Genomic DNA, 1110168 nt, shown 5'->3' with positions numbered 1-1110168 from the left:
TTCCCAGAGTACTTCATGGGTGTATCCATGACCTCGAAATCCAGATCATATTAGTTAACTCATCTTTGGTGAAATCTGAGTTTAAGGATCTTACTCAATGGAACATGTAACTAGTGGAAGTCCTGGTTAACGCAAGGAGGTGCTGCTCATGTGTGATGTTTATCATTGGGTCCATTTCCTGGGAGGGTCATGGGCCATGATGGCAAACTTTGGTAGATAATGGTAGCTTCACTAGCCTCCTTATTGTCTGCACTAGGCAATAAAAACATCTGGTAGTGGGAAGTAGGACCCAAGACTGAAAGCTCGGCACTTTACAGCAGTGTGGGGTAGGCGGGACTTGGTATAGGTCCTTTTATGAAGGTCCAAGTAATGGTTTCTCAATGTGGATCCCATCTCTAGCGGACAGATCCTGACAGGGCACACCAAAGTCAGTTGTAAGATCTCCTGTACCTGTGAGTGGAACACTTCATTAATGTTTTACAATAATGTAGCAGATGACTGCAGTAAGTTAGCATAAATCTAATACATGTTGTCCTATAAGTCGGTAGCTGGGATAGTTGATGTCCTTGTCACTACTAATGGGCAAAGATATTAAAATCAATATCTGGGAAAACTCTGCTGATTTTTTGATTGTGTTAATTTGTAGATCAATTTGGGGAGAATTTACATCTTTACATTTACATCTTTAAATTTACATTTAAAATCTTTTTGTTTCCAATTATTTATTGCTAGTATGTGTCACCTTCAAATCTCTAGTACATCCCCTCTGAGCAAATCATGGCTTCTGGAGCTTTCCTGAGGACTTAGGATAACTGACCAGTTCCGCCTGCCCTCCCTTCGTTGATGTGGCCCTCACCACTGTCCAGTCCCTGTCATGCTGCCCTGGACTCAGTCATGCCTGCCCTTCCAGCCTCCATCTAGACTGCAAGTTGTTTGACTTTGCTTGGGAGGGTCAGCTGTATAATTTCACTGTCCCCAACAGGCCTGTTTGAATTTGCTTGTCTTGTGCCACAGTATGGCGTGGCCAGGCCAATCTCTTGTTTTTAACTGAGATTATTCTGGAACTTTATATTGATTATATCCTTAGCCATGCCTCTTCCAGGTCACTGATCTCTGATGCCCTCTGTCACTCATCTCCAAGGTGAAGATAGGGGCTGGCTCAGTCAGCAAGCCTAATCATGCTCTCAGCCCCATAGTCATATTTGTTGGTTTCATGCTTAACATTCCTGAGGCTGTCAGAGGAAAGTTTTGCCTCCATAGACTCCCCTCTTTAAAAAGGTGATGTGGGACTTGGTAGGCCCATTTAGTTACTGAAACACCTATCTTCCTCTCCTCAGCATCTTATTCCAGCCCATCCATTTGCTTCTGTGTCAGTCTTCTGTCTGTAAGTGAGAGTCTAGTTAACAGGAGGCATGGTTAGAATGCTGTAATGCCCCCTTCCGTTCCACTCTGAGTGGTCAAGGATGCTCAAGGCCTTTGTGCAGGATGCACATGCTTTCAGGAGCCTCCCAGCTTAAAGACATCATATGGATCTTACAGGGTGCCCACTGATCCACCCCCTCCTTCCTGAGTCAGGGCACTGTGCTCATTAAAGCTGCACTTAACAGGTTTCTTTAGATTTTAATATTCATCTTTGCCCCATTAATGCCAATACTGCTGGTTAGGAAGTAAACTCCCCCACTTTGCTTCTCTCTGGCAACACGGGTAGGAACTGTGGAAAGACATTTACCACGTGTTTGAAAAGGTGTAGATGCATATGAGCACGTTGATGTTCACCACACTTATTCCCCTCAAGAACATGGTATATGCTATAATCTATGCAGTCCAGATCACCGTTAGCCCCAAACCCTGTGAGTCAGGTTATATATATATACTATGTGTGACCATGAACCTCTACATTATTAAAGATATAAAAAATTTAATTTTTTGGATAACTCCAAAGGTGGCATGTCCAGTGGCCCTCTTAGATACCATAGCCAATACGTCTAAATGAATCAACTGTTAATCACACTTCATGGGAATGTGATGCCTGGGAGAAGAATGCAGGCCAATTGAAGAATAAACAACAGATTTGAGTATATACTCCAGTATTGATTGAAATATAATGATGCCAAGCAGAAACTGGTGCTGTAGCAAAACCAAGCTTTTGCTTGCCTTGTCTGGGGAGTCAAATATGCAAGATCTTCTCTCTCATAGAGCTGAATCAAATTCTCAGTCAGTATCCACAGTATCCACATGGCAAGGAGCATGTAATGAATACTTACCATCTTTGCGGCAGCCTACTGTCTTTTGAATGGCCTTTCTGTATTTTAGTACACCTCCATGTGAGTTTTGTTTCCTCAGGTCTCCTTTGCTGCACGCACACAGACAGTAACTTGGGTATTGGCAGTTAGAACATCTGCACTAAGCAGCATGAAGAGCAGCTTTTGCACAGTTTCCCATAAGCTGGCCTGAGTTGTGGCATATATATCTGGTCTTCAGAGGGCCTCCCGGTTGGCATGTCTGCTCCTGAAGCAGAAATGGTGTCAGTATTAGTGCTGGCAGATGCTGCAGCAATGTCGAGTTCCCAGATTTCAGTGCCCAGTGGGGGCAAAGAGAAGGGTGGTGATTTATTTTTTCCCTCCCCTACCCCCCGTTTTTACCTTTTTTTCTCGTTGACTTAAACTAACCATTTTAAAGTATAATTCAGTGGCATTCAGGACTTTCACAAGGTTGTGCCACCACCACTATGTAGTTCCAACATCACCCCAAAAGGAACCCCCACACCCACCCAGCAGCGGCACTGTCTTTCTCCTGTAATTTTTGTAGCATGGTTTGGAATATTATTCTTGGGAACTTATCCTAGAGTTGTTTTCTACAGAGATATAATTATGTAAGAGTGAAAATATATACAAGGGTAAACCTAAAGAAACAGTTTGTGCTTAAATTATTTCTTGGACATATTGTCTTCAAATGAATGTTTTCAACCAGCCAAAGGCTAACATCCCCATGCTTACACTGGGAGTCCATTTTAAATTAAAATCTCAAATAGTACGTGATTGGTTTTTTATGATTTTGGAGTTAGAATCAGACCATTGTGAAAATATAATGCGGTAAGCTATGTGCACAGTTCTTTCCAAAACCCCTACTGCTCATACTTTTCTCTAAGATGTAGTTGAACCAGTCAAGGATTATGGCTTCAACATGATTCCAGTCGTCTTGCCACCCCTGGGCTCATGTCAAACCAAAATAAGAGGCGTCATCACCCCGAGGCAAGGCAGCTCTCACTGCATTGGCAGGGCCATCGCTGCACGCAGCCTGTCCCAGTGCCCATTCGCGCTTCCCGACCACTGGATGGACAGTCGTGGGATGGCGACCGCAAACTGTGGCGCTAGGAAGAAGGTTGTCCGAACTCCAAGCAGCGGCGGGTGCTGTGCCTGGCTGCAGCAGGGCCAGCCCTAGGGGAGCAGCTCCAGCAACAGCTGACCTCAAAGACCCCACAGATGGCGGGGAAAAGCATAGGAGCAGTGGGTGAGGGAACTCCTGGGAGGGGAACAAGAGCTGGCAACTGACATCTGGGATCTGCAGCTTCCAGGTCAGCCAAGTGCACCATATCCAGTGTGTACTTACTTTCCTGTATGTTTCCTGGGCAATTATCTAGAAAAAATATTTTTAAAAGAAGCTGTGTTCCTGTTCACCATGTAACTTATTCACTATGTAAGAATTTGTACTCCATGTAAGAATTTGTTCGATATGCATCAGAAGATTGGAGACTGACGAAAATTAGGCTTGGGGTGGATTAATGATTGTGCATTGAGTATTGACCCCCCCTATACAGAAATTTATTGTGGTTAACAACTATTTGATCAATAAATATGAGAGATGCCCTCACAAAAAAAAAAAAAAATATATATATATATATATAAACACACTTCCAATTGTAAAATAAATAAGTAACCGGGATGTAATGTATAGCATAAGGAATATAGTCAAAATATTGTAACAACTTGGTATGGTGATACCTGGTACCTAGAATTATCATGTATATAAATGTTGAATCACTGTGTTGTACACCTGAAACTAATGTAATGCAATGCTGTTGTCAACTACCCTTCAATAAAAAAAAAAAAAAAAAAAAAAAAGAAGCTGTGTTCAGTGTTAGACTATCTTTGTCCAAGTGATCTCAGACAGTATGTGGTTTTGTAGTTGTAAAGCAAAAATCTGAAAAATTAAGGATTATTATTAGTAGCCTAACAATACTCTGAGGCTGAGACTCCTGATGCAAAAAGGTGAATTAAAAGGTAAGTTTAAAAGTTCCATCATGCTAAATTGTACATGTTTATGATTCACTGTGCTTTAGGTCTATGTGAAACCAAATCCATGGATTGACCAATGGCCATTTTACCACCTCCAAACTTATCTTTTATTGTTTTGCATTTTATCTCTTTGTTTACTTCACTTTCTTCTGTTTGACTGCTATCTGTACTATTCTCCTCTATCATATATCATTCATCTTTGTGTGAGCACCTAGACCCTTTGAGAAAAGCTTTTAATCTATTTAATTAGTGACTGCTTATTTATTTAAATGTATTTGTGATGTGAGTGCCTACTGTATACCAGGCATTATGAAAGGCACTGAGACTAAAAAGACAGTAAGACAAGGACCATACTCAGAGAGCTTTTCTAGGTCATAGAATTACATTTCTTTTTCCCTGTATCATTTAACAGACACTCGGTTGATTAGGTTCTGTTTTTATTTAAAAATCTGGAGTCTTATAGATAACTGGTATTTTTATAAACCACATTAAACTGCATATATAAGTTTGAATTTTATGATGATAAATCTTTTAAGTTCCCAATCACAAAGGTTACTGTGACTTATTACAATAGGCAAAACTAAAAAAATATTCTTGCCTGAGAACCTGTCTTCTACAGAGATAAAATAAATAATGGGTGTTTTGAGATAGCATTCTAAATGCACTTTAATTTCCAATCAGCAGGTAGCAGCACTTGATTTCATTTCAAAGAGAAAGTTACACTGGGGTTCTGTATTACATCATGACAAGTACACTCAGAGCTTCCAGAAAATGATCCCTAAAGTGAAAACCGAACATACTCAAATTGAAGATTCTCTCGTTTGTCTCAGAAGGGGGAACATTGTGGTACTTTGGTCAAGTATTTTTAATTTAACAAGGTAAAGGGCAGCCTTTACTGCTCCTCAATGTAAACAAGTGGCCTTTTTCTTTTTGAATATCATACTAAACACAATCTGAAATTTTACTTACTAAAAAGGAAATAAGATTTTATGTTTTTCTCTGATTAACTTTTCTCAGGGGCATTTTAAGTGAAATGAATTTGATTTATGCTAATTTCCACTATTATTGCTGCAGGCACTAAATTATCTGCTGCATTCTATAAAATAAAGACCACACAGAAGAAATTCTTCCAAACAACCAAAAGAAGTAAAGGGAAACATTCCTGCATACTAGGTTTATAAAATGGGTATATGTATTTTCTTAAATGCTCATCATGATTGGAATGCATGATTACCCTGCTGTTTGTATTGTAATATTATCCCAAAAGGAAACAGAACTGTCCATGCAACAAACGTAGCAGGCCCTATACTATAGTTCCCTGATGCTGAGCACAAGTCTCTGTAGACATTCACTTTCAGTTTGTAACTTTGTAGCTGAAATATCTCTTGACCATATATATTATTTAGTGTGATTTTGTAATGCATTATTTCAGGTTTCAGTCGGCTCAACAGGGGCTCTTCTTGATTTGTCTTGTCTGGAATGGGCCTACTATGTCACTGCCTAGTTGTCCCTCTTTTTCTAGTAGTTATCATTTGACAAATAGGTGTCTAGTGTGTCTAGGCATCCAGGACCAGCCCCCTGATGCCCCCTCAGAGCCTGAGTGCCAGTCACATGACACCTCCTTGGGGGTCCCAGAACCAGCCACATGTGTTCCTAATGGTACCTGGGCTTCTGTGCATCACATCTTCCCTTTGGTTCTCCAGTCCTGGGTGGACTGATAAATTATTTTGCAGTTATTAATGTTTGGGTTCCTCTTTTGTTCTTTCAGTTTTCTACCATCTGTCTAATCAATTCCCTGCATTAAATCTCCTCTGTTTGAAATACTTAATTTCCATCTCATTATTCCTGACAAACAGAGGTATAAAAATAGCAAATGCATATCTAAAGTATTATTTCAACAGCAGAGGAAGGTTTTTATTTTCTAGATTTCATGTATGATTTCAAACGAAATACTTGTTAGGGTCTTGGGGTTTTGGTAGCATAAAAATTGAGTCATTTACTTTCAATAATCCAAAAATAGAGCCAATAAAATCAGAAATTTAGGGTGGATGAAGATAAAACCAAACAAACCCCTCAACATTGCACTTGGTAGTGCTTTAGATTCATGATTAACAGTCCATAGTTAAATGCTGAGTATAAAATACTTCATACTTCTTTGCCCTTCTTATGAAATTACTAAGAAGAGCTCCATATTATATGTGAACCTCTCAATGAATGTTTTCTTCTCTCTCTTCAAAACAGCCAGGAGAAAACCACAAAATAACAAAACTCAACCAGGGAGAACTAGATAATCTGCAAAGGCCTTTAACCATTAAAGAAACAGAATTTGTAATTTAAAAATTTCCATAAAAGAATCACCAGGTCCAGATGGTTTCACTGGAGAATTTTACCAAACATTTAAATAAATTAACATCAGTTTTATGCAATCTCATCCAGAAAATGAAGAGCAGCAGACACTTCCCATCTCATTTTTTAAGGGCAGTATTACTCTGATATCAAAACCAAAGACAGTACAAAAAACCAAAACTACAGACCAGTATCTCTCATGAAGTTAGATGCAAAGGTCCTTAACAAAATATTAACAAATCAAGTCTACCAATGTATTTTAAAAGTATATGCTATGACCAAGTGGGATAGATTCCATATGTATAAGGCTGGTTCAAATTTTTAAAAATAATTGAAATGTAATCTACCATATGTCCAGGGAAAAGAAGAAAAATCATATGTTAATATTAATTGACCCAGAAAAGTATTTGACAAAATCAAATCCCATTCAAAATAGCCAGGGGTCCCTACCTTGGGATCTGATGGTGTTGACTACACCCTCAGGCACTGTTCCCATCTTTGATACTCCCCTATGTAGGACTAATGCTTCTCACTTCTCATTTGGTGAAGCAAGGGACCAGATTTGAAAAGAAATACATGGACAGAAATGTGATAAACCAAATGTAGGTTTATTGTTTCTTAGTCACAATTTACTGTTTCCAAGCCACAATTTAAAAAATGTATTTTCTTATAAAGAAAATAGCACTTTTCTAAATAAATAATGTAGTTGGAAAGTTCATAATTATTCCCATGGTAGACACTTTACTGGACTAAGCTAATAAGTACCTTAACAATCCTGTACCCAAGATCTGCCATTATACATTAATATTTGAATTCATACATTCATTATATAGTCAGGATAGCAATTTCTAGATACAGTGCTAATGTACTTCCTGGCTCAAGCTGAAATACTTAAGAGCAATGAACTAATTCATTAATTAATATTGTTTAGATATCAGCCTCTATAATTAAATAGGGTAATGAAAAATACTTAGCACACTTCCTGCCATAGAGTCATTGCTCAATAAATGATAGCCATTAGAATCTGTATTATAAACTAATGATATCATGAGGCCTTCTACATTGATTACTGCCATGGGTAATTTTTTTTTAAAGAAAATCATTTTCAAGCTATTGGTAAATTTTTCAAATGCAAGATCCTTACGTGATGGGAACATTGTTATGCTTTCAAAAGTCCAATCACAACTCTATTAATCTAAAGTTCGATTACCAATAGTTTTTCCCTGCCATGGATTTCAGCCATATACCTGCTGTCTATCCAAGTCAGTTAAAAAAAATGTGCTGCCATCTAGTGTTAAATTAAAGCCCCTGCTACAAAAAGTTGTGTGAGTTGGATACTCTGGGGAGCATTATTGAGGGAATACTAGAACAAAATTTAATTTTGTTGATGAATTGTGGGGGAAACAGCATGGGCTGAGAGAGCATGAGACTATGACACAGGTCTCCCAGTCTTGCGTAAGATAAGGAGTTGCTCAGGAGCAAAGAGTGCCATGAGGACCCCTCCCTCCGGGCAGGAAGGGCTGGTAGCCTCCCTGAACTCAGTCATTGGCTGGGGGCAGCCTGGCAGAGTGGCCTTGGCTTGGAAGGTAAGCAGAGCCTGAGCCCCCACAGGTGGAGGTTACCGGCTATTTGCACTCTATAAAGCTAAACAGTAAGTTCTCTTTCGAAGGGAGACCTGGGCAGCACACCTCCATGACTTGCTCAGAAGAAATGCTGGAGAAGACATAGAGAAGTAAAATTCCTGTTTGACCTATTTTGCTGCCAAATACTTTTTTACCTATCCAGACTCCTTTAAGAAAGGTGGTTTTAAAATCACGCTTCTGTGAAACACACATCAGCTAAAACTATGTAATAATAACCTATTTCTAATTTGGAAACATTTAGAACAGTATTTCATAGAAATTAAGGCAATGGATAGAATTTTCTCAATATTAACTTTTCTATTAATTTTTCATAAATTTGGTACCTTATATGACTTATCTGCCTACAAGTGTTAGTAAACAAGAGTGACAGAACAAGTTGTTTATACTTTTTCTGGAACACAGTTTTGTGTATGTGGTTTTATACTATTTACTTACAGTGGTCATTTTCTGTTAGAAAAAGTATTGCTAATTTGTTTGTTGGAATTATATTGAATATTTCACGTTTTTCTGAAAAAATGCTTAATATTCTGAAAACAGCAACACTGTTTGCATTGCTCAACCAGTAGAATAAAATTTACAACTCCTCTGTTGCCATTAAAATGAAATAATAGTAGCAGGGTACTGCTTCCCCAAAGATAACTAATGTCTCACGGAAAATCATCTCTAAGATAATTATATGAACACTTTAAAGAAACAATTATGCTAAAGAACTGGTTCAGTTATCAATTAGCTACACTAAACTGGCTATATGATTAAAGTTTATTAAACTACAACATATGAGAAATAAGGCCTGTGGACCACTGTGGTTAAACATCTTCTTAAATTAATAAGTCCACCTCCTAAGCCTTATTTTGCTATGTGGGGATTCATTCACTTATTCAACAAACATTTATGGAGTGCCTACAATGTAAGATGTATACAGCTATGAACAGGTGCTTTACAAAAGAAAAGCCCAAGTGGCCATATCACATATAAATTAAGTGCTCAACCTCCTTAATAAACAAGGAAATGCAAATGAAGAGCACATTGAGATACTATTTTATATCTCTTACATTAAAAATCTAACAAAGCCAAGGGTGAGAATGTGAATCAATGTGAACTCTCAATGCATATTATGATGTATATGTGAATTTATAAATCACTTCCAAAACCAATTTGGCAGTGTCTTGCAAAGTCACACATTGACATCTGTGACATAAAATTCTGCTCCTAGACGGGTAAGATTCCTCAAGGGAGGAACAACCTAAGACAGGCACAGTCGCAGGGGGGCCATCAGGTGAGAAAATGGGGATCAGCAGAGATGAGGCTTAGAACCTCCCCCCTCATGTTCTGAGAGAAATCTTCTGCATACGTGGATGTTTTATTGCCCTTGTCTAGCTCGGATTAACACATAGTCTACAGGCACACACCTGATCATCTACATTTGCTCTCTTACAACACTAAACTCTGTTTTCTACCTTTATCTTGTATCTACCTACCACTTCAGCATTTTATTAAAAATAATAATAATAGAGAAATGTGGTATCCACATATAAATCAAGTTTAAAAATCAAATGAATATTCATATTTGAACTGACTGTTTATAGTTCATAATGCATGAACAAAACCAAAAGCTTCTGTGATGACTGCCCTTGCAGTGTTCACCTTGTAACTTATTCACTATGTAAGAATTTGTACTCCATGTAAGAATTTGTTCGTTATGCATCAGAAGATTGGAGACTGATGAAAATTAGGCTCGGGGTGGATTAATGATTGTGCATTGAGTATTGACCCCCCTATACAGAAATTTATTGTTGTTAACAACTATTTGATCAATAAATATGAGAGATGCCCTCACACACACACACACACACACACACACACACAAAATATATATATATATATAAACACACTTCCAATTGTAAAATAAATAAGTAACCTGGATGTAATGTATAGCATAAGGAATATAGTCAAAATATTGTAACAACTTGGTATGGTGATAGCTGGTACCTAGAATTATCATGTATATAAATGTTGAATCACTGTGTTGTACACCTGAAACTAATGTAATGTAATACTGTGTGTCAACTACCCTTCAATAAAAAAAATAAAAAAATAAATTCTGCTCCTAAATATATATGCTAGATAAACCTGCACATGTATTTGAATGCTTCTAGCAACTCTTTCTGTAATATCAGAAAAAACTGGAAATATTCCCACAATCCAATGACAGGAAATAAATGAATTTTGATGTATTCTATTTATCCAATAAAGTAATATACAGCAGTGAAAGTCAGTGAACTCTAAGTATACACGTGGATGAATCTCAGAGCATAGTTTTGAGTGAAAAGCAATTCCCAGAAGACTCAGACTGTATGATACCACCTCTAGAAGCTCAAAACCAAACCAAATAAAGCAATGTGTTGCTCATGGTTAGAAATGTAAAGCTCAGACTGATGGTTACAGGGATGAGATGGGGGAGCACATGACTTATCATTAAAGTTGAAAGTTTTGTGCTGGATAACAGGTTCATTATATTATGCCACATATTTTACATATATGGTATATACGTTCTTTTATAATTCATGAATATTTTTAAATTATTTGGATAGATTTAAAAGCAATAAAATAATTCTCCCTCTCAGTAGACCTGACAGTGTAATCCATATTTTCTGTATCTCAGGCTAGTGGTCTTGGAAATTCCACTTCAAAGCAAGTAGAAAAACAGAACACAACATCAAATACTATATATACTTTCCCACTAAAGTATTCTTTTCCTTTCTTTTTAATTCATAAAAGTAATGATTTGTTATAAAAATTCAAACAATACTTAAAAGTATTAAATGGAAATAATTTTCCCCTCTGCACTCCTCAACTCCTTCAATTCCACTGCCCAGATAGTATTGTTAATACACTTATGCATTATTTCTGACATTTCAATGCATATACAAACATATGTATATTTATATACACACACCAAACATGTATCCTTTTAAAAATAAAAACACAAAACCTATTTGCCTATAAATATTCTTCAACAACTTATTCTTTCATTTAACATTAACATTTTTCATGTCATGATTTTACCCCTAAATCACCCTGAATACTTTTAAGGGCTATATGGTTTTTCATCATAATGTATACATCATGACTGAATTTAAACACTCACTTGATGTCAGGTTTATAAGTTATTGCCAGTGTAACAGGACATTCAATGAGACTCTTTCTATGTCAATTTCAGCTGAGGCTTCCAAGTCTACAAATAAAACAAAAGGTGCCAACTACCTGTACTTTCTAAAGTAAGACACGACACTACTTAGGTAGGACTTACAAAGGAGGTCCCTATAACCTGGCTGAGATCATGAAGTCAGAATCTATCTTACAATATAAAATTATGGAAACTTATAAGATTGAAGAAGAAAAGCTAAAACCTTAGAATAAGATGAGACTTTGAAAAATGCTGAAGACAAAGCAGGGGTTCCTCTTTAGTTTACTCAAAAGAAGATGGCCAAAAGGTACACATCCAGTTATAAATAGTAAGTCATGGGGATATAATGTACAGCATAGTGACTATAGTTAATAATAATGTCTTATATATTTGAAAGTTACTAAGAGAGTAGATCTTTAAAAAAAAGAAGGTGGCTGAGGAGACACTGATCCATTATTTGGACAATGATGGTAACAAGCAATACAGTAAAGGTTAAAACATTCCATTCCTATTTTTATTTCACTTTCATAATCACTATCAGATAGGAAAGGGTAGAAGTGAAATTGATATGAGAGAACTGAAGCTCAGGATGAGTAAAAAGTATAATAGGGCACCAAGAATTTCTAAAGTAATTTATCCTCAAACCTGGAAAAGTTATGTTTGAAGCAGAATTATGAATTCTCAAGTTACAAACTCCGGTGTGCAGATGTCTTAGATTGGATTCCCTGGAAACAGAATGCAGGGAAAATTAAGTTAGAATATTGATTGGGGAGCGTTCTTGGTAGATAAAACGGAAAGGAAGTGAGAGAGGCAGGACTGGGCACAGCAGGAAGCTTTCCTGCTATGTGATTACCACTGAGGTCTCAGTCAATCATTTGGAGAGTTCTGGAACATGGATGGCTCTTCAGGGTTGCCTCAAACTTCGGCGAGAGGGCTGAGCCTTGTTATTCTTGCACAGGTCAGTCAGTTTTTGGACACAGGCCACCCTTCTGGCAGGGGAGTGTTAACCTCAGGTGAGGCATTTAAGGTCTGCAGCTAATATTCTCAGCAGCAGGCGGGGTTAGAGGAATTGACACTAAGGAGAGAATCGGGGTGAAGTAACGTAGTATCCACTACAACAACAAAATGTGTATTTTTTCCTTTCTAGTACTCTTTGATTTCTGCTTGCAGTCTCCATTTTAGCATGACTTTGACAACTTCTGTGATACTCTCAGGCTCATAGGGAATCATTCTGCCGTTCCCCAAACTGCACCGGAGAGAGTAGGGACATGGGAGGTCGTCTTGGGTCGCCCAGATTCATCACTTAGACACTTGCCCTCACCCTGCTCCTCTGGGTATGAGGAAACACGCACGCCTGGCCTTTTTTTCCAGGGGTGCCCACGTTCTCTTCTATTTGTGGATTTCCAAATGTACTGAGTGTTTCTCCGGTCTGAACAAGTACACATAGCTCAACAGACCGCAGGGCAGGTGGAGATGAAGGGATGTGGGAGGCATAACAGGATCAAGAAAAGGAGACTCTCGCTGCAGATAACACAATTTTTCCTCATCTAATTTTTATGACTTGAGTTCCCTCTGCGCCTCGGTATTTTTATGTCCAAAGGCATAGCTCAGAAATTTAAAAAGCCTTTTTTTTACTTTTCTCATGTAACAACCTTTCCCCAAGGAAATGAACACATTGACTAAATGAATAAAGAACAAAGAGTGAAAGAAATTCAGAAAAGAAAGTCTTAGGTAACATCTTAAAATATTATCTTGCCACGATTATATCCAAGAATCTTAACAGAACCTGTGGACGAGATCAATGAAGCTTTGTTACAGTCTTTGATGGTTTAGGGAGAAGGGAAAAGGAGTAAATGATCAAAGTCAAGGAAATGTCTCCATTTTTTTTTAAGTTGGAAGAAAGAGAATGCTGCAAACCATAGATTGGTAACCTTAATGTCCCACACAGGGAGAATTCCACACAAAGCTCATCTCATTCCCTCTTTTTGATAGTTTCTCTTGGCCATGCAACGGACTTGAAATAAGCTATCTGGACTCCAGCAAATAATTTAAGTCCTGAGATACCACTATGAATACAATACATAAATGGGGCCCAGAAAACTCAGGAGCTAGTCAATTTATAATACGATGAACAACCATCCCCAATGAGAACTTGAACATAGCCAAACTCAAGTGGTCCAGACAGAGGTGACCATGTGTAACTCCAGGGGGAAAATACTCTCCCAGCCCAGGGCAAAATACCTCTGAACGAAATCAGTCAAAGGGAGAAATAAAGTGGGAGAAACTTGTTTATTGCTTACAAGCAGTGGTCTACTTCTGCTTGCCCGTGTCTCTCAAAACCCAGCCGCAGAAAAAGGGCCACCAGGCAACCTTTCTTGTCCAGATAGGTCTTTGCTCGCCTATGTAATTACCTATTGATATGCAGATGGACTACCTCTCTCCACCCCTTGGAACACCTATTGATATGGAGATGCACTAAGGCCAGATGGGAGATTCTGGAAATATTGCAATTTTACCCACATCCACCCCTCCAGATATATCACCACAGAGTCCATTCATTCACCATCTTCTGTAATGGCCCCTGTGTGAGAAAACTGGAGCATTGTAACCAGACTAATAACATACAATAGCAACAGCAATAAAATCATTATAATCCTCAAACTGGAGGATTCAGCTAGGTTCAAAGTCCTATGCAGATTAAATCCACAGCTCACCCATTCCACAGGCAGTAAGTAGCTGAACAGGTAGGGATTTCAGAGCAATCATCACAGGGTAGCTGCAGCCAGGGGGCGGGTCCAGGCCACAGGGACTGTAGAAGGAAATAACCTTAAGGGAGATAAAATACATGTTCTAATGACACCAGCATAGGCAAGTCTTGTCCATCAGGTAGGATGCATGCAAGACAGTGGTCCTGTGACAGGACAGTGGCAGGAATGGGATCTTGTCCTGGTCTAGAATACCAGACTTTCACCCCCCTCCCTGTGGGAGTTACAGATGGGTCAATATATAGGGCTAGAGGAGGTACATGCATTGGCCATAAACATAAAACAAAACTTCCCTGTAAGATGCTCTTACTTCCTGGACGTTTTGGGTACACTACCGTGATCTTCGGGGGCCACTCTGCTGTTACTCCAGGAATATACAAAAGGTCAGCTTCCAGGCCTTGTCCCCAAGGTGCCAGAAGGGTGAGCCATCACTGGTCCATGTGTCAAAATGTCCAGGGCCACATCCAGTCAACAATGTATCCAGGGTTTAATGCAGTTGGGGCTGACAGCAGGATGGTGCTCTGCTGGTCATATCCTGGCTCCCATAACTCCTCTCTAGTTTGCACATACAGTTGTATAGGAGAGGCAGCAATGTGTGTTAGCATGTCACAGGGCTCAAGGCTCCTTTTCAGGGCTTCTCATTCAAATGCCGCAGCACTGTCCATAAATGAACTGACCAGCCCCATAGACTATTGGTGCCTGACTTCAGGCCAGATTTCAACAAACCATTGTACCTCTCTATCATGCCTGGTCCAGTAGGATTATATGGTACATGAACTTCCACTTTATTCCTAATTGCCGCACCCATTCTTGTAACACATGTCCAGTAAAGTGGGTGCCTTGATCGCTCTCAGTCACCTGCAGCCAGCCATAGGCTGCAAAGAGATGCTTCAGGCACCTTTTGGTGGTTTGCTGATCTGCACAACATGCAGGAAAAGCAACCCACAGCCCAGTAGCCATGTGCACACAACTCATGGCATACTGATGTCCTGATATGGGCAGAGGCCGAATATAGTCTATCTGCCACATGACAAGGTGTATTGGTTCCTTTGCTATTGTCTCATGTTGCCGAGGGACTCAATGTTAAGTCCCTCTTAGAGCACACAAGGCACTCCTTCCTGGCTTAGCTGACTTTTTCAAAGGTCAATGGGAAGCCCCACCTATGGGCTGCAGCCCACATTGTCTTTTGCCCCACATGCAACAAATGCTGATGTAACCATTGGGCCACATCAGAGGCAGGCTTTCCTTCTAGCCAGTGCACCTGGGCCAGTGTGTCTGCTTCTTCATTCCCCAGGGATGCCAAAGGCAAATGGCCAGTCACATGATATACAGTAACTGTCTTAGTCTGACCAGAGGCCCGTAGGTCTTGCCACAACTCTTGCCCCACAGGGCAGGTGACCAACCATCCAGTTGGCATGGTAGTATGTTGGTACCTACAGGCTGAAAGTCCAATAGATGGCCCAGCTGTCAGCACAGACAACTATGGAGGAAGGCTCCTGGATGCTCATGAGCCACACTGCCTGCAACTCAGCCCACTGGCTGCTCTTCCCCTCTCCATCCTCCATCCATATTGTCTCAGTCTTAGGATGGAAAGCCACAGCCCTCCACTTCGGGGGCTGCCCATGACAGGAACCATCTGTATACCAAGCATCTTCGGGTATAGGGGCTTTTGCTTTTCCCTCCTGATAAGGAGTCTCAGCTACCAATGGCTCAAAAGCAAGTTATTCCTGCTTTCCACTGGTATAGGTCACTGACCTCAATAAGCATTGGAGTTCTACACTTAAGGGGCTAGTAGAAAGGGTGCTATGTTGCTCTAAATATGCACCCCATTTGGCCAGTGTAGGTGTCTACCACGTCACTCCGTTGCCTTTGGGTCCAAACTTGCACCTACCTCATGATGGGATAGGTAGTTATTAATTTGGTCAGAGTTGTTCTGGTGATGGGCTCTGTAGCCAGCAAGGTGTGGTGCACAACAGTCAGTGGCTTCTCTGTCAAGGTGTAGCAGACCTCTGCTCCTTTCTTAGTCGTGAGCAGAATCCAATAGGTTGGCATGTTAGTTCAAGCTGCTACCAGAGACCCCATCCACAACCATCTTCCGTTACATGAACATCTAGCTCACAGGGCCTTGATGAGTCCATTACATGCAAGGGCCTGTATGGCCTTGACTGCCCACTTGGCAGCAGTAAAAGCAGCTGCATGTCTCATCCCAGCCCCACCTGATGCCCTTTTGTGGCAACTGCTATAAGGGCTTCAGTTTTTGTGCCAAGTGCCGAATAAACACTCTTCAATAGCCCGAAAGTCTTAAAAACTCTTGTAATGCTGCCACAATGGAAGAGGTGGGGAAAGCCTGGACCTTGTCTTTGACTGCCTCTGGGATAACTTTAGTTTTACCTGACCAGACAACCCCCAAGAACTTTACTGACAAACCAGGTCCCTGAACCTTGGTGCTGTTCACAGCCCATCCTTTCTCCTGTAGATGTTGCAGCAGCCTAGGAACTTCCCCTTCTAAATCTGCAAGAGAATCAGACATGAGCATACTATCATCAATGTAGTGAAACAGCCACACCATTTGCAGTTTTTTCCATGTGGCCAAGTCCTGGGCTACAAGTCCATGACAGATGGTTGGACTGTGGAGGTATCCCTGTGGAAGGACACTGAATGTCCATTGCTGGCCTTCCTATGTGAAGGCAAACTGTTCCTGACTTTCCTGTGCTATGTCAATAGATAAGAAAGCATTAGCAAAGTTAATAATGATATGTCCATAGATCTTAACTGAGAGTGTCCATAAGGGCTGCTATAGAGGGGATAGAAACATGCAAAGGGGTGTGTGACTTTATTCAATTTCCTCTAATCCATGGTCATATGCCAGGAGCTGTCTGGCTTTTTCACTGGCCACACTGGGGAATTAAAAGGACTATTGGTGGGCTTTATGATCATGCCTACCTTTCTCCAACTCCTGTAGAGTTTCTCCTATTTCCTTGTGCCTCCCAGGCAATTTATACTGCTTAGCATGTATCACTCAGACAGGTACAGGCAGAGCTACAGGTGGGTGCTTAGTATATTCTCTCAGAACTGCCTTGTACACACATACCCTCAGTCTGAACTCACCTGCAATGGTCTGTAGCCATAGGCCCTGCAGGATATCTACCCCACAAATATATTCAGGGAAGGGAGAAATGTACATGGTGTATTCCTTGAGAGTAAATGCCCTATCTCCGAATGGCATTTGAGCTTTCTTTACTCTAATTGTCTTGCCCACATAGCCATCTATTATAGCAAGGGTCCCAGGAAAATGCTCAGGGTTGCTGTAAATCAGAGTACATTCAGCCCCTCTGTCCACCAGTGACAGGACACGTTGTACATTCATGGGGGACCAATGAATTGCTAATTCTACATGTGGCCTCTGATCCCCACCACATCCCCCAAGGTGGGGGGCCTTGATCCATACCCCCCTCAGTTGAACCGTGATGCCCAATCATCATCCTGTGGGGGGGAGGGCCCAGGCAGATCCTGAGTACTGTCCCCCAGGAAGTCTTGCAGGGACACAGGCCAGACATAGGACTTGGCCTCCAGCTTCTGTGTCTTCGACCTCAACAACTGGAATTTCTGCTCTGGCTTTAATCGGTGCCACAGTTCTAACAAGATCCTACTGGGCTGCCCATCAAGGTTTTCTTTCACTATCCCAGTCTCTATCAAATCAACCCACATCTGGGACCTCGAGACCTTCACGGGGCCCTTTTACCTCTCCTTTCAGTCATAGCCTGTACTTCCTTCCATGTTCGTATTGTTTCAACCTCCCCCAGATCTGCTAAAGTATGAGTAGCCTCGCTTCTGGGTTGCCCTACTTGGGGGGGCAAGGATAGTCACTAGGGACCCAAAGAGAGATGGGGGAGTTGTACGGAGCACCAGATTTCTCATTCCTATAGTGAACAACTCTTCATCAGGACCCTGGGGATCCATATTATAGATGATGTTTTTCATGCCCAGTATCTGTAACACCTGCTGGAGCTCTGCATATGTTTTCCAGCTAGTGGGTAAGAATGGTAAATCACCCTGATTAGGCCAAACTGCCCTGATGGCAGCTGTCAGCCAATCCAGAATTCCCTGAGGTGTGATGGGCACTTTGCAACCACTGCCAGAGGGAAGTGTGAGTCGTCAGGGAAGCCAGTCTTCCTATTTCAGAACCCGACATTGCAATGTTTTCAACCCCTTTATCTCAGAGATGTAAAAACCATGTAGACAGAGGTTCTGACAGCTTCTACACATACTGGACACTCATGCCCATCAGTTCATCCTGGGTATAGGGGCGGAGCATGGAGTGCTCCACAACCTGGGGAGGGGGCGGTTCCTCCCCCTCAGGAGCCTGTGGTTGTTGCATTTTTATTTTCTTAATTTCAATCAGGCGGGCCTTTAATATGGGAGAGGCTGGTGCCTCGGATGGTGGCCTTGGCAACAGATGGTCCCCTTGGCCCCACCCCCTCATCCTCTCCTGACATCTCTACTACCATCTCCAGGGCTGAAGGCACTGCTCTTTCCTCCCCCTCCCCCACTGACTCCTGCAATGCAGATTCTCCTGCTGCCTCCTCCCTTGCTTCTAATGGATCTTCCAGGAGCGTGACCCATCTTCTCAATAACTGTCTCTCTGGTCATCGTCCAGCTTCTCCAAGCGATGCAGAAGTGTGTCCCTTTCCTGCCAAAGTCTCTCTTTCTCCGCGATAACCCTTTCCACTATCTTGAGTAATAGACATCCCACAAACCTGGCTGCTACACAGCCACTTGACTTCTAAGCAGTCTTCCATCTCACACAGGGCTAATTCCACAGCTTCCCATGTCTCCACCCTTCCCTAGTTTGGGGAAGGCTCCATGCCTCTAGGAGGTGCTTTACCCTAGACCAATTCCCCACTAGGCTCCCCAGTTGGAAGCTCCACAGATAGGGGGCTCCTGGGTGAAGCTGCACCCTCTACCGCGGCAGCCACTGGGGCCTCCCCATCATCCATGGGGGGTTTCGGGCATCTCCCCACTATCTCTAGGGGCAGCCCACCCAAAGGCCACACCCATGTAGACAGATTTCATGTTCGGAGGTCCTGGTGGTACTGCCAGATGTAACTCCAGAGGAGAAATAATACCTTTGAACCGAAATCAGTCAAAGGGAGAAGTAAAGAGGGAGCAACCTGTTTATTGCTTACAAATAGTCCTCCACTTCTGCTCACCCGCGTCTCTCTCCACCTGGCTGCAAAAAGGGGTCCCACCCATCCTCTCAGGCTTAGATGTGTCCTCACTGCCCCCGGGCCCCGCCCCATAGTTACCTATTGATATGGAGATTTAGTACCTCTCTCCACTCCTTGGAAACACCTATTGATATGGAGATGCATGAAGGCCAGGCAAGAGATTCTGGAAATGTTGCAATTTTACCCACACTGTGGAAACCATGACTCATGAAGAAAGTTGGACAGAACTGGGTACATGAAGCTAGAAGGGAAGCAATGATAATATGAAAATGAAAAGTTTTGCACCCATTATGTGTCGTTTAATTCTATGGGGCTCAAAGGAAAAGAAAACTAGGGAAAACTTTTGATAGGATTTGTCTCAAGGCAAGCACAATCAAGTAACAACAAAAAATTCCTAGGATGTTGTGAGGCAGTAAGTTTGCCAGCAGCGTTACATGGAGGAGATTCATTCATGCCACTAGACGTACAGATTGCCTACTCGCGGCTCTCAGAGAAATGCAGAATGGGACTAAAGAAAGAGTGACTTCTAGGAACACCCACAGTTCTGAGCAGCTACAATTTGACTCTTAAAAAAATGCAAAACTGAAACCAACTGAAATGCCACTCTTTTACAAAAATGTTTCATATGATTTACAGAAAAACTAGTGATTCAGAAAGAGTTTTGTAAAAGCCTGTGGATACACTCAGAGTGATTTTATGGCTCATGACTGACAATATTAGTGGAAGCACTAATAAAAGTCAGGAGATATAGCAATAAAACACATAAGCATGGATTCATAAATCATATTCCAACAGAATAAGGAAGGCCATTTTTCCTCTGCAATTTAATACAGAGTAAGATTTCACATTAAACTTAGCTTTCCACAGGAGACCTATGAATTTCAGTGTAGGCTAAAGCCTGAGATTAAACTGCTATTTCAAAGATAAAATAGCAATGAACATATAAGTATGAAAAAAATGTGACATTCTAGATTTATGAAGTGGAAATGGTTTAGTCACTCCATCTGATAGCACAGAAGCACAGGATGTTGGCTGCCCATTGGGCACTCCTAACTTCAGCTTCTATATGTTGACTCTCTCCCATTCAATTCTACCAAGATTCTAGAAGGTTGATGAGGAAGTAAAACTTATGCTAGGTTTTGGTCACAGCTGTTGTTTTTGCAGCTCAACGACTTACCCCTGCCATCTGGTATCAGAGCCACTCTGTTCCACTCAGGAACTACTCCTCTGACACCTGATGTGTAGAATCTAGTATTAGGTGAAAACCGAAATATGGCATAAATGTAGCCATCTTAAAAGGCCTAGAAGCCATTATTTCTGAATATGTGACTTAGAGGGAAAAACTGGAATTAGGTAAGGCCTTGAAAAACAAGTTAATCATACATACCAAGCCTATCTCACTAAGCTCCCCTAACCCTTAGAAAATGATGTTATCTTGCTAAACCCCCAGGATGTGGCGCCAGCTGACCCCCAGGATGTGGCGCCAGCTGAAAATTTATGTGTTTATGGAGAAACACTGTTACGTGCTTGTGGAAAAATACTGTCCCTTTGAAAATGCTATAAAAACCTCTGCCTTTGAGTGTTCGGGGTCCTTGTTGAAACCCGCTGCGTCGGGCTGACACTTGGACCCCAGCTAGCTGGTTCCTGAATAAAGTCCTCTTGCTTGTTGCATCAAGAGACGCCTTCTGTGAGTGAATTGGGGTGGCGTCCTCCGGTGAGGAGATCCAACAGATGTAGTGGCCAATCATAAGACTTGACCCCACTGCTGCTCAGGCTGGCCAAAATTCCCATCCACCTTGTGATAGTTAATATTTTGTGCCAACTTGACTGGTCTAAGGGATGCCCAGATAGCTGGTAAAAGATTATTTATTGGTGTGTCTGTGAGGTTGACTATGGAAGAGATAAGCATTTATATTGGGAGATTGTGTAAAGAAGGTGGTCCTCACCAAGCCAGGTGGTCATCATTCAATCCACTGAGAGCCCAAGTAGATCAAAGAGGCAGGGTAAGGGTAAATTTTTTCTCTGCTTGAGCTGAGACATCCATCTTCTCCTGCCCATAGACATTAGTGCCCCTGGTTCTTGGGCTTTTGGACTCAGACAAAGACTTATATCATTAGCACCCCCCCCAAATTCTCAGGCCTTTGGACTGAACTGCACCACCAGATTTCCTGCTTCTCCAGCTTGCAGGCTGTAGAGCATGGTAATTCTTAGCCTCTGTAGCTACCTGAGCCAATTCCTATGATAAATCTCTTATATATATTTATCTCCATATATGTCATTGGTTCTGTTCTCTGGAGAACCCTGACTAATAACACTGACTTGCCTACAAGCCCCCAGTCTGAAACAAATAGGTCCAGAATCCTTTTTCAGAGATTGCTAGGGATGCTAAGAGGAGGCTTATCTCCTGAGATCACAAGCACTAGAGACTGTTTGAGCCTACAGATGCTGGGGACCCATCCTTGAGACAAGGAAAGAACCTTCTTGGGAGTAAACCAGTGGAGAGAAAAAGAAGACACAGACCTAATAATATCTTCTGAGTCTCTGACTCCAGGTATGATTTGTTTAAAAAAATTTTTTAAATTAAATTATTATTGATATAAACTCTTATGAAGGTTTCACATGAAAAAACAATATGGTTACTACATTTATCCATATTATTAAGTCCCCACCCATACCGCAATGCAGTCACTATCCATCAGTGCAGCAAGATGTCACAGATTCACTGTTTGCCTTCTCTGTGCTACACTGTTTTCCCTGTGACCCCCCAACACCATGTGTACTAAACATACTACCCATGAATCCCCATCTCCCTCCCTCCCAATCCACCCTCCCACACCCTTCCCATTTGGTAACCATTCTTGGAGTCTGTGAGTCTGCTGCTATTTTGTTCCTTCAGTTTTGCTTCTTTGTTATACTCCACACATGAGGGAAATCATTTGGCACTTGTCTTTCTCCCCCTGTCTTATTTCACTGAGCATAATATCCTCCACCTCCATCCATGTTGTTGAAAATGGTAGGATTTGTTTCTTACTTATGGCTGAATAGTATTCCATTGTGTATATGTACCACATCTTCTTTATCCATTCATCTACTGATGGACACTTAGGTTGCTTCCATATCTTGGCTATTGTAAATAGTGCTGCGATAAACATAGGGGTGCATATGTCTTTTTGAGTCTGAGAAGTTGTATTCTTTGGGTAAGCTCCAAGGAGTGGGATTCCTGGGTCAAATGGTATTTCTATTTTTAGTTTATTGAGAAACCTCCATATTGCTTTCCACAATGGTTGAACTAGCTTACATTCCCACCAGCAGTGTAGGAGGATTCCCCATTCTCTGCATCCTCACCAGCATTTGTTATTCTTAATCTTTTTGATGCTGGCCATCCTAACTGGTGTGAGGTGATATCTCATTGTGGTTTTAATTTGCATTTCCCTGATGATTAGTGATGTGGAGCATCTTTTCATGTGTCTGTTGGCCATCTGAATTTCTTCTTTGGAGAATTGTCTCCTCATATCCTCGGCCCATTTTTTAATTGGTTTATTTGCTTTTTGGGTGTTCAGGCATGTGAGTTCTTTATATATTTTGGATGTTAACCCCTTGTTGGATATGTCATTTACAAACATAATCTCCCATACTGTAGGATGCCTTTTTGTTCTGTCGACGGTGTCCTTTGTCATACAGAAACTTTTAGTTTGATGCAGTCCCATGTGTTCATGTTTGCTTTTCTTTCCCTTGCTCAAGGAGATGCATTCAGGAAGAAGTTGCTCATACTTATATTCAGTAGATTTTGGCTTATGGTGTCTTCTAAGAGTTTTATGGTTTCATGACTTACATTCAGGTCTTTGATCAATTTTGAGTTTACTTTTGTGTATGGGGTTAAACAATAATCCAGTTTCATTCTCTTACATGTAGCTGTCCAGCTTTGCGAACACCAGTTGTTGAAGAGGCTGCCATTTCCCCCATTGTATGTCCATGGCTCCTTTATCGTATGTTAATTGTCCAGATATGGTTGGGTTTATATCAGGGCTCTCTAGTTTGTTCCATTGGTCTATGGTCTGTTCTTGTGCCAGTACAAAATTGTCTTGGTCACTGTGACTTTGTAGTAGAGCTTGAAGTTGGGGAGCATAATCCCCCCAGATTTATTCTTCCTTCTCAGGATTGCTCTGGCTAATTGGGGTCTTTTGTGGTTCCATATGAATTTTAGAATGATTTGCTCTAGTTCATTGAAGAATGCTGTTGGTATTTAATAGGAATTGAATTGAATCTGTAGATTGCTTTAGGCAGGATGGCCATTTTGACAATATTAATTCTTCCTACCCATGAGAATGTGATGTGTTTCCATTTATTGGTATCTTCTTTAATTTCTCTCATGAGTGTCTTGTAGTTTTCAGGGTATAGGACTTTCACTTCCTTGGTTAAGTTTATTCCTAGGTATTTTATTCTTTTTAATGAAACTGTGAATGGAATTGTTTTCCTGATTTCTCTTTCTGCAAGTTCATTGTTAGTATATAGGAATGCAACAGATTTCTGTGTATTAATTTTGTATCCCACAACTTTGTTGAATTCAGATATTAGATCTAGTAGTTTTGGAGTGGATTCTTTAGGGTTTTTTATGTACAATATCATGTCATCTGCAAACAGGGACAGTTTAACTTCTTCCTTGGCAATCTGGATTCCTTTTATTTCCTTGTGTTGTCTGATTGCCATAACTAGGACCTCCAGTACTATGTTGAATAGTAGTGGGGAGAGTGAGCATCCTGTCTTGTTCCTGATCTTAAAGGAAAAGCTTTCAGCTTCTCACTATTCAGTATAATGTTGGCTGTGGGTTTGTCATATATGGCCTTTATTATGTTGAGGTACTTCCCCTCTATACCCATTTTGTTGAGAGTTTTTATCATGAATGGATGTTGAATTTTGTCAAATACTTTTTTAGCATCTATGGCGATGATCATGTTGTTTTTGTGCTTCTTTTTTGTTTATGTGGTAGATGATGTTGATGGATTTTCTAATGTTATACCATCCTTGCATCCCTGAGATGAATCCCACTTGATTGTGGTGTATGATCCTCTTGATGTATTTTTCAATTCAGTTTGCTAATGTTTTGTTGAGTATTTTTGCGTGTATGTTCATCAGGGATATTGGTCTGTAATTTTCTTTTTTTGTTGTGTCTTTGCCTGGTTTTGGTATTAGAGTGAGTTTGGTATCACAGAATGAGTTTGGAAGTATTCTCTCTTCTTCTACTCTTTGGAAAACTTTAAGGAGAATGGGTATTAGGTCTTCACTAAGTGTTCGATAAAATTTAGCAGTGAAGCCATCTGGTTCAGGGGTTTTGTTCTTAGGTAGTGTTTCTCAATTTCATTGATGGTAGTTGGTCAGTTCAGATTTTCTGTTTCTTTCTGGGTCAGCCTTGGAAGGTTGTATTTTTCTAGAAAGTTGTCGATTTCTTCTAGGTTATCCAGTTTGTTGGCATATAATTTTTCATAGTATTCTCTAATAATTCTTTGTATTTCTGTGGTGTCCATAGTGATTTTTCCTTTCTTATTTCTGATTCTGTTTATGTGTGTAGAATCTCTTTTTTTCTTGATAAATCTGGGTAAAGGTTTATCTATTTTGCTTATTTTCTCAAAGAACCATCTTTTGCTTTCATTGATTCTATTGTTTTATTCTTCTCTTTTTTATTTACTTCTGCTCTAATCTTTATTATGTCCCTCCTTCTACTGACTTTGGGCCTCATTTCTTCTTCTTTTTTCTAGTTTCATTAATTGTGAGTTTAGAGTGTTCATATGGAATTGTTCTTCTTTCCTGAGGTAGGCCTGTATTGCAATATACTTTCCTTTTAGCATGGTCTTCACTGCGCCCCACAGATTTTGTGGTGCTGGATTATTGTTGTCATTTGTATCCATATATTGCTTGATCTCTGTTTTTATTGGGTCATTAATCCATTGGTTATTTAAGAGCATGTTGTGAAGCCTCCGTGCATTTGTGGGATTTTTCATTTTCTTTGCATAGTTTATTTCTAGTTTCGTACCTTTGTGGTCTGAGAAACTGGTTGGTAGAATTTCAATCTTTTTGAATTTACCGAGGCTCTTTTTGTGGCCTAGTATATGATCTATTCGTGCACTTGAGAAGAATGTGCATTCTGCTGCTTTTGGGTATAGAGTTCTGTAGATGTCTATTTAGGTCCCTCTGTTCTAATGTGTTGTTCAGTGCCTCTGTCTCTTTACTTATTTTCTGTCTGGTTGATCTGTCCTTTGGAGTGAGTGCAGTGTTGAAGTCTCCTAGAATGAATGCATTGCATTCTATTTCCCCTTTTAATTCCGTCAGTATTTGTTTCACATATGTAGGTGCTCCTCTGTTGGGCGCAGAGATATTTATAATGGTTATATCTTCTTATTGGATTGACCCCTTAATCATTTTATAATGTCCTTTGTCTCTTGTGACTTTCTGTGTTTTGAAGTCTATTTTGTCTGATACAAGTACTGCAACTCCTGCTTTTTTCTCCCTATTAATTGCATGAAATATCTTTTTCCATCCCTTCACTTTTAGTCTGTGTATGTCTTTGGGTTTGAGGTCAGTCTCTTGCAGGCAGCATATAGATGGGTCTTCTTTTTTTTATCCATTCAGTGACTCTATGTCATTTGATTGGCACATTTAGCATCCATTTACATTTAGGGTGATTATCGATAGGTACATACTTGTTGCCTTTACAGGATATTTGTGGTTACCAAATGTTCAAGGTTAACTTCTTTATTATCTAAGAGTCTAACTTAACTCACTTAATATGCTATTACAAACACAATTTAAAGATTCCTTTTTTCTTCTTTTTCTTCCTCCTCCATTCTTTATATATTAGGTATCATATTCTGTACTCTTTGTCTTTCCCTTGATTGACTTTGGCGATAGTTGATTTAATTTCACATTTGCTTAGTAATTAACTGTCCTACTTTCTTTATTATGGTTTTATTACCTCTGATGACAGCTAAGCCTTAGGAACACTTCCATCTATATCAGTTCCTCCAAAGTATACTGTAGAGATGGTTTGTGGGAGGTAAATTCTCTCAGCTTTAGCTTATCTGGAAATCGTTTAATCCATCCCTCAAATTTAAATGATAATCTTGCTCGATAAAGTATTCTTGGTTCCAGACCCTTCTGTTTCATTGCATTAAATTCATCATGCCACTCCCTTCTGGCCTGTAAGGTTTCTGCTGAGAAGTATGATGTTAGCCTGAAGGGTTTTTCTTTGTATATGATCTTATTCTCTCTCTGACTGCTTTTAATAGTCTGTCCTTTTCCTTGATCTTTGCCATTTTAATTATTATATGTCTTGGTGTTGTCTTCCTTGAACCCCTTGTGTTGGGGGATCTGTGCACCTCCATTGCCTGAGAGACTATCTCCTTCCCCAGATTAGGGAAGTTTTCAGCCATTACCTCCTCAAAGACACTTTCTATCCCTTTCTCTCTCTCTCTCTTCTTCTGGTATCCCTATAATACGAATATTGTTCCATTTGGATTGGTCACACAGTTCTCTCAATATTCTTTCATTCTTAGAGATCCTTTTTTCCCATCTGTGCCTCAACTTCTTTGAATTCCTCTTCTCTAATTTCTATTTTATTTATCGTCTCCTCCACCATATCTAATCTGTTTTTAATGCCTTCCATTGTGCTCTTCAACAATTGGCTCTCCTACTGGAATTCATTCATGAGTTCTTGAATATTTTTCTGTACCTCCATGAGCAAGTTAATGATTTTTATTTTGAAATCCCTTTCAGGAAGATTCATGAGGTCGATTTCATTTGAATCTTTCTCAGGTGTTGTATTCATAATTTTACTTTGAATTTTTACAGGTTTCTTTGGTGTTTCATATTTGTATATGGCACCCTCTGGTGCCCAGTAACTCTAGTCTCTGGAGCTGCTAAGTCTCTGAAGCAATGTTGGGGGTCACAGGGGAGCAGTATTGATGCCTGGGGGAGGAAAGAGCTGTTTCCTGCTTCCCGGCTGCTATGCCTACCTCCACTGCCAGAACCAGTGGGCTGAGCAGAGAGGTATAAGCCTCTATGCTTTGTGTTTGTAGTTGCTGTAGATGGGTCTTCCCTCTTGCTGGCCTAATGCCAGGGTTGGGTGTGCCAGTTTGCAAACCAGGTGGGGCTTGCCAGAAGAAAGGCACAGTAGGCTGTGTATCATGGAGGGGGTCCTTCAAGCTGTGTAGCCAGCCAGGGATCTGGAGCGCCTGAAGATCGAGAAAATTCCTAACCCATTGGGCAGAGCGCACCCAATTTTGTCTACCTGTCTTTTCTCTTGAGCAGTAAGGTCTGTGCAATCCTTGCCCCTTTAGCAGCCTTCTTGCTGTTAGGAAGTCTCTCAGACTGCCTGCTTTTCTTTTGTCCCAGAGCAGCCAGATATGGATCCCTGCATTCCACAAATGGCTGGAATCTCAGTATCTCCAGGTATTCTGCCTGTCTTAGCTTTCCAGCCCCTTTATCATGAGAGTACCATGAAAGCACCATGAAAAGTAGGTTTGTGCTCCCAGAGCAGATCTCTGGAGTTAGGTGTTCAGCAGTCCCAGGCCTCCACTCCCTCTCTGCTCCTTCTTTCTCTTCCTTCCACCAGTGAGCTGGGGTGGGGGAAGGGCTTGGGTCCCGCCGGGCCATGGCTTTGGTAAGTTACCCTGTTCCTTGATGTTTATTCTTTTCTCCAGGTGTATGCATTTTGGCGCAGTCCTCTTTCCTGCTGCTCTTTCAGCATTAGTCACATTAATTATATTTTCATATTATATGCGGTTTTAGGAGGAAGCCTCTGTCTCACCTCTCATGCCGCCATCTTTAATCCAAAGTCCCTTACTTTTTCCAGCTATGATTTTATCCATCTGAAGCTCTGGACTTTTCAGATTCAGAGACATCAATTTTTATCTACTTAAACTAGTCAGAGTTCAGTGCCATCACTTTCACCCCAAAGAGTCCTAATTAGCCACTGTGGCTAAAATTCATGTAAGGGCTGGAGTCAGCTGCTTTCCCTCTACCTCCCAACAGCTCATCAACCAGCTGTCTTGTGGATTTACCTTTTACATAAATCCTCTTTCTCTACCCTTACTGCATTGCTATAGTTCAGCTTTTTTTGGGATTCCAGACAGATTTTATAATTCTCCATGCTCACTCTACAGGCAGAATGATATTTCTGAAATGTTCACCTAACCATGTCATGCTCCTCTTTGTAACTTTCTCCCTCCAGCTTCATGTCTTGTTAGTGCTTGCTATACCTCCCTGTGCCTGGAATGTATTCCTCTTATGCTCTTGTTTGCTATAGAACTGAGGCATTTTTCAGGGCTCTGTTTTAATATCCCTTTACTCAGTAAGCCTGACTTGAATCTCTAGTCTAATCTAGTCAGATACCTCTGCTGTGAGCTCCCACAGTGCTCTTTACTCACCTTAGAGGAGCACTTATGACACCTTATTTAAACTGTTTACTTGTTTCCCCTACCTGGATTGTAAGTGCTGTAAGGGCTTATGGATATTGCATTCCCAGGTTCTAGAACAATGTCTGGCATATAGTAGGAAGTGTATAGCAATATGTCATACATATGTGTATATAAATACATTATACACACACACATATATATATATATGAGTGACCAAGACTTGGGAGTCAAGTCATCTGAAGGCATGTTCACTTGCATGTCTGGAAGTTAATGCTGGCTGTCAGCTAGTTCCTCTTTACATGAGAATCTCTGTGTAGATTGGTTTGAGTTTCCACATTGCACAGAAGATGAGTCCCAAGGGCATAAGTATGTCATACACACATATTGATGTACTTAATGACATGAATGAATCAGTGACAAAAAAATTAAACATAGCAAAGAAAAAACCGCAAAACAAATCCAAAACCCACAGAGATCCTTCTCCCATGTAGTAAGTAATGTCTAAACTATAGTTAGCAAGACTGCAACAGGTAAAAACATTTCCTAGAAATATTTCAAAGCTCAGTCATGTATTGGATTCTCTCCAGCACTTTTTTCTTTCCCTGGCTTAGCTTATGCAAAATAATTTTGTCAGTTCAGAAACTTTTTCTTTTTTAAGTCTGAAGTTGATTAATTGCTGAGGCTCTATTCTCTGAAATGTTAAGTCTTTAAAATTTTTCAATAGCCTAAGTCATATATATGCTAAATTTGGTTTTCTTTGGAGGTGGAGTGATAATTGATAATAATGGGAGTTCATGAAAATAGATTTGCATACCCAAAATTTCTGTGAACATATCATATTGCCAGTATTCAAGGGGCATACTTATTTTGCAGAAGAGGAAAGCTTTCTAAGGAATGAAATGAAATAACTGCTCTTCTGGCTGTACTTTGGAAATCCATATGGACATTAATTTCCATAACTTTACAGATATACTTTGAAACTGAAGCATTACATAATATTTTTGGGGAGGTCATTAATTTATTTAACATATCAATTAAAAAAATAACCGAATTTGCAGAGGTTGTGATAATAACTTAGAGCAGGTGTAGTAAAATACAACATTATCCAATCACTTTCTTTTGCAGCTCTAAACACTTTTGAATTTATTAAAGACTTATAAGATCAGTTTCTACATAAAGAAAAAACCCCACAAATCTGTTCTCACAAAATTCTAACAGAGAATCAGAGAAAGCTCTTCAAAGTTGCCATAGGAATTAATCCCATACCCAGCCACATAATTATGCAAATTATTTCAGGTGCAGAGAATTAACAAAACAGTTGGCTGAGAACCTTGTCTGAAATACCAGTCAGTATGTAAACCTGCACCCGGAGCAGCCACTGTAGGCTCCATAAATTGTCACCAGCTTTTTTCTTCTGGGTCTTTTCACTCTTCAGTTCTTATCGTTGCAATTCAGATTCAGATATTTTCTGCAGTACAGGTTTCACAATGCATTATGTTTTTTAGGGGAATACTGGAGTGGAACATAAATAGTCTGTTGTACAAAAGCAATAGCAGCTTGGTGGAGTTCAAAGAAACCAGTAGAGCCCAATATAATGTTATAAGCATGCTTGTGTTTAAAGCAAGCACTGACATAAAAGAGGCAGCCAAAGACAAAATGTGCCTCTATTTAGCTCATGAAATATGCCCGGTATCAAGAAAACCATAGGTGGTGATTAGATGATCCAGGACATTCAGGTACTGGCCATATTTTGCTGCCCTGTCCTTTGTACAACAGTTACAAAGAGTTAAGATAATCATATTTATTAATTATGGGATATTATCATCACTATTCTTTGCAGCAGCCCTCTCTTTTTCTTCCCTTTAACTTCCCTTCCACCCTCCCTCTCATAGCCACCAAGAGTGATCTCTTTGATATTTGTCCTTGGATATGTAAGCATCTTGAAAAATATAATACTGTTTCTGTGTGAGTTGATGTTGAAAATATACATTAATAAATTATCCTACACATCTAAATCAGTTTCTTGCCTTTTTCATCAAAGACTGGGTTTATAGCTCTGTCTATGTTGCTGTACATAGTTCTGGTTCATTGTTTCTGACTGTAGTCAGAAATGGACTATGTCTCCCCTGCATTTTAATTCTCTATTTCCACCATGATGAATTTGTAAAGCCTCTAACTCTTTACCACCATAAACAACACTGTGATGGACATGCACCTTGTTGATGACCTAGGGAAAGTGAGATGGACTGATTGGTTATTTGATATACACATCCTTAATTTTACCAGATTGTTTTCCAAAATGGCTGCATGAGTTTATTTCCAACTTTCAGCAGTTAATGAGTGGTGCTTTACCTCACATCCTCACCAACACTTGGTATTTTATGATTTTCTAAATTATGGCATCATTATTTTATAAATTGTTTGCATTTTTCCAATTATTTGTGATTTTGGATATTTTCATACAATTGTTAGCTGTTTGGGCCTCCCATTCTGTCAACCTATTTATATTTTTCTATAGGAAAATCTTTTATTTTTGTTGCTGCTTTGCTAGAATTCTTTCAATATTTTAGTTCTGCACTGCTCAATAAGGTAGCTACTAAACCACAAGTGGGCATTTAAATTTAAATTTAAATTAATTAAAATATACAAATCAAAGACTCAGTTACATTAACCCCATTTCAAGTTTTCAGTGTGGGTAGTGGCTACCCTATTAGAGAGCACAGATAAAGAACATGCCCATCATTACAGAAAGTCCTATTGAACAGCACTGTTAAATGGTAATCTCTTGTCAACTTTTAACATTATAAATTTCTTCTCCAAAAGGCCAATTGACTATGAATCTTACCTATTGTGTCCTTCACTGAATAAAAGTCCTTCACATTCATGTAGTCATATGTAATTTTTTACACTCTTATGGAATCTTAAGAAGTCTTCCCCCACTTTTACATATTTTTCTATTCACTTTATAGCTTTACCTTTCACACATAGGGTCTTTTATCCATTTGGAAATCACCTTTATATATGAGGTGATATAAAGTTCCAATTTCATTTTTCTCTATGCAGTGGGCCAGTTTTCCCAATACCATCTCTTAAACAATCCATCCCTTTCCTACTGATTTGTGGGACCACCTCTAACAAGTTCCCATACACATGGGTCTATTTTGAGCATTCTATTCTGTTATTCTATCCTATTCTATTCCAGCACAGCACAGCCTGGCCCATCTCATACTATTGTGTTCTGTTCCATGGTCAACTGGTTTGACTTGTGCCAGAAGTACTCCGATGGTTTGCTTGGTTGTTTGTTTATTATTAGAAGAATAAGTCCTCCCTTAAAGCAGACCCCTAATTACCTAGTCAATATCCATTCTCCTTCTCTTTTTTATAAACTGAACTCCAGTTTTCATTAGCACAGCAATATTTCTAGCCAAAAATATTCATTTTCACAGCCTCTCTTGCAGCAAGGGTTGACCACATGATACAGTTATGAATAATGAGATGGAGGCAAAACTCTCTAAGGACAGTTTCTTTTCCTAAGTAAAAAAAAATTATTATAAGAAAACCATTCATCTCCTTCCCTTTTTCTTGCCTCAACTGTAGATACAAGGCCTAGAGGTAGAATCCTCTGAGGTGCAAGCATAGGGACAAAGGTCTACAAATTAAGAATGACAGGAAAGGAAAACTGAAACAGCCTGGGTCGTGGAGAGCACTCATCAGCTGTCAATATCAACCCTAGACAGCCTCTGGGCTTGATGCGTGGTCAAATCATCCGACATGTAAGCTCCTACGGTAGGTTTTTCTGTTATTTGTATATGAAAATATTTTCTATTGGTCTATTGGTACAGACTTGCTTCCTCCTTTTCTTTACAAAATTTGCTTAACTTAGACTTTGTTTTTTCATATGAACCTTAGAATAAGTTTTCAAGCTCCTTAAAAACCTTCCCTGGAATTTTGATTGAATTGCATTATACTTATAGATTAATATGGGGAGATGTAGAATCTTTACAACATTGTCATTCCAATCACCAAAATGGTATTTCTCTCCATTTATTTGGGCCCCTTTTATGAAAGAGTTTTAACTGGTTTTAATATATTTTCCTAGTAAAAGTCCTGTGTGTTCTCTGTTGGGTTATTTTGTGACTGACCAGAACACCAGCTCATTGCATTTGGCCAGTTCTAAGATGTACTGCATTTTGTTTTGCTTTCTTTGAACATCTTTGCCATCTGGATTCATCTTTGGATTGGTGATGCCTAACAGCCATAATTGGCAATGCCCCCTCTACCTTGCCCCCATAGTGGTACATAAAATTGATCTATAGATAGTTTCTTATTCCTAGAAATATAGTATATATTTTTTGTATATATATATACAAAAAATATATATATATAGTATATATATATTTTACTTGTTGCTTCTCTTTCCCATTGGTTTCACTTGTCCACTCCCTTGGAACTCCCAACTGTTCAAAATCAAAATTTACCACCGTTAGGAAATAATCATTAACTTTCCAAATTATTACATGCACTCTTTATTCTAATAATTGATGATACTAAGGGCATTTATACATTTTTGGTAAATAAAGTTAATCTATTTTCTTGTTTTGCTTGTAGTTTTTTTAATGAAAAGTTTCCTGAAAAGTGCAACAGATAATACAACAAACTTTCATAAGCCAGACACCCACATGAACAAATGCTGACTTTTTTTTTATTTGGTTCAATTCAATTTCATCTTTCCTTTATAATTATAAAATTTCTATTTTATTTACTGATTTAATTTATTTTATTTAATCAGTAACATAATTATTATTACAGACAAAGGTAAAGTTCCCTGTTTTCCCCTTTCTATGCTCATTTCTCACCCTCCTCTGAGAGAACCACTCTCTTGAATTTGGAGTGTAGCCAATCCACACTTTGTCTACTTTTATTATACATGACTGGATTCACAATTAACATAGAGTATTGTGTTGTGGATTTAAAAATTTTACCTATCTCACATCCATGGTACATGGGATTTCTGTAAAATTTTCATTCAGTATTATTTCTAAGTTCCTTCTGTGTTTGTGCATAGAGATGTAATCTATTTCAATAGATGGAAATATTTTTGGGGTAGTATTTCATTTTGTAAATTTCTTTACTGAGAGACACTTGGGTTGTTTCCATTAATTCATTATTATAGTCAGCACTGTGATGAACTTTGAACATATTTCCTTGTTCATGTTCAGGTATAAAGAATTCCTTAACCACATCTATTTCTTCAATAAAGGCAATATGTTCTTTAAAAGAAAAAAATAGACAAGTTCTCTTACTCTTTTCAAAAAGAAAATATAATTGACAAAAGCTCTAAGGATATCTTTCCCCTCTTTGTAAGAACTAACTACAGTCTGTTAGTGCATTATAATGAAAAGATGGTCATTGTAGTTACAGTCCATGGAAAGTCTTATCAGAATGTCAGCTTTCTTTATTCCACTGGAAATTTTCTTTTTTAAAACTTCCTTTGTGCTTTTCTTCCCCACAAAAGCAACTACAACCTAATCATTTTCCACAGGATTCCTTTGGCAAACACAGACTTGCAAAACGGTTGCATTAGAAATACTGAAATTCCCATTATGTGCTTAAGTCTTTAATATCACTGCATTGTTCAATATGTAAATCTAGTAAATACTTGAGCATTTACATTACACCCACTTCTGTAGCAACAGGGTAGATTTATAAAATTGTACGTGAGTTTCATTGTAATCATTTTAAGAATATGAAAATAGACCTGGCACTGTTTTCTATGAAAAGCACCCTTTTACATAACTTTATGAAAATGGTTGGTGTTTCAAACTATTTCTTGGTCCCACCTTGACCAGCTGCAGAGTAGCTTCCTGTCATCAACAGTTAAGCACCTGTTCTGGAGCACACTTTCTAATGAGTGGGTCCCTGCCACTGTGCTGGGACATACCACTGCTGGACCTCCACACAGATCGTGCATTCTGCCAACTTCTCTTCATTGGCTGTTGTTTCAGTGTCTACCAAACTTCCAGGTGACCCCACACTCAGTACACCATAACCCCCTTAGAATGTACTCTTTTCTCAAAAATGAATAAAGGTTGGGACTTTTTGTTCTAGGAAATTCTTTATGATTCTTAGGCAATTTTGAAATGGTATCAATCAATATTTTTGGTTTGTCCCCATTCACCTCTCTAACTTTACATATTTAAATTTAATCAGGTGAATATAATTTAATTGATTTTAAGTAAATACATAAGTTGGTACTTTTCATTATGATCTGTCCCCTTTTCTATTTCTACATCAGAAGTCTGCATTTATCCTTTAAAAATGCCATTTTATGTTTTTGCTCAGACATTTCCAAAGACAGATAATTCTCCCTCCTGTGATGTCAGTAGGACAAAAAACTCTTTCTAAAAATTATTTAGTCCAGGAGAAATATTAACAGGCAAATTATATTATTTCTTTGGTAGAATTAATCATATAGGCAATCTGTGTAATGGTTTTTATGTACAAAATAACTCATAGCATGAAACTAGAAAATATTCCTGCTAAAATCTTATTAATAAAAATTTGAGTGACAATTTGAATTTTAGCTGTAATTTTTATCTATTAAACTGTATTTCTCTTTTCAATTACCTGTTGTCCATTACAGTTATCTTCTGTAGTCATTCATTTATAAATTGAAAAGTCATTATCTGAGGGCAGAGGAAATAATAATTTCAAGTTCTTAAATTCAATCCATGTGCCTTCATTTCTCTCCTCTTCCTCTCCCTACTCCCACACTGCACCCTCTGCCCCAGCCCTGAGGTGACCTGGTACAAAACCCAGAAGAGGAGCATCTGAGTCTCTCTCTCCTAGTTAGTTAGGTGGAAATGTAGAGATAATGGTTCAGTTGGCATCAGGAGAAGAAGTTAGAAGAAATATAGAGAAGGGGCTATGAAAGACCATGTGTACACATTGGAGTTAGGACTAGGTGAAAAACACATACCAATAGAGGGTGAGGTAGTCCCTGGCTGCAGCAAGAGCAAGAACAGCAGACATAGCTGGTCCCCTTGTTTAAAATGAGTCACTGGTTCCCACTAGAGAGGGGCCGGGGCCAGCTCCATGAACATGTGATGATGAACCCAGCCTGGTGCTTGATTTAATGTTCATCTGTCACTGTCTTGAAATTTTTATTAATCTTATCTTTGATATAGCTGTAATATGCATGTCTGTCACTCCTTACAGCCCCATTTATAAACAGTGTTCATGATGCCCCATGAGCAGAGAATTCTAGTGGACCCATGATACACACGGGTGCAGAGACTCAAGGGGACCACAAGGGAAGGTGGTATGCCTGAGCCCGGTAAGCAGGACTCTCACAGCTCCACCAGAGTGCATCACACCAGAGGCAGGACCCATTTTGAAAACACAAAGCATGAGACATTGTAAGTCTGAGGAGAGGAAGTCCCGGGGCAAAATACCTCTAAAAACCAAAATCAGTCAAAGGGAGAAATAAAATTTAAAACCCGTTTATTGTTTACAAACTACAGTCCAGTGCTGTCTCTCTCCCTTGCTCCAGAAGAAGCAAGCAAGTGAGCCCCTCCCCTTAACCTCTCAGGTTCAGACACGCCCTCAGTTGCCCAGGTAATTACCCATCCACAGCGAGATGAACTTCTCTCCATCCCTGATGATATGCAAATGAACCAAAGCCAGGTGAGATTTTCTGGAAATGTTACAATTTTATCCACAGGCCACCCCTCCAGAAATCTCACATTCCAATGTACACATTCCCCTTCTGCCACAATGGTCCCTGGGTGAGAACACTGGTGCATTGTGACCAGACTAATGACATAACAATAGCAACAGCAATAAAATCATGACAATCCTCAAGCCGGAGAATTCAGCTACGTACAAAGTCTTATGCAGATTAAATCCACAGCTCCTCCATTCCATAGGCAGGCAGTAGCTGAGGGTTCAAAGCAATCATCATGCAGCAACTGCAGCCAGGGGTTGCCTTCAGGCCACAAGGACTGTAGGAGAAAATAACCTTACAGGTGATAAGATACATGTTTTAATGAGACCAGCATAGGCAAATCTTGTCCATCAGGTAGGATACATGCAAGAGAGGGGCCCTGTGATAGGACAGTGGCAGGAATGGGAACTCATACTGGTCTAGTATACCAGACTTTCACCCCCCTCCCTGTGGGAGTTATGGGTGGGTCAATAAATAGGGCTATGGGAGATATATGCACTGGCCATAAAGATAAAACAAAACTTCCCCACAAGATGCTCTTACCTCCTGGATGTTTTGGGTACACTACTGTGACCTTTGGGGGCCATTCAGCTGTTATTCCACGAATACACAGGAGGCCAGTTTCCAGGCCTTTCCTTTCCCCCAAGGTACCAGAAGGGCCAGCCATTGCTGGACCATGTGTCAAAATGTCCAGGGCCAGGTCCATTCAACAGTGTCGCCAGGACTTAATGCAGTTGGGGCTGGCAGCAGGATGTTGCTCTGCTGGCCGTATCCAGGCTTCAGTAGCTCTTCTTTAGTTTGTAGGTACAATTGTATAGGACAGGCAGCAAGGTGTGTGAGCATATCCACAGGGCTCACAGTTCCTTTATGTGGCTTCTCATTCAAGCGCCACAGCACCGTCCATAGGCAAACTGACCAACCCCATAGACTATTGGTGTCCAACTTCAGGCCAGATTTCAACAAACCATTGTACCTCTCTATCATGCCTGCCCAGTAGGATTATATGGTACATGAAATTTTTGCTTTATTCCTAATTGCTGCACCCATTGTTGTAATGCTTGTCCAGTAAAGTGGGTGCCTTGATCGCTTGAGGCATGCCATAGGCTGCAAAGAGATGCTCCACACCCTTCATGGTGGTTTGCTGACCTGCATGAAGTGCAGGAAAAGCAACCAGTAGTCCAGTGTCTGTGTCCACACAAGTCATGGCATACCGATATCCTACTGATATGGGCAGAGGCCCAATATAGTCTATTTATCACCTGACAAGGGGTATTGGCCCCCTTATTATTGTCACATGTTGCTGTGGGACTTGGTGTAAGTTCAGAGCTACAAGGCACTCCTTCCAGGCTCTGCTGACTTCTTCAAAGGTCAATGGCAAGCCCCACCAACAGGCTGCAGCCCACATTGTCTTTTGCCCCGTGTGCAACAAACACTGGTGTAGCCATTGGGCCACATCAGAGGCAGGCTTTCCTTCTAGCCAGTGCACCTGGGCCACTGTGCTTCATCATTCCCTGGGGATGCCAAAGGCAAATGCCCTGTCACATGATATACAGTAAAAGTCATAGTCTGACCAGAGGCCCATAGGTCTTGCCACAGCTCTTGCCCCCAAAGGGTCAGTGACCAACCATCCACTTATCGTAACACCATGTGTGTAGCCACAGGGTCAAACCCCAATAGATGGCCCAGCTCTCAGTGCAGACAGCTATGGGGGAGGGCTCCTGGGTGATCACGAGCCATACTGCCCACAGTTCAGCCCACTGACTGCTCTTCCCCTCTCCATCCTCCATCCGCATTGTCTCAGTCTTAGGATGGAAAGCCACAGCCCTCCACTTTAGGGGCTGCCCATGACTGGAGCTATCTGTGTACCAAGCATCTTCAGGTATAGGGGCTTTTCCCTCCTGATAAGGAGTCTCAGCTACCAAGAACTGAAAAGCAAGTTCTTCCTGCTTCCACTGGAATAGGTCACTGGCCCCACTAAGTGCTGGGAGTTCTCAATTTAAGAGGCTGGTAGAGAGGGTGCTGCACTGCTGTAAATATGCACCCCATTTGGCCAGTGTAGGCGTCTGTGCCACACCCCTCTGTGGCCTTTGGGTCCGGTCTTGCACTCACCCCATGATGAGATAGGCGGCTATTACCTTGGTCAGAGCTATTCCACCAATGGGCTCCATAGCCAGAAGGCATGGTACACAGCAGCCAGTTGCTTCTCTGTCAAGGTGTACTGGACCTCTGCTCCTTTCCATAGTTGTGACCAGAATCCAATAGGTTGGCATGTCCATTCAAACCATTGCCAAAGACCCCAACCAGAACCATCTTCTGTTACATGAACATCTAGCTCACAGGGCCTTGATGAGTCCATTACATGCAAGGCCTGTACAGCCTTGACTGCCCGCTTGGCAGCAGTAAAAGCAGCTGCATGTCTCATTCCAGTCCTACGTGATGCCCTTTTGTACCAACCAGTATAAGGGCTTCAGAATTTGTGCCAAGTGCAGGATAAACACTCTCCAGTAGTCCGAAAGACCTAAAATCTCTTGTAATACTGCTACAGTGGTAGGGGTGGGGAAAGCCTGGATGTTGTCTGTGACTGCTTCAGTAACAACTTTAATTTTACCCGACTGACAACCCCCAAGAATTTCACAGACAAACCAGGTCCCTGAACCTTGGTGCTATTCACAGCCCATCCTTTCTCCTGTAGATGTTGCAACAGTCTAGGAACTGCCCTTTCTAAATCTGAAAGAGAATCAGACATGAGCATAATATCATAAATACAGTGATACAACTGCACTGTTTACGGTTTCTTCCATGTGGTCAAGTCCTGGGCTACAAGTCCATGACAGATGGTGGGACTGTGGAGGTATCACTGTGGAAGGAGAGTGAATGTCCACTGCCGGCCTTCCCATGTGAAGGCAAACTGTTCCTGGCTTTCCTGTGCTATGTCAATAGAGAAGCAAGGTCTACAACTTAATGACATGTTCCCAGTTCATGACTGAGGGTGTCCATAATGTCTGCTATAGAGGGGACGGCAGCATGCAAAGGGGGTGTGACTTTACTCAATTCCCTGTAGTTCACAGTCATATGCCAGGAGCCATCTGGTTTTCTCACTGGTCACACTGGGGAATTAAAAGGACTATGAGTGGGCTTTATGATATCCACCCTCTCAACTCCTGTAGAGTTTCTCCTATTTCCTTGTGCCCCCCCAGGCAATTTATACTGCTTAGTATTTGTCACCTGCCAAGTTACAGGAAGAGCTACAGGTGGGTGCTTAGCATGTTCCCTCAAAACTGCCTTTACCACATGTACCTTCAGTCTGAACTCACCTGCAGTGGTCTGTAACCACAGGCCCTGCATGATATCTACCCCCCAAATATATTCAGAGATGGGAGAAATGTACATGGTATACTCCTTTGGGGGTACACACCCTACCTCCAATGGGATTTGAGCTTTCTTCGCTCTATTTGCCTTACCCGCATAGCCATCTATCACAGCAGGGGTCCCGGAAAACACTCAGAGTTGCCGTAAATCAGAGAACACTCAGCTCCTGTGTCCACCAGCGCCAGGACACGTTGTACATTCACAGGGGACCAATGAATTGTTAATTCTACATGTGGCCTCTGGTTCCTACCATGTCCCCCAAGGTGGGAACTTGGACACCCCCTCAGTCGAACCGTGATGCCCAGTCATCCTCCTGTGGGGGTGAGGGCTCAGGCGAATCCTGAGTACTGTCCCCCAGGAAGTTTTTCACGGGCACAGGCTGAGCTTGAGGCCTTGACTCTGGTTTCCGTGTCCTGGACCTCAGCGGCTTGAACTGCTGCTCTGGCTTTAACTAGTGCCACAGTTCTAACAGGATCCTATTGGGCTGCCCATCGAGTTTTTCTTTCACTACCCCGGCCTTTATCAAATCAACCCACATCTGGGTCCTTGACACCTTCATGGGCCCTTTTGCCCCTCTCCTTTCAGTTGTAGCCCATACTGCCTTCCATGCCCTTATTGTTTCAACCTCCCCCAGATCTGCTAAAGTACAAGTAGCCTCACTCATGGGTTGCCCTAGTGACTACTAGGGATCCAAAGAGAGATATGGGAGCTGTATGCAGCACCAGGTTTCCCATTCCTATAGTGAACACCTCCTCATTAGGGCCCTGAGAGTCCATATTATAAATGATATTTTTCAAAACCGATTCCCACAGCACCTCTTGGAGCTCTGCATACATTTTTCAACTACTGGGAAAATATGGTAAATCACCCCAATTAGGCCAAACTGCCCTGATGGCAGCTGTCAGCCATTCCAGGAGTGTCTGATTCCCTGAGGTGTGACAGGCATTTTGCAACCATAAGGGAAGCCAATCTACTCATCTCAATACCCACCATAACAATGTTCTCCACCCCCATATCCCAGAGACGTAAAAGCCATGTAGGCAGAGATTCTGATGGCCTCTGCATATACCAGACACTGATGTCCACCAGCTCATCCTGGGTATAGGGGCGGAGCATGGAGTGCTCCACAACCTGGGGAGGGGCTGCTGCTCCTCCCGTTGAGGAGCCTGCAGTTGTTTCATTGTCATTTCCTTAATTACAGCTGGGTGGGCCTTTAAAACAGAAGAAGATGGTACCTCCAGCAGTGGCCTGGGTAGCAGATCTGCCAGTGGCTCCACCTCCTCTTCTCCCTTGGGCCTCTCCAGCAATGGCTCCTTCTCCACCATTTCCGGGGCTGAAGGAACTACTCTCTCCGTGGCCTCCTGCATTGCGGCTTTTCCTGCTGCCTCCCCCCTTGCCGCTAAGGAGTCTTCTAGGAGCGTGACCTAGATAACTCTCTCTCTTCTTTTTTTTTCTTTCTTCTTTTTTGTTATCATTAATCTATAATTACATGAAGAACATTATGGTTACTAGGCTCTCCCCTACCCCAAGTCCCCCTGACAAACCCTATTACAATCACTGTCCATAAGCGTAGTAAGATGCTATAGATTCACTACTTGTCTTCTCTGTGTTGCACAGCCCTCCCCATTTCCGCCGCCACACATTATACATGCTAATCATAATACCCCCTTTCCTCTTCCCCGACCTTATACCTCCCTACCCTCCCATTCTCCCCAGTCTCTTTCCCTTTGGTAACTGTTAGTCCATTCTTGAGTTCTGTGAGTCTGCTGCTGTTTGGTTCCTTCAGTTTTTCCTTTGTTCATATGCTCCACAGATGAATGAAATCATTTGGCATTTGTCTTTCTTCACTTGGCTTATTTCACTGAGCATAATACCCTCTAGCTCCATCCATGTTGTTGCAAATGGTAGGATTTATTTTCTTCTTATGGCTGAATAATATTCCATTGTGTATATGTACCACATCTTCTTTATCCATTCATCTACTGATGGACACTTAGGTTGCTTCCATTTCTTGGCTATTGTAAATAGTGCTGCGATAAACATAGGGGTGCATCTGTCTTTTTAAAACTGGGCTGCTGCATTCTTAGGGTAAATTCCTAGAAGTGGAAGTCCTGAGTCAAATGGTATTTCTATTTTGAGCATTTTGAGGAACCTCCATATTGCTTTCCACAATGGTTGAACTAATTTACATTCCCACTAGCAGTGTAGGAGGGTTCCCCTTTCTCCACAACCTTGCCAACATTTGTTATTGTTTGTCTTTTGGATGGTAGCCATCCTTACTGGTGTGAGGTGATATCGCATTGTGGTTTTAATTTGCATTTCTCTGATGACAAGCGATGTGGAGCATCTTTTCATGTGTCTGTTGGCCATCTGAATTTCTTCTTTGGAGAACTGTCTGTTCAGCTCCTCTGACCATTTTTTAATTGGATTATTTGCTTTTTGTTTGTTGAGGTGCGTGAGCTCTTGATATATTTTGGATGTCAAGCCTTTATCGGATCTGTCATTTATGAATATATTCTCCCATACTGTAGGGTACCTTTTTGTTCTATTGATGGTGTCCTTTGCTGTACAGAAGCTTTTCAGCTTGATGTAGTCCCACTTGTTCATTTTTGCTTTGGTTTTCCTTGCCAGGGGAGATATGTTCATGAAGAAGTTGCTAATGTTTATGTGCAAGAGATTTTTGCCTATGTTTTTTCTGATAGTTTTATAGTTTCATGACTTACATTCAGGTCTTTGATCCATTTTGAATTTACTTTTGTGTATGGGGTTAGACAGTGATCCAATTTCATTCTCTTACATGTAGCTGTCCAGTTTTGCCAGCACCATCTGGTGACGAGGCTTTCATTTCCCCATTGTATGTCCATGGCTCCTTTATTGAATATCAATTGACCATATATGTTTGGGTTAATGTCTGGAGTCTCTAATATGTTCCACTGGTCTGTGGCTCTGTTCTTGTGCCAGTACCAAATTGTCTTGATTACTATGGCTTTGTAGTAGAGCTTGACGTTGGGGAGTGAGATCCTCCCTGCCACTTTATTCTTCTTTCTCAGGATAGCTTTGGCTATTTGGGGTCTTTGGTGTTTCCATATGAATTTTAAAACTATTTGTTCCAGTTCGTTGAAGAATGTTGTTGGTAATTTGATAGGGATTGCATCAAATCTGTATATTGCTTTGGGCAGAATGGCCATTTTGACGATATTAATTCTTCCTAGCCAGGAGCATGGGATGAATTTCCATTTGTTAGTGTCGTCTTTAATTTCTCTTAAGAGTGTCTTATAGTTTTCCAGGTATAGGTCTTTCACTTCTTTGGTTAGGTTTATTCCTAGGTATTTTATTCTTTTTTATGTAATTGTGAATGGAATTGTTTTCCTGATTTCTCTTTCTATTGCTTCACTGTTAGTGTATAGGAAAGCCACAGATTTCTCTGTGTTAATTTTGTATCCTGCAACTTTGCTGTATTCTGATATCAGTTCTAGTAGTTTTGGAGTGGAGTCTTTAGGGTTTTTTATGTGCAGTATCTTGTCATCTGCAAATAGTGACAGTTTAACTTCTTCTTTACCAATCTGGATTCCTTGTATTTCTTTGTTTTGTCTAGTTGCTGTGGCTATGACCTCCAGTACTATGTTAAATAACAGTTGGGAGAGTGGGCATCCCTGTCTTGTTTCTGATCTCAGAGGAAAAGCTTTCAGCTTCTTGCTGTTCACTGTGATGTTGGCTGTGGGTTTATCATATATGGCCTTTATTATGTTGACATACTTGCCCTGTATACCCATTTTGTTGAGAGTTTTCATCATGAATGGATGTTGAATTTTGCTGAATGCTCTTTCAGCATCTATGGAGATGATCATGTGGTTTTTGTCCTTTTTGTTGATGTGCTGGATGATGTTGATGGATTTTCAAATGTTGTACCATCCTTGGATACCTGGGATGAATCCCACTTGGTCATGGTGTATGATCCTTTTGATATATTTTTGGATTTGGTTTGCTAATATTTTATTGAGAATTTTTGTATCTACGTTCATCAGGGATATTGTTCTGTAATTTTCTTTTTTAGTGGGGTCTTTGCCTGGTTTTGGTATTAGGGTGATGTTGGCTTCATAGAATGAGTTTGGGAGTATTCCTTCCTCTTCTATTTTTGGGAAACTTTAAGGAGAATGGGTATTATATCTTCTCTGTATGTCTGATAAAATTCTGAGGTGAATCCATCTGGCCTGGGGTTTTTTTTCTTGGGTAGCTTTTTATTACTGCTTCAATTTCTTTGTCAGTAATTGGTTTGTTTAGATTTTGTGTTTCTTCCTTGGTCAGTCTTGGAAGGTTGTGTTTTTCTAGGAAGTTGTCCATTTCTTCTAGGTTTTCGAGCTTCTTAGCATATAGGTTTTCATAGTAGTCTCTAATAATTCTTTGTATTTCTGTTGGGTCCGTCATGATGTTTCCTTTCTCATTTCTGATTCTGTTGATGTGTGTTGATTCTCTTTTTCTCTTAATAATTCTGGCTAGAGGCTTATCTATTTTGTTTATTTTCTCAAAGAACCAGATCTTGGTTTCATTGATTTTTTCTATTGTTTTATTCTTCTCAATTTTGTTTATTTCTTCTCTGATCTTTATTATGTCTCTCCTTCTGCTGACTTTAGGCCTCATTTTTTCTTCTTTTTCCAATTTCGATAATTGTGATGTTAGACTATTCATTTGGGTTTGTTCTTCCTTCTTTAAATATGCCTGGATTGCTGTATACTTTCCTCTTAAGACTGCTTTCGCTACGTCCCACAGAAGTTGGGGCTTAGTGTTTTTGTTGTCATTTGTTTCCATATATTGCTGGATCTCCATTTTAATTTGGTCATTGATCCATTGACTATTTAGAGGCATGTTGTTAAGCCTCCATGTGTTTGTGAGCCTTTTTGCTTTCTTTGTACAATTTATTTCTAGTTTTATACCTTTGTGGTCTGAAAAGTTGCTTGGTAGGATTTCAATCTTTTGGAATTTACTGAGGCTCTTTTTGTGGCCTAGTATGTGGTCTATTCTGAAGAATGTTACATGTGCACTTGAGAAGAATGTGTATACTATTTCTTTTGGGTGTAGAGTTTTATAGATGTCTATTAGGTCCATCTATTCTAGTGTGTTGTTCAGTGCCTCTGTGTCCTTACTTATTTTCTGTCTGGTGGATCTGTCCTTTGGAGTGAATGGTGTGTTGAAGTCTCCTAAAATGAATGCATTGCATTTTATTTCATCCTTTAGTTCTGTTAGTATTTGTTTCACATATGCTGTTGCTCCTGTGTTGGGTGCATATATATTTATAATGGTTATATCCTCCTGTTGGACTGAGCCCTTTATCATTATGTAATGTCCTTCTTTATCTCTTGTTACTTTCTTTGTTTTGAAGTCTATTTTGTCTGATACTAGTACTGCAACACCTGCTTTTTCCTCCTATTGTTTACGTGAAATATCTTTTTCCATCCCTTGACTTTTAGTCTGTGCATGTCTTTGGGTTTGAAATGAGTCTCTTGTAAGAAGCATATAGATGGGTCTTGCTTTTTTTATCCATTCAGTGACTGTATGTCTTTTGATTGATGCGTTCAGTCCATTTACATTTAGGGTGATTATCAATAGGTATGTACTTATTGCCATTTCAGGCTTTAGATTCATGGTTACCAAAGGTTCCAGGTTACTTTCCTTAGTATCTAAGAGTCTAACTTAACTCATGCAGTATACTGTTACGAACACAATCTAAAGGTTGTTTTCTATTTCTCCTCCTTTTTCTTCCTCCTTCATTCTTTATATATTAGATATCAAATTCTGTACTTTTTGTCTATCCCTTGATTGACATTGGGGATAGTCAATTTAATTTTGCATTTGCCTCACAATCAGCTGCTCCACCTTCCCTACTGTGGTTTTACTACCTCTGGTGACAGCTATCCAACCCTGGGAACACTTCCATCTATAGCAGTCCCTCCAAAATAGACTGCAGAGATGGTTTGTGGGAGGTAAACTCTCTCAGCTTTTGCTTATCTGGAAATTGTTTAATCCCTCCTTCTAATTTAAATGATAACCTTGCCGGATAAAGTAATCTTGGTTCCAGGCCCTTCTGCTTCATGGCATTAAATACATCATGCCAATCCCTTCTGGCCTGTAAGGTTTCTGCTGAGAAGTCTGATGTTAGCCTGATGGGCTTTCCTTTGTATGTGATCTTATTTCTGTCTCTGGCTGCTTTTAACAGTCTGTCCTTATCCTTGATCTTTCCCGTTTTAATTACTATGTGTCTTGGTGTTGTCTCCTTGGGTCCCTTGTGTTGGGAGATCTGTGGATCTCCATGGCATAAGAGACTATGTCCTTCCTCAGATTGGGGAAGTTTTCAGCAACTACCTCCTCAAAGACACTTTCTATCCCTTTCTCTCTTTCTTCTTCTGCTGGTATCCCTATAATGCAAATATTGCTCCGCTTGGATTGGTCACACAGTTCTCTCTATACTCTTTCATTTTTAGAGATCCTTTTTTCTCTCTGTGCATCAGCTTCTTTGTATTCCTCTTCTCTAGTTTCTATTTCATTTATCATGTCCTCCACCATATCTAACCTGCTTTTAATAACCTCCATCGTGCTCTTCAATGATTGGATCTCTGACCTGAATTCATTCCTGAGTTCTTGGATGTCTTTCCGTACCTCCATTAGTATGTTGATGGTTTTTATTTTGAACTCCCTTTCAGGAAGAGTCACGAGGTCCATATTATTTAAATCTTTCTTGGGAGTTGTATTAATAATTTTACTCTGGACAAGGTTCCTTTGGTGTTTCATATTTGTATATGGCACCCTCTAGTGTCCAGAAGCTCTATTCTCGAGCTGCTCAGTGCCTGAAGCAATGCCGGGGGTCACAGGGGAGCGTACTGGTGCCTAGGGGGAGGAAAGAGCTGTTCCCCACCTCCTGGCTGCTGTGCCTGTCTCCACTGCCTGAGCCAGTGGGCCAGGCACACAGGTATAAGCTTTTGTCCCAGAGCAGCTGGATATGGATCCCTGCTTTCCACAAGCAGCTGGAATCCCAGTCTCCCCAGGAACTCTGCCAGTATTAACTTTCCAACCTAGTAGTCATGCGAGTCTCATGAAAGCACCATGTAATGTAGGTTTGTGTTCCCAGAGCAGATCTCCAGAGCTAGGTATTCAGCAGTCCCAAGACTTCCACTCCCTCTCTGTTCTGTTGCACTTCCTCCCGCCTGTGAGCTGGGGTTGGGGAGGGGCTAGGGTCCTGCAGAGTCACAGCTCTGGTACATTACCCCTTTCAGTGAGGTCTGCTCTTTTTTCCAGGTGCATGCAGTCTGACGCCGTCCTCTTTCCTATTGCTCTCTCAGGACTAGTTGCACCAATTAAATTTTCTAATTGTTTCCAGTTTTAGGAGGAAGCCTCTGTATCTCCTCTCATGCTGCCATCTTTAATCCCATCTCTATAAATGTGGTCTGTTTCCTGAACTCTTAATATATTTCTACATCTATTTTAGGTACTGTACATGTACTTCTATAAGAGGATAGATTATGCACATATGCTAAAAGAAAAAACAGTTTAGACTGTACCTAGAATACAGGGCATGGAGATGATTGTCACTGTAGCCATCAAATTTGGAGCAGTTACTGTGACCTTCTCTATCTCTACCAGACTCCTGTTCATCTTTACTTGCCCTAAATTTTGCACAGCACCTGTCAGAGTGGATGTTTATTGGCTAAGTAATTGAGCAGATCAGTTGGACTATGCAGTAATAAAGTAATGCATATTATTGGTTACATATCATGTAAAAAAATTAATTTTTAGAGGATGTAACTGGTTGACTGAGTCAGGCTACTGTGGGTAAGCCTGGTCAGAATACCCATTATTATCCTTTTCTTTCTCTCTAAGCATCTACCTTTAATAATGAAGCAAATAACATCTAATTTTAAAATACTAAATGTAATTGCATAATTGCACTGTGTGTACTACCTCAACTGGGTTATTACAATTTACTGTGGGGCTTGCCATGATAGATATAATGTACACAGTTAATAAATTAAGGCACAAAAGGAAAGAAGACTTCTTATATATGTATGTCAGAGAGTGATTCTCATTGAACAAAAAGACTTTCAATTAAATGACATCTTAATTCTCATTTCCACTATGTTTTTTGTGTGTGTATGGGGTGTGTATGGGGGGGGTAGTGTGGTGTGTGTGTGTGTGAGGATGTGTGTGGGAGGGGTGTGTGTGTGTTGGTGTGTGGGTGTGTGTGGGATATTGTTTCTTCTGTGGGGCAGACACTGGAAACCAAAGTAAAACATTAGTAGCGCTCTGTGTCAGAACATCTGTGTCATTCCCTGCAAACAAGAATCCAAAATTATCCCCTCTGATTGGACAGCCTCCTAGAGGTGCTGACTCATATGTGTGGAACAATTAGGATGATGCCCAAGAAAAAGACAGCACTGGATTATGGGAATCCTGAGGAAAGCACATCCTGGGGTAGGTGCTTTGGGTAGGGTTTAGTCTAGAGGGCTGACCTGTGTTTGCTTGCCTATGATTTTTACCAACTACAATATACTATGTTTGCAGGAATTTTCACATTTAAGCATATATAAGAATCCCCTGAAGAGCTCATTAAAATGCTGATGCTTGGGCCCCAGCCCAGAGATTTTGCTTAAATCTGAATGAGGCCCAAGAACTTTGATTCCTAACATGCTCCTCAGTGATGCTTCTGCTGCTGGTCTGCAGACGTGCTTTGAGTAGCACATTTAGATGCCAGTAAGGAATATACCCCCATAAGCTGTGGACTAGAACAGTGATTTCCAAACATGGCTGGCTTTAGAATCATCGCCTAATGAGTTTTTTACAAAATCTAGATATCATCCCAACATCAGACCTGCTAAACCAGAATCTCAAGAGGTGGAATATGATGCATCTGAGATACTGCAAAGTCAAGAGGCTCCCATCTACTTACTTGTAGGAAACCACGTGTTTCATTAGGACAGATGAAACCACATCTGGAGCACATGGTGGAAGGAGGCAAACCATAACATTCAAGTAGAAACTGCTCAAAAAAAAAATGGAGGCATGTCAAAAGGACACAAGAGCCAATCAATGGCCACAACAATACTAATTTTGGCAGTGAAATAAATGACAACATTTCCTTATAACCCTCAGAAAAAAGTTAAATATCCATGAATCCATGTGGGCATAAATAATTGAATAAATAAGTTAATTAATTAATTAATTAATGGAAGAGAAAAAAGAATGCTTTCTTAAAGAAGAATCCCCATTAATACATGTAAAAGGAATGAGAGAAATAGAAAATCACAGTTTCTATGTTGTAATTTTAAGCAAACACTACAGCAATAATTGTTGCAGGCAAGATTCGCTGATGGATGCTAAAATTAGTGCATGAAAATTTGATGAGATGCAAGATATTTGCATAGTCTCAAAGTATTTCCCCACAAGATATTTATTATTTTCTTAGGAAATACAGTAACTTTACAGCAGAAAGACCCAGCAGACACCACCCTAACCAAGTATCAAGGTCACTATCACCAGTCATAAGACATTATCATGTATCCTCTGCTATCATGCACTGAGAAGAACATATCACTTCTATTATATTTGGGCCTAAAATGCTTTATTGCACTCTAATCATAAGAAAATATCAGAGAAACCCAAAATGAGGTTATAAAATAACTGTCCATAATCTTCAAAATGTCAAGGTCATAAAAGACAAAGAAAGTCTGAGAAAATGTCACAGATTGGAGAAGGCTAAGAAGTAATGAAAACCACATGCAACGCGGGATTGGATCCTGGGCCAGAAAAAGGACATTAGTGGGAAACTTTTTTAAAAAATCTGTGCAATTCAAATAAGGCCTATGGTTTAGTTAATAGTGTTGTAATAATGTTAATTTTCTGGTTTCAAAACATTGTGTTCTGGTTATATAAGATGTTAACATTAGGAGAAAGTTGGTGAAATATACATATGGTAACTTTTTTACTGGTTTTGCAACTTTTCTGTCAGTGAAAAATTATTTTGAAATAATATACTTTAAAATTTCAATGCTCTCTACCTTGTGAGAACCAGTCACCTGAGCAGCTTGGCTGCACAGGCCCTTAGACGGCAGTGCGCATATTCCCATCATGCTGCTGTTTCATCAGGCAATCGATTGTTAAAAGTCAAGTTCATTCATTTCCAGGGGCTGCATTTTTCGTTGCCACTTGATATTCCTAGTAATAGGAAAGCTATTTCACGCCCTCTGTCACATTTCTCATTTGCACAGCCAGGCTTATATTTTGTCTTACTTAACTTTCCCTACACATAAGGAGGCTAAAAGGTGCCAATTATATTTTCCAAGGTATGGGACCATTTGCTGGTCATTCTGCAAAAGTGGCATGATGGGGGAATTAGAGGAGGTTGTGAAGATAGGTTAAATTGGGTTTGATTTCTGCCTCTGATGTTTACTAATGGTCTGACCTTACACAAGTCATGTTCTGAGTCTAATGCCCTCAGGTACAAAACTAGGCAAATGATACATATAAACTTGAAATTATAATGAGAATTATATGAAATAATTTAGGTGCAGAATTAAAAATTAGCCTCTCACTTATTAGATATAATAAATATTATCTAAGCTTCCTTTTTGCTCAGACTTATTGAAGAAGGGAACATCTAAGAAAAAGGAATCTTGCAGAATGGAAGTTGCCCTGGGGCTCACTTGTACTTTATTTATACAAATGATCTGCTGTCAGTGGCCTTTCTTTGAGCCCAAACAGGAAACTAAGCCAAGAGTCAGGTTCCAGTGAAACCAAACTTAATCATTCTTTTTGATTCCTGCCCAGCCTGACTTTGGGCAGGCACATACCCTGCAGGTGTAGGGACTCGGCCCCAGCACAGTAAGCAGCCCAGACCTGAGTTTCAGCCGACGCTCACATGCTGAACTGGAGGTGGGACAGGAATGAGCGCTCTTTGAGATCTTGGTTCTAGGGGATAGTGATGTAGTCAGCTTTGATAAAGGCATACAAGGAAAGACAAAGATGAGATTCCAACCGGCCTTGGGGAGTGAGTGTGGAGGTGGTGGCTGTGTGGCCCTAAAAGATGAGGGAATTAGGAGGTCAGGAGCTGAAGAGACACCTCATCCGGAGTGAGGGACCAGTTTGATCAGCAGCTGGGGCTGGGCCTTACGGTCTTCAGTTTGAGGCAGCTGTGCTATCAGGGTCCCAGCTTCTTTCAGCGGGCCACGGTGTGCTGGGGTTGGCCAGCTGCGCCATTTTCAGGAATTCTCAGTCTGTGCAACTGCAACACAGCCATTATCCAAAATCAAATTATATACAAATATTATATAAATTATATACAAATTCTGTATACAAATTATATATACATTAAATTATCTAAAATTAAATAAATTATATTAAAAAGAATTTTAAAATATCAAAACTCATCACTTCTTAATTGTCTTATCACATTTTACTACCACTCTTGAGGTTTTTGAGTACCTGTATGGAGAAAATGTCACACAGTGGTATGTGCTGTGCATCTCTGCCCAACTCCACATTCAGTAATATCACACTGGTTCTTGAAATTGGCCATGTTTGGAGTATCTACACCATGGAAATCAGCAAATGCTACAAATCAGGCCTTGGCTTACTATTTTTTGATTGTCTAGACTTACGAAAACATTGTAGAAGGTGTAAATAATGCAGATTAAACATAAGTGTGCCCTGCTATAGCCATTACAATGTGAATGACACACAAAAAATGAAGAAATATTCTTCCTAATTTCAAAAACTATTTGATTCAGCAAAGAAGTCACTCACATCACTGATGAATTACTAAAGTTCCAACATATGTTTTCATTGTCTTTTGTCTTATTCATTAAAGTAAATGAAAACCCCAAGCAACATTCACGGTGGAACTATACTCAGAGCTACATTTGCCAGCCCACCACTGTTAGGAGGCTGCGATTCACTCTAACATCTCAATGCTGATTAGCTCTGCCCTGCGCCACCCTCTGTGGATAAGAGGGTGCTTTTGCTCATTGTATAGAAAATCTTAAGTATGTGTAGACAAGCTAAAGTAAAGAAAAAATCCCCTGTAATTTCCCTATCCAGAAATAACACTCATATGTATAAACATTTAAAAAATAATATGTGAGTATAGTTTTAAGTGCACACTATTTTTCCAATCCTTTCATGTATGTGTGTGAAAACATTTGGAGAGCATCATCTCATGTCATTAAGTATCCTTCTAATGTCTCAATTTTAATTATTTCATAGAAAGCCACTGTATGGATTATCATAGTTTATTTTACCAGTCTTCAGTGGCCAATTATTTAGTTTGTTCCCAATTTGTTGAAATTAAAAAAACACAACCCTAAAAGAAAAAATAAAAGAGCAAGAAAAGAAAAATAATAAAACAAACAAATAAATACAACCTTGCAAGGAACTTCTTTGTAGCTAAATAATGGGCCCTTTGTTTTCCTTAGGAGAATTTTCTAGAAGTAAGGCACGCATACCAGTAAGGCTTGAAAACATCTCCCCTAATAAACTAGAAGCTCTATGTGAGTAGGACTGTGTCTGCAAGTTCATCCCTGTATCTTCAACCCTTGGCCCAGTGTCTGATGTGGGTACACATTCAACATATACTCGTTGAATTTGAGAAGAAGAGAGAAGGGGTTGGTGTATTAGTTTGCCTGGGCTGCCATAACAAAATACCACAGACTAGGTAGCTTAAGCAATAGAAATCTACTTTCTCACAATTCCAGAGGCTGCAGGTCTGGTATCAAAGTGTTAGGCAGGGTTACTTTCTTTTCAGGCCTCTCACTCTGGCTTGTGCACAGCAGTCTTCCCTTTATGCCTGCCTGTCTGTGTCTCAACTTCCTCTTCTGTGAGGATCCCAGTCATATCAGAGCAGGAACCCCCAATGACCTCATTTTAAATTAATTCCCTCCTTAAAGATCCCATCTCCAAATACAGTCACATTCTGAAGTACTGTGGTTAGGAATTATATACATGAAATTTTTCTGGGGTGTGCATACAGTTCAGCTCCTAACAGTTGGGTAGATGGCCATGGTGATAAGTTAGAGCCAAAATAGATCCATGTCTTTAGATACTAAAGTAACAGATTGTTAAAGAAAGGTGATGATAGTGGGTTGGTGAGAGTGGGAGTTAAGTGCAGGAAGAGAATAGGTATACTTTTTTCTGAGTGGAGAATTAATGCTTTAAGTCAGGGGGTACTTTAATTAAAAAGGAAAAAACACCTATCACCAACAACAAAAAAACAGCCTTGGGCTTATAAATTTGACCCTGGCTCTACTGTTTGTCATGTTTGTAAGGGCAAACCAAGTGCCCTTACATAAGGGCATAAGTTTTCCTCAACTCTATAGTAGAGATTGTAATGCCTACTCCCTTTCCCTCACAGGGTTTCTGTAAGTCAAAATGAAATCATTGATGTGAAAGTGCTTTATAAGATGCTATAAATTTTATAGATTTTGATAAATTCTGTGTTCCTAACATGAGTTTTTTATTTAAAAGTAAAAAAACAAAACAAAAACAACATCTACACAATATAGAATTATTCCTACCAAGAGAAAACTACTTACTGTGGTTCTTAAAAAAAAAAGGAATGGACCATCTACCATTAACGTTCATTTTATTCATGCTTTTGCTTAATTTTATATTTCTAGAAATAAATCTAGTATCTTTGATTATGTTAGTTGTGCTTAAATGGTTTGTAACTGGAATAATGTTTTGTACTTTGGGTAATAAGGAACAAGCTATCTGTATTGAGAAGGTTATAAACCAAAAGTTGTGCTATTGTCAGAGTAGTGATTTAAAATAAAATTTCTTCCTTCTGCTGGAAATACAAACTACATTAGCCTGACTGGTTGCCAATCAGTGAAACAATCTTCACCAAGGTTGTTGACATCTGGTTGCAGCCTGCAGAGCAACCATCCAAAGAAGCCACCATTTCCTGTGAGGTGAGAGTAAGATGAGAGATGAAAATAATTATTAAAGCAACAGTTTAAACACATTCATACCCAAGTTTCTATCTGTAGCTAAGCAGCAAGCGTAGGCCACTTGAGTTCAAAATTAAATCATGAAGGGTGTATACAATTTATTTAGTTGAAGAAAAATAATAATCACAGAACTGAATCACAAGGTTCATGACTCACAGATAATTACTGTTTTGCTGTTCTAGGCAGTAGAGATATAAGAGGCACATGTGGGAACTAATAAAGATATGACCTTGAAGAATTCTTTGGGTCTTTTAAACTCTGTTTTATTGCCAAAAAGTGGAGAGACTGTCAGCCCAGGGGTATGGGATTTTTCCTTAATTGCTCTAGCAGCAGCTGGCTTACAGTTATTATTGCTTCTTAGGAGACTACCAAATGTCTAGATTTTGATCAGGCTTCCACAATTCATATTTGGGAAGTAACAGAATAGGACATTGCAAGTCCTGAAGGTAGAAGTAGAAAAGACTCTTCCTGGGACATCCCCTAAATCCCCCAGAGTCAGTCTTTTTGAATAGGCTAGTGATTTCTGACCAGAAGTGAGATGATTTTTACCTAAAGTTTATTATTTAGACTTTCTGAAGACTAGACTTTCACTCCAGTCAAAGTATGATCTTGTTGTAAGATAAATTCTACCCCAAATAAGCAGGTGACAAGAGGCAACAAAGTGCCAGGCAGTTTATTTGAGTGCAATTCCCAGGTGAGGTTCACCAGTCTGAAACACAGGCTGGAGAAGTCGTGCCCAGGAGGGGAGACGGGGAGCTTTTAAGAGAACAGGGAAAGGAGGGGGAAGTGGGCCGCACTAGGGGTATGTGGGGAATTTTTTATTGGCTCAGGGTCAGGTGATGGACAGCCAGAGGTCTCCTCCTTCTGGATGGAGGGGATCTACATCTGGGGTTTGTCGGCACATTATGGGACTGGAATCCAGGAAGAGCTGTTTGTTCCTTCCCCATACGGCACAGAGCTACTTGGTGCTGTCTCTGCTCTGCCTGCATTGTCCTCGCCCTTCTCCCTCCAGTGCCTCCAGCCTTACATTCCAGCCTTTTGGTCATAATGGGTGACGACTTGATCTGGCTACTTCTGGCTGACAAAGGGTGTTGTGTTGGGGGTGTTTTCTAGCATGTAGTTACATTGTTCTGATTGAAAATATCTTGCCTTACTTTCTCCAGAGGCTCTCACCTTATTCTGTCTAAACCTATGGTCCCTGTCTCATTCTCCCCTCTGCAGATAAAGACTCTAGCTGCTGCTAGGGAAAAGGGGCGACAACTGCTCTGGCTGCTTCATGCTGAGAGGGGGCACAGTAAAGGGTGCAGCTAGTAGGTTTCTATCACTGGTCAGTTGAGAGGGCCTCAGAAGGTTGGCATTTCTATTCTGGGTTCCATTTCTATTACTATTTGCAGTTTTGTGGCTTCTAGGTAAGATAAAACAAATTGTGTTATTAGGTTAAGTAGCAACATCTGGAGTAGGATTTTCTATTCTGGAAGGACAAACTTGATGAGATTAAGAATGCGTGGCTGAATATGAGAACTAAAAATATGAAGAGTCTAATTGAGAATCATAGCCAGGTATTACGGGGAAACTAGAATCATGGATCAAGTTTACATCTCAATGACTAGTATTAGGATTTAGTCTAGATAAGACTGCATTATTGAAACAATACTTTTCTCTAAAATCACCCTCATTTTTATTAGAAGTAGCCAGATTAAGAAAATAATTAATAGTTGGCTTGATTATTTGCATAAGTGCACAAGAAGAGTAATTGATTACATGGGATCTTTTAAATGTGCTTTGCTGGAACTTTTTGTAAGGAATTTCAGACTGAACTTTTAAAAGCCTCTCAAGGCCAGACAGCCAAGCCAGACTTGCCATCAGGTTATGCCTGCAGTACCTGTACACTTGGGTGAATTCCTCTCTTCCTGAGGTTCCCAAGACATTCCTGAGGTTCCTGCACCTGCCAGGAAGTGACCTTCCTTACTCACCTAGTAAGGCTGCAAATAACTCTGTAAGCAAGGTACCAGGCCAGTTCTTCTAAGGGGCTTTGTTAGCTATATAAAGTCAATCTTAGTTCCTTAAAGCTGTCTGTTCATATCTGAGTTTACACACGTGTTCTCAGGTATGAAGTTCCAGTCAAAGCCTTGGTATATAACCAGTGCTTTTAATTGATCTTCTTACAAGGAAAGCAGATTCTTATTGAACTTGTGCAAATAAACATACTGCCATTAAATATAAAAATAGTCACTGAGGGTTTTTAAATTCTGGAGGGATCAGGTAGAAAGATAAAGTTTCAATTCTGCTTATAAAGGCAATCATTTACTAAACCGTTGTCAGCTTAAGAGAAAAAGCTTAAAACACTTTATCAACAACATTTGAAACAAAAAGCCACAAAATCATCTTCCTTAGTTTACTTAATCCTATGTAACTAATACCTGTTCTGCTGAAATCTAGTTTTTTACTAGTTTAGGAGTAATAAAACAGTGAGTATAGATGATAAAAGACTTACAAATGACAGTGGTTTAAGATCTGATGAGAGCTTACTGTAAGACAGTTGTCATAAGGAAATTTGGATATTGCTGTAACACAAAACATTTAGTAACAAAGTTTAGCATCATTCCTTTTGACAGTGCTTTCTAGGTAAATATATATCAGATAAATAAGCCAAATTAGCCAAATATTTTTCCCGATGAGGAGAAAAACTTCTTCTGACATGTTCCAGAGGCCCTCTGGAAAATATCAGAGTTAACTAGAGGTAAAAGCACTTTTTTGAATTTTATTTTGGAAAGTTGTCGAAAGAAAGTTTCTTTGGCATTTGCTTAAATAGGATTATAGGTTGCATTTACACACTTAGACACACAAACATACAAATTGAGACATAATGACTACAGTTAGCAACACTTTTCATATAAAAACATATACACAGACAGACAGATATAAATATTTGAGTTGCTGATATTTAATCGCTTTCTTTCTTTTTAGCTTCTTGTCCATGGTTTCCAGAACCGGAGGGTGGGAGGAGCCTGTTCCGGTGGGGGAAGAGGGCAGTGAAGGTGGAAGGAGAGGGGGAAGGAGTGGTGCAGCCACCGGAAGAGGAGAGCAAGACAACAGCATGTTTGAGAATGTAGGACTTTAAGATGGCAGCAACATGGGGGAGGACAAAGAACTTAAAGATGGTGGCAGAGAGGGGTGGGGGTAGTGAGCTGAGAGAGGTGGGAGACCAAGGTCCTCCGGCAGATCTGTAAAGGAAGAAGGACTGGGCAGAGTAAGAGGCTGACAATCTTTAACTGGAGATCGGGCCAGGAGAACCTGAGTCATTGAACACTTAACAGAAAGGTCTGGGTGGGAGCGCAAAGTCCAAAAAGCCTGCATATATGGGATTTCACCCTATTCTCCGCTCCAGTGGCAATTAGTCAAGTCGGTGAGGAGGCTAAAATCAAAAGTTCCCTCAGGGGGCCAGCGAGATTGATTGTCCAAGGGATACTGAGGCCCAGCCTCAGAGCAAAGAAAGACTAGCTTCCGTTTGTGAACTTCCTGGGACAAATATAGAGCAGCCAAATTAGAAATGAGACACGGCAGTGGGGTCTGAGCCTCTGCTTTCGAGGGCTGGTTCCCCATGGCTGCACCACTCCCCAACTAATCCCACTGAGAGGAGCGCCCAGCGTCCCAAGCACACCAAGTCAGGGGAGATGTCCTGGGAGCCTGGGTGAGGTACGTCTCTCCCACTGCAGGGCCAGGGGCGGGCTGGATGCCCACAGATGTCCTGAGGCCTGGGTTAGGGACGTCTCCTGCACTGCAGGGCCAGGGGCAGGCCAGATGCCCGCAGAGGGTGGGCCAGATGCCCAGGGAGCTGGATGCCCTAACCTGGACATAGCTACAATTTTGAATGGACCAGGTGAAAACAGGTTAGGAAGGGAAACAGACCAGGTGAAACTGAGGGACTCACCAGAAAATAGTCCACACAGCAGAGAGTAGGTTGAGGTCCCAAGTCAGGGAAGGAGGGGGCAGGGCTGCCGATGGCCAGTTGGGACTCCGCACTCACACTCCTTCCCGGGTATTTTTGGCACCAAATGTAAGATAAATTCTAGCCAAAATAAGCATGCGACGAGAGGCAACAAAGGGCCAGGCAGTTTATTTGAATGCAATTCCTGGGCGAGGTTCACCAGTCTGAAACACAGGCTGGAGAAGTTGCACCCAGGAGGGGAGGTGGGGAGTTTTTAAGAGTACAGGGAAGGGAGGGGGAAGTGGGCCATGCTAGGGGCATGTGGGGAATTTTTTATTGGCTCAGGGTCGGGTGATGGACAGCCAGAGGTCTCCTCCTTCTGGATGGAGGGGGTCTGCATCTGGGGTTTGTCGGCACACCATGGGACTGGAATCCAGGAAGAGCTGTTTGTTCCTTCCCCATACGGCACAGAGCTACTTGGTGCTGTCTCTGCTCAGCCTGCATTGTCCTCGCCCTTCTCCCTCCAGTGCCTCCAGCCTTACACTTAATCTTGTTGGATAATGCAGTGCATTAGTGAGCATGAAGCTTCAGGCCAATTCCCAGTTTTACTACTGGTTAATTAGGCTGTCATTGGTTACATTTTATATTTTATTGAAAGTCCCTGTAGCATTCATTAAACCTGATTTACTGAGGGTTCACAAGACAGACAGCCTAGTACCAGAAGCTGTATTAGTATATGATGGTATATAGATTTTATTATATGTACTTAGAAGAAAGCTCTACAGAATATACAATTATCTTATAAATTAGCTTATATTTACCAAGAATAGGAAACTGAGGTAATTGCAATAATGTGTACAATAACCATTTTTTGTAGTTTCTGTATTTGCATATTTGACATTTGAGGCCTTGCTTAACCTGGAGGGACTGCTCCCCTCCCAGGTTTAGCTAACTCCTGGAGACAGCAAACAACTTGCCTTTTACATGCAATCCAACCCATCCAGGGCCCTTACCCCCAGCCTTTACCCTTATCCGGTTCTTACACTTCAGGCCACTATTTTCCTGCCCTAATCACTCCAGGGCCACATACCAGCAGCCAGGGGCAGCTCCTATGCCCAGAACCTGCTGAAATGATTGAAACTCGTCCGTCCTAAACCTGCTTACCCTGCCTCTCCCATACCTTCCTACAGAAAGTGCAATAAGGGCTCTTGCCCACATTCTCCCCTTACTCCTTCTGTTTTCTGTCCCACCTGGTGATCCTTCATGTGGCCCTGTGTAGCATGCTGCACCTTCTGTTTTTATGTGGGTGTAAAAAAATTTTTTCCTTCAAAACAGTCATTTCTGCATCTGTGTGTCTTACTGTACCTGATGAAAACAAACCCTGAGTACCCTTTTATAATAATATATTATTCAAAACTGGAGAAATCAAGTATAAAACATCTAGATGGTTCAAAATCATACAGTCTATTTGAAAAATAATTGCTCACCATTTAAAAGTTTATTGATTCAATCCTTCTTTCAAAAGTAATGATTGAGCACACACTATATGTAAGAAATTCTGCTAGGGAATGTGAGTCCATTTGTCATAACAGAAACAGAAGAGAGAAAGCATTTTTCTATTTATCTTCAATTTAGATTTGACATTTTATCTGGGTTTTCCTATCTGGAGCCCTCTCTATATACCTACTTTAACCTTCTTTCCACTCTCTTGTCTCCTCGCTTCCCAAATTAGAGAGCCCTGCTTATCTTCCTCTTCCCCCTAGCAGGTGTACCTCACACCATGGTGCATCTGCTCCCACCTGGCATGCTCATGCCACACTCACACACACCTTGGTAACATCACTTCTCAACAACACCTGGCTAAGCCAGTTTTGTGTTTAACATTGTGAACTATGAATAAACAAGGGAATAAGAAACTTGGCTAGTAACTTGTTTTTATGGGCATTTAAGCCTCATTTATTTATAACTGATAGGTGGGATTATTGTCAAAGAGAAGTATAAAATAATGTTCACAGACTACTGAAGAAAGGTACCTATGGGAGTGTTTATAATATTTTCTGCACTCCTCCAATGGTATAAATCTTGAGTCTCTTAACATATAACCAATACACAAAGAATAGTATATGCAGCAGATGAGTGGGACCATTGACAAGCTGAGCTGTGAAAATGATCATCTCTGCAATGCAAAGAAGGAAATGCCACAGTAAATCAAGGTACTGGCTGAGATATATAGCTCTGAGGAGAGATTTGACAAATAGGGCTTTAATCAAGAAAAGGCTTAATTTTTTTTACATAGCCAGAAATCTGAGAATATGCAGCTCCTCAAATACTCAAGTTTCTCCTATTTTTCTCTTCCATCATCCTTAGCTTTTGGCTTTTGTCCTTATGGTCGCAAGATAGCTGCTGCTGCTCTGGCACCATATCTCAGCTCTGGGATTTAAGAAGAGGAAAGAGAGAAGAGCAGAAGGTATTCCCATTTGAGTCAGATCATTTTTGTTGAGGTCCAGACTTTCCTGAAAACTCCATCCAGTAGATTTCTGTTCCTATCTCTTTGACTAAACTGGGTCACTTGGCCACAGAAGCCTGGAAATGAAATTTAAAAATCTAACAAACAAATGACTGTGCATTTTCTTCTGTCACTGAAAATCAAGTTTTTCTTAGCAAGGAAGAATAAGCAAAAAATGGAAACTGGTAGGCAAATCTGTGTGCCACACTTTTTAACAAAAATGAAATTAAAGGACTCCTGGTAGACTCATACAAAGGCAGCAGTATAAACACCTGCCCCCTCATATGTCCTCCCCAGGCAGTACAAACAGGAGAATGGAAAGGAAGTTCATGTGCAAACCACATTTCAGCACAGCCTGAACACAGAGGGTTCCAAACTACACACAAGGAAACCCTCTACCAAAACTCTATGGTAAGCTCTAGAGTCATTCTTCAGCGAGATCAGTTAATATTCCCCAGATAAAGAAGAGTAGCACATGTTTTTGACAGGGAAAAATTGACAAGGACAGCCATCTAGCCCAGGTGGCTCCCTTCTGCTGATCTAGTTAGCAAAGACAGCAGAAATTCCCATTTTCTCCCTCCCCTTCACTCCCCACTCTGCCAGGCACTCACTCTCTAAACTTACTCCCCCTTGCTGTGCATGTGGAAATGTTGCAGATATGGAAGCAGAAAGATATATGTATTTTTTATATCCCTTTGCCTTTGTTTGGGGCTCAGACCTTGGGAGATTACTCCCCTCTGAACCCGCCGGTGTGAAAATAAAACCTCAACACTCCAAGACCTCCGAGTGTCACTTGGCTCTTCTGTCAGCAATCCAGTCCAGGTTTTTCAGGTTTTTCCGTAACATTTGGTTCCCTGACTGGGAAATTTAACTGCACTGGCCCTTTCTTGCCACCAGTTTAGGGCAACAGCGGGGTTGTGATAGAACAGGAGATTGCAACGGCGAAGGCACACCATGTCTGATATTTCGGCAGTCTCCTGTCCGGTTGCCCTGAGCTGGCCCTGCTCCACTGTTCCGGCAAGACTCAAGGAGGCTTGGCAGGTGAGGGCCTGGTTCTGACATTGAATCCGGTAAGGCCCTGGGGCCCCTGACCCAGCCAGGCCCACCCGTTGGGGTGGAAGGGGAGCCTGATCACCTCCCAGAGATTCTTAGAAGTCTCACAGATAGACATTCCCAGGGGGGAAGTGCTTAAACTCTGGTCTGACTGTGTGAGTGAGTGTGCAAGGTGGCTGAAGCCATTCAGTCTGCACTGAATCTGTGATTCCATGGCCTGTGCTATGGAATCTGAGTGGGTGCTCATCCACATTTGCAGTTGGTCACCATGACAATGGTGACTCAGCTTGGGCTGACCTGGCCCAGGACTTATACGGGTGCACCTTAGTCAAGGCTGATCAAAGTCTCTGAGAGGAGCACAAACAGACAGGCATCTGACTGGTCTCCTCTCTAGAGGAGGCACCCTTCCCTTGTCTGTTGTTGAGGCACCAATACACAGACATGTCATGGGGTCAGGGCACAGCTAACCCACAGTTCTTGACACCGTGATCAAAAATTTAAGGAAGGGATTTGCAAAAGACTACAGAGTAAAATTAACTCCCAGGAGGTTAAAAACCCTTTGTGAATCTGAAAGGCCCACCTTTAGTGTAGGGTGGCCTCCGGAATGGTCTCTAGATGTCCCGACAGTCTGTCAGGTCTGGCGGGTCGTCACTGGAGATCCAGGTCACCCTGCCCAGTTCCCATACATTGACTCCTGGTTAGGAGTTGCCCAGACCCATCCCCCTTGGGTGTGATTCGCTTGCAACAGGCAGGGACACGGTGGGGTCTTAGTCGCCTCAACAAAGAAGCCTGCAAGGAATCAACAGAAGCCTAAGCCTCCACAGATTCTTGCTGGTGACACAGAGGAAGAGCTAATATTGCCCCCGCCTTATGTGACCCCAAGGCCATCAGCACACAGCACCCAGTCCTGGATACTCCACCACCATCGGCCTCCCCACCAACTCCAGAACCAGTGAACCCACTCTCCCCCAGACCAGCAGTCAGACTGCGCCCTCAGCCAGGAGCAAGTCACCCTTCAAATGTTGGTGCAAGAAACATGGGAGCCTGAAAGACATAATAAATATGGGGCCATTCAGCATGGCCAGTCCATGTTTTACTATCAACTCTTCTCCATGACTGACACCCCATCGGAAAAACCACAAGCCCTGGTTGATCTCATGAAATCCCTCTTCCAAACCCATTGGCTGACCTAATAAAACTGTCAACAGCTTTTCCACACACTGTTCACAACAGAAGAGAGGAGGCAGCCGGGGTCTCTGATTGAGGTGCATGGGCTGAAATCACTGTCCCCATGAAGCGCCCTGAGTGGGACTTCACCACCCCTGAGGGACAGCACAAGATCTGCCGATATCAGGACGCCCTCCTCAAGGGGATCAAAGCCGGGTACAAGAGCCTATGAACATGACCAAAGTTTCTTCAGTCAACAACCAGGAGAGTCTCCTGAGGACTATTATAAAAGACTGTGTGAAGCTTATCACACCTACACCCCCTTCAATCCTGAGTCACCAGGAAGCCAACAAATGGTAAACACCTCATTCATAGCTCAAGCCACCCCAGACATCAGACAAAAGCTCCAAAAACTTGAAGGCTTTGCTGGGATGAATATCACTCAGCTGATTAAAATTGCCAACAAAGTATATCTAAACAGAGAAGTTCAGACCAACAGAGAGGCTGAAAGAAAAAAAAAAAGGCCAGCCTCCTGGCAGCTGCCCTAGAAGAAATAGAGATGACCAGAAAGCAGAGAAAAGCTGGCTGCCAAGAGGGGGAAAGCCTAGGGTCCCCCCTAGCCGGGGACCAGTGCGCTTACTGTGAGGAGAAGGGGCACTGGAAGAATGAATGCCCCAACCAAGGCAAAGCCCCAGAGCCTGGTCACTGCCGGGAGGAGCCTCATGGGGAAAGGCTCACTGGCCTGGCAGGAGCAGACTCAGCCTGATGAGGATGGGCTCTCTCACACTCGGCCCCGTGAGCCCATGGTCAGAATGAAAGTGGGGGGCCAAAACAGGACTTTTATGGTTGACACAGGGGCAGAACTCTCTGTGGTCACCCTCCCTGTGGCCCCCTTTGGTGAAAAAGACTGCTAATATTCTCGGAGCCACAGAGACAGCAGCAGTACCCCTCTCACAAGAGGCGAGAGCAGGCATTGAGGAACACCTGACCAGACTCAGAGAGGAAGGCATTCTAATTGAGGGTCAGTTGCCCTGGAACACCCTGCTTCTACCAGTCAGAAAAGCCAGAAGAGTACTTGTCTGTTCAAAACCTGTGAGCCATCAATAAAGTGACTGTTTCTTTACACCCGGTGGTCCCAAACCTGTACACCCTCCTCAGCCAGATCCCGGGGTCTGCCAAATGGTTCACTTGCCTAGACTTAAAAGATGCCCTTTTCTACCTCTGGCTGGCCCCCCAAAGCCAGCTCTTGTTTGCCTTTGAATGGACTGAACCAGATAAGGGGCGGCAGATTCAGTTAACATGGATGCGGCTTCCACAAGGGTTCAAGAACTCACCCACTCTCTTTGGAGAGGCATTGGCTGCACACCTTGCCAGCATTCTGAGGGAAGCCATGCACTGTGCTCTTTGCAGTACTTAGATGACTTCCTCCTTGCCAGTGACACCAAGGAAAATTGTGCAAAAGGCACAAAGGCCCTCCTGCATCTCCTGTGAGACTCAGGACACCGAGCCTCATAGAAAAAAGGGCACAAATCTGCCAACAGTGAGTCTGGTACTTGGGCTTCCTCCTCACCCAGGGAGGAAGGCACTAGGGCCTAAGAGGAAAAAGGTCATTATCTCCTTGCCCTAGCCCCAGATGAAGAAGGGCATACAAGAGTTAGTTCCTGGGGGCTGCTGGGTTCTGCAGAATCTGGATTCCCAGATTCTCAGCAATGGCAAAACCCATCTACAGCCTCCTGGGGGGCCAGACTGAAAGCCCTGTCTGGACAAAAGAGTCAAAAGCCACCTTCCTGGAAATAAAGGTTGCTTCAGAACAGGCACCAGTCCTAGGCCAGCCAGATACAAAAAAAGCCCTTCAGTCTCTTTGTACATAAAAAATGTAGCAATTCTGCATTGCAAAGAACACCAAAAGGAAAACAACCCTATAACACAGGGGAACCAGCTAGCAGATAAAGTAGCTAAAACAGTGGCCAATAAAAAACAGATAAAGTTCCTTCCCTCACTATGACCCTAACACCCCCAGTGGAGGCCCCTCCACCCAACCACACTAAAAAAAGGAAAGGACTGGGCCATGGCTGAAGGAGCCACCCTAACTAAAAAAATGATAAGTGCTGCCTGACAAACACATCTTTGTCCCAACTGCAACCAGTCAGCAAATACCATCAGCTCACTCACCTAGGAAAAAAACTGCACCGGAAGCCAGTAAGCACAAAAAGCAATACTACATCAGCCAGTTGCCAGCATTATGCTGAGCAGTAAGTGAGCAGTTCATGACTTGTGCAAAAATAATACTCAGTCTGCACCTCAACCCCTGCCAGATGTCCAAAAAGCAGGAGTTGCCCCCTTTAAAGACCTTGAGATAAACTTCATGTCCAGCCAAGCAGAGGACTCAGATACCTTCTAGTGATAGTGTATAGATACTCTGGGTGGGTCAAAGCCTTCCCAACCAGGACAGAACAAAGCAGATGTAGTACAGATTTTAACTAAATCTCTCAACATTACCTGAAAAGTCCACAGTGCATATGGGCCACAAAGTTCAGGGAAAGTGGAGCGAATGAATCGTGCCCTCAAAGGACCCCTAACTAAGTTTTGCCAAGAAACTGGCCTCCCATGGCCAGACCTACTGCCCCTGGCTCTCCTGCATGCTTGCTGCACATCTAGGACTCAAGGCTTTTCCCCTTTGGAATTAGTGTGTGGATGCCTTCCCTCGTGTCGAGGAAGTCTCCCAGGGAACCTACGCCAGATAGGAGATAAGGAAGCAAGAGAACAGCTCCAAGTCTTGGGAGCCACTCTAAATAAACTGCAGCAGTATACCATAGAAAGCCCCAATGTCCTTAGGGACCCCAGTACATTCCTTCCAGGCTGGCAACTCAGTCTGGGTCAAAGACTGAAAAAGGTACCCCCTCAAACCTCAGTGGAATAGCCCCCACATTGTTGTTCTAATCACTCCTACTGCCCTCAGAGTTGCAGGCAGCACTCTGTGGGTTCATCATTTCAGAGTGAAAAAGGCCCAAAATCCAGATGAAAAAATGTATCAGTGGAAGGCGCATCCAGACCTTCAGAATCCTCACCACCTCCGCATCCAACGATTACCCTCCGGCTAATGAACACCTGCGTGCTGTGGATCCTGGCCCTCACTGGAGTGGTAGCTTTCATCCTGGGCAGTGAACTCTCTGCTGTTGCCCCCCTGGACTGGACTATTCCTCAAAAGATTGCCCTTTCCATTGTTTATTGAGCAATCTTAGATTGTTTTGCTGTGCTTCCCTGTTCTTCTAACTATACTCCAGCCTCAGCCTGCATCTCCCCACTACCACTCTGTAAGGTTATTTTTATACCTTCTTTCCCTTCCCTTCCTTCCCCTCACTCCGGGGGAACCTCAGTGTAGTTGCATAAAGTCAGACAAATGGGGGACCAGGTTCGGTGCCTATGCCTACATGCCTGCTAAATGTTATAATAAGAATAGGGCCACCCTTTGCCTTAAAGATGGGAAAAGGTACTGGACTGAAACAATAAATAAATGGGACTCAGACTGTGCAATTAGGGGAAGAAAGGGATCCACTGTCTGCTGGACCTACCTCACCCACTTTGGAATGTCTGTTGTGGGGGGGGAGTTCAGAATCAAGCACGAAGGGACAGGGATGAAAAGGTCAAGTAGGCCTTAAAGGCACTGACTAAAGAGCCAGCTTACCGTAATATTGAACTCTCAGATATTTCCATAACATTAAGCAGTTCAGTATTACTATGGGGTCTGCCTTCAGTCCCTTGAGTGTCCTCAGCTACCGCTGCACAAAGTTGGTGGAGGGCTGTGTTAAGCTGGGCTCCTGCATTCTTAGAGCATCTTTAACTGGCTCATTAACTTTATCAGGGAACGCATTTCCTCCATACAGCCCATGTATATGCAGAGCCGTTATGACCCTATCACAAACCAAGGAGATGATGCCCCCCAAAATGAAGTGTTTAAAGGGGCATCAGAGTGGGGAGTGATAGGGAAAAATTGACAAGGACAGCCATCTAGTCTAGGTGGCTCCCTTCTGCTTCTCTAGTTAGCAAAGACAGCAGAAATTCCCATTTTCTCCCTCCCCTTCACTCCCCGCTCTGCCAGGCACTCACTCCCTAAACTTACTCCCCCTTGCTTGCTTGCTGTGCATGTAGAAATGTTGCAGATATGGAAGCAGAAAGATATATATTGCTCCCCTTGCCTTTGTTTGGGGCTCAGACCTTGGGAGATTACTCCCCTATGAGCCCGCCGGTGTGAAAATAAAACCTCAACACTCCAAGACCTCCAAGTGCCACTTGGTTCCTCTGTCAGTGATCCAGTCCAGGTTTTTCAGGTTTTTCCATAACATTTTTATTATGCTAATCATTTGTAATCATGTGTAAGATTCACTTTAGCATGCTAAAAGGCCCAGGCCTATGTGCTGTCTTTCCCCCTTCAGACCTAATGACGTGATTTGCAATCTGGGCAATTAATAATGGCAAGCAAGCCCATCCATAAACAACATGGCTTGCCTCCTGGAGGACTAGGCCCCACCCCAGGATTGGAGGCAAGTGGAGGTGACACCTGAGGCAGTAGGGGTGACCCTTGGTATAGTAAGCAGATCCTTTGAGAAGCAGAGTGCCCATGAGGCAGAGGGTACTGTGGGTTGGCTGCTTCTCACAGTATTAAAAAAGTCTACAGAGGAGACCCAAGAAATGGCAGCATGAGAATGTGAGCCGCAAACTTCTGTGGATTCACTGGGGAGGGAAATGGCATTGATGCAAGAGGCAGCATGAGAATGCGAGCTGCAAACTTCTGTGGATTCCCTGAAGAAAGAGATGGCATTGATATGAGAGCACTGGCAGCAAGGTGCCATTGGAGATGAGACAGCAGTGCTGCCAGGTGTTCTGAAGGAGGAAGAGGCCATCAAGGAAAAAGATGAACTCCTGAGGGAAGCACAGGTGGAGGTGGTACAAGAACATCAGCTGTAAAGCATTGAGCTGAAGGTAAGAGACCCTCTGAAGACTGAGCTAGCATTGCTGCAAGGCACAGTAGAAAAGGTAAAGGTTGTAGCAGAGGAGGCACTCAGGAGAGGGGAGGAAAGGTGCCATCAGCCCCAGAAATGGAGGAGCTGGAGAAGGACAAAGAGGTGCTTACCTACAGCAGCATAGTGTCCTCTCTAGTAGCCCTTTGAGTGAAGAACTCCAATGCTTGTTGGGGCCAGTTACATATACTAGTGAAAAGCAGGAAGAACTTGCTTTTGAACCATTAGTAGCAGAGAGTCCCTATTGGGAGGGAAGAGCCCCTATACCTGAAGATGCATGGTACACAGATAGCTCCAGCCATGGGCAGCCCCCAAAATTGAGTGCCATAGCTTTCCATCTTAAGACTGAGACAATATGGATGGAAGATGGTGAGGGGAAGAGCAGCCAATGGGCAGAGTTCCAGGCTGTGTGGCTTGTGATCAGCCAGGAGCCCTCCCCTATAGTTGTCTGCACTGACAGCTGGGCTGTCTATCAGGGCTTCACCCTGTGGCTACCAACCTGGTACCATGCCACCTGGCTGGTTGGTCACTGACCCCTTTGGGGGCAAGAATTGTGGCAAGACTTATGGGCCTGTGGTCAGATTAAAATAATTACAGTTTACCATGTGACAGGTCATTTGCCACTGGCATCCCCAGGAAATGATGAGGCAGATAAATTGGCCCAGATACAATGGTTCGAAGAAAAGCCTGCCTCTGATGTAGCCCAATGGTTACATCAGCATTTTTTGTATGCAGGGAAAAAGACAATGTGGGCTGTGGCCCATCGGTGGGGCTTGCCTTTGACCTTCGAAGAAGTTAGTAGAGCCTGGCAGGAAGGAATGTGTTGTGTGCTCCAAAAGAGACTTAAACCGAGTTCCACAGCAACATCAGACAATAGCTAAGGGGCCTGTACCCCTCATCAGGTGGCAGATAGACTATATTGGGCCTCTGCCTGTGTCAGAAGGATATCGGAATACAATGACTTGTGTGGACACAGCTACTGGACTTCTGGTTGCTTTTCCTACCTGTTGTGCAGACCAGCAGATGACCAAAAGAGGCCTGGAGCATCTCTTTGCTGCCTATGGCTGACCACAGGTAATTGAGAGTGTTCAGGGCACCCATTTTACTGGACATACACTGCAAGAATGGGTGTGACAGCTGGGAATCAAATGGAAGTTTCATGTGCCATACAATCCTACTGCAGTAGGCATGATAGAGAGGCACAACAGCTTGTTAAAATCTAGACTAGAGTCAGATACCAATAGTCTGCGAGGATGGTCAGTCTACTTATGGACTGTGCTATGGCATTTGAATGAGAGACCCTGAAAGGGAGCCCTGAGCCCCATAGACATGTTAACACATATGGCTGCCTCCCCTATACAACTGCAAGTACAAACCAAGGAAGAATCACTGAAGCTGAGGTTTGGCCACCAGAATAACATGTGGCTGCTAGCACCAACTTCACTGAACCCCAGAGACTCCATGGAGTGGACATGGCCTTAGAGTTTTCAACACATAGACCAAGAATGGCTGGCTCTCCTGGCACCTTGGGGACAAGGCCTGGAAGCTGGCCTGCTGTGTATCCCTGGAATAAGAGCAGAGTGGACCCCAAAGATCACAGCAGTATATCCTGAACAGCCAGAAGGTAGGAGCATCTTACCAGGGAGTTCTGTTTTATCATTATGGCCAGTGCATGCACCTCCAGTAGCACTATATATAGACCCTTCAGTAACCCCCATGGGGAAAGGAGTAACAGTATGGTATACTAGACCTGGAAGGGACCCCCTTCCTGCTACAGTCATATCACAGGACCACTCTATTGCATGCATCCTACCTGATGGACAAGATTTGCCTATGTTGGTGGAATTAAAACATGTGTCTTATTGCCCCTAAAGTCTTTGTGGATTGGGAACTTCCTCTGGCTTGAGGATTATTATAATTTTAGTTATTTGGTACCTCCTCTGGCTTGGGGATTATTATAATTTTTGTATCAGAATCGTGCTGTATCTTAATTTTTATTATCACTAAGTTGTTGTTATCCTCTGTTGCTATTGTGGAATCTGGTTAAAGTGCTCCAGCTTTCACACACAGGGACCATTGAGGAAGATTGAAAGCATGTAGATTGTAAGGCAAGAATCCTGGAGGGGTGGAGTGTGGGGAAGTTGGGGTTCCTATGACCAGGATCCTCACTGAACTTAAACCACCTGATGATGTAACTGGACTGTTGCTGGGCTGCTGCTTCCACACCATTAGGCCATAAGCTATTATTGCACTACATAGAGAGCTTGGCCCAGTACTCTGGGCAGAGGCAGAGATGCTAGTGCTCAACCTACCAATGGAGAACAAGCCATGTGATAAACCCTTTCACCCCAAAGAACGTTTTGCTGTCAATTTCTTTGGTCACATTGAATCCATAGCTAACTTGCTCGGGGCTGAAACCCATTGGCAAGACAGATGAATTTCCATTTACTAGTGTCCTCTTAATTTCTCTTAAGAGTGTCTTGTAGTTTTCAGAGTATAGGCCTTTCATTTCCTTGGTTAGGTTTATTCTTAGGTATTTTATTTTTTTTGATGCAATTGTGAATGGAATTGTTTTCCTGATTTCTCTTTCTGCTAGTTCATCATTAGTATATAGTAATACAACAGATTTCGAGGTAGTAATTTTGTATTCTGCAACTTTGCTGAATTCAGATATTAATTCTAGCATTTTTGGAGTGGATTCTTTAGGGTTTGTTATGTACAATATCATGTCATCTGCAAACAGTGACAGGTTGACTTCTTCCTTACCAGTCTGCCTGCCTTTTTTTTCTTTGTGTTGTCTGATTGCTGTGGCTAGGACCTCCATTACTATGTTGAATAAAAGTGGGGAGAGTGGGCATCCTTGTCTTGTTCCTGATCTTAAAGGAAAAGCTTTCAGCTTTTCACTGTTAAGTATGATGTTGGCTGTGGGTTTGACATATATGGCCTTTATTATGTTGAGGTACTTACCCTCTATACCCATTCTGTTGAGAGTTTTTATCATGAATGGATGTTGAAGTTTGTCGAATGCTTTTTCAGCATCTATGGAGATGATCATGTCATTTGTGTCCTTCTTTTTGTTGATGTGGTGGATGACGTTGATGGATTTTTGAATGTTGTACCATCCTTGCATCCCTGAGATGAATCCCACTTGATCATGGTATATGATCCTCTTGATGTATTTTTGAATTCAGTTTGCTAATATTTTGTTGAATATTTTTTGCATGTATGTTCATAAGAGATATTAGTCTGTAGTTTTCTTTTTTGGTGGTATCTTTGCCTGGTCTTTGTATTAGAGTGATACTGGTTTCATAGAATGAGTTTGGGAGTACTCCCTCCTCTTCTATTTTTTGGAAAACTTTAGGGAGAATGGGTATTATGTCTTCTCTAAATGTCTGATAAAAATTTCACGGTGAATCCATCTGGTATGGGGGTTTTGTTCTTGGGTAGTTTTTTGATATTCCAATTCAATTTCATTGCTAGTAATTGGCCCATTTACAGTTTCTGTTTCTTTCTTGGTCAGTCTTGGAAGGTTGTATTTTTCTAGAAAGTTGTCCATTTATTCTAGGTTATCCAGTTTGTTAGCATATAATTTTCCTTAGTATTCTCTAATAATTCTTTGTATTTCTGTGTTGTCCATCATGATTTTTCCTTTCTCATTTCTGATTCTGTTTGTGTGTATAGATTCTCTTTTTTTCTTGATAAGTCTGTCTAATGGTTTATCTATTTTGTTTATTTTCTCAAAGAAGCAGCTCCTGCTTTCATTGATTCTTTTAATTGTTTTATTTTTCTCAATTTCATTTATTTCTTCTCTGATCTTTATAATGTCCCTCTTTCTACTGACTTTGGGCCTTGTTTGTTCTTCTTTTTCCAGTTTCAACAATTGTGAATTTAGACTATTCATTTGGGATTGTTCCTCCTTCTATAAATAGGCCTGGATTGCTATATACCTTCCTCTTAGAACTGCCTTTGCTGTGTCCTAAAGAAGCTGGGGCATTGTGCTGTTGTTTTCATTTATCTCCATAGATTGCTTGATCTCTGTTTTAATTTGGTCATTGATCCATTGATTATTTAGGAGCATGTTGTTAAGCCCCATGTGTTTGTGGGCCTTCTTGTTTTTTAGGACAATTTATTTTTAGTTTTATACCTTTGTGATCTGAGAACTTGGTTGGTACAATTTCAATATTTTTTAATTTGCTGAGGCTCTTTTTATGGCCTAGTATGTGGTCTATTCTGGGAAATGTACCATATGCACTTGACAAGAATGTGTATCATGCTGCTTTTGGGTGGAATGTTCTATAGATGTCTGTTAGGTCCATCTGATCTAATGTGTTGTTCAGTGCCTCTGCCTCCTTATTTATTTTCTGTCTGGTTGTTCTGTCCTTTGGAGTGAGTGTTGTGTTGAAGTCTCCTAAAATGAATGAGTTGCATTCTATTTCCTCCTTTAATTCTGTTAGTATTTGTTTCACATATGTAGGTGCTCCTGTGTTGGGTGCATAGATATTGATAATGGCTATATCCTCTTGTTGGACTGACCCCTTTATCATTATGTAATGTCCTTCTTTGTCTATTGTTACTGTCTTTGTTTTGAAGTCCATTTTGTCTGATACTAGTACTGAAATACCTGCTTTTTTCTCCATATTGTTTGCATGAAATATCTTTTTCCATCCCTTCTCTTTTAATCTGTGTATGTCTTTGGGTTTGAAGTGAGTTTCTTGTAGGCACCATGTAGAAGGCTATTGCTTTCTTATCCATTCCATAATTGTTTGTCTTTTTTTTTCATTCTCTAAGATTTTTTTGTATCATTAGTATACAATTACATGAGCAACATTGTGGTTACTAGATTCCCCCCATTTTCATATCCCCACCACATACCCCATTACAGTCACTGTCCATCAGTGTAGTAATACGCTATAGAATCACTACTTGTCTTCTCTATGCTAAACTGCCTACAAAGTACCCTCTCCTACATTATTTGCGCTAATTGTAATGCCCTTTTCCCCTTATCCCTACCTTCCCACCCATCCTCCCCAGTATTTTTCCCTTTGGTAACTGTTAGTCCATTCTTGGGTTCTGTGACTCTGTGGCTGTTTTGTTCCTTCAGTTTTTGTTTTTGGTTATACTCCACAGATGAGAGAAATCATTCAATACTTGTCTTTCTCTGCCTGGCTTATTTCACTGAGCATAATACCCTCTAGCTCCATCCCTGTTGTTGTAAATGGTAGGATTTGTTTTCTTCTTATGGCTGAATAATATTCCATTGTGAATATGTACCACATCTTCTTTATCCATTCACCTACTGATGGATGCTTAGGTTGCTTCCATTTCTTGGCTATTGTAAATATTGCTGTGATAAACATAGGGGTGCATATGTCTTTTTCAAACTGGGCTCCTGCATTCTTAGAGCAAATTCCTAAGAGTGGAATTCCTGGGTCAAATGGTATTTCTATTTTGAGTTTTTTGAGGGACCTCTATACTGCTTCCCACAATGGTTGAACTAATTTACATTCCCACCAGCAGTGTAGGAGGGTTCCCCTTTCTCCACATCCTCACCAACATTTGTTGTTGTTTTTCTTTTGGATGGTGGCCATCCTAACTGGTGTTAGGTGATAGCTCACTGTGGTTTTATCTTGCATTTCTCTGATGATTAACAATATGGAGCATCTTTTCATCTGTCTGTTGGCCACCTGAATTTCTTCTTTGGTGAACTGTCTGTTCAGCTCCTCTGCCCATTTCTTAATTGGATTATTTGCTTTTTGTTTGTTGAGGTGCATGAGCTATTTATATATTTTGGATGTCAACCCTTTATCAGATATGTCAATTATGAGTATAATCTCCCATACTGTAGCATGCCTTTTTGTTCTACTGATGGTGTCTTTTGCTGTATAGAAGCTTTTTTGTTTGATTTAGTCCCACTTGTCCATTTTTGTTTTTGTTTCCCTTGTTCAAGGATATGCATTCAGAAAAAAGTTGCTCATATTTATATTCAGGAGATTTTTGCCTTTGTTTTGTTCTAAGAGTTTTATGGTTTTATGACTTACATTCAGGTCTCTGATCCATTTTGAGTTTACTTTTGTGTATGGGGTTAGATAATAATTCAGTTTTATTCTCTTACATGTAGCTGTCCAGTTTTGCCAGCACCAGTTGTTGAAGAGGCTGTCATTTCCCCATTGTATATCCATGGCTCCTTTATCATAAGTTAACTGAACGTATATGCTTGGGTTAATATTTGGGCTCTCTATTCTGTTCCACTGATCTATGGGTCTGTTCTTGTGCCAGTAGCAAATTGTCTTGATTACTGTGGCTTTGTAGTAGAGCTTGAAGTTGGGAAGAGAGCCCTGCTTTAGTCTTCCTTCTCAGGATTGCTGTGGTTATTCAAGGTCTTTTGTGCTTCAATATGAATTTTAGAACTATTTGTTCCAGTTCATTGAAGAATGCTGTCAGTATTTTGATGGGAATCGCATTGAATCTGTATATTGCTTTGGGCAGGATGGCCATTTTGATGATATTAATTCTTCCTAGTCAAGAACATAGGATGAGTTTCCATTTGTTAGTGTCCTCTTTAATTTCTCTTGAGCGTATTTTGTAGTTTTCAGGGTATAGGTCTTCACTTCCTTGGTTAGGTTTATTCCTAGGTATTTTGTTCTTTTTGATGCAGCTGTGAATGGGATTGTTTTCCTGATTTCTCTTTCTTCTAGTTCATCCTTAGTGTATAGGAATGGTATAGATTTCTGTGTATTAATTTTGTATCCTGCAACTTTGCTGTATTCTGATATCAGTTCTAGTAGTTTTGGACTGGAACCTTTAGGGTTTTTTATGTACAATATCATGTCATCTGCAAGTAGTGACAGTTTGAATTCTTCTTTACCAATCTGGATGCCTTGTATTTCTTTGTTTTGTCTGATTGCTGTGGCCAGGACCTCTAGTACTATGTTGAATAACAGTGGGGAGAGTGGGCATCCTTGTCTTGTTCTCAACCTTAGGGGAAAAGCTCTTAGCTTCTTGCTGTTAAGTATGATGCTGGCTGTGGGTTTGACAGACATGTCCTTCATTATGTTGAGGCATTTACCCTCTATACACTTTTTGTTGAGAGTTTTTATCATGAATGGATGTTGAATTTTGTCAAATTTTTTCCAGCTTCTATGGACATGATCATGTGGTTTTGTCCTTTTTGTTGACGTAGTTGATGACGTTGATGGATTTTAGAATGTTGTACCATTCTTGCATCCCTGAGATGAATCCCACTTGATCATGGTGTATGACCCTCTTGATGTATTTTTGAATTTGGTTTGCTAATATTTTGTTGAGTATTTTTGCATCTATGTTCATCAGGGATACTGGCCTGTAGTTTTCTTTTTTTGTGTGATGTTTTTACTTGGTCTTGTTATTAGAGTGATGCTGGTTTCATAGAATGAGTTTGGGAGTACTCCCTCCTCTTCTATTTTTTGGAAAACTTTAAGGAGAATGGGTATTATGTCTTCTCTAAATGTGTGATAAAATTCAGTGCTGAATTAATCTGGCCTGGGAGTTTTGTTCTTTGGTAGTTTTTTGATTACTGATTCAATTTTGTTGCTGTTAATTGTTCTTTTTAGATTCTCTGTTTCTTCCTTGGTCAGTCTTGGAAGGTTGTATTTTTCTAGAATGTTGTCCATTTCTTCCAGGTTATCCTGTTTGTTAGCATAAAGATTTTCATAGCATTCTCTAATAAATCTTTTTATTTCTGTGGTGTCCATTATGATTTTTCCTTTCTCATTTCTGATTCTGTTTATGTGTGTAGATTCCCTTTTTCTCTTCATAAGTCTGACTAGGGGTTTATCTATTTTCATTTTCTCAGTGAATCAGCTCTTGGTTTTATTGATTTTTTCTATTATTTTCTTCTCAATTTTATTTATTTCTTCTTTGATCTTTATTATGCCCCTCTTTCTGCTGACTTTTGGCCTCATTTGTTCTTATTTTCCAGTTTCATTAATTGTGACTTTAGACTATTCATTTTGGATTATTCTTCCTTCTTTAAATAGGCCTTGATTGATATACATTTTCACCTTAGAACTGCTTTCCTAAGTCCCACAGAAGTTGGGACACTGTGCTGTTGTTTTCATTTGTCTCCATAGATTGCTTGATCTCTGTTTTAATTTGGTCATCAATCCATTGATTATTTAGGAGCATATTGTTAAACCTCCATGTGTTTGTAAGTCTTTTTGGTTCTCTGTAGAATTTACTTCTACTTTTATACCTTTGTGATATGAGAAGTTGCTTGGTACAATTTCAATCTTTTTTAATTTGCTGAGGTTCTTTTTGTGCCCTAGTATGTGATCTATTCTGGAAAATAATCGATGTGCACTTGAGAAGAATGTGTATCCTGCTGCTTTTGGGTGTAGAGTTCTGTAGATGTCTGTTAGGTCCATCTGTTCTAGTGTGTTGTTCAGTTCCTCTGTGTCCTTACTTATTTTCTGTCTGGTTGATCTATCCTTTGGATTGGGTGTTGTGTTGAAATCTCCTAGAATGAATGCATTGCATTCTATTTCCTCCTTCAATTCTGTTAGTATTTGTTTCACTTATGTAGGTGCTCCCCCGTGTTGGGTGCATAGATATTGATCATGGTTATATCCTCTTGTTGGACTGACCCCTTTGTCATTATGTGATGTCCTTATTTGTCTCTTGTTACTTTCTTTGTTTTGAAGTCTATTTTGTCTGATCCAAGTACTGCAACACGTGCTTTTTCCCCCTTATTGTTTATATGAAATATCTTTTTTCATCCCTTCACTTTCAGTCTGTGTATGTCTTTGGGTTTGAGGTGAGTCTCTTGTAAGCAGCATAAAGATGGGTCTTGCTCTTTTGTCCTTTCTGTTTCTCTGTGTCTTTTGATTGATGTATTCATTCCATTTACATTCAGGGTGATTATGGATAGATATGTACTTATTGCCATTGTAGGCTTTGGATTTGTGGTTACCAAAGATTGAAGGGCAGCTTCCTTACTATCTGTCTAACTTAACTTACTTATTACACTATTATAAACACCATTTGATGATTCCTTTTTTCTGTCTGTTCTTTTCTTTGTCCTCCATTCTTTATATGTTAGGTGTTTTATTATGTACTTTTTGGGTATCTGTTGACTGACTTTTTGGATAGCTGATTTAATTTTGTATTTAGTTATTCTACTTCCTTTGCTGTGGTTTTATTTTCTCTGGTGACAGCTATTTAGTTTTAGGCATACTTCCATCTAGTGCAGTCCTTTAAAAATATACTGTAGAGTTGGTTTGTGGAAGGTAAATTCCCTCAACTTTTGTTTAACATGGAATTGTTTAATCCCTCCTTAATTTAAAGGATAATCTTGCTGGATACAGTATTCTTGGTTCAAGACCCTTCTGTTTCATTGCATTGAATATATCATGCCATTCCCTTCTGACCTGTAAGATTTCTGCTGAGAAGTCTGATGAGAGCCTTATGGGTTTTCCTTTGTAGGTGATCTTTTTATTTCTCTGGATGCTTTTAATACTCTGTCCTTGTCTTTGATCTTTGACATTTTAATTATTATATGTCTTAGTGTTGTCCTCCTTGGGTCCCTTGTGTTGGGAGATCTGTGGACTTCCATGGTCTGAGAGACTATTTCCTCCCCCAGTTTGGGGAACTTTTCAGGAATTGTTTGGGGAAGTTTTCAGGAATTATTTTTTCAAAAACACTTTCTATCCCCTTTTCTCTCTTCTTCTTCTTCTGGTACCCCTGTAATGCTAATATTGTTCTGTTTGAATTGGTCACACAGTTCTCTTAATATTCTTTCATTCCTAGAGATCCTTTTTTCCGTGTGTTCCTCAGCTTCTCTGTATTCCTTTTCTCTGATTTCTAGTCTATTAACAGTCTCCTCCACCTCATCTAGTCTGCTTTTAAATCCTTCCATTGTTTGTTTCATTTCTGTTATCTCCCTCCTGAATTCATCCCTTAGCTCTTGAATATTTTTCTGTAGCTCTATCAGCATGCTTATGACTTTTATTTTGAATTCTCTTTCAGGAAGATTGGTGACTTCGGTCTCACTGAATTGCCTTTTTGGTGTTTGAGGGATTTTGGATTGAACAAGCTTCTGACTTTTCATGTCAATGGGAGTGGCTGCTGGTGAGTGGTGCATGTCAGCTGTGAGAACAAAGTACCTTTCTGCTTTCCGATCACCTTGCCTATCTCTGCTGTCTGTGCCAGTTAACCATGCACAGGGAGCATCCTCTGGGTTAATCCCCTACTCTGTCATGGGTGGGACAGCCCTCGGGATAGCCTAGAGCACTGGCAGGGTTTGCAGGCTAGCAGCGCATGTGTCTGCCACAAGCACAAAGCCTTTTTGTGGCTCCCAGCCTTAGCACCTGTCTCCATTATCTGTGCTAGTCAACCACGTTCAGAGAGCAGCTTCTGGTCTAATCCCCTGAGCTGCCATGGGTGGGGCGGCCCTCAGAATGGCCTATGGCACTGGTGGGGGTCACAGGCCAGCAGTGCATGTTCTGCTGCAAGAACAAAGCCTCTTCGTGCCTCCCATCTTCTTTGTGCTGGTCAACCGCATGCAGGGAGCAGCCTCTGGGTTATTCCCCTAAACTTCCCTGGATCGGGCAGCCCTCGGGATGGTATAGGGCACTGGTGGGGCTCTCAGGTGAGCAGTGTGTGCTCTTCCATAAGAACAAAGCCCCTCCATGCCTCCCAGTCTCCATGGCCATCTGTTCTGTCTGTGTCAGTCAACCACATGCAGGGAGCCGCCTCTGGACCTAGGCCTGTTAGGTGCACAAGGAGAAGCCTCTGTGTTAAGCTGTGTGGATGCTGAAGGTGGGGCTGCTCTCTGGCTGGTCTGCAGCAATGGCAGGGACAGCTGGCTTACTTGCAGGTGCCAGTGGGGAGGAAGTAATGGCAGGCTGCTTATCATGGTGAGGGGCCTTGGAGCTGTATTACCAACCAGGGGAATAGAGTGCCTGAAGCTCCTTAAAAATCCCAGCCTGCTGGGCTAAGTGTGCTAGGACAATTTTGTCCACCTGTTAAACCCTTGTCCCTTTATGACTTTTAAAGCACTTGCTTTTCTTTTGTCCCAGGGCAGCCGGCTGTGGGAACCTGTTTGCAGTCTTAGTCTTGGATTTTGCTTTTCTGCTCCTTTAATATCTAGAGCACCATGCAATGTGTGTCTGTGCTCCTGGGGCAGATTACTAGCGCTGGTTATTTTAGCAGTCCTGTGCTTCCACTCCCTCCCCACTCTGATTATGTTCTTCCCTGTGGTGAGCTGGAGTGGGGGGAGTGCTTGGGTCCCACCAGGTCACAGCTTTGTACTTGACTCTTTTCTGTGAGATGTTAGATTCTCACAGATGTAGACTGACTGGTGTACTGTTACTTCTGGTCACTCTTTTAGGATCAGTTGTATTTTCTGTATTTTCAAAATATATATGGTTTTGGGAGGAGATTTCTGCCACCCTACTCATGCTGCCATCTTTTCTTCTCCTAATGTTTTTTTGCATGAATCAAAATGTTCCATACTATCAGCAAGAGGTTGTATCTGAGTTCTCCTATAATACTGATAACCAATTCTATTGTCCTTGACAATGGGTTTCAGCCCCAGGCAAGTTCAGTCTTGATTTGGTGACACCAAAAATTGACAATGAAATGCTCTTGGGGTGAAAGGGTTTATACCCAACTCTATTCCAATGGTGGCGGGTCAGGCACTAGAATCCCATTCACCTCAGAGGAAGTCTGCATGCATCCAGCTGGTCTCTACCTCTGGACCTCTCCAGGCCATCTCAGTCTTTGTCCTCAGTCTCTGCCACCACCCCAGTCTCTGCTCTCTGGCAGCCTTGCAGCCTGTGCAGTAGCCATGTGGCCATGCCACCATGTTGCCCAGAGCACTGGATGGAGCTCTTTATATACAGCCAGTAGCAATGTATTGCCCAAACCTGTGTAGTGAGCAAGTTGACCAGGGCCAGGTGAGCATCCTAGCCACAGGAACATTCACTTTATCCACAAATAGGTTGTGAAATTGCAGCTCATTATTTCACAACATATTTGTCCTGTAAGTTGAAATTATTATGGAAAAAAGGGGGAAGAAAAAAAATGAGACTGGCAGGAAAACAGAAACAAGAAAGAAAAGAGGGTAATAACTCAGGCTGAACTAACTCAGTTTGAACTAACATACCTAAGTTGATCTTATTAATTAAAAAAAAATTTCCTGCTAAAAACAAACACAAAAAAATTACTCTTCTTAACCTAAAACTATTTTTTTCTCAGTACTCAAGGAAGAACTTATATTGCATCCATTCTTACTAAAGCTACACTGTGAAGCTTTCCTTGACCTTCAACTGTGTCCTCTAATACACCAAATTCTGGGGGCAGGTGCTTCTCCTGTGATTAGTATTACAGACTTTATCACTCGTATGTAATTGTCTGTTTACTTGTCAGTGTCTTTCACTAAATTGCAAGCTCCGGGAAGAAGCTATTTTATTCTGTTCATCATTGAATGTCCCATACTCAGTTCTTGGCACATAGTGGGTACTCATCAATATCCTGAATAAATGAATGTTGTTATTCTTTTTACTTTATATCTACAGGAGCCACTGTCTCTGGAAACATGCATTCACTGAAGATTTGACTCTGACAATAAATTCGTGAATTTGGCAACTATCAAAGCTCTCCAGCCAAAGGGAACTATATAGTGGGCATTGTGATAGCTTGCTGGTATTTCTCCCAGCTTAGAGGTGCTTAAGGCAAGTCTCTGGAGCACCTCCCAAGAGGCTGGGGCCAATCAAATAAGGAAAAACCTAGGATTAACTTAATGCATTGACATCATTCTTTCTTTTCAGTGACTTGGCTCATTGTCTAAACTGTGAAGCAACTCAGGGGAAATATAAATTATGGCAAGAAACTGCACAATATCCTTCACTTGGCAACAGCTGTAGTGATTCTAGCTTATTTCTAAGCTGGTATATGTTGCCCAGATATCCTGATCTTTCTCTTGTTTCAGATTGTAATGACCATGAGAGTTTCTCATTCTTTTTGGTAATATTTCATTAGCAATCATTTAGATTACTCACCATTAATTAATTTTATTGGGGGAGGGAACTATTTAATTTACTGGGGGAGAAGGTGGTGGTCACAGGGAAAAGGAGTTTAAAAGAAGGGCAACTGATGCTCTGAGCCAGGAACAATGCCCTAATTTACTACATAATGTGCCCCAGTGCCAGTGAAGATGACACTTCAGCTCACTAGTAGTAGACATGTACATTATTTAATTTTGACTATTTTTGTTATTGTCGTGGGGATAGACTTGTATCAGCCTATTGGTGTTTCCTTTCTTGATTCCTTTTGTGAAATTTCATATACATAGGAGGTAGCAGTTCCTAGCTAGGAGATAGGACTTGAGTTATCAGCACCTACAAGTATTGGATCCCTCTCCTGGCTTCTGTCATTCAACAAATATTTATTGAGAATCTATTATCAGACCAGCCATTATTCTAATTGCTGGGAAAATAACAGTAAATAAAAGATAAATTTTATTTTAGTTCAGTGAGACAGACAATAAACATTAAATAAGTAAACTGAATAGAATATTCAAAGATGGTAAGTGATAGAAAAATCATGGTGATTGTCTTGCCAGTGGGTTTCAACCCTGGGAAAGTTCACTATGGATTCAATTAGACCAAAGAATGACAACGGAACATTCTTGGAGTGAGAGGGTTTATACTCAACTTTATTCCCATGGTGGCAGGTCAGTCACTAGAATCCCATCCACTCTGAGTGAGTCTGCTTGCAGCAAGCTGGTCTCTGCCTCTAGGCCTGTCTTGCCAATGGGTTTCAGCCCCCGACAAGTTCGTTATGGATTCAATGAGACCAAGAAATTGACAGCAAAACGTTCTTTGGGGTGAAAGGGTTTATTACCCGGCTTGTTATCCTGGCAGTAGCTCGAGTACTAGTGTCTCTGCCTCTGCCCAGAGCACTGGGCCAGCCTCCCTCTATAGCACAATAATAGCTTATTGCCTAAAGGTGAGGAAGTGGTAGCTTAGCAACAGGCCAGTTACATCATCAGGTAGTTAAAGTTCAGTGAGGATCCTGGCCATAGGAACCCCAACTTCCCCACACTCCACCCCTCCAGGATTCTTGCCTTACAATCTACATGCTTTCAATCTTCTGCAATGATCCCTGTGCGAGAAAGCTGGAGCACTGCAACCATGTTCCACAACAGCCACAGAGGATAACAACTTAGATATAATAACAAGAATTAAGATACAAGAAGATTGTGATACAGGTAACAAAAATTATAATAATCCTAAGGCCAGAGGAAGTTCCCAATCCACAAAGACTTTAGGGGCGATATGACACATATTTAATTCCACCAACACAGGCTAATCTTGTCCATCAGGTAGGATACATGCAAGAGAGTGATCCTATGATAGGACTGTAACAGGTCTCTTCCAGGTCTAGTATACCATACTTTTACTCCTTTCCCCATGGGGGTTACTGAAGGTCTATATATAGTGCTACTGGACGTGCATGCTCTGGCCATAATGATAAAACAAAACTTCCCGGTAAGATGCTCCTTCCTGCTGGCTGTTCAGAATATACTACTGTAATCTTTGGGGGCCACTCAGCTGTTATTCCAGGAATACACAGGAGGTCAGCTTCCAGACCTTATTCCCAAGGTGCCAGAAGAGCCAGCCATTATTGGTGTTGAAAGGTCTAAGGCCACGTCCACTCAAAGGAGTCTCTGGGGTTCTCATTGCTTCAGCTTCTCCTAAGTCTGCTACTGTATGTGTCATCTCACTTATGGGATGCCCTAAGTGAAGGGAAAGAATGAGACAGAGACCCAAAGAGGGATGTGGAGCCTTTTGAAACACAATATTTCTCCTCCCAGTAGTGAAAATCTCTTTGTCTGGGCCATAATTCTCTGGACTATACATGGTATTCCTTATGCCTAACTCTCATAACACCTGTTGGAGCTCAGCATATATCTGCCATCTAACAGGAGAGGATGGTAGATTGACCTGATTGGGCCACACAACATGAAGTGCAGCCATAAGCCAATTGAGGAAGGAGTGACTCCCTGGGGTCTGATGTGCATTTTGTGATCGCTGCCTCAAAGTGGGCTGCACTGTCAGGGAAGCCAGCTTTTCCCATCTCTGATCCCGAAAGAACAATTCCATCCACCCCTAAGTCCCACAGACACAGGAGCCAAGCTGATATTGACTCTGAGGGCTTCTGCCTAAACCAGGAGCCCAAATCCACCAGCTCAGCCTGAGTACAGGGGCTGAGCATAGAGTACTCCACGACCTGGGGAGGGGTATGCTCCTCACCTTAGGGAACTTTCAGCTGCTGGGTCTTGATGTTCTTTACAACCACTGGGTGTGCTTTCAATACAGGAGGGGCTGGTGCCTCTGACACCACCCCTTCATCCTTCCCCAGCTCCTCCATTTCTGGGGCTGATGACACCTTTCTCTCCCCTCCCCCAAGTGCCTCCTCTGCTACAACCTTTACCTTTTCTATTGTGCCTCGCAGCAATGCCAGCTCAGTCTTCATCACCTCTCTTACTTTCACCTCACTGCTTCACGGCTGGTGTTCTCCGGCCACCTCCCCCTGTGCTTCCCTCAGGAGTTTATTTTTCCTGGATGGCCTTTTCCTCCTTCAGAGCACCTGGCAGCACTGCCATCTCATTCTGTAAGGAATCTTTTACCTCTTCAATGGCACCTTGCTGCTGGCATTCTTGTGCTGCATCTCCATCAGTGCCATTCCTCCTGCCTCACAGGCACTCTGTCTCTCAAAAGACATACTTACTATACCAAGGGCCACCCCTACTGCCTCAGGTATCACCTCTACTTGCCTCCAGTCCTGGGGTGGGGCCCAGTCCTCTAGGAGGCAAGCCACCTCAGACCACATACCCATTGGGGGACAATCCACTGTCTCCCCATTCACAGGGGCAGCCAGCTGAAGCACCCCTCCCATAAGGGCAGCCTGTCTCTTTCCTTGGTCAACAATGAACCCTGCTGACTTCACCAATTGTCTTGCCAATAGGTTTCAGCCCCAGGCAAGTTCGCTATGGATTCAGTGTGACCAAAGAAATGACAGCAAAATGTCCTTTGGGGTGAAAGGGTTTATTATCTGGCTTGTTCTCCTGGCAGTAGGTCGAGCACTAGCATCTCTGCCTCCACATAGAGCACTGGGCCGAGCTCTCTATATAGTGCAGTAATAGCTTATTGCTTAAAGGTGTGGAAGTGGCAGTCTAGCAAAAGGCCAGTTACATCATCAAGTTGGTATAAGTTCAGTGAGGATCCTGGCCATAAGAACCCCAATTTCCCCACAGGGCCTTTCTGCTCCCACAGCTGTCTCAGTCTCTGTCCTCAGAGCTACCACCACTCCAGCCTCTGCTCTCCTGCAGCTGTGCAGCCCAGAGCACCAGGTGGAGCTCTTTATATAGAGTCAATAACAACATATTGCCCACACGCATGCAATGAGCAAGATAACCAGGGACAGGTGAGAATCCTGGCCACAGGAACCTTCATTTTCTCCACACAAGGCCATTGTATTTCAAGTGGAGAAAGTGAGGGGGAGAGTAGAAGGAAAGGAGATTCAGAGAATAAGGCTCAGATAGCACAGGGGCTTGGAAAGCTACTGGGAGGGTTTTACTGTAGCTGGAATGGGGTACCCATGGAAGACTGTGAGCAGAGGAGTTATTGTATCTGAGCTTTGTTCAAAAGTCAGGCTGCTCTGTTGGTAATGAACTCTAGGGACTACAGTGGAGAGGCCATATCCATGGTCCTTCTGCAGTGTAGAGGTGTCACAGGAGGAAGCTGGCCAACTGGGACCACATTTCCTACCCATTTAGCATGCAGGTGTGGGCATGTGACTAGGAGACAGCAGAGCAACCATTGGCCTGAGAACTGAACGACTGTGTGATGGAGAACTGCTTTGAAGACATGAACCTAGCCCTTGACTGCTAAGTAAGAAAAAAACAACTTGTTCTTTAAGCCACTGAGATTTGGGGGTACATTTGTTATGGCAATCTAGCCTACACTAAGACAAAAGTCCAGTACAAAAGAAGAAGATCTATCAGGTGGTTATTGCACTAACTTAGGTGGGAGATTGTGGTGGTTTGGCAAAGGTGGTAGGAGTGGAGGTAAGATAAAATGAAATCCAAGATATATTTTGAATTTAGAACCCACAGAATTTCATTACTGATTGGGTATAGACTATAAGAGATAAGGGGAGAGGTGGAGCCAAGATGTCGGCATGAGTAGGACAGTGGGAATCTCCTCCCAAAAACATATATATTTTTGAAAATACAACAAATACAACTAATCCTAAAAGAGAGACCAGAAGACACAGGACAACAGCCAGACTACATCCACACGTGCGAGAGCCCAGCGCCTGGTGAAAGGGGTAAGATACAAGCCCCGGCCTGGCGGGACCCACGTGCCCCAGCTCCTGGTGGGAGGAGAGGAGTCGGAGAGGAGAGGGAGAGGGAGCCCAGGACTGCTAAACACCCAGCCCCAGCCATCCGCACCAGAGCTCAGACACAGTGCATGCGTGGAGGGCTGGAAACTAGGGCAACAGGGCAGCAAGACCTCTGAGCAGGTCCCGAAGCTGATGCCCCTGTGACAAAGAAAAGCGAGTGTTTTTGAAAGTCTTAAAGGGACAGGGACACAACAGCTGGATGGAAACAACCCAAGTCACAGTCCAGCAGCTGGAAATACCAGGGAAACCTGGTCACACTAACCCCCTGGGCAACAGCTCTGAGACCCCTGACAGAGGTAAACAGCCAAACAGCCCCGCGTCCATTACCGCTCTGGGGCGTGGCCATAGGGGAGAAGCAGCCTGAGGCTGGCCACACCCTCAGCAAGGGAGCTTCCTCCATACCTGCCGGGCAAGACACAAAGACCCAGTCTACACGCAATTGCCCAACACAAGCCACTAGGGGTCGCAGTTGTCCCAGTAAAGAAAGGCCAGGAGCAAGTGGAAAGTTTGGCCCTCCCAGCTGACAGTCAATAGCACCTGTCAACATGAAAAGGCAAAAAAATTTGATCCAGACAAGACTAACCCAGACAGCTTCGGCATCTGCTACATCTTCCCCTGAGAAGGAACCTGGGGAGATAGATTTAACCAGTCTTCCTGAAAAAGAATTCAAAACAAAAGGCATAACCATGCTGATGGACTTGCAGAGAAATATGCAAGAACTAAGGAAGGAGAATACAGAAATAAAACAAGCTCTGGAAGGACTTCAAAACAGAATGGATGAGATGCAAGAGACCATTAATGGACTAGAAAACAGAGAACAGGAATGCAGAGAAGCTGATGCAGAGGGAGATAAAAGGATCTCCAGGAATGAAAGAATTCTAAGAGAGCTGAGTGACCAATCAAAATGGAACAATATCCACAAAAGTACCAGAAGAAGAAGAGAGAGAAAAAGGGATAGAAAGTGTCTTTGAAGAAATAATTGCTGAAAACTTCCCCAAACTAGGGGAGGAAATGGCCTCTCAGACCACAGAGGTACACAGAACTCCCATGACAAGGGATCCAAGGAGGGCAATGCCAAGACACATAATAATTAAAATGGCAAAGATCAAAGACAAAGACAAAGTATTAAAGGCAGCCAGAGAGAAAGAAAAGGTCACCTACAAAGGAAAACCCAACAGGCTATAATCAGACTTCTCAACAGAAACCCTACAGGTCAGAAGAGAATGGCATGAAATACTTAATGCAATGAAACAGAAGGGCCTCGAACCAAGACTACTGTATCCAGCACGATTATCATTTAAATATGAAGGAGGGATTAAACAATTCCCAGAGAAGCAAAAGTTGAGGGAATTTGCCTCCCACAAACCACCTCTACAGGGCATCTTACAGGGACTGCTGTAGATGGGAGCACTCCTAAAAAGAGCACAGAACAAAACACCCAACATATGAAGAAGGGAGGAGGAGGAATAAGAAGGGAGAGAAGTAAAGAATCATCAGACCGTGTTTATAATAGCTCAACAAGCGAGTTAAGTTAGACAGTAAGATAGTAAAGAAGCTAACCCTGAACCTTTGGTAACCACAAACTTAAAGCCTGCAATGGCAATAAGTACATACCTTTCAATAATCACCCTAAATGTAAATGGACTGAATGCACCAATCAAAAGACACAGAGTAATAGAATGGATAAAAAAGCAAGATCCATCCATATGCTGCTAACAAGAGACTCACCTCAAACCCAAAGACATGCACAGACTTAAAGTCAAGGGATGGAAAAAGATATTTCATGCAAACAACAGAGAGAAAAAAGCAGGTGTTGCAATACTAGTATCAGACAAAACAGACTTCAAAATAAAGAAAGTAACAAAAGATAAAGAAGGACATTACATAATGATAAAGGGCTCAGTCCAACAAGAGGATATAACCATTATAAATATATATGCACCCAATACAGGAGCACCAACATATCTGAAACAAACACTAACAGAATTAAAGGAGGAAATAGAATGCAATGCATTCATTCTGGGAGACTTCAACACACCACTCACTCCAAAGGACAGATCCACCAGACAGAAAATAAGTAAGGACACAGAGGCACTGAACAACACACTAGAACAGATGGACCTAATAGACATCTACAGAACTCTACATCCAAAAGCAACAGAATACACATTCTTCTCAAGTGCACATGGAACATTCTCCAGAATAGACCACATACTAGGCCACAAAAGGAGCCTCAGTAAATTCCAAAAGATTGAAATCCTACCAACCAACTTTTCAGACCACAAAGGCATAAAACTAGAAATGAACTGTACAAAGAAAGCAAAAAGTCTCACAAACACATGGAGGCTTAACAACACGCTCCTAAATAATCAATGGATCAATGACCAAATCAAAATGGAGATCCAGCAATATATGGAAACAAACGACAACAACAACACAAAGCACCAACTACTGTGGGATACAGCAAAAGCAGTCTTAAGAGGAAAGTATATAGCAATCCAAGCATATTTAAAGAAGGAAGAACAATCCCAAATGAATAGTCTAATGTCAAAATTATCAAAATTGGAAAAAGAAGAACAAATGAGGCATAAGGTCAGCAGAAGGAGGGACATAATAAAGATCAGAGAAGAAATAAATAAAATTGAGAAGAATAAAACAATATCAAAAATCAATGAAACCAAGAGCTGGTTCTTCGAGAAAATAAACAAAATAGAAAAGCCTCTAGCCAGACTTATTAAGAGGAAAAGAGAGTCAACACAAATCAACAGAATCAGAAACAAGAAAAGAAAAATCACAACGGACCCCACAGAAATACAAAGAATTATTAGAGACTACTATGAAAACCTATATGCTAACAAGCTGGGAAATCTAGGAGAAACGGACAACTTCCTAGAAAAATACAACCTTCCAAGACTGACCCAGAAAGAAACAGAAAATCTAAATGGAACAATTACCAGCAATGAAATTGAAGCGGTAATCAAAAAACTACCAAAAAACAAAATCCCGGGCCAGATGGATTTATCTCAGAATTTTATCAGACATACAGGGAAGACATAATACCCATTCTCCTTAGTTTTCCAAAAAATAGAAGAGGAGGGAATATTCCCAACTCATTCTATGAAGCCAACATCACCCTAATACCAAAACCAGGCAAAGACCCCACCAAAAAAGAAAACTACAGACCAATATCCCTGAAGAACGTGGATGAAAAAATACTCAACAAAATATTAGCAAACTGAATTAAAAAATGCATCAAAAGGATCGTACACCATGACCAAGTGGGATTCATCCCAGGGATGCAAGGATGGCACAACATTCGAAAGTCCATCAACATCATCCACCACATCAACAAAAAGAAAGACAAAAACCACATGATCATCTCCATAGATGCTGAAAAAGCATTTGACAAAGTTCAACATCCATTCATGATAAAAACTCTCAGCAAAATGGGAATAGAGGGCAAGTACCTCAACATAATAAAGGCCATCTATGATAAACCCACAGCCAACATTATATTGAACAGCGAGAAGCTGAAAGCATTTCCGCTGAGATCGGGAACTAGACAGGGATGCCCACTCTCTCCACTGTTATTTAACATAGTACTGGAGGTCCTAGCCACGGCAATCAGACAAAACAAAGAAATACAAGGAATCCAGATTGGTAAAGAAGAAGTTAAACTGTCACTATTTGCAGATGACATGATGTTGTACATAAAAAACCCTAAAGACTCCACCCCAAAACTACTAGAACTGATATCAGAATACAGCAAAGTTGCAGGATACAAAATTAACACACAGAAATATGTAGCTTTCCTATACACTAACAATGAACCAATAGAAAGAGAAATCAGGAAAACAATTCCATTCACAATTACATCAAAAAGAATAAAATACATAGGAATAAACCTAACCAAAGAAGTGAAAGACCTATACTCTGAAAACTACAAGTCACTCTTAAGAGAAATTAAAGGGGACACTAACAGATGGAAACTCATCCCATGCTCGTGGCTAGGAAGAATTAATATTGTCAAAATGGCCATCCTGCCCAAAGCAATATACAGATTTGATACAATCCCTATCAAATTACCAGCAACATTCTTCAATGAACTGGAACAAATAGTTCAAAAATTCATATGGAAACACCAAAGACCCCAAATAGACAAAGCAGTCCTGAGAAAGAAGAATAAAGTAGGGGGGATCTCACTCCCCAACTTCAAACTCTACTATAAAGCCATAGTAATGAAGACAATTTGATACTGGCACAAGAACAGAGCCACAGACCAGTGGAACAGACTAGAGACTCCAGACATTAACCCAAACATATATGGTCAATTAATATTTGATAAAGGAGCCATGGACATACAATGGGGAAATGACAGTCTCTTCAACAGATGGTGCTGGCAAAACTGGACAGCTACATGTAGGAGAATGAAACTGGACCATTGTCTAACCCCATATACAAAAGTAAATTCAAAATGGATCAAAGACCTGAATATAAGTCATGAAACCATTAAACTCTTGGAAAAAAACATAGGCAAAAACCTCTTAGACATAAACATGAGTGACCTCTTCTTGAACATATCTCCCCGGGCAAGGAAAACAACAGCAAAAATGAACAAGTGGGACTATATTAAGCTGAAAAGCTTCTGTACAGCAAAAGACACCATCAATAGAACAAAAAGGAACCCTACAGTATGGGAGAATATATTTGTAAATGACAGATCAGATAAAGGCTTGACGTCCAAAATATATGAAGAGCTCACACGCCTCAACAAACAAAAAACAAATAATCCAATTAAAAAATGGGCAGAGGAACTGAACAGACAGTTCTCCAAAAAAGAAATACAGATGGCCAACAGACACATGAAAAGATGCTCCACATCGCTAATTATCAGAGAAATGCAAATTAAAACCACCATGAGGTATCACCTCACACCAGTAAGGATGGCTACCATCCAAAAGACAAACAACAGCAAATGTTGGCGAGGCTGTGGAGAAAGGGGAACCCTACTACACTGCTGGTAGGAATGTAAATTAGTTCAACCATTGAGGAAAGCATTATGGAGTTTCCTCAAAATGCTCAAAACAGACTTACCATTTGACCCAGGAATTCCACTCCTAGGAATTTACCCTAAGAACGCAGCAATCAAGTTTGAAAAAGACAGATGCACCCTTATGTTTATCGCAGCACTATTTACAATAGCCAAGAATTGGAAGCAACCTAAATGTCCATCGGTAGATGAATGGATAAAGAAGAAGTGGTACATATACACAATGGAATATTACTCAGCCATAAGAAGAGGGCAAATCCTACCATTTGCAGCAACATGGATGGAGCTGGAGGGTATTATGCTCAGTGAAATAAGCCAAGCGGAGAAAGAGAAATACCAAATGATTTCACTCATCTGTGGAATATAAGAACAAAGGAAAGACTGAAGGAACGAAACAGCAGCGGAATCACAGAACCCAAGAATGGAATAACAGGTACCAGAGGGAAAGGGACTGGGGAGGATAGGTGGGTTGGGAGGGATAAGGGGGGGAAGAAGAAAGGGGGTATTAAGTTTAGCATGCAAATGGGGGGGTGGGAGAAAGGGGAGGGCTGTGCAACACAGAGAGGACAGGTGGTGATTCTGCGGCATTTTGCTGTGCTGATGGACGGTGACTGTAGGGGGGTTTTTGGGGTGGACCCGGTATAGGGGAGAGCCTAGTAAACATAATATTCTTCATGCAAGTGTAGATTAATGATAACAAAAAAAAAGGAAAGAAAGAAAGAAAAGGGGGATTACTCCCTGATAGGATAAAACTAACTGTAAATCAACGATTAATGCATGCTTTAAATATCCTTAATTTTGATCACTTAAAGGGTGTCAGATGATCGGCTATGGAGGTATATTTTTCTGATAATATTCCTTTCTCTTAAAAAAAAAAAAGAAAAGCAGTTCCTGTGTGGTGACCTCCAATGAGCTCTACACAATGGTATAAAGGGCATATCAAAGTGTGGGCAAAGGGTCTGTTTGTGTTTATACAGAGGATCAAAGCCTAATTTGGCTACCCAGAAAATGAATTAAGACATGATATGAAGAAGAACTTCCAACATCAGCACTCTTTGGAAGAGTCATACCAGAAGATGATCATCAAAAACCTCAACAATGATCCAGGTGATGCTGCAGTTGTAGCTGCATTCATCCCATCGGTTCCTGGACTTGCCATTGGAATGATGGGGGAGATATCTAAGCTGGCCTGTGCATACAGTAAAACAACAAATTTGACTGGATCTATACTGTTGGAACTCAATCAAGAATTAGGAGAAGTGCAAGTTGTAGCGCTCCAAAATTTTATGACTACAGACTATCTACTGTTAAAAGAACATATGGGATGTGAACAGTCCCCTAGAATGGGTTGTTTTAATTTGTCTGATTTCTCTCAGACTGTTCAAGTTCAGTTGGACAATATCCACCATATCATAGATAAGTTTTCACAAATGCCTAAGGTGCCTAACTGGTTTTCTTGGTTTCACTGGAGATGGCTGGTAATTATAGGTCTGCTTAGGTTATGTAACTTTATTCCTATTATGTTAATGTGTGTGCGCAATTTAATTAGTAGTTTAAAACCTATACATGCTTAAGTTACTCTACAAGAAGATATGTCAAAGAAATAATCAATCTTCCCATGTTTTCTTCTGTCTGCTACTTCTATAGCTTTTCCTCTTCCTTCCTAATTACAACCCTTAAATAGAATTTGTGCCTCATATCGCATTTACCGAGTATCATAATTCTTCCAAGTGGTAAAGATACCTCAGGACAAATGCTGGGCATAGAAGCCACAGGGCATAAATCTGCAAAGAAATAAAAAGCTAACCATTTCAAACAATAAGGCTTCTCTCTCACTTACCAACTGTACATTTCCCTGTATGGCCCTGGAAGATGACTGCTTAGCCAGAGACGGGTAAGATTCCTCAAGGGAGGAACAACCTAAGATAGGCATAGTCACAGGGGGGCCATCAGGTGAGAAATTGGGGATCAACAGAGGTGAGGCTTAGAACCTCACCTCCCCTGTTTTGAGAGAAATCTTCTGCATACGTGGACGTTTTATTGCCCTTGTCTAGCTTGGATTAACACTTAGTCTACAGGCACACACCTGATCATCTACATTTGCTCTCTTACAACACTAAACTATGTTTTCTACCTTCATCTTGCATCTACCTACCACTTCAGCATTTTATTAAAAATAATAATAATAATAATAATAATAAGGGAGAAATGTGGGGTTCACATATAAATCAAGTATAAAAATCAAAGGAATATTCATATTTGACCTGATTGTTTATAGTTCATAATGCGTGATCAAAACCGAAAGTTTCTGTGATGACTGCCCTTGTACTGTTCACCATGTAACTTATTCACTATGTAAGAATTTGTTCACCATGTAAGAACTTGTTCGTTATGCTTCAGAAGATTGGAGACTGACGAGAATTAGGCTTGGGTGGATTAATGATTGTGCATTGAGCATTGAGTCCCCTATACAGAATTTTATTGTTGTTAACAACCATTTGATCAATAAATATGAGAGATGCCCTCTCAAAAAAAAAAAAGAGATAATGGAAAGACAAATTTGATTTCATGATTTGGGGCCTGATACATTTCAGTTTGGAAGACAGTAGATGTGATAGATTTGAAGGAATAAATTAGAATTGAGTTGTGGATGTATAAATTTGAGATGATTTTTAGTCTCCAAGTGAAGATATGGAAGAGATATGTAGATATATAAGCTTAAAGTTCAGAGAAGATGTCTGGCCAAGGTATTAATTTGGAATCATCAGTGTGTAGATAAGATGGGATTGGATGAGATCACCATTGGATGATAGTTAAAAGAAGAGGCCAAAGGACTGAGCCGTAGGGCACTTAATCTTTAAGAGGTTCTGCAAATGAGGAGAAATTAGCAAAAGTGATTAGGTGTGGGTGAAATTGCATATTTCCAGAATTTTTCACCTGGCTTTAGTGCATCTGCATATCAACAGGTGTTTCCAAGGGGTGGAGAGAGAGGGAGATGGGATGACTGCATGTAAAAAATAAATGGGTGTCTTAAACCTTATTTCTGTCTTTGACTGATTTTGGTTTCAAAGGTATTTTGCCCCAGCATTTTCCCTCCAGAGTTACAGTAGAAGAAGTGGGTGAAAAAGAAAGAAAAGCAGGAATATGTTGTTAGCTGGAAAACACTGACCTACCATGCTTAGATGTGCAGAGCTCCCTGCTAAAGATCAGGGCCCAAAAAATGGTTCCTTACTTCTCAGGAGCAGGAGAAAGACAGGTCAACTAGTAAGATTATGACAACATGCCTGGAGGCCTAACAGGAAAGGGTTTACAGGGTGTAGAATGTCCTAGAGGCAGTGGTGGCAGGTTGGAAAATTTCTGGATTCTCTTCTTTGAAAGGGAAGAGGGAGATAAAAATATTTTTTGAGCAACAGTGATAATCAGTTCTATATTTTACAGAAACAACCTGTGGCAGAGAGAAGGATGTATTTTGAGGGAGAAGATGAAAATGTAGGTATTTCCGTGATCAGTAAACTAAGCTTGAGATGAGTCAGTCATCTCAAGTGGCCTTGAGATCGATACCCCAGTGACTAATCAAGCTTGGATTAAGGGATTGACTGTGAGTACAATCTTCCCCTCTAGACCCAGTCCTTCACCTGTGCCCTTGATCTCAGTAAATGGCATCATTATCTACTCAGTTGCTCATGACAGAACCTGTTAGTTATTTTTAATACCCTTCTCTCCCTCACCCCATGTCTAATCAGTTGCCAATTGCTGAAGATTTTGGCCTCCTAAGTATCTCTCAAATTTGTCTACTCCCTCCATCCATTACCACAACCCTCCCACCTGAACCACCCCAATAGCCTCCTGATCAGTCATGTGAAAACAGCCCCTGAGGGGTCCCTCTGTTTACTGGAGACAGCTGGGGCTTTTAAAAATGGAAATCTTATAACATCCCTTCCCTGCTTAACCTTCCTCCTGGGTTAAAATCTGGAGGCTGACCTCCAGGGCTCTACATTGTCTGATTGCTACCTCCCTCACCAGCAGCACACAAAGGAACATTTGCTGAATGAATGAATGAATGAACAAAAACTAAGCCATAGCCTCAGTCTGCATAAGTCACTTAAATATTCTAAACCTCAGTTTCCTCATTTGTAAAATAAGAATCATAATAGTTTCCTCCTTGGAATGTTGCTAAGTTAAACAGTAAGAAACCACACTAATAAAATATGTTTAACATTGTGTGATACATTTGATAAAATGAGCCAAATCAGCACTTAGCATAGTCTGATGCATATACCCAATACATATCTTTTGTTCATGATAAATTAGTGCTTTGTCATTATGTTGGGTGAATTTTTATTTCTTTAAATATAAAATTATCTACAAAAAAATTACCTACAAAACTCCACAGCACCTCATTTGATGCTGAGCAGACAGCTGGATGGGGTTACCTGCAGCATCATATTGCTGCTCAAAAACTCTTCATTGTCTCCGTTGACTGTGAAGTCAAGTTCAAATTCCTCAGCATGGCATTCACATTTCCAATCTCTTCAGTATATATCCTGTGCTCCTGAGAAATTCATTTCAAACAAAACTTAGAGTTTCAACAGTATTCCAGAATCTGTGTTAAATGCTGGATGTTTAAACTATTGAAGCCTTATGTACTCAAGCACCATTGCATTTAAATAATGAGTCCAAATTGGCCAAAAGTTTGTTATAAGGAGTTTCATTCTTTGCACAGGTCTCTAAAAGGATGTTAAGAGGAATCATGATCCTGGACACACATCCCATGGCCTGTGACAGCCACAGAGGTACAATGCTCACATGTTCATTCAAGAGAACCTGCTGCAGGGAGCATAACTGACAGCCTCCAGCTGCCAGAGTTATGGGTTCTGCACAGTGTTCATGCTGAGGCCACCTTTTGCTGGGCTGCTCTCAGTCAGTGAATGACCAGGAGGGAGTTCTGAGTGGTGCACGGAGGGCCAAGTCTCTTCCCCCAGCTTTCTTCCGTTCTCAGGAAGACGTGAAATCTCTCTCTGCTCTTTCTCCTCTCTCCTCCTACATCCTTAAAAGGCATTTCCCCCAATTCATCCTTTGCACATCTAATCCCATTTTAGCATCTGCTTCTTAGAGAACCCAAACTAACACAGATTGTACCAAGAGTGATCCAAGACAACAACTGGTAAGACAGGGCTTTTATATCAGAGAATTTTATATGGTACTGTGTGCTCAAAGGGAAAAATGCATGTGTCTGGGAACCAAGAATGAAAGCAGAAGTAACCCCATAGACCATCATTCTTAATGACCCACTGTGGGATTATGTGCTTTCTATCACCACAATTCTAGACTCTGCAAGGTTGGAAGACTTAGTTCCCAAAGGAGGCAAATGTCCAAGCCATCAACTGCTGCCACTGAACTTTCAGCTCTGGGTTCAGGGGCCTGTAGGAAAGATGAGGAGTCACTGTCTCATCAGGGGTGACTGACCCTTATCTGAGGGAGAAGGTAGGGCTGCTGCTACACAGTGTAGACAGAGTATGTGTGGAACCCAAATTATCCATTTGGGCACCTTCTACTATTCCCTTGCCCAGTGGTAACTGTTTGTGGGCATTTATAGCAATCCCAGCCAGAGAAGAATATGCTAAACCAAGGGCTCAGACTCCTCAGGAATGAAAGTTTGTGAAACACCACCATGTAATCCACCACCTTGCTGAGGAGATAGCTGAGGACAAAGGGGACTTAGGGACTTAGAATGGATGACTTGAAATGAAGAGGGTCAGTATCAAGATGCCACCCAGACCGACTGCAGGGACTTCCTCTTCTAAGCTTCACCTCAGGAAAACTTGGAGGACACCCTAAAAATGTAAAAACACAGGACACATATCAAGAGAAGCGTTTGTAATGCATTTAACTGACAGAGGAATCAAACCCACAATATATAAAAAAAAAATTCCTTACATCAGTAAGACAAAGGTTAAGAACTTCCTGAAAGAAGAGTAGGTCCTGAGGATCTAATATACAGCATGGTAACTATAGTTAATGATACTGTGTATCCTTGAAATTTTCTAACTGGGTAGATCTTAAACATTTTCACTAAGAAAAAAAAGCCCAAAAAGTAACTATGTGAGGTGATGGATGCATTAATTAACTTGATTGTGGTAATCATTTCACAATGTATATGTATATCAAACCATCACACTGCACACTTCAAATATATACAATTTTATCTCAATAAATCTTGGAGGGAGAACAAGAAGCAACTTAATAGAAAAATGGGAAAAGACAGGAACTGGTATTCACAGAAGAAACAATATAGGAAATAAACATGAAAAGATGACAATCCTCATTAGTAACAGGGGTGCTTCCAATTAAAATCAAATCAAGTGTATTTGGGGGAAAGCAAGAAATAGTTCATTAGGTCATAGTATTCTCTCTACAGCTTCTACATACTATATACTATTACTAGTCTACATGGTATATTACTGCCAAACAAGTTTTAAGACTTCTTGTGGAATCTCAGTTATACATATATGTGCTTATATAAATTATTACAGAAGTGCATACATTATTCTCTTCCTAAAAATATTAACTCTGACTTTAAAAAATACTGAATTTTCAAAGATAAGTCTCTGATTTTAAAGAGAAGGTCCAAAACAGATGTTATGTGATTATAAAGTCTATTTTATCTATTAACAATTACAATCTTATTTGGGTCATGATAGATACACAGATGATGATGATGGATAAATAGGTAGGTAGATAGATAGATAGATAGATAGATAGATAGATAGATAGATAGATAGATAGATAGATGATAGATAGATAGATAGATGATAGATAAATTTAGATCAAAAGACGTTGGTGGAGTTACCCCTTGGTTTGCTTTTAAACAGGTAGATGGATTCCTCTGCTCATCAAATACACACACACACACACACACACACACACACACACACAGAGCTTTGGCAAGAATTCTACACTGGGTACTGAAAGGAGTCGATGACACTTCATACCCAGTATGTCCTTGCTTGGAGAAAACTGATATAGGCACCCAGAATCACCCAACCATTGGTGGGGTGGAGAGGGATGTGCCTGGGAATAACTATACTGGGGCTTCAAGGCATTAGAAATATTCTATGTCTTAATCTGTATGGAGAAAAATAAAAGTTCATTTTATTATTCTTTATATGTTATGTATTATATTTATGAGAAAATACGTGATAAAAGCACATTTTGGAAAAGACTCAACTACAAGGCACTGCTGGCTCTGGAATCTTATAATAATACTCTACGACCTCTTTATGTCTGCCACACTTTCAAAATTTAGAGTTCTTTTCTGTTCACTTGAAGGTCGATCTAGAGACACTAAACAAGTCTGCGAGACTCACAGCCCCAACACTGCTCGCGTCTGATGGCCTCACAGAGCCTGCCAGAGCATCCGCAGGCATCGCGCCCTTCTCCAGGCCGCCCTCGGCTCACACGGGGGCCTGCCGACAGAGCTGTCCACCGTCCCGATGGGGTCCTTGCCTCGGGCCACGCAGCACCTTCCTTGAGGACCAGCCTCATACCCTAGTGAGCCTCTTACCTTCCACCACCTTCCCCTCTGCCCTCCTTCAGCCCATCTGACACACCACTGCGGTGGTGGGAAAAATACATTTTATTCACGAGTCAGAATGCGGACACAACCTGGAAGTGTCAGGGGCACACTGGCTGGAAGCCATTATTTCATGAACTCACGAGTCACTGCAGTGGCCTCTTTACAGAAAAGGCTGTGAGGTGGAGGGTTAGGAGGATCCACTTTGAATGGCGCTACCCAAGTTTAAATTCTGGCTTTGCCATTTACTGTTTGGCTGACCTTGAGCAAGATATTTGACTGTGCCTCAGTTTTCTTCTCTGTAAAGTGGGAATAATATTAGGAAACCTACTTGTAAAAATTAAGTGTGTTGATGTATGTCGAATACTTAGAAGGTACCTGGCATGTGCGGCTTTATGAATGTTAGGTCTTTTCTGTTTCTATAGCAATAGAGTAGCTCCCCCTAAGTATGTCCCTTAGCAGCCCAAATGGCACAGTGTCAGATCAGGGTTGTGGGAAAGGACAGAGTTGTCTTTCCTTTTTTATGTCTTGATGAAGGTGTAATAAAGAGGATGACTTCTTTTGACCGCTGAGAGCTGTGGAGCCTCACCCCTTCTCTTTCTCTTTCATCCCACATTGGGGGCAAGCAGCTAAGAAAGCCCACCCACTCCTTCTCTCGGTGCCTCAGGCAGTTCAATCCATATCAGCCCCTTCGAGTGGGAACCCTGTCCAGCTCCACCTCTTAATTACAATAGAAACCAAAGCCAGTCTCCCTTGATCTCACTGAGCCATTTTTAGTCCTGCTTGGAAGCCTGCCCTGCTTTCCCCGGAAGGAAATATACAAGCTTTTGCATACTCTGCTGGTGCAGCCTCATCAATGCAGACACCTGAACCAACTTTGCGCGACGGGTCCATCCACCTCTGCAGGGTGACCACAGCTGAGAGATAAGAAGCTAGGAGACAGGTGAGGGCAGAGGATCTGGCTTGATGTTTCTTTTCTTGCTTTAACTCTCTTTACCCTCAACTACAGGAAATGAATTCCCCAGTCTCCAGGTAAAAGCTGTCCTGACCCATAGCACTGAGTTGAGACAACTGTATTTTGCACTACATTCACTAACCTAAAGCAATATTCTCAAAGGGGAAGACCAGAGACTCCTCCAAGAATTTAAGAATTTAGCATCTTGATTTTGTTTTTTCACAGAAGCCATCAGGATCCTGTTTCTTTAAGGAACTAAAGAAGAATGGAAAGGTAGGAATAAAAGAAATTCTCCATCAGTCTGTGGGGGAAAGGGAGGGGAGGGAAGGGGACGGAATAGTTAACTGTTGGGTATTAAGGGCTACTATTTTCCAGGCTCTGTATTCTGTCATTTAAATACAAACAACAGTCTGTGGGCTAGAAATTATAATTCTTGCTTCACACATAGGGAAAAAGAAATGCAGTCAAGTTAAATAAATTACCTGTGGTGGATGGACTCTAAGGTTCCTCTCCACTTCCCATCTTCACCATGATCCTGTTTCCTTGTGTTCACACTTTTGTGTAATCCCCTGTCTTGGAGTGTGGATGGGATCTGGGACTTGCTTCTAACAACAGAATATAGCAGAATGATGGATGTATTCCTATAATTATGTTATATTATAAAAGATTCCAACTTGATAGCTGACTTGACCTAGACACACTCCTTGTGGGCTCAGTGAAGTAAGCATCCATTTTGGCAAAGCCCAGGTGGCTTCTAGTTGCTGAGGACAGCTGGCAGCACAAAGCCGGGGCTCTTAGTCCTACAGCTGCAAGGACATGAATTCTGCCAAAAACCTGAGAGAGCTTGCAAGAGCACTCTTCTCCAGTTGAATCTCCAGATGACAGCAAAGCTTGACTGACACCTTGATTGCACAACTGTGGGACCCTCAAGCAAAGAACTCAGCTAAGCTGTATCTGCACTCCTGACCCAAGAAACTGTGAGAAAATTGTGTTGTTTTAAGTCACTAACTTTGTGGTAATTTGCTGTGTATCAATGGACAACTAATACATCGCTCAACTACCAAATAGGTTTTTACCATTTTCTCACTTTTTAGTATATAGAATTCCACATTAACAACCTACGAAGTGTTGATAAAAGCATTACTATAGAATGTCTTTGTGGTCCATTTTGATTTAGTTGCTCTAACAATCTGCTTGAGAGCTTGATTGTTGAGGAAAGTACATAATGATCATAACATGCTTTAATAAGTTCACACAGGATCATTGACATACGAGAATTTAATAATATCCTTATTGACTTATTTTCTTCCTATTCATACATTCCATCTATCTGTGACATTTCTCCAATTTCTGTACAAAGATAAAATTTAATTTTATTGGAGTGCTTTTTGTATTACTAAAATTATTCCAGCCAACTGGTTTCTCAATATCCTCCACAAGACTACTTAGTAAGACATTTAAATATCCTTGTATGTATAAAATTATTCTAGAGTATTACACACCTTCAAAAATAAATACTTTAGGGGAGGGGCAGAAGATGGCGGCGTGAGTAGAGCAGCGGAAATCTCCTCCCAAAACAACATATATCTATGAAAATATAACAAAGACAACCCTTCCTAGAATAAAGACCAGAAGACACAGGACAATATCCAGACCACATCCGCACCAGAGAGAACCCAGCGCCTCGCGAAGGGGGTAAGATACAAGCCCCGGCCCCGCGGGAGCCGAGCGCCCCTCCCCCCAGCTCCCGGTGGGAGAAGAGCAGGCAGAGCGGGAGGGAGACAGAGCCCAGGACTGCCGAACACCCAGCCCCCGCCATCCGGGCCAGAGTGCAGGGCGCTCGATACTAGGAAAACAGGGCAGCAAGAACAGTGAGCAGGCACTGGAGGCTGGGCGACTGAGGGCATAAGAAAAGCACGTGAACATTTTTTTTTTTTTTTTTTTTTTTTGCTTTTTTGCTGTTTTGCTTTGGCGAGCGCTTTTTGGGAGTTATAAAGGGATAGGGACCCCAATACTAGGGAAACAGGGCAGAAAGACCGGTGAGCAGAGGCCTGAGGCTGGCACAGGAGAATAAAGAAAAACGAACGACCACCTTTTTTTTTTTTTTCTTTTTTTTTGGTGGGCGTTGTTTTGTTTTGGCGGGTGCTTTTTGGAAGTCTTAAAGGGGCAGGGCGGGTCACTTAATCCAGAGGTAGGGAATCCGGGATCTCTGGGCACCCTAACCCCTGGGCTGCAGGGAGCAGGGAGGCCCCTTACGGAGATAAATAGCCTCCCAGCAGCTCCTGCTCCAACGCGACTCCACCATTTTGGAGTAGCTGCCCGAGCCAGGCCACGCCCACAGCAACAGCGGAGATTAACTCCATAGCAGCCGGGCAGGAAGCAGGAACCCTGTCTGCGCGCAGCTGCGCAGCACAAGCCACTAGAGGCCGCTGTTCTCCCAGGAGAGGAGGGCCACAAACCAACAAGAAAGGAAGTCCTTCCAGCCGTCACTCGTCCCAGTTCTGCAGACTATTCCTATCACCATGAAAAGGCAAAGCTACAGGCAGACAAAGATCACAGAGACAACACCAGAGAAGGAGACAGACCTAACCAGTCTCCCTGAAAAAGAATTCAAAATAAGAATCATAAACATGCTGACAGAGATGCAGAGAAATACGCAAGAGAAATGGGATGAAGTCCGGAAGGAGATCACAGATGCCAGAAAGGAGATCGCAGAAATGAAACAAACTCTGGAAGGGTTTATAAGCAGAATGGATAGAATGCAAGAGGCCATTGATAGAATTGAAATCAGAGAACAGGAACGCATAGAAGCTGACATAGAGAGAGACAAAAGGATCTCCAGGAATGAAACAATATTAAGAGAACTGTGTGACCAATCCAAAAGGAACAATATCCGTATTATAGGGGTCCCAGAAGAAGAAGAGAGAGGAAAAGAGATGGAAAGTATCTTAGAAGAAATAATTGCTGAAAACTTCCCCACACTGGGGGAGGAAGTAATCGAACAGACCACGGAAATACACAGAACCCCCAACAGAAAGGATCCAAGAAGGGCAACACCAAGACACATAATAATTAAAATGGCAAAGATCAAGGACAAGGAAAGAGTGTTAAAGGCAGCTAGAGAGAAAAAGGTCACCTATAAAGGGAAACCCATCAGGCTAACGTCAGATTTCTCAACAGAAACCCTACAGGCCAGAAGAGAATGGCATGATATATTTAATACAATGAAACAGAAGGGCCTTGAACCAAGGATACTGTATCCAGCACGACTATCATTCAAATATGACGGTGGGATTAAACAATTCCCAGACAAACAAAAGCTGAGGGAATTTGCTTTCCACAAACCACCTCTACAGAACATCTTACAGGGACTGCTCTAGATGGGAGCACTCCTAGAAAGAGCACAGCACAAAACACCCAACATATGAAGAATCGAGGAGGAGGAACAAGAAGGGAGAGAAGAAAAGAATCTCCAGATAGTGTATATAACAGCTCAATTAGCGAGCTAAGTTAGGCAGTAAGATACTAAAGAGGCTAACCTTGAACCTTTGGTAACCACGAATTTAAAGCCTGCAATGGCAATAAGTACATATCTTTCAATAGTCACCCTAAATGTTAATGGGTTGAATGCACCAATCAAAAGACACAGAGTAACAGAATGGATAAAAAAGCAAGACCCATCTATATGCTGCTTACAAGAAACTCACCTCAAACCCAAAGACATGTACAGACTAAAAGTCAAGGGATGGAAAAACATATTTCAAGCAAACAACAGTGAGAAGAAAGCAGGGGTTGCAGTACTAATATCAGACAAAATAGACTTCAAAACAAAGAAAGTAACAAGAGATAAAGAAGGACACTACATAATGATAAAGGGCTCAGTCAAACAAGAGGATATAACCATTCTAAATATATATGCACCCAACACAGGAGCACCAGCATATGTGAAACAAATACTAACAGAACTAAAGGGGGAAATAGACTGCAATGCATTCATTCTAGGAGACTTCAACACACCACTCACCCCAAAGGATAGATCCACTGGGCAGAAAATAAGTAAGGACACGGAAGCACTGAACAACACAGTAGAGCAGATGGACCTAATAGACATCTATAGAACTCTACATCCAAAAGCAGCGGGATATACATTCTTCTCAAGTGCACATGGAACATTCTCCAGAATAGACCACATACTAGGCCACAAAAAGAGCCTCAGAAAATTCCAAAAGATTGAAATCCTACCAACCAACTTTTCAGACCACAAAGGCATAAAACTAGAAATAAACTGTACAAAGAAAGCAAAGAGGCTCACAAACACATGGAGGCTTAACAACACGCTCCTAAATAATCAATGGATCAATGACCAAATCAAAATGGAGATCCAGCAATATATGGAAACAAATGACAACAACAACACTAAGCCCCAACTTCTGTGGGACACAGCAAAAGCAGTCTTAAGAGGAAAGTATATAGCAATCCAAGCATATTTAAAAAAGGAAGAGCAATCCCAAATGAATGGTCTAATGTCACAATTATCGAAATTGGAAAAAGAAGAACAGATGAGGCCTAAGGTCAGCAGAAGGAGGGACATAATAAAGATCAGAGAAGAAATAAATAAAATTGAGAAGAATAAAACAATAGCAAAAATCAATGAAACCAAGAGCTGGTTCTTCGAGAAAATAAACAAAATCGATAAGCCTCTAGCCAGACTTATTAAGAAGAAAAGAGAGTCAACACAAATCAACAGTATCAGAAACGAGAAAGGAAAAATCACGACGGACCCCACGGAAATGCAAAGAATTATTGGAGAATACTATGAAAACCTATATGCTAACAAGCTGGGAAACCTAGGAGAAATGGACAACTTCCTAGAAAAATATAACCTTCCAAGATTGACCCAGGAAGAAACAGAAAATCTAAACAGACCAATTACCAGCAACGAAATTGAAGCAGTAATCAAAAAACTACCAAAGAACAAAACCCCCGGGCCAGATGGATTTACCTCGGAATTTTATCAGACATACAGGGAAGACATAATACCCATTCTCCTTAAAGTTTTCCAAAAAATAGAGGAGGAGGGGATACTCCCAAACTCATTCTATGAAGCTAACATCACCCTAATACCAAAACCAGGCAAAGACCCCACCAAAAAAGAAAACTACAGACCAATATCCCTGATGAACGTAGATGCAAAAATACTCAACAAAATATTAGCAAACCGAATTCAAAAATACATCAAAAGGATCATACACCATGACCAAGTGGGATTCATCCCAGGGATGCAAGGATGGTACAACATTCGAAAGTCCATCAACATCATCCACCACATCAACAAAAAGAAAGACAAAAACCACATGATCATCTCCATAGATGCTGAAAAAGCATTTGACAAAGTTCAACATCCATTCATGATAAAAACTCTCAGCAAAATGGGAATAGAGGGCAAGTACCTCAACATAATAAAGGCCATCTATGATAAACCCACAGCCAACATTATATTGAACAGCGAGAAGCTGAAAGCATTTCCGCTGAGATCGGGAACTAGACAGGGATGCCCACTCTCTCCACTGTTATTTAACAAAGTACTGGAGGTCCTAGCCACGGCAATCAGACAAAATAAAGAAATACAAGGAATCCAGATTGGTAAAGAAGAAGTTAAACTGTCACTATTTGCAGATGACATGATACTGTACATAAAAAACCCTAAAGACTCCACCCCAAAACTACTAGAACTGATATCTTATTACAGCAAAGTTGTAGGATACAAAATCAACACACAGAAATCTGTGGCTTTCCTATATTCTAACAACGAACCAACAGAAAGAGAAATCAGGAAAACAACTCCATTCACAATTGCATCAAAAAAAATAAAATACCTAAGAATAAACCTAACCAAAGAAGTGAAAGACTTATACTCTGAAAACTACAAGTCACTCTTAAGAGAAATTAAAGGGGACACTAACAGATGGAAACTCATCCCATGCTCGTGGCTAGGAAGAATTAATATCGTTAAAATGGCCATCCTGCCCAAAGCAATATACAGATTTGATGCAATCCCTATGAAACTACCAGCAACATTCTTCAATGAACTGGAACAAATAATTCAAAAATTCATATGGAAACACCAAAGACCCCGAATAGCCAAAGCAATCCTGAGAAAGAAGAATAAAGTAGGGGGGATCTCACTCCCCAACTTCAAGCTCTACTACAAAGCCATAGTAATCAAGACAATTTGGTACTGGCACAAGAGCAGAGCCACAGACCAATGGAACAGACTAGAGAATCCAGACATTAACCCAGACATGTATGGTCAGTTAATATTTGATAAAGGAGCCATGGACATACAATGGCGAAATGACAGTCTCTTCAACAGGTGGTGCTGGCAAAACTGGACAGCTACATGTAGGAGAATGAAACTGGACCATTGTCTAACCCTATATACAAAAGTAAACTCAAAATGGATCAAAGACCTGAATGTAAGCCATGAAACCATTAAACTCTTGGAAGAAAACATAGGCGAAAACCTCTTAGACATAAACATGAGTGACCTCTTCTTGAACATATCTCCCCGGGCAAGGAAAACAACAGCAAAAATGAGTAAGTGGGACTATATTAAGCTGAAAAGCTTCTGTACAGCAAAAGACACCATCAATAGAACAAGAAGGATCCCTACAGTATGGGAGAATATATTTGAAAATGACACATCCGATAAAGGCTTGACGTCCAGAATATATAAAGAGCTCACACGCCTCAACAAACAAAAAACAAATAACCCAATTAAAAAATGGGCAGAGGAACTGAATAGACAGTTCTCCAAAAAAGAAATACAGATGGCCAACAGACACATGAAAAGATGCTCCACATCGCTAATTATCAGAGAAATGCAAATTAAAACTACAATGAGGTATCACCTCACACCAGTAAGGATGGCTGCCATCCAAAAGACAAACAACAACAAATGTTGGCGAGGCTGTGGAGAAAGGGGACCCTCCTACACTGCTGGTGGGAATGTAAGTTAATTCAACCATTGTGGAAAGCAGTATGGAGGTATATCAAAATGCTCAAAACAGACTTACCATTTGACCCAGGAATTGCACTCCTAGGAATTTACCCTAAGAACACAGCAATCAAGTTTGAGAAAGACAGATGCACCCCTATGTTTATCGCAGCACTATTTACAATAGCCAAGAATTGGAAGCAACCTAAATGTCCATCAATAGATGAATGGATAAAGAAGATGTGGTACATATACACAATGGAATACTACTCAGCCATAAGAAAAGGGCAAATCCAATCATTTGCAGCAACATGGATGGAGCTGGAGGGTATTATGCTCAGTGAAACAAGCCAAGCGGAGAAAGAGAAATACCAAATGATTTCACTTATCTGTGGACTATAAGAACAAAGGAAAAACTGAAGGAACAAAACAGCAGCAGAATCACAGAACTCAAGAATGGACTAACAGGTACCAAAGGGAAAGGGACTGGGGAGGATGGGTGGGTAGGGAGGGATAAGGGGGGGAGAAGTAGGGGGGTATTAAGATTAACATACATGGGGGGTAGGAGAAAAGGGAGGGCTGTACAACACAGAGAAGGCAAGTAGTGATTCTACAACATTTTGCTATGCTGATGGACAGTGACTGTAAAGGGGTTTATAGGGGAGACCTGGTATAGGGGAGAGCCTAGTAAACATAATATTCGTCATGTAAGTGTAGATTAGTGATACCAAAAACAAAGCAAAAAAAAAAAAAAAAAAAGGGCAGTTCCTGTGTGGTAACCTCCAACGAGTTCTACACAAGGGTATAAAGGGCATATAAAAGTGTAGGCAAAGGGTCTGTTTGTGTTTATACAGAGGATCAAAGCCTAATTGGGCTACCCCAAAAATGAACTAAGATACGATATGAAAAAGAACTTCCAACATCTGCACTCTCTGGAAGACTCATGCCAGAAGATGATCATCAAAAAACCCCAACAAAGATCCACGCACTGCTACAGCAGTAGATGCACTCATCCCACCAGTTCCTGGACTTGCCATGGGAATGAGGAAGGAGATATCTAAGCTGTCCTGTGCATACAGTAAAACAACAAATTTGACTGGATCTATACTGTTGGAACTCAACCAAGAATTTGGAGAAGTGCAAATTGTAGCGCTCCAAACTCTTACAACTACAGACTATTTACTGTTAAAAGAACATATGGCATGTGAACAGTCCCCAGGAATGGGTTGTTTTAATTTGTCTGATTTCTCTCAGACTGTTCAAGTTCAGTTGGACAATATCCACCATATCATAGATAAGTTTTCACAAATGCCTAAGGTGCCTAACTGGTTTTCTAGGTTTCACTGGAGATGGCTGGTAATTACAGATATGCTTTGGTTATGTAACTATACTCCTATTATGTTAATGTGTGTGCGCAATTTAAGTAGTTGCTTAAAACCTATATACGCTGAAGTTACTCTACAAGAAGATATGTCAAAGAAATAATCAATTTTCCCATGTTTTCTTCCGCCTGCTACTTCTATAGCTTTTCTTCTTCCTTCCTAATTACAACCCTTAAATAGAATTCATGCCTCATATCAAATTTACCGAGTATCATAACTCCTCCAAGTGGTAAAGATACCTCAAGACAAATGCTGGGCATAGAAGCCACAGGGCATAAATATGCAAAGAAGTAAAAAGCTAACCTTTTCAAACAATAAGGCTTCTCTCTCACTTACCAACTCTACATTTCCCTGTATGGCCCCGGAAGATGACTGGTTAGCCAGAGACGGGTAAGATTCCTCAAGGGAGGAACAACCTAAGACAGGCACAGTCGCAGAGGGGCCATCAGGTGAGAAATTGGGGATCAACAGAGGTGAGGCTTAGAACCTCACCCCCCCTGTTCTGAGAGAAATCTTCTGCATACGTGGATGTTTTATTGCCCTGGTCTAGCTTGGATTAACACATAGTCTACAGGCACACACCTGATCATCTACATTTGCTCTCTTACAACACTAAACTATGTTTTCTACCTTTATCTTGTATCTACCTACCACTTCAGCATTTTATTAAAAATAATAATAATAAAGAGAGAAATGTGGTATCCACATATAAATCAAGTATAAAAACCAAATGAGTATTCATATTTGAACTGACTGTTTAGAGTTCATAATGCATGAGCAAAACCGAAAGTTTCTGTGATGACTGCCCTTGTACTGTTCACCATGTAACTTATTCATTATGTAAGATTTTGTTCTACATGTAAGAACTTGTTTGTTATGCCTCAGAAGATTGGAGACTGACAAAAATTAGGCTTGGGGTGGATTAATGATTGTGCATTGAGCATTGACTCTCCTATACAGAATTTTATTGTCGTTAACAACCATTTGATCAATAAATATGAGAGATGCCCTCACAAAAAAAAAAAAAAAAGGACAGACTTCCAATGGTAAAATAAATAAGTAACCGGGATGTAATGTATAGCATAAGGAATATAGTCAAGATATTGTAACAGCCTGGTAGGGTGATAGCTGGAACCTAGAATTATGTATATAAATGTTCTACCACTGTGTTGTACACTTGAAACTAATGTAATGTAATACTGTGCATCAAGCTACCCTTCAATAAAAAATAATTACTTAAAAAAAAAAATAAAAATAAAAAATTAAATACTTTATAAAGGAAAGGAAAAGTGCTGACATTTGTACCCATCAACTAAAAATTCACAAGTTATATACTACATTCTAATTTATCCCTATATTTCTACTCCAATTACTATATTTTTCTTCTATATTTTATAAAAATATTTTATTTTTTCTATTTTTAAGTATTTTTACCAAAAGCATTTATACTTGGTAAATTTGTTACAGAAGATGTTTAAAAGTATATTTCCCAATTTATCCTGGCAGTGACATTATCCTGAATAGAGAGGGCTTCTTTGTGTTAATGCTACTCATTTTCTGCCTTAAGGAAATCTAGTTCTCTCATTTGCCAACTCCAGCTGGGAAAACCCACTGGGACAATATCATTAAGCCAACAAATAATTCTGTGACCAAGTCCCCAGGATCTCTGATTGTCCCTATCTGTGTAGTTCAGAGAAACACCACAGGAAGCAGTAAAGATTAAATATTGCATTTAGTTTTAAGTTTGCTGACAAGTGATCCAGGAAGATTCCTGCCATTATTTTCTCCTGCCAATATCCAGCTTTAACAGGCCTCTGATGTCTCAACAATATTTTTTCTGTGGATTTTGATTATATCAAGCACAGCACTCACCATAGTAATCATGGATTGAGCAACTATCCTCATCTTTTGAGTATGCTGAGTACTGATGCTCTAGATTCCAAACTCAACTCCAAATGTGTCTGCTAATTAAAGTACAGTCTTATGAGATAAAGATGTTAATTAACCCCAACAATTAAATTAGATTCTCCCCAAGATAGGGGATCTACTTAAAAACAATTTGTGACCTTAATCTTTCAATAAATACAGGTAATCCTTGTCTTGAGACCACATGATGGAGGAAACGTCCCCATTCCCAAGGCACTAGCTCCACTCAGCAGGAGCTGTGCTGCCTCTATGCCTCCATTTCTCTCATATTGCATGTGGCCTTAGTTATTATTTTAGCAAAAGTTGCACAGTGGAACTTCACCATGTGCTACTTGCTAGTGAAGAGAAATTAAAATACTGTCCAAAGAGACTTACCATGGCAACAATTAGAGTGCCACATTGGAAAGCTGGAAGCCCTATAAAATGATCAGAATTTCAGCATTTGTTCATCCTGAAGTACTGTCCATTCATCATGAGATGAATGACCCTATCTTTGCCTGAAGGGACTCCTGGTCTACGTGCACTTTTTATGGTAGAGAAAAGTCCATCGGGGCCTCCCTTAAAGAGCTAGATGAAATATTTCCTAAAAGCAGCCAACTTAGTTTTGCATTCTGTTTATGCGTGTCTACATGCAGGAACGGATGGTGCTCTCCCACTTGGTGCTACCTAACATTAGAGCTCTTGATTTCATGCTTACCAGATTTCTGATCATTTTCCTGCCCCTTCCTTTTCTCTCTCCCAAGAAACTCCCTCATCTCAAGCAAAAATACATAATACAGGTTCAGACTAGTTTGCTAGTGTGACTCATTTCATCAAGGTCTGATGAGTCTGGGGTAAACTTGTTACAGATAATCCTTGAACAGTGCAGGGGTTGGGGCACCAACCCCTGCACAGTTGGAAATCCCTGTGTAATTTTGTCTCCCCCAATACTTAACTATTAATAGCCTACTCTTGAATGGAAGGCTTACTCATAAAGAGTTGATTAACACTTATTTTGTATGTTATATGTATTATATACTATATTCTTAGAATAAAATAAGGTAGAAAAAAGAAAATGTTTTTCAAATTATTGCAAATCTCCAACAATTTTTCCAATATTTTTATTGAAAAAAATACACACATAAGTGGATCTGAACAGTTTGAAGTCATGTGTTCAAGGGTCAACTGTCTGTAAAAAAATTGTCTTCATCAGGAAGGTCTGCTCTTGCAAAGTACTACAGAGCTTCCTGCACGCCAGGAAGAGAGCCCCGCTGCCTCTGTCCATCCTCATTCCTTATCTCCATTTTCATGACAGTTTCTGTTTTTACGTTCTCTGGTTGAAACTTTAGTGTACATCAGAATCACCTGAAGGGCTTATTAAAATAACAGGTTCCTGAGGTCTTCCCGAATTTGCGATTCCCTGGGGTGGGCGGGCCTCAGGATTTGCAGAGGTAACAAGTTCCCAGACGATGCTGATGCTGCTGGTCCGGAGTTCACTCTGAGAAACACTGTTTAGGTGATGGTTCTCAGTCCTGACTGCACGTTAGAACCATCCATGGACATATTTAGCAACACACATGACCGGCCTTCCCCCATGAACCAGGAAATCAGCATCTCTTAGAGGTGGGTCCCAGGGACTCTTTTGTGTTTTCTTATTGGTTGTTGCTCTTGTTCTAGGAGTAGAAGAGTGGTGCAACAGAGGACTGGTGCTAAACAGAAATGCAAGCTGGGGTGATATTTGGAGAATTGCCTTGACTCAAAATCTCCTTTAAAGACTTTGTCTTGTAAGTGAGAAATGCATATTTTAGAAACATTTAAAATATTTCAAAAACCAGTACACATTACTATATGTGTTATTCAATAATAAATATTTATAAAAAATTATAGTGATCATAATAACAGAAATATTTCAGTTCTGGTTGCTGCAATTGGGTGGCTAGAAATTTAATTATCCAAATCCTTATGGGAAAATAAAGTTACAATTTTCTGTGAAAGAATACAAATTTGCAAGATAGGAGCACAGCAAGAGCTTAATAAATGGCATGGGAAACTTATTATAAAGAGAGCAATTATCAGGAGACCTCCACTGAGTAAAACTAGGGTTTCTCAGAGAATCTGAGATATAAATAAATTTGGACTTGGAAACATCCCTTAATTTTTACAAATAGTCAGTTGGGTCTTTCACAGATTTTCTAAGACACCTGATTTCAAATACAGACTGTGGCTGAATTATTTTTAATGCTCTGATTGTAAAAGTTAAAAACAATGCACTGAACTCTCATTTCATGTGACCGTTCAGATTCTGTGGGAGTGATTCAGGTGGCTGTAACCTATATGCAGGCACGACTTCAGTCTTTCCTGGTTTGTTTTCCTGTTGCCTAGCACAGCACTTGGCACATAGTAGATGCTCCACAAATATTTACCAAACTTAACTGAATATTGTTGCCCTACTTCCAAGGACATAAATGTAATATTTTCTTTTTCTTTTTTAATTTGATTTTTATTTGTAATGAAGTGATAGCTTCACATGGTTTAAAAAGCCATGGCTTATAATAAAAAAAAAGTCACTTGTTCAATTCTCTATCAATCCTGCTTCCGCTCCCCAGACTAAAGCAAATTCTGCTCTGCCAGCTACTGCTACTGATATTTCCGTCCATACTTGTGTGACAGTTTTTTAACTGTCATGATAGAAAACTCGTAATCTATTTTTATTTAAAGGAAAGAAAGCTGACTTTAATGGAAACTTGTCAGGCAGATGGTAACTGTTCAAATGAATTCAGTCAAATGAGTTCCCTAAGGGCTCGAATACCTGGGTTGCATAAGGGTAGTTTGGGAGGAGTTAGTCATGGGGCAGTTTAGACAGGAGTTAGTTAGCAAGTGGAGTCTGAGCAGTGGAGATCTGTAAGCCCACGCACATCCTAGATAACTGGTCAGGTGCCCCTCTGAGGTGAGGCTAGTTGTTGGAACTATGTGGGTGCGGTGTAGTCTTCTAGAGCATGTGAGTCCCAAAGAGCTGCTGCTAAAGGAATTCTTTGAGATAATGACATGGAAAAGGCAAAAATAACATGTTGGATGCAGATCCAAACTTAGAAATGAGCCAAGGTGTAGAAAAGATGCTTGTTTCTTACTGCAAGTTCTACAATGAAGAAGGCAAGCACTGTTCAAAGTACTCCTGGTTTTTGTTTCTGTTTTTTTTTTTTTACAAAGAATAAAACACTTTAACCCTCAGTGTTTTTAATTATAATGTACTAAATAAATACTAATTTTATTATTATTCTATTTCCCCATATATGTATAACTGACAGTAAGGAAGCTTTAATATTTTGACAAAATTTTAAAGATCATGGAGCAATCATAATTTTACCATCGATTATTAAGATTGCTCTGCACAGTTGCAGCTTGCATGGCCATTGTTATGGTCCTGCACTATGAGGACATGGCAAAGTAGCAAAAGCGACGCTGCCTGTAAAGGAAATTGAGAAACGCGTGTTCCTCTCTGCCTTAGATCTGCCTGCCCTCTGCTGGAGGTGCCAAAGATCAGCGAAGCTGTCCAAAGACAAACTAGGCATAGGTGATCCTCAGCCTTTTATTCTGCCCTGCCCTAGCTTCACTGCCTCCCCTGAGAGATGCAAAGCATTCCCATAGGCAGCAAGGATGCGCTGACTCTCAGTTGGAGTATTCATTATATCCACAGTGTAGAGAAGACTGATGCCGTTAAGCAATTACCATCATGTAACTAAATTCTCTTCATTTAATTCCGTGCATGGAGTGTAATCTTCTAACATAAGCCTGTTGGAAGAGGCAGAAGTTATTTAGTCCAGCTGCTGGCTAATACCTGCTTAACTAAAATTCTTACTTTTAATGCATAACTAAAACTTTTTCCTATGTTGTAAATATCAACTCACAGATAATCATCCTTAAGCCTAGACTGGATTTTTGACTTATGCCAAATTTCACTTGACATTTCCTTATTTTGTTCAATTTCTACAATGTCCTTCCTGATTGGGCAATTATTCCCAGAAATCTTTAATATTAATAGCTACTGAAAGATGTCTCTTGTGACTGAGATTAAGAACTATTCAGTCTTCCATTTTCTTTCCAGAACTTCCAGACTATTTGTGTTCCAAGATACTGTCTTCTTTCCCTTCAATGCTATATCCACCCCAACAGTTCACGTTCCCACATAAGGTGATATGCTTCTCTGCCTAGTGATTTAGCGCAGGCTAGGTCCACAGGAAGTGCTAATTTTTTTGTTAAATGTGTGAATAAAATAATATATATCATTTCCTTAATGAAGAAACCAGTGTTAGTATCACTTGATAATGGAAATAGGAATTGAGGTGCAGGCCAACTATGCATCTATAAACTTGTGGAAGGCTGTTAAGAGCTCTTCTTTGCTCAAAAAGAGGGGCAGATATTATAGAAGATTTATGAATATGAACTTTTAAAATTCTTTGTCTATCTATCTCATACTTTTGTTGTTATGTGTTATATATATATGTGTTTATTTGTGTAAAATATAGCCATATTAAGGCAGTTAAAGGGAATAGGTTTTAAAGATAAAGTTAGAAGCTATTGTCTTAAAGCTCTGAGATTCTTAATTATCTCTTTTGTTAGAACCCTTGGACAGTAGCCAGTCATTTATTTTCAGATTTCTCTATAATAAAGTCTAACAAATATAAAAGGACAAAGTGAATGTTTTTAATTTCAACCTGTCAGTAGTTCACATGTAACTTAACATACAATATCATTTATTATTCCATACATTTTTTTTCTTGCAAGAATTCCACTGAAATATCTGACCACAAGGAAAGTTATTATCATGCCCATTTTACATTTGGTGAAACAAAAACAAATGGAGAAATTAAAGAAATGCCTGATTTTACAATAGATCTGGGAACAAAACACTGAGGCCAATGATTTATTTTATTTCATTAGAATAGTGGTTAGCTCCCTCCTTTCCTTTCATTTGCTTGTATACTCACTAAAAGAGCTTTGAAAAATGATGTGCCTTCTCACACACTTTTATGTTAACATCTGAAAATTTTCCTTACACATTTAAGTAGTAGCAAAGATGTAATCATATTGTAAATATTTACACTTTACAAAAACCTATTACATCACTCTTCTTAATGCATACAATATAATTACATGGGCAATTTTATATGCACAGTCATTACTTTAAAAAACATATGAACATGCCACTTGCAACAACACAGATGGATCTTGAGGGCGTTATACCAAATGAAATAAGTCAGAGAAAGACAAATATTGTATGAGCTCACTTATAGGTGGAATCTAAATTTTTAAAAAAATGAGCTCATAGATAGAGAGAACAGATTGGCAGTTGTCGCAGGCTTGGGGGGAGGTGGGTAAAATGCGTGGCGGTGGTCAAAAAACACATACTTCCAGTTATAAAGTAAGTAAGTCCTTGGGATGTAATGTGCAGCATGGTGACTATAGTTAATAATACTGTATTGCATGTTTGAAAATTACTAAGAGAGTAGGTCTCAAAAGTTCTCATTCCAAGAAAAAAACTGTAACTATGGTGACTGATGTTAACTAGGCTTACTGTGATGAACATTTCACAATACATACAAGTGTTGAATAATTATGTTGCCCACCTGAAACTAATATGATGTTATATGTTAATTATATATCAATAAAAAAATGAGGTCTCTTCTAACATTAGGAAATTTTACGTTGTTCCTCTTTCCCCTTGAACTTGAATTTCCATTTCAGTTTACCCACATAATTTTGTTCTTTATATTTCAAAGTTAAAAAAAGTCATGCTACACATTTATGCAATAAAAATATGTATATGTTGAAATTTAAAATATATGCTTCCTGTATTGATAAAGCTGAGTGTTAAAATTTCTTCTATATTAAGTTATAATCCCAGTTTTTAGTATACAATTGAACATAATAATATAAATGCATTATTAAATTTGATAATTATTAAACATGATATGTAAAAGGATACTGGAACTATGTCTTTTAATGAGATGGATGGAGTTCTTTTCCTTTTTTAATTAACCCATGTACCAATAGGTATATATATTATTTATTGCTAGAATATGACTAGATTCATGGAATTTGACAGCAGAAACAAATTACTGGATATTTTTTGTGTAGGGCTTTCAAAAATAGTATTAATGGTTATTTCCAGTAGAACCCAAAATCCATTCTCATAAAGCTACTATATGTCTAATAAGTACATCCTAGAATAAATGGGTAGAAAGTCGTTGACCAATAAGAACAAGCAGGATATACATCCAAGTAAAAGCTCAATTCCTTAACAAATTATCTCCAGGAAATAGTTAATTACACATTTTCTTTTATGAGTTTGAGTGAATATTTAAGAAAATATAAAACATGGACTCAGTTTCAATGTTTATTCCTAATTCTTGAAAAATGTAATATTAATCACTGGAAGTACTTATGGGAGTTTTTTTTTAAATTCATTTTATTATCATTAATCTACAATTACATGAAGAACATTATGGTTACTAGACTACCCCCTTCACCAAGTCCCCGCCACAAGCCCCATTACAGTCACTGTCCATCAGCGTAGTAAGATGCTGTAGACTCACTACTTGTCTTCTCTGTGTTGCACATCCCTCCCTATGCCCCCCAACATTATACATGCTAATCGTAAGGTGCCATTTCTTCTTCCCTGCCCTTATCCCTCCCTTCCCACCCCTCCTGCCCAGTCCCTTTCCCTTTGGTAACTGTTAGTCCATTCTTGGGTTCTGTGATTCTGCTGCTGTTTTGTTCCTTCAGTTTTTCTTTGTTCTTATATTCCACATATGAGTGAAATCATCTGGTACTTGTCTTTCTCCGCCTGGCTTATTTCACTGAGCATAATACCCTCTAGCTCCATCCATGTTGTTACAAATGGTAGGATTTGTTTTCCTCTTATGGCTGAATAATATTCCACTGTGTATATGTACCACATCTTCTTTCTCCATTCATCTATTGATGGACACTTAGGTTGCTGCCATTTCTTGGCTATTGTAAATAGTGCTGCGATAAACACAGGGGTGCATCTGTCTTTTTCAAACTGGGCTGCTGCACTGTTAGGGTAAATTCCTAGGAGTGGAATTCCTGGGTCAAATGGTATTTCTATTTTGAGCTTTTTGAGGAACCTCCATACTGCTTTCCACAATGGTTGAACTAAGTGGCATTCCCACCAGCAGTGTAGGAGGGTTCCCCTTTCTCCACAACCTCGCCAACATTTGTTGTTGTTTGTCTTTTGGATGGTGGTGATCCTTACTGGTGTGAGGTGATATCTCATTGTGGTTTTAATTTGGATTTCTCTGATGACAAACAATGTGGAGCATCATTTCATGTGTCTGTTTGCCATCTGAATTTCTTCTTTGGAGAACTGTCTGTTCAGCTCCTCTGCCCATTTTTTAATTGGATTATTTCTTTTTGTTGGTTGAGGTGCATGAGCTCTTTATATATTTTGGATGTCAACCCTTTATCGGATCTGTCATTTACAAATATATTCTCCCATACTGTAGGGTAACTTTTTGTTCTATTGATGGTGTCCTTTGCTGTACAGAAGCTTTTCAGCTTGATATAGTCCCACTTGTTCATTTTTGCTTTTGTTTCCCTTGCCCGGGGAGATATGTCCATGAAGAAGTCGCTTATGTTTATGTCCAAGAGATTTTTGCCTATGTTTTTTCTAAGAGTTTTATAGTTTCATGACTTATATTCAGGTCTTTGATCCATTTCGAATTTACTTTTGTGTATGGGGTTAGACAGTGATCCAGTTTCATTCTCTTACATGTAGCTGTCCAGTTTTGCCAGCACCATCTGTTGAAGAGACTGTCATTTCCCCATTGTATGTCCATGGCTCCTTTATCATATATTAATTGACCATATATGTTTGGGTTAATATCTGAAGTCTCTATTCTGTTCCACTGGTCTGTGGCTCTGTTCTTGTGCCAGTACCAAACTGTCTTGATTACTGTGGCTTTGTAGTAGAGCTTGAAGTTGGGTAGCGAGATCCCCCCCACTTTATTCTTCCTTCTCAGGATTGCTTTGGCTATTCGGGGTCTTTGGTGTTTCCATATGAATTTTTGAACTATTTGTTCTAGTTCATTTAAGAATGTTGTTGGTAATTTGATAGGGATTGCATCAAATCTGTAGATTGCTTTGGGCAGGATGGCCATTTTGACGATATTAATTCTTCCTAGCCAAGAGCATGGGATGAGTTTCCATTTGTTAGTGTCCTCTTTAATTTCTCTTAAGAGTGTCTTATAGTTTTCAGAGTATAGGTCTTTCACTTCCTTTGTAAGGTTTATTCCTAAGTATTTTATTCTTTTTTTAAAATAATTAATTAATTAATTTTTATTTTTTTGAAGAACATTATGTTTACTAGGCTCTTCCCTACCCCAAGTCCCCCCCACAAACCCCATTACAGTCACTGTCCATCAGCATAGTAAGATGTTGTAGAATCACTACTTGTCTTCTCTGTGTTGCAAAGCCCTCCCCTTTCTCCCACCCCCCACATTATACATGCTAATCATAATACCTCTTTTCTTCTTCCCCACCCTTATCCCTCCCTACCCTCCCATTCTCCCCAGTCTCTTTCCCTTTGGTAACTGTTAGTCCATTCTTGGGTTCTTTGATTCTGCTGCTGTTTTGTTCCTTCCAGTTTTTCTTTTGTTCTTATACTCCACAGATGACTGAACTATTTTATTCTTTTTGATGCAATTGTGAATGGAATTGTTTTCCTGATTTCTCTTTCTATTGGTTCATTGTTAGTGTATAGGAAAGCCACAGATTTCTGTGTGTTAATTTTGTATCCTGCAACTTTGCTATATTCCAATATCAGTTCTAGTAGTTTTGGAGTGGAGTCTTAGGGTTTTTTATGTACAATATCATGTCAGCTGCAAATAGTGACAGTTTGACTTCTTCTTTACCAATTTGGATTCCTTGTATTTATTTGCTTTGTCTAATTGCCGTGGCTAGGACCTCCAGTACTATGTTGAATAACAGTGGGGAGAGTGGGCATCCCTGTCTTGTTCCCAATCTCAGAGGAAAAGCTTTCAGCTTTTCACTGTTCAGTATGATGTTGGCTGTGGGTTTATCATATATAGCCTTTATTATGTTGAAGTACCTGCCCTCTATACCCATTTTGTTGAAGGTTTTTATCATGAATGGATGTTGAATTTTGTCGAATGCTTTTTCAGCATCTATGGAGATGATCATGTGGTTTTTGTCTTTCTTTTTGTTGATGTGGTGGATGATGTTGATGGATTTTTGAATGTTGTACCATCCTTGCATCCCTGGGATGAATCCCACTTGGTCATAGTGTATGATCCTTTTGATGTACTTTTTAATTCGGTTTGCTAATATTTTGTTGAGTATTTTTGCATCTACGTTCATCAGGGATATTGGTCTGTAATTTTCTTTTTTGGTGGGGTCTTTGCCTGGTTTTGGTATTAGGGTGATGTTGGCTTCATAGAATGAGTTTGGGAGTATTCCCTCCTCTTCTATTTTTTGGAAAACTTTAAGGAGAATGGGTATTATGTCTTCCCTGTATGTCTGATAAAATTCCGAGGTAAATCCATCTGGCCCGGGGGTTTTGTTCTTTGGTAGTTTTTTGATTACCGCTTCAATTTCTTTGCTGGTAATTGGTTTGTTTAGATTTTGTGTTTCTTCCTTGGTCAGTCTTGGAAGGTTGTATTTTTCTAGGAAGTTGTCCATTTCTTCTAGGTTTTCCAGCTTCTTAGCATATAGGCTTTCATAGTAGTCTCTAATAATTCTTTGTATTTCTGTTGGGTCTGTTGTAATGTTTCCTTTCTCATTTCTGATTCTGTTGATGTGTGTTGATTCTCTTTTTCTCTTAATAAGTCTGGCTATAGGCTTATCTATTTTGTTTATTTTCTCAAAAAAACATGTCTTAGTTTCATTGATTTTTTTCTATTGTTTTATTCTTCTCAATTTTGTTTATTTTTTCTCTGATCTTTATAATGTCCCTCCTTCTACTAACTTTAGGCTCCATTTGTTCTTCTTTTTCCAATTTCAATAATTGTGACATTAGACTATTCATTTGGGATTGTTCTTCCTTCTTTAAATATGCCTGGATTGCTATACACTTTCCTCTTAAGACTGCTTTCGCTGCATCCCACAGAAGTTGGGACTTTGTGTTGTTGTCATTTATTTCCATATATTGCTGGATCTCCATTTTAATTTGGTCATTGATCCATTGGCTATTTAGGAGTGTGTTGTTAAGCCTCCATGTGTTTGTGAGCTTCTTTGCTTTCTTTGTACAATTTATTTCTAGTTTTATACCTTTGTGGTCTGAAAAGTTGGTTGGTAGAATTTCAATCTTTTTCAATTTACTGAGGCTCTTTTTGTGGCCTTGTATGTGGTCTATTCTGGAAAATGTTCCATGTGCACTTGAGAAGAATGTATATCCCGCTGCTTTTGGATGTAGAGTTCTATAGATGTCTATTAGGTCCATCTGCTCTACTGTGTTGTTCAGTGCTTCTGTGTCCTTACTTATTTTCTGCCCAGTGGATCTATCCTTTGGGGTGAGTGGTGTGTTGAAGTCTCCTAGAATGAATGCATTGCAGTCTATATCCCCCTTTAGTTCTGTTAGTATTTGTTTCACATATGCTGGTGCTCCTGTGTTGGGTGCATATATATTTATAATGGTTATATCCTCCTGTTGGACTGAGCCCTTTATCATTATGTAATGTCCTTCTTTATCTCATTACTTTCTTTGTTTTTAAGTCTATTTTGTCTGATACTAGTACTTCAACACCTTTTTCCTCCCTATTGTTTGCATGAAATATCTTTTACCGTCCCTTGACTTTTAGTCTGTGCATGTCTTTGGGTTTGAGGTGAGTCTCTTGTAAACAGCATATAGATGGGTCTTGTTTTTTTATCCATTCAGTGACTCTATGTCTTTTGATTGGTGCATTCAGTCCATTTACATTTAGGGTGATTATTGATAGGTATATGCTTATTGCCATTTCAGGCTTTAGATTTGTGGTTACCAAAGGTTCCAGGTTACTTTCCTTACTATCTAAGAGTCTAACTTAACTCACTTAGTATGCTGTTATGAACACAATCTAAGGGTTCTTTTCCATTTCTCCTCCTTTTTCTTCATCCTTCATTCTTTATTTATTAGGTATCAAATTCTGCACTTTTTGTCTATCCCTTGACTGACTTTGGGGATAGTTAATTTAATTTTGCATGTATTTCATAATTAGTTCTTCTACTTTCTTTACTGTGGTTTTATTACCTCTGGTGACAGCTGTTCAACCTTAGGAACACTTCCATCTATTGCAGTCCCTCCAAAATTGACTGTAGAGATGGTTTTTGGAAGGTAAATTCTCTCAGCTTTTGCTTATCTGGAAATTGTTTAATCCCTCCTTCAAATTTAAATGATAATCTTTCCAGATTAAGTAATCTTGGTTCCAGGCCCGTCTGCTTTATCGCATTAAATACATCATGCCACTTCCTTCTGGCCTGTAAGGTTTCTGCTGAAAAGCCTGATGTTAGCCTGATGGGCTTTCCTTTGTATGTGATCTTATTTCTCTCTCTGGCTGCTTTTAACAGTCTGTCCTTAACCTTGATCTTTCCCATTTTTATTACTATGTGTCTTGGTGTTGTCTTCCTTGGGTTCCTTGTGTTGGGAGATCTGTGGATCTCCATGGCCTGACAGAGTATGTCCTTCCTCAGATTGGGGAAGTTTTCAGCAACTACCTCCTCAAAGACACTTTCTATCCCTTTCTCTCTCTCTCTTCTTCTTCTGGTATCCCTATAATGTGAATATTGTTCTGCTTGGATTGGTCACACAGTTCTCTCAATATTCTTTCATTCTTAGAGTTCCTTTTTTCTCTCTGTGTCTCAGCTTCTTTGTATTCCTCTTCTTTAGTTTCTATTTCATTTATTGTCTCCTCCACCATATCCAACCTGCTTTTAATACCCTCCATCGTGCTCTTCAATGATTGGATCTCTGACCTGAATTCATTCCTGAGTTCTTGGATGTCTTTCTCTTCCTCCATTAGAATGTTGATGATATTTATTTTGAACTTTTCAGGAAGAGTCACGAGGTCCATATCATTTAAATCTTTCTTGGGAGTTGTATTAATAATTTTACTCTGGACAAGGTTCCTTTGGTGTTTCATGTTTGTATAGGGCGCCCTCTAGTGTCCAGAAGCTGTATTCTGGAGCTGCTCAGCCCCTGAAGCAATGTCCGGGGTGTCAGGGGAGCAGTACTTGTGCCTGGGGTGAGGAAAGAGCTGTTCTCCACCTCCCGGCTCCTGTGCCTATCTCCACTGCCTGAGCCAGTGGGCCAGGCACACAGGTTTAAGTTTTATCCCAGAGCAGTCAGATATCGATCCCTGCTTTCCACAAGCAGCTGGAATCAATCCCAGTCTCCCCAGGAACTGTCTGTTTTAACTTTCCAACCTGGTAGTCATGCGAGTCTCATGAAAGCACCATGAAATGTAGGTTTGTGCTCCCAGCGCAGATCTCCAGAGCTAGGTATTCAGCAGTCCCAAGCCTTCCACTCCCTCCCTGTTCTGTTGCTCTTCCTCCCGCCGGTGAGCTGGGGTGGGGGAAGGGCTCGGGTCCCGCGGAGCCACAGCTCTGGTACGTTACCCCGTTTGGTGAGGTCTGCTCTTTTCTCCAGGTGTGTGCACTCTGACGCCATCCTCTTTCGTGTTGCTCTCCCAGGATTAGTTGCCCCAATTAAATTTTCTAATTGTATCCAGTTTTAGGAGGAAGCCTCTGTCTCTCTCTTCTCACGCCACCATCTTTAATCCCCTATTTTCACTTATGGAAGTTTTTATCTCTTCTTCCTTGAAATCATGCAGCTGAGACACAAGTACTTTGTCCACAGTTGCTTCCCTGGAGTCAGGCCCCATAGCAGGATTCTAGATGAGTGGGAGACTTGTGTTTATTTTGTGAAGTAGGGTAAAGGTGACTGGGAATGAGGAGCTGGGAAAGAGCCCAACACAGTGCCTTGAAGGAAGTATGCATTCTCAGGCCAATCAGATTTAAATTTCAGTAATAAGGAATTTGAAGACCTGGAAATTAATCCCCTTAAAACTATCTAATATACTCAACTCCCACATCAAGTTTGAAGACCAGCATAGAGACCTCTGAGATTCATAGTATACTTTAAGTTTACCTAAACTTTTTAGAAAGCCCATGGACACAAAGCCTGTCTAGGCTGTTCTGTAAGAGATCATCACAAACTTGAAACATTGTGTGACAACTACCTTCCTCAAAGAACTAAAAGCATTCTGACTAGATACTGAACCACTAGGGTAGACACAGGACAAACAGAACATGATGGAAGACTAGTCAGTGCTTTTAATACCTTCCCATCTTTGAGTGAAAGTTTATTTCCATAAGGGAAAAAAAAGTTTGTTATATGGGAACTGGCTGTCCAACATGTAGTATAACAGAAACCAGAAAGTAATGGAAAAATTCAGGCAAGGTCATTATTATCTCAAAGATCCTTTGAAAGGCTGGACTTCATTGGTTAAATAAGCATTCATTTTAGCAATACAGAGATAAAATAAAACTACCATGCTGTTTTTCCTAAGGTACTTAACAAATGTGTATTTTAGAGTATCATAATTATGATGAATAATTTTTAAGGCATTAAAGAACATTTCATTATATAGTAATGATTTTTAGTCTCTATTTCAAAATTGCTACAAATTTATAAGGCATTTATACATTAAAAAAAAATTCGATCCAGTAGCAAAAATAAACAAAACTGAACATCTGCCCTGGAGATTTAGGAAGTGAAGAAAGATGAATATGTAGCTAGCATGTTAATTAATAATAAGAAGGTAGAGCTACATTAGAAACAGTGCTGTAATTTTTAAACTATTTACTTGGCCTATACATTCAGCTTGATTTTTCTCAGTGTATATCATTTCTATGTTTCACTAAAATACACACATTGCTAAAATAATTGATTAGGTTGGCCTAATCATCTGATTTAATAAACTGTTTTCTTATGGCTAAAATTCATATACAAGTGTATGTTCAAAAAGTGTGTTTTCAGATTTACTCATACCTATGATCATGTTAAATGGGTCTTATTCACATTTAACTGTTGAATAAATCTAAAATACGGAGGTAAAAAAGAGACATTGGATAAACTGTGATTCTGAACCTAATGAAAATGATATTTTCATGTTGCTAAGAAACAGTTTCCATTTAGTTGGAACCAAACTTCATCACTGTTTTCTTTTTCTCCGAGTTCTATGAAATAATTCTTTACAGATCATAAAATTACAACCTGAGTATGGGTTAGAGTACTTATATTTATTTACAAATGCAGAGGTCACTGACTGGTCACCAGCCTCAGATGGCAACAATACTCCCCACCTCCTGTCATAGCCAGTGGTCCCCTCCTGCATCATACCAGGGTTGGCCAACAAAATATGGCAGCTGAAGGTCTGTTACTTCCAAGACTATGTCATAAAAGACACTGCTTGAGCCCCCTCTCTCATCACTTGCTCTAGGCGAAGCCCTATTGTAAGGGCTTTTAAAACTGAACTAATGTTCTGCTCCTGTGAGTGAGTTTACAAGTAGATCCTTAAGTTCAAGTAGGGTCTTGAGACGGCATAGCCTTGCCTACAAGCTCATGGGCAGCCCCGAGCCAAAAACACTGAGCATTTTTTCAAGGCAGTATACTAGAGGATTGATAAAAGTTTGTAAAGCAGTTTCAAAGGCATAAAAATGTTTGTAAGGTAGTTGAAAATAGTTTGGTACTTTACTATCATACCTATTATATTTTTATGCAATTGTTTATAAATTTTTAGTGTAACAGATCTATTTTTTAGTATACAGTTCTATGAATTTGTATGAAAGCATAAAGATGTACTACTACCACTACGTTAAAGATATAGAACAGGACTTAGAGATTTTCTCAAGATTGCAGCATGAGTAGGGTGGCAGAAATCTCCTTCCAAAACCATATATATTTTGAAAATACAACATATACAACTATTTCTAAAAGAGAGAACAGAAGAAACAGTACAACAGCCAGGTTACATCTACATCTGCAAGGACTCAGCATCTCATGAAAAGGGTAAGTTACAAAGTCGTGACCCAGCACCAAGCACTCCCGCCACTCCAGCTCACCAGAGGGAGGAAAAGAATCAGAGTGGGGAGGGAGTGGAAGCACAGGACTACTAAATAACCAGCCCTAGTAATCTGTACTGGGAGCACAGACACACACTGCCTGGTGTATTGGATATTAGAGAAATGGAAAAGTAAAATCTGAGACTGAGACTGCAAACAGGTCCCCACAGCTGGCTGCCCTGGGACAAAAGAAAAGCGGGTGCTTTAAAAGTCTTAAAGGGACAAGGGTTTAACAGGTGGACAAAATCGTCCTGGCACACTCAGCCCAACAGGTTGGGAATTTTAAGGAACTTCAGGTTCCCTAACCCCCTGGATGGCAATGCAGCTCCAAAGCCCCTCACAGCGATAAGCAGCCTGCCATTCATTTCCCCCCCACCGGCACTTCATGCAAACCTGCTGACCCACCATTGCTGTGGACCAACCGGGAGGAGCCCTGACCACAGAAACCACACAGAGTCTTCTCCCAGTACACAGCTAACTAGGCCAGACCCAGAGGCTGCCCCCTGCACGTAGCTCTCTGGCATAGGCAGAGGAAGCTGGCACAAAGTCTGGAAGGCAAGGAGGGTTATAGTTCTCACAGGAGAACACACCTGGCATATCTGTGACCCCAGGCAGTGCCTTAGGCCATCCTGAGGGCCACCCCGCCCATGGCAGCTCAAGGGATTAACCCAGAGACTGCTCTTTGTGTGTGGTTAACCAGCACAGGCAGTGGAGAACAGCAAGGCAACCAGCAAGTAGGAAGGGACTTTGTTCTCCCAGCTGACACATGTGCCACTTGCCAGCAATCACTTCTATCACCATGAAAAGGCAGAAGAACCTGGTCCAGTCCCAAATCACTCAAATTCCAGAGAGAGCCTGGGGAGACCAATATACCCAATCTTCCTGAAAAAGAATACAAAATAAATAAAAGTCATAGCCATGCTGATGGAGCTGCAGAGAAATATGCAAGAGCTAAGGGATGAAGTCTTGAGGGAGATAACAGAAATGAAATAAACAATGGAGGGATTTAAGAACAGACTGGATGAGGTACAAGAGAATGTTAATGGAATAGAAATCAGAGAACAGGAATACAGAGAAGCTGAGGCAGAGAGAGATAAAAGGAACTCTAGGAATGAAAGAATATAAAGAGAACTGTGTGACCAATCCAAATCGAACAATATTAGCATTATAGGGGTACCAGAAGAAGAAGAGAGATAAAAAGGGATAGAAAGTGTCTTTGAAGAAATGATTGATGAAAACTTCCCCAAGCTGGGGAAGGAAATAGCCTTTCAGACTATGGAAGCCCACAGATCTCCCAACACAAGGACCCAAGGAAGACAATGACAACACATATAATAACTAAAATGGCAAAGATTAAAGACAATGACAGGGTATTAAAAGCAGCCTGAGAGGGAAAAAAGATCACCTACAGAGGAAAACCCATCAGGCTATCATCAGACTTCTCAACAGAAACCCTACAGGCCAGAAGAGAGTGGCATGATATATTTAATGCAATGAAACAGAAGGGCCTTGAACCAAGAATACTGTATCCAGCAAGATTATCATTTAAATTTGAATGAGGGATTAAAAAATTCCATGATAAGCAAAAGTTGAGGGTATTTACCTCCCACAAACCACCTCTGCAGGGTATTTTAAAGGGATTGCTCTATATGGAAGTACTCCTAACACTAAATAGATGTCACCAGATAAAATAAAACCACAGCAAAGAAAACAGACCAACCAAATACCAAAGGCAAAAAGTAAAATCAGCTATTCACAAAGCAGTCAAGGGAAACACAAAAGAGTATAGAATAAAATGCCTAACATATAAAGAGTGGAGGCGGAAGAATAAGAAGGGAGGGAAATAAAGAATCATCAAACTGTGTTTATAATAGTGTAATGAGTTAAAGTTAGACAGATAGTAAAGAAGCTACTCTTGAACATTCGGTAACCATTAATCCAAAGCCTGCAATGGCAACAAGTACATATCTATTGATAATCACCCTAAATGTAAATGGACAGAATGCACCAATCAAAAGACATAGAGTAATAGATGGATAAAAAAGCAAGACCTGAGCCAGATTCAAGATGGCGGCATGAGAGGTGAGACAGAGAACTCCTCCCAAAACCGCAAATAGTACAAAAATATAGTTAATACAACTCACCCTAAAACAGCAACAGGAAAGAAGGCTGAACCAGACTGCATACAGACCTCATGAACAGAGCAGACCTCATGAAACAGGGTAACATACCAAAGCCTTGATCCAGTGGGACCCAAGCCCTTCTCCCACCCCAGCTCACCAGAATGAGGAAGAGAAACAGACTGGGGATGGGTTGGAAGCCTGGGACTGCTGAACACCTATCCCTGGATATCTTTGTGAGCAGAAACCTACACTGTGTGGTGCTCTGGAGGTTGGGGAGCTGGGACAGGCAGAGTCCTTGAGAAACTGAGATTCCAGCCATTTGTGGATTATGGGATCCACACCTGACCACTCTGGGACAAGGGAAAGGCAGGTGGTCTGAGAGGCTTCCTAGCAGCTAGAAGGCTGCTGAAGGGGTGGGGTTTGCACAGAGCTTGCTGCACGGGAGAAGGGAGAGCTGGACAAGGTTGTCTGGGTGTGCTCTGCCCAGCAGGTTGGGAACTTTGAGGAGCTTCAGGTGCTCCATCCCCCTGGCTGGCTGCTCAGCTTGAAGGCTCCCCGTGGTGATACACAGCCTGCCAAGCCTTTCTCCTGGCCTGACAGCACTGGCTCACAAACTGGCAGTCACTATGCTGGCATCAGACCAGCCAGAGGGAGGTTCCACCTACAACAGCTTGAGACACCAAGCACAGAGGCTTACACCTGTGTGATCAGCCCACTGGCTCTGATACTGGAGAGAGGCACCACAGACAGGAATCAGGAAACAGATATTTCCTTCCCTCAGGCACCAGCTCTACTCCACTACGATCCCCAACCTCACTCTAGGGGCTGAGCAGCTCCAGAGACTGGACCTTCTGGGCACTAGAGGGCACCACATAGAAATATGAAATGTCAAAAGAACATGGTTCAGACCAAAACCTCACAAACCCCAGAAAAAGGGCCAAATGTAACTGAACTCACCAATCTTCCTGAAAGAGAGTTCAAAATAAAAATCATAAACATGCTTATGGAGGTACACAAAAATATTGATGAACTCAGGAATGAATTTAAGATGGAGATTCAATCATTAAGAAATTCCATATCTGAAATGAAACATAAAATGGAGGGATTTAAAAGCAAATTAAATGAAATAAAAGAAATGGTAAATGGAATAGAAATTAGAAAAGAGGAATACAAAGAAGTTGAGGCACAGAGAGAAAAAAGAATCTCTAAGAATGAAAAAACATTGAGAGAACTGACCAATCCTAATGGAACAATATTCACATTATAGGGGTACCAGAAGAAGAAGAGAGAGAAAAAGGGATAGAAAGTGTCATTGAGGAGGTAATTGGTGAAAGCTTCCCCAATCTGGGGAAGGAGATAGTCTCTCAAGCCATGGAGGTGCACAGATCTCCCAACACAAGGGACCCAAGGAAGACAACATCAAGACATATAATAATTAAAATGGCAAAAATCAAGGATAAAGACAGACATTTAAAAGCAGCTAGAGAGAGAAAAAAGATCATCTATAAAGGAAAACCCATCAAGCTATCATCAGATTTTTCAACAGAAACATTACAGGCCAGAAAGGAGTGGTATATTTAATGCAATGAAACAGAAGGGCCTTGAACCAAGAATACTCTATCCAGCAAGGTTATCATTTAAATTTGAAGGAGGGATTAAACAATTTTCAGATAAGCAAAAGCTGAGAGATTTTATCTCCCACAAACCACCTCTACAGTGCATTTTGGAAGAACTCCTATAGATGGAATTATTCCTAAGGCTAAATAGATATCACCCAAGGGATAGACAAAGAGTACAGTATGTGATTCATAACATACAAAGAATGGAGGAGGAAGAATAAAGGAGGAAAGAAAAAGAACCTTTAGGTTGTGTTAGTAATAGCATATGAAGTGAGTTAAATTAAACTATTGGGTAGTAAGGGAATTACCCTTGAACCTATGGTAACCACAAATTTAAAGCCTGCAATGGCAATGAGTACATACCTATCAATAATCACCCTAAATGTAAATGGTCAGAATACACAAATCAAAAAACATAGAGTCACTGAATGGATAAAAAAACAAGACCCATCTATATGCTGCCTACAAGAGACTCACCTCAAACCCAAAGATATACACAGACTGAAAGTAAAGGGATGGAAAAAGATATTTCATGCAACTAACAGGGAGAAAAAAGCAGGAGTTGCAGTACTTGGATCATACAAAATAGACTTCAAAACAAAGAAAGTAACAAGAGACAAAGAAGGACATTACATAATGATAAAAGGGTCAGTCCAACAAGAGGATATAATTATTATAAATATCTATGCACCCAACACAGGATCATCTACGTATGTGAAACAAATACTAACAGAATTAAAGGGGGAAATAGAATGCAATGCATTCATTTTAGGAGACTTCAACACACCAGTCACTCCAAAGGACAGATCAACCAGACAGAAAATACATAAGGACACAGAGGCACTGAAAAATGTATCAGAACAGATGGATGTAATGGACATCTACAGAACCTTCATCCACAAGCAACAGGATACACATTCTTCTCAAGTGCACATGGAACATTTTCAAGAATACATCATATACTAGACCACAAAAAGAATCTCAGTAAATTAAAAAAGACTGAAATTCTACCAACCAGCCTCTCATATTGCAAAGGTATGAAACTAGAAATAAATTACACAAAGAAAATGAAAAAGCCCAAAAACACATGGAGGCTTAATAACATGCTCCTAAATAATCAATGGATCAGTGACCAAATAAAAACAGAGATGAAAGAATATATGGAGACAAATGACAACAATAATTCAATACCACAAAATCTGTGGGATGCAGAGAAGGAAATAAGAGGGAAATATATTGAAATACAGGCATACCTCAGGAAAGAAGAACAATCCCAAATGAACAGTCAAAACTCACAATTAATGAAACTAGAAAAGGAAGAACAAATGAGGCCTAATTTCAGTAGGAGGCACATAATAAAGATTAAAGCAGGAATAAATAAAAATTGAGAAGAATAAAACAATAGAAAGAATCAGTTAAAGCAGGAGCTGCTTCTTTAAGAATATAAACAAAAAAGATAAACCCCTATCCAGACTTATCAAGAAAAAAAGAGAGTCTACACACATAAACAGAATCAGAATTGAGAACAGAAAAATCACTACAGACACCATAAAAATACAAAGAATTATGAGACAGTACTATAAAAAATTATATGGTAACAAACTGAATAACCTAGAAGAAATGGACAACTTTCTAGAAAAATAGAGACTGCTCTGTAAAACTACTAGATCCTACCTTCTAAGGCTGACCCAAGAAGAAACAGAAAATCTGGATAGACCAATTACCAGCAAAGAAATTCAATTGGTAATAAAAGAAACTACCTAAGAACAAAACCACTGGACCAGATGGCTTCACTGATGAATGTTATCAAACCTCCTTAAAGTTTTCCAAAGAGTTGAAGTAGAGGGAATATGTCCAAACTCATTCTATGAGGCCAGCATCACTCTAATAACAACACCTGGCAAAGAAATGACAAAAAAAGAAAATTACAGACCAATATCCCTGATAAACATAGATGCAAAAATACCCAATAAAATGTTAGCAAACCAAATTCAAAAATACATCAAAAAGATCATCCACTATGATCAAGTGGGATTCATCTCAGGGATGCAAGGATGGTACAACATTTGAAAATCCATCGACATCATCCACCACATCAAAAAAAAAAGGATAAAAACCACATGATCATCTCCATAGATGCTGAACAAGCATTCGAAAAAATTCAACATCCATTCATGATAAAAACTCTCAACAAAATGGGTATAGAGGGGAAGTACCTCAACATAATAAAGGCCATATAAGACAAACCCACAGCCATTATACTTAACAGCTGGAAGCTGAAAGCTTTTCCTTTAAGATCAGGAACAAGACAGGGATGCCCACTCTCCCCACTGTTATTTAACATAGTACTGGAGGTCCTGGCCATGGCAATCAGACAAAACAAAGAAATACAAGGAATCCAGACTGGCAAGGAAGAAGCCAAACTGTGCCTGTTTGCAGCTGATCCGATATTATATATAAAACACCCTAAAGAATCCACTCTAAAACTACTAGATCTAATTTCTGAATTCAGCAATGGTGTGGGATACAAAATTAATACACATAAATCTGTGGTATTCCATCATTCACTAATGATGAACTAGCAGAAAGAGAAATCAAGAAAACAATTCAATTCATAATTGTGTCAAAAAGAATAAAATACCTAGGAATAAACCAACCCAGGAAGTGAAAGACATACTCTGAAAACTACAACATACTCATGAGAGAAATTAAAGAAGAAACCAATAAATGGAAACACATCCCATGCTCATGGATAGGAAGAATTAATATTGTCAAAATGGCCGTTCTGCCTAGAGCAATTTACAGATTCAATGCAATCCTATCAAAATACCAACAGCATTCTTCACTGAACTAGAGTAAATAGTTCTAAAATTCACATGAAACCACAAAAGACCCCAAATAACCAAAGAAATTCTGAGAAGGAAGAATAAAGCAGTGGTGAATATGCTCCCTGACTTCAAGCTCAACTACAAAGCAACAGTAATCAATACAATTTGTTACTGGCACAAGAATAGACCCATAGACCAGTGGAACAGAGTAGAGAGTCCAGATATAAACCCAAGCATATATGGTCAATTAATATATGGTAAAGGAGCCATGGATATACAATGGGGTAATGACAGCTATTTAACAGCTGGTGTTGGCAAAACTGGACAGCTACATGCAAGAGAATGAAACTGGATTATTGTCTAACCCCTTACACAAAAGTAAACTCAAAGTGGATCAAAGACCTGAATGTAAGTCATGAAATCATAAAACTCTTAGAAAAAAACATTGGCAAAACTCTCTTGGACATAAATAGAGGAACTTCTCCTTGAACATATCTCCCTGGGCAAGGAAAAGAAAAGCAAAAATGAACAAGTGGGACTATATCAAACTAAAAAGCTTCTGTACGGGAAAGGACACCATCAGTAGAACAAAAAGACATCCTACAGTATGGGAGAATATATTCATAAATGACACATCTGATAAGGTGTTGACATCCAAATTATATAAAGAGCTCATGCACCTCAACAAACAAAAAGCAAATAAACCAATTAAAAAATGGGCAGCGGAGCTGAACAGACACTTCTCCAAAGAAGAAATTCAGATGGCCAACAGACAAATGAAAAGATGCTCCACATCGCTAATTATCAGAGAAATGCAAATTAAAACCACAATGAGGTATCACCTCACACCAGTAAGGATGGCTGCCATTCAAAAGACAACAACAAATGTTGGCAAGGCTGTGGAGAAAGGGGAATCCTCCTACACTGCTGGTGGAAATGTAAATTAGTTCAACCATTGTGGAAAGCAGTATGGAGGTTCCTACAAAATCTAAAAATAGAAATACTATTTGACCCAGGAATTCCACTTCTAGGAATTTATCCTAAGAATGCCAGAGCCCAGATTCAAAAAGACATATGCAGTCCTATATTTATTGCAGCACTATTTACAATAGCCAAGAAATGGAAGCAACCTAAGTGTCCATCAGTAGATGAATGGATAAAGAAAATGTGGTACATATACACAGTGGAATATTATTCAGCCATAAGAAGAAAACTAATCCTACCATTTGTAACAACACCCAGAGGGTATTATGCTCAGTGAAATAAGTCAGGTGGAGAAAGACAAGTATCAAATGATTTCACTCATCTGTGGAGCATAAGAACAAAGAAAAACTGAAGGAACAAAACAGCAGCAGACTCACAGAACCCAAAAATGGAGTAACAGTTACCAAAGGGAAAGAGATTGGGGAGGATGGGATGGAAGGGAGGGATAAAGGGGAAAAGGGGACATTACGATTAGCACACATAATGTAGATGGGGCACAGGGAAGGCAGTACAACACAGAGAAGGCAAGTAGTGATTCTATAGCATCTTACTATGCTGATGGACAGTGACTGTAATGGTGTATGTGGTGGGGACTTGATAAAGGGGGGAGTCTAGTAACTATAATGTTGCTCATGCAATTGTATCTTAATGATACCAAAAGAAATAGATACTTAGAATAGAATTGTAATAGCTTTAGTGAGATGAATAATTACTGTGGAATGGAAACATGGAAATAAATATATGGAAGCATGAAAAATATATATATAGAACAGGTCCCTCACCCCAAAAATTCCTTTCTTAGTTAGGACCTCCACCAAATCCCAAACTTTAGCAAGCTCCAATCTGTTTTCCATCTTTATAGTTTGGCCTTTTCCAGAATGCCCTGTAAATGGAATCATACAGTATGAAGCTCTTCTAGCTTTTCTCTTTTTACTTAGCATTATGTATTTGAGATTTATACAAGTTGCTGGGTATACCAGTAGATTTTTCTTTTATTGCTAAATAGAATGGATATACCACAATCTACTTACACATTCACCAGTTGAAAGACACCTGGACTATGTAGAGTTTTTGGTGATTATGTATATAGTCACTATACATATTCACATACCAGTTTTTGGATGACTATTGCAAGTATACATTTAACTTTATTTTTGAAAAATTGACTTTGGGTGGGTGAAGTCCTTCCTGGTCATCCTTAAAATGATCTAAGAGCCAGTTTACTTCACAGTGGTTATGTACATATGATTCAGTCACAGTCTAGGGCATTGTTGTGCATGTGGTGTGAGGACTTGATATTTAGAACTGTTGCAACCATCTTACCACCACAAGACCACCAACCAGAGAGGGAAAAGCTCATGTGTTGAGGAGACCAGAGCAAAAGGATTGAAGAGCCTGGGACCTAGATTACATCACTGAGCTGCTGGACCAATTCTTAAATGCCACAGAAATACCCACCTAACATCTATAAATAATTACAGGGTGGAAAAATATGGTGGAGTAGAAAGGAAGGGAGAAACCTCCTCCCAAAAACACACAAAACACGAAATTACAGCAAATACAACTAAACCTGAAAATAACCTGAAGACTGAAAAACAGACCACCTACATCTAGAAAAGAAAAGAAGACCCCACAGAAAAGGGTAAAGTGGCAAAGCTGACCAAGGGGGACTCAAGCCCTACCCCGACCCCAACTCACAGGCAGGAGAAAGAGGAACAGAGCTGGGAGGGTATAGGAGCCCAGGATCACTGAACACCTGGTTTGGAGATCTGCTCTGGGACCACCAGCCCACATTACATGGTGCTCTGATGATTAGTGGGGCTATACAACAAAGACAGGCAGAACATTCAGGGAGGCTGAGATCTCAGCTGCTGGTGGAGAACAGGCACACTCCACTCATCCCTTGAGACAGAAGCAAAGAAGGCAGTTTGAAAGACTTTCCAGCAGTGGGAGGGGTGCCAGAGGGGTAAGTGTTGGGCAGAGCTCTCTGCTCAGGAGAAAGGGCAGGTGGATGATATCTCCCCAGCCCACCCTTAGCCCAACAGGTCAGGAACTCCTGGGAGCCCTAGATATTCCATCCCCCTTGCTGGCAAAGCAGCCCTGAGGCTCCTCACTGTGCAAGCAACTGGAAGACAACCCACTTGGCCTGGAAGTATTGTCAGACTTTGCTGCAGGGTCGGCAGAGAGAGACCTTCCCAGCTTTCTCAGCTCCATTTAGCCCAACTGGGGAGGTGCCTGCAGGAGCCAGCCCCAAGAGCTCCACTCTCCCCGCAAGCACAGGGTCCTGTGCAATGGGCCTGGGAAGAAACACATAAGAGCCCAGCCACCCCATTAACCCTGCAGCTCCAGCCATTACTCAGGTGAGGCAGAAGGTGGCCCCACTCACAGCAATTCCAGCAGAGACTTCTGTGCTGATCACAAAGGCACAGTCAAAGCAAACTATCTCCCCCTAGAATCAGACCACTACAAGCCAGACAGAAAGATGGCCCTGCCCACTGCATATTAACAGGAATCCTGCACTGGAAAGTATAGAGTCTTGAGTTTCTGGGCACTAGAGGGTACCTCCTTCATAAAGTTATTATTCCATAGGAAGGAACACAGAAACCTGACAAAATGAAGAGGCAGAGGAATATATTCCAAACAAAACTACAAGACAAACACCAGAAAGAGGGCTAAATGAAACAGAAATCACCAATCTTCTTGATAAATATTTCAAAGTAAAAGTCATAGACAACATGCTCACAGATCTACAGAAAAATATTCAAGATCTCAGGGAGGACTTTAACAAAAAGATAGGAGACCTGCAAAAGAGCCACTCAAAGCTGAAGAATACAGTGTCTGAAATGAAGCATACAATGGAGGGATTTGATAGCAGATTACCACAGAAGAAGCTGTAACTGAAATGGAAATTAGGGAACAGGAAAACAATGAAGCCAAAACACAGAAAAAAGGGTCTCTAGGGTTGAAGGAATAATAAGCGAGCTGTGTGACCAATACAAACAGAACAATACTCACAATTATAGGGGTACCAGAAGGAGAAGAGGGAGAAAAAGGGATAGAAAGTCTCTTTGAGGACATAATTGTTGAAAATTCCGCCAATCTGGGGAAGAAAATAGACACTCAGGTCATGGAAGCACAGAGATCCCATAACAAAAGGAACCCCAGGAAGACAACAAGATATATAATAATTAAAATGGTAAAGTTCAAGGATAAAGTGAGAGTATTGAAAGTAGCCAGAGAGAGAAAAAAGATTACTTATGAAGGAAACCACATCAGGTTATCAGCAGACTTCTCAACAGAAACTTTACAGGCCAGAAGGAAGTGGTGTGATATATCTAATATCCTGAAACAGAGGGGCCTCCAACCAAGAATCCTCTACCTGGAAAGATTATCATTTAAATTTGAAGCAGGTATTAAACAATTTTCAGATAAACAAAAGTTGAAGGAATTTACCACCACTAGGCCAGCCCCACAGGATATGTTACTGCTGTGGATGGAAATGTTCCTAAGGCTAAAGAGCTTCCACCAGTGAAAATAAACCCAAAGTAAAGGTAGTAGACCAATTAATTACCAAGCAAGTACAAAATTAAAACAAAAGAAGCAAAGTCAACTGCTCACAAAACCAATCAAGGGATACACAAAAAGTGCGGATTAATGACATCTAATACACAAAATATGGAGAAGGAAGAAGAAGGGGAGAAAAGTACCTTTAGTTTGTGTTTGAAATAGAGTAATCAAGAATTTAAGATAGTAAGGAAGGTATCTTTGAATCTTTGGTGACCATAAAACTAAAATCTAAAATAGATACATAAAAAGGAAAGAAAGGTGGGGGACAGAAAGAGAGAGAGAAAAGAAGGAAGGGAGGGAGGGAGGGAAGAAGAAAAGACTGAAGGAAAGAAAGATCCAATCACAACACTGAAGAAATCCATCAAATAACAAGAGTATAAGAGAGGGAAAAAGGAACAGAGAAGAGATAAAAACAACCAGGAAACAATTAATAAAATGGCAATAAGTACATATCTATCAATAATCACTTTAAATGTAAATGGAATGAATGTGCCAAACAAAAGACATAGCATGGCAGAATGGATAAAAAAAACAAGACCAGTCTATATGCTGCCTACAAGATACTCATTTCAGACCCAAAGACATACACAGACTAAAAGTGAAGGGATGGAAAAAGATAGTTCATGCAAATAATAGGGAGAAAAAAGCAGGAGTAGCAGTACTTATATCACACAAAAATAGACTTCAAAACAAAGAAAGTAACAAGAGACAAAGAAGGACACTACATAATGATAAAGGGGTCAGTCCAACAAGAGGATATAACCATTCTAAATATATATGTACCCAATATACTAGAGCCTAAATATGTGAAACAAATATTAACAAAATTAAAGAGGAAAATAGACTGCAACATATTCATTTTAGGAGACTTTAACACACCATTCACATCAATAGACAAATGAGCCAGACAGAAAATAAGTAAGAAAACACAGGCACTGAACAGTACACCAGATCAGATGGCTTAACAGATATATACAGGACATTCCACCCAAAAGCAGCAGGATACACATTCTTCTCAAGTGTACATGGAACATTTTCCAGAATAGATCACATACTAGGCCACAAGAAGAGCCTCAGTAAGTTCAAAATCATTGAAATTGTATTAAGCAGCTTTTCAGACCATATTGGAATGAAACTAGAAATAAATTACACAAAGGAAACAAAACAACAAACACATGGAGGCTAAACAATATGCTTCTTAATAACCAGTGGATCATGAACAAATTAAAACAGAAATCAGGCAGTACATGGAGACAAATGAAAAACCCAACAGCCCAAAAACCTCTGGGATGCAGCGAAGGCAGTTCTAAGAGGAAAGTACATGGCAATACAGGCCTACCTCAGGAAACAAAACAATCCTAAATAAACAGTCTAATCTCACAATTAATGAAACTAGAAAAAGAAGAACAAAGGAAGCCCAAACTTAGTAGAAGGTGGGTCATAATAAAGATCAGAACAGAAATAAATAAAATAGAGAAGAAGAAAACAATAGAAAAAATCAATGAAACCAGGACCAGCTTCTTTGAGAAAATAAACAAAATAGATCATTCCCTAGCCAGACTTATCAAGAAAAAAAGAGTGTACACATATAAACAAAATCAGAAACAAAGAAGGAATAATCACAATGGATATCATAAAAATACAAAGAATTATTAGAGAATACTATGAAAAACTATATGCCAACAATTTGGACAACCTAGAAAAAATGGACAACTTTGTAGAAAAATACAACCTTCCAAGGCTGCCTCAGGAAGAAATAAAAAATCTGAACAGATTATTTAACAGCAATGAAATAGAATTGGTACTCAAAAACCATCTAAAAGCAAAACTCAGGTCCAGATGGCTCCACAGCTGAATTTTTTCAAAGATAAAGAGCTAATACCCATCCTTCTTAAAGTATTCCAAAAAGTAGGAGAGGAGGGAATACTTCCAAACTCATTCTGTGAGGCCAGCATTACTCTAATACCAAACCAGACAAAGACACCACAAAAAAAGAAAATTATAGACCAATATCCTTGATGAACATAGATGCAAATATCCTCAACAAAATATTAGCAAACTGAATTCAAAAATACATCAAAAAGATCATCCATCATGACCAAGCGGGATTTATTCCAGGGATGCAAGGATGTACAATATTCATAAATCAATCAATATCATACACCACATTAACAAAAAGGACAAAACTCACACAATCATCTCAATAGATGCTGAAAAAGCATTTGACAGAATTCAACATCCATTCTTGATAAAAACTCTTAACAAAATGGGTATAGAGGGTACATGCCTCAATATAATAAAGGCCATATATGACAAACACACAGCCAACATCATACTAAATAGCGAAAAGTTGAAATATTTTCCTCTAAGATTGGGAACAAGACAAGAATGCCAACTCTCACCATTTTATTCGACATAGTACTGGAGGTCCTAGCCACGGCAATCAGAAGACAAAAAGAGATAAAAGACATCCAAATTGGTAAGGAAGAAATTAAACTGTCACTGTTTGCAGATTACATAATGACATGTTAAACATAGAAAACCCTAAAGACTCCACAAAAAACTATTAGAACTAATAACTGAATTCAGCAAAGTTGCAGGATACAAAATTTATACAGAGAAATCTGTCACATTCCTCTGTATTAACAATGAACTAGCAGAAAGAGAAATCAGGAAAATAAGTCCATTTACAATTGCATCAAAAAGAATAAGATACCTAGGAATAAGCCTAATAAAGGACGTGAAAGACCTTTACTCTGAAAACTCTAAGACACTCATTAGAGAAATTAAAGAAGACACCAATAAATGGAAATCTATCCCATGCTTATGGATAGAAAAAATTAATATTGTCAAAAGGGCCATCTTTCTCAAAGCAATTTAAAGATTCAATGCAATCCTTATCAAAATTCCAACAACATTCTTCAATAAACTAGAACAAACAAATTGTTCTAAAATTCATATTGAACCACAAAAGACCAGGAATAGCCAAAGTAATCCTGAGAAAGAAGAACAAAGCTGGGGGGATTATGCTTCTGACTTGAAGCTCTACCAAAAAGCCACAGAAATCAAAACAATTTGGTACTGGCACAATAACAAATCCATAGATCAATGGAACAGAAGAGAGAGCCCAGATATATAAACTCATGCATATATGGTCAATATACAGTAAAGGAGCCATGGATATACAATGGGGAAAAGACAGCCTCTTCAACAACTGGTGTTGGCAAAACTGGACAGCTATATGCAGGAGAATGAAACTAGATTATTGTCTAACTCCATACACAAAAGTAAACTTGAAATGGATCAAAGACCTGAATGTAACTCATGAAACCATAAAAGTCTTAGAAAAAAACATAGGCAAAAATCTCTTGAATGTAAGCATGAGCAACTTTTTCCTGGACACATCTCGGTCAAGTGAAACAAAATAAAAAATGAACAAGTGGGACTACATCAAACTAAAAAGCTTCTGTACAGCAAAGGACACCCAAAACAAAAAGGCACCCTACAGTATGGGAGAATATATTCATGAATGGCTCATCTGATAAGGGTTTAACATTCAAAATATATAAAGAATTTACAAGCCTCAACACCCAAAAAACAAATAACCTGATTATAAAATGGGCAGGGGACCTGAACAGACACTTCTCCAAAGAAGAAATATAAATGGCTAACAGGCACATGAAAAGATGCTCCACATCGCTAATCATCAGGGAAATGCAAATTAAAACCACAATGAGAGATCACCTCACACCAGTTAGGATAACCACTATCCAAAACAAGAAATAACAAATACTGGCAATAATGCGGAGAAAGGGGAACCCTCTTACACTGTTGGTGAGAATGTAAATTGGTGCAACCATTGTGGAAGCAATATGGAGGATCCTCAAAAACCTTAAAACAGAAATACCATTTGACTCTGTAATTCCACTCCTAGTAATTTGCCTGAAGAAAACAAGAACACAGATTCGAAAAGATATATGCACCCCTAAGCTTATCACTGCAGTATTTGCAATAGCCAAGTATGGGAGCAACCTAAGTGTCCATCAGTAGATGAATGGATAAAGAACATGTGTTACATATGCACAATGGAGTATTACTCAGCCATAGGAAGCAAACAAATCCTACCATTTGCAACAACATGGATGGAGCTAGAGGGTATTATGCTCAATGAAATAAGCCAGGCGGAGAAAGACAAATACCATATGATTTCACCTATTTGTGGTGTATAAAAACAAAGCAAAACAGAAGGAACAAACTAGCAGTAGACTCACAGACACTGAGCATTGAATGGAGGTTACCAAAGGAGAAGGGTTGAGGTAGGGGTGGAGGGAGGGCAAGGGGGATAAAGGAACACAAGAGTTCACAGTCACCATATAAGTTTTTCATGGGGATGGTAGTATAGCACCGAGAATACAGTTATGATTCTGTAACATCTTATTACATTGATAGATAGTGACTGCATTAGAGGGGGTGAGGATTTAACCATATGGGTAACTGTTGAACCACTGTGTTGTATATTTGAAACCAACATAAGATTGTATATCAATACTTTAATTTTAAAAAAACACTACCAACTGTATTCTGAAGTGTCTATATTACTTTGAATTCTCATTAGTGATGTGGTAGGAGATTTGTGATGGCACTGGTACAGAATTTTGAGCTCGGCACTGCTCCCAGGCTTTCCAGCAAAGACTGGGCGTTTGTTTTTTTCTCCCTTTTCCTAGTTGCAGTGAGTCTTCACCTGGCCCTGTAGGTCATTCATAAGAAACATTGTACTAGGCCCTTGCCATTCATGTGCAAGTTATGTTGAAAAGCTAAAAATGAGATGAAATTTAGAAAACTTTTTTTTTCTATTAAGCATTATAAAGATCTCACCTCTGTAACTACTTTAATTTATTATTAGTGGCTGCCTTCAGTGCTGTGTTGGAAATTTTCTGAGGCAGTGTCCAGGCTAATAGAAAAGAACCACTATGATTAATTAGCAGTAGCTGTCACGGGCAAGAGAGGTAAGAGTGATGGCATGATTCAAAACTTCATCATCCCTAGGATTAGGCCAGTGCCCTTGGATACATTCAGTAGGCTGTTCCTAGAAATATAATACAGATTTGTAAGTATCAGGTAAAAGGCACTTAACATTCAGACAACTCGTATTTATATGAATTGCGTGAGTTATTGGCTGCCTTGACAAGCCAAGTTATAAATGAATTTAGACTTCACTCTGCCTCGATTCTGCTTATTGAGGTCAGAAATCAGGTATTTTCAGGGCTCAAAAATTCTACTAAAACAATTTTAAAGGCACAAGTATTGCTATCCCCTGAGCAATGTCTAAGCAGACAGTTTTATCCTCTAAGACTGCAACCTGGTTTATTTGAATCTATGACCAGCTGACTCCCTGCTTGGCCTGCAGACTGGCCTGACAAATACAAGCAAAGAATAGGAAACATTCCTTTGATAAGGACAGTGGTGAGTGGCTGAAAAGCAGATACTTACTTTGCTTTGCCCCAAAATAGTTACCCTACATTGCTTTCCCCGCTGCTGTGGGAACTAGTGTTTGAATTTCTTAAACTACATGGTCTTAGTTACTATATTCTATGTGGCAAAATGGATAAGTTCAGATACACAAACCTGAGTCCAACTAATACTACCGCGTTCGCCCCTTGTGGCGGTGACGACAGCGATACGTACACAGACCTGGTTCACTTCAGTTGTTTATTGTTGCTCTGAAGGCCGGGAGAAGGTGAGTGAGAAGAAGCAACAGCCGGGGGGGAGCGAATGAGAGGAAGAATGAGAGGAGAGAGAGACAGAGGTTGAGAGAGAATGAGAGAGTGAGAGAGTGAGTGACAGAGTGAGAGAGTGGGAGAGTGAGAGAGTGAGGGCTTCTCTTTCCTGCTTATGCCTTATATAAAGGAAGCTGGCCTATGGTGATCAAGATCATGCGTGACCTTTAAGCTGATTGTTAGCATGCCTTCTGCATGAGTTGAGCACGAGTGCGGAAGCATGGGGCAAGCCTATAGGAGCAACTTCCTTATGCTAATGCCACCTAACCAGGCAGGGTGGCGCCCATTAAGCGGGCGCCATCTTAGGGCATTGGTCAACTAGAGTGGAAAGGCGGTGTTCAGCCATAGTGGGACTCAGCCTCGGCCGTAGGCCAGCCCCTACATCTCCCCCTTTTTTGTTTTTTAGCACAATGAGGCTCGGGGACCATGCCTGTCTTAGGTTGTCAGGGAGGTGCAGCATCCTTACCTGTCATAAGGCAACAGACAGCTAAGGTCTGCGCCCTGTCTTAGGTTGGTATGCGTACCTCCTGATCTTACCCGTCTTTGACTACTGGTCCAACATATTGTGCTACACCCTAGGGGAGATGCCTTCTTCTATAGCTGCCATGGCCTGCACCAGAGCCATCGCCCGCACTTTCCGATGTTGCCATTGCATGGAACAGAACACCCATGCCTGACCAGGCTTTGGTGGCATTTAGCACGGCTTCAGCAAACTGAGCTACAGACAGCGCCTCTAACTTTTAGGAGCTAACATTCAATATTTCTTGCCATAGCTGAGTGGTGAGCACATCAAACTCACTGGACCAATTGGTGGATAACATCTTGCCTAATTTCCTGGACAGATTGGCAGGTTTAGAGAGGTTATGAAAAGAAATGCCAGCAACACATAGAGCTGTCAAAGGGCAGATATGGGAGATTAAGTGTACTATAGGTAGAGAAAAAGGCAGGAAAGGTATGTGCAGTTTCAGTCACCGGGAGTGGAATAGGCCAAGCCTTCACCAGACCCCATAGTTCTCTGGGTTCCGCTATCGCCTGCTGAAGAATCAGTAGCAGGATGAGCATCAGTGGCATCGGCATCTCGCACTTCCGGTTCTGGTCTTGCCACTCTCCGTGTCAGGCGTTCAGGCACCCAGATGGGATTGTTTCGGTCCTGTGGGAAAACACAAACAGAGCCTCGGTTCCAGATTAACACTGGATCCGGGCCTTTCCATGATCCTTCCAATACATCCTTCCACATAACTGCGGGCAGGCCTTTAGGCCTGGAACGGCGATTATGCCGCTCTGCTGCACTGTGGCCATCTTTGTCCAATGTCAAAAAATTTAAAATGAACAATATGATGTTAAGTTTGTCTCTGGGGGATCTGAGGTCTGCCCCTATTCCCCCTTTTTGTTTATAGAGAACATTTTTAAGGGTCAGGTTGGCGCGCTCTACCACGCCTTGCCCTTGAGGGTTAATAGGGAATGCCCGTGGTGTGGGTGATATCCATTGTTTTTAAAAAGCTGAGGAGCGATTGGGACGTATATGCTGGCCCATTGTCAGTTTTTAAATGTTTGGGCTTTCCCCAGGCCGAAAATGCCTGGAGGCAGTGAGATATGACATCTCTAGATTTTTCTCCTGTATGGCAAGAGGCAAAAATGATGCCTGAGCAGGTATCTACAGACACATGGACATATTTCATCTTACCGAATTCTGGAATATGGGTAACATCCATTTGCCAAATGTGATTGGGGAGTAGCCCCTTTGGATTAACTCCTTCTGAGATGGAGGGTAGGAGTGTGACACACCATTTGCAACTGACTACTATGGCTCTTGCTTGGTCTCTAGTAATATTATATTTTAGGCGAAGGGTATGTGCATTGACATGGAATTGTTTGTGAAATTGAGCAGCTTGTTTTACAGGGTCAAATAGAGCTAAGATGTTAAACTCACGGGTCAGGGCATCGGCACGTCTGTTTCCCTCAGCAATGGGTCCTGGGAGGGAAGTGTGGGCTGCTTCTTTTTTCTAAGGGGCCACTGAGGAACCCACACGGGCTCCTCTGATCGCCATAATTTCAGGCAATCTCGCTTTAAATGACCCATCTGCTTGCAATAGAAGCATGCCCCAGAAGGGGTAGCCCTGCTGCGCGCATTTTGCAGTCCCTGAGTTATGGCTGCATCCATTACCTGTCCTTGCACTACAGTGTCATTGATGTCCCTGCAAACTTTGAGGTACACATTTAAATATTTATTTTTCCAAGGCCTGATAGCCTCCTTGCACCATTTATTTGCTTGCTCATAGGCCAACTGTTTTACTAGGGGGATTGCTGTGTCAACATCTCCAAATATACGGCCTGCAGTTTGCATCAACCTTGCCAAGAAGTCTGCATAAGGCTCATTTGGTCCTTGGAGTACTTTAGATAATTGACCCTGTAAATCACCAATGCCCTGGAGTGTTTTCCAGGCCTTGACAGCTGCTGTAGCTATTTGCATATACACAGCTGGAGGGTAATTTATCTGATTATGCTGTCCTAGGTAAGGTCCTGTGCCCATTAGCATCTCTAGGTTCCACTGATTGTTCCCTGCGGCAGCGTTGTGCCGGGCAGTGTCTTGAGAAAGCTCTGCCCACGCAGTTTTGAATAGCAGGTACTGACCTCCAGTAAGGCATGCTCTGGCTACATTAGCCCAATCATCTGGTGTTAGATTCTGAGTGGCTAATGACTCCACTATGGCCACAGTGAACGCTGCTTGCACTCCATAGGTGATGGCAGCTTCCTTTAGGCTTTTAACAAGCTTAAAATCTAGGGCTTGATGGTATCTTTGCTGGGTGTTTGGATCTTCTATTACTGGGAAGGCTGCATTCCCCTCCATGTTTAGCCATTCCCTCCATCTATTCTTGCCCAATTGTTCTTGGCACCCCTGGCCACCACAATATGAGTAACTCTGGTAAAGGGGTGGCTCTGCTCTATAGGTTGGAGAGCAAAATGGATAATTTGGGGCGGTTGGCACAATCTCCTCTACCTTACTGCTCTTATTGGGGAGAGGGGCTGAGCTAGTCTCTCCTTCCTCTCTGCTTATTCTCAGTCGGCTCAGTGAGGAGCACAATGTGGGCCGATGTCCTCTCTGAGCAGCCCTAGCCTCTAACTCTTCTCCTGATAATTCTTGGTCCTCTTCCTCATCAGAGGACCCCCCCTGTGTAGATCCACTTTCAGATGCTCTCGCAGAGGCTCTTTCCTCTTTCACTTCCTCAAGAATCTCCTCTCCCTCCCTTATGGCTTCTCTACAACTAGGTTTATTCTCCTTTAGGCAGCTCTTAACCAGCCCCCATATGGGGAGCGTCCCAGCCAGGAGCGGCTCCCTGTGATCTGCGCTGCGCAGATCCTCGCCTAACTTTTCCCACACGGGGGTAGTGATTCTTCCTGCATCTAGGAACCACGGAGCATGCTTCTCCACCGTGTGGAGGAAAGCCCTTGCGGTTTTTGTTTTTAATGAGGTTCCGTTGGCCCTCAGGAGTGCTCTCAAAGGCTCTTCTACTCTAATTCGAGACTCTTCAGATCCCATGTTAGCGATTAAAGGATAAAAGGCTACTTCTAAGTTTATGGGTAAAGGGTACTCTTATCGCTAACCTGCATTCGTCGCTATACCGCGAACTTTCCTTGCTTCGTCGCTTTCCCGCGAACTTTCCTGGCTTCGTCGCTATCCCGCGAACTTTCACTGGCGCCCTAACTTTTCATAACATTTTTGACAAAACAAAACAGTACAACAAAGAACACTATGACGGACAGACAAAACAGAAATCCCCACCACAGCCGCTTGCTATCTCCTTTCCTACTCCTACATTTGCTTTGCTCGTTGGTCCACTCACCCTTCTCATCTGAGGCGCCTTCCCGAGCAATCCTTCTGAACGGGGTCCACAGGTACTGCTTCAGGGTAAGAAGCTCTATGGCGTCCGCGTCCGGCAGATTCTCCTCTGGGTGGTTGGAGAAAAAAAACTCCCGGGTTTCGGCACCAGATACCGCGTTCGCCCCTTGTGGCGGTGACGACAGCGATACGTACACAGACCTGGTTCAGTTCAGTTGTTTATTGTTGCTCTGAAGGCCGGGAGAAGGTGAGTGAGAAGAAGCAACAGCCGGGGGGAGCGAATGAGAGGAAGAATGAGAGGAGAGAGAGACAGAGGTTGAGAGAGAATGAGAGAGTGAGAGAGTGAGTGACAGAGTGAGAGAGTGAGAGAGTGGGAGAGTGAGAGAGTGAGGGCTTCTCTTTCCTGCTTATGCCTTATATAAAGGAAGCTGGCCTATGGTGATCAAGATCATGCGTGACCTTTAAGCTGATTGTTAGCATGCCTTCTGCATGAGTTGAGCACGAGTGCGGAAGCATGGGGCAAGCCTATAGGAGCAACTTCCTTATGCTAATGCCACCTAACCAGGCAGGGTGGCGCCCATTAAGCGGGCGCCATCTTAGGGCATTGGTCAACTAGAGTGGAAAGGCGGTGTTCAGCCATAGTGGGACTCAGCCTTGGCCGTAGGCCGGCCCCTACAAATACTTCACCCAAACAGAATCTCAGTTTAATCTTTTAAACACATTAAAGATTTCCTATTTTTACAGGAAATGGAAAGAGTAATATCTTTTCAACATAAAGAAAGATTGATAAAATTAGCTAAGACATTCAGGTAGTTTCTAACCTTGAGGAAATAGTCTAATATCCAAATTAAAGGATATTCTGCAAAATAACTGGTTTAGAGTCTTTTAAAAATGTCAATGTCATGAAAGAATTTAAACAAACCACTGTTGAGGGGTTACGATCCAAAGAGACTAAAGAGACATAACAACTAAACTGAATGTGATTTTCGATTGAATCTTGGATAAAATAGAACAAACAAAAGACAAAAAAGATTTTATGGTTGTGGGGAAAATTGCAGTATTTCCAGAATCTCTCACCTGGCTTTAGTGCATCTCCGTATCAACAGGTATTTCCAAGGGGTGGAGAGAGGTAGTATCTGCATATCAATGGGTAATTACATGGGCAAGGGAGAGCTTGTCTGGATCAGAGAGGTTTGGGGGAAGGAGAGAGAGAGACACAGCAGGAGAGAGAGATGGGGACGACTGCTTGTAAGCAATAAACAGGTTTTAAACTTTATTTCTGCCTTTGATTTCCGTTTCAAAGCTATTTTGCCCGGGATTTCCCCTCCCTGGAGTTACAATGGTCAAGTGGAGAAATTTGAGCATAAGGTTTATATTAGATGAGAAGATTATATCAATGTTAAGTTTTTCGAGTGTGATATTTGGAAAAGGTAGAAGATTGTCCTTGTTTTTAGAAGATACATGGTATAGATTTAAGACCATGGTGTCAAAATGTCTGTCATTTACTTACAGATGGTTTAGAAAAAAAAAATGTGTGTATATTATACATGGGGAAATAAAACAAATGTGTCAATAGTTGGTGAACCTACATGAAAGATATACAGGCATTTATTGTCCCAATTTTACATCTTTTATGTAAGTTTGAAAATATTCAAATTAAAAAGCTGAGAAAAATTAATGACTTGAAAAAAATTAAGATGATGTACATCTAATTTTCATTTTACAAATTCAATATCTAAGGTAGGAATGGCAATTGGTAATTTTAGATGTTTTAATTATAAATTCTAAAAATGTACACTTATAAAAAATATAGAGAAAATTTGGAGATTGGGGAGGGAATTTATGCACTAGCCAACATTTCTAATACTAACAAAAGATACATCCTTTCTAATCCTGTATAAATATATAAATGGCATCACACTGTAACAATTTTCATCTGGTTTTCCACTTAATATTATATCTTAAGTATTTCCTATAATATTATATCTTAAGCACTTATAATGACTACTTTTAATAATTTCTTGGTGCTCTTTTGAGGGAATATGTATTATCTTTAATAATTCCACAACTTAGGTTTCTAATAAACAATCTTCAGTGAGCATCTTTTATGTAGCTTTTCCCATATTGTGGATTTAATCTTGGTATAGATTTCCACAGGTGAGGTTGCTGGATACAATGACCATTTATGGAGGGCTAGAAACATTCTATTATGATTTGTTCTTTTAAACTGTTAGTGAGGTAGTGGGAGCTTAATAAAAGTGACTGTTTCAAACAGTTACATTTCTTTGAGCCTGTGTACCTTTAGATTTCAACCACTTCCCTGTCCCCCAACCCTTGCAACTAGTTGTGGGACCTTGGGTCTCTCTTTTCTACCATTTATTCCTTTAGATGAGTTTTTTCAAACTGAGATTGTGGGCATCAAGAGGTCAGTGAGAGTGGTAGGGGGTCTTTAATCTTTTCAACATTTCATCAGCCTAACTAAAATCATACATTTACTCACAATGGAGCACATGTGAGTGAGCTTAGAAGTGTAGTCCCTGGCCCCAGTTGAGCCTTACTATGATTACAACCCTGGCCAAGAGCTCAACTGTAACTGAGACCTTGAGCCAGAACCCGACTAGGATACTCTCAGGTTCCTGACTCTCGGAGATAATGTGAGATAATAAAGGTTTGTTGTCTTTAGCTGTCAGGTTTTAGAGTAATTTGTTATCCAGCAATAGATAACTGATACCAATTTTGGAAACGAAGTGTGGCCTTAACAAAAACATAAAATGTGGACAAAAGACTTGAACAAGTACTTCATAAAAGAAGACATCTAAGTAATCAATGGGCATATGCAAAGGAACTCATCTTTAGGTATCAGGAAAATACATATTAAAACCACAATGAAATGACACTACACACACACAAGAAAAGCTAAAACTAAAAAGACTGACAATTCCAAATGTTGATGAGGAGGTGGAGTAACAGACTCTAATACACTGATGGTGGGAATATAAAATGGTGAACCATTTTTAAAAATTAATAAGGTCAACAGAAACCTACCCCTATTGATCCAGAAAGTACACTTTTAGGTCTATACTAAGAGAAATGATTGCATATATCCAAAATGTATGCACTTAGAGCTTCATTCATTATAGGCCTAAACTGGAAATAACCCAAATATTCATCAACAGGAGAATGGATAAACAAATTGTGATATATCCAGATGATGGAATACTATACAGCAATAAAAATAAGTGAAGTATACATACAACAACTTGGTTGAATCTCAGAAGCATTATTTAAAGCAAAAGTAGTATGTAGTACATGGCTCCATTTATGTGGTATTCATAAATGGGTAAAACCAGTCTATAGTGACAAAAGTGAGGGGAGTGGTTACTTTAGACTTGGTAAGTTGTACTGATTGGAAGATAGGAGGGAATTCTCTGAGGTGATGGAAAAGTTCCATATTTTGATCTGGGTAGTGGCCACACTGGATGTAGCATATGTGTCATAGTCCATTTGGGCTGCTGGGTAGCATATAAACAATGGAAATTTATTTCTCACATTTCTAGAAGCTGGAAGTCTGAGATTAGGGCACCACATGGTGAGGTCCCTCTTCTGGATTGCAGACTACTTCACGTATTTATCCTCACATGAGAGAAGGGGGCAAGGGAGCTCTTTGGGGCCTCTTTTATAAGGGCCCACATCATGAAATATCCACCTTCATGATTTAATCACCTCCCAAAGGCTCCCCCCACCCCCAATCCTAATACCATCACCTTGGGAGTTAAGTTTTAACACATGAATTTTGGGAGACACATTCAGACCATAGCAATACATTAAAAAAATTCATAAAACCATACTCTTTTAAGATTTGTTCATTTTACTACTATAAGTAAATTATATCTCAATAACATGTTAAAAAAAAGCAAAGTCCTTTCTGTGGACTTTTAGGTTATTAGAGTGGGCCCTCAGGACACCAGTCATACTGGATGAGGGCCCACTCTAATGACCTAAAAACCGAAGTCCTTTCTGTGGCCCATAAGGCCCTAGGTTCCCTCTTTGACTTCATCTCTTAACAGCCTTCCCCTTATACACTACTCAAATGTGCTGGTTTCCCTCCTGTTCCTGTAACACATCCACTTTTAGGGCCTTCACATAGACTCTTCCCTGCGTCTGTAATCTCTGTCCTCAAATATCATCTGTCACTGTATTCAGATCTCTGGTTGTCATAGTCACAATTTTCTGGAAAACAGAGCCTCAGGCAAAGACTGTCGGTGCTTCATTTGGGACGTGCAACCCAACACAGCTGGTCGTCGCTCGGTGTATTAGTTTCCTAAAGCTGCTGGAACAAAGGACCACAAATTGGAGGGACCTGAAACAATAGAAAGGTATCGTCTCATAGTTCTGGAAGCTAGAAATTGGAAATCAAGAAGTTGGTAAGGCCATGTTCCTCTGAAACCTGTAGGGGAGATCCTTGCTTCCAGCTTCTCGTGCTTGCTGGTAATCCTTGGTGTTCCTTGACTGGTAGAGGCATCACTGCAATCTCTGTCTCTATCATCACATGGCCATCTTCTGCTTGCATGTCTGTCTTTTCTTCTTCAGGACATCAGTCTTACAGGATGAGGGCCCACTCTAATGACCTAAACTTAACTTTATTACAACTGCAAAGACCATATTTCCAAATAAGGTCACAGTCACAGGTATGGGGGGGTGGTTAAGACTTCAACATCTTTTTGGGGAACACAATTCAACCCATACCACACAGTGGCACCCAGGCATGGTCACTCAGTCAACTCTAGACAGGCTGTATAGAGAAACTGTGGACCGGAACAGTCCATCAGAGAGAAAAAGGGAGAGGAAGTTCATCTGCCCAGTATCTTCCAATCTCTTGTTTCCCACTGGTCACAGTTCATCCAGAGGGAACTAAATCCTCTGCATTTCAGGGTTGCGTCATTCAGCCCCACTGACAGTTGCTAAAGAAATAAGGTCCAGCAGTTGGGCATTTCATTTGGGTTTAGGGAGAAGAGCCAGATATTTAAGGCCTATGGAGGCTGATCCTCAGGCAGGGAAACTGCAGGGGCCTGCATGAGTCTGTTAGTAGCTGTGGTCGCTAAGGAGGAATAAGCAGTAAAAGATGAGGCAGGTGGTGTGGAGATGGGTCCCATGCTTTGCTCAGATGTCACCTTTTCAGGGAGACTGTCTCTGACTGCTTTATACCAAGTAGAAGCCCCCTCTCTACCTCTGTTTTCCCTTATTTTTTTTTGTGTGTAGATAATTATTTTTTTATTGAAGGGTAGTTGACACACGGTATTACATTACATTAGTTTCAGGTGTACAACATAGTGATTCAACATTTATATACATGACAATTCTAGGTACCAGCTATCACCATACCAAGCTGTTACAATATCTTGACTATATTCATTACATCCCGGTTACTTATTATTTTACCATTGGAAGTGTATATTTTTTTTTTTGAGGGCATCTCTCATATTTATTGATCAAATGGTTGTTAACAACAATAAAATTCTGTATAGGGGAGTCAATGCTCAATGTACAATCATTAATCCACACCAAGCCTAATTTTCGTCAGTCTCCAATCTTCTGAGGAATAACAAACAAGTTCTTACATGGAGAACAAATTCTTACATAGTGAATAAGTTCTTACGTGGTGAACAGTACAAGGGCAGCCATCACAGAAACCTTCGGTTTTGCTCATGCATTATGAACTATAAACAGTCAGTTCAAATATGAATATTCATTTGATTTTTATACTTGATTTATATGTGGATACCACATTTCTCTCTTTATTATTATTATTTTTAATAAAATGCTGAAGTGGTAGGTAGATACAAGATAAAGGTAGAAAACATAGTTTAGTGTTGTAAGAGAGCAAATGTAGATTATCAAGTGTGTGCCTGTAGACTATGTGTTAATCCAAGCTAGACAAGGGCAATAAAACATCCACGTATGCAGAAGATTTCTCTCAGAACAGGGAGGGTGAGGTTCTAAGCCTCACCTCTGTTGATCCCCAATTTCTCACCTGATGATCCCCTGTTTTCCCTTATTTTGATTACTTGCTTTTCATAGCATTTATCCCCACTGAGCATATGATATATCTATGTGCTTATTTGCTTCTCTCTCATTTTACCCACTACAGCAATGCTCCTTGCAAGTAGAAAAGTCATCTGTTTGTCCTCTGCTCTTTCCTCATTGCCCAGCACAGTGCCTGGCACATTTGTAGGAGCTCAATAACTATTTATTGACTTGAGTGATGAGCTGAACTAATGGGTGTAAAGAAATGAAAAAGGCCCCATTTCTACAGTCTGTTGGTAGGTAACTGAATGAGTGGCACCAGGGTTACCTTAGGCACGGACAGTCCTATCACAAGCAGGTCAGGACCCAGGTCCACCCAGGGGGGAGGCTCCATTTCTAGGGTTTAAATTGTGCAGCACCAGGATGAGGCACATTGCTGCCGGAATCAGGGCTGCAAGGCCTCTAGGTCATAAAGCAGAGGAAATTGCTGACAGAGTTGGAGTCTCCCTCAGGTGAACTTGAGAGGACTGGAGGGCTGTAGTCCTCCTTGCCTGCAGTCACAGTGGGTAAAAAACCCTATCTTTGCTTCTTGACCTTTTTCTAAACTCCTGAGTTATTTACTACCTGTGGAATTGAACTAATATACTTCTAAATCCAGAAATACCAGAAAATGTATCTTCTTCAGTAATGTGGCACTACCATAATTTTTATGTGAATATTAGTGCCACCTAAGCAAAAGAAATCAACTCTTTATTCTATTATTGCCTAGTCAAGATTTTAGATATGTCTCACTTTAAATGAAAATTCTTTGTCTTAGTTCTTTCAAGTTCCACATGTTCTTGGTTTAATATAATCAATAAGATTTTTAGTCACATTTCTGTGCTTATTTTCTGTGTGGAATCTATTTAGAGTAATCTAATTTTCAAATATGCAGAAGTCCATATTGGATGACAGATGAAAGAAGTGAAATTGTAACAAATGCTAGGTGGCTATAATTCATGTGAAATTGTTTTTATGGTACTTTTCTCTATTAATGTGAAAAGTATGTATAATAACACAGGTAGAGATTTGGTGAGTTGAATAATATACTATGCTTCTCTCACACAGTATCAAGAGCAATGATATTTTGGTGAAATAACAAGCAAAGGCAGCTTGTTATTTCACTAAAATAGATGCACTCCAGTAAAAAGTAGGCCTCAGACTAATGGAGTGACATGGTGACAATTTCCACACCCCAAATTATTTATCCAAGTTCATTACTAACACTTTACCAACTTAACTTCAAGAAGCAGCATGCAGAGCACTTGAGCACATAAGGCAGAGTCCAGTGAGGTGGGAATGCTTCGGCATGGGTAGATGCTGGGCCTGGATCTGAGTGATTTGCATATCAATGACTCTCACCATTCTTGGTTCTAGAGGAACTGTTCCTTCTGGAAAGGTGGCCAGGTGAACATCCAAGCTCTATCACAGCCAACTCCTCCCAGGCAGGGAGTTCATTTCTAAATGAACTAATACAAATTACCTCTAGTTTTCTTATAGAGGTCAGTATGCTTCTATAGAGCAAAAGATTTTTTCTTTTAGGACTTGATTCCATAGTAAGTCACAGATTTTTACTCTGTTTGGAGAAGGTTCATTGTAACTGTGTCTCCTGACTGTATACTTTATCCTCCTGTAAAACAAGGGACTATACCTACACACAGCCTCTTTATAGGGAGTATAAAAACTGACAACTTAAAATATTACATTAGTCCTTTATGAATATGGCAATTGGAAGGCAGTTATTAGATAATCCAAAACCTATTTTTTTCTTGCTTTAATAACATTTTTTGCTTGCTTTAACTTCAGTGTCCCCAAGTTGGATATATCTAAAGTGCAATTAAAACTGCATAGCTAATTTTCCTCTATTTGGTTTTTACATGCTATAATGATACAAATACCAAAAACAAACAACTCTGCTTCTAAAACTCACAAAGAAACCTAATACTGATCCTCTAAATATGGGTCATTGGCAACTTTGCCTTATTGATAAAATTAAAAACAATATTTGTGTTACTCTAAACAGAATTTTAGCCACTTTACTATGACTGCTTACTGTTGTTTTAAGATTTTAATCCAAATATACTCCCCCCAATTTGACAAATCTTCAGTGTTAAATCAAAACCACAGAGTTTTTACATTATAATCCACAAATTGGGCCTCTCCTGATCAGAGGATTTTAATTACACATTTCTTCTTTAGAAAGCTCCAGAAACCATGTGAACTATACTTTCCTAATGAGCATGGGTGAATAGCCCTGCCTGGAAAAGGCAATTGTCTTGGTTGAGCAGGTATTAATGTTGGAAAGTTATGGAAAATGAAGTTGACTTGATCAGTTTCACCAGCCTGTCACAGATGCTAAATTCGTTTCACCTGAGGCACCACTATAGCATAAATATGAAATTCCAGAGTGAGGGGCAGACTTTTAATCAACATACCAAGGACCAGTTTCATGAGCCTAAAACTCCTCACCCAATGAGGAAATAAAAGTGTCTAAGAAGTGGAAAGTGAAGGAGGATTTGGGGAGGAGTATTTTCTTGGTCAGAGCTGTGCTGTGATTCCTACCTCCAAGGGTAGGGAAGGCAGGGCTTCATCTGGCCATGCACAGAGCAGTTCCTGTCTTGCCAATGGGTTTCAGCTCCCGACAAGTTCACTCTGGATTCAGTGAGACTGAGGAATAACAGTGGAATGTTCTTGGGGTAAAAGGGGTTATTACCTGGCTTTGCTATCCCAGTGACAGGCTGAGCACTAGAATTACGTCTGCACCCAACAGTCTACAGGTCTATAATCCCCCTTCATCTCTGCCTCCACCCAGATCACTGGGCAGAGCTCCTCATATAGTGACTCAGTCAATAATTGCTTGCAGGTGTGGAAGCAGTGGCCTAGCAGTAGGCCATTATATCATCAAGTAGTTTAGGTTCAGGTGAGGATCCTGACTATAGGAACCCCAACTTCCCCATACCCTCCAGGATTCTCGCCTCACCATCTACATGCTCTCAGTCTTCCACAATGGTCCCTGTGCAAGGAAGCTGGAGCATTGTAACCAGATTCCACAACAGCAACAGAGGTAATAACAAAAATTATGATACAACATTTTGATATGGGTAACAAAAATTACAATAATCCTCAAGTCTGAGGAGGTTATTTCTGCTACATTCAAAACCAGTTCTACTCAGATGAGTTCACTCACACTTAGTAGTGGTACAGATAGGGAGCTCCATGCATCCCAGAGTAGCAGTTTTTTTGCTAGGTATGTGTCCAATCACAGGTGCTAAAGACCTTAGGGGTGATAAGACACATGTTTTAACAACACCAACATAGGCAAATCTTGTACATCAGGTAGGATGCATGCAAGAGAGTGTTCCTGAATTAGGACTGTGGTAGGAAGGGGGTCCCATCCAGGTCTGGTATGCCATACCTTTACCCCTCTCCTTGTGGGGATTACTGAAGGGTTTATATATAGTGCTACTAAAGGTGCATGCACTGACCATAAAGATTAAACTCCCTAGTAAGATGCTCCTACCTTCTGGCCATTCAGAATATACTTCTGTGATCTTTGGGGGTCACTCTCCTATTATTCCAGGAATACACAGGAGGTCAGCTTCCAGGCCTTATCCCCAAGATGCCAGGAGGGCCAGCCATTGTTGGTCCATGTGTCAAAAGGTCCAAGGCCATGTCCACTCAATGGAGTCTCTGGAGTTCAGAGCAATTGGTGCTGGCAGCAAGGTGTTATTCTGGTGGCTGAACCTCAGCTTCAATGATTCTTCCTGGTTTGAGCTTATAACTGTACAGGGGAGGCCGCAATATGCATTAGCATGGCTACAGGGCTCAGGGCTCCCTTTCAGAGTTTCTCTTTCAAGTGACGTACCACTGTCCGTAAGTGGACTGACCATACCCATAGACTATTGGTGTCTGACTTCAGGCCGGATTTTAACAGACCATTGTACCTGTCTGTCATGCCAGCTGCAGTAGGATTACATGGCACATGAAACTTCCATGTGATCCCTAACTGTTGCACCCATTCTTGTAGTTCATGTCCACTGAAGTGGGTGCCTTGATCACTCCAAATTACTTGTGTCGGCCATAGGCTGCAAAGAGATGCTCCAGGCCTCTTTTGGTCATCCATTGGTCTGCACAACATGTAGAAAAAGCTGTGTTCAGTAGATGTGCTTTTTTTTTTTTTACAACCACTGGGCGTGCCTTCAATAGAGGAGGGGTCAGTGTCTCCACCACCATTCCTTTGTCCTTCCCCAGATCCTCCTCCATTTCTGGGACTGATGGCACCTTTCTCTCCCCTCCTCCAAGTGCCTCCTTTGCTGCATCCTTTACCTTTTATACAGTGCCTTGCAGCAATGCCAGCTCAGTCTTCAACAGCTCTCTTAACTTTACCTCAATACCTTGCAACTGGCATTCTCATGCTGCCTCTTCCTGTGCTTCCCTCAGAAGTATGTCCTTCTCCTCCATGGCCTTTGAATCCTTCTGAGCACCTTGCAGCACTGCTGTCTCATTCTGTAAGGAATCTTTTACCTCCTCTACTGGACATTGCAGCTCACATTCTCACACAGCCTCTACTTGTGCTTTTCACAGGGGTCTATCTTCTCCTTCATGGACTTTACCTCTTCCACAGTACCTCACATCAACACCATTTCATTTTTTAACAGATCTCTTATTTCCTCACAGCACCTTGCAGCTGGCATTCTTATGTTGTGTGGAGAAGTTGGGGTTCCAATGGCCAGGATCCTCACTGAACTTAAACCACCTGATGATGTAACTAGCCTGTTGCTAGGCTACCGCTTCCACACCTTTAGGCAATAAGCTATTATTGCACTATATAGAGAGCTTGGCCCACTACTCTGGGCAGAGGCACAGATGCTAGTGCTCAACCTACCTCCACGAGAACAAGCCAGGTAATAAACCCTTTCACCCCAAAGAACGGTTTGCTGTCAATTTCTTTGGTCACATTGAATCCATAGCAAAATTGCTTGAGGCTGAAACCCACTGGCAAGACAACTGGCAATATCAGCAGGATCCATTGTAGTCTAAACAATGGAACAGGCTGCCCTGATGGGAGTGTTGCTGTCCCTATGAGTGGGGAGACATCGAGTGTCCCCCAATGGGCATGTGCTCTGAGGTGGCTTGCCTCCTAGAGGGCTGGGCCCCACCCAGGACTGGAAGTAGGTGGAGTTCACACCTGAGGCAGCAGAGGTGGCCCTTGGTATAACAAGGAGGTCTGTTGAGAAACAGAGTGCCCATGAGGCAGTGGGGACTGTGGGTTGGTTGCTTCTCACAGTCTTAGAAAGGTCTACAGAGGAGACCCAAGAAATGGCAGCACAGGAATGCAAGCTGTAAACTTCTGTGGATTCCCTGACAAAGGAAAGGCATTGATGTGAAAGGAGGGAGCACTAGAACGGTGGCACATGGTGCCATTGAAGAAGTAAAAAGGATTCCTTTCAGAATGAGACAGCAGTGCTGCCAGGTGCTCGGAAGTAGAAAAAGGCCATCAGAGAAAATGACAAACATCTGAGGGAAGCACAGTGGCGGTGGCATGAGAACGTCAGCTGTGAAGCATTGAGGTTAAGGTAAGAGCTGCTGAAGACTGAGCTGGCATTGCTGCGAGGCACAGCAGAAAAGATAAAGGTTGTAGCAGAGGAGGCACTCGGGGGAGGGGAGAGAAAGGTGCCATCAGCCCCGGAAATGGAGGAGCTGGGGAAGGATGAAAAGGTGGTGCCAGAGGCACTGACCCCTCCTGTATTGAAAGCACACCCAGAGGTTATAAAGAACATAAAGATCCAGCAGCTGAAAGTTCCCCAAGTATAGGAGCAGCTCCCTCCCCAGATCATGGAGCACTCTATGGTCCGTCCCTATACTCAGGCTGAGCTGGTGGATTTGGGCTCCCAGTTTAGGCAGAATCCCTCAGAGTCAATATCAGCTTGGCTCCTGCATCTGTTGGACTTAGGGATGGATGGAGTTCTTCTGTCTGGATCAAACATGGGAAAACTGGCTTCCCTAACAGTGCAGCCCGCCTTGAGGCAGCGATTACAAAATGCATATCAGACCCCAGGGAGTCACTCCCTCCTCAATTGGCTTATGGCTATACTTTGTGCTGTGCAGCCCAGTCAGGGTGATCTACCATCCTCTCCTGTTAGATGGCAGAGTATGCTGAGCTCCAACAGATGTTACAAGAGCTAGGCATAAGAAATGCCATCTATAGTCCAGAGAATTATGGCCCAGATGAAGAGATTTTCACACTGGGATGAGAAATATTGTGCTTCAAAAGGCTCCCACATCCCTCTTTGGGTCTCTACTGGCCATTCTTTCCCCTCACTGATGGAATCCCATAAGCGAGATGACAGGTACAGTAGCAAACTTAGGAGAGGCTGAAGCAACCTCCTAAGGAAAGAAGATCTGCTACTCACAAGAAGAATTTACAGGGCCCCATGAAGGTTACAAGGACCCAGATGTGGGTTGATTTAATACAGGCAGGAGCAGATGGAAGGAAATTAGATGGGAAGTCAAATAGGATCTTACTAGAGCTATGGCAACAACTAAAACCAGAGCAGCAGTTCCAGCCATTAAGACTAAAGATGCAGAGGTCAGAGACAGAGCCACGAGTCCAGCCTGTGTGTTTGCAAGACTTCCTGCTGGAGAGCAAGCCAACCTCACTTGAGCCCACACAGGAAGATGATTGGGGAACACGGTTTGACTGAGGGGAAGGTCAAGGTATCTGCCCTGGGGGTTCAGGGGGTGACCAGAGGCCACATGTTGAAATAGCTATCCATTGGTCCCCAGTGAACATACAACGTGTCCTGGCTCTGGTGGACACAGGGACTGAATGTTCACTGATTCATGGTAACCCTGAGCAGTTCCCCAGGACCTCCACTATCATAGATGGATACGGGGGTAAGGCTATCAGAGTGAAGACAGCCCAAATCCCTTTGGGAATAGGACATCTACCCCCAAAAAAGTATACCGTGTATATATATCTCCTATTCCTGAGTATATTTTGGGGATTGATATCCTGCAGGGTCTATGGTTGCAGACCACTGCAGGTGAGTTCAGACTGAGAGTGCGTGTGGTGAAGCAGTTCTGAGGGGACCTGCTAGGCACCCGCCCATTGCTTTGCCTGTGCCTCAGCGGGTGGCTAATACCAACAATACAAACTGCCTGGAGGGCATAAAGAGATTGGGGAAACTCTCCAGGAGCTGGAAAAGGTGGGTATTATAAAGCCCACCCATAGTCCTTTCAATTCCCCAGTGTGGCCAGTAAAAAAGCCAGATGGTTCCTGGCATATGACTGTGGATTACAGAGAAATGAATAAACCCCCTATGCATGCTGCTGTCTCCTTTATCGCAGACCTGATGGATACCCTCAGCCATGAAGTAGGAATATACCATTATGAGGTAGATCTTGCTAATGTCTTTTTTTCCATTGACAGTGAGCAGGAAAGTCAGGAAAAGTTTGCCTTCACTTGGGAAGGACAGCAATGGACTTTTACCATCCTTCTACAGGGATACCTCCACAGCCCACCATCTGTCATGGACTTGTAGCCCAGGACTTGGCTACATGGGAGAAAATGCCAACAGTGTGACTCTACCATTATATTGATGATATCATACTCATGTCCAATTCTCTTTCAGATCTAGAAGGTGCAGCACCTAGACTGGTGCAACATTTACAGGAGAAAGGATGGGCTGTGAACAGTACCAATGTTCAGGGACCTGGTTTGTCTGTCAAATTCTTGGGGGTCATCTGGTCGGTTAAGACCAAAGTTATACCAGAATCAGTTATAGATGAAGTCCAGGCCTTTTGTACCCCTATAACTGTAGCGTTGCTATGGGAGTTTCTGGGTCTTCTAGGCTACTGAAGAGTGTTTATCCCACACTTGGCACAAATTCTGAAGCCATTATACCGGTTGGTATGAAAGGGTGTCAGGTAGGACTGGGATGAGACATGTGCATCTGCCTTTACTACAGCAAAATGGACAGTCAAGGCTGTGCAGTCCTTAAGTGTGATAGAACCATCAAGGTCCCGTGAGCTGGATGTTCATGTGAGTGAAGACGGTTATGGCTGGGGTCTCTGGAAGCAGCTTAAAAAAATTTGCCAACCTATTGGATTCTGGTCACAACTCTGGAAAGGGGCAGAGGTATGATACACTTTGATAGAAAAACCACTGGCTGCCATGTATCGCACCTTGCTGGCTACAGAACCCATCACTGGAATGGCCCTGATAAAAGTAACAACCATTTATCCCATCTTGGGGTGGGTATGAGACTGGACCCCAAAGTCAAGGAGTGGTGTGGCACAAATGCTCACACTAGCCAAGTGGGGTGCTTACCTAGAGCAGCACAGTGCCCTCTCTAGTAGCCCCCTGAGTGAAGAACTCCAACGCTTATTGGGGCCAGTGACATATACTAGTGAAAAGCAGGAAGAACTTGTTTTTGAACCATTAGTAGCAGAGAGTCCCTATCGGGAAGGAAGATCCCCTATACCCAAAGATGCATGGTACACAGACAGGTCCAGCCATGGGCAGCCCCCAAAATTAAGTGTCATAGCTTTCCATTTTAAGCCTGAGACATAAGGATGGAAGATGGTGAGAGGAAGAGCAGCCAATGGGCAGAGTTGTGGGCTGTGTGGCTTGTGATCAGCCAGGAGCCCTCCCCTATAGTTGTCTGCACTGACAGCTGGGCTGTCTATCGGGGCTTAACCCTGTGGCTACCAACCTGGTACCATGCCAACTGGCCGGTTGGTCAGTGACCCCTTTGGGTGCAAGAATTGTGTCAAGACTTATGGGCCTGTAATAAGACTAAAATAATTACAGATGTGACAGGTCATTTGCCTCTGACATCCCCAGGAAATGATGATGCAGATAAATTGGCCCAGATACTTGGTTAGAAGGAAAGCCTGCCTCTGATGTAGCCCAATGGTTATATCAGCATTTGTTGCATGTGGGGCAAAAGACAATGTGGGCTGTAGCCCGTCAGTGGGGCTTGCCTTTGAACTTCATATGGCCAGGATCCTCACTGAACTTAAACCACCTGGTGATGTAACTGGTCTGTTGCTAGGCTACCAGTTCCACACCTTTAGGCAATAAGCTATTATTGCACTATATAGAGAACTTGGCCCAGTGCTCTGGGTGGAGGCAGAGACACTAGTGCTCAACCTACTGCCAGGAGAACAAGCTGGGTAATACACCCGTGCACCCCAAAGAACATTCTGCTGTCAATTTCTTTGATCCCATTGAATCCATAGTGAACTTGCCCAGGGCTGAAACCCATTGGCAAGACAGTTGCCTCCTTTCGTATCAGTGCCATTTCATTCTTCAACGAATTCATAGCACTTTGCAGCTTGCATTTTCATGCTGCCATTTCTCGTGTCTCTCTCAGGAGCATGTTTTTGTCATCTGTAGACTTTTTTAATATTGTGAGAAGCAGCCAAACCACAGTCCCTGCCACCTCATGAGCACTCTGTTTCTCAACAGACCTCCTTATTATACCAAGGGCCACCTCTACTGCCTCAGGTGTCACATCCACCTGCCTCCAGTCCTGAGGTGGGGCCCAGCCCTCTAGGAGGCAAGCCACCTCAGAGCACATGCCCACTGGGGAAGACTCGATGTCTCCCCATTCATAGGGGCAGTCTGCTGAAGCAACACTCCCATCAGGGCAGCCTGTTCCATTGTTCAGACTACAATGGATCCTGCTGACATTGCCAGTTGTCTTACCAATGGGTTTCAGCCCTGGACAAGTTCAGTATGGATTCAGTGAGACTGAGGAATGACAGTAGAACATTCTTGGAGTAAACGAGTTCAATTACCCAGCTTTGTTCACTGGCGATAGGTTGAGCACTAGAATTCCATCTGTATCCAACAGTCTGCAGGTCTGTGATTCTCCTTCATCTCTGCCTCTGCCCAGAGCACTGGGCAGAGCTCTTTATATAGTGACTCAGTCAATAATAGCTTATTGCCTACAAGTTTGGAAGCAGTAGCCTAGTAGTAGGCCAATTACATCATCAAGTAGTTTGGGTTCAGGTGAGGATCCTGGCCATAGGAACTTCGATTTTTCCCATAATGCCCTATAATTGAGGGCACAGGGAATTGATGTCTGACTACAGCACTGGAATCTAAAGATCAGGAGAGAGAGGCTGCTGAGTTTCTTAGGCAATAGGGAGAAGTGCTGTTGTTAGGACTGCTCTGTACTCTCAGAGTTTATTGCAGCAAAGTAAGCATGAGTGTTTCTATGGGCCAGATGTGGACACTCAGGAGAGAACCATCCTGAAGCCTCATTATGTCCTGTTCCAGAAGACAGCTGGCATGTGAGTGGTGGATAAATTGGGACTCCTACAAAGGGAGGCAGTTTGGAGGGGACCTCAGGAAAGCAGCTCTGAATGGGGAGCAGGGAGCCAAAAGAGAGGCACTGGCCTATGCTGAAGGCCAGAAAGGAAGCTGCCCAAGAACCATGAAAGCACCCACAAGAGAAAGAATTGGCTTGACACATATGCCAGGCCTGGAAAATATGAAGCTATCTTACAAGTCTCCCAGCCAAGTAAGAACTTTCCTGCCCTCCTTTTCTCTCCTCCCTTCCTTACTCCTCTGATCTGCAAAGGGTAAAAACCAATAGGTATTAAGTAGAGGCAGAGATGAGAAAAGAAAAAAGAAGCTGACCACATCCTCTTTTCTAAAGACTGGGGGCTTACCTGTAAGCAGCTCGGTAGGAGAGGAGGAGAGGACTTTCATCTTTGAAGAAAGACAGAAATATTTAGTAATATACATTGGTTTGGACAATCCAATAGAAGGATTTTAGTACTTTCTATTACATATACATAAGCCAAAAAATAAAAAAAAAGCTATAGCCAGTGGCAGGGATAGAATTTAAAGGGATAGCAAGAGAAAACATTAAAGTTACTGTCTTGCCAATGGGTTTCAGCCCCAGCAAGTTCATTATGGATTCAATGTGACCAAAGAAATTGACAGCAAAACGTTCTTGGGGTGAAAGGGTTATACCCAACTTTATTTCCAGGTAGCAGGTCAGTCACTAGAATCCCATCCACTCAGAGTGAGTCTGCATGCAGCAAGCTGGTCTCTGCCTCTGGGCCCCTCTGTCTGCACAGCCATCCTCTGGGTTTCTCTGCACAGTTGTCCCACAAAGCTGTCCTCTGGGCCTCTGTCCTTGGTGCTGCCACCACTCCAGCCTCTGCTGCTCTCCTGCAGCCTTGCAGCCCTGCCACCGTGTCATGCCCAGAACACTGGATGGAGCTCTTTATATAGAGTCAATAGCCATGTAATTCCCATAGGTGTGCAGTGAGCTAGTCAACCAGGGCCAGGTGAGAATCCTGGCCACAGGAACTCTCATTTTATCCACAGTTACTTTAACTTGTTTATTTATTTAAATGAGGTATAATTGACATATAGTATTATATTAGTTTCAGGTGTACAATATGATTTAATGTATGTATTGTGAAATGATGGCCACAATAAGTCTAGTAAACATCCATCACCATACATAGGTACAAATTTTTTTCTTATGATGAGTAAAATTGCTTTCATAATTTCATTGTAGAAGTGCTGCTTCTTTAATGAATTGGTTATATCAACCAGCAGTAGTGATGGATGCATTTTTATAATCCACCTTCTAGTGAGGTACCCAAAATATGGTGAATTAGATTCTCCCCATACATAAATATGGATGAATGCCCAATCTATGATAGAATTCTCAGGGATGGGAAAATGTAGGGCCCTATCCTGCTTCTATCACTGTGCTGTTGATATACATATTAAAATAACTACCCAGTGGGTATGTACTTGTAGCTCTCAAATGAAGAATGACAGAGCTAGGTAGGTAGGCATAGAGTGAACAGAGGAAAGATTGTGAGTCTAAGTCTTGGAAAACTTTAGTGTTTCTCAGGGAGGCAGACCCATCCTTGTATCCTATACAGTCAAAACTTGCAATTTACATATGCCAAGACCCTTTAGAATAAGAGATGTCAAATGATTGTCATAAGGTCTCTGTGAAATGCAGAGGGCAGATACTATTTATCTGCATTGTACAGAGAATAATAATAATAATAACAATAGCTGAGAGTTACTGAGCCTGGCACTTATGCTAAATATCCTACAGGCTTCATATTCACATATAATATCAGTGATTTCTCCACTTTACAGAAGTTGAAACAGGGTCTTCAGCTAAGTAATTCATTTGAGGTCAAATAGTAGAAAGCAGAGCTGTGATTTATCCTGGCTGTCTGTCTCCAAATTCCTAACTTTGAACCTCTGCTCAGATGAACAAAATGGAACTTGCATATTATGAAAGTCATTCAGGGTTCTACAGCTAGTGATGATTGGCATTAACAGACCTGGGTCTTGTGCCTTGCGTTCCTCATCTCATTGGAGATCTTCAGTGGAGATGTTTAGCTCTCATAGAAAAAGAATTCATGAAACTATAGGAAGGAGATAAAACAGAAATATTTCTGCCAATTAAAGAAAACAGTCCTCAAAAGAAGATAGTTTAAGAGAATTATAACCATAATTAGGATATTTTGTAGCAATTACAAATTTTTAATGAGGACTTTTTAAATATGTAAAGCGTTTTCTCATCCCAAGTAGAAAAAGTAGCCTATAAAATAGTAATGTTTTCAAGTCTGTATGAATGCGTGTATCTACATACAGGTATACATAATTGAATGTAAGTAGCAAGTTATATACATGCTTTTATGTGTGTATATATAATTGTATCTTTTTAAAATAGAAAATTTAGACTGAAATGCACTAAAATATTAGTAATGTTATCTCTAGGTAGTATAATTATGTGTAATTTTACTTTTTCTCCCATGCTTTTTAAATTTTCCCCCAAAAGATCAATATATGTTCATTTACCCCCTACCAGACAGCTTTATTTTTACTTTTTGACAGTTTTATTTGAGATGTAGTTTGCATACCACAAAATTCACTCATTTTAAATATGACATTTGATGATTGTTGTTAAATTTATAGAGGTCTGCACCCATCACCACAATCCAATTTTAGCACATTTCCACTGCTCTAAAAAGATTCCTCGGGCCCATTTGCAGTCACTTTCCATTCCCACCCCCTAGACCTAGCCAATCCCTGACCTGCTTTCTGTCTTTATAGACTTGCCTTTTCTGGACATTTTATATAAATGAAATCATAAAATTTGTGGTGTTTTCTGGTCTGGTTTGATTTTCTTTTAAAGAAAGAAAAATAATATTCTGTGGTTCTTTGCTTTTCCCATAGAAACTAAACAAAATCCTTCATTTCATTCCTCTTCATAACAGCATAATCATCCAATAGCTTCTCCTTTACTTGTGTAGTTTCTGACTAACAATCAAATCCCTTTCAGATCATAAGAATAATTTGTAGAACAGTAAAGGTATTTCTGACATTTCAAGGATCTCTTCTAGCTGGATTCCTCAAGTTTTCCTATTTTTACAATTAAAAAAAAACAATTTATAACCATTTTGTTCTTATCAACTTGTGTAGTCATTTTTGACATGCTTTTACTTTCATTCTATTGACAAAGGTGCAAAGGGCTTTGTTATAAGATAGACCCAAATCCAGTACAGGGTCCCCCACTCCAGGAGATGGGTCTTAAAAGCAAGGTACTGTCCTTTCTGGAGGCTCATTGTCTTAGTGAATACATTGAAGTTACTGGTACCTACCTCCAGGACTGAACTGGGGACATGTGTGGGCTCTGGGTGAGCTAATAATCACTAGTGCTCCTTTGAAAGGATGTTCTTTAAATAAGTCTTCAATTTCTATTTAGAGGATAGGCAGGGTCCCCACACAGTAAAACAAAGGCTTTGTAATTCCTCAGACCTGTGATCCTTAGAATGCATATTAGAGTTCTTGGGCTTTCACTCCCATCCAAGCAGTTCATTGACATCTTCCTCCAACCCAATCAACAGTCTCCCTGAAAGTACTGATAAAATAATTTTCTCTGTTTCATTACTTTTTCAAATATATTTGTCCCTTCTTGTGGAGGAGTCCTTCTAGCTCTTCAGAATATTCTGAAGGTTGAGATGACACAAGTAGATAACTCTACAGAATCCTAGGATTAAAGGTGGAGGAATAGGAAGGCAGATGGAAACCTCTTCCCAAAAACACATAAAAGAGGAAAATACAGCAAATGCAACTAGACCTGAAAATTACCTGAAGACTGTAGAACAGACCCCTTACACCTAGGGAAGAAGAGAGAATCATACCAAAAAGAGCGAGGCAGCAAAGCTGAGATCAAGTGGGACCCAAGCCCTTCCCACATCCCAGCTTAAGGTGGGAGAAAGAGGAATGGAGCAGAGATGGGGTAGGAGCCCAGGAGTGCAGTATACATGGCCCTGGAGATCTGCTCTGGGAGCACGAGCCTATATTACATTGGGTTCTGGTGATTATCAGGGCTGGACCCCAGGGGCAGGAAGAACACTCCGGGAGGCTGAGACTCCAGCCAGTGTGGAGGGAAGGCATGCTCCACCAGTATTGAGACCCAAAGCAGAGGCAGCAATTTGAAAAACTTGCCAGCAGTGGGAGGAGTACCAGAGTGGATGAGGGTTGGACAGACAGAACTCTCTCCTCAGAAGAAAAGGAACATAGAGCATACCTCCTCAGCCCTTCCTGGGCCCAACAGACCAGAAACTCTTGGGAGCCCAGATGCTCCATCACCCTTACTGGCAATGCAGCCCCAAGGCTCCTCCCTGTGTGCACTGTTGACAGACAACCCACTCGGCCCAGTGGCACCATCAGACTTTGATGCCTGGAAGGCAGAGGAGACTCTTTCAGCTTGCTTGGCTCCATTTCAGCCCAACTGGAGAGATCCCTGGAGGAGCCAGCCCCAAGAGCTCCTTCCTCCCTGTGAGTGTCCAAACCTGGTGCTGCACGTCAGATCAGGGTACATCGGGCCACACGCCCCATTAAATCTGCAGCCCTGCCATTGCTGCAGGCCAGGCAGGGGGCAGCCCCACCCACAGCAAGTGCAACAGAAATTCCTGAGCTGATCACAAGGGCAGAAGCTCAAGCAAACTTCCCACCAAGACTTAGACCACTACAGAAGCCAGGCAGAAAGGAGCCCTGTCCATGGCATGCCAACAGCTGGGGCTTCCACAGAACAGAACCAGGAACTAGAGAGCAAATAATCTTAAGCTTCTGGGCACAATAGCACACCTTCATCATAAATATATTACTCTTTAGACCAGAAAGTATAGCAGAGACATCTAATACAAAGGAAGAAACAGAATCCATGACAAAATGAGGCAGAGGAATTTGATCCAAACAAAACCATAAGATAGAGCACCAGAAAGAGGGATAAATGAAACAGAGATCACCAATCTTCTCAATAAATATTTCAAAATAAAAGTCATAAATATGCTCACAGATTTACAGAAAAGTATTCAAGATCTCAGGGAGGATTTCAACAAAGAGATAGAAAACCTGAAAAAGAGCCACTCAGAGCTAAAGAATACAGTCTTTGAAATGAAACATACAATGGAGGAATTTTAAAGTAGATTAGATTATGTAGACTAGACAGTAACTGAAATAGAAATTAGAGAATAAGAAAACAAAAAAGCTGAGAAACAGAGAGAAGAAAGGATCTCTAGGAAGAAAGAATAGTACGACTAATCCAAACAGATCAATTTTGCATAATAGGGGTACCAGAAAGAGAAGAGAAAGACAAACGAATAGAAATTCTCTTTAAGGAAATAACTGTAGAAAACTCCTCCAATCTGGGGAAGGAAATAGACACTCAGGTCATGGAAGCTCAGAGAACCCCTAACAAAAGGAACCCCAGGAAGACAACACCAAGACATATAATAATTAAAATGGATAAAGATCAAGGATAAGGAGAGAGTATTGAAAGAAACCAGAGAGAGAAAAAAGACTACTTATAAAGGAAATCCCATCAGGCTATCAGCAGACTTCTCAATAGAAACTCTACAGGCCAGAAGGAAGTGGTGTGATATATCTAATGTATGTACTGAAACAGAGGGGCCTCCAACCAAGAATCCTCTACCTGGCAAGATTATCATTTAAATTTGAAGCAGGGATTAAACAATTTCCAGATAAACAGAAATTGAAGGAATTGGCCACCACTAAGCCAATCTTACACAGTATGTTAAAGAGATTGTTGTGGATGGAAATGACTGTAAGGCTAAGTATATTTCACCAGTGCAAATAAACCCACAGTAAAAGTAGTAGACCAACTAATTACCAAGCAAGTATGAAATTAAAACAAGCAAAAAAAGCAAAATCAAGTGTACATAAAATCAGTCAAGGGATACACAAAAAGTGCAGATTACGACACCTAATATGAAAAATGTGGAGGAGGAAGAAGAGGGAAAGAAAGGTACCTTTGGAATGTACTGATTGAAGTACAGTAATTAACAATTTAAGATAGACTATTATACTGTGTCCTTGAACCTTTGGTAACCACAAAACTAAAGCCTACAAGTACACACATACAAAAATAAATAAATTTAAAAAAGAGAAATACAGTTACAACACTACAGAAAACCATCAGTAACAAGTGAAGAGTATAAGAGAGGAAAAAAAGAACAGAGAAGAGATATAAAAATAACCAGAAAACAATTAATAAAATGGCAATAAGTAAATATCTATCAATAATCACCTTAAATGTAAATGGATTAAATGCACCAATCAAAAGATGTAGAGTGGCAGAATGGATAAAAAAACAAGATCCATCTATATGCTGCCTACAGGAGACTCATTTCAGACCCAAAGACATACACAGACTAAAAGTGAAGGGATGGAAAAATATAGTTCATGCAAATAATAGGGAGAAAAAGCAGGAGTAGTAGTTCTTATATCAAGCAAAATAGATTTCAAAAGAAAGAAAGTAGCAAGAGACAAAGAAGGACATTATGTAATGATAAAGGGGTCACTCCAACAAGAGGATATAACTATTAAAAATATCGTACCCAATATAGGAGCACTTAAATATGTAAAACAGATACTAACAGAATTAGAGGAGGAAACAGATTGCAACACATTCATTTTAGGAGACTTTAACACCCTACTGACATCAATAGACAGATAAACCAGACAGAAAATAAATAAGGGAACAGAGGCACTGAACTATACATTAGATCAAATGGACTTAACAGACATCTACAGAACACTCCACCCAAAAGCAGCAGGATACATATTTTTCTCAAGAGAACATGGAACGTTTTCCAAAACAGATCACATACTAGGCCACAAGAAAAGCCTCAATAAATTAAAAAAGGTGGAAATTGTATAAAGCAGCTTCTCAGAATGGTATGAAACTGGACATAAATTACACAAAGAAAACAAAAAAGCCTACAAGCACATGAAGGCTAAACAACATGCTTCTAAATAATCAGTGGATCAATGACCAAATTAAAACAGAAATCAAGCAATACATGGAGACAAATGAAAACAAAAACACAACAGCCCGAAATCTGTGAGATGGGGCAAAGTCAGTTTAAGAGGAAAGCATATAGCAATACAGCCTTACCTCAAGAAACAAGAACAATCCCAAATAAACAGTCTAAAATCATAATGAAAGAAACTAGAAAAAGACTTAAAAAACCCAAAGTCAGAAGGAGGGACATAATTAAGATCAGAGCAGAAGTAAGTAAAATAGAGAAGAATAAAACAAGGGAAGTCTACACAGTATCTGACACCCAGTGGATGTTCAATAAATGGCAATTATTATTAGTATCATGGCCAATAACTATGGCAGCTCTGAGCCTCTGGTAATGACAGGTCATGTACAGTGTGTTTCCCTCTAGTTCCTTACCTATAAGCATTCTCTGAGTAAAGACATTTTGAGAAAGCATTTGGTGACTTTGAAAAGTTCTCAAGAGCTCTCTGATGCCTTTATAAATGAATCTTAATAAATATAGGATACCCATTTCCTCATACAGACCTCTATCCTACAAAAAGCGACAACAGAATTACCTTTGGTAATCTTTGTATAGTATAACATTTAAAATATTATTTATCTTAAGCATGATAGAAGTGGGCAGGATGGAGGTCATCTGGGGGACAAGCACTGAGTGGGGAAGTGTTGCTGAGGAAACATGGTGACAAGTCTGTAACTAGATTCTGGCTAGTGAGCAGAGGGGGAAAGGCCTATTCTTGGGAGGAGTGTTATTAAGACGAAAGCATCCCGGAACATACCTTGTGTTTCAACCTCTCCAGTGTCCTTGAACCTCCTAGGAGCAGGGGAGCGAGGCGAGGGAAAACAAAGCGAGGTGAGCGATGCGTCTCTTTACTCACTGTCTATAGTATGCACATCATAAATATCAAAGCAGCTCTCCGTAGTAGTCTGCAAGATTTAAGCTGTCCCCAAATTCCTAAACAGCAATTAGAACATAATGTGATTCTTGGCAGAGTGTAACAGAACAACTTGTAGGCATAAAATTTGTTGTGCACACCTAGCAGGCAGGCGGTAGTGACAGCTCATTCAACACTCCAGCCATGAAAAGAACCCTCTGTGGGGCCAAGCATCCAAGTTAAACCAAGTGCCTCGGGATCTTGGTCCTCAGTCACCAAACCTCAGATCTGCCTGTGGCCCCACTACTCCTTGTTCCTAATTGTGTTTCATCATGCAGCCCAAGTAGGCCCGAGGTTCAAGGTCAGACTTCAGTTTGTCAGGCCCTCAGTGGTCTCCGTCACTGTTTCGGGCCCCTCCCTGTTTCCAACCATGCCTGCACTGCCGCTGCATTCCATCCCGGCCCTTCCACACCCTTTAGGAGAAACTGCTCGGGACTGTGCTCAGTACCCATCCCAAGCCATGGTAGCCTCTTCTCCATCCCGTTTTAAAGAGGAAACAGGAAGGGTGAGCAAGAAACTGCCAGCAAGTTTGACAGCTGCTGAGGAAGATTAATGGGTTTCTAAGGCAACAGAGAAGCAGCAGCCATTTTAGTGGCATTTGCTGTGTGAAAATCATATAGACCCCGACACCCCCTTCCATCCCCCAAACCGGGGCCCATTCCTCCCCCCACGCTTCAGAGGCCCGAGGTGAGGGGTGTGGCCCAGGCCCTCCAGAGACGCAGCGCCCTCTTGCCGCAGGTGGCCCGCCACCCCGCGTCGCCAACTAGCTCCCTCCCCGCAGCGGGCGGGCCGCGGGACTCCCCACCCTCGGGCGCCGCAGTGCAGCGCGGCGGGCAGCACGGGACTCCCCCGGTCCCCGCGTTGCGGGCCCCCCGCCCGGCAGGCCGCGAGAGCCCGCAGGGAGGGCGGAGGGCGGAGGGCGGGCCCGTCGCGGCCGCGCGGGTCGCGAGCGGCCGGTGGGGAGCGGGTCGGCGCTGCTGGCGAGGCGGAGGCGCAGCCAGCGCGGGAGGTCGCCGCGGCCGGGGGGCCCGCACGCCGCTGCCCACCATGGTTGCTGCGCACACTGCCCATTCTTCCTCCTCGGCCGAGTGGATCGCCTGCCTGGATAAAAGGTAGCTCGGCGAGGGCCCCGCGCGGCCGCGGCTCTGCACCTTTGCCCCTGCTCGGAGTCCGCCGGGGGCACGGCCGCCGCGCGCCGCAGCCCCACACCTGGGCGCCGCCGCCAGGGCTGCGGGAAGACGGTCCCCTGCGGGGGAGGGGGCTGGGGCCCTCGTCCGGGTTGAAGGGGACACAGACACCTGCCTCTCGCGGGGCTCCACCTGCGCGAGATTTTTACACGTGGAGGAGAAAAGGTAGCGCGGTGTTTGTGGGGGGCACCACCTCTCCTGTCCCCACCTTCGCATTCCCTGCGCCCCCCACCCACCCGCGACTCCAGGCGCGGCTCTTCGGTGGGGGCTGATTGTCTCTTGGCATCACGGGACAGAAGAATTGATTCATACCCTCTTCCGGTTGTTCAGACCTTGGGGGTAAATGTAATTTAAGTTTTCAAGAGAGGTGGGGGGAGAGGCAGGTGCAGAGTAATATTCTTTTTTTGTTCCCGAAAGCCAAGTGTGAGGGACCCAGCGGAGCTGTCAAGTGCCTTGATGAAAATTTCAGCTTCTGCCCCCGCAGTCGCTTGCTCAAGGTCTGTGGTAGGAAGGTCACGGGGGCGCTTCTTTCCTCCTAATAACTGCTCCCCCGGAGAAGACCCTTACTCTAAAAAAATTAAAACCTTAAAGCCTTGTAACTGCCGTCGAAAGCCCTATATAGGGAGATTGTTGCGTGTAACTGCGGACTGCAGTTGTTTCCGGGCTCTGACAGCATAATTTTCTGTTTGTCCAGATTGTGGGTTTAGCAGTAAACAGTACACAGTATGTTAGCAATTACAGTTTATTACCCTGATTAAAAGGTGATGCATCTGAACTTTCAAGAGCGAGAATCTTGCAGAGTAAACTGCCTCTGAATTTCTGAGTTTAATGCAGCAGGGCAGTGATTCATGTCTTGCAGCTATCTGCATGACAGCTCTGTTTGCATTTGTGTGAAATATTTTGCGCTCTGCCATATTGAAATTCTTACAATTAGCAGATTCGTAACCAGATTAAACTTGAAAATCTCAAGTGTGACATGCTCTGCATACTTTATTATAGGCCTTTGTTGAAGGAGATTAAGTATTTTGAGAAAAGCTAAATGTGGCTCATTTGAAAAATTAATATATCTGAGTAATAATCTACTTTCAATTACCATACAGTAGCAAGATTTTTTGGCAGGCAGTGCCCTATTTATGAAAATGATTTTTACTAATATTAGAAGAGTTGCATGCAATAAAATGTAAGAAAACTGAAGTGATGGTTAAATCATACAGAATTATGAAGAGGAATTACGAGCATATTTAAATGAAGAGCCTGTTAATGTGATAAGTAATCTAAATTTAATACTTTAGGAAAGATGAATTATGAAATAAGAGAAAATCAAGCTCTTGTACATAACCAATAAATAGTGCTAACTCCAAAGTGAATTTTTTAGATAGTAGATTACATATTTCTGTTTGCAGAAATGCATGGCCTGCCATTTTTTGAACATTCAATAATTCACTGGAAACCCTTCAGTCAATAAGTACTTACGGCAAAATCATAGAGCAACACTAACACCAGTGGGATATATTTGTTTCTTTCTTTTCATAATGTGTATCTGCCCAACGGATTTTGTCTGAAATGGATACTTAGAACATAGTGCCACAATCTAATACCATCATTCATAATAGGGAGAAAAATCTACTGGGGGATGAAAAAACATCCCTTCAAAAATACTGAGCCTAGTGTTTGTGGCAAGCAGGAGAGTGGACAGATCAATAAGTTGAGGGCTTTAGGCCCAGAGCTGTCACCAGCTCTGATCTTGAACATGCCACTTTGAATTCTTTAAGTATTTGAAAAATAAGGATAGAGCTATGGTATCTGTCTTACCAAGGTTTGGTGGACCAAATGGAAACAAAACAAAACAGGAAAGTACTCTGAATTGTGAGGTGACATGTAAATATCTTATTTTGTGGTGTTAAGAGAACCTTGCATTTCCAGTGTTAATGCTAGAATACCTTTGAAAAACAGTTTAAGAGTAGCAATCTCATTGTAAGATGGCCTTGGGATACTTGTTTTGAAGTTGCATCTGTACTTAGACTGTCCATTAATTTTTTGGGGGAGAAGGAAGATGAAAGGTGCTGATGGAAGTGGGCTGGGGAAGCGCCATGAAGTCACTCTTTAGTGGGACACCGACTTCGGTATTTCCAGGAAATGCAATCTGACACCCTGCTGCAGGCACTGTGTTGGGCACTGGGATGCAAGCAAAAAGATTAGAGTTGCTGTTGACCTGTGGGGTGGGACAGCTACATAAACAACTAACCACATGCAGTGGTAAGTGCTTTCATGGAGACGTGTGAAGTACTTTAGGAATGCAAAGGAGAGTGGTCAGCTCTGCCAGGCAGGGATGGTCCCCACAGTTTCCTTCCTGAACTTTGGAGGTTGAGAGAAATCTTATCAGGCAGAGAATTTGGGCTGGGCAAGCCAGGCAGAGGGAACAATGTGAGCAAAAACACACAGGTGTGGCATATAAATATGCTAATTTCCTCCCAGCCACAGATTCTTCCTGTGACCAAATCTAGAGGATAGGAATGTATGCTGTTTTTCTAAAACTTTTGAGTATGGATATTTTAAAGCATACACACACAAAAAAGAGGGAATGGAGCAGCCAACCCCTATCTACTATTTGGTGATAAGATGCTGGGACCTTTTCCATAGCTAGGAAATGTAGTTTGGATATAAGCTTCATGCAAATGACCACTGTTGGAGACAGCTAGAGAAAGGGAACCAGGAGTTGGAAATAAATAGGGGAGTTAAAGTAGAAAGTCTGCAGGAGTAAAGTACACAGTGAAAATTGAAACAAACTAGAACAAGGAAAATAAAGCCTTAGAAAAGTTTGTTAGGTGAGCAGAGCAAGTTGTCATAGACAGGCAATGCTATATAAACTGTCACATGGGGAGGGGATTGAAAAATATGTAGATATGTGGGTTATGTTAAAGAAAGGAAATCTAAAGTTTTATATGTGTCAAGCATCCACTTTCTTGGACTCTGGTAGGACCAAGGAAATGATAGTATATGGATACTGATCTTAAAATCAGAGAGACATTGAGTATTTGGATGGATAAAAAGACATTGAAAAGTGTATTGGCAGATACATATTGTTAAAGCAAAACAAACCACTGTCTCATTGACCTCACAGTTTTATCTGAACAGAGATGGTAACTAGAAATGTAGTGCATCATACCCACTATTTGTGATTTAAAATATGTAAAATGTCTTTTTTCTTTTTAGTGTGCTATTGTTTAATTTTAGTGAAAATATTTTTCCTGTAAGATTTTAAGTTTGAATTAAAGAATCACTTATAAGTCATAATTCTCATGGTTGGTAAGGGAGTTACGAAGGGGCCACACATATTCACGTATGTGTAGTAAAATTGCTGGTATTCATCACGACTAAGCAGCAGTTGGCAAACGATGGCATGTGGGCCAGATCTGGCAGCTGCCTGGTGTCTCCTGAGCTAAGAATGGTTTTTACATTTCTGAATGGTTGGAAATAAACCAAAAGAAGATTAATGTTTCATGAACCATGAAACGTACATGAAATTCAAATTTCAATGCCCATAAACCAAGTTTTATTGGAACACAGACACACTCATTTGGTTACATGTTGTCTATGGCTGCTTTCACAGCACAGTGGCAGAGACAAGTAGCTGCAAAGTAGAGTGTGTGGCCCACATAGTTTGAAGTATTTACTATGCAGAACTTTGAAGAAAAGTGTGCCATCTCTGTCAGAGATCAAAGACTAAGTGATAGCGAAACCACTGGAGATGAAAGTAATTGTCTTCATCTAGGACAGAGGTCACAACGTTTGGTTTTCTTGTTTTGCAGTTAGGAAGTGTAGCTTGGAAGGGAGGTCTTCAGTTGATTGATTTATTGGGATCTGTGGTGATCACAGGCCAAAGCAGAAAATGAAGTTAACATGGTATATGGATGGGTAAAAAAGGTGATCATCTTTCAGCACAGCTTAGGAATTTTAGAAATCGTTAATGTCTCATCTTAAAAATGCCTCTTACATAGTGTCATTGCATTTGATTTAATCCCCAAATAGATGTTAACTATTTTGATGTGATTGAATGAAAGTGAAAGAAAGCAAGTAACAAATCTGTTAAAAACCGAAATGCTTTGTAGCAGACATGGTGAGAGAGGACAACTCAGATACCAAAGAAGCATCAAACACAATCCCACCCTTGAGGAATAGAAAAGATCAAAGAAGCATGTAGAGCAGAAGGCTGTGACTGGGGAAGGCTGGTGTCTACCCAGGCAGGTCCCAAGGGGTGACATTTCCATGGTGAATTCTCAGGCTTCAGGCTGGTCTTGCAATCTCAGAATCCTGATTTGTGAGCACATCACGAATTAATACATTTTTTCAGGGACAGGTATACAGACACCAGACTCTCAGAGACTGTAAAAACCAGAAAGACAACTCATTAATTTGAAAATAGTATCAGAGAAGTAGTCACTCACATCCTTTGGGTAATGTATTTCTCCCCTAGGGAAGCTGTATGGGGAGTCCAGTTGTTACCAAAAGTCCATGTTGTGCATGTACAATGAGAAGCAAACCTACCAGGAGATCAGGAAACTTAACTCCTGGCCAGATCATTCTCTTCCTAGAGTGACACAGTCCAGGAATTGAATTATAATCAGAAAATAGTTCTGGGAATCCTTCAGGATAGCTTGGCCATCACCTCTTCCAGTTAGATGACCATTATATAGCACACTTTGTCCAACACTAATAACACAGGTCAGACTCCATCGCAATTGCTTATTTACTTCTCTTTTTATATCACACTTGACGTCAGTTATTGTATTTTATTCATCATTTAATCGCCAGCTTCAGTGCAGTGCCCTGGTGGTGGAAGGTGCTTCTGGGATCAGAGTGAGACGCCCAGATGCATTCCCCTGGTCAAGGCTGGAGTGCCCTCAGCAGTCTTGTAGGCAAGCCCTTTCAGGGGCCCCATTTGCCTCAGCAAGGGCTTGGGTGGACATCGTCAGCATCTGTCTCTGCAGCTCCTTCTGTTTCCTCGGCTGATGTGAATACTGTTTTTTAAAAAATGACATTGTACAGCCCTATTCTAATCTATTCAAAAAAACTTACTATGGAAAATTTCAAATATATAAAAAGAAGAGAGAATAGTATAATAATTCTCGTATTGCCCCTTCCTTTCCAGCAATCATGGAACTCACAGCAATCTTGTTTTATTTATACCCCTGTTCATTCTTCTCTACCCCCAGGGTTTTGATGCAAGTCCCAGGCATAATATTATTTCATCTGTAAAGGTTTCAGTATATATCTCTAAAAGATAAGGAATCTTTATAAGGAAAACAGCACCATTATCACACATTTAAAAATGTGATATTAGTTCCCTAATATAACCAAATATCCACTTAGTGTTCAAATTTCCCCATGTATCTCATAACTTTTTCTTTTTTGCAATTTCATTTTGTATTAGGATCCAAATAAGTTGTATTTAGCTGATACGTCTGTAAGTCTTTTAAAGTTTCTGGTTTCTCCATCTCTCTTTTTCTTGCTTGTAATAAATTTGTTGAAGAAACAGGTATTTTTTTTCATAGTTTGAATTTTAATTATATTTGTATGGTGTCTTTGAATATGTTTCCTGTAAGTTGGTATTGTATCAGAGCTTGATTAGGTTTACATATGTTTTTTTTTGGCAATACTTTACAGAAGTGTTATATACTTGCACCATGAGGCACATAATGTTAAGTGATCTGTTTTTGTGATGTTAGCAATGCATTTTTTTAAAGTCTAATGCTTGCAGCTATTTTACCTGCAACTTCTTGGGGCACATCTCGTTGTAGCCACAAATATATGGGAGCACATGGCACATATATATATAGTAATTGGAGGACAACACAACCTAATACATAATCAGGGTTAAATTCTGTGGTGCTAATTTTACCTGCTTTAAGATGTTAGGAAAAGAAAGGTTCAGCCAGAGCTGGTGTCCCTTGGACTGGAGGCATATGAAGGATGGTGTGTCCATAGGGCAATGCTCCTGAGAGGAAGGTGCCTGGTGCACCAGACCGTTGGCCCTGCAGTCTGGTCTCCTGATGCATGCAGACTGTCATTATTTGTAAAATTTCATTTAGTACTTTCTTCATAAGAGAAAGCCTGGGAGCGTCAAATTTCTGCTCCATTTAATCCCACACACAAGCTTCCCGTAGAAGCAGTCTTTGTGTCTGTCCTGATTAACCAACCACCCCACCTGCAAAGCCCAAAAGAGTCTTCAGCAGAGGAGTGGTGCTCGGCAAAGCAAATTCTGCTTCCTTGTGCTCAGTCTGGGTCCTCCTGCATGGAATGCTGGCTCATCCGATGAGGGTGAGACTGACAGATCTCTTTTAGTCTGAATTTCCTATAAACTTCCTATGAATTTATAGGATTTCATAGCCCTTCTGTAGTAGCTTCTTATTCTCCTGGATCACCTTTCCTAACCCAGGGCAGCTAGTTTCTCTTTAGTCAGCCAGACTTGTGGAGGAAATTACATCCTCATTTGAGAGCCAAACACAGACATATGTCTTAAAGGTGGTATAACCCTTCTTTGTTGTAAAGTGGGGGCAAGGGTGTATTCTCAAGGAGGAATGTTGGTGCCACTCTGACATGTAGACAAGTGGTGGTCAGATACCATGGGTTACGCCACAGAGCATGGCCCCTTTCATTTTTACTATGGAAATAAAGGAACATGTATTAATTGTACTGAAGCAATCTTAAAATGAGTAATATAATCTGAAAATTCTTTCATGAAATAAAATTGTAAAATGTAGGCATATTAAATAAGATGACTTGCTCTATAGGAGTATAAATTGGGTTTAAAGTTTAAGAACTTCTCTTTTATTTAATTAAATGGGGAAATAATTTTAAAAGGCCCTTAGAAAAGGCTTAATTGTTGGAAATGTTGAAAACAATTAGATGTTGGTGGGAAGCAGACATTACTTGGAGCTTAATCATTTGATTCTTGGTATTGCATTAGAAATTTCAATTCTTTTTAAACCTGAAATGAAGGCATTAATTTCTTGCCTGGTCTTCAGGCTATCACAGACTTGTTCTTTTAGTCATTTATTGGTTACTTGTTGAACATGCTACAGAAAAAGTTGAGTTCTTGAATCTTGTACATTTTCTTTATTAACTTTTTAAAACAAACTTGGGCTATAGGAAGTCCTATCTTCAGTGTCCTTTGCCACTCTTTTGTCACTCTTTTACCTGTCTCCTTCTCCATATGTCATGTTCTCTTTCTCCTTCTTCAACCCAAATGTGCTATAGGAAAAGGAGCTGGCCCTAGTCATCTTTCCTACTGTTCATTCATTCATTCAGAGATTTTACTCTCTGCTTTACATGTGCCATTCATTCTTGCTGGGGACAGGTTAGTAAGAAAAACTGACAAGGCCCCTGACCTCATGGATTTAAATACTAACTGGGAAGACATTAATTCAGTCAATTCTGCAAAAAACACTATTGAGTACCTATGAGGTGCCAAATACTATTCCAGGTGGTATGGAATACAGTGGTGAACAAACAGGAAAAGTTAGGTGGTACTAAATGCTATGAGGCCAAAGGTAAGAGGATGTGAAGAGATGGAGTAGGAGAGACAGGCAGTTCTGTACCTCAGTGTCAGGTAAGGGTACAAGCAGTGAAGGAAAACAAAGCAAGGGAAAGGGGAAGAAACTCAGAGGTGTTGCTATCTTAGAGATCAGACCTTTCTGCAGAAGTAATATTTGATCAAAGACCTTGAATGAACTGAGAGGCCACCTAGTATGAATTTAAATCAGTGTAATCCACACTCTACTAAACAGGCAAGTGAGGTATTTTAGAGAACATGGGTCAGGCCAGTGTCCTTATCACAGGCAAGTGAGGTATTTTAGAGAACATGGGTCAGGCTAGTGTCTGTGATAAGGACACAAGCTGAATAAATAGGGTACCCCCCTTTTTTTTGAGTAACAAGGCCTTTCTTGAGAAAGTCCCTAGAATATATTATTGCTCTTGTTGGTGCAATAGAAAAAGGTTATTTCAGAAAACGGTGAAAGGGATATATTTGGAAATTTTGGTTTATCCTTTAAGTATTATTTAAAGATACTTAAAATAATGTTCATGTTAGTTTTTCTTTATAATAGTTTTTGAGGAAAAAGAAAGCTACCTCTAGAGAATTGATGAGTGTTATACAGATCAGAAAAAGTACCATCAGTCAAATGATGTTAAAAAGATATTGTGTTTGCTTTTGACTGTGGTTGCTGATAGCTGACGGATTGTGGTATCAATATCTCCATCAGGCTGGTAGACTTCTGGGTTTCATATTTAGTCAGTTTAGTTTTATCAGTAATGAATCTGTTTGGTACTTCTGTGGGGTCAGTGTTCTTAAGATAGTCCCCTCAGACAAATGTACCAGTGCAAAAAAATGGTCCTGGTTACCTGGAAACCCCAACATGTTCTCATTTTGAGGATTTGTTGATACCTTAAGTAACTTTTCTTTCATCATTCTACCCTCTGTCTTTTGATAATGTTTTTATATTGAATTCTTATAATATTTTCCTCTCAACAAATTAAATGTTATGGCAATATGTTTGTAAACTATTTCATATAAAAAACTGAAGACAACTTTACAGTAGTCTCTGTGGTGATATTAAGGAACCATGTGTGCAGCGGACTCATTTTGCATATTCCCTGGTGGTATTTAAAGATCTGATTTGTAGAGTTAGAGTTACGTAGTTTTACATTTTATTTACTGAAAATAATTTAAATGCTTAGACAAGGAGTCCTGTTTAATTGTTCAGATCATCAGATCATAAACAAGGGAGCTCTCTATTGATAGAAAACAGTGCAGTTACAGAAAATAGCAATGGGACCATATAATAAGCCAGATCTCGGAAGCATTGCCAAACCTGGATGCCAACAGGTTGAATGAGAATAGAATACAATTTTAGTGTGCTCTTCCATCTCCTTGTGCTGGACATTTATCAGCTTGTGAATGTGCTTATCTTTTCCTCAATTGAATTTTACATTATCTCTGCTGCTTTGCTTCCTACCTTTTCAGCACTTTATTGGATATTTATCTTAACAATGTTGAAGGTTCACTTTAGAACTCAATACTCAACAGGTTATGGATATCAAAGTAAAGCACATTAAAAAAAACTCTTTGTGTTTAGATGACTAATATTATCTTTTGTCGCTACTGTTAGAAATCCTAGCCCTAAATACCCACAAGAAAAATGGCAAATTTTTCCCTACTGCTCCTCAGAGGAGCTTACAGAAATCAAAAGTGGTTACTACTTAAGCCTGGTACTGTTCTGTATTATATGAAAGAGATTCAAAAGTAGTCAAATAGCAAACTTGAAATCATTTTCAAATATGTATGTTTTATTCATCACTTTTAGGGAAAGAGTATAAGTATTAGGGAGCAGAAAAAGTGAACATTAATAAAATAAAACAATAGGATGGAATGAGTTTTAAAATGCTGGAAAATGATCCAAAAGCAAGCTTCTCTTCTTTCCATTTTAGTTGAGCTAACTTTGATTTTCTTTTACTTACTGAGTTTCCTTTTGAATTTATTGATTTTACTATTGAATTTTGTCATCCAATTCTGCTTCACAAGAATGCCTGTACAAATAGAATAGCATTTAAATCTATTTCTTTTGGATCTGGGCAAGAAACTAGGCATACAGTTGATTTTATGTGCTGAACTCTACTTACTTCTGTAATTATAGCAGAAACTTCATTAATGGGAGGTTTATCTCCTAGGATTATTCTGAAGGAATTCAAAGAGATTTTTAAAAATGAAAATGAGTAATGAAAGAAATTATAGGGGACAGGGAAAACATAAAAAGAAAAAAGCACTGATGTTTAGATGCTGAAACAGTTATCTGGGACACCAGCAAGGTTCCTTAGCGCCGTATGTGCCACCGCTGCCACCGCCACCTCCCTTTCTCTTCCCTTGGTTTGTGAGAGCTGTTGCTGGCTTGCAGCTGAGTGCTGACAATACACACACACACACCCTGCTTCTTTCTGAGAGTGTTCCTTGATGACATGTATTGACATATCTTTCTTCATGCCTCTTGAAATGAACATTATAGGGTGGTCATTTCATAGGTTAATAAAAATTCTTTGTGAATGTAATTTTTATTAGCTGAAATCGTGTGGATCATATGGCATAAGTTTTTCCTCATTGGACAATTAAAGACATTTAAAAATGATTGCTCTTGTTATCAGTCATGTTATAACATTCTACATTAAATTTTTCTTATGTTTTAGATTACTTTCTTAGGTTAGAGATAGCCATGAACTAAATTAAGTAACATGTGAAGAGATTTAAGATTTTTGATACATATTTTCAAATTAATTTTCAGGAAGACAGTAAGATAGCTGCTGTTATCCGTATTTTACAAATGAGGAAACTGAGGTTTAGAAAAGTTAACTTATTTGCCCAGGCTCACACAGCTGGTAAGTGCCAGGGACCAATATGGGATGGAACTCTATTCCCTTTGTGCTCTAATGTGTTTGCAGTTTGTTCTTTGTAATATTAGTAGATAGCGCAAGGAAAAAAGGACTCATGATAAAAAAAAATTTGAAACATTTCAATTTAAAATTAAGTAAGTTCTTTTTAAAAGGCCTCAGAGCCCTGGGCATCACCAGAAAGATTATCTTTGGCTGCAGAACGCTGGAGAACTCCATGCTCCAATGCCCCTCCCTGCAGCCCTTTGCTCTCTCACTGCATTCTGTCTCACCTCTCTGTGCACCCTTCGGAGACCTTAAGAACCCTGGGGTTGCCAGGACGAGAGTCTCTTCTCTTACCCTTAGCACTGCTCTTCCCACTGTGAGTGATCTTCCAGGCCATGCACAGAGCCATTGTCAACCCAAGTGATTTGCCCAGGTATCCCCAGTGGATGATTTCTGATCTCCTCTGTCCAGTCTCTTTGCGTTGATATTTCTCCCCTGAGCTCTATCTTCTATCTCTTTTGGAGGCCAATCTCTGAACAGGATGAACAGAACGACACCTTGACCCACATCTGAAGGTGGGCACAGAAGGTAGAACCCTGTACTTCTCTGCCTTGTATCTGCTTCTGCAGAGCCTGACAGTCACAGACTTCCCAACCATTGATAAAGTAATTTGAGCTAATGTGTTAAAGAAGTTAATGTGCTATCCATCATGGAAATGTTTATATTTTAATAAAGGATTCTTAGCAATGTCAAAATTTTAACCCAGAGGAAATCAGGATGAAACTCACACAATGAGAATATATGTCTCAGGGCTTTTCTAGGTCACATCCTCCACACGTGCACCTTCCAAAGTAGCCCTGACTCTAGCACACCTACAAAGGATATGCCATTTCTCTAGCATTTTGGCCAATTAAATATTTTCTGCACATGGTTTCTAATAAGAATCTCATGTTACCCAGAGTGCTGAAAATCTGCTGAAATCTTCAAGTTGATCAGGCCGCTCTGTTTTAGATCACAAGATTAATTTCTGGATGCTCAACAATAAACAAATGGCTATGCCAGGGTAGTTATTTATAGTGAGTCTTTTGTTATCCAGCATCATAGAGATGTTAATGTCATACAAATTTATCCCAATTAATCCTCCAAACTTGATATAATTTAACAATACTGGTAGAGGAAAGTATTTAATGGTATTTATAAGTAGTATTTAATATGATTGCTTTTCTAAAGCATACTGAATATCATTTTTCTTTTACTTAATGATGGAGGCTCAGTGTCCTGAACATAAAGTAGTGTCCTGGGTTACAGTATGGTGATTTTGAAGTATACGGATGATCTGTTTCAACACCAGATGCTCCCAGTGTTGCTTTTTTTTTTTTTTAAGTTCTGCTTTTGTTTTATTTGCCTGTCTCTTCCTTATTGCCCAGAAACTGTCACTGCTTGCTTGCTGTCTCCCAGGTGTCTGTTCTGTCTCCTCTTGCACAACTTGAATATCCTGCTTCTAATCCTTTGTACTTAGAAACCAGGTTGAGCAAGCTTATGGTGTTGTATGTATAATATGAGTACATGCATTTTGCCCCTAACGATTTCTCTTTTGAGTAGTGTATGAATTTCAGAGTTTAGTATTTTAATGCCTTCATCTTGGTTACACAAAGCCTTTTAAATTAACTGACATCTATGGTTTTTGTTCTTAGTAGCTGAAATTTCAGATAAATATTCTCTGAATAGTTGAGGCATTACTATAATGAGATTAATTCCTTTACTCAACTAATATTTACTGAATGTTTAGAAAACACCTTCTTGCTTAGGATTCTCCAGTGAGCAAAACAGAAGATCCCTGTTCTCCTAGAGCATACATTCTAAGAGGACAATAGATAACATTCTAAGAGGAAATAGATAAAAGACCATAGGTGTAATACACAAATATGTTACAGGTTATGTTTGAAAGTAATATGTGTTATGGAAAAAAAAACCCAAACAAAACAAGTAGAGCTCAGTGAGAAATCAGGAGGGATAGTGGGAATGGTGAAGATTGTAATATTAAATAAACCAGTCAGAATATGTTCACTGGGAAAGTGTGATTTAAGCAGAGGTGAGGGAATTAGCCAAGCATATGCTTATAATAAGAATATCCTGGCAATGGGAACAACCAGTGTAAAGGCCCTGGGGTTGATGCATGTATAGATGGCTCAAGCAATACTAAAGATGCTATTGTGGCTAGAGTGAAGTGACCAAGGGAAAGATTAGGAGAGAAAGTCAGAAAGAATGAGGGCAGATCATGTAGGGACTTGAAAGCACTTTATGGACCTTGGCTTTTGCTCTGTGTAAAAGGGAGCCACTGAAAGGTTTTGAGCAGAGGAATGATTAACCTGACATATGCTTTCACAAAATCACCAAAAACAATGTTGAGAAGATGCTGTGGAGGAGGGAGCAGTGGTGGAAAAATGAGTATCTGTTAGGAAGCTCTTTCAGTAATCCAGGTGAAAAATGATGATGGCTTGGATCAGAATTGACAGTGTGGAAATGATGAAAAGAAGTAGGATGGATTTTAGAGGTAGAACCAATAGGACTTGCTCATGGATTGAATGTGAACATTTGTGAGAGAGGAGTCAAGGATAATTCTAAGGTTTTTGGCCCAGGCAATTGAAAGGATTGTGGAACCGTCTGTTATATCATAACAGGCTAGAGACAGGGCATGATTGAAGGGAATGAGGAGTTCAATTTTGGACATGTTGAGTTTGAGATGTCTATTAGCCATTCAGCTGGAGATGTTGAGGAGGAAGTTGGATATGTGACTCTGGAGTTTGAAAGAATGATTTGAGTTGGAGATATAAATATGGGAACCATTAATACATAGATGATATTTAATGCCATGAGGTTGGAGAACATCAAGGAAGTGAGTATTAAAGAAGACCAAAGATTAAGCCCTGCCATCCTCTAAGAAGTATTCAGGGGTAGGGGGCGTACCCAGCAAAAGAAGTCGCATAGGAGTGACCAGTAAGGTAGGAGGAAAACAAGAGAATGTGGAATATGTCTTGAAAGGCAAGTGAAGATATTTCCAAATATTCAAATAGTTCATATCGTGTTGAAAAAACAATGGGAAGAAGAAAGACCACAGTCGAGGTTTGCATTTGAAGTTTTTATCTTACAGATGGCATGGCAAGTAGGTCTACTTTTCCAGCCTGGTTGGCAGTTGGGTGAGTTGCAAACTCTGTGCCAGGTCTTGGAATGTTGTTGTGAGGAAGACAGCAGGGCTGAAAACAAAAAATAAATATTTCACACACAAGGTTTCAGGGCAAATGCATAGCCTGTGATGTAAACTAGGATGAAATCATCCACCTAAAATTTGGGTAAATGGGAAAGTCCAGGTAAAGAAAGATAAAAAATCAAAATCTATCACGGAATACAGGTATAGAGAACAAGAGGTAGAATAACATGAATGCAGTTATGAAAAAATAGGGTGTTATTTTTCTGTAACAGATGGAGAAAAGAACAGGGAGTCAACATCATCATGCTAAATACTGAACAGCAAGGCAGCAAACTATCACAGCTGAGGTATGCAGGCTGCTGTGAAACTCAGAAGTGATATTATCAATAAAGCCAGAGTTGGCAAGTGATTAACAAATAAACAACATATGGCTCATTGGTTGTCATGTCCCTCAAAACATCTCCTCTCAGGAGATAGTGTGCCTCTGTAAATGAGTTTCTGGTTGGTGCACATTTGCTTTTGATACATAAGGCAGTTGTGAAAGTGTAACTAACTAGCTCACCTAAGTAAAAATGCTGCTAGAAAGAAGACTGTAGAGTTCTGGTTCTGGACAAAGAGACTCAGTTCTCCCCACTTCTCCCACTAAATACAATTAAAATTTCTGGACATTTTATATAAAACAGAAAATGGTTCTGAAAGATGAAGAACGTAGACTGGCTTGGGACTTCTCTAGCTGAAGAATAGCATAGTGGTGAGTTTCTTGAGTTTTCTTTTTGCCTCCTCTATCCAAGACTGTTTGCTGGAGTGGACAGCAACCCAGAAATGCTAATTGACAGACAAAAAAAAAAGCCTCAAGAAAAACTTGTTCTCTTGAGGACAAGCAAAGGGGCAGTCTGGCAAAATGGAAAACTTTAGATAATAATTGTTCTACTTTAACCAAACACCACAGCAGACACTATAGGCTTACTCCCACCTCTATCATAGAAGACTGAGTATGGAGCCTAAATTTTCACCTTACCTGACTGTAATGAAGTAGCCCTTCCTGCCTAGATTTTAAAGTAACCATCATAAAAATGCTTCAGTGAGCAATTATGAACATACTTGAAACAAATGAAAAAATCAGATGTCTAAGAAAAAAAGTAGAAATCCCTAGGAAAGAAATACAAGAAATTAACAAGAGCCAAAAAGAAATTTTTTTTTTAAATAATTATTTTTTATTGAAGGGTAGTTGACGCACAGTATTACATTACATTAGTTTCAAGTGTACAACACAGTGGTAAAACATTTATATACATAATTCTAGTTTCCAGCTATCACCCTACCAGGCTGTTACAATATCTTGACTATATTCCTTATGCTATACATTACATCCTGGTTACTTATTTATTTTACCATTGGAAGTCTGTCCCTTTTTTTTTTTTTTTTGTGAGGGCATCTCTCATATTTATTGATCAAATGGTTGTTAACGACAATAAAATTCTGTATAGGGGAGTCAGTGCTCAATGCACAATCATTAATCCACCTCAAGCCTAATTTTCGTCAGTCTCCAATCTTCTGAGGCATAACAAACAAGTTCTTACATGGAGAACAAATTCTTACATAATGAATAAGTTACATAGTGAACAGTACAAGGGCAATCATCACAGAAAATTTCGGTTTTGCTCATGCATTATGAACTATAAACAGTCAGTTCAAATATGAATACTCATTTGGTTTTTATACTTGATTTATATGTGGATACCACATTTCTCTCTTTATTATTATTATTTTTAATAAAATGCTGAAGTGGTAGGTAGATACAAGATAAAGGTAGAAAACATAGTTTAGTGTTGTAAGAGAGCAAATGTAGATGATCAGGTGTGTGCCTGTAGACTATGTGTTAATCCAAGCTAGACCAGGGCAATAAAACATCCACGTATGCAGAAGATTTCTCTCAGAACGGGGGGGTGAGGTTCTAAGCCTCACCTCTGTTGATCCCCAATTTCTCACCTGATGGCCCCCCTGCGACTGTGCCTGTCTTAGGTTGTTCCTCCCTTGAGGAATCTTACCTGTCTCTGGCTAACCAGTCATCTTCCGGGGCCATATAGGGAAATGTGAAGTTGGTAAGTGAGAGGGAAGACTTATTGTTTGAAAAGGTTAGCTTTTTACTTCTTTGCATATTTATGCCCTGTGGCTTCTATGCCCAGCATTTGTCTTGAGGTATCTTTACCACTTGGAAGAATTATGATACTCAGTAAATTTGATATGAGGCATGAATTCTATTTAAGGGTTGTAATTAGGAAGGAAGAAGAAAAGCTATAGAAGTAGCAGGCGGAAGAAAACATGGGAAGATTGATTATTTCTTTGACATATCTTCTTGTAGAGTAACTTCAGCATGTATAGGTTTTAAGCTACTACTTAAATTGCGCACACACATTAACATAATAGGAGTATAGTTACATAACCAAAGCATATCTGTAATTACCAGCCATCTCCAGTGAAACCAAGAAAACCAGTTAGGCACCTTAGGCATTTGTGAAAACTTATCTATGATATGGTGGATATTGTCCAACTGAACTTGAACAGTCTGAGAGAAATCAGACAAATTAAAACAACCCATTCCTGGGGACTGTTCACATGCCATATGTTCTTTTAACAGTAAATAGTCTGTAGTTGTAAGACTTTGGAGTGCTACAATTTGCGCTTCTCCAAATTCTTGGTTGAGTTCCAACAGTATAGATCCAGTCAAATTTGTTGTTTTACTGTATGCACAGGTCAGCTTAGATATCTCCTTCCTCATTCCCATGGCAAGTCCAGGAACTGGTGGGATGAGTGCATCTACACCTGTAGCAGTGCGTGGATCTTTGTTAGGGTTTTTTGATGATCATCTTCTGGCATGAGTCTTCCAGAGAGTGCAGATGTTGGAAGTTCTTTTTCATATCGTATCTTAGTTCATTTTCGGGGTAGCCCAATTAGGCTTTGATCCTCTGTATAAACACAAACAGACCCTTTGCCTACACTTTTATATGCCCTTTATACCCTTGTGTAGAACTCGTTGGAGGTTACCACACAGGAACTGCCCTTTTTTTTTTTTGCTTTGTTTTTGGTATCACTAATCTACACTTACATGACGAATATTATGTTTACTAGGCTCTCCCCTATACCAGGTCTCCCCTATAAACCCCTTTACAGTCACTGTCCATCAGCATAGCAAAATGTTGTAGAATCACTACTTGCCTTCTCTGTGTTGTACAGCCCTCCCTTTTCTCCTACCCCCCATGCATGTTAATCTTAATACCCCCCTACTTCTCCCCCCCTTATCCCTCCCTACCCACCCATCCTCCCCAGTCCCTTTCCCTTTGGTACCTGTTAGTCCATTCTTGAGTTCTGTGATTCTGCTGCTGTTTTGTTCCTTCAGTTTTTCCTTTGTTCTTATATTCCACAGATAAGTGAAATCATTTGGTATTTCTCTTTCTCCGCTTGGCTTGTTTCACTGAGCATAATACCCTCCAGCTCCATCCATGTTGCTGCAAATGATTGGATTTGCCCTTTTCTTATGGCTGAGTAGTATTCCATTGTGTATATGTACCACATCTTCTTTATCCATTCATCTATTGATGGACATTTAGGTTGCTTCCAATTCTTGGCTATTGTAAATAGTGCTGCAATAAACATAGGGGTGCATCTGTCTTTCTCAAACTTGATTGCTGCGTTCTTAGGGTAAATTCCTAGGAGTGGAATTCCTGGGTCAAATGGTAAGTCTGTTTTGAGCATTTTGATGTACCTCCATACTGCTTTCCACAATTGTTGAACTAACTTACATTCCCACCAGCAGTGTAGGAGGGTTCCCCTTTCTCCACAGCCTCGCCAACATTTGTTGTTGTTTGTCTTTTGGATGACAGCCATCCTTACTGGTGTGAGGTGATACCTCATTGTAGTTTTAATTTGCATTTCTCTGATAATTAGCGATGTGGAGCATCTTTTCATGTGTCTGTTGGCCATCTGTATTTCTTTTTTGGAGAACTGTCTATTCAGTTCCTCTGCCCATTTTTTAATTGGGTTATTTGTTTTTTGTTTGTTGAGGCATGTGAGCTCTTTATATATTCTGGATGTCAAGCCTTTATTGGATGTGTCATTTTCAAATATATTCTCCCATACTGTAGGGATCCTTCTTGTTCTATTGATGGTGTCTTTTGCTGTACAGAAGCTTTTCAGCTTAATATAGTCCCACTTACTCATTTTTGCTGTTGTTTTCCTTGCTCGGGGAGATATGTTCAAGAAGAGGTCACTCATGTTTATGTCTAAGAGGTTTTCGCCTATGTTTTCTTCCAAGAGTTTAATGGTTTCATGGCTTACATTCAGGTCTTTGATCCATTTTGAGTTTACTTTTGTATATAGGGTTAGACAATGGTCCAGTTTCATTCTCCTACATGTAGCTGTCCAGTTTTGCCAGCACCACCTGTTGAAGAGACTGTCATTTCACCATTGTATGTCCATGGCTCCTTTATCAAATATTAATTGACCATATATGTCTGGGTTAATGTCTGGATTCTCTAGTCTGTTCCATTGGTCTGTGGCTCTGCTCTTGTGCCAGTACCAAATTGTCTTGATTACTATGGCTTTATAGTAGAGCTTGAAGTTGGGGAGTGAGATCCCCCCTACTTTATTCTTCTTTCTCAGGATTGCTTTGGCTATTCGGGGTCTTTGGTGTTTCCATATGAATTTTTGAATTATTTGTTCCAGTTCATTGAAGAATGTTGCTGGTAGTTTCATAGGGATTGCATCAAATCTGTATATTGCTTTGGGCAGGATGGCCATTTTGACGATATTAATTCTTCCTAGCCACGAGCATGGGATGAGTTTCCATCTGTTAGTGTCCCCTTTAATTTCTCTTAAGAGTGACTTGTAGTTTTCAGAGTATAAGTCTTTCACTTCTTTGGTTAGGTTTATTCCTAGGTATTTTATTTTTTTTGATGCAATTGTGAATGGAGTTGTTTTCCTGATTTCTCTTTCTGTTGGTTCATTGTTAGTATATAGGAAAGCCACAGATTTCTGTGTGTTGATTTTGTATCCTGCAACTTTGCTGTATTCCGATATCAGTTCTAGTAGTTTTGGGGTGGAGTCTTTAGGGTTTTTTATGTACAGTATCATGTCATCTGCAAATAGTGACAGTTTAACTTCTTCTTTACCAATCTGGATTCCTTGTATTTCTTTATTTTGTCTGATTGCCGTGGCTAGGACCTCCAGTACTATGTTAAATAACAGTGGAGAGAGTGGGCATCCCTGTCTAGTTCCCGATCTCAGCGGAAATGCTTTCAGCTTCTCGCTGTTCAATATAATGTTGGCTGTGGGTTTATCATAGATGGCCTTTATTATGTTGAGGTACTTGCCCTCTATTCCCATTTTGCTGAGAGTTTTTAACATGAATGGATGTTGAACTTTGTCAAATGCTTTTTCAGCCTCTATGGAGATGATCATGTGGTTTTTGTCTTTCTTTTTGTTGATGTGGTGGATGATGTTGATGGACTTTCAAATGTTGTACCATCCTTGCATCCCTGGGATGAATCCCACTTGGTCATGGTTTATGATCCTTTTGATGTATTTTTGAATTCGGTTTGCTAATATTTTGTTGAGTATTTTTGCATCTACATTCATCAGGGATATTGGTCTGTAGTTTTCTTTTTTGGTGGGTCTTTGCCTGGTTTTGGTATTAGGGTGATGTTAGCTTCATAGAATGAGTTTGGGAGTATCCCCTCCTCCTCTATTTTCTGGAAAACTTTAAGGAGAATGGGTATTATGTCTTCCCTTTATGTCTGATAAAATTCCGAGGTAAATCCATCTGGCCCGGGGGTTTTGTTCTTTGGTAGTTTTTTGATTACCGCTTCAATTTCGTTGCTGGTAATTGGTCTGTTTAGATTTTCTGTTTCTTCCTGGGTCAATCTTGGAAGGTTATATTTTTCTAGGAAGTTGTCCATTTCTCCTAGGTTTCCCAGCTTGTTAGCATATAGGTTTTCATAGTATTCTCCAATAATTCTTTGTATTTCTGTGGGGTCCGTCGTGATTTTTCCTTTCTCGTTTCTGATACTGTTGATTTGTGTTCACTCTCTTTTCTTCTTAATAAGTCTGGCTAGAGGCTTATCGATTTTGTTTATTTTCTCGAAGAACCAGCTCTTGGTTTCATTGATTTTTGCTATTGTTTTATTCTTCTCAATTTTATTTATTTCTTCTCTGATCTTTATTATGTCCCTCCTTCTGCTGACCTTAGGCCTCATCTGTTCTTCTTTTTCCAATTTCGATAATTGTGACATTAGACCATTCATTTGGGATTGCTCTTCCTTTTTTAAATATGCTTGGATTGCTATATACTTTCCTCTTAAGACTGCTTTTGCTGTGTCCCACAGAAGTTGGGGCTTAGTGTTGTTGTTGTCATTTGTTTCCATATATTGCTGGATCTCCATTTTGATTTGGTCATTGATCCATTGATTATTTAGGAGCGTGTTGTTTAGCCTCCATGTGTTTGTGAGCCTCTTTGCTTTCTTTGTACAGTTTATTCCTAGTTTTATGCCTTTGTGGTCTGAAAAGTTGGTTGGTAGGATTTCAATCTTTTGGAATTTTCTGAGGCTCTTTTTGTGGCCTAGTATGTGGTCTATTCTGGAGAATGTTCCATGTGCACTTGAGAAGAATGTATATCCCGCTGCTTTTGGATGTAGAGTTCTATAGATGTCTATTAGGTCCATCTGCTCTACTGTGTTGTTCAGTGCTTCCGTGTCCTTACTTATTTTCTGCCCAGTGGATCTATCCTTTGGGGTGAGTGGTGTGTTGAAGTCTCCTAGAATGAATGCATTGCAGTCTATTTCCCCCTTTAGTTCTGTTAGTATTTGTTTCACATATGCTGGTGCTCCTGTGTTGGGTGCATATATATTTAGAATGGTTATATCCTCTTGTTGGACTGAGCCCTTTATCATTATGTAGTGTCCTTCTTTATCTCTTGTTACTTTCTTTGTTTTGAAGTCTATTTTGTCTGATATTAGTACTGCAACCCCTGCTTTCTTCTCACTGTTGTTTGCTTGAAATATGTTTTTCCATCCCTTGACTTTTAGTCTGTACATGTCTTTGGGTTTGAGGTGAGTTTCTTGTAAGCAGCATATAGATGGGTCTTGCTTTTTTATCCATTCTGTTACTCTGTGTCTTTTGATTGGTGCATTCAACCCATTAACATTTAGGGTGACTATTGAAAGATATGTACTTATTGCCATTGCAGGCTTTAAATTCGTGGTTACCAAAGTTCAAGGTTAGCCTCTTTAGTATCTTACTGCCTAACTTAGCTCGCTTATTGAGCTGTTATATACACTGTCTGGAGATTCTTTTCTTCTCTCCCTTCTTGTTCCTCCTCCTCGATTCTTCATAGGTTGGGTGTTTTGTGCTGTGCTCTTTCTAGGAGTGCTCCCATCTAGAGCAGTCCCTGTAAGATGTTCTGTAGGGGTGGTTTGTGGAAAGCAAATTCCCTCAGCTTTTGTTTGTCTGGAAATTGTTTAATCCCACCATCATATTTGAATGATAGTCGTGCTGGATACAGTATCCTTGGTTCAAGGCCCTTCTGTTTCATTGTATTAAATATATCATGCCATTCTCTTCTGGCCTGTAGGGTTTCTGTTGAGAAATCTGACGTTAGCCTGATGGGTTTCCCTTTATAGGTGACCTTTTTCTCTCTAGCTGCCTTTAACACTCTTTCCTTGTCCTTGATCTTTGCCATTTTAATTATTATGTGTCTTGGTGTTGCCCTTCTTGGATCCTTTCTGTTGGGGGTTCTGTGTATTTCCGTGGTCTGTTCGATTACTTCCTCCCCCAGTGTGGGGAAGTTTTCAGCAATTATTTCTTCTAAGATACTTTCCATCTCTTTTCCTCTCTCTTCTTCTTCTGGGACCCCTATAATACGGATATTGTTCCTTTTGGATTGGTCACACAGTTCTCTTAATATTGTTTCATTCCTGGAGATCCTTTTGTCTCTCTCTATGTCAGCTTCTATGCGTTCCTGTTCTCTGATTTCAATTCCATCAATGGCCTCTTGCATTCTATCCATTCTGCTTATAAACCCTTCCAGAGTTTGTTTCATTTCTGCGATCTCCTTTCTGGCATCTGTGATCTCCTTCCGGACTTCATCCCATTTCTCTTGTGTATTTCTCTGCATCTCTGTCAGCATGTTTATGATTCTTATTTTGAATTCTTTGTCAGGAAGACTGGTTAGGTCTGTCTCCTTCTCTGGTGTTGTCTCTGTGATCTTTGTCTGCCTGTAGCTTTGCCTTTTCATGGTGATAGGAATAGTCTGCAGAACTGGGACGAGTGATGGCTGGAAGGACTTCCTTTCTTGGTTTGTGGCCCTCCTCTCCTGGGAGAACAGCGACCTCTAGTGGCTTGTGCTGGGCAGCTGCGCGCAGACAGGGTTTCTGCTTCCTGCCCGGCTGCTATGGAGTTAATCTCCGCTGTTGCTGTGGGCGTGGCCTGGCTAGGGCAGCTACTCCAAAGTGGTGGAGTCGCGTTGGAGCAGGAGCTGCTGGGAGGCTATTTATCTCCGTAAGGGGCCTCCCTGCTCCCTGCAGCCCAGGGGTTAGGGTGCCCAGAGATCCCGGATTCCCTACCTCTGGATTAAGTGACCCGCCCTGCCCCTTTAAGACTTCCAAGAAGCACCCGCCAAAACAAAACAACGACCACCAAAAAAAAAAAGAAAAAAAAATTTTTTTAATTAAAAAAAAAAGTTTTTAATTAAAAAAAAAAAAGGTGGTTGTTCGTTTTTCTTTATTCTCCGGTGCCAGCCTCAGGCCTCTGCTCACCGGTCTTTCTGCCCTGTTTCCCTAGTATTGGGGTCCCTATCCCTTTAAGACTTCCAAAAAGCGCTCGCCAAAACAAAACAGCAAAAAAGCAAAAAAAAATGGTCGCGCACTTTTCTTATGTCCTCTGGCGCCCAGCCTCCAGTGCCTGCTCACTGTTTTTGCTGCCCTGTTTTCCTAGTATCGAGCGCCCTGCACTCTGGCCCAGATGGCTGGGGCTGGGTGTTCGGCAGTCCTGGGCTCCGTCTCCCTCCCGCTCTGCCTGCTCTTCTCCCGCCAGGAGCTGGGGGGAGGGGCGCTCCGCTCCCGCGGGGCCGGGGCTTGTATCTTACCCCCTTCGTGAGGCGCTGGGTTCTCTCAGGTGCGTATGTGGTCTGGATATTGTCCTGTGTCCTCTGGTCTTTATTCTAGGAAGGGTTGTCTTTGTTATATTTTCATAGATATATGTTGTTTTGGGAGGAGATTTCCGCTGCTCTACTCACGCTGCCATCTTCCGCCCCTCCTCCAAAAAGAAATTTTAAAACAGAAAAATGCAATAACTGAAATTAAAATCTCAATGGGTGGCTCAACAACAGAGAAGATAAGACAGAGGAAAGAATCAGTGAACTTGAAGATAGAACAATAAGAGTTACCCAATTTGAACAGTGCAGAAAAAATAGACTGAAAAGCAACAGAGGCTCAGGCATTGTGGGACATAACAAAAGACCTAATATTCATGTCCTCTGGAGTCCTGAAAGGTAAGGAGAAATAAAGTGGTGCTGAAAAAGTAGTAGAAAAAATAATGGCTGAAAATTGACCAAATTTTTCAAAACAAATAAAGAAGCTAAGTGAACTCACAATAGGCTAAACCCAAAGAAATCCGTGCCAAGATAGTCAAATGTCTGAAATTAGCAAGAGAAAAAATACTTAAAAGCAACAAGAAGGAAATGATACCAATCCTGTAGGGGGAAAGCAATTAGAATGACAGTGCATTTCTCATCAGAAGCCATGGGCCCATAATGAAGTGGAACAACATTTTTAAAGGCCTAACAGAAAAGAATTGTCAACTCAGAATTTTATACCTAGTGAAAGCCTTCAGGAATGAAAGGGAAATTGAGACATTATTAAATAAAGGAAAACTAGGTTTGTCATTAGCAGATAGACCTGCTAAGAGAATGGCTAAAGGAAGCCATCTTAGAATATCAGGAAGAAAGAAAGAAAGAACAGTGGAAAGAGTAAAAATATGAGGCACAGGAGAGAAAAGAGAATGAATGACAATTGCACAGTCTGCAAAACAGAAATGTGCAAGGAGATCAGTAGACACTAGGATGATAACTCTTAATGCAAGTCCCCTCCTGTTTTATACTCTCTTTATAAAACATGCTGTTTCCTCCTATTGCATCAGAACCCAATATTTTAAAAGAAGCCACCCCAAAATACTCTTACACACCTACCTGGGAGAAGACTGGTGTTAAATGATGAGTGTGTACAGTCTCTTCTGTTTCCTGTCATATCCAGCATTTCTCTCTCTTTAGCAATCCTGCCAACCCACACAAAAACTTCACTAGCATACAGATTATCCTTATCTTGGTCCCTGCTATTTCTTCTGACAGACTCTGATGAGGGTCACACCTTTATCACTTCAAATTATTTATAGAGTCCTGAAAGTGCTTTAAAAAGTTACTTGGTTAGCAGGCATCCCTTCGATTCAACTCTCATTCTCATTCTCCCTCTTTAGGTGATAGTATTTAATTATTAATTATCTGGGATTTTTGGAACCCCAGAGGCTGAATTTGTCTGTATAAAGAGGCCTTCCTTCTGGGACTGAGAAATTGTCACCCACTAGGGACAGAAAACAGAAGAAAAAGAGGTGGCCAACAATATTCCCTCCCAGCTTCTGAGTGACAACTCCATCTCCCCCTGGCTTCAAGCTTCCTCTATCCCTTCCTTGGATTTGGACCCTATCATTGTCTAACACAAGGCCGTAAATAGGAATCACAGGTGTATGCTGGGGAGTGGACATCTTGGCATGTGCTTGGATTCACTGTCTTAGCTGTTGTGCATAGAGAAGGTAGGAGTGGACCAGTGACAAAACATTAGCTCTGGATGTGCAAGCCTCTGCTCTGAGTGACTTTAGGATGTGTGATGAGGTAACAATGTACTTATAAGACCATGGAGACCAGTGTGCTTGCTATGGGAGTCAGGTGGTGAATGTCAATGTTGCCTTCTAGTTATTAAAAAAAGAAAGGCCGTAACTTACTTTTTTGAAACCAAGATCTCCAAGAAGAGAGACTGGTGTGATTTTATGGGTGGCAAGGTTAACCTTATTCCAGCTGGATGAGCCAATCAGTTGAACAATGCTGGACGGAAATGAAGACCTCAAATCCCAGTACCTCACTTTGCCCTCAGGGCTTCCTCAGTAGTGTACATCCTCTTCTGTACACATATAACATTTATATTGCTGTGACAGACTAAATCAGGTTATGAGAACATACAAATGGGTGTCCTTGGGAGATCAGATCAAATTTCCCCAGAGTAGGTGGAATGAAAGGGGTAAACAGAAGCAGGAGTAGTTGAGAAAAGAGCAAAGTGTCATACGTATTAAATACATCTGATTATCATCTCATCCAGATGATGAATTCTCTGCTCTTGAGAAGCCCTCATTTACCTAGGAACATATAAATTATGAATTGATTATTTTGACTGAATAATATATGGATTAGGAAAAAGTGACCTACAAATTTCTATGGCTAGAGAATATAAGTAGATCTTTTGAAGGTATTTGCTATAAAAAATTAGTGCCTTTTCTAATTTTATGTAATGAAAATATTGTCTAGTTCATCCTCTTTTCAAAAACTTTTGTATGCTGGTATATGTTACAAAATGTTTAGGGTATACATACTCATATTTCCCTTTTTGATATTTTTTTTACCATGCTAAGAAAAACCTTGTACACAAATTAATAAAAACATTTGTAAATTTGTAATAACTAATGCTATCATTTCATCAAGTCTTTCTTATTCACCAGTGAACACACTTTTATCTTCTTACACATTTGCTATATAAAGTAGGTGCCACATTAGGTTTGTTTGATGGTTGAGTAAACATAGAATTTCCAGAAATACCATCCAAAAATCATACTTAGATCAGTGAATTCTCTGCTTTTGTTTGGCTTTTCAATGGAAATTCAGTCAAATGACAATAGGTGAAATGGGTGTGGCAGGTGGAAGATGTGATCTCATCTGTCCAATAAAAGGACAGCAGTCAGTCCAGCTCCTGTCAGACACAGCCGGGAGCATCCACGGCTAAACTCTGGAGAGCAGGGACCTTTTGTGGGGACTGCTTTGGGGATATGTGCTCTGTGGTGTGTGGACACAGCTGCCTTCCTTCTTGGTTAAAGAGACTTACCCAAAGGCTTTCTAATCTGTCTAGAGTGCTTCCAGTTTCATGGAAGAAACCCATCTTTGAAAGCCTGGCCCTGGGCAGTTCGGTAGCTTTATCAAAGAGCTGGAGCCAAGGGCTTAGAATTTGCACTGGAATGGTGAATTTTTATGTGACCGTGTATTAGTTTCCTACAGTTGCTGTAACCAAGCACCACAAACTGGATGGCTTAAAACAACATAAGTTTATTTTCACACAATTCTGGTGATAAGTAGTTCAAAATCAAGGTGTCCACAGGGCTATGCTCCCTCTAAAGGCTCTACGGGAGGAAGGATCCTTCCTTGATTCTTTCTGGCTTCTGGTGGTTGCAGGCAATCCTGGGCATTCCTTGGCTTGCACTGCAACTCTGCAGTTTCTGCCTTCATTGTAACATAGCCTTCTTTCCCCTGGTCTGTTGCTATATAGATACTAATCATATTGGATTTAGAATTCAGCCTTTTATAGTATGACCTCATCTTAACTACATCTGCAGAGACACTATTTCCAAATACCATCACATTCTGTATTCCACATGGACATGTAGTTTATTTTTATTTTGGTATCATTAACCTACAATTACATGAGGAACATTATGTTTACTAGACTCCCCCCATGACCAAGTCTCCCCCACATACCCCATTACAGTCACTGTCCGTAAGCATAGTAAGATGGTATAGAATCACTACTTCTCTGTGTTGTACAGCCCTTCCCGTGCCCACCCCACAACATTATGCACATGCCCCTTTCTTTCCCCCACCCCGTCTTATCCCTCCCTTCCCACCCATCCTCCCCAGTCCATTTCCCTTTGGTAACTGTTAGTCCATTCTTGGGTTTTGTGAGTCTGCTGCTGTTTTGTTCCTTCAGTTTTTTCTTTGTTCTTATACTCCACAGATGAGTGAAATCATTTGATACTTGTCTTTCTCCGCCTGGCTTATTTCACTGAGCATAGTACCCTCTAGCTCCATCCGTGTAGCAAATGGTAGGACTTGTTTTCTTCTTATGGCTGAATAATATTCCATTGTGTATATGTACCACATCTTCTTTATCCATTCATCTACTGATGGACACTTAGGTTGCTTCCATTTCTTGGCTATTGTAAACAATGCTGTGATAAACATAGGGGTGCATCTGTCTTTTTAAAACTGGGCTGCTGCATTCTTAGGGTAAATTCCTAGGAGTGGAATTCCTGAGTCAAATGGTGTTCCTATTTTTAGTTTTTTGAGGAACCTCCATACTGCTTTCCACAATGGTTGGACTAATTTACGTTCCCACCAGCAGTGTAGGAGGGTTCCCCTTTCTCCAAAACCTCGGCAACATTTGTTGTTGTTTGTCTTTTGGATGGTGGCGATCCTTACTAGTGTGAGGTGATATCTCATTGTGGTTTTAATTTACATTTGTCTGATGACTAGCGATGTGGAGCACCTTTACATGTGTCTGTTGTTCATCTTTGGAGAAGTGTCTGTTCAGATACTGTGCCCATTTTTTAATTGGATTATTTGCTTTTTGTTTGTTGAGGCATGTGAGCTATTTATATATTTTGAATGTCAACCCTTTATCAGATCTGTCATGTGTGAATATATTCTCCCATACTGTAGGATGCCTTTTTGTTCTATTGGTGGTGTCCTTTGCTGTACAGAAACTTTTCAGTTTGATATAGTCCCACTTGTTCATTTTTGCGTTTGTTTCCCTTGCCCTTCATGTTCATGAAGAAGTCGCCCATGTTTATGTCCAAGAGATTTTTGCCTATGTTTATTTCTAAGAGTTTTATGGTTCCATGACTTACATTCAGATCTTTGATCCATTTCGAATTTACTTTTCTGTATGGGGTTAGACAATTATCCAGATTCATTCTCTTACATGTAGCTGATTCAGTTTTGCCAACACCAGCTGGTGAAGAGGCTGTCATTTCCCCATTGTATGTCCATGGCTCCTTTATCACACATTAATTGACCATATATGTTTGGGTTAATATCTGGACTCTCTATTTTGTTCCACTGGTCTGTGGGTCTGTTCTTGTGCCAGTATCAAATTATCTTCATTACTGTGGCTTTGTAGTAGAGCTTGAAGTTGGGAAGCGAGATCCCCCCTGCATTATTCTTCCTTCTCAGGATTGCTTTGGCTATTCGGGGTCTTTTGTGGTTCCATATGAATTTTAAAACTATTTGTTCCAGTTCATTGAACAATGCTGTTGGTATTTTGGTGGGTATCGCATTGAATCTGTAGATTGCTTTAGGAAGGATGGCCATTTTGACAATTGTAATTCTTCCTAGCCAAGAGCATGGGATGAATTTCCATTTATTAGTGTCCTCTTTAATTTCCCTTAAGAGTGTCTTATTGTTTTTAGGTTATAGGTCTTTCACTTCCTTGGTTAGGTTTATTCCTAGGTATTTTATTCTTTTTGATGCAATTGTGAATGGAATTGTTTTCCTGATTTCTCTTTCTGCTAGTTCATCATTAGTGTATAGGAAAGCAACAGATTTCTGTGTATTAATTTTGTATCCTGCAACATTGCTGAATTCAGATATTAGTTCTAGTAGTTTTGGAGTGGAGTCTTTAGGGTTTTTTATGTACAATATGTCATCTTCAAGTAGTGAGAGTTTGACTTCTTCTTTACCAATCTGGATGCCTTGTATTTCTTTGTTTTGTCTGATTGCTGTGGCTAGGACCTCCAGTACTATGTTGAATAACAGTGGGGAGAGTGGGCATCACTGTCTTGTTCCCGATCTTAGAGGAAAAGCTTTCAGCTTCTCTCTGTTCACTATGATGTTGGCTGTGGGTTTGTCATATATGGCCTTTATTATGTTGTGGTACTTGCCCTCTATGCCCATTTTGTTGAGAGTTTTTATCATGAATGGATGTTGAATTTTGTCAAATACGTTTTCAGCATCTATGGAAATGATCATGTGGTTTTTGTCCTTCTTTTTTTTGATGTGGTGGATGATGTTGATGGATTTTCGAATGTTGTACCATCCTTGCATCCCTGCGGTGAATCCCACTTGATCGTGGTGTATGATCCTCTTGATGTATTTTTGAATTTGGTTTGCTAGTATTTTGTTGAGTATTTTTGCATCTATGTTCATCAGGGATACTGGTCTGTAATTTTCTCTTTTGGTGGGGTCTTTGTCTGGTTTGGGTATTAGAGTGATGCTGGCTTCATAGAATGAGTTTGGAAATGTTCCCTCCTCTTCTATTTTTTGGAAAACTTTAAGGACAATGGGTATTATCTCTTCTCTATATGTCTGATAAAATTCAGCAGTGAATCCGTCTGGCCCAGGAGTTTTGTTCTTGGGTAGTTTTTTTATTACCGCTTCAATTTTGTTGCTGGTAATTGGTCTGTTTATATTTTGTGTTTCTTCTTTGGTCAGTCTTGGAAGGTTGTATTTTTCTAGGAACTTGTCCATTTCTTCTAGGTTTTCCAGCTTATTAGCATATAGATTATCATAGTATTCTCTAATAATTCTTTGTATTTCTGTGGGGTCCATCATGATTTTTCCTTTCTCATTTCTGATTCTGTTGGTGTGTGTGGATTCTCTTTTTCTCTTAATAAGTCTGGCTAAGGGCTTATCTTGCTTATTTTTTCAAAGAACCATCTCTTGCTTTCATTGATTTTTGCTATTGTTTTATTCTTCTCAATATTATTTATTTCTTCTCTGGTCTTTATTATGTCTCTCCTTCTGCTGACTTTAGGCCTCATTTGTTCTTCTTTTTCCAATTTCAATAATTGTGACTTTAGACTATTCATTTGGGATTGTTCTTCCTTCTTTTAATAGGCCTTGGTTGCTATATACTTTCCTCTTAGAACTGCCTTCACTGCGTCGCACAGAAGTTGGGGCTTTGTGCTGTTGTTATTTGTCTCCATATATTGCTTGATCTCTAATTTGGTCATTGATCCACTGATTATTTAGGAGCATGTTGTTAAGCCTCCATGTGTTTGTGAGCCTTTTTGTTTTCTTTGTATAATTTAGTTCTAGTTTTATACCTTTGTTGTCTGAGAAATTGGTTTATAGAATTTCAATCTTCTGGAATTTACTGAGGCTCTTTTTGTGGCCTAGTATGTGGTCTCTTCTGGAAAATGTTCCATGTGCACTTGAGAAGAATGTGTATCCTGCTGCTTTTGGTTGTAGAGTTCTGTAGATGTCTGTTAGGTCCATCTGTTCTAGTGTGTTGTTCAGTGCCTCTGTGTCCTTACTTATTTTCTGTCCAGCTGGTCTGTCCTTTGGAGTGAGTGGTGTGTTGAAGTCTCCTAGACCAAATGCATTGCATTCTATATCCTCCTTTAATTCTGTTAGTATTTGTTTCACATATGCTGGTGCTCCTGTATTGGATGCATATATATTTAGAATGGTTATATCCTCTTGTCTGTCTGCCCCTTTATCATTATGTAATGTCCTTCTTTATCTCTTGTTACTTTCTTTGTTTTGAAGTCTATTTTGTCTGATACAAGTGCTGCAACACCTGCTTTTTTCTTCCTATTGTTTGTATGAAATATCTTTTTCCATCCCTTGTCTTTTAGTCTGTACATGTCTTTGGGTTTGATGTGAGTCTCTTGTAAGCAGCATATAGATGGGTCTTGCTGTTTTATCCATTCCATTACTCTGTGTCTTTTGATTGGAGCATTCAGTCCATTTATATTTAGGGTGATTATTGAAAGATATGTTCTTATTGCCATTACAGGCTTTAGATTTGTGGTTACCAAAGGTTTAAGTTAGTACCTAACTGTCTGACTTAACTCACTCATTAAGCTATTATAAACACAGTCTGGTGATTCTTTATTTCTCTCTCTTCTTATTCCTCCTCCTCCATTCTTTATATGTTAGGTGTTTTATTCTGTACTTTTTTGTGTTTCCTTTGACTGCTTTTTTGAATAGTTGATTTTATTTTTTTGCCTTTAGTTAGTATTTGGTTGTCTGCTTTCTTTGGTGTGATTTTGTTTTCTCTGTTAACATCTATTTAGTCTCAGGAGTGCTTCCATCTAGAGCAGTCCCTTTAAAATATCCTGTTGAGGTGGTTTGTGGGAGGCAAATTCCCTCAAGTTTTGTTTTCTGGGAATTGTTTAATCCCTCCTTTATATTTAAATGATAATCATGCTGAATACAGTATTTTTGGTTCAAGGCCCTTCTGTTTCATTGCAGTAAATATATCATGCCATTCTCTTCTGGCCTGTAAGGTTTCTGTTGAGAAGTCTGATGATAGCCTGATGGGTTTTCCTTTGTAGGTGACCTTTTTTCTCTCTCTGGCTGCCTTTAATAGTCTGTCCTTGTCTTTGATCTTTGCCATTTTAATTATTATATGTCTTAATGTTGTCCTCCTTGGGTCCCTTGTGGTGGGAAATCTGTGGGCTTCCATGGTATGAGAGACTATCTCCTCCCCCAGTTTGGGGAAGTTTTCAGCAATTATTTCTTCAAAGACACTTTCTGTCCCTTTTTCTCTCTCTTCTTCTTCTGGTACCCCTATAATGTGAATATTGTTCTGTTTGGAGTGGTCACACAGTTTTCTTAATATTGTTTCATTCCTGGTGATCCTTTTATCTCTCTCTGCCTCAGCTTCTCTGTATTCCTGTTCTCTGATTTCTATTCCATTAATGGTCTCTTGCACCTCATCTAGTCTGCTCTAAAGTCCTTCCAGATATTGTTTTATTTCTGTATTCTCCCTCCTGACTTGATCCCTTAGCTCTTGCATATTTCTCTGAAGATCCATCAGCATTTTTATGACCTTTGTTTTGAATTATTTTTCAGGAAAATTGGTTATATCTCTCTCCCCAGGCCCTCTCTCAGGTGTTGTCTGGATGACTCTGGACTGGACCAAATTCTTCTGCCTTTTCATGGCAACAGAGGTAGTCACAGGCAGGTGGCAGATGTATCAGCTGGGAGAACAAAGTCCCTTCCTGCTTGCTGGTCACCTTGCCCTTCTCCGCTGCCTGTGTTGGTTACCCATATACTGGAGCAGCCTCCAGGTTAATTCCCTGAGCTGCCACAGGGAGGGCAGCCATTGGGGCAGCCCAGAGCCCTGCAGGGAGAGGCAGGTGCACCGCGTGTGCTCTCCTATGAGAACGGTGCCCCTTTGTTCCTTGCCCTGGCTTCCTCTGCTTGCGCTGGTCTGCTGTGCACTGGCAGCGGACTCTGGTTCTGGCCTGAGTAGTTGTGCACTGGGAGGGGACTCTGGGCTGTTGCTGTGGGCAGGGCTGCTCTCTGGCTGCTCCACTACTGTGGCGGCTCAGCGCCAGCCATGGGAACAAATGGCAGGCTGCTTATCACCATGAGGGTCTTCAGAGCTGCGTTGCCACCCAGGGAGCTGGGGCACCTGTAGTTCTTCAGGAGTCTGAGCCTGCTGGGCTGAGTGTGCCAGGACGATTCCGTCCAGCTGTGAGGCCCCTGTCCCTTTAAGACTTTCAAAAAGCACTCGCTTTTTTTTTTTTTTTTGTCCTGGGGAAGCCGGCTGTGAGGACCTGCTTGCAGATTTTACTTTTCCGTTTCCCTAGTATCCAGCACACCAAGCACTATGTGTCTGAGCTCCTGGTGCGGATTACTGGGGCTGGGTATTTAGCAGTCCTGGGCTCCCTCTCCCTCCCCACTGCTACTCCTTTCCTCCCGCTGGGAGCTGGGGTGAGGGGCACTCGGGTCCCGCCAAGCCATGGCTTGTATCTTACCCCCTTCATGAGATGCTGAGTTCTCACAGATGTAGATGTAGCCTGGCTGTTGTACTGTATCCTCTGGTCTCTCTTTTAGGAGTAGTTGTATTTGTTGTATTTTCAAAAATAGATATGGTTTTGGGAGGAGATTTCTGCTGCTCTACTCATGCCGCCATCTTGGCTTCTCCCCCTGGACATGTAATTTTGAGAGACACTTTTCAGCCCAGTATAGACCCTGGCAGAAAAACTCAGAAAATAGTTGACCATTTGCCGTAACTATTTTGAAGACCAGTGTTTTAATATTCTGTGAACCCAACTTTTTGCCTCACTTCTCAGGAGAGAACCAGGATGGTCACTTTGTCCCTGGTGCCTTGACATTTCTCAGATGCAGAGGATTCTGAATTAACATGGCCCTGAGGGGGCTGGTAGCTGAGATCAAAGTGATTATGCCTGTGCTGAGTATGTAGTGCTGGATGCCAAAGTTCTATGCATATATGAGTCAGGGGTCCATGACCAACGACTTTCTCATATTTTCTAATGACCTGAAGAGCATCAGATGTGGGTATTTCCAGCAGGATCACAGCAAACCCAGAGATATTCATGCTTCCTGCTTGCATACTGGGTTCCCTTCTCTTCAGTTCTGGCTGCCACTATTAGGAGGTGGGAGTGGCAGAGACAGCTGAATGGGCTGTTGGTATTTGCAGGGAATCTGTATATTATTAAGGAACTTTCTTTGTACCTTCAGACTTTGGGTTCTGGATTGTGAGCCTCAGGGAAGCACATGAAGTAGCTGTCACTTCTGGGCCATAGCCAGACTTGGAGAAGTGGGGATTTTACCAGACTGTGATCTGAAAGCCATTTTGAGTGTCATATGTAAATTGGAGTTCTTGTACCTTAATAGTGGGCTTATTATTTCTAATTAAACAAGATATTTTGCAAATTTGTTATCCTTTAACATATTTTAATTCAGTTGAGAAACTGACTTCTGACTTTTATGTGTTCAACAGCCTTATTGATGTAGTAGATCACACAATAAAGTACACATATCTAAATTACATAATTGAGTAAATTTTGGCTTATGTATCACATGTGAAACAATCACCACAATCAAGATAGCAAACATATGCATCACCCCTAAATTCTCCGGTGCCCCTTTATATTCTCTGCTTCCAGCCCTCCCAACTCCCTCTTCTTCAATCAGCAACCACTCTGCTCTTATTACAGATTAGTTTGCATTTTCTAGAGTTTTATACAGATGGCCTTATTTAATAGGTAGTCTTTTGTGGATGGCTCTTTTCACTCAGCATAATTGTTTTGAGATTTATCATTGCTGTTGTGTGTTTCAACAGCTACCTTTTCATTTCTGAGTAGTATTACATTACATGAGTATACAGAATTGGTTTATGCAAACATCTGTTGATGGACATTTGGATTATTTCCAGTTTTTGGTTGATACAAATAAAACTACTATGAGCATTCATATAAAAATATAATAGATTATTATATATAAATAATATATAAACATATATGAGGTATATATGGATATACATAATACATTTATATAAAGAAAAATATAAAAATATAAATATTCCATTGAGAAGTGCAAAAATAAAGAATGTACATCTAAGGACCCATACCATTCCCACTTTTCCACAGAACTTCCTCTGGCAAAGTTACCTTTGAGCTAGTAACTGCTGAATCCTGGTAGCATGGGTACCTCTTACGTCACATCACCTCTGTAGCATTGGCCTGTTGATCATTCATTCCTGCAGACCATTCCACAATTAGTTCCATCCCTTTGTTTCTTCTAACTCTTCTTTAGCCAGTGTGAATTCATTCCCTGTCTTCATGCTTCCTAAAATAGGTGTCCTGCTTTGTATTTTTACATTTGGTAATTTCTTCTTTTAGTGTTTTTAACTTCTTGTCACTGACAAACTAAGGAAAACTTTCTTTTCCCTAGTTTGTATTTGGAATTCATTGATAGCTGACTTTGAGATAGTATTTTGAAAATTCTTGCATCTTCCATGCTTATGGATTCTTATTTCTAAGGTGTTGGAAATAAAATAAAGTGGGCAGCATGACCACCTGTCTTTTCTGAGAAAGCAGAAAGTTCTCTGGGTTCCATTTTCAGCTTGATTTTCTTATCAGTCAACTTCCTTTCTCTGAACAATCTCACCCTCCTCAAGGATGCAGCTGGTGTGCGTGTTGATTCCTTGCCAGTGGGAATCTCCAGCTCAGCTCTGCTGACCTCCAGGCTCCTTCCTGGTAGTTCTGCTGTCTGTCATTAAAGTGTGTGCTATTGAAAATTCATAACCACCTTTGGTTTGTTTTTAACCCTTAGTTGCTGTCCCTGTGAATATATGTTTAGTCTATACCATGAGAGGTATTTAGGGGAAATAATTTATGTTCCTGCTTTTATCCAATTGCTTGATAAAGAAGCATGTTAACCTCTGTCTTTCAGCCAGGTCAGCCATGCTTTTTGAGTGTAACAAAATTTTCCTGTTTGATGGAATTGTTTGAGAGGACAGTCTTTTCAGCTTGTGTGCCTCTTTTTTAGCCAAAAAAAGATTTGGACATAGATATTGGGCTCTCTGTTTTTACCCTTTTTTTCCTGTCCTGTGAGTTTCACCTTCCAAGACAATTCTGAAACCATCTTCAAGGAAAGAAACAGGCAATTTCTGTATTTTTGGCTTTGGTTTTGTTTTGACTGTCTTACTTCTAGCCAAGTCTTTAGCTGCAGAAAATTCTGGCAACTTTCCTTCAAAATGTGCATAATTGGCTTTTGGATGTTGTTGTAAGAGTTGTAGTTTTGTATAGTTATAGCTCAGAATTTTCTCATCCTAGATATAAAAAGTCTTGGGCTCATTTTTATCTACACAAAGATGAAACCTGTATCTGAAATGAACATACAAATGTACCCTATACTTTTTAAATCTACTTTTGCACATACTACCAAATACCTGTGGTCAGTTGTGCCAGCATCTTCACTGCCAAGTTCACTGTGAGAAGCTTGAAGAGTGACTCTAGGTGTCATGGTTTTCAGTGATTCATGTTGTCTTGATGCATGAGTTTTTTATTGATTGGGACAAAATATATGTACTGCATGTGCACAGATAGGCCCAAATCTCTACTAGGTGAAATCCCAGATGCTATAAAAGTCAAGGTCATTGAAAGAATGAGTGCAGCAACAGTCACTCATACAAGAAGTGCATTGCCAATTTGAACATTAAGAAAAATACATCTAACATTAAAAAAAACCTCTTAATTTTGATTGGATTTATGTTACAGAAACACTCACTAAAACAGAAAATGGAGGTATTTATAGTCTTGTGTATGAAAACAAACATCTGATTTATCACATTTTTGAGCGATTCCAGTAGGAAGTTGAACCAGTTTGTGGGAGCCAGTAGATTTTTTGAGCCAAAAGCAGATTGTTTTGAGAAATCATGCACTTCTATGGATTCATCAAGAATCACACTTCCTGCCATGAATTCTCAGGCGAGAGAGCACCAGCTGTACACTACTGGTGATGTTAGCATAATCAGCTTTTGCCAGTGACATTGTTGGCTGTTTCTGCACGGCAGTGCTGACTCTGGGGATTCCCATATCACTCCAAAGTACCAATGTGCAGAGTTTTTACTGCACAGAAAAATGTTGTGTCTTCCTGGTTTTCATGAAAAAACTTGACATTGGCCAAGAGAGAGAATCAGAAATCTTATGCATATTGCTGGTGCTCTAGGTAGAAGCCTCTACTTCTTGATGGCACAGCTCTCGTTGTATTATCACACAGCACTGGGTGGCAGCCAGGTGGTGAGCAGGCGCCTTGAGAGCACAAACATGGCAGTGAGGAGCACAGGCTTTGGACCACCATTTCCATTTCCTGCATGTAAATGTGAAAAGAATCTTGATATTGTGGAGGAGGTAGAACCAGAGCTGGGCTAAGCTGAGACCTCAAAGCAGTTGTCTTGGTTACCAATCTATAAGAGGTTCTAAAACCAACAGAAACAAGAGAGGAAGAAAATTGGGCTTACCTAGGTTTCTCAGATAAAATACAAGATAACTCAGGTAAATTCAAATTTCAAATAAATGACAAATAATTTATAAATATAAGTATGCCCTGATTATTGCAATGGGACATAATTAGGCTAAAAATTATTCAGATGTAAGTGTATGTCCTGTATTTGTATTTGCAAAATCTGGCAACTCTAGGCTTACCACTCTCCTCACCAAACAGAATGGTGTTTAGGGATAGGAGGTCCACTTTTATATGGTGCTAAGAGAGTGGATTAAGAAGGGCTCCTGACGAACCACAGATAATGTAACTCCTTCAGCAGAGGAGGCACCGACCACTTTCCGGGGGAGGTTTTACTGGTATTGCTGGCGACGTATGCACAGAGTGTGTACTGAGCAGGTGTGCCAGTCTGGGCTGGCCCGGAGCTGCTTGGGGAACACAGGAGGAGCCGAGAGCTTGCCTGGTCTTCCTCCTCTGCCTTCCCATCCGCTGAGGAAACAATGAGCTAATGGCCAGAGAAAGTTTGAAGGGGCTCTTAGTTTTCAGCCTGCCTGGGGCAGTCACACATCTCTGTGTGGCCCTGAATAAAAATATGGTGGGCAAGAGGGCAATCAGTGTACCAGGTTCCAGCTCTGGTGCCAGGCACTGTGCTAGGTGACCAAAATATCAAATGGGGTCCCTGTGCTCAAGTTGTCCATGGTCAGGGGGAAGAGTCAAGCTTATTTTCTTACGAAATATTTTGTGTTTGTTTTTTATTTGTACTAGTTGTATTACAAACCTAGAATTACTCATTTAGCATAAGCACCCAGGCCATTCAGGAAATGTCAGTAAGCACTTTCCTATCTCTTTCTTGGGTCAGGCTCGTCAGGCTGACTCCCACCTGCATGGCAACAGTGTTCTCTCATTCAGTGGCCTTGGCCCTCCCAGACATGCAGCCACTATTTTCACATTTATAGTGGCTCTGACAGATCATGCCTGTTGGCTTGGCATTTTCTTTCTCATAAAAGTTCATAGGTATCTGAAAAGTCCAGAGCTTTTACTGTATAAAATGGTGTATTATATTAGAAGGGATCAATATTGTAAGCAAGTGTTCATGCCACATGAGTAACAAACCACAATTATAAACACATATGGAGAGTTGTTTATTATAACCAAATGAAGCTACAATAAAAATGACCTGGAACCTTTCATGATTTACATATTTGTTCTTAAGACAGCATTGTAATTAAGGACACATGGTTCATATGATGATCGAATAAATGACTATAATTAGGATTACTTTCATACAGTCAAGCCACATTTTTAGTTTTCCTCATACCATGTACACTTTCATCTTCTTCACACACCCACTGACACTTGCAGATGAGAAAAGACAAAGGTCTGGAATCTTACTCATGAGTAGCTTACTCATCACAGCCCTGTCGTCCATCTCCCCCTGCGCCAGCCCTGAGTGTCCCTATGTCCTCTTCCTGTGCCTCCTCTGCTGTCCCAATGCCCCCTCTCCAACACCAGCACCTTTTCAGTCGGACCTGTGTCTTGCTCTGCCCCACGGTCCTGGAGCCACAGAGTAGCAGACTCTGTAAAGCAAATGAATGGGGATTACCTAGTGGCGTGGGGAGGGAGACCAACCATCACATAATCACTTTTCAGTGAGGGAGGGAAGAAGGCTGTGAATTGTATGAATTGGCCCCACATCCCTGATATCTAGGAGAGCACCTGCAGAAAGGGGGAACAAAGAAGGCTACCTAAGTAAGATGCATATGTAATATATTGTCCAAGTCGGGATACTTTTGAGAGTGAAGAGGAGATTATTAATAGTTTCACTAGGACTATAGGTTTAAGCCATGACTATCCCAGGAAAAACTGGATTTAGTGTCACTTGACTTCTAAATGGACATTGGAGAGGAGAAGAGAGTTAAGGCTGTTGTCACACCTGAATGAACATGACATATGGGGCCCAAAAGATCTGTCCTAATTAGACTCCGTACCTTTTGTTCCTTTCTCCAGTTCATTCCCTGCTAGAAGACTAATTTTCCAAAATGATGGCTCTGGTTTTCTCTGCCTCCTTAAAAATCTCTGCTGGTCCCATGGTTAACAGAATAAAGTCTATATACCCTTGCTGACTGGCAATCCAGCCTTGTACCTGTAGGGTTCTAATCTTATTTCTCAGTTTTCCTCTTTGAGAAATAATTGGAACCTCAAACCATTGAAGGCTACTCTTGGCCTGTAATTTCTTACCTCTGTGTCTTTGCTCATGCCTAGTTATCTTGTTGACTGGAAACCTTGTACCCTCTGTTCTTATACAATTTCTGCCCACTCTCTATGACTCAAAATGCTGTGGAAAGCTGAAAATTGGAAGAAAAAAGTTATCTGTGAAGACGTCTTTACTCACTCTTGCCTTTTCTAGCTCAGAACCCCTGGGAGTTTTTGCATAAACTTTTGTGTACTTTTCTGTGGACCCAAGTGACTGCTTTCATCCTTGCATTATTATCATTTAGATCTCTTTATAGATCAGAAGTTGTTTTCAGACAGAATCAAAAACTTAATCTTTCTGTAAATCTCAAAAAACTTTTCACTGTACTTTGCACTTAGACAACATGCAACAAACTTTTTGGATGAATGCAATTAAAGACTAAAATTCAGAACTCTGATACCCTTTATCTCTGATTGGGTGAAGAAGAGCTGTGGAACAAAGGAATTTCCTGCTTGGTTTGCTCAGAGACTTGGGACTGGGATGGGTCTGAGCATCAGATTCTTGCTGGTCCTGGGGAGTGGCTCCCTATTTCCCCTAGGAGGACTAGAAGAGGTGGGCCAGCTTCTAGTGTTTAAGAAGTCTGTTATGATCTGTCAAACTAGAGCTGCATCTTTAGCGTGGATGGGGAGTCACAATATCCTATTACTAAATGGGCCATTATGACTCTAACAAGTCCCTTTTCTGATAGTGGTATTGGTCAGCCACTGACCTTCTGGGAACTCTCTCTCTAGGCATCTTATTATCTGGGTAGTTGTAAATGCTGGATGCAGTAGTTCAAACTGTGCCTGAAATTATATGTAAAGCTGAGTCTTTCCTTTTTAAAAAGAGACACCAGCCTACCTAGCCTGGACTGTTAATTCTGATCACTTTGAAAACCAAAATGACTAACCGTAAAAAGAAAGGCTGTCTAATTGAATCTTCATCCCTAACTTACCATAATCCCTGCCATATGTCCTTGGGCTGAATAATGTTGCTGCCTGGAGTGTTCCATTGTCTGTAGCGAGGGTGCTGGAAATTTATGCTGTTGAGCACTGCCCTTGGCATTTCCCTCTGAAAATGTTACCAGAAATTGTTTCCAAAAAGAATGAAATTCATGGCATCTGTTTCCCCTGGCATTTGTAGTGTTGAAACTATGGAAATGAGGTGTCTTAGACTTGGTGGATATGACAAAGGTTTTAGTCTAACAAAAATTTATCAAACAGTCATATTCAGTATTTTCTCTATTAGCCAACTCTAGATTTATTTAACAGTCTATTCACTATTAAATCCTAAGAACTGTGGGAAAAAAAGAGAATTTGACTCTATCTGCAAGAAAAGTATCTTACCATGCTCTAACTAATCTTTAGTTTACTAATAACTTTAGCTGGTAGAACCCTAGACTATTTAATCTTTAGTTTATAGGCCATAGCCAGCTATACTATAGAAAACATCATTCCAACCAAATTCTTGAGTATATTTTGACTTGCGATAGATCTGGAAGGCCTGGTCTCATTTTGATTAAGATACTTAGATTTTGAGCTGCAAAGTAATTATAGGGCAACACTTTGGAAGAGCACACTTATTTATTTTTATTATTTATTTATTGGCTCAATATATAATTCCTCTTAGAACATAGACTTTTCTAAAGATGGACTGAATCTCAGACATAGTATAGCCCTATGGCTCCCTTCTGAATATGAGGAAACCAAGGCCCAGCATGATTAAGCGACTTGTTCAAGATAGTATAGCTTGTTAGTGGCAGTACTAACATAAATGACTTAGTATCATTTCTACCACATTCTATTGGTAACAGGGCCAGCCTAGATTCATGATGAGGGGGAATAAGTCCCACTTCTTGATAGAGATAATGACAAAACATTTGTGGCCATCTTTAATGCACCACACTACAAAGTAGAAATTTTGTTTCATAACATTTTAGACTCTTCAGAGTATTTACTGCCTTTTTTAATGGAAAAAATTTCAGCAATTCTTCACATCTTTTTCTTTCCCATTTTCTCCCTCTTTTTCTCCTGAGATTTCAATTATATGTAGATTAAATTCTTGATTTCATCTCACAGATCATTGAGTCTCTGTTTGTTAATTTCTTAATCTTCTTTTTTTCTCTCCATGCTCCAGTTTGGATAATTTTCTACAGGTTGCCTTAAGATATACTGATTTGTTTTTTTGCAGTGTCCAACCTACTCTTAAGCCCAACCAGTGACTTTTTTTATCATTTCATATTTTGTATTTCTCTACAATACAAATTGTTTTAGAATTTCCATTTGCTTCTCTCTTGATAGTACCCATCTCTCTTCTGATATTTCATCTGTTCACTCATTATGCTAATCTTTTTTATAAGTCATGAAACATATTGATAATGGCTGTTCTAAAGTTTTTGGTATTTTCACTATCTTTGTCATCTCTGGGTCTGTTTCTATTGATTGTTTCTGGTTATGAGTCACATTTCCTGTTTCCTCACATATGTTGTAATTTCTGGTTGTATGCTCGATATTATGATGCTGTGATAATGATAGTCTGGAATTTGGTCTTTTTCTTTAAAGCATGTCAAGTTCTGTGTTTATGGCAGTTAACTTACTGACCAATCAGCTTGATTCTATTGAGACTATCTTTAAGCTTTGTTAGGGAAGTTCTAAGTCTTGGACTACAGTGCCTTTTTGGAGTCTCAGTTCAATATCCAGGGTGACTGATGAAGTCTGTCTACTCTGGCTGCTCAGAGCTGCTGTATCTCTCAGATTTGTGTTACCTCCAGAATCTCCATTCAGCTTCTACTCTGAGGAGCTATTGTCTGCTAGGCCTCTCTGTAAGAACTGGCTTGCACATTTGTAGGTAATGTCTGAAGAAGACCCCCATGCTAAATTTTGGAGCTCTTTCTGTGAACAGCTCCCTTGTCTTTGGTTCACTTCGCTGCATCCCAGCCACTTTAGCATCCTTGGATTCTAAATGTTGCTCTACCAGCCCCATGAGACCACCATGCTCTGCCTGGGTTCTCCCTCCTTGCCTATGTTCCAGAGAGCGTCTCCAGGCAGAGTACCACAGTTATTGTGTGGATTACCTCTTGTGTTTCCCTCTTTCTGGGATCATAGTCCTGTGCTACCTGTTATCTAATGTCTGAAAGCAGTTGCTTCATGTATTTTGTTCAACTGTTAAGTATGGGAGGGTAGTCTGGTACCAGTTACTCCATCATAGTAGAAGTAGATGTTCTTTTCTTTTTATATTGAAATAATAGATTTTTTTAACAAGTAGAAAATTCCTTATGTTAAAAAAAAATGCCATTGTATGTAGTGCTTAAGTGACCAATTACAGCATCATATATAAAGGTGATTCTTCCTGTGAACTAAAGATACCTCTTGGGATTTCTTTGACTATTGCTAAATATAATACCTGTAGTTCAATAACACGTTGATGAGCTATTGAGAGAAATTCTAGTTGAAAACCCTTGGCGAAAATGATGACTGACCTTGACATCTGAAGTTCTTTGTTCTGTCCTCTCTTAGGTTCTTTGCTAGAAGCCTTGGAATTGCTCATTATTTAGTCCTTCTGCCTGAGTTCTAATTCCTTACAAGAACCGATCACTTAAGCTTCCATATTCATATCACTAATCTAGAGACCTGTCTTTACCCAATGTATCAATATGCTAACTTTTCTATTTCTGTCTGTTTTTTATCAATTAAAGTAAATTCAGGCCCACCTCCCCCCAATTTAAATATACTTATATCCATTACAAGTATTTTGGGGCAGAAGAGATTAGTTATCACAAGAATAGCCTGATTATCTCCATGAAGGAATAATAAACTCCCTTGTATTTGTTGGTGCTATGTCATATATTCTAGTTTTGAACCATTTTCAATTTGGGCCTAGTTTAATGGATTTCTTTCAGTATTTCTCTTTAAAAAATGGTACCTGCCCTCTTTGTGTCTGGATATAGCTTTAGAACTTCATTTTTCCATTTCTCATATGGTTTTTGCCTTCAGAAAAGGCTGAGTAATAAAATGTTTTTTAATATTTGCATTTACTAATGTAGTCATGAAAATTTACATGAAGGAAAATATGAATGGATCCCACAAGAAATCTTGGTGTATAAGTAAGCTATTATTAAAAAAAATTAAATGATTCTGTGTATTCTTTCATTCAGAATGAAATTCAGACACCGGTAGTCTGAAGATTCCTTATTACTCTGATTTGGTAAGTGTGACAGGAAACAGCAAAAATTTTGCAGACAAAGTTTCTTAACCAAAAAGTACTCTGTTTTTCTTTGGAATACTACTAGCTTTCAATAGTAATACATTCACATGTACAAATACAAAAGGCACAAAAGTATATTTATTCTTTCAACAGTGTTCATTGGGCACCTCCTTATGTCAGACATTGTACAAGGTACTGGAGATACAGCAGGAAGCCAAACAGGAAAAAGTCCCTGCCTTCATGGAGCTTACTTACATGCTAGTGAAGGCAATCATTGAAATAAAGAAGTAAATTATTGTTATTATAAATATTTTGTTAGGAGGAGTGAAGTGTTATGGAGAGAAAAGAATGTGGGCAAAAGTGGGTTAGGTGCTGCTGAGAGGGCTGAGAGGTAAGTAGGGCGGTCAGGGTAGGTTTCACTGGGAAGAGAGTTTGTGCTCAGCCTGTGAAGGGAGAGTCATGCAGGTATCTGAGGAGGAGCCTGCTTGGCAGAAGGAACAACTATCACAAGGGCTCTCGGGGACTCAGAGGCCTTCAAGGTGCAGCAAAAGCATGTGTGGTTGGAGAAAAGGGAATGAGATGAGAATAGTAGAGGAGTTTCCAAAGGAAATAGGTAACAGGTGGAACACAGGGGCCAGGTTATCCACCATTATAGTCTCATACCCACTTCTCTTTTGAAGCCAGGGACTTTCAACCTGCTGATCTAGAGAAGGGGAGGCTCAGAGCTTCCCTGCAAAAATGTGCTTTCGTCTGCTGCTGACGGATCCTGTCCTCAGGCGGGTTGTGATAGATAAAAGGTTGAGAATCACTATTCTAGGTAAAGCAGCACACCACCCCCATTCTCAATATTCTTCCTTTTTTCCACTTTCTTTCTCCTTTAAGGATCTCCTAGTTGCCCAAGAACAGAGATCACTAAGGACAGATTACCAGAACATCTGACTTAAGAGATGACCATTTTCTAGTCCTCACAACCCAAGGCCCTAAGGGCTCTTCAAACATTTAATTGTAGCAATGGCAATTTTTTGAAAGGAGTCATCTCAGATTTGAGTGTAGCATTAAGTACTATGGAATGATTTTGGAGAGGCTCTGCTTACTGTGATGAAAACTACAGAGGGAAAAATGTCACCAGTTCAAACTTATCTGGAAAGCATTCAAAAGAAACATCAGTTATCTGAGTCATCCCAGAAGCCATTCTAAAAGTTTAAGGAGCCAAAAGAAATTATTTTTAACTTAGTGCTCATAGAGTACATGTATTACCTAGGGAAAGTTATGATAGAGGTCTACTTGATGTGTTGTCTGGGGCCAATAAGGATCCCAGTTTGGCTGGGGTCTGGGGCCCTGTGGCTGGGCGCGTGCTGTGGGGGAACTTTGGCTCAGCCTGGTGACCCTGTACTGAGTTCACATGTTCATGTACAGAGAAGATTTTTGAAAAGGGTCTGTTAAAATTGGACAAGGCTGTACTTTGACTTTGTATTTTCGTTTTAATTGTAATAAGATAAATTGCAACACACTGAGCATGGTCAAAAAGGTTTCCCTCTCACTTTTCACTAACAAATGCAGGGTCATCATTATTTAGATGTTGCAGGACTATTCCTGCCCTCTGCCTGAAGGCAAGCTTTTTCAACTCCCAAATAGCGCTGTGCCCCAGAGCTGGCATCAATCTGTGCCACAGGACACAGCGCTTGTCTGCGAAAGGAAGGTGGAGGTATTCTGACCCCTCCTATTGTTCTGCTGGGGCCCAAATGGTGGTTCGTAGTGATCTCTGGCCACAACTGTCTTATCTTATGTGGGATCCCAAGGAGGCAGTTTTCTCTTCACACTTACAAAGACATAAAAGCAAGCAGGCATGATTTCCAAACAGGGAAGCCTAATGGCCATTAGTTTGCTGAATTCACGCACTGTTCCCTGGTGGCAGCTGTGTGTGTGGCCATATTTTGGAAGGGACACAGAAGTCTTGGAGCACATTGTGACAGTCAGTCTCAGCTGTGAGGATAGGAAGCTGTTGTTGTTTCTGGGATCTCCACATCTGTCAGGGGAATTTTTCTGAGTCACCTGGAATGTTGGCAGAATCAAGAGCTGAGAGAATTTTAGCAATCAGTTGAGTTGAGGAATGTGTGCAAGTGTGTGTGTGTGTGTGTGTGTGTGTGTGTGTGTGTGTGGTTAAAGAAAAAATATTCACTGAACACTTTTCAAAGAGGGTAAGCAAACTTTATTCAGGACCATTGCCATACATATAGGGACCACTGCAATGGGATTTTACAGTGTGGGGAGAGAGAGATTGGGCTCCACTGCAAATACAGTAGAAATGTATAGCCCAGGAGCAGAGTGGTAGGCCAGGGGATGGAAAATTACTAAGAGGGAATATTGGGGTAAAGAGGGTTCTGGCTGAACTGACCTAACAGCATTCTTTTTGAAGATGATGGTGATCACCTGGGGTATGATAGGATGAACCCAATCAGATGTTGAGGGTGAGCAGTTCTGGTTAAACTGACTTAGTAGAGTTTCATTTTGCAAGGAAATGCACAGATGGGCCTAGGAAAAGGTTCAGGAGTCTTGACTAAAGTTTGGTTAACAAAGAATCTTTGTCAGTGTGTATGTCTGTGTTTGTGTGTGTGTCTTTGTGTATGTGTGTGTGGTCGGGAGGTGGTGGATAAAAACCTCATAGGGAGAGGAGCTATAGTGATTAACCAAATTTTAAGGCTAAATGACCAAACAATGGTGGTCCTGTAATCATAAGAAGAGACATGAGAAAGAACTGATTTTAGCAAGAATTTACAAGAATGCCTTCATGTAGTCTTCATGGAACTTTCATCCACAAGTGATGTCTGTTCATTTTCTGAATTCCTATTCTCTCCTTTCCTATTTTAAGTGTGCTTCTTACCACATTTCACCTTGATCACTGCTGTATGCAATCTCTCTAAGTCAGTCTTAATTCCTCCTGTTCAGGAGCACCCTTGTATCACCAAAGTGCTTTATTTTCTTCTTGAATGGATACTCAGTAAATAGTTGCAGATTGAATGAATGTTTCTGAATTTTGTTGACATTGTTGGGAAAACTTGTAATTAGTAAAGAGTAAGCATTTCAGTATTCTAAGTGGTTAATAATCATATAATTAAAATGACAACATATTAAGTGGTAAACATCTTGAGTTTCAGAGACTTTTGATATATCCTTGTCATCATTGGCATTATAAATACACATGATTTTAGCATACTAATACTCACCTAACTGTGTCAAATGTTTTTTGCTGGTAAAATAGGGTTCATAGTAACTGCATCATCTAACAGAGCTGTGATGATCAAAATTTTCAAAGCCCTTTGAAAAGTTAAGTGTTACAAAAAGGCTGAGATTGTCAAGTACATAGTGTTTGAGATCTTGTTGTTATAATAGAGAAAAACATACATGAACATCAGTCTATAAAACCTTCAAATGGCACATGAGAATTTCAGTGTATGTTTTTAAGTGCTTTGTTTATTGCTTTCATTAAATACTTTTAAAAGGTCTTTATGGCTAATAATTATGTTGATGATGATGGTGCTACTACTAATAATAACTTCTGTAGCCTTTTAGAATTTTTAAAGTTCCTGTGTATTATCTTGGATCTAACAGTTCATTAGGGGAGGATACTAGCTCTTTATAATCCTAAATTCCTATTAAAACAAAAGGAGTCAAAACAAACTACAGTCATTTTGATGTATTGTATTTGATGCAAATGTATTTAGTTAATATTACACCCAATGTTCTGAAATACATTTACTGAACTTCAAAAGACATCTGGAAATTAAAAAAAAAAAGTGAAGTAGTTTATGATAACAGGAAGGCAGCTGGGTAGAGAGCAGTCGTCCTTCCCCTCCCTCCTTGCCCTCCTCCTCTTCACCTACCTCCTGTGCTCCCACAGGTCCGACCATTGGGTGTTGGAATCCACTGTTCCTAGAGAGTCCCCCAGAGCTTCTGCGGGAGTTAGCACAGAGGGGTTTACTCAGGGGATTTATGAGGGAATGGCCTTCCCCACAGCACAGAGTTTGCAAATATATCGATTATTATATAACCAAACAACAAAGTCATGTAAGGGAAGAAGTTCTTGCTGACTATCTGGTTATTGCATGTTTTATTTTCCTCACAAATGCTTATATATTATTATTTTGTGCTCTGACCCAGAAAATTGGTTAATTAGTCCCTAAAAAATCCTGAGTTCACTGAGATATAAGAGCATATTAAGCTTTTACATTACATAATGCATATGGGTAGCATCCAGAATCCAGAAACTTTGCCATGCCTCATACACCTGACTCTGGTAGTTCCCATATTTGCCTTCTTGGTATGTAATAAAACAAAGTCCAGCCCAGAACATTGTGGGTACCCATGTTAGAGTACTTACCATACAGCACTTTCTGATTCTGGTTACGTGGCTTCCTCCCCCACTGGACTGTGAGCAGCTGGGTAGGGCTGGCGTCTTGTTCATTATTCTTCCCGGGAGAGCTCTCTAATGTGCAGAAGAAAAATAATATAGTTTACTGAATGGATAAGTAAAATGAATGTACATCCATGAATGTTTGGTGGAGAACCATTTAAAAGTTCATACACTTTGATAATTCATATTGCAAAGTTAAGTCTTGTTTACTTGAATGCCATTAATATGATAGGTAGTTGTGACAAAAAGTTAAAAATAAGTGTTAAAACCATTCCTTTTAGGATCATAAACACATTCTAATAAAATGATCTTTTTTGATGATGCTAATATCATTTACCTTTACAGTTTATATAGTACTTAAAGGAATTTTATCATAAATATTTTTAGTTTGTGCTTTTTTGCTAATTTAGATGGGTTAACCTCTGTCTGACCTTACTGTCTGATTTGAAAAGTTTTTGATGATGGACTGTGAAATTCATCCTGGGAGAGCTAAAGAACATGAGAAGAAGAAAAAAAAAACAAAACCGGAAAATGGTGATTCAGTGGTTTATTAAAAAATAAGACTCAAATAGTATTTACTGAATGAATAAGTTGAATGTTCATATCTCCAAAAAGATAAAATCTGTGTGCATGAAATGTGAAATAATAAATGACATTACCAATTGGATTTTAGAGAAGAGGAAGAATGTTGTAAGGAAAAACTCCATGAAGGAAATGAACCTTAACCTGGTCATAAAAAAATGAGTCAGTGTGAGAAAATTACTTCATGTCTGTATTAGTTTTCTATTGCTATGTAACAAATTACCATAAACTTAGTGGCCCAGAACAGATATGTTTACTATCTTGCCATGTCCATGGGGCAGGAGCCTATGCATGCTTGTCTGGATCCTCTGCTCAGGGTTAAAGGCTGAAATCAAGGTGCTGACTGGGCTGGTGCCTTTCTGGAGCTTGGGGATCTCGTCCAAGCTCACATGTTGTTGGTAGAATTCAGCTCCTCGCAGCGGTAGGACTGGGGTCCCTGTTTTCTTGCGGGCTGCCAGCCATGGGCTCACACATTCCTTGCCATTTGGTCCTCTTGCAACATGGTGCTTTCCTTCTTCAAGGCCAGGAGAAGAATCTCCATCTTCCACCTTTTTTTAAAGACAGAATTCGTTAAGTGAGGTAACTTGATGGGGTGGGGGCAGATTCTTCCTTTTGATTATCTCAAAGTCAACTGATTAGGGATCTTAATTACATCCTTAAAATCTCATTATGTTTGCCATATATTATAACATAATCATGGGAGTGATACCTCTACACTCTTGCTGTGTTCTGTTGACTAAAAGCAATTTCAGCTTCTGTTCACACTCAAGGGGATTATACAAGAGTGTGGGGGTCACCCAAGGATTCTGCATACCACATTATCTTCTTTCATAAATGATTTTTACTGTTATTTGAACATGTTTTAAATGTGAAGTTTTTAAAAAAGTGATTTAAAAAAATGGGCCCTAGGTGTCAGATGCTAAGCTAAGGAAAATAACTTCTCTGAACTTGGAGCTTTTACTTATATTTAGGGGATCAGCTGTATGCAATTACTAAGGGAATGGAAAGGAACCTAGAGTGAGTTATACTTAATGAAACCCACATCATCATTTTGAAATACTTCAAGAGCTTCCTAACTGGTTTCTTGGCTGCTGGTCTTCACTCTTTTGCATCTGCCTATGTGCAGTCAAGGAGATCTTTCGAAAGTGTACATCCAATCATGCCTCTACCCTGCTTAAAATTCTTCTGCTGACTATTAGATGGAACCTGTACTTTCCAGCCTCCTAGGAAAGGACTGCTGATCAGCTTCATGTCCCAACACATGCTTCCTGTGCCCTTCATTCACACTCAACTGAAGCATTTGGCAGTCGGGGTAAAGAGTTGGGGATGGATTTGAAAGACGCTGAATAGGGAGAACGTCCTGGATGTGGTGAGGGAGTATGAGCCTGCTCCATGCAAGAGACCGAGGAGTGCAGGTGCAGTAGCACAAGTGGGAGAGAAGATGAATTCAGCTTGAGGTCACCATGGAACATCACACCCAGTGAATTTTTGCATGTTTGGATCTCTACTGGGTACTTTGGGATTTATAAAGCAAGTGCCAGGCCTGACCTCTACAGAGATGAGAATCTTTGTGGTATTGTGAAATTATAGTACAAAAGAGAAGAGGGACAACACAAAGATTATCAACAGTGGGGTAGTAAAGATAGCTGAATGCAATTTTCCTCACTCTATAAAGTACCCAGTAAAAGCAATGACAGGTAAAACATTGCTTCTCATTGCTTCCATGGCTTAAAATTTGTGTGCCTAGTTTAACAGTGGGAGACATTATTAGGACCTAATCTGGGGATGTCCAAAGAAAATATCAGGAAGAGAGGTTTGACAGTTGTCCTGGTCATTTCAAATTGACTTTACCTTTTCAAATGTCTTTTGTTACTTGGCCTCACACAACCCAGTTACACATCTTGAAGTTCTTTTGTGCTTGTTTTGAACTGTTTGGAAGTGTGTAAGTTTTTCTTCTGCTATTCTGTTTCTGAGTCATTTCTTCTGTAGCGTGTTGGGCCAAAAATGTTTTTAAGCTGTTTTGGTTTGCCTTCCTAACAAAACGGGGTACTGCTTTCCTTCTTGATGAAAAATGGATTCTAATCTCCACTTCTCATTTTCTTTGTAACTAAGTAGAATCCTCTATATCAATGTGTAGTCAATGTTTGATGCATCTGGTCCTTATTGTTCCTCTGATGGTCATTTAAATGCTGCCTTTGCTTTGGGCCTGTGGGCTAGTGCCAGTGCATGTGGCTGCACGTGGCTCTCTGCTGGCGTGCCCTGCTGACCTGGCTTCTCACTGAGGGGCACCTCTGCCAGTTGCTGTTGACCTTACTGCCTATGAAATTCCTTCCAACTGGGAACACAAAGGCTCTTGTTGGAAGTGTCTGTGCCCCATTTTTAAGTGTTGAAGGTCTAGCCCCTGACTCAAAGCCACTTATCTTTGAGAATGTAACTTCTGTCAGGGAGTTTATAAAGTCCTTCTGAATGGCTGGTAGGTGGAAAGAAGCCCTGGTACTGATGTGCTTGCTCTTCCCTGACAAAGCCTGCAACCCTCTCAGCTCTTTCAGGCCCTTGGTCATCTCATAAATGGGGAACTAATGCATCAGGATTTCCCTTCCTCTTCCACAGTAAGCAGAATCCAAGCCCTTTCAGTAGAAAAGTGAGTTAGAAGGCTGGCCATGGTTATGGGCACATACTTTGAATCTACTTTTCTTGGGCCTGAAAGTGTGATGTGGACAGTGAGGACCCTTCAACTAAACTAATAAAAGCTTGTGTTTAGGGTCTTCCTCTAAGTGACAGGTCATCTGCTCATGTCCTCCAAAAACGTTCATCTCTCATGGTGGTATCTGTCTTCCTCTGACAATGTCCCAGGTTCCTTGGGGCTCTGGCACATCTAGTCCTGGCCTCTGTGTTAGTCTAGCTGATGTTAGGTGATGCTGTGGTAACAACACTCTCTTCCCCACATCCAGATCTCAGCTTCACACAATGGTGTTTATTTGTCACTTACACAAAGTCCCCATCTTGAGACTATAGTGTCTGAAACACATGCCTTCTGTATTCGTTTCCTAGGGCTACTGAAACAAGACACCACAAATGAGGTGAATTAAAACAACAGAAATTTATTCTCCCATGGTTCTTGAGGCTGGAAGTCCAAAATCAAGGTGTCAGCAGAGATATGTTCTACTGCCGGCTCTAGGGGAGGATCGTTCCTTGCCTCTTTCTAGCTTCTGATGATGACCAGCAATCCTTGGCATTCCTTGGCTTGTAGAAACCACTCCAATCTCTACTTCTCCACCACAAATGGCCATCTTCCCTTTGTCCCTTTTTTTGTCCAGATTTCCTTCTTCTGTGGATACCATTCTTGGATGATGGCCCACCCTAATCCAGTATGACCTCATCTTAATTTGATTATAGCTGCAAAGACCCTGTTTTCAAATAAGGACACACTCACGTGTGCTGGTGTTATGTTTTCAACAGTTTATTTTGTGGGGACACAATTCAACCCTTTACACTCTATGAAGTTGTGGTTGAGGAAGAGAGAGAAGAAAGATACCCTCTGGTTCTTAACAGTCTCAAAAGTGACACATGCTAGTTTTGTTCATAGTCCACTGGCCAGAACAGAGCTCCAACATAACTGCAAGGGAAGCTGGTAAATTCAGGGGAGCACAGGGGTGTTCAGTGAGAAATACCTGTCTTGATCACATCCTTGCCCAGCTAATTTCCTTGAATCCTAGAATGCTCTGGGGCACACGCAAAGCTAGATAGTTTCTGTCTAATGTGAAATATCTATCAAGGAACATTATATGAGCCTGCAAAAGCATATTGAAAGGAGAGACTTGAGAAGCTGCTCAAAGAAAAGAAAGAAAATAGTTTATATAATCTTTAAAATGATCCCATTTTAATGTGGTTCTTTGGTTTATCTTAATCCAAAGAACACAAAATGGTGGTCAATAGGTTGGATCTAGTGCATAGATGTTTCTTGTGTGACCCACACAATGTTTAAGAAATGTGATCAAACATCTAGACATCTTTCTTTGAACAATTAGAAGATGTGACAACTTCTGGGCCTATGCTTCCACAGAAAACAATAAGGAAAATAGCCAAATAAGGTCTGCCCCCTGTAGACAGCCCCATTCTGCAGTTCACTCTGATCCCCACTGTTCCCTGGAGTATCACCAGCACTGAGGCTCTGTATCAGTTCTCATCTGTCTTTTTGCTTTCACCATTGCTTTAGTATAAGAAATTTTTTTCCTTGAATTTGGCTCTTTTTACTCACTGTATCTGATTGGCCTTTGCAGGCATTTGTGTATGTGACCTCAATTTTAAGTAAAATCTGCATTTTCATGCACCTTCTCACATCCTGGTTTTCCTAATGGATTAAACACCACCTAAAATCATCTCCTTAAACTCATGACTCTCAAGCTGATTTCTTCAATAGCCATCTGTAAAGGAAAACCACCTCCTATGTTTCCTTTCCTCTCACACTACCACACCTCCAATACCGCTGACACCAAATGTGTGGGTTTTCCACACATCAAGCAATTCTGCAACACCAGTAGGTGTCCTACCATTCAACTGAATTCAGTTCAATTCAGACACTACCTGGTGGTAGCATCAGATTCCACATGTTAAGGACTCAGTCCCACAAGACTGTCCCCACCCTCACCCCTCCACTTCAGATGCCAATCATAAGTCCAGGTTGTCACCCGTGCCTCTGAGAAACTAGTATTAATCAGAGAGGTTTATACCATCTTCTTCTCAGGTTTGAATAATTCGCTGGAGTGGTTCACAGAACTCAGGAAAATAGTTTAGTTATTGGATTATCCATTTTTTGTAAAAGGATATGATTCAGGAACAGCCAGATAGAAGAGATACATGGGGCAAGGTATGGGGATGGAGACAGAGCTTCCATGCTAAGTATGCAAGTCTTCTCAGATCTGCCTGTGTTCACCAACCTTGAAGCTTTCCAGACCCTATAGTTCAGGGACTTTTATGGAGACTTCATTATATAGGCATGATTGATTAAATGGTTGGCTTTTGGTAATTGAACTCAATCTCCAGCCTCCTCCCCAGAGATTGGGGGTAGGTTTGAAAGTCTGAACCCTCTCTTCACAGGATTGGTTCCCCTGGCAGCCAGCCTCCATCCTTAGGGGCTTCCCAAAAGTCACCTCATTAACAAAAACTCATACAACTCATAAGCTAACTGTAGTCAGAAAGCACTAGTTATGAACAAGAAGGCACCATTTCACCTTTATGGCTCTGAAGCATTTCAGGAACTGAGGACAAAGATCAAACATTACAACAAAGGATGCCCATATGGCTCTTATAGGAAGCTACAAGTTCTAGAGCTATGTGCCAGGAACAGTGGACAAAGACCAAATATATTTTCCTTATTATTTGTCACAATATCACATGATCTGCAGTAGTTATGATTGAAAGTGAATAGTTGACAAAACCCTGGATACCTGTGATGGGATAGGTGGATAAATATTAGCAATGAGATACTTCAATTGGGATAGTTGCCTAAATTTGAATATAATTAGAATAATGCATGTTAACTCAAGTGAATCCCTACTGATACAGCTTTTTGTGTCTTTTCTCCCCTTCATAGGCCATTGGAAAGATCCAGTGAAGATGTGGATATAATCTTCACACGGCTGAAAGAAGTTAAAGCTTTTGAGAAATTCCACCCAAATCTCCTTCATCAGATTTGTTTATGTGGTTATTATGAGAACCTGGAGAAAGGAATAACGTGTAAGAAATGCACCTCTAGTTGTGTATTTCATGTATGGTTCGTGCTCATTTGTGGTCATCCTATGGCTGTCTATATCCTATAGACAGAAGGGGCATATTTGAGCTTCACCCAAAAGTGTTAGGCTGATAGTTTCCTCTGCTCTATCAGCTCCAGGAAGGCATTTCTTTAGCTCCTTTGTTCACAGCATGTAAATGGTTTTTTTAGGGTGGCCTGCTTTCCAGGTGGAACTGTAGGAGGTACTGACTTATATATTCAGCTATACCTTACGAAATTTAAATAATTGTTTTCTCTAACCCAAGAAATTTGTGAACCAGTAGGATATTGAACAAAGATTTAAAAAAAAAAAGACTCTTAACTAATGCTAATAGTAAGTTTTGAATTAACTTGAGTGATATTGTCTATGCTAGGTGTGAATAAGGGGCTGAGGGGGTGACAGTTGCATTAAAAAATAGTGATTTTTCATTAAAAAAAGTTAAAAATTCTATCTGTTGGGATGAGTCCCATCTAATTGGCCTGAATAATCAATTACTCCTAACAGGAAGGAAAAATCAATTACTTGTATACAAGAAATCCCGAGACAGGATAGCTCCAGAATTAATTAAGTGGTTCAGACATTACTAAGGTCACAGGTCCCTCCCATCTTGTTTTTGTGTTTGTTTTGCTATGCATCCTCAGGTGTTGGCTTTTGCTCAGACTTGACCCAAATGATTCTAAGATAGCTATGGGAAACCAGTCATTAGCAAGGATAATGGGTCTGTCACAACATGGCTGTAAAAATTTAGAAGAGAAAATAAAAATCACATACAATCCCCAAACCCAGAGATTGCTATTAACACTTTATATGTATCCTTCAAGATGTTTACCCATGTGTGTACATGCAAACAGTCACATTTCTATTAAACGAATTATTTTCTAACCAATATTATTTTTTTACTGATATCAGAAACTTCATTCTTTTGGGGATGAGACTATTTTCTGTTTCTTAAAGCAATTTTCAAAATGAATCTTCTGTGATACGTACGTGAATTTGTTTGGCAAGTGATAATATCTTTTGGGGCCAAGTTCATGAAAGGCAAAACTGGAACTCTAAAATAAGTCAGATACAAAGACTAGGAGCAGCTGAGTTATTGAAGAGGCCAGCTGTAAACTCATCCATCTCCCATCTTAAGCTTATCGTTGTACTTAGTGGGGTGCCATTGCTGTTCTTTGCTTTTCCGCAGCAGGCCTTAGGGAGCTGAGAGCAACTTGTCATTAATCATGGCTCCCAGAAGCTCGCTTGTGTGCAAGCTAGCCTTGCCAGACTGAGCTGTCCCACTGAGTTACATGCAATTTTTTCACTGAGTCACTTGATCTCTGACTCTGAGAAAAGAATTGAACAACATCAGATCATTCCAACTAGTTATTTAAATAGGGTATCTAAAAGGATAGTTTTGTGTGAAATTTTTGAACCAGTGTTTCAGAATAATTTTCCAAAATCCTGGGCTTAACATGATATGGGCACTAAGGTTCTATCTGAATGTTTTCTCTCTGAGGTCACAAAAGTAAAGCAAAATCAGCTTCAGAAATTTCTGATGAGAGTCATTTCCAAAAAGTATTTAACTCCTAATGCCTAAAATTAGTGAATCTATAAAACAAACAAAATAGACAAAGACAACACAGTACAATTTATAAAGCAAATTTTATATTTCTTAATCATTTATTAAGTTATCATTTAGTTAGCTTTAAAGGAGAAATCCTTTTCTAGGAAATATATTGTTTTTAATATGAATAGACCTGGGAAATTGGGTAGTGGACTGGTATTTTGCTAAGTTAAATAACCTTATTAATATGTACCCCATCTAGAGTATTAATTTTCCAAGAATCACAAGACAATGAAATGTATATAAGATAAATGACATAGAACATCAGTCATGTTGAAAAGATCTTATAGCAGTAAGGGTTATATACATCCCTTATTACTGCTCTATACATATAGAAGTGTTCTGTTTAATAGAGTTCCACTTCATGGAATTTTGAATAAATAGGATATAGCTTTGTTGATAATGAGGAAAACAAAAATATGTCATGTTCTTGTGGGAACAGATAGAGGAAGGGTGGTAAGCTCAGCTAGGTCCAAGTCATGTATTTAATAACTGGTGAGAAATTATTAGGTCATATGGTGAAACCCACTTGTATTTAGTATATTTACCCTGCTGTTTCTTTTTCAGTATTTCGCCAGGGTGATATTGGAACCAACTGGTATGCCGTCCTGGCAGGGTCTTTAGATGTTAAAGTATCTGAGACCAGTAGTCATCAGGTAAGATGCCTTATTCTTTTCTTTTTTAATTTTAAAGTGGGATTTATAATTATTTATTTTAAAAAATTTTATTGTGATTCTTGCCATTTGTTTTTTGTTTGGTCTTATTTTGCTGTATTCTTTTTTTAATTGAGCTATAATTGACATATAACATTATATTAGTTTTAGGTGTGCGGTGTAATGATTAGACATTTGTATACACTGCAAAATGATCACCACAATAAATATAGATAATATCCATCACCATACAAAGTTACAAAACTTTTCTTATTATGAGAATGTTTTTTAAAGGATCTTTAAGATTTGAAATATACTTGACATATAATACTATATTAGCTTCAGGTGTACTGTTATGAGAACTTCTAAGGTTTACTCTCTTAGCAACTTTCAAATATGCACTACAATGTTATTGACTATAGTCACCATGCTGTACATTGCATCCCCAGCATATTTATTTTATAACTGGAACTTTGTACATCTTGACCGCCTTCACCCATTTTGTCCACCCCCAGAACCCCACTCCTCCCTGGCAACCACCATTTTGTTCTCTGAACCTATGAGCTTTGTTTGTTTTATTTGTTCTTTTTTTTTTTTTTGCTTTTTTAGATCCTCCAAATAGGTGAGATTATATGGTATTAGTCTTTCTCTGTTTAACTTATTTCAATTAGCATAGTACCCTCCAGGCTCACCACATTGTTGCAAATGGCAAGATTTGATTCCTTTTTATGGCCAAATAATATTCTTTATCCATTCATCCATTGATAGACACTTAGGTTGTTTCCATATTTTGGCTATTATAAATAGTGTTCTATATGGAAAATACTGTTTTGCATAGTAGCTGTACCAGTTTACATTCCCAACAACCATGCATGAAGGGTCTCTTTTCTCCATATCCTTGCCAACACTAAGTATTTGTTATTTCTTGAATTTTTGCAAATAGCCACTTCTAACAGGTGTGAAGTGATATTTCATTGCAGTTTTGATTTGAATTTCCCTGATGATTAGTAATGTAGAATACCTTTTCATGTGCCTGTTGGACATCTGTATGTCTTCTTTGGAAAAAAATATGTATTTAGATACTCTGCCCATTTTTAATCAGATTGTTTGGTTTGGTTTTTTTTGCTGTTGAGTTGTGTGAGTTCTTTATATTTTTTGGATACCAAACCCTTATTGGATATGTGATTTATAAATATTTTCTTCCATTCATTAATTCAATAGGTTGCCTATTCATTTTGTTGCTTGTTTCCTTTACTGTGCATAATTTTTAGCTTGATATAGTCTCACTTATTTATTTTTGCTTTGTTGCCTTTGCTCTGGAGTCTGATCCAAAAAATCATTGCCAAGACAGATGACAAGGAGCTTGTTGCCTACATTCTCTTCTAGGAGTTTTATGGTTTCAAGTCTTACTTTCAAGTCTTCAATATATTTTGAGTTAATTTTTGTGTATGGTATAAGACAGTAGTCTAGTTTCCTTCTTTTGCATATGGCTATCCAGTTTTCCTATCTCGATTTTTTAAAGAGGTTGTCCTTTCATCATTGTATATTCTTGACTCCTTTGAAATAAATTAGTTGATCATATATGCACAGGTGTATTTCTGGGCTCTGTATTTTCTTTCATTGGTCCATGTATCTGGTTTTTCCAATGCCATACTGTTTTGATTAGTATAGCTTTGTAATATAGTTTGAAATCAGAAGTGTGATGCCTCTAGCTTTGTTCTTTACCAAATTGTTTTGGCTGTTCAGAGACTTTTGTGATTCCATACAAATTTTAGTATTGTTTGTTCTAGTTCTGTGAAAAATGCCACTGGGATTTTGATAGGTATTGCATTGAATAAGTAGATTGCTTTAGGTAGTACAGACATTTGAATAACTCTAGTTCTTCCAATCCATGCACATGGTATATCTTCCTGTTTATTAGTTTCTTCTTCAGTTTCTTTCATCAGTGTCATAAGTATACAGGTCTTTCACCCTCTTGGTTAAATTTATTCCTAGGTATTCTTTTTGATGCAATTGTGAATAGGATTTTTAAAAATTTCTCTTTCTGATTGTTAATGTATAAGAATGAATCAATTTTTTTAACATGGCAATTCTTTTTTGTTAATGAAGTATGGTTGATATACAATCTTATCTTTGTTTCAAATATACTACTGTGGCTCAACAATTACCCATATTATTAAATCTCACCTCCTCTAGTGTGTTACTATCAATGTAGGAAGATGTTACAGAATCTTTGACTATATTCCCCAATGCTGTACTACATCCCCATGACCATCTTATATTGTGATTGCAAATTATTGTGTCCCTTTATCCTCCTCACCCTTCCCCCCCCACCTGCCCCAAACCCTCTCCATGGTAACCACTTGTAACCACTAGTCACTTCTCAGTGTCTATGAGTTTTCTGCTGTTTTATTCCTTCTAATTTTGCTTTGTTTTTATATTTCACAAATAAGTGAAATCATACGGTATTTGTCTTTCTCCACCTGGCTTATTTCATGGATCATAATACTCTAGATCCATCCATGTTGTTGCAAATAGCAGGATTTCTTTCCTTTTTATTGATGAATAATATTCCATTGTGTATATATACCACATCTTCTTTGTTCATTCATCTACTGATGGACAATTAGGCTTCATATCTTGGCTACTGCAAATAGTGTGGCATTAAACATAAGCGGGACTTTATCTTTTCAAATCAGGGATTTCATTTTTCTTGGGTAAATTTCTTGGGTAAATAGGAGTGGAATTACTGGGTCAAATGGTATTTCTATTTTAGTTTTTTGAGGAACCTCCATACAGCTTTCTACAATGGCTGCACCAATTTACATTCCCACCAACAGTGTAGGAGGGCTCCCCTTTCTCCTCATCATTGCCAGTGTTTGTGATTTCTTGTCTTTTGGATAGTGACCATTCCGACTGGTATGAGGTAATATCTCATTGTGGTTTTAATTTGCATTTCCCTGATGATTAATGGTGTGGATTTCATGTGCCTGTTGGCCATTTGTGTTTCTTCTTTGGAAAAGTATCTGTTCAGGTCCTCTGCCCACTTTTTAATCAGGATTTTTGTTTTTGAGTGTTGAGGCATATGAGTTCTTTATATATTTTGGATGTTAACCCTTTATCAGATAAGTCATTTATAAATATATTCTCCCATACTGTAGGATGCCTTTTTGTTTTGGTGATGGTGTCCTTTGCTATATAGGAGCTTTTTAGTTTGATATAGTCCCACTTGTTGGTTTTTTATTTTGTTTCCTTTGTCTGAGGAGATGTGTCCAGGAAAAAATTGCTCATGCTTGCATTCAAGAGATTTTTACCTATGTTTTCTTCTAAGAGTTTTATGGTTTCATGACTTACATTCTGATCCAATTCAATTTTACTTTTGTATATGGAGTTAGACAATAATTCTGTTTCATTTTCTTGCATGTAGCTGTCCAGTTTTCCCAACACTAGTTGTTGAAGAGGCTGTCATTTCCCCATTGCATATTCATGGCTCCTTTATCATGTATTAATTGACCATATATGGTTGGGTTTATATCTGGGGTCTCTATTCTGCTCCATTGATCTATGGCTCTGTTCTTGTGTCAGTACTAAATTATTTTCATTACTGTAGCTTCGTAGTAGAGCTTGAAGTCAGGGAGTGTAATCCATCCAGCTTGTTCTTCTTTCTCAGGATTTCTTTTGCTATTCAGGCTTGTTGGTGGTTCCTTATGAATTTTAGAACTATGCATCAGATTTTTGTATGTTGATTTGTATCCTGCAAGTTTACTGAATACATTTATTAGTCCTAACAAATTTTTGGTGGAGTCTTTAGGGTTTTCTTTATAAAGTAGCATGTCATCCACAAACAGTGAGTTTTACTTATCCCTTTCAATTTGGATGCCTTTCATTTTTCTTGCCTAATTGCTGTAGCTAGGACTTCCAGTACTACGTTGAATAAAAGTCATGAGAATGGGTATCCTTGTCTTGTTCCTGATTTTAAGGAAAAGTTTTCAGCTTTTCACCATTGAGTATAAAGTTAGCTGTGGGTTTGCTATATATGGCCTTTATTATGTTGAGGTATATTCCCTCTATGTCTACTTGGTTAAGAGTTTTTATCATGAATGGATGTTGGATTTTGTCAAATGTTTTTCCTGCATCTCTTGAGATGATCTTATTTTTTTAATCTTTCATTTTATTAATATGGTGTTTCCTGGCAATTGGTTTGTAGATGTTGAACCATCATTGTATCCCTTGAATAAATCCCACTTGGTCATGGTGTTAGATCCTTTTAATGTATTGTTGAATATGGTTTACTAATATTTTCTTGAGGATTTTTGCATCTGTGTTATTCAGGGATATTGGCCTGTACTTTTCCTTTTTTGTGGCATCCTTTGCCTGCTTTTTGGTATCAGGGTCACACTAGCATTGTAGAATTAGTTTGGAAGCATTCCCTCCTATTCAATTTTTCAGAAAGTTTGAGAAAGGTAGGTATTAAATCTTTATGTTTGGTAGAATTCACCAGTGAAATTGTCTGGTCATGAGTTTTTCCTTGTTGCAGGATTTTTCTTTGCTGACTCAGTTTCCTTACTAGCAAAGTCTATTCACATTTTCTATTTCTTCATGATTCAGTCTTGGAAGATTGTATGTTTCTAGGAGTTCATCTATTTCTTGTAGGTTGTACAATTCATTGGCATATAATTGTTCATAGTACTCTCTTATTATCCTTTGTATTTTTGTGGCATCAGAAATATAATTTCTCCTCTTTTATTTCTGATTTTATTTATTTTAGCCCTCTCTGTTTTTCTTGGTGAGTATATCTAAAGGCTTGTCAATTTTGTTTATCTTTTCAAAGAACCAGCTGTTGTTAGTTTCATCGATCTTTACTATTGTTTTTTTAACCTTGATTTCTTTTTTTTTTAGCCATTGTACTTTTATTCACACTGCATAGTTTGCCATTTTCCAGAGGACAGAGAAGAGGCAGGATGGGAGAAGGACTGAGGCAGGAGGGCAATGGGGATTCCTATCTCCCCCACATCCCTCCTTGTCTGACCACACACAGGCAAACACAAACGGGGATGGAAGGCACGGATGCTCCTTCTATGGAAGAGGCTGCACAAAGCTACACCCACACACATGCACGCAAACAAGCGCCTCTCCACACCAGGGGCCAGGCAGGATTACACAGAGAAGCAGAGTGCTGTGGGTTCAGGGGGGTGGGGAAGCAGCAAAGTCTCCTTACAGACAGGTGGCTGTCCTGTCCCCTTCTGGCTCTATCCCCAAAGTTTCTGAGTGCCCCCCTTCTCCCACTTTGCTTGGCCATTCTCCTATGGCCTCTAGCATCTTCCCTGCTGCTGGAGACCTAAAAAGGGTACAGAACAGGGGATGACATCAATCCTGCAACCCCTATCCCTCATGCCAAGTCGTCTGTCCCTTGCCCCCAGTGGTAAGGGGTCAGGGCAGGCTCTTAGCTGGCCACTCTTTGGTAGAAGTAGATGTAGCCCAGGTCTTTGGGCTGCTTCTCAGAGGCACACACTTTCTGGTCATTGCAGAGCACCCACCTGCCTTCCTTCTTGATGTGGCAGACGTCATGCACACATGGTAGAGTTGCCACGTGATTAATGAAGGCAAAGGATTGATACTTACTAAGACTATCCTGAACTTTAGGTCCTAGTGGCAAAGACTCAGAGATGAAGTTGCAGCTGAGTGGCCCTCCAAGATGTCCATGGCAGTTTCTGCATGCCATTTGCCTCTGTCCCTGGAGAAAGTCCCAACAAGGCTCTGCCCCTCTGGTAGATGCTTTAAGATTAGTGAATGAGTCTCTTTAACATATAGTTTAGGTGCTTTTCAAACTTCTGCTTTTGTGCTGGGGCCGGGGATGAGTGGGTCTTCGTGCCAACTCTTTCAAGAGAAGTATCTCGGTTTTCTCCAGCCTTTGGGTTTCCTGGATGTGAGCTAGTTGGTTTTCAAAGCTGGATGTTTTGGGGGTTTGTGTCTCTATTGCAAGGCCCAAGGGTTGGGGGTGCCTAATATGGGGTCTGCACCCCTCAATCCTCAGGGAGAAGTTCTGGATTCATGAGATCCCTCACATTTGTGGGTGACCATCACAGAGGCAGGTTTTTGGTGAGGCTGCATCTCTATCTCTCCTACCCACCTTTAAGAGGCCCTTTTGCCATTTGCTGTTCAGCTAGTTTTCAGCTCTTTTTCAGATGGAAGTATTCCTTAGGCAGCTGTAGATTCACTGTGTCTGTGGGAGGAGGTGCGTTGAGGATCTTCCTATGCCATGATCTTGGACCCATCCATTCTAATATTATTATTTTTAAAGACACATGATGTTTTTATCTTTTATGCCATCAAAATTACATTTTCAAACTCATTTCTTCTTTCTCATGGAAAGGAGTTAACGGGTGTTTGTTGATTTCCTTTATTAAGTTATTCATCAAACATATATATTGAATGCCTTCCCTGATGTGAGTGCGGTGCCAGGTGTTAGAATACGGGATGCAAGAACACATTGTCTGCCTTCCAGGAGCCTGCCATCTATTGGGGAATGCAAACAATTTGATTGCAGTGTGATAAAGTGCTGTTGTATGAGGTGAAATGTGAGGAAAGGGGAAGAAAAAGCAAATCTTCCTAGGTTTCCTCTCAGATTGTTCCTCTGAGTATTTTACTTTGTTCTAGCAGTGATCCCCTCATGAGCCTTGTAGGAGATCCAGTGATGCAGGGAAAATGGGTGGACACGGTCCCCCTAAAAACTGTCATTACTTTTCTACCTCATCTTTTCAATGTGGAAGGGCCAATAGTGTGTGTGTGTGTGTGTGTGTGTGTGTTAAAGTACAGTACCGGCCTCCTTCATTTTCGTTAGTCACCTCTGAGGAGCTTAGCATCCTAGTAAATAAAACTCATATTCTCTTTTACCCCACGATATTTGTGAATATTGAAAATGGGACCCAGAGACTCCTTTCACATCTGCTCCATCTTTACTCCATGTGGCCTAAACATACAGAGCCCTGCTGTTCGGAGAAAAGAACAGTGACTCTCAAAAGAATGGCCCCCAAAGACTGTCTTCATACCTCAGGGTGTAAATGGTCCAAGTTTTCTATCCACATACTCAGGATCCAGATAAAAACTGAGAGAAGAGAATGGCTAGTTGCAAAATTAGAAAGAACTATTGAGAAAAAGCAAAATCTCAGTTAAAGGGACAGATAACCTACAGCCAAATACCATGCTGAAGACAGTGCTCCTGAGCCTTTTTCGTATGTAACACACTTTGGATGTGAGAAACACTTGTGACACACTGAATTTGAGATTTAAATTTGGTAGAAATGTGTACATATTGGAGTTGTGGGCAGCCAGCATCTTAAAAATGGAAAAGTATCACAAAAGATCATTGGTGAGGTGGGCATGTGGAGTTTGAAATGTAACTGCCTGTGTTATTCCCATTGTCAGGGTAGATCAGAGGCTCAGGCAAGAGCCCAAGTCCTACTGAGCCCACTGTGTACTTTTTCTATGCACCACTTCCCTTAGAAACGGCCCAGAGACTGGGCCGCCCAGCTTTGGCAGGGCTGTCCTCTTCCCCTCTTCCCCTCCATCACAGCGCCAGTTTTCTTGGATCTCAGAGAGGGCCAAGGTGATTCTCATGAGCTGCCTCAGCTTCCCAGTAGGACTGGGAACAGTGAGCGTTCCTGGATGTCTGCGGTGTGTGAGGCAGTGTCCTCAGCACCCCACAGGCGTTGTTTCCTCACAGCGACCCACCGGGATAGGTCACACGACCCTTCTCCTCTTACAGATGAGGAGACTAAGGCCCCAACTAAACAGTTAAATATTTTGCCCCAGGCAATCTGTCTAGAAATGAGAGGAACCGAGATAAAAACCCAAGCAGCCAGGTCCCTGGACATGGGCTCGCAGCCATACTGGGCACCTTCGACTCAAAAGGAACATGGTGACGTGTGCAACTCCCCTCTCTGTGCTGTTTGCCACCCTTCCCGAGGATCCCATGTCCCTTATCTCCGCACACCTGCCTGCAGACTGCTGTCCTGGGGGGTCCCCGGGCCCCTTCGCTCAGAACCGCCCCTTGGGGCTCATCAGCTCTCCCCTCATGGCTGTGCGGAGGCCGACAAGGGGATGATTCTCCCTGCTCTCCTGGGTGGTCCTGAATCAGTAATGGTGGAGAAAGTGGAAAAAGTGAGAACAGAAGGGTAAGCAAGGAGAAGGAAGGTGAGAATGAAGGAGGAGGATGAGAAGGAAGGGGAACCCCGGGAGGGAAGGTGAGCATTATGAGTGTACAAAGGCAGAGCAGATGCCCCTGCGGGACGACAAGCAATAGCAGCCCCGATGTGCTGGTACACCGATGGTAAAAGCTGCATGACGTTTCTGGTGGTATTAAAATAGTACTTGGCTAGAGGCTCACAGGGTATTGGCCTAAACTAATTATCTCTCACCATGGGGTCCTAGCAAAGAATTGTTGAGTAACACTTTGTTATTACCTATGGGTTTTCTTAATTTTAATAGACTTTTACGTTTAGATTTTAGCTGTGGTTTTGACCTCAAACCCAATGCAGAGAACTTCCCTCAGCTGGGCTCAGTCTTCTCTTAAGTTTTAAGTATTAGCCTCACACCAAAGCTGGCTAACTGTCTCCTCTATGTACTTCATCTCACATTTTCCAACCAGGGTTTTCTGAATAGATTCATATCACTAAGTATTACAAGGAATTGAAAGCACCTTTTCCTCTGTATCCTCCAGCCCTCCAGAGAGTAGCCTGAGATAGACAGAGGGCCTAGCCTTCTAGTCTGCTCTGATGTGCAAGATGTGGTTGCAGCCAGATGGAAGGGAGAAGCTGCCGAGAATGAACAAGATGACTGAGCCTCCTCCCATGGCAAGTTGCATGAGAGGGAGAAACAAAAAAGCCATTTCTACCTGTGCTTGTCTGGGTCTCTGCCCACTAGTGACGTGGCCAAGTCAGGGTAAACAGTTAGCCAATCAGCAGTACACTCTAAGTCAGGGCTTTCCAGATAAGTGGTACAGATAGGAGATAGGTAGATAGATGGATCAGGGTTTATTTTAAGAAATTGGCTTATGTGATTGTGGGGGCTGGCAAGTTTAAAATTTGTAGGACAAATGGTGGGCTGGAGATTCAGGTGAAAGCAGATGATGAAGTCTGGAAACTCAGGCAGAATTTCCATGTTGCCGTCCAGAAGCAAAATCCCCTCTTTGGGAGGGTAGTCTGCTTTGCTAAAAGTCTACGGATTATAAACGGCAAACATATCTAAAAAATACTTTTATAGCAAAATGTGGGCTAATGTTTGAGTAAACAACTGGTTAACATGGGCAAGGCAAGTCGACACATAAAATTCATCATCAGTCACTCCAAGAGGGATCAAAATGGGGTTTGGAACACCTATCCCTGGAGCCCAGGAACAACACTGTAAGTGCTTTCGCGGGGTCCCCCCTGCCGTGGGTTCCGTGGACATTTGCTGACCTCGTTTTTAGGCATTCATGTCCTATTTTGCAATCGGATTTGAAAACAGGGCTCGGTGACATTCGGTACTTTGTCCTGGGCCACACAGGTGTGCACAGCCAAGTTAAGGTCTGGATTCATGTCTAGGATACTCCAAACCTCATGTTCTTCCTCATGCTACCCCAGGAAGGACGGTGTGCAGGGGGCAGTCAAAGAAAAAGGAGAAAAGTTAAAAGAAACCAAGAGAATTAACGAAAGGGAAAAGAGGTAACAGCGCCAACTGAGTCTTTACAAGGGGGTAGAGCAGTTTCCTGTTAGCCTGTCCTTTCCTTTGTTCTCAAGTGTCTGCCTGCCTGCGTGTCTGTCTTCTCATCCGAGAGTCAGAAGTCCGAGATGGTGGTGACAAATCCCAAATTTATCTCTGAGTTTCAGCCCCCCAGGGAGCCAGAACGGTAGGAGCTGGAATAGCGACTGGTGACGGAGTGCTCCCTACAGACAGCTATGGGAAAAGCACCTTCTGACCATTATTTCACTGGCTGTTCACTGCCTGATGGGCTCTCCCTTGTTAAGTGCTATTATTAGTTTCATTTTACAGGTTGTATGTTAAGTAACCTGCCCAAGGTCACACAGCCATCAGGTATAGAGCCAGTTCTTTGTGATTCTAGGGCTCAATTTCTTGACCATTATGGTTGTACAGGTGCCATCTAGAGGGAGTAATGCCTGTGGAAACGTGCTTTTCCCTCACAGCTCCAGCAACCATGCTTCTGCAGTTCTGATTACAGCTCAGAGCACCACATCTTTCACCTCCAAACCCACCTCGCAGGTGTTTGGAGAAGGCCTGCTTCTCACACTCTGCTGGGCCAGCACAGGGGTGAGGGGCCCTCCTTCCACCACCTTTTAGATCTGGAGATACACAAATGAGCATGGTCCATCCCTTCAAAGGCTCCTAGGTTAGAGGATGGGAGAGGTGAGTGTGGGTGATAAGGGAGGGAGATTGAGGCATGGTATGTACTAGTAGAGGTGAAATGGTTAGGATGGGTGTTGATGGGATATATGGGTAGTTGAGAGAAAGAGGGGATCCTGACCTGGATGGAGGGGTGGGTGGTGATGCCACTGATTGAGATGAGAAACAGATAGAGAAGAAAGCTCTTCACAGATTCTGGTGTAGTATTTTTATATCATACATTTATTAGGTATTGTTGATTTGATGGAATTTTTTTTGTGAACAGAATCACCCTATTTATTTTATATGGTAATAGGAAGATGCAAATGTATATAACTTTTAAGAATACATGGGGCATAAATATTTTATTTGGCTCATAAATTCATGTTACCTTCCTGACTGTTTTAATATAATATTACTTTTTCTCCCTTTCCTTCATTCCCTAGTACGTGTTTGCTCACTGGCTTAAGACAACACAGCTTCTTACCCTCTGTGTGATTAGTTTGGCAGGTTCTTTGGACTCTAGGTTGAGGGTCACATTTGCCTCTAATTGGTGATATCCTACAAGCACAGTAGTAGTAACAACACTTACAAAGCATTGCACTTCCGCTCACTCGAGCCGCCCTCTAAGGTACAGGCCCAGTCACGTTGTTTCTTGCTCAAGCCTCAGCTGGACGAGTGACCTGCTGAAGACGACATAGCGGGGTACCGTAGAACTGGAAGTCTCCATGATTTCCTCGCCCAGGCCAGCGTGCTCATTCCTGGTCCTCGGTGTGGGTCAGCATGTGTGCCCCTTGGCCTGGGGGCCGGTTAAGGGCTCTGGAAAGGGTGTGCGCTCCCAAGTGCCTCCAGTGTCCATGGCGGGGGTGGTGATGGTGGTGTGTGGGTCCTTCTTTGCCTCTCAGATCACTGATGCCTAAGATTCTTAAAAAGAAAGCCATCAATTTTACATTTGGGAGAAATATTAAAATATAAACACTCTGGTGAGTGGTAATATAAACTTCAGACCCTTTCCTGGGAGGGAAGGATGGAGAACAAAAGCCCCTGGGCTGTGGGGGGCCAGTTGGCTCACCTCCCCGTGTCGCTGCAGGTCGCCCTCCCGGGCGGTCAGGAGTCACAGGTCTGCCGGCTGGGGCGGCACGAGCTGGCGGGAGGCCTCCTCACCTCGTGGGTTGGCCCCTGGCTCAGGACAGGTTGGAACAAAATGCTGCCAAGGGCTGGTGGGAAGCGACTTCTCTCCCTCTCACACAGCGAGGCTCTGCCTGGAAGAGGGAGCCAGACTGTTTTGCTTCCCTGCCTTCCATTTGGCTGCGTCTCCCCCGTGCAAGGCTTCAAGCCTGTGGGCGAGGAGAGGGTCAGGGCCTCCCCGTCAGTCCATCCCTGAGGAGCTGGTGTGCTTTGTTCTCCTTTCTTTTGTTACTGCCTTAAACCCGGGTTTTTGCTAAGAATTCTGGGAAATACATAGACTATTCTGTTCCTATTATTTTGATGAACTCTGAGAGACTGCTATCCTTGGAAGTATCTTCCTTTATATCATATTGATACCACTACTCCATAAAACAAAACCAACTTCCTTCTTATCCTGACCCTGTGCAATTGCCAGAGGCACCTCTGCCAGCTTCCAGACACTCTTCCCGCCTTGACCATTCTTTGTCCTACCCCATGATACTTAGAGGGGGCTGGCCCACAGGCTACTTCATCCCACGGGGTCCAGCTGGCTCACCTGCTCCCGTAGATAAACACTTGGCAGCACAGATCCTATCAAAGATTAATCCTTCGGTTCCCTGTGATACCTGTCCCCACCCTCAGTCTCTTACCTAAGCTAACAGCCAGGACTCATGCGCCTTCAGATACTCACAGCTGAACTCTTGTGCTTAAGCACCTGCCTGTCTTGGGTATGTGCTAAAAGTTAGAGATTTTACATTCCCATTGGAATGAATAATACTATGGGTATACTCTTTTCTCATTAATATTTGGATGGATCTAGCATGAGAAGTGAACATTGGAACAAGTTATAAATAACATGTATAAACATAAAAGTGATAAATAAACCACACTATATCAGACAACCAATACCCAACTCTGTGTGTGTGTGTTTTTAGAGAGAGACAAGGTATTTTTTTTTTTCTGCAGATTTTACAGATGAAGGACCTTTGGGGCATGTTAAGTATTTAAATCCTAGAAATATTTAAGGTTTTAACTTAATTTTTACAGCAAAAAAATATAGTTTTCCAGTCTTATGAAAGAATTTCTGATGGTTACTTAGTGAATAGAAGCTCATGCTGCAACATAGAGGCTGGGACAGGGTATTAATTCATAAAACTTCTGTATTCTTGTAACAGATGCTTATTTAAATGCAACACACAGTGGTTAAAACCAGATCTCTTTTGAAATCCTCCCTGACCTTAATTTTCTGTGGGTCTTACCTATAAGTTGGGGATAATAGTTCCAACCTGAAATGAGTTTTTCTTACTGTTTCCAGAAAGAAAAATTAGTAGCCTGGAGTGGAGAGCCGTCGTTTGCAACCCCTGCAATGCTGCTGATTTATCACAAGAGGGCAGTGCTAGCATAGAAAAAGCAGAAAACGTACTCGGTGTGAAATGGCAAGTTTAGCAATATTGTTCAGCCATTTCGTGTGAACAGAGAAGCTGGGCTGCATTTGGTACTTGCACTTTATCCATCCTCTCATCTGTCTCTTGGAAAATCTCTGGCAACTTTTAACGCAGGTTTGGAAAACAGTCTTTACTGGTATTCCCCCAAAGTAAAAAGTGCTTTTATTTACTCTCTCTTTGTCTCCATGCCAGAGATGGTTTTAAGTGTTGCATTTTTGTTGATAGAATTTGAAGACAGGCATGTTTCTCCATCATGTGGATATCTCTTTCTCTATCTTCCTGCCTTTGCCAGTCTGATTCTTCCAATAAGTCAGATTATTTTCAGACAGAGAACGTTGCCATCATGAGGAAACGTTTCCTGAACACAAATTTTGGGGCCCTTAATACGTGAAAGGTGCCAAATCTGCAGTGGTTGTTTGTAATGTTTTACTATTTGTCTCTGCTGAGGGCGTGCCATTTGTTAGGGATCGACCAGGAGTTTATTTAGCAGCCTGCACCATGCACCTGCATTCTATATTTAGTTTTGTTGCCATGAAATTCTTCATTCGGGTGGATGCAAGACGGAGCCACGATGCAGGACAGACCGGCTTTCCACTGAACTTGGGGCTGGCCTGCCTGATTCGGTTACGAGAACACTAACGCTAGTTCATGCCCAGCAAGCCTTCCCGCAGCCCCAGCTGGCTTGCCTGATCTTGTTCAGCTGTGTCTTCTGATTCTAGGGAAGTGCTGTAAGAGTAACAAAACTTGTCTTTGCTGTTTGTTAGGAAAAAACAATTCGACTTATAAGTGTTTTTGTCTTTGTGCTTTGGCAATAAATCCTTTTAGACAGCACATACTAATGTCTTGGACAAATTCAAAGATGGGGTTCCATTAAATTTTTATTTTTTTTAAAGCAGTGAATTCCAGTACTAAAATCAAGCTCGTGAAATAAACCCAGGCACTTAAGGGCAAGTATTGCCTATAGTTCTAAAATAAAAATTGTAAACATAATTGCTTTGTAAGAATTTACATTTTGGGGTTTATGCAGTTAAAAGACCAGTTTGTTCTTTGATGTTAACTCAAAAAACAGCAAATATGCTGTGAGCCAATGAACTCTTCTTGAGCCATTAATGTGGAAGTGAGTTAAACACGCATACCCCTTGAAGTTACAGGACAATTAAAAAAATAATCTTGGTATACTTACCACAGAAAATTCTTATGTCTATTTTACTGATGGTTAGTTATTTTAAATTTCATCAGGCTATCTGTAACTTGTGTAAGTTAGATTTCAGGGGTTGCTTATAGGCACATGTTTATTAGCTTGGCTATCAGTGACACATAACCATTGGCTTGTTTCACAGTGTTCCCATTTTCACACTGTAGCTACATTTATAATGAAACAAACAAATAAAATGCCTTATTTAAGAAAGGCTGCTTTAAGAAAACCCAGTATACCATAAATCAGATGCACAAAGCAGATAAAATAAGGGGCAATTAGTAGCAGTGAAAAGGATTCTTTGACTTACAGCAGGATTTGTCAGAAGGGTTCCTTTGAATACAAGCTCCCCCAGAGAGCTGAACTGTTTTTTAGATCATTCAGACCACCTGACATCCATACTGGGGGACAGAGAGACTGAGAATTTAAGTGTTGGAAAGCTATTGTTAATTGAAGATTAACAAAACCTGAATATAGGGATTCTGTTATTTAAATAATCAAAACTATAATTTGTTAGAAATGTAGATGACCTATATATGCATATAAATATAGCCAAATCAGGAATCATATTTTCCATTATTTATGGAGTATGTACTGTGTGCTAGGAACCATACAGAACTCTTCCTGTATATTATTTTATTTATATTGATTCCTACTAATTATCTCAAAAGAAAGATTGGGGCCATTTCACAAACGACGATGCTGAGGCTCCAGGAAGCATTCTCCCCAAAGCCGCGGGCTGGTGGCTGTCAGAGCAGAGTTGGGGATCTGGGTCTGCAAGGCCAGCTCTCTTCTTACTGTGCTGCCTCCTGATGGCTGTGCCACTCAGCAGGGGCTGTCCTGACCCTGGGTGTCTCCGGGTGTGCTCCCTGTCTTCCACCGGGGCAGCTTTGTTGACATCCTTGTTAACTTACCAAGTATCAGCTTTTATGCTCAGAGCTAACCAGACCGTTCCTCTCCTACTGAAACACGTACCGTGCCAAGGTCTCATTCATGACTTCAGTGAGTGCCTCGCTGGGCCAACAAGCAGCTGTGAACTGGGGGTGCCTGAGCTGGAGGTGGAGCCATCTGGAGGATGTGGTGCAGCAATGCCAGCAGGAGGTGGGGAGCAAGCTGAACGTCGGAGCAGCACAGCCCCTGGGCCAGCATGGTGAGGCCCTGGCAGGTCTCAACGGGTGGCATGTTAGGATATGGCTTACTGATGGGCAGGCAGGCAGGCAGCAGCCCCTGTGATGGAAGTGGGCTGCCAGGAGGGCTGATGGAGAGGCCTGGTGACAGAAGGATGCCAGAGGGCCTGTGCTCAGGGAGGCTGTCAGAACAAGGTGACTGGCCGTCTGCAGAAGAATTAGGATATCAGGCAGGTTATCAAGGCAGAGTTGCAGAAAGACAGAAACTCAACTTCTCCATCTGAAGTAGGAGCTTCATTATTAGAACTACGATCAGAGTAAGAAAGACAGACATGCTGATGTGATTTTAGTTTCCGGCCTAGGATTGCTTACATTTCTCCTAATGAGTCAGAGGATTGCTGCCCCAGCCTGGAATGGACTAGATCCTCTAGGTGAGAGTCAAGTGGACCCCAGTATTGGATTGGAAGGTTAGAGGGGAAGCAATGCCAAATGTTTTCTGTTTTCCTGGTGATTGTGACATATTCAGTTTTCAATAAATATATAGATAGGCTGATTGAAAAAAGAACCTGTATGGATTTAATTATTACTTTAAGTGATTTTCCTCCTGAGCTTTGAGGAGTTACATTTTCATATGATTGAAGAGGTATATGGAGGGGTAATTACAATCACTACTTTCTTGTCTCAACTTTAGCCATTTTGGGGCAAATTCCTGAGTATCTTTGAGCCTGATTTCTTCAACCTATAAAATAGCAATAATAATAATACTGATGTTACAGGATTGTTTTAATACTATGATCAATAAGAATATCCATAATTTCTTAAACACTTTTGAGTCAGGCATTGTGCAAAGCAGTTGAAATACATTATCTCATTTAACTGTTGTGGGGAGTGAATGAGGCATCATAGTCAAGACCTGGCTCAGTGCACAGCACAGCGCTCCACTCACACCCGTGGGGATTCACATGTACACTGATGCACAGTAGGATGTGTATTATTAAGGGTCAGCGGGTAAGTAAGTGTTTTTAGAGGGTAGGAGGTGGAGTGATCAGATGGACTGAGAGATGAGAGAAAGCCAGATCAGGTTGGAGGGAGAAACTAGATGGCATATGCCATAGGTAATTTTTTTTTGAGACTCCATCATCTCTGGTTACATAGTAGAACTGGCCTCAGAGACCCAGTACGCTTTACGAACACGACGAGGTCTTCCCATGTATCACCCGTGCAATACTGCTCTTATGTGTGATGCAGTGCAGTAAGGGGTAAGCTGGTCTCTGTCCCTATTACAGACATCCTTTGGGGAATGCTGGTTCGACCCAGTGTCTCTCCAGAGGTCTCAGTGTAACTCAGGACTCTTGGCCATGTTGGCTTACCCCATTTTCTTGTTTGGGGTTTACCAGACGTGGAGACAAGGATTTTGCTGCAAGTGGTTTTTTTGGAGATGATCCCAGGAAGCACTGTAAGCGAGTGGGGAAATGAGACAAGGAAGGAAGAAAAGCCTATAAAAGTTTGTTGAGAAGAAGATTTCCATGGTGGGTGACTGGGCTCACTCCTTCAGGGACCTTCTGAGAAGCTGTGAAGGGTCTGGATCCTGTCATGCCTGGTGGGGGAGGTTGCATTTTACAGGCATTAACTGCCCAGCACTCTGCCCTCAGGTGGAATGATGAAGGTGCCCAAGAGAGGAAGCCATAGGTGTGACTGCAACTGTCCCGAAAGCTGCACGTGCCTTTGCAGGGAGAGGTGGGGTAAGGGGGTTGGTGGGGGAACTCTGCTAGGACCCCAGCAGCATCTGCTAAACCCACCTTCATATATTGAAGACATTCAAGTTTTTAAATCTTCTTTTCCTATTTGAGAGTCCTTAAAATAAACTGCCATTTTATCACAAAATAGGGGATTCCTTCACTCTTGTTAAAATTTTATATTCCCTGAGTAGGTGCTGTTTGCCTTCTTCAGTCTCTAGTTGCTGTAAATATTTTCTTTCAGGTGGCCTTTTTGAACATTAATCTGCAAATGAGCAGAAAAGAAAGTCTGAGTAGTCTCTATTAAAAAGTATTGAGGCATGAGCAGATCTCTGGAGTATGTAAGTCTAAAAGAAATAGTAATATTACATTCAGAAATGGACACTTTCAGCAAAAGGCAAAGGCATGCACTAAGCATATGTCCCGGGGTTCCGGCTTGAAACTCGGGCTGGAGGGATCCTATTAGACGTCAGTGTGGGCCCAGAGTCCTGCTCACGTTTACCCTGCCCTCCAACCTGTGTACTAGGCAACAATGTTGGTTCTGCTAAATAAGAGAACATTTGATTGTAAATTTCTTTATTTGATAATTATCTTCTAAGCACACTGCAAGGACTCTGGGATTCATTGACTGTAAAGATAGTGATTAATCTTTAGAGTGAAAATGTTCTTGTGAGGACCTTCTTTCCTGTGCGCAGTTGTCCCAGTACCCAATCCATACTTGCCAGATCCGTTCAGATTTCTAAGTATATTTGTCCTAAAAATAATCTGAGTTTGCTGAAAGTAAGGTTTGAACTTTCAAGTAAACCTCCTTCCACTTGAGGTTTTATAGTCCTAGTTTCAAGATCATATCTTGTATTTGTGAATCCCTGTTCTTAAATTTGGGAAGATGAGGTATGAAGGAAGAAATGCAGGAAGGGCGGACCCCATACTCAGTCTGGTGGGAGAGTGTGGGTTACTGGACATGAGTGAGATGCTTGATTCCACGGCCAAAGCAAGCTGCCTCCCCTTACAGGGGTCCTGTTGCTGGGACACTGAGAAGGGTACTGGGCAACATAACAAGATGAAGCTTTGTTCTATGTGGTATGCATGGGTAATGCTAAGCTCTCCAGGGGAAATCCAAGGATAATTTCAATCTTTTGTCTTTTTTACAAGACCTGTTCAGTAACAAGAAGACTGGCTCATGGGACTTTCACAGCCTATGTCTTTCGTTGTATACCTTTTGGTGACACACTACCTATGTCAGGGAGAGGAGGTGAGAAAGGAGAAGACTGTTTATCCCTAATAGTCTGCAACTAGTTCATGGAGAACAGATCTTCAGTGTTGTTTTTCATTATACTTTGTGGATAACTTCAGATGTTTACAGTTCTTCATAGTTGTTTTTCATTATACTCTGTGGATAACTTTAGATATTTAGGCTTTGTGGATAGTGACAGGAGTAATATTTGTGGCCCATCTCTGTCAAGTTTCAAAGTAGAATTTTACACTAGAAAGTACAAATTAGGCAAAAGAATTCTTTCTGAAGGCTTCAGATGATAAAAAAAAAATGAAGTAAGCTGGTGAGATTCTCAAGGGAACATGATGTTCTAGAGAATTTGTGAAAGGCTGTGATTTGTCATAATCCATTTTGTCTTTACTAGAATTTGAAAATTACTCAGAGTTACCCAGCTTGCTGGGTATTTATATTTCAGTTCTGGAGATATTTTTTTGCACTGAATTTGTTTACCAGTGCCTTTCCAGAATATTTATTAGCAGGTTTTGTTAACAATTCCCTCTGAAGTGTAATATCTCTTTCATTCCTTTCTGAGATATTATTGATTTTATTTTCCTGAACACAATTTTATATGGTAATATCCTTGCAGAAGCAATTTGCCACAGTTCAAGGAACTGGATTCTCATGGGCATTTGTCTTAGTAATGTGGTTACAGAGTCACTAACTTGATCTTAATAACATTTGCCTACTACCATGTATTAGATGTATGAAAGGAAAACTGTGCTTTCTAACATAGAGGATTACCCTTGTGTATCTCCCTTAGTTGATAATGGTCTGCAAAATTAATGTCCAGGTGATTTTGAGTGGCTATTGGCATTATTTGAAACTATCTAGGATTAAATACAAGTAATTATCATCAATGTTGTATGCAGAGAGGAAATTACTTTTTTAGAAAAACTCACAAAACTTTCAAATCATTGATTTGCAATATTTTGAGCCACACTGTACTTCATCTGATGCTGTTTTTACTCTGTTGTGGCTGCAGGAGGCAGCATGATACAGAAACTCAGAAAATCTAGTAGAACAGCCCTGGTTAGAATCTCACTGAATTACTCATCGTCTGTGTGAACTAGGGCCATGTTCATCAACTACCCTGGCCCTCAGTTCCCTCTTCTCTTCAAGGCAGCCTGACATAACAGCATCCATCCCTTTTCCTGCTTCCTATTTAAATATTGTAACTGCATCCTCTCATTGAAAAAAATCAGTTCATTTTCAAAGCATTTCCCCACTTTTTCTCTTAAAGCAGACAGTATTCATTTAAACAGATAACCCCGTCTACAAAAAGACTTGCACAAGATTATTGCTAGCAGCTTTACTTATGATATCCCCGAACCAGAAACAACCTACATGGCCACCAATAGGACAATGGATAAGAAAACTGTGGCATGTCCATGTGATGGAAAATTACTGGTCAGTAAAAGGAAAAAAACTACTGATCATCCACAAAATGGATGAATCTACAGACTTTATGTTGAGCAAAAGGAGCCAGATACCGAAGGGGGCATGTCTTTTTACATGCCTTTCTAAAACTAGCAAAACTCCTTTAGGGTGACAGGAATAATCAGAACACAGGTTACCTCTAAAAAGAGGGTCTTGACTGGAAAAGAGTGTGAGGGAACTTTTGTGGGTGAGAAGAATGTTTCAGGTCTTGACTTGGGGTCTGCATTTCTCAGAACCTGTTGGACTGTGCGGCTGAGTGTTGTACTGTGTACAAATTATACTTCAATTCGTAGAAAAGACAACTCACCTGTTGGTTCAATGTTTCATTTTCTAATGGCTAGCTTTTGGGATTCTCAGGACGCAGTGACCATCTGTACTCTGGGGATGGGGACAGCCTTCGGAGAGTCCATCCTGGACAACACACCCCGCCATGCGACCATTGTCACCAGAGAGAGCAGCGAGCTGCTCCGCGTCGAGCAGAAGGACTTCAAGGCTCTCTGGGAGGTGAGCCCCGGGGCTTCTCTGTCAATTAATGTAGCTGCAGAAAGGAAAAGGGGCTGCCCACGGATAATGGCATTACAGTCAAGCCTTAATGTGTTCTGTTCTGAGCCAGTGGATGGAATTTGATTTTAAAAACTTGTTTTTGAAATGAGTGAGTGAAAAAGCCATTTGACACAAGACATTTCCCCCACTTTTTTTTTAATTTAGTGCTTGCTCAATTTTCTGTAGTTTGACATACCTTGTAATTATTTCTTGAATGACCACAGAGTGTTTTCTGTATTTCCTCCCTCCTATTCCACAGATGTATTCTTAACCATGGAACAAAATACTTTGACATTTTCTTTTACATTTTAAAAATCACTACTGACATGTTCTCTGGTACAGTGGAATGAGTGGGGTTAACATCTGCTTCATTTAAATGCTTTTTAAAATGAAGTGCCTGTAATAAAGTATAAGAAATGCGAGACATAAAGGCATCTGGGTACTTGCCAACTTCAGAATGCAGAGGTGGCTCAGCAGTGGGTGGATGCAGCCGGTCCTGGTGGCTTTTGCATTTCCCGCTGCTTCCCGGCGCCCCTCAGAGCTGTGCGCTCATTTACAGGAAGTCCAGGGAGTAATTCATCTTAAAAGCAGTAATGGCAAATGAAGCACTTAGAAAGGCCCACTAAACCTTGCATTTTTTTCACTCATTCCTTTTCAGTCCTTCAAGCTTCTCACGGGAGCCTACGGTCATTCCTCATGCATGTCCTTGGCTCAGTGTGTCCAAGTGTTAGCCCATCGGGCTGCAGGCCACCACTTGTCCCGGTGTGGCCAAGATTCCAGACTTGATCTGAAAGAATTTTGTGTAATCAAATAGTTTCCTCCAGAGACAAATAAATGATAGATGCACTAAGGGAGCAGACCTGCAGGTGAATGAGCGATGCTTTGGCTTAAAAATCCTGCAAAGCCTTGGAAGGCCTTGGTGTTGAAACCTGTTACTTTTATTCTTGGCAGTAGTGAATAAATTGCAGGGTTACTTGTTTGAAATGTTCCTCTTAGAAAATATTAAAGAGCTCCAACTGCTCTGCAAAGTTCAGAGACAAAGCCTAGTTTTAGGAAGGCAGAGCTAATATAGGTTTGCACGAGGTGTGTGTGGAGAGGTTTTCTGTCAATTAAAAGGGACCACGCTTGAGGCAAATAAGCCATTTGTTCGATCTTTTATTTTAAAAGGTAAACTGAAAAGTCTTTTCCAAAAAGAAAATTTGTATAACTGGTTTAAGAACAGAAATGATTCCTACCTGTGATATATGTCATTATAACTGCTTTTGTGTGCGACTTATTCAAGTTGCTGATTGAGGATGGTTTGTGGAAATATTTAAGTTTATTTTAATTAGAAGCTCTCAGTACTGTGAAGGAAGGTCCTGAGAAGTTGCAACCAGTGAGCATTAAAAAAAAAATCTATTATTAAAACATTTTTCAAACATACAGAAAATTGAAAAAGATAATACAATGCACATCTGTACACCTACTTAGCCCAGCAATCACTAACATATAGCCATATGGGTTTCATCTTTGTTTTTTGCTGAACTACTGTAATATAAACAACAGATGTCATGATGTTTAGTTATAGCTCCAAAAAATTAGAATATCCTGCTATATACCCAGAATTCCATTATTTCACCTGCAAAACTAAAGATAATATCCTAATATCTAATATCCAGTCCACAGTTCAAGTTTCCTCACAAACATCCACAAATAAATATTTATTTATTCCATAAATATCGTATCTGTTTTATTTCAAACCAGGCTCAAATAAAGAACCATGTCTTACATTTGCCTGTTGTATCTGCCAGTCCCTCTCTCTCTCTCTCCCCAACAGCCTTTGTCTCTACTCTGTTTCTCTCTCTGAGGCAATGGCTGACTTGTTAAAAAGGCCAAGTCAGTTTCTCCCAAATTCAAGATTTGTTTGATTGTTGTCTCATGGTATCTTTTTTGTACCCCTACCCCAGGGTTTCCTGTAAATTGAAGTTAGAACTAAAAGTTTGATTAGATCAAGTCTAACATTTTGGGCAAGAAAATGTCAAAAGTGATACTGAGTACATCACTATTGGTGATACATTAGTTTGATTAGTTGGATCCCTTGGTTAGATTTTATCTGAGTTCATTTTAGGCCTATTTCCACAGATATTTCCCTTAGAGGAAAATTACTAAATGAAGGTGTCGATATTGAGGCTGGTCCTTGGTATCCCCAACCCTGCCACATGATTTTGCAGCTCTGTGGGTCCAAGCCCTCACTTGTAACCTCAGAGCATGATTACTGATCTCTCCTGGCTGTGACTTAGTGAGCTTAAAGGATGGATAGAGTTTTTAGTCTGATCTTTTTATTTTACAGGTAAGAGATGGAACCTCCTAGTGAGGAAAAGATTAGTCAGATGCTCATTTTAGTTTCCTGTTCATGCAGCTAAGCACACAGTGCAAATTAGGTGCTCAGTCAACATTTTAACTGGCTCAACTGAAAATGCAAGAAACTCCATTATCTAGCAATCCATGTTAGTCAGAACTTTATTAATAGACACACTTGTGTATATACAGTACATGATAATCCCAAGAAATCATAAAACTAAAAATACCTTCTGAATAAAAAAGATTTGCTTATGTTTATTCTATTGTTCACTTTTTCAGCACGTAAGTATCGAGCATTTCCGGTGAGTCAGACATAGCTATGGCAACGGAGACTGCCAGCGGAGTGCCTGCTTTTTGGGTCAGGGCTTCTGTTCTACTTGGAAGAGTCAGAAAATAAACTCACAAGTCGGTAATACTATTTCAGAGTGTAGTGTATCATTATCACTAAATAAATTTTATTTCTATTCTTGTAATATGGGTAATCCATTTATAACATATGTATCACTACTCTGCTAGCAAAATAACTGATAACCAGGAAACCTAGTCCTTGATTTTGTCAGATAATAGAGTTTATAATTTAGCCATTCATTACACTGGCAAATAATCTGTTAACAAAACTAACCCAGGCTCATATTATTAGCTGAAATCCAAGTTAGGTCCATTAGCCAAATATCTGAAGGGCAGGATTATGTAGGGAAGGATTACATAGATTCAGGAATCAGGTAGAAGCCTCACTGAATTGTGAGATGGCAGGAGGAAGGCACGCAAAGGTAAGATGGATAATGCCTCTTTCACTGGCAAGCTAAGGAGCTGTGTGTTAGGATATAGGTTTTGAATAGTAAAAATTAGATAATGTGAATCATGGGTCTAAATTGTATATTCATCTCATTTCACTGCTTACTTTTACACAATGTCACGGTGGGCCCATTGTATAGCAGACACCCCATACTTAGCTTTGTCTCCTTACCTGTGTCCTGATGTCACCTAAAGGGAACAAAGAATAAGACACCAGGACCAGGATTCAGAGTTACTTCTGACTGAAAACTTGGTCCCTAATCACAAACTGGAGCTCTTTGATAGGCTGAGCCAATAGTCTGCTTTAAGTCTATTTTAAATCACTTGTGACTTCAATGGTGGCACAAAGCAAGGGACTCCTGCTTCCTTTTCTGACCAAAAGCATGGCTCCTAGGCTCTTCTGCAGATATACCTCAGAGAACTACATGTGAGATTTTGAAATCCCACTCAACTTCATCTTTAATGCCTCTTACTCTTTATTGTCTGTTATGTTGTGAGTCAAACTGGTAGCACCCAGAGTATAAAAAAAAAAACTATCATCAGAAATGTGACCAGAAGCATTACTCAGTAGTTTCTACAAATACATCACATAAGGTAATATTCCCCAAGCTGCAACTGAAGTAGCAGCTCGATGCTTTTCTTTGTGTCTATATCTCTCCTAAGGAAGATCACTTTCTTTCCTCCTCCCTTTCTGTGTTTCAGTGGCCAGTCGAGGGTCAGATTTGAGGGCACTGGCTTGCTCCGTCTTAAAGCCAGGTCATATTTTCTTAGCTTAAGTGAATTACAGTAAGTTTATTTAGAGTTAGTCAACAATACTTCCCTCTTTTCATGCCTCTTTGATATTAAAGTTAATAAAATATATTAACTGGGTATAGAACATCTTATTTTTCAGTAGTATCTGAGGGTAGTATCAGAGAGAGAGGACATAGTTATGTTTCTGAATTTCACTCAGAATAAAATTAACTAAGTCTTGAATACCATTTTTAGTTCTTGAGACAGTTATAATTTAAACTCCTGACACTAGTAGCATTGTACGCCATCAGTAAGCATGTTAAATGGCAAAGTAGTCCAGTGTAGGCTTGGGAGTTTGAAGGCAGTTATCAATATTTCTTCCAGGATTATGGGTATTTATGATTGCTGGTGGTTCTTGGGATACATAAAGGACTGATTTACTGTCTAATTCCCTGAATTTCTTCTCAGTGTAGATGGTATAAGAAGGTTTCCTATGGTTAGAACAGCAATAGTGAGGGGTATTTTGGTTTTCTTTTTGACTTTTTGCCTAACATTGTGTCTGTCTGAAGATGCTTTCAACTTTCTGGCATGTGTTGACATCCTTACATGGATTCTTCCAAATACGTGAAATTGAATGACATGAGTCCAGTGTTTTTAGAGTAGATTAGAGAGGCACTCTTGTTCAAATTCATAATAGACCCTACTGAGAGGTCCTTGAACTAGTGGTCTACTGCCATTGTACTTGTGTTTCAGTCATAGAATCCTAATTTTCTGGCCAAAAATTTTCTTTCACTGAGCCATGTTTGAGCATGTTCACAATAATAATACATATATATGAATAAGTTATTTAAAATTCAAAGACTATAATAAAATTAGTCTTTAAAAATAAAGGCAGTATTTTAAATCTGTAGTCTGACCCATGCCAAAATAAAAGTTGTTTTGTGGCTATAATTGTTACCCAGAAACTTCTCGTTTCATATTGATTCTAAGCAGAGCATCCCATATCACAGAGAACCATTGCTTGCATGTAATGCTTGAAAAAGTAAAGTTTATTCCCCAGATGTGTCTGTGGCCTCAGCAAATATTGTGAGCTGACCAAAACAATCTATTTCATGCTTTATGGGATATAAAACTGAGTGGTAAAATCAGAAATAAGTGCATGCTTCTGTCTTAGGAAAAGAATGCAGTATGTAAACAGGAATATTTCTAAAAGTAATGAATATTGTTGAAAAAATATATTTACATCTATGTATCTCTATTCCCTATTTTTCAGAGTGTTTTATTTCTCAATTCTACCAGATATATATTGGCCATCGTGGGACTGAAAAGCTTTTAGTTTCGTCTGTACTGCCTCTTTTAGAGTACACAGGGAGAAAAAAGCCCTTTTCCATTAATAATCTTTCAAGCCACTAGGAGAACAGTAATTATGGAAATAACAACAGCTTAGTCTTAGCTGATGTGGTTTAAAAATGATATTAGAATAATATACTTCTCAGGGGCATCTGCTCTGGTTGAATAAACTTGATGTTCCTATCTGTCTTGTACTGTAATAAAAATTAAAACCAAATACTTAAAACATAATATCCCAGAACATAAAAATCTCAGAAGTCCTTTGGGTGAGTTTTATTACTTTATTTAGCATGCAAACAATTTCAGGTTGTTTCACTCTTACATTAATGGTAGGCCTTCCAGGTGGACCGATATTTCAGGTGAATGTTTAGTGGCCCTGGGTATTGAGGGGGGACTGTGTCACCCCTCCTTAGACAGGCAGCCCCTTGCCTGCCTGTTAATGCACAGGGACCCACACCCTTATCTGAAGAGTAACTGGAGCCTGAAAGCTAAGGGACCTGCTTTCTCCCAAGTTAGAAGCCTGCCTTACTTTTCGCAACTTAGGAGCTAGTCCTGTAGGGTTATTTCCCAGGCCAGAAATTTGCATCAAAGGGCTAAGAAAAATACATCCAAAAATAAACATGAAAGTCAAGACTTCATGCCAGGAACTCCAGCCACACACATCCTGTTGGCTGGTTCCCTTGCCTCTCTCCTCACAGTTCTGATTCTTTTCAACCAAGCGGAAGCCTGTTCCGATGACTTGGATTTCATGTCTGTGCCAGGGTCTCACGTCTCTGTCCTCAACTCAAGCTTTTCCATGTAGTGGTGAAATGATTCAAATCCAGAAAGGAAGGGAGTGAAGTTATTTGCAGCTAGCCAAAGTTAAAAATTATATATTTAGAAGTCTTTTCCTATTACCTTTGGCTGCCTGAGCTTCCTTGGAGAACCACCAGCACTGGTTTTCTCTCTGTGAACTGAGATCCTCTCAACAATAACAGATACGAACAGGGAATTATCGGCGATGAAGGTGCATTTTGCTGTCCAAATAAAGGACAGATATTTGCTGGATGTCTGAGAACTCTGAGAGGCAGAACAAGGAGGTCACATGCCCTACAAGGTCAGGAGGGGTCTTTTCTTATTCTTTAGTGGGGGAGCAGTATTACATGTCACAGTTGGAAGTATGGTTTGAGGAGTTATACTCTGAAACATCTCTGGTTTTTCTAATTATGTTCTACCAGACCTAAATATTTACCATGGCACTAACATAATTTGATTTCATCTTTATTTGTAGTGTACTGGGTGGGGGTGCGTGTGCAGTGGCAGCTCATCTTTTCTGATTGTGAAGGATATGTTTGTTTAGGCTGATGATCTTAACTATGTTTCCAGAAGATAAACAAAGATAGTTGTGTAGGCAATGACATTTATCACATTAATATTAAATATATGTATTTATCTGGTGACATATTTGAATAACATATATTAAGAATGCATTTCGGGCAAGGAAACAGATTGGGAGTGATGGTATTTCAGCCCCTGAATGCCCAGTAGGTTATCTTGCCTGCTGCTCTCAAACCATATGAAGTCCTTAGTGTTTATGGGGATTCTGTTACATTATTCATGACTTGAAGTCCCACCAGCTTGGCAAGCTATGCTCTCACTATTCCTCAGAAGATGAACAGGGGGTCTGAACAGATCACAGCCTGGCTGGCAGGTTCCAGGAATCCCCAGATGCTGATAGTGGGCTTGTTGGCAGGGCACTGCGAGCAGAAGTCATTCCCTCCTGGCCGTCGGGCATTCATTACAGGGGTGTGCCCTGGATACTTAGGTCTTTTAGGAGTTGCTGCTAGCAGAGGTTTGAAATTCGTCCCACAGTGGTGCATCTGGGGACACTTCAGCCACAGCCCCTGCGCCCTGGTCTTGAAGGGGCCCGCTTCACTCAGCTTGCCTGCGAGGCTGCGTGCCTGCTGGAGTGTTGTTCGACTCAAAGTCAATTGATGCCACTTTGAAAATCTCATCTCTAAGAAGCTTTGTTATATTCAACATACGTACTTGGTTCTTAGCATGTAGAGGTACAAAACTGTACTAACTACATCTGTCTTTCTGGTTTACAATCTAGTGGAGAAGACAGACAAACATAAATGCAAATCACCCTGAAACAAGACAAACTGAAAAGGTCTAGGGTAAAGGTACAGTGTGCTGAAGGACTTACCAGGGAGGGCTTCATTTCCACCCAGGGTACTATTTCATCCAAAGACAAAGTGATCTGGTTCTGAACTCTTGTGTAGCTAACAAGGCTGTTTTTCAGCATCCCTAAAAGATTGGGGTCAGTTAGTCAAATTACGGCATTTGAGGCAGCCTTGTTCCAAGGGGCTGTCCGCACTGAGAGGCATGGGCTTCTTCCCTCTTGCTGTGCTGCGTTCTGCCTTCTCTTCCTGTACTGGGCCTCTGGGCAGGCTGGGCTAGGGGTCTGCCAGCCCCCTGAGGGTGTCATTGCATTTTCAAATGCCTGTTTGTTCAGCCATCATCTGGAGAAATCCTCTTTGCGGGTGTATGGGTCCCCTGGGGCAAAGGCAGTTACAGTTGGGAGAACTTCAAGAACTTGAGACTTTTCAGAAGGAACTCGTGGTATGGACTGGGGGATATTGTTAAGCTCTTCATGTATAGGAAGCCTTGTAGTCATGGGACTTTCTTGCTCTTATCAAGGCCAAATTCCACTCCTGTGTAGTCTCCAGGCTGCCGCAGAGAGGTTAGAGCAAAGTTACTGGGCAGGGCTTCTGACACTGAGGAAGGAGCAGCAGGAAATTCTGTCACAAAGTCAGCCACTTGAATTCCTACAGTCCTGCCTGTGTTGATCTCACTGACCTCGGTACTGTGAGCCGTCTACTCCAAACCAATACATGCAAGACAAACCCTCTAAAGAAAGACTATTGATGTGACAAGTGGTCTGGCCTGAAATTCTGACCTATTTCTGGTTCAACCCAACTCTGCTAGATAACTTTTTGGAAAACTCTCTAGCTTCCCCAGTCACCTATTTTTAAGATAAAGCTACCTTTACTTAAACCTGCCTTCATGTTGGGGAGTGGTTCAAGTTAATAGTGATTGATTACATAGATACCTTATGAGTTGAAAGATATAATGCTCCCCTCCCCTTTTGGTTTGCAAATTCAAGAAGGCAAAGCCACAAATTATGTGAATGGAAAGGATAAAGTATAGGGCAACAGTTGAAATTGCATCAAAACATATTGTTTGAAGGGCAAGAACTTTTGTGTATCTTTCATCATTTACTATTGTAGTTCTTAAAACTAGTTTCACATTAGAATTACCTGGAAAGTTATTTAAAACTTCACAGGTGTGGGCCCTCCTTAGAGCTATGAAATCAGAATCTCTAGAAGATGGGCTTGAGTGTCGGCAGCTTCTTAAAGCTCCCCAGATGGCTTTACTGAGCAGCCTGCACTGAGCACCTCTGTCTTCCAGCAGTGGCCTTTGATAGGTGGGCACTGTGCCCCTTGCACTTGCTCCTTCTGTATATACCTGGCATCCTTTTCTTTTCCTTGTGCTAAGGCTAATCACAGAGTTCCTTAGTGTTGCTGGGCAGCTGCATCTGGGGAGGTCTCTCCCTGTGCACTAGGTGAAACCTCAACCTGGTCAGGGGAGAGTTCTTAACTCTGATGGAGAAAGAATTCTTGAGCAGGTTAGATGAGTGTAGGTAAGGAAGGAATTCATTAAAGCAAGAATGCAGGGGATGGCAGCTACTTTGCAGGCAGCAGAGAGCAAGGAAGAGCACAGGGAGCAAAGGGAAGCTCATTGAACTCCTGCTCAGCATAGGGCAGACCCCGTGCCAACTCCTAAAGCCAGGGTCACCTGGCATCCTGTGTTGCTTGAATCTGCATGGCATAGGAACTACCCCAGGATCTGGGGTAGCTGCAGTGCACTGGATGGAGTGAGATTATGTTCTGAGAACTTCCCAAAGGCAAAGAAAGGGGATTTTCAGGTAGGCTCCTAAAAAGCATGATCGCACAGCTGCAGTCCTGTCCAGGTCATCTATGGGAACTTGCAGGCCCAAATCAGAGCTCTCAGTAGCCCCTCCCTAGTTATCTGAAGTAGGACAGATAGAGTGAAGAATTGTGCCTAAGTCTAGAAAATAGAATGAAATAGTAAAGTAAGAGAGATGCTTACCACTGAAAGAATGCAGAGACAAAATGCAATAATTTGAGCAGTGAGAAGTCTTTATTTAAGGGAAAAATTACACACTCAAAGAAAGGGAAGTGCAGGCAACCTCAGAGAGGAGGCACCCTTAAGGGCTTAGGATTCTGTCTTTTAAGGCTTTCAAGAATGGGGCCAAGGGTGGCTGGGTGGGGGTGGGGCAGGGTAGGCTTGACATGTGGTCTCATGATATCTTTCTCTAGTGAGAGACATTGTGTCGCCATCCACAGTCAGTCCTTTAGATAATTCTGTAAGATAAACTTAACACAAACGTATTGATCCTGTTCTTTAAGATAGTGGTTACCCTCAAGCAGTGGGGACATATCATTTATGACTACTTGCTCTGCCCTAAGATAGGATGGGTTTTGGCTGATTACCAAGGAATATGTTAGGAATCTAACCTCCTAACTCCCTGGTCTTTAAAATGGAGTCTTAGCCTTAAGATGGGGTCCCTCCTGTTCTTACTATACTGTTTATAATTTGGCATTTTTCATCACAGGCAGGAAAAGTTGATCATGCTGTCTGCTCTATGTCCCAGCCCTACTTCATTACTAGTCTATGTTTTAAATCTGCTAGTGTAGTTTTCTCTTTCCTCATTTTGACATTCTGCTTCCAAATTGAGGTTTCTACCAAATATAAGTGATAATGGCAAGTTAGTACTTCAGAGGCAGAGTGAGTGGAGTTTATTTGAGGCTTGGTGATTAGAAGTTGCCTGTGTAGTGTGGTTGTTGGAAGTACTAGAATAAGGTGGAAAATCATGCCCAAATCCCACCATCCTGTGATCCATGTTCTCTGCGCTGTTAGAGCTGTGGTGTCACCACACATCATGGACCTCCTGGAAAATTCCACTGCTCACTTGTGAGAAAATAAGAGTGAAAAGGAGAAGTAGTATCTTAGTATTATTATGGAAGAGTTTTAAGCTCATGAACCCCTGAGGATGCTGAGATTCCCCACCTGTCCTCGGACTATACTGTGAGAATCACTTTTCTAGGATATAGTCCCGAAAAAGGAAATACTAGATTGAAGAGTATGAAAACTTTCATGGCCCTTGATAAATATGATCACATTTATTTTCAGTGCTTTATATGCTGCTGTCAAGAGTATTTGAGCATGCCTATTACATCCAGCCTTGGCCAGCAGGACTATTTTATACGTATTTTTCTACTCTAAGAGGCCCTGTTGTGTCATTGTGTTTCTCTGATTGCTGCTAAGATGGTTGAACTTTTCTTATATATTTCTTTACTGATTGTATTTTTTCTTTTAGAATGTGTTATTCATACCTACATTGGCATTTCTTTATCAATTTATATTATGCTTTATTTGATCAAGATAGTAACCATTTGTTGTAATTCCTGCAAATACTTTATTGTGGTCTGTTTACACTTCACTTTTCATCATACTTAATATATATAAATTCTAAATTCATTAAATCCACCACAAGTCTGGCAATTTTGTGATTCAAATTTTTTTTAAGTTTGTTTTATAGAGTTTTTATCCTATTTTCATTCATAGCTGATTTGGAAAAAGCATGATATAGGCAATAATGTGTTTTAGTCAGATGCTGTCTGCATGAATTGAATGAGTTTTTTTTTAACTTTTTTAATTGCTTCTGCTTTTTAACTGTTTTGCTTCAAAATTTTTTGGAAATGCTCTTACAAATTCATATATTGCCTTCATTTGTTTCTTATAACCTTTATGTGAACCTTATTTTAGCACCTGTAACAATATTTTCTTAAGACATCTTTCCTGGATATTCGCACCCGATCTGTGTTCCCTCCACTGCTCACCTTCTTGGGTTTCTATAACACTTCCAGTGATCTGATGATGGAGCACTGCTCTAAGCTTGGGTCTGAGAGAAACATGAGTAGTATTAAGATGTCTTCTGAAGTTAATAAAGTAAGTCTTCTTTTTTGTGCATCCATAACTGTTTTCTCTTTTCCACTGTCCAAACTTGTATCTACAGTAGTCCCTCCTTACCCACAGGGGATTCATTCCAGGACCCCCAGTGGGTGCCTGACACTACAGATAGTACTGACCCCTATAGACACTATGTTTTTTCTATACGTAGAAACCTATAGTAAAGTTTAATTTATAAATTAGGCATAGTAAGAGATTACAAACAACAATAATAAAATATAACAATTATAACAATATAGTGTAAATAAACTTATGTGAATGTTATCTCTCAAAATATCTTATGTACAATAAGTACAATAAATATTGTACTGAACTCACCCTTCTTGTGATGATGTGAGATGATAAAATGCCTACAAGATGAGATGACATGAGTTGAGTGATATAAGCATTGTGATGGAGCATTAGGCTACTACTGACCTTCTGACTGTATGTCAGAAGTCATCTACTTTCAGATCATGGTTGACCACAAGCAACTGAAACCACAGGAGGCAAACCTCAGATGAGGGGGGATGACTGTACCTCTTTAATTACCCTGGAGAAGGCACAGAAGCTCTTACCATAAGTGCTAATGATAATAGATCTTCATTTTTAGGCCTTTCCTATTTGTTGTGGGTTGTAGTTTATTTGCTTGGTGGGAATTTTTGCCCATGCTTCACTTTGTTTAAAATTCATAGAATTTCCTGGTACAAATATTCTGAAAAAGAAAAAAAGTCTCTATAATAAAAACATATGTATAATCCCTGTTAAAAGCATTTTGGAACTTGAAAAAGGGAAATGTAGTAAAGTGATCAGATACTAAATTTAATAAGAGATCCACCCACTCAGGAACATATACAACTTTGTGAACAACACTGTAAAAGTATTTGCTTATCAAAAAGGTAAAAAGTTTTAGTTTTAAAAAATGATAGTGTTTTAGTTCTGCGAAATCTGTACTTCTGATCATGCTGCCTCCATCAACATTTTCTTCCCTTAATAACCAAAAGATTTTTGGAGAAAGACAAGTACCAAATGATTTCCCTCATTTGTGGAGTATAATAACGAAGCAAAACTGAAGGAACAAAATAGCAGCAGACTCACAGACTACAAGAAGGGACTAGTGATTACCAAAGGGGAGGGGTGGGGGAGGGTGGGTGGGGAGGAAGAAGGGGATTAAGGGTCACTATAATTCACAATCACAAATATAGGTAGATTACGGGGAAGGCAGTACAGCATGGAGAAGACTAGTAATGACTATAGAATCTTACTACGCTGCTGATAGACAACGACTGCAATGGGAGAGTGGGATGAGGCCTTGATAATGTGGTGATTGTTGAAATCACCACAATGTTGTTCATGTGCAACCTTCGTAAGATTGTATATCAATGATAATTTAATGAAAAAAAATAACCAAAAAGTTTCACCATAAATAGCAGACAGCATATTTAACAAGGTGATAATTAATGAATTAAAATTAACAAATTAAAATTCTTTTATGACTACCTGATAATGATAATTGTAAGCATGAGCATAAGTCTAAATGGGTAAGTCTTGTGTTAATAAATTTTTAAAGAAGTTTTAGCACAGTTGGCAATTCATCTTCCTAAAATTCACTTTCTTGCTTTCTGCCTATTGCTTTATATTTTCTTTGCCCTTATCCCAGCCCCTTCTCCAGCCTTACTTAGGTCTGAAATGTCAGACTTATCTGTTTTCCCTGCAACTTTTTGTTCAAACTGTCAAACATTCAGAAAAATTGAAAAAACAGTTCTTTCTGCTTCTTTCCCTCCATTTATGTATTTATTTATATTTATGTGTATACACACACACACACACACACACACACACACACATACATACATATTTGTTTGTGTGCCAAACCATTTGAAAGCATGTTGTGGACATCATTACACTTTACCTTCAATATTTTAAGTGAACCATTTCTCCTGTTCCTCTTTTCCTAACCAGGCTCCTTTTCTAATCTACTGTATGTTTATCTCTTTCTTTTCAATTCCATCCCACCACCACTGTTACCTTCCTTCTTTCCTCAAGTCCAGCCAGAGAAAGGGTGGCTGTGTAGTTTTTAAAGATGATGGCCTGGAATAAGCCAGATCATAACAGAAGCCCTGCTTCAGACCAGCTCTATGGCCTAAACCTCTGTCCTCATTTGTGTAATGGGGGTAACAATAATCCTATCCCAAATGATCGGGAGAAAGAAATGACAGGATAAAGTCAACCAAATCCTTATAGTTCAAAGCATCTACCTTGGCATTCAAAGTTTTCTTAAATTTGTCTCACATCTTTTTCCACTATATTGCGCTTATTACATTATACAAATATTTTTATCACCCTAAATCACATCAGCAAGCATTAGTTGAGTATTCAATAAATGCCAGGTGCCATGCTGGGCACTGGGGACACAGACATGAACAGCATGTGGCCCTCAAGGAACACACCATGTAATGAAGATAGAAAATAAGTTTTTAAGTGTGATAAGCTATGGACTGCAGCAGAGAAGCACACAGGGGCTGGAAGTGGGAGGAAGAGAGAGTAACAGGCAAGGAGAGTCAGAACAGCTTCCAAATAAAGTCCCTGTCTGGGTTGTCATCATAAGACTGGCGGGAATGCACCCGACAGAAAGATGCCAGCAGACGTAGGCAAAGGATCCAAGCGCCACTGATGGGACTTACCTGTGTTCTGGCGGAGCACAGAGGGGGGGTCATAGTGCCCTTCCCAGTGCCAGGGCAAGCTTCTGTCATCCTCAAGTTCCTCATGGAGAGAAGAGCCCATCAGAGCCTCCTAGCCTTTCTTGAGAACAGAAGTTTTTTTCTCCTTCTTTCCTCTCTGTGAAGCCCCCCCTTAACTCTTCCTGAGGCTGGCTTTGTGCATGCCTGCTCCCTGAAGCAAAAATGCATAATGAGCTTGGAAGTGTTAGCCAAGAAACTGAAGTTGGCATCCTCAGTGAAAGACCCCCCAGCAGGCCCCAGCTTGGGCCTGCTAACTCCTGCTTCTGCCTTCCCTCTTCGCTGGTGTCTCCTCTGTCATCTCCCAGGCTGTCTCTTCCTGATCAGGTGAATAACATCAGGAAGGTATGATGACAGCTGTTAGCATAGGTGTTACCTCTTGGCAATTCATTTTTAAAACCAGATCTGACTGTGGATGAAAGGCTGGGAGGAGGCTGAATTTTCTCATGAGGAGATGAGGGTCCAGATGATCAAAAAGAAAATGGCCCTGAGAAATACACTGCAGTCAAAGCAGAAAATAGGGGTTGGGAAGGCTGACATCTGGGATTGCTAAGATACACGAAAAATGGAGGCCCACAGAACTGCTGTTCCTCTGAACAGACCAAGAAACTGGGAAGCTAAGAGATCCTGGGGTTGACAGAGCTCAGCGCAGGAGGCCAAATGTTGCTTCAAAACTGACCTACAAGAAACTCAACACTGTTACAGACATGCTTCGGGGATCCATTTGGTTTCCCCAGATTTGGAGGCCGTTAGGTCTCTATCAGTGGGGGCTTTCAGCAGACACCCTACTGATGCTGGTGCAGCAAGGGTCCTAGCAGCTGTCAGGCTTGGGGCTTGGGTCACAGAAGGCATGGAGAACTCCACATTACTCTCCTCCATCTCTGTTCCCCTTAGGACTTGGGGGAGTCGTCTCTGACCTCAATTAGAAGGAAGGTGAGCATCCTAGAATATCCCATTTAGGAGGTCCATGACATATTCTGTCTAAAGGCCAGATCTGATTTTAAAACATCCTGGGGATTTGGATTGTACATTTACATGGTGGGTCTCCGTGTATGAATAATACATAACAATGCAAGAGGAGTTTTATTGACCACTAAGTGCTGGAAGTCATTCTAGTTTGTTTTTTTTTTTCCAAATATGAAATGCTTCATGAATTTTTGTGTTATCCGTGCACAGGGGCTATGCTAACCTTCTCTGTATTGTTCCAATTTTAGTGTATAGGTGCTGCTGAAGTGAGCACATCATTCCAGTCTTTTTACACATATTAATTTGTTAGCAGTAAGTTATACCAGCTTAGTTTCAAGAGTTTATTTTAAGTATTCAGAATTCAGTTATGGGAACTTTTGGAATAAAAAGAGGTTTTTGTTTGCTTATGAAAAATTTAGGATTAGACAAAAATGTTAGCATTTGCCCTGTATTTACAGAATAATTTATTTAGTCCATTGGCAGATAGGTCCATGTGTAGTGTCAGAGAAGAGGACTGGCCCACAACAGGTGCCTCTAATCCATGCTACACTAGCCCCGAGGAGTTCGTGGATCAACTCCTGAGAAACCGCAAACTTCTGATATTTTTTGTGTGTGTGTATTTTTCTGAAAAGATTGCCCATAGCTTTTAGTCTAGTCTGAAAGGGGTCTGTTATCTCCCAAAAGATTAAAGACCATTTTCTATGGAATCAGAAGGATACAAACCACATCTAGCCTGTTCCTTTTATGTGGGAGAATATTGAGCATTTACTCCCCATTTAACACAGCTGTACAGAAATTGTGATGGTGAGAATGGAAATGATAGAAAAATAATTTTTATTGTAGCTTTCAGGCAGAGACTAGTATCCAGAAACTCTTTTTGTAATGAAAAAGAAATCATGAGGAAAAACGCCAAGTTCCAGGCTCAAAACAGAAATGCATTTCAGTAAGAGGTTCTACCAAAGCCTGTTTTCAAATAAGTATTCTAATTTATGATTCCATTGCTCCTCTAAAGAGAGTACATTTGAGTATTTTGTATCCAGTTCCAAAGTAACTGAACTTTAATAGTGAGTTTTCATGGAAATGTGGCTTTGTATTTTCAGTTCCTATCTGCCTACCCCTAAAACTGTCCACCTGTAATAATATCCACAATGTTAACTGGACAACTTCAGACAATGGTACTTTTAAAAATAGGCTATAGCATAGCCCATTAGGCAAAGCAAGAATTGTCTTCACTTTTATTTTAAAGAAATAATTTATTGAGACTAGGTAATGCATGCATTTAATAAAAAATTCAAAAATAGGGTATATATAATGAAAAGTATGCTTTTCTCCCATCCCGGCATCCAACCACAAGCTCCCCTTGCCAGAAGCAATCCTCTGTTACTGGCTTCTATAGAGTATTTTATGTAAAATATTCTCCTTGATTGGTTACTGGGCAAGACTTCCAAAGCCTACATTTGACTCTTTTTTCAACCTATACTTGGGAAAGAAAAAACAAAGTTTAAAAGTTCTAACAGTATCAAGACATTTTGAATCACAATTTTCACACAAATTAACTCTAACATACCTTCCAGGGTTTAGTTTACTTTCTTTCTGCTTTACTATTGCACTAAATTGCAACAACTTGAATCTCCTGTCAGGACTGCCTGATGTAAATCTGATAATATTATTGCAGATTCTGACTATGTTTCAAATAGAAAATTCCAACCAAGCATATATAATTTTAATTCTTAGTTATTAAGAACTAAAAAATTTGCTTAAAATTCAAAGTAATATGGTATGGTTAGCAATATTAAAAGTACAAGAGGTAAATATAAAAATAATAGCCAACTTCAATTTCAATAGAAATGTTTACTCATTGTAGCTCTGGTTATAGATATCATGTTGATACTCTCCTAGTCAATAAAACATGGGATATTCTTTTGGCATTACTTTTCTAAGAAGTTATTCCTGTAAATAACCTCTGCGTATCTCCTACATTTCCTGAGCTGATATGTACATCCCAATCAAGGCAAGCATTGCTTGTGGTGTAGATGACCTTGCATCCGTGGCCCTTGAGAGAATAAATATTTATGTTGACAATGCAGCTATCATGAACTGAGTTCATAAAATTGGATTTGGGCTTTTTAATCTGACATATTATTCTTGCTTGATTTCATTGTGCTGACTGCGGTTCCAGTGCTATAAATCAGGGAGAATGTTTGCCCATGAAAGAAAATGAGAGCAGGGATAATAATATGAAATAGAGCCTTTGCCTTATAAAAGTATTTCTTGTTGGGGTACCTGTCTTCTTTCAGCTGCATTCCCTGGATCTTATCATTATTTTCTGTAAGTTCTTTTTAAAACTAATCTATGATGTTTGGACATGACGGGTAGCATAAAGCTCCTGAAACTTAAATATGAAATAAATGAATTGAGGGGGTGTGATAAAGAGAAAGTTATTTTTTTAATACAAAAATGTGGGACATAGATATTCAAACAAACAGTAACCACATGCTTTGTAGGGCCCAGTGCACAATAAAACGCTAAGTTCCCTTGTTCTCCCTAGAAGAAAAAAAGTCATTAATGATACTAAAACAAAGCTTTTTCCCTTATTCTGAGTTTTATATCTCAATGCATCATTTCTTATTTGCTATTTAATATTGTTCTAAGTAAAGAAAAATTTAAATTTAAATTATTAGCATAAATGTATCTTGTCTTTCTATGGTGTGGTGCCAGTTTTAAATGCAAATATAAGAGCATTTAACTTGTATGTGAAATCATCTGTGTTACATCATTTGTATTTCCTAGCTTGTACATGTATATGTATTTCATTCTTACCAGAATGGTAGAAACCATGCACAAAGCCAATTCAACTGCATTTCAGTTGTTGATGCAGACACCTTCTACCCCTACTGTGTATTTTCAGTTACAGGGAGTAAGGAAGGATTGGAAGGAAAGGAAACTATGGGCTGCCCTGGCTTTCCTCGCCCTTTATATCATTCATTAAAGTGTAATGGTTGGCTAAAATAGGGCAGTAACATGAATAAGAGAATATGATAGATTTCCTTTATCAATCCCATTGTACTCTTTCTATGTTTAAAAAGTAAGTTCTGGTTAGAACAGAAAATGGGGCCTTTGGAGTGGTCAGCACCTGGATTTGCTCACTGGAAGATGTGACATGTTCCCTTGTCCTTGCTTGGAGTCGTTCTGAGCCCCCATGCATCATGGATCTGCCACATCCTGTCCTCGTGTGGCACTGTGCCTGCTGTCTGGGTAGGTGCCAAGGAACAGTGGACATGAATGTTGCAGGGTCTCCTCTGCTCATACACATGCTCCACTGACCCATTGGACTTCACTTAGAAAACACATGTTTCAAAGATAAAATTATTAAGAATTTCAAGATGGTGACAGCAGAGCATTAAACCAAAGGCTCAGGGCCCTTGTGCATGGGCCCTGTGTGACTGAGCAGGTCTCATGCCCTGAAGGCAGCTCTGAGTGTAGAAATGCATGAACTGAAAAGTAAGTTTCTTGTTTTTCCTTCCCCACTCACATTCCCAGCTCCTCTCCCAAAGAACTTATTTTAATAGTCTCTTCAATAACATTTCAGGTACTTAAAAGATGGATCTAGCTATGAATAGCTAGATATGTAAATATATAGAGTGGTAGATTAAATATGACCACAGATTCTCTGCAGCTTTGCCAATCAAGAGGTGGAGTTTGCTCTTCTTAATCCAGAGTGGCGCTGAGATGTGCTTTGATTGATAGAATTGAAGCACACTGGGAGTGACTTTGTTTATCTTCCACTGTTGACCTACAGAGACCCTGCAGGTTCATTCATGCCCTCTGGGAGTGTTCACCCCACTGTGTGAAGACACCTGAGATTAAGACCCATGTGGTTCATTCCAGTCTTAGGCATACCAGTTGTGGACCCAGAAAAATGAGTCCACCTAGCCTCTCCCACCCAGCACCCGCAGACTGAGCCATCTGAGTGCGCTGAGGTGACACCAGCAGAACGGCTCGGGAAGCCCACAGAACTGTAAGAGTTAATAAACAGGCACTGCCTTATTCAACCAAGTTTTCGGGGTGTTTTCTTATGAGCAATAATTATATAATGGTATGTACATTAAAAGCATTTAAACCTTTATCCTTCCATAAATGGTATTACATCATTCATATTGTCTGTATTTTGCTTTTCTCCATTAGTTTTTCTTAGAGATCCTCCTGTCTGGGTCCTTTCAGATTAACCACATTATGCTACAGAGTTTTCCACTGTAGCTGGATTACTATAATTTATTGAACCTATCCCCTATTGATGGGCAGTTACATTAGTTTTTGGTCTCATAAACAGTGCTGCAGTGGACGTTCTTGTACTCGTATCTTGATGTACATTTGTATTTCTAATTACACTCCAGAAAGTCTGCAATCAGTTTATACTCCTCCCAACAGTATATGAATATACTTGTTTTACTACTTCTTCAACAGCAGATAATTTCAAACTTAAAAAATTTTTCCAACTTAAAAGTAAAATGGTGTCTTACTGATACTTTGTTTACCTAATAGTGAGTGAGGTTAAGCATCTTTTAAAATATTTCCTGGCAGTTGTATACTTTTGTCTGTAAATGGCTGGCTTATATCCTTTGTCTAGTAGTCTACTGAGTTGCATCTATAGTTCATAAGATTATATGAGCTCCTTGTAAACTAAAGAAACATGTCCCTTTTTGTCATATGTATTAAAATGTCTTTTCCAAGTTTTTGAGCTATATTTTGTAACCATGCACTTAGGACTGGAGAAACATTTACTGACTTGCTTATGATTTTCTCCCTCAAGACATTCCATTCATTAATTCTTTTCTTCTAATCTCTTTCCCTTGAACTATGGTCCAGTTACACATCCCTAAGGACATAGTATATGAAGTAACTCTTTTAAAAAGACATTTTGTTGTCTACCACTTTTTCTGGAAATTATCTAAATTAATCCATTAAATGATGTGGAAACAACATTTCCTTTTGCTATTGGGAAGATGTTACTTAAGGAGGTTAATCCCTAATTAGTTAGTTGCTGGCTACAAAATACAGTTCCCAGCAGCAATAATTCATCCTTATTTATTTGGGGGAAACTAAAGGGAAGAATATATTTTGAAATGATAACACATGCTGTTTTTCTTGGCCAGATCAATGGCTTAGCTGTTCAGTACACGGTCTCTCATTCTCTTTACAGATCAGATACTGTTAGTGGGACTGTGTAGTAGGGTTGATGCTAAAGAACTCTGGATGCAGAGATGAAGTAATTCCACTTTTGTGCCTGAATCTAATCATTCCCAGGTACTCAACACATTGTTCTCCAGTGGTTCTAGAAAAACAGGATATTCCATTTGTGGAAAAGAACAGAGGCAGCTTCAAAAATCCCAGGGGAAAGAGACTGAAAGGAGTATCTAGGATGAGATGCATGCTGTGAAGGCAGAGGAGAACTGCTTTTAATGAAACATTTGATATGGAGCTCATGCTAAACCGGTGGGCAAAGGTAAATGGTGGTAAACAGCAAGACGGAGCTAGGGGGCTTCTCTTCCAAAAAAGCTTGGTAACCTCTTTTATACACAGCATCCCATTACAAGTAAGTAGGATGTTTATTTGTCAGAAAACAGGCAGACCTCTTTCATATGAGAAGCTTTTCCAAAGATTGGTTTTCAATAAAAGGAAGTATTCTTCCTTAAACATAAAAACATTTTTGGAAGAAATTTTTATCAATTGCATTATGTTCTACTTCTCCCACATTTTCTTAGGTAAAATATCAAATTTTGTTTTTTTCTGACACAATGACTGTCATCCTTATAAGCTTACCATCTTATTCTGTGCTTCAGCTGACTGATACTCTAAGGGGCCTCTGGGCTGGTAGTTTGTCCCCTACTAAATGGCACCAGTATAGCTGAGCATTGAACAACGTGGTGGTTAGGGGTGCTATTGACTTCCCAAAAGCTTCACTACTAATAGCCTTCTGTTGAGCCAAAGCCTTACTTATAGCCTAGTCTATTAATACATATTTTGTATGTTATATGTGGTATATGCTGTCTTTTTACTATTAAGTAAGCTAGAGAAAAGAAAATGTTTTTTCAAATTGTTGCAAGTCTCAAAAGAATTTTCCAATATGTTTATCGAAAAGAATCCATGTATAAGTGGACCTATGCTGTTCAAACCTAGCCATTTAAGGATCAATTGTATTTTATGAAATCCTGTAGTTTTTGTTTTCCCTTTACTCCAAACTCCCAGCTCTCACTTTTCACGAAAATCAATATTCTTGTCTCTAGAAACTCTTGTTTTGCTTTCCCCTGATGCTTTTTCTCTGTTAGATGTTGGGAAACAACACAGCTGCCTTTTAGCGTGGTGTCTAGAGCAGGAGTAAATAGACCCTGAGGAAGTGAGATGTACAGCTCATCGCGGTGTCATTTACCAGCTCTGATGTAGAGAATAAATGTCACATCCATTCTGGTGGCATAAACGACTTATTTACAGCTCTTGTGTTCAAATTGATTGGAAGATCTGTACAAGAGACCTCTGCATTAGTGATGTAGTGCTGAACTGAGTTAAGTCTGTATAAACATTATTTCTAAGTTGTTCATTAAGCTACAAACATATCCTACAATATGCAAGGTCATTATTGTAGAGAGGGCAATTTCTAGGGTGGAAAGCACATGGTATGGGTGTCAGACAAATTTGAGTCAAAAGGAGATTTTACTGCTTCCTGGCTATATGATATTAGGCGAGAGGCTTGTTACCCTAGTTTTCTTGCCTATAAAATGAAATAAAATATAGCTTGCAAGTAGACATGAGACTCTAGTATGTAGGTAAACAATGAGTGAAAGAATGTCATTTAAATGAGAACAATTTTAGATATATATATATATATATCTTGATATTAACTTAAATAGGTCTTATAAATGTGAATCATTAGTATCTATTCTCAGTATTTGTGATAAATTAATCTCTTACCTTTAGTGATACATAAAGAAATATATAATTATAAGCTACCTTAAAAAAACCTTGCACAATTGTGTAATAATAAAATCTTAACCTTACCATTTCCAATCCAGAAGTCAAATTCTCAGTGGCAGTGGAAGGTTGGGTCATGAAAGCTCTGAGGCTGAACAGCTTTTCATTCCTCTGAGGTATTCATCTCCAGACTGGAATGTGGGTCTAGGGCTGGAGAAAGGATGAGATTGTGCTTCACTCTTCCAAACTGTCCCTGGCCTTGAATGAAGGTGATATTTCTGGTCACTGCAGACTTTCTGAATGGAAGTGGGAGGTGAGGTAACTTCTGACCCATTATAATGGAAATAGAGAGTCTCCTTGCAATTAAATATGTCACATCGCAGTGTCATCTTATTTTGAAAAAATAGCAAACAATCTTGGCCAAAAAAAAATTCGCTTTGTGCACTAAAAACTTCTTATGTATGGACATGTATGTTTGCATAAATGAATATCACTTCCAAGAGATGTGCCAGAATAAGCTGAAGGGGGCTTAGGTACTCTGCTTTGAGGTTAGAGATTTGGTGCTTTGAAGCCACCAGAAGTTAACTGGGTATGAGGTTGGTCGACAAGTTCTTGGTGGTAGCTCTTTGCCACATAGGGTCTGAGATGTGAGACTCCAGTGTGTATTCACAGGTCTCACCTTCATTTCTGCTGGTGTGATTAAACATGCTGTGTTTGGGTGTTGTCTGGGATGAGAATAATACCCTGCTTGGATAAGAAAGGCATTGTCCTGAGGTGTGGCGTCGTTTTGACTTCCTCCGCCAAATGGAGCACTTCCTGCTTTCCAGCTGGGTGATGAGTCATGTGAAGGGACGTGAACATGTGGCACAGGAGATCAGTCAGGCTGTAATTATTTGAATGGCATGAGTGACAAATCTGCTTTCTGCACATATCCCATCCAGGTAGAACCAGGAAATGCAGGAGAGGCTGGAAATAGCCCGTGGCTACATGGCAGCATCCTCAATGCCCATTGTTTAGTGCTTTCAGTGTCCAAAAGGGCTGGTCAAAGGAATCATGTTTACCAGCATTCTCATTGCAGATCTGAGCATTCTGCGGCTTATTTCTACTTTTTGTGATTTCTCACAACTGGGAAATATTTTTTGAGTTAATTAAGAGTGAAAGATTCATGAAGTATTTGGTATATACCAGAGATAGACCAATGTATGTGCTCTAGGAGAACCATCCAGAGAGAAAAGCTCCCTGAGGTATACAAGGAAAGTGGCTCATATTGTATATTAAATCATGTTCTTCTGTAACATGAGCATTAGCATTGATTATCTGTCAAGCACCATGTTAAGTAGTGTTCTATTTTATTTCGTCCTATGACTTTATGAGGTAATAATAATAATAAACATAAAATTAGCAATATGCCTAATGCTTACTCTGGGCTTGCCATTTTGATAAGTAGCCACCATATATATATATACATTGTCTCATTTAATCCTCCTAAAATCCCTGGCCAGTAGGGATTATTATCCCATTTTATAAGTAAGAAAACTGAGACTTGGAGAGATTAAGGAACCTCTCCAGGGCTGGATGGCTAGTAAAGTGAAGGAGTTAGAATTAAGCTAGTCTTGTCTGACTCCAGACCTCATGATGTTTGTACCACATTATTTCTCTCTCTTACTGTCCTATGACCACACTTAAAAGCAATAAATCAGCAACCAACCAAACAAGCCAGTAAACAAATCAACAAACAGTAAAAGCTCAGTTTCAACCTCCTTTAGTGGAATATATGTGAGGAAGATACTTACATTCACTTGGAGGGCAGTAGCCCAAGTATGGTATAGGGTACCATTCTCACTGTCACTTAGAAGAAATTGGAACCTATAACACTGAGTTAAATTCAACAAACTTGAAGGGCCTACTGTGTTGATCATGCTTCTTATGAGACCCTGAAGTGAAAGATCAAGAGATTCTTAAGAGAAGAACATCCTTTTACACAAGAAAGCTTCTGTTCTTATTTTAACCCCTCATGTTATTACGCATCATTTCCTGTAAGAAGGGGCCTCTTGAAGGATCTTCCCTCTGAATTCCTGAGAGATGATCCCTGAGAGATTTCTCCGTACATATCACGATATGGAAGAACATCCTCCTAAACATGTCTTCCCCACTCCGACCTCAGCACACTTCATACAGAGATCCAAGTCATGGTAACGACCCGTCACTCCAAGATGATCAAATAGTCCAACCTCTTAAGTGCACTGGGAAATAAGGCTAAATAGGAATCTATCATTTCCTACCTTTGTTTTTGTTTTAAAGTGACTGACTTAGAGAAAATGAAGTAAGTTAATATTATATGAGTCAGTGTTTGGAAATTTCATTTATGGCCACAAGGAAAGAAGAATCCAGAGGCAGCTTTGTCTAAGGAAATCTCATGGAAGGAAATAAAATGAATGTCTATAAACTGAGATCTTTCTAAGTGTACTGGTGATGAGGTCCACGTCTAGCTCTTTTTACCATGTAGGTATTTTTTTTATTTTAAGATCTCTCTTGGTGTGGAGACTTTGTCTATACATTTTTCATATAATTTGAAGATATTGTGCATCCCAAACACATTTGCTGACCTAGGTGTTTTTTTCACATGTGTCCAAATTTACCTAAAGCCCAGAATGGTATGGCACATACACAGTACACCAAACACACAATCATGGGGGTGGTCAGGAGGAAGAACTGCATGAAACATTGGAGAAAAACAAACCCCATTTATTTGTACCATATGCTGTTTTTTTATGGCACTTATTATTTCTTAAGAAGCCCAAATTATTTAGCCACAATTTCCAAATATGGGCAATAAGATTGTCTCCTAACCTTTCCCCTGACAGCCACACACCAAGCAGAGAATAGCTTCCTCATTGTATAGACTTAAATGCCCCCACCCCCAAATTATCAGCAGCAAACTGAGGATCTCCTTTTTTACTTTTACTTTTAATGAAATACATTGCAGAAATAATAATGGAGAGTTTAAAGAAATTATTCAGCTTCCTTTAAAACTAGATCATCAACTTTACCACCATCTTAGGCTTTAAGGAGAAGCTTCCATTTATTCATTTGTAGAATATTTAGTAGGGACATATCATCATTCAAATGACATGCAATAAAATATAATATATGGGCCTTAGGCCCAAGGAGGTGACTGTCTAACTCAAGAGCTAAATCATAGACATATGAAAGATTGAGTATTAATATAAAAGTTTAAAAATATTAACATTAGGAGGAAATTTAATGGGCCAAAGAATGACAAAATGATCAATTTCTTAAATGCTGAAAACCTATTCTTTTCATACTTTGTCTTGTGTTTCATCTGTAATTCAGAGCTTTTGTAAAATCTTAACTTCCTCCATTGAAACCTTTGAGCATGAGGAAAATTATTGTCAGACTGCCTTTGGATCCAAATTACTTATTATGTGTCTTCCTTTCCATAAGCATCTGTGTTTGCTTTCTTTTTGTTTGTTTATGACCCTATTCCTGTGAGAGTTGGTTCAGGGATTCTGAACAAGAATGTAGCTACCAACATGTCTTTAAAGAAAGACTCTCCTTCTGGTAGGAAAACTGTTCTCTTGATTGAACATGCAGTTCTGGGAGGCAAAGGAGCCATTGGACACCCACCTGATAGGACAGATCAGCCAGGTCCACCTGGTTATCAGTGGAGTGCTATGTGGCTCGTTCATCTCCTGCACGGCTCCTCTTCTGCTCACCTAATGATGGAGCACTGGTTTTTTTGGTCCTCTGTGCCATTCTGTTTCTTTTTTTTTATTAAGGCATCACTGATATATACTCTTATGAAGGTTTCACAAGAAAAACAATGTGGTTACTACATTCACCCATATTGTCAAGTCCCGTCCATACCCCACTGAAGTCACTTTCGATCAGTGTAATAAGATGCCACAAAGTCCCTATTTGTCTTCTCTGAGCTACACTGTCTTCCCCATGACCCGACACACACTATGTGTGCCAATCATAATACCCCTCATTCCCCTTCTCCCTCCCTCCCCACCCACCCTCCCCCACCCCTCCCCTTTGGTAACCACTAGGCCCTTCTTGGAGTCTGTGAGTCTGCTGCTGTTTAGTTCCTTCAGTTCTGCTTCATTGTTATACTCCACAGATGAGTGAAATCATTTGGTACTTGTCTTTCTCTGCCTGGCTTATTTCTTTTCTTTTTTTTTATTTAAATTTTTTAAATTTATTTAATTAATAGAAGTACAGTAGTTGACACACATATTGTATTAGTTTCAGGTGTACAACATAGTGATTTGACAAGTATATACACAAATATATTCGGCAAAATGCTCACCATGATAAATGTAGTGACCATCTGTTACCATACAAAGTTATTACAAAATTATTAACTATATTCCCTATGTTGTATTTTTCATCCCCTTGGTTTATTTTATAATTGGAAATTTGTACCTCCTAATCCCTTTCATCTATTTCACCCATCCCTCTATCCTTCACCCCTCAGGCAAACACCATTTTATTCTCCGTATTTATGAATCTATTTCTGTTTGTTTTGTTTCTTGGATCTCATGTATAAGTGAAATCATATAGTATTTATCTTTCACTTTAAATTCTTAACCACAAGCCTTAAAATGGTATTAGACTTTTCCTCGAAATCTTACTGAATTTCCCTAGTTAATTCTCTTTCCACTTGCAGAAATAGTGTATTTCATGCTTTCTCCATTCAACTCCTGCACCTTCACTCACTCCACCATAACTAATTACTTCTCATTTCTTTGAGAAAATAAAAATCATTGGAGAGGAGCATTCTCATCCAACTGGAAAGCCACAAGCCTATTGCATTGGTACCCATTTTCTCTGTCTTCTTTCCTGCAACCATGAAAGATGTGTCTTTGCTCCTGCCAAGGGGCAAACTCCCACTAGTGCTATGGATCCCACTCCTCATGACTTAAGAATTTTCCCATGCTGATCATCAGCTATTTCTACTGGATCATTACCATCTTAAAGATAAAGTCTTCCCCTTATTCTACCATCTCATTTCTTCACTCCTCTTTGCAACGAAACTACAAGTTGCTACTAAAACTCTCCATTTGCTTACCTTAATTTCTTTTTCAAAACACACCCCAATCTGTTCACCCTTCTCTTAAACTTGCCAAGAATACCAATGATCCACGTGTTGCCATGTCAATAAACACCTCTCTACACTCATCTCTTTTTTACCTGTTGGCAACATTCAATGCAGACAGTATCACATCCATCATGAAACACTTCTTGCCGACCCCTGTGATGCCACACTCTCCTGATTTTCCTGCTGTCTCAGTGACCTGTCTCTTTGCTGACTCCTCCCTCCTAGGGCCTCTGACTGTTGAGATATTTCTGGCCTCATTTCTGAGCCCTCTTTAATAAGCTCTCTCCTTACCAAAATCTCTTCAAGACTTCAAACACCATCTAAATGTTAATAATCTTCAAATGTGTATTTCCCATGGTGGAGTAGATCTCTGAGTCCCCAACTCATATATCTAATTATCAGATATCTTCACTTGGAAGTCTAGCTGTCATATAAGATTTAATATGTTCAAACTGAAGCTCTTGATTTTATCAACTTAACTTGTTCCTTCCCCCAATTTTCTGCAGCATAGAATCTGCCTGACTTATTTCACTGAGCATAATACCCTCTAGCTCCATCCATGTGGTTGCAAATAGTAGGATTTCCTTTCTTCCTATTGCTGAATAATATTCCGTGTGTATATGTACTGTACCTTCTTTATCCATTCATCTACTGATGGACACTTAGGTTGCTTCCATATCTTGCCTATTGTAAATAGTGCTGTGATAAACATAGGAGTGCATATGTCTTTTTGAATCAAGGATCTTGTTTCCTTTGGGTAAATTCCTAGGGGTGGAATTTCCAGGTCAAATGGTATTTCTATTTTTAGTTTTTTGAGGAACCTCTATATTGCTTTCCACAATGGTTGAGCTAATTTACATTCCCACCAGCAGTGGAAGAGGGTTCCCCTTTCTCTCCATCCTTGCCAGCATTTGTTGTTCCATTGTCTTTTGAATGTTGGCCATCCTAACTGGTGTGAGGTGATATCTCATTGTGGTTTTAATTTGCATTTTCCTGATAATTAGTGATGTGGAACATCGTTGCATGTGCCTGTTGGCCATCTGAATTTCTTCTTTGGAGAATTGTCTGTTCATATCCTCCGCCCATTTTTTAATCGGGTTATTTGTTTTTTTGGGTGTTGAGGTGTGTGAGTTCTTTATTTATTTTGGATGTTAACCCCTTGTCAAATATGCTGTGTATGAATATATTCATTCTCTCATACTGTAGGATGCCTTTTTGTTCTACTGATGGTGTCCTTTGATGTACAGAAGCTTTTTACTCTGATGTAGTCTCATGTGTTCATTTTAGCTTTTGTTTCCCTTGCCTGAGGGAAATTGTTCAGGAAAAAGTTGCTCATGTTTATATTCAAGAGATTTTTGCCTATGTTTTCTTCTAAGTGTTTTATAGTTTCATGACTTACATTCAGGTCTTTGATCCTTTTCGAGTTTACTTTTGTGTATGGAGTTAGACAGTAATCCAGTTTCATTCTCTTACATGTTGCTATCCAGTTTTGCCAACACCAGTTGTTGAAGAGGCTGTCATTTCCCCATTGTATGCTCCTTTATCAGATATTAATTGACCATATATGCTTGGGTTTATATCTGGGCTCTCTAGTCTGTTCTGTTGATCTATGGATGTGTTCTTGTCCAGTACCAAATTTTTCTTCGTTACTGTGGCTTTGTAGCAGAGCTTGAAGTTGGGGAGCATAATCCCCCAGCTTTATTCTTCCTTGTCATGATTGATTTGGCTATTTGGGATCTTTTGTGGTTTCATATGAGTTTTAGAAATATTTTTTCTAGTTTGTTAAAGAATGCTGTTGTTATTTTGATAGGGATTGCATTGAATTTGTAGATTGCTTTAGGCAGGATGGCCATTTTGACAATATTAATTCTTCCTATCCATGAGCATGGGATGTATTTCCATTTATTGGTATCTTCTTTAATTTCTTTCATGAGTGTCTTGTAGTTTTCAGAGTATAGGTATTTTACCTCCTTGGTTAGGTTTATTACTAGGTACTTTATTCTTTTTGATGCAATTGTGAATGGAATTGTTTTTCTGATTTCTCTTTCTGCTAGTCCATAATTAGTATATAGGAATGCAACAGATTTCTGTGTCTTAATTTTGTATTCTGCAACTTTGCTGAATTCAGCTATTAGTTCTAGTAGTTTTGGTAAGGGTTCTTTAGGCTTTTTTATGTACAATATCATGTCATCTGCACATTCTGTTTGTTTTTGATAGTTTTAGTGTCTATGCCACCTCCTAGACTTAAGTGCAGCATTGGGTGAACTGCTCAGCAGTGGCCAAGTCATAAAGGACTGTGTAGAAAGTCCATCACCAGTGACTGTCACATTGTGGGCACTCAATATTCACCAAGTACACTATTGTAAATTCTTAGATATAGATTGTAACCAAAATTAGTGTTACAGTTCTTTTATAGGAAAGGAAATCCAATGGAAAAACAGGAGCTCTGATAGTGCTATCCTTCCTCTTCAGGGCCATTCTTGGGGAAACTGTCTGGTTAGCTCTAGTGCATCTCGTGTTTTATAGTTAAGAGGTCCAAGAGTGACTCCAGAGAGTTTATTTATATTACAGTCCCCAGGACAACCATGCAAGGCAGTGGTGGAGCCAGACCAGCCTGGATATTTCCCCACTGTAGGCCCAAGCCGTCTCCCTTTTGTTTAAAAGGTAGTTTTTAACTAATGGGTGTTAAAATCAAATGTAATAGGGTAAAACCTTGGATTAACTGTGTTTCCAAAACTATTTTGAGAATCTGATGAAAGTTATAGACCCCTTCCTTAGAAAAATGTACATACAAAACAGCATTTTTTATATAATTTCAGGCATGAACTTCACGAATCTCATACTGTGACAACCAACCATCCCCATTTTAAGAAGTCTTGATACAGATGGTATTTGACAAGGAAATATTCTATTTCTAAACCCTCCTATATTCCAATTACACTCAACTAACTGTAAGACTGTTGAATGTGGATAGTTACTGCCACTTCTCAAAATGCATAAAAGAAGTTAATTATTATTGAGCGACCAATTCCCAAAGCGAATGTCCAGATCTCTGTGTTGGCTGAAAACACACAAACACACACACATCCTATGCACACCTTCCGTACATCCACTCCTAAATATAAACTGTTAATTTAAAGAGCATCTACTCTACTCAATATAAAGACTTGAAAAGTTTGAATTTCCTGCAAGTACCTAATCCTCCATTTAAACATATTTATCGTCCCTCTACCTATCATATTTTTTTTATTAAACACCTGTCATCATGTGTATCATTTTTTAAGTACCTACTGTGTACATTTTACTCTAGAGGCTAGAAAATTAGTTATCCAGCAAGTATACATAGACCATCGATGATGGGAAAGAGGTCCCAGAAAGATATAAGCATGGTGTTTTCTCTCAAGGAGGTTATAGTATATCTTTATTGAGTGCTATGCAAGCTTCAAGCAAGAGAGAGACCAAATCTCTCTTGGGTGAAGCTTAACATGATGTAGGAAGGAGGTTTGAAAGGTAGGTGGAATTTGAGAAGGCCAAAGAGGAGAGGGTATTCTAGTCAATTCCACTTATCTATTGCTACCTAACAACTACCCTAAAATAAGTCACTTAAAACAAGCACACTCTTATTTTGCTCTCAACTCTGCAATTTAGATAGGGCTTGGCAGTGGGCGGGGCTGAGGATGGGAGGGAACAGCTGTCTCTGCTCTACTTGGGATCCTTGGGGGCAGCTCAGGATAGCTCTGGGCTGGAATCAGTTGAAGGCTCACCGTCTGTCAGCTGGTAATGACCAGCTGGAGGTGGTCACCAGAACACCTGCTCATGGCCTGTCTTCCTCCCAGCAAGGACACTGGTAACAAGAGCCAGTGTCCCAAGAAAACCAGGCATAAACTCCTTCAGTTATATGATCTACCTTGTAAGTCATCCATGGCTACTGTCGTCATAGTCAGCAGTGTACCCAGATCCAAAGGAAAAGACACTGGCTCTACCTTTAACATACTAGTCACATTGTAGGAAAAGCATGTGGGATGAGAGATCGTGTGTGGCCGTTTTGGAAAACACTGTCACACGGTCCATGGATTTATAGGAGTGAGGTTGCAGAGGTAGTGAAGTTTAAGGCATTTAGGGAATCAGTTTCGGTGGAGCAGAGAACTGGATAGGAGCCTGGGGAAATGGGTAGGAATCTAAGCCAAGGAATCTGGAGTTAGACCTGCTGACACTGCAGAGTCTTTAGAGTTTTTGACATAATCACAGTGATTATTAGAGAGGATGATCTGGCTGTAGAATGCAAGATAGCTTGAGGGGGAGGTGGAAGGGGGCACATTAACTGAGAAATTACTATTGGGAATTTACTATAGCAATCTAGATATGCCATGATAAAACCTTACATGGCAAGAATATAGACTGGAAAAGGTGACAAGTATGAGAGACATTGCCCAGGAATGTAGGATAGTAGAAGTAATTAGGTAAGAAAAGTAAAGGGGAAAGAATAAGAGAGGGATAATATCATTCTTTTGAGCTAAGTAAAAATATAGATTCTGCTCTTAAGGAAATGAGGCTATTTATAGGCCCTATTTATCTTAGTTATGTGACTATTCATATATTTCATGGCAGATATTTTGATTTTGTGTTTGATTTTGTGATTGTGGACCTGAATCCCCATATTAGAGATGAGGATACTGATGCTCAGAAAATTAAGTCATTTAGCCAAGGCTCCTACGCTAGGATCTCATATCTGTCAAGACCTATCTGTGAAGTCCATCTCTGTGACCACCAACTCAATCTCAAAACCTGTACACATAAAATATTTGCAGAAATAGGTCTTGCTCTGACACTGGGTGGCTAGTTTACCTCTGACAGTTGCTGGTATTTTTGCCATTAAATTATAATTCTTTTTAAGGCAAGGTCTGTGTAGTAATTGTGTTACTTGCTTTCATACAGAAGAAGCTTATTCTTTGAAGTTGACTGTAACTGATATAAATGCAAGGCAAAATCTCCTTCTTGCACATACCCCAAGTGAGGCTGTATTTTACAGTTGGTCAGTAATGCACCAGGCAAGTCCGTGCTATGTCTGTTTCCAGCTCCCTGGGAGTCTGGGAGCAGACACAGTCTCCCAAGGGCAGAATAGCTGTGGCCTCACCCTGTTCTTTCTTGGCAACCTCACGTCAATGTCCTAAGCAGGGCCTGTGAGACCTGGGGCAGAGGCCAGGGTGTCTCTAATGCCTGTTGATGGTTCTCCAGCACCACATGAGAGAATGGGCCTTGGAGAGTGAGGCACTGGGGAAATGAGGACACACTTCCACCTCAGGCTTTTCTGTTGTGAAAGCAGGAGAGAAAAATCCTTCTGGACCTCTCTGTCCCTCTCCTGCCGCCGTCTTCTCTGGTACCCTACGGTGAATTGGGTCTGTGCTCTCAAGCATGGGATTCAATTTGTTTTATTGCTGGGCTTGACTATGATTGTCTTTAGTGGTCAGAAAATTATCCAGCATCTAAAAAACACAATTAAAAATTTCAGCTCCAGTGTGTCCGTGTGAGTTTTGGCTGCCAGTAAAGAAGTGTTTCCTCCAAGGAGCCCTTTTGACATTTGGCCTTTAATACTTCTCTCCAAATTTTATTTCACAAATGGAAACCTGAGGGGTTCTTTTCTAGTTCACTCAATAACAGGTGTATTTTAGTCAATCCCAAAATGGAAGAATCAGTTTAATGTCATCTTAGAGGTACAAAATATTTTATAGCTGATAATCCTTACTTTCTAACATGAAATTTACCATTTTAACCATTTTAAGTGTACAATTATGTGGCACTAAGTACATTCATAATGTTTTGCAACAGTGACCACTATCTAATTCCAGAACTTTTTAATCACCCCAGAAGGAAACCACATACCTGTTAAGTAGTCACTCCCCCACTCCCAAGCCTGGCAACCATTAGTCTGACTTCTATCTGTAAGCAGACTTTTGGGAAGGGGAGTGGAAGGCACTGAGGTTGGGAATTAGGAGATGGAGGAGGGTGTTTCCAAGTGTCTTTGTTTTTTTCCAACAACATGGCAGCCCCCCTCAGAGTAGAAGGAGAACAAACCTGTAAGTTGTGTCTCCCTTTGCAAAATTTTAGAAAAACTTCATTAAATTATATTTATATAATATCTACCCATTTCAAGTGCACATCTCAATGGTTATCTTTGCAACTATTACCATAGTCCAGTTTTAGAACAGTTTTCACCCTCCTAGTAAGATGCCTTGTGCCTATTTACAGTTAACCCCATTCCACCCCCAGCCCCAAGCAATCACTGATCTACTTTCTGTCTCTATAAAATTGCCTTTTCAGGACATTTCATATCAGTGCAGTCATATGCTGTGTGGTCTCTGTGTTTGGCTCCTTTCAGTGAACGTGATGGTTTTGAATTTCATCCCTGATGTAGTATGTGTCAGTAGTTCTCTCTTTTTAAAAAATTCTATTGCCAAATAGTATTTCATTGACTGGGTAAAGTACATTTTAGCTGTCCATTCACCTGCAAACATTTTTTAGGCCCAGCACACTACTGCATAGCTCTGTTGTTCTGTGCAAACAATTTAAAAGAAGTGTCTTGTCTGTAAATTCTAGAGGGTGAATTTTTAGATGACCTCTAAGATCCTCAGTGGCCAAGATTCTATCCAAAACAAGTCCCAGGGCAGATCCAAATTCTTAGATCATTCGTTTATTCAGCAAGTATTTCTGGAGCCTTCACAACATACCAAGCTCTGTACTAAACCCAGGGAGTGTGGTCCAGCACTCTTGGACCCCATTCTTGCTCTAATGTAAGAAGTAAAGTTCTTTCCTCACTGCCCAGCTCCCCTCTGGCAGGTCAAAGGAGGAGACACATGCTGGTGGTACTGCTGCTATCCACCTGCAGGCAGCTTCTCGGCTCCCTCCCCTGACCTTCTCATCCTCCAGATGTTCTCTGCTCCCCCAGCTTGCTCTCATTCCATCCTGAGTTGCCAGCAGCTTTTTGTAATTGTTTGTTTGCATGTCTGTCCTGTCTCTGGAATGTCAGCAGCATGAGGACAGACTTGTCTCTTTCTATGCCCTGAACATGATCCAGGGCCTGGCATGTCTAAAGTGCCCAGTGGTTATTTGATGAATGAATCAGTGAACCCCATGCTGGCAAGGGTCAGGAGCAGGTAGGAGAGAGAGAGACACACCTCAGGTCTCCTGAGTTCTAGACAGCCTCACTCTGCCCTCTCTGGTCACAGTGGCAGCAGCTGCTTGGCTGCCTCCCCCAAGTGCAGGCACAAGAGCAGGAGAGGAAGCGGTGGTCTGGAGTTCTTTGGGCTCCTTGGAACACAGGCTTGACACAAACCTCATACCGCTGTCGTTAGTATTTTGATAGTATGCCTAGGGTCACTCTGAGGGCAGACTCTTTAGGGAAACAGCATGAAAATGGTCTTGTGTGGCAGGATGAACCGACCAGAATGGCTTCTCCAGCCTGTCTCCAGGCCCCTCCCCGCTCCCTCCTGCCGCCCCCTGGCTTATGCACCCCTGGGTCATCCTGCCTGACCAGAAAGCCAGGAGCCCGGGGGCAGGGCGTGTCGTGTGTATTCCTGGGGGACACTGGGCTGGCGGTGAGAGGGGAAGACCCAGAAGGCTAAAGCGGGAGCGGTACTTCGTGTGCAGAAGACAACAGGTGGTTTTGCAAGGGCTTTGCTGCCTGCCAGTGCTGGTGGCTGGGGTCTAATCAGAGTCCCATTAAAATTACTGGGACAAAACATTAAAAAGGGAAGAGACATGGATATGTCTAGTTTCAGAGATTTCTTGAAGCTTGTAAAATAAACCATAACTATCTTAAGATTATGTTATTCTCTAGGACTAAATGCAGATGTGTGATCTGCTTGAATAGGACCATGTTTTAGCCTTGTTCATCTTGGGACTACCAGAGGTCTTTCTCCTTCCATGGGTACGTCTATTTCCATGATCATTGATTGGGGATCATTGGTTGGTCCATCATACAAATGTATTCCGTGGGTGGTGGCCGTCTAACATCTGTGGAGGGTCTACTATGGGTCATTATGTCCCTCCATTCCCTACAGAAGGACTCTTAATCCCTGGGTAGGCAGAGAGTGATTGAGATGCTGGTTGGAGAGAAATTACCTTGGGTTTAGGTTGATTCTTTTTGCTAAGCATCTTTACCACTTAAAATGTGCTCATGCTTGAGGTACCCCAAATATAGTCTTTCAATTCTAAAATTCATGCACAGAGATATTTCTCTCTGAGCTAGCTCTAGTGAAAATTCAGGAACACTTGGTCCTAATATTGTGAATCAAAAGTCAGAGTGTGCATTCTCTTTTCTCCTTCTTGAAACTTTGCCTTTTAATTCACACTGGATTCCTTCTGTTGAGTTAGTAGTTTCATTTTTAGTATAGAAATCAAGTTTAATTAAAGCTTACTTGCCATTTAAAATAATTTGTTTGATTTAGCATTCTTAATTACTTTGAGTAAATTTCCTTTAGAGGTTCACCCAATTCATTTGTTTGTTCAAATTATTATTGTCATTTGCATATTTTGAACGACACCACTTTAATGAAATACTGGGGTAGAGTCAGGGCAGGTGATACTTCCTATGGCAAATGCTGAAGAGATGGGCTTCTGCCCTTGTCTGTTCAGCTGGAAGGTTTTTATCATCTTACTTAGTTTTCACAAAAGATCAGCATTTTTAAAAGCTTCAGTGTTGGAAAAATCATTAGGAACGAAGTGTCTGGGAGGGATGTCAATATAATAAATATGAGTGGCATTCAGATCCAACCAGGGCCTGCCACTTAGACATCTCCTTTTAGCTTCTTACAATGAATGCTCTTATGCCTCTCCTTAACCCCAGATATATTCCTGCACATTTGAGGGTATGTGTAATGAGATCATATTTTTAATGCATTTGAGTAACTTACAATAATTTGTTAGAAGGCTTGTCTGTTATTAATGAAAAAATGTAGTATTGAATAAAGGCAATAATTTTATTCTGAGTACATTATAACCACTAATTAGTGTTAATAAATAACTACTTAGAGGAGTGGGGTTTAGAGAACTTAGACTGAGAAATAGGCAAGAATTATTTCTGATTTGCATATCAATTACTTTAGGTTTTATGTATGGGTTTTAGCTCATAATCCTTGATGTACTATTTTGACTGTTCTTTGGAAGTTCTCCTTTACTAACAGAGAGGAATGAGGAATATCTTCATGGTTCTGGACAAGTTTGTGGGACAATATGACTGAATCCCCTCTGTACCTGGTCGAGCCTACATCCTAATGTACTCTCCTTGTTCATGAAGGCACAGACCCTAGTCCAGCATCAACAGGGCATGCTCTTTTAGACCCTCTGTCTGTAGTTAACAGAAAGGATGCTTTCCTGAGGCTTGAGACTGACTGTGGTCACTTAGTTACCTTGTGATCTTGAGCAAGTTACTGCTCTGGACTTCAGTTTCCCTACCTGGAAACTGGTTGTCTGTATATGAATTAGACATTTTCTATGGTCATTCTAATTAAAATTCTCTGCTTCCAGGGGTAATGGATTGTCTCTGATCCATATTCTTCTCCATGGTGTCCATGCTCTAAGGTGGGAAATGGGGAAATCAATTCCTGGAGTTAAGGTGCAGTCAGCAGATATGAATTAAAAGTGAAGCAGAAAGGTTAACAGGGGCATCAAGCCCTCTGTGTTGTCAAGTCCTCTGGGTTCTGATGAGCCTGCCTGTAATGACAGACTTAAAACTTTCACCTGACTTGGGGTAGAGGGAGTAGGGATGCTGGAAAGGACCTTACAGACAAAAAAATCTGGGATATGCACCCCTATGTTTATTGCAGAACTATTTACAATAGCCAAGAAATGGAAGCAACCTCAGTGTCCATCAGTAGATGAATGGATAAAGAAGATGTGGTACATATACACAATGGAATATTATTCAGCCATAAGAAGAAAACAGATCCTACCATTTGCAACAACATGGATGGAGCTAGAGGGTATTATGCTCAGTGAAATAAGCCAGGCGGAGAAAGACAAGTACCAAATGATTTCACTCATCTGTGGAGTATAAGAACAAAGAAAAAACTGAAGGAACAAAACAGCAGAAGACTTACAGAACCCAAGAATGGTCTAACAGTTACCAAGGGGAAAGGGACTGGGGAGGATGGATGGGAAGGAAGGAATAAGGGGGAAAATGGGGCATTACAATTAGCACACATAATATGGGGGGAGGACACAAGAAAGGCAGTATATACAGAGAAGACAAGTAATGATTCTATAGCATCTTATTACGCTGATGGACAGTGACTGTAGTGGGGTATGTGGGGGGGACTTGAAAATAGGGGAAGTCTAGTAACCATAATGTCATTCAAGTAATTGTACATTAATGATATCAAAATAAAGTTTAAAAAAAAGAAGACAAAAAGACTCTAAACATTGTGACTTTTAATGTTGATATATTTTTTACATTTATAAGGGGTTTTCCTTATTTTCTAAATTTCACAATAAAAATATCAACTGTTAATAAAAATTTAAATTATAAGCAAAAGATTGTAAGTAAAAGAAAATCCTTTTTCACTCCCACTATCTAGGGGCATCCACTATTAACACTTTTGATAATTCCAGACATTTTTCTATGCATATATCAGTGCAATTATCATACATGCATATCATTTTTTCTTTTTTTTTAATGAAATTATCATTGATATAAAATCTTATGATGGTTTTACATAAACAGCACTGTGGTTTCAACATTCACCCACACTGGAAAGTCCTTTCCCCCTCTATTACTGTCAGCATAGTAAGATGCTGTAGAGTTATTATTGTTCTTCTCCATGCTGTACTGCCTTCACCATGACCAACCTATATTGTGATTGCAAATTATAGTGCTCCTTAATCCCTGTCTTCCTCCCAATTCTCCCTAACCCCACCCTTTTGGTAACCACTAGTTCCTTCTCCATGTCTGTGAGTCTGCTGCTATATTGTTCCTTTAGTTTTGCTTTGTTGTTTTACTCAACAAATGAGTGAAGTTATTTGGTACTTGCCTTTCTCCACCTGGCTTATTTCACTGAGCATAATACCCTCTAGCTCCATCCATGTTGTTGCAAATAGTAGGATTTCCTTTCTTCTTAAGTATGAATAATATTTCATTATGCTTATGTGCCACATTTTCTTTATCCATTCATCTATTAATGGACACTTAGGTTGCTTCCATATCTTAGCTATTGTAAATAGTGCAGCGATAAACATAGTGATGCATATGTCTTTTTGAATCAGGGATCTTGTTTTCTTTGGGTAAATTCCTAGGAGGAGAATTCCCAGGTCAAATGATATTTCTATTTTTAGTTTTTTGAGGAATCTCCATACTGCCTTTCACAATGGATGAACCAATTTACATTCCCACCAACAGTGTAGGAGGGTTCCCTTTCTCCACATCCTCACCAGCATTTGTTGTTCCTTGTCTTTTGGATGTTGGCCATCCTAACTGGCATGAGGTGATATCTCATTGTGGTTTTAATTGCATTTTCCTGATGATTAGTGATGTGGAGCATCTTTTCATATGCCTGTGCATTTCTTCTTTGGAGACGTGTCTGTTCAGGTTGTCCGCCCATTTTTTAATTGGGTTATTTGTTTTTTTGGGTGTTGAGGCATGTGAACTCTATATATTTTAGATGTTAACCCTTTATCAGGTAAGTTGTATACGAATATATTCTCCCATACTGTAGGATGCCTTTTGTTTCATGTCCTTTGCTGCACAGAAGCTTTTTAGTTTGATATAGTCCCACTTGTTCATTTTTTATTTTGTTTCCCTTGCTTGAGGACATGTGTTCAGGAAAAAGTTGCTCATGTTTATATTCAAGAGATTTTTGCCTATGTCTTCTTCTTAGAGTTTTATGGTTTCATGACTTACATTCAGGTCTTTCTATTTCACATTTACTTTTGTGTATAGAGTTAGACAGTAATCCAGTTTCATTCTCTTACATGTAGCTGTCCAGTTATCCCAGCACCAGTTGTTGAAGAGGCTGTCTTTTCCTCCTTGTATATCCCGGCTCCCTTATTGTATGTAATTGACCACACATGTGTGGGTTTATATCTGGGCTGTCTATTCTGTTCCACTGATCTGTGGGTCTGTTCTTGGGCCAGTACCAAATTATTCTGATTACTGTGGCTTTGTAGTAGAGCTGAAGTCAAGGAGCATAATCCCCCAGCTTTGTTCTTTTCTCTCAGGATTGCTTTGGCTATTTGGGGTCTTTTTGTTTCCATATGAATTTTATAACTATTTCTTCTAGTTCATTGAAGAATGCTGTTGGTATTTTGATAGCAATTGCATTATATCTGTAAATAGCTTTGGGCAGGATGGCCATTTTGGCAATATTAATTCTTCCTAACCATGACAGTGGTATAGATTTTCATTTATTGGTGTCCTCTTTAATTTCTCTCATGAGTGTCTTGTAGTTTTCAGGGTATAGGTCTTTCAGTTCCTTTGTTAGGTTTATTCCTAGGTATTTTTTTTTTTGATGCGATTGTGAATGGAATTGTTTTCCTGATTTCTCTTTCTGCTAGTTCAACATTAGTGTATAGGAATGCAACAGATTTCTGGGCATTAACCTTGTATCCTGAAACTTTGCTGAATTCAGATATTAGATCTAGTAGCTTTGGAGTGGATTCTTTAGGGTTTTTATGTACAATATCATGTCATCTGCAAACAGTGACAATTTAACTTCTTCTTTACCAATCTGGATACCTTTTATTTCTTTGTGTTATCTGATTGCCATGGCTAGGACCTCCAGAACTATGTGGAATAAAAGTGGGGACAGTGGGCATCCTTGTTGTGTTCCCCATATTAAAGGAAGAGCTTTCAGCTTCTTGCTGTTAAGTATAAAGTTGGCTCTGGGTTTGTCTTATATGGTCTTTCTTATGTTGAGGTTCTTGCCCTCTATACCCATTTTGTTAAGAGTTTTTATCATGAATGGATGTTGAATTTTGTCGAATGCTTTTTCAGCATCTGTTGAGATGATCATGTGGTTTTTGTTCTTCTTTTCTGTGGCTGTGGTATATGATATTGATGGATTTTTTAATACTGTACCATCCTTGCATCCCTGGAATAAATCTCACTTGGTCATAATGGATGATCTTTTTGATGTATTTTTCAATTTAGTTTGCTAGCATTTTGTTGGGGATTTTTGCATCTATGTGCATCAGGGATATTGGTTGTAATTTTCTTTTTTTATGGTGTCATTGTCTGGTTTTGGCATTAGAGTGATGTTGGCCTCATAGAATGAGTTTGGAAGAATTCCCTCCTTTTCTACTTTCTGGAATACTTTAAGAAGGATGGGTATTAGCTCTTCTTTAAATGTTTAATAAAATTCAGCTGTGTATCCATCTTGGCTAGAGATTTTGTTTTTAGGTAGTATTTTGATTGCCAGTTCAACTTTATTTCTGTTCAGATTTTCTTTTCTTCTAGGGTCAGTCCTGGAAGGTTGTATTTTTCTAGAAAGTTGTCCGTTTCTTTGAGGTTGTCCAATTTATTGGCATATAGTTTTCCATAGTGTTTGCTAAGAATTCTTTGTATATCCATGGTATCCATTGTGATCTTTCCTTTTTTCAATTCTGATTCTGTTTATGCATGTACATGCTCTTTTTTCTTGATAAGTCTTACTAGCAGTTTATCTATTTTGTTTATTTTCTCAAAGAACCATCTCCTGCTTTCATTGATTCTATTTTCTTAATCTTCTACATTTTATTTATTTATTTCTGCTTTGATCTTTATTATGTCCCTTCTTCTGCTGTCTTTGGGCCTCATTTGTTCTTCTTTCTCTAGTTTCACTAATTGTGAGTTTAGACTGTTTATTTAGGATTGTTTTTATTTCTTGAGGTAAGCCTGTATTGTTATATTCTTTCCTCTTAGAACTGCCTTCACTGGATCCCACAGGTTTTGGGCTGTTGAGTTGTTGTTTTCATGTGTCTCTCTATATTGCTTGATCTCTGTTTTTATTTGGTCATTGATCCATTGGTTATTTAGGACATAGATCCATTGGTCGTTAAGCCTCCATGTGTTTGTAGGCTTTTTTGTTTTCTTTGCATAATTTATTTCTAGTTTCATACCTTCATGGTCTGTGAAGCTAGTTGGTACAATTTCAATTTTTTTGAATTTATTGAGACTCTTTTTGTGTCCTAGTATTCTGGAAAACATTCCATATACACTTGAGAAGAATGTGTATCCTGCTGCTTTTGGGGCGGAGAGTTCTGTAGGTGTCTGTTAGGTCCATCTGTTCTAATGTGTTGTTCAGTGCCCGTGTCTCCTTTCTTATTTTCTGTCTGGTTGGTCTGTCTTGTGGTGTGAGTGGTGTGTTAAAGTCTCCTGAAATGAATGCATTGCATCTATATCCCCCTTTAATTCTGTTAGTATTTGTTTCACATATTTAGGTGCTGCTGTATAGATATTTATAATGGTTATGTCCTCTTGTTGGACTGACCCCTTTATCATTATGTCATGTCTTTCTTTGACCTCCAGGGCCAGGTTTCCAGTGGCCCTGGGCTCCTACTCCCTCCCCACTCTATTCCTCTTCCCCACCTGTGAGCCAGGGCTGGGGGAGGGCTTGGGTCATGCTGCATTGCGGCTCTGCCCCTTTACCCCTTCTGTAGGCTCTTCCCTTCTTCCCCAGATTAGGTGGTCTGTTTTGCAGTCTTCAGGTCAATTTCAGGCCTAGTTGTATTTGCTGTATTTTCATGTTCTATGTGATTTTTGGGAGGAGGTTTTTGCCTTGCCTTCCTACACCATCTTTTCCTCTGTGCATATCTTTTTATATAGAAAAATCATAAGGAGAGTAAAATGGCAATTGACTTACACTGTAAATACAATTATGCAACTGCTTTTTGTTTTTTCATACTTAAATGTCTTTCATAGATATTCTCCCAGAATACCTATGGATCATAGCAAGATTATGTTCTTTAAAACAACAGTTAGATTTGTTATGATAACTATGTAGACATATTAGATCATATATAAAGGCAGTAGCTCTGTAGACAGTGTCACACTGTAGTACACTTGATCTTTCTATTTTAGGAATGTCAGTGAAAACTGGCCATTCTCTAGATATTCTGATGTTACTTGCCTTGGACTTTTTCAGTACTTGAGCCCCAGAATATAAGATAATTTTACTCCTTAAATTATCTTTCTATTAGCTATTCTGATGAATAATCTATATTCATTGTTATTGCTATTATGAAATCCTTCCAGATTGTATGTTTAGATGTTTTTTTTTTAATTTTACTTAGTAGTTATATAGTGCTTACTGTGTGTCAGGCACAGTTCTAAACACATTTCAAATTATATGATTCTTATAACAACTATGTGAAGTAAATACTATTTTCTCATTATAAACAATCATGTTATTGCAAATAATGGAAGTCTTATTTCTTCCTCTCTCAACTTTATGCACTTTATTTATTTTTACTTCCTTATTGTTCTGGTTAAGATCTCCAGCAAAAGGGTGAATAGAAATGGTTGAGAGTGGACATCCTTTCCTTGTTAGTGATATGGGGAAAACATTCAATATCACCATTAAATATGATTTTTACTGCACATTTGTGAAATCCCTTTGTAGTTTAAATTTTCAGAGTTTTCTATCATGTATTGGTATTGAATGTTGTCAGATGCTTTTCCGGAATGTAGTTAAATTCTACATGATATTTCTCTTTTATTATGGTAATATGGTAAATTATAATAATTGATTTTAAATGTTAAAACTGTGTTATATTCCTGAGATAAACCCTGCTTGGTTATGATGTAAAACAGGATGATTACACTCTTTATATATTCCTAGATTTCATTTGCTAATATTTGTTAAGGATTTTGGTGTCTATATTCATAATATTGAGCTATAATTTTCTTTTCTTACAATATCTTTATCAGATTTTGGTATCGGGGTCATGCTGGCCTCATGAAAAGAATTGTTCATGGAAACAATAAAAATAATGTATTGCAAGCCAGTCTCCTAAGTGTCCACCCTCCTTTGGTTTCTGACTACTCTTGGTCACTCTCCAGGGTCTTGAGATAGTTTTTTTTTTTAATATCTTATCCAGAGCTTATAATTGTTAACTATGAGAAGGTTGGTCTGATATGAATTACTTTCATGACCAGAAGCAGGATTCTCTTATACCACTTTACAGATTAATTTAAACATACTCACACTACATTAAGTTACTCACCAAAGGTCCTTCAGCTGGTAAGTGGCAAGTCTGTAATTTATATACAGTCAGTTTGGTTCCAGAGTCTTAAGATTTCTTCCAAGGGGAGACTTTAATGGTGTGAATTTTTAGGACAACAGCAGGAAGTATAGAAATACTCTGGGACTTGCAGGGCCTTATGGTGTCAATTCCTTATGCACTGGACCAGTCTCAAGATCTCATTACTCAGTGGATATTTCACATGTCTTTGGGTGTTTACATTATATTATGTATCGTTTACATACAAGTTACATTAAAGGATGTGTTGTTCTTGGTTAACTGCAAAGTAGATCTTTAGTTAAATGAAATCCCTTATTTTCAATAGGTCCTGCATTGTTGGGCTAGTTGGGACATCTTTTGCAGAAACTGGTGATGTTTATCATGTGGTTCTTTTAGTGATTAAAATAAAGAGAGCTCTAGAGGAAAAGTAATATCAACAGTAATGTAATATAACATATAAGAATTGTTTATTGAATAAACATTACCACAATTATGAGATAGTTGACTTTAGAAATGGAAGTCTAAGATTAATGTAGCTGGTGTGAACCACAGACCTTGGAAGCATAGCAGTGGGACCAAGCTCGAGCAGTTCTTGCTTTAGAGTTGACTCCTTGTCTTCCTTTGTCTCCTCTAGTCAGTTTTAGTTAATGTTCATCCGATGATTCATTTCATCTTATTCCTCATACTCTTTGATTTTATCTCCGCTTTGCATTTTCAAGTCTGGCTTGCTTCATATTGATTTTGTCATAGTTGCTTTGTAGTAAAATTTTATTCATGTGTATTACTTTCAAACCAAAGGGAAAGACCTATGTATTTGCTTTTGGAATTCTCTCAGTATCCCACACCAGTTCTCGGATCATACTCAAACTGACTGGCTAGTAGAGAGTAAGGGTTCAATGCTTGATTGATTGATGGTTCTGAATCCCAGCCAGTCAGTTCTGGGAAGGTGGAGTTATGTTCCGAGTGAAATAAAACTGAGTCCTTGAAGACCATGATAAAGATTTTGGCTTTCTTCCTAAGAATAATGGGAAGCTATACAGAGTTTTAAGTAGGTAAGTGGCAAGCCCAGATTAAAATTTTAAAATAATTATTTTGGATGTTTGTGGAACATTTCAAAATAACCAAGTTCTAGAGTGTAGAAATTAATATGAATGTTTAAAATTTAACCATGAATACAATCTAGAAAAACTGATACCCTGGATAGTCTTCAAGTAGCCCTGATGAGTATTATAACTGCAATGTTGAAAAAAGAGAAGCAGAAGGTTGATATTCAATTTTTTTTGCGGGGTGGGGTGGGGGAGCAGCCAAAGGCCTGGAATGTATTTTGCATTTCTAATAAGAGGCATTTGATTTTTATAAGGAAAAATTAAAGCAACGCAAATATCAAAGAATTAGATAATCAAATATGATAAAGCTACTAAAAATGGCAACTGTATATTTTATGCCTGTATGGAAATGGATATGTCATAATTTATTACTTTTAAAAAGCAGAATTAAAACCATAATTTGCAACTTTAAAATTATGAAAACAATTATGTTTTCTCTTAACAAAAATATATAAAAATAGTGATGAAACTTATGCTTTATTATCCACCAAATTCTGTTGCTTAAGTTTAGAGTTTTGTTAAAAACTCTTAAAAATGTTGCTTAAATTGAGAAGCCAAACCTAATATTATTTCAGTAATCACTGGAAATCTGAGTTAAAGGCATGAGATGCTACTATAACAGCAGAATTTTTAATATACTAAAAACTTTCATATGGAAGTGAACTCTGATGTTTCCTCTTCCCAAAGTGTGGAGATTGAGGAGATTTTAAATGTGTCTCAAAGAAGGGAATGACAAATCCTGAATTAAACTCAGCCTTTCTTTCCTGCTTCAACTGCTGTCTGCTGATGGAAGGTTACTACGTTAATGATGTTTGATTTCCCCAGTTTTTATAAGATTTTATGCTTCTTGGATGCAACATGCCAAATCACAGCATTCATATTCCTCATTAAAATTAATGTTAAATTATGTATATGTAAAACAAACACTGGTGGAGAAAGGAAGAGATTTCTCAGAGAAAAAAAAAAAGAGGCATCAAAAGGTGCACTGCACTGAGGGCAGTAAGTAGAGGATCTAGTTACCCTGTTTTTATGAATAGTGTCAGCTCTGTATTCTTTGCTGAAAACTGGCAGATGACGGCTCTTTCTAGTATTTCTTAAGGCCATCTGTACTGTTTTGAAGAATAAATCATAAATAGACCTTTGAACTAAGACAGTCTCGCTGGACCTATCCTTTTGCGGCTGACTTCCAGTCTCAATGGGATACTGAAGGGGAGGCTCAATAGAATAAACAGTAGAATCCTTGTCCGGGAATGACTGCCTGGCAATTGTTTCATGGAAAACGGGAGGGGAAGGGGACAACAGCCCTGCTCTGTTCCCTGGCTCTTTAATTTAGATCACCAATGATAAAGCCGGGGCTACGGCTAAAGAAAGGTAGGATGCATACGCAGAAACATTAGCGCTAATATGCTGCAGAAAGACAAGATAAATCAGCCCAGCTCTCATACATCACTGAGGGAGAAGCTGACTGCAACTTGACCATGTGCCTGAGTATCCCCATCAGTGAGAAGAGCAGAACATGGATTAAAAAAACTAGAATATTCTCTTAGGGCTACAGCTGTGCTGGACCTGGGAGAAGTGTCGGGTGTAAGTTTCAGCTTGTTTTATCCACCTATTTAGCAGTGTGTTCCCATGCAGGGAGCTTGTTTCTCTTTCTGTGTTTTCATGGAAGCTTCAGGCATGTTTATTTACAGTTGTAGACTTCATTTTGTATGCCTGTAATATCAACCTAAAAAAGTTCTTAACAGAGGACAGTTTAGCTAAGTGTTGATCCAGGAAAGAAATGTGAAAAGTGGTGGTTATCCTTACTGTCTATAGGAAGACTGTGGGTAAGTTTTGTTTTTTTGTTTTGTTTTGTGGGGAGGTGAGGGCCAGTGGGATGGATTTTAAACTAAAAACTCAGTTATTTTGCCATTCATTTAAAAAAACATATTGGTAACCTAGCATTTCACTCCTCCTGTGGTCTTTTGTTTTGAAAAACTGTGTGTGCATATGTAAACCAAACTGCTTGAAACGTGTTATATTTATTAATGGGGTGTTTGTATTGTTTCATATCTGTTATTAGACAAAATAATCATAAAGGGTGTTTTCTATGGACCTTTTTATATTCCAAAATTAAGTACAGATGGTAATTTCCAGCAGTTTTAAAATTTGACAATTATTTAATTTAGCATCACTTAGGCGTCTACACAGGGAGAAAAAGCTGAGATGATACAAAACTGAATAGCATTGATTGCTCGTCTGAATTGCATCCTTAAAGTTTTTGCCTCGAATCTCTGATTTCACAGCTTATTTTTACCAAATTAGATTATCATATTTCATTACGGAGACTACGAATGGGTGGAACTCAAATACCCTTACATTTCCTGTTAGAACAGTGAGAAAGTGAAGCACCTGCTGATTGTTACTCTGAGAGAGATTCTCATGCCGGCTTCCTGAGAAGATTGCTTAAATAATGCATGGGCAAGTGCAAGGCAAGATGGAATTGATGGCCCAGACACTGGGTTCGGGCTATTGTTCAGAGGAGAGACTACGTAAGTGTGAGCATATAACATTCTCTGAGACTCCAGGAGAAGGGTGTAACCGAGTGAAATGAGTGGCCACATGGTGCTGTCTATATGTTATTTCAAAACGAGCCTTAAAACAGCCCAATGAGATGATAGCATGGTTTGAGGGAGGGAGGAAGTGTTAGTTGCAAAAGAGAATCCCCTGATTGAGAACTCCAGAAGACAGACACGGGAAGTGAATATTACATGGGGCGCTGGGTGGCCTTAGAGAGAGTGAATGTTTGACTGATGAAAAGCAGCATGGCAGTCTGGTTTAGGGAAGATGAAACCTTGACCAAACTGCAGCATTCTATATACTATGTCTTCCGTCTTGTCCTAATTAGAGGAATATGTCTGCTGAATCCTAATCTCCTTAATTGTTGATAGAGCAAGCATGCGATTTGCTATAAATACACATGAGCATTCATTTCTGAAATAATGGCTGTTGCCAAATATATTAGACCGACAGGAGTGCTGGCCTAGGGAAGGCTGTGCTGAATAGTTGAGTTTTGGAGGTAATGGACCAGTTGAGAATCATTGCACAGCTGGGCCAGCAGCTGCACCCAGTGCTCTGTCAAGTTTGGCCTCTAATTTCCTTGAACTTGTCCTTGTTTGCCAAAATGATGAACGTAGCAAGAACTTGTTTTAAATGAGCCTGCTGCAAGCAAAAAAGAACCTTCCTAAGGAGTCTTTGCAGAGGTGTGTCGTCAATAGCAGCAGTGGCCAAATGATGTATTGATAAGGCAATGGGAAGTCTGAAGAATCAGAAAAATAAAAACCAATGACAAAGTTGTAGAATGAGGTGAACTGGCAGGAGACCAGAGTACATTAAAAGGCTGCATTGGGTCAGCACTGTCCTAAGTAAAGGACATATGGAAAAATCCCATAATAATATCCAACAATAATTATCTTGTAGTTAGGAAAAAAATAAATAGGCCTGTGGGTTGGAAGGCAGCCCAGTAATCGCAACGCCTTTTTTCCTAACATTGTTCTGATACTCTTTGGGAATGGGTCAGGAAGAAGTGTCAGAGAGAGTATTTTATATTAAGAAGAAGTGTCAGAGAGAGTATTTTATATTAAGAAGCATCCTATGATTAAACTGCAATTAGTGGCAAACCAAAATGAGAGCATAGGAAGGACTCTTTTTCCATTTCTTGGTCCTGGCTTGAGCAGGTATTTATTTAGCATATACTATGTATCTAGCATGTTCTAGATACATACTTTAACCAGCTATACTTTCTGAGAGCAGACACTTGGATTTATACTTCTTTTATATAACTCCCATCTCTTGAAAACTCTTGACCTTGATATGGTAATGATAGCAAGTCTGCCTACTTCCTTGACTTTGAAGAGATTAAATATCAAGTCTTTGTTAGGCAAATTATTTATTTTCCTGTAACAAAACAGAAGACTCTTCAGACTGGGTGATGGCTTGAACACTTACAAGCTGAGTGATTTTGGACAAAATACCTAATTTCTGGGAAAGTCAGTTTCTCCATTTGTGAAATGAAGAAAGTAAGATGCATCAGGCAGGATGGTGAGACTTCAAAGAAATGTGCCTAAAAGCGCAGGAGGTACTTTCCTACCCTCACAGGGTGTAAGCAGGATAATTTACCATATAGATTGAGTGTGTGGTGGGGTAGGGGGTAGGAATGGGGAGATAATAAGTAAGGGTGAGAGGAAAGTTGGCTGGAAGGATGTAACAAAATATGACCTGAGACAGACAGAAATTTGGAGAAATGGATGAATCTGAAATATGTTTTAAAGGGGAAAATTGGCAGAATGTGGCAGTTGATATATAAAACACAGTGAGGAGCAAGAATGAAGATTATAAAGAAGAGCTAGTCATGATGCTGAAGGAAAAGATTACGGGTTTGTGACAATGGCAAGGTGTGATGTGTGTGTATGTGTGCGTGCATGTGTGTGTGTGCGTGTGTGTTCTCATAAACCCAAGAAGCTAAAACGATATAGCCCTTCAGGGGCTTATAAACTAAGGAAACATAAGAGAGAAGAGGATTTTGGAGTGCCTAGTTAACTTATGTAAGGGAAAGAAAAAAATCAATAATAAGCCAATAATATAGGACTATTGCTGACAATGGAGTGAGAATTCAAAGGATTTGCTTAAAATGGCAAATCTATCTTTGGAGTTTTTCCCAGACAATCACCAAATAATAAAGCTCTTCTGCAATCTTGGAACTTATTTAAGCTTTCCTGAGTTAAAAAATGCCACTGAGGGAATACAAATAGTGTCAGGATTGGGATGAAAAAGAGCATGAGGAATGGAAATTCTCAAAATAGCTTGGTTTAAAGCGGAGATGGGAGCCAAAGGCGGCCGGTCAACCTTTCAGGACGTAGCCATTCATTATGACTTGTCAGAAAGCTTGACCACTGTTATTCCTTAAATAACTCATTGTGATTTTTCAGGAAATTCGAACAGGAGTCCAAACTATCCCAAACTCACAACTGGTGCATGGGTGTGGCCCAAAAGCTCATTTGCAAATCCTTATCAGAACAACATTGTAAATGTCTTTGGGCTATTTTTCAAAAGTCTAATCAACTCACTGCAGAAATCATATACATTTGCCATAAAATACTGTAACTCCAGGGAGAGGAAATGCTGGGGCAAAATACCTCTAAAACCGAAATCAGTCAAAGGGAGACATAAAGTTTAAAACCTGTTTATTGCTTACAGACTGCAGACCGGAGCCAGAGCCGGTTCTCTCTCCTGCTCCAGCAGCAGCAAATCAGCCCTCCCCCTCACCTCTCAGGTTCAGATAAGCCCTCAGTCGCCCAGGTAATTACCCCTTGATATGGAGATGAGCACTTCCTCCACCCCTGAGGGACGCCCTGTTGAATTGCAGATGAACTAAAGCCAGGCGAGATATTCCGGAAATATTACAATTTTGCCCACAAATATTAACAGAGACAAGGGAGGTTGTTACTGAAAGTTCCTTGAGAAATCAACCAAAACCAAAAGAGGGAGCTAATCTCAGAACACTTAGCCAGATTTCCTAAAAACTGTTACTACACATCTTTCCTCATGGCAGCTATCAATTTATAGACAGTCCCCAATGTATGATAGTTTGAACTGTGAGCTTTTGACTTTATGATGGTGTGAAAGCGATATGCATTCAGTAGAAATTTTGGATTTTGATCTGTTCCTGGATCAAGCTGTTGCTCCCATTCAGCCTTAGAATATGAGGGTAAATAACCAATACATTGAACAACCATTTTTTTCCCACTTGCAGTATAATATTCAATACATTACATGAGATATTCAATACTTTATTATAAAATAGGCTGTGTGTTAGGTGATTTTGTCCAGCTAGCTGTAGACTAATGTAAGTGTTCTGAGCATATTTAAGGTGGGCTAATCTAAATTGTGATGTTCAGTAGGTTAGGTGTACTAAATGCATTTTCAACCTATTGTATTTTCAACTAATGATGGGTTTGTCGGGACATAACCCCATCACAAGTCAAAAGAAGATCTGTATTCTGTACCTCTCTCCTCCTTCTCTGCCTCCTCCCCTGCCCCCACACTAATTCACCTCATCTTCTTTCTCCTGTCTGTCTTCTCTCATTCCTTCATAGGTAGAGCAACTAGTCTATCTTGGTGTCTGTCATTTTCCTTGCACCCTTGACCTTAGCACAAGTCAGATAATTCAGCAAGCAAATTATCCTTTTTCTGAGTGAGATGAGGAAGGTATTGCATATATTGGTAATTTAATATGTATGTATTTTTAAATTGTCCATTTGTATTCATTCCATCTTTTCTCAGGTTAAAATAGATTTTCCTCTCCTAATTCCTCCACCTTTGTTCTGTACCCCATTCACTGCCATCTTCTTGGGGTGCTTGCTTTATGCACAGTTTCCTCTATGTCCATATCTTTTACCTCTTTATCTCTAGTGGATCCTCCGCATCAGGTCCTCCTCATCAGGGCTGCAGCTACTCCAGTCTTAAAAATAAGACAAAACAAAACCTTCGTCTTCCCCACATACTGTTTCATCTACTCTCTGACATTTTCCTCCCCTTTTATAGCCAAACTTCTTAAAGGGATTGCCTACATTTTTGGGGTTTATTTCCTCCCTTCTGAAACATGCCTTAACCCACTATTATTTAAATTCTGCTCTAACCGCTTCATGAAAATCCTCTAGCTAAAGTCATCCACTGTCTGTTTGTTCTGAATGTGAAAGGAGGTTCTCATTCCTTACCGTTTCTACCGCAGTTGACATTATAGGTCAGCCTCTTCTTGAAACATAGCTTTCCTGTAGCTTCTTTGTGCTTTCCTATGTCTTGGTCTCAGTGGATTTATCTTTCTTTACAACTATTAAAATATAGATGATACTCAGGGGCACTGTTCTTTTCTGACTTGAGGAGGAATAGGGGAAGGTTCCATGTACTCGGTGATATGGACTTCCCATGCTGTGTCACACCAGTCCTCACCTCAGGAAGTAAGACACCGATTTCTGCTTGGAGGTCCCTGATAAGTTGCTGAATTGTGCTTCTCTCCCAAAACATCTCCCTCAAACATACTCCACCACCATCATCAGTTTTGTGGTACTGCTCTCTTTTGAGGCTGATACACTAACTCTGAAATCTTCTTACAGTCTTTCTTAGTCTATTTTTTATAGTATAAACTTCATGGAATTTGTCTTTCTGAGTAACCCAAAGATTTGGAACTCAAAAGGCTTGTCTGTCCCCAAACTGGTTATTAAAATAAGAAATGCTTTCATCTCTTGTGCTTTGAATTTAAAAAGAAAATCTGTTGAGACACTCATTTGGCTATTTTGTCTCTTTCTGGTCTTTTGTGTTTTTGGGGTACTTGAATGATCCTAAGGCAATGCAGGGGGAGGGGGCAGAATATCATAGAGGCAAAAAGTTACAAACTCTTTAATATTTAAATCTACACTGGTAAGTAAAAGGGAAATGAGTTGGTTTTCCTTGTGGTCCAAGGAACCATCCAAGAAAAAAGATTCTTGAACCTCAACTGGAAGACCCAAGAAAACAGCCCTTTCCTTATCTAAATAGGTTCCTCATCATCTGAAATGGACCTATATCACTTTAAATTCAGAAATGATCAGAAGATTCTAAATTTTCAGTACTTCATAAGTAAGATGTATTTATGACTGAGGATATGGCTTTGTGGTGGGTCTTCATAATAAATTGCTGTAGAAGAGAAAGAACTTAATCTATTGGCATTGTCCAGTTTCATCCTGCTCAAATAGGCAGAGACTAATGTTCATCTAGGCCAATTTATAAAGGTAAAGGGGTAACATTTAAGAACTTGTTTTAAACCTTTGAACTCTAACTACATTTTGGAAAGGTTTCAGGTGACATGGAAGAAGTCTAGTGATTTGGATCAGAAAAATAAATTTTTACATTGCTTATTTAACATTTTTAAGCCCATTTTTGTTGAAAATACAGAATATATTTGAACTTTCATGACAAAAAGAAAGTAGAATATGTTTTATAAATTCAAATCATGTCATACCTAAATTAATCCAAATTTTAACTGTTAATCAATAACAGAGAAACTGGAGAAGGTGTGACATACTTCAGTTGTTGGTCTCTTATCCTCCAGGCATGCAATTGCATTTTGAACAGATTGGAATCAATGAACAGATTATTGAACCACCTAACAAAACAGGCATCCCAGTAATCAATCTATGAAATAATAAAAGCATGAATTAAATTTTTTGATCAATATTATTCACACAACTCATATCCTTAATAATAATGCTTAACTGAAGAAAGACCTTTGCTTCAGGTTCATTTGCAATTCACAGAGAACTCTAAATTTGATTTGACATCCAGTGCTTCTGTATTTCATTTTGTGCAATTAAAACAGACTGCATAATAATCATACTAGCACATACCATCTCTACTTTTTCATTCTAAGTTTTAATAAGAGAAAACGTAGAAGGGCAGGCAGAGGGAAAGGAACTTTGGGAGCAGGGGAAGAGCCATGGTATGATTCTCTCCTTTTAGTTGCGCTTATGCCCTCTTTAAAGGTGTGCCTCTTGCAGAGATTCAAACAACATAGGCAGCTATTTGCCTGAAGCTGACCCTTCCTGTTAATTCAAGGATAAAGTTATAGTTCTAGCTTCATCTTAACTAAGTGGGCTTCTAGAGTTCTTTTCTCTTCTAAAAGGAGAACATGGGAAGTGCTTTAAAGTCTTAAAAAAAGAAACTTAAATTCTAATATTCAATGGTGGAGTTCCTATTAAGTCATCTTTGGAGCACTGCAGAAGGAAAGGTCTGCTGACATGGTGTCAAGGCAAAATACTAGTGTCAAGGCAGATCCATTAGCAGCCTCAGCTCTCTCTGAGGCAGAGTGGCATGTTAAGCTACAAAGACAAGCAACTTGTCTCCACCACTTATTATTTCTGCAAAATTTATTTAGCAAGGTTGCAAAATGAGTCCTGTGGTATTCAGCTTATTCGAGACCTCTGGTAAAGATGGCAATTCTTCCAGAGACCTGAACAATGCTATAATCATTCACATCTGTCATTTTGCCTTTAGAACTAACTGTGATCCTTCACAGGGGTTTTTGAGTTTTTTTCAGAAATTGGAGAACCATTTTGTTCAAGTTCATCAACAGTTGAAAGCTAGTCTTAAGTTTGAACAAGACAGAAACCATTATCCTGTCTTTAATTAACCATAACTAGTAGCATAAACCTAAGATCCTTAATTTATTCTATCACTCTTGAGGCCTAACAAACACAGTGTTCCTAGCTAATAGTATGTAACTTCAGGGGGAATATATTTTCCCAGCCCAGGGCAAATTACCTTTGAAACTGAAATCAGTTAAGGGAGAAATAAAGTGGGAGAAACCCATTTATTGCTTATAAGCAGTCGTCCACTTCTGCTCACCCATGTCTCTAGCTGCCCTGTTGCAAAAAGGGACCCAACCCAACCTCTCTGGCCCAGATATACCCTAGCTTCCCCTTGTAATTACCTGTTGACATGGAGATGGACTACCTCTCTCGACCCCTTGGAAACACCCACTGATATGAAGATGCACTAAGGCCAGGTGAGGGATTGAAGAAATACTGCAGTTTTACCCACATAGTATTAGCCAACTAATTTCTTTCATGTGTGAGGAATGGCATGGCATCTTTGTTCTTTGAAATATCCCTCAGTCTTGAAGGGACTGGCTTCAGATCTACCCTGTGTTTCTTAAATTATTCATTCATTTATGTGTGTCCATTCATTGACCCCTACTGTGTGCCAGACATATTCTGGGCACAATCTTTAGAGCAGTGAGTAAGTAAGACAGATCCCTGATGATGGTAAAGTGTACACCCAAGAAAGCCTCTTCAAAGGCACTGTTACTAACACAAGAACTCAATATTGTCAGTTTATATTGTCCATAGCTTTCGTGGAAACAGAATTTTTTCTTCAGCTGAATCATGGACAAAGAAGGAATAGGAGGTTTTGGATCCTTGGTTTTTAAAGTCCCAGAAGTGCTTCTTCAACTTGTGGCTACACAACACTTAAGTGGCACAACCTAGATCTCATCCTTGTTACTCATTCTTTAATTTGTAGCACATGTGAAAGAGCTTAGAGTAGCCTAAGGAAGAACAGCTCGTAGGTAATTTTCTTCTAAAAAACATAGGTATTTACTTTTGATCCAGTTGAATATCATTACTCTTAAGTTTGCACACTTTAGAAAAGCTTGACTTCCTGCCAAAGTGTTTGCCAAAAGATGAAAAGTAATGCAAGGAAAAACATCCAATTAAAGGCCTGTCATCTTGTGGCTGCTTAATAAGTATTTGTGTCCAGAATCAGAAGCCAAAGGTTAAGTTAATCAACAAAAAAACAAGAAGCCAAAGGCTAAGTTAAAAAACAAAACAAAACTGACATTCCTCCATTCTAAGTGAATCTCTAGAATGATTCATTTCCTTTTCTGTGAAGTATGAATACTAATCCTTACCTCATGGGGTTTTTAGGGAACCTAAATAAGATAACACGGGAAAGTTCTTCATAAACAAGTTCTATCCAAATAGAAAGTTTATCATGTAAAAAAAAAAAACCCGAAGCCTTGATAAATTCTTAGGTATTGTGTTCTTGTTGAATAGTGATGAGCTGTTTCGAGTTTTTAGAAAGAAAAAACCTAATATGTATTATTTTAAACCTCTCAAATGAAAATATTGAAAATCTGTTTGTTTATAGTTCTTTACCTGTGGTTAATTTTATACTTGTATACTTTGGGGAAAACAGTAGAAAGCAAAAGAAGTCCTAAATCTTGAATAGAGTTAATGCTAGATTTTGTGTATTGAAAATCACAAAAAGTTAGTTTCTGATATTTCGCTGTACTTCACGCATGCAGCTGTGTGTGGAATATGGGTTGGGCACAGACACAGAGCAATTGGATACGATCCTTAGGTTGTCAGCCCCATCTCTAAGCCCATTTGGCCCCTCACTGCATTTGGTGATTTTTATTAAGTTACACCATACAAAATTGCTGTTTATTCAACCACTTATTTTTTATTAAGGTATTATTGATATACACTCTTATGAAGGTTTCACATGGAAAATATTCACACATATTATTGAGTGTCCCCCCATACCCCATTATAGTCACTGTCCATCAGTGTAGTAAGATGCCACAGAGTCTTTATTTGCCTTCTCTGTGCTACACTGTCTTCCCCATGATCCCTCCCACGCCATGTGTACTAATCATGATACCTCTCAATCCCCTTCTCCCTCCTTCCTCACCCATCCTCCCACACCCCTCCCCTTTGGTAACTGCTAGTCCCTTCTTGGAGTTTGTGAGTCTACTGCTGTTTTGTTCCCTCAGTTATGCTTCCTTGTTATACACCACAAATGAAGGAAATCATTTGGTATTTGTCTTTCTCTGCCTGGATTATTTCACTGAGCATAATATCCTCCAGCTCCATCCATGTTGTTGCAGATGGTAGAATTTGTGTCTTTCTTATGGCTGAATAGTATTCCATTGTCTATATGTACCACATCTTTATCCAGTCATCTACTGATGAGCACAGTAAATAGTGGTGCGATAAACATAGGGGCACATATGTCTTTTTGAATCTCAGAACTTGTATTCTTTGAGTAAATGCCTACAAGTGGAATTCCCAGGTCAAATGATATTTCTAGTTTTAGTTTTTGAGGAACCTCCATACTACTTTCCACAATGGTTGAATTAGCTTACATTCCCACCAGCAGTGTAGGAGGGTTCCCCTTTCTCTGCATCCTCACCAGCATTTGTTATTCTTGGTCTTTTCGATGCTGGCCATTCTAACTGGTGTGAGGTGATATCTCATTATGGTTTTTATTTGCATGTCCCTAATAATTAGTGATGTGGAGCATCTTTTCATGTGCCTGTTGGCCATCTGAATTTCTTTTTTGGAGAAATGTCTGCTCATATCGTCTGCCCATTTTTTAATCGGGTTATTTGCTTTTTGGTTGTTGAGGCATGTGAGTTCTTTATATACTTTGGATGTTAACCACTTGTCAGATATGATGTTTACAAATATATTCTCTCATACTGTAAGATGCCTTTTTGTTCTGCTGATGGAGTCCTATGCTGAACAGAAGGTTTTTAGTTTGATTTAGTCCTATGTGTTCATTTTTGCTTTTGTTTCCCTTGCTCAAGGAAATGCGTTCAGGAAAAGGTTGCTCATGTTTATATTCAGGAGATTTTTGCCTATGTTGTCTTATAAGAGTTTTATGGTTTCATGACTTACATTCAGGTCTTTCCATTTCAGGTTTACTTTTACTTTTGTGTATGAGGTTAGACGATAATCCAGTTTCATTCTCTTGCATGTAGCTGTCCAGTTTTGCCAATACCAGTTGTTGAAGAGGCTGTCATTTCCCCATTGTATGTCTGTGGCTCCTTTATCGTATATTAATTGACCATATATGCTTGGGTTTATATCTGGGCTCTCTAGTCCATTCCATTGATCTATGGGTCAGTTCTTTTGCAAGTACCAAATTGTCTTGATTACTGCGGTTTTGTAGTAGAGCTTGAAGTTGGGGAACGTAATCCCCCCAGCTTTATTCTTCGTTCTCAGGACTGCTTTGGCTATTTGGGGTCTTTTGTGGTTCCATATGAATTTTAGAACTATTTGCTCTAGTTCTTGAAGAATGCTGTTGCTATTTTGATAGGAATTGCATTGGATCTGTAGATTGCTTTAGGCAGGATGGCCATTTTTGACAATATTAATTCTTTCTATCCATGAGCATGAGATGTGTTTCCATTTATTGGTATCTTCTTTAATTTCTCTCATGAGTGTCTTGTAGTTTTCAGAGTATAGGTCTTTCACTTCCTTGGTTAGATTTATTCCTAGGTATTTTATTCTTTTTGATGCAACTATGAATGGGATTGTCTTCCTGATTTCTCTCTCTGCTACTTCATCATTAGTGTACCAGAATGCCACAGATTTCTGTGTATTAATTTTGTATCCTGCCTTTTCGCTGAATTCGGATATTAGATCTAGTAGTTTTGATGTGGATTCTTTAGGGTTTTTTATGTACAATATCATGTCAGTTGCAAACAGGGACAGTTTAAATTCTTCCTTGCCAATCTGGATGCCTTTTATTTCTTTGTATTGTCTGATTGCCTTGGCTAGGACCTCCAGAACTATGTTGAATAGAAGTAGGAAGAGTGGGCGTCCTTGTCTTGTTTCCAATTATAAGGAAAAGCTTTTAGCTTCTAACTGTTAAGTATAATGTTGGCTGTGGGTTTGTCATATATGGCCTTTATTATGTTGAGGTTCTTGCCCTCTGTATGCGTTTTGTTGAGAGTTTTTATCATGAATGGATGTTGAATTTTGTCAGATGCTTTTTCAGCATCTATGGAGATGCTCATGTGGTTTTTGTCCTTCTTTTTGTTGATGTGGTGGATGATGTTGATGGAGTTTTGAATGTTGTACCATCCTTGCATCCCTGGAATAAATCCTACTTAACCATGTTGGATGATCTTTTTGATATATTTTTGAATTCGGTTTGCTAATATTTTGTTGAGTATGTTTGCCTCCATATTCATCAGGGACATTGTGTATAATTTTCTTTTTTTGTGGTGTCTTTGCCTGGTTTTGGTATTAGGGTGATGCTGGCCTCATACAATGAGTTTGGAAGTGTTCCCTCCTGTTCTGCTTTTTGGAAAACTTTAAGGAGAACGGGTATTAAGGTCTTCACTAAATGTTTGATAACATTCAGCAGTGAAGCCATCTGGTCAGGCGTTTTGTTCTTAGGTAGTATTTTGATTAGCAATTCAATTTCATTGCTGGTAATTGGTCTGTTCAGATTTTCTGTTTCTTTCTGGGTCAGCATTGGAAGGTTGTATTTTCTATAAAGTTGTCCATTTCTTCTAGGTTATTCAGTTTGTTAGCATATAAGTTTTCATAGTATTCTCTGATAATTCTTTGTATTTCTGTGGTATCTGTAGTGATTTTTCCTTTCTCATTTTTTATTCTGTTTATGTATCTGGACTTTTTTTCTTGATAAGGCTGACTAGCAGTTTATCTAATTTGTTTATTTTCTTAAAGAATCGGCTCCTGCTTTCATTGATTCTTTCACTTGTTTTATTCTTGATTTTATTTATTTATGCTCTAATCTTTATACTAACTTGGGGCCTCATTTGCTCTTCTTTTTCTAGTTTCATTAATTGTGAGTTTAGACATGTTCATATGGGATTGTTCTTCTTTCCTGAGGGAGGCCTGTATTGCAATATACTTTCCTCTTAGCATGGCCTTCGCTGTGTCCCACAAATTTTTGTGGTGTTGAATTATTGTTGTCATTTGTCTCCATATATTGCTTGATCTCTGTTTTTATTTGGTTATTGATCCATTGGTTATTTAGGAGCATGTTGTTAATCCTCCATGTGTTTTTGGACTTTTTCATTTTCTTTGTGTAATTTATTTCTAGTTTCATACTTTCGTGGTCTGAGAAGCTGGTTGGTACAATTTCAATCTTTTTGAATTTACTGAGCCTCTTTTTGTGACATAGTATATAATCTATTCTTGAAAACGTTCCATGTGCACTTGAGAAGAATGTGTATCCTGCTGTTTTGGGGTATAGAGTTCTGTAAATATCTGTTAGATCCATCTGTTCTAATGTGTTCTTCAATGCCTCTGTCTCCTTACTTATTTTCTGTCTGGTTGATCTGTCCTTTGGAGTGAGTGGGGTGTTGAAGTCTTCTAGAATGAATGCATTGCATTCTATTTCCCCTTTTAATTCTCTTAGTATTTGTTTCACATATGTAGGTGGTCCGTGTTGGGTGCATAGATATTTATAATGGTTATATCCTCTTGTTGGATTGACCGCTTATTCAACCACTTTTAAGCTACAAAAATGGCAGTTTCACATATTTGGCCAAATACAATTATATTTCTCTTATTAAATGGGCATTTATTTGTTTGTCTGCTCAGTTTGACATAGACATATGGAGGGCAGGGATTGTATCTGATATCTAAATTGAAGTCAGGAAGTCTGAGCTCACACAATGTATAATATGAAATGTACATACCATAAAATGTCTTTTCATGTGAGCTGCAGATACTATTACTGACACCTTTTATGGAGACAATGCAGTGGAACTCATGGGTTCTTCATATTTGGGGACACCCCAAAGGCAAGCTCCTTGTTTCCAGGGAGTGTTCAGCTCAAAATGAACAGCCCAGACTAGGAGCAATCCTGAGTCACCTCCTCATTCCTCAGTCCTACTTCCTTCCCTCCATCCCTTGCTTCTTCTTTTATTGTCACCGCTGTGCAGTTACTGCTGCTTTGACCTTCAGCTCACTCAGTTAGAAGGATTGGGGCACCCCACTGCACTGCTTTTCAAGCCTTTTTTATGGTCCCCATAGTGTGGTCACCCATAGGAGGAATACATTTTACATCAGGACCCCATACACTATACTATAATCCATATGTATGTATATGATATATTTATGTCTTATGCACCAGCCAATTCCCAGTTTAGAGAAGCTATCCATAATGTCTTCTTTGAAATGAGCATCTAATTAAATCTGTGGAGACTTTTATGCTTCATGGGAAGGAGAAAAAAGTGCCAGCTCAATCTTTAAGCTTTTTATCCCTCCTAAGCAGCTGTAGTCTGTATTGGTTTATGTCAGGATTTGTTTTCCTATTCCTGTTTCTGAGAGGCCACAACCTTTCAGACAAGCCCCAAGATGGGGCTATGGCTTCAGTAACAAAGCTTTGGGACTCATATACTGAATTCTTGGTGGTAATGGCTCATTCCAGTTGCTGTGAAATAATTTAGAATGACCATGACTACTACCAGCAATCTGCTGCTGTCCACATGGATATAGCTGGGTGAGATTATTTATCTTTATGCCTGTTTATTATTCCTAAGATGACTTTATGATTTTATTCGAGCTATAAGTTAAGATTAAAATTTATCAAAAAATCCTATGAAAAGCCATTTAACTGAATGTAGACTAGGGGTTATACTAGTGGAATCAGCAGCTTGAGAATATTTAGGTTTTGATCAAAACTTTTTAAATGTTTTGAAAAGAGCTAGAGGACATTTAGCTCAATTTTTAAATTTGGTATAAAATTTATATATTTATTCCTATTAGAATTAAGAAAAACACCACTTGCCTACCTTAAGATTCAGATACCTATTTAAATGTGGCTTTTCTAGTGACCCACTTCTTTTAATTCACAGACAATCACATATATTTTCTAGGAGGAAAAAAGGAGACAGCTACTTCTTCTTACAAGGCTCCATCATTGTCAAACTAGACTGTATCATATCTGAAACCCTGCTAATCAGGCAGGAATGCGAGGCATGAATAAGACTTTCTTATTCAGGTGACTTGGGAATGGATTCAGATGTTGCTCAAAAGGGAAACTTGTGAATTCACCTGCCTTCCATTTTCCCTGATTTCTGAGGTGTAGAGGCTCTCAGCAGAGTATTTTGATAGGATTGGCATGCTGTCCACCAGTGAGAGAGTCAACTCAAGTGAAATGTGGCAATCATAGGAAATTTCTTTACAAGAACTCAAGAGAAATGCCTCACAGAGCCCAGGGTTAGGTGGAGTGCAGTGGAGGGCAAAGCACAAAATCTAGATTATTTATCTCAGCTTCTGACCTGTTTTATATCCTTGAGCAGACCACTTAACCCCTCTGTGCCTGGACTTTGCACTGTAAAATGGAAATAAGGTTCCCATTTTCTAGACCTCAAGAACAGGGATAGTATACATTTTGACAAAAGGAGGAGACTGATTGCTTTTGGCACCAAAAGCCATTCTAAAGGGGAGTTATAACAATATTTTGATATGACAGCATTATTGAAATAAGCAAATGTCCATCCTATGCAAGTATGTACTAAAATTAAGCAAAAAAAGTCCTTCACATCCAAAAAACATTCATTGGGAAGATATTCAATGCCAGACACTTTTCAGTTTACTCTTACATGGTTGATTCATCCTCCCAGTAGTGCTGGGTGGCAGTTGATTATTGTTTTACTTATGATTTTATGAATAAAGAAATGGAGGGTAAGAGAAGTAAGCAATTTGTTTTAAATCACACAGCAAGGAAGTAGCAGAGCCCAGGTCAAGTCTTCTAATTCTGGGTCCATCATTCTTCTCATGGTACATTATGTGCTTTTGATGTCATATTAAAAGATAATGGAACTTCTCTGTCTAAAATAAATCCAGTTTCTGAGAAAACTGGATAATCGAAGTACCTATATTTGGTTTCCAACTTGTATCTCAGTTTCTAAATTTGCTTTATTCTCTACCGGAGTCAACTGTGTATCTTTGATGTATAGATTATCATGCTGTTTCAGCCTTCTTGTTTCTGTCAAATGCATTTGTTAATTGTTAATGATTTTTACTAGTACTTTCGGTACTTGTTACCAAAGCTCTTCTGGGGCATATATATGCAATACTATTATCCCTTTTCTAAATATATGACTGACTGACTTCTGGTGAGCAATCTTCGCAGCATTGTTAGGCCTATGTTTATAATTTATAACTTCTTGGTTAAGGAGTTTTCAAGCCAACTGCAGAGCCTAGTTTCCAAGCCCTAGTTACATATATTCATGATGTGTGATTTAATATTTGTGGGGGTTCTGATGCAATCATGCTGTCTTGCTCAGGCACGTAAAAGCCATTGTTTCACCAAACATGCCCTCCCTTTGCCACGAGTTAGATGTTGTGTTTTAAAAATCTTGTCTGAGAGGATTAAAAGCTGAGCAAATACCTGCTTTCCCTTCCAGCTTTGCAAGCAGCAGTGGTGTTGCAAATCCCATCTCACTCAAGCTCTCTGCTGGGAACAGGTCAGACTGACTGGAACACATTTATTGAATGCCAATTACTTGGGTGCATTAGTCAAATGCAATTGATTGTTGTAAAACACCCCCAGCTCAGGCAAGGTAATCGGGATCTTTAATTGAAGATGCTGCTTTAGAGGATAGAGTGTAAATCATTGAACACCAAGTCCAATAATTTTTTCACAGTGAATATAATGTGTCTTGGGTTGCTTCCTCTGTACAGCCAGACCAAAGAGAGATGGCTGATATTTAAGACTAGGCATTGGGAGATTCCTAAGAACCCTTTCAAGACTCATCCTGTTTTTATCTTGTCTTGAATATTCTCATGTTTCCTACTGAAACCTTGGTTCAGAGAGATGCCACTGTATATGTACATACATACACATTTAAGATTACAATTAAAATATAAGATAATGTATTAGAGGATACTTTGGAAACCAAGACATCTCAGCTGTTATCCATTTGTTAGAACCTTGGTATAGTGTTGAGACTGTATTTGTAGAAAATATCAGACCAGTTCCAAGTCTTTCCTCCTTGTTCTTTTAGCTGCTACCCTTTCTTTCCTTATTCAACAATAATATGGAAACATTCAGCACTAACTAAAATTTGTACAAATGCAATAGTTTAAATAAAGGCCTTCTTGTTGTTACCATTGAGTTTAAAGAAGAGTTTAAACTCCAGTACCAGACCTGGACCACAAACTGCTCCCTGCTCCTGCCAAGCCTTGTTCTTCCAAGTTCTTTCACCTTGCTGGGCTATGGCACCAATGGGACCCAACCCTCCTACACACCCTGGACCACCTTCTCAGATTAAAGACATTTCCCTTCTGCCCTCACTGCCTATACCCTGGGAAACACCCAGCCAAGTGCTGGTCTGAAGCCGTTTCTTCATTACTTGCTCTTACAACCCTGGACACCATTAGATACGAGGGACCTTCTGCCTTGGGAGAGCAGTGAATCTCCTAACTGTTGAAAAGATGGTGCTGTATGATGCCAAACATACTAAAAATCTACACTATGAATAAGCATTATTATTTTTTGTTCTTTTGCTCTGAGATGATTCCTAAGAATAGAATCAAATAGACTCAGAAACTTTGTCTGTGACCCCTCCATGACTCAGCTAGCATTACTAATTGACTGTGGGAGTTGAGGCTTTGGATCTGTTAAAACAAATTACTGAAGTTGGTGCTTTTTGCATTAGAATCTGCACTTTAAGTGAATTAATTTTGCACTACCTTGTGTGAAAAGCAAAGCATACGGTTAGAGAGGTGGTAAACTGGGCTAGAGATGGGCAAATGACACTAAGGCTATCTCCCTCCATCATTCTTGTCTAGGTCCTTCCCTCCCAGCCTCCTCGCCTGTCGACAAGATTTCCTCTCCACGTCATTTTCTTTTCCCTTTGTCCCCACTCATCCACAAAGTGATGATGCATGGTTGCTAATGGACCCACTCACATTCTCACCTTTTTCTTTATATCAAGACATTCTGATGTCCACATGAGTTTATATCCAGAAGGATTCTGTGTGCACCAGCTGTGAGGGACTAGTCTAGTCTGTTCATTTCCAAGAAGGACTAAAACTACAGCTAGGGCGCATGGCAGCTTTCTAGACTGTGGTGTAATTATGCCTGTGATGAAACCCAAGGTTTGCATCCCCTGGAGGAGAAGTCTTACACATTAAATTTTTCTCTAAAATAAAAAAGTCAGGCATCTTATCAATCAACAAGGAATGGCCACAAGCTAGAAAAATAGGCAAACAATATGTATTGGTAATTCACAAAAGAAGAAATGTAAATGGCCAATAAATATATAAATATCACTGGTAATCAGAAAACATGCAGTAAAACCATTAGATGTGCCCTCTTTACCCATCAGATTAGTAAAAATGGAAATAATTGATAAATTTCCTGTAGTAAAGAGGCTGTGGGAAAATAGGTATTCTCATCTATATGTGTGGGCGCAAATATGAATCACATTTGGTAGCTGACTTGCCAGAATCTAAAAAAAACTTAAATACACACAGCATTTGGGACAAACATTTCTAAGGTCTAGATATCTATCCTTCAGAAATACTTGTACATGTTCACAAAGATACATGTATAAGGGTCGTCTTGTCAGTATTATTTGTAAAAGCAAATCATTGGGGCAACCCTAAATGTCCATCAGTGAATTAAGTTATAATTTAATTTAAATAAAATAAAATTAAATTATAATTCATCTAAAACTTGAAATACTATGCAGCTATTTCAAAAGCTAAGGGAGGTCTGTATATAGTGATATGGAAAGATCTCCAGGCCATATTGTTAATTCAAAAATAGGGAACTGCAAGACAATAAATACTGGTACAATTCCATTTATTTTTCAAAGTAAACCTAAAGTCACAGATCTATGTAGTTCCTTAGATATGTAGGTAAATGCACAGATAAAGTTCTGAAATAATATATACCAAACTAGTAACAGTAGAGGAGAGGGATTGAGGTGAGGAGCTGAAGTGGGACTATTACTTTTTACTCTGCATATTTCTGATCCTTTGATTTTTTACAGGGCGAATGTATTATTTGTGTAATTCATAAACATATATAAAAATAGGAAAGTTGCAACTATGTTTTCTGGGAAAAGTACACTGAGTTGTTTCCCAAAGAGTCTGTTCAGGAAACCAAAGGTGGGTGGAATGGAAGTTTTTCTTTTTTTCTTTTTGTAGCAGTTGGTCTATTTATACGATGAGTCAGGAGAGAGGTTTTTTTCCACGTAGTTTTTAGGAAACATACCTGTATAACCTGCAGATGAGGCAGGCATCATACAGAGCTGGCCAAGGCAGCTGCTTACTTGAAGGCTGAAGAGAGTTGAGGATCTCATGCCCACCTGCTGACTAGGACTGTCAATAAATATGGATAGACATATGGATAGATATGTCCATATCCCTACCTGCTGCCTCTAGAGATTTGGTGGACTTAGAACCAGTGAAGCTTACAGAGGCTCAAGGGGCAGGGCAATTGTTAGTTTCATTAGAGCCCAGGCTCTATGAAAAGCCCTTCTCTAGGCTCCTAACCACCAGGCATGCCACTGCATCTGCCTTGACACCAGGGTTTTATCTTCCATAAGCACACACTGTACAGAAATTATTTATATGTCAGCCTCCCTCTTTATCCTCTTAGCTAATTCAGGGCAGGAGTTGTGTTTTATTCATCTCTACCCCAGCACCCTACATAGTGCCTGGCAGTTGATGTTCAAGAAATGACTGTTGAATGAATGACATGAAGTCCAAATTCCAAACCACTGATTTATAAATGAACTTTGGATAACTGGGGTTTTCCTGTGGTTGGATATAAGAGAAAGGCCAAAACACAGCAGTTATAAACAGGTACAGTTCAATGCAGAAGACTAATTGGCTCGGTGTTTTGGCTTTACAGTGAACAGCCTATGTTCCAATCCTGGCACCTCCAGTTACTGCCTGGTGACTTGGGCAAGTTCCTTAACCTCTCTGTGCCTCAGTGTCTTTCTCTATAAAATCAAGATACCCTAATTATCTGCCTCCTAGTCTGGTTGTTAGGCTTCAGTGAGAAAATTAATGCAAGGCTTTAACAGACACCTTCACTCATTCTTGCTTAGCAGTTGTTACTATACAGAACCTTTGAGACTTGATTCATTCTAGCTGGTCAAGTTTTCTGAATATCCTTTAAATGCCAAAGTGTTCTTATTTAACTGATTTTGAAATATATATTTTTAAAGTGGTCTCTGTTTCCTGAAACAATATAATGAGCATTTTAATCTTTAATGCAGGAACATTGTCATAAGTAATCACTATTGTCCTGGGCTTATCACAGAAACACTGCCTCAGCTTACGGAGGTCTGTACAGCTGTCCTGCTTTTTAGCTGCTCTGCTTTTCTGTCTGACCTTCCTAAATGGTCAGCTATCAGTTCTTACTCCTCTCAATGGCCTGCTTTTAGTGCCTTCTCTCACCTTTACAGTTTTCTTTTCTAATCTGCTACCCAGTAGGAATCACACAGCCAAGCGTGTTTCCACTGTGTATAAACAAGAGTGAGTTGATGAGGCTGTTAATGAGCTCTCTAGTGAATGAAGTGAGTGATTTCTGCAATTTCCATATTGGTTGAGTTACCTCCTATTTGTCATCAGTACTCCATATAGTTAAGGCAGATGACATCTGACCATACATGAAAAAGTTTTATTCTATTTTCTTTTCTATGGTTTTAACTGGAATGCAACATAATGCCCTTGGACCGGACTAGAGCTTTTAGCACTTCCTCTAAACAGAAGGAAGCAGCCTGTGCTCTTGGGTTTGAATCCTGGATCAGCTGCTTAATTTCTTCTTTCACCACAAAGAAAGTAAGACTGGCTCTCAATTGTCAGTAGGACTTAAATGACATAGATATATGTTAATTTAAGTGAAAGTGCTTTGTGACTAAAGAAGTGTCAAAATGTTATTGTTAGCATTAGTAGTACTCCAACATGTTTGCAGGGTTTTTTTTATTGTACTTTCATGAGTCTGGATTGAGGGAGACTGTTGTGCATGCATGCCTTATCAAGAAATTCATCAGCGGCCTTTAAAGAAGTACCTTCACTTGGAATGTTTTTGTAAAACCATTTTGAAGCTGCCAAGGGAGGAGGAGGAGAGAATGAGCCATGAAAACTGCTACCCTGTGGTGTTCAGGGAGCTGAGGAGGGGGATGAAGGCCCTTTTCCTAATATATTTGCCAGTACACTCTTTGGTACATACAGATGGGAAAGATTTAAAATACGTATGTGGTGTGTTCATGGGTTTTAATAAGGGGCTGTTGATCTAGTATTTTTTTCTGAATTTTTGGACTAACAGTGTGCCCTGGTGCGCACAGTATGAAATGCTTAGAGATTATTTAGCTAATGTTCTCTTTCTCAATTTTGAATTTGTCTTTGCTGACACTGTTTTTCCTTTCTTATATTCTCTTCCTTGTCCCTTTAAACCTTTATGGGTATCTGCCTGAAATGAATTCCTCTTTGTAGTTCTGTGTTCTCTGGACCAGCTAACATATGGATGTCTTGAGTATGGACCCAGTTTTGCCATTGTTATACAGTTAAGGGGCTCCACTCAGGGCCTGTTTAACTCTGCTGTTTAATGGAATGCAGGAACTTTAGAGATGTCTGGGACTAAAATGTATGTATCTGAAAGGTAAGGAGGCTTAATTTCAACCACAAAGAAGTTCAAAATGTACTATGAGAAGCAGCCAGAGAAGCAGAAAGCAGGAGGCCATGTTCCATGAAGGAAGCATGTGAATTTAGAAATTCAAGGTCTGTGTTTGTATCTTGGTCCTGCAGTTACCATTGTGCAAGTCACTTCATCTCTGAAACTCAGTTTCTTTATTCATGAATGTGAGGATATGTTTCTCCCATCCATATTGTAAGGGTGTGTAAAGTTTAAATGAGATAATCTGTGAAAGTGCTTTATACATTGTAAAGTGCCGGCGAATGTTATCATCGTCATCACCGTACCTTTTGTCAGGAAGACAGGCTGGGTCCTAGATTCCTGAGGGACTGGCTCCTTGGAGCATCAAACCGTTTTCCTTCTTTCAGTTGCCTCAAGTCAAATTGCTGCTCATAACTTCCTCATGCTATATTAAAATTACATTTTAAACATATTAACTTTTGATTGTCCACTAATTTGAAGGATAGAGTTGGGTAGGGGAGCAGATAACCAAGCATGCATAAGATGACAGAACTAGGCTAGTTTTAAAGCAGAGTGTTTAATATATGTAAATAGCATGTTTAGTATGTATAAGAGAGAAGCTAACCCAACCTTGAGGACATACCTGCTCTGCCAAGAGTTCAAAAACATTCATCTCAGAGATGGGTGAAGACTCTTAAAGGAAAGACCAGCTCATTGGTTAAACCGTTGACAGAAGCAAAATGGGGCCTGACATTAAGAAAAAGTCTAGTAGGTAAATACATTGGTGAAGTTTTTACCAGGAAGATGTTTTTATTCTCTTAGATGTTTTCAGAAAAGGTGAGTTCACCTAGAAGCCTGCTCCAGTTAGCAGAGCACTTGGAAGTGAAGCGAGCGTGGCTCTTGGAACTGCAGAGAGCCCAGCCCAAATCTAACTAGAGGTGGTGTAAATATGAGATGTAAAACATGGTGTGGGGGACGACAAGAGTCTCAAGTCCTTCCTTAACATGTATTTCAGTTAGTGAAAAGAACAAGCTGTGTATAAGAGTCATTTTTGAGCAGAGAAGGGAAATGACATGTATAGTCAGTGAGTAATTGGAGGCATGGAGTTGGGACAGTAGCTGGTACCAGACCAATTTTTGTCTTCATTGATTAGGCTTTCTTCTAGTAACTAAAGTGCCACCACAGCAATTTTGCTACAACACTGACCTGTGATCATAGTGTTTAAGTTCTACCATACCCATGTAATCCACCCCAGGACCAGAGAGCCAGCAGTGAGCCGTTAAAATGCATGAAGCCAGCCCTTGCTGGGGGGCCACTCCGACAACAGTGTCTCCAAGTTGGAAGCCATGAAAATGGCTTGAAATCTTTTACCTTCAGCCACAAGACCTTACTCTCATGTTGACCTTCGACTGTAATTTGGATAACTAGCACTTTTATTCCCCATTTGCAGCAGGGAAGTAGATCGGTTACAAAAACCTATGATTGTGGTCAGTGGACCGTGTTCACGCGTTAGAACCTGCATACCTGTCTCAGGTTAACATTTGCAGGGTTGGGGATCAGTTTGCCTAGAAGACACACTTTTTCTTGAAGGAACTCACGTGAGATCACCTTTGGCTTTCCTGTGCCACCGTGCCATGCAGTACTTTCTTATTCATGCTTTCCCTAGCTGCAGTTCCAGAAACATTCCCCCTTACACGGCAATTCTGTGCTTACACTTGAACCATGACCACTCTGTACTTACCACATGCCAGAAGCATTTTTAGAAAATATGGCAGGGCCTGTATTCAGCTGGTCCATACCTGTTTCCCTGAAAAGGTTTTAATGCCAGGCTTCACTCTGAAAGGTCGTGCCTTGGCTGTTGCGCTTGCTAAGTGTGAGCGTGGCCCCTGTGACAGGACGTTCATTTTGTTAGGTAGAATACATGTGAAACATATGCATAGTTCAGCTCAGTAGACTTCAGTCTTTGACAAAAAGGGAGACTTTTATTTAGGAAATTTTGACAGTTTTTGGAAATCATTTGTATTTTCTTAATTTTTCTGTTTATTTTGTAGTAAACCCTGCTGATGCCCAATCCCATAGCCCCTTGCCCCATTTCTGAATTTATCTGCAGTGCAGTGTCCTGTTTGCCTGCCCTGGACACCTTCCCCGTCCAGCACCCATGTCTCCCTGCTTCTGCCTGCAGATTTCCTTTGGTGCTGAGGGGTCTTCATGGCCCATGTGCCAACCGAAGAGGGGCCAGGATCTGATGCCCCTGGGGTGGCGTTCAGCAGACGAGGGGTGAGGGCTGGAAGATAAACACCCTGGCTTCCACGTCCTCCTGTAAGACAGTGTCGAGGTGCACTGTATTCACTTCCTCAGTGGGCCTCCAGTGGGACAAGGGCCCAGTTACCCACAGCAGAAATCCATATATTAATACACCCCTGGTTGGCTTTTCTGTCTTCCCTTTCCCCACTTTCCCCACTTCCTTCCACATGCTTCCTGAGCTCACCTTCTAAATACAGTCTCTGACCCCAAAACCTGTGTCAGTTCTGTTCTCAGGTGGGATTTTTCCCTGACCTATGGTTTAGGTTCCCAGCTGGTCTCCCTACAAGGCCTCTTGCACCCACACCTCTGAATCTGTTAGAAATGCCAATAAATCAAGTCCTGCCTCAGCTCCAAACCCTGAATGGCCCCCTGGACCGGGGGTCCTCATGGCTCCTCATTCCCCCCTTGCCTCTGCTCCCCTGACCTACGGCTCCTCTGGTGGGCTTGTTCCTGCCCACGCCCTTGTTTACTATCCCTTCTGGCTCTCAGCCTCACAGGAGTCTTCTTGGACCTTTCCAGTGTTAGTCCAGTTCTTCTCCTCCACTGAATCCATCTGCACTTATTTTCTAACGTGTTTTCCTAGACTGTGCTCGTCCTTCATGGAGCTCTGCATATTTGCAGTGGTGTAACTGATTTCCAGTTCTGTAGTTTATGTTCCTCTGTAGTCCCTAATGTAGACTAGGCATCTGCAAGCAATTATGGTTGTATTGGAACACAGCCACACCCACTTATTTACATGTCATTTATGAGTGCTTTTGTGCTACAGCCAGAGAGCTGAGTATTTACAACAGAGACCATATGGATCATAAAGTGTCAAATATTTACTATCTGTACCCTTACAAAAAAGTTTGCCAGCCCCTCTAGACCCTGTACTCTTTGAGTACAAAGGCTCTCACTCTTGTGACCTGGCACCCAACACAGTCCCTGACAAAAAACAGCTAAAAATAAATAAATATATTTATTTTTTTACTGTCTGACTAAACAGAGTTTCTGTGGCTGCTGCCCTTCTTCCTTCCTATTTGCCCTTTCCCTTAGGGCTTCTGCGTGTGCTTGTCACGGTGCAATTCACAGCAACTAAAACCTTTCCAGACAGACCAGTAGGTGAGTAGGTAGAACTGCCTCCTTACAGCTCTATTAGACATAAGTCAGATTCCTGTTTCCATGGTAACATTACTAGTTCTATAAGCAATACTTTTACTGAAGAGGTAAAGATTTTACTGTTTTTTTGGGGGGCCAGGAGTTTCAGACCAAGTGGGACATGATGTCTAAAAGTGTTTTCTAGATGCTTATTTGGTTAAAAATAATCCCACTTCATTTTCTTAGAAAAGCATGCCCTAGCTAGTTTTAATTTTAGCATATCAGAGTACAGTGAAATAAAGAAAGACAATAGCTTTTATTTTAATGATACAGGGCATGAGAATATATATACTCCATGCTGCTGTTATTGTTTTTAGCACAGAAATTTTATCATCTTACTTTTTTACTTTAACTATTTCCTGAAGCATCTCTAATGCCCAGAGGAACTTCAGTCTGGTTCTAACTTACCTGCCTGTGTAATTTTATGTTGTGTTATGCTCTAGGATAGCGGATGTAAAGCTATGGGCTGTGGACCAAATCCAGACTGCTGCCTGCTTTTGTAAATAAAACTTAATTGGAGCACAGCCATGCTTGTTTACTCGCATATTCTTTCCATCTGCTTTTGTGGTATAGAGGCATAAGTAAGCAGTTGCCATTGAGACTGTATGGATTGTAAAGGCTAAGGTATTTCCTTCCTGACTCTCGAAAGAAAAAAAAAGTTTGCTGATCCCTGCTCTAGGAAACCCCTTATAAAAACCATGACCATCTGCTCTCACCATTTTCTCTGCTTGCCATACTTTTTCATTCCTCTGAGCCTTTGTATGTACTGTTCCCTTTGCCTGGAAGACCGTTCTCCTTCTGCTTTGAAACAAGCTATCAATGACCTGCTTGGTTTTTGTCTCCTTTACAAACTTCTGAATTTCTCCAAACACATTTCTTCCTTTTCTGAGCTCCCACAGCACTTTGCACAGATGCTTGTTTGTATCATACATCCTAGTTTTACAAGTACTTCCTAATAGAATATGAGCTGTAGAGGCTGGGACTCTATCCTTTTATTTGGTACATCACCTGGGTGCTGGGCACCAAGGAGATACCAGGAAGGGACTGATTGTTACTGGAGTGTTGCATGTTATTGTGTGGGGTTAATCAGAGGCACAACATTTGGAGGAATTACAGAATTTTTAACTGTAAAGTATTTAGGAATGATTTTGTCCTACTTTTTCCCTGTCCTGCCTTTACAAATGGAAAATAAAGGTGAGGCTCAAGGAGGGGACTAGCCCAAGCTGACTGAGCTTTCCTGAATCTCAATGCATTGCTCTTTCTCAGTTGTGTGGCACCACCTCACAGAGACCTTTCAGTGGGGGTTGACTAGATACAGTGTGTTAAATGGAGAGTTAACTCCTTAGTAAAATTATTAGTACTTATTTCCATGGTGAAGGAAGCAGGGTATTTGATGATATACTGACCTCCAGGAGCAGAAATCAGATTGGAGAATTTTAATATTAGCTCCATCTTTCATTTGCAGACAAATAAGTTGATTTTCTATCTCCCTCAGTTTTTTGGTTTGCAAAATAAGGCTAATTCTCAGTCCCTGATGTTGTCTCTGTTTTATCTGTAAATTAAAAAAATTTTTAAAGCTGCTTTGAATCCATAATGACCTTGCAGTAGCAGATTGATGACCTGGCTTGCCTTGATCAACTTAATATTTTTCTTCTTTTCTATGAAAGATTGAACTCAAAATGGAAAGCAGCATTTTTCAAGAGTTTCCCATATTTATTTAAGTGATAGTGATTTCATGTTACTAGAGCCAGTTCACTGCTGGGTGCATCAGATTCTCCAACTGCCTAATGGAGGGAATTGGATCTGGCGAAGAGCCTGGTTGTCCATCTTCCAGGGGCTGGCAACCACTTACGGAGGAGTGAGGATGAGCTTTAATCGACTTCCTAGACACTTCTTTGCTGAGGGAAAGAGAAGAGGAAAGGAAAGAGTGAAAGCTGACAAGCAATTTCCAAGATTGGACCTTATTTTAAATACCAGGAAAATCATATTTGTCATGTCAGAGAGCTATCTGAGAATTCACAAAACAGAGCCTCTTTTTAAATTTTTATAGTTATATTTTAGGAGTCTTGGCATTTATTTATTTTCCCTTACTACTTAGTCAGCAGAGATCACATGACAATGTCAACTTTCAAGTTAATGGGCTTTTAACATCTTTTAGGCATGTTTTCTAACGAAAGACATCCATTTTTGCTGTATTTTCATTGTTCAAGCTTTGGCAATAATACTTATGAATAGTAATAATGTCAGTAAAGAGGTCTTGTTTGCTTACAAACAGATTTCAGTTGTTGAGAGACCAAATTATGTCCTGTTGCTAGAAACATGGGCAGTATTTGGTCTCTGTTCATCGAGCTACTTTGTAATTAGGATCATGTCCAAATAACAAGTGCCTCTTCTCCCATGGAGGTCATTTCAACTTTCAATTTCCACTGACAGAACAAATTTTCATAAGAGTACATGTCTATACACAAGGATGAAATTAATCAAATACATATGTGTGTACATATATTCAGGGTAACCGGTGCATCTCTGTTTGTGTCTAGCTTATTACTTATTAATGTCAGTCAGCAAGGAAAATTTTTAAAATATGGACAGATATTTTGTAAAATTCAGGTCCAAGCCATATTTAAATTTCTAGATAATAAGTGGATTCTCTTAACAGATTTTGCAGAAGAAAATTTACTACCACATGCAAAACTCTTTACGGTTGGTCTGTATATCTGGGGTTGCATCCACCAGTTTTGGGGAATGCCTCATGGTGCAGTGTTTTTTTTCTATAGCCCTAGGAGAGTATATGCCTCAGTATTTTACAGCTGTCAAGCGAAAAGCCACTAGGGCCAGCTCCTGCTGGATTGAAAGCAAGACTTGAACAACCACCGTAATGGTAAACATTGAATCGGGAGCATGTAAGGAAGGTAGGTCTGACATGAACTGAAAGTAACTTAAGAGGGTTTTTGTTTTGGCAGCTGAGCTTCTGAGGCCAAATCCCTGATACTGTCCTAGGAAAGTTAGTGGTGACATTTGTAGTGGCTCTATTTAAGGAGCAGAAGTTTGATGACTGATAAGAGCCAAGGCTCAGAGTCAGGGACTGGACGACTGACGACAGCCATTTCCACGTTTGTCTTTGGGGACTCTTGGGAGACTTTTTGGGGCCTCTTCTGCCCTGTTTTAGGAGACAAGATTTCTAATCAGGCTATACTGTAGGAGACTCTGAAAGCACTTCCTTCACAATGAAGTTATATTTTATATAAGTGACTCTTATTTTGAGGTAGTATTTTCCCACTTCTGCAAATAAGGAAATGCAGTGAATGGGGTTTAGAGTCTCCTCCATTTAGAACTTCATCAGTAAGACTTCCTGCTCTCAGAGCTGGTTCAGCAGGGTACCAAGTCCTTCCTGCATCCCCCTGCCCCACACGTCAGTTCTCTGGATGCATGTGACTAGGCACACAGAAGTCTGAGATTCCTAGCATCTGTAAGCCAAGTGAGCCTGTGCGATGTGCATCAGTGAGAAGAGTGGAGAATGACCCTGCTTTGATACTTTTTGGCTATGCTTCGGCCTGCAAAGGAACAATCTTTTCATGCAATTCCTGTTCTTTTCCTCAAGACTGGATGTATAACTTATGGGGATCCAGAGCAAAATGGAAACATGGGACCTTTGCTTAAAAATGGTTAAGAATTTCAAGATGCAGCAGCTGAGCATTAAGCTAAGCAGCACAGGTCACACATCCATGAAGACAGCCCTGGTTTTATGTCCTTCCTTATCATCTTTATTTAAGATCTTACCTGATTTTAACAAATATTGCCCTGTGACACCTGACAGACACTAAATTTAAGGCATGTGTCCCTGCTATTTTCTGATTTCTTGCAATTTCTTGGCATATGCTATGTCTCCTTTTCCTCCTATTCCTTCTCTTCTTTCTTTTCCTATTTATGAGTTTTTGAAATAAACCTTACTTTTTAGAGTAGTTTTAGCTTCATAGCAAAATTAAGGGGAAGGTTCAGAGACTTCCCAAATATCCCTTGCCCCCCACATACATAGCTCCCCATCATTATCAGCATCCCCCACTAGAATGGTGCATTTGCTACCATTGATGAACCTTTATTGACACATCATTATTACCCAGAGTCCATAGTTTACATTAGGGTTCCCTGTCGGTGTTGTGTATCCCATGAGTTTGGACAGATATACAATGACATGTATCTACTATTATGGTATCGTACAGAGTATTTTCACTGCCCTAAACATCCTCCGTGCTCCTCCTACTTAAAAGGCATTTTCTTTAGAAGCCAGCTTTGATTTCTGCTTCTATGTCCCTTTTCCTCCTCTCACTGCCATGACATCTGCTTATCTCAAAATTTTGGGCCAGTATTAAGCTAAAAGGCTCATGTTAGAAAAGTGAGTCTGATTGCAAGAAACAAAGAGCCAAATTCATTGGCAGTCCTTCTGCGTGGTGGGAGCAGAGGCAGGTGGGAGCATCTATGGGGGGCACATGTGCGTCAGGGAGGGGTGGGGAGGACACTCGACGTCATCCTTACCGAATAAAGAAACAGTGCAGCACAGAGACTCAGGTAAAAAAGTACAAAGGCACCGCAGTCGGTCTGTTGTCCTCTTTCTAACTGGCGTAGAAAAGTCTGGTAACAAGAAGCACAAGGAGCCTTATCAAGTATAATTGGAGAAAACTAAGTGTGTAATTGCTGTCATTTGTAGTAGGTTCCCCCAACATTAAGGTAAATGGAATTCTTCCTAATCAATCATCACAACCTAAGAGTGGAGAGGAAGCTGTCTTTGAATGATTGAACTTCCTCAGATCAGCAAGTCCCTCTTTCTCTCCTCTTTGCTGTGTTCTTCACTCATTTTTATAAGACGACCATCAGGCCCATTGACATGGTGTGAACAGGCTGCCATGAGTAAGGAAGAATGTATGGCAATTCTTAGCCATTTGCTTGCCCTGTGAATGGCCGGGGATGGGAGGAAGGCAGAGGGTGGGAATCAGGCTGGTCGGGGTGGGGAAAGATGTGTAAATCTCGGTTGTTACTGAGTGTGAGCCAGCAGTCATCCGTTCCCCCAGGAGCCCCGTCCCCGAGGTCCAGCTAGGGTAACATTCTCATGGTTCCATTAAGCAATTTCTTTCTATTGATTAATGGGTTGTATTTTGGATCAAGTTTTTTATCTAGCCATATAATCCTAGAAAATATGATGTAGGGCCTTAATTATTTATGTTTGCTGCCCTTTCCTTAGCAATAGCTGATGTGTGCTGTGGCCTACCTTCCATGTCAGCTGCATCTGTCACGGACGGTTCCTGTGCACATCAGAGCCCCACCTCATTTATTCGACCTTCCCAGCTTCTCTGCTGTGGGACTTCTTCCTAAATCCCAATAGCTTACACAACCTAAATTCAGGATAGCTGGTAAGTTTGGGGGGAGTTGGTGCCTATGGAGGTACCCTCCCAATAATGGGGGATGGGAGTCTCAGATAAATGCCCCCGTCTCCTGTGCTTTGGAGGCAGAATTCTGAGATGCACTCTCTAAGAGACCCCAGTGGGTTAGCCCAGTGTTTGCTGCCTTTTCTTCCTTCCTTGTTTCAATTTTCCTGCACTTTGGTCCTGCTTTCTGAGATCACCTCCCCAATGAGTCCAAGTCCTAGTTTCCATCTCTTCTTTCAAAGGAATGCAAATGAAGATATGTCCATAAAATGAACAGCATGCAGTGTTGGCCAGGCTAGCATGCATGTATGCCAGCTTTCTGGTGTCCTGGGTCAGCTGTGGCATTCCTTGGAGCACAGGTCTTTAAACTTTGAACTGAAAACTAAAGGAGAAAATTAAAAATATTCTTATGTTGAACATTTTTCCATTTATTTATGGCATGTTGTCACACATGCAGTCAACTTAATCAAGGTCCCTCTCCCTCAGGCACCCTGCTGCAGGCTGGTGCCAAACAGAGAAATATGGTTATGTTTCCTACCTGACAGGGAGAAAGGGGTCTGCTGGAGAGGTGATGCTGGAAGTCTGCACAGAGTCTAATGAAGGCGCAATGGTGTGGCCGTTTGTGCCTCCAGAGCTGGGAGCTGTGAAGGGTAATGAGTGAGAGCCAGCGGGGCTGGCAGAAGAAGGGCATGAAAGACCAGAGGAGGCCTGAGCAGGAGACACACATGCTGGGGGGCACGAGCAGCTCAGTCCTGGGGAAGAACCACAGGCAGTTGGGGCAGTTTGAGGTTCACTTAGAATCAAGAGATGAAAGCATCTACCTGCCGTCCTGTGTGAAAGACAGTGGAAGTTGGCGAGGGGCCGGGAGCTTCCCTGAAACGCAGGACCCTAAGGCACCTGCATTCTGCGGCAGCCTGCGCTCTGTAAAGCAGGTGGCGGATGGCTGCGCCTCACCCAGGGAGTTGAGCACAAAGCTTTTGCCTCAAGATTCTAGATTCTTTTTTTTCTTTTTAATGTTGTGGCAACTTAATTTTAGGGTATAGGGCATTAGCCTCTGTCATAGTATGATGCATTTGTTCAGGGCAAATCTCAACTTTCTTTGTCTTCTTCAGAAAAAAAGGCTCCAGGAATGCCTAAAAGGCTTGAAGAAATGTGACACTAAAGCACCTTTCCTGAAACCTAGTTCCTTTCAGGCACTGTGCCAGATTCCCTGCCACCACCAGTATGCTTTTCTCTTCCAATTCACTTCCAGTCTCAGCCCTACTCATTGGAATTTTGATGTTTACGATGCCACAGTCTGACCCCTTGGGTCCAGGCCAGGGGAAGATGCTGCCCCAGTCCTCGGCAAAGATGCCCTTGACACTTCCTGTTTGACTTCATTATTCCGCGCAAAGATCTCTTCTTCATTCTTGAATTTTGAAGACATTAAAAAAATCAGAGAAAGCTTCTCTGTGCATCCAAAGGACACACTGTGGGAAAGACCTGTCACAGCTGTACAGAATTCCCAGGGTGGTAAGAGCCCTCCTGCCATAAGCCATTGCGCACCTTGTTTTGCTTGGTCCATGACCCAAGGAACGTGCCTGTTGCCGTTCCCTGTGGGGCAGTCTGTGGAGGACTGTGGAGTCTGAAAGGCTCCCTGAACAGGTGTGTGTACAGGCCTTTTTAAGTTCATTTACAGCTGCATCATGGGTACTGCCATGTAAAAACGGTCGCCTCACGTTAGTACACATGCGGCCAGAGAGTCTGGGCTCTTCATGCTCTGCAATATTGCTTTCCTGTAATGTATTCCAGGTTTTAAACTCTGCTTTACTGCAAGGCTTACAGTAGAGAATCAGGGCTTTGCTTTATAAAAGTTTCAATTCTAGTTCTTACACCATTCTTCCTTTGTGTTTTTATTCCAAATGAAATGATTTAGTGGTAGAGAGTAGAAAAGTTATTTGTAAAAAATACATGAAGATTTATTTTGGAAGCACACATAAGTGACTCTGTCCGGAGAAACAGGAAAAAAAAAACATTCATTTCAGTCTGAATAGGAATTTAGTCTGCCATGAGCTTTTAGACTGACTGCAAGAATGAGCATTTAATGAGAAGAGAAAATTCATCTGTGGCTGCGAGAAGTGGGTGCTGAAATCTGTCTTGGTTCTGAAGGGGCCTTTCAGAGAAGCCCAAAATAATGGTATTGACGTCTTGCCATCTGTTTTCTTATTCCAGTTTGTACCAACCTTTTAAAAAACACTCACACTTACATAGGCATCTGCACACACTACTGTGGCCTTTGAAGTAGGCAATGAACGTTGCATAATAATTATTGCAAAATTGGAGTTGAACTGTCTTGAACTTTCTGCGTGTTCATCAGCTGATTGATGCTTTGTACATTGAGTGTCTTCAAAGAATACCAACCAGAAGAACTGTTTTTTAAATTTTCTTTAGAGAGCTCCCTATAGCTTCTGGTATGTGAGGGAAGGTGGTGGCGCGAGGAGTGATTTGTCGTCACTTTCCGGGTCTGTTCTAAATGCTCCCTTGGCAGCATTCCATTCCTCCAACCCTTTTGCTTTAATATCTTCTGATCCTCTTTGTTTTTCATCTTTTTGAGACAACAGCTGGATTCTGCTTTTAGTACCTACTCTTGATTTCTGTCCTGTTGTGAGCCATTCTGGTGTTTTGTTTTTTTTTTTATAAAAAAGCATGCAGCATCCTACTTTTTCATAATATTTAATTAAAAGTTTGGCTTTTTGGAAATTGTCATTGGCAACTGCTAGAAAATGGAGCCAGTGAGTATTTCCAAGGAGTCTCAGATCCTCTTTTACCCAGGCAGCTTCCTATCCAAGGGTCAAATGCCTTCAGCCAACTTCCTTCTTTGGGTGAAAGTTCACATTGCGCCCTTTACCTGAGACAAACTGCATTTGTACCTTACATGGACATGCCAAAAAGGCATGTTTCCTGAGTTATTGTTTGCAGTTCTCTTTGATTTTAGTTATTACTAAAATGGTTTAATTTTATATACAGCAAATCTACTTCTAACATCATTCTTGGAGACTGCCAATTCTGAATTTTATGAGGACATAATTTGTCCCCGAAATATATATGCTTGAGTCACCAAGGGCATTCAGAGATGAATATCTCATTTTTTATATGGGAAGGAGGTAGTTAGGAAGGGAAAGGGATAAAAATAACACTTTCTCAAAAAATAAATAAATAAAACTAACAAGAATTTACCCCAGAGCCATTCCAAATGATTGGCTTGTCCAGATAATGAATTTATAGGGTGAGCTATATATTTATGACAATTTAAAAAATTAATCCACTTTTGATCAGATTTCTCACAGTCCTCATTGCCACAGTATCCTCCTCTATCACAGATTTACTTAGAAAATTTATAGTGAAAATGGAGCTTTTCTGGGAAGTAACTCAAAAGTGAGAAAGTGACACCATTAAGACATTTTCTGAGAAATCAAACTTTTAAACATTTTTTTCAATCCTCCATTTTTATGCCAGGTTATATGAACTGCTGAACCTCACACAGAAGTTAATATACAATAAGAAAACAGAACCAATTGAAACTGTCAAGATTTATTAACCTTCCTTTTGAGGCCTTTGATTCAAAATGTCCTTATGGAGATAGGACAGAATGAAATTACCCAGTGAATGAAGCATTTTGGCATTTGTGAGAAAAGTTCTCTTAATCAGCTTTTAATCTTTTTTTTTGAGATAACACAATTTTCAGGATAAATCATTATGGCACATTGAATTATAATCTACAAATTAGAATATAATTGTGCAATTTGTGTTTAATTCTCTTGCTCACATTTTATATTAAGCTTATTTCTTTGCAGACTTACAGTATTGTGAGTTTTTCATAAACAGCTATTTAAAGCCATTTACATAATCAAAATAATATTTATAGATATTCAGAAAATGATTAATCTTAGGATTGTGGCAAAATAGAAAACCTTAACGTGTGTGGGTTTGCCACCTTCCCCAACAAAAAAAATTCAAGTTTTGGTTAAGTTCCCTGATTGAATGTAGTGAAAATTAGTTTCTTTTGGAAAGATCATACAATTGAAAGACTAATTTAAATTGGGAGGGCACACTGGGCTTGGCAGAGGGCATTGTGAGAAAGCAAAGCATAATTTTCCTCCAAACAAAGACAAGCTTGTTGGAGCGCATGCTTTATTGCCTGGAAATTCTATATATATGCAAAGTTGCTCATCAATTCACTGTTGGGTTTTATGTGCTTGGTTTCTCCTTTTGTCTGGAAAAATCAAATGCTGAGAAAAGTAGGCGTAGCTCTGCATGCTATAGGCACAGAGAAACCTACACATGCCAGTTCGCTTGGAGCTCAGAGTTGCTGCGTGGGGAGCTGCCTAAGGGAGGGATGATCAGACTTGGGCTTCATGCAGGTAAATCAGGGTATATGCTTCCACAGAGCCCACCCAGAATTTCCAGAAAATTACTTTCCAGCATCTTTTTTTGATCTTCCCTCTAGCAGCTAGGTGGCTATAGTAGGTAACTTAGGCTTACATCCTGAAATCCACTCAGTGTTTTCCCTTTTAAAAAACATCTTTATTGAGACAAAATTCACATACCATACAGTTTGCCCATTGAATTTCAATAGCTTTTAGTATATCATCATAATCAATTTTGGAACTTCTTTTTCACCCCAGAAAGACTAACCATACCCCAGTTAGTGTTCTGCTGAGACCCAAATTTAGGCAAATTAATTCAATGCAAGGAATGTGAACGTTCTGTAGGGTGCCTTTAATTGGGAGTTCTCATCTTTGGAATTACCTTCTTCACTCTGTGTCTTACTTTGCTGGCATAGCTGCAACATTCAGTACCTATAAATAGATATGCGCAGGGCTTTACAGTGGGCAAAGCACTTCCTATTGAACTGTAGCTGAGAGGCTCGACTGGCAGCCTGACAAGGTTGGGGGCAGGAGATTCCCAGGTGACTGGCCTGGAGGAGAGGAACTGTAATGGGGCAACATCTGAGGGCTGGGCCTGCGGCTGGACCCTGGGCGTTTGTGCAGCTGGAGCACAACTGGGTGGGGTCTGTTCTACGGTGGTGTAGCCAAAGGAGTCTCCACGCTGAGAAAAAGGATGTGGGCACCAGGAGAACTTCCATGTAGGAGGCTGCAGGTTTGGGGGTCAAACTCCAAGCAGAAGACTCTTAAAGCAGGGACAGGATCTGAAACGGAAGTGGAGTTCGTGGTAAATATCCAGATGGGGATGAGGTCCCATGGCTGAGGAGGGAGAAGCTGGAGTGGGCACAGCAGAGCCAGGAAGAAATCCAGTGCGGCTGCTGCACCCTGCACCCTGTGAGTGAATCCCACCTGCCCACACAATAAACACCTCACACTCAGCATTGCTCAGACCACTTCCTCTTTGCTCTGAGTAGTTCTAGGTCTTGCTTTTTGCTCTCCACCCCCATTCCTTTCCTCAGGCCACCTCACTCTTTGGACTCATTGGGGCAGGCTCCTCTGTCAAAATTCTCTCTTAGACTCAAATCCTCTCCTTTGGCCAGCTCCTTACATGCGTAGATGCAATGAAGAGGCACCTAGCCAGGCATTTAGCTCCCTGGGATGCAGGTAGGTGGACCAGCCCACTTGCACCTGGATGAAAAAGCAGAGGACGAACCAGCATATTATCATTTGGAGGGGTTGGAGATGGCTGGAGAAGAATCAGACAAGATTCCTGTGAGAGCTGGGGTCCGGATTCAGAGTCTCTCACCTGGGTTCCCTACGCCTGGGTGTCCCTATGTCTGCCCTTAAAGGTGTCACTTTCGGTTTGACACTTTCATTGAAGGAACCTTTTTGTCCTTTTTGTCCAGATTAACTGTGTACCACATGAGAAAGTAGCTGGCAATATTTCCTGTTCCAGTGAGACTTCTTAGGAATTTTTAATAAGGCACTCCTCTACTCCCTAAAGTTTCCTCCTCCAGATTGTCCTGACTCTCTGATGCAATGTGCTAAATTTTCTCCAAATTTAAATATATATCACTATATTCAATAGATGTTGCATAAAGCTATAGAGAGAGAGGTTTGGAGAAAAGGTAATATTATTTTGAAAACATCAGGAATTTTATTTAAATCTCTAATAAAAAATACCTATACATTACAAATATTGGCAAATGCACATTCATCTTTTATACTTTGGGTTTTCATAGGCATGGCACACCTGTATCTTTTTGTTTAGATTTTTGTGGTGACTGGTAGAAAGGTTTTTCTTTCCTAGCCACTATATAGATAACTTTTAGGAAAGTCCAATGTAGCTGTTTTCTGACTTGGAAACTGATATTTGAAGTTGAGTTTCTAGATTGCAGCAGAAACCTTTTACTGTGTGTGGTCAAAGGTTAATCTATGCAGGACAGTTTCACTCTTCAGCTCTGTTAACATTGGAGATGGGACATCTGGTGTCCTTGAGCCTCAAGGCAGCGCAGTATGAAGAGTGCAAGGAAGCCAGAATGTACTTCCAAGAAGACCTAGTTACAAAGGCTGTAAGGGCAGTGGCCTACAAACAAAACAACATGCTAAAAGAGCCTAGAAAATTCTGACTTGATACAGGATGGCATTGAGACCAAGGGGATCTTCCGGTCTGGTGGGTAGGGCCTGGAGAACAGCTTTGCTGGCAGTGAAAGAACAAAACACTGGACTAGGTGAGTGCGCCACACTTTTGGCTCACCTGTGAAGGATGCACATCAGTTCAGGTGAGAACTAGGGGCAGAAGGGACCAGAAATATCCCATAGGGAAGAGAGGAGCACAGGGCACAGAAAGGTGTGCACTGCTTTGAGGGCCGGCACAGGAATGGACACACTTGTCAAGGAGTAAAAGCCGCAGCCCAGGTGTGAGGGCCCAAGCACATGCGATGGGTTAGGGGAAACCTGTGGCCCTGAGGTATTGCCTCTCCACCCTCTGCACCCCCCAGCCCACATGCCAGGTACTGGAACACGTGGCGCCCAGGGGCAGCCCTGGACCTTCCCTGTTGGTGGGGATAGAGCTCCCACTGATAAGGACTTGCTGAAGAGGCAGAGGCAGCTGGACCTGCACAGTGGGGACAGAGCCTGTGATCGAGTTGAGTTGGAGAGGCGCATGTGAGAGACACCTGCATCAAGGGCGACATCTAAAGTTTCAACTCCAACTCTTTTCACCTGTTGGTAACTTTTAATTATCTTATAATTTTAAGTATACCCAGGAAGGCTGCCAAAATAGTATAGAGAGCCCTCCCCGAGAATCTTTCTCTGATTCCAGTTGTTTATATTTTGCCCCATTTGCTTACTGTCTCTCTCTCTCTCTGAGAGTCATTTGCCAGTTGAGGCATTACACTCCTTCATCCCAAATACTATTTCAGGGCATACTTCTTAGAACGAGGACATTTTCATATATAACCACAACACAGTCATCAACATCAGTAAACCTGTCTCCTTTTAACACTAATAATATTCAAACACCATCCATCCTGTTTTATAATTTCCATTATATTATTTTTAAACTATCAGAGATTGAAATTTAATTAAATTTCTTCTTTCTTCTTGCACTATTGGGGAAGAGAGCACACACAATATTTTTTCTTCAGATGTATTACTTGGGAAGCCTTCGCCAAATTTGCAAAAATACAGTTGGCAGTCAATGGAGTTACAACATATAATGACATCATTAGATAAAGTCATCAAAGAGATCAAAGAAATGTTCGAGTAATATGCTTGCATATTTTTAGCCTTGGAATTAAATTTTATAGTACGATCTCATTTTTAAGAATAAAACTGAAATCACCACTTCATAAGACTTGTGTATATGATCTTTATTTTTTTGCATTAAACTCAGGGAAGACACTTTGATGATATGAATTCAATATATTTTCCAGATTTCCCTCTGTTGGGTTAAATGGGTATATGGCAAAAAAAAATGAGGCATCTTAACAAGAAAGCAATAGTGAAATGTGTTCTGATAGCAAAAGCTACTCAAGGTATATTATTAGAGACAAAAAGAAGGATAAAGCACCATGTGCCATATGATCCCATTTGTTTAAAGCCAGTTGAGATATCTCTGTCTGTGTGTGCATGCAAACATTCCAGAAGCTACAGAGGAAATGAGTCTTAGCTGTGGTTAACTTGGCAGGGGGACTGGGTAGGTCAGTTGGTTGGATGGTAGCAAGGGGAGAGAATTATTTTTTTCATTTTATACACCTTGTAGCTTAAATTTTTTATCAAGTGCTTTTATTTTTTTTTTATAGAAATAAAAATTTTTATACTAGAGAGAGAGGGTGATAGGGAAGGAGGGAGAGAGAGAGAGACCAGTAATTAGAAAAAAACAAAAAAGCAACCTTATTAAAAATAATTTGGCCTGGAAAACAACAGCAATACTTGGAATTATGAAAAAATAAATTGTGTATGTGAAATGAGTCATTTTCTACCTTCAGCTATTTATATGTGGCTGCCAATTTTTTCAGCAGATTCATACCTGGGTCTCTTACAACTGAATTCTCACCAATAGGTTGTATTTTGGTTCTAGTTTTGGTAGAGCAGACTGACTGTTCTATCCCTCTGTATTTCCTTTTAAATTACAAAATTGATTAGTATTTATAGATTTTGATTATTTAGATTTAGGTTTTGTTTTTACCAGCATCAACTGATCTGCATGTTTCAACTGTCCCTCTGAAAGAAAGAAGCTTAATAAAGAGCAAACAAAACATGTATTTCATATGATTTCAAATAGTGCTTTCATCATATTTCCAAATCATTAGATTTATTTTTGTAGATCTTCCTGCATTAGACTTGTTTTTCTTTCAGGTATTAATTTTTTAAATGGAAATGTGCCCCTTGGCAGAACCACTATGAGAAGAAATCATGACGTAGAGGGAATGGGAACAAATGTTTATTGTGTGCCCAGGTGGGGAGGAGTTTACCTCGGTTATCTTGCTTAGTCCTTCCATCAACCATGAGGGCAACAGGATAATAGTTCTGGTTTGTTATTGAAGAACCTGAACCACGGAGTGGTTAAGAAATTCTATCAGTAATTCATTCTTGCTTTCTCATTCACTCGACAAATATTCATTGAAAGTCTGCTGTGTTCCCAGCCCCATGCTAGGTTCTAGGTATGCAGGGAAAGAGAATATAGATGTGGTCTCTGCCCTCTTTTTGTTTGCCATGGAACAGAGGAGAAGGGCATTGAACCAGCACACACTCACATAAAGTACATAACCACCCATTACCTGGCCACAGTGAAGACAAAGAGGCAATGTTAGGAGAGAGAATAGCAAGATACTCAACATAAACTGGGGACTCGGGAAAGGCCGCTCCCAAGAGAATGTGTATAAATGCAGTGAGCAGAAATTGGCAAGGCAGAGTGGTGGGAAATGTGTTCCAGAGAGCAGGAGGCCTAGAGTGGAAAGTTCAGGTGCTGGAGGAGCTGCAGTTCTTGTATGGTTGGAAACAGTGACCAGGGGAAGAGTGTGGTAGCTGAGGCTGCAGGAGCCAGTGGGGACCAGGTTGTGGGAACACTCACAAGTCTTGACAGCACCAGTGGAGGTTTGCAGAACTGGATGCAGAAAAAGTTCACATTTGCCTGAATCTCGAAGCATGTATCCCTTCAACTCTTTCAGCTTTGCACTCTCTCATCCCTCGTTGGACACATGGCACTATAAGGTTCTCTTCCACCTTATTTTCCAGAATGGTTAAAGCACCACTTTCATTATTTACACCTTGGAGTTTTCATGCTTGGAGAAATGGGCTTAAACTGTTGTTTGATGATATAGAGGGGAATTAGAAAGTACACACCCTGCAGGGAAACCTGAGTTCAGATTATCTAGAGTGGAGAGATGATAGAAACCAGGAACCATGCAGAGGATTACACAATAACCAGGAGCTTCCAAAACACAGAGCTTCCCAAACCACATCACCATGATTCCCCAGGTAAATGTAGGTATATGTTGGATTAGCTTGACAAGGATGTTTCAAGGTTGTTTTATGGCTATATAGAGCAGAAATAATAGAAATGTTAGTAATGAAGGGGGAGGAAGAAAGTAGGCACAAACAACACATGTGGGCAGAAAAGTGTAGGAGTTCGGATTGAATCAAAGTGAAAAGTCTCCAAGTCAATAATGGTTGAAGTTAAGAAGAAGCCTACTGCAAGCTGTTGAGTTCCATCAATGTACAAAACAGTTAAAAGTTGCTGCCTCTCTATAGTTCCCATTCTAGTGGCAATGTGCCTGACTATGGCAGAGGCTGGGATAGTAGGTACCCACTGGAGGTGACAGGGTTGAATTGGAGTTAGAGAGATAGGACAGGTGAGTCATAATATGGATATAGATGCTCTACAAACACCTGGTCAGAAAATGACCAGAGAAATGCATAGTACCTGTGGCCCAGTGGTTTCTTGAGGGACAAAATCAGAAACAAAAGCAATATCTCTTTACAGTGGGAACTTCAGATCCTGCTTGGGCCAGAAAAGTCTTAATCTTTTGGAGCTACTATAATAAAATACCACAGACAGAGTGGCTTTTAAGCAACAGAAATTTATTTCTCACAGTTCTGAGGGCTGAAAGTCTGAGGTCAGGGTGCCAGCGTGGTTGGGTGAAGGCCCTCTCCTGCGTCACAGACTCCTTGTATCTCCACTTGGTGAAGGGTGGGGGGAGCTCTGTGACATCTGTCACATGAGAACTGGCCCCATTCCTGAGGGCTCCACCCTCATGACTCAGGCACCTCCCAAAGGCCCTGCTTCTTAATACCATCACCTTGGGTGTTAGATTTCGGCATATGGATTTAGGGAGGACACAGCCCTACCATAGCACCCCCTGAATCACCAATCGCTGTCCCTCTTCTGCTCTACATACTCCCTTTGTAGAGCAGTACATTGAGGAGCAAAAAGGCAAAAACAAGATGTTTGTAGTTTGCTCTAATGGAATGACAGTCATGGGCCATTAATTTAGATTTTTAAATGATGGAAGCATCCTAATTCTGTGTTACCAATATTTAAGCACTCTTTTGGAATTTGCATGTTTCCATAATATGTATTACTGATATTTCCATTAGTTTATAAGACCTTGTCTTGATCATTTTAATTCAGAACAATTATACTTAGTATCCATCATAGTTTGAAGAGATATATAGTTAACAAAATGTCAATCAGCTGTTTTTTCTATGAACAAGGAGGCAGCAGCTATTTTCTTCTGTATTCATGGTTGCACTTACACGTCACATGCACTGTAGTAGGTTTAGGTTTAGCTAAAAGAGCTATTAGGACTTACTATGCTATAATAGCTCAGGAGCAAATTATCCAACTAAGTAGCATTGACCTACTATGTGTGTGTGTGTGTCTTGCTTTCAGTTTGAGTTTCTCTGGGAGAAGCTCATGGTTAATTTAATTACTTAAATATGCAGAGTGTGCCTTAATTTAAATTTTAATCATTCCCATGAGCCCCCTGAAATCTCTGAACATTTTAGTCATATTAAAAGTATGTATGTGTTGACTGTGCTTCAACAAGATATCAGAACCTTTATCTCTAACGGTGTACAGTTGGAGATTGTTTTGCCCCTAGGGATGAAGTGTCTTTATCCCCTACTACACATCTCTCTCTCCGAGTCCAGGCCCTGTAAGGGGTCACCTTCAGGCCTGCCCTCCTCATTGGGCCCAATGGCTTGCTTATTTCCCCATCAAAATGGCTCTCCTCGCAAGCAGCCAGAAGGATCTTTTAAAAACACCTATCTATTCTGTCACTTCTCCACTTAAATTGCTTCCCATTGCACTAGAATGATGTTCAAAATCTTCATCGTGACCAGCTAGGCCTTAACTGTTCAGCCCTGCTGAGCCTCACTGCCTCCAGTCCTGACTCTCTCTCTGGACTTGCCTTGTCTCTTAACACTACACCTGTTCCCTCCCCACCTGGAAGGCTCAGTACCCCCGCCCCCCGCCTCCTGCCCCTTACCCACTAGAGTCCTCAGCTCTGATTCCATATCTGCACCCTAGCTCCCTGGTCTGAATTTGTCCTACCCACCACCACATGATTGCATTTTCAGTGTGCCCCATACTTTTCCCTTCTAGTCCCCAGCACCTCTGCACTGAGATTGTATAATCACATGGGAGTGACTGCCCTTCCCTAGACATGGCCCCAGAGGACCCTACTGTGCAGACTCCATCATGCTTCCCTTGTCACCATGACTGACTAAGTGAATGTGTATTTATTCTCCTGTTCCTTCAGGGTTAGTCTGACTTTCCTGACTGGGTAAGAGTGGGATGAACAATTATTCTTGGCAGTGAGTATTCCACTCCCACTTGAGAGTAATTTAAGGCCCTTGCACTTACAGGTTGGAATCTTGACACCTTCACAGGCCAGTAGGAGGAAAAATGTAAAACAGGTGGCTTTTGAGTGAGACTTTACTTGCTTACTTGTAGCATCATCCCACTTGGGCTTTACTCCAGGATTCTTAAAGTACTTGGGTTTGGAAAAGTCTGGCTGTTAGAGTTGTGGTTGTGATGATCACACCCCTAGCTACAGCTTCTGCAGGTTGGTCATGAATTAAAAATGGCCAGCAGTTAGCAAGCAGTTTTGTCACCATTTAGAAATATCTATATTAGGGTCAAAGGATGCAATTAAACATCAATAAAGATGTGGTGATGGATGTTCTTTATGTCCTGTTATGCTGATGCTACAAAAATCAGGAAACAAAGACATGGAACAACTTGGCATAAGATGTAAACTCGGTCTAGCCAGTGACCTGCTGTGGGACAAGCAGTACATCTGGCTTTAAAGGGGTGAACAGGAAAATTCTGCTTGAAGGTTTCCATTTACTTTTTCCTTCTTTTCTGTGCTTCACATGTTTAAGAATTCTCTAGCTCTCTTAGATTGCAGAGCCATGTGTGTTGTCCATTTGCACATCACACAGTACACATCATACAGAAGTTTTGAAAGAACTCTTGCCAAGAAAACAGGGGCCTACACCTTCTATCCCTATTTTAAGCTTTTTACCATACCAAAGCATAATCAGAATGCTTTCTGAGAAAGTACAGATGACCTGTTTGTCATTACATGTTTTGAGCTTGACTTTAATAGGTTGGGAGAACCTAGTAAAGATGTAATGAATGGGGCATTATAACAAGGTATGTCCCAAACCCCCAGAACAGTCCTCTTTTATTCTTCCCCAATTCTGGATGCTGCCCACCATGAACTCTCATTACTGTGTCCCTGCTCTGAGCACAAGCCTCCCTGACCCAGGGGTTCACAGCAATGCCTGTCAATCATGGTCATGGCTTCCTGTTTGTAATGCTTTTTTAGTGCTGATATCCCAACCTAAGGGTATTATTTTTTCTTTTCCTGCAGCCTGATGAGCATCTAGGCAGAGGTGGGTTGGGGGAATTGGCAGGGGGACTGTTGCTGGGAAAGGGTGTGCCCAAAGCCCAGGTCTCCACATGGCTGCTTCTGGCCAGGCAGGAAGGTGGCAGCTGTCACATGCTGCACTGGACTTCCCAGGGAGGCCCCTGCTACCAGCCTGGACAGATCTTGGCAGTGAGCAATAGCTTAGAACACTCAGAAAAAGGTCTCATAGGAAGACCTTGGCCTCCAGGGCAGAGAGTCCTGCTCTGTTGGGACCCTGTTTTCTCTTGTCATTAAGGTGGACATCCAGCTAGAGTTCAAGCTGCCAGCCTGCCTTTATTCTGTTGGTCCTGCTTTGCAGAGACTGGCATTTCAGAACATGACCTATCTGTATTATGCCTCATCCCCCAGCAGAAGCCACCCAATTTTTGTTTTCCAGTTCCTGAGCTGCAGCTGGGCAATGTGCAGCCTTTGTGCAAATTAGGGAAAGGGTCTCCAGCTTTGGGCGGGAGCAGCTCCAGGTGGGGGCTCAAGGCTGTGGAGCCAAGCTGGATTTGCCCCCAGTGCCCCCTCTGCTTGGTGGTTGCTCTGCCAGTCTTCCACAGTGGCCCTGGTGGGGCCAATGAATGGGATGAGAAATGGATCAGGTTTTAAGCTTTCTGAGACTGTCATCTTTTGAAAATATTAGTATAACCACTAATACATCTCCACCTCGATTTAAGGACAGGCATCTGACCTCCGTAGCCAAGACGCCTTCCCTCCCCCCCCTCTCTCTCCCCTCCCTTCCCCACCAATACTGCCTTCCCTCTTCCTTCTATGTTGAGCCACAGGCACTGGCTTTGCTTTATATACTGACCAGTTGTAATTTACAGATTATTAATATTTTTAATACTGTTAGTAATATTCTGTTAGTTCTAATGGCCAAAAGACTTTATTTTTATTGAATTATTTCTGAGCTTACCTATTGTCTTGTGTTCTTCTTTTCTCCTTGGACTATTTTACCATGTGAATATAAAAATAAGTGATATACTATGAAATTACTTAATAAAGTTTATTATTTAAATTCTTTTTTCTCCATAGCCCCATGTAATAGATAGGTTAATAGATGTATTGTTGGTTCTTATATTGTATGGATATCAACAGCCTCAGTAATGGGAGGTTGTCCTATAATGTTCTTTCCTAAAGCTGAAGACTTCTGTTTGGGAAATGTCATCAAATATACTGTGATTATCTTGATTAGCCCTTGGCTTATTATTATTATCAGCAACCATCTAAAGTGCCTAATGTGTGCTGGGCACCTATAGATTTTACTTCTCATCCTCCCAATAGTCCTGAAAGATGGGTGTCATTGATCCAAGGTTCCTTACCCAGGAAACTGAGGTTAGACACTTGGCCCAAGTTCAAATGGGTAGCGTATGGTGGAATCGGAATTCAGGCCCATTGTGTGATTCCAAGTTCTGCATGCTTTCCATAATGTCAGAGGTTCTTGTTTTTTTCCACTGAAGTTCCCTGAATGCAGAGGAAATCAGTACATACTGCCCAGGGTCTAGACCCTTTGTAGCTAGAAGTAGCCAGCAGCAAGCTCAAAATTTCTTTGAAGTCTCATGCTTTAATCTTTAAAATGTATGCAAATTTAGCTTTCTACTCCACAATGTAAAAAATATAAAAGTAATCCTTTAAATTACTTGACATAGAATAAAATTTAAGCTCTGGGAACAGTTCCATCTCTCTTTCATCCCCTCCTGCCCTGCTGGCTGTGAGGGGGTCTGCACACCTCACTTTGAAAAGGTGGTGCATCTCAGTCAAACTCTTAGTGCCACTTCCGTTGATAAACATTCCAGGTACAGAACAACCAGTCTCTTGGTCAGTCTGCAACCACAGAAGTCTTCCTACAGAGAATAGAATCCCTCATTCTTCCTATACGAACCCTAAATTGGTCTTTACTGATTCTTCCTGGAGATCTTTGATTTACATCTGTCTGGCTGGAAGTTTAGAGATTATTTCATCTTATAGTTCGAAACCTTTTATTTTTTAGAAGCAAAAGTCATCTTTCAAATGAAACTGCTCCTAGAAATCTAATTTATAAACCAGATAAAGATGAAGATACTGTAGTTGCCATAGGGGCTTAAAGCTCTGCTTGCTCAGTACCCTTGCCTGGGGGTCCTCCAAGGAACCCAGGGCTCTGCAGAACAAGGTTTGAAAACCTCAGATCTAATTCAGAGCACCCATTTTATGGACGAAAAGACTGAAGCCAGAGAGCTTGGAGGACTGTGCTTGAGGAGACCCAGCTGATTAGTGACAAAGCCAGGAGGAGCTCTGAAGAATAAAGCCTGCCCAATTCTTCAAGACCCTTGAGGGTCCCTGTGGTCTTTATTGTCACATGAATAACTGATTTCCTAACTGCCCTCAGAGGTCCTGGAGGGGTGGGGAGTGGGAACACTGAGGCATCCTCCAGCCAGGGGCCTTCCACAGTGTGGATCTGCGTCTGTGGCTGTTAAAGGCACAGTCCTTTCCCCAGTGCATATGCAATTTAATAATGGTTGAGGGAAGTCACTGAAACTATTGAGGTGTTGGAGTACATTGGGATCTAGGGAAAGGTTTTGTCAGGGGCAGTCAAGCAGAACTCCAAAGAGAATATTTTCAAGGGACTCAGCCAGGCCATGTGTACCCCAGCAGCAGGGGTAGGAAGTGTGTTGGGTGATATTAAGTAACCACCATAAAAATATGCTGGGTCACCTCTGAAAAACCACCAAGCTCAGGGTTAAGCTGGTCTTGTGCTGACTTTCCTGTGGGGGTCTTATTAAGCATGGCTTTGGTTCATTACCTTTAGTTTTATTCTGTTTCTCAGAAAGCTTTAGGTGGCTTTTAAACTTCTATGAAGATATGAACTGCTCCACCATCTAGGTTTACTAATTTCAGTCATCTTTCATTTTTAAATTCCTCACTGAAGCCCCAATATGCCCTATTACAAGGTAGCCCTGTATCTAACTCCCCAGTTTCCCCACCTCTGGAAGATTTTATAGTTGAAGGGAATTATTCACACTTCTACATGTGAAACTAAGGGAGAAGGGCTGTTTGCTCATCGCAGTGCCATCTTTATCCCCTGCCACCAGGCCCCACACACACTGTGATGATTGACACTGAATGCCCTGGTAGGCCAACCCTGCCAGTCCAGCTCCTGGACAAGCAGACACAGGTGATCCCCTGGCCTCAATGTTGGCCCAGCCAAGGATGAACTTCCCCTTGATCCTCAGCCACTCATATCTCTTCCCCAGAGACAGCTTTTGTTACTATTTTCTTGTGTATCCATCCAGAGACAGTCTAAGCATTTACAAGTTTTTATGAATATTCACATACACATATCTATTCTCTCACCCTACAAAATGGCAGCAGACTGTACAAACAGTGCTTTTGAAAAATGTAACCAGGTATTGCAGAGGCCAATCCATGGTGACACAGCCAAAGCTGCTTCGGTCTTTTTCACGGCTACATAATATTCTAGCATCTGCTTACCAGGGAATAACTCAGTTGCCATCTACTTGTGGATGTTTGGATTATTTCCTGTTTGTTGTTCTGTTTGCTGTTACACGTGTTTGTACGGATTGCTTGCAAATGTATTCAGGTATTTTAGGAGGCTTTGCCTCTGCTGTCTAAGAAAGGTTCCTTGCTCAGTAAAAGGAAATAGACATTTTAAAATGTGATAGATAATTCCAAATTTCCTTTCACTGAGGTTGTACAATTTTAAACTCACATCAGCAATATATGAGAGAACCTGTTTCCCCACTCTCACCAGTAGTGTGTTAGCAAACTTTTCAAACATTCAGGGGTCAGGAAAGTACTTGCCTAGAGTCCATGGGAACTGACTTTGAGGTGCTTGAGACAAAGAATACTTGCCACATCCCAAACATTTCTAGGCAAAACAAAATCACTCCTTTAATTTAACATTAATTATTTTTTAGGAGCCTGGTAAGGAGTTGTTTACAATAAGAATAACTTCAAAGGCTATGGGGGGTCACAAAACCTGCTTAGCACATAATCCAGGCCCTGTTCAGAGTCCAAAATGACATCATGCTCAGAAATGTGCTTAATCAGTGTTCTCTCACAAGGAGGAAGAGTAGAGGGTATCTTCATTAGAAAGAAGAGAGAATCAGAATTGGGAAGTTATCAAAGGAAATGTCAGGAATTCAGGGTGATAGATTAGTCCTGTGGGTATGTTTGAGTGATTAGTTAGCTCAGAGGCAGAGAAAAATCATGATTTTTAATGTTTGCATGCAGGTGTTAGTATAGTTGCCTCAGAATGAGAAGAATAAAGGATTTCAAAAAAAGCTAGTCACATCTTGACTAGAAGAAGCCTCTTTTGAGAAATTGTCAATGTTGTATTACAAACACCATTCAAATCTACCAAATGGGCCAGATGGTTGCTCCATTACTGCATGTTGCCAGCTGCCCATTGCTACAGATGGAGTCTTTTCTGCTGGCGCTTGTGTAACCCACAAGCACATCAGAAGGTGTTCTTTTGATGCTTTTTAACATTTATGTGTCATCATAATTATAAACCATAAATATACATGACACCATGAAATAAATAAAATTGCCCAGCTTTCATTTTGAGAGGGAAGGAGGCTGTATGTATCACCTGAGAAGAGAGGATGTCTGATACTCATTTTCCATTCTTTGTAAATGTCACTGCTCTCTCCTTAGATGCTCTAGAATGCTTTATGATCATCAAGTCTTATCTCTTCAAAACAGCACAGACTCTGGGGGCTAATATATATCACGGTGGCCCAGGTTTTAACACATGCCTGGACCAAAAGTCAGGGGTTTATGACTCAGGGGAATCCAAATAGTTCTAAGTGAGATCAAGCTGTCCTATTTGGCAAAATACCTAAAGTTCTTGGGAGGTCACATAACGGGCAGGTGTACAGTTTAAAAGGAAGTAGTAAATAGAAGTGAATCAACTTCTTTCAAAACAGATACTTTCTGGGGAAGCATTTCTTCTTGCTTTGAAAGAAAGCTGATTCAATGCCATTCAACTTTGAAGAAGGTGGCACATTTATTTGTATTTGCATCTATAAAAACCAAGTGTCTTTTCCTTGTACAAAAACCTGAGCATGTGTGTTTGCAGGAGTGAGAAGCAGGGCAAGAGGTGGAGGGAGGGTAAAAGCCCATGACCTATTAACTTGTGTTAATGGTCACAAATACATGACCACACTGGCTGAGGGAGGACCCTCTCCCCAAGCAGGGGGCACTTTCAGTACCACCCAGGAAGACCTCTTTAGAACACAGCATCTTTATTTTAGACGACAGATCCCAGACAGCATGTTTCATGGCTCTATGGATACAAGACTCAGATGCTTCCTGACACCCAATGTTTCAGCTTTGCAATGTGTAAATAAATGAATGCTCAAAGTGAGTAAATGTCTGTATATTGAGTTTACAATCTTGTCTTTTCAGAAATATCGACAGTACATGGCAGGACTTCTGGCTCCTCCTTATGGTGTTATGGAAACAGGATCTAACAATGACAGTAAGTGAAAAATGGGAGATCTTGCATTTGAAAATTTGTTGTGTGCTGTGTGTTTTCATGTGACAGAAGAATATGTCCTATGCCAGCTTGACGGAGTGAGTCTCCAGACTGTTTTGTGGAAAAACAGACCAGGCAGCCCATACTTGAGTAATTGTTAAAAACCGTTAATACGATACGATTCTGTGGTCTTAGCTGATAGAGGGAGGTATGCCCAGCATACTTTGAATGCTTTCTCTAAATCTCATCATTTTGTAGTGAAATCCAGTGTTGTTTTTGTGCTCTTTCAAAAATGAGGTTTGTGGACTGTATTTGTTTTGGTCACACATAGACTCCTAGAAGCCCCACTTCCTGCTTTGTTGATCAAGGAAAGAAGCATCATGAGTCATGATCTATTCTTCTTAAATCCTGGCCTCTTCATATTCCAGGCCTTTTATGAGACCAGTCTCTGTCTCTGGCTGATTGTAACAGAAAGGAATTTTTTTCTCTGCGATCCTCTTTTCTAGTGCCAGCCCACTAGACTCAAAGAAACCCGCATCCTGCGTCTGTTTCTGTCTTCATGCGTGCTGGGGGCATCTCTGTAGAGCACATCGCCGTCCCCGGGGGCCGCGGCTCTGAGTCCTCTTACCAGCACTGGTACCTGGCCGTGCAGCAAGGTGCCAAGGACTGAGGTTTTGAAGCTGCATCACTTCAACAACTCGACCTGGTGATGGATCAGCAGCACTCCAAGCATCCTCAGAGCCAGAGAGTCACCCTTCAAATCCCCTTTCCAGCTCCTTAAATTCTCACTCACTCCCAGACCTGTCACTCTATAGGCAACTCTTTCCACAACCTGACCAGGGTCTGGCATGAGCTTCCTCACTGTCTTTGTTTCCCAATTCCAGGCAGCCTCTGCTCTCTCTCTCTCTCTGTTTCTCTCTGTCTATCCTTTCCTTTCTTCCCGTGTTCTTGATTTTTCTCTCCTGGCTGGTCTAGGGGTGACCAGCTCATAAGGAGTACCTGAGCTGAAATCCCCACTGTGCCATCTCCTAGCTCTGCAAACTTAGGCAAGGCACTTAGTGTCTCTGTGCCTCGGTTTCCTCCCAGGATTGTTGTGAAGATTAAATGTGGCAAGACATGTCAAGGGTGTAGAAAGGTGCCAGGCATATAATAAGCACCCAAATGATATTAGCTATTATCTCCTCAGCACCAGTCACCGTCGAACCTCTCAGAGTCTGGCTTCTGCCCCATACTTCTTGACTCAAGCCATCTAAAGTTTCTAGTAACCAACCAACAGCTAGACTTCATCGTTACTGTCTCCCATTCTCTCTGACTTGAATAATAAGACTTTGCATGTCCATAGTCCATTCTCTGGTTCCTGGGCTCCACTGCATTATCTTGGGTTTCCCATGTCTTTCTGGCCACTAGTATTATTGTCTCTTTTGCAGATACTTCTTCCCCTCAGCCAAAAGCTTAGGTATTGCCCAAGAGTCTAGTCTGGGCTGCTTTTCTCTGTTGCTCTATATACTTTCATCTCATCCATCCTTTCTTCGAACTGATACAAATACTTCCCAAACCAGTTCCTCTGCTTCCTCGGAAGGGCAGCCTAGCTTTCCACGTGACTCCTAATTCTCTTCCCACCTGGATGTCCTACTGGTCATTTGAACTCAAAATGTCAGTAACAGAACACATCCTGATTCCCACTGAACCCGCCCCCCTCCTGAAAGCCACATTTCCGTCCATGACTCTGCCGCTCTCCTCCCAAACAAGGCTCCCGGCCTCAGTCATTTTGGAGTCCCCCGCTCTCACCTCCACCCACTACAGTTCATCATCCAGCACATCCTTCCTGCAGGGCTGGTATTCTTTCCTCTGTCACTTCTGCAGCCTCCTGGCTGAGGGCCTCGTCACTCTTGACCTCGGGGCAAAAATGACTCAGCTGGCTCCCTACCTTCAGCATCATCCTTGGTCTACCTACACCTGACTTACACAAAACTTTCCAAATTTGCTTTTTATAGTGAATAAAGCAATTTCAAACATACAGAATGATAGTTACCAGTTACCACCCATCTCTTCATCACTTAGATTTAATTACTATTAGTATTTTTATACCTAAAAATGTTTATTACTAATATCAATATGTATTTTAATATTAATATTTTGTCATATTTCCTTCTTCTAATCACATACACACATTTTACCCCAAATACTTCAGCAGGTATTTTTTTAAAATAAGGACTTTTCCATACCTAACTACAGCACCATTTTCACACCTAATAACTGGTATACTTTTCCTTAATAACATCTACTACTCAGTCCAAACCCAAATTTCCCCAACTGAATGTTTATATGGCTGATTGCTCACACTGAACTTCAAGGATCGTGCCACTGCATCTGGTTTTTATGTTTTAAATATCTTTTAATTTCAAACAGTACCTTCCCTTCTTTTCCTGACTTATCACTCGGTTGTTCAAAGCCTTCTCGTGCCTGCCCATGGCCTGCACAAAGGTGGAATTCCAAGGCTGCCAATGGCTTAGCCAACTCTGAATTTTCTGCATTGCCCCAAATCACTTTTTCCTACAGATAGCCTAATTTCCAGCCGCTCAGATATGGGGATTTGTGCAACTGTGCATTTATTTTATTGAAACTCTTAGAAAGTAAGCTTCTGTTATCTTCCTTTATCTTGTGTAATCAACTTCAGTCCCTTCAAATGGTTGTTGAGTGGATGGGTGGAGGGGTTCAGAGTGCTGCCATTAGTCCACCCTTGCTCTTTCTGACAGATGGGGGACGTGATGGCAAACAGGTTCATTAATACTCTGTTATTCATTAACGACTCTCTCTGTCCCCTGATTCCTGCCTGGGTTTTATGTCCTGGTACCATCCGAGTTTGGTTGTTGAAGTTTAATTAGGGAACATTTCTAAATAGTCTCTTCCATCCTTACACTTTCTGTGTGCTCTACTGCTGCCTATTAACCTGGACATTCAGTTCTTTTAATGCCAGTGTTGTAAATCCATGTGGCCCCTTAATAAACACAGAATGTATTGTTCACTCAGAATTTGCACATATCTTATTTTGACATTGCAAACCACCTTTAACTGCCCCAGTGGTTGGAAGCTAGAGGCAAGCCACACATAAAAATCACCTGGGCTTCTATCTCTCAGTGTAAGGCCACTTGGGTCCAATGCACTGGGGACATTAGGTTCTGCTGGGGCAGTGGTCCTTCCGGTATGACCACCCTTATCATGTCAGTCAGAGTACAGCACCAGAGGAAGGGCAGAGGACCAGGACCTGCCCATAGCAGATGCTCATGCAATGTTTGTTAAGTGAATGAACAAATGAGTGAATGAATGAATGATTAACTTTTTCACTAGGAAACTGAAATAGCCCTGGAAACAGCCACTGCTGTGCTAGGACCTGGCTTGGTGACAATAGGAGTTTGCTTTGCTCCAAATGGAAGTTGTGTTCTGGTGGTTTTATTATTTATTTATTTATTTTTATACAATTTTTTTATTAAGGTATTATTGATATACAATCTTACAAAGGTTTCACATGAAAAACAATGTGGTTACTACATTCACCCATATTGTCAAGTTCATCCCCCATACCCATTGCAGTCACTGCCCATCAGTGTAGTAAGCTGCCACAGAGTCACTACTTGTCTTCTCTGTGCTACACTGTCTTTCCCATGATCCCCCAACACCATGTGTACTAATCATTAATATGCCTCAATCCCCTTCTCCCTCCCTCACCACTCACCCTCCCCCACCTATCCTCTTTGGTAACCACTAGTCCTTTCTTGGAGTTTGTGAGTCTGCTGCTGTTTTGTTCCTTCAGTTTTGCTTCATTGTTATACTTCACGAATGAGGGAAATCTTTTGATACTTGTCTTTCTCTGCCTGGCTTATTTCACTGAGCAAAATACCCTCCAGCTCCATCCATGTTGTTGCAAATGGTAGGATTTGTTTCTTTCTTATGACTGAATAGTATTCCATTGTGTATATGTACCACATCTTCTTTATCCATTCATCTACTGATGGACACTTAGATTGCTTCCATATCTTGGCTATTGTAAAAAGTGCTGCAATAAACGTAAGGGTGCATATGTCTTTTTGAGTCTGAGAATTTGTATTCTTAGGGTAAATTCCTAGGAGTGGAATTCCTGGGTCAAATGATATTTCTATTTTTCGTTTTTTGAGGAACCTCTATATTGTTTTCCTCAATGGCTGTACTAGTTTACATTCCCACCAGCAGTGTAGGAGGGCTCCCGTTTCTCTGCATCCTCACCAGCATTTGCTGTTCTTAGTCTTTTTGATGCTGGCCATCCTAACTGGTGTGAGGTGATATCTCATTGTGATTTTAATTTGCATTTTTCTGATGATTAGCAATGTGGAGCATCTTTTCATGTGCCTATTGGCCATCTGAATTTCTCCTTTGGAGATGTGTCTATTCATATCCTCTACCCATCTTTTAATCAGGTTATTTGTTTTTTGGGTGTTAAGGCATGTGAATTCTTTATATATTTTGCATGTTAACCCTTTATCATATAAGTTATTTACGAATATATTCTCCCATACTGTAGGATGCCTTTTGTCTGCTTATGGTGTCCTTTGCTGTACAGAAGCTTTTTAGCTTGATGTCGTCCCACTTGTTCATTTTTGCTTTTGTTTCCCTTGCCTGAGGAGATGCGTTCAGGAAAAAGTTGCTCATGTTTATATTCAGGAGATTTTTGCCCATGTTGTCTTCTAAGAGTTTTATGGTTTCATGACTTACATTCAGGTCTTTGATCCATTTCAAGTTTACTTTCGTGTATGGGGTTAGACAATAATCCAGTTTCATTCTCTTGCATGCAGCTGTCCAGTTTGCCAACACCAGTTGTTAAAGAGGCTGTCATTTCCCCATTGTATGTCCATGGCTCCTTTATCATATCTTAATTGACCTTATATGCTTGGATTTATATCTGGGCCCTCTAGTCCTTTCCATTAATCTATGGGTCTGTTCTTGTGCCAGTACCAAATTGTCTTGATTATTGTGTATTTGTAGTAGAGCTTGAAATCAGGGAGTGTAACCCCCCAGCTTTATCTTCACTCTCAGGATTGCTTAGGCTCTTCAAGGTCTTTTGTGGTTCCATATGAATTTTAGAACTTTTTGCTCTAGTTCGTTGAAGAATGCCGTTGGTATTTTGATGGGGACTGCATTGAATCTGTAGATTGCTTTAGTCAGGTTGACCATTTTGACAATATTAATTCTTCCTATCCATGAGCATGGATGTATTTCCATTTATTGGTATCTTCTTTAATTTCTCTCATGAGTATCTTGTAGTTTTCAGGGTATAGGTCTTTCACTTCCTTTGTTAGGTTTATTTTTAGGTATTTTTTTAATGCAATTGTGAATGGAATTGTTTTCCTGATTTGCTTTCTGCTAGTTCATCATTAGTGTATAGGAATGCAACAGATTTCTGTGCGTTAACCTTGTATCCTGCAACTTTGCTGAATTCAGATAGTAGATTTAGCAGCTTTGGAGTGGATTCTTTAGGGTCTTTATGTACAATATCATGTCATCTGCGAACAGTGACAATTTAACTTCTTCTTTACCAATCTGGATGCCTTTTATTTCTTTGTGTTGTCTGATTGCTGTGGCTAGGACCTCCAGTACTATGTGGAATAAAAGTGGGGAGACTGGGCATTCTTGTCTTGTTTCTGATCTTAAAGGAAAAGCTTTCAGCTTCTCACCATTAAGTATAATGTTGGCTTTGGGTTTGTCATATATGGCCTTTCTTATGTTGAGGTTCTGCCCTCTATACCCATTTTGTTGAGCATTTTTATCATGAATGGATGTTGAATTTTGTTGAATGCTTTTTCGGCATCTATGGAAATGATCATGTGGTTTTTGTCCTTCTTTTTGTTGATGTGGTGGATGATGTTGATGGATTTTCGAATATTGTACCATCCTTGCATCCCTGGAATAAATCCTACTTATCACGATTATTTTTTATGTATTTTTGAATTCAGTTTACTAATATTTTTTGAGTATTTTTGCATCTATGTTCATCTGGGATATCGGTCTATAATTTTCTTTTTTTGTGGTGTCTTTGCCTGGTTTTGGTATTAGAGTGAGATAGAATGCATTTGGAAGTATTCCCTCCTCTTCTACTGTTTGGAAAACTTTGAGGAGGATGGGTATTAGGTCTTCACTAAATGTTTGATAACATTCAGCAGTGAAGCCATCTGGTTCAGGGGGTTTTTTCTTAGGTAGTTTTTTGATTACCAATTCAATTTCATTGCTGGTGATAGGTCTGCTTAGACTTTCTGTTTCTTCCTGATCAGTCTTGGAAGGGTTCATTTTTCTAGAAAGTTGTCCATTTCTTCTAGGGTATCCAGTTTGTTAGCATATAATTTTTCATAGTATTCTTTCATTATTATTTGTATTTCTGTGGTGTCCGTAGTGATTTTTTCCTTTCTCACTTCTGATTCTGTTTGTGTGTGTAGACTCTCTTTTTTTCTTGATAAGTCTGGCTAGGGGTTTATCTATTTTTTTTATTTTCAGAAATAAACAGCTGCTGCTTTCATTGGTTCTTTCAATTGTTTTATTCTTCTCGATTTTATTTATTTATGCTCTAATCTTCATTATGTCCCTCCTTCTACTGACTTTGGGCCTCATTTGCTCTTCTTTTTCTAGTTTCATTAATTGTGAGTTTAGACTGTTAATATGGGATTGCTCTTATTTCCTGAGGTAGGCCTGTATTGCAATATACTTCCCTGTTAGCAAGGCCTTCGCTGCTTCCTGCAGATTTTGCGGTGTTGAATTATTGCTATCATCTGTCTCCATATATTGTTTGATCTCTGTTTTTATTTGGTCATTGATCCATTGGTTATTTAGGAGCATATCATTAAGCCTCCATGTGTTTGTGGGCTTTTTCATTTTCTTTGTGTAATTTATTTCTAGTTTCATACCTTTGTGATCTGAGAAGCTGGTTGGTACAATTTCAATCTTTTTGAATATACTGAGGCTCTTTTTGTGGCCTAGTATATGATCTAGTCTTGAAAATGTTCCATGTGCACTTGAGAAGAATGTGTATTCTGTTGCTTTTGGGTGAAGTGTTCTGCATATGTCTGTTAGGTCCATCTGTTCTAGTGTGTTGTTAACGCCTCTGTCTCCTTACTTATTTTCTGTCTGATCTGTCCTTTGGAGTGAGTGGAGTGTTGAAGTCTCCTCAAATGAATGCATTGCATTCTATTTCCCCTTTTAATTCTGTTAGTATTTGTTTCACATATGTAGGTGATCCTGTGTTCGGTGCATAGGTATTTATAATGGTTATATCCTCTTATTGGACTGCCCCTGTTATCATTATCTAATGTCCTTCTTTGTCCCTTGTGACTTTCTTTGTTTTGAAGTCTATTTTGTCTGACAAGTAATGCCTGCCTTTTTCTCCCTATTAGTTGCATGAAATATCTTTTTCCATCCCTTCACTTTAGTCTGTGTATGTCTTTGGGTTTGAAGTGAGTCTCTTGTGCATATAGATGGATCTTGTTTTTTTATCCATTCAGTGACTCTATGTCTTTTGAATGATGCACTCAGACCATTTAGATTTAGGGTGATTATCAATAGGTATGTACTTACTGCCACTGCAGCCTTTAAATTCGTGGTTACCAAAGGTTCAAGTGTAACTTCCTTACTATCTAACAGTCTAACTTAACTAACTTAGTGTGCTATTACAAACACAATCTAAAGGTTCTTTTTTTATCCCTCCTTTTTCTTCCTCCTCCATTCTTTATATATTAGGCATCATATTCTGTACTCTTCATCTATCCCTTGACTGATTTTGGAGGTAGTTGCTTTAATTTTGCATCTACTCAATAATGAACTGTTTTACTTTCTTTACTGTCATTTTATTTCCTCTGGTGACAGCTACTTAGCCTTTGGAACACTTCCATCAATTGAAATTCTTCCAAAATACACTGTAGAGATGGCTTGTACTAGGTAAATTCTCTCAGCTTTTGCTTATCAGAATATTGTTTAATCCCTCTTTCAAATTTAAATGATATTCTTACCAGGTAGAGTATTCTTTGTTTAAGGCCCTTCTTCTTCATTGAAATAAAATTATCATGCCACTCCCTTCTGGCCTGTAAGGTTTCTGTTGAGAAGTTTGATGATAGCCTGATGGGTTTTCCTTTGTATGTGATCTTTTTTCTCTCTCTGGCTGCTTTTAATAGTCTGTCCTTAACCTTGATCTTTGCCATTTTAATTATTCTATGTCTTGTTATCTTCCTTGAGTCTCTTGTGTTGGGAAATCTGTGCACCTCCATGGTCTGAAAGACTATCTTCTTCCCCAGATTGGGGGAGTTTTCAGCAATTACCTCCTCAAAGACACTTTCTATCCCTTTTTCTCTCTTCTTCTTCTTTTGATACCCCTATAATGCAAATATTGTTCCATTTGGATTGGTTGCACAGCTCTCTCAATATTCTTTCATTCCTAGAGATCCTTTTTTCTCTCTGTGCCTCAGCTTCTTTGAATTCCCCTTCTCTAATTTCTATTCTATTTACTCTCTCCTCCACTATATCTAATCTGCTTTTAAATTCCTCCATTGTATGTTTCATTTCTGATACTGTATTCTGTAATGATTGAATCTCCATCTGGAATTCTTCCCTGAGTTCTTGAATATTTTTCTGTACCTCCATGAGCATGTTTATGATTTTTATTTTGAAATCTCTTTCAGGAAGATTGATGAGTTCAGCTTCACTTGACCCTTTTTCTACTGTTTGTGAAATTTTGGTTTGAACTAGGTTCCTTGGATGTTTCATATTTGTATGTGGCATGCTCTAGTGCCCAGAAGCTCTACTCTCTGGAGCTGCTCAGCCTCTAGAGTGATGTCAGGGGTCACAGGGGAGCAGTGCTGGTGACTGGGGGTAGGAAAGAGCTGTTTTGTGCTTCCCAGCTGTTATGCCTGTCCCTACTGCCAGAACCAGTGGACCAAGCAGACATGTGTAAGCCTCTATGCCTTGTGTTTGTAGCTTCCATAGGTGGGGCTTCCCTCTGGCTGGCCAGATGCCAGTGCAGGGGCTGCCAGTTTGCAAGCTGTTGCAGGCTGGCTGGGTAGAAGGTGCAGCCGGCTGCGTATCATGGTGGCCGGCCTTGGAGCTGCATAGCCAGCCAGGGGGATGGAGTGCCTGAAGCTCCTGAAAGTTTCCAACCTGAGGGGCAGAGTGCACCTGGACAATTTTGTCCACCTTTCCTTTTTCCTGAGCAGTAAGCTCTGTGTAATCCTTGCCCCTTTAGCAGCCCTCTCACTGTTAGGAAGTCTCGCAGACTGCCCACCTTTCTTTTGTCTCAGAGAAGCCAGATGTGGATCCCTGTTTTCCACAAGTGGCTGGAATCTCTGTCTCTCCAGGTATTCTGTCTGTCTTAGCTTTCCAACCCCACTGATCTCCAGAGCACCATGCAATGTATGTTCATGCTCCCAGAGCAGATCTCCAGGGCTAGGTGTTCAGCAATCCTAGGCCTCCACTCCATTCTCGCTCCATTTCTCTTCCTCCTGCCGGTGAGCTGGGGTGAGGGAAGGGCTTGGGTCCCACCAGATCATGGCTTGGTACATTACCCTATTCTGTGCTGTGTGTTCTTTTCTCCAGGTGTATGCAATCTGGCACAGCCTTCTTTCCTGCTGCTGTTCAGGCGTAATTGTATTAATTATATTTTCAAATTCTATGTAGTTTTGGGAGGAAGTCTCTGTCTCACCTCTCGTGCCGCTATCTTTAATCTCTCTGGTGGTTTTATATACAGCTTGAGCCCAGGTTCAAATCCCTGAGGCAGTGTGACCTAGTCCTAAAATGTAAAAATACAGTATGTGCAACTTATGAATTGATGTGTCTCCAAGATTCTGAGTATTCTGGTGCCCAAAGCAGAGGAATTACATGTGTAAATGAATCAGGGATGGATTTTCACCTCTGGGAGACAAAATCCTATGGTAGAAAAGAAAAATAAGCATGAGATTTTGTTGTCTGGCACACAACCCTACTCCTGATTCACTTAAGTATTTATGTTACAGATTTTGGTGGGTGCTGCTATTTTTCTAAGCAGCGTTATATAAGTGTTTATGGAAACACAAGTTGAAAACACTAAATTTTTTCTTGGTTTGATTGAGCAAAGGATTTCAGTTCCATTTTACGTGTTGATATTACAATTTGTGCTCTCTCTTTTTTTCATCTTCTAGGAATTCCTGACATGGAGAACGTGAGTAGCTTCTCTCTCTGCCTACCTTCTAAAAACTCTCCTAAAGTAAAAAATAATCATGGTAAACCTACCAGCAAAGAGAGCTCTTCAACCACATTCAACAGAGCAATAAGTATTTTTATAATCTTTTCTGGTATCTTTGGTGAGTCACTTTGCAATATAAAGGGGAGAAGTTTGATTCCTCCAACATTATCATTACATTTTCTTGATATTAACTAGTCTGAAGAAAGGTTATTCTAGGGGTGAGCAGTACTATTGTTAAGTGTTTGCTTCTTCCCCCGATGCACACATGGCAGTAGACCAAATCATTAGTTTAACAGCATATAGGAGATAAGTTGTTTTTCCTTAGTAGGAATACAAAATGTGAAATTCAGGGTCAGTTGATTTTACAATTGTATCCAAGTGCATTAAAGTAAAAACCTCTCCTTGAAAGCCAAAAATAATTAATTGCTCTAATTGTTCAGGGAAAACAGGTAAGAGAGTAGAAGCTTTAAGACAAACCTTTCACCAAGAACCAGTGCCAGGTAAGCATGCTAAGAATGGTAGTGATGGAGTGGCATTGTCTTTGCATGCAAATAATATTAACTGTATTAACTGGAATCTAAATGTAGATAACAACATGAAGGGGTAAATGGTGGAAGTATGTAGTGGTTAATGTGTAGTGTGCTTGGTGGCTCTCAGAGGCATCACCTTGTCACTGTGCTCCCTGATCGCTGTACCCAGGTGACAGTGTTACAGAATTGTAACTTTCGTTTCCTTTTCCTGCTTTTGGTTCTGTGTCTGTGAGCAGAGACACCCTCTTAATTATATTCAGATGATTTCTTATCCCTTTTCAGAGAGCTTACTCTACCTTTCTTCAGGTCTTCCTCTTCCTAAAGGGCTGGTTGGGAATTCTTGCCCACTGCTGTACCACTTCGGATTTGGGTTCAAGACTTAGCAATGTCACTTCAAATACCACACCAAAATTCACTTGGTTCAGCAAGGGATTTTAGTTCCTAGCTGTGGGACTTTGCATGAACTACTTGACTTCTCTAAACTTCCTTGCCTCATCTTTAAAATGTGACCACCTTAAAAGGCCATTATGAATATTGAACAAAGTGATCTGAGGAAAGACCCCAGTACAATAGAGCTCAGTAAATGTTAGACTGTTACTGTGATTACTATTTTCTCAAGCCTTATATCATTTTCTAGCTATCTTTTGTTCTCTGAAAAATGTCCTACCTTTTATAAAGTAACTGTCTTTTTCCTCTTATGACTCTCCTTAAATGCCTTTCTTCAACAAACCTTTCCATAGAGCTTTTGCTACCAAAAAAGATCTTTGTTGAGTAAAACTCCAGATAGTCAGGTTCATGGAGGCTCTAAAGAAGTAGCCTTTAGAGTATAAGGTAACAAACTGATCTTGCCACCGTTTTAGATGCAAATGTCCCAAAGCATACTTTAACAAATAATGTACAGATCACTAGCCAAGTAAAGAGGATAAAAGGGCCTCATGCTTCCTCATGTGCTTCCCTCAGTGATGTGGGTAGCACACACAGAATGGCCAAACCCTAGGAGGTTGAAGATGTTCTAAGCTTCGAAAGGAAGCTCTGTTTCTCTTGGGCCCCACAATGACCTTTAGGTCGGACCTCCTTGCAGTGGGACGACAGGCAGAATGTTCTAAGCAGAGAGCCTACCAGCTGTCATCATATGACAAAATAGGAATTCGAAGTTTGCAGGAAGTTAGATACAATGAGCTGTTATCAGCTTGCTGTTCTAAAAGATTTAGGGGCAGGCCAGGCTGTCTGTCCAATACTGGCTATAATGTATACTTATTTGTATTTGTGGGGGCCATTCTATGTCAAATTCTCTAGCAAACAGAAAAGCACACTTTTTCTCTATCAGCAAATAGAGCTGATGTAATGTCACCATGCATGGTTAGGAAAGCTCTCCAATGCCATCAAAGTAAACCAAATGAGATGAAAGGCATTCATGAATAGAGTTGAAGCTCTAGAAAGATAAAAAGAAACCTAAGAGCCTTAAAGTGGTGTTAATTAAAATTTTTCCTTTATAAGAGACAAATTGTGTTATGATGATTTCTTTTATCTTCTACCTTCTTTAACTACATGCTGGGCAATATTATATTCCCTTTGTGTTTCTAAATAGCAATAATATGCCTGTGGACTGAAATAAAAGCAGTTGGACTATTGTTTCAGTGTCCAAACAGATTCTTTGTGGAAAGAATGTATTTTTTCCAGCTCCTACTCTTGATTTTGTTAATCACCATGTTTAACTTTTAATCAAATATGCAGATGTCAGTAAGTGGTGTTTTTAGCTGCTTTCCCAGTTATATTTTATTTCCAAACCCAGCCTTACCTTGCATAAAAAGAACTTTCTTTTCATAAACTGCAGTTTTATAGAAACAAATGGGCTGGCAATTAATGTGCTAGATTATTTTGTCTACTGCTTAGTGTAATTGTTAGGGACATCATTTAATTTTAGATGACAAAGAATCCTGGAGCCTATAAATTAATTGATAAAGATACTACAAAAATGACCATAGAGTCAAAAACAAGTAGACTATTTTGGTAGGGTTGTGATCGGTTGGGGCTGTTGGTTTTCTTTTTGTTTTTATTTTTGTTATTGATATACACTCTTATGAAGTTTCACATGAAAAAACAATGTGGTTACTACAATTACCCATATTATCAAGTCCCCACTCATACCCCAGTGCAGTCACTGTCCATCAGTGCAGCAAGAGGCCACAGATCCACTATGTACCTTCTCTGTGCTACACTGTTCTCCCTGTGATCCCCCACACCATGTGTACTAAACATAATACCCCTCAATTCCCTTCTCCCTTCCTCCCCACCCACCCTCCCATACCCCTCCCCTTTGGTAACCACCAGTTCATTCTTGGGAGTCTCTGAGTCTGCTGCCATTTTGTTCCTTCAGTTTTGCTTCATTGTTATACTCCACAAATGAGGGAAATCATTTGGCATTTGTCTTTCTCCCCCTGACTTATTTCACTGAACATAATATCCTCCAGCTCCATCCATGTTATTGCAAATGGTACAATTTGTTTATTTCTCATGGCCAAATAGTATTCCATTGTGCATATGTACCACATCTTCTTTATCCATTCATCTACTGATGGACACTTGGGCTGCTTCCATTTCTTGGCTATTGTAAAAAGTGCTGCAATAAACATAGGGGTCTATATGTCTTTTTGAATCTGAGAAGTTGTACTTTTTTGGGTAAATTCCAAGGAGTGGGTTTCCCAGGTCAAATGGTATTTCTATTTTTCTTTTTTTTGAGGAACCTTCATATTGCTTTCCACAATGGTTGAACTAGCTTACATTTTCCCACCAGCAGTGTAGGAGGGTTCCCCTTTCTCTGCATCCTTGCCAGCATTTGTTCTTATTCTTTTCAATGCTGGCCATCCTTACTGGTATGAGGTGATATCTCATTGTGGTTTTAATTTCCATTTCCCTGATGATTAGTGATGATGAGCATCTTTTCATGTATCTGTTGGCCATCTGAATTTCTTCTTTGGAGAACTGTCTCTTCATATCCTCTGCCAGGGCTGTTGGTTTCTTTTAAAGAAATTCTTTGATTTGTTTAGGCTGTATTTTTCCATGTTCCATATGTGCCATAGCTAACTGACCATGTTTAACAGAAGCTAAAAATCGCAATTAAAAAAAGCTTTATCATTGAATGTTATGGTTGCCTTTTGAAGGAATGAATTTGTCTATAATTTTTGTTACTTATGTAGATTTTGTTGCTTATTGTGGTCTATCCTTTATAGTCAATTGCTGTGTAGGTTTGTAATTTTAGAAGTTTATACTTTTATTCCTCAGTGTGAAAGGATCCAGAAAACAGACTTAGGAAGATATTACAAAACAGTTCCATTTCCTTATTTACAAACATCTTGTTTCCAAGAGGATCTTCTGAGGTCCTCATGTTTTTAGACAATTATAGAATTGATAGCATGATTAGCAAGCTTCTTGCTAAATATGGAAGAGTACTTTCCCAATATAAAATTCTGTCATCAGTTCAAAGCTAGAAGGTTTCCCAGGCCCTAGAACTGATGCTACCAATTAGTAATATGCAAGCTTGAGGGTCTTGTAAAACTATTTGGTAGGTCTCATTTTAAGAAGAATACTTTTAAAGCAGGAGCTTCTCAAACATTTAAAAATCAGGGGTCACTTAACATGAAGAATATTTCTTGGAAATCATTATAAAGACATAAGGTTTTAAATGGCAAATAGAAAAAAATAATTTACACAGTTTGCAAAAATTCTCATTAAAAAGAGTGTAATAGAATAATGATAAGCAAGTGACTCTTTGGGTGAAAGGTTAGACATTTTAGGTGCTTTTAGGGCATATAATAACATCTCTATTGCTGGTCTTTTTCAAAGTTAAAGAAAACAAATTACATTATTTTCCACCTATTAAATGACAACATCTTATTTTACTATTATAGATTGGCTACAATTCTGGGTCAGATAAAGGAAAAGGAAATTTTGTTCCCTTGTACCAACTTAAAATATAAAAAACTTAGGTAACCCCATAAATGCCCTGTAAAACCTTTCAACTCCAGCTTTCAAATATCTACTGGATTCAAACCATTGGCTTTCTGTGAAACAGTTTTTAAAATCGTGCTTTAAAGCATGCCTAATACATGTCCAGAGCTTATCAAAACATGTTGGCTAGAGTTCCCAGGTTTACCACTGGCGGCTGCTTTCCTCTGTTCTACTGTGACCGTAGTTTACCTAAAGCTGCCATCACTATGAAACACCTACATGTAACTGGCTGAAGGTGTGAAGCTCTGTCTAGGACAGCAAACTGACCAAATGAGAAAACCCTGAGCCCTCTCATTTCGATGTTGAAGGACACATTGCTTATAGCCCAAGTGAAGATTAGATTTAGCAACGTGCTGGCCCCATCCTGCGAGTCGTGTGGTGTGTAAATACTAATTTGTTTAGCTGGCTTATTAGAACACATAGCTCAGTGAGCCAGCGCTTAACTCTGCCCCACCTCCTGGAAAACAACAGCGAGTTAGTGTCAGAGGTGCAAAGCACTGCTTCAGCTCTCAGTCTCTGAAGAAATATTTGTTTTTGTGTTTGTGAGTTACACATTTTATGGGGCGGAAACTTGCGGAGCTTCTTCCTGCTTTTCTTTCTGTCTGTTCCTCTATTGTGTTACAACAGCTGACTGTACTGTCTTCCTCTGTAGCTTCTATACTGGTATGTTGACTGAATTTTTTAAATGGCAGGTAGTTGTCCTTATGTAAATAGTAAATAGTAAATGTGAGTAACACTCTAAAATCCGGACCCCTCTGTTGTCAATCAGGCCCTAAGTATTTTGCCTTGGACCATTCTCAGCGATATTCGCAGAGCCCGTTGACGGTGAGGTTGCCTGGGGAAAGGGTGCACAGTGGGGTGTGTTTAGGTGGTGATTTGTGACCATACTTTAGAATTATTTCTGTAATACTATGAATTACATTTGCTGATTATTTCAGTGTTCTAATTTTGATTTCTCTACATTTAAAACATTTCTTTAATGGAATAGACCTTTTTAATGTTGCTGCCATGCTTCTGAATTATAATCCTGCTTTGAGTATGTTCTCTCAGTCTTTTCCGTAATCAGAATTTGACTTGGGTAGTATTTAATTGTTTAAAATAATAGTAATGAAAGAAACGAGGTTCTCGAATCTCTCTAGCCAACAGTTGCTCCCTCTTCTCATTTTAAAAAATGACATGGCCTTGAGGTAAGACTGCTCAACATGGGCTCTGCTAATGAGAATTAGTTCCACTCTCAGCAGAGGCAAGGAACATAATGTCACGTTGATAGTAATAAACTCTACGGCTGATTCCAAAGTTATGGGAGAGTATATTGCTGTCTTCAGAAATATTTTATCCTGTGCTGCAGGCAATAACATTTATCACCAGTAACTTTGGGCCACTAGCATGTTATCTCAGTTGACTGTGAAAATAAAATAGATAGTATCACTACATCCGATGTATTTAAATTTTTGTTGTTTTGAGAAAGTGAAACCAAATTATTTGCAAAATATTTCTATGTTTAGGAGTGAAAACTGTAGTGTTTTCAGATTAGATAAATTAATATGGTGATTACATGTCATTTAGGATCTGGATTATTTTCTAGTAACCATTCTGTGTTAGGCTCCCCTGAGTCCAGAGATTCTAAAATATTCTGTAGTGATTTCTTTACTTTCAATAAAATTATGTTGAAGATAAATAGATGATAGATGCACATGTAAATATGCTAAGTATACATACATGTAAGTCATATACATGTGTATACATCTATTATATATATATATTTAACTATTTTCATTCTTTAAAATTTCCAGAAAAGGAAATTACAAAACCACCTTTAATAATATGATCTGATATTGTTCAGAATTCTCACTGCCAGTGTTTATAAATGTTTAAATTCTCTTCACTTAACTTGGCTTTATTTTCTTTCCTTTGAAGAATGACTCAAAAATACCCATAGAATATGCCACCTATTTTCTTAAAGAACTTTAACTTAATGAATATGTATTGCTCAATCCCAGGCCTCATGTGAGGCTATGAAAATAGATAAAACATGGTGCCTTCCTTCTGGAAGCTGCAGCCACCGCGTGGAGGCAGATGTGTGAGCACAGAAGTGCGGGGAGGTGTCGTGGGTGTATGTGGTCAGCAGAGCCCAGTGTGAGGACCTCGGCTTAGGAGCTCTTTGGGCTCCAGCTGAAGTCCCAGCTTTGCCACTTCCTAAAGATGTGAAGGTAGACATGTTAGTTAACCTCCTTACTCCTCTGTTTCCTCATATACAGAGTGGGAATAGTAGTAGTGTTTTACCCCAGGGGTCTTCCAGGAGGATCAATGAGATGATGCTTGCAGGTGCTTAGCCGTATATCTTCTCAGGAGACTCGTGGGGGTCTGTATCTGCAGTTGCCCGGGGGTAGGAAATGCCTGTGTGCATTCCACATGGAAGGTAGATGTTACCCAGTTGGAAAAGAAAGGATAATGCAGGCCACAAGCAGTGCGTGAACATAGAAAGGAACAGATTAATAGAATTTTCTTTTTTGAGGCTAATTTCATCAGACCTAAAATTAAAAGGTTTTCATTATTTTGGACACTCTACTTTCTAGGATCTCTTCCAAACTTATCAAAACCTGGCATCTAAGCTTCAGTCATTTCAGGGTCCCAGCAAAACACTGTATTTTCTTCCCTAAAACCAGATCTATTTTGAATTAGATGCAGAATTAGCTTGCATTTCTTCCCATTTGTAGCCTCCTCGTATCATGCATCTTCCTTAAGGTGACACCTGTAGATGGCTGATGCCCTGAAGCCTGTCTCTCACTCCGCCCCCCGGCGCTGCTCTGCTCTGGCGGCCCTGTCACTGCTCCCTCAATTCTGTGGCTCTCCTGTGTTTCCTCCCCACTTCTGAATGAATCACTCTGCAAAGCTTTCTGTTAAATTTTGTTCTTTTTCCTTTACCATTTGTCAAGGTCATTTTAAATGTTATTCCAGTTCTCCTAAGAACCAGCCACCCCTACCCAATTGGGTATCATTGTCAGATTTAATAAGAATGCTTTTGATTCCATACTCAAGGCATTAATAAACATGTTAAATCTAGCAGCGTTCAGCAGAGGACCTAACCTTGTGGAATTTGTTTGTGCTAATTTATTTGCACACATGATAAAATTACCCTGTACAGATGTGAAAAATAAACCTAGAAAAACATACCTTGAAAATGCTGGGTAGAACAAGTGCTAAGTCATTCAGTTCACTTCTGTCATGATTTTTCCCTCATTTGTAATGTGAGGGAAAAGGAAGATGGTAATTTTCCTTCTGTCTCAGAAGACATTAATATGACTGAACTCAATACTCTTTCACTGTTAAAGTCCGTGTGCCCTAAAGTGCATCAGTTTCTGCCTCTGACACTTAATAGCCAGTGACTCTGAACAAGTCACCTCCCATTTCCTCACCAACAAAACGGTGGCCCAGACTTACCACAGTAAGAGGATTGTTGGGAGATCGAATAGGATAAAGCAAGAGTAAGATTCTGAAACTTGATACTTCTTTCAAATTTAAAACAGTGTCTTAAGCTCCCCAGGAGCTTAATTCTAAATAAGATCACACCTTTGTCTGTAACCTCAGCCCCAGGACATTTATCCAGTCTTGATGGGCAAGAGGTGGTCACTAAGGCAGGCCAGTGGATTCTGTTTTACATGCGTACTGGGTCTGGGACACGTTATAGAGGTCCTCTTGAATCCTGTTAGGACTTGGTCCAGTCCTCAGTTCTGAGAAGACTTCAGAATGCCAAATGGAAAGTCATTCATCTTAATGTCCGTATAATTTGGCTCAGCCAGGAGAATGAAAAATTCCCTGTCACACCAAGTACTCATGTGGCGCTGTAATCGGACAGCTTGATCCCAAACAAAGCAAGGAAACCACACCCAAAGTTGACCCCACAGATGGACCCGGATAGAGAGTAAGAGCAAGCTCAGGAGGAGAGCTGGAGAGGGCTCATGGCTTGTCGGGGGGCACAGCAAAGAACCATGGATGTTATCAGGACAGTCTACCCTGGACCTCCTAGTTTTAGGGTATGTGAGATGTTTTAATAGTATGTTTAACCAATTTTCCTCTTTAAAAGATGCCAAAGCTTGCAGTGCACAACTGCCTGGCAAAGGCATTTGTGACATAAATGCTAAAAATGGCTCTGTCATTCAATAAGATCTCCTTTTAAATGACTGAAACGGGTAATAGTACCTCTGCCCCAATTCCCTTATAGTTATTTTGTTTGTGGTGGTCTGGTCTCTTCTTTGGTGTCTGGTGTATTCGGGAAAACACTTGGGCTCCCTCTGGTGGCCCTTCCCGTGTTTCTGCATGTCTAACCTTAAAACTGAAGTTGTTGTTACGTGCCGCAAAAATGTTTGGATGAAAGTGGAAATAATAGTAAATGTTATTTTATTTTGTAAAATGCCTAGTGCGTGGAAACCTCCAAATTAGCCAAAATATCCAGTTCATCCATTCTTTCATTCATGTACATGTCTTCTAATCTAATGTGTTGTTGGTATTTGGCTTTTCTAAATGAAAGGGTATGTGATCTGCAAGTCCATGGAAAGATACTGAGTTCCAATTCTGTAAGCAAACAAATTTTTCCAAGAAATGATTCTACTAAGCAGCAAGTTTTTATAGCATGCTTACTGTGTATTAGACCAGAGTTAGGCATCATGGGAAACAATTTGTTACCATTTTTAAACTGTATGAACAAGGTCTTTAACAGTTGGCAGTGTTGTAGAATTTCTTTTCCTCCTTTTAAATAATATTCCTGTTGTATTTCCCCCATAGAATTTTATCCTATTAAATTCTTTTTTTCCAGGCCAGATTACCTTTAAATTGTGTCAGTTATTAGTTGATACCGAGATTCAGCTACAATAACAAAGACCAAAACATAATGGTATCTTAAAAGAAAATGATTTTTCCTTCATGTTTGACTGTCTAAATGTGAGTTGTCCAGGGTTAGATGGCACCTTCATGTTTTAATGCATTTTATGGTTGAATGTCTCTTATTGAACACCTGTTTATACATTCATGTATCAAAAGAAGTATATAAATTTAAATCTTACTATTTTAAAGCCTCTTGTGGACATAAGTCTTCATTAAAATTTTTCTTCTGGACTGAATTATGATAGTCGTAATACAAACTGTCAAAGTAAAATAGGTATTTTATAGATTTTTAAAATAATTACTAAATATTAAAGTAAATTATTATTGGCAATGCCTCATTGAAGCACATGAATGCCTTTTAAAAATATATCTGTTGTCTGTATGTAATAGGAATTTAATATTGATTCTTTTCCTCTTCTTGGTTACATATGTAAGTGCTGGGAAAGTTCACTCACATAAAATACACAGATCGGAATGGAGATAGTTTTAAATAGCAAGGTCACTAAATTTTCTGACTCCTAGGCAGCTAGTGTGGTCCCTCATGGAGAGAGAGAGAGAATGGTACTCAACAGTGGAGGTTGAGGGAAGGGTTGTGTTGTGTTCCGGATGGATTTTGAAAAATTTTGAAAAATATTTCTGATGGATTAAAGGTGAGGTGAGAGAGGAGAGGAGAGACGACTGAGTGCATGCAGGGTTTTGGCCTGACCATGTGGGAGGATGCAGTTGACTAAGAAAGGGAAAGCTGGCAATAAAGTAGTTTGGAGACCTTGTTTGAAGGTCACTGTAATGGGTAGTATCCAGGAATAAGGTGTAGTTAGTCTTTTGTATTGTACTTCTGTCCAGTCAATAGTTGCAATAATGAGATTGGATGTTTGGTTTTATACTGAGTAGCATGTGTCTGGAGCATGAATAAAATTAGAATGTGTCTGAAAGAAATAAAAATGAGACAAAAATCAGCAAGACTTGTATTTGGTTTGTCTTTCCACCTCTGTTGTGTTTTGCAGATTTTAAGAGGATTTATGTTTGTAAGTCAACTCTATGTATAACTGCAGAAGTCACCTTTTGAATTAATAAAAGGTTGATTTATGGAATATATCAAGTACAAATAATACATGAATCAAACTAAGAAAGTGTTGCTTAATAGATATCCTCAGGGACCTGACTTAATGAATAGTTAGAGCGTTGTTATTTGTAACTTAGCCCATAAATTATTTCTATATGAATCAGTGATTTTATATGGCTACGCCTGCTTGAAACAATTTGTTTTCTTAATTATTTTAATCATTCTCCTTACAGTTTATTATACTACTAAGTGGCTTAATAACCTCTTTTTTCTTAAGTAAATTAATTTTTCCAGTCTACCTACAAATTTCCAATTAATAAAGTTTGAAGGTATGCAATAATTCCATAATAGGAGGAAAACGATCATATTATTTAATCTTTTTAAAATCAACTAACATTTTTAAGTAACTACTATGTGCCATGTAGTATGTATGTACTCTGGCACTAGAGATACAAAGTACAGTAAAACTAATTCTTGACTTCAAAGAGCAAACAGTCCAATAGCCTAAACAGCCCAGGAGAGAGAGAGGTAAATGAAAAAGATGGGAATGTGAGAGACATTGAGGCAGTTGTTAAAATACTTCATGCACTGTTAAGAGCTGCAGCACTTGAACACAAAGGATTTCTGAGAAAAGAATGTTTCACTGTTCACCCTGTTCATCATCAGAATGCAGAGTTACTAAGTTAGTTACTGTGTAACTCCAGACTATGTAAATTTCAGGTGACCCAAACCCATGTGAAGCTGCCTCAAAAGTAAACAACAGAAGAAGTTGAGGACTCCCATCCCTCATGCACAGGAAGAGCAGACACAGGGCTGGCCTTTGTCTAATAGAAGCCAAGGGCTCTACTTTTTCCAACTTCTCCCCAAGCCTGGAAACATGGCCACCACCACTCCTAGTTCCTCCCCACCAGCTACAGTTAGAAAACCTTGGGGAAGGGCACTGACTGATAGTATGGTTCATGTGGTCCCTGCACCCCAACTCTGAGCTTGTATGGATGAAATACCACTGTGGGCTCAGCTCTGAACATGGGGAGGCCTGTGCCTAGGAAAAGGGGAAATGGGAAGTAGTAGTGGTTCACTACTGTTTCACAGTAAGGTGCATTCAGCTGACTGCCAAAAAAACAGTCTCCTTCCTCTGGTGCACCCAGATAACATCATAATGCAAATCAATATTTCAGTTGAGGTTAGTCTTTATCCCTTGTTTATGAAGAAATAGGACAGAAGTATTTACAATAATAATGTTGATATCACATTTTGCAATAGCTATGACATTGTGTTTTAGAAATTCCATGCCTTTTATGCAATCAGAACCATAATTTCTTTTTCACTATCTTCTTAACATGTATGGTGTGTAATTAACAAAATTCGATCTTGTTAAATTAAGTCTTTTGAGCTACTTAGATGTGGGTTCTTAACCAGTAGATGACATAAGCAATACTGCTTGTTCTAGAATATTATAGGAATTCTTTTCATCTATTTAAGTCTTTAAACTCTGAGCCAAATTTACATTAGGAAGGAATTACATTGAAGCTTATATTGTGTGCCTAAAAGGAAATGTTTATGCCAAGAGTCTAAAATGAAGTCTAGCAAGACACTGGATTTTTTAAATAATCACTGTTTTTTACTGATCATATATGTAATAGTGCTTATGTTGAATATTTGGAAACATAAAAGTATTTTTAAAAATCTCCCATAAATGTCACCACTCAGAGCTCTGTGTGTTTTCTTATTTAACATACAGAAGCAAATATAGAAACAAAATTTAATTCACATTGTATGTATAGCTTCATATCCTACTTTTTCAATTAGGTTTTTTAAAAGACTTTTTTTATTATTTAATATTGTCTCAACCATAGTAGAGAATGAATTTGCTCTGCAATAATTTTTTTTCAAATAGCTATCTAGATCTTGTAAAAATTAGGCTTTACACCATCTCCTTCCCATTTCTAGAATTACTTTTGGTTACATTGCTATTCTTCCTTCATTTCTGATCTTCTAAGTTTCCCTCATTTCCCTTCTGTCTAAAGAACTTCCTTTAGAAATTTTTGTAGAGCCGATCTGCTGGCTATGAATATTCCTAAATTTTCCTTCATTTGAGAATGTCTTTATTTTATCTTCATTCCTAAATGATATTTTCACTGGATAAAGAATCATGGATTAACACCTTTTATCTCTCAGCATTTTTTAATGAACCAATATCGATACATTATCATTAACTAAAGTCCACTGTTGATCAGGATTTTCTCGGTCATGCCCTCATATCCTGTTCCGTATTCAGTGGTCATGCTCTTCTGGCTCCCTTTGGCAGTCATGGTTCTTCGGGCATTCCTTGTTACGATGACTTTGACAGATTTAAGAGACACTGGTCAGCTGTTTTGGAGAATGGCACCCCTCAACTGGGATTTGTCTGATTTATTTTTCAAGATTAGACTCAGATAGGGTTTGGAGGAAAAGGCCACAGAGGTAAAGTACGGTTTTCACCACATAATATTTAGAATACATACTATCAATATGACTTATCACTATTGATGTTGACTTCGATTACCTGATTAAGGTAGTGTTTGCCAAGTTTCTCCACCTGTAAAATCACTCTCCCTCATGCCCTTTCCATACTGAATGCTTTGGAAGGAAGTCACTAGGCACAGCCCACACTTCAGCAGGGAGTTATGTTCCACCTCCTCAATAATAAATACCTACGTAAATTATTTGGAATTCTTCTGCATAGGAGATTGGTTTCTTCTCCCATATTTATTTATTCAATCATTTATTTATATCAATATGGCCTCATGGTATTTATTTTATACTTTGGGTTTTAATCCAGTACTGTATCTATTTTGTTGCTCAAATTATTCCGGTGTTAGCCATTGACAGCTTTTCCGACTGTCTCTTGTTTTCTTTGACGTACTCCCATCACTGTGTTTCATTTTTGGATACTGTCTTACTTTCTGACACAACTAGATGCTTGTAAATTCCCTGTCCCCCTCTTAGCAACAGCCATTTTGCCAAGGATTCCTTGGTTCCTTTCATGAAAGAATAGAAACATAGACCAGTATCTGGGTGGTACGCATACTTGTTGCTACTGGGATGTCATTGCTTCTAAGCCTTTTCAGTGAGTAAGCTAGGAAGCATGCGGGTATACCAACCCATGCACATACATACACATATCTATTAATGTGTGTGTGTGTGTGTGTGTGTATTTAGCTAAGTGTGACCTAATACTAGCTTCTCTTACTTTATTCCATTACCACGTGGATCATTCTAGCCTTTTCTCCTTGCAACTTGTCACTCCAACAGTGAGAAATCTGAGTCACACTGTCTGCTATCTATTTGCCTAATTCCTTTGTGTATGTATAGTGGTTGTGAGAAGCAAACTTTATCCCTAAGAATAGAATACTTATGTTCAGTGTTTTTGCCTTTAGTCTTATATATTCCACTCATTTCCAAAGTGATTTGGTAGCACCTTCCCCAACTCCCTTGCCTCACTCCCTTCAGTGAGGTTATTTCATGAATTTTTAAGATAGTCTAATTCTTTTTTACCATCTGCATTCCATCCTGAGATTCCCAACCTCCTAAGTGACTGTTTAAAAATCTACATATATTAATTTTCACTTCTTGTGCTATAAAACTTTATGAATTTTAACAAATGCATAATGTCATGTATCCACCTTTGCAGTATCACACAGAATAGTTTCACTGCCCTAAATAACTTCCTGTGCTTCACATATCCATCCCTCCTCCATATATGAAGCCCTGGCAAACACTAATTTGTTTATGCTCTAGAATTTCACCCTTTTCAGAATTTCATATAAATGGCATGATACAGCATGTAGCTTTGTCAGACTGGCCTCTTTCACTTAGCAATATACATTTAAGATTCAATGTCTTTGCATGGCTTGATAGCTCATTTCTTTTATCACTGAATATCACTCCACTGTATAGATGTAGCCCAGTTTGTTTATTCATTATCATATTGAAGGACATTTTGGTTGCTTCCATTTCTTGGCAATTCTAAATAAAACTGTTATAAATATTTGTGGGCAGGTTTTGTGTGAACATACATTTTCACATCAGTTGGGTAAATACTCAGGAGTATGATTGCTGAATTGTAGCGTAAGGCTATATTTAGCTTTGTAAGAAACTACCAAACTGCCTTCCAAAGTAGTCATAGCATGTGGTGTTTCTGTGAACAATGAGTAATTGTTACTTTGATCTACATGTTCACTAACAATTGGTATTGTCTTTTTCCTGGGTTTTAGCCATTCTTATAGGTATGTAGTACTATCTCATTCTTGTTTTGATTTCCATTACCCTACTGACAAATGATGTTGAGCATCTTTCATATTTTATTTGTCATCTGTATATATTCTTTGTTGAGGCATCTGTTAAGATCTTCTGCCCATATTTAAATTTTTTAAAAAATTATTTTAAGGTGTCTGTGCATTTTGCATACAAGTTCTTTATCACATGTTTTGCAGATGTTTTGCTCCCAGTCTGTGGCTTATATTTTCATCTTCTTAACAATGACCTTCTCAGGGCAGAAGTTTTAATTTACATAAAGTTCAACATCAATATTTTCTTTCATGGATCATGCTTTTGGTATTATATCTAAGAAATCATCACCAAACTGAAGATCATTTTGATTTCTCCTGTTTTCTTCTAGGAGTTTTTTGAATTTGCTCTTACATTTATGATCCATTTTGAGGGGTTTTGTTGTACTGTTTATGAAAGGTGTATCATCTATGCTTAGGTCCATTTTTTGGCTTCCAGGCATCCAAAATTGGTCCCTTTGTTGAAAAGACTATCTTTGTTCCATTGAATTGCCTTTGCTCCTTTAGAAAATATCAGTTGGCTATATTTATATGGGCCTATTTCTGGGCTACCTATTCTGTTCCATTGATCTGTGTGTCTATTCTTTCACTAATAATACACTGTCTTAATTACTGTAGTTTTGATGTGACTTTTAAAATTGTGTAGTGTCAGTTTTAATAGTGTTTGCTATTCTAAATCCTCTTCCTTTCCATAAATTGTAGAATCAGTTTTTCAATATCTACAAAATAGTTTTCTGGGATTTTGATTGGGATGCATAGGATGTATAGACCAAGTTGAGAAGAATTGACATCTTAACAATATTGAAACTTCAATCCATGAACATGGAATATTTCTCAATTTATTTAGATCTTTGGTTTCTTTCATCCGTGTTTTGTAGCTTTCTACATATATATCCTATACATATTTTATTAGATTTATACCTAAGTACTTCAATTTTTTCTCTTGGTGCTATTGGGAGACGTATTGCTTTTGAAATTTAACTCCAATTGCTCATTGCCTATACTTAGACAAGCAACTGGTATTTGATTATGACCTTATACCCTATGGCCCAGCTATACTCACTTATTAGTTGTTCCATAAGTTCTTTTATAGATTCTTTAGGATTTTCTACATTGACAATCATGCCACAGTTTCATTTCTTCCTCTCCAATCTATACACATTTTACTTATTTTTCTTGTCTTGTTGCACTTTTAGGATTTCCACTATGATGGTGACTAGGAGTGGTGAAAAAACTTTACAATAGGTTTCTAGTGTAATCATTTTTACTGTGTATTTAAACTCTTCCATGAAACACTACTTATAATGGCTGCAAAATATCCCCTAATTCTGATGTATCATCACTTATTTTTGACCATATGTATAATGTTGCATATTTTGGTTGCTTTTAATTTCTCTATTCTTCAGTTTTATTATCTTTTCAATATGCAAGACACCTCATGAAGTTCCTGTGAAAAGTAAATAAAATAACCCATGGGAAGTTCTTATTGCCATGTCTGACAAAAATAGCATTTGATAAAGTGCTTTTTGGTTGTGATTATTATTATTAACACTTGTGAAAAATAAGTGATTAGGGAAGTTGGGATAGAGCCTGTGTTTATGGGCAGAAATTTCTCTTTGCCCTTTTGTGGAAGGTGTATTACATAGGATTCCATAAGAGGAAATCAAACCCTTGGAGCCAGACTGCTGACTTTAGGTGCTGATTCTGCCACTTCTTAGCTATACGGCCTTGAGCAAGTTACTTCAGCTCTTTAAGACTCAAGTTCATCATCTAAAAATTGATTGATAACAACAGTATCTACCACCTAAGTCTGACATGAGGATTAAATAAGAGCATGCATGTAAAGTTCACATACCATGGTAACTGGCACATAGTGTGCATCAGCAAACGTTATATTCTTTTAATTATGAATAAGATAAGGTTGATTTGCCTCATTTATATCTCTGGTAATATATTTTTTAATTGTCTTAGCCAAAACTCATCACTACCATCTCCTTTTTTCCATGCCAACATCAAGACTCAAGGGCCACGTTCACATTTTATGCTAAAGGCATTTTTGCTACTTTCCTTTTTCCAACTAACACCCACCTTTTGTTAGCGTCGGTTACTTTAATCACTCAACTAAGGCACCTGAGCCAGCTGCTGTGCTCAGCACTGAAGTACCAGGGGAAATAAACCAGACATGACCCTCTTTCTTAGATCTTATAATCTGATTTTAAAAAGTCAAATAGTAAACAAGTAATTACAACCAAAAGAAGTGCCATATCCCTAAATAGCACTGTCCAGTAGAAATACAGCACTAGTCACATGTAATTAAAAAGTTTCTAACAGCCACATTTTAAAAAGAATAAGCAAGTGAAATTAATTTTAATGGTTTATTTAACCCAGTATATCCAAAATATTCCCTCTTTGACATGCAACTAATGTCAAACATTATTACCAATATATTTTTACATTCTTGTTCTTTCACTTTGTCTTCAAACTCCAGCGTGTATTCCATCCTTACACCTGAATTCAGAGTAGTTACATTTCAAATGATCAGTGGTCATGTCCTTCTAGTGGCTTCCACGTTGGACATCACAGTTCTAGAAATGTAAAGTAGCAGACCTCGCACATTTTGCTGAGACTTGAAGGATGAGGAAGCCAGGAAAATCGATGGTGTGTGTTATAAGCAGAGGGAACAGATTGTACAAAACCTCCAAAACAGAAGTTAGGTGTGTTTGAGGGACTGGAAAACATGCTGAGCAATTGGAGCAAGGGGGTAAATACTGGAAAATGAGGCTGGAGAGGTAGGCAGAGTGAAATAATGAAGAGCCTTTTAAGTAGTGTTAAGAAGTTTGGATTTGTTTCTGGACAAATTGGGAGCCACTGAAGCGTTTTCAAGAGAAAAGTATCATGACCAAGATTGGCTTTTAAAAAATCACCCCTGGCCTAACTTCAGAGGGAAGAGGGCAAGGACATTGTCCAGAGAAAGTTAACTGAAGGATTTACGTGCCGAGCTATTACCTGCCAGCCATGTGACCCTTAGCCTCATTTTCCTCATCTGTGAAATGAGAATAATAAGGGTGCCTTCTTCAAAGGGTTGTGGTGAGTATTCAATAAGATAATTCGTGTAAGGCATGTAGCACACAGCATGTTTGTTCTTATTCTCTCCTGAGCCTAGAATAGTCTCTTGTATGATGAATCCACAAACCTTCCTTCTTCCTCTTCTTTACTGAGTTCCTATTCTAAAGTACCCTAAACAGATGAGATAAGAATGGAATAGCTTCCCTACCCCATAGCTCAAAATCAGACAAGAAAGCCACTTTCACTGTTTTGCCCTTCACCCCAGTTTGTGATTGCATTTAATATCCTGAGAATATAATATCCTAGACCCTCGTCTGTATTCTGGAGGGAACCCCTTTATGTAGGAAGAATGAAACTTTCAGTTCTCAAAAATTCTTTTAAGTGGTAAGACAGTAACATATTAAAAGTTAACTATTTACTTGGAAAAGAGATTTATTTTAAAATGCCTCCTAACCTTTCTTTAATTTTAAGCTGCACAAAGCAGATATTTGTAATATTCCCAATGCCAGATAGAGGTAGAAACAGGAAAATAGGTTAACAGTCTTCTCTTACCATCTTGGGGTGTGTGCCCAGGGTGGGCCTGTGTCAGCACTACTTCCAGTCATGACTGCCTTCCCATATTGAGGTGGTTTCTGGCTACAAAACCCAGCCCTTTCAGAATTTAGAGCCATTACCTACCTGTGTAATGGGAGCAGATGGGTTGAGTTACTTGGTGATTTTTCTGAAAACAGCCTGTTAATCCCCCAGTCTGATAACATTTAACCCCCATCTGCCTGAAAGCTGTGATCAAGGGGCTGTTGTAGCTTTGTTATATGCCACCTAACACTTCTCCGTCCTCAGAGAGATACTGTAACAATCTCTTCTGAGGGTGAGCTGTAATCCTCTTCTTACTTCCCCCAAAATTATGTCCACGTTGAAGTTTCTAGTCAGTAGAAGAGCACAATAACATGTGATTCCTTCTCATTGTACTTGCAGTTGTTTCAAGTATGTCTAAAGCTTTTCAAATTACTTTGATTTTAAAAACCGACCCTGAGGCAGAAATGCCAGGTTTCTAAAGTATGCTTAAGCCTCCATCAGCTTATTTCTCCTGTAATGGTAAGACTTTAAAATGTGGGTATCTTCTTTTTAGGCACACTCTGGAAAATTAGAAAAATACAGAAAGGGAAAGGAAGAAAAATAAGAGTGTTATCAAATTTTAAAAGTTTAATAGATCACACTATTATTTCTCTGGCCCTTAAAAATGCACAGTTTGCACATCAAATTGAAAACGTCATCTGCACTAGTGCAACTTGATGGTTAAGAAGAAAAGAGAAAGAAGCCTGTGTTTAGAGAACCTGGTTTTTGGGCCCTCTGGGAAGTGAACATGGTGTCTTCAGGCAGGATGCTACTTTTCTGCCTTGTTTTTTATACTTTCTATGATATACCTTTTAGGACTTTGGTTGTTTTTATTTTGATGAGCTTTGTAAGGGCTTAAAAAGGTTTCTTGAAAACATTAATATATTTTTGCTATTCCAGGAATTTTGTACAACATAGATCAAATACACTGCTATTCTCAGGCTCCTGAATCCTTCAAGGTTATCAAAATCATTTGTATGTTCTTGTGCTGTATTCATACTAAAATTGTGTTTATTATATAGCTTTAGCCTACTGGGTTGTTTGAGACAGAAAAAAAATCTTTTTAAATTTCTAATCAATACAGACAATACACCTACAACTAAAGACTATACAAAAGTCAATTTAGTGCATGATTTTCAATTCAAGTGTAGGACAAAGAACTCTTTTTCATGGTAATTATTTTACCTTCCCCAACTGGGAGTTACTATGCTATTAAAATAATGGCTTAGGGCATTTTGCAAAGCATGCATTTTAAAGCTAAGAAAATGTATTTATGTTTTCCTATTGGAAATTTTTGTCTTAATTGATTAATTTGTTTCACATTAATATTTATTAGTCTTAATACACAAACCATTGGCTCTATCATTTACTACCATAAAATACACGTAAATCTATTATAAAAAGTTAAAATTTATCTAAACTTATTCATACACTTACAGACTACATGGCACCATTCACAATTGAGAGAAATATAAACAAATTGTAAATCTCCAAAAAATTGTCCAATGTATTTATTTAAAAAATGACACCACAGTTCAGGGGCCAACAGAAGGCTACTGCTAGTTAAGTATTTGGGGAGTCAGAAACCATACTCAGATTTTCAGCTGCACTGGACCCCATGCTGTTCAAAGGGTCAACTGTATTATGTTTGTTAGATTCAACTACATGGTTGCATGTAGTTGTAAATTGGTTTCTCTCATTCTGTTATGGGAATGTACAATTTACTGTCCATTTTGTTGTTGACCGGCTATTGTAAATAGCTCTGCTCTGAACATTCTAGTGTATTTTTTTGGTGAATGTACACACACACACATCTGTTGGGCTTTTATCTAGCAGTGGATTTCTGGGGTGTTAGGAATCTACATGTTCAGATTTACAATATGTGTATGAACTCCTGGAATTATAGTAATACCTGAAATTATAAGCAGAATTTTGGATGTGTGTATGTGCATCTTGAGATTTCCATCACCAGTGTGGAATTCTCAGAAGTATCCAAAAAACACTCAGAAATACTTACCGAACAGTGAAAACTCAAAATAAATGTTGTGTCTCTTGAGGAAATAATGAGAGGCAGTCAAGATGTTGGAGAGAGATGGTCTCACGCCTGTAGGGCAATCTGCTTTCTAGGACTTCCTTGATCTAAAGGAAATACAAATATCAACTTGAAAGTAATGTTTTGCCCTCCCAACCTAAAACACCTTACTGTATGAAAGGAAAGGAGCGACACACAGCAGCAATTCACTGGAGAATTCCGCTTTATTAGGGAAAGGTGTTGGGTTATGTAGGAAGGGGCATGAGCTGATTGAGGTGTCACTTCTACGGGGCTGGTGGCTATTGGCTACGTGCTGGGATTGGGAGTGGGGAGAGAGGTGACTGGGCTTCAGGTGGCGCCGGCGGGAACCGAGGACTTGGAAGAGAAGCAGGAGGTTCGCCATCTTATGGGTGGGGGCCCTTCATTCCCCCCTTTCTCCTCTATGGGGTTGTGGACATTGCTTTCTCACTGACTGCTTCCTGCTGAACAGGGGCGGAGAAGGGAGTGAGGGCTTGAGGACCAGGAGGAAAGGGTTGATAAGACTCCCCACAGTAAGGACGAGTAGATGTGGACTTCTTCAGGTTGGAAATCAATGAAGGTTCCCTGTAACTATAGGTTGAGGACTTGTTGATTCTAATGGTGCCAAGAGGATACGGGTGCCAGAAGCCAGGTGTCTGCGGCCATTGTTTCCAGGAACAGTTTCCAGCAGAGAGAGGGGTCCATCTCAGCGTGTGGTGAGGAGGTTACGTGAGGGTGAGGGATCTTCTGTGGCTAAAAGCTGGTAGTTCCTGAGTAAAAGCTGGTTGAAAGTTTGATTAGAGATTTTACCAACTTGGGATTTGACAAACTTTACTATACAAGGTAAGAAGAGACAGGCGAGAAGAATGATTATTATAGGGCCTGCAATGGGCCACAGCCAGGTGAGGAAGGGGTTTGTTAGTATTGAAGAGAATGGGTTGGAGGAGTAATACTGTGGGTACCGGGAGTTACCCATGTAGTGAATGGCGCAAGACCAGTAGGGACATCTCTGTAGGTGTCTGGCCATCGCCTGCAACAGGCTTGTTTTTGGTCATAGAGGAAGCAGAGGTAGGGAGAATAGAGGTAGCTGCTAGTGAAGACTTCGGTGGAGGGAGGGAAGTGGAGGTATAAAGGCTCGGAGCAGCCTTTCAGAGGGCAGTCTGATGTGGCAATGAGGGCAGTAATTTTTGTTTGATGCTGTGTGTAAGTCTGTCTGACTTTGAATCGCCATACAAAGGAGGCTGGGGTGGCGGGGAAGACAATAGGAATGAGGAAAAAAAGCGAGAGAGAGCGAGGGAGCAGTAAAGGAGGAAAAAGTCATGATTCGGGTATGGATGGCAAAGGGGGTGAACGGGATTTTGGAGGAAAAAGGACAGTAAGGTCAGGAGTCTGGAGGGAGGGAGAGTCTGTAAACTTTTGTAGGTTAAGAGATCCTTTAGGTGATGTGGGGACAGAATGGTAAGGGGAGCCCCGAATGTCAGTTTATGAGCTTCTTTCTGCAAGAGCTGTCCAGCGGCTAATGCCCGTAGGCAGGGGGCCCATCCCCGAACTGTGGGGTCTAATTGCTTGGAAAGGTAAGCTACTGGGGCAAAGGATGGGCCATAATATTGGCTTAGGACTCCTAGAGCTTGACTGGACCTTTCATGAATGTATAATGAGAAGGGCTTCGACAAATCAGGAAGATGGAGAGCTGGGGCTTCCACAAGGGCTCGACGGAGCTTAATGAAGGAGTGTCGGGGTGAGGAGGATAATGGTTCTTCAGGGGGGCCCTTGCTGAGATCGTATAGGGTTCTTGCCAACAGATAGAAGTTAGGGATCCACGCTCTAAAATACCTAGCCAGGCCTAGAAAGGAAAGGATTTCTGTCTCGGTTTTGGGAATGGGCAGGTCAGAGAGGATCCGTTTTCTGTCTAAGGTAATGGACTTTCTTTGTTGAGATAGAAGAAATCCGAGGTAAGTGACAGAAGGGGAAGAGATTTGAGCTTTGACAGGGGATACCCGGTAACCTCTGGAAGCTAGAAGGTTAAGTAGGGAGGCAGTGTCAAGTTGAGACTGTTCCCACAAAGGACTGCAGAGTAGAAGATCGTCCACGTATTGTAATAAGGTGGACTCAGAGTGATCATGATGAAACTGTTTGAGGTCTTGAGCTAGGACCTGTCCAAAAATATGGGGACTATCTCGGAAGCCAGGTGGCAAAACTGTCCAAGTGAGTTGTTCAGAATGTCTTGTGTATGGGTCCGTCCAGGTAAAGGTGAAAAAATCTTGGGAGAAGGGGTCCAGAGGGATAGAAAAAAATGCATCCTTGAGATCTAGGAATGAGAAGTGGGAGGCCGAGGCAGGGATCTGCGATAAAAGGGTGTATGGATTTGGGACTAAGGGATGGATAGGGACGATGGCCATGTTAATGAGGTGAAGGTCTTGGACAAGGCGGAAAGATCCATTGGTTTTTTTAACAGCTAATATGGGGGTATTAAACGGGGAGTGAGTGGGTCTGAGGTACTGTTTGTTTAAAAGATCTTGAATGATGGGTTGGAGGCCTATGAGGGCTGAAGTGGTTAGGGGGTATTGGGCCTGACAGATATACTGAGAGGGGTCACATAATTTGATAGAGGCAGGAGGACATAGAGCCATGGAGGGGCTTGTAATGTCCCGAGGGCGGAACTGGAACTTTCATTGGGTAGAGGGGGGTCGTCAGCTATGAGGGCCATTAGAAAGGGAGTACTGGGGGCTCTGGGAGTGGATATAGTTATGGAAACATGGAGGAGAGAAAGGATGTCTCGTCCTAGTAAGGGGATGGGACACTGGGGCATAACCAGGAAGGAGTGGGAGAAAGGTATGGGATTGTCTTGGATTGTGCATAAAAGGCGGGGAGGGTTTAATGGGAAAATCTGTTTACCTTCTACCCCGACTATAGGAGTAATGGCAGGCGTGGTAGGGCCCCGGTATTCCCGCAAGACTGAGAAGGTGGCTCCTGTGTCTAGGAGGAAGGAGATGGGGCGACCATCTACTATTAAAGTAACCCTGGGCTCCTGTTTGGTGATGGAAATGGTCGGGCGAGAAGCCTCCGGGCCCCATCAATCTTCTTCTGCCAGCCCCACTACGGAGGGCTTAGGATGGGGGTTGTTCGTCCAGCCTCCCCTTCGGGTGGCTGGGCAATCAGACCCCCAGTGGCCCTTTTTGTGGCATCTGGGGCATGGGGTGGTAGGAGATCTGGGGGAGAGGCACGCCCTTGACCAATGTCCTTCTTTTCCGCACCTGAAACAAGCTCCTGGGCAGGGGGGCTTGTTTGTAGAAGGGCGCCCAGGTTGTGGTTTTATCAGCTGGGCCAACATTTGGAAATTGGCCTGATCAACCTTTTGTTTACGGCGTTCTTTCTCCTCCTCCCGGTTAATGGAAGACTTTAAAGGCCACTGTTAGGATCTCAGTCTGTGGGGTAGCGGGGCCCTGTTCTAACTTTTTGAGTTTAGCTTTAATGTCGGGGTAGCTTTGAGCTAGGAAGTATGTCATAAGGACATGTCTCCCGTCAGGCGTTTCTGGGTCCAGGCTGGTATACTGTAATAGGGCTTGAGTGAGTCTGTCTAAGAACTCGGAGGGTGTCTCCTCCCTCCTTTGAATTATGCCTTGGAGCTTTTGAAAATTGACTACTTTACGAGCTGCCTTCTTTCAGACCTGCTATTAAGCAGCAGGCAAAGATATCTCGAGCGCGGAGGCCCACGGCGGTGTTATAATCCCAGTGTGGGTCTTGTTCGGGGACAGTGGTGGGGCCAGGGGGATAGGTGGGGTCAGTCCTGTGGGTCTAGGTAGCGTGCGTTTGGGCGAAGTCCCAAACTCGTCTACGCTCTTCAGGAAGGAGGGTATTGGCCAGGAGCATGAAAATGTCATGATGTGTGAGGCTGTATGACTGGAGGGTCCATTGAAACTCTTTGATATATGTCGTGGGATTAATGGAAAAGGAACCTAGGCATTTCTCCAGTTGGGCTAAATCTCCTAAGGAGAAAGGGACGTGAACGCGCACGATGCCTTCGGATCCTGCTACTTCTTGAAGGGGGGCAGTAATTTTGGGAGGCCCTCGGGACCGAGTCTGAGGAGGACTGGAGGGTTCTGGCTCAGTCTGTGGGGGAGAAACAGGTGTTGGAGGCAAAGACAGAGGAGGCTCCTGGAAATTAGTTGGAGGGGGGCTGAAAGGCTCAGGCTTGAACTGCAAGGGGGATGAGGTGGGGGAGGAGATGGTGGTGGAGGAAGGGGGAGGGGCTGTTGTGGGAGAGGAGGGGGAGGCGGCGGCCGCGGCGGAAGAGGGCGGAGGGGTTGTAGGACGGGGAAGGGAGTGAAAGGGAGGTTTTTGCGGGGGAGACGGCTTGCAGGCGAGGAGAACTTGGGGGGAGGTGGGCTGGGGGTCAGAAAGCTTTGGTATAGGGAATCTCCTTCCATTTTTTCAGGCGCTGGCAGTAGTTAAAGAGATCGCGAGTGATGTTAGGATCAAGAGCTCCCCCTGCGGGCCATTGGTTGTTATTGTCTAGGGGGTATGTCGGCCAATCTTGGGAGCAGTATTTATGGAGAAGTTTTGGTTTTATATCAGGCGTCAGGGAGAGGGTGGCTAGATGCTTGAGCAGGCATTCAAGAGGTGAGCTTTCAGGGAGGGATGAGGAGGCTCCCATGGCTAAAGGACAGAGAAGGAGACAAACAGGGGAAGACGAACGGAGACCCTCGGACTGGGAGCAGACCGCAAGGAGACCAAGGGCGTCCCCGATGATCCTTCGTGGTCTGCGGAAACTTGTATACGAGTCGGTTTCTTAGGAAGTGTGGGTCGTCACCCAGACTTCTCTAAGAAGGCAGAGTGCTGGAGTCCGAGGTACCCAGTACTAGGAGTTTTCGGCGGAAGGAATTTTCGGCGGAAGGAACAGAAGGAGGAGGGGGGGAAGGGAGCGTTCTCATCCGCAAAGGAGTCACCTCGTGTATGGCTGTTGGAGGAGGGGCCTGAGGGTCCGCCGCAGCCGTGAAGGCCTGAGGCGGGGAGAGCTCCCTCCTCGTCGGGGAAGAGCGGCCCACTCCGGGGGAAAACTTACTCAAAGGCCAGAGAGGAGTGGTGAGTGTGAGGAGCCAGCACCGGAAAAAGAGGACGAGGGCAAGCTGCTGCTGGTGTTGGGGGGAAGGGGGAAGACGGGGCCCAGTTGGGGTGTCCCGTCTCCCGGGTTTCGGCACCAATGAAAGGAAGGGAGCAACACAAAGCAACAATTCACCGGAGAATTCCGCTTTATTAGGGAAAGGTGCTGGGTTATATAGGAAGGGGCATGAGCTGATTGAGGTGTCACTTCTACGGGGCTGGTGGCTATTGGCTACGTGCTGGGATTGGGAGAGGGGTGAGGGGTGATTGGGCTTCAGGTGGCGCCGGCGGGAACCGAGGACTTGGAAGAGAAGCAGGAGGTGCGCCATCTTATGGGTGGGGGCCCTTCACTGTAGATTTGAACTGAAGAGAAATGTTGTACCCAGGAAGGAAGAGGCAAAGGGAAAATAGTTCCTAAATTAATTCCAACACACAATAAACTTACTCCTTCCATATCTAACTATGAAGAGCAAAACTGGGATTTCAGAAATGAAAAGAGAAAAATTATTTCCATACTACGGCCAGGTAAAAGCTCCTCAGAGATTTCCTCACATATTAATCAAATAAATATTTAATGAGTGATCTCTATGAACAAAGCACTACAAAGATTCCAAGATACCAAAAATGCAAGTTTTGATTTTAAGGAGCTCTTGCTGGTACTTGGAGAAAAATCTATGTAAATAACTGTGGCATAAGCTGTGAGGTATTTGCAGTGATAGAGACTCAGGAAATGCAGAGGCGACTGAAGGTCAACCCAGGACACCGCTGACGTCTGCAGGGACTGCATTCCATAGATGCCTCGAAATCAAGAAATTCAGAAATACTTTTACCTGATCATTTATCTCCTCAAATGGTTCTTTAAATTGTTTCACCTAATGTGTTGATTATGAATCTTCAAAGCACTAAGGATAAGAAAAGTAATCTGTAGTTGGCAGATTTTTTTTAAAAACTGGTTTCTATAGCTTCTCAATTGTATTAAAGAGTGTGTCTGTAATTGGGCCAAACTCATTTTTAAACATCTTGTGACCCAAATCTAGCATTATGACCCAAACTTAGAATCATTTACCAGAATAATTCCCTTTGGATTCTAATGAATCAGCTTAGCACAGTAAAGAGGACATTATCAAATATTCACGGAATATCTTGGTATTTACACAATTTTTATTCAAAATGGAGTTGGATTAACATGATAATTCATTATATGTTATATATATAGTATAAGTGTGTTGTTATGTTACATAATTTTAAGGGTTAATTTATACAAAATAGGTTTGTAAGAGTGATTGTTTGAAAATACTTCGAAGTTTCTAATAGGAAATTTGCTTTTCTTTGAGGATATGTAAGATAACTGTAATATTGAATATAAATTACATAAATACACGTGTTTATATTTATAAATCTGTTCTCTACATTTAGATTTCAACAACCCAGGTTAGTAGCCATTTCTCCTGCTTTTTGGTGGTAAGGGAATGTGAACTTTGGGGTTTCTCAAGTCCAGTTTTTGAAGTCCAATCCCACAGTTAAAGCTCCAGCAAGTTACCCAAAACAGACTGCCAGTCTCCGCAGTGTTTTGGTGAGGGTAGCAGGGGGGTTGCGGGTCTGGGGAGGAGCAGTGGCCGAGTTTCTGGGACCCATCATTTATATTTTGTGAGCCTTGGTGATGCCCCATATCTGAGGGAACCTGCGGTGTGGTCTGGGCTTCATTCCTAACAGGCTCATTTCTCAGCCTTGTTCTGGGCTCTCCCAGAGATTGTCTTGAGTTTTTAATTATCCATTAATTAATTAATTTTCTGCCTCAACCATCTAGAAAAAGGATACAGACAGAGATACCCAGCAAATTCTAAAAATACTTCATGCTATTGATATTTAGATTCACATTGTAAACAGTTTCTTTGTTTTCAAATATAAACCTCAGAATAGGCTGTGATTATTTGCCTTGTTCTCTGAGTAGGCTCATGTAAGGATTATGTTACATCTAGTGCTTGGAAACCTTATTAAATGTTTATATAATGAATTTGGTTGAGATGAGTTACTTGTAATTTAGAAATTTTGAGGTACGTTATTTGTGAATCTTAAGTATATTATTCAAATACTAATTAGAGGCCAAGTACATTTTCTTTAATAAATTGTAAGCATTTAATTTTCCCATCAGATATTTGGGTATTCAAAAATATAAAAATTAAAGTGATTTGGGAATGATTCCTTAACTTAGAATACAAGCTGGTTTATTTGGGTAATATGAATGTTGTTGCAGTGATGATCTTTTAATTTTATGAACTAGACCCAGTCTCTTAGGGAGCACTTACATTTTAGTAAGGAATTATGCAGTTATAGATTCAGAAGCTGCTACTGGTAGTCACTTAATTCTCTGATGCTCAAAGTGTGGTTCACAGCAAACATCATTGGCAGAAATGGAGAATTTCCAGTCACACCCCAGACCAAAGGAATAAAAATGTTTATTTCAATGAGACCCCCAAGTACTCATAGAGATATTAAAATTTGAGAAGCACTGATTTTATTCCTCATTTTATGCAGCACAAAACTCAGTCCATTAAAAAAAACAAAAGGCATGACTTCATAGTTCTATCAAGAAGTCCCTACTCAGTTGCAAGTCACTGACACCATTTCTTCATGCCAGTGGCAAAGGAAACAGCCAGCCATTTTCTTCTCAGCACTCCTTCAGATACTGAACCTCTCCAACTCCTCACAGACCCTCCCCTGAACACACGAATTATCCCTCACCAACTTCATGGTGAGTTTTCACTCACCCTCAAATGCAGTCTGCCAGAATGAATGAATCAGCAAAGAAAATGTTCCTTCGGTAAGTGCTTGTTGAGTCACTGCTGTGTGCCAAGAGCTGGGGAAGAGAACAGGGGGCAAAACCGAGTGCTCGCCTTCATGGAGCCAGCGTTTCAGTGGAGAAGACAGGTAAACAAAGACATGAAATGTCAAGTGTGACACACGCTATAGGAAGAGGGATAAAGAGCACCAAATGGGGGGCAGGGACGTGTGGGGTGGCCGAGCAGGCCTCCCTGCGAAGGTGTGTTTGAGCAGAGACCTGAAGGAAGTAAGGGTGTGACCAGGTAGAAGGAAGAATGGGGAGCGGACTGAACAGGGTGGGTGGAGAGGAGAGAGAAGATCAGAGAGGCCACACGGAGCCGAACTGATAGCCTGCACATGGTGCAGAGCTTAGCTTTCACTCTGAGCGGGAGAGGAGCCAGTGGAAGTTTTCAAGCAGAGTGACATGATCAGACCCATGTTTTTATAGGACCATCCTGGCTATGGGGTTGAGAATGGTGGCGATGGAAGCATGCAGACCTCTTAGGATACTATTATGATCCTAGACAAGAGGTGACCACAGCTTGGACAAGGCACATGTTGCTATTGACCACTTGAAACATAGCTAATAAGACTGAGGAATTTTCTTTTACTTTGATTGATTTAAATATAAATGGCTACATGTGTATGCCAGTTTGGTGGCTAACATATTGGACAGCTCAGTTCTAGAAATCATAGATAATATCATGTTCTTTTCTGTCCAATATTAGTGTAGAGCTGGGCAGATAGGCTGTGTTTAATAAGTGGATTGATGACAAAATTATTTCTCTGGCTCCTTCTAGCCCTAAAATACCTATGATTCTATGCACCCAAGATAGTTCTGAGTCCTTTCTGACATGACCCTTGTATTTTTTTTATGGCTTCCTTGCTATCTTGTATGACAAGACAGTCCAGGCTCATCTTATACATGTCTATCCCCTGGAATCAGCCATTTCTGCCAAGAAGACTTGATTTAAAACCTCAAGATGTTCATTGCTATTGTTTGGTCATTGTTTCGAAGACTTAGATAAATGTCATTTCTTCTACAGTGAGAATTCTGGGTTTTCAAAGACACAGAGTTGATAAAATTAGATTATTCCACATTTTCTCATTTACTTTATCCTTCACTGTGCATACCATAGACTCAGGTTAACAATGCTAAATCTCTATCCAAAAATGATTGTTAAGTAAATATGGCATATCTATACAATGGCATAGCATGCAGCTACCAAAGGTACCTCAAGCAACAAAAGAAGGGTGAGATAGCTCTATTCTGACATGAAAAGACCTCTAAGATACATTAAGTAAAGAAAGCAAGGTCAAGTAAATGTATATACCATTTGTGTGGGAGAGGAGTTGGGGACAATATATATTTATATTGGCTTGTATGTGCCAGTTAATTTAGCACCTTCAGCACAAAAGATTTTTTCTAAAATGTGTTTTATTTTCTCCTGCCTTTGGAATATACCCAGCAGGAGCCCAATCCCCTGGCTTCAGGAAAAGTAGATTTTCAACCATAGCATGTCTACATTCATTCTGTTTTAAAGTATTAAATGTTTACTTCGAGTATCCACCATGCCCAGGTTTAAATTTGAGAGTATAAAAGGAAATGTCAGGTGTTTCAGATCTTATATTAACAAGCACTAACCCATAGAGGTTTCAAGAATTGAACTATGTATCTAAATCAAAACAGACACTTTGTTGCCCAGAAGTGCTCAGCACTAGTCCCTAGTCCGGAGCAGGCGGCCAGGTGGCTGTCTCTGTTGGTGGTTTCTCGCACTGGAAGAGAGGGGGCATGACGAGGCCAAGGCTGAGACTTGTTAGAAGAGGAAGGCAAGGGGCTTAATGATCCATCACGGAGTTGTATGTCCATGAAAGTTGCAGTTGTGAGGGTGAGCATGTGATAGTGGACAGGGACCTTTGTGGGATATTTTGGTTGACTTTGCATCTCTTAGCTCCTATTAGTAAAAAGAACATTTAACAGTAATGTGTTGGTGTTATTATTATAAGAAAATCTGGGCCTGGTCAGGCCAATTTATAGGGAAAAAATGAACCACTTTGTATAAGAACTCAAAGAGAACCATTCTGGCTAGTAAGAATGGGTGCCTCTCCCGAAAGTTAGCATCTTATTTTTTGGCTCCAGTTATCTGGCTTAGAAGTGTCTAATAGACATATAGACACACCTTCTAGAAAGTAAACACTCAAAAGATCCTATGTGTTAAAAGAAACATTAGTGGCTAATTAAGGCTCTCTCTCACTACTGGAAGAAACCAGAAGTAATCTTTGTTGTAGATCAGGGCTTGACACAATCATTCTAAAAAGCATACCATCTAGCAGCATTCCATTAGGATATGACGAAGAGAAACTTGGACCATTTGCTAGCAACTGCTGGAGAATGTGCTCCCAAGAGCAGTTAACAGAAGCATCTGGGCAGCCTTTTTCCTGTAGGCATTTCTTTGTTCCATTTTCATGAACTCCCAAGGAACCTTTAGTACACTTGTCTCTTCTGATCTCTAAGCCTGACCAAATGGACTACAGCCTGAGACTAGAGACATCAGTTCCCACAATGTAAAGGCAACTTAAAAAAAAACATAAACATGTATATTCATTTGGTTTGATAGCTCATTTCCTTTTAGTGCTGAATAACATTCCTTTGTATGGATGTACGGCAGTTTATACACTCAACGTATTAAAGGATATTTTGGTTTCCTGCAAGTTTTGGCAATTACAAACAAAGCTGCTATAGACATCCACGTGCAGGTTTTTTATGTGGACATATGCTTTCAACTCTGGGTAAATACCAAGGAGTGTGATTGCTAACTCATATGATGAGAGTATGTTCAGTTTTGTAAGAAACTGCCAAATTGTCTTTCAAACGGCTGCACCATTTTGCCTTCCTACCAGCAATTAATGAGAACTCCTATTGTTCCACATCCTTGGCAACATTTGGTGCCGCATTTGGTCATCACTGTTCTGGATTGTGACCATTCTAATAGGTATGTAGTGGTAGCTCATTTTTTAATCTGCATTTTCCTGATGACATATGATGTGGAACACCTTTTCATTGCTAATTTGCCATTTGTGATATCTTCTTTGGTGAGGTGTCTGTTAGGGTCTTTGGCCCTATTAGCTTGTTTGTTTTCTTACTGTTCAGTTTTAAGAGTTCTTTGCATATGTTAGATAACAGTTCTTTATCAGACGTGTCTTTGCAAATATTTTCTCCCTGTCTGTGGCTTGTTTTCTTACTCTCTTGATATTGTCCTGCACAGACCAGAAGATTTTAATTTTAATGAAATCCAACTTATCAATTATTTCTTTCATTGATCACATCTTTGGTATTGTATCTATAAGGTCATCACCCTACCCAAGGCATCTAGGTTTTCTCCTATGTTATTTTGTAGGAGTTTTATAATTTTGCACTTTACATTTAAGTCTGTGATCCATTTTGCATTAACTTTTGTGAAGGGTGTAAGGCCTGTGTCCAAATTCATTTATTTGCATGTGATGCGCAGTTGTTGCAACACCATTTGTCGCAAAGACTGTCTTTGCCCCATTGTACTGCCTATGCTCCTTGGTCAAACATCAGTCGACTGTATTCATGTGGGTCTATCTCCAGGCTCTCAATCTGTTCCATTGATCTGTGTCTATTCTTGCACCAATACCAGACTGTCCTGATTACTATAGTTTTATATGAAGTCTTGAAGTGGAGTAGTGTCAGTCTTCCAACTTTGTTCTCATCTTTCAATATTGTGTTGGCTATTCTAGGCCTTTTGCATCTCTATATAAATATTAGAATCAGTTGTTAATATCACAAAATAACTTCTGTATTCATTTTCTAGACTTCTAGCTTTTGCTGGATTTGAATCTGTGAAGAGTCTTGGCCAGAGACTGTAGGGGTGTGGTCTTCCCTCTCCTGCTCTGTTTCTGCTCTTCCTTCTCTGTTGCTGGTCTGTGGAGAAAGGAGAAGGGAAACATTTCTTCCTTAGAGCTTCTATCCCTCTGCTTACATTACGCAGTATATTCTTGCATGTTGTCTACTTTTTTATTAGTGTTATTAATGGAATACTATTCATAGTTAACATATTAATCAGAATTAGTTTAAATTTCCCATCTGACAGTTCCAAAATCTGTGTCGTATCTGCATCTGGCTTGATGTTTATTTTCTCTCTTCAGACTCAGTTTTCCTTGCCTTTTTAGCATTTCTTGTAATTTTTGGTGAGAAACCAGACATGATACATTGTGTTATAGAAACTGAGCTAAATAGCTCTTTACTGTGAAGTTTTATGTTAGTCTGACTAGGACTTGGACAATGTTTAATGTTTGTGGTAGCTGTAGAGTTTAGAGTTTTCAGAGGCTTCTAAGGTCCTTGTTTTTGTCTCCTCTGCTGTGTTTGGGCTTCCCTAGAACTCTTCATTAGATAAGAGTCTGAATCTTGCAGCTCTTTTGGCTGTAATATACTATTTTTATGCCAGCGTGGTGGGGGGAAGGGATGTTGGGGGAAGGAAGTGTCCCTGTAACCTTCTCATTAAATCTCAGTAATCTGGTGGCTCTGTGTCCTTGCTCTGTGACCTTCACACCTCTTTCTTAGTTTCTTTTTCCTCCCTTAGATGAGACAGGAAGGGCTAAAATCAGAGAAATGTCTTTCCCCCCAGGTGGTATAAGACTCTAGTAAACTTTTCCCTGGAGAGAAGGCTTTTGTTACAGAGAATGCTTTGGGTATATTTCACAGTGCTTCTCTTCCCCTCCCCCTGCCAGAGCCACAAAGAGATCTTCTCTGGCTCTTCACCCAGAGAACCTAGTAGGGTTCCAGAAGACAAAACTCATAAAAGTGGGGGTGCCCACCGAAGACCACTATCCAGGAGTTTCTCACTCTTAAGCTATTCCACATTCATCCTCCAGCTATTCATCAAAATTACCATTGTTAAAAGACAAATTGGGGCATAGTGAAAACTTTAAGAGTTCATTTGAACAAAAATTTATTTGAATCTGGAAGCATGGAACCAGAAGTGGTTAGGAGTGTTCTGCCGATGGGAGCTGAGGGAGACACTTGTATACAGAAAAGGTGGAAGCAATGTAAGGAAATTATTGACTGACTGTAGCTACAAGCCTAGTTGGCCATTTGTGGTTGGTTGCTTTAAGTTTAAATTTCATAACCTTGAGGCATTTACAAGGTTGGATTTTGGTTTGCTAATGCAGGCCACCAGGGCGTTCGAGCCACATCAGTATAATGACTTCCTTATTTAATTAATTTAACACCACGTGAGTGTTCCAACCAGTTTGTGGCTTCTGTTCCAGGTAGGAAAATCTCAGCTGTGACTCTCTGGATTCCCCATCTCTCCAGATTTCAGGGTAGCAGTTTGCTCGGTAACCTCAGTTCTCTAACTGACCCTAGAGAAGTCATTATTTTCACTTTGTTCAGCTTTTTCTTGTTGTAAGGATGGATAGGAGTGACAATTTTCAATCTCCTTACATGTGGAAGCTGAAAATGGAAATCAATAACCCAGTTTTGAACTAGGAAAGACTTTTTTTTAGCCTACAGATGGAAGCCAAAGAGCTCTATAGATGAGTTTTCTGTTATTTAACTAAGGAAAAACTTACATAGCTATTTCAGAGTGATGAAATCTATGAGTTTGACTTAGTCCTTAATTACATTTGGTCAACCAAAAAGTGATGACATTGATGATAATTATTACAAGCACAAAACATACATTTCTAAGACCTTAGCTGTATTGTCCTGAAATGCCAAAACAAGGGAGTATAACCCTAAAAGTATACCATCTTCACCAAAATATTGAATATCAATCTTCCTACTTCCTAGAGATTTCCTCACCTGAAAGGAGCACGAGGGAATTTGAAATGCAGAATATTGTTGCATTTATTGATTGATTCATATTTTCTAATTGTTTAACCCATACAAGTTTTTCCTTTCCCCAAAACAAGAACTTTTCCCAAAATCAAGAGCTCATTTACATGAGGTACTATATCAGACTCTTCTGCTTTAGCCTAACACATTGCTCTGCACACAACACACCTTCATTAAATACTTGAATTAAACTGGATGTGGACATAGATGACTTTTTATTGCACTGGGCTGCCAGCGTTCTGCCATGATCCTTGTGTCCCAGTCTAGCTTGTTATTCTTATCTCTTGGCTAAAAATGTAACGCCTTGCAAAAGGCTTCTGTTGAGCAAATACTTGAGTGAAAAGAAATATGCCCTTTCAAAAGTCCTGAATATGGTTTTTCATGAGGCCTATTACAGTGCCTTATACTTCATTATAACCTACTGGGGAGTTATTGTGCTTCCTGTAATGGAGGTTAAATTCATATTTTTATCACCTGATTAGTATTTCTAAATTGGCCCTAGTACCAAAAGGAATATTTTCCTTTACTGTTTCTCCTTTTCAGCAGTAATAGAAACATAATAAAAAGCAGTAGAATGCATCCCTTCTCCAGAAACAAACAAAAACCAATCACAGTCAGTCCTGAGGGAAGTCTTCAGCAGAGAGGGCCAAGAGAGGCAGAGAGAAAGCTCAATGCCTCTGCCTTTATCTGCTCTTTCCGCCTAGCTTTTTAGGATCATGTTTTCACAGCTCATTTTGAATTCTTTCATGCCCAGGTAGGGAGGAAGAGTTTTTATACTCAACACATGATTGATGTGCTGAAATGTATGAAATTTAATCAGAGAGGGCTCCGTTCCCTTTAGGGCTCGGCTGTGATATGTGTTTTCTGGCTATTGGTCAAAATGTAAGAGCAGCCCTGTGAAACAAACAGGAAGCATTAGTGAAAGCTCGCTCTGTGCCAGCTCCTGTCCAGCTTCCTTGCCTATAGCCCAGCAGCAGGAGTGCTGGGGAGGGTATGGAATGGTAGAAGTGGGGGAGGGCAGGGAGGTACACGCGTCACCGCTGGTCCCCACTCTGTGGCTACTGCCACCACCCTGCTCTGCAGGTCCTAGGTCTGTTTGCCCTGAGAGCAATTCCTGCCCTTGCTGTGCCCAGCTGTGCATTGAAGGAGGCCAGCCTCTGGACAGTGTGCTTCCCAGGCTCCTCTGGCCTTGGTTTTGCCCTTAGAGCTAGTTTGCTTGCTTTGATATCTCATTAATATCACCACGCTACTTCTTTCCCTCTTCTGTTTAATCTGTTCATTTATAAAATGAACTTCTCCTTATTTCTCTGGCTTCTGGCTGGGGGGAGATGGGCTGTGGAAAGGTCCGGTCTCCCTCTGGGCAGCAGGAGGGCGGGCAGCTTCCGCAGCAGTGAGTGTACTGCTAGGTCCGGAGCCCTGCCGGCTGCCCGCTCACCTCAGGACTCCCGACTCAGGCTCTGGTAACCCGTCCTCCTCCCTCTGTCCCCTTAGCGAGGGCTTCCTACTTGGCTAACATCTGGGTTACCTCCCAGGTGCCTGTTTGGCTTCTCAGCTCTTCCACTACCCAGAAAGCCTGTTCCTGGCATTAAATTCCCTCTGTGGTTCCACTCTCCTGATTAGCTGACTGCTATCCACATCCCTGCTATATTTGTCTTAGCCCTGGTAGGGCAGTTCCTCAGTGTCCAAATGTTCTATTGTGACAAAGTTGCTTTTTAAAAAGTTAATTCAAACGAAGTATGATGCATGGTGCTAATAGGTCATCTCAGTAGGTTGCTGTGAATACTTATTGCTGGAAACTCATAAGATCAAGTCTGATACCTGAACCTAATAGGGCTTAGATGTTCTTTTCTTACTGAACTTTAATAAACAGAACATGAACTCTACCAAAGGGTGAAGAAAACATGCGTCTAGAAGAAAAGCGCAGGTGGGATGGGATCATTGTACCTGCTACATAGACACGGGAATGAGAGAAACCTGGGTTCAACTCCCAGCTCTTCCAACTATTAGCTATATAAGCTCAGTCTCTATGTGTCTCTGGCCGTAGTTTTCTCAAAAAAAAAATAAATGAGAGTAGTAATAAAATAAACAGTTAACATGCATGAAGGCCCATAAGCAGACAACATGTATAAGGGGGAAAAGCTTGGTCTTGCTTTTAGGGTTACTTTTCTTGTTGATTGTAATAGTACATGCTGTTTCTTTCCCTCACCTGTTTAACCTCATCATTTATAAAATGAGACATGTTTTCTCTCATTTCTCTAAAGCACAGCTAAAGTGAATTCGCCAAAGGAACTTCACTTGAAAACCAAGGGAAACCAAAAAGGAAATAAATAAGCAGATTCAAAAGTAATAAAGTCTCACTCATAATGCAGGGGGCCCTGGACAAGTGCTGGCCAGTGACTTGCTTTCCCAGAGAGCTGGCCTGCCTATGACAAATGCTGTCTGTCTCACTGCTTATGGCTGCTAGACATCAAAGTAGTTCTTAGCACACAGAATCTTGGCCTAATTGAATATTGTGTTCCTTTCAAATACAAAATCCCCGAAAATAAAACTTTCCCTGCTTTCACCCTGCCTGTGTTCCTTGTAATTTTTATTTAAATAAAAAGACTGTCCCCTTCTCAAAGAATATGTTCATTTTGTTTCCCCTAAACCTAAAATCTTTGAGCCAGGGAAGGATCTGAGAATGCTGCCTTTCAACAAATTCAACAGCCTCTTGGTCCTGGAACTGGTGCTAGGCTATCTAGCTATAAATCAACCTTGCATACATTTAACCCCTTTAAAAGTTACAAATCAAAGGGGCAATTCTGGATGAAGCCTGTTGCTTCCATAATACTTTTCTTTTCAAAGGGTTCCAGGAACCAAAAAGGGAAATATCCAACCAAATTAACTAACCCAGGGACTACTTGTTAGCATTTTGTTAAAATACAGCCATTTCTGTAGAAACAAATAAAAAGGTGCAACCTTCAAATAATGTTTCATTGCACCTACCAAAGAATAACTATTCATCAGTTAATTTCATATGTGGGCATCTTCTTTACCTCTAGTTCAGCCAGCCTCTCAAAGATGACTACAAAGGAAAACAGATTTTGTCATAGGAAAAAAAGGTTATCTCAGAAGCTAATCCCACACGCATCTAGACTAGACGACATATACCTACACCTCTTTCTTCCAAGATAGAAAGAAGACATGGGTTTATCATATTATTTTTAAGAATAACCGGGGGCGGGGGGGGGCAGAAGATGGCGGCGTGAGTAGAGCAACGGAAATCTCCTCCCAAAACCACATATATCTATGAAAATATAACAAAGACAACCATTCCTAGAATAAAGACCAGAGGACACAGGACAATATCCAGACCACATCCGCACCTGAGAGAAGCCAGCGCCTCACGAAGGGGGAAAGATACAAGCCCCGGCCCCGCGGGAGCCGAGCGCCCCTCCCCCCAGCTCCCGGCGGGAGAAGAGCAGGCAGAGCGGGAGGGAGACGGAGCCCAGGACTGCCGAGCACCCAGCCCCAGCTATCCGGGCCCAGACACAGTACGTGCGCAGGGGGCCCTGGATACTAGGAAAACAGGGCAGCAAGAACAGTGAGCGGGCACCGGAGGCTGGGCGACAGAGGACATAAGAAAAGCGTACGACCAATTTATTTATTTATTTTTTTTGCTGTTTTGTTTTGGCGAGCGCTTTTTGGAAGTCTTAAAGGGATAGGGACCCCAATACTAGGGAAACAGGGCAGCAAGACCGGTGAGCAGATGCCTGAGGCTAGCACCGGAGAATAAAGAAAAACGAGCGCCCACTTTTTTTTTTTTTTTTTAATTAAAAAAATTTTTTTTTTAATTAAAAATTTTTTTTTTTGGTGGTCGTTGTTTTGTTTTGGCTGGTGCTTTATGGAAGTCTTAAAGGGGCAGGGCGGGTCACTTAATCCAGAGGTAGGGAATCGGGGGATCTCTGGGCACCCTAACCCCTGGGCTGCAGGGAGCAGGGAGGCCCGTTACGGAGATAAATAGCCTCCCAGCAGCTCCTGCTCCAACGCGACTCCACCATTTTGGAGTAGACGCCCACAGCAACAGCGGAGATTAACTCCATAGCAGCCGGGCAGGAAGCAGAAACCCTGTCTGTGCACAGCTGCCCAGCACAAGCCACTAGAGGTCGCTGTTCTCCCAGGAGAGGAAGGCCACAAACCAACAAGAAGGGAAGTTCTTCCAGCCGTCAATCGTCCCAGCTCTGCAAACTATTCCTATCACCATGAAAAAGCAAAGCTACAGGCAAACAAAGATCACAGAGACAACACCAGAGAAGGAGACAGACCTAACGAGTCTTCCTGAAAAAGAATTCAAAATAAGAATCATAAACATGCTGACAGAGATGCAGAGAAATACGCAAGAGAAATGGGATGAAGTCCGAAAGGAGATCACAGATGCCAGAAAGGAGATCACAGAAATGAAACAAACTCTGGAAGGGTTTATAAGCAGAATGGATAGGATGCAAGAGGCCATTGATGGAATTGAAACCAGAGAACAGGAACGCATAGAAGCTGACATAGAGAGAGACAAAAGGATCTCCAGGAATGAAACAATATTAAGAGAACTGTGTGACCAATCCAAAAGGAACAATATCTGTATTATAGGGTTTCCAGAAGAGGAAGAGAGAGGAAAAGAGATGGAAAGTACTTTGGAGAAATAATTGCTGAAAACTTCCCCAAACTGGGGGAGGAAATAATCGAACAGACCACGGAAATACACAGAACCCCCAACAGAAAGGATCCAAGAAGGACAACACCAAGACACATAATAATTAAAATGGCAAAGATCAAGGACAAGGAAAGAGTGTTAAAGGCAGCTAGAGAGAAAAAGGTCACCTATAAAGGAAAACCCATCAGGCTAACATCAGACTTCTCCACAGAAACCCTACAGGCCAGAAGAGAATGGTATGATATATTTAATACAATGAAACAGAAGGGCCTTGAACCAAGGATACTGTATCCACCACGACTATCATTCAAATATGACGGTGGGATTAAACAATTCCCAGACAAACAAAAGCTGAGGGAATTTGCTTCCCACAAACCACCTCTACAGAACATCTTACAGGGACTTCTCTAGATGGGAGCACTCCTAGAAAGAGCACAGCACAAAACACCCAACATATGAAGAATGGAGGAGGAGGAATAAGAAGGGAGAGAAGAAAAGAATCTCTAGACAGTGTATAGAACAGCTCAATAAGCGAGCTAAGTTAGGCGGTAAGATACTAAAGAGGCTAACCTTGAACCTTTGGTAACCACGAATTTAAAGCCTGCAATGGCAATAAGTACATATCTTTCAATAGTCAACCTAAATGTTAATGGGCTGAATGCACCAATCAAAAGACACAGAGTAACAGAATGGATAAAAAAGCAAGACCCATCTATATGCTGCTTACAAGAAACTCACCTCAAACCCAAAGACATGTACAGACTAAAAGTGAAGGGATGGAAAAACATATTTTAAGCAAACAACAGTGAGAAGAAAGCAGGGGTTGCAGTACTAATATCAGACAAAATAGACTTCAAAACAAAGAAAGTAACAAGAGATAAAGAAGGACACCACATAATGATAAAGGGCTCAGTCCAACAAGAGGATATAACCATTCTAAATATATATGCACCCAACACAGGAGCACCAGCATATGTGAAACAAATACTAACAGAACTAAAGGGGGAAATAGACTGCAATGCATTCATTCTAGGAGACTTCAACACACCACTCACCCCAAAGGATAGATCCACTGGGCAGAAAATAAGTAAGGACACGGAAGCACTGAACAACACAGTAGAGCACATGGACCTGATAGACATCTACAGAACTCTACATCCAAAAGCAACAGGATACACATTCTTCTCAAGCGCACATGGAACATTCTCCAGAATAGACCACATACTAGGCCACAAAAAGAGCCTCAGAAAATTCCAAAACATTGAAATCCTACCAACCAACTTTTCAGACCACAAAGGCATAAAACTAGAAATAAACTGTACAAAGAAAGCAAAGAGGCTCACAAACACAAGGAGGCTTAACAACACGTGCCTAAATAATCAATGGATCAATGACCAAATCAAAATGGAGATCCAGCAATATATGGAAACAAATGACAACAACAACACTAAGCCCCAACTTCTGTGGGACACAGCAAAAGCAGTCTTAAGAGGAAAGTATATAGCAATCCAAGCATATTTAAAAAAGGAAGAGCAATCCCAAATGAATGGTCTAATGTCACAATTATCGAAATTGGAAAAAGAAGAACAGATGAGGCCTAAGGTCAGCAGAAGGAGGGACATAATAAAGATCAGAGAAGAAATAAATAAAATTGAGAACAATAAAACAATAGCAAAAATCAATGAAACCGAGAGCTGGTTCTTCGAGAAAATAAACAAAATAGATAAGCCTCTAGCCAGACTTATTAAGAAGAAAAGAGAGTCAACACAAATCAACAGTATCAGAAATGAGAAAGGAAAAATCACGACGGACCCCACAGAAATACAAAGAATTATTAGAGAATACTATGAAAACCTATATGCTAACAAACTGGGAAACCTAGGAGAAATGGACAACTTCCTAGAAAAATACAACCTTTCAACACTGACCCAGAAAGAAACAGAAAATCTAAACAGACCAATTACCAGCAACGAAATTGAAGCGCTAATCAAAAAACTACCAAAGAACAAAACCCCCGGGCCAGATGGATTTACCGTGGAATTTTATCAGACACACAGGGAAGACATAATACCCATTCTCCTTAAAGTTTTCCAAGAAACAGAGGAGGAGGGGATACTCCCAAACTCATTCTATGAAGCTAACATCACCCTAATACCAAAACCAGGCAAAGACCTCACCAAAAAAGAAAACTACAGACCAATATCCCTGATGAACGTAGACGCAAAAATACTCAACAAAATATTAGCAAACCGAATTCAAAAATACATCAAAAGGATCATACACCATGACCAAGTGGGATTCATTCCAGGGATGCAAGGATGGTACAACATTCGAAAGTCCATCAACATCATCCACCACATCAACAAAAAGAAAGACAAAAACCACATGATCATCTCCATAGATGCTGAAAAAGCATTTGACAAAGTTCAACATCCATTCATGATAAAAACTCTCAGCAAAATGGGAATAGAGGGCAAGTACCTCAACATAGTAAAGGCCATCTATGATAAACCCACAGCCAACATTATATTGAACAGCGAGAAGCTGAAAGCATTTCCTCTGAGATCGGGCACTAGACAGGGATGCCCACTCTCTCCACTGTTATTTAACATAGTACTGGAGGTCCTAGCCACGGCAATCAGACAAAACAAAGAAATACAAGGAATCCAGATTGGTAAAGAAGAAGTTAAACTGTCACTATTTGCAGATGACATGATACTGTACATAAAAACCCTAAAGACTCCACCCCAAAACTACTAGAGCTGATATCGGAATACAGCAAAGTTGCAGGATACAAAATCAACACACAGAAATCTGTGGCTTTCCTATATACTAACAATGAAATAACAGAAAGAGAAATCAGGAAAACAAGTCCATTCACAATTGCATCAAAAAAAATAAAATACCTAGGAATAAACCTAACCAAAGAAGTGAAAGACTTATACTCTGAAAACTACAAGTCACTCTTAAGAGAAATTAAAGGGGACACTAACAGATGGGAACTCATCCCATGCTCGTGGCTAGGAAGAATTAATATCGTCAAAATGGCCATCCTGCCCAAAGCAATATACAGATTTGATGCAATCCCTATGAAACTACCAGCAACATTCTTCAATGAACTGGAACAAATAATTCAAAAATTCATATGGAAACACCAAAGACCCCGAATAGCCAAAGCAATCCTGAGAAAGAAGAATAAAGTAGGGGGGATCTCACTCCCCAACTTCAAGCTCTACTATAAAGCCATAGTAATCAAGACAATTTGGTACTGGCACAAGAGCAGAGCCACAGACCAATGGAACAGACTAGAGAATCCAGACATTAACCCAGACATATATGGTCAATTAATATTTGATAAAGGAGCCATGGACATACAATGGCGAAATGACAGTCTCTTCAACAGGTGGTGCTGGCAAAACTGGACAGCTACATGTAGGAGAATGAAACTGGACCATTGTCTAACCCCATATACAAAAGTAAACTCAAAATGGATCAAAGACCTGAATGTAAGCCATGAAACCATTAAACTCTTGGAAGAAAACATAGGCAAAAACCTCTTAGACATAAACATGAGTGACCTCTTCTTGAACATATCTCCCCGGGCAAGGAAAACAACAGCAAAAATGAGTAAGTGGGACTATATTAAGCTGAAAAGCTTCTGTACAGCAAAAGACACCATCAATAGAACAAGAAGGATCCCTACAGTATGGGAGAATATATTTGAAAATGACACATCCGATAAAGGCTTGACGTCCAGAATATATAAGGAGCTCTCACGCCTCAACAAACAAAAAACAAATAACCCAATTAAAAAATGGGCAGAGGAACTGAACAGACAGTTCTCCAAAAAAGAAATACAGATGGCCAACAGACACATGAAAAGATGCTCCACATCGCTAATTATCAGAGAAATGCAAATTAAAACTACAATGAGGTATCACCTCACACCAGTAAGGATGGCTGCCATCCAAAAGACAAACAACAACAAATGTTGGTGAGGCTGTGGAGAAAGGGGAACCCTCCTACACTGCTGGTGGGAATGTAAGTTAGTTCAACCATTGTGGAAAGCAGTATGGAGGTACATCAAAATGCTCAAAACAGACTTACCATTTGACCCAGGAATTGCACTCCTAGGAATTTACCCTAAGAACGCAGCAATCAAGTTTGAGAAAGACAGATGCACCCCTATGTTTATCGCAGCACTATTTACAATAGCCAAGAATTGGAAGCAACCTAAATGTCCATCGTTAGATGAATGGATAAAGAAGAAGTGGTACATATACACAATGGAATACTACTCAGCCATAAGAAAAGGGCAAATCCAACCATTTGCAGCAACATGGTTGGAGCTGGAGGGTATCATGCTCAGTGAAACAAGCCAAGTGGAGAAAGAGAAATACCAAATGATTTCACTTATCTGTGGAATATAAGAACAAAGGAAAAACTGAAGGAACAAAACAGCAGCAGAATCACAGAACTCAAGAATGGACTAACAGCTACCAAAGGGAAAGGGACTGGGGAGGATGGGTGGGTAGGGAGGGATAAGGGTGGGGGGAGAAGTAGTGGGGTATTAAGATTAGCATGCATGGGGGGGTACGAGAAAAGGGAGGGCTGTACAACACAGAGAAGGCAAGTAGTGATTCTACAACATTTTGCTATGCTGATGGACAGTGACTGTAAAGGGGTTTATAGGGGGGACCTGGTATAGGGGAGAGCCTAGTAAACATAATATTCGTCATGTAAGTGTAGATTAGTGATACCAAAAAAAAAAAAAGGGCAGTTCCTGTGTGGTAACCTCCAACGAGTTCTACACAAGGGTATAAAGGGCATATAAAAGTGTAGGCAAAGGGTCTGTTTGTGTTTATACAGAGGATCAAAGCCTAATTGGGCTACCCCGAAAATGAACTAAGATACGATATGAAAAAGAACTTCCAACATCAGCATTCTCTGGAAGACTCATGCCAGAAGATGATCATCAAAAAACCCCAACAAAGATCCACACACTGCTACAGCTGTAGATGCACTCATCCCACCAGTTCCTGGACTTGCCATGGGAATGAGGAAGGAGATATCTAAGCTGGCCTGTGCATACAGTAAAACAACAAATTTGACTGGATCTATACTGTTGGAACTCAATCAAGAATTAGGAGAAGTGCAAATTGTAGCGCTCCAAAATCTTACAACTACAGACTATTTACTGCTAAAAGAACATAAGGGATGTGAACATTCCCCAGGAATGGGTTGTTTTAATTTGTCTGATTTCTCTCAGACTGTTCAAGTTCAGTTGGACAATATCCACCATATCATAGATAAGTTTTCACAAATGCCTAAGGTGCCTAACTGGTCTTCTTGGTTTCACTGGAGATGGCTGGTAATTACAGGTATGCTTTGGTTATGTAACTATACTCCTATTATGTTAATGTGTGTGCGCAATTTAAGTAGTAGTTTAAAACCTACACATGCTGAAGTTACTCTACAAGAAGATATGTCAAAGAAATAATCAATCTTCCCATGTTTTCTTCCGCCTGCTACTTCTATAGCTTTTCTTCTTCCTTCCTAATTACAACCCTTAAATAGAATTCGTGCCTCATATCAAATTTACCGAGTATCATAATTCTTCCAAGTGGTAAAGATACCTCAAGACAAATGCTGGGCATAGAAGCTACAGGGCATAAATATGCAAAGAAGTAAAAAGCTAACCATTTCAAACAATAAGGCTTCTCTCTCACTTACCAACTTTACATTTCCCTGTATGGCCCCAGAAGATGACTGGTTAGCCAGAGACAGGTAAGATTCCTCAAGGGAGGAACAACCTAAGACAGGCACAGTCGCAGGGGGGTCATCGGGTGAGAAATTGGGGATCAACAGAGGTGAGGCTTAGAACCTCACCCCCCCTGTTCTGAGAGAAATCTTCTGCATACGTGGATGTTTTATTGCCCTTGTCTAGCTTGGATTAACACATAGTCTACAGGCACACACCTGATCATCTACATTTGCTCTCTTACAACACTAAACTATGTTTTCTACCTTTATCTTGTATCTACCTACAACTTCAGCATTTTATTAAAAATAATAATAATAAAGGGAGAAATGTGGTATCCACATATAAATCAAGTATAAAAATCAAATGAGTATTCATATTTGAACTGACTGTTTATAGTTCATAATGCATGAGCAAAACCGAAAGTTTCTGTGATGACTGCCCTTGTACTGTTCACTATGTAACTTATTCACTATGTAAGAATTTGTTCTCCATGTAAGAACTTGTTTGTTATGCTTCAGAAGATTGGAGACTGACGAAAATTAGGCTTGGGGTGGAGTAATGATTGTGCATTGAGCATTGACTCCCCTATACAGAATTTTATTGTTGTTAACAACCATTTGATCAATAAATATGAGAGATGCCCTCACAAAAAAAAAAAAAAAGTACACACTTCCAATTGTAAAATAAATAAGTAACCGGGATGTAATGTATAGCATAAGGAATATAGTCAAGATATTGTAACAGCTTGGTATGGTGATAGCTGGTACCTAGAATTGTCATGTATATAAATGTTGAATCACTATGTTGTACACCTGAAACTAATGTAATGTAATACTGTGTGTCAACTACCCTTTCAATTAAAAATAATTATCTAAAAAGAAAAGAATAACCAGAGGCTTCTATAATTTGCATACATAACTAGGCACAGTCCTAGACATACACACCAAGCCATGTAATATAAAGAGGGGGGCAGCATGAGCATGACTACTGAGAACTCAGAAATAGCATGCTTTAATTGCACACATTTCCCTGGCTCTGGTGCCTGCTGGTCTTGTGCTTTTGAACATTTTTCCAGGGGAGTTGGCATCACAGAATTCTCTCTGTCATCTTAGAGGATACAATACAAGCATGGACTCTGTGACCTCATGGCCCATCCTATCGAAAGGTCTGCTGTGAGGGAGAATGGGCTATCTCAGGTCAAAGTTGGTCTCTGTTCAAAGCTGCTATTGAAATGGACCAGATCGATGTTCCCTAGTCTGTTGTTGGTTGTAAGTAGTATGCTGCTAAAATACTATAGTACTGCTTGACACCTGTGCTCCAGTGATTTAAAGAGGGGGAATAAAAGTCTACTATATTCCAGAGAAGTGATAAAAAGGTTTAAGTAGGTTCAGTGAGATTTCATTCTAAATAAATCTTTATCTCATCTATACTTTTTTTAAAACGTTGTATTATTTTCTCTTTTTCCTTAATTCTATTATAATATTAAAAGTAGCAGCCCATCTGAAATTTATTGTTGGTAAAAAAGGAAGGTGTATGTTTATACACATATATTTGTATTTATGTGCATAAGTTGTTTTTAATTAATATTGACTTTTATTTCCCCCATTGATTACATTTTTTAATTAGGACTGGAAGGGAAACCTAATAATTTATCTTTAATGTAATGGCTCCTATTTTGCAAAAAGTAGGGTTTTTGCATAAAATATAATAATATTCATATTAGTTCTGTGACTGCTGTAATAAATTACCACAAGCTTAGTGGCTTAAAACAACACAAATGTATAACTTTACAGTGATGTAATTTAGAAACCTGGAATGGGTCTCACAGGCTAAAATAGCAGTGTTAACAGCTAGTTCTTTCTGGAGGTTCTAGGGGAAAATCAATGCATTGTTTTACCTTTTCCATCTTCTACAGGCTGCCCTCATTCAGTGGCTCTTGGCCTCTTCCATCATCAAAGTGAGCAAAACCAGGCTGAGCCCTGCTCACACTGCTGTCTCTCTGGTTGTAACCCCTCTGCCTCCCTCTTCCATCTTTTAAGGGCCCGTGTGATTACAGTGGACCCACCTGGAAACACAAGACTAATCTCCCTGTTTTGATTCTTAACTTAATCACACCTACAGAGTACCTTTTGCCATGTAATCTAATATAGTCACAGGTTTTGAAGATAAGGATACAGACATCTTTGGGGGGCCAATATCCTCATAAGTAAACCTACCATCCTTGCGTATCTTCTGCAAGTGGCATTAATAGCGCTGTACTGATGGTTCTACCACCATCCTTGACTGGATATATCTTTGTCCTCCATTTGGAAACACCATCACCAAACATTACTGAGAAGTAGAGGAAAGTGGTTTGGGTAGGACTAGGTGACTTAACTGTATAGGTAGTATAGCAAGTCATTTCCCTGTGATTCTAGTTCAGCACCTTCACCGGAAGAATGTGGGTAATAGGAGCTTCACCTAGATCCCAGAGCTGGTCCCATAGTCGGGGAATCCTGACAGCTGTGTTCCACTTTGCAAATGAAAAGAGATGATGCGCAAGCTGCTCCAGGGGGTTCTAGGAACTTGAGCGCAGGAAACCACCAAGAAGCACCATTTAAAAATTAAAACTTTCTTTCTAAAAACAAAAATTCAGGAAAAGAACATCAAGTACATGAGAGAGGATGAAATTGCTCATTTCTATTCTAAATCAATACTTTATCCCTATCCCCTGAGCTAGGTCATTTTAATCTCTATTCATGTTTATCTTGTTTTTCTTTGTCCTCTGCTCTGATGTTTGTTATGCTTTGAGTAGATAATATTGATTCCCTTCTCATTAAGCCTACAAACATCTAATCATTACTGTATGTTTTTTTCATTTTTAGTAATTTATATTTAAATTTTGGCAAATTGAATGATCTAATTTTGCCCTTTGAATGCCTATGCATTCAAGTTCTTTAGGCAGATTTTGTGTCTTGTTTTTTTAATTCTATTTTGAGTTTCATAAAAATGGATATTTCTTATTATCCCCCAACCCATAATTTTCTTTAGTGAACTTTTTCTTTAATTTTCTTTTGCTTTAACATTTTATTTTTCAGACACCTCTCATTGAACCTCATGTTCCTCTTCGTCCTGCTAACACCATTCCCAAGGTAATGGGATGTAGGTGGGTTGATGAGCCATCGGAGCTAGCTTTTTAAGTAACCCCTGGAGGTGGTTGGTATGTCAGAGCATCACATCAGGAAACCTCAGATACATTTTCTAGAGACAATAAATATTCAGTATGTCTCTGGTCTCAAATAAAACAGTGACATGTCACACAGTGAACAATGTAAATGTATGAGTGAGTTGCATTTTTCAAGCCAGAATCAAATTGGAAAGTAATTTAAGGATTCATCTGGTTTGGTTATAAACTCTCCTTCTTTCTTTTCCCCTCCTGCCACCTGATTAAAATCTAGATACCTTCAGAGAAGATCCTCAGAGCTGGAAAAATTTTACGAAATGCTATTCTCTCTCGAGCACCTCACATGATAAGAGATAGAAAATACCACCTGAAGACATACAGGTATGGTGATAATTCTAAAAGCTGCAGCCCAGTCAGTTTCACTCATATTTCATGACGTTGAAACAAACTTGAATTTCCCTGTTTTCCAACCACAAGCAGCATGTTTTCTAATGCCTCGGATTCTAGAAGATCTAAGCTTGTCTTGGATCCCTGTATAACTTTAATTATCCTTAGTATTCCCAGCACTTACTCCTAAACTAATGTGCTTGGACATTGGCTTAATTATGTTGAACAAAGAGAAGAAAATGTTTGTATTTCTGTTTGCTAGTGTCTTTCAGAAAAATTACTATATTTATATGGGATTCCATTAACATTTCCTGAGCATTTGTTGATGCTTGAAGCCCTGTACCAGGCCATTTTCCATACATTATCTCACTTTATCATTACCACAGCCCTGCAAAGGTAGGTATATGGCCATTTTTCAGATGATAAAACTGAGGCTCAGAGAGATTAAACAGTTTTCCTTGTCCAAGTCACACATCTAGTAAGTGGCAGAGCCAGGATTTAAACCAAGGGTTGGTTGATTTCCAAATTCAGGGATCTTTTCATTCATTCTGTCATTCATTCATTGTACGAACAGGCACTATTGTGTTCCAAGCCCTAAGGATACAGGAGTGAACATAATATGCAATGTCCTTTACAGAGTTTACTTTCTAATGTAGGATATCATTCTAGTTTGTATATGGTAAGATATAGAATCCTATATCACATCTTTAATCATACAGGATAGGATTCATTATCGTGGTCATTAGAGTTAAGAAATGATAAAGACCAGGGCTACATGATTTAGATGAGTTTTCTGGGCCTAATGAAACAAACAAACAAACAAACATGGTGGATCAAACAGGGATTCATGTCTAATCTTTAACTTTTGATTTTATCAATTCAGCAGGGCTTACAAATGACCTATATATGGCACACAAGCCTTCACTCTCTCTCCCCACAGCCATGATTCAAACTCATGGCCCTCTTTCAGTCAGGCTCTCTTTCCCATTTAGCCCAGATATGACCTCAGAACACAGAAGATGTGGCATGAGTCAAACCCATTCAATTCACATGAACCAGACTCATAAGGCACAGTGAAAAGCTAGAATACAAATAATAAAGTTACTGTGACAGATACATATCTTTCTGGGAACTATCAACTATGATAGAACCTGTAAAATTGCACCTGGTTCACCCTACAGCAAACTTTTGCATCTATGTGCCTCCAGATGTAGTCTCTTTCCCAAAGACGGACATGGAAAGCGTTGCAAATTGTTCCTCCTTGGTTCACTTTTTCTGCACTCCATACAAACTAACACTCTTTTGCTTGCATTTGTTGTGAATCTGTTTATAAGATCAAACTGAGTTTATTTGCATTGGCCTCTTCTTAATAGAATTTTGGAAATGAGATGGGATTTGAGAAACACTTTAGCTTTATCAGAAGCACGTTCTTCTTAAAACACATTCCCTCTCTTAAGACAGATAGTTAATTTGAAGTCTTCTCCAACCCTGAATGTTCATTCTTTTTGGAGTCTGTGGTACCTACACACTGATATAATTTTAAGGGAAGTAAAGGTTAAAAAAAAATCATGTGTCACATGTTCCCAGAGGGAGTTGAATCACTTTAACTCATTAATTGCTTCTTAAAATCTCATGGCTGAAAGACCTTTTTCTTTTTAAAATTTTATAATTTTTTCCTTTAAGAAGTGATTATGCTTTCTCAAGTGTTGACTTGCATTAGGGAAATTCCATTAAAAGATGTCATCTTTTGTGACAGCTAGTGGAAACTAGAAGTCAGAAATATAATCTTTCTTGCTCTGTGGTACTAAGGTTTTAAATCCCTGAAATATAGGTGTTATGTCTATTCCACACCCTATGACACAAATTAATGGTCTGCTGGTAATGACCCATGGATTCAACTGGAAGCCATGACTTCCTTTTTCTGTAACACAGTGTGAGTTCTGCTCTGGATCTTTTACTTTCCACTTCCATCCTCTCTCTCTCTCTTGTGCTCCTCACCCCCTTATATTAGGCATTGAAGTATCACCAGAGGCAGTACCGTCACCACCCTCACCCCCACCCCCACCCCCACCTAGCCTGCACTGATCTCTATTCCAGAGGTCTGCTGTCAGTTCTAAAGTGTCTATAGGTCATTAATGGGGAGAAAACCCAGCGATTCCATTAGCTACAAGTGGCCCAGCTGTGTGTCTTTGTTCCTTATTCTGACTGCAAGATTCTTATACCCTGTACAAGGGTCCAGGTACTCTGGAACCATCTCATTTCCTTTTAGTAAAGGTAATCATTGAATTAAAAGCCACATAAAATTGATTTTTATACTTTTATAATACTTTTCTCATTAATAAATTCTCAAATTAGAGGAGGACTATTTTGATAGGTCATGTGTTCATCATAAATAATAACTAGGTGCCTCTGCCCACTGAAGCTCTAATGTGTGGGTGTAGACTGCAATCTGAGCGGTCGTAGAATCCAGTGGCCTTCTCAGTACATCCTCTTTGTGAAATATTGTAGGGTCAGACTCGAATCAGGGCATTCCAAAAGTTGTGATAGATTTCAGAGTTCCTAAAATACTAGAATTAGAAATGGCCTTTGTCTTGCCAATGGGTTTCAGCCCCGGGCAAGTTCACTATGGATTCAGTGTGACCAAAGAAATGACAGTAGAACATTCTTGGGGTGAGAGGGTTATGCCCAACTTTATTTCCATGGTGGCAGGTCAATCACTAAAATCTTGTTCACTCAAAGCAAGTCTGCATGCAGCAAGTTGGTCTCTGCCTCTGGACCTCTGCCAGCACAGCCACAGCCATCCTCTGGTTCTCTGTCCTTGGCGCTGCCACCACTCCAGCCTCTGCTCTGCTCTCCAGCAGCTTTACAGCTGTGCCACCACATCACCCAGAGCACTGGGCAGGGCTCTTTACATAGAGTCAATAACAACGTATTGCCCACATGTGTGTAGTGAGCCAGCCAGCCAGGGCCAGATGAGAATCCTGGCCACAGGAGCCTTCATTTTATCCACAGCCTTCAAGGCCATATTTTCCTCCTTTTTTTTTTTTTTACGATGAGAAAACTGAGAACCAGATAGTGGAAACAATATGGCCAAAGTCACATCACTCCTAAGCAGCATCCCTGTGCTGCACTTCATGACTCCTTCCAGGTTAAGCCCTTTCCTAAAGGGACATAGCACCAGAAATCTCCTTCAGTTTGAACTAGAGAGGAGCTCTCTGAATTTAACCCGAGAGATGGCATGATCCTTAGCATGGGATGGGAGGCCACTGGTGACTCAGACTCAGCTGCCTGTGACTCCGTGCACTGCCCCTTGGGGTTCATCCCTAGGACTTCACTATTCCATTTCCTCCCTTGAACCATCCCTTCTGTCTCATGCCAGGAACACCTGCCCTTCTGTCTCATGCCACCCAAGGTTTCAATATTTCCTAGTGTGTGTGTGTGTGTGTGTGTGTGTATAATTACATGTTTCCGAATTAATACATGTACTTGGCTCACCCCAACCAACTCACCACAGAGGGACATCTTAGCGATGAAGTGTGACTGTACAAAAAGCACTTGGAGCTCCTCCAATGATAGGCTCTGTAGATGTACTGATGCTCACTACATGGAACTTTTTCAGAGATCTGCATCGCTAATTGTTTGTTTCTCCCAACACCCCTCTGAGGAAGATCAGTAGTATTACTTGAAAACATAAAGTGCTATATAATTTTGTATTTACACAGCGCCTTTCTGGAGCACCTCTGAGTGCATCACAAACATTAACTTATTCCTCACAAGGCTCAGGTGAAGGAAGTCAGAATTTTGCTTTGCCTTCATTTTATCCTAAGATTTTTCTGGGACCAGCTCAAGATGGGAGAGCTTCAGTCCCTGGGATCAGCTTGCCAAATAATGCTCCCTGCTTAGCGGCCACTCAATCTCCCCTGGTGCTGCAGGCTCACTGAACCAGCCTCGCTTAGCAGGTGCCTCATGACTAAGTGCCCTTACTGGTTCATACGAAAGTTTGAGAACCTCAGGCCACACCATGGTACTTCGTTTGCAGCAGAAGATCTCTTACAGCAGAAGAGCATTCATCTCTTTGGGAGGGCCTCTCAAAAACCATCTCCCATCCTTCATCTGCATGGGGGTGACCCCCGTCCTCTGTGTCCTGCCCCTCTGTAGACAGTGCTGTGTGGGAACCGAGCTGGTGGACTGGATGCTGCAGCAGACTCCATGTGTTCACTCCCGAACGCAAGCTGTGGGCATGTGGCAAGTGCTGGTAGAAGACAGTGTTCTCAACCATGGTAAGATGAGCCACAGTCCCTGGGAAACCTTCAAGAAATGCTGAGTGCATTTCCTGTGTAAGTTGTTGCTGAGCTCCCAAATATGCAAGAAAAAGTTATGATCCCTTAAGGGATCTGCAGAGCCTGCATCTTCTGTAGCAGTACAAAGGCAGCATGTGGTGCTAGGGATTGCTGTGTTCCACCATTGCACCTTCCTAACTTGGGAGAATGTATGAAGAGAAAATGAAATTGCAACCCAAGTGCATCAGTTCCAATTATGTTTATTAGTTTGCATTCATGGTTCATTGATAGTGTGGTTATACTCTGAGCATTGCGTAGGGATCCTGATGCAAGCGCAGAATGAAGAGCAATGAAATATATGGCTGGGCTGATGACATGAAAGAAAGTAATGAATTCAGAAGCTGCCTTTTAACAATTGTGCTGTCTGGGGGAGCCAATTAGTATACCCACAAGATGACCATATTTTAAATCAGGAATGTGCTCTGTAATTGCAGCCCCTGATATCCACAGGGGCATTAATTGAGTTGAGTAGCTATTCAGGACCAGAGTGTAACTGTGGTTGAACTACTCATGCCATTTGTTTTAAGTCCACTTTTTCAAACCAACAAACTATTAAAATCATTTGTTTAACTTACTAACTAACACCTGTGAATCTAATAATGGTTCTGCCAGCGTTTCTCAGACTTTAATGTGCATAGAAATCACCTGGGACTCTCCTTAAAATGCAGAATCTGGTTCAGCAGGTTTAGGATGGGTCCTGAGGCTCCGCATTTCCCACAAGGTCCCAGATGCTGCTGCTGTTTGGGATCCCTTCTGAGCAGCAAGGATTCTTATCTTTTCACAGTATTGATGCTCCATCTTGAAAAGGGGCTTAAAATCTTGAAGACACACAGAGGAGGGATTCTGAGCCTAGTCCACTGACTTTGTCCTACTGAGATCTAAATCTTTTTATTTAAAAAGAACAAGAGAAAAAAAACTTTAAAAAATCAGAACCAGAAGGAAATTACCATAAGATCCTTCTAGGCTTATATGACCTACAAGATTGATCTAATCAGTTTTGTTCAATTAATTTTATTCTAACTTTTAAAAAGTGCAAACCTGTTTATAAACAGTACATTTAGAAGGAAAAACATGAATTCTGACCTTTACAAAGTAGGGTTTTTTTTAAGTCTGTGCTTTCAAAAACCATTACAGAGCATGATCTGGCAGTTGGTTGTTTTCCTGTTTGGGATGTATGTCCCGTTAGAAAATGTCACCAAGGCAATTTTTGCTGGTCAAGAGCTCTCATGTCAGAGAAGTTGGCAGGTTCTCCTAAGTCAGCATCCAGCGCGGGAGAGTCCTGAGGCCGCCCAGGAGATGGGCAGGTCAGAGAGCTGGGAGGGCAGGACTGTGGCTAAGGGCCTGGCTTCCGCCACCCAGCCTGGGGCGAGGCAGGCAGCAGGCTGAGGAGGCATGCTGCCTGGCCACTACTTGGCTCTCTCATGGGACACCGTCCATTTGCTTCTGGTTGACAGGGCTGTAAGGCAGACATGCAACAGCTGATACTTGCCTCCATGTTTCCCATAGTGGACCAGGAACACTATTTCCAAGACAAGTATTTATTTTATCGATTTCTGGACGACGAGCATGAGGATGCCCCTTTGCCTACTGAAGAGGAGAAAAAGGAGTGGGATGAGGAGCTCCAGGACACAATGCTGCTGCTGTTGCAGATGGGCCCTGACGCCCACTTGAGGATGACCCTGCGGAAGCCGTGAGTAGGGGCGCGGTGCCCATGCCCTGCAGGCTGCTGGGCCACAGAGCTCACAGGCCCCCACACCCGGGCCAGTGGGAAGAGGCTCATTACAAAAGTCCTGGCCTTCACCCCAGGCCAAAGGAGAGACCCTGAAGGGTGACACGGCAGTGTTTGTCTTTTCCCTATTTTACTTTATTTGTAAGCCAGGTGACTCCATTTCCCTTCTGCATAAGTTAAAATTAAAGGACATTTTAGTGATCGGCTCAGTCTGTCAAAACTGAGTCCACATATTAAAGGACCTTTGATCAATGACAAACAGAAACTGCTGTTTCTATGCCAGACAGAGACAGCCCCTTTCTTCTTAATGCAATAGGACAGAGGTTGTCAGAAGCACCGACCTCATGCCTATGCTTGCATTCATTCATTCAGCCCGTCCTTTCAACCCATTCTGAACCTTACACTCTTTAGCTGAAAGATGCATCCCTAGGAGAACACCACTGCTCCATTAGCGCTTCGAGGCCTCCATTCAGCCAGTGAGGCACTCTCCATCTCAGCTGAAAGCAGACACTGAGGGTGAAGACTCTGAAGTATTTGCTCAGATCAATTCAGAAAGCATATACTGAGCTCCTCTTCTAGGCAGGAGCTCTACTAATTGCAAGGGGGCATACAAAGAAGCCTTATGCCACAGCCCCAATCACAGGAAAATCTTTTTAGAATGGCGGTATTTTGAGTTCCCCAAGCCCTAAGGATTGGTGTTCATTTGAGTTTCCCAACGCCCCCTCTTCGTATTATATTCTATTAACACACACTGCATTTTCCTTTGTAGCATGTTATGCAGCTGTGATAAAAATAGCTGTTTGCATAATTATTTGTCTCCTACACCAGACAGAAATAAGGGATGGCTTGCACTTGGTTCTGAAATCACCACACACACGTTTATGCTCTCCTGCAGGAAATGAAGCCGCCCGCCACCCCACAGCCAGTGCCGGCCAGCTGCAATGTCGACTCTGACTCACTGGCCTGGCCAGCCTCCACCTATGAGTGGGTCTCGGCGAGAGTGTTAAACTTTGCATGTCTGTGTGTTTCCTGGGCACTTTCCAAAGCTGAGGTGCCCCTCAGACCAGCTTCCCAGTGCTACCCCCTCACACCAGCTAACAGCGGCCTCCGAGTGCGCTTTTATTTATTTCCTTTCCCTAGGATTCTTCTCCTTCACTTCCCCTTCCTCAATGCTGCAAATGCCTTCAACCCATTTCATATTTTGTCACACTGTGTCCTTATCAAAACTTTCTCTTGGGTCTTAAAGTCTCCCACCATGTGTCCCAAAGGCCTTCCCTCATCCCAGCTGGCACCATCATCCTTAGCTCTAAGACCATGGATTTCAGCTCCTTTAGCCTCAAAAACCTTTCTTTAAACAAAAATTTTACTGGAAAATCCAAAATATCAAACAGAAAAACCAGTTTCACTGACCTAATCATGAGTAGCACTCAAGAAGCCTGCCCAGCCAATTTATGCCCTCTCTGCTCTGAAGGATTGTAGGGTAGAGGTGGGTGGCTGAAGGGGCTCAAGAGAATCCTAGGGCTTGGGGAACTCAAATGAACACCCCCATTATAAGCCATGCTTTCCTTCCTGTCAGACTGCTTCCCCTCTCTCTTCTCCACACCCCCTCGTCCAGCTTCCCATCATTTTTTACTTCATCATTTCTGGATCCATCCCCTTCTTGCTGTTCTTGCTGCCACTTTGATTCAAGTCCATACCATACTTGGATGGTTCCGAATGATTCGGAAGCAGAGGTGGGAGAGCCCCCCTTGGGGCATTTGGAATTGTGGAGGATGTTGTGGTTGTCTCAGTGTATGAGAGGGCACACTGCTGGCATTCACTGGGCAGTGGCCAGCGCCAAGGGATGCTAAACATTCCCCAGTACTTAGAACCTTACAAAATAAGAAGCTGTCCTGCAAATAACACCCCTGTTGACAAACATTGCTGTAAACTGTGAGTTTCCTAAAGGCAAGGACATATCTCATTTTACTTCATACATTCATTTAGTCACTTAACCAATATTTATTAAACACCTATTTCGTTCTAGATACTGCTTTAGTTGCTAAGGCTGCAACATTGAACAAGAGGGTTGCACCTCCTTCCTGGAGCTTTCTGTCTGGTGCAGGAGAGAGAGACAACTAGTTATGCAAACAGCTATTTTTTCACAGCTGCATTACATGCTACAAAGGAAAATGTAGTGTGTGTTAATAGAATATAATGTGGAGAGGGGGATATAACCTGGTGTGGATGTTAGACAAGGCCCTATCCCTAGCTCTGTGCTTTACACCAAGTAGACCATCAAATAAACCTTTGCTGAGTGAATGACTAAGCAAATGAATATATAGCCCCAGCTAATTTTCCCTCAGCTCTTAATTGCTTCAAGGGAGGCAGAAATTCCATTCAAGTCACAAAGATTTTTGCACGTGTACCAAAGAGGTTTTAAAGAAGACTAATAAAATGGTTCCTGCCTTTGGGGAGTTTATAATCATATGGGAGAGGCATTCCCAAATTAGATTCAGATGCAGCAAACATTCAGGGCCTGCTCTGTACCTGGCACCATGCTAAGAACATTCATGCTAATTGATTCACCCTCACAGGAGCCTGAGAGCTGGTTTTACAAGCCACCCTCAGGATTAGGAGCCTGTGCTTGTGCTTCTTTTCCCTGCCACAAGGCATTGAATTGCATGATCCTTCGCAGCCCAGAGATTCTTCAAAGAAAACTGCCTTCCAAAGATCAACCTTTCCCAGCCTGTCCCTGGCTGTTGAAACACAGGTCTCATCAGTATTCTGAGGCACATCATTTGGGGTGCTCTTGGGATTTTCCCATCTTTCCACATTTTGTGAAACTGCAAACCCTGGAATTGGGCTGGTAGTTCTTTTGAGTCAGTTCTCTTAGATCGTCTTTCTGATGGAATGACAGCCCCTAAGATATGGGGAAGTGAAAATTTTATGAGACAGACTTTTCAACTTGACACCGACACACTCCTTTTAAAAAATCAGAGAATAACCTAGAGAGCTTCTATTTTAAGTGGAAAGAAAATAAGCTTACTATTGGTCAAAACTTGTCAGTATCACTGCCATCCTTGCAGGGGCCGGCTAGGCACTTTGCCTTTGGAAACTGGACAGTATGTTCAAAGGTCCCAGAAATGCTGACTTTCTACTGCCCAAACCGCCAAGCCATTAAGAAATGTGGAGGCATGAGATGCACTGCCTCCATATCGACCAGGGCAGGACCCCCAATTTTTTAACTCAGCACAGCTGCATTTTATAATAGTCACCACTGCCAGAGAGGTTGCAGAACTCTGATAATTACTGGGAAAGAAATAACACAATATTCTTTGATGAGAAGATTACTTTGAGAATTTGATTGTATAATGAAGATGTTGCTTTGAAAGGTACTTCCTATTGTTCTGAATCTGAGACTCGCTGGCAAAAAAAAAAAGTGTCACTTGTTTTGACAGGCTACTTAGAAAAATTCTCTGTTTATTACATTAGCTGCGGCATTTTAACTGTCAAACTAATGAAAGAATGTTCTGTAGTTTAAAAAACAGAATAGAGCTTCAGGGGAAATTTTTTGGCACAGTCTTGTTGCTATTGGTATTGAAAAAAAACATACATTCTGAATGTGAAATTAGCTTTTTATGTGATGGCAGGCAGAGTGACTCACAATACCCATCCTGGTTTCACAGGTGCAGACCTGGATGGCATTTGGGGGCAAGTGGTGTACAGCAATGACACTTTGACAGCACTGCTGTTGCAGCCCACAGACAGGACCATCAAACCTAAAATGAGCTCTTGGAGCTTATTGTTTTGAATTTGCTTTGTTTATAAGTCTAAAAACAAGAGGTTGCCCTACAGCAAATAGACACAATGGAGACCTTACCAGTAGAAGTGTGCATTCTACCTTTAAGCAGATACTTTGGATAGGGGGCCATAGACAAAACGATGTGAAGTGACCAGGTGAACAGAATGTTATGAACGTGAAGCTAGCTGGATGAAAAAAGGCTTCAAGGAGACAAAAAGCTCTTGCCTTAAAAACCTCCTAACCTCTTCTTCTAAGTAAAGTGAGGCATAATGCTCCACTGTGATTTAGAATTTAGAATGGTCTCTCAGAAACCAGTCTAAAGGCGAGAGGGAAATGAAATAGATGCTCTTTCCCAAACCTAACTCTAGGTAGGTCTGCAATTCTGAAATTCCCTAAAAGCCTAGAAGCTTAAGTAGTTTAAAAAGAGATAAGTTAGTTGGGCCTTAGCAGAAGGAAAAATTGTTGGCAAGTTCTGGAGTTTTTCCAATGGGCCAGAAACTTGAGTTCATTTATTTCATGTGGTAAATGAACATTTTCAACATATATTATGGGGTGTAAGGTTGAGAGGAAACCAAGCAGGGGTGGGAATGTATATCAGGCATTTGGCTGCACTGACAGCCCACCCCTGCTGCTCCATACACTTGCTTCTAGAGGGCATTGGAGAAGCTGTATATTGTCTCTTCATTAGCAAGCCTATTTTAATCGGGTCTTTAGCTGTCCATGCTCTTTTTGGGGGTGTGAGATTTGAAGTCCTAATAATTATAGAGAAATTTGCTTCCTTAGAAGAACCCAGATTAGCAAACCTAAAATCAGTGGAGCCTAGGGTTTTGATTTCTGTTGGGTTAGGCCAAGAGAATGTTCAAAGTTGTAAAGTCCATCACCAAATCCAAGTCAGATGAAAAGAGAAACAGGACTAAGAGAGCCTAATCTTCATGAAATAAAAAATCACTGTGAAAATTTCCCTTCCCTGCCTGACAAACTTTGCCTTTGTTTTTCCTGGAAATACTGCTATGCCCTAAGCGAGTACTGGAAGAAATGAGTGTGTTAAGTGGGCCATTTCTTGGGTTTGGACTTGTTGCCTTCCTCCCATAAAAGCAGTTTACCACTTACCCTTCGGTTTATATGCCCCAGAAACCAGCCACTGGATCACTGCCGTTAGGATTCAGACTTGGGATAGGGGTGGACGGATGCAGCTGCTTATTTACAGTTTAAGGTTAATTATAAGATTACCTCAAGATTTTAATGACTTTTATTATTAAAATCAATCTGCTCATTTTAGAAAATTTGGAAACCACTGAAAAGAGTTAAAGAAGAATAAATAATGTCTGCAATCACATCTCCCAGAAATGATTATTATTAACATTTAGGTGCCTATCCCTCTAGTTATTTTTCAGTTCCTAACTTTTTACACTTAATATGTCACAGCATTCTCCCCCTAACCTTAAACCTATTTTAAGGATGGAATTTTTAATAGGTGCATAGTAGTCTATCCTCTTAGTGTTCCTAATGCATTCAGTTGGTCATTGTTGGGTGTTTAGGTTGATTCTCAAGCCCTTTCTTCTTATTAGCAGCAAAAAAACAATATTTTAGTGCTCTTCCTCCCAGAACAAAGAAAGAACTCCTAGCCTGACAGGGCTGCAGGGGTGGGGGAAGGGCCAGAAAGCTGTCAGGAAGTTGCAGCAGGGAACAGTAAGCTGTTCCAGGCTGAAGGAATGTGCAGACCAAAAGTGCTAAGAAACACAGCTGTGTCCTCTGTGCACCTTGGATGTTATAGCCATTTGGGACATCACTGAATGACTTTAAAGGGAGCTGTGGTATGGTCGGCTTTCAGTAGATGAGTTTCTCTGGTCTCTGTGGGAAATGGTTTGGAAGGGCTGAGACTAAAGACAGAATCCAGTAAACTGAAGTTTTATGAGATTAAACTTAATTACATTTTGGGAATACTATGACTGCATTATGAAATACATGCATTTGACCCAGGAGTCTGCTAAATGAAGTGAAAGTAGTACTGAGCACAAGAGCCCTGAAGTCCAGTCTTAGCAATTTACTAATAAGTCACCCAACATGTCCATTACAAATCTCTTAAACTATAAAATGAGTTTGATAATACCTGCTTACCCTCTCCCAACTTCACAAGGGGATTGTAAACAGAAAAACAAATGCAATTGTATGTAATCATAGCCAGCATTTATTGAGCACACGTGTGCTTGGCACTATGTGCAACAATTACCCAATTCAATTCTTTCAGTAGACTATGAGGTAGTTATTCATTTATCCTATTTTATGAATTAGGAAACAGGCTTGGTTTAAGCCTCTTGCCTGTATTTATCCCAAAAGGGCTGGTCTCAGAATTCAGTCCAGGTCTGTCTGATTCTGTCCTTTACTATGGTCCACCACTTGTCAGGCCATGAAGGACTCAAAACAGCCTCCTGGGTTTATTCATTGAGCATTGGTGAGCAAAGATGTCACAGAAATCTGGTTTTAAAAATAATTATTACAGAATAATCTCATCTCATTCAATTATTACCATATAGCCCTGAAGTACAAGTATACCATGTACCGTAGAAAAAGTTTACATCAACCCACTAGCAGAATTACAAACAAAACTTAATAGCTAACATACGAATCACACTCTATTGTTTATTTAGTGACCTCATACACATCACCTCTTTTAAGCCTTAGAATTACTCTGTGAGCTCAGTAGGACTTAGGTTATTATCCACAATTTACAGATGAAGAAATTGAGCTTAGTAGAGTGCCCTCTTTAACATTGCACAGGAATATATATGTAGCTGAACCAAGAACTGAGCCCAAGTCAGCTTCCTCCAAATCCAATTTCATTCGTTTTTTTTTTTTTCATGGATAGTATTCTTTCCTCTCAACTATGTTGCCTCAACTTCATCATCTCTGGTAGATTTACTGAACAAGCAGTGGAATCCAAAGAAATATGGATAATCCATCTATCCTTGATTAAGAATTAATTTTTGCAGGGAAGAAGTAATAATGCATCCACATAGCACTTCCTCAAGAACCATTTGCATTTTCCACCTGACATACATATATATGCCTTATACACAAAGGCAGGTAGTTATTCCATCCCAATGTGTTTGTTTTTCTCAACTTGCTTCTTAGGTGGTTTAAAGGAAAAATATTTCTACTTGCACTTTTTAAAAATTTTAATGTTAAACTTCTTGCACTGTATGTCCATGAAGTAAACACTTTTCCTGGAAGAATGTTGGGATGTATTCAGTTTCTAAACATGAAAAACCTCAAATCACAGTGTCTTATAAATACTTAACACTCAGGGCCATAATTATGGAACTCTTATCCTATATCCTAATGGGGATGACATCTTTTCTCAACAATATTCATAAAGCATTTGCCCTTTACTGTAGTCATAAACTGTATTCATTTATAACCTTACAAAGAAGGAAAGAATTGCCACGTACACAATCTTTGCTATTAGAACTGAAATATGCCTAATTGCATCTGAAAGCCTTAACATGTTCTTTCCTGGGTTAAAGATAAGGTGAAGGGTGGCGGCATGGCAGGGAGGCGAGCAGCCAGACCTGGGCAGGACACTTTGATTGTCTAGCCCAGCCTCCCGAAATGTCTTTAACACTTAAGATCTAATCCTGAAGGAGCAAGAGTCCTAAAATGTGAAGAAAAGAAACACATTTTGCTGGTTTGTTAGACAAGGAAGTAGGAAACCACACCAAATTTTCCTTCAGGGGCAGTGGAAGAGGTGAGATCTCAGGAAAACTTTAAGTAAGAGTGCTGCGAAAGGATCCAAGTTGGAGAAATGACTTGTAAGCAGGAGAAGCACTGGGCTGAGATGGAGTGTTACATCAAAAATAAAGCATTCCTGCCCACCCTTGCCTAAAAAAACAATAAAGCATTTCCTTTATTTTGAAGCATGACAGTGTTTGCATAGCTATTATACCACAGACTTTCCTGGGTGTTTTCCCAGGGAATAGGTCTACTAGGTGACGAGTCTAGAATAATATGGTTATTTGCTTTCTCACCTGCATGTTTTACCACTGGCCATGCCAATGTGCTACTTGGCAGCTGGACAAATCCCTCATTTTATCCATGTTCCAATAACTGAGGAGCTCTGTCTCTGACCTTGATAAATTCCTTGATAAAACTGTATTTACCAGCAGCTTCCAATATCACCTGAGCCCTCCCACCCTTTAATGTATAAAGTACTTCTCCATCCATCCCCATTTATTATCTTGTCTGTAACTAGACATTGCTGCCAGAATGCATCCTCTGCAGAAACTAGGCCTTTCCACAGCAGGATCCGGCAAATCCACATCAATGTGGCACCACGCAGATTTATAAAGAAGCAGGGATGCCTAATCTCTCTCTCTGGGACATCTGGAGAAGGACAAGTAAGGACCAGGTCCATTCACTGGCTGCCACTCAGAGCAGCCGGAGGGTGAATTCACTTCCCCAGGCTCGCAGGGTTACTCTGTGCAGGTGCACAGGGCCCCTCCTCCTGCTTGGGCATAGTGTTCCCTGGACTCTTAAAAGCCCAATTGCCTTCAGTCCTTGGGGCTCTTTCATTACTGTTTGAACAGGCTGCGCCCTGTTTTGCAGGATCTCTTCCCCAGTTTTTCCCTGTCACCCCTTAATGTCTAAAGCATGTGCGTAAAACCACTGTTAGCCATGAGAAACCTGCTTTTAAAATGCAACTTTGTTCAGTGACTGTGGTGGGGAAGGCTCAGTGTTAGATGTTATTGGGAGCTCTTTGAGGGGTTGGGTTAGATCAAGATCAAGGTAGAGAGATGTGTCTTTTCTGAGACACTAGGTGGCAGAGAGGCTCTGAGCTGCTGGCCTCAGGAGAGGCTGACCTTGTTCTCTACAACTAGTGCCACAGACATGAAGAGCCACTTGAGATGGGAGAAGGGCCCATACTTGCATTCACCTCAGTGGCACAGGTTGGCCACACTGACTTGTGCTCCATCTAGCCTCGTCCCTGCAACTTCCCTCAACTTTGAATCCCAATGGCATGTTCCCAGGGGAATGGTGAGTTCGCTGTGGCGATCCTCGCGTGAATACTTTTGTTGCTTTGCTAACTGTGAATATACTCATTTTTAAAAGTAAGTCTCTTCACACACTGCAGTCCTAACTTCCCTCACCTCATTAAAACATTTGATGCAAACAGGACAGAAAAGTTCATTGCTACCTAGGTGGAGTGCCAAATGACAGCAGCCTGTCCTGTGATTACAGTGACCACTATAGACACAGGGTTGGGTTTTTTTCTTGCTTGTTTGCTTTTTTCCTTTCATTTTGAATGTGATTTAGGACTCAGAGACTGAACTCTTTTTAGGCTTTGTTCCATTCTGTTTCAAACGGCTACCATGGTTCTCTCCGCAGCATCCCGCAAGTCCCTGTGGAAGTCTATTTCTCCGTAGCAGAGATCCATTGAAGGCCAGACAGCAGGGAGAGCTGCCACATGGGGTTCTGTGCAGGTGCAGCAGTTCACCCCAACAGAGCCACCCCTGAGGGCAGTGGAAGCCATGTTCCCTGGCACGCTTGGCTTTGGGAGAGGCACATGCAGGCAGGCTGATGCCCTCCCACCCCCTTCCTCCCACCAGTTGCCAAACTAAGGAGGATTTCCCAGAGTGGAGACCTTCTGGGTATTGCCTTCCAGGAGAGCTACCTGCCCTTCTCCTCCTCGTGTCTGGCAGGAGGGCCCAGGGCTCTCACATGCTTGGCCCTGCTTCTCTTTCAGGCTTCTCCCTGGGCACTTCTTAGCCAGCAGGTCTCACATTTTAGCCTGGCAGCGAACTCTGTCCCTGCGTGCTGCTCAGTGTGGGGCGTGGGAGAGGGCACCCCACTGCCCACTGACCCGAGGGTAGCTGTCTTCTGATGAACTGCTCTCTCCAGCCTTGTCTTACCAGCAGTGCTATCTTCTTCCTGCGGTGGTTTCTTCTGTGTTAAGCTGTGACTGCTTCCAGTCATTTCACACACATTTTATTGCTATCTGCTTTCTGTTGTCCAAGAATGCCTAAAACTCCCTCGTCTGCCAACAGTACTATTTTGTTGTCAGTGGTGGTGGTGCTTCTTTTCAATGTTGTTTTGGATTTTAAAATATCTTTCCCATCAGACCTTTAGCATGGCAGACAAAAATCTGGCCCCAAAGGGCCCAACAGGGGTTACTTGGTCTTGGGTGGTGACTTCTATCAAGGCCCCAACTGACCTTGACTTAGTTAGACTGAGTAACTTCAGCTGGTCCAACATGGTAGTTTCTTCCTCACAGCTGGATGAATAAATCTATAATCCTATGGAAAATATACATTTTCTGTATATTTTCTACAAATATTTGATGGGATTTGGAATAAGAGGAGAGGCCCAACATTTTCGTCCTATCTCCTCCTTCCTTAATAATTAACTATTTGCCATGAGACAGATATGTGCTGTACCAAGAGTAAGCAGTGTCGTGGGCACCTTTTCCTGCTTGACCTTCAGTAGGAAGGATAACAGAGCCATCCCCCTCAGGCCACAAAGCAAGAGCCAGTCCCTGACACTGCTGCCATCTCCTCCACAGCCCCTGAGTTCAGCATTAATTGTGGGGACTCATTCACTGAGGAGCCCTATCGAACATCCACCCTGCCATCCTGCATTTGTGCCACATTTTCAGTGTATTAATGCTTCACGTGTATTGACTCATTGATCTTTTCAACAATCCTGTTTAGTATTACATTTTACAGATGTAGAAACCAGGCTTAGACCAATTGGGTACCCAGCAAGCTCATAATTTAGGTCTCAAATACAGTGTCTGCTTCCAATCCCATGCTTTTTACACTACCAGATTTTGCTTTTCTTGAGAAGAACAGTCCAGAGTTATGGACATTTAAGCAAATTGTATCATTCATAATATGTTGTAATTACACAGCAGTAGGACCATAAGCCGTGGAGGAATAAAGGTTGAAGAACCAGTTTTACCTAGGAAAGATGACAGCTGAGGTGGGCTTGAAGCAGAAATAGAATATCCTAGGCAAAAAGAGGAGCATGTAGAAGCCTTAGATACATGGAAAAGTATGGCACGTTTGTGGAGTGGGGAGATGTCCAATATGGCTGGGCAGAGAAGAGAGCCACAGGGAAGGTGTGAAGAGAGGGGAGATAGATAAGTCTGGAAAAGTAAACTCAGATCTGCTTTTAAAGAGTCTCATGTGAGGGTCGGGGAGCACTTCTGGGCAGACTGAGCTCGTGGTACCTGTGGGTTATCTGGGAGGAGATGGTGGGGGAGCTCTTGGAGCTCAGGACGGAGATCTGTTTGGAGCTACAGATTTAGATCTTGGCATTATACAGATGAAAGCTGGGGAGTTTTCCCAGGGAGAGAAGACAGCACAAAATGAGAACAGAACTGAAGGCAGAGCAGAGCCTTCGGGCACAGCACAGTTCAGGAGGTGAGCAAAAGAGCAATGGACCAAAAGACATGAGAAGAAATTTTAGGAAAGCAGAAAGAGAGCCAGGGGTGGGGCAGCATCGGGGAGGGGTGCTGGGGCACAGCTCAGTGGTGTGGGCCCCAGGAAGCAGTAGGTTTCACCCTAGCTTGAATGTTGCCATCTTTGCCTCTCTTCTCCCACACTTTGGTGCAGGTCTTAGGACTTCTTATAATGGCTCAAAGTGCAGTTTTGAGCCACTGGGTCAAATTTTTAGTATGCTGCATTGAGGATCTGACAGAGTCCTTCATATGTTTTAACTCTTGGATGAAATATTATCATGTTTAATGTAATGGGATTTGTAAGTTCTAAAGGCAGCATCTGTTTAATTTGTAAAGTGTTGATCAGTATGCATTTCATACTGATACTGGTAAACACTCCTAAACTCATAGAAATCTGCTTGCCAAATGCCAATTTTGAATCCGTCAAGATTTTAGAGCTAAATCCTAACCCTCTTCCCAGCTGAGCTTTTCTCCTCCCTCTTTAACAGCCCACCCCATGGAGGTGAGAATGAGATTTGACAACTGTTTTGTCTTTTAGCCAAGCTTCTAGGAGGGTCCATATTATTTGCAGCTCATGTCAAGTAGCAAGAACAGCAGGCTTCTCCTTGTGCTGAAGAGCCGTAATCCTATTATGCCTACCTTGAGACTTTCACATTAGCTGCCTCTATCATAGTGAGTGGACTGAGGTGACTCAATTGACTTTTAAATCCCCAAGGGTCCTAGTTTCAAAATCCCCATGTCTAAGTCAAGTAGTGGATTAGGCCTCTTGCTAAGAAGGCCTGCTCCTTCAGTGCCTCTGTAGCCATAGATTTTTCTTTGGTGTCTTGGGGCCTGTACTTCCTGAGTCCCACCATGAAGCACTGGATGGGTGCCCATTGTGTCCTTCAGTGGTAATCCTCGGCAGCGGGTCAGCCTAAGTCCCTGAGTTGTGGACTTCCAACCTGTCTGGATAGTCAGGATTTGGAAATAGATCCTCCACTGATGGTATAAGAGAAGACTTATCATATTCTTTAGTTCATGTTAAATCTGTCCTTGAGACATGTGCAAGGTATGCAAAGAGTTTTCTTACTCCAGTAGCCCTACTTGATCTGTCAACGACCCCATGTCATGTTATGGTTGCAAAATTATTTAATCCAATTAACTACTTCAGAATACTTGCAATTAAATTTTAATTGCACAGAATACTTATATAATAACTGACTAAGTTTTACATATAATTTGCTGGCCCAAATGTCATACTTTACTGATAAGTTTGTTTAACCTGTTAAGCAAAGTAGCAAGAACCCTGAGTTTTGAATATCACTTTGCTGGATTATTTTTACAAATAAATATACAGGTACCTTCACATTCACTGCTCCTTTTAGCTCTTGCATCTCTCTCAGGAAGGTTTGGTTCCCAGTTTACAGATGAGACTGAGGCTCCAGTGTCACAGGCTGGTGAGTGATTGTACTGAGGTTAAAACTTGATCTTCATATTTGCAACCCAGTACTCTGTTCAGTACACCAACACTCTCCGAATTTATTTGACCAAGGAACACTTCCAAAAATATAATGTAAGTAAGGGTGGAACACCATCAGTAGCTCAATAAAGTTTAAATGTTTAATATTAGTAACATTTAATAATACCATAAGTTGTTGATAGACCGATGACTGTGTAATAGGTGATGTGCATGAGCACAGCAGTTAGCTGAGAGTGAACGGTGCCTGTCCATCGCTGTGGAGATTGACTTCCTAGCACTTTTTAGAATTGATAACCCATTTGTTTGTTTTTAAGTTTCAAAAACATATTAGTCAGGGTTCCTACTGTTGCTGAGAACAATTTACTGACCAATCATATCCATTTTCATTGATGTAGAATTAAACACTATTAGTGATTACAGAATAATTATAGACACGAAAGATGTTGAGAAATCCACCTCATCCTCCCATGCCAAAATGTCCGTAACACCCCCATAGCCCATCCTTTAAGGCAGATTATTAGTTACTGTTTTTATACTAATTAATTGAAAAAAACTTTAGATGGCACATGGATTAACATCTCACTGAGCTTTAGTCACCCGTGGAATGGAGTTTGGGAAATAGCCCTGTGTGCCTCCATTTTCCCTCTCTTACTGACTCTAAGCACTGCTATTTGCCCTCTGCTCATCTCATGCTCTCATCTCCTTGGGGATAGATAAGAAAGTGTTTAGTCTGTATACATCCTTTATTTGAGTCCTGTGGTAGAAACATATTACATAGCCCAGAACAAGAGTAATAGCAGGACTGTTATTCTAAGACAGCATTTAGGAAGCCAAGGAATTTGGATCAATTATCCAGTTGATGAAAACACTTATTCTGTTTTGTTGATGTTTTGTTGTTGTTGATCAAAATAGTAATGAAAAGCAGGTTTTTAGAGCAATCACCAGTGAAGTGAGAACTAAGCCAGCCAATAACAAGGTGAAAGGGGATGTTCTCCCTGAGACCGGAAGGGAAAGGGCTGTGCACATTTTCCCATCAAGAGACACATTCATCTCAAAAAACCCTCTGGAGATTATCATGGCACAAGCTCTCCCTCTGCCGATTATCTTTTTACAGGGATTTCTCCTAAGGAATCCCTTAACAAGGTTACTGGCCCCTGAATCCATTTCTGTAGTTGAAGCTTTAGTGAATGTTTTCTCACTATTTCCTTGCTGCTCCTTTCTCTGCAGACCTGGCCAGAGGACAGTGGATGACCTGGAGATTATCTATGAGGAGCTCCTTCACATTAAAGCCTTATCCCATCTTTCTACCACAGTGAGTTGTCTCATGGGGGAGCATGGTCAGGGGTACTTGAAATGCACTGTAAAGACTTGAGGAGAGTATTATGGTATGGGAGGAGGTACAGGAATGTCTGATTCTACTTCATAAATCACCCCTGCTCTCTCTCTGAGATGCTAAGGAAGTTGCACCCAAGAATAGTCACTGAAAGGGGATCATTATCCCATTAGCAATAGTTGTCCTTATGCCCTAAACACCAAAGCAGTGTAGTGTGAGTAGGATTGGAACATGTGCCTCATCCTCAAAACCTGCATTTTGGAACCCGCATACTCCGGCAAGACAGCCAAGTCTTAAGAGGGGCTCCAAGGCCCTTCCATGAACTGAAGAACCAGAGGGAAGCAGGAGAGAAATTGAGGTGTCCTGGCCTGGCCCAAGGAGCCAGCGTTGTCCAGGTCTGCTGCCTCATTGAGAAAGGATGCAGAAGGTTCAAGAAAGCAATACTTGAGATATATTAGGACACAAAAGCAGTACCCACTGGTGAAAATGGCCCAGTAGCTGTATGTGACTCTGGCCTTTATGTGCCTACTACATTTAGGAAGCCAAAAGACAGAAATTGGACCTCTGAATGGGAATAGAAACATTTCATTCCATTAGAAAGAACACAGGAATATGATTTCTAGACAACACTGTCTCCTATATGCTAATAATTCAGTAACAATAATAAAAAGAAGTTGTGTCTGTGTTCACAGATTATATACTAAGGCCCCTCAGCAATATCCACATGCCTAATTTGCCTTGTGTTTCCAGCTCACTAGGAGGCAAGCACTATCACATGGTAGTGGTGCCTGCAGTCTGCTCTGGGGGACAGGGGACAGATCTCCGCTGAGAGCAGGGAGGCATTTGCTACAGCCTCAAGCAGAAGGGCTCCAACCCTTTCCCCTTCAGGGAAGACAGAGCTGCCTTCAAATCCCACCCCCCACCACAGTGCTGGGGGTCCAGAAGTGTGCTCACAGACCTGGGGTATCCAGGGGTGCAGTCCAGCCCAGTCTCCCTTCCTGCTCCCCACTGCCCCTGTTATCCTCACTCTGCCCATGGGAGCCTCACCTGGGGAGCCCCTGGCACCCCACAAGCTCAGTACAGAGGGAAGTGCAGGAAGACCCCTCTTCCCTCCCTGTGCTGCAGGTCCCCAGCATAGCCCCATTCTGACTCCCCCAGGCTGGTGGAACTGGGAGGACTGTGGGCAGCCTTCTCTTCCATCTCAAGCCCTAGGTACCCAGGCACTGTGGGAAACCCTCAGATTAGTTAGTTCTTAGAAAGATAGAGCCATAATTTGGGACCAAAACTGGAAATTTAAAAAATAGTTTAGCTACCTAGGAATATAAATCTGCTCACACATTTAGGCTTAATTATTCACCTTCAAGACATTGAATTCCCCTACATGTGCACAGCGTTGCCTGGTGTGTGATGGAAGGAAGAGCCTCTGAAGCAGCACTGTCACAGGGCGCTGTGGCTGCTCTCGCCCTCTCAGCCAAGACGAGTCAGCCAGAAAAGTGGGCTACTGCATACGCGTGAAACCATGTTTTAGATGGTCCCTGGGGGGGATTGTCTTGCATTAATTAGCTTATAAAATAGCTTTTGTAAAACTTTTGAGAATCTGGTGGCAAATCTACTAAAGTGGTCTAGATAGGACTGGCAACAAGTGAAATGAGAGAGGGTCTGTGGGAGAGGGTCCATGGGAGCGGGTCAGTGGCAAGGGTCAGTGGGAGAGGGTCAGTGGGAGAGGGCCCGTGGGAGAGGGTCAGTTGTAGAGAGCCCATGGGAGAGGGTCAGTGGGAGTGGGTCAGTGGGAGAGGGTCAGTGGGAGAGGACCCGTGGGACCGGGTCGGTGGAAGAGGGTCCGTGGGAGAGGGCCCGTGGGTGAGGGTCTGTGGGAGTGGGACCGTGGGACCGGGTCAGGTGGGAGAGGGCATGTGGGAGAGGGTCAGTGGGAGAGGGCATGTGGGAGAGGGCACGTGGGAGAGGGCCCGTGGGAGAGGGTCAGTGGGAATGGACCTGTGGGAGGGGGCCCATGGGAGAGGGTCAGTGGGAGAGAGCACGTGGGAGAGGGTCAGTGGGAGAGGGCCCGTGGGAGAGGGTCAGTGGGAGAGGGCCCATGGGAGAGGGTACGTGGGAGAGGGTCAGTGGGAATGGGCCCGTGGGAGAGGGCATGTGGGAGAGGGTCAATGGGAATGGGCCCGTGGGAGGGGGCCCATGGGAGAGGGTCAGTGGGAGAGAGCACGTGGGAGAGGGTCAGTGGGAGAGGGCCCATGGGAGCGGTCAGTGGAAGAGGGCCCATGGGAGCGGTCAGTGGGAGAGGGCCCGTGGGAGAGGGTCAGTGGGAATGGGCCTGTGGGAGCAGGTCAGTGGGAGAGGGCCTGTGGGACTCACGGGAGACAGCCTGTGGGAGAGGGCCCATGGGAAGAGGGTCAGTGGGAGAGGATCCGTGGGAGAGGGCCCGTGGGACCGGGTCTCTGGAAGAGGGTCCATGGATATGGTCCCGTGGGAGTGGGCCTGTAGGAGAGGGCCCATGGGAGCAGTCAGTGGGAGAGGGCATGTGGTAGAGGGTGAGTGGGAATGGGCCCGTGGGAGAGGGTGAGTGGGAATGGGACCATGGGAGAGGGTACGTGGGAGAGGGCCCATGGGAGCGGGTCAGTGGGAGAGCACCCATGGGAGCGGGTCAGTGGGAGAAGGCCCGTGGGAGAGGGCCCATGGGAGAGGGCCCCTGGGAGAGTTCCCCTGGGAGCTGGTCAGTGGGAGAGGGCCCGTAGGAGCAGGTCAGTGGGTGCGGGTCAGTGGGAGAGGGCCTTTGGAGAGGGAGTGTGAGAGAGGGTCCGTGGGAGAGGGAGTGTGGGATGAAGGGTACAGACAGTGCTGGGCAGGAAGAGAACAAGCCTGTTCTGACTGTCTGGGTTTTCCCCATTCTCTCTTTTGTTCTCGTAGGTGAAGCGGGAGCTAGCAGGTGTTCTCATTTTTGAGTCTCATGCCAAAGGAGGAACTGTGTGTAAGTGAAAGCTACACCCGAACATGGCACCTGGCCAGCCCCCTCACCAGCAGAGGCCACAGGAGCCTGACTGCAGATGCGCCCCTTTCTTGGGTGGGGGTCAGACCTGGCAGGATGTCATGTGGCACTCTTGTGTTGGGGCTCTGTGTTTATTCTCAGCGTGTGGCCATTATTCTGTAGCACCAGAGTTGCAGCAGCTGCCTGCCTGAGTCACCATGTCTCACTACTTGCTCAAGATAGTGTTTAAAAAAGACAGAATGAAGTCACTGTTCCTCAGGCAGGACCCTAGGGAAGACTTTTCACAGTGGCCTCACTTCAGTTTGGCTTTAGAAGAATGGTCACTCTTGAGCTTGCTAGTTAAAATGATAAATTACCCGAGCTGCCTTTCCTTCTCTCACTTTCACTATCAGCTCCAACCCCGAAAGAAGTTCTTTACCCCAAATACTTACGCAGGATTAATATATAGTACCTTTCCAGAACCCAAGCTGTAGTTTAGTTCTCTGATCATATTTGGAAGCAAGAAATTGAAATTGATATTAATAAATGTGAACAAAATTATTTAGACTGTCATTTCCCACAAGTTCTACCAAATCCTTCTTGACAGGTGAGGTTAGTGTGGTCTGCTGGGTCAGGAGATGCCGCTTGCTGTCATCTGTCTTGGAGAATCCTAAGACACATCAGCATGTTAAGGTTCTCCGAAGTTCTGCAATAAAGAAAAATGGTCACTCCATTTAAACCAAAACTTCCTAAACCCCTGTTAACTTTTCAAGAGATGTTCTTTAGAAAATCTGGCTGGCTCTTCAGGCTGTGTTAGTCAAATAAGCAGGCAGAATGAAATGTAAAACAAAAGACAAAATTATATTTCAAAATGTTTTACTTTCAGTCATCAAAAGTGGTATTTCTGTTTCTGATGTTTATTTTAGTGGGGATGGTCTTTCTTTTAATTTTAAAGATTCATTTTTTTAATATTTATGATCATGGATGACTTGCAACTTCCCTTTTATTCTTTTAATTTACACTTACTAGTTTTCATTTTATTATGAAACATTTAAATAGTTCAAATAAAAATAGATTATTACAAGCACCTTTTTAACCTTTGTCAAACACTAACATTATGCCACATTTTTCCATATTTTCTAAAGAATAAAATTATAGACACTATTGATAGCCCTTTACCTCATTTGTTCCTTTCCCTCCCCACATGACTCCCATCCTCCGTGTAGTGTTTATTGTTCCAACACATTTTTAAAAAATATGTATATATGTATCCATACACAACCTGCGGTGCTGATTCCCATGCTTTCAAACTTCGTATCACTGGTCAGATTACCCTTTAAAACTGTTTTCTGTGGCATAATAACTTTTGCTGAATTGTGGGGGTAAGTGTATTGCTTTAAGAAATGGGTTGCTGGTGAACTGATGTCTAGTAAACACCTGTCTTTAAGGGCATAGCAAGTAGTGCAGTATTTCTGTTTCTTTCGTGTTCTATAGAAAAAGAAATCATATTCCATCTGAATAAGTTAGTATTTGCCATTAATTTTTTTCCCTCTGGAATAAATGAGTAATTCTGGGGACTTAAAAATGACAATTTGATAAGCTGTAATTTATATTGATGTGCTTCTGTTCCTGTCATAAGTCTTTTTATCTTTTTGTATGTAGTGTTTAACCAGGGAGAAGAAGGTACCTCCTGGTATATTATTCTAAAAGGATCAGTGAACGTAGTCATTTATGGCAAAGTATGTATATCTTTTTCTTTTTGAAACTTTATTATGCTCCATTTATTAGTGTGGCTCTGAGTGTTAACAGTGCAGTGCTACAGTTAAATTTGGAACAACATTGTTCCTTGATGTAGAAAAGGTATTACAGTGTCTCTAATAATAAATTATCTTAATTATTAAATTCAGAGTAGCATTGAACTTTCTGGGGCCCATCTCTTTATACATTATAATATATATATGTAAGTTAGGCCATAGCCCATATTCCCTAATGAAAGAAATGTGAGACATTATGATATAATTATGTAGCTCCCCCTGGCATCCCTGGGTACAGCCCATGTATGACCCAGTGTCTGAGGGAAATTGGGGCTCCTGGTCTGCAGTGGGCGGGGGCCTGCTGTATTTTGGGAATTGTCTCCATTGAATTTCCCATCCTCTCCAGGGCGTGGTCTGCACCCTGCACGAAGGAGATGACTTCGGCAAGTTAGCACTAGTCAATGATGCCCCGAGAGCTGCCTCTATCGTCTTGAGAGAAGATAATTGTCATTTCTTAAGAGTGGACAAGGAAGATTTCAACCGGATCCTGAGGGTGTGTCCAGAGCAAAGTGTGGTTGAGGGGCATCCCCTGTTTCCTTTTGCCAGAAAAGCAAAGATTTGACGATAGCGTGAATCAAGCAGTGCTGTGATTAACAAACGTTCTGAGAACCAAGAGCCTTGGGCACAAACCTGGTGTGTTCAGTGTGTGGTGGGAGTTCCAGGGGCCAGAGGCGGTATTCCAGTAAAGCTGCAAGTGTGGTACCCTCTGCTGGACCAAACAGCCCTGCACAAACAGGGACTGGCCATGGGGAACTGAAGAAAAAGTGGGATTCCCTTGGCAAAACATCAAAGTCTGAGCTGTTGCTCTTTGGCAGTTCTATAGGCTTTCCTCATTCTTTCTGTCTCTCTCTCTCCTAGACCCTCCTAGCTTCCACCTCCTCTTGCTTCCCAAATCTAAATCTTTCTCATATATATCATCACACTCTTGAATTATTGAGGGATTACTGTTAGTGGGAATTAACATCAGTCATCATTACCCCAAAGAAGTGTTTTCATTTCAAGTGCTTTATGTCCAATTGATTCATGCTAAAGGCATTTCAGACTTCAGCAAGTAGGTGAAGAATAACTGGGGTGGTAGAGGGAGCCATGGAATTGCACTTGAAGTTGGTTCTGCAGATGAGCCTCAGGATCTAAGCTTCTTAAGGTATTTGTGAGAGTGGGTGATGTTTAGAAGAGATGGTTCCTGGTCTTTCTCCACAATGCCTGGTTCCTTGGGAGGGACGGCCCAGCTTTGGCTGGTAGAGACCTGATTGTGGACTGCTGGGGATGATGATGGTGTCCCATCACCCTGGCCTTTCAGGTGGCCAGCCGCACATCCTGCCTGAGCTTGAGTTCACTCAGGGAGACCATACCCTCTAGGGTCACTGGATCCCCTTTCTGCTTCCCTGCTGGCTCGCAGCACAGACTCCCTTCTCTGCCTCTCCCAGTTTTCAGCAGCTCTCTCCCTCCTACTCTAACACCCCAAATGCAGCTTCTGTGCTTTCCAGTACACTTGCCATTATTTACAGATGATTTACAATTATCATTTTCCATTCCTTAGGTGCAGACACCTATATCTACACAGCCTTAAGCATTTGACTTTGGCGGGAAAATTTTCCTACAGCAAAGTTTGTCTTAGGAAAGCATTCATTCTCTTAGTACAAAGAAAGTTAAATTAAAAACCACACATTGAATAATATTGAAAAAATAACACATGCAATATGACTTGGTTTTTATCTGATCTCTTTTAAAATGGGTGCCAAATGATAAGAAAAGCACATTAAACATTTTTAATTGATTATTAAGATGATGTTGAAATTTAGAGGTAAGCTTTACTAATACTTTGAGGTTTACACACATGGAATTTATATTCTGAAAGAATTATTCTTTGAAAGAATCGGACCATTATCACTGATGCAGTTTGTAAAACTATTCAAAACAACTGAAAAATATTTTTGACTAATTTCAAACTGATTTTTTAAATTAAGTCTTTTTATTAGAGAGAAAAGGTACCACTCCTATGAAAACTGAATACCCTCAGAAGAAAATCAGGATGAGAAAACTTCTCTGAAGATGAGTGTTATTTGCCACATATATTTACAAAGAATATGTGCATTTACTCCCCTACCTTCTTGCTATACCACACTCTCTAAAAGCTTTCTCTGAGCATAACCGTCCTCCTCTCTACTCTGCTGTTTTTCTGTATCTGGGGTAAAAGCAGTTTTAAAACCATATGCCTCAAACCTCATCTGATCCTGTCTCTGACCATTCCAGCCCTGACTTTGAAAATGACTTCATTTGTAGATGCAACAATTAGCATCACAAGCGCCAAATGAGTTTCTGAAGCATCTGAAATTTTTTTCATTGTCTGAGAAAAATGGCAGCATCTGTATGTGGTATAATTTGTATTTGCAGGACGTTGAGGCGAATACAGTCAGACTTAAAGAACATGACCAAGATGTCTTGGTGCTGGAGAAGGTCCCAGCAGGAAACAGGGCTTCTAATCAAGGAAACTCACAGCCTCAGCAAAAGTAGGTTTGCCTCCAACACTGCAATTGCCAGACTATGATTAACCTTTTCACATGGTATCATCATTTCTACAATAGCATGTTCTCCCTTCCTATGGAAGACGGCATTGTGGGGGACTTTTTTCTCCCTATTGACTAATCACACATCTTGTGGAGTATAATGTATCAGTTCTGGCGCTGCCTTGAGCTTGGTGCTGCCTGGAGTAATTCAGGGAGTGGGGGATGTTCACCTACTCTGAAAACGCTCTCTATATACATGGTTCAACTGTAATAGCTTTGCAATAGAAGGCATTGGTGAGCACAGTGGAAATAGAAATGCCAGGCAGCTCACAGGATACGAAGGTCCTGGGTGATGAGAGCCTTTTTTTGCATATGTAGTATTTGAATTGCATATGTAGAATTTCTCAAGAAGTGTTTTCATCTTATTACTAGAATGAGCATCTTTGACAGAAACATGGACTTCAAATAGAGTACAGTCTACTGATTGCATCCCAGAAGCATCCATTTGTCCTCATCCACACTTATTCCTGCTAATGTCAAAGGGGCATTTGCTTCACATCTCAGGGCCCCTTTTTTAGCCTGAGCCTTTTTCAGTGTATCTATGTTCAGTTCCATCTTTTGTTGCAACTTCCCACATTTTCATCAAGTATACCAAAATTTGAATAGCAAGATAGGAGAATTAGGAAATGTAGCTCTAAAAAATTGTAGATAATTACAGAAGCTCATTTTTAAAATAAAGATTAATTTTCAGTCTTAGTATAATGAAAACACCAATTTTGTAGCAAAAAAAAAAGTCACCAAATAATGTGTTGAAAAAGAATACATCCCAAATAATTTTCCTTTGTTTGACACACAGGTAGAGTGTTCCCTTTAATCAGGACACTCACTATGACCAATGAATGTGTATTGTTTAGACTAAAAGTCTAAGTAAGGCTCAGACATTTTCATCCGTGTGAATCTATATATTTGCAAAGAAGACAGGAAGAATTGTAATATTATTGAATAGCCAAGATGTATGTTGCCTACTCAATGTAATCTTTATTACAAGCCCTTTTAACAGATGGAGAAATACAGGCTCAGCAAAAGCAAGTTTCTTACCTGAGATTACAAAGTTTGTAATGGTAGAGATGGGATTAAGTCCAGCTTAACCAGCTTCTATGCTTTTGCTCCTTCAGACTCACAGTTCATTATGGCAAAATATGTAACTCAATGCTATCCAATAAATATTGCAAACCAATCTGTATTTCAAACGGGCTGACATGAAATGGACTATATGGAGAACTGCCCTGTCACTTACAAACCCGTAAAATTGCCATCCAGAGTTCTTTGTTTATTTTTTTGTTTCACTACTATTTATTCTTGAAAATGTTCTTGCTCAAATGGTTTCAACAGTTGTCCTTTCTGCCCACAGAGAAGGATGCGAATGAAAACATTTTTTGTGTGAAGGTTCGGACTACCCTCAGTGATTTTCTTTTGTGCTCTTAACTATAACTAGAGCGTTTCATAGTGGTAATCTGCATTCTTTAATAATGCCTCAGATGTGTCAAGAAAACTTTGCTACCTGAAAGAGTAAGCCTTGAAAACTCTCCTTCACCTTGAAACATTTGGCCGCAAAGTCCCCCTGAGGCCTCCTTCCTTCACCTCTTTTACCATCGGGGAAATGATCAAAAGCATTTGCTTGTTACAACAGCTTCTATTCAGAAAGCCTTCCAAATATAGATTTTTTATTAAATCAAACTGAAGAGAAGAGAAAAGGAGAGGCCACATGTATTAAATTTATTTTAGGCCTGGATCTGATTTCTGTTATATCTCGTGTGTTCTGCAGACCAAATCCAGATTCTTATATAATGCAATAACATGTACATACTCACAGCAAACCATTCAAGAAATGTCAGTGAGTATAAAATCATGCACCACAAAAATCAGTTTCTGAAAAGTAAAGAGTCACTCTCTAACGGGGTCACTCTCCATGTTGAGGTTTCCCCGACCAGACCAGAGGTGAAAAGGGGGTGGAACACGTAAGTGGATTTCGGCCTGATGTTCTGAATAACTTCAATAATATGGCAACACAGTATTTATAGATAGACTTAAAAGTTTAGGAACTTTTAGGGCCTCTGTCTCCTCAGAAATTATTGTTTTTGAGCTCACAGAAAGTTATGTTAGTGGTGATAATGTTATTTTTCTGATCTACTTTCTCTCTAAGAAATCCAGAATAATTTATGTATACATTTTAAACTTTCAAAACTGCCTGACTGTGCACAAGTCACTCAAATCTGAATGTAATATTAAAACATAAATAGCCAGACAGTATTTCTTATGATGGCTCAACTATATGGAGCCCTCAAATATTTACCATTTTGGATATTTTCTTCTCTGTGGTTATCTGATTTTAGAAGAATTTGAAATGGCTATTCCAGTTCTGGTTACTGTGTTGCTTTTTCCTTAGACTATCAATCACCCAATTGCTCAGCTCCATCCTGTTGGCAGAAAGTCACTTTTCAGGGTCCCCTTTCACCCCTGCCTCTTGTGCAAAGAGAAGTGTCTTCATATCCAGACTTGGTGTTAGGAAAAGATTTTCAGTCACAGGCTTAAAACTTCAGCTTGGATGATGTAACCAGTGGGCTTCTCTTTAGAGTAGCTCCTTTCTGCACTGAACTGAAAAGACCATGCTGTCTGGTCTTCAAATCCCTCCTTTAAGCAGAAGTCAAGTCATTGTTACCTGTCAGTGTCCAGCCTGAAACAGAGCAGTAATGCAATGCTCCAGCCAAGCCCGCCCCTGCAAGCCAACTCACCTCTGTGGCCCGAAGCTCCCCAGCCCTGCCTCTTCAGAGTTCTCTGCCCTAAGAGAATGTCACCACCTGAGCAATCTTCTGTGTCGCTGAGAAGAGGGAGAAGGGTGGGGCGCGGCAGCCAGGGCAGCTGTACCACTAGAGGGAGACTTTGGTAGCAAAAGAAAGATCTGCCGGTGTCAGATTGACCTGGTGGGTGGAGTTCAGAGCTGCCACTGCTGTCTGGTCAGGTGACACCCAGGTCGTTATTCTTTTTCACCAGATGTAATACCCCAACTCAGGGATGTCCAGACCAAGAACACTAGAATGTGAAGCCAACCCCTGTCACAGTTAAATATTTGACAAGGGAACAAATTTCCCACTGATCAATCAGTTCTGTAGTTCTTTTTGTCCTTTTTGAGCTTACAGTTTACTAGCATCTACGTAACACAGTTACACTCATATTGAAACAAAATTTGTTTTTAGAAACAAACAAGCAAACAAGCCTTCAGAGGGAGTTTAAATCTCATGATGGACTTGCTGTTCAGCTGAGCTCCGGGAACATAAACGCAGCCTGCGTCTGGAATGCCTTGCTGTGGAGGCAGAGCAGCAGCATAAGACACACATAAGGAAGGAAGGAAGGATAAGCATAAGGAAGGACAAGCTTCCAAGCCAGGCCTGTCTCACAGCAGAGTTCTCACATTTACTGACCTGTGACCGTGGGTCTGCTGCCTCCTTTTGCTGAGCACTTTCCCCATCTGCAGAATGAAGATAATACTTAAGTAACGGGAGTAAATGCGACAGCATTGCTGGGCACCTGCCTAGCTGTCCAGGGCATAGTAAACATTCAACAGATACTGAACGCCCTCTCCAAGCCCGATTTCTTCTTTGGGTGGGTGCTATCAAAGTCACGTATCTCAGGACTTCCTGAAAGAGCTCAGCAAATTTTTCCACATAAGTGTGGCAAGTCTTTTACAGACATGCCCTCTCCTTTCATCAGTCATTGCCGACAGGAGGAAAAACTCTTCTACCTTATTTACTTTGAGAAAGGGGCATACTTTTGAGATTAAATTAGAATAATTAATTTTATTCCCTCGCTCCTCCTCTAGGCTCCAAAGCCAGGTTTTTCCTCCAAGATTTAACCCCGCAGCTTCCTTTTGGTCCCGAGTGTGTGCACACACACACATACAGGATCGTTCTAGCTAATGGCTACCTCTCCTTCCCGTAGGCTTCTGTTTGCTGTACCTCATTCAGTACCCGGGTGGCTTCATTCACTCTCTGTTTTCACCTGCACAGGGTCCTGTGCTGAATTACCTCTTCAATCCCTCAGGCAGGAGAGTAAGACCCTGAGTTTTAATATATCAGAGATATTCTTGGGATTGCAGCACATGTCCTGCAAGGTCTCACAGGCAAGAAAAGGTGCTGGTGAGGAGACAAAGAAATGGGGAGCTGAGTTATATATACCACTGCTTTCTGAACATAAGAGAATTTCATTTTCGTTGTTGCTTTTCTGTCCTATCATTTTTCTTCAAGGGAAATGCCAAACAGAAGAGCAGAGTCTGAGTTTTAGAGTAGGAGCTCCCAGATCACCTTAATGTATTTTGCCTATAGTTTTCATTCACTGTTTTGTGTATCTTCAATACAACTTTGAAATAACCCACTTCAATTTAAAAAATAAATCCTCCCTTGTTGATTGAAGAGCCCCATAGATGAGTCTTCTGAAATAATGACTAACCATCTCCCCAGCACACACTTACTCCAAATAATGTGTATTTGACAGTGAAACACATTACATCGGTTTCTGCTGATTTTTCTTTCCCGTTCAGATGTTCCTGTAGTGTGTTTTCTCCTTGGTGTTTGGGGTTTTGTTTTCTTTTCTCTTGTTTTATTCTTAGCTGCATTTCCAGAGCACATACCAATGTACAATTGGGAAGACAGAGCATTCCAGAAATAGGCAGAGGAATCCAATGTGGGACTGAAATTTTGCTACAAGTAACCCATATATGGATAACCTAGTTTACTGTCACTTCCCCTCTCGCCTGTTCCCTCTGCCTGACCCGAACCGCCCTGGGATTTACATGTTGCTTTTCATTCCCCTGAACAAGGTTGAAGTTGCTAGTTCTCAGCCTGACAGAGCCACTCTCTAAGAAGTTCACTTCAGTTCCATGTAGGGAAAAAAAGATTAACATTTTAGTCACTACTTCAGTTTGTGGATTTTACATTGTCTTCCTGTGGGACTTTGACAAAGTAGATGGTCTCTGTTACCTTAAGGAGAATATGAATGTGGGCTATAAATTAAGTCAGTATGGTTCCCTGGAATCTCAAATAAAAAACACCCAGAAACAAAAAACCAGACGTATGAAAAGTTACTTATTAATGCTTTGCCCTCTTTTGAAAAACTAATGTTTTTATTTCTTGTCCAGGTATACTGTGATGTCAGGAACACCTGAAAAAATTTTAGAGCATTTTCTAGAAACAATACGCCTTGAACCAGCTTTAAATGAAGCAACAGGTAAACACTTAGAAGAGTTTTATGTGCCCATTAAATTCATCCTGAACTGATTTTCAGTGTGTAGCCAAAACTGATTTAGAAGGGGCTTATGTTTATTAACAGAGAGCATCCCTGTGTGGCCCAGTGGGGAGCAGTCCTTCTGACCCTCTTCTGCCCACTCCAGTCCTGGCTCTTTTGCAGATGGCTCAGTCTTATTCATAATAGGAATAGTCTTCCTTAGGCATCTCTTAGGTTATCATTTAAATCCCACCCTCCATAGACATCTGTTGGGTTATAATTTAAATTCTACCTATGCCCATAAAGGATTTAAAGCTGACTACATAAAAGATACAACTTTGCTCCAACTAGAAATCAGAAGTGGTTCTGTTTCTGCATGTACGTTCTTGGGCTGCCCCAGAGTATGACTAAACACTTACCTTTATGAGTTGCCTAGGGCTGCCATTACAAAGTTCCACAGACTGAGGGCTTAGAGACCAGAAATTCATTGCAGTTCTGGAGGCTAGAAGTCCAAGATCAAGGGCACAGCAGGGTTGGTCCCTTGCAAGGCCTGTGAAGGAGAATCTGTCCCATGTGTCCAGCCTGGCTGCTGCTGGCTTACCGGCACTCTCCAGCACTCCCTGTTTCTACAGATGCATCACTCCCATCTCTGACTTCACATTCACATGGCATTCTCTCTGGGGCCTTCTGTATATCTGCCTCAGTGTCCAAATTTTCCCTTTGAGCAAGGACACCGGTCACTGGATTAGGGCCCACCCTAATGACCTCTTAACGATATCTACAAAGACTCAGTTTCCAAATATGGACACATTCTAAGGTGCTAGGGGCTAGGACTTCAACATATCTTTTGGGGGGAACAAAATTCAATCCATAATACCACCTTATAGTGAACCAGTCCTTTTTTTTATTACTAAGACTTTTTTTTTTATTACTAAGGACTTTTTTATTACTAAGTACTTTTTCAAATTACTAAGACAGATTTGAGGATGAATGAGATGAACTCACTAGTGAACTAAGTATTCAGAGTGATGATACTCTCCACTTCGGTTACCATCCATACATGACTTTGGAACTGCCTACACTGTACTTTTTTTTAATCCTATGCTCCTGGCCTATCTCAGAATAATCAGTTTACATTTTAAGTACACTGAGATCATAGGACATTTCTCACTGAAAGAAGTTCAAAGCTTCATCTCAAAAACTTATTGATAATTCAAAGTCCACTTATATGATGTTTACAATATACTCAAGGTAAAGCTATCATTATTATTATATGTATTATATCACTGATTCACTTATTTTATCTCCTTATTCCAGTTTCTCATTTTGTAAATAGATTATCTGAGGTTTTTTTATGTAGTTAATTTACTGGGGAGCAGTAGAGAGAGAAGCCAGGATATCTTGCTCCAGGGGAGTTATTTTCCATTCAGTATTTGTTGAGTATCTTGTTGGGCAGGCACTAAGCTGGTTGCTTTGGACTAGGCAATGTGAACAAGAAATCATCCTCCTGTCCTCAGGAAGTTTATAACCTGCCAGAGGACCTAAAAGGATGTGCAAACCACTTGAGCATAGGCAGAATGTGGTCAGTGCTTCAGGAGCACTGACTGGCTAAGGGGACCTAGCAGTGTCATGGAGAAGTAGCATTTGAAGTGCTCCTGAAGGAAGGCTGGTGACTAGTAACTAGAGGTTGGGGACAAAGCCTTCCATACAGAGAGACAACAGTAGTACTGACCTAGAAATGGGCAAGGAAGGTCAAGTGGCCTGGCTTTGTTAGACTGTCATATACATAAGTGGGAGAAGGAAGGTGAAGTCTAAGAATTTGGCCTTGGAGATCTTGGAGGGTCTTGGAGGGTCCTCAATGCACAGCTAAGCATTGGGGAATGGTTGAAGGCATCTGAGCAAGGAGAATGTGGTAAGAACTCTTCTTGAGAAAGGAAACGCTCAAGGGACCCATTAAGAAGGGATTACTTTCTTCCAAGGGGCAAGTATAACCTCAAATAAACCTGATTTGTGGAAGCTAAGGTCAGGAAAAATTCAGCAGGTTCTCCCTGTCTGATTAATTATTTGCACAGAATTGTGTGATTGTACAATTTGAGAAACTGCATCTTCTCTGAATTGAATGCTGCCTGAAAGGAAGATGCTGCTACATTGGGGACAGTGGCATCTAAGGAAGATCTGTGAGGTGTTTACAACCTAGGAAGACAAATATGTCCTTCCTTTCAAGCATCCTCGGAGGTGGGGACTACATTATTGCTTCTTAAAAAATTGAAGCTAGAAATGAGTGTGTTCTGTAGCTGGCACATGGGATGTGATTCCTGACCCTTCCATCTTTGATGTTAGAACTAGGTTAATATCTTAATTTATTATCAAACAACATACCTCACAGTCTTCCTTATTTTTATTTCTTACAAGTAATGTTCATGTCTTGGAGATAAATAACAAGTCAGTATTTCTCTCATAGTCAAAAAATATGAATGTGCCCCACAGTCATCCTGGACACTAAAAGTAATCCCATGAACCTCATGAATGAGGAGGAGTTGGACACCCATTATATTTATGCATGTACCATACAGTGAGAACTGTCAGAGTAGACAGTGAAACTGGTTTACATCATAGAAATGAACATCCCTGGGTTTGACAGTAGTACATTGTCTTAATTTACCAAAACATCTATTTTCTGCCTAAGACCTATTAGTTTCCTAGACTTTTTACTTCTATGACTAGCATTAGTCATTGAGTGACTTGGAAAATATTTTTAGTAGGAAATGAGTTTTTTGAATCAGTTCTCAAGAATTACTTCCCTTGAGTACAGAACAAGAAAGCCACACTGAAATGCAAATGCTGGCTGGTTACCATCCTAATTGCCCAGTTTGCCAGCCTCAAATCTCTGCTTGAACAAAATTTAAACTACTATTTGGGAGCCTGGTGAGTATTGCATCCCTATCCTCAGAGAATAAGTATCTAAAACAGATAACGGGGACCCTAGGTGTTAAAGTTAGGCCAAACTCCTTTTGAACTTAAGGAAACAAGCTTCATACAGCTTCTGTCTGGCACCTTCTCTGCTTCTTCTCTGGGACTGAAAAATGGGATTGAAATGACTGGTAACACCTAGTGGTATTACACTCATCACTGGTACTTAAATGAGTACAATGGTATTATGTGATGTGAGAGAGGTGTTAGCTAACACTATGATGGAAGTCATATTGCAATATGTAAAAGTATCATATCAACACATAGTACACCTTAAAATTACACAAAGATATATGTCAATTATATCTCAATTTCTAAAAATGAGTGTCAGGGTCAAACCTTTACTCATGATTCCAACTTTGCCAATTTAAATCCATTTTTAAAAAGATGTTGGAAATCTGATTTATATAGGTAAAATTTTTCACGTTTCTTACCATTTTCTATTATGTGGTAAGTTTCTACTATGAAAAGTGATGTGAGTTTCACAAATCTCAGCCAATAGAATTCATTTTGTCATTGAAAATCCCTTTACAGTTAGATTCCAAGTTTCAACGGAGTGTTCCTGAGGCCTTTAGATCTTCCTTCCTGTGCTCTCCCACCAAGGCTGACTCCACCACAGTGCTGTCTTTGCAACGAAGAACCAGCACTGAATCCAAAATGAAGCCAGTAATGCTTATCGTTGGCATTGGCCCTGTCTCCCTTGCCATCTTCCTACTCTCCTGTCTACCAAGTAGCTTCAGATACTGGACATACACTAATTTGATCTACCAGAGGGCTTTTGTTTTGCTTCAGACATAGCCTTTATCGTGTCTTTTTTTTGTTTTCCTGCTTTTGTTTCTCTCACCAATTCTCTGCTCTTACCACCAGCTTTTTCTATAATTCTATTGTCTCCTAATGCTTCATTGTTTCCTCTGGAAATAGGAGGTGAAAAATAAATAAGGGGAAACAAATATTGACAAAAGACAAAATGTAAAGTAGACAAAGAAATGCCCATGTGTTAATTTTGCATGCATTGTGCTGTCCTGGATGGCTTTTTAATTATATGTATTTTTTTAATACATTGCAGCTAAGATGGCCTTCAGCATTTGTACAGGCTGCCTATTTTAAAAATACTATGTTTTTTGTCCACTGTCCAGAGAAACTGAGTTTTGGACTCAGGGTCTGTCAACATTATTGTTTTTATATGCAGTGCTTCTACATACAGTAAAACCACAATACTCCAAGCCAACATATAAGAACCATTGGCCAAGAACAAATGAATAGACTCTCTTGCTTTCCTAAAGATTTCTCTAAGAACCTAACTTCCTTTTTTTTACTCTTTGCCCCCTGCAGATTCAGTTTTAAATGACTTTGTTATGATGCACTGTGTTTTTATGCCAAATACCCAGCTTTGCCCAGCCCTGGTGGCCCAATATCCTTTTGTTGTGGAAGGTCCCTATTCCTTTGAAGACACCCCACATGTATAAGGCCATTATCTCATCTCATTCTCTGGAGGTAAGTTGTGGCCCAGGTAGAGCTGTGCTTTCCGCCTTGTCTAACCCTGAAACATCAGCAGTTCTGCCAGGCTCTCTCTGGCTGCTTTGGCCATGCCATGATTTCCTCTTCGGTACCCCGAGTAGAGGAGTGAGCCAGGTTACCATGGGGAGGTGATGCTGGTGAGAAATATCTGTGCCTGTGTGGTTGGCCAGAATAGGTTATGGAGAAGAGTATTATTAGGGAATACTATTAGGGGTAGGTCCCTATCCTTGGAGACAGCTCTCCCTGAAGGAGACCTGACAATATGGACTATGTGTTCTTCCTCTGAGCTATAGTGTGAATCAGACCAGTAACCTGCTGAGACATATACAACTTATCATTGTCGGGTAGCGTTTCTTTCACATTCCTTCTGGTCTATCCTCTCCTCTGGATACAAAATGTATTCCTCATTGCTGTTTTTATTGTCATCACACTGACTTAAAGACACAAAACTTGAAATTCTAATGGCAGTTCCTCTAGGCCGCTTGAACGCTGAGTTTGTTTGGGGCAGCTTTTCAGCAGCCCGTTGAACTGGCCGATAGCTGCAGGGTCTGGCACAGAGGGAGCATTCAGAAAATGTAAGCTGAATTTAAAAAGTGAGTAATCTTTGACTTATACCCTCAACTTTGAAGGACATGTGAAAGTGTATTTTCCAATTTCATGTTATTTTTAAAGCAACAAAAATTTAGACCCCTAAACACTCTGGCTTCTATAAGCAGTTAAATTATTGAAGGGAAATGGCTTTCTTTTTTCTGAGCAATCCAATCAATGTTGGCATGTTTTCCTTTTTCAGAATTATAATTGCCGTACCTGATTCTCATTTTCTTGTTCATCCATAATTCTCTTTGAAGTCAACAGAATGTGTGAGGATAGGAGATTTGAGTTGAATGTGTTATTCAGAAGGAGCTGTAAGAGTGAGATTTGGGTGTTTATTTCCCTGGAACTATCTTTCCAAGTAATGACAGCTTAATGAGACTTACATATATTATATATTCTTTCTGGCTTATATTCAGTTTTTCTCAAGTAAAATTAACACATTCAGGTTCTCTCTGTGTTCTTTTAACACCGTACATGGTAATCATTATTAGATCTTTAAAATTTGTTGGAAGGATAAAGAAAGACCACCTTTGAGTTTAGACTAATTTTTTTAAACAGATGGGCTGTTGACAGGCTTAAGGCAAATGACACCACAGAAGAGTGAGAGAGCATAGTGGGCCAACTCATGTCATCTTTAAGACTCAAAACCACAAACACTAAGCTTGTATTTCTTTTTAAATTCTGATTTTTTAATGTATTCACTTGTTCTCCTTCACAGTTGATTGAGAACATTCATTTCACTGGCCTGTGTTTTTAAGATAGAAGCTCCTAGAGGAAAAGTTCAAGTCATGCCAGGTAGGGAGGCACGGGGGCAGTGCGCCTGGGGGAGGGGAGGAAGATAGGCAAGTGAGCAGTACAATCAAGGGAGGCCTGTGATATCCGATCCTAATTCTTTTCGCAATAGGTGGAGGGAATCCAGGAGGGCTGGGCATCGTGTACACTCCCTAGTACCCTCAGACCACCTCCTGCGTACCTGGCCCGGTGACGACTTAGATTCTCTTCATTGTTCCATTTTGAATCAACTCTCTATGTGTCAGGCACAATGCTAAGAGCATTGACCCATATTATACCACTTTGTCTGTACAGGAGTCCATTGGGTTAGTATTAACTTTATTTTTAAAATGAGGATTCTGAGAGTCAAAAACATTGGAGTGACATGCCCAAGGCAAGTGGCAGAGCCAAAATCCATCCAGGTCTTGGGATTCCAAGCCTGAGGTATGTCACTTTTTTTTCTTCACAGTTTATTTCTTTAAAAGCTTATCCTTTAGAGTTTAAAAACAATTCTTGACAACGTATTGCATGATACACATTCATCTGTGCTTCAGTTGGCTAAAATCAGTGTAGGCCTAATTGTTTCAACCAAATAAATCAAGTATCCAATAGAACTTTTTGCGATCATGAAAATGTTCTGTATTTGTGCTAGCCCAGTGGCCACTAACTAGCCTTGAAGTTGGTTACTGTGACTGAGGAACTGAATTTTTTATTTTATTTAATTTTCATTCATTTAAATTTAAAAAGCCACATGTGGCTCATGCTCCCACATTGCACAGTATAATCTAGTCTTTAGATGCTGGAAAGAAGAGCCTCCACCAAGAATTGCTGTTCTGTAATGCCGAGGGAGGGTGTCCAGGGTGGACAGGAGCTCATGCTGCTCAGGCAAGCTGACGGAAAGGGGTCCTCTCTGAAGGTCGTAAGCGCGTAAGTGGCCCTGCACTACGCTGAGGATTTCTAGTTGCCCTCGTTGTTATGTGGGCTCCTTACATAAGCAATGTTTTTTAGGTCACAGGGTAACTCAGAGAATTGGAGAACCCTTGAAGAGCCCGGGCCTTTGAAAGGGGTCTCTGGGGCAGCAACTAAAGACCCTGCTGTTGGGTAACCCTGCTCCGCATCGTGGGCCCTCACCTCGTTCCCACATCCCTGGGAAGAAGCGTCTAGTTGGCCCAGCTCAGGTCAGTGCTGACATCTTGGCCAAAGGAAGGCACACACTTTACTGAACAGTTTCACAGAGATTGTCTGTAAAGAAAAACAGAGAAAGCAGAGAGAGGGCTGATAACCAGGCAAAAACAACAAACACACATAAACAGCTGAACACCGCATCCACAAGGACAGGGAGATACAATGTAAAACTGAACAAATGTGTTACCCCCACGTTGTTGAGGTGGGTTATAGGAAGAGTAAAATACTTAACTATGTTCCATTAAAGCACTCATGTTAAAACGAGTTGCTTTAGCTGAGTGTGTTCAAAGTACTTAATATCTGTGACTTTTCCTAGCAGTCCTATGAAGAAGTCAGTATTTCGCTGCTCTTTTTCCAAATCAATATACTAGGATAATGAAAAATTATCATTTGCTCAAAGAAAGGTAATTACTAGTACAGAAAAGATTTGAGCCCTGAGCCACTGACACCTATTTCTGTCCTTAGTCCACACTGTATGTCTCCTCCAATTTTGCTTTTAGCACAGAAGATGGTAGAACTCTGTTCAACATTAATATTTCAGGCCTTTTATGTGCTAATGAGAAAGGCTTTCTATTCATTAGATATGCTTGGAATGGTTTGACCTGATGAATACAAGTGCTTTATAATGAATTTTTAAAGTTCTATTTGTTCAGTTTCTGTACTTTTCATCTCTAGTTTCTTCAGTCTTTTTTAAATCTGCACTTAAAATTCAGTTGAATTTTCCATTAGTCTTTAAAAAGAAGATTAAAACAACCTATGACCCTACTAGGTATTACTATTGTTAACCTCTAGATATGTATCCTTCCAGTCTTTTTTCTTTACATATAGATATATACTTTTAAATATGACTGTGGGATCATACTATAAGTAATTTTATAGGTTTTATCAGTAAACAATATTTTATGAGTATTGTTCTCTGCTATTAAATACTTTTCCACAACATTTTTCTAAATATGATAGAATATGTTCACATAACAGTATGTTGTAGGTATCTTTTCAAACCAATCTATATATAAATAAAACTACAGGTTTTTTCAGATAATTCTACAAACATTTATTAAATACAATGTGTCATACAGTGCTAGACAACAAGGTAACAAAGATGTATGAGAAAAAATATGTATTAGAATATATTATATGGTAGATATGTCATAATTAATTTTCTTAGCCTCTTCCAACTGGATCTTTAGATTACTTCCACATTTTTCCAATAACAAATAGAACGGATGATTTGGCATCATTCTAGTTAAATCTTTTCCCATGTACATGATAATTTCCTTTAAGTTTCTAGAAGTAGGCAAAGAATATGTAATGTTTTAATGCTTTTGATGTTTATTGCCAAATTGCTCTCCTGTTGGCTTAATTTTATGTTTTATGATTAAACTCTGCCATATTTTTCTTTGTACAAATCAGTCAGGCCTTCAATTCAGTAAGTAATCATAACTAAGTTAATATTATTTTAAATTTTAATAATTGCATCTTTGTTTCAGAGCATTTTCACATCATTTATTTCAACTTTCTAATGCCCAGTCCCCTCATATGAGGCAAAAAAAGAAACTGTAAGATATTTATTTCATTTTACATGTAGGAAAAATCAAGACACATGGAAGCCAAATAACCACCTAAGATTCTCTATGTGCTGGCAGACTTTTGGAGAAACTCCATGTAGCACTAGTATAATTCTAGTTGCAGTGGACATTGTAGTTAACTTCCAATGTCATTGCCATCTCAGTTGGTCAGTCTAGCTACTCAGAGTAATTGGCTGCCTTTGACCATGATTGGTTCACAAATTACAGGCCAGTGAAATTCAAAGAGAAGCTTCTGTGGGCTTTGGTATGAAAAGCTCTCCCAACATTTAAGAGAGAGAACAGGAAAGCTGTAGCCCCAGTGGCAAGTGATACCATTCTACAACCAGTAGGGGCATGAGCCGTCTGACAAAGCTGTCATGAGTGAGAGTCAGGAAAACAATGGAGTCTATGATGATACTGTTGTACTTGGACCAATCCTGAAGCTTACTCAGCCAATCGATATCTCTTATATCAACAAATGCACGCCTTTGTTGTCTAGGACTGATTGTTACCATAGCTGACAGAATATTAGGTAATACATTGCTTATATTTAAATTTATAAAAATTCAAATACAGCAATAATTTTAGTCAAATATTTTGTCTTGGTATCCTAATTTCTTTAGGCTTAATAGTCAACATAAATTCTATGCTTTTGGAATGGACATTAGTTAGTTTCTTGATTTCAAAAGAGAAAATAGAATACAGATTTGCCACTAAGTTTTAACCGGAACTGCCTTATATGCATTATGTCTCTTATACAGAAACAAATTATGAACAGTTTCCCTTACTGAAAAGACAGGGTCGCCATCATTTCTCTGTGAAATTAATCTGGGGATGTTCTCCTTATAGGTTGACTTGGGTCTCTAAGAGGAACTTTTACCAAAATTTGCTTTTCTTATTGATGAAAGAGTTACAAAACAGCATAAGGTTCTTATTCTCTAGATGAAGCCAAGTCTTTAGAAGTATTCTTTAACTTTCTAAGAAAAATTGTAAACTTAAATTTTGTTGAAGCCAGATTTTACCATTGTAGTCCTCCAATTAGTTCTGAAAAGTGTGTGGTCCACATGTCACTGTGACAGCAGTTTACTTGTGCAGATATGTGATATCAGAGTTCATTTCCAATAAGGATAATTTGATTTGATGATATAAACATGGTACCCTCTTTTGAAGAAAATGACTCTATTATCAGCTATTCTACCAAGTATTTCATATACATCTTCCCAGTTTCATATCAACACTATGGGTTATGTACTCCTTTTACGTTAAGGAAGTAAGACTGAGCAGGTAAGTAATTTGCTCCAAGTTATATAGCTAGGAAGTGTTACCCAATGTTTGAATGCAGCAGTGTGTTGGATTATGCCACATCCTAACTGCTTTGCCATACAAGCAACTGATTTAAGATTAAAAAGAATATCCAAGAAGTAGAGGCTTCTAAAAACAGAGGATTCTGAAAATCAGTGAGAAAAAAATATTCTGAGCAAGAAATAGGAGGCACATAAAGAAGATAACAGTACAGAAAATGCCCCTGTGAACTCACAGTGAATAAACACCCATGAATATAGGAGCAGTTGTTTCAGTAGGAATAGTATCACAGAGTTAAATCCAGAAATGCCAGGCCTTTTGAAAAAAATTCCAAAATTGTCCATTTAAAAGATTCAAAATTATTTCCAGAGGTGGATCAATAATGATGATGATAGCTAAGTTTTACTTAGGACCTAATAGTCTCAAATACTGTACTACTTGGTTTACCAGTACTGTTTTATCTCATCCTTAATGGCAGTCCTATGAAGTTTACTGATGAAGAGACTGAGGTCTAAATTGTCAGTTAACTTACCAAGGGTCTCCCAGCTTGTAAGTGGAAAAGGCAGAGTGTGAACCCAGGTGGTCTGATTCCAGAACTTGCATTTCTAAGCACATGTTGCATCAAGGGAAGAATAGATTTGGTACTCAGGATGCTGGGATGCTCCACAAAGGCAAAGGGTAGTAAGGAGGCCCCATAACATAGTGGGAAAAGCAAGGGCTCTGAAGTCAGAAGACCTGTGTTTAAGACCTACGTCTCACAAGCTCTATTACTCAGCAATTATCCTTAGCCCCTCTGAACCCTGTCTGTATAATAGAGGTAATTATACCTGCTTTACCCACCTCACCAGGTTGTTGTGAAGATCAAATGAGACTATGTGTGTGAAAGTACATTATAAATCTTAAAGTCCCATATAAATATTGCCTCATATATATAAATTATTGTACCATCATGAGAGAAATATGGTAAGTGCCAAGAATATACAAAAGCTTTGTCTAGTCATTGGGTGGATGACCCCCAAAGTTTGTTTTCAGCTGCAAGCAGAGATCTTGTATGCAAAGCAGGATTTTAAAAAACAACAACATTGAAGAGTATCAGTTTGAATGTTGATAAGTGTTTTATAAATAGCTGCATAATTAGCATGTACTTACTGCAAAAAGTATACATAATATTTTAGTCCCTCTTGTAGGCTGTAATGAATCTGCTGTTTCTACATCCTAGGAGGTTTTCACTTACTTTCCCCATGATAATTTTAATACATGGAACCATTATTAACTGAATTAAGAATAAGTAAATGAGCAGTAAAAAAAAAATACAGAAAAATTACAGGTGCCTGTGGTGAGTAAGATAATAACTAGGTAAAAGTATATGAAATAATTACAGTGTTTGAACGGCAGAGCCGGCATGAGGAAAATGACTCAGTGGAATATTAAGCCTGCTGTTGGCAGGGTGGAAAGGCTGGAGCCTACACTGTGGCCTCCACCGCTTCGGATTCTGAGCCCTAGTACACCACTGAAAACAGATCTAATTTGTCTTCAGCTATGTTCATGTGATGCCAAAGCAGCTGGTCCAATTCACAGATGATTTAGCCATTTTGAAACTCTGTGATCCTGTAGATTAAATGCCCAGTAACCAAAAGGTTCTGTTTAAAAGATGTGCAGACATTTGACATCTGTGTAGATTTAGTGAACCTTGTGACACTGAGTCCGAACTTTCTAGAGTGTATCTCTGATCTGTATTTGACATCTCAACAGAAGGGACTTTCAAGTAATTTAGGTAATGGATTTTAAACAACTGTGATTTTTTTTTTACTTTTTTAAAATTGAGTTATAGATAGAATTCCAGTGTTCTTGAATTGTTTAAGGTAAAGTCCATCAGTACTCATTTGAGGCATATTGTTTCCTTGTACCCGGTCCTTGACCAGAAAATGTATATTCACAGTGAATTCAAGACATGGTTCCTGTTGTTAAGGATTCTGATTTAATGCTTCCATTGGGTGAAAATCTTATGACCATAACAACAGAAACCTCAAGTTAGGATCTGAATGGTCAGTAGATTTAAGAATATTTGGTTAGTAGTGGTGAGCCACAGCTCTCTAAATTGATCAGTGTTGGACAAGAGAACTTGTTGAAACAATAGCAGAAAGAGTCTAGCTCAGACATGAGAAATCCCATATCTCCCTGACTACCAGATTGTCAAGGCTGCACCAGTGAACTCTTGATTTTCTGGTAAGTGCTTTGTCTTTTTGAGGATTTGGGGGGAATCAATTTCTGTATCTCAGATGGATTTCCCTGTTAACCAACAAACTTCTAAGTCACCTACTTCTGCATAACATACATAAGCATAAATACATCTTAACATCAGACAAAATACAACCATATGGGTAAGCAGAGTACTAGGGAGAGAAATAAAAGAATTGAGATCTAGTCCTAAGAATTCCATTGATAAATTTGGGAAAATCACTGAGCCTCATTCTATCTCAGTTGCCTTACCTCTGAAATGGTGAAGCTGATTGCAACTCATAGATTTATGATTCTGTGAATCAGCTAAAATCAGCTCAGTGTGTTAATGATAAATTTGGCCACTTCAACAATTATGGTCTTTTCTTAATTGGGTTTAAAATAATAATTCTAAATTCTCTTTCAACTAGCCCTTTATGAATTACCACAACCATATTATCTTCCTGTGTCTTTTCTACCCATAAAAATTCAAGCATAACCATATTGCTTCTTACCTGAACCCAACTGTCATGTAATCAGGAGTCATGGCCTTATTTATTACAAGTATGTCCTGATGATTTGACAGTCATTGGATTATTATGTATTGATTTTCTCAACTAATCTGCTCTTCACATAGACATTGGCCAATATGTATTTCAGATACTGTTCTTCAGATGTTAAAAGTATCTTCTGTATGTGGTATGCATTGCTAATCCTTTCTAAATTGTTATTCATCCTGGAGAAGAGTTAGATTTTTATTCTATGTATGACTTTCTCTATCAAGTGGTTAATGCATTGCTCCAGTTTTAGCCAGAGAAGGTTGCTGCAACCTTCCTGATACATTTAAATGTGTGAACATTATGATATTTGAAATGTTACTCCTTTTGGTTGCATTTTTGACATGTTAAGACCAGGGATCTAGTAGGATATTCTTATTCTTTGGCTGCTATTTGAAGGGAATATAATAATTTTTTCTCTCCCTGCATTTCTTATAGGAGTTAAATAAAATCTGAAAAATTACATTAATCTTCTAAAGCTGGGAATATTGTCATGGGAACAAATAGAAGCCCCAGCCTCTCACCAAGTCCAAGTCAAGATAACCTGAAAGTAACCATTTCAGGTATAATCAATTCCATAAAGCCTGTTCTGTGTCCCTTAAAAATCTGATTCAATAGACTGTTCAGTAATGGAACACTGTGTTCCCTGTGAAGGGCAGAATCCTTGAGCACATGCCTGGATTCAGATATCAAAGTAGTATTACCCCTACCTTCAAAAACATCTGTAAGGGGAAAAGCAAGAATTTGTGAAACAAATCAGTGCCTACTTTTATTTTTTCCAGAGGCAAAGCAATGAACTTTCAAGAGAAAAGAAAGCAAGCCTCTTCCTGGTCTCTCTGGATTAGGACAGTTCTAGCTCCCAGGAGGCTGTGAAGTTGCTCATGAATAGCAGAGGGCACCCAGCGCTGGTTTAGGTACTGGTCAGCTCTCAGCTCTGGGAAACTTAGAACTTTGGGGGAAAAAAACCAAAAACATCTCTTCCAATGGGATTTTTGCTTTCCAGATGTAATTATTCCCCAATTTCATGAATTCATCCACTAATGTCTAAGTCACTGTGGCTATAGTTTGGAGTCATGGGGGTAGTGATAACGGAGAGAGCCCTGTCTGGATTTGTAAGCCCTGCCATTACTCACTGAACAACCTTGAGCAGATTTCTTCTCTCTGACCTGTTTCCTCATCTGTAAATATTTTCCCTACAGGTTTAGAGAGACCATTAAATGATCATGTGAGCACATTGAGCATATTTATTATAAAGCTACAAACATTTGAAGTGTTATCCTGTTCCTCCTTCCAATCACATATTCTATCTTTTATTACAGACAAAAAACAGCTTTCCCAAGCAGGAAAGAAGTCAAGAAAAATCTTTGTCCCAACCCACAGAGATAATGTAGATTCAGTTATCCTATCGTATGGCCTTACAGATTGGCCACAGTGTGCTGTTGATATCACTGTATCCAACACAAGCATTTGCATTGCTTCCTTGAGGCCAAGTAAAGACAACCTGGAAAGTTAGAATGATATCTACTTGATATCAACACAATACTTCAAACCATTCCAGTCTCATACAAGTAGGAAAGAATCAACCAATCTCTCTCCCACTCTCTCTCTCTGACTCTTGGGCAAACTAGTACATATTGTTTAGTTAAGAATTTTTCATTTGGTATTGCCATGTGCCTGATTATGCTGGTAGGTACCTTAAAAGATAGTGGTAAAATGTAATGCCCAGCATTTTAATTCTTTGGAAAGAAAAACTGAGTTATGAGTGCATACAACCAAGAAAACAAAGAGTTAATCAGAAAAGAAATAATTTTCACATAATGTGATCTTTCTTCCCTTTTTTTTATTGTAAGCTCAGAGAGAATTGTGGCAATACAGGTTGAGCAATTTTCTTTTTTATGAATCCCTTACTCAATTTATGAAAGCCATTTTGCAACCCTTTTACATGCAGTAAACCTTTGCTTTAAGGTTCCTGTCATTTACCTTGATCATGATTATTTATAGTCCCTTTAGAAAAGGCCCTTTACTGGTTTAGCTCTCAAGCACAGCACTGTCATGAGGCAGTTTTCTACAGTGACTTTTAAGTCATGGTCATAAGCTAAAGCACAGTCAGTCTTAGACCAGCCATGAGGCATGGGGGTGTTGTGTAATGGGGAAGAAAACTAGTTGGCATTGGGAGTCCTGGATTTGAAACCAACTCTGCCCTCTTGCTATGTAATCCTGACCATTTATGTTTCTTTACTGTCAGTTTGCTCACCTGTAGAAAGGGAATGATGCTTTCATTACAAGACTATATATAAAGTAGAGCTTAATAAAGGTACTCTATATGCAATTACAATGTAATTTATAAAGAGGGAATTGTTCTATGCACTAATTGTCTATAATATGAATTACTATAAATCACTGAAAAAGGAATGGTATATTTAATCTAAGATCTTTCTTGATATATTATCTCTACTGTAATCCACATGAGAATGTAAATGAGAACAGGAACTTTTCCCTGACACATACTAGACACTCAACTGTTGTATTAACGGATAAATAAAATCCCTAGGTGAAAGTCACTGTGTGCTTGATATGGTACAGGATACAAAGACAAACAAATCATCCCAAGCCTCAAGGAGCTTGTAGTTTGCTTAAGATGGCTAGCCATAAATTCACAGAAACCCATTATGAGTTGAGTTTGTGGTTCTAGACAGCATAAGAAGTTATGGTATAAAAAGTGTGTCTGCGTTTCCTACCAGATCAATGGAGCAGGAACCACCTTTCCTCTTCCCAGCACTGGGTGAGCTTATCTTCCTCCAGCCTCACTACCCCCACACCTCCCCTCCCACCCCCGACCCCGACCCCATGCACTCTTTGTTTCAGTAATGGTTCCAGCAGGACTAGATCCTACTAGATCCCATTTGAAAGGGTTTAATTGAAATGTACGTAATGAAGGGGCTATAGAGACCTGTGCAGAATTATGGGAACCAGCCGGAGATGGCAAGGCACAAACAACAACAGGAAGTACCACCCCTAGCGGCGAAGGGCAGGCGAGAGGGAAGGCGGCAGGGGTCACCACCGCCCCTAGCGGTGAAGGGCGGGCGAGAAGGCAGGCAGGCAGGGAATGCAATGAGTGAGCCAGAGCTTGGCTCAGCCAGAATCCTCGTCAACACGCAAGTCCAAGTGGAGCCGTGTGAGTCTAATTCCTTAGGCTACTATCAAGTGAAAGTTCGCAGCTGTTAACAAGGATTATATGCATTTGATCCAGAAGCTTTCTGTGGGTGGGGCTTTTCTTGAGGGTCTATCGGAGGAATTCCATAGTCCAAAAGACTGGCTTTCTGAAGCTGGAATCTGTCACTTTCTGCCTTTGCAAGCAGCACTATGAAAAGAGTGTGAAGTGGCTAAATGTCTTCCTTGACTCCTGGCACTTACCATGCACAGCCTTCACAAGGTACAGAACAGGAGAAAATGGATTATGCCCTCAACAATAAGAGGCGAGTTGTCCGCCTGGTTTTGCAGTGGGCTGCCATGTATGGAGACGTCCTACAAGAGGATGACGTGGCTGTGGCTTTCCTAGAGGTAAGTGGGAGTCATGCCTTCCAAGAGTATATCTTCGTCTTACAACACAGGGACTTCCCATGGCCCCGCAGCTTCCCTGGTGAGACTGCAATTGCAAATCTAGACTTGTTAACATGTTCATTCATTGGAAAGGTACTATAAGAAAAGTAAAGAAAAGCATCATCCATTATCCTGCCATTCTGATTCAAGAACTGATAGCATTTTAATGTGTTTTCTTTTGGTCTCTCTCTCTTTGTATTTTTTCTGTAGTTGCAATCACAAAGTATCCATTATTTTTCAGGCTGCTTTTTCCACTTCATATAAGGATTTTTCTGTGTCAGTACAGTCTTTCTAATAAACCTTTGAGTAGCTGTACCACAGATATACTTATTTGTTCCCATATTGTTGAATATTTACATAATTTCCAGTTTTTACCTTCCTAGAATGATAATACAGTAAGCATTTTTGTTAAGTAGGTCTGCCCTTGGTTACATTCCTTAAAGTGGGATTACTAGATCAAATAGTAAATATTTTTGAGCAGAGGACAACAGATAATTCGGCTGATGAACCACTAGGATCACAAGGTAGTTTTGAAGGGCCATGATTTATTTCATAAACAGTGCTTTAAGCTGAACTTCCCTTTTCCTTCCCATGGCTCCAGCCCCACATTGCAGCACTGACCCTGACATTTAACCCTGAATGACTCACTCTGTCCTCCAAAACTTAGATGAGGACCTTACCTCTATGCAGCCAAATGTAATATGGCTTGTACTTCAAACTTTACCAGTCTGTATGTTCAAGAATGAATTATCCAAAAGAAACGTACCCTCTCTTCCTTTTTTAATCATCCTGCTTGGGAGGCAGAGAGGTGAGGAAGGGAGGAAAGGTGGACCATGAGTGTCTCTCCAGACTGTGGGGTGAAGTACTCTGACAATATAAAGGAGTAATAGCTTGGGTCATATGCTTCTGACTCATGGACTCTACCCATTAGAAAGGGACCGTTTGCAGATGAACCAAAATGGTTGGTAGTTAAGCTCGTAGTGCCACAGCTCTCCTCTCCTGCCAGCGGGCCCTGCTGTAGAAAAGCACGCATAGTTGTTGCTGATGCTTGGTGGTCAGGACAGCAGCAAAGAGTCCTGAGCTGGTGGCACAAACTCCATGTAGCTTCAGTACAGGGCTGGGGACCATGCCTGAATGTTTACCACCAACAGTTAACCACAACTTGTGGTAAATATTAAATAAACAACAAATACTAAAATAATATGCAAAATAAATACTAAAATTTCCCTGAAAAAAAATATGAGTTGAAAAAAGTGCTCTTAACACACAGATTATAAAATGACCTGTTCCAAAACATTGCATTACATGCCATTCATTATAAATGGTATATAAATAATTTATTTTCAATTAAAAAATTTTTTTTGAATTTTTTATTGTGGTGAAACATATCAAATATAAAATCTGTCATTTTAACCATTCTTAAATGTACAGTTCATTGTGCATTAATTACATTCACAATGTTATGCACCCATCACCATGTATTTCTAAAACCTTTCTCATTTGCAATTTTGAATTTAGACATATTGTAATGTTTTTCTTTTTCATCTCTAGTCCCTGAAACCGTGGTCTAGAGATGCTAGTGAAGCAGATGATATAGGGACACATCTTTATTGCTCTTTACAGAATTGTGTATCTTTTGCATTCTTGTTAAAAGTCTGTGACCTTTGCCAATTACAGGAGTTTTATGTGTCTGTATCAGATGATGCCCGGATGATTACTGCCCTCAAGGAGCAACTGCCGGAGTTGGAGAAGATTGTCAAGCAAATGTAAGGAAGGAAGGGCTTGGCTTTGGGGTGTGCTTTCCTCAAGTAAGTGCCTGCTTACAGTCAAAACATCTTCTATAAAGTCCTTTGCTCTCAAAAAAGTGAAAGCTGGCTTTTCAGCAGTATAAGTGTTCTGATTTGAGTGGACTGGGCCTCTGCATAGGTGATGGTGTGATGGACAGCTGCCAAGAGGAAGTATAGAGAAGCACAGATTATCCTCTGGGATGTCTAAATCAATAAACTTGGGTCCCTTTGGTTCAAGGCAGTGAATCCAGTAATAAAATGCTCAGTAGCAATTAAAGAAAGTTTGATGGGAATTACTTATACCAAAAATTCACTTTCTGCTGTCAAAGCTGTTGATGGTGAATATTTGTGACCTCTCAGTAAAAACTTGAAGGTTTTCATATGCCATTCTTTGAGCCATTGATTAAATACTGACAAGAATGTATGCTACTAGATAGATTTTGAAAGCTGGAAATCCTGGCTTTTAACATCAATTCCTCTTGCCTGTGACAGGAGCTGATCTCTTTGCTGTTTCCTCCATACTTTGGTCACTTGGTATTAAAATGAGGAGGTTCATATTGCCTCCTGAAGGGATGCTGTGGTTTCATTTCCTAATGTAAGAGTAAAGTTACATGCAAATGAAGACATTTAAAATAATAGTACTCACGGTAATAAATAATGTGCTTTCTCTATTTCTTGCAGTTCAGAAGATGCAAAGGCTCCACAAAAGAAAGTAAGTGGCAGTGGATTAGGATTCTCTAATTATCTGTGTCCAATGGAATGACAATTCTCCAGAAGTATTTTTTTGCAAGAATAAAATTGATATTTTTGCAAATGCAAAACATGTTTTCTTCATTTCTTGATAGCTTCCCAGGTTTGTTTCCTCCGAGTTGCAAATGTGCATTGATCATTCTCCCTTTATGGTAGTTGCTGTTGTTTTTATTTTTACAGCACAAAGTTCTTTTGCAACAATTCAACACAGGTGATGAGAGAGCACAGAAGCGCCAGGCTATCCGAGGCTCTGATGAAGGTGAGAATTCCCTTCCAACTCATGGTTGTGTGATTAAAGTCAGCATAAAATCTTCCCCCTGGGAATCATCACTGTAGACCCACAGAAGAGCTTTCCTTTGCAGTCCAAAGGACTGTGCCTAGAGCTGTCCTAGAGCTCTGTGCTTAGGGCTGAGGAGCTTATCCACATCTCCCTGGCTCTGCCTGTCCCCTGCTACTACCTTTCCTTGAAGGAAAGAAAGGTTATCGTAGGGACCAGCTGTCAGATTTGCCCACCTTGGGGGAGACCTGGCACGAAGCTAGCTGGCGCTCTGCAATGTCTTGCAGGGGTGGAAGGCCAGGGTCACCTGCAAAGCAGGACTTCTGCCTCAGGAGAGTGCTGTGGCCCTCAGCACATCTTCACCAGTGGCCATCAGGGAGGTACAGGTGCTGGCTATTAGTGGTTGGTTGGTTAAGAGTTAGTTCTCCAAGTATCACAACCAACATAAAATGAATGATAAAATTTTCATTTTAAGCCACAAATGAATCTGTAATTTAGGAGTACCTCTAAACCCAAGAATTATAGTAGCTGGAATTGCTTCCAGGATTTGTGTGTTCAGAGGTAAGTGTGTGGGTTCCATATATGGGTCTGCTGAGCTACATACCACCCAAAGTACACAAACCCAGGAACAAGAGAGCAGGAATGCCAGCGTAATTACTGGTCCCGGGCGGAAGCACTCCTGTTTACAGAGGTGTTAATATTGGCTCCCCACCACCACACCAGACAGCAGTAATACAGTAATCAGCCCACAACACAGCACTTCCTGTACTGTGGAAAAGAAGAGCTTGCAGACAAGGGCTGTCCCAGAAAATTGGCCTAAACTTACTTTGTCTTTTTTCCATTACCTGTTTATAGGTTTTTTCAAAAATATCCATTGTTGTTTTTTTAATTGGGGATGTCAGCCCCATGCGTACCTATCCTTAGACCAGCACTAAAGTGAGGAGTTTTATGAGAGGCACAGACACAGACCGCTGCAAATAAATACAGTAGTGAGAATGGCAAGATGAAGCAAATTTTTGAGGATGTCTAAACATTTTGTATAGTTTATGGTTTTTTTAAGAATTCCCAAGACCAACTTACCATATTGTTCTGCCTTCCCAATAGTTCTGTTTAAAGTCTATTGCATGGACCACACCTACACAACCATTCGGGTGCCAGTAGCCGCCTTGGTGAAGGAAGTCATCAGCGCAGTTGCCGACAAACTAGGCTCTGGGGAAGGCCTGATCATTGTCAAGATGAGTTCCGGAGGAGGTAACCACCTTAATTAGTACTGTGGGCTTCTACGAAATAGAATATCCTGTCCAGAAACCCCACCAGTAGTTAGTATGGCCCTTCCAAGCTGATCTGCAGGGACAAATTGGTGCTTGTGCTCCCACAAATAACAGAAATAACATAGTTATTGGTGACCTGGGTAAGTGTCTAATATGCCTTGTCTTAGGTACCCAGTTTAAAGCAGAAAGAGGTGAAATGATCAATCTGAGGCAGCTAGAACTGAGGGCTCGGTACGGATGTCAGTCTGGAGTTCTTTCCATATAAACCCGAAGCAGAAAAGCTGCAGGCCTTGGAGCTCTGAAAAGCCTGGACCCTTAGAGGGCATCTGGCTTGACAAGCTAAAGGCCATAGGTTTCCGCAAGTCAGAAGTCAGAGGTGGTCACAGGCTATTTCTTTTCAACGGGTGCTGTTTTCCTCCTTACCTGGTACAGAGGGCAGGAATCCAGCTCATAGAATGAAACAAGGACTGTTTTACCCCATGGGATCACTTGGTTACTCTGTGCTTTCCTGAGGTGTCATTTACTCATTCACCATGTATTTACTGGTCACTAAGTATGACTGTGACGAGAGAGGATGTGTTAGACACAGCCTGTGCCCCCAGGTTACTCCCAGCTGGTGAGGAAGTAGACAGTAAATAACAATTAACAATAAACAAAAAACAATTAACAATCCATGCTAGCAAGAGTTTTGGAATGTGTTGCAGTGAGAGCCTAGAGGAATGGAGCAATACAGTTAAATTATCAGGAATGATTTGATAGCCATTGGGGGATCCGCCAGGATCAGGTGAGCCATTTCTGCCATGTTTACAGGCAAATGGTTCCACTGATGTAGGATTTTAAATGCATCTTGGGTTCCTAAGATCTCCCCTTTGATTTCTGCCTGAGTCACCGGATGCAGGATGTCTGTCCCTGCTCGTCCCGCTGGCACATTCTTCCCAGAGCTACCCCATGTCCCTTCCTCACTTTCTTCAGGGCTTCACCCACATGTCAGTGTCCCACTGAGAACCCCTCCTTCTTTTCTTTGACTCCCTTTCTAAATTCATAACTTCTCCCACTTATATATGCTGCTTCCCTGCTATATTTTTTTCTCCTTATCAATGCTCACCCTCTAATCTATTATCTTGTCCACTGTCCGCCTCCCTCACTATGATGTAAACTCTTTGGGGACTGGGATTTTTTTTTTGTCTTCTTTACTGTATCCTCAATGCCTAGAGCAGTGTCCAGCATGTAAAAAATGCTAAGTAGATATCTATGAACTGAATTAATTTTTTTTTATATAGGAGGCTTAATCTAGGTAATTCAGTTGCTCTCCAAATTAGGGAATAAGTGAAAAATAATAATAAATTTTACATCTAAAGTCATGTGGTATCTCAGAAAAACCCTCAGTTTTCTTAAAGTGATCTTTCCACCTCCAAAGTGCTGAGCATTTTTACCACATGGAAAAATAACTTGTTATATAAATAGAAAGTGTGGTTTTTGTATATAATTATGGTGGCAGCACAGAACTGGATGAATTAACACTCAGATATTTCCATTCCTGTTTTGTGGTCATTCCTGATGGCATCCTGAGTGTCGTCTGCCTGCGTTAATCCTGTGTCTTTTTTATTCAGTGGGTCCTTTTAGTACTATATTTTATGCAGTCTCTCTGTGTGTTCCAGTAATTCACTGAGCTGGCAATTTGTTGGTGTGATTAGAGAAGTGCAGCAATTCTCAGATGCATTTAATAGGCAATCTCATGCTTTTTATGTTCACAGAAAAGGTGGTGCTCAAACCTAATGATGTTTCAGTATTTACGACGCTCACCATTAATGGACGCCTATTTGCTTGCCCGCGAGAGCAGTTCGATTCACTGGTAGGTGTGGATGGTCTCCTCAGAGCAGTGTCTGCAATCAGAATAACTTGTCTGGAGCTTAATTTTGCAGTAACGTTGAACCTAGTTGAAAAAAATTTCTGGAATGCTACATGGCTTTTTCTTTTCCTGTGGTCTATTAGGTGAGCCTCAGGTGTTCATTTGATGTGCTCTGAGCTTTAGATTTTCTTTTGCAGAAATTAGCCAAGTAGCACCACTATCAGGGCATGATTCACCTTTCAGAACTCTTTGTAAATCACCTCCTTGCAATGTTCCCAATTTAAATATTAATATTAAAAATCTGAATACTTAGACCAGAATAGAAAATTTTTTTAAGACAAGATACTGCAATTTATCATACTCCTTAGGAGATTGTAGAAATGTTCGGTAGCAAAGCCACTCTCTAGTTTAAGAAAAATGCTGTTCCCTGAAAGCACTCCAGCTTGTGTAGGAAATATCAGAGACCAGCAGTCTTCCCTAAAGCTCCAAAACACTTGTTCCCAGCCTCACAGAGCTCTCTGTGGATAAAGGATTAACTGGCCCATGCTAATAATTGAGTAGCCTACTCTTCTATGCAAGGGGAAGGGTTCATTTCTATTTATCCTATAAAAATTAGACACAGACATAAGCAGTTATTAAAGTATCTTTGAAAGCCTGTGGGGCCAATTCAGAGGGTAGAGGACTCATTTTTTCCATCTTTGGACACAGAGCTTCTTTAGTAAGAAAAATGCAACTCAAGAGCTGGTGGTAAACCTAGAGTTTACCTACATAGGTGCTGCATGAATGTGTTTAAGTTTAGTCAGTTCAGGCCTCATAGATAAATCAAAATTCTTCTTGAACTTGTTAGAGTTTGTTTTAGTCTCATGGTAGTTCTGATTTTCTGGTTTTGTGTCATTTTGTGCACTCCAGTGCAGTCAAACAGATTTTTGCACCGTCGCGAATTCACCTGGAGGGGACTTAGTGAAGGTGGTATCAGTGCTCTTAGCCTCATCCATTGCTGCCCATGACACCCTTGCCTCTCCTCAAGTATTACTGCTACAAGAGCTGAGTCTGCTCACAGCTCTTTTCATATATTTTTTAGTCATTTGTATTCATTCTTTTCTAAAAAATCAGTATTTCCCAGCATGGAAGGAGTGGGGGGCAGGGGCAGGGGAATGTCATAAATGAGTGGTGCCGCCCTGTCTTGGAAAGAAATGCCATCCAAAGCCAGCTCAGCTGGAGCCCTGTTGAAGGCGTTGCGAGATGTGCTTGCCGCCGGCGCTCAGGCCTCTCTCACCAGCTGGCTCACAGCTACAGTGCTGACAACACGGTGTGTCAGCGGATAGTGTGGACTGTCTCCAGCTCTGAGTGGGGCAGATACTGACTTTTTAAGCCTCTGTTTATTTGTATGTCAATCTGCAGCCTTACAAATTCTTAGTCCTTGCTACTCTTCCATTTTAAGACCTGAGAAATTGAAAGGAACTCACTTGCAACAAATAGCTGAAATATGAACCTGTTTCCCATCGTCCATGTGAGTGCTTTGTCATCCACTGGGCTGTGAGTTCTGTCATCTACTGAGGAATGGGCAAACCCTACCCCTCTCTTAAAATGATACACAGAACTCCGTTCCTGGCTTCCTGAAGATTTCTTTAAAGATAGTCCATCTGGGAAGAGTTGGACACAGGAGGATTCTGCAGTACAGAATGTTGGCCAAACCTTTGATCCATCAGCACATACTTATGAAATATGCTTTGTGCTCGGTGCTGTGCTATCTTATATGTGAATTACACCAGTGTCTGGGAGCCTCTGTCCTTATGACAATTATGGTCAAGTTAGGGAAATGAGACTAACACGAACAGCCTAGAACAGGACAAGTTATAGTGGTAAATTGGTTGTCTGGAATTAGTAGAATGCCAGCGGTTGATCCTCTTTGGTTAAAGGCTTGGATTCTGGAGCTTTACTCTCTTGACATTTTGTTTAAACATGTTAGTACGGAGCAAATTAAAATAAAATCCCATTGTACTGTAATTTGGTTCTACTTTTATCCATTCACTAGCTCCTTAGACATTTATTTAGGGCCTACTGTATCATTCCAGGCATTGTAGTGTTTCTGGCTCTGGGATAGTCTTGAAGATAAATCCATCAAGATTCTTGTGTCCCAAGTCACTCACAGTATAGTGAGGGACACCATGGTGTAATGAGAATCCAGTGGGAAAAATGCCATTGAGAGCCAGGCAAGACGGTATAGGAGCACGTGGAAGGAGGGCTGCAGGGGTGGCAGCTTCCTTTAGCCATCTTTTTGTCATTGACAATCAGTACATCCTTTTTATGTCTTTGTTTTCTCATCTGGAAAAGGGGAGGTAACAATGCTGTTCTCCCAATCACAGCCATCTAGGCTTAACAAAGAAGCCCACTCTCGGGAAGAGATGAGAGTCTGTGAGAGTTCTGGGCCTCTGTGTAGGCAGTTTTCAGATCTGTCTGCAGCACAGATCCTCCATGAGCTCAGCCATACCTATCTGTAGGAAATTTCCTACAGAGATATCTGTGACAAAATAGAGGAAGGAGATGCTTCCTATGGGACCCAGGGTCAGCATGTAAATCCCCACTTGAGATGGAGGAGAACCCGTGGCTGCTCAGACTGCCTGCTCGGTGGCTCCTGGAGGAAGGGGTCAGCCTGCCTGTGGTCAAGGAGGGGAAGGTTTGGTGGGCCCTGCCCACCCAGGAAAGTAAAGATTCCACAGGGCCTTCTGTTATTCTCTCAAAAGGGATGTAGGAATGACAGATCGCATCTGCGATTAAAAGAATTTTGTGTATTTCTTAAAATTGGCATCATCTTAAAACTGGCATCTTCCCTGTCATTGTTGGTTAATTTCTTCATTGAAAGCCGTAAGGCATCATGAGAAGAGGTGGGGAGCGAGATAGATTAGGAGAGAGCAAATCCGAGGAATGGAGTGGGAGGCAGTTCCACAGCAGGAGCTACAAGAGGGAGGGGAGAATGTGGTGAGCCAGTCTGAGCCTGAAAGGGAGTCCTCAGCCCTAGCTTCCCCAACTTTACAACCTAAGACCCACCCCACCTGAAGCCATTCTCCTTACTTGCTTCCATAAGCTGCTTGCCCATCCGTTTTAGGTTGGTTCCCTAAGCTTCAAAACATTGAAATAATTGTTACTCTTCCCCTGCCCTCTGTCCCTTGCATAGAGTAAGTCCGAATACAGTGAACAGTACTTAGCTTGCATGTCCCAGGGCTGTACTGATCTCACTCTCCTGTGCAATTGCGTGGCTGCACCACGTCTAGGGAGGGAGCTAATTTGGAAGATGGTAAGAATGGAGGCCTCCTCTGTGCCTGCTATGGTGCTTATATGCTATGCTTAAATTATTCCCATCTAATCTCCATAATGAGCCTGGGTACCAGGTACTATCGCACCAGCTTTCCAAAGCTAGAAACGGACATTCAAAAGATTAGGGAATCAATCCAAGTCTGTGTAGTTAGAGTGGGGTTTACATTCAGAGTCTGTGGCTCTCTAAGCTGGCATCAACCTGGTCTCTTACTAAACCCCAGCCCCTCACCCAGTACTCAAAGACTTGCTAAAGCAGCCCAAGCTGTCCCTTTGGTTCCCCTGAGATCTCTGTTCCTGCCAAGTGGGTCTCATCACAGCTTCCTCACCTCCATGCCTCTCCTGCCATCTTTCAGCCTACAACAAGCTACCCTGGATGCCCAGGGAAAACCTCATTGTTCTAACCCACACAAGGCTGCCTATTTATGTATTAAAGCCCAGCTTCTTTCTCCAAACCTCTTCAGGCCGCACATTTATTCCAAATGCCCACTAACTCTCAAAATGCCCATTTATGTTCTGCCACCTATTTGTCTGTGTATCTAGAAACTAGGTGTGTGTTGATGCTCCTGTCTGCCCTGATATGGTCACACAGGAACGCTGGCAGCCCACTCTCAATTCATGTGTAGGGCAGTGCCTGGTGGCTGGGGTCGGCTCCTCTCTCAGACTGTAAACTTGCAGAGACCACCTACATCCTGAATGTGTGACTTCTTTAGTGCCCAGAATGCAGTGGGCATTTATAGAATGTAATTGGCTATGGGTGACGATGACAATAATGGAGATGATAGAACTTGTACAATATTAGTACTTCCACCCTAAATAGTGAATATCCATATATGGTTATCATGAAATTATGGCAATTTTCTTTCATGTGACTTGTGTAACTTTGTACATATACTATAGATCCATAGGTATTAATGCATATGTTTCCAATGTATGTGGTGTGTCATGCATCTTACTAAGGAAAAGCACTCAAGATTATTTCTCATAAATAAAAATGAGGTAAGTAAGTTGGATAGAAAGTTTTGACTAGGGGTCTTTCAGAAAGTAAAAGTGTTTGGTTTTCTGATGCCTAGCGTGAAACACCATAGTGCATGAAGACCATTCCAGCTCAGCACTTCTCAGAGAGCAGAAGGACCAGATGTGGTCTTTGATCTCAGTGCACAGAGCCCTGTGTCACCTAGTAACCCCAGGCAATGTGTGATGAAAGATGGGGGGCCAGCAGCTTTCCCAGCCACCAGCTGCTACAGTAGTCAGTAGCCGAACCCTGTGGCTATCCACCCCCTACTGCTACGCCGGTGTGTGCTTTGGAATGGCGTTAGTGGGAAACAGAAGGAAAAAGTATCCGGAACTCCTTGCATCTTTACCAGAGAAAAGAAATCATTTCCAGGAATGTGGCAGGCCCAAGCAAAAGAGAAGCCTCCAGGGGTCACTAGTCAGTGAATCTTACTTGCCACGGTCCCCATTTTCAGTCCATGGAACTGATGGTTGTGACAATGACTTACATAAAGATGGCACTGAAGCGAGTGAGCATTAAGAGCAAAAGCATCTTTCTCTTCTGGGTTAAATAAATGTTTTGGGATATTCCCAAAAGCATTTCCAGATCCTTTCCTCTCAGAATTGCCTTAAAACATTCAGCTCTAAGTACTTGTCTCTTTTGAGATTCTGATGTATTTTTGCATTATTGTTCATAGACTCCCTTGCCAGAACAGGAAGGCCCAACTGTTGGAACAGTGGGAACTTTTGAACTGATGAGCTCCAAAGATTTAGCATACCAGATGACAGTTTATGACTGGGAACTCTTCAACTGTGTGCATGAGGTAAGGTGCTCGTCAGAGAGCATTGGGAGGTGCCATAGCAATTCTGGATGAAGCCTGCTGGCATTGCTCAATTGCAAACGTTAATGTGTGCTGCAATATAGACACTACATGATAATTTTTTAAAATATTGAGCTTATTCATAAAGTCACTTATAAAGTGTTTGAGTGTAAAGGAAAATCTTTATGATTCATAGTAAGCTATGTCTACCTAAGTATGTTAAGTCAATAGCACCTAGTTTATAGTTACAAAATGAGCAAGCCTCAGTGAACCCCTTCAGACCATGCATTGTATTCACATTCACTGACCAATGTCAGTTTGTCTGGACAGAGAAGCCTCGCTGGTATTTTGATTTCAACATGAAGAAGTGAAATTGTTTTCCTTTCTTTTCTAGCTGGAGCTAATCTATCACACATTTGGAAGGCATAATTTTAAAAAGACCACAGCAAACTTGGATTTGTTCCTGAGGAGATTTAATGAAATTCAGTTTTGGGTTGTCACTGAGATTTGCCTTTGTTCCCAGCCCAGCAAGCGTGTTCAGCTCTTAAAAAAATTTATTAAGATAGCAGCCCAGTAAGTATCGTTACCTTGGGAGGAGATAAACGTTTGAGCGGCATTTTCATTTTGATCCCTTAGGCTATACCTTAAAAAGAAAAACAAGGTAGAGGATCCCTTTATGCACAAGGACCAACCACAGGGACTTAAGAATAACCAAGCTCTTGTAAAACATTAATTTCATCTAGCTTTTGTAATATTTGGCATCAATATGCAAATTAACACCTTACAGCATAGATGCTGGAATCAAAATTGTGACCTCTTTTTGCTCTGAAACTACTCAGACTTTATGCTTCCTCTGCTTCAGAGTCCTTCATCAAACAAAGTTGTGTTTTACAAAGTTGTAGAAAGCAAGCTGCAGTCCATGTCCAACGTGACACATTCTCGCCAGTAGAGGGCAGTGGGAACATGCATGTGCACCCGTACACCCAACTCAGCCAGAGTAAAATCGGTAAAATGCATAAAGGCGAGCTAACCTGGAACATAAAAATCATCTCTATAAACATCAGAAAAAGCAAGCATCTCATAAACATTCTATTTAACAGCACTTTATGGGGAACAATTTATTTACTGCAAGGGCCAGTTGATTTCTCCCTGGCATGAGCTTAATCTTCTCCTGCTATTTAGATATGCCTGACAACCTCCTGTTTACTTCCATGTTTTTGGTATCACCACAATGCTAAAAATAAAATGCTAAATGCGGCCTGTGGCTGGGAGACTTCTTTCCTTTCTAAATGCAGGGTACTCTAGCCCGGGAAGGTGGGGAGCACAGTGACCCCAGCTAGGCAATTTTCTTGATCCAAGTTGTTTCAATCCCATACAGTCTAATTTCCAGAGCTAAACAAAGAAGTAAATGCTGCTTGACATTCTATACCTACCAGCTTGCCAAATGCTTTGAATTGTTTTGCCAAAAATTTGAGGGTTCAACAGGACATCCAAATCATGTGGTTTAAAAATCTGGTGTGTCTTAATTTGGAAAAGCTGCCTTTTTAAAGAAAGATTTGATAAAATGTTGCTCATTAATTTCTTCTGGTTCATAGTGTAGCCAACTTTCCGTAGGAGCTTGAACAGCCTTGTTACAAGATGCCTTCACGTATTTGGAAAGAGATGATTATGGAAACTATGACAATATGTGCTTTCCTGCTGTAAGGAGCACATTCTCCCTTCACCTTAGGCTGGCGGTGCCAAGTGCGACAAGGAAAGGGGGGCAATCTGCACAAGATTATGGGAGATCAGAAGACCGTTTGGGGCTTAATCCTGCTATTTTATTGCATCAATGTAGGAGAGCCTTTCAAACACTCAGGAATTATTTTGAGGGTTTTTGCCTTATCTCTCATCCTGTGATTATGGGAATGAGTAGGTGGGTTAGGCCTTCAGCACAAACTGGTTTATATTATTTAATCATTATTAAGCTGTACTGGCCTATAGTGGAGCTAGATACATAGCCCAGCCAGAGAAGATGGTAGACTTTCAAACCAAGATGTCCAAGAATGAGATCTAAACCCACTGGTGATAGCATGTTTGCCTGAGATCTTTAGGGAACTTCAGCACAGTCTATTTTAGGTCTTTGACCTGCCCAGAACTTTGTGAAATTGAGGATCCAGGTATGATCATCCCCTTACAGGTGAGCAGACTGAGGTGTAAAGAAATTTCATGACTGACCTAGGGTGATAAAGGTCGTTATTAAGAGTGACCAGAAAGGCGGGCCTGCAATCCAGCATGCCCTTTCAAGATCGTGCGGATAGGACAGAGGCAAACGTGTGTGCATGATCCTACTTTGCCTTCAGCACCTGATCTGAGAGCCGCCACCGCAGCACAGCAAAGGCCTCACTTGCTTTCTCACCAGAGGGCGAGACACACCATAGCTTCTCTGAAATCTGTTCTCCCATTTCTACATGGACCATTTAAGAATCATTCATTCTTACCTCTGCAAAGAGAACATGGGCAGCAGGTGCAACAATTTAATTAGCTTTTTGCAAAAATGTTAATCCAAACAGAATTTAATTATGATGTAGTCAGTTTAGATGGCCAGATTGATTTGGGTGAAGGATTTAGGCTTGTTGCAAAATGAATTCTTTCCCTTTTCAAGGAGTCAGACTGAAGAAATTGGGGATTCCTTTTTTTTTTCAAGTTAAACCAAGTACCTGGGCTAAATATTGCCATTCTAATAAGAATCTTTTATCTTGTTACACAATATTCTTATTCCCAAATATATATTCATGAAAGCTAATAGTGGCATAAGTACAAATTCAAAATGATCAGCTTCATCCACATTAGTAAAATAGAAAAAACAAGGTTATTTTCAGTCAGTATTTTCAGTTATTTCTCAGCTTTATAGGGATCATGACTTGCAAATTGATATTTTCAACAGATTAGAAGCGTGTGTGTGGCGGTAGAAGCCACAGTGGCTGCAGCAGTATGATTTCCTAAGTTCCCTCCCAAGCTGCCACAGGAGGTGCCCTGCTCAGGCTAAAAGTCTAGGAGTCTTCAAGGGCATTTTGCTCTCTTCCTAGCCTATGAGATATTTCTCTCTGGGTCCGACAAGGCTTTTAGCAATGGCCGGAATTGTAATAACAATCTCTAAGATAGGTGTCCACACTCCTTCTCAAAACCTGAACCTAGATGGCCAAAACCAACCCCTATCTAAAAGCACAGTGAGAAATCAAACAGCAGAACACAGTCATCCAAGTGGAACTTACAGAGCATTAAATCTATCAGTGCCTGTTCTCATAAAGGAGTCCTGACTAATATTAATGACTATCAAAAAATAGAACTCTATTTTTTTTTATCTCACTCAGAAGTGACATTTTACTCAAACACGCACCTCTTATGTTTCAGCTGTAAGGAGTATAAAAATCTGAATTCCTTTTTTGCCATCGTCATGGGACTAAGTAACGTTGCTGTGAGCCGCTTGGCACTCACGTGGGAGGTAAGCTTCAGCTGAGATCCAGCTGTGACTTTTGCCTTAAGAATAAAAACACAAGCTTAATAGTCACCTTTTTATAAGAATATCACTCACACTCATATAACAATGGAAAAGGTAGGACCCTTTTAGGGAGGTGACCTGTCTCCTTTTTCCAGTTGCCTCAATGTGAATTTAAAAAGGTATTGTCCTTTTGTGGATGGGGGAATGAGGGGAGTCGCAGTTTCTCCTTCATACAATGCAAATAATAGTAAGTCTTATTCCTAGGTATAAAGTGAATCAACAACATCATTGCACGGATGACTTCAAAGACTTCACTCACAGATTTCTATTGTTCTCTGGAATGTCTGCTTATTGCTTTTGCAGTAAGCCTTATCTATAATTAAGAGAGAACAAAAGTCCATTTTCATCCAAGTAGTCATTTTGCTTCAGGGAGAATTAGCCAGAAGACCAACTGTTTGGCCTGGCTGAGTACTAGGTATCTCTTAGCTACCTGGCAGACCTCTCTGTGTATAGAGGAACAACAGTTGGCTAGTATTCAGTTTGGGCCAAAATATATGCAAGTGTGCTGTGAATTTATGTAGCAAATATGATTAGTGGTTTGTTGATAGTTGGCTATTTGTGCTAGGGAACGTCTTCACATTCCATTAGTGAAATACTCAAAATGTACCTGACCCCTTAAATGTGGTATTATAGTCAAAGAAATACTAGTCTCTAATAAAACATACACACAGAAATAGTCTGTTACTAAAAATAAAAAAGTATGTGTAAGTGGGACACAAAAGAGGTCAAGGAGTAGATGACAGAGACTTAGTTTGCAAGATGCCTTAAAAAGGCACCGAAAGCAGCTGTTTGCATCTCTGAATGTTTTCCTTAAAACATTTCCTTCCCCACTTCCCTCTTGAAACTGTTTTATTACCCAGTCCCTTCTAAATGTTTCACTGTTTATAGGACAGGTCCTCACAAGTTCTGTCTTGGGTTTCTCTTAAAATTCCAGGAGATGCACATGCGGCAGCTCATCCCCTGAATATAGGAGTGAGGGAATTGGTGAGGCCTGCGTGCCACCAGCTGTGTCTTCTTCCAGCCAGTAAAGGGTGGAGCTGGTGCTGCCAACACACCTCAGCCACCATGCCATAGTACCAGCCCACCTGTCTTTTAGCCCTGGGTTCTTGGAGTCTCTGGGGACTTACAGTTCCCTTTCAGATCGTCTGTTTTCCCCAACCTGTTTCCAGATTCTAACCCCCCATTGCCTTGGAGCCCAAATGACTTGATTGGCAAAATCAGAGAAGGTATAATGGCTCACAGAGGTCTGGGAAGGCCAGTTGTAGGGGCCACATAGCAGCCAGACATGAAGGCCGCAGCACGGTCCCCTTTCCTGGTCTAAAGCGAAACAGAGGACTGCTTGGTGGGGGACGCATCAGCAGAGGGAGAGAGTTCATTGGCCAGTGCTTCAGCTTCACGAGGGCTAGAGAAGTACTTCATTCTGGGAGCTTCCAGTCTCACCATTGCGTGTTGCTGAAAAGAGAAGATTGACCTTTCATCATTTATAAGCCCTTACTTTTTAAGTTGAAATGTAATTCTATCATTCTGTAGGAAGAGCTTTCATTCATAAGCATCTTCACTTTTGGTTTATCCACCTGTACTTGCTGAGAACCTCCCCAGGGCTTCCCATACCTGCCCAGGGAGGAGCACGAGGGCTGCGTGAGCGGAGCGGGAAGTAGTGCCTGTACTGGGGACTGTAGGACAGTGGGAGGCTGCGGGTGGCCTGAACAAACAGCAAAGTCAAACTGCATGGCAAAAGGAATGGTTCAAGACAGAGGGGAAAGGCCAGTCTGAGATGGAGCAAATGGGAGTGAAAACCTGGGGCAGAGTGTCTCGGCTCCTGTAGCATCAGCATCTGGGGCAAGACACTCCTTGTTGTGGGAGCTGTCCCGTGATGTGGGGTGCCTACAGCCTCCCTGGCCTCAACCTGCTCTGTAACACCTCTCACTCCAGCCCACCCCAGCTGCGACAAGAGGAAGTGTCTGCAGATACTACCAAATGTCCCTTTGGGGGAGACGGGGAGGGGGCTGTGAAATTGCCCCCGACTGAAGTCACTGCTCCGAGCCATAGGGTGTAGGTAGATGATAATATTAAGTCCCACAAGATATTTTATTACCATATGCCTTCCTGCCTTTGACCCAAAGCCAGCTAAGTAAAGAAAGAGAAGCAAATCTAATGAAAAAGTGAGATAGATCTCACTCCTGATTTTTAAAATGGTCTGTGTTCATGGCAAGCCAACACCTGATGGTGACTTGGGCACTCCATGTGGGAGGAGATCCCGGCCTCCCTTGATGCCCAGCCCAGCTTTCATCCCTTTGGACGTTCCCTCCAAGCAAGGTTATCAGGCTTCCCTGAAACCTAACTGGAAAAGAGGTAGTAGAAAAATGAATTTGAAGGCTATGCAGGAGACTGGTTCCTAGAAACAAAGTAAGACTTCCATAAATGTTTCACTGAGAATATGACAAACTGATTCAGATAAGAGAAAGAAGAGAGGACTGTTTCTATGATTACAGAGGCCTGATAGGTGCATCAGTCATTGACAGTAGACTTCACTGCGCAGAGCAGATGGGGAGTCTGTGAGGCTCAGGACCTGGTCAGTGCTAATGGGCTTAAGAGAAAAGTTCCATTTTACTAAAAGCTCAGGACCTAAGCAAAATGAGATTGAAAGATGATTCAGTATTGATCTACTTGTGCAGATATATGGGGAATAGTCAGTAGTGTTGAATCATGTGCCAAAATAGAAATAGGAACTATCAATTTTTGTATTATGGCAAGGCAGAGGAATTACGCGAGAGACATGCTTGTGTAGAGAAACACAGCATTTAAGAAGCAGTAGAAGAGAAGGCAGGTGGTGTGAATTACAGAGGCTCTAAATGTCATCAGCTATGTGACTTTGTGCATGTCATTTAAGCTATGAGACTTATCTTCTTCCATCTATAAAATATCGGTTTGATCTATTCAAGCGTTTATTGAACACTGCTTATGTACATGACACGCTTTTGTGTGCTGAGCATATAGCAATAAATGAAACTGATAATAAAAAAATCCCTGTTCTCATATAGCCTTACATTGTAAGGGAGAAGGAGGGTTGAAAAAATAATAACAAATAGTTTCTCAAACTTCTAATTGTAATATTTTCTGGTTTAAATTCCTAATTGTGGGAATCAGAGAGTTTAAAGAAGGTGCTGGGAAGGATAATTTCAAACCACTTGTAGGCTGAGAATTCAGCCCTATTTATGAATAATCCATCTCAGAAAACCTTGTGAAAGCATGAAGACCAAAGCATCTGGCTTACATTTGGTTCAATGAGGTGAAGGCTTAAATGCAAGTTCTCTGTATTCCAAATTATCGTCAAATGGCAAGCCAGATTAGTGTGGCCTATTTTAGAGATGTTTGATTAAGAGCCAAAAGAAATACATTTCCCCTAGAAATGGTAACACATGATACATATCTAGATATTGCATCTGACATTTGAGTGTGGCATTTTCATTTCATTAACAGAAACTGCCAAGCAAGTTCAAGAAGTTCTATGCAGAGTTTGAAAGTTTAATGGTAAGTGACAGGGGTTTCTTTATTCTGTTCTCTGTCTGCATTAATCCAATTTCTGATTAGCTGAATTGAAGTTCTCATTTCAGAAATTTTATCTGTCCTTGTATGACTTTAAGAAGTTTATGATCCCGTTTTAGTGCTGCTAAAACAAGCATGTCCAACTAATGAATGGCACCCTCAGGAAATAACTTAAAGAGGACTTATGTCCCACATAAGGTCAATTTGTGTAACTTAGAAAAGCAGTGTAATAGGATCCTCTCCATCTAGCACAGGTTGGCTATGGGTTGGAAGCTGCATTTGCCTTGACTTGCCAAAATTATTTTTCCCCATTGGCTGGGAGGTGTTCCTGGATAGAAAAGGAGTGAGTGGGGCTTGACAGGAGGGATGGGGTGGTTTCAGAGAGGGCAAGTACGGACTGGCTGTGCACGGCCGCGGGAGGGTGGACGGACTGCCCGGAAGGAGGCCTTGCCTCCGGAGAAGGGGAATCTTGTGGGTGGGGTTCACCTTATATGTTTCATGTGTGCCCTAAGAGAGACTCGCTCCCCTTTGACCCCTGTAAGCAAATCCTAAGGAACACTTCTAAAAAAGAAAGAAAACAAAAAACAAATTATTTTCACGTCAAATGGGAAGTTGTCTTAAAACAAAAAGCGCCTTGTTTAACTAAATCTACTTTTGTTTTGTAGCTATACTTGATTCAGAACTACTGGATGAGGGGGCTGGGTGTCAGGGAGGGGGCGGGGGCCAGTGTGTCACCAGTTGTTAACCAGGAACTCTTTGTTTCTCTAAAGGATCCTTCGAGAAACCACAGGGCCTACAGGCTGACAGTAGCTAAGCTGGATCCTCCTCTCATCCCCTTCATGCCTTTGCTCATTAAAGGTATCTTTCTAAGGAAATGACAGGCCAGGCCAGGCCAGTGATGCGTATGTGGGGAAGAAAATGAATGAGAGACTAACCAGATGATCTCCCTGGAAGAGTGACCCCATCCTTACATCTTCTTTGTCATCTTCTCTCAGTCCTGACTTTTCTGGAAGGGTTGAGAAGATTATTGGAGGAGTAAGGATCCATGATTTGGAAGCCTTGATAGTGAAACAGAGGGTTAGCTTGGCAGTTTTACTAATCTCAGGTAAAGTGCTTTAGAAAGTTAAACACCTGACATAAAAGGAACTATTATCAGCTTTTTTCAACTGCAGTGTTATGCAAATCCTCCAGCATAATCTAATGGTGCTATTGTGGTTTCTTTGTATGACATATTTCTGTTAATGATTAGAATGTGACTTTTATTTCTTTGCAGATATGACATTTACTCATGAGGGGAACAAGACGTTCACTGACAATCTAGTAAACTTTGAAAAAATGGTACGTATAGTATTATAACCTTAAACGCAATGTTTTTTAAAAACGAAATTTGCATTTGCATTTGCACTAATAAAGGAAATAATTTTCATGTATGCTGCGGTGTTAAAAAAGGTAGTTACACATAAAGGAGTTTTGAAATATTTGGTTCAAATTGGCTACCTATTTTAGTCTGCCAGTTCTCTTTTGTGGAATGAGTAGTATTTGCGCGGTGGCTCACAGCAGCAGCCAGCCTTCACGCTGTGCGCTTGCCTGTTACTAAAATGTGCAAATGTTCCAGAGTGACTTCCATGGTTGTTTTGTTGTAAGGTTTTTGGAGCTAGACTTCCCCAGTATGCCTTTGAAATGTTTATCTGCTGGGCCTATGACTTTAGTGCATGTAGGTAAAAGGTTAACTCTACAGCAGATCTTTATTATGGAGTATAATTCTAAATATGTAAATAAATGAAGTTCACCCAAGTTCAGAGAGAGACCATGAAAATCTTCATAACCAAAACCAAAATCTTTTTTCAATAACAGATATGGAACTGGCACATATTCAGTATTTCTTAACTGCTGCTCCTCCCCCACACCCCCAAAAAAGTTGTGTTATCTGGTACTAGTTACTTTGCAGTTTATTTTCTTATCTTCTATGAAGCAATAAAGCAGATCATGCCAATACCTATCTTTAGCTGCATAGTGCATGTTAATGGAATTCTCCATTGTCTCCTAACTTCTCTGGCTACAGCCTGGATAGGTGGGCTGTCACAGTGTTATCTCTGTGGGCAAGCATCTGCCTGGGATTTGGTGTGCAGTGGTGAATGTGGTCCTGCAGGAAAAGCTCAGGACTTGGAGTTCAGCAGACTGGTTCAGTGCTCAGTTTTATCACTGTGTGGCTGTCCCTTAACTTCTCTGTGGGTCAGTTTCTCCAACTGAAAATGGTGATCATGCCTGCAGCATCTGTCTCAGGAAGTTGCTGGTGGGTCCAGAGTACATGAGTATTCTTGAAAGCCATACAGTACTATGGAATTCTTATCAGAAAACTGTTCTTCTAGTTGTTTCTTGATATCCAGCTAGTGGGTATGACGACAGGAGAATTTGAAACATCTCGCAGTAATCCTGTAAGGGTCACACCATTCGTTTTGGGAATGCAACCAGCCTGGTAAAGAAGTATAGCAACTGCTGGGCAATAGGTTCCCAGGTCTTAAGCTTGTTAGGAAATAGCACATGAGTCCACACTCTTCAAAGACATTCTCTATTAGAGGGGAAAATATTTTCTCAGAAATCTTCCCGTCTTCCCCTGACCCCACACCAAAGGCAGGGTAAGAACATTTCTGTTACTGTGCCAATTTAATAATTCTTTGATCAAAGTGAAAAACATTCTTTGCTCACTTATTAGTATGGAGAATTAAACTTATTTCTCTGATTTCTCAAAAGAAAACCTGTTTTCCAGAAAGGAGAGAATGGGCAAATCAAATAGGCAAAGAACCTTCCAGTTCACTTATGCAGAAGTGCAGACTGAGGGGTAGCTAAGCCAACTATTTGACTATTAAAATGTATATGTGCACAGATGCGTAAATCAGGGTTTCGTAAGAAGCTGACTGGGCTTTAGAACTTTTGATCATTAGACATAACTAAACAGAACAAATAAGAAAACAGCAAAAATATCTGTCAAGGAGGATGAAAGTTGTTTCTTCTGGATTTCCAGATGCTGGTGTTCCATCCATAACCTACAAAGGAAGAGTGAAGATCATATTCAGTGGCTATTAAGAGAGTCCCCTTTCCTATTTCTCCACTTCTTGCCCACAGCTAGGATTCTTGTGTGCCTAGAAGTGAGGAAAGAGGTCCTTTACTCCTTGCTCTCTGGGGGGGCTGTCCAGGTGCACTTACAAGCAACTGAGTAGCTGGGATAGCAGTTCAGCTGCAGTTATAGAAACTTAAACTAATGATGGCTTAAGCAAGATAAGTTTCTTTCTCAGTTGAGGGTCCAAGTGAATATGGTAGCTCTGCTCCAGGGAGTGGTCAAGGTTCCAGGCTCCTCTCTTGCTGTTCCACCATCCACACGGTCCATGGTGGTGGGCCCATGACCCTATTCTAGCTGGAGGGAAGGGGAAGGGAAGTGGGGAAGGCGAGCTTCTCCCCTGAAAGCATATGACCTGGAGTTGCACACACCTCTTGGCTCATATTTTATTGGCCAGAAACTTCATCACATGAAAGGAAAGTTAGAATATATAGCCTTTATTTTGGTATCCATGTGCCCCACTAAAAATTAGGGATTCTATAACTCTGACAGAGAAGGGAGGAAAGGATCCTGAAAGAGGAAAGAGTATTGTTAGTTCTCTGCTCCAGCAACTATAAATTTGATTTAATTTGATAAATCATACCATAAGAAAGTTTAATTTTACAATTGTCCTTCCATGAGTTAGGTGTTAGTAGAAAATGAACTGGGAATTCAGAGAGATTTTATTACATTTTTTAAACCTGGCTTTGACCAACTTGGCACTTGCTGCCACCTTCCAACCTTTCCTCCCTCTGCCACTGCCTCTTACAACCCCCACTGGCAGCTGCCTTCACTACTCTGCATCTTGGGGAAGGACACAGCTCCCTCTCTAACATGACATCCTTGCTGTTTCCAGTCATTCGTCAGCAAGGCCAAGGTGGTGAGCAGAGCTGGCAGCCTTTGTGGGGCTGGTGGGCTGTGGCTCCAGAGGGAGCCTGGCAGGGCCGAGTCACCAGAGTAGCCAGGGACATGGGTGCATTTTCTTGGTGGCAGCATTGCACAGTTCCAGCAAACTGCTGTGCCAACCCTAAGTATTTTTCCTTTGAACCCCTTTACCCTTGAGGTATGAAGTGGGGATTAGAGAATTCGTTGCATATTGGTTTTCAGGATTTATGAGTATGAACAAAAGAGAATTCACACTCTGATCCTTATGCAAAAAAAGGGCAGACGCTCTTGCATTTGGGGGGAACATAAAGGAGTATTCAAAAAACTGCTTGAATGAAGTCCTTTGTAGCTTTCTATGGTGTACATGAATATTTATAACATTTAGGAGGTGGAGTGGCAATGGATTAGAGGATGATATGCTGGCTGGCTTCCACTACCCCAGGCTGCACAAAGCATGCTGATAGCCACTGTTGCTACTGTATTAGGAGGTTGGTTCTATTTCAGACATACCCATATTTAGGTATATTTGTTTATGAATATTATTTTAAGATAGTCATTTTATTTGGACTGAGAAGCATGGGGCAAGCTTCTACATTTCTTTCTGAAAGCATTAACAGAAACTAATTCATTAAAGAAGAAAAATGTTTGAATCCTTTTATTTTTGTATCACTAATCATACCATTACACACTTAGCCTCAGTATGTTTTCTATCACCAATAATATTAATACAATATTCTTACAGAGAGAGCACTGGACTTGTACTAAGCTTTGGAAAAAAGAATGTCCAAGCAAAAATCTAAATGTTTAAATTCATCCAATTCCAATACCTGTACAACACAATGGAAATCTATAAGAGAACTTTGAAAGTTTACTTCTTTATATAGAATTCACAAACTGAGCTAAATGCAGATTTTACAAAGCAGTATGATATGTACAGAGTGTCCAGGCAAAGAATTTTCCTGGGAAATATAAAGAAATCCAAAAAGTACTCCTTGGCCTTTTGGAGATTTTATGCAGTTGAGAAGATAAAACATGAACACATGAAATATTACAAATCAACAAAAGATATAAAAATGAGTTTATAATAATAATAAAAGAGATGTCAAAAAGCAAACTGCACAGGGAGGTAACTTCATGCAGCTGTATCAGAGGAAAACAAAGCCATATTAAATACAAAAGCATAATGTAAGCAAATCCAGACTTGTTACCCTGAGCATATCCAGCCTCCTCTCATACTTATCTTCTCTGCACTCTGTCCAAGTTGGCAAGACTAACATTTCTTATCCTGCCTGCCTCAGGACCTTTGCACTAGCTGTTACCTTAGCCTAAAATTGTCTTCCCCATAGTCTTTACCTGTTTGGCTTCTTCTTATCATTCAGGTCTCCATTCATGTGTCCCTGCTCCAGGTGGTCTTCTCTGACCACCTTTGAAACATTCTAATACCCTGCATACCCAGTCCTCTCAGGTGGATAACCTTGCCTTGATAGCTGGTTTCACAATCTGAGATGATCTTTACTTGCCTCTTCATTGTCTGTCTTCCCCACTAAACTGGGTAGCTTATCTGTTTTGTTCACTGATACTTCTCCAGCACCCAAAAAGGTTTCTGGCACATCATAAGTATGCAAGAAGTATTTGTAGAATAAAAGAATAACCTAATCATATTCCAATGTTGGACTTGGTGAGATAGGACAGTATATGAAAGCATTTTTAAAGGATTTTATGTAACAAAGACTTAATCCATAAGTATTTTCTATTTTATTAGAAAATTTGATTATGCAGAATGTACCAAGCATTTTGCATTCCTGATACTTTATGCAAAATGACTCCCTTAGCTTTCTGTTCCCATCCGGACATTATTCTATCTCCCCTCCTCCCTGTGGTGCTAACTATGTCTGTCCTTCAGTGTTTTTCCCTGAGTGCAGAGATGCATAATACCATGCATGTTCCTGGACAGGCACCTGAACTGCCACGTCCCATAGCCCTAACACATACAGTATACCCTGAGCATCAGGTGTGCGTGTCACACACCTCCTGGATATCACAGACCCAGAGCCAGGGGACAGCGCTCAGGGTTCTTCCTCAGTGATGCATATAGCAAAGGCCGGATCAGCTCCTGGGCCTTTTTCTCTTTTCTCTCTTGTCCCTTGGTTGCTGTCATGGGCACAATCTTCGTAGGTGAGAGACTATATAATTTCTATATCTTGTTGTGGAAAAAAATCCTGTCCCAAATATGTGAGGGTTTGAGTGAAATAATCAAATGGTGTAAATGTGGTTTACACATGCTAAAAGATGAATAATTGAGATCCTGTATGTGATAGGCATACACACAGGCAGAGTCAAATTGACAGGGGCAGAAATAAGAAAGGAAAAAGCCATCAGGCAAAGCAAGGTTGGCAAAGATCTCAAGAGGCAGCAGAAGGAAAGACAGAAGCATTCAGGACAGGCACCGAGGCAGGCCCGAAGCCCAAGAGCTGCTCCGCAGGAGTCCTGGCGCAGAGCGGCAATGCAGCGATGCTGAGGGGGCTCTCTGGTGGCTGTCTGTGGGTGGGAGGCCAAGGTGACAGTGCGAGGTGGCACTGCCGGGATGGCCTGCAGGTCTGAACTTGAAAGACATAAAAGTTCATTTCTCTTCAACCAACCATGGAAGAGCTGCGGAGAGCTTGGACAGGGGGATGAGAGTCAGTTCAGTTCTGGCTAGAAAAGCTGCAGACAGTTGCAGAGTCCTGGTGAGTTGCTGACTGCCTGGGTAGGAGTGAACGTGTAAGCTCCCAACCTGCTCCTGAGGGGAGTGTGCCACCGGAAGGCAAACAGCATGCCCATCTGCCAAGGGCCCCATCTGAGAAGAGGCCCCTCTGATGCCTCAGTGGATTCAAGGGCAAGTGATTGCATCAGAGCTTGAGGGAATTTGTGTTTGGGACTGTAGCCTTGGGGCCTCTTTCCTGTGCCAGGCTGGAGGGCAGATGGCTGGCTGCCCTTCCCCTGGATGGCACCTTAGCACTGGTCACTGTACAGCTCCAGCCCCGGGAAGGCGATCTGCTTCTGAGGTGCTCTGTTTTCAGCTAGATAAAGAAGGACGTCCACAAAGGTAGTCACAGAGTCCTTTGCTTGCTACCTCATGTTTTCTTTCTGAGCTTCCGAAGTTATGTCTAAAGGGAAATTCATCAGCTTTTGGTTGGCCCCATTCTTAGCCCTATAGGTGAGAAACTGTTTGAACATAGTAATTTTTGCAAATAAGCTCTGAAGACCTACATTTAGATTTTGTCTCAAAAAAAATGGTGGCTGTGTAAAATTTGAAATGTGGAATCCCAAGGGGAATCCCTGCATTCTAACTGTAGATTGTTCTCTTGGTCAGAAGTCAAAGGCACATTTACAGAGAAGGAAGTTGCATCCACACGGCAGCCAGCTCAGTAAAACAGGCTTATTGGCTTAATTCACTCTTAGGTTGAATGCCGGTCTGATGAGCAGATTCTAAGGTGATTCTCAACAGGGGCTGGTCGCTTATCGGGATCAGTTCAGGTGGGCTCACAGCACTGATTCAGAGCACCTCATAAAGGATCATTTCTCCTCACTTTGCTCCTAAATTACAACTCACTCTTTTAATAAGCTGGTTGCTAAGGGGAGTGTTTCATAAACCTCAGGTTTGCTGGGATGAAACAAAAACAAGAAGCTCTGCTTTAGAGTAATCAGGTATTTTCCCACTGGCCTGGCATTACAAGGAAGTGGCCTGGCCGCTCCAGGCAGGCCGACTTGCTCTGGCAGGACCGTGAAGCCTAGGGTATAATTTTTGGCTCCATCTCTGCTGTGGCAGTTGAATAATTAAGCCTATGTCACTTTAACCTTAGTTTCTGCCAACCTTAGCTGAGAACACCAATGAATAAATGGCTCTGTACCATCAAGATTACCGTGTGAGGCTTAAGCCTGTGGAAGGATAGAAAGACTCTAACTAGGTGACTTTTTGTGGAGGTAAAGGCAAAATCCTTCAGTTTGGTCCAAGAAATCAAGTTCACTTCTAAACAGTGGGAAGCCAATGCTTAAAGGCAGACTGGGAAGCCAGTGGGCACCTTGGAGACAGCTGAAGGAGGGGACGTCTGAAGTCTCTTTTGACAAGCCAGGAAAGGGCCTTGTCACTGGGTGTAGTTGTTAGGAGGTTTAAATATGGCCTGTATCAGTGGGTGCAACAGAGGGCGGAGTCAAAATATCAAGTTGACCCTCCCTTGGCCTAGCGACAGTGTTCTCTGCGCTGCGCTAGTGGGGTTCCCACGCGACTCGCAGGGGTCCATAGCACGGCATGCTTATGAGGACCTCACACAGGAAAAGGACGGATCTCGTTGCAAAGCCAGATTTGGACTTCAAAGTTAAACTGAAGTTATCTTTGAGTACAATTAAAAAGGATATGTCAAAATTAAAACCATTGTTAAAATTAATCAAAGATTTAGAAAGGTAGAATGAACTCCAGAGCTGGAAATTACTGATTTAAACAATTGTTCTCACATTTTAAACTACATAATGAGCTAAAAATTATGAAGCCTCAGAGTATAGCTGTAAAGAGTAGTCTACAACCAAAGTCAGAATGAAATGTTTTAGCTTTCAAAACTAAAAAGCAGAACAATTACTCCCTACAAAATGGTATAGGAAGAGGTTTCTGACCCCTGCTAATTGTTTTATTATTCTTCAGAGGGGCATACTGGCAGCACTTCCCAGGGTTTTCAGTAATTACACTCCATTCAATATCTGAAGAATTACAATAATTCTACATGGAATATACTTGTGCCCTTCAGATGCAAAGCCTTTAGAGAAGTGAAAAAACAACTTAAAGTAAATTAGCAGGAAAATTATCATAGTTACTGTTTATTTCAGGGCTCCATATATCAGAGGCTAATTATACATTGTATGTTACATTTTCTTGGAGATATTTGTAATATATTTCTCATGCTGATCAACAGACGTGCTGGTTTTTAGGATCCTTTATGAAAGTGAAGTTCAAACTTTTCCGATTACCTCTTTGTGTTTGAGAAGTTATCTGGTACAGACACATGTCACTTAATGCTTACTAGAATCCTTCAAAGCAGTAGTATTCAGGGAGGTATTATGAATGTTCACATGTATATACTTATGAAGCTTTGACTCGTCTAAGTTTTTTCCTGCCAAATAAGTTCTTTTTCAACAGTATACAAGCTTTCTCAAAGTCATTTTCTATACTTTGGCAAGCCAAGGGTCCCTGAAAGGCACGGCAAGGGCTGGAGTTACATGGTCACTGCAAGATTCAGAAAGGCTCACTTCCCAGCTAGAGCCTTACAGGTCTCCTGCTCCTGTGAGGATTGACCCGCCATCTCCACAAGACCCCCTTTAGAGACTGAGCAGCAAAAGTGGCCTAGAACAGCACACAGGGGCTGGAGGGCCTGCCTGTTGCTGCAAGTACTGTGAGCAAGAAATATACATCCTGGCTAAGAAATGGTGCTTGGGTCTCACTGATGTTTTTCCTCATGTTCTCTGTCTTTTTTTTCCTTTTCTTTTCTTTTTTTGTTTTTAATTGAGTGCAATGGAAAAGAGGCCCTTAAAATTCTTTATGGCAATCAAAACCTCACAAAGAAATTAAGATCACTTAATAACACAATGAACAAATGTTCAATAAATTATAGTCCATCCATGTGATTGGATACCGACACGTTTTTAAATGTTTTAGAATGTAAATGGCATGGAAAATAGTCACAATGCCATGTGAAAATCTTAATCAAAACAAAAATGTGTATATTAAGTATGACTTCAGTTTTTTGAAAAATATGCTTTTATGTATTTATCTTTAAAGCATTAGAAAGAAATGCACCAAAATATTAATGAAGTTACTCTGCGAAGTGATATTCTAAGTGATTTTTACTTGACTCTTAACATTTTCAGTATTTTCTGATTTTCTAAATTGTGTGTGTTAGGGTAATAATCAGAAAGGAAGAAAAGGGAAGGGATAGGAAGGAGAGAAGAAATCACATCATTAAAATGAACATTAAAACACTTTTGCTGGAAGACTAGAAAGGTCAGGAACGATAGAGTAGAGAAAAGTGTGTAGGAGAATATTTTGGCTGTGATTGTTCAGTCAATATAAGCGAATGCCCCATTACTGAGCCATGTTTACTGCTGGGAACTTGACAAGCTAACTAATGCTTCTCCAAATATAAGATAGTTACAAAATCTCACAAATTCCCAGTGACCTCAAGAATGGATAGTGAAAACTAGTCCTGAGGAGTAAAATACAGCTTCAGGAACAACAGACTGCTTTTTATGTCCTGAAGATCAAGCAAACAATTAGACTGGAGTTAGGCCATTAGCATTCCTCCCTGAAAAATGCCTTGTATATGTGAGGGTGTGTGCCTCTTTCAAGCAGTTAAGCCGTTTATACATCAGTCAGTGCCTCCAGATAGTCAGCCTTTCAGAATGGGCTGTTTTTCGTGGTCCCGGGTGTTGCTGAAATAAGTAATGGTTTGTTTTCCTTTTTGGATTATATACTAAGTTTTCTTGCATTTCAGCCTTTTCTTTTTTATTTATTCTCTTTAGCGCATGATTGCAAATACTGCCAGAACAGTGAGATACTGCAGGAGCCAGCCCTTCAGTAAGTAAAATGCCGCTGTACACTGCAATATGGATCTTGGTGATTAAGGTCTTTTTAATGAGGCTACTGAGACATTCTAGAAGTCTGGAAAATATTTGATTGTGTCAGAGACACTTTGGACCATGGATCCATGGGACAGGAGCCTTGAGTTTTAGGACTTTCAAGTTGTAAAACTAGAAAATAACCATAGGAATATTATTTTATGAATGAACTTAAAGAGAATTAATTTGCTCTCTCCAGTGTGGCTAGAGACAGCTAAGGCATCATTGCCAACAAATCCTGCTTCAAACCGACTCTCTTTATGACTCACTGCTTGATGTTGAGAAATTCACATCAACTCTTGATGACTCAGGTCTGTCACTTAGAATTGGGAAAGATAATATTTGTTGTCTCTTGGGGTGTTGCAATAGTCCATTAATGTGTACAGCACATTTGTAAAAGGTCCCATAGCAGGAATTTATATCCTATCTCTAGTATTCCTGGGTGAATTTAAGGTGCTCTTCTTCAATCTGAACATATAGCGCAATAACTGATATACTACAGTGCTTCAATATGAAACTATTAGTAATCATAAATAGCAATTTTAAACTGTTGAGAGTTAATTGCATCAGAGTACCAGATCATCAAGCTAGGCCAGTGCTACTGTCTCCCCTCACTGGGACTTTGGGTCAGGTGTGGAGCTTGGGCTCCCTCAAGCTGGGCTGGAAGAAGGTGGCCCCTGGAAAGTTTTTCGCTAACTTCATTGTATGAGTCACTTCGAGTCATTTGGCTCATTAAGTCAACATGACAGTTTGATATGGACATGACTGTGAGGCTACCAGTCCCATTCTCTCCAGTAAACCTAGTGCCGAGAGACTAAAGGATTCTCATCTAATTCACTGGAGTTGCTGTTATTCATCCTCGCACAGGACAGGCCCGAAGTGAGGGTTTGTTAACCCAGGATGCTGGAACTGATTATGGTTCATTTTGAAGGTACAACAGGAAGATCTAGGGATAATAGGATAACAGGAAAAAGTGGGGGATAATAATCTTAACTTGGGGAGCAAGTAGACCTCTAAAAAATTGACTCAAATGATTGGGCCTCCTCTTCCTTCCAAAGTGCAAATAGTCTTGCACATCATCAGCCATTCCCTTCCATGTGGATGTGCCAGGATTAAAATGTCTCATATCACTTCCTCTAGTAATTTACTATATGTATAAAGGCATGGTCATAAAGCAGCTATACATTTGAAAAGGAGACAATGTAAGTGATGCCAGTCTACAACAAGGGTTTATTATCTAGAATCCATGACCCTTCAGGGAGGTCCAGGAAATTGCTGATATTAAACAAAATTTTGTGTGCCTGAGAGGCTTATAGCTTGGAGAAGATTTTCAGTGAGGGCCAGGAACCAAAGAAGAACCGTGATAGAATATGTTTTGTTCCACAAGCCACTTTGGAAGTAAATCCTACATTCTCCTACATCTTCTCCCCGAGAAGTGGGGGAAAAAATATATATATATACAAAAAAAGTCTCCCCAGCATTTGTTGAAGTTAACAGTAACTGCTGGTAAACAACAGCTGCTCGGCTCTGAAGTCAACAATCTATAGATAAAGCTATAGGAATAGATTCATAAGCATTGTGGGAATATGTACAATGTAATTACAGTATATTGTACATGTAGAGTATACTGCCAGTGAGAAGCGAGGAAATTAAATACTGTGGTATTATTTATATGTGATAATTATACTGATGAGTTTCTTAGAGCAAGTGAGGGCCTTTGTATTTTCTCTCTGCTTGTCTGTGTTCAGACCTGCAACACTCCCCTTCACCCTTCATGCAGATGGCATTCGAATTGTCTTTAGAGTGGCTTATGGATCTAAGAAGAGCAAATGGGCTGCAAGGAGCAGTGTGCTACAGTGGAAAGAGCACTGGTGCAGAGTCCAGACTCAGGCTTGGCCACTCCCAGCGTCCTACTGGTCTCGAGCCCCTCACCAGTAGTCCACAGAGCCACAGCAGAGGGATGGGTCGAAACAGAACGTTTTTTTCCCCCATTTATTTTGAAAGAATGTCATCATTTAAAGACTGGGAGAGTTCATGGGAAGAAATCCAGATTTCTCATTTCTCTAGAAAAACAGGAAGATCTGGCAACACTGGGTGCAGGTTCTGAGGGGCAGCAGCATGCAGAAGCTGAGCAGTCAGGTCCAAAGGCACTTTTTTCCAGTTCACCACTGTCAAATTTGGCCTTCCTCGTTCATGTACATTCCCTGGGTAGGCCTCTGAGCGTTTGATTCTTCTTTCAGCCTGTCTTTAGGGAACGGTGCCCATAACTCTGTTGCTCGCATGCTTGGGGAATGGCTGAGAGCAGAGTGGTAACTGAGATTACAGAACAAGTAGCATCAGAGAATGGGAGGTCTACCAGAAGTCATGACTTCAGCCGTGAGTCTGGTTTTTTCCTGACTGGGCAGTCTCTAAGAACACACAATCTATGCAGTAACACTGTGTATTGTATGCAGGTAACAAGAGGAGTCAGACTTACTAGTCTCACTGGCATGCTTCAGTTCAGTTCAGCCCAGGTGTCAAGAGCTTTTGCCAGGAGCCAATAAAAACTGTCTTTTGTGTTTAGACAAACATCTGGATCAAAGGGGCTGAGAGCAGAGTGTGAGACACAGGTGGGATTGTCAAGGGGAAACAATTTTAATGTACAACCAGGGGCCATCAGGAGATGCTTTCACTTTTATTTGGTGCCATTTTTTTTTTTTTTACAACCTGCGATATAAAGGAAAATGATCAAAATAGACCATTCCAAGGAAGGAAAGGGTAGAAGGGAGAATGGAACATCCAAGTGGAAACATCTCAGTGAATATGGCATGTTGAAAGGCCTTGAAAGAATCCAGGGATCTATGATAATGTAATATGTAGTTGGAGAAAATAAAGCTGTATCTTATATGCATGTATTACACAATGCCAATTCCGCTTTTTTCTCTTTTGACAGATCCTGATGCAGCTCAAGCTAATAAGAACCACCAGGACGTCCGGAGCTATGTACGGCAATTAAATGTGATTGACAACCAGAGAACTTTATCGCAGATGTCGCACAGATTAGAGCCTCGTCGGCCATAGACATTTAAAGTGCCCAGAACGATGTCTGTCTCCAGTCCACAATCTTTCAGAAATGCCATTAATGCTACTACTGACTAATTGTCTCTTGAGATTTCTCCAAAACAAGCAAAAACACATCCTGAGACATCTCGGGACTACATTCAGCTTACCAGCATCATGACAAAAGAGGAAATTATTTGACTTGCATAAAGCTTGCACACTCTAGCTTAGGAATAGCCAGTTGGTAGTCACTCTACTTTATTTCCAGTTGTGCCATTTTCTTTGCTGAAACATAAGACTCACAGGAAAAGTTTATCGCAGAAATATCAGAGTCAAGACAAGTATCAAGCCGCTGACATTTTTTCTAAGGGTGTTTACAGGGTGAGATGTGCTGCAAATGGTATTTATTTGGATTTATCAGTGGTGGTATAGCTTAATATTTTTTAATTCAGCATCTTGATTTGGAGCATGGGGTTTGGGAAGGTACTGAAGAATCCACTGAGTCCAGATTTTAGGCTTCATTCTTCCATCTCCTCGGTGTCTGCCTCTGCAGGAACAGAACCTGACCAATTACTGTAAAACACTATGGTTATTTAGTAATTTTCAAAGGACTGGTCTGTAATTTCTGCAGGATATATAGAATACTGTTTCTGTTTACAATGTATTTTTTAAACTTACAAATCAGGATTACGTACATAGGAATTCCACTAAGAAACTCCAAGGTTCTTAAAGTTGCCAGCATTAAATTAAGAAAATAACATTTCAAAAGAGCACAAAATACACAAAACATTTTTCAAAATTAAAATATTTTCCTGGGCATTAAAAACCTTTATTATTGGCTAATTATTGTTACTGATTAAAAAAAAACTCATATTTTCTGGACTTAAATATTATTATCAACATCTTAATTTTCAGCAATTGTTTTGCACTTTCAAATAGATTGTAAATAATTCATTCAATCAGTGATACAGTTATTTATTTGCTACATATGAAATATTGTGCCAAATAATTACTTTTTATTTATTTTATTTAGTATGTAATTTTGGAGTACATTTTTTCCTGTTTTCACAATTAGGCTACATTTAATGTGTAGGAATTGTATGTATGTATATCTTTTGTAAATAACAGCTGGTATCTTCATTAAACATAATTGTTGACAAGAAAAGGTTATGTTGTTCTCAAATCCTATATATTGGAGGGATAACCACTGGTGTGATAGGGTCCTGTATATTTTTTAATTGAATAGAATTCACATCTTCTAAAAGTCATCCTTTTAAAGTATACAAATCAATGGTTTTCAGTATATTCATAAAGTTGTACAACCATCATCACTATTAATTCCAGAATATTCTCATCACTAAAAGGAGCCCCATACCCGTTAGCAGTCCCTCTTCATTTTCCTCTCCACACCAGTTCCTAGAAACCACTAACCTGCCTTCTGTCTCCATGGATTTACCTATTCTGGACATTTCATATGAATGGAATCATATAATGTGTAGCCTTTTATGTCTGGTTTCTTTCACTTAGCATAATGTTTTCAAGGTTCATTCATGTCACAGCCTGTATCAGTGCCTCGTTCCTTTTTATGGTTGAATGATGTCCCATCATATGGCTATACCTCTGTTTGCTCATTCATCATTTGATGGACACTTAGGTTGTTTTAAATTTTTGGCTATGGAATACCTAGGAATATTGCTGCTATGATGGGGTACTGGATACTAGAGCTGCCTGGTATGGGGCCTTATAACATTTCTCAGTGATTTAAGCATTTGATAAATATTTGATGAAGAGATTTCTAAAATTTTAAAAATTCCAGACAAGTATCTTTTCAGTTTTTTCATTTTGTTCATTTCATTTACTTTTTTATTGAAGTATATTTGATACACAATCTTATAGTGGTTTCAAGTGTTCAACACAGTGGTTCAACAGTTATCCATATTATTAAATCCTCACTCTGACTAGTGCAGTTGACATGTATCTTTTTTAATGTCAGAATATTCTAGAGTATGTTCCACGCTATAGTAGTCCCACAGGGTCACAGAATGTTCCTCCAAAACCAGACATAGAGCTGCAAAGCAAAAAAGGAAACCAAGGTAGTATCTTCAAATAAGTTTAAAAGCCGTTGCATAACCCATTTAAAACCCATTCTTTGAAATGATTCCCAGCATTCATTATCATCTTAAGGGCTCTGAGAAGTCCTGCTATCATCCCTTTTAGCATCCCACAGTCAAGCCTGCTTTGAGAAGTGCTAAAGTAGGCTAATTAATGCCTTTATGTATTCCATTGCATAATACTTCAAAGTTCCCAGGGCCAGGGGTGTTGTTTTATGCTGTGTTACAACTCCTACTCAGACTTGAACACAATGCCTAAAATTTACTAGAGACTTTTTTTTTAAGTCACTGAATAAATTTTCTTGAAATCGTTGTTCAACATTTCTCTATCTGGTAGACCTTAATATCAGCTGCAAAGTTTTCACCATTATATAGTTTCCCTTTTTAGATAATTTTAAAAGCTGGCAAATGAAGCTGATAGTCTATCCTTCGGTCATCCTTGCTCTTGTTTCCTATTTACTCCTACCTTGCCTAAAAGCTGGTATCCTGTGTCTGACAGCTTCTTTTCCCCAATTCCATGGTGACTGACATCTTATGATCTTATTTAATTTAGTTTCAACATTATTCAAAATTAATACATATTCCCCCATGTATATTCCCCTTGGTCTTCCAAATGAGATTTACTATTGTTATACTTTATAATAAAGATGAGATTTTTAATTATCTCTGGCTTCTTTGAAAATGCATTAAACTCCATTATTCAAGGTAACACTGGTGAGGTAAAAGAATTCACACTCTGGAAATGGATAGTAGTAGTCAAGTAACCATTCCTGAAGCAGAAGACACAGTTAATATTTTAAAACTTGCTAACAAGCCAAAAGAAAATGAGATGACTACAGGGTCACAAGAAAGATAATGAGGTTTGCTGGAAGATGCGAAGAAGAAAAAAGAGTGTTTTTACCAAAAACGTCTGTAGAAAATTATACATTTAAGTGTTTAACATACCTGCTTAGCAAGGTCACTGGCACGGTGTACAGGAGCTAAGCTTTTCCAGCAATTTTGGAACACCATGCAGGTTAAATAGATTTCTCCTGAATTCAGTGCATTTCCTCTTAAATATGTGTGCAGATCAATGACCACCAGTGTGCGAAAATTAAATGCCATTCTGGTTTCAGTCTCTGTTTATAATATTTTTTTTTAATCAGCATAGAATACACACTGTGGTAAAAATGAACCTCTCCTTTGAATAGCTTTCCTTTTACTGGCAACTTAGAATATATTACTCTCTTGCTTCAGAATCACCTTAATTTTCTCTATTTGTCCTACATGGAGAAGAGTGTGGTATTAGATGGGCACGTTAGGGCACCATTGACTTACAAACTGGAAAAGAACCTTTTCTGTAATTAGATATTGTTAGTTACCTTTTTATTCATTTCATAGCAAATAATGGTTGAGGGGCTTACTGAGTGCCAGGCCATCTCTGAGTTCAGGATGCAATGGCGAGAAAAAATAGATAGTCCTGCCATTTCAGAGCTGGAGGCCGCTGCAAGGGCCTGGCCAGGCCTTTAAACTTCCAAGGTGCTTGCTTCACGTGGCTAACAGTATAAATAAACACAGCTGAGCCTGGAGACATCGGAAGGTTCTCTCATTAAAGAAAATAAATGTCCTAAAACAAAACAAAACAAAACTAGATAGTCCTATCTTAGAGCGGGGGAGAGAGAAGAGTAATCAAATAATACAAAACACTTTCAAGAAGGAATGTGGTGTTGTAAACACATGTAGTAAGGGGATTCAAGCTGATCTGAGGAGAGGGAATGTTTCCCATGGTAGCAGCAGTTGACCTGAATGCTGAAGGGTGAGCATGCTAACAGCGGAGAGAGAAGAGTGTGTCTAAACAGGAAATAATCTTGGCGTGTGAAGTGCCAGAAGCTCCCTCCCTGCAGGGGAGCCGAGAACGCGGTGTGCTGCACAATGTGCTGGAGACCTCAGTGTGCAAGGCCTTGCAGGCCTTTCTAAGGAGCTTCATCTTCTACCCCAAAGCAGAGGGCAGCCGGGAAAATGGTTGAGGCAGGAGTTGCATGCCCAATGGTAGAGCAGGGCAATTGTTTTCTGTCACCACACTACAGATGAAGCCTGGCATCATCCCTAATACCTTAATTATTTTATTATGCAGGCTTAAAGGTGGGGCTGAGGGAATTGCAGATATGGCAAATATTAAAAAGCATTGGTGGACCCAGATACCAGCACAGAGTCAAACACCATCCCTCCTCCTGACTTAGTCCACACTGGGCCAATTTTTAATTTTCTATTGTGGTAAAATACACATATCACGAAATTTATCATTTTAACCATTTTTAAGGATGCAGTTCAATGGCCTCACCACTATCCATTTCCTGGACTTTTTATCAACCCAGATGAAAACTACCTGTTACACAGTGACTTCCCACTTCCTGGTAACCACAATGCCGCCACTGGCTCTGTGAATTTAGAGATTACCACACAGGAGGGGAACTGCACGGTGTTTGTCCTTTTGTGTCTGGCTTGTTACAGCACATTTTCAAGGTTTATCCATGTTAGAGCATGTGTCAGAATTTTCTTTCTTTTTAAGGCTGAAAAATATTGCATTTCATGGATGTACTACATTTTGTTTATCCATTCATCCATCATTTGGTTTGTTTCCACCTTTTGGCATTGTGAATAATGCTGCTATGAACATGGGTGTACAAATATCTGTTTGAATCTCAGTTTTCAATTCTTTGGATATGCACCTGGAAGTAGAATGGCTGAATTATATGGTATACTGTGTTTAATTTTTTGAGTAACTGCCATACTTTCTTCCACAGTTGCCGCCTCATTTTATGGGCTCTATTTGACATAGCCCATGCTCACCTACATCATCTCCTTGGAGACCGAGGCTGTCGATGTGTGGCATAGCTGCTGGGAAAAGCAGTGGCCAGGGGACCCAAGGTTCAGTATGTGAATGTCCAAGCACGGAACTGAAGCTGCCACTTGGAACTATGCCCTCCTTTAAGCCATGGCGGCAGCCCATGAGGCAGTAACAGTCCCAGAACTTTGATTACCCTTGCTACCCTGTTGGTTATTATATGAGACCACCGTTGCCTGTAGCCTGACACTAAAGGAGGGGAGGACTGGAGGAAATGTTACTAACTCCAGGAGACTAAAGGCCTGGGAATGGGGAAATTTCCTGTCTCACTTCAGTTCCTTTGCACAGGCTTGTCTGGCAGCTAAGGAAATTCAAGGGTGATGTTCTGGGAAGCCATGATCTTTGTTCTTGGGGCAATTTAAATTTGGAAAGATTGGAGCCAAAGCCCTGCTCTGAAGCGAAGTGATCACTAGGCACTCTGAGCTCATGGGCGCTACTGGCATGGGCACACCTGGGGAAGAGAGAGAGGCTGGGGCTAGAGCATTGGAAAGCTGCTCAATTCTGCAATAGTCTCCTGTCCTCAGCACTTGCAGGGCGGAGTCAGACCCTTAGGCAAGGAGAGTCAAGAAAAGTGGAATTCTACAATAGCAGGACCAGCATAGGAGAATAATTGGAGAAATGTCAGCATAAAATTCTTTAGAACAGGTTTTTGCAGCTCCTGGGAATAAAGATGATTGGAAGACCCTCATGAGGTCTCCATTCACTTAGCCAAAGGTAGGTGGCAAGAATCTCTAGCATGATAACAATAGGGACCTGGCACGAATGGAGGACAACTGATGGTTCCAGTAGTAGTCCTGACATTTTAGGACCCAGAGGCAGCCTCTAGTGATTCAGCCTCCCCAGAGGAGAGCAAGTCTCCTGGCAAGGAGACACAGCAGTTCTGGGGATAGGCTTGTCCTGCACCAACCAAGGTGCAGCAGCTTTAGGAGGGTGAAGAAAGAGGTGGTTCAGTGGAAAGATAAACCATATTAGCAAGTGTTTCTATCACTCTGTGCATTAGAGATGGCTCTCTGGAGAAACAGCATCAATAGAATGTGTGTCTATATTGAAGGATATTTATTATGAGGAATTATGGATGCTAGAGAGTCCAAAATCTGCAGAGTGGGCCAGCAGGTTGGAGACATAGGGGAGCCAATGGTGCAGATGAAATCCAAACCAGTCGGCTTGAGAATTCCCTCCTGCGTAGGCAGGCCAGGCTTTTTGTTTTATTCAGGTTCAACTGATTGAATAGGGCCCACCCAATCATGGAGAGTAATCTGCTTACTCAAATTTCACCAATTAAAATGTTAATTTCATCCAAAAACACCCTCTAAGTTAACACAGAAAATTAACCATCACACTGTGTAACAAACCACCCTAAAATTAGCACCTTAAAGCAACAGCAGTGACTCTGTGGTTCAACTGTTCAGTCCTGTCAGCCTGAGCCGGGCTTGGTGGCTCAGGGCTGGGTTCCATCATGACCTGCCGTCAGGTAGAGGATGGCCTCAGATGCAGTAGTCCATGTGTGCTCCGCATACTCCCTCACCCTCCAGTAGGCTAGCCTGGGCTTGACTAGGAAGGGTTCCAAAGGAACGCATATAAGCAAGACCTCTTGAGGCCCAGGCCCATCCCTTCCACAGCACTGTGCTGGCCAAAGCGGGTCCAGAGGCCAGCCAAGATTCAAAGAGTAGAGAAATAATTCTGTCTCTTGATGTGCAGAGCTTCAAAGTTGCATTGCCAGGATTGTGGATACAGAGAAAGGAAAATTACTGCCATTTTCCCAAACAGTCTACTAGAGGGTAATACATAATGTGCATGACTGGAAGGGGAACTTCTTTTGTTTGAGGAGAGTTTTCCCAGGCTTGGTGCTGGCTGGTGTTTGTAAGTGCTTCCCTGAATCTAGTAGCACCAGGGGAAGGGACATGGAATAGCAGAAAGATTATGGGCTTTAACATCAGATGATCTGGATTTGACTCAGTCTACAGAGCAGTTCGTGTGTATCGGAAAAAAAGGCCACCCTTCACTCCAGCTGGCAGAGCCCCCCAGAGAGTGCCCCCTTCAGCCAGGCTTCCTGTGTGTGCCACGGCCTGCAGCACTGTGCCATAGCCCTCGGCTGTGAACACTGACCAATGTACTCAACTTCTGAGCTGCAATTTCCACTCTGCTGATGGGAATTATAAGACCTCCCACACAAAGGCTGTGCGCAGATTCGATGAGTTGAGGTATATAAAGTGCCTAGCACATGGAGGGCTTGGCGCTCAAGAAGCATTAGTACCATTCCTGCCTCTCTGCTGTAATGAGAGGCCAGAGTAAAGAGTACTTTACAACATTCAAAGACGCTGGAGAGTCTTCAGCCAAACCAATTCTGAAAGACTGTAAAAGCAAAAAAAACTTATATGGGGGCTTTGTCATTGAAACTGACTTGGACCGGAGAAGCAATTCAAAAGGCCTGTCTTTTACCCTCATCCTTTGCCCCCAAACTTATACCAGTTTTGCAAAGTTCCTGCTGCAATAATTGAAACTGGATACCATTATCTTGTATAGTTCCAATTTAAAAGTCATTGGCAGTGGAATAGAAAGCATTCCAAATTATTTAGTGAGAGAGGGGAGAGGTAACAACAGAACTAAAAGACTCTTGCTTCTTACCCACAGATAAAATGTCCACATTTGAAAGAGTAGGTCAGAAATGAGACCAAGGCGTAACACAAGCCCCACATACACAGATCCCCTACGAGTCAGATTTTAACCTAACCTGCGTGTTCATTTACATGCTTAGTGTATGTAGCCTGGAAACAATTATGCAATGTTATGAGAGTCCCTCTAAGAAAGTATCTCTTCATCAGTAGTTCTAATCTTCTCTCACCTGATGCTCACAGACCATTATAAAAGCCATTTATATTTCTGGCTCCAGAAATTAAATTGAAGGTAGGAGAGCCAAGGTGTACGTTATGTTAAGGATTATTGTTTGTGGCACTCTATGTGAGCCAGGTGATTCTGGGCCGTTTTAATTAAGAATTCATTTTCAATAACAACACAAGCAAATGAATAACATTAAGTCAACACTGAAACAGTTGTTGGTGGGGTATTGTGGGAATAACCGCGATACTTGGTTGTGTTACAGGCTTACTGTGCAGAGTTCACTTATGCAGTAGAAAAAACATCTTTGGAGCAACCGAATAAATCTGTCATACAGATTGTGGAAATCTTTTGAGCACTAGGGGAGGAAAAGGAAATTCTGTTATTTCTATTTAAAATTAGAAGAAAAACAAGACCACTAAAGAACACAGAGCCTTAAGTACAGAGTTTTCTGAATGTTCACTTTGGAAGGGAGTTTTTTGGGATAGATTGGTCCAATAATTATGCTTTCTGCTTGTCAGTTCATCTGCCACTTATAGAACACCTACTATGTGCTAGGTACATACACACAGTACTTTAGTGTTCTAAATACTAAAGGGATGAACAGTCTCACTTTTGATGCACGAGGAACTACCGAGAGAAATGACCTTGCTCAAGGTCACTTGTTTAGATTGTGGCAGAATTGGGGTTTCCAACTAAGTATATATGATTCCAAAGTATATTTTGTTAACTAGGAGGCTGCACTGTCTGCCTCTCCTTTTTATCCCTAAGAAGATCGATTTGTCAGGCTTTTGAGTCCAGAAACTAAAAATAACAGAAGGATTTTGGGAACCAAAGCATGAGATTAATATTGCCAAAATATTGGCAGTTAAGTTTAGACAAGAGATATGAGGGTATTTTTCTCTAAAGTTTTGTCTTTAAAATAGAAGTATGTGTGAATGTGCCCCTTCTTTAATATCCTATATATCGTATATGCCATGCAAAGCCTTTATTTTCATAGGATATACCATTTCTCTACACTCAGCATAAAGAATCCACACATATTCAGTAAGGAGCTTCCTTGCATTTGAAATGATTTATCTCTTAAGCTGAGTGGTTGTTTTCAAATGTATTTTCATATTATTTTCTATGCTTTATTTCACTAAAAATTACTGAAATCAAAGCATTTTTTAACTATGTAGGTTTACTGACTACTTTCTAGAAAAGATAGAGACTTGGGGTTTCATTACACAACCTCACAGTATGTCATTTTAAAAAATCCTTATTGGACATATCTTATCTTCCAAACCTTTCTTTTCTGCAGCCCATCATATGGTCTTCTCTTTCTACCCCCAATTCTCTCCACCCCATTGGGTTTGCAGATCATGGTTGGGGACCCTAAGCCATGTTTTCTTTTTTATGTAAATCAACTTAATTTTCTTATAGCTCTAGCTCCACACTTAAAAATCTCCACTCTGAAGATGAAGATAATGTTTATCTTGAGCAAACAGAAGACCCTCTTGTTCCTAGAGTTGCTCTCTTTAGAAGGGTAGCATAAGTGACCAAAAATAGCAAAAATTGTAATAATAGGGAAAAGAGTCATTTAAAACCCAAATTGTCTGCAACTCCTTCTGCCTCCTAAGGGTGGGTTCATACTTCTTATCCGGGGAAAGTAAACCTCTCTCCTCTTCCTTTTCATTTCAGAAACTAGCAAGGAAGAAAGAAAGAAGGGCTGAGACTTCAAAGCCTTGCCCAACCCCACAGTGCCTGGCACACTGCCAGCAGGGGGCGTGAGTGCAACTAGGAACCTGGCCTTTCTGTGCCGAGATAAATTCCCTGAATACACGCACACCTCAGGCTTCCTTTCCCTTAAAATCCCTAAAGTCATAATAAGCTTAGGCGATAGTTTTTTCCCTGCTGTTTTTGACAAATCCTCAGAGGGTGCAATGATATTTTTGATCCCCTTCATAATATCAAAAGATTTCCACGAGTTCCTAATTTTTGCCTGATCTTTACCTTCTTGATCACTGACCTCTCAAGCTGTAGCAGAACTTTCACTTAACTACCCAGTGGGCTACTCCTCCGGGGTACTTTTGGTCACCTCCAGCACTACCCCTCACTCATTTCATTTAGCTGTCATGGGTTATAACTTCACAAAATGAGAAAGAAACAACCCGAGGCAGAGAACACTAGTCCTGCGGTACAGGCTGAGCCACCCGGGAACACGTGTGTAAGTTACCTGCGTCAGAAAGCCAGCCTGTCACTTTCATGTACTCAGGTTCCTGTAGAACCTTCCTACTCAGGGAAGTGTCGTAAAGGAGAAAAACCTACTTCACAACAGCAGAGGAAATCCATGCCAGCTATCTAAAATGGTCAGCACAATCCTTCATTCTTTAATATAAACCATAGCTATTGATCATCAGAGATGCCTGAGAAAGCTAGTACCATAAAAGAAAACAATAAAAAGAAATAAAGAGAAAAACTGACTCCAGAGGAAACAAATAATTCAGGTAACTGAATGATAATAGTAACAATGAATGATACTAATCTAGAAAATGTTTAGCATGTGAAACATGACCACTACCAACAATAATAATAATATGTATCATTACTGAACACTAACTCTGAGCCAGGTCCTGTTTTAAACACTATACATATATTGATTCATTTAATCCAAACAAAAACCCTATTATTATCCCCATTTTACAGATGAAGAACTGAAGCTCAGGGAGACTGAGTAAAATACCCAAGGTCACATACTTCATAAGAAGCAGACCTCCATAGAGGTCTAAGTCCAAAGCCCAAGTTCTTACTCCCCATGACTTTGAAGTCCTCATTAACATTTGTCCCAAGGGATTCATAAAATTATGTATAAGACCACTCAAGTTCCATCCTGACTTGCATAAAAGTCTAGGAAAGGGTGAAAGCTTGAATTTGGTCCTTATCTACATATACTAAAATCAAGCCTATGACTATAATATTTATGAGCTTCATTCTATAACAGGATGTCAACACTACCACTTGTTGCATCCAGATTCTTCAGGACCAGAAAGAATCTGATTCATCTGGAAAAGTAACTTCCTCCAGAGACTGGGGTTATTGGTCATAGATATCAAGCTGTGCAGTCTAACACTTGGAAACTTGTTAAAGAGGTTGATGCAATTCAGTTGCATGGCAAAATGATGCAGAAAAACTGGTTGTCTTGACAGGCCAATGTTGGTTAAGTGAGACTGAATTTTGATTACTCAACTGAAATAATTCAGTAAGATTTTGCAGATCTCATTTACAATTATTTTGAAATGTCTACCACAAAAAATTCAGTAAGGCTTACTTTATATTAATGAAGTAAAACACTAAGACAAGTATACAGTTATTTCAACTCTTATTTTTTCCTGACATCCAGTATAAGAAGAGTTTTGATAAAGGTATTTAAATAACTGAGCAAAAATTTTGTATGCATATGGGTCAGGGGAGGGGTTACCAGTTGCATGACCATGCTAGATAATCTCTGCCCTCCACCTCACTCTGACAGAACATTGCTTCCACTGAAGTACTTCCGTATTAGTCAGCTTGGGCTGCCATAACACAGTACCACAGACTCAGTGGCTTGAACAACAGAAGTTAATTTTTTCATAGCTCTGGAGGCTGGTGGTCTGAGATCAGGGGGCCGGTGTGATTGGGGTTGATGAAGCCTCTCTTCCTGGCTTGCAGACTGCCGCCTCCTCCCTGTGTCCTCCCATGGCCTTTCCTCAGTACACACGGGTGGAGATAGACAGAGATAGAGCTCCCCATTCCTCTTCTTAATAAGGCCACCAATGCTACAGGAGTAGGTCCAACCCTTATGACCTTATTTAATCGTAATTACTTTCTAAAAGCCCAAATACAGTCACATTGGGGGCTATGGATTCATTAAATTTTAGGGGGAACACAATTCATACAGCAACTTCATACCATGTACTTTTGTGTCTACCACTCTGATGATACATTCCCTCCATTCAAATACTTCTTTTCATGTTGCTACAGGTCTTGTTTTTTTCACTCCCTGTCAGGGAAAGGCCCACTGTATCATTGTTAGATATTTTTACAGAAAAATATTGGATCATTTCTACAGAAAAAGTTGAAAGTAGAATTATATAGAGATTTATCATTAAACATGATTGGTAATGAAAAGAAGGGTAAGTGGTAAGAGATTGAATTAGTGAGAGGAGAGGCTGACTGGTAGCATCCTTCTCAAGAATCAACTCTCACAGAAGCTCCAGAAATTTACATACAACTAATTGTCCTGGGTGGAAAATTAAATTAATAAATGACCAAATTAATGTTTTCAGACAAAGTTTAAGACTTCTAAAGTAAAACAAAAAAATGAAATACAGCTTCCCATAGGAAAATGAATTTTACTTGTTTTTTTTTGATGTCTTGCCTTTTTTAACTCAAAGGTTTACTATGGAATTATTTATGAACCTGGAATATAAAATTCTATGTTGTTTAGTTAGGGAAATTCTACAATGCAGATATTTTTCTCTTAAAATCTTAGTTGAAAGTCAGTTTTGGAAGTAGAGCATGTCTTTTCCCATAAAAATGGACATTTACTAAAAGTTCAACATGGAAAATCTTCTGGAAAAAAAATACAACTTTTATTTCTTAGTGAAAGCAACATCTTGTACTTGCCTTTATGTTGTTTCCATAAAAACAATACCTTTGTTTTTATATCACGTATAAAACAGTATAAAACAATTTGCCTAAACTATCTCATTTGAACTTGACAGTGACACTGAGATGAGTAGGCAAGTCATGAAGGACTCCTCATAGATGGGGAAACATTTAAAAGTCAAACAAATTTCTCAGTGTAGAAAATTAAAGATATTATCATGTATTACATTCAGTTACTACTCAGGGACAAAAGAGGAATTGAGAGGGAGAGGAAAGAAAATATTCCCTGGAAATATTATGTGGAAACATGAAAACTAACCTTATGCATAATGATTTAAAAATCACAATTCATGAACATAAGTACTGAAATAAGTGGCATGTGGGAAGCCTCATCTCATTGGAAAAGAAAACTGACACTGGAGAAGGCCTAATAAGTAGGGTGATGTGTGATACAAAGTGAAGCAAAAGCTTAATGAATCTCATTCTTGTATTTGAAGGTGGCATGTCTAAGTCTATTATGACAAAAAAAGTCACCCCAGATTGTTTAGGAGTCAGGGAGTCAGGGAGTAGATTTATAATAAAATAAAATATATACATACACACATACCCCTAATATATATATATTATAAATTTATTAACTATATATTTATATAACATATAAATATATATATATATATATAGAATCTATATTATTTTGGAACCCTGGAACGATGTATAGAAAATCAAATATTACAGTTATAAAATAATTTTTAATGTAGAATTTTTTCATATCAGTGGAAGAATACCCACTGAGAAAAAAAGACTTAATTTCCTTTTGTAAATAGCTGTGGTAACAACAATAGTTCTAACTCTGCTATTGCTGCACATTTAAAGCCAAGATGATGACTGTATTGAAAAAGAGGAAAGAAAAAATCAATAGATTATTGCTTCAATGGAGCTCACAACAGTGCTGATTAGAGAACACAAATGGATTGCATAATAGTAAAATAACTATCAACTGGGTATGGATTTAGGCCTATGTTAAGACCATTCTTAACTGCATTGTATCTTTAGAAAACATGCATTGAAATTACAACAGCAAATTAAATCTCTTCGACCGCAAAATTTAATACATAAGAAATAGCATTTATTAATGATCTGGAAGAGGGAGTAAATAGCATGTTAATGAAATCTGCAGCTGATACTAAATTGGAAGGTGTTACAAACAACAGTGAGGACAGGGGCTTAATACAAATGGACCTTAAAAAGTTAGGGGAAAGCCAATGGTGGCAAAAAGAAAAAAAAAAGTAGAACTTATAAAAATATTCATTGAGAAATTTCAACTTGAGGAACAATAATATAATAGAAATATGGGTAGAAAAGTGACTGAATTTTGATCAGGATTTTCTGTTTGAAAGTCTCCGGCCAGCTACTGGGAAGTAGTCACTCTTTTACTCCCCTGTCCTCTCTCTCGGCAGACCAGGGTTGTAGAGTTCAGAGACAAGCGAAACGTAGAAAACAGAGACCAGGTATGTCAGTTAAAAAACCCGCATATTGAAGAGAAAAGAATGACGAGTGAAAACACATGATTCTGTATTGGTAGAAACATTATCTAATGGTGTTTATCATAAAGAGGGGCCCATGAAAAATCTACAGATAACCTGAAAATCTTATATAAAAGATGGTTGATGCCACTTGTTTATGAGCACTTGTTAATTGGAACTAATAATTACTTTATGAAATAGAATTCTTGCTTTTCCAGATTTTAGCACATAGAAGAGTTCTCCTTCCTAATCACATGTGCCTAAATCAAGAAATTGGTAATATTCTGAATGTCATATGAGATGATATTGTGGGCCACCTTAGAATGTCTGGACATTTGGGTCTGAGAATTTTGTTTATCCAAAACAATGGCAAGATGTATCTCCTGGAAGCTCGAGAGAATCTAAGAAACTAATGTATGTATAATGTTTTATCAACTCACCTGGGGTAAGATGTAGTTTTCTGGCGATGAAAGCTCATCTCTGTTTATTGGATCTGTTAAAGCAGAAACCTCAATTTCAGAAACTTGACTATTTTCATAACATTTTTTGTTTTCCTTAGATTTTGGTAACATTCTCTGTGAGTAGAATGTGCCACTGCCACAAGTGACGGAGGAGTGTGGTGTGTAGCCAGGTGGCCAGGCATGAGGATGAGACTGTGAGGGAGGTGAAGGTACTGGGGGAGAGCAGTGCGACGCCCGTGAAGATGCGAGATAACGCTGGGGAGGAATGTTGGGGTTAAATAATGGAGGGTGTCGATGTGCCCTCAGGATCTGGAACTTCATTTAGTAGACAGTAAGGTGTCAACAAAGGTTTTGGAGTTTTGATATGATTATTCTATTTAATACGTTAGATATTCCTTCCAAATGTATTTTATTTCCTAATTAGATGGACACGCCACCGAGGTCTTCTTCCACATTACAGAAATGTTGAATAGGACAGGAGAGAAGAGAGCCCAGCAACATACCACCTCTGTCAGGGAAGCTGCCCTCGAAGCAACAGCGGCACTTTGGGTGTATAACCTTCTAGGATATTTTCAGTCTCACAACAGTTGGCTACATTGTACTGTCATCAATTAAAACCCTTTCTGATTTATAAAGTCATCATGAGAAGCTTTGTCATGTTTCACTGACAAAAGTCTTTACTGTCTCCCCCATGATCCTGGTAGAGAAAACCAGGTTTGCCTGGTACATCTTGATTTCAATGAATCCACACTGGCTTCTAGCATCCACATTCAAAGCGATTACCAGTTCTTCATTTTATAATAACTCTAGGATCTTCCCAGAAAGTTGTATCAACAGTCGCATCTTTTGCAAAGAAGCAAATGAGGTTCTTGGAATGAAGTAGGGCTAAGGGCAAACAGGGAGCATGGCAATGCTCGGTGCTCCAAGGCTGTGACAGACTCAGCTTTGATTCCATCCAGATTCAGAGCTAGGACTGTCAAGAACAGCATGGCAAACAAGGACAAAGGGTAAGCGGTGCCTAGGACACAAGACTCTGGTAAGTAGGCCTTTATCATCCTACACAACCATCAGGCAGTATGGTCCCAACTAAGTGACAGCTAGTTAGGGACAGGGCTGGTACCACATCCCAGATTTTGTGATGTCTAGCAAAGTGCTCTCTTCCCTGCTTCACACAGCCACCCTGTGATGCTGCTTCCTGAAGTAGAGCACAAGGTCACTGCCTGCCTGCAGCTCAAGGAGTACCTATGAGTCCCTAAAATAGCAGGTCTCAAAATGCAGTCTGGGAATCCTATCAGGAGGTGTGCAAGGTCAAGTCTCCTCATAAAAATACTAAGATGTTATTTTCATTGTGCTGTCTTACGACTGTACAGTGGAATCTCCCAAAAGGTACATGTAGTGTGATATTGGAGTAGAGGAAATGCAGAAGCAGATATGACAGGCCAGCTGTCTTCTATTAGGCCAGACATTAAAGATATTTGCAAAAATACAAAAGAATGACACTCTTCTAATTTTTAAAATTTTGGACAGTAGTTATTTAGTTATTTTTCTTTGAAATATGTTGTTCATGCTAACATAAATGTGTTTACTGTCACTTTTAAATTAAATGAGTATAAGATTTCAGTTTTAATTTCTAATATGACCAGTTTTGATAGGTATAACCTACATAAACAAAAGCTATTTGGTTTTCTCAAGCTAAGGGATTTATTCCTTGAATTTGTTGAATGCTCTTGGGCCTTTGTGCTTGTGCCCTTTGCCTGTAATACCAGTCCCTCTTTTATGTCCAGCAAATTCTCTTCATTCTTCTCGTATGGACTTAGAGGTTCTTTGCCTTGGAAGCCTTCACTGACCTCCCCAAACAGTGTTAGGTGTCCTGCTGTAAACTCCCACATCTGCCCCCTTAAGAGCATACTGCAGTATAATTGCTTTGTCTTCTCTGGCTTTTCCACTGCACTCTGAAACCTGTGAGAGCAGGGACAGGTCCTGGTCACTGTTATAATCACAAAGCTTAGCACAGACCCTGCCATTCAGTAGATGCTTATTGAATACATTTGCAGAAGTCTCCAATTTCTTTTCTTGCCCTGCTGTTCCTTTCATGCCCTGGCACCCTAAGCTGATTTTGTACCCAAAATATGCTTGGGAATTCTTTGGTCCTCAAGTTAAATGTGAAAACTAAGCTGAAACAATGACCTGGGCTTCGTTGGTGATTTTTAAGTTCATGGCTACTTACTTAAAGGATGTTTGTGTATCTTAATTTTCCATGGATTTAGAGTTGTGCAGGAAGTAAAGCATATCTTTGTATAAAAACTAGTTAATTCTTACTTACGAACTAGACACAGACTACTCACAATCTAAGAGGGAGAATTGAGATAGCTAGAGAAAATGCTCTTGAGTACAGCCTTGCACCATAGCTCTCATCACTATAAAGGGAGGGAAGGATAATTATAGAATGCTTTCTTCCTTTTAAGTTGCATTTCTTTCTATCCTTAATAGAATTCATGCCTGCATTTCTCTGATCCACTGATAGCTGGTGGCAGTGCCAGAATTTCTATTTAAAAGGAAGTTAGGGACAACAATCTGATTGACTGGGGGGCTAGGAGACTTGTTCTTTAAGTCATATTTGTATAGCAAATGCACTCTTTTTACTTACATTGCATGTTTATTTTGGAGGGTGTTCTTGGATATAAGAGGGTGCTAAGGACTCCCAATCCACCCCACTGCTGAGAGTACATCTATTTTTAGTGTGGAGACATTTGAAGTAAAGGAATAGGAAGGCTTGATAAGAGAGTTTTGACTAAGTCTCTTTTGCTATTGCTATTTACATTTGTAAACCTATATGGTGAGAATTAACCAATATGCTTTCAAAAAATCTGAAAGTTTGAAAAGCAGTCAGCCATAGGAACAAGCACTGGACTATGTTTACTAGATCTGGGGCCTAAGAGATCATTACAGGAATAAGGAAACAGGCCCGTTGACCAAAGAAGAGGCAGGCTAAGGCAATCAGTTTATCACACAATTTATCAGCTTGGTCAGTTTATCACCCAATTCAGCTATGGACAGAAATAATAGAATATAAGATATGACTTCAAGGAGCTTGCAACATAATTGGGAAGATATGAGAATGCCTACCAGATTATCATTTAAGCATGTGTGAGACTGCTCTTTAGTGTTCACTGTCCTTGCTGGTTATTCGCCTCGCCTGATTATGTGGGGTAAATAGAATGAAGGAGAAATGAATGGGAAGGAAACGGAATGCGGCTAAAAACATTAAGACTCTTAGGGCAGTCACAATTGTAAAGCTGAAACCTCTAGTGAACATCTAATCGGGCCCTCTTATTTTTGCAGAGGAGGAAACTCAGGCCTGTCTAGTCTAGCAAAGGGCCCTCTTATTTTTGCAGAGGAGGAAACTCAGGCCTGTCTAGTCTAGCAAAGTACACTCGCTGATAAGTGGCAGGACTAAGACGAGAAGCCACGTTCTCTGATTGCCAGCCAGCCTAGTGTTCCTTCTGTCACAGTGTAGTGCTTTTGAAGGTAAAGTAAAGTGACTGGAGTCACCTTATACCTTGGTCTATGCTAAAGAGCCTCAGTGTTTCTCTTTGATGTTTAGATTTTTTAAGAATTATTTGATTACCTAAATTAGGATTTTTTTTAGCTTGACAGTTTTCAGCAATCCTAATTTCTCAGTTACTAAAATAGAATCCATCAATGGTAAATTCCTAGTCTTTGTCCAAGGGAAAATTAAATAATCTGAGTAACAGACTTGGAAGTTGTTCTTTAACCTTTATTTACCCATCCCTCCACTTTCATATCTTTAACTATCTGAATGATTTACAATTGTATTTCCCTCCTGACCTCTTCTGAATTTGTTTCATTATTTCAACTGTTGCATCTCTACCTGTTTTTCCACCCATGACCTCAAACTCAACAGGAAGCCAGCTTTTCTTCCACACATCCCTATTTCTGTCGGTGACACCATCGTTCTTCCAGTCACCCAGGTCGGCAATCTTGGCATCATCTCTGACTCTCTCCCTCTCCTCTACATCTGCTGGGTCATCAATTTCTGTGGCCTCTTCCCGAAACATACCTCTAAACCCCATTCCTTCTTTTCTAATTGCATTTATACACTCTTAACTCCTCACAATCCCATTTCTAGGTAGTGACAATAATTACCACTCATGCTGCTTCCCAATTTTGCCCTAGCAACCCATCCTACAACCATGTGGACCGCTCTCTCTATAAATCACCATTAAAACAAAAACACGAACCCTCCTTTATCCCTTTGATTCCAGCTTTCCACAGTTCCCCAGGGTCCACAGATGACAGAATCCAAATGCAACCCCTCGGTAATGTTACAGCCTCATTTTACTTTGCCCCTAAGAGCCATCCTTCCCAGCCAACAATTACTTTTCTCCCCACTGCTTATCTCCACCTTTTGCTCACACTTGGGATGGATTCTAGTCTCCTCATGTGAACTCAGCTTTGTTAAAGTCACCAACCAGGGCAGAAAACCATGACCCCTCCTCAAACTTGCGTTGATATCTACTGGTAGTTCCACCGAGGCAGCCTCCAGCTCTGTCTCCTTAGAAATATCCTTACCGGTCTGTCCTCTTCCCAGCTAGGTAATTAACTCCTGTAGCGGGGGAAGCAGCCTTGCATCTCTGTATTCCACAGGAAATGTTTGTTGGTAAGGGCTGAGTTGAGGAAATAGGTGGTGTTAACTTGTTCAAAAGATGTGAAGGTGCACAGCGCACAGAGCCACCCCGCCTGAGCCCCCACGGCAGGGCAGGTGCCACCTGAGGGCAGGCGCACCCGGGAGGACCCCGGGGAGGCCCGGCGTCTTCCCCAAGCCCCGCGCGCCCTCCGGCCGTTCCACGCTCGGAGGTAGGTGGTGCTGTTGCGGGCACTGTCTTCCTCATTGGCGCTGGGCGGAGAGGCGGAATGTTCAACTCCTGACTCGGGCGGAAGCGTGGGAGCCGCGCGGGCCGCCGTCCTCCCGACCCCCCGTCGCCGCCCCCGGCTGCTGCTCGCGTCCGGCCCGGGAGCCAGGTAAGGGTCCGGGGCGGGGGCCGCCGGGCGAGAAGGCGGGAGGGGGCCCGCAGCGCTCGCGAGGCGCCCCGGCGGGTCGGGGCCGAGGTCCGGGAGCCCGCCGGCCTGCGGCGCTCCGTGGGCTTCGCTCTCCGACCTCGGCTCCGTGCGGGCGGCTGAGGCCGGAGCGAGCCTTACCGGCCCCGGCGCGGTTCCGCGGCGCGGCCAGGAGCGGCCGGGGAAGGTCGCGCGGCCCCACGCACAAGTTGGTGCCGGAAGAGCGGAGGGCCTCTGGCTTTCTCGGCTCCGCGCGCGCGGCCGGGCAGCCCCTCCTGGGCCTCCGCTGGGCCTCTCCGGACTCTGGGCCCCCGCCGGCGGAGCCGCGACCTCGGGGCGTGCTCGCCGCGGCGCCGGCCTCGTAGGGAGGGCCCCGCGCACCTCTCGGGAAGCGAAACTCGAGGCTTCCGAACCAGGGCGGGTTGCGGGCCACTTTTCCGCGGAGGTCTGGGCGTGCGAGGAGGGACCCGTGACTTCTGCCTCGCCGCCGGCCGTGCGCGGGGTCTCTCACCAAGGGCTGCCGCCCCCAGCGCTCCCTCGGGCCGCGTGGAGCTTGCGCCCACCGGCACCCTCGAGCGTCCCTCTTCCTTCCACCGGAGCGTAGGTGTCCCCGCTGTCAACCGTGGGGCGCCCCCCACCCCCCGGTACTGTGCTCTGAGACCTGCCCCAGGCCCCGAGGTGAGCGCCGAGGCCGCCGCCACGCCTCGCCTACTCCTGACAGCTTGCAGGAGAACTGTAATACGGAATTGGCGAGATGACATCGAATTGCCCAAAATAATGGGGCAAACATTGTTAGACTGCAGAAACTCTGTTTCTGATGCGCCTTGAGATCTTGCATAAGCACTGTTTATGGGGGACTTAATTACTATTTTTGTTAGTTTCTTTAATAATGAAAGCAGTACCATTTAGTGGCCGTTCCAGTGAGATTACAGCAACAATTCTCTCAATAATGGTGTATTAGAGTCGATTTACATAATTAATTTGAGGGTTATTTAACTTAAAATGGTTGTCGAAGTATATTCCTGTTTTAACCCCGAAGCTGTTTTAGGAGAGCCTTCTTGCTTTCCTGACCTCATTTGAACAGCTAGGATTAAGTGGATCTGAATCTACACACACATTTTAAAGACAAGAATAAACAAGTGGTTCAAGGCAGTTAATATCTTCTTTCTAGTAGGCTCATCTTCACAGTGAAATTTCATGTCTTGATTTTCAAAAAATAGGTAATGGCTGCATTTTAATTATGGTTTTGGTCATTTGTAGAGCCTTTGTTTTAAATTTCTGCAGATTACAAGTGAATGTAAATTTAGTGTGAGATTTGGCAGATTACAAGTGAATATAAATTTAGTGTGTTTGGAAGAGAGAACTAAGATAAAGAAAAATGGTCTTTTAGAGCAAAGGTACAGTTTATTTTTAAACTTTAACAACTTAATTCCTACTATACCTTTTTTGGGAAATAAGGATTATTCTAGAATTTTTTAAACTGGAAAATATTGTTTAAATCAGGCTTCAGTTGTAGTAATTGCAGAGTAAAGGATCATAATGCAATGGAAAGCACATTTTTTTCTTAGGTCTAAGAAAGCAAATAGATGATTGATCTCTTTCTCTTATTCTTTTAGGGAACACATAGGACATGTAAAAAAGAGAGAGAGAGAAATATTCAAATATTAAGCACGAAGATTTAGATCTAAAAATGGATGGTCAAAGATCTTGGGAACTAAGGGCCCTTCTTGCCAAATAAGGAAACTTGGCAAGCTGTACTGTGTATTTTGAGTTAGCACAAGAGTAAGTGTTATTGGCAATATATTGGCTGAGTGCCTATCTGAAATGGGCAGTGAAACTGACTTTGATAGGGCTACAACATTATAAATGAGTTATGAGGGGCATGAAGTGAGTAATCTAGTCATCAGAGAAAACACCAAAGAAATTACAGTGACGTTTGGTGAAAAGAGGTCAGGCATAAAGCGAAGCTATTAGTGTGGATTGAAAGAGAAAACAGTTGATTTTAGAAATTGATAGATTCAGAGAATAGAGAGGAGAGACTAAATGATTTTTAAAAAATCAGAACAAGGAGTTTGTGGTGATATAGTACTTGGAGAAAGACAACATTATATTCAGAGATGTTGGAAATAAAAATCAGCTTGGATCATTTGTTTCCATTTTATTCTACCCAGGACAAATTGACAGGGAGGATGTCTTATCTATCTAAATGTAATGGGAACAGATACACCACCTTTTGGTCTTAATGCAGGGAGGATTTAGGCTACCTTTTTTGTGGCTATTAACCTTGCCCCGCTACACAAATAAGCAGAGTTCTAGCTGTGACCCAGAAACTGTACCTGTTAAGGAAAGAGAGCTACAAATGCTGGAGCTTAGATTGGATAGACTGATAGGTGGGTGCTTTTGTGTCAGACCCTCCTACAGACAGCTGAAGCATTCATTATGTCCTAATAGCAGTTAAATAATCCCAACACGGTAGAAGATTCTGTGAGAACAAAGCAGCCACACATTTAATACCCTAACTCCAGTATCACAATTGCTAATAGGAATTTAAAGCCTCAAAGTGAACTTTAGGTGGATGGTAAGCAGTCTAGTGACATTAGGTATTAGAAGGAGGAGACAGAATGATGTCACGGAAAAAAGATATGGTAGAAGAAATGATACCACTTTGAGTCAGACCTGAGTTTGAATCCCAGTTGCATCACTTGTAAGGTAGTTCATTTGGGCAACTTTCACAGCTTTGATCCTCAGTTTCCTCCCACATAAACTGGGGACAGTAATACCTGCTTCATAATCATAAGTATATGAGATAGCATATGGAAATGCTTGAAACAGTGCCTGAAACTTCAGCTGCCATAACTGAGTGGTAGAGAAGGGTGTGTTTCCACATTCCTGAGTTACACCTGGAGAAAGCTGCTTGTCTTCCCTCTTCCCATCTACGGGTTGCCCTTGGGTGTTTGCCCTGTTCCTGAGTCATACTTAACTTGTGTATGTAGGGATTGGAAGGATTTTACAAGTACTTGCCTGATTTTAGTATGAGGATTTCTAAAGCAGCTCTGTATACCTCTCTGATTACATACAGCTTTGTAATATTCTTGGGGGAGAATCTGAAAATTAATGCATTTAAATATCTTTGAGGAGTTTGAAGAAGTTGGGAGTAGTATGAATAAGGGAAGATCATAACCTAGAAGACCAAAACCAAAATTACCTGCAATCATTCTTACAGCTGATTCTGAGCACAGCTTATCTTCAGAGACCAACATCCTTTCTGGACTCATCCTTGTACTTCCCTGTAGGAAAATGAAAAAGAGATGGCAAAATTGCAGTCTAAAAATCATGGAATAAATCTTTGCTTATTAAACTTCACTACTGAAGCATCCTATTGAGGGGAAAAGTGTATTTCTTCAGGGATCTGTATATGTAGCCACGGCGATAATGGAAGTGACTGGACCATCCTCCTAACTTTCCCCTCCCAAACTGGCTGAGAAGGTGAGAGTCATATTCCAGATTTCTATCCTACAACTATCTTTTCCTCTCTCCTCCTCGTCCCTATTTCCAAAGCACAGGACTCTGTTCACATTGAAAACCAGAGCATAACTACAGAAAAGAAAAACTCTTTGGATGATGATTTTACCTCTCTTCCTTTCTCAGTTCCCATGAGTTGGAGCGCCCATGTTTGAGGAGCATGGGTCTGGTTCTGCTTAATGGTACTGCACCATCAAGCTCTGTAGCCTGGCCCGCTGTCTGTGATACTGCAGTTTTGTTTTGCTGAGAAAGGAAGAGAGATAAAATTATCTCACTGTGCTCCTCCACAATGTCAAGGGGCTCTTTGTGTGTGGTTCATGACTATGTCCTTGAGAAGAGAAGGGTGACCATCCATACTTTATAGTAGAATACTTACAAGGTTGGAGTGGATCTTTAAGAAAACACCCATTCATTCTGTTCTAGCTGATGCTGGAATCTCCTCCACATGCCCAACTCCCATTGAACATTCTCAGTGATGAGAAAGTCACTACTGCACAAGGTGACAGATTTTGTTAGGCAACTCTAACAAGGAATTCTTTCTACAACTGGTATCCACAGATACCTTTGCCTCTAGATCAGCGATGCATAATATAGGGTCGTCCTTTGGTCTTTGATAGTTTCTAATATCCCCATTTCCTTTCATTTTACCTTGAGGTTACCAGGTTTTAACCTTCGTATTTACCCTACTCAGCCAACTTTATTCTAGGTAATTAGTCCAAAGTAGTACCTGTTTGTTAGCAGCCATGATGGTCAGATACTTTCTATTTGACAGGAAACGGTTCAAGGGTAGAGAGCTGAGGAGTAGCAGGACCTAGTGCTGGGTGTGCCCACTGAGTGACGGAAGCCTGGTTTATTCCTGAGCAACTTCTCTCTGCCCCCGCCCCTTGCCCCTCCTCCCCCACACCTGTGAATTCCTCTTCTAGCTGCCCAGAGACACTGTGCCCTCTCCTTGCTCCTTTACTTTATTCAAACTCTGGCCCAGTTCTCTTCCATATGCCTCCAATCATTCAAAACAAACCCCCTGCAGTGACCCATGTCATGGATGGTACCTACTTTGTGTTCCTAGTTGAGCTTCTGTTTGAGCACAGACACACTTCCACACAGCATTTCTGTGGCATAAGTGCCCCTACCCCTACATTCCTGTTCCACTTACATTTTGCCTCTGGTAACAACATTTCTGGGAAGGAAATGTGCCATAGAAGTTATCTTCCTTAATTGAAATATTAAAATACAAATAAAAATGTTTCATTTAGCTCATTTTTAACCTTTGCTCTAACTATGGTTATATGGTAAAGCATAGAGTTAAAAAAAATGAAACAATAGTCCTTTTTAGACTCTTAAAGTCAGCTTCTCTCAGATATCCACGAATAAAGATCCTATTCACCGAGCCCAGCCAATTATATACAAGATACACTGCTTTCCCATGGCAGCTTTGGAAGAAAGAGTATCTATGGTAGACATAGTACTCGTTAGTTCTGTTTGTATACCTACTCTCCTCCAACTAGTCTTACAGATCTTATCTGTTTTGAGTGATTTAAAAATAAAGATACAGTACCACAGAAGGCCCATGTAGGAATAGAATCTTTGAATCTTTGACCTTGGTGTTAAGAACAAATACACCAAACCAGAATGGAAGGGATTTCAAATTTTTTACTTATTGGATCTGGAAATGTCATTAGTCAGAAAATATTCAAGGTTCATGGTTACTCAGAAGTGAAGACAGAATTCACACTCATATCTATCTAATTCTAAGCCTTGTTTTTCTATGTTAGAATGTTAGTGGTGTCTGTTTTGTTTTTGTTTTTAATTCAGGGCAAAAGTATATTTTTTGGACTAGAAGGCTAGAAACTTTAAAAAGTAAAATAACTCACTTTATGTGTCTCTACCTCCATATGGTTTCACTCTTGATGATTAGCTGATAGTGTTACATATATTTGCTTTCAGCAGTTTAGTTAATGGTTGAAAATTCTTTTTTAATTTTAAGGAAATTAAAATTGTTTTACTACTCAAGTACTCATGATGGAATTCAACCACCATGTTAGTGATTTTCAACATTTTCAGAATTTTTGACATCCTGTTATACTTTGATTTTTGTGATATCCCTGTTCTACTCACCTTTCAGTGCTGTATAGTAGATCCTTACTATTAATATTTAAAGCAGTTTTTAAAGTTTATGAAATAGAAGTTAGAATACTACAAAATTTGGGACTTGTTGCATGAAGAAACATTTTTGCCTTTCTTGTGTAAAAGTAATTATTTTCACCTGATGGGATGAAAAAAATCATTTGACTGGGTATATGATGTAAATACATTTATACAGAAGGCTCATTATTACATTCTGGTGTATTTACTGAAGAACACATCCAACATATTAGAACATAATTTAATCAGGTAGCAGTTTCCCCCAATATTCTCTAAATGTGATTAATCAGTAACTCACATTTTCTGTTTTTCTGGTCATAAGTTGATACTCTTAGAAAAATAATTTTAAATTAAAGGAGGGAAAGCTCAAGGGGAAAAATAAATGCACAGGTATTCCTGCTTTTCAAAAGTCTACATTAAGCCACTTTGCTTTTACAAAAGATCTGCATTAGCACCTATTTTCACTAACTGAAAGAAATCTAAAGAGGATTTTTTGCTTTTATGAAAAAGGTGAAAAGTAAAAATAATGTGTAGTGTGTGTTTTGCAGCAAGCTATTATTCCCATGAACTAGACTCAGCATCTTCAGCACCAGCCTGCCATAGCCTTGAACTGTGGCTGTGGGAATCTATGCTTTATCTGAATTTATTTTGTGCATCGGTTAGTAGGACATGTCCTAAGGTATCAGAAAAGCCTAAGAGAAGCTATTTTTTTGGATCCAGGAAATCTTAAAACATTTTCCATATAATTTAATGGTAATATTTTTTTACTTCATGCCATTTCGGCTTCTGAAAGGTTTCTTAAGAATGCTCTACTTTTGATAGCAGGAGAAACCTGTGTGTTGTCTGACACTCATTTATATGGCAGTGAAACTCTTAGTCAGTTTTTTTTGGCTAAGGCCATGATGCTTTGCCAAGCTCACTGAAGTTACAACCTGTACTTGAACACCCCAGAATTGTTAGTCTCTTTGGTAATCGGATGGAGCATATTTTTTTTAATGGTTTCAATAAAAGATTCAAGTAATTACATAGTTCTGTTCATATGTAGCCACTTTCCAAATGGCAAGATATATTACGAAGTTAGTAACAGTGATTCTGGGAAGAACATGACTAGTTGCTTCATCTCCAAAGGTGAAGATCCTGGAGAACTATACTTCTCAAAGGGCAGTCTTCCTCTAGCACTCTTAGGTCAGTTTCATATGTGACTGACTCTACCTCAGTTCATCCTAGACTGGCTCTGCACCAGAGAGGGTTTAGATGTATTCATAGTGACTTCATCCTGTTTCAGATCTCTGTTTTTCTCCTCCTCCTTCAGACTTAGAGACACCCAATCCTTGAGGTCCCAGACATACTCTCCTAGGCAGCAGTTTCCAAATCAGGATATGCCTCAGAATCCTCTAGGAGGCACTTGCAAAAACTACAGTTCTCAGATTTTACTTACTCTTGATTGGGATTTTTCCAGCTGCAAAAGGTATAATGGAAGAATAGATAGAAACTATTTATTCACTAATTTGGTCATTCATTCATTCATTCTACAATATTTTTGAATGGAAAAGGTACATTGTTCCTGGCTATGTACTAGGTGCTGAAAATCCAGGAATAGAAATGAGGTTTGCCCTTACAGAATTTATAATCTGGTGGGAAGTTACAGGGAAAGATGATGTGTACAGAAGGTGCTCTGGCACAGAAGGAGAATTTAGCTCTGCTCATGAGGCTCAAAGGACAGGAGTCTGCTGGACAGAAAAAGGCATTTGAGGCAGACACACTAGCCCTGTGCAAAGGCATGGAAATGTGAAAAGAAGTCAGCACGGAAACTGCAAGTAGTTCCTCAAATGTGTGTAGAGAATGAGACAAGAAGTGAAAGTGGCTGTAAGTGGTAAAAGAATAAAACAAGAAAATTTCCCAGAATTAAAAGACATGCCTGAGACTCAGACTGAGAGAGTTCAGTGTGTTCTCTCAATGAATGAGAAAGATTCACTTTTAAGCATATCCTATTAATTTCAGGATTCCAGAGGTGAATATAGGATCCCAACAGCTTTCAGAGAAGAAAAAAATAATATAAAACAGATTAGTTACCAGAGTAGTATCAGACTGTTTTGCAGCCACATTAGAAACTAGAAGACTGAAGTAATACTTTTGAAATTATAAGGAAAATTATTTCCTACCTAGAATTGAATTGCATATCCAGCCAGGCCACCAATCAACACATCTTAAGACTCACAAATTCTCAAAAAAAATTATGCTCTGGGCATTCTGTTCATGTAGCTAATGAAAAATGTGCACTGTTAAAACAAGGCAATAAACCAAGAAAGAGAAGCCAAGAGATCCAAGGACAGGGGTTCCCACAGAGGAGAAGGCGAAGGAATTTCCTTAGGATGATGGTGAAGGGAAGTCCCAGTCCACATAAGGCCTAGAGAGCAACCATTCCAACCAGATTCAATCAAGATGCAGGGTATAGGAGGAATGTCTAGAGATAAAAGGTGAATCTCCCCCTCCTCCCAAGAAAAGTGACCTGTTTTAACTTTATTGAGAGGAGTTTTGCAGCTCTTTGGGAGAGCTTGATGAGGTTAAATGTTAGGTGCATAAAAAGCTAAGCAAACAACAAAAACAGAACAACCAATAACTCTAGGAGAAATAAAAAGTTATCCAAGAAAGGAAAAGTCATTGAATTGAAGCCTACATAGCACTCATGAAAATAATATTTAGTTTGTTAGACAGCTATAAACCCTGAATGTTGACTTAACTAAATGTTACACTATAGCTGGATGCTGGGAGGATTGGACAAGTGTAACATACTGTATGCAAAGAGGTAAAGGGCACACTGTGAGAACTAAATCCTTATCTTCCACAGGAAGAAGGGAATAGGTAGTATCCAAAATGGAACAATCAAGAAGTAGCAATGTAAACATATTTTTTAGAAATATGGAGGAAAATTCCAGAAGAAAATGCTAAAGGAGTTGAAATTAGTTCCCTCTGGAGAGAGAACTGGGTGTGGGGAGGGGTGAGAGAGGAGAGTTCTATTTTTTATTATATAAGCTTCACAGTCTTATTTTACTTTTATACTTTGATAAAATAAAAATGATTAATAAAAAGATAGAGGTAGCATCTGTAATCCTGAGGGAATCTTGCAAATGGTGTTTGTGTTTTGTTGAGTATACTTTTTAGCTTGTATATTCTATGTACCTACCTTTGGCACATTCCTAAATTTTATCCGAACTTTCTTCTTTTCTGTGATTGACAGAATATGAATTGAATCAAAAGTTACTAAGGTAAATCGCTGACTCAAATATGTGTATAGATTGTGTCTGGATACTATGATTTTTCACCCCTGTATTTTTATGTAGACTCTAAGCTAGCTTTTAAACTTAAGAGGATAAACAAATAATCTCTCTTGCCTTCTCCCGAAGTAGAGCAGTTTGACTCTGCATAAGAAATCAGCATTCTTCAGTGACCTGATGTTCCTAAAATGGAATTGCTAGTCAGCTGCACGGTAAGATCTGTGAGCTGACTGTGTACATCACTCAGCAAAGCCTAAAATGTTTATGAAGAAATTTTGTCAATTTATATAGATACAACTGCACCCTCCACCTTCTTGAAAATAATCAATGCCCCCCCCCCCGAAAAATGGGAAGAGTAGTAAAATGCCCACCCATGTAACTTTCACCTAGATATGCCACATTTGCTTCCTTTTTCTCTTTACCTACACACTGTTTAGGGAGGGGGAGTTGAACCATTTTAAATTAAGTTACAGATAGCACACTTTAATACATCTTCCAATCTATCTCCAAAGAACAAGGACATGCCCCTTCCTACAAAACCAAAACAGTATTATCTTCCATTGATAAAATAATATATAATATGTAGCTGTTATTCAGATTTCTTTAAAATCCCAATAACTTCTGTAGATTTTTTTGATCCAGACTCCAGTCAATGATCTAGCATTCCATTTAGTCATCATATTTCTTTCAGTGCTCTTTAAAGCTAGAAGTTTCCCTACTTTTTTTTTTTTTAATCTTCTATGACATTGACAATTATGAGGAGCCCAGGGTACTTGTTTTGTAGAATGTCTTGTGCATATGGATTTGTCTTTTTGCTCCCTCATTATAAGATTCTGGCTTACAGTATTGACAAGGATATGTATGCATACTTTTTTATCCACTTGTTTATGCAGGTTCAAAATTTTAGTCCTTTGTTTTCTTGTTTGTATGTTTTTGTTTTGTTTTTCCTGCTAATCTGTGCTTTGGCATGGGGTATGAAGAATGACCACTTACCTGAATAGTAAAACTCCTTAGACTGCAGAAAATATCACTGTAATAATCTCTGGGAGGGGTAATCTGTTCCTCTGGAAACAAACATAATATTTTTTTTAAACATTCTTGGTGGAGTTCTTTGAATGACTTAATATATTGTAATCAAGGGCAAATTTTCTACTCTTTAATTAAGTTCTGCTACAGTATACAGTCCAGGGAGCCACTTCTGGAAAACACTTGGCCTATTTTTTTATCATCCCTCGGCTGAACATTTTCTTTTGGAATTTAAACACTGAATACGTGTCTAGTTTGTAGCATTTTGGCTCTCCTTGTGCCCGGATGTTCAGTTGCTTAGGTTATGTGTATTTTGTGTGAAGTGAGCACAATGCAGAGAGATGGCATGCCTCAGATGCCAGAAGAGCTGTGCAAGCTTGCTGTTGAAAGCATGCTTCCCGTTCGTCAGGGCTTCCGGATAGACCTGGTGACACAGTAGCCTTTAGGCAGAGCTCCTCGGGATGTGCAGGAAGTGCAGCTGTAGGTTTTGTCAGGGGAGAAATCGGAGCCATTTTTCTGTGGACAGCTGTGTTTCAGTCTGCACAACTTGCTTTTGAATTTTGCACAGGCTGCCAGGGTAAGTATTTTCATTTTGATGTTTATAGTCTTGCTTTTCTTTCTCCTAAGTCATCAAGGTTCTTTCTGGAAGTTTCACAGGATTGTTACACATTATCTAAAGTGGGATTCAGAGGATAATAATTATAATCCAATTATTTTCTTTCTCTGCAGATTTTGTGGAAGTATAATACTTTGTCATTATGAGATGTCGTCTCTCGGTACCTCCTTTGTGCAAATTAAATTTGATGACTTGCAGTTTTTTGAAAACTGCGGTGGAGGAAGTTTTGGGAGTGTTTATCGAGCCAAATGGATATCACAGGACAAGGAGGTGGCTGTAAAGAAACTACTCAAAATAGAAAAAGAGGTAAGGTCTTTTCTTGCTTTCAGAAACAGTCACGATAGCACTTCAGTAAGTTTTTTAAGCTAGAGTCAGAGGTCACAGGCTACCAGGGACCAGGCTTTGGGGCCGATCCATGAGGCGGTTTCCCAATTTCCATTCTGGGAGCCCCATAAATAGAAATCACTGCAGCGTGTGCTTTAGGGTTGAGTTCTACTAGGGGTCATCTGAACTGAGAGGATTTCTTTCCATGGCATGAAAGACCAAATGTTCTCTGAGCTCTTCTCTCAGGAAGGTGAGATTTCACAGGTTTCGAGGCTTCAGGCTTTTCTTTTCCCTAGGTCAGCCAAGAGGGGTCAGTAAAGAGTAATGTGTAAAGTTTTCATTCAATTTCCATTTTCTGTCTATTTGTGATCAAAGAGTTGTCTTTTAAAAAAGAAAAACCAATTATTTTTCTACTGAAACATAGGCAATATTTCTACTGAAAAATAAGCCAAAAAAAAGAAAAAAATATTTTTAGATTTCACCTCTACTTGAAGCTAACAGTGATGAACTTTGTTTCATGAAGGATTAACAGGGACTAGCCAGAGAGCTAGCTACCCTACTTTTAAAATCAGAAAAGTTTCTTGGCTTTCAGAGTCTGGAATTTATGCTGATCCTTGTCAAGCTCTAAATTCATATACAGGCCCTTCATCTTTTTTAGGAAGGTAACACAATATCGTCACCACATTCAGTTTGATACCTGGAGAATAAAGCTAATTGTGGGGCTGACCTGCAGGGGCTCAGTGGCATTGATAACGTTTAATAGCTACCCTCTGGAGCTTGTTTTGGTCATTTCTATTTATGTCCTGTTTTGGCTAATTGTAGTTCTTTTCAATATCTTTTTAAAGTGAACTTTTCCATAAATATCTGTTAATCTCCTTCACTTTTTTCATTAACTGCTGCCAGTGAACCGTAGCAATTGATTAGAGAAGGAAACCCAACCGGTGGCACTTTGCAGCGTCGCCTCCCGTCAATGCTGTGTGACGGGGTGATCACCAGCTGTTTCCAACTGTCAAGGCAGGTTGGAAGGACTAAGCTATCTCTGTCTTGGGGTATCTGTAGATTGTGGAGAACATGAAGAAGTGACAGCTCTTAAACCCAAAGTGTGTAAAACAGAAGGGAACTGTGTAGGAAAAGTTCCGTCCCCCTCATATCTTGATAAAATTTTTTAAATAGTAGCCAAGTAATAAAACCGTTTATTTTCTCTAGCGGACTTTTAAGTCTTGTATATGTAGGCATTATTGTGCCTATTTTATAGACTGGGAAATAGAGCTTTGAGAAGTGTATTAAGCTGCTCCAGGAGGGGCAAGTGAAATTCAGGGTATTAGACCTCCTGTTCTTTACTTTTTAACTCTGAAATCTCTAGTTGACCAGTTAAGAATTGAAAATAAACCGATTCCATTAAATTTATATTCAAAGAAGTATGTAAGTGTGCTAGTATCTTTAAGTGTTAGGTCATGCAACTTCAGTACAGCAAACATAATCTTACATGATTGTTGGATGTGACAGAGACTTTATGAGACATGAAATAAATTTGATAGGAAAATAATAATTACAACTCATATGCACCACCTTCCACCTGTATGTAATACCTTTTTTACTATCTTTGAGAAAGCCAGGAAAACTATATAGGAAAGTGCAGGGGTGAAAGCAGGAACTGGAAACTACCAGGTCCTGCTCTTGGTAGTTATTTAACCTGAGTGGATATTGTTCAGAAATTGAGTTGATTACAGTAAACTGCAGAAGCATAACTCATAAATTAACAAGTAGAGAAAACAGAAACCCATTTCAGCTTTGAGGTTTGGTCTAGTCAGTGATTGTCAATGATAAAGAGACATGGTAAATTATTGCAAAGCATACCCACACTTAATCATAAGATGTAGAAAATTTTGGCTAGGGGTTGGCAGTTATTGGCAGCAAAACATGCATTTTTTAATGTAAATATTTCTTGTACTTTATGAATTATGTATTGACTTGCTGACTCGGTATTTTCTAAGTGATAAGATGAGAGTAATAAGCTCTGGATTTTACCAGTTTATGGATTCAGTGCTATGTCACTTGGTCATTTTTGCCAATAAGTCTTAGAAGCAATGGAACATTTAATATGTTTGTAGTTTACTCATATAACACTTTAAGAATATCCTGATATTTGATTAAATATATATTTTATGAACTTAGTAAAAGTTGAAGAAAATATATACCAAGCTCTTTAATTTTGCCTATGTGAGAGGTAGAGACTTTATTTTCATTTTATTTGTAGACCTCTAGCTTAGTGAATATGTATTGCTTTCTTCTGCTTTAGTGAGTATGTATTACTTTTGCAATTTAGAAAATAAAAGGATTATACTTAAAATCTTGGTAGTTCTCTAAAGCTTTATTTTGAAAAAACTTTTACACCTAGGGAGAACCTACAAGAATTTAGTACCATGTACTCTAGCATATCCTTTCCCTAGAATCCCTACTTATTAACATTTTACATTTGTTTTCTCTCTGTGTATTATGATTTATATATATTCATACATATTTTGTTATTCTTTACTGAACCATGAGAGTAAATTGCAGATGTTATGTACCTTTATCCCTAAATATTTTAGCATTTCCTAAGAATTTGACCATAGTATACCTATCAATTTCAGAAAATTTAATATTGATAAAATAATATTACCTGTCTTGTAGTCTATATTCAGATTTTCTTAATTGTCCCAATAATGGCTTTTTCTGGCAATTTTTTCCAACCCAGGATCATGTGTTGCATTTAGTTAATGTACCTGACTGATATGCTTTACTTTGTAATAGTTGGTCTTTCTTAGTCTTTTAAACTTTGGTATTTTTAAAGAGTGCAGGATAATCTTGTAGAATGTCCTTTATTTAGGGTTTATCTGACTTTCACTCCCTCTTGCCTAATATAAGGTTATGTAGTTTCGTTAGAAATGCTACATAGGTCATGTGTCATATGTTAGTTGGAGACCTACAATGTCAGTTTGTTCTGTTTTTGGTGATAATAATTTTAAATCCTTGATTGAGAGGGGCTCACCCAATTTCTCCACATTAAAAACCCTGTTTTCACTTCATAGTTAATAAATAAGCTGATGGAAGGTACTTTGAGGCTATGCAATATCTTTTTTCAACAAACATTACCTAGTGTTTTTAGCAGCCACTGGTGATTCCTGTTTGAGTCAAATATTATGACAGTCACTGTGTAGAAAGCAAAAAGTTTTAGTATAACTGAGAGCCTTCCTTCTTTCCTTCCTTCTTCACTTAGTTATTCGTCCATTAATTTATTTATTTATTGTTTCATTGTAGGTATATGGGTTCTTTTTCAAATTCAAAATGTTATTGTTACTCACTTTCATGCTTAAATTGTCCCTGATTTAGTAAGTAATAGTCCCTTCAAGTTGATTCTTGTGTTCTTTTGATTTGTGTCCATCATTTTTTTAGTATTTTTGTACTTTCTGGCACAAAAAGATGTTCCAGACTCATCTAATTCTTGCCCGACTCCTAAAGTCAGCCTATTTCTTCAAGAAGCCCTGATTCAGAGTACCTGATTTGGGAGTAAGATATTTAGAAACCATGATTTGGGTACTAGGTTTGCTTGTTGTAGACTTTTAAAAAAAAACCTTCGTTCTTCTGGGAGAAAGAGTGGTTATAGATAAATTTTATTTATGGAAACATTTAAGTTAAAATTTAATATCATTTGTGTAGATAGCTATGATCTGTGATATGCTCTTGTTAGGAATGCAGATTGGTAAAATTTTTGGTGAAGATTTTAGGAAAATGTACCAAAAATCTTAAAATACTTATTTCCTTTTGTCCAGACATTTCACTTTTAGGACTTTATCCTAAGGAAATAATCAGAGGTGTGCAGAAAGATGGATGTAATAGGCTGCTCATCTCAGATACATAATTGCAAAGAACTGAAAACAACCAAAATGTCCTATAACAAATTTTCTTTTAAATTATGCTATATCTTACACATATAAACACAAAAGGTAAATATGGAAGGTTGACAAATGTGTTAATATGATTATAGGCATCCGTTCACAACATGTACATGTGTATTAAAATCATCATGTACAATTCAAATGTATTACAATTTTATTTGTCAATTGTACCTCAGTAAAGCCGAAAAAATTATGCTACATTTGTATAATGCAATTCCATTGCATTTGGAAGAATACTTAAAGAGCTAGGAAAATGCTTATAATATATTGTTAAGTGGCAAAAGCAAGCTACAAAACATATATAACATGATACCAAGTGTCAGTTTGGTGCCTCTATGGGTTTTTGTTTTTCTTATATTTTCCTTTTTTTAATGATGATTTCATATTTCTTTTTCCCCCAACATTTTCTTATGGACATATTCAACATAAAAAAAAAGTTGAAAGGGTTTTATAGTGAACATCTGTATATCTACCCTCTAGGGTCTGCTGTTAGCATAAATACTTGCTTTATCATATATATATATATATATCCATCAATGTATCCTTTTATCCATCAGTTAATTTTGATGCATTTCAAAGTAAATTGCAGGCTTCAATACATTTACCCTTACATACATCAGCATGCATATTATTATCAGAGTTTGGTATATGTTTACAGTTTTGGGTTTTTTTGAGGTAAAATTTACAATGAAATACACAATATACATTTTGACAAATGTGATCACTGTGTGATCCTGTATATATACTTTTATTATCAGACAAACATAATTAAAAAAGGTATAGCTCTGATAATCTGTGCCATTTTCTAAGGATGGTCAAAGTGAACTGAGTTTTATAAACCTCTTTAGTATGCCAGAAATGACTAATTTTCTGCTCTCAATGTGTGCCTCTAAAATGCTTAATGTTTACTCTTCCATTGCTTTTCCATAGCAGTGCTAAAGGATTTTCAATGGTGATTTAGCTTATTTATGTTAATTGTAGATTTAGTTACAGAGCACTGTTTATTTGTTTATTTACTTAATTTTTTTATTGACATGCCATTGATATACAATCTAATATTGGTTTTAAATGTAAAACACAGTGGTTCAGCAGTTACTCATCTTATTAAATCCTCACCCAAACTATTGGCCAACATAGAAAGATGTTACAAAATCATTGACTATATTCTCCATGGCATACTACTATCCCCATTACCAACTCATATTAAGATTGAGTAGAGCACTATTTATTTTTGTTAAAAAAAAATTAGTTTCAACAGAAAAAAATAATATGATCTTAATGATATATACCAAATATAAGAAAAGAAGCCATTATCATGTCTTTTTGATAAATTCCAGCAAGCTGAGATCAAAGCAAACTGCTGGCAGAATTAAAGCAAGGAGTGGAGGCATAGAAAGACATTGTAGACCAGTGTCCTCTTTTCAACTACTGATGGAGAGGAGAACAGCCCCCACATAGCACGTAGTTCATCAGCTTCACAACGAGAACTCTTAGATGGGGTTAATCACAACATCTTCATTTAACTCTTATAATATATTTGATGATATGTTGAACTAGATTTGTCCTTGGTATTTTTTTTTCTGTCTGAGATATGGAAACTTGTAAGCATTTGTGTTAAGTTGAAAGCTGTTGATATTCAACTGATTGTAGGGAACCAGATTTAAGTATGAAATACATGAAAGAAACATGACTCCTTGTTATTTCCACTGAAGAACTGAAAGGAAGCAGAATCCTCAAGAGGTGAAATAGGAGGTCTTTTCTTCATTTTCCTGCTGTTTTCAAGGCACTACAGTCTTTATTTAAAAAAAATCCTACCAAATTGGCTGTAGAAATGTTGAAAGCCAGATAAATTCAAGTTTTGTCCCACGTTGCAAATATTTATAGATAGAGAGAAGATTAAAATGTCGGAACTGGTCATAAGAACAGGAACTGTCAATAACTTTTTATATAAAGGGGGAAATATCCATGTGAAATAGAAAATACAAACTTGTAATTGACAAGTCAGAAAGAGCTAAAACTTAAAGCTTTTATTGTGCAGATTTTATCAGCATGACAGAATTTACTGCTTCATAGAAGGCTAGGTAATGTTATCACTTTATTAGCTCATGGGAGATACTTTCTCTTTGCAGTTCTGTAACTGACTTCTTATTAATGAATTATTTGCATTTGTACTACTTGTAGAAATGCTGTTTTAATATTATTCCTTGTCTCTGAGCACAATAAGGAATAATACTACATTTTTCTTTCATTGATAGGACCAAAACAAAAATTAAATTACTTTGGGTCTTCACTTTGGCATCACATACACTAAAATTGGAACAATACAGAGAAGATTAGTATGGCCCCTGCTCAAGGATGACACTCAAATTCTTGAGGTGTTCCATATTTTTAAAAAAGTACTTTTAGATTGTGTTTGAAGTAGAGAAATCAGCAACTGAATAGTCAGACTGTTATATAGTCAGGAAGCTATCCTTGAACCTTTGGTAACCACAAACCTTAAAGCATATAATAGATACACAAAAAACTTTAAAAAAAGAGAAATCTAAATACAACACTGAAGAAAACCATCAAATAACAAGAGAAGACTATAAGAGAAGAAGAAAGGAACTGAGAGGAGCTATAAACACGAACAGAAAACAATAAAATTTCAGTAAGTACATACCTATCAATAATTATCATAAATGTAAATGATTGAATGCACCAATCAAAAGACATAGAGTGGCAGAATGGATAAGGAAGCAAGATCCATCTATATACTGCCTATAGGAAACTCATTTCAGACCCAAAGACATACATAAGCTAAACGTGAAGGGTTGGAAGAAGATATTTCATACAAACAATAGGGAGAAAAAAGCAGAAGTAGCAATATTTATATCAGACAAAATTGATTTCAAAACAAACAAAGTAACAAGAGACAAAGAAGGACATTACATAATAATAAAGGGGTCAGTCCAACACGAGGATATATAATAATTGTAAATATCTACTCAGCCAACATAGGTGCACCTAAATATGTAAAATGGATACTAAGAGAATTAAAGTGGGAAATAGATTACAACACATTCATTGTAAGAGACTTTAACCAGACAGAAAATAAATAAGGAAACAGAGGCACTGAAAAATAAATTAGATCAGATGTACTTAACAGACATATGCAGAACACTCCACCCAAAAGCAGTAGGATACACATTTTTCTCAAGTACACATGGAATGTTCTACAGAATAGATCACATACTAGGCCACAAAAAGAGCCTCCGTAAATTCATAAAGATTGAAATTGTATGAAGCAACTTCTCAGACTACAATGGTATGAAACTAGATATAAATTGCACAAATAAAACAAAAAAGCCCACAAACACATGGAGGCTAAACAACATGCTTCTAAATAACCTATGGGATCAATGATCAAATTAAAACAAATCAAGCAATACATGGAGAAAAAAGAAAACAAAAATACAACAGTCCAATATTTCTGGGACACCTCAAAGGCCATTCTAAGAGGGAAATACATAGCAATACAGGCCTACCTCAAGAAACAAGAACAATACCAAATAAACAGTCTAAACTCACAAAGAAACTAGAAAAAAGAACAAAAGAAATCCAAACTTAGTAGAAGGAGGGACATAATAAAGATCAGAGCATAAAAAAATAACATGAAAGAATAAAACAATAGAAAAAAATTAATGAAACTAAGAGCTGGATCCTTTCAGAACATAAATAAAATAGATAACCCCCTAGCCAGACAAAATGAGACAGTACACAAATAAAATCAGAAACAAAGAAAGAATAGTCACAACAGATACTACAGAAATACAAAAAATTCTTAGCAAACCCTGTGAAAAATTATATGCCATTAAGTTGGACAACCTAGAAGAAATGCATAATTTTCTAGAAAAGTACAGCCTTCAAAGAAGAAAACAGGAAATCTGAACAGACCAATTACCATTAACAAAATTGAATTGTTAACCAAAAATCTCCCAACAAACAAAATTCCAGGACCAGATGGCTTCACAGCTGAATTTTATCAAAAGTTTAAAGAAGAGTTAATACTCATCCTTCTTAAAGTATTCCAAAAAGTAGAATAAGGGAGAAAGTTCCAAATTCATTCTATAAGGCCAGCAAGGCCAGCATCACTCTAATATGAAAACCAGGCAAAGACACTACAAAAAAAAAAAAATTATAGACCAATATCCCTGATGAACATAGATGCAAAAATTCCTAACAAAATAGTAGCAAACCAAATTCAAAAATATACCAAAAGGATCATCCATCACAACAAAGTGGAATTTATTCCAGAGATGCAAAGATGGTACAATACTTTTAAATCAATCAATATTGTACACCACATTAACAAAAAGAAGGATTGAAAACCTTATGATCATCTCAAAAGATGATGAAAAAGCATTTGACAAAATTCATCCATTAATGATAAAAACATCCATTAATGATAATGAACAAAATGGGCATAAAGGATACATACCTCAACATAATAAAGTCTATATTTGACAAGCCCACAGCTAACATTGCACTTAATGGTGAAAAGCTGAAATCTTTTCCTCTAAGATCAGGAACAAGACAAGGATGTACACTCTCACCACTTTTATTCAACATAGTGCTAGAAGTCCTAACCATGGCAGTCAGACAATACAAAGAGATAAAAGGCAAGAGCTCACGTACCTCAACAAACAAAAAGCAAATAATCCAATTAAAAAATTGGCAGAGGATCTGAACAGAAACTTCTCTAAAGAAGAAATTCAGATGGCCAGCAGGCATGTGAAAAGATGCTCCACATCGCTAATCATCAAAGAAATGCAAATTAAAACCACAACAAATTTTGGCAAGGATGTGGAGAAAGGGGAACCCTCCTACACTGCTGGTGGGAATGTAAATTAGTTCAACCATTGTGGAAAGCAATATGGAGGATCCTCAAAAAACTGAAAATAGAAATATCATTTGACCCAGGAATTCCACTTCTAGGAATTTACCCTAAGAATGCAGGAGCCCAATTGGAAAAAGACATATGCACCCCTGTGTTTATCGCAGCACTATTTACAATTGCCAAGAAATGGAAGCAACCCTGTGTCCATCAGTAGATGAATGGATAAAGAAGATGTGGTACATATACACAATGGAGTATTTTCAGCCATAAAAATAAAAGAAATCCTGCCATTTGCAACAACATAGATGTATCTAGAGGGCATTACGCTCAGTGAGATGAGTCAGGTGGAGAAAGACAAATACCATATGATTTCACTTATTTTTGGAATATAAATATAAAGCAAAACAGAATGAACAGAATGGCAGACTCATAGACACTGAGAAGTTACTGGTGGTTACCATAGGGGAGAGGTAAGGTGGGTGGGTGGGGAAGGTGAGGGACTTAAAGGGGCACAAAAATTCTCAATCATAATGTAGGTCTGTCATGGGGATGGTAGTACAGCATGGAGAACATAGTCAGTGATTCTGTAACATCTTCCTGTGTTGACAGATAGAAGCTGCACTAGTGGGAGTGAGAATTTAGTAGTATGGGTAACTGTCGAACCACTGTGTTATAAACTTGAAACTAATATAAGACTATATATCAATTTTTAAAAATTAAGTATTTTGGGTGTTTGAGAACTGCCATTGAGTTCTGGCAGTTTCTGTGATAGTTTGTCTAAAATGGTACTGAAGAGTGGATACTTAGTAATTTCAAGCCTCAAGAGAGCATACTTCACTATACTGGAGCTAACATTTTAAGTTACTACTTTCAAGTGTCTGTATCACAGTGCTTAACTTCTATGTTACAGTATCTCCACATAGTCTCTTCCCCTTCTCGGAAGTCTTTTCACAAGTTATTATTTAAGACAACCCCATGAAAAATTTTTCTCTCTCCAGTCAGAATTTACCCATTCTGGATTCTATTCTTTTAGGTTAGTGGTTCTCAAAGTGTGCCCCTGGACTGGTAGCATTAAGCATCAACCTGGGAACTTGGTGGAAATGCAAATTCTTTGGCCTCATCCTATACCTACTGAGTCAGAAACCCTGGTGTGTGGGTCCTGGCAATCTGTGCTGTAACAAGCTTTCCAGATGTTTCTGATGCCCACTAGAGTTTGAGAACCACTGACTTAGGTGGTTCCTAGCCAATCATATGTCAGATACAGATGGTCAGAATGTTTATTTCAGTTTAGAATGTTAGCTACCTTGTCAAGCTGGTGGTGGAGAGATTTTTGTTATTAGAGGCTTTAAAAAAAAAGACCTTAAGTGTACATACTCAGGAGGCCACCTGTGCACAGGCCCTAGTTGGCAATGTCCCTGCACCTAGTGAACTAAAGACTGACTTAGGAATGGCACACACTCTCATGAAGCCTCAACAAGCACTTTCAGATTCAAGATCTTCCCACTCTGGCTCTTTCCTGACTTTTTAGCTTTGTCTTTTATTTTCTGACCTGAACTCCCCACTGTGTCCAGCTGTTCTACTGTCCCATTTCTGTAACCTTGTTCACAGTGATACCTTTGTATTCTCTGCCTGGGCAGACCCTACAAGCATAAATTTTTTCTTTCTCTTCTGAATTATACAATTTATCCACATACCACTAATTTGACATGTGGTTAAAACTGCCACGCCACTCCAGTATTACTGTTAAGTATTGCTGATTACTGGCAATTTTTTCTGTGAACATGCCATGTTTTCTCATCTGGAAAGGGGGGCTAATAACAGTACCAACATCATGGAGTGGCTGAGAGAATTAAATGAGATAACATGCAAAATAGGCAGAGGAGTGCTTGATATACAAGAAGTTATGGATAACTGTTGACTATCAGTTGTATCTTCACAATAGTACTTTAAAGCCAGGATAGCAGGCAATAAACTTACTCCAATAAAAATGCTAATTCCTGAAAAACTGGTGTTATACAAGGCTAAGCTCTTGTTGCTAGAGGGAAAATAGCATAAAACATGAATCTGAATTTCAAAGCCTATTATACAGAAAACTCTCAGAAAATTATACAGATACTCTCAAAGCCTATTATACAGAAAACAGTTGAAAAATTGGAAGAGAAGAACCATCCATGGGTATTTCAGATAGTTTAAAAATAGATGTGATTAGCTCTTAGTCTTCAGAATGGAATTATCTCACTTAGGTGTTAAAAAGGTGCCTAGAATTTTCTTTTCTGCTTTCTAGTGAAGTTAGGAAGTCACTGACATTAAATTCAAGATAGAGACCATTTTACCTTTTTCTTTTTCCACTCGTGCTTGATTCCTACTCCTGGTTAGGAAATCCAGTTTCTGTTTGAGCACTACCATTGCTGACATGTGAAATGCAGGTTGTTCAATTCTATAACAGTTTAAGTCTTAGAAAGTTATTTATAATACAGCTTCCAGCCATTGATACTGATCACAGTCTCTGAGGCCACACAGATCAAGCCTTAGCCCTCTCCCACATGGTAGCTTCTTGAGCACAGGAGCTGTATTTTTTACTGATCTTTGGAAATTCTGAGCTCTGCATGGTACCTGGCCACACTCACTGTAAGCAATCAATAAATACCTAGGGCATATAAAACAAAATAGTAAATATGGTGATCCATATCAACTCTCCTTCTGTAAGATTTACAGAAAGGTTTTGCTGTTCCTGAGTATACTGAAAAGAACATAACTTGCCATTCCTAATCTCTTCAAAGCCTTTTCTTTTCCATGTTTGGCTGATTTTTTGAGTTCTTAATAATATTTTGTCTTTGAATGAAAAGTTCTGTTCTATAGCATCTAGGAAGGGTCTTCCTGGACATAGTTATTATCTGGTTTGTTTTTTTTAACATGTTTCTAAAATAGGAATCCAGGGTACTTTTCCTTAGCTCTATTAATATCAGATGTTCACTTATTCATGACATGAAAAAAATTAAGGTGTCCTAAATGAAATCAGACTGCCAGAATCTTAATGGCTTCAAAATGTGACTCCTATCTGTGATACTGTTCTTCAGGAAAATCGTGCTTAGTAAAAGTAACTATATTAGGGCAGCTACACTGATAAGGAGGGAAATCTCTGGTGAGTGTTTGCAGACTCTGTTAAAGAAGAAGGGGTCTGTAGGACTGCTCTGCTTTCAGAGAGAGAATATATTAAGCAATTAATGAACAAAATTATGTTGGCTCACTGAATTTTAAAAGTGTGCAGACCAGTGTTGCCTTTAGTGGGAAACAGAATCTGCTTCTGTTATTGGAACAATAATCATAGCATTTACATCAAGAAGTATAATTCATATAATTTTAATCATTGGGTGGGCATTAAAATATAATACATAATTTCATTAACACCTAAACTAACTTCTAAAATAATTAGCTGCTGAACAAATCTTTAAAGTTATGAAAGTGGAGAACTTTTTCCCTTTAAAATATCAGGATACTTTCTTTTTTTTTTTTTTTTGTAGATAATTATTTTTTTATTGAAGGGTAGTTGACACACAGTATTACATTACATTAGTTTCAGGTGTACAACAAAGTGATTCAACATTTATATACATGATAATTCTAGGTACCAGCTATCACCATACCAAGTTGTTACAATATTTTGACTATATTCCTTATGCTATACATTACATCCCGGTTACTTATTTATTTTACAATTGGAACTGTGTACTTTTGTTTTGTTTTGTTTTTTTGTTTGTGAGGGCATCTCTAATATTTATTGATCAAATGGTTGTTAACAACAATAAAATTCTGTGTAGGGGAGTCAATGCTCAATGCACAATCATTAATCCACCCCAAGCCTACTTTTCATCAGTCTCCAATCTTCTAAGGCATAACAAGTTCTTACATGGAGAACAAATTCTTACATAGTGAATAAGTTACATGGTGAACAGTACAAGGGCAGTCATCACAGAAACTTTTGGTTTTGCTCATGCATTATGAACTATAAACAGTTCAAATATGAATATTCATTTGATTTTTATACTTGATTTATATGTGAATACCACATTTCTCTCTTTATTATTATTATTTTTAATAAAATGCTGAAGTGGTAGGTAGATACAAGATAAAGGTAGAAAACATAGTTTAGTGTTGTAAGAGAGCAAATGTGGATGATCAGGTGTGTGCCTGTAGACTATGTGTTAATCCAAGCTAGACAAGGGCAATAAAACATCCACGTATGCAGAAGATTTCTCTCAGAACGGGGGGGGGGGGGGTGAGGTTCTAAGCCTCACCTCTGTTGATCCCCAATTTCTCACCTGATGACCCTACTGCGACTATGCCTGTCTTAGGTTGTTCCTCCCTTGAGGAATCTTACCTGTCTCTGGCTAACCAGTCATCTTCCGGGGCCATACAGGGAGATGTAAAGTTGGTAAGTGAGAGGGAAGCCTTATTGTTTGAAATGGTTAGCTTTTTATTTCTTTGCATATTTATGCCCTGTAGCTTCTATGCCCAGCATTTGTCTTGAGGTATCTTTACCACTTGGAAGAATTATGATACTCGGTAAATTTGATATGAGGCACGAATTCTATTTAAGGGTTGTTTAGGAAGGAAGAAGAAAAGCTATAGAAGTAGCAGACAGAAGAAAACATGGGAAGATTGATTATTTCTTTGACATATCTTCTTGTAGAGTAACTTCAGCATGTATAGGTTTTAAGCTACTACTTAAATTGCGCACACACATTAACATAATAGGAGTATAGTTACATAACCAAAGCATACCTGTAATTACCAGCCATCTCCAGTGAAACCAAGAAAACCAGTTAGGCACCTTAGGCATTTGTGAAAACTTATCTATGATATGGTGGATATTGTCCAACTGAAATTGAACAGTCTGAGAGAAATCAGACAAATTAAAACAACCCATTCCTGGAGACTGTTCACATCCCATATGTTCTTTTAATAGTAAATAGTCTGTAGTTGTAAGATTTTGGAGCACTACAATTTGCACTTCTCCTAATTCTTGATTGAGTTCCAACAGTATAGATCCAGTCAAATTTGTTGTTTTACTGTATGCACAGGCCAGCTTAGATATCTCCTTCTTCATTCCCCTGGCAAGTCCAGGAACTGGTGGGATGAGTGCATCTACAGCTGTAGCAGTGCGTGGATCTTTGTTGGGGTTTTTTGATGATCATCTTCTGGCATGAGTCTTCCAGAGAGTGCAGATGTTGGAAGTTCTTTTTCATATCGTATCTTAGTTCATTTTTGGGGTAGCCCAATTAGGCTTTGATCCTCTGTATAAACACAAACAGACCCTTTGCCTATACTTTTATATGCCCTTTATAACCTTGTGTAGAACTCATTGGAGGTTACCACACAGGAACTGCCTTTTTTTTTTTTGGTATCACTAATCTACACTTACATGACGAATATTATGTTTACTAGGCTCTCCCCTATACCAGGTCCCCCCTATAAACCCCTTTACAGTCACTGTCCATCAGCATAGCAAAATGTTGTAGAATCACTACTTGCCTTCTCTGTGTTGTACAGCCCTCCCTTTTCTCCCACCCCCCGATGCATGCTAATCTTAATAACCCCCTACTTCTCCCTCCCCTTATCCCTCCCTACCCACCCATCCTCCCCAGTCCGTTGCCCTTTGGTACCTGTTAGTCCATTCTTGGGTTCTGTGATTCTGCTGCTGTTTTATTCCTTCAGGTTTTCCTTTGTTCTTATATTCCACAGATAAGTGAAATCATTTGGTATTTCTCTTTCTCCACTTGGCTTGTTTCACTGAGCATGATACCCTCCAGCTCCATCCATGTTGCTGCAAATGGTAGGATTTGCCCTTTTCTTATGGCTGAGTAGTATTCTATTGTGTATATGTACCACATCTTCTTTATCCATTCATCTATCGATGGACATTTAGGTTGCTTCCAATTCTTGGCTATTGTAAATAGTGCTGCGATAAACATAGGGGTGCACTGATCTTTCTCATACTTGATTGCTGCATTCTTAGGGTAAATTCCTAGGAATGCAATTCCTGGGTCAAATGGTAAGTCTGTTTTGAGCATTTTGTTGTACCTCCATACTGCTTTCCACAATGGTTGAACTAACTTACATTCCCACCAGCAGTGTAGGAGGGTTCCCCTTTCTCCACAGCCTCGCCAACATTTGTTGTTGTTCGTCTTTTGGATGGCAGTCATCCTTACTGGTGTGAGGTGATACCTCATTGTAGTTTTAATTTGCATTTCTCTGATAATTAGCGATGTGGAGCATCTTTTCATGTGTCTGTTGGCCATCTGTATTTCTTTTTTGGAGAACTGTCTGTTCAGTTCCTCTGCCCATTTTTTAATTGGGTTATTTGTTTTTTGTTTGTTGAGGCGTGTGAGCTCTTTATTATTCTGGACGTCAAGCATTTATCGGATATGTCATTTTCAAATATATTCTTCCATACTGTAGGGTTCCTTTTTGTTCTATTGATGGTGTCTTTTGTTGTACAGAAGCTTTTCAGCTTAATATAGTCCCACTTGTTCATTTTTGCTGTTGTTTTCCTTGCCCGGGGAGATATGTTCAAGAAGAGGTCACTCATGTTTATGTCTAAGAGGTTTTTGCCTATGTTTTTTTCCAAGAGTTTAATGGTTTCATGACTTACATTCAGGTCTTTGATCCATTTTGAGTTTACTTTTGTATATGGGGTTAGATAATGGTCCAGTTTCATTCTCCTACATGTAGCTGTCCAGTTTTGCCAGCACCATCTGTTGAAGAGACTGTCATTTCGCCATTGTATGTCCATGGCTCCTTTATCAAATATTAATTGACCATATATGTCTGGGTTAATGTCTGGATTCTCTAGTCTGTTCCATTGGTCTGTGGCTCTGCTCTTGTGCCAGTACCAAATTGTCTTGATTACTATGGCTTTATAGTAGAGCTTGAAGTTGGGGAGTGAGATCCCCCCTACTTTATTCTTCTTTCTCAGGATTGCTTTGGCTATTCGGGGTCTTTGGTGTTTCCATATGAATTTTTGAATTATTTGTTCCAGTTCATTGAAGAATGTTGCTGGTAGTTTCATAGGGATTGCATCAAATCTGTATATTGCTTTGGGCAGGATGGCCATTTTAACGATATTAATTCTTCCTAGCCACGAGCATGGGATGAGTTTCCATCTGTTAGTGTCCCCTTTAATTTCTCTTAAGAGTGACTTGTAGTTTTCAGAATATAAGTTTTTCACTTCTTTGGTTAGGTTTATTCCTAGGTGTTTTATTTTTTTTGATGCCATTGTGAATGGAGTTGTTTTCCTGATTTCTCTTTCTGTTGGTTCATTGTTAGTGTATAGGAAAGCCACAGATTTCTGTGTATTGATTTTGTATCCTGCAACTTTGCTGTATTCCGATATCAGTTCTAGTAGTTTTGGGGTGGAGTCTTTAGGGTTTTTTATGTACAGTATCATGTCATCTGCAAATAGTGACCGTTTAACTTCTTCTTTACCAATCTGGATTCCTTGTATTTTTTTGTTTTGTCTGATTGCCGTGGCTAGGACCTCCAGTACTATATTAAATAACAGTGGAGAGAGTGGGCATCCCTGTCTAGTTCCCGATCTCAGAGGAAATGCTTTCAGCTTCTCGCTGTTCAATATAATGTTGGCTGTGGGTTTATCATAGATGGCCTTTACTATGTTGAGGTACTTGCCCTCTATTCCCATTTTGCTGAGAGTTTTTATCATGAATGGATGTTGAACTTTGTCAAATGCTTTTTCAGCATCTATGGAGATGATCATGTGGTTTTTGTCTTTCTTTTTGTTGATGTGGTGGATGATGTTGATGGACTTTCGAATGTTGTACCATCCTTGTATCGCTGGGATGAATCCCACTTGGTCATGGTGTATGATCCTTTTGATGTATTTTTTAATTCGGTTTGCTAATATTTTGTTGAGTATTTTTGCATCTACGTTCATCAGGGATATTGGTCTGTAGTTTTCTGTTTTGGTGGTGTCTTTGCCTGGTTTTGGTATTAGGGTGATGTTAGCTTCATAGAATGAGTTTGGGAGTATCCCCTCCTCCTCTATATTTTGGAAAACTTTAAAGAGAATGGGTATTATGTCTTCCCTGTATGTCTGATAAAATTCTGAGGTAAATCCATCTGGCCTGGGGGTTTTGTTCTTTTGTAGTTTTTTGATTAGCGCTTCAATTTCGTTGCTGGTAATTGGTCTGTTTAGATTTTCTGTTTCTTTCTGGGTCAGTCTTGGAAGGTTGTATTTTTCTAGGAAGTTGTCCATTTCTCCTCGGTTTCCCAGCTTGTTAGCATATAGGTTTTCATAGTATTCTCTAATAATTCTTTGTATTTCTGTAGGGTCCGTCTTGATTTTTCCTTTCTCGTTTCTGATACTGTTGATTTGTGTTGACTCTCTTTTCTTCTTAATAAGTCTGGCTGGAGGCTTATCTATTTTGTTTATTTTCTCGAAGAACCAGCTCTTGGTTTCATTGATTTTTGCTATTGTTTTATTTTTCTCAATTTTATTTATTTCTTCTCTGATCTTTATTATGTCCCTCCTTCTGCTGACTTTAGGCCTCATTTGTTTTTCTTTTTACAATTTCAATAATTGTGACATTAGACCATTCATTTGGGATTGTTCTTCCTTTTTAAATATGCTTGGAGTGCTATATACTTTCCTCTTAAGACTGCTTTTGCTGTGTCCCACAGAAGTTGGGGCTTAGTGTTGTTGTTGTCATTTGTTTCCATATATTGCTGGATCTCCATTTTGATTTGGTCATTGATCCATTGATTATTTAGGACCGTGTTGTTAAGCCTCCATGTGTTTGTGAGCCTCTTTGCTTTCTTTGTACAGTTTATTTCTAGTTTTATGCCTTTGTGGTCTGAAAAGTTGGTTGGTAGGATTTCAATCTTTTGGAATTTTCTGAGGCTCTTTTTGTGGCCTAGTATGTGGTCTATTCTGGAGAATGTTCCATGTCCACTTGAGAAGAATGTATATCCTGTTGCTTTTGGATGTAGAGTTCTATAGATGTCTATTAGGTCCTTCTGCTCTACTGTGTTGTTCAGTGCTTCCGTGTCCTTACTTATTTTTTGCCCGGTGGATCTATCCTTTGGGGTGAGTGGTGTGTTGAAGTCTCCTAGAATGAATGCATTGCAGTCTATTTCCCCCTTTAGTTCTGTTAGTATTTGTTTCACATATGCTGGTGCTCCTGTGTTGGGTGCATATATATTTAGAATGGTTATATCCTCTTGTTGGACTGAGCCCTTTATCATTATGTGGTGTCCTTCTTTATCTCTTGTTACTTTCTTTGTTTTGAAGTCTATTTTGTCTGATATTAGTACTGCAACCCCTGCTTTCTTCTCGCTGTTGTTTGCCTGAAATATGTTTTTCCATCCCTTGACTTTTAGTCTGTACATGTCTTTGGGTTTGAGGTGAGTTTCTTGTAAGCAGCATATAGATGGGTCTTGCTTTTTTATCCATTCTATTACTCTGTGTCTTTTGATTGGTGCATTCAGCCCTTTAACATTTATGGTGACCATTGAAAGATATGTACTTATTGCCATTGCAGGCTTTAAATTCGTGGTTACCAAAGGTTCAAGGTTAGCCTCTTTAGTATCTTACTGCCTAACTTAGCTCGCTTATTGAGGTGTTATATACATTGTCTGGAGATTCTTTTCTTCTCTCCCTTCTTATTCCTCCTCCTGGATTCTTCATATGTTGGGTGTTTTGTGCTGTGCTCTTTCTAGGTGTGCTCCCATCTAGAGCAGTCCCTGTAAGATGTTCTGTAGAGGTGGTTTGTGGGAAGCCAATTCCCTCAGCTTTTGTTTGTCTGGGAATTGTTTAATCCCACCATCATATTTGAATGATAGTCGTGCTGGATACAGTATCCTTGGTTCAAGGCCCTTCTGTTTCATTGTATTGAATATATCATGCCATTCTCTTCTGGCCTGTAGGGTTTCTGTCGAGAAGTCTGATGTTAGCCTGATAGGTTTTCCTTTATAGGTGACCTTTTTCTCTCTAGGTGCCTTTAAAACTCTTTCCTTGTCCTTGATCTTTGCCATTTTAATTATGTGTCTTGGTGTTGTCCTCCTTGGATCCTTTCTGTTGTGGGTTCTGTGTATTTCCGTGGTCTGTTCGATTATTTCCTCCCCCAGTTTGGGGAAGTTTTCAGCAATTATTTCTTCTAAGATACTTTCCATCTCTTTTCCTCTCTCTTCTTCTTCTGGGACCCCTATAATACGGATATTGTTCCTTTTGGATTGGTCACACAGTTCTCTTAATTTTGTTTCATTCCTGGAGATCCTTTTATCTCTCTCTATGTCAGCTTCTATGCGTTCCTGCTCTCTGGTTTCAATTCCATCAATGGCCTCTTGCATCCTATCCATTCTGCTTATAAACCCTTCCAGAGTTTGTTTCATTGCTGCGATCTCCTTTCTGGCATCTGTGATCTCCCTCCGGACTTCATCCCATTTCTCTTGCGTATTTCTCTGCATCTCTGTCAGCATGTTTATGATTCTTATTTTGAATTCTTTGTCAGGAAGACTGGTTAGGTCTGTCTCCTTCTCTGGTGTTGTCTCTGTGATCTTTGTTTGCCTGTAGCTTTGCCTTTTCATGGTGATAGGAATAGTTTGCAGAGCTGGGACGAGTGACGGCTGGAAGAACTTCCCTTTTTGTTGGTTTGTGGCCCTCCTCTCCTGGGAGAACAGCGACCTCTAGTGGCTTGTGCTGGGTAGCTGCGCGCAGACAGGGTTCCTGCTTCCTGCCCGGCTGCTATGGAGTTAATCTCCGCTGTTGCTGTGGGCGTGGCCTGGCTCGGGCAGCTGCTCCAAAGTGGTGGAGTCGCGTTGGAGCGGGAGCTGCTGGGAGGCTGTTTATCTCCGTAAGAGGCCTCCCTGCTCCCTGCAGCCCAGGGGTTAGGGTGCCCAGAGATCCTCGGATTCCCTACCTCTGGATTAAGTGTCCCGCCCTGTCCCTTTAAGACTTCCAAAAAGCACCCGCCAAAACAAAACAACGACCACAAAAAAAAAAAAAAAAAAAAGGTGGCCGCTCGTTTTCCTTTATTCTCTGGCACCAGCCTCAGGCGTCTGCTCACCGGTCTTGCTGCCCTGTTTCCCTAGTATTGGGGTCCCTATCCCTTTAAGACTTCCAAAAAGCGCTCACCAAAACAAAACAGCAAAGAAAAAAAAAAAATTGTCGCTCGCTTTTCTGGTGTCCTCCGGTGCCCGCTCACTGTTCTTGCTGCCCTTTTTCCCTAGTATTTGGGTCCCTATCCCTTTGAGACTTCCAAAAAGCGCTCGCCAAATCAAAACAGCAAAAAAAAAAAAAAAAAAAAATTGGTTGCTCGCTTTTCTTATGTCCTCCCGTGCCTGGCCTCCGGTGCCCTCTCACTGTTATTACTGCCCTGATTCCCTAGTATCCAAGGCCCCCTGCGCACGCACTGTGTCTGCACTCTGGCCCGGGTGGCTGGGGCTGGGTGTTCGGCAGTCCTGGGCTCCGTCTCCCTCCCGCTCTGCCTATTCTTCTCCCACCGGGAGTTGGGGGAATGGGCGCTCGGCTCCCTCCGGGCCGGGGCTTGTATCTTACCCCCTTCGCGAGGCACTGGGTTCTCTCAGGTGCGGATGTGGTCTGGATATTGTCCTGTGTCCTCTGGTCTTTATTCTAGGAAGGGTTGTCTTTGTTATATTTTCACAGATATATGTTGTTTTGGGAGGAGATTTCCGCTGCTCTACTCATGCCGCCATTTTCCGATCCAAGACCTCAGGATACTTTCTTAACCACAAAAATAAGGCCCTTAAGTGTGACCTACATTCTTCCTTGGGAAAAATTTTATACCCAAAGAAATCTTGGAATTGTGGCTAAGGCCAGGGTAACACTGTCAGAACAGTGAGGATATGTGGGAAATCCTGATTCTAGATAAGACTTAACTTCAAGTGCTGATCAGATCAGGAACAGATTTTTTTTAAAGTAAGATCAAGAAATAACTGGATTTGGGGGTGTGGAGTGTTAAAAATTTATATTCTGCCTTGTTTCAAAACTAATTTGAGATTGTTCGCAGGTAGAATAAGTGTATTTTTGAGGTTCCAAGGAAGGTCCTCTGTACCCTCAACATCTCTCTTACTGTAGAGTAAGGAAATTGAAAATTAACATTTTTTTATTTCCTGTTATTTACAGCCACTACTGTAAGCAGTTTATGTATATTCTTTACTTAATCTTATTGCTAATATCTCAAATTTTAGCATCGTAATTTCAAGTTTCCCCTAATAAAACTGCAGATCTCACTTAAAAGAGTAACTCAACATGTTAGTAATATCTCAGAGTGAATGACATCAGTGATTTTTTTCTTGAGCACATACTTTTCTAGAGGAGATACTGTAGGAGACTGACCTGAACAGATTTCTTGGAAACCTCCTGCTCTGAATTCTGTCATCAACAAATACTATTATATGCTAGGTACTATTCTAGACACTGGAGTCACACTGGTAAATAAAATAGACAACAATTTTACAACTTTTCTCCTAATGTGGGAAGTAAAAAAATGAATTGAATAGTATATTAAAACATTATAAAGATGCTTACCCTCTTAAATATTAAATATGAGGCTTAGTGACTCATTCATGAAGATTAGAGTATAGAAAAAAACTTTATAACTTTACAGTGTATGAACCTGGCAGACACTACCTTAACCAAGTAATCAGGGTTAACATCACTGGTGGGAAGACATGTTGACAGCATGTATCACAGAAATGATGTGATGAGAAAAGCACTCCATCTCTATGGTCTTTTTTTCCCCAAACCAATAACCTCTGTCTAGTCATGAGGGAAACATCAGATAATCCCAAACTGATGGGCATTCTACAAAATACCTGGCCAGTACTCTTCAAGGCTGTTTAGGTCTTGTGACTGGGAAACTGCGGCAGCCCAGAAGAGACTGAGGAGCTGTGACGGCCAAATGTGAAGCAGTGTCCCCTGAACTGGGCAGTGGACTAGAAGAAAGGGACATTGGTGGGAAAAATGTGAATCCAGATAAAGTCTGGAGTTTAGTTAATAGTAATGTACCAGTGAGGGTTTCTTAGTTTTGACAAACCTACCCTGGTGATGAAACATTTTAAAAACAGGGTGAGAGGAACTATCTGCATTATTTTTCAACTTTTCCATAAATCTAAAATTACTCCTCAATAAAATGTTTATATTTCATAGCAAAAGAAACCAGTAACAAAATGAAAAGGCATCCTGCTGAGTAGAAGATATTTTCAAATGATATAACTGATAAGCAGTTAATATCAAAAATATATTTTAAAAAACTCAACTTCAAATATCAAAAAACCAAACACACCATTTAAAAAGTAGGCAGAGTACCTGAATAGATATTTTTCCAAAAAAGACATATAGGTGTGGGAGAATATATTCATAAATGACAGATCCAATAAAGGGTTGACATCCAAAATATATGAAGAGGTCACGTACCTCAACAAACAAAAAGCAAATAATCCAATTAAAAAATGTGCAGAGGATATGAACAGACAGTTCTCCAAAGAAGAAATTCAGATGGCCAACAGACACATGAAAAGATGCTCCACATCACTAGTCATCAGAGAAATGCAAATTAAAACCACAATGAGATATCACCTCACACCAGTTAGGATGGCCACCATCCAAAAGACAAACAACAACAAATGTTGGCGAGGATGTGGAGAAAGGGGAACCCTCCTACACTAGTGGTGGGAATGTAAATTAGTTCAACCATTGTGGAAAGCAGTATATAGGTTCCTCAAAAAGCTCAAAATAGAAATACCATTTGACCCAGGAATTCCACTCCTAGGAATTTACCCTAAGAATGCAGCAGCCCAGTATGAAAAAGACATATGCAGCCCTGTGTTTATCGCAGCACTATTTACAGTAGCCAAGAAATGGAAGCAACCCTCAGTGTCCATCAGTAGATGAATGGATAAAGAAGATGTGGTACATATACACAATGGAATATTATTCAGCCATAAGAAGAAAACAAATCCTACCATTTGCAACAACATGGATGGAGCTAGAGGGTATTATGCTCAGTGAAATAAGCCAGGTGGAGAAAGACAAGTACCAAATGATTTCACTCATATGTGGAGCATAAGAACAAAGAAAAAAGTGAAGGAACAAAACAGCAGCAGACTCACAGAACCCAAGAATGAACTAACAGTTACCAAAGGGAAAGGGACTGGGGAGGGTGGGTGAGAAGGGGGGGATAAGGGGGGGAAAAAGAGAAAGAGGGCATTATGATTAGCATGTATAATGGGGGAGGGCACGAGGAGGGCTGTGCAACACAGAGAAGATGTAGTGATTCTACAGCATCTTACTACACTGATATACAGTGACTGTAATGGGGTTTGTTGGGGGGATTTGATGATGGGTGGAGTCTAGTAAACATAATGTTCTTCATTTGTAGATTAATGATACCAAAAAAAAAAAAAGGACATATAGATGGCTGACAGATATGAAAAGATGTTCAACATCACTAATCATCAGGGAAATGCAAATCAAATCCACAATGAGGTATCACCTCACACCAGTCAGAGTGGCTAGTATCAACAAGACAAGAAATAACAAGTGTTAGTGAAGATGTGGAGAAAAGAGAACCCTTGTATGCAGTTGGTTGAAGTGTAAATTGGTGCAGCTGCTGTAGAAAATAGTATAAAGGCTCCTCAAAAACTAAAAATTGAACTACCATATTATCCAGCAGTTCCTCTTCTGGGTATTTATCCAAAGAAAAGGAAAACACTAATTTGAAAAGTTATATGCAGCCCTATGTTCATTGCAGCATTATTTAAAATAACTAAGATATGAAAGCAACCTAAGTGTCATTGACAGATCAATGTATAAAGAAGATGTGTGTACACACACACACATACACATTACACAATGGAATATTGCTCAGCCATAACGAACAAAATCTTGTCATTTTTGACAACATGTATTAGAAGGTATTATGCTAAGTGAAATAAGTCAGAGAAAGACAAATACCATATGATTTCACTTATATGTGGAATCTAAAAAACAAACCAACCAAACTTACAGACACAGAGAACAATCTGATGGTTGCCATAGGGAGGTGGTGGGTAGCAGGAAGTGGAGGAAGGGGATTAAAAGGTACAAACTTCCAGTTATAAAATATGACATGAGGATACAATGTACAGCATAGGGAAGGTAGTTAATAATATGTAACAACTGTGTATGGCGACAGACAGCAGCTAGAGTTATCATGGGGATCACTTTGTAGTACATAAATGTTGAATCACTATGTTGTATTCCTGAAACTAAAGTGCATGTCAACTACACTTTAATAAAAAAAAATAGGTTTATATAAAAATGTAAGGAAAAACAGAGAGCAGAGTAAGGGAGATACCAAGAGTGCCAGTGTGGGGCTAGAGTTGCAAATTTAAACAGGTTGGTCCAGATAGGCCTCATTGACAAGATGAAATTTGGGTAAAACCTTGAAGGAAGTAAGGGAGAGAGCCATATGCTTATATGGGGTTAAAACTTCAAGGCAGAAGGGACCAGCAAATGATAGGTGGGTGCTTAATTGATATGTTGTAGAAATAGTTGGAAGGCCACTGTGGCAGAAATAGAGGGAGGGAGGAAATGCAGGAAATAGGACCAGAGAGGTAACAAGGCCAAATAATATAAGGTCTTGTAGGCAACTGTGAGAGCTTCTGATTTAAACTGGGAGGAAATGGTGAGGAATGGAATGCTTTGGAGTAAGGAGTAAAATTATTTGATTTATGTTTTCCTATCTGAATACTCTGTTAAGAAAAAATGAAAGACTGTATGGGGCAGAGGCAAGGGCAGTTAGGATTATAATCCAGATGAGAGATGTGTGTGGTGGGGACAATGAAGGTTGCAGTAAAAACAGTAAGAGGTGGTTGAATTTGGGGTGTATTTTAAAAGTGGAGCCAGCCAGATTTGCTCACTGATTGGACATGCTGTGTGAAAGTCATCAAGGAAGTCTCAAAAGATTTTGCATGGAGGAGATGGAAGGATGTATTTGCCATCATGTGAGATGGGGAAAATCATGGGTGGAGCAGGTTTGTGAGAGCAGATCAAGAGTTCATTTTTGATACATGGAAGGAACAGTGGGAATTAGCTATCTAAAATAATACTATTTACAATGCAACAAAAATATGAAATAGTTGGAAACAACCCAAATGTCCATCATCAGTTGGAAAAACAAAATATGAAATATTCACACAATGGAATAGTATGCATTCCTTAGAAAGGAATGAAATTCTGATACATGCTACAACATGGATGAATCTAGGAAACAATATGCTAAGTGAAAGAAGCCAAACACAGAAGAGCAAATAGTGTATGATTTTACTTTTACATGAGGTACCCAGAATGGGCACATTCAGATACAGAAAGCAGAGTAGTTACCAGGGGCTGCGGAGATGGAGCAGTTACTGTTTAATTGGTACAGGGTTTCTGTTTGGGATGGTGAACAGATTCTGGGAACAGATGGTGTGAATGTAATTAATGCACCATATACTTTATATAAAGTTCTGTTTCTTAAAAAATACGAAGGAATAGTAAGGAATAAATTTAACAAAAGAATTGTGCAAATCCTTTACACTGAAAACCATAAAGCAATGCTGAGAGAAATGAAAGAAGGCATTCATAAATGGAGAGAGAGAGATGTACTGTGTTCATAGGTCAGAATATATGCTGTTAAGATGTCAGTTCTCCTGAAATTGATTTGTAGGTTCAGTACAATCCCAATCATAACACCAACTAGTTTTTGGTAGAAATTGATAAGCAGATTGTAAAATGTATATGGAAATGTAAAGAACCTGGAATAACCAAAACAGTTTTGAAAAAGGAGAACAATGGTGGAAGACTTACTACTTACTATAACGCTACAGTTATCAAGACTGTGTGGTAGGTATCATGTCTAGCTAGACCAGTGGAACAGAACAGAATCTCTAGAAGTAGACCTATACATAATTTGTCAATAGATTGTTGACAAAGGTACCAAGGCAATTCAGCAAATAAAAGATAATATTTTCAACAAATGGTGCTGGAACCATTAGTATCTCTATGCAAAAAATTGAGAATCACTGATAAGGGAAATGTAGTATGGTTTCTGGGCAGTGATAGTGGTGTGTGTTTTCTCTAGCCATATTCAGCTCAGCAGGCATGGAGTTGGATAAGACAGGAGTGGAGTGGAGCAGATAAATTGGATTTATTCAGAGTTGTGGTTTTCCTGAGTACAGTGAAATAAAAGCAGAACGAAGGAGCTGAGGATGGATGCAAGGAAAGGATTCTCTGATTTGCTGTGGAATGTAAGCTAGGTGAGGAGGGCAGGAAGACATTGGGAAAGAGTGGGGCACTGAAAAAGAACAGGAATGGGTTACTGCAGGTGAGGGCTTGTTGAAGTTCAGGTATGAGAAGGAGGGAACTGGAAGCAAAGCAGGCATAGGAAATGGGCTGGATGGATTCTGGATTATAGAGGAGTGCAGCTATTGGTAATGCAGCATCTAGGGTGTAGCCAAAAGAAGGCACAGCTGAAGTGTGGTGAAGGATTAGGTCCTTGCAGGGGAGTTCAAGGACTTGAGAGAACAAATATCAGAGGCTGGTTTATGTGCATGTAAACATTCCCACACTATGAGACGTGAGTAGTAATTGGAGAAAATGACAGCTGGGGCTAAAATCATCTAGAAATGAAGGGGAGCTATCTGGAATTGGTATATGTTGGCAACAATGAGGATAATGGCTGCTGAAATCTAATGACATAAGAGTCAGTTTTTAGGAAGGAGGGAGGGAGAGCTGTCGAGAAGTGGCACTGAGGGTCGAGGAGGACACCTTCCTCACCTGCAAGCCCAATGGAACAAGGGCTGAAAGAGACAGACTAGCTGCTGTTGAGAGGCCTGCAGAGGACAGCCTGGCTTCCTTCAGAGAAGATGAAGGAAAGTTTAGGGAAGTTTAGACTTTTGGTGGAAGTCTAAAGTGGCATAAAGTCTTCTGGAGGACAGTTTAGGAGATAGACAAAGTCTTAAAATGAGATGAGATGCCTTTGACCTATTACCCTCACTTTTAGGAATTTGTTCTAAGGAAAGAATTAGAAAAGTGCACATGCATGTATTAGAATTGTGTATGACCATGAAAAATGGGAAACAGTGAACATGTGCTACTTTTATAATGAGACAAAAACAACAAAGCTGACCAAATGCATGTAATTGCACTTAGAGCCTAGAGATGTGAAACACATCTTTATAACTTAGCTGTTTTGTACACAAAGGCAGTTCACCCCATGTTTAGTTTTGAATCATCCAAAGTACCTTGACTCATATGCTTTTGACATTTTCTGCTTTAACTCTCCTAGAATATTAATGATGGCTGAGAATTTTAATTTCTTTGTTTATCTTAACCCCCCCACCTCCAATTTCCTTGTTATTATGAAGATCTGAATATATGTAGTATAAAGTAAATGTGAATCTACTTAAACGTTTCTCTAGGTCTTAGTTGATAACTGAAGAAATACTGTATACATTTAGAGTTAAATGTAATTTGCATTTATCTGGGCACTTGGCACCTTGTTTTAGTATTGCGTAGGAATACAAATGGAACTTTCGGTTACTAACCAGTAAGGCCTTAGAATTTTGCCTTTGTTTGTAGCTTGCTCCACGTCTGGTAATTTAAGGGGAAGAAATGTGTATTTGCTCTGTAGTTGAAAACATAGAATATATAACCCAGTATTGGTTGGTATCTGAAATATGTCTTTTTCTTTACTGTGGTGGATTTTTTTTTCTTTTTTCTTTAGCAAACTCATAAAGGTTCTGGGATGTTTACCCACAGCCACTTGTCAGGATGAGTTAGGAAGAAATTTTCCTTTTTAAGAACAGTATATAAACAAATAAAAACATTTCACACCTGTTTAGCTTAGCAGGGCTGCAGAGAGGGGGGCTAGATTCTCCATTAACCCTTCTGTTCACAGAGGAGTCTAGAAGAGACACCTTGTCAGATTTGGATAAGAGCGCTCAGAGCCAGATGGAGGGGCCACCATACATATGCATCGACAAACAAAAAACCTTTCCTAAATTTCTCATTTCTCTTTTTGAGTCCATCTTTACAGTTCTTTGAACTCACCTAGCTAAACTGTCTGTGTTCACAAGATACTTCTATAATATATTTTCAGAACCACACTTAAGGGTTTAGAATTATTTATTTAATGAAAACAGTCTTTCAGTTTGATCCTATTTGATACAGTAAATGTCTCTTTCTTCCTAGTATATTAAGAAATGTAGGTGGGGGTGTGGTGTGGTATATTTCTCTTGTCTAAAGGAGTGTTTGATGATCTTTTTAAGATACTGTTAATTCAGTTCAATAGTAAGATATAATAAGTAAAATCAATATCTTTTTATTTTAAAAAGGAACAAAGTTCTTTTTATATAGCTTCTAAATCAAATCAAATAGTATCCTCTTTGACTGAATTGTTCATAAACTATGTAAGAAAATTAGTCTATTTTTTCATTTGCTTCCACCCCTTATCACTGACTCTTTCCTCACAATTAATTAAACCACTTCATTTTGCAGACATTCCACCTTCCTTGATTTCAGTACCTGCTTCAGTTATTATCTCTGACTTGCCTAGGGCCATGATCCTGAGAGAATGTGTTAACCACTTTAAGGACTTCTATCATTACCACTTCTGTGACTTTCAGCTCCACTTCCTTTTAGCCACTTTGGGGGAAAACCTTCAACATCTTCTACCTTAGACTTCTACCTTCAAGTTAGCCAGCCTGAGCTTCCCTTCTCTGCCCAAAATGTATCTTACTCTGTTTTTCTTCATCCTTATCATGGCATCTAGCCTTTGTTCTGCAAGCTCAACACTCCTTTTTGGATTCATAGGCCTCCAAGCCTGCAGTTTCCCACCATGAACTTCTTTCTGTGCTCACCCTCTAATCTGTTAAATCCCTTGTTATTTTCTTGACCTCCTGTACTTGAGGACAAAGACAGTGGCTCTGTGCATCTGTGCATCACCTGGCTCAGTGTTCATTCTTTTATTAATGGGCAAATGAATGTTAACATAGCTATTCATATCTGACTCTCATCTGTATCAAAAATTAAACCTACAATCAGAGGACAAATATTTACAACAGCGAGGAACCCAACTAATAGAATTGCAGGGCCTGTAGTTTTAAATTAGGGCTGCAGACTCTGTAGTCTACATACAGTGATCAAAGGCGTGAAGTCAACCAGGCACCACCGCTGGAGGGGAAGTGGTGAGAACCGGGGGACTTGCTGCAGGCAGCCTCCCTTATGGAGCCCTGAGGGGCAGTCACTGTTCAAAACATGGTGTAAACTAGTAGCTCGTGGGTGTATCGGTCCTGCAGATGGGTTCTGCTTGGTCCAAATAGTATTTAACTAAAAAAAAAAATTGTCAACGTTTAAAACTCAGATGGTTTCACATGAAAATTCAGATTTCCAGTTTTCTTGAAAAGAGAAGCAAGCTGAGTCTCTTGTTGAGAGGTGACTCCAGTGGCTTCATTGATGAGGGCAAGCCTCATTTGGAAGTATCCATTCTAAAATTTAGTAAAGTAGTATAATTTTATAAGTGTGTCTTATATAATAGGATGCAATTTTTATTAGTATTTAACAATGTCAGTAAGGTAAAAGAATTGGTCTTAAAAAAAAATACCTGTGAAGTATATTTGAAACTCTGAGGAATATTAAACTGAATCTTTTAAGAATGCCAAAAGAGTTTCTTTTATGAAGTAGGGATATGTTCCTTTAGATTTCTAAAGTTTCTCATTTTTTTTCCTAACAAAACATACTAAAATTAATTCTTGGAATGGACTTTTAGAACAAAAATTTTAAGTACCAATACAAAAACACAAAACAAAAAACATGAGCTGAGATGTATATTTAAGCTGGGAGTAGCTTTCTGAATTACAAATATCATGTCCATGTTTCCTGAATTATTTCTGATCTGATAGCAGTACATTCCTTACCTCTGTTCATTTTCCCAAACTACAGGCACAGATGATTATTTTTACACGGCAGAGTGCTAATGTGGTGGTTCCTTTGTTCCAGCCCCATAGTCCATGCAATAAAGGAATGGGACAAAAACCAAGAACAATGATAATGGAAAGGTCACTGTCTCTTTTCCATTTTCTTTATCTCTTTGAAGGTCTCTTTTCAATCCTTAGCTCTGAGGAAAGTTACTCTAAAATCTTCTCTTTGAAAATTCTGGAATGATCAGGCAGTACATACCCCTCTTGTTTTTTTACTTCTCTGCTCCTATGACAGCAGAAAATTAAAACATGTAACATTTTATACATAATAGAACAGTATATTAACAGGCATTTCCATTCCATTTAAAGACTTCTCCCTCCCCACATCTTTTGGAAGTTTTTCCCAAAATATAAGAAGAGTTAGTGTGTTGGTTTATTTAATTTTTTTCTTCATTGAAGAGAAGGTTTATTAAAAATGAAGTTTGTGACAATAAAAAGATAATGAGTTGGCTCCTTGATGGTTTACCAAAATGAAAATAATACCAAGGCTCTTGTACATCTTACCTATTTTGTTATTTATTTTTTTAATAAAATTTCACCCTTAGATTGTAACCTGTCTTTCATTGCACAAGAAGAACTTGTTAATAATTTCCAAGATTATACAATACAGAAGAGAACAAATGTTAGGATAGTCTTAGAGGAGTGCCCGTCTGGAAAATGCATCTGAATGAGGCAAACAGACAAATCATTTTTGTCTACAGAAATTTTTGTTAATCTTTTCTGGCACCTAATACCAGAGACACTCCCCTCTTTCCTCCTAAGGTATATTAGAAAAACACCTAAGTTATATAAAGGATTTATCTGCGCTGTAAGAGTGATGTACTTGCCATTCCTAGGGAGGGTGGGAAGCTGGTGGCAGATGCTTGGGGGAATGGAAAACAGAGAGAAGTGACAAGAATACAGTATCTAAATCCCTGGTCTGACGGGAGACTTGCTCCAAGGGATTTTCTGTTCTTTACACAGAAAATTTTCTGTTTATCCTTAACATAGTCTATTAATTATTTTTCATCTTTTTTCTCTTTGTAATTCCATTTTCCTCCAATCAAGTCAGAATATTTCTTAGTTTATTATATTATTTACATTTAAAGAGATAAAATCTTTCATTAAAAAGAGATGCCCAAAAGAATAAAATCTGAAATTAGTAACATTAATGAGTCTAGTTGGGGGAACAGGAACTAACCAGAGTTTTATGGACCTCTTAATTTAAAAAAATTACTGCCACAGTCTCATCTCTGTGTCATGGGTTTGTGGTAGGGGAGCAGTTCAGAAAAGCAGCAAGTAAAAAATGTAACATATAAATATCTTATGTGTTGCCTCCTTGGATTGACTGTGTGCCTGATTTTGATCCCTGTGGCCGTGAACACTCAGGAACCACAAGTACAGGCATATACACACAACACACCCACACACGTTCCCCCTTAGGTCGTCACAAGACTTGTTCCAGACACAGTGATTTCACAATGTAAAGCATGGAATGGAGAATATATTTGACAGATACTTACTGGATCCCTTGAAGGTGAGAGAGTCCTTCATGGCAGGCTTGACTTAGAACTTGGTAGTAATTATATTGCCGTAATTTTTTATGTCTTCATCATGATGGTATATTGGACTTCATTTCAAACTACCTTCTTTCATTCAAGAAATGACAACTTCTTCCAGTTTTTACTTAAAATATTATCAAAATAATAGTTTTAGAAATACCTATAACTAAGTTTTAAAAGTGTACAGTTTGTAGAGTTAGTAAATCCTGTCCAATGGGTAACACCATGATATAGGAGATGCTTTAGTGTGAAACAGTAGATGATGTCAGTCAGGCCCAATCAGGAGACAAAATCCACACCAGTAATTTGAACAGTGAAAATTCAGTATTATATTGTTAACTAGCAAAAGGTCAACTACTATTAACTAGGAAAAACCTCTAAAGAAGGTTATAGCAAATGTAGGGGTTAACTGCCACCTCTAGAGCTCAGGAAGAATGTTACAGGAAGGAACAGACTTGCAGGAGAATCCCTAGGCTGAAAGGCAGACTTCGCTGGGAGCACATGGCCTGCAGCTCTGGGCAGTGGGGGGGTTTGCCGTGGGTCACTGCTAGAGCTGGTCACAAGAAGCCATCTTCTGGGGTCCCAGGGAAGTTCTCAGGGGTGCCATGGGCTGGTGCCGGCATGCACACCACCACCTGCTGGGCTGCTCTCAGGCTGAAGCTTGTGCATAAGAATCTTCCCACTGACATGCCAATAAAACTTTGAGGGCAAGTCACATTGGGTCTCACCCATACTGCTGGCAACCACAGCCACTGTAAAAAAATCACACAGAAAACAAGAAGTGAAATCTCTTCTGCTATGACTCACAGTGTCCCTCTAGTGCCCTTTATGGCATTCCTGACATTGTGCAGCTGGCAAAGAGAACTGGAGTCTAGCTCCACTATCACAAGGCAGGGCAAAAAAACAATCGATGAGGTGCTGAGAGGCAACTAATCATTAGCTGGCATAGTTCACCCCTTTGACTACTCAGCTTCTATATACACCCTTTGCACACATTTGAATTTCCATATAATAATGAAACAACAGTATGCTTTTATCAAGCAAGATAAGCTGTCCTTCAGACAGATGAAGAAGTTCTCACCCTTTCCCCCAAAAAAGGAGACTCACAGTTCCAATAGTCATTGGATCCATTGCTGGCTTTATTAATTTCCCCCCAAATTCTATGATAGCCCCACTTAATATTGTGTTACTTCAAAACTAAGTCAAAAAGTTACCCTCTAACAACTTACATGTAAAAAATGGGAGAAATAGATATTTTTCCAAAGAAGATATATAAATTGCCAACAAATATATGAAAAGATGCTCCACATCACTAATCATCAGGGAAATGCAACCCAGGGAAATTAAAACCACAGTGAGATACCATCTCACACCTATTAGGATGGCTATTATCAAAAAGTCAAAATAAGTGTTGGCAAGAATTTGGAAAAAAGAGAATCCTTATACACTTGGTGGGAATGCACTTGGCCCTGCTGCTATGCAGAGCACTATGAGGGTTCCTCAAAAAATCAAAAACAGAACTGTGTAATCCAGCAATCCCACCTCTGGGTGTATATTCAAAGGAAATAAAGCACTGTCTTGTAGGGCTCTCTGCACTGCCATGTTCATTGCAGCATTATTCCCAGTAGCCGAGAGATGGCAACAGCCTAGGTGTCCACTGATGGAGGAATGGATAAAGAAAATGTGCATGTAAGGTACAAAGTTTCAATCATAAAATGAGTAAGTCCTGGAGACCACAGGTACAACATGGTACAACATGGTGATTACACGTAATAATAATGTGAAATATGCTAAGAAGTTTGGTAACTATGTGAGGTGATAAGTATGTTAAGTAGCATGATTGTGGTAATCATTTCACAATGTATATGGATACCAAAACATGTTCACCCTAAATATATATATAATTTTGTTTATTAAAGGAGGGGAAGAAGGAGAGATAAGAGTTAATATACACAATAAGTGTGGAAAATGTCTGTATATATCAAGCAAAGGGGCCAATGCACAGAGCTACTTCTACTGTCTTCATTTCCAGTCCTCAGTCTTGTCATTAGGCATGGTCTCTGTTTTCATTCTGCCACTGTGCAGTCCATATTTCTTTTTTCCCTTAGCCAAAACCTTAGCTGCTCAGGGGACTTCACCTAGTGGGGTGATCTGAACTTTCATTCCTGAAGGTGCTGAATTCTTAGTAGTCCTATTATTGATTGTCACCGAGTTTCATTAATTTTTATTCTTGGGCATAGAAGTACTAGAAGTCACCACACTGAACTCCATGGATTTCAGACATAAACTTCCTTACCCTCACTGTTTAGCAACAATGCAGTTTTCCTTTGGTAATTGTGATCAATCTCCGTTCAGCAAAGGTGACTCTTTTTCTGCTTGTTGGTTCAGTGGTGTAAAAAACATAGCCAAATGGCAGTCTCATATCCTGATTCAGTGGGATCATTATGTGTGTCCCGGTGGAAAGTAAGACCTCCAAACCAGCAGAGTTTAAAGTTGCTGGAATGGGAAGCAAAAATTCTGTGAGTGAATTGTTAAGTATAATAATGACAGGAACCACTCCCACTTCTGTCTCTTGATTCCTAGATCCATGTATTCTTTTATAGGAGAGACAGTGGTCTCTGATTCAAAGCATATGCTTCATCCTCTAAATCAGAAATGCTTTTAGGATGTTGTCTCTCAGCTGATGACATAACAGAGACTTCAGTAAGTCATTCCCCCTTTCTGCCAGGCTAGCTGCTTCTGAGGGACAGGATGTGTGTGGTGAGACGAGTTAATTCCATGGATATGAACCCGTTGCCATGCTGCTTTTGCGGTGAAATGGTTTCCTTCATCAGCAGCAGTGCTTTGTCAATACTGTAGGGTGAATAAGGCATGCCACGCACCACCTGCTGAAGACGCTATCAGAAACATTACAGGGGCCACTGCTGCCGCAGACAGTTCAGCCTTGGTAAGAGGAAGTTTGTGTTGCTGAGCCCACACATGATCCCCATCCCTGCCACTTCGTCCCAACACAGCCACTCTGTTCACGGGCCCACTGAGCTAGCAGAGTGGGGACTGGGAGAGAGGCTGAATGACACATACAGAGTGTACAGTTTTGTTCACCTGACTGTTGACCACCCCTCTGCAGTAGATGTCCTTCAGTGGGCAGTAATGGTCATGGTCTGTGCCGAATCTGAGAGGACCATTCACATATCTCTTCCCCAAAATTCTTTGTCATCAGTCTTCTAGTCTTCCTTTTAAGTTCCTGATCATCCTAACCATATGCTGTTGCTTTTGGATTAGTGTAAATTAACACTTGTTGCCATTTCTCATTCTAGAAGAAGTGAATTACTAAATACACTGACCAAGTTATGCCCATTGGGAGGATTTCCCTTAAAAGTTGTTCTTTGGGGATCACCCTGACTGGGCTGCAGACATCTCCTTTGAATTGGTACCGGCATTTCATACAGAGCCATTATAAATTGAGCTCGTGTTTTTTCTTTCTCAATCAGTTTGTTATGGGGAACTTGGCACTGATTTAGAGCTAGCGTTTAGTTATCCCTGAAACTACTGGCATTTCCTTTCCCCCAGTGTGCTGTTCTTCTAGTAAATGGCAGCAGGTCCCTTTGGTGAGCTCTTGGGGGAGGATTTTCTACACCTGTCACAATACTGCAGGGGTCTCAATATTGAAGGCCTTCCCGTCAATCAAGAGAGGTCTGGGTCTGTAAACTGGCATAGGCCTAGACACGGTACAGTGCTGTGACTTTCTCTAGTGGTGACTTAATGGCCACCAGGCCTAGAATGTTCTCTGTTTTATAGATCATGTGATATTCTAATAGATTTCATACTGATTTCACCCCTATGAACAACTAGATAAATTAGCTACCACCAGAAATTCCTGTGGGCCAAAGCATTTTAATTATCAATACATCTCTGTTGCCTTTTATGGCAAATGCACCAATTTTGGCATTAAGTGCTACTTCTTGGCCTCGGCCACTCCTGTATCCCTTCATCCAAGGAAATCAGAAAACCAATAATGATGTCTCCTGTGGCCATACTTGGTATATAAATGAGAATAACCACAGAGTTTTTCAGAGATGCCGTGCTTCTAATGTATTTTTCAATGTCATAGTAAAGGGAGTGTCTCTGATCCTTCTCAGAAGGTGTAGTTGGATGGGTGGGTATGCAGTTTGTACATGACAAATCCACTCCAACATTTCTTTCTCCCAGAGTCTTCACTTCCTTTATATCATACCAGAAAAGTTCTGGCATTACATGTAGGCTGTCACATGGTTCAAGTTTCAGTCAACCAAACAAGCTATTAGAGACATATCCAGCTCATGGGCTAACATTAAATCTGGAATCTCTAGTAAATGCATCCATATCCATGAAATCAGCCTGATCTGTTGTATGTTCCCACCCTCTTCTACCTAACACCATTGATATTTACTGCCACATACATTCCCTGGGTTTTTTCAATGTGTGGATTTTAACAAAATCTTGCAGGGTTTTTTTTTTGCCTATAAGCTATTTCCTTCTGGGTGGTAACTGTTTACCTGACTCCCTGGGGCATGTTGAGATTTGGGAACATTGAGTGGTTAAGGTAGATTTGGAGGAGAATGAGCATTCCCTTGCAAGGCATTGACTCCAGGTGAGGCAGTCCAGCAAGTATCCCAGCAAAAGGACGCTAGTCTCAAGACATAGAAAGGCAAGCTATTTCCATAGGCAAGAGAGCCCTAGAGTGACTTTGGGGTTTGAAATTGTCGGCTGCATCTTGAATCCAACCAGATGTACCATCTTCCAGGTTTCAGATCCCATTCTTTCCCAATCAGTACACTAACTTTAATACAAGGAATTTGGTTAGGTTGTGAATTCAACTGATTTTTTAATTTAGCAACACAGTAAATTTTGTTCTTGATTTCTGGAAATATTAGCCCTGTGGCTACAGGAAATTAAAGATCCCATTAAAGATGCTGTGGAAGATCTCTGTTTCTTAGCCCATGGCTTGGGCTGGGGATTAAAGGACCTAAACCTGTCATTTTCTTTTGGCAAATATGTCATTGCGATCAAAATAATTTATAATAAATAATACCCCTACAATCCTTTTACCCTTCATTACTGATACAACTTTGACTTCCAGGCCTTCTTTCAATTGGCATTTCACTGCAGTTAATCACAGATGATAGCATGATTAATTTTGATACCACTTGAGGCTATGGATTTTACTAGCATCCTATTTCCCTATTGTCAGGGAACTTAGCACTGCACTCCAGTCCAAGCTCATGACCAAACTGTAACCCTAAAATCCTATTTTTGAGGGTCTGTAATTTGGAACCGCACTTGGTACTAATTCTGTATCAGTTAAGAAAATTAACGCAGAAAATTATTAACTAGTAAAAGGTAGTTAACTACTCAATGGGTGAAGGGAGACTTAGGAGTACATGAATAACGAATACAGGGGGGATCTACGAGCGCTAAAACTGAGGGAGAGTGTTCAAGGAAGGAGCAGACTTGGGAGAGGGCCTGCCCCCAGGCTGTGATTGAGACTCGTTGGAGAGGCTGCAGCTGTGAATGGATGACAGGAGTTTTTTGCACTTCCATGGGCTGGAGTTGGTTCACCAGGGGGCAACCTGCGGGGATGTTGGTGAAGTTTGATCTATTATCGTAGGTTGGAATTGTTCCACAAGCATGCACTCCCTGGTTTTCTTGTGGAACAGAGCTGGTGTCTTGCCAATGGGTTTCAGCCCTGGGCAAATTCACAATGGATTCAGTGAGACTGAGGAATGCCAATGGAATGTTCTTGGGGTGAAAGGGTTATGCCCAACTTTATTCCCCTGGTGCCAGGTCAGTCACTAGAATCCGGTCCACTCAGAGCGAGTGTGCGAGCAGTAAGCCGTTCTCTGCCTCTGGGCCTCTCTACCTGCGCAGCCGTCTTAGTCTCTGGTCCTCGGTGCTGCCACCACACCAACCTCTGCTCTCCTGCAGCTTTGCAGCCCAGAGCCCTGGGTGGATCTCTTTATGTAGATTAAGTAACAATGTATTGCCCACACGTGTGTAGTGAGCCAGCCAACCAGGGCTAGGTGAGAATCATGGCCACAGAAACCGTCACTTTCTCCATAGCTGGTGAACATAAAGCCACCTACTTGGGTGCCAGTGGGCCAGAGCTGGTAGGTAGGAAACTGCCTACTTAGGGGGTGGCGTGCTAGAGCTTGTTCTCAAGAATCCAGCTGCTAGGGTGCCAGAGAAACTTGCTGAAGTTTGAGTGCCCCCAAATCTCCTGCCACACTGTAGCAGCTGTATTACAAGACGGAAAAAAAGAGCACCAAGGAGCCAAAAAGAGAAGCCCCTTCTTCTGGTGCGCCTTGCGGCAAGCCTCCAGTGTCTCATTAGCAAAGCCTAAGACTATACCGACCGACTAAAAAATGTGTACAGGGTCCAGCTCAAGTATTACAAAGTAGAGTAAATTGTGGGAAAGAGCTGAGAGACAATTAATTCATAAATGGCACATATTCTTAAGGTATTAGTCATTCTGAGAAGAAATGGATACACCATTTTTTCCTACATTGAAAAGCAACTGCCTAGTCCTTAGTTTATGTATTTTGTGAAAGATATATATATATGTTTAATTCACCTTTAAATATATAGCCTTTGTAGGTCTCATAGATAATACCTCCTAAAAGAAAGAACTTCCTCAGTGCAATAAATTCTTGTACATGTATTTCAGATTATTAATATATCCATGAGTCCTGGGACTGCAAATAAAGAACATATATTGTTTTATGGCTTTTTAGCTGGGTGAGACTGCTCATCACAGCAAAACAAGGGTCCCAGATGACCTTTTTTAGCAATGTTACTTGTGTTTTTCTGCTGGATGGCTTTACCTTACAGTTTGAAAATAGAAAAATGAAGTTAAATTTCAGATATGTTCTTTAAAAATAGAACCTTATGTTATTGAATATACTAGCATTTCTTATCCAATGCTAAAAATGTCAGGACACTGGGGAATGGAAAAGAAGATGCATTTCATTCCAGAGAGGAGTTTTCTCAGGCTTTCTTTTCTTTTATTTCCATTTAATTTTCTAAATTGAGAGACATATACTTTCCAATTCTGTTTTGTAGTAATCTGTACATTATAAATGAGCAGAAAATTATACCACAAGGATGATTAAAAACAAATGCTTTTAAGCAATATAATTAAGTTTCGTTATAGAATTTTAGTATGTTTAATCGAAAGAATGAGACATTGTTTCTAAATACATGTATTTTAAAAACACTGTGTGTGATGTTTTTGCCTCTGGCATTTATATAGGTTTTATATAAATTAGGGCATAGAATTTGGGGTTTTGAACTATATTGTTTAGACAGGGAAAAGAATGAGCAACAAAAGGGGAGAAAGAGATAATGGTCTAGTATTCTAGTGGTGGTGTGGAGGAGAGGGTGGCATCCAAAATAATAAAGCATTCTTTACAAAGACAATATTCATTTTCTGTTTTTATTGTCAGTCCAGAAGGAAGGAGAGTGAGAACTGCTCAGATTGCAAAAGCTCTCACAGACTTTTGGGCAGTAAGGTTTGCTTAGAAAAGCAGGATAAATATTCAGGTGGGCAGCTTCTGAATTAAACATAGTTTACCTCTGGTGTTGGCACTGCAACAAGTAGGAAATTTGTGTTTTCTGGATTCTTTTAAATAAAGTGGAGCCTTGTAAGTATTGTTTATGTACGTGACAACTGTGTGGTTTTGGAATGGTCGTTTATTTTCTTGCCAAACCACAATCCTATCTCGGTTGGTTTTGTGGTTTTCTTTGAAAATGCAACAGAAAGTTGGGACTAGCATTATGACCACTCAGTAAACATCAAGATTTTGATTGCAAAATGAATAAAACAAAGAATGAGGAGGCAAGTTTCTACTGCAGAGGACCACCCAGTGGTATTTCCCTCTAACTTATTTCAGTGAGTCTAAGAACAAATGAAAAGATGAATGAATAGATATACACCGATTATAAAATCTCTGGAGGTTAGGTTCCCATTCCTGCATTCCATATCCTATCTCATTTAAACTTTCTGTTTAAATTTAAATAATTTAAATAATAACTTACTACTCTCTTATCCCTTCTCTTAAGATTTGCTCTGTTCTTCGTAATGAGGGAGAGAGAATAAATGTACTTTTATAAATAATTTGTTTAGAAACAAATTCTAAAGGATTCTGTTAAAAATCCTTTAGAATTAGCAGCACTGTTCAAATTTACGATCTCAACTAAAAACAAGCATGTTCACATTTAGAAGAGTTTTTGACAGGGAAAAAGGTTGGTGGAACTGGTATGAATATGAGGGAAAAAAACTGAAATGTACTATACTTTTAGTAAACAACCAGACTTTCTTGGAAAGCTTTTTAAAAAAATTGTGTAATTCCTACATGAAGTGGGTATAGGGATGGGGAGGAAGGTGCTAACCCCAGAAACATATATGTTGGTTTGGAATGTAATAGTAAAATTGATCCTAAATTAGGGCAAAAGATAGGAGATGAAGTCAGAAGCCTTATAATTTACACATATCACCTGGTAATAATACCTGCAGTCCTTTATTGAATTCATCCCACGTGCCAGTGCTCTATGTGCAGACGGTAACACCCCAGTGAGTTAAGTGTTATCATCAGTCCACAGGGGAGAAATGGAGAGAAGTGAACTTATATGCACAAAGACCCATAGTAAGTGGTAGATCAAGAATTTGAATGCAAATCTTCCTGGTTCCCATGTACACATTCTTTTAACACTACCTCTGTTAACTGAAGCATACTTTAAACTGTCCCAGACCTAGTTATAAATTTTTTTCTGACTTTAACAAAAGCACTATAATGAATTAATATTGAGGCAAAAACTAATGAAAATTATTGAAATAACAAGAGAATGAAAGTTGTCTTTTCCTCTAATGCAGGTTTGCCTCACACTCTTCCTTGATGCTTTCTTCAGTTTTTTTCATGACAGTTTTCTAACTGTAGCTCCCAAGGAGCAGCAGGCAGCCCTGGTTTGTGTTTATTCATCTGCAAAAGATCCTGTGACAGAGCAGCAGATGAAAGACATGATTATACTGACTTTAAAGTTGCCATGCTGTTTTTTGCATTATTCCTCTCATAGCTGTTTGGAAATTTTGCTTAAGATTATGATATTAGGATGTTATTAAGCTGATTCTTTCCTGAAAGTGCAAAGTAATTGTTTCCTGCTCAAACAGAATTTCCTTTAAATTCTATTCAGTAAGAACCTATGTTATCTGTGATCATTTTAAAATGAAAAATTTTCAAGTATTTTATAATGAAATATGTTTCAAGGAACTTAAACACTTTCTAACCCAATTTTAGATATCTTAAACATTGAAAACAAAATTATAAGATGCGTTTGGTTTAAAATGAGCCCTTATTGTAGGCACCACTAAGAAAGAAAAAAAGCTGCCAATGAAAATTGTAAGATGACATCAGTTGTAATACAATGTTAATTTCAGTGATACCTGAAAAAATTAATGAACATCTTGGGAGTCATGAAATACATTATTATCAGTTTTACGTATCAGGAAACTGAGACACCGAGAATTAAATAACTTGCCTAAGATCATCGAGCTTATAGGTAGCCGACTTGGGATTAGAGCCCACGTTTCTTGACTATAGGTTTTATATTCATATCTTACACTTGTGCTTCCACAAGTACTTTAGGGATTTGGGAGTATTTACAAGGGAAACTTAACTGGATAGTTGATCTATATTTGACCTATTAAGTTGAAATTGCCTTTTCAAAATTTATGTGCAATGAGAAATTATCATTGAAACTCTACTAAAGCAAAGTCAAGAATTTAGGGCTCAATACACTAACAGAAAGAAGGCATGAAGAGATATTTCACAAAAAAAATAGACTATTTACTGTTGATTAAAAACTAATGCAAATTCTCACCACTGCTGAGGACTGGGGAAATGGATATTCTCTCAAATTGTTGGCAGAAATGTAAGTTGACATAGTTTTAAAGTGCTTCTTTGCATTATGTATCAAAATGTACCTACTTTTGACCCAGGTTTTTCACAGCCAAGAATATATCCTAAGGTTATGGGAAAATAAGACTGTCTGGTAAATGTACAGTGATGTTTTTATAGGCATGAAAATTAGAAATAACCTAAATGTTCAACAATATAGGACTGGGTAAATACCGGTATTCCCATTTAGTGAAAATTAAGCTGTTATGGAAAATGAAGCTTTTATTCTATCAAGGAGAAAGGAGCATTCACATTTTTATCCTAGACTCTGGAATGAGGCCCTTCAACTCTCTGGTTCCCTCCTTTGTAAAGCAAGAGGGGTAGAAAATAGAATGATTAGAATCTTTCCAGTTGTAAAGTTTAAATGCATAAGCACTCAAGAGCAGAATTAAATATGGCCTGAGAATGTGTTGGATCCCAAATAAAGTGCACTAATTAATAACTGAGGTGCCAAGTTAGGGTGTGATGGGGCAAGGACAAGTGCTGAGCAGGTAGCTAGGGAAAGTGCTGGAATGGACTTGGATTTCTGTTGCCTGCCTACTTTGTAGTAGATAAAATGAGATCAGCATGAGAGAGAGGCTAAGTCAGGCTGATGGCTGGTACTGCTGCTGGGGTATCATCACATCAGTGTAAAAAGAGAACTTTAACTGCACCAGGATTTGGAGTTTGGTAAGATTTTAGAGCCTACCAAAATTCTACTGAAGCATGTGGCTATAACTAAAATAAGATGCTTTCAAAACAGATTTTGACTTTTCTATCAGCACCTTTGAAAACAATGTGCATGCAGTTTCTTAGAGATTATAATTACTTCTCAAAGTAGTGGCATTTGTATAGAGTTTTTGTCTGAGTGGATAAAACCTTTGGCTGTGTCTTCTAACTTGTTGAAAAAAGCTGAACCAATGGCAGCCCAAAGATCTTAAATCATCCTTATGCATATACCCATTTTGTTTTTCTGCTCTTTGTCTGACTAGAGGGGATAATGCATTGTCTCCAGGGAATTTAGAGACTATTCTATGTGCCTTATAGAATATAAAGGAGGTTTAATAATACACACATATGAAGTTACATCTATAGTAATTAACATTAGATGCAACATTAAACAATGAAATGCCACAGTATACCAGTTCTTCAAGACATGTTGCCATGGATACCCAGTGTGATGGAGATGGGGAAAGAGTTGCTAAGGAATTAAATGATTTCATTTTGAGATGAAATGAAAAATAAACTGTCCAAAGATAGGAACCATTAAGCCAGTCATGTATACAAATAAGTATTTTCAAAATTGTCAACTAAAATGTAAACATGTTTCAAATGGAGTATCAATTAATGACAGCTGTTTATATTGTTATTTTGTAAGCCAAAAGGCTGGGCTGATTCTTCATTTCATCTAGGAAATATGTGGCAAGTACATATTCCTAAGAGAAAATGTTTTGATCAGAGTTGAATAAAACTCAAAGAATCAAGTGTAGAAATACAGAAGGGTGGCAGTAGGATAGTAGGAGGCAAATTGTCTGAGTGTCTGTTCAGATGCACTCAGTATCACAAACTGCCAGGTAGCCTTTGGATTGATTACACAGCAAAGATTTGGGAAAGGGTAAGTTTTAAGAACTAATAAGATGTGATTGAAGCAGTAGAAGGGATGACAACTAACTAGTTTGATGTGATTTCGTGTTCTCCCCTGTGTCTCGGTAGTTTTCAACCGGGACTAATTCTGATCTTTGGTTTCCTGGCACTATCCTTAATCTTACTCCAACCCTCCCCCATGAAATTCTTATCTCTCATTGAGTGGATTCCAGAACAAAGTCCATCTAGCTTTCTTCTTAACCATGTAAGTTTTATTGACAATCAAAAGAATTTTTAGAATCGATGCTCTTTTATCTCCATCTCTGCTTCCCTTTTAATTTCTCCTTCCAGCATCCGGCTGTTTTCCCTTTCTGGTCTATCTGCCATATGGACACCAAATTAAAAAAATAAATGAAAATATCAGTCAGTAATATTTCAATTTAAGAAAGATCAGATCATGCTATTTCTGCACCAGAAACATCTGATGGTTCTCCATCACCTATAGAATAAATTCTAACATTAATATGACATTAAGCCCTTTAAAAAAAATTTGCCCCCAAAGAAGCTTTTCACCCTCTTCTCCTGCTACCTTCCCTTTATGCAGGCTATGTTCTAACTTCATGAGAGGACACAGTGTTCTCCAAATGGCAGTGTACTTTTCTGCCTCCAGCTGTGTTGCATCTTTACCAGCTCCCAGTCTGTCCTAAGCCTGTTGTCCTTAAGATACCCCTCCCTAAAATATCTTCTAGCCCCCCCCCACTCTCCCCAGTAGAGTTGAATTTCCATCCATGTTTTCATAGAACTCTGTTTACACCTCTACTGAGCAGATGACTTGGGTTGCTTTTGAAAGACATTTTCCTACCCTTATCTAGATGTGTAGTGGTTAGAAGTTCGTGGTTAGAAGTAGCGAAGGAGTTGGAAGTACAGTCTCAGAAGTGGTTGTCCTGGGTTTAAATCTAACTTTGTGACCCAGGGCAAGTTGCTTAGCCACTGAGCCTCATTTTCTTCATTTGCAAGCTGGAGATAATATTGAAAGCTCTCTCCTAGCTTGTTAAAGCAACTGAAAGGTGACACACAAGAAGCATTTAGGACAGTGCCTAGCACACAGTTATGTTAGAAATATGTACTGTGCATATCTTTTTCTCTCCTACCTCCCAGCTCTCCACATGTAGCAGGTACTCAAAAATATTTATTGGTTAAACACTAACTCGTTTCTGCAGGGTTCTCAGGAAGTGTTTCTCTACTATGCAGGTGATGGAGATATATAAAATTTAGAGAGCAAAATTTGTAATGCTTTACCTAAATATTTGTGTATTTTAAGAGGGGAAGTGTGAAGAATACGTATTTTATATGTAACTCCTAAATTTTAGCAGACAGATTTAATAGCAAAGCAATGTAAACTTTTAAGCCCTTTACCGCAGAACTGATGTCATTGTTTTTATCCATGGTAATTAAAGTGGATATGATCTGAAAACAGATTGGGTAACACACAGAGAGATGACGCAGAATGTGGAAACTCCAAATTGACACTGACTTCCTGGAAACAGTGCTCTCACAATAACCATAGCAGAAAGGATGCTGTGAAAGGGAAGACAAGACCAGAGTTTGCTGTAGAGAATGAAGTTCATTCAGGGACTTTAGCAATTTTTAAGTTTTAGAATTTTAAATCCTTCATAAAAAATGAGACACAATTGAGAACATGCCTTCATAAACTTACAGGAATTTAATGTTTAAAAGGACCTCACAAGTCCAGTTTTCCTAATTTTGGCCACATGTCAGAATGATCCTGTGGGCTTGTTAAAATGTACATAGATTGGCCCTACTTCCAGAAATTCTGATTTATAGTTCCAGAATAGAACCTAGACATCTCTCTCTCTCTCTCTCTCTCTCTCTCTGTGTGTGTGTGTGTGTGTGTGTGTGTGTGTGTTTTCAACATTTATCCTGATATAGCAGATTAGCGAACTGACACTTGGGAACCACTTAGGTACTCTAACCAGAGATTCTCAGTGTGGGATTATTTTCTGCATTATCTGGTTACCTGGATATTTTAAATACCTCTGGTAATACCAGCCTTATATTTAGATAACGTTTTCCTTTTGCACTGCTCTCTTTTAAAGGCCTTAGTTGCTTTTAGTTAAAATTTGCTATCCTTAACTCTGCCCATTGGTTCTACTACCATCCGCTTGTGTCATAGAACTTTGGTTCTGACGCCTCCTCCATCTGGCAGCCTCCAGATATTTGGACACAGCTATGATGCCTTTCTAAAACCTTCTTTTATTTAGGTTGTAGAGCCCCTCTCCACCCTTTCTGTGCTGTGGTTTCTACCTAATTCAGAAACCATTTATTAAGTACTGTTGTATGCCAGAGTTCTGCTGAAAGTTGGAGCCATGGGGTCTAGTAGTGGAACTGGGGGAGGTAACCTTGTAAGGAAACACCTTGCCTGCAGAGGTATGTGTGTCTTGGAGTCACACCTGTGCTGGGATCCCTAGCTGGGTCGCTTGACCAGCTTAGCATCTAGGCAAGTTATTTGTGCTCTGCTTTCCTCATTTCTAAAATGAGGATACCAATAGGATCTACTTCAGAGTGCTTTTGGGGGAGTTAAAGGTTTTCAGCATGATGCTTGGCATGTAGTAAGTGCTCAATTTATTTTGGCTAAAAAATATGCTAAAGATTCTAATAGTGATAGGAACAAAGAGGATGGATTACTATTTGGAAGGCAATGTTTATCTGGTACTGAAATAACATACCCATGTAGAAATTAGGTGAATCTGTATACACTTTAAAAGTATATAAAGAATACTAATCCTTGTGGAATTAAATTAAATTAAACAATTTTACTCATGTCCTATTCAACACATTAACACATTAATAATTTAGGTAACATCTGACTTAGTTAATATAATCTTGGGGAAAGTAGTTGACATGTTAAAAGGCACAATGAGAACAAGAACCTGAAATGATTTCAACAGATTAGAGCAATGAGCCAATAGATGGAAATGAAAAATCTTACACATAGACTGTGTAAAACTAAGAGAGAGCGAGTGTGTGTGTGTGTGTGTGTGTGTGTGTGTATTTAGAAGTTGAGAAAGATAAGGCTTAACAGAAGGATATTTTATTTTTGATTTATTAGAATTAAAATGTGATATGATATATTTGCCAGAAAAGCTAATATGATTTTCAAAATCTGATAAGAGAAATTTAGGATCCTGAATGACAGCGATCATGCCCTGTTCTTCTGTTTAAAGCTCTGGATCAGCTGCTGGATGTAGGGCAAGTCAGCTAACCTCTCTGGAACTTAGTTTTTTCACTTATAAAATGGGGTAACTCCTGCCTGGTTATATTTCCCTCTAATTGTAAAGATCAAATAAATGCAAGTGGCATTGTCACCTTAGAGAATTTTGTCACATTTTCTTCTATGATTCTAAACCTTTTTTTCCCTGGAAAGACTGACAATATCACTAGATCTTATTAACCATCCAGAATTTTGACTAACTGAAATTTAACTAAAATCAGAGAGATTTTAGCATATACATTGTTGTTCATCTTGCTTTACATTCAGTAGCAATATAAGCATCAAAGTGGTTGGTTAATGGTGAATTATTTTTTTACCTCTTTTAGTTTGTATATTCACACTGACAAACTTAACTGTAGGCCAAACTGACCGAGGTATTTTAGAATAAACTATACTAAATACCATAACAGCATCAGTGCTAAGATTGACTATAGCAATAACAGCATGAACCACCTCATTGAATAAGCCTGTGTTCCACTTTTAGGGTGAAAAGGATACTCCAGGAATACAGGAAAAGAACAGTGGTAATTTCTTTCACAGTATTGCTGCTGGTGGCCTGGGCTTTCTTGAGAGGAGGGGAGAAGGCTCCTTTTTCCAGTTCTTTCTCTGTCTCTGTCCTTTTCTTATTCAACTGTTACCACAACAAAAGTGCATAATGTGGAAATCAAGATCCTGCAGATTACAGTTCTTTCTAACTATGTTTTAAACCCAAACATGAAAATTAGAATCCTTTTACACAGAATATGACAGTTTTCCATCAGCCTTAAATTGGCATTTTGGATTGTGTTCTCTGTAGCTGCTAAAGAGCCTCAACAGAGAAGGAAAGAGACAGAGGTTGAGAAAGGAAGACTCTAAATGACAGTCTTTTGAATAGTGTTAAGTTCAATCCCTAAAACAAAAAGCAAGATCTTTTTTCCCCTAAATAATGTGCTCTCCAGCTTCACCTTTCATCCTGAGAAACATGAAAGAGAAAGTAAAAGAGGTGACCCAAATCACAGAGTGCCTTTGATAGGAGAAATTCAGCTGTTTTGAACACTTACAATCAAAGGAAGTGGTTTCCCTAATTACATGAACTATGTGAAATCTCTCAGAATAGCTCTTCCACCCCAGGATTCCTTGCACTTTAGAAGTTTGCATAAAAGCTCACATGGAGAATCAGATGCAAAGTGTTTGATTCAGATTTTATTAGGCAGAAGAGTGCCCACATCCATCCTGCAGCTTGCCAGCTGCTCAGGTTAGGACCACTCTACCTGGTTCTGATGTGGATATCTTTCAGACCTGCAACATTAAGACCTTTGTTCTACCTTTTTCTTGTAAGAAGCACCACTTTTCAGGGGCAGTAGCTGTGAAAATATTCAGAAGATTGGTCTTCCTAATTTCTCTCTCAACCCAAAAAAGGATCTCTGGCTATGTTTGTGAACTTTGCATGGGAAAACATGATTTCCTGTGTTTGTTGTTGAAGAGTGTTAGTGTTAGATTTTATTAAGCTCTTCATTATATTTTTCATATTTTAAATATAATAATGATTTGCCATAAAATTTATATGCAAAATTCCCCATTTTACTGTCAGGATCTAGACTAGAAATCTGCCAAACCACTTGGCCTAAGGAATAATAGTGATTATGGCTGTATTAAATCTTTCGTATTTTGATAGTCACTTTGTTATTGAGGCATACAGTGTGGTACAGGTATGTAAGGAAGAGAATTATAAATATCCTACATTCTCTGTTTGGTGAGGCAGGCATCAGTATGAAGGCACAAGAAGACAGAAGCATCCATTTTAATTAAAACATCAGCTTGAGAAGATTTTTTCTGGATGAGCAATTGTATATGTAAGGGGGATTGTCTAGTAATCATACGTCACAGTAAAAAAGTGTGTGTGTTTTCTTTTGTCTCTTTCAGTGAATAAGTATGTTCTGTTACTTGTATTTCATATTCTTTTGAAAATTTATGGGTCCTAAGATAGAAATAAGAGTCCCTGAGCAGAAATATGAGGAAATTAATTTTGTCAAATGTTTAAAGTACTGACTTAAATTGTAACCCAAATAAAACTTCCTCATATTAGGATTTGGACAGCAAGATTTAAATAAGTGTTCTTCAACCTACCAAACTACAAAAACCTATTTAAGGAAATTAGCAATTTCTTTCTACTCTAACAATCTTCATTTATTCCAGATAAATAGCTTATTTGGAAAGGTACATAGATTAATAAATATTTGTAATTTTAGGGAAAATATTTAAAATCTGAAAGTGTTCATGATTATGTCCTATGGGATCTTTTCCTTTTTGTGTGTTGTGAACTCCTCTAATTTCGGATGGGTCAAGGTCTGGCTGTTTTGTACATAGTGACATCAGTATAATAAAGGAGATTTGAAAGGTGATGGAGGATTGATACTGTGGTGGCTTTTTTGCTTAATGAATAGGTTTGTACATAATTATGGGAAGGTCTGTTATCTTAGAAATCTAATGTAATACTCAAACTGAAATTTTAATAACTATTTTAGTCCAAGAATCCCAAACCCCTACTTAAAAAATCAGTAATTTGAAGTTCAGAACAGTTATGTTGGGTGGCAGTAAATTCAGTTGTAGGGCCCAGGTCTTTGGTTTGCCAGTTTGGAGCTTCTTATTAGGAACCCACTGTCAAGGTCCTACTTTGTCTATTATTTTTAAAATGACATTCATCTGCCTACCCTGTGCTTTTTATAAGAGAGAAAGTTAAATGTACTTGAATGATAGGCATTTGGTAACACTTCAACATTAGCAGTAAAAGGTCATTTCACTTTTCTTCTTTATAGTATTTCTATCAGCTAGGGAAATAGCGCTGGATATACATCACAGTTCAGCTTCTTGTTGTAGATCAAGATTATATCTAAATCATCCAGATACTCAGAACTACATATCTTTTGTTAAAATTCCACAGCCTCTCTGGAAAGATGGATTCTATAATTCTTACCATTCAGAAGTCTGCTTAATGGCTGCCTTAATTCATTCTATTAGGGTTTTAACCCACTATTTTTTCCATTATCCTCAAGTGATAATAAATAATATTTATATAGTGCTATTCACATTTACAAAGCACTGTTACTTGTATTATTTGCTTTACAAATGATGAGACAAGTTTAGTTATGATTCCCAAAATTATACTGAAGAAACCAAAGCTTAATCTTAGGTTTTCTGTCTGCAGATCCAGTAAACTTTACCCTTTTTAGAATTTCAGTTTTGGAAAAGACCTTAATTGACCATATTTCTGATGCCAGAATTTCCTCTGCCATATTCCTGCCACAAATGGGTATTTTGCTTCTGCTACAATTCTGATTACTTATGGACAAATTACTTAATGATGGAGAACTCACTAGCCTCCTGGGATAATCCATTTCACCTTTGGAAACCTCTAACCGTTAGAAAGTTCTTTTCAGAATTATTCTGAGTGTATAGCACGTGCATCTTGGGCCAAGCATAAAAGGAATAATGTAATACTACAATGTGATTCTAAAAAAAGTTACAATTATACTCCTCAGAAGATTCTTAACAAAATATAAGCTTCATAGCTTTTTGGATTTCTGTGAAACTTTAAAGTTTTTTCTTGGTTTTTGGAATCTCTTCTTTAGTTTTAAGAGTGACCAGTTCTTACATAAGTAAAGGAACCTAATTTGGACATAACATATTAATAATAGACAAGTAGGTTCATAAATATATTTCATTTTATAAACTTTAGTATCTTGCCTCTTGTGTAAGTTTCTGCCTTAACTTACTTGTTCACTGGGACCCTGTTATACTTACAAGATATTTCCATGTTATGTTTATTTTACAGATTTTATTTTTTCTGTTTAAAAATGATGGATGTTCGCTGTAAAAAAAAAAATTAAGCATTTTAGCAGTTTATTAAAGCAAAAAAGTGCAAAAATTTTCTCCCTGAAATCCTATACTCTAAACTTACCCATTCCTAAGAAGTATTCCAGATTGATATTTCTCTCTGCACTTAAAAATACACTAATAACCACCAAAGACCCCTAATAGCCAAAGCGATCCTGAGAAGGAAGAATAAAGTGGGGGGGTCACTCCCCAACTTCAAGCTCTACTACAAAGCCACAATAATCAAGACAATTTGGTACTGGCACAAGAACAGAGCCACAGACCAGTGGAACAGAATAGAGACTCCAGCCTTTAACCCAAACATATATGGTCAACTAATATTCGATAAAGGAGCCATGGACATACAATGGCGAAATGACAGTCTCTTCAACAGATGGTGCTGGCAAAACTGGACAGCTACATGTAGGAGAATGAAACTGGATCACTGTCTAACCCCATATACAAAAGTAAATTTGAAATGGATCAAAGACCTGAATGTAAGTCATGAAACCATAAAACTCTTAGAAAAAAAAGGGCAAAAATCTCATGGACATAAACATGAGTGACTTCTTCATGAACATATCTCCCCGGGCAAGGGAAACAAAAGCAAAAATGAAAAAGTGGGACTATATCAAGCTAAAAAGCTTCTGTACAGCAAAGGACATCATCAATAGAACAAAAAGGTATCCTACAGTATGGGAGAATATATTCATAAATGACATATCCGATAAAGGGTTGACATCCAAAATATATAAAGAGCTCACATACCTCAACAAACAAAAAGCAAATAATCCAATTAAAAAATGGGCAGAGCAGCTGAATAGACAGTTCTCTAAAGAAGAAATTCAGATGGCCAACAGACACATGAAAAGATGCTCCACATTGCTTGTCATCAGAGAAATGCAAATTAAAACCACAATGAGATATCACCTCATACCAGTAAGGATCGCAATCATCGAAAAAACAAACAAGCACAAATGTTGGCGAGGTTGTGGAGAAAGGGAACCCTCCTACACTGGTGGTGGGAATGTAAATTAGTTCAACCATTGTGGAAAGGAGTATGGAGGTTCCTCAAAATGCTCAAAATATAAATACCATTTGACCCAGGAATTCCACTTCTAGGAATTTACCCTGAGAATGCAACACTCCAGTTTGAAAAAGAAGATGCACCCCTATGTTTATCGCTGCACTATTTATAATAGCCAAGGTATGGAAGCAACTTAAATGTCCATCAGTAGATGAATGGATAAAGAAGATGTGGTACATATACACAATGGAATATTACTCAGCCATAAGAAAAAAACAGATCCTACCATTTGTAACAACATGGATGGAGCTAGAGGGTATTATGCTCAGTGAAATAAGCCAGGCGGAGAAAGACAAATATCAAATGATTTCACTCATATGTGGAGTATAAGAACAAAGGAAAACTGAAGGAACAAAACAGCAGCAGACTCACAGAACCCAAGAATGGACTAACAGTTACCAAAGGGAAAGGGACTGGGGAGGATGGGTGGGAAGGGAAGGATAAGGGCGGGAAAAAAGAAAGGGGTTATTACGATTAGCATGTATAGTGTGTGTGGGGGCACGGGGAGGGCTGTGCAACACAGAGAAGACAAGTAGTTATTTTACAGCATCTTACTGTGCTGATGAACAGTGACTGTGAAGGGGTATGTGGGGGGGGACTTGGTGAAGGGGGAGCCTAGTAAACATAATGTCTTTCATGTAATTGTAGATTAATGATACCAAAAGAAAAAAAAGAAATGAAAAAAAAATACACTAATACTTTTCTCCTAAAAAAAAGTAGATCATACAGAAAGGGTAACATGAGGGAAATTTGTGATGGAACTGTCTATATCTTGGCTGGGTAGTCATCACTTGAATACACATATGATAAAATTGTGTAGAACTAAACACACACACAAGTGCATGTAAAACAGGTGAAATATGAATAAGATCTGCAGATTGTATCATCAATTTTATGGTTATGATATTGTACTACAGTAATGCAAGTTGTTACCATTAGGGTAAACTGGCTAAAGAGTATATGGGACATCTCTGTACTGCTTCTTAGCATTGCATGTGAATCTACAATTATCTCAAAATAGAAAGTTAAAAAATTGTATCATGCTATCATATCCATACACACACATACACACACACACACACACACACACACACACACACACACACATACACACACACATACACTATCTTGCAACTTGGGTTCTCAATTTAGTATATTGAGGCACCATGTGACTACATATAGAGATACCTTATTCCTTTTAATGGTATTTATTTTGTGTTTAAATAGTATTTATTTGTTTACCCTTACTTTATTATACTACATTATATTCTTGGCCAGTGTACAATAAAAAATTACTAGACATGTGGAGAAACATGAAGATGTTTCAGTGGTAGCAACATGACATGACTCAGATGTTGTAATTAGACAAAGACTCTAAAGAAGCTTTTATGAACATGTTCAAGAACTTAAAGGAAAACATTATTGTAACGAGAGAACAGAATGGGAAATTGAGCAGAGAGATGGAAACTAAAAATTCTAGGTCTGCAAAACTGCAGCCTCTGAAATGTAAAGTTTACCAGATGGAGCTTAACAGCAGATAGGGGAATATGAAAGGAAGAGTCCGTATTTGTGAAGACAGATTAATAGAATGTATCCAATCTGAAAAACACAAGGAAAAAAAAAAGACTGAAAAAAGTTGAACACTCAGTTGTATGAGACAGTGTTAATCAATCTAATATACATGTAGTTGGCATTTCAGAAGGAGAGAAGATGGACAGAAAAAAATTGAAGAAATGATAACTTAAAATTCCCCAACTTTGGTGTAAAACATTTACTTATAGCTACAAAAAGCTGAGCAAACTCCAGCCAGGATAAATTAAAAACAAAAATCAAAACCAAAAACACAATACCCAGTCACATCAAAGCTTAACTAATAAAAATCAGAAGTAAAGAGAAAAACATCAAAAACAGCCAGAGAAAAATGATACATTACACAAAGGGGAAGAATAATATAAATTTCTGATAACTTTTCATTAGAAACAGTGGAGGCCAGAGGTATATTTAAAAAGTGCTGGGGGAAAAGAAGAACTGTCAACTTAGGATTCCATATCCAGTTAAAATGGTCTTTAAACTGAAGGTGAAATAGAGACATTTTTAGGTAAATGAAAATTGAGACAATTGCCAGCATATCTACACTACAAGAAATGATAACATTACGGTTAATGTGAGGATAAATATTAAAAAACCATCTTTTTATTCTGTGAATTTCTTCAAAAGACAGCTGTTTAAAGGAAAAGTTGTAATGTTATGGATTTTATAATGTGTGTACATTAAAGTATATAACACAATGGCACAAAAGATGAGGACATAGGCAAACTTCTTGCATTTTATTTATAGCATAAAACTAAATCTAAGTAAGCTGTGATAAAGGTACGTTTTGAATTCCTAGAGCAACCACTAAAAGAAAAAAAAAAGAGGTATAGCTAAAAAGCCAATGGATAAATGAAAATTAAGCTGGGAAAGAGAAAAAGAAGACCAAAAAGCAAATGGAAAAAATTAACAAGATAGTAAACTCAAACCAACAACATGCATAATAACATTAAGTATAAAAGAATTAAGTGCCCCAGTTAAATGGCAGAAACTGTCAAACTGGATTAAAAAAAGCAAAACCCAACTATATGCTATTTGCAAGAGATGTATTTTAAATATCAGGCACAGATCTGTTGAAAGTAAAAAGATGAAAAATGATAACTTATGTAAGTAGAAAGTGTAATAAAGGTAGTGAGCTTATTTTAATTGGAATATAGACTTCAGGAACCAGGAGTATTAGCAGAGATAAAGATACCAATTTAATAATGCTAAAAGGATCAATTCCTTAAAAGATATAATAATTATAAATAACCAATAACCAAACTTCAAAATATGTGAAACAAAACCAACAGAAGTAAAGATAGAAATAGACAAATTCATCATTATATTTGTAAATTTTAAAATCCTGCTCTGAGCAATTGAGAACAATATACTTAACTACAAATTATGCACTCTCTTCAGGAGCAGAAAGAACATTTTCCAAGATAAACTATATGCTTGGCCATAAAATGTTTGAATAATTTTCAGTCTTATAAAGGACTTCTACCAAAAACCCTACAGCTAACATCATAACTCAACAGTGAAATATTAAATGATTTTCTCCCTAAGATCAGGAATAAGGCAAGGATGTCCACTTTCACCATTTCTGTTCAGTATTGTACTATAGAGGTCCTAGTCAGTGCAGTAGGACAAGAAAAAGAAACAAAAGGCATAAAGATTGAAAAGGAACAGGTAAAACTGCCTTCATTTGCAGATGAAATGATTTACATAGAAAATCAAAACAGCTACTAGAACTATAAATTCAGCAAAGTTACAGGAAACAAGTTGATTATATTTCTATAAATTAGGGGCAAACAAAAAGAACAATTTAGAAAACACTTTTGTTTGTAATAGAATCAAGCAAAATATACTTAGAAATAAATTTAACAAAAGATATAAAAAATATCTTTATGATGAAAACTACAAAACATGGCTGAGAGAAATTAAAGATCTAAATAATGGAGAAATATATCATATCTATGGATTGTAAGACACCATTGTTAGGATGTCACTTTCTCCCCAAGTTTGATTTGTAGAAGAACATAGTTGAAGGATTCACACTACTTGATTTCAAGACTTATTACAAACGTCCGGTAATTGAGACTGTGGTATTGGTATAAAGACAGAAAATATATCAATACAATGGAATTTTGGGTATATACCCAATCAGTTCGATTTTAACAAACATGCCAATGCAATTAAATGCAGAAAGTAAGATGTTTTTAATAAACAGTTTTGGAACAGTAGGATATACACATAAAAAGTTAGCCCTGTTCCTACTTTACACCTTACACAAAAATTACTTCAAGATCCATTATAAATTTAAAAGTTAAAATTATAAAGCTCTATGAGAAAATAAAGGGAATATTTTTACAAGTTTATTGTAGACAAGTATTTCTTAGACAAATCTCAAAAATGCTAATAAAATAAGTAAAGTTAATAGAGCTTTACCAAATTTAAAACTTCTGCTCATGGAAAGAAATAATTTAAAAAATAAATAAACAGGCCACAGGGTGGGAAAAAATATTTATAATAGATTTATCTGTCAAAGGACTTGTATCCAGAATATTTAAAGAACTATAAGTCAATATGAAAAAGATAAATAACAAAATTTTAAAATAGAAGATTTGAACAGTCATCTCATAAAAAAAGATATATATGGGTAATCAATAAAGCTTGTGTGAAGATGCTGAATAGCATTAGCCAGTAAGGAAATGCAAATTAAAGCTACAGGGAAATCCATTTCCCACCTATGAAAGTGGCTAAATTTTAAAAACCAGCAACAACAAATGTTGACAAGAATATGGATCAGCATATTCTCATAATTTGTTTAGGAGTGTGAAATACAACTACCTTGGGATGTTTTTTGGCTTTTTCTTCAGAAATTAAAGAAGCACCTACCTATGATCTAGCAAGTCAACTTTTCAGATATTTACCCAAATATGAGATTAGAATGTATATTCAAAAAAGACTAGCATATGAATATTTTGAGCAGCTTTATTCATAACAGCCAAAAATTGTGAATAACCCACATATTCATTAACAGGAAAATAGATAAGCAAATGATATTGATAAAATGGAATTCTAACTACCAATAACAAGAATGAACTACTGTAAATGCGACAACATATAGGTAAATCTCAAAAATATAATGCTGAGAAAAGTCACACATACAGTATGATTCTGTTTATGTGAAGTTAAAAGGCAAAACTAATTTATGGTGGTAGAAAACACAACAGTACCTGAGGGATGGTATTGGCAGGAAGGCACATGGGAAGATGGAAACATTCTATACCTTGATTGGGATGACACATAAGTGCATACATTTACCAAAGGTCTTTACATTGTTCACTTAAGATCTCTTTATTTTTTATATATAAATTATAACTCAGTTTAAAAAAGCCGCCTATTTTTCTTCAAAAAGGGAAAGGAATAAATCTGTTGTCTTTTAAAGGACTTCTCCGAAAGCACCAATAATTTCATATGTATGGACATATGTATATGTATATTTTACATATATGAATGAATATATATGTAAAATTGTGAAATCAAATTCAATACCATGTAATTCACTTAAAACATACAATTAAGTGGTTTTTAGTACATTCACAGTTATGCAGCTATCACCACAATCACTTTTAGAATATTTTCATCACCCCAAAATGAAATCTGTTCACATTTGTAGTCATTTCCCATTTTCCAACTCCTGATACCCTAGCCGTAAGCAACCACTAACCTACTTTATTTCTCTATAGATTTGTCTTTTCTGGACATTTCATATAAATAGAATCATACAATATGTGGCCTTTTGTTAATGGCTTTTTCCACTTACCATGTTTTTAAGGTTCATCCATGTTATAGCGTGGACGTACTTAAATGCGTTCCTGGACCCAGTTCCAGGGTGGAAAGGGTATTCCCCACACATACAAGCAATTCTCAGACACTAGTAGAGTGTCCTGGAATTCAACACAATTCTAACACTATCTGCCTGGAGATAGTATCAGGTTCCATAGGTTAAGCATAACGTCTGGTAGCCTGCCCCTCTTCTTCAGATGGAGTCGCAAAACCAGGGCTATGCCTGTGCTTCCCACGACTGACTGTCAGTCAGAGGTTCTCACCAACATGCATTTGATTAATTTGCTTGAGTGGCTCACAGATCTCAGAGAAGCATTTTGTTTACTAGATCATTGGTTTATTATAAAAGTATAAAATTCAGAAACAGACAGATGGAAGAGATTCATGGGGCAGGGTAGGTGTAAGCAGTGTGGAGCTTCCATGCCCTCTCCAGACACACCACTCTTCCATTCCTCAGTGTGTTCACCACTCCGGAAACTTGCTGAATTCCGTCCTTTTGGACTTTTTTGGAGACTTCATTACATAGATATAACTGATTAAATCACTGGCCATTGGCAATTGATTTGACCTCGAGCCCCTCTCCCTCCCTGGCGGGCAGGAGGATGGGACTGAAGTTCCAGTGCTCTAATAACTTGGCTGGCTCTCCTGGCATACTGACCCCATCCTTAGTACTTTCCAGCAGTCACCTCATTAACATAATAAAAGACTTTTATCACTCTCATCATTTAGGATATTCCAAGGGTTTGAGGAGCACTATGCCAGAAACAGGATGAAGACAAAATACGTATTTTATCATTATGCGTCATAATATCACATGCTTTATTCCTTTTCATTGTCTAATATTCTGTTGTATGGACAAACCACATTTCATTTACCCATTCATCAGTTAATAGACCTTTGGATTGTTTCTACTTTTATGCTCTTACAAATAGACATATGTTTTTAATTTTCTTGGGTATATAGCTCGGACTAGAATTGCTGAATCACTTGGTAACTGTGTTTATTATTTGAGTAACTGTGAGACTGTTTTCCTAAGTGGCTATACCATTTTACATCCTGCCAGAAGGTTGTAAGAGTTGTAATTTCTTTACATCCTCACCAACAGTTGTTATTCTGAAAAAAAAAAAAAAAAGCTTTTTCTTCTTATAACCATTCTAGTGGATATGAAATGGCATCTCATTGTGGCTTTGGTTTGCATTTTTCTAATGAACCATGATCTTGAGCATCTTTTCATGTGCTGCTTGGCTGTTTGTATATCTTCTTTGGAGAATTACTCTTCATATTTTTCTTTTGTAGATAACTATTTTTTATTGAAGGGTAGTTGACACACAATATTACATTAGTTTCAGGTGTACAACACAGTGATTCAACATCTATATACATGATAATTCTAGGTACCAGCTATCACCATACCAAGTTGTTACAATATTTTGACTATATTCCTTATGCTATACATTACATCCCGGTTACTTATTTATTTTACAATTGGAAGTGTGTACTTTTTTTGTGTGTGTGAGGGCATCTCTCATACTTATTGATCAAATGGTTGTTAACAACAATAAAATTCTGTATAGGGGAGTCAATGCTCAATGCACCATCATTAATCCACCCCAAGCCTAATTTTCGTCAGTCTCCAATCTTCTGAAGCATAACGAACAAGTTCTTACATGGAGAACAAATTCTTACATAGTGAATAAGTTACATGGTGAACAGTACAAGGGTAGTCATCACAGAAACTTTCGGTTTTGCTCATGCATTATGAACTATAAACAGTCAGTTCAAATATGAATACTCATTTGATTTTTATACTTGATTTATATGTGGATACCACATTTCTCTCTTTATTATTATTATTTTTAATAAAATACTAAAGTGGTAGGTAGATACAAGATAAAGGTAGAAAACATAGTTTAGTGTTGTAAGAGAGCAAATGTAGATGATCAGGTGTGTGCCTGTAGACTATGTGTTAATCGTAGCTAGACAAGGGCAATAAAACATCCACATATGCAGAAGATTTCTCTCAGAACAGGGGGGGTGAGGTTCTAAGCCTCACCTCGGTTGATCCCCAATTTCTCACCTGATGGCCCCCCTGCGGCTGTGCCTGTCTTAGGTTGTTCCTCCCTTGAGGAATCTTACCTGTCTCTGGCTAACCAGTCATCTTCCGGAGCCATACAAGGAAATGTAAAGTTGGTAAGTGAGAGAGAAGACTTATTGTTGGAAAAGGTTAGCTTTTTACTTCTTTGCATATTAATGCCCTGTGGCTTCTATGCCCAGCATTTGTCTTGAGGTATCCTTAGCACTTGGAGGAATTATGATACTCGGTAAATTTGATATGAGGCACGAATTCTATTTAAGGGTTGTAATTAGGAAGGAAGAAGAAAAGCTATAGAAGTAGCAGGCGGAAGAAAACCTGGGAAGATTGATTATTTCTTTGACATATCTTCTTGTAGAGTAACTTCAGCATGTATACGTTTTAAACTACTAATTAAATTGCACACACACATTAACATAATAGGAGTATAGTTACATAACCAAAGCATACCTGTAATTACCATCCATCTCCAGTGAAACCAAGAAAACCAGTTAGGCACCTTAGGCATTTGTGAAAACTTATCTATGGTATGGTGGATATTGTCCAACTGAACTTGAACAGTCTGAGAGAAATCAGACAAATTAAAACAACCCATTCCTGGAGACTGTTCACATCCCATATGTTCTTTTAATAGTAAATAGTCTGTAGTTGTAAGATTTTGGAGCGCTACAATTTGCATTTCTCCTAATTCTTGGTTGAGTTCAACAGTATAGATCCAGTCAAATTTGTTTTACTGTATGCACAGACCAGCTTAGATATCTCCTTCTTCATTCCCATGGTAAGTCCAGGAACTGGTGGGATGAGTGCATCTACACCTGTACCAGTGCGTGAATCTTTTTTGGGGTTTTTTGATGATCATCTTCTGGCATGAGTCTTCCAGAGAATGCTGATGTTGGAAGTTCTTTTTCATATCATATCTTAGTTGATTTTCGGAGTAGCCATATTAGGCTTTGGTCCTCTGTATAAACACAAACAGACCCTTTGCCTACACTTTTATATGCCCTGTATACCCTTGTATAGAACTCATTGAAGGTCACCACACAGGAACTGCCTTTTTTTTGGTATCATTAATTTACACTTACATGACGAATATTATATTTACTAGGCTCTCCCCTATACCAGGTCCCCCCTATAAACCCCTTTACAGTCACGGTCCATCAGCATAGCAAAATGTTGTAGAATCACTACTTGCCTTCTCTGTGTTGTACAGCCCTCCCTTTTCTCCTACCCCCCCATGCATGCTAATCTTAATACCCCACTACTTCTCCCCCCACCCTTATCCCTCCCTACCCACCCATCCTCCCCAGTCCCTTTCCCTTTGGTACCTGTTAGTCCATTCTTGATTCTGTGATTCTGCTGCTGTTTTGTTCCTTCAGTTTTTCCTTTGTTCTTATTCTCCACAGATGAGTGAAATCATTTGGTATTTCTCTTTCTCCGCTTGGCTTATTTCACTGAGCATAATACCCTCCAGCTCCATCCATGTAGCTGCAAATGGTTGGATTTGCCCTTTTCTTATGGCTGAGTAGTATTCCATTGTGTATATGTACCACATCTTCTTTATCCATTCATCTATCGATGGACATTTAGGTTGCTTCCAATTCTTGGCTATTATAAATAGTGCTGCGATAAACATAAGGGTGCATTGGTCTTTCTCAAACTTGATTGCTGCATTCTTAGGGTAAATTCCTAGGAGTGCAATTCCTGGGTCAAATGGTACGTCTGTTTTGAGCAGTTTGATGTACCTCCATACTGCTTTCCACAATGGTTGAAGTAATTTACATTCCCGCCAGCAGTGTAGGAGGGTTCCCCTTTCTCCACAGCCTCGCCAACATTTGTTGTTGTTTGTCTTTTGGATGGCAGCCATCCTTACTGGTGTGAGGTGATACCTCATTGTAGTTTTAATTTGCATTTCTCTGATAATTAGCGATGTGGAGCATCTTTTCATGTGTCTGTTGGCCATCTGTATTTCTTTTTTGGAGAACTGTCTGTTCAGTTCCTCTGCCCATTTTTTAATTGGGTTATTTGTTTTTTGTTTGTTGAGGCGTGTGAGCTCTTTATATATTCTGGACGTCAAGCCTTTATCGGATGTGTCATTTTCAAATATATTCTCCCATACTGTAGGGTTCCTTTTTGTTCTATTGATGGTGCCTTTTGCTGTACAGAAGCTTTTCGGCTTAATATAGTCCCACTTGTTCATTTTTGCTGTTGTTTTCCTTGCCCAGGGAGATATGTTCAAGAAGAGGTCACTCATGTTTATGTCTAAGAGGTTTTTGCCTATGTTTTCTTCCAAGAGTTTAATGGTTTCATGACTTACATTCAGGTCTTTGATCCATTTTGAGTTTACTTTTGTATATGGGGTTAGATAATGGTCCAGTTTCATTCTCCTACATGTAGCTGTCCAGTTTTGCCAGCACCATCTGTTGAAGAGACTGTCATTTCGCCATTGTATGTCCATGGCTCCTTTATCAAATATTAATTGACCATATATGTCTGGGTTAATGTCTGGATTCTCTAGTCTGTTCCATTGGTCTGTGGCTCTGTTCTTGTGCCAGTACCAAATTGTCTTGATTACTATGGCTTTATAGTAGAGCTTGAAGTTGGGGAGTGAGATCCCCCCTACTTTATTCTTCTTTCTCAGGATTGCTTTGGCTATTCGGGGTCTTTGGTGTTTCCGTATGAAATTTTGAATTATTTGTTCCAGTTCATTGAAGAATGTTGCTGGTAGTTTCATAGGGATTGCATCAAATCTGTATATTGCTTTGGGCAGGATGGCCATTCTGACGATATTAATTCTTCCTAGCCATGAGCATGGGATGAGTTTCCATCTGTTAGTGTCCCCTTTAATTTCTTTTAAGAGTGACTTGTAGTTTTCAGAGTATAAGTCTTTCACTTCTTTGGTTAGGTTTATTCCTAGGTATTTTATTTTTTTTGATGCCATTGTGAATGGAGTTGTTTTCCTGATTTCTCTTTCTGTTGGTTCATTGTTAGTGTATAGGAACAGCACAAATTTCTGTGTTTTGATTTTGTATCCTGCAACTTTGCTGTATTCCAATATCAGTTCTAGTAGTTTTGGGGTGGAGTCTTTAGGGTTTTTTATGTACAGTATCATGTCATCTGCAAATAGTGACAGTTTAACTTCTTCTTTACCAATCTGGATTCCTTGTATTTTTTTGTTTTGTCTGATTGCCGTGGCTAGGACCTCCAGTACTATGTTAAATAACAGTGGAGAGAGTGGGCATCCCTGTCTAGTTCCCGATCTCAGAGGAAGTGCTTTCAGCTTCTCGCTGTTCAATATAATGTTGGCTGTGGGTTTATCATAGATGGCCTTTATTATGTTGAGGTACTTGCCCTCTATTCCCATTTTGCTGAGAGTTTTTATCATGAATGGATGTTGAACTTTGTCAAATGCTTTTTCAGCATCTATGGAGATGATCATGTGGTTTTTGTCTTTCTTTTTGTTGATGTGGTGGATGATGTTGATGGAATTCCGAATGTTGTACCATCCTTGCATCCCTGGGATGAATCCCACTTGGTCATGGTGTACGATCCTTTTGATGTATTTTTGAATACGGTTTGCTAATATTTTGTTGAGTATTTTTCCATCTACGTTCATCAGGGATATTGGTCTGTAGTTTTCTGTTTCAGTGGGGTCTTTGCCTGGTTTTGGAATTAGGGTGATGTTAGCTTCATAGAATGAGTTTGGGAGTATCCCCTCCTCCTCTATTTTTTGGAAAACTTTAAGGAGAATGGGCATTATGTCTTCCCTGTATGTCTGATAAAATTTTGAGGTAAATCCATCTGGCCCGGGGGTTTTGTTCTTTGGTAGTTTTTTGATTAGCGCTTCAATTTCATTGCTGGTAATTGGTCTGTTTAGATTTTCTGTTTCTTTCTGGGTCAGTCTTGGAAGGTTGTATTTTTCTAGGAAGTTGTCCATTTCTCCTAGGTTTCCCAGCTTGTTAGCATATAGGTTTTCATAGTATTCTCTAATAATTTTTTGTATTTCTGTGGGGTCCGTCGTGATTTTTCCTTTCTCATTTCTGATACTGTTGATTTGTGTTGACTCTCTTTTCCTCTTAATAAGTCTGGCTAGAGGCTTATCTATTTTGTTTATTTTCTCGAAGAACCAGCTCTTGGTTTCATTGATTTTTGCTATTGTTTTAGTCTTCTCAATTTTATTTATTTCTTCTCTGATCTTTATTATGTCCCTCCTTCTGCTGACTTTAGGCCTCATTTGTTCTTCTTTTTCCAATTTCGATAATTGTGACATTAGATCATTCATTTGGGATTGGTCTTCCTTTTTTAAATATGCTTGGATTGCTATATACATTCCTCTTAAGACTGCTTTTGCTGTGTCCCACAGAAGTTGGGGCTTAGTGTTGTTGTTGTCATTTGTTTCCATATATTGCTGGATCTCCATTTTGATATGGTCATTGATCCATTGATTATTTAGGAGCGTGTTGTTAAGCCTCCATGTGTTTGTGAGCCTGTTTGCTTTCTTTGTACAGTTTATTTCTAGTTTTATGCCTTTGTGGTCTGAAAAGTTGGTTGGTAGAATTTCAATCTTTTGGAATTTACCAAGGCTCTTTTTGTGGCCTACTATGTGGTCTATTCTGGAGAATGTTCCATGTCCGCTTGAGAAGAATGTGTATCCTGTTGGTTTTGGATGTAGAGTTCTGTAGATGTCTATCAGGTCCATGTGCTCTACTGTGTTGTTCAGTGCTTCCGTGTCCTTACTTATTTTCTGCCCGGTGGATCTATCCTTTGGGGTGAGTGGTGTGTTGAAGTCTCCTAGAATGAATGCATTGCAGTCTATTTCCCCCTTTAGTTCTGTTAGTATTTGTTTCACATATGCTGGTGCTCCTGTGTTGGGTGCATATATATTTAGAATGGTTATATCCTCTTGTTGGACTGAGCCCTTTATCATTATGTGGTGTCCTTCTTTATCTCTTGTTACTTTCTTTGTTTTGAAGTCTATTTTGTCTGATAATAGTACTGCAACCCCTGCTTTCTTCTCGCTGTTGTTTGCCTGAAATATGTTTTTCCATCCCTTGACTTTTAGTCTGTACATGTCTTTGGGTTTGAGGTGAGTTTCTTGTAAGCAGCATATAGATGGGTCTTGCTTTTTTATCCATTCTATTACTCTGTGTCTTTTGATTGGTGCATTCAGTCCATTAACATTTAGGGTGACTATTGAAAGATATGTACTTTTTGCTGTTGCAGGCTTTAAATTCGTGGTTACCAAAGGTTCAAGGTTAGCCTCTTTAGTATCTTACTGCCTAACTTAGCTCGCTTATTGAGCTGTTATATACACTGTCTGGAGATTCTTTTCTTCTCTCCCTTCTTATTCCTCCTCCTGGATTCTTCATATGTTGGGTGTTTTGTTCTGTGCTTTTTCTAGGAGTGCTCACATCTAGAGCAGTCCCTGTAAGATGTCCTGTAGAGGTGGTTTGTGGGAAACAAATTCCCTCAGCTTTTGTTTGTCTGCGAATTGTTTAATCCCACCATCATATTTAAATAATAGTCGTGCTGGATACAGTATCCTTGGTTCAAGGCCCTTCTGTTTCATTGCATTAAATATATCATGCCATTCTCTTCTGGCCTGTAGGGTTTCTGTTGAGAAATCTGACATTAGCCTGATGGGTTTTCCTTTATAGGTGACCTTTTTCTCTCTAGGTGCCTTTAAAACTCTCTCCTTGTCCTTGATCTGTGCCATTTTAATTATTATGTGTCTTGGTGTTGTCCTCCTTGGATTCTTTCTGTTGGGGGTTCCGTGTATTTCCGTGGTCTGTTCGATTATTTCCTCCCCCAGTTTGGGGAAGTTTTCAGCAATTATTTCTTCTAAGATACTTTCCATCTCTTTTCCTCTCTCTTCTTCTTCTGGAACCCCTATAATACAGATATTGTTCCTTTTGGATTGGTTACACATTGCTCTTAGTATTGTTTATTCCTGTAGATCCTTTTATTTCTCTCTCTGTCAGCTTCTATGTGTTCCTGCTCTCTGGTTTCAATTCCATCAATGGCCTCTTGCATCCTATGCATTCAGCTTATAAACACTTCTAGAGTTTGTTTCATTTCTGTAATCTCCTTTCTGGCATCTGTGACCTCCCTCCGGACTTCATCCCATATCTCTTGCGTATTTCTCTGCATCTCTGTCAGCATGTTTATGATTTTTATTTTGAATTCTTTGTCCGGAAAACTGGTTAGGTTTGTCTCCTTCTCTGATGTTGTCTCTGTGATCTTTTTCTGCCTGTAGTTTTGCCTTTTCATGGTGATGGGAATAGTTTGCAGAGCTGGGACGAGTGACGGCTGGAAGAACTTCCCTTCTTGTTGGTTTGTGGCCTTCTTCTCCTTGGGGAACAGGGTCCTCTAGTGGCTTGTGCTGGGTAGCTGCGCGCAGACAGGGCTTCTGCTTCCTGCCCGGCTGCTATGGAGTCTATCTCCGCTGTTGCTGTGGGCGTGGCCTGGCTGGGTCCGCTTCTCCAAAGTGGTGGAGTCGCTTTGGAGGGGGAGCGGCCGGGAGGCTATTTATCTCCATAAGGGGCCTCCGTGCTCTCTGTAGCCCGGGGGATTAGGGTGCCCAGAGATCCCCGGACTCCCTACCTCTGGATTAAGTGTCCTGCCGTGCCCCTTTAAGACTTCCAAAAAGCACCTGCCAAAACAAAACAAAACAATGACCACACACACAAAAAATTTTTTTTTAATTAAAAAATTAAATAAATAAATAAATAAATAAAATGGCCGCTCATTTTTCTTTATTCTCCAGCGCCAGCCTCAGGCATCTGCTCACCGGTCTTGCTGCCCTAATTCCCTAGTATTGGGGTCCCTATCCCTTTAAGACTTCCAAAAAGCGCTCGCCAAAACAAAACAGAAAAAAAGAAAACAACAACAACAACAAGAAAAAAATGGCCGCTCGCTTTTCTTATGTCCTCTGGCACCAGGCCTCCGGTACCCTCTCACCGTTCTTGCTGCCCTATTTCCCTAGTATCCATGGCCCCGTGTATGCACTGTGTCTGCGCTCTGGTCCGGATGGCGGGGGCTGGGTGTTCAACAGTCCTGGGCTCCGTCTCCCTCCTGCTCTGCCTATTCTTCTCCGCCGGGAGCTGGGGGGCAGGGCATTGGGCTGGGGCTTGTATCTTACCCCCTTTACGAGGCACTGGGTTCTCGCAGGTGTGGATGTGGTCTGGATGTTGTCCTGTGTCCTCTGGTCTTTATTCTAGGAAGAGTTGTCTTTGTTATATTTTCATAGATATATGTGGTTTTGTGAGGAGATTTCTGCTGCTCTACTCACACCGACATCTTGGCTCCACCCTACTCTTCATATTTTTTGCTTGTTTGTAACTGGGTTATTTGTCTTTTTATTATTGAGTTTTATATATTCTAGATACAAGTACCTTTTCAGATGTATGGTTGAGAAATATATTCTCCCATTCAGTGAATTGTCTTTTCATTTTCTGTATGGTGTCTGTTGAAACAGAAACATTTTAAATTTTGGTAAAGCGCAGTTTACCTATATTTTTCTTTTGTTGCTTGTAGTTTTGTATCATATCCAAGAAGTCTTTGCCTAACGCAAACTCCTGTAGATTTACTCATATTTTCTCCTGGGAATTTTATAGTTTTAGCTGTGATCCATTTTGAGTTAATTTTTGTGTATGGGGTGAAAAAAGGATCAATTTCACTTTTTTTTTTGTATACAAGCAGTAGCTTCTTATATGTTATTAGCTAGAATTGTCTCATATGGCCACATATAGCTGCAAGGGGGGTTGACAGATGAAAGTTTGGTTAGATGCACTGCTGCCCTAAACAAAGTAGAATGCAACCAGAAGCAAGTGCCATAGCATATACTTGTACCTTTTTTTTTCTGATATCATTAATGTAAAATTACATGAGCAACATTATGGTTACTAGACTCTCCCCATTATCCAGTCCCCACCACACACCCATTACAGTCACTGTCCATCAGTGTACTAAGATGCTCTAGAATCACTATTTGTCTTCTCTGTGTTGTACTGCCTTCCCTGTGGCCTCCCCCACTGCATTATGTGTCCTAATCATAATGCCCCTTTTTTCCCCTTATCCCTCCCTTCCCACCCATCCTCCCCAGTCCCTTTCCCTTTGGTAACTGTTAGTCCATTCTTGGGTTCTGTGAGTCTGCTGCTGTTTTGTTCCTTCAGTTTTTTCTTTGTTCTTATACTCCACAGATGAGTGAAATCATTTGATACTTCTCTTTCTCCGCGTGGCTTATTTCACTGAGCATAATACCCTCTTGCTCCATCCATGTTGTTGCAAATGGTAGGATTTGTTTTCTTCTTATAGCTGAATATTCCATTGTGTATATGTACCACATCTTCTTTATCCATTCATCTACTGATGGACACTGAGGTTGCTTCCATTTCTTGGCTATTGTAAATAGTGCTGCGATAAACATAGGGGTGCATATGTCTTTTTCAAACTAGGCTGCTGCATTCTTAGGGTAAATTCCTAGGAGTGGAATTCCTGGGTCAAATGGTATTTCTATTTTGAGTTTTTTGAGGAACCTCCATACCGCTTTCCACAATGGTTGAACTAATTTACATTCACACCAGCAGTGTAGGAGGGTTCCCCTTTCTCCACAACCTCGCAACATTTGTTGTTGTTTGTCTTTTGGATGGTGATGATCCTTACTGGTGTGAGATGATATCTCATTGTGGTTTTAATTTGCATTTTTCTGATGACAAGCGATGTGGAGCATCTTTTCATGTGTCTGTTGGCCATCTGAATTTCTTCTTTGGAGAAGTGTCTGTTCAGCTCCTCTGCCCATTTTTTAATTGGATTATATGCTTTTTGTTTGTTGAGGTGCATGACCTCTTTATATATTTTGGATGTCAGCTCTTTATATATTTGGATTATGAATATATTCTCCCATATTCTCCCATACTGTAGAATGCCTTTTTGTTCTATTGATGGTGTCCTTTGCTGTACAGGAGCTTTTTAGTTTGATATAGTCCCACTTGTTCTTTTTTTTTTTGTTTCCCTTGCCCGGGGAGATATGTTCATGAAGAATTTTTTTTTTCTAGGAAATTTTTTTCTAGGAAGAATTTTTTTCTAGGAAATTTTTGCCTATTTTTTTTCTAAGAGTTTTGTGGTTTCATGACTTACATTTAGGTCTTTGAGCTGTTTCAAGTTTACTTTTGTGTATGGGGTTAGACAGTGGTCCAGTTTCATTCTCTTACATGTAGCAGTCCAGTTTTTTCAACACCGAGAATGGGTATTATTTCTTCTGTAAGTGTCTGAAAAAATTCAGCAGTGAATCCATCTGGACTGGCGGTTTTGTTCTTCAGTAGTTTTTTGATTACCAGTTCAATTTTGTTGCTGGTAATTAGTCTGTTTAGATTTTCTGTTTCTTCCTTGCTCAGTCTTGGAAGGTTGTATTTTTCTAGAAAGTTGTCCATTTCTTCTAGGTTATCCAGTTTGTTAGCATATAGATTTTCATAGTGTTCTCTAATAATTCTTTGTATTTCTGTGGTGTCTGTCACACTTTTTCCTTTCTCATTTCTGATTCTGTTGATGTGTATAGATTCTCTTTTTCTCTTAATAAGTTTGGTTAGGGGATTATCTATTTTCTTTATTTTCTCAAAGAACCACCTCTTGGTTTTACTGATTTTTTTTCTATTATTTTACTCTCCTCAATTTTATTTATTTCTTCTCTGATCTCTTTATGTCCCTCCTTCTGCTGATTTTGGGCCTCATTTGTTCTTTTTCCTGTTTCAATAATTCTGACTGTAGACTATTCATTTGGGATTGTTCTTCCTTCTTTAAATAGGCCTGGATTGCTATATACTTTCCTCTTAGAACTGCCTTCACTGCATCCCACAAAGTTGGGGCATTGTGCTGTTGTTTTCATTTATCTCAATGTATTGCTTGGTCTCTATTTTAACTTGGTCATTGATCCATTGATCGTTTAGGAGCATGTTGTTAAGCCTCCATGTGTTTGTGAGCCTTTTTGTTTTCTTTGTACAATTTATTTCTAGTTTTATACCTTTGTGGTCTGAGAAGTTGGTTGGTAGAATTTCACTCTTTTTGAATTTTCTGAGGCTCTTTTTGTGGCCTAGTATGTGGTCTATTCTAGAAAATGTTCCATATGCCCTTGAGAGGAATGTGTATCCTTCTGTTTTTGGGTGTAGAGTTCTGTAGATGTCTGTTAGGTCCATCTCTTCTAGTGTGTTCAGTGCCTCGGTGTCCTTAACTTATTTTCTGTCTGGTTGATCTGTCCTTTGGAGTGAGTGGAGTGTTGAAGTCTCCTAAAATGAATGCATTGCATTCTGCTTTCTCCTTTAATTCTGTTGGTATTTGTTTCACATATGTCGGTGCTCCTGTGTTGGGTGCATAGATATTTATAATGGTTATATCCTCTTGTTTGACTGACCCTTTTATCATTGTAATGTCCTTCTTTATCTCTTGTTACTTTCTTTGTTTTGAAGTCTATTTTGTCTGATACAAGTACTGCAACACCTGCTTTTTTCTCCCTATTGTTTGTATGAAATATCTTTTTTCATCCCTTGACTTTTAGTCTGTGTATGTCTTTGGGTTTTAGGTGAGTCTCTTGTAAGCAGCACATAGATGGGTCTTGCTGTTTTATCCATTCTATTTCTCTTGTGTCTTTTGATTGGTGCATTCAGTCCATTCACATTTTGGTAATTATTGATAGATATGTACTTATTGCCATTGCAAGCTTTGGATTCATGGTTACCAAAGATTCAAGGGTAGCTTTTTACTATCTAACTGTCTAACTTTACCTCACTTATTATGCTTTTATAAACACAGTCTGATCATTCTTTATTTCTCTCACTTCTTTTTCTTCGTCTTCCACTCTTTATATGTTAGGTGTTTTATTCTGTACTCCTGTGTTTCCTTTGACTGATTTTGTGGATAGCTGATTTTATTTTACCTTTAGTTAGTATTTGGTTGGTCCAGTTTCTTTGCTGTGATTGTATTTTCTCTGGTGATATCTATTTAGCCTTACGAGTACCTTCCATCTAGAGCAGTCCCTTTAAAATACACTGTAGAGGTGGTTTTGGGGAGGTAAATTCCCTCAATTTTTGCTTATCTGGAAATTGTTTAATCCCACCTTTATATTCAAATGATAATCTTGCTGGATACAGTATTCTTGGTTCAAGGCCCTTCTGTTTGATTGCATTAAATATATCATGCCATTCTCTTCTGGCCTGTAAGGTTTCTGTTGAGAAGTCTGATGATAGCCTGATGGGTTTTCCTTTGTAGGTGATCTCTTTTTTTCTCTCTGACTGCTTTTAATATGCTGTCCTTGTCTTTGATCTTTGCGATTTTAATTATTCTATGGCTTGGTGTTTTCCTCCTTGGGTCCTTGTGTTGGGAGATCTGTGGATTTCCCTTTTCTGAAAGACTATTTCCTTCCCCAGATTGGGGAAGTTTTCAGCAATTATTTCTTCAAAGACACTTTCTATCCCTTTTTCTCTCTCTTCTTTTTCTGGTACCCCTATAATGCGAATATTGTTTCTTTGGATTGGTCACACAGTTCTCTTAATATTCTTTCATTCCTAGAGATCCTTTTATCTCTCTCTGCGTCAGCTTCTCTATATCCCTGTTCTCTGATTTCTATTCCATTAACAGTCTCTTCCACCTCATCCAGTCTGCCTTTAAATCCTTCCATTGTTTGTTTCATTTCTGTTATCTCCCTCCGGAATTCATCCCTTAGCTCTTGCATATTTCTTTGCAGGTCCATCATCATGGTTATGACTTTTATTTTGAATTATTTTTCAGAAATAGGTTACTTCTGTCTCTCCAGGCCCTCTCTCTGCTGTTTGAGTGATTTTGGATTGAACCCGGTTCTTCTGCCTTTTCATGGCGATAAATGTGATCACTGGCAAGTGGTGTATGTGTCAGCTGGGAGAACAAAATCCCTTCCTGCTTGTTGGTTGTCTTGCCTGTCTCTGCTGCCTGTGCCAATTTACTGCACACAGGGAGCAGGCTCTGGGTTAATCCCCTGAGCTGCCATGGGCGGGGCAGCTCTTGGGATGGCCTAGGGCACTGGCGGGGGTCAGAGGCACGTGGCATGTGTTCTGTGAGAACAGTGCCCCTTCTTACCCTCCAGACACTGTGCCGGCTTCTTCTGCCTATGCTAGTCAACCGGGTGCAGGGGGCAGCCTCTGGGTTGATCCCTGAGCTGCCATGGTCGGGGTGGCCCTTGGGATGGCCTAGGGAGTTACAGGTGAGCACCGCGTGTTCACTGCAAGAATAAAGCCCGTTTGTCCCTTCCAGGCTCTGTGCTGTCTCTCCGCTGTCTGTGTCAGGCAGCTGCACAGTGGGAGAAGTCTCTGTGTGGTTGCTGTGGGTGGGGCTACTCCCCATCTGCTCCACAGCAATGGCAGGTCAGCTGGTTTGCTTGCAGTGCCAGCGGGAGGGAATGAACAGCAGACTGCTCATTGCTGTGAGGGGCTTCGGAGCTGTGTTGCCACCCAGGGGGTTAGGGCTCCAGACTTTTTCCCTACATTTTATTCTTCTCAGGCAGCTTGGGACTTAGTCACTAACTGCACTATCAGCAGAATGGGTTGCATGAGTAACAGGGATCCTGGCTGACCTTTCTCTCAGGCAAGTTAACAAGCTCAGTGCACTGAAGAATGAGGAAAACCGTCACTTCCCTGCTTTCCCCTCACTGCAGGTCACCTTCTCTTTTTTTTTTTGTTCATTTGAAAATCAACTTCATTATTTTTTTATTGATGTATAGTTGATATGCAATATTATATTGGTTTCAAGTATACAGTGTAGTGCTTTGACAGTTACCTACACATTATTAAATGGTCAACCCCACTAGTGTAGTTACTGTCAACCTAGAAAGATTTTACAAAATCATTGACTATATTCTCTATGTTGTACTTCCATTCCCATGACTAATTTATGACTGATGATTTATTGATAATTACTAATTTATAATTGATATTTATAATTCCTAATAATTTATTATTGAGATTTTTGTGCCTCTTTATCCCCTTCTCCTATTTCACCTACCTGCCCCAACCCCTCCCCCAATGGTAACCACCAGTCACTTCCCAGTGTCAATGAGTCTATTGCTGTTAGTTCATTTTGTTGTTTCGTGTCTAGATTCCACATATAATGAAATCCTGTGTTTTTATCTTTCTCTACCTCGCTTATTTCTCTTAGCATAATATCCTGTAGGTCCTTGCATATTGTTGCAAATGGCAGAACTTGTTTCTTTTTTATGGCTGAATAATATTCTATTGTGTGTATATACCTTTTCTAACCTCATGGTGCTTGGAAGCTGTGTACAGATTAACAGGAAATGTGTAAATGTTTGTGACTTCGCTCATTTCTATGGAATGTCCCCTCTTGAATTTCATGGCTCTTTGTCTGCGTAGCTCCGTCACAGGACCAGCATTTGATGAGGTGAAATCTAGGTGGCTTCTGAGGTTCCCTTAATGCCTCTTGCTTTACTTGTCTTCCTTTTATTGGCTTTCCAGCTCTCCTAGATTGAGGAACTAGAAGAAAAGCTCTCCTTTTGCTAACTCAGTTGTGGAGAACAAGGTGATATTGAAGATTTGGTCAAGGGCTAACTCTAGAAAGCTGACTTCCTACAGAGAAAATAATATCTGTAGCTGTGGAATTCTGAACCCCAAGCAACTGTTGAAGACTTGGAGGATTGATTACAATGTAGGAGAGGTAGAAATATTTATAGTGATAATGCTAATAACCAATATTTGGAGCTAATCTGTTCCAGTCAGTTTTCTTGGTGCTTTACATGCATGAACACACTTAATGCATAACAATAGTAAATTACATTCTATTGCTCCTTTTCACTTCACAAAGTGTTTTCACATTTATTGGATTCTTATTACAGCTCTGCGATATGAGGCCAGAGAATACTAGAGAGACATGACAGCCAAATGTGATATGGAGTGGGTCCTCAAACACAAAGAGGACATTAGTGGAGAAACTGGTGAAATCCAAATGAAGTTTGGAGTTTAGTTAATAATAATGTACTATAGGAATATAAGAAGTTAACTGGGTGAGGGCTAAAGATTCTCTGAATCCAAATGTACTATAAAGCACAGCTTTTCTCTGATTCTAAAAATCATTCCAAAACAAAAAGGTCACTTTTTTTAAAGTTTATTTTAAATGTTTTTATTATCCTCCATTCCACAGATTTCTAATGTTCTAAAGGCTAAAGACCTTGCTGTATAGCATACAGAGGATTTGGTGCAAACCCAGGTCCAAAACCCTAGTCCTTGCATTCCTGGCTTGGTGCCTGTGTTCAGTACTGGCTCAGTAAGAATGCATTGCTTCCCATGTCATCCTCCCAGTGGCCTTTTTAGAGTTGGGAGATAGTATCCTCATTTTATAGATAATAGATTATGATCTATGTTTGCTACTGGAAAAATAACTCAAAGATTTTTTCCCATTGGCTTCAAGTTAGTAGTCCTTCCATATTTGAATGGAGACTACAGTCATTATTTTGGGGCTTATTTGATTAAACCAATACCACAGAAACCTCATTATGATGAATGATAGCCCAGGTCAAAGACAGTTGTTCTGAAGAAGAATGATGGGCAGTGTGGTCTTCTGTGACCTCTGGGACAGACATCTGAGAATGGGAAGAAAAGAGAAACATAAGAACAGTCCCATCAAGTTCAGATCTGTTCTGTGATGCAGTGATTGTGGGGCTAATGATGGTAAGCCAGATTCCTTAGCCTGTAAGTGGGAAGGAGAAGTAGTGTTCAGTTTCCTTCGGCTTGGCACTTCGGTGACTTAGTTTGGAAGTTTGAGGGGCCAAGCCTAACAGCCTGCGGCCATCTAGGTATATTCTGTTCTTTGAATTTAGAGATTCTTCCACTGCTGGGGGTGGATATTCAGGATGACATAGGCTGGATGTCTTTTCCTGTCTGCATTCACCAGATTCCCTCTGGTCTGGGTCAGTGTCCTCACAGACCTGTGTTTTGGCCTCTTTTCTCCTTCAATGAGTGTCACTGTGCTTTTGCTGTCAGTCTTTGGATCTGTTTTCCAGCAATTCATAGTTGTAGTGGGTGTTGTTATGTATGACTTCAGTTCTGTATATCTTAAAAAATTTTTCTTTGCTCACTCCATGTATACTTTCTAGTAGCTAACATTCATTGAGGAAATCCATGTGCTAGGGCTCACCTTGCATGTAAATTTGGTCCTCACAACTGTTTTAAGTAGATGCTAGTTTTCTTATTTTATAGATGAAGAGCGAGCTCAGTGATATTAAGAAACTTGCAAGACAACACAGCTCATATATTATAGAGCTGAAATGTAGCCTAGGGTTTTCTGACTCCAAAACAACTAGGCTACAGTTTAGCTTGCCACAGACCTACTCTTGAGACTAGTAGGTCTAAACTGGGTCTGCACATCAGACTGACCTGAGAAGCTTCTAAGAAGCCCCCATCCCTGGGCCCCACTCCATACCAATTAAATCAGATTTAAGTAAAAATATTAAGAGTTGAAGAGACTTTAGATCAGTCATTCTGTCCTTCTTACTTGCACATTTTGACACTTTATCAGTAGGTAAGCTGAGCCCCCAAATCATGCAGCTATCGTCTAAGAACTAAAGCTAGTAGGTAGGTCTTTAGATTCTGATTCTAGAGTTCTTTCCATACTCTGATCAAATAAATATGAGTATTTCCTATGTAAAAAGCCCTAGGCATATGTGTGGTCACAAGTGACTTTGTTTATCCATATGTAATATATAGACATGTGTGTGCACGTATGTCTGTGCCCATGCATGAACATGTACATCTATGTGATTTTGAAAATTGGTTCTGATTTATGAGAGAGGCAGTATTGTGTTCTGGTTGAAATCATAGGCTTTACAGCCAGACTGACTGGTTTGAATCTTGGCTTTACTACTTCTTAACTATCTGACCATGGGCAAATTACTTAACTTCTTTGTTCTTCAGTTTCTTAGAGATAAACTGGAGACAATAGTAGTACTTAACTTAATGGGTTTATATATAGTGTGTGTGTGTGTGTATATATATATGATGAGACAGTGTTGATACATACGAAGCCCCCCATAAACATTTGGTAATATATGAATGAGGGTGTACTTAGCTTACAACTCTTGCAAATCAATAGTACTACATTAATTGATTGCAAAATGAATATTGTAGTGACAATATTTATGTGATCTGGTTCATCTGTGTCATATCTCTGAGCCTTGAAGAAATTTGTATGCCTTGTTCTAGGCCTTTCTGTAGGCCCTCTATACTCTCATGCTTCATAGCCCACAGTCTCTGTCTCCTGGAAAACATGCTGATATTTTAGTTTATTTTCTTCTCTTACATCTCAGCTATATTCAGCAATGGCTTTCTATGTATTTGTTAATAAATGTCTTGGACTGCCAGAAATGTCACTCTGATGCAGGTTGATGTATGCCATCAGTCATCTCCAGATTTATATTTGTTTACATGCAAAATGATTCTTACCTCTTGGAGGTCCTGTGCAGTTGATAAGCAATACAGAAAGTCTTGAATTATTTTTTCTGACACTTCTAGTGGTGGTAATAGTCTGTTGTTTAAGAAGAGTTACACCTAGAGAACTCAGAGTATAAACTGAAGCCTGTGTCTGCTTTCTCCACGGTTCTAAGCATTGTTGCATGAAATAAAAGGAATCTGTTACACAAACACTACTCCAGACAACAGACATGGAAGAATGGATCCAGTTACTCTATATGTTATTAAGTACCATTGGTTAAGTACTTTTAAAGGGGCACCTTTTGTTTCATTTTGCTCAGAAGCATTAAGTAGAGTCACAGTTAGATTAAGGATACCAGCTGACTCTTGAGGCAAAGAGAAAAATCAGAATTTGGGGTAAAGCTGTATTTGGAGATAAGATTAAAATCTGAGCTGAAGTAGATATAGCAAGCAAGTTCTAGTCAGGAACACAGGAAGTTACATAAGTCAACTGCAGTAATTTGAGAAAATAAAATACGCTATTTTGAAAAGTGATTTCCTACTACAGGAGATCTAAGGCTTCCAATGATAGATACAGTGAAGGTACCTCCTAGGGAAAGCTGGTACTGCCCACATAGGTCCACAGTAAGGAGCTCCTGCTTTACATAGTCAGGAGTTTCATCTTAAGAGTTCAGAGTTGAGTGGACTCAGGATGCTAAATCGCAGTAAGATATTTGACTGTGACTGAAGGATAAAATCACCTTGCTAATTTTAAACTTTTCTATTTGTAGATGAGTTATAAGGGAAACAAACCTAAAAAAGACATTGCCTCACAAATGTGGATTCAGAGCAAGAGGAGTAGTAATGGGATTTGAATATGTTCTGATCCTGATTTTCTGCTGATAATTTGGTTTATCTACCCTTCAACAGAAGGACCTGCCTCAGTGGGGAAGTTATTAGGCCTTATTCCCCTATCCCCCACCTCTTCTCCCTGCCCCTTTCCCATTTTTCCAGGCCATTATGGCTGACCATCTCTAACTACCATTAAATACACACATATGCATGCACACACACACACACACACACACACCTTTATTAAATATGTTACTACTTTCAATCAATTTATCTCCTATTCTCCTGGCCTGAGGATCTTTAACTTTAGGGTGACTGGACATATCTCTGCTGTCGCCCATTTAGATCAGCCATTTCCAAATCCCCAGCAATACATCATTATTTCCCTGGTATTAATTAACCTGTCATTGAGGGTGCGATGCCTCTTTCCTAGAGTATTACTGAGGGGGTTACTTCATTAGAAGGACAATTGGAGCAGATGACCTTTAATTTGCAACTGGTTGTAAGTTAATAATTCTTTTGCCTCTGTAGGCTTTATTAATCCTAGCAGGTCTCTTTGAATCTAGCTTTCTCACTTTCTAGGAGGCACTTGTACTGAAATTCAATATTAAAATTAGCTTGGCATGTGTTGTCATATTGCTGTGTGTTAGTAATTCCATTACCTACCTGTGTTCTCCCACTTTCCGCATTCCAACCAAATAAAAGTGCTGCTGTTTCTCACACATGCTGTCCCATGCTGCCTTCTCCCCCTAAGCCTCTGCTATTCGCTTGGCTTGGAAGGCAAGCCTCCTCCAACTTGCAGTCAGAAGGTAGCCCCTTCCTCATGGTTTGCCCGAAGCATTCTGTTTCCCCCAAGTTCACTGGATCTCCACCGGGACCCTCCACAGCCCTTTGTACTTCTGATGGTGCTTGTGTTGCATCTTACTATTAGGAACTTTTATTTTCCCCTTGATATTGTGTTAAGCCCTTGATGGCAGTTTATTTACTTCTATATGACTTATAATGCCTGCCTCATCATTGTTTTTATTTACACTAAGAACAATAATACAATATTTAGGGGAGGCATAGTTATTAACTATTTAACTTATTTAACTAAAAAACTGAGAATAGAACCTATGTAGGATATTTAAAAGAAAAGATCAGAATTAAGAGTTAGCTATGGAAACTTTAACAATAAAAATCAGCCAAATATAATAGGATTAAACAGTGAATACAAAAGTGAGGAAATATAATTTAGTTTAAACTACTGTTTCTAGAAGTTTTGATATTCAGGAAGGTAGTTTGAGAAGGAAATGAGGGTCAAGAGAAGTTGTTTGTTTCTTGGAAAGGTGAAACTCAAGTATTTTTGTGGGCCTACAGGATAGAACTAGAATGAGATGAAAGATTCTGAAAGGATACAATTGATGGGGCATGATATCCTGAGAGAAGAAAAGGAGATATAAAAAGCACATGTGCCAGGGAAAAATCTGGGGGAAGGAAGGGCACCTTTTCCTTGGGGACAGAAAGAAAGGTAGTGAGTGTGAGGAAGGGGCCCTGAGGGTAGCTGTGCCTGTGTCCTGGTGTATGAGAGCATCACACTCATAGTGATCTGAGACTGGGAAAGGCAAGAGCAGTGAGGACATGTGAAGAGGCAAGGTTTATTGTAGCTGACTCACAAATCATCTTACTTCTTGATGACATCATCATCTGTCTGCCCCCACTGAACCGTGTAAGCTCCATGAGCTCAAGGGTTCTCCTATTTTGTGCATCACTATTCTCAGCACTACAAATTGGTGCCTGGCACATAGTTAGGCACTCAATAAATATTTGTTGGTTGAATGGAAAATGATAAAGGAAGCTAACGAGATTCTCGAATTATTGCTAACATTTTTTTAGCTTTTAATGAATATGCAGACTATAAATATACCATACTAATTGTCTCAGGTCAGTTCTATCATAAAAGCTTATCTAAAGCAGTTGAGGAGCATAGAATGGCAATTACTGTATTTTTCCATACTTAAAAATTAGTAGGACAGGACTATAGCTTTAGAGTTTTGTCACTATGTGACCAAGGAGTGCAGAATGATGTGCAGCACTCTAAAGACCCTTTCATCATTTGACAGAGTCTTAATCATTGGTAGCATGGTAGATAAGGCATGAATAACTATTAATTGCCTATCTGATATATATTCTCCTTGTCTTCCTTAGGATTCAGATATTGTTAAATGTGCCACTGTAATCAGCTTAAAACTACGTTTCCCAACCCCTCTGAAAATACGTCTTTCTAGTGAGGTAAAAGTAGAAATCACTGGATGGGATTGCTGACACTCCTTCCTCCTTCTTGCTGCCAGGAACGTGAATGTAACTGCTGGGACCCTCGGGGTCCAAGGTTATATTGTGACCATTAGGTGACCTTGAGGATGCAAACCAATGCTAGGGATGGTGGAACAAAATATAATTGGGCTTCCTGCAGCCTTCATATTTTGAGACAATAAAAAATATTTTGTTAATAAAATTATTGTTACTTTGGATCTCTGTTTCTTTCTGTGAACCCAGATGAATAGAAAGGAAAAACTGAAAGGAATTAAGGGTTAAGAAAGTGCAATGTTGCCAGCCAAAGAGTAGGTTTAATGGGAATAAGAAGAAGTTGTGGTCCCAAGGGGGTTCCTGAGTTTGGGAAGGGTGGATAAATGAAAGAATCCTAGGGATGGTCATAGTTTGCTGAAGTAGAATGCTGGCGAAGGCTCCTGGAGTGAGAAAAGCAAAGAAATGGTTTGTATGCACAGATAGGTAAGGTGAATTTTGACTTCATGGGCCACCAAGGACCTGTCTGTGGACCAGGAATCTTACCTTAAGTACTCCAGTTTGAGATACACCACAAAATGTTATATTATTGTATGGATATTATTTTGTATGGCCTTGTTGTTACAAGATATAAGGCAGCTAATGAAGATACAAATAAATTGTGAGATGAAATAAATTAAAAGTAGGAAAATGGTACAAAGGGAAAATATGGTGAAAAAAATCAAATGGAAGCAGGAAGGAAGATAGTGTGATAAAAACACATCCATGAGGTTCTCTATACTTTCTAGATGTAGGCAGCAAATTTGGGTTTAAGATGTCTAGCAATCTACTTGAAAAATGTAATATGATAGGTTGTTAAACAATCACTGGAGCAGTGGGATTAAAACAAACTTGTTATTCAGGAAAATCAGAAATACTCCTTTTACTAAGACTGTTTTACCTAAATTATACTTTATATGATTGAATTAAAGAATAGCATCAAAATTTTTCTTTTAGATAGGAGGAATATAAAGTGGGTTTTTAGGGGAACCACAACCCCCCAGTTTATACCACACCCCAACATCAGAGTGAAAAGTGAATACCTTCAGTCAGGTGGCTCTGCCTAATTATTTGAATATGTCTTTGGAATGACTGATGTCTTTGCATAGATGTAGGTAACAGAGCCAAAAGACTGAAAAGTAAGACATGTCAAAAAAATTGATAAGAATTAGAATTTTTATGCTTAGGAAAAACAATAATGTGATATAGAAATTAACCTTCAGATGTTATATTTTACTATCTCTACTGAACACAAAGACTTAGATTTCAGCATGAAGGTTAGTGAAAAGAAAGGTGCTGGTGCTTGGTGGTGATGGCTATTAGGTTTTGGAGAGGCCACTTAAGTGGAGGTTAAACCTTAGGAGAGAATGATCTTCTGCCTTCAAGAGTGGCATTGCTTTAAGGCGGGGCTGTAGTCCTGGACGAGGAAGGAAAAGACTGGAAGATTTCAATTCCCTTCCGTTATTCAGGGTTTATGATTCCAGGTTGTTTTTACTATGTATTTGTTAAGGCAGGGTACTTTTTAAAAAACATCAGTAGTCCAGCAGACGTCATGTGCATTCTTTGTCATCAATTACTGTTTGAGTATGCTGGCAGAACCCAGAAATAGTAAAATCATTAATTTAGCTGAAGAATCCAGGTATTTAAGATACCTCCTAATTGAAGTCTACAAGATGCTAAAGGACTTTTCAGACTGTTTTAAAATTAAATTTGCCTGAATTCTTCTAAATGATTTTGCAGATTTCCATAATAAATGTGGCAAACATTTCTCTTATGGGATGTAAATAATCAAACTCTGTTGCACTGTAGAGTAATATTATAAAGCACTTAGCTAATCAGATTGTGAGAGTCGCTCAAAATTCCTAACGATGTAATTTTTGCATAGAGAGAGGGTGCTTCATGCTGTGCAATTAACTGGTTTTATTAGCTATAAATTTGGTTGTTGCTAGCTGGCCTGATGGCCTAGTGCCTGTAGAGAATTAGATCTTGGTTCTTGACTTGATCCCGCACAGCTGAGTGTCAGGAAGGCAAAGAAATACTGTAGTGGGGGCAGTGGCTAAGGCCCTAAGGGAGAGTCACTGAGGAGCTGTTTCTCACACTTCTCTAATGAACTGAAGAGAGCTTTGGAATTTTCTAGGCCTGTTGTAATTTTTGGATCTTCTATAAGCTGACGTTCCATTCTGTATTCAAATTAGGTTTGTAGAGTGAAGTGGGATAGTTTAGTGATCATAAGCAGGGCTTTGACATCCGACTACCTGGGTTAAAAACCTGGCTTAGCCATTCACTGTGGCCTTGAGCAAGTTTTAAAATTTGTCTGTGCTTAGGTTTCTTCCCTTGTGAAAGGGTAATAATAGTAGGCCCAAGGCTCGTGGTGTGCTGTGAGGATTTAAAGGTTCAGTCTACATGAAGTTCTTGGCCTAACTCATAATAGGCACCCAATAAATGTTAGGTATTATTATAAAGGAGGCTGCAAATTGGAATCTCTTTGAGCAAGGGCAGTTCTTTAAAAATGTTTAGATGAAAGGACATATTTTTATTGTACTCTTTTTTTAAAGTGGGAGGTAGAGAGGGAAATATATAAAATGAGGTAGAGGCAGGGGACTTAGACTCAAATTTTATTACTGACATAAACTAGGGTCCTGGAAAGTGAGCTTGAAAAACCAAAGACCCAGTTTTCTTAACTCTGAATATGATACAATATCTAACTTATTTATGAGGCTCAAATAAGGTAAATGTTTTGAAAATATTGAAGTGCATATTTAGGTAAAAACATAAACATGGAAAGTCAAATATAATGAATACATGAAGCTAATTAAAACTAGCGAAGTATTAAAGTAGAACCCATTGCTGGAGGAGATCATAATTAGCTCAAAAGCTTGACTCTGAATGATAAGTTGATTATAAAGGAAGAAGAAAGTTATCAGAGAAAGGAATCAGTGTTGGTTGAGCACCTGGCATTTGCTGAGCACTGGGGTGGGATTATGATCCCATTTCACAAATGAGGAGACTGAGGCCCAGAGAAGGTAAATATCTTTCGAAGTCTTTTTGACTTTGCTCAAGCCTGTTTGACTCCGAGGATGTCTTAGTACACTATGATTAATTACCTCAATTCAGTTTATCAAATATTTATTGAGTATTCACTCTGTGGAAGGTATGGTTAATAATACAGTAATTTTGTTTTTTCACAGAAATAAATAGGAATTTAAAAACAATGAAGGAATATGAGAGGTAATTTTTTCCAACCAAATCGTTTTCTAAGAAGAAAACAAGGTCCACAGTGACTAGGTGGTTTTAGGGCCATCCATTTTGGAGCTAGAATTTTAATTTCCACCCACCTCATCTAGTATTTGATGAAATTATATTGCTACTTGGTTTTTAAAAGGCCTAATCCTTCATTAGTACATACTTTAAACTTTACTGAAGGGCTTTTGTTGGGGCAGTGTTCTGAGTAATGTTAGCACCAAGTGATCTCTTTGACCAAGTTATATAGGATGTTTGGTGGAAAGCTGGATGCTTGTATGTGCTTTGTCATCCAAACTGAATGCAGGTTGTTTACAACATATTTGACTTTTTCATGTCATAACAGTGACATTCTGTTGTGAGCATGAAGAATGTAAAATCTCTTAGCCTTTTTATGTTTGCAGATTGCTCTTAAGTCCCTGTTTTTAAATCTTCACCTTTTGTTTCCTTCAGTGTTAGCTGCCCTTCCAGCCCACCAGGTTAGTCTTCCCCGGTTAGTCTGCCCCTGTTAGTCTGCCCCTCATTGGGCATGTACTTAACTAGAAAGCAGCCTGATCCACAGAGGAACTACCTGTGGCGGGTCTGCCGCAACCCACCGGGAAACCTGTTGAGAGCAGAGACTTCCTGGCACTGGTAATGCTTGTAATAAATCTTGCATGGCTCCATCTCGTTGTTAATGAAGAGTGAACAGAATGACTGGTTTGCTTTTTCTTAGTATTTCCAACTGTTTTCCTTCCCAAAAAGTATTTGTGACATCAAGCTGCATTAGGAACCCAGGCTATATTTTGTTATGGAACCTGAATTCAGTTCATTTATTCTTTATTTCCCTGAAAACCTTAAAGACAGCATTTGAAAGAGAAACTAGAGAACTGTGAGGCTTGTTGCTTGACATGTGACTCCTGTTAGAATGGGTCTCATTAAGCCTGAAGTGACTCAAAGAGCATGACCTGTGTATGACACTCTGGTGATTAAATACGGGATTAAAAATCATCCAAGCCTATTTTTTTTTGGTATCATTAATCTACAATTACATAAGGAACATTATGTTTACTAGACTACACCCATCACCAAGACCCCCCACATACCCCATTACAGTCACTGTACATCAGCGTAGTAAGATGCTGTAGAATCACTACTTGTCTTCTCTGGGTTGCACAGCCCTCCCTGTGCCCCCATAATGCCCACTTTCTTTTTTCCCCCTCCTTATCCCTCCCTTCCCACCCATCCTCCCCAGTCCCTTTCCCTTTGGTAACTGTTAGTCCATTCTTGGGTTCTGTGAGTCTGCTGCTGTTTTGTTCCTTCAGTTTTTTCTTTGTTCTTATACTCCACAGATGAGTGAAATCATTTGATACTTCTCTTTCTCCGCGTGGCTTATTTCACTGAGCATAATACCCTCTTGCTCCATCCATGTTGTTGCAAATGGTAGGATTTGTTTTCTTCTTATAGCTGAATATTCCATTGTGTATATGTACCACATCTTCTTTATCCATTCATCTACTGATGGACACTGAGGTTGCTTCCATTTCTTGGCTATTATAAATAGTGCTGCGATAAACATAGGGGTGCATATGTCTTTTTCAAACTAGGCTGCTGCATTCTTAGGGTAAATTCCTAGGAGTGGAATTCCTGGGTCAAATGGTATTTCTATTTTGAGTTTTTTGAGGAACCTCCATACCGCTTTCCACAATGGTTGAACTAATTTACATTCACACCAGCAGTGTAGGAGGGTTCCCCTTTCTCCACAACCTCGCAACATTTGTTGTTGTTTGTCTTTTGGATGGTGATGATCCTTACTGGTGTGAGATGATATCTCATTGTGGTTTTAATTTGCATTTTTCTGATGACAAGCGATGTGGAGCATCTTTTCATGTGTCTGTTGGCCATCTGAATTTCTTCTTTGGAGAAGTGTCTGTTCAGCTCCTCTGCCCATTTTTTAATTGGATTATTTGCTTTTTGTTTGTTGAGGTGCATGAGCTCTTTATATATTTTGGATGTCAACCCTTTATTGAATCTGTCATTAATGAATATATTCTCACATACTGTAGGATACCTCTTTATTCTATTGGTGGTGTCCTTTGCTCTTCAGCTTGATATAGTCCCACTTGTTCATTTTTGCTTTTGTTTCCCTTGCCCGGGGAGATATGTTCATGAAGAAGTCACTCATGTTTATGTCCAAGAGATTTTTGTCTATGTTTTTTTCTAAGAGTTTTATGGTTTCATGACTTACATTCAGGTCTTTGATCCATTTCAAATTTACTTTTGTGTATGGGGTTAGACAATAATCCAGTTTCATTCTCTTACTTGTAGCTGTCCCATTTTGCCAACATTCAGCTGTTGAAGAGCCTGTCATTTCCCCATTGTATGTCCATGGCTCCTTTATCGTATATTAATTGACCATTTGTTTGGGTTAATATCTGGACTCTCTATTGTGTTCTACTGGTCTGTGGCTCTGTTCCTGTGCCAGTACCAAATTATCTTAATTACTGTGGCTTTGTAGTAGAGCTTGAAGTTGGGAAGCGAGATCCCCCCTGCATTAATTCTTCCTTCTCAGGATTGCTTTGGCTATTCGGGGTCTTTTGTGATTCCATATGAATTTTAAAACTATTTGGTCCAGTTCGTTGAAGAATGCTGTTGGTATGTTGATAGGGATTGCATTGAATCTGTAGATTGCTTTAGTCAGGATGGCCATTTTGACAATATCAATTCTTCCTAGCCAAGAGCATGGGATGAGTTTCCATTTGTTAGTGTCCTCTTTAATTTCTTAAGAGTGTCTTGTAGTTTTCAAGGTATAGATCTTTCACTTCCTTGGTTAGGTTTATTCCTAGGTGTTTTATTCTTTTTGATGTAATTGTGAATGGAATTGTTTTCCCGATTTCTCTTTCTGCTAGTTCATCGTTACTGTATAGGAAAGCAACAGATTTCTGTGTATTAATTTTGTATCCTGCAACTTTGCTGAATTCAGATATTAGTTCTAGTAGTTTTGTAGTGGAGTCTTTAGGGTTTTTTATGTACAATATCATGTCATCTGCAAATAGTGACAGTTTGACTTCTTCTTTACCTATCTGGATGCCTTTTGTTTCTTTGTTTTGTCTAATTGTTGTGTCTAGGACCTCCAGTACTATGTTGAATAACAGTGGGAAGAGTGGGCATCCCTGTCTTGTAGCCAATCTCAGAGGAAAAGCTTTCAGCTTCTTGCTGTTAAGTATGATGTTGGCTGTGGGTTTGTCATATATGGCCTTTATTATGTTAAGGTACTTGCCATCTATACCCATTTTGTTGAGAGTTTTTATCATGAATGGATGTTGAATTTTGTTGAATGCTTGTTCAGTGTCTATAGAGATGATCATGTGGTTTTTGTCCTTCTTTTTGTTTATGTGGTGGATGATGTTGATGGATTTTTGAATGTTGTAACATCCTTGCATCCCTGAGATGAATCCCACTTGATCATGGTGTATGATCCTCTTGAGGTATTTTTTAATTCGGTGTGCTAATATTTTGTTGAGTATTTTTGCATGTTTGTTCATCAGGGATATTGGTCTGTAATTTTCTTTTTTGGTGGGGTCTTTGCCTGGTTTTGGTATTAGAGTGGTGCTGGCTTCATAGAATGAATTTGGAAGTGTTCCCTCCTCTTCTATTTTTTGGAAAACTTTAAGGAAAATGGGTATTATGTCTTCTCTATATGTCTGACAAAATCCAGTGGTGAATCCATCTGGTCCAGGGGTTTTGTTCTTGGGTAGTGTTTTGAATACAGATTCAATTTCGTTGCTGGTAATTGGTCTGTTTAGATTTTCTGTTTCTTCCTTGGTCAGTCTTGGAAAGTTGTATTTTTCTAGGAAGTTGTCCATTTCTTATAGGTTTTCCAGCTTTTTAGCATATAGATTTTCATAGTATTCTCTAATAATTCTTTGTATTTCTGTGGGGTCTGTTGTGATTTTTCCGTTCTCATTTCTGATTCTGTTGATGTGTGCTGATTTTTTTCTCTTAATAAGTCTGGCTAGGGGCTTATCCATTGTGTATATTTTCTCAAAGAACCACCTCTTGGTTTCATTGATTTTTTTTTTTCTATTATTTTATTCTCCTCAATTTTATTTATTTCTTCTCTGATCTCTTTATGTCCCTCCTTCTGCTGACTTTGGGCCTCATTTGTTCTTTTTCCAGTTTCAATAATTGTGACTTTAGAGTATTCATTTGGGATTGTTCTTCCTTCTTTAAATAGGCCTGGATTGCTATATACTTTCCTCTTAGAACTGCCTTCGCTGCATCCCACAGAAGTTGGGGCTTTGTGTTGTTGTTTGTCTCTATATATTGCTTGATCTCTATTTTAATTTGGTCATTAATCCATTGATTAATAGGAGCATGTTGTTAAGCCTCCATGAGTTTGTGAGCCTTTTTGTTTTCTTTGTACAATTTATTTCTAGTTTTATACCTTTGTGGTCTGAGAAGTTGGTTGGTAGAATTTCAATCTTTTTGAATTTACTGAGGCTCTTTTTGTGGCCTAGTATGTGGTCTATTCTTGAGAATGTTCCATGTACACTTGAGAAGAATGTGTATCCTGCTGCTATTGGGTGTAGATTTCTGTAGATGTCTGTTAAGTCCATCTGTTGTAGTGTGTTGTTCAGTGCCTCTGTGTCCTTACTTATTTTCTGTCTGGTTGGTCTGTCCTTTGGAGTGAGTGGTGTGTTGAAGTCTCCTAGAATGAATGCATTGCATTCTATTTCCTCCTTTAATTCTGTTATTATTTGTTTCATATATGTAGGTGATCCTGTATTGGGTGCATATATATTTATAATGGTTATATGCTGTTGTTGGACTGAGCCCTTTATCATTATGTAATATCCTTCTTTATCTCTTGTTACTTTCTTTGTTTTGAAGTCTATTTTGTCTGATACAAGTACTGCAACACCTGCTTTTTTCTCCCTATTGTTTGCATGAAATATCATTTTCCATCCCTTGACTTTTAGTCTGTGTATGTCTTTGGGTTTGAGGTGAGTCTCCTGTAAGCAGCATATAGATTGGTCTTGCTTTTTTATCCATTCTATTACTCTGTGTCTTTTGATTGGTGCATTCAGTACATTTACATTTAGGGTGATTATTGAAAGATATGTACTTATTGCCATTACAGGCTTTAGATTTATGGTTACCAAAGTTCAATGGTAGTGTCTTTACTATCTAACCGTCAACTTAACTTGCTTATTAAGCTATTATAAACACAGTCTAATGATTCTTTCTTTCTCTCCCTTCTTATTCCTCCTCTTCCATTCTTTATATGTTAGGTATTTTATTCTGTACTCTTTTGTGTTTCCTTTGACTGCTTTTGTGAATCATTTATTTTATTTTTTGCCTTTAGTTAGTATTTGGTTGGTCTCCTTTCTTTGGTGTGATTTTATTTTCTCTGGTGACATCTATTTAGCCTTAGGAGTGCCTCCATCTAGAACAGTTCCTTTAAAACATCATGGAGAGGTGGTTTGTTGGAGGCAAATTCTCTTAACTTTTCTTGTCTGGGAATTGTTTAATCCCTCCTTCATATTTAAATGGTAATCGTGCTGGATACAGTATTCTTGGTTCAAGACCCTTCTGATTCATTGCATTAAATATATCATGCCATTCTCTTCTGGCCTGTAAGGTTTCTGTTAAGAAGTCTGATGATAGTCTTATGGGTTTTTCTTTGTAGGTGATCTTTTTTCTCTCTCTGGCTGCCTTTAATACTCTGTCCTTGTCTTTGATCTTTGCCATTTTAATTATTATATGTCTTGGTGTTGTCGTCCTTGGGTCCCTTGTGTTGGGAGATCTGTGGGCTTCCATGGTCTGAGAGACTATTTCCTCCCCCAAGTTTGGGGAAGTTTTCAGCAATTATTTCTTCAAAGACACTTTCTGTCCCTTTTTCTCTCTCTTCTTCTTCTGGTACCCCTATAATGGGAATATTGTTCTGTTTGGATTGGTTGCATAGTTTTCTTAATATTCTTTTTTTCCTGGAGATCCTTTTATCTCTCTCTGCCTCAGCTTCTCTGTATTCCTGTTCTCTGATTTCTGTTCCATTAGTGGTCTCTTGCACCTCATCCAGTCTGCTCTTAAGTCCTTCCATAGCTTTATTTCTGTATTCTCCCTCCTGACTTCATCCCTTAGCTCTTGCATATTTCTCTGAAGTTCCATCAGCATGGTTATGACCTTTATTTTGAATTCTTTTTCAGGAGGATTGTTTATGTCTGTCTCCCTAGGCTTTCTCTCGGGAGTTGTCTGGGTGATTGTAGACTGGTCCAAATTCTTCTACCTTTTCATGGCGATAGAGGTAGTCGTAGGCAGGTGGCACGTGTGTCATCTGGTAGAACAAAGTCCCTTCCTGCTTGCTGGTCACCTTACCCTTCTCCGCTGCCTGTTTCGGTTACCTGCACACAGGGAGCAGCCTCCGGGTTAATCCCCTGAGGTGCCATGGGCAGGACAGCCGTCGGGGCCTCCCAGAGCCCTGCAGGGGTTGCAGGCACGCCGGGTGTGTTCTTCTGCAATAATGACGCCCCTCTGCGCCTTGCCCCGGCTTCCTCTGCCTGTCCCGGGCAGCTGTGTGCCGACTCCGGCCGCTGGGTCTGGTCCAGGTGGCTACGTGCCAGGCGGCTGCTGTGGGCGCGGCCGCTCTCTGGCTGCTTGGCCGCTGTGATGGGGCAGCGCCGGCTGGGGGAACGAATGGCAGGGTGCTTATCACCGTGAGGGTCTTCAGAGCTGCACTGCCTCCCAGGGGTCTGGGGCGCCTGAAGCTCCCCGGGATTCCCAGCCTACTGGGCCGAGTGTGCCTGGACGCTTCCATCCAGCTGTGAGGCCCCTGTCCCTTTAAGACTTTCAAAAAGCACTCGCTTTTCTTTTGTCCCAGGGGAGCTGGCTGCGGGGACCCGCTCACAGCTTTTACTTTTACATTTCCTAGTATCCAGCACACCATGCAATGTGTGTCTGCGCTCACAGTGCGGATTCCTAGGGCTGGGTATTTAGCAGTCCTGCGCTTCCACTCCTTTCGCACTGCAACTCCTTTCCTACCTCTGGTGAACTGGGGTGGGGGGAGCACTCAGGTTCCTCCAGGTTACGGCTTGTATCTTACCCCCTTCGTGAGGTGCTCAGTTCTCGCAGATGTGAATGTAGCCTTGCTTTTGTACTGTATCCTCTGGTCTCTCTTTTAGAAATAGTTGTATTTGTTGTATTTTCAAAAATATGTATGGTTTTGGGAGATTTCCGCTGCCCTACTCACGCCACCACCTTGGCCTAGAGTTTTCCATCCAAGCCTATTTTTAAGTTGTTCTTATAGCATTGCATTTTTAGAAGGAAAGGGACTGGTTTTCTATCTTGCCATATGTGTAAGAATCAAGTTTATATTTTAGGAAAGTGCCTCTAGCCATGATATTCTTGGGGTTAAAATGCAAAGAATTAAACAGGATTTCCTTGTTTTTGACCCTGGTTTTTGTGATCTGATGCATATAAATCTTTTGAGACTGAACATTCTGACTTAGTCACCTTAATAAACAGAGCCTGCAATAAGGATCTATGCCTTGCCTCAAAGACCCAGACCTAACTGTTTTGACCTTGCAGATTTGTAAATACTGGTATGAGTTTTTAAATCAATAAATTCCCTTTTTCTTACCTTGCTGCTAAATACAATCTTTCTGGGCTGTGTGTGTTGAAGATAGGAGGTGTGCTATACAGAGAAAACCGGTAACTGTCTTTTCAACCATACCCTATTCATGAAAGAACTGGTTCAGTTGCTGCAGACTTTTATGACACTGGCTCAAGCCTAGGAATAGGAATGTCTTAGTCTGTTCAAGCTTCTGTAACAAAATACCAAACACAGTGTGGCTTATAAGCAAGAAACATCTATTTCTCACAGTTCTGGAGGCTGGGAAGTCTGAGACTAAAGCATGAGAAGATTCGGTTTCTGGTTTCAGGTGAGAGCCTGCCTGCTGATTCAGAGGGCCATCTTCTTGCTGTGTGCTATCATGGGGAAGGGGGAAGGAGCTCTCGGGGGTCTCTTTCATCAGGGCATGAATCACATTCAGGATGTCTCCACCCTTACAACCTAATCATCTCTCAAAGGCTCCCCATCCAAATACCATCACCCTGGGGATTAGGTATCAACATAGGAATTTGGAGGGAATACGAGCATTTAGTCGGTAGCAGGCAGCCTGTTGACATGTTGCCCGGCTGCTGGAATCAGGACCACGTACGTGTCCATGATGGCAGAGGAGGTCTGCTGCAGTGTTCTGCCCACACTGCCGGCAGGAAGAGTGCAGACTGACAAAGGCCAGCCTCCCTGCAGAGGTGAGTTTGGAAATAATGGCAAGATGTATTGTGGAGAAAATTGGAAATGGAATATTTAAGACCAAGCAGGTTTCTGCATTCTGAATCTGAAAAAGTACAATGGCAAAGCAAGGACGTGCTGGGAGAACAGTAAAGCAGGGAAGGTCTCTCAAGAAACTGCACTCATTTGATTACTTTGGACTGCAGAGCCTCGAAGAGGCAAAGTCCAGGTCTGCATTCTGGAAGTTTAAATCAACAGTGAGCTTGTGAACATAAATTTCAAATGAGGCCTCTACTGTGGTTATATATCGATTGGCTGTCACTCTTAGGAAATAATAGCCTTTGCAATAATAATAACCCTTATGCAGGTAAAGGAACATAATGAACACTGAAGCAGCCAGACTTCGGCATTTTACATTTCTCCTTGTGTTGTTTAGAGTAAACATTTACTAGCACAGACTCTCTGTAGCAGTTATTTAAATGCACTAAATATCATTATCATCAAATACTGTTTGTTAGTTTATCCTTCAAATATTATTGAGTGCTTCCTGTAAATAAAGTATTTGACCTTTCTCCCTCATGTGGTGTTACACTAGACATTTTACAATATGAGCAAAGTAGGAAAGCCTTTCCTGGGGGCAGCAGGACACAGGAGTCAGTGTAAGAAGGGAGAGAAGATCATTTAATAGAATACTAAGCCAGCTACTGAGTAGGTTGAAACTGATCTAGAGTGCACTCAGTTTCCAGTACCCACATCTCTGGTCTCATGGCCTTCTTACAGAATAACCCAGGCAAACACTAGTTTGTTCCAGAACTAGTCAGGAGAAACTCATTGCTCAGAGGTTAACTAAACTAGTTTATTTGTGCCATGGCCAGTCCTGGGAAGATAAGGAAAGAGTTTTACTTCTTCATGATCCAGTCCTAGGGAAAATCAGAATTTCCATGCAAATAAATATTTTTCATTTTATGTTTACATATTCTGGCCATATATATTACATGCATATATTGCCTTTTCTGATGAAAAAAATCATATAAACTTATTGTAAAGAATTTGGGAAATACATAACAATTTAAATCATTCATGATTCTTTCTGCTACCTAGAAATAGCCATATTTAATGTTTCATTTCTTCTCAGTATCTCCTCCATATATATATGTATGTATGTATGTATATTCCCTTTGTCTTACTTACCTTGCTGCTATATATATTATATATATATAATTTTTATTTTTTTAAAATGTGGGATCATCTCATATCTTCTTGAATTTTGAGGGGAATACTAACCCTGGATCATACTGGTATATTTGGTATTTCTTTGGAGAAAGCCTTTGACCTTGAATGCACAGTACAATAAGGAGACTGCTTCCTCTGAATGACTGAATGAGCCACACTTTTCTTTCTTTGACTGTCATACTTTGATAGAATCATACAATCTTGGAATTGGTGAGAACTTGGAGATCAGGATCCTTGGTGTAGTGTTTTAAATACTACATGCCTCAGGGGCAAAAAGGAGCAATTGAATTTGTAAACATAGAAGTATACCTTGGATCTTTCTACATCTACTCTCTTTGTTGTCAGTACCACATCACGGGCCCAAGGGTGGACCCTGTGTGGCACAATCCTGCCGTTATGTTAAGGGTAACAGCTGTTGACAGCAGGGAGAAAGGCCTATTCCCAATATAAGATATAAGCAGAGCCTGCCAGGCTAATGATGTGGGTCTTCATAAACTATTTCTTTCATTAGAGTACTGTTGCTAGATCAATGAACAGTAGATCATTTGAGGGCTATCAGTGCCTTTACTTTCACAAAAGGGATTGAACTGAATTTTATTTATCATATATTTATAATAAATACATATAGACTATATATATATATATATATAAATGGAATATAAAAATGTAATACAAGCTTTTAAAACAGAATCTTTAAGGATTTTATGGCAGCTCTCCAAAATTAAAGAAACAAATAGAAATTTAGAATTAGGTTGGAAAAATTTCCACTTATCAGATAATAAATCAAGGGGTTATAGTATACAGCATAGTGACTATAATTAATAATACTTTATTGTATAGTTGAAAGTTGCTATAAGAGTATATCTTAAAAGTTCTCATCACAAGAAAAAAACTTGTAACTATGCATGGTGATGGATGTTAACTCTTAAGACCTACTGTAGTGATCATTTCACAATGCATACAAACATTGAATCATGTCATACATCTAAAACTAATATAATGTTATATGTCAGTCATATATCAATTTTTAAATAAAGGCCATTTTACCAAAATAGAAAAAGAAAAGGTTTGAGTTGAAGAAGAAGGATCGCTCTGAAAATGAAGACACTCATTCATTTAAATCTAATTTTAAAATTGTTGAAAGTTCTTTAGAGGAAGAAATTAAAATTAAAATAATCTTATTTTATTCTATTTTATTATTAAATTCACTTAAATTTATTTACATGGTGATATTTAGTTTAATTTAGTTAAATTGTATTTAGCTTCTTACTCTTTCTGACTGAATCAGTCATTTGGAACCTGTGTGCTGGTTGACTTCTGGAAACATGGCAAACCGCTAATGGCTCATCTCCCCATATATGTGTATAGATATGCCAAATAATATAAAATAACAAAATCCCTACCTTCTCCCCAGCTCTGATAACAAACTAAAACCCCTGTAATTTTTCCTATAAAGAAAGAAGTAGAGAGGGAGGGAGGGAAGGAGAGAGAAACTGGCTCCAGCTGAAACAATAGGTGCTGTCACATATCTTAGACCAAACACAGTAATCCGAATAGATATTTCTGTGCTCTGATAAGGATATTATTATTAGCTATTTTTATGGGTAGACCTGTGGTTACTCAAATTGGGAGGGACCCCTCTTTATCCTATGGAGAACCTTCGGGCCCGAGTTAGAATTGGTGGAGTTTGTCACAGTCTTGTCTTAGATCCTCACGTCTTACTCTGGAAAACTACTTATTTATCCCAAGGATATTTAGACCTTGGGTTGTGTAATTTGGGAATAATTATTATTTTATATATGTATATGAGAAAGAGAGGCTATATAACTATACATAAATCCTCATTCCTTTCTTCAGCCCCTGGTAACCTCTAATTTACTTTATCTCTGAATTTGCCAACTCGAGATACGTCATGTAAGCGGAATCATGTAATATTCGTCCTCTGGTGTCTGGCTTACTCACTTAACATAATCTTCTTAAGATTCATCCAGGTTGTAGCATGAATCAGAACTTAATTCCTTTTTATAGCTGAATTAATACTCTACTGTGTTTATGTATCACATTTTTTTAAGTCTGTTCATCAGATGATGAACACTTGGTTTGCTTCTGTCTTTTGGCTGTTGTGAATAAGTTGCAATGAACACTGGCACTCAAGTATCTGTCTGAGCCCCTAGAAAAGCATTTTGCAAACTGAGAAATGTATGGATTCTTTTTTTAGAAATGATTGATCATCTGAATTTCCAATGTTGACTAAAATTATTTCAGTGTAACTTGAATATACACAAATATAAAACTAAAAAATTATTATACTATTGCTCTTGTAAAATCAAAACAAACTTTTTAATTGAATAAAAATAAAGCTATAAAGTGAACAATTTTCATAAAATTATATTTACTGAAAATAAATGGATTTTGTTTAATAGTGTAAAAAGAAAAATTTATGTTTTTTGGCACAGTGGACCATTATCTTAGCCTTCATTATTATTATATTTGCTTTTTAACAGTGAAGTTATTAAACCACTAACCCATTATTTTGATGAGCAGTCTATTTGCAAAGAGTGTCACAGAATATATATCTGGAAGAAAATGGGGAAACAACAATTTAAGGAAAAATTATTTGTATATTTACTATAACAGTTTCATTAATGAACTGTTGGCAGGTTCCTATAAAGGCAAATACACAGAATACATCCACTTCCTATGAGGTAGTAGCACAGTGTTTTAGTGCAGAATTTGATTAATTTCACTGTTATTTCTATTGGAGTTTGCGTGAATTGTGAACATCATGGTATCATTTGGCTTTCATTTATTGCGAAGACCACTTATGTATTTAGTTTACTTCTGTTTATTATTAGCCCATTTCCCTGAATCTAGTACAGAACTCTAAAATAGTATGTTGTTTTCGTGATAAATCAAATTCGTAGTTTATTAAATTAGAATGTAAATCCCATAAAATATCTTTTACTTGCAAATTACACTGCAAGAGTGTAGTTTTTCATAACTATGAAAATTCTTAAATGAGTACATCAGTGGGACACAAGATAATGGTTGTATATTGACATTAGCCTGTGCCTACTCAAGAGCTATTAGATATGCTTCCTAGCACTTAAAAAGATAAATTCTGTCTCTCCCAAGTTAGCACTTGGCATTATCTTAAATGTAAACATGCAAATTAGCTAGTACATTGAAAATCCCATGTCATACTGAGTTATAAGATGCAATCCAATGATTCAGAATATTCTTACATTTGTTCTTTATTGATATAAACATTTTTAATAGTCACAGCTTAGATACCCCAAAGAATATACCAGAACATCCCAAAGATAACATTTCCCCATTTTGACAAATGCTGGTCCAAACATTAATGCTTTATTCACATTGAACTCTAATGCTATATGCACAAAGAGTTGCTCTGCCACTTAAAAATAAGGAGGACCTTATGAGTTTCAAACTTCATTTAGTAATTCTTGATGAGAAATAGATTTGCCATGCAGATAAATAATCGCACTGCTCAATTAATGCATTTTCTTCCTACTTGGAGAACTAAGTATGAGAAGAAGCTTGTTTGATGGACACGGAACCTCTGCACACAGTAAACACTCGGTGAGGGAAGGTGTCATTTTGCTACACCAGCTTCAACACCTGTGTTACTAAAAGAAAAACATTGTCAAATCTGGATAAATGTCTCATCCAAAAAGTGGTAATTTTCCTTTCTCTCTATTCCACATTGACTCTGTGCCAATCCTCACACTTCTGTTTTCTACTGAGTTATACCACCTAAGCAAGTTTCACAGTGTTTTTACTAAGTTTAGTAAATATAACTTCTTTTTTTACCATGTCACCCTGCAGACTATTTTCTAGTATTTAATACACTTCAAAGTGTAAAGTATGGCTTCCCTGTCAAATCACCACTGAAGGTCAAGAATCCACCTTTATACTCTTTACAGTGCCTTGCATGTAGTACAAGAGCAATAATGTACTTTGAATGAATTATTAGATAAATAATATAAATGGATACTACCTGAATCTAACCTAAATTTTGTCATGACGACTCATCCAACTGATAGAAGTTCAGTCTTCCTGAAGTTAGAGACATTATACCGAAAAATGTATTTGACTATCAGAAAGATAGTAAATATGGTACCTCCTCTCTTCAGACATCCTCCTCCACTACTAGTCACATCCCGCTGGCTTGTGAGTAAGCACCTCTGTTGTTGCCACTTCAACCCCATTTCCTTTTTCAATTTTCAGGAAACTTCAATAGAAATTATTAAACTTTCAAGAATGCTGCTAGGCAGCAGACTCACAGACTCCAAGAAGGGACTAGCAGTTACCAAAGGGGAGGGGCCGGGTAGGGCGGGTGGAGAGGGAGAAGGGGATTGAAGGGCATGATTGGCACACAAGGTGTGGGGAAGATCATGGGGAAAACAGTGTAGTACAGAGAAGACAAGTAGTGACTGTGGCATCTTACTACACTGATGGGCAGTGACTGCAGTGGAGTATGGGGGGGACTCGATAATATGGGTGAATGTAGTAACCACATTGTTTTTCATGTGAAACCTTCATAGGAGTGTATATCAATGATACCTTAATAAAAAAATATATACATCACATCATTCTATTCTTAGTTCTAAAATCCTCCAGTGACTTTTGAATAAACTAAGGATTATGTTTAAAAAAAAACTAAACAATGCTGCTAGGGACAGTTTGATCAGCATCACATACATGTTGAGTACATATGTATCTTGTAAATGTATGTAAAAGAAAATTGAATAGGAAAGCTATTTCATAATATTATAAATGAAATTTCATGCAGTTTTGTATTTGATTTTGGTGCAGGCAGAAATACTCAGTGTCCTCAGTCACAGAAACATCATCCAGTTTTATGGAGTTATTCTTGAACCTCCCAACTATGGTATCGTCACAGGTAGGAACTCATTATTTGATTCTTTCTTTCCCCAATTACCTAGCTTTAGATTCCTTGATATGCTAAAATGCTTAATATTAGGTTCAGTAATGAATTGTGTGCTACCGTCAGATATCACTTTTGTTGCTATAAAGCATTAATAAAACTGATTATATCAATATAATTAGGAATGGTGTTTCCACTTCTATCCATGTTTAATTGTGGTAATTATATCTGCGTAAATGCTATTTAAATGCACTTGCAGCTGCAATACCAATATTTAAAGGTGCCGTTTAACTAAAATTTCATTTAATTAGTTGAAATGAGTGATGTTTTTTGTAACTCTGTGACCTTTTACAAATTAAGATTTCTTGAGCTATTCATGTCATAATTCTTTATGAGGCATTTTAATCCCATTAGAGCATTCTTTCTGCAAGGTCTCTGACATAAGAACAATATTTTTCAGGTTTGGTCATCTGGGTTGGTAATGACCTTGAGCTAAATTGTTACATAATTTGGAGCAGCAGTTTATGACTGATGGAAATACCCTTTCCAAGAAGGAGCACACAGAAAATTTTACCATTAGAAAAACATGAAAAGACATATTTTTAAGACTTTATACTTATATTTGCACAATCCAGTTAGCAGCTTTAAGTCTATACTAAATACAGTGTTCACTTTTACAATAAATAACTTTGAATAGGTTCTTTATCATGGCAGTTCATTTATTAAAACAAAACAAACAGGAAAACCTTAAAAGATTAACCCTGTCTTCTTCTACAGTAGTGGTAAGAATTTGGATTGTCTTCATAGCAAATAAAAACAAAATACCCTCAATAAAAAGGATTGGATTAGGCATTCTCTTATAAATTATCTCATCTAATACTTACAGTAATCCTATGGGAAAGGTAAAATAATTTCTATTTTACAAATAAGAAACTAGAATTCTATGCTTAGGTAACTTTCCCAAGGTCACCCAGCTAGTGCTGACCCAGAAAAATATAAATTTCTCAGAAGGATTTTATACAGAAGCTCTTCTTATATTCAAATAGGTCCTAGAAAGAAAGCTTGGAGCATGTTGTTTCTTATGCTTGAAGCGATATGGTTGCTGTTGCTTCCATCTTCTGATGGCATGCAGTTTGACATGCTTTTACTCTGATAACACTTTTACCTAAGTTCTTAAATGGGTGGAGTTTTATTCCCAGTTAGCTATCTTCAGATCAATGCTAAAATAGGGTATGTGGGAGTTTTATCTTGAGCCTATGCATTTCCTGTTGACGTGAATACCAAAGAATGGGTTATATTGTTAGGATGTAAACGGTGTTTAACTTTTTAGGCCGTATTTCTGATTTAAAGCTAAACCCTTACTCTGATCCAGTTACCATATTGCTCCTCCTTTCCTGTCCATTGTATGTACTTTTTACTGGTTATCTCTCTCTACCTTACAAATCTGAGTCCAGCTTTCTGATCATCATTTGTGGCTTTAATTATCCCTATCTAGCAGATGAAAGACAGTGTGGCCTTCCAAAGAGAAACTCTACTTCCTGTCTGTACTCTTGATGTTTAATCCTTTACAAGGGAAGATTTTAGCTTTAACTAATTGAATAGACTATTCATGAAGTTTTCTAGTTTCTTGAGGTGAAGATAAGGAGTAGAAAAAGGTATTTGAGTCATGGTGTGAATTCCTTTTTCCAAGAATTTACTCTCAGCTCCAAGGAGAATGTAAAACACATTCATTCTTAGCCAGAATTTACTTGAGTCTTCTCATCCAAAAGAGGGAGAAACAGTCCAAGCAGTTAGAAGAGTAAGTTTGATTTTACTTAGATTTTAATAGACTAGCAAGTCCTTTATTTCATCCCTCTAGCATTCCCTTTTCATACCTATACTTATTTAGAATCTTTGGTTATAAATCATTAGTTCTTTATAGACCTACATCTGTTTCCCTATAGAAACAGTAAATAAGCAACTGTTAACATTAAACATTTTTAAAACAACACCAATTTCAGAATCACATGTGGGTTAATAGTAAACTGTGTATTTATAGATATTTTATTGACCTATAAATTTTATTATTAAAGACACTGCTTAGTCAAGTTTTGATGTTTATAAGTGTAATAATTTCATAAGATTATCTTTGTTCCTAGAGGTACTAGTTTTAATTGTTTGTTTACAAGTATCTACCAAAGAAATATGTGAACTTTTCAAACAACCTTGTGCAGCATGAGGATCCAGCCGTGCTCTATGCTTGGGGAGCAGTAGCTGCCAAAAGAGCCAAGTTTGGACCTCACATGTGTGGGCGATGATAGCACTTATCCTGCCTCTTGACGTGAACACAAATAAATCTGAGTATAGGGAGGCTGTGAGAGGAAGAGAGACAGGCACAAAGATCTTGAGCACCCAACCTAGTTAGTTCCCCCTCTTTAGAGGAGCCCCATCGTCTTTCTTAGATGTTGAGATTCTGAAGGGGGAAACTTGAATGGCTTGAACCCATTCCAACTTGAGCTTATTTATTAATCAAAAAGATTGTTGAAGTAGGCAGTTGCTGCCGCTCATACTGAGGACATGAAAGGACTGGAATGGAGGGAACACTGGAATGGGAATTGGGAGATACGAGATCTCATCTTGATACTGCCAAAGCGGCATGCATGGGTCACTGATGATCTGTGTCTCAGTTTTCTCGTATGTGAGTAAAGGCCCTGTAAGAGATGATTTTGGGGTGAGACTGTATGTACCTGGACATGTGCGTCTGCTGACAGTTTTCATCATAGACTTACAAAACCTTTTTATGAGGGGACCTGGGGCAGAGTCTGAGAGGCAGTATAATATTCAAAATATAATAGTTTTTGGGTCTTTGTAAGATGCTGTCTCTAGGTATTTATACAAAGCTAAAAATACCCAATGACATATCATTAGGATTGTTAGATAGTTTAGTCTCATAAGGTATATTTGTAACCATAACTGTATTACTTTTTAAAGTGATCTTAAGAAGAATTGTTTTCAGTGTTATTGAGAGCTCATAGGCCCAGAAATAATTACTCTGTTAATTTTTGTTGCCTTTTTTTTTCTTACTCATACAGAATGTAACCTTCATAAGCTATTAAAAAACTATCTTTGATTAAGGTAATCTCAGGCTCATATTTTGAACCTAAATAGGTTTTGTTGTCCAAAATAAAGTAATTGGAAGAGCACCCTATGAGAGCCTTTGTAAGTGTTTGAATATAAGGTGACTCACTCTTTTCTGAGGAATAATTTTTTTGGTGATTGAGGTGAACTTTTCTTTGTATTTGGCATCTATAGTAATTCTTAAAGGTCATAAGATGAATTTCTACCAAATACTATTTTAGTAACCAAAAACTATTTGAATGGTATATCACCAGAGACGTTTTTATTTATAGAAGATCACTTACTCATCTAGAGTATAAGGCAGTATAGGCTAATAACGCCTTTTTTGTTACATTGGACCAAACTATTTCATAGTAAAACTACAGCTCTTCTCTGTTTTGCCAATTCCTTTATTCATCTAAGATTATCATTGTAATTTTATGCCATTGGACTGATAACTATTATATAACTTTGATACCAAAATAAAAATTACACAAAAACAAAAATAAAAATACAAGTCTTACCCCTGTGATAATTAATATTTTGTTATGAGTATTAGTATTTTTCCCAAGGAATAGTTTCTCACGATAGCGTACATTAATTACATGAATTGCTTTAGTTTCAGAGGATCATTGCTACACCTCGTATCATTACAGAGAGAAGAAACTTTATAAAGCTATTTGTTGAGATCATATAGATGTTACCATTATTATAAGTCATTAAAGATAGAATGGGGTAATTTTCAGCCTCCCAAAATGAGATTCAATCTTTCTACAAATTGGCCTTTAATATATAAAATGGAATTTTCTGGAAAGGACATGCAGCTATGGATGAATTAGGTCAGCAGATCCTCTCTCCAAAAGCATCTATAAACCTGCACAAAATTTTTGGCACCCTGGAAACTGACCAAACACATATAACAGTCTAGGAAGTGTTTATACTTTAAAAACTGCTAAATTTTGGGCAATAATAGTGGGATTCAGCAGTGCTGCTATCTGGGGTCATTCTTGTTCTTCTCCTACTCCCACCCCGCCTCAGCAGGAAGGTCAGGCTGTGAGGATGGGCGGCTTTGTTGCCATAGTCAGCGTGCTCACTGGATTTAGAACAATGGGTAACGCCCACATCGCAGCATTGTTAAGAGAAGTAACAACCCTGGTGGCTGGTGAGCAGGAGGGCCAACAACTCTGTCAGCCTGAAAAGGATTGTGATTGGGGCAAATATATTCCAGGCTGAGGTCATACATATGCAGAAAGGAGAATGAAGAGGGCCCAAGCTGTCCAAGCACCCTTGTCAGCCCTGAGGCTACATGAATATGAAAAAGAGACATAAAGGGTCTGGTGGAAAGTAAAATCTAGGGTGTATTTTAAATGTCCTTCCACTACTTAAACACAGATCCATCAACCCAGGCACAACTTCTTTATAATCATCAGCTTATTATTAACCTGTGTAGATATAGGACAGTGCCTATAAAAGGCCAGGCTTTAGAAATAAGATTAAAAAATAAGCATAGAAATGTGTGGCCCATTGTAGGGAAGACAGATTTCATAAATTTAGCCCAAGCTAGTATTAGCAAACAAGAAGCAGAAAACATCAAGAACAACTTTCAGGGAAAAGTCAGAAGCCAGAGTTGCTATATACATTATGTGAACTGTACAGTTTTTTTATTTTAATTATAAGACATGTAAAGAAACAGAATGTTTGACCTACATTCAGGACTAAAGGCCCCAGATATTGGTTTAATATATAAAGATTTCAAAGCATCAGTAAGTTCAGAGAACTAAAGGAAAACAATGAATCAAACAATAGGGAATCTTATCAAGTAAATAGAAATTAATTTTTTTACAAAAGGACCCCATGAAAATTCTGAAGTTGAAAACGAAAGTAATTAAAATGAAAATTTCTCTGGAGTGATCTAACAGCAGAAGGAAAAAAAAAATCAGTGGACTTAAAATTGGGTCAACAGATATTACCCAATCTGAAAAAGAGAAAAAATCTGAAGAAAAATAAATGGAACTTCAGAGACCAATAGGACAACATCAGTATACCAATTAATGTATAATAGAGAGGAGAGACGACAGGTAGAAAAATATACAAAATGAAAAAAGTAGAAAAACATCTGAATAAGTAAAGGCCAAAAAAAAATGTCCTGCATTTGATAAAATACATTCATTTACTTACTTGAGAAGATCAACAAAATCCAAGTAGGATAAATGCAAAAGAACCTACAACTAGACACATAATCAAACTGTTGACCTTTAAAGACAAGTGAAAATCATGGAAGTAATAAGAGGGAAACAACTTCTCACATACAAGGGAACACCAATATGATTAATGGCTAACTTCTCATCCACAACAATAGAGGCCAAAAGGCAGTAGACATTTAAAATGCTGAAAAAAAATGTGTCCAGCAAAATTATCTTCTAAAAATGAAAAAAAGTAAAAACATTCTTGATTAAAGATGAGAGAATTTGTTGCTAACAGTCCTGCCTTACAATAAATAGTAAATGTTGTTCTTTAGACTGAAAGAAAATGAAAACATGTAATAGTGCAAGTCCATGGGAAAAACTAAAGGGCACTGGAAATTACAAATATGTGGGATAATATAAAATTCTCTGTAAACATATTTGTTCTCATTTCTTCTTTTAACATCTTTAAAAACATAAGATTTCATAAAGCAATAATTATAATGCTATTTTGTTAATTTTAAAACATGTGGAGATATGTTTCATAGTAACAGCATAAGCAGTGAGAGAGGGAATGGACCTATGTTAGAGAAAAGTTTTTATATTTGACCATAATTAAATTAGTAATAATCCTAAATAGATTGTATTAAATTAAGATGCATTTTATAATCCCTTAAACCACCACTAAGAAAGTCCACTCAAGAAATAAAGAAAAAAATAAACTGAGAAATTAAATAAGTAAAAAATATTAACACAGAAATGGGTGGTAAAAGAGGAACAAAGGACTGAGAAGGACAAGAGACATGTAAAAAACAAAACGGCAAAAGTAAATCCAAGTATATCAATGATTACATCAAATGTAAATGGTTTAAATGCCCCAGTCAAAAGGCAGAGATTATCCGGCTGGACAAAAAGGCAAATCCAACTATATACTGTCTATAAGAGACACACCTTAGATTCAAAGACAAATAGTTTGAAAGTAAGAAGATATTAAAAGACATATCAAGCAAGCAATAACCGTGAGAGAGAAATGGAGTAACTGTATTAATTTCAGACAAAATAGACTTAAGAAATATTACTAGAGACAAATAGAGTCATTTAATAATGATAAAAAGATCAAGACTTTAGGAAGATATAGCAATGGTAAATGTATATACATAACTAATAATTGGTCCTACAAGTACATGAAGCAAAAAACTGTCATATAAAGGAGAAATTGGAAATTCAGCAATAACTAATTTCAAATATGCCACATCCAATAATTGATAGAACTAGACAGAAAATCAACAAGGTATATAAGACTTGACAAAAACTGCCAACCAGCTCTACTTAACTCACGGAGGCAAAGAAAAAATCGTAATGGATTTTAGAATATTTTGGACAGAGAGAAAATTAAAATTCAACATATAAAAATTATAGAAGGCAGATAAAATAATACTTAGAGTGAAATTTACAGCTTTAAACACCTGTGTCCAAAAATGTCTGAAATTGACAATCTAAGCTGCAACCTTAAAAAATTACAGAAAGACCAAAATGAATGCAAAGCAAGCCAATGAAAGGAAATAATAAAGACTAGAGCAGAACACAATAAAATAGAAAGCAGAAAAATAAGAGAGAAAATAAATGAAACTAAAAATTTGGTGTTTGGAAGTATAAATAAAACTGACAAACCTTTAGCTAGATTGACCAAGAAAAAGAAAGAGAATATACAAATTAGCAAAACCAGGAATGAAAGAGAGGACAGTACTATGGCCTTTACAGAAGATTAAAAAGAATTATAAGGGAATGTTATGACCAATTTAATGTCAACAAATTAGACAATTTAGATGCAGTGAACAAATTTCTAAAAAGATACAAATTATCAAAACTGACTCAAAGAAACAGTAAATCTGAACAACCTATATAGTAATTAATTTGAATTGGTAATTAAAAATGTTTCCATAATGAAAATGCCAGACCCAGATTATTTTACTGGTGAATTCTGTTAAATGTTTATAGATAACACCAGTCCTTTCCACTCTTTATCAGGAAATAGAGGAGGAAGGAATTCTGTGAGGCCAGTATTATCCTAATACCAAAGCCAGGCAAATAAGAAAACTATAGATTAATATCCCTCATGAACATAGATGCAGAAATATTTAGCCATATATTAGCAAACTGAATCCAGCCACCCATAAACAGGATTATAAACTATGACCAAATGGAATTTATCCCAGAGATGGAAGATTGGTTTACCATCTGAAATCAGTTCATGTAAGGCACCATAATAGATAATAGAGTAATAGAGAAAAACCTTTTGGCATACTGTAGCACTCATTTATAATAAGAAATTTCAACAAGCTAGGAATATAAGGAAATATTTGCAACCTGATAAATAACATCTACAAAACCCCACAGCTAATATACTTAATGATGAAAAATTGAATTTTTCCCCTAAAATTGGGAACAAGGCAGTGAGGTTCTGCTCTTGTCACATCTATTCAACATTGTACTCGGTGTTATAACCAACACAGTCAGGCAAGAAAAAGAAAATAAAACACATCCAGATTTGAAAGAAACAAAGCTGTCTTATATGACAAGATCCTGTATGTAGAAATCCCCAAGGAATCCACAAAAATCTAAAGCTTATAAACATGTTTAGCAAGGTCACAAGGTTCAAGATCAGTACACAAAGATCAATTGTATTTCTATATATTGGGAATGAACAGTCTAAAAATGAAATCAAGAAACAATTCTATCATAGTAATATCAAAAAAGAATAAAATAGAAGGGGAACCCTCCTACACTGCTGGTGGGAATGTAAGCTAATTCAACTATTGTGGAAAGCAATATGGAGGTTCCTCAAAAAACTAAAAATACAAATACTATTTGACCTGGGAATCCCACTCCTAGGAATTTACCCAAAGAATATAATTTCTCAGATTCAAAAAGACATGTGCACCCCTATGTTTATTGCAGCACTATTTACAATAGCTAAGATATGTAAGCAACCTAAGTGTCCATCAGTAGATGAATGGATAAGGAAGAGGTGGTACATATACACAATGGAATATTACGCAGCCATAAGAAAAAAACAGATCCTACCATTCGCAACAACATGGATGGAGCTAGACGGTATTATGCTCAGTGAAATAAGCCAAGCAGAGAAGGACAAGTACCAAATGATTTCACTCATATGTGGAGTATAAGAACAAAGGAAAACTGAAGTAACAAAACAGCAGCAGACTCACAGAACCCAAAAATGGACTAACAGTTACCAAAGGGAAAGGAACTGGGGACGATGGGTGGGAAGGGAGGGATAAGGGGTGGGGAAAAAGAAAGGGGGCATTACAATTAGCATGTATAGTGCGTGGGGGGCACGGGGAGGGCTGCGCAACACAGAGAAGACAAGTAGTGATTTTACAGCATCTTACTACGCTGATGAACAGTGACTGTGAAGGGGTATGTGGGGGGGACTTGGTGAAGGGGGGAACCTAGTAAACATAATGTTCTTCCTGTAATTGTAGATTAATGATACCAAAATAAAATAAATAAATAAAACTAGTCCAAAGAGCATTTGAGAAGCTAGTAATACATATGCTATATATAAATAAATATTGGATAAATTAGGGAAAAAAAAAAGAGGTGGTACATATACACAATGGAATACTACTCAGCCATAAGAAAGAAACAAATTCTGCAATTTGCAACAGCATGGATAGAGCAATTCTCAAACACCAGCAGGGTGTTGGAGAACTTAACTCAATTCTAGTGCTATCTGCCCGGAGACAGCACCAGATTTCCAGGTGAAGGGCTCCGTCCTACAAGACTGCCTCCACCCCCGACTCCAGACACCAGTTGCAAGCCCCAGGCTTCTGTCCTACTAGCTACAGATTGGAGGTTCCCATGATCTCTCCCTTAGGTTCAATTAATTTGCTAGAGCAGCTCACAGAACTCAGGAAAACACTTATCTTTACCAGTTTACTAAAGGATACAAGTTAACAGCCAGATAAAGAGAGACATAGGGCAAGGTCCCCAGTAAAGGGGCTTCTATCCTCGTAGGGCTTGTGGCCTGGCTCCATGGCACGTGAAGGCAGTCTGGTTCCCCAAGCATAGAAGCTCTCTCCGACCAAGAAGCAGGATTCAACTGAGCCAAGCAGGCAAGGCAGAGCGCACAACAGAGTGGAGAGAGAGCAGAGCTCTTCTCTTAGGTTTTTGCGAGGGCTTCATTGCATAGTCATGATTGACTAAATTATTGACCATTGGCTGATACAACCTCCAGCTCCCACCTTTGGTCCGGGGTCCAAAAGTCTCTCATTAATATGACAAAACACCCAGTTCACCTTTAAGACTCCGCAGTCTTTTCAGGAATTGTGGATGAAGACCATATATACTTGGGAAAAATACATTTGGTCATAAAAATGATCAAATATGTATTTCTTACAACTTATATCATACTGTCTGTGAGAAAATATAAACATAAATCTGATAAAGGACTTGCATCAAGAACAAGTAAGGAATTCTTAAAACTCAATATTAATTAAGCAACCCAATTTTAGAATGGTGAAATGACTTCAGTTGACATTTTGGCTAAGAATATATACAAGGGGTAATAGGCATGTAAAAAGATGTTCAATATGTAAAACAAATACTAACAGATCTAAAGGGAGAAATAGACTGCAACTCAATAGTATTAGGGGACTTTAAAATACCATTTACATCAATGGACAGATCATCCAGGCAGAATATAAATAAGGAAACAGAGGCACTGAACAACACATTAGATCAGATGGATTTAACAGATACATACTGAACATTCCACCCCAAAACAACAGGATACACGTATTTCTCAATTGCACATGGAGCATTCTCCAAAATATATCACATACTAGGCCACAAAAAGAACCTCAATAAATTCAAAAAGATTGAAATTGTATGAAGCAACTTCTCAAACCACAATGACAGGAAACAAATTACACAAAGAAAAAAAACCCTACAAACGTGTGGAGGCTAAACAGTATGCTTCTAAATAATCAATGGATCAATGAGAAAATCAAAGTAGAAATCAAGCAATACAAATGAAAACAAAAATACAAGAGTTCAAAATTTGTGGGATACCACGAAAGTAGTTCAAAGTGCAACACAGGCCAACCTCAAGGAACAAGAACAATCCCAAATAAACAGTCTAATCTTACAACTAAAGAAACTTGAAAAAGAAGAACAAATGAAACCCAAAGTTAGTAGGAGTGACATAATAAAGATCAGACCAGAAATAAATAAAAAGTAAAACAATAAAAATAGTCAATGAAGCCAAGAGCTGATTCTTTGAGAAGATGAGCAAAATAGACCAAGCCCTAGCCAGACCTATCAAGACAAAAAAAGAGAGAGGACACAGATAAACAAAACCAGAAAAGAAAAAGGAATAGTCACAACTGACACTGCAAAAATATAAAGAATTAGTAGAGAATCCTATGAAAAATTATATCCAACCTAGAAGAAAAGGACAAATTCCTAGAAAAGTACAACCTTCCAAGACTGATCCAGGAAGAAACAGAAAATTTGAACAGAACAATTACCAGTAACAAAATTGAATTATTAATGAAAAAACTCCCAACAAACAAAGTCCAGGATCTGGACTTTATCTTCTTCAGCTGAATTCTGCAAAACACTTAAAGAAGAACTAATACCCATCCTTCTTAAAAGTATTCCAAAAGTAGAAGAGGAGGAAATACTTCTAAATTCATTCTATGAGATCAACACCATTCTAATACTGAAACCAGACAAGGACACTACAAAAAAGAAAAATATAGATGAATATCCCTGATGAACATAGATGTAACAATCCTCAATAAAATATTAGCAAACCAAATTAAAGAATACATCAAAAGGATTATCCATCACAACCAAGTGGGATTTATTCTTGGGATGCAAGGATGGTACAATATTCCTAAATCAATCAGTCTGATACACCACATTAACAAAAAGAAGGGTAAAAAACCACCCTTTTTATGATCATCTCAATAGATGTTCAAAAAGCATTTGACAAAATTCAACATCCATTCATGATAAAACTCCCAACAAAATGGATATAGAGGGTACATACCTCAACATAATAAAGGCCATATACAACAAACCCACGGCTAACATCATACTTAATAAAGGCTGAAAGCTTTTCCTCCAAGATCAGGGACAAGACAAGATGTCCACATTCACCACTCTTATTCAACCTAGTACTGAAGGTCCTAGCCACAAAAATCAGGCAAGATAAAAAAAACATCCAAATTGGTAATGAAGAAGTAAAACTGTCATTATTTGTAGATGATATAATACCATATATAGAAAACCCTAAAGACTCCACCAAAAAACTATTAGAACTAATAACTGGATTCAGCGAAGTCACAGATACAAATTAGTACAAAGAAATCTTGTATTCTAATATACTAACAACAATACTAACAAGAATGAAAAATCAGGAAAACAATTCCATTCACAATTGCATCAAAAAGAATAATACCTAGGAATAAATCTAACCAAGGAGGTGAAAGACCTGTACTCTGAAAACTATAAGACACTCATGAAAGAAATTAAGAATACACAAATAAATGGAAATCTATCCCATATTCATGGATAGGAAGGATTAATATTGTCAGAATGGCCATCCCTTCCAAAGCACTTTACAGATTCAGTGCAATCTCTATCAAAATGCCAATGACATTTTTCAATGAACTAAAGCTAATAATCCCAAAATTCGTATGGAACCACAAAAGACCCTGAGTAGCCAAAGCAATCCTAAGAAAGAAGAACAAAGCTGGGAGGATTACACTCGCTGACTTCAAGGTATACTACAAAGCTACGGTAATCAAAACCATGTGGTACGCACAAGAGCAGACCAGTAGATCAATGGAAAAGAATAGAGAGCCCACACATATATGGTCAATTAATATATAACAAAGGAGCCATGAATGATAAAATAGGGGAAATGCAGTCTCTTCAATAACTGGTGTTGGGAAAACTGGACAGCTACATGCAAGAGAATGAGTTACTGACTAACTCCATATGCAAAAGTAAATTCAAAATGGATCATAGACCTGAATATAAGACATGAAACCATATAACTCTTAGAAGAAAACACATGCAAAAATCTCTTGAACATAAGCATGAGCAATTTTTTCCTGGACACATCTCCTCAGGCAGTAGAAGCAAAAGCAAAGATAAACAAGTGAGACTACATCAAACTAAAAAGCACTGTACAGCAAAAGACACCATCAGCAGAACAAAAAGGCAACCTACAGTGTGGGAGAATATATTCATAAACAATTTATCCAATAAGGGGTTAACATCCAAAATATATAAAGAATGCATACAACTCAACACCAAAAAAAAAAATAATAATAATAACCCAATTAAAAAATGAGCAGAGGACCTGAACAGACATTTCTCCAAAAAAGAAATAGAGATGGCCAACAGGCACATGAAAAGATGCTCCACATCACTAATTATCAGGGAAATGCAAATCAAAACCACAATGAGATACCACCTCACACCAGTTAATCACCACCATCCAAAGACAAGAAATAACAAGTGTTGGCCAGGATGTGGAGAAAAGGGAACCCTCCTACACTGTTGGTGGGAATATTAATTGGTGCAGCCATTGTGGAAAGCAGTATGGAGGTTCCTCAAAAAACTAAAAACAGAAATACCATACAACCTAGTAATTGTACTTCTGGGAATTTACCTGAAGATAACAAAATCCCTGATTTGAAAATATCCCTATGTTTATTGCTGCATTATTCACAATATGGAGGCAACTAAGTGGCCATGAATAGATAAATGGATAAAGAAGAAGTGGTACATGTACACAATGGAATATTGTTCAGCCATAAAAAACAAAGTCATCTTGCCATTTGCAACAACATGGATCGACCTAGAGGGTATTACGCTAAGTGAAATAAACCATGCAGAGAAAGACAAATACTATGTGATCTCACTTATTTGTGAAATCTAAAAACAAATCAAAACAAAATGGACAAAATAGTAGTAGACTCATAGACACTGAGAAGTGACTGGTAGTTACCATGGGGGAGGGGTTGGGGTTGGTTAGTGGGGAGAGTGAGTGGGATAAAAGAGCACAAAAATTCTCAATCATAATATAAGTTGGTCACAGGGATTGTAGTACAACATGGAGCTAATACAGCCAATGATTCTGTAATGTCTTCCTGTGTGACAGATAGCAACACACTAGTACGGGTGAAGGTTTAATAATATGGATAATTGTTGAACCACTGTGTTGTGTATACTTGAAACCAATAAAATATTGTATATCAACTATACTTCAATAAAAAATATATAAATAAATAAGTTTTAAGAAAGAAGTGGTACATATACACAGTGGAATTCAGCTATAAAAAAGAAGGAAATCCTGCCATTTGTGACAGTATGGATACACCTAGAGGGTATTATGCTTAGTAAAATAAGCCAGACAGAGAAAGACAAATACCATATGATTTCACTTACTTGTGGAATCTAAAAACAGAAGGAAAAAGAAAAAATGGTCCATGTCATTAGTCACTAGGAAAATGCTAATTAAAATATGAGATACCACTAAACTTATAACCACTAACATGGCTCTAATCAAAAACATAGAAAATACCAACTATTGGTGAGGATGTGGAGAAACTGAAACCCTCATAGATTGCTGGTGAGAATATAAAATAGTTCAGCCTTTCTGGAAAACAATTTGACAATTTCTTAAAAAGTTAAACTTATAAACTTACTATGTTACCCAGCAGTTCCATTTCTAGGAATCTAGCCATGAGAAATGAAAACATATTTCCTTGCAAAGGCATGTACACAGATGTTCATAGGAGCATTATTTATAGTAGCCAAAACTAGAAACAATTCAAATTTCTAACAGTGAAGGAATAAACCAAAACAGGAAGTCCATACAATGGAATATTATTCAGCAATAAAAAAGAATGAAGTACTAATACATGCTACAACATGAATGAGTCTTGGACACGTATCTGAAGAGAAAGGTGTCAGACACAAAGGCCACATGTTATATGATTCCATTTATATGAAATATCCAGAAAGGCACATTTGTAGAATGAGAAGACATCATAAGCTGGAGTTGAGAGTAGTGTTTAACTGTAAGTGGGCTCAAGGGAACAGTTTGGGATGATGGAAAGGTTCTAAAATTGTATTGATGGTTCCCCAATTCTATAAATTTGTTTTAAAAATCATCAAATTGTGTATTTATAGTACATAGTTATATCTCAAAACCTTTTGTAAAGGAATTTTCACAACCAAGAAAGGCGTTTTATGCTTAAATTTTGAGGGCTCTTCTAAACCCTGATGCAACAAGGATTGATTTGTTTACATTGTCACATAAACCCTCTGACTTACGTGTTTAATCTTACCTGACTCACAAGAATAATAATCTTTAAAGAAATACCTATTTACATGCCTGCCTTTGTTTCAAACACATTCTTCCAACACCTTTTTGTGTTTCTTAGTTCTACATAAATGGCTTTGGATTTCATCTTCAGCTGAAGTTTTGCTATTCATTCTGTTAGTGGTCTTGTCTTTGACATATTTCTTACCAGGATGATACAAACTTTTAAATGGAACAATTTTTATATGCTTTTAATGTCTCTGGTTAAATTCTTAAATACACTTACCAATGGAAATGTAAAGTCTTATTTCTGAAATGCAGCCCGGTTTTACTTGTATGTTTATCTTTCCTTTAAAAATAGAATATGCTTCTCTGGGATCACTCTATGATTACATTAATAGCAACAGGAGTGAAGAGATGGACATGGATCACATTATGACCTGGGCCACTGATGTAGCTAAAGGTAATAATGCTTCATATATTCTTGTAGAATTGGTAGAGACTATTCCCATCCTGGCATGGTGACTTCAGTTAGATTTGTTCTTCTGTGTCTTTAAATGTTCTCCCTTTTTCAGACCAAAAGCAGCAAGAAGTCTGCAACTTACTGTATAGATAATATTTTAGGTCATTTCCTTTCCACTCTTGCATTCCTTTTCTCTCTTTCGTTTTTCTTTCCCTAAAACTAAGGCCCAACAAAATCAGTGGCTCAAAAGCAGGCATTCTTGACACACTTTGTGACACTGAAATCGACCAGTTTGTTTGACCTTTTAGATGGAAAGCTCATAATACTGTTGATCTAAAGGTCTCCTTAGAATTAATATCCAGAAAACATGATTTATTGTAGGATTAGTTCTACTCATTTTGTATACATAATAATATGTTAAAAATAGTAGCCACTTACAAAAACAAAGTTTTATTTGTCCTGCCATGTAAAAGCAATTCAGAATTTATTTTATATTTAATGTAAACTTGGAAATCACCCTTGGAAATGAAATATTTTTTAATACACAAAGTCCCTAAACAAGATGCCCAGTTCTTTTTCTCTCATAAATTCCTGTATGGACTAATGCTTTTTAAAGCAATTTAAATTCCATTTATTTTTATCTTTTTTCCCCATTTTCTAACTGATCATTTATGAGTTTTATTTATAGCTGTCTAAGTTGCTTTGGAAACAACTTAATCTAAATAATGAACATTTGTTCATTAATAGTTACATTTGTATTCTAGCAACCCCTAGAAGGTAAGTTTGTCCAAATATTACTTTTGCAATTAACTCCTTTGCATTTTGCTACTCCGGTCTCTACAGGCATCTCTTTACAAAGAAATTGAAAGGATATTTAGCACTCAATAAGGAGAGCAACTCATACTTTGCTTCCACTGAGAAGTCACACAGTGACTTTCAAATGTAGTCGTCTTTCCTTTGGAGAGTTATCTTGTCTCTGTTCTAAGTTTCATCAGCACCTGCCAAATTCTTCAAATAGGGAGAGTGAATTTTTTAAGTTTATACTAAATGCTGCTGTTGAGAGATACTTCATTACCTTATAAGACTAATAAGCTCTATATTTTGGATGGTGTACTTAGGGCTTTGGCTGTGTTAATTAACTTAATTGTGTATTCATTCATCAGCTGTTTCAAATCAGCCTTAAAATTTCACATTCTTCAAGGCATTTTCATGTAACATCATAGTCATTACTCTGCATGTCAATACAACACAGGGACCACTTGTTTGTAAGCAGGGTGATGTGCTGTTATTGGGAACTGCCTGAAGCATTGTGAAAATACTTAACATAAATGTAAACATATACAAGCAACTTTGACTTAAAGCACTTTACCTTACAGACATCTGCATTTAGGGTGCTTAGCCAATTACACCCATGTTATTACTTAATGGCACTTAGGATTAGATAGACAACAAACAAGTCAGCTGATATCAGTCACTCATCTTCCTGTTGTGCACCCTCTACTTAAGCTTCCCTGGCCCCCAAGCCTGTAAACTGTGTCCCTCCTGACCCGTTCTCCTGCAAGAGTCTCTGTCTGAGGAATGAGCCCCTTAGCTCCAGCTCAGTCATTCCTGGGGTTTGTCAAGACTAATTGCACTCTGATCAGAAGGACAAAGAAGAGAAGGAACAGGACTAAGTAGCAAACTGGAACTAGGGATGGGGAGAATTGGGAGTAGACCATGGGACAGTGTCCAGAGCTACAAGGTAATAAAATCACCTTTTTGTGGCTGGTGAATTGATTTGAAAAGCAAATTCTAATGTGCTTGGCCTTAGATGAGAAGAGTGAGGCAGAGAAGAGACTTGTTTGTTTATAGTCATCAGTAATACTTAATATTTAAAATGACCTATACAAAGAAAAAGAAATCAATGCTGTTAGAATGATTTCAGCCTTCTCTGGTAAAGCCATGTGCAGAACTTGGAGATTAAATAGGAAGGCTTGATTTTTGTTGATTCTGTTTCAAATTCAGCTACATACCTTTCTGCCCATTATTGAAGCCACTGAAGCAACAAGATGTTGGGAAATCAAAGAATGAATAATTCATTTCAAAATAAGTTGATTCATGAATTTTGACATAAGCATTGCTTGACATCACTGCTGAGAGAATACTTCCTCAAAGCCAAAAAAGCTGCTTTTCTTTCTGGGTGGAAAGGGAAGGGAAGGGCAGACCAGCAAGTTTATCTGAAATGGCTGCAAGTCAGTCAACAGCATGTAAAAGGAGCCACTGAAGCAGGTGCACCCAGCTCCAGTCTCACTGTAGTCACCACTGGATCCAGATCTCCCCCGGATGACCTGTCAGATCTTTTAGGAAACCCTGAGTCTTAAAACCAATGAAGGTATTTTTCAGCCTTTTGAACTATTTGCAATAAAAATTAGGCAAAATTATAGATGGCTCTATAAAAATATAGAATTTCATATGAGTGTACTATGATTATATACACTAAATATTCTGTGAAAGTATGCTATAGACAGATAATTTATAGTACTTTTTTTCATATCTGCCATAGGGAAGAAAAGTGCCTATATTTAATACTTGAGTGTAGTTTCTTTAAATCCTTACTTGCCAAAAAGTATAAAAATTGTCTAGCTCTGCCTCTATAGTAATTAAATTCTACCTGAAAAGTTATTCAGGAATTTGATTGATAAAGCCAGAGAGAGGTAACTATGAAATTCAGTCATAAAAATTAGTAAGTTATCCAAGTTGTAGCTACTCAATTGTCACAGTTTGTAGTATGTAGAACTTCATATTAGAAGAAAGATTTCCTTTATTCCAATTACATCTTGTTTAAGATCATTTAAATTACTAATATTTGTTAACTTGACTCTTTTCTGTAATATCCTTATGTGGCAGGAGTTTATATGTTTTTATTTTCTTTGTTCTTTTATGATTCTTCAATATATAATAATCAGAATAATAGAAAAATAATCATTTTAAAAATTAACCTTGTAAAATTGATATTTTCTATGTACTTAAAAAAAGGAACCAAAGCCTTGTTTAAATTATGTTTAATAGATAGTTCATTAACAGAAGGAGCCTGTTTTTGATTTGGGTCAAGGGGCTATTTCTCCCATTATTTAGAAAAGACAACTTGTGAAATAAAGGGAGAGAAAATATTTCAGTAGAAAATGTTCTTTTTCTTTATTCTAAGGCTGCAGGCAAAACATAAATATAGAAAAAGGGCAATGAACATGTTAAGGAGATAACTGAAATACGTCTTTTAAAGTATAATTTTTTTGTTCAAAAATAATGAAACTCTACTTAGTTTATGTACATCCAGTTTACTGGAGTAACTTGATTTACATTCTATATACGTTGGAGAGAATTTTGGAGTGCGTTAATATAGATTACCTGAAAGATTTATCCATGTAAAAAGAAAAAGTATTTTGTAACTAACTGTATATTTTTCGATCTGAGGATCATAACCGTTACCAACCTCAACTAATGAATCTGACCAGTTCTCCCCACCCTGCCCTGCCTCCTTTCCAGGGGCTTACTGGAGGGAATACTGAGAAAGTAAGCCCAGCTGCAGCTGCATGACTGCAGACATCCAAATGCAAACCAAGCACCTGCTCAGAGCCTTGGCTCTTTGGGAAGTGGTATTCACTACCTTAGTCACTGGAGCACTTCTTCAGTTGTAACTGCTATTTCTGTGCAGACTCCAGAAAATTAAGGTGCCCTTTTTACGTATTGTAAGAAGTTAGCTTTGCCCACAACCAAATTCAAATTTCTAAGAGAGTAAAGCACATAAATTTTCCTTAGCATTAAATTTTCCTAATGTAGACATACCTTGTCTATTTCATCAATCATGTGTGAACAGAACACATATATTTTAGTTTCTGCAATTGAATGCTTTGCAAAGATATGAAAAGTAATACCAATGCAGTATTAAAAAATGGTATTAATAGGCCTTTCTTCCTTCTTGCATGAAAAGGAATGCACTATTTACATATGGAGGCTCCTGTCAAGGTGATTCACAGAGATCTCAAGTCAAGAAATGGTAACGTAGTCATGTTTTCATTGTACCTAATGTATTAAAAGTACATACACCTGTGTATAGAAATAAGCATCATGCTTTCCGTATCTTTTGGAACCTGCTGTTTTGACTCACCACTGATACCATGAAAATCTTTTCCACTGTTAATGAATGTCAAAATTCTCCATAGTATTTCAAGAAGATGCATAGTATTCTGCTGTATGAATAGCACAGAAATATGGACAGTTGGTTTGTTTACATTTTTTCTAGGATGAAAAAGGTTGAGCTTAATACATTTCAGCAAAATTTTTCAATACATCCTTAATTATTTCTCTAGAATCATTTTCTGAAAGAGAACTCTTTCGTAGTCTGTAGTCATTTATTTCTAGTCTCCTGTTTTTAGATGGTTCTCTGTACTAACACTTTTGAGTTTTGTTCTTACTACTTCTGAATTCTTTGGTGTAAATTTTTGTTTGTCATATTACCTGGAGTAGTATGTAAAAATGATCAGCACATTTAGGAGTCTGAAAAGTTAAGGCTTTCTTTTTCTTCTTTCTCTTCTTCTGTACTCTTTAAAGTTTGTTTATGGTCCCGTCTTCTATAATTTGGAGATTGAGCATTTTAAAATGACTTGCAGGATTAGAAATTACCTTCAGGTAGGAGTGTTAACAGAATGCTTCTTCGATTGCATCACTTGCAAGTTAATAGGAACGGGCAGTGGGATTATTTAGCTAGCCAGCAGCAGCTAAAGTAGACATCAGAGTATGCTACTTAAAAAACTATCTTCCTGTCAATTCATTTACATGCTTTAATTATTTACATGCTTTCTAAGTGATTCTTCTAAGAAAGGAGGAGGAGAGCCATTTATTTGTAAAAAATCTTAAATTACTGTGGTTAAAATGGGTATTTTGTAGTAATTGTAGTAATAATGCAATCCTTAGAATGGGTAGTCACGGTAAGCACAGGAAGAGGAGGGAATGGACCAGCTGCCTTTGCTTACATGTCAGGACTGGGAGTTTTGTGGGGGTAGAGAAAGGGAAGTTAGGGGCAGCTGCCATTCATCAGTAGTCTAGGTTGGACCACCAGCTTGACACCACCAGTCAACTCTGGCTGATTGTTCTGCCTTTTTTCTAGGTCATCACTTACCATTGGCTCTTCGTAGACATGCTTCCTGGAGCTAAACACATCTGATACAGCTGGCTAACAGGAGATAATCTAAAACCTGTCAGAGTTTTATGACTTTGTGAATTTTCAGTTTATGCTCAGAATTTCAATCTAAACAATTTATTTGATTTCTCTCCTTTTTATCTGCTTTATCAGTATATCCTAAATTTCGCAAGAGGAGAATGATTAAATTATGGGTTTATCCATGTTGTCCTGGAAACTAAATAACAATGGAGACTGTTCCCATTTTACAGAATTACAACTTACGTAGTTACTTGATGAGAAAACACATACACATTGAAACAATATAGACCTAACTTTCAGCAATTTTTTTTTCTGGGATGGGGAATAACAAGACTTTTGTTTTCTATGTTAATACATTTTTAAATGTTAGATTTTTTTAATATAAATGAGCACTTATTAATCTAATACTGAGAAAAAAGTAGATGTATTTTTTTAAATAACTGAATATAGTATTAACAATATTTACATTTTTAATTGAAAAAGTTTATAGGTTATTATATATAGTATCACATTTACCTTAGGCTATTTCTATATATTAGATCATGCAAATTATTTTCCCCACTTATCAAGGTCGTTAGAAGCAGCTGATAAGCATTGATCATCCACCATGTTTAAGGCACCTTTTGGCTTACAAAAGAAATGCCAGAAACAGTTCTTCATGGTTCTGTCCTTGGCCTCCTCTTCACCCACTCCCATGAAGACCACATCTACATATTAACATTTCCAAACAGATCTCATCTTCAGAGCTATATATCTAACTGCAATTGGACATGGCCACATAGGTATTTTGAGTGACTCTAAAATGTATCCAAATCTGTATTTTCATCTTCTCTCTGTCCCCTAAAAAGTTATTCCTGCACTCCCTTTCTCAGTGAGTGGTAATACCAGTTGTCTGAGCCAGAAATTCGATTAAAAGGAATCAAAGTTTGATCCCAGAGCTCCTGTTCTAACCATTATGCTGTATTGCCTCTTTGCTTGGTTTCATCCTTGGGTCCTCCTGCCTCTCCCCACATATCTAGTTATTCAAGCCCAGTGAATTCTGTGCCCAAGTGTTTTCTGACCCTGTCCAATTCTCTCCTGGCCTTCACCACACAGCCTTCTAGGTGTGCTCATCACTCTTGGACTACAACTTGTGTGTACGATGATCTCCTTGCTTCCAGTTCTCCTCCTCTCTAATACACTCTCCCCTCTGCGCATTTGACCATTTTCATTTCTCCACTTAAAATTGTTCATTGGCTTTCCATTTCTCACAAAAACGCTTCTGGACTTGGCCCCCACCTTCCAAAACTGTGTGCCTTTTCCTCTGCTCCTGGCTTTTGCAAGGCTCTTTCTTCTGCCTAGAAAACTCCTTTCCTTCACCAGCTCTCCTCTTTTTGGCTAATCCCAATTCGTTCTTCAGGCTTTATAACATAAGCATCATTTCTTCCAGGAAAATTCCTCTGCTTTCCTTAGACTTAGATATCCCTTGCTCTTTGGTTCCATGGCAATCTCTATGTCTCTCGTCATGGAATTTATCCCGCTTTACATGGATATTTGTTTTGTTGTCTCTCCTCTTACACTCTAAGCCCATGAGAGCTGAGACAATCTCAATCTTGCTCACCCTCCTCTTCTAGAACATAGTATATGGTCTTGCCCATTATAGGTGCTCAACAAATATTTGTTAAATGGATGAATGTACGAGTAAGTGAATGAATATATATTGTCCTTGCCTTCAAGAAAGTTACTCATCAGTTGGGAGGAAGAACCACATACACCATGAAGTGCGCTAATGGCTTCCTCAATGTCCTGTCGGTGGTCTAGAGGCAGAATCCAAGTAAAACTTTGGTTCTTCTGACCACTCTTAATCTCTACTACTACTGGACAGTGCTACTATGTTTGATTTAAGCAAATGTCCTGAAAGCCTCCTTATTTAGCAGCTTATGGGATTCGTTTTTTGTTTTTGGCTTAATATAAATTCCTTTTTGCAAAATCTTCAATGCACTAAAAACTTCAATTTTACCTTTCATAATGCCTTAAGGAAGATAGAAATTAAAGTTTATGATTTTTTTCAGTATAAAATAACTCAAATAGATGATTCTGGTAATTGATTTATGTTATTTGGTTTTTTTTTTAGTTGTCATAGCTGCTGATGGGGTATTGAAGGTAGGATTGTTTCTTTTAATTTTTTATAACCAAAATTATTGATTTCAGATGTAGGCTTTTGTGACTGATAATTCTGTTATTAGTCAATAAGGAGAAAGTTGGTACTTGTTTTTCTTTTCTCAGATCTGTGATTTTGGTGCCTCTCGGTTCCATAATCATACAACACATATGTCTTTGGTTGGAACTTTCCCGTGGATGGCTCCAGAAGTTATCCAGAGTCTCCCTGTGTCTGAAACTTGTGACACATATTCCTATGGTGTGGTGAGTTCATTTCTTGTTTTTGTTGCTAAAGGAAATACAAAAAGCAGACAATGTACTTAAGCAGGTTACAATTTAACAGTTTTAAGACAATGATGCTGTTTCTGGGGAGATGTCCAGAGCAGTGGTGATAAAGAGAATACTTCCCATTTGCTAGAATGTTTACTTTGATCACTTCTGTGCTTCTGAGTTCTCTTGTCCTGTGTTGAGAAGAAACCAATGGCACTTCAAGAAGCAAATTAGGTAGAACCTAAAATAGTGTTAGGCCTGATGTGCTTCTGTGGAGAACGTGCTTTCCTGGGTGGACATACATCTGTAGAATATTTCTGTAAGTCAGTGGAAATGTGGTCACTTGGAATAGGCCTTCATTATAAGTTGCTCAAAAACACCAATAGATCTGCCAAATGAGTTGATTAAGAGGAAATTTTTGAGTATCAACTATTAAACTGATTAGTGAGTTCCTGGAGAGAACAGAGGCAAATGTACTTAGCATTTAGCACATGGCCTTGCCCATGTCTGCTTCAAGTCCTACAAAGGAGAAGTGGCTGTCTGAGACATGAACCCAAGGTGTCATGTAAGACTCACAACAGAGCAACATAGTTGCAAGAACAGTAATAGGGGAGAGGGTGTGATGCCCAAGGAATAGAGACCACAGGAATGAATCAGTTAAAGAAGAAGCTTATAGAGAAGTTTTGAGACAAATCGTTCTTTTTTTCTTTTTAATTGAAGCATAGTTAATATACAGTCTTATACTGGATTCAAATACACAACACAGTGTTTCAACAGTTACCATAGCACAGTCCTCACCTCCACTAGTGCAGATACTGTCTGTCAACATAGGGAGATGTTACAGAATCATTGGCTGTATTATCTCCATGTTGTACTACCGTCCCTGTGACCAACTTACATTATGATTGAGAAGTTTTGTGCCCCTTTATCCCCCTCACCTTTCCCACAACCCACCCCAACCCATCCCCCATGGTAACCACCAGTCACTTCTCAGTGTCTGGGAGTCTACTGTTGTTTTGTTTCTTCTGTTTTGCTTTGTTTTTATATTCCACAAATAAGTGGAATAAGTTCTATCTGACTTAGCAGAGAAAGAAGTGGGGGCAGGGGCGGTGGGAGGGGGTGGGAGGGGAAAATGGGCATTCATTTGTTGCCCTTTTTCGAGGATAGGTTTTGTTTGTTTGTTTTTTCTCTAGGGGATAAATTTTTTAGCTCTAAAAATATGGTATATGCTTTAAAAGGTTCAAAATAATATTTGAAACACCCCGTCTTTATGTCTCATCTCCCAATCATACTGCCTCTCTATTATTATTACTACTTAACATTTTCATAATGGGTAAAGAAGTTGTTTTGACCTTAATCAACATGCCTCTATTACTGAACTTCTGTTTTCGACTGAAGATGATAGCTGATGGTGCAAGAGAAATCACCATTTTCAAGCCCATTCCTTTTCCTCTAGAGTTCACCAGTCTCAGTGTTTATTGCTGGCTTACTTAAGTTTTGGGCTTGTTTCAGTTGGCTAGCTATTTCTAAATAAATCATAATACAGCTTATATATACCAGATTCATTTAATATAATGAGATGAGTTTTGTTGGCTATTGAAAAAAATCATTTCAAGAATGAAATACATGTTTTTGGCTAAAGTCTAGAATTTTAAAGGTTGGAAGACAGCATTAGTATCAAGCCGAATATGTTATTTCCCTTAATTCTGTGTGTTTCTAAGAATGAAGGCTATACCTTATTAGAAACAGTAATCAAATAATTCTCATTGAAAAAGGGAAAAAAGCCATAAGTTCCTGAAAAGACTAGATTCTAAAACAGTTCCCCTATCTCAAAAGTTAACTACATTCTGGTAATTCTACAAATCATCTACTGGGGAGTCTGAAAAAGGGGGAGTTTATTGCAATATAAGACTTTTTGTGAGATTATTTTCTCTTATGAAGTTATGTTCCTTTATTCTTAAGCAAAAAATCTATTATGTGAGACACTGTGCTACTAGAGCAACTTAGGGTAACTTAAGTTTACTTTGCCTGTTCCTTGGAACCAGTGTCTCATTTTTTCCTGTGGAACAGGAAAACCGAACTTTTTCTGTAAAGAACCAGATAGTAAATATTGTAGACTTTGAGGGCCATTTAAAGCCTCTTTTGCATATTCTTTTGTTTTTTACAACGCTTTAAAAATGTTAAAATCACTCTGTATTCTGCAATAGCCTGTAGCAAACCTCTCTGTGTAACAAGAGGGATGGGAAGACAGCATAGCTGAAGAAGGTCATAGTATTTTAGCAAGAGACTACCATTCTCTCTTCTTTCACTTGTGTGTGTATATGGATATACATAAACATACTTACATGATTATAGTTTTTTAATTATTGTGCACCATTTACATGAGGTAGAGGATTGTTGGGGCTTATTTTAGCGCTCTACAAGTTTGTGTACAATGCTTTTGCTTTTAAAATTCTCCCCGAGTCCTGGAATTTTCCGATCTCAGAAATTTTGACCTGAAAACACAACTATGAGTTATGTATAGAGTAAACTTTTGGTTTCAATACTATTTCTTTTGTGAAAACAAATTTCACACTTCCTTCTTCCAAAATCTTGCAGTTGTGAGGAACTTGGGTGTGAAATGCATGCGCTGCTTTTCCTAGCTGAGGGAGAATCTTAGCTGCAGAAACCAAGAGTGAATCCCTTTTCACACGTAAAAGATGTTAGAAGGTGACTTGTTTACGGGTCTTAAATTTTTTTCCTGTATCTTTTTTAAATCCCTTTCACTCATTACACATTGACTCCTCATGTTAAACATAATTTGAATCAACCTTTCCAAGCTGTCAATGTTCAATTTTATTTTACTAAAAAGCTTTTCCATCAAGTAAATGTGTACTACTTTTTAGTCAGTGGGCCTGAACATTTCTCTTTATGAATTAGGTTCTCTGTTTACTCGTTTACTGACCTTGTCCTTGTTTTGTTTTAAGGGATTTAACAAGTGCTTAATAAGTCATTCTATAAAGTAATTTAACTTACAGCAAGCTTTATACGCAGTTGCTGAACATTTCCAGTGTTGCTCTATATTTACACACCAGATGTGGCTCTTCAGAACCTGTTTGCCCCAGTCACATGCTTTTGAATATCAATTTTACATTTATATCAGTCTTTTTTTAACTGGTGAAAGCAAAAATGCCTTTTCAGTGAATCTGTTTGTTTTAAAAGAGTGTCTGCTTTTTTCTATCTCACTGGAAATGCCAGTTATCCTAACCCTATCCTGTCAGCAGAATTACACTCAGAAAAGTGCATATAGGCTAATTTAATTATAAATGAGAATTCTGTTCTCAATAAACACCGTTAGTGAAAGAAAAGGTACAAGGCATGCTTTCCAGAGCTTTTTTGTTTAAACAATCACAGATTTTTTTTGTATCATTAATCTACAGTTACATGAGGAACATTATGTTTACTAGACTCCCCCTTAAACAAGTCCCCCCCACATACCCCATTACAGTCACTGTCCATCAGTGTAGTAAGATGCTGTAGAATCACTACTTTTCTTCTCTGACAATCACAGATTTTTTAAAGATGAAGAAAACATTACATAGTCTAAGTAGGTATCCCCTAAAAGAGAAGGAAAGGACAGTTGTTAAGGTAGGGGCCATGTTAATTTTCAAAGTTTGTAGTCCATGAGCTTTGTAAATGATACCTGTCTAGGAAAGCAATGTGATTATTTAGAATCTCTGATGTCCTTTTAAAAATAAGTGAGTAGCCAAGACTCATTTGTCAGTAGGAGCTTTCTTTGTATAAAATATCCCATAGTTCCTTTTTAAAAGTTGAGCCCCACGCACAGAGCAGTCACACACAGATGAATAAGACCACTAAAAAAAAGCTGTGCTTTTTTGAAACTCAGCCCCACAAGAAAAAACAATATACTTTTGCTTTACATTTTTCTATTTTCTCAAACTTGCTGTAAGCATTTAGACCCTGATTATTATCAATGTACCAAGCCTTCCCCAGCTTGATAAGCCTGTGTGCTTCTTAACACATGGAAAAACTAATAAGCATGGTACAGCCTTAAAATAAATGTGCTACAAATGCCAGGCATAGATCTTGTGATCCTTGCTTCTAAGATGGTAAACTTTGCTAGGCAGGAAATTATTTCTCACTCCGCGTTATAAGACAAGAGATTTTCCTATCCCATATGATGACTTCCCTTAAAGGAACAAGCCAGAGTGGTGGTTAATGTTATCCACAAAAAAGAAAAGGGTTAAGGAAAGCAAAAATCATTGGAAGAATAAGCCATCTGAGAATGAAGGGCTAGCCACTCTTTAAAAATAAAGTCATCCTAATAACAATGCAGAAAGAATTACCTTATTAGAACCTTCTCAGCCAAAACCAGCTTTGGAAAACAGAGTGGCTTAAGAGAGAGCATCACTGCCTCACTTGTCTGTGATCCTGTTCCAGAACATGCCCAGCTCAGGTAATGGCTTTCCATTGTTTGTAAAAGAAAAGGCAGGAAAAGTACACAGGCTTGTCCAAGTTTCTCTTCTGTAAACTGAAAATAGAAATTTTCCTTTTGAGCACAATTTCAACATGAGGATGTTTCAATACAAAATGAGTTGGGAAATATTTTTAAGATGAAAGGTCACAATCACGTTTGGCCTGCATCCCCATAACTAACATTTTCATATTCATAGGCATAGTTGAATGTATTTTTAGATCTCCAAATGACTTCCTCAACAAAGCTAGTTTTTTATGCCAAATATCATTGTGTTTAGTGCAGGAAAAACTGGTGGTATCTTGTACCAGCTACTTTTTGATACATTCCTTGGTCTGGCAAATCAATAACAGGAAATTGTGAGATGTGCTGACATAGAAAGAAGCTAAGCCCTTTGGGCCTCAGAGCCCAGTGGCTAGTGACGCCATCCCTGACAGCCTACCTCCCTGCAGTGGCCGCCTCAGCAACAGCTGAGACACAGAGAGCCAGTAAAATGAAACTCCTATTTTCCAGGGTTAGAACTCAACTTGGATCTTATTAGACTTTGGACATTTCCCAACTGAATATTTTGGAATGAAGAATGACATACATCTTTCCCGTTGTTGTTTCCCTGGTTCTTAGTGTTTGATTTTACCTCTCAAAACGCAGTCCATCTTGGTGTTGTGTGCACATGTGCAGTTACTGTGCACCAGGCCAAACTCAGAAAGGAGGGGTGCAGTGTAGGGCTGATCATCTGAACGTTTTGGGGTCTGGAGCATTTGATTTAATTGAGGCTGATTCACTATTCCCATTCTCCTTAGGAATGCCAAATCCATTCATTCACTTGCTCTTCATATCCCCTCCCTTCCCCAGCCACAGCGCCCAGCGGGTGGTGGGGGGGCGGTAATTGCACCAAGTCAAGGGGCTTCATTTCCTGCCATGCCGCCTCCCGGCCCCTGCCCTGTGCAGGCGGTGATTCGGGTGATGGCATACCTGTTCTGGTTCATGCCCTCCCTTTGCTTACAGTGTTCATGAGGACGGTCCCCTTCTGAGATGCCCCTTACCTTTCCCTAATCATTTCTGTGACTCAAATAGAATTATTCAGCAGCTCTTCTAAAGAAGTACCTTACACACTTGATTAAAAGCCCAAAGAGGCTTCAGTGAATTTTTTTTCTCCTGCTTGAGCAGCATCTGCCAATTTCCCTGATTTTCCTGCTAATTATCTTCGTATTAGCCAGAATTTATTTAACATGTTATGACTCAAATAAGACTGAGCTCTGGTTGAGGAAATAGAAACAGAGTTAAAGATTTTTAGGATTTGCTTGAATAAAGTATGTGTCCTCAATCCACATTCTTACTTAGAAATGGGTTTTTGTTTTTATAACAAGAGAAATCGAAATCACAACTGCTGAATTCATTTGCTCCTCACTTCTGCCATGGTTTCATACTTAAGAGTGCAGCATGTCACATTGTCTCTCATTTTGCTCCTTTTCCCTTCTCTAGAGTTACATGCGGTTGAGAGCTTGACCTTCAGGGTGAGAGCTCAAGTTCATATTCTAGCTCTGCCACTTGATAACTGAGTGTCTTTGGCAGGTTTATTAACATTCTTAATTAAGCCTTAGTTTCCTCATCTATAAAATGAGGATAATATAGTCCAATGGAATTAATATTAATCATGGTAACATATGTAAAAGGTTTAACAGAGTATCTGGAACATAATCAGCAAATGATAGTGGTTATTGCTCTTATTGATAAAATTATAATTGTTTTTGCACTTCATAAAGTATTGGTAGACTCAAATTTTGATGCTTGCTTGTAAAAATAGAGAAAGTAACTGAGTGTAAAAATCTCCATTACTCGGTATTTAAAAAGAACCCAAAATCATTGGTTATTATGAGCATTCCCAGCATCAATTTGCTTTCTTTGGGCATTCCAGTGCAGATTTATTAATTGTGCTGATCTTAAGGATTTCAGAAAGAAGCACACAGATAAATTCACACACACAAACACACACTCAGCCTATGTATACATACATAAAGTGTTTATTACATTTTAGAATACAGTACAATAACTTATATGCAGATGGAAGTGAATTCCTTAGGCTAACTCATTTTGAGAGAGATTTCTCTACAGCACAAAATCTGAACATGATCTACCATTATGGGATAAGTGGTTTAGTCAGTGATTTGGATTTGGGGCTCGATTTTTTTATTTACTTATTTTTTTTCGCATGAGACCATTATTGAACCTTTAAAAGTATGGTTGAATTGCCAGTTATTATCTTATAGAGAAATATATCATAGATTGATGGTGGAAAGAGTTTGACTAACAAAATATAAAATCTTAATTTGTGGCAATATGTGAGAATTCTAATAACAAATGAAACAAAGTTAAATCACTTAGGGCCACTGGTTTCATACAATTTTAAGTCTGGCTGTAGATGTTTTAATTTCTAAACCAGATTTCTTTCTTTATAAAAAAGAACAAAAAATGTATACATATAATATTTGGAAGAGGTTCTGTGCATGAATATACACCTTTTGCCCAAGTTCTGTAGATGGGGTTGGTTCTGTCTGGTATTGGATACAGTTATGTATTAGATAAAGTTTCAGTAATATACCAAAAATATAAAGTACAAGAATAAAAATTCCATTTTCTTTTTGTTCCAGGTTCTCTGGGAGATGCTAACAAGGGAGGTCCCCTTTAAAGGTTTGGAAGGATTACAAGTAGCTTGGCTTGTAGTGGAAAAAAACGAGGTAAGACTACGATTCTCCATTCAGGTGCATAGATCAGAAAACAGTATTGGGGTTTTGCAAAAGACTTTTTCATCTTCTTCAAATTGAAAGTAAGTTCACGCTTATGGAAAGATTAGCAGTAGGAGCTAACACAAAGGGTCAAAGTGATGTTATTCCTCATGAATGGACCCTTTACATCTAATTGTTGCAGCTTCACGTCGTGATGCTGTAGATCAAAAATTGTACAAGTACTGTACTAGTTTCTCAGTCCCAATTGTAAAACCTAGGGGTTTGTTCTTAGTGATGAAAGAAGCCATTGCGTCCAAGGTAGGGGAACAGTTTAACTCCATCTCCTGCGTTTAGGACATCTTTTTTACTGGCCGGGAGTTGATATATCTGTAAGAGACCTTCAGCTACTTCAACTTACCTCTCCCAGCAGGAGTCACTATAGTACAAGAAACTGTCGCTTAGATGAGAATTTCAAAAATAAAAGAAGAAAAAATAGTTTCAAAAAAGGGAAAAATTACAGTTTTGCCACCTACGTTGAACACTACATTGAAGATGAGCTCCTCGCTGGAATCGGCGAGGCAGTGGCATAGCTGTTCCCTTCCTCATGCAGAGCTTTTCCACTTCAAAAGAACTTCAGTGGCGTAAACACCGTTTGTGCTGTGTCCCCAGCCTCGCTTTTCTTCTTCCCACAAATTGAGGCTTTCAGTTAGTTGGACCTATGAGCCTACATCAGAGAACATGGTACATTCATATCAAAGGGAGCAACTACATTTTGAAAGGTTTAAAATTGTGACTGAAATGCACAGCCATGGAAATTCTCAGCATAAGGATGAAGCATCCAATAGCAAGGTATTATGAGAATTGAGATCAAGTAATGGAAGCATGCAGTTGTCTTTGCAATGCAAAACAACTTTATTTCACAAAACTTCTTCATTTCCAGATTTTATCTGTGCCCTCCACAAAAGGTAAGAGAGCAACCTTAGGATAAAATCATTTGCAAAAAGGTGAATATATAGAGATATTCTCTTTTTAATGCTTTAAAAGAATTAGATTGCTCTGTTCCCCATGTGAGTACAGGAACAATCTAGACTAATCAAAAAACCACTATTGACCAAGAGAAACCAAGTTTCTATATTTTAGATCATATAATCCAGAGTTACCTTATTAATTTGTCCTCATAAGCCATTGAGAATGGATGAAATGTTCATGACAGCTGAACTTGATGGGAGAGAGCTGCCAATTTAAGAAAAATGCAAAGGAGTTACATTTAAGAATGTGTCTTCATTGTTTCACAGGAGCTGTTCTGTTTTAATTTAATGTGGTAGTTGTTCCTGGTGTGCTGTTAGATCAGACCTCCCATACAGGAGAACTGATGTGTTCATGAAGCCAGAACCCACTTGTTACTGTTCTGTTTCTTTTGCCAGTGAGATGATTAGATGTTTGGTTCTGGGTTTACAAATGAGAGTGAAGAAAGCTATTGACCTTCTGTTGACTTGGGAGCAGACCATCAGTGTAATTTTTTCCCTCTATATCATTTCAAGATAAACTAAAAGAAAGGGTTTTGTTTTGTTTTGTTTTTAAGCTAACTGGACCCTCCAAATATATATTAAGACAGAATAATTTATTATTTGAAGTGCTATTTCATTGAAAGGATGGCAGAGAATACGTCTGAATCTAAAACACTTCCAATATTTTGGCATATCCATCAAGGATTGTTAACGCTGATGAGAAAAATGAATTCACAAGCTGCCTTTGGATAGTTGACTCAAGGGCTGGGGATGGCCCATAAATAACCTTCAGAACCCGCTCAACATGTATATAAGGAGGCTATCTCCCCCTCTCTCCCCATGGATCCCCTTAAGTAGAGTGTACTGTTTTATCCATGGTGTGATCTGATGATCAGCCAGTAAGAGATGGAGACTATTCAGACACCTCCCATACTGTATTTGTTAACTATAAGAGTAAGTTGAAATGGTGAAATAAGTTTTCTCAATTTTCAAATGAACTTAAGGAAAATTGGGTATCTTAAGGATAGTTATCCATCTATTCTTATTCATATTTGTCAAAAATATGGAAACCAAGTTTAAACGCAGTTTCTGTTGTTATCATTCAAGATGGTTGTCTTCATTTCACCCCATAAATGGAGGAACTTACTACCAAAACAAATTCTGTTCTCTAACATTTAAATAACCCTCAAGGAGTTTTCTCATTTCATAATAAAACGGAGGCTTTGACTATAATTTATAAAATTCCTTCAACATCTAATTATTTTATTTTATGTATTTTTACTTTGGAATACCTTGGGTTATTGATTTGAAAACCGAAAGCTGTATTTTTACAGGCCTCATTTAATATCTCATAAAAAATGGTATGTTTAAACTTTCTGGAAGACATTTTAAATGTGAGCTAGTCACTCTAGAATGCACCTATTTTGAAATAGTAGGTTTACCTTTTCCTTATAACTTTCTATTCTGAAATAATTACAGACTCACAGAAAGCTGCAAAACTATTACAAAGAATTTTGTATACCCTTCACCCAGCTTCCCCCCACTGGTGAGATATAAGTATGATAAAATATCAAAACAAAATTGACACAGATACATTACTCTTAACTGCTCTAGACCTTACTCGGTTTCACCATTTAGGATTGCTCTTTGCATCTGAACCCTTAATAATGAAGTAAGACCTTCAAACAATAATTTTTCCTAACATTAAATCCTATTAAAAGTAGATCCTTAAAGCACTGTTAAACTTAACAAAGCAAACAGGAATGCTTACAGAAGGCATGAATTAAGAGGGTATTACTAATAAGTTTTTTAAATTTTACAGATATGTAGATTTGCCTTTGTAATTTCCATGGAATTCACTTAGTGGTCATTCAGAATGTTCTGGCAGCATTATTTCTATATTTGAAAGTACTTAGATTCTCATATAAAATGTGTTTTGTTCTACACAGCAAAACTACTATTCTTGGGTAACATAGAAATTCTTAAAACACTTCATCCATTGTTCTTGACTGTAGAAAAAGATTAAAAACTTGACTTAAAAAATATTTTTTGCCTCTTATATAGAAAATGGTACAAAAAGGAATATGTTCTTCACAAAATGTCATGCCAACTTAACCACTAACCTAACTTAGTGGTTAGGAGGTATTTTAATTTTAAATTGGAAACTGTTTTACTTTAAAATATTTAAGTTTTAAGTAGTGTTGCAAATCCAGTGCTGATACCTGGTTATTTCAGAATGCTTTAATGCATTAGGAATGTGCACAGTTATGTAATCAATATTTTAGGGTTTTTTAAAAAATATTTCTTAATGTACCAAAGTAATCTCCTACATAAAGTGTCTGAGTCTAGATTTAACTGATATTTGACCATATCTCAGATAAATTAAAATAATCGTGTCTCCTCTTATAATGTCTCAGATGTGGTATCTAAAAAGTTTGTCAATAAGAAAAGATGATAGAAAAGACCAGCATCCATATTCATCCAGTTCACATTTCAGTTCTTGGAAAAATGTGAGATAAAGTTATATACAAAATGTAACCCTTTTTGGAAACTATTTTTCATTACGCATGGAGGACATTCAGTTGCATAATTGCAGTCGCTGTCAGTTTTTATTAGTTGCCACAACCATATTTTTAAAAATAAACACCTGATTTTTCTTTTGACCTTCATCAAAAGGTTTCTAGTTCACATTACAGTAAGATATAATATAGTTTACTACATCTTGCTCTATTCTATAAAACACAAAACTATAAAGTTAAATTCTTAGCATATTCTCTAACTTGTTTTGTATTTTTGTTTTTCTTAATTTTAAGGTTTTATTTCTTTTGGTTGATTTTAATTTTATCTGTGTTTCCAAATACAGATCGTCTGTTTCCTGCCAAGGCAGCTGTTTTTCTAGTTTTACACATAGCCTCTCCCAAATCCAACTTAGTTTTAAGGGTTTTATTTGCAAAGCTTCTTTGGCAAACAATACTGTAGAATAAATCTTAGTACTTCTTGATACAGTGGTTCTCAACTCTGTCATACCCAGTGCCCTTTTTATAACAACTGTCTAAAGGCTCCTTCTACTTCCCTCACATGGAATTTGGAGGATGTACAACTTAACTGTACACAACATATTGGAAGTCAACATAATGCTCTAACCATAATATAAAGAAGAAATCAATGAAATGTGTATCACTGTGTACAGGTGCTCAGGTATGACCATGGTGGAGAGGATAATGGGACAATTTTAGATGCTTGCTTCTAAGGACAAATAGAATTGAACAGCTACAAATGCAGAGTAGAGTTGGGTTGTGTTAATGATTCCAGTACCATGAGCAACAAACTCTGTTGTAGGTGACATTTTCCAAAAATCAGAGTAAGGTTATAAATAATGCAAAATCAACCTGCCCTTGATTTATTTTATTGTTTAAAAGTTCAGTGCATTTCAAAACTGTTCAAAAAATACTTTTATTTATTTATAAATCAGAGTTAGATTCCAAGCTCAGAAAATTGTAAAGCTCAGTGTTTGCTTATTTTACTTACATGAATGCACACGGGGCATTTGAAGTTTGGTAGAATACAAGAGAGTTCTTAATTAGGGCTTTACAATATATTGAAGGATATCTAGCATTCTTGACCTGCTCCAGGTGCAAATCTCCATTTTAAAATAAACAAAAATGCCTGCATAGATTTCTAGACAGCTTGGGGGATTAAGTGTTCTGTGAGAACCACTACTGTAGAATGTTAGAACAGGACTCATCCTCACATTATGATCTTTGACATGTGTCAAATCCTTACAGTGTATGGGTTTGACCAGAACTAAGCCATAATGAGTCATACATTCAGAACATCTTATTTACCAATGAGAAAATGCACACTTCTTTAAAATTATCTCTGTGATCATCTGTGCTGAAGATGTTCTCAGAGCTGTATACCTCCTGCCAAAGCTGAACTGGTTTCCTAGTTGCCTGGCCTGTTTGCATATCATAATAGCCTATAAAAGTGCAGTGATAGATTTGTTGTTTTGGAATTTAGTGCTTAAGTTCCAACTTGCCCCTCTTCTATTGTAGTTTCTTTTATACTTGGTTCTGTATTTTGTTGCCTTTGTTGTGCTGAACCTGATTTATCCGTCCACTGTGATTCCTCTTTAGAGGAAAAGTGTGTCTTTATTATGATCATTGTTAGATATTATGAATCTAAATATAAATTCTCACCTGTCATATATTAATCCATGGAGGCTTTAAATTTCATGTCTTGTTTATGCTCTTAAATTAACTCTTCTATGGCTTTTCGGTTAGTATTTGTTTACCTTAATGAGAAAAATCCACGTTTTACTTTGGGCTGGTTTTTCCTTTCTGTCTTGTAGAGATTAACCATTCCCAGCAGTTGCCCCAGAAGTTTTGCTGAACTGTTGCACCAGTGTTGGGAAGCTGACGCCAAGGTATGTGTGTGTATATATATGTGCTGCTGTTGTTATTATTCAGAATTCTGAGATTTCATTTGTTTATTTGGCTTTGAGTTTTTTTAAAGGGTTAATAAAACTCATTACAGAATGAGGCTGGATTGAATGTTTGTTCCTGTGAGCCCCAGACTGAGTGCTAAGGCTTTCTGTTGACACCTGCTTGTCTTCACACCTGCTTGTCTTCATCCCTAGAAATTCATTATTGGCTTGTTCTTCCAGTACTCTGGCATTCTTGATTCATTAAAGAGAATTTTGTTCCTCTGTTTTTAATCTTTTTTCATTAACTACTATATGTTATGTTATAAAAATTGCCAGCACACAGTGCTTATTATATGCCAGGCACTATTACAAGCACTTTATATATATTAACTCATTTATTCCTCAGAATATCTCTGTGAAATAATTACTGTTATTATCCTCATCTTACAGATGAAGAATCAAGCCACAGGGAGGTTAAGTAAAGAGCTCAAGGTCATGGAGCTCGTAAGTGACAGGGCTGGAGAATGAATCCAAGCAGGTTGATACACATCCCTGTTCTTAACCACTACACCATGTTGCCTTTCTAACCAAAGACCAGGCAAAAAGTAGAGCACTTGTAGACAATCTTGGTATGTACTCCCTGTCCAGTTGCAGGAATGTTTTTTAAGATACCACGATAGAGTTAGGAAAATTCCAAAATTTAGGCTTTCCTGTGGTTATCACATTCAAACATGAATGACCTATTTTCTTTCCCTGCAAAGATCATTTTAAAAGACTTTTATGTACATATGAAAGTATTTATAAATAAGATGATAGGCAAGTCTTAAATTTGCTTCAAAGTAAAGTGAGTGGAAATGGATGACAGTATAGATTAAACAAGATAGGCCATGATAATTTTTGAAACTGAGTAATAGGTATATATGGAAGTTCATTATATTGTTCTCTCTATTTTTGTGTGTGTTTGTAATTTCCCATATTAAAAAGTTAAAAAATAGAAAAAGATCCTCAAAGATTAAACATTAAAGTAAAAGAGATGCACTCAAGAAAAGAACTAAAATTTTATAGTTCAAATTTGTCCAGTTTCTCATGGAAACACACATTACAAACTGACCTTTCAAGTAGAGATCTAGGAAGAAAGACTTAAGAATGGAATTTCTTCCTTAATTTAAACCCAGTTCCAATTTGACACCCAAGAGGAATGAATAATGATGACATATAGTCTGTTCTTCTACAATATATTTCTTTAGTGGACTAATTCATTAATGTTTGGTGGGTATGGGAGCTGTGTTAATATAGCACAGAGATCACATTAAAGCATGCACAGTGTTCTGCAGCACTTTGTTCCACACACCAAGAGAGAACAGCTCAGCACCAAGTGCAGCGGTGCATACAAGAGTGCGGCCAGGAGCACGGCCAGGGACACTGTCTCCAAGGCCCTGTGCTCCACGCGATCCCTGCAGGCTGGCACCAGTGCTGTGATTGGAAGCTGGCTGCTGGTTCTCTCCGGCCTTGTACATTCCATTTTTGCCCTAATAACCAGCAGCCTTTGCTTTTACTCCTATTATCAAACTACCTTCACCCTTTTTTACAGGAAAGTTCTTATATATACTTAGTATTTTTTAATTAAACAATTTAACATTTTTTAACTATGTCAGTATTTCTATTTAGGATTATTATTGTTGTTAGTAATCTGTGACAAAATTGCATAAGTTTTGAATGGTCTGCCCTACCCCTGTTTAGGTCCTCTCATTTTAGTGTGTGATTTTGCAGAATATGGGGATTTTCAAGCCTTAGGAGAAATGCCTGCATTTTTGACTAATCTAATAGAGACTGTAAGTGGCTATTTGCTAGTTTGCTCCAGGACATTTATTTTATACTGTTAGAATGGTATCATACTATCCTTCCTACCAATTACTTGTTCATTGTGGTATATGTAGTAATTTTAGCAGTACTTTTCTCTCTGATACTTAAATAGAAATTTCATCTGAATTTATTTGCATTTTATTAGGTTAATACAACTAGAGCTCTAGAATTGTAATTATATTTCAGTATGCAAAGCAGATTTTTAATTTCCTAATTGGAAACTCTTTACTATATTAATTAAAATTCTAAGATATACATTTATGGTGTAATAATTAAATGGTAATGTAAGCACTTCACACAACAAGGACATTGAGTGTTGAGCCATGAAGTTGGCATGTCTTTAACATGTAGTAAGTTGACCTTCCTTTAGGACCAGAGGAATCTTGTGTTCTAGCCTGGAAAAGTATAAAGAATGCTAAAGATTGATTTTTATTTCCTAAATTCATGGCATTTTATTCTAATACAACTAAACTAATACCTGCTCCCTGTATTTGATTTGATTATACATCCAGCCAGAGCCCACATTTCTAACTCCTGCTGCTGATCTCCCCCAGATGCCCCTTTCACACCTTCAGTCCCGGAAGTGCTGTCCTCTTGTCTTTTCTCCCTGATCACGTCATCATCAGGCCTTCCTCGGTTATTCTGCTCACCCCAGCCAGCCCTTGGTACTGCTTTCCTTAAACCACAGTCTGGGCTACTGCCCTACCTTGCGCCTTTGTATTTTTTTTAAATATCTTTCCTTTCTAAATGGATGGCAGCTCTATGAGGAAATAGAGCTAGTTTTTATATGTTTCCCATAGCACCTTACATAAATTTAGTAAGTAGATGCCCAATTTTTTGTGAACTAACATAGCTAGACCAAGGTTTATTTCCTGAGAGGCACATTTTAGTCCTCTGGCTGGAAGTATGTAGCAGTTCTACCAGAATTTTGTACCAGGCCTGTGCACATATGTAGAGCAATAATTAGTTTAAAATTTTTCTTCTTTTTTTTTTCAGTCCTTAGGCTTTAGAGTATTATTAACATAGATTAAAATATTCAGGTCACCTATAGAAATATGTTCTTTTGCAATGAGGAAGGGGCAATGTATACAAGAGACATCTGGTAATAGGTAAATACCAAGTCATTCCAATGACTTCCACCAAGTGATCAAAATATTTTATTGAGGCAAAGAAGAAAGTAAAGGCGGGTATTGGTTCAGGTTCTAAAATGATATTTCTAAATAAGGAAAAAATAGTAGTTAAAGCCCTGAGTTTAATAGGAGGTAATATCTTAACCTCATAAAACATTTTGAAGTATTTAAAAGCATAGTCCCTGGTTTCTGGGTGATACTGAGCAATTCATACTTTTATGAGACTGATTTTCCTCATCTATAAAATGAAGATAACAAAAATAATGTTGTAGATGCTTAATAAATGGTCCTAATTGTGACTTTGAGTAAGCAAAGTCTACGTGATACCTAAAAGGAACGTAAGCCCCTTCAGAGGAAGTTTCTAGACCAAATATATTCTGTAACCAAAATATACATAGAACATTATTACCACAGAATTACATTGTTACTGCCTTTTGAATGTTCACTTTGATAGATTCCATCTGAGAGCATATTCTACCTATAAAATTGACATTTTTCTAGGAATATTGTCATCCAGTTACAAAAGAGTTTCACCTTATTTCAAGAATGATTAAATATAGGAAAAATATTATTCTTCAAAAATTCATTAGCTCTTCCTGCTGCTTTTCCATGCAAAAAGAAAATCATATATTTATGATATAATTAACTTCCTGTGCAAACAATTAAGGCGTTTTTCCTTTTGCAACCTAACATATGGTGGGAGAAATTAAAATCAGAACAGTTAAAAGAAGACAGAGTATTTTTAAATTTCCTACTTAGGCATTTTCCTCTTTCCTTATTAGAAAGCTTAAAGTACATCAGCAACATTTAGCTACTTATGCCCTCTTCTTAAAATACACACACACCCTTAAAAGAATACAATAAAGGCAAAATACAGAGTAAATGTGCCAGTTTTACATCCCTCAGAAATGGAAAAATTGCCTTTGTTAATGTAGGAAGCACTCAAATCCTAGGAGCAAGCCACCCTCGACATTGCTCCTTCCTGTTTTTGTGCTCCTAAATTAAAATGCTTATTTTAATTGCTGCAACTGTAATTTGTTCAGAAATGGTATAATTATGGGGCATGATGAGAGAACATGCATCATTTTTTTATTATCTTTTTCCATTTTTGTTTTAACCTTTTGTTTCAACCATGGCTAGAGTCTAAAGAGACAGACTTGTGTAGTTACTAGTAGCTAAAGAAATACCCCTGACCACTGCTCTTCCAGTTTCTAGCAAACAGGACCTTAAGAGTTTCCCAGCACCAAAGCTAGTTACAATGCGGAGTAAATATTGAGAACAATGAAGTTATGATGACTTAAGATTGGGGAATTTTTCTCTGAGCAATTGGTTTAGGAAATTTTATTAGTTCTGATAGATTGATATATTTTTGACTATTTTATTATAAAATTTTACTATAAAACATTTTGTAGTAAAAAAAATTTCAAACATGTGGAAAATTTGAGAGAATTTGACATGGCACACTGGTATACCTACCACCCAGAAGCTACCATTAACTTTTACCATATTTGCTTAGTCACATAAATATTTTAAAGAATTTAACGTTTTCCTTTTAGGAGTCCTTAGACATACCCAAAAACAAGAATCAGTACTTCCCTTATCTGGTGGAAAACTCTATTATTATTTATCGTTAGGCCACATGATAGAAAAACGACATGTAAGTCTATTCTTATGACTAACTGGCTGAAAATAAGGAATGTGGTTCCCTAAACTATGCAGCCTCATGGTTGTAAATTAACTATGTCAGGACATCACATCGTATTTCATTTTGTTAAGACAAGTTAAGCTTATTATTACACTTGTAGATTATTTCTTGAAGATCTACTTTCTTAAGTCCCAATGAGTGATTACTAATTTTGTCTTCTTCAGAAACGGCCATCTTTCAAGCAGATCATTTCAATTCTGGAGTCCATGTCAAATGACACTAACCTTCCTGACCAATGTAACTCGTTCCTGCACCACAAGGCGGAGTGGCGGTAGGTAAATCTCTCACCAGAGTCACAGCCTCTGGCCCTAAAGGGCCATCACGAGCTTCAGCAAAGAAGAGAACCAGAGAACTTGATGACAGTTCTGATAGCTTAGAAATTGGGGCTTTTTATTTTTTTAGTTTTTGTGTTAAAAATGTTTGGAGACCTAATAATCCTCCATTTCATATGTAACAACAAAGAAAGTACCTCCAATCTTGTTGCCTTATCATATGTCTTAAGTATTTGTACAGAATATTGAAATCTTATCTTCTGAAACAAAAGATAGTTACCAGACATTTTTCTGTACTATACACACCGTGTTAGGCAGCTTTGGCTTCTATTCAGTGAGAAATAAAAATATAGTTTGTCTGGAAATTTGCAGAGTACTCTGTTGATGAAGGAGGTAGGCTGACTATAAAAACACTTTTAAAAGAAAACTTTTGATGTTATAAATCCTCTTAAGTTTTGTCAACTGTAAAACAAAAAACAGTAATGAGAGAATTGTATTGTGTGAGTGGAAGAAGGCAGCCCAGGATGAGACATTTGAGCTAGGTCACATGATACGTGAATATAAATAGCGCGGTCAGAGCCCACATTATTCCTCCCTGACTCAGCAGAGATTTAAGTAACTTACCTCTGCTCCTGACAGCCGTGGCAGTAACATGATGCCTTACGCCACCTGCTGATGCCGAATGAACACTGCATGCACTTTTAAAATGACGGAGTTGTTTACTCCTATTATTAGATGTGTCTTTGGACTTTGCGTTTCATTGGTGTTTCACAATAACCTTATTTATTTTATTTATTTTTGAAATCTCTAGGACCAGTGAGTTAAGTGAATTTTTATTTAGGGATATAAAAGTAGTACTGTCCGCTGGAGTCTAGATGTGAGATGTGAGGGACTTTGTTCTGGGCTGAAATAATTAACAGAACAAAACATGTAAGTAATACTTGTTTACTACAGTAAGTGGTCAGTGGAGATCTAATCAGATCACTCCAGTTTTAAATCCCTAGAAGGGACTCCCAGTACTCTAGGACAAAGGCCAAAATATCTAACAAGGCTCCTGAAACCCTCTGTGCTCTGGCCTCAGCAGCCTCATCTCAGGAGCATCATTCTGCCCCTTAATTTCTGGGTTGATCCCTCAACAGGTACATATTCCTCCCTCATCCAGTGTACTTGCAAATGCAGTTTTTTTTTAAAACTCATCCCATTTCAGCAGCACACTACCCCTGGCTCCCACTTCCAAAGTGGCTCCCATTTTTTATTCAGCTAGTAGCTAAATAGCATGTCTTCAAGGAAGCATTTCCTGACCCCAGATCAGATGAGGTCTCCCTTTATGTGTCCTGAGAGCATCTCTTTTACAGTCTTTGCTGCTATGGAATTAAAAAGGAATTTTTCAGTTTGTTATTTAATGCATGTCTCATTAGCTAAAATGTAAGAAAGTCAGATAACCTGTTTTGTTTATCACTGTACAGCATCTAGAAGGTACCTTGAACACACCAATTGATCAATAAATATTTGGGGAAGGAAATACCATGGTGGTATTAATGCTGCAATACGTAACAATTTTACACAAGAGAATATAGACATGGAAGCTAATTTGTTTGCTGTAACAAATGTGCTTATATTCATTCATTCAGATATTCATTGAACCTCTACTGGGGCAAGGTGCCCTTCAGGTATTGGGCTATGGTGATGAGCAGAACAGTCCCAGTGCACATGGAATATCCAGTAGTGAACTACTAGACGTAATTGTAAAAATAACTATTTCATTACTATTTTGATAAATATTATGACAGAGAAATACTGGAGTCAAAGAGTGTCCAACCCAAAAATCTAATCTAAAGACATAACAGAAGGATTCCCTGAAGAAATGCTGTTTGATCTCTTTTCCTAAAGCTTAGCTTAGTAGGATTTTAGTACTACTAGATTAATACCCTTGAGATAGGGAGTCTTTAAAGTATGCCAACAAAATCAGAAAACAGGAAGAAAGCTGGTAAGTTTTCTATATAAAAATGTAAAACCTTTCTATGGCCAAAAGTAATATCCATCATAAATTCCCAAAACAAATACCATTCTGTAATAAGTATTTTTTTCCTTCTATGGTAGGTCAGCAGTTCTAAAAGTTTTTGGTTTTAGGACTCTGTTACAGTCTGAAAAGTTACTGAGGACTCCAAAGAGCTTTTTTAAATGAGTCACATCTGTCAGTATTCACCACATTCAAAATTAGAACTGACAAAAAGTTTAAATATGTATTTATTGATTTAAAAAGCAATAATAAATCCTGCTTCTGGATTCAGCCTACGGCGTTATTACATGTCATGAAGCCTCTGGAAATGTCTGTATACTTGTGAGAGAATAAGAGTAGGAAAGACAAATCTCTTACTGTTATTCTAAAAACCAGTTTTACCCTCACATCCTTTGAGCAGCTCTTGTGGGCCCCCACATCACACTTTGAAAACCACCATGAGAGACGGAGTTACTGTCTTCAAATAGTATTTTAATGAAAATGTCATACTACAGGACATGAAAGGGCATTTCACAGAAGGAGAAATCACATGGCCAATAAACCCAAGAAAAAGATCCAATCTCATTTGGCAATCAAATAAATAGAAGGGAAAATAATTCATTTATTGGGTTGGCAAAATTTAAATTATTAAATACCTGAAATTATAAACTTTCTCACACATTTGCTGGTGGGAAAATACTACCTTTCTAGAGGACAATTTGGCAATATAGACCTGACTCTACTGCTACCACTTTATTCCAAAGAAAATAAATGGAACGGTTGTGCAAGAATGTGTGGACATTTGTTTATCAAAGCATCATTTATAATTATAAAACTGGAAAGCTCATAAAGTGCAATAAAAGGAGGGTTTTTTGTGCTTTTTATGGCCTTAAATATTATGATATCTCCATATACAGAGTAGTACGGAGCCATTCGTGATAATACAGATCTGCTAAGTGATTTAAAAATAGAGGCCACAGTCCAGTATGTTTAGAATGATTCTACTTTTTATAAAATAAACATATTTATATGTATATTTATGTGTACATAGAGAAAAGTATCAAAAGTTCATTGTTATCATTGGGTAATGAGATTATTGGAGAGTGTGTTCTAGTTTATCTTTATTTCTACAATAAGCCTGGATTAATTGAATAATTAATTTTCTAAATGCTTCAAGATGAAAAGATGAGGGGAATAAAATTAGTAATATGTTAATGTATTTTCGTAAAAGGCAAACAGTTGCCTAGGGGGCTTACTTATTGGCTGTCTTTCAGGAACTAGTTAATCCTGAGAGCTGAAGAGAGAATATTTATCTTTGTCTGGACCTCTAAACCACAGTTTGAAATGCCACAGAGCTGTTTTAACTGAACTTGGCAAGTGGTTAAAAACATGGGGAATAGTAAAAATATTAATTGGAGTGACAGTAATTGACACAGCTATTATTTATTACATTCTAACCAGATGCTTGTGCTTTGTTTTTTTATTATCTTTTTAAATCCACATTGCGACCCTAACTTATATCACAGATGCAAAACCCAAAGCCTGCACAGGTTAGGTAACCTGCCCAAGACCATCCTGCCTGCATGGGACAGACACAGCCCTGGAACCCAGGTGGTCTGAGCCCACAGGCCTGCTGTGGCTCATGCTGTGTGGAGCTGCTCCTGGACTTGGGGCCAGTACTATGCCATCCATTCATTAGCATGCAGTGTTCACTTGACTCAATTCCTTTTTTAGCTAAGAGAAATATTACGGAAAATGATTGGTTTCAATTATCATTAAGGCAAAACAACTATCCCACTCAATATGCAGGTGCTGAAAACAGTTTCCTGTTTTGTCAGATCATGTAGCTATTCAAAGGACAACACATTCAGACTCCTCCTCTCTTTCCCTGACTTGTGTCTGGTGCTGGAAACCATGTGACTAGGGTCCAAAGTGTGTGTAGGAAGTTAGAGTCACATTGAAATCTGATTCCAGTCCTGCTCTCATGTTTCTGGCAAATGTGTGTTTTCTGGTAGAGCTTCTTCTATTTATAGACCAGATGGAATATCTAGTTTTAGAAAATAAATGATTATTCTGAAAATTCTTTTTAAAACTACATTATTATAAACCACATCCTTTGACCAATAAATGATAGGAAAGAAATCTAGTGTCAGACATTTCCTCATTCAACACATCTCCAGCCTGTTTCTCCTCCTATTATTAGCAATAATGGCAGTGAGCATTAAGAAGAGAAAATGATATGTGATCTGTTGGTCACATATTCAGTTCTCACTGCTTTATGTGATTGTCTGCAGACTTGTGATCTGTAGTGAGGGAGCTATGTAGTGCTATGATGGGGCAGTCAGGTCTGGGTCTCTTGGGAGAACCCTCATTGTGTTCTGTAGTGATCAAAATGCTCTCATAAAGGCAAACCTTAAAAACAAAAAAACAAAAAATTTAATCATTGCGAACTTGAATATTAACACAAAGTGTTCGATATAATATATAACACAAAATTTAATATATGTTTATTATATAATAATATATAGCTGTTTTGCAAACTGACCTTTTATTTCAAAGGAAGTTTTGAATAAAGAAAATCACAGTTCATTGGCTGTTTTTGACATCTGGAAAATAGATACTAGTGAAGTCAAACTTAGTTGGATTTGGCTTAAGGGAAAAATCATAATTTTCATCAAACTAAACGCACCATAGTTTTAGAACAAGAGAGTTACATTAGGGCATCAACAGATGTGTTTGATATAAAACAATGAATTAACAAAAGCAGAGGGAACGGCAAGGGGAGCGGCTGTCTTAATGCTGCCCTCTGTATTTGGGTTGTATCTCCTGCGTATGAACCTCCCACGCGACCATCAAGTCCCCGGGAGCCTAGGGGGCCAGTGCTGGGAAGCTGGGCCTGAGCGCACAGATTGAGCAGCATGCTTCCCCCATCACTGCCTGTTTGTCGCAGCTCTCAGCTATCTGAACTGTTGACACGTTTCCCAGAGGGCTCAAAATCACAGCGGGCAACCAGAATTGAAACTTAAGATGAATCCTTGGCTCAAGTTGCAAGTGAAATTGAATGTGTTGGCCATTTGTCATGATCAAAAAAAGCCACCAGTGAGATAAGTCTCGCTGGCAGGAGGGCTGGGACTGACTTGGCAGCAGCATTGCCTAAACGAAAGCCAGGCCCCTGCCATCTCGCTGCAGAGGGTGCCCGGCTCTGCTGCCTCCTGCCCTCGGACCCTCCCAGTTCTGAAGACGCTTGTGTATTAATTCGTCTGTTACAAAAGCTTAAACTAAGTATTTTCCACACTGATTTTCTTCCTCAATCATCCATTTGAAAAATAGTAACATTTACGCCCACTTGTAGATGGGCATAGTATTTTTTATCAGAAATATCAGGGCTAAAATTTCCATTTTATGATACAGTCAGTTCTGCAAGTCACAGATAGCTGATTTGGTGCCTTTCTTTAGGGTCTATAGTATGACTTAGATTGTTTTGTAATTTTAAAATGGTGCCAAAGAAAGAGATGGAGTGTGGCAGCAGAGGCTTCCAGAGTACCTCCCTCGCTCTGAGGTACTTTTTAGACAACCAGGCAAGTAAAGTGTTGGGCCCAAATCCAGACCCACACCAATAGCTGTGCCTTGAGTGGGGTTTTGCCAGTTACTACCCAGAACCTTTTGATTTTCATTCATTTACTTCCATCTGCAGTATTGGAATAACTATCCATTTATTCTGATTTTTCCTGGAAATAAAAAGGCAGTTTTTGGCTACTTATATTCACTAACTTAGATCTGAGGGCTTCTGCTTCCATAGTCAGGGTCTCAGCCAGGCTGATGCAGCCAGTAATGGGGGTTTGTCTCAGTGGCACCTGGAAGCAACTGTTGGCAGCACTCAGCAGCTAGTCCACAATGGGCAGATATCGCCATGCCCGCGCTTCCGCCTCCTGCTCTCCCCAGGCTCTCCCCTCCTCTACTCCCCTTCTGTCCTCCTCTCCCTCCAGTCCTCCCTCCCTCCCTCTCTCTTTCTCTCATTACTGTTGGTTCCCTCACAGACCCTTCAGACACTTAAGGGAAAGAACTTCCAGCTCTCAGAGCATAAATGTGGATTTAAACATTGTGACAGCCCTGAAGGAGAAAGAGAATTACACTGAGCCGTGTTACCAGTTTCAGTTTCCATAAAGGACAGGTTTTTATAACTGGATGTATTGTTCCAGGTGGTGGGCTTGGAGACTAAGGCCTATAGAGACTAAGGAAGGAAATGTCTTTTAAAATTATTAGAGTTAAAAAGAACCTTAGAGCTTATCTGGCCCAGAATTTCCTATACTTCCTGATTATAAAAATCGCCTGGGTGTGTTCTATGAAATATGAAAAATTCCTAGGCCCCCACCCAGCTCAACTGAATCACGAGTTCTGAGGAAGGGTCCCTAGGAATCTGTGCTTTGTTGTGGGGCTCTTTTTTCTTTTTATCAAGCTACAAAGTAATTGTTAGGATCAGGCAATTTGGGGAGCACTGATGTTAGATAAGCACCACCCCTTAAAACTGAGGAATCTGAGTCAATCGATTGCTTGAGTAACTCAGCCAAAAATAGGCTAACATGAATTTACTAATGATGTGCTCATTATCACCTAAGCTGAATATCATTTTCTCATCTCTCTCTGTATACGTGATTAGTACCTGTTTCTTGATGCTATTAGGAGAATAAGATGAGATAATATATAATAGAGCTTTGTAAACTCTAAAGAGCTAGATAAATGTAAGCATTTATTAAGTGGCTAACCCAGGACACCAGCTGCATAGCTTAGACTCCACCCCAGTAGTTCTTCAATGCTTTGTTGAAGTATTTTGAGCTTATTTTTCCAAACTAGAATAGACAAAAAGGATCAGACTTGTGGTTACCAGAGGCAGGGTGGGGAATAGGGGAGACAGGAGAAAGGTAATCAAAAAGTACAAACTTCCAGTTGCAAGATAAATAAATACTAGGGATGTGATGAATAGCACAGTGACTATAGTTAACACTGCTATATATATATATATATATATATATATATATATACACACACACACATATGAATTATATATATTAAGAGAATAAATCTTAAAGATTTTTTTTTATTGTAGCTATAGGAGGTGGTGGATGCTAGGTAAACTCATAATAGTGATCATTTCACAGTACGTGTGAGTTAAACTGTTAGGCTCTACACCTTAAGCTTATAGTGATGTATGTCAATTATATATCAGTAAAACTAGGAAAAAGTTAATGAAAGACAAGTTTTAGCCTTTTACATTGGTTAAGCATTTCTGATGGACCCACTAAGTGTTTAATGATTCTTGTGAGAGTTGGGACTTCAACCAGTTATCCCTGTGCAGGTGTGAAATTGAAGCAACTCTTGAGAGGCTGAAGAAACTAGAACGGGATCTCAGCTTTAAAGAGCAGGAGCTCAAAGAACGAGAAAGACGTCTGAAGATGTGGGAGCAAAAGTTGACAGAGCAGTCCAACATCCCAGTGAGTGCTCCCCACAGGGTCACCCCTCCCCACACCGGGAAGACAGAGCTGAGCATGGCAGCATGGCGCCGCCCTCCTTCCCACCCACTGCCACCTCCTCACTGCCTGCCTTATGCCTGCATATTAAGGGGCCTGGATTTATACTCAAGTAGAGCTCATATCTAATTTCAAATAACAAAATGCTGGAAATATAAGAGAAACATGCTATTTCTGGCTCTTTCCTAAAGAACTGTTACTTTCAGTGTGTTTGTGTATTCAAATTACAAAAATGAATCCAGTGTATTTTCACACCATCTGTTAGATCCCTGGAACATGTGCCTAAATGCTGGTGATCTTTATAGTCCATCATAATGATTGATAAGTGTAACACAAAGGCAGCTAGCTGTCTAAAAAGTCTTTGATGTGTCAGAACTTAACCAAGTTTTTCTTCTAAAAGAGAGCTAACTTAATAACATGTAAATGATAAGCATTAATAATCCTTATTCAGCGTTATCATTGTGGTAGCAAAAGATTGGCAGAAGACCTCTCCTGGGACAAGCTTCTAAAATTTACTACACCTAGAAAATATCTTGGTTTTTTTCCAAGTCTTGTATTTAGGGGAGGAAAAAAATTCTCTTTAAAGATTTCACTATTTATACACTTACCTTGAGCTTGTGATACATTAAAATCTGATCAAATTTCATCATTCTTCCCTATTTGAAATGATTTGTCATTTTGAGAATTAAGTATAAATTTATCATTGTTTTTCCAGGGGTTTTAGTGGGTAATATTTGTCAACTTTAAAAAGTCACCAAAATAATGGGAATATTAAAAGTATACTTTGTTATATATTTTAAATTCATTGTTATAGCCGCTACAGCAGGTATATTCCAAAAAAGAGAAAATATGCCCTTCACTTTGCGGTCTTCAGAAAGCTTATCTATTTTTAGAAGCCTTACTCTCCATTAAGCATCCAGTGCCCAATTATAAAATATTTTCCAGTGTCTAGAGAATAAAGTAGATTGCCTTGTTTTCCAATTTATGTGGAGAGGCAGCCTGATAGCCAAAAAAGGGAAAATCAGTGAAGTTAAATGTTTATTATCCTATTTGACTTCTTCAAAAATGACTTTGGTTATCCAGGAAACCGCAAAATAAGAACTGAATTTCTGTATGTAAGACTATTATGGAACATTTAAAAAGTAGGCCATTTTCTAAGTTCAGTGGATTTAACTTGGCTCTCAAGAAAGCAGTTGAGGAAGTGGCCTGTTCTGGTTGAATTGCCCCCAGCAGGCGGTCTCAGAAAGCATTACCCTAAGCATCTGCGAAGAAGCACTGCTTCTCCCGGAGCTGCTGAGAAGCAACACTACGGCAGTCTTCTGAAGTCTAAAAATTGTGGGTTGTTTTTATAAGTACATTGAAATCTTAAGCTAAAAGCACTGCATGGCTTGACTCTTTCTAAGTGTAGCATTGTAAGAAACAACTTTAAACTACCCATTAGAGTATGCTTTAGAACCTTTCTTTCGTTTATTGGCATGAGTTTTGCTAAGAAATCATGGGCTGCCTTGCACATGTTATTGCTTTTAGTAATATAGTTGTGTAATAAATAATGAAACAGTACGAGTGCTCAGTAGGCTGTATGCTTGTGTTTTAACTCCAAAAAACTTCTGTGAAGGACCTGCTCTGAGGGCTACTATCTAACAATGGACAGCATGAACCATGATCTTAAAGATTTTCTTCCTTTTTTTACTTATGAGGGCTGTTTTCTTTCTTTACAGTACTTGCTTTTAATGTCTCACCTACTTAGAGCTGTTATTTCTGAAGGAAAGAAAGTTTGTGCTCAAGTATTTTATAAGTTGATGTTTTCTTTTATCCTCACATCAGTTTCTAGTTGACTTTAAATGAGGTTTCTAAGAGAAAGATAAAATAAAACTTTTTAAAAGGAAGTCAGTCTTCTGGAGGCTTAGGTTTTCTGCATATTTTCTGCATGTAGCCTTATCTCAATTATAAAAGTGTAACATTTATGTAATTTCATCAAAAATTGTATTATTTAATTTATTTCAAGGAAGGACACTATTTTCTTTCCTGAAATTAAAATATTAAAGATATTTGGGAAGACGAAGTCATCATACATAAATATATACAATGTCTGTTTTTTAATTATTATAGCTTTCTTTTAAAAATAAAAGCTTGAGACATTTGTGGAGATCTTAGCATAATGTTAGGAAAAACCCAACAAATAATAAAATAAGCAACAAAGAATTTTTCCTAAGAGTATCTAACAACTGAAAACAAGTTTGAGAAGCTGAGAAATTTGACTACAAGCAAAATAATATCCTGTTTCTAGTGTTAAAAGGTCTAAAGCAATTTTTTTCTTCCATATAAGTGGTCCTTTTTGCTGAAGTGTGTGTGAAGTTCTTACTGAATAGCAAGTCCAGAAGTCTTTTCCTTACAGAATAAGATATTTTTTTAAAACTCAGCCCCAACTTCAATTTAAAAGTTAGGATATTAGCCCTAAAAGTAACTTCACACCCAAAATGTAAAGCTCATCCCAGAATCCTATTATTTGTCCGTTGTTTATCATAAATTTACCCATATTTAAACTATACCAAAAATATAAACCTTAATTTTCTTGTTTCTCAAAAGAAGAGGCAGGAACACTTTTCAGATGCTAACAGTTTTACTCCTACAATGACTATGACCAACATTTATGGGAATAGATTGGCTGTTTGGAATAGTCACAGAAGGTAGAAAATAAATGTCTGTATTCACTGTGAGAAGGAGAATTCCGCAAACAAAATTCTACTAAAGAAGAAACCTTATATAGTAGGGAGTAGAGAAAAAGGTAACAATCTAAGTTAATACTCATTTCCTTTCCTCCCAACATGTATTTACATACTTGTTTGTAACTTAAATGTTAGAGACAGAATCTAGAATTTGTTCACAAGTGAATTACTTCATAAATGGAATAACTAGTGTTGTATCTGGCTGTATGGAAACAAGTGAATTCTAGCTTCATTTTTACTTTATAGGCAGATAGTAACCAGATAAAAGTAGTTCATGACCCAGAACTTCCTAGAACTGTATTGACCACTGAACAGTTTTCACGCTTCCCCTAAACTTTTCTTCTCTGGTATAAGGTTTCTTGATTTTTGCTTCAGATTTAACCTCTACTTAATATAATATAATAGTTAACTAAATGTTTCTGTGTGAAAGTGAAATTGGGAAAAATTAAGAGAAATCCTAAAAGCTGTTTTATTTTACGCAACATGAGGACTTAAAACTTGCAACTTCCTTCCCATTTGTAATTTGGCTTGCTATGGTGCTTTGCAAACTTTTGGTTGTGCTTTACTCTGTCATTTATAAATTATGGCAAATACACAGGAGCCAAACCTGCCTTTAAATAAATACTCACAGAATTCCCTACATTCACTGGTTTCACTAATCCTTTGCCTTCCATGCAACACCCACTAATTTTGTAGTATCTGTTTCCTTTTTTTAAATTGTTCCTAATTTCTCTTTTTACTTCTGTCCTTTCTTCCCTTATGATAGCTTCTCTTGCCTCTTGCTGCAAGAATGTCTGAGGAGTCTTACTTTGAATCTAAGACAGAGGAGTCAAACAGTGCAGAGATGTCATGTCAGATCACAGCAGCAAGTAACGGGGAGGGCCATGGCATGAACCAAAGTCTGCAGGCCATGATGCTGATGGGCTTTGGGGATATCTTCTCAATGAACAAAGCAGGAGCTGTGCTGCATACTGGGATGCAGATAAACATGCAAGCCAAGCAGAATTCTTCCAAAACCACCTCTAAGAGAAGGGGGAAGAAGGTCAACATGGCCCTGGGGTTCAGTGATTTTGACTTGTCAGAAGGTGACGATGATGATGACGGTGAGGAGGAGGATAATGACGTGGATAATAGTGAATGAAAGCAGAAAGCCAAGTAATAAAATTGAAAATCTTCGGAAAAACAAAAGAAACTTGTTATCTCTGTACAAAAACTAGTAGAGAAGTAGAAAACCAAGCACTGTATTTTGAGGTCACTCGCACTTACATGGCAGTCATTTCTTTATCAAGTGTACTTTCGATTTGGTCTTCCTTACAGAAAAGTGGGGGAAATATTAAACCAAAAATATATATTTAATGAATCAGCAAATGTGGTGCCTGATTATAGAAATCTGTGATTCTATATACAATATCGTATTTTTTAACTAATGACATTCTAGCTTTTTTTTAAGTAATATAGTTTATATGTGATTTGATTTGATTTCATTTATTCAGTTGCTTAAGAAAACTTACATTTTGAACAAATACTCTTGACTTCTAATTCTTTAACATTTGATTTTCTTGCAGCACACTACATACTTTTTCTTATGGCAATACACTATACTGTCAGAAATAATTGATAGTGACTGCAAAATCAAGTAATAAAACCACTGACATGAAAGGAGATAACAGATACTTCTTCAGAAATAACTAAATGCCAAGAATTTTCAGTACTTAATAGCACAACTACTCAAAGTAAAACATGAGAGATGTGCTCAATAGTGCATTTGAAGGAGAAACACTCTCATTTGAAACCAACAGAAGTTGCAGCTTTTCATACCTGAAAGATGCTTAACAACAACATACTGTCATCTAAAGCTTCACTTATACTTCCTTCAGAGAGAAAGATAGAATCTTAAGAGGGTACTTCCAGGCAGCGTGAGTGTTAACGCCAGCCTGCTCTGCCCTTCCAGTAAGTGTATGTGTGTGTGTTTGTGGTCCGGGAGGGCATGATAATCCTGTTCTAAACATGTATTGGCATTTTGAAGAGGGAACTCAATTTTAGAAAAGGAATAGCAGAGATAATAAGTTATCCTCACTTAGGCAGAAGTGAAGGATGAAGGGTCCTTTTTCTATCAAATCTAGCCTTCCAGAGTTGTCTTTTTTTTTTAACCCTGATTCAGCTATGCTGGTGGGAAAAAGAAGAAAATATAAGTGCTGCTCTGAAAACCTAGCTAGCCAGACATATATTCTCTGAACGTTATCACGTATCTGTCATGCTCATTTAAACTATAAAACACTGTTTAAAAAAATTTTTTTTGCAGTTACAGTTTTATACACACACACATAGAAAAGCAAAAGAGCAAAGACTATTTTTCAGCCTAAATTAGAAACCAGTGCCATTTATTTGACTATTAAATTATTTTCAGTGGTTCCTGTTATGGAAGATTTAAGAAAAGATATCATAGATATTATCTAATACTATTTCCCAGTATATTCAATCACAAGAAGTCTCCTAGAATTTGAAGCATAACATGCTTCTAATCCCCATTAAGAGCTGGAAAATACCACAAAATGAGCAGTAAGCTGTGCCAGCATTATTTGGAGAAAAATAACAAAATGTTCTGAGTGTGAAATATAGAAAACTCTATGTACATGGTGATAATTCAAAACTGCTATGCAATCTTGGGCAAATTACTTAGCCTCTGTGTGTCTGTTCATTTTTAACGTGGGAATGATAATCTTACTCAAAGGATTATTGTGAGGATTCAGTGAAATCTACCTGTACAGCACTTAACACAGCACCAGGTCCATGGCAAGTGGTAGGGTCATGTCATATAACATTAATTATGCCAGTGAAAGGATACTGAAAAATAAGTGGCTCCAGTCACCTTCTGGAAAACTGAGCTGTCAATTTCAAGTGATAGATACTGAGTAGTATGAAATGAAAGTTAAAGTAAATAGTTTTCAAGAAAGATAAAGAGCACATTCTTAGAATACAAAGTATTTAAGCAGACAGATTTAACCTGCTATTCTTTGAAGACCATGCATCAGTGCCTAGGTTTGTCTAGTCTGAGGTATTTGCAGGCCCAGCTACCACACGTAAACTAAGGAAACACAGAAGGAATAGGTCAGACCTTCCCTAGAAGTGGGGTTCCCCACATACCCAATCTGACAGATTTCCTATGCCAATGCAGACATAAACAGATACATGCACACCGCAATACAGGGCTGGTGACAAACAGGTTCAGACATAAATAGGCATCCTGTCTGTTCTCAGACATGGAGAAGTACTTACTCCCCAATTCAAGGCACATGGGGGTATCTTGTGGATTTTGAAGTGTGGTTAGGAAAGACCAAACCAATAAGAGAATCTCTGTGAGCTGATTTTGGGATTTGTGCACTTTATGTAAGAATGTAAACATTGGCTCTCATTTAAGAATAATCAACAATAAATTTAGAACATATAAAATGAATGAATCTGACATTTTTCTTAATTTACATGTAAATCTATTATGCTTATACATAAAGTTTTGGGGTATTAATAAAAGCAGCTAAACAGGGCCAGAAGAAACTCAATGCCCAGACCTAGGCTTACCATTATTAACTAGACAGTATCACTCTAATCTCTACCACTGCTGTTTCCTCACCAGTATTCCAGAAATGGTCATAGCTTAATACGCCACCATCAAGAAACAGCAGGGATTTAGCATACAGCAGAATTAATAACCTCAGTGATAAACCTGAAATTGTTCTCGTCCTAGAATTGTACTATAGGTAATTACCATATGACACTATTTTACTTTCTGTTAGACACTAACTAATCAGTGTCTCTCTAGGGTTTTGAACATACCTAAAATCTGAATCATATAAACAAAATTTTAAAGTGGTCTTACTCTATCTGTAAAGATTATTTAGAAGACTTTAAACTCTATTATTAGTTTTATTACTTTAAAAATGTTAAATTTTTTTATACATATGCAGAATTTCTGATGACAGTGTTAACTGTGCAGCTTTTAATCACTTTTCAGATCAGTTTTTGAAATGGCAAACTTATTGGTAGTGGATTTATTTCCAATTACCCGACTTATAAAACTGTGTTTTTATAAAGACAAGAGTTAAACACTGAGAAATCCAACAATTTAAAATGAGAATTGAAACTTTAAATTGTCATAGTAATTTTCAGAGCTATACAACTGAAAATATAGCTACTCTTTCATCTTTTTTTCTTTACTCATAAAGTTGGTCATGTGGAATTTGATGACACCCTACCACTGGTTCTCAACTGTGGCTGTCCAGTCACCTGATAGTGTTTGGGAGCAGCGGGGCAGGTTTTTGGGTGCCACAGGAACTGGAGGTGTAATACATAGTGTCAAGACAGGGTGTTCCAATGTCAAAAATGGTAACATCCTGCATGCCAGGAACAGCCCCATCCAAAAAAGAATGCCATCCACAATAGCAATAGTGTTGTCCCTCCCCCACTGAGAAACTTGCTAAACCTGGCAGTTTTAGTTAGATTCCCACATCAAGTTTTTTTCCCCAAATGAAATTACCCAAGTCAAAATATACATTTCCAGATTACAACTACACCCAACCTGAACATTATGAAACTCTCCTGTTATACTCAGTACACAATAAACAAAAAAGAAAAACACCTCTGAGGTAGTTATACTTCTGTGAAGTAGCTGTGTTTAGTTTAAAAGGACTCTTTTCCTAACAGTCTTTTTTTTTTTTTAAGCAAAATCACAGTAAAATTTTAATATTTTACATAAATAACCAGTGGGAAGAGGTTGAAGGCACATCGTACACTTGGCTGGGATGCCCTGGAAATGTCGAGGGCTGGTTTTTAGCCAGTGGTTTTTAACATGCAATAGACTCGTTAGACTTAACTCCAGCTGAGGTATTCAGACTTCACCCCCAAGGAAGTGGGGGTGAGGGAAAGATTTGGTAGAGCTCCAGAATGACCTCTCAGGCACTATAATATATGTAACTTTCTCAGAGTTTTCATTGGAGTGGTAAGACTTTCATGAAAGATAATATAAAACTTACTCTGGGTTAAATACTGATTTTTTTAATTTTTGATACACTGGACTTGTTGGCAGCCTTTTCACACTTGCAGTCTTGCCATGCCACGTTTATGATAGAGCACAATTTCTATGTGATCAGGCACCTTTTGCTGCTTTTGAGTGTGACTATTTTCCTGTTTAGATTGCCAGAGAGAAGAATCTGTTCTATTCCTTTGAGTATAACATAGCCTGATAGCTCTGGACGCAGCATTTCCATGATGAAAACTGAGTGGCTACCAGGAAATCTGAAGGACTAGCCACGTTTCCTCAGGTTCCAACTTAGTTTGCACTCTCTTGCCTGTGCGGGGCTTTCTGGCATTTGACTGTTTACTTCAAAACTAGAGTTTCAAGCAACTACATTAATTATTTTATATCATGTGCAGAATAGTATATCTTTTAATGGCAGATACAGTGCACTGCACAAATTGCTTTTGCACTCTCTTAAACATTTTGTACTAAATAATAGAAAATATTTATATCCTTTGAGTGTGAGCTTTGACTAGATGGCATTATCACTTTATTGTTTTTTTAACAAAAGCTTTTTCTCAGTTATTCTATTGCAGTATTATTCTGAGCAAATCTTATACCAAATATGTTGTATAATGTTTGTATGGAAGATTAAATTGTACTCTTGTGTGGTAAGACTACTCAGTTACTGACTTCACGGTTGGAGTTTGATATTCCAGCACAAAGTCCACGATGTATTCAGAAATCCGAGTTGGTGTCATACATTTCATTTTGATGTGAACTTTTCTTTGCTTTCCTTTGTTTTAAGACTCCATTTTGCAATAAACGTTTTGACATTAATTCCTTTGTTGCGTGTGGCTGTGTATATCAGATCTTTGTTAGGTTGGATTCCCAAAATCCTTTGAAGGAATCGCTGTCATATGCATGCACGTGAGTGTGAGCTTTTCACTCCTAAAATCGGTTGGAGTGTAAATAATGGATTTGTAAAGTGATGGGATAGTCATGAGGGATTTGTTTTTATCCTCAAAGAAAGAAATGCTTAGAACTCACTCTACAACAGATTTACTGGTATGTTAACAAGGTATAGAAAACATAAAGGAAATGGTAAGCCACTGTGTGGCTGGACATCATTAACTCTTTCCCATCTTGCCAAATTCAACCTGTCTTGAAGCAGTCCCTAGCTCCAGCCTTCTTCTCAGCGATCTTCGCAGGCACCCTGCAAGGGTGCTGCTGGGCGCATCACACTGACTTCCGTGCCCTTCCCGTGGTGCCATCTTCATGAGCCATCCCAGAGCCCAGGGTGCCCCTACCCTCCTTTTGACATTAAAACCAAAGATGTTGGTTTTGACTAGTTTCATTTACAACCCTTATTCTATTCAAGAAATACTCATCAATTTTGTTTAGCACAATATTTGGGAACTGTATAAAAATCAAAACACTACACATTCCCGCACTCCCTATAAAAGCCAACCTTGATGCAGGGAAATACTTCTGTAACTCACTCTGCTGGTTCTTGAGCTAATCAGAAAAGTTCCTTATTTTACATTTGTTTTCATAATGGAGAAAGGGAAGAACATGTATCTACAGCTATATTCAGCTGCCCAATGAAGAAATAAAACTTGCCGTGTATTTTCTTTGATCCAGTTCAGTCTTAGATTATAGTCTTCAAGTCATTTTCCTTTCTACAATATTGAAGCAGGTGAGTGCATGCGATGATTCCTGCATAACATCAAGTATCTCAGAGGAGGAAAGGGGCAATCCTGAGGGCCTCGGAGCACGTAGGGGTCGCAGAGCATATACAGAACAGGAGCAATTTATGCCCTTGCAATTTATCTATAATCTCTACACATTCATAGTTACTGTAACCAGTAGATTTTTTTTTTAAATTCTGGTTGGCCCCCTAGAGATTTTAAGCATTGCCAGAGAGAGGTGAAGCATTTTAAGTCTTTGCCCTTTATCCTCTGCCATGCACACACTGCCTCTGGTGCTCAGGCTGACGTGCCATGCCCGCCCCTCCCCCCATCCCCCCCACCACTGCCAGCGCTCTGCCTTGGTGCTGCCCTTCGCCTGGAATCCCTTCTCTTTCCTTGCCTGCATTACCCAGCTCAAGCTACCTTGCCTTCCATTCCCCCATTTTAGTCTATGAAACCGTCCCTTTTCCCTGGTATACCCCTACACATTGAACTCTATGCCAGAGAATTTAGCATTTAGTAAATGCACCCTTCAGTTTTATTCATTCAACAAAATTGTGCAACAAAAATCTACCAGGTATTGTATGCAAAGCACTCAGCTAGGCACTGAATAAAGCAAGATGAAGACGGCCTTGAACTCCTCCATGTATAATCCATATCTGTTTCACCCCCACTTAAATTAAAAGCTCCTTCCAGGGAAGGACATGCGTTTCCAAGCAGTTTCAAGAATGTGACAAAATACTTGCAAATTAGAAGGATTAACTCACCCACCCTCTACTTTTTATACTAATAGTAAAAGCAACTAAATTCAACTTCTCTTTTTTAAACTCACTCCCAAAAAGCGATTATTTGTATCAGGTTGAATGACACTTTACTGTGTTATCTCACAAGCAATCCAACCATTTTGGCAAGTTACATTAGTTAAAGCTAATGACTATAGCAAAGTCTTGATCAAGTCACAGAACACACCAGATTTTCTCATATTATGTACGCATTTATCATTTAGTCTATGGCCATGGAGCATATATGGCTCTGAAAATGGTGCAGGCTGAAGTCGTCCTGCAAAATTGTATTTCAAGTCTGTGCACCTGATAGGGAGGGAGGTTCGTTTACAACTTGCAACCTGGGTTTCTTAGAAAAGTTGCAATTTCACTTGTCCTTCTTCACCTAGGAGTCCTAATATTTGGTTTTAACAATATAATGCAAGTGAGGTATTTAGTTAAATACTTCCAACTTGTCCTGTAAGAATAAGCATGTAAGTCATCTGGTTGCCAAGTGGTTGCTTTGGAATTTTCATTAAAAATCAAACGATCCTCACGTAGACTGAGAATTCCGAGGAAGGCTCTAGTATCTGACAAAAGTCAGAAATTATTTGACTGCCAAGCTCTGTTGTGAAATGTAAAACTACTCTTGGTGTGCTGAGGGCCAAGAGAGAAAAATCTATGATGTACAGAGTCCCACGGCAACAGCTCACAGAGTGCAATGAATTTTTACTGGAAGGTTGATGGATTCTGTAGGCGTATTCCTTGGGGCACTGAGAAATTCCTCTTAAGGTCAGAAGAATGGTTTTCCATTGAACCTAACCTGCAGGAGGACCCAAGCCAGAGCAGTAGCCAAAAGCTGAAATAGACAAGGGGATAAAGCAAAAAGACAATGATAATATTCCTTCTCTTTTTCATTTCATTCATATTTCCCATGCAGCTGCTGCCTTCCTTTGAGATTGGCTCATGGACTGAAGATGATGTGGTAAGCTGCTTCTGCTAATGCCTCATTTTACCTGGGTGGGTATTTCACAAGTTAAAAATGCAGGTAGAAGGGTTTGGGCCTTAGGAATGTCTAACTAGGAGAAGTTGACAAATTCCATGTTTTTCTATTTCTAAGACAGTAGCATTGTAAAATAAGGCCTCGAGCAAAGCAAGTATCTCTTCAAACCTTACAAGCGGATTCCACCTCCGCATTTGCTCTGGAAGGTATTTCAGAATATGATAATGAATACCAGTGACAAAGGGGTGATTCAGGATACCAAATGAACACACTTGAAAAAAAATTGACCCCAAGTTTTCCTAAAATACCAGAGATGGACTCGAACCATGGTGTTGAGAAAGATACGGTAAGGCAGTGCTAGACTGGGATTCTGCCAAACTGGGTTTCCTTCCTGCATTAGGTCTGTTTGAAAGTGACAGGTTCATCTTACCCTGGCCTTTACTCCAAGGAAAGAAGGACGTGAGCTCCCAGACATTCTCTGAGGTCTGGAGCCCCATGTTTTTGAGAGAATTGGACAGACTAAGTCCAAAGCAAGTCCTACACTCTGCGCTTGCATAGAGACCCTGAAGAACAATCCTTTAGCGTGTTAGATTTCTATTATCTTTCCTTAGTGAAAAACAGGTCTAAGAATTCTTCATCAAAGAGCTCAGGGTCTTGTGCCTGTCCAGGTCCATTTTATAAGCTCAAGGTAGCATTAAATGAAAAAGAAAAAAGCTGTAATGCCAGCCTTAGCACTACTGGAAACTCTGGGGAAGGTCTGTTTACCTAACACAACCTGGCTTCTGGAGTGAGGCATTTGCCTTCCTGCTTTCTGTGTTCTTGTAAAGTAAAACTGCTCACAACAAACCTTTTCGGCTTCCACCAGGTAAGAAAACTTGGCACCTATTTCTTCCCATTCACTGAGCCCTGGTGATTCTAAAGTTCCTGCCAGCCCTGCTTAGCAAGAAAAGAGGACTTAGGGTCTCCTTGATTCATGGGCCTGAATATAATCCCTTTGCATCTCACTGCAAAGTTGACCCATCTCATTTAAGGAGACATTTTTTAAAAGGCACTGAGCTCTAGCAGCTAATTTTAGTGTTTGCTCTGAGGTTGAGTGGCTTTCAAGCCATTTAAATAAAATGCCAGAGTCAAGGGCTCCCCCAGAGAATGTGAGAGGCTACCAGTAAACATGTGCCAAGTGAGTCAGGACGAGGGTCCCTGGGTCCAACTCATTCTATAGAGGAAGCTCCACACATTAACTTAAGCCACACCGTTCCTTCCTGACCAGGCCTAGCACAGAGGATGCTTTCTACCCATTTCTCTGTATACTCCGGTGTGGTCCCTGTTACAGATACAACTCCTGGGTAAACCAGTGCCCCTCAACAACCCAAGGAACCACCAAGCAACACGTAAATAGAAAACTCACTAAAAGTAAGACCTTTTGAAAGGATTTTTGTGAATCTCCCAAATAAGGAGGAGAACCAGTAGTCCCTCAAGTGTCCAAGACCCCCAAAGGGAAGAATATCTCCAGTGAAAGTTTCAAGTTTTAAAACTAAAGAGAAAGTCTTCCATTTTACCTTTGCAGTTGAGCCAAGAATTAAAGATATTTTAATCTGTTGAAAACGATGTGTTTTAACGTGACCATGTATGAATCTTCCAAACCATTTATGTCCTCTCTTTCACAGTATTTTTGGGTTCAGCAGCTCATCAGAAAAGGCAAGTGGAATAACTTACCTTCTTAATTCATGGCATTAACTTTGCTTTGGACATGATGCAGTCTGATTTTATTCTGCCTTCCAATCACCTCCTTCAGGTGACTCCTCAGAAGAGATGAGTGTATATGCAAGCTTGTTTAAGGAAAACAACATCACAGGAAAGCGACTGCTGCTTCTGGAGGAAGAAGACTTGAAAGACATGGGCATTGTCTCCAAGGGGCACATCATTCATTTAAAGGTACCTCGGAATGGGAGCATGTTCAGTCAACACGTCTTCACTGAGCACCTACTGTGTAGCTGATCACGTGTTGTGTTAGACTCTGGGGAGGGAAACATGGCTGTTCTCATTGTTACAGTGCTGAACTACTGCTGATAATTAACTGCTGCCCCTGTGGGACCCCTTCCCCCTCCTCATAATCCAACAACCAAAGGGTTAATACCCGGCACAGCAGAAGTCTCCCAGATACACTTGAGTGTGTCACCCCTTTCCCTGTGGAGAAGACAGAAAGTAATCATGTGATGAGGGGAAACCGATTTCTGTACAATTGCTCCTGAAGAAGGCAGGACTTGAGACCTGAAGTACAAATAGGTGCTAACCAGGGGGAGGGGCAGGAAGGAGGTGCTGTGGGGAGGGGAGGGCACCCCTGGGAGGCGGCTCAGTGTGCCCTGGACCCGGAAGGGGGCCCGTGATGCCCACAGAACTACCATCCTAGCCAGAATAGCAGGAGGTGACTTCTTTTAATGCCAGAAGGGCTAGATCGTTAGGATTCCCTAAGGATGCCAGAATTTGTCTGTGGACTGAGTGAAACCTAGGCCACTGCAGTACCTAGAATCATGGAAATGTGTGTTCAGTATGCAACCTTGGTGATTTGATATGCAACAAGTACCACCATATGTGTAGCCTAATCCCTCATTTTCTCAGGAAATCCTGGCATCTCCCCCAAAACTTCAGTCTTGAACAGTTTCAAAACTGTTCAATCTTGGTTTTTGTTGGTGGTGGTTTTTATGTAGTTTAGCAACCAGATCCATTTTTTTGCTTTGTTCTGTTTTTTTAGTTACTCCAAACCAAACAAGATTGCTGGCATCTGTGTAGACATTTTTATTAATCAGAAGTTTGTTTCAAGAGATCTTAGGATAAAATCAAGTTTGCTCTCCAAAACTCCTCAGCCTCATTGTGGGTGGGCGAAGGAGTGGGCTCAAGTTAGAAAGAAGACCAAGAGCCTCAGAAGGGAATGTAGAGAAAGCAGCTTTCTATCCAGGGCTCTACCAACATGACAACTACTTTTCCCCAGACCTCAGTTAGAGCTCCCAACACTGGCCTTTCTAGGGAAATCTCCCTCAGGTCCAAAGGGAAGCATCTGCTCCCTTCTGTGGGCCCTGGACCCATGTGCAGAACACCTTACAGCCCCTCCACACCCCTTGGTTAATGGCTTAGCCTCAATCTTACCATCTTTTCTCTCTCAGAAGTTGGGCATGGAGACCTAATGCATGACAATATACCTCAAAGACTGGCAAATAATTTAATCTTGACCTCTGGGTGTGTGCAAGTCCATCCTGAAAGGCTGTGCTGGCTTAGATGAGCTACAGCAGGACAGCAACTTCTCCAGTGCAGAGAAGTCTCAGGGTTCCGAGAGAGAAAAGTGGTAAATTGTGTCCTATTTGGCAAATGCCAAATGATATGCTCCCACCCCGCCTTCCCCTCTGCTGCCTTTGAAAAAGGACCAACATTCCTTAAGGAACAGTCAGGAGGAAAAAGGGGTGGCAAGCTGAGATTCCTCCCCCAAAGCCGTAGTTATTTAAGTATTCCTAAAGTGACCCCTCCATGCTGGTTGGTAACATTAAGGCAAATGGCCAAACTTCTTTATTATTGTTCAACAAATCCAGTGAATGCCCAGTAATTGCAAGCAAGACTGGGACTGTGGAGACACAAAGACAAATCCTGTCCTTAGGGAATTTAAGTCCCAGAGAAGAGATAAACATGTACATAGAGCTTTTCATAACACAGAGTCTTGGCAGTTGGGAGGAAAGGAGCTGTTCCTTACCTCTGCTCAGGAGGGGCAGCAGGGGAGACAGAGGGGACACTTCATTGAGTGGGTGGCCCTGGAGCTCACTCTTGGAAGAAAGACAGAATTTGGAATATAGACAGGAGCGGGAAAGGAAAGAACTGTTGATCTAGACAGAAAGAGTGAGAAGGTAAGAGAGGAAGAGAGAAACAAAGGAACGTAAAGACACAAAAAGTTGGCTTTGGTAGAAGGCATAGTAAGTGGCTTTGATGGAAGCACAGGTGCACAGGAGGTAGAACGGATGCCACACAAAGCGGAAGGCGGGGCGGGTGGGCAGATCCCGCACAGCTGACAACTTCAGGCCAGGGACTCAGACTTTGAGCAGCTATGGGGGATGTTGGAAGTTTTGAGAACTGACATGTTTAAAACAGCTTCTGCAAGTTGTAAAGTGGATTAGAAAGGAGAGGCTGGATTCTGAAAGGCCAATTTGGAGGTTATAATACAGAAAAGTCATAAGGCCCATAAAGTGAATGGAAGGGGAGCATAACACAGGCAAGAGACCCATTTGCAGGTTAAAGAAGGAAAGCTCAGTGAACACAGGCTGCAGCATGGAGGAACCTCGGAAACATCATGCTGAGCCCAAGAAGCCAGACGCAAAGGGTCACACACTGTATGATTCCCCTCGTGTGGAATAACCAGAACAGGCAAATCCAAAGAGACAGGAAACAGAAAACAGCTTAGCAGTTGCCAGGCGCTGGGGGCAGGAGGGAACGGGGAGTGACTGCTCATGGGCTACAGGCACAGGGTCCTCTCTGAGGAAGATGTAGAAGTTTTAGAACTAGAGGGAAGTGATGGCTGCACAACACTGTAGAGGTACTGAATGCCACTGTATTGCACACTTTAAAATGGCTCATTTTAAGATAATGAATTTCACCTCAATAAAGAAGTAAAAAGAAGGAAAGCTCAGCTACATGTACACGCCTGATGATGAAAAGTCTTCCAGCAGGGAAGCTTTCTCCGTGTGGTGGACGTGATGTGTCTTCAGAAAGGATGTCTATGGCAAGGGGAGGTCACAGGAGCCTGGGCAGGAGAGAGAAGGGAGAGAGGGTCACCCACCCAGGAAGTAGGAAAGCTGGGAAAGAATGGACCCTCAGAATCCATGTGCATATGTAAACACATGCATAGAGAAAAAGCCCTCAATGGAAGCAGCCCGTTGGGTTGGGGTCACATCCTGTGCTCAGGACACAGTGTCTGCCCTGAGCTCCAAAGGAGGGGGTGGCCAGTGTGTGGGGGTGGGCCAAGAGCTCCCCGGAAGCTCCCGGATGAGTCCACATGTGCACATGACGGATGACTCTCAGAAGTCAGGCATGTGGACCCTCCATCTCATCGCCAAAGCCAAGGTTGTTAGTGGCCACCAGTGGGGACTCAGCCCACACGTGACAGCCCAGTAAACTCAGCCGAGTTGTGAGTCTTTATGACAAATAAGCTTATCTGAGAGAGAAAAATTAAGGGAAGAGGGTGTTAGAAACTTGCTCTGGGAGGGCCCTGCTTACACTCTTGAGGCAATTAGGACAAATAATGATTCAAGCCGGACCTTACAGAATGGGACGCTGCCGAGCACCTCCACACTCCAGAAGCCCTCATGGTGCTTGTCAAAGTGTCTTGCTCTCTCACACACACGCGCGCCATAAGGATGTACCCTCCCTTCTCTGCTCTGTCACAGTCATTATTGCACACCTTCTCGAACAGTTGGCCCATAAATGGGAGGCTGCAAAACCCGAGCCTGGGGCTGCCTTTCCTCATCGCCCTTTGCTACATGGCTGCCCCTTCAGGCCGGTGTTGGCTCCCTTCCCCCCGGGCCTGGGAGCCCTCCTGTGGAGGGCCCTGCGGAGGACTAGGGCTGAACATCCAGGAAGTGCCCATTACATCGTCAAATGTCAACAGCTTTCATTTCACCTTTTAAAAACGCATCTAGTTTTTCTCACATTGGCACTTTTTTCACTCTCTATGTGATGTGATCACAGAAAACCTGGATTATACCTGATGAGTATGAAAAAATATCATGATTTAAATTGTCCTCCTTTCATTACAAGTTTCTTTGCACTTCACTGGGGGAGGGAGTGCTGGTCACATACCCATAGAAAAGCCCTCACCACGCAACACAGCCTTCCGGGAGATCCCAGCCTTAGTGAACGTGTCCGGCCATGTATTCATGTTCCTTGTTATTTTTCCCACAGTTACTCAGGGTGGCAACTGCATTCTGCAACTGGAACATTAACTTGTCACTGCTGTACTCTACCAGTGTTTGAAGAATGGCTTTATTTATTGTTTAGTCGGAGATTTAACATCTTTAAAATATCTTCCTATTCTGTTAAATAATTACAAACAACCTGTAAATACAATAGTCAGGTTTATTCTCAATAGATATTGGATATTAACATCTCCAAGATATATTATGAGCTACATAAATAAAGAATGCCCTTATATGTGCACAATAACTTAAATCCTCTCTTGGCATTATCAGATCATTAACAAAGTCATGTGATTTTTTTTTTTTTTTACAGTCAGCCATTGAGAAGTTAACCCATGACTACCTAAACTTGTTTCACTTCCCACCACTCATTAAGGTAAGGGAGGCTTTTTCTTACTGAGAACATGCTACTGTTACTGACCTATGCACCTGCTGCGCCACGCCTAAACTTGCCAGTGTCAGGAACTGTTGTTTGAAGTGAAATGTAACTGCATCTGTCTAACAAAAGGCCCTTTGAGTGAAGCTTAGAATGTGCATAAATTGAACACCCTGTTCCCTGAGAGTTGAAATATTAACAATATGTTCATGATAAGAACAACACATGTCACTGTAGTGGCTAGGGGACATGGGGCTAACATTGTAGGTGAGGGCCTCTAGCCTCCCACCTGGCTCTGGAGACCTTTGCCCAACACACAGTCACTGAAGGAATTTGCACACTAAAGCTCTGGATTTTTACTTACATTGGAGGTGGGAGGTTGGCTTATTGTTTTAATAACTTATTTCTATATTTGACATACTATTTTGAGTATAGTCAAAAGGTATACTTTGTTATAAAATGAGTAGATACTGACAGTCAATACACAGAATTCTTGTCGTTCACTGACAGCTATGTTTTTCCATCTCTAAGCCCTTGAAAGTCCATTTGGTTCCCTTGCTTGGTTCCCCACCCAATCTGCTCTAGGAAGTGTGTAATTCCTCTTTGAGAGTAACCTGCGTCTTCAGTTCTTCGGTGGGTGAAACCCTCAAGGCAAAGCCTCACAGAGCATCTCCAGGTGCTCCCTGCATTTCTTAGGGGCAAGTGGCACCTTGCACAGTGAGACATGTAAAGCAGTGACATTCAGTTTGCAGCACATGAGATAAATCATTTGGAAAAGGTCCCAAAGGCTTAAGATGCCATTTCTCTTGTGTTAAGTATTTGCAATACATAGCTTAATCCAAAATAACCAAAAGTTAAACAATAGGTTAGAATGGAAAACTAGTGCTGAGAAATCATGTCCTTTACCTGAGAAGTAAAAACAAAACCATGATCTAGAATAAATGGTGCTTGGTTTTCTATTTTAGGACTCAGTAGGTGAACCTGAAGAAAACAAGGAGAAAACAGTATACCTTGAACTTGTTTTTGGTTTTCACTTGAAACCAGGAACTGGCCCACAGGTAAATCACATTTTTAAATCCTTTGGATAAACTTCAATCTAGTTTATTCTTTTCTTCTCCTGGAACTCCATGGTTTTTATGCCCACCCCACACCCTCACCAGCTGGTAACTCAATTTGAAGTGTATGGACTTTATAAAATAGAGCTTAGGTGCAAGGCTGCCAGCTACCTGTGTAACTGAATCTGTCATTCAGCTGAAGAGTCCTGTGTAAGGCCCCCAGACCCTCAGGGAAACTCGTGGCAAAGCGTGGGGTGCTGGGTGCAGTGGCCTCACAGTGCTGATGCCTGTTTGTGTTTTATAACTGAGAGTAAAACCACACTGAGACCGAAACTGCCAGCAACACAGACCCCCAGATGGTCATCTCTGAGCAGAGCCGCGGGGCGCTTGACTGGCACTCGTCCCACCAGGCTTGCTCTTTATGTTGCTTTTAGGGCACAGAAAAATTATTTGACCTAGGTGGCAAAGGAGTCAGAATCGTAATAGGTTTGTGTCACTGTGGATCACCGTAAGTAGTACTAACAATGGTAGCTTCTATTAACTGACCACTTATTATGTTCTAGGCTACAGGATTAAGGTATAGATGCTCTTTTCCCTCATTTCACAAGTGCAGAAACTGAGATTTGGGAAGGTTAAATAACTTGCCCAGGAGTTCCATGACTAGCAAGTGGCAGAATAAGGATTTGAACCTGGGCCTTTCTGAGTGCAGAACCAAGCTCCTAACGATACGTGTACCTTTCCCATGAGGCAGCCAAGAGCCTTTGTTAACACAGCTCCTCGCAGCTGCAGCCGGTTCCTCTGGAAGGGCTAGTGCAGGCTCCGCTTACCTCTGGCCCTTCCCTAACTGAACCACACTTGCCCAGGCCATCCCTGCCACCAGTGCTTGGAGATGCCTGGGAATTGTTGTGAGGAGTTGAGTTTCACCCGAGGCTTCAAAAGATGCTCTTTCTAGACACCCGCCAGAGTGGCTCACCTATACCGCTGCTGGGGTGTTGAAGCTTCTGCCGAATGGAAATCTTTGCCTCCCTTCCTGTGGCCACAGAACTTGGTTGAATGAAAGCTGCTGTGATTCCAGAGTTCTTTTATATGAAACTTCTTTTGTTTCTGCCATGGGTCACTGTCTACTCATTCCTGTTGTTAGAAGCAGCTGCAGAAAGCGGGGCAGGACAGTGAGTCCCTCTCTGCAGCAGCAGTGAGGACCCCTGCTAGCCCCGAGATGCTGTCACTGTGGGCACCCCCAAGCCTATCTGATAGTAAACAAATCACACATTTTAATTTGCCTTCTTTGGTACCAACTCTATGGTACCTAGTTTATGTGTTGTCTTTTGTTTAACCCTTTTTATGGCTTGTAGGTGGTAAAAGAAGAGGGAAGAATTTTCTTGAAAGAGTCTTATCAAGAGTAATCTCAGCCAAGGAAATAATTTTCAGCTAACCAAGAAATGATTTGTTGATGTAAAAAACCGAAAATGTACTTTTTAGTAAAATCAGAAGCTATAATGATATTTGAGACCAAATACAGTGGTCTGTTTTTTACCATAATTGTGCAGGCTTCTTGAGTCATAGGTTATCAACAAGGTCTAAAGTCACTGAAAGTTTTGATAGTCTGCCGACCCATTGTTGTCCCTACAGAGCACTAATTTCATCCATGCATTCAGCAGACATTTACTGAGGACCTGGCTCTGTACTAGATGATCAAAATACACAATTAGAAAGTAGAGTCCCACCTTGCAACGAGCCCATAACTGACTGGAAGAAATAAATGACATCAATGAATGGTTTTAGTGCAGAATGATGCATTGTTTTTACAGCATCACACACATCGTGCAGCAGGAGCGCACAGTGTGAGCACTGGACGCTGATGCAGAAAGGAGTCAGAGGCTGATCTTGAAGTCTTCTTGGTAGAAGTGATATCTGAACTGAAATTTGAAAGTCACTAGGAATCGTTAGTTAGGAAGAAGACATGGAAAGCAAAAGGAACAGCATGTGCAAAAGCTCAGAACTACGAATCCAGGAAAACACAAGCTGCTCTTCTTTGGCCTGATTTCTCTGGGACGTCACAACTCAACTCAAGCATCCGTGCCCCCGGGACAGCTGAGCACGGAGCAGGTGGTGAGAGGCAGGGCCAGGATGGTGGCTGACGGGCACAAAAAGAGCAGTCTTCTGTGGCAAGCTAAAGTGTTGGCAGAGTTTTAAACAGAGAGTAGATAGGATCAGGTTTATGTTTTTAAAATATCCCTGGTGAGCAGACAGGAAGGTGAATTGGAAAGCCTGGCCCCTTTCCAGGCTGAGCGTGAGAAAGAATTGAGAGCAGGCAGTGCAGACAACCAGGTGAGAGGGGACGAGGGGCTAAGGCTCTGGCAGTGCCATGCAAGTGACAGGTCCAAGGCAGAACTGGTGAGATTGTGTCCCCCGCTGAAAGATGGAGTGAGTGGGAGGGAGGAGCTAGGGTGGCTCCAGAGTCGCTGGTGTGGGCAGCTGGCCAGACGGTGTTACTCGTAATGAATCAAAAGGGAAACATAACAATGTTGGTGGAATACCGAGGTGCTAAACGTCTAAAACAGTGACTGGAATGGGTGACGTTAATCAAGAAAAGCTTTTCTGGAAGGGGTGACTTTTGAAATGGGGCTTGAAGAGGTTCATGGTCATTTGCAAATTATTTCTTAAATATAATGTTTAAGCTTATGTATAGAAAGCATTTCTTTCTAAAGAGCTCAAGTTATTTAGTAGGTGTCATTTCATTTATCCCCTTGGCATTTCTGTGAGATGCATGAGGTACAGTGTTGTCATTGCTGATTAGGAAACAGCAAGAGAAAGTGTGTGACCAGCCTCAAGCGAGGCGAGGACAGAGCTGAGACCAGAAATGACATCTTTATTATGGCCTTTGTATTAAACGTGTACTGTCTCTCATACCTGAAACATGCTATTTATGCCATCCATAAACTTTCATAAAATACTCCTAGAATAAATTACTGGTCAGTTCTAAAGTACCCAGTCATGTCAACCTATTATGCCCTAGCATTATGAAATATTTTCTCAAAATGTGCTTTGAATTGAAGTTCCAGTTCCCCACATGAAAACCTTGTTACCCTGACCCTTAAAGGTAGAACCCAAGAAAAGAAGTCATCCTTAAAATCCCAGCTGAGTTCTCATAAACCCATCTTCATGGAAAAGGTAAAGCCTTTACGCCCATCTCCATGAGTAGAATAAGTCACCAGAGAACACTGGGGCCTTGGAAGTTCTAGCCAAAACTGAGTCTGCCTATCAGGGAGATTTGCTGCATCATTTCACCTTTTCTCTTACAAATTAAGTGAAAGATGTGCTCTAATTACAGCCATTGGGAATGCTTTATGACAGTAACTTTTTCGTGAAGATAGTAGCTACTTTTGCCCATCACATCTAAGACAGACCACCAGCTCAGGAGCACTTAAAATTGTATGTCATTTCAGTACCTGGCCTACTAACAGGAAACGATGAAAATATGCCCTTATACAGAAATATACAAAGATCAGTAGAGGAAAAATCCTTTCATCATAAGACCTGTCAAGCTTTTGTTCTGAGGATTCAGATTAATTCTTCTTTTTAGCCTCATTTTACAACAGATGGATTATGGCACAAAAGTGAGGCTGATGGGTCCAACTGAGAAAGGCCCTATGCACGTGTGAGTGACGCGCCTGCCGTAGGGGCCAGAAGCCGCCCTGTGGCTCCCCACTGGGACCCCAGCCTTTCCCGCCACACCTCTTTGGATAAGCAGGCCCTCCCCACGCTCTAGCCCCACGTCACTTCAAGAGTTCTCTAATAAAGTATCCTCTTTTCTTACTTTTTTGGACACAACCTGGCAGGGAAGGTATGATTGGACCAAAAGGCTGAACTGGCACTTGGAATTAATAAGAAGTGAGAATGGGTTTTACCCCTTTACTCAACCTATTTCTAAAGAGTGAAGTCATTAATTTAAATAATGTATGTTGGGGCAGCCTTGGGGTCATGACTGTGGAACTGGTCCTAATGGGGTCTTTCTTAGTAGAAAAGTTTCTGGTGCTAGGGGCTGGAAAAGCTTATGATAATGATTATTATTTCACACCTCTGCCAGACACTGGTAGGTACCTCACAGATGTTTCCCTCATGTGGTTGTCACAGCCCCCGTCATGGGGAGCCCTAACCCCGCGTCATCCCCAGGAGGAAGCTAAGGGGAGGGGTGCTTGCCTTCCCAGAGCCGTCGCCTGTGCAAAGACCCACCACTGTCAGGCTGCCTCTTTTTGGAAAGTATCATTGACCCCAAATAGTTATTGGTAATAAAAAGACAAAAAATTTTGGTCACTTAATACTAAATGACCACTATCTTTGTTTCACATGGCAAGTGCCTTCTGTTTTGGAATCTAAGACCTGTGACATGGCCCAAGAGAAAAGGCGTGTCCAGAATCTCAGGCAGCTTCATGCACTCCCCAGGGTAGCAAGCATCCTTTTTTACTGAAATGCTCAGCTGCATTGAGTTTACTATTATATCTCATAACTCACTGGTCAGTAATATTGATTCTCAAATTACCAAGGAATAAACCATTAAATCACCCAGCAGTTTTCTCCCCAAGACCTTTTTGAGACTTTGTGTCATAAAAATTCAAAAGTAGAGTTGCAAAGGGACAGTTTGGGGGGGACGTCCATTCCTTGGGAGCTCTGGACAGGCACAGACTTTGTGCCTTGTGTCCATGTTCCCTCCTCTCTGTGGGTCTGAGCCTAGGGGCTGGGCTAACCTCAGAAGCAGCACCCTGTCTCTCCCAGCACCCTGGTACAGCAGACACTGAAATAGAAGCAGACTTCCAGACTCCAGTACCTCCCTCCAGAGGCCACTACTTCCCACTTCCCTTGAGGGGTGTTTGCACTGGGCAAGGGAACCAGGGAGAGAAAACAAGAGGGACATTTCGCCGACCTGGAAGCAGAACTGACGCCCCATCAGAGCAGAAGGCTTCTCCCATCCACCTTCTCCTCTTCTTGCTGCCACCTCTGCGGCTGCCAGTTGGCACCTAGCTCCTCCTCACAGGCCCCCCTGGAAGCAGTTCAGTCAATACTTCTGCTTCTCTGGTTATTTTATCTGTAGGTCAAAAACACCACTTTTTACAAGTACTTCCCATTTACTATTGTGCTTTTAGGCTTTATTAGATTGCTTATAAAATGTTGCATTTAATAAACTTAACTGAATCTCCAGGTCCTTTCTCAGAGCACTATAAATATCAAAAACTGTCAAACAGGGCTTTTTTTCCTATTGTGCAATTTTTATAAATGGATAGATAAACATGAATAAAATAACAGGGCACAAAGAAAAGGGTTTTGTAAGGAAGTAAAAAGCCAACACATTTTGTAAATTTCAGAACAGCTGAAAGGAATGCTTTTCTTTACTTTGATATATCTTGCATTTATTAAAAATTCAGTGTAGGGAAGTTTATTTCCCGTGATCAACTATTTTGAGGGGGAAAATATATGTGTACATATATGTGTTTGTGTGCTTAAGCGTATAAGCTTGCAGTGGCAGGGTTCCATAAGGAATACAAGTTTTAATTGACAGCAAGGGAGAAAATGCAGTTCAGAATCTGACTACATGACTTGCTGCTGATTCCTAATTAGGGAGTGGCGACACTTCATCAAACGGGTCAGGCGGTGCCTCTAAAAACTAGAGCAGAACTGGGAGAGGTGTTCAGTACATATTTGATGATGGATTGGTAGTTGTGTAGAAACAACATGCCAGGAAATGTCTAACATTAGGAGAAAACAGTCCTGATTTACAATGTTTGCAGATTTCCATAGTGTAGATACTCCCACCATGGTGATTTCAAGTTACCAATCTGGTATCACTGAACTTGAAGTTGGGAAGAGATGTGAGCAATCAGCTCATGAGATCCGGCTCCAGCACACTACTGGATCACTTAGTCTTCTCAATCAAGATTATGAATTCCTTTTAAAATAGCAAATAGTAAGCAAACGTGTAGGACAGCCGTACCAGTCCTGGACGTTAGGATTTGGACCAAGAATAGCTCAGTTGGTGAACAATGCCTTCTACGTAGGCCAGTATTTGTTCAAAAATCGTATTTCTTGGAGTCATCTCTACAGTCATGGGAGGTGGGAGGAGAATTTTGAATAAATGACAAGCACATTATTGTGGTCTCCAGCTATAATAGTATGATAGTTAATGCAAAGAAAGCGCCAGTCTCCCAGTGAATCCATTGTTGGCTCAGGTCTCCCTGGGTCGCCACTGGCTCAGATAGGTACACTGACAGTATCTTATGAATCAGAAATTAGGATTGGAGTCTGGGAAAAGTAAGGATGTATTTGTAGAAACAGAAACACAATGTAAATTTGTGATTGTCTTTTTAAAAATGTTAGAAGATCCATAGTTGTTGACTCCATAGTGACAGGCACCATTGATAATGACAAAGGAGAGCTTTGCTTTTAGATGCAGGTTTTCCAAAGCCTCTGGGGATCACTGTAAGTTCTGCAGAGAGAAGACCTCGATAACTCACAATGACTTGTGTTTCTCAACCCAAAATTAGACCTTGAGAATAATCAGCTAAAAAGGAGCAGATTATTTGAAGTGCAATTAAAAGCATATGTTGAAAAAGCAAAGGTGTAGGACAGCTGTATCAGTCCTGGACGTTAGAATTTGGACCGAGAATAGCTCAATTGGTGAACAATGCCTGCTAAGTAGGCCAGTGTTTGTTAAAAAATCATATTTCTTGGAGTCATCTCTACAGTCATGGGAGGTGGGAGGAGAATTTAGTCAGTGGAAGAGCTGTTTTATTTTTTGAGGGTCCTGGGTAAAAGTTTATTTGCAGCCTACTTTCCGGTATTAAAAAAAAAATTTTTAATAGTAATTAGTTAAGTCAAACTACCTTCTATATTTGGTTAAGAAACCTAGTCTGAGGTAGAATAGATTCTTAATTATTCAAATATCAGTAGCAAGACTTACTACTCTTTTTTGCCAAAATGAAGACCCAGTGCCTTCCAATTTCACATAGTTTTAAAAAAAAGCCTTTTCCAAACATGTCACCTAACATCTGAACCATTTCAAGTAGTCAAGTGTGTAATGTATCACTTGAAAGTATATCTTACTTGATTTGTTTCACTTTATTTTAATATCATCCCTAAAGTCTCTTTTTCACAAATAACTCACATAACAGCCCCAAAAAAGGCAGTATAACAACCTTCTCTCCACTAGTGTCTAGTTGGCACCAATCTGCCCTGACCTTAGACACAAGCCATTGTTAAGGGTATAACGCATTTACATATTTTGCAATAAAACATCAGTTATTTGCATTACTGTGTCAAGTTTTATTTGATTCTTTCACCTAAAAATGACTCATTTTCCTTTCTTGTATTTTAAAAACCAACTACTCTAAGCTTGTTTGAGAATAATCAAAAATTGCCCATTTAGCTAGAAGTCATTTTCTTTTCAAAAGGCAAATGTTATTTAATCTTTCAGCTGTTCATTGTGCCATCATAAATACTTTCTTTTCAGCACAGTTGTGGGGACTGAAATGAGCCCACTAATTGCCTCCCATTTCGACTGACATGTGGTGGTTTAGTGGAAAGAGAACACAGCAGGGAGAAGGAAATAGGAGGCTGAGAAAATGAGAGCTAATTATTTTCACTGCCTCATGTCAGGCTCTGTGTCAGCCTTGTTTTTACAAACTGGAAGGTTTAGCACTAAATAAAACAAACTGGCGTCATGTTTTTATATACTGGCAGTGTCATGGAAGCAGCTGCACATCTCAAAGACAATATAATGCCTGCGTTCGCATGGACACCATCTGACAGACACTGTGAGCCACGGCTAATGAGGACATCACAGTGGTGCCAAGTGAAAGGTGCTGAATTATGTATGATTCTTCATCAGTACAGCAATAGTCCTGTACATCATTATGAGACATTGTTTTGCTGAAGAGATTAAAACATTCTTAGTTCCAGACCCTGCAACCTATACGCGCTGAAAGAGGTTATTAATGGAATTTTTAGGGAGAGTTTCTTGTGGATATCTTTTTGGTTGAAAAACAAATCCTGTGGGACAAAGCCGCGATGGGTCACGACACTGTACAGATAAAGAAGAGAAGCAAATTAACCATGCTGCATCATCTTCCTTCTAAAGACAGCATAATAAAATCGAGTGTAGCAGTGTTATACCGAATGATAAATAACCCAGGTGCTATCACGGGACGCTCCACTCTCCTGCCTCTAAAACAGCAGGTTTCAGCAGCTGAGCTAGATAATAGCGACGCATGTAAAGGAGGCTTCACAGGCCTAAATCATCAACATCTTACTCCTTTTAATACCAGCATGACCAACATTTCTGTCGTATTTTTATTTCATCTTGTGTTACTTCTTACATTTTGCAGCAGTCAGTCGCCCACTATGAAGCTGGTGCCCAGTTTTTTCCTCTCTTGAAACTTAAAAAGTTTATTCCGACCTCTGTATTTTGTATTTTAAAATGTTTCCTCAGCACAGGCTGAGGGGAGGGACCTCTTGGCTAGAAGCCCGAGCATTCTCTGGTGACTTTACTTTTTTCTCCACTCATGGCGGAAGGGGTGGCATGATGATGGGAATTTTAAAATCCAGCGTCTCCACCATTATGTCCAGGACTTAAATTCCAGGGCCCGTGCAGCTGTGTGAACTTGCTGCAAATCTCTACGTTTTCTGAGCCTCAGTCTGCTTGTCTGTAAAATGGGGACAATGCTACCTAAAACAGGGTGAAGCTGTGAGGAATAAATATAATGAATAAACCTCAAAAGCATTATGCTGAGTGAAAGAAGCTGAACATAATACAAGTACATACTGTAAAATTCCGATTTTGTGAAGCTCTAGAGCAGGAAAAAATTAATCCATGGTGATAAAAATGGGAAGAGTGGGTACTTCAGGTTGTGCAGTGGGGGATCAACTGGAAAAGGGCATGAGGAAACTTTCTAGGAAATACCTTGCTTGTTTGGGTGTTTATATCGGTATATACATTTGCCAAACTTTATTGGACTGTGCACCTAAAAATCTGTGCATTTTATTGTATCCAAATTATACCTCAATAAAAAATACATCAAAACAATTTTTGTCTGTAACCATCAGGTAAAGGTGACCCGTAGGAGGCTGAAAGCCTAATTAGGGGTCCATTCCTTCTGAAATGTCCTAAAAAATCTTGGCCCTAGATTCCTTAAGATTTACCTATGGTGTTCATATTTGCAATACAATTTTAGCAGGAAAAAAGTAGAGATATTTTTGTTTCTGAATTGCCCAGAACTTAAAACAATATTTTTTGTGCTACCTTCCATCCCTTTTTCTATTTGGAAAATTTACCTCTATCTTGATTATTTCTTTTTAGTCCTTCCCTTCCTTCCATCCTTTCTGTGTGAACGTGGGTGGATGAGTGGGAGAAGGAATTTCTGTGTTTGACATCACTTGTACTACCTTGGAACTCCGAAGAATTTTAGACAGCTTGCAAAGAATGTAATAGTGATTTCTCACAAAGAGATACTTAACTTAGCATTAACTGAGTGTTGTTTAGGATTTTACTTAGCAGTGTTAAGAGTTTTTGTTTTACTTGGCTCTTACTTGAATCTTCAGAAATTTTTTTCACATAATTGGCAATGCCAGAGCAGTTCAAGCGGAATGCTTTCTCATTCTCCACTAAACCACACACTTGCTCCTAAAATTATCCAGGTATGTCAGCAGCTGCCCAGAGTAATAGTAGAAATCTCAGCCATCCAAAAGAATTGTCATCCTTTTCATCAGTTTCAAATGCAAAAATTCCCCTCTGCCCAGCAAAGTGTAGATTTTGATGAGAGGCAGATGATCTAGCTAAGGGAAAGGTTGGGATAACTAATTTTCACTGCTCAAAGCAAAGGACTTCCCAATGCCCAGCTTTGCTCCTATGCCAGGGTCTTTTTCCAGTTGAATAGTAATTAGCATTCCCTAGAAATGTGCATCATGATACAGATTTGAACAGTGGGAAGGTCCTTTTGGGGAAGAATCTAGTTAGGAAATAAAATCCATGGCAGTTAGGACCTGACCCCATGATTTGCTTGTGCAATTAGACGGGATCAGGTTGCTCCTGGTTTGGAAAGCAGAATTCATGCCTAGCTGCAATGCCTGATCCATAGCTTGAGGGAAGTGTTTGTGATTCCAAATACTGATGAGATAAGTTAAGAAAAGAAGCATACAACACATAATGTGTGTGTTGGGGGGGTGGGAGGAGCACAGGGAATGCAGTGTAGCACAGAGAAGACAAGTAGTGACTCTTACAGCATCTTACTATGCTGACAGTGACTGCAATGGGGTGTGTTGGGGGGACTTGATAACATGGGTGAATGTAGTAACCACAGTCATGTGAAACCTTCAGAAGATTGTATATCAATGATACCTTAATTTAAAAAAAGCATACAGATGGTGGAGTGGCACCATATGCACTTCTAACAATGATCATTTTCAACAATGAAGGTGAAAATTGGCTCTTTGGACTTTAATTAGAGACTCGGTATTTCAATCTCTGCCATGGAGCCCTATAAAGGAATTCACCCAGATAATTTGAACTAGTTGATACCTGTGGAAGATGGTCCTGTGTACTGTAGTCATACTGTTGTTAACCCATAACAGGGAGAAGTTCAGGATTAGGAAAAGATGTAGGTGAAACCCGCTCTTCATAACACTAATAGACCAGCTTGGTTCACCACTGAACTCCATCACTTGCTCTCTGTGTGATCTTAGATTACCTCACCTAAAACAAGGCTCTCTGCTGTCCATCACAGTCCATAGCCATCGTGCCTCTAGACATCTGATGGTTCCAACTGGTAGGGCTGCATCCAGATTCGCTAAGTAGGAAAGGGCAGAATTAGTGTTACATAATCCATCTCTATATGGAGATAAAAGTTTATTCCATCCTCTATTTATCTCATAAAACCAGCCATTGTGTTGCACCTTCTTGTTTTTAACACTGATTCCCAGGCACCGCAGTCACTCACTGCCCTGTGGATCCTCAGCCTCCTGCCCAAGTAGCAGCTGGGGCCCCGCCTGCCTCCTCCGGCTGGATCCCAGGTCTAGACACTCTGTACCTCCCTGGCCGGTAAAGGTCACTTACCTTCTGGTCCATTCCCTTAGAATGCTTCTAGAGGATGGGTTGACTACTCTAATAAACTAATCAGAGCTGTGTTGGTGACCAGTATGGATAACAATAATAATTACTCCTTTTTGAGCTCCCAGTTCGGTGTTAGCGCGGTGCTGGGCACTTCATTCACATTGTCTCGTTTAAACCTCACACAGCACCGCCACCCGTGCATGAGGACCACTGAGGTTCAGCCAGGTTAAACAGCTTGACTGGGGCGGGGGCGGGGGCGGAGGGCGACTGGGGAACGGCAAAACTGGGATTCAGGCCCAGGTAGTTGGACTTTAAAACTTCTGATCTTTCACTCTGTCCCCTGCTGCTCCCCCAGTAATGGCTTCAGGTGACTCCTTTTCTATATTGTTTCCATTTTAACAAGAGTCATCAACACCTTAAACCAAATGAGTGAATAACAGGGCCATTTCAGACTGCCCAGGGGTAAAATCCTTTTGGAAAAGAGCCCTTTGAGGCCTACCTCAGAATGCAGAGTTATCTGCTTTTGATTTCTGCCTGTCAGAATGAAGAGTTATTCACAGATGTCCAAAGTGACTCTTGAATGTGTCCGATTCAAAAATCAATACTGGCGTTTCCGCCACTCACATCAAACCAAAATCAATAGTTCACCCTGGTACAAGTGAATGGTCTTCAAGTCACATTCCCACTGCCTGGTCCCTATCACTACTGAGAAAGTGAAAAGGTAGGAACAGTACCTGTAAAATTCTGTTATCAGGCCTCTACTTGTGTGGAATTGTTCCTTTTAGTGATACGATTGATAATATAATTCATCTTATTTATTATGAAATTATTTCCGATGGCGACTGGTTAAGAACTCATCAACATGGCATTCTGTCTGCAGTTGGGTACTCTGGAATTCAGCAACTTGTTTATATCCCGAGAATGGCAAACGCTCCTTGACGACTTTTGACTCACTGTGTAGCAAAACTGCCAGGAATACCTGAGGGTAATTTGAAATTGAGCAGAATTTAAGGAATCCCAGACCTTTATTTGTGGATTACTCTTCTTAACTAGGCAACAAAGAAATCTAGATGCCCGGAATAAACCTAGGAGTTCGTCAGGGCATTGACAGATGAATTCCCTCATTTCTCACCCAGCTTTGCAACAAGCAGTACCTACCTTTCCCTGAAATGGATAATGCCTCCCTTGTCTAATAATTTCTTTGATTATAGCTTTATTGCTTCTGTAACTATCTTCTTTTATGGCTCCAGTAAAAGGCTTTCTTCCAGATAAGAGAAAAAGAGAATTTAAATAATAAAATATGTGTAACCCTGTTTTGTGGGTCCCTGTGTTTCCAAACTGGACTTGGGGAGCAGGGAAGCAGTTGCTACAGAGGAGCACCTGTAGCCACTTGCTTCTTTGGCTGCATTAGCAAAATCTTCTCTGGGCCTTCTGCCTCCTACTATGTAGTCTGGAAATCGCCCAGCGAGCCCATCCTGCCACCCCTTCCAGTTGCCCGTCCCTACTGTGCCTCCAACTTTGGCAGCCCTGTGCTGTTATAACCCCACCTCCACCACTTACTGCCCAGGAAACCGTAGGAAAATTCCTTAATCTGAGCCTCATTTTTCTCTCACCTAACAGGAAAATAAACCTAATTTGAAGGTTATGGATATCAAATACAACAGCAGAGTGTGAGTACTCAGCAATATGCCTAGGGCACAGTAAGCACTCCACAAATGTGAGTTTCCTTCCGTCAGCCCTTCTCCATGCAGAGCTCTCCTGGGAATCCCTGTGTAAGGACCCATTTCAGGGCAGAGGGTCTCAGAGGAGTACTCAGGTTGTGAGATGGGAGAGGGAAGCAGAGAGAAGCAGGCATTTACACACAGTTCAAGGTCTTTCAACTGTGCTTTTGACTAACCTAATTCCAAAACGTGACAGGCAAAAAAACCAGAAGTAAACGTGTCTTTTCTAAGGGTTTTTATTCCAGCTGGGCCTTAATGAAGCTCTTGACCATGACTCCAGTCATTCTCCTGCCCACTTATCTCAGGGCCCAAGTTTCTGGGGTAGCAATGGCCCCAAAACAAAGAAATACTGAGAGATTTGTCAATTTTGAGTGACCAATTTGACTTATGTTAGCCAAGAGCTAGGTTTTCATGTTATTGAATAGACCTTTTCCTTCACTACTTAACTCTCCATCTTGTGAATGTGGCTGATCAAGGGGGCCACTCCCCTCAGGCAGGGCCTTGCTTCATTCTGCAGTTCCTCCAGAAGTTTTCGGGAAACAGCAGGCTCCCCAGTTTCCTGCTGAAGCCAACAGGTTTTCAACAGCTTCTTTGTTAGTGCTTTTCCATGTGATATTGTCTGAGCTTGCTCGGGAAACATTCCAGGTTTGCTCCTACAAGAGCATTTTCTAGTTGTAGCGTGTAACATGCTCGGTACTTTATCCGTAATTTCTCATAACCCTTCATTCTTCAAATAATAAAAGAGGGAAGATCAGCTTATGGTCCAGGGGTCACATTTGGTACAAACACATGGTTTGTTCTTTACTTCTCATTGCATGCACAGTGTTTATCCCCCAACAATTTTTATTATTAAATCTTTCATACAGCAAAGTTAAAAAAAATTGTGTAGCAAACCCCTGCATAGCCACCTACTAGATGGAATTGTTAACATTTTACTCGACTTGCCTTATCACGTATCTGTCCATCTACTACTCTTGCCACTATCAATCCTTATTTTTTGATGCATTTCCAAGTAATCTGTAGGCATCAGTACACTTCCTCCTATACATTCCTGTGTGTTAGAGTTCAAATAGAAATACATCTTAAGTATATATTTGCTAACTTTTGACAAGTGGATACACCTTTGTAACCCAAATCCCTATTAGCAGAGCATTAGCAGTGCCGGAAAGTCTCCTCATGCCCTTTCCCAGGCAATCCCCATCTGCAGAAGCAAGCACTCTTCTGAATTTTTTCCACTGTAGATTGGTTTCCTCTGTTCTAGAATGTCAAATAAATGGACCCCTTAGTATTTTCTCTTTTGTATGCAACCTCTTTCACTCACTATGACGTTTTGGAGATTTACCCACATTGTTGCATGCATTAGTAATGTGTTCCTTTGTATTGCTGAGTAACATTCCATTCTATGAATATAGCACAGTTCATCTATTCTTCTGTTGATGAACACTTGGCCTGGTTTTAGTTTTGGCACTTAACAATAAAGCTGCTCAGAACAATACTGTACAAGTCTTTTTTCATTTCTCTTGGGTAAAAACCTAGGAGCTGAATTTCTGGGTAATAGATTAAATATTTGTTTAGCTTTATAATGGATTGCCAAGATTTTACCCCAAGTGATAGTACCATTCACACTCCTACCAATAACCCAGGAGCTCCAAATCCTGGCCACCATTTGATGTTATCAATCTTAGCCAACTAGTGGGTATATAAAAGGGTATCCCCCCCGAAAATGAACTAAGATACGATATGAAAAAGAACTTCCAACATCAGCACTCTCTGGAAGACTCATGCCAGAAGATGATCATCAAAAAACCCCAACAAAGATCCACGCACTGCTACAGCTGTAGATGCACTCATCCCACCAGTTCCTGGACTTGCCATGGGAATGAGGAAGGAGATATCTAAGCTGGCCTGTGCATACAGTGAAACAACAAATTTGACTGGATCTATACTGTTGGAACTCAATCGAGAATTAGGAGAAGTGCAAATTGTAGCCCTCCAAAATCTTACAACTACAGACTATTTACTGTTAAAAGAACATAAGGGATGTGAACATTCCCCAGGAATGGGTTGTTTTAATTTGTCTGATTTCTCTCAGACTGTTCAAGTTCAGTTGGACAATATCCACCATATCATAGATAAGTTTTCACAAATGCCTAAGGTGCCTAACTGGTTTTCTTGTTTTCACTGGAGATGGCTGGTAATTACAGGTATGCTTTGGTTATGTAACTATACTCCTATTATGTTAATGTGTGTGCACAATTTAAGTAGTAGCTTAAAACCTATACATGCTGAAGTTACTCTACAAGAAGATATGTCAAAGAAATAATCAATCTTCCCATGTTTTCTTCCGCCTGCTACTTCTATAGCTTTTCTTCTTCCTTCCTAATTACAACCCTTAAATAGAATTCGTGCCTCATATCAAATTTACCGAGTATCATAATTCTTCCAAGTGGTAAAGATACCTCAAGACAAATGCTGGGCATAGAAGCTACAGGGCATAAATATGCAAAGAAATAAAAAGCTAACCATTTCAAACAATAAGGCTTCCCTCTCACTTACCAACTTTACATTTCCCTGTATGGCCCCAGAAGATGACTGGTTAGCCAGAGACGGGTAAGATTCCTCAAGGGAGGAACAACCTAAGACAGGCACAGTCGCAGGGGGCCATCAGGTGAGAAATTGGGGATCAACAGAGGTGAGGCTTAGAACCTCACCCCCCCTGTTCTGAGAGAAATCTGCATACGTGGATGTTTTATTGCCCTTGTCTAGCTTGGATTAACACATAGTCTACAGGCACACACCTGATCATCTACATTTGCTCTCTTACAACACTAAACTATGTTTTCTACCTTTATCTTGTATCTACCTACCACTTCAGCATTTTATTAAAAATAATAATAATAAAGAGAGAAATGTGGTATCCACATGTAAGTCAAGTATAAAAATCAAATGAGTATTCATATTTGAACTGTTTATAGTTCATAATGCATGAGCAAAACCGAAGGTTTCTGTGATGGCTGCCCCTGTACTGTTCACCATGTAAGAACTTATTCACTATGTAAGAATTTTTTCTCCATGTAAGAACTTGTTTGTTATGCCTCAGAAGATTGGAGACTGACGAAAATTAGGCTTGGGGGGGATTAATGATTGTGCATTGAGCATTGACTCCCCTATACAGAATTTTATTGTTGTTAACAACCATTTGATCAATAAATATGAGAGATGCCCTCACAAAAAAAAAAAAAAAAAGTATACACTTCCAATGGTAAAATAATAAGTAACTGGGATGTAATGAATATAGTCAAGATATTGTAACAACTTGGTATGGTGATAGCTGGTACCTAGAATTGTCATGTATATAAATGTTGGATCACTATGTTGTACACCTGAAACTAATGTAATGTAATACTGTGTGTCAACTACCCTTCAATAAAAAATAATTATCTACAAAAAAAAAAAAGGGTATTCCCCCTCCGATGGTAACTAACAACGTAGGACACTTTTACATTACATAGTGGTTTTACTGAAAATTTAATTAACATACCATCATTTAAAAATTTTAAAGTTTTAAAATAAGAATCCAGGTATCCAGCTTTTTATGAAACATTAAAGGACTAGCAAGACTGGGCTCATAGTCCCTCGTGGGAACAATCAACAGAAACTGGTTGGTCGCTATCCCTTTATACCTGCCCTTGAGATCCCCAGAAACTCCCCAATATATAGGCCAATTATCAGTTGCCATACATCACATTTGCAGTATTGTTTTCCTTCCTATTAAGAGGATAATGAGCTCTTTCTTGAACTCATGTCATTATCAATAATGGAAAAGTGGAAGATGGATCAAGAGAGCCTAATATTTCAAAGTGGGAAGACTACATTTCTTTGTGTCAATGAACATATATTCCTACAATATTTAATATGTAATTAAATGGGTTTTGAAATATTTTGTATTCTAAAGATTATGATTTCATTATAATATAACAAAATTTCCCAGCTTTACTCATTTTTTTTACCTACCAATTGGATTTTGAGTGTTTATCTCCTGTAACAGAACATTAAGCTCATACGTTATGTCTCAAGATTGCACCAAGTGGGGGTTATTTAAATATAGGAAGAGATATAATTTCATGTCCTTTTATTGAAAAGAGAAAAAGAAACACTCCAATAATAATACTTCCTTTAGAACACTTCATATGTTATAAAACATTGAGACTAAAAAAATTTGTTTCACTCTCTCAAATACTGTAATTTTGCTTTTAATTCCAGGATTGTAGGTGGAAAATGTATATGGAAATGGATGGAGATGAAATTGCAATAACCTACATCAAAGACGTGACATTCCACCCTAACCTACCTGATGCTGAGGCTCTGAAGATGACAAAGGTAGGGTTCTATTTACAGCGTAAAAGCTTTTTGAATTCATAGTGTCAAACAAAGACATTAAAATACCCCAGCAGTGTGCTTTTGTGCTTGTGATGCTTGCATCAGCTCAGCCTCAAGCTGGCTGTTGAGAGGTCCGTTTTATTTAGCAGATTGAGATCATAATCGTTTTCTGTTAAAATTCCATTTATGTTGTGTGAACTAAAAGGTACTACAAAAAAAGTGTCGTTTAATTTTTTTGTTGTTGTTCTCTTCTACAGTTCTTTATGCCTATTCTGTCATATATTTAAGGAAAGAAAATGCTAATGATGAAAATGCTTAGTTCAAATTTGGGGTCCTTCTAAACTTTGAAAAACGTGTAAGGAGGAAGGCTTTCTCAGTTGTGTTCAGTTTCTTGAAGGACTGAGTTGTTGTTATTCATGAGGCACATATTGAAGTCTTCGTGGCTTCCTTGAGTTCACATCTCTGAATTCCTTGAGTGGCCAGAGAACATCTTACTACTTTAGGGTCAACAGCAGAAGCAAAACACTGAAGACAGAGAAATGCTTGGCTTCTCCTCAAAATGGGAAAAAGAAATTAATTCTGTCCCAATCATACTGAAAAAATACATACAAGACTTCAATCGTAGAAGTTCAATAATTCAGGTAAATAACCATGAAGTCAATCAGATGCTGATGCTCGCCCTAAACTTCCTGTGCACCTTTAACTCTAGGACACTGTGCTGTGTATTTGGTTTCAGTAAAGAAAATTGGGCTGGTAGCAAAGAAGAACAAGGTTACAAACTCAAGTGGAAGTCAAAAGAGATTTTCAAAGCCACAGCATTAGGCTGGCAAATGCCCTTCCAAGGCATAAGATTGCTAAGCACTAAGTCTGTCTGATTTACAAGCGCATCATCAAGTAGACTGATCTAATGTTCGTTGTTGGACTCCCCTGCGTAACTGGAAGTTATTTCAACAGCACTATGTACCTGTAAAGTTTAGGATCCAGTTTTAACTTACCCTTGTTTTGTTAGGACATGCTATGCTCGATGTTTTAAAGACTGGACAGACTTTCTCTTCCCTCCCCACCTGTTCCTTCTCTGATTGCAATAGCTGCTCATTGTTTCAGTGTCACTTAGAAGCAAAAGCCAAGTCATTGCCTGCTAACAGAAGGAAGTTGCTAACAGCAGAAATAACAGAATGGAGTTATAAAACCCAATACAGGTGTTTCTGCTATACTGCCGTATATGCATTCAGAGGACCTCATCTTCTGCAAAATCACACACCAATATTAACAGGGCTTATAGGAAACATAGGGTTGGAGCAGACCATCTCAAATCTGTAGAACTTATTATCATCAATAGAAACAATAATAATCCTGTCTTATTTTAAGTCCAGTTAAATTTCTGCCGCACTTGCTTTGTACACATCTCACAGCCAGTCAGTCATTTGCGGCCTTAAGTCTGGAATGAAGGAATGAAGCTAGTGAGATTTACTTCTAAATAAAGACCATTTTCATCAAAACTGAAGTAGGACACCAGGTGTCAGGGTGGAAAAAGTTTCCTTTTACCCTTCTAGGATATTTGGGTGGTCTAATAATTAAATTAACATAAGACAGATTAGCAGGAGGAAAACTGAATTTTGTGCATACAGGAGCCCTGTAAGTATATGACAGTTGAGACTTACACTCCTTCCTGAGCTAAGGAATGAGATAGTGGCCTGGGGCTTCACAGGGGCAGAGGGAAGTTCCCAGGAAGGTAAGAAGAGCGGATGTTTGGCCATCCAATGTTTGCCCTGCTCTGCAGGTAAGTCCTTCAGGTAAAAAGTTATCTCTTCTAAGAACTCTCTTTCTGGGCTAGGCTCGCTCTCTCTAAAATCTTTTAGGCAGTTAAGGAAGAGGTAAAAGTTTTTCCTGCATCTATGGGTCTTGATTGCCATCAGTTCAAAATAATCTACATGCCAAAGTGGCACATTTGGGGTAGCATATCCTGCCCCCCTTCAAAGGCACAGGCATCTTCATTAACCCATGGTTTTAGTATCATGGGGAATGTCCCACAGTCTCATCTGCATGCCCAGCTTCGCAGCATAGCCTGATGAGCAGGGTGGTCGTTGGAGCCACTAATCCAGTCAGTCACTGCCTGCGCTCAGAGAGGGCACACCTGGGGTTTTTATTGTTAAGGCTTTCTTTTAATTGTAAGGAAGATTGCTGCTGATGCTTCAAAATATTAAATAGCATGATTTAATGACCTAATGATAGAATTGAGTAATATATCCAAAAAGAGAAGATTGTGGGAGACCAAGAGTAACTGTATACGAAAGGGTGTCTTAGTGAAAACCAAAACCAGAGCATAAGCACGTCGTGAGTAACCACATGTGAACCGTCTGACACTGTACTATTGCTTGTCGTGCATGGCACAGCCGGCCTCAAGGACACGTGTGTTAGAGCAGGGCAAGCTGCATCATGACACTACACCATCCTAACTTCTGTTTTTCAGCCCCCATTTGTCATGGAGAAATGGATGGTAGGAATGACAGAAAATCAGACTGTAGAATGCACCATCACGTATGAGGTAAGTTCAGGAGCACAGTAGGGGGGTGTTGTTGGGGTGGGGGTGCTGGTGGCTCTACCATCAGTTTCTTAATAGGGATTTATTTGCTCCCTTGGAGCTTATGATTGAAAGGGAAATATTTAACCAACATGCATGTGGAAAGATCAGCATAATTACTGTAACAAAGTACTGGGGAAAGAGAGCAGGCTGACCCTACCGAGGTAGAGATTGAGGTAGTCATTCGTTCATTCACCAGTGAACGGCTGAGCGCCCTGTGCGTGCCGCGCAGTGTGTTGGATGCCGGGGATGCCACCAGACCTGAACACAGCTTTGCCTTCTTGGTGCTTGGAGTACAAGGGTAAGGGCGGGTCAGCGCTTCCTCATAAGGACTGAGCACAGCTTCTGCCATCAACTGGTGGGAAGGGGGGGTCCATTATCAAAAACACATTCTATGGATTTTATATATGGAATAATAGAAAAACTTACACTTGAAGAAAATATGCTATTAAAATCAAAATGTATACATTTAGCAAGCACCCACTGACAGGTACTGTTCTGGAATTAGGATAGACTAAATCGATGCCCTCTTGAGGCTTGTATTCTAGTGTGCACAGAGAGATGATAAACAGGTAAGTAAGTGATGTCAGAGGTGGTAACTGGTAACCATAAAATAGTAAGACTCAGGGCATTAGATCAGGTGGTCAAGGAGGGCCTCTCTTTTGAGGAGGAGGCAGCGCGAAGCCATGGAGAGAAGGCAAGGGCAAGCTGCTGACGCCCAGAGGGCAAAGCTCGAGAGGTGGGCGGGCAGGTCACCCACCCCCACAGTGGCCCCAGTGAGGAGTTTGGATTTACTATAAGCACAATAGGAAGCCAGTGTGGGGTGGTTTAAGCAATTTCCTGTTTTAAACCATCTGATTGTGTTTTTAAAAATCAGCGAGATCTGCTTGGCTGGTGGGCCATACACTTTACAAGGTAGAGAAACCCTTCGGGAATGGGGTCGGGGAACAGTTATAGAACAGTCTTGGCATGCATGGAGATATCAGTATGCATCTCCCCTCACTAGGACATGCATTTCATTCATTCATGCAATTATTCATTCAAGAAACATTTAGTAAGGATTTACCATGACCTAGGCACTATAAGAGGATTTAGACCTGTTTTATCTCATTATCCTGGTGTTAATACTGAAAGATTGGTAGCATTATCTTCATTTTGGCAGCTAGAGAAAATGGTTTGATGAGACTAAGGGGAGTCTGAGGTTTGGGGTAGTCAGTGAAGTGCCTGGAGTCACACCCATCTCCTCTGACTGTCGTTTCTGCTCTTCCTCAGCTGTTCTGAGCTGCCTGGGTTTGCCTTTTCATTATTAGAAATCCACACCCTGACCAGCGCACTTTTCCAGGGGGACCTGATGCTGGAAGCCACTGAGCATTGTGGTGGTTACTTGTCCTCAGCAACCAGCTTGTCAGTGATGAGGCACCTGAGAAATAGCAGAAATTGTCAGTGTTGCTTGCAGGGCATAAACCTAAATAAAAGAAGTTGATTGGTCTTGAGGAACTTAAAATCCAGACTAGTCTGCAGTCTGCTGACCAGTCCCCACTACCCAGGAAAAGCCCCCATTTTAGGTAACCAGACAGCCAGATTTCATCTCTGCCTGCCTGAGTTCTGGGGACACGCCACCCCAAAGTCTCTCCTTCTCCTCCTCCTCCCTCCCCTGCCTGTCCCTCCTCTTCCTCCTTCTTCTTCTTCTCACACAAGGTGATAATGTTACTTGTTTCTTTAATGGTCACTTCAGGGTTTTTTAAACATATTTTCATAGTCTTATAACATCCCAAGAGGTTCTTCAGTCTAATCTGGTTTTGACACCTGGTGAAGAAGGGGATTTCAGGACAAGGAGGTGGACTGTCCTCTCCCTTTTCTAGCCCTTATTCTTGACTCTCTGTCCTGTCTCACCGTGGCGTCTGTCAGCCTCCACCCTCCATGGGGGTGATCAGGCCCACCGAGCGGCCCACGGCCACCCAGTTACCCTGATGATCACAGGCAATCCTGGGCAACATGATGGTCCGATTTTTATCTAGTCAACAAAATATCTGTTTTCAAGGCAGAAGAAATTGTTTTTCATTTCTTATTAAACAGAGAGTTACATTGAGATTTGCCAAACATAAATTCTGGGAGAAGACAACCATGTTTTTAACTACTATAATCCCTGAGGAATAAAAAGATTAAAATTTTCCTTTTAATCAAATGACCATATTTAGGCAAACTGTACAGATATTTTACCTCATGCATGATGCTAGTGCTCTAAGGAGTAAAACTGAAGTGATGTAATAACCTGATTTTCTTTCCTTCCTGTTTTATAAACACGTGTATGTTCGGTCATAGGTTTCTTTCTTTTTTTACAGAGCGATGTTAGAGCTCCAAAAAGCACTAAACATGTGCATTCAATTCAGTGGAGTAGAACTAAACCTCAGGATGAAGTGAAAGCCATTCAACTTGCCATTCAGACATTATTCCTCAACTCAGAGGGCAACCCAAGAAGCAGGTCTGACTCAAGTAAGTTAGGTGTGACCTGGACTGGGTTCCACAAACTTAGGTATCAAGTTCTCATACCAGGGATAAGTGCCACTCTGTGAATAGACAGAGATTTCTAATATAATACTTCCTTCCTCTATTTTTAGTGCATTGGTTTTACAAACAGATTATACAGAGAGTAGTATTTATGGACTTACAAATATGAGCATATATAATAAATTTCAATATTTGGATAACTATGATAAAAGGTGAAAATTAATGATTATGTTACATGGTAAATAAAAATATGTATGTATATTTATACCCACATATATACATAGTTTCCAAAATTATAAATGAAGATATACATCTTCTTTTATGTCCCACCAACATTCCTATGAAGCCACTGCTGTCACCAGGGCTTGTGCCCTGAACACGTGGATACTCAAAGCATAGGAATGAGAGGGGGAGGGAGGAGGGAACAAGACAGGGAAAATAAAGGTAAAGGAGGATAGAGAAAGAGAAAACATGAAATGCATATGATGGATAGTGGTGGTAGTAATTACAGATGATATAAAGAAAGAATTCAGAAATAACAGAGGAAGGCCAGCTGACTTGCTGTTAAATTGTTCATTATTTGGTAGATTCAGGGAAGAGGTTCAGCCCTTCACCTTTCCAGGTCCGGAAACTCTACTACACCCCAGAGTTAGGCTCTATGGGACTACAACAAACTAACAAACACATGAAAGATGGGTGCATAAAGCCCCATGCAGCTCACTTTTTACCATGAGAAATATACCTGCCAGACAAAGCAGAAATACATGTTTTCTGATCAGTGCATTTTTTTCCCAATAAGAAAATATACCTGAGAAGGCATATTGGCAAATTGTTTGGTGGCACAGAAACACAGTTGCTCTGGCTCGTGTCACTGAGTTAGGACAGCCGTGCTTATATGTCTTCCACTGGAAAGACTGGCTTGCCAGGCAGACCAGATAAATTAAAGTGTCCACCAGCCAGGGGGCCTGGAGTCCTGGGCAGTACTTAAAACCCACTAACAAATTTTTTGACAGCCTGTTCAACCTGTTTTCCCTTGTCAACACAGTTAACCTTCTTTCACAATCACAAGACGCATTCTGACCACCATGAGTTTTTACCAAGACTTCTCAGCCACAAACACATTTTCAGCCATCTTGCAGGGCATGCTGTTTCTGCACACGACTAACCCATGTAGTAGGTGTTGACTTCTCACTGGCTTCCCTCTCAGGAGGTACTCTAGTTCTAAGTTCTTTTATTTGCTAATTCAGCATCCTTGTCTGGCTCTAATACACCCCAGAGTTAGGCTCTATGGGACTACAACAAGCTAACAAACACATGGAAGATGGATGCATAAACCCCCGTGAAGCTCACTGATCAGTGCATTGGGGTTTATGTGATCAGCATGTAAACCTACTACCTTTCGTTTAAGGACTTCTTACTATAATGACTTTTCCCCTCCCAAATCATCTTTATAGGCCACATTTTACTTCTGTAGGGCTTTAATAGCCATGATCCCATTTGATCCCTACAGTACCCTTGTGAAATCAGTAGGGGTCTTCTCCCTCCACCTCTGTTGTATTTTTCCCTTTTACTAAAAGCTGGTTTTCAGCTTCCCAACCCACATGATACAAAGTAGCTGCCAACTGCTTCCAAGCTTTATATAGTTCAAATCCCACCACTTTGAGAATCACCAAAAAAGTACTTTATCAGCCCCAATTCCAGATTCCCTGGGATAAGGCTTACTGTTGCTATTTTTTTTCAAACATCCTGCTCTGGATCAATTGGGTACATCTACAGGAGATTGTGGAGGGTGGCAGTGCCCATGCGGTGGGGTGTGGGGTGGTGAGTACCTGCTGAGCAGCTAACTGTCACCAGGTCGAGAGATGGTCCCAAAGAGGCCAATGGACAGATGTTTAATGGTGTGCATTACTTTTTTTTAATCCAAACCTTTTGGGAGAAAGCAAACTATTTCTCTAAGAATGTACACAGGAAAAGTCATTACCCATCAGTCTCCCAGGGGAATGGCTTTGAGCAAAACTTTCCCTCTGATTATTGACTGGAGAAGTTGCAGGATAAAAGGAGGGATCGACCTCCCTATGACTTACTCCAGTTTTAGCTAATTTGCCTCTCTTCCTTCTTCCTTGTATTCTTTTTTCCCCTTTGCTGTGAAAGCTCAGAGGATGTCACCTGGATCAGTTAGGATATATTTTTTAGCTGCAAATAACAGAAAAACCAACTTCAACTGGCTTCCTCCCAATGAACCAGTGTGGTCTCAGGACTAGCAGCTTCAGGATCTGAAGGAACTGGTTAGAAATGCAAATTCGCAAGCCCAACCCCTGACCTGCTGAATCAGAAACTGAGGGTAGAGACCAGCAATCTGCATTTTAAAAAGCCCTCCAGTGTTTCAGAGGCACTCTAAAGTTCTTGAACCCGAGTTTTAACTAATAAAAATTATTATCTTCCATAACAAAAAGCCCAGAGGTAGGCTGGGCTCCAGGTATAGTAAGGTAAACTGGCTCATCCCCTTAAGGATGAAGACAAGCCTCTCCCGCTGTCTGCTCTGTAGCCCTCAGTGGCTGCCTTTGCCTCCAGCCTAGCCCCTCTCAGGGCACAGCCATCACATAAAGATGCTCAATGCACTCAGGATAAACCGGTCAAGACCTTCCCTTTGTCAGGTTTAGGAGTGAGAAAGACTTGCTAGAAACCCCCAGCAGATACCCCTCAGGCTGCTTTGGCCAGAACTGAGCAACCTGTCCGTTCCTAACAGGACATGGCTATGTCTGATTTGGACTAATCATCAAAGCCTACCACTAGAGCCAGAATGTGGCCATCTTCCTCCAGGGCATGTGGCCCTGTGGACGGGGGTGGACACTGGACAATATCAGGGCTCTGTTGGAAGCTCAAGTTTCAGATAAGTCAAGGCAAAGGAAAGAAGGCATTGTGGTTAGATGAAGACTGAGGAGTATCTGGACGGGTCACTCACCTTAGAGGTGGGGCTGGCCTGTGCAGAGCAGTGGGGCGGGGTGGGGCGGGGAGGCTGCTTGCTGGCAGAGAGAGGTGAGCACACCCTGTTCCTCTCCAGAAGTTCCATCTGACACCCAGGGCCACAGCAGCTCAGGGGGGACCACCAGGGAACTCAGTGGGAGCCACAGAGTTCAGGTGCAGGGAAAGACAGAAAACATACTAGGCGTGAGGAACGTGCTAATTCAGTGAAAAGTGACTAAACAGATCTTGGTATTTTACCATTTTCTTTCACCTTAACTTCCTCCTGTTTGCCATGAAGCTTCATTTTTCTTGAAAAAACTGTCTTTCTTCCAAACAATCTCTAGCTGTCTCAATCATTGGAACCTCATTACTTTTATTTGCATTTGGGGTTCTTAAGGATTTAAAAGTGCTGGCTAGCAAAAATGCCTTTTGTTTATTAAATATGCACCTGCCATCCAAACACACTTCAACAGTAATTTCTGTAAGTGACAACATGGCCAAGTGGAAAGAAGATGGGATTTAGGTGCATAAGGACCTGGAGTTAGCTGGGTGACCTCACCAAGGTACCTGACCTCTCAAGCTTCAGTCTCCTCATTTATAGAATAAAATTATTAATATTTGCCTGAGAAGATTATTGGGAGAATTAAATGAGATAATGTAAGTAAAGCTTATGAAACAAAGCCAGGCATATAGCATATACGCAGGAAGTGTAAATGCCCTTATTTTTTTTAAAGTACTTACAATAATAAATGAAAAGTCCCTATACCTAGCCTAGAATTTCTATGAATGGTAAAGCTTAGAGCATCCCAAATGGGCTTGAATTATCCTGAGACAGGCTTATGAATGAGGCATGCAGCTTTACTGTGGCTTAGAAGATGCTCATTTCCATTTTTCCTGCAGGTGCTGATTGCCAGTGGTTAGATGCTCTAAGGATGCGGCAGATTGCATCCAACACTTCTTTACAGCGTTCGCAGAGCCACCCCATTCTGGGGTCACAATTATTCCCATATTTCAATGACCAGGATTCCTATGCTGCCGCTGTAAGGCGGATCCAGGTGCCTCTTAAATATCAACAAATTACACCTATAAACCAATCCAGAAGCTCCTCTCCTACTCAGCATGGATTGACCAAAGACTTCTCTTCTCTGCATCTCAACTCCAGGGACAGTGGTCTTTCCAGTCTTACTACTGACAGCTCCTCAGAGAGAGGCAGATACTCAGACAGAAGCAGGAACAAATATGGTCGTGGTAGTGTGTCACTCAATTCTTCTCCTAGAGGATGGTACAGTGGAAAAAGTCAGCATTCTACTCCTTCCAGAGAAAGATATTCTGGAAAATTCTACAGGTTTTCTCAGTCAGCACTCAATTCTTATCAGCCACCTGACTTCAAGAGAAGCCCGAATGACCATTGTCAACCCAGGACCATACCAGGGATGCCTCCTCACACTGAGACGGACTCAAAGGCCAGGGAAGAGGAGAGCAAAGTCAGTGAAGGAGGGTGGACAAAAGTGGAATACCGTAAGAAACCCCACAGGCCCTCTCCTGCCAAGACAAGCAGAGACAGAGCCGGAGGAAACTACCGGGGAAGGAGAAACTTTTGATGTGTGGAACTACATGAGTTTTTCTAGCAGGCTTTTTTTTTAATACAATAGATTTTGATAATATGATGCCTTCAGATAGGATTAACAAAAAGACAACTTTTCCATTTTTGGATTTGAGAAATACCTTCTAATTGCCAAGGACAGTAATAACTATACTTATTTCTTCCCCTGAAATAACATTTTTAGGGGACAGAACATGCCATCTTATTATCTTAACTGCCACCATTCTGGTTAGCAGGGCCTGGACTAGGGTGAGGTTAACTGGAGCACCTGTCTTGGGTACAAAATTTAAGGGGGGCACCAAAATTCTCAGTAATCAAAATAAATAATATTCTCATGCAATATTTAAATAAATGAAAATTAATGCAAAAAATTCTGTAATATCAAAATTCTAGAACAAGACAAGATCAATATTACTGATTTTTCCTCTTGCCCAAGACTTTAATATGGCTTGGCAAGTTACTGATCCTATCTTTATTTAAAATTTTGATATTTTGTTCATCATGAATTTTTATAGTAATTTTATTTTTAAAAATTGCATTAAAAAATGTCATTTATTTTGATTACTGAGGTGTTTTCTTTTTTTGATTCCTCCTTAAAGTTTGTGTCCAAGGCAAATGTCTCACTTGCCTTATCCAAGTCCTGACAATGTTGGTTAGTATTTATTTTGGTGAGATGTTCAGATTTTTATCATGGTCAGAGCTGAACTGATTTGGCCTGTCATTTTTAGGCAAAAGTAATCATTGAACTTAATGCTGATTATAATGCATATCTCATTCATTAAGACTCATCAGAAGCCAAAGATTAAATCTCCTAAGAGATCCATGGTTCTTTCTTTCCCAAAGCTCCACTGTTTTTGAATATCATTTTCTACATTTTAACAAAGATGGAGTACAGAGGGAAAAATAACAGTCCATAAAGACCTCTTGGGATGTCAGAAAATCTAAAATCTAAAAGAAAACAGACAGAGAACAGGATAACAACATCACAAACTAAAAGCCAAAGAAATTTAAAATTACCAACATCCTTGCCAGAGCCAGACAGTAAGTACCATCCTTGCAGCAGGAAAGCTCTGAGCGTCTGGGGGTGAAGAGGTAAACAGTGTGGGTGGGACGAAACTACTTGCATCTAGGGCAGGAACTGTGGGATCCCACCTGTGAAAGTCTCCATATTTTACAAATCAAAATGTCAGAGGGCAACAAACTTATATGTCACATAAATAAATTCTTTCAATATATTCTGAGATTCTGCTCAACATTCACTGCCATGAATGTCAAGTGTCCTTTGCCTGGGACAGGATTCCCAATGCTCCGTACAAGTGACACGCTGGTAATTCTGTGGGGCTGAGTTCTTTTTTAATAGAAACCAGTCATCAAGTATGTGTGTAATATTCTCAGAAAGGCTGCCCTGCTCTAATGCAGTGTGTGGGGCCTGGTGGGGAAAACTGTATTTGGGTAGTATTAAAGTCAAGGTTATAGAAAATGACCTTTATTTACAAGGGAAACTGACTGAAACATTAATTCAACAACTCGATTTTGTAAGTCCTATTGTTTGACATCTGCATTTATCAGCAACAGCAATGGGAAATGGTGAAACTGGATGACAAGGTACTCTTTCCCATCAAGGATAACCAACTTCTCTAAGATTTTAAGTTCCACTGTGATTCTTTCTCACAAAGCTTTTATCAGCCACATTCTGTTTCCAATCACTTTTCCCCTTGTCTTTCGTTTGTGTTTAAAGTGGACATATACAAGGTATGCTACCTTAATAGCATGATGCTTCCAAATAAGCAATAAAAAAAATTATGTTCGATTAGAATTTTTGGATAAGTAGCTGAACATAGAACAGTCTTAATGGAGTCACTCTAAAGGAACATACAGTATGGCTTTAATTATTAAAATGTGCATTCTGGGAAATTATTGAAGACTCATTTAGAAGGTGTTATGCAAACGATTGCCTGTTTCCTGCTGTCTCCCCCAGGCCTTGCCACCTGGGCCACAGGTTAGAGAATACAGACTGGCAGTAAAATTGCCTCAGCCTTTATTTAGTCTAGTAGCTGATCCCAAAGAGGTTATTCCAACAGCCCACAAACCTGACCAGTTTGTATTATCTCATGGAAAAATACTTGTCAGCATCAATGCTCCCCATCAAAACCCAAATGAGAACATCTGGAATCTGCCTCTTGGTTGTAAAGAAATAACAAGAGTTGGATGTCTTTTTTTCTTCCAGTGATGCTTATTCACAAAAGTTTTTTGACAGGATGAAAGATGAATGCAAGTTAAGAACAGAGCAAGGATTAATGGGATTTTTTTTCCCATCAAACTAAATCAGTTGCCAACATTGTGGAACTATATAGCTTGTAGGAGGCAGGAGTTAATATTTTTTCAGAAGGATATTTAAAAAGAAAAAAATTATAGTAAGAACAAATTAAGAAGGTATAATTTGAGTTGGGCACCTCTAAAGTGAGGATTTGGTAGTCCCTAAGAAGGCTTCTAATGCAGTCTGGAACTACTAAATCTATGTTAGCCCAGAAAAAGCAAGATGTTTTGCTCTTTGCACAAAGTCACTGGATTAGCAACTCTATAAAATTAACCTGAATAATTGAATAATCCTAAATATGTAACAGAGAACTGGAGAGCATTAATTACTTTAGAAATATAAACTAGCAATTGTTTTCAATCAATTCATAATGAGTATAGTTCATAATAATAAATAAACTGCAATGTTTAAAGCTATTCACAGTAAAATTTACAACAGTAAAATCTGACCTGGGAAAATTATGGAACAAAGGAAAACTCACAGTGGCACAAGCAATAGTTGGTAAAATTCGGTATGAACTAATAAAATTTTGATATATTAAATCTTCATTGTAAAGTTTAAATCAAAAAGAATTGATTCCATGAGGGAAAACTCAGAACAATAAATAATTGAATATAAAAATCAGAAACCATTTTCTCTGTTGGATAGAAAAATAAGGAAATTAAACTGACATAATGACATTTACTCCATGAAATTCTTTCTTGACAAAAACATTTCTCAATAGTTATATAGTTCTGATCAAAATATTTTATCCATAAATACAGAGTCAAAATGACCTGTGGTCAAAACAGTAAGATCAGAATGTCTCATAGTTCAATGGCAGAGTGAAACCATCCCGGACACAGCTCGGGCCATTCTGACTTAACTGAAATATTTCTAGTTCATAAGTACCAAATATTTTATAAGCTTTGTAAGTACCTTCTCTATAATTTATCATTTCACCTCAACAAGTTGGGGTGGATATGACATGCTTCTGAAATTCTGGCTCTCAGAAACTGCTCCATTATAATATGCCACGATTTGGTTCTGCCAACTTGTTCACGGTGCAACATGATTGAAATTTTAAATTATAGACACTGTGGTAAGGAGACTTGTAAAATCTCTTACCATCACTGGATTTCTGAAGCTCTAGTTAAGGCAGGATGCCCTGGGGAAGTCAGAGCCTAAGACCTGGACCCAGTTCTGTCTATTTGCTATTGCTGGAACTGGTTTACATGATTGTGGAGGTAGAAAAAAGACCAAATCCATGATAAAATTGTCAAGGCTGTAGTGTAGCAGACACCAGTGACTTACTCAATTGCCCTTTCCCTTTGACTCATCAGCTGCCCAGTAATGCATGACTGAATCAGGAGAGTTAAAGAATGAAATAGACTTGTGACCTCATAGTTCATTCAAAACTAAAATCAAGATTTACTTTCCTTAAGGAACATTCCATTTACTAAAGTGTTGCAAAGAAATTTCTTCCCCATGCTTAGGTGAATCTCACTCAGCCCTCAAGGTCTGGCTGACATACTACTTCCCCAAAGGCCTCCCCCCACTGTTCCAGCCACTTTCCCCAGTCTCTACTCCTGTTGGGGGCCCTTTATCACACTCTCCCTTGCACCATTACTTAACCCTTGCAAGCCACTCCCTGAAGGTGCTCTGTGAGAACAACGGAGTGCTGCCCCAGAACCTGTCCATAGGGAGGTTAGACTACACTCTGAGGATTCGTCAGTGGGATGGCCACAAACTGCAGTACTTCCCAGGCCTGAAAAACATGTTTATAAATCACACCGGAGCTATGAGGCAACCCAAGTCTTGTAGAGCACGAGTCTTGTAGACATGGTGGGAGAGTCACAGAGAGGGCTTGGAGACAGCCATAGACGGTCAGCCTCGGAACCCAGAATTAGGGGCTCCACAAAGGAAACGGTTGGCCATGGCATTCACGCCAGGCCTTTGCACAGGGCACCACCCGCCCAAGCATGCTCGGAGGCCCAAAAGTAGGACAATATTGTCCAGCAGAGCCCCTCCCAAAGTGACGTGAGAATTCACTCACTCAGAGATGGTCACACGATCCAACTCCTGCTTTGCCGTTTGCCTCTCTCCACAGCAATTAAATATGACACAATAAAGCCACAATGGATTGCTGCCGTGCTGTCTTGTCTTCAAAACTTTTCGTCCCCCCATCCACCTTCCCCTGTATTGCCTGGCTAAATTATCCTTCAGCTCTCTGCTAAGACATCACTACCTCTAGGAAACCCTCCCTCATCCCCAGGTCTGGGTTCCCCCTTCTGTATGTTTCTCGTACAGCCTTTTGGTTTCTCAATCACATTTATCCCTCTTTCTTATGATTGTTCCCAAATTTGCTTCCCTGTGTTCCTCATTAGACTATCAGCCCTACAAAGGCAGAGATGGTGCCTATCTTGACCAACAATGTATCTCCAACATATCGTTGGTACTCAGTCTATTTACTGAATGAATGCATGAATTATTAATCAAGCCAACAGACCATCAAATCATCTGAATTCTTGTTCAAATCTCATGCTCATTAAGCGACCCAAGCAGGAATCTCTAATCCACTTTAGAGTTACATTTCTAGTGTTAAAATAATTGCCGTTCTGATTTTACACATCAGCCTTCTGTGAGCTTTGCCAATGTGAGTTGGCCCCTGAGAACAACTCTGAGACACTGATTATATTTGGCAGCTTATCACTGAGCAGATTCTTGGTGTGCCAAGGCCACCCAGGGAAAAGCCAGCCTGTTTTTCCCAAGAAGCAGCCCCTTCTATCATCGTGAACTGTGCTTATTTTCCATTTTGAATTTCTATACCTAGTATGGTCCTATAAATGCAAGGTCTCAATAAATGCTTGCCACAGGAATAAAAAAGAATAGAAATACTATGTCTGCTCAAGAAATTCACACATAGACTTTGTCCTTTTAGATATTTGTCAAGTCTCACTCTATGGCTTTCCTTTCCAGAGGCCAAAAGTTCTGTGTTTTTAGTATCAGTAGTTCCTAATCGTAGTGCCCTCTACAGCCCTGCTGTGGCTGCTTCTAAAAGTACACAAAGCTGTACGAAAAGTCTGACCTGGCAATTTCCCTTTCTATAATCCAAAGGCACCAGGCACACTCCTGATGCCAGATGATGCCTGCTCTGGCTGGGACTGGGGGAGGCTTAGTGTTCATACAGGGACAATTTAAGATTCGTCAGCTGGTGGTGGCTGATTATCAAGATGTCCAAACTGGCTTCTTTGCTATGTGTAAGCAATTTAATTTTGTGCCTAATTTTAATCTGCAGTGTACTGTATGTGTGCATCTGCTGTGTTAAAGCATTCATTAGCATTTAAAGGGGGAGCTGATGGTATTGATCACTCTTATTAAAACCAAAACAATCATGCAGCAGTAACTGATGAGCATTGTCTTCAACCACTGAAGTCACAGCCAAAGTTTATGTGCTGAAAACACCGGCAGAAACAGAAAACACGCTATTCAAGTGGCATCTGTTAGAAACACTCATGGTTTGCCACTACCCACCCGGCCCTCAGCTTCCTAAACTAGGAACTTCTTGAAGATAGCAAACTTTATTTTCTCCTGAATTTCTACCACCTGGAATAGTGCCCGGCACAGAATAGGTTCTCAATAAAGTTTCTGATGAGTGAATAAATTAAGGAATGAAGGTGAAATAAATAATGCATGCTAAATAAACATTCTACAAGAACAACTATATTTTTCTTACATTGTAACAGCTACGCATTGCTATGTAACAAAGCACACCAAAAAGTTAGTGGCATAAAATAAGAATAAACACTTGTTATCTTGCACAGTTTCTGTAGGTCTGGAATTAGGAATGGCTTAGCTGGCCGGTTCCAGCTGGGGTTTCCTGTCAGTCAGTATGTTCACTGGAGCTGCACTTAACCTGAAAGCTTCACCAGGGCCGGAGGGGCTGCTTCTGCCACGTGCTGGTTGTTGGCAGGAGGCCTCAGTTCCTCCTCATGGGGAGCTTTCCACAGTCTTCAGTATCCTCAAGACATAGCGGCTGGATTCCTGAGAGACAGAGAAGCAAGAGGGTAAGGTGAGAGCCAAGATGTCTTCCATGATGTAGCCGCAGAAGTGGCACACAGTTGCTTCCTGCTAACAGGCCACTGTTTATACATGTCAGCCCCATTCAGTACGGGCTGGAGGCGCACCACACGCAGGAGTGAATGCCAGGGAGGGAGAACGCCTGGGTCACCTGTAGGCCAGTGACCACAGGTGCCGTTGAAATGTCTGTACTTTCATTGTGCTTTGATGTCTCCTTTCCGGATCTTTGCCTTCTCTGCCTGTTTTGCATTGTCCCACTCTAAATTTGGGACCCAAGCACACTGTGAGTGTTAGAGCAACAAGGCACCTTGAAGTCCACCTCCGGAGTTCAGTGCCCTCACGTAACAGATGAAAAAACCAAGGCTGGAAGGGGTTGCATTCCCTCCCGTGACAGGCCACAGCAGAGCCCAAGGCCGCCCAGCCTGGTCTCCCTGGTGCTGCTCTTGTGGAAGCCTGCTCTTTATGCAATATGTGATCACATGTGAGATTTGTGTTCAGGAGGTCCCGCAGTTGTAAATTAACACTTACATTATTCTGGTACAGTGGACATCGGGAGAGCCTTTGTGGATTAGCAGATGTGACTAAATGCTTCGAAAAACAAAATATTAAGGCAATTACATTTCCTCTTTCATCAAGCTTGTGTTGGTTTCCTCTGGATTTTTGGTGCTTTAGAGAGAGCATTTGTTTTATGGAATAAGTATTTCTAATAAAGTTGTCTGGAAAATCCATATTAATGCTCCATTCAGTCAAGCAAACATTTGCTGAGTTCTTACTGTGTATTAGGCACTGGTCCTGCTTTCTCTCTGATTTCCATTGTAATTTCAAAAAGAAGTCTCAGAGGTAGGAGGAATTATTTCCCTGTAGCTAAATTAGAAACTTGGCAAGAAAGACCTTGAAACATAAAATGAAAAAAGAGAAATTATTTGTTTTGTAGCATAGGAATAGTTCTTTCCCCACTCCTTGGGTCCTGCATATCCTCCCCCACCTCTATACCTCTGACAGGATGCATTTCACCTTTGGGAGGCAGGGCAGGCAGTGGGAGGAAGGGGGGAACCTGTGGCCCTGAACTTGAAGCTCTCAGGACCAAGATGCCCACTTATTCCTTGTCTTTGTCTTAAAAGTAATGCCTAGTTCCTGCATTTAATATAACATACTCAATGACCTTTCCTTAAATTTAAGCCATTATAGCAAATCACTATCTTATTTTATCAAAGAATCCAAATGAGTTTATTGAAAATGAGACACCCAATGCTACATGGTTGATTTCAGAAGCCCCATATTTCTTACCAACACAGATGAAATTCCAAGGAAACTCAAAGAAAAACATCACCACCTGCTCATTTTGCTTAGGTTTCACTCTAAGTAACAGAGTCCCATTCTAGCTAGTTCAAATGTAATTCAATTTATTGTAATGTAATGTAAAACATATCATGTAAGAAATAATTGTGATGAGGGTGAACACTCATTGACTAATCAGTTATGTGCCAAGTCTGGCTTTCAGCCCCTCTTCATTAAATCTTCACAATCAACCCTACAAGGTAGATTCTGTTATTATCTCCATTTTACAGTTGAGGAAACTGAGGCATAGAGAGGTTAGCTATTTGCCCAATGTAACTTGAGACGTGGCACTGTAACAGGGTAGGACCCCAGAAAGACTGGTGCCAGGGGGCTGCTCAGCATTCAAGGTAGCTCTAAGGGGCTCGATGGGGGTGCTGGATCCTTGCCCCCATGGTCTACCACTCATGTGACTCAGTTACCCCTACATGGCTGCTGCTTTCCATACCATCCATGTCTGATGTTTGCACTCTCACACTAGCTGCTCAAAGAGGACTTCCCAGCCCTGATGCTACCTCAGGAACTATCAGCTGCAGCTCCCAACTTTCATACCAAATGCTTCTATATTCCTTGTTTCGAAATCTCAAAAGAGAAAGAACTGACTTGGCCACACTCATATCATCGAGACAGATCTGAGAACTCACAGGCTGCTCACTAGACTCTAGGGGTTGGGTAGAAGCCCTCTCTCATTCTGTGGCCAGGAAGAGAGGAGTGTGAGGCTGGCCTTTAACAGACAGCATGGCCATCCAGGCTGCAGGAGCTTGCAGCTGCAATCATTTCTCTTAGTACTTTTCCTGCACATTTAATCCTCTAATATCTAATATATACTTGCTTCCTAGAAGGGTGAATTAGAAAAAATTTGCTGAGTTTACTAAGTATTTCTATGCGGCATTTATAAGAACTATACCAAGAAATTACGCAAATTTAAATGCTCTTTAAAAAAGAATGAACTATGAGCAGGAAACCTACACTTCTCCTGTGTCTCCCTGACTCTCACGTTACTACCAGACTTAATAACACTTCTGATGCTAGATGTGTGGAGTTTTTTCCACACTGAGCAATTCTGCAACACTGGCTGGGTGTCCTACAAGGTAACTCAGTTCTGACACTATATCTGGAGACACCACAGGTTAAGGGCTTAGTCCCACAAGATTGTTCCTACCTCCACATGAGCTGCCAATCACAAGTCCAGGTTGTCACCTGTGCTTTTGACTGATTTGCTATAAATTGGCAATGACCACCTCCTAGGGTTTGATTAATCTGTGAGAGGAACTCACAAAACTCAGGAAAACAGTTGACCAGTTTATTATAAAAGAATATGATAAAGGATGCAGGTGAACATCCAGATGGAAGAAATGTATAGGACAAAGGATGGGGGAAGGAGTGCAGAGCTTCCATGCCTTCTCTGGGGACACCACTCCTCAGCACCTGGAAGTTCTCCAAACCCCATACTATTGGGATTTTTATGGCAGCTTCTTCACATGGGTATGATCAATTATTAACTCCACTTCCAGCCTTTCTCCCCTCTCTGGAGAATTGGGTGGGGGGGGAGGGCTGAAAATTCCAGACTTCTAATCATGGCTTGCTCTTTCTGTGACCAGCCCCCATCCAGGAGCCCACCCAGTGTTGCCTCTTGAGAACAAAAGACATTCTTATCTCTCAGGAAATTCCAAGGGATTTAGGGGTTTGGTATCAAGAACCAGAGTCAGAGGCTAAATAATAGAACAAAAGATGCTCATAAGTCCTCTTATCACTTAGGTTACTACAAGGGTTTTAGGATCTCTGTACCAGGAACTGGGGGCACAGACCAATATATGTATTTTTTATTATTTCATAGATTGGATAACTTTATATAGCAAAGCATACTCACTTTAAACCAATATTTAACTAACCACCTACTATGAGTAACATCAAGGACAAATCTCTGAAGAGTAAGAATAGAGTTTGTAGAAGTTGAGAGCTAGGGAGGACTTAGGGATCACTTAGTGTTCCCAAGTGGTCCTCAAACTGGGGTCAGGTATGTTTTAAAGATCACATATTATTCAAGAAATTTTTTAAGTTTTTATTAACTTTTATTACAAAATAAGTTTGTACTTAAATAATAATCTAAAAAAATATGAGCAAATTTTGGATCATCTGTATGATCACCACAAACCTGTGTACTGTCCTACAATTTCAGGGTTGGAGTTGGTATTTTTGTTGATGCTAAATAGGATCAGCTTTAATTAATGCTGCGATAATTCAGATGGTGTGATAATGATGAAAGAAGAAAATTTAATAATACACATGAACTACATTTATGCCAAAACTCACTGCATAGAGTGGTTTTGTTTCCCAGTAGTTTAAACAAACAAAAAAACGGTGGCAGAACTGAATAGGTGAAGGTATATTTATGATGGGAACAGCAACTTTACCTCAAAAAAAAAAATCATTCTTCAATTAATGTTCTCAAGTTTGATCTTGTTTCTATTTAGTTTGTAAATTTGCTTGGGTTGTATAGTCGAATGACAACTATAAGTTGGTATGGGGTTTATGCTTTTTCGGGTGATGGTGTTTACTTTTAAGTAAAATTATAACTAAAATAATTTAGTTATACTAGCAGAATTTAATAATTATTTTCCTTTAACAAGATACCATATTATTACTCAGGTTTGAGGAGCACTGGTTTAGTCAGCCCTACTAATTTTTATATGGTAGGCATAAGCCCTGAAATATGAAGAAATCTGTGGACTGCTTAAGACAGGAACTGTGACGTATTCATCCAGAGGCTGAACTTAAAGCCTCAGTTAACTGTTACTGAACTAGAATGTCCAAGACCACAAGTTGGTGCCAGAGCCAAGATGAGCTTTTTCCCCTGTATTCTTTCCTAGAATCCACCCAGGGAGGCTTGTCTGTTCTTGACTACCTGGATCACCTAACTGTGACTCCCCAACTTTTTTTAATGTTAAAATATATTTGACATATAACATTATAAATTTAAGGCATATAACATGTTGGTTTAGTATATTTATATATTATAATATTGAGGTAGAGGAGGGACATGGGAGAAGCATCAAGATGTAAGCAGTACAGTAAGAGCAGGAGGGACTCCATCATCTTAAGGCTAAAATTCCATTTTAAAAAATAGAGAGTGAAAGGCTTAAAGATGGCAGCATGAGAGGTGAGACAGAAACCTCCTCCCAAAACCACATATAATATGAAAATATAGCAAATACATCTAATCCTGAAAGACCAACAGGAAAGAAGGCTGCGGCAGACTGCCTACACCTGGGGAAAACAGCAGGCCTCAAGGAAAAGGGTAAAGTGCCAAAGCCACGATCCAGAGGGACCCAAGCCCTTCACCCACCCTAGGTCACCAGAAAGAGAAAGAGAAATGGAGCAGGGAGGGGGTGGAGGCTTAGGACTGCTGAACACCCAGCCCTGCAGATCTGCTCTGGGAGCATGAACCTACATTACATGGCACTCTGGAGATCTGCGGGATTGAAAAGCTAAGACAGGTGGAATACTTGGAGACAGAAATTCCAGCCACTTGTGGAAAACACATATCCACAACCAGTTGTTCTGGGACAAAAGAAAGGCGGGCAGTCTAAGAGTCTTCCCAACAGCAAGAGGGCTGCTAAAGGGGCAAGGATTGCACAGAGCTTGCTGCTCAAGAGAAAGGACAGGTGGACAAAATCATCCAGGTGCACTCTGTCCAGCAGGTTAGGAACTTTCAGGAGCTTCAGGCACTGCATTCCCCTGGCTGGCTATGCAGCTATGAAGCCCCCCCACCATGATACCCAGCCTGTTGCACCTTCCTGATGGCTGGCCAGCATCAGTTTGCAAAATGGCTTCCTCTGCCATTGTGCCAGGCCAGCCAGGGGTAGGCCATGCCTACACAGCTACAAGTGAAAACATAGAGGCTTCTCACTGCATGCTCGGCCCACTTGCCCTGGCAGTGGAGGCAGGCACTGCCACTGGGAAGCAGGAAAGAACTCTTTCCTATGGACAACACACTCAACTACGACCCTCGCCATTGCTCCGGGGACCGAGCAGCTCCAGAGAGTGGAGCTTCTGGGCACTAGAAAATGACAACCAACAAATATGAAAAGTCAAAGGAAACTGGATCAAACCAAAATCCCACAAACACCAGAAATAGGGCCAGTAAAACTGAGCTCATCAATCTTCCTGAAAGAGATTTCAAAATAAAAATCAAACATACTCACACAACTACAGAAAAATATTCAAGAACTCAGGGAGGAATTCAAGAATGAGATACAGGTATCTGACATGAAACACAAAATGGAGGGATTTAAAATCAGATTACATGAAGTAGAGGAAACTGTAAATGAAATAGAAATTAGAGAACAAGAATACAAAGAAACTGAGGCACAGAGATACAAAAGGATCTCTAGGAATGAAAAAATATTGAGATAACTGTGTACCAATCTAAATGGAACAATATTTGCATTATAGAGGTACCAGGGGAAGGAGATAGTCTCTCAGGCCGTGGGAGGTACAGATCTCCCAACACAAGGGACACAGGGAAGACAACACCAAGACATATAATAATTAAATGGCAAAGATCAAGGATAAAGACAAAGTATTAGAAGCAGCCAGAGAGAGAAAAAAGATCACATACAAAAGAAAACCCATCAGGCTATCAGACTTCTCAATAGAAACCTTACAGGACATAAGGGAGTGGAATGATATATTTAATGCAAGGAAACAGAAGGGCCTCGAACCAAGAATACTCTACCTGGTAAGATTATTTAAATTTGAAGGAGGAATTAAACAATTTCCAGATATGCAAAAGCTGAGAGAATTTACTTCCCACAAAACATCTCTACAGTGTATTTTGGAGGGATTGCCAAAGATGGAAGTGCTCCTAAGGCTAAATAGCTGTCACCAGAGAAAATAAAACTACAGTAAAGAAAGGAAACCAATTAATTACTAAGCAGATGCAAAATCAAATCAACTACCCCCAAAGTCAGTCAAGGGATAGACAAAGAGTACAGGATATGACACCTAATATATAAAAAATGGAAGAGGAAGAAAAAGGAGGAAAAAAGAAAAGAACCTCTAGATTGTATGTGTAATGGCATACTAAGTGAGTTAAGTTAGACTGTTAGATAGTAAGGAAGTTACACTTGGACCTTTGGTAACTACAAATCTAAAGACTGCAATGGCAATAAGTACATACCTATCAATAATCAGCCTAAATGTAAATGGTCTCAATGCACCAATCAAAAGACATAGAGTCACTGAATGGATAAAAGAACAAGACCCATCTATATGCTGCCTACAGGAGACTCACTTCAAACCCAAAGACATACACAGACTAAAAGTGAAGGGATGGAAAAGTATTTCATGCAAACAATAGGAAGAAAAAAGCAGGAGTTGCAGTACTTGTATCAGACAAAATAGCCTTCAAAGCAAAGAAAGTCACAAGAGACAAAGAAGGACCTTTCATAATGATAAAGGGATCCATCCAACAAGAGGATATAGCCATTATAAATATCTATGCACCCAACACAGGAGCACCTACATATGTGAAACAAACACTAACAGAATTACAGGGGGAAATAGAATGCAATGCATTCATTTTAGGAGACTTCAACACTCCACTCACTCCAAAGGACAGATCAACCAGACAGAAAATAAATAAAGAGACAGAGGCACTAAACAACACAAGAGAACAGATGCACCTAACAGACATCTAGAGAATATTCCACCCAAAATCAGCAGGACACACATTCTTCTCAAGTGCACATGGAACATTTTCAAGACTAGGTCATATACTAGGCCACAAAAAGAGCCTCAGTAAATTCAAAAAGATTGAAATTCTACCAACCAGCTTCTCAGACCACAAAGGTATGAAACTAGAAATAAATTATGCAAAGAAAACAAAAAAGCCCAGAAACACATGAGGCTTAATAATGAGCTCCTAAATAAGCAATGGATCAATTCTCAAATAAAAACATAGATCAAGCAATATATGGAGACAAATGAAAACTATAACTCAACATAGCAAAATCTGTGGGATGCAGTGAAGGCTGTGCTAAGAGGGAAGTATATTGCAATGCAGGCTTACCTCAGGAAAGAAGAACAACCCCATAAGAACAGTCTAAACTCATAATTAATGTAACTAGAAAAAGAACAATAAATGAGGCCCAAGAAGGGAGGACATAAAAAAGATTAGAGCAGAAATAAATAAAATTGAGAAAAATAAAATAATAGAAAGACTCAATGAAAGTAGGAGCTGGTTTTTGAGAAAATAAACAAAATAGATAAACCCCTAGCCAGACGTATCAAGAAAAAAGAGTCTACACACATAAACAGAATCAGAAATGAGAAAGGAAAAATCACTACAGACACCACAGAAATACAAAGAATCATGAGAGAATACTATGAAAAGTTATATGCTAACAAATTGGATAACCTAGAAGAAATTGACAATTTTCTAGAAAAATAAAACCTTCCAAGGCTGACCCAGGAAGAAACAGAAAATATGAACAGACCAATTACCAGAAATGAAATTGAACTGGTAATCAAAAAACATACCTAAGAACAAAATCCCCAGATAGCTTCACTGCTGAATTCTATCAAACATTTATCTAATAACCAACCTCCTTAAAATTTTCCAAAAAGTGGAAGAGGAGGGACTACTTCCAAACTCATTCTATGAGGCCCACATCACTCTATTACCAAAACCAGGCAAAGACCCTACAAAAAAAAGAAAGTTAGGGACCAATATTCCTGATGAACATAGATGCAAAAATATTCAAAAAAAATATTAGCAAATTGAATTCAAAAATGCATCAAAAAGAGCATCCATCATGATCAAGTAGAATTTATTCCAGGGATGCAAGGTTGGTATACAATATTCAAAAATCTATCAACATCATCCACCACATCAACAAAAAGAAGGACAAAACCACATGATCCTCTCCATAGATGCTGAAAAAGCATTAACAAAATTCAACATCCATTCATGATAAGAACTCTCAACAAAATGGTTATAGAGGGGAAGTACCTTAACATAATAAAGGCATATATGACAAACCCACAGCCAACATCATACTTAATGCTGAGAAGCTGAAAGCTTTTCCTTTAAGATCAGGAACAAGGCAGGGATGCCCACTTTCACCACTTTTAATCAACATAGATCTTGGAGGTCCTAGCCATGGCAATCAGACAACACAAAGAAATAAAAAGCATTCAGATTGGTAAAGAAGTCAAACTGTCATTGTTTGCAGAAGACATGATATTGTACATAAAAAACCCTAAAGAATCCACCCAAAACTACTAGAACTAATAACTGAATTCAGCAATGTTGAAGGACACAAAATCAATACACAGAAATCTGTTGTATTCCTTTATACTAATGATGAACTAGCAGGAAGAGAAATCAGGAAAAAAATTCCATTCACAATTGCATCAAAAAGAATAAAATACCTAGGAATAACCTAACCAAGGAGGTGAAAGACCTATACCCTGAAAACTACAAGACACTCATGAGAGAAATTAAAGAGGATACCAATAAATGGAAACACATCCGATGCTCATGGATAGGAAGAACTAATATTGTCAAAATGGCCATCCTGCCTAAAGCAATCTACAGGTTCAATGCAATCCCTATCAAAATACCAATGGCATTCTTCAATGAACTAGCAAATAGTTCTAAAATTCATAATGGAACCACAAAAGACCTCCTGAGAAAGAAGGATAAAGCTGGGTGGATTATGCTCCCCAACTTCAAGCTCTACTACAAAGCCACAGTTATCAAGACACTTTAGTACTGGCACAAGAACAGACCCATAGATCAATGGAACAGACTAGAGAGCCCAGATATAAACCCAAACATATATGTTCAATTAATATATGATAAAGGAGCCATGAATATACAGTGGGGAAATGGCAGCCTCTTCAACAACTGGTATTGGAAAAACTAGACAGCAACATGTAAGAGAATGAAAGTAGATTATTGTCTAACCCCATACACAAAAGTAAACTAGAAATGGATCAAAGACCTGACTATAAGTCATGAAACCATCAAACTCTTACAAGAAAACATAGGCAAAAATCTCTTGAATGTGAACATGAGCAACTGTTTCCTGAATGCATCTGCTCTAGCAAGGGAAACAAAATAAAAAATGAATGAATGGGACTACAGAAGCTAAAAAGCTTCTGTACAGCAAAGGAACAAAAAGGCATCCTATAGTATGGGAGAATATATTTATAAATAAAATATCTGAGAAGGGGTTAACATCCAAAATATATAAAGAACTCACACACCTCAACACCCAAAAAGCAGGATATGAACAGATAATTCTCCAAAGAAGAAATTCAGATAGCGAACAGGCACATGAAAAGATGCTCCACATCGCTAATTATCAGGGAAATGCAAATTAAAACCACAATGGGATATCACCTCACACCAGTTAGGATGGCCACCATCCGAAAGACAAACAACAACAAATACTGACGAGGATGTAGAGAAAGGGGAACCCTACTACACTGCTGGTGGGAATGTAAATTAGTTCAACCCTTGTGGAAAGCAATATGGAGGTTCCTCAAAAAACTAAAAACAGAAATACCATTTGACCCAGTAATTCCACTCCCAGGAATTTACCCAAAGAAAGCAAGATCTCAGATTCAAAAAGACATATGCACCCCTATGTTTATCACAGCACTATCTACAATGGCCAAGAAATGGAAGGAACCTAAGTGTCCATCAGTAGATGAATGGATAAAGAAGAGGTGGTACATATACACAATGGAATACTATTCAGCCATGAGAAGAAAAGAAATCCTACCATTTGCTACAATATGGATGGTGCTAGAGGGTATTATGCTCAGTGAAATAAGCCAGGTGGAGAAAGAGAAGTACCAAAAGATTTCCCTCATTTGTAGAGTATAATATCGAAGCAAAACTGAAGGAACAAAACAGCAGCAGACTCACAGACTCCAAGAAGGGACTAGCAGTTACCAAACGGGATGGATGGGGAAGGGTAGGTGAAGAGGACAGGGAGAAGGGGATTGAGGGATGTAATGATTGGTGCACATGGTGTGTGTGGGGGTCATGGGGAACACAGTGTAGCACAGTGAAGACAAGTAGTGCCTCTGTGGCATCTTACTACACTGATGGACAGTGACTTCAATAGGGTATGTGGTGGGGACTCGATAATATGGGTGAATGTAGTAACCACATTGTTTTTCATGTGAAACCTTCACAAGAGTGTATATCAATGATACCTTAATAAAAAAATTAAAAATAATAAATAAAATTAATGAAATATAGTTAGGAGGTAAGATTCCTAACATATTCTTTGGTAATTAGCCAACAACTCACCCAATCTTAAGTAAGGGCAAATAGTTCTAAATTATATATTCCCACTGCTTGAGGGAAACCACTATTTTGGTGAAGAGCAGGAAATCAGTAAATGCCTTATATTAGGTTTATACTACAGAATTATCTAGAAGACAGACTGTAGATGGTGATATAATGTCTCTCACTAAAGAGAGACGTCATGAGACCACATGTCAAGCCCATGCCACTTAGCCCTTTACCCCATTCTTGAAATCCTTAAAAGACTGAATCCTAAGCCTTTAAGCACACCTCCCCTCTGATGCTGCCCGCACTACCCTTTCTTCAAGTGTATACTTTGCCGTAAATAAAGCCTTCTTGCTCCTCAACTTACTGCATTTTGTCTCCATGGTCTTCCAAGTCTCTTAGGGGAGTAGTAAGAGATCCCTTTTCCCAGTGGTAAGTGTCTTTGTTACTTGGCTATTTCATTCAATTTTCTACTTAAGCACAAGTCTTCACTTTCTCTGATCTACTTCAGAAGGTAAGGAGGGGCTACTGAGATCTCTGATTTGGGCTTGCAAGTTCCCATTGCCCAGGTGACCTGGATGAAACTGCAGTTGTACAGTCAATGCTCTTTAGTAGCCTGCCTGAAAATCTCCTTTCTTTGCCTTTGGGAGTTCTTAGGACAGAATCTCACTCCATCCATTGCTCTGCAGCTCCCCCAAATCCTGGGGTGGTAAGGGCTTAGTTCCCAAGCAGGGCAGATTCAAGCAGACACTGATGCCAGGTGACCCTGGCCTTAGGAGTTGGCAAGGGGTCTGCTGTATGCTGAGCAGGAGTTCAATGAACTTCCATTTCCTCCCTATGTTCTCCCTTGTTCTCTGCTGCCTGCATGGCTGCTGCCATTCACTACTACTCTTGTTTTAATGAATTCCTGCCTTACCTACACTCGTCCAACCTGTGAATTCTTTGTTGATCAGAGACAAGAACCCTTCCCCGTCAGGGTTGAGGTTTCACCCAGTGCTCTGGGAGAGACCTCCCCAAACACAACTGCCTGGCAGCAATATGACTGGCATTGTAATGCTAATTAGCACCTTTACAGCATCTCATAATTTCTTTTTAGTGGTTGGAATAATTAAGATCTAGTCTCTTCACAAGTTTGATGATATAATTCAATATCATTGTCTATATTCACCATACTGTGCATTAGATCTGTAGGACTTATTTACTACTTGCTGCAAATTTGAGCTCCTAAACAACCCATCTCCTATCCCAGTAACCACTATTTCACTCTCTGTTTTTATGAGTTTGGCTTTTTTAGACTCCACATATAAGCAATGTCATACAGTTCTGTCTTTCACAGTCTGACTTGTCTCACTTAGCATAATGTCCTCAAGCCCCATCCATGTTTTTCCAAATGACAGGATTTCTGTCTTTCTCGTGGCTGAATAATCAATCCATTTTGTGTATACACTACATCTTTATCCATCCATTACACGGTTTCCATATCTTTGCTATTGTGAATAATGTCTCACTAAGCATGGGAGTGCATATATCTCTCTTACATCCTGTTTTCATTCCCTGTGAGTATATACCCAGAAGTGTAATTGCTGGATAATGTGGTAGATCTATTTTTAATTTCTTGAGGAAATGCCATACTATATTCCAACGTCTTCTTCTTGACTTTTTTCTCTCTCCCATTCTCAGTAGTAGCAATAAGTATAACTATAATTTAATTATAGCTTATTATGTGCTTTATAAACATTATCTAGTTTAATAATTAGATTCCTCAAACTCTGAATGACTTCAGTTTTGTTTTGTTTAACATTTTGTTTTGCCCATGTCTTTGTCTTACAGAAGTTTCTTTAGCTAGGCAGCTTGTCAAGATGAATGGCTGTTGAGTGTCCCTGAAGGGTGGTACTTTGAACCTTAATCAGGCTATTGTGTCTATTACGGAATCATGAATTAATGATACTTGTCCAGTCATTATCTTGAGAGCCTTTTGTTGTTCTTAAAGACAGTTCATTTTGCTTGGGATATGACTGTAGTGATTTGGTTCTCAATTAAAAGACAGTTTGTGGGCTAGTGGAAACCTTTGCATTTTAGTGCTCTGCTGTGAGCTGCTTTCCTTAGCCATTTTCCCTGAAAGAAAACACCCTTACCCTTCTCCCCTCAATCCATCATTTTTACACAGACAGTTTTCTTAAACACAGACAGGAAAAGTTATCAAATGTAACAGGCCTCTTCCTTTCTGCATTACAGCCAAGCCACAAATGTCAGCCACAGTCAGAGACTCCCTGGTGCTGAACACCCCTATCTCTGTTTTACAGAGGTGAAAAGATTTCCCTGGTGGCATAAGAAAAATCTAGAGTGCTGTCCAAATTATAAAGCAAAAGAACTTAAATTTAGTCTCTAATCACTGTGGTTCCATACACAACACTGTCATTACAAGATGATTCCAATCACAGCTACAGAAAAAAAAACATTGTAGGGGAGGAAATTTTTCCTCAGCCCTCTTAGCTCTTAGGGTCCTGAGCTGGGTCTGAAAATGAAACTAACAAAGGCAGGTTAGTAGGAGAAAAGCATGCAATTTATTATAATGGGCAAATTTATTTCTTTAATTTTACATCTATCTTAAAAGAGAATTTCTCAGAAGATGGCTAGTCCTCAACCCACACTGCCAATCACTATGTTGTATGGGATAGTGATATATCTCAAATTGTGTTTCTAAGTTGTTTTACTAAAAGTCTAGGCATAGCTAAAAGATGTATTTGTTCTGCAGCTCCTATAGGGGAGGACAACTTTTCCCTTCTTCCTTTATAGGTTCTTTGGCTGGTCTAATAATTGAATTGACATAAGACAGATTAACAGAAGAAAAACAAATGTAATTTCATATGTATGTGATCCCCAAAGATATGCAGCTTCCTGACAGTCAAGGAATTGAGGTTTATATGTCAACCTGAGCTAAGAAAGGAGCAGGGGTCTGGGACTTCAAATGGGAGGAAGACAGTTCACAGGATGTTTGCCGTGCCTTGTGGAAAAGTCTTTTCTGATGTAAAAAGTTATCTCTGGTAATAGCTCTCTTCCTGGTACAGGCTCCCTATCTGAATTCTTTTAGGCAGTTAAGGGTAAGGTAAAAAAAACAAAATGAAACAAAAAACTCTTCCTAAATCTGTTAAGCCTTGATTGCCTTCAGCTCAAAACAACCCACATGCCAAAGTGACGTATTTGGAAAAATCACATATTCTGCTCCCCCTCACTCCTGAGTGTTGATGTTATTATCAATATTGAAAAGTGACATTTATTCTAGTTAAAAAACAAATAGTTAAGAGCACAAACACATAAAAAATAAAGCAAAGAGCATCCATACACTCTCTTTTTCAAATCATCATTCCTGAGTTTGCTGATTGCAGTATTTGAAAACCAAAACATTATCATTTAGCATGGAAGGCAAGGAAAATAAATCCCAACACTTTCAGGGTTTGACCCTTAACAGTGGGCAAATTTGTAAATTTGCTAAGTCATGCTGGGTTCAGGCTAAGGAGCCCACTGGAGCTCAGCTGCTCATTGGATGCACCTCCGAAAGTACTGGCTCGTTACCAAGGCAAACAGAACCCAGAAGACTAAAACCAAACAAAATTAAGTCCTCTGTCTTTTTTAAAAGGTCATTCTTCTTCTTACTGAAGGGTAGCTGAAGGTGCCACCCCAAAATATGCTTCTTTGGTATAAGGATTATTTGGAGCTGATTATTTTTAAGAACAATTATCATTGCTGCAGATGCATTACTTCTGAAAACGGTAGAATTTACCCTTGTAAGGGAAAATCTACATTTATAAAGGAAATTTACATTAGAAAGGAGGCCTGGGAGAGAGCTGTTACCAGACAACTTTTTCACCTGAGAGGCTCAACTGCTTGACAGCCACATTTGTTTACCAAATATGGCTTTCGTCCCTGCTTTGAGCCCCTGTGTCTATCACTGTGCTCGGCTCCGGATGGTGTAAGTCTCAGTCGGCAGTCTACCTCTGGTCTCATATCTCTGTGGGGCTCCAGTACAAACTTACATAAGTAAAATTGCTTAGTTTTTCTCTTGTTAGTCTGTACTTTATTATGGGGAGGTTAGTCACAGCCCAAGAACTCCTAAGGGTAGACTGAAAATTATTTTTCCTCCCCTACATCACCTTGGAAAGCATAGAGCTGAGCCCTATTTCACTAAGATTACTCCAAAATTAAGAGTAAGTTAAGTATCTTTAAAAAAAGATAAAAGGGTATACATGTAATGTGCTCACTTCACACCTGGCTCCTGCTAGAGGCTCAATAAATTACAGATATTATCCTTATTGTTTACTATGTTATTATATCTTAAAACAAATTTAAATGGCCAGGCTTGACATAGAAGGAAAAGCTCCACTCTGTCACCCAGGTGAACACTTACACAAGTGGTTTAGACTTTTTGTTGATCTAATCTTTGTTTAAACCGTTCTTTCCAGCCCTTTGTTTTATTTTGTTTTTATATTGCTTTAGGGATATTGTGTTAGTAGTGAATCAATTTTTAAATTCTTTAAATGTTATAACCTAGTCGGATTCCCCACCAAAATAAATACACCTATTGCCTCCAGGCCTTGACCATTTAAAAAGGGTTGTATATCAGAGATGTGGTTGTACAAGTATGTGTGTTCCTGAACATTAAATACCATGGTGGCAGGGTAAACTGAATAGAATTCTGTAACTTTTAATGGATTCCTTAGATTCTAATCTGATATTATTACATGAAAAAGTTGGGTAAAAAAATCACACACACACCTATGTGTATGTTTGAGAGAGAGAGAAAAAGTGTGGAAACATATACAATAAAATATCAACTATGTTTATTTCTGGGTGGCAGGATAACAGGTACTCTGAATTTTCTCCTTGTTTTGTTTATTTATTTCATACCTCAAAAATGAGGGTGAATTACTTGTATCTTTTTTGAGTTAAAAATGTACTCATATAAGTATTATAATTTCATATCTTTAGATACATCTACTAGAGAGAGCTTTCTATCTCCTTGACCCAGTAACCCATGATGCACCCAGTTTGCTGTCTGTTCCCTGAGCTCCAGCCAAGCATGTTTGAGGACCAAGCCACAACCTTAGCACAAACTGATAGCACTGCTACAGAAAAAGACCTCTGAGCCTATCAGATGTGAGCTGACAATTTCATCTTCAGGACTGAGACAGCCCTAAATTTTAATCCATCACTTAGTTGCTGTATCATGTTGAACAAACACCCCCAATCTGTCAAACAGGTGCAAGGATCCTGACTTCTCAGGAGAGTGCTGAGTATTAGCGATGGGTGTAAAACTCCAGAGCAGTCCCTGAGTCTTTGGGAATTCTGCCCAATAAATGGAGCTATTTCATGGTGCTCCATTGCTGCCTAAGTGATCCATTTTCTCCCATTGGTTACCATTCCACTCTTTTTCAGCTTCTAAAATCTTGTTGTTTTTGACTGCTCTCCTAACCTCCTTACCTTGTGCTTTTCTGTTTTAAAAACAAACATACAACAAAGGAAACCCCTGTTATTGTAGGTTTAGTAGGGTTTGAGAAAGGAGCATAGCTAATTGCTGGTATTAAAACCAACATTTTAAATCAGACTTTACATACAATTTCATATTTTCTTTAAAATTCTTTAGATTTAATGTTATAGCATAATCATTTCCCTGTGATTAAAAACTTGATAAACATATTAATGGCTGCTTGTATGCCACTGTCCTTTATTAATAATTTCCCCATCATGGACATGGGCTTCTTTCTAATTTTTCCCAATTACAAATAATACTGTAATGAACATCTTTGTGTATAAAACAGCATCCTTGTTTAGATTATTTCCTTAGACTAAATTCCCAGAAGGGGAAATAATATGTGGAAATAGAGAGAATGCAGATAGATGACATAAAAAGCAAACTTTCAGTGGGGGAGGTCTAGACCAGTGAGCCTCAAACTTTAGTTGCCTCCCAGCAGCCTGCAGGGCTTGTTAAAACAGCTTGCTGTGCCTGTCTCTGGAGTGAAGGATTTAGCAGGTCTGGGGTGGGGCTGATGACAATTTGCATTTTTGACACTTTCTAAGGCCTTTGCTAAAGCTACAATCAGAACCACACTTGGAGAACACTGATCTAAATCACAGAGAAAAATAGTCTTGAACAAGAAAAGATATGGAGGTAGGTTAAGATATGTGAGAAATCGCATCTTTATTTCTGCCTGAAAAAGGAGGTGGAATCCTCAGCCAAAAAATGAAGGTAAGGGTGTGAAGAATGGGATTAATGGTGTGGCTGAGCCTGGGTGGGATTTAATGAAGGCTCCGATCTAGAATGATACTAGTGTTCATCATCATATTGATGCCAGGGTTCTTGTTCACTGAGTCGAAGAATGAATTATGCAAACACTCAAAGTAGGAGAGCAAGTGAGAGGCTTTTATTTAGAGAGAAAGTGAGAGGGAAGTGCTCCTGGCTTGTGCGGGTGGGGACAAGAGTCTGGGGTGCGCATTGTCTAGGGGATTTATAGATGGTTGAGAGACCAAGGGCTAGGGATGCAGACCTGCCAGATGGTCTCAAAATATTTATTTTTGAAGACTAAGAAATACTAAGTTTCTTATCAGTGGGGTATTTTGCAAAGTTAGCTTAACACAAGAAATTTACTGCTCTGATTTTTTCCCAGGATAGCCACTTTTTGATCTGTGAGCATATCAATTAAGACTTCCTGCCTTGTTTCCAAGATGGGCTGAGTTATTATTTGATTAAAATGCAATCCTAGCTTTAGGATAGAATTTTTTCTAAACAAGCTGGGCCTTTGAGCAGGCTAAAGTAAATCTTACAGTGGTATGTTCTAATTGACACAGTAAAAACATAGGCTATGCTGAGATACTTTTCTTTATCTGGGGAGTATTCAACATCTAGGCCAAGTTGCTCCTGGCTTTTTAGTTTTAACTAATCTCACTGAAGAATGTTTATATTCGTAGTTTGATATTTTTATTTTAGAGAATTAATGTGACTCTGGCTTTGCTTAATTGTTTAACATGGAGTTTTGGTAGGGGTCTTTCTCCGGAGGCCCTCACCCTCTTCTGCCTAAACCCACGGCCCCTCTCTCAGTATGATGTTTTACAACAGTGTTCGGCTGCCCAAGAAGGCCTAAAGGTTGGGTAGAGCAGCTGCACCCATGGGGTCAGAAGCTGAGGCTGCTGGTGAGAGAGACTGAAGCAGTGGACTGAGGTCTAGGCTGAGATGCAAGTGCTAAGAGAAGAAAGAGCAGTCAAAAGGATGGCAGGTTTTGATGGAATACAAAGCAGGCTTTGGGTAGTAAGCAAGTGAGAGAAGGCTGGAGACCAGAGACCAGAGAGAGGGTTCTCGAATCACGTTGTTGGAGGTGACCGTTCTGCCCATGGCACGGTCTGTTCTGAGGTATGAGGAGAATTTCGAGATCTTTAGAATGGGCATGAGGGAGTCTGAGGGTGACCTATGTGCATGGCACTAGCATTCCTGAGAGTAATGACAATTCCTTGGTCACCTGGAGGTTTGCTAAGTGCCAGTAATGCAAGAGGGTATTGGGATTAAAGGCAGATTCAGCGGGAGCCTCAAAAGGCTTTTGCATGGTGGCTAATGAACTGAATGAGCCACAGAATGCTAGGAGAACTCAAAAACCAGCTTCTGTGAGCTGAGGTGTGGGAAGCTGATGGGTGTCATCTGGAGACACGAGCCGGCCGGGTGGCTGTGATGAAGGGCCAGGCCTGACAGGAGTCACAGGTGCTGAAGGCTGCACTCAGGTCATTTCTGTGGGTCTGGAGGGTGACCGGAGTTCCCACAGAAGAGCCTGAGGTCCACAGAGTTGTTTTGACATACAAGAAACCCAGCTGTCTCTCAGCCCGAAGGCTCACAGGGGGGATATTGACTCACTGTTCCTGATGCCGGGGTTCTTGTTCACGAAGCTGAAGAATGAGCTTCGCAAACACTCAAGCTAGGAGAGCAAGGTACAGGCTTTTATTTAGAAATAAAGTGAGAGATTAGAGCTCCTGGCTCACACCAGGAGGGGACAAGAGAGCCCATGATGGTGCGTTGTCTAGGGGTTTTATAGGCAGTTGAGAATTTTTCGAGAACATAAAAAAACTTAGGGGTGTGGACTTGCATCACCTGCCCTGTCAAGGTGGGCTGGGTCATAGCCTGATTACTAGGGATGACAGCGGGGTCACGGGTTATGCTGATACCCTTGCAGAACACTCAAACATTCCAGGCCAAGTTGCTCCTGGCCTTTTGACCTTTAACTGATCTCACTGAAGATGTCTATATTCTTAGGTATCTTTCCCTAGAGAATTAGTGTGACCTTGACTTTGCATAATGCTTAGCACAGAGTTACAATAGGGACTTCTTTGCCCGTTGTTACATTGCTCTGACTAAATATTCTGCCCTGCTTTTCCCTGGAGGCCCTCACCCTACTCTGACTACACCCACCGTCGCTGTCTCATTCCGACCGTTCATTCACTGATTCTTTCATTCCCATCCAGCCCCAGTTGGGGGGCTGCTGCTCTCCTCTGTTGCTCTGGGATCACAGTCACGCAGCCCTCCAGGCAGTCACTGCCAACACGTGAGTGTGCACTCCAAAATGACACTTCCCTGCCATTGCGGTGCTGCGCGCATCAGGAACACTAAGTCTCTATTCTCAAGGATTTTGATGATTGGGGTGAGGACAATCTAGGGGAGGAAATGGTCTTGATGGGGGCTCAGAAAAACAACAGCTAAGTCTAGAGAATATGACAGAAATGCCATCTCGGAGGACATTCCTATGGGAAGCAAAAGCTCTGAGACATGTATTTCCTACAAGGAGTCCTCAAAATGCAAATAAACCACTTAAGACAAAGAGCACCTATTGTTTCTCACTGACTGCTATTTCTGGCCTACTTTCTGAAAAAAAGGAGTTGGCCTGGAGCTCAGGGAAAGTAGGGGGCCAAAGGGAGATGTTTGTTGCTCAGCTCTCTAGTCCGTGGCGCACAGCAAAGACTGTAGTGTTTGCAGATTCTAAGGCAGTCAGGCTGGTGGAGAGACGGGGCTCAAACAGATAGCTGCTCTCGGGCGTCATTTACCCTCACTCTGCCTTTGGAATTGTAAGCCTTTTTTTAAAAGAGAAAGACACACCTTAATTCTAAGTACTTGGCCCAAACAAGGTTTGAATAGGGGGAGGAACCAGAAAGGGGAGAACAAGGGCTGAAATTTTGGACTTGATCACCCGGAGAGTGTGGGTAGAGGAGAACACCTAGAACAAAATCCCAAAGAACACCAACCCTTTTAGAGGGGGCAGAGGAAGTGACATCTTCCGAGCAAATAGAGAGATTGCTCCTAAAGGTAGGCCTACATGGGTTCATGGGGAAGTGTGGCCTATAACCAGTCTTGGGAAAGGGAAAAAACAGGAAGTGATAGAATAGGCGGGGGATGGTTTTAAGAAAGAATGAAAAACAGACTGGGTCATTGCAGAGGACAAAAAAAAAAGACCAATAAGTAACTGAACTGGGCTGAAATTCTTAAATTTTTATTCAGTGGCATATGGAGAGCCATTAAAGAATTCAAAATAGGGAAGCTCTATTGTTGCGTGTGTTAAAAACAGTAGCTGGCAGAGAAGAACCTGGGTGGCTGCATTGGTAGTGGTGACACAAGAGGCAGGCAGAGGATTCAGCTTCTCTGTAATTGGGGTACATCCAGAATCTCCCACCTGGACTTAGCTCATTTACATGTGCTGCTGCTTCCCCGCAGCTCCGGGGCAGGGGGCGGGGAGAGGTTGTTCTCTCCTCCCCTCCACTGCGTAATTGGCCTGGCGCCTGTCAGTTGCCTGGGACCTGCCTGCAGGGTGCCTCCCAGAAGAGGCGGGTGGAGAAGCAAGCCCCCAGGTAGTTGCAGGAAAGGGAGAACATCAAGAGGCCTTCTGCTAGTGAGAGTGGCCCCAGAGGGTATGGAGCCCGGCTGCAAGGTGAGCAATAAAAGGGTTTCTCCCAGTCTATCCTTTCCCTTGACTGATTTCAGTCACACAGCGTTATTTGCCCCAGGCTGGGAACACTCCCCACCCCCACCCCCACCCCCACCCCGAGAGCTACACCATACTTCTTCACCCTTGGTCCATCATCCCTTTATTGCAGGAGCCTAGAAAGGCCTACTCCAGAGACATTTTTCCTCCCAGGCATGTGGGTTGATTCTACCTTTTTACAGTTGTGAGAAATGGAAGTGACAAGCCTAGCCTCATTCTCACCAAAAGAAAAGACTTACTAGGTTTTAACCAAAAAGAGACTGTTAGAACAGGGATGTTATGAGTACTATAACCAAGAAACTCTCAGCTGGCTGTCCTGACATCCCCAGATACTCTTTCTCTTAATTCATTTATCATTTACTATATCCCAGTGTAAGAAAAGAAAGATAATTGTCCTTCTACGCTGCTAGGTTCTTAGTTGAGACTGCCCTGTAATAAAGACAGATTAATGGGAAAAAATAATTTAATTATGCTCATACTTAACAGGAACCCCACAAAGACATGAGACTAAAAGAAGTGAACAGAACAGGAAACTTTTATACTTTTTAGACAAAGAAACAATACATTTGTGGAGAATTGACAAGACAAAGGGATTTAGACTAGGGTGGTGGAATGATGAAGTAGCATGATTTGTTTATACTGCCTTTTAAGCCCGACAATCCCTGCCTCTGCTGATAAAGTTGCTTCTACCATTCACGGGGAGATTTATCTCCTACTTCCAGGGGGACAAAGGAGGGTCAGATTGTCCTTACACTGGCTATTTCTCTTGCATTTTTAATTCAAAACAACCATATGCAAAGTGACATATTTTGGGATGATATATTCTGAGCCCTTACACCAGCCAAGTTACTAAATTGAGAGCCACACATATGACAGGGTCTTTGCTCTCCTACAGTTTACATTCTAGGTGGGGTGTGTGTGTGTGTGTGTGTGTGTGTGTTTATGCATGTGTGTGTGTTAGAGAAACAGATTGTAAACAAATAACCATGAAAATTTCAGATTTTGAGAGGAGCTGTGTAGGGAAAATGGAAGTTCCATGGCCAGGATCCTCACCTGATACCCGCTGTGTTATCTGCGGTAAAGTAACACTTAGCCTACTGCGCAGGCGCATGCTTGCATACCCATTGGCCATAAGCCATGACTGCCTGTATTGCTATGAGAAGAGTTCAGTCTGGTGCTAAGGGGGAAGCAGGAGAGTGAAGCCTAGAGAAGAGTGCAGAGACTGAAGAGCAGAGAGTAGAGACTGAGACGGGCTTGCTAGGGCAGAGGCGGATGCGATTTTGATGCTTGACCTGCCCCCTTGAGAATAAAGCTTGCTATGAGCCCTTTATACCCCCAAAGTTCATTGACATTTTTTGGTCTCACCAAATTTATAGTAAACTTGCCTCTGGCTGAAACCCTCAGGTGAGTCAAACTGTGAGGAAAATAAATAGGGTCTTGAGATAGAATATAATATAGGGGTGGCCTCTTTGAATGTAATATAAGATCTGGGGACATGGCATTTGAACTTAGACTTAAACGCTGAGAAGGAATCAGAGTACAAAGATCATTTCATGCAGACAAAACAGCATGCGCATGGGGTGCAAGGTGGTCATGAGTCAGATTCCTATGGCTGGATCACACTGAGCAACGGGGTCTTTGGTACAAGATGAGATGGAGGAGGTAGGGGCTGGAGCATGCAGGACTGGGAGCAATAGAAAGCTAAGGAAGGACTCTTTGAAAAGAAGAATGATAAAATCCAAGTCTATTTTCTGAAAAACTTCTGTCATATGTATACACATGTAAATACAGATATAATTTAGGAAGTCACTGGAATATCCAGAAAAATGATGGTGGTTGAGACTGGACTGATGGCCTTGGAAATGGACAGACTTGTGATATGCTTGTGGAAGTAGAATCAACAGTATTTGGTCAGGTTGGATGAGAGAAATAAGGGACAGAAAGGAATCAAGAATAACATTTGGGTTTCATTTTGAGCAACTGGGTAGATGATGATGCCATTTACTGGGATAGAAAGATTTGGAGATGACTGGATTTTGAGGAGGGAATTAAGGGATTCATTATTGATATGTTATACTCAAAATGACATCAAGTAGCTGGTTTAATACATCAGTTTGGAGTTCAGAGGAAAAGTCTTAGGTGGATATAATAATACCTGGAGTTATAGGATATAATGGCTCCATCACTCATGGGCTCTGATTATCTGTTCCTCAAAAACAGTCTGATAAAGTCATATCTTTGTTAATTTCAGAACATGTCATCCCTCATGCAATCTTTCATTTAATCCCCACATCCCACAGGCAGTCCCTGTTCTGATTTCTACTGCCATAGTTTCATCTTCATCCAATTCAAAATATTTTTTCCTTTGTGACTTCTTCTTTGACTCATGAGTTTTTTAGGTGTGTGCTATTAATTTCTGAATATTTGAGGCTTTTCTAGATAATTTTAGGGTTATTGATTTCTCATTTAGTCTTCTTATGGTCAGGGAACATAGTAGGTACTATTGCAGTTTTTTTTCTGAAATTTATTGAGACTTAGTTCATGATCTAGAATAAGGTGTATCTTGATGAAAAACACTAGAAAAAATATGTATCTGCTACTCTACAAGTTGCTGGTTGAAATGTTTTATTTAATTAAGTAATTGAATAAGGTTGCTTAATGTTTTTCAAATTCTTCATATCATGGTTTTTGTTTTGTGTGTGTTTTCCTTTTTTTTTTTTGCCTAATTTTATCAAACTTTGAGGTAGTGTTAAAGCCCTCCAACTCTGAATTTCTTTAGTTCTCCCTTTAATTGTGTCAGATTTTTCTTGATAGTTTTTGAAGTTCTGCTATTAGGTTCATAGATACTTAGGATTGATATGTCTTCTAGTGAAATAATCCTTTTATCATTATAAAACATTCTTCTTTGGTAGTACCTTCTATTTTGAAATCGGAAGTCTATTTATCTCATATTAATATAGCCACTCCTAAAGTGAGTCTCTTTTAGATAGCACATAGTTAAACGTTCTTTTTTTTAACTCAGTCTGACAGTTGGTGTTTTAGTTGGACTTAGGTTCATTTATATTTGGTGTAATAATTGGTATGTTGAATTCAATTCTATTATTTTGATGTTTATTTTCTATCTGTCTCAACTGATTTTTGTTCCTCTATTTCTCCTTTCCATTGTCCTGTTTGATAAATCAAATCGTTTTTAGTATTTAATCTTAATCCCTATGTTTGCTTTTTAGCTCTGACACCTCAAGCCAGTAAGACCTCAGATTTCTGTAAGCCAGGCAGAGAAAGACAAATACCATATGATTTCATTAAATTGTGGAATATAAATACAAAGCAAAACAGAATGAACAAAACAGCAGTAAACTCGTAGACACTGAGAAGTGACTGGTGGTTACCATTGGGAGGGACTGGGGTGGGTAGGTGGGGAGAGTGAGGGGGATAAAGGGGCACAAAAATCTTCAGTCATAATGTAGGTTGGTCACAGGGATAGTAGTACAGCATGGAGAATATAGTCAATGATTCTGTAACATCTTCTATGTTAACAATAGCTGTACTAGTGGGGATGAGGATTTGATACCACTGTGTTGTATACCTGAAACTAACATTAGATTGTATAATCAATGATACTTTAATTAAAAAAAGACTTCAGATTTTTGCTTGAGTTCCAGCTGCCCCATGCTGCATAGTCATGGGAATATCTATATAAATGTGGGTCTCATCTACTGTGTAGTTTCCTTCTTTTAAGACTTGAGGTCTCCTCCAGTTTCTGCCAGTGCTTGGTCCCTCTCTGGTGTCTTCAGATAGTTACTTGGTTATAATTTGTCCAGAGTTTAATTGTTATCTGTGGGAGAGTTATTCTAGTACTGGTTATACTGCCATTATCAACACCAGAACTCTGTTTGCTTTTAATCCTTTAAATATCTTTCTTTTTATGTACCAAAGAGAAAGCCTTAGTCTGATGTTAATGTTATACATCAGATGCTTTCTGTTTTATCTTACAGAGAACAGATCTCAGGCTTTGGAAGACAATAACATCTAATTAGAATCTAATAATCATGTTTTATATTTTATCCATCTCTTATTTTATTCATGGCGAAATTATACTGCTTTTCCACTTGTAGCTACGACTTTAAGTTTTATAAAAGAAAAAAATGTGAGCTATTGTAAAAACAGCTAGTAAGAACTAATGGTACAAAGGTTGTACAGTTATGGCAAAACATAAGATAACAGTGCTGGGATGATTGAAGTTAGGAAAATACTGTTCAGTAACATACTTCCTGGGACGATGAGATGGTGGTGAATGGCAGCCTAGAATTAGGAAGAGAAGTCAGGACCAGAAATACAGAGATTACAGTATCAAAGACTGTAGACCTTTAGTCCAGTGCCATTGTTAGAATCAAGTTTTATAATTTTAGTGTAAAATATTGCTGAGAATACAGACATTCTAAGAGCTTCTGTCTTTGGTTCCCTAAGATGTTTTTATCCTTACAGGTTGTTAAGTTTTATAAGAATCAGTATAACATGTTCAATTCCACTTCTGCCTTTTTTTAAATTTGATTTTTGCTTCCTTTTTCCAACCATTGTGAAGGTTAGCTTTTAATACACCTCTGCAAGTTCACTTGTTTGAATGTCTCTGATAAAATTCAGTTTCAGAAATATCTATTACTACCCTTTTTTTTTTTCTACATTGATCTTGATCTTAAGGAGAGTTATAAGATTTCATTTTAAGTCATCTGACTCTAGTCCCAGGTCAGGTCAATATCACATGAGAAGTAACACTTTTGTTATCCAAAGAATATAAAGAAAATAAAACCCTAGGGAGATGGTGCTGACTAGCGATTAGAAGAAGGGGCTGTCAGGATGATACCAATTTAATCAGCTATCATTTTTCTAAACTCTGCTAACCAGTCCTTTCTACCCTGGCTTTTCAAGGGTTGACATGACATCCTGGTGATAATACTTATTTATTTAATAAAGGCACATTTTATTTTCTTATGTAACTAGATTTCAGTGAGCTGTGGAGTAACTGGTTCTTTGGTCTGTTTTGAAGGATGGCGCTGAAGAAAAATTCCTGATAATTCTGTTAAGAGCCTGGAATCATTGACATATGTCCATTCCAGCTGATAGTATGTTAAAATTGAATTAAACTAAAGCACAGACTTTGGAATATTTAAATAACTAATTACTTTTGATGAGAAGTCAGTGGTCATTTGTATCGTACTCTCCTGTATATAACACATTTTTTAAGTTGCTTTTAAGATTTTTCTCTTCACCTTTGGTTTTCAGAAAATTTACTAAGGATGTCACAGTTGTGGTCTTCTTTGTATTAATTCTGCTTGGGATTCATTGAGCTTCTTTTCCCTATATACTTGGGAAATTTTCAGCTATTTCTCCAAATATCTTTTCTGCCCCATTAGGCCTGTTTCAGACTCTAAACTCAGACTCCTCTGCAGTTGGCAGCAGCTGAAATCTCTGTTTATTTCTTTCAGTCATGGATGAACTTCTTGAATCTGTCCTGCGCATGTGTAGTTTAGGAGTCAGGTAAGGTTTGAGCAGAATCTATATACAGAATTTGAAGCTACCCCTCTACAGTTTTCCTCTTTCTGAGATTTCCCCTCAGTTTCCAGCTTCTGTGGCCACTTCAAACTCTGGTTCTCAAGCCAGTAAGACAGAAGTTTTCTTTTGGAGGACTGCCCTCAGGTGAAAAGTTATAAAAATGGGAAACTCACACAGAGCTGGTCTCTTCTTCTAATTCTGAAATTCCTGTTTGATTTTGGTCACTTCCTCAAATGCCTTCAGGCAAATTATTTTATATTTTGTCCAAGAGCGTTGGTTGTATGGGAGCCTCTGCACTACTATTGGTCAGAGCCTACCTCACAAGCACTTTTTTTTTCTTATTATATTTGATTTAATTTGTTTCTATCTCTGAAAAAAAAACTGGCCTGCTTTAAGGACAGTATCTTTACTTTAGACCTTTACTTTATAGATAGATTGCTTCAGTATTTCTTATGCTTAACAACTTTAAAAAAAAAAACTTGATTTTTTGAGATAATTGTAGATTCACATGCAGTTGTAAAAAAGTAATAGAGACCCCCTGTACCCCTCACCCAGTTTCCCCCAATGTCAACTTGCAAAACTACAGTACAATTTCACAACCAGGATACTGATATTGGTACAGTCGAGATACAGAACACTTCCAGCTCTTCAAGGATTCCTCATCTTTTACAGCCTATTTCCCTTCTGCCCTCATCACCTCCTTAACCCTTGGCAACCACTAATCAGTTTTCCATTTCTGTAATTTTGTCATATCAAGAATGTTATATAAGTGGAATAATACAACATGTAACCTTTTTTCACTCAGCATAATTCTCATAATTCATCCAGGTTATATATATCAGTAGTTTGTTCCTTTTTGTGGCTGAGTAGTTTTGAGGGACATCTGGGGGTTTTCCCAGTTTTTCACTATTAGAAGTAAAGTTGCTATGAAAATTCATGTAAGTTTTTGTCTGAACATAAGTGTTCATTTTCCTGGAATAAATGCCCAGGAGTGCAAATGCTGGGCCATGTGGTATTTGCATTCTTTGTTCCTTAAGAAATTGCCAAATTGTTTTCGAGTGGCTGTATCACTTTATATTTCTTCTAACAATGTGTGTGAGTGATCCAGCTTCTTTTCATCCCCACTGTCATTTGGTGGCATCACAGTTTTTTATTTTAACCATTCTTTTTTTTTTTTTTTTTTAAATAATTATTTTTTATTGAAGGGTAGTTGACACACAGTATTACATTACATGAGTTTCAAGTGTACAACACAGTGGTAGAACATTTATATACATAATTCTAGGTTCCAGCTATCACCCTACCAGGCTGTTACAATATCTTGACTATATTCCTTATGCTATACATTACATCCCGGTTACTAATTTATTTTACCATTGGAAGTCTGTCCTTTTTTTTTTTTTTTTTTTTTTTTTGTGAGGGCATCTCTCATATTTATTGATCAAATGGTTGTTAACGACAATAAAATTCTGTATAGGGGAGTCAATGCTCAATGCACAATCATTAATCCACCCCAAGCCTAATTTTTGTCAGTCTCCAATCTTCTGAGGCATAACAAACAAGTTTTTACATGGAGAACAAATTCTTACATAATGAATGTTACATAGTGAACAGTACAAGGGCAGTCATCACAGAAACTTTCGGTTTTGCTCATGCATTATGAACTCTAAACAGTCAGTTCAAATATGAATACTCATTTGGTTTTTATACTTGATTTATATGTGGATACCACTTTTCTCTCTTTATTATTATTATTTTTAATAAAATGCTGAAGTGGTAGGTAGATACAAGATAAAGGTAGAAAACATAGTTTAGTGTTGTAAGAGAGCAAATGTAGATGATCAGGTGTGTGCCTGTAGACTATGTGTTAATCCAAGCTAGACAAGGGCAATAAAACATCCACGTATGCAGAACATTTCTCTCACAACGGGGGGGTGAGGTTCTAAGCCTCACCTCTGTTGATCCCCAATTTCTCACCTGATGGCCCCCCTGCGACTGTGCCTGTCTTAGGTTGTTCCTCCCTTGAGGAATCTTACCCGTCTCTGGCTAACCAGTCATCTTCCGGGGCCATACAGGGAAATGTGAAGTTGGTAAGTGAGAGAGAAGCCTTATTGTTTGAAAAAGTTAGCTTTTTACTTCTTTGCATATTTATGCCCTGTGGCTTCTATGCCCAGCATTTGTCTTGAGGTATCTTTACCACTTGGAAGAATTATGATACTCGGTAAATTTGATATGAGGCACGAATTCAATTTAAGGGTTGTAATTAGGAAGGAAGAAGAAAAGCTATAGAAGTAGCAGGCGGAAGAAAACATGGGAAGATTGATTATTTCTTTGATATATCTTCTTGTAGAGTAACTTCAGCATGTACAGGTTTTAAGCTACTACTTAAATTGCACACACACATTAACATAATAGGAGTATAGTTAAATAACCAAAGCATATCTGTAATTACCAGCCATCTGCAGTGAAACCAAGAAAACCAGTTAGGCACCTTAGGCATTTGTGAATGATTTGTGAAATCTATGATATGGTGGATATTGTCCAACTGAACTTGAACAGTCTGAGAGAAATCAGACAAATTAAAACAACCCATTCCTGGGGATTGTTCACATGCCATATGTTCTTTTAACAGTAAATAGTTTGTAGTTGTAAGACTTTGGAGCGCTACAATTTGCACTTCTCCAAATTCTTGGTTGAGTTCCAACAGTATAGATCCAGTCCAATTTTGTTGTTTTACTGTATGCACAGGCCAGCTTAGATATCTCCTTCCTCATTCCCATGGCAAGTCCAGGAACTGGTGGGATGAGTGCATCTACAGCTGTAGCAGTGCGTGGATCTTTGTTGGGGTTTTTTGATGATCATCTTCTGGCATGAGTCTTCCAGAGAGTGCAGATGTTGGAAGTTCTTTTTCATATCGTATCTTAGTTCATTTTCGGGGTAGCCCAATTAGGCTTTGATCCTCTGTATAAACACAAACAGACCCTTTGCCTACACTTTTATATGCCCTTTATACCCTTGTGTAGAACTCGTTGGAGGTTACCACACAGAAACTGCCCTTTTTTTTTTTTTTTCTATCACTAATCTACACTTACATGACGAATATTATGTTTACTAGGCTCTCCCCTATAAACCCCTTTACAGTCACTGTCCATCAGCATAGCAAAATGTTGTAGAATCACTACTTGCCTTCTCTGTGTTGACAGTCCTCCCTTTTCTCCTACCCCCCCATGCATGTTAATCTTAATACCCCCCTACTTCTCCCCCCCTTATCCCTCCCTACCCACCCATCCTCCCCAGTCCCTTTCCCTTTGGTACCTGTTAGTCCATTCTTGAGTTCTGTGATTCTGCTGCTGTTTTGTTCCTTCAGTTTTTCCTTTGTTCTTATATTCCACAGATAAGTGAAATCATTTGGTATTTCTCTTTCTCCGCTTGGCTTGTTTCACTGAGCATAATACCCTCCAGCTCCATCCATGTTGCTGCAAATGATTGGATTTGCCCTTTTCTTATGGCTGAGTAGTATTCCATTGTGTATATGTACCACATCTTCTTTATCTATTCATCTATTGATGGACATTTAGGTTGCTTCCAATTCTTGGCTATTGTAAATAGTGCTGCAATAAACATAGGGGTGCATCTGTCTTTCTCAAACTTGATTGCTGCGTTCTTAGGGTAAATTCCTAGGAGTGGAATTCCTGGGTCAAATGGTAAGTCTGTTTTGAGCATTTTGATGTACCTCCATACTGCTTTCCACAATGGTTGAACTAACTTACATTCCCACCAGCAGTGTAGGAGGGTTCCCCTTTCTCCACAGCCTCGCCAACATTTGTTGTTGTTTGTCTTTTGGATGGCAGCCATCCTTACTGGTGTGAGGTGATACCTCATTGTAGTTTTAATTTGCATTTCTCTGATAATTAGCGATGTGGAGCATCTTTTCATGTGTCTGCTGGCCATCTGTATTTCTTTTTTGGAGAACTGTCTCTTCAGTTCCTCTGCCCATTTTTTTTTTTTTTTTTTTTTTTTTTTTTAGATAATTATTTTTTATTGAAGGGTAGTTGACACACAGTATTACATTACATTAGTTTCAGGTGTACAACACAGTGATTCAACATTTATATACATGATAATTCTAAGTACCAGCTATCACCATACCAAGTTGTTACAATATTTTGACTATATTCCTTATGCTATACATTACATCCCGGTTGCTTATTTATTTTACAATTGGAAGTGTGTACTTTTTCTTGGTTGTTGTTGTTAGGGCATCTCTCATTTTTATTGATCAAATGGTTGTTAACAACAATAAAATTCTGTATAGGGGAGTCAATGCTCAATGCACAATCATTAATCCACCCCAAGCCTAATTTTCGTCAGTCTCCAATCTTCTGAAGCATAACGAACAAGTTCTTACATGGAGAACAAATTCTTACATAGTGAATAAGTTACATGGTGAACAGTACAAGGGCAGTCATCACAGAAACTTTTGGTTTTGCTCATGCATTATGAACTATAAACAGTCAGTTCAAATATGAATACACATTTGATTTTTATACTTGATTTATATGTGGATACCACATTTCTCTCTTTATTATTTTTAATAAGATGCTGAAGTGGTAGGTAGATACAACATAAAGGTAGAAAACATAGTTTAGTGTTGTAAGAGAGCAAATGTAGATGATCAGGTGTGTGCCTGTAGACTATGTGTTAATCCAAGCTAGACAAGGGCAATAAAACATCCACATATGCAGAAGATTTCTCTCAGTACAGGGGGGGTGAGGTTCTAAGCCTCACCTCTGTTGATCCCCAATTTCTCACCTGATGACCCCCCAGCGACTGTGCCTGTCTTAGGTTGTTCCTCCCTTGAGGAATCTTACCCGTCTCTGGCTAACCAGTCATCTTCCGGGGCCACACAGGGAAATGTTAAGTTGGTAAGTGAGAGAGAAGCCTTATTGTTTGAAATGGTTAGCTTTTTATTTCTTTGCATATTTATGCCCTGTGGCTTCTATGCCCAGCATTTGTCTTGAGGTATCTTTACCACTTGGAGGAGTTATGATACTCGGTAAATTTGATATGAGGCACGAATTCTATTTAAGAATTCGTTGTAATTAGGAAGGAAGAAGAAAAGCTATAGAAGTAGCAGGCGGGAGAAAACATGGGAAGATTGATTATTTCTTTGACATATCTTCTTGTAGAGTAACTTCAGCATGTATATATTTTAAGCTACTACTTAAATTGCGCACACACATTAACATAATAGGAGTATAGTTACATAACCAAAGCATACCTGTAATTACCAGCCATCTCCAGTGAAACCAAGAAAACCAGTTAGGCACCCTAGGCATTTGTGAAAACTTATCAATGATATGATGGTTATTATCTAACTGAATTTGAATAGTTTGAGAAAAATCAGACAAATTAAAACAACCCATTCCTGGGCACTGTTCACATCCCATATGTTCTTTTAACAGTAAATAGTCTGTAGTTGTAAGATTTTGGAGCGCTACAATTTGCACTTCTCCTAATTCTTGGTTGAGTTCCAACAGTATAGATCCAGTCAAATTTGTTGTTTTACTGTATGCACAGGCCAGCTTAGATATCTCCTTCATTCCCATGGCAAGTCCAGGAGCTGGTGGGATGAGTGCATCTACAGCTGTAGCAGTGCGTGGATCTTTGTTGGGGTTTTTTGATGATCATCTTCTGGCATGAGTCTTCCCGAGAGTGCTGATGTTGGAAGTTCTCTTTCATATCGTTTCTTAGTTCATTTTCGGGGTAGCCAAATTAGGCTTTGATCCTCTGTATAAACACAAACAGACCCTTTGCCTACACTTTTATATGTCCTTTATATTATTGTGTAGAACTCATTAGAGGTCACCACATAGGAACTGCATTTTTTTTTTTTTTTAATCATTAATCTACACTTACATGACGAATACTTACGAATACTTTGTTTACTAGGCTCTCCCCTATACCAGGTCCCCCCTATATACTCCTTTACAGTCACTGTCCATCAGCGTAGCAACCTGTTGTAGAATCACTACTTGTCTTCTCTGTGTTGTACAGCCCTCCCCTTTCTCCCACCCCGCTATGGATGCTAATCTTAATACCCCCCTACTTCTCCCCCCCTTATCCCTCCCTACCCACCCATCCTCCCCAGTCCCTTTCCCTTTGGTACCTGTTAGTCCATTCTTGAGTTCTGTGATTCTGCTGCTGTTTTGTTCCTTCAGTTTTTCCTTTGTTCTTATATTCCACAGATGAGTGAAATCATTTGGTATTTCTCTTTCTCTGCTTGGCTTGTTTCACTGAGCAAAATACCCTCCAGCTCCATCCATGTTGCTGCAAATGGTTGGATTTGCCCTTTTCTTATGGCTGAGTAGTATTCCATTGTGTATATGTACCACATCTTCTTTATCCATTCATCTATCGATGGACATTTAGGTTGCTTCCAATTCTTGGCTATTGTAAATAGTGCTGCGATAAACATAGGGGTGCACTGATCTTTCTCATACTTGATTGCTGCATTCTTAGGGTAAATTCCTAGGAGTGCAATTCCTGGGTCAAATGGTAAGTCTGTTTTGAGCATTTTGATGTACCTCCATACTGCTTTCCACAATGGTTGAACAAGTTTACATTCCCACCAGCAGTGTAGGAGGGTTCCCCTTTCTCCACAGCCTCGCCAACATTTGTTGTTGTTTGTCTTTTGGATGGCAGCCATCCTTACTGGTGTGAGGTGATACCTCATTGTAGTTTTAATTTGCATTTCTCTGATAATTAGCGATGTGGAGCATCTTTTCATGTGTCTGTTGGCCCTCTGTATTTCTTTTTTGGAGAACTGTCTGTTCAGTTCCTCTGCCCATTTTTTAATTGGGTTATTTGTTTTTTGTTTGTTGAGGCGTGAGAGCTCCTTATATATTCTGGACGTCAAGCCTTTATCGGATGTGTCATTTTCAAATATATTCTCCCATACTGTAGGGATCCTTCTTGTTCTATTGATGGTGTCTTTTGCTGTACAGAAGCTTTTCAGCTTAATATAGTCCCACTTACTCATTTTTGCTGTTGTTTTCCTTGCCCGGGGAGATATGTTCAAGAAGAGGTCACTCATGTTTATGTCTAAGAGGTTTGTGCCTATGTTTTCTTCCAAGAGTTTAATGGTTTCATGGCTTACATTCAGGTCTTTGATCCATTTTGAGTTTACTTTTGTATATGGGGTTAGACAATGGTCCAGTTTCATTCTCCTACATGTAGCTGTCCAGTTTTGCCAGCACCACCTGTTGAAGAGACTGTCATTTTGCCATTGTATGTCCATAGCTCCTTTATCAAATATTAATTGACCATATATGTCTGGGTTAATGTCTGGATTCTCTAGTCTGTTCCATTGGTCTGTGGCTCTGCTCTTGTGCCAGTACCAAATTGTCTTGATTACTATGGCTTTATAGTAGAGCTTGAAGTTGGGGAGTGAGATCCCCCCTACTTTATTCTTCTTTCTCAGGATTGCTTTGGCTATTCGGGGTCTTTGGTGTTTCCATATGAATTTTTGAATTATTTGTTCCAGTTCATTGAAGAATGTTGCTGGTAGTTTCATAGGGATTGCATCAAATCTGTATATTGCTTTGGGCAGGATGGCCATTTTAACGATATTAATTCTTCCTAGCCACGAGCATGGGATGAGTTTCCATCTGTTAGTGTCCCCTTTAATTTCTCTTAAGAGTGACTTGTAGTTTTCAGAGTATAAGTCTTTCACTTCTTTGGTTAGGTTTATTCCTAGGTATTTTATTTTTTTTGATGCCATTGTGAATGGAGTTGTTTTCCTGATTTCTCTTTCTGTTGGTTCATTGTTAGTATATAGGAAAGCCACAGATTTCTGTGTGTTGATTTTGTATCCTGCAACTTTGCTGTATTCCGATATCAGTTCTAGTAGTTTTGGGGTGGAGTCTTTAGGGTTTTTTATGTACAGTATCATGTCATCTGCAAATAGTGACAGTTTAACTTCTTCTTTACCAATCTGGATTCCTTGTATTTCTTTATTTTGTCTGATTGCCGTAGCTAGGACCTCCAGTACTATGTTAAATAACAGTGGAGAGAGTGGGCATCCCTGTCTAGTTCCCGATCTCAGCGGAAATGCTTTCAGCTTCTCGCTGTTCAATATAATGTTGGCTGTGGGTTTATCATAGATGGCCTTTATTATGTTGAGGTACTTGCCCTCTATTACCATTTTGCTGAGAGTTTTTAACATGAATGGATGTTGAACTTTGTCAAATGCTTTTTCAGCATCTATGGAGATGATCATGTGGTTTTTGTCTTTCTTTTTGTTGATGTGGTGGATGATGTTGATGGACTTTCGAATGTTGTACCATCCTTGCATCCCTGGAATGAATCCCACTTGGTCATAGTGTATGATCCTTTTGATGTATTTTTGAATTCGGTTTGCTAATATTTTGTTGAGTATTTTTGCATCTACGTTCATCAGGGATATTGGTCTGTAGTTTTCTTTTTTGGTGGTGTCTTTGCCTGGTTTTGGTATTAGGGTGATGTTAGCTTCATAGAATGAGTTTGGGAGTATCCCCTCCTCCTCTATTTTTTGGAAAACTTTAAAGACAATGGGTATTATGTCTTCCCTGTATGTCTGATAAAATTCCGAGGTAAATCCATCTGGCCCGGGGGTTTTGTTCTTTGGTAGTTTTTTGATTACCTCTTCAATTTCGTTGCTGGTAATTGGTCTGTTTAGCTTTTCTGTTTCTTCCTGGGTCAATCTTGGAAGGTTATATTTTTCAAGGAAGTTGTCCATTTCTCCTAGGTTTCCCAGCTTGTTAGCATATAGGTTTTCATAGTATTCTCCAATAATTCTTTGCATTTCCGTGGGGTCCGTCGTGATTTTTCCTTTCTCGTTTCTGATACTGTTGATTTGTGTTGACTCTCTTTTCTTCTTAATAAGTCTGGCTAGAGGCTTATCTATTTTGTTTATTTTCTCGAAGAACCAGCTCTTGGTTTCATTGATTTTCGCTATTGTTTTATTCTTCTCATTTTTATTTATTTCTTCTCTGATCTTTATTATGTCCCTCCTTCTGCTGACCTCAGGCCTCATCTGTTCCTCTTTTTCCAATTTCGATAATTGTGACATTAGACCATTCATTTGGGATTGCTCTTCCTTTTTTAAATATGCTTGGATTGCTATATACTTTCCTCTTAAGACTGCTTTTGCTGTGTCCCACAGAAGTTGGGGCTTAGTGTTGTTGTTGTCATTTGTTTCCATATATTGCTGGATCTCCATTTTGATTTGGTCATTGATCCATTGATTATTTAGGAGTGTGTTGTTAAGCCTCCATGTGTTTGTGAGCCTCTTTGCTTTCTTTGTACAGTTTATTTCTAGTTTTATGCCTTTGTGGTCTGAAAAGTTGGTTGGTAGGATTTCAATCTTTTGGAATTTTCTGAGGCTCTTTTTGTGGCCTAGTATGTGGTCTATTCTGGAGAATGTTCCATGTGCACTTGACAAGAATGTATATCCCGCTGCTTTTGGATGTAGAGTTCTATAGATGTCTATTAGGTCCATCTGCTCTACTGTGTTGTTCAGTGCTTCCGTGTCCTTACTTATTTTCTGCCCAGTGGATCTATCCTTTGGGGTGAGTGGTGTGTTGAAGTCTCCTAGAATGAATGCATTGCAGTCTATATCCCCCTTTAGTTCTGTTAGTATTTGTTTCACATATGCTGGTCCTCCTGTGTTGGGTGCATATATATTTAGAATGGTTATATCCTCTTGTTTGACTGAGCCCTTTATCATTATGTAGTGTCCTTCTTTATCTCTTGTTACTTTCTTTGTTTTGAAGTCTATTTTGTCTGATATTAGTACTGCAACCCCTGCTTTCTTCTCACTGTTGTTTGCTTGAAATATGTTTTTCCATCCCTTGACTTTTAGTCTGTACATGTCTTTGGGTTTGAGGTGAGTTTCTTGTAAGCAGCATATAGATGGGTCTTGCTTTTTTATCCATTCTGTTACTCTGTGTCTTTTGATTGGTGCATTCAACCCATTAACATTTAGGGTGACTATTGAAAGATATATACTTATTGCCATTGCAGGCTTTAAATTCGTGGTTACCAAAGGTTCAAGGTTAGCCTCTTTAGTATCTTACTGCCTAACTTAGCTCGCTTATTGAGCTGTTATATACACTGTCTGGAGATTCTTTTCTTCTCTCCCTTCTTGTTCCTCCTCCTCGATTCTTCATATGTTGGGTGTTTTGTGCTGTGCTCCTTCTAGGAGTGCTCCCATCTAGAGCAGTCCCTGTAAGATGTTCTGTAGAGGTGGTTTGTGGAAAGCAAATTCCCTCAGCTTTTGTTTGTCTGGGAATTGTTTAATCCCACCATCATATTTGAATGATAGTCGTGCTGGATACAGTATCCTTGGCCCTTTGTTTCATTGTATTAAATATATCAACAGAAACAAGGCCCTTCTGTTTCATTGTATTAAATATATCATGCCATTCTCTTCTGGCCTGTAGGGTTTCTGTTGAGAAATCTGACGTTAGCCTGATGGGTTTCCCTTTATAGGTGACCTTTTTCTCTCTAGCTGCCTTTAACACTCTTTCCTTGTCCTTGATCTTTGCCATTTTAATTATTATGTGTCTTGGTGTTGCCCTTCTTGGATCCTTTCTGTTGGGGGTTCTGTGTATTTCCGTGGTCTGTTCGATTACTTCCTCCCCCAGTGTGGGGAAGTTTTCAGCAATTATTTCTTCTAAGATACTTTCCATCTCTTTTCCTCTCTCTTCTTCTTCTGGGACCCCTATAATACGGATATTGTTCCTTTTAGATTGGTCACACAGTTCTCTTAATATTGTTTCATTCCTGGAGATCCTTTTGTCTCTATGTCAGCTTCTATGCGTTCCTGTTCTCTGATTTCAATTCCATCAATGGCCTCTTGCATTTTATCCATTCTGCTTATAAACCCTTCCAGAGTTTGTTTCATTTCTGCGATATTCTAGGAAGGGTTGTCTTTGTTATATTTTCATAGATATATGTTGTTTTGGGAGGAGATTTCCGCTGCTCTACTCACGCCGCCATCTTCTGCCCCTCTATTTTAACCATTCTTATAAGCATATAATGATAATCTCATTGTGGTTTTAATTTGCATTTCCCTAATAGCTAATGATACTAAATGTTCTTTCATGTGTTTCATGTATTATATACATATCTTTTTCTGTGAAATGTCTCTTTATGTGTTTTGCACATGTTCAAATTAGGTTTTTTGCTTTTTTAACTATTGAGTTTTGAGAGTTCTTTATACCAGATATGCAGTTTGTAAATATTTTCTTTTGAAATTGTCTTAATTAAACTTAATTAATTAAGCTTGTCATAATTCTTTAAATGTTTGGTAGAATCTTCAGTGAAACTAGTTGGGCCTGGATATTTTTTGGGGGAATTTTAAAATTACACGTTCAATTTCATTAATAATTATAGGGCTATTCAAATGATCTATTTCATATTGGGTGAATTGTAGTAGTTTGTTCAGACTTAAAAGGAATAAAATCCTGATATATTCTAGTATGTGGATAAACCTTGCAAGCATTATGTTAAGTGAAATAAGCCAGACACAAAAGGACAAATATTGCATGATTCCACATATATAAGTACCAGAATAGGCAAACTTACAGAGATGGAGTGTAGAATAGTGATTAGGGCCTGGGAGAGAGTAGGGAATAGGAAATTATTACTTAATTAGCACAGGGTTTCTATTTGTAATGATGAAAAAGTTCTGGAATGGATAGTGGTGATAATTGCACAGTGTTGTAAATGTACTTTATGCCAGTGAATTGTACACTTAAAAATGGTTGGAATGGTACATTTTATCTATATTTCACCAAAATAAAAGAACAAAAACAAAAACAACAGTCCACCAGAAATCTCGATTCCTTGAGGACATGTGAGGTCAGGTAAAAGTGGTGAGAGTGAGGAGAACCATATTCCCACCTCATCCTCTCCCAGATTCCCAGAAAGGAGAAGAAATTCCTGTTGGAAATGTGATAGAATTAATAATAGTCTCTAAAGTCATCATAATTCACCACTCCTTTTTGTTACAACAGTGTTTAGAGGTTGGAATTCAAAAAATCAAAATCAAAATAATTTTCATTATCATGGCACCTACTCTCTACACCCACAAACATGTGCTCACTTCATGGGCTGTCAGAAAGAAATGAGGAGAAAATGTCCAGAATTGTCCATCAGTCTAGGTATACAGGGCTTCCGCCTCGGGAGACCTCACCTCCTCATCCTCTGGAGAGTGCCACCTGTTTGACAGGAGAGGACTCTGACAGGACACTCAGGCTGTTAGCTATCTCTGGGAACACTTGGAGGCTGGGACGCCCACAGTGCAGTGCAGGTGCCAGCAGATCTGGTGTCTGGTGAGGGCTGCTTCCCGGTTTGCAGAAGGCTGTCTTCTTGTATCTTCACATAGTGCAGAGCTGGGAGAGAGGAAGCGAGCTCTCATTTTTCTGCTTATGAGGGCAGTAATCCCATTCGTGAGGGCTCCATCCTCCAATGGCCTCATCTCCAAATACCACCTCACTGGGAATTAGATGGCAATACGTGAACCTAGGGGATACAAATTTTCAGTCTACGCACCAGCTCCATCAGTCATGAATACTAGTACGAAGTCGAAAAAGTCTTGTTACTCTGGTTACTGTCTTTAAGAGTAAGAGCCTGAAAGATCTAGTCCAGACTGCAGCAAGAGTTGTGAAAGCAATCTCATCGGAGGATGAGAACCCCCTAGAGCTTGCTCTGTCTGGATTCCTTTATTTCAGATTAGAGACTGAAAGCCAGTGGTGTTGTATTAGTTTCTTGTGGCTGCCATAAAAAATGACCACAAACTTGGTGCTTAAAAAAAATAGAAATTTATTCCCTCACAGTGATGAGGAAATATACAGAAAGTTCTTAAATCCCTTCCCCCCTCCCGGTTTGGTAGGAAGCCAGGAAAGCTAAGAAAGCCAAGGAAACAGGGTTTCTGTTGAGCCTTCGGAAATACAGAGGAATCACAAGTTGCTTGGGTGCTTGGGATTAAAACAATGTAACAATGTATTCCACCCCCGCAACCGGAACTCAGTAGGTATGGAACAGTTAATCGTAGTCATGGAAGCCCATTAGTTTATAAAACGCTATCCGGGTAACCTTTACAAAAATGGATTAAAATATAACTAGCATCCTGAATACACCTATAGTGACCTAATAGCTCCTACAGCAACAGTTTCTGGGTGCTGACTGCCCCCTTAGCTTTGTAGTAAATGTGTAAAAGGCCTGGCCCTGCTGTACTCTGGGCTCAGACCTTTGGAGATCACTCGCCTCTGGGCCCGCCGGCGTAAAGCAAACCTCCGCCTTACAAGACCTCCGAGTGCCGCTTGGTTCTTCCTCAGGGATCCAGTCCAGGTTTTCTGTAACAACAGTTCTGGAGACCAGAAGTCTGAAATCAAAGTATCGGAAGGACTGCCCCGTCCAGCTCTGGGAGAGACTGTTCCTTGCCTCTTCCAGCTTCTGGTGGCAGGCCACACTTGGCTGGTGGCTGTCCACTCCAGTCTCTGCCTCCATCTTCAAACGACCTCCTCTGGGTCTGATTTCTCCTCTCTGTCTCTTATAAGGACATTTATCATTAGATTTAGAGCCTACTTGGGTAATCCAGGATTACCCATCTCACAATCCTTAACTTAATTGTATTTGCAAAGACCCTTTTCCCAAATAAGATAACAACTATGCAGTTTGCGTATTAGGAAAGGAACTTTTGTTTTTGGTTGGGGGACACCTTTCCACCCACTATAGGTGTTCTGAGTGTAGGTAGTCCCAGCCGTTTTTCTGAAAGCCTAAGGAAAGATAGAGTAGAGTAATGAGCTCCCAGGTTTCTGTCAGTGTTTCTTTTGTTGAATGAATTCTGTGGTTGCAATACATGAAATTCCAGAGTTGACTGGTAGGGAAAGTTATCATCCCATCACCGTCTGCTTTATATGTGAAGACTGGGGAAAGATGCTTTTAAACACAATTGAATTAAGATAAGCCATTACTATGGGGACTCTCAGAAAGAAAAAGAGAAAAAAAGCTACAATTCTGACATTTGACCAGCTGAGTCGATGGAGCATAAAGTAATTCAACGTTTACCCTTTAGCCTTTTGAGGACGGCTTGTGGATGAGTTTTGAATTCTGTAGGTCAGTGTGCAGATTAGGTTCTTCCCTGGGCCCCGCACCAGTATCTTGAATTTGTTCACTCAAGAAATTAACCAATTTACAGCAAATCCCTAAGTCTCCTTTTAATTAATATTTAAGTGTCCTCTCTCTGCAACAATTCTCTTTCCAAAAAACTGCCTGAGGAACAGATCTAACAAAGAAGTGGAAAATGGATTACCAGGACAGTTTAGAAGCAGTTGTCTCTGCAATGGACAGAGATTGTCACACCTTCTTTCGGTATACTTCTGTTGTTTCCAGAGGGGAAGATGATCAGATTTAAAGCAAACAAAAACCTCTTGAGTAGAAATAAAAATATTGCCAGTGCCTATAAGGCCAAAAGCTGCTCAGCAAGACACCTCTGCTTTTGGTCCAAGAACAACAGGGCCGCCAGCTGGGCAAGGCACCCCCTCAGAGGGCCGCCAGGGTGTCTGGGAAGTTCTTCATGGCTGGCTGCCCCCAGCAATAGGCCCCACTTTCCCTTACCCCATCTTCCTTTCTTGCTCCCTCATGCACCTGGCTCCCCCAGTCTGTTAGCCTCTTCCAATCATGATAACTGTCTCAGGCCCTCTTCCTTTGCGTCATTTGTTATTTTAAGGACAGGGAGCCCCTTGTATTTTCTTCCTGGGGTTTTCAAAATAATTTGTGCTCATTCTAGATAATTTGAGAAAAACCGAAAAGTAAACAAACAAAAAAGTTGCCGTGGTGTATCTTTCTGGTCTTTTCTTCGCTTCTGTATATGTGTTTTTTTGTTTTGTTTTTGTTTTTGTTTTTGTGCCATGAGGTGTGTTTTTTGTTTTCATTAATCACACAAATAATTTTCTGTAGTAACCCAGGACAAAAGGAACGGTTTGGTAGTGTGACTGGCCCCCTCGGAGACCCCCAGGCTGGTGGCGCGGGCGCAGAGTGCCCGGGTTCCCAGTGCTGCTTGTCACTCCTGTCCACTTGCCGTTGGCTCTTTCTCGGCACAGTGACGGGTCTCCAAGATGATGGGGGTGGAGAATCCTCCAGGTTCTTAGGAATTTTCACTCTGCTTCATCTGCTCAGCGGTCTCTTTGGTCAGCAAGGTGTTCTCCTGCATCTCCATTTTCTAAAGCTTGGCCTTTTGGAAGGTGGCAATATCCCCCATGTCTGGCTTGTGTGCCATTTTCTTAAAATAATCCCTGCTGGGATTCTCTTCTGAGTCCCGGCTGCTGTGGCTCCCACTCACCATTGCTGCAGCAAGAGTACTACCTCTCTGTGTTTTTCAAAGTCATCATTACATGGCTATCATCCAAAACACAAGAGATAACAAACATCGGAGAGATGTGGAGAAAGGGAAACCCTTGTGCCCTGTTGGCATGCATGTAATCTGGTGCAGCTACTATGCAAAACAGTGTGGAGGTTCCACAGAAAAATTAAAAATAGGACTACTGTATGTGATCCAGCAATCCCACTTCTGGGTAAATGACCAAAGGAAATGAAATCACTATCTTGAAGAGATAAAAAAATATATTGCCAGGTACAAATTAAAAAAAAGAAGTTACAGAAGGGGAACAAGTGAGAGGGGAGTTGCTGATGGTAAAATGTAAGCAGTTAGGGTTCTAGTTATAATTCAGCTTCCATGATATGGGAACTGACTGCTATAGTAATTAAAACTTGACTCTATCTCATCCAGTATTTAATGATGCTTTCATATTAGCAGTTAAATATTTCACAACGAACATTGCTTATCCATGAAAAAACAAATATTTCTTTTTGCCAAAAAATGGCCAGATTTGCATTCATGTTTCACATTCCTTTCTCTAATCAGGTATCAGATGTCAGCAAACTAACCTATTTAAAGCAGTGTTGATGTATGATCAAAAGCAAACATACCAATATAGTTTGGAGAGGTAGGATTTGTGGACTAATTTAAACTGGGGTAGTAATGAGCTGGGCCCTCCCACAGAGTGGCTTCTGGCAATAGAAGGGTAACTTTAGGCCTTTTAGGTTTCTTGCCTTTGTGCATCCTGAAAGCAGGCTCCAGGGAGGTAAATCTATAATTAGGGGGTTATTTCAAATAGAGATTTGTGAGCTGACAGACTGCAACCTCTCTGTATCCATAAACACAGTGCAAACTCTTTCCAGCCCTTTGTCTCCGTGTGTGTATGGCCTATTGAAGGTCTCTAGTTTACAGAGCCGCTTGGGTTCATGTTACCTTGCCTGAGAGAAGGAAGGGTGTGTGGGACTTAGAGCAGCACATCTATAAAACATTAGTTTTGTTTTGAAATCACATCTAAAAATGATACAACTTATTGTATGTTGCATTTTTTACCCTAAAACCAATCATCTCGAGTTCAAGTTTGGCTCACCTCCTTATACAAGTGCTGAGGTCAGAGCCTCAGAGTCAAGTTTCAAACTTATGATAGGAAACGGAATTCTTTGTGCAAGGTTAATAAAAGCTATAGGACAACACACACCAACCTAAAAGTTCGTAATAGCCTATGGAATTCAAAGCTTTTTAACAGGACACTGGTATTTTAGAATATTTTACAGATTTAAAATTCCATCTACAATCATTTTAGTTGGTAATAAGTATTTACTTAGTACCTCTTGTATTTACAGCCCTCTACAAGATACTGCCTATCTGTGTCAGGTGTGTGCTTATGACATGTCTTTCATTTCCTATTACCTGTTGCTGTGGCCTGGGCTCTCCTCATTCTCTGCACACTGAATTTTATTCTTATTCATTTTGGTTTTTTCATTCAAAATGAACATATTCAACAGTATATGATTAACATAGTGATTTAAAACCTCTTTGAGGCACCTAAATTGCAAGATGAGCCTGAATTTTCACTTATTGGACCCTGTACAGGGACTACATTTTTAACACTACAAATATATATATCTTGGCTGACACGACAAGTGTTTCAAAATTTAAACACTTTTGATTAGGGAGTATTTCAGATATTTCTTTTAATATTAAAAAAAAATCACAGAAAGTAAAAATAAAAAAGCCACTCATGTACCTACCACTCATATTTAAACACATTTAACATTTTGCCATATTTGCCTAATACCATTAATGTTTAAAGAAAGCATTATTAACCTTAGAGTTGAAGGTTTCACTCTCTACTTCCCCATCTTTCCCTCCTCAGAGTTGACCTCTATCCTATTCTGCTTGAACATGTTTTTATAATTTTACAACTTATGTACATTTTGTGTTTTTAAAATTTGCATAAGGGGTATACTTTGCAGAAATATTTGCAATTTGCTTTTTCATTCAATGTTGACAACTAAGCTATTCCATTCATTTGAACTACTGTTCAAATTCCACTGTATGAGTAGTACCACTGTTCATGTATCTGTTTCCCTTCTGAGGGACATTTAGGATGTTTGCAATATTTTACTACAGCACACAATGCCAATATGAATGGACCATCCATCCTTGCTTGTCCCGTTACCTCTATCTTCAAAATAATGTATGTTAAATCTGACCTCTTCTCCTGACCCTGCAACTACCCTAGTTCAAGCCATCATTTTCTCCTTCAGGGGCTCCTAAGTGTCTCAAACTTTCACTCTTGCTTCCCTTCACTTTACACTTCACACAGTCCGTGGGGTCAGATTGGATCTCTCCTTTATCAAAATCATCCCCGTCATACTTGATCAAATCCAAAGCTCACCCCATGGTCAGGAAGGTCATGTGTGTTCCGGCATCTCTTCCCAGCTCTCTATGGTCCAGCACTCTGGGCTTCCTCTGGTCACTGCCTTAGAGCCTTCGAACCAGCTCTTCTCTCTCTGCCTGAAGTCAGCACTTCATATTCCTTTGGCTTCATTCAGGTTCCTCATCAGATGACACCTCCTCTGAGAAGTCTTTCTTGGTTGTTTTATCTGAATTAGTGTTGCTTTCGTTTCCTATCCCTCAGCCTGCTTTTCTCTTCTCAGAAGTTATCACGCCTGAAATTATCTTGTTTACTTCTGCTCCTCCACTAGAATGTAAACCCCCTGGCCTTTGTGTCCCTAGTTCTCAGAATAGGGCCTGGTGTAATAGGCATTAGAAATTCTCAGCTGGATGAATAAATGAGAGTGCGTCAGTACAAGACTCATTACACACATTCTCCAGGACAGTATCTTGAAAGCCCTGTTGATGGTGAAGCACAGTATGAAATACACATTTTATACAGCACTACAACACACAAACACAAAGGTGACTCACAAAAGTTTCAGCAAGCAATTCTCACGCTTACTACTCTTATATTCTTTATTCTATTTGAGCAAGAAAGATAGAAGAAGAAAATGCGCTAGTTGCAACCCACTAACCTGACTTCACAATTCACCAATGGGTTCTAACCTGCCGTGTGAAAAACTTGATTTAGGATATATACCTGAAAGTGGTTTTGCTGAGTTTTATTGAATATTCCTGAACTGCCCTCCAAAGCAAAAAAATTATACTACTAACATCATTGCTGGTGTTTCCTCACCTAAGACCTGGTCTTAGGCTTTTTAATTTTCATCAGTCTGCATGAATCTGTCTTTGTTTAAATTTGCATTTAAACAAAAATGGTTACTAAAAAGGCTGATTTAACTAACCTTCAAAAAATATGCAAACTCAATTATTTTCTAGTGCCCCTGGAGAACTAAGAATTTTTGTATCAGAAACTTTCAGAGGCCAAGTGACCTCATCTTCCCCTACTTTATCCATTTCACAATTCCATATTCTCAAATGTTTAATTTTAGTGGCACAAGATTGTATTCCTAATGACACAGCACTAACAACAATTTTAATTCATTCACCATTCATATAATTGTTTATTTACTCAACAAATATTTATTGAGGACCTCCCACTACTGTCAGTGAAAGGGTATCTCGCTGCGACCCTCCTTACCCAGAATGACTCAGGAGACACGGGCCCACGCAAGAGACTGTATTATCTGAAGGAGAGAGTGGCTGCCCCAGAGGGGGGGTGGGGAGAGAGAGAGAGAGGGAGGGAGCAGCAGAGAGAGCAGCGGGACAGAGAGACAGAGACAAAGAGAGGGCAGCGAGAGAGAGAGCAGCAGAATGAGAGAGACAGAGAGAGGCAGAGAGACAGAGAGAGGGCAGCAGCGTGGTGCCTTTTATTGTGGCGGATCCGCTCGGCCTGTTGCTTTGGGGGAGGGTCGGGATGTTTAGAGATAAGGCGGGGTAAGCCCAGTCAAGCCCCAGGCAAGCCCAGGCATAATTCTCACCGGCTTATGTGCTTGGGACCATGGGGCAAATGGAGGATAAATTACTATATTCTTACAGTCAGTAATTTTTCCAGACAGGCCAATAGCTTCTCCTTGCGCTTGCCTTCCAGATCCTGAGTTCTTTGTCCCTTGTACTGTGGCAGAGTGACCATGGGCAGGCTTGTTTTAGAGAGGCTCAAAGACTCCCCATCAAGTCCCTTCCAGTTCTTCCAGGCCATTGTTTTCATACATTACTTGTTCACAAGTTTTTGCATTCAGTACATCCAGAGATGGTGTTCACGAATGCTCTTTTACTGCAAAAGAATTATGCCCGAGAGAAAAGTTTTTAATTAAAGGGGAAACGCCAATGTGTTCATTTCAAGCACTTGTTTTGAATGTATGGTAATAATTAGGGTCTTTTAAAGCAACCCGATTTATTTTACTTTTTCTTCTAAAAACAACTTTTTTTGTTCTCTACAAACAAAACAAAACGCAACGTGCTACTGTCGTGTGTCAGGTTTGATCAAAAGGACGATGAAAAAATCTTACGTTCATTCTCATGCAATTCTAAATTCTGACGGGAGAAAGGATCTCGCCAAGCCACGTTAACACAGCTTCTATCCCCAACAGATCATCTCTAAAGACGTAATATCCCATTGATAAGTCTTAACTCAAAGCAACGCCCCTGCGTCCCCGCCTCCCCCTCTCCCCAATTTAAAAACCACAAATCTTAAGTAAAAGCCGCAGCTCGACTTCTTGTGCTTTCTGGAACACAGGATCAGGAGTTAACTCCTTTTATTGCTTCTAGATAGTGGTGTGGTTACTAGGTAAGAGGCGCTACACCCAGACACAGTGACTGGGCTAATAAACGGTGCAGTTCGTGCTTGGTTCTTCCATTTGTATTTTTAATGTCAACCACATGCCCCAACGAAAGTGCTGAGTGCGGAGATCGGCATGACTCTCCTACTGCTCTCCATTGCCCCCCATCTCCACTTTTCCTCTCCCAGCCCAGGAATTCATGCAAATCAGCCTGCTAACCCCTGGGCAATCCGAGCCACTTTCGCGCCTTTCTCTCAGGACCGTGCAGCACTGTAAAAAGGGGTGGCATTGGCGCCCTAAAAGGCCACTCTTCCAAGGCGCGCCTTAGGGGGCTTCCAAGGCTACCATATGAGTTCAGAATATTTTGGGGTCCTTTTTTTCCCCAGGGCTGAGGGGTCTCGTGCATGGGCGGTGCGTTACCACAGCTTGCAGGACCTACGCCCAGACGCGGGAAAGCGGGCCTGCGCCCCGCCCCTCGGGCCCGGGTCTGCGCGTTCCGCCCGCCGGCCGCGCGGCTGCGGCTCCTGCTCGGTGGGACGGCGGCGCGCTCGTCTGCTCCGCTCTCCCCGCTCCCAGCGTCGGCCCGGGCGCCTGCCGCCAGCATGGACGCTCGCCGCGTGCTGGTGAGGGATGGGCGGGGGATTTTGGGGGTGGCGGCGCGGTGGGTGCTGGGCGCCGGCTGACTCCCTGCAACTCCGCTGCTGGAGTGCTGCTTATCAACTGGTGGCTGGCCTGGGCGGCGCCCGTTTAGGCAAGCCCCAGATTTTAAGCACTCCGGGGTTAGTAGGAGCCACGGGCAGTCCCCGCAGGCCTTGAGCATCAGTTCAGAGATTTGAGCTATTTGCAGGATAGTTGCCCGCGCTGGGGAGCCCGAGGCCACGTGCGCCCGAGTTGCACGTGCGCCGGGCAGGACAGCGGCTGGGGCTGACTGGTCCCCCATTGTGTCCGCCCTCCCCGGCTTCCTGGGAATTTGCCGTGTAGCCTCCTAGCCCATTTTTGCGCGCCGCTCCGAGCGGATGGGTACCCGTTCCATTTGCGCGCCTTGGGGGGCCCAGAGGAGCACTCCCCGCCCGCTTTTGTCCTGCCACGTAGCCAGCCGCTTCTAATCGCCAAGGGTCTGGAACGGCCGTGGGTTTGAAGTTTAAAGGTCTTGCAAACCGTTCTCTTTAGAACTTGGGTTATGCACACTTCGGGAAGCGTCTAGTACCAGGCGGTGATGAAATGCAGTTGAAGGACCTGGTATCCGAACTGCTGGCCTACCGTTTGTTCGTTTCCCACTCCCTTCCCTTGCCCCCAGCCTTATTCTCAGCTACCAGACGTTGATGCCCTGTTTGGAACGTTACTTTTTGCTTAACGGAAACCGTTAAAGGGTCTGCCCCAGGAAAGCTGAGAAGGTGGGGGTTGGGTGAAAAGGAAGAGAGTGACATGTTTAAAATAACTATCTGGTGTAAGGGACACGGGAAAAAGCTGGTGTTGGGGGCGTGGTTTCAGAGAGAAATCTTCTCCCGGGTAAAACTGAACAATAACTTTAAGGATGAACAAAGTCCTGTGTAGCTGAGGTTGAAATCTTACGTGCCTGGGTTCAAATTCGGGCCATTGTGTGGCTTGAATAATACATTTCATATCTCTGAGCCTCAGTTTCTCCCTTTGTTAAGTGGGAATAATAATAGCACCTTTGTTGCAAGGAATTAAACATAGTGTGAAAACATACTTAGTGCCTGGCACAGAAAACACCTACTAAATGGTATTAGTTACTATCTGCCTGCCAAAAAAGTTTATTTTAGCTATGACCATTTGCCTTCTTTCTGTGTCCCCTGCCCCCTCCCATACATTTGCCTGCTAAGTAACTCTTGGCATGGCGTGTGCTGACTCGTTAAACCTCAGCATAGATATCTCTGACAGCTTGCCTTAGAATACCTCCCTGAGGCTGTCTTGGGCCTCTGACTACTTGCAGGTAGATTGATGCGTAAATGGTGACAATTCAGCAGTAATGCGTGGAGCACTGCTGATTTAGGAGATTGCAGACTTGGGTCGCCTTCCAACCTGACGATCTTAGGCAGTTACCTCACCACCTTGAAGCTTTGAATTTCCACATCTAGAAAACTGGGTTTCTGAGATCCCTGTTAATAAGTAGTAGCGCTACTTTTTGTCACGTTTCCCACCTTTCTAAAAGGACAAAAGAGGAAAACTTCCTAAGGTGATGGAATGAAGTCAATTTAGGAGCATAGGGTGGTTGGGTACCATCATCATGGAATTTGCAGGGGACTGAAATGAAATGTGTCGTGTCAGGTGTAGAAGGCTAAGAGTGTTCTGTTCACCCAGCACCTCACATCTTGGCATTGTTTTGTGAGGCTCATAGCAGAGGTTGCCCTTTGAAAGTTCTCACTGTAAGAAGTCACTTCCACTATTCCGTAGCCACTTAAGAAAATACACTAGTACATTTAAGAAATATCATTACATACTAAGAAATGGCAGAAACTCATGTTTTTTTTAATATGATAGATGCCAATTGCATATTCTAATGAGTAGTGCCAGGCTGTTCGGCGTTATGAATGAAGGAAACATTTTCATGTCTACAAATAATTTATACCTTATGAAAGGACCTCTAAAACTTAAGGCTTGTTTAGTAAGACTGCATATCAGGCTGGGCTAATAGAGTGCTGAAGTGCTCTCAGCCATTCTACCTGGGTTTAGAGTGCTGTTTGACCTTTAACTTGGCTCCTTGTACATTTGTTCACCAGGTTGTTACATTTGGTTTGTAAGGACTTGTGCTGAAATCGCTATACCCCTCTTGACTGGAGCAAACGCCTGTTTGAAAGCCTGCCACCCTCAAGTAGAGGTGCTGTCCAGTTTTTGTAGTTTGAGAAATTAGCATCACAGTAAATAGCCCAAAGTTTACATGACCTCATTAGCTTGATTTTGGCTGAGGGAGAGAAAAAAACTCTACCATTTTGTACTTTTGAAATTTCCTTTCAGAAGTACAGTCTAATTTTTTTAAAAAAGGACAGATTTTAGGCAGCGTTAAAGTCCTTGGGAGCTTGGAGGTTCTTAAGGTGGGTAAAGGGGTAGCTCTACAGATGTTTGAATAAATTGATAAATGTCCTTACAATTTTCCTTTAGAGGGATCTCTTCTTAGGATTTTATCTGGATTTGAAGATGTTTTTGTAGCACTTGCAAATCCTCTTTTCTACAGAGGAGAAAGAAAACATATCTACTCAGCTGTGTGAATCTACTGAACTAAAAATGATGTCTTCATTTTAGTTAGATACCATAGTAGGCATCCCACTTAATAGTATTGTCATTTCCCTTTCCAGCAAAGGGATCGCCAAGTAAAGAACTTAAAGAAATTCAGATACGTGAAGCTGATTTCCATGGAAACCTCGTCATCCTCTGATGACAGTTGTGACAGCTTTGCTTCTGATAATTTTGCAAACACAGTAAGTGCTGCCTGAGAATAAACAGAATTGAGTCTGCAGTGCTGAAAGTGCCCCGAATGCTTTGTGCATGATTAACACTGCTTGCTTTTTGCCTACATTTCTATACAGCCGTTATGAAAATACAGTATGTATTGTAATTTCATTTCACTTTTTGCCGTGGTTCTAGGTGGTAATTGTTGGAGGTAGATTAGCTACTTATTCTATCCTTTTGAAATGTCGCCTAACCTAACATGCCTGATGATTTGCCATAACAACTCAGAAATCATTTGTAAACCTCTGAACCATTTTTCTTTGTAACAAAAGCTATTCTCTTATAGTGCACTTGTAAATGTGATTTGCTCTCTGCACGGTTTATGGAAAATTGGTTCTTGAAAAAGGAAAAAAAGCACAACCACATTTATTTATTTATTTTACAGAAACCTAAATTCAGGTCAGATATCAGTGAAGAACTGGCAAATGTTTTTTATGAGGACTCTGATAATGAATCTTTCTGCGGCTTTTCAGAAAGTGAGGTGCAAGATGTGTTAGACCATTGTGGATTTTTACAGAAACCAAGGCCAGATATCACTAACGAACTGGCCAGTATTTTGCATGCCGACTCTGATGATGAATCGTTTTGCGGTTTCTCAGAGAGTGAGATACAAGATGGAATGGTGAGTTTGAGAATTTCACCAGTATCAAGAAGTAAGGTACATTTAGAGGCATGAAATACTTGCTTTGAAATAATTTTTTTTCTTGTAATTTTCACTGTAGTCATGCCAGAAGATTTTGTTGATCTTTTTAAAATTTTAAGAGTATTTTCTTCAGTTTTGACCAATACAGTCTTACTTGTAAGGCATTTTGTAGGGTCTGAAAAATCTTAGAAATTGAAAAGATAAAATTGGTGAACCTCCAGATTTCTGTTGCCACAGGGCTCCAGCCTAATCAGAGGAAGCAAACACGTCCCCAAGATTAGCTACATTCGGGTCTCATTCAGTCCAAGTGCCCACCGAGAGCCTGGCACAGAGCAGGCCTTTGGTAAATGTCGGCCCCCACTGTGGTTGCTGCCTGCCTCCTGAGAACCTGTGAGATAACTCACGTGTGGGAGCTCGGGGTGGGGAATGACCCCGGGGGGGGGGGGGGCCATTCCTGCTTGCGCTTTTGCTCCTTGGGGCTCTTCCTGTGCACACTGCCTGACCCTTAACCTCTTTCATCTTGCTCTGGCCTCCCCTGTGCCACCGCTTTGCCTGGGTCCCACTCTCCTGGAGCATACAGTGCAGTTCTGCAGATGCTTCCTTGCTAGCAAGACTTTCTCAGCAAAGGAGCGGTGTGTTGATTTACAGTCAGATGCATGCTTTTCAGCTTACTGTGGTCTGGGACACAGGTCTACTACCGGGACCACATTTAAGTGATGTTGATGTAGTGAAAGCACCCAGCCGAGGAGTGTGTTATCACTGTCAAACTTCACGGTAAAGTAACAGTTCCCTAGTAAGTGATGTTGCCCCAAATCAGTGTGTCTTGAAGTTATTGTGGGGTCTGATCTGCCTGTCTGGATGTGACCCAAACACTCTATAGCCTGAACCATTTCTGGGCAGTGTTTCAGTTCTTGGTAGATGTTATTGGCTATAATTCATAAAATGTCTTAAGAAATCAGATATCCTAAGAACTCAACAATTCTTTTGTCATTAATGTTCTCTCAGTCTGTGCACACTATAGAGCACACAAAGAGTGCCAAAAGCTGTGGGGATTTAGGAAATGTTTGAATGTTAAGAAATAGGTCTTCATTTCTGAGACTTTGTGGGTAATATTTTTTCTTGTCTTGTTTTTTGTTTTTTTCCAACCATCACCACAATCAATTTTTGGATATTTCATCACTCCAGAAGAAACCGTGTGTCTGTTAACAGTCATTTTGAATCATTTTCCAACACTCTCAGTCCCTGGCAACCACCAGTCTGTTTTCTATCATTAAAGATTTGCCTGTTCTAGACATTTCACATAAGTGGAACCATTCTATACATGGTCTTTTGTGACTGGCTTCTTTCTCTTAGCATAATGTTTTCAAGATTCTTCCATGTTGTGGCATTTACCAATACTTGGTATGTTTTTGGTGCTGACTAATACTCCAGTGTGTGGCTGTATCCCTTCCTTTTCATCCTTTTATCAGTTGATGGATGTTTGGGTCATTTACATCTTTCAGCTGTTACGAATAAAGCTGCTGTAAACATTCACGTACAGATTTTCAGGTGGACTGTCCTCTTGAGTGTATGCCTGGAAGTGGACTTGCCCAGTCTTATAACTATGTTTAACCCTTTGAGGAATTGTTCTCTAAAGTGGCCACACCATTTTGCATTTCTGCCAGCAATCTGTGGGGTCCCAGTTTTTCCATATATTCGCCATACTTGTCTTCCCCTAGTGGGTATGAAGTGGTATCTTGTGATTTTGTTTTGCTTTTCCCGAATGGCTGATACATTTTTAATGATGGAAACTATATTACTTGTGGAATCTAATTTTTTTTTATGCTTATAAAATGTAGATTAGAGGGCTACCCAGAGGAGGCAAATCCATAGAGACAAAAGGTAGGATGATAGTTGCCAGGGGCTGAGGGAGGGAGAAATAGGGAGTTAGTGTGATGGGTGTGCTGCTGTTTCAGTTGAAAAATGAGAAAGCTCTGGAGACAGATGGTGGTGATGGTTGTATTTAATGCCACTGAACTATATATACACTTAAAAATGGTTAAAGTGGTAAAGTTTATGTTTCTTTTTACCACAGACACTTTTAAAAAGTAGATTAGAGCATTGAGACATCTTTAATGTAGCTTAATATTGCCATAAGCATTTAAACAGTGTCTATGGGAGAACACATTTATTCCTGTAGGTGTTCTTTTAAAATACATAGAGATCTATTTTTGAATAAATTAAAAAGGGAGCTGGAACTTTCACATTTTAGAAAATGGCTCAGAAGCAGCTGGCCTGGGAGCTGTGGAGATGGCCTATAAACAGTGTGCCCCAGAAAGGCTACCTGAGTTACACTTTGATTGCTGTGTGTATTTGTAATTCCAAAATTGACAAAATTGAAGTGTTCAGTTGAAGTGTATCTGATGCGAGTGTTTTGTTCAGAAGGTCACTGGTATGGCCTGCCCAGGAGCCCACAAGTCACTAACAGCTGAATTGCTCTGATTACCTAGAGGCTGCAGTCCGAGCACACTGGCTGTCGGACCCGCAGTCAGTGCCGGCGGGCCGGCCCACTCCGGGTGGCCATGAAGTTTCCGGCTCGAAACACCAGGGGTGCAGCCAACCAAAGAGCAGCAACTCCCGAGCCCTCACAGAATTCAGGGACCGATTCTAATTCTGATTCAGAAGATGAAAATGGCATGAATTTTTTGGAGAAAAGGGCTTTAAATATAAAGCAAAACAAAGCAATGGTAGGTATCTGGCTTTGAATGTGTTAGAACTAGCTCTTTCCAGCTTTTCTCTAAACCACTTGTGGCTTATATTTGTGCTCTAAGAATTATTTTCAGTGTAGCTTTGAAGACTTCATAATGTGTGCTTTAAAATGTTTCTTTCCCTACACTAATTTTCTCTTTTAATCTATTAAAGTCTTGGTAAATGCATGGGGGGGACTCAGAAAATCTTTGAAATGTGCTACTATAATTTCCATAAGTTGATCGTTGTACCAGTTATTTTAACTAATCATTTTGGTTTAATATCCTCCCTTTTTAGCTTGCAAAACTAATGTCAGAATTAGAAAGCTTCCCTGGCTCATTCCCTGGAAGGCGTTCCCTACCAGGCTCCCGTTCAGTAAGTGTAAATCCTTGTTTGTAGAGGAGTATTTGGGTAGGCTTGGGGTAGATTTGTTACGGTATTTTAAAATCCAGTTTCCTTATTCCCTGTGATCTTATAGACAGGCTAAGAGGAGACCACAGGGAGCTGAAGGCTCTGGGAGCTTTCCCAGCATCCCGGGGAGGCGTCCCTGTGCCATTCTTCTGTGATGCTCAAACCACTTTTGACTGGTGTTTTCTCTCCTTCCCAACTAGACTAAGACCCTCAAGGGCCAGAAATAGAGATTAAAAATTTTTTTTTCTGTATCCCCAGCATTAACACATTCCTCCTACATGGTAGATGCATAAATAATGCATGTTTTAAAAATTTGAGCCTGAGAAAAAAAGAAGGAAAAAACGATTTCTTCATCAAGTCATGGCCTAATGTATGTGATTATATTCTGAGGAACTAAGCTGGTGACCTCAGGTGAATTTGGTGTGTCTGCTGTGGTACAAAAGAGAAGCCTGCCTTTTCCCACCTCTCCCTGAGGAGAAAGGGAAGGAAGTGAAGAAGGGAAGCTATACATACATCTCTCTTGTGTAATATAGAAACAGTGAGTATGTTTCAGGGCTCGAGAGAGTGTAGAAAAGGTTTTCTTTTTAAGACAAATCTGTTCTTACATCTTTATTAGGTGTAAGAATAGTAGATCCTGTCTCAGTTTGAGAGAAAGCAGACTCTGTGTTACAAAAGCAGATTGTACTGACTATATGGGTTTTGGGTTAATTTTCCATGCATTATAGGAAAGGACAAAGAAAATCAGGAAATGGAGCTCTCTCTTTTATTTAACCGAAAACATACTTATGGAGAAGGTGTCACTTCTCTTCATTCTGGAATAAGTGGGCTCTGTCATGTGTGTTTTGTTTAGCAATCAAAGATACCCAGAGGGCGCACATTCCCAGGTGGTGCTTCCAGGAGAAACCCTGACCGGAGAGCTCGACCTCTTACCAGGTCACGGTCCCGGGTGCTTGGGTCCCTTAGCGCCCTACCTGAAGAGGAGGAGGAAGAGGAGGAGGAAGATAAGTTCATGTTGGTGAGAAAGAGGAAGGCCGTGGATGGCTGTGTGAACGTGAGTTCTCCACATCTGTGCTCGCTCTTCTGTAGCCCAGTATCCTAGATGAAGCAGGTACACACACAGTCTCAACACCAAATGATCCATATTAAATGCTTTTCTCACATGTCCAGAATTGTTAATGTCACATAAACATATTGGATAATTTCTGTTAGCAGGCTCTTTGGCTTTTCCTTAATTGTAGGACTTGTTTCCACGGTGTCATTCCGTTATCCCTAGTAAACTTAGGGCCTGCCCCACTTTCCATAAGCTTTCAGAAAGATTTCCAGGGGGCATTCTCTGTGAAGAAATTACAGATCAAGTATCTGAGATTCAGAGTTTGGGAGAGCCAGTAATAACACTGTTCCCTGCTTCTCGTTATGCAGGAAGGTGACATGCGCAGAAGTCGTCGCCCCGGATCCATGAGCCTCCCACATGTAATTCGCCCGGTGGGCGAAATTACAGAGGAAGAGCTGGAGAACATCTGCAACAACTCTAGAGAGAAGATATATAACCGTTCATTGGTAAAAGCCTCAAAATTACGTCTCAAAATGTGAATGTCTGAGAGAGAGGAAGGGTAGCCTCTCTCCGCGGGGTGTTGCTAATGTCCTAAAATTCTTAGCAGATGGGATGTGCGCCCGAGTGTTTTTCATAGAAGAGTTTTGTAGCCTTCTTGGGATTTAGCCCTCCTAGTCAGTCAATAGTAGTAGTATTTGCTTTTAGTAAGTCTTCATTAGCACTGAATCCTTTCTTTTAGTTTAGAATTGACTCATTTAACATATATTCACTGTGTATCGATTACATGTGTCTACATAGATAGGTGCAAGGATATGGTGGTGTGCTAAAGAAAAAAGGACTTGGGTAGGCTTTTTGTTTGTTGTTGCGTAAGCTCTTTTCTTGAAGAAAAGTAGTTTGGTAATACTAACTGTTGTGTCTGCCAATTGAGTGAAGTCACCATGCTTGAGATACTTTTCATGCTCTGGCATATACATACATATGTAGATGTGGAATAGGATTCAAAGACAACGTCAGACTCTATCCATGGGGAACGGCATTCTTTAAACATACCATTTTTCTCTACAAAAAGCAGTTGTTTTCTTTTTTATTATTTGTAGGGATCCACTTGTCATCAGTGCCGCCAGAAAACAATCGATACCAAAACAAACTGCAGAAACCCAGAGTGCTGGGGTGTTCGAGGCCAGTTCTGTGGTCCCTGCCTTCGGAACCGTTACGGTGAAGAGGTCAAGGATGCTCTGCTAGATCCAGTAAGTTCCTTGAAGGGATGGGATGGTCCTGTGGGTCTGGAGGTCAGCCTCGAGGTGAAAGGGCCACAAAGAGGGCCTTGGTGTAAGGACTGAGCGTTGTGGAGCGTTCATTTCAAGGGAGGCAGATGAATTCATAGTGTTGGTGCTGGGTAAGTGTGGGCCCCTTCCTCATGCTTAGGGCAGGGCCATGCAAGGTGAGTTGATAGTCCATTTACCCTTGGTGTGATTGCTGTGTAGTTAGATTTCTTAAGAGAACACAAGGTATGACTAATGTATTAGAAGTCATATTAACCATGTGTAGGTTTTTTCCTTTCAAAAATTTAGATGCAATTGGTGATACTTTTGAATTTAAATAGAAAATAGATAAGTACAGGGGAAAAGTGGAGTTTGATTTAATTGTGCCTTTTCACAATTCTCCCTCAGAACTGGCATTGCCCACCTTGTCGTAGAATCTGTAACTGCAGTTTCTGTCGACAGCGAGATGGGCGGTGTGCAACTGGGGTCCTTGTGTATTTAGCCAAATACCATGGCTTTGGGAATGTACATGCTTACTTGAAAAGGTAAATGGATTTTTTTTTCTCCCCCATGCTTAAATCTTACATTCATTTTTGTGGCTTAGTAAAAAAAATGATGGAAGTCAGAATAGTGTGATACTCTTGGGGGTGGGGGTAGAGGTATTGCCTGGAAAAGGAACACATTTGGGAGTGTTGAAGTGTTGAAAGCATTTTATATCTTCATCTGGGTGGTGGTTACCTGTGTATGTGTAAAAATTCAAGTTGCACACTTAAGGCATATGCACTTGGCCATAGAACTCAATAAAAAACATTTTTAGAAGAGTGAATTAGGCTTTCAAAAGAGAACTCTTAGGTCAAAAACTATCCTGACATGTTCCCTTTTCTCTTTCAGTCTAAAACAGGAATTTGAAATGCAAGCATAGTATTTGGAAGATCCACTCCTGCATTCCACTGTGCAAATCTTGTTAAAGTTTTCAATTTTGTCATGTGATCAGAGCCCAAGTTAAGAATTTTGGTGATCAGTCAGCTTTATAGGAAACTCTAATCAAGTTAATCTCATTAGGCACACATGTTTCTGAGCATCCTGAGGAGTATTGCTAGCTATACAGGCCCTCCTGCAGTTCTTCCTGCATTTCCCCTAATGCCTCACCCTGTTTCCAGTGGCTCTTTCCCACCATTTAGTTTCTGAATTCTTTTAAAATGATAATTTTATGAAAGCATGTTTGACTTAATTGATGTTGAAATAGCCTGGAATCCACCCATAAAACCAAGCACTTAGAAACACAGTACAAGTGTTAACTAACTTCATCTGTCAAGTTCCAGAGACCAGCCCTCTAACTTGTTCACATGAAAACAATGGGAATGATTTAGTGTTCTTACTAGTTGATATTTTTTAAACACAATCAAGGCACAAAAGTCTTAAAACCATGTGGAAAAATTAGGTTATTGTTGGAAAGCAGAATATGTTACTTTGGGTGCCTCTGATGAGAATATTCTGTGTATTGTGCTTACTATACCAGTTGTCACAGTTGAGATTTAGTTGCTGTTGATTTCTTTCACCATGAGGCTAAAAGGTGCCTCTGGCTCACATGGTCAGGACCCAAAGTTTTGTGTGCAGTGCTCTACTTGAAGTCATTGTAGAAAAGATGTCCTGGGGAATTAGGATGGTGAGGCTTCAGGAATAAGCTGATTTGAATTCTTGGTATACAACTTGAGTGTAATTATAGTTTTCCAAGTTTATTTCAGTTCATATGGAAGGTATTTCAAATTCTTGTGCATTTTGCAGGGAAAATTGATACTAATAGTCTATAATTCGTTGCAGTTTTTGCTTTCTTAAATAAGCTAGACACAGGGTTCATGTTCAGGTTTTAAGCACTTTTATAACAGTGAGAAGTGCCTTTTTGGAGATGGGTGACTTTGAACAATCGATTAACGTCACATCTCTACCAGTTTGATTTCTGGGCAGATTTCATGGGTCTTCTCCCTCTCCCCCTTTGTTTGCATTAATCAAATCATTCGGTAGAGGTGGGATCTAAGTGTGTTTGTCCATTTCCTTTTCATGAGCAGTCTGTTGCTGTGCTCATTCGGTGTCTGCTGCATAATTGGACATTGAACCAGTAAGTGTAAATAGAGCTTTTGATCTGTAATGCTTTTATACAAAGGTTTTTATTTTAATAATAAAATGTTTTATTCTTGTCTCTTTTTTTTATCTTTAATACTCAGTCTTCCTGCAATGAATCCTAATTTTTTTCTTATATTTAAACAGAAGACTTTCTGCCTTTTGTAGAGTCTCCCTTTTGGCTTAAGTTTCTGAAGGTCAAGGGCCAGTTCTTTTGAACAGGGCCTAGGTTGGTGATAAGACTAACAGCTGCAGTAAAAAAATGAACGAAAACGGCTACATTGCCAGATAGAAAAGAATACATTCCCATGATTTTTACAGTGTTTCTTTTCCTTTACCATTTGCTGACCCAAGAACCAACAGTGATTGCACAGTACCTGGCTTGATTTTATCCACCATTCCAAAACTCATTAAAGGTACGCTGTGCCGTGAGGACTGTTCAGTACTGAGAATCAAAAGACAAAAAAGGCCAATCTAAAAGCCCTCATAGCCCAGTTCTTTAGGCTGGCGTTGGCAGTCTACAGCCTGTGAGCCAGATCTTGCTGCAACCTATGTTCATATGGCACATAAACTAAGTATGTTTTTTTTTACAGTTTTAGAGGGTTGTGAAAAAAAGCTTGTGACAATATTGCCCACGAAGCCTAAAATACTTACAGTCTGGTACTTTACAAAAAATTTGCTGACTCCTGCACTAGACTCATCTGAGAAACCATGTTTACCTGACACATACTCATCTGGGTTCTGAAGACCAAGGTAGATGAAGTCACACAACTGGTATTTTATAGAGATCCAAAAGAAATGGGTGTTCCTTTTCATAAACTCTTCAATTTCATAAACCCAAATTGTAATCCAACTCTTTTATGAATATAGTAGGGAAGCTTTAATTTTTCATCAAAATTGGTGGTTTGGAACATTCTTGGTGTCACCATGTTTTAATACGTAGTGTAACTAGTGTAGTTTTCATTAAGGAAACTGACTAGTAACAGTGATTCTGAGGCCTAGCCCTTGAAGGATTCACAGTCTAGTGGAGATACTAAGACAAAAACCTGAAAACATTCTGAGTAGGAATGAAGAGAGGAAAAGTCCTTGGCACTTTCTCATTAACTGGACATTTTGCATCATTGATGGGTCTGTGGATTTTGTAATGACTAATCTTCCAAGAAGGGAACACAGGTTGCTCAGTCTCAGCTGTGATTGTGGGGAGCTCGTGCTTTCTCCCACACCTCACTGCCAAGCTCCAAACACCATCCTTAGTGTTGAGAGAACTCAAGTTTTGCCAGTGAGGTGTAAAAAGTGGTGGGTCTGTCATACTGCAGGAATTACCTTTATACTTGGCTCTCAACCTGGGTTCCCCTAGGCAGAAATGGTGTCTGCCTTTAGGCCACTAACTAAAGGTGAAAAATGAAACAGGACTGTAATAGACAAGCTTCATAATGAAGAGGGGAAAGGCATAGTTGGAGCTGTGGGAGTGGTTAATTTGTGGTTTAGTTTGCTTTGAAAAAGAAAAGTGAGAGCACCTGATGGCTTGTGGTCAGGTAGACAATCGGGCTGCTTGCATACCAGAGGACTCGGCGCCCTGGAGTGTGGCTGGATAGTTTCAGGTTCCAAGAGGAGAGTGGTAGCAAATCCTGAGAGGCATAAAAGGTGAATGAATGTCACTATATGTCAATGTTGACCACATATTTCTAGGGTAGTATCTCAAGGATAAGGAAGGGAATCCAGAGAAGTTGGAAAAATGCCCAATGCAGCAGAACTGAGCATTGCAGGGAGAGACCTTTTGTTTATCTAAAGCAAGCTGAGCTTGCCTGCCTCAAGTCAAAAGGAGTGGAAGGGTGTGTGTATCAGGCCTATCAGCGAGAAGAAGGGCATCTTGGGTGCTGAGGAAGACTGGCTGAGATGGCTCCTCAGGGGTTGAGGGCTGCTGTGGTCAGGAGGGCTTGGGGTCGGATGGTTGGAGACAGTCCTGGATCATCTAGCATAGGTATTGGACACCTCTGAAGCTTTTCACTGCAGGGCATTAAAGTCCTGTGGTTAGAAGACTAGGTAACTACAGGGTTGGGGAAAGTGGAGGATGCGAGTAGTGCATGAACTCCCGAAGGAGATGTTGCCATGAGACAACACGTGGTTGACTAAAGCTTGGGGTGGCAGCAGGGAGCTGGGACCTTTGCTTGGGAATGTGTAAAGAACAGACTCTGGGTTGCAGAGAAACTAGTGCATCCCAGGTAGAGGCCTTTACCCACTGTAATATATCTAGGTGTAACTTCGAGGAGAGGAAATACTGGGGAAAAATACCGAGCTGAAACCGAAATTAGTCAAAGGGAGAAATAAAGTTTAAAACCCGTTTATTGCTTACAAAAAGCCATCTGGCACCTCCTGCTGCTGCAGAAGTGAGTGAACCTACCCTTAATCTCAGGTCCGATAAGCCCTTGGTCACCCAGGTAATTACCCATTGATATGGAGATGGCTTCTCTCCACCCCTTGGAAACGCCTGTTGATATGGAGATGAGCTAAAGCCAGGTGAGAGATTCTGGAAATATTGCCATTTTACCCACAGGCCACCCCTCCAAAAATCTCTATTTACAATCCACTCCTTCCCCATCTAATGCAATGGTCCCTGGGCAAGAAAAACGGAGGATTGTAACCAGACTAATGACATAACAATAGCAACAGCAATAAAATCATGACAATCCTCAAGCCAGAGGATTCAGCCAGGTTCAAAGTCCTAAGCAGAGTAAGTCCATAGCTCAAACATTCAACAGGCAGGTGGTTGCAGTCATCACAGGGCAGTTGTAGCCAGGGGGTGCATCCAGGCCACAAGGACTAGGAGAAAACCTGAAGGATGGTAAGATACATGTTTTAGTGACACCAGCATAGGCAAATCTTGTCCATCAGATAGGATACATGCAAGAGAGTGGTCCTGTGATAGAACAATGGCAGGAATGGGATCGTCCTGGGATTTCACCCCCTCCCTGTGGGAGTTACGGATGGGTCAATATATAGGGCTACGGGAGATACATGCACTGGCCATAAAGATAAAACTTCCCTGTAAGATGCTCTTACTTCCTGGACTTTTTGGGTACACTACCATGACCTTTGGGGGCCACTCTGCTGTTACTCCAGTAATACACATTAGGCCAGCTTCCAGCCCTTTTCCCAAGGTGTCAGGCCAGCCATCACTGGCTCATGTGTTGAAATGTCCAGAGCCACGTCCATTCAACAGTGTCTCCAGGGTTTAATGCAGTTGGGGCTGGCAGCAGGATGCTGCTCTGCTGGCCATATCCTGGTTTCAATAACTCCTCTTTGGTTTGCACATACAGTTGTATAGGAGAAGCAGCAAGGTGTATGAGCATATCCACAGGGCTCAAGACTCCTTTTCGACGCTTCTCATTCAAACGCCACAGCACTGTCCCGTAGACTATTGGTGTCCGACTTCAGGCCAGATTTCAACAGTTGTACCTCTCTATCATGCCTGCCCCGGTAGGATTATATGGTACATGAAACTTCCACTTTATTCCTAATTGCTGCACCCATTCTTGTAATGCATGTCCAGTAAAGTGGATGCCTTGATTGTTCTCCATCTCCTGTGACTGACCATAGGCTGCAAAGAGATGCTCTAGGCCCCTCTTGCTGATCTGCACAACATGCAGGAAAAGCTACCAGCAGTCCAGTAACTGTGTCCACATGTGTCATGGCATACCAATGTCCTTCTGATGTGGACAGAGGCCCAATATACTCTGCCACCTGACAAGGGGTATCGGCGCCTTTACTATTGTCCCATGTTGCTGCAGGACTCGGTGTAAGTCCCTCTTAGAGCACACAAGACACTCCTGGGCTCGGCTGACTTCATCAAAGGTCAATGGCAAGCCCTGCCGACAGGCCACAGCCCACATTGTCTTTTGCCCAGAGTACAACAAATGCTGATGTAGTCACTGGGCTACATCAGAGGCAGGCTTTCCTTGTAGCCAGTACACCTGGGCCATTGTGTCTGCTTCCTCATTCCCTGGGGATGCCAAAGGCAAATGGCCAGTCACATGATATATGGAAACAGTCTTAGTCTGACCAGAGGCCCAAAGGTCTTGTCACAACTCTTGCCCCCAAAGGAGCCAGTGACCAACCATCTAGTCGGCATGGTACCATGTCAGTAGCCACAGGGTCAAGCCTCGATAGATGGCCCAGCTGTCTGTGCAGACAACTCTAGGGGAGGGCTCCTGGGTGATCACAAGCCATACTGCTGCAACTCAGCCCATTGGCTGCTCTTCCCCTCTTCATCCTCCATCCACATTGTCTCAGTCTTAGGATGGAAAGCCACAGCCCTCCACTTTGGGGGCTGCCCATGATTGGAGCCATCTGTATACGAAGCATCCTCAGATATAGGGGATTTTCCCTTCTAATAAGGACTGTGAGCTACCAATGGCTCAAAAGCAAGTTTTTTCTGCTTTCCGCTGGTATAGGTCACTGGCCCCAATAAGTGCTGGAGTTCTCCACTTTAGGGGCTGGTAGAGAGGGTGCTATGCTGCTGTAAATAGGTGCTCCATTTGGCCAGTGGAGGTGTTTGTGCCACGCCACTCTTTGGCTTTTGGGTCCAGTCGCACACCCACCCAGCAATGGGATAGGTGGTTATTACCTTGGTGGGAGCTGGTCTGGTGATGGGCTCCATAGCCAGCAAGGTGTGGTACACAGCAGCCAGTTGTTTCTGTATCAAGATGTACCGGACTTCTGTCCGTTCCATAGTTGTGACCAGAATCCAATAGGTTGGTGTGTTCGTTCAAGCCACTGCTAAAGACCCCATCCAGAACCATCTTTGGTTACATGAACATCTAGCTCACAGGGCCTTGATGAGTCCATTACATTCAAAGCCTGTACAGCCTTGACTGCCCACTTGGCAGCAGTAAAAGCAGCTGCATATCTCTCACCTGAGTCCCAGCTGATGCCCTTTCGTACCAACCAGTAAAAGGGGCTCAGAATTTGTGCCAAGTGCAGGATAAACACTGTCCAGTAGCCCCAAAGACCTAAAAACTCTTGTAATACCGCAACAGTGGAAGAGGTAGGGAAAGCCTTGACCTTGTCTGTGACTTTGGTTTTACCCAACCAGACAACCCCGAAGAATTTTACAGACAAACCAGGTCCCTGAACCTTGGTGCTGTTCACAGCCCATCCTTTTTTCCTGTAGATGTTGCAGCAGTCTAGGAACTGCCCCTTCTAAATCTGCAAGAGAATCAGACATGAGCATAATATCAATGTAGTGATACAACTGCACCGTTTGCAGTTTCTTCCATGTGGCCAAGTCCTGGGCTACAAGTCCATGACAGATGGTGGGACTGTGGAGGTATTCCTGTGGAAGGACAGTGAATGTCCACTGCTGGCCTTCCCATGTGAAGGCAAACTGTTCCTGGCTTTCCCGTGCTATGTCAATAGAGAAGCAAGGTCTACAACCTAATGACATGTTACCAGTTCATGATTGAGGGTGTCCATAATGTCTGCTATAGAGGGGACGGCAGCATGCAAAGGGGGTGTGACTTTATTCAATTCCCTGTAGTCCATGGTCATATGCCAGGAGCTGTCTGGCTTTTTCACTGGCTGCACTGGGGAATTAAAAGGACTATGAGTGGGCTTTATGGTGCCCACCTTCTCCAACTCTGGTAAAGATTCTTCAGTTTCCTTATGCCCCTCAAGGCAATTTATACTGCTTAGTATTTGTCACCCACTGAGGTACAGGCAGAGCTACAGGTGGGTGATTAGCATGTCTCCTCAGAACTGCCTTTACCACTGAGTCTGAACTCACCTGCAGAAAGAGGTCTGTAACCACAGGCCCTGCAGGATATCAACCCCCAAAATATATTCAGGAATGTGATAAATATACACAGTATACTCCTTTGGGGGTAAACACCCTATCCCCAATGGGATTTGGGCTTTCTTCACTCTAATTGCCTTACCCCTATAGCCGTCTATCACAGCCATATTTCTGGGAAAACTCTCAGGGTTGCCATAAATCAGAGAACACTCAGCTCCTGTGTCCACCAGCACCAGGACACATTGTACATTCACAGGGGACCAATGAATTGCTAATTCTACATGTGGCCTCTGGTCCCCATCACCTCCCCCAAGGTGGGGACCTTGACCCCCTGTCAGTCAAACCGTGATGCTCAATCATCCTCCTGTGGGGGTGAGGACTCAGGCAAATCCTGAGTACTGTCCCCCAGGAAGTCTTGCAGGGGCACAGGCTGGACATCAGACCTTAACTACAGTTTCTGTGCCCTGGACCTCAGTGGCTGGAACTGCTGCTCTAACTTCATTGGTGCCACAGTTCTAACAGGATCCTATTGGGCTGCCCATCAACTTTTTCTTTCACTTCCCTGACCTTTATCAAATCAACTCTCATCTGGGTCCTCGAGACCTTCCCAGGGCCCTTTGCACCTCTCCTTTCAGTCGTAGCCTGTACTGCCTTCCGTGCCCTTATTGTTTCAACCTCCTCCAGATCTGCTAAAGTACGAGTAGCCTCACTTATGGGTTGCCCTATGTGGGGGGCAAGAGTAGTCACTAGGGACCCAAAGAGAGATGTGGGACCTGTATGCAGCACCAGATTTCTCATTCCTACCATGAACAACTCATCGGGGCCCTGGGGATCCATATTATAGGTAATATTTTTCATGCCCAATTCTGCAATACCTGTTGGCGCTCTGCATATGTTTTCCAGGTAGTGGGTAAGTATGGTAAACCACCCTGATTAGAGCAAACTGCCCTGATGGCAGCTGTCAGTCAACCCAGAAGTGTCTGATTCCCTGAGGCGTGACCGGCACTATGCAAGTACTGATGGAGGGAAGGGTGAGTCATCAGGGAATCCAGTCTATTCATGTCAGTACCCAACATAGCAATGTTTTCCACCCCCATATCCCAGAGATGTAAAAGCCATGTAGGCAGAGATTCCCATGGCCTCTGCCGATACCGGAGGCTCATGCCCACCAGCTCATCCTGGGTATAGGGGCGGAGCATGGAGTGTTCCACAACCTGGGGAGGAGGTGGCTCCTCCCCCTGAGGAGCCCATGGTTGTTTCATTTAAATTTTTTTATTACAGCCAGGTGGGCCTTTAATACAGGAGATGCTGGTGCCTCGGGCGGTGGCCTTGAAAGAGATGACCCTTGGCTCCGCCTCCTCATCCTTTCCGTGCAGTTTCTACACCATCTCTGGGGCTGAAGTCACCGATATTTCTTCCCCCATAACGTTCTCCAACGCGGCTTCTCCTGCTGCCTCTCCCTCAGCGCTGCTAAGGAATCTTGCAGGACCGCGACCCATCTTCTCAATAACTGTCTCTCTTCCTTTAGCGCATTCCATAGGTCATGGCCCAGCTCCTCCAAGCGATGCCAAAGTGTGCTCTTTCCTGCTGAAGTCCCTCTCTTCCTCGATAACCTTCTCTTTCTCCTCAATAACATTTTCCACTATCTCGAGGCTAAGAGACCCTATAACGCCAGCTGCTACATGGCCACTCAGGGCCTCTAGCAGTTATCTATCTCATGGAGGGCTAATTCAGCAGCTTCCCATGTCTCCCTTCCCAGTCCTGGGGAAGGCCCCACCCCTCTGGGATGTGCTTTACCGTAGACCAATTCCCTACTAGGAGCTCCGAATTGTGGGCTCCCAGGTGAAGCTGCACCTTCTGCCGCTGCATCCACTGGGGCCTCCCCACTATCCTTAGGGAGTGGTTCTGGGCATCTCCCCACCATTTCTAGGGGCAGACTTCCCAAAGGTCGCACCCATTTATACAGATTTTGGGTTCAGAGTCCCTGCTGACTACCGCCGGATGTAACTCGGGGAGAGGAAATCCCGGGGCAAAATAACTAGCTGAAACCGAAATCAAAGGGAGAAATAAAGTTTAAAACCCATTTATTGCTTACAAAAAAGCCATCTAGTGTCTCTCACTCTCTCCTGCTGCAGCAGAAGTGAGCGAAGCCTCCCACACTTCTCAGGTCAGATAAGCCCTTGGTTGCCCAGGTAATTATCCATTAATATGGAGATGGACTACGTCTCTCCACCCCTTGGAAACGCCTGTTGATAATGGAGATGCGCTAAAGCCAGGTGAGAGATTCTGGAAATATTGCAATTTTCCTCACACTAGGTAATGAAAGACTTTTTTGTTTCTGAAGTATCATTGATATACAATCTTATGGTTTCACATAAATAACACATACACATTAAAAAAAAAATGGTTTGAACATTCACCCATATAGGATGAAAGACTTTTTTGAAGGGAAGATCAAGAAACAAAGGAGACCTCACTTATAAAAGTCACTAATGTTTTAGTTTTTTCAATCTGTCTTGCATTTTGTTTTATATGGTAGCCTTTATAGTATATGTACAATTTCTTTAACATTAAGGATGTCAAAGCACTTTAAATGGCTACACAGTATTTGTTTATATGGATGATTCATATGTACTGAAACAATTACCAGTCACAGGATATCAGGATTATTAAATCTTTCCCTATTATGATTATTATGTATAGAATATTATATGATGAATTCTGAAATATACTCACATATATGAACACGGAACTAAGCCTTAAAAGTTTCAGAGAAAAATACTGTGGGGAGTGGTTTTCTCTCCTCAAACAGAGAAGAACACACTGTTTCATGAGCTTGTGCTCACAGGAAGTCAAATTCTCTTCTCAAATGCTTAGTAGGCAAGCCATATCAGCAGGAACCAGTATTTCAGATTCCTCGTATTTTTATTTGGTTACATGTTTAATAGACTAATCCTCCAGTTTGTTTTCTAAATTGGATAGCTGCAAATGTTTCTAACTTCTTGAAGACCATACAGTACAGCTTTAAAAAAAGTAATAATCACCACTGGAGCTTGCCTGAATTTTCAAGTCATGAACATTTTGAAAATCCTAGTGCTTAAGGAGGAAAAATATGTAAATAAAATTCCTTTATGCAAATATTTCCTGCAACTCTCATTGCCAGCCAAATTCTTGTAAATCATGATAAACAGATGCTACTGAACTAAATGACTAAGTAAAATTATGGAGATAGATTCTATTTATCTTATTTTTCAGTATTGGGGAGGGAGAAAAGGATATTAACTAAATTTTATCTGCATGACAATTAGGGCAGACAAAAGATCTCTATTAATTGATTTCAGCAAGGTGACATGTGGGACTCTGAATTGGAGAGCTGCCCCTGTTAAGGGAGAGGTTCTACTGCAACTCGGTTTTGTTTTACCAGAGAACTGTGTTTTGGAAAGAATTCAATATCAAGTTTGCTGGGTCTTTGCCTACTGTTTAGCTCTTTGTTACTTTTTTCTTAACTTAAACAAAATGGAAGTAAAATTCGCATAGCAATTTTAGTTATTTTAAAAAATGTACAATCCACTGGCTTCCAGTACCCCTAAAAGAAACCAGGTTCTCATTACATAGTCACTAGCCATTTTCTCTTTTCTCAACCCATGGAAACCCATCTGCTTTCTGGCTGTATTGATTTGTCATTCTCGACATTCAGGAACATTTAATATGTGGCTTTTTGTGTCTGACTTCTTTTATTTAGCATAACATTTTTAAGGTTCAGCCTCATAGTTAGGTATCAGTACTTCACTACTTTTTGTGGCTGAGTAATATTCTATTTTATTGATATAACCAGAATTTATCCATTCATCAGCTGATGGATATTTTGGTTGTTTTTACCTTTTGGCTCTTGTGAACAGTGCTACTATGAACACTTGTCTACAGCCTTTTGTTTGAACACCTGCTTTCAATTCTCTTGGGTATATACCTAAGAGTGGAATTGCTGGGTCATATAAAACTTTTAACTGTTTTAGTAACTGTTTGAGACTGTTTTCACTTTCTTAATTGTGCTCTTTGCTTTGCAAAAGTTAGATTTTTATAGAGTCCAATTTACCTATTTTTTCCTTTGTTGAATGTGCTTTTAGTGTTGTATCTGAGAGTCCATTGCTAAATCCACCATCGTGAAATTTATACCTGTTTTTCTTTTAAGAGTTTTATAGTTTTAATTATATATTCAGATCCATGATTCATTTTGACCTAATTTTTGTATATGGTTTGACATAAGCATCCAACTTCATTTTTTGCATATGAATATCTAATTGTTTGCAGCACCATTTGCTGAAAAGACTTTTTTCCCATTGAATGAACTTGACATCTTTGTTGGAAATTGATTTGCCATAGATGTATGGGTTTATTTATTATTACCTCAATTCTGTTCTATAGATTTTATGTCTGTCCTTATGCCAGTACCACACTGTTTTGATTATTGCTGTTTTGTAGTAAGTTGTGAAATTGGGAAGTAAGATCCCTCCAACTTTCTTCTTTTCCAATATATTTTTTGACTATTCCAGGTTTTTTGCAATTCCTTACGAGTTTAAGGATTAGCTTCTTCATTTCTGCAAAAATGGAAGTTGGAATTTTGAGAAGGATTGCATTGAATCTGTAGTTCAGTTTGGAGAGTATTGTGTTATTAACTATATTAAGTCTTCTAATCCATGAACATATGATGTTTTTCCATTTATTTAGGTCTTCTTTAATTTCTATCAACAATATTTTTTAGTTTACAATGTACAAGTCTTTTCTTTCCTTGGTTAAATTTATTCCCAAGTATTATATCCTTTTTAATGCTACTGTAACTGAAATTATTTTCTTAATTTCATTTTCAGGTTGTTTATTGTTCATATATAGAAACACAACTCATTTTTTTATGTTGAAGTTACTGCTATTTTTTTATTTTTCACAAACCCTTCAACTGAACAAGGAAATTAACCGAACCGCTCTGTTGCACCTGCTCATTCTTATCCACAGGAATAGAGTATGTAACTGTTGAATGTGTGAGTGTTGTTTCCTGCCTCTGTGTGGTTGTGGGGACTACTTTCCTCTGCAGTGCCCCCACTCTGGGTCTGTGCCACATTTTTTTTTTTTTAATTTTGGTATCATTAATCTACAGTTACATGAAGAACATTATGTTTACTAGGTTCCCCCCTTCACCAAGTCCCCCCCACATACCCCTTCACAGTCACTGTCCATCAGCATAGTAAGATGCTATAAAATCACTTGTCTTCTCTGTGTTGCACAGCCCTCCCGGTGCCCCCCCATGCACTATACATGCTAATCGTAATGCCCTCTTTCTTTTTCCCCACCCTTATCCCTCCCTTCCCACCCATCCTCCCCAGTTCCTTTGAAGTTACTGTTATTTTTAAGGGAACTGTTTTTGCCACTGTGTGTCCTTGAGAACTTTTGCTAATTCTTTGGGTTTAGTAGCCACTCTCTGACCCTTAGTATTTCTAAACGCTGAAGGATGTTATCATCCTCCTTAGTCTTACCCATCACGATATGAGCATTTCAACATTGCTTTAACAATAAGAAGTCCCTGCTCTTAAGTTAACCACAGATAATACTTAGTTGAAAATGGTGACTGAAATGTTGGGGAGGAGAGGAGAAAAAGGAGAGATAGGAGATAAGCTTACATTGATTATATCTTCAAATTCATTCTTATTTATTGTATTTTTTTTGTTCAATATATTCTGATGGTTATCAAAATATCTTGATTATTATATAAAATTGGAATTTCATAATTAAAATCATGCATAATCCTGCCACTCAAAGGTAACCATAGTTAAAAATTTGGTTATTCATGGCTGCCAAACAAGAGTATTGTTAACATTGCTAACATAATCTTCACATAATTTTTTATTTTTATTTTATTTTTAAAAATTTTGATATCATTAATGTACAATTACTTGAACAACATTGTGGTTACTAGACTCCCCCCATTATCAATTCCACCCCACATACCCCATTACAGTCACTGTTCATCAGCGTAGTAAGATGCTATAGAATCACTACTTGTCTTCTCTGTATATACTGCCTTCCCAATGCCCCCAACCCCCTACATTATGTGTGCTAATCGGAAAGCCCCATTTTCCCCCTTATCCATCCCTTCCCACACATCCTCCCCAGTCCCTTTCCCTTTGGTAACTGTCAGTCCATTCTTGGGTTCTGTGAGTCTGCTCCTGTTTTGTTCCTTCAGTTTTTTCTTTGTTGTTATACTCCACAGATGAGTGAAATCATTTGGTACTTGTCTTTCATGCCTGGCTTATTTCACTGAGCATAATACCCTCTAGCTCCATCCATGTTGTTGCAAATGGTAGGATTCATTTTCTTCTTATGGCTGAATAATATTCCATTGTGTAAATGTACCACATCTTCTTTATCCATTCATCTACTGATGGACACTTAGGTTGCTTCCATTTCTTGGCTATTGTAAATAGTGCTGCGATAAACATAGGGGTGCATTTTGTCTTTTTCAAACTGGACTGCTGCGTTCTTAGGGTAAATTCCTAAGAGTGGAATTCCTGGGTCAAGTGGTATTTCTGTTTTGAGTTTTTTGAGGAACCTCCATACTGCTTTCCACAATGGTTGAACTAGTCTACATTCCCACCAGCAGTGTAGGAGGGTTCCCCTTTCTCCACATCCTTGCCAACATTTATTGCTGTTTGTCTTTTCGATGGTGGCCATCCTTCCTGGTGTGAGGTGATATCTCATTGTGGCTTTAATTTGCATTTCTCTGATGACTAGTGATGTGGAGCATCTTTTCATGTGTCTCTTGGCCATCTGAATTTCTTCTTTGGAGAACTGTCTGTTCAGCTCCTCTGACCATTTTTTAATTGGATTATTTGCTTTTTGTTTGTTGAGGTGTGTGAGCTCTTTATATATTTTGGATGTCAACCCTTTATTGGATCTGCCATTTATTAATATATTCTCCCATACTGTAGGATGTCTTTTTGTTCTACTGATGGTATCCTTTGCTGTTCAGAAGGTTTTTAGTTTGATATAGTTCCACTTGTTCATCTTTGCTTTTGTTTCCCTGCTCAGGGAGGTAAGTTCATGAAGAAGTTGCTCATGTTTATGTCTAAGAGATTACTGCCTATATTTTTTTCTAAGAGTTTTATGGTTTCTTTTTTTTTTTTTTTTTTATTGAAGGGTAGTTGACAACAGTATTGCATTACATTAGTTTCAGGTGTACAACACAGTGATTCAACATTTATATACATGATAATTCTAGGTACCAGGTATCACCATACCAAGTTGTTACAATATTTTGACTATATTCCTTATGCTATACATTACATCCCGGTTACTTATTTATTTTACAATTGGAAGTGTATTATATATATATATATATATATTTTGTGAGGGCATCTCTCATATTTATTGATCAAATAGTTGTTAACCACAATAAATTTCTGTATAGGGGGGTCAATACTCAATGCACAATCATTAATCCACCCCAAGCCTAATTTTCGTCAGTCTCCAATCTTCTGATGCATAACGAACAAGTTCTTACATGGAGAACAAATTCTTACATAGTGAATAAGTTACATGGTGAACAGTGCAAGGGCAGTCATCACAGAAGCTTTCGGTTTTGTTCATGCATTATGAACTATACACAGTCAGTTCAAATATGAATATTCATTTGATTTTTAAACTTGATTTATATGTGGATACCACATTTCTCTATTATTATTATTTTTAATAAAATGCTGAAGTGGCAGGTAGATACAAGATAAAGGTAGAAAACAGAGTTTAGTGTTGTAAGAGAGCAAATGTAGATGATCAGGTGTGTGCCTGTAGACTATGTGTTAATCCGAGCTAGACGAGGGCAATAAACATCCATGTATGCAGAAGATTTCTCTCAGAACATGAGGGGGGAGGTTCTAAGCCTCACCTCTGCTGCTCCCCATTTTCTCACCAGATGGCCCCCTGCGACTGTGCCTGTCTTAGGTTGTTCCTCCCTTGAGGAATCTTACCCGTCTCTGGCTAACCAGTCATCTTCTGGGGCCATACAGGGAAATGTAAAGTTGGTAAGTGAGAGAGAAGCCTTATTGTTTGAAAAGGTTAGCTTTTTACTTCTTTGCATATTTATGCCCTGTGGCTTCTATGCCCAGCATTTGTCTTGAGGTGTCTTTACCACTTGGAAGAATTATGATACTCGGTAAATTCGACGTGTGGCACGAGTTCTATTTAAAGGTTGTGATTAGGTAGGAAGAAGAAAAGCTATAGAAGTAGCAGGCAGAAGAAAACCTGGGAAGATTGATTATTTCTTTGACATATCTTCTTGTAGAGTAACTTCAGCATGGATAGGTTTTAAACTACTAATTAAATTGTGCACACACATTAACATAATAGGAATATAGTTACCTAACCAAAGCATACCTGTAATTACCAGCCATCTCCAGTGAAACCAAGAAAACCAGCTAGGCACCTTAGGCATTTGTGAAAACTTATCTATGATATGGTGGATATTGTCTGACTGAACTTAAACAGTCTGAGAGAATTCAGATAAACTAGAACAACCCATTCCTGGGGACTGTTCATATCCCATATGTTCTTTTAACGATAAATAGTCTGTGGTTGTAAGATTTTGGAGTGCTACAATTTGCACTTCTCCTAATTCTTGGTTGAGTTTTATGGTTTCCATGACTTACATTCAGGTCTTTGATCCATTTTGAGTTTACTTTTGTGTATGGGGTTACACAATAATCCAATTTCATTCTCTTACATGTAGCTGTCCAGTTTTGCCAACACCAGCTGTTGAAGAGGCTGTCATTTTCCCATTGTATATCCACGGCTCCTTTATCATATATTAATTGACCATATATGCTTGGGTTTATATCTGGACTCTCTAGTCTGTTCCACTGGTCTATGGGTCTGTTCTCTTTACTTATTTTCTGTTTGGTTGATCTGTCCTTTGGAGTGAGTGGTGTGTTGAAGCCTCCTAAAATGAATGCATTGCATTCTATTCCCTCCTTTAATTCTGTTAGTATTTGTTTCACATATGTAGGTAATCTGTGTTGGGTACATGGATATTTATAGGAGTTATATCCTCTTGTTGGACTGACTCCTTTATCATTATGTAAGTCCTTCTTTGTCTCTTGTGACTTTCTTTGTTTTGAAGTCTATTTTGTCTGATACAAGTACTGCAACTCCTGCTTTTTTCTCCCTGTTAGTTGCATGAAATATCTTTTTCTATCCCTTTACTTTCAGTCTGTGTATGTATTTGGGTTTTAAGTGAGTCACTTGTAGGCAGCATATAGATGGGTCTTGCTTTTTAATCCATTCAGTGAGTCTATTTTTTTTGATTGGTGCATTCAGACCATTTACATTTAGGGTGGTTATTGACAGGTATGTACTTATTGCCATTGTAGGCTTTAGATTCATGGTTACCAAAGGTTCAAGGGTAATTCCCTTACTATCTAACAGTCTAATTTAACTCACTTCGTGTGCTATTACAAACACAACCTAAAGGTTCTTTTTTTTCTTCCTTCTTTTTCTTTCTCGTCCATTCTTTGTATGTTATGAATCATATTCTGTGCTCTTTGTCTATCCCTTGGGTGACATCTATTTAGCCTTAGGAATACTTCCATCTATAGGAGTCCCTCCAAAATGCACTGTTGAGGTGGTTTGTGAGAGGTAAATTCTCTCAGCTTTTTCTTATCTGAAAATTGTTTAATCCTTCCTTCAAATTTAAATGATAACCTTGCAGGGTATAGTATTCTTGATTCAAGGCCCTTCTGCTTCATTGCATTAAATATATCATACCACTCCCTTCTGGCCTCTAAGGTTTCTGTTGAGAAGTCTGATGATAGCCTGATGGGTTTTCCTTTGTATTGATCTTTTTTCTCTCTCTAGCTGCTTTTAAAAGTCTGTCTTTATCCTTGATTTTGGCATTTTAATTATTATATGTCTTGATGTTGTCTTCCTTGGGTCCCTTGTGTTGGGAGATCTGAGCACCTCCACGGCCTGAGAGACTATCTCCTTCCCCAGACTGGGGAAGTTTTCAGTAATTACCTCCTCAATTACACTTTCTATCCCCTTTTCTCTCTCTTCTTCTTCTGGTATCCCTATAATACGAATATTGTTCCATTTGGATTGGTCACACAGTTCTCTCAATATTCTTTCATTCTTAGAGATTTTTTTTTCTCTTTGTGCCTCAGCTTCTTTGTATTCTTCTTCTCTAATTTCTATTCCATTTACCATCTCTTCTACTACATCTAATCTGCTTTTAAATCCCTCCATTGTATGTTTCATTTCAGATATGGAATTTCTTAATGATTGATTCTCTGACTTAAATTCATTCCTGAGATCTTGAATATTTTTCTGTACCTCCATAAGCTTGTTTATGATTTTTATTTTGAACTCTCTTTCAGGCAGATTGGTGAGTTCAGTTTCATTAGGCCCTTTTTCTGGGGTTTGTGAGATTTTGGTCTGTAGCATGTTCTTTTGACATTTCATATTTCTGTGTGGTGCCCGCTATTGCCCAGAAGCTCCAGTCTCTGGAGCTGCTCAGCCCCTAGAGTGAGGCTGGGGGTCATAGGGGAGTGGTGCTAGTGCCTGGTGGGAGGAAATATATGTTTCCTGATACCTGTCTGAGGTGCCTGTCTCACAGGTGTAAGCGTCTGTGCTTTGTGTCTCTAGCTGTTGTAGGTGGGGCATCCCTCTGGCTGGCCTGATGCCAGCACAGTGAACTGCAGCTTTGCGAACCAGTGCCGGCTGGCTAGGAGGAAGGTGCAGCAGGCTGCGTGTCATAGTGGGGGGCCTCGGAGCTGAGTAGGCAGCCAGGGGTATAGGGCACCTGAAGCTCCTCAAAGTTCTCAACCAGTTGGGCAGAGCACACCCAGACAGCCTTGTCCAGCTCTCCCCTCCCTGGTGCAGCAAGCTCCGTGCAAACCCCGCCCCTTCAGCAGCCCTCTCGCTGATAGGAAGCCTCTCAGACCGCCTGCCTTTCCTCTGACAGAGAGCGGGCGGGTGTGGATCCCCTCCTCCACAAACGGCCGGAATCTGTCTCTTAAGCCCTCCACCTGTGTGAGCTCCGCAACATCCAGAGCACCACACAGTGTAGGTTTCTTCTCCCAAACCAGACCTCCAGGGCTGGGTGTTCAGTAGTTCTAGGCTTCCACCCCCTCCCCCACTCCATTTCTCTTCCTCCCTCTGGTGAGCTGGGGTGGGGGAAGGGCTTGGGTCCCACCTGATTAAGGCTTTCGAACGTTAACCTGTGTTCGTGAAGTCTGCTCTGTTCATAGGTCTATTTGCAGTCTGGTTCTGCCTTCTTTCTTGTTGCTGTTTTAGGGTTAGTTGTAGCAATTAACTATATTTTCATACTATTTGTGGTTTTGGGAGGAATTCTCTGTCTCACCTCTCATGCCACCATCTTGAATCCTCTTTTCATATAATTTTTATTGTTTCTTTTTTTACAGTTAAATTATGTAAAAATGACTCACTGTTAGGAGACATCATTTTAAATACACTATAAAAATAAGAAATAATAGTAATATTTTTACATTTATTTGGGACCACTATTTTGGCATTTTTGTCATAGATCCTTTTCTTTTTTTAAGATAAAAGTAACATGCATTTGATCAAAACAAATACTTCTGAAGGCTTCATAATGAAAAGCAACAATGACTCTCCCCACTTCTCTAGAGCTCCAGTCCTATTCTCTGGGGGAAACCACTTTTAATTCCAGTTTTTTGTAACATTCGAAGCAAAACTTCATATCTCAAATAATATTTCTTTCCTGGTATTTCTTGATTTATCAACTTTAGACACTATCCATTGACCAGTTGACCTCTTTTCCCCACTTCCTCATTATCGCTCAAGGCTTGAACAGAATAAGAACATTGGCCCCGGATATTGAGAGCAACTAGAATTTTCTAAACACTATGTACCAGACACTGCTCTAAAGTTGCCATTTTTTATCCTTACAACAACTAAATGAATCTGCTTTCATTATTTTAGTTTAGGAATGAGGAAACAGAGAGGTTCAAAGAAGTTAAGAAACTTGTCCAAGTGTGACACATTTCATTTTCCAGAAAATGGGCACAACAGTATTTCTGTTTTTGCAGAATCTGCTTTTGCAGAACACTGCCATTTCCCCTTGCTTTGAAGTCTATTTACTCTCTCCTTGAACCTGGGCAAGCCTTTGTGACTGCCTTGATGAATAGAATGCCATGGAAATATTGCTGCTGCATGACTTACAAAGCTGGGTTTTAAAAGGTGGAACAGTTTCTTAATATCTCTCTCTCTGAGAGGATTCTTGTCCTTGGGTCCCAACCACCATGTTGTAAGATGTCCAGGCCCCATGAAGAGGCTACATGGAGGTTTCCTGGCTAATAGTGCCAACTTAGGGCTTGACGAACATGAGAAAGCAAGCTTTCAGATGATTCTAGACTCCCGTTGTTGAGTCGCCCTCATCCTCCCAGTCTTCCAGTTGAGGACCCTGACATTAGAACAGAAACAAATTGCCCCCTAACAAATAAGCCCTGTCCAAATAACTGACACACAGAACCGGTTAGTGACAAAGAGTTGTTCTGTGCCACCCAGTTCTGAGGTACTTTGATACATGAAAACAGATAACCAGACAAGGCACATACACCTGGTAAGTGGCAGGCCTTAGGTCTGAAACCTTTAGAACCTGGTTTAGTCACTTGGCTCCACAATCTGAAAAGACTAATGTGTTAGTTTGCCAGGGCTGCCATAGTAAGTACCACAGACTGGGTGGTTTACACGACAGAAGTATATTTCCTTACAATTCTAGGGACTAGAAGTCAGATCAAAGTGTTAACAGGTTTGGGTTCCTCTGGAGACTGTCCTTGGCTTGCAGATGGCCATCTTCTCCCTGTGTCTTCTTGTGGTCTTTGTGTGTATCTGGGTCCTAATCTCCTCGTCTTATGAGTACAGCAGCCATATTGGCTTTAGAACCCTCTCATGTGACCTCAGCTCACCGTCATTATCTCTGGAAAGGCCCTGTCTCCACATACAGTCTTATGCTGAGGTGCTGGAGGTTAGAACTTCAGTATATGGATTTGGGGAGGACACAGTTCAGCCCATGACAACTGCTTTCAGGGCATTCTGACTGTCTTGCACCCAGAGTTTTGTCTTCTATCTCACTGATCTACCTCCTGCCTTCATCTGTTTACCTTCCAGGGCAGTGCTTTTTAGGCCCTAGTTGCATATTAGAACCACCTAATGTGTTCAGAAAAGAAGAGTTATAGCTGAGCCCTACCCCAGAGCAATTAAATCAGAATCTGTGGGGCAGGACCTGGACATCAGCATGTTTTAAAAATCCCCTGGTGATTCTAATGCGGAGCCAGGGCTGAGAATGACTGACTGCTCTGGGGTAGCTGGGAGCAGTGAGCCAGTCAGAAATGAGGGTCACTTGGGTGGCCAACTGCTGCTTTGGCTAAAAAATCACAGAGGATCCCTTCATGTTTCACAGTAGCTTAGGTATGAAAAGGATGTGGTATTAATTGGAGCAAAAAGCAGAAAATGTAGAGAAATACCCATCCTACCAGTTAAGATGTGAAATTCCATTGCAGGACATTAGAAGCTGCCTCCCCATCCCCTACCCCCACCCCCCACCAAAAGGAAGGACAACACAAAATACTTAGTGGAAGTGAAAAAACGCTAATAACTTTTGGGTTTGCTGTGAGTCTCCTCTATTATAGCATAGTTTTCATGTTTTACTTTGGAATTTGTAACTGAGTGGAATTTATTGACTCTTATTTTATAAAATGCAAAAATCGACCGCCAGCATTATTGTTCAGCCCAGGAGCTCCCCACGCATGTGTCAGGAATCACATGTTGGATCTTGGCTCAAATCAGAAGTCAGAGCAGCACCAGCCCATGGCTCCCTGGCCTCTCCTTGGCCGCAAACACTCAGCAGACCTCTATTCTGGACAAATTTTTCTTCCCTTCTGATTCCCAGCCGTCTCCTTCAGTTGTTTCTAGGGCTGTATGTCTCTTGTTGCCTATTCCTGAAGTCATTTATATCGGTATTACTACAGTAAATTCTTTATGAAATAAAAATCAATAGTCACCAACATCCTGAGTAGGGAGGAAAATAATTGTTTATGGCACTCAGCTTAAGCTGTTCTGGTAATCACGTTGAAAAATACAATATTTATTCATTAGATCAAATTTAATGAGGCCTCCTGGCAGTAATTATAAAAATTACTGTAGCAGTAAATTACTAATGAGTTGTGATGTGCTTCCTACCTGTGAAGAAGGGCTGGGGGTTGAAAAGCCGGCTACCCGGATGAGGCTGAGAGGGAGGGAGTCCCGCAGGCCCGCGCTGCTCTCTCACCCGGGCAGGAAAGGATCAGTGTAGCCAGACCACAAAAGCAAACAAGAAAGACCCAGGCCAGGCAACCAGGGGGTTTCCTGCAGCTCCAACAGGACCAAGATTAGAGCATTTTTTCCCCCAAAGGTGAGCCCTGGCTCAGTGACTTGCAGTTGCCGGCATATGGGGTCACAGAGGAGCACTAATCCGATGCATGCCAAGGACAGAGCTTCTTATTAAGGCTGGGAAATGCTTCCAGACACAGGCTGCCCTTCAAGTCCAAGGCTCGACTCTGCTGAGGCGCAGGTTCTGCTCCAAGCTTTCAAAACCAGCCCCTGAGTGTGGCGCCTGCCTCAGCTGATGGTTCTTACAAGCTCCTGAAGCTCTTGGGGGTTTCTTCCTCCCTTGAGGGCTCAGAACTGGCTAGAATTTTTGCTCTTCTATTTATAGCATGGGGCTAAGTTGCTTTTTAAAGCATGCAAGTGATGAATTTTGATTGCGAGCCTCCATGTAAAAAGCCAGAAAATACATTGATCTGAGGGCAGAGTTTAAAAGAAATACATTAACAGCCTTAAATGACAACATTAAACCTTGACAAGATAGGGCTTAACACAGCTTTGTGCTGCAGTTTTCGGGATTAATATAGATGGTGGCTGCTAGCCTTGCTCGTAGTAACAGGGCTACTATGGTAGTTCTCAAAGGTAGCCTTTGTTCCCCAGACACACACCCGCAGCCCCTCAGGAAGCAGCTCCACCAGGTGAGGGCCGCCACCGCCAGCAGCTGGAACCTGGTAATGAGCAGGAATGCCCGCCGAAGCCTCAGCAGAGTGTCCCCCTCAAAAGCAGTATCTCTGAATAGCAGTCAGCCTGTCTTCTGGAGTGACAGCTATCTATTCAGCTAGTAGGTGCTATTGTCTTCTCACTCGTAACACCGGGAGGGTTTTTGTTTAACTTTAAGAATTCTGACAGCATCTTAGAATGTCATACTCCAAGTGGGCTCAACCCTCCTTTCATGTGGAGGGTGCAGTGACATTAGGGTGTACATTTTTTTCTTTAAATTGTAGATGCCTTAAAACGAGATTGTCAGGTTTGTTGGCTTGTCAGACTAAAGTATCAAGATTGTCACAGTGTATTATATCACCATCATATGATCATTGTACACGAAACTAATGAGTAATGTTGTACTTGGTAGTGGGACTGAGTCACATGAACATTAAAGACGGTGACTAGCCTTGCATCTTACCAGAGACTTTAGGAAAGACAGCTACCCTGTGGGATGCAGCCCAGGATTCCATCAGCTAGGGAAGGTCAGGAGGCCCTCTCTGGAGTGGGAGATGCAGCAGGGCAAGCCAAGGGCTGTGCCAGGGAGATAAGTGTAGAAGGAACCAGGCGATCTGCAGGAAGGCTGACTGAAAATAGGTTTTGAAGGAAAGAGTAAATGTCACTTGTGAGTTCTCTTCACAATTGGAACCACAAGCAGCTGAACTAGCAGCAGTTTGAAGGAAAGTGTTATTTCAGTATCTGCTTTGCTTTAACCCTCTTTGGCCATTTGTTCATTCCTCAGCTAGTACTGAGCTTCCCTATGCGCCAGGCACCAGGCACCCAGTGGAACAGGGAACAGGCACAGGCCTGCCTTGGAAGCCTCAACGTGAGGCAGTGCAGACACTGAACAAGTCCATGTGCAAACTATGTGGGGTGAGTGCTGGGGAGGCCTCATTTATATTGAGGAAGCAATATGGAAGCTGAGCACTCAAAGGATGAGGAAGAGGTAGGATGGGAAAGGTGGTGGGGAGCATTTGCAGCCCAGGGAGCTGCCCTTCTGGGTAGGAGCGGGCCAAGAGCTGGTGGGAACTGACAGCTGGTCAGAGGGATGGGAGAGAAGCAGTGGCCTCTGGGTCAGACAGACCTGAGTTTGAAGTTGTGCCGGTTGACCTCTCTGAGTTGTAAAGGACTACATAACGCCATCAGTGCGGCCCTCCACACAGGCCCTGGCCCACAGCAGAAATGCAGCACATGGAAGCAATCATACTTACTGAGGGGCAGGCTGGTGAAGACATGCAACTACCTGTTCCATGGTAGACATACTTCAGTAGGATTGGGTAGAGAGATAAAAGCATGTGAAGGCCTGGCATCGTCACTGCACCTGAGTTCAAAGGCAGACAAGAGCAGGAGAGCAGTACTTGCATTGGTTCAGGAAAACAATACCCCAGAGTAAATGTCCATCTCCTTTAGTGTTAAGCAACACTTTCAAATATGGTAGATTAGCTTGCACATTATAGTTTGAGTGGTGTCCCTTAGATATGCTCAGTATACAAGCTGCCTGACCTTACTCAGAAGCTCTGAATCCAATACATTCCTTGCCTGCAAAGTGATAAATTTGACATCTGTATTTTTTCCAAGACAGACTGCTCTTGTACCTACTGTTACAGAAAGTCTGCTTCCTAAAACTGATAGGATTTACAGGGTTTATCTTTTCTAAAAGATGCCTGTACATCTCTCTTACTCACGATATTGCAAACTGCACTCATACTTGAAGACGGGAATTTGCCCACAAGGACTACAAGAGAAGTTAAAAATTTGTACCCAGAGTTCCCCCAAAAGTCAAAGATATGAATGCTTGGAGTATGTAGAGCTGCGTCTTAGACACTCCTGAACCCTATTTCCCCAGTTCAGGAGCTGCATGATAAGGTAAAGCACGAGAGAATTTCCTGATCATTTCTACCCCAGCAGCACCTCAAAGTCTGGCTGAGATTCATTTTGTTGGGAAAGTTGTGGAGACATTAATAAAAGATTAACCTGAGTCTGGTATTACAGGAAAATGATTTGGCTAAACACATATTATTTCACTTGTCTTCCTCATCGATCTCTTCCCCTAGTTATTCTTTATATTAGGTCATTGCAGTTGAGTTATAATGTTCAGCATTAGTATTCCTGCTAGGCAAGACAGCTTTTTCCAACCTGTACTTCCAGAAGTTATAAAGCTGTTATTTTATGAGAATTTTTGTCTAGAGGAAATTCATTCACTGATGGGTTAACGGAGCTTTGTAAGCAAAATGGCTGAACAAATGAGATGTGGGAATTCTAAACTGGCTTATCACTTCAAAATGCATAAACTCGGGAGTTCTGGGGAGGGGAGAATGGGGAAGACGCAGGAGGAGAGCAGGAAACAGGCTGGAGACACACCAGTCCTGCCAAGTGCAGCTTTGTTTGGCCCAGACTGCCTCTGGTAGGCAAGGGCACACGCACATTCTCACGCAGCTCCACTCTCCCTTGCCTGCAAGCCTGCTGCCCCTGAACCCTTTTTAGAGTGCCAGGTCTGAGTGTGGCTTAAAGAGCCATCTGCAGAGCCTGCTACATGCATATGGTCAGGTCTTTGTGGAAGCTGCTTATTGGGGGTACTTTAGAACTCAGCCTCTTTGTCCCACAAACAGCATACTTCTGTTGGTTTTTTCCCCCTAAACTAAACCACTCCTGTCCCTAATTGTGTCACTCCTGCTGTCACCTCCTAGCCATCAGAGCCTGTGGCATGGTTCTGATCGTGCTGCAATGTGTCCTTGAAGCATCCTTTGTGTTGTGTTCAATGGCTCTCCTTCAGCTTGCAGCACAGTGGTGCAATGGTTTCCTAGGGTCACCCATTCTCCACTGAGGACCAGCCCAGAAAAGCTCAGTCATAATGAACAGGGCTTCAGACAGACAGATGCACACATGGGCTTGAGAGCCCTCCTGGCTTCGGCCACTCTAACAAGATTTTGTCATTTGTGGCTTTTGCTCATTGGGAAACTTTCATCTCTGAGTTTCTATGGGCTATAAATACTTGGTAGGTTAAAAAGGAATCATTCAGAACATGAAATAAACATAACCTGGCATGTACCCAGCAACACACCTCAATGGAGCCCTTCAGCTTGTAGGCCAGAGCTGCAGGAATCCGAGACAGGGCCTCCTTCATCTCCTCTCTCACTCACTCCCACCAGGGCTGGACGCTGCTCCGGTTGACGACCTCTTTTGGCTGGATATTTTCCTAATGAGGCAGGAGGATTAGGTCTCCATGTTACTTACACCTTTTAACCATAAGTGAAAAACTGTTGATTTAGTTGAGATTGGGGGAAAATTTTACAATGTATGTAAACATGATATGGATAATATATGTCCAACACAAATTGAGAAATCAGTCTGGCAAAGGGACACTGTCTTGATTCTGAGAAATCACTGTAATCTGATGTTTTCATTTTTTTCTTAGTAACTGCTTTATTCTTTTTTCAGATTATGAAAGAAATATGTGACTTGTAAAATATTTAAGTAATGGAGAAAGATAGACTAAGAAAAAATAAAAATCAGCTATGTTTTCCAAAGATAGTGTTATTAGTATCTTGGTCCTATGCTTTTCTTTCTTTTTTACATTGAGATATAAACTATACATAAAAAAGGACATAAATCTTAAGTGCATATGTCAACATTTGAAAGAACTTAAAAAATAGTGCACATCCACATCACCACCACCTAAATCAAAACATTTCTTGTACTGTAGCAAACTCTGTCATGTCCCCTTCTGGTCAATAACCTCCTAGAATTCTCTCCCCAACACATATAACACACATATCCCATCTGTACACTGTTATCTCTCTGTTTCACCTTTTACGCTTTGTGTTACATGTATCAGACATTTTTACAAATATGTCTCAAACTCTTCATGGAATATTGCAATCTGATTCTCTCACTTGATAAAATATAACCATATGTAAACTTTTATCATATAATATTTATATGATAAAATATTTATGTGTATCATTTTATTCAATATCAATAAAATTCACATTAACATTATATACATTTATAGTTTAACTATATCAATTTATATAGCACATGTCTGTGTCAATAAATACAAAACTAAACCATCATTTGTAATGGCTGCATGTCATTATTAGATGTATCATAATTTATAAACAACTTTCCTCTAGATAGACATTTAACCTTGTTCTCTTGTGATTATATTTAAAAATTGCCATTAGGGCAACATCTATGAACAAATGATGTTTTGTAATCCTATTTTACTCTCATTAGGTAGGAGTATTCTTACATGCTTTTACATTTTTATATTGTCCTCTTTGTTTCACATTTGTTCTTTCTCTAGGATGTAATCATTTGTTAGCATGTGCTAAAATGGACAGTGTGTGTGTGTTCCATGTAATTGTTATTCAGTAGTCCCAGTATGTTTGGGTCCACACACAGTGTCATAAGGTTTAAAAGTTATTTGAAACTTCCCATTAGATTTCATTTCATTTCTTCACAGATCATTCTAGTCTTTCAGTTCAGTTCCCTGCCCCCTACCCCCGAAAAAGTATCTGGTTCAAGTCCTCTGATGCAGTCAAATTGGTGCAATGTCACCCCTTCCACTTGACTGGAAAATGCCTCCATGAATCCACACAGTGCACTTCTTCTTCTCTAATCCATGAATATTGCTGCCCTTGTTTCTCAGCCCCAAGTCACAGGTTTTTGGTGTAACACTTCATGCTTTTTATTAGGAGTTGGAGTCTTTCATACAAAACTCCAGTGCTGTGGGTTGGCACATTCACTGAATTTTCAGATTAAGGGTTCATTTTTAAAAATTAATTCATTTTTTAAAGACATTTTTCATTTTCAGTCAAAAAAACAAGAAAAAATAATTCTCAGAGATATGTGTTTCAAGTAAAAGGGATTTTTTATTAGGATGTTTGTTTATGTCGACTCTACAGAATCCTTTTTAGTCTAGAAGCCCCAGGGATTACTATTTCTTTGTCATGGGACTGCTAGATTTTTGTGGGAGGCCTGTAAGAACCAGTGTCTCTTTCATTTAGACAAATTCAATTCAATTCACTTACACTGGCAAAGCACACCAAAATCTTAATTTTCCCAGCCAAGAAAAGAGCAACATCTGTTTGAGAGTTTTTTAAATGTGGACTTTTTCTTTCATCCTAATATTTTTTTACCCAGAAAAAAAACCCAATCCTCTTTTTCAAAGCAATGAAGGTACATGAAATTTCTCTCTTAAAACCCTTCCTGCCAGCAGATTATGTATGAGTGAACAAAAGTAAATTTTTCTTAGTGGCTGAAAAGAAATAGCCAATAAACACTTGTTTAAAAACATTTAAACAAACCTCTGAAAGTAAAAAATAAAATTTGGTTTCTCATAGTCCCATTGCCTTAGGGTTAATCACTGTTGATAACTGGCATTGGCATCATGCTTTAGAAATAAAATATGAGATTGCACTTTTCACATCATAACACAAAAAGCTGTTTTCACGCCATGGCAGTGACAGTGATCAGAACCTGTCCCCACAAAGTACGCTGCTTTGGCATGTAGATCATTTTGAGCTGAGAGCAATCAAGACCCAGTAGACTCAGGAAACCTTTTCCTTCTCCCTTAACTGCCTAAACAAATGTAGGTTCAGGGCTGATACCAGAAGAGCTATTACCAGAGAGAACATTTTTTATCTGGACATGTCCATATGGCTGGACAGACTTCTAATCAAACATCTGTTGTCTTCTGTTCTGTGAATTGCCCTCCTCCCCTGTGAATGCCCAGGCCCCTCTCCCATTCCCAAGCTCAGGATGGCATTGTCTCAATTGCCTACTGACCCTTAAGTCTCATATCTTTGGGCCTCCTGTATGTATAAAAATAAATTTTTTTCCTGTTAATCTGTCATAGGTCACTTTAATTATTAGACCAGCCAAAGAACCTAGAAGGGAAGAAGGGAACATTTTCCCACCCTGGTAGCAGAACACAAGGTCCTACCTCATTCTTAAATGGCAGCGCAGATTCTTTTGTATAAGTCCCTACAATTTTTTAACCATTTTCTATCAGCGGGCATCTAGTTTTTCTACAGATTTTTCTATTTAAAAGCCTACATACTGGATTTAAATGTCTCACATGTCCGGTTATAATTCTAGCCATAGATCTTAGCCAGGCTCGGAGATGGTCACAATTGGTGGTTGGTGTTCTTTTTAATCCATTTCTATTCTGAGAAAAGAGGGCATGTGGCAATCCAAAGCCAGTGACTGGCCTGCCTTCTCAGTACGTAAGTGTAAAGATAAAACCTCTTCTTCCCTTTCCCATTCCAGCCTTCCCCAACTCCTCCCTCCCACATGCCCCCTCATCCCAACATCAGATAGGGACAAAGAGGTCCAAACAGAATATTTTGTGCTTGAACTAGGCTGATATATACAAACTTGTTTAGAGAAATGACTGCATTACATTTTTTTGGCTCTATATTCCTAGTTTTCTTCTGCAAATTCTCTGATTTGGTCTACCTTTGGGAAGTGACAACTGTTGTCTATGAGAGGATTTCCTCTTAAAGCAACTTAGTAGCAATTTCACACTAAAGCCAGTATTTCTAATTCTAAAAGGTGCTCTTGAGCCAAACGTTTGGCATTTCAAGTCTTCATGTTTGTGTTCCCTGTCCTTTGTGTGGAAAATAGCAGAGTACCTCAATAAGTTAACACCTGCGTAAAGAGGACAGCTTTCAGACTTGTATATTACAAGGGCAGAGTTCTGTGTGTTGTGTTTGCACTGTCTGCCCATGAAAAACAGACAGGATTTAGGGGGAAAAGGAAGGCTATTTACTAGAACAAAATACATGATCATTCACATTGCATCTTTTCTTGATGGACACAAAGTGACATCCACACTGATTGACTGTCGGCGTGTGCCTCTCCACTGAGCCAGCCTCTGTGTGATGGATCCGCAGCTCAGGCAAGTGTTAGAAAGATTATCAAAAGAAAGCGCTATCTGTAGTTGTTCCCTTTCTGAAGAGATTGACAACTCACCCTAACAAAAGGAAACATTAGTGTGCTATTTGTGTCTCCCAAAGAGACTGTGATAAGATGATGTGATAAATGGTGGGTTGGGGATGGGAGGGAGGGCACCATAAAAACACCATAAGGTAGTTAAATCGTGAAGTGCAAAGAAAACCTCTCTGTTCCACAATTGTTGAGGCTTGTTTATTTTAAAAACGTGAGCTGGTTTGGACCACAAAAGTGCCTGCAGATATCTTAGATGTCAGCGCAAGTTCTCTAACCGGTGTGTCAACAGCTTCGAGGGAAATCTTAAGTATTACACACCTTGTCCCTAGTTGCTTTACTATCATCACTGACAGCTTGCGGAAGACACAGGGTACCATGGAGTCTAGCATAGCCCCAAGAACAGGGGATTGTATATTGGATTCACGGAGAGCATTTATCATGGTTCTGAAACAAACCGGATGAACTTGAGTGTATCCAAATAGGAAATTATCCTCCAGAGAGGCTTTACCCAGACCTGTAGCCCCTGTTACCCCTCATTAATTGAGGGGATGGCACCTACTGCCAGTGTTTTCAGGTTGTCTTGGCAGGCTTGCTTCCAGGGCTAATATGTGGGAATTGAAGTGCCGTGAACAGGTTGCATCTGGAGAGGAAAATGCTCTGACAGCTAGGGACCACATGGCGCCTGCAGGGAGCAGCTTTTTTTCTCCTTGCTGACCGTGTATTCTCTCAGCATTCCCAGCCCCACAGTGCTGCTGGAGGGGTTCCTGCCATGCCTAGCAGCTGGGGTGTCTCCTCTGGCTTGGGAAGAGGTGGTTCTGGATCTCAAGGGGCTCCTCAAGAGCTCATCCTTGGGTCAGGCTGTCCCCTCTGGGGTCCTCAGGGTCTGGGCCTGGAGTGGGTCCTCAACAAATGCTTGCTGAGCTTGGCTGATCCAGAGGAGCTGAGGGCTCTGGAGACTTCTGTTCAGCATGGATCTCAAGAACAGGATTTTGACTGAGCCTGGATCTTTGCTCTATATGCCCAAGTCAAGGCCAAGTATCTCTGCCATGGCTTCCCACTCACACAAGTTCACCTTGGCTTTTGGGCTTCATGATGGAGACTACCCAGTGAATCAAGACAGGTTCTTGTATGTGCAGCTGAAAGGCCAGGTACTGGTAGGGATGGAGAAGAAGGCCTTCTGAGATTTGTGCCCTGTCAGCTATGTAAACACGACTAGGTGGAAAATAATATTCAGTTCACAATTTGGTGTTGGTAGGAAACATGGCCAGTATTAAAAACCAGTATAACGATGGAGAAAGTTTTTCTGATTTCTTACAAAGTGTTTCTTGCTACTCTGGGGGTGCTGGCCTCTAATATGACATTCTATTTGATGACCTATTTCACTGTATTTTTTAAAAGCCATATGTTCTCCTGAGACCTAAAGCAGTTTGAATCTTGGTGTGATTAGCTTTTAATCCCTGTATAGTTGAGATTTCATTTAAAGCTGTCCTTTAAGGATGACTGACTGGGAGGCTGCCGTGACCCTTCCCTCCACAGAGGTGGGAGGGCCACTTGAGCAGTAAGATAAGCTCCAGCAGCATATCGTTTCTGGTCGGTGGGAATGGAACCATATCAGGGTATGCCAGTGACTTATTTAGTGCCTTCAAAGACATTGGGAAGCCTTCATCTGGCCCACAAACAAGGCCAGACATAGGTGTGGGTGTTTCCACCCTCAGGTGACCTCCGGGAGAGAAACTCACTCCTTTTCCCTGGGGCACATCTTTATACTTTGAAGGCTTCCTGGACGTGTGAGCCCCTAGAGAACCCACATAGCGATTTTATCTTCTTGTCTTCTCTTGATCTTCTATATCTTCAATGACCATGGGCAACCACATTCTTTAAAAAAATCCAAGTCTACCTTTTCTGCCCTAGGCAGCCTCCTGATTCCATTATAGGTTATGGGACCCTCTGACTCCTGGCAAGTATTGAGGCAAACCAGGAAATTCTCAGGAGGGCCTAGATCTGAAGTGATTTTAAAGCCTCAAACAAGTAGTTGAGGGAAATGGTGAGTAAGCAGAAAGTCTTGCAAGGAGACGGGGAGAAGAAAGGAGGCAAGCAAACTAGAAAGAGCAATCAGGGATAGTGGAGGGAAAAAGGAGAGAGATTATATGTGCGAAACAGAGAGAGAAAGAGAGAGAGTAATAAGAAGGCCAAGGAAAGAAGTCAAATTACTTGAGCAAAAAACAACAAAAGAGCAACAACCAAAACCAGACAACATCAAAACCCAGAGAACAGAGTCCGTCTCCTACTTCCCAAGGTCGGTGATGCACACCAGGTGAGCTGACAGTGACACCAGGTGGCCGGTGGCACCACACAGAGGCACGAGTTTCAATTATTTTACTCTAAAAAGCCAAGTTTTGTTTTATAAACCAACACTTAAATTGGAACAGAATTGTAAGAGACCTGGAGATCACGTAACCCAGCTCCTGACTTTGCAGCTGGGAACACTGGGGCCTCAGAGGGTCACAATTGGCCCACTGAGCAACCAGCCAAAACCACAGCCCCGCGGTGCAGGCACAGTGCTTCACTCCACCGGCTCCATGACTTCAGCTTGAGCATCACTCTTTAAGAAATAGAATCTACCTTTTAGTCAACAATGGGCAACTAAAAGAAAAGCACAAATTGCGATGTTCTGGGCATTATATGTGATCCAAGAAGATGTGCACAGGAGATTACTATAATGTCGTCACGTACAAAGTTAATCAGGAGGAAAAGTCATCACAAACACATGTACAGTGCCTTTTTGCCTTTTGATTTAAAACAGATTGTTTAAGAGAAAGCACAATTTGACTAAGATTGTTTTATATTCTGGAAAGTTACAGAGAGCCACCTGCTATTCTAGGGGAAATATCAGATATAGACCATGCTTTTGGCAATTTTTAAAGAATATTAAGCAGTGGAGTCATCAAATATAAAGAAAACACAAGAATTCTACACATTTTTGGTGTTTTTTATATGGCAAATTAGAATGCAAGAATCTATTTGTCCAAATTGTACCTGAATATACTTTCATCTAATTATACACAATATGAAGCATTTGGAAAAAAAAAAAAGAGCCATGCTCAATATTAGAATATGAATCAGCAAATATTACATGGAATTGCCTGGGACCTTTATAAAGAAAGTTGACTCTTAGAAGGCAGCAAAAACCATTCTTATAGGGAGGAAAATGAAGAAATAAAAATATCTGGGGGATATTCACAACTGATATGGTGTATTGAGAGCTGGTTCTCTACCTTAAACAAAATTTCTTACATGGCTAAGTCTTACAAATTATGGAAAATAAAGGCAAAGTCTTCAGGATCTCAAAGAGTGGTTTATGTAGCTTGACTTGTTTTATTGGCTATTTTTTTTTTTAAGCTGAATTTCTTGCCTTGCTTTGGTCAAATTAAAGGGAAAAGAAAAATCAAATAGGAAAATAGCCATGGGAGTGAAATCAGTGGCCACACTGAGGAACACAAGCTCTTTGACACTTTTGTGAACGATTTCCCATCCCTGTGTTTAGGGACCTTTCTCTCTGAGCATCTCCCTGTATTTACCACCCGTTGGGGACACCCCCTCACACAATGAGGAGTACCCACACCAGAGAACTGGTTACAACCCGAGTCACCGGGAGGCAGGCAGTCTCTATCTTAGGGCACAGGCCATGCAGAGTCAGGCCCTCCTGGGGCAGTTCCTCCTGGCACCTAGTTCAGCCCTAGAAACGCAGGAGAGAAGCCACCGGAAAACAAAGTGGGGAGAGCGAGAGCACGTTGCCTGCCCAGCTCACCTACCAAATCCAGGTATTTTCATCATTGCTCGAGGTGGGTGCCCTGGTCAGATGCGCAAGCCAATGATTCCGTTGTAGCACTCACGCTGGTCACGAGCCAACATTTATAATGCACCAGTGCGTGCCTCAATGAATCCGAATCATTAAAACATCGTGCACAGAACGCGATTACGGATTCTCCATTGACAAACATTCTAACTGGGCTTCTGCTGGTCCTCTGAACTGTTTTTTAGCTGAATTGTTATTGAATGCAAACATGGCCTTCTTTTGTTTTTAAGAGGGCATATGTTTCCTCTCTAATTTTTGAAGCACTGTCTCATGGCAAAGCATTATTATTCTATTTGTCCCAAATTAAACCATTTAATATTTTAGAAAAACACTTTCCCTTATTTAAATGAAAACAAGCAATGTAGTTTGCAAAGTAAAAGGCAGGGTTTCATCTTTTAGACAAAAAAAAATTAAAAGAGAGAAAGACAGACATGTATTGTCTATTTAACAATCAAAACACTCCAATAAAATAAAATCAAATAGTGGTATCATAATAATGAGTTCTCTTACAAATGGTTTGCTCTGAACTAAATTGTGTTATTTATGTAGTAGAATGACAAATGGTTTAATTCAGTATCAAATATTCATGAGCTGTAAATGTGCTGCATCACCAGAACGGGTGCAAAATCATAAACAAATACTGTCGCAGGAACAGAAATGGAAGCTAAACAGAAGTGGACGTCTGCATTGGTTTGCAACATTACTGTGGATTTGAGTCCATGAGAGAGAAAAGAGAAAGAGAACACTCCCTTTCTGAACCTTCCTAAAGTGCCGCCCACAGCAGAATAAAAGGTGAGAAAGAAACCTGGATGTAGATTCTCACAGCTCCTTCCCAGATCAGAAGGTGGAAAACAGACCAGAGATTATACCATGAAGTGACAGAAATTCCTAGACATTGCAGAATGAATCTGGGTAGTATTTCTTTATCAGAAAAGACAGTATGTGAACTGAGACTTTTTTCCCCTTTAAGGTTAGAATGGCTAATCACCCTTAATTTAAATTAAAAAATAAAAGTGGCTCCAGGTCACTCAGGGAGCTGGATGAGGGATCATCCTACACAGCATCTACCTGGCCATACTATCGAAGGCCCATTACTTGGCAGAACTTAATGGGAACACAGGTCTGTGCAAATAGTGGACATTACAACTACAAAAACCAGCTTTATTCTGCCAGTTCTGAGAGTCTTCTTAGACCTCCCTGGAACAGATTGATGAATTTGGAATAACAGATCGCTTCTTTTAGCCTTCACCAAAGGCTTTCTCTCCCTCTCTCTCTCCTGACAGTATGCTGCCTCACAGCAATGGAAGGATAACATTTCAGAAGGACAGGGGAGTATGTCAGCCATCAAGGACAATGTGCAGATTCCCTTTGCCTCTCAGGGGGCCAGACTCCACCATTGCCAGCTGCCATGGTCAGACTTTTCTAAAACTCATTAGTTCAGGAAACTATACCACCCGGTACATGAGGCAGTTCTTAGAGGAGTTCTATTCCCATTCCTGTATGCCTTCACTTGGAGCTGCCTAAAAAATCTCTATAAGAACTCCACAGCATTGAAATCAACTCTCCCAAATGGCATGAAGTGTTTTTGGTTACTAACTCTACCATCTCCTGTTAGCTAAGCTCATTTGTTTTCCTTCCCGAGAGAAGAGCTCTTGCATCTAATCACACCGAATCTTTCTGCAAAGATGTTTTCCTAAAAAACTGTGTAAATCAAGTTTTTGTAAATCTAATCATATGTTTTATGCATCAGGAGAACTTGGAATGTAAAGGAATCCCATGGTGCATCCTTCTGTAAAATGAAGATTTGCTCTTATTATTCATTTGTCCAGGTCTGAATACTTTTTCACTGGGTTGAAGGAGGTATACCTTTATTTAGATTTTTGCATTTGGTGACTTCCTATGTCTTATTTTCAGTGAGCTCCCAAATGGGCACATGTTCCACCTTTAGATGAAGGAAACTCAGCAAACATGCTCTCTGATTTTAAGATGGTAAGAGCCTTCAAAGTCTGTGCCAGAGGATCGTAATGAGTCATTGGCAGATGGAAAAAGCCAGCAGAAAACCTTGCCCCGTCCCGCACTGTAAGGCCAGATGTCCATCTCAGAGTGCCTCGGTTCTGTCCCTTCATCTTCCCCTTTGGAAAATAAAAAGATGCACAGAGTTGTCAGTTTTAAATAGGATGGTGTCGATTAAAGCTTTATCTACCAGGAATTCCTCAAAGCGATGGACATGAAATTACTCAGCCACCAGGGATCCTGTAGAGTCTGGGCTCTGAAGATGAAGCTGGAAATGAGGGAAGGTTTACTGTTCATTCTCCTTCATGGCAGAAACCGCAGGGTCTTAGAGTAAGGAAGGGCTTAGTAATCAGAGCAGAGTGAAACCAGATTCCCAACGTTTGTGCCGCAGACCTCACTCCAAAGGGCAACTTTCTTGACGTATTTTTCTACCCTCCATTCCCTGGATCCCAATTAAGGGAAACAGTTTTTTAGACATGTCTTTTTCTCATGATAGGAGAGCAGAGCTTCTCCCTCCTTTCTTCCTCCCATCCTCCCTCGTTCCTTCCCCCTCTCTCCTTCCTTTCTTCTTCTTTCTTTGATCTACATGGGCAATGGAAAGGGTCCGAATTTGAGAAATGTAATTTTATTAGTGAGAAGCTTGGACCTCCATGTTTTAATTTGGGAAATTCCCAGCCCGGAGGAGTCTGATTCAATCTGGAATATCTTTCAGTAAAGGGGAAATAGCCACGGGGAAGTGAAAATCTCAAATGGCTGAAAAGTGATGTCACCTCAAGTCCTTGGAAAAAGCCACTGTATGAGAATAAAGTGGCTGACTGAAGGCTCGCCCAATCAGGGGTTTCAGGCACTCTTCAGGAATGAAGTCATTCCCGGCAGGGTCAGCTGTGCTTCGGAGGCCGGCAGGGGGAGCTCTAACTCCGGAAACCTGGCAGTGGGCGCGGAAAGCTTTTGCCCGGGTGCAGACCTTTCCAAGCAGGGCAGTTCAGCAGTGTGCAGTCACGCAGGTCCGCAAGACCCACAGGTGATGTCGCTGGACCAGAGACAGAGGTCTCCCTTTACACCGTCCCTGGACAGGGAGAGTGTTCATCCCTTTACAGAAACGGAACTGACTCCCTGGCAGGATAAATGTGGCATGTTAAGGAGCAAGTGACTGAAGTCCTCTGAGGACACGGAAGAAAAAGCCCCTTTCTACCTCCTCTTTCCCCTTCCCCCGTCCCCAGGCACAGCTCTGTTTCTCTGGGAGGGACTTCTGTCTGATATGCCACTTCCAAGGTACATTTAGTGGGAGAGCCACCCCAGGTTGCACAAGCTGCCTGTGGTGGGGAGGCACTGGCTTTCTCCATGCTATCAATCAGCGCTGGGTCACTGCTGGGTCCCTGCTGCTCTCGATCTGCGATCCTAGGAGGGAGAAACAGAAAACCCTTACACTGCAGCTGTGTGAGGGCCAAGAGACTTCACTTACCCTGTTCTCTGTCCTTGGTGCATAAATTGCCACAGAGAGAGGAAGTAAACCCCACCAAATGCAGATACATAGTATAAAAATCATTCCAGTCGCAAAATATCCAAGGAGCACCATGGCTCGGAGCACCATTCTCCCGGCTGATTAGCGTGGAACATTGATGTTTCCAGGGAGCTCTCAGGTATGGTAGGGGCAAAAGGTTCTGCAGTCACATGGTTTGAGAAAGAGAGATACACACTGTCTATGCGACCCTGCACCCCCTTTGTGGCAAGCAAGTTTGTTACAAGCTCTAGGAATTCTGCAGTGCAAGTGAACAAATGAAAAGTCTACTTAATCTCTTTAATCCAGCATTTACTTAATTTATCTGACCATGAACATTTTCCCCTCTCTAGAGTACATCTATATTACAGGCACTTGTGTTTTGTGGGAGCACATTTTGAGAAATGCTGAGCGTGGGTAAAGCAGCAATGTTCTAGAAGTGAGAAAACTCTCACACTTTGGCAGATTGGCTCTGGGTCTAACTGATGCTGTGATTTTTGACGAGTCACCTAGCCTCTCTGGGACTTAGTTTCCTCTTCTGTAAAGTGATAATTCCTCCAGTTCTACACATCTGTGTGGTTCCCGGCTGGAAGGAAAATGGCAGCCATTCGAATACATACAGAGTTCCTAAAAAAAGTGTGCTTCTGAAGATGGGAAAATGAGCACACATTTATGTTGCAGACTTTTGTCTTAGAACAGTCAAAATCATAGGAAGACAAGGCAATATTCCTCTCTTTGTATTTGGTTTATAAACCACTCTAGTCCTGTGGATACTTCTGTGTCTGTCTGCTTTGCTTAATCTGTGGAATAGCTGTGCACATCATTCTCTTTGCTTTTCATGTGCAGGATTGCAAGGGGTTTGTTTTGTTTTTAATTCATTTAATGATTGCATTTTAATTGTTGAGGACATTTATCCAGAATTTTAACAGAGATTCCACAGATTTTAAGGACTTACAGGCTCCTCTGAGCAACAGCATGAACCAGAGTGCCTGCTGGTGGAAGTTAGGGACCAACATTAATGAAATGGTGCAAGTTGGAAAGTGTACACCTGAAGGTCTATTTCTAAGTAACTATAAAGGACAGTGGTAGGAGTGATCAGGTCCTCTGTGCTAAAAGGGCTTTTCTGCTTTTTCCCCAAATCCCTGCCTCTCCTTCACTTGTGTGTGGAAATTGTGTTACCTTGAATGCCTTTCCTTGAGGGTGTTGATCAGGCGTACCAGAAGGAAGCTACGGAAACAGCGTTTTGTATAATGACATTACTATACATCCACCTTGCTCATGCCCATCTACATGTCCTTGTTCAAAAAAATATTGCATGAATCCACCAAATACTGATTGAGCACCTACTCTGTGCCAGGCACCTACTCCCATCAAGTGGAAAGTCTTTTCTTCCAAGCTCTGGCTCCTGTTCTGACTTCTCTCTGGAGCCTTCCCTGATAACTGCTAAATGCTAAACTGTTATATTTGGGGTCACACAGTTTAGCCCTCGTTATATCCTGTCTTGTTGCTGTGGTTTCTTATGAATCCCTATCTAGGATGTAAGCCTCATGAGAATGGGGGCTACATCCTAAAACTCTTTTTCTTGCCCGTGGTGCCTTTGCAAATGCAGTTCACGAGATCACAGCAAATCACAACAAAATCTGGGGAATCCTTCAGATGACAGGTTTTTGCACCTTAGAGTAATAAAATGTGTTTTTGAGCCAATGGTGTGTGTTGTGCAGTATGTACTCACAACTGTCTGTCATGTCTACTCTCTTTGTTTCAAGTTGGTTCCAGTTAGTTTTAGAATTAGAAAGTCTGATTATGGGTTTACTTCTCACTATTTGTTGTTGATAATGTTGTACACTATGATTTGCCAAACCCCACAGAATTAAGTGCCTTCCTGGGTGGTCTGAATTTATCTCCAAAGGCAACTTCCACTGGTGTGGTCTTCTCCCTGGCTTTCTGTTTTACTACTTTGTGGCTAATTTGAGGGTTTTAGTCAATTGGATGTCGCCGCAGATGGCACGGAGAGCCCAGGTGGCCCAGAACGGGATTTGTGGGGTCTAGGCTCTTTCAGAGACCCGAAGAGAAATTAGTGCTGTGGTGTGGACATTGTCCTCTGCCCTTCTCACCCCTCACCTCCTGCCGTCCTCACCCCACCTTCTGGACCCTCTACCTCCCCCTATCTTGGAGCCCAGCTTTACCGTTCCCTGCTACATAAGGTGAAGACTGGTAAGTGTTTGCACAGGGACCTTCCCACATGTGTACTTGCAGAAAAATTGACCTTGAATATCCAAAATTTCTTAACAAAGCCTACTTTGGCTGCTCTTCCTCAATTCTCTCAAATTGTAACCTTTACACATTTTTACAGTCTACAAAACACTTGTGCATAGTGTCAGCTGAACTATAAAACAACCAGGGGAAGTGGGGGCGTGGCAGAGAGGCCGGGGGCAGATGGCTTGCATGGAGTGAGGAAGAGGTGGCAGGGCTGGAACGGGTTCTGAGTCCCCACCACGCTGCACTCTGTATTGTGGTTATTGACAGATACGCCTGCTCATCCTCAAAGCCTGTAATAAGGTGTAGTGGACAAGTATTCAATCCACGGACCTGGGACTGAGCATAGGTCTGCCCCTCACAAGCAAGCGGACAGTAGTGATGATGATAATAACAGTTCCTGGATACCCAGTTCTTGGGGTGTAGGAGGCTCTGTGCACACATTATCTCATTGTCTTAGTCTGTTGGGGCTGCTAATACCAGAGACTGGGTGGGTGGCTTATAAGTGAGAAACATTTACTTCTCATAGTTCTGGAGGCTGGAAAGTCCAGGATCAAAGCATTAGCAGACTTGGTGTCTGGTGAGACCCTCCCTTCCTGCTTCATAGCTGACCACCTTCTGGCTGTGTCCTTGCACGGTGGAAGTGCGGGGGCAGCTCCCTTGGGTCTCTTCTGCGAAGGGCACTAATTCCATCCGTGAGAGTTCCTAGTCATCTATCTCCCAATGGCCCCACCTCCAAATACCATCACACTGGGGGTTACGTTTCAACATATGAATTTTGGGGGGACACAAACATTCCGTCTATAGCTCTACTTTAATTTTCACAACAAACAGAGGCATATGTTATGATCTGGCTACACAAGGAGTTTAGAGTAAGGTTTCACAGTCACTAACTGATGTGTTTTGGTTTGAAAGCCATGTTTTGTCTGTTCTTAGCCCATGTTTATTACCAGTTTCTGCACTGGTTGTTAAGAAGTTTAAATAAGATAATCAAGTGCCTAGCATGTTTTCAGACTGACCACGGTAAACTCACAATAAACACTAGGTCTTTCCCTCCTGGCCTTTGAGTCTAGCGGCCTAAACACGCCAGTTCCCCCACGTAGATGTTCCCTATGGCATAGTGCTTTGCATGTGTCGGTCCTTATAGCATTCACGGAGTTAAGTGGAAATCACAGCTGATAGTGAGGAGATGACATGCTTTCCTAAGCAGGCGGAAGGAAGTGTGAAGCCCGGCGCAGTCATGCTGCAAAGGCTGCGGCCTCCGCGCTGAAACGTAATGACATCAGAGCTGTGGCTTCACTTTCGAACAGTGTCTCCCTTCCTGCACCCACCTGTCCGGCCGCCCCTTTCTCTGCTCACTGTCATGTTACTGAACCTAAGGGCTCTGTCTGCACTGCCATCGCACACATCCCTTTCATGGCACTGACTCCCTTTCTACAGGAGCATTTACATTGCCAGCACCTCCTCAGCTTGGAGTGCCATGCCTCATATGTAACATGTTTTGTACTGAATTCATTATTCCATCATCCCACTTAGCTGTTTTTGTTTTTAAGCTTATTTGAATCATTCCAAATCATGATGGTTTTATTGTAAGAACCCATATATGAGAGAACCTTCCTTAAAAAACTGAAAGACAGAACACAGAACCAGGCCACAGGAGGGAGGACACCACGTGGGAGAGGGGAAGCGGGGCCCAGAGCTGCTCTGGGAGAGCTGACAGTTCCTAGCCCGGCTGCCACTGCGCATCTTATGCAGAGATCCTCTGGTCTGCCTGCCGTGTACTTGCTACTAGTCTACCCTGAAGGCTGTGCATCTTTTTTACTTCATAGCTTCTGTTAAATTTCCTCTTCCTCACCTTGCCTATAGTATCTGCTTCTGCTCTGGCTGCTGTGATCTTCACAGTCTAACTCACAGAATCTCTGTGCATTCTGCCAGCGGTAGTTCCCAATGAATGCAGTCGCTGAATCCCACTCAATCATTCTCTCAGTGTTTTTGCAGTTCAAATTTGAGGGAATTTGATTGCTAAACTCTTTTTTTCTTTTTTTATTGATGTATAGTTGATATACAATATTAGTTTCAGGAGTATAGCAGAGGGACTCAGCAATTTTGCACATTACAAAATGCTCAGCATAATAAGTGTAGTTAACACCCATCATCATACAAAGTTATTACAATATTATTGATTACAAAGGCACATCCTATTTTGCCAGACCACCTTGCTCGCTGTTGACCAGCACTGGCTACCACTGGGTCAGATCCAATCCAGTCAGCTGTGGCCAAGGGTAGGGCCCCTGGGCTGTTCTTCAAGAGTGTTTCCACAACCCAAATGCCCATGCTAAGTGCAAAAGTCAGTTGTAAAGGATCACGTATTTTATGATCTCATTTATATGAAATGTCCAGAATAGGCAAATGTATAATATAGAAATGAAGTAGATTAGTGGCTATGTAAGGCTGGGGGTGAAGTAGGGAATTGGAGGGTGACTGCTAAGGGGTGTGGCATTTCTATTTTGATGTTATAAAATGGATTATGGCAACATTCTGTGAAGATACTAAAAGTCATTGAAGTGTACACTTTAAAGGGGGAATTGTATGGTAAGTGAATTATATTGGAATAAGGCTGTTTTAAAAGTGTTTGGTAGGGCAGTTTTCCATAGGAGGGGCCGAGGAGATGGCAGACAAAATAACCTTCTTATCTGTTAGTCTTAAAAAAAAATGCCACTTCTTTTTCTTTTAACTCATTTTGCCAAACCCTAACTCTGAAATTCATCCTGATATCCCCACCTCTTACAGTTCAGAAGGCTACCTCCTTCCCTGATTCCAAGTGTTAGCGCAGTAGTTGGGCCTCAGGAGGGGTCAGCTGCCCTTCCTCTGTGCTCCAAAAGCATCTCCTATGCGAGCATCTCATTTATCATAAGCTCATGATGTCACCCATATCATAATGGGCGACCTGCTAGCAAGTCTCTGAGCACCTTTCATCTCATTCCTAGCATGCTGCCTGAGGCCCTAGGTACCTAAGAAGGTTTCTTGCAGGATGGGATGGAATGAGGGGAGGGAGGAGAGGAAAGGGCTGGTTATCATCTCTGCCCATGACTACAGCTTGCTTCTAAAAATCCTACCAACTACCTACAATCTGTGTGCCCTGGAGAATGAGTGAGGAATGGGTGGGCTGGTACTCCACCACGTTGTCCACTGAAGAATGCAAACCGCTAATCATGTGGATGCAGATGAGCCCATTATTGTCAGAGCAGTGATCTGGAGCAACCGGCAAACTTCCAAGGACTTAGTTTCCACTCTCTTTGACTTGACGTTTCCTATGTGCCCTTTGCATGACCTGCTCCCTGGGATAAGGGCAGACCCAGTGTGAGCAACACATTATAGGCCTGAGACTTACAGTCATTTCTCTTCTGGTCCAAACCCCTTGGCTGGAAGATTTGGGGCAGGGAGGGAAAGCAGAAGGGTGGGGGAAGGAGAAGAGGGGGCGAGAGGAACGGTCTTCTGAGAGAACGATTGATTCGAAATGTGAAACATCTTATTGATAAAAGCAAAGCCTAGACGGAAGGAAGCGGTTTGATATAGCACACTATTTGAAAAAAATCATGTGCATCTGTTTAGCACAATATACAACATAATGACAGCAATCTTCCCTGTTTGTATCTATTCATCTGATTATACAGAGTAACAATTCTTTTAGTTACACATTTATTTACCCAGAGATTTTTTTAATGGATAATAAGTTAGTAAATCAGATAGCATGTGTTCTGAATAATACTTTAGTAAACTGTCTACCACACAAGAGAGTTGCAATTCACATTTTATATAATATGCAATGTTCCACTAATACGCTCAGCACAATGTGAAGCTATGAACAGCTCTTCAAGAAGGACAAAGCAGAGTTTAATGATTATTTAATACTGTTTGATCTAGACACATATTATGTTGAAAAGCTACAGATTTCAGTCCTGCAATGCACCGCAGATGTGACGAGAAGTGTGGACTTTTTTGAAGTAGAATCCAGTGGGCTTTTTATATAGTTGCCATGGCTGTTTGTGCTAAACTTTCCTGTTTTTTACCCAAGGATATGTTACAAGCTTTTTATAATTGGTGATAATCTAAACTTGAACCCCAAAACATGTATATTATTTCGTGGCAAAATAATGAACACCAAGGAAAAGGGAATAGTATTTAATTTAGGCCATTTTATGGTGATAAAAGTACAAATAATTATTTCTCCCTTTCTGAAGTGAACACAGAAATCAACAAAATTCATGATCCTTTCCAAAATGTTGTGTGAGCCAGGAGGTCTGATTGCTTATGACTTGAATTGCAGATGGAAAAAGTGCCCTGCTAAGGTGAAGGGCTTGTCACTTGTACCTCCGTACCTCCAGGTAAGGATGACCTCTGGCTTAACAGTACCTACTTGCAAATGTTAACTTCCTCTGTGCCTCCCCACAAAGCTCATGGGGATCCTCAAGGTCACTGAGATGAGATCTGTTGGGTCCCATATGATATATCTTATTTTAAAGAAGTTTCCTTGGGTCAGATTCCTATTGCATGCCATGTGTGTGGCCTATCACGGGAAATGGACAATGGAACCACTATTATTCAGCAGGTCATTGAATAGGGAGCATTTGTAGGCACCCTTTGGGCTGCTTTAAGGACTCATTTCCTAAAGGGGGAAGAATCTACATGTTAAATCAGATACAGACAAATGAAAACCTTTCTATTCCTCCCATGGTGTGGCATGGGGCAGGATTATTGAATATGGACACACACCAAAACATGGCACTCACACATGGCTTGTTCATGCACAGTCCCACCAGACAAGCTCCTTAGCCAGGGACTCCACAGCTTCAAAAAGTCAAGTCCTTGGGACAAAATGAAAAGACATTGGATTCTCAGCAACTTTCTTGAAATAATTTAGAAAAATTAGAATTGTTTCAGAATATAAAAAATATTGAAGATATATAGGGTAGGAACCTGGTATTAATAGGTATCTACTATTTTCCAAGTATTTCCCACATATTTTCTCACCTAATAGTTACAATGGCCTTGTGAAGTAGGTTTTATCATCCCCCGTTTCCAGACAAGGAAATGAGATTCAAATTTGCACAGTTAATCAGGGCAGGGCTAACCTCTGGAACCCAGCAGTAGCCGGCTCCACTGTGCCTCAAACTTGGCTACACAATCCTGGGAGTTAAACACACATCACTGCCCCTGTTCCATACCCAGGTATTCTGAAGTTATTGGGCTGGGTTGGGGCCAGGGCATCAGCATTTTAAAGAAACTCTCCCAGTAATTTTACCAAGCAGCTAGGGTTAAAAACCACTTGGATATCCCGTACCACCTACAAAGTTGCAACCCCACTATAAGTCACATACATTTACCTGAACCACACAGGTCACAACTGACCAGCATCATGCCATCTCTACTGGGGCACAGATAAGAAAAAGCAGATGCCCCTGAATACAATTGATCACCAATCCTTCCTATAAACTCTGCATGAACGCATTAGCCATTCTATAGGGATTTCAAAGTGTATTGGCCTCTTTTGTTTTTTTATCCCAATTCAACAGGGATCTTAAGATGCTTTAAAGGAATTCATTGAACTATATTCTGGTAGTGGTTATATTGTACCAAACGCATTCAAAGAACTCAAGAAAGGAAATGATTGAATGAAGCCACGTCTTGGACTACAAGGTCAAAAATTGGGCTGAAAGTTTAAAACTTATACATTTCCAATGGTTAATTTATTTTGTTCATTCTCATGACCTCAAAACTTTCATTTGATTAAATGTTTGTTTGTCTGAATAACTAAAATCTGGCTATTTGCCTGGCCAGTTGTTGTGGTGCTGCAGATGTCCATTCTGTGGATGAGAAGTGGTAAAACCTAATCTGTGTTAAATGTGGGTTTATACTTGAATCAGAACTAGCCTCATGGAACTTTTTGCTTTTTTGGTGCCATAAATACTCTCTTTTGACACATTAATACTATTACTTTCCCCTTAGGCTAAGGGGCCATTTATAAGGCACAAAATCCTCCAAAACACCCAAATAACCCCTCAAAAATCAAACCACTCATAATCTAAGAGTCAAACTATGTAAGCAATACAGCTGTGGTTAGAAATATTGGAGCTTATTGGAGGAAATGCTAATAATTGTCATCCATGTTGATTAGAGATATGTGTAAAAGATATCCAATCTAAACCCCAAAACTCTTGAGATTTTAAAAGCTGATTATGTCTGTGGTCCTACTTATCATTTTCCTCCAGACAATGGCTCTGGGTCTTTCTCAGGAGCCCCTTCTTTCCTTCCCTCCCTCCTTCCATCCATCTTAGTGACTTGCTCTAATAAAAGCCTTTTGTTTTAAACTTATGGGAGTAGAGATGAAAAACACTAGCATTTTTCTTTGCTGAAAACCTTTTTAAATGAACAAATATGCTTCCAAAGCATTCTCAGATTTAAATTTCTTTTAAGTACTCTGTTTCAATATATATGTACATTTTTTCTACCTGATTCTGATTCCAGATTTCACTGAAGAAATAAAAGCGAAAATATTGTATGTGGTTTAACAAGGAAGAAAGTAAGCGAAAATAAGGAGGCTTAATTTCTGCAAAAAGCTTTCAACATTACACAGTGTTAGGATTAGGAAAACAGACACTACAGCCAGAATACCTGTGGTCAGTCCTAGTCATGTGACCTATGCAAGCCACTTCACCTCATTTGCCTCAATTTTTTTTTTCTGTGCCTCAATTTCTTCATCTGCAAAATGGGACTAATGTTTGGTAACTTCCCAATGGACTTGCTGTGAGAATTAAGTAAGTTAATATATGTAAAATTCTTAGACAACTACCTGGCACATGGTAAATTCTCAATATGTGAAAGACATTATTATTATTATTATATTATTAAATTAGATGGAAAAATACTTAGATCAATGGCAGAGCTAGTAAAATTATGCAGTCTAATGTGGATAACCTATCTTAAAAAAATTTTTTTTTGTCTCTTTATTGAATTTTTTCTAAGCAGGGAGGGTGCTCAGCAGAGGAATAGAGTGGGGAGTAGAGAACTGCAGAGTGACTGTCTCCTTTCCTTGCTCCAGTGCCGTACAAAGCTCGGTTGCTTTGTTTTTATCCCTGGATTCTGCCCTGGGAACTTCAACAGATACTGTAGACAGGTTCAGAATTATGTCCTGATGACCAGCAGTGTCCTCTCCTGGCCAGCACCAGAGGCTAGGATTTTAGTAAGAAAACATTCTTTGGCTTGGAGTTAGAAAATACAAAGATTTTTTCCACAAAGTAGAGGGTTGCAACACCTCTTCTTCCCTCCTTTCTTTCTTCCTCCCTTCCTTCCTTTTTCTTTCTTTCTCATTCTCTTCCTTTTTAAAAATTATTAGTTCTTAAAAAAAATCCCTATATATAAACTTAGCTGTTTGCTAACTGATCAATTAAAAGTGTTGAATAAAAACAGAATAAGTTAACCAAAAAGCTTATTATATTGCTAATGAAGCAAATAGCACACACTGCTTGCTCAGTATTGGTGTTCTGTTACACAGATAGTAGTATTGTGGGGTGTCTCCCTGAGAGATGAACCCCACAACGTGCATGACACAGAGTTCATCCCCCAGCTTCCTTCTCCTCCTCCTAATCCTGGGGAACTCTCCATCAGCCTGCAGGTAGGGGAGGGTGTGCTGAGGGGAGAAGGTGCTGGCTCTTTCCCAGGGATTGCTCCCTTGCATCCGCCTGGAGGGCCTCTCAGCTTACCCTGGGCTCTGAAGGAACGTGCTGTTTACATCTCTATCAGCTTTTACTTAGCAACAGAGTACAACACTCTTCCCAGCAAAATTAAATATAACAATAAAAATTATTTTCAAAAATACTCCTCATGTCTTCTCTTCTAATGTGGGTCACATTTGGGGTGCATGCAGCTAGCTACAAGGCATTCTTTTTTTGGCTCTAAGTTCGAATGTCTTGTCTTCATTATAGAACAGTTCCATGCAAGCCCCAAATTGCTCCTATTTCACTTTCATGTCTTTTGATTCATTTAGTATATTATTCTTAAACCGTCTATTCAAATTTGTGACTAAATCTCCTTTAATTTTTGCCTCTACACCTTGGTAACCCCCTCAGCCCTAAAGCTAAAGCTAGAACTCATTTTCTCCTTAAAGAAAAGCACTAGGGCTAAGAGCTCTTGTTTCAGCACGTATTCCCTGCACTATACATTGTTCTTTTAGGGACTCCAGGCCTGCGCTTGCCACCTACCACTGGATAGGGAAACTTAAGTGTTACTGCCTATGTTTCTGCAGAGGACTGGTAAAGCTGATTAGCCACAATTAAGTCATCAGACCAGGAACAAGAAAAAGAACTTAAGGTTGTTGGATGAAACCTTTTTTTATTAGAATATAGATTTTTGGGTCTGGATGGGTCTCAGAAACGAGTTCGGTTTGTCTAGAGATTTTCTAGATGAAGAAAGATCTAGAAGGTTACTTTTCTCAGCAAAGTGCCACACTAGTTAGTGGTAAAGTTAGAATTAAAGTCTAAGTCTCTTGACACTTTCTAGTGTAGTACTTCCGTTCATCCCATCTTCCCTCCCTCCTTCTTTTCTGTAATCCTTATTCATGCCAACAATGTGCCTGTTTCATAATAAACAACAGACAAGTAGTGATTTATTTTTTGGAGTAAAAAACCTGGGCAACATATGATCTGACAAGTTAGGAGAGTACTAAATAGACACACAGAAACAGTGTCTGAAATAGGGATTCCCTGGGAGAGCTGACTCCGTGGTCACTGTCACTAAGGCATAACCTCCCACTGCAAACACTTTTACTGTAAAACTATAGAATCATGATCCAAAACAAGGCAAGAAGAACCAAAGGACAAGGAAGTCCACAGACACCTTTAAACCTACACACAGAAATGGAGCTGCCTCAGACGTCATTCAGCAATTAGTGCGCTGACATTTTGGCAAAATTTCCAGGCACTTCCATAAATCTTTTTCAGATTCTACTTCCCTTCAGCTCAGCAAGATGGTCACGTTTTCCCAGGGCTGAGACAAACAACGGCGTCCAAATGATATTTAAGAACAACTCCCCAGCATGATAAGGGAGGCTCACCCGGCTCAGAGAAAGGAAGGTCACCTTTGTGCGCGGCCTCGCTGTCATTTTACAAGCTGTCTTTGCCCCTTTATTTTACTTCGGGAGACAAGGGCTGGACCAAAACGCACAAAGGGGATTTAGGATTCAGTATCACCTTCCGTCTCTCTAACCTGTAACATCTTTCATCCTAACAAAGGTGGGAGGAGCCGGGGGGAAAGACGGGGCCGCCGGGAGGAGGCCGGGGAGGGAACCGGGCCGGAGGCGGGGCAGGGGGGCGAAGATCTTTTCTACGCTCGCGTCTCTTGCTCCCTCGATTTTCTTCGTCACACAGAAGCACCATCTGTTCACAGCCTTGATGCGCTTGCGTTTGTTTTCCATTCAGTAACAGCTTGTGTAGGAAGCAGATTAGGAAGGAAGCAAATACGCCCCGGGTCGGCTCAGCAACGGGGCTCTGCTCAAGGCCCTTCAAACTTTGCAGAGACGCTGCCGCGAGCTCCGCCCGGCCCCCAACGCCGGGCCTGCCCTGACTAGCAGCACCCGACTTTGATTAGCCCCTTTATGCTAAAGCCTCTGTGTTTATGCACTTCGTTTGTACTATATTTTTAAAGTACTCATAAACGATGTTTTCAATTTTTTTTTCTAGTGTGCTGGCCTAATGAGAGCGTACACAATTTGAAACCAGGGAACTTCAGTCTCTTTCTTGCCATGTTTCATTTTTTCTGGTTACCCACAGACTCAACTCTATAACAAGGACATTTTGGCAAACTTTCCGGGTATTCAGTTAAATATATAGATTTAAAAAAAAATCACCCTTTCAAAACAGATGAAAATAAAACCACAGGAGGAGTGGTTATAGATATCAAAATAATCAGCATTTTTCTAGCTCAAAACAAGAACAATGTACTGTCTTTGACTTCTTTAGGCATCCTTGAAGAAATGATCTGGAGGATAATCTTCACACGGGGCCATGGTACATGCCCCTTATGTGACTTTGATCTATAAAAAAGGCTGAGTATCACTTCATGGAGCTGATGTACTCACAATAACATCCCAAATATCATTGGATATTTTTGCTGTTTTAAAATTTTCAGTTATGAATAATGCTGGGTCAACCTCTTTGAGCATGAAGCTTTTTCTATTTTTAGAATTATTTTCTTAGACTACATTATGAACACCGAAATTATAAAATCAAATTAGTGACATTTTGAATGTAATCTTCAAACTCTACCCTTTAAGCAAAGTTTGCTGTTTTGAGTAGGGTATGAAAGTCAAGACCACTAGTTAATCATTGAATTTATACATTGTCACCCAGACTTTATTGAGTAGCCTTGGGTCAGGTTCCTATTTTTTTTTTTAACTAGACAGCTGCCAAACAGAATATAATGTTTGTTTGCATGAAGTACCCTTAAGATCTAGGGATATAAATTGCTGTTAAACTTATTCCTTATTTTTCTTAGGAACTCAAAGAACATTTAAAAACTCTGGTAGAGAATTTGAATGAATAGAGTAAATACTTTAACTTAAAACTTGAGTGTACTTTTCTGGCAGTATAACACATTCTGTACATACCAGAAATTACCTAGGCATCAAATTATAGAAGTGCAATAAAGAAATGCCAAATTTTAAACTCTAAATGTCATAGATTAATAATTATACATTTTTAAAAGAGCCAAATTTAACTCTGATGTAATTTTTATTACATTTCATACTTTCCTTGGAAATTTTTACTGTATTTAAAAATATTAAATGAAATTAGTGGAGCAAAAACCTCACAATGTCCATCTTAAATTGAAACTGCCACATAGATTTGATGAGTTATTATATAAGTTGAACTACTTCTAATATTCAAACGTTTTCTTGGGTTAATGCACCTAATTGCCTTGTGTTAACAATGTACACTTCTTGATTGATAATTTCTCTTTTATTACTCTTGAACACATTCTTTTATTGGAGTGGAACTTTATTTTTCATTCAAAACTATCTGCCTATAATATATGTGCACAGGGCCACTTTAGTGAAGTGTCACACTAGCCAGGCTTAACAACCACTATGCTGCCCTATCACTGGGTCTCAATCCTCTGTGTGCTGCTGAGACAAATGCAAGTCCTACCAATCTATTGATAGGCATAAAAACCCTTTAACTTCTCATAGGAGTCATTCCAGTGTAAAGCTTATGCTGATTAATGTAATATTTCCCAATTATCAGCCTGAAGATTGTCCCTGGGCAAGATTGTAAATTTTCATTAAGCCTTATATTTTTCATTTGGTTTAAACTTGACTTTTCTTGGATCTGCTCTAATTTCTTTTGAATCCTGAGTCTATGCTAGTGTGCATGATTGAGATAGGACTACACAGTTAAGTGAGCTGTGGGAAAAAAGCTTGGAGTGCTGTCCATGTTAGCTAAGGAAGTGTAGACACTTTTCAACCCTTCCTGTCCAGGGGTTGCAGCACTTAAACACAAGAGGGGATCAGAAGTGTCCCTTTAAAGTCTGGTCTATAGTTCAGAGCATAAAAGCAGAGATACAGGCAGAACCAGGGGGTCATGGTAGCCCCAAATCACCCCTTGAGGTCCCTCACAAACCCACAGACATTTTGCTTTTCCAGAAGTTTGGAAAAACAGAACCCATGATTCACTCCCTCCATCCTGGACTGGAGAGCACCGCTAACGGGAGTCTGGTCTCTCTGGCTGTGAGCTTCACAGGCAAAGCATCTTGTGTTGCTCTTTTGATGATGCCTCACCTACAGGTGTCTTGATTGTCCTTAAGTCCCTTCTCTCTTTGCAGACTATTCACTTCCTCCTTTGCCAGTGAGACTGAGGCGAACCAGAAGAAGTCCCCACAGTTACCCTCCCCTCAGGGATGTCCTTTTCCTTTAATTAGCGCTCATTTTTGCTCACACTCTCAGGCAAAGAGCTGTCCAGTCACCTCACCAAGGTCACCCAACTTAAGCCCTCCACCTCACAGCCTCCCCCTCCCCTCTCAGGAGCCTCCCCTCCCCTCTCAGGACCCCCTTTTTTCTTAGTTAACTCCTGTTCCATGTGGATTTTTCAGTCTTGTCTTCTCTCCCGGCTTCTTCCCCTTACCCACAGATAATGGTAAGTCACCCCTTTGCTTGCTGCCTCTCTTCTCATCCTGTGAGGCCCAACTCAGACTGCTGGAAAGTCACAATGTCTTATTTAACTCTCTGAATCTTGGGTTCCTCACCTTTAAAGTGCTGCTGCCTCACAGTACTGCAGTGAATGAAATACTGTGATAACAACTGAATGAGATAATCAGAAAATGTGTTATTTACTGATCTTTTACACTTGAAGTTCTAGAATATTTTGTAGTAACCAAGGGTAAATGGCTCTCTCCCTTTCTTCATAGAGGGCAGATAGGAATGAGGGGCCCTAAATACAAAGCCCCACTCCCCCAATTCCCTCCTCCCCAATTTGTCCATTGTTGAGGTAATGTAGGATAATGCAGGAGAGGGCTCTTTGAAAACTGTAGAGCCTTATTTACCTATAGGGTGTCATTGGTAACCCTGTTACAGGATAAATGCCAGTCTCCTCTGACCTGCATGCAAAGCTGTCCATGCTCTAACTCTCATTACCTTACCTCACTTCCTCCAACTGTTTCCCAGAAATAATCCTATACTTCAGCCAAGCTGATGCCCTCCATGCCTCCAAAAGGCCTTTTCTCGTACCATTTGGGGAATAGCTTTCATCTCCTGGACTGTCTTCCTTCTAGGCCCTCAGGTGCAGACAAAGTCCCAGTTCCAACAGAAAACTCCTCCCGATTCCATTAGCTCAGTGTTGTCACACACTGGTCTAAACCTCAACAGAGCGATCTCTTCTAGTTCTGCAGTTGGACTTTATTAGGCACTGCCTCAGAGCAGGATTTCCCAAAGTACATTCCTGTGAACACCAGCACTCCCGGGTGAAAAGGATATCTTTCTCTGAGCTTTTACTATGATGATGAGCATTCTGTCTCCAAGAAGGGGATATAAAATGCAGCATTTTCAAAAACGTACTTGACCATAGGCCATTTTTTTAAAACATGGAAAATTAATGAGTACTGTTCTGTCACACACTCTGGGAAAGACTATGTTAGAGTATTATTTGTTGATGATATACTGAGGTAGCAAGTTCCCTGAAGTTAAGATTATAATCTTTATTTTCACCATAATAACCAAATGGCCATTTACTCAAAAATCTAAGAAGCCATGGGCCTTAAACTGAAAGACATTGTCTTGAACTCCAGTTCTTCCTCCTTTAAAATAGAGGGATTATGTAGTTCCTAATATAGACTTCATCTTTATTATGAGGATAATAATACCTACCTAATTGAATTGTTGTGAGGACCAAATAAGATACCATATGTAAAGTACTGAGCATAGGACTAAGGAACTACAAGTTTAGTTCATTTTAGTTTTCCTCTCCTTTCTCTCCCTAGATAGTTCATCTTGATAGTTTATTCTGGTCTGGGATTTATTTATTTATTTATAAATAAATTTTTAAGAAAACCTCCTAAATCATCCAAGTGTTTATTTAAAATTTAGACTGCAAACCTGGTTACCACACATCAATAGAAAAAAGAAGAAGAAAATAGAGCTACAATAAAATTAACTCATGATTTCTTTGTATCTATGATCTCTGGATAGTTAAATTGTAAACAACTATCAAATTAATATCTTAATGGTATTGCTTTAATGTTTTTCTATATTCATACTTTTCAATTTCTTTTTGTATACCCATATCTACAATTTTGGCTATTTAAACAAGAGGCACAAAGATGGTAAGAGATTCATGAAGCTATACTAACAATAGGCTAGTAGAAGGAGAAATCAGGGGAAAATTTCCCTTTAAATTAGCATCGAAGAGAATAAAACACCTAGGAATAAACCTAAACAAAGAGGTGAAAGACCTGTACTCTAAAAACTATATAACACTCCTGAGAGAAATTAAAGACAAATAAATGGAAACCTATCCCATGCTCATGGATAGGAAGAATTAATATTACCCAAACGGCCATCCTGCCCAAAGCAATTTACAGATTCAATGCAATCTATATCAAAATACCAATGGCATTTTTCAATGAACTGGAGCAAATAATCCTAAAATTCATATGGAACCACAAAAAGATCCCAAATAGCTAAGGCCAAACTGTGGAAGGAGAACAAAACTGGGGGTATTATGCTCTGTGACTTCAAGCTATACTACAAAGCTACAGTAATCAAAACACTATGGTACTGGTGCAAGAACAGACCCATAAATCAATGAAACAGAATACAGAGTCCAAATATAAACCCATGCATATATAGTCAATTAATATATGATAAAGGATCCACAAATATACCATGGGGAAAAGACAATCTCTTCAATAACTGCTGTTGGCAAAACTGGACAGCTACATGCAAGAGAATGAAACTGGATTACTGCCTAACTCCATACACAGAAGTAAACTTGAAATGGATTAAAGACCTGAATGTAAGACATGAAACCATAAAATTCTTAGAAGAAAACATAGGCAAAAATCTCTTGAACATAAGCATGAGCAATTTTTTTCTGGACACCTCTCTTCAAGCAAGGGAAACAAAACCAAAATAAACAAGTGGGACTACATCAAACTAAAAAGCCTCCATACAGGAGAGGGCACAATCAACAGAACAAAAAAGTAACCTACAGTATGGGGGAATATATTCATAAATGACATATCTGATAAGGTGTTGACATCCAAAATATATAAAGAGTTCATATGACTCAACACCAAAAAACAAGTAGCCCAATTGAAAAATGGGCAGAAGACCTGAACAGACATTTTTCCAAAGAATACAGATGGCCAACAGGCACATGAAAAGATATTCCACATCGCTAATCATCAGGGAAATACAAATCAAAACCACAATAAGATCACCTCACACCACTTAGAATGGCCACTATCCAAAAGACAAGAAATAACAAGTGTTGGCGAGGATGTGGAGGAAAGGGAACCATGCTACACTGTTGGTGAGAATGTAAACTGGTACAGCTACTGTGGAAAGCAGTATGGAGGTTCCTCAAAAAACTAAAAATAAAAATTTGATACAACCCAGTGATTCCACTTATAGGAATTTACCTGAAGAAAACAAAATCCCTGGTTTGAAAAGATATATGCATCCCTATGTTTACAATAGCCAAGATATGGAAGCAACCAAAATGTCCATGAATAGCTGAATAAAGAAGATGAGGTATATATATAGAATGAAATGTTATTCAGCTATATAAAGAAAGAAATCCTGTCATTTGCAAGAATGTGGATGGATCTAGAGGGTATTATGCTAACTAAAGTAAGCCACGTGGAGAACAACAAAAATCATATGATTTCACTTATTTGTGGAAGATAAAAACAGAACAAAATGAACAAAATATCAGTGGACTCACAGACACTGAGAAGTAACTGGTGGTTACATTGGGGAGGGGTTTGGGTGGAGGTGGGAAGAGTGAGGGGGACAAAAGGGAACAAAAATTCTCAATCATAATATAAGTTGGTCACAAGGATGGTACTATAGCATGGAGACATAGCCAAAGATTCTGTAACATCTTCCTGTTGACAGATAGTAACTGCACGTGTGGGAGTGAGGATTTAGTAATGTAGGAAACTGTTGAACCACTGTGTTGTGTACTTGAAACTAATATAAGATTGTCTATCAACTGTACTTTAGTTAAAAAAAATAGGAAAAAGACCCCTCCCCCCAAAAAAGAGATTCATAGAGCCACACCCAGGGTGAGAACAACAGAGAGAGCCATCCAAAAGCTGAGCTCCTTCTCTCTCCCACCCTGTACACTGACTGCCACCACAGAGGAAGCATGCTAATATTTGCCAGAGAAACTCTGCCACTCCATCACCTCCACACCTGATACTCCCTTCTCTCACAGCCCCACCTCCACCTCCGGCCCCACAGATTCTTATTGCTTGTGTGAACAGGACACTCACTACAACCTCCGAGCCCATCCTACATGGTTAACTACAGTTGGTCACCTTAATTTTGGCCTTGAAGTTATGGGTGTTCTAGGTGTTCTTCCCTGGCAGAAGCTTCACATTCCTTCTTGGTAGTTTTGCTCTCTGCCCTACTCCAGTGCTGAGCTCTCTGGTTGTGACTCAGCCAGACCTTGATGGGACCTTCACCACCTAAATCCAGTTAGAAGCCAGCTCAAACAGCAAGGTGCGTGGTTCTGGCTTTGCCACTGTGAGGTGAGCCCTGGAACAGAGATTTCTTGGCTTGTTCAGGGCATGAGGGGGTGATGACTCTTTTAGGGTCTCAGAGGCCACGTTGGGGGGCTCCCACACACTATGCAGTAGCAAAATAACCCTCTGCACAAAGACAGCCAGCCTTGCCATGGCAGGTTATACCTGCAGATATTTGGCTCTCCCTGACATGGTGTCAGGTGTGCACATTCCTCTGCAAACTTACTTGGGTCATTCAAGGCCACACTCCATCTCCGTAAACATTTTCTCTCAGCACAGTCATTCTTACTGTCATAAAACTTCCCTCCATCAACTGCTTTCTTTTTATTTATTTACTTATTTATTTTTATTAAGGTATTATTGATATACACTCTAATGAAGGTTTCACATGAAAAGACAATGTAGTTACTACATTCACCCATATTATTGTGTTCCCCCATACCCCACTGCAGTCACTGTCCATCAGTGTAGTAAGATGCCACAGAGTCACTATTTCCCTTCTCTGTACTATACTGTCTTCCTCATGATCCCACCAACACCATATATGCCAATCATGATACCTGTCAATCCCCTTCTCCCTTCCTTCCCACACGTTCTCCCCCACCCCTCCCCTTTGGTAACCACCAGTCCCTTCTTGGAGTCTGTGAGTCTATTGCTGTTTTGTTCCTTCAGTTTTGCTTCATTATTATACTCCACAAATGAGGGAAATCATTTAGTACTTGTCTTTCTCTGCCTGCTTATTTCACTGAGCAAAATATCCTTCAGCTCCATCCATGCTGTTGCAAATGGTAGGATTTGTTTCTTTCTTATGGCTGAATAGTATTCCATTGTCTGTATGTACCACCTGTTCTTTATCCATTCATCTACTGATGGACACTTAGGTTGCTTCCATATCTTGGCTATTGTAAAAAGTGCTGCAATAAACATTTGGGAGCATATGTCTTTTTGAATCTTGGAAATTACATTCTTTGGGTAAATTCCTAGGACTGGAATTCCTGGGTCAAATGTAACTTCTATTTTTAGTTTTTTGAGGAACCCCCATATTCCTTTCCACAATGTTTGAACTACCTTACATTCCCACCAGCAGTGTAGAAGGGTTTCTCTTTCTCCACATCCTCACTAGCATTTGTTGTTCTTAGTCTTTTCGATTCTGGCCATCCTTACTGGTGTGAGGTGATATCTCATTGTGGTTTTAATACGCATTTCCCTGATGATTAGTGATGTGGAGCACCTTTTCATGTGCCTGTTGGCCATCTGAATTTCTTCTTTGGAGAATTGTCTGGTCATATCCTCTGCCCATTTTTTAATTGTGTCATTTGCTTTTTGGGTGTTGAGGCATGTGAGTTCTTTATATATTTTGGATGTTAACCCCTTGTCAGTTATGTATTTACAAATATATTCTCCTATACTGTAGGATGCTTTTTATTCCTGTTGATGGTGTCCTTCACTGTGCAGAAACTTTTTAGTTTGATGTAGTTCCAGGTGTTCATTTTTGCTTTTGTTCCCCTTGCTTGAGGAGATCCGTTCAGAAAAAAGTTGCTCATGTCTATTTTCAGATTTTTGCCTATGTTGCCTTCTAAAAGTTTTATGGTTTCATGACTTACACTCAGGTCTTTGATCCATTTTGAGTTTACTTTTGCATATGGGGATATACAATAATCCAGTTTCAGTTTCATTCTCTTGCATGTAGCTGTCCAGTTTTGCTAAGACCAACTGTTGAAGAGGCTGTCATTGCCCCATTATATATCCATAGCTCCTTTATCGTATATTAATTGACCATATATGGTTGGGTTTATATAGGATTCTCTGTTCCATTGGTCTGTGGGTCTGTTCTTGTGCCAGTACCAAATTGTCTTGATTACTGTGGCTTTGTAGTAGAGCTTGAAGTCAGGGAGCATAATCCCCCCAGCTCTATTCTTCCTTCTCAGGATTGATTTGGCTATTCGGGGTCTTTTGTGGTTCCAAATGAATGAATTTTAGAACTATTTGCTCTTATTCTTTGAAGAATGCTGTTGGTATTTTGATACAGATTGCATTGAATGTGTAGATTGCTTCAGGAATTTATGCATCCCTATGTTTACAATAGCCAAGATATGGAAGCAACCAAAACATCCATGAATAGCTGAATTGATAAAGAAGATGAGGTATATATATGCAATGGAATGTTATTCAGCTATATAAAGAAAGAAATCCTGTCTTTTGCAAGAACGTGGATGGATCTAGAGGGTATTATGCTAAGTGAAGCAAGCCATGTGGATAAAGACAAAAACCATATGATTTCACCGATTTAGGCAGGAAGGCCATTTTGACAATACTAATTCTTCCTATCCATGAGCATGGGATGTGTTTCCATTTATTGGTATCTTCTTCAATTTCTCTCATGAGTGTCTTGTAATTTTCAGAGTATAGGTCTTTCACTTCCTTTGTTAGGTTTATTCCTAGGTATTTTATTCTTTTTGATGCAATTGTGAATGGAATTGATTTCCTGATTTCTCTTTCTGCTAGTTCATCATTAGTGTATAGGAATGCCACAGATTTCTGTATATTAATTTTGTATCCTTCAACTTTGCTGAATTTAGATATTAGTTCTAGTAGTTTTGGAGTGGATTCTTTAGGGTTTTATGTACGATATCACATCATCTGCAAACAGTACCAGTTTGACTTCTCCCTTACCTATCTGGCTGCCTTTTATTTCTTTGTATTGTCTGATTACCATGGCTAGGACCTCCAGTACTATGTTGAATATAAGTGTGGAGAGTGGGCATCCTTGTCTTGTTCCCGATCATCCTTGTCTTGTTCCCGATCTTAGAGGAAAAGCTTTCAGCTTTTCACTGTTAAGTATGATGTTGACTGTGTGTTTGTTGTATATAGTCTTTATTGTGTTGAGGTACTTGCCCTCTATACCCATTTTGTTGAGAGTTTTTATCATGAATGAATGTTGAATTTTGTCAAATACTTTTTCAGCATCTATGGAGATTATCATGTGGTTTTTGTCCTTCTTTTTGTTGATGTAGTGGATGATGTTGATGGATTTTCGAATGTTGTACCATTTTTGCATCCCTGGAATGAATCCCACTTGGTCATGGTGTATGATCCTCTTGATGTATTTTTAAATTCGGTTTGCTAATATTTTGTTGTGTATTTTTGCATGTATGTTCATCAGGGTTATTGGTCTGTAATTTTCCTTTTTTGTGATGTCTTGCCTGGTTTTGGTGTTAGAGTGATGCTGGCTTCATAGAATGTGTTTGGAAGTATTCCCACCTCTTCTATTTTTTGGAAAACTTTAAGGAGAATGTGTATTATGTCTTCTCTGTACGTCTGATAAAATTCAGTGGTGAATCCATCTGGCCTGGGGGTTTTGTTCTTGGGTAGTATTTTTTATTACTGATTCAATTTCATTTCTTGTAATTGGTCTGTTTAGATTTTCTGTTTCTTCCTGGGTCAGTCTTGGAAGATTGTATTTTTCTAGAAAGTTGTCCATTTCTTCTAGGTTATCCAGTTTGTTAGCATATAGATTTTCATAGTATTCTCTAATAATTCTTTGTATTTCTGTGGGGTCTCTCATGACTTTTCCTTTCTCATTTCTGATTCTGTTTATGTGTGTAGATTCTTTTTTATTCTTAATAAGTCTTGCTAGGGACTTATCTATTTTGTTTATTTTCTCAAAGAACCAGCTCTTGGTTTCATTGATTTTTTTCTATTGTTTTATTCTTCTCAATTTTATTTGTTTCTTCTCTGATCTTTATTATGTCCCTCATTCTGCTGACTTTGGAACTTAGTTGTTCTTCTTTTTCCAATTTTCCTATTCAGAATTGTGAATTGGGATTGTTCTTCTTTCTTTAAATAGGCCTGGAATGCTGCATACTTTTCTCTTAGAACTGCCTTCTCTGCATCCCACAGAAGTTGGGGTGTTGTGCTGTTGTTTTCTTTTTTCTATATATTGCTTGATCTCTATTTTAATTTGGTCATTTGTCCATTGATTATTTAGGAGCATGTTGTTAAGCCTCCATGTGTTTGTTTTCTTTGTACAATTTATTTCTAGTTTTATACTTTTGTGATCTGAGAAGTTGGTTAGTAGAATTTCAATCTTTTTGAATTTACTGAGGCTCTTTTTGTGGCCTAGTATGTGGTCTATTCTGGAAAATGTTCCTTGTGCACTTGAAGAGCACATGTGTTCTGCTGCTTTTGGGTGTAGAGTTCTGTAGATGTCTGTTAGGTCTATCTATTCTAATGTGTTGTTCTGTGCCTCTGTTTCCATACTTAATTTTCTGTCTGGTTGATCTGTCCTTTGGAATGCGTGGTGTGTTGAAGTCTCCTAAAATGAATGCAATGCATTCTCTTTCCTCCTTTAATTCTGTTAGTATTTGTTTCATATATGTCAGTGCTCCTGTGTTCATTGCATAGATATTATAATTATTATATTCTATTGTTCGACTGTCTCCTTTATCATTATGCAATGTCCTACTTTGTGTCTTGTTACTTTCTTTGTTTTGAAGTCTATTTTGTCTGATACAAGTACTGCAACACCTGTTTTTTTCTCCCTATTGTTTACATGAAATATCTTTTTCCATCCCTTCACTTTTAGTCTGTGTATGTCTTTGGGTTTGAAGTGAGTCTCTTGTAGGCAGAATATAGATGGGTCTTGCTTTTTTATCCATTCTATTACTCTATGTCTTTTGATTGGTACATTCAGACCATTTACATTTAGGGTGATTATCAATAGGTATGTACTTATTGCCATTGCAGGCTTTAGATTTGTGGGTTACCAAAGGTTCAAGGGTAACTTCCTTACTATCTAAGAATCTAACTTAACTCACTTAGTATGCTATCACAAACATAATCTAAAGGTTCTTTTTTCCCTCTTCTTTTCCTCCTCCTCCATTCTTTATATATTAGATATCATATTCTGTACTCTTTGTCTATTCTTGACTAACTTTGGGGGTAGTTGATTTAATTTTGCATTTGCTTAGTAATTAACTGTTCTACTTTGTTTACTGTTGTGTTATTACCTCTGGTGACAGCTATTTAACCTTAGGAACACTTCCATCTATAGCAGTCCCTCCCAAATAGACTATAGAGATGGTTTGTGTGAGGTAAATTCTCTCAGCTTTTGCTTATCAGGAAATTTTTTCATCCCCCCATCAAATTTAAATGATAATGTTGCTTGGTAGAGTATTCTTGGTTCGAAGGCTTTCTGCTTCATTGCATTAAATATTTCATGTCACTCCCTTCTGGCCTGTAAGGTTTCTGTTGAGAAGTCTGATGATAGCCTGAAGGGTTTTCCTGTGTATGTGATCTTTTTCTCTCTCTGGCTGCTTTTAATAGTCTGTCCTTATCTTTGATCTTTGCCATTTTAGTTATTATATGTCTTGGTGTTTTCTTCCTTGAGTCCCTTGTATTGGGAGATCTGTGCACCTCCATGGCCTGAGAGACTATCTCCTTTCCCAGATTGGGGAAGTTTTCAGCAATTACTTCCTCAAAGACACTTTCTATCCCTTTTTCTCTCTCTTCTTTTTCTGTTACTCCTATAATATGAATATTGTTCCATTTGGGTTGGTCACACTGTTCTCTCAATATTCTTTCATTCCTAGAGATCCATTTTTCCCTCTGTGCCTCAGCTTTTTTGTATTCCTCTTCTCTAATTTCTGTTTCATTTATTGTCTCCTCCACTGTATTTAATCTGTTTTTAAAGCCCTCCATTTTGTTCCCCAACAATTGGATCTCTGTCCTAAATTCATTCCTTTAGTTGTTGAATATTTTTCTGTTCCTCCAGGAGCATTGCTATGATTTTTATTTTGAAATCTCTTTCAGGAAGATTGCTGAGTCTCACTTGACTCTTTTTCTGGTGTTGGTGAGATTTTGCTTTGAACCAGGTTCCTTTGGCATTTCATATTTGTATGTGGCACCCTCTAGTGCCCAGAAGCTGTAGTCTCTGGAACTGCTCAGCCCCTGAAGTGATGTCGGAGATCACAGGGGAGTGGTGCTGGTACCTGGGGGGAGGAAAGAGCTGTTTCCCGCTTCTCAGCTGCTATGCCTATCTCCACTGCCAGAACCAGTGGGCTGAACATACAGGTGTAAGCCTCTATAGTTTGCATTTGTAGCTGCTGTTGGCAGGGCTTCCCTCTGGCTGGCCTGACACCAGGGCAGGGTTTGCGGGTTTGAGAGGTGTGGATTGGCCAGGAGGTAGGTGTAGCAGGCTGCGTATCATGGTGGGGGGCCTTGGAGCTGAGTAGCCAGCCAAGGGGATGGAGTGCCTGAAGATCATGAAAATTTCCAACCTGCTGGGCAGAGTGCACCTGGACAATATTGTCTACCTGCCCTTTCTCCTCAGCAGCAAGCTCTGTACAATCCTTACCCCTTAAGCACCCCTCTTGATTTTAGGAAGTCTCTCAGACTGCCTGCTCAGATCAGCCAGATATGGATCCCTGTTTTCCACAAGCAGCTGGAATCATGGTCTCTCCAGGTATTCTGCCTGTCTTAGCTTTCCAACCCCACTAATCACCAGAGCACCATGTAATGTAGTTTTGTGTTCCCAGAGCAGATCTCCAGGGCTAGGTGTCTAGCTGTCCCAGGCCTCTACTCCCTCCCCACTCTGTTTCTCTTCCTCCTGCCAGTGAGCTAGGGTTGGGTAAGGGTTTGGGTCCCACCTGGTCACAGCTTTGGTACATTATCCTGTTTTGTGAGGTCTGTTCTTTTATCCAGTTGTATGCAGTCTGGTGCAGACTTTTTTCCTGTTCCTCTTTCAGGATCAGTTGTATTAATTATTTTCGTATTATATGTTGTTTCAGGAGGAGGTGTCTGTCTCATCTCTCACATTGCCATCTTTCTCAACTGCTTTCTTAATCTCAGTGCTTTCTCTCTTTTTCTGTCTGTGTCTTGTACATACACGCACATCTCATTTATGGCATTTGCTTCTTTCTGCATGACATTTTAAACCTTTCATGTGGAGACCATGTGCTTTTTAAAAGTAAAGACCATATTTTATTCATCTTTGCTCCTCCTATAGGACACCCAGGACAGTTCCTGGAAGAAATAGAGTTAAATGTTTTTGAATAAACTCTCTTCTCACATTTGGGTCTCTCTAGTTTCTTCAATTCAGGGCACTTACACAGGTTTCTCCAGAGGGATATGTATGGTATGCCAGTGATCTCATTTCCAGACAAATTTTATGTGTAAAACATTAATTGTGAAAAGCGTAATTATACAGCATTACCTACAGCTATTACAACATTATTGACTATATTCCCTGTTCTGTACTTGTCATCCCAGTGACTTATTTATTTATTTATTTATTTTGGTATCATTAATCTACAATTACATGAAGAACATTATGTTTACTAGACTCCCCCTTCACCAAGTCCCCCCAACATACCCCTTCACGGTCACTGTCCATCAGCATAGTAAGATGCTGTAAAATCACTACTTGTCTTCTCTGTGTTGCACAACCCTCCCCATGCTCCCCCCACACTATACATGCTAATCGTAATGCCCCCTAACTTTTTCCCCACCCTTGTCCCTCCCTTCCCACCCATCCTCCCCAGTATAAAATAAATAAGTCCGGGAAACAGACTTATTTATTTTATATTGGGTGTTTGTATCTCTCTATCCGCTTCACCTCTTTTCAACCATTCCCCCTATGCCCCTCCCCTATGGCAACCACCACATTGTTTTGAGTATTGATGAGTCTATTTCTGTTTTGTTTGTTTCTTCATTAAAAAAATTTAGATTCCACACATAAATGAAATCATGGTATTTGTCTTTCTCTGTTTGACATTTCATTTAGCACATTTCATAATGTATATAATTATTGAATCACTGTGTTGTATATCATAAGCAGATATAATATTGTGTGTCAGCTATATTTAAATAAAAATAAAGAAAAAGGAATCAATTCACAACACCACAGTATTTTTTCCAGTATATATATTCCCATTCATGTGTAGAAACATCCATCAAGAAACATCAACTGGTACAACTATTTTTCCTATGTGGACTGTCCAGCTATAGATCCTTCCTTCCAAATGCAAACAGATCTGTCAGTTATTGTGGCAAAGCAAAAATGTCAGTAGGGTTAAGTTTTAAAAATATAAACCTCAAATCAATTTTTAAGATTAAAAAAGAACTAGCATTAGAAGGTGCTTTTTTTTATTAAAAATGTTTGCCCCTCATTATTGTAAAGGTGATGTATGCTTATTTACAGAGAAGCTTGAAAAGACAAGGAGAAATAAAAATATTCATTCTTCTGCCCCCCAAAGTTAACCACTGTAACACCTTGTTTAATGTATTCCACTTATCAATCCACATATGTATAAATAAAAATGGTATTGTGCTATATATTCTGTTTTGTAACCTGCATTTCTTCTTAAGAATACATTGTGAACATCTCTCTGTTGCTGGTAAAGACATTTCTCCAGCATTATTTTAATGACTGGTAGATTGTTTTACTGTATGAATAATTACTATAATTTATTTTCTCAATCCCCTATTGCTGGAGCTTTTGGTTTCTCCCAGTGTTTATAATTATTAACAGTGCTACAATGAACCTCCTTGTTACATATTTTATTAAGCCATCATTGTTTTCTCTTATGACAACTCCTAGAGTGAAATATACATTTTAAAATCTTTTGGCACATACTGACAAAAGCCATTCTCAATAGCCTTAAATTTGGGCTGCTTTTATAGCTTTCCTTTAGCCATTATTCTATCAATAGATGCCATTGAAACTTCAGTGTATGAAATCTAACTCTTTACCATGATTCTTCCTCAAAGTGACGTGTTTTGTCTTTTAAGGACAACCCTAAAATAATTGAGGTACAAATATACAAAAAGCCAGGTAAAGTAGAAATCCCATAAAGAGCCCCCCAGGCACTCCATTAGAATCAATGTACTTGATCATTATGTCTCTTTAAATGCTATTTTGAATATGCTCATTTTGTCTCTTTAAAATGCTGTTTTGAAATGCTACTTATTTACTACTTAAGATGTAAATAATTTATTGTAGGTTAAAAACTGTGTAGCTAGTGGGCTTCACACATAATACCCTGTGTACAGATTTTGAAATATGGGACACCATTGCTATTCACTTAGGTCCCTTGCTGGTTAGCCTGAAGCAATCAATACAATTGGAAGCTGATTGCACATGCACCTTTCATGGAAGCTTCTAGAGTACAGCTGTGTAAGGCAAGCCTTGGACCAAAGGTCCTTATGCTCAGTTGACTCACAGCCCTACTTATCTCTACATGAGGTCAAAATACAAATGCCAAAATTTCACTTTCCCCAATTTTCCATTTTTGCTAATTGCATTTACCTGGCTCTTTTCCTTTATATCCTACACACTTTTGACATTTTAAAAAGGTGTTTTTGCCTCTGAATTTAAGCAAATTGGTCCACAGAACTCCCCAGCGAGTTGCATACTCTCAGCTAATATTCATGGTGCCCTAAATGTTAACACCCCCACCAAAGCAGCTTGGTTTTGCCTTGGCTCCAGCTAATTTTAAATTGTATTTATGGAATTACTTGCTTTTTTCTTTAATGAGTCAGAATATCCTCTTCAGTTTGGTCAGCTATTTCACTACTATTCTTTACATGAGACAGTTAAATTATCATGTTAATCTTAAATGCAGAGAACCCATAGTAGGCTTGTGTTTGGATAAGAGAATGCTTTTCTGCCAGAGGTGAGAATCTTCTGGGCTTTCCTTCTAGGAGGCTTTCTTTAATAGAGAAGAGCAAACAAATCTTCAGAACTGTTGGAGAATGTCTGTAATACATTCTTTTTTTTTTTTCTTAAAGCTTGCTTGTTTAATACCCCATTAATGAGAAGGCATAGGAGACTGCCAACTGAAGTTGATTGGATTGATTATAAAGTGTATAGCATAATACTGACTTCAAAGTGATTCTGAAAGACAGGATCATGATAACCTTATCAACACTGAAATAACAAAGACAACTATCTCCAGATATATGTGGGATTAAAATGTGGTCCTTTACGCACTCATATTTTTTCATGCTCTTAACCATTTCTTTGGAATTCCCCCAGCGCATTCAGAAATACCCACTATCATTCAAATTGTTATCCTTAGCTATGAGGAGTAATAACAGACATTTCTATCAAGATGATATTTTCATTAGAATCACTGTTGTTTCCTCATTTGTCAGAAAAATAGCTGAGCAATGTCTCGTATTGACCATGTGTCCCAAATGTCCCAGATTCATCATTCTGGTGTTTTTACCACTGTTGTCTGAGGCCCCATTCTGCTTCACCAGTCTTGTAATTTACGCAGATCTCTTCTGGTTGCTTACTGCCTGACCCAGTTGTCTGGCTCTGACCACTGTTTTGTTCTTCCCTCATTTTCTGGCCAGTTTCCTACTCTGCTATTTTTCTCTATCCTGCTTCCTCCTGAGACATAGACCCTTCCTGTAATCCCGCAGTGGAAGTTGAAACCAGGCTGTAACTTTTGAGGTTTTGGGAGTATTGGAAGTGATGTAAATCCCAGAGGCCAGGACTGCAGACAGGATTGCTCTCAGCATCTATCACAGGGATGCCCACTTGGACACCTTTCTTACTAGAGTCTGTCAACAACCACTTTGCAGGACCTACTTGTCTTCCTTAAATGGGGGGCAGCCCCCATCCCACATAGCATGTTTATGCTTCCCTTACTGGAGTCAAGAAAAAGGAAAAGGTTTTTCCTTTACCTAAATTTATCTCTTTCTTTGCAAAAGGATTGTTCCTTCCCAAGGTTATGGTTACTTTAGTACATTTATTTCTTTTAGGGGCAGCCCCAACCCTGTGACCTTGCCCTTTGACATATGAAAGTGTTGAGAATTCAGTGGTTTGATATTATGTATTTCCTAAAGTTTGGGTTAGTGGCTCAGGTTTGGAGTTTTTGCAGAGGCTTCAAGAGTGGGCTTTAGAAAATTTTAATCTTCCCACGTGAGGGCGCTTCCAGCAGCCTATCTGAAGTGTATGTTATGTAAGTCCATATTGAGTAAGGAAACATTTTTCTTAAAGGAAGCTTAATCTTCAGAAGCATAGCCCCCATTAAAAGCCACATGGAACTGACATTATTGACAAAGACACTGAACTTCCCAGTCAGAGCCATGTGCGTTCTGATGCTCGCTAAGAGCAGCCAGAGCACTTTCACATTTACACATCTCTGAGTGGTGTGTGTGGGGGCAGGACTAGAAAAGAGGTCTTATTGCCCATTACTCTGTAGCAATGCTTCCCCAAATGCAAATCAGAAAAGATTCCGTGAATCAAATAAGTGAGAAATACTGAGTAAAACAAGATTTTTTTTCCCAAATAAAATGCCTTAAGACCTTTAATTTACTCTTTCCATTATGCATCCTCCAGGGATGGTATAATATGTTTCTCAAACGATTTGACCATTAAATTTTGGTTTCCTCACAAAGAGTTACTTTTCTAGAGTTATAGACAGGATTAGATGGATAAAGATGATACCCTTTGTCCTCGTTAAGAACACTCAGTTTACATCCCATTACTAGGATAGGCTTAGAATTAGATTTCTAGCCTACCCCAGGGATTAGAGAGAAAGCCCAGAATCCTGTGATCTGGCAGCTTTAACAGCTTGAAAACGATCTGTTCCACTCAGATGGATTTTGTCCAGTAAGCCCAGATGGCACAGCAGACCCAAGCACCCAGGATCTACACTTCCCTACCTTGTTCTCTCTTTTCTTTCATCCTGGAAAGTTCAGGCACATACACTCGAGAAATTTTCCCCTCTTACCTATCACTTCAGAAGCCCTCTTGATGGCTCACTGCATTAAAATATTTTTTTACAGAAGGTTTTTGAGGGTCAACTCTGCCACTACTTATCAGATGTGAGATTTGTTTTTTTCTGGTTTTTTTTTTGATGAGGCAATGATAATGTAATGTCTGTTTTCTGGTAGCAATCATGCAGTAATTTATTAGTAGTCAATGATTCATGTAAAATATAAAAACATAAACACAATATTTTATGTCATCTATAAATGTTAATATATAATACCTGCTTTAGGATTTCCAGAACCATTCTTCATCTTTAGATGGTAAATCTTGCATAGTGACCATACGCTCTTTCTTTCTGGGTGAAAAGTATACATTTGATCATATAGGTCAAGTTAATTCCATGCTGAGAAGGTTTGTGGTACTCAGAGTGCTATTTCTAATCACAGTTACTTTCCTTTAACCTGTAGAATGACCTGTCCTCAAGAGTAATGTGAGAGAACCTAGCTATGCTAATGAAAGAGTTAGGGTGTGGCATCCCAATTTACTTTAATGAATGTGGTCCCAGTATGGAATCACCCTGATCACCAGCATTTTATTTAAAGATGTGGGAAAACAAGATACCTACTGAGTGGATGTATTTATGTCAGTTGATTACAATGGACAGAAATGAAAATCAAATGAATAATTTTTTAACAAGGCTATCAATCTTCTCTGTCACAGTATGAAGAGTCCCATAAACAGACTTGCTTTGTGGTGTAATTAAGGAGGAAGACCTCTGGTGAGGAAGAAAGAGAAAAGTTGCAAGCAAGTCAGTGAATAGATTTCTCCTAGAATAAATTAGCTGTTCACACAAACACTCTGATCTGTTCTTACACAATGAACTTGAATAAGAACTAGCTTTTTTGTACTGAATTTATAAAGCTCATCCATGAGGAAATAGAACAATAGAGATTTCATTTTTCTTACTTGTCATTTCCCCAGGGATGTTATTTCTAAAACTTGCCAGTGACAGAGACTTAGTGAGAACGAGAGTTCAGCCTCCACTATCAGAAGGAAAGAGAAAATGGCAGGAGATCAAGGGAACAGGGATTTCCCCATTGCTGAAAATAGTGCAACAGATTGAAGATGGCTCAGTATTCATAGTGGTCATTTTTTTCATGCTCCCAGAACACTTTATCGAAACCTTTAACATAGCATATAACACATTGTATTAAAGTTTTTTATTTGCAATCTTCAGACAGACCTGTGAATAACTAGGTCACACCAAAAGACTTAATGTAGAAACTTATAGACCTAAAAAAACTCAAGTTTCCTGCACCATGGGACTGTGAAGTCTCTCAAAACTATAGAGATGTACCCATAGGAAAGGGGTGGCTGAACACGGTAGGTGGTAAGGAGGGAACAATTGAATGAATATGATCCCTGTATTGGTTAGGATATTTTTAGTTGCAAGTAACAAAGCAACCTGACCAATGGCAATTTAAATAAATTGCATTTTTTTTTCACCACAGCAACAAATCTTGAGATGGACGGATGCTGTTAGTTCAGCAGCCCAATATATGTCTATGAAGCTTCATGCTAGCAAGATGGCTCCTTAATCACCAGCCACCACATCCACATTCATGGTAGTGCTTGGGCAAGGTAGTGCAATTTTTGCTTCTAGAACTCATTCATTCATTTGTTCAACAGATATTTACTGAGCTCCTGCTATGCCAATACTTAACTAGGCACAGGGAATAGAAAGATGCTGAAGACAAGGAGTAGAAGTGGAGCATCACATGTTTCTGTTCTTTTTATCAGAAAGCAAGCACCTTCCTAGGAGCATTCCAGAGGCTTCCCTTATGTTTCATAGGCAAGAAAGGGATATTGAATTAAATCATTGGTAAAGATCAGTTGGAAGATTGCAAACTTACCCAGTCATAATTCATTTTCTGAGGCTAGGGGAGGGACTATTTTTCCCTAACAACATGTGACAATCATAATTTCTGGATTTTATCTGCAGTTTCTGTCCCTGGTACTCCATTCATTCATTTATTCAACAAGTATTTATTGAGTACCTGTTACATACCAGATACAAGTTAGGAACTGGGAATAGAGTGACGCATAAGACAGGGAGTTTCCAAACTTCCAGAAAATAAAAGAAATGCAAATAGTAATAACGCATTGTGATAAGAGTAATTAAGGAGATACTGGCAGTGGAGAAAAGTCCAGAAGAAGTAATGAATTAAAAAAATTTTTCTATTAAGGTATGATTGATATACACTTATATGAAGGTTTCATGTGAAAAAACAATGTGGTTACTACACTTACCAAATTATCAAGTCCCCACCCATACCCCAATGCAGTCACTGTCCATCAGTGCACAAAGTTGCCAGAGATCCACTATGTGCCTTTTCTGTGCTACAGTCTCCCTGTGATCCCCCACTACATGTGTACTAAACATAATACCCCCTCAATCCCCTTCTCTCTCCCTCCCCACACGCCCTCCCACACCCCTCCCCTTTGGTAACCACTAGTTGATTCTTGGAGTCTCTGAGTCTGCTGCCATTTTGTTCCTTCAGTTTTGCTTCATTGTTTTGCTCCACAAATCATTTGGCATTTGTCTTTCTCTGCCTGGCTTATTTCACTGAGCATAATGTCCTCCAGCTCCATCCATGTTGTTGCAAATGGCAGGATTTGTTTGTTTCTTATGGCTGAATAGTATTGCATTGTATATATGTACCACATCTTCTTTATCCATTCATCTACCGATGGACACTTAGGTTGCTTCCATATCTTGGCTATTGTAAAAAGTGCTGTGATAAACATAGGGGTACATATGTCTTTTTGAATCTGAGAAGTTGTATTCTTTGGGTATATTCCAAGGAGTAGGATTCCGGGGTCAAATGGTATTTCTATTTTCAGTTTTTTGAGGAACCTCCATATTGCTTTCCACAATGGTTGAACTAGCTTACATTCCCACCAGCAGTGTACGAGGGTTCCCCTTTCTCCGCATTCTCGTCAGCATTTGTTGTTCTTAGTCTTTTCAGTGCTGGCCATCCTTCCTGGTGTGAGGTGATATCTCATTGTGGTTTTAATACGCATTTCCCTGATGATTAGTGATGTGGAGCACCTTTTCATGTGTCTGTTGGCCATCTGAATTTCTTCTTTGGAGAACTGTCTCTTCATATTCTCTGCCGATTTGCTAATTGGGTTATTTGATTTTTGGGTGTTGAGGTTTGTAAGTTCTTTATATGTTTGGGATGTTAACCCCTTGTAGAATACCTCATTTACAAATATATTTTCCTGTACGGTAGGATGTCTTTTTGTTTTGTTGATGATGTCCTTCGCCGTACAAAAACTTTTTAGTTTGATGTAGTCCCATAAGTTCATTTTTACTTTTGTTTCCCTTTCGAGGAAATGGGTTCAGGAAGAAGTTGCTCATGCTTATATTCAGGAGATGTTTGTCTATGTTGTCTTCTAAGAGTTTTATGGTTTCATGACTTACATTCAAGTCTTTAATCCACTTTGAGTTTACTTTTGTACATGGGGTTAAACAATAATCCAGTTTCATTATCTCTCATGTAGCTCTCCAGTTTTGCCAACACCAGCTGTTGAAGAGGCTGTCATTTCCCTATTGTATGTCCATGGCTCCTTTATCATCTATTAATTGACCATATATGGTTGAGTTTATACCAGGGCTCTCTAGTCTGTTCCATTAGTCTATGGGTCTGTTCTTGTGCCAGTACCAAATTATCTTGATTACTGTGGCTTTGTAGTAGAGCTTGAAGTTGGGGAGCGTAATTCTCCCTGCTTTATTCTTCCTTCTCAGGATTGCTTTGGCTATTTGAGAACTTATGTGGTTCCATATAAATTTTAGGACAATTTTCTCTAGTTTGTTGAATAATGCTGTTGGTATTTTGATAGGAATTGCATTGAATCTTTAGATTGCTTTAGGCAGGATGGCCATTTTGACAACAGTAATTCTTCCTATCCATGAGCACGGGATGTGTTTCCATTTATTGGTATCTTCTTCAATTTCTCTCATGAGTGTCTTGTAATTTTCAGAGTATAGGTCTTTCACTTCCTTTGTTAGGTTTATTCCTAGGTATTTTATTCTTTTTGATGCAATTGTGAATGGAATTGATTTCCTGATTTCTCTTTCTGCTAGTTCATCATTAGTGTATAGGAATGCCACAGATTTCTGTGTATTAATTTTGTATCCTTCAACTTTGCTGAATTTAGATATTAGTTCTAGTAGTTTTGGAGTGGATTCTTTAGGGTTTTATGTACGATATCACATCATCTGCAAACAGTACCAGTTTGACTTCTCCCTTACCTATCTGGCTGCCTTTTATTTCTTTGTATTGTCTGATTGCCATGGCTAGGACCTCCAGTACTATGTTGAATATAAGTGTGGAGAGTGGGCATCCTTGTCTTGTTCCCGATCTTAAAGGAAAAGCTTTCAGTTTCTCATTGTTAAGTATAATGTTGGCTGTGGGTTTGTCATATATGGCCTTTATTACATTGAGGTACTTGCCCTCTGTACCCATTTTGTTGAGAGTTTTTATCATGAATTGATGTTGAATTTTGTCAAATGCTTTTTCAGCATCTATGGAGATGATTATCCTTCTTTTTGTTGATGTAGTGGATGATGTTGATGGATTTTCGAATGTTGTACCATCCTTGCATCCCTGGGATGAATTCTACTTGATGATGATAGATGATATTTTTGATGTATTTTTGAATTCAGTTTGCTAATATTTTGTTGCATATTTTTGCATCTATGTTCATCAGGGATATGGGTCTGTAATTTTCTTCTTTTGTGGTGTCTTTGCCTAGTTTTGGTATTAGAGTGATGCTAGCCTCATAAAATGCATTTGGAAGTGTTTCTTCCTCTTCTGTTTTTTGGAAAACTTTAAGGAGAATGGGTATTAGGTCTTCACTAAATGTCTGCTAAATTCAGCAGTGAAGCCATCTGGTCCAGGTGTTCGGTTCTTAGGTAGGTTTTTGATTACCAGTTCAATTTCATTGCTGGTAATTGGTCTGTTCAGATTTTCTGTTTCTTACTTGGTCAGCCTTGGAAGGTTGTATTTTTCTAGAAAGTTGTCCATTTCTTCTAGGTTATCCAGTTTGTTAGCATATAATTTTTCATAGTATTCTCTCATAATTCTTTGTATTTCTGTGGTGTCCATGGTGATTTTTCCTTTTGCATTTCTGATTCTGTTTATGTGTGTAGAATCTCTTTTTTTCTTGATCATTCTGGCTAGGTTATTTATCTATTTTGTTTATTTTCTTGAAGGACCAGCTCTTGCTTTCATTGATTCTTTCTATTGTTTTATTCTTCTCAATTTAATTTAATTCTGCTCTAATCTTTATTATTTCCCTCCTTCTACTGACTTTGGGCCTCTTTTGTTGTTCTTTTTCTAGTTTCATTAATTGTGAGTTTAGACTGCTTATATGGGATTGTTCTTCTATCTTGAGATAGGCCTGTATTGCAATATAGTTTCCTCTTAGCACAGCCTTGGCTGCGTCTCACAGATTTTGTGGTGTTGAATTATTGTTGTCATTTCTCTCCATATATTGCTTGATCTCTGTTTTTATTTGGTCATTGATCCACTGGTTATTTAGGAGCATGTTGTGAAGCCTCCATGTGTTTGTGGGATTTTTCATTTTCTTTGCATAATTTCTTTCTAGTTTCATACCTTTATGATCTGAGAAACTGGTTGGTACAATTTCAATCTTTTTGAATTTACTGAGGCTCTTTTTGTGGCCTAGTATATGATCTATTCTTGAAAATGTTCCATGTGCACTTGAGAAGAATGTGTATTCTGTTGCTTTTGGGTGTAGAGTTCTGTAGATGTCTGTTAGGTCCATCTGTTCTTTTGTGTTGTTCAGTGCCTCTGTCTCCTTACTTATCTTCTGTCTGGTTGATCTGTCCTTCAGAGTGAGTGGAGTGTTAAAGTCTCCTAGAATGAATTCATTGCATTCTATTTCCCCTTTTAATTCTTTTAGTATTTGTTTCACATATGTGGGTGCTCCTGTGTTGGGAGCATAGATATTTATAATGGTTATATTTTCTTGTTGGATTGACCCCTTTATCATTATGTAATATCCTTCTTTGTCTCATGTTACTTTCTGTGTTTTGAAGTCTATTTTGTCTAATACAAGTACTGCAACTCCTGCTTTTTTCTCTCTGTTAGTTGCATGGAATATCTTTTTCTATCTCTTCACTTTTAGTCAGTGTATGTCTTTGGGTTTAAAGTGAGTCTCTTGTAGTCAGAATATAGATGGGTCTTGTTTTTCTATCCATTCAGTGACTCTATGTCTTTTGATTGGTGCATTCAGTCCATTTACATTTAGGGTGATTATCGATAGGTATATACTTATTGCCATTGCAGGCTTTAGATTCGTGGTTAACAAAGGTTCAAGGTTAATTTCCTTACTATCTAAGAGTCTAACTTAACTCACTTAATATGCTGTTACAAACACAATCTAAAGGTTCTTTTCTTTTACTCCTCCTTTTTCTTCCTTCTCCATTCTTTATGTATTAGGTATCATATTCTGTACTCTTTGTCTATCCCTTGATTGACTTTGGGGATAGTTAATTTAATTTTGCATTTGTTTAGTAATTAGGTGTTCTACTTTCTTCACTGTAGTTTTATTACATCTGGTGACAGCTATTAAACCTTAGGAACACTTCCATCTATAGCAGCCCCTCCAAAATACACTGTAGAGATGGTTTGTGGGAGGTAAATTCTCTCAGCTTTTGATTACCTGGAAATTGTTTGATCCCTCCTTCAAATTTAAATGATAATCTTGCCGGATAAAGTAATCTTGGTTCCAGGCCCTTCTGCTTCATGGCATTAAATACATCATGCCACTCCCTTCTGGCCTGTAAGGTTTTTGCTGAGAAGTCTGATGTTAGCCAGATGGGCTTTCCTTTGTATGTGATCTTATTTATTTCTCTGGCTGCTTTTAATAGTCTGTCCTTATCCTTGATCTTTGCCAATTTTATTACTATGTGTCTTGGTGTTGCCTTCCTTGGGTCCCTTGTGTTGGGAGATCTGAGCACCTCTACGGCCTGAGAGACTATCTCCTTCCCCAGACTGGGGAAGTTTTCAGCAACTACCTCCTCAAAGACACTTTCTATCCCCTTTTCTCTCTCTTCTTCTGGTATCCCTATAATGCGAATATTGTTCCGTTTGGATTGGTCACACAGTTCTCTCAATATTCTTTCATTTTTAGAGATCCCTTTTTCTCTCTGTGCCTCAGCTTCTTTGTATTCCTCTTCTCTAGTTTCTATTTCATTTATCATCTCCTCCACCGTATCCAGCCTGCTTTTAATACCCTCCAACCTGCTCTTCAACAGTAGGATCTCCAATCTGAATTCATTCCTGAGTTCTTGGATATCTTTCCATACCGCCATTAGCATGTTGATGATTTTTATTTTGAACTCCCTTCCAGGAAGAGTCATAAGGTCCATGTCATTTAAATCTTTCTCCAGAGTTATATTAATTTTATGCCTGACCAGGTTCCTTTGGTGTTTCATATTTGTATATGGCGCCCTCTAGTGTCCAGAAGCTCTACTCTGGAGCTGCTCAGCCCCTGAAGCAATGTTGGGGGTTGCAGGGGAGCGGTACTGGTGCCTGGGGGAGAGAAAAGAGCTGTTTCGTGCTTCTTGGCTGCTATGCCTGTCTCCACTGCCTGAACCAGTGGGTCGAGCACACAGGTATAAGCTTTTTTCCCAGAGAAGCAGGATATGGATCCCTGCTTTCCACAAGTGGCTGGATTAGCTTTCCAACCCCATAATCATGTGAGTATCATGAAAGCACCATGAAATGTAGGTTTGTGCTCCCAGAGCAGATCTCTGGAGCTAGGTTTTCAGCAGACCCAGGCCTTCCACTCACTCCCTGCTCCGTTTCCCTTCCTCCCACCTGTGAGCTGGGGTGGGGGTAGGGCTTGGGTCCCGCCGAGCCACAGCTTTGGTACGTTACCCCGTTCGGTGAGGTCTGCTCTTTTCTCCAGGTGTATGCAGTCTGGCACCATCCTCTTTCCTGTTGCTCTCTCAGGATTAGTTGCACCAACTATATTGTATACAGTTTTAGGAGGAAGCCTCTGTCTCTCCGCTCATGCTGCCGTCTTTAATCCTCTCAGAGAAGTAATGTATTTTTAAAGCAGAGAATAGAGAGATGGATTGAGATAAATGAAGACTTCCTTCATGAGGAAGCTCTGGAGGTAAATGGGATTGCACAGAGCACAGAATGTTTGAAGGTGGAAGAGAGGTGGTGTGGGAGTCAGGAGGCTCTAAGCTAGCTGCAGTGATCATGGGGTGCTTGGAGCTTTTTCCCAGAGGAATTCAAAAGTCTTTTGTCTGGTTGGTATGTAGACTACTCATACCACTAGTTCAAGGAGTGTGAAGCAGAGAGTAGTGACTAAAGGGGAAGGTTGATTCTAATTTGGAGTCTTCTTTCTGGACAAAAACTCTTCCATTAAAGTTGCAATTTCCTTAACCTTTTCCTTGTCCTGCCCAACTAAGACAGGAGAGTTAAGGTTCTCCATTAGGCTCAGAAAGATCAAACCTTTAAAAGAATCAGAAGGGAGGAGGCAACATGTCCCTTATTGTTCCCGATACATTTCTAACCTGTCACCCTCACTTGAGCAACTTTATTGGTGTGACAAGGCTACAGGAGTGCAGTCTGTTCACACACAGAGCATTCCAGCTGCAAGCTCTCCTGCTTACAGGAGAGGAAAGCCTGAGGCTCCCTATTATATTCACCAGGGGCTTCAGAATAGGAAGGGGCCCCACCACTGTCTGTATTTTAGGGAAGTCCAAACAGTGCCAAACAAGGAAGACTTCCAAGTTTCCCCAACTGCTAACTCACAAAAGACCTGGTTGGTCTTCTTTCTAAGCCTAATCCTTCTGTCAATAAGAGTTAGGGGTCTGAGCACACACTGCTGCAGAAGCACTGGGTTGTACCAACTGTTTTCTGAATTAGTTGCTGAGTAAGTATGAAGCAAGCTCCTTAGAAAGCTGGGGTTATGACATCTGACCTTCGAGAAACTAATTGACATAATCCAACTCTACACAACTTTATTTTGGGTCTGACTAAGGGAAATTCCCTACTGACAAAGAAGAAGGATCTCCAGTTTAATAACGCATCTGAGGGCATAGAAAGAGATTAGCTCTGACAGTTTTATTTTGACCTAAAGATATATCTTGAAAACTTCCTTGATCCCTTTAATAGGTAAATTAAATGTGGTTTTGAAGGAGCATCTTGAACTGGAGTACATATCGGATGCTCTAACCTGGTAGGATGATGCCAAAGCTCAGACCCCATCCCCCCAACCAAGCTTTGCCTGGGCTAAAAGATAAATGCCAAGATCACTAGTAATGGTCCTCGGCATCAGAGCTGCTAGAAGCCTGGCAACCTGTGGGCAGAAGACCAGAGAATTCAAAGGCACCAACTACATGTGTGAAACAAGGCCATATCCTCCATCCATGCACCCACTCACTGTCTAGGAAATTCAGCTGTTAAGAGGGCAGAAAGATTGAGCAAGGTGATAATCTGAAAATAATCTGAAAATATTTCTTCCTCGAGAGGATGAGCAATATTTAAAGGGATTTTTTAAGTGGTAGGGACCAAGTTTTGAATGGCATAAAATCAAGGATTTATTTTTCCCTCCAACCAGAAAGTGTGAGGTCAAAAGGAAGATGAGCAAGAGACAAAGGAACAGAACTATACTCTCTTTGCACAAGTGAGCTATTGCATGAGTTACGTTTGTAAACATGATACAAAATGATGAACAACATCCTGTGTAATTCCAAATTCTACAGATCTGTTTTCCAAATTTTAAATAGAAAAATGGAGACCAACAATGAAGGAGTACTTCTAGAAATCCAGCTTCATAAATCATAGGCAACGAAGAATATTCTCTATTTTTAGTATTATTGTATAAGTTAAACTATTTGTACACAAAATATTTCTTTCCATTTTACTATCTAATTATATGTATTTGGCATATGATGAAGAGTATTTTTAAAATACATTTTTTAGAAGTTTTAGATTTGCAACATAGTTGCAAAGCTATAGAGAGGTTTCTCATATACTCTTCACCAATTTCCTTGTTAACATCTCACATTAGCATGGTGTTACATCTTATATTAGTGTTACATTTATAACAACTAATGAACTGTTACATTACTATTAACTAAAGTCCATATTCTCTTCAGATTTCCTTAGTTTTTAGTTAATGTCCTATTTCTCTGCCAGGCCCCCATCCAGGCCCCACATCACATCCAGTCCTCATGTCTCCTTAGGTCCCTCTAGTCTGTGACAGCTTCTCGCTTTCCTTTTTAATGGCCTTGGCAGTTTTGAGGAGTACTGGTCAGGTAGTATGTAAAATTCCCCTCAATCTGAGTTTGTTTGATGTCTTTCTTATTAGATTGGGGTTATGCATTTTTTTGGGGAAAGACAGAGGAGAAGTGCCACTGTCATTGTATCTTATCAAGAGCACATGGTGTCCACATAACTTCAGTCACCTGGCAGAGGAGCGTCCTGCTGGCTTCTCCACAGTCATGTTTGTTCTTTCCTCTTCTATGCACCTTGCACTCTTTGGAAAAGGGTTTCTTTTTGTTAACCATTCTCCTAAGTTTTGTCTCTTGTCATTTTTTTTTGGTATCATTACTCTACAGCTACATGAGGAACATTATGTTTACTAGACTCCCCCCCATCACCAAGTTCCCCCCACATTCCCCATTGCAGTCATTGTTCATTAGCATAGCAGATGTTGTAGAAAAACTACTTGTCTTCTCTGTGTTGTACAGCCCGCCCCGTGCGCCCCCCTCACATTATATGTGCTAATCGTAATGCCCCCTTTCTTCCCCACCCACTTATTCCTCCCTTCTCACCTGTCCTCCCCAATCCTTTTCCCTTTGGTAACTGTTAGTCCATTCTTGGGTTCTGTGAGTCTTCTGGTGTTTTGCTCCTTCAGTTTTTCCTTTGTTATTATACTCTACAAGTGAGTGAAATCATTTGATGCTTGTCTTTCTCCGCCTGGCTTATTTCACTGAGCATAATACCCTCTAGCTCCATCCATGTTCTTGCAAATGGTAGGATTTGTTTTCTTCTTATGGTTTAATAATATTCCATTGTGTATATGTACCACATCTTCTTTATCCGTTCATCTACTGATGGACACTTAGGTTGCTTCCATTTCTTGGCTATTGTAAATAGTGCTGTGATAAACATAGGGGTGCATTTTGTCTTTTTCAAACTGGACTGCTGTGTTCTTAGGGTAAATTCCTAAGAGTGGAATTCCTGGGTCAAATGGCATTTCTATTTTGAGTTTTTTGAGGAACCTCCATACTGCTTTCCACAATGGTTGAACTAGTCTACATTCCCACCAGCAGTGTAGGAGGGTACCCCTTTCTCCACATCCTTGCCAACATTTATTGCTGTTTGTCTTTTCGATGGTGGCCATCCTTCCTGGTGTGAGGTGATATCTCATTGTGGTTTTAATTTACATTTCTCTGATGACTAGCGATGTGGAGCATCTTTTCATGTGTCTGTTGGCCATCTGAATTTCTTCTTTGGAGAAGTGTCTGTTCAGCTCTCTGACCATTTTTTATTGGGATATTTGCTTTTTGTTTGTTGAGGTGCGTGAGCTCTTTATATATTTTGGATGTCAACCCTTTATCGGATCTGTCATTTATGAATATATTCTCCCATACTGTAGGATGCCTTTTTGTTCTATTAGTGGTGTCCTTTGCTGTACAGAAGCTTTTCAACTTGATATAGTCCCGCTTGTTCATTTTTGCTTTTGTTTCCCTTGCCCGGGGAGATATGTTCATGAAGAAGTTGCTCATGTTTATGTCCAAGAGGTTTTTGCCTATGTTTTTTTCTAAGGGTTTTATGGTTTCATGACTTACATTCAGGTCTGTGATCCATTTCGAATTTACTTCTGTGTATGGGGTTAGACAATGATCCCGTTTCATTCTCTTACATGTAGCTGTCCAGTTTTGCCAACACCAACTGTTGAAGAGGCTGTCATTTCCCCATTGTATGTCCATGGCTCCTTTATCATATATTAATTGACCATATATGTTTGACTTAATATCTGGACTCTCTCTTCTATTCCACTGGTCTGTGGGTCTGTTCTTGTGCCAGTACCAAATTGTCTTGATTACTGTGGCTTTGTAGTAGAGCTTGAAGTTGGGAAGTGAGATCCCCCCTGCTTTATTCTTCCTTCTCAGGATTGCTTTTGATATTTGAGGTCTTTTGTGGTTCCATATGAATTTTAAAACTATTTGTTCCAGTTTGTTGAAGAATGTTGTTGGTATTTTGATAGGTATTGCATTGAATCTGTAGATTGTTTTAGGCAGGATGGCCATTTTGACTATATTAATTCTTCCTAGCCAAGAGCATGGGATGAGTTTCCATTTGTTAGTGTCCTCTTCAATTTCTCTTAAGAGTGTCTTGTAGCTTTCAGGGTATAGGTCTTTCCCTTCCTTGGTTAGGTTTATTCCTATGTATTTTATTCTTTTTGATGCAATTGTGAATGGAATTGTTCTCCTGATTTCTCTTTCTGCTAGTTCATCATTAGTGTATAGGAAAGCCACAGATTTCTGTGTATTAATTTTGTATCCTGCAACTTTGCTGTATTCTGATATTAGTTCTAGTAGTTTTGGAGTTGAGTCTTTAGGTTTTTTTTATGTACAATATCATGTCATCTGCAAATAGGGACAATTTGACTTCTTCTTTACCAATCTGGATGACTTGTATTTCTTTGTTTTGTCTGATTGCATGGCTAGGACCTCTAGTACTATTTTGAATAGCAGTGGGGTGAATGGGCATCCTTGTCTTGTTCCCGATCTTAGAGGAAAAGCTTTTAGCTTCTCAGTGTTAAATATGATGTTGGCTGTGGGTTTATCATATATGGCCTTTATTATGTTGAGGTACTTGCCCTCTATACCCATTTTGTTGAGAGCTTTTAGCATGAATGGATGTTGAATTTTGTGGAATGCTTTTTTAGCATCTATGGAGATGATTATGTGGTTTTTGTCCTTCTTTTTGTTGATGTGGTAGATGATGTTGATGGATTTTCGAATGTTGTACCATCCTTGCCTCCCTGAAATGAATCCCACTTGTTCATGGTGTATGATCCTTTTGATGTTTTTTGAATTCAGTGTGCTAATATTTTGTTGTGTATTTTTGCATCTATGTTTGTCAGGGATATTGGTCTGTAATTTTCTTTTTTTGTGGTGTCTCTGCCTGGTTTTGGTATTAGAGTGATGCTGGCTTCATAGAATGTGTTTGGAAGTATCTCCTCCTCTTCTATTTTTGGAAAACTTTAAGGAGAATGGGTATTATGGCTTATCTAAATGTCTGATAAAATTCAGTGGTGAATCCACCTGGACCAAGGATTTTGTTCTTGCATAGTTTTTTGATTACCGATTCAATTTCTTTGCTTGTAATTGGTCAGTTTAGATTTTCTGTTTCTTCCTTTGTCAGTCTTGTAAAGTTGTATTTTTCTAGGAAGTTGTCCATTTCTTTTAGGTTTTCCAGCTTATATAGATTTTCATAGTATTCAAATAATTCTTTGTATTTCTGTGGGGTCTGTCATGATTTTTCCTTTCTCGTTTCTGATTCTTTTGATGTGTGTAGATTCTCTTTTTCTCTTAATAAATCTGGCTAGGGCCTTATCTATTTTGTTTATTTTCTCAAAGAACCAGCTCTTGGTTTCATTGATTTTTTCTATTGTTTTATTCTTCTCAATTTTATTTATTTCTTCTCTGATCTTTATTATGTCCCTCCTTCTGCTGACATTAGGCCTCATTTGTTCTTCTTTTTCCAGTTTCAGTAATTATGACTTTAGACTATTCATTTGGGATTGTTCTTCCTTTTTTAAATATGCCTGGATTGTTATATACTTTCCTCTTAGAACTGCCTTCACTGTGTCCCACAGAAGTTGGGGCTTTGTGCTGTTATTGTCATTTGTCTCCATATATTGCTTGATCTCTGTTTTAATTTGGTCATTGATCCATTGATTATTTAGAAGCATCTTGTTAAGCCTCAATGTGTTTGTGAGCCTTTTTGCTTTCTTTGTAAAATTTATTTCTAGTTTTATGCATTTGTGGTCTGAGAAGTTGGTTGGTAGAATTTCAGTCTTTTTGAAATTACTGAGGCTCTTTTTGTGGCCTAGTATGTGGTCTGTTCTGGAAAATGTTCCATGTGCATTTAAGAAGAATGTGTATCCTGTTGCTTTTGGGTATAGAGTTCTGTAGATGTCTGTTGAGTCCATCTGTTGTAGTGTGTTGTTCAGTGCCTCTTGTCCTTACTTATTTTCTGTCTGGTGGATCTGTCCTTTGGAGTGGGTGGTGTGTTGAAGTCTCCTAGAAAGAATGCATTGCATTCTATTTCCTCCTTTAATTCTGTTAGTATTTTTTTCACATATGTTGGTTCTCCTGTATTGGGTGCATATATATTTATAATGGTTATATCCTCTTGTTGGACTGACCCTATGTCATTATGTAATGTCCTTCTTTATCTCTTGTTACTTTCTTTGTTTTGAAGTTTATTTTGTCTGATACAAGTACTGCAACACCTGCTCTTTTCTCCCTATTGTTTGTATGAAATATCTTTTTCCATCCCTTTACTTTTAGTCTGTGTATGTTTTTGGATTTGAGGTAAGTCTCCTGTAAGCAGCATATAGATGGGTCGTGCTTTTTTATCCATTCTATTACTCTGTGTCTTTTGATTGGTGCATTCAGTACATTTACATTTAGGGTGATTATCAATAGGTATGTTCTCATTGCCATTGCAGGCTTTAGATTCATGGTTACCAAAGGTTCAAGGGTAGTTTCTTTACTATCTAACCATCTAGCTTAACTCTCTTATTAAGCTATTATAAACACAGTCTGATGGTTCTTTATTTATCTCCCTTCTTATTCCTCCTCCTCCATTCTTTATATATTAGGTGTTTTAATCTGTACTCTGTTGTGTTTCCTTTGACTGCTTTTGTGAGTAGTTGATTTTATTTTTTGCTTTTAGTTAGTATTTAGTTGGTCTGCTTTCTTTGGTGTGATTTTATTTTCTCTGTTGACATCTATTTAGCCTTAGGAGTGCTTCCATCTAGAGCAGTCCCTTTAAAATATCCTGTAGAGGTAGTTTGTGGGAGGCAAATTCTCTCAACTTTTGCTTGTCTGGGAATTGTTTAATCCCTCCATATTTAAATGATAGTCATGCTGGATATAGTATTCTTGGTTTAAGGCCCTTTTGTTTCATTGCATTAAATTTATCATACCATTCTCTTCTGGCCTGTAAGATTTCTGTTGAGAAGTCTGATGATAGCCTGATGGGTTTTCCTTTGTAGGTGACCGTTTTTCTCTCTCTGGCTGCCTTTAATACTCTGTCCTGGTCTTTGATCTTTGCCATTTTAATTATTATATGTCTTGGTGTTGTCCTCCTTGGGTCCCTTGTGTTGGGAGTTCTGTGGGCTTCCATGGTCTGAGAGACTATTTCCTCCCCCAGTTTAGGGAAGTTTTCAGCAACTATTTCTTCAAAGACAATTTCTATCCCTTTTTCTCTCTCTTCTTCTTCTGGTACTCCTATAATGTGAATATTGTTCAATTTGGATTGGTCATATAGTTCTCTTAATATTCTTTCTTTCTTGGTGATCATTTTATCTCTCTCTGCCTCAGCTTCTCTGTGTTCCTGTTCTCTGATTTCTATTCCATTAATGGTCTCCTGCACCTCATCCAGTCTGCTCTTAAGTCCTTCCAGAGATTGTTTTATTTCTGTATTCTCCCTCCCAACTTGATCCTTTAGCTCTTTCATATTTATCTGCAGGTCCATCATCATGGTCATGACCTTTATTTTGAATTCTTTTTCAGGAAAATTGGTTAAATCCATCTCCCCAGGCCCTCTCTTTGGGGTTGTCTGGGTTATTCTGGACTGGACCAAAGTCTTCTGCCTTTTCATGGCAATAGAGGTAGCTGTAGGCAGGTAGTGCATGTGTCAGCTGGGAGAACAAAGTCCTTTCCTGTTTGCTTATTGCCTTGCCCTTCTCTGCTGCCTGTGTTGGTTACCCACACACCTGGCACAGCCTCCAGATTGATCCCCTAAGCTGCCATGGGTGGGGTCTTCGTCAGGGTAGCCCAGAGCCCTAGGGGGAGTGGCAGGCGCATCGAATGTGCTCTCCTTGATGAACAGTGCCCCTTCACGCCTTGCCCCGGTTTCCTCTGCCTGTGTTAGGCAGCTGTGCATCGGTGGCAGCCTCTGGATCTGGCCCAGGTGGCTGCGTGCTGGGAGGAGATTCTGGGTAGTTGCTGTGGGCGCCGATGCTCCCTGGCTGCTCTGCTGCTGCTGCGGGGCTGTGCCGGAGGGGGAACAACTGGCAGGCTGTTTATCACTGTGAGGGGCCTCGGGTCTGCATTGCCTCCCAGGGGTCTGGGGCGCCTGAAATTCCCTGGGATTCCCAGCTGCTGGGCTGAGTGTGCTGGGACACTTTTGTCCATCTGAAGGCCCCTATCTTTTTAAGACTTTCAAAAAGCACTCGATTTTCTTTTGTTCCAGGGAAGCTGCTTGTGGGAACCTGCTCGCAGATTTTACTTTTCCATTTCTGTAATATCCAGCACACCATGCAATGTGTGTCTGCACTCCATTGTGGATTACTAGGGCTGGGTATTTAGCAGTCCTGGGCTTCTACTCCCTCCCTGCTCTGACTCCTTTCTTCCCACTGTGGAGCTGGGGTGGGGGGCAACTAGGGTCCTGCCGGGCTGCGGTTTGTATCTTACCCCCTTCGTGAGTGCTGAATTCTCACAGATGTAGATGTAGCCTGGCTGTTGTACTGTATCCACTGGTCTCTCTTTTAGGAATAGTTGTATTTGTTGTATTTTCAAAAATATATATGGTTTTGGGAGGAGATTTCCACTGCCCTACTCATGCCAGCATCTTGGCTCCTCTTCTCTCTTGTCATTTTTGTATCTCCTCTTCCTTCTTCTCTGTAGGAACCTGGCATTCAGTGCACAAATAAGGGAAATTTGCCTTCTCTGCTGTTCTACTTGGAAGTTATAAGAAGAAAGATAAAATCTTTTTGTCACTTTCTAAAAGACAATAGGAACAATTATTTTCTATTTAGAGAAGTTCCTTTTCAGAGAAGTGTTCAAAACTTTTTTTCTGCCATGTAGTAAGACACATAATTCACTGTAAGGATGGTAATTGGGTCACCATGAAGGTGGAGTGGCAATGGGCCAGGTGTGGAGGCCACTGCCTATCCCTTCAAGAGCATGAACCATAAGGACAGTATTGGGGTAATATTTTATTGTGCTTTCCACTATTTAACCATCTCTGTAAACCAGTGCTTGGTCCTTCCTTTTCCAAGAACCAGATGTAAGAACTTGGGTCAAATCATTTCACCTTTTGAACCCTCAGTTTCACATTGTCACACTGGGGTGGACTGCTATTACCTGTTTTACCAACTTTACTGTATTTTTGATGTATATGTTGATGAAATTTGTGTATGATGCCACAGTGAAAAACATAATACAGGTGTATAACCCTTTAGCCATAACTCTGAAATTAAAAACATTTTTTCTTAAAACTGGAAGTTACTTCATAACTCCCTTGACAGCAAAACATGGCATAACCTGATATGAGGCTATTGATAAGTTTTACTTATCTTACTTAGTACAAACATTTATACCTTAGCTGCAGAACTGTGAATGTGTTTGATTATGGAGTACTGCTCAGACTCTAATGATATTATTTAATATATGACATATGTGATCAATTATAATTCTAAATTCCTAACATTTCTGAATTCCAGACCTGGTACAAAGAGGTTCAGATAAGAGATTGTGAATCTCTATGTCAAGGTATCATTATTATTTCTCTGCCACCAAATAGAATTTCTCTTAAACCTTTCTAAAGCTGTGACACTTACTTTTTCCCCTTACATTGTAGAGAGTGACAGCAAACTCTCCTATTCATGTTTTCACTTATGAGATGGTCTCAAAATTCTTCAGTGTCAAAGCTAAGAAGTATATGTAAGTGTTGTTCTAGATTATCAGATGGGTGTTTTCCTCTTCTGGGTGAACTAGGGTCTAAAGCATATACCCAGAAGGTCACACAGCAACAGATCATCTGACCCCCCAACACCCCACATTCTACCTCTGAGATTGTACAGCCTCCATTCCTAGTTGGTAATCTCTTTTCCATGATGAAATCCATCTGATGGTGTACTTTAAATCACCTTTAATTGAACACTTGCTGTGTTTTAAAGATACTGTTTTTCCTTATCTACATAATTTTTCTTTTCACCCTATCACTTTTTAAAGCAGAAGAACATGTGTGTTTGTATCTGTGTGTGTGTGTGTGAAAACTATGAAAATTTTTGGCTGGTACATTATTATTTGGAGAAATATTTTTTTTCCATTTATTTGGTTAACTTCACCTATTGATAGCCTAGGAAGCATTATAAATATTTTAAACTGTATGTAAAGAACTATCTTAATTAAATGCAATGCATCCCTTAGAACATCAATGAGCTGTAAAATCAGCTCTTCATCTTCAAATGCCTGATAGCTAATCTCATGTGGTATTCTAGCAAAAGGGAGCCAGACTAGAGTCCTAGAAACAGATAGAGAGAAGTTTTATGTTGCCTTTTTAAAAAAAACTTTCCATCTTAACTCTCAGTTTATATGACAAACTGGGTATGATTTGACCTCTGAAGTCATTCCTCTTGTTTTGTATTCCAGATGGCTCTTGGTACAAATAATGCAAGCACGAAAGAAGCTACTCTGATTAATAATTTGTGCTTTCTAGTGAATATATGCATCAAAATGTGCATTAAAGGCCACAGTAGACCTATTAGCACTATGTGTTCACAGGAGGAGAATTGATTGGAACTAACTCTATGAATCATGTGTAGAACATTATCCTTGAGTGGAGTTATATGTGTGTCCTAAATATTATGCTTTGTTACAGATTATTGGCCCTGATCCTACTTGTGAGATCAGAGTAAATTGCTCTCTTTGCGGGGAGGGGGGCGGCCATTAACTATTTCAAGCTGCCCTGATGAATCATAAAGCAAGGAAATACAAAGTACTGTATTTCTGGGTTTTTACATACATATTAGTACCCACTACTTGAGTCCCCAGGGGCCTTTGTACGCTCAGAAATTCCCAAATGACAAGGTAAAATCACACATAGTTGAGAATAGCCAATTGGTTCCAGACAATTCTTCAATCAACCGCATCTAGCTGGAAACAAAACTCCTTCCCAGTCAAATGTTTCCACCCAAGGTTTGAGTCAAAAGAAAAATCTTACATTTTGCAAGATTACTCCCATTTTCCTCAGATCACATTTTTTTGGACAAATTTAGGTATTCTGGCCAGAGATGGTTGTGAAAGTACAATGTACTGTCTGTCATCTAAAAAGACGGTGCCTCTACCGGGAGGACATGCTCTTTTGAGTCGCTTCTGCTGCAGTGGGCAAGGCGATTCTCGGATGTGTCCACATCTTTTCTTCCCAAGGGCAGTTCTAATGGAGGTTCGAGGCAGTTGTGCTGGAAGTCCCTTTGCTGAAAGCATTTTTACCACAGGACGAATTGGCCGGAAGTAATTTTGCCTTTAAACATAAAAAAAAAATAAGTGACTGGTTGACGGTTGGTTTCATCAACTGGTTGACAGTTTGGCTTCGTTTCGCTATTGGTGCAGCGCTCTCACTTGCATATTACATAAATCTTAGCTCTCAGGGCCTGTGCCGTGGCGCAGTTTTGAAACCCCATTTCCCTTACAACTATCAATGGATATGTGACAATATACTAAGAACAAACTGTAGAAGGCCTTCTCAACACTACACAAAGCTCAGTGCCAGATATGCACCCCAGTGTTTGGACACTGATAATTCTTTTATTGAAGGAAGAAATTTTAGCTAAAAAAGAAGAAATGATGTTGAACAAGAAGACAAATCAACAAGCAAAGAAACCAAGTATAACCCTGTGAATGAAAGGCTTTGCAGACAAGGGCTTATGTGCAATCCACAAAACACAATCTGTTATTTGGGCAGTACTGCCACAAACACACATGTTAAGTGAATTCAGATATTTTATATCCACAAAGTCTTTTTAATTTTGTTATTCATTTTTCATGTTTCATTATGTCCTTTTAAATAAATGTCCTTCTTTCATTTTTTATAACTTTATCTTTTATGGAAAATTGCCTTACAGTCAATAAGTCATGCAGTGAGAATGTGGCAAAAATGATTGTAGCAAAAACAGCACATGCCTAGTGAAGACTGGGGGGCACAAAATGGCACTGGGTCTCCTTAGAGAGATGCTGGGGGTGGAGGCTTGGGTGGCTTTTGGGTGGTTACTGAGAAATAAAAGAATGCTCCAGGAAGAAAAATCCAGAAGAAACGGAGGTTGGTAAGAAGCTGCCAAACCATGTTTTAAAAAATTGTTCGCTTCTTCCCTCATGCAAATATTAGAGACTATCATCTATCTTAAGCTTACCTTCCTCCTCCAATAAATTGGTTTTACCTTTTGTCGCTATGAAGGGTCCCTTTTGCATTTGTTTTATGTCTACATTTATTACTCCTTCATACTGGGACTGGAGGATGAGTTACAATGAATGCAAACAGCAGTGTGTTTATTCCTCTTATTTTGCATTCCAGATGGCTCTTGGTACAAATAACAGAAGCATATATTAACACAAACACAAGACCCTCTCCCTCTCTGAACCACCCACTTTTTCCCTTGCAGATTTGCACTACAGAGAACTCAACGTGCCAAGCTAAGGGTAGAATAATAGTACAAGCTGATTAGTGACACTCTTTGAGTCTGATGTTAAAACTTTCAGTACATCTGATGTTAATGATGAAGAGGAAACTTCCACTCTTGTTTGTGCTTTGAAAAGCATGTGCTTCCTTGGGAAATACAGAACCTGTATCTTAAAACATAAGAGGGGAGATCCCTGGAGTTAAAGTGAGGTATAACGTCCATATACTTTGTACATATTTGCTTAAACTGCATGCTTAGATTAAGCAGCTCCATGTTTATAGAGTAAAATGAAACAAATTAATACTGTAGCCAACGGCACTGCCTGCAAGCTTCACTATCAGGGAAAAAGTTAAGAGATACACAGTAGTCTTTTAAATGAGTTAATTTGCTTCTATCACTACAAAAGACCTTCACACAGAAGAAAAAACAAATCTGACTAATTTGATAGTAAAGATTCAAAATGGAGAGTTGCTAAAAATAATGTAGATTTCCCCAAAATGAGCAAGTAAAGCAGTGCTCAAAAACAATATGTAGGTAACTGTGAGCGACAGTTATAAAAGTAGTATTAGGGTATTTACTTTTTTATATTTTATACTGAAGAAAATTTTTTTGCTGAAAGAATTTGAGATCCTCACTTTCTAGGGAGCAGTTTCATCATTTAAAAAAAAAAGCACATGCACATATTTGCACAAACTATTATCTGCTCCAGACAAATGCTGTTCCTATCACTTTCAGCAGAAGAGGACACAAGATCTTAAGTATGGGCAGCAGCTCTCTAGCTCAGTCACCAGTGAAAGGCTGGGGGTAAGGGACATCACACGACCTGGGTTTCTGGACTTTGCAGAAGTCAGTTTGTGCAGCAGCTCCCAGAGATTTCTGGTTTGCTCCTAGGATGAGGGCTGGTGCAGCCCTGCCCCTTCCTCCTGTTTCAGACCTCTTGTACTTTTGGCAGTGGGCTGCAGAGCCATGAGGACTATTGTTTGCCAAGGGCACTCAGTTAAAGGCCAGGAGGCCTGATCATTGCCTTTATTGTATTAATGTCCTGGGACTGTCTTAACAGAAGGCTACAAACTGGGTGGCTTAGAGCAACAGAATTCATTGTCTCACAATTCAGGAGGCCAGAAGTTCCAAGTCAAGGTGTAAGTGGGAACACACACCCTCTGAAGGTTCGAGAGAAGGGTCTGCTCCAGGCCTTTCTCCTAGCTTCTGGTAGTTTCTGGGCTTGTGGCCGCATAACCTTTAGTCTTTACCCAGCTTTTTTGCTGGGTCCCTCTGTCCAAATTTTCCCATTTTATAAGAATGCTGATCATATTGGATTAGGAGTCATCCCTATTCCTTGTATGAACTCAGCTTATCTAACTATAGTTGCCATGACCCTATTTCCAAGTAAGATCACATTCTGAGGTCCTAGGGGTTAAAATTTCATCATATATGCTTTTTGGGAGAACACCATTCAACCCCTGACACTCATCAGATAAATTTCCTTTACTTCCATTCTGACCCCTGCTTCTGGAGAGGGTGGGGTAGGATGGGGAGGTGTTTCTAACTTCTCCAGCCAGAAGTGGCCCCAAGGAAATTACCCTGGGCAGAAGGAAGGCAGGTGAGGAACTTGTCCACTAGCTGAATTATCAACTCGATTTTCAAATCATTTTCATTCTCAGTGAGTGCAGACTGAAATAGCAATAAAGCCTCTCAAACCTATAATGTCAGTCTTGCCAACAGAGGAAGCACGCGTCGTCCTGCCCTTCCAGCCTGGCTTTCACTGTGATTTCACGGCCTCTGTAGTCCTCCCAGCCAACTACCAAAAGGGAAACAAAGTGTTATTTTGCTTTATTCTTGAAGTGGCTGCAGAAGCTAGGAAAATAACCATTTGCAGAGGAACATTCAGAATTAGTGGACCAGGATTAATATATATCAGGAAAGTAGGGTAAAAGCAACTCTGGTGAAGCAGAGAAAGTCTGGCTGGTGGCTGAAAGGTCCCATCCAAGGATTTCTTCACTCTGGTGACATCATCTAAGTTCTGAGTGACACAGATAAGCCCCTTCTCTTCAGGACCTTCCAAATTCATTCTCCTGTATTACGAGCTTAGCTTCTCCTCCTCTGATAACTGGCAGAAATTACTTAAAAATGATCTGGAACCAGATTTCAAATGTTCATTGAGGATTTGAAAACTGATAGGTGAATTCTCTTAGAGATCTAGTAAAATGTATACATCTTATTTCCTACTCTCCTGTGACTGACCAAAAATAAGGAGGATGAGTGGATAAAATGGCTACACAGAAAACTAAGACTGAAAGCAAAACGTAACTAAGAGTGATCATATTGGGAAATAAAGGCAAAAAGCAATGAGTAAGGAAAAAAGGATTTAGAAAAAAGAAAACTGTCACCAGGTAAGAGATTAATCAATTTCAAAATTGCAATCAGAATATAAAAATAGTAGTCATTTCTCAAGACTTTGTTTACCATGGAGTCACTCTCTGAAATCAAATCCTCAAGGAATACGAATAAAATAGGGCAGTCCCAGTATGTCCAATAATGAATGCATGGACTCTGTAATCTGGAACATGAGCCAATGATCCAGACACTCTGCGTATGTTGGTAGTACAGGAGTTCCTTTCCCTAAGGACAACCACCCCAGTGTATGAGGTTTAAGACTCATAATTCCGAGAAATCTGTGATATTCCCAAGAGATTTTTAATTGGTGGCATGGAATCCTTAAGAAGAGGAGTGGTCAACGAGATCCAATCTGTTTGCTTTCCAGTTTTTGTTCTCACTCGGAGGTTCTGGGGAAGAACATGCTTCAGGCTTGTTCATGTTGGCAGAATTCATTTCGTATGGCTGCAGACCTGAGGTCCCTGTTCCCTTCCTGGCTATCAGCTGGGAGCTGCTGTCAGCTCCTGGAGATGGCACATAGTCCTTGCCAACTGGCATTTTAAAGTCAGCAGTGGAGAATCCCCCCTTATGCTTCCAATCTCTGACTTTCTACTTTTCTGCAAGCAGTCAGAGAAAACCCTCCACTTTTAAAAGGCCTATATAATTAGGTCAGGCCCACTGGGATAATCTTCCTATTTTAAGGTCAGCTGAATTGGAACCTTAATTACATCTACAAAATCCTCTCAGAGCAATGCTAAGTAGAATAATTGGGGGAAGGAGTGCATACAGCAAGGGCTGGGAATCTTGGGGGACCATCTTAGAATTTGGCCTGTCACAGTGTCCTTCTGTGTTAGAGGTACTTCTGCTGAAACAGTAACAAGCCAATTTGCTATGCGTACAGACACTTATCTCTATATAGCAAAAGACTGCAATAAAATTGTATACGTTTCTCAAAATTGCTATTGCATTTTTAAAAATCATCTTTCTATTTACAGAAATAGTTCTTAATGCCTTTGCATGAACAGGGTGACTTTAAAACTAGAGTTGTAGTGGATCACCAGGGTTGAGACTACTGATGGTGATCATTGTATGGAGGCCAGGTCTCAGAAGGAATTGCAGGCTTTGTGTGACCCCACTATCTGGCCAGCTCCATCCAATATGCTAATTGAATGGGCACCTAATATGATTCTTTTGTTTTTGGATCTGAATTTTGTAGCAAGAACACAAACTCATATCAACCCTCATCTTCTGCTAACACAATAATGAATCTTAGAAACAGAAACTAAAATAAATAAAACGAAAGACTCCTTCCAAAATATTTTAGAAAATATTGCAATTCACAAAGACTAAAATAAAAAGATCTATTATCACACCACATATAGTCAACCAAGTTTTTACCTTTTGTCTCAGTCTTTTTCTCTCTTCCTATACGTAAACACATATATTAGTCAAGGTCCAATCAGGAAATAGAAACTACACAGTAATTTAAACAGGAAAAATTTATGATGAACTATTGTCTATAAATAAAATTTCTTATAAGGAAATTTATTATAAAGGGCTATTTACCACAATTAGGGAGGTAAAAGACTACCCTAGGGCTGAGACAGAGAATACAAGGAAGGGATAGTGTCAAAGTCAGGCCCTCTTCTCAGGATGGATGCAGCCTGGGCTGGTCCCCGGTTGCAGGGGAAGTGGGAACCATACTGTCAGGACAGGTGCTCAAAGGCAGTTGGGGCACAGAGTCAGCTTGCTGGTCAGATGTGTGGAGGCCTGGGGTGATGGGATCCCTGCTGGGAGGGCTGTGCCAAAGTGGTCCCTGGCTGGGGCAAGGCTGAGTACTTGCTGAGGAGTGCACATGGGGGTTGGGCAGAAGCCTCTGGTGAGGTGTAGGCGCAGGAAGGAGAACAAGAGGGAGCTCCAGAACTAGGGTAGGAAGCGTCTTCCTCCTGCATGATCTTTCCTGTGCCTTCTACTGACAAACCTAACATGATGTTTGCTGCAAAGGAAAAATGAGTCAAGGGTCCAGCCCATTAAGGCAAAAAGGTAATGAGAGTAGATTTGGAGCTGAGAGGCAATCTATTGCTAAGTAGAAATCATGACATATATCTTGTTCTGTAACTTGCTTTGTTTTTTGCAAAATATACTGAAAAAATTTTCCCATAGGATAAAAATATTCTTCTACAATATAATTTTTAATGGATATGTGATATTTCATATTATGGATGATCCATAACTTATTTAGTCAAAACCCAGTTTGGGAACACAGAGGTTAATTCTAATCTGCAGCTAATTATAAAGAATGCTATAAGAAATATTCTAATAGTGAATCCTTTCCATATTTTTATTTCCTTAGGATTAAGTCCCAGGAATGGGATTCCTGGGTCAAAAGTATAAATGTTATCAGGCAGCTGCATCTGGGGAGGTCTCTCCTTGTGCACTAGGTGAAACCTCAACTTGGTCAGGGGAGGACTCTTAACTCTGATCAGGAAAGAATTCTCGATCAGTTCGAACAAGTGCCAGCAAGAAAGGAATTCATTAAAGCAAGAGTAGAAGTGAATGTCAGCAGGTGTGCAGGCAGCAGAGAGCGAGGAAGAACAGAGGGAGGAAAGGGGAGTTCACTGAACTCCTGCTCGGCATGTAGGGCAGATCCCTTGCCAGCTCCCAAAGCCAGGGTCACCTGGCATCTGCTTGATCTGCACAGCACAGAAATTTTATCTCTGCCACCCCAGAATTTGGGGAAGCTGTGGAGCACAAGATGGAGTGGGCTTATGTTCTGAGAACTTCTACTGCCCTACTAGTCTGAAGTGGAACAGGAAAAGAGAAGAGGATTTTGTAAAGACTAGAAAGCTGAATGAAATATCAAAGTGACAAAGACATTTAGCACTAGATGTGGAGATCAGTGAGTTCTTGTCTTTATTATGAAAGAGTTCAGAGAAGAGTGCAATAGGCTTATGCATCAAGAAAGTTAATTTGATAAACTAGTGTACACTCAGATGGGAGTGCAGGCAAGTACCTCAGAGACAAGGTGCATTTAAGGGTTTAGGGTTTGGGCTTTTATGGGGCCTTTTGCTTAGGGGTTAGCATGAGCATAATGTATACATGTGATTTATAATTCCTTTGAAGTTTTGTCTTAAGAATAGAGTTATTTAAGTGGCAGTGTTGATCCCGATCTTGGCATTCTTTACACATGTAGGTTCATTTACACTCCAGAGGTCTATCTCTAATCCTTGTTACAAAGTTACTTAACTGATAAAAGGGGCTGGAAGGAGAGAAGGAACAGCATACAGACTAAGGTAAAGAATAAGCTGACCTTTTTTTTGCAGGCTAAGTAGATTTTACAAAGTGTTGTTCATGACCATTGTTCCATTTCCCTGCTCTATCTCATAAACACTGAATATTTTTGATGCAAGCTCTGAAATTTTCCTCCAGAAAGGTAACAGTTTTAAAGCAACAAGTTTAGTAAAATTTCTGAATTCTATTTTTAATGTGTTCTAATTTTAAAAACATGCTAATTAAATGAATTTATGATGGCAATGAAGAAAACAATTCTTATAACAACATTTAATAATGAGTGATACCAAAGAATTATTTTAAATGATAATGAAGTGGCTATTAGTAGAATACCAAAGAGAGAGAAATGGTCAGAACTTACAAATGAAGAGCCTGATTATTCCAAACATAAATTTCAAACTGTAAACACAGAACTTATTGTAATAGACCATTTTTGTATTTTACAAAGGAAGAGACAAAATTTTAATAGTCTGCTACAAAAGGGTTGTCTTTTAAAAAAGTTAGTGATAATTACATTTCTACTCTTCACCCAGAAAAATATGGTGGAAAAAAAATACTTAGAAAATAGACATGAGATGAATAAGGAAGGAAGGAAGGAAGGTAAAAGGGAAGAAAGGAAAGAAAGAAGAAAGAGAAAGAAGGAAAGAAAGAGGACAAAAAGTCAGGAACATTAAAAAATAAAAAAAGAGGAAGGGTGTAGCTACTATGGAAAACAGTATGGAGTTTCCTCAAAAAAAATAAAATACAAGAAATGTAGGATCTAGCAATTCCATTTCTGGGGATTTACCTAAAGAAAATGAGAGCTGAGTACTGAAGAGATATCCAGCCCTGCATGTTCTCTGTAGCTTTATTCACAACAGCCAAGACCTGGAGGTACAACCTAAGTATCTATCCATGGGTGAACAGATCACGAAAGTGCAGTTTATATATACAATGCAATATTATTCATCCATGAGAAAGAAAGAAATTCTACCATTTGCAAAAACATAGATGGATAGAAGGCATTATGCTAAGTGAAATAAGCCGGACAAAGAAAGACAAATACTGCATGGCATCACTTATATGTGGAATCTGAAAAAAAAAAGTCAGATTCATAAAAAGAGAGAGTAGAAACATGTTGTCAGGGCCTGGGAAGAGGATAAGAGGCTGGTAAAGTGGATAAACTTTCAGCTATAAGATGAGGAAGGTCAAGGATATAATGTAAAACATGATAACTATAGTTGATAATGATGTATTGTATGATTGAAATTTACTAAGAGAGTAGAACTAAAATGTTCTCACTAAACAAAAAAGATAAATATGGGAAGCAATGGACATGTTCATTAACTTGGGGGTATTTTTTCACAGTGTGTACATATATCAAGTAACCACAAAGTTCATTCTAAATATCTTACAATTTTTTCTGTCAACTGCACCTCAGTAAATAAAAATGACAAGGAGGCAGGAAGGAGAGAATAATGAAGAAAAGGAAAACTAGAAGGAAAGACAATATGAAAGAGTACAAAGTAGGGATAGTAATATTTAATAGGCTAAATATCAAAGCATTTTCAAGTATTGGGAATTCACAGCATAAAACAATATGCTTGCAGGAAATAGGTCGTAATTGTCCAATTTGCCAGAGAAGTGGAGATAGCAGTGTTTTTGTGACCCTTGTGTGGTTTGGGCCCCGACACCATGGAAGAGAGTACAGAAGTGCCTCTCTTCCTACATGGCCACATGGTGTCCTATGCTTCCGTTTGGTACAAAATGCCTCAGAGTAAAGGGCACAAGCATTTCAACAAAGCAAACTTGGAGTAGACACAGCAAGCATTTCCAGTTCCTCCAGGAATCCAGGGAATGGGAGAATTCACCTGCTGCTGGTTAGTGATGGCAACACAGATTTTCAAGAGATGGAATGTGAGCCTGGCTCACAAAGGGGCCAGCTCAAGGCAGAGCTTCTGAGGGGAGACAGGTCTTTGTGTACATACCCTGGGTTCACAGCCCTCACAGACTGTTCCCCTGAGACCCCAGACTCAGAATGTCAGAAAGGGTAGAGCAAAAGACATGGAAAACATTGGAAGAGATCCAATGCCCTCTGGGTTCAGTGCATGGTCATCGCCCTGAGCTTGTTCTGACGGATATTTTTTTGCACAAAGAGCTCCATCAAATACAGTGAAATGAAGTAAGAAGGGCTTAGCCATGAACATCTTTCAGAGTATGGGGTCACACTACTCTTTGGAAAAAAAGAAATCCATCGCTACTCCTCTGCTGTTTCCCCTGATCTATCTGGGAGCTGGCAAATTGATCGGATAAAACAGTGATAGATTTGTCAGATTAAGACAGTAATTTACTTCCATTAATTTGAGAGACATCAGTGTCTCACAGTGAGAAGAAATATGGCTACCCTGGTGGGATACATTTAAATTCATTAGATTTTCCAGCTTTTCTATTAGATGCTGAGACTTTTCTTCTCAGCCAATAAATCCTTTCAATTTTTACTTCAAATGGCACTAAACAAGCACTCATCAATTTATATTTAAAATTCTCCTACCAATACCCAGTTGGCTAAATCTGTTTAATTAGCAGCGGGTTGATGCTTTCTTGGCCCACCGCAAGTCCAGTTACCAGAATGAAAGAAAGGCAGGGAGGGCCGCTGGTCGGAAAAACATGCCTCCTACAATGGCAGGGGACAAGAAGAGACGTTCTCCCCCCAGTGTTAACCCGGGGGAAAAATTTGAATATCTACAAAAGATTAAATTAACAATAGATGAATGGCAAATGAGAAAGCTGCCAGTGACCAGTCTTTCTCAGGAGCCAACCTTTAACAATATGGATTATTTCGGATAATTCGGGGTTTGCCACTCTTTATTCTTTGTCTCCTCTGTAATATCTGGGGCACATCTTAGACAGATAATTAGGGCATTATCATATTCCTTAACTAAGTCGGACAAATTGCATCGTGCTTCGCAGCAAACCAACCTAGGGTTCTGTCATTAGCATTGTCTAATTGTTCCAAATAAGTCTGTGCCTTTTTCACTGCATCAACTTTATTTGTCAATACTAAAGAAAGAGTGACTGTGCCCTTTCCTGTAGGGCTTCGTGAATGTGTTAGTCACTAGGTAATCTTACAGTTAATACAGGTCGCGGCATGGTAAAATGTAAGAAAATGTAAAGGTCAAAAACATGTTTCTATTATGAAAAAAATGAATGATAATGACATAATTTTTTCAGCTCATCAGGCTCTTTGCTAAGTGCCGCTGTTATTGCCAGATCAGTAGTGTGTAACAAAGAAGTGCTTTCTTCAGCCTGCTTCATTAGTCTGCCCTGTAGGACCTCACCTCCAGACCTTTCACTAATCTGTTGGCCAGCTCAATAGTCTTGTTAGTTCTATTCACTTCTTCCTGACAGCGGATTTTCTCAGCTGTAGCCCTCCCAGGAGCTGTGGTGAAGGCAGCCAGGTTTGTGTCTAGTTCCTTTAAATAAAAACAGTGAGAGACAACTTTGGACATTTTCAGAACAAGTAAAAATATCACCGCTGACTTATTTTATATTGTACAAAGTTAAATTATACAGTGTGCCCCAGAAGTAAACACAACCATGTTAGGGAAACTGTGCCAATTCCCACAATGAGAAGGTGCAGTAGGGAAAATGGAAGAAAAGGATATTCGGCAGTTTATGTAATTTTTGTTGTTTGTTCAAAACAGCATCGAGGAAATAAAGGAATAGACACACAAATTCAAAATCCTAGCAGGAAGTGGAGAATGTAATTTTCCCAGACAAATTACCTGAAGTCATGAAGATTTAATACAATTGATTTGTGTGTACCATTAGTGCCAATAACACACTTAATACAAAGTGTCCCAAAACATTTTACACTGAGTGCTGACGGCAAGGTAAAACCCACGGGAAGCTTTTAAGGTGAGATTTGAAGCGCTGTGATGGATCAGCAGCTCAGCGGGGAAGAGGCAGGGCAGGGAGCTGGGGATGTAATGGGGAACCGTGGGAGCCGTGGCTGGGGATGTAATGGGGAACAGGAGCAAAGGGCGTCCGGGGTCCCGTCCTCCTGGCCAGTGACAGTGCAGCTCGCCGAGGATAAGCAGACGGAATGGCTAGGAACGCGGAGGTTGTAAATGTATGTGTGTTGGAGGGACTTGGCTGTGTCTTCAGGGGAGGACGGAGGGGAGAAGGAGGTCTGGCAAAGAAAAGGCAGCGATCGAGAAGAATCATTGTTCCTGTTTCACAGCAACTATTGGTGTGTGTACATTTCGAATTTGCTCTTCTCTTCAACAAATCATCTTCTCATTTAATGTTTATAAAGAACTTCCAAGCAGACAGGGGAACTGTTTAAGCTCTTCCCGGTGGGGAAGGCATTTGTAGATACGGTGTTGTGAGGAATTTTGCTCATGATATATTTATGAAAAAACATTAATACTGGAAAGAACTAGTAAGAACCAGGAAGACTCTTCTCAGATATGTAACATGTGAGAGTCTCAGACTTCCTTTGGTATGACTGCCTGCTGTCTGGGGGCTGCTGAGCTATTACCACTCTGTGTTATACTTAGGGAAACCGAGGCCAAGAGCCTGAGATGACATGGAAAATACTTGTTATAGAATCATAGGAAAGACCCTCATGCAGTATTCCTTGGTCTTGTGGAATTAAGTCTTAGACTGGCCCTGATCTAGTCACCACTTAGAATTCCTCAAGCCAGTTAAGCAAACCACCTTCACAGCCTTCTGGGTTTTCTATGACCTTCTGACCCTCCCTTCTTTCCAAACAGCTGGCTTATAGTTGTGCACCTGCAAAACCAGTGTAGATGATTAAACTGAATTAGGAGGTCAGACCAGTTGCTGCGAAGTCCATTGAATGCCTTATGTTGTCAATTTGCATTGGTGATAACACCGATGGCAAAGGGCAATCTTTCATCAAGAAGAACATTCTCCCTTACTTCTAGAACCCTCTGGTGAGTAATTTATCAGACAGATACTATTTTAGTAGGAGTTAGAAAGGGCCAGTGTAATAAAGTTCCTCAAACTAGGTGACTTCAACAACAGATATTTATTGTCTTGCAGTTCTAGAAGCTAAAAGTAAGTCTGAGATCATGGTGACAGCAGGGCTGATTCCCTCTGAGGGGTGTGAGGGGGAGCCCATCCCATGCCTCTCTCCTAGTTTCTGGGGGTGCTGGCAGTCGTCGGTGCTCCTTGGCTTGAAGATGCATCATCCTGATCTCTGCCTTCATCTTCACATGTCATTCTCCCTGTGTGAATGTCTTCCGGTTTCTCATTTTTATAAGGACACCAATCATATTGGGTTAGGGCCCACTCTAATGACCTCACTGTAACTTGATAAACTCTGTAAAGATCCTGTTTCCAAACACCATCACCTTCTGAAGTGCTAGGTGTGAGCACCTCAACCAGCAGATGAATTTTGGGGAGACACAGTTCAGAACAGCACCAGGGCCCAGATGCTAGACTATGAAGTTGAAGGGAAGGGATGGTACAAAGATGAATAAGGTGTAGCCCCTGACCTCACATCTGAGTTCATTTTAGAAGGAAAATAAAAGGTGGGAACTGGGAGGAGGGAAAAGAAAAGAAAGGAAAGAAAGAAGGCAGGAATGCCATCTTCGTCAGGGAAGAGAGGGGCGGGAGGACTGAAGTGACCGAAGCGGGACTCCGGACTTTTATTCTCTCCTTGCTAAACTCCATTCCTCACACCACTTGTCAGAGTTACGCCTCCAGAGGTGAGTGGCTGCTCCCCGTCATCTCCAGGACACAGAGGAGCCTCTCAGACTGCCCCCTGTACCCCATCTCCATCCCTGCTTCACAGAGTTACTTTCATTTCCTAAAACAAGTCACACTGTCTCACACCCTAGAGTCCTGTAAAGGCTGTTTCTCCCTAGGCTTCCAAACATGCTCCTTATTCAAACATGCCACCTCCTTCACACAAGCTGTCTAGGCAGCCAGGGCAAAAGCAGTCACACCTCCACACTGCTCTTAGTTTTCACAGCCTCGTTGCTCACCAGCACTACAAACAACATTACAACATTATGTTATAGTTGCATAATCCTCATACGCCTCCGCCAGTGAACTGAACTACAGCAGGAAGGAAGCTTTGTCTTCTGCATCTTGGAGCCCAGCACCCAGTGCCTGGCCAACCATGTGGCAGATACACAATAAACCTCTGCTGAATGAATATGTATTTGCAAGGCTTAGGAAAGAGAGGGGAAGACAGAAAAAAGCAAGAGAGAAAAGCAGAAAGACCACATGAGGGGAAGGAAAAGACAGGAGAGGAAAAGCAGAAGCCTGGTTGTTCTTCACAATTCTAAGACCTCTCCCTCACCCTACTGGGTAGTTATGGGATTCCGGGTCAGCCTCCAGGCCCTACTCTGGGAACTGGGAGAAAGTGGAAATGAAGGATATAGTGCCTGTCCTCAGGAAGCCCCCAGTTTTTGTGTGGTTTGTTGGTGGTGGGGGTACCTGCAAGAGGTAACAGGTGAAACGGCAACGAATGAGCCAACCAATGTTTGTAACAGAGAAACAGGGAGAGAGGGAGGGGCGCAACTCACCCAACCTGCAGTAGGGGAGGTATTTGGACAATCGAGTAGTTTTGCCGAACAGGGACAGTGGTTGGAAAGCAAAAAAATAATAGTACAGAAACTCTTGATGTTTGATTTGTAGAGGAAAGTCTTGAAAATTTAGTGCTTTAAATTCTTATTTTCATATTTGACACTCTAAGGACTTGCATACTATTTCTTGAGGTATAGATCTTCTGGTTCTCTCTAGACTATTAACAAGTGTAATTGAGGTATTGGAGGGTGGCCAAGGAATATAGCTTTCAGCCACCTGAGCAGTTTTTAAAGGTCTGATATGTTCATCTTATCAGGAGGAAAAGGCTTATAATTTATTTTGGAAACTTTCCTTCTTTTTTTCCTTTCTGGATTCACTTGGGATTTTGTTAGCCAAGCAACAAAGTGCTCCCTGAGACCCAGTGTCTCTGTCCCCCAGTGCGCGCTGGGCTCTGGAGAGGTCAGCACAGCGCTCCTGCTCCCTGTGAGGAGAGCAGCTCCAGGAACCCATATGATGCTGCATTTCCCTCAGAAGGACTGGAGACTTCAGGCTGGCATGGTGTTTTGATAGGTCCTCTTTCCTGAGTCGTCTGTTTTGTTTGGCTATAGTCTTTTCTGACACTCTGAAAAGAAGTGCTAAACAGATCAAAGATAATGTCACTATTCCCTCATTTTTCCATGTGTCTGATAACAAGACATGCCCCTTCTCTTACAGGATGTGCATAGCAATGTGATTAATAGGAAGAAAAATTTTCAGTGTCTGAACCCCTTTCTTTTCCAGCCTCCCTGCCTTTTTCCCCTTCCTTCTTTCTCTCTTTCTCTTTTTTAAGCATTGCCCTTTTCAAAACAAGGGGAGATTCAGCACAGTCCCTGTGCCCCAGTGAACCAGTGGTGTCACATCACTATGGCAATTGCTGCCCAGGGCAGGGATGCAGAGCAGCTGTAATTGTGCAATGCCTTATTGCTGGTGCATGTCAATCAGAACCTATGAATTGAGAAAAATTTGCTCTGTTCATTCTGTTAAATGATGTATCCAATTAAACCTGTTAGAATTCATGATCTTCAGTCAAGGTTAAATGAAAGTAGTTACTCCTGTCAGCTAGGTGATTAAATGCTGCCTACATCAGGCACATTTATGTGTAAAATTAAAATTTTGGTATAAAGCATGAATCTTTATGCATGCCAGTTAATTATCTAGCAGTTCCTCCACTTATTAAATGCCCACTGCATTTCTTCTTAATCATCAGCTTCCTTTCAAAACTTATTTCATACTTCACATTACACCAGATTTCAATGTTTAAATGAAATGCCTTACCAATGAAAACTTCCTCTTTTTTGAGGGCTTGGCTGTACTGTGCTACTGAAAATAATCATTATTAACATTTTCTCACTATTATGTACCAATATTTCTAGAAGCTGGGCTGACTGACTAATGCCACGGCATTCTGGAAGAGATCCCTGTTCAGACTGCACCAAGGCTGGGTTGTGACCCGGGGTTGCCTCTTGCATGCCCCCTCGCAGCAGCCAGAGCAGGCTGCCGCGTGCAAATCCTCTTGCTGTCTGTAGGGCACTGTTTCTTTTTCCTCTCTGATCTACTTTGAGTAGACAGAAAATGAGCAGCAACGGAATAAGGAAATTACTTACTACTATATATCGAAGGCACATTAGGAATAGATGGGGTTGGGGCTCGCTGCTTCTGCCTTCTTTAAAAAACAAAAGAAGGCCCAGCCCCTCAGGTTGCAGGCACACACAGCGCCTCCACTGTTGGGTGTTAGGATCACTGAGAAACACAAAGTAGAAATGATGCAATTCCATAGTACCCACTGTTTCCAAACACAGCACTGGGAGCAAACAGATGCCACAAAAACACTCCATCAATGGCTTCTCTTAGAAGGGTTTCACACTACAGTAGCTACCTTTCTGGACCTTTATCTATTTGTTTTTACAAGAAAAACTGAATGATAGCTGCATAGAACTAAACATTTTACAACAACCTTCCCTACTTATGTTATTTCAGACACTTATTCTTCTCTTTATAAAGTAGGTGATACCCTTATACATTTTTAGCCTTTAAAGTAAATTCCTACTATTTAATTGGTTTACAATAAATATTAACCAATGGAGCCAATTCCCATTTTATTTCATTCTCTGTGTCATGTTTCATAGTTTCATGATCTTTTCTAACCACAAAGTATTCAAGAACCACAAAGAAAAGATCTTTAAAAATGAAAGGTTTGAATTCTCAATTTAGTTGTTCCAAGTATTTTCATAAAAATATTTCCCATACTAGAAAGTTAAGGAATATTCCACTCAAATGAATTTGAAAGGGGCTGATTTCCATGAAGATGAAAATAGATTTATTAACAAATGCAATGAAAGAAACATTTTTCATGGACTAATATTAACAAATTAACCTGGGGGTGGTGACACTGAGCAGCTGCCTATGTGGGAATGTGTTAGAAACTCATTTTCACTGCACATATGCCCTCAGACACACCCCATGCCAGTAACAATGCCCTGTTCTCCTGTTTGATTTTATTGCTCTTGATAATACACACCAATATTTGATGTCAACTTAAAAAAAATGGAGCTCTAGTACCAATAAATTGAAGAAATGATGGAACCTGAACTCAAGCAAACACAGGTCCTTTCATTTCATGAGGCAGAGACCAGCCTCATATGTGGGCGGCTGGACCTGGGCGGCCCTCAGGGCTGGGGAGAGCACGCCCTGTGTGCGGAGGCAGTGAGGGGCTCTCAGAGGGCTAGGCCACGGTAGGCCCCTCTAGTGACTGTGGTGTGCGGGTCCCAGCTTCTGAGAGAGGCAGAGGGAGAAGGCAGCTGCTTGCTCTCATAATCCCCTTGCTTTGGATACACTCTTCTCATCTGCTTTCAATGGCTGCTGCTTAGATCCCTCAGTCCTTCAACATGGAATTCACCCCTGGGTCAGATCTCAGTTCTACTCAGAGACAAGGCAGGAGAGGCCATTAGATTGGAGCCAGGCTTGAGCCAGGCAGGGATCCTGGAGGCATGAGCTCAAAAGGGTCTTTAAACATAATGGAAATGTAAGGGGATGGAGAACATTGCATTTAGGATGCATGTCAGGGATCATCCTGCCTGTAGTTGGAAGGATTCTGTTGCTAAACCCTCAGGGTGCAGGAAAGGTTTGGAGAGACGCCCTCACGAGGAGCATGCTTGAGCAGCAATAGGCTGCAGCCTGAGCACCGTCTGTAGAGCAGAGGGCCAGCTGGGCGGGGGGCTCTGGTTCACTTAGGGCGGCTGTCACTCATGCTGTCTCAAGCTCCTCGCCTGTGCACTGCTCGTCTCTCTTTCACGGAGCAAATGCTGAGGATCCTTTAAAGGACATTGTCTTAAATGGATCCCAAATGATCACCCCGGGCACCCAAGGGCTCTGAGAAAGCTGTCAGGTGCGATTCCAGTAAAGGTCTACATCCAGCAAAGCGGATGAGCTTCCTGAGTTCTATCTCAAGGGCCGTTGGTTGGGGGAGAATGTGCACCACCGCTAGATGGAGCAAAGCCTGAGGATTTAGCAGACCGCAGGCGGGAAGCAGAGTAAGCAAATGCCTGTTTGAGTTAATTCCCGCAAATGGGCCTGTGTGTGACCGTGCGCATGCTTTGCAGGTTAGAGGTTACAAAGGCAACATCTTTCCTGGGGCCACTTTCTTTTTTCTTTTCTTTTCTTTCTGTCTTCTGAAACATCATTTAGTAATAGGAACAATTTTCTGTTCAAATGGTGGCTGTCCCTAAATGGCTTAAAAACTCCCAGTGGGAAGGACAACAGCCCTCTCAGAGAGAGAGTGGCCTCTGTCTGTGAGAAATACTCACCTATGGGAACGCGCTTCTGGCTTGCTTTATGCTCGCTTTGCAACTTGGAGGTGTAACATAGCTTGAAATCGACCATGTATTTAGCCCTGCTTTGTCAGCCTACCTAGCGACAGATCGGGCTGTTTTGTAGCCCTGCTGCTTTTCCAGGTCACACAATGCCATGGCGAGTAGAAGGACTGGGTTCGATTTAATCAAAGGCTTTTGATTGTACAAAGCTTAAAGCCTTGTTCCCACAGGGAAGCCTCTTCTGGGACAGGGAAAGATGGGGTTTGGTGTGTAGCAGACACACACTGGATTGAAGCTCCACGCAGAGAGACTGACTCGCCTACATCTGCCTGGCAGCAGCGTGGGCAGGCCTGCAGCCCTGCAGATGGCGCACACTGAGGACAGCCGGAGACCAGAGGGTGCTCTTCTGCCTCCTTCCCCGGGAGCCGCTGTCCCGAGGCTGTGGTCCGCTGTGCTCAAGCTCTCGTGGTGCCACTCTCAGTCTAGTTAACTGCCAGGAGGGGGTAGATTAAACAAGAATAGGTGGCATTGCACTTGTGACTGGTTTGCAGGTTGGCAGATGGGCTGACTCACTTCTTCGGATGGTGTGTCAGAAAGCAGATAACCTTGAAGACCTGCTCTGGTGTAGGAGATGGTTTTCCTCCAACCATCCCTGACCTGAAGCTGGGAAGGTGATTTCAAATAATAGGTGTCTCCCCTTTTCGTCTACTTAAAAATAGAGATGAAAATATTTTCTACTTTCCAGTCTCTTGGGGTGTAAAGAAGATAGTGATAGTGTCTCTTAAATAAAAACACCAAGACTCCTATTGCCTTAATTGATTTTCTGTGAATAATTTTCCAGTGAGCAAGAACTTTCCTTTGAATGTAATCAGAGAAGGAAAGGCAAAGCAGGACAAAGCAGCCACTGTAAACTAACTGCCTGTGACTGTCCCGTGTGGGCTTTGATTCATCTCATGAGCTCATGGTGGCCTGCAACGATATGTACATGTGGGGCTTGTATGGCTCCATGGGCAGAAAAGACAAGACATGCTTCATCCTTCTTCCTGTGTGAGAATATTCTTGTGCTCTTGAGCTTGCTGTATTCAGGGGTACTAGGTATGTGGAGAGACAGAGAACAAGCAAAATGGGGCTTTGGTTTGAAATATTTTAAATCATAAAAGTACTTATTAAAATATCTCCTTTCGTTTCAAATGTTCACAGTACGACAGTGGCTACATCCAAATGTGCATTTAAACTAAGGTACAATACAGGAAGTTGTCTGCTTCCTTTGCTATTTTAAAAAGGCTCTTCAGCCAGTTTGGCCAGGCATGCCCCAGTGTAAGGGAGAACCAGTGTTTTAATCCAGTTTGTCCTGTTTCTGTTTGTTTCAACAAAATCAACTTTGGAGAGCTATTTGGAAAATAAACTGAGAAAAGAAGAAAAGGTAGAACGTTATCTTAAAGGAATAGACAAATGCCAATATGTTGCCACAGTAGCTAATAAACACAAGAAATAAACACTAAAGTCTAACAAACACTAGAAAGGACTAAGAATCAACTTTAGGGCTGATAGGTGTTTAAAAGAGATGACATATTCAATCGATGATGCAGATCCCTTTTCCTCCACATGTAAACCACATGTAAAATGTGGTTGGGATGACACGTGATAGCCTTTCCCCCTTCCCCCATCACCTCGTGCCCATTTAGGCCACTGGGTAGAGGCTTTCTTGGACACAATGTGGGGGGTGGTGTGGGTCCAAATCTTAACCACAAAGATTTAAGCCAAGGTCTGGGTAGGGACAGGAAATATTTGGAAGAATACAGGGTTTGGGAGAAGCGGCACCTGCCACCAACCCCATGTCCCCAGAAGAAAGATTTCCTGATCCATGAGATGAGAAAAAAGAAGAATTGAAGAGAATACCAAAACAGTTAGAAGTTAGTGACTGTTCCTCCCAAGGGGGTTTCTCTGTTGCACCTTCTGCTGATAGCGTGTGTGTGCATGTGTGCACATGACTGTGTGTGCACATGTGCATACGAGTGACAGCAGAATTAGGGATCTGAGAGTAGAGGAATTCTGCAGCTTTCTGCTCTCTGGGCCTAAAGGGCAGCACAGAGCTGCCTGAGAAGCCACAGTGGATGGTGGTTATGGGGCAGGGCAGGGACATGAGATAAGCATCCTGATTAATTTTTCCTGCCTATGATGAAAATTCCAAGGTATAAACAGTCTGTTAAGAACAGGAGGGACTCCACCTGAAGGCTAAGATTCCACTTAAAAAACCAGATAGGTGGTAAGATTCCTAAAATACTCTATGGTGATCAGCCAGTAACCTACGTTTTCTTAAAGCAGGGCAAGCAGTTCTAAATGGTATATCCCCACTGCTCGAGGGTAACCACTATCTTGGAGAAGAACAGAATCAAGAAATTCCTTGTGTTAAGTTTATCTTACAGAACATGTAGAGGACTGACTGGATGGTGACAAACTGTCTCGCACCAGAGACTCATGAGACAGCTTGTCAAGCCTACGAGGGCAACCCCCCCACCCTCTTCCCCATTCCTGAAAGCCTTAAAAGACAGCATCCTAAGCCCTTAAGTGTGTCTCCTCTCTGAGGCTGCCTGCCCTCCCTTTCTTCAAGTATGTTCTTTGCCTTAAGTAAAGACTTACCACTGCTCAAATTATTGTGTTTTGTCTCTGTGCTCTTCCATTGGCAGATGTCTTTGTTACTGAGCTATTTCATTCAATTTTCTAGACCTAAGCACAAATATTCTCTCTCTGTTCTACTTCAGACAAGTAGGCAAGGGCTACTGAGATCTCTGATTTGGGCTCTGAGTTGCAAGTTCCCATCACCTGGGGGACCCGGTCAGGATCGTGTGCTTTAGCAGCCTGCCTGAAAATATCCTTCCTTTGTCTTTGGGAAATTTTCAGAACATAAACTCACTCACTCACTGCTCTGTGGTTCCCCCAAATCCTGGATGGTCGGGACTTAGTTCCCACACTGTTCAGACTGAAGTAGACACTGGGTGCCAGTGACCCTGGCTTCAGGAGCTGGCAAGGGACCTCCCTGTGCCAAGCAGGAGCTCAGTGAGCTTCCCTTTCCTCCCTCTGTCCTTTCTCACCCTCTGCTGCCTGGATGGCTGCTGCCATTTGCTGCTACCCCACTTTAATGAATTCCTTCCTTCCTTCCTTACACTCGTCTGACTTGCTGGAGAATTCTTTCTCATCCAGAGTCAAGAACCCTCCGCAGTCCAGGCTGAGGTTTCACCCAGTGCGCAGGGAGAGACCTCCCCAGATGCAGCTGCCTGACAACAGTTACATTTTCACTACTGTGAACCTAAGGTAGCCTCCCAAAGCCTTTGCATCCCTGAGAGGGCACAGGGGCAGTGAAATGCTTTCCTGAATCGTCTGCCACAGTGTGGGCATGATGCCAAGAGCTGGCGGAACTTGGGATGTCACGTGGCTGGTGTGAGTGGAGGTTGACACAGATACCAAATTTGATGCATGTTGGGTTGCTAATATATTAAAATGTCTGGAGGTCAGGTGGAAATATTGCTACCCTTTTAGATGTCAGCTTGAAGAGATGAGGATAACTGGGAACCAGGCAGGTACATCCATTTCTGAAGATGGCAAGGTAGACAGACGAAGGCTGAGGACCAGACCTCTGCCCTCAATGCCATGATGCCGCGTATTCCCGGGAACATGGACATGCTTCCCTGGGAGAAAGGCAAGTCCTGGATTGAACAAATTTACCCTGAACCAATTAGGCAAACCTTATTTGACTATGACTTGGAAAAGGTTTTCCATTAGAGGGCAGGAGGAAGGCTTGAGTTTCTATTGAGATAGAAACTTAGTTCTGTTATAGAAAAGTAAAGAGAGTAATGGTTTTTGAAAACCTGAGTTGTGGATTAAGAAATGTAGCTATTTCAATACCAAATGACTCTATTCTGACAAACAAACACATGCTTGACTAAATTTTAAGCTGGGTATATGGAGTAGAGGAGACACAGCTAAAGGCTTGATCCTCATCTGAAAACCTTTGAAATACATGATTAGTACAGCCTTTAAACTGTAATCTGTAGATGGCCTGAATTTACCTCATTGTTTATGAATCCTAAATTTAAAAAATTCATTTTTGTGTTAAAATATTTATTGAACACTTACTGTATGCAGGTATTTGTCTAGATTTGGGGAATATAAGGTCATTTAAAAGCCTTCCCTCATCTCAAAGAGCTCAAAGTTTATTGTTTTGCAAATTGTGTACAGATACCTCACTTGAGACATTTATGTCATTAGAGGAGTATTACAGCAAAATGATGAAAAAATGATCATTAAATATAATAAAATTCAGAACCTCAGCTTAGATTTAATGTATATTTAGTATACAATGATTGACTATATCCAGTGTGAAGCCTCACAGTAGGGGAACTGCCACAAACATTACAAAACATACATGAATAAAATACTTGCAAAATGAAGCACTGCATTTGGTTAAATATATGACTTTTGAATTGGCTGTGTGGTAAGAGGGAGCCAGCTGATAAAGGACAAGGGAAATGCTAAATACTCATAGTGACAAACAGTGAAAAATTAAGGATTGTAACTAACATTAATTACATTCTAGTAAGATGAATAGGCTGCTCATTATTAATGAGAACATACACCTTTGTCTAAGTTTCACATCCACCTGTGATGAATGTGCTAATGGGGATAAAATACATCATAGTAACATTTGAATTAACAGCACACTAATAGATTGACATATGAGTATGAATAAGGCATTTAATCATAAAAACTCTACCACAACCAATAGCAAATTTTTCTATATTGCTTATATCACATCCAAGCAAGTATAGGAAAGATTTGAGTCTTATTTTAAATGATATACTTAGGATACTGTCCATATTGTACAATGTTCTAGAAAAAAAGGTTGACTTACTACATTCCAGTGAACTTAACGAAAGTGAATAAAAAGATTTTTCAGTCTAACTCTGATGAAATGAAAGGAATTTAAACACTGTATGTATTTCTCAAGCTATTGTGTCATGTCTAACCTTTTAACTTTGATTCCCTGTGTATGTGCTGCTGCTGAAATATTATCAATTTAATACTGAACACAATGTATACTGAAGTAAGGTCAAGCTCCTGTTTTGGGGAGAGTTCTATGAAAAATCGAATGTATCCTTTTTGTTGATATCTGATATGATTTCTATAGCAGTAGAATAGGACCTCATATATAAGGCAGGGCCACATTATTTTGATGGATGTTAGGTTTCTAATATATTAAATAATATTATTTAAAGCCTCAACCACTGTGATTAAGTATGCTTGGAGGAGAGCAATTATGAATATACCACAATGTGGATAACAAGTGTGTGTTTATAATCTAAATTCATTCCTGTTGGAGAAAATATATATGCTGTGCAACATTTTCATGCAATGCCAAGATCATGTACAAACCACTCTAGTCCTTATACTTATTTAAAATTGGGAGTTCAAAACAATTTGACCCTGGGTGGAGTGTGCATGTGCTGGCCAAAAAGCTCTTTGAAAGATACTGTAAATCATCAATCATTTATTCAGTCACAAGCTCCTGGTAGGTGCCAGGTGTGATGGCAGTGGCCTGGCAGATCTGTGTCACCGGAGAGAAGGTTTTGGCTTTCAGGGACCCACTGTGGGAAGATGGCAATACCAGGAAGCATGCTGAAGAACTCAGCAGCTGACATGGGCTGTGTAGATTCTAGGAGACTAGGGGTGGGTGGGAAATTGCCTGGGGTAGGGTAATCACTGAAGGGATAGAAGAATCTCCTGGCAAGAAAAGACACTGTGGAAGAAAAGGGGAAGAATTTGAGCCTGTCACTCAGCTTTTCCTTCTTGCCAACTCCCACAGACATATGCACATGGGGCTAAAAAAAAAAGTCCAATATTAAAAGTAGTTCTGTAGAATATCTTGAACCATAAGATCACAACAGTGTAGACTGTGAAACGAAGTGCATCCACAGTGCTTCATATACTATATACTAGGGATTTCGGGAGAGTGCGTTGGAGTATGGAGTGGACAGAGTGGAAAATTGAATATGATTATCAAGTTTATACAAATAATTACAATGAACATGTAGCAGTAATGGAGGTAAATGTAAAATGGTATGGAGAGAGAAAAGAGAACAAAAAGAATCCTGTCCTTAGTTGGCATTTGTACACATTGCCACAAAAGAGGTAATGTGAATAGCATCTTGAAGAAAGAATAATGTGTTTTTCAGATAGTGGGGAAGAGAAGAATTCCTAGCAATGGAAGAGAAGGCATAGGCCAAGATATAGGGTCAGAAGAGGGCATCGAGTTTGATGTGGCTGGAGCCCAGGCAGCTGGAGGGTGGAAGTGAGAGAGGAGGCTGGGTGCAAAGTTTAGGTTATGTCTTTCAAAATATATACTCTTTTGGGAGGCAGAGAAAATAATATTCATCTCCATAGTATGTCCAGTAAGACACTTATGGAGAAACAAAGCAGATTAATTAATTTGGCTATTGCATAGTTCTTCATTTTTTTTCTTTTAACATCTGTGGAGTATTTTCACAAATTTATCGGATTTGTGCTACATGTTAGGAAGTCTCATAGGAACGAAGGAACAGGGTCTGCCCTGTGGGAGCTTGCCGTCTACCTGTGGATCAGAGGAGAATCAACAAGTAGAGTCAGTGAAAGGAAAAACTTGCAAAAGCCATGTTGGGGTAAGCCCAGGTGCTATTAGTCACAGTAGGGCTACTTAACAAAGTCTGAAAGTGGATGGCTTATGGGGTGAACTTTTTGGAGGTGAGAATATTTAAGCTGACATAAAAAGGATGAACAGAAGTTAGATGGGTGAATGGGTAGAGTTAAAACAATATGCTCCTTGAAGTCTGAAACATCTTTCTACTTGCCAGCATGCGGATCCCATTATGCACACAGTGGGCAAGTGCCTACCACTTACAGTTACTATTTTTGTAGAACAAACCCCTCCAAAATGTAATAATATAAACCAGTCAGTCATTTTGTTATGTTCATGCATTCTGTGGATCAGAAATCTGACACAGAGGGAGTGGCTTGCTTCTGCTCCATGATACCTGAAGCCCCTATGCTATTTGAGAAGAAGCTAGGGGTGAGGGGCTGCGATGATCTGAAGGTTGTGTTCACTCACATGGCTGGGGGTGATGCTGGTTGTTGGATGGGGCTTTTAGCTGGACTCTCAACCAGAACATCTACATATTGACTAGTTGCTGGAGTCACTGGGATCTGCATGAACTGTGTACAGAGCACTGTGTGGAGTGTGCATGTGCTGGTCAGGTACTTGCATGCATGTGCTTGAATGTGTGTGTGCTCCAAGAGGCAGGAGGCTTTGTGAGAATGGCATGCTTTCCCCCATTCCTGATGTTCTCTTTCTGTGAAAGGAACTCAGTGGATGAAATTCCTAACTTCTCTGGACCCCTTTTCTTCCCTGTCCCTGGAGAGGTGAGTTGACTTATTTGACTGTTAAATTCAGCAAGAATAACAGGCCTGTTTGGTTGATAATGCTGACTTGTTTTAAGGAGCTACCCTGTCCTCTGAGCACGTGAACTCTGCTATGCTCCTTTCTTGCTGTAAGTCCCCATGGGCAGCGGACACCCACATAGCACTGGATCACCAAACTTAGGATCCACTTTTAACAAGTCTGTTTTCCTGAGAAGCCTAATGCCATGCCCTCTAATTTGGCCTATATCAATAATAAAGATAATATTTTGATGTCAATTTTTGTCCTTTTGTTTTATTTCTCAAAGTGTTCAAACCTGGGTTGGGAAGAGGGTTAATTAATATTCATTGAGGAGAGTACAGTCAGATTGGACATGATGTCTAGGTTCAAACTCTATGAGTTTGGGCAAGTTTTGTCCCTTCTCTGGGGCTCAGTTTCTTTATAAAGTTGGAATAATAATAATCTGTAATATTTATAATACTTTAATACTGTCAATAAATGTAGCTATTATGGAGGTCTGACCTTGAGAGAGTGTCTGTGGAGGGCTTCATACTCAATGAGGTCAGCACTCAAGTTAAGGAGTTAAAGCTCAATCTCCACAAGGGAAAGGGCTGGACCCACCTTCCCACACATGGAAGAAGGTAACTAATGGACTGCTGAGGTTTCATCTACACTGCAGGGTGTCTACGGCAGAGACTTGTTGCATGGCTGATGGGTCTACCTACTTCTTTGACTCTGGCAAGCAGGTTGTTGGAGACAAATACAAATTATTTGATCTGGTAACTTCCTCTACTACTCCAAGTACAAGAAAAATCATTGTTTAGCCTATTTATCAATAACATTGACAGCTATGTCTTTAAAGAACGTATTAGGAGCTTATGGAGAAGTGAAAATCTACTAACTGAATAAGACAAGTCCTTTAACAAGAGGTCAGATGAAAGATATCTGCCCCAAAATTTCCAAATAAGAAAAATGGCAAGTAACTAGAGGGTGTATATTAAAAGGGCCATAGATCTTTGGTTCTAGCTCTGTAACCTGCTATCTGAGCAAGTAAAGGGGAAAAAAACCCCTAACTTTTATTGAGTATCTACTATATGGCAGGTATTTTGCTAGTCACTTTATATAAGATGTTGCATTTAATCTTTATAATAATTTACTAAGTATTAATCCCCCTATTTTTATATGAGGGAACTGAGGATCAGTGAAATTAAGTGCTCACAGGGTTAGTAATGGGAACTCTGATTGAAGTCCAGGGATGTCTGACATCTACAACTGAGCTCTTCCTAGAACACTATGAGACTGTAAGATATGCATATGTGCATATCTTAAAATTCAACCCCTTTCTGGAGGATTCAAGATGGTGGTGTGAGAGGTGAGACAGAGAATTTCTCCCAAAACCACAAATAGTATGAAAATATAGTTAGTTGCTACAACTAACCCTAAAACAGCAACAAGAAAGACAGCTGAACCAGACTGCATGCAGACCTCACGAACAGAGCAGATCTCACAAAATAGGGTAATGTATGAAAGCCTTTATCAGGCGAGACCCAAGCCCTTCCCCCACCCCAGCTCACTGACAGGAGAAAGAGAAATGGAGCAGGAGAGGGGGTCAAAGCCTAGAATTGATGAACACCGAGCCCTGGAGGTATGCTTTGGGAGCAGAAACCTACACTGTGTGGTGCTCTGGACATTGGGGAGCTCAGACAGGTGGAGTGCTTGAGAGAGAGATTCTGGCCATTAGTGGAGGAGGGGATCCACACCCGGCAGATCTGGGACAAAGGAAAGGCAGGTGGTTTGAGAGGCTTCCTAGCAGTGAGAGGGCTGCTAAAGGAGCAGGGTTTGCAGTGGAGCTTGCTCCACAGAGGAGGGGAGACCTGGACAAGGTTGTCTGGGTGCACTCTGCCCAGCTGGTTGGGAACTTTGAGGAGCTTCAGGTGCCCCATCCCCCTGGCTGCCTACTCAGCTTCAAGGCACCCCACTGTGACACGCAGCCTGCTGCACCTTCCTCCTAACCTGCTAGCACCGGTACGCAAACTGGCAATTACTGTGCTGGCGACAGGCCAGCCAGAAGGAGGCTCAGCCTACAACAACTAGAGATGCAAAGCACAGATGCTTACACCTGTGTGCTTGGCCTACTGGCTCTGACACTTGAGACAGGCACTGCAGACGGGAATCAGGAAACAGATCTTTCCTCCCCCCAGGCACCAGCTCCATTCCCCTATTAACCCCAACCTCACTCTAGGGCCTGAGCAGCTCCAGAGACTGAAGCTTCTGGGCACTAGTGGGCACCACGCAGAATTATGAAACATCAAAAGAACATGGTTCAGACCAAAATCTCACTAACCCCAGAAAAAGGGCCTAATGAAACTGAATTCACCAATCTGCCTGAAAGAGAATTTAAAGTAAAAATCATAAAATCATAAACATGCTTATGGAGGTACAGAAAAATATTCAAGAACTCAGGAACACATTTAAGTCAGAAATCCAATCATTAAGAAATTCCATATCTGAAATGAAACATACAATGGAGGGATTTAAAAGCAGATTAGATGTAGTAGAAGAGATGGTAAATGGAATAGAAATTGGAGAAGAGGAATACAAAGAAGCTGAGGCACAGAGAGAAAAAAGAATCTCTAAGAATGAAAGAATATTGAGAGAACTGTGTGACCAATCCAAATGCAACAATATTCATATAATAGGGGTACCAGAAGAAGAAGAGAGAGAAGAGGGGATAGAAAGTGTGTTTGAGGAGGTACTTACTGAAAACTTCCCCAATCTGGGGAAGGAGATAGTCTCTCAGGCCCTGGAGGTACAAAGATCTCCCAACACAGGGGACCCAAGGAAGAGAACATTAAGACAGATAGTAATTAAAATGGCAAAGATCAAGGATAAAGACAGTCATTTAAAAGCAGCCAGAGAGAGAATAAAGATCACATACAAAGGAAAACCCACCAGGCTATCATCAGACTTCTCAAAGGAAACCTTACAGGCCAGAAGGGAGTGGCAAGATATGTTTAATGCAATGAAGCAGAAGGGCCTTGAACCAAGGATACTCTACCTGGCAAGGTTATCATTTAAATTTGAAGGAGGGATTAAACAATTTTCAGATAAGAAAAAGTTGAGAGAATTTACCTCTCACAAACCACCTCTACAGTGCATTTTGGAGGGACTCCTATAGATAGAAGTATTCCTAAGGCTAAATAGATGTCACCCAAAGGATAGACAAAGACAAAGAGCACAGAATATGATTCATAACATATAAAGAATGGAGGAGGAAGAAGAAGGAGGAAAAAAATAAAAAAAGAAGAACCTTTAGGTTGTGTTTGTATTAGCACACGAATTGAGTTAAATTAGACTGTTAGATAGTAAGGGCATTACCCTTGAACCTTTGGTAACCACGAATCTAAAGCCTGCAATGGCAATAAGTATATACCTGTCAATAACCACCCTAAATATAAATGGTCTGAATGCACCAATCAAAAGACATAGAGTCACTATATGGAATGGATTTACAAACAGGACCCATCTGTATGCTTCCTACAAGAGACTCACTTTAAACCCAAAGACATAACACAGATTGGAAGTCAAGGGATGGAAAAAGATATTTCATGTAACTAACAGGGAGAAAAAAGCAGGAGTTGCAGTACTTGTATCAGACAAAATAGACTTCAAAACAAAGAAAGTCACAAGAGACAAAGAAGGACATTACATAATGATGAAGGGGTCAGTCCAACAAGAGGATATAACTCTTATAAATATCTATGCACCCAACACAGGATTACCTACATATGTGAAACAAATACTGATGGAATTAAAGGGGGAAATAGAATGCAATGCATTCATTTTAGGAGACTTCAACACATCACTCACTCCAAAGGACAGATCAACCAGACAGAAAATAAGTAAAGAAACAGAGGCACTGAACAATGCATTAGAACAGATGGACCTAATGGACATCTACAGAACACTCCATCCAAAAGCAACAGGATACACATTCTTCTCAAGTGCACATGGAACATTTTCAAGAATAGATCATATACTAGGCCACAAAAAGAACCTCAGTAAATTTAAAAAGATTGATATTGTACCAATCAGCTTCTCAGATCACAAAGGTATGAAACTAGAAATAAATTACACAAAGAAAATGGAAAATCCCACAAACACATGGAGGCTTAATAACATGCTCCTAAATAATCACTGGATCAATGACCAAATAAAAACAGAGATCACGCAATATATGGAGGCAAATGACAACAACAATTCAACAACATAAAATCTGTGGGACGCAGTGAAGGCTGTGCTAAGAGGGAAATATATTGCAATACAGGCATACCTCAGGTAAGAAGAAAAATCCCAAATGAACAATCTAAACTCACAATTAATGAGAGTAGAAAATGAAGAACAGATGAGTCCCAAAGTCAGTAGAAGGAAGGATATAATAAAGATTAAAGCATAAATAAATAAAATTGAGAAGAATAAAACAATAGAAAGAATCAATGAAAGCAGGAGCTGGTTCTTTGAGAAAATAAACAATATAGATCAACCCCTAGCCAGAATAATCAAGAAAAAAAGAGAGTCTACACACATAAACAGAATCAGAAATGAGAAAGGAAAAATCACCATGGACACCACAGAAATACAAAGAATTATGAGAGAACACTATGAAAAATTACATGCTAGCAAACTGGATAATCTAGAAGAAATGGACAACTTTCCAGAAAAACACAACCTTCCAAAGCTGACCCAGGAAGAAACAGAAAATCTGAATAGACCAATTACCAGCAAATAAATTGAATTGGTAATAAAAAAAAACTACCTAAGAACAAAACTCCTAGACCAGATGGTTTCACTGTGGAATTTTATCAAACATTTAGTGAAGACCTAATACCCATTCTCCTTAAAGTTTTCCAAAAAATAGAAGAGGAGGGAATACTCCCAAACTCATTCTGTGAGGCAACATCACTCTAATAACAAAACCAGGCAAAGACACCACAAAAAAAGAAAATTACAGACCTATATCCCTGATGAATACACATGCAAAAATACTCAACAAAATATTTGCAAACCAAATTCAAAAATACATCAAAAAGATCATCCATCATGATCAAGTGGGATTCATCCCAGGGATGCAAGGATGGTACAACATTAAAAAATCCATCAACATCATCCACTACATCAACAAAAAGAAGGACAAAAACCACATGATCATCTCCATAGATGCTGAAAAAGCATTTGACAAAATTCAACATCCGTTCATGATAAAAACTGTCAACAAAATGGGTATAGAAGGCAAGTACCTCAACATAATAAAGGCCATATATGACAAACCCACAGCCAACATTATACTTAACAGCGAGAAGCTGAAAGACTTTCCTTTAAGATTGGGAACAAGACAAGGATTCCCACTCTCCCCACATTTATTCAACATAGTTCTGGAGGTCCTATCCATGGCAATCTTGCAACACAAAGAAATAAAAGGCATCCAGATTGGTAAGGAAGAAGTCAAACTGTCCCTGTTTGCAGATGACATGATATTGTACATAAGAAACCCTAAAGAATCCACTCCAAAACTACTAGATCTAATATCTGAATTAAGAAAATTTGCGGGACACAAATTAATAACAGAAATAGGTTGCATTCCTATACCCTAACCATGAACTAACAGAAAGAGAAATCAGGAAAACAATTCCATTCACAATTGCATCAAAAAGAATAAAATACCTAGGAATAAACCTAACCAAGGAAACGAAAGAGCTATACCCTGAAAACTACAGGACACTCTTAAAATAAATTAAAGAGGACACTAATAAATGGAAATTCATCCCATACTCTTGGCTAGGAAGAATTAGTATTGTCAAAATGGCCATCCTGCCTATGGGAATCTACAGATTCAATGCAATCCCTATCAAAATACCTACAGCATTCTTCAATGAAGTAGAACAAATAGTTCTAAAACTCATATGGAATCACAAAAGACCCCAAATAGCCAAAGCAATCCTGAGAAGAGAGAATAAAGCAGGGGGAATTACCCTCCCCAACTTCAAGCTCTACTACAAAGCCACAGTGATCAAGACAATTTGTTACTGGCACAAGAACAGACCCATAGACCTGAGGAACAGAATAGAGAGTCCAGATATAAACCCAAGCATATATGGTCAATTAATATATGATAAAGGGGCCATGGATATACAGTGGGGAAATGACAGCCTCTTCAACAGCAGGTGCTGGCAAAACTGGACAGCTACATGTAAGAGAATGAAACTGTATTATTGTCTCACCCTGTACACAAAAGTAAACTCAAAATGGATCAAAAACCTGAATGTAAGTCATGAAACCAAAAAACTCTTAGAAAAAAGTATAGGCAAAAATCTCTTGGAAATAAACATGAGAAACTTCTTCATGAACATATCTCCCTGGGCATGGGAAGCAAAAGCAAAAATGAACAAGTGGTACTATATCAAAGTAAAATGCTTCTGTACAGCAAAGGATACCATCAGTAGAACAAGAACATCCTACATTATGGGAGAATATATTCATAAATGACAGATCCTATAAAAGGTTGACATCCAAAATATATAAAGGGCTCACACACCTCAACAAACAAAAAGCAAATAATCCAATAAAAAAAAGGGCACAGGATCTGAACAGACACCTCTCCGAAGAAGAAATTCAGATGGCCAAGAGACACATGAAAAGATGCTCCACATTGCTAATCATCAGGGAAATGCAAATTAAAACCACAATGAGATATCACCTCACACCAGTTAGGATGGCCAACATCAAAGACAAACAACAACAAATGTTGGTGAGGATATGGAGAAAGGGGAACCCTCCTGCACTGCTGGTGGGAATGTAAATTAGTTCAACTACTGTGGAAAGCAGTATGGAGGTTCCTCAAAAAACTCAAAGTAGAAATACCATTTGACCCAGGAATTCCACTCTTAGGAATTTACCCTAAGAACGCAGCAGTCCAGTTTGAAAAAAGACATATGCACTCCTATGTTTATCACAACACTATTTAGAAGAGCCAAGAAATGGAAGCAACCTAAGTGCCCATCAGTAGATGAATGGATAAAGAAGAGGTGGTACATATACACAATGGAATATTATTCATCCATAAGAAGAAAACAAATCCTACCGTTTGCAACAACATGGTTTGAGCTAGAGGGTATTACGCTCAGTGAAATAAGCCAGGTGGAGGAAGACAAGTATCAAATGATTTCACTCATCTGTGGAGTATAACAACAAAGAAAAAACTGAAGGAACAAAACAGCAGCAGACTCACAGAACCCAAGAATGGACTAACAGTTACCAAAGGGAAAGGGACTGGGGAGGATGGGTGGGAAGGGACGAATAAGGGGAAAAAGGGGCATTACGATTAGCACACATAATGTGGGGGTGGGGCACAGGGAAGGCAGTATTGCACAGAGAAGACAAGTAGTGATTCTACAGCATCTACTACGCTGATAGACAGTGACTGTAATGGGGTGTGTGGTGGGGACTTGATGATGGGGGGAGTCTAGCAACCATAATGTTGTTCAAGTAATTGTACATTAACGATATAAAAAAAAAAATTCAACCCTTTTCCACTATATCCCACCTTACTGCCTGTCTGGGTCAGAGCCACATCATTTCTCACCTGGATTACTGTAAAATAGATTACTGTAATCACTGGATTACTTATATAATGGATTACTTCCAACTCATTTCCCTGTTTGCAGCCTTGCTATGTGTAATCTACCTTCAACACCACAGCATGATGATCCAGTGAAATCAAATCACATCCTGTCTCTTCTCTATTCTGAACTCTTCATTGGCTCCCTATCTTATTCAAAATGAAAGCCGAAGTTTCACTATTCCCGGCAGTATCTGCATGGTCCAGCCACTAGGGCAACCCCCTCCCCCAGCACTGCAGCCACTCTGGCCAAATGTTCCCCCTCTCTCAGTCTCCTAGCTCTGCCCTGGCCACACTTATGTCCCTGTGCCTTCTTGAGCGGTGCAGGCACACTCTCACTGCAAAGCCTGAGATCTTCCATGGCTATCCTATCTAAAAATTAAGCCTCTCAATTCAACACTTCACAGCTCACTTCTTTGCTTTATTTTTCTCTTTAGCTCTTTATTATGAAGCACACTATATATTTAACTGATTTTTTAAATTTGTTGTTCTATAGTGGTCCAAGGGAGAGAAGATAATAGCTTAGACCAGAGGGGAGCCGTGGAGATGGCGAGAAGTGACTATACTCAGGATAAATTTTGGAATTCGTGATTACAGGACTTGCTGTAGGGTTGAATGTGGGATTGAGAGAAAGAGAAATCCAAGACAATGCCTTGCATTTTGACTTGAACAACTGAGTGAATGGTGGTGCTATTTTCTGGAATATAAATATTTATTAGGAATAATTTTTTTTGACAGGGGGAATCAATAGTTCAGTCTTAACTATGTTAGTTTAAGAGGCACCTTAAACATGCAAACAGAGATATAGTTATACACTAGCCTAAACCTCAAGGAAGAGTTTGGGGCAGGAAAAGTAAATTTGGGCATCATTAACCTATGTATGGTATTTGAGAACATGGGTCATTTTGAAGTCATTAAGAGAGAAAGTATGTCCAGAGAAGACATTTACAAAAGAATTCTGGAGCAACGAGCACTTCAGAGATTTAGTTTAGGATCCTTTCAGGAATAGATGATGCAGAAAACAGGAAAGTTTTTTAAGAGCCAAATCCCAGAGAAGGAGACCGAGATGGAATCCAGGGCACGAGTTTACCAGGGCACGTGACCGCAGATGCACATAGGTAGGTCTGTGGGATGGAAGGTGGGAAGCTGGGGTGATTTTCATCTGATTGCACCTATATTTCTCTGCAGAATATCTGAGCAAGTCTTTAGCTGAGAGTTGGGTAGGAGGGGATGTTGGAGATTTGAAGGTTGAAGAGAAAATGTATGGTAATATGGAACAGATTAATGGCTTTACTAGGGAAGTTCAGTTGTCAGTGCTGAATGGTCATTGAAGATTTTTGGTCATAAATGTGAAATGGATGCTGATAGCGTGGTTGCGTGATTTTCTCCAGCAACATTCAGCTGCTTGTGTACAGGGATATAGGAAGTAGTTAGTTAAGAAGATGGGGTTTGACCAGGAGAGTTACAAGGTAAGGAGATGAGGCAAGATAGTTAAGAATGTCTGAAAATGAGATGCGTCATGGAGTCTGGAGTGGGTAGTGAGAGCTGTGAGGACTGAGGAAGTGGAGAACAATGAACCCGTGGCTGAGTCGATGGGTTGGCATCTCAAAGATGCATACAGTCTCAAAGAGGTGTATAGAATGTGGTGATCAGGGTGTGGTTTGTTCAAAGTTGTGTTTTCAAAAGTGTTTGTTTATATCCTACTAAATGACAAGCACTGTTCTGAGCATAGGGGATGACATAGTGAATTAAGCTGAGATCCATAGCACTTATAAACCATTGCATAAAACTCAGAGTAAACAAATAGAGAAATAAACTATATAATGTGCCAGATGATGATAAATGCTATGGAAAAAAGAAGGAGAAGGAGAATGGGTAGTATTGAGGGTGGACACTGCAATGTAAAAGAGGATGATTATGGAAGGCTTCACAGTGAAGGTGATACCTGAACAAAGGTTGACACACTGATAGCTTAGGGAAGTGCAGTCCAGGTAGAATGATAAAAGATGTAAGAGCTCTGAAGTGGGAACACACCTGGTAGTTGAGAGTGGCAGCAAATAGGCCAGTGGCTGGGGTGTGGCAGCCAAGGGGAGAGGAGTAGGTGAGCAGGTCAGAGAGATCATGTTGGTGGGTGGGGGTCAGATCATGTGGAACCTTTGCCAGACTGTGGAAGGCTTTGTAAATCATTGCAAAGACTTGGCGTTTATCTTGAGTGAAATGTGAAGGCACTGGGAGGTTTGGAGCAGAGATGACTCTTACTCTTGAAAGGATCACTGTCCCTGCTGTGTTGAGAGGAAAAGGACGGAGGAAGGAGGACAAGGGCAGAAGGAAGGAGAATCTGGGAAGCAACGGGAATAATCCAGATGAAAGATGGCAGTGGCTTGGACCTGGGTGATAGCAGTGGAGATGGTGAAGAGTGGTCAGAATCTGATACATTGTAGAGGTAGAACAAAAAGGGCTTGCCAGTGGGATGGCTGTGCGCTGTGGGACAGAGGAGTCCAGAAGGCTCTGAGAATTTTGGCCTAAGCAACAGGGAAGCTGGAATGGATATTCTTGTGTGGAGGAAACTGAGAGGAAATTAGATTTAGTTGAAGATCAGATTTTGGTTTTGACAGTATCAGGACTGAGATTCCTCTTAATCTTGTAAGCAGAGATGTGAAATAAGCAATTGGTTATATAGGATAAGAGATCAGAGACCTGAACTCTAGTTCGGTTCTATTTCATTCTGAAAATAAAAATCTAGAAAAGTCATCCTAAGCCGTGAGACTGTATAAGATCTCTAAGAGAATGTGCTGTGGACAAAGGAGAGAAGAGGCTAAATAATCCAAGGGTCATTCCAATGTTTAGAGATCAAGGAGATGAGGAAAAACCTGCAAAGTTTACTAGGAAGAAGTGTGCAGCAATACAGGAGGAAAATAAGGAGAGTGTGGTGTTTGGGAGTAAAAGGTTGTAATTAGCGGCAGTGACAAGGCTTAGGGTGTACTGACGTGAGCTGATTGAGATGGTAAAAGGATCATTGGTGCTAAAGAGGGTAAGGAACTGATCATCAGGATGTTGGATGACTCCAAGTTTGATGATAGAAACTACAGTCGAGAGGTAGTCAGTGAGCCGTGTGTTGACACCACCTGCGACTCCACTGGCCAGGAGACAAGGAGATGACTTAAGAGGTAGTAAAATTTGATGATTCACTTTCAAAACACTAGGCTTTTTGAATGGGGAAGTACAGACATCTGAGAAATTGGGAAGGGGCATCAGGTGAACATGTTCCCCTCCCCCTGGCCTCGGGTTTGGGTAATAGAAGCACAGCCGTTAGTTGAGGGCTGCTGGAAGAAGTATCATCAGGGAACCTGGCTTCCCTTAGCTGGAAGATACATTTAGCTGAGGAAGAAGATGTAGGTAAGTTAGTTGATGACAGTGAGTGCCTGAGAGCACAATGGAAGGGTTTGGGAGGAGGAGAAGGTTGTAGTTTGGGGTTAGATTAGGTAATATGTATATTGTAAGGGATGATCCTGGTTACCGAGGTTAAGGAGCAACTGTGGGAGAGAGCGGTAGGGGAGATGGGGTGACTGTGAGGCATTTGGGATTGGCGCAGAGCAGCACAGCGCAGCCAGGAGGAAAAGATGATTGAAGACCAGCCTGCAGCTGGTCACACCCGGTTGGGTAGGGTGATGGAGAGTACAGTAAATCTCTCTAACATAGCTAATTATAACAATGCTGTAGTCATCAGAGTTGAGGGAAATTTATCAGCAACTAGGCCAAAGACTGAGGGAAGTGTACCTGCAAGTAGGCCAAAGAGTGATGAGTTACTTTCATCCCAACCCACTGACTGTCCTAATAACCGCTGACAAGCAAAAACACCAAACTTTTGCTGCTTAAAGGAGATATTCGGGAAATCTGGAAAAGAAAGAGGTGAGCCCTGTATGAACTTCAGGAAATGGTCAAATCATTTCTACATTTGGAAATGTGGAAGCTAGAGGAGTGTGGAGTAAAAGGTCAGGGCACAGAAAATCATTGCCATAAGCCCAGCTTGGAAAGGTCTTGTCTTCCCCAAATCCACACTTTTGTGGAATGTGTGGATTTAAGGTTGGAAATGATTTCCCTGTGCTATTCATTTATTATTTTTTAAGTGACTGAAAATCACTGTGATTCATATTGACACATACACACACATGTATCCACATACAAACCCAAACTATGATCTGGCCAAATAACCAATGCATAGTCCCCACTTGATAGGTGTGGAAAGAAGTCCAAAGATGTCATTGCCTTGTAGAGAGCCCGAAACAGAAAGAGTCCATTAGTATAAACATAGCCTTTATGACATCAAATTCACGGGGTTTATTTCATGCAGAACTACCTCTTTTGAATCATGCAAGAAAGTAGAAAACAATACAGTGAAGATGTTAAAGTTTTGGACTCTGAGGTCTCTGTGTGGATTTGAAAACTGATAGGGTGATCTTGGGCAATTTATGTAACCTTTGGGCTAGTATATCTAAACTGATGTTATGACTAAATAGAAGAGATCTTTTCAATATAGAATGAGATAATGCATTATCTCAAGGGCTGCCACTGAGTGAGTAAATAAGTAATGAACATTTCCCATATTACTTTCTTGCATCTTCAAATAGAACAAATGGCTTAATGATTTGGAGTAAGTCAGTTTAAGAAATTAGTATTTTTCCCCCCTAATTATGTATTTCTCATGGGTAAGTGCTCATCTTTGTACCATTAGTGCCTAGGTAGTGCCTGGCACACAGTAGGCATTCAAGAAATGTTTCTTGGAATGAAGTCCTGTCCCTGAGCATTGCTACAACTATTTCCTATGTTTATTTTCCAGATAAATCCCCAAACAAGTTAGGGAGCGATCCTGTGGTGAATGAAGCATACATTTCACTGATTCTATTTATAAAAGGAAATAATCTTGGACACATGTCTTGAATGAATTAGTATTACTACTAATCTGAGCCAAAAAAGTAAGTAATAGCCCCAGTCTACACATAGTAATCTGAATTAAATATAACAACATTTTGTTGTGCTGACCTCTGTGTTGCTAGGAACATAAATGAATATACTATGGCTCAATATGATAAAGAGCAATGCTTAAAGGGCAGGGCTCTTGGTTGACCTAATGAGATGGGGCAGGGGAAGTGTTCACTGCATGAAAGGTAACAACGTTTCTATTCTTCATCAGAAGACAACCTACATCCTAGAACCCAGATCTCACTCTGAAAGTTCTTCCAGGCAAAGTCTAGAATGTACATATTTAAAGAGAATGCTTAGAGGGAGAGAAGTAGCTCCAGGCTGTAGCAATGGGAACAGAAGTCCTTCCTAGGGCAGTAAGTGGCAGTAATGTCTGGTGGAGAGCATGCTATAGTCTGAATGTTTATGTTTCCCCGAAGTGCATAAACTGAAGCCTAATCCCCGATGGGATGGTATTAGGAGGTAGGGCCTTTGGGAGGTGGTTAGGTCATGAGGGTGGAGACCTCATGAACAGAGTCCCATGCCCTTATGAAGGAGGTCCCAGAGAGCTCCCTTGCCCTGACATGTAAGGACACAGGGAGAGGATGGCTGTCTATGAACCAGGAAGTGGGCCCTCAGCAGGCGTAAAATCTGCTACTGCCTTTATCTTGGACTTTTAGCCTTCAGAACCGTAAGAAATAGATGGTTGTTGTTTATAAGCACCCCAGCCTATGGTATTCTCTTACAGCAGCCAGAAGGGACTACTAGCATTAGCACAAATCTTATGCTTTAAGTACAGTTGATAAGTAGACCATCCTTTACCTGAACTTGGAGCTGTTGCAGTCAGAGACTGAGCATTTTCTTCAAATCCTAGTAAGGGCCATGGTGCAAGGAAACCTCAGGGGCTGAGAGCAGCCTGGATACATAAGAGCACTTGAAGGTCACCCAGTTCCATGGGGGCCTCAGGACAGGACCAGACAAAAGTATTTCAAGATGCTAAGGATTCTCTGGGAACAATAATCAGAACCCTGCCACTGAGCCTTGCTGTTATGTACTTGGGCTCAATTATTAATAATTTATAGTTATTATTTAAAAGTTGAATCAGTCATTCCCCAACAATCCTATTCTTTTATTTTGTCCTTAAAATTTTCAGTTAAAGAACTCTGTCACATCATGAAAGAGAACATCCTCATGCTTAGGAGATGGATGCTAAAATATTTAGAAGTGAAATGTCAGGATGTTTGCAGATTACTCTGAAATCATATATACACATAGAGAAAGCAAATATGATCACCATTTTTTGAACTATAACTCTCTTCTTCAAACTTTTTATAGGTTTAAACATTTGATGCTAAGAAGTCGGGGCAAACTGCACTTAATAATGATGCAGACTGCTGTCTGGACTAAGTATACCTCACTGGTCAGTTTTCATCAAGTTCTTGCTGCCCACAGTGATCAAGCCAAATTGGCAACATTACCCTACAAAGGCTTATTTCTGTTGGTTCTATTCATTTGCTCATTAAACAATATTTTTTGAGTGCCTACTATATGCAGCGCACAATTCTAGGTCCTGGCTAAATAGTGGGGGAAAATATATGGTAACTTTCTTCTATACACATAAGTGAACTATCATTTAACTAGAATACCATTTAGAGAAAATAAATCTTTGGGATGTACACATTTTTATTTATTTATTTATTTTTAAGAATGTCTGCCTTAAAAAAAACCCAGTTCCTTTAAATATCCTTAACTAACTAATGTTACCAGAAAAACAATACTTTATTTCTCTCTTTATGGCCTTCTAACTCCTATAATTTAGGATTTTGGCCCAGGGAGACACAAAGACTAAAACATTCTAATTCTGTAGGTATCAGGGACAAGAAAATAGGAAAAGTCTTTAGTTCAGGATGATAAATGAGAAGGTGCAGAGAGGTTAGGCTTGGCAATCACTTTAACCAGAATAATGGGATAACCCAAGAGTAAGAAAGAACCTCTTGCACTTCCTGCCAACCCCATGCCAAGTGCTTATACCACGTTTGTGACATCTGGGTAGGCTCTTCTGGCTTATCACCTTCAGATATTTGTGGCTATTTCATCACACTCTTGAAGAGCAGCTACCCAGAGAACTTTACCCCTGCCTGTTCTTAGCCTGCTGTAATGTCACTCACTATTAAAGGACAAACAATGCCCTTCCAAATGATGTCTTTAATTTGCCAGATTTCGTATCCCAAAGAACCTTCTAAAGTTGCTTTCTACCCTCCACACTGACATTTACACACTATTCCTGTAGGGCCAAACACAGATCTATACCTACCATGAACTAGAGAGATTTGACAGTAAGAATAAGGGAAACAATGATTGCTGTGTTGGGTTTATATAGTCTGTTTGCCAAGCAATGGGCTTCAGGTTAAATTGAGGCAGACGTGCAAATGTTCTGACGTCCTCCCTGACTGCAAACCATAAAGAGTCTGATGATAGTTGTCATCAGCATCATTAATTGTACCAAGGGTCTTGAATGTCAATCAAAGGAAAGACAAGCATTTTCACAGCATTAATCAGAGCTGGCTTCCTCCTGCAAACCATGCCAGAGCTCTTGGATTGCTGCCTGTTCCCATTGTTTTCAGGCTAGTGGTTTGGATGCAGATCCTTTACCCCTTCCCCAATAGGGTCATAATGACATTGGGGAATTAACTCAGAGCAGAGTTGTTCTAGTTTGGATGTGAAGGTGAACACAAATGGAGAAAGTTCAAATTATTAAGAAGAACAAACAACACTTGTTACTAAACATTTGCTGGCAAATGCAACAGACATGTACAATGGGCAGTTATCATGGATGATTTCCCATACTGGCCAAATGCAAGGATGGCCACAGGCTACAAGGCCTGTGTATAATACTCCATAAAGAGATTGAAGGTTTTTTCATTTTCAGCAGCCAAGCCAATCTAACCAACCTCCAAATTTTTTTTTTTTTTTATGAGGGCATCTCTTATATTTACTGATCAAGTGGTTGTTAACGACATTAAAATTCTGTATAAGGGAGTCAATGCTCAATGCACAATCATTAATCCACCCCAAGCCTAATTTTCGTCAGTCTCCAATCTTCTGAGGCATAACAAACAAGTTCTTACATGGAGAACAAATTCTTACATAATGAATAAGTTACATAGTGAACAGTACAAGGGCAGTCATCACAGAAACTTTCGGTTTTGCTCATGCATTATGAACTATAAACAGTCAGTTCAAATATGAATACTCATTTGGTTTTTATACTTGATTTATATGTGGATACCACATTTCTCTCTTTATTATTATTATTTTTAATAAAATGCTGAAGTGGTAGGTAGATACAAGATAAAGGTAGAAAACATAGTTTAGTGTTGTAAGAGAGCAAATGTAGATGATCACAACCTCCAAATTTTGAATAATATTCTGCCATCACTGATAAAAAGAGAATAAGGGAAACCTATGTGCTAGGATTTCTTCAATCATCCTGAACTGAACAGTTCTATGCAAATTTAGAGATGCTGTTGGGACTGATCCAATCTTTTTGTTTCACTTTATTGCTGGATAGGTCTTCTTTTGGACATGCAACTTATACAGGTCTTTTTATTTATTTTAGATCCCTGTTGGACCAGTTACAAATGACAGCCAAGAGCATGGCTAGGAAATTTAAACATTTCAAAATTGGAATTACCCAAAATAATAAATAGGCTTAAATATTGCTTGAATTTAGGTAACAACATAACTTTATGTTAAGAGGAGGAAATGGAACAGAGAGATAACTTTTCAAAGGATCAGATGTCAATGGAAGAGGTTGGTTAGAATAGAAAAATCTACCCACTCATTTGGAACTTTCATTACAACTCCCTCTGTCAAAGTGCCACTTTGGGTCATTCAAAGGGAGTGGTAAGAAGAGCCCAGGAACCCAGGGGGCAAGAGGGAAGGCCCTCTCCCCCAACCCCATCAGGTGCAGTACATATAAAAAGTTCTAGTAATATCTACCTTTTCCTGGGATGAAAGCCATTGAAACAGAAAACAATCCATATACTATAAGCGTATGTATGCACATTTATATATCTACACAAAGCCAAAATAAACGGTTGAAAAATGAGAGATTCAGCTAACTGGCTGATTTGTCTAAATGCTATCAAACAATCATTTTGATTAATATTTTCTCACTGAATTGACTGATGTTTTTTAGTGATGAGAATGAATTGTGACATTTTGTAGACATCTCATATATGGAATTGCTATAGCTCCTTGGAAAATTAATTGATCAGCTTCTGCCATAATGGATAACAACCTGTATTAGAGATATCTCACATAAACAAATTATTATCCTTTATAGTGTAAGCTGACTAATTAATTTTCCCGGGAAGTCTAAGTCCTAGAAGCTATTATTAACTAGTGGCAAATGAAAAAATGTGTTTGAATTTCAAGTGTTTGAGTTTCTTATGCCTTTTATTTCATAATAAAAGGCCCATTTTATCTAAGTGTTAATAAATAATTGCCTTTAAGACAGAGTATAAATTGGATCCTTCCTCCTGACGTTCCTTATTGTTCTCTTCTTCACTAACACAAGCCAGTCTTTAGATATAAAGCACTGGATTTTAGATAGATTTTGGAAAGAATAATTAGATTGCTAAGGGAAAAATGTTGACCCCAAATTACATTTACCTTAATTTGAAAAAGATGAGGAAAGTGTAGAGGAAAACTGGAGAAGAGGTAGAAATGGTTACTGTGATTTATAAGCCCTAATGATCATAATGTGTAATCTTGTCTTTCCAAGAAATTGTAGGTTAGAAAAATTAACACGGATCTTATATTAATATTATCATTTTCTTTGGTGGGCTTCCTCACGTCGGGGCCCGCAGATGCCGTCCTGACAGTGCTTCTCCTGTGAGCCTGTCTGGGCGAGGGGGCCTTGGTGTCTTTATTTCTCTGGTGAGGTTCTGCTCTCTGAGTGGCAAGTTTAAACTTTAAATCTTCCACCTGAATTATTACAAGCAAGATTTGGTAATTAAGTTCTAACAAGATTTAAATGATATTAAAACAGTCATTTAAAAGGAAACAGAGCCTTGGGCTTTGTTGTAAAGTTGTATAATTATTTTTAGTCCTCTAGAGGATGCATAATTATATTTCTGTATTTATAAAAATACTGCCTCTGAGGCACCAAAATGAATTTTACAGTGTACTGATTTGCATATTAATGTTACTTTTTGTATGTCAAAACTTCTTTGGCTGAAACACAAGATTTTCTAGGAAATATTTGAAGTAACCACAAAGAGTATAAAATCTTTTGATCTGTAAGTGGCAAAACCACTGCTCAGGAAGAAAGTTGGATTGTTCAAAAAAAAAAAGCAACTTATGAAAACAGACGTATAACACCAAACCTCAAGTTTGATTTGGTCTTCATTTGGAAAGGGGTAGAGGGGCATAGCCAGGAAAAATGCCCGGTAACATTTATTAAATACTTATTATTTGCCAAGTGAGATCTAGTCACTTCACATGTTGTATGCAACGATCATATGAGATAGATACTATTCATTTCATTTTCCCAGTTCAAAGATGGGGAAACTGAGGCACAGAGAGATTGAGTTAATGGCTCAGGGACACACTGCTGGCATTGTAACTTGGGCAGTTCGATGCTAGGGTTATATACAGGACCCTGTATTACCCTCTGGACAAAAGCCTATAAAACACACACAGGACTGCCTTTGCCTTCTTCGTGTTGGAGCAACATGCAGTGTTGGAAACAGTACACACAGCTCAGGAGTATGTGCCCCTTTTTCCCTGCGGGCGTTTTTGTAACTGTTTTACAAGCAAGCACTCTCTTTGCACCAGAATTTAAGCTCCTCCAGCATAGGAACTGTGTTCATTGTTTCCTTCTCTACATCTTCCTTCACTTAGGAGGTGGAGCTAGAGTGACTGCTTATTAAAATGGAATCAGGGAGTGAGTTTCATAGTCCATTTGGGCAACTACAATAAAATATACTATAGACTGTGTGCCTTAAACAAAAATGTTTATTTCTCACAGTCCTGGAGGCTGGGAAGTCCAAGCAAGGTCAAGGTGCTGGCAGATTCCATGTCCGGTGAAAGCCCACTTCTTGGATCATCTTTACTTTTTTCTTTGTTATTATTTTTTATTATCAAAAGTACATCACAGTGGTTCAACAGTTCCCTGCCCCTCAGTCCCCACCCACCCTCCTCCCCCTTGGTAACCACTAGTCACTTCTCAGTGTCTATGAGTCTAATTCTGTTTTTTCCTTCTGTTTTGCTTTGCTTTTATATTCCACAAGTAAGTGAAATCACATGGTATTTGTCTTTCTCCACCTGGCTTATTTCACTGAGCATAACACCCTCTAGATTCACCCATGTTGTTGCAAATGGCACTATTTCATTTCTTTTTATGGCTGAATAATGTTTCATTGTGTATATGTACCACTGCTTCTTCATCCATTCATCTACTGATGGACACTGAGGTTGCTTCCATATCTTGGCTATTGCAAACAGTGCGGTGATAAACATGGGGATGCATGCATATATCTTTTCAAATTAGGGATTTTGTTTTCTTTGGGTAAATAAATGCCTAGGAGTGGAATTCCTGGGTCAAATGGGATTTCTATTTTTAGTTTTTTGAGGAAGCTCCATAGTGCTTTCCACAGCAGTACCAATTTGCAGTCCCACCAACAGTGCAGGAGGGTTCCTATTTCTCTGCATCCTCCCCAGTATTTGTTATTCCTTGTCTTTTGGACATTGGCCATTTTAACTGGTGTGAGGTAATATCTCATTGTGGTTTTAATTTGCATTTCCCTGATGATCAGCAATGTGGAGCATTTTTTCATGTGCCTTGTCAGCCATTTGTATTTCTTCTTTGGAGAAGTGTCTGTTCAAGTCCTCTGCCGATTTTTTGATCAGGTTACTTGTTTTGGATCTTTTTGATGAGTCTTCACAAGGTGGAAAAGGTGAGGGAACTCTCTCAGGTCTCATATGAAAAAGGCATGAATCCCATTCAAGAGAGCTCCACCCTCATGACCTAATCACCTCCCAACACCATCACAACAGGATTAGGTTTCAACCTGGATTTTAGGAAATCACCAACATTTAGTCTATAGCAGAGTCTCAGGAAACATCTGAGCTCTTCTCTTCTATGTAGATTAGTTTGTTTTTTATTGTGGTAAAATATACATAACATACAGTTTATCATTTTAACCATACTTAACTGTATAATTCAGTGTCATTAAGTACACTCACAGTGTTGTGCAACCATCTCCACCATCATCTCTAGAACTTTTTCATTATCTCAAACGGAAACTGTACCCATTAAACAACAACTCCCCGTTCCCACCTCCCTCAGTCCCCAGCACCACCTTCTACTTCCTGTTTCTAAGACTTTGACTACCCTAGGTACCTCATTTAAATGAACATTTTGTTTTACACTGCACGTAATTTTTACTTGAGATCAATCTGGAATATTTTAATTCAGGAGACATATGCTCCTGTTCTTTTAAATTGTGCTCAGACAATGTCTGGGTGAAATTGAACCTAATAATTTAAAAAAATCCTTTGAAGAGGAAAGTATAGAAAGGAACGGGAACAAGCATGGTGATAATGTCATCTAGAACCCATTAACCTAGACTCTGGGAAAAATAGAGAAGGTGGGCAAAGTCAGTAAGAAAAAGGTTAGCTTATAATACTTTCAACCCCTTCAGGCTCCCTTTATAGAAACTTTGGCATTTCAATTGCAGGCTATTAATAATTTGGGAGAGCAAGAAATTATATTTTATAACGACAGAATTACAAGCAGTAGAGCAGTTTATTTCAGACCGGAGTGCCCCCTATGATTGTTCTCTATCTGCTTCTAAGCTTGTGCCAACAAGTAGGAAGGTCTTTGCTCAGATCCCTAATTTGCCACATATGCATTACCTGTGTGACTCTAGGAAAGTCACTCAGTCTCTCTGAGTCTTAGTAATCTGCTCTGTAAAAATTACTATTAATAGTATTTACCTCACTGTCGTATTAAGTAAAGTACCTAAAATATCTGCCTAATAAATGTTAGATCCTTTTCTCTTCTCTCCTAGAGCCCAGCTGAAGGCCCTTGGTGAAGAGTTGAGCCTCTTGCAAGCCCATTTCTTAACCTAGTTTCAATTGTATTTTTCCCTGCACATCTTATTTCTTATTTTCACAGGAATAAATAGAAATAGAAATCTAGGGTTAAACAGAATGGCCTGGTTTTGGCTTAATTACACTGCCTGCAATTGTCAGTTCCTGAGGTCATACTGCTAGGGGGACCGATCGTCCTAGTTTGCTCAGCACTCAGGGGTTTCTAGGGCAAGAGATGTTGGTGCTAACGCTGGGAAAGTCTCAGGCAAACTGGGACAAACCGGTCACCCTACCTACTCTGTCTATATCAGAGACCCCATCTTTGTTGCTTTCCTCAAGATAAAAATACCTCTGGACTCCGATTCTTCTTTTGTTGGGGGGAGGTAAAAAGTGAGTTTCCTGTGCATATATAAATAAGGGAGACCTTATTCCATCCAGCAGGTCCAGGGAGAATGAACCTCAAACAAAATTGGTGACTGGGCATTTTAATTCCATTGATGTGTCAAAAGTTTTATCTTGTGGTGTTTTACTTGTGAAGTCACCACCATAATTTTTTTGCCATATAGAGAGCAGCAAAGAATAAAGGATTTCTGAGTCAAACTTTTCTGTACTATTTGGCTAACTTCGCCTTCATGAAAAATTAAATTTTTGTTGTTAAAGTGGATAGGATTCTAACCGTTAGGGAAATGGAAATCAAAACTGCAATGAGGTGCTGCCTCACACCCATTAGGATGGCTACTATCAAAAAACCAGACAACTACAAATGTTGGTGAGGACTTGGAGAAGTTGGAACCCTTGTGTACTGTTGGTGGGAATGTAAAATGGTTCAGCTGCTGTGGAAAACAGGAAGGTGGTTCCTCAAAAAATTAAAAATAGAATTACCATATGATCTAACAATTCCACTTCTGAGTATATACCCAAAAGAACTGAAGCAGTGTCTCAAAGGGATATTTGCACACCCATGGTCATAGCAGCATTAATCACACTAGCTAAAATGTGGAAGCAACCCAAGCATCCATTGACAGATGAATGGATGAGCAAAATGTGTAGTAGACATGCAGTGGAACACAACTCAGCCTTAGAAAGGGAGGACGCTCTGACGCAGGCCACAGCCTGGGTGAGCCTCAAGGACATGATGCTGAGCGACCTAAGTCAGGCAGAAAAAAGACAAATACCGTATGGTTCCACTTACAGGAGGTACTTGGAGTAATCGAAATCATAGAGACAGAAAGCTGAACAGTGATTTGCAGAAGCTGGGAGGAGGGAAGTATGGGGAGTGGTCATTTAATGGATACAGAATTTCAGTTTTACAAGATGAAAAGAGTCACCGAAATGGATGGTGGTGCTGGTTGCACAACATTATGACTGCATTTAATACCACCGAACCTGTGCAGTTAATTAATGGTTAAGATGATAAATTTTATTAAAATGGAGTCAGGGAGTGAGTCTTAGTCCATTTGGGCATCTACAATAAAAAATGCATCTTGCCATAAAAAATTAAAAGGAAAAAATAGACGGGTTATTACATTGCCAAAAAGATTCTATTGCCTGTGCTACCCCCTCCAGCCCCAAGCAGTCACCTCGCTCTGGTTCCTGCAGTTTCTCATATGGCAGATGGGGAGATTTAAGCACAGAATGGTCCATTTTGTGGTATTGGAGTCACAGTCAGGAAAATAGTTCCACTAGACTGGTGGTTCCTTTTTTTAAAAATTGAAGTTTAATTAATAGTTGACATACAATCTTATTTAGGTTTCAAGTATACAACATAGTGGTTCAGCAGTTACCCATATTATTAAATTTCCACCCCTTCTAGTGTGGTTACTATCTGTCAACATAGGAAGATGTTACGAATCATTGGCTGTATTCTCCATACTGTACTACTATCCCCATGACCAATTTATACTATGATTGAGAATTTTTTACCCTTTTATCCTGCTCACCCTCCCATCCACCCACCCCCACTGCTCCCCCATGGTAACCACCAGTCACTTCTCAGTGTCTATGAGTCTGCTGCTATTTTATTCATTTTTCTTTGTTTTGTTTTTATATCCCACATGTAAGTGAAACCATATGGTATTTATCTTTGTCCTCCTGGCTTATTTCACTTAGCATAATACCCTCTAGGTCCATCATTTTTATCACAAATGGCAGCACTTCTTTCTTTTTTTATGGCTGAATAATATTCCATCATGTATATGTACCACATCTTCTTTATCCATTTATCTATTGATGGACACTTAGGTTGCTTTCATATCTTGGCTACTGCAAATAATGCAGCAATAAACATAGGGGTGCATATATCTTTTTGAATCAGGGATTTTATTTTCTTTGGGTAAATTACTAGAAGTGGAATTATGGGGTTGTATGGTATTTCTATTTTTAGTTTTTGAGGAACCTCTATACTGCTTTCCACAGCAGCTGCACCAATTTATATCCCCAGACTGGTGTCTTCTTAAAGATGCTGGAAGAACTGAGGAATTGCTTATAAACATTTAGCCTCTTTATAAATGATATAGAAAACTATCTGAGAGTCAACAGCTTAGAGTTTTTATAGCTCATTTTCATATCTTTCCATTTTCTGGTCCATTCCATCTTCAGGCAGGCCAGTGATGGTGAGGCTGGATAAATGGGAGAACATGGATGAGGGGTAACTTTACTTTCCTATTTCATGTCAGTGATTCAGGTAGCTGTTTGCACTCTTGTGCACCAAGGCAATGCAGATACTAATGAAGGACAAAAAGCAACCTGGAAGTAGATGATTTCAGCAAAATTCTCAGCAGTCAATATTTAAACAGTTCCTCTTTATGCATACACAACTGGGGGACCCAATCTTGAACCAGTGGCCTATGTCATTTGCTGACTTGAAAGATTTGTGTAAAGACAATTCAAATCATCAACAGTACAGATTAAGATACATAAAAAGCTGTCAGAGATGGCTTTGATTTTTCAGAAATAGATTATGAAAAAATTGATGTCCTGAGTTTGATCAATAACAGCAATACATGTGAATGTTTTGCACCCCCTTATTAAAACCATCAAACTGGGTCTGGGAAACCAATCTATTTCAAACCACGCAGTGTTAGAAAATTCTTTACCAGCTCTGCATAGGTCTCTGTCAAGCCAGCACAATGCTCCATGTGCCCAGGACTATCTCTATTTCGGACAATGCTGCCTCTTGGAGTAACAGATCACCAGTGTCCTCGGCTTGGGTGATGCACTGCCCCTATGTGTCAGGACGACAGCTGGCTCAGTTTCTCTATGCTGGGAACCCAGCAACAGCTGACTGATATGATGGATTACAGGCATGCTACAGCTTGTCTCTGTAATACATCAAGACACAGCCCTGATTTGAAGGTGAATTAGTCAAAAGAGGGAGTTCCTGCAAGCTCCAAACCCAAGAAAAGGAATCCTGTCTAATTATAGAATGAAAGACAAAGTAGCTGGCATGAGGCTTAGTGACTGTCAAATGCAGGGCTATTTCTAAGATATAATTCACATTAAGAGTGCAGCGTTACCAGATGAAGTTTGATCATTACTCTGCTTTCTCGAGGTGTGATTCACATCTTCCAGCAGCACACCACCCCCGCCAGAGCAGCTGGACTGCAGTTGGTACATACTTTTTCCATGTGCCTTTGTAGAGACTTTCTAAATTCAGCCCAGCTATAAACAATCAGACTCCCTCTGCCTAAGTTCAAGTATTCTTTCCATCTCTTTCTTTTTCATACACTGTTTTTGCTCCAAACGCACACAGAAGAAAATGATACTTAAAATGATGAAGACTGTGCAGTTCTGTTTCACATGAGGTGGTTGAGCCCTTTGACATTTGTTTATTCAATTATTCATTCAATAAGTATTGACTGAGTATTAACTTGTTAAATGTTTCAATTGCATAAAATTAAAATTTTTTAAAATTGCCGTGGTTAAAAATTAAGAACATGCATTAGCTCAGATAATGGGATTCCAGAAGAGGCAGTTCCAGGGTGGAATAATGCAGTAGTTCAGTGATACCATCAGGGACCCAGGTTCTTTCCATCTTTATGTTCTGCCATCTGGCTTTTATCTTTAGACCTTTACCTTCATGGTTGTAAGATGGCTGCTGCAGTTCCAGCCATCACATGTAAACATAAGATTGATCTAAGGAAGACACAGAAAACATGTCTTTCACATCCCCAAGAGAGGGGAAAGCTTTTTAAGACTTCCCTTCAAGCTTCGCTGGCCAGAATTGTGTCCTTTACTACATCCGAACTATCACTGGTAAAGAGAATGATACCACCATGAACAGCAGGCTAGAGCCTATTCCCCCTGAAGGACATAGTTGCTTGGCAGAAGGTAGAAGAGGGGTGGGAGTTTGCTGTTTGGAGGGTAATTTATGATGTCGGCTGTAGTCTACTGGCCCTGAGGACACAGACAAAGCATTTCTTAAGATCCTTGGGAGACTCCAGAGGGTTATGGTGGGCAGAATAATGAGCCCCACAGATCCTCTTCAGGCACAGAAACCTTACTCCACCAGCGTCTCAGCAGCCCTGACTGTCAGCTTTCTGCACGTGAACTGCTGCAAGGTCATGCTCTTTTCAGGGCTGGCTTACATCCAATGACTAACAACACAAGGGTAGAAAGGCCTAGACCCCTGCTTCTACCTGGGACAACTCTGAAGGGCCATCCCAGCTTCAGGGCTCTTGATGACCAAGGACTTCCTTGTGCCTGTGTCACAGCTCAGTGCCTGCTACCCAGTCCTGCTTCCTCCCATCCACATGTGTCGATCCCAAGAACATCCTGCTTGCTGATCTCCATCTCAGAGACTGCTTTCTGGGAAATCTGCAATACAGAGTTTCCAGATTTAACAGTCTCTTCAGACTCTGTAACATGAAACTACCCAGAGGGGTGGCTTCTTTTCCATGACAGACACTCAGTAGTTTGAAGTATTGCCAACAGGTAGCTGAATCCTGGACTTGCTGAAGATTGTAATCTGCTAAGAGGACCCTCCCTGACCCTTGATAATAACAATTTTTTATTCACTTTAGCTTCCTGAGGAGGTATAAAATGTGAAAACTAATTTGAGCTTACAGATTGATCAGAATATAGCTGTACTTCTGCTGTTGTCATGAGCAGCAGTAGATCAGAAAACAGGCTGTTGTCAGTGTGGTATGGCATGAAAGTGCTCTGGTCCTTGCTACTCAAAGCAGGATCCATGGACCTGCAGCACTGACATCAACAGGGAGTCTGTGAGCAATGTAGAATCTAGGCCACTCCCCCCAGACCCATGTACTACTTCCCTATCTTCACTCTTGCACTTAAGCCAACATTTTCCATTCAATTAATGTCCCAGATTTTTTTCAGATTATTTTTGTTTGTTTGTTTGTTTATTTATTTATTTATTGAGGGGGCATCTCTCATATTTATTGATCAAATGGTTGTTAACAACAATAAAATTCTGTATAGGGGATTCAATGCACAATCATTAATCAACCCCAAGCCTAGTTCTCAACAGTCTCCAATCTTCTGAAGCATAACAAACAAGTTCTTACATGGTGAACAAGTTCTTACATAGTGAATAAGTTCTTACATGGTGAACAGTGCAAGGGCAGTCATATCACAGAAACTTTCAGTTTTCATCATGCATCATGAACTATAAACAATCAAGTCAGATATGATTATTCGTTTGATTTTTATACTTGATTTATATGTGAATCCCACATTTCTCCCTTATTATTATTATTATTATTTTAAATAAAATGCTGAAGTGGTAGGTAGATGCAAGATAAAGGTAGAAAACATAATTTAGTGCTGTAAGAGTGCAAATGTAGATGATCAGATCTGTGCGTATAGAATGTCCCAGATTTTTATTTCCATAGTTATTACTCTTGGTTATTGAATATTTATAATATTTAAAGATATTACAAATGCTCTTGGAGGCTAACATATACATTTATTAACACTTTAATTGGAATTAATTTATGTTATTACAAATCACATAAGTTTCTTGTGCATCAGCTCTGCAAAGACCTACATTTTGTCAAATTTCTCTTCCTCTCAGGAACATCAAGAGCTAGTTGACCATCTGATGGAGAAGGAGGAGGCTGGACAAGAGGCCAGAGGGCAGACATGTGATATAGGAGGTGCCAGAGTCAAACTACAGAATTTCCCTCAATGATAGGAAAGCATTTGATGCTTCTTGTTGGTTAAATTTTCAGTCATAAACTCTAACCACAAGCACCAAGCTGTTGAAGGTGCTTAGCTTTCTACTTGTTTGACTATCAAGATATATAGAAGAAGCAGATCTTGGGCCAAATACTCACTGACACCTTGTTTCAGAGAAGGCATACAAGGGTACTGGTCATGGGAAACAGGTAAAGTGACTGTAATCAAGCTCTGCAGGAGATAGCAGATATCCAGCACAGAAGCAGAACAATCCTGTTGCCCCTAGCTGCTTGTCAGGATGACAATGCTGGTGGCAGGAGTAGTGCCACCACCTGACCCATAGCAGGGATGCAGAAGAGTGCTAATGCCGGGAGGCCAAGGTGGTGGCCCTGAACATTAGACAGAAGGAGGCAGGTGCTGGAGGGCTTGGGGACAACCTCTAGAACCTCAGCAGTGATTATTGAGGAGGTAGCCAATCATAGCTTCCAGAAATCTGCCAACTGAAGCCCAGTAGGATATAGGCCCCATAAAGAACCAATAAATGTTGGGGCAGATCCTTGGACCTTTTTTTTTTTTTTCATACCATTAATATACAATCACATGAGCAACATTGTGGTTACTAGATTCCCCCCATTCTCAAGTCGCCACCACATACCCTACTACACTGTCCATCAGCGTAGTAAGATGCTATAGAGTCACTACTTGTCTTCCCTGTGCTATACAGCCTTCCCCATGCCCCCCACCCCCTATATTATGTGTGTTAATCATAATGTCCCTTATTCCCCTTATCCCTCCCTTCCCACCCACCCTCCCCAGTCCCTTTCCCTTTGGCAACTGTTAGTCCATTCTTGGGTTCTGTGAGTCTGCTGCTGTTTCATTCCTTCAGTTTTTTCTTTGTTCTTATGCTCCACAGATGAGTGAAATCATTTAGTATTTGTCTTTCTCTGCTGGGCTTATTTCACTGAGCATAATACCCTCTAGCTCCATCCATGTTCTTGCAAATGGTAGGATTTGTTTTCTTCTTATGGCTGAATAGTATTCCATTGTGTATATGTACCATATCTTCTTTATCCATTCATCTACTGATGGACACTTAGGTTGCTTGCATTTCTTGGCTATTGTAAATAGTGCTGTGATAAACATAGGGTAGGGGTGCATATGTGTTTTTGAAACTGGGCTCCTGCATTCTTAGGGTAAATTCCTAAGAGTGGGATTCCTGGGTCAAATGGTATTTCTATTTTGAGTTTTTTGAGGAACCTCCATACTGCTTCCCACAATGGTTGAACTAGTTTACATTCCCACTAGCAGTGTAGGAGGGTTCCCCTTTCTCCACATCCTTGCCAGCATTTGTTGTTCCTAGTCTTTTCTATTTTCTATGTTGGCCATCCTAACTAGTGTGAGGTTATATCTCATTGTGTTTTTAATTTGCATTTTCCTGATAATTAGCGATGTGGAGTATCTTTTCATGTGTCTATTGGCCATCTGAATTTCTTCTTTGGAGAAGTGTCTGTTCATATCCTCTGCCCATTTTTTCATATGGTTATTTGCTTCTTGGGTGTTGAGGCCTGCAAGCTCTTTTTATATTTTGGATGTTAACCCCTTGCCGGATATGTCATTTACAAATATATTCTCCCATACTGTAGGATGCCTTTTTGTTCTGCTGTTACCATTTAGAAATGATCTTATGTTGATGTTAACATTGTGTTAGACAAATAAGATCTTTCCATCATTCTAAATATAGAAAGGAATGAATTCTGCAAGGGAATTTATTTCGACTCAAAATCGGAGAGGCCTGTCACCCAGATTTGGCTCCTAAATGGGAGGTATTGAAGGAGGGAGTGTACAGAAGTTTTTAGCAGGATGTAGTCCCATTTGTTCATTTTTTATTTTATTTCCCTTGCCTGAGGAGATGCATTCAGGAAAAAGTTGTTCATATTTATATTTAAGATATTTTTGCCTATGTTTTCTTCAAAGAGTTTTATGGTTTCATGACTTACATTCAGGTCTTTGATCCACTTTGAGTTTGCTTTTGTGTATGAGGTTAGACAATAATCCAGTTTCATTCTCTTGCATGTAGCTGTCCAGTTTTGCCAACACCAGTGGTTGAAGAGGCTGTCATTTCCCCACTGTATACCCATGGCTCGTTTATCTTATATTAATTGACCATATATGATTGGTTTTATATCTGGGCTCTCTATTCTGTTCCAGTGGTCTATGGGTCTGTTCTTGTGATCTTTGGATCTTTTCTGCACCTTTCAGTGAATGGCAACACCAATGCTGAGAGTAAGTCACTCTGTCTTACTTTCCTCATCTGTATAACAGGATAACAAACTTCACCCTAATGTATGGTTCTCAAAAGGTAAAATATTAGGAAGGAGTTGAAAGATTATTATGTAAGGTCTGAATTTTCCATTAGTGGTAAGGAAGTTAGCAGGAGGGACAGCAAGAGGGACCCCCAAGCACTGTGGCATCCAAAGAGCTAAGTCCGGGGCCCAGGCACCTTCTGCTCTACTATTCCACCTTCCACAGTGTATTGTCTTCACCTGCATGTCCAAGATACCAGAGCTTATGCACGTAGCCATCTTTACCTGTAAGAGAGGATGTGAAATTATTTGTTCCTTCAGGCAGTATGAAAAGATTCTATTATGTTGAGAGAGAAGGGGAAAAGTGATACTAGGGGTCAGAGCACAGCTGCTCCCACAACCAGGGCAATTTAGGATACTAAGACCATATGAGGCACAACTGGAGAGAAGAGAAGCATGTCCTCCTGCACATTCCCTCTTTCAATAGCTCCCATCTAGGAACCAAATCTGGGTGACAGGTCTCTCTGATTTTGAGTCCAAATAAATTCCCTTGCAGAATTCATTCCTTTCCATATTTAGAATGATGGAAAGACCCTACTTGTCTAACACAATCTTATCATCAACATAAGATCATTTCTAAATGGTAACAGCAAAAAAATTGTCAGGAGACAGGACAAGATGCTCTTGGAACTGAACTGGTAGTTAATGAGGGTGCCTGAGAACTGGAAAGTGACTGCTACATTTTCCTCCTTTAATTGCTCTCAGTAGGAGAAAAAATGGAAGTGAGTATTCCTCCAAGGTCAGACTTAAGCAGTAAGCTTGTTGCAAAACCACTAGGCACCATTCTCGAGTTACAAGACCCTAAAGTTTGGGAATGATTTGTGGTCCATACAACCAGCAGCTAACAGTCCTGGTAAGAGACTTTCTAGGGAGTGGCCATTTGGGGAATCTGCCACTTGCCCATGTACAGACAAAGGCTGCAGGATTAACACAGAGGGTCTAAAGAAGATATTGACAGTTAGCTTTGAGACAGATGTCACTTACATTGCTGTGCACAACAGGAAGAATGATACAAAACAACATAATTAATAACCAGTAGGGTCTGAATCACTAGGGGCCCTTACATACTTCATAAAGGCGAACAAAAGCTTTTGCTGTAAGTAATTCAGATTTAGCTGTGAATGTTACTTGGCGTGTCCTTAGCTGCGGCAACACATTGCTTTATTGTTGTTGGAGATTTTGCAGGGGAGATGAAGCAAGGGGAGAAACAAAGGAGACACAGAATGAGGCAGATGAATATTAGAGTTTTTATGTTTGGCTCATAAAGGCATAGCACATATGGGTCAAACATGGAAGTATGCAAAGTAAGGATAAAGACCCTGGGTTATTGGCAGGGAGGGAGAGAGGATGCAATTATTGAAGTGATTTCATCTTTTCGGGCTACCTTTTAGGGCACTGTTGTGAATATTAAATAAATTTCCATAAGACACCCATAGTTTTTCACCTCTTCTCATCAGCTTATTATAAGTCAGGGCACACATGAGGAATAAATATTCTGTGAAGTTAAAAAAAACTACTGTGGAAACAACAGAAACTATAGGTCATTTGATGAATATCCAGAGGAAATACAAATGGGTTGTGCCTGAGCATTTAGTCATACCTCGTACTGTATTTCTCATCACTGAGCAGCATCTTGCCCTCAGTCAGTCATGGTTATATGACTATTTTTGGATTTCATGTCAGCCCTTCCTATCTTTCCAAGGTCCAAGGCACATACAGTTTTTAACACAAACATAAAGGCCCTTGGAGGATGGAGGGGCTGCTGCTCTTGCTTCCACAGCAGAAGATGGGTTGCTGAAATGATGCAAATGTTCCCTGGGTTCTCCATCTCTCTTCACCCCTCCCTCTCCCCCAATATTTAAAGGGCACTGACATGTGTCAGGCACTTGGAGATGGAGCTGAAGCAGCTGTCATTTATGTCCTCAGCACATTCAGTCAAATGCAGAAGACAGACCTATAAACGAACAAATCACAACATACTGAGTAATAGGTAGAAGGAACCATATAGAGAATGTTCTGAAAGCACAGAGGATGGACAGAATGGCCGACCTAACTGTCCCTGGGGGTGACAGTTGGCAGATTTTTAAAGCACAAGTAGGGATTATCTGGGTAAATAAGGAGGGAGAGGTCCTTCTGGGAAGATGGAACAGTAAGTGGAAAGGTTTAGAGCTTAAAATAGCAAGACATATTTAGGGTTCATCTGGTAGGTTATAGGATTGTGGGGGAGGGAGAACGGGGGGCTGACAGAGTCTCCGTGCAGTGGTCGGTAGGACTGCTTCTCTCTTCCCATCTCACCCCACTGGAGATCTTAGAAACCATAGAAGGGGGTCATTGAGGACAGAGTTCTGTGACAGTGGCAAATGGTCTGGGGTTCTAGAAAGAGAAGTCCAAATTGGGTACTGGTAGGTGGCCATTGGCCTGGTGACCCAGAGGCAGTTGGGGTGGACTTCCTTCAGGGTCCATCAGGAGGTGGAATCCATTCCAGAAGGTCTTGGTGAAGAGACTTGTATGAAGGGACTACCTCAGAGGTGTGAGCAGGCAAGATACACGGAGACACTCAGAGACCAGCAACAGCGAGAACTACAACCCGGGCTGAAGAGGAAAGGGCAGATGCCATTGCCAGAGGCTAGTGTGGGCAGAAGCTGCCGGGAGGACCGGTAGCTGTGAAGGCGGAGTCACTGCCAGAGAGAGTACCTGGAGGCCCGGCTCCCAGGACAGGCGTTGGGAGGGAAACCCCACCTCGCTCTTCTGCAGGCCTTCGATTCCCTGCGGGAGCCTCACCTGGCCAGACCCAACCAGGGCCAGCTGATAAGAAAGTCCAGGTGACGCAGTTCATGGTGTCCTCCTCCCAAAGAAAGGTAAATAAGGGTGAGGAACAGAGCGGGGTGGGGACTGGGGGTGACCAGGGACTAGCCAGCCCCTTGTTTATCTCCTCATCTCCCCAGAGACCCTCGGGAGGGGGAGCTGACTCTCACGGTCATCTCGGCCCTTTCCTTTTGTAGTCAATTAATCCCATACAGTATCTGTTCTGAGTCTTTTTGTTTGACAGACCCTTTTGATTATCTGATGAAAACAATAGTTCCTCTCACCAGAAAGAAAAAAACACATGTGGATGAAATTTGCATTCAATTTCTATATCCTCTAGAACCTTATTCCTCAAAGGATGATCCACAGACATTCACTTGGGAGCTTAGAAATAAAAGCTCCATTGGGCCACATTCCAAGACTTCTGAATCAGAATCGGCATTTTAACAAAATACCCAGTGATTTATATGCACATTAGAGTTTGAGAAGCCCTGCTCTGAAAGTCAGTGGAACCCACTTCATCTTGGCTGATTGAGTAAATATGGATACATCAGTTAGGAAGTAGTTTCACCTGCAAATAGAAGAAAACCCAATCATACACTAGCTTAAAGAAAACAGGGGTTTGTTTTTCTCATGAAACATGAAATCCAGAGTTAAGTCACTTCAGGGATGGTGTCATGACTGCCTCCGTTTCCATCTACATTTCCACTCTGCCATCTTTAGCATGTGGCGATTGCCCCTGTGGCTGTCAGCTGGGTCCTAGATCTCCAGGCATTGTCCCTGCCTGCAGGCAAAAGACAAAAGAGTGAAATGAACAAAGCACTGAGCCCTGGTAAAGATCATTCCAGAACGTCCTCCCAGAAGCTTCTGCTTTGATTTGATATGGCAGCTGTAGCTGCAAGGGAGGCTGTGAGATAAGAGTTCTTTTTTAACCCTCAATTAAAATATGGGTTATTTTAGCAAGAAAGAAGGAGAAACTTGATATTGAGGAGACAGTCACCCAAACGTGTCGTTGTACATAATAATGATAATTGGTTCTGAAAATCTCATTCCATCTCTCATCACTGATGAGAACCTTACTACATGTATTCTGCCCTTTAGAATCTCCTTTTGTATAATAAAGCTAATTCAGAACTGCTGGGTAGAGGGCAAAATGGAATTACCAACATAGAGAAGTGGGAGATAAAACTAAAAATTGATAAATTTGGGTTTCAGGTACTCAGAATTGGTAGTCATTTCTTTAGGTACTAGAACTGGAATATACTTTCATCCCATAAAGAAATAACTGCCTAAATACACCTAAAAAAAAACCCACCTTGGATTTCTTAAAGGAATTGTGCCCAAATTTCATTTGTGTGGACAGTTGTGCATTTTCTGGAAAGAAGGGCCACAGTTTTCACTTCACAAGTCTGTGAAGTTTTTCCATACACCCTGCAAAGCTGTGCTGATGCTGAGTACATAAAATACAAAGCTGTAAGATTTTATTCAGCTTTGTCATTTATAGTTATGTTGGAAAGAAATATATGGGCAATACTTAACCCACATTGGTAACAGCTAGTTTTAAAGAATTTGTGCCAAATGTTTCCCAAGATGTCTTTTCAAATCTAAGTAGGTTGTCAGCACCAAGTTTGCACAGCCTATGTAATTCCACAGTAACAATGCTTATTTCAACTTGTTTGATAGCTGGATTACAATTTTTCAGAACTACACTATTTTGCTTCTGTAAAAGCCACTTCTTATATTGACTAAATGTACTCATTTCTAATTAATTTCCACAAGTCACTCCATGCTTCTCAAGATTATTAATACTCATGTGATGGTACATTCTTCACCATCTTTTTGGGAAGCAGCCCTTCTAACAACAAGGGCTGCCATGTTATATGCTATTCAGGCTTTTGGGTGTGATTCGTCCTATTTCTGAGGCGGCTGTGGTATTACTGGCATGTTAATTATAACAGCAAATGATAAAATACACAAAATGGTACTCCCCCCTTCTTAATGATATAAATAAATGAAGCAATTAATTTCACACAATAAAAACAAGCAATACAATAACTTACAAATTTGGAGTTTCTTCATTATTACATCAAATTGCAAAATGGAAACATGTAATTTCAAAAGGCTCATAAGTAAAAATGGAAACACAGCTGATGCCGCGTCAGCTTGTGGGCTGCAAAATAATGTGGGGCTTGCACAGTGTGGAACAGACAACATCTTTTAGATATATCAGGCCACATATGATTCAGACACTATATGTCTTCCTAGAACTGAGCCATCCCAATAATTCAAGCCATTTGTGCACTGTAATAAAAACAAAACAAAAAAACTCTTTTCTTGTTTTCCTTCCTAGATTAGTTTGGAATTACAGCAGCTACTTTGCTTAGGAGCCTCATCTCCATTTATCTGCAGTTGCAGAAGCTGGAAGCCTATGATTGATCTTGTAACTTCAATATCTACAGAGAGATAAGTAGAGAAACAAATTTCCCGGGAGAGCTGACAACAGTTTTCAAAATGAAATGTGTATACACCAAGCCTGACATCCTATATTGCTCACTATCTTTGAAACTGTCAGTTTCAGGGCTGACATTTGGTTCTGTGTGTTTGTTTTGGTGAGTGAGAAAGTAACACATATTTTCTTTGACATCTTGTGCAATTTTACAAGTATTCAGGGCACACTCCCTACTTTGCATGGAGAATGTATTTTCAACAGTTGTCAGAATGACGGACAGCGGAGTGAGTGACAGGATGGAGTGCTGATCTTTGCTTGTTATTACATACAATAGCCTGGTAGGAATCATGATGTGTTGGTGAGACAAACTGTGTCCCATTCTGGAACATATTAAGTTTGTCTCCAGGACACACATGACTTCTTTAGGGTGTCGAACCTCATTCATAATAGATGCTAATCTTTTCAGGGCTGACTGATGACAGCACTTCCTGCCCTTCACGGAATTAGAGCTGGGTTTTATCAAAGGACTCAAACTGCCTGCTAATTAGACTAATTCCCTTCATCATGAATTATTTATTTCCATTGGTAACCGATCACTGTGACATTAATGGGTTCTGCTCAACCTGGTTTCATACTAATACACACTAGGAGTTAAATGTTTAAAAATTCCCGATACTTCACTCCAGGTCAAGTGTATCTTTGGCTAATATTTGACAGATTTGATGAAGCTTTGATGGCTATGTTTTAGTTACACATAAAGTGGGACAAAGTTCTAGATATGGTTTAGATCAGAAAGCAAATCCATTTCTTTCTCTGCTCAGGTGTCTCCTGACTTAGCTAGAACAGGCCTTCTAACCTAGGGCATGTTGTCTGTGCTGCTTAGGGTTTATCAAGGTCAAACCATCATGTAAAAGTGCTGGTGATCCTCTTTAGGATAATAGTATTTCAAAGTTGAACTCAACAGAATGTCAGCTAGCCAGATTGAAATGATGCTTTGAATTTTTGACATCTGTTCTGTTGATAAAAACAGGGTGTAATATCTTATCGACCTGTTTGTAAAATACAGAACGCACTTTAAAAAATATAATTTACAGACCTAGCCAATGGTGCATTTACTTGTTAATGTCCTAAATCCTGGAAGTGTTTGTTAAAATGCAGATTCCTGGGCCACATACAAGGCCTGTTAGTTAGAATCTCTGAGAATGGGGCCCCAGAATTTACATTATTTACAAGCATTCTTCTAAGCACTTGGGATATCTTGGGATATCAGTCATCCAAAAAACCCTATAAACAATCAGCATTTATTAGATGTACTAAATCATTTCATCAAATAGGGATAGGTAGGACATTGCTCTACGAGGTTGGTATTGACTTCTGGAATTGGCTTCTGTAGCAGTTCATCAACACACATAAAATGTGTATCATTTCTATTGACTGAAAAGACAGATCATCACTTAGGTCTGTGAATAAGCGTACCGAATGCCCAGGCATCAGACTGTCCCTCAGAGGGTGCACGGGGAAGAGGTGTCAAAATAGAGGCATAAACAGGCACCTTTCAGCAGGGTAACAGGACTCAGACACACACACACACACACACACACACACACACACACACACACACACACACACACACACAGACACGAGGCGCATATTTGTTCAAGGTAGTTTAGTTATGAAGTACTGAATTTTGGGAAGTGGTAAAAGAAAAAGTAAAAAGAAGGCTGTATGTAACAGTATGATGAGTGTTAATAGTGATGAGGTGGCAAATGCCGAACAAAGGCATGATGTGGTTCACAGTGCAGTGAGGCAAAACCACAAATGACAGGTTCTGTTACAAGCAGGTCCAAACAAAGGTTGGTTTTCACATGAGCCCCACGTGTCAAATATGAGTGGTCTCAAATCACACAAACATGTGTGAACAGAAAACAATGTGTTCAGCAGAGTCAGGGTTAATATAGAAAATAATATATCATGCACACTCATTAACCCCCAGTAAATTCTGCATCTTTTTAATTTGAAATGTAATTAATCTCTTCCTTCACATTTTCTGAGGAAAGTGGTACTATTGCTTAATATGAGTGTTTCAATCCTCAAAGACATATGAGATCCACATAACGAAGAAAGTAAGGTTATGTGGATCTGATTTTTAGCTATAAAGTACACTATTTCATTATTGTCAGGAATGTGTATTCATACATTAAATGTATTTATGAAGTACTGTAGGTTCTACATACTTACATCTGATAAAACTAGGCTTCCAAAACTACATGTAGAAAGATTAGATTCATGAAGAATTTATAGGTGTTTTCTGAACTATTTATGTGTATAAATGGCTCGCTCTGCCTGAAGCCACAGATAATATTTTTCTACTTAAGAAAAAATTGGGAAAAAAGACTATCAACGAAATGAGGATGTGTTTTTTATTTTGTTTTTCTTTTCTTCTCATGGGAACACTCAGATGACTTCAGCTTTGCATTTTCACCCACATGTGCACACACTAACTCACATATGTTTAAATGAACTTCAAATTCCATTGCATTGTCTTACATCCTCCTAAGGTCACTGTGGTTTTTTATTCATTTCATTGATCTGAACTTTTTAGCCTGCTGAATTGTTTTCTTCTCTCTTCTGCTTCCCTTTTCATCTTTTACAAGTCATATTGCAGCTGGGATGAATTTAGCTGAGAAGTTCATTCATGTGTTAATATTTAATATTCTCAGCAAACCCTATGCTCTAACCTTCTATAAGGCACAGTATCATTTAATAAATCCCAGAGGTAAAGATTTTCCTCAAAAAAAAAAATCAGAGGTTCTGGCTAGTGATGGAAAAAGTCTTTCAGAGACGTTGGCCTGATTGCATTCTGTCGGCTCTCCCATAACTAGAAAAGATCAGGTATTGAGAATACTTCTTAAAGATTTTTAATTTCCAAAATCTTGCACATACTATGTGTTTAATAAGTACTTATTAAATTGAACCAAAGCTTCCAATGGCTTCAGCAAATCATGTTCTAGCCTCTCCTTGTCTAAATCTGGAGATTCTGCCTACCATCAAAGAATTCTTTATTGCTTTTGAATTGTATTGCCTTGCTTAAAAATTGTTGGAAATGCAGTCTTGACAATAGTGATCAAGGAAGTCAGTGGGACCAGATCTGAGGTCTGAAAAGGAAATCAGTTTGTTGTTTAGTAAAGCACTGTGGGTGTTGTGGAGACTTCAGACCCCTAGAGCTGGAGGTAGTGACTGATCACATATGACAGTCTCCCACATTCCACCCCCAGGGGAAAATAATGTGGCCTACCAATTGATGAGTCTGGGGACATTTGGATCAGCTATGTAAACATCCCTGCATACTCCTTAACATATTTGTGGAGAAGAACCCCTAAAAAAATTACAAACTTTTTGCTAGTCAAGTAACTGGAGGGTTACAGTATTGAATGAAAAATGGATTAATTATATTAATTTTGGGCTTAAATACTGGTGTCATTTTCCCTGATAACTAAATTATTCAATCAATCTAGGATTCTTAACAATAAGCAGTAACAAAGCATAATTCAAAAAGTTAAATCGTCATAAATCTTAAGAATAGACCAAATTAAACTTACTGAAAGATGAGAAATTTGGAGAAAAATAACTATATTAGGAATGTGCTAATCCATATAATCTTCCTTTCTGGTACCCTATGTGCTTGTACACTTGCTGTAAGGATCATTTTCCTTACAGAAAGTTTTCCAAAATGTATTCCAAGGAAGACTAATTCCTAAAGATACTAATAGGTACTCTGTATAAAAGTGTTGCATGGTTAAATACATTTGAGAAATGTATAACTTCTGAGTTTTAAAAATGTCTTGAACTCTTTTTTCATGATGGAGGCACTGGCACCAGATGTACCTTTCCACTATAAGCAGATAGAACATTGGACAAATTCTATGAATTTCAGACAACTGTTTCAGACATTGGTCAGAGGCAGCTCAGGGCTATGATTCCTGAGAGATGGGAATCAAACAAGATGAACCCCACTATCACCCTGGTTTCCACCTAGAGGCAATTCCAGATGACAGTGCAGGAAAGGGAACACTAAGCAGAGTACAATGGGTTTGCTGAAATAGGAAAAGGGGGTCAGGGAGGCTGAGGAGCTTGGAAGTTACAGGTCATAATTCTGAAAAAGAGGGCAGTATGCAGAAATAGAGCTGCATAAATCTTCATGGAGGAGCCCTTAAATCTTCACTAATTATAAAGTTGTGCATGCATGAGGGAAATCTCCAAATGAGGCAAGGGAAAAATACAAAGACTTATATGTTCACAAGAGATGTTTAAATTCCAACCTCATTGGTCACCCAGGGCATTCAGTAGAGACCACATGGGGTAATTAATAGTAAGGCTGAGCAATCCTGGAATAAAACTACATAAACTATGTGATAGAAAAGCTGAGAAAACAGGTGTGAAGGGATCAAGCTGAATAGCAAGTAATTGTTTGCCAAAACAAATCTCTGTAAAGAAAAACAAACAAAAATCCAGACATTCAATGACATAACATTCATAATGTCCATAATCCAATTTTAAAAATCATCCAGTTCTATGGATAGAATTAGCAGAAAAGGATGTTAAAACAGCTTTTATAAATAGTTTCAAGAAGTTAAAGAAAAGACTGAATATAATGAAGAGAAAAATGGAAGACAAAAAGAGCCAAATAAAACTTTTAGAGATTAAAAATACAATATCTGAAAAGAAAAATTTAGTGGTAGAATTACAGGTTAGGCACTAAAGAAGAAAAGATCAGTGAACTTGAAGACATAGAAATAGAATCCATATCAAATGAACTATATAGAGAACCATCACTGAAAAAACAACAGAGCAACAGTGACGATAATATTAAGCAGTTTGTCATACATGTAATGAGTCCTAGAAGAAAAGGAGAGAAAAGAATGGAACAATGATTTATTTGCAAAAATAATGGCAAAAAAAATTCCGAATTTGATTAAAATTATGAACTCTTAGGTAAAAGAAGTTCAATGAACTCCAAGCTGGAGAAATTTTCTCTCTCTTTTACATACCCAATAGCACATCATGATTAAATTCTTGTTGATCACAGCGTAGATTTCAAGTAGAAAAAATAGGCTGGAGTTTGATGGGTAAACTTGCTGTGTGGTGGTCTTCAGAGCCCAGCCTGTCTGCCTGACCCTCCCTCAACTCTTTTCTGCAAGGAGTTCTTACAAAAAGCAAGGTCCTGGGGGTCTTCTTACCAACAGCAGTTGGCTAGAGTGCAGGCATAAAATAAACACATCTTTAGGGGCATCAGGCCCCGTGGAAGTCAGAGAGTGGGCATACTAGAGGTGTCCTGTCATCTGCTATTCTTTCTGTCCTTTTCACTAATGTTCATGGAACTTCATTTTATTTATTTATTTTTCAGAGAACTCAGGACATGTCCTGAAAGAAGTTTTGCTATATTTAAGCCCAATTCCATGGCAGGAATAGAAGGAAGGTGAGAGGAAGGTGAGATCCAGGAGAAGTACATGGATTACTGCAGTAAGGCAAATGCAACAGAAGATTTAATTATTTAGGAGACAGTCCTGGTGTGGTAGTAAGAGTGGCCTCAGAAGCCAGACCCAGCTCTGTCTCTTACTTTCTGTGAGATATTTGGCAAATTTCTTCCGTCTCTGAGCATTGGCTTCCTTCTTTATAAACCAGGGTTAAAAATATATACCTTGTACATAAATATCTTAAGCCCAACAGGCACCACATGCACACACACGTGTTAATCTATACAATTTCATCTCATTTGCTTAATGAAATAATGTATGTACAAGGCCTATTATTCTTGGGACATAGTAAGTGTGCAATAAACAGATGCTGCTGTCACTGTTTCCCAAAGTCACTATAATGGTTTAAAACAATGAATCCCTGGTCTGTAAGCATAGACTGCCTTCTATAGAAGGAAGGTTCTGAAACATCTGAGGGGGATTTTTAAAAAAACTTTTGCTTAGGGTAGATTCAGGGAGGAGAAATCATTTAAAATTACAGAGTTGTCTTTGAGAAAAACTGCAAGATATTCTACATTGTTTATATCTGGTTATACCTGGACCTTCTGGGAGGCATAAGTAACTTATTTATAGTGTTCTTTTTGTTCTAAGCTTGTAATAGGAGGCCCATTTTCTCTTAGAAGCAGATGCTCCTGGTCTCTGATGTAATGGTGTCCCTTGAAGATAAACATGCCATTTAGAGCTCTCTATACATTTTGCAGCCTGCACACACTTTCTAAATATAGTAGCCAGATGATTACTTAATTTTGCTAGAAATGGCAGATTATTGACAAAGAATCCCTGCTGAGTTCCGATGCCTTGAAACGCAGCTTTTATAAAGCAAATCATACCTGAAGAAATGACTAACAATGCCATTTGCTTCATATAGTGACATAATATTTAGCTCTGTCACTGGAGTATAATTGCCTTATTTTTACAATGTTAGTACTCTGTTGATAAATATAGATTACCTGGAACAAGTCTGTTTTGCTGCAGGGAGCACAGCAGTTGCAAAGAGTGGAGCTTTTAGATGAGGAAACTGTCTCATACTATCTGTGCTCCAGCACTTGGTTAGTCAAATAGTGCATATTCAGTTCATATAAAGGATCAATTCATGCAGCATCATTTCATTGACTTACAATTTAATAAATATTAGATAGAGAAACAAAAGTAATTGGCTTCATACAACACCCAGAGATGGGAAGGGGCCTGCAAATGTAAGTCTTGTTGCCAATTTGCTGGTTGGTCACCGGGTGTGAGGAGTGGTAGGTGCTAGAATGAACACAGCCCACACCTTCTTTTACCTAAGAAGAGGAGTGCTCCCCTGTATCTCCTTCTTCGTGGATTTAGCTGTTGTTTTTGATGAGAGGGTTCATCCTCCCTAAATAGTGTGGGAATATAGCAGAGTGGAGAGACCCCAGTTAACTCTAACTGTTAAACAAAAAGGCAATTTCTTGGCTGATGGAGCTGAAAAACCCAGGTGTTCAATCAAATTCATTTGCATGTCTCTTCCCTCTCTCAGGTCTGCTTTCCTATAAGTGGCTCTTCCACGTGGATACAAGATGCCCATGGATGGCCCCCTTACAACCTGTGGTCCTGACATTGAATTAGACATTGTAAATTGCCTGACTGGACCAAGACAGATCATTAAGGACCTATGTGCTCCAGAGAGTGATTGATTCATTTCCTAGAACTGCTTTTGCTGAACGACTCTTTGAGTTCATACCATCAGCTACACTGACATGTTTTCCAAAATTTGTTCTGGGAGGCACTCTTTAACACACTGTTCTTTCATAAATTGCTGCAGGAGAAAGTTTTCTCAGGAAAACTATTCTTTCCTATGTAACCTTTGTTTTCTTTCTTTTGAAAAAATCTGTTGGCCTTAGTGAATCTATTAAAAGCATATTTCCCTCTTTGCTTTGGCTAATTTAAGAGTCCAGAGACAAATTCGTTGTCCTCCTATGGCAACTACATAAGATACTATGTAATTTTTTGTAAATACCATAGCAATTTATTTATTTAAGATGTCATTGGTATACAATCTTATGCTCAGGTTTCGCATGAGCAACATTGCAGTTACTACATTCCCCCTATTACCAAGTCCCCCCTACATACCCCATTACAGTCACTGTCTATCAGCATAGTAAGATGCTATAGAGCCACTACTTGTCTTCTCTGGGCTATACTTCCTTCCCCATGCCCCCCCTATATTATCTGTGCTAATCATAATGCCCCTTAATCCCCTTCTCCCTTCCTTCCTACCCATCCTCCCCAGTCCCTTTCCCTTTGGTAAGTGTTAGTCCATTCTTGGGTTCTGTGATTCTGCTGCTGTTTTGTTCCTTCAGTTTTTGCTTTGTTCTTATACTCCACATATGAGTGAAATAATTTGGTATTTGTCTTTCTCCACCAGGCTTGTTTCACTGAGAATAATACCCTCCAGCTCCATCCATGTTGTTGCAAATGGTAGGATTTGTTTTCTTCTTATGGCTGAATAATATTCCATTGTGTATATATACCACATCTTCTTTATCTATTCATCTACTGATGTACATTTAGGTTGCTTCTATATCTTGGCTATTGTAAATAGTTCTGCGATAAACATAGGAGTGCATATGTCTTTTTGAATCTGTGATCCTGCATTCTTAGGGTAAATTCCTAGAAGCGGAATTCCTGGGTCAAATGGTATTTCTATTTTGAGTTTTTTGAGGAACCTCCATACTGCTTTCCACAATGGTTGAACTAGTTTGCATTCCCACCAGCAGTGTAGGAGGGTTCCCCTTTCTCTACATCCTCGCCAACATTTGTTGTTGTTTGTCTTTTGGATGTTGGCCATCCTTACTGGTGTGAGGTGATATCTCATTGTGGTTTTAATTTGCATTTCCCTGATGATTAGTGATGTGGAGCATCTTTTCATGTGCCTGTTGGCCATCTGAATTTCTTCTTTGGAGAAGTGTCTGTTCATATCCTCTGCCCATGTTTATCAGGTTATTTGCTTTTTGGTTGTTGAGGTGGGTAAGTTCTTTATATATTTTGGGTGTCAACCCCTTATCGGATATGTCATTTATGAATGTATTCTCCCATATTGTAGGATGTCTTTTTGTTCTGCTGATGGTGTCCTTTGCTGTACAGAAGATTTTTGCTTGATATAGTCCCACTTGTTCATTTTTTCTTTTGTTTCCCTTGCCTGAGGAGTTATGTTCATGAAAAAGTTGCTCATGTTTATATTCAAGAGAGTTTTGCCCATATTATGAATCTATTTTATATTCTAACTTTGCCCTATGTTTATTTTATCTTCCTATCTTTATTTTTATATTGTTTGATTTTGTCTATTTACTTAATTCTATTTATCTTACATATTTTTTAAGCTACCTTAAACCATTTTTGGAGGTAAAGTGTAAATAAATTTATTATAAAAGCAATATACCCCACATCCATTTAAAGATTTAAAAATGTGTTGTATTCACAGACTAACTGTACAGCAATGTTTTCTTTGATCCTTCTCTGTGGCTGTTCTCACAGAGGCTGTAGTGGTAAATCTAAGAACTCTGTATCACAAATGGTCTTAACTGGCAGATCTGTAAATACTCCTTCAGTGCCTCTAGGAAGCAGAAGGGAAAATGCAGGAAGTTGTCCTGATTCTGGCCAAACCTTCCAGGTCTAGTATACCATACTGTTACTCCTCTCCCCATGGGGGTTACTGAAGCGTCTATATATAGTGCTACTGGAGGTGCATGCACTGGCCATAATGATAAAACAAAACTCCCCAGTAAGATGCTCCTACCTTCTGGCTGTTCAGGATATACTACTGTGAACTTTGGGGGCCACTCTGCTGTTATTCCAAGAATACACAGGAGGCCAGCTTCCAGGCCTTGTCCACAAGGTGCCAGGAGAGCCAGCCATCGCTGGTCCATGTGTCAAAAGGTCCAAGGTCCCGTCCACTCAATGGAGTATCTGGGATTCAGTGCAGTTGATGCTGGCAGCAAGATATTATGCTGGTGGCCAAACCTTGGCCTCAGTGATTCTTCCTTGGTTTGTACTTGCAGTTGTATAAGGGAGGCAGCCATATGTGTTAACATGTCTGCGGGGCTCAGGGCTCCCTTTCAGGGTCTCTCATTCAAATGCTGTAGCACAGTCCATAAGCAGACTGACCATCCTCGCAGACTATTGGTATCTGACTTTAGTCTGGGTTTTAACAAGCCATTGTGCCTCTCTATCATGCCTGCTGTGGTAGGATTGTATGGCACATGAAACTTCCATTTGATTCCCAGCTGTCGCACCCATTCTTGCAGTGCATGTCCAGTAAAATGGGTGCCCTGAACACTCTCAATTACCTGTGGTCAGCCATAGGCAGCAAAGAGATGCTCCAGGCCTCTTTTGGTCACCTGCTGGTCTGCACAATGGGTAGTAAAAGCAACCAGAAGTCCAGAAGCTGTGTCCACACAAGTCATGGCATACCGATATCCTTCTGACACAGGTAGAGGCCCAATATAGTCCCTCTGCCACCTGACGAGGGGTATAGCTTAGCTTTTGTCCCATGTTGCTGTGAAACTCGGTGTAAGTCCCTTTTGGAGCACATGACACACTCCTGCTGGGCTCTACTAACTTCCTCGAAGGTCAAAGGCAAGCCCCACTGATGGGCTACAGCCCACATTATCTTTTTCCCTGCATGCAACAAACACTGATATAGCCATTGGGCTACATCAGAGGCAGGCTTTCATTCTAACCAACGTGCCTGGGCCAATTTATCTGCTTCATCATTTCCTGGGGATGCTAGTGGCAAATGACCTGTCACATGGTATCCAGTAATTATTTTAGTCTGACCACAGGCCCATAAGTCTTGCCACAATTCTTGCCCCCAAAGGGGTCAGTGACCAACCAGCAAGTTGGCATGGTACCAGGTTGGCAGCCACAGGGTCAAGCCACAGCCCCAAGAGACAGCCTAGCTGTCAGTGCAGACAACTATAGGGGAGGGCTTCTGGCTGATCACAAGCCACAAGGCCCACAACTCTGCCAATTGGCTGCTCTTCCCCTCACCCATCTTCCATCCATATTGTCTCAGTCTTAGGATAGAAAGCTAAGGCCATCCATTTTGGGGGCTGCCCATGGCTGGAGCCATCTCTGTACCATGTATCTTCGGGTATAGGGGCTCTTCCCTCCTGATAGGGACTCAAAAGCAAGTTCTTCCACTTTTCACTAGTGTGTATCACTGGCCGCAATAAGTGTTGGAGCTCTTCACTCAAAGGGCTACTAGAGAGGCCACTACACTGCTGTAGGTGAGCACCCCACTTGGCCAGTGTGGGTTTTCGTGCCATACCACTCCTTGGCTTTTGGGCCCAGTCTTGTACCCAACCCATGATGGCATAGGTGGTTATTACCTTTATCAGGCCCATTCTAGTGATGGGTTCTGTAGCCAGCAAGGCATGATACATGGCAGCCAGTTGTTTTTCTATCAAAGTGTATTGTACCTCTGCCCCTTTCCAGAGGTGTGATCAAAGTTGAATAAGTTGGCAAGTTTGTTCAAGTCACTGCCAGAGACCCCAGACATAATCATCTTCAGTCACATGAACATCCAGCTCACAAGGCCTTGATGGGTCTATCACACTCGAGGCCTGCACGGCCTTGACTGGCCATTTTGCTGTAGTAAAGGCAGATGCACATGTATCATCCCAGTCCCACCTGAAACACTTTTGTACCAACTGGTATAAGGGCTTCAGAATTTGTGCCAAGTGCGGTATAAACACTCTCCAGTAGCCTAGAAAACCCAAAAACTCCTGTAGCAATGCTACAGTTGTAGGGGTGGGAAAAGCCTGTACTTTATCTGTTATTGCTATGGTATAACTTTGCTCTCATCTGACCAGACAACCCCCAAGAATTTGACAGACAAACCAGGTCCCTGAACCTTGGTGCTGTTCACAGTCCATCCTTTCTCCTGTAAATGTTGCAGTAGTAGTCTCTGAAAGAGAATCGAATGTGAGTATGACATCATCAGTATAATGGTACAGCCACACCATTGGTGGTTTCTCCTGTGTAGCCAAGTCCTGGGTACAAGTCCATGACAGATGGAGGTATCCCTGTGGAATGATGGTGAAAGTCCATTTCTGTCCTTCCCACGTGAAGGCAAACTGTTCCTGACTTTCCTGCTCAATGTCAATGGAAAAGAAGGCATTAGCAAGATCTATCACATAATGGTATGTTCCTAATTCTTGGCTAAGGGTATCCATCAGGTCTCCAATAGAAGGGACAGCAGCATGCATAGGGGGTATGACTTTATTCCTTTCTCTGTAACCCACAGTTATATACCAAGAACCATCTGGCTTTTTTACTGGCTATGCTGGGGAATTGAAAGGACTATGGGTGGGCTTTATAATACCCATCTTTTCCAGTTCCTGGATAGTTTCTCCAGTCTCTTTATGCCCTCCAGGCAGTTTGTATTGTTTGGTATTAGTCACCTGCTGAGGCATAGGCAAAGCTATGGGCAGGTGCCTAACATGTCCCCTCAGAAATGCCTTCACCACACGTACTCTCAGTCTGAATCACCTGCAGTGGTCTGCAACCATAGACCCTGCAGGATATCAATCCCCCAAATATACTCAGGAATAGGAGATATATGCACAGTATACTTTTTTGGGGGTAGATGCCCTCTTCCCAAAGGGATATGGGCTTGTTTCACTCTGATTGCCTTACTCCCATATTCATCAATCGCAATGGGGGTCCTAGGGAACTGCTCAGGGCACCATGAATCAGTGAACATTTAGCCCCTGGGTACACCAGAGCCAGGACATGTTGTATGTTTGCTGGGGACCAATGTATAGCTATTTCAACATGTGGCCTCTGGTACCCCGCCTGGTCCCTCAGGGCAGATACCTTGACCTTCCCCTCAGTTAAGCCATGTTCCCCAATCATCTTTCTGTGTGGGCTCGAGTGAGGTTGGCTTGCTCTCCAGCATGAAGTCTTGCAAACACACAGGCTGGACTCATGGCTCTGTTTCTGACCTCTGCCTCTTTGGTCTTAATGGCTGAAACTGCTGCTCTGGTTTCAGTTGTTGCCATAGCTCCAGTAAGATCCTATTTGACTTCCCATCTAATTTCCTTCCATCTGCTCCTGCCTGTATCAAATCAAACCACATCTGGGTCCTCATAACTTTCATGGGGCCCTTTAAATTCTTCTTGTGGGGAGCAGACCTAATGTCTTTCTGTGTTCTCATTGCTTCAGTCTCTCCTAAGTCTGCTACTGTACATGTCACCTCGTTTATGGGATGCCCTAAGTGAGGGGAAAGAATCGCCACTAGAGACCCAAAGAGGGGTGTGGGAGCCATTTGAAGCACAATATTTATCATCCCAGTAGTGAAAGTCTCTTCATCTGCGCCATGACTCTCTGGATTATAGATGGCATTTCTTATGCTTAGCTCCTATAACACCTGTTGGAGCTCAGCATATGTCTGCCATCTAGCAGGAGAGGATGGTAGGTCACCCTGATTGGGCCACACAGCACAAAATGCAGCCATAAGCCAATCAAGGAGGGAGTGATTCCTTGGGGTTTGATGTGCACTTTGTAACCGCTGCCTCAAGGCGGGCTGCACCAACAGGGAAGCCAGCTTTTCCATCTCTAATCCCGACAGAACAATTCCATCCACCCATAAATCCCACAGACGCAGGAGCCAAGCTGATATTGACTCAGAGAGCTTCTGCCTAAACTGGGAGCCCAAATCCACCAGCTCAGCCTGAGTATAGGGGAAGAGCATAGAGTGCTCCACGACCTGTGGAGGGGGTTGCGCCTCTCCTTGGGGAACCCTCGGCTGCTGGGTACTTTCTTTACCACCACTGGGCATGCTTTCAGTAGAGGAGGGGTCAGTGCCTCTGGCACCACCCCTTCATCCTTCCCCGGCTCCTCCATTTCTAGGGCAGATGGCACCTTTCTCTCCCCTCCCCTGAGTGCCTCCTCTGCTACAACCTTTACCTTTTCTATTGTGCCTCACAGCAATGCCAGCTCAGTCTTCAGCAGCTCTCTTACCTTCACCTCACTGCTTCACAGCTGGTGTTCTCATGCCACCTCCCCCTGCGCTTCCCTCAGGAGTTCATCTTTTTCCTTGATGGCCTTTTCCTCCTTCAGAGCACCTGGCAGTGCTGCCATCTTGTTCTGTAAGGAATCTTTTACCTCTTCAATGGCACCTTGCTGTCAGCGTATTTGTGCTGCCTCCTCTCACATCAATGCCATTTCCTTCTTCAGGGAATCCACAGAAGTTTGCAGCTCATGTTCTTGTGCCACCATTTCTTGGGTCTTTTTCAGGAGCAGGTCCTTCTCTTCTGTAGAGTTTTTTAATACTGTGAGAAGCAGCCAACCCACAGTCCCCGCTGCCTCACGGGCACTCTACCAAGGGCCACCCCTACTGCCTCAGGTGTCACCTCCACTTGCCTCCAGTCCTGGGGTGGGGCCCAGTCCTCTAGGAGGCAAGCCACCTCAGACCACATACCCATTGGGGGACAATCCACTGTCTCCCCATTCACAGGGTAGCCCACTAATGCACCCTCCCATACGGGCAGCCTGTCTCTTTCCTTGGTCAACAATGAACTCTACCGAATTCACCAATTGTCTTGCCAATGGGTTTCAGCCCCAGGCAAGTTCACTATGGATTCAATATGACCAAAGAAAATGACAGTAAAATGTTTTTGGGGTGAAACGGTTTATTACCCGGCTTGTTCTCCCGGCAGTAGGTCGAGCACTAGCGTCTCTACCTCCGCCCAGAGCACTGGACCGAGCTCTTTACATAATGAAATAATAGCTTATTGCCTATGGGTGTGGAAGTGATAGCCTAGCAACAGGCCAGTTACATCATCATATGGTTAAGTTCAGTGAGGATCCTGTCCATAGAAACCCCAGCTTCCCCACATCCTGAAAGTGTTTTAAAGTCTATATTAATTAGATCCGTTTAAGGGTGGCTCCAGCATTTCAGTCTCACTGTTGGAGATGAAACCTAGGGATTTGTGTTGAAAGTAGCTAAATATCTACAGGATGACACTTAATTTTGTGTTGGTCACTGAATCAGTTAGCTTGTATTTGTAGATAAGAGAAATTCAAATTGGTTGAAACTATTAAAAGGAATTTATTAGCACAAAAATCCAGAAGTATAGAGAGCTTTATATGATAAATAATCCGAAGCTCATCTGCGCTCGCAGTGTCCTCCAGCTTGCTTACCCCCTCTGCCCCACCTTGCACTGCGGCAGCTTCCTTTAACGCCGCCTCTCCTTGTTGTAGGATGGCCTGCAGCAAGAAGTCGAGTTAGATGCATGGTAGTTCTCATCCAGTAGGAGAAAGCATCAGCCTTTTCTCCCCTGTCAGAGCTTCCTTCTGCATCACCAACGGGTATCCCACGCTCACCCCTAAACCAATCAGAAGAGACTGGTGATTAAGGCCTATCAGTCCCAGCTGCAAAGGATCGAGGACAGCCAAATAACAGAGCTGGAAATCCTGGGGTCCTAGTGGTGCAAGGGAAGAAAGGAAAAAATCAACACTTGGTGAGTGGAAAGTGAGGGAAAACAAAAAACTCACTTGCCATCATACAGTCTTTGGGAAACACTTTAGTTTGACTATGAAGATCCTTTGGTGTCTGCCTGTAGAATGTTGCAATGACTGCTACTGACAGAATTAGGGCATCACTGCTATTTTTGAACTAACTGCTATGCAAGAAGAAAAATCTATAATTAGGATCTGGACAATGTATTTAGGGGAGTTCTAAGCAGATTATGTTAAGGGAAAAGGAAAATGGACCTGTGTCATTCATACTACATACATGCAGCTTCTCAATAAACAGCCACAGGTAGATTAGAGAGGGTCCAGGAACCAACAAGAAACCAGGTTAAGAGTGAAAGTGGAGGAGAGCTGTCACCCTTGTCATGAGTGAAGACCAGTGGAGAAGATGCAACGAAGACCCTAAAAAAGAGCAATGAACATGCTGCCTGGCAGGACCTACAGCTTCAGTGCAGGCAATAGAGATTAAGGACTCTCCAGAAGCAAATGATTTAGTAGGTCCAGGACAGCTTGTTAGACTTGCGTTTAAGTAGCAGTTTCCCTACAACCTGGAAATTTCTATTGGTGGGAACAATACAGGCTTTAGAATAAACCCTCTCTCCATCCATTTGTGCCAGATCACAAAGAGCCTGACTGGGTTTCACCTTTGTACCAGGTATGGGGCCTGGCTTTTTAATTTAAGGATTAAAATCCTTAGATTTTTGCAAAATCTTTTCTATTCAATCTCTCTCCATGGGGCTTATAGGGGGTTTTGCAATGTATATCATAGCCTCTGAATTTCACTAATAGTTTGCATAAATAATAAAATCTTCCAGGAGTAAACAAGCTCATATTTTTGCCATTTCTAAACTTTGTTGCTATTGTAAAACCAACGTTTTGCAACCAGAACTCTTGGCAGATCTTACTGACTGTAATGGGAGCTGTTATTAAGGTGCCATGGACTTTTCTCCTTTCTGGTGTGATTTTCTTTTCATATAAAACATTAGTGTGATTTTATATATGTGATAATCACTCCTCATCATAAATATCTCAGAAGTCAGGCAAGAAGTGGTATACATAATGATATGCAAAGTAGTGTCTACATTCATGGATGAATGGTGCTGCCAACATAGACTTCAGGCCTGGCTAAAATACAGCCACCTCAGGAGTGACTGAGGTTTCAAATGCAGTGAAGCTAAGAACCAGGTAACCTCTGGTTACTCAGATACTTGACCGTTTTCTTTGACCCTCAGAATTTTCTAGATCAGAAACTCTCAGAATTCTTCCTTGTCCCTACTACCATCCAGTGACTCCAGGCATTCCTTGGCTTGCAGCTGTATAACTCTTATAACTGCTTTCTCTGCTGCTGTCTTTGCATGGGCTTCTGCTCTGCAGCTAACATGTGTCATTGGATTTAGGGCCCACCTGGATAATGCAAGATAATCTCAAGATCCTTAATTTAATTATACCTGAAAAGACCCCTTTCTCACATGAGGTTACAAGTTCCAGGACCTTAGTGTGTGGACGCGTCTTTTTGGAACCACCATTCAACCCACTATGATGGGGAAGAGAGGTTTGTGGATGTGGCCATTTAGCAACTAGCACTGAAGCATTTCAATATTTCAGCATACTTGTCTATACTGCCACAGTGTATGCCTTTATTTCTGGATTTAACCACTTTAAATAGTATTATTCAGCTGGGACAGTTTCAGACCCATCCAGACTACTAAGTCATCTGTATTTTTAAAATCTCACCAGATAATTCAGAAGAGGCTATCTTACTGACCATTTTGGGAGCTATTGCTTTAGAGCTGTGATTCTCTTGGGAAGAAAGACCAGAATCTCCAAGGTATGCAAGAGAGGGTGGAGAAGATGGAAATGTATCTTGAAAAAGTAAGTTTTTACCATTGAAGTTGTTTAGCTTGTTTAATTAGTAACATTGAAATAATTTGGGTTTTTTGAAAACCATTAGAGGATGATTTATTTTTTTAGTTTTTCAAAAGAGGCTGTTCCAGATGACATTTTTCAGAGTCACTGGCCTTAGTAGTCCCTAGAACTATGAAGATATGGCTCTACCCAGGGACAGTCTTCAGCTGCTTTTCCATTTGTTTATTCAGTCTGTACTATTGTTTTTCCATAAAAAACAATTTCTTAAGTGCACAAAACAGGCAGGAAGAAAGCAACATAAAGTCTGCCAGTGAAATAGGTTCAGGCCTGCCATGGCTCACCCTATGTGGGGGTGGCCACAGCCCATGTCACTCTGTGTCCATTCCTGGCTTTGCTTGTCTTCCCATTCAAACCCATCCCCAGCTCTCAGCAGCCCTGGATGTCTGCTTCTTCAGTTCCCACTTTCTTCACTGTGGACTTTTTCATAGGGCAGCTTGCATGAGCTACCTCAGTTTTCTCTTTTCTGACATCCTTCTGATGTATAATCATCTCTCTTGCATTCTGGAGGGTCATAGAGATGTCCTAAGCCTAAAGCCCAATAGCAGGTCTTTGCTTCACGGTTTCCTCCCTAACCTATTCATAGATGTTAACATAATTCCCCCTCCTCTACCCAGAAACTTGTTTTCTTTCTCTTTCATGGTGCTATACTATCTCCTCCAATAACTCTAACCGTTCCTTTTCTGAATCATTTGCAAGCTTTTGTCATTCCAGACCCTCAGTGCAGCCATCCCCAAGGGAAGGAACAGATATGGTTTCCGTAGACAACCATGCTAGTGTGCATGCATCTTAAAACAGAGATTCTGCCTTACTAGGCTTTGTAATCTCTTAAGCTCTTGAATAACATTTGTATTAAAATTTTAAAGTCTTTAAAAATATTTATTAAATTATGAGATTTCACCTTCCTACCTTCCCCACTCCCTGCAGTCCTGAAGTACATTTCTGGTTTGAATACATAAGCCACTGAGAGAAAAACAGCATTCAAAGTACTGTGCAGAAGTTTGCTTCACAGATTTTCAAAAGCATACCTATTCTTTTATTTCAGTATGAAAGGGAAACATTATAAATCAGTGTTGAAAACTGATACTAATGCCTAGTTCTTCTAAATTAGACTGCTAGTCTTTATTTTCTAAACCAACAAACTGTCCTGTCAACTCTGTATCTACACTTTAAATCTTGCCCATTCTTCCAAGTTCACTAAACTGAAATCCCACTGTACCATGAATCATTTTCTAAAAGCACCTTAGTTGAAAACTCGGTCTTATCTATTTCAAAATTCATACAGGTATTCATTCTTTTCTCTCTGATGATAATATCACATTATCACTATTTTCATGCCTATCTTCTATCTTACACTTGGCAAATTTCTTGATGTCAAAGTCACAGGGTCAAAAAAATCCACCACTACTGCTGTTTTTTTGGTAGTTGTTGTCCTCTACTTCTAGCTAGCTCTAGACTTCACATATCTGAGGTCTTTGATGAATGTTTTACAGTTTAAATCAGTGGGACAGATTTTGAAAGAGGCTTGAGACTGAACCATAATGTGAGATGAGGGAGCAACTAACTCCAAGCACAATCCCAAGCCTCCTGCAGAAGATGGGTAAAAGAATACCATTTCTGGGTGGAATCAATGGCATCTCTTCTCTCCCTCAGGCTGAAAGCTCAAACACAAAGCTCATGAGGATCTATAGGAATAAGCAACCACCACGAGGAAAGCTTTAAAAATGTCAGTGTGGGGTCTAATTTGAGTGTCTAGATGAAATCTCAGCTATTTCATGATATCTCAGTATTTCCTGAGCCTGGAAGAAAAGGCAGGAAATAAACTGCTAAGAAATTTTCAGGAGGACATTTAAAAGTTCTGTTTATAGCTCTAGTCCAAGACCTGGGATGCTACTATTCCCCCTCTCTCCTCCCAACCAGGTCTTTAGTGAGTTTGGGGCATAAATATAATTAAAGGAAAAAAAGACAATCTATTAAAAGCTCTTCAAGGACTCTCTGAAACAAAACAGAACTAAATTCCCTCTTTGCTCCCATTCTGATCAAAAGATTTTCCTTCTTATTTGAAACAGAGAGGATCATCCATCTTTCCTTAAAATATGGACATTTTTTAAGATTCTTAGTCTGAAGGTCAGTTTGGAGTATCAGATGGAGACAGCAAACCTGCCCAGATAAGAGTTTCCAAAGCTATCCATCATTTGAATAAAAGCCGAATAGCATGTATTGATCCCAATCCTGTAGACAGGTTGAAAGGAGGAGTAAGGTCACCGCATGATGGCTACAAAGGAGTATGAAAGAGGTGAGATTGTGCTGAAGCCACAGACACACAGGGAACAAGGATCATCGTGGGCCTGGTGTAAAAGGCACTTACATGTGAGACAAGTCAAGCATGACCTGAAAGGTTTGGCAGGTGCCTTTATGTCACCCAAACCAGGGAACTCAAAATGGGAACTGGTGGATGTGGATTTCCCTGCAGAGAAGACTGGATTGATCTTTAACTAGTGTGGGTCAGAGATCACACAATAAGGCCATGAGAGTGACAGCATTGTTGACGGCTTGGCATAACTAGATTGCACGCCCTCTGACAATGTGCAGGCCCTTGTTTTCCAGGTGATTACCGTTTACTGGTCACTCCCTTCACCCCCCATAATTTTGGAGGCCTGTATCTCCTTTGTGGATGTTTCTACTTCTTGCTCACTGAATTTTAGAGTTTCCATCTGCCCCACTATTTCCACTTTCCATGCTTTCTTGGCCATTTTCATATTTCCTTGGACTCTCCAAAACTATGTAGTGGGTGCAAATCTCAGTACACAGACTGGTATGTGGAAAAAAAATGTAGCTTTCTTGACTTTTCTGTAACTTAATTTCTGGTTTACATCACTATTCTACTGAAGTGACAGATATTTAATCTCAGGCATTTATTCTGTCTAGAGGTTCTCCTGCCCAAGCTAAAATCTCCGCAAAATTACAGAAGAGCCTGCTTGCCCGACGCTGGCCCACGAGGCTCCTGTAGCACTCCTCCCCTCTTGAGCACAAACCACCTATGCTCCCAAAGCTTCCCTTTCCTCCACCTTTGCTCCCTCACCACAGCCCGGGAAAATCATTTCTGACTTCCATGTTGTTAGGGGTAGGAAATGGGGCAAAAATGATCACTCTCTTTAAACTCTTACATATTGTGGTGAAAACCTTGATCTTTTTGTGTTCTCTTCAGTATACAGGCTACTGAAGTACAAAAACTAAGAAGAATCTCCCACAATATCCTTTTCTGTCTTGTCAGAGGCAATGAGCCTAGAGCTAGGCTCACAGTGCCCAAGGGAAGGGAAATGGCACGAGCAGAGGGGCGTGTGCAGGAAGGCATCGGGCGACCATTCCACAAAGATACCTTCCAGCAAAAACCGCGAAAGTCAGAAGTATTTGATCCTTCCCATGGCTGCTTTTTCTCTCCTGTCATACTGCAGTTTACACCTTATGTAATTATTAAGGACACTTTCCTTTCTTTTATTTTCTCTTTCTTACCTTCCCCAAGAAAAGCAACCTGCTGTCCATCCTCCAGTCCAGTTCTGCTTTCTGTCCCTCCACAAACATAATTACTCTATTAATCTTTATATTAGCCATATCTTTAAATTATAGCCATAGAGGATGCCATTGCTGATGTGCACCGATGTATTTATTTATTTATATATATTAAGGTATCATTGATATACAATCACATGAGCAACATTATGGTTACTAGACTCTGCCCATCATCAAGTCCCTACCACATACCCCATTACAGTCACTGTCCATCAGTGTAGTAAGATGCTATAGAATCACTACTTGTCTTCTCCTTGTTGTACAACCTTCCCTGTGCCCTCACCCCCACATTATTTATGCTAACCGTAATGCCCCCTTTTCCCCTTTATCCTTCCCTTCCCACCCATCCTCCCCAGTCCCTTTCCCTTTGGTGTTAGTCCATTGTTGGGTTCTGTGATTCTGCTGCTGTTTTGTTCCTTCAGTTTTTTCTTTGTTCTTATACTCCACAGATGAGTGAAATCATTTGGTACTTGCTTTCTCTGGCTTATTTCACTGAGCATAATACTCTCTAGCTCCATCCATGTGTTGCAAATGGTAGGATTTGTTTTCTTCTTATGGCTGAATAATATTCCATTGTGTATATGTACCACATCTTCTTTATCCATTCATCTACTGATGGACACTTAGGTTGCTTTCATGTCTTGGCTATTGTAAATAGTGCTGCGACAAACATAGGGGTGCATATGTGTTTTTCAAACTGGGCTCCTGCATTCTTAGGGTAAATTCCTAGGAGTGAAATTCTTCAGTCAAATGATATTTCTATTTTAGTTTTTTGAGGAACCTCCATACTGCTTTCCACAATGGTTGAACTAATTTACATTCCCACCAGCAGTGTAGGAGGGTTCCCCTTTCTCCACATCCTCACTAGCATTTGTTGCTGTTTGTCTTTTGGATTTTGGCCATTCTTGCTGGTGTGAGGTGATATCTCCTTGTGGTTTTAATTTACATTTCTCTGATAATTAACAATGTGGAGCATCTTTTCATGTGCCTGTTAGCCATCTGAATTTCTTCTTTGGAGAAGTTTCTGTTCAGATCCTTTGCTCATTTTTTAATCAGGTTATTGCTTTTTGATTGTTGAGGTACATGAGCTCTTTATATAATTTGGATGTCAACCTCTTATCGAATATGTTGTTTATGAATATATTCTCCCATACTGTAGGATGCCTTTTTGTTCTACTGATGGTATCCTCTGCTATAGAGAAGCTTTTTAGTTTGATTTGTCCCACTTGTTCATTTTTGCTTTTGTTTCCCTTGCCTGGGGAGATATGTTCATGAAAAAGTTGCTCATGTTAATATTCAAGAGATTTTTACCTATATTTTCTTCTGAGAGTTTTATGGTTTCACAACTTACATTCAGATCTTTGATCCATTTCTAGTTTACCTTTGTGTATGGAGTTAAACAGTAATCCAGTTTCATTCTCTTACATGTAATTGTCTGGTTTCGCCAAGACCAGCTGTTGAAGAGGCTGTCATTTCCTCATTGTATATCCATGGCTCCTGTATCATATATTAATTGACCATATATGGTTGGGTTTATACCAGGGCTCTTGTAATGAAGTATAGAATGTTAAGGCCTGCTCGGGGTCGTATGAGTTTACCAGGCTCAAGGTATGCACCCCTTTCCTGGAGGAGCTGGCCACTCCTCAGGGAGAAGGGAACAACAACCCTGGGCTGCGTGTCAGAGATACTTGTCCTTGGGCTATGTGCCTGGGATAACTTCCTTGAGAAATGCACCTGGGATGCTTCTATAACAGTGAGTCGTGAACGCGGCCCTGGCTCCTGGCCAGATCCAGGTCCGTACATGACTCATGCATGTGCCTATTGGCACTGAGCCTCTTTTGTAAAAACTAGCATAAATATCAGCTTAGAGAAACCAAGAGCAGCCTTCCCTCGATCGTTCTTGGGGTACTGCCGCCTTATCGTCCTCCTCTGAGACTTGCCCGTGATGATTTGTTCTCCAGTGCTGATGATGAGGTCCTAGTAGTATAATAGACTGATTTTCCTGAAACTTCTCTGTGTCTCCCTCTTTTTCCCTTATCTCTTCCTCCTCTTTTAACAAAGTGAAAGTATACTAAACAGCTGTGGCTTGTGGTGGTGTGTCTTGCGTATCCAGCCCAAATTAGCATTTAAGCCTGTACACAGTAATTAATAAACTGATTATCAATACAGCTCTCCAGTCTGTTCCATTGGTCTGTGGGTCTGTTCTTGTGCCAGTACCAAATTGTCTTGATTACTGTGGCTTTGTAGTAGAGCTTGAAGTTGGGGAACGTAATCCCCCTGCTTTATTCTTCCTTCTCAGGATTGCTTTGGCTATTTGGGGTCTTTTGTGGTTCCATATGAATTTTAGAACTATTTGCTCTAGTTCACTGGAGAGTGCTGATGGTGTTTTGATAAGGATTGCATTGAACCTGTAGATTGCTTTAGGCAGGATGGCCATTTTGACAATATTAATTCATCCTGTCCATGTTTCCGTTTATTGGTATCCTCTTTAATTTCTCTCATGAGTGTCTTGTAGTTTTCACGGTATAGGTCTTTCACTTCCTTGGTTAGGTTTAGTCCTAGGTATTTTATTCTTTTTGATGCAATTGTGAATGGAATTGTTTTCCTTATTTTTCTTTCTGCTAGTTCATCGTTAATGTATAGGAATGTAACAGATTTCTTTGTATTAATTTTGTATCCTGCAACTTTGACGAATTCAGATATTAGTTCTAGTACTTTGGGAGTGGATTTTTTAGGGTTTTTTATGTACAACATTATGTCATCTGCAAACAGTGGCAGTTTAACTTCTTCCTTACCAATCTGGATGACTTTTATTTCTTTGTGTTGTCTGATTGCTGTGGCTAGGACCTCCAGTACTATGTTGAATAAAAGCGGAGAGAGTGGGCATCCTTGTCTTGTTTCCTATCTTAGAGGAAAAGCTTTCAGCTTTTAGCTGTTAAGTATGATGTTGACTGTGTGTTTGTTGTATATGGTCTTTATTATGTTGTGATACTTGCCCTCTATACCCATTTTGTTGAGCGTCTTTATTGTGAGTGGATGTTGAATTTTGTCAAATGCTTTTTCAGCATCTATGGAGATGATCATGTGATTTTTGTACTTCTTTTTATTGATATAGTGGATGATGTTGATGGATTTTCAAATGTTGTACCATCCTTGCATCCCTGCGATGAATCCCACTTGATTATGGTGTATGATCCTCTTGATGTATTTTTTAATTCGGTTGGCTAATATTTTGTTAAGTATTTTTACATCTAATTTCATCAGGGATATTGGTCTCTAGTTTTCTTTTTTTGTGGTATCTTTGCCTGGTTTTGGTATTAGAGTGATGCTGGCTTCCTAGAATGACTTTGGAAGTATTCTTTCCTCTTCTACTTTTTGGAAAACTTTAAGGAGAATAGGTATTATTTCTTCTCTAAATGTCTGACAAAATTCAGCATTGAAGCTATCTGGTCTGGGAGTTTCATTCTTGGGTTGTTTTTGATTACCAGTTGAATTTCATTGCTGCTAATTCGTCTGTTTAGATTTTCTGTTTCTTCCTGGGTCAGTCTTGGAAGGTTGTATTTTTCCAGAAAGTTGTCCATTTCTTATAGGTTATCCTGTTTGTTAGCATATAATTTTTCATAGTATTCTCTAATAATTCTTTGTATTTCTGTGGTGTCTGTAGTGATTTTTCCTTTCTCATTTCTGATTCTGTTTATTTGTATAGAATCTCTTTTTTTCTGGATAAGTCTGGCTAGTGGTTTGTTTATTTTGTTTATTTTTTTCAAAGAACCAGCTCTTTGTTTCAGTGATTTTTTTCTATTGTTTCATTCTTCTCAATTTTATTTCTTCTCTGATCTTTATTATGTCCCTCCTTCTGCTGACTTTGGGCCTCATTTGCTCTTCTTTTTCCAGTTTCAATAATTGTGACTTTAGACTATTCATTTGGGATTGTTCTTCCTTATTTAAATAGGCCTGGATTGCTACATACTTTCCTCTTGGAACTGCCTTCACTGTGTCCCACAGAATTTGGTGCTTTGTGCTCTTGTTTTCATTTGTCCCCATATATTGCTTGATCTCTGTTTTAATTTGGTTATTGATCCATTGATTATTTAGGAGCATGTTGTTAAGCTTCCATGTGTTTGTGGGCCTTTTTATTTTCTTTATTTCTAGTTTCATACTTTGTAATCTGAGAAGTTGATTCGTACAATTTCAGTCTTTTTGAATTTGCTAAAGCTCTTTTTGTGGCCTAGTATGTGGTCTATTCTTGAAAATGTTCTCTGTGCACTTGAGAAGAATGTGTATCCTGCTGCTTTTGGGTATAGTGTTCTGTAGATGTCTGTTAGGTCCATCTGTTCTAACGTGTTGTTCAGTGCCTCTGTGTCCTTACTTATTTTCTGCCATGTTGATCTGTCCTTTGGAGTGAGTGGTATGTTGAAGTCTCCTAAAATGAATGCATTGTATTCTATTTCCCCCTTTAATTTTGTTAGTATTTGTTTTACATATGTAGGTGCTCCTGTGTTTAGTGCACAGATATTTATGATGGTTATGTCCTCCTGTTGTATTGACCCCTTTATCATTATAAAATCTCCTTTTTTGTCTCTTCTACTTTCTTTGTTTTGAATTCTATTTTGACTGATACAAGTACTGCAACTCTTGCTTTTTTCTCCCTATTGTTTGCATGAAATATCTTTTTCCATCCCTTCACTTTTAGTCTGTGTATGTCTTTGGGTTTGAAGTGAGTCTTTTGTAGGCAGCATAAAGATGGGTCTTGCTTTTTTATCCATTCTGTAACTCTGTGTCTTTTGATTGTTTCATTCATTCCATTTACATTTAGGGTGATTATCGATAGGTATTTACTTATTGCCAATGCAGGTTTGGATTTGTGGTTACCAAAGGTTCAAGGGCAGCTTCTTTACTATCTAGCAGTCTATCTTAACTCACTTATTATGCTATTATAAACAGAGTCTGATGATTCTTTTTTCTCTCCATTCTTTTTATTCATCCTCCACTCTTTATATTTTAGGTGTCACATTCTGTACTCTTTGTGTATCCCTTGACTGACTTTGTGGGTACCTCATTTAATTTTCCAGTTAGATTTAGTTGGTCTACTTCCTTTGCTGTGGTTTTATTTTCTCTGGTGACAGCTATTTATTCTTAGGCACACTTCTTTCTAGAGCAGTCCTTTTAGAATACACTATAGAGATGGTTTGTGGGAGATAAATTCCCTCAATTTTTGCTTATCCAGGAATTGTTTAATCCCTCCTTCAAATTTAAATGATAATATTGCTGAGTAGAGTATTCTTGTTTGAAGGCCCTTCTGTTTCATTGCATTGAATATATCATTCCACTCTCTTCTGACCTGTAAAGTTTCTGCTGAGAAGTCTGATGGTAGCCTGATAGGTTTTCCTTTGTAGGTGATGTTTTTTCTCTCTCTGGCTGCCTTTAATACTCTGTCCTTGTCCTTGATCTTTGCCATTTTAATTATTATTTGTCTTGGTGTTGTTTTCCTTGGGTCCCTTGTGTTGGGAGATCTGTGGACTTCTTTGGCCTGAGAGACTATTTCCTTCCCCAGATTGGGGAAGTTTTCAGCAATTATTTCTTCAAAGACACTTTCTATCCCTTTCTCTCTCTCTTCTTCTGGTACCCCTATAATGCAAATATTGTTCTGTTTGGATTGATCACACAGTTCTCTTACTTTTCTTTCATTCCTAAAGGTCCTTTTTTCTCTCTGCCTCAGCTTCTCTGTATTCCTGTTCTCTGATTTCTATTCCATTTACTGCCTCCTCTATCTCATCTAATCTGATTTTAAATCCTTCCATTGTTTGTTTCATTTCAGTTATCTACCTCCTGAATTTATCCCTTAGCTCTTGAATATTCTTCTGTAGTTCCATAACATGCTTATGACTTTTATTTTGAATTCTTTTCCAGGAAGATTGGTGATTTCAGTCTCACCGAGCCCTCTCTCTTGTGTTTGAGGATTTTGGATTGAAGCAGCTTCTTCTGCCTTTCTGTAGTCCTGAAGCAATGGGAATGGTCACAGGTGAGTGACGCCAGCATCAGCTGTGAGGACAGAGTCCCTTCTTGCTTGACAGTCGCTGTGCCTGTCTCTGCTGTTTGTTCCGGTTAATCGCATGCAGGGAGTGGCCTCTGAGTTAATCCCCTAAACTGCCATGGGCGGGGTGGCCCTCAGGATGGCCTAGGGTGATGGCAGGTGTCGCAGGTGAGTGGCACAGGTTCTACCACAATAACAAAGCCCCTTCTTGGCTCCCAGTCTCAGCCCCTGTCTCTGCTGTCTGTGCCAGTTAACCATGCACAGGGAGCAACCTCTGGGTCTTGGCCGGCTAGCCATGAGCAGGGTGAAGCCTCTACGTTAAGCTGTGTAGTTGCTGTAGGCAGGGCTGCCTCTGGCTGGTCTGCAGCAATGTGGGACAGGTGGTTTGCATGCAGGTGTGGGGGAGAGGGGGCGGTGGCAGAGGAAGGAGTGGCAGGCTGCTTATCACAATGAGGGGCCTCGGGCTGCATTGCCAACCAGGGGGATAGGGCGCCTGAAGCTCCTGAAAGTTCCCAGCTTGCTGGGCTGAGTGTGCCAGGACGATTTTGTCTCCTTTTCCTAAACCCTTGCCCCTTTAGCAGCCTTCTGAATGTAGTCTTTTAAAGCACCTGCTTTTCTTTTGTCCCAGGGCAGCTGGTTGTGGGAACCTGTTCGCAGTCTTAGTATCAGACCCTGCTTTTCAGCCCCTCTAATCTCCAGAGCACCATGCAGTGTGGGTCTGTGCTCCCAGGGTGGATTTCTAGGGCTGGGTATCTAGTCCTGTGCTTCCACTTCCTCTCTGTTCTGATTCTTTTCCTCCTGCTGGTGAGCTGGGGTGGGGGGAGTGCTCAGGTCCTGCCAGGTTGTGGCTTTTTACTTTACCTTTTTCTGTGAGATATTGACTTCTCCCAGATGTAGACTGGCTGGTGTACTGTTACTTCTTGTCACTCTTTTAGGAGTAGTTAAATTTGCTGTATTTTCAAAATAAATGTGGTTTTGGGAGGAGATTTCCACCACACTACTCATGCTGCCATCTACCTAAATCTCACATCTCATGTATTGTTCCTTCTAGAGACTGAGATATTTCATATAAGATATTATTCTAGAGACCTGGAGCTTGTCCAATTTAAGTTGCACATTTTTAATAAAGTTAACCATTTTTTGACGTTCTTATGCTTTGTAAGCACTTTTTGTTGTGGCAAGAAGGACATAACATAATATTTACCATTTTGTACCAAGGGTACAATTCAGTGGCATTAAGTATATTCACATTGTTTTGCAACTGTGACCATCATCCCTCTCCAGAACTTTTTCATCATTCTAAACGGAAACTCTGAACCCTGTTATTATTTAATTGCTCCCTATTTCCCACTTGCTCTCAGCCCCTGGTAACTGCCATTCTTCTATCTCTAGGGATTTAACTATTCTATATACTTTATGTAAACAGAATAAAAAAATATTTGTCCTTTTGTGTCTACCTTTTTATGTTTAGCATGTTTTCAAGACTCATTCATGTTGTAGCATGTATCAGAATTTCACTCCTTTTTAAAGCTGAATAATATCCTATTGCACATATATACTATATTTTGCTAATCCATCACCTGCCTGAGGACATTTGGGTTGTTTTCAATTTTTGACTATTGTGAAGAATACTGCTATGAATGTGGGTGCATAACTGTCTGAGTCCTTGCTTTCCATTATTTGGGACATATACCCAGAACTGGAATTGCTGGGTCATATGATAGTTCTATGTTTGATTTTTTGAAAAACTGCCACACTGTTTTCCATAGTGGCTGTATCATTTTACATTCTCACCAGTAGTGCAGAAAGGTTCCAGTTTCTCCACATCATTGCCAAGACTTATTTTTCTCCTGTTTTTGTTTTTTATATCTATAACAGCCATTCTAATGAATTTGAAGTGATATCTCATTGTGGTTTTGATTTGTGTTTCTCTAACAATTAGTAATTTCAGCATATTTTCATGTACTTATTGGCCATTTGTGTATCTTCTTTGAAGAAATGTCTGTTCAAGTCCTTTGCCCATTTTTAAATTGGGTCTCTTATTTTTGTTGTTGAGTTGTAGGAGCTTATGATATATTCCAGGTATTAGTCCCTTATCAGATCTGTAGTTTGCAGATATTTTTTCCCATTCCTTGGGTTGCCTTTTCACTTTCTTGATACTATCCTTTGATACATAAAAGGTTTGATTTTTGATGAAGTCTAACTTATCCATTGTTTTGTCATTGTTACCTGTGTTTTGGTGTCACAGTCAAGAAGCTGTTTCCAGATCCAATGTCATGATTCTTTCCCGTTTTCTCCTAAAAGTTTTGTATTTTTTGCTCTTATGTTTAGGTCTTTGATTATTTTGAGTTAATTTTTGTATATGCTGTAAGGTAAGGATCCAAATTCACTCTTTTGCATGTGGATATTCAACAAATTCTATTTGTTGAGATGTATTTTTAGATATTTAAAATGTACATTCCACACAATTCTGTTTTCTAAATTAGTATATGGAAGACAGCAAACCTTTTCTTGAGTGTTCTTTGCCCCCTCTAAGGGCATTAACTCTTGTTCTACGCTCCATTACAGTGACTCTTCTAGACCAATGACATCCCACTGCTGAGCTTTATTTCTTCCTCTCTAGATTTTCATTGCTTTTATTTGTCCTCCTTTGTCATCAAACTGTTCGCTGTCAGGATCTTAGCTGTCATGTCTCCCTTATAGCAACAAGCCTTCCTCATTTGTTTCTATAGACTAACAAACGTGATTGCCAAACCTAACAAGAATTGTATGTAAACTTACAGTCAGTGTACTCTGAGGAGGGACCTAGTGGATTCAAGAACAAAGTAAAGGAAATTATCTTTACTTAAAGGATGTCATGAAAGCTATTGACTTTGCTAAGAGATCACTGTCATTTATGTTGAGGTCATCTGTGTCTGATGGCTACATAATTGGGCATTACACACTGATGTGCTAGTAAATGTTTCAAAACTAGCTTCCAGGGGCAGGAGGGAGAAACCTTTTACAGTGGTTGCTGATTTCCATGGTGCAAACAATCCCAGTGTGCAGTAGAGCATCATTATATAGTATTTTTACTATTTAGATACAACAGTCATAAATAACTTCAAGAGCATAGATAACAGTAAAATAATTAGGCAGTGATGCATTTTGAGTATTTGTTAACTTTATTACCACTTTTTAAAATATAATTCTTTTGATAGTAAGTTTATGCAATTTAATTTTTAATAAAAACCATGTTTAATAACTCAGAATTCCTTAAAATTTTATTGGCTTTTGTGAACTGGGAAAAATCAGCTCCAACCCACATTTGGCATTATTCAACTATTTTGCACTGAGTATAATAAAGTCATAAAATTTATTATCTCCAAGAATTTGCACAGACTGAAATGTTAACAGAGTTTTAAAAGGTTCAGATTAATTAATAAATGACTTGTATGACCAGTTACTAATGGAAATTGGAATATATTTGGATGGTATTCGGCAGAATATTACATAGCTAAAATTTCCCAAGTTCCCATTTTGTGCCAGGCACTATGATAAGTTCTTCATTGTCATTATCTTGTTGAATCCTAACAAGACCCTGGTGTCAGTGTTATTTTTTATCTGCATTATATAGATGAGGACACTGAGATTTAGGAAGGTTCACGCGTTCAAAGACATTTCTGGTTTTGAGCCCATATCTGTGTGATAGCATGTATTCAAGAATTCTTTATGGAAAGCCCACTGTTCACTAGAAGGTTAGCAGTAAGGGGGACTAAGAGGAAGATAACCTGGCTGAGCAAAGACTGAAGGAAACCATGGTGCATCATGAAGCTAGAGACACCTGAATGGCCAGATCATGAAAAACCTTCTGGGCCTTGTTAAAGAGTCTGGTCTTTATTCAGGAGTATTGAAAGCCACTGAAAGATTTTAATATGGGATGTCAAATGTGTTCAACTCTGCCTTTTGAAGGAAATTTCTGTGTGGAATGTGGTTCAGTGCACATAGGAGGCCAGTTAAAATGTCGCTGCAGTGATCCTGGCAAAAGATGATGAGATTCAGTCTAGGGTGGTGCTAGTTTCTTGCTGTCTGCTGCTGAATGCACAGCAATGCCATTCACTGAGACAGCAAACAGCGTAAGAGAAGCACCCTGCTGGGGAAATCAAGAATTAGATTTTGGATACGCTGACATTGTGGTTTCTGTAAGAGTTTGAAGAAGAAAAATTAAGTGTGAAGTTGGACACCTAAGATGGGGAGATAAAAGTCACCCATAGTCTCTGTGCTGCACTAATTATGTCATAAGTTGGACCAGGTGAATTCTGAGATCCTTTGAAATCTTGGAGGTCATATTATGATCCCTGGCACTTGAGTAGACCTGAAAGAGAGCCACGACCACCTCCCACTCATGTCTCCTTGTGCTACCAGTGGAAATAGAATCTTTCTTTGGATGGACTTTGAGACTTATCTCCCGGGGCAGTTTTTAAGCTGACCACTACAGAATGAACTTACACAAGCTGGCAAAAGTAAGTTATGACTGGCTCTCCAGCTGGATGCAGCTTCTGGGAAGCTTGCCTGGACCACACAATAGGAGGATATCCAAGATTCCATGTACAGGAAGGGAAAAATACAAGACCAAACATTTATTGAGGGCCTACTATGGGTTAAACAGTGTACTAGGCTTCAGGGCATAACGATAAATGAAACAGTCCTTGGCTCTGAGAGCCTCACCATAATTGGGGGGCATAAAAACATACAGTTTCACTATAATTAGGATCCAGAGAGGTAAGGAAGCCAGTGTAAATGGCCAGCCTGCAGTCTAGAAAGGCCCATAGGCCAACTGTGTTGCTTATCAGAGAATTTCAGATCAAGAGAACTGCAAGAGACCAGACAGAGACAGAGGTCTAAGGGAGGACAGGGAACCCTAAGTATGTGATCACACCTAGAGCTTAGGGTATAGGACTGGGCAGGGGAAAGACAGGGCTGAAGGAGCAGAAGGGTCATGCACAGCCAGGTCTCTTTTAACTCTGTTAACTATTTCTTCCAGCATTTACCCCCATATTTCTAACTAATGTGCTTATACTGCTGTATCTTTATTTATTTTAATGATAAGCATGTAGCACTCTTGAACCAGATTGCTTTTTTAGAATCCTGACTCTGAACAAACTAGCTGTGTGACCTTGGGCAAACTACTTAATTCTCTGTGTCTCAGTTTCCTATTCTATGAGATAAGGATAACAATAGTCCCAATCTCATATGAATTAATCCTTAGAAAAGAGTCCAACACATGCACATAAATACGTGTAAAATAAAATAATACTAGAAGAGACATTATCTTTGATTTCTTGTGCGGTGATTGAGGATCTCGCACTATTGCACCACTGCAGCCATTCACACATAGCACCCCTCTCAGCCCTCGCTGCCAGTAGATGTCTGTACTACAGTTTTTGGTTAAATAAAAAATCAGTGTTTCCATTATAATGACTATATGCAGATTATCACTGCTGGGCCAAGTTACATACTACATTTATATTTCCTTTTTAAGGTAGCTTTTTTGTTTGTAATAGAGTTAATAGACCCCAAATTTCCCTACAGCCCTTCTTCCTGAACTAAGATGGACTGTATTCTTTAACTTGGTGCACATCAGTTGTCCTGGGACATCCCCAGTAGCAGGTTCCTATTTTCTGGATCCCAAGCCTCTTTCTCATTTTTCTGCAGCACATCCTCCAGAAGCTTCTTAAGGTAGGATGAGTAATAGATTAATCGTTTTGACTCTGCACATTTGAAAATGGTCTCTGTGCTCTCTTTTATGGACTGAATGTATGAGTCCCCCCATCACATTCATATTTTGAAGCCCCACATCTCAGTGTAGCTGTAATTCGAGTAAGGAAGAAATCAAGGTTAGTAAGGTCATAAGGGTAGAACCCTGAGCCAGTAGGACTAAGGTCTTTCTAAGAAGAAACACCAGAGGTCTCACTTGTCCCCCTTCCTCCACATGCAGGAGAGATCATATGCGCCCACAGTGAGATGTCGGCAGTCTGCAACCTAAGGGGAGAGTGGTCACCAGACACTAGTCCTGCTGGACCTCGATCTTGGACTCCCACTCTTCAGAGCTGTGAGACAATTCACTTCTGTTGTTTAAGCCACCCACTCTATGGTATTCTGGTATGGCGCCCAACCAGAGAAGTACACTATCCTCTCTACTTGACTGACATTTTGGCAAACACAGAATTCTAGTTTGAAAATCATTGTCCCTCAGAGTTAGAAGGTGGTGTCATTTGATTCCCATATCTTTGTATATGACGAGTTTTTCTGCTTGGAAGCTTTTAGGGACATCTTTGAATCCCCAGTGTCCTGATATTTTACAACTATGTGGCTTTGGCCCTTGTGCTTTTCTTTCATTCATTGTGCTAAGCACGTGGTACTTCCTTTTGGTCTGGAGACTCTTGCCTTTACTGGAGATTTTTCATTTATCATTTCTTTGATGATTTTGTTCTGTCCATTTTCTCTGTTCTCTGTTTTCAGGAACTTTATTAATCACACGTAAGAGTTTAGAGATAGATTCTGTAATTTTACTTTTAAAAATCATTCCTCTGTTCTCCTCCATATCTATATTTTTTATTCAAGTTTCTAGAAGTTAATTTTATAGAACAAACCTTCTACTAAAATTTAAAATTCCATCCCCATGTTTTAAATTTCCTAAAGGTCTTTCTTGTCCTCTATTATTTTTCTCATAATATCTTAGATCTATTTTATGAATGCATGATCTCGATCAGAAGTTGGTTGCTTAGGGTTCTTTCTGCTCCTCTGCTCCTTGTATTGTCTCGCTTCTTCTCTCTGTTTGCTTATTTTGGTCTCTATCCTGCATGCTGGAGAATTTTCTCAAGTGTCTGCTGATCTTCTATTTATATTAGAGACTGAAGCCCTGAACAACAGTTGGGAAAATCTGTTTGGGGGATCACGCACTGGAGGCGCCAGCTTGCTGAACAGTGGGAGTCACCACAGGGCCGTGGGGCTTTAAGCCAGCCTTTCTACTGCAAGATTCCTAAATGTCAGACTCTGAGGTCTTTTCTCTGAGGCTTTTCAGTTTCTTTAAGAGACATCTCCTCCATCTCCTGTTTGAGAGTCTTGGCTGCTGGCCTCCTGGCATAGGACAAGCCTCGGGGTCTGAGTTCCCTTCCTGGATTTTTACTTTTCCCTCTCTTTGAGCTCAGGCCTCACTCTGGTCTGCGCCTGATCCCAGGGGGTCTGATCTGCCCCTGTTTGGTTCAGTTTCTTCCAGATGAACCTGGAAGCCCCACAGTGGGTGGGGCTGGGGTGTGTGGGTGGGTCGCCACTTCCAGGTAACTGTCTGCGGCACTCACTCTTGCCCGATTATTTCCTCAAGTCTGCTCAGCAGGTCACCAGCTCTCCAACCCAGTTTCCATCTTCCAGAAACACTTGTTGAAATCTTTCTTCCACTTTTCTCTCTTCTTTTGTCCTCTCTGTCTTTATTTTCACTTCTTTGTTGTCATTTGAAGGAAGTTTGGAGAGTAAGAGGAGACAAATGAATGTTATAATTCTGCCATGTTTAATTTGAAGCCCCTCCTTTTTTCCCCTGTTTTAAGATTTGCAACTTATACACCAATTATTAATTATCAGAATGGGATAAATGTCTCGTTCATATAAATTACAGAACAAACAAAACAAAAGAGGAAATGTAGGATTTGTTTCTCCTCCAATTCTCTAATTATAGCACTGAAGAGATGTTCTATTAATCAAGGAAACTCTATTACCCCAGTATACTTGTAGACAAACTGTCAACAGGGAATAGATTCTAAGAGATAAACGCCTCTTTAAAAATGTCTTTAAATTCCTCAAAGATGAAGTTTGTGAGTTTATCTGAGACAAGTAAAGTCATTTTGATCAATGTGATGGATCCTAATCATATACATTTTCTTTGACTGATAGATGGTGGTGTGCTTTCCATCTAATTAGGAGGTTGAGCAGGATTTTTGTTGGCATTTGGAGCAAGGTGCTCACCTGGGGACCCCTGAAAGTGGAAAAGGAGCTGGGGTTGCAATAAAAAAGATCAAGGTTCCTATGGTGCAGTTCTGGATAAAAGCAAAAAATTAGCTCTCACCCACACCAAAGGAGTGGAGCAACTCAGAGCGAGCACGCCCACCGTTCTGATTGAAGTGGAAGAGAAGAAGGTGACAGAGCTTCTACTTGGTGCCTGAGTACCAGGGAAGTAAGATAGAAGGAAAACGCTTTCACCACCTCAAGAGCAGTTAACAAACCGTGAAAGGGAAGGACAAGTGGGCAAAACTGCCTAAAAGTTTTATTGAGAGAAAAGAACAAAAGAGCTTTATGCACAAGGTGAAGAAAAGACACTCCGGGTTTTTAAAAAAGATAATAATATGAGTTTTAGGTAAGAAAATAGTACTTACAATCCACAAATTTTTATAGAAAGCTGCAGGTAACATTCAGTACTTAAATGAAAAACTATGGATCTTAAAAAGAAGAAATAGCTTTAAAATATAGCCAAAATGGGAAAGAAATTCCACTATAACATTCATAAGAGAATATTCTGATCTTGAGGAGAAAGAGTAGATATATGTAGCGGTGAAAATGTGAATAAGTTAATACTGTCTAACAGACACTTGGTTTTTACATTTTTTAATGGTTGAAAAAATCAGAGGAAGAAAATTTTGTGACACATGAAAATTGTAAGAGATTTGAATTTCAGTGTCTATTAGTGAAGCTTTTTTAAAACATAGCCATGCTTATTTGATTAGTTATTTTCTATGGCTACTTTGGCATTATGACAGCAGAATTAAGCAGGTGTGACAGAGACTGTATGTCCTACAAAACCTAAGGTATTTAATACTTGTCACTTTATAGAAAAAGTTTTCTGACCACTGGTTGTGAGCATAAAATCTACATTACCATGTTGTAAGGAATAGCAGAATACAAGCTTGTCTAGCCTCATCATGGATTCTGTTAGATGTTGCTTTAACTTGATGTCTTTATTTTTCACTATATTTCATACAATTTTGGAGTATTCATAGGACCATTTCACCAAACAATCCTTCCTCAGTGTCCATCTCCAATCATGACCTCTCCCTTGAGTTTCTCCTTGCCCACCCGGCTGCCTACTGGATGTAATCCTTAAGCTCACCATCTTTCAAATGGAACTAGTTATCTTCCTCTAAAAACTTGTTTTACTATATTATTCCATGGTGTGATACAATAAAAAAAAAATTTGGTCTTTGCCCCAGTTCCTTACACAGAGCTTCAAAACTCTTGAAATTTCCTGTGTTGTGAGCATCTTTTGTTATGCATTACCAGCCACTTTCAACCACTCCTTGAGTTTATGCTAACAAGGTGAGCTATGGGGGACCCTTGGGTAGTTTCAAGAGTTGGGCTGGATGTACCAGGGAGACCACACAAGTGATTAGAGCACCTGGAACCTTCAGAACCACCCCCCGCATCTCAAGGGAGGCTGGAGGTTGAGCAGTCAACCATTTTAACCACTCATACTTACATAAGGAAACCCCAGAAACCCGGGAAACCCTGACATGAGGGGTCTTCTTGGTTGATGAACATCTTGATGTTCCAGGAGGTGGTGCACCCCAACTCCATGGGGGCTCTGGCTCCTGTATGCAGACCCTTCAGGTGTCTGTGCCCCTCTTCATGTGGCTGTTCATTTGTCCCTTGTAACAAAATGGTCATTATTAAGTATCATGCTTTCAGTGAGTTCTGTGATTCATTTTAGCAAATTATTGAACAAGAAGGGGAGTTTTTGAACTGCTGGATTTGTAGTCAAATCCAACAAAAGTGTAGGTCACCTGGGAACTCCACCTGTGGCTGGTGTCTGAGTGAAGCAGTCTTATGTGACTGAGACTTTAACCAGTGGAGTCTGCTCTGCCTCTGGATAGTTAGTGTCAGAACTGAACTGTACAACACTCAGTTGGTGTCAGAGAATTGGGGTTAGAATGTATTCAGTTAAAATCTTCACCATTCAATCAGACACCCAAGGTAGAAATCTGAATTATTTTAGACTCGTTTTTTTGGTCCAACCTCCACATTCAGTCACTAAGTAAGGCTGATTTTGCTTGTTAAATATATATTGACTCAGCCTCTCCACCTCTGAGTGCAATCTCCATTTCCAACTCCCATGGCCTGAGTTTAGACACTCATCAATGTTCATGTGGACCATTATAATGGCACTCCAAAGTCCTCTTCAACACCAGTATTGCCCCACCTCAAATCCATCCCATATGTTTTAACTAGTGATCTATTGAAAAAATACAGATCTGAGCAGCTCATAAAATCACTGAAAGACTGCTCCCTACCTACAACAATCCTTCTCAAGTCTGATGTAAAACACAGTTGCCTGTGAAATATTTGAAGAAAATGCAGCTGTCTGGGCTACATACATTCCTATTGATTCCGAGATCTAACTAGGACCTACATGAAGGACAACAGGATAGATTTTTCCTGGAGTTTTTGGATCCAACACTTTTGAATATTTATTCTCAACTATTTGGAATTCATGCTGATAAAAATCAGATCATGGGGAGAGAACCAAGATGGCGGCAATGGTAGAGCAGTGGAAATATCCTCCCAAAACCATATATATTTTTGAAAATACAACAAATACAACTATTCCTAAAAGAGAGACCAGAAGACACAGGACAACAGCCAGACTACATCTACACCTGCGAGAACCCAGTGCCTCGCGAAGGGGGTAAGATACAAGCCCCAGCCCGGCGGGACCTGAGCGCCCCTCATCCCAGCTCCCAGCAGGAGGAGAGGAGTCAGAGCCGGGAGGGAGAGGGAGCCCAGGACTGCTAAGCACCCAGCCCCAGCCATCCACACTAGAGCGCAGACACACAGTGTGTGAGGTGCTGGATACTAGGGAAACAGGGCAGTAAGACCTGTGAGTAGGTCCCCGCAGCTGGCACCCCTGGGACAAAGAAAAGCGAGTGTTTTTTGAAAGTCTTAAAGGGACAATGGCCCCACAGCTGGACGTAAGTGTCCCGGGACACTTAGCCCAGCAGCTGGGAATCCCGGGGAACTCTGGGCAACCTAACCCCCTGGGCAGCAGCGCAGCTTGGAGGCCCCTCATGGAGATAAACAGCCTCCCACCTGTTCCCCCTCCGACGTGGCTCTGCCATATTGGAGAAGCAGCCTGAGGCTGGCCACGCCCACAGCAACCGTGACAGAGGCCGGGCAAGAATTAGAAATCCTGCCTCCACACAGCTACCCAGGACAAGCTGCTAGGGGTCACTGTTCTCCCAGGAGAGGAAGGCCACAAACCAGCAAGAAGAGACTTTCTCTTAGCCAACACACATGCCAGCTCCCCACAAATACCTCCATTGCCATGAAAAGGCAGAAGAATTTGATACAGACCAAGATCACAGAGGCAAACCCTGAGAAGGAGATAGACCTAACCAATCTCCCTGAAAAAGAATTAAAAATAAAGGTCATAACCATGCTGATGGAGCTGCAGAGAAATATGCAAGAGCTAAGGGATGACGTATGGAAGGAGATTACAGAAATGAAACAATCTCTGGAAGGATTTATAAGCAGAATGGATAAGATGCAAGGGGCCATTGATGGACTAGAAACCAGAGAACAGGAACGCGTAGAAGCTGACACAGAGAGAGATAAAAGGATCTCCAGGAATGAAACAATATTAAGAGAACTGTGTGACCAATCCAAAAGGAACAATATCCACATTATAGGGGTACCAGAAAAAGAAGAGAGAGAAAAAGGGATAGAAAGAGTATTTGAAGAAATAATTGCTGAAAACTTCCTCAAACTGGGGAAGGAAATAATCAGACCACGGAAGTGCACAGAACCCCAAACAGAAGGGACCCAAGAAGGACAACACCAAGACACATAATAATTAAAATGACAAAGATCAAGGACAAGGACAGAGTTTTAAAGGCAGCTAGAGAGAGGAAAGAGGTCACCTACAAAGGAAAACCCATCAGGCTATCATCAGACTTCTCAACAGAAACCTTACAGGCCAGAAGAGAATGGCATGATATATTTAATGCAGTGAAACAGAAGGGTCTTGAACCAAGGATACTGTATCCAGCACGGTTATCATTTAAATATGAAGGAGGGATTAAACAATTCCCAGACAAGCAAAAGTTGAGGGAATTTGCCTCCCACAAACCACCTCTACAGGGTATTTTAGAGGGACTGCTCTAGATGGAAGCTCTCCTAAGGCTAAATAGATGTCACCAGAGAAAATAAAATCACATCAAAGAAAGCAGACCAACCAAATACTAACTAAAGGCAAAAAATAAAATCAACTACCCACAAAAGCAGTTAAAAGAAACACAAAAGAGCACAGAATAAAACAACCAACATATAAAGAATGGAGGAGGAGGAATAAGAAGGGAGAAAAATAAAGAATCACCAGATAGTGTTTAAAATAGCTCAATAAGTGAGTTAAGTTAAATAGTAAGATACTAAAGAAGATAACCTTGAACCTTTGGTAACCATGAATCTAAAGCCTGCAATGGCAATAAGTACATATCTTTCAATAATCACCCTAAATGTAAATGGACTGAATGCACCAATCAAAAGACACAGAGTAATAGAATGGATAAAAAAGCAAGACCTATCTCTATGCTGCTTACAAGAGACTCACCTCAAACCCAAAGACAAGCACAGACTAAAAGCCAAGGGATGGATAAAGATATTTCGTGCAAACAACAGGGAGAAAAAAGCAGGTGTTGCAGTAGTATCAGACAAAATAGACCTCAAAATAAAGAAAGTAACAAAAGATTAAGAAGGTCATTACATAATGATAAAGGGCTCAGATAAAAAAAAGCAGAACTAAAGGAGGAAAGAAAATGCAATGCATTCATTTTAGGAGACTTCAACACACCACTCACTCCAAAGGATAGATCCACCGGACAGAAAATAAGTAAAGACACAGAGGCACTGAACAACACACTAGAACAGATGGACCTAATAGACATCTATAGAACTCTACATCCAAAAGCCAATATTTACAATAGTCAAGAAATGGAAGCAACCTAAGTGTCCATCAGTAGATGAATGGATAAAGAAGATGTAGTACATATACGCAATGGAATATTATTCAGCCATAAGAAGAAAACAAATCCTACCATTTGCAACAACATGGATGGAGCTAGAGGGTATAAATAAGCCAGGCAGAGAAAGACAAACACCAAATAATTTCACTCGTATGTGGAGTATAGGAACAAAGAAAGACTGAAGGAACAAAACAACAGCAGAATCACAGAACCTAAGAATGGACTAACAGTTACCAAAGGGAAAGGGACTGGGGAGAATGGGAGGGTAGGGAGGGGTAAGGGTGGGGAAAAAGAAAGTGGGTATGTATAATGTGGGGGGAGGAATGGGGAGGGCTGTGCAACACAGAGAAGACAAGTAGTGATTCTACAGCATCTTACTACGCTGATGGACAGTACTGCAATGGGGTTTGTGGGGGGGACTTGGTGAAGGGGGGACCCTAGTAAACATAATGTTCTTCATGTAATTGTAGATTAATGATGAAAAAAATTAGATCATGGAATTTTTTAGTAATTTCTGACAATAAAAAGAGTAAAATCTTTCATTCCACCACTTAAATAACACTTTAGGGAATTTCACCATTCAGAAATGTTCAAAGTACAGGTATTTTGCAAATCCTCTATATCCAATATATTTTTTTTAAATTCACGCTGCAGTTTGATTACTGATCAAAACTTCCAAAGCTTGAGTTCATGTTTCCAAATTTCACTGCATCGTACATGGGGTAAACCCTATTACAAGGTGAATTCTTTAAGCTGCCAGAATAGTGTGGTTTAAGGAATGGGAGGGGCAGTTTTCAACCAAAGAGGGAACTCATGCAGGGGACTGTATCCCCAGGGGTCTCTGTTACAATACTGCAGATGTGGTGAGATTCCATGCCATTCTTTACCAGGGATGTGTCTCTACAAGACAGGGATAATTCTGTAATATCTCACCCACGTGGATATCTATTCCTATAACATCCTAGGTAATTTAAGCACTACTTCTATTTTAAAAGAAATCATTCATTTTATCAGCAATACACAGGTGATCTGACCTTAAACTTAGGTAATTATAATAATTAAAGAGCTAATACCACATTCACAAGCATGTGCAGACCCTCCGTCGTTGCCTATTGTCTAGAAACCATTATGCTGCATGTGGCTTTCTTTCTGTTCCCTGTTTCTTTGGAGTGCTTCCAAGATTCAGTCTGTTATTATTTAAACTCTCTCTCTGAATGTTGGTATTTTTGTGCTCTGCCTTGTATGACTTACGGATATTTTTTTGCCTTCTTGGTGAGATATTTTCCATACCCATTCACAACCCTTATTCATCCCACATGCTCCAAATATAATGCCCACCTAATCAATCACCACTTCTGCATTTGAAAATAAAACCAACCTTTCTTTATTATATTGGGCAAATTAGTCAAATGAGTGTTTTCTAAAACTTGCTGCCTTTTTAGGGCCCTTGGCTCTCAGCCTGCCTTTCTCTAGTGCTGCCTCCTCCTTCCCTTCTTCTCCTGTTTGCAAACAGTGTCCATTTCCTTTCCCTGGGATTCAGGGTGGATTCTGATCCTCCCGACTTTGTTGCCTGCTTCGATGATCATGTGCCTTTCCTTCTGAGCGTTCCCTCTCCAGGGAGGCCATGTGGGGGGCGCACAAGCCTTCTGCTCCCTCTCCCCTGGGATTGAGCAGTTGGAATTAAGCAAGGGAAACTCTGTTCTCTGGCAGGTTTCATGTTCAGAAAGTGCAGCAACTGTACAATCAATATTCATCACTGAAAATGACAACATGCCGTTGTTAATGGTTTGCTTGAGACAAGGTAGTAAAAAAGAAAAAAAAAGCAAGAGGAAGCTTATACTTAATTTTTCCCTTACCAGTTCCCCCCACTGCCATCCCCATTTCCCTTAATTTCTCTACATTAGTTTAATTTTATGAAGGATTCCTTTGTTTTAAGAAACCAGGGTCCTTTTGGGCCAATCCCAACATTTTTGTGAATCACGCCTCTTGAAGAGAGAGAGAGCCTTGTAAGGCATCTGCTGCCACAGGAAGTCTTGTGGCCAAAGCCTGTTACAGGGAACTCTGGCTAATTGTTGTCCTGGTGAAGCAAATGGCTCCTAGAATCATGATTCTTTTTGATGTATGTGTTTATAAGCAATTAAACTCCAGTTTTAGGGAAGACTCACTAACAGCATGCATTATTTTACTAGACATACTGTACTACTTGAAGCCATCTTCGCCATCTGCTCATCATGATTATAAATGCGAGAAGAACATATTTTACATTAGCATCAGAAACTAGTGTGATATTAAGGATTGAAATGCCCATATATGCTCTTTGTACAGTTCCGAATGCATCTGTGCTGTTTTCATTTTCTTTCCATGATGCAAATCAGAGAAAGACGATGCCGGCTCCTTGCGGTCTCTTTTTGACGTGGAAGATAATTTTCAGGACAGAAATTCATTAGGAGGGGATTTTGACTCACTATTCAGCCAAATATGCTTTTAAAACTATATGAGCTGATGTATCTGGCTCTTACAGGCCTTATTTGGTTATCTGAGTTCCTGGCCAATGAGGGAAAGCAGACCGGTACACCCAGGTCAGTGAATCTGTAATCTTCTTTAAGTCCATCACAGAAACAGTGCATAATGTATAATGGTGTATTTTTTCTCTATAAATAAAATTTAAAAGAAGCCTAGGATTCACATGTATTGGTGGAACACTCAATATAGAGATGAACAAACTTCTGGTTAGGCATATGTTCTGTTTTCATCCACATCTTTATAGCTGGGTGGTCTTTTTAGATGGAGAGTAATGCCATTATAATGTTGGAGGAAACAGGGATGAAACCCTCAGTTCTGTTCTCTCAGCTGGGCTAGTCCATGCTGCTATGTAAGCATGTTCAATTCATAAGAAATGGTGGAGATGACTGTATTAGACTCTCTGCTAAATAGGATTTTTAGCCAAAGTCTAGAAAAGTAGGCCAAAGGAAAGGATACTCAAGGTGAGTTAAAAGAAGTTCAACAGTAGAGTCTACTTGAAAGATTTTCTCCTCCCTCAACAGCAAAAATTTGATTTATCATTTACTTGAAGAACTCAGTTCACACTGTATTTCTGGGGTTTGGTTTGATTTGGTTTTGCATTCTGGCCATATTGGACAGTACAAATGACCCAAGTGTGCATTTTAGGATGTTACACATAAATGAAGATGAAGATGTATGTACTTATTGGAAATGAGTGACTGTGGGCTCTGAACAACTCCGGGGATGCAGGTACACATCACCAAAGTAACCGCTCCATTCAAGCAGGACAGAGACCTGCAGTGGTTGTGGAACAGAGCTGCCAGAAGCAGAAACCATTGCTGGTCTCTCTCCTCAGTTCCAGGTAAAAAAGAAAAGAAAAAAAAACACTTAAAATACAGTACCCTATAAGAAAATTTCTGATTTCCCTTGGAGTAGCCCATGCATGTAATTCTGTTATGGACTGCTTTCTGGCTGTGACTGCTGTCACTTTGTGTAAGGGCTGAACTTTTTGGGTCCCCAGCTCCAAAGTGTATACAATGAGCCCACCCAACTACAAGACCAGTGTCCCTGGATACCACTTTCAGCATGTTACTCCTTGCTCGGGAATGTTCAGTGGCATCCAGTGATGCTTGAGGTCACAGCTGAATCCTCTCTTGATAAGATCTGCCAGCTTTTCTTTCTTACTTCTCTGGTTCTTACAGTTTCTCAGGCCTCCCACATTCGCCACAGGACCACAAAGCGTCTTCTGGATCTCCGCATGCAGCCTGTGAGGATCAGTGGAGGATTTCATCTAACAACCTCTCTGGCCCATCATCTGTCATGTTCTCCTGCAGCAGTGTTTGTTGGGTTAGGGACCCACAAGATGCTCCCTTCCTGAATTTCCACAGAAGGCAAGCCCTATGCCCCGTTCAGTCGATCTTTGGTTTCTATCATGTTATACTTTCTTAAGCTGAGAGCTGAGACTACAGACATGGGGTTTTTTCTCATGGGCCTAATTAGTGCTTTAATGTCAGGTCAGCTTCCTCCAAATGTCCTTTTCCTCTTCACAGCCATCCTTCCCCTGTCTTTGTAACGGCTTTTCTCCTCTCCCCCTATGGCTAATTACAAAATCTCTGCTCCTCTAACTTCAGGTCTTTGAAATCCACCAATCCTTTCTTCTTTCATTAAAAGCTGGTTCTCACAAATGAAAGCCTGGGCTTTCATAACTTTGGTACCCATAACTTTCATAACTTTGGAACATTGTCCTTCCTTCAGGGCTTGTTTCTGCCCTTCCCCGAAAGAAGGATGACATCAGCTACGTGGGTGGAAGATTGCAAAGCAGCAGGAATTTGGGGAAGTAAAAATGACCCAGGGCAACACTTTAAAATGATGTTTTACTTCATGTGCTTTAAGACCTAGTTCAAATTCTGTCTTTGCTAATCACACAGATTAGAAGTGATTTCTACTATCCCCAAACTCCTAGCATGTATAAGCCCTCATCCAGGGCTGAGAGTCTTGCCTGAAGCCATGTCTCTCTCATCTCTCTGAAGCAGACTGTAATCCTATCATGTTTCATCCTGCCTGTTGCAGCACCTCTTCACACCTGTGTAATCAGGAGTTACAGAGCAACAAGCATTGTCCCCTGCCTGATAGACAGCCTCCTGGCATCAACCTGGGGCTAACCCTGAGTGTCTCCTAGTGGTAGGTATGGAATGCCGAGAAAAACTCCTGGAAACTTGAGGTGACTCTGGCTGGTCAAGTCTCGCCTTTCACACTTGCCCTGCTTTTGGACTTTCAAATAGCCTGAAGTTCAGGATCACAGCAATGCCTCATTTTCAGCTGCCCTGTGAACTTGATTTCTGAACACTGAATAGAATTACTAAAATAAAAGATTGAATATTGAGAAAAATGTACCCCTGATCAATTTATCTTCCAAGGCCCCAGATTTGATTTGGAAGAGTGATTGAATGCATACAGCCACAGAGGTATGGAGTCCTTTCTTCGAGAGATTTTATAGTGTTTAATATACACAGTATAAGTAAAATATTGCTTAAAGCAATTCAAACGGTTATTTTAATTAAAAGATAATAATTCCTGCACCTGGGCAAAAGAAATTGAGCAATACTAAGGGTTATATGCAAAAAAGTGAATGTCCCTCTAATTCTAAATTCCTTTCTAGTTCCTCCTCCAGAGTTACTGTTAATTGCTTCTTTTTTATCCTTTGAGAAAATTCCTGTACATATACAAGGTGCATTTATGTAGGTGCATAATATGCATATGTATATAATCCCCTTCTTTGGCCCCACAAAAGTGAGCATGCTTTATACATTTTTATGAATCTTGCTTTATTCACTTAAAAATGAATTTTGCATATGTTTATATATCAATATGTACAGGTCTCATTCCTTTTAATGGGTGCTTACTATTGCATTATTTGAATGTTTTAGAATTTATTTGGCCAATTCTCTATTGCAGAACAATTAGGTCAATTATATTAGCAAGAACTTCTATAAATAAAATTTCCTAAGCAAGATTGATGCTGCAGAATCAAGGCCTCAGGTCACGTTACTTTTCTACTGGTTTAGCCACTATGCATTTCACCTCTACAGGACCTTTTGGACCTTTTGGAGTGGGGTGTGTCACTAAGCCTTCTCTGTGAGAGCAGGACAGCCTTCCCCAGGCTAAGGAGGGACACAGAGGCACCCAAGGCTTATATGTGCCTTGGGTTTCCTATGTTCGGGTGCTGGCTTACTGAAGTTTTAATGCCAGTTCCCTCTGAGGCAGCCCTTGTACTTGTCCAGGCCTATTGGGTCAGTGAGACCTGCCACCTCAGACCCAGTGAGACAGCCCTCAGACTGTGCTGATTCTGCTCTGCTCACTGCCCAAGACTCTTCTTAATCTTTGTGTTTCATATTTTTGCATCCACAAGGCTTGCCTGACCTTTAGTTGCTGTCCACCTCTGTCTTTTGGAGATGGTTTATTTTCTGGTCTTCTGGGTGCACCACCCCCGCCACGGGTTGTCTCTGATTCTCAGGCATCTCCTCCCCTCGGCCTCCCTAGTTGGACCCTCTACTCTTCCCAACCTGTAGTGCTGGGAGGCCCCAAAGCTCTTTAACTAGCAAAACCTGGTTCTTTATCTACACAGTTCTAGGGACTGTGCCAATCCTGCTGTCTAATGTGGCTAAGAAAGGAAAACACCCAGGAATCATCCCTGACTCCTCCCTTTTACTCATATCTGGTGTCTTTAAGTCCCACTAACTCCATTGCTGCTACTTTGCTTGAAAACACGTTTGTCCTCAGAGCTGGAATGTGGCTGAAGATAAGGAAAAGAGGGAAGGGAACAACTAGCCTGAGGAGCTGTGATGAGTGTGGAGAACACAGAAGCTGGTGTGTTTCATGAGCTTCTGAAGTTCTAATGTGAACAAAACCCCATTGCTAGACTTTGCTTCAACTGGGGAGGCAGGGAGAGTAAGTATTCCAAGTGACCACACAGGGCACATCCAGGCCCTGCCTGCTGCTGCCCCCTGCAGTCCGCCTTGAATAGGTTTCAGTTCCAAGAACGCACAGGTCAAAAGGACTCTGCGGCGGGTCCACAGCCACTGGCTGATGTGGTAGTTACCGCCAGGTGTGGCTCTTGAGCTCTTGCAGTGTGGCTTGTGAAAATGGATTGGCTGTAAGTGTAAAACACACACCAAATTTTAAAGACTCACCAAATTTTAAGGACAACAAGAAAAAAAGAATATGAGATATTTCACTAATGATTTTTAAGTTTATTATATATTGAAATTATAAAATTTCAGATATATTGGGTTAAATAAAATATATTGTTAATATTCAACAAGAATTAATATCACCTGTTTCATCTTTTTACTGCTGCTACTAAAATATTTAAATTACATGAGTGGCTTGCATTATATTTCTATTGGACAGCACTGGTCTAAAAAGTCTAATGAACGGGATTTCAAGTCTTGATAGAGTTTTTTTTTACCTTTTATGACATTCTGTTCCCATGAACACTAATTCCTGAGAAGTTTCCATTGTCCAAGACATGTTCAAGGAATGAGAATTCTTGTATTTGAAGAGTCTTCGGAGTCCAGAGCCCTCATGGAGGCACATCTTTGTTGTCTAAGAATGAGTTTAATTTGCAGAAACCATTCACTTGTTTATTCGGCAACATCTACTGCATGCTTAACAGTGCTCTACACAGCTAGGCAACGATGCACACACAGGTGAAAATGAAAATTTCCTGACTTCAAGGAGTTTATTTTACTGCAGAAACAGATCCATAAACATCCAAGGGAATTATTTTAATAAAAAGGTGTACAAAGTATGCAAAGACCCCTTTCAGTCCAGAATCCCCATGAACAGCGAGGTCGGTTCCAAGTGGGTAACAGGCATGGAGCCTTTTGTACACAGAGCTTCCAGGGATTGCGGGCATCTTGAATAAGATCCTTAGTAGGCTGGCATGGGACTGAGAAATGGCTGTCTATGGACTTCCTCATTCTCCTTAGAGAAGTTGGGTGTAATTTCCAAGCATCCTTTAATCATGGTCACTGTAATCTGTCCCCAGGTAGGACATTTCTGTTATCCCAATATCCAGTGTGTAAAATTCAAGGAAATTCTACATGGACTCCTACTGTGCACCTCTTAGTCAGTTCTATTTAAATTAAAATGTTTTGAAAAAGGAATTCCTTTGGTGATTAAGACAGACTGGGAAATCCGTATGAGACACACCTGTAACAGAGAGTGCTGCCCAAAGAGGACTGAGCAGAACCAAGCTGCAGGGCCCTGAATTACAGACTTGTGTGGTTGATGTACGGTTACACAAACATTTTCTCATGCTGGTAAATGGTGACAGCATTGTACAGAGAGTGAGTGGCTGGTCAACTCCAGTGCAAACCATTAACCACATTAGAGAAAATAGCTCTGGAGAGGTATCGCTCAATGGTTTTTAACTTCAAAAGACGTCACGAGAAGAGCCACAAATTATTATTGCTGACAATTTGCACAATTTGTCCCTGGTGAAATGTGTGTGTCCCTACACTGCACCATTTTACATAACAATATGAAATATTAAAAGGGAAAAACGTTTTGTAATAAACAGCAGTTTCGCTGATTGCAGCTGATTATGTTAAGCAGCTTGTACTGAGGGTGTCAGAGGAGACTTAATAGCTCCTATAACGAATCTCCATGGCTGACCTCTCCCCTCTGCTGATGAAGCCTATTCAAAAACCTGCTGCCCTTTCTCATTTTCAGATCTTATATTTCTGAACTGTTTTGATCATGCATATATTTGCCAAAGTTGTTGTGTACAGGATTTGTGTGTGTGTGCGTGTTTTAAAAAATATATAAATCATGAAGAAAGATTCCTCCCAGGGCTGTCTTATGCATTATTAAAAATGAAACTAAACAGTACTACCTGAACACTAAAAACATACATACTTACAACATTCTTATCAGATTCCAAAATGTCATTAATTATAGCTAAAGACTGTTCCTGTGTATGAGGGAAACGCTGTGAAGGAATATGGTGCCGAAATTTCTTACTCCAACTTTAAGATGAAGGGCAAGGATGTCTTTCTGGGGAAGAATGTCAGCTCGGTCATTTCATCAGCCTCAATGGCTGGTACTTAGAAGCAAAGTGCTATTCAATCATGAAGCAATTTCATTTTTCTGATAAAAGTTTTTGATTTAAATGGGATTTCATAGAGAACATTTCAGAGTGCAGAGAACTCCTCCATCAGGAAGTACAGATAAATATATAAGTGCGTATGTTTGTCTCTAATTCACAGTTTGCTCTTCCTCTTTTCCCCAAATCAGAGATGTTTACCAAACCGCAGGGGCAATGTGGTGGAGGTGGAAAGCAAAGCCTTGAAAGAGCAAAGGGGATTGGTCTGTCCCAGATTATGCAAATACAGCCATTCTGGGGAAAGAAATTTAAAAAAGACAAAAGGGTGGGGAATCAGCAATCCAAAAAGTCAAGTATATGAATGCGACTTGCTGGGAAAGGGTGGGCTCAGTACAACAAGGTCACAGGGAAGGCGCAGCTTTCTATGAGCCAAATACTGTCTGAAGCCAGCTGATAAATATTTCTGCTGGATTTGAAGGAGATTGCCACCAGCAAAATAAAAATCCCTAGGGGGCAGTGCATAATTAACAATTTGAAGATGTGGCCGCGTCATTGTCTCAGAGGGAGCCAGGGAAACCTCCCCTCAAAGCACAGAACCTGAGTTCCCATATTAATCCTACAATTCCCACACAGACAAACGTCAATGTCTCCCCAGAGGCTGGAAAGGCTCCTTTACTCTTGGCTGGCAAATGTTTCCTGGCTAATGGTGGCATTTTCTTGTGATTGTCTATCAGCACCACCAAACCTGTCTCTCTAGTCTGAGGGACAGCACTCGGCATGTTGAGGAAAGCAAATGAATCTTTTTTCAGTAACAAAGAAACAAATAAAATCACTGAGAGGAGAAAGCCCTTTAGACCAGGTTCCTGAGTGCTCAAAGTCTTTAAGGATTGCGACTTTTTCTTAAAACAACTGACCTTCGATTTTAAGTTGGACTCACAAATGAACACCATTACATTATTAACAGCACCAGGAAAGAAGTCATAAAGAGGTTTTGGCATTGTTTTAAGTTTTCTTTGGTTTGCTTCAAGACAGGTTGGATTTTAGACGGAGGAAGAGGTTAAGTGCCAGAGAAAAAGGATACACAAAGCAACACTAAACTTTATTTCTTGGGTGGCACTGGCATGAATTCAAGAGAGGTCAGTAATGTTTTCTAAGAGGGTGCATACAGGCCAGAGCAATTTTGTTTGTTCTGCTGCTGAACCTGAGAATCAGTGTGGACCACTTCTCAGAGCCCCAGATTTGAGGAAAGGAGACCTGGGCAATAGTTCCCTAACTCTGACCCAGGAACCGTGTGCCCCCTGGGAAGTTTCTGAGCTGCACTGTGTCTCGGTTCCTGCAATTGCAAACTGAGTTCACATCACTTGCCACCTGCCTACCTAATCAGAATATTGTGAGGGTTAATGAGATTGCACTTGCAAAGTGATTGCCTCATCATATAACTCCGAAGTATTATTATTCATCATAAAGACACAGCTGCAATATTGTATATTGTTACATACCAGACGCCATGCTTCTATATTTAGCAGCTTTGAAATGAGGGTGTCTTAGAATTACACAGTGGAAGGGACCTTGCCATATCTGCCTGCCCCAGGCTCTATTCTGGGGCAGGCAAGTGTCTAAGCACCCAAGCAGCCTGCTGTTTAGTCTCATCTTTACATCTAAGGTGGGAACTCTTGAGCTGCTCTCCAGAGGAAATTCCAGTGTTATCATCCTGATGGCTAAGAGTTATTGCTTAAATCTGAATTTCCCACTCTGTTTTAACTATCATCAACTTTTTCTTTTATGAATATGTACATTGGTCTCCCTCACTTAGCCATTTTGGTGGGCAGAAACCATATCCTGTGCATTCTTGTATTCTTTAAATCACCTCCTGGTAAGGCAGCACACAGTAAACACTCAAGAAATGCACATGGATTCAATTCAATTGCTTGTATTTATGTGGGTAGAAAGAACACCACTCAGCATATTTTAACCAAGAGTGTTGGGTCTACATTCCTAGAGCCCTGGGGGTTCAGGCTGGAGGAGGTCACAAATGCAGGAGCTCAGGGCTAAGAGGTAGTGTGACCATGGTGTGCGTGCCCAGATTTGGAAAGAAAGTTGTACTTGGACCTTTTTTTCCCTGTGCTTTTCGAAAGCCCTGTTTATTGTTTACTGGGTAAAATTGCAGTATTTCCAGAATCTCTTGCCTGGCCTTAGTGCATCTCCATATCAATAGGTGTTTCCAAGGGGTGGAGAGAAGTAGTCCATCTCCATATCAGTAGGTGATTACAAGGGGGAGCAAGAGCATGTCTGGACCACAGAGAGTCCCCTTTTCTGCAGGCAGGTCGTGAGAGACACAGAAGAGCAGAAGTGAATGACTGCTTGTATCAGTTAATGGGTTTTTCCCACTTTATTTCTCCCTTTGACTGATTTCTGTTTCAAAGGTATTTTGCCCTGGGATTTCCCCCCCTGAGTTACACTGGTGTTTTATGCAGAGATTAATGAAAGATTCAATCAAATTTTCCTAGTTATCAGAGCTTTCTGGTCTATAATTACTATATTAATTTATCTCCACCTCCTGGTCTCCATCTTTTTAAAGATGAGTACACCATTTACTCACATTTCTACTCAAAAGGAACTTCTGTTCTCTTTAGTCTAAAAAATCAAATAAAATCTAGGCACTGGAAGGCTCTGCCTGCCTGTCAGCAGAACTGGCTCACTGGCTGATGCATTCAGTTTTCATAGATTCTCAGTAAACCATTTTGGCCCCTAGTCTCATTGGTTTCAATCTTTCCAATATATCTGAGTCTTCGTTGGTTCACAATTCACATCTGATATTTTAAAAAAGAAACCCACGAGACATATAACCATCCCTGTGTCTTCTTGTCCTCTCGAACACTCTGTCCTATAGTGGAGGTGAGCCTGGCCTTCCCTCTACCCACGCTTGGTCCTGGTCTGGCTATGCTGCTGCCAAAGCAGCTTCTGTAACACATGGATTCCAGAAAGCAAGAGGCCCAGGGAGCTGGGCAAAGGCATTTGGCCTCGAAATATTATGGCCTGGGGCTGAAGGGCGTTTTGTTTTGGTGCCTTCTGCATTCCTGGCTGGTTTCCTCCTTCTGGCTGTGATGTTCCTCATTGCCTTTTTACACACTTGGGTTATTTCTTTACCCAAACTTCTTAAGGACTCTGGACTAATTTTTTCTATTTTTTAATGCTTAGTCATTTGCCCTTCAGCTCTCAGTGAAGTCCTGGGATTACTCAGTTTTCTGTTTATTTTTACAAATTATTTATCTGGTCTCCACACTGCTATTGCATTTTAGAACCTGCAACACTACCTTTTGAACAGCAGTGCTGTATGACTTGGTGTGATAGTTTTCTGTCAAGTTAGCTAGGCCATGGTATCCAGATATTTGGTGAAATGCCAGTCTAGAAGTTGCTGTGAAGGTATTTTTTAGACATGATTAACATCTAAATCAGTAGACTTCGAGTAAAGCAGATTATCCTCCATATGTGGATGGGCCTCATTGTGTCCATAGAAGGCCTTAAGAAAAGACTGAGGTCCTTTGAAGAGGAGGAAATGGTCTCCAAATACTTTCAAATTTGAATTGCAACATTGGTTCTTCTCTCTTGCGTCTCCAGACTGCTGGCCTGCTCTGCAGATTTCAGACTTACCAGCCCCCATAATCGCAGGAGCCAATGCCTTAAAATAAATTCCCTCTCTTTCTGTCTCTATCATCTCTTTGTCTATCTCCTCTGACCTCTCTCTAAGGCTAGAATACAGATACATTCATATCCTTTTGGTTCGGCCTCTGGAGAACCCTGATTAATATTCTTTGTTTCCAAAACTCCCTCTCCAACGAACTCTTCCTAGCTTGGGTCTGCTAATTGCTTTTGTATGTATTAGCAAAGTTCACATATATCTTTAAGCCCTATTTTTGTTTTTTCTTTTTTCCTAAGGACCTTGAAAATAATCAGTCACCTTGTCTTTGTTTTTTTCCACAGCCCCAGAATGACGGTGGTAGTAATAACAATCCCTCTTATTTGTGTAGTGCTTTACACTTGCAAAATGCCTTTTATCTCACAAAACATTAAGTAGCTAGGGTACGTATTATTACAAATGAAATGAAAAGGGTTTGAGCATCCTAAGAAATTCAGCCAGTTCACACAGATAAGAGGTAGACTTAAAATGGAAACTCAGGATCTGGCTCTCTTTCAGTAAGATTTAAACTTTTAATTAATAATTCCCAAATCCTAAGGCTCCAGCTTTTCCGTGGGCCTGGTCATGGGCCAGCCTGCAGTGCTGCAAGCTGAGCCTCAGGACGGCACTTGGCCTCAGCCAGCACTCGCCGCCCTCCTTGGGCTAAGACCTTTCTACTCCTGAGTTTGCTTGAAAACTTTGAGTCTGATGAATGAATACTGTGAGGTCCCACATCCCTGACATCCTTAGTCCTACCCATCTTCTCTCCACAGCTGCAGGGGAGGGAGGGGGCGCTCGACAGAGCACCCTGCGTACGAGGCCAAGGAGCTGTGCTCTGTCTTTGTGGGTGTCTGGGTATTACTGAGGGTTTGCATCAGTCTCATCACTGCCCGGTTTTTAACTACTGTGATCCCCACTGAGGGTCTACAAAGCCTTTCTTTGTTTATACGTTCCTCACATTTTCTTTCCAATATTTCAGTGAGGAACAGGCTTTTAGCTGTTTTCCTTCATTACAATATTTATAAATGTTGAAAAAAGTTAACTTGGCATTACCAAATCTGGGTCAGAGACTGGTTTGAGGTATATCCTGATTTCTTGGCTCTGAGTCCTGTGAATGCATCCTCATCCTGCCAGCAGGGGTAGAGCAAAAGTGGTGGAGCGTGTGGAGTGAGAAGTGCGTCCTTGGTGCTGGTGTCTGCAAGCAGAGAAAAGCATCCCTGGTTCTGGTGTACGGGAGCAGAGAAATGCTTGTCTGCAAACACGAGCGCTGCGTGTGGGAAGGAAGTGCCCTTTAATTCACAGCCCTCCATTCTTGGAAAACTCACCAGAATTCTGAAAACAGCCTCATCCTGGCTCAGTAAACCTTTTTTTCTCTACAGCAAGAAAAAGTAAACAAATTTTGTTCTTTACCTCTCCCTTCTTTTCCATTCAAAGTTAGCCTGGAAGGAAAACCTTTCCTTCTGTGGCTGGAAGTTTCTGACGTCCCACCACTAGAGGGGCCACACGTTCCCAGGTTTCAGGCTCTCTTGCCAGAACTCCTACATCTGGCCCCAGTGTTGGTGCCCAGAGGGCATGGGACAAGTGGGGATAAGTCTAAAATTATTCTCAGACTGTTTTAATAATATTAATATTGTGAAATATGGACAACAACAAGAATAGTAACCAGTAATTGAAGGCTTACTCAGAACTGGAGGCAGTACTAAATTTTGACATGCAGTATTTCAACAGAGGGATCTGATTCCCCTTTTCCAGATTGGCCAGAAAGGTTAATTAGCTGCCCAAGGACCCAGAGCTAGGGCATGGTTGGAGAGATGGTTCTCGTCCATGTAAAGGCTGCTGGCCTCCTGCAGGAGCTGCAGCTGTCAAAGGATGAAGGCCACTGGGAGAATCCAGAGAATGAAGCCATTGTGTCTGTGGGTTGGTTCTAGTTAGGTCTCTTCTAGAACAGCAGTGCTCTGGGTCAGCGGTTCTAGACACTCAGTGTGCCCAAGGTCATATCAAACTGGGCCAAAACCTCTGGAATCTTGCAGTATCCTTGTCATGGACCTGGGGCTTCCAAGGCCATAGAATATCTATGAAACTCTGTCACTGCAAGTGCCCTCCCACATTCACCTCAGCAATGCTCTGCAGACATGGCATTCCCCACCCCCCTTCACTCTGGCAATGGGAATCTAGAATGGTTAGGGGTGAGAGGGGGGATTGCAGAAATGGGAAAAGTAAGCAATCGCCTTTACCTTCATTTCTGCTCACCTTTCTTGTTGTCCTTAATTCTGACCCAACAAGGCGTCTGGGATCCACCACTCTAGACCTCTTGGAGATATTGGCCTGCCCCAGTTGGTAGGACAGAAGCCCCCTGAGGTTGCAGGCCAGAGAAGCACTGCCCACGTGTGGGCACATTGCCAGTGAGTGCACACTCCTTGGGCACATTCACATGTGATCTGCACGTGACAAGAGGTGGGAAGATGCACAGTTAGGTGAGGTCTGCTCCCATGCCCTGAGGGTCACTGTTTCAGTGACACCTGGGGGAAAATGTAAGTCTAATTAATCTCAGAATAAATGCAGACAGTGCTGGCTCCTGAATCCAGCTTACTTGCCACCAAGCACTCAATTCACAGTGCTTTCTTGCTGGGGCTTTACCCATGGATCCCTGCCTGGAGGTACTGGCAACAAGTGCTGGAGGCTCTAGGACCTGCAGCTGTGGGGATCCAAGGACACACAGAGGCGTGCTCAGGAGCCAGTTGATCCACTGCTGGGGCATCGTCCTTTTGCTCAGCTCCTGGAGTCCTGTGGATGCTAATGGAGATCTTGGTGTGTGGATCAAATGAGGAACACAGTGAAAAAGAAATGCGCACAGGACCAAACGTGGCTCTCTGCTCATTCAGCTCTCTTTGTACTTCAGATCAAGTGTCTATGCGTCCTCTCAGAGCTCTGTACTCTGGCAGGAGGTGTGGACGGCCTCCCGTCTCAGCCAAGGGGTTGCTGGCTGCATGCTTTGTCTCCTCTTGCAGACAGGAAACTGTGAGAGGGGAGCCTTTTGTCTGTGGTTGTTAGGTTTAAAATCCAAGAGAACTATAATCTTTATTTCATCTTTAGATTATGTTGGCTTTGAGAAAGGCCCATTTTTATTTCAAGACAAGTATTTCAGGGGTTTCTGATGGAATTATCCTTTTTGCCTAGGTACTATGAAAATGTTCTACTTTCAGAACTTACGTTCAGAACTCAGTATGAAAAACCAGCCAACACACACCCCCCTCAGTGAGTTTTCCTATGGAATAATAAAGTGCCCAAAGCCACATTGCAAGCAATGTGATGCTGTGAAACCTGGGAAATCAGAAATCACCAGTTGACCGAAAGTATAAAATACCAGTGTGATTTAGCTATAGGTGGCATCAGCAATTGTGATGTTAGCATGAAGTCACTAAAAAGCATTTTTACCCACAAGTCATGAATAATAAAACCTTGTTCTTGGGTTATTTGGAAGACTTCCAACAAAATATAGCCCCCTTCAATTCCCAGTAGAACATTCCCATAAGAAGCTTAGGAATTTAGCCAACAAAACAGCTAGAAAAATATCAATTAAGTAAAATCATTCTTTTTAGTCATTTGCAAATGTTCAATTCAAAGTCAGTGTTTCTCAAAATGTGGTCTGTGTGCCACATGCATCAGAATCACCTGGGATTCTTCAGGGCCTCAGCTCCAGTTGGGAATCAGAAACATGGGGTGAATCTGCAGAATGGCAGGTAATGTCTCCCTCGGGTGATCCTGGGACATCTGAAAATCTGAGAAGTCCCTAGAGAAGGTAATCCTCTCACAGCCTAAATATTTATGTTTCACAAAATCTGCCATTGGGTTGATGTTATTTTCTTCCTGGATTGAAATTTATGAAGTTAAAGTCAGTTGTGTTGGTTAATTTAAGTCATCAAGCTTTTTGTTGGGCAACACTGATGTGCTGTCAGGGACGCAAGGATGAGTAGGGGCCAGTTCCTGTCCTCCCTGATCCTCTGTTTGAGCATGAAGGATCAGACAGAGGCATAAATACATATATTGCAAGGCAGGAAATGATGAGATCTTTCCAAGAGAGAGCTCTGCCCAGTACCAGAAGTCCAGACAAGAGTCCACAGGGGTGCATGCCATGGTCTACAGGAGAGCCATGGTGTTTGAGAGGAGCCTTGAGGGTCACAGGTGAAAGTTCACAAGCGGAGATGTGGGGGATGTTAGGATTCTGGGAAGAAGGAACAATGTGAGGGGAAGTGTACAGACGGAGATGATGGGGGACCACCAATTAGTGGGCTGAGCTAGAACGTTAGTTTAGAGCCATCTCATGACTGGAATGCAGGGTAGATGAATTTTCTTTAATTGAATATATTCATATATTTAAAAATTTCATCTTTTTAAAATGTCTAATTCAGTGGTTTTGCAACCATTAATATTATCTAATTTCAGAACATTCTCATCACCCCAAGAAGAAATCTCCTACCTGCTAGCAGCCACTCTCCTTTCTTCTCTCCCCCAGCCCCAGGCAGCCTCTAATCTACTTTCTGTCTGTATAGATTGGGCGGATGAATTTATACATTATTAAATAGAGATAAGGTGCTACTAGTTATTTTAATTGAGGTAAAATTTGCATATAGTGAAATACACAGATCTTAAGTGTACAATTCAATGAGTTTTGACAGTGTATACACTCATTAATCTCCCCAAATACAGAGCATTTTCATCACCTTATAAAGTTCTGTCATGGTCCCTTCTAGCTAATCCTGGCATTCTAAGCAACCATTGTACTGATTTCTGTCATCCTAAATTAATTTTGTTTTTTCTTAAACTTCATGTAAATGGTAGCACACAATATATACTCTTTTGTGTCTGTCTTCTTTTACTCAAAATAATATTTTGAGATTCATTCCTAATGTTGCATGCATTAGTGTTTTGTTCTAAATAGTATTTCTAAATAGTATGAATGTACTACGTTTTGTTTATCCATGCTTCTGTCAATGGACATTTGAGTTGTTTCCAGCTTATGAACAATTGTGAATAAAACAGCTCTTAAGTTTCCCTTTTTGGGGATATGTGCTTTTATTTGGGGTGAAGGGTTTAAACACATAGGAGTGGGATTGCTGGTCAGGGAGCTAATGATTTTTATAGAGCAAGAATGTAATCCTACCAGGGCTGAACTTCAAAATGAATTCAGCAGTACTCAAGGAGAACCAGGAATGGCAGTTAGGGAAATCAGAATGGTGACAACCTTTCAGGCTGTGAGTGAGAAAACACAGCACTTGGAAAACTAGTGGATATGGGTGAACAGGGGGAACAGAAGTCTTAACAACTATTTATGGGGTATCACCCTACAAGGCCTCCTTAGGTCCCAGGCAGTCTGACTGGTAGAATGACACACTCATTCTTATTTTTGGGAAAGGTAAAGGTTTTAGTTTAGGACCAGATAGATCGCTGTTTCCCAAAACACCATTTCCCTGAGACTCTGAGCACCTGGCTTGGGGTATCAGTTGAATGAATGAACAGCTAACAATCATTTGATACTTGGGAAGAAGGAAAGGGCATCAGGGAGAGTGGGTGGGCTAGGCAGAAGCTCACACACCAGAAATTAGCCCACTTGCTGGACTGGTTGATTAGATTAGTTACTTGTGTAATGAGGTGGAGAATTTTATTCATCAGAAATTCTCCTCCAGAATTGCTCCCAAGAAAAATCAGTCAGGGCATGCCCTGTGATTCTCCTCCCTTCCCCAGCTCCCCAGGGAATCTCATGGACCTCACAGACCAGTTTGTTCAAAGAGGATATTTATGGGCACTAGAGGCACAAGAAAGTTGTTGAATTAGAATTTAGGAAATGTGCAATGGGTAGTTTTTTTTCCAGTTACTATGCTGACTGTGAACAACTTTAACCATCTATTTCTTCGTTGCCTTGTCTGTAAAATGGGAATATCTGTTTCATTTCCCTTGAAAGTAGGTTATAAAAATCAAAAGAGATCATAAATGTTAAAACACTTTCAAAAAGCAGGGACCACATTGTCTACCAAATAACAAAACAACCTATAAAGTCCTCAGCTTGTCTTCAAGGTTTTGATGTCCAATGGTCCAAACAGCCTTCTGGTTTCTTCTCCTTCTCCAGCTACGGCCAGCACTTGTGCCTCCCCTGCCCACAGCCAGGCTCAGCTGTTGCCTCTGCCTAGATTGTCCTCTTTCCTGTCCTGGTCCCCTGAAATCCTTCCCAAGTTGTGTCACTCACACTGACTCCTTCAGATTCACTCCTTATGCCACCCTCTATTCTGCTCTGGTGACCCACACAGGTAACCTGTCCTTGAGATTTCAATAAAGTTGATTCAAGCCATCATGTGGGAAGTGCAATGTCCTCCCCACCATCTATAAATTCCTGGGAATAAAAACTTATGGGCATTTCTGGCTCCAAGCTCCTGCTCTCTCTGAATTTTTAAACTCTGATACCTTTTGTGGATTTCTTATCAGCAGATGTGGGACTCACTTCACACTTTTTTTTTTCAACACAGAAACACTCAGAGGAGGAGGCAGTTGTGTGTCAAGGGTACTAGCGGTGAGGCCATGGCGGGGAGTAGCCTATATGCCATAATGTTAAACCTTATACAGCCTTACTCTTACAAGGGCTTTGGTCACCCTGCCGTAAGAGTATCTCAGGGGCTGCTTTTCTCCACAGCAAAGCTCTGCCGTCCGGCCTGCCTCCTCTCCCTTCCCCCTGCTTCCCTGTTTTCTTCTCTCTCCTCTTCTTACCCCCAAATTCCTCTAGCCAGGTCTTTGTCTCCTTCTAAATGCCAGTTTGACGGCCATCATCCCTGAAATAGCTTATCCAATTTTTTTCTGAAGATCCTTTTCTCTTTAAAATATATTTGCCATCTTAAAAATTTTTTTTTCTCTCTGCTACATTGACTAAAGTTATTTATGATCATGTCTTACAGCTCCTACTGGGTTATATGCTCCTTTAGGCAGTGTTTATTTCTGATTCATATGTTAGAAAATTTCTCAGAGCTTAAACCCAATGCTTTGCATGCAGTAGGCCATCAGTGCTGAATGAGTGAGAGGGTGAGTGACTGAATGAGTGAAAGCTGGCATCTTCTGTATAACCCCAGAAAAAAAAGCAGAGTGGAAGGAATAGAAGCACCAGGTTTCCACGATAGGGTATTAATATATTTCAATCACCACCAGAAGAGGTCATATGGGGTACAGGGAGCCTGCAGAACTCCCCTACCCCTAACGAGCAGGTGAACGCCACAGCCAGTGTCAACACTGGCTTTGTATATACCTGGGAAAGCAGCACTGAGGCTTTTCGGAGAGGATGCTGACTTCCAGTTGAATAGCAACAATTTATGACCATTACCAATGAGAACAAAAACTGCTCCTGTGACCTACGAGATTTGTCCTCTCCATCCCATTTGTGACCCTTCAGTTCAGATTTCCTTCAGTGAAGCCAGAGTTGTCACAGGGAGAACAAATTCAGGACAGAATCACAAAAAACCCTTATACCTGCTGATTGGAAACATAAAACATGTATTTTATTATAAAGACTCTGCCATTCATCTTATAAAAAATGGAGAAAGAGAAAGAAGACTATGGCTTGAACATCAGTGAAAGAGGCTGTACAGCAAAGAACATGCTCGTGAAATTGCCACTGAATGCTACAGTTCTTTATATCCGGAGAGTAAAAATACTAATGTTTGTAGAGCTTTATACTTCACTAGTGAGTTCATTCAAGAGGTGCATGATCTTACTAAACCTTCACAATAAGCCTATAAATTCCCATTCTACAGATAAGGGAACTGAGACTCACAGACACCAATACTCCCAATGTCACGTACCCAGGAAGTGGCAGAGTTGCAACCAGAAGCCTGTCTTCCTGTCCAAAGATCTTACTGACTTCTATCACATCATGCCACTTTGGCTGGAAGATAGCAGTCAAATCCCATCCGTGCCCTGTACATAAGAGTTCTGGGGCCTAAAAGTCTCAAATGATCACACTACCTAAAGAAAATGCATAAAATCATTGGTCTGATGAGTGATGGGCTTAGTTACCAGTAATAAAAATATATTCTTAAAAGTGATTAAGTCAATACATCATTTTGCTCTGCTGTATCTCAGTTTTGACCATTACTTGGAGTAAATCTGGAATGAGTAGCACCTGATCCAAGAGAAGTATACAGAACTTCAGAAAGCTGGGAGAGAAAAAAGTAGGCACATGCTTTCTCTCCTGCCCCAGGAACAGAAGCCCCTGGCTCTCCCTGTGCTAATGGTCAACAGAGCATAATGGCCAAGGTCCTATGTTTTGGAGTCTGGCTGATGTGGTTGTGTGTTCTGGAACTACCATCAACTTTGGGCAAGTCACTTACCTCTCTAAGCTTTAGTTTCCTTTTCCTCAGCTGCCAAATGGGAACATGTCGGTCGGTTCTTTGGTTGCAAACAACAGAAAGAGATTCACCAAATAGAGAAATGAAATGATCTTCATTTTCTTGCAGATTCAAAGAGGGAAGTTGAGCAATCAAGCCTTGCAAAGAATAGAAACCTGGGAACTCTATGGATCTGAATGGCAGAAGAAACAGTCTTGTCATCATTCCAAGATCAGAGTGACTCCACCCTAATTGTTTCCCAACCCTGTGCCACTCAGGCCACGCCTGAGCAAGGAGGAGGGACAGGGACCTTGATTGACAGTCCCTCCAGAACCATATAGAATGGGGCAGGGGAAGTTACTCACAGAAAAGTTGGAGTGCTGTTTTGAAAAAAGGAGAAGGAGAAAACAGAGATTTACTACAGGAATAAAAAAATAGTACTTCATAGGTTTGGGTTCTTTTTTAAGATTAAAAGATGTAATGGATCTAAAATGTTTAGCACAATGTCTGACACACAGAAGGTATTTGATAACTATTTATGTTGTTGTTCTGAATGGAACAGAAGTTGAGAAGGTCTATGGAAAATCCAAGGAGAAAAATAAATAAAAAGAGAAAAGGATTCAACAGGTGACTTGGCAGGGCAAAGAAGGGCCTCCTCCTCCCCCTGATACCATGACCACCCCTAAAATACCATGAAATCTGAAATGAATGCCTTTCAGTATTTGAACACTGCATTGTAAAAAGAATGCTAAGTGCAGAGGCACCAGTAAATCTACACAACTAGAGACTATTTCACTGACTAAACTGAATAACAGATATAGAGACACATCTATGTAGAAAGCAAATGGCAATAAAGCTGAAGTATAAATGATTCATTTCAGAAAATTCGGTTTTAACAATCTAAGGAATGGAACAAATATTTTATAATTATTATGATGGAATCATTTAAAAATTACAGTAAAATGGTTTTCACTTGTTCCTCTGTAACATGAATAAGAGGTATTGGCAATGAACAATTATACTGATATTTCTGCATACCACACTAACTGCAACGAACATTAAAATTTATGTGTTACCCATACTGTTACTGACCGGGCTAGATTCAGTCCCTAGATCCTCATTTTCTATTCCTAGAGACATAAATGGGAGTTGCAAGTGAGTAGCTGAATGCACATTTTCAACTGCTGTGGTTTATCATTCTTATAGTTTATATATCCTGAAGGCTTCATAGCTGTGGTGCATCAGCCCTCACTCTGGGAACTGTCTCAAACAAGTCGGAAGCCATAACCCATAGGCAGTGCCAAATGTGTCTGAGCAATCCCTCACCTTAGTGGTGAAAATGTGGCTCTATTATTCCTAAAATCACAAAGTATTTAAATTTTGATTTTGAAAAAAAACAGTATCTATCATTCTCTTTCTCTCTCATTGTCATCATCATCATCATCTATCAGATAAAATGGACAAAGTCCAGAAATTTCCACTGGCACTATTTGTGGGATACTGGAGAATGTAGATCTCTTCTGGTTCTCAAATCTGCATGCAATCCTAGACATTTCGCTAGAATCTTCACACAAAAGAGACTTAATGCACCCCTTTTGTGGGCCTTCTTCTCAAAGTACCCCATCCTATTGCTACCAGAACTTGCCTTTTTGGGGTATAGGAAATGCCTAAAACAATTAAACAACCCCAGATTTTAGAATTGTATTTTTCATCCATTCTACCCTTATTTATAAAGAAAATGAAGTGGAGAAGTTATAAAACTTTTAGTTTTTGTTTTTTTTTAAACAGTCCTTGAATCCTCACAAGGAATAAGGAATGTGTTTTTTTTTTTTGAGATAAGTATTGTTAACTTGAAATACTTTTAATACATGATATCATGTGATATCTCTCTGAATCTGTAAATTGTTTCATTATATTTGGGGATAGACAGGGCCCAAATATGTAGGTTTAAGGAAACTAAAAACAAAGGAAAAGTATGTTTGTTATTTAAACTAGAATGGTATCCTTGGCACTTACATTTCTAAAGTGCTAAGGATTTTTAGAGGTTCATTCTTGTCAATAGCTTTTTAATGGATTTGTACTAGAATGATTATCTCTGTTGGGGTCCGTCACATCCTTGCTGCATCGGACACATAGAGAGAACAAGGTTCCCACAGCATCAAGCCCCTCGCACAGCTCTCTTAATATGGTCAGCCTCTCAATCAGGTATCAAATGGTAATGAGCATCCTGGGTAAAGGAGAGCAAATTAGTGGTTTATAGATAAACACATGTCCATCATCACTTATTGGTAAAATATATGAGGTAAACAAGCAGTGAATCAAACTCCTTAACCCTTTAGTTAAGATTTTGCATGAACAGTTCATCTTCCTTTTTGAACTAACTTCTTTTCTCTTGTCTATGTAGAATATATAAAATATCTGAAAATAAATAAAAAAATATAAAAATTCTATCTTTTTCTTAAAAAAAGAAAGCATCTGAGGGGCTATAATGTTCCCTCTGAAGAATCATGTTTTTTTCTTTAATGGAGTCTGCCCTCAACATTTTCAGTAGCCAATGCCGTAGTACCATAGGGCGCAGTTCATAGGAAGTAAATAAATATGTTCCCTTTATCTCCTGCAATTTTAACATTTGGTTACATCTTCAGCAAAAAGGTAGCACTGAATATATGCTCTATTGTAGTACTGTAATGTGGTGACTGGTTATTCTAAGAAAAGATTTTATTAGAACAATATGAAATAGAAGCAGGGTGAGATGGGAGAATTTAGGAACTCCACCATTATTCTCCAAATTTGAGTCATGTCCAGACAGTTCTTTTGTGCCAGTCTGGACATGATCACCAAATTGAAAAAATAAATTTTAAAGATCTTCAAGAATTTCACAGCCTTATCTACTCAATTTGATAAACACTGAATTAAACAATTCCAGGTGTATAGATAATTCCCATCATTATTCTTATAGTCCCTCCTAAAATCATCACAGGAATATTTAGGTAACCCACTCCAGAGGTGAAGCCTCACAGCCCGGAAGTTGTTTCTGAGTTCCCATATTACAGCTTCTTTCCTTTTACATGTAGAGTTTTCACCCTCTAGTTAGAAGACTATTCACATATTCTAAGATGATAAGTTTCTTCGGGCTTGCCAGGTGATAGGCATCATATCCTATAATCTTATTTAGGATTCTATTCTTTTTATAAGATGCCATCTCTACCTGTTTCACTGCCGCTCTCTCCCTAGTTTCCACCTTCCACCTTCCAGGTTGAAGAGCCCTAAACTTAGAAATAAGTCTGACCTGAGCCGGCGACGATCCGAACTACTGCAAAGCAATTCCTGTGCAGTCTTATTGCTACCCTTTCAGTGGGACAAAAGTGATCCGCGACGTATTTTTGTGAAAAATCAGTAAGTGCTACATCAAAACATCACGCGGCTTTTTCTGTAAGATCGTCTAAATAGCTGTGGGGTGGTTCCTGGGGCCGAGGACAAGCCACACAGGGCGGGGCCCCCAGAACCCTGCTGCCGGCTTCTCCACTATCTTATTCTCATTTCTCGTTTGCATGATTGTCCTTCTTCTCAACAGCCTGCTCCCATAGTGTGGTTATGAGGAGACGCTTCATGGAGACCGATGATTACCTGATCCATAAAAATGTATTACGTTTTGCCTTCTTCACTTGCAGATGAATGACTGACAGAGCAGAAAACTTTATACAATGAGGCAGTGTTAGTGCCTCAGAAACACTAATTTCTTCCCTCCCTGATTCAGTGTGTAACTCTCTCACGTTGTTTAAAATGTCTTTTCCTGTTTTTATCTCTGAACCTTCCCCTCTTCTCTTCAACTGGCATCCTCTGTGTGCTTGCCAGCGGGTCCGTGAGCCTCGGTTCCATGAGCTGCGTTTCTGCCGGTGTCCTGCCTGCATTTTTAAGTGCTACGGTGTCCATCAGTCATGCTTTCTACCTGATTTTCCTTCTGTCGCCCGTTAACTGCCAGGGGGCAGCCACCGGTTCTTACACTCCTCGGGTAGTGAGATGGCATTTGAGATGAGAACTCCAGACGATGCACCCCCAGCTGAGCTACCTAAGAAACTTTTTAAACCTTTCAAACCAGCATGACCTCACCTTCATCACATCCTGCACTTTTAACACTGGTTTCCAATTCCTACCAATGTCCTTAATAAAAGAATGTTTCTGACGTTCCTGTGTTATTTTCCTCCTGCTGTGTCTGATCCTGAATATTGCTTGGTTGTGCTCAGCGTTCAAAGCACTGGGTGTGTGTGCACATGTGTGTGATTAAAATAAGTTCCAAGATAACATAATATCATCTCTGTCTTTAGGTGCCAATCCATGGTTTCCTTGGGAAAACACACAACTTTGATCTGATCTAAATCGCTGACTTTGCAGACAGAGGGTCTGGATTTCAACTGCAGCTCCACCACTTACGACCTCTGTGGCTCTGGTCAAGTGTGTCAGGCTCCTTCTCCGTCAGCTGGGTAGCCAACAGGGCAATTGGGAGGATTAAAAGAGACAACGACGTCAAGCTCTTAGAACAGTGTTTTTTAGGGAGCCCAGTGATGTGACGATTATCAGCTATTATTTTTCTGTCTTAGGAAATGTTGATTTCTCTGTCAGAGGAATAACTTAGGCAAGGTTACATAAATGTTTTTTTTCCTTAGGGCAAGAGATTTGAAAAATGCACATCACTTGGAGGTTTTCTTTGGGGACCCCTGTTACTTGCTGGGAGCCACTCTGTATTCACAGCCCTAAAGTCTGACTTCCAGCTTACCCTTCATTTAATCAGAACAGAATGAACAGAATGCCATCCAAAGGGGAAATCTGTGTCAGATTCCTTTACAAATATAGTTGAAAAAAAATACAGAAGTGGTTTTGGAAATACTCAGCAAGCCTCGCTTCTCACTCTGGGCAGTGTGTCCACTCACCTTTCACCAGAAATGTTCTCTCTCGATAGCATGCTTTGCAGCTGCCACTTTCTGGCTCCCTGTGGGTCCACATCCCATCCAGACGTAACACCACTGGGCCAATTTCTGGCCTGGGAGGGCTGTTGTAGTGCATGAGGGTACTGTTCTTTCAAGGGCGGCTGCCACTTGAGTGCAAGTTCATTGTTGAAACCCCAGCTGCACTTCATTAGGCTAATGACCGCAGACTCAGAGGAAGGCTGCCTGCCAAAGGTGACTCAGTGGAGAGAGAGATGCTGCTCCACGAGAATGCAGCTTCCCGCAGCCAGCTCCCCGGCTTTCTAGGCCCAGGAGGCGAATTAAGTACTGTGGTTGTTTTCACAGGCCCATAAAGGGAACTTCTGTCAGAATCTAATCATTATCATAACATTTGAGTGGTCACATAATTCCAATCAGTTCTGCAAATAACCAATGGTGTCATTTATGCACAGGACATGGAGATGGTCTTGGGGGAATTCAGAGGAACAAGACACGGTTCAAGCCCTCTAGTAGCTTACAATTTAGTAAGAAGATAAGACAAGTATAATCACCAATTAGTCAAACAAACAGTCACTGGTTTTTCTCTTACGTGCCTGGAAACGGGCCAGACTAGGGGAAGCAGGTGCATGAGGCAAAGTCTCTGCTCTGAAAGGATGAAAGTAAAATGTGAGCCATCGTGATTCCTTTTATCATTTTAAACTTTTTATTTTGAAATGAGCTTAAACTCAGAGAAGAGATGGAAAAAGAATACATACACCCATACACGCCTTACCCAGGTTTCTAATTTTAAGCTTATTATTTTAAGCTTATTACCACAATTGCTTTATCAGTCTTGTTCTGATATATATATACACACTTTTTTCTTCTTCTTTCCCATCTGAATCAACTGAAGGTAAGTTGGAAACTCCTAGCTATTTCACTATGTTTATCCTAAATGACAAGGACATTCTCCTACTTAATTTCCAAGCAACCATCAAAATCAGGATATTAATATTGATGGAATATTACTATCTAATCCTAGGATCTCATTTAAATTTCACCAATTGTCCCAATAATTATCTTTATAGCAGAAAAAGATTTTCTTTCAGGTCCATTATCCAATCCAGGATAACATGCTGCATTTATTTGCCACATCTTTTTATATAACTCTTTAGAATCATATTAATGTCCTATTCCTCAGCAAACCCTGAGTCTCACCATCCTTGGATGATTCTTGTGTGAATGAAACATTACCATAATAGCTGCCAAATTTTAATTTTTCTAATTTTTATCATTACTTCTACATTCATGAGTTGGCTTTCTAGTGAAAGGAGGTGCTTCCTCTTTTCTGTCATTTGTTTTATTCATTTATTTATTCTTATCAGCAAGATCCATAGGTTTTCATCTCATTCATTGGTTCATAATCCAGAACATCCATTAGATCATTTCTTCTTTTTCTCCATTATTTCACAAATGTTATTCATTAGTTTAAAAATAAAAGAGTGAACTTAAAGAAAAACTAAATTGTGTTTTACTGTAAATTACTTAACATTCTTTTTGAAAATAAGCATGTATAAAGGATTAAACAAAATCCAAATTTATTTCAATTATTGATATTGTCTTTAGAATACTGACCTATGCCATAAAAACATCCTGATTTTTCAAGAAACTCTTTTCCAATAAGAAAAAAAATACTCTTTAATTCCTAAACTTTCTATTTATTTTCTCTATTAAACATATTTACTTTTTTGCTTACATTTAATACAAATACCTGTTCAATGTTGGATATTGTTTTATGCCAGAGGTAGGGAAACATATTCTATAAGGAGCAGAAAAAAAACTGATGAAAGATTGTAAAAATAAAACTTTAAAAAGTCATTAAACTTGGATTTATTTTTTAATCCTCATAGGAGCTTAATAAACTGTTTCATCTTCTTTTACAAATTAGAATAGAAAACAGATATTTATTAAGTAATGGTGGAAACTGAAAAGACAGAAAGAAGACAGATGAAGAGGGAATACTATAAGAATGGGCTAGTATTGGAAGAATATGAGAAGATAGAATATGGCCAAAGAGAGAAATGTAAATAAAATGATACCTAGAGAAAGAAGCAGAGAAAGACAAATAGGTTTTGATGTAATAACACAGAATTCAATTCATTTTGAGGGATTCCAATTAGATAATAGGTTTTGATGTAATAATGCAGATTTCAGTTCATTTTGAGGGATTTCCAATTAGATTTTTAAAGGTAGGTTGCATTTTTACAACCACAGGCATAGTGGCAATATAATCTCTTAAAAAAGTTTTCCATAAGCCTGATCAAATATGTATATGGGAAATATCTGTCCGGTATCTTAGTGGGTTAAGTCTGTAACATCTCAAATATTTGTCTAAAATAAGTTTAGCAATTTTCAAAAAGTCACAGATAAATTAGTACTGAATGAGTCATTCTGGTAGATATTACAGCATGAGACTTGTAAAAGAGCAGAAAAGTTCCATATTATTATAATTATTTATACTGGTATTATTTGTAACTTTAGCAAGTTGAAATAACTTTTGAATAAGGATGCCAATCTCAAGGGGGTTAACATTTATGAAGTCTCCTAAACAAAATCCATGTTGAAGATAACATTTTAGCCAAGAACTCATTTGGGGCTTGTGGAGAGAAATTTTTTTTTAATGGCTTTACAATGTTTTTCTTTTTTTTTTATTAAGGTATTATTGATATACAATCTTATGAAGGTTTCACATGAGTAACATTGTGGTTATACATTCACCCATATTATCAACTCCCCTACACAGACCCCACGGTAGTCACTGTCCATCAGCATAGTAAGATGCCACAGAGTCACTACCTGTCTTCTCTGTGTTACACTGTCATCCCTGTGACCCCCGCCACAACATGTGTGCCAATCATAATGCCCCTCAATTGCCTTCTTCCTCTCTCCCCACCCTCCTTCCCAAACCCCTCCCCTTTGGTAACTGCCAGTCCCTTCTTGGAGTCTGTGATTCTATTGCTGTTTTGTTCCTTCAGTTTTGCTTTGTTGTTATACTCCACAAATGAGTGAAATCATTTGGTACTTGTCTTTCTCCGCCTGGCTTATTTCACTGAGCATAATGTCCTCCAGCTCCATCTATGTTGTTGCAAGTGGTAGGATTTCTTTTCTTCTTATGGCGAATAATATTCCATTGTGTTTATGTACCACCTCTTCTTTATCCATTCATCTACTGATAGACACTTAGGTTGCTTCCATATCTTGACTATTGTAAATAGTGTTGCGATAAACATAGGTGTGCATATGTCTTTTTGAATCTGGGATCTTGTTTTCTTTGGATAAACTCGAAGAAGTGGAATTCTGGAGTCAAATGATATTTCTATTTTGAGTTTTTTGAGGAACCTCCATAATGCTTTCCACAATGGTTGAGCTAATTTACATTCCCACCAACAGTGTAGGAGGGTTCCCATTTCTCCGCACCCTCACCAGCCTCTGTTTTTCCTTGTCTTTTGGATGTTGGCCATCCTAACTGGTGTGAGGTGATATATCATTGTGGTTTTAATTTGCATTTCCCTGATAATTAGTGATGTGGAGCATCTCTTCATGTCTTTGTTGGCCATACATATTTCTTTGGAGAAGTGTCTGTTCAGATACTCCACCCATTTTTAATCAGGTTGTTTGATTTTTGGGTGTTGAAGTGTGAAGCTCTTCATATATTTTGGATGTTAACCCCTTGTCAGATATGTCATTTATGAATATATTCTCCCATACTGTAGGATGCCTACAGTATGCTGATGGTGTCCTTTGCTGAACAGAAGCTTTTTATCATGATGTAGTCCCATTTGTTCATTTTTCATTTTGTTTCCCTTGCCCAAGGAGATGGGTTCAGGAAAAAGTTGCTCATGTTTATATTCAAGAGATTTTGGCCTATGTTTTCTTCTAAGAGTTTTATGGTTTCAAGACTTACATTAAAGTCTTTGATCCATTTTGAGTTTACTTTTGTGTATGGGGTTAGACAATAATGCAGTTTCATTCTCTTGGATGTAGCTGTCCAGTTTTGCCAATACCAGTAGTTGAAGAGGCTGTCATTGCCCCATTGTATATCCATGGCTCCTTTATGATATATGCTTAGGTTTATATCTGGGCTCTCTAATCTGTTCCATTGATCTGTTCTGTTCTTGTGCCAGTACCAAATTGTCTTGATTACTGTGGCTTTGTAGTAGAGCTTGAAGTTGGAGAGCATAATCCCCCAGCTTTATTCTTCCTTCTCAGGATTGCTTTGGCTATTTGGGGTCTTTTGTGGTTCCATATGAATTTTAGAACTATTTGGTCTAGTTCATTGAAGAATGCTGCTGGTATTTTGATAGAGATTGCATTAAATCTGTAGATTGCTTTAGGCAGGATGGCCATTTTGACAGTATTAATTCTTCCTGGCCATGAGCACGAGATGTATTTCCATTTATTGGTGTTTATTAATTTATCTCATGAGTGTCTTGTTGTTTTCAGGGTATAGGTCTTTCACCTCCTTGGTTAGGTTTATTCCTAGTTATTTTATTCTTTTCAATGCAATTGTAAAGATAATTGTTTTCCTGATTTTTCTTTCTGCTAGTTCATCATTAATATATAGAAATGCAACATATTTCTGTGTATTAATTTTGTATCTTGCAACATTTCTGAATTCAGTTATTAGTTCTAGTAGTTTTGGGATGAGTTTTTATGTATAATATCATGTCATCTGCAAACAGTGAAAGTTTAGCTTCTTCCTTACTAATCTGGATGCCTTTTATTTCTTTGTGTTATCTAATTGCCATGGCTAGGACCTCCAGTACTATGTTGAATAAAAGTGGGGAGAGTGGGCAACCTTGTTTTATTCCCTATCTTAGAGGAAAAGCTTTCAGCTTCTCACTGTTAAGTACGATGTTGGTTGTGGGTTTGTCATATATGGCCTTTATTATGTTGAGGTACTGGCCCTCTATACCCATTTTGTTGAGAGTTTTTATCATGAATGGGTGTTGAATTTTTCAAATGCTTTTTCAGCATCTATGGAGGTAATCGTGTGATTTTTGTCCTTCTTTTTGTTGATGTGGTGGATGATGTTGATGGATTATTGAACATTGTACCATCCTTGCATCCCTGGAATAAATCCTACTTGATCATGGTGAATGATCTTTATGACTTATTTTTGAATTTGATTTGCTAATAATTTATTGAGTATTTTTTAATCTATGTTCATCATGGATATTGGTCTGTAATTTTCTTTTTTTATGGTCTTTGCCTGGTTTTGGTATTAGAGTGATGTTGGCCTCATAGAATGAGTTTGGAAATATTCCCTCCTCGTATACCTTTTGGAAAACTTTAAGGAGAATGGATATTAGGTCTTCTCTAAGTGTTTGATAAAATTCAGTGGTGAAGTCATCTGGTCCAGGAGTTTTGCTCTTAGACAGTTTTTTTATTACTAATTCAATTTTGTTTCTGTTAATTAGTCTGTTCAGATTTTCTGTTTCTTTTTGGGTCAGTCTTGGAACGTTGTATTTGTTTAGAAAGTTGTCCATTTCTTCTAGGTTTTCCAGTTTGTTAGCGTATACTTTTTCATAGTATTCTCTCATAATTCTTTGTGTTTCTGTGGTGTCTGTAGTGATTTTTCCTTTCTCATTTCTGATTCTGTTTATGTGTGTACACTCTTGTTTTGTTGTTGATCAGTCTGGCTAGGGGTTTATCTATTTTGTTTATTTTCTCAAAGAACAAGCTATTGGTTTCATTGATTCTTTCTCTTGTTTTATTTTTCTCAATTTTATTTATTTTGCTTTAATCTTTATTGTGTCCCTCTTTCTACTGAATTTGGGCCTCATTTGTTCTTTTTCTAGTTTAATTAATTGTGAGTTTAGACTGTTCATATGGGGTTGTTCTTCTTTCCTGAGATAAGCCTGCATTGCAATATACTTTCCTCTTAGCAGAGCCATCACTGCATCCCATAGATTTTGCTATGTTGAGTTATTGTTTTCATTTGCCTCCATATATTGCTTGATCTCTATTTTTATTTGGTCATTGATTCATTGATTATTTCAGAGTTCATTGTTAAGCATCCATGTGTATGTGTGCTTTTTTGTTTTCTTTGCATAATTTATTTCTAGTTTCATACCTTTGTGGTCTGAGAAGCTGGTTGGTACAATTTCAATCTTTCTGAATTTACTGAGGCTCTTTTAGTGGCCTACTATATGATCTCTTCTTGAAAATGTTCCATGTGCACTTGAGAAGAATGTGTGTCCTGCTGCTTTGGGTGAAGTGTTCTGTAGATGTCTGTTAGGTGCACCTGTTAAAATATGTTGTTCAGTAACTCTGTTTCACTTATTTTCTGTCTGGTTGATCTGTCCTTTGGAGTGAGTGGTGTGCTGAAGTCTCCTAAAATGAATGCATTGCATTCTATTTCCTTCTTTAATTCTGTTTGTATTTGTTTCTCATATATAGGTCTTCCTATATTGGGTGCATAGATATTTATAATTGTTATATCCTCTTTTTGGACTGACCCCTTTATCATTATGTAATATCCTTCTATGTCTCTTGTTTTGTTCTTTGTTTTGAAGTCTATTTTGTTTGATACAAGTATTGCAACTCTTGCTTTTTCCTCCCTATTATTTGCATGAAATATCTTTTCCATCCCTTACTTTTAGTCTGTGTATGTCTTTGGGTTTGAAGTGAGTCTCTTGTAGGCATCATATAGATCATATAGATGTTTTTTTATCCATTCAGTGACTCTATGTCTTTTGATTGGTGCATTAATTCCACTCATAATTAGGACCCTACATCTCATGTGTTTTGTATAAAATAAATGATGACAAGGAGTATTACAGGAGCTAGGAGGTACGCTGTGTATGTATGCATGCTTGCTAGTGTTAGTCAAGGGATAGCATGGCAGAATGACCATTTATCCACCCACCATCACAAAGCAATAGACAATCAATCCACTGCTTCTCTCTCCTTTCCCTCTTTGGTATATTCCCAATGGGCTGCTTTATTAGGGAGATATCTTAGATTATTGCCCTTGAGCAAAAAATATCATTTGATAAAAATAGAATTTTACAAAAATTTCATACAGAGGTTTAAACTGTACAAATAAGCATATTATGATTGTTTGACATAAACCTGAGCATATGTTAGGAATGTGGTAACTGATTCATTTTAAGAGGATGTCAGGTGGGCATTCCCTTTCATTCATCCTAAGGATGGGAACTGCTAGTATGAGGGCTTGCCACCTCCTAGCAAGGACAAGAATGAGTCACACCATGCAGTGATAGGAATGTTTGAGGATTTCAATATTTATATAGCAATGGGAAAAGGAGGGCTACTTTCTTCCTTACCCAAAGGCCAAAGAAAAAGCCCCACTGAAATCTCATAAGATCGGGGTATCTACAAGAAGATGAGAGTGGCATTTCATTCCTTGATTGACTGACCACTTAGCAGATTTGCTGATCTGCCCCTAAAATACCAGAGCAGAGGCAAAAAAACTTGTGCATGTTGGCCAGGTTCCTCGATGAGTGTAGAAGATGGGTCCCTCACTTGCCTGGGGGCCTGAGAGTGTGTCACAAATCATAGACAGTCCTGGAAGCTTGGTTTGTTGATCACTGCTTTATGGGGGGCAAGAAAGTGGACACATCAGAGAAACATAGTTTAATAGCCCAGTCCTGCAGATGCTGCTACATATGGCAAGAGAGTGACCAGGCTAGTTAGCTTCCTGAGAATGAGCCCTTTGCCAGCAGGCTGTGAGAAGCTACCATTTCCCATCCTAAACCCAACACAATGGGCAGGAACAACCCTTGTGGCCAACCAGGTAGAGCACTGGAGGACATCTCTCCTTTCACTCTGCCCCTCCCTCCATACCCCAGGTGAGGAACTAGTGCCTAAAAGGAGAAGGAAGAGGTGGCTGAGTCAGGCACTCCCCCTGCTCCATCCCCCTCTCTCTCTCCCCTGTACAGTCTACCCTGTGCTTAGGAAAGGGAAAGAGATGATTATAATAAAATGTGAGGTTAAAGTTTTGTAAAGAACAGAGCTGGAAGAATATTGTTTTGTTTTAATAACCAAAAAATGGAGCTGAAAATATATACAATCTGTCAAGTAGTCATTAAGGGAACTACAAATCAACAGTAAAAGGGAGGGGGATGGTGAACATAGTATAGTTGGTATTAATTCTTACAAAATAAAATTCTTTAATGTTCAAATGCCAAAGAGTTGAGATTTCTCAATAAACTGTTTAAATGGACATCTGCTAAAAATGATATTTCAAAATGTTGTTCTGGCTTGCACAATACTGCAAAAGAGTTTCCAGACTGCATCTAATAACAGATATCTGCTATCAGATGCAGAAATATGTTACTGACCAAGTGCCATGGGAATGGGAAGGAGGGAGAGGTAACTCCCATATGGAGACTCCCCTGGGCCCTCCTGACACTAGGAAAAGTTGCCAGATTGAGGCCAGATGATCTCTCACTTTGATCATTATGGAAGGCAAATTCCTCAACCTCTTCCCTCAAGTTCAACCCAGTTTTGTACTTATTCTTTCCCCTACCCCTAAAATGTACTTCCTGCATTGAAGACTAATTAAGACCTTACATTCTTATTACATACTTAGTTTGCTAGTTAGAATGGAAGAGGACGGAGGCTGGCTCTTCAGCTCTGTGTTATAATGCTGCTCACTGCAGTCACTGAATGCATTTTGGATAATAAAAATTAGAACTACAGGTTACATAAGCATACCTTTGAACATCACTTAACAATTTTTTTAGAAGGAGCTTTGAAAGTTATATGCCCAAGGACACACAGCTAATCAGCAGGACAGTCAAGATTTGAACTCAGGCCGTTTGGTGTGCAGTCTGCTCTCCAGACCACACTATACGATGCTATAACTCATACTAAGACAGCTGGTAACCGCTGGAGGAGGCTGCCTCTCACACTAAAGGTGTCAGCATATTTACTTAAGACCTAATGATGTGAAGGTAGTACAAAGTGTGACCACCCTCTTTTGCGCTCTCAGAGATGACCCCCTGCAGAATGCAGCTCGCCTCCTGTTTGTCTATTATCCTTGTCTGGGTTGATGTGCATTCGTGGGAGTTCTGCAGCACACATCATGTTACCTGGAAATGGTTACATGCACTAAAGGTTGGGTTTTGCATTCATGTTTTTAAAGCCTTTTCACCTCAGTAACATTTTCCATTTTCCAACAACACTTTAAATTCCATTTCTATTACTTGAACATCAGGCACAATTATGCCATTTTGAGTTTCTTCTTTGTAATTAATGCAATCATATGACACATCACTAATGCCAACCAGGAGTCTTATCACAAAATAGTATAAATTATCATATTTCTATATACATTTGCAAATTTCTTATCAACATTCCAATCCTGTATACATTTTAAATAAAAAACACCCTCTGTGTTGGATTTCTGGAACTGTTACTATCAGCCAAACTAGACCTGTTTACATGACTGTCTCTCTCACAGAGGGAACCTGATTAAAACTGGCAACTTAAATTAAGTTACATGAGATTTCTTATCCAATCAAAGAAGCTCTTTGAGCTGCCAAAATTACTCATAAGACTATAAGACCATTTTCTCATATAGATATATATATATAGGTAAATCTAGATCATCTACGTATATAGGGGCAATGAAGTATAATACCTATAAGGCCATTTTCTCATATATAATATTACAAAGCAATATATAGATATATACAATGAACAATTTTATATGTAAATTCTGGTATCAGTAATAAGAATATCAGTCAAAAGTTGCCCAGCCACCTCAAATCACTAGTTGTGCTTTGGCATGATTTATATAAAAATGAGTATATAATAAAAATTTGTTTCAGAGAATCAGTGTAATTTTAGCTTTGGTAAGTCACCATTCCTCTGTTTCAAATCTTCTGTCTATTAAATAAGGATAAAAATACCTCTCCATAAACAAGGTCATTGAGCAAGTGACACAGAAGTATAGGTTGTCTTTCATGTTCAGCTCTGCCACAATATCGTCTCCTGATTTTAGTGTCCTTCTTCTCTGATAAGGGTCCTTTCCTTAACTTTCATCCCACATGTGGCTGGGCAATCCAACAAACACTGAATGGATGGGGTAACCTGCTTAATACTTAATTTCTGATTTATTAATTGCCATTTTGCAAGAAGATAGAAAGAAGTACCTCCTGCTCAGCCTTTGGAGAGACATTCCTGGGGAAGAATGGAAGGTATTTCCCGCTGTCTTTCCTTCCATTCCCCCAGCTTAGAAAGGTAAATAGTACTTCTGTTTCTAAGGTTGAAGCCCTTGCTGTTAGCCCACTGAGCTCTACTCTATTACTGTGGAGAGGGACAGCAGAACATGGATTTAATCCATAAAATAAGAAGGGTGGAAAGGACAGGGAGGACGGTAGAAGAGTGGGTAGGGGTACCTTGGCTGCTTAAGTCATGTTAGAGTCATTTCTAGGGTTATTACGTCATCGGGGATATGCTAGAGACTCACGGACCAGGAAAGGGTTTCTGAGCAAGTGTCCCAGAGCACTGGTGACAAGGGAGCACTGGGCAGTATGTACACCCTGCCACCAAATCTCACTCCTGAGCCCTGACTGTTTGTCTCTGTTCTTGGATTTGGCTTGGCCTGGGCTGTGGATTTCTGAACCAGAAGGCTCCTGATGTACCTGGAAATCATGGCTCTGCTCTGTCTTGTGTATGTATGGCCAGGTCTTAACCCAGCTTGGTTTCCACTGCTGTTGAACCAGTGTCACCCAGAGCTGACAGAATGATCATCTTTGGAGTCCTTGCAAACTCTCAACACAGAAATTTATAAATATGAAACTCTCAACTTTTATTATCCTTCCCTAATGGCTCTTCTCATGAAAAAAATAAATTAGCAAAAGTTCAATTTGTTCTTTTTAAGCTTTTACATTTCCAAACATTTCTTCACCCTCCCTCTCTTCCCACCTCCTTCTCTTCCCTCCCTTCCTTCCTTCCAAATAAGATCTAGACAATCCGCCAGGATTAGCAGATTAAGCTTCATGATTGGAAGGGGATACCAGACAGAGGAAGACGGTGGGGCCTCCAGAGCCCCTGCTACAGGCACTGTGGTCTGCTTGGATCGATGGGGAACCACCGCGGCCTCACCTTCATTTCCTGACCTGGACTTGTGGTCATCCCCCTGCAGCCTTTATTCATGCAATTGCACACAAACTCTCTCTCTCTTGCATTAACCCCTGCTTGGCATTGACCTCCTGTCCTTCTGCTGAGCTGACCTGGAGTTTTGCTCTGATTGCCACAACTCCATTTTTTACTTTGCAGAACTAAGTTTTAGCCTCAAACCCTCATCTCCACTAGCCTCCAAGACTGGTCTTTCACTAGGGTTTCACTCACCTCCTTCCTGTGCTGTGATATTCTAGTTGCTGGAACTAGAGGAAGTCTCTACTTTTCTTTCTATTGATAGCCTTTTCTTCTCATCATAGACAGGGGTGGTAGGTATGGTAGTAGGGGATTTTGGAGGAAAACACTGTGTTTTGGTTCCTGGGATGCATTCTCCCTGGATGAAGCTTCTTAGATGGGATTTAGTTACTGAGAGAATTGCTCTTTTTACCCCATGAAGATCTTGTAAGTCTGCTCTATGTTGGTTTAAGTTTCAAACAACATTCACTGGCTCTTTCTACTGTGAAATGAGGGAAGGTTAGAGACAAGTCAAGGAATTCTAGAGAAATAAGTGAATAAACCAATGAAAAAACACCTTGTACTAAGCAAAGAAATGTTACACTATTAAAGCTAAGTTAAATATATAAATGGTATTGTGTATCTATTGTCAAATCTTATAAATCAAAAACAATTGAATATAATGAGTGTTGGAAGGAAATTCTCTTTTTTATGTAAATGATTGCTTTTTGTGCAAGTATAAAAATAGACCAGTATCTCCCAGGGTGGAGAATGTATATTTATGATCCATTATAGTAGTTAAAGCATATGTCAGGACTTGAAACCCTGGGCCCCGAACCTGGCTGTGCCACTTATTAGCTATGGACCTTGGCAAATAGCCTCATCTGGAAAAAATGGAAATAATAGCAGTACTGACCTCATAGGGCTATTCTGAGTTTTAAATGATTTAATATGTATAAAGTGCTTAGTTCCATGCCCTGCATGTGGTAATTACTTAATAAATAACAACTATCACCATCATCATTATTACATATAGGATGACCAAGAAAATAGAACTCTAAAAAGATTTTTTTTTTAAGTAATGAAAAGCTTTGGAAGATGAAAAAGAGGAAAATAAAGTAAAATGGAAGAAGTATTTCTGCTTGCTTTTGGAAATTCAAAAACAATTTCAAAGATTGAAATTATTTAAAGTAGCTTTCTTTGGCCAAGCATTAGAGTGCTATCAGATTCACTGAGCACCTCATTTTATGGAGATTGTAATTACTATCAAGTTGGTATTAAGCCATTCAAATGAGCCTGGCCCAGCAGTTACACACTGCTTTTCAATGTCTTCATGTTCTAAAAAGAAAAGCTCCCTAATTTGTGGTAATCCAATATATGCATAGTGTGTCGGATATTCTATTAAACCAGTGCAGTCAAAACCCTAGAATTTGAAGCACTCTCAGGCATAAGTTTTATCAGCCAGCCTAGGGCAGTGGCTGAAAGGCGGAGGAGGGAGGGAAAGAAGATGGAAATGTTTTATAATAGGGGACTATTATTTCCTTTGTCATATTTTGGTTTCTTTAAAATTGTTCAGTTGCATTTAAGTCCCTAAGAGTCACAAAAATTATGTCGAACAATAGCAGATATCTGTGAAAAGATTCCTTCGATAACATTTGAAAAACAGAAGCAGCCCTTGAACCTTTTTGCATCCAGTACATCTGACAGGCTTTGTGAGCTGTAGCCACCTGCAAGAGTTCTAAAATAGACGCTTTCATAAAACAGAGTATTCTCAGAATTGATGTGTTAATATCATTCTCTTAATTACTTGACATCTGACCTAAGGAGCGGTAACAAGATGATTTCGGCCAAAGTGAAAGGGAGAGTTAAGGACGTCATTCACATATTTTTGGCCACAAAAAAGAAGAAAAAAAGGACAGCTATTGAGAAAAAAACATCTTACGGTATCAGTTAGGCAGATTGTCTACCCAGCTGAAGTTCACTAAATTATTATTAATCCACCAATTCCCTTTTCTTATATATACCAGCTTTTCAACAATGCAGATAGTTTACTTACCATTTGGGGGTGCTGAGAAGAGACTAGTTTGGACAGGGGTTATGGAATCCTCAAAGGAAAATGTATATTATAGTGATTTTGTTAATGGAGATTTTTCAAAGCATGAAACCATATATATAAAAATAAATACTGGTTTTTAAAAAACACTTAGAAACCATGGGGGTGTGGGGGTGTGGGGAGGGTAGAGAAAAACTCCAAATAATGAAAACTTCATTAAAAGATAGAAATTATAGGTCTGAAACTCAAGTTAAATCAGTAACTTCTACTAATCAAGCTAAGGCTCCCTGTGTGGGTCACATCCCATCTGCTTTCTTCCTAGCTCAAGACAAGGTTTATTTCCTATTTGTCTTTCTGTTTTTTCAAACTGTCAACACTGCAAAGCTATACAGCTGTGGGTAAAGCAGCTGTGTGATATTCTGCCTCCCACATCGTCAGCTAAATTGTCTGCTCATTTTTCTTTATTACTGGTACTGATGGGATAGAATGCCAAGGGCTGAGGGCTGATTTACGTCAACTAACTATACTTATCAGGTATCTCTCTTTTCTTTGGGATCTCTCTTTTTGCTAATCTTTCCCTCCCCCTATATTCTTTCCGCATTTTTTCTCTGCCTTTTTTTAGTTATAGAAAGATTAGGCTCATGATACAGTTTTCTTGCCTGATTATTTCCTTACTAACTAGCCATAAACATAACTGCACACTTAAAAAGTCACCTTTATTTTTTAGATGACTATGTAGTGCCACAATATGGAAGAATCACATTTCACGTAACTATTTTCATAGTTAACCATAAATGACTGCATGATGAATATTTGTACATAAATTTTTATCTTCATTTCTGATTCTTTTCATCAGGATACCTAGAAGTGGAATTGCTAGATAAAAGGTTATGAACATTTATAGGTTTTGGGTACATGATGCCAAAGTGCTTTTCTTTCTATATCTGTGAGTATAGGAGAATCTAAACCATCTTTAGTACCTCCCACATGGGAGAGAAATGTGTTTTCTTTCTGTCGTTGGCATAATACAGAGACCACATCAGACCTCAGAACCGTGTCTGCCAACTGTACCTGATGTAGGCATCCCCCAGGTGCTGGCCAGCAGTATGGATGCCTGGGGCCCTTGCCTAGAGATTCTGATACAGCATCTGTGGGCTGGTCTCCAGACTTGGACTCAGCATGTTGGCAGGATCCCTGAGGCTTGCTTCTGGCAGAGAAGCAGGAGAGACACTGCTGAGAGTTGAGTGAGCAGAATGGGGAGAAGACCAGCCAGTGTAAGGTGCTCAAGGTTGAACATTTGAGGTAGAAATTTTGAATGAAATATTGGGATAGTGTCTGTTTCAGGGATCTATAAAGTTGGACCCAAAGAGACATTGGAAGGAACAGGAAGTATGGTGAGAAGAGAGGGAATGCTGAAGGTAGGCATTCAAGAAGGGCAAGGTCAAGGTAAGGGTAATGGTAGGGAAGGTTTCCCACAGGGGCTGAGCTGAGCTTGCTGATAGTTTGTCAAAGGATTATTCCCTAGATGTTGAGAGTTCACAGATTTTGAAATTTCTCCAATAACACTGCAAATTCTAATTTGGGGCAAAGGTTGTGTTTGTGTGTGCACATATATATATATATATATATATGTGTGTGTGTGTGTGTGTGTGCTCACATATATGTATGTGCATATTTCCGTATGTATAGATATATGCTTTGCCCTAACATCTAATAAGTATAAATTATATTTCATTAGATAAGAATGAAATATTCCTCTTATAATACCTAAAAGCATTGCAGATAAGTCTGAAATTATCTTTAACCCAACACACACCTCGTAGCCCCTGAAGTAACCATTGCCAATAACTTGGTATATATACTTCCATAACTTGTTCTGTACACCTACACCCAGATACATGTCTGTATAAAATATATAGAATAGTTGTAAGTGTGAACACATTATTTTGCAACTTGCAGGGATGTGGGGAGAGCATTTTGGCCCATTCTAACTTAATCTGTTTTAGGGTTTTATGGAATTCAATGTAATTTTTAGCTGCACCACTAATCTGAGAGTAATGTCCCCTTATAAATAAATCAGAAAAAAAAGAAAGAAATTGCAGATAAAGCTAAAATTTCCTGTGTCTATCTCTTCAATTCTATTCCCCTCTTCTCCTTTTGAGAGGTAAATTCTGTCATCATTTTTGAGGGCATCCTTGCCAATGGCTATATTTTATACCTTCTCTATATCTCCATTAATTTTTCAACATCTAACTGCAGGCACTGCAGTCTTAGAACCAAAAAGATATTTCATAGGTTATCTTGTCCTGTCTTCTATTGTACAGATGCAGAAATAAATCAAATGCCTGGTCTTAGGTCACACTACTTACCTTGGTCTTGGTTACTGTGACCCTTAGTTACCGTGTTCCTCACTTTACCAATCGGTGTTAATTCTAGTAACTTCTGCAAATATGGTTTAAAGTGAAAGTTTCCTTTGTAGCAATTTCATTCACAAAGAGTCTGTGGATTTCTCTCTTTTGCCAAGATGTAGGCTTTGGGGAGGGAAGAATTAGACAACTAATGTCAAGCCCCAGCTATGTAAGGAGCTGCACTTCCTGTTACTTTAAGCACTGAGAGCACCAGGAAGAGTGGGGGCCTAGGGTTGACTCCTGATAGCGTAGGTAAGAAGGGCCTTGGCCTCTCTCTGAATCCCTCAGTGGGGCAAGGTTTTCATTTTGAGGCCAACTGTTTGAAGACCAGCTCCCACCTTTTAGCTTTCTAATGATATCAGAGGCAGAAAGAGCACAGCTTGACTCTTGAATGCCAGGTTTAGTTCATTTCAGGGATAAGCAGACAGAAAAAAAGAAAAGAAAAGAAAGAGAAGAAAAAAACCTTTGGCTCACAAAGTAAGAATCTTTGAAATAAAAGTTCTGCAGAGAGTAAATATGAAGCCCCACAATGGCATCTCTAGAGCCGCATTTCAGAACACAAGGGCACTTCCACTCTGTAACAGAAAGTTGAGAGATTTCATGTTACTTAATTAAAACACATTTCAAGAGTCAGTGGGAGGTACCTGCACAGCCCCTACCTGAAGATGCTGATTTACAGAAAAACTTCCAGCAGTGGGATTCATACAAGGGACACACTGGCAATTGTGAGTTTCTTTTCAAACTGGCCTCTGTCTGTCATACCTATGTAGTTACAAAATCAAAAAGGATAATAAAGTTCAATTGTATATTCACAGTTTGATATTTCTATTGACAGGTCTCACACAAAAACACCATTTCAGGAACCTCTGAATCTGTGTCCCTGTCTGAAAGGCACTGAAAGGCTCTCCTTGGTTGCAAATCCCACCCAACAATCCCTCTAAATCTGAATCTATAAAGTAGTCCCATCAAGGTTCAAAGGTGTCAAATTGGGCCTCCTCTCCCCAGGTTCTGTTTGTGATTTAAAAATATCACCCTGATGCTGAGGGGAAAGGAAGCCACCCAGACCAGATGGCAGGCAAGGTACAATCACAGCTCCGCAGGAGATTAGAGCAGTTAACCCAAGCATCACCACACCTGGTGGAGCCACTGCCTGCCTGAAGCCTGGGGCCGACCCGGACCACCCTCCTGCCTGCTCTACTGCCCTCTCTTCACCATAGCCATCTGTATCAACTCCGACCATTCTAATGTCAACATTCTCAAACAATGCCAACATATCTCACTACTATGGCAGTGGTCTTCAGGGCCTACTAGAAAACTAGCATGCACATGCCTCTAATTTTTAGAGATTTCTCTTGGAAAATAAGGGTGTGTGTTTGGCTGGATTCAAAACCAGCAAATCTGTTCTTGTAATAGTGTATGGGACTAGGCTTATTCAACAGCAGAGCACATCTGAATGCAAAGATTAAATGGAGGAATGGGAGGGGGGAACAGGTGCTCTTTTATAAAGGCTAAATTCCATATTTACCAAACTGATTTGCATGAGGCATATTTTCAATGAAAATATTGCTACTCATTTTGCTGCATTTGTGCAACAGAAGCATAAGGATGGAGCAGAAGAGGGGTGTGGTTCTCAAGCTGTCTACTTATACCTACCCTTTAGCCAACAGTTAGGCAGCACACTTGGAAGATTACTTTCTTTGCACTTCTGACATCCCACTGCCAAGATCACAGGAATTCAAGATTCCTCTAACCCATAACACAGTCTCTGGGTCAAGGGTTAGATGAGAAACTAGAAGGTAAGGTGAGAGGTCATTCACTCCATTGACTATCCCTGAGTAAGAACATCTAAACTATCTCAAAAGGTGAATTCTATTCTGCTTTGTTTTTCCATGCCCTCTGTTAATAATCCAAGACAGCATTAATTCTTATGATCAAGAATGTCTTCCTCTTGTGTTAAACATTTTATTTATACTTTATTGCATCTTCAGGTAAACCCCAAATAAAAATTTGCTGCAGGCTGCATAGATTATTTTATTTACATTCTTAAATCAACCTTATGGTACTATGATATAGGTACTTTTACATCCTCAATTTGCAGATAAACTGAGGCAGAGAGAAGTGAAGAAACTGAGCCCCAGTTCATGCAGCTGACACACAGAATACCCAAGATTTAAATCCAGGCATCTGACTCTAGAACCTATATTCACTTCACCACCCCAAGATGTTACCTGGCAGTCTCAGAAATGGTCATTTGCAAACAGAGCTACTAACAATGCACTAAAGATGCTCTAGAGAAATTGAACCTAGGCCAGAAACAAGAGGTAGAAATTGGAATAAGATTAGCAATTGGCTGATGCTAGAGCAGTGGCTGACAGATTGCCCTTGCAAATACACAGATTCACTTACAGGTAGGAAGTGGCAAGCAGGTTCCAAAGGGCAAGGCCAGTTTCTTGAGTTTTTATAGCCTGCAGTCCCAGAGTATGTTCCAACAGTGAGTTCCTGTAGGGGACTCCCCAAGGGATTGGAATGTTCTAGGGTCAACATGAAGTTTCTACTTATCTTTGAGAGTTTGCTCTGAAAGGTCTTACAGAGAAGTGAAAATCCCAGAATGCTCCACTTTTTATTTATTGGAATCAGCCCAGGACTCCTGCGGGTTTTCTGGATTTTATTCTCTTTGGGGACTGAGAAGCTTCAGACAGAACCTCGAGTTTTGGGGTTCTAGTGGTGCTATTTGGGCTCTGGAGGGCGATGCCCCTTCTGGGCTTGCAGTGAAGTGAAAGCACACTGAAGAGCTGCACAGACTCCCTTGAGGAGCTGACAGCCTCCAGGCTGGTGTCTGAGACCAAAGAGCCTTTATTCCTCACTCCTCAGTGGGTCTGAAGTAAGGAGCTCTCCTCTCCCAGTGTCTGTTGAATCCTCTGGTTTACCCTGTAACTGCCCTTGAGTGGCTGTGCAAACTCCACACTGGGTTTGGGTGGCTCAGGTAAATGGCTTGTTTCATCTTATGTCTGGGCTGTCTAGCATTTCTGTTTCTATAAATTCCAAATCTTAAAATGGGTGAAACAGACATTGGATGGAATCAGAGCTTTCAAAACCACCCAACACTGGCCTTCGGCACTCCCCACGAATGTCCTGGGATCTGCAGTAGATCACCCTTTGGGGTTTCCACACTGACTCTAGGCCCCACCTGAGGAAGCTACTGGGAAAATGTGCATGGAATTTAACAGTCTCAGGGAAGATTTAAACCCTCACTGCAGAAACCAAGCAGATAAAATCCAGGTCCTCAAACAGTCCACAATCTGTGGCAAACACAATTTTAATTCTTTCTATAATATTCCTTGTTTCAAAAAAAAGCAGAAGTGAAATTGAATTGGTAATAAAAAAACTACCTAAGGAAAAAAAAACCCTGGACAGATGGCTTCACCACTGAATTTTATCAAACATTTAGAGAAGACCTAATATCCATCCTCCTTGAAGTTTACCAAAAAGTAGAAGAGAACGGAATACTTCCAAACTTATTCTATGAAGCCAGCATCACTCTGATAACAAAACCAGGGAAAGACACCACAAAAAAAGAACATTACAGACCAATATCCCTGATGAACATAGATGCAAAAATAACAAAATATTAGTAAACCGAGTTAAAAAACACATAAAAAATAATCCATCATGATCAAGTAGGATTTACTCCAGGGATGCAAGGATGATACAATAATCAAAAATCCATAACATCATCCACCACATCAACAAAAAGAAGGACAAAAATCACATGATTATCTCCACAGATGCTGAAAAAGTATTTGAAAAATTCAACATCCATTCATGATAAAAACTCTCAATAAAATCAGAGGGCAAGTATGTCAACATAATAAAGGTCATATAAGATAAACCCACAGTCAACATTATACTTAACAGCAAAAATCTGAAAGCTTTTCCTCTAAGATAGGGAACAAGATAAGGATGCCTACTCTCACCACTTTTATTCAACATAGTACTAGAGATCCTAGCCACGGCAATCAGACAACACAAAGAAATAAAAGGCATCCAGATTAGTAAGGAAGAAGTTAAACTTTCACTGTTTATGCAGATGACATGATATTGTACATAAAAAACCCTAAAGAATCCACCCCAAAACTACTAGAACTGATAACTGAATTCAGAAATGGTGAAGGATACAAAATTAATACACAGAAATATGTTGCATTTCTATGTACTAATGATCAACTAGCAGAAAGAAAAATCAGGAAACAATTATCTCTACAATTGCATTAAAAAGAATAAAATAACTAGGAAAAAACCTAACCAAGGAGGTGAAAGATGTACACCCTGAAAAGTACAAGACACTCATGAGAGAAATTAAAGACACCAATAAACGGAGATACATCCCATACTGATGGATAGGAAGAATTACTACTGTCAAAATGGCCATCCTGCCTAAAAGCAATCTACAGATTTAATGTAATCCCTATCGAAACACCAACAACAGTCTTCAATGCACTAGAACAAATAGTTCTAAAATTCATATGGAACCACAAAAGACCCTAAATAGCCAAAGCAATCATGAAAAAGAAGAATAAAGCTGGGGGAATTATGTTCCCTGACTTCAAGCTCTACTTCAAAGCCACAGTAATCAAGACAATTTGGTACCGGCAGAAGAACAGACCCAGAGATCAATGGAACAGAATAGAGAGTCCAGATATAAAGCCACACATGTGTGGCCAATTAATTTACAATAAAGGAGTCATGGATATACAAAGGGGAAATGACAGCCTCTCAGCAACTGGTGTTGGCAAAACTGGACAGCTACATGTAAGGGAATGAAACTGGATTTCTGTTTAACTCCATACACAAAAGTAAACTCAAAATGGATCAAAGACCTGAATGTAAGTCATGAAACCATAAAATTCTTAGAAGAAAACATAGGCAAATATCTCTTGAAAATAAACACGAGCAACTTTTTTTCTGAACATATCTCCCTGGGCAAGGGAAACAAAAACAAAAATGAACAAGTGGGACTACATCAAGCTAAAAAGCTTCTGTACAGCAAAGGACACCATCAGTGAACAAAAAGGCATCTTACAGTATAGGAGAATATATCCAATAAGGGGTTAACATCCAAAATACATAAACAACTCACATACCTCAACAACCAAAAAGCAAATAATCCGATTAAAAAATGGGCAGAGGAACAGACACTTCTCCAAAGCAGAAAATTAGATGGCCAACAGGCACATGAAAAGATTCTCTACATCACTAATAATCAGAGAAATGCAAATTAAAACCACAATGATATATCACCTCACATCCAGGTAGGATGGCCAACATCCAAAAGACAAGGAACAAAAAATGCTGGTGAGGATGAGGAAAAAGGGGAACCCTCCTACACTGTTGGTAGGAATGTAAATTAGTTCAACCACTGTGGAAAGCAGTATGGAGGTTCCTCAAAAAACTCAAAATAGAAATACCATTTGATCCAGGAATTCCACTCCTAGGAATTTATCAGAAGAAAACAAGATCCCAGATTCAAAAAGACATATGCACCCCTGTGTTTATCACAGCACTATTTACAATAGCCAAGATATGGAAGCAACCTAAGTGTCCATCAGTAGATGAATGGATAAAGAAGATGTGGCACATATATACAATGGAATATTATTCAGCCATAAGAAGAAAACAAATCCTACCACTTGCAACAACATGGATGGAGCTAGAGGGTATTATGCTCTGTGAAATAATCCAGGTGGATAAAGACAAGTATCAAATGATTTCCTTCATTTGAGGAGCATAACAAGAAAACAAAACTGAAGGAACAAAGCAGCAGCAGACTCACAGACTCCAAGAAGAGCCTAGCAGTTACCAAAGTGGAGGGGTGCCAGAAGGAGGATAGGAGGAAGGGAGAAGGGGATTGAAGGGCAGTATGATTGGCACACATGGTGTGTGTGGGGATCATGGGAAAGACAGTGTAGTACAGAGAAGTCAAATAGTGACTGTACAGCATCTTACTATGCTGATGGACAGTGACTGCAATGGGGTGTGTGGGGGGACTTGAAAATATGGGTGAATGTAGTAACGACAATGTTGCTCATGTGAAACCTTCATAAGATTGTATATCAATGATACCTTAATTTAAAAAATGGGGGATAAAACTAAAAAAAAAAAAAAAAAGGAAAAAGCAGGACTTGAAGTGTGTCTATACCCAATTTTTCATTCCCTGACGAGGGTCCTTTCTGACTCCAGCCCACCTTAGAGGCACTCCGATTTCCATGACCTACACAAGCATTAGCTGTGATTTATTTTTATTGTTTCTATCAGGTGGTCTGTTTATTTCTCAGTGGAGGGCTGTTGGGTAAAAGAAGATCATATATGTCAAACTAAAAAATTTGAAGAGTCAAACACAATTTGAATGTCTCCCTCTAATGATCCTCAGACTAGTTCATCACCAAAGGTAGCACCATTTATTGTTTTCACATTTGTCCTTTGGGAATGAGTCTGTGCATATGTATGTGCATGATGTGTATATGCATAGAGATAAATATGGCAGTATACTATACACACTTCAACATAATGGTTAAAAGCACAAACTCTGAACTCTAGAATTTGGGTTTGAGTCCTCGACTCTGCTCTATGAGAGCTGTGTGATCTTGGGCAAGTTACTAAACCTCTCTGGGCCTTAGTTCCTTCATCACTGCAGCTGGGATATTATGTTATCTGATTCATATGATTTAATGGTTAAATTAATTAACAGATGCAGTTCCTGAAACAAAAATAGTAACTTTCTTTGGTTTACCACTTAACTATAGATCTCAGACTATAGAACTTCTCCCATATTAGTTTGTTTAGATGTGGCTCTTTATTTCTAGTGTTTGAATAGTGTTCTATTATGTGGAAATACAAAAATGTATTTAATAATAGTTAACCATTTAACTATTAATTATTTAAATATTTAGCAATATTTAACTGTTGGTGGTCATTTAGATTGTTCCTAGCCACTTGTTATAAACAATGCTAAAATGATTATCACTGTACATATATCCTAAAAGTAGCAAGAATTCCTAAAAATAAAATTACTGACTCTATTTCATCACATTTAAACTTTTAATAAACATAGCCAATGATCCCTTCAAAGACTTATATTCTCAGCAAGAAGATACAGGACTGTTGTCTATCACACTTCTTGATCTTTACCAATCTAAGACACGAAAAATGGTTTCTTGGAGTTTGCCTTTCTTTTATTATGAATGAAGCTGAGCATTTCCTCCCGTGCTATGCTCATTTCTCTATTGGGTTGTTGGTCTTTTTCTCCCTCAGCAGTCTGTTTTTTAACCAGAGAGCTCTTACATGAGTGGTTGGATCTGCCTTCTGATTATCTCACTTAAAGTCTCATTAACCTGTGCAAAAAGGTTTTCACTCTGGTAATTTTATTCAAAATATTGGACAGTACAAATTTGATCCCTGTAAGGATCCGTTAGCCCTCATGCAGCCTGATCTGCTGCACTGGAAATGAGAGCTTATCGCATCATAAAAATGTCACCCTCCGTTAGCATTAGGCAAGTATTGACATTTTTATGAGCTCTTCTTAACTGTAGTTATCAGTAAATAATACACGATTCTTGACGGGGCTAGTCCTAGATTGATGTGATTTATTTGCTAAATCAACACCATAAAGTAACTCTTGACTCAACAGCCTGATCATTCAAAAATACAAGATTCCAACCTTGTATTATTAAGTTAGACTCCAACAGTGGAAAATAGGCAAGTGTTTTAGCCTTCTGAGAGTTGATCCCCACTGTCAAGGACGGGAAAGAATCGCTATAATCACTCTGCGCCTTGGTTGGTACACACGATGAATCGCCCATAACCTTGTTGTTTATTTGATCTGCTCCAGAAGAGGCCAAGTTTACAAAGGTTTTTTCCGGTGGTTTTCACACTTTGATGTTTATCAGAATTATCCCAGAAGCTACGCTTTTAAACAAACCCGCAGGTGATTCTGAAGCAGGTGGTCAGAAGGCACACTGAGAAACTCCGCCAGCAAACACAGCTAGCCATGATAGATTACTAAATTAAAATTTCAAGTGAATGGCCTGGAAATCTCTATTTTTATAGACACACCTGCTTATTCTTATGCACCTTGAAATAGAGAAGCCCCCTGCAAGGGAGATCCCCATGCCACGTTACAGCAATGGAGAGGCTGATGGTGTTGGAAGGAGTGTTTGGACTGAATCCACCAGTAAGTTTAGAATTGCTGCTTGTGAGAAAGAGACCTTAAAGTTTCCCTCTTCTCCGCATCTACTCTTTGGGGACGCCACATCTGTCTGTTTTACTTACTCCCACTCTACAAAATCATAAAATGAGGGACAAGAAATCTTTCCACAAGGGGAGCTGGCTACAGTGGGACAAGGAGGGCAGTGAGGGACTTCTCCCTGAAATATCTTGCCTTTAACTGGGAACACCCAGCCTGAACCTCCTCCTGAGTAAGTGTTGCCTGACGCTCTCGATTCCCACATTTAGAGTTCCTGGTTTTGTCTAAGCTGTTCTGTGCCTGAAAAGGAGATCCCCTTTTGAGAATCACGTGGTTAGAATAACAGCTAACATTGAGTATACAAGACACAGTGCTAAGAGCTTTTATGCATTACAACAATCCTACGAGGTGGGGTAGTGCTGTTATTATTACCTTTTTACAGATGAGAATACTGAGACTCAAGAGTTGAGCCACTTGGCACAAGTCACACGGCAGGGAATTGATAAAAAGATTCAAACCTGGTAGTCTGACTGCGGAGTCCCTACTCTTCATTACTCAGCGTGTGCTGCCCGTGAGGAGTTTCTGGTCTTCACCAGGTATACCTTAGAACTCATACTGATCAGGCAGGGCCATCTGGTAGAACAAGGAGAGTTCAGGAATCAACAACTCTGGAATGCCTCTGGAAGTCCTGTGTCAGTTTCTTTTACGTCCTCCTTCTGACTGTATATAAGGAATGGTGAAGGTGTTGTTATGATATTTATAACACCGTTTGGCTCGGATAACAGTCTGTCATGTGCAAACATAATGCGACTTGACTTAATAGTTTACAATGTGTCTGGCAGGGGGATCAACCCAAAGGGTAGTGGATACCCTTCCCACCAGCTCAGAATGCCACCAGGGCACCAGACTAAGCGCCAGGGTTGAATGCCAGAGATTGGCTTCTTCTCTCTGCAAGTGCGTGTGACTTGGACAATTAGGCCACATCTCTGGAACTCATTTTCTCAACTGTAAAATGAGAAGAATCAATTAAATCAAAAGTTTGAAAGTTTTTCAATATAATAAATTATGCCTAATATGTTCTCATTATTTACAAAACTTGAAGGCCCTCATTGACTCCCACCCAACCCCACTGGTCCCTTGAGTGGTCACTACTGTAACAACACGGGGCAGTGCACATTTCACTCATTTCCGCCACACACACACACATTCCTTTCCAAATGTGTAGATTCTTTTGTTGTTATTTTATATAAATGATATCAGATGAATACTTCTTAATTCATATTTAAATTAAATTTTTAAGAATCCAGTGACAGCTAAGTATCTCCTCCCCTCCTGGAAAATGTATATATATACAACATTTTGAATAGAAAATCTTCAAGGATATTCATAGACCCCCTTGAACCTCATTCCTGGGTTCCTTAGCATGCACCCCAGATTAAGAAACCTGGACTAGAAGATTCCAAGGACTATCTAGTTCAAAAATTATGTCCTATAATTTTAAGTACAGGGCTGCTCTGTGTTTCTAAGTTCTCCATGTTGACCTTTTTGCCCTCTTTTCCTTTCCACACAAGAATACCTATTTTATACAAATATTTAGTATTTCATTTTTTAATCAAAGTGTCATACATATACAACTTTTTAAAATCAACTGAGTAAAACTCATAATGGAAAAAAATTCTCCAACTCTAAATCATGGTCCCCAGAGGCAAACCTTTTCTTGTCTTGTAGCTGTTTCTTCTGAGATTTTCCTCCATGTTTCTGAAATCTATTTATAACAGGTTTATTGAAAAGACCACTCAGATAACATACAAACAGAAAATGGTCTTATTTTTCTCCAACCACAACCTTCCATCTTTCCCAACCTTAATGCCGTCTCTGGCATATCTCCTAGGTTTTAATCACAGTTTAGATATAATAATTTTCAGGGATAAGTTATCTATACCTGCTTATATTCTTCAGTCAATCTGGTTTAAAGCTTCTCCTTCTCTCAGCTCAAGCCTGGCCTGTGTCTAAAGCACACACAGGGACCAACAGTCCCTTTCTTTGCCTGCTGCCTTCCTGGCCGGAGGAGTCCAAAGGAACCCAGTGGTAATCACAGCCCCAAGTTTCCGGGACCCTTCACTGTGCTCCCTGGCACCCGAGTGGTTGAGAGCAGACCTGGCTGATGGGAAGGGTCATACTGTCCACTTGGTTGTTGACAACCTCATCTGTGATGTGTGTTTTTTGGTGAACACAAAGATCTCATAGACACGTCCATATACTCCTTCCCCAGTACTCCCTGTCTCTGACATGTGGTCTTACTCATTGCAGGCCCCTAGTTACCCAGCCCAGTCACCTGCCACTGACCAGGAGTCCCTTTAGAACCTTTCCTTGTAGGAAGTGAACAGCCACGTGTATACTGCCTGGGCCTCTGTACACTGGCAGAAACTCTTCACTGCTGCCTTTCAGAGCCATTTCTGAGTGAGGTACCCTCTCTCAGCAGGCACAAACACATGATGCCAGCTCGTCAGTGAATTTGACCTGAGTTCGTTCTGCTTGCTTCATTTGGTCCAGATGGGTTCCTTAAGACACAGGGGTGTGAGCTGAAGGCGATGCTTTATTGCAGCAGGACACATGATACAGGAGTCTAGGCTACCTTCCCTTGTAATCTACTGGTGTCTTCCAGGTCTGCCTAGGCTAGACCCTGAGAGTATCATTGCTGTCTTAGTGCTGTGCTCCATTTCCCATCCATTGTTTATGAATTCCTTCAACAACATGGGACAAATACTGTTGCAGAAATTTTTGCAAAAAGTTTATGCAAGAGAATACAGGCCTAGACTAAACAGGCCATGTGAGAGCTGTAATACAGGATCTGGTGAAATCTGGGCAATTTCAGCCTGCAAAGTACATTCACTTCTCCCTAAACCACAGATGCTTCTGCTCTTTTTCCTAAATGCATGTGGAACCGCAGCATGGACCTTCATTCATACACTAGGAAGTGCAATTGATCAAGAATTTGCTCTCTGGTTATGTCAAACCACAGTCCCTTACCCTTCTGTGTCTGTGAAAGCCACTGGCCTGGCCATAGCTTTTGTTGTTGTACCCACTCTCCCCTACAAGGCAGGATCATAGTGAGAGTGGGAGTCCTAGGTCACCTCCCCAGGGTCTTCCAAGAGAGGAGAACCTGAGCATTCAAAGGCGGCCCCAAATTTACTTCTCTATTCTGCTCCATTGCTAATTTTCCCTTGGCCAGAGAGACACTTCCCTTCATCAAATGAATCCTCCATTGAGCCTTTTGCTCCTCAGTCTTACAACACTTCTATGCGATACAGCTTTCCAGTTCAATCATATCAGAGGTATTGTAAGCATTTGCCCCAGTGATCACAGTACAAAGAGATGTTGCTTTCTAGTTCTTAAAAAGCAGAATGCCAGCGTGTAAGGTATTTCCAATACCTCTCACTTTTAATACTTCTTTTCTACTGCTCTGACTTGGGACGCTGAGTGGTGATTATAATTAGTTTATAACACAATGGAATGGATTATTATAGCAGAAGAAAATGTTCCAAAGGAGTACTTAAATACATCAAAGCATTCTTTATCCAAGTTTGCCAATTTAAATGAAGAACTGTTAACAATGTATCCTCTTTCATTTGTCAAATGTCCTTCCTGACCTTTTCTTGTTTCACATTTTGAAAGGAAATTATGGTAAAACTGTCTGAGCTGCCCTCCTCTGGATCCAAGGTCTGCTTAGTTTTGTATCTTGGGCTTGTCCTGGGCTGGGGCTGTCTCTACAGTGCAGATCCTCCTTGAAGGAGCCTGCGGAGTACCTCCAGGGGCAGGGGATGAGGCTAAAAGCCCATCATGAGTCTGTCCACATTCTTACTGAATCCGTGACGGTCTGCGGTGTGAGCTTGCTCTCTTCAGAGTCCATATAACCAATCCTTGAGGCTTGATACTGTGTGTCTTTTCTGCCATGTTCGTGGGTCCTCTGTTAAAACCTTTATGAATAAGAAAGAGCAAACAAGATGCTAAGAGAGGCAGAAATGAGTTATTGTGAGAAAGTGCCTACGGAATTAGAGGATTTATCCTGGAGAGAGCATAAAAGTCTGGATGGCTCTGCTATTCTAAGAATCATCATTTTCTTTGGCGTGAGGTTGTCAGAGAGGCTTCCTGGAGAAGCAGAACTTGGAAGGCCTCTAAATGATGAGTAGGAATCAGAAATGGAGGCAAACTGGTCCTTCTAGGTCAGGAAACCGTGGGATCAAGTGCAGGGGTGGACTGCAATGCTTGCAGCCTCGTGGGAGGGAGCAGAGCCCGGCACTGGAGTGGGGAGGGTGTTAAAGGAAGAAGTGGGGGAGGAGGGCGGCCAGGAGGGCAGGTTTGGGCCATGTGTAGAGGACCAGAATCGCACTGGGGGTGGGTGGGTTTGTGTCCTAGAGAGTGGGGATTCCCGGGAGGTTTTTGAGAAGGGGAGTGGCGTGATCACGGAGAGCTCTGAGGAGATGCATCTGCTGATAGGGCATAGTGTAATAGAATTAAGGGAGACCAGAGGCAGAATGTCTGGCCAGGCATCCAGGTCGAAGCAACAGAAAGAGGTGGTCTGAGCCTCACTGCGGTGGGCGGGTTCAGGTTCTCTGGGCAGCCCCACCCTTCCTCACTTTACGGATTGTCCCATCCCATTCCAGGGGCCACAGGGACTAGATCCAGGTGGCTGGCATAGGACACAAGCACAGCCAATCAGAACTTTAGTTCGGAGTGGGAGGAAGGGAGGCCACAGAGCTGGAAGGTATTGGGCCCCATCCTCCTGGCTCGGACCGCTAACTGCGGCAGGTGGAAACAAGGCCAACCCACGGGCGGAAGTTGAATGGAGAGAAGAGGGAGGAAGGAGAGAGCAGGAGCTCAGATAATCCCATCTGGGCCCCTGGATCCAGCTGTGCCGTTCTAGTTTTCCAGGCTATGTAAGTCAATAAATTCTGACCCTTGCAGTTGAAACAGTCCAAATTAATACAAAATTATTTTTTTTTAAGTCTTGGGTAAGATTTGTGGAGTGTGGAGAAAATAAAAAATCAACAACTCCAATGTTTTACCTTAGGTAGCCAGGTGTATTGAACATAGGTGGCTAGCACAATAGGTATAGTTTTGATGAATGAATGAATGAATGAATGATGCGAGATAAAGGGAAAGTGTGAGAGTACTGACACTACTTGTTTTCAAATGTAGCATTTTACATTTTTAAAAAATATATGCTGTATGAATAAAGTTCTGTCTAATCCATACTATACAATTATATCTACCCACTGCTATGAAACTGGTGTCAATATTCATAGGGGAAAAACAAACTTCAAACAGTGAAGAAAAGTAGGGAAGGAGAAGATGAAGGGAACATTAGATGTTTGTGGCAAAAATGTACTTTTTCTTTATAGCCCCCAAAAATAACTAGAAATAGATTTCAACCGCATTAAAATATGGTGGGCATTATGTAATTTGTGATCACTTCCATTAGCACAGTGTTCTAGTCTTTTGGCAAAGATAGTAAACTGACACCCAAGAGGGTCTTTTTGCTTTCGTTTTTGGATGTGTTCAAAACTTAACTTGGGCTATAGCAGTAGATGCAAAAAAGTGTGGCTCCATGAGAAGACATCTGCCAGAGAGTTTCACAGGCTGAGCCAAATTCTTATCACGTGCACCAAGGCACACATCCCTCTCAGGGAGAGTATGGTTTATGTCTCCTCTTCTTGAACTTGGGCAGGCTTTTGATTTGGTTGTAACCAATAGAATGAAGCAAATGTGACTGTGATTTCTGAAGCTAGGTGATAAAGGTCAGGCAGCTTCTGCAGCATTTCTGGAGTACTGACTCTGGAACCCTGAGCTGCTGTGGAAGCAGTCCAACTACCTCAAGGCCACGATGCTGTGAGGAAGCCCAAGAAGTCCACAGGGAGAAAACAAATGGAGAAACCCAAGACCACAAGAACAGAGAGAAATGATTGGCCAGTCCCTGGCTGTTCTAGACACCCAGTTGCAAGCAGGTGACTCCAGCCACTGTTGGACTGTAACTGCAGGAAAGAACTGCCTGATCAAGCCCTTCCTGAATTCCTGATGCACAGAAACCATGGAGCAATTTGCTGCTCAGCTGTCATAACCAGAAGAGTCATGTAGTCATTGGAAGGAATTTTTAGCTATTATCATATCTTTTGATATCCTGAAAAATTTGTCAGGCTCCAAACCTATTTTGCTAACTCCAGAATGGGTCACCTCTAAACATAATTGACTGTGTCTGCTCCAAAGATCAAATGCTTAGAATATCTCACATAAGCAGTTTGAACTGCCTGTAATATGACACTCTGCCTCTGTAAAGAGATACAGAAACATAGGTTGAGCCTCTATTCAAAGATAGAGGTCTATGCAATTAGTAGAACTAAAATACTAACATAAATTGCCTGGATTTGTTTTTAATCATTCCTTTAGCAAAGACTGAAAAAAAATGAATTATTTATTATGTTAGCTTTAACTACTGGAAATTTAAAACTGTTACATATATACCAACATGAGGCTTCTTATAGTCTTAATTTTCCAATAACAATGAAATATTTTTGACAGTGCCCAGATTAGGTACTGAATAAATGTCCTAGTAAGATTACATTATGTAGCTTTTGTAACTCAATGTGGTGGAATATTGCATTTCTCTGCCACTGAAAATAGAGTGAAATGCAGTTATTAGAATTATTGCAATATCTATATGCACATTTTCAAATATAAATGGCGTACTATAAACATAAATCATTCAACTAGAGTGTGATTATGTTGAAATAATACAATGTGGCCGTAAATGAAGAGAAATGATGTTGAACTGCTTTTCCAGCTAGAATATTTAAATTTCTACCACGAAGATCAGAATCATAATTGGAAAACTGAGTAAATACTGTGGCAATAGTTTTAACCCAAGAAAAGCACCCATTTCTTTGCAACTGAAATTGTGGATATACATTCCTATTTATCTCCCCAGGCACTTCCTTTGCACTGCACAAAATAGTCATATCGCTAGCAGAAATGAAGTAGGATGTTAGCATAAATCAGAGATAAAATTTAAATCTGGTGATATGGTTAGAACAAAAGGGAAGCAAAGGCTTTGTTTGAAAGGCTCCAAAGAAGCGGCAAGATAGAGGGGTCCCTTAATGTACATTATCCATACCAGCCCACAGGAAATCAGGATGCACTGTAGATTGCATGTCAAATATGAAGATTTTCTCCACTTTCCAAAATGAGTGAACTTTGTACCCTCACCTGCACTCCAGTTGTCTGGCCTCACATGGGCACCACATCACAAGAGGGTGAAATACAGACCAAGAAAGCAGGAAACTTGCTTCTTCTTGTGAGGCAGAAAACCAGGAGGGCTTGTCCATTGATGCCAAGAAGCCTGTTTAGACAGCTGCCAAAGTCGTGGTCCCAGTTTGCCACTGTGGGCAGCCATGAAAATTCAGGATGGGGAGGAAAGCATGAGGAGGGACAGGAAGACCAAGAAGAAAGGGTAAAAGCGGCTCTGTAACCTTCTTGTCCTCACTGCTAAAGCACATCATTTGTAGTCATGAAAAACCTGCAGGAGGCTTCTAGAATGTCTAGGCCAGTCTATCTTAGCTCTGTGAAGCCAACGCCGGTGCCCTGTCTTATGATGAATCTCGTATAATGCAATCTTAATTTTCTGGGAGTGAAACGTAACCCACCTAGGCATAGAATTTTTTAAAAGCCCATAGGCAAGTAAAGTACAATCACAGAAGATGGACCTCAATACATAGATGCTCAGGTACGAAGAAGCACTCTCGGTGACAGGCAGAATCCCCGCAGGTGAGGGTGAGAGCTGCAAACGCAGACCTGGAGCGGTGTGCTGTTGTACTAGCACGTTCACTACCATGAGTTGTGGTGCAACTTTCCAAAATTTGGGGCAACTTTTGGTCAAGTTCCAAATGAAACAGCACAGCCTTCCCTTGATTTATACATATTCCAGAAAAATAGACCATTATTAAAACTTTACAAAGTACTTCATGTTTATATATAAAAGAATAGTTAAACAAAAAAGAGTGTGTGATATATTTTTCAACCATATGTCCAGTGGGGGCTATTTGAAAGTTAAGCAGAACATGGAGCAGTTTTCCACTGCATAGGGCTGAATATCCTGGCCCACAATCTTATTAAATGTCAGTAGTGCCCCCCAACACCATCCTTGCCATCATTTGACAATTAATTTGTCCCCATGAATTTCCCAAACACCATTGATTTAAATGAATCAAAGCTCTGGCTTTTATTTAGATAGGTTCAAGTTCTCCCAACCATTGAGAGTCTACCTTTTGCTGGTTTTGGAGAAAGGACACCAGGAGTTTAAAAATTAGAACAGGAGCTCAAACACCAGGGACTTTGAGGATAGGCTTTGGGTCCCAGCATTGAGGATAGACTTTGGGTCCCAGCATTGGGTCCCACTTGAGTTAGGTGGGCTTGGAATGAATTCCCATCTCCATAAAACTGAGAGTTGGGATGGCGGAATGTGGGGGTCTCAGGCATCCCCGAGTTCCTCTCCTTATTTTAATAGAGTTAAGAACGTTCATGAAAACCCACCCAAGACTGTTTTTCCTGAACCATCCAGGTTACCTTGGGGCTGTGTGGCCATGGCAACAGCCAGACAAGGGAATGAGCAACACTGTTTATAAGAACCTGATACCCTCCTGTGTCCCAGTTCAGGTCTCTCTTTATCTGACTCGACCACGGTTGGGTGTGGGGAGGAAGAAAGCAGGACGGCATGGCAAGGAGGGAAGAGTGCCTAGTTGGGCTTGCTTTCTCAGGGAGTCAGGATGGTTCCCCTCTGGCACCGGCTCTTCATCCTGTCAGGGAAATCTTTGCTTTTTCATGAACAGAGCTAAATTCTCAGCATGAATACAGCTTGCCAAAAAAAACATGTTTCTTTTCCATACACACACCAAAAGCAAAGGATGGAGTTCCTATGTCACTGAACCCAAAGGTAATCCCTGCGAATTCCCCATTTATATTCCCCCTGGAGCTGGGTAGGACCCTGTCCGGAGCTGGAGGCACACTTGGCCAACTCAGGAGCAAACTCAGAGTCCTCTCCCACTAGGCACAATTTGTTGATGGGGACTGTCTAGCTGGTGACCCCACACCACAAACAAATGAATAAATAGTCACTAAACAAGTGCCCTGGCAGGTGATGGTGGGATGTGACCTGCTTGGCCACACTCCCCAGCAGGAAGGCAGAAGCACCCCAGCTTAGTGTCCCCACGCCCATTCTGTGCTGTCCTGTAGAGGTGAGTGTTGCTTCCTTCTCCTTGGTCCTCCCCTCCTTCCTCTCCTGAGTCAATCATCCCAACAGCGAGAATGCAGCATCCTTCTCACCCCACTACTGGCCAACTCTCTCTCTCGAGTAATTTCCCCTCCTCAGAAACCCAGGAATCCCTTGTGCAACTGAACTTTCTTTCCCTAGCTCAATGTTAAATTCCTGTGCCTCTCTGCAATTAACTCTCTAATCTTATCACATGTACAATGGCATTTCCTGCTTCCTGATGGGGCGTGGCCAAAAGCTGGACTCATGCCTCAGAACTCATCTTAGTTGTGTTGGTCACAGACCCACAGCGCTTGAGACCAGCCCATGCACAGCCTCTAACATGAGGCTCCACTGACTGTCTCTCTCTCCATTACTTTTCCTCTTTAGGTGCCTTCGTCTGCAACATTTCCATGGCCCTGGCCACCATTTGAGAGAAGACCAGTTTCTTGAAGCTTTTGGCCTCCACCAGGAACTCTAGTGCTTGACTGGCAGCTGGTGCCCAGAATGAGCTTAGCCTGTAGGAGATTCTTTCTGGGCAGGTGGAGCAGAGATGAGGATCTTTGATTAGACTGACCATGTCTGCCAACATCTCCTGTTAGGTGCTGGTTTGGCCACGAACACCCAGGGACCTTTTTGCCTTTTTTTTCTATATGGAAAATGAAGCTGATTTCTAAGATGTTTCCGCAACTTCCTTCTCCCTGTAGATGGTATTGCAAGGTCTGTCCCAACCTGTGCTGGGTCTGTGGCTCCACTGGGACAGGCACTTCCAGTTTGGCCCTTACTGGGAGCAAGCACACCCTGACTCAGTTCTAAGGTAAGTGATTTACACTGAGATGCGCTGTGCTCTGCCCCTAAGTCCAGACTCTCCAGTGGCAACTGAAGTCACCCTGCCCCATACAATATAAAGCTGAGTCCAACCCCATGTGGAAAGTATTAAGGATTTTTGGAAATTTCTGGAAATCCTAGAAGACTTTAAATTCTCATACTCAGTTGCTTCTGCCCCAGAGCTTGGGCTATGACTAAATTAATTCAATTTATGGCTTGATGATAAAGCAAGGTATGTTCCCTCCCAGGTATGAAACCCAGCTCCTTTCCTTGACACGCACATATGCACATGTTCACTCCTTGACCCATTCACTCATAAAATGTGCGTGTTCCCATGGAGCTTGCATTTTAGTGAAGGAAGATGCGTGACAACACAAAAAGCAAGTAAATCCATGGTTTGTCAGGGAGTGGTTAGTGTTACAGACTGACAGAGCATTGCATGAAAACATCACCTTCAAAAGAGCAGGAAATTTTGTTTGTTGTGTTATTTTGTTCACTGACCTATTTCCAACATCTAAAGTAAGTCCTAACCATCTGAGGGTGCCCCCCACAAATAAACTATATACCCATTACTAAAAAGAGTCAGAATACCAATATATCTGTTTTGCCACCTGACTTATAATAAGTAGCATTCTATCAAAGGCTTGCTCTAAGCCCATTAGTAAGTGCTCACCTACAGAGGGTGACCATAATCCTGGGCAAATGATGTTATCAAGGGTATCTTCAATCTGCAGAAAATATTGTTAGGCCTTTATAAATAGCCTGCATTAGTTCTCCTACCTTTCACAACAACCCCTGATGAGAATATTCTCCCTGTGTTACAGATAAGGAAACTAAACTGAGGTTTAAACACATTAATGACTTGTACCTGGTCACACAGCTCTAAAGGCAGAGCTGATTCAGAAGCACATCTATCTTACTTCAAAGGCGACTCTTCCATGCCCTCCTCAATTACCAGCCCACCCCATGCTGGATTTCTACTGCATCATGTATGGACTATTCTAGAACCTCACAGCCCGAAAAGGTGCACGTGCTATTTTTTAAGGTAAGGAAAATACACTGGATGTTTTTCCATCAATTGTAATAGAAGTAAATAAAATAAGGACCCATATTTTTAAAATTACAACCACTAAAGCAGTTTAAAATCTTGCAAAGTATCTTCCATAAGTACAGAATACTTTTGTACTTTTTAAAAAGAAAAGAGCATTTAGCTGGTGTCCCCAAATTGTCATTTGCTTGTGGACTTCAAAATTCAGTTTCAATCTGAGGTGCCTCTGAGTGAGGCTCCATCATCAGTCCTTCCTGCCACGGCCACATGTTTCTTCCCTTGGTGGCTCTTTATCTCCTCTTTTTGTAACAGCTGCCAAGAATTCAGTCTTTCCCCCAGATGGGAAAGAGGCATGAGCCTTTTTCAGGTTTCTCTATCTCACTCAGAGAGTTACAATATGAAGTTTAGTCACGGCACATTTTGGAGACACGAAAGAGTCATAGGAAAAATACCACTCCAAGCCAGCCTGCTTCTGAGGCCCCAGACACAGTCTCAGTCATGCTCCAGTGTCTTGCTTACTCTAGATACATCAGTCACCCCACTGTTTTCCCAGAGTGGTGACACTTTTCTTTAGCTGAGCCATAAAGCTTGACTTTGGAAAGGAGAACCGTGAGAGAGTCAGCCAGGGAGCCAACACCAGCTGGGGACAGCATGATCTTGAAACAACTTTGCTACAGATCTAGGGGTTGTGGAAGCAGGCTGAATATAGTCATATTTTGAATCTATGCAGCTTTACCTTCCTTTTCTGGAGCAATGTAAATTGTAGGATTTTCTGAGAAAATACTATGGACAAAAAGAAAGCAAGGAAAAGAATAACTTAAAGAAAAGAAGAAACAACTAGATCTATTAACAAAGAGCAAGGAAATGAGAAAAAATACACAAACTTTCTGGAGGGCAGGTTGACAAAATATACAAAATTCATCAAAGATGTATATGTATTAACTCTGACCCACTTCTAGGAATTTCTCTTAAGAAAGTAATTAGGAAGTCAATAAATATTTAGTTTCAGAAATGTTTATCCTAACTTTGTTTGTTAATGACAGAAAAACTGAAAACAGTATAGACATTCAATAACAGAAGGTTGGTTTAGATAGTTCTGGTCTGTCCAAATGGTGGAATACTATGCGGCCATTTTAACTAATACTGTGGAAGTTATTTATTAATCTAAAAAAGAATTCCTTAAATATTTTAGAGTGTAAAAAATAATTACAAAAATAGTTGGGGGAAATTCGGCTTCTGGACAAGAAGGAGTAACAGGAACCAGATTTACTCCTGCCAGAAACAACCAAAACACAGACAAAATACAATAACAATGGTTTTCAAGATACTGTACTTTAGTCAACAAGGGACAAAAATTTCCCAGAAATGGGAAATAAATGAGGTAAGAAAGAGTAAAAATGTGGATTATCAAAATCAGAAATGAGAGTGGTGACTTTATTACAAATTAAAAAGAAAAGGGGATATTGTGAATAATTTCATGCTAATAAATTCAACAATCTAGAAGAAATGGATAAATTCTTTGAAAGAGACAAACAAAAATACAAAACAAAGTTTACTCAAGAAGAAATACATTATTTGAATAGACCTATATCTATTAAGTCATGGAATTTGGAGTTCAAAATTTTCCAACAAAGAAAATCCTAGGACCAGATTGCTCTTCTGGTAAATTCTGTAAAATATTTAAGAAAGAAGTAATACCAGTTCTGTATAAAGTTCCAGATAACTGAAAAGTGGGTAAAACTTCCAAATACATCCCATGAGATCAGCATTACTCTGATACCAAAATCAGACAAAAACATTACAAAAAAACTACCAATAGCCCTCATTAACATAGATACAACAATTCTAAACAAATTTTAGCAAGTTAGTTTATCAAGCAACATGTAAGTGTAATAATACATCATGACCCACCCATGAAAATTAATTATTGTAATTCACAATATAAACAAACTGTAAAAGGCATGTGTCCATAGAAAGAACTGTACACAAATGTTCATGAAAGCCTTATTTATAACAGCCAAAAGAAGAAAAACAAACCAGATGTCCTTAATAGGTGAAAGGGGAAACAAATTGTAGTATTTCCATACAGTGGAATCTATTCAGCTAAGAAAAAGAATAAACTATTGCTCATACTACAACCTGGAAGAATCTCAAGGAAATTAGGCTGAGAGAAGCCAGATAAGAAAGAGTACACAATGTATGATGCCATTTATATAACATTCTAGAAAATATAAACTAATCCACAGTGACAGAACACAAATCTGTAGTTGCCCAATAATGGAACAGTGGGGGAGGCGGACAGAGGAGCACAGCAGAGCACCAGGGCACTTTGCAGGTGGTGGGTTATGTCCATTATCTTCATTGTGATGATAGTTCCAAGCTGTAAGCACATGTCAACAAATTAAATTGTACACTTTTAAAATGTGTCATGTATTGTCTGTCAATTATTCATTAATAAAACTGCTAAAAATAGTATAGCCTTATTTTAGTAAACATATGCATATTTATACAGTTAGGAGATGACATATACACTAAAAGATCGAATCATAGCTTATTTTTCTTCTCTCTCCTTCTCTTCTTTTCCTTGTCGTCCTCTTCTTTTACTTATTCACAATATCTGGTTTTCCAAAAATTACATGTATTATGTGTGTAATGAAGAAAAAAAGGAGAACAACATGGAGCAAGGAACAGAGATAAAGAAGGAAAGGAAAGCTAGTAACAAAATCAGAAGAAAGAATATGAGACATGTTTGGAAGAATTATAAAGAGCATGCCTTTTCCTAGAACAGAGATTTTTATAAAAATCCATCAGGAAAAAAAACTTTAAGGATCAAATTGATGGACTTTCATGCAAAGCAAGTTGTCAGAGATTTCCAGGGCAGTTTGACCTCACTATTGCAGTTTCAGAGTGCATAAATGTAATTATGGATCGTTATTTTCCAAGCAGAAGCTTCAGTGCACTATGCAGTAGTAGAAAACAAGTCAAACTATTGGCTGCAGGTTAGGGAAAAAAAAACAATTTTCTACATAGTAATGAATATCCAGCTAAGAGAGGATGGACAGCCTAGGTCAGATTTATTGCCAAAGACAATTCTGATAAACAGTTGTCTGTTTTGGGAAGAATTAGCTGTTGCATTATTACAGTTGACATACTTAGTGACCTACATTATTTTCTGGAATCAAAAGGATTGTACAAATGACATTTTTGTATTAGAGCTGATGGCTGGTAAAACCATGACAAGAAGATACTAGAAGATCAAATGTTTTACTAAATCCCAAAGCGCTAAGACAGATCAGCACTCCAAAGCAGGATACTTCAACTATTTTCTGTTTTGTAAAATACCCATAGACATTGTTGATTAGGGTAGGGATGGGAGAGTTCCACCCAGTAGTCACGTCCACATTTTGGGGAGTCAGAAAATGCAAGTACAGGTCCCAGCCCCACCACTTTCTAGGTGGCCATAGCACTTTATTTTTCTCATCAGCCTGATAAGAATTCCAAGAGTCAGCTATAGGAAGAAATGAGATAACACATGAAAGGTGCTTATGTTTAAAATGTCATACTCACAGTAAAAACCTTGGTAAATTTTAGGAATTTTTGGTCCATTCATAAATGAACACTAAAATAACAAATCACAGTAATAGAATGTTAAAGTGGAACAGACCTTAGAGATCATGGTCAGTTCCCCACACTGAAGCCTGGGGGATTTAAATTCAGGCCGAGCTACAGCTAACTCTCCCTATTTAAAGGGTGTCCCATTACACACTGCAGGTGCTTGACATTGCTCATTGGGATTCACTGTAAGTTCTTCGTCAGCTCATAAGCTTCTACTGAACATTGATTAGGATGTTTTAAGTCAGTACAAAGTGGTCAGCAGAGCCGAGCTCACCAGGGTGCTCAATAAGTATTACCTGATGATGGCAATTACAGGAAGATGCAGAGACAAGGCAAGAGACTAGTTTCAGAAGCTCCCTAGTGTGAAAATGAATCCCACCCCCCCTTGCCGTCCTCTCTCTTTGACACACACACACACACACACACACACACACACACAGAGTCTATTCCTCTTTGATTCCTCTTTGTCTTCTTTACTAGGCTCAATAAGCATTTTTGTGGCAAAACCAACTCATTCTCAAACAGGAATGTTCAGAAATATAATCTATCTTTAAAATAAATGTCCATGCAACAGTTGTCCAACTGTTCATCTGTAATCCAAGTAAGTAAATGAAATGGCATGAGGTGGGGGTGGGAGTACAAATTCTATCCTTCTGTTCTAGAACAACATCAGAAGAGAATATTAGGAACCTAAATATTTATATGGATGGAAAGCCTGGCAGAGAATATGACTTGATGTGCCCTCTCTTATATGTATTTCCTTTAATGGGTTTCAGAATGCCTTTATCTATATCCTAACAGGCTTAACCATAGCATCCTTACTCTTTGGCAAATATACCACTCTGTATGGATTTCCATATAGTCAACCACCAAGCAATAATGTGATAGTGGGACCTCGTTCAACTCAGAGAATGTCTGCATTCAGCTCTGCCGAAATGGGGACACTATGACACCAAGACACATTATCAGATTTATAGACTGTCTCTACCTATTCTACAATAATTTCATACTACATAGTTTATAAGATCAAATTGAAATCAAGTCCTTAACTACCCCTCCTGTCTTTCATGGCAGCTTGGTCAAATTCCTATCAGGCTTGTGTCTGTGAGACAACCAATTCATTCCCAGCATGTGATGCAATACAGAAAGGAGTGGAACCCAAATGGCAGAAACAGACATTCTCCAACTTCTCCTGAGTAATGTCTTTACAGTTTGGATTCATTATTATGTTTAAAGCAAAGTCCACTTTATTTAAAACCATGCAGCAAAATGTATCTCAAATGTAAATATACATTATTTTCAGACTCACAACTATTTGAGAACATTCACACAACTGCCCCTTTCTCCACTACTTAGAAATTATCAAAACTTGACTCTTTGTAATCCTACAAAATTCTCTTGTTTTTCTAAATTCTGCCATCTCTTCCTGCTATATTTTTTTCCACAGGTTAATGGAAAACAAAGTGACAGTGAAGTGAAGAGGGTCTGGCTTTACAAGTAAAGCTAATCGAATTCCTCCACGGCAGTTGCCAACAGCATCCTGACCCTTGCTGGGATTCTTCAATATTGTGATGAAAAGTGCAAATTGTAGCTCAAATATGATATGTCTTCACTCTAAGTGCATTGGGTCATTTACCTTAACAATGCGAATGTGCTCTCATTATCATGTTCAACTTGATTAGTGTATGGTCTAACACTTATAAGTGCACTTCAGATAAAAAAATATATAAAAATGCTTGATTGGTTCCTAATAAATTGAGCAACCCTTATATGAACTGTGAGCCATCTAGAGAGGAACTGTTACATACCAGTCACAGAAATGGCAAATCAGACAAAAATAGATTGTGTGTGTGTGTGTGTGTGTGTGTGTGTGTGTGTGTGTATAGAGGGACATCTTCCATCGTGCACTGATTGCTAACTTTGTTGGAAAAATAACTAGGGGAGTTCAACATAACCAGGGAAATTAGTCCCTGGAACTATTTATCAAAAAAACATAAATGAACACCACTTTTTGGCAGTTGTTTAACATAGTATACCTGAACAGGAAAGCTCAGAGGGGCATGTGGAGAAATCTGAATGAGTTTTCTCTGTTTTCTTCAAGATAATATAAAGCTGACTTAGGATGTAAGATTTTCATAGTCATTTAATACAAATTCTGTCTTACCCCTTTTTACTCCCATTTCTCTCTTTTACCCTGTCTTTTTCTTTGGCTGTTACTGGATGAACATATATTTTATAGTGTTAGAATAGGCAAAGACACTGGCCAAAGACTCTGTTCATGCAGTTTAAAAGTAGAAGTTTGCTATCTTATTTATGAAGTATATCCTGAATTTACTTCTGATTTTAATCTAAATATTTCAGGTGACTGAGAAAATAAGACTATTTTATTTTTTACTCATACCAGATAAGTGAAGGCAAATTTTTAATGTGAGCTTGAAGAGTTTATATATATACTTGGCAGCAGATTCACCCATAAGAAACTTAAGAACTATGCAGATGAGTGTTGGCAAAGGTTCACCTGGTGCTGAGTAAGTGCAAGAAGAATGCAAACAAATACAAGGCAGGGTTCCTCACAATGTAGGGCTTGCTAAGTGCCATATGTGTGCTACAGGCAATACAAACAAGAAAGGGAAGTCTGCTGGAGACAGGACGGTGCAGAAAGGCTCCGAGAGGAGATGAAACTTGAGCTTGGCCTTAAAAGGTGTGACTGGGCAAAGATAAATCCAGAGAAGGGCTGAGGACATTGGGGCAGAACTCCCGATTGAGAAAGACCACCACATGCCTGGGGCCTGCGGAGGAGCCCAGTTAAGCATGCAGGGAAGGTTCATGGAGGAGAACACAATGACAGGAGAAGCTGAGGACTGTGAAACTAGCTAAGAATGGGAAAGTACAAAAGGTGTCAGAGGAAGCCGTGACTTCTGCAGCCAAAGATGAATCTGGTCCAGTGTGCAGGCTACATGGTAAGGGGAGAAGGCCTTCAGATAGAGTGCCTGGGGGCAGGATGTACAGATGGGCAGTGTGTGGGTAACAAAAGAAGGGAAGTGATGAGAAGTAAGTAGTCTTAAGGCAGAATTCTCTAAGTGAGGGGTTTAACCCCATGTGGCAGTTCTTCCAAAGATAGAGGTTTGTAACTCCCACATGTTCTTAAAATGAGACATTGACACTCCTTCATCAAGAAGTGGGGTCTATGTAGCTTCCCTCTGGCCTGGGCAGAATGTAGTAATAGCTGTAGCTGATAGAAGGCAGTAGATGAGAAGGCTCACAAACACAATGAGGCTTAACAACATGCTCCTAAATAATCAATGAATCAATGACCAAATTAAAACAGAGATCAAGCAATATATGGACACAAATGAAAACAACAGCACAATGCCCCAACTTCTGTGGGACACAGTGAAGAAAGTTCTAAGAGGAAAGTATATAGCAATCCAGGCCTATTTAAAGAAGGAAGAACAATCCCAAATGAATAGTATAAATTCACAATTACTAAAACTGGTAAAAGAAGAACAAATGAGGTTGAAAGTCAGCAGGAGAGATATAATAAAGATCAGATAATAAATAAATAAAATTGAGAAGAAAAAAAACTATAGAAAAAATTAATGAAACCAAGAGCTGGTTCTTTGAGCAAGTAAACAAAAGAGATAAACCCCTTGCCAGATTTATTAAGAGAAAAAGAGAATCTACACACATAAACAGAATCAGAAATGAGAAAGGAAAAATCATGATGGACCCCACAGAAATACAAAGAATTATTAGAGACTACTATGAAAATCTATATGCTAACAAACTGGATAACCTAGAAGAAATGGACAATTTTCTAGAAAAATACAACCTTCCAAGACTGACCCAGGAAGAAACAGAAAATCTAAATAGACCATTAGCAGCAATGAAATAGAATTGGTAATCAAAAAACCACCCAAGAACAAAACTCCTGAACCAGATGGATTCACCGCTGAATTTTATCAGACGTTTAGAGAAGACATTAGACCCATTCTCATTAAAGTTTTCCAAAAAATAGAAGAGGAAGGAATACTTCCAAACTCATTCTATGAGGCCAACATCACTCTAATACCAAAAGCAGGCAAAGACACCACAAAAAAAGAAAACTACAGACTAATATCCCTGATGAACATAGATATAAAAATACTCAACAAAATATTAGCAAACTGAATTCAAAAATACATAAAGAGGATCATACACTATAATCAAGTGGGATTTATCCCAGGGATGCAAGGATGGTACAATATTCTAAAATCCATCAACATCAACCACCACATCAACAAAAAAGGACAAAAACCACATGATCATTTCCATAGATGCTGAAAAAGCATATGACAAAATTCAACATCCATTCATGATAAAAACTCTCAACAAAATGAGTATAGAGGGCAAGTACCTCAACGTAATAAAGGCCATATATGACAAACCCACAGCCAACATTATACTTAACAGTGAGAAGCTGAAAGCTTTTCCCCTAAGATTGGGAACAAGACAAGAATGCCCACACTCCCCACTTTTATCCAACAAAGTACTAGAGATCCTAGCCACGGCAATCAGACAGCACAAAGAAATAAAAGGCATCCAGATTGATAAGGAAGAAGCCAAACTGTCACTGTTTGCAGATGACATGATATTGTACATAAAAAACCCTAAAGAATCCACTCCAAAACTACTAGATCTAATATCTGAATTCAGCAAAGTTGCAGGATACAAAATTAATACACAGAAATCTGTTGCATTCCTATACACTAATGATGAACTAGCAGAAAGAGAAATCAGGAAATCAATTCCATTCACAATTGCATCAAAGATAATAAAATACCTAGGAATAAACCTAACCAAGGTGTGGAAGACCTATACCCTGAAAACTACAAGACACTCGTAAAAGAAGTTAAAGAGGATGCTAATAAATTGAAATTCATCCCATGCTCTTAGGTAGGAAGAATTAATATCGTCAAAATGGCCATCCTTGCCTAATACAATCTACAGATTCAATGCAATCCCTATCAAAATACTGACAGCATTCTTCAATGAACTGGCAAATAGTTCTAAAATTCCTATGGAACTACAAAAGACCCCAAATAGCCAAAGCAATCCTGAGAAGGAAGAATAAAGCAAGGGGGATCTTGCTTCCCAACTTCAAGCTCTACTACAAAGCCACAGTAATCAAGACAATTTGGTACTAGCACAAGAACAGACACATAGACCAGTGGAACACATAGAGAGTCCAGATATTAACCCAAGCATATATGGTCAACTAACATATGATAAAGGAGCCATGGATATACAATGGGGAAATGACAGCCTCTTTCACAGCTGGTGTTGGCAAAACTGGACTGCTACATGTAAGTCTTGTAAGAGAATGAAACTGGATTACTGTTTAACTCCATATACAAAAGTAAACTCAAAATGGATCAAAGAAGTGAATGTAAGTCATAAAACCATAAAACTCTTAGAATACATAGGCAAAACTCTCTTGAATATAAACATGAACAACTTCATGAACATATCTTCACGAGCAAGGGAAACAAAAGCAAAAATGAACAAGTGGGACTATATCAAACTAAAAAGCTTCTGTACAGCAAAGGACCATCAGTAGAATAAAAAGACATCCTACAGTATGGGAGAATATATTCATAAACGACATATCTGATAAGAGGTTGACATCCAAAATATACCAAAGCTCATGCACTTCAACAAACAAAAAGCAAATAATCCAATTAAGAAATGGGCAGAGGATCTGAACAGGCACTTCTCCAAAGAAGAAATTCAGATGGCCAGCAGACACATGAAAAGATGCTCTACATCACTAATCATCAGAGAAATGGAAATTAAAACCACAGTGAGATATCACCTCATGCCAATAAGGATGGCCACCATCCAAAAGACAAACAACAACAAATGGTGGTGAGGATGTGGAGAAAGGGGAACCCTCCTACACTGCTGGTGGGAACGTAAATTAATTCAACCATTCTGGAAAGCAGTATGGAGGTACCGCAAAAAACTAAAACTAAAAATACCATTTGATCCAGTAATTCCACTCCTAGGAATTTACCCTAAGAATGCAACAGTCTAGTTTGAAAAAGACATATGCACCCCTATGTTTATTGCAGCACTATTTACAATAGCCAAGAAATGGAAACAACCTAAGTGTCCATGAGTAGATGAATGGATAAAGAAGATGTGGTACATATACACAATGGAATATTATTCAGCCATAAGAAGAAAACAAATCCTACCATTTGCAACAACATGGATGGAGCTAGAGGGTATTATGCTCAGTGAAATAAGCCAAGCAGAGAAAGCCAAGTATCAAATGATTTCACTCATCTGTGAAGTATAAGAACAAAGAAAAAAACTGGAGGAACCAAACAGCAGCAGACTCACAGAACCCAAGAATGGACTAACAGCTACCAAAGGGAAAGGGACTGGGGAGGATGGGTGGGAAGGGAGGGATAAGGGGAAAAAGGGGCATTATGATTAGCACATATAATGTAGGGGAGGGCACAGGGAAGGCAGTATAGCACAGAGAAGACAAGTTGTGATTCTATATCATCTTATGATGGACAGTGACTGTAATGGGGTATGTGGTGGGGACTTGAGAATGGGGGGAATCTAGTAACCACAATGTTGCTCATGTAATTGTTTATTAATGATACCAAAAAAAAAGAAAAGAAGGCAGTAGATGATGCACTGAATGACCTACGCAGCTGAGGCTATGTCAAGATGGCAATAAGCCTTCATGCTTTCCATCCTCCTCTCTCTTTCATGCACGTACCTGTGCACATGCACACACACACACACACACACACACACATCTTGAGAGTCCTGAACCAATAGGGCTGGAGAAGTCACATGGAGAGAACACACAGAGGTGCCTGAGGAGCCCCAGGCTTTCAAAGCCATAGCTATTTGACCCCACACATCAGGAAGCAGAGGCAAGACAGCCCTCTGGGCTGTGTCCTGACCTGTGGAACCCATGAGCATAACAAATGGTCAGTTGATGCCATCCCCTAAATTTTGGAGTAATTTGTTCCAAAGGCATAGTACCTGCAACAGTCCATGTCTTGATTACAAACCCACTAAGCACATCTTGTCCTTCTACAGTCCTAGTCCAGTGGTGAGCAGACTTTGTTTCTATAGAGAAGAAGAGAGTAAATAGTTAAGGTTTTGCACCTACTCTGCCACCATTGTGTGAAAGCAGCCATAGACAATTCCCAAATAAATGAGTCTGGCTGTGTTTCATATTTACAAGACAGGCATCAGGCTTAATTTGGCCTGAGAACTTAGTTTGATGGCCTCCATCCTATACTTAGTGGTCATCAACAGTAGGTCTCATTCTCACAGTGGTACAACGTCAGTCCTGCAGGCTGTGCCAGGCAGACTGGGATGGTACACGGGGTCCATGTGCAGGACCATGTCACATGACCAGAGTGAACAAAAGTGGGGTGGTATGTTTTCCCACCTTCCCTCCTCCACCACTGAACAACCCTAACCATTTCCACCAGTTAGGGCCTCTGAACTATCCCAAGCTGGAGTCCTCCCTTCTCCTGCCTCCTAGTTTACTTTTTTCTTAATTGCCCTTTATTGACTATGTTCAACACTGTAATCCTAGGGTTTTTCTTGCAGGCTCAAAGCATAACTGATTTATAAAACCCAGTTCCCTGTTACTAAGTGCTTGGAATTCATTTCAGAAACCAAAATGGTGCTCTTCACCCATGGTACATGGAACTCAAGGATGGGTAAGAATGCATCCCATAGTCCACTTCCTATTCCTTGAAATGCCATCAGATGTGAGCAGCAGAAATTGGCAAGTAGACAGGAGAGTACAATGGAGCTGCACTTTTGTTCCTGCCTCCTGAGAGCTGAGCTGCTGTTGGGGCCTTGATATCTTTAAGTGCTGATTTTGCAATGATGGTGAAGTAAGCAGTCCTGAGTTCACAAGTTCACATCACAGGATATGCCGAGAAAGAGGCCTTAATGAGAGACAGAGGACTGTTAGCTAACCAGAAAATTCGCCTCTCCTTCCTCCTGGTTTTACAGGATACTCTAATGAGGGGATAACTTGGAGAAAAAGGAAAGAAACTCAACTAAGTGCAGCAGCAGGAGTGCCTCCAGCACTCTTCTAAGCAGCTTCCTGAGAAGGCCTCCAGCCATTCAGCAGAGCCCCGGGAGGCTTAATGAGAGCAGCGCCACATGTAGGACCTGTGGACTTAGCTTAGATGCCGGTTCCTGCATCTGTGCAGTTCAGCATCAGCTGGTCACACAGAGAAAACAGGGCAGGAACAATTCCCGGTGATCTCAGCTTGGACCCAGTGGTTATTTGATTATATCTACCTACATCTACAGCCATATTTATGGTTTGTCTTATATGACGGGTCACTGAAATGTAGGTAGTAAAGATGCTATGGAAACCAACTTGGGATTTCTTTTCTATGATGCATGGAGAGTGAGAAAAGAATTAAAAAGAAAGCTTCTATTTGATCAGTCCAAAAACCATGGCAAGTGCAAGCACAGCTGGGCCAGAGAGAAGGGGACAGAAGGCAGACAGGGACCTGTCAGGCTGGCCTAAAGGGCTTTGGGGCATCAGTAGGGTAGACATTTGGCAAGTCAAACAACCAAAGTAGGAATGGCTTGGGAATCTGAATTGGGAAGATCCTTTCCTCCTCCTTTCTCTGTCCCCTAAATCATGACAACTTTATAAGGAAGCAGGACAACTATCACAGTACACCTTCACCTCAGGCCTCAGAGGAACTGACACATTCTTTTAGAAAGCACTTGATAAAAGCTGTTTGTGTGAGAGCTAGCTCAAACCTTCTGGGAACACTGTGTTTAAAAGGACCACTTTGATTTATAAAAGGTAGCAGAGTGAATTTCTGTTCTGAAATGCCCCAGAAAGGCTTTGCGCAGAACCAGATTGTGCTTTCCAACACAGAGTTCTGTATTTGTGCCAGCTGGTGAACATGAATGGAAGGGTGGTCAGGGGAGCTATGCCATGGGCAAGCCACTGACTGTCTCTGCCTCTTCATCTGCAAAATGGATCTAATAAACCATCACAGCCCACTCAGCTGTTATGAATAAGGTCCAAATTAGATCACATATAGGAAAGTACTTCAGAAGCCACAGGGTTTTGCATAGTTATTACTTTTGTAACATTTTGTACAACTTTAAGCAAAAGGCAACAGGAAAAAGAGAAAGAAAATGGAGATGATCTGGTGGCCAAGGTGTTTTTATTATTAAGCATTTATAAAGCACCAAACATGGCAGAAAGGGTAACAGTTCAGGAAAGCAGTGGTGAAGTTATTTCCCTTCTGGATACACTTGGACATCAGCCATCTAGAAATTGCTCCCCCCAACCCCTGACATATCTAAACTAGAAGGAACATAAAACAGAGCCCAAGACCATATTTTAACCATAAACCATTCATATTTCTCTTTTCTTGATCACAAAACCAGGCTAGGAACTTAACACTCAAGACCTCTTATGAAACCTGCCTGCCAAAGTCCTGATTTCCCTAAGCAGCATTCTTGGGCTCTGCTCTGGAAAAGGGAGCTAGGCCTTCTGAAGTGCCACCCTGCGCCCTAATCAGAGCTACATGCTTGGGAGCGCTGGTCAAACAGCTGTGGGTCAAATACAGATTCTGCAATCTCAGATCCCTTAAAACAAACTCATCACACAATCACTGATATATTTTTAAAAAAAATCTTTGGTGGTCTTTCTGTTGCTGGAGATAAGGCTTTAATTGAGGGCCAGAGCACACTTATTTTAAGGGAGTGAAACACAAACAAAATGAAACATCAGTGGACTAGGCAAATTTTGGGATTTGAAATGGAAGCATTTGAAATTCTGCAATGGACATATTTGAGGTCCTGCGGTGAAAGTGAGGTTTTGACTTGGCCTAAGTTGTAGCAAGATGTGTTTGAGTTTGCCGTTTCATCTTACTCTTGGCTGGGCCCAGAGAAGAAAGCAGGGTCCTGGTCCTTGGAATGGGGGTGGGGGCTGCATGGACAAAAGCCCTCACAATGATGGCAGGCCAGGGTGTGGAGGAGGAAGGACAGAAGGATGTGGAAGAGCGAGAGGGGCAGCAGGGCCTCGTCGTGGAGGGTCGTGGCTGGTGCACTCTGGAAAAGGGGTCCAGCTGATAGTGCATCCTCAGGTTTTCTCTTCCATTGCAAATACTAGCTGTGAACTCCCATCAGTTGTGTTATATATTAGGTGTCATGGAAGATGAGAGCATGGTCACATGTCAGCAGTGCTTCAGGTAGTGAACAAAAAAACCTTAGAAGAAGATAACTAGGCATCATTGTGTGGCAGGTTGAGGTTTAGGGTCCAGAAAGGGGGTAAGAGACATAAGAAGCACAGAACTGAGGATGCAGAGTTGAAAGAGACCCCAGGGAACTTCTGACCCTTCCCCCACCTCAGACTACAGATAAGAAAAGAGGCCCAGAGAGGTTCCTTTACTTCCCAAAGCTTGATGAAGAAGTTCACATCTGCTGTTCATATATTTGGGCTGGAATTTCCCTGCCAAATCCCACTGCTCCCTTCTCCAAAAAAAGGCTTAGGGTTTCTCATTGTTTCTCCCCAAAACTGCTAAAATATATTGAGTGGAAGCCAGATCAAAATCATAAGCATCCAAACAAGTTCAATGGATCTTTGAGACCAGGAAGACTTTTATTTAAGATTGTGCTGGGGTTCTTTTCTCTTATTTTCCTCATATTTTCTCTATTGTAGCAGACTTATTTTTCCAGCTTTCGTTGATGATCCTTGACATTTTATTCACTGCTTGATCTGCCTGCAGTCTTCAGAAAAATGTGGGCACTGCCTCACCTCATGCAGCAAACATACTGAGGGTTTTCTGTGGGTGCCAGGCATTTCTCTGGCTGCTGGCTGCATCGTGCTGGACACATCAGAGGAGACCCTACCCTCCTCAGGCACACACCAGAGGTCTGCTGCATCTCCAATGGCAGAAACAGTCCTCAGTAGAAGAACACAGTCTTTATTTTCTATTAAACCCTTTATGCACATTAGGATATAGAAATCTAGCCACAAACAGAGGTAAATGATTTTGTTTCCATTAAGCTCTGTTGATCCTTCTTACTTTAGCCTTTATTTGGTCATTTTTAATCAGTACATTCTTTGTCTGCCTCCCCCAGTTCTTACATCCCCAACAAGCTTAGGAAGTGTCCTTAAAATGCACATAACATTGTAAACCTGTGAAGAATTTAAGTGCAACTCTCCTGTTTAACATCCAGATGCCAACTCAAAAGGAAATTCACTCAGCTGAGAAATGCCGAGTGCAGAAAACTTGAAGGTATTTTTGGAAATTATGCCTCTACTATACCAAAAAACTTCATCCTTTTAAAAATACAAGGGTGAGTTAAGTATCTGCCAGGAGAAATAAGGAAAACCCGGGAAGCCAGTTGAACTGATACCTTACAGTTGAGAACTACATGCATGTCCCTAGCAATCCTCCTGCAGAACCCCAGGCTGACAGGAAGATAACATTCATGTAGTGCAAAGACAAAAAAACAAGGAGGCCCTCCCCTATGTCTTCTTTTCCCTTTTAAGTGCTTGACATGGAGGGAAAACAAAACCACGACCACATCAAACCTTTCCAGATGCATCCTAGTAGAATCCACTTGAGTCTTGCAAACATATTATAAAGGCTTGGCAGCTCCAGAGACTGGTGTAAATCTACAATTGCAAGTGGTATTGGGATTGGAGCATTCATAAGCCAGTTACAACTATCTGCATCCAGAATATTAACCATGTCACTTGTGACCTCGGGCATTTAAAAACACGGACGTGAACAGGTAAAATGAACCAAGCAAAGGTGTCTTCTGAGACACATACCTTTCTCCAAGACAAGCCAAAAGTTTTCTTTAATCGACAGGTATAAATTTCAGTGATTGATATTAAAACAAAGGCAGATGATTTACAACTGTGATGAATAAATTCCCAAACTGGCAAGAATGTCTACACATGTGCCAGGGCACCCTTTCCCAGCCCAAGAGACTCGCCAGGGTCCTGGAGGCACTCCCTAGACTTACTTCATTTTTGCCACTCGCAGTGTGACTGCCCGTCCCCTTCTGTGTGCTCACTGCTGTGAGTCAGAGCAGGAACCCACAGTAGAAGTATGTTAAGCAAAACCCCAACATTAAAGCAAAGCTGTGTAAAGGGCCCACTTGTGCCTACACAGGCTCCTGCAGTGGGGACACATGCATATCCACCCCACTTAAGAAATAAAAACTATTGGTTTTGTTGTTGTTTTAAGCAAATCTGTGAGTAGAAGGGTCATTTTCTGCCTTGATTTCTTTAGACTTCATGTGTTAAAGAAGGATAAGATGCACATTAGGATATGGCAAAGCACAGCCACCACAATACCCTAGCTCTGTCAGTCCTGTTCAGCTCTTTTTTTTCCTCTTCGGTGAGCTTTGCATAAAGCTTACCCAAACCCACATGGATTTCTATAATATCCAAAAAGAATGACAATGAGTGATGTGGTGTAGGTGGAAACTGCCTGAAGAAACCTAAATTGTAAGAGGAAAAAAATTGACATTTTGGATTTTAAATGTTACACAGTTTTTATAAAGCTTCAGTCAATTTATTTTATTTATTCTAATGAAGAGCATTACAACTGCTTTACTGCACTGAAGCAAGCATCGATCACATCATTAATCACACCTTGTGAATAGCCACAAATCAAGTTCTAACAGCAAGCACTGAATCAGAAGCAATGAAGCATAAACTCCTTCACAATTTATGATCTCTCCAATTGCATCTTTTCAACCATTAAATTGCAAGATACCATAAATTTTTATCTTCTTCACTTCAGTCACATTATTGATTCTGCCGTGTGAAATATAGAAGCGCTGTAAATCTTGGCTATTGAATTAAATTTAAAGTCCCGACTTCAGAAAAGAAACCCAACACACTGCCACGGCTGTTAATTTACACTGAGGAACAAATGATAGAAACATTAAAATTTAAATGGACAACAGGGATTTCTAAAAGCCATAGTACTGTCAATCCTAGTCCTTGTCAACCTTGAGGGCTTTTTTAAAATTATTATTATTAATTCAAATTTTAAAATGAAAAAAAAGAATAAAAATTTTAAAAGTAGAAGGTAGGTAGATTATTTACAAGAACAGATCGTAGAAAGGCTCCTCAATGGGAATGGCTGACTATACTAGATACTTTAAAAGGCAGGACGATGATGGCGTCCCCCACCGTGCCGTCCATGGGAGAGGTCCACGTGAACCCATCTGCCACCCCCTCCAGCTCTGGACACCTCCGGCTAAAGTGACGGTCCCCCAGGAGGCACTGGCAGCCCCAAGGCAGGTATGCTTGTTGTTGCCATGTGCCGGCCTTTCTCCTGATACATTTGCTGCCCTGCGTCCCATGTCCGCGGGTCCCATGCTGCCTTGCAAGCTGCTTTACAAGGTACCCTTGCTGCCTGGCTTCCTTTTGGGTGTGGCAAATGGATGGGAAAGTAGAATAGCAAAGGGTAGGGTGAGAGAGAGGTTGGAGTGTCCATTCCCCACTGCCTCTGTGCTTTGATGCCAGGTTTGGCGGCTGGGTCCCCGCCCTGACTACAGCGCCTGCGTGTGCGTGGCAGGGGAGTGTTTCTCCTCCTTAGCACAAGCTCTGGCAGAGGCCCGCTAACACTCTTCCCTCCCATCCCACCTCAGGCCTGGGGCTGGCAATGGCTTCTCCCAGCTGTTTCTCTCCAGGTGCCTCCGGATCCCTTATTGGTACCCTTAACTCTGCCCACAACTCTGTAAACAGCCTCTTCATTTGAGTCTCTTCAGTTTACCATTTGAACGGGATTCTGCTTCCTGCTGGAACCTTGACTGATACAGGCAGGCCACAAGGAAGGTAGCAGCCCAAGCCTGCAGTAAAAGCTGGAGATACCACACCCCAAGAGAGTGAAAATCCTAAGTAAACCCAGACTACATGCAAATCAAGAAACGACAATTATATTTTGGCAGATAGCTGACCTTGGCTATTATGAAGGGCATACATTGCACCAGAAGTAAGACAAATGGGGTCATGACAAGTGGCCTTTACATAGCCACCAGGGAAGTTGGGACCTTCCAGCCATAGAGCATAAGGGGGAAGTTGCTGAGCAAAGGCTGGACTAGAGGAGAAAACAGGGGCTTGCCTTCACACACTATCCTAACATAGACAGAGGCAATCCAGAGTCCGCTGTGACGTCCAGGGCTGGCTGCAGCGCAGGAGGCACAAGCAGGCCACTAGCTTGCTCTTGCAGAACCCAAACTAACCCTGTGGTATTGAGCTGTGCTCTGAGGAAGCCCAAAACGGCTTCCAGCCTTTCCTACCTCCAAGATGCACACTCCCAAATCTCAGACCCAGCTGTTTCCCTGTGGGAGGGTAAGATAGCTAGGAAGGTCATGCTAGAATAGCAGCAATTCAAGTTACTACTCTAACTGTCCCACGATCCACCAAATACTCCCCCTGTCTCCCCAAAACACCCAGGACTCCTGGTAGTGAATGTGCTGATTTCTCCAAGTGAGTAGAGTAAGAGCAGAGTTACAGTTGTATGAGACAAAGGGGCAGAGTGTCTCCTCCAACCTAAGGCTGAGCCAGAGGTCAGGACATCCCCAGGAGCAGCAAAACCATTCTGGGACCAACTGGGGCTTCAGCCTACTCCAACCGAGTCCAGGCGGGCCCAGGCTAAGCAAGATTTCTGGGATCATTCTTGATTTGAGAAGTCCATGTGAGAGGTGGAAGGGCAAGATCTACTTCATCTGTCATGTATATGCCCTGGACTGGGGGATTCCTGCTCCAAAGCTGTGGAGCCCCCCGCCCTCTTGGATGAGTTCTGGTATTCAAAGGGAATCACCAAGGCTCAAGAAGTGGTGATGATTCTCAGGCCTTTCAAAAAACATCTGCATTATTAATACATATATAATATATAATATTATATTCACATGGTTCAAAATTCAAAATATACAAAAGAGGGTAAGGTAAGTTTTCCCTCTTACCATATCCCTCAGTCATTCAGTTTCCTTTCCTAGAGGAAACCAATGCTAACAGTTTATCTGTGTATCTATGCATATATGTATCTGTCTACCTAGACAAAGATATATGTATGCATATTCGTGGAGATATACACACACACACACGGATATATATACTTTCAGAAATATTTATTCCTATACAAGTAAATGGATACCCTCCTTTATACAGATGGTAGGGTACTATACACACTACAATGTACTAAATTTTTTCACTTAACAATGTCGTGAAACATATAAGGAGCTTCCTTGATGCTCTTCAAGCCTACAGAACAGTTATATAATATGGACCATAATTTATTAAAGTGGTTTACTGTGTGGGACTTTTAGATTGCCTCCAATCTCTTGCTGTACCAACAACAATACAGTGATGGACTTTCATGCACATCATTTCACCAATACTGCATAGTAGTTTTTTTAAATGATCCAACATTTTTTTAAAAATCCAATTTAACATAAAAAGTAGATGTGAGGTTCTCTTGAAAAATGAAAGACTTGGCAGTAGGGAACTCACATTCCAACAGTAACGGTTGAGCTAAGCAGTGATGCCCTTTGGAGCAGTCACATGCTCTGCAACTCATCCTATCCTCCTTGCATTTTGCAAGGTCTGCCTGGCCCCTGAGAGCATCTGATATCCTATCCACCTCAGAATGTGGCAAGGACTAGAAGAGATAATGAAGGTAGAGTACCCAGTATGGCACTTGGCCCCCTGTGAGGGGTGGAGACCTTTCAGGGAAATGAGATGCATTTTAAAGGATTGTCCCTTTTCATCTCCTTCCTCTCCCTTGGGTCTATGAACTGGTTCTCAAGCTCTCTCTAGACTCACTAGAAAATAAGCTCCATGAAGACACATCTTCATTTCATTCATCACATCAACCCCAGCACCTTGAGGAGCACAAGGCATATAAAATGAGTGAATGAGTGAAGAAAGGAAGACAAGAAAGCAGCCAGGAATAAACTACAGATCTACAGGCATCAGCTATACACCCATTTCTTGGTGCTTTCTTGCTTCCATTCATTGTCCATAGTTTTCCACTTACCCAATTCAAGATTTTCCATGTTGTCGATTACATACACATTCTCCCAAGTTCATCAGCATTTACCTTGTATTTCTTATGTTTTGAATTATCTTTTCTATTCTGTACACTCTTTCTGTTGCTTTCAATTGTTTCAATCTCATGATTTCAAATCAGAAGAGATCAGATTAATTTTTTATGTGTTCCCCAAAGCCATAAATCTAATTTTAAATTCCAAAACAGCCTTAACATCTTTGAAATGTTAATAACCCTATAAAAATATTCACATTAGTCCAGATTATATGATTAATGTGGCATCTTCCCCATGAACATTTTAATGACTTTAGCACATGACTCTGTGACATTTGCTATGTGACACAAGTTCCATCTTGGAAAATTTAGAAGATGAAGAATGTTACCTAACAAATGCAATTTTAAAATAAACACCAAAGACTTCACCAGTCCTCCACTGTCTTCCAGCTTGCTTTGTTACACAACCAATGGAACTGGGTGGTTGTAGGGAACCGTAAAGTTCCTTTACAAAGTGCTGGCCCCACATCACACCAGCTGTTTGCTCTACCCAGCAACCCATGAGGGAGTGCGTCAGTATGTTGGAAATGGTTTGACTGAGCTGCAGAAACTCATTCATGCTACCTTAAACTAAAAGGGACAGTTGTTGAGGAAGAGACACAGGTATGTCTCAACCTGAGGAGTGGAAGTGTGGCTCCATTCCAACAGGAACCGGAAGTGAAGTGAAGCTGCAAAACCATCAGAAACCAAGACATCTGGTCCTTTGGCCCCTCAGGGAGGCCACACCTCTCATGCCAGCTTCTCTCTGTGCCCTGGCACCCCATTTCCCTACCTGCACTCTGGCTTTCTTTGCTTTTCCTATACAACTTCTGAGTTTCTTCACCCTCCCTCTTTAGGCAGTACTACAGATCAACCAGAGTCTTTCAGTTCCAACACCTGAGAGAGTCATTCTGATGGTCCATCTTGGACTACCTGTCCATCTCAGTTCAGCATGAGATAGGAGAACAACACTACTAACCACATTTTATTCTTTGATGTTCCAACTACATTAACCAATGGCAGAGTGCTAGAGGTTTGATTGTAAGTTGCAAAAACCATTCACACAACCCTGAGCAAAAAGGGGGAATCACAGGGGAGATGCTGGGTATCTCTTGGCCCAAAGAAACGAAGTCTGGCTCCACTCCCTATTTGTTCTGAGTGACTCACCCTTAGCCAGGGTGTCCCTGTGCGTGGAGAGAAGCCAGTCACCTAATGTATGGAGCCCAGTGCTAAGTGAAAATGCAGGGCCCCTTGTCCAACAGTTACTAAGAATTTTAAGATCGTGACAGCACAACAGTCGAAGAGGAGGACTCTCCTAAGCCCAGCCCTGTGGGACTGAAGAGAGTTCACATCCACGGAGCCAGCCCTGCATGGAAGATGGATGTTCGAGAAGTGAGAGCATAGGTAGGCAAGTATGCCCAAAGGTCTCTGTTACAATCACGTGATCATTTCACCCTTTTTATGGGTTCATTGTGACAAAGTGACTTGCCCAGGTCTATACAGGTTGGGAGTAGACTTCTGACCTAGATCTGCTATACCCTAAACTTACTCTTTTGTTCCCTTTCCATAGCTTGACACATAACACACTCGGGACACAGAGATTTCCAGAGCAGAAAAAATGATAAAACATTTATGGAGAGGCTGCTAAATTCTACATTCTCTAATATGATGCTCATTCACTTAGAAAGCAGTCGATTTCAGTAGCAATTGAATTACAAGGCTTTTAGATCTTTCCAAATAAAAGCATTTCCTCACCACCACTGTAATTTTTACATAGTGATTCTATCATAATTCCTGGAATTCTTTCTGAACCCCAGATAGAGTACCAAATTGACACTTTCCAGGAATCATCAGATTTTTAGGCACTGACTATTACTCTCAGTTCCTCTCTGATCAAGGTATGTAATAATTCTCCAAAAATGTGCTCCCCCTACCTCTTTACTTTTAATAAAAGTAATTGTATCTGTCCTGAGCAGGAGCATCTAGCCTTGGGTTGCCATGTGGAGTTTTTTTGGTCTGGAGGGCACGTTTTTTGTTCTAAGGTCAATGAAATAATGAAAACCTAGTCCCTGGGGAGCAAATTTTATGGCTCTCATTTATTTGATCCTCAATCTACTAAACTCCATGCCATAGTCAATCAGCTGCAAAATAAAGATGGAGAGCAGAGCTAGTTTCCTCTAGAAAGGTAAAATCCAGTGGATCCTGGGCTGGTTAATTTGGAAATAGATTGATTAAACCTGAATTGGGGGCCCACAGGGCTTCAGTGAAAATACCTAGTAGTTGGGAGCTCACTCATTTATTTTCTCACAAACAGAAAGTGCCTTTTGAAATGAGGAGATGAATCCTAGTTAACTGGGTTTCCACCCCAGGCAATGGTCGAGATTGACAGGCTCAGATTGTCAGAAAAGAACAGCAGGAAAGTAATGAAGGGACAGCACTTTAGAAGCCACGGACCAAAGTTCACAGAGAGAAAGCGCATGTTCAGAAGTGCCCACCACTGCCCTGTGGCCACCCAGGGCCATCTCCTTGGTGACCCACCCGTCTCAGTCCTCACATCACTGGGCTGGCCCATCAGTTGATCTCTAATACCTGCCTTGGTTAATGTAATTGGAATGTCAAAGAATAAAATGTGGTTAGTTATGCGTTATTCTGCTTCTCATAAAACCCACCCTGGGACAGAGGGAACCAGCCTTTGATGAGGACCGTCCCTGGGCTTCCAGAGAGTACTTATGCCTACATTCTCTAGGAGCCATTTGAAGCATTGGAGACTCCAAGTTGAGAGTGAATTTAAATGATTTGTACAAGGCTCAGCAGGTATGGACAACTGTGTGACCAGGGGCTCTAAGAATTTTTTGCCAGCCCCTAGAAATAGTCACCGCACAAGGAATCCTCACACCCATGCTATCCCGCCAGTACCAACCCCTTGCACAGAGATGCCTGTGGCGAGCCAGGGGCTTTCTTTCCAGGATTTGCCTGGGGCCATGATACTTCTTACCCCAGGGCTGTTGTGATTCAAACCCATATGGCAAGCTCCTCTCCACAACTTGTATCTAGTCTGTAGCTTCCAAGAGGCAGAGACTATGTCTAATTCCTTATTGCTGCAGTGCCTGACGCACAGTAGATGGTAATGAATGTTTGTTGAGTCATTAAATGGACCTTTAGAATTTCAAAGGAAAACATTCTGTGAAAAGAGATGAAAGCCTAGCATGACAGGTGTGAGCTGGCCGCTGCAGGTAGATACTCTCCCTGAGGCAGGAAGGGGGGAACAGGCACATTGGTTTAACTGGATTTTATTTTTTATTTGTGATCATATAGTCACAATGCTGGGCAGTGAGATGGAACTGAAGCTGAAGCAGGGGCAGCCTGAGGATGCTTCTGAGGCCGAGTGTGAAAGTGAAAAGACATGGAGAGTTTAGAAATGGCCAAAGTACTTTCTGAACAGCCATCGAGTCTCCCTAAGTGTAAGATAAATTTTAGCCAAAATAAGCAGGCAAAGAGAGGCAACAAAGGGCCAGGTAATTTATTTAAATACCCACGGGTGAGGTTCTGTGGCCTTATTGTCAGAGGCCAGAGAAGTCACACCCAGTCAGGGAGGTGGGGGCTTATAAGGGGTTAGGAGGGGGAGGAGTGGGCAAGCTATCCTAGGGGGGTGTTGAGAGGTATGATTGGCTAAAGGTGACATAATAGTCAACTAGAAACTTTTTTCCTTCCAAGAGGGAGGAGGCTGACATCCAGGTCTTAGTTGGCACATCAGGGTGGAATTCGGGGAGAGCTGTCCCCTTTCCATATACGGCACGGACTTTGGGGTCTGGTCTGCTCTCCCCCTATGGCATCTCTCTGTTCTGTTTGCATGTCCTTGTTTTTCCTTTCTCCAGCCTAACACTAAGCAGGATGGTCAACTGCCTTCAAGCCAGACCATGTCTAAAACACACCGTGGAGATGAGAGCTGTTCGAAAAGAAAGCTAAAGAAGGGGCCTGCATGGTCATGCGGCCTGTGGGGAGCCCTGACCAGCAGCTCACTAGCATGTGTTCTGGTTGGTGTAGGGCCCCCAGGTTCAAGTACGATTAGACAGTGTTGGTGCAGGAGCCCCTCCTCCACCATAAAGAGCACTGGCGTCCAAATCCAAGAGCAGCTGGCCTGCGCCCCACTTCAACCCTGCTACAGACTTCTCCGTGCGTGTATTTAAACCTGTTTGCTATGCAAAACCCATGGAGATACTCTAAATTCATCTTTTTTCAAAGTAAATGTAGCTGGTGTGTATGGGGTCACAGGAAAGACAGTGTAGCTCAAAGAAGACAAATAGTGACTCTATAGCATCTTACTACACTGATGGACAGTGACTGCAATGGAATAAATGGGGGGGGACTTGATAATAAGGGTGAATGTAATAACCACATTGTTTTTCTTGTGAAACCTTCATAAGAGTGTATATCAATGACACTTAGTAAAAAAAAAAAGATAAGAAAAAAAAAAGTAAATATAGCCCCTTGCTAAGAATAATTTGAGCATCAAATGGTCTTTCTGTCTCGTTCAAGCTGCTTCTATGAATCACCAAAGTTGGAGTGGGTTACAAGCATGTCATCGTGAATCCTCCCCCCCATACTGAACAGGCCTAGAAAAATGCCCTGAGAGCACCATTAAAACATGACAGAGGAGCTTTGGCCAGCAGAAAAGGGCTCAGGATGTGAGGAGTCAGAACTCCCACAAGCAGACAATGAGTGTTTGCAGAATGAAAGCCGCCCTCAAGATGGAAAGAAGCAGGCACCCCTGCTAGGGGCCCACCTTCACAAGTAAGTGATAAATCCCTCAAGCCCACGTCATTTATGGTACTTTTTGATGAATACATAAGTACTGAGGATACATGTTAAGTGTAATTACTTTTAACATTTTTGAAATACTGGAATTCAGCCCATTCTACTTCTGTAAGGTAGATACCAAACAATGATACCAGAAAAGAAGTGTGTGGGAGATCTGAAACCAAGTAGAAAAGTTTCATGTTAAGAGACTGTACCCCCAAATTTTAAATTATGTTTCTAATTCAGTCACTTACCTGATCAGGGAAGGCCCCAGACATTTGCAAATGCAAAATAGATTTAACACAGTTCAGAAGGAGAATCTGGGGGAGTATTCTGGGCTGTCAGGAGACAATCTGGTAATGAGCACAAAGTCTTCAATAAAGACAAACAGAATAAAAGGGCTGTGTTAAAATTACTGCAGCCTTGAATAATAGCTGCGCTGCAAAGATACTACAGAAATGGTAATGAGGACAATAATGCCCTGAACTTAGAGTGTTTTTATTTAAAAGATTTTAATTAGCCAGAAAATGAGCATTAATTCCAGCAACTTGGAAAATAACAACATGCTATCTTATTGCTACAAGCAAAAAGGCAAGAAAAAGAAAAGAAAATGTTATGTGGGGAAATAAGCTCTGAAAAATGAACAATCCAGAGCACCAGCTAGAATATATGGTATGTCCCCTTCTAAATGGTCAACTTACAATGGCTCGCTATATTCTGCAATTTCTACCCTTAAATTTTGGAGAATCCAGTTAGATTCAGTGCTCTAATTTCACAAGTTAAATACATTGAATGAAATTTTCAGTCATCTAGAATTTATATTCTGAAAAAATTAGCATTTGTTTCAATTATCTTCAACACTTGGGAAATCCAGTGAGCAAAATGGCATCTCCTAAGACACCATCCAGCCTCCTTTCTTAACATAACAAAGTAGCGGACAAACCGGATGCCAGGGGAGGCTTGTTTACCTATAAAGGTCTGTCTTGGCACAGGAAATGCCGCCACACCAAGTTCCCTACCACTGTTCAAAAGAAATTGTTGTTTTTATCCACTACATGAGCTATTTTTTCCCATGGAAGAGGGCCTGGGTTTTTTTTATATGAATAACAGAAGCAGACCTTAAAATATGAAACTGATGATCCTAAAGCTTCACGTTAGCAATCAGGCACCTACAAAATTCAGACTTTGAAAAGGTGAAACCTCTTTTATAAGACATTCCCTGAAGTGTTTCCACACCATTTTCCCCATATATACACACAGGATGCAGATTCCAAAGCTCTATGGCCATAATTTCTATGATCACTGACAATCCCATGACAGTTAGAGTGCAGTCATGGAGCCTCAAAGAGAACATGCTCAACATTTGACATAACAACCGGTACCTTGCCCCAAACTCCTTCCCCCGGGGAATGCAAGATGATCCTATCCTTCCCAGCCAGAAATCCCAAAGTTATCTTAGACTCTCTCACACAAAGCCTTACCAATACTACCAGAAATATCTCTTGAATGTGGTCTTTTCCTCCACCCCTTAGTCCAGCCATCCAGCAGAAACAATTCACAAAATTCTCATGCTAAAAATTTCTATTGCCTACCAAAGTCCATACTACTCACATGCTCTTCATAATATGGCCCTATTTTTATTTCCTACCCCTTACTACAAATAACCCATGTTCTGGACACATTGAATCTTTTAATATTTCTCATGTCCACCACGTTCTTTCAAACTCCAAAGACTGCACAAGTTTTATGGCAAAATTTTCCTTTGACTGGGCAAGAGGGCCCCCGGCCCAGGTCCCTAAGCTACCGGGGGCTCCAGCTGTGACCCTCCTCGGGCCACCCTTCTTGGCCAGACAGTCAGTCTGTGGGACCGGGGCTGTGTGCCTGACCAGAGGTCGCACATCGCCTCGTAGTCCACTCTGGTGCCCAGGGCTCCAGAGATCCCTGTTCCAAGGGCCCAAGCCTGCTTTTAGGGCCTGTGCGGGTGGGTCTCTTCTCACGCACGTCCTCCAGAGGGCAGCCCACACCACCGCCTCTAACACTCCCAGGCCTGGGGATGGCCAGAGGCAGGGTTTTGCAGTGGGGCTGAGGTAAAAACTGTCCACATGCAGCACATGAGGCCCCTTGGTATGACATCTGAGGGTGGGAAAAGAAGGAAGGCGCTCCTGGGAAGGAGCAGCAGGGGACAGGCCCCGCCTCGCCCCATGCCATTACTTCCAGCATACTGAAATTCAAAATTTGAATTTGGCCTTCCAGGGTCTCATGAAAGAAAATTTATCAAGGTAGTGGAATGGACTATATTTAATAGTTCAGCAGCTCAGTTTATAACTTGTAAATATTTAGATATATGGCACTCGGGCCTTCTCTGTCCTCCATTCTGGGCCCCACATTAGGGTCAGGCGTGCTCTCCTGTCCTGCTGCTGTGAACTTCCTCCTCCTGTCTGCCTGGTGAACCATTCAGCCTTAAAAATCCACTGCAAATATCACCTCTTCAAGGAAGCCTTTCCATGTCTTTCTAAAGCAGAGTGAATAACTGATATAATTGGAATTTTTTATTGTAAATAGCAGGTAACATTATTTAGAGTTACATAAAAAGCAGTTAATTTTCTTTTTCTCCCCCTTCTCCTCTTCTATTTTTTGTCTTCTTCCTCTCCTCCTCCTCCTTTTTCTTCTTCTTCAATGAAGTTCTCCTCCCCTCCTTATTCAGTAAAGCTAGGGAACAGGAGTACAGCTGGCCTTACATGGGCCTGGAGCCAGGAGGTGGGGTGCTGGTCCCAGGAAACGTGCTTAGCTGTCTTCTGCCCACCATCTGCTGCTCACCTGCTTAGTGGAGCACTACTATGCCACACCCCAAAAAATGAAAATTAGTTAGGCTAGATGATCTATTTCTCTATAAATGTACACTTAAAAGATCTGTGAGTTCTCTCTTCCTGAAATGTTCGCATCTCTTCCATTCAAAAAGCCAGCCCAATAGAGGCTAACTTCCCAGGGGAGGGACTCTGATGCAATGGCAGGAACAACAAATACACTATCCCCCTAGGGTGACACATGGAGATATCAATGTCCTCTTGTATCCTTGTCTTTCCCTTATTTGATCAGCGGCATTTATTGACTGGGGAGCAGAAACTGTGGCGTTTCAAAAGCCTTGGCTTTCACTTGGTACAGCCTGGTTGCTGAGGAGACTGATTTGGCCAGTGTGTGAGGATGAAGACAAAGCGTCGTGCATTCCTGGGCGCACATCCTCCCTCCCAGAAGACCAGATCTGGCTGTGCCCTGTTACTGTGCACCCCCTAGGCTGAACCTGATGGGAAGAGTAGAAGAGCGGAAACCACGACAGTTCAGGGATGGGCCCAGACCAGGGGGAACCTGCCCCCCACTCCAGAGTGGAGGCTTTAGCAGGGGTGAGACCAAGAGTCGCCCACTCCGCAAGGCGTCATGACGAGGGAGAAGGAGGGAGAGCAAATGGTTAGGAGTGTGTGCAGGCCGATGGGCCTGCAGGAGCTGCTCTGGGCATCGTGGAAGTGGTGGGTGACTTCCTGGGTGCTTGAAGGAGAGGCAGGGGTCCCTGAAGCAGCCTAGAAAGCCACGTGAGCCTGAAGGCACCACTGTGGGTGCAAACAGTGACCCAAACTGACAGTCAGTGATGACAGGGAAGGGAAGCAAATAGCCAAGAACCCCTGAATGTACATTTGAGGAAAGGGGAGATGTCTGACATGATCTCCACATGATCGAATGGAGGACTGCAAGACAAATCCATGTTTGAGGATTAATATTTTGAAAAGAAAGTATTTTTTTCCTTGATTATGATATATTCCTCACTCAAGCAGTCCCCAAAATTAAAATGATGCATGCCTTGGAATTTTAATTTTTCCTACCAACTTAAACAAACATATATTCTGCATGAAAGATCTCAAGCATAATGAGGAGCAGCCTTTGCCCAAAGAAGTTAAACCTTTGAGCTCTCTGAGTGGCACATCGTGGGAAATGAGCCAAGCTGGTGCCTGGCAGGGAGGTCACTGAGCTCCTGGCATCAGGGTGGCAAGGGGCAGCACGTCCAAGGATGGTCTGTGAAATTGGCAGCTGCCTTTTAGCATCCTTCCTGAGCAGAGTTCGCTAAACATATCTCAGGGGCATCTTACATGCTTGCAAAACACCAAGAACATGAAAATCAGGTGACCTGTTTTTTTAAATTATATTTAAATAAAACATCTGAGTATTTCCCCTTTCTGTCTCTTCTTCATTTTCAGTAGCTATTGTATTTAAGTCAATGCTTTTTAAAAAATTAGGTCGGTTACTGGCTGTGAAAGCCTTTCTGCTGATTACTTTGTCATTGCCATACTTTTATAAAAGAGCACCTGAAGCCACTATTTCATGAAACGGATTATATTACCTGATGAATTACCTAAGTCACTGAAGACTTCCAGGGCAATTCCTACTGTCTGTCATGATTTCTGTGGATTGGGATGAAGTGGTGAACCTCCCTGCCTCTGCTCAGAGCACCACCAGCAAAGGACTTCCATTTCTAGCAGAGCCGAGTTTTGTTTTGTTTTGCTTTGTTAGTTCAATGAGAACTTAATAATCTTTTTCTTTTTCTCTCCTTTGAAGACTTCAGGAAGAAAGGGTCATTGCTCAACATGAGGGACAAATTGGTACCGTCATAAGAGAGGGCAGGATGAGAACTGCGCTGTTCTGGAGTGATCTGACAGCCCGGGACGTGAGCGTGTAGGCACACTCACCTCTTTGGCGCGCCGCTCTCCAGGCTTCCTGCAAGGGCAGCCCACTGTCAGTCAGCTCAACAGCAGCGAGCGCGCCAGAACAATAGATTTTGATTAGAAAAACACTAATGCCATATCTATTTGTTAATTGTAGACTCTTAACAATTCCTGTCAAATGTAGGATTCCTTTTTAAATTGCAGAGAAGTAATCACAGCCTCCTGAAATTCAGTGTAAGCCCCATCCGTTCAGGCTTTTGTTTGCATAGTGTGTGGAGGGGTGGGGGTGGGGCTGTTGGCTGGGTGGGCGCGCCCAGGACGCAACAGCGCAGCTCTCTCTCCAAGGGCACTTGAGAAAGCAAGTGTTGAGCTTACAGTTTTAATCATGATGAACTAAAGATAACCAACTGAAAAGTTTTTGATCAAGATGTTTACATTTTCAAGTTAAGCACTGGGATTGAGAGAGCAAATTGCAAATCACATACAGAGGCCTTTATTATTATTATTATTTCATATGAAGTTTAAATGTTTTTACTTAATGTAAGTATTTGCATATATTTATTGCCCACTGCTAAAATAAAGACTAAGAAAACCATCCAAATGAAGAGAATATAAAGAAAATAAAAACTATGAAAGAAGAACTCTTTAGGGAGGGGAAAGTTGAGGTGGTCTTCTCTAAGAAAACAAAATAAAACTAAACATTTATTTTAAAATCTATCATAAAATAACATTTAACAGCCAGTGGACAGAGAGTACAACTGAGGGCAGGAGAATAATTCTGGTGTATCACTGTTTTGGGGTGGGAGTTATCTCAGCTCAAGGACTTGCTTCTGGGGGTCAAACACTCAGCAGATCAGTATGTCTGGGCATATCTGACAAGTAGCTGAAACAGGCCTGATTGAAATTTCTTTGCCTAAGAAGTTGGGGGAGTGCATTTTGGGTAACATCTCATCCAAGGGAAAGAAGGATCTAGCACACAGAACCTGACACAGTGACAGAGTGGCTGTGAAAATGAACACAGCTCCATGTCTGTTAATTGGATTTGTCTCCTATTCTAGCTCCAGGCACGACTCATGACTGGGTCCTAACAGGTCACAGGGCAGAAAGGAATATGAGTTGCTTGTAAAGAACCTCTACAGGTTCTTTATCTCTAAGCACATGTACCACAAGCAATTCTGCTTGCTCTGCTTGGGGATCCCTCCAACAGCAGACACAAGAAGAGAGAAGTCTCCTTCCCACCTTGCTATCTGAACAGCAAGCGCCTTTGGTACTCTAGGGGCACAAAGATTTCCCACTGGGGTAGAAATTCATTGCCTGGAGGCACTCAGTGGACAGTGAACCCATCGCCTGTCCAGACTTGCTTCAGAGCACTTATAAAAACACCCACTGAGGATTCTTGAAAATACCTGGTGAGGAATATCATTTGCAGGAGACTGAAGGTCAGACTGAGAGAAAGGGATCAAAGGACAATGAAATATTCATTATATACTCCAGGCTTCCTTTTTTGTTGACAATGATGTTTAGGTAAGTTAATTGGTCATCATTCTAACATCTTATGAATTCTCAAAGCTTTCAATGACTCATTGCTGATTAAGTTCTACATGGATATAAACTTGGCCTGTAAACACTGTTAGATTAAATTTTGGACACAAAACTTTCTCCCTCTACTACATATTTTGATGTTTCTAACTATGAAAGGCTCTCAAAAAATACAGCTCTTAAATACACTTAAAATGGTTTATGTTTGTATTCAATTAGGGGGAGAACTATGAATGTTCATAGCCTTATTTTTTACCAGGAAAACTGGAGACAGTGGAAATGTCTGACCACAGGTAATAGGTAAACAAAATGTGGTATATTTACACAATAGATTACTAGGCAAGTAATAAAAATTAAAACAAAATGGAATGAGCTAATACTACACCCTATAACATGAATGAATCTCAAAATAATGATGCTGAGTGAAAGGCAGACAAAAACCCAATACATACTATGAATCCATTTGTAAAATTCTAGAAAATATGAACTACAGTGATAGGAAGCAGATCAGTGGTTGGCATGTGGGGAGGGTAGGACAGAAGAAGAGATTATGAGGGGGAACAAGGAAGCTTTTAGGGGTAAAATACTCTCCCCTTCTCTGAGACCCCCAAAGTCTTATTCTGTGATAGTATTCGGCTCGGGCTTGAGGCCCTAGAGCTCATCATATGAAGAAAATCCAGGGGAAAAGAGTTTCTTAAGTTTCTCCAAAAACTACACATTCTCCTACTGTATGATCTGGCCATTCCATTCCCAGATATTTACTTAGAAGAAATGAAAGCACAAAAGAGATGAAGCTCTTTGACTAAAGCTTCTCAAGCACAGCCGCGCATGTGCAGTTTATCTTGTTCTTAAAACCTGTGGGTATAGGAAACGTCACTCACCCCACGTGCATTCAATATACATGATAGGACAGAAATGCAGGGGTTTCTATAGACACTTTTTTTCAAAAAATGAGAAAATGGAAGCACATGGAAGTCTTTGTTCTAGCAATTCTGAAATCCAGTTGGGCGCATTTTACCATTCCCTTGATCAGGGCTAAACTGTGCTGCCTAGGTAAAATTTACTATAGCTCTTAACTCTATGCTTTAGGCTCTTTATTCTATATTCTGGATTATTATTACTTTTCAATAAAATAGAGTTCACCTTTGTAGCTGAGCAATTTTCTCAGTTTGCTTATAAAAGTTCAGGGTCCAAAGGACTGTTTATAGTTTATATAATCTCTTCTCCTTTTAATTCAAGTTTGTTTTGTTTGGAATAACTATCTTGAAAACTATAGATTTCCTATAGCTCACTGAAGTTCCATTAATTAAAAGTGACATCAATAAATCTCATCCACATAAGCCCTTTTGCCAAGCTTGAGCTGCTGGTTATGATGGTAAGGGATAATGACCTTCACATTCTTCTAAACTCTACTGTTTAAAAGAATCTGTGAGTCTCATCTTTTAAATATGTAGATATTAAAAGTCTTCAACCTTTCTGAAAGGTTCCATGAAGCATTCACTTGTTGTTCTCTTCCTCGTTCTTTTGTATAGCTCTATAGTACTCCATTATATGCATGTACAACATAGAGTTAATTCAATCTGTCTTTTATGGAAAGTCATTTCTTGTCAAGCCTTTGAATTTTTTCTAGACTGATATAGGTTAGAAATAATATCTCAGTGTACTTTTAACTTTGATAACTTTATTTATGTTTACTATGTCTGTATCTTTTTTTCTGTGAAGGGTCCATTACCTCTTTTCCCATTTTTCTATTGGGCATTCTAAATTTTAGTAATTTCTTTTAATTTCAACAGTTCTTTATAGACTAGAGCAACTTATCTATGGTATTTATTGCAAATGTTTTCTGCCAGTTTTTCTATTGTCTTTTGACTTCTCTTACTGTACTTTTTGCCTGCAAAAGTTTTTTTTTTCCAGGAATGTAGTCAATTTTATACATTCTATTTTGATTACAAAGAGTACCAAATTAGTTGAGCTCTAAATAAATTAGATAACATGACTACTTGGGAAAAAAAACTGAAACAATTTGTGAACCTGATACTTTGGCCACAAGCTTTTAGTAAGATATATTGTTGTCAATGGTATTGGTGCATTATTTCTGAGATGATTTCATATATATCATCAGACAGAGCAAATGAATCACTACATTTAAGTGATTGGGAGAGGGCAGGTACATGCTGTACACGTCCTCAGCCTCAAAAGTCCAACCACAGCTGTGTGACAGTTGCAGGCAACATTCAGACCAGTTCAAATTGACAACACCCCATCTCAGGTGTGCACTACCTGCCTCTCACATCCTGCCTCAGGACTTCTTTTTCTGCTGTGGTGTGAGATGCCTGTGGGAACCCACATGGTACACACTGTAGTTCAGGACAGCAGGTGTGTTAACACTCTGTTAGCAATCCTCAGCCAACTGGAGCAGAAGCCAATGGATAAATGCCTCTCCATTTTGTCCCTTGAACAAACAACTCTAAGACAGATTTTATATGCTACACAGATCTTGCAAAATCAAGCAGTAATAATCTATAGAGGTGATCCACAATTCAATAACATATTTTGGGGAAATACGTTTTCCCTCCTTCTCTGTTTCACTCTCCCTGGCTCCTCACTTTTGCAACCTGGAACCCCATCCCAAGTCAGCTACCTACATACCAACCCTTGTCTCAGGCTCCACTTTTGGGAGGACCCCAAAGTAGGGCAAGGCTCCCAGAATAGCTGAATCATTGAACTTATGCTAGGAGCCACCGATGTCCAAATTTTTACAGTGTGAGAAAAGTAAACCTTATTTTGTTTGCTGTTACTTGCAGCTGAAAGCATTCCTCACCAATACACTGAGGAGAATAATAGAAGCTGAAGGTGGAACTATAGATTTTGATAAGCACTCTTAGAGTGATGTTGAATCACACACACAGAGCACAGTACATAATATTTTAATTTGCTTTAGGTAAAATATATAAAAACATGCAGTTCAACTTGTTTTGTAAATAAAAAACTCCAAGTACGTTTTTCTTTACAAATGGGTAAAATGTGATGATTTATGCTCTATGGTTTATGCAAACTTCTCTTACAGGACTGGTATGAGGTTGTATTGCTGCTTTGCCCTCTTCTTTTGGGGTGTTTCTTGTGGTCCAAAGCAAGGTCTGCCACTTTATCAAGATGTTGACAACATCTGATTCACCAATGGTGGGAGAACACCTAAGAAAACTGGACCTCAGGAGAGAATTTCCAGCCAGAGATCTAGAAAAGAGTATCACCAGTGGTGGCTAGAATTGGATGCATGTAAAGAGGTGAGAAAAATTACCCCAGACAGAATTAAAAGGTCATATCTTAGAACTGGAGGAACAAGCAGAAAAATATACCAAGGACACTCAGAAATAATGTCAGAGATTGGAATAGAATCAGAAGAGAATGTTGTCACCAAATGCAAAGAAGTAATTGACTCTCTGGGAAGAAGAGGTGTGCAATGTCTCAGAATGGTGAATTGACTGTTAGTTTAGCATTTGGTGACATGGTGTCAGTGAAGTCCCTGCTGGAGTGGAAGCCCAGTTTCAGAGGGCTGAAGCGTACACAGCAGGTGAAGAAGTGGAGACAGTACTGACTATTCTTTCAGGAAGATTGTCTGGGAAAGGAAGCAGAAAGGAAACAGGGGTAGGCTGTGGTCAATTTTTGGCTCCATCACTTTCTAGCTGGCATAACCAGATAGAAATGGAATTAGCAGTAGTAACCCCCAATCTCACATGGATCTCGTTGTGGCTCTGTTAGCTAATGCCTTAAAGCAGCCCTAAGCACTAAGCACCAGAAAGTGCTTAGTAAGTGTTACCTATTCTTTACTGCAGGTGGGCATTGTATGTTGGTTTCAGAATCTGGACTTAATATATTGGGTAATGAGAAACCCTAAAGGTTTCTGAGTTCAGGAAAATACATACACAGGTGGGGCCCTAAGAAGAGTTCCTGGCAGAGGTATACAAAGTGTGCTACAGTGGGACAAGAGGAAAAGTGATGGGGGAGTTAAATTGCCCTTTAAATAGAGCAGCTGGGAGGCAATGAGGTTTGTGCTCTTCGCTTAGTGCTTTATGGACAACTCAGACTGCACTTCCTTTGTTCATAAACTTCAGTTTATAAGTTTGAGGTTAAGAGAGACACATGTTCACAGTGGTCAAAACATCATAGAAGAGGAAAAAGCAGACAGAATGATTATCAATGTGAGCACAGAGGGAGGCTCCAATAAAGCAGAATCAGAAAGAGCAAGAAAGGGAGAGAAAAAAAGAGGGAAGGATGGAAAGATGGAAAGAAAAGAAAGGAGGGAGGGAGGGAGGGAGGGAAGGAGAGTGCTTTTCCTAAGCCACTAGGTTTTCCACTGCCAGCCCTTCTGCCTGTATTGTGGAGATTCAATCACAATCCATTAAAAAGCAACAGCCATATACCTGCATACAGAAGGGCAATTCAGGAAATTCTGCCCACACCTTCACTTTGGGGAGCTGTCCTTTGGAATAAAGTGAGGATCCCCAACAATGAGACAGCACTAGACCACTTTCTCATCTGCAACAGAGCATTTTATTTACTCCTCCTCTTTGCAAAGGGGAAAGGCAGGTCAGCTAACAATTTTGAGGTTGGCTCTCATGTACTTCAATTACATTACCCAGTATAATCCTCTCGACAACTTTGTGAAGAAAAAAAATTCAACCTGCCATTTTCCAATAAAAAGCCAGACATTCAAAAAGACAACATAACTCAGACACTGAGCACTTAATGTATGTAAAAAAAAGTGTTCTAGTTGCTTTTCTATTACTTCATTTGATCCTCACAGTAATGCTCTGAAGTGGCAACTATGCCCATTTCCCATATGAAGAAGCTGAGGTAGAGGAAGGGTAAGTAACTTGCCCCAGGTTTCAAGATTAAGTCACGGAGGTACAATTGGAACTTCAGCAGTGTGGCCACAGAGCGAATGTTTTTATCTCCTCCATTAATGGGGGTCAGCTTGAAGGGGCTCCCACCAAATTAAGAGACAATTGAACAGCAAAGTAAATGATAGCAAAGGATTATAATCTACTGAATAAAACTAGAATCCACGAGTCCTTATAAATTAGAGAGACAGAGAAACAAAGAGAAGAGCTAGATGGATGGGTGGATGGGTAGGCGGATGATGAGGGAAAGCTCTTTTTTATATTGGAGAATCGAAACTAATAAATATACAAGGAATGACAGAATTAAAAAATCACCATATGGCAGTTACCGCAGTAGTGATCATTTTAGGCAGAAATCATAAGTGGATGCTGAAACTCATGGCTGAGTTTGAGAGGCAGCAGGGTATGGTATTGAAGGTCTCAAAGCATCCTAACAAATATGTATTAATTACAAAGAGAAAAATGGTACATTTGCAGTAGAGGAGCTTGGCAGTTATCAACTTAATCGAATGATCAAAATTAATTCAGCAGTAATGGGACAAATGAGCATCATGTGACTCCTTATGTAATTCCCTGGAAAGAACACAACACTATTTCTGTTGTATTCCTGCCAAAAATTCATAACCTGAATCTAATAATGAGGAAACTCCAGACAAAGTCAAATTGGAAGATTCTATAAAATAACTTATCTGTACTCATCAAAAATACCAATGTCCTGGAAGACAGAGGAACAGTTTCAGATTTAAAAAGACTAAAGAGACATGACACCAGTACAGTGCATGGGCCAAAATTTTCTTCTCTTTAAAGGACATTATTGGGATTAGTAGTATAATCTGAACAGGATTAACAGGTGAGATAATAGCATTATATCAATATTAATTTCCTGATTTTGGTATTACATTGTGGTTATGTAAGGGAATGGCCTTGATTTAAGGAAACACACAGAATATTTAAAAGTAAGAAAGTATTGTGTCTGTAGCTTACTCCCTATCAGTTTAGGGGGGAAAAATATTGTGTGCACATGTGTGCAGAGAAAGCAAATATGGTAAAATTACTAATATTTTAGAAATCTGGGTAAAGTGTATGTAGGAATTTTTAAAATTATTTTTGCAATTTTTTTGTAAGTCTGAAATTATGTCAAAATGAAAAAGAAGAACCAAGTAAGGAAAAGGTTTCAAAGTCAGGATCCAAATTCCAAACCTTTGTGACAGAGGACTGCTTCTGTCACAAGTGACAGAAAAATCCAATTCAAATTGGCTCAAGCAAAGTATAAATAAACCCAAATCTTAGGGGTCCATGTAACTGAAAGTCTCAGGGAAGGGATAGCTTCAAGCATAGCTTATGCCAAAACTCAGATATCATCCTCAGGACTTGATTTCTCTCCACCTCTCAGCCTAGCCTTCTGCTATGTTTTCTTCATTCTCAGCCTGTATTTGGACCCTAACAGTTCTAGGCTCATTATCTTCTTGGGTTTTGACCCAGTTGATAAGAAAGGGGGCTCTCTCACAAGACCAGAAAAGGTCTCAATGGCTTGTATATCTCATTGGCTATAACTGGGTCACACACGTGGTTCCAGAAACAGTCTCAGTGGTTGCCTGATTTGGCCAGGCTGCATCATTAGCTCATCTCTGGAAGCAGGGATGGAGTCAGTTCCATTCAAAACAAGTCCTGAGGGTGGGAATAGGTTTGGGTCCTCCAAAGAAATTATAGGTAACCTTACCAGGGAAAGACACATGGATTCTGGAAGCACAAATACTAGACCCCCACAGATACTATACCATCTATGGCTGTATAACAAACCCCTCCAAAACTTAGTGGCATAAAACAACAATCGTTTATTTGCTAACACCCATGCAATCTGGGGATGGCTCATCTCTGCTCCACATGGTGTCAGCTGGGAAGGCCTGACTGCACCTCGAGGATCCACCTTCAAGGAGGCTTCTTTACACAAATGGCAGGTTGGTGCCAAACATCAGCACGGGCCACAATTCTACTCCATGTGGACCTCCCCACATGGCTGCTTGGGCTTCCTCATAGCACGGAGGCTGGGTTTCAAAGGAAGAAAGAGAAATTGTCAGTCATGTGAAAGGTTAGCATCGCTTACCCCATTACCTGTTGATGAAAACAGGCAGAGGCCCAGAACAGATTCAAGGGGATGGAAAAATAGAATCCACCTCTCCTTGGGAAAAATGACATGAATTTGCATCTGTGTCTGATCCACCACAGATGGGCTCTGTCTCATTCCAAATCCCACAATTGCCAGAGTCAAAATTAGAGTTTCAGTGTTTTGAAGCTTTACTCTCACAATGTATTTCCTGGGTTCCCCACTAAACTCTGAGGAGCTTCTGCTAAATATTTAATAGCAACCTATCCTTTGGCCATTAAAGCAGGGCATGTAACTCAAAAGTCTATAAACGTCAGATACGTAACCTATATAAGTGAAGTGGGCAGGGGCATTGGTGTTCTGAACATGTAAGAATATTATTCTACCAAACACACAGACACACACAAAAATTACATTCTCTCATTTCTGGAAATATACAACCCTCTCTGTCTTTCTTTTTTTTCTCTCACTTTTGTAAAGACTGGGTATAGAGTATATATTTCTTTGCCATAAGGAAAAAAGCCCATGCAGGCATGTAGAAAAATTACATTTAACCCTAGGGCCTGATGCAGAGCTGATGCCTCCTGTGTGGACATCTGCTATGAAGCTCTGGTCAAACACTGCCAAGAAGAATGTAGGTACTATGTAACCCAAATTTTCCATTTTCAAGAGAAAGCTGGGTTTTATGTGAAATCATCCTATTTAAAAATGTTGGCTCATCTTTTTTAAAAACACTCTGAAATTCAAACAAAACATCCTGAGGCACGTTCAGCCAACAAACCAACAGTTTGTGACTAAAAGTATTAAAAATAATTTAGCATTCATTGCCAAGCATTTACATACTTAAAAAAGAAGCCCACAAAATCATTTTATTTTCCTAAGCTAATGCTTCAGAGCATGATTAAGTTGAATAATTCATTAAATATGAAATAGCATGGATTACTTCATATCTTAAACATATTTCCAGCGCCACCTCTGGTAGATTAAAGGCAGCCTTAAATTCTTTGATTCTCCTCCTGTCTAGGGGTGGGGTCTGATCCGCCTCCCCTTGAGTATGGGCTGGCCATGAGGACTTGCTTATAACCAACAGAATGTGCAGAAACATCACCGCGTGACTTCTGAAGCCAGGTGCAGTGAAGCCTGCCAGCTCCTGCCTTGACCTCTTGAGCAGTGTCTCTCTGGACACCCGCTCTCTAGATGTTCCCTCTTGGAACCCCCAGGCTATGCTGTGAGAGGCCCATGGCACATAGAGAAACCACATTCAGACACTCTGAGCAATAGCCCGGCTGAACGCCCAGCCAACATCCAGCATGAGCAGCAGCCGTGAGAGTGGCCACTCCAGACATCCTTCCCAGCTGTGCTGTTAGGGGGGTAGTGGCTTCAGGTGACATCTGACTGCAACTGAAGGGAACTGCCCAGCAAGCCCCTCAGGAATTTCTGATCTAGAAACTTACGAATATGATAATATAGCTGTGTTAAGGTGCTAAATTCTGGAGTAGTTTATTACACAGCAAAATATAACAAGAACATTACCTTAATGTAACTGCTCAGGGAAATGCAGCTTCTCAGGCCTAAGAAAACTTACCTGCTGTTAGCATTAAACGTTCTTTTTATTGACTCTATTATGAAGGTTTGTGGGTTAATTTTGATTTTAAAATCATCATATGCAAATGCTTACTCTTTAGACATTTTAACTAAAATATCTAATGTTCATAAGATGTCTGAATTTTTTTTTGCTCTGAATTCCTGTTATGATGGTGAAAATATGACCAATGGCTATAAGGAATCAGCAAAAGAATTTCCAAAAATGTTGGTACTCTTGCTTCTTTGCAGCAAATGCCATGGATTTCCAAACAGCACACTCAATGTTTGGAAGAGTTTGAAGTATGAAAAAGGATAAGTCAAACTCTTCTGGAAGGATTTGGAGATTGTAATCAAAAGTACTAAAAAAAAATAGGATGGCTAATAATCTCATTAGTAAAATTATGAACTAAAGATGCTATTTAAAAATAAGATAAATCACTGATCCCAGTTAGGCATCATACACATAGGATAAAGAAAATTTCATGAGGGCAATATAAAGGAGCCTAAGTTTTCATCGGTGATAAGTTAGACCGTATGTGCTTCTAGAAGAATAACCTCACCCATTTGCTATTTTGCAATGCCTATACAGCTTACCAGTTCAAGGAATAGGAAGGTAGGAAAATGAATCATTTAGGCAAAAGAAAAACAAATACTTTAAAATGATACTGGATCCTTCTTGCACTTCCACTTTGAAAGGAACAAAGAAATGAGGCACTATTTATATTCTTATACTGAGAAGAAAGATAAGATTCCAGAAATTAAATGTCAACTCATAGCTCTATTTTGAAAAACCTTTATAACCAGTAAGCAAAAATTCTTCTTTCCAGCTGGGCTCACATGGTCCAATCCTTGGGTAATAATGCCCAGTCAACTACATTCCCTTAAGAAGGGACACCTGATTGAGTCAAAATAATTCATTTGATAGTAGGACAAGATTTTCTTTTAAAGAGGAGTCCTTTAAAAATGGAAGGGTTTTTTTTTTTTATCTTACTTAGGAGTATGAGCAACTGGTCATAAATGGAGAAAGATGTGGGTTTGGTGATTTTTGACCTTGGTTCTGCTAGGAAAACACAATTAGAGAAGGTCCAGTGCAGGAATGTCAGCCACTTCCAGCCCAGTGGGGACTCGCTGTAAGAAAATCAGTCTTGGCCACATCAGTAACTTCCAACTTTGCAGAAGTGATGCTTGTCTTCCGTAAGCACTCATCCTGACTACGCTGGTCACATCCACATCTTGCAGCCTTGTACAGGTCCCTGTAAGGTAATGGCTCCTGAACAAGAGCAGGCAGGGACTCGGGCTCTGTCAGTCATAGGAAAGGGAGAAAGGAAGAAAAGGCACAGATTCAAACAAAACTATCTTTGGTCTCAGTGGCTCCTTTTGAGCTTTCTGACTGATTTGACTGTGGGGAAAAAACACAACAAAAACTGTTTTGAGTCTCACACAATGAGCAAAGCACATGGAAATCTTGTCAAGGTAGGAAGAGGACCACTTTGTGTTAGAATGCTGTGTAGCAGTAGCCATAGAAAGACTTGGAAAAGCTTCCATTTGCTGTGTAGGTAGGAAGCGAGGCAAGGTGACTAGATGTCTTGGTTGGGAAATTCATACTCCCCTTTCAAAGAGAAGATGCAGTTCTTCATTTATGTTAGTCTGAGAACAGAAAGCTGCTCTTAAAAGGAGCTTGCCCAGAGAGTCACCTGGTACCACACTACTCCTTAACTGGTCCTGTTGCTGAAAACTTCAAGAGGAGGTGCTGGGTGAACCCTGCCCAAATACATCCAATACAGGTTTCCCCTGCTATCCAAAATAGAGCATTCCTGGGAAACTTTTCATAAGCTGAAGTGGCATAAAGAAGCAATTACCATTAATTTACATGGAAACATTTTTAACCATTCCCAGACTCAAAAAATAACCTCTCTCAAGCTTTTCTGATACCTTAGGACACATCTCGCAAACACAGGCACAAAACAAATGGAGGTGATGCACAGATGCTCACAGACACAGTTCAAAGCTACAGCTGTTGAGGCTGAAATGCTGAGTGTGGCTCCTGGGGGAGGAGTTGCTCTGGGCCACCCCCCCTGCTCCAGGCCAGCGCTCCCTCTACAATGGCTCGCCACAAAACAAACACTCAGCACCATTTTCACTTTCTGCCTCTTTTTGGTGAAACCACAAATCCTCTTTGGGTTTCTTTCGGTGAGCGAACACAGATACTCATGTAGGTCTTCTGTGAAAGTGAAGAGGCAGGACGAGAACTTTCAAAAAGTGGGGGATATCTGTACTCACAACTAGCTAATGAAAAAAGAGCAGAGAAAGAATTAGCAAGGGTTCCCTGGAGGGTGCAAATAAGGACACGTGAGAATGATGATGGTGACAGAGCACCCAGCTCCCCTGTGGGGTCCCAGACTTAGTGTACCTACCCCGATGCAGTGGGAGCTTCTGGGCTGCAATCCACAAGACAAACAGTGGCCTCCCAAATGGTTTTCACGTCCTCCTTGCTGTGTTTTCTGCAGTCTCCTCTTCACTCACCTTCTACTGGGCCTTTAAGAGGTCTGGACTGTCCCATAAGGGCTGTTTTGACAATTTGAGGAGGTGGGTGCTTGTAATTGTCAAAATAATTATAGGAGGGAGTTACTACATATATTTAGTGGGCAGGGCCAAAGACATCGCATGTCCTGCAATGCACAGGCAGTCCCAAACAACAAAGAGGCATCCTTCTGGTCGTATCCTTCATGACTTTCAAATAACCCACTGCACATTCATATACATGAACATCATCTTATTTTTAGCTTAGAACCTTCTTCCATTTTACATATAAACATAGAAGAGTCTTTTTTATTTTTCACGATTTTATTATGCTCTGAATTTTCCAGTCGATTGAGGAAAGATTATTTCTTGCTTTGAGATTTACCAAGAGTTGTCACTGTTTCAGAACGTCGGCTCATGACAGTAATGCTGCCGTGGGTGTTTGCCACTGCGACACAGCCCTCCTGTGTCAGCCTGCCTCTGTAACTGTCACAGGCATGGTGACTATGTCTGGATTCTCATGTAGTTGCACACAAGCATTTCCATATGAAAGTAAAGGATATTTTATTTTAAATGACTTGTATTTCTCTTTTGTTTTAATTGGGCAGTATGTGTTTTGTGTGTAAATAGATTCTATTACCTGTGAGTGTCATTTCTGGACAGTAAAGAGTGTTAACAAAATGTTTTGGGGGGAGAGCACAGGGCCTGTCAGGGTTGAGAACCCCTGCTTTATTTAGCTGGAGCATCTGGAAGTTAGTTAATTTCTCACTTACTGACCCAAGTAGCCTCCTTCTCGTCCCTATTCTCAATAAAATGCTAAGGAGGAAAGAAGGGGGGACAAAAGATTATCACCCACAGAGAAAAGGTCCATGCAGCAGCCTTTCTAGTCCAGGACACCGTACAGCAACCTCATTCCATTGAGAACTTCCTTTGGTCTGGGACCTGATTCAGTATCTGCTCTTATCTACTAGAATTCTCCCCAGTCCCACCCTGTCCAAGTGTGATCATTTCTTACCTCACTCTCTCTTTTCAGTTGTATAATTTTGGTTGTGTTCCTTTAAAGATCTCAACCCAGTGCTCAAATTCTTTGGAATGTTATGTGAATGTTTGTCCACAGCAAATATAGTCAATCCATGGATACAATGTTCACAAAATCTAACTTTTCCCTATTTGGGAAAGAAACTTGCAAATTATTAAATTTCTTTGACATTAGGGATCCAATTTCCTTTTAGCTGTTTAACTGCCTTCTTAAACTCCTAATTTACTTTACACCTAAGATATAGAAGTACCCCAAGATCCTCTTCATAGTGCCTCAGACTTTCTAATTTAAAACCACTGCATATCCAGAATCTGACCAATTCTAAATCAAGAACATTTCCCAAATCAAAATATTTCCAAAATTTAAAGAGCTTACATCTGAAATAGTCTAATTAGAAAAAGATCTGATTCAAACCCGAGGTATTTTTTATTATATAGATTAAAGAATGGGCTGTATAGGATATATTTGTATGATTCTGTAGAAGAGTTGCTTCCTACTGGAATACAGCCCATGTAAGTCGACATAAAAACAGTGAAATAGCCAAGATATCCCTGTCACATATCTGTGTGTAGTGGCTGGGACCCCTAACTTCACCCCTAATTTCTTACATGTCAGAAAAAACAACACAGTATATGGACTCAGTTTTAGGTACTGCAAAAGGAAAATCCTTAAAATGGGTGACCATAAAAAATATCCTTTGTTTGAATGCATCCTAGGTTTAGATTCTAAGATAAAAATCTTCTACTGTAATTGCATTTTAAAATATAATAAATAGAACACTGAAGAGTGAAGCTGATGTTAGGAAGGCTGTTGCCCTGTCTATACTTCTGAAATCAAGCAAGCAGCTAGTTAAGGAACACCAAGGCCGCCTCTTCACCTTTTATTTGCATACAGATGGAAGCAGGCCTCAAGCACATTAATGGTTAAAGTAAGTGAGAAAGGGCATGGGTTTTGTTTTTGTTTTTTTAAAAATTAGGTCCTTGTCTTCAACAGTACTCTCTCACACACAATCAAAAGCATTAGGACAGAGCAACGGAATTTGCATATGCTTTAGAAAGAAATCTGAAGTAAAACAGACCAGCTCATCCTTAGTCCCGCAGGCACGGGCAAGGATCCTGGAGACCAATTCAGATGCAGGCAGGTAGCAGAGTCCAGCTGTGCCTCAAAAAGGGCCACTGGGCCCCTCCTACCAGCAGAGCCGGGGCCAGGAAGCCCCCTTCGACTGCCTGGCTCCAGGGCTTGAGGGTCCCTCTTGGATTATTTTAGGCAGATGGGGAACTGGGTCTCCCCGTTGCTGTTGTGGGAGTGAGCATTATTTAAGTACCCTGGTTTCACAACGAGTTAATTGGGGTGAGGGAGTAAAGGGGGTAGGAAAAGAGACTAAGAAAAAAGGTTTACCCCTTCTTTTTCTCCTTGAGACATCAACTATTGTTTTCAGTGTCAAATATCACAGAAAAGTAGAGGCAGTGTGAAGAAGGCATGAGAGAGCTGGTCTAGCTAATATTTGTTGAGCACTGACTTTATGCCAAGTACATAGTCTTTTGCATGTATTATCTCAGTTACTCCTCTCAAAATCCCATATATTTCTTACTGTTATCAGTCTCCCATTTTATAGAAGGAAACTAAGACCCAGAGTGGTTAAGGACTTGCCCAAGATCACACAGTCAGTGCAAACAGTCTGAGCAAGAGTTCAAACTCTTAAATACTAAGTTTTACTGTCTCCAACTTAAATCACTAGATCCCTGATTTTGTATAAAACTATACTGTATCTTATGTTTTGCATCCTTGATCTGAGGCACTTGAGACATCTCACATTCGTATTCTCTGTTAATCCAACAAATTCCCAGTGAATTCAAGGAGTCAAAAAATGTTATCCCTGGTTAAACACTGGAAGAAACACAAAACTGTGAGAGTTCCCTCCGATCTCAAATTTCTCTGCTTAATCAGTATTGCTAGACTCCTGCCTTGAGTCACTGCCCTCCCCTGTGACATTCTGCCTAGGCCAACAGACCGTGGCAGTTGGCCAAATACAGATTGAAAACAGTTATGTATTATACTTCTAAGGGAAGAAAATGAATGCAACAGAATCACTGATGAAGCTAATAATATTGTTCTGGAGGGGGCATTGCTCTATCATCTAAATGTGTTACCACCTAACATGTGCCAGCCACTCTTACTTATCTAGAATTCAGTATGTATTTTTCTCTAATTCTGGTTTTTATCACACCACATTATTAGACCCATTATTCACTTAGGTATCAACTCTGGACACAGTCAAACTTGCTTTCTGACAGGGGCTAATTTGAAATATTAATCATGCTAGTAGAGTTTCTAAAATGTGCATCATAAAGCACTAAAACACTAGACTGTTGAAAAGTAATTCTGTGGCTAGTTCTAAATTTTTTATTGACCTGACACAATCTCTCTGTGATTACACATATATAAAAAACATAATATTGTAAGTGTATGTATCATAGTTGCATAATATTATGAATGTAATATATTACATAATAGTTAAGTGTAATACATATATGTTTTCTATATGTTTGTATATATATATATATGCTCTACTTATAATTAAGTGACCTTGTTCTTCAGTTATATCCTCAGGCAGAGGAGCACCAGTATTCAGGAGTCATCATTTCTGCAGCATAATGTTCATGTATCTTTCCCTGCTCTCTCCAAGGAAAGTAGTTTGCCAAGAGCCCACAGGCTCTGTGCTTTGCAAGTGCTGGGAAAGGCTATTAATCCTAAAGGATTTGATTCTGGACAATGTAAGGGAATTATCGTCATGGAGTTTGGTAATAGTAGTGGCAGCAGCTGTGGCATTTTAGGCTGAGGAATCTGCTTCAAATTATTATAAACTCTTTCATTTACTCACCTTTCAAAATTCAGGCATACGACTGCACCACCTAAAGTAGCTGACTTTGTCAAGCGTGGGTTATCACTAATTTTGAGGCAAATCCTGAAAGCCATTTTCATCAGGCTATACAGAGAATGAAAAATGAGCCGACATGTTCAAGCCCATTTAGCCAGTCAGAAATGTAAGTACACCCCAGAAAATAAATTTTAAACCTCTCAAAGGTTAAAAATTAAGTTAACATTGAATTATGCAATTTACTATTAGGATAGCGTTATCAGTATAGCTTGGATATTTATAGGCAACAGCATAAATTATATGTTAAGAAACTAATGACAAGAAAAAGAAAAGAAAAGAAGAAATTTTGGAGGTTGCAAACCGAAATGCTTGCAGGGGGCAAGCAGCCAATGGTAAGGAGGGCAGGCTAGTAAGACACTGTGTGGAGCACAGAGGGGAAAGGAGAGGGCAGATGCCCTGTCTCATGAGAGACCACAGCGTGAATATGAACGCTGTGAGTGCTGAAATGTCAGCCAATGAAGTAACCGGTCTGAGGTTTGCCTCAAAGTATCCACGCCAAAGAGAAAGGGGTAGAGGGATGATACAAGATCAGCTTGAAATTGGTATTTCTTGAGGCTGGTGATGGGCACTGAGGTTTTATTTTACTATTCTCCTTATTCCTGCATAGATTTGAATTTTGCCATAAATAAAAAGTAAAAAGTACTTTAAAAATACTCAGTAAGGAGGTCCATAAAGTTTACAGTTCTCAGCCTCAGTTGTAATTGAAACACACACACACACACACACACACACACACACACACACACACAGACATGGCTTTAGTTACCTAATACCTGACCACAAGGATGCAGACAGACAGCGAACTCACTTCTGCTGTTACTAAGGACGTCCCAAAGCCGATAGGATCATTATGAGGTATGAGTGGCTCCTGTTTTTATATATCTAGTATTTAGTCATAATTACATATCAAATTCTAAGTTTCGGAGAACTGAGCCCTAAAACATAGCATCTATATCCTTCCAGACCCACATGCATGCACACGCATCACATCTTCTTGCTCAGCAGCATCAAGCAGATGCTGAGAGGCTCTGGACAATGAATTACTCCTGAGTAACCAAACATCTTTTTATTGTCCTCTTAGCAGAACAGTTAAATTCCCAGAAGTCAAGACCAAGCCTTTTTCATTTCCAGACTTCTGGAACACAGTAGGTTCTTAATAAATTTTTGTTGAATTGATTAACAAAACAGCTTTCATGTTCTAGGAACTTCACCTTAACAAATCATAAAGTCTATGTATAGAAAAATGAGTAATGAAGTTATAGGGCTAATTTAGAAAAGCTTTAGCAAAATGGGAAGTGTGATGAACAATGGATAAAAGCAGCTGTATTTCCCCAGTTTAAAAACACAATGTGATTCTAAATGTACTTAGTAAGTAACTGCTTTTGGAACTGCCTTCAAAGCAGCCCTGATGCAATTAATTCTCCCATTCCCCAAGCCTTATAGCTCTCTCCTCTGGGACTGGAATCGCAACAATTTTCCAGTCAAGGGCCAGAGATGGGGGCATCCCATGCCAGGGTATGACTCTGGGAGTGCCTCCCTGCAGGAGGACCTTGAGCTCATGAGTGACCTCAAGCCCTGGAAAGGCAGTGGAGAGGGGTCCTCAACGAGTGACCCAACAATGTGGGATGGATACATGTTGGGCTTGGACAGGTTATTGCCCCACTCATGGAGTAAATTGGAGGCTGACAGGTGAGGGTTTTAGGAACAGGTGGGAGAATGTACCCTTGACATGAAGACAGCATGGTGGGCTGGTGAGGCTTGTGGTCCAACACAACTCCTGAGCTCCCAAACTGGGCTCCTTAAATTTAGGTAGGCAGATGCAGGAGAAAGGTCTCAGTTAACCAAAAGGAAACCCAAATTAGGAGGTAATTCAAAATATCCTCCTCATCATAACATATCCTCCTCGTCACTTATTCACACCCTGCCACACCATGCCTCTTTCTCTCTTGTGGAAAATAATAAAGCCAGTCCCTTTCACAGAAAGCACACATGTCACAGAGCCATTTTCCTCTGTGATTAAGAGTCACAGGAAATGCCCTTCTTTCCACTTCTTGGATCAGCCTGATTTGGTGACAGCACAAATGACAGAATAATTCGGTTGTGACAGGAGTACTACAAGGGGACACACTCGTCAATGGTCCCATCTGTCTGCTGTCATTCTCCATCCTTCAAATGCTTAAGAGATTACCCTGCTACTGAAAATGATTCAAGTGGAAAGAGCTGCACTCGCTCACCTCCATTCCAAATGCGAACGAAGCCCTGAAGGTGCATGGATCAGAAAAAGCAGCCTGCAGAGGAGCAAGTGATAAATCTAGAACTTCCGGCCCTGGGTCATTGTAGCCTCTCACCTTTCTTATGCTCTAGAATTACTCGCAGGAAAACAATAAGAATCATGATATTCTGCACTTATTTCACAAACGTTCAGTGAGTAGCTACTGTCTAGATAACAATGGACTGGCTGTCATACGAACACAAAACAATAAAATTCATGATTTCTGCCCTCAGTGAACTGAAGAGCTAGTTAGGAAAAGCTAAGAAAACATACCCATAAAAAGTTAAGTTATGAAATGATGCAAGTCCAGCTAATCACATAGCCCTACAAGTGCCATTTTATAATTGGAATCAAATGAGTAAAACAAATCCTAGATATTCCAAGTTGACCACTATTGACACCCCAAATGCTACCTCTCTGAAACCCAGCACAGCACTGAGGTTTGGTTCTCTATGGCTCCATTTCTTACGTGTTAATCTGTCCTCCTCAGCCAGGCTGTGCAGTCTCTACAGGCAGCACCTTATATCTTGTATGTTCTGCAGACTTCTCAAGGCCTAGTGATTTTGGGGGTGACTGATATCAGCAGGTAAAGATTCTATTCACAGATCCGTGTTCTCTTATTTTCTTCCTGGGGTCCCCTCCCACAGAGTTGGACACACTGCTCTGCATTACCCCTGTTCAAGTGTATGTCCTGTGGAGGCGGGAGCTGGGTCTTCCCTTCTTACCACTGGACCCAATAACCTGCCAGGCACAGTCATTGAAAGAATGAATGGCGCTTACAACTTTGCTCAAACAACCATCAGAGTAGCTAGAAAATCTGGGAGTTTGTAAAATATTACCAAGATACAGAGTTATAAAAAAATTAAAGAGAACAATTGGAAAGTAAAAAGAAGGTAGGAAACCATTCCAACCTCCCTCACGATTTTGCAGGTACTCCTTTTGTCCATGTGTATTTTTCCCCTGACTACCTGAGGCTGTACCTGTTTTAACTGCCACTTGAAAAGCCATGGGCTAAAAAGGCCATCTGCCATGCTGCACAACAGCTGCGAGGCCTGGGCTGACCTCTGAGTGACCGTCATCACTCATCTACAAGCAGCTTCTCTACACACCACACACCTTACAAGCTGGCTCTGTTTCTGGGCTTTGCCCAGGTAGAAGTACCCCCAACAGAAACACTCATATGCCTCCCAACCTGAGGTGGTGTCCTAGGTATGCTGGTAAAACCCTGTCCGCCTCAATTCCTGTGGTTCTTTCACGAGCCAAACACCAATGAGCAGAGGGTGAGAGATGCCCATATGATTCTACGGATGTGCAGAGCTTCATACTATTACCCGTGCTGTGCCCCCAGCTCAGTTAGACCCCTGAACAGCCCACATGTGCTTTGCTTTGTTGTCACTGGTTCTTTTGCAGGTACAATGTAGCCGAAAGTGCCGAGAAGGGACTCAGACAGTTCTGGGTTGCAGGGGGAGAAGCAAATTTGGAATCTGGCTTGGCATTGTGCAGGTAAAGAAGACAGCGCTCCATGAATGGCTGCTGTCTTTGCTCCTTTCCATCAGTCACACTGAGTCTGCAGACACGTGTGTGCATGCACACAAACACACACACACACACAGAGTGTGGCAAAGCAGACCTCACAGTGCCAGGTCTGGATTCCAAACAGCTGGAGCAGAAAGCAGCAGTTGGCAGGAGCAGACAATGACAAGAGGCACAGTATTGAGTCCAGATTGACATGCAGAGTTCTTGGCATAACCACATTGCAACTCTTTTTTAGGAGAGCTGGCAAACTTCCAGGCCTCCCCAGCCCTTCCTGAAATGGCAAATCCTAGACCTTCTATGGAAAAGGAAAGCTTAATAGGTGAAGCCATTTGCCTCTGACTGTTTTCAAGCTATAGCAAATTATACTTGTTAGGCTAGGCCTCAAAATGAAATGTGTCTCCACATTAATAAGGATAATGACATGAAAGTAATAAGGCCCATTTCCTCATATGTTAGAACTTGAAGAGACCTTGGACATAATTACCCTAATGCTCTCATGTTATAGTTGAGGAGAATGAGGCTCACAGAAATCACATGACTTGACGAGGTCACACTGCCAGTTAGTGGCAGATCTCTTGCCCTGACTCCCAGGTAGCATTCTTTATTCTCTGCCATGTTGCCCTTGGGATTCATTTCACATCCATCATTAGCTCCCTGAAAGACAGCCAAATGTGATTTCGCAATGTCATAGTCACAGCTAAAGCAACCTGCTGTGATCTCACACATCTGGTTACACGCTCTGACCCAGCTGCAGGACGCACAGAGAGGGCCTGGTACCTGCTAATGGTTTGGTCATCAGGAGACAAGGCAGCAATGACTTCTTCACTAATTTTTTTTCTTTGCTGAAAACCAGCCAATCAATAAGTCTGTATCGATAGTGGTTAATTCCTGACTACTCTGTAGTTAGGAAACTAGATTTAATCCTGGGTTCATCACTTTATAGTGGAGAGATCTTGCAGGTTCCTTAACCTGTCTAAACCTCAGTTTCTGCATCTGTGAAACAGGAATTAAAAATAGCACCTCCCTCACTGAGTTCTCATAAGGGTTAAGCAAGATGAGGCCGTAAAGATGTTTAACACATGCCAGTTGTTCTTATTTAACTAGTGAGTTTGATCTTTCATTTTTCTTTTCTTGTGGTATTTAAAACATTGTATGACTAGATCCATCATTCAACCATATGTCCACTCTAGACATTATCAAAGTTGCTCTCTGGAAGTAGCTGATGTGAAATATTGGTCTTACTTGATAGAGTCCCTAAAATGTGTATCAACACTTACAAGAGCAGCTAAAAGCACTAGGCTCCAAAAATAGCTCCTTACTACTTCAATTAAGGTTAGCTCTCCTCCCCCTCCTCCCCTCCCCATTCCCCTTCCCCTCTTCCTTCTTGTCCTCAACAACATTGACATCACCATCCTCAATGTCAACCTCCTTCTCAACACCGTCGGCATCTTGTTTTCAACTCCATCGTCATCTATCAGGTGCCTGGCAAGCATCTAGAGGAAATCTGTCATGATGATGGGGTTCGGCATTTTTACAGAGCAGGAAGGCATGAAGTTATGTGGCCTTCGGTAGTGGACATGGCAGGGACACTGAAGATCAAAGAAGTGAGTGTCTTGTCTTCCGAGTTAGCCAAGGGGAGGCGTTTCCAGAGAGCAGAATCAGCTCTACTGCGACTCTCCAGGAGAGTCTACCTGTTGCCTCTAAAAAGTAAGCCTTCTGGCTCTGAAAAGTCCCCAGAGGAGACGTTAACCCCTCCTTTTTCTTCACCTCAGACTTTCTCATTTGCATTTTCACATGGAAAGTGCCCAGATATGGGTGGGATCCTTTCAGATCATGCTTCTGCCAACCGCCTTGGTTATTGAAATGGCAGATTCAAAGCAACAAACCCAAGCCTGTCTCTCTCAGCTTCTCTCTCTCTCTGATTCTTGTCAAAACAGCTTTTGCTTCTACCAAAAGAAAAGAGAAAAAGCTGAAACCCCATGGTCCTTAAATACACTAACAATGTTTTAAAAATGTGAAAGAAAATAAATCTGGGTAAAGCAATTAAAAGTGACTTTTTAATTATTGAAAAATGTTAAGAGAAAGAAGGCTATTAAAAAAATTCTAAAAACTCCAAGTGATAATTTTTTTCTCAAATTTTACTTTTATTCTTATTTAAATTATATTAGTCACCCAAAACTTAGACTTAAAATCTTAGTGATGGAAATATTTACTCCAATATTTACTTGTCTACATGACTTATTTTTAAATTCCATACTTTCACATCATTGGCAAACTCTTTATTCCAGTGCAAAGTACTATATTTTTCAATGTTACCCCTTCAATCTGTTATCTCCAGAATACGAGTTGTTTCCCTCTTTGTTGTATGAGTCTTACTGATTCAGCTTGAACCTCATCTCAGGATATAAGCCAATTTTCCTAAATTTATCTTGGACTTGTTAGCAATTTGGATTTGTCTCTGACAGAGGCTAAACAGGGTTTAGAATATTAATTCAAACTCTTTGCTAAAAATGTAATAGCAATCTTGGGTTTTGAGCATAAAAGCCTGCATCATTTCCATAACAATATGCAAAAGGCTCTGTTTTTACTAAATGTATCATGATGAAGTTAATCCTGAAAATAAAGTTGTTGTTATTTTTTTTTTAATGTCTTGATTCATGAACTAGGGATGCTTGCTTCTAGCATAATCCCCAGCCTATTTAAAATGAGAGCTCTGGGTAGCATGCTGCAATACCAAGGCTAACAGCTGTCAGCTAGCAACAGCATTCACCAGATGTTGAAGCCCAGAGGCATCCACAACACTGAGCATTATAGCCTTCAATCGCCCATTTAGAATTTACAACAAACTGAGCAGAAAGCCATTATTTCCACCTCCAGTATAAAGTTTTCCTCAGGCTGTGAATGGAGTGCTGCAACGGCTGGATGCACCATCTGCTCCAAGTTCACTTTGCTCTTTTGTGGAACTTCCACCAATAGAAACAAGTCCCAGATGAAGTCCAGAAATATTGGGATGTTATCTGTTATTATTTGAGGGATATCAAAATCCCTAAGGGTTCCTGAACACACCTAGGAGAAGGACTTGCACTGTAATTAAGTGAAATAATAACAAATCATAATATAAGGCATAAAATGAACAAACATTATGAATTAATCATACTTAGACAATTACGACCCACATGGCTTGTTAAACTCAATCTGCTACCTGTAGTGACATCAGTTGCATACTGTATATCTGACACTGCAGCTTTTTCTCCCCCCACCCCCCAGGATGTAATTATTTAATTTTGTGAATGAGAAAGTGAGATGTAAAAGACAATGTGTTCACCATTTGGTGTCCTCTCAAGTCTTCCTTATTGAGTCAAAGGCTGTGCCTGTTGTTAACAGCTCAGAAGACTTCTGAATGCATCTCCATAGAGACACTGGTTCCTTTAGAAACAAATGCTCTTCTTCCTTCTCCCAGTGCATTCTGTCTGCTCTCTCTTCTCTACTTCATGTGTCCACAGCAGGAAGTTTAGGGGAGCAGACTTCCTGAGCATCTTAACCAGGAGGGGTATTTCTCCCATGTAACTTGACACCAGTTTCCCAGGGAAAGCCTTGGGAAAATAAAATCAGTGATGTGACTTAGAAAGACCCCATGACTTTTGATCTTACCAAGGTCACTGCTGATCTTGAGCAAACGATGTGATTTACCTGTCTGTCAGTTCCATCATCTGTAGGATGGGAATAGCAATGATCTCTACCTCTGCAGAACCATGTGAGAATGAACTAAAACCCCATCTGTGAAGGGCCTAACTCAGTGCTAGTTAATGTTCACTAAATGGGTAGTGGACTTCCAATCTGGAAACACCATTGGGATTTTCACTGCTCAATAAAATTTTTAAAAAACAAAACAACTAAAGAGTTGCTGCAAATGCTATTGGTCTGGAAGGGCATGGGTTATCTACACCCCTTCAGTGAAAATGACACTTGAAAAATTAGGAACTGGACCAGACTCAGGCCTAATCTAGACATTTGGTGTGTTGCATTATCACCATGTTTCCCACCAGTAGGTAGAGTCCTAGAGAATTCCACAGGACGCCCATAGGTCCTACTGGCATGTGGGCTCAGAAACTAGGGACAAAGGTCCAAGGAGCTGCATCTTTCCAAGCAACCCTTGCGGACCAGGTGCAGATGCAACAAACGTGCAGGGGCAACCCTCCATGACATGACTGTGCAGGAAGGGTCAGCGCATGCTCCCGGCCTTGGAGGCCAAGCTCTCCTCACTTCACCGGGGCCCCTGAGCTGAGCGGGCAGTCCTAGCATCTGTGCGCACACCTACAAGATCTACTCCAGACCAAAAAAGGTGGAATGAACTATGAGCCACTCTGACTCCAAAGGGGCCTGCCGAATCCAGTCCCAATGAATAAGCCTCAATTAAATAAGGCAATTTCCACACTATCACAGAAAAGTAGAGGAGGGAGGCCTTTTTCACCACTTCTTCTCTTATGATCAGGTCCTTTGAGTAGTCCTGTAACATCTCTGACAGAAAATTTCCCCAGCTTGGCTCTTTGCACAAACTTCAATTACAGCAACTTTCCTGTATACTATTAAGTTGTTTACACTTATCAATAATCCTTGATTGTTGAATGAAGCCCCGGCTCTGTAGAGAGGGTGATGGAAGAAGGTCCCTCTTGAAGGCAGCCTTAGCCTGCAGCCCTAACTCTTGTGTCCTGACAACCACCTGCCCCTAGGAAAGCCCCTGCAGATCTTGCTTTAGCCCCAGCCCAGTCTTTGGGAATGCTCCAAGGCACACCCTTGAATGAGAGCATTTAAATGTGATTTTATTAAGGACCTGGGGAGAAGATAAAGGAAAACAAGAGAGATTTGGCACCTGCCCGATCTTCATGTATGAAATGCAGACAATAGCACACCTACCTCATAGAACTGTTGTGAGGATCAAATGAGAAAATATGAGTCAAATGTTTAGCTTATAGTCTGGCACATGGTAGGGGTGAAAGATAAAAATCAGCTTTATTTTTGTGGTTTTGTTTATTTTCTGCCTTATAAGGTATAGTTTTTTCATTGTGTTTACCCTGATCCAAGCGGCCATCATCTGTCACCTGGATTATCACAGTGACTCTTACCTGTTCTCTTCTTTCTCTGCCCACCACCTGGAGTCTGTGCTCAACACAGCAGCCACAGTGATTATATGAGTTACCTATTTCTGCTGTAACAAATGACCACAAACTTAGAGGCTTAAAACAACCCAAGTTTATTATCCCATAGTGCCGGGGTTTGGGTGCCTCAAATGGATCTCACTGGTCTGAAGTCAAGCTGTCAGCAAGGCTGTGCTCCTTCTGGAGCCTCTGAGGAACAGGGCATTTCACTGCCTTCTGCAGCTCCTAGAGCCCACCCTGCCCCTACATTGCTCGGCTCATGGCCACCTTCCTCCACCCTCTGCAAAGCCAGCAAAATTAGGTGGAGTCCTCCTCACACTGCCCCCTCTCTTATCCCCCCTCACCTGTCTACCTGTCTCCTTCTTCCACTTAGAGGGCCCATGTGATTACATTGCGCCCATCCAGATAATCCAGGCTAATCTCCCCATTTTAAGGTCACTTAATTACCAACCTTAATTCCATCTACTACCTTAGTCCCCCCTCTGCCATGTAATATAACATAGTCACAGGTTCTACAGACCAGGTCACTGGATAACTTTGGGGACCATTATTCCACCTTGAAGTGTTCCCCATTAAAACATGACAGATCATACCCCCTTCTGCGCCAAGCTTTCCACCCAAGGTACAAGCCGCAGCCCCACAGAGCTGTCAGACCGCACACTCCCCATTCCCTCTCTGGCTTGCTCTCCTGCTGCTCTCTGCTTCCCTCACTCTAGTCACACTGGCTTCTTGTTCTTCACTGATAACTCAACATTCCAAGCACTGCAGGCTTTTTGCCCTTGAAAAAGCACATAGTTACACAAAAAAGGATATCCGAGTGCAAATAGCAACTGAAAATATACTCAGTGTCAGTAAGTCACTAGAGAAATGTGAATTAAAACATAACCCAACCCCCTACACACACCAGACTGACAAAATAAAAAAAGCCCACAGAGAACCCACGTGGTGAGGCCGTGGGGCCGCGGGGAATCTCGTGCACAGCTGGTGCCAGGAGAGCTGCGTACAGCTAACAGGAAAACTGTTCAGCAGCTTCTGGTAAAGCTGAACATAGGCATATCCTATGGCCCAGGAATATCACAGTATATTTTAATTGTTTATCAATCTACATCTCCCAAGACTGTGAGGGCCTGAAAAGCAGGCATTGTGTCTGGTACACAGCTGACTCCTAAAACAGCACTTGGCATATAATTAACACTCAGTGAATGCTTGCTGAGTGAGGGAAGGCATGCCTCTCAGAGCGCCCTTCATGAAACCCAGCTAGACTTTTTGAGGTTCACCCATCCACCTCAGGTGGTTGTATTGTTTCCATTCCCAACCCTTGAGATTCAGGGTTGGATGTTTTGAAATAATTGGTCAGGTTTCTTTAGAACATGCCTTCCTTCCCTACTAAGCCACCAAAACCTGGTCACTCTTCTGAGTTTGCCCCGCACCTTGTACAGCTACCAAACATAGCCCAGATCTTGCTAAAGAGATGAGTGCTAGTGAGCAAGTGAGGGAATGAATGAAGTTCACAAGCAGAAACTGCAGTGGAGTACCGCTCATGCTTCACAGGCTCTGACTCTTTCCTCGGCTGCCTGGCACTCCTCCTGACCCAGTTACCTCTGGAAGTCTCCAGGTGCTGTCTCCTTAGTACTCATGAATACGTTCAACTTGTGACCACATGACAGCTGCCATTTTCTTTCTGTCTGGTCTGCTCAGCTCTTCTCAGTGGCAGGGCTCAGCTGTGTGCAAAGCTGCACGTCGGCATTGGGCTCACTCTGCTCCCCAGGATGCACCAGTGAGCCCTACATTCCAGGAGCCACTGCCTTCATGCTCCCAGCAGCACTGCTGTCCTTAGTGATGCCCTGCAAATTCCTGGCACCAAGCCAACACCGCTTCTCTGTGGCTTTCCAGGCACTGAAGTCCTGCTCCTGTAAGAGCAGAGGGTTGCCTCCCTCCTTTGTGCTGTACTTTGTCACATTGCTCCAAAAAGACAATTACTCCTGTGACATCTCCCTGTGGTGTCCATCAACTTAAGGTGCAGGCATGAGTTGGTCTATGTGCCATCTTCCCAATCTCCTTCTCACATAACCACTACAAAAACCTGGGTCTCATTAGTTAATATTATTGTGTGCCAGTATCACCAGAGCTCTTCTAAGGGCATTACAAAATTATAATCAGTTAATCATCAGCACAACTCTGTGGGATCGGTACCATTATCATCTCCATTTGACAGATGAGGAATCTGAGGCATGGAAAGATTAAAAACCTTTTTGAAGCCATGCAGCCCAGAAGTGCCAGAACCAGGATTTAAGCGCAAGAGAACATTGTGCATATCAGCTCTTGGCTAGCCCACCCCCACCACTCAGTAGTCATACTGGAAAAAGAAGAAAAGCCAACATGGATTTAGTGCATACTAAGTATTAACTGCTACTCTGAGCACTTTGTATCTACTGTCTTATATGAACCTCACAATAACTAAGAACTATTATGATCTTTTCTAGAGAGATGAAGAATCTGATGTAGATAAAAATTAAATAAATTGCCCAAGGTCACACAGTCCCTAGGGGTAAGGCCAGATTTCAAACACAGGCACTGTGACCCTGGAGCCCACAATTATAACCTCTGCACCATGTGGCCTTTGTCTTTGCAGAACCACCACAGTGCCAGAAGGCCCACAGGAGGTGCTGATGGCTCCAGGAATGCCTCAACATTTCTGATTCCCATTCATGGATGTGGCTTAGGCTCCAGTCGGGAACCATGTTACACCATAATATATGCTATATGAATTCAACAAAACACAATGTTTCTCCATATTTTCTCCCTATTACTTTTAAGAACACTTAGCAGTTACCTTCATGGTAATATGGAGAAGACTTGTGTTTTGTTGAATACACTTATAGTTGAGAGTGTAGCATGACTATCAAATTTACAAAAATGCCCTTTGCCTCCCTGTTGGAAAATTCTGCCCTGATTCCACAGAACATAAGTTCTGCCATGACTGCCCCAAAGGGAAAGGAATACCTGTTCAGACTGAACACATGTACCTTATTTACAGATCCCGGGAAGAAAGAAATTTATTTCCTCTTCATCTGTACACTTAGGAAGAGTCTACAATGTGCTCTTCCCCCAAGCTTCTTAGGACATGATATGGAGGGCAGGAAATAGCTGGTCACACAATAATCTGAGCTGTCATGTCCCATACAAATAATACTCCTTACAACTAGACATGTTTGAAGTTTGCTACAATCCTACTGATAAGATACTCAGAGAGATCTTAAATATATATGATAAAAGGTAGAGTTTCAAGATAGGTTGAACCTGTCACCTACTGAGAAAACAATTGTCAACATAGTGCACAGAGGCAGATAACCTTCCTGGCAAACACCCTGGAACTCAAAAAGGCCTTTTTCTCAGGAAAGTCTCGCATGAAATCTCAATTCTTGGAATCACAGAAACACAGAAACTGTCAAATCATTTCTGTGTAATAAAAAACAGTGAGCATTTATAAGAGAAAATGCCAAACTCTCCATGCTCTATAGATGCCAGAAGAAGTTGAATAACCAGATTAAGACTGTTTTGTCATTATCTAACGTTGATGCTATTATTGATAATAATGTTATTATCTAACATTAATGGCTGAAGAAATGTTCTAATTTAAACTCTATTTCAATGTGAATTATTTGAGATAGTGGAATGCCACATGGCTCATTGCTTAGAGAACGTCCTTCAAACTACGGACCATTCAGGGCCCAGAGAGCTTCCTAGGATCTTTGTTTCTGCACCTTCGCCATTCCATCTTAGCTGCTATGTCTCTCCTTTCTATACAGGTATTGTACTCACTGTGAATAGCAGAAATCAATTTTTTAAATTTTATAATTGAGAAGTGAAAAGGAAAAAAAATCTATGAGCTTATAGGTGACAGAATAGAATTTTACCTTTAGAACTTTCAGAATTAAAAGGGCTACAAAGATACCAACAAATGACCCTCTTATCTATTATTACATAGACATGTAATTTTCATGTAAAGTTCATTCCTGACATATAGGATTCTGGCCCAAGGATTGAGAATCTTGACATTCTCTTAATGATATCACAAGTAATATTGTTTAAGCAAGTTCAATGGCCAGTGCTAAAAACAATACACTATTACTATGAAAATTTACAATTAAAGGGAAGAATTAAGCCTTTATTTTGTCTTTATTATATGAACTATATTTTCAGAAAAGCCAACTAGTGCTAGTTGATGAGGGAAAGCTCTATTTAGAAGAGTTCCAGTTAATACATAAAAAGGAAAGATGGAACTCTAAAATCACCATTTTGTAACCCTTGTAATAATAGATTCAGACAACAAACATCCGTGGATGCTAAGGTGAAGGACTGGTGGATAACTAGGGGTCTTTTGCAGATCACTTCTAGTTACAGGAGGAAAACCGCAGAAGCACCTGGCAGTCACCCACTGAACTCACTGATCGATCTGTGCATCACTAACCTTGAAATACCCAGATATTTTTTGTCTCCTGATATGGTGTGATATGAAGATATGAAGCGAAACCTAAGGTATTTCACCTAAGTATTTTAAATCTTTTAGAATTAAAAGAAAAATAAAGGAAAGAGGAACTAACCCAATGACATAATAAGGAAGACATCAGACAAATCCAGAAGTTCACCATTCATAGGACGACCAGAATATTTAAGTCAACAGCCTGAATAAAAAAGGGGATGGGGGGAATTACACTTAATTTAAGGAGGCTTAAAAGACATACAACCAAATACAACATATGGACCCTTTTGGAATCCCTGTATGAACAAAACAACTAAAAAAAATCTAAAGGACATCTGAGGAAAATTGAATATGGACAGGATATTACATGGTATGAGGGAATTACTGTTGAAGTGCCAAAAAGGCATAGTGATTACATAAGGAAATGCCTTATTTGTAGAGATGCATGCTGAAGCATTTGAGCGTGAAGTCAGTTGAAGTCAATGGTTAAAATTTCCTTTGGAACATGTCAGCCAAAAAGAAGACTGGTAAATTAAATATGGCAAAATACCAACAACTGTTAAGTAATGGATATGTGAGAATTTATTACCTAGTCATTCTACTTGTGTGTTTAGACTTCTTTGTAATAAAAAGTTTAAAAAGTCAACTAAATTCTACTTTCACTTCTTGAGGCTGAAGGAATAAATGCTGCTAAGATAAAACCTTTGATAGAACAGCAGGAAGGCTATTCTTAGGCCCAGTTTTACTATTGACCCCAAAATTCCACTTGCGAAGAAATTTTTGCTGTCTTTTCAGTTTGTTAATGATATGAACATTACTAAAATGGAGTTATAAAATTTACAGGTATTTCTGAAATATGTATAATTTCTTTGACTAAGAGTTTCTAAAAACAATAATTGACTTCTCTAGTTGACCCCTGCCAATAGATAAAATGAAGATGCACTCTTTTTGGGCTATTAGCAATATGAAAAATTTTATCCAATTTTCACCCCCAAAAAACAAACAAAAATGAGCTTAAGGTTCTCTAAAAGTTTAATGCTTCCCACATATCAGGGGTTAATGGCTATAAACATGCTCATTATAGCTTTCCATACAATAGTTTCTCCAAAATTTCTTAAACTGGAAGCAAGAATTATTGTTGGTTAGTTGGTCAGTTAAATTTTCTTTCTGTTTTTGAAAAGATGTACATGGAGGAATTTTCAAAAACTTTATTTTATGAAATATGTTTTTATAACTAAATTTATGGAAAAGATCATTTATTTCATCACATGCTCAAGTATTAGTTACCTATTTTAAGTAAATCTAATTGTGGTAGTCCTTTTAGACCTCCCTGGACCAGGCAATGTTAAGCAAAGGCTGATGTCTTGATGTTAGAACATACAGGAAATAGTCTCCTCTAATGCACCAACAATGGTTGATAACTACTCTCCTTTGCCTTAGCTCGTCTCTGAAATTTGAGTAAAGATGTTTACCCTGATACATAGACCCAAGCTTCAGTAGGTGAAGGGATGATAGATCATCTTCTTTTCACTGTTGAGGAGAAATTCCTTATGTCAACTGAAAGAAAAATAATACTGAAGGTCAATATGAGGAATAGACATTCCACAAAACATTTTTTAAATCAATCCACCCAATCCATGGCACCTAGTGAAATATAATTAGCCAGCTTTGCTAGAGACCTGCCACAAGTTACTACTGACTCTGGCTAGACAGATTCATCACTGTCCACAAAAAATATTACAGCGACAAAAGCAGAGCAGAGCCGGAATCTTGCGACCATCTGGACAGATTTCTTTTTAATTAGAGGCTATAGATGGGTCAAAATATTAAAAACTGATTATTTTCTATTTGATCAAGTTTCTTCTGGCACAAGACATAGAGACCCCTCAAAGGAGCTAACACATGATTGCTGAGGACAAGGGGGTCATGATAAGAAACAAATGAGATGAGTTAGAAACCCAGGACAGAAAATTCAGGGGACATAAGACAAGGACCAGGGCTCAGACAGCTGTCCAGAGCCAAGGTCTACCTTCCTGCTGGAATGGAAGCTTCCAGGAAAGTAGACTGTTGTCTTGACACCACAGAATACCCGTGTCTGAACAGTACCTGACACAGAGCAGACACTCAAATCATTGTTGGATAAATAAATGAATTTCCTCTCACTTTCTGGCTTTTTCTGTGTCTCTCCTCTCCCCTGATTTCTCTCTCTCTTAGGCTAAATGGCCTTTTATCTCTGCCTCTCTCTACACTTCTGTCATAATCAATTCTCATTTTCTCCCTAGATCACCTTTCAGTACTCCTGTATACACAGAGCCAACCATGGCCACACTTGCAGTTCCCAAATTTACATATCTTTAATTAAAGCAATTGCAGAAGCAGAGTAGTTCTCTCAGGACCAATTCCAAATTCCCAGGAAAAAAAGGCCAAGTAATTCAGCTTATGACAGGTTTCCATTCCCCGTCAACTATGCCAGGGGGATGGTCAAGGTCACCTTAATACAAACTTGTCTCATGGGCCCATCATCGTGTGGGTGAGGGTAGTCCTTAGGAGAGGTCATGGCCTGAACAAGCATCCCAAATGGTATCCACTGTAATCTACTCCCTTATGTCCAAATGTTCAAGGATGAAATATTCCCAGTTGTATCTTCCATCAAATTGGCAGATACTAGGGATAACAAGATACAAAGTCTTGCCAGCAGTGCTACCAGCTCATCAGTGAGCATGCTGCCGCCATTGCTGGGTCCCCCATCTCCACATGGTACACTTCCTTCTGTGTTGTCATAGGCAGGGAATCCAGCTCATCTGTTCATGGCATATCCCCAGTGCCCAGAACAGACCTTGGTATCTAGCAGGCACTTGAGAGGCATTTGTTCAATGAATGTTGCATGGTGTGTTAGTCAGTCTGAAATGCTATAACAAATTATCAAAGGCAAACCTTTATTTCTCATAGCTCTGGAGGCTGGGAAGTCCACACTCCAGGTGCCAGCAGATCCAGTGTCTGGTGAGGGCTGCCTCCTGTTTGCAGATGGCTATCTTCTCCGTTTATCCTCACGTGGTGGAGAGCAGAGGGAAAGAGAAGCAAGCTCTCTTATCTCTTCTTCTAAGGGCATGAATCCCATTCATCAGGGCTCCACCCTCATGACCTAATCACCTCCCAAAGGCCCCGCCTCCTAACACCATCCCTTGGGGGTTAGCATTTCAACGTGAGCTTTGGGGAGACACAACAAACATTCCGTTCATAACAGAGAGTGTGACAGTCAGATGTAACCTACCACACCATACCAAGCTCACACACACACACAACCCAGTGACATGCACAGTCAGCTTCCCTCCCATCTCAGAGCTGTTAATCCTACAGAGATGATCCTGCAGCCGTTCAAGGCCAACCCATCACCTGACCTCTCTACCCCGGGTCCTTGTTTTCCTCTGCCTTGGTCTATGGTTCATTCCCTCTCTGACATCTTTTCTCTCTCCCCTCTTTCCTGACTTCTTCCTCTCAGCCTGAAAAACTCATTCAGATCTCTCCCACCCCACATCCTGGATTGGGACATCTCCCATAGCTGCTTACTCTGTAAGATTCAGCTCATTTCACTTTTTTGTTCTATACATTTCTACACGTTCAGCTCAATGTGGATTATTTTTGTAATTTTAAAAAGTTTTCCCCCCAAAATGCACAGACAAAAACACTTGCCACATTCTTCCATAAGTCCTGCCTGATGCGTGCCAGCCAGCTTGATGTCCTGCAGGCCTTGGCGTACATCAAGAGCTGCACTTGCCGCACGACTGAAAATCATCTGTGATGTTCCTGCTAACTGTTAGTTCCTTGTGGGAAGGGAGCATAGCTTTTAAAATCTTTGATTCTCTAAGTCCTCAGTGTCTGATAGTAATAACAGTTTGTTAAATCAATCTCAGTAATTATTGTCAAGGCAAAAAAAGGTACCTCATATAATTGGCCAGTTACTACATTGGCACTATTGCATAGCAAAATGGAAATAGCACAAATAAATGAGTAACTCACAGTAAGTTGTTGAGTGAATAACTCCATGTGTGGGCCATGTAATTTATACAATAATTGATTTGTCACTTATCCCTGCAAAGAATTTGCTGATACTTTTTAAAGTTGTACTTTTTAAGGCAGTGCTTCAAGCAAAGAGAATCATGAAGGACTTTTCCTATGGTCACTAATTTTAAGGTCTTTACATGGACTATGGGATGAAGAATGCTGGAATTCTGGACTCCTACAGAACAGAGTTTGACCACAAGTCCACTCTCCTTCCTAAAAGATTGTATTTTGAAGAGAGATTTCTGACATGAATCATTTTTCGTTTATCCCTTTCATTTCTCCAACTTGTTTCACAGAGTACTCTCAGTGAGGGTGTTAATTGCCCTCTATAGGAAACACCTCCACAGAAAAGAGATGTAATTCATCCTCACCACACTGTGGTCTGTGTAGACACTCTTCATTCATGGGTGTGGAATGAAGGAGACAGAGAATGAACAGGAATGCCAGCTGATACCCTGGGTTCATAAGAGTGAAATCAAATTTGTCCTCAAAATGAACCCCCACAAGATTGTGATGATTTTTTTATATCAAATCTGCCCAATCTAAGACTTAAAAGGAAATCAAAGCATTCCTTGGAAGAGGTCTACAAGTCTATCCCTAGAGTTAGGGCAGAGCAGACCCACCTGCATGCACTTCAAAAGGTTTGGCAGAAGAATTAAAGAGAAGCAGGCAGAATCCCAAATGGAACTCTCTTTTTCTAGCCTGTATGTATATTTAGGGATGGGATGGAATGAGTTTTATATTCAGTTGGGAATTTGAGAATATTTGGGTGCCTCTGCTCTATGAATTTGGGAGTTAAAGAGAGAAAGGAAGAAATGGTATCATTTAGAGTAGGTTCAAGCCAACAAAACATTCTTAGTTCTAATGACTCCTCACTACTCAGAAGGCATGAGCAGTCTCAGGAGTATTCATTCTCACCCATCACACACAGCTCCTTACATTTTTCATCCATTTAGACTGCACACCAGCTCCTTCCAAAGGACTTACAGTAGCTTTGTACAGTGGAATTCGTTTCCCTCTTCTAATCAGCACTCTGCCCACAGTTCCCTTGCTTCACAGAGGCCCCAGCCTGGGCTTTAGAGGGGAGCCGGCTGAATTGGCAAGGGCCCATCCTTCCACTGTGCACATGTACCACAGCCATTTGCATTTTTCTAATTTTGGGTTCCTGCTTCAATAGACACATAGGACATTCCAGAGGGTATCTTGGCAACCCACACCCATATCCATGCACGAAGGTGCCTAGTCCCAGGCTGACTGATCCGCTCGTCTAAATGACACACATCTGGTGACCATAGGATTTGTTGGCTTGCTCAGTTCAGTGCAACTTTCAGAGTTTTGCAACATCTCAAGTTACATGAAGCATATGTTAGAATAAATCAACTGCCTTCTGCTGCTAGGTTTGGCTCTGCTTCTGGAGAACTTCGGAGTGGGAAAATGAAATATGCATTCAGTGTGCAAGATCCCTTTCTCTCCCATGGCCTTGAAGCAGAGAAAATAAGGAAGATGAACCTGACCATGGCCCTCTGTGGTCTGGCATGCCCGATCCTGGAAGGGAAAGGAAGTGAAGGGGAAAGAGTGGCACTAATGGAAAATTCTCCATGGAATTGGGCTGTGATTTCAAAGGCTGCTACCCAGAAAAATAGTCTCCCGCACGTTCTTTTATTCCTTTACTAAGGAGGGAAGCAGGCCATTACAATAGAAACTCAAACGTAAAATGCAAATATCTGTATAATGGGGTGGATCTAAGTTGCCTATTTCATTAAGGGTGAGTGAGGCAGAATCCCGGGCTCAAACCACCACACCGATCCACTCATTGGTTCACATGCAGACTGAGCAGCTGGCAAGCTCTGGCAAACACAGTGACATCTGACCGCCCGCACTGCTGGGCACCTGGCCCAGGGGCGGCGGGTGGAGGTACACAACGCAGGGAGAACACCAGTGTCCCTGGGAAGTAGTCCGGGGAAAGCGAGGAAGGTGTCTGCAAGGGGAGTAGGACTCAGCCAGCAGCCTGAGTTTGGAAAGGTCAGATATGCATTCCCGAGCACTCCGCAGAGGCTCACTGCCACCCCAGGTGGTATTCAGACCCCCAAGTGGCTTGTATTTGCCAAGGAGGGAAAGCGGGCCTAAGTCAATTGCATTTTCAGCCCCAAGCTCTGTAGACCCTTGGCCTCTAGAGCTGTGACAGTTTGGGCTTCAGTCAGCCTGACCTGGAACTTCGGGAGGGAGCGTTTTCCTTTTCCTCACAGTTTTGCAGTAGCAGGAGTGCCAGTGACTACGACCAGCGGAAAGCACTGGGCCATGGGGGCCGTGACACTGAGTAGCAGCTAGTACTGATTGATGTGGACACTCAGAGCACCTCTAGGAGTGCCAAGAGACATTCTCATACACAGGCAGACTTGCAAAACAGTAGACTCCTTGAATCCAGGCAGGCAGGTTACATCAGTGGGACTAAACTGAATTGTCCTCACCAGTTTGTGACAACCAGGGCATTTGGGTCATGCCTGGAAGAAATCTTTAAGCATGCTCATTACTTGTTAAGTACTCTGAGTGCTGTTGAAGACTCATATAATTTCCTTCCTGAGACTGGGGGTAACTCTAAGTCAAAAGAGGATATGGGAGGAGAGAGAGCGTACAAAGAGGAAAGCTAAGGCCTTTTAAAGAACCCATTCCTACATGAAAAAAATTGTATTAAAGCTGCCTTTAACTCACAGTTAAGTCCAGAAAACTTAGACCACCAACAGAAAAATCCGGAAGGATCCCGAGCCCCTAGGATAGCACAAACATTTCTTCACAGCTCCTTGTCTTTCAGCCTGGCACCAAGCCCTTCTCACACAGGTGTCTGCAGCTCATGTCCCTTGGAAGTCCCTCCTCCTTCTTTTCCTATCTCACGTCTACGTCCTATGCCTCTTTGTGGTCGAGCTGCAAAGTTCTTCTGTCCTGGAGCCTCCAGGGAGACTTCCCCTGAGTAAGACGCTTACACAACAAACATCTCATGACCACCTTGTGTGGCATAAAATTCCACAGGTGATTTTGCTTGAAAACTCATTCCCCACATAGTGAGAGTGACAAGGGACAAAACAGTATGGGATAGAGAATCCCACCCTCCCCTGCCAAGAGCAGAGACATCTGGGGAGGGGGTCAGAGGAAGAACACCATGGTACCTACAACGGGAATAATATTTGTGAGCCCCTGTCCTTTCCCTGCAATTTCAGCTAGAAGCTTTGCAGATGCCTCACCTACAGGCTTAGCCATGTCCAGTCTCTAAGTTAATCCTGACCAAAAAGGAAGCCATTCTCCAAAATTCAGAGTCGCCTTGACTCTGACCCTGACACCTAACTGGTTCCCTCGTTTCCAGCCATGGCTCTTTCCTTGATCTGTGACTTCAGCCTTCCTTGATATGTGCTTAGCTGCTCCTTAGAGTTGCTATGAGGAGTCCAACTACCCCCTGACCACTGCTTCCTAGTTAATGTACTAACCCTGTCTTCTCTTCCTGGAGGGCAGGATGGGGCAGAGTTCTTGGCCTTCCCCACCTGGGAAAAGAATGTACCAGAAGTGACCAGGCAGCTCTCAAGGATCTCAATAAACAGGAGCAAAGAGAGGGGGCCCTGGGACTATCAAGTGAAGTGTCAAGTCCCAAAGACAGAGTGTCAGGAAGCAAAGCCAGGAGTTGGATGTAATCAGCTTTGAGGCAGCAGGAAGGGGAATAGTCCTGGGACATAGTGGTGCTGCAGATGTCCAATGGGTTGGGAGTTGCTCAAGGTCAGACAACCACATATACCCTAGCTTACCAAAGGACATACCTTGTTTGAATGTCCTCTCCTGCTAATCCATCCGTGGACTTGCATCAAACACTCCTAACTCTGTTATTCCACACAACACTGACCCTGACAAACACCTCCAATGTGCTATTATCATTGTGCACATTTTATTTTACTTTTTATTCAATCGATTCAAACTTCAAAACTTCATTTTATTCAATTTATTTAAACCAGAAGCAGTTCACTCATTTCTCTCAGCCCCCACCTCTGGCACCCATCAGTTTGTTCTCTGTATCTATGTGCTTGGTTCCTTTAAATATATATTTTTAGACTTCACATATAAAAGAGATAGTATGGAATTTGTTCTTGTCTGTCTGACATTTTACTTAGCATAATGCCCTTGAGGTCTACCCATGTTGTCACAATTGACAAGATTTCATTCTTTTTATGGCTACATAATATTCCATTATATGCCACAATTTCTTTATCCACTCATCCATACATGGACCATTTAAAATATTTATAACCTGGTTGGTCCTCTTCACCTCCCATAAAACCGTGAACTACTTGGTGTGAAAGACTTTGTCTTCCCATTTTTTAAATCCTAACCCTTAATCAAGCCCTAGCATGTGAAGATTCTCAAGAGCAGATGAATGACTAGAATAATGCAGATGGTACAAGCATACCTAATTAAGCTCTCTCCCTAAATCCCACTAGAATTACAGCAAAGAAATTTAAAGCAAACAGATAGATAAACCAACAATACAATAAAGGGGAGACAACAAAAACAAGACATGGGAAACTGGAAAACAGATAGACACGTGGTGTCTGACTTGGCAGACCTGGAAAGCTGAACCCTAAGTCAGCAGTGATGCAGCCAAGAACCAAGGATCCATGCAGTAGGACATTCACAAGGCTCTTAAATCTATGGCACCAGATACCTCTGGAAGTGGCAAGAAGGAGCGGATTAATGAAAAGCTATTTGAGGAGCAGTTAGACCCCAGTGCCCCCTCTTTTATATAGGTTCCCGGACAACAGTCCACTGATCCCCAGCAGATGCCTGGGGCGTTAGTTGCTTGAAATAGTAAAATAACCTCAGGCTTGGAGCCCCCAGTCACAGTGGAGGTGTGTGTGTCAAACAGGAGCAGTAAATGAAGGCATTCTGGATGCAGAGACCTCAGCCTGCTTCCCTACTCCATTTCCAGACTGATGGCAGCAAGGTATACACTTGCTAGGAGGAGATGAATGAATCTTCTCCCGGAAACTGGTGGAGCAAGATAAAGTCCTAATGATGGAAGAAGGCTGTGTAATGTCTGTGTGTAGGAGTCACGACTCTCAGTCCTAGTTCTGGCTACAGCACCTTTTGGCCAATTCAATATGGACTACCTATGTCCAGTGAAAAATTTTCTGAAAATATGGCTTTTTGCCTCATTTGCATGTATGTTAGACCTACAATCAGAAGTCCAGCAGTAGCACAGAACACATGTGCACCAATCAGATCTAGGATCAACATACTAGGGTTCATTTGGCATAAACCCTTGAGCTTTCATAGCTCAGTAATGCTTACTGCCAGTGCAGCAATGCACACTTGCTCTCTGCTCTCTGGCCAGAGGCTCTGGGTCTTGTTTCCATGAGACCCCTCATACCACATTCAGGCCACAGTGACAGGTTAGTAGCTTTCAGGGAGAGAGAGAGAATCCATACCTACAGGAGGACTGATGTTATCAAAGACACCATCAAGAGGTTAAGGTACCGTAGCTTTCTGCCTCAACCCCGAAGAAATATGTATGTAGTATTTTTGTGTACTATTAAACAAAGTCTATTTGGATAGATTAAATAATTTCATACTGGATAATCTTTTTGAAAGTCTTTCTCTGTTTGATTTCCACATTATTGCCTAAAGCCAAAGGTGTAAATGAAGGTCTTAGACCTCCATTCCTCAGACAAGGGCCCAGCCACAGGACCTGACAGAACTTCCCAACTGACAAGCTCTCCCAACCAATTCACCCTATAATGGCATTTCCTAAACTGCACTGAAGTGCCCTGGTGCACCACAGTGAATTCATAACAGTGGGATATTTTGAGCTTTCAAGTGAAACAGCAATTTCTATTGCTCACCATGCAAACATCACTATTAAATTCTTTAGACCTAGAGTACCATGAATAAATGATTGAGACTGCAGGGGAGCCATAGACAAGAAAGTTTGGAACCCATACTCTACAGTGAAGTTCCTAGCTGGCATGCCTATCCCACCGTTCGAGCTTCCAATAATCTTTTTCTCCTTGCTCTTAAATATGTGTAGATATCTGAGCATATAAGATATCTGAGGAACACTCCTAGCAGGAAATACAGAGATAAGAAAACATACACATACACACTCCAGAAAAAAAGCAATGGGAAAAACAGATTGCATGGGAAGGAACTTAAGTGAAGGAAGGAAGAGAAGAAAAGAACCACAAGGTTTCATGGGATCACAAAATGGTGTTCTTTCCCTTCTCTATTTATGCAAGGGAGTCCTTTGTTAATATCACATGCTCATATACAGTCACATTTACTCAAGGTATAGATCATCTCTGATGGCTGCTAAAATCCTAACCATCTCAATATTCAGCCAATCCCTAACACCCAAGCTCACCTTGCTGTGTTTAATAGATAATTAACTAAGACATACATTCTACAAATTTTGGGGTTGCTCCCAAAGGCATTGGAGTGACCTTTTTATAATCTCTGATGGGCACCTGTGTGTCCACAAAAAGGTTCTAACTATCTAGTGAGGAATTCCTTCAGCATTTGTGTACTTCCCAATGCAAATCTGAGTCTTTCAATCTTATTTACACCCTCAACATAGCTCCAAAGGTAAAAAAGCAATGCATGAACAATCAAGGCAGTTCATGACAGTATGAACATAAGTGATAACATTATTAAAATCAAATATGCCTCCTTCATGTCAACTATTGCCATAATTTTATGTTAGAATTCCTTTGGTAGATTAAACACTGTGTCTATCAGGCAATTATGGGTATAGTTTTGTTTCTAAGAAAAACAAAAAAACTAATGCCTATAAGAGGGTCATTTTGCTCTTTAGTTTTTGCATAGAATTGGACTAAATCATGGCAATTAGTGTAACGGAAATGTTTATAGCAGTCTGATGGCAGTTCCACTAATGCAATGATTTAGCTCAAGCCCAGTAAAACACGAACATGTATCATTAGAATGAATCAGAATCAAAAGCAAAGCAACTTTTTGCTTACAGTAATTCAATATACATCATCTCATCAGCAATGGCAACTATAAAATTAAGGACATACAATTAGTCAATCAGACGGTTCCTGAATTAATTAATTAAGCAAAGAAAATTAGCAAGCAAGGACAGGACTACATCCAACAACATACTTCCCCCTCTTGGCACAATCCTTGCCAGTTTTCTTTTAGTTACTCAGTAAGTCACAGGACTACATCTTCCCCAGACACTATTAGTGATCAGGACCTCTCTCAGACCAACCTTTGCAAAATTTTTGTTAGTAGCCACCCCCTTGGTATCTCATAAACTCACCCTTCAAGAGGTCACTTGGCTTTATTTCTCCATCTGAGAATTATTTGTCTTGGTGTCTGCCTGGCAAAGCTATGCTTCTAATAATCTTCCAGGGTTCATTCAACAGCTGCCAACAGAACTATGCTAAGACATAAGGTTTAATGTATTCCTCTATTAGGAGGAATATGAAGAAGTATGGTAATCTCAAGGCTTAGATTTTAAAACAAGGATTGTTACTGGAAATAAAGAAAGAACATTTTGTAATGAAAATGAAAAAGAAGAAAAATTGGAAAGTATCACTGGTGGGATCTAGGTGATGGGTATATGAGTATTCACTGTAAAATTTTTTCAATTTTTCTGTATGTATGAAATTTTTCAAAATATAATGTTGAAAAATATATGAAATTAAAATATAAGACAACAATAGCACAAAAGACAGAAGATGGTAAATGAAGTTCAAGTGTTCTCAAGCCCTTACTCAGCCAAAGAAGGGATAAAAGTAAAATTCACTGCAGAATCAAACAAGTCAGAAATGTATATGGTAATTTCTAGACAAAGCACCAATAGAGTGATAGAAGATGCATAACAAGCTCATTGGAGGGGGAGGGTAGAATAATTTTAAAAACCACCTTTCAATCTCAATGAAAGAAAGGAGGGAAAGAGAATCTAAAGTAGCTGAGTTAGATAGGAAACAAATAGTAAAATGGTAAGGTATAAACCCACATACATCAACATTTACATTAACAAATAGCTAAATATTTCAATGAAAAGACAAAGTTGGTCAGACTTGATTTTTAAAAGCCCTTAACCACTTATAAAGACATACCTTAAATATAAGGACATATATAGCTAAAAGGAAAAGAATGGAAAAGGCATATGAGACAAATAGTAAACAAAATGAATTGGTGTAGCTAATGTCAGACAAAGCAGATGTTTCTATAGTATGCATTAATAGTAACAAAAGAGGGTCATTTCCACAATGAGATATCACAAAACAGAAGAAACAACAAATGCTGGCGAGGATGTGGAGAAAGGGGAACCCTCCTCCATGGCTGGTGGGAAAGTAAATTAGTTCAACCATTGTGGAAAGCACTATGGAGGTTCCTCAAAAAACTAAAAATAGAAATACCATTTGACCCAGGAATTCCACTCCCAGGAATTTATCAGAAGAAAACAAGATCCCAGATTCAAAAAGACATATGCACCCCTATGTTTATTGCAGCACTGTTTACAATAGCCAAGATATGGAAGCAACCTAAGTGTCCATCAGTAGGTGAATGGAAAAAGAAGAGGTGGTACATATCCATAAGGAAATATTATTCAGCCATAAGAAGCAAACAAATCCTACCATTTGCAACAACATGGATGGAACCAGAGGGTGTTATGTTCAGTGAAATAAGCCAGGCGGAGAAAGACAAGTACCAAATGATTTCCCTCATTTGTGGAGTATAATAACAAAGCAAAAATTAGGAACAAAACAGCAGCAGACTCACAGACTCCAAGAAGGGACTAGCAGTTTCCAAAGTGGAGGGGGAGGGGAGGGCAGGTGGGGAGGGAGGGAGAAGGGGATCAAGTGGCATTATGATTGGCATACATGGTCGGGGGTGTTATGGGGAAGGCAGTATAGCACAGAGAAGACAGGTAGTGACTCTATAGCATCTTACTGCACTGATGGACAGTGACTGCAATGGGATGTGGGGCAGGACTTGATAATATGGGTGAATGTAGCAGCCACAATGTTGCTTCATGTGAAACCTTCATAACATTGTATATTAATGATACCTTAATTAAAAATTTTCTTTTCAAAAAAAATAAAGAGGGTAATTTCATAATTCTACAAGGATTCATTCACCAGAAAGATATAACAATTTTAAAAATTGTATGCATCTACTACTGTAGCCTCAAATACGGCAAGAATTGGTAATACAGAAGAGAAATAGACAACACAATTATAATGAGATTTTAGCAGTCCTCTCTCAGGGGCTAACAGAAGAAACAAACCAACAGTGTCTATACAATGAAAACAACAGAAGTTAACAATGTGACTATATAGAGAACATTGCAGCCAGCAACTGCAGAATATATGGTTAATGTAATCAGAGCCATGGTTTTATAAGACTTATTGAGGAAGAGAGGGGCCTCAAATTCACACAACACGGTGGCGCTCATTCATTGTGTGCTTACAACAACTGATCTGCAGCAGCCTTACAAATGGGTAAAGTAAGTAAGTTGAAATAATGCAAGAGTACATCATGGAGTATTTCTTAAATATTTGATTATTCTAAAAACAAGCATCATACAGATAAAAGAAATAGAGAAGGGATGTCATAATTTATCTTGTCATGGTCCCTGCCAGATGCAGACCCTCTGTACTTGCTGCCGAAGCAGGGAAATGCCTGTGCCCAAAGTCATTATAGGCCACTTTCCTGGGGGCATTAAAGGAAGTCCAGAGCTGACAAGAGCTCTTCATTGAGGACAAATAGCCAGGACATCTATTCTCAGACCCCTGCACAGACTGCTCACACACAGCATGGGAGGACGGACTGTGGAACATGTATGCCTCAGTCCAAAAAAGCTGCCTTCCCCCACGTGGCACAATTACTTCCTGGACCTGGTCACTGCCTGGCTTTTCACACGTTTATTTCCACCTGTGTTTGGTTTTATTTCTCAACCTTAAAGCTTTCTGAATTAATCAAGTGATAATTACCATTTTAGTTGATTTTTCCTTATTTCTAAAATAAATTACATTTAATTGCATAAATAATAGTTACACTCTTGTTGTATTTATTATGCCAAATAACATATAATAATGCCAAAATACAGTGTCCTCCTTGACTTCCGGCCCCCTCCCACCACCACCACTCCCTTTCACTCCCCTCGCTGGAGATAAAACACAACGAACCCAGCATGGACCCTTCGGACCTCTTTCAATATATTTAAAAGATATATGTTCCCATAAATATATAATTCTTTGGTGATAGGTTTTACACAAATGGTGTCAAGCCATGCACATTGTTTGTCAACCTGCTTTATTCACTTAAAAATTTGACTTGGAAGTCTTTCACTGGCTGTATTTACCGATCATAAACAATTCAGTAATGAATGCTCCTGTATATGAAACTTGGGTTACACATCCAAGTCTCTCCTCGGGACAGACATAAGTAAGTGACACTGCTATAAATTATAACAGCTTCAGCAAAATGATCATTCCCAGAAGGTCATAATACCATTGCACCCTCTCACCCATCATAAATGAGAACAGGTGCTTTTCCCAACCTTCACCACCACTGGGTGTCATTGGTTTCCCAGAAAATCCAATAGGCAAAAATGGTGTTTCACTGTTTTAATTTTAATTTCCCTGAGTATTACTGAGGGTGAACAGTAATTTTTAAATGTCTGTTTTATCTGCAGTTTCCTACATTTTATTCTACTGCTTTGATGGCTTTGTTTTTTCCAATTAAACCCACAGTACCTCTGGAGGTTATTTTAACTGCATGTTTTGGTATGAAGTAAAATCCCTAATCTTATTTATTTTTTCCAAGTGGGAACTCAGTAATCTGCCCATCGTTTATTGAAGATTCCCTGTTTTCCACAGTGATTTAACTTTCACCTAGAATCTATCTAATTTCCCTTTATCATGGGTTTGCTTTGGAACTCCCTATTCTCTCCCTCTGATCTATTACTATTCCAGAATTGTTTTAATTACTAACACTTGTATGTGTAATATCTACTAAGATGACATGGGTTGTTTGTACATTTACATTTCCAGATGAATTTAAGAATCCGCTAGACTAATTCCTCAAAAAAATTCCATTAGGATTTATTTAGGTTTCCTTTACTGTCATTTACTTAAGTTTTATAGTTTACTTCATATAAATTTCACATAGTTCTTGTTGGATTTCTTTCTAAGTTTTGTTTGTTTGTCTGTGGTTGTTTCGGGTTTTGGGCCAAGCACATACATTTTAATTCACATCTGATGTGACTTCACTGCATTGCTAATTAACTACTATCCTAACCACAATACAAATTAAATCATCATTTTTGCTAGATAGTTTCCAAAATTCACTCAGTCATCATTAAATTATTGTAAGTCATGCTGTTCAGTTTCCTGGGTCTACATTTTGTAATTAAATTTGGTCTGTAAACAGATAATGGAATAATCCATGAGAACATTAGGTTGCCTGACTGGTGAATGACCAGCAGACCCACTTAAAGAAATTTTCTGCCTGAAACCTCTTCTGTATTTAGCCCTCTGCCTTGTTTCAACCAAAGTAACAATGTTTTTGCTATTTCATACACAAGGGTTTTGTATACCTTTTTATTTGAAAGCAAACTCCCCTGATAAAATTTTTTTTTGTTTTAAAATCACTGTGTTGTGATATGAAACTCTGGAGACAACAGGCCATTTGTCCAAGGTTGGAACAAATTCAAGACTGCTTACTGAGGAAACTGCTGGCTGGCCTGCAGAAAGCCCTGGGCTCCACTTCCTTGCAGAAGTTGGTGGTCTCCTACCTGCTAACCTACTGTATCTCCTCAGGGTGCTAAACTGGGCTTCACCCACCACCACCTGTTCTCTGAATTGCCAAAGTCTAAGGATTTACCTTCACTCAGCGATCTGGACTTCAGTGTTCTGAGTCTTAATCAGAGACCCGTCCTTTCTCAGTGTCTACCTGGAGAAAGGTGTTGGCTGCAACCACTGGTATTTAGAAAAGACTGTCTAAGAACTGTATAATCAACATACTCATCAAGGACTCTCACATTCTATTCTAAGATGGTATAGACAGGATAAAAATCTTGTGAATTCAATTCTGAGAGAAATCACTTTAGTTCAACTACATACTGTTCTCTGATTTTGATTTAAAGTCATTCCAGGAGTCATGAATGAACCAGTGAATGAGTGAGCAAATTTAAGAAGGATCAATTTGCAAAGCAAGAAAATATGCTCTTGTCACCACAGGCAGTTGTATTTAAAAGGCTGTTAGAAAAGGAACTAATAAACTCAACCTCTCTCCTCAGTTCAGTTAAATTCTGCCCAGTCAAAATAAAATATAATTTTTAGAAATACCTCAATATTAGTTGGACAGCTTAAGCACTGCAAAATAGGAATTCAACATAGAAGTTGTTCTTAAATTAGGCATTATTTTTATCTTTAATGAGCCAAGATTCTAGAACTTCAAAGTGAATATTCACTACAGAGGGCTTGCTTTGGGCGTGATAAGAATGATTTAACCAATTTTAGGTATTATTTAAAATTCTGGATTTTGTAATGAAAATTTCAGGATAGAATTACTTTTCAATTATGCCTTTACATTAAACAAGTGTGTATTTAAATTAATCATAAAATAAGGGGCATGTGATATGAGGCCAACAGGTAATGTCCATTTCTTTCACCATAGAAATCAGCCAGAAAATATTTTATTAATCACTTACTATGTTTTTTAATAAATGTACTTTATTGCACTCCTTCCTCAACTCCATTGAAATGTTATTTTCCTACACACATAAAAGGGAAAGGAAGAAAAGAAGGGGATAGAGAAAGAAAAGGAAGCTAGTCCCTTTAAGAATATAAAACATTACACAATACTTCAAGAATACAGAGGGATTCAAGATGGCGGCATGAGAGGTGAGACAGAGAACTCCTCCCAAAACCACAAATAGTATAAAAATGTAGTTAATTGATACAACTAACCCTAAAACAGACACAAGAAAGAAGGGTGATCAAGACTGCATACAAACCTCATGAACAGGGCAGATCTCACAAAACAAGGTAACATAAGAAAGCCTTAATCCAGTGAGACCCAAGCCCTTCCCCCACCCCAGCTCACAGGTGGGAGGAAGAGAGACAGAGCCGGGAGGGGGTGGAAGCCTAGAACTGCTTAACACCGAGCCCCGGAGGTCTGCTTTGGGAGCAGAAACCTACACTGTGTGGTGCTCTGGACGTTTGGGAGCTCAGACAGGTGGAGTGCTTGAGAGACAGAGATTCCAGCCATTTGTGGAGGAGGGGATCACAGCTGCTCTATGTCAGAAAAAGGCAGGTGGACTGAGAGGCTCTTTAGCAACGAGAGGGCTGCTGAAGGGGGGGGATTTGCACGGAGCTTGCTGTGCAGGGGAGGGGAGAGCTGGACAAAGTTGCCTGGGCCGCTCTGCCCAGCTGGTTAGGAACTTTGAGGAGCTTCAGGTGCCCCATCCTACTGGCTGCCTACTCAGCTCCGAGGCCCCCCACTGTGATACGCAGCATGTCAAGCATTCCTCCAAGCCTGCCAGTGCTGGTTCACAAAAACCAGCAGTCACTGTGCTGGCATGAGGTCAGCCAGAGGGAGGCCTTGCCTACAACAGCCAGACACACAAAGCACAGAGGCTTACACCTGTGTGCTTGGCCCACTGACTCTGACACTTGAGACACGCACCACAGATGGGAATCAGGAAACAGATCTTTCCAATCCCCAGGCACCAACTCTGCTCCCCTATGACCCCCAACCTCACTCTAGGGGCTGAGCAGCTCCAGAGACTGGAGATTCTGGGCATTAGTGGGAATGACACAGAAATGTGAAATATCAAAAGAACATGGTTCAGACCAAAATCTCACAAACCCCAGAAAAAGGGTTCAATGAAACTGAACTCACCAATCTGCCTGAAAGAGTGCTCAAAATAAAAATCATAAACATGCTTATGAAGGTACATAAAAATACTCAAGAACTTAGAAATGAAGTTATGTCAAAGATTCAATCATTAAGAAATTCCATATCTGAAATGAAACATATAATGGAGGGATTTAAAAGCAGACCAGATGTAGGAGAAGAGATGGTAAATGGAATAGAAATTGGAGAAGAGGAATACAAATAAGCTGAGGCACAGAGAGAAAAAAGAATCTCTAAGAATGAAAGAATATTGAGAGAACTGTGTGACCAATCTAAATGGAACAATATTCATATTATAGGGATAACAGAAGAAGAAGAGAGATAAAAAGGGATAGAAAGTGTCATTGAGGAGGTAATTACTGAAAACTTCCCCAATATGGGGAAGGACATAGTCTCTCAAGCCATGGAGGTACACAGATCTCCCAACACAAGGGACCCAAGGAAGACAACATCAAGACATGTAATAATTAAAATGGCAAAGATTAAGGATAAAGACAGACTTTTAAAAGCAGCTAAAGAGAGAAAAAAGATCACATACAAAGGAAAACCCATCAGGTTATCATCAGATTTCTCAACAGAAACCCTACAGGCCAGAAGGGAGTGGCATGATATTTTTAATACAATGAAGCAGAAAGGCCTTGAACCAAGAATACTAAACATGGCAAGGTTATCATTTAAATTTGAAGGAGGGATTAAACAATTTTCAGATAAGAAAAAGTAGAGAGAATTTAACTCCCACAAACCACCTCTACAGTACATTTTGGAGGGACTCCTATAGATGGAAGTATTCATAAAGCTAAACAGATGTCACCCAAGGAATAGACAAGGAGTACAGAATATGATCCATAACATACAAAGAATGGTGGAGGAAAAAAAAAAAAGAACCTTTAGGTTGTGTTTGTAATAGCACATGAAGTGAGTAAATTAGACTATTAGATAGTAAGGGAATTACACTTGAACCTTTGGTAACCACAAATCTAAAGCCTGCAATGGCAATAATTACATACCTGTCAATAATCACCCTAAATGTAAATGGACTGAATGCACCAATCAAAAGACATAGAGTCACTGAATGGATAAAAAAAACAAGACCCATCTACATGCTGCCTACAAGAGACTCACTTCAAACCCTAAGACATACACAGACTGAAAGTAAAGGGAAGGAAAAGATATTTCATGCAACTAATATGGAGAGAAAAGCAGGAGTTGCAGTACTTGTATCAGACAAAATAGACTTCAAAACAAAGAAAGTAACAAAGGACAAAGAAGGATATTACAGAATGATAAAGGGGTCAGTCCAACAGGAGGATATAACTATTATAAATATCTATGGACCCAACACAGGATCACCTACATATGTGAAACAAATACTAACAGAATTAAAGAGGGAAATAGAATGCAATGCATTCATTTTAAGAGACTTCAACACACCACTCACTCCAGAGGACAGATCAACCAGACAGAAAATAAGTAAAGAGACAGAGGCACTGAACAACGTATCAGAACAGATGGAACTAACGGACATCTACAGAACACTCTATCCAAAAGCAGCAGGATACACATTCTTCTCAAGTGTAAATGAAATATTTTCAAGAAAAGATTATATACTAGGCCACAAAAAGAGCATCAGTAAATTAAAAAAGATTGGAATTGTACCAACCAGCTTCTCAGATCACAAAGGTATGAAACTAGAAATAAATTACACAAAGAAAATGAAAAAGCCCACAAACACATGGAGGCTTAATAACATGCTCCTAAATAATCAATGGATCAATGACCAAATAAAAACAGAGATCAAGCAATATATGGAGGTAAATGACAACAATAATTCAACAACAAAAATTCTGTGGGACGCAGTGAAGGCCATACTAAGAGGGAAATATATTGCAATACAGGCCTACCTCAGGAAAGAAAAACAATCCCAAATGAAATGTCTAAACTCACAATTAATGAAACTAGAAAAGGAAGAACAAATGAGGCCCAATGTCAGTAGAAGAGGGACATAAAAAAGATTAAAGCAGAAATAAATGAAACTGAGAAGACTAAAACAATAGAAAGAATCCATGAAAGCAGGAGCTGGTTGTTTGAGAAAATAAACAAAATAGATAAACCCCTAGCCAGACTTACCAAGAAAAAACGAGTGTACACACTTAAACAGAATGAGAAAGGAGAAAGGAAAAATCACTATGGACACGACAGAAATACAAAGAATTATTAGAGAATACTATGACAAATTATATGCTAACAAACTGGGTAACCTAGAAGAAATAGACAACTTTCTAGAAAAATACAGCCTTCCAAGGCTGACCCAGGAAGAAACAGAAAATCTGAATAGACCAATTACCAGCAAAGAAATTGAATTGGTAATCAAAAAACTACCTAAGAACAAAACTCCTGGACCAGATGGTTTTGCTGCTGAATTTTATCAAACATTTTGTGAAGACATAATACCCATCCTCCTTAAAGTTTTCCAAAAAGTAGAAGAGAAGGGAATACTCCCAAACTCATTCTATGAGGCCAAAAACATTCTAATACCAAAACCAGGCAAAGACACCACAAAAAAAGAAAATATCCCTGATGAACACAGATGCAAAAATACTCAACAAAATATTAGCAAACCAAATACAAAAATACATCAAAAAAATCATCCATTATGATTAAGTGGGATTCATCCCAGGGATAGAAGGATGGTACAAAATTAGAAAATCCATTGACATCATTCACTACATCGACAAAAAGAAGGACAAAAACCATATGATCATCTCCGTAGATGTTGAAAAAGCATTCGACAAAGTTCAACATTCATTCATGATAAAAACTCAGAACAAAATGGGTATAGAGGGCAAGTACCTCAACATAATGTTGTTCAACTGATGGTATCCTTTGCTGTACAGAAGCTTTTTAGTTTAATATAGTCCCACTCGTTCATTTTTGCTTTTGTTTCCCTTGCCCGGGGAGATATATTGACATATATGACATATATGCCAAGGCCATATATGACAAACACAGAGCCAACATTATACTTAATAGCAAGAAGCTGAAAGCTTTTCCTTTAAGATTGGAAACTAGACAAGGATGCCAACTCTCCTCAATTTTATTCAACATAGTTCTGGAGGTCCTAGCCACAGCAACCAGACAACACAAAGAAAAAGAAGCATCCAGATTGGCAAGGAAGAAGTCAAACTGTCCCTGTTTGCAAATGACGTGATATTGTATATAAAAAACCCTAAAGAATCCACTCCAAAACTACTAGATCTAATATCTGAATTCAGCAAAGTTGCAGGATACAAAATTAATATGCATAAATCTGTTGCTTTCCTATACACCAATGATGAACCAGCAGAAAGAGAAATCAGGAAAACAATTCCATTCACACTTGCATCAAAAAGAATAAAATACCTAGGAATAAACCTAACCAAGGAAGTGAAAGACCCATACCCTGAAAACTATAGGATGCTCTTAAGAGAAATTAAAGAGGACACAAATAAATGGAAATTCATCCCATGCTCTTGGCTAGGAAGAATTAGTATTGTCAAAATGGCCATCCTGCCTAAAGCAATCTACAGATTCAGTGCAATCCCTATCAAAATATCTACAGCATTCTTCAATGAACTAGAGCAAATAGTTCTAAAGTTCATATGGAATGACAGAAGACCCTGAATCACCAAGCAATCCTGAGAAGGAAGAATAAAGGAGGAGGAATTATGCTCCCTGACTTCAAGCCCTACTACAAAGCCACAGTAATCAAGACAATTTGGTAGTGGCACAAAAACAGACCCATAGATTGGTGAAACAGAATGGAGAGCCCAGATATAAACCCAAGCACATATTGTCAATTAATATATGATAAAGGAGCTGTGGATATACAATGGGGAAATGCAAGCCTCTTCCATAGCTGGTGTTTGCAAAACTGGACAGCTACATGTAAAAGAATGAAACTGGATTATTGTCTAACCCCATATACAAAAGTAAACTCAAAATGGATAAAAAACCTGAATCTAAGTCATGAAACCATAAAACTCTTAGAAAGAAATATAGGTAAAAGTCTCTTGGATATAAACATGAGCAACTTCTTCATGAATATATCTCCCCAGGCAAGGGAAACAAAAGCAAAAATGAACGAGTGGGACTATATTAAACTAAAAAGCTTCTGTACAGCAAAGGATACCATCAGTTGAACAAAAAGACATCCTACAGTATGGGAGAATATATTCATAAATGACATATCTGATAAGGGGTTGACATCCAAACTATATAAAGAACTCACACACCTCAACAACAACAAAAAGCAAATAAGCCAATAAAAAATGGGCAAAGTAGTTGAACAGACACTTCTCCAAAGAAGATATTCAGATGGACAACAGGTACATGAAAAGATGCTCCACATCGCTAATCATCAGAGGATTGCAAATTAAAATCACAATGAGATATCATCTCACACCAGTTAGGATGGCCAACATCCAAAAGACATACAACAACAAATGTTGGCGAGGATGTGGAGAAAGGGGAACTCTCCTACACTGTTGGTGGGGATGCAAACTAGTCCAACCAATTTGGAAAGCAGTATGGAGATTCCTCTAAAAACTAAAAATTGAAATACCATTTGACCCAGGAATTCCACTCCTAGGAATTTACCCTAAGAATGCAGCAGCCCAGTTTGAAAAAAACATATGCACCCCTATGTTTATCACAGCACTATTTACAATAGCCAAGAAATGGAAGCAACCTAAGTTTCCATCAGTAGATGAATGGATAAAGATGTGGTACATATACACAATGGAATATTATTCAGCCATAAGAAGAAAACAAATCCTATCATTTGCAACAACATGGACGGAGCTAGAGGGTATTATGCTCAGTGAAATAATCCAGGCAGAGAAAGACAGGTACCAAATGATTTCAGTCATCTGTGGATTTAAGAACAAAGAAAAAAACAGAAGGAACAAAACAGCAGCAGAATCACAGAACCCAAGAATGGACTAACACTTACCAAAGGGAAAGGGACTGCGGAGGATGGGTGGGAAGGGAGGGATAAGGGGGAAAAGCAGGGCATTATGATTAGCACACATAGTGTAGTGGGGGGACACAGGAAAGAAAGTATATACAGAGAAGATAAATAATTATTCTATAGCATCTGACTACGCTGATGGACACTCTGTAATGGAGTATGTCAGGGGGACTTGATAATAGGACAAGTCTAGTAACCATAGTGTTGTTCAAGTAATTGTACATTAATGATACCAAATTTTAAAAATTAAAAAATTAAAGAAAGAAAAAAGATTATCTTGAAGGATACTCTACCTACTGTATGTTTAAATGGGATTTCTGATATTCTAAAAATGTCAGAACCACTGGCTACAAGGTTGATGTCCCAGGACTTTCTGATGGTGAGACAGACTGCTCTACATGCCACTCCCAGTAAAGTACAGCATATAAAGATGTTTGTTATACTTTCTTACAACATCACTGTTTTAGCCCTCTTGGGGGAAATGGAGAGGCAGGTACTGTTATGTTTGTGCAGCTCCCTGGGCCCTAGACCAGGACTGGTTGGATTTTTTCCATCTGTTTTAGGCATAGTCCTCCAGATTATTTCCTAAGGGTGATGTATAAGTTTTTAATACTGCATTGTTTCAGTGTTAAGTTTTATCAGGCTATGAAGAAGGAATTTTTCCTCTATGGAGCAATACAAAAGTTTTATAGGGACCATTTTATATTTTCCATTCAATTTGAAGAGCTAAGACCTAACCATTTCTGATATACTTGGTCCTGACATGTTTGGGTAGACACAAAACCCATCAGAGTGAGCCCAAAGTTCTTGGTGTCTGGTTTCTCCCATCCCGGAAAGGCACAAAGAATCACCCACTTTTGGTTGGATGAGGGCACTGCCCGAGGGACACATGAATCAGTAGGCTTTGGAGTTTTAAGGCATTTCACATGATAAATAGATAAGCAACTCTGTTTTATTGTCATTTTTGCTTCAGTATCTGCCAGGGGATTTCTAGAACATGCTAAAAACAGAACTCTTCCTAGTACATGGTTAAGTGAATGGACCTTCCTCCAGTCATTAACATTCCCTGGCTCTGAAGGATGACAGAAACACACACACACACTCAATTCATCATCCTGCTTGCTTCCCTAATATTTCTAGGTTCATGAAATACGTCTGGGAAATTTCCAGTAGAAGAAACTGCAGATATTAAGGAGAGCCCTGTGGGAAGCACCCCTTACTTCCTCTACGGTCAAAATATCTCTAAGTAACAATTAGCAGGTCAAGAAGGCACCAGCAAGACAAATTTACGTGCATGTGGCATAGGGCACTGTGGGGAAATTGGGGTCCCTATGGACAGGATCCTCACTGAACTTAAACCACTTGATAATGTAACTGCCTTGTTACTAGGCCACTGCTTCCACACCCATAGGCAATAAGCTATTATTGTACTATGTAGACAGCTCGGCCCAGTGCTCTGGGCAGAGGCAGACATGCTAGTGCTTGATCTACTGCTGGAAGAACAAGCCAGGTAATAAACCCTTTCACCCCAAGAATGTTCTACTATCATTTCTTTGGTCACACTGAATCCATGGTGAACTTGCCCAGGGCTGAAACCAATAGGTAAGACAATTGGTGTCTTCAGCAGGACTCATTTTTGACCAAGGAAAAAGACAGGCTACCCTTATGGGAGGGGTGCTTCAGCAGGCTGCTCCTGTGAATGCGGAGACAGTGGACTGTCCCCCACTGGGTATGCAGTCTGAGGTGGCTTGCCTCCTAGAGGATTGGGCCCCACCCCAGGACTGGAGGCAAGTGGAGGTGATACCAGAGGCAGTAAGGATAGCCCTTGGTATAGTAAGTTTGTCTTTTGAGAGACAGAGTGCCCATGAGGCAGCGGGGACTGTGGGTTGGCTGCTTCTCACAGTATTTAAAAAGTCTACAGAAGAGAAGAACAGACCCCTGAAAAAGACCTAAGAAATGGTAGCACGAGAATGTGAGCTGCAAACTCCTGTGGATTCACTGAAGAAGGAAATGGCATGGATACGAGAGGAGGTGGCATGAGAATGCTGACAGCAAGGTGCCTTTGAAGAGGCAAAAGATTCCTTACCGAATGAGATGGCAGTACTGCCAGGAGCTCTGAAGGAGGAAAGGCCATAAACGAAAAAGACAAACTCCTGAGGGAAGCACAGGGGGAGGTGGCACGAGAACGCCAGCTGCGAAGCATTGAGGTGAAGGTAAGAGAGCTGCTGAAGACTCAGCTAGCTTTGCTGTGAGGCACAGTAGAAAAGGTAAAGGTTGCAGTAGAGGAGGCACTCGGGGAAGGGGAGAGAAAGGAGCCATCAGCTCCGGAAATGGAGGAGCTGGGGAAAGATGAAAGGGTGATGCTGGGGGCACTGATTCCTCCTCTATTGAAAGCATGTCCAGTGGTTATAAAGAAAACAAAGACACAGCAGCCAAGGGTTTCCCAAGGAGAGGTGCAGCCCCCTCCCCAGGTCATGGAGCACTCTGTGGTCCGCCCCTATACTCAGGCTGAGCTGGTGGATTTGGGTTCCCGGTTTAGGCAGAAGCCCTCAGAGTCAATATCAGCTTGGCTCCTATGTCTCTGTGACTTAGGGGTGAATGGAATTGTTCTATCTGAATCAGAGATGGGAAAGCTGGCTTCCCTGATGATTCAGCCTGCCTTGAGGCAGTGATTACAAAATGCACATCAGACCCCAGGAAATCACTTCCTCCTTGATTGGCTGATGGCTGCACTTCATGATGTGTGGCCCAATCAGGGTGATCTACCATCCTCCCCTGCTAGGTGGTAGACATATGCTCAGCTCCAACAGGTATTATGGGAGCTGGGCATAAGAAATGCCATCTATAGCCCGGAGAATCATGACCCAGATGAGGAGACTTTCACTAAAGGGATGAGAAATACTGTGCTTCAAATGGCTCCCACATCCCTTTTTGGGTCTCTAGTGGCCATTCTTTCCCCTCCCTTATTGTAGCCCATAAGTGTGGTTACACATACAGTAGCAAACTTAGGAGAGGCTGAAACAATGAGAACATGGAAAGAAATAAGGTCTGCTACTTACAAGAAGAATTTAAAGGGTCCCGTGAAGGTTACAATGACCCAGATGTGGATGGATTTAATACAGGCAGGAGCAGATAGAAGAAAAATAGACAGGAAGTCAAATAGGATCTTACTGGAGCTATGGCAACAACTGAAACTAGAGCAGCAGTTCCAACCATTAAGAGCAAAGAGGCAGAGGTCAGAGACAGAGCCACATGTCTGGCCTGTGTGTTTGCAAGATTTCCTGCTGAAAGGTGAGCCTACCTCACTCAAGCCCACACAGGAAGATGATTCGGGAACATGGTTTGACTGAGGGGAGGGTCGAGGTACTTGCCCTGAGGAATCAGTGGGGGACTGGAGGCCACATGTTGAAACAGCTATCCATTGGTTACCAGTGAACATACAACATGTCCTGGCTCTGGTGGACACTGATTCATGGTAACCCTGAGCAGTTCCCCAGGATGCCCACTATCATAGATGAATATGGGGGTAAGGCTATCAAAATGAAACAAGCCCAAATCCCTTTGGGAATGAGGATACTGTGTATATATCTCCTATCCCTGAGTATATTTTGGGGATTGATATCCTGCAGGGTCTATGGTTGCAGACCACTGCAGGTGAGTTCAGACTGAAAGTACTTGTGGTGAAGGCAGTTCTGAGGGGACATGCTTGGCACTTAGACACCCACCCATAGCTTTGCCTGTTCCTCAGTGGGTGACTAATACCAAACAATACAACCTGCCTGGAGGGCATAAAGAAATTGGAGAAACCCTCCAGGAACTGCAAGAGGTATTATAAAGCCCACCCATTGTCCTTTCAATTCCCCAGTGTGGCCAGTAAAAAAGCTGGATGGCTCCTGATGTATGACCATGGATTACAAAGAACTGAATAAAGTCATACCCCCTATGCATGCTGCTGTCCCCTCTATTGCAAACCTGATGCATGCCCTCAGCCATTATGTGGTAGATCTTGCTAATGCCTTCTTTTCTTTTGACATTGAGGAGGAAAGTCAGGAACAGTTTGCCTTCATGTGGGAAGGATGGCAATGGACTTTTACCATCCTCCCACAGGGATACCTCCACAGCCCCACCATCTGTCATGGACTTGTAGCCCAGGACTTGGCTACGTGGGAGAAACTTCCAACGGTGTGGCTGTACCATTATACTGATGATGTCATGCTCACGTCTGATTCTCTTTCAGATCTAGAAGGTGCAGCACCTAGACTGCTGCAACATTTACAGGAGAAAGGATGGGCTGTGAACAGCACCAAGGTTCAGGGACCTGGTTTGTCTGTCAAATTCTTGGGGGTTGTCTGGTCGGGTAAGACCAAAGTTACACCAGAAGCAGTTATAGATAAAGTCCAGGCCTTTCCTACCCCTACAACTGTCACATTGCTACAGGAGTTTCTGGGTCTTCTAGGCTACTGCAGAATATTTATCCCCCACTTGACACAAATTCTGAAGCCCTTATACTGGTTGATACGAAAGGGCATCAGGTGGGACTGGGATGATACATGTGCATCTGCCTTTACTACAGTAAAATGGGCAATCAAGGCCATGCAGGCCTTGAGTGTGATAGACCCATCAAGGCCCTGTGAGCTGGATGTTCATGTGACTGGAGACGGTTATGGCTGGGGTCTCTGGCAGCAGATTGAATGAACTCACCAACCTATTGGATTCTGGTCACAACTCTGGAAAGGGGCAGAGGTACAATACACTTTGAAAGGAAAACAACTGGCTTCCATGTATCACGCCTTGCTGGCTACAGAACCCATCACTGGAATGGCCCCGATAAAGGTAATAACCACCTATTGCATCTTGGGTTGGGTACGAGACTGGACCCAAAAACCAAGGAGTGGTGTGGCACAAACGCCCACAATGGCCAAGTGGGGTGCTTACCTACAGCAGCGTAGTGCCCTCTCTAGTAGCCCTTTGAGTGAAGAACTCCAACACTTATTGGGGCCAGTGACATATACTAGTGAAAAGCAGGAAGAACACATTTTTGAACCATTAGTAGCAGAGAGGCCCTATCGGGAGGGAAGAACCTCTATACCTGAAGGTGCATGGTACTTAGATGGCTCCAGCCATGGGCACACCCAAAATGGAGGGCCATATCTTTCCATCCTTAGACTGAGACAAAATGGATGGAAGATGGTGAGGGGAAGAGCAGTCAATGGGAAGAGTTGTGGGCAGTGTGGCTTGTGATCAGCCAGCAGCCCTCCCCTATAGTTGTCTGCACTGACAGCTGGGCTATCTATCAGGGCCTGACTCTGTGGCTACCAACCTGGTACATGCCAGCTTGCTGGTTGGTCACCAACCCCTTTGGGGGCAAGAATTGTGGCAAGACTTATGGGCCTGTGGTCAGACTAAAACAGTTACAGCATATCGTGTGACAGGTCATTTGCCACTGGCATCCCCAGGAAATGATGAAGCAGATAAATTGGCCCAGATATGTTGGTTAGAAGGAAAGCCTGCCTCTGATATAGCCCAATGGTTACATCAGCATTTGTTGCACACAGGGCAAAAGACAAGGTGGGCTATAGCCCATCAGTGGGGCTTGCCTTTGACCTTTGAAGAAGTTAGTAGTGCCCAGCAGGAGTGTGTCATATGCTCTAAAAGGGACTTACACCAAGTTCCATAGCAACATGGGACAATAGTTAAAGGGCCAATACCCCTTGTCAGGTGGCAGATAGACTATATTGGGCCTCTACCTGTGTCAGAAGTATGTTGGTATGCCATGATTTGTGTGGACACAGCTACTGGACTTCTGTTTGCTTTTCCATGCAAACTAGCAGGCGACCAAAAAAGGCCTGGAGCATCTCTTTGCCCCCTATGGCCGATGACAGGTAATTGAGAGTGATCCAGGCACCTATTTTACTGGACATGCACTGCAAGAATGGGTGCAACAGCTGGGAATCAAATGGAAGTTTTATGTGCCATACACTCCTACTGCAGCAGGCATGATAGAGAGGCACAATGGCTTGTTAAAATCCAGACAAAAGTCATATACCAATAGTCTGTGAGGATGGTCAGTCTGCCTATGGACCATGCTACGGCATTTGAACAAGAAACCCCAAAAGGGAGCCCTGAGCCCCATAGACATGTTAACACATATGGATGCCTCCCCTATACAACTGCAAGTACAAACCAAGGAAGAATCACTGAGGCCAAGGTTCAGCCACCAGCATAATATCTTGCCACAAGCATCAACTGCCCTGAACCCCGGAGACTCCATTGAGTGGACAGGGCCTTGGACCTTTCAACACATGGACCAACGATGGCTGGCTCTCCTGGCACCTTGGGGACAAGGCCTGGAAGCTGGCCTCCTGTGTATTCCTGGAATAACAGCAGAGTGGCCCCAAAGATCACAATAGTATATCCTGAACAGCCAGAAGGTCAGAGCATCTTACCAGGGAGTTTTGTTTTATCATTATGGCCAGTGCATGCACCTCCAGTAGCACTATATATAGACCCTTCAGTAACCCCCAAGGGGAAAGGAGTAAAAGTATGGTATACTAGACCTGGAAGGGACCCCTTCCTGCTACAGTCCTATCACAGGACCACTCGCTTGCATGCATCCTACCTGATGGACAAGATTTGCCTATGTTGGTGTCATTAAAATATGCGTCTTACTGCCCCTAAGGTCTTTGTGTTTGGAAACCTCCTCTGGCTTGAGGATTATTATAATTTTTGTTACCTATATAAAAATCTTGTTGTATCTTAAGTTTTGTTATTATCTCTAAGTTGTTGTTAGCCTCTGTTGCTGTTGTGGAATCTGGTTACAGTGCTCCAGGTTTCTCACACAGGGACCATTGCGGAAGATTGAGAGCATGTAAATTGTGAGGTGAGAATCCTGGAGGGGTGGAGTGTGGGGAAGCTGGGGTTCCTACGGCCAGGATCCTCACTGAACTTAAACCACTTGATGATGTAACTGGCCTGTTGCTAAGCTACTGCTTCCACTCTGGTATGCAATGAACTATTATTGCACTATATAGAGAGCTTGGCCCAGTGCTCTAGGCAGAGGCAGAGATGCTAGTGCTCGACCTACTGCCAGGAGAACAAGCTGGGTAATAAACCCTTTCACCCCAAGAGCATTCTACTGTCATTTCTTTGGTCACACTGAATCCATAGTGAACTTGCCTGGGGCTGAAACCCTTGGCAAGACAGTCATTTTGTCTTCAAAGTTCATTAAGATTGGAAATTACCTAACTATGAGGCATTGAGGAAATCAATCATTGCAGTGTTTTATTTCAGGTGTGATGATGAATCAGTAACAGAGTCAGAATCTTGACATAGGTCATGGAAGCATCTGAGCAGATTTCATTCAGTTCCACAACTTGCTCAGCTCAGCTAATCTTTGAGATGACTTTGCCCCTTCTTCTTGCAGACTTGGGAACAGAGGCTCAGAGTGGCCACACAGTATGCTTCAAGTATCCCAGATGCTTAGGGGTTGATGAGACAAGAACCTGGGTTTTTCTCTGACATCTATGAACCGCTTTCTATATCCAGGGTAGAGTTGGCTACTGCCTCTTTATGTGACCCCCACTCCTTTCATAAATGCCAACTGTAGTTCCTAAAACACTGAATTTACAGTTGTTTCCCTGTCTCCCTAGACCCTAGAAGACAGGGACATGTTTTATCCTTTTTGATCCTGGCTCCCAGCATAACACCGGCTGCAGTATAAAGTAACACTACCAATAAACAGCAGCTGATTTTTATTAAGCCCATAGTTCGTATCAGGTCTGTGCTGCCTCCTTAATGCTTTATGTCACTTAGTCCCTACAATATCCTTGGAGGCAAGTACTTTTGTTGACCCCACTTAAAACTTTGGAAATTGAGGCTCAGGGGGCAGCATGCCCAGGGACTGGAAAAGCCTGGACTCCTTCTCAGGTGCGTCCAACCATTCCATCATTATTTGCTCTATGAGTGAGTAGGTGAATGACCCTGGGGCAGGGCACCGGCACTCATAGTTTGTTAGCTTTGCCGTTTTGTAAGTGTCTAGGTTATAAAAACAGTCATTTGCTCCATTCATCACTCCAGTATAAAGTGGAAGGTTATGCATGTGGAAAGAGTAAGACTGGGGAAGCTTGTCAGGGCCACCCAGTGATTGTGAGGCCGGTGGACCACTTCTATTTATTGAGGTTCTCAACATATTAAAATATGAATAAATGGCAAAACAGGGTTACAAAAATGACAGCACAATTTAAATGTTCTTGGCAGTGTAGCCCAATGACTATGTATAGTCTCATTCGAGAATAATGTCAAAATGTAAATTTCCAGACCCTTCCTAAATGTGAGCCCAGGACCAGAAGGTCTTCTGACCCACCCCATGACAAGCCCCAATTAGTCTTACACTCACTCACCTGATTCCTTTATGGAATTGTGTTGAAAGTGTTTGCTAATGTTCCAGTAAAGCATTTACTGTACAATGTACCTTACGGTCACTAATCATATTGAATGGTTATTTCTAGCACTGAATGTCATTGAGGCAACAAAAGTAAATAACTTTCTATCACATAAAGTTACCCTCTACCCCACACCCATTTGACAAACTAGACGTACAGGTGGCTGACTTGCATGGAGAAAGTGAAGTTTCCTGTGGCCAGGATTCTCACCTGGCCCTGGTTGGCTTGCTCACTACACATGTGTGGGCAAAACATTGTTACTGACTCTATATAAAGAGCTCCTCCCAGTGCTCTGGGCAATCGGGGGGCACAGCTACAAGGCTGCAGGACAGCAGAGACTGGAGTGGTGGCAGCACTGAGGACAGAGACTGAGACTGCTGCGGGGGCAGAGATACCCAGAGGCAGAGGCTGGCTTGCTGCACACAGTTGCTCTGAGCAGACGGGATTCTAGTAATTGACCTGCCACCGTGGGAATAAAGTTGGGTATAAACCCTTTCACCCCAAGAATGTTCCATTGTCATTCTTTGGTCTCATTAAATCCATAGTGAACTTGTCCGGGGATGAAACCCATTGACAAGACACTTGGCAGAAGAAATAGAGACACAATGAATATGGTCAACTTCCTTCTCACCAGTACAGATGGCACAGGTGACCCACTCTGGGAAGGGTGCAAGGCCACAGCCACACACAGCACGCCATCCTGAGCACCCAGAGGGGCATCATTAAAGCCAGTGTGTGCAGAATTTAAGTACTTACAACTCTAGAAAAAGAAAAGTTTTTCAGAGGTGATTGCTATATTGATTCCTAGGTGATCTTAGAATTACTGGGCAATGCCAGGACTTTCTCTGCAGGTCAATAAAGAATGTTTGAATTATCATTTTATAAATTATTATTTGAAAAAATTATCTGTTGTCTACATTTTCACTTTAGGTCTAAACAACTGGTGTTGAACTAAGCATCAGAAATGCTATGTCTCATCTCAATTGTGAACAAATTGAATGAATTTGTATAAGTCATTTAACTCCTGTCTGAAAACTGCAGTATTTTCCATCTATAATTCTTCAGAAGTATAAAAACAGTAAAGACAGTTTGTGATTTGTCAACCTTTCAGCCACGTCTACCAAAGACCTGAAAGATGCCATCCAGGTGTGATATTCCCAATTCTAACTCGCTTATTATAATTAACTTTCACGTCCTTAAGCAGGACAGCTGAGCAGTGATCCACCCACACAAGTGCCTTTTCTTATGTAAACTTGAGCAACAATTGGTGCTCAACCTACCCTTGTATACAAAGAAGCACCCTTTCCTCAAACCTAACAGTCATTCATTCAGCAAATATAATGAGCAACTACAGCATAATATACCGGGCATATCAGAAATTTGTTATTGGTTCTGATTGAAACTGATAAGGCACATTCCCATAGAAATACAGTTGCTGACATCTCTTTTAGACCAGCACACAAACAGGCTTGCCCAGAACCCAGGACTCAGCAGTTCCTGTTCTTAGCATCCTTTCCAGGGCCTGGGACAGGCCAAAGCTGGCAGTGCCTACAAGGCAGGCATCCTGAGCCTGGACCAGAACCTGCACATGACCCGGTCCCCATTTCTCACCTTCTGGGGCTCTCCAGGCCTCTATTCCTTCCCCTGCATTGTGGAGTGGACCAGATGCCCCAAGGAGCTCCAGAACTCAGCCCTCCCAGAGGGATGGGGTCATCCCAGAGCGCCAGAGCTGGGCCCTGGTCCTCAGAGGCAAGCACACAGTGGCATATTCTCATGTGATCAAATGAGACTGGACGCCAGAACAGTGCTGACTCTCTGATTCTGTGCAACTCGGATTGCTCATGCAGACAGGTACCACCTGCCCCCGCGGCCCCCTGGCAGAACATTGACCCGGGACTCGCCCACACCCTATTGAATCACTTCAATGTTACAAAAGTAGGTTAGGTGCCTTTCAAAAAGAGTTATAATTTCAATTTATATATGAGTTTGGGCTTAAATTTATGTGTTAAAGAAAGCCTTATGGACAAGGAACCTGCCCTATATAAAATTTTTAGTATCAAGAAATGCTTTCTGATTATCAAACAACTAATTTTCAAATTAGGGGGTTTTTGGAACCCAATCAATATCTTAAGTTAGAGACTATCTGTGTTGCTCTATGTACACACTGTAGAACTCACTTAAAAAAAGAGCGGAAATTTTTCCATGAAATTCTCACTCTAAATCCTTTTGGAAAAAAGGCAAAGGAAACACCATGTTTATGATTCTGTGCCTTATTCATCCTTCTGCCTGAGAACGCCTAATTCAATACATTGCCTGTGGTTGACACTCAACAAATATTTGCTGATTGCTGTTTTTAAGTAGAAAGTCAGCATTATGTATTTTCTTCAAATAACAAATGCTTGTAGGAGCATCATAACTAATTGAATTGAGACCTTTTAAGAAAAAAACAAAACAAGAAAGCTCTTATATAACACATGAGATTATTTTCCTCAAGAAATTCTCTGGTTTCAGAACCTTGTCAGAACTGCCAATGTTTTCATTGTCATTCAACAATAGCAAAAATGACACAACCATCTGTAACACTACGAAATGATTGAAAAAAAATTTAAGCCAAACAATGAGAAAATGACATACAAATCTGAAAACGACTTGACAACTCTCTCTCTCAGAGAAAGACTCTCTCCATCTCAGTCCTTCTCTTCTTTGTCTCTGAGTCTGTGTCTCTGTGTCTCTCATATACACTCACAACATAAATGCAAACACTCATACGCATATATACGCCATTTCCATCTGACAGGAAACAACAAAGTGTGGGGGGTATGGCTTAGGTCAATGCAGGCCCAGTGAAAATAGCCCCTTCCAGAAGAGGCTTGTGGTAATGTGAAAGGCAGGAACCATTTCCTGAGCCAAAAAAGAAATTGAATGACTGGTTCAGTTAAGTGGATATTTCAGTCATAAACTTAACAAGTGAGTAATTTTCATACTCATATAAAGACCAACACTTAAAGAATGCTGTGTGGCCACATTTGCTATCTACACAAACACCTATTAAGACTGGCTAGCAAATTTGTTGTATCTCGTCTATGTTAAGTGTCAATGATCATAAAATATCAATTAGTCAACAACATGACATGGTCTCCATGAAGTAGGCAGACTCCAGCTTTCTTGACAGTTCTATGATATCATTTCAGTAGACTTTGAAAACCAAATGTTCATGATCTATTTTTTCAAGTATATTGCACATGCTGGTAACAAAAAATCACAAGAAAACTGAAATTCATGCACCATCTGAAGAGTTGCCACCCTTTCCTGAGGGTTTTTACATGTCAGTGTTTTTACAATTCAGCTAAACAGATCTCTCTGTGCCAGATGATGGCTGGATTGCCATAGTCTGGTGTCCACACAGAGAAAATGCACCTTGTAGTTCACAGGGATGTGACCTAAAAAGCTCTGTGCTAACTGAATATTTGTTAAGTAAATCATATTTAAATGCACCAAAGAACTTAATACTGGATTTAAATATATCTTCTGCCAAATAACTCTGCTAGCGTAATATACCTTTTTATGTAAATACAGACCTAAGGTAGTAAATTACCCTAAAGGAAAAAAGGAAAAAATTAAATTTGAATCCTAAAGCATATAATCTGAGACCTTGCACTTAAATCCAGGCTATATCTAATTTGCATGTGGAAGGTAAACTGTGGGTCAAATGCCCAGTTTCGCTGCCTTTCATAATCACCAAGGTTGGGCTTGTTTCTTACTTCCCTTGATGTCATGGCGAGCCTTCAGATAGTTGCGTATCCTTCTTATAAACAAAAGTGCACATGGAGACAGAAGGCACTGAGGTGTCACTCTAGGCTGGAAATTATTTTTTAAATAACAGACAGGACCAACTTGCTACCCTGGTTGGCAGAAAACACTCAGACTATCACCACCAAGGGCCTAGGGTGGAAAACGAGCCATCCTGAGGGAGAACAAGGCTCACATCCAGGGGTTCACACTCTCAGCAGGCCAGGCCTTCTAAGAACCACAGGTTCCTGGGCAGCTCCACTTCAAGGTTCCTGTCTTCAGCCGCTCTCAGGTTATTCCACCTGGAGTCTGTCTTCATCATCCACCCAGCGCCTCAGGGAGGCGATAACCCTGTCAGTGTGCCCATCTTCTCCATTCTCTCTGGATGGCTTTCAGACCCCCCCACCCCCACCTCCAAGATTAGCATAATATTTTCATTTTTACTTCTGTCTGGCATAATTTCCAAGAATCTTCCTCCAGATCCATCAGTTCTAAGCAACCAGGAGCCTTTAAGAACTGGCAGTAATGCTCCAAAGCAAGGATCTGCAAACATATTTTTAGCATCCATCAGATCTAGAACCAACTCCAGAAGTGTAGGGGAATTCTCTAAAATGGGTACTTTAATTTGATGTTAACATGAAAAAAAACTTAATGAGTGGTGCCCTGGACTAAACTGTACCTCCCCCGCCCCCACCCAAATCCATACGTGCAAGCACTAAGCCCCAGTGTGATGGGATTTGGAGACAGGGACCTATGGAAGATAATTGGATTTAGATGAAAACAGGAGGGTACTCATGACAGGGTGAGTGCCTTTATCAGAAGAGACATCAGAGAGCTCTTGCTCTCCCCACCGGCCAAGCCCTGTGAGGTCACAGCAAGCAGGTTACCTTTGGCAAGCCAGGAAGACAGCTCTTATCAGAATTTGACCTTGCTGGCACCCTGATAGCCTCCAGACTATGAGAATGTGAACTTTTGTTCTTTAAGACACCCAGTCCATGATATTTTGTTATGGCAGCCAGAGCTGGCTAATAGAGTGATTTCAATTAAGTTGTACCTAAAATCCTTTCCAGCTCCAAATTCTTTGAACCTGTATGTCATTCATAAAATTATGCTTATGTTGGTATGGGTTAAGGGTGGGTGAGAGGAGCTGGGAATGGGGAGTGAAATTGCTAGGGTCAGAGACTCAAAAAAAAAATGAGGCAAATGACAAATTATAAGAATTCTCAAAAGGCAGGAAAACCCTGTTCTGAGACTTATCAGATGCAATTTCTATCTTGACCTCCTCAAATATAAGTTATCTCTATTGCCATTTTCTGATGGACTGTGAAGCTTCAGTCCTGGAACTTGAATGGTACCTTAACTAAATGTAAAATATTGATAAACCAAACAAAATTGTGGAGCTGTTTCAGGATATTGTGTAAAATAAAAATATACAATTAACTTCTCAAACATATGGAGTTTACAGTTCTGATAGGTAAGCTATTAAGTTGGACAAAGAGTTAGTGATGAGCTATTGGACACTGTATCAGCTTGGGATGGTAAGAGATGAAGTGGATGGATTTAATTTCAAGAGATTGGGTTTAATTGCATTGTCTCTTCTGTTAAATGTATCACTTCAGGAAGGAACATGACTTTACTAGCTCTCATTTTACAGGGAAGGAAACTGACTTTTCCTTTTTCCCTATTGATTCTGCCTAAGATCTGGAGTGAAAACAGGAAGCGCTACATACTTTCAAATTCTTTCCCCAGCTGAGATATGTGAGTCCTTCAAGGCAAACATGAGTAGCATGGTCGCACCTAGAAGAGCATCAGCTCTCCCTCCCAGTTGGCTGTGCTTAGGCAGTAAGCTTTTGGTTTTGTGCCTCTACTTAACTGAAGAGGGTGATGAAGGTCTGGAAAGAGCTCATGGACTGAGACTAGGGGAGTTCTTGCACGTCCCTTGTGTGACGAGACACATATGGAGCTGTTTCTCATAAGCCCCATAATTAGGAAGGAAGCTCTACTGACAGTTCTTCCTGGTCTATGTCCCGGAGGGCTGCCAGTTGAGCAGAACACTGTGGGCAGTGTTTTGTAAGTTTTCCCCATCTTCTCCTCTTGGCCTCACCTTATGTTCAGATCCACAGACACACACCCGCCATCACACCCCCAAACTATTCACATATAAAAATAGCTGGGTCTACAGAGTAGGTTAGTGATTGCTTAGAGCTGGGGGTAGGGATGACGAGAACAAGGGATAATAGTTAAAGGGCAGAGTTCTGGCGTTTTTTGGGGGGTGATAAGGTATTCCAAAATTGATTCTGGTAACGTTGCACACATCTACAAATATACTAAAAACCATTGAATTGTATGCTTACAATGGGTGAATTGAATGATATATGATTACAGCTCAATTGTAATTGAGCTGAACTCAATAATGCTGTTTTTGGAATATATAAGTGAAACCTGGATGTCCATTTTTGAGGACAGTGGACAGAGCAGGCAGGAACATAAGAAAGGAATAATGTGCCCTAGGCTTGACAATAAGGAAACACAGAATCATGGCCATGGTCCAGAGGGTGATTCCCCATTGAGTCACCCTCTTTGGAGGGCCAGGGAACAGCATCAGGCTCAGGGAAGTTTCCTCCCCCTTATGCAGAGCAAAAAGGGACTCCCTTTCCCCACCTTCCCACCAGGACAACTGAGGGCTTTGTCAAAGCCTCTCTTCAGAAGGACTTCATCAGCATAAAGGATCTTATGGGTGGAGGCAGAGGAGTGAATCCTGTCTTGGAAACCCGGTGGTAGTAAGCAGGCTGCAGAGCCTGGGCCAGCCTCCCGGCAGAAGCACATTAACATGCAGATCTGGCAGAACGGTTTCCCCTTGCCCTTGCAGCGCACCTCCTACCTGGTTCCTGTCCAAAATTCGAATTAATGGAAATCCATATTTTCACACAGCTCTGGCAGTTTGAATATGCAAGTGCCTATTCAATGCTCCAATGACCCCAAGCGCCCTTTCAGAGCACGCATCTCTGTACAAGGGTTCCTGAGATGCAGACACGGCCTGGCTGTCACCATCCTAGGAGTGTGGCAGCTGTGCAACCCAAAGCCAGCCGAGTGGGTCCAGTGCACAGAAGATGTGTCTCAGCTCCCACCTGCCACCTGCTGTGTGGGTGGGCGTAGAGTGTCGGCACAGCCAGACAGCTGCCCCTGATGATGCAGAAAGCAGCAGTGCTTCCTCAGCATTGTTGGCAAACAAGAAAAAAGTTCTACAAAAAGAATATGTGAAATTGCTGCAAATTTGGGTTGCAACTGCTATTATGCCTTCTCACAGCTAATGATCACAACTCAGTGGGATGAGTTCTGTTTAGCAACTGTAACAACTAGGCACATTTATACAGAATAAGACACTAACAAGGCTAAAAGACTATTTGTCCTGGACAAAGAGTTTCTCTCATATGCTCTACCATAATAAATGATACCTTTTTTAAAAAAGACTCTTCCAAGATCCTTCTTTTGAGTAAAATGACTGCCACTAATTACTTTGTTGAGAGCACAAAAATTACTTTCTTCAGAAATTCTAACTCTAAATAAATTATGCTTGTCAAAAAGATGTACTCAATTAATTCTTTATTAAGAGTGTTATAAAATCTAAGTGATTGTTCTTGGGGTGCTACATAATAAAGTTAGGCAGTGTCAGAAAAACATTTATCACTCAGCTAAGTAATTAGAGAATTTACTTAGAAAAAGTTCTAAAGATAAAAAAAAAACCTCAAGGATTATTCATACACATCAAGCCTCTGAAGAAAAGGAAAAATCCACACAAATATAACCATGGAGAACATTTCTCTTTTAGTGGAAGAAACAACCAGATTTTCAACTGTGACTTATTTGCGCCCCTACACAGTTATTACTCAGCTGCTTAAGTTTAGGTATAGCTTCCTGATCACCCCAAGATTTCATCGACATCTAATTGTTTTAGTGTTATTGACACAGGGTAAACTTTGGTTCTTTAGTTAAAATAATTCAGATTTTTTTGGACAGAGCACTTCCTGGAGATTTGGCACCTAATCCAAAATGGGGAATTTTTTGGGGATTGCTCTATTGCAATTCCATCTGTACCAGTTAGAATTGTGCCCAAATATGAATAAAAAGAAGCCCTTTCTGATTCACATCTAACAATGTCTTAACAAGATAGAAGCTTATTTCTCTTGCATGTAAAAGAATTTAAAAGTAAGAATCCAGAACTGGTGTGATGATTTCATGTCATTGGCCATGAGTCAGCCTCTTGCCATTAAGTTGCTACAATATCCTTAACATATTCCACTTCATAGTGCAATACATCTGCTCAAACTCCAGCCATCTTACCCATATTCCAGCCAGTCAAAGGAGGAAAGGCAGAAGAGCATGACCACTGCCTGTAAGGATGCTTGGGAAGCTGCACACAACACTTCACTGCATCCCACTGGCCAGATTTATGACCCTAATAGCTGCAAGAGAGACTAGAAAATAGTCTTTATTGTAGGCATTTACGTGCCTAGATTACTAAGGAAGAAGGGGAGAATGGGTACCGGGAAGCAAATAGCTGTCTTTCTCACAGCACCTGATTATTATAGCTTCAAAGTAAGTCTTGAAGTCATGCAGGATAGTGTCCTTTGTCTAACTTTGCTCTTCTCCTTCAATATTGTGTTGGCTATTCTGTGTCTTTGCCTCTCCATATAATCTCTAGAATCTGTTGATATCAGTAAAATAACTTGTAGGGATCTTGACTGGGATTGATTTAATCTATAGATCAAGTTGGGAAGAACTAACATCTTGACAATATTGAGTCTTCCTACCATGAACATGGAATATCTTTCCACTTATTTTGTTCTCCACTGATCACTGCCATCAGAGTTTGTAGCTTCCTCATGCAGATCTTGTACATATTTTGTTAGATTTATATCTAAGTATTTCATTATATCTAAGTATTTTGTTTTGTTAGATTTATATCTAAGCTAATGTAATGTTTTTAAATTCAAATTCCATTGTTCATTGCTGGCATATAGGAAAGCGACTGACTCTCATATATCAACTTTGTGTCCTGCAACCTTGCTGTAATTGTTTATTTCTTCCAGGAGATTTTTTTAGGCATAATGGTCTACATAGGTGATCATGTCATCTGCAAACAAAGACTATATTATTTCTTCCTTCCCAATATTCCTGATATGTATACCTTTCATTTCCTGTATCACAGCTAAGTGTGAGGTTTCCCTCAGAAATCTGCCTCAAAACTTGGGATTGCCTATTGAAGAGCCAAGGACAGACATCTGACCTAATTGCCTCCGCCCATCATTGCTGTGTGTTTTTGCCCCATCGTCTCCCTTCTCCCTTCTCCTGGAGGCTATTTCTGATGTGAGAGAGCTCCTGACCCTCCTGGGCCATAGTTCAGTGCCTCCATGAGCAGCCAGAACCATCCTGTGACACAGTCCCAGAGAACAAGTCTCTGACCGTAGCTGCTCCCTCTTGCTAGAAGCTGAGGCACTCTCAGGAAAGGGTGTATTCTCACCACCAGGGCCTGCCTGAAGTGGATGCCAGCTTGGCTCCGGCAGGGCATAGCAGCCCCTTAGGATGTAGGGAGGCAGCCTCTGGCTGCTGAATGGTGGAGCCATAACAAGGGCCTCAGGAAGTACCTAAGGGGGCTATAAAAGGGTGCAGGGGAGGACTTTTTACCAATAAGTAAGCAAATATTTGAGTGTTGTAACAACTAGTGCAGCCATTCTGGTGTATGCCAGTTGAATGAATGGCCTAAACAGAAGGGTAATATTTGACAATTCTATTATTTTTCCCAACTCTGTCTCCATTCTCATGCATGAGACAGGGTTGCCTTAGACCACAGCTCACTGGGGGCTTTGTACCCTGGAGAGATTACTAAAGAAACTACACACTTCGCTGCAGAACCTCTCTCAGAAGTGTTATCTAAGCAAAAATAGAACTATCTTAAAAATCGTAATGCAACTCTTACCATACTCAACAGAATCTGACTCTCCAGCTATCCTTGAATAAAGGTACAGTTTTTCAT

General features: G+C 40.2%; 3 protein-coding genes, 1 long non-coding RNA gene, 2 other non-coding genes and 1 pseudogene across 24 annotated transcripts; 4 read left to right on the top strand and 3 right to left on the bottom strand.

The window, feature by feature from the left end:
• Nucleotides 1-169928: 169928 nt before the first annotated feature.
• On the top strand, nucleotides 169929-481977 carry RAPGEF4 (Rap guanine nucleotide exchange factor 4). 14 transcript variants are annotated; one of them, XM_036876918.2, is made up of 31 exons: nucleotides 169954-170301; nucleotides 223872-224014; nucleotides 226223-226311; nucleotides 246423-246569; nucleotides 341600-341672; nucleotides 351851-351870; nucleotides 399744-399797; nucleotides 400104-400210; nucleotides 404375-404496; nucleotides 406063-406246; nucleotides 420212-420296; nucleotides 423240-423300; nucleotides 424960-425036; nucleotides 425458-425604; nucleotides 427506-427621; nucleotides 432810-432898; nucleotides 437198-437276; nucleotides 448988-449138; nucleotides 450855-450943; nucleotides 451646-451676; nucleotides 451895-451973; nucleotides 453096-453242; nucleotides 455017-455114; nucleotides 460115-460240; nucleotides 460632-460810; nucleotides 463631-463721; nucleotides 467259-467309; nucleotides 468095-468182; nucleotides 468598-468662; nucleotides 477850-477904; nucleotides 480878-481977. In XM_036876918.2, exons 1-31 carry the CDS (start codon nucleotides 170237-170239, stop codon nucleotides 481003-481005), a joined length of 3036 nt encoding a protein of 1011 aa, XP_036732813.2. In that variant the 5' UTR covers nucleotides 169954-170236; the 3' UTR covers nucleotides 481006-481977. The 14 variants fall into 14 exon arrangements, 12 of the variants coding, with proteins under 12 accessions (XP_057359885.1, XP_036732816.2, XP_036732815.2 ...); XM_057503901.1 differs by lacking the exon at nucleotides 169954-170301 and adding an exon at nucleotides 175196-175292; XM_036876920.2 differs by lacking the exon at nucleotides 246423-246569 and having other exon boundaries at nucleotides 169953-170301.
• LOC118907913 (U6 spliceosomal RNA) lies at nucleotides 261773-261881 on the bottom strand. The gene has a single exon (XR_005023028.1). It is a non-coding gene; the product is annotated as a U6 spliceosomal RNA (small nuclear RNA).
• An 832-nt stretch (nucleotides 481978-482809) lies between the features above and the next one.
• Nucleotides 482810-500464, bottom strand: LOC118907887 (uncharacterized). The gene is made up of 3 exons (XR_008998262.1): nucleotides 500021-500464; nucleotides 495407-495459; nucleotides 482810-483052 (listed from the first exon to the last, which is right to left on the bottom strand). It is a non-coding gene; the product is annotated as an uncharacterized LOC118907887 (long non-coding RNA).
• Nucleotides 500328-701878, top strand: MAP3K20 (mitogen-activated protein kinase kinase kinase 20). Of its 5 annotated transcripts, none has more exons than XM_036876928.2 (20): nucleotides 500328-500470; nucleotides 511201-511393; nucleotides 607302-607389; nucleotides 622388-622489; nucleotides 626457-626522; nucleotides 629800-629828; nucleotides 629952-630089; nucleotides 637218-637304; nucleotides 642651-642725; nucleotides 647588-647694; nucleotides 655048-655183; nucleotides 666349-666393; nucleotides 668076-668106; nucleotides 668204-668343; nucleotides 672673-672735; nucleotides 673701-673793; nucleotides 690870-690986; nucleotides 693457-693531; nucleotides 695910-696060; nucleotides 699940-701878. In XM_036876928.2, exons 2-20 carry the CDS (start codon nucleotides 511235-511237, stop codon nucleotides 700638-700640), a joined length of 2403 nt encoding a protein of 800 aa, XP_036732823.2. In that variant the 5' UTR covers nucleotides 500328-500470; nucleotides 511201-511234; the 3' UTR covers nucleotides 700641-701878. The 5 variants fall into 5 exon arrangements, 4 of the variants coding, with proteins under 4 accessions (XP_036732823.2, XP_036732821.2, XP_057359887.1 ...); XM_036876926.2 differs by lacking the exon at nucleotides 500328-500470 and adding an exon at nucleotides 510620-511048; XR_008998261.1 differs by lacking the exons at nucleotides 500328-500470; nucleotides 699940-701878 and adding exons at nucleotides 510654-511048; nucleotides 693767-693868 and having other exon boundaries at nucleotides 695910-696025.
• LOC118907912 (U6 spliceosomal RNA) lies at nucleotides 517633-517739 on the top strand. The gene has a single exon (XR_005023026.1). It is a non-coding gene; the product is annotated as a U6 spliceosomal RNA (small nuclear RNA).
• Nucleotides 701879-748388: 46510 nt separating the features above from the next.
• On the bottom strand, nucleotides 748389-748554 carry LOC118907911 (thymosin beta-10-like; annotated as a pseudogene).
• A 5304-nt stretch (nucleotides 748555-753858) lies between these two features.
• CDCA7 (cell division cycle associated 7) lies at nucleotides 753859-765149 on the top strand. Of its 2 annotated transcripts, XM_036876961.2 has the most exons (10): nucleotides 753859-754015; nucleotides 756707-756829; nucleotides 757246-757482; nucleotides 759993-760229; nucleotides 760528-760605; nucleotides 761492-761692; nucleotides 762061-762198; nucleotides 762790-762939; nucleotides 763363-763499; nucleotides 763846-765149. In XM_036876961.2, the coding sequence occupies exons 1-10, from the start codon at nucleotides 753995-753997 to the stop codon at nucleotides 763874-763876; spliced, it is 1353 nt and encodes a 450-aa protein (XP_036732856.1). In that variant the 5' UTR covers nucleotides 753859-753994; the 3' UTR covers nucleotides 763877-765149. The 2 variants fall into 2 exon arrangements, with proteins under 2 accessions (XP_036732856.1, XP_036732857.1); XM_036876962.2 differs by lacking the exon at nucleotides 757246-757482.
• The last annotated feature ends 345019 nt before the right edge of the window (nucleotides 765150-1110168 follow it).

The sequence above is a fragment of the Manis pentadactyla genome, chromosome 6 (genome assembly GCF_030020395.1).
Source record: "Manis pentadactyla isolate mManPen7 chromosome 6, mManPen7.hap1, whole genome shotgun sequence".
Lineage (NCBI taxonomy): Eukaryota > Metazoa > Chordata > Mammalia > Pholidota > Manidae > Manis > Manis pentadactyla.
Note: the sequence above shows the minus strand (reverse complement) of the source record. Positions and strands in the feature narration are given on the sequence as shown.

Coding starts and splice junctions, on each gene's coding strand:
- RAPGEF4 (XM_036876918.2), top strand. CDS start 170,237: ATGGTTGCTGCGCACACTGCCCATTCTTCCTCCTCGGCCGAGTGGATC. Junction 423,301..424,959: donor TGCCAAAGGAGGAACTGTGT/GTAAGTGAAAGC, acceptor TTTTGTATGTAG/TGTTTAACCAGGGAGAAGAA. Junction 468,183..468,597: donor CATGCCTTTGCTCATTAAAG/GTATCTTTCTAA, acceptor ATTTCTTTGCAG/ATATGACATTTACTCATGAG.
- MAP3K20 (XM_036876928.2), top strand. CDS start 511,235: ATGTCGTCTCTCGGTACCTCCTTTGTGCAAATTAAATTTGATGACTTG. Junction 672,736..673,700: donor ACTTCCCACCACTCATTAAG/GTAAGGGAGGCT, acceptor TTTCTATTTTAG/GACTCAGTAGGTGAACCTGA. Junction 693,532..695,909: donor AATGCACCATCACGTATGAG/GTAAGTTCAGGA, acceptor CTTTTTTTACAG/AGCGATGTTAGAGCTCCAAA.
- CDCA7 (XM_036876961.2), top strand. CDS start 753,995: ATGGACGCTCGCCGCGTGCTG. Junction 754,016..756,706: donor TGGACGCTCGCCGCGTGCTG/GTGAGGGATGGG, acceptor TTCCCTTTCCAG/CAAAGGGATCGCCAAGTAAA. Junction 757,483..759,992: donor GTGAGATACAAGATGGAATG/GTGAGTTTGAGA, acceptor CTGATTACCTAG/AGGCTGCAGTCCGAGCACAC.